Source organism: Ambystoma mexicanum, chromosome 9, assembly GCF_040938575.1.
Source record: "Ambystoma mexicanum isolate Mex_15411 chromosome 9, UKY_AmexF1_1, whole genome shotgun sequence".
NCBI lineage: Eukaryota > Metazoa > Chordata > Amphibia > Caudata > Ambystomatidae > Ambystoma > Ambystoma mexicanum.
In genome coordinates this window covers 1310396080-1311549512 of record NC_090931.1, presented here as the reverse complement: position 1 = coordinate 1311549512, position 1153433 = coordinate 1310396080, and the positions used below count along the sequence as shown (strand labels likewise).

Below are 1153433 nucleotides of genomic sequence, written 5' to 3'. Positions count from 1 at the left end.
GCAAAATATAGGTTGGCCATCGCTGCGGATTACTCTCTGGTTGATATATGGCATCTCCACCACCCAGATAGCTGCGAGTTCACCTTTTACTCTAGCGTACATGGGAGCTCTTCCAGGATTGACTATATTCACCTGTACCCGGAATTGGCCGGTACATCTGTCAAGTTCCTTATCCTCCCTCGTACCCTATCTGATCACTCCCCAGTCCTCGTGCAGTTCATGGGTCCATCCTAGGCATCTCAGGTGGAGATTCAGAGCCTGTGCGCTCGAAGATGTTGCGTTTAGGGAAGATATCCAACAAGCTATTTTGGAATTTTTCCAGATAAATGCAGGTTCTGTCCCGGACCCCAGGGTGGTCTGGGAAGCATTTAAAGTGTATGTTCGGGGATGGTGTATCTCGCAAGAGGGGGGACTTGCAGTGTATTCCTAGATTGATTAAGTCCAAAGAAAAAGATTTGAAAGGTATGGAGGACCTTTATGCTCAGCATAGGTCTCCGGAGCTTCTGGCCAGGCAGGAGGTGACGAGACGGGAAGTCTGCTCGCTGATGGCTGACAAGGAGAGATTCTTGGGTGATCCGATTGCTGCCGCTAGATACGGCGAGGGCGACCGCCCAAGTCGAACTTTGGCATGGGCCATAAGGCAGGTACACCACCTAGACCCAATAATCGAGGCTGAGACACGGGAGGGGGACCTCATCAGGGACTCTGGGGGGATAAATAACACATTCCGCCATTATTACGAGACATTATATACGTCCCAGTGTACGGCCGGCATGACGATATTGTGCAGTATCTAGATCAAATTGCACTAGGATGGCTGGACCCAGCAGTAGGCTCGTTGTTGAACGATCCCCCCACAGATGAAGAATTTCTCAAAGTTATTCAATCCCTCCCCAACGGCAAAGCCTCAGGGACCGACGGTATAACCGCAGAATTGTATAAAGCTTTCCCTTCTCTCCTTGTTCCTCATCTACGCAGTATGTTTGAGGCGTCTAGCTCGGCGGGTGTACTCCCTGAATCCACCAGGACTGCCTCGGTGACAGTGTTACTTAAACTAGACAGGGAGCCACGACAATATTCGTCCTACAGGCCATTGTCATTGGTGAACACGGAAAATAAGATTCTGGCGAAGCTCCTTGCCGACAGACTGTTACCCCACTTGCCTGCTCTGGTACTCCCAGACCAGGCAGGCTTTATACCTGGCCGTTCCACACAGAATAACCTTCAACGGTTGTTCACTCTTATGCACAATGTGAACACTGAGGTACAAATAATAGTGGCTGCGCTCGACGCTGAGAAGGCGTTCGATTCGATCGAGTGGCCTTTTCTGTTTGAAGTCCTCCGTCGGGCAGGATTGGGCACTGAGTTCCTGCACAGGATTTGCTTGCTCTATACAGCTCCACGGGCCATGGTGTACACAAATGGCGTCCAGTCCGATCCAATTTACCCATCCCAGGGAACCAGACAGGGCTGTCCCTTCTCCCCTACCCTGTTCGCCCTAGCCATTGAACTGGTGGCATGTGCCCTGAGGGAATATCACGCTCACAGGGGGGTTACACATTACTCACACACGTCCATAGTTTCTCTATATGCGGATGACATGTTAATCTATATCAAGAACACACAAACTAAGTTAGATCCCGTGGTGGCAGAGATTACTAAATTCTGTGCATTATCTGGTCTCCGTATAAACTGGTCCAAATCCGAGGTGCTCCCCCTCACCGCAGGTGCCTCACCGCAAGATGTTGGGGATGCCTTTGCTTCGCGCCCGCAGGGTATTCGCTATCTGGGTGTTCGTGTGTCCACGTCCTGAGTAAATTATACGAAGAAAATGATAGCGCGGCGCTGCAATACCCAGAGCACAGAGTGGACATGTGGGTGCATCTCCCTATCTCACAGGCTGCCCGAATATCGCTTTCGAAGATGGTGGTTCTCCTGAAGTTATTATATATTTTTAATAACTTCCCAATATGTCCTCCCGCTTCCTTCTGGAAACGGACAAAGAGTCTGATGCTCAAATTAATTTGGGCTGGGAAGCACCCCTGTGTCTCTCTGGAAACTTGGACACGCCCATACTCCTGGGGTGGGTTGGACGTACCTGACCTTTTTTTGTATTACTTGGTAGCCCAGGCTCAATACGCTGTTTGGTGGTGGTCCCCTCGGCTGATCTGCCCCAGTTGTGACTCGAGAGAGAGCTATTACCCACCCAGATGATCTCAGGGGACTCTTGTGGGCTGCGCGAGAGAGGTGTCCGAGTGCAGAGGTACAACCCTTAGATACTTCCCTTAGGGTTTGGGACCAATTTGCGAAATGGGCCGGACTAGCACAATGGTATTCTCCTGACATGGCTATATATCATGTTCGAGGTAAACCGCTTACTCATGAAAATATATTCAAACAACACTTTACCGGCCTACAGGTACATACAATGGGCAACCTTGCCCCGTAGGGTGTCTTCATACCCTAGGATGTCCTTGCTTCTAGAGGGGTATGGACCACAGTCACGCAGCTTCTCTATTATCGGTTGTGAGAGATGTTAAGGCCCAGCTGGCCAGACTTCCCGAACGCCCCCCCTATGTCTGCACTTCTGACGTACACCACCGTACCACCGTCCACTAGGAGGTTGATTTCGACAATGTATGGTATGGCTTGAGTGCTCGCGCACTCTCCCTCAGTCCAGTACAGAGTCAGATGGCAGGACACCTTGGGGAAAACCTTGTCAGAGGACCAGTGGGGGTTGATCTGTGCCCAGACCAAATCCATCTCCTCCAATAGTAGACACTGCCTAATCCATTTTAAATTCCTACACCAAATGTATTACTCCCCTCTTACCCTGCACAATCTGTTTCCCTCTAAGTCTCCAGAATGTGAACGATGTCGCCAATCCCCAGCTGACTTTTACCACGTGGCCTGGCTATGCCCGCGGTTCCAGTTCTTCTGGTCCGGCATCATAGAGGCGGTGGCGAAAATGCTTGACATTCCAGTCGATCCCTCCCCTGAGGTTTGGCTACTGGCCCTGATTACAACTGGTTCCCATAACGAGAAACGCTTAGTTGGTATGGCCCCTGTGGTGGCCAGGACTCTACTGGCACGCGCATGGGGGGCGTCTGCATCTCCTAAATTCCACCACTGGCTTAACCTCATGGCGAGCTGTGAATACAGAGAGACCCAATACAACCTAACTCTTCTGTCAAACTGCAAACCGAGGGACTATTGGGTGGCCTTCCGGAGCTACCAGGGCATGGTAGAGGATCAAGCTAACGGGTCAGATGTACAGACTCCACGGGGCACGCCTCCCGATGTTAGCCCCCCTTGAGGGTCACTACAAGTGGTTGACTGGGTTGGTGTTATTCGGGATGCGACGGTTGGTACTCATGAACTTAAAAGGAACTGTCCGTTGTGGCATAACATGTGACTTGTATTAATCCAATGATATTCAGTGAAGTTGAGTTGTGATGTTGAAAAACAATGGAAAAAGGTGGGGGGCAGGGGAGTTTGGGCCTGGGCCACAGGCTGAGTTCTAGTGTCATGTTTAATTTGTGAAAAGGTAATAAATACAGTTTAAAAAAAATGCAAATACATTTTTTTTAAAATGTGTATGCACGATTTCCAGCAGCATGTAAGTGCTAAGCTTTGCATTCCTCTGCATACGATGAACATTTCTATTAAAATGAACTCCAGTGCGTATTCACCATGACAAATGTTCCTTTAAATATTGGTCACGCCACAATGGCCGGAGTCGCTGGAGGCACAAGAAAAGTGCCAGTCCTTGGCGGTATTTGTAATTGTTTGCTTGCAAAAGCTAGAAAATGTACACACTGTTGCCTGTGCCAAAGAAAAGTCCCGTTGATGGATGGAGTGCGACTGCCCTCCTGCAGTCATATCTTAAATTGATCATAAGCCGGTTATTTCCCCGGGTTATTTCCCTTTTTATGGCAACCACTTTTGTGAATTCCCTCTTGGAGAATTTGATTTGCGCCTTTAGTAAATTCTGGCCAAGTTTAGAAGTGACACGCCAGAGGTTTGGGAGCCGTGTCTTGTCTCTCAGCCAGTGCAGCCGAAGAGTCCTGTGTGTCTCGGCTCTTCATCGCCCTCGCGATCAGAGCACATTAGTCTCCACAACGCTGGCCTGGGAGGGAGGCCGTTTGTCTCCTCTATCGATTTCTCAATGTGGAAATGCACCTGTGGTGTCTGGGTTCACGATCATATCATTCACTTCCTGTGCTTTAAAGGCCTTGCGGAACCCTTTGCATTGTTAGGGTTTTCTGCACGGCCGAGCTTTAGTACGCAACGCACTTTCACAGGAAATAGGTCACAATCTGGAATTAATTTTTTCTGCTGCATTTTTGCCTGCACATGTTTGCCCGAAAAAACGAATCGAAAAATATGTGTGTGTGGGGGGGGGGGGGGGGTGTATATGAGGGGTAAAGCCCCCCCCAAAATAAAATAAAATAAAATAAAAATGCAATGTTTTTTTTTCAGGGAAAACGTTTCGGCAAAAAGCACAGCGGAAATAAAACCGAGGACGAATGAACAAAGAACCCTATCCATGTGTAACATTTCCCGAAAATATCTATACTGACCAATGGCTTCATTCCACTGCAATGACCACATGAATTATGCCACACTCGTTTACTGTTACAACCGGTTCAGAGGAATGACCACCAGATTACCAGCGCAGTAAAGCTGGTGTTAGTCTAATTCTGGAGTCCATCAGGCTTTCTAAGAGTTTCAAGCGAGTGGTAATTTTGCTGTAGTAAATCCTCCAATATGTGGATCTAAAGTGGAGGTATTCAGTGGTGCGATAAAACTGGGCATGTTCCCCCAAAAAATGGCAACAATGGAATTACCATCAAGAATGTACTGCACTGCTCATCTCATACTGAAGCCCAAGGTTCTACCAACGTCAGCCTGCTCCGAGTGCCCCATCACTTGAAATAAAGTATGTTACTTGTAAGAACTACATTTTTGTATTGTGTGTCTGCTGGATAACCGCAAGCAATGGCTAATCTCCCACACTAACGTGAGATGGGGGTTTAGATTCTATTAAAGACAAGGAGGCAAGTATAATGCATTACAATCTTTACTCTGAAACCACAGCAGCAAAGGAAAAACTTTTACAAACAAAAAAGTTGTAAAGGACAGAACTAAATAGAGTTCAATGTCAATATAAGGGAGCTCCCCAATCCATCATGGAGGACAGGTCATGCCCTGCAGGAGACCAATGAGCAGGGACCTTTCCTTATATAAATCCATTACTCTAATGCCAACTCCTCTTTCTGTAGCTGTCTTGAACCAGACGTCCACTGCACAGATCAGATGATAAACGATGACGACAAATCCAGCGAAGCTCTCGTACCATGCACTCCACATCTTGTAACTGTGATCCTCACTCCCGATCAGAACCTCAACTCGTACCTGTAAGAACAACAAGCAAGAAGGGTGGGTGGATGGGAAGAACAACAAACCAAGAATGTTCTCTCTTGAATCACCTGTGTATACGCGTGTCATAACTGCCATATCATGTCATGGGCGGGTGGGTGGGTTAATACTCGCCTCCTTGTCTTTAATAGAATCTAAACCCCCATCTCACGTTAGTGTGGGGGATTAGCCATTCTATGACAAGACAGAAGGCTCATATTATGCAAGTTCGAAGCCCTTGCATCCCATTAGAACAACATGATCAATACAATAGTGACAATAAAATAAAAATAATAGGAGAAGAATGTTTTAAAATGTTTTCATTTGATCAATCAGCTGACCGCAAGAGTATTGCCCAAGGCTAGGCTGGCCGAAGAACTGTCTTATAAGGCACAGCCCAATACACTGCAAGAAAAACAACTGGAAGATGTGCCAATTCCAGCGTTCCTTACAGGCCACCAAAACCAACTGGTTAAAAGAGAGGGGAAAAACACTGAACAAAGTTTCCCTATACTAATAGGTTAGGAAAAAACCCATCGGAGTAATAAACTCCCTGTTGTCCAATCAAACATTAAAAACACTTAAATTCATACCATCTTTGGGAACCTAGGTAGCGCACAAAAGAAGATAAACACTTAGCTCTCCTGGAGATAAAGAAAATACCCCCTAGGGGGTGAAAGCTTTGTAGGTTCCATCCCATGCGTTAAAGGAAGATATCGTATTAGAAACAGGTCATGTCACATAACTACACTGGGGAACCAAGAGGGAAAGACAAATCTTTATAAAAGGTAAAATGGGAGTAAAAGGTCTTTTTATTAATTTGTAATAGGACGGCCTATCCTGAGCGGAGCTGAAGCAATAGACTTAACCCACAATTGTCCCCAAACATATGTGTATACTAAGAAAGGTATATTTTCTGGAGGTAGAAGAAGAATGGAAGAGAGGGGCCCCACCTGAAAGGTTAAACCTGCCAAACCGCCAAGACGGAGACCAACAGATCTCCCGAGCTCTTGAAGAAGGACTCTGCTACCCTGATAAAAGGAAGATATTTACAAAAACCTGACCCTTAAGAGGCCGAACTTGGTAAGGAGAAAAAATGTATGTTACACCCAATCGCTACCATCATAGTGATATCTGAACCCCTTTGTAGATGTGCCAGGTGTTTGGAACTTGTTCCCTCCTCCATGGTTGAAAAAATCCCCTAGAGGATCATAAACTAACCGAAGGGGGACCAATAAATTCCATAGTCTTAGCAAAGACTCTAAACTGCAAAGAACTGATCACTAAACAGTTAAAATGAAGTTGCTCACCAGAAGAAGACTAACCTCTACCTTAGCCAATCTGAAGAACCTTGAAGCCCCCAGGACCCCGTGCTGGCACCTTATTGCAAAGCAATCTCCTGTGAAAAACCAAAAGGTCTACCTGCCATGCAGGAGACTAGGATAAACAAGTCAATAACTAAATGTATATCCCAGCCCTCTGGAGATCGCACTGACAGACACCTTCTGAGATAGATAACGTAGAATAACTTGGATGGAAGATGAGTAGCACTCCCAGACCCCTCTATCCCACCAAGGGATATTGCGCCTTCCCAAAGGAGGAGAAAACCTCCCCCACTTATCTAAGGAAAAACCTTGCAACCCAGAAGAAGCGTACCCTGAGGACCACACTAAAGCCCCGCTTTACACCCTTAAAATAAATACACTCTTACACTTCTAACCAACCCCCTGACAGTGGAAGGGGCTCCACTTAACATAGTGAAATAGCAGGAAGTAGCGCAAAGGAAAGTAAAACTGACGGGTGTAAAATGTTCAGTGCGAGTCTGCACTGTTCATGAGCCAGAACTCCTGTAAAAGGAAAAACGGAAACCATCAGGTGTTACTCCAAGAGGTGTAATATTATGATGCAATCTACCCCAAGGATGGCGGGAAGGGGAATGAGGGGGAAAGGGACTTTGGGATAATTATCATGCCCCGCAAATGAAAGGCTGTGAAAGAATACTGGGACCACTGTCCCTTCAAACACTGAGGTCTGAGCCCCGGTATGCATGTGAGGCTGACTGGTCACTATGGGGATCAGGGGAAGGAAAAAATTAAGCACATTGCCCATAGGAAAATAGCACTTATATAGTGCTACGAACCCTCAGGTATACGAGTGTTGCTCATCACTACTACCAACGGTGCGTGATGTGAGGTGTTCACTTATCGATCTCAGCACGATGAAAGACTGATTTAGACCCTCCCAAATTAGGAACCTGCATCAGTAGGCTCAGTATAGATCTGAAAGGCAGCACTCTTTTCGCTGCACTGTAGAAAAAAAACTATATATATATATATATATATATATATATACATATATATATATATATACATATATATATATATATATATATATATATATATATATATATATATATATATATATATATATATATATATAAATAAAGAGGCTAAACAACTCTCTTGGGGGTACAGAAGCCTGCTTGTACTTCTCGAGCAGAGGAGAAATTGTAACACGCTGCTAGACGGATAGCTGAAAACAGACAAGCCTTGGGAGGAAAACCATGGGGCCGGCGCCAGAAAGTTATTATTTGGCAACTCTTCCCTCTGATACCAACGAGTGTTTCCAAACACTCCATCCAATTAGAACATGGCTGCCCAACTTGCCTTGCAACAAAACTGAACAGATACCCCCGAGCTGACCTTGCCTCCACCAATAGTCCACATAGTATAATCAATGTCATAATGGGACAAATAGTAAGGGAAACACGCCACCCACTAAAGAGAGCATCAAGCCCTGCAGACCTCAATAGGGGCATAACGCCTCATCTTTTTCTTCCTCATGTTGAGAGAAAAATACTCCAGCTTAATCAGCACAGGTATTGGGTGGAGCAATTGTTATTGGGGAAAGCAAAACCTAAGGAAAGGACTGAGTTGTCCTGAAACTAACTAATGTAAAGGGCGACAGAATTTTAACTAAAAGACGAAGGTTAACACCAGAGTGATGACTAGAGAGGAAGGAACAACCCCCCACATGGGTCTGTTTACAACTACCTCCACACACTCTGTTCTTTAAAGTATTTAATAAATAAATAAAATAATATAAAATAATATAAAATATCCAAAGAAGAGGGGTTACGCCCTCACAGGGGTCCGAACCCCGCCCTTATAGAAGCTGATACCTACTGACCTATCCGGGCTACTGACAATTCTGAAAACGCAAATGTGTTCCAGGCATCACCTAAACATATTGTTTAGCAAAAGAGTACACTGAGCAAGTGCGCACTCAACTGCTCACCCTAGCAGGGTGTGGAACCAGCAGTATACAAGGGGTTCACCTCGCAGAAGAACACAGGCAAAGCCTGCCACCGAGCAGGTGGCAGCACACCTACAGGGAAGATAATGACACTGCCTCATGCAGCCCCTAATACAAAACAAAGCTGCCAACTTTAAGGGAGGAATACACTGAGCAAGTGTACCTCCAACTGCTCGCCCGAGCAGGGCGTGATAACCAGCAGTACACGAGGGGGTAACCTCGCATTAGAACTCAGGCAGAACCTGAAACCGAGCAGGTTATGGCACACAAACAGTTAAGGTAATCACCAATGCCATATGCAGCACACAAACAAAGTTGCCGGCTTTAAGCGAGGAATACACTGAGCAAGTGTATCTCAATCTGCTCACCCTAGCAGGGTGTGGAACCAGCAGTATACGAGGGGTCACCTCGCAGAAGAACACAGGCAAAGCCTGCCACCGAGCAGGTGATGGCACCCTTACAGGGAAGATAATGACATCTGCCACAAGCAGCACCTAAACAAAAACTGCCAAGTTTAAGGGATGAATACACTGAGCAAGTGTACCTCAAACTGCTCACCCCAGCAGGGTGTGGTAACAAGCAGTACACGAGGGGTTAACCTCACATTAGAACTCAGGCAGAAACCGAACAGGTTATGGCATCTACAGTGAAGGTAAATCACCTATGCCCTGTACAACGCCTCAATAAATGATTAAATAATTAATTAAATAAATAAATAAAACAGCAGATTGGCAGCATATGAGGCTCTTCAGTAGGCGAACTAGTGTCAAATATAAGCTAATAAAACCAATTTAGAAACAAAATAAAAAGTTTGAAATATATATAAATACATATATACACATGTAAATACATATACATAAATATATGTAAACACACACACATCTATATGTGAACACTGGAAATGGCGGGAAGCAAACCCAGGTCCCTCTGCATGGTAAATCTGCAGCCTTCTTATTGAGCCATCTCGCTTATGTGCAGAAATAGAAGCCTTCCTTACATTTCCCAACAATTAAGGGCCACGTTAAAGCTGACACAATATATCCATAAATATATATATGTATATATAAAGAAAAACATAGAGGCGTTTCAATTTAGAAGGAGGATACAGCTGCACGCTGTAGAAATGCTAACTGAAAGAGCTTTACCCACAGAAAGAGGGGCGCGCGCAATTTTTAAAAGTGTAATTTTTATTTCCAAACACTTTCAAAATTTTGATGTAGGAGGATTGGCTCGAACCGCCAACCTTTCTGGTACAAGTCACAATGCTTATGGGCTGCGCCACAGACACTCACTTTGTAAATACGCTCATAAAGAAATGAAAAAGGAAATGAAAGGGGAGCCACGCGTGTCGCCGTAAATACACTCAGTATTGACATGACAGGGAACGCCGGGAAAGGAGAACGCTCGGAAAGGAGTGGGCTGGCCAATCGTCAACACACAGCCACCCGCACGGCTTGGAGCGAAAGGGACGCTCGGCCCATTAAACAAATCCAGCCGCACACGCGGACTGGAGCCCAATTACCCACAGGAGGGAATGAAGAGAGCAGGCCACTCGGTGCTGCTCTCCAAGCAACAAATCCCTGAAAGGACACCTGCGCTGCTTCAGCGCCAGAGACCCATGTCAGAATAAAGTGGCGCAAACCATACACTTAACATTATAAGTGTAAAACAGTAGATAAATACTGTATAACCACAAAACCCCACAATATAAACATATTATGTTAATATTAATACAATATTAATACAATATACAACACGACACCTTAGCATGCAAAGCACAACTATAAGGAGTGACTTAGCTGTGGTGTCAGCCGCAAAGAAAGAGGAGTTGGGATTAGAGTAATGGACTTATATAAGGAAGGGTCCCTGCTCATTGGTCTCCTGCAGGGCATGACCTGTCCTCCATGATGGATTGGGGAGCTCCCTTACATTGACATTGAACTCTATTTAGTTCTGTCCTTTACAACTTTTTTGTTTGTAAAAGTTTTTTCTTTGCTGCTGTGGTTTCAGAGTAAAGATTGTAATGCATAATATGAGCCTCCTGTCTCGTCATAGAATTGAAATGCGTCACATTATGACAGACAGCGGATTGCTACCTGATTCAACGCACACTTGCAAATATTATAAAGAAAACAATAGGGGCATTTGGAATACATGTGAGGAATACACTCTGATTCTTAATTTAATGCATTGGACTAAAGATATGTTTTATCATTATAGTAAAAACCATTTTAAACATTTTGAGTTTTAGGTCAATAGCCTCATTCTCGTTGGTGTGGTAGCGAACAAGCACACAAATCGACACTCAGTGTTTTTTTACCCACACCTATGTAGAGTCGTTGTCGGAAACCCGCACTGGACTTCCTGAGCAGCTAGTACATTCCGCAGGCTTCCCACCATTTTCATGTTGACAAATGGTTTTATTTCCCACGGATTGTGACCAGCACGTAGAAACATGACTCAGTCAGTGAACATGAATGGAGCACGGCGGCGGCCATGTTTGAAATGGCAGTTACAATTACAGACTATGCAGTAAAAGGCGCAGCAACATGTGGAGACACCAGACTCTGGGGCTTTGCACTGCACACAGTTCCATCCTTCATCAATCACCACATTGTGCAGATGCGGAACAGAGTTGCAGGTCAGAAGCTTGGCCGCAGTGGCAACGTGTTCGCCTTGGATGCAAGACGACACGAAGCAACACATGTTCGATCCCTGGGTCCGCTCTTAAAAACCTCTGGGTATTTAAGCGCGTTATAAATACGCAACTAAGACAAAAAAACTATTACGCAACTAAAAAAAAAAAACAATTCCTCTAACAGCGCCTCGATGCCCGCAGGCTGTGTGAGCGCTATAAAATGCAAATAAATTAAATTAAATGCAGACTTGCTATTGGTCATGCTCCTGATCCTAACTGATTCAGGGCTCTTCATAATGACCCTGTCATTTGAGAGTATTCCTTTCAAAGTTGAGTGGTTTTTAGGTTCGAAAATTAAATCTATGTTGCATGTCGAGGCCAAAAAAGCATTTAAAAAACCAGAAGCAGCATTATATTTGAATCTGCTACAGGATGCATGGACAGGATGGTTTGTGCAAAGCTCGAACACAGAATTTCCAGGGGTTTGACCAGGTTGAACTTTACATTTTTGTCCTGTGGTTCGAGATATGGTGTTTAGTGGGTTCAACCATCTAACAATATAATAAAAGGTCAGATGTATGTTTGTCCCTGTATGTTAGTCTGATGCAGTAGCTTCACCTGTTCTCACCACGAGATGGAGCTGTTGCCTTAGGATTTATAGAGACAATGCTAATTCCAATAGCTTTGCCCTGTTGTCACTACTAGAGTGAGCTGTTGCCTTACAATATATAGGATTCCTACTGTGTAAATGAAAACCTGCCATTTGCCGCGGGTCACAGGCTCTTACACTAGTGTGTCTACATAAAGACAGGCGAGTAGAAATCAGCACAGTTGATGGTTGCAATATAAAGAGGAAGGGAAGGGGACTGTAGCTCGGATGGTGTAGGCGAGAGTACAATTAAATCAATAATATGACCTGGGTAGAGTTAGCGAATTAGTTTAGATGTTTTTTGGAGTGGGGGTTTGGCCACATGAATTCGGGATGGGCAGTGGGTGTGAATTATGGGTTGAGGGACAGTACAACCCACATGCATTTTGTAGGTGTAGGAGAAGGCCAAAGCACTAAGAACATCACATTTATTTACTAGTCATGAGAGATGCCAAAAGCACTGAGAACCTCACATGCACTTACTAGGCATTGAAGCCCAAAGCAATGAGAACTCAAAATACATTTACTAGATGTAGGAGAAGATTAGAGCACTGAGAACCACCACGTGCATTTTTTAGGCGTAGGAGGTGAAATCACTGAGGACACCACATGCATTTTGTAGGCGTAGGAGAAGGCGAAAGCACTGAGGACCCCACATGCATTTTTTAGGCGTAGGAGAAGGCGAAAGCACTGAGGACCCCACATGCATTTTTTAGGCGTAGGAGGTGAAAGCACTGAGGACCCCACATGCATTTTGTAGACGTAGGAGAAGGCGAAAGCACTGAGGACCCCACATGCATTTTTTAGGCATAGGAGAAGGCGAAAGCACTGAGGACCCCACATGCATTTTTTAGGCGTAGGAGGTGAAAGCACTGAGGACCCCACATGCATTTTGTAGGCGTAGGAGAAGGCGAAAGCACTGAGGACCCCACATGCATTTTTTAGGCGTAGGAGAAGGCGAAAGCACTGAGGACCCCACATGCATTTTGTTGCATGAAATAGAAGGCCAAAGTACTGAGAAACCCCTTGTGTATTTATTGAAGGGAAGTGGGGAACTAAATGATCAATCCTAAATCTACTTCAGGACCCAAGCATGGCAGGGGACAGGATTAGGTTTGGGAGAGGGACACATCTGTGAGGCGTTTTTCACGTGCTGCAGCAAAATATGTTTTAGTTGGACAAGCCAAGATTATACATTGGTCTCTGTGACAACAACACAATGCATTCAGTAGCTACACATCTGCTCTTCTGCAAATAACAGGGATATCCATCTCAAGAGTATTGTGCTTTGGTAAGCAATGTAATTGTCAATGCAGCACTTCTGCCCATGCATCAGATGCCAGAGGATGGAGTTCAGGAGGAGGATGTTAGCTGCCACAACTGCAGTGCAAGAGGTAGAAAATATGACATCCGCTCATCAAAAAAGAAAACAATCATCAGGTGGCTCCTCCCAGCCCTAATTTGCTTGGAATTAGGTGGCAATGAAGAACATTACAAAGATAATGCCTCATCTCCCGATTCGAGCTCGAGACTCAGACACCTCTATTTTGACAAAACTACAGAGGCGAGGTAGATGAAAAGACAGAAGAAGAGGGTACAGGGACAGAAAAGCCCTTTCAACTGACAAGTGCAATCACTATACACAGTAAATAACCTTCAGACACTCCCCATGTGCAATTATTTCCAAAAAACTGTCTGCAAAAAAAGACGCCAGTTGTAGTACAACTTTTCAATCAGTCACAGCAAAGGCTCTGGCTCCTCAGTCATCAACAACCACTCAGCAGCCAATGCAAAGCACAGAGAGGAGACGCCCATTAATGAGGCAATGGTTGAGTCCATCCAAAACTCTTGGCTGTGGAGCCCAGCAGCAACTTTATCTTGACACCTGCCATATACGCAAGAAAAGTGTCTTCTGGGTGAAGCAGGGTACCAATTTGGGCACCTCTGACGCAATGGCCCCGCATGAGATGGCATCATCTGCATGATTGACAAAAGAAAAGGGGGGCTGCACAGGCTCCCACCGCTCAACTGTGGGCAATGCACACATTTACACCACCACACCATTACAACAGGCCCATGTCTTAAAAGACCACACAAAATAGTCTTCAGATGATCAAGATTTGGGTGCAAGCCAGCTGCATGGATGGAACGGCATGGGGATAGGTGGCAGAGACTCTGACGAGGTGGCAGTGACGCTGACAGTAGTTAAGTGGATTGCAAATGTAAATATTTAGTATTTCCTACATCCAAAATGTATTCGGCTTTACCAATCAGCAGAGCCACCCAACATCCTCTGCATAGAGTTACAGTCTTGATTTCTATTTCAGTCTTATAACCAGTGATGGTTTTGTCTCAATCTATTTGCATCTACCAACCAGCTCAGCCACTCTCCAAGTCCTAGCGCTGCCCTCACAAACTGGAGGCTCTGCCTCAATTTATTTGGCTCTACCAGCTAGCAGAGGCACTAATGTCTTTTTTCTGCACTCTCCCTGTACGCCATAATCCCCTTGGACTACTCTCTTGCCCATTCATATGGTAGCATGTGCTTCTGCATGGCATCCACCACTAGCTCATCGTCCTACTCACACCAAGTGACAGGGGTCAGGCAATGAACGCAGTGCATGTCTGCGTTCCTCATCACCTGTTCTGCCTAAATGGCACTACAGCCTACCACTAACTAGAACAGGCTGTGGTGCCAGTGGTAGTAAAGTGGCCCTGTTGGTCAATGGTGCCACCGGATCCCACTGTACTGATTTAGACATGCAGGGTGGGGGTGATGGATGCACATAGTCTGGGCGATGGAGGTTGTTTGTAAAAGTGTGACCAGTGATGCGCTTGAGTGCCATCTGATGCTTCCTTGGGCCACAGCCACTGATACAGGAGAGTGCTGCACCAGCTGCATCTGTGGAATGTAATGTGCCCTCCTTTAACAAACGATTGTGCTGCCGACCTACAGGTCTAGTGCATCAAGGAGATGCCCAAGGCACGCTTCCTTGGGTGAAGCCAATTAACCTTCTGCTGGCAGAGGTTGCATATTACACTGCCTGCCTCTCCCGTGACAGTCACAAACTTCGGCAATCGGAAGTAGTTGCACACCCATGAGCAGATGTGCAGTGGTTTCATGGGTGGACCTGTCTTCTGACCTGACTTCATCGTCTTGAGGAAAGCCTGAACCCACTTTGCCCCCCTGCAGTGCTAACAAGCAGACAATGCTGCAGTGGCCACAGTCTTCTCCTCCTCATCCATCTGCTGGGGGACATCTCTGGCGTCTCCTCTTGGTTCTCTTCATTTATCCTGCAGCACCATCACTCCCTGCTCCTCCCCCCTCTCCATTCATCCCTGCACCTTTGTGGCTGCCTCGCCCTATGGCCCCTAGAGTACCTCCTCCTCCCCGCCAACGCCACCTTCCACAGGTACTCTTCGAGTGACTCTGCCTCTATCACAATTTCCCCAAGATTGCTAGTCACATCCTCCTCTGAATTCCCCATCTACTCCGTCATGCTCCATCTCCCCAACCTCAACCAACATCTTCCACTCATCAACCAACCTCTCCCTTTCCTCAAACACTGTCTGTCCCTCCTCTACTTCTGTATCCCCCACCTCATACTCTGTCTACCCCGCCTGGCTGACTCCCTCAACCTCTGACATGGAGGAAGAGTGGTCCAGTTTATCATCTTCTCCACCAGCATGCCCTTCAAAAAAAGTATATTTTGCCTAAGATTCCAATTTACAAAACAGAAATGTGCATAAGGTGCCAAATGAAAGTAATGTGTCAATATGCAAAACAAGAAACAAGCGATAAAGTGACAAAGACAAACAAAGCGATCCTTGCAAGTCTCACAGAAGGGGAAAATGTTCTTCAAACAGCCAAACAATAGGGAAGGTGACTCAGCACAGCAGAGGAAAACTTCCCAAGTTCACACACAAAGGTTGTTCTACAAATACAGGAACGGAAAGGCGTTAGGAAACATTTGTTTAACATTTTTGAGGTGTATCAGAACAGTCACTGGGTTCTTTTCAGCCCCTCGGGTCAGGGGTGGCCCGGTACACTTAATAGCAGCAGTGGGACCTAGATGTATGGACCCAGCTAGGCTGCATATGCCAGGAGAGGCCCGGCATACGTAGCAGAAACCGGGGGGCCAAGAACTACCCTGGGCAGCCCAGGGATAAAGAGCGGGTCCACCTTTGGAAGGGGTGGGCCTCACAAAAGTCACACAGCACTTCCCTTCCTGGCAGGGTATTCGGCATTGAGAGAAGTGCGGTCCAGTGGTGGCAGTGATATGTTGCGCAGTGCCCAACCTGGTCCCCAGGTGCAGTGTTGAAACAGATGTCCTGAGCAGCAATGGTGTCAGGTTGTGCAGCATCCTTACCGGTCACGGGTTGCCACTTTCAATGGATCTGGGCTGCAGCGGTGTGTGCAGCATTCTGTCGACCATCCTGGGAAAGGGGCGCTGCAGCTCCTTGGCAGGATCAATCAGCTGCACTCCTCATGGAGTGATGAGTGGAGTGCCTGCTCGACCATCCGATGTCAGGATCGGGATCTCAACTGTTTTAAAGGGGCACCGCTCACGCCTTTACCAGCCCACACTTGTTTAGTTTTAAAGAGACACATCCACCCGTCATTAAAGGTACTGCCTGGGAGGATCTATGACTGCATCACTTTCTTTCTATATAAAAGAAATGTGCCTCACGAGATGCCCCAAAAAAGGGACTGGATTACACCTCTCCTTTGACCTTTCTGTGAAAAGCCTTCTCCTCGCTGCTTCACCACTGGTTCCTTTCTCCTGCCACCCTTACTGTCTACTTTGGGCCCATCAGGCTCTCTCATATTTCCTGATGGTGTCTAGCTGGCTTTCCCTCACGTTGTCTCCTGCTCCATAACGCCCCTGATCGCCTCAATCTCCCACAGTTTACTCCTGATATCATTTTAATGGCTCTGTTTCCAGCTCTTTCCACATTCTGACCTCCTCGACCTCTTTCTCAAGCTACTCCCAACTCCCGACCTTCTCCATCTCACTTGGGTTTAGTCTTGTTTATGGACATCGTATTCTAACATTCACAGTGCATTGGGAGACGCCATCACATACATTCCACGTGTCTCGCTTGCTTCTGTACACCCAAGCAGAAGCAGGTGATCTAACGGTCCACAACAAACATTGTCTCTAGTACAAGAGCGTTTTTGTTTTGTTTGTGCACTTGTATAGCACTACGAACCCTCAGGTATCTGAGCGCTGCTTATTTCCCACAGTGTGTGGTGCTCATTTATCGACCTCGGAAGGATGAAAGGCTGAGTTGGCCCTGCTGGGATTCGAACCTGCGTCTGCACGATGTCAAAGCGAGCGCTCTACTCACTGTGCTATTTGACCAGCTTGTGTGTTGACTTGTTAGCAATAATTGTATACTTTGTTCACCTACCTCATGAACTGCCTGCTTCTTACTATTGGTATTTCTCGTGCCAGGTTCCTCTACATATCTGACCACCTTTGATTGCTTTGATTCCCCTCTTGCTTCCACATCCATTTCGGCTCTTGTCAGTCCCTGGATTGGCTCTTTTGGCATTCCTAAACCTCAGATGCTCACTGCTTGCCCACTGATTTGGCGCCCATTTTCTTCGTCTCTTGGTTTCTGCCCCTTTTTCCTCTTGTCATCTGCAGAAGCACTTCCCAGCCCCTTATCTGCAACCCCCTCCTGCACTGGAGCTTTGGAACTGTTTCCATTCACACCTGTGCCTTCAGCTCCTGGATTGAACTACTGTGTAAGGACCCCTCTTGCCTCCACATTTCTTCATGCTTCGATCACTACAGACCTTCATGGAATTCTTTAATGGACAACAGCCCACCAGGGCAGTCAGCTAATCATACCTGCTGGCCTGCCTAATGTGTTACAATACCCAGTTCACTTAGTGTGCCTTTTTCAGTTACAGATTGTGCCACCTTCCATAGATTTCTATTTTGCTCAGCCCAGTTCGTAGCCTTTTACTCTGCTGTCTCGGGAGGCTTTCCTTGTGATCTCACAGCTGCATTGTTGGCACAGGTGTCTTGGAAGGAGAGTGGAGGTTCATTCCTACGGTATGTTAGAAAATGACAACAGTTTGGCTGAAGGTCCTTAGGCAGTAGTGGAGAAGTGACCTGGAGGGCCAGTGTGGTCACTGTAACTTATGATGACCATATCAACTTTCACAGTCAAGTCCAAACCAATACTTACATGGGTCTACACCAGAGATCCTGTTTCTGTAAATAGTTAGGTCTGTGTTTAGCTGACAGTCTGTGGTGTCTCCCAGACAGGTCCACAGTGAAACACTATAGGAGTATCGAAAAAACACATGTGCAGAGAGATGCCAAGACATCACCAGGCGAGAGACAAGAGACCGACCAGTGCATTCACAAGAATGGGAAATCCAAAACAGCTGCGCAAGCTTTCATGAACTTTGTGAGCCCTGCCACTGAATCGATGGAGGAAGTCTCCTTACCAGTTAGTATGGAAGTTGATAAATATAAAGCGAGCGTAGGGCCGTTCAATCATGAGCTGCCATCCGGAGCTGCAGGAAGGGTCTGCTGGATCTGCTCAAGTTGCAGAGCCCAGACAAGAGAAGACGGAGAGATCACTGATAGCCCTCAAATGTCACCAGGGCCAGAGGCTGTACTGCCATCTTTCCAGTCTCTGGCATAACCAATAGGCTAGGTGTGCCACTTAGCACTGTTTAAGTCACTGAACGGCTGTTTATTCTGCGCACGTAGCCAAGAGTTGAGGTCTTCCTCTGAGAACTGCGCAAGCCACTGACGAAGCCAAGAGCATGCGTGCGCCTCTGAGAACAGGTCAAGTAGCTGACCAAGCCAAACAGGTCAAGTAGCTGACCAAGCCAAACACGTAGGCCTGTTGCAGGACCTGTTCAAACTACTCTCAACACCAAGAGCCTGAGTGCCTCTAAGAATTGTGCAAGCTGCTGATACAGCCAAGAGGCTATGTGTGCCTCTGGAAGCTGTGCAAGCCTCTGATTAAGCCAAGAGGCTATGTGTGCCTCTGGGAGCTGTGCAAGCCTCTGATTAACCCAAGGGGCTATGTGTGCCTCTGGGAGCTGTGCAAGCCTCTGATTAAGCCAAGGGGCTAGGTGTATGCCTCTGAGAGCTGTTCAAGTGGTGAACAAAGCCATGAGGAAGAGCGGTTGTACTTGCGGATTGAGCTCTACAGGCATGGGGAAGTCGTTACACTTACAGTGTTGTCATTAGAATAATCTTTATGCTGTTGTGTCATGGGGTTCCGAGATCTGACCTCATGTAACCATTGTGGCTCTGACAGGGGGAACTCTGCATCCCAATTTACATAAAACATCTCACGGCCATCCATAACGGAGGAGCAACCATGAAGGGGGTGTTTTGGGGCTCACTACTGGTGGAGATTTGCATAGTTGGGTGGACTCTGGGGAATCACCCACTTACCGCCTCCGCAGTGCCCTCATGTTCTCCCAAGGCCCACCTGCTTGTGAGGCCATCATGTTTGATGCATCTTCTCCCTTTACTGGCAGCAGCATACATAGCCCAAAGACCATGTGATGGGAAGGATGTATGCAACCGCCTGCAGGATTGTGATGCTTTAACCACTAGTACCTTAACACTGCAGTCGCCCTCGCCATGGGGCTGGGCCGTCCACAGGTTTGTGTCACCTTCTCCAAAGCAGAGGGGCATGCCTGGGACTACCTTAGTCCTGTGGCCATGTTGCTGCAGATCTGGTGCAGGGTCTCTACAATTACTGCTGTCGCCTCAGAGTGTCTGCCTACATTGTAGGAATCAAAAGCAGAGGTCTCAGTCACGGAAATTCAGCTTGCTAGGTTTTTCACATCTGGTAACTGCATCCAACCAAAGCCCCGAAAACAGCAGGTCACTATTAAACATGCATCCACAGTTTGATAACAGCTGCCTCAGTATAGCTAGTCTACTCCAGAGCAATGCTTTGAAAGCCTGCCCATACCCTTTTTATAATTCATTCTGGCCTTATCAAACAGGTTTTTGTAGAAATTCATTTTAGAAAGTTCCCAGTCCGTTACCCTGCTATGCAGAGTGTATACCATCCGTTCCATAGCTAGGGAGGCAAGTCAGTCAAAAGTTTAGGATTTTCCTAAATCGTACCACACATTCGTCATAGTACATGTAAATATAATGGCACAAAGAGTGTCTTAGTGTATATATTTTTAATAAAAGTTATTTATGAACAAAACAAGGAGATCTACACGTTAAGGAGTAATATCCCTTCATCAGGAGCAGCATATCTTTAACACAGAATGGGCCTCATTCCAAGGTTGCCGGTCCGGTAACAACGGTACCGGTATGCTGCCAGTACCGTTGTTACCGGACCAGCAAACTCCGAGTTGTGCCGTGGGTGCCTTTCATTCCGCCAGGTCTGCCCTGGTGGAATGAAAGGCACCCGCGAGCACAGCAAGCCTGTAGCACCGGCACCGTTATGAACAGTGCCGGTGCTACAGGCATCCCCATTCCCATTGAGCCCTATAGGGCTGAAATGGCAATGGGGATCTACCGGCACTTGCACCCGCGAAATGGCAATTACCGGGTCCGGCGGGGTTGGAATACCCCGATAATTGCCCATTCGCGGGTGCCAGACTTTCATGCCGGTATGGAGGTAGCCTTGCCGCCCTTACCATCGAGGCTACCTCCAACCTCATAATGAGGCTGATGTTTTTCTTCATACTTCATGAGTCGTGTGACGTCTACAAAGTAAGGGAAAGCTTCAATAAGTAAGTGATATTCTAACAGTAATTCTGGTACTTGTACGTATCATTCTGACAGTATCACTTAAAGGTTTTCTGCTAAAAATGTACCTCAATGATTGCAAAGGGACAGTACAACAGAGCAAGTCTGTTTAAAGTTCTGTCCCAAGAGATTACTTAAATCTGGACGAAGTGTCACTCCACCTAGTGTAATAATTGATCAATGTTGTCCTCTATTTTAGTATAATTCGAATCTTCATGTAATTTGAAAGTATAAAAAAGGAACTTGGAGAGTAAAACTGTAATCATACCTTATGGCGAGAAGTTGAATCACATCTGTGCGTCAGGACACTAGGGGCATGGCCAGTGGTCCGTGCTAGACACAGAAGCTTATGTTACTGTATCTGTGTTAAAATAAAAGTGGAGTACCGTTTCAGTACAAATCACTCTATATGTGGTACATCTTTCATTCAAAGATCTGGACAGTAGGAGTGAGAACTACTCACCTAATCCTAGTTCCACTTAGAATGGTTCTTCGTGTGGTATGCTCCACCTGCTTCAAATTGATTTCGAAATTAGCGACTGAAGATTTCTCCTAAAGTCTGAGTTGGGAAGAAAGTTCTGATTTTTTGTGTAGCCTCTTGGGGATGCTTAAGGGTTCAAAGGTGGGGCTATGGCAAAGGTGCCAACTGGCTAAGTAATCATGCCCATACGGTTCTGGGCATTGCAATGGGTGCACCTATTGTAGCACTCAAGCCTCTTTCCTGGTGGTTCTAAAATGAGGTCTTTGTTTGTAAATCCAGTGACCAGGAAATTGTAAAGTGGATTTACATAAAAGGAAAATTTGCTCTTATGGTCCTGTTACAGTAACCCAGATAGAGGTGGTAACCTATCTGGAATAACTGACACTGATGGGTTACTGGCATGAAAATTATGTGATGGGACAGTGGACATCACAGATTAGTACAAAATGTACTATTAGTTAAACACAAGATTGCATCAAGATCCCTACGCTACTGGGTAGTGTAAGGAACTCATGGTGGCAACAGTAGAGACAGACAAAAGTGATCACAGTTCAAGGGTGTTTATTAAACTGTAAATGCCAGGTGGAAAAACGCCTAAATCTAAGATGGGAGCGAGCTTCGACCATCAAATGAAAAATAAGGTAGTCAAAATAAAAAGGCCTATACTAAAAAAAAAACTACTGCCAATTCCTTACAACTAATTACAGAAAGAGTGTGGTATAGGGGTTTTCAATAAAGAAAGAAGTTTTCACAAATAATAAGTCAGGATGTGATTGCCAGGGGCCTCCCTTCCACACGTTTTGAGCACGGGACAAAGTGAATCTCCTAAGCACAACACACGCTTGATCGTTCCCAGCACGAGCCAACAGTTCTGTATCAGCTATCACGTTCCTCGATGGTTAACCTTCTTTTCAATAAAAAGTCTCTTGCCTTCACGACGTGATGTATCCAACAAACAAATACAAAGTTCGGTTCCATGTATATTTTGGGTGTTGGCTTCACCACTGGGTCCCCTCTTCCGGGCGTAGACCCTTCACAAAATCGTATTCAACAAATCGATTAAACAGTTCCTTTTCAAATTAACTTTGGGTAATAACTTTCCACCCCGGACCTCCCTCTCGCATCCCTTTCAGATGTTAGCCTCCCTCCTTTCGGGTTCACTGTGGCTTTTCTTACTTTCACGATTCTTAATGTCTTTTTAAATAGTTCTTCGGGCCTCGCCCCTTTTGTCGGCTTCCCTCTGCCGGGTCACTCTTGCCAACTTTTACAACGCACTGTTCATACGCCCAAGCGGGACTCATTTTCCCTTAGCTTCGCAATCATCTGTCAGTCAAAGACTTTTGATGGCACAGAGGATTTTACAAGACCCCTGTATGACCACTTTGACCTATTCTCGCCTCTTCCCAAGGGCTTCTCGTTATGGTAGTTTCTACCATCGGGTAATCACCCAGAGTTTCCTGCCTGAGCACCCATGTGGTGCCAGACTCCTCTGTTGCTGGTTTTCCCCCTCTTTCATCAATAGTATCTTTCAGCTTCTCAAAAGTTCAAAAAAAGCCTTTGGCTATTTTTTTTTCCTACACAGTTTGGTTTCTTATCGACACTCCCCTCGACTCACCAGCTGTGATGAACCGCTTCCCTTTCTTTCTCTTCGAGTCAAGATTGGTACCACAGAGACCAGCATCTTTCCCCGGCTTGGTTATCAGCAGAGGAGGGTCTTGTGTACTATAGACATCTGCTGCAACACACACTGGCTATTGTTCACAGCCTTATGATTCCTTCTTTGGAGGTTTCACGGGCCTTGGTCTAAAAGGGCAAAGTCGCTTCTCTCCTTGTCACCCTCTCGGTTTGTGCCGTCTTTCTTCTCCTCTTGAACTGCCGTGCTGAGTTAGCTCTCACGTCGTGCCATCTGCCTTGCTTCTCTTGTGCTCCACCTTTTATCCCTGTGGGGAAGGGAAAGGGCCATTAGGTCTGTGTGATTCTGGCCAGTTGGCTGACTTTCCCTGACCCTTGTATTGGGACATGTCAGGTGGCTTTGGTGTTAGTCCATTGTCTACTGTGTTGTATGAAAGTGTTCGTGTCAGAAAGGGTGGTGGCAGTGTTTTGGAATATCGTATGTGGTAGGATGGGGAAAAGGTTTTGAAAGATGGGGGATACCGTGTCTCACCCGTCGGTGTCCCACTCCCCAAGGACCCCCCCATCCAGGTGATCCTCCATCACTGGTCCACCCCCAGGAACTGGATCCAATAGCGATGGCCATGTCCTGACCACCTGGATGACAGATCCCCGGGGACTAGCTAGGGAGACACCTTCAGGTTTCTCACAGTAGGTAAAATCAATATTAAACAAACATCCACAGTTTGATAACACCAAAATGGGTTACCCACAGGGTGACCCACCACTTAATTCAACAAAGGTAGCAGGCGCCCCTCTCTCAGAAGAACAAGGCATGATAACCTGTTCAGTGGTTGTTAACCACATTGAGAGTTCGCAGCCATCTGCTTTTTGCTCACTGTACCTTGCACAGATGGGAAATATCCATTTGCATATCAGTCTTTGTTCTTACCACATGGGCAGCCCAGCACCGAAATGCTATGGCAATTCCTCTCTGAACAAGAGAACCAACAGCAACCCCATACACGTGTTTCAGCCTTGTTGGGCATCATCAGTGAGGTGAAGCTGAGCCTCTCTAAGCACAGTGAGCAGGGAGTCCACGTCTGGTTGCCCCCAGGTAACCTAGGGTGACCAACCCCCGGTTCCTTCAAAGAATTAAACAAAGGTAGCAGCCGCCCCTCTCTCGGAAGAACAAGGCATGATAACCTGTTCAGTGGTTGTTAACCACATTGAGAGTTCACAGCCATCTGCTTTTTGCTCACTGTACCTTTCACAGATGGGAAATTCCCATTTGCATATCAATCTTTGTCCGGACCACATGGGCAGTCAAGCACCGAAATACTATGGCAATTCCTCTCTGAACATGAGTACCAACAGCAACCCCATACACGTGTTTCAGCCTTGTTGGACATCATCAGTGAGGTGAAGCTGAGCCTCTCTAAGCACAGTGAGCTGGGAGTCCACGTCTGGTTGCCCCCAGGTAACCTAGGGCGACCAACCCCAAGTTCCTTCAAAGAATTCAACAAAGGTAGCAGGCGCACCTCTCTCAGAAGAACAAGGCATGATAACCTGTTCAGTGGTTATTAACCACATTGAGAGTCCGCAGCCATCTGCTTTTTGCTCACTGTACCTTTCACAGATGGGAAATATCCATTTGCATATCAGTCTTTGTCCCGACCACATGGGCAGTCCAGCACCGAAATGCTATGGCAATTCCTCTCTGAAAAAGAGTACCAACAGCAACCCCATACACGTGTTTCAGCCTTGTTGGACATCATCAGTGAGGTGAAGCTGAGCCTCTCTAAGCACAGGGAGTCCACGCCTGGTTGCCCCCAGGTAACGTAGGGTGACCAACCCCAAGTTCCTTCAAAGAATTCAACAAAGGTATCAGACGCCCCTCTCCCGGAAGAACAAGACATGATAACCTGTTCAGTGGTTGTTAACCACATTGAGAGTTTGCAGCCATCTTCTTTTTGCTCACTGTACCTTTCACAGATGGGAAATATCCATTTGCAGATCAGTTTTTGTCCCGACGACATGGGCAGTCCAGCACCGAAATCCTATGGCAATTCCTCTCTGAACAAAGGTACCAACAGCAACCCCATACACGTAACCCACCACTTAAGTATTTGTTTGACAGGGGTATATGCACTGCGGGATACTTTGAGCGAGAAGGTTAGAAGTCTTTTCACGAGCCTTAATATAGCTAGTATACTCAAGAAACAGGCTATATACAACCATCCCTTCCCTTTTTCCAGTTCAGTCTGTTACATGCAGGTGGCTTTAAGTTCAGGTGATTGTAGAGAACTCATGGCCCAGGCTCCACCGCCTATGACCCATTAAGGTAGCTGCCTTATATGTTGGACGTATCCCCCCCATTGACTGTAATTAGGAGTTAGCATTTCTCTTAAAGTGCCTCATCTCAACCACAACCCTTCCTTGTCAAATCCACGACTCCCTGTGACAGTGAATTTGGGACAAAGGGACTCACCTTAGATTTAGTTGATCTAACTGATTTAGTTGCTGAAGGATCAAACTGTTGGAACAAGCCCTGAGATCCCAGGGGGGTGTGAAGACTTTGTTTTGTTTTTTGGGTGGTACCAACCCCATGGAAGCTACCCCTAAGGATCTTCAGATGGTATGGCCCAGGATCAGGTCACTAGGTCCTCTGGATAAACTTGGTCAGGCTTTAAGCTTTAGGCTCCAGAAGTCCCTTGCTCAGTGTCTAGTAGAAAGTCCTCTTTCACATGATGAGCTAGCCTCTGTACTTTGTGCTGTTTTTTCTGGGTTTGGGATTTACTTTTCTTTCACTATTCAGGCTTATTCCAAAGCCTGAAAGTGTGGCTCTGTGTTTATGTACTCTGCCTTACCTGTCTTTATGACTCTATGGCAGGGGTTCCCCATAGTTCCAGAGAAGGCACCCCCTTCTATGTTAGTCATTTGGCTAGGCTAATGGTGACTTTCAACTGTGTAACGTGGTTCCACTGGATCCTTTGACCCAGCCACTTCCATTTTAGTGGGATGTAGGTTCTGTGGTTGCCTGTAAATCCTCGTTGGGGCTCTAGTGTTCACATGACTATCCTTTGTCACCTTCTCCCATACACAAAGGGACAATCCTTGTCCACTGGAGGCTGTAGTCAGCCTGAAACCAGTTCTAACTGATATAGGCAGATGCCTGTCTGGGAAATAAGCACACCAGAGGAACATCTGACCTACAGGAAATCACTAGAAGCTGGCCTTTGATTTGCTATATTACAAAAGCCAAAACGTGGTCTAAGAGAAGCGTGTAACCTCAATACAAAGAGGCACGCCACGGATTGTGGTATCCTGTGTCAGTACTCCAAGGTCAAGTCAAACAAAGCTGGGTGAACCCCACCAAAGCAAAATGTAATATAGCTAAACACTGCACAAGGGATCTCAGTCGTAACACCAAACAATCTGTGTAACATTGGCATAAGTACCTCCCCTGCCCAACAAGTAACCCAACTGAAACTCTCCATGCTCCTGCAAACACCCCAAACACCTACCAAATGCAACACCCACACACAACTCTAAAAGCATACAGGAAATTGCTCACCTCCTCGAAGAACTCCCACAATCACAACACTCTCAATCCCAACCCCAAGCCACAGGCACACAAAAAAATCTTTACAGACTCACACACTCACACACTCAAACGCCCACAAACCCATACCACCTAGAAGGAAATTCAACACACAGTGGGTGGTTTAACCAAATCAAAACCAGCAACAGTACAGCAAAGGCACTTATTTATTTTATTTATTTATTTATAACTTTTATGTAACGCCCAGACCCAAGGTTATCACAGCGTTTGGTACAGTAGACAGGCATAAAAAGTACATTTGATATGATACAGTGCTTAGTTGTGTTAAACAATTGATTCAAATAATAGTCATATTTATCAAACAACCACATTTTTACAAGCTTTTTTGAAAGCTTTGTGAGATCGTTCATTTCTGATGGACGCAGGAGGAGAGTCCCAGAGGGACGGTGCTGTAACACAAAAACTGACAGCCTTGTTTTCTTGAAACGAGGAGTGAGCAACAAAATGCTATACTCGGAGCTTAACAAGCCCACTTGGAGATTCTGTGTAATACAGTTGTTGAGATAGAGGGTCATAGTAATAGTCAAAGTTTTAAACTCAAAACAATCTTTGATAGGTAGCCAGTGAGACTCACGTCTGGTTGCTGAGATGTGGTCTCATCATTTTAGACGTAGGGCAGCCTGTCATGCTTTATTTTGCAACAGTTGTAGTTTGAACAAATTGGCTGCTGAGGTGCCCATCAGTAAGACATTGCAGTAGTCCAGCTTGGTAAGAATAAGTGTTTGTGTGAATGTAAGGCAATTGCTTGGTGAAAGGAATTGACTGCTCAGGGAAACAACAATGAGGAGCTCTGTTTTTTCATCACTCAAGCATAAGTTGTGGGTGGCTATCCAGTTTTGGATGGTGCTATACACTATGTTGATTGTGACTGTGTCCCAGGCGTGGTCACCAAAGATAGTGATTAGTATTTGTGTGCCATCTGCAAAGTTGGTGTAAATTATCGCCGATGAATCGGGGAGATCGGATAAAGGTTTAGTATATGTATTGTAAAGTGTGGGTGAAAGGCAAGAGCCTTGTGGGACACCAAGTAGAGCAGGAATGGGGTTAGCTGCTGCATCGCCAATAATTACTCTACTGGTGTGACCATTAACGAATAATTTGATCCAAGAGGTAGCTTCCGGTTAGAAATAGAACTGTTGGCTGAGATGTGGGCAGAGGATATCATGGTCAACTAGATCAAACGCAGCTGAGGGATCTAGTAGGAGGAGCTGTTTCCTTACTAAGTTTTGGGTGGAAACAGGACTGTCTTTTTCCGAGTAGGTGATTTTGCTCAAGGAACTGTTGGACCTGTGTGGGGATGGAGGCATTGAGTGAGTTTTTCTTTAAGTGTGGTGTGATCCAGGCTTCCTTGATACTAGCGGGCACATTGCAGATTTGGATGGAGGCATTGGCATTCTCAATAATAATGACTTCTAATGTTGGTTGCACAGAGCTTCACTAAGTGAGCTGAGAATGAGACACCTTTGCTATTTGAGGGTTGTAGCGAAAGAATAGAGACTAGAGCCTGCTCTTGGAGACTTGGCAGAACACAAATATAGGGGGAGGTTATGGTGGGGCTCCAATGGGATGGACAAGTGCTTTGGTTGCAAGCAGGGCTTTTTTAGCACTGTTGCGCTCTCCCTCTCACTCCTCTAGCCCTCCCCCTCTATCTTTACAGATCCGCCAGAGCGCCTGGAGACCATGAAAATGGTAGCAGTGCACGGTATAAATGTTAGCGGTGCACTGTATAAATCACATTAACATAGCATAGCACCTGTAAAGGAAACAGTGTAACAAATCATGGCAAACATCTTAGAATCGGATATTGCAAATACACCATTACCAGCACCAAGCCCCAAGCTCCAGAGAACATGCCAACCCCAACTGTGGAAGAGTCCCAGATGCCGCAGGCCGGTATACTGATTGCAATGAAGAGCAGAATCCCAACCGCTGGAGCCACCGGTATGTCAAGAAAATGTAGATATAAACATCCCATGAACATTGAGGACTTACCAAAGGGAGTGCCTTCCCAGGACCTTCTTCCAATAGGACACAACTTGTAGTTGAGCAAATAATGCAACTGCGGACAAGATATTGAGCCTCGCTCATTTTGGCAACACTTCAGCTTCTCCTTTTTCCTTTGCTGCAAATCATACTTAATCCACAAGACCTATTTGGCTTAGCCATGGAAAGGTGGATGGCGTGACATTCTTGCAATTCATTGTTAATCTCTGTGACGAATCAAGGGAGATTGTCACCTCTCCCCTTTGGGACTAAGGAGTTATGCCTGCTATGCTTAACAACCCCTAGTGAGCAGAGTAAGCGGTATCCCTCTGGAGGTGACTCCCATTTAGGGGACAGAGACCCCGAGAGGAGTATAAACCACCAACCCCTTACCCCCAGTATTAGCAGCTTTGTGTGATATCTACGGGCTAGGGTTACAATGAAGATATTGGGCCTCATTACAAGGTTGGCGGTAACCATGCCGCTTTTAGCGGCATGATTGCCTCCATACCACAATCCGGGCCCGGGTTCCTCGAATGAGGAATTACCGGGGCGATCGCAACCTTGGCGGACCCGGTAATTCCCCGTCCAAGGAACCCGGACCTGGTCCATCCCCATTCCCATTCGAGCCCCCATAGGGCTCAATGGGAATGGGGATGGAGCTAACAACGGGGCCGTTAATGACGGGCCCGTTGTTAGCTCCCTGGTCCCCTCGCGGGACCCGGTAAGGACGCCTGGTTTTTCCAGGCGCCCATTGCGGGTCCCGCGAGGAGACCTCGTAATAGGGCAGAACTGGTTTACTGGCACCTTTACCGGTGCCGGTAAACCCATTCCGCCAACCTTCTAATGAGGCCCATACACTCTTTATTAAGGCTGACTTGGCTTCTTAGCCAAATATATGCCCAATCTTCTATGGAAAAGAAGGAGCAATGAGTGAACCAGCCCCCTGCAGGAGCATCCCTGGGACGAGCAATCAAGAAAGGTACTAAACCGGCCCTGCAGAGTTCAATGGCACCAATGTAGGTGTGGCCAGCGAGAAAGGAAGAACGCCAGTGTCGGCAAGCAGGACAACAACGGGCAACCAGAGTCTGCCGGCCGGAACAACCATGAGAGGTAGCAAGAACAAGGGAGAGGAGTGTCACTCTGCCGTGCACCATGTCCCCACCTCCACACCCGTGCACCATACACCCTGCTCCACACATGACAAACACGCACAACGCCACACGCCTAAACATGAAAACAATAGTCTCTCACACTAGCATGCATCTATCTACATACTTATCTGCGGCGCCTGTCCTGACGCTTGTAGGCCCAATGGTGCTTGGGTGCTGGATGGACCAGTGTACACACTGTACAATGTTTATTGGACCTGCCATGGACGGCGACACGGCTCCTCGGATCTACGCAATGGCGGCATTGCGAACCCTATGTTGGTTGGCAAAAATGCCAACCAACCATATGTTGGCGGTGAAAACGGCAACCAACTGTTCAGAGTTTCATTCCCCCTCGCAAGACTATTTAAACTCCTGTCCCCGGCTCCAAAGGAGAGACAGCACCATTTTGGTTGCAGTCCCTTTCTGCCTTTTTTGTGTCCCTTGCCTGTCTGGCTTATCTAGTCCTTGCCTGCCTGCCTGCCTTTTCCAGCCCTTGCCTGCCTGCCTTTTCCAGCCCTTGCATACCTGCTCATTTTTCGCCCCCCGTTTGGTTGCCCTCCCATCCTTGTCCTGCCTTCATCTGCTGGACTATTTCATTCTCTTTGCATTCCTGCCTTGCACCACGCCTTATTCCCCCTACCCACCTGGTCGACTAGCCTGCACCAGATCCCTCTCAGTCCTGCTTGTCTTCAGCATTGGAGATCTACAGACCTGCAGACAAACTATGCCTCGCTTCCCCTGTGAGTAGCCGCACTATCCTCACACCACATAAATACAGGGAAAGCTCTTGTGGTGTGGGGAGTCAGGGTGACAGCACCAGGGGTTCACCTGCCTGGGGGTACCGGGCCGATTCTCCACGCTACATGACATAAGTATACTATTCAGCCCAGTCACGACGGATCACCAGAGAAGACCAGGTACGTGGCGCCAGCGAAATGCAGGCTTTGACAAAGAGTCGCAGAGAGATGACACAGAGCCCAGCTGAAATGTTGCGTAAGCGACTCTCTACAGTCCGAGCCCCGAGTCCCAGTTCCGGAAGCCCAACAAGGGGCCCAGCCGAAGAGTCGCGGTAGCGACTCAAGGGCGAGATGAGACCCAAAGAGAAACAACGCCCCTCCCTAGGAGCACCGCTCAAGGCAGACTGGTACGCGGTAGCTCACCTGCATAGGCAGGACGGCAAAAAAGAAGCAGAAGGAAAGGAAACCTGAGTGGGGAAAGAAAAAGAATACTCCAGAGGAGGCGAGTGAGAAAGAGAAGCACCATGAGTGGGGAGATATGGAGAAAACCCCAGAGTGGGGCGTGAGAAAGAGAAGCAACGCAGAGTGGGCAGAGACGTGAATAGAGAACCCCCGAGTGGGGAGTGAGAAAGAGGCGTGCCCCAAGTTGGGGAGAGACACTGAGAGAGAACCCTAGAGTGGGTAGTGAGAACGGGAAGCACCCCAGCGTGGGGAGAAATGGAGAAAGCCCCAGAGTGGGGAGGGAGAAAGAGAAGCGAGCCAGAGTGGGGAGTGAGGATATGATATGATATGATATGGCATGGCATTTATAACGCGCCTATACACAAGTGTACATAACCCCAGAGTGGGAGGAGATAGAGTCCCAGAGTGGGGAGTAAGAAACACAGAGTAGGGTGAACATGGAAAACCACAGACAGGGGAGGAAGAAGACGAAAACCTTTAGAAGAGAAAACGACAGAGACTACACAAGAGTGGAGAGTGAGAAGGAGACAAACCCCAGCATGTGGCAGGATAGATAAAATGTCAGTGATGGCATGCAGAAAGACTGAAGGAAAAGACAGAGGCATCACGAGAGTGGGAAGGAAAATAGCCCCAGAGTGGGGAGAGACTGGGGGAAACCCAGAGAGGGGAGCAAGGCAGAAATAACCACAAAGAGGGGGAGAGAGAGAGAAAGAAAAAGGGAAAGAGAGGAAGAGAGAGAGAGAGAGAGGGAAAGAGGGAAAGAAATACTTGGCTGTAACTCCTCAATTACATTCCAGGCCACAAAGAACTGTCTATTTTTGGACATGCACTATGGGCCGTTGCCTTCACTAAAAGGGGACAGGTCTGGGATCAGAAGCCTGCAGACATCCCTTCCAGTCCATAGTTCTCCAAAGATTTGCTTTGTTTGTTGTTTTCTTTTTTGTAAATTAATGAAAGTGGTTAGATTAGGGTAGGACTCCAGACAGAGGACCTTTGTTACTTTTGACATCCCGGGCACCCCTCTGACTTGCTTTTACAGAGTAGGGTTTAAGCTTAAGGAAAGATTATTTGGATTGACAAAAATAAAGACTCTTGAAACCCCTATGTGTCAGTCCGAGTCCTTATTCTGACCTGCCACACCTCTTTGTTGACTTCCTTTTAGAAATGGTTTAATTGTTACGGACAAGGTCAGCTGTTGTTTAGCAAGGATAGAACAGGTGTGATTTTCAAAATCAAATTCCTCCTTAAACTGGTCAGAAGAAAATTGATGGATGGGTGTAAAAAATAACTTGGATGAAATAGACAAGTTATGATGTAACCCTACCCATTCCCATCACACTTGACCATTAATAGGAGTAGCCCCAAACATCCCCAAAAAAGAAACCCATTGAAATGGTATTGAATGCATCCAGCCCAAGAAGTCCTAAAGTGCATTAAGCCAAAGAGAGCCAAGAGCCCATAAAGCCCAGGAGGGCCAAATATGCATCAAGCCCAGGTGGACCAAAAGTGCATCCAGCCAAAGAGGTCCAAATGTGCATGAAGCCCTGGAGGGACCACCATGCATCAGGCCCAAGAGGGACAACAGTGCATCTAGTCCAGGAGGGCTAACTGCTGGCATGCTGAGGAGAGCTGATCAGCTCATAAAGAAGTGCACTAGAACGCTTGAACTTCCACAAACTCTAACTGACCTTTGAACTCATGCAAGGCCAAATCACTCTGCTTATGGGCAGCATTCGTCTAAGGATTGGACTCAGGACCACAGTCCCCCTTTTCACTAGTATCTTAAAGCCCCTTTCCTTGGACCTCTGCATTGTTATATCCCGCTTGTGTAATAGTTTCCACCCTAAGGACCGCGTGGAGGTTGTCCTAACACACTGCTGTGTACAAAGAAAAGATGCTGAATTGTATGCCTGGTGTCAGCATTTCTGTGTGTTCAGTCGGCCTGTCACACCTAGATTGTGGGTGTCAATTTGCCCCCCCCTCCCACCTTTGAGCAGAGCTTTGGCCACCACTAACATATATGCTAAGAAGCTATTCATGTCTGTATGTAGGGCACCCCTTTTGGTGATCCTTTGCCTCCAGTAGAAGGATCCCTGGATCCCTGTTTTGTCCCGAATCACTCATTTCTTTCCAGTTATGCTCTGGTTTCGGGCCCTTCTAGAACATGTGACGCAGGCCCCCCAACCTGCCACATTCCCTCCAACACCTGTCGCTGGCATAGGATACAATCTTCTGAGGAGGGTGAGTGTCTGGCCCCAAGAAAGCAATGTTTTGAAGGAGTGACCCACCCCTGACATCAGAAAGTGAATATGGAGCAAACAGAGACCAAAGTATGAAAGATTTTACCCAGTACCTCTTTAATTGGGGTTTCTCAAAGGGGAAAAATAAACAACACTCTCAGAGGCAAGAATGTATATAAAGGAAAGACAATGGTATCCTTATCAAGTACTGGTTCACAATGGTGTGCTACATTTCCCAGGCACAACTTCAGGACAGCCTTCGGAAAGCAACTAAAAACTTGGCTCTTCAACTCAACTCTCCCTCCACAGAATCGCCCTTAAACCCCCAGGACGACTCGCAAGATGGCCGCCGGCAGGGGAGGTTGCGTATAGATCGCACTCCCGCCGGGCCGTAATAAAGAAGCACCACAACAGAGCGAATCCCGAGCGCTCAAGAACCGGAAGCACGGCTAAACCCCCGTGGATGTGAACCGCAGCCGTGAGCAAAAAAAAACAGCAGCATAGATCACCCTGGGGGGCAGGCTACGCGGGGTGAGGGATCCACCCCTCCCCCCATCCAAGGAAGGCCCGGCGTGAGAGTCCCGGCGGAGGAGCCTGGGGCTCGCGTGGAGCTCCGCCCCAGCCCGCCGCGGCAGGACAAGCAGGCTAGGCGGCGGAGGAGGAACGGGAGTGCGGAGTGCCGCGCTGCTTCAGCGGTCGCGGCCGAACATTGGAAGCTCCGCGGCGCCGGGAGAGGCGAGCGAAACCAAGGAGCGACTGGGGAGACAGAGTGGAGGAGCCGGGACCCTCTTCGCCCCTCAGCCGAATCCCCCGTGGATGTGGGCAGCATAAATCGCCCCGGGGAGCCGGTTCAGGGGGTGTGGGAACCACCCCTCCCCCCCATCAGAGGAAGGCCTGGCCAAAGAGACCCGGCGGAGGACCCGGTGCTCGCGTGGAGCTCCGCCCCCGCCCGCTGCGGCGAGATAAGCGGGCGCCCCATCCAGTGCGCAGGGGGAAACCGAGCAGCTGAAGGTAGAACTGTGGAGGAGGCATTGGGGCGGGGAGCGCTGCACCGGTGCCCCCACAGCCGCGGACAGGCATTGGAAGATCTGCGGCGCCGGACGAGGAGAGCGGGACCCAGGAGCGACTGGGGAGACGGAGAGGAGCACACGGAGGGTGGCGGACATCAGAGGTGAGCGAGACGGAGGGGGCCCCCCTCCCCCTGTTTGCCTACACCATAGTCAAAGGAGTTAAAGCGGATTGGGGGCAGTGGAATTGCGGGGGCGACCCTGCACAGGCATGTGACAGCTCCCGCGGCTGACTGCCGCCCCCACACTCAGGGATGAAAAGGGATCACCCATAGGAAGAAGCCTGCAAAGAAAAGTGCTTAGAGCAAAGGCACGCAACCCCAGCCAGTAACCGTACACCGGCTAACATCGGAGAGGCACCCAAAGGAAACGAAAAAACCCCCACAATCTGTCAAGATGTCACGGTCGAAGGGGAAGGGGGGGGCCTTCCAATCTACACCCCAAACCAACAAACAGGATTCAAGTCTCCTCCAAATGTGGTCTTCGGATACACCGGCGCCCCCAAAAGACGGGCCAGGGGAAGCCCTCACAGTGGGCTCAAGCACCTCAGATCAAAACACTCTCCATCCGCCGTCAAAGGACGATATGCGGGCCTGGTTCGTGGAGCTCCAAGACAAATTTATGTCCACAGTTCAGGACCAATTTACCTCCCTCAGGAATGAGATGAAACAGGCGATACAGGAGATGAAAGTGGATGTGGCAAAGTTGGAGGAAAGGACGGATACGGTGGAGAAGATCGTACAAAATCTAGATGAGGAGGCGAAGCAGAATAGTGAAACTCAAGAACATCTGCTGAGACTCACTCACAATTTAGAAATACAATGTGAAGATCTGGAGAATCGCTCCCGCAGATCCAATATTCGCATTAAGTTTGTGCCAGAATCTGTCTCGGACAAAGACCTCAAGAGCGCAATACAAGAGGTGTTCAGAGATATAGCCGAGGCCCAAGAAACACAAGACATAGGGATAGACAGAATCCACAGGGTAGGCCCAAAAAGAACAGGCGCCCCAGGGGAGAGACCAAGAGACGTTTTAGCGGCACTGACATCATACCCGCAAAAGGAACTGATCCTGAGGAAAGCAAGGCAGCTGGATCACATAAGGATGAACGGGGTGGATATACAACTCTACCAGGACTTGGCCTCCGTGACACTCTTGAAAAGAAGGGAGATGGGCCCACTGGGGAGGGAACTGGTGAAGAAAGAGATCAGATATAAATGGACATTCCCATTCGGCCTACTATTTGAGTGGGAGGGCAAACAGAGAAGAGTGACCTCGTATGAGGAAGGCCTCCACATATTGAACATGCAAACAGATGAAACGGAAGTGAGAACGGCCAGGTCAAATTGGGACCCGCAAAAGAGACTAAGTGGATGGGAGGGGGCTCGCCAAAGGAGGAGGAAGGGTGGAGGGCGACGTCATCATCATCAGGGGATCACCAAAGAGAAAAGTGATGACGGGTAGGCACAGCGCACTGAGGTGAAGGCCAGAAGAGAAAGTAACAGTAAACCTCGGAACACTAAAATATCAGGCCCGGCGGGGATTAGGGATCGGGAGGCACCCCGCTGAGGTCGTAGGATGGACTGGGGTTTAGGAATCCCCGCACAGTTGATCCTGAGCTATGAGAGGGCAGGGAGCGATAGGCGAAACACCCTAGCAACCTTAGGGGCCCGGGCCCTCCTCGGGATCGAAGTTGTATTTTGGTTAAATGTTATGGGGAAGTTGGGGAGTTGGGGGGGCCGGGGGAGGGAGCACAGGAAGAAGGAAGAGGCAATGGTATGGGGGAACGATGCAAGAAATGATAGATCAGAAGAGATGGGGAAGATAAGAATATTCTCACAAAACATAAGGGGGCTGAACTCTCCGGTAAAAAGGAAAAAAATGGAGGTTATGGTGAGAAGGGAGAAAGCGGACATCTTGCTCCTGCAGGAGACACATATAAAGGCCCTACATAAGAAAAAAGTACGCCTCAGAGGCTACACGATTTGGGCGCAGGCAAATGCAGGGGGAAAAAGAGCGGGAGTGCTGATAGCAGCAAAAGAGGGTTTGATGGCAAACCTAGTGGATACCCGAGTGGACAGGGAAGGGAGATTCGCTTTTGTCAATATATCAGTAGAGGGCCATAGATTCACCCTAGCGGCAATATACGCACCAAACTCAGGGCAAGACGGATTCCTTAGAGACACCCTGGGGAAACTGGAGGATTTCGCGAAAGGTGAGATAATAATGGGGGGAGATCTGAACCTGGCCTGGTGCCCTGGCCAAGACAGGAGTGCGGGGGGATCACTAGCACAAGGGGCCCCATCCAAGCAACTTAGACAAAGGATGGAACAGATGGCATTGAGGGATGTCTGGAGAGAATTGAAGGGACAAGAAAGCGGATTCACATATTACTCGCACGTGCACAACACGATGTCGAGGATAGATTATTTCTGGGTATCAGTGGGATTAGTTGGGAAGATCCAGGGAGTTGAAAAGGGATCAATAGCGCTGTCAGATCACGCCCCGCTGTGGATCGATCTTCAAACCCCAGGCAATGGGAGAGGCCTTTGGAAATGGAAACTGCCCCCTGACATATTAACAGATCAGGTTCAGGGGGAGGAACTAAGGGACAAAATAATAGAATTCTTTGAACACAATGACAATGGAGAAGTCCCACTGGGAACTGTATGGGAAGCCTTTAAGGCGGTGACAAGGGGTCATATAATAGCGTTAAAAGCCGCCAAAGACAAACAGCACCAGGAATGGGAAAGGACACTCGAGAGGAAATTGACAGAAATTCAAGGGGAGCTCATAATCCATCCCACAAAAAGCCTCAAGAAAGCTATGAAGCACGTGCAGGGTCAAATAGAGATGCTCCGCAACAAAAAAGCAGAGAAATCCCTCCTCTACCTGAAGCAGCGATACTACATCAAGCGCAACAAGGCGGACCGATACCTGGCGAGACTACTCAGAGATAAACAGAAAGCAAGGACGATATTGAACATCAAAGACGCACAAGGGAACCCACACACAATCACTAAGAAAATCGGGGACGCCTTTAAAATCTTCTATCAAGAACTATATGCAACAGAGAACCCAGACGAAACGAAACAAGATAGGTTCCTGCGATCCATCCCTATACCGACCATAACAGAAAGGGATAAGCAGGCCCTGGAATCAAAGATTACGGAAGAGGAGGTTAGAAGGGCAATCAAAAGTCTCCCAAGCTCAAAGGCACCAGGTCCGGACGGCTATACAGCCCCGTTCTATAAAAAGTTTGCAGATATATTAACTCCGATCCTTACCAGGCTACTAAATACATTCAAGGACAGTGGAAATGTGACTCCATCCATGAATGAGGCGAAGGTCCTCGTGTTCCACAAGGCAGGCAAAGATCCGTCTCTCCCGGGCTCATATCGCCCGATAGCCTTAATAAACCTGGACGCAAAAATATACACGAAGGTACTGGCGGCCAGACTATCACCCCTCCTCCCGACATTAATTGACACAGACCAGTCAGGCTTCATCCCCGGTAGACAAACTCAGGACAATTTAAGAAGAATAACCCACTTGATAGAAAAAATAGGTATTACCCACAAATCCGCAGCACTACTCTCCTTAGACGCCGAAAAGGCATTTGATCGAGTAGAATGGTCCTTCCTCTTCAAGACACTGGGACACATGGGATTAGGGGAGTAATTCATAAATATGGTAAAAGCCAACTACAATTCCCCTGCGATCAGAATAGCAGTAAATGGAGAGGTCACAGAAAGGGTGGAGATTACAAGGGGTACGAAGCAGGGCTGCCCCCTCTCGCCACTATTATATGCTATATTTTTGGAGCCCCTTCTAATTAGGATAAGGGAATCATAGGGGGTGAGGGGGATAGAGATGGCGGGCAGGCAGCACAAGGTTATGGCATATGCGGACGACATGCTGCTAGCCTTGGAGGACCCAGTGCAATCCTTGCAGAGAGCCACAGAAATACTTGAGGAATTTGGGGGAATCTCCGGCCTAAAGATTAACAGGGAGAAATCAGAAATTATGCTCCTAGCAGGGAACAAAGAAGCACTAAAAACAGTGGCGGGTACGCTAAACCTGAAAATGGTAGAGGGAGGCATCAAGTACCTAGGGGTGACACTCATGCATAGGGTAGACATGATCTATCAGAATAATTACATACACCTACTAGGTAGAATCAAGAAGGATCTAGATAGGTGGAGCCCCCTAAGGATCTCATGGTGGGGAAGAATACAATCCATAAAAATGAATATACTACCAAAGGTGCTCTACTACTTTCATGCCCTCCCAGTCTCGGTCCCAGATTCATTTTTCAGAACTCTATCCAGGACCATTTCACAGTTTGTGTGGAACAGGAGACCTCCGAGGTTAGCTAGAGCCATCCTCACGGCACCAATAAAGACAGGCGGAATGTCCCTACCCCACTTCAAGAAATACTTTCAGGCAGCCCAACTCTGGGTTTTGAGGGAATGGTTGGGGGAGAACCAACAGACAATCTGGGTAACCCAGGATAGGGCGGTTGCTAGAACCCCCCTGGAGGATCTGCTGTGGAAACAAAAACAACACAGACACGAGAACCTTCGAATCAGTGAAATCCTGAGGACCACCTTGAAAGCCTGGGACGACCAGACCAAGAGAGGAACTATGACCACCCCACTGGGCCCCTTCACTCCCATCTGCAGGAACCCACAATTCCCCCCAGGACAGGAACCAAGCGGATTTGAGAGGTGGGAGGCGGCAGGATGTAGAAAGATTGGAGAAATGTTCATAGACAAAGAAATAAGATCCTTCACAGAATGCAAAGGTTTGTGGAAATTAACGGAAGCGGACAGATTCAAATATGAACAGTTAAAGCACTGGCTGAGTACACCAGAGGTCTCCCAGGCGGCCACGAGGGACCTCACACCATTCGAGACGTATATTGTGACCAATCCAGGGGACAAAAAGCTAGTGTCCACACTGTATAAATATATTAACACACAAGAGGAAGAAGTAAAATGGACCTACAAAAGAGAAATGGGAGGCCACGCTGGGGGAAGAAGTGACCAGGCAGCAATGGGAGGAACTGTGGGCGGACATCCCCAAACTTACCAGGGCTGTTCAAACCAGGGAAATGTAGTGGAAAATAGTCACCCAATGGCACTATAACCCAGCGAGGCTAAAATCAATGTACGTGGACATCTCAGATCTCTGCTGGAGGGGGGGCTCGGATGTGGGCACCTGGAAGCACATATGGTGGGAATGTCAGGGAGTGAAGGACTTCTGGAGTGAAGTGCAAAAGGAAATTGTCAATATAATTCCAGAGGCTGCCCAGATGGGGGAGAAAGTGTGGTTATGCGGACTCAAAGACCCACAGGCCAAGAAACTAACCAAATCCCAACGGAGGAGCTTTATGGGCCTGGTAATCGCGGCCTGGGCAACGATTGCACAAAATTGGAAGAGACGTGACCCACCACTGGTATTCACCTGGCTGCAAAAAGTCTGGTCCCAAATGACTATGGAAAAGATCACGAACCACTTACAGGACCAGAACAACACTTTTACGAAGGAGTGGGGACCGGTACTGGAATACCTGAACTCTGACTACATGGCACAATGGTGTCCACACAACATCAGAACCTTGGACATATACAGCATGTAAAGTTCCCGAAAGGAAAACACAAAAGATCAGAACTTCTTCCGTGGGGAGCAGGGGTGTAGGAGGGTGGGGGAAAGTTGGGGAGATCACCGATGTTGATGTTATTTTTTGTATAACCCTGTGAAAACGAATAAAAATATGTCTTTAAAAAAAAAAAAAAAAACCCAGGACTACAGACCTACTCGCCTCATCCACCTCTTGGGCTTAATGCACAGTTGGCCCTGCTCTGGAAATCCGCTTTCTAACCACAGGGACCACCAGGAATCCTCGTGCACCCCTCTGACACAGACTGCGGCAACCAAAATGGGACTCTGCAGTTACCACTAAATACATCGAACAAGCCACTTTATTTTTTTCACCCACAGGTGCATACCATCTTTGCCCCCTTGATGGCTCTGCAATGGGGTCTACACCGCCCCTTCCATTTAGCCTTGCCCTGTGTCTCCACCTCCCCATACTAATGACTTTCTAAACCCTCACCCCTCATGGGGTCGCAAGTTTGGAGTGATCATCACCCTCTGGATATGTACCAAATGTTGATTCCAACACGGTACCCTACCAAAGGCCGTGTTGGAGGGCAAAGGCTGGGGGTAGACCAGAAGCCACCCTAGAACATTCATTAACTTCTATGGGTGCCTCTCACGGCCATTCTTTCCCAGAGTTGTATAGTCCACTGGCCCTCTCTCTCTCTCTCTGTCTCTCTCTCGCTCTTTCTCGCTCTCTCGCTCTCTCTCTCTCCCTCTCTCTAACCCTCTCTCTCTACCTCTTTCACCATGTCTCTCCACATGCCCATGCCTATGGGAGCTTTTTGTATTCCCTTCTTCCCTTCATGCCTACCCCACACCTCCTCAACTCTTCAGCACATGCTCGTTCCTTTATCTATCCTAGGCGCCACCCTTTCAGTCTCAGGGTTCACCTTTCCCTAGACAAGAACTTTCACTATGTTGGGTCTAAAGTAGATTTTCCACTCCTTTAGTGATCCCCCTCCTCTTCAACTCTTTTCTCACATTCCTCCTCAGCCTTCCAACTCATGGTGTTCTTCCTCTCCTTTCTTCTTTCTCTCCTCTTTTTCCTCTCTCAACCTCATGTTTCTCATCGCCATCTCTCATTTCTATTTCTCTGCTCATCCTCCACTCTCAAACTCCTGATGTACCTCCTCTCCTCCTCTTCTTTCTTCTCTGCCTGCGCCTCTTTCCACCTCCTATTGTTCCTCTTCTCCGCCCCACTTCTATTTGACCCTTCCTCCACCTCCTCTCTCCAACTCCTGGAGTTCACCCACACATCCCTTCTTCTCTTCTCCTCTCTCAAACTCCTCGTGCTCCTCCTCTCACCCTCCTCCTCCTCCATTCACTGACTCCTGACCTTCTGTTCTGAATGTTCTCTCCTCAAGCATCCACGAAATGAACCCCTTCTCCAAACACTGCCGCACCTTCTGAAATACCATGACCCTTAAATAAGAGCCTGGTCTCATCCCAGGGACTGCCCCTGCTCAACAGGTTTCCGAGGTGTAGACCTTCTTGTGTGTTCATGGTGGACTAGTTACCAGTTAGTGTTGCACAACTCTCAGGCCACCCTGGAGACTTCAGATCCACCTCTTCTGCTCCACAGACTGTGCCACGTTAAGCTCAGGCAGCCATCTTGATTCTGCATTGCCCACATATTCAAGAGGGAACGGCTGCACAGGAGCCGGATGCTCTGTGACCTTACATGGTCCTCCCTATTCATGGATGTTGCACTGTAAGAGAGAGAGGTGTTATGTTTCTTTTTCCAAATGATCCATCGGTGTAAGCGCTCCTTCATCTGAGTGGACATCTGCTGCTTTCTCTAATCCCATCCTCGTCGCCAATGTTAGATTGTCCATGGAGGTTATGTCAGAATGAAGAACACGCGCTCAGTACTTTATAAGTGTATTTATTTAGAAGTTAACAGGTAAGTATGAAGGCAGGGAAAAGGCATCCACCGGTCCAGTATACACCAGAGCAGGCTCCCAACTGCTTCTCAAAGGAACGTTCCCTGAACACATACATAAACATTCCAAAGGAACATTCTAACATGGAGCTGAGCTTACCTGCATACATTAGTATAAACATAACAAGAGGCTCCATTTGCAGAGGTAAGCATCGGCAGGTTCTCACTCGCCTATCTGCCATTTGCCCTCGGAAGGATTGCTTTGGGAAACTCATTGTTAGCATTGACACGGGTCAGGTCCTTTCTGTCTGATAGTTTCCCCTTAGAGATGTCTTGTATTGGGCGTGGGGACCATTTGCTGGACAGTGGCTGGTTTTAAGAGGACATTGTTCTATGGTTTTCCATGTGGTGAACCTCTGCCTCCTGTTCGTGCTATGGTGGGGCTAACCCATGGGTCCTCCCCGTGCCACCCCTAGACCCAGCATCTCATGCTTTTGGTGGATGTACCCGGCCTCCATGGAGACGCCACCCTCTGCTTCCTGTGTCAGGCGGAGCCCCTCTGTCACACTGAGCACAACTAGAGACAGTGCAGTGTCTCTTAATTGTCACTCAAGTCGTGGGCCAAGATCTGAAACATCATCATTATAGATATGTGAAGAATAATGGCAGCACTACAGGGGGGTGTCAACACATATTTGAGAATGTGGTTGCAATGTATGGACTGTGCAGATGCTGCACAAGCTTCAGCCCTCAGGTCTTTGCACATAGCGCCCTTCCCTGTCCTGATGGCTGCTTATGGTTGGAAATCTGGGGGACTGCACATTAGACAAGTGGGAAAGGGGTGAATGGGGGTGGAAAGTGATTCGCTTGTCTTGGTTAAGATCTGGATTTTGACCTCTTTATTTTGCATTATATTATTGTCTTGTACTCTTCAATAAAAATATAATTAATTATATTTACAAAAGAGTTTAACTTCGTAGGCCTAAATAACCAGTTATAACTATTTCTATTTAAGCTGCCAGAATAAGATACATTGAAAAAAAGCTCCTAAGAGAAAAGCACAGCCTTTCCGAGTTAGACCCAGGCATTAAACAGCTGAGCCATGCAAAATCTGCCTCACAATCTGGCCCCTGAGTGCGAGTCACATGGATCCAAAAGATTATGGGGGTGAGCCTGCTCTGGCACTATTTTATACATTTTATACATTTATTGGGCATTTGTTAGGTGCTTATACAGTAAGTCAATTCTGTTTCAAAGTGCCCACAGGGCAACAGGGAGGGAACATGGGATTGAAAAACAATGAATACAGTGGAGGATGCAGACGAGCCTACTATGCCTTGTGAGTATTCAGAACGTGCAAGTGCAGCGAGAACAGGGGATGTGGGGGTGGGGGTAAGTGTTGGAATGTCCATGCTCGAGGATGAGCAGCAGATGACGTGCATAGTAAGGTAAGTGCTATGTGGCCTGGGGACGCATTAGGTAGAAAGTGAAAGCCTACAGGATTGAGGCCGGTGGGTGCCGAGGCAAGTGCTGAGAGGTAGGCAGATGCTGGGGCGATTGGGTATGGGAGGCCAGGTCACAAAGGGATAAATAAGTGCCCTGGCCACCAATCACAGTGACTGTGAGATTAGCAGAGGAGGGATGAAGGGAAGGAGGAGGTGAAGAGGAAAGTTTTGAGGAGCTTCTGAATTTGAGGAAGTCCTGCTCAAGACGGAGAGGGAGAGGGGAAGTTGTTCCATAAGCCGGAGCCAGCTGAGGAAAGTGATCGGCCTCCGGCCCTCTGTTTAGCTAAACCCTTTACACACAGAGAGGTGGTGCCAGAGGACCACAGAGGTCTAGAGGGAGAGTATTTAGTAAGAGAAAGATGCAGGTAACGTGGTCACAGGCCCCAGACAGCCTTGTGGATGATGCAGAGGGATTTTAATTTAATCTATGCCGCAACCAGGAGGATGTGAAGAGTGTTTAGGGCAGGAGAGATGCATCCCTGGGCTTAAGGCCAAGGATAAGTCTTGCTGCCCTATTCTGGTTTTGCTAGAGGGGTCGTAAAGTGGAAGAAAGTAGATTCAGGAGAAGGGTATTGCAGTAGACAAGCCTAGAGAGCACCACGGCTCGGGTAACATTGAGCTTCTGGGGGAAAGTGAGAAAAGGGGGAATTCCCTTGAGAAGGAAGAGTTGAAAGTGGGACTTCTTGGCAATATCCTGAGGGTGAGAGAGGGAGGAGAGAGAGGAGTCAAAGATGACTCCAAGTATTCTGGCTTCAGAAGAAGGAGCAGGGGGAGAGCCCATAGAGGATGGCAGAGTGAGGGGGAAAAAAGGGATCAGGGGCCCCAGTGGGAATGATCTCAGTCTTACTGGCATTGAGGCAGAGATTGTTGGAGGTGCATCAGGACTGGATGGCAGATAGGCGGTCAAGGATGATGGAAGATGCAAGAGGGTCAGCAAGGAGTTTGAAAAAGAGTTGTGTGTCATCTGACTAGCACTGGAAGTTGACGGAGAAGGAGGAAATGAGGAGTGCTAGCTGAGCAAGGTAAGTGTTGAAGAGTCAGGGGGAGAGGTTTGAGCCCTGGCGGACACCACAGGTGGTGAAGGAAGTGGGTGAGGAGAAGGTGCCCAAAATGACTCAGGATGAATGGTCAGTTTGGAAGGAGGTAAGCCAGTCCAGTGCCCGCTCCAAGATACCAAGGGGATCATGGAGCCGTTTTGTGAGGATGGAGTGGTTAACCGTATCAAAGGCAGAGGAGAGATTGAGTAGGATGAGGACAGCTGGAGATGGAAGCAGTTCTTCACAGGTGTTCATCAAAGCAGTTTCCATGCCTCTGGATGCTCAGAACCCAGATTGATGGTCGTGGAGACCACCAAGTTCAGTGTGTGAGGTAAGTTGTGGAAAGACCAGCTTCTCCTGCAGTTTCCCAAGACTGGGGGTGATAGTAATAGGGTGGTAGTTGGCTGCACAGGTAGGGCACACAAGGGAGTGCTTGAGAGAGGATGGAGGAGCACGGGGAAACCTGTTTGGAAGAGACCTTCATGGAGCTGACAACTCTGGTGACATCTTCAGGTGTGACAGGGGAGAAGGAGAAGAGAAAGGAAGAAGGAGGGTGAGAAGCCCTAGGAGGCGAGGGAGTGATTGGGCAGGAGGGTAGTAATGGTGCTTAGGATGTCACCAGTTTTAGTGGTAAAGTTTGTGGCCAGTGCGTTGCATAGGGCCTGGGATGGAAGAGTGGAGGATACTGCGGAAGGGTAGCTCCCTGCAGATTTTAAATAGTTCAGCCGTGTTGTTGGATGCACCCGATACCCATGCCTGGATGTGGGCCCTTCTCTTAACACGGATGGAGAGTCTGTTTTGCATTTGGAGCAGGCGACAGGACAGTTTTTCAAAGGGTGATCCTGAGGATTGCCACTTCCGTTCCACACTCTGCACTTGCGTTGAAGGGCTGCAAGTTCAGAGTCATACCAGGTGTTATGATTGGAGGCAGGTTTCAGGCGGATCATGACTGGGGCAAGAATGTCAAGTGTGTTGGTAATGGCCAAATGGAGGTTGCTGAGAGCAGAGTCTGTGGTAGAGTATGCGCGTGGGTAGAGGAGGGATGAAGGTGGAATGCGAAGGCAGCAGCTGACACTCATTTCATAGGACAGATGTTTGTGAACGAAGTTGGCAGGGCTTTTAGAGGGACCGTCAAAGGGCCGAGGGGACTGGTCTACCCTAGGGAGTGGAGTAACCAGAGAGAGAGGTCAGAATGGATGAAGGCAGCCAGAGTGTGTCCAGCCAAGTGGGTTGGGCTGGAAAGGAGAATGGAGAGGGATAGTGATGTACAGAGGTCAAGGAAGAGAGTGGATGCTGTGACAGAGGAGTCGATTTGGATGTTGAAATCGACAGTGAGGAGGAGATTAGAGGTGGTTGAGTTTAGGGAGGAACAGAAATCAGTCCATTCAGAGAGGAACAGGGTAGTAATGTCAGGAGGCCTGTAGATGGTAGCAATGGTCAAAGAGGAGGAGGGAGAGATGACCAGCTTGCAGACCAGGCTCTCAAAGGAAGAGTAGAGCTGGGTGGGTATGATGGAAGAAGGAACCCACTCAGGGAAGATTAAGGCAACCCCATGCCAGGACAGTGAGGTTGTGACTTGGAGATGATCTTATAGCAATCAGGGAGAAGAGAGTCAAAAGCAGTGACTGAGCTTTTTATTTTACCTTTCTAAGATGGACCCTCAGTATACCCCATAAAGAGACTCCAATTGCGATTGAAGCACAAAAGGTTAACGCAGACAATGCTGCCACCTGAAAGCCAGCCAACACCAAATCAAAGGATTGTCCATGAAATAACTGAAAATAAAATAACGAATTAGAAATGACCAAATTTCTTTCTGTCGAAAAACCAAAAATTACCTTTGCGTTATTGCACTTTTTTAATTTTAATAATGCGGGGGGATATCCCCCCCGAACACCTCCTCCATGTCCCACTACCTTAATTTAGACCCTTATCCCACCTCTCAGCTATTTTTCTATCAAAAAGTACAACCATTTCAAGGAAAATCCGTCCAAAAAAAATGTTCATTTGTCCCTTATTATTTTTGCATTCGGTTATTTCTACAGATACCAATCAAAGACCTAGAATTCTGGAACACCCTAAATCTAGCTTTAACATTTCAAAGTGATCAATTGAAACTTTAAAAGGAACCTGAATATCCTGAATTGCCTATAAGTCATTGTCAGACCACACTCTTGACTTTGTTTCAAAGATATGTTGACATATGATCTGTGTATTTTTGGCTTTGGCACTGTATACACTTATCACGCTCTGAAGCATCTGGAATCGGCATGTGGTAAACTAACAACTAACAGAAGTGAACAAACAAACCCGAGGGTACTTGGCTGAGGTGAGAATGGCATTTGAGAGTGAGAGACTTAGTTGTCTAGATTTATGTCGGGGACCGAAATACCCAACTCTATTAGGGCCATTTACGTTGAGGGACCAAAGGGGAAATTCTAAAAACAGATTAAAATGATGGCATTGGCACAGCTTCAAAAACTATCTGATAGACACTAAATCAGAAGTGAGATATATATTGCCAGAAAACGGTGCCTGTGAGATAGTGTCATGATGCCTACCCCCGGAGAACCAGACCAGGTCCAGCAACCAGCAACCCAAGCAGGAATCAAGTTATTTTGAGCAAGCCCAAAAACCCCTGCTAGGGGCTGTTTGGGTGCGGTCCTGGCGCCTATGGCACCAGACTCATATGGAGAGTCAGTCCTGGGGCCATAGGCGCCAGGCTCATAGAGTAGAACCTACCTGATGCAGACCATGCTGCAAGCTTACCTGATGCAGACCATGTTGCAGAGCTCCAAGCCAAATGAGGCTTGGAAGGGATTATTTTACCTAGGGACTATTTTTTACTCGGGTGGGCCTGGGGAGGAATACTTACCTGGGACTACTTTGGAGGTTATTTATACCATGCCCGAAGAGCAGCACACGCTTCGCGTTATTCTGCATCCTGCAGCGTAACGCTCACCATGTCTGCAAGCCTGCATCCAGTCTTCTGCCACGCCAGCCTTGAGTCTGCAGCTCCTAGAAAAAGGGAGGAACAGAAGGAGAAGAGGATAGAATAAGAGCAAAACCTTTGATCCTTACCTGAATTCCGGTTCCACCGCGCCTTCGAGCTGGAAGAAAGAAGCATGCTACGTGCGCCGCCTCGCCTGCTGCAGCGCTGCGCTGAACTCACCGGCCTTCGCAGCATCCTCACAATCCATCGCATCCTTCTGCACATTCCTGCCGCACTCTGGCACCTAAGGGGGACACAAGAACAGCAAAGGTGAGCCAAGGGAATAAACAGAGGCAACAGCACTACCCCCATAGACTTACCTGATTACCGCCGGGGGTACTATTCCTCTTCACGGGTCGGCGCAGTCTCCATTGCATCCTCGCCATACCCTGGCCCCTAAGGGACAACAAGCTGAGATGAAGGGACAAACAAGGGGAACTCTTCTCACCACAATAGACTTACCTAATTCTACCGCTGGAGGCATTATTCCCCGAACTTCATATTTTCTCTCCACACCTGAATAAGGGAGCAAGCCACAGGTTACATTCAGGCCTTATTTTATTGAATTGTGTAGGATAAGCCAAATCCTCACCTGAACTTTGTCAGCTACCACGAGGAACTCTTCGCTAGGGTCAAGCTGCAAACTGCAAGGAATCGGACAAGAGTGAAAGTCAGACGTGAACTCTTACGAACTACATACTTTTCGGAGTTAATATTGTTCTGGAACTCACCAATTCCTTCGAGCCAGTGAAGCAACTGGTTATCAACGCGCCCCTGCGCTCAATGCAGGATGGAGAGCTCATCATTTCAAACCATCAGAAGAATATTCCTACGGGCCAAGCAAACGAAGCTAGGTGGGCCAGTCCAGTCCATCATCTCGGCCCTACGCGACACATTGGTGGAGACCGCAGCTGTCCAGTTCAGACCGACGCCTCTGTGGGAGCCAGGTGAGCGTAACAGATAGACCTTGCACTGTGAAAGAGCGACTGGGCCAAAGTTGTAGCCCGATGCCCTGATCACTCTACAAGTATACTCTTGGTGCTGTTGTACTTTCTCTGGAATGTAGAGTATTGGATGGATGCGGCCTCTGTTCTAATTTTTCAGGACATAGGAAAAATATAACAAATTGACTTTTTGTTATAACTAGTAACTTTTAGCATATTTTTATGTACCTTTGTGATCCTTTGTCCTTGTACTTCTGGTTGCAGATAGGTTTTCCCTTACCTTTAGTCTCTGTAATTGTCCTTTGTTGTTTATATGTAAATATAGACCTTTTTACTTTATTGGTAATTTTGTAAAATATATTTGTACATGAGTGTGGTCCATGCTATTTTCTTTCTACATATTATATTTAGGGTAATGTTATATTTTCAGATCATTTATTCAGTATTATTGTTAAGGTGACTGCTTATATTGTATTTATTATAATGTGGCGGTCACCACACTATAATTAAGTTGATTATCAAGTACCATAGGAAACCCCAAAAATAAATTGTGAATAACTTTAACTCGTACGACGGTTATGGCTGAAATTTCACAAACAAAATTGTACTAACGTCCCCCACACCCGGACTGGACATTTTGGAAAAGATGCTTTACAAAATAAGGAAGAAATTAAGAAAACAAAACAAAATTACATTTTGGCCTAGTCCCCATTCATTTTCCCATAGAAGAAAAAGTCACAGTGAAAACCGCTGGACGGAATTGGACCAACAACGCATTGATTCCATTTCCGAGGGGGGGAGCGGCCTGGGGTTATTGCATCCAGTAGTTTTTAAAATATTTGACAGAGAAGGGGGTGCCCCCTTCTCCCAAAATTATAGTAAAATCTTCAAGGGTGCAGAAAGGCTGACAGGATTTCCAGAAATGAAAGAGCAACCATTTTCCCCAAACTTCTAAAGCAAATTAATTTGAATCGCTTTGATGGATTTGGATAAAATTTTGAAAACAATAAGTCTGTCAAGCGCCCCCCCCCCCCAAACTACAAATTTAATTTTGGAAGAAAAACATAAATTGAAAAAAGTTATTAAGAAACCAAAACATCCATCACATTTTCACAGTGTTCATCCCGTTCACTTTCCCATAGAGAAATAGTGCAGTTGTTCAACAGCTGTAGTGCAAAGAACGCTGTTCGGATTTGGACCAAATAAGAAACAACTTGGCAAATTACATTTCTCAACTAGTTTGGGGTAAATCCATCCAATAGTTTTTTAAAATATTTGACAGAGAAGGGGGTGCCCCCTGCTCCTTAAAACCTTTATGTCAGCCTTGGTGATTTTAGCAACAGAGGTTGAGCAAGGCTAATCCATTTTGACTTACTGGATGGATTTGAATGACATTTTCCACATAGTTGATCAAGAGCCCAACTATACTGGAAAGTTTGGGAGGGATTCATTAGAAAATGAAAAGGTTATTAAGAAAACAAAACAATGCTGTTTTCAGCCTACTCTCATTCATTTTCCCAGAGAAAAAGTGCAGTTTATGAACAGTCGTAGCGTGAAAACCGCTAGGCAGATTTGGGCCACATAAAAAACAATTTGGGCACAACGCTTTCACTTAATTTCCTTGACTGGTTTGGGGAAAATCCATCCAGTAGTTTTTAAAATATTCGACAGAGAACAGGGTTACCCCAGCACCTTAAAATCTTTATATCCGCATTGGTGCTTTGCAGCAGAGAGGTTGAGAGAGGCTAATAACTTTTGACTTGCTGGATGGATTTGGATGACATTTTCTAAACCAAGGGGTTTACAAGCCCCTACCCCCTCCCCCGCCCCTCACCCCCAAACTGGAAATGTTGGGAACAATTCATCAAAGAATTAAAAAGTTATTAAGAACCGTGCGAAAAGTGTAAAGTGACCACAGCATTATAATGGCCACGGTCGAGGCTGTGGCCACGTAATGGGTGTAAACGAAACATATGGTGGTTGGCCCGGTAAAGGTGTACCCCATTATACCATTTAAGGGGAGTGGGGTTTGCAGGGGTGCCCCCCGCTCCCGTTAAATGGTATAATGGGTGAGGGGGTTGCAGGAGTGTCCCCCGCATCCTTTACATGATTGTGCCGGCAAAACCACAGCATTTATGCCGTGATATTTTGTATTCACAGCCATTTTTGCCACGATTTTAAGACATGGAACCGAACATATGGCCGTTGCCGAAGGCCCTGGCTAGTGGCCTGTAAAAAAAACAGACAAGTCGCAAAGGAGACCAGGGGACCCTAGCACACGCGATGTAGGTTGTCTGAAGAGGCATCAGGTGATTGTGAGGTGTGGATAGTTTGCCCAATATACCACAAAAATAATAAATAAATTCACAGATTGCACAATCACACTGCGCCACAGACATATGGTTTACTACATAATTGCAGAAATATTTATTCTTGTAGAGGTCAGCCTGACACGTGTTTCGAGCAAACAAAGCCCTTTGTCAAAGGCTCAGTGTGGTTTCCTGTTCAAATACAAGACCATAAATGTGAATTTGTACTTTGCCAATGAAGTCAAAGACGTGTGCCTTGTTGGGTTTGTGCTGTTGCAATGTAACTATATAAAGCTGGCCTTTCGGCTTGTAATCGGTTTTCCGAGAGTCTATGGTATAACCAAAGCCTTGAAATTCACTGAAAAGCTTTAGTTAAAGTGCAGTTAAGTTTACCAAATTTAACGCAGCAAAACCCTCCAAATTCTGCGGATTTGAGTAGTCATTACTGGCTTAACTTTCCGGTTGCAAAGCCCATTTGCACATACATACTATAAGAGAAGGGATTCACAATGACATCCACAATGGCATTATGTAGGACATGGCATTATGGGGGACATCAACATGAGCACACCCAGTTACGCTGGCCATGACTTCCCACATCCGCTGAATTTCAAGGGTTTTGTTGTGTTAAACCTCGTCAACTTAACTGCACTCTAACAAAGTTTTTTTCAGTGAATGTAGTATGCATTGCTCTTTTCAGTAGCATTGTTGAAGCATGTCTAGTTTAATGTTGAAGTAAATTGATATTGTGTGACTAGTCTATGTATTACATTCTAGTGTATGACATCCTTTGCGCGCGCCTGCCCTCTTAGTTTATTTTCTACTATTTTGTATCAAAGATACATCAAAAAATGAGAATGATAAGGTAAATAATGAGATCCATCCCTATGTGTTTTGGGGCTCCTATAAAAAAGATTGGTGGCTAATCACATGGGCGAGGTTTGATTGCCTCCTCCTGCGGGGGAATACAGAGAACTGGAAAGGTTATCCGGACTCCGCGGCATGCCCAGTGTGCGAACATAATAAAGAAGACTTGGTGTATTTGTTACTGTTTTGCCAGGTGAATATTGGGATCCGGAGAGCAACAATAATTCCAGTTCTCAGGGAGATTAAGATCTGTCATCCTAAAGAGGCTATCTCATTTCTTGTGAGTGCAGACTCTGTTCTGGGTGCATGGGCACTGCTGCTCTCCTTCCTGAAGAGAGCAATGTATTTTAGAAAGGGGATTTTGAGGGCACAGGGTGAGGGAGGATGAAATAATGTGAAATGGCATATCGTTTTTAGACTTGTTTTAAACTCTCTCACTACATTTATAGTATTGTATTGTATTACATATGTTATTTTATTATTGGACTGTTGTTTGAAGTGTTATAATGGGGTTTCGGTGTATAGTGTCAAGGGAAGGGATTTTATTTCTTGTAATTGTTTGGTCTTATTTGTGTAATTGTTTGGTCTTCTGTGTTTTATGGATTTTGAATCCGAAATAAACTTTTTGACTGACAGGTAAATAATACTGATGGAAAACAGAAAATATGGGGTTGCTAAGGGGAGGATTGTTAGGGGAGTGAAAGGAAATGCATACATTCACATGAATAATCATCCACTATTGTAGTTCCTTTTAGCAAACATATAGGTGAATCCTTCACCTAACAATAGCCTATACCACCGGGATATTATCACACGTGGGCTTGGGTTGATGCATCTTTGATCCAAACATTGGGTTACTAAATTGCAATAGTAGAATGGATAATGTAACTTTCTCACACATTTATGGGGACATTTTTATAATGTAATACCCTTTCTTGAGAAACACCAAATGGTTGAAACGTGTCGAAATAAGGGCAACATTAATGAAAGACTGCTGACAAGACACAATACGGATTGGACGCTGAATTACTTAATGTTTTGTTAGTAAAACCTCGCCAAAGAGGGCTGGCGTGCACAAAGGATGTCATACACCAGACTGTTCTAAACTAATAAGGTGTGGGGACACCTCAGTACATGCCGTGGGGCAACAGGCCAACTATTACAATGTAACCTATTGGTAAGCGCAGAGGATGACGTCATCAAACCCTATGCCTTTTTAACTTGTACGCATTTATACTGGCTTTTGCATGTTATCACATAATGGAGGTTAACTTAAACCAACTTGTCCGAGGTTCTGGGGTGAGGAATGTAGATGGTTCAATGTGTGAGAGTTCTCAGAGCAACCGTTGTGGGACTGCAGGGATGAAGTGATGGATGCCCCTCATGGTTGTCTCTTTTACTGTCTGCAAGACCCCTGTGCTTTGCAGTAAGAAAGCATTGCTTGAGACATCTTGACTTGTGATATTGGCAATGGGTGCAACAAGTGCATCACTGCCTGGGGGAGCATGGATAGGCAGACGCCCATTGCCCCTAACATCCTTGTGCCATGGCCTTATCTCCGGGCGGTCAATGAAATCAGCCTCTGGGGTGTGGGGAAAGTGCTCTGCGCAGTGGCAGATTCTGCTGATTTTTGTGCTGCCATTAGCTGGTCACTCTGCCACTGACGAGAAGCTGCTGGAACAGCTGGTGTGATCTGCTGGCTTGTGAAGGCCTGAAGTTTCTGGAGGGTGTTGACTAGTCTGCAAGGGTAAGCTTAACGGTATGACGTTCATTCACCGCCAGGTTTTTTTCGTGGCATTTTTTGTTGAAAATGTTTGCCCGGAAAAACTCATCGGAAAATATGTAGGGGTGGGGGGGGCAAGGGCATATTAGGGGAAGGGTAGGAGGAGAATAGGGAATACAGAAAAGAGGTGGGGAATTTGGGGGTGATCCCCCTAAGTAAAAAATAAAAAGAATTTGGGATGACCTGCTGGCAGCCGGTGAAGTTAGCTGCATGGCCTGTGTCCGGTTGGAGGTTACGACTGTAGCACTTGTGATGCAGAGAGACAATTGTCTGCTGTGGGGAACTTTGCTGGGGCCTTGAGTGTGGGATTCGGCGTGTGGTTTTCGATTACATACAACGAGTGACCCTGAGGTGATTACATGTTTGGGCCAGGCAGCTAAGTTGGACCCAAACTGGTTTTTCTTTGTGGGGTCCTGTTTTTTCATTTAAATTGCTGGTGGCACATGTAGCCCAGCTATGACGTTGTTTCACTCTGAACACTAGCCCATGCTCGTCCTGGTAGGTGCAGAGTCTAGTTTGCATTCGGGAGGTATAGGTCCTGTGACCTGCACAGAAGTGAGGTTGCTATGAATTTGCCCACAGCTGTGATTGTGGCTGCTAAGCTACTGAGAACTTTCTGGAGATAGAACAGACTGTAGCCTAGACCTCGAATTGAAGATCGTATTGTTTACTTTGGAAGCTGCTGCAAAGAGCTATGAAAGACTATGGGCCTCATTATGAGGTTGGAGGTAGCCTTGCCGGTAAGAGCGGCAAGGCTACCTCCATACCGTCATGAAAGTCTGGCACCCGCGAATGGGCAATTACCAGGGTAATCCGACCCCGCCGGACACGGTAATTGCCCTTTCGCGGGTGCCGGTGCCAGTAGATCCGCATTCCCATTTCAACCCCATAGGGCTCAATGGGAATGCCTTGCTCGTGGGTGCCTTTCATTCCGCCAGGGCAGACCTGGCGGAATGAAAGGCACCCACAGCACAACTTGTAGTTTGCCGGTCCGGACACAACGGTACCGGTAAGCTTACTGGTACCGTTGTGTCCGGACCGGCAACCTTGTAATGAGGCCCTATGTCACGATATATAGCAGACAACCTTAGATCCTAAACCAGAAGGAGATAACTGTGTCCTTGCCCTGTGAGACACAGAGATGGAACTGTAATATAAATCATTGGAACGCTGTACCACACGTTCCTTTGCTTTTTACAAAGCGTGCCTTTAGTTCAAAGGCTCAAAAAAACGCGTGCTGGATGCTTTTTCTTTCTCCCGAGCCACTTATATATAGAATGGGCTCAGGCCGGACATTCAAGCACTGCCAGTTTCCCAGGTCACAGCTCGCCAGACACACACAGTGTCTGTGGCTGTGCAGGTCATTGAGGTGCTCAGGTGGCAAAAGCATTTCTTTCATCGGTGACAAAGCCTTTCATATGCATGATGGAAGATTTCCAATTCAACAATCTTGCAAAGCACCTTGCAAATCTGTGATAGTTAACACCATTCAATTACACCACAACATGCCCATTTAAAGATTTGGGGCCTAATTCACAGAAACCCCATTGGAAAATGCTCTGTGAATCATGGGCCTTGTTTATATCGATTATGACTACTATCTTGACAAATGCAAAAATATAAAGTTGCTTTATGTCACTAATCAAATATTTTCAACATCATGAATAACAATGAGCTGGAGGTTTATTGCAAAGAATTTCCATAAATATATCTGAGTTTATTACACAACTTCTTTTATTGCATATCTTCAATCACTGAAAGTACAGTGGGGTTAACTAGATTTTTCAGATTATCTTGCAGTCTGGGACACATAGTTTACCATTCAGGATGTGAAAATTAAAGTCACAATTATACTCTTTTTGCTTACATATTTCTATAAGGATGTACATGTTGTCATGAGGCTCCATTATGAGACATTTGTAATGTAGGCCTTAAAATCCAAACTATGTGTACTGAGTTAAACTTGGAAGGTATGTGGTCAAATATGTCGAGTAGATTAAAATACCCACTTCACTGTTCAGCCAAGTTTTGTGATCCTGGTGTCCCCCCAGACCTCCCCCTCATCCCTATCATCTGTCCAGCCATCCCGTTCCCTCCGGTTTTGGATGCAGCCAGAATACTACTAGTTCCTTCCTCTATTTCCACTTCCACCACTGGGAGACATAGTGCTTCTGTTAATGTGTAGGCGTGTCAGTGTATCACATAGTTGTGTGTCTGCGGTCTAATTCTCCATTCAGGTTCCTTGTGAAGGTTTACCTCTGTTATAACTGTTCTGCACTTTTTCTGTATTTTGTGTTGTAAGAGTTGGAATTGTCAGGTCTGCAGCCTCACACCTTTCTAGCTTCTTACAGATATGTTCTGGTGTTGTACAGTTGCTGAACACTATGTGATGAGACATGATGAGACTGCATCATTTGCGTCTGTTCTTTTCTCTCGTGGCTTGGCATAGAAGTGCACCGTGTGAGCGCATTCTTCCTTACATACATGTGACGGTTTTGTTGCAGACGTTTGCATAGGTGTGCTGTGTTGCGTAGTACGCAGATGTTGTACGCATGCGCGAGACTCGTTCCGGCTCGCGCATGCGGTTTAAGAATAAACGAGGACCCGTGATGGCAGTTGCCGCTGGGACACCATACAGACCAGGCGTGTCCGTGTATCTCTGCACGGTATGCGTGCATGTGTGTGGGGCGGCCTGGGGAATGGATGAAAGCTAACACTGGCGACGAGGAAGTGCTGTGCATGTGTGTGTGAAGTCTTTTGAAGATGTTTATGAGTCGGAGGAAGCATTCTGACACGCTACGCAGCTACGAATCTGACGCAGAGGGTTGCCGGCCATCTTAAATCCTTTGATCACGACGGTTGCGGCCTGAAAGGGTGCTTGTGTGCCGTTCGTGTTCTGAAAGAGAACAATTTGTGGAACCCCCACGGCTGTCGAGTACCTGATGGCCATGGTGCTGACATTTTGAAGGTGTTGCAGACACCCCATGGGCGCTGGCTGACCCAACAAGCTGTCACTCAGGAAGGAGTGCCATATAGAACTACTGGATTCAAGATACCCTGCCTCAACACAGAGAAATAAAAGGTCAGTGGGGACACACTCTACAGCTGGGAAGCTAATACTGCTGAGGAGGAGCTCACCCATAAAAGGGACAGTCAAGTCTTCTCTGCAAGGGAGTGGTGTCACCTGGCATTTTGGGACTTGGCAGGCTTGCGGCCTCTGGTAACACCGAGAGGTGCTTGTGCGGTCTGCTGAAATGGGCGAACAGGATGACGCAGCTGTTGCGCCTGCGCCAGTACCACACAGACAACAAGGTACTTTGGCGCCCATGCCAGAGTTTGACACTTCGCGCCCCCTTCCAAACTTGGACCAAAATGGCTACTGTGGGTGAAAAAGCTTGAAATGTTCTTCAGAGCCACAGGGGAGACAAAGGACGATGCAAAGGTGGCCACATTATTGCACTCAGCTGGAACAGAAGTACACCAAATATTTGACTCATTAAACATACAGGCAACCACCTATGCAGCTGTCAAACAGGCCCTCCAGAACCATTTCCTCTCCATGGCAAACGTGGATTTCGACAGATTCGTTATGTGTGCTGAGAAGCAGCTGGGAGAGGAGTCCCTAGACCAATTCTGTGCGAGTCTGAGGCACATGGCCAGCACCTGTAGGTGGATGAATGAAGAAGAAATGGTGCGGAATAAACTAATCCAAGGTTGCAGTTCCGGGAAACTGAGGAGACAGGTCCTCCGAGAGCCTGACACTAGCCCAGATTCTGGACACTGGGAGGGCCTATTAGTTGGCCGAGAGCAGGGAAACCAATATGGATGCTGCGGTGCACCCAGGTAGGAGTGAAGAAGCTTTCGCTGTTGGTCGGCCTACAACGGCAAAGTCACGATGGGGCCAGAAAAGAACTGAGGGCCCGCCAACCTCTTTTAGCCCGTAGTCCTGCCAATACTGTGGGTAAGATCTGCCTCACGCGGGCGAATGCCTGGCAAAGACGAGAGTGTGCAGCAGATGCATCACGCCCGGACATTACGCAAGGGTGTGTAGAGCGTCAGCTCCGGTGGCCATATCTAGGGGACCAGCGAGAGTGAGTGGGGGTAACCCCAGAAAGTTCAGGAATATGGTGGCCATCGAACAAGGGGTGCAGGAATTGGACATTGCAGAGGAAGAGGAGGATGAGGAAGAGGTCTTTTTCATCTCTAACATTGCCACAGGGGCAAAGAAAAGAAGACAACCCATATGCGTGGTCAACACTGGGGACACCCCGACACCCATTTTGATTGACACTGGAGTGTCGGTCTGTGTCCTGGCGGCAGATCACTATGAGGCCCTCCCAGGTCCTCCAGAACTTGAACCTTCCAAAGGAAGGATATACAATTTTGGGGGGTATACACCTCTGCCAATTCATGGAGTATTCATAGCACCTGTCACCCATGGACAGAATACAATCAAGGCCAGATTCTTTGTTACCGATGTAAGCCCACACGCCATACTAAGTTGTGCTGCCTCAGAAGCATTAGACATTGTCCATTTCACCATGTCGATGTACCAAACTGATGTTGACCGCCTCCTAGACTGGTACGAAAGCCTATTCCATGTAGTAGGCAAGCTGAAGGGAGACCCAATAAGACTGCATATCGATGGGTCAGTAAGGCCTACAGCCCTGAAACACAGGAGGATACCATTCCATCTGAGGGCACAAGTAGAGAAAGAACTGCAATCGTTGATCGAGATGGACATCATAGAAAGAGTAGAAGGCCCGACTCCATGGGGGTCCCCGATTGTAGTGGCACCCAAGCCCAAACAGCCCGGAACAGTGCGCACCTGCGTTGACATGCGGCTACTGAATGCCGCCATCAAAAGAGAAAGACACCTCACACTGATGTTGGACGACATCGTGGGTAAACTGCAAGGGGCCTAAGTGTTTTCCAAGTTAGATCTAAGGTCTGGATATCATCAGCTGGTACTGCACGCAGAGTCCCATTACATTACCACCTTCACCACACATGAAGGATTATACCAGTTCAAAAGACTGAGCTTCAGAGTCTCGTCAGCGGCTGAGGTGTTCCAAAATGTCATTCGTGGAGCCCTGGCAGCACTAAAAGGGGTAATCAACATGAGCGATGATATCCTGGTCTTTGCATCCTCAGAAGCCGACCACTTGAAAATATTAGAATAAGCACTGGACAGACTAAAAAGTTTAGGCCTCACGCTACTTAAAAAGAAGTGCGAGTTCGTCAAAGACCGCATAGAGTTCTTCAGTTTTGTCTTCCACGTAGGGGGCATTTCTCCGGACCCTGAAAAGGTGGCAGACATTTGTGAGGCACCCCCCAGAGTCCCCATCCGAAATTAGACATTTTTTGGGCATGGTGAACTATTGTGGGAGGTTCATTCGTGATCTGGTGTCCCTATCAGAGCCCCTGCGGGCACTAACAAAGAATGATGTGGCATGGGCATGGACTGCCAAAGAACAGAAGGCATTTACAGACATCAAGACAGTGCTATCCAGCCAAGAAACAATGGCCTATTTCAACCCAGACAGAGAGTCGGAAATTGTTGTGGACGCCAGTCCGGTGGGACTGGGCGCTGTACTGTTGTAAGCAGGCACACAAGGAGATATGCGCCCCATAGCACACGCAAGCAAGGCTCTCACAGAAACTGAGAGAAGGTACTCGCAAATTGAGAGGGAGGCCCTGGCCATACTATGGGGGTAAAAACACTTCTGACTGTACATTTTGGGCAAACCCATGGTAGTCATCACCGATTACAAGCCACTCATATCCATCATGGCTGGGGCATCATCCAAACCTCTGCCGCAAATCGAATAGTGGATGTTGTCCCTGATCGAGTATGGAGTAAGGCTGCAATACCGGCCAGGCACCCATAATCCGGCAGATTATTTATCCAGGCACCCAGGGGCTGGTCGTGATCGAGACAACGTCGAAGTGGTGGACTGCATCGAGATGATCCGCAGCATTGTGGAGGCCGCCATACCGGTTGGCGCTGTCCCGTCAAGAAATAGTGGAAGCATCTGACAGCGATGAGATATTTCAGGTCATCAGAGCAACGATGAGCAGCGGTGAGTGGAGAGACGTACTAGCCAACAATGCAAGAAGGGAGGTTGGTGCCCAAAAAGACTTGCAGGCAATGTGGAAAGCACGCAATGAACTTTCTGTGGCAGAAGATGGACTCTTGCTACGAGGTCGGCAGATTGTCATCCAACGAGCCCTGGTGACCAGGGTGTTGGAGCTAGCGCACAATGGACACCAAGGAGCGGCGAAAACAAAAGTACGACAGAGGCCGAAGGTATGGTTCCTCGACCTGGAGGGGCACGTAGACGAGTTTGTGCGCACCTGTGTACCCTGCCAAGCAGCCAGCCCGGTGGAAAGAGGCCCCCCGATAAGGTCCATGGGGAGAAGCGAACAGCCATGGGGCACTGTGCATGCCGAATTTGGGTCCACGGGACGGTGGATGTACTCGCTGGCCGTGGTAGATCAGTGGTCCAGATACCCAGAGATTGAGCTGGTGGAGTCTACGGCATGTGATTATACAATTTTGGCACTAGAAAAGATCTTTGCCACTCATGGGTTCCCGCTGGAACTGTGCTCGGACAATGGCCCGCCGTTTCAGGGACAGCAGTTTGCCAAATACCTAGAAGATAGAGGCATCAAGCACAGGAGTATGAGCCCGCTCTGGCCGAGAGCGAACGGGGAGGCCGAAAGGTTCATGCAAACTCTCAATAAAATCTTCAGGATTTCAATGGATGGGGGAGGGGAGCTACGCCACAACCTCTTCGATTCCTGAGAGAATATAGGACGACCCCACACCAATCCACAGGGGTTGCACCGGCAGAAGCCTTGTTTAACCGCTGCCCCAGAGGACTAATACCAGAGATGGAAGGAAGAGCACCAGGGGTAATTGACGACGAACGAGTCAGCCAGGAGTGACAGGCCAAGAACGGGAATGAAAGTGAGCGAAGGAATCTCCAGGAAAAGCAAATTGTGGTAGGAGACACTGTGCTGGTGAGGAATAGACATCCGGAAGGGAAGTTGTCCCTCACTTATGAACCGCAGCCTCTCGGGGTGACCCATGTAAAAGGATCCATGGTAACTGCGGCCAACGGGCAAGGAACTGTAACAAGAAATGTGTCCTATTTCCAGAAAATAGAAATCAACCAGCCGGAGGAGACTCCGAGGATGCCCGAGTCAGCAGACCCAGAGAGCACCCAGCCGACAGAAGAACCGGGTGGAGGTGGGAGTCCGGCCCCACAAGCAGCTCCCATGCTGTCCCCAGAGGACAGTCGAAGATATCCAAGCAGAGAAGGAAGGCAACGCCCCGCTCGATTCCGAGACTATGTCATGGACCCCGCATCCTAAGGGGCCGAGAACAGTTTGGGTTAACTCATGTTGAGTTGTTGCAATGTTAATGTTTTATTGTTTTCTTGTTCAAAGAAAAGGAGGGATGTTGCGTAGTACGCAGATGTTGTGCGCATGCGTATGCGCATTAAGAATAAACGGAGACCTGTGATGGCAGTTACCAATAGGACCCAATACAGACCAGACGTGTCTGTGTATCTCTGCCCGGTATGTGTACGTGTGTGTGGGGCGGCCTGGGGCATGGATGGTGCAGGCCCCAATCAGCTTGGTGCATGCTCCATGTCAGTTTTCGTGGTCTGGGGCATATAAGATGCATGCTGGGAAGCGTGCTTTTCCCAGCAGCTGCACTGGATGTGTTTGGTTGCAGTGTAAGGGTATCCTCACCTGGGTTTTGTGCTTGGCGTGTCCTGAGTGGTTGCCCATGTGCAGTGTGTTGCACAGGAATTATTGTGACTTCCTCAGAGGTTGCGAGGCAGTGCTATAATTGTCCTGCTTGTGATTACAGTTGTTTGCATAGTGGTATGTTTACTGTGATTTTAATGAATGAAAAACTAGAGAATTAAAAAACTTAAAGAAAGAAAAAAGATCAATTTTTTTAAACCCCTCCCGTTTCTGCATGTTTAAAACTCGACCCCAAGTCTCTCCCCACCAGATTTAATCCCTCCCCCAAATATATTTTTTGTAAAAAAATAAGTATTCATTTGATATTTTGTATTAGTTAAAATGTAATTCTCTCTTTTTTATTGGGTATAATCACTGGATACCATTATATGCCCTCTTGGGGATAGTGCATGTCCTTGTGTGTTAGCAGTGCAATGTCTCTGAACCGCGTTTACGCAGTATTTCGTGTGAGTTCCTGAACAGCAGTGCAGAGGTTATAATAGTGCCATTCGTGGTGGAGGTGTACTTTCCCGAGGGCGTAGTATAGTTCTTTGTTGGTTGTGGCTTGCAGGGTTGAAGGTGCTGGAGAGGTTTGCGGTGGTATTTGTGCCACCTTTGTGGGTTTCCTGCATCGGTGGTGTCTTGGCTGAGCCTCACTGGGTGTTTGCCATGCGGATATGCCACTATGGTACTTGCAGAATGGAAGTATCAAGCTGGGCTGGTGGCAGAATGGCAGGTATTGGGTGCTTGTCTTCTGTTGAGTTGAGAGTTTATTCATTTATTTATTTATTTTTTACATTTGTATCGAGCACAAACAGCCCATGTGCATTGTGGCGCTGTTACTTGCAAGGATCTTAGTTACAGGGAGGTACAATATATAGAAGGGAGGTACAATATACAAATTTTACATTTTACATTGGTAACACATTAATGCAGTCAGCTAGTTGCAGATACATTTGCAGGTTTGTCCTATAGGGACTGTGGGGTTGATCAGGTGAACAGAGTGGTTTTCATTGCTTTGCGGAAGGCAATGAGTTGATCTTGCGTGTTCTTCATGCTTTTTTTCGATGAGCTAAGGTTGAGATCTGTTGTGATTTGGCAAAAATATTCAGCATGGGATGATATTGAGCTGATGTCTTTGCTAGTCTGGAATGCTGGTGTCTAGAATCTCGAGTGATTGATGGGTAAATGCATGCGGTAGGAGAGTTTCAGAGAGACAATTGAAGTAGAGTTGAATGAGGTGATGGCTGTGGGGTGCTTTTCAGAAGGATGCAGGCTCCACTGTGACACATGGGGGTGCTAATGGAATTCTTGAAGGCTTCAGGGGTTTAAGGCCTTTTCGCATTCAGCATATTTCAGATGAGGGCTAGAGCAAGAACAAACATCATGCAATAAAGGAAAGCAACGCAGCTAACAATAGACATATGTGGCGTTACACTTAATGTGCCATGCAATGGGTAATAACAATGCAGTACAGAACAAAGGGAGGGGGGCAAAGGAGAGCGGGCATACAGCAATATCCACACAGAGAGTTAGGTACATCGGCCCCAGCTCGACTGGAGGAGTTCACAGAGAGCAGAATGGTAGATTCCTCATTATTCAACAACCTTCTTGCTTTTTCAAAGTTGAAAAATAGAGGCTAGATGGCCCACTTATAGGGATCAAAGAAAGAAGGCTGTCAAATCAAAATAAAGTGTCGGAATAGCTGGATACTAATTGCATTATGCTGCACACGGCAACGACAATGAGGAATGGAATGAGTGGACATGACGTAGGGTCCATTCAGAATGAGTAATAATGGGTCAGAGTGACTTAAGCATTAGTATAAACTGGACACAATGGGCCTCATTACACGGACGGCGGTAACCATGGCGCTAATATTTTACCGAGTCCGCCATGGTGAATGGCAGAATTACCGCCCTATTCCAAGGTGTGTGGGGGCGGTAATCCCCCATTCACCATGGCCCTTCCCCATTCCCATTTTTGCCCCCATAGGGCTCAATGGGAATGGGGAAGGTGGTAATTACGGTACCACAAATTGCGGTACCATAATTACCTCTTAGGTCCCTTTGCGGGTCCCGTCCTTAACGGCTGGTAAAACCAGCCGTTAAGGTAGGGTCCAACAAAGGGACCTCGTAGTAAGGAGGTAAGGGTTTACCGGCACTGGTACCCTTACCGGTACCGGTAAACCCTTACCGCTGTCCGTGTAATGAGGCCCAATGTGTCACAAAACATCCACAACAGGGCATGATGAAGTAGGAAGACCTAATGTCTCCTCCTCGCTCCTCCTTACTCCTCACTTGTCCTTCTTATTCATGACACATCCTCCTCATTCATCAGCCCTCCCTCTTCTACTTATGCCTCCCTCTTCCTCCACACCCCTTTTCCTCACTCTTCACAAACAGTATATTTTAGGATACTATAGTGCCGCCTCCTCACCTCTCACACATCATCCTTATTTCTTATTCCTCTTCATTCCTTATTCATCCTCCTCAGTCATTCTCACACCTTCCTCCTCACACATCACCCATATACCTTATTCCTCCTATTCTCATCAGCCATTACAGGTCATCCATTGTACATATTAGGGCATTATCATGTAATCTCCTGCATATCATCCCCTTTCCATATCCCCTTGACCTCTTGTTTAGGCACTCAGCAATTCATAGTATTTGGTAACAGACGTGGGATTATCAGGACATGACGGAAAGTCCTAAACCCTATCTATATGGGCCTCATGTCCTTATTGGAAGTGCAACTTGTCATTACTGGTGACCGCAGAACACAGATAAGAAGAAAAAGTAAGGTGTAAATACCCTACTTAAGACTGGTGCTCTCAGTTGACCCTTGGCAGGGTTACACAATTTGATTCAACTCTTTCTTGAAGTGCTTATATCATCAAAAATTGCAAAAAGACGGTACATAATTTTCCAAAAGAAATGTTTAATTCACATTTCTAGGTTTCCTGTCTCTTAAATAATTCACTTCTAATGAGGCAACTCAAAAAAAATAGGTCGATTTATCAAAAAAGCACATATGCCAATGTATTTCGGTCTGAGACCATCTTCAGGGCCGTACTTAAGTGAATTCAACTGTTACAGTGTAAACATCAATTATATATCCATGAAAACATAAATGCAAATAATTGTTGAAAATAAATTCAAAGAACATACCCCAGGAGGATACGAATCAATGGAGAAAATGGGAGAGATATAAAAGAAAGTATGTCAAAATCGCCATACCACTCTATGGGCCTCATTACATGGTACGCGGTAAAAAATGGCATTTACCGACATGGCGCTATTAACGTGTCCGCCTTGGCAAGAGGCCGCTAATTGCGTACCATTACGAGTATGCGGACACGAGCATAGCGCCATGCCGGTAATGACCCTACCGCCATGCCGCTAAAGACCCCAAAAAAAACCTTCGCAGCACCGACGAAAGCGCTGATAGCACTTCCGACCTTCTGCACCACGCAAATAGCGGTCACCGCTTTTAGCGGTCACTGTTAAATAGCGGAACCGGAAATAGCGTCATCGCACAGGAACGGGAAAGAGCACGGCGGCCATCTTTAAAAACACAATCCATTGCCATCCTCTGTCTCCAGGACCTGTTTCCACACCAGTGCCATCCCAAAGCCTCAAGGATCCCCTCACCATGCCAAAGGCCATAAAAAAAACACAGACAGCCAACGTAAAGAGAAATTCACGAATGAGGAACTGATAATGCTGACAGAGACACTTGCAGCAAACTCTGATGTCGTATTTGCCAATGACATGCGGCGGGAGACCCTGATCCAGAAAAAGGCCATCTGGGCAGAGGTCACCCTGAAAGTCAGTGCGGTGGGTACCACCACCCGCACCGTTAGGGAGTGCAGGAAGCAGTGGGACGATCTCCGCCTCCGGGTCCGCAGCATACTGTCTGCGAACCGCAAGCTGGCCATGGCTACAGGAGGTGGCGCTGATTCACCAATTAAACTCAAGGAGTGGAAGGAGACCTGCGCCAGCACGATTGGCGTCAAGTCCATCGAGGGAGTCGGGAGCATGGAGCATGGTGTGGCCACAACATCAGATGGAGGTGAATGTACACATGAAATAATGCACTGTGAATGGTGAGGCACCCCCCAAATGTGAGCCCAGATTCACCTCATGGATGCGGCTACAAACATACATGCACACAACCCTGCCCATGTGAGTGTCACACCCCAACACACACACATGCACGCATCACCACAGACAAGTGCCACACAGACCCAAGCATGGATGACCCACTCAACAGGCCCATGACCTGAATGCCCACTAATGAAGTCACAATGCACAGAACAGCATGATGAACTGAATCTGCATGAAGCACGTTGAACCATCACCAATGCCGTCACCTTCTTTGTCCCCCACAGGCTCACATACCGACAGCGAAGAACCTGCCACAGCGACTCAGACTCCCCCTGCCAAGAAAAAACCCAGGGCACAGGAGACAGGACACACCACCACCACATCAAGGGGCACAGGGAGGAGTGAGCACCTGCAGAGGGGCAAACATCGCAAGAGCGCCATTGCACCAATACCGCAATCTACGCCAGCAACAATTGCCACACCCACTGATGTGAACCCCCCAACATAGGTTACACCCACGGAGGGCCCACCCTCCGCTGCCACAAGTTCAACTGGTGAGGCAGCTGCCACAGCGCCGCTGTCAGATGTGGAGAACCCCAGTGAGTTCACCATGCAAATGCACACCCCCAGCCCACCAGGAAGCCCAGAAGCAACTCCACGGCCAACACCAGGATCCAGTATCCATGGCCAGTCTGGCGAGGAGAACATGGGAGGGTGCTGGAGCCCACCGGTGGCCTCACCTGATGGCCGGGACATAGTGGAAGGTGCAGCAGCCACACCAGGAGCTGGCCACAGAGGCCATGACCTGGCCACCATCAGGCAGCGCCAGGAGGACATTACAGTGCTGGTTGGGCAGCATGTGGAAGAGGCTGCCCGTCTCAGGGGGGAGGTCACAGAGACTGCTAGGCACTCAAGGCTGGCGATGGAAGCCTGTACCAACAGGCTGTGCAGGAGATTGTCCAACTGAGGCAGGTCCTCCCGCGCATAGCAGACACGATGGACAGCCAGTTCCCACCATCACCACAGGGACAAACAGCCACCTCATCATCTGCGAGTTCAAGGCAGAGAAGTCCCCGCCGCCGCTCCATGCGCACCACGAGGCGCACACCCTCCCAACCTCCTAATGGTGGTAGTGGCAATGGGAATTAGGGACAGCAGGGTGTAGCTGGCACGTGCGCAGCAGGACACCAACATTGTGCAAGCCACACATGGGGTTGTTGTGGGGGGAGGGGGAAAGGGTGTTTTGGGAGTGTTGTGGGGGGAGGGGGGAAAGGGTGTTTTGGGAGTGTTGTGGGGGAGGTGGGAGAGGGGAAAGGGTGTTTTGGGAGTGTTGTGGGGGGTGGGGTGGGGGAAAGTGTGGTGGGATAGTTGGGGACATGCACTTTTTCTGCTCATTATACCTTAATACACTGGTGACTAGTTAAAACACAGGCTTGGACTTCGTCATTGTGTATGTGTACTTTATTGGGGACAGGGTCCATTGTGCGCTTCACCACAGACACCAGTGCACTAATACCCATATCCATCCTACAGAGTTCAACCATGTGTCTCAGAATATTTGGTTGATCAGATGCTGTCGTACATTGCGTCCCTCCTGGGCATCGCCTCTTGCATGACCAGCATCCGCATCCCCTCAGTCCTCATCACCATCATCATCCTCATCAGGTGGTTGCATTTCAAAGTCAGGGGGCAGTGGCACATTCCGTCTGATACACATATTGTGCAGCATGACACATGCCATGGCGATCTTGGCCACCTTCTCATGGCCGTACAGGAGAGCTCCACCCGACCTGCTTATGCACCGGAACCGTGTCTTCTTAAGACCAAATGTCTGCTCAATCACGACGCGGGTACGGGTACGGGTATGTGCACGATTGTAGTCCTCTTCGTGCCTATTCTGTGGGTTCCGTACAGGGGTAAGGAGCCACCTCTTCAGGGGATAGCCAGCATCACCTGTATGGGTGGAAGAATGGGGACCTGTTATTGTTCACCTCAAGTGCGGCCTGTACATATCACACTAATCGACTTTGCATTGTGATTGACATCCACGATTCCCATCATGCATGTAGACGATCTGTGTGACTGCAATGTGCAAAGGTGAGCTCGTCCCTGCAAGTGGACATAATAATAATAATTAGGCATTTATATAGCGCTACGAACCCTCAGGTATCTGAGCGCTGCTTATTATTACCCACGGTGTGTGGTGCTCATTTATCGACCTCGGAAGGATGAAAGGCTGAGTTTGGCCCCGCAGGGATTCCATCCTGCGTTAACAGGCTCTGCACGGATGTCAAAGTGAGCGCTCTACTCGCTGTGCCACTTGACCAGCTGACATGCCCCACGTATGCCTCCGACAGTCATTGACATGTCCTGGGTGAGGCCAGGTCTTAGGTGTCCCTGGGCCAGGCAAATTTGGTACCACACTGCTAGTGTACTGCCATTCTGACACCGATGTTGTCATGCTGTGAATCATCACTTCAGTGGTGCTATAGGTGTGTGGTTCAGTGCTATGGCTAGGGGTTATCTCTTGGCATGCATTCAAGGGCGCATTGCTGTATTGATGTTGTGCTGCGCTAATTCTGTATTACAATCTTGACGCCATGTTACAGATTTGTGTAAAATGTGGTGTGGCATGATGTGCAATGGGGATGTGGATGGATGTGTCATATTTGGCAACCTGGATTGATCTCAATGTTGTGCAGCTTCAAATTGCATGTGGGTTTTTCTCAAGTACATTGTGGCCTTCCCTGAGGGACATTAGCGTACATCTGTATGTCCATTTCTCCTACGGACGACAGTCAACACCCAGTTGGAGTATGTATCCCCCCCCTCAATCACACTGCCATATGCTTGCCCTGCTACTCACCAAGTAGCCATGAACGTTGTCCGGCTTGTCGCTCCATGTAGCGTGGTATGGTTGAGTTCCGCAGGACCATTGAATCATGGGTTGATCCGGGATATTGGGCACATCAATGTGTGATTATCTTGTTTGCGTCACATACCATTTGGACATTGATAGAGTGGAATTGCTTTCTGTTTCGGTAGACTACTTCATTGTGATGTGGGACCTCCAATTCCACATGGGTACAGTCGACGGCCCGATGCAACTTGGGATGCCTGCCAGTGAATAGAAGCCAACTTTGGTGTTTGCGATTTCCGGGGCAGTCCGTGGCAGGGACATGTGTTCACGTGCGTGCTTCAGGAGGGCATCGAGAACCTGGTTCAGCGTGCGTGAGAATACTGGTTGTGAGATGCCATGCATCTGCCCTACTGTATGCTGGTAGGTGCCTGTAGCCAGGAAGTGGAGCACAGTCACCACCTTCAGTAGAGGGGGGATGGCAGTTCTGATGTCTATGAGGCTCACAATGTCATCATGTATCATGTCCACGATGCTGGTGATGGTATCCCGGTCCAGACAGTACAGGTTGTGTATCTGCTCAGGGGTTAGGTTAAATGGACTGGCTCGGATCCTGGGGATTGGTGGCTGCCTCTGTGGCATTACTAGGTGCCCAGGTGGTGCTTGCTGCGCCTGTCTTGCCCTCCTCTGCCTCCTCCTCCTGCGTCACCTCTGTGCTGCCTGTTGTTGTTAGTGCTGCACTGCAATCATGTCCTCCAACCCATGTAATGCTGCTAGTATTGGAACCATCTTGGTGTGGGAAGGGGTGTGTGAAGGAGTGTGGTGTGCTCCTTTGTGCTGCCACAGTGTCCTTTGCCTCCACCTGTGCTGATTGTGTCCACCTGTGGCAGGTGGGAACACTGCTCAGTTATCTTAATGGGTGGTTCGCGATGCCGGTATTAGCGCCTTGCCAGTAAGGGGTTGTTGGGGCTTTACCATGCCGTTATTAGCATGTCCGCATGGCTTGTGATGGTGTGCTATTAGTGCCATGCCGCTATTTGCGGGATGAAGGGTCGCGCGCCCGCGCACTAGCCGCTATTAGTGGCACTGTACTTAGTGGTGCCGCTAATAGCCGTTATCCGGGTTGTAAATTGGCATGGGTATTTAACGATACCGGTATTCCCTTACTGGTAACGTTAATCCCTTACCGCACAACGTGTAATGAGGACCTATGTGTTAAATTTTGTGGCACCCTTATATTCAGAACTCTGTACCTGCTTAGTTTGAGTGGTCCTCTCCTGTGTATATGCTTGGATATAAACTCCAATGTTCGTGTTGAACAACAGTTGGGGAATATGTAAGTACTTCTGTCTCTAGAAAGGGTAGCACCATTGTGTGCAACATAATCCATAATGCATTTGTGGTACTCGCGTGCAGGACTGATCGCGTTCGCCGGGAAAGCGAAAGTGAAATGCGCGCGAGCACCAACACTTACTTAAATCACCATGGGAGGAGTTTCCTTAAATAGGTGTTCTACCCTTTTGTCACATGTTACAGTGTTCCAATTTTTCTTTATGATTGCCTTGGCGTGAGTACTTGGACACAAAAACTAATGGAGGTAAGGTATCCTGTTTAGTTACTCTAGGTTTTTGTGTCAAAAGGGTAGAACACCTATTTAAGGAAACTCCTACATTTGCATACCAAAGAAGTTCCAACCTGAAAGACAGACTAATTCATACCAGACCCCCACAGAAGAAGAGAAGCACAGACTGCATAGGCACATTTCCGTGCTTGAACTGCAGCAACTGTGGTTATATTATGAAAGGACAAACAATAAATCATCCCTACACCGGAGAAAAAATCTAACTTAAATGCTATGCCACATGTGATATAGCAGGAATCATTTATGGGATTAAATGCCCATGTGGTTTGTATTATGTTGGCCAAACACAACGCACAGTGAAAATCAGGTGGAATGAACATAGGTCTTGCATCAGGAACAAGACTGCAAGCTCCGCAGTGGCAAGACACTGGCAGAATAAACAACATAACTTGGCCCAAATTACATTTTTAATTTCGGAAAGAGTCCAAAGAAGGGAGAAACACATAGATCTACAAAAAAGAATTGATCAACGTGAAACATTTTGGATTGACAGACTAAGTTCTCCTACTCCAAGGGGGATAAATGAAGAGATCAATTATATGTGTTCCCTCTAACATAGCCAAAATCACAGGGTTTGCTTTAATGTGTTTTTTCCTTGAATGAGGTTTTTCTTTTATGAGACGTGATATACTTTATTTCAATACTGTTGCGAACATGCATAAGACATGAGTTTTTTAATTCTCTTTATATGATCTAACTACATGTACGGATTGTTCATTCTAATTTGTTGATGTTGTTTTCTTGATGATCATACGCGCAATTTTCTCCTCCAAATCAGACTTCCGATTGCAGTGGACACTGTTATTTTTGTTTGCTTGGTGATTTACGTAACGAAAACCATATTGTAAGTAATTGAGACTACTCTTACTATAGCAGGTGCTACCCCGTGCAGACACAGATGCACATTCTCACCTTTTGCATAGCTCATCACTGGAGCTTGTGACACGCATTTATATGGATCGCCATGGCAACAATCCCACCCCCCTGCAAAACAGCAGGACGGTGGGGCCCGAGGCATACGTACAGCAGCCCGCGCACTGCAGCCCAATGCCCCACCCACGTTCCCATGGCGATTTAAGTAATCGTTGGTGCTTGCGCGCATTTCACTTTCACTTTCCCGGCAAATGCGATCTGCCCTGCACGCGAGTACCACAAATGCAGGTAAGAGTTCTGGGATTATGTTGCACACAATGGTGCTACCCGTTCTAGAGACAGAAGAACTTACATATTCCCCAACTGTTGTTCAACAGGAAAATTGGAGTTTATATCCAAGAGTATACACAGGCGAGGACCTCTCGAACTAAGCAGGTACAGAATTCTGAATATAAGGGTGCCACATAATTTAACACATAGAGTGGTATGGCGATTTTGACATACTTTCTTTTATATCTCTCCCATTTTCTCCATTGATTCGGATCCTCCTGGGGTATGTGCTTTGAATTTATTTTCAACAATTATTAGCATTTATGTTTTCATGGATATATAATTGATGTTTACACTGTAACAGTTGAATTCACTTAAGTACGCCCTGAAGATGGTCTCAGACCGAACTGCATTGGCATATGTGCTTTTTGATAAATCGACCTATTTTTTTCGAGTTGCCTCATTAGAAGTGAATGAATTAAGAGACAGGAAATCTAGAAATGTGAATTAAACATTTCTTTTGGAAAATTATGTACCGACTTTTAGCAATTTTTGATGATATAAGCACTTCAAGTAAGAGTTGAATCGAATTGTGTAACCCTGCCAAGGGTCAACTGAGAGCACCAATCTTAAGTAGGGTATTTACACCTTACTTTTTCTTCTTATCTGTTTAGCGAGATCCGGATGCCATAGGATCTTTTACAGACTGGTAGTGCAGGTCAAAATATTTCCGTAAGAATAAATGACAATGAACATTTCCGTTATTTAAGTATCAATTACTGTGGTGCCCACCGACACTTTGTATGACCGCAGAACACAGAACACACAGCACAAGTGATGTCATCACACATTTTGGTTAAGGTTTCAAGCGGATGTGCTGGAGAATTGCTTACGGGAAGAGGTGCAACTGAGGAGAAGGTAAGTGTACAAAACAGTGCAAGGCAGAATGTTGAACAAAAAGGTTTGTGCCAAGGTAACTAGTCGAAAAGACAGGCAGGTTCAGCTATCAGCCCTAGTCTGTCAACAAAGCAGAATAGTCAACCAATAACTCATGGTTTGGCTTGCCCTTGCACATATCTCTCATGAGGCTTGACTTCCCGTCATGATTGAGGTCATTATCCAGGCTGTGATCTTTGATATGGCTGGTGCTGGGCACCACCTAGTGGCTATCTTAGTCCAGGTCCCGGTCCAGTGGCCACCTCACAGCTACCTGGGCAAGACCTTGAGAACCCCCTGTTGCCTTACGGGTGTTCGGTAATCAACACTATTCATTATTGTGGAGTAATGAAACTTCCCCACTCACAGTGAGCTAATTTGGGGGAGCCCATTGAGATGCGAAAGACCCAAGAGATTTAATTACATTTTTGCATTTATATAGCGCTACGAACCCCCAGGCCTCTGAGCGCTGCTTATCTCCCACGATGTGTGGTGCTCATTTATCGACCTCGGAAGGATGAAAGGCTGAGTTTGGCCCTGCTGGGATTCGAACCTGTGTCGGCAGGTCTATTCATTTTAAAGTCCAAAAGATGGAAATATTCAAGGTTGCACCAGAACGTGTATAAGCACTATTCTAATTTAAGATCCGGAGTGATGCCAGAGGTCAAGGAAACAAAATAGGAGAAGTGAGAAATGTGAATGGGGACTCTTAGCAACTGAGCAGCTCTTTTATGTGTTTAAACACTACATCTCCCATAAAGTACCGGTTCCTAGGATGGAAAGCCCTGACTGGATTTGAGGCAGCTTAAATCTAAAATGGTAAGATAATGTTATAAAAGGGTCCGACAGGAGAACTATATAACACCCAGAAGGGGGAGGAGAGTGAGAGTGAGAGGGGGAGTGGGAAGGGGGGGCGGGGAGGGGAGAGAGAGAAAGAGAGAGAAAGAGAGAGAGAGAGAGAGAGAGAGAGAGAGAGAGAGAGAGAGAGAGAGAGAGACTTGTATCTTCGGAGGCATAGTGGTGTTCCCTCCCTACTACGAGGGGAAAGGCCCCAGCCCTCTTAATGCTGTGAAACGGGATCCTTTTGTAGTTTGCAGGTTTAGCAGATGCTAGGAGGTTCTAGCAGCATGAAGGAGGCCTGAGAAGGGGAGAGCTGCCTGGTCCACAGCCCATGTCTCAGGCCATGTCTGCAAGTACCAGAGACTGAGAATAGCCCTGAATGCTGACCCTAGTGACACCAAGAGGTGAGAAAGGGTATAGTACACCCTCCGTTTCTAGTAGAGTGGGGCTGAATGCTGATCCCCATAGCACTAGGAGAGAGGCCTACTGTGCATACTGATGCCCAAGGCATGTGAGTTAGGCCCCCTGTGAATCCTAAAACACAAGGATCGTGAGAGGCATACTATGAATACGGATACCCAAGGCCTTTAAGAGCGGCCTTTCGCAAATCCTCACTCCACGCTCCAGGAGGGACCTGTTGTGAATCCTGATGCCTTGGTCGAGGAGAGACTTGCCGTGAAGCTTGAAACCCAAGGTCCAGGAGAGAGCTGTTGTGAATCCTGATGCCTTGATCCAGGAGAGACTTGTCATGAAGCTTGAAACACAAGGTCCAGGAGAGACCTGTTGTGAATCCTGATGTCTTGGTTCAGGAGAGACTTGTTGTGAAGCTTCAAACCCAAGCTCCAGGTGGGACCTTTTGTTAATCCTGCCGCTTTGGTCCAGGAGAAGCTTGTCGTTAAGCTTGAAACCCAAGTCCAGGAGAGAACTATTGTAAACAAGGGGAGAACTAAGGAACACGTCTGTTTTTGCATTCAAATGACGGTGGGCCTTAGGAAGAGGATTCAAGAACTGTTTGCTTTGGCCAATCTTTGGAACTTCATGTTATTGGCTTAGGGTAGCCAGGAGGCTACAGACACACGGGCCTCATTACACGGACGGCGGTAAGGGTTAACGGTCACCGTTAATGGCAACGGTGACCGTTAACCCTTACCGCCGTACTACGAGGTCCCTTTGCGGGTTGGTGCTTTAACGCCTGCTTTTTGCAGGCGTTAAAAACCAACCCGCTAAGGGACCTCGGAGCTAATTACGGCACCGCAAAATTGCAGTGCCGTAATTAGCGCCTTCCCCATTCCCATAGAGCCCTATGGGGCAGAAATGGGAATGGGGAAGGGCAATGGCGGAAGGGGGATTTACCGCCCCTCCAACCTTGGAATGGGGCGGTAAATCCCCTTTCCGCCAAGGCGGTAATAGCGCCATGGCTCACCGCCTTCCGTGTAATGAGGCCCTGGTTGAACCTTTCTGTTGGCCATATCGTTTGGACATTTCTTTGTAGATAAGGGCATCACTGGAGGGGCGAGAACTTATTACACTAGGATTTGGATTGCTATGTTCCTTCGTGAGGGGAGCATTGAGAGCACTGAGGGACTACCATGTATTCTAACTCATCCTAACAAAGGTTCATTTCGAGGTCCCTCTTTAGTTGCTGAGGTTCCACGTGTATATTTTAGGTATTTATCTCACCTTAAACCTTACCATTCTGTTGCGGAAATAAAGAGATGTCAAAGCATATGCTCTTGAAGGGTGTATATTATTGCCTCGAGTTCCCCTACAGAGTCCACCTACCTGGGTAATTGTGGGTAGAATGTGTATTCGTCTACTTGGAATTAGGCACTAGCAAGCCTTGTGTATTTGTTATGGTGGCCTACCTACTCCAACCATGTTTATAGCAATCAGCACGGTTTCCTTGGTTGGGCTGGTGGTTCCGATTTTCCCACCAGGGTCTGGATTACAGCCCTCAGTTAACTTTACTTCTTCTCACTTTAGGACTCTCATGGGGCGTCATTTTACCAGTATCTGAACACACACCAGTTTCTCCAGCTATCCTGCTGTATAACTCTAGTTTCTCTCAAGTTTAGAGACCACTCGTACAGCCAGTAGAGGAGGCCCCAAATAAAACCTGCACCCCAGTCGCCCATTTTGAAGTACCAGGAACATTCACAGCAAAATATGTGACGTATGACGAGCAAATAAACCAGCAGAGAGCTGCAGTAGGGCTCTGCCCAGTGCCTATCAGAAGAGCAGCACCTATTGAAGTACCAATACCAAGAAAACCATGGACAGTAAGGTATCCATTAAGAAAACCCTACCAACAGATGAAACGAAATGAAGATTGTCTAAGTACTGTCCCGGAAGAAACCAAAAAGGTCTTAATGGAAGACGAATGGTGACATCAAGAGGACCCAAACAGACTCACAGATAGAAGAAATGACGACCCGAGAATGACAGAAAGAGACGAAACGCCATGAGTAAGGATATCGTGAACTTAAAACAAAGGAATGATCCAAATGTAAGAAAATTAAGCTGTAAACAATACGAAGACAGTCAACCGGTTTACACCTGTAAATATGCTTGGAACTGCAAGAAAGCTAAGTAAACAGTGCGGCTTGCTCTGCTAAGTAGAAGAGTAGTGCGGCAAGCACCTTTATACATAGTCTACCTCAAACAAAGTACTTTATTATAAGTATATTTCCACTTTGCAAACGAAGCAGAATCAACCCTGGTTACTAAAGGCCAAATGAGGAGAGATTCATATTTAGCAAAACAAGAAGAGACGGCTGAATCGAAACTCGGCAGAAGCAACTCGTACCAGGAAAGCCAAGGTCATACCAATAGACGAGGCGAACAGTAGCTACATTTAATTGAAACTAAGAACAGAATGTCCTGCCTCTGAAAGGTCGAGATAAGAAGACGTAGGCAGGTGTCGGGCTAAATAAGAATCAAATACGCAAATTGAGAGAAACTAGACAAATTCACAGCGTCTAAATCACGTGACCAGCCGAGAGAGAAGAGACTAGAGTTCACACCTACGCATGGCACCAGGCCAGATGAAGATATCAGAACTTTTCCAGACAGAAGATGCAGTTTCGAGGCCAACCACAGTGAACTAATTGACACATGGCTACTAAAGTGATGATTGATTGTAACCATAATCGGAGGAAAGCCGGATAACTAATGGGCACCCCACACCTGGCCGACCATTCTGCGTGCTGCTAAGCGAAGTGGAAAAGTATGCATGGGGTTGGTGCCAACCCAATCACAATGGACCAAATAATCTAGGGTCCCATAGTTAGTAGAACCAATGGGACATTGTACTTTTAGTGATGTCTACAGTAATCATTTTGAAGGGAGGGCTTAGACACCCACCTGACAATGTTTACCCAATCCCCTCACTCCGTTACCATATACAGATATAGTACCTATAGTAAAGTTACCTTTTCCGAACCAATAGAATTGCATATTAACTTTTGAGTGTTACACGTCAATTATGACGAGTTTTGAGTATAAATGTTACAACTTGTATGAAGTTTGTTGGAGTTGAAACGAGAAGGACGATCGCATCACTGCTGATATCCATGGCTCACCATTTTTTGTACTTGTCATTAAACGGACTCCCTTTGCCAAACCATTGAGTTGTCCTTATTGACTGGTGTTGGAGTAATAAATCTGCACCCCCATCCATCTCAAGGGTGCAGCTATCTCGTCTTAAAGTACTTCTGAGCAACCCTCGGCTCTATGGGCCGGTCGGGTGTCTCGGAGTACACTTGGTAGCAGAGATTGATGGTTATCGATTATCGATTAGAATAAGACATCCATTGACCGTCGACATAAAGTAACTCTAGGTCTTCGGCAATATCATGAGTCCTTTGCCATTTGGCCGAGTAGACCGTGAAGCTCCCCATAGACAGTGGTAGTGTAAGAAAACAAAACCTGCAGGACGAGATCTGAATGGACCTGTGTTTCCCCACGTAAAACCCTTCCCATTTCTATGGGCAGCTGAGCGGGAGAAAAGCCAAAGAAGGCGGTAACAAAAGCAGTGATCTCGAAGGTCCACAGAGGAAAAATGCAAACAGTGAGTGAAAAACATTGAGTGTTTTGGCAAAAGTGCATGCTCTAGAATAAGTAAACAGAAAAGGTAACGGAGGGAGGTGGGAAAACAAAATACAGTTAGAAGTAGAATAGAATGTCTATATCTAAGGGAAAGGGAATAATGACTCGAGAATAATTAAACAAATAGAGAGAAGATACCGAGGAGGACACCCGAGAAGAGAGAGGTTACTGGGGAGGACAACTGAGAAGTGAGAAGATTTGCCTTATTCCTACGCTTTTAATACAAGCGGCTAGAAGAAACCTGTATCCATAGTCCCAGCTAAAGGGGAACAAATAGACTACCACGGCGATTAAAGACGCCGTGAAAGGGATACGTTTAAACTCCATGTCGGGGTAATGATTAGAGGCAGAGATACCTGTGACCAGCTGGTGTTCGTCTAGTCTGTTAAATATCTGTCTTATATGTTGTTTGTTGTGACGTCACAATTCGAAAAATTTTCCTTGAGAAAACTGATTTCAATTTTACGCAATTGAATAGCCGAGATAATATTGCATGCAAATTGATGTTTTTGATTAAAATAGAAGATATAACATTTTGCGAAAAAATCGGGATTGGAGCTTGCAGTGTTTGGTGCTCGCTCATATTGTTGGAACTGTTTAAGTCAAGTAAAGCTTTGACAAGTGTTATATAAGGAGAAGGGGAACAGATTCAAATATGGAAGACATAACTCCATTAACACACCTATGCAAACAGTTGCCGAAACATGCACCCAAACTGAAGAAATATAGTACAGAGTGGGTTAAAGGAACCACCCAGAAAATGTGTATGCCATGGCCACAGGGTGGGTCCTTATCTAAAGCTGTCTTGCAACACATGATGGCATATTTGCAGGCCACATACACGGGCAAAAAGTTAGACAAACGCCTAGCTATTTTAGAGCTTTGAAATATGTATGAACAAGAAAAGAGAGAGGAGACGCCAATAGATTGGATACTTAATATATGCTCAGAGAGTGATGGGGCCCGTAGCGGACCCTCGCGTTTGGAAACAAGGCACAATCACCACACACGAACTGATACGCCAGACACAAGGTTCAATTCCCCAAAAGCAAGGGTTTATTGCAAAGCAAATCGTCTCAGTTGGCCAACTGGGTCTCACGTCCTGCAACGTATGTCTTCAGACCCCAAGAGATGCAAGAGAGCGAGCATTATACAACAGTTACATATATGCAAAACGAACATCTCACTATCAGTAATAACATGTTCAATACCGCCCATAATATATTTCCTTTGAAATGGATTCGATGATTGACAATTGTGACAAATGTGACACCTTCAGACATTCATTTTAGCAACAGTTTGCAATCTGCGGACTTGCAGACATAATTCTTTGTTTTAGGGAACACACTGCTCTTGGTCTTTCAATCAAGCTGCTTGCAGGGGAGAGACACATTCCAGGCCTTGCTATCTTCTAGTTTCTATTCGTGTGCTAGGGGCCAACTCGCTCTACAGAGCTCAGTGAAGGGGGGCCGTAAAAGGGAGCATAATTCAAGCCATTAATTGTTCGTTCCTACCATTTCTACCACATCAGTGAGACTAGCTGGCACCTGCGTAGTGATTAACCCTTTAACTGCCATGGGTATTTCCCCCCAGTGCCAAGGCCTTTTTTGGTGATTTCGGTATGTGGCCATTCAATGCATTGTAACTTTTTTGTTACATGAGATATCTCGGCCAAATTTGGCTCCTTTTTTCCCCTATGTAGTCGGTCATAACGCCAACCAGGAATCCTAGGTTGCTGTAGGGGGGTGGGAGAAAATACGCAAAAAGGGCGAAACATTTTTAAAAAATGCCAATAAAATTATGTACAAAGAAGCCTGTATCTTTTTCCTTGTAAGAGCTAGGAAGAAATGGTTTGCTGTGCTGAGTTCCCCAATTTCCTGGCTTTCAAGAACAGGTTGAGTGGAAACGAAAAAAAATATTTTGATGTGGTTATCAACTGTTTTGTGAGATGTAGGCAATTTTGGCCATTTTTGCCAATTGAACATTCATGGACGGAATGGAAAAAAAAGGTAGGAAAGCCGAATTGGAGTACAGAAAGGAATATATTTCTGAAAGTAGACAAAATTCCAAGTTTAGGAAGGGGTGATTTGCATAGGTCAGGCAACAACTAGGTATGGGAAAATGCCATAGATTGGGGGAAAAGCGGGAAAATGACCGAAAAAAGGTATGTGTTGGACATGGTTGGCTTGGTACGGCAATGGCTTCTATGAATTTTGGGAAAAGCAATGCTCCGCTACATTCCCCCGACTCTTGCAGTTAGGAAAGCACACATTTTTTGTAGTGTTTTACAAAGCAAGCAATACCACAAGCCAAACACTGAGCCATGGTACACATGAGATTTATGCTCATGGCCTGAACAGACACACTTAGCATGTGTAAATTGGGAAAACCAATGTGGTGAGGAACATCAAGCATCCATTTTGTGAAAGAGCATAGGCAGACCTTTTCAAGGGTAGGTGACTTGTGCAGATTACAAAAGTGTATAGTGCCTAAAGCAGCGACTAAATGTAGGTCACATTTGGAAAATGAAAGGGTTGTGTGACAAAGGGCACCAGCAAATGGGTCAAAACGTTATGGAAACCACACAAACACAACAAATGTTATACCTTCTGCATTCCCACAGGTGTCCCGATGAAAACGGTAACTCACATGTGTGGGTGCACCGACCTGGGCGCCAAGGGCGAAGCCTAAAACACAAGTAACCCCAGGTCTGTTTTCACACCTGAATTTCACACTTTCTTCAGACAAGCGCAACATACAGACATGGGCCTCGGGTGTCCAAGCCACCAAGGAAAACAGGGAACCCAATGCATTTCCGAAAGGAGGTCACCTGTAGGAATCCGCAGAGGTATGATTTGCGCAAATCGGCCCAGAATTTATTACCCAGACACCCCCGCAAAGTCTGAAATGTGGGAAAAAAACGCATTTTCTGCATATTTCACTCGGCGCACCCAACGAAACACGCCTCCAACAACACGTGGCCTACCGCCCCGTGTTCCCACAGGTGTCCCGATGAAAATGGTACCTCATATGTGTGGGTGAACCTACCTGGGCGCCAAGGGGAAAGCCTAAAACACAGGTAACCCCACTTCTGTTTCAACATCTGAATTTGACACTTTCTCCAGACAAGCACAACATACAGATATGGGCCTCGGGTGTCCAAGCGACCAAGGATAACAGGGAACCCCATGCATTTCCGAAAAGAGGACACTCGTGGGAATCTGCAGAGGTATGATTTGCGCAAATCTGCCCAGAATGTATTAACCAGACACACCCGCAAATTCTGAAATGTGGGAAAAAAATGCATTTTCCACACATTTCACTCGGCACACCCATCGAAACATGCCACCAACAACACATGGCCTACTGTTCCACGTTCCCACAGGTGTCCCAATGAAAACGGTACCTCACATGTGTGGATGCACCTACCTGGGCGCCAAGAGGAAAGCCTAAAACACAGGTAACCTCAAGTCTGTTTCGACATCCGAAATAAGCCGAAAAAAGCCCACATTTTTCACTTTGTCGGGGGTTCTGGGTAAAACATTCTGGTCCGCTCGCGCAAGTTGGACCTCTGTGGATTTCTACTGGTGCCCTCTTTTCAGAAATGCATGGGGTTCCCAGTTTTCCTTGGTGGCTTGGACACCCTATGCCCAAATCTGCAGGTTATCACCCCAAACCCTTTTGTGGTTACCAGTGGGATAGCCGTTTCCCTTTGCGGTCAGATTGGTGAACCCACACATGTGAGGTACCGTTTTTATTGGGACACCTGTGGGAACGCGGGAAGGTATGACATCTGTTGTTGCCGGCGTGTTTCGGTGGTTGAGCAGAGTGAAATGTCTGGAAATTGTGTTTTTTACCCTCAAATTTGGAATTTGCCAGAGGTTCTGGGTAGTAGACTCTGGGCCGATTTGTGCAAGACAGACCTCTGTGGATTCCCACGGGTGTCCTCTTTTGGGAAATGCATGCGGTTCCCTGTTTTCCTTGCTGGCTTCGACACCCTAGGCCCAAATCTGTAGGTTGCCCACATGAATAAAATGGGCTGTGGCGAAAGGCTTGGGCTTACCAGCAGGTTACCCTTTTCCTTTTGCACCCCCGGTAGGTGCACCCACCTGCAATGGAGTGGGTGCCATGTCATGCAGCCCTCCCTGGGACCAGATATCTGCTCCTAGGAAGGGACGCCAGAGCCCAGGGAGGAGTGCAGGACAGCCCCCCAAATTATCTGCCCCTGGGGAGGGGTCCTCTTGGGGGAGACGGGGTCACTACCCCATCCCATTAGAAAATTCCCTGTCCCTTTGGGGTGCCCCACAGCCCCCCCTAAAATGCATTCCACCATTTTCCATTTTTTTCTTTGTTTCATTGGTGTGCCAATTTGGCCCTGGGGTGCCCAAACCTTACTGCCCCACCCACTGGGGGGCCTGTCCCACAATTTTTGTGGGCCCTCTCCCCTCTCACCCCAAATGGGTGGCGGGGCACCTCATGCAGGCATCCCTGGGCCTCTTACATACAGCTGCGTGAGGTACACCCCCCTTCCATTTGGGGTGGGCGGGGATAGGGCCCCCAAAAATTGTGGGACAGGCCCCCCAGTGGGTGGAGCAGTAAGGTTTGGGCAAAAACCAAGGCATGATGCAGAATGGCCAAGGGACAGGAGCAGGCACGGCAAATCCATCTGCATTTTTACAGCAGGGAGTTGCACAAAATCACATGGTGCAACAACAAGTGCCAGGAGCGCAACAAGGCATGCAACCTCAGAATATAGTGAGTTTTCCACAAGGGCAGTCCCAACAGTCACCACTGCAATTGTCGCAAACGATGAACTCAGGACAGACCATAAACCCTGGAATGGGAAGTAACAATGGGAATGGGGGAAATCCACCAGTACACGGTGGGCCAAAATTGTATATGGACTAGGACAGCTCACTGGGAACCCTAAAGTGTTCTATCCTATCAGTGACACCACACCCTCACCGGGCACCTACGGTGGATGTCGTTGTAGGGGATAAAGAATATTCCTTCTTAGTTGACACGGGTGCAACACGCTCGTGCATACGTGAAGGCAAGTTTTCCTTGTCCGGCAAGGCCATAAATACTCAGAGTTTCACAGGAGCTACAAGTCGTGTTCCCTTCACAAATGCACTTCCAGTCTCTATAGGAGAATGTGAAATGAATATGTCTTTATTATATTCACTTTAGACCCCAGTAAACATTTTGGGTTGAGATTTAATGACAAAGTTAAACATGACAATCTCATTCACGGAGGAGGGCATAGTATGTTCAACTCCAGGAATGCACTATTCAAATGTATGCAAAATTATCAGAGCATACGCAGGACACACAGCTATGAGGGCTATACCATTAGAGCCAGAAATATTTGCGTACGGTATGCGCATACTAATGGCAGGGCCGCCAGGCCTTGAAGACAGAATCATGAGAACCCTAGATGAGTTCCTATTTAGATCAAGAATGCCGATGCAGGAGGAGAAGGGACAAGTAGTTCCCTTGATGACACACACAGTTGCAGTACGAGGGAGAATGGCCTTGGTTGATGGTTATGACGACGAAGGCCGACAATGGTTCGCAGTGATCACCGTTGAAGAAGGATATCGATTGACTGATGTCACCGATGACAACCTGTTTGAAGAACAAGCAGATATGGGAGAGACAATGGTGGAAGTGAGTCTGACCTTTTGGGTAAAAATGATCAAAAGAGAAGTGCCTCAAAGAATGATGTTGACACGAAACCATCCAGAGTATTTTGATGACGACATGGCCCATGTGCCTGTCTCAGTATGGACTATAGGACCCTATGCCGTAGGCCTCTTGAAAGGGGTTGGAGAAATGAAAATTAAACTGAAACCAGAAGCAATTCTACCAAAGGCCCGACAATATCCCATGTCGAGAGAAGCATATGAGGGGATTTTTAAGAGAATTTCGGCTATGATGGAGCAAGGCATCTTAGTGACGTCAGAGTCGTCATGCAATACCGCAATGTAATCCGATCAAGAAATCAAAGGGAGGGTCTTGGAGGCTAATTCAAGATCTGAGGCCAATAAATGATATTGTTAAGGCCGAGTTCCCTGTAGTTCCTAACCCGTCTACAATCCTATGGAATATACCTGTTGAGGCAAAATATTTCACGGTAATTGACTTGAAAAATGCATTTTTCTCAATCCCGTTGCACCATGACTCACAAGATCTGACGTCATTCACATTCAGACAGATGCGTCTGAAAAGCACGAGGCTATTGTAGGCCTACATCTATTTTTAACAGAGTCCTGCAGATGGACTTAAGCAATATTGCATTAAAAAGTGTTGTCCTGCAATATGTGGATGACATCTTAATTTTCAGCATGACAGAAGAGCAATGCAGGCACGATTCTGTTCAGCTATTGACTATACTGGCTGAGAAGGGATATAAGGTTGACAAGGAAAAGCTACAATATTGTCAATAAGAAGTGCTGTACATAGGCCAGCGGATCTCACATGAGAGAAAGAGAGTGACCCCAGAAAGGGCTGAAGCCATACTGAACACAGCAAAGCCACACACGATAAAACAGATGCAGAGATTTTTAGGCCTATGCAACTATATCAGAGCATGGGTCTTCAACTATAGCTCTTACACTAAGCCTTTACTTCAGACCCTAAAGAAGGCCCAAGTGACGAAAGAAAAGATTGAATGGTCTGAGACCATGGAGGAAGGATTTGCTGAACTCAAAAGAGCTATTTGCACAGCACCAGTTCTAGGGATTCCCAATTATGCAGAGGAATTTTTTTTTTTTTTTGAACTTTTGTTTATTGGCAGGAAGTCAAAACAGGTACAGCATGGATAGCATACATGTAAGCGAGCATCATGACAGCACATAAATGCATTGCAAAACAGATAGAATCAACAGTACATAAGAGCAGGGGGGATATTGTGGGGTAGCTCGGGCGGGGCATACCTCATTTTTAGTCCGGTTGGGCAGGTGAGGGGGTGGAGGTCCATTCAACCCCATCCTTATTATTTAAATAGCTGCAAAATTCTGACCAGACATTCCTGGGGCGGGAGGGGGTGGGCAGGGATCCAATGTACTCCTCTTCACACGTTTGTACCCACGTGAGGGCCCTCAGCCACATGTTGAAGGATGGGGGGTTATGGCGCTTCCAGCATTGCAGTATACATTTTTTGGCAACAATAGCACCCACATTTAAGAATTTCGACTTTTTCCTCTCGTCCTCCCCAGTCCAAATACCGAACAGCAAGGCTAGTGGGGTCGACTCAATTGGGGAGCCAATTATCTCCGATAGCGCTTCTGTGACCTCACCCCAAAATGTGTCGAGCGCAGCGCAGGACCAGAACATATGACCGTGGTCTGCCTCGGGAGCTCTGCATCTCGGGCATGTGTGTGTGGGGTTGGATGCGAATTTTGCCACTCTATGTGGCGTGTAGTAGAGTCTGTTGAGAAGTTTGTATTGCATGCAGCGGAACCTGGCATTGAGTGAGACTTTGCGCGTGTGTGCACACATTTTGCTCCAGACTGCGTCGGTGATCTCTGTGTTCAGTTCCTCCGCCCATGCTCGGCGTGAGTCTGGGGTCGTGTTGCCCAGTCTGTCCAGCTGCATTTTGTACAGGGAGGAGATTATACCCCTACAGCCTGAGGAGTTAGCTATATATTGGAGTTCAGGGGAGTCAGGAGGCTCATCAGGGAAGGAGGGCCACATCTCCCGTACCGCTGCTCTCAACCTGTAGTACTGCAACAGGTCCAGTGCTGAGCCGGGGTGTCCTGAGCGCCATGTTTGGGGAGTAATAAATGTGCCATCGTGGTAGAGATCTGTTAGGGCCCGATATCCCAGGTCCTCCCACCGCCGAGAGAGAAGGCGATCATGTGTCGGAGGAAGGCCAGGGAACCGCCATAGGGGGAGCCACTTGTAATACGGACGCTGCTCCCGAGTGGAAGGGAGGATATTGTTCCAAGCCCTAATCGTAGTGGCCACTGGGTCCGATGGGGCATCAGTACGGTATGTATAGTGTAATAGTAAGGTCATGGCGTGGGTGCCATCGCCAGCCATTTTCTCTAATTTGACGTGTGGGGGCGGATTTGGGTGAGTGTACCAGTGGGTGGCATGTTGGGCCTGTGCAGCATTCCAGTATAGAGTCAAATTATGCAGAGGAATTTTACCTGTTTTCACACACGAATGGCAGTATTATGACGGCAGTGCTCACACAGAGAACCACATTGAGGTACAAGCCCCTGGCATACTATAGTGGAATTTTAGACCCAGTAATGAGAGGTCATTTCCCGTGCGAACAGAGTTTAGCTGCCGCAGAGTTCGCCATAGAGAAGGCTACAACCTTTGTAATGGGTTGCTCAATGACGTTGTACGTCGAGCACTCGCTTTTCGCCATTCTAGAGAAATCGAAGGGCACATTGACATCTCAGAGAGCTTTTGCTTATGAAGTGATCATATCAAATCCATCGATTAAGGTAGTCTGATGTAAGATAGTGAACCCAGCTACGTTTATAGCAGAGCCAGTCACTGAAGGAGAGCCAATACATGACTTTGCAAACTATGAAGAATTCTATAACGAAATTCCGAGGGTGAAAGACAATGCCTTGGCAGAAAGAGAAAGTGTCTTTATTGACGGTTCTTCAAGAATCGATCAAAATGATGGGCAAAGATATACAGGCGTTGCTGTGATGAAGCACAGAGCAAATGGAGAATTCCGAGTACTTATTAGTGCGTAAATACCATCTCATTATTCAGCACAGGCTGCAGAATTATTGGCGTTGATACTTGCTATTGAGAACCACGCAGACCAGGAAGTAACGGTGTACAGTGACTCTGCCTATGTGACGTCGACAGTGCACGCAGGCCTAGCGGGCTGGAAAAGGAGGGGCTACCGCTGAGCAGACGGCACACTGTGCAGCATGCAGCCTTATTGGACAGGCTGATTAAGACACTACAGCTCCCAGTGGGCATAGCGATTGTGAAATGTGCCGCCCACACGAGAGGGACAGATTTTATCTCACGTGGAAATCAATCAGCTGACACGGAAGACAAGCGTATGGCATCCAAAAGTGATACGATCATGGAAGTGGAAGTCACCCATACCAATGAGAGAATGATGGTTGCACGAACGACACCTAAAGGCTATAACAATCTTGGGCAAACACAGTTGATGGAACTCCAAGGGGAGGCACTACAGGAAGAGAAAAATCTATGGAAACAGTGAGGGTGTTCTTTAAACCCCTTTGATGGTTTGTGGCGACAAGACAGCACTGGTAAACCAGTGATGCATGTAGCCCTATTAAAAATAGCGCTGGAGCAGTTACATTATCCGCCACACATGACAAAAGAGAATTTAGCAGTAATACTCGCAGAAGACTGGTTCACACCGAATTTAACCGAGCACGTTGCATTTTTTATAGTGAACTATATAATTCGCAGCTGGGCACACATTAAAAGTAATGAGAGGAGTCATCCACAGGCCAAATGGGCCTTTTCAGCACTTGCATGTCGATTACGTTGACATGATTCAAGTATGTAACGGGTACAGATACTTAATTGTTGTGGTGTGTCCATTCTCTAGATGGATGGAGGCAGGTCCCTGTACACACCCAGACTCTACCTGTGTGGCCACATTTTTGGTGAGAGAAGTGTTCCCCAGGTTAGCGGGTGTGCAAGGTCATGTGATCAGTTAACAGAGCTTACTTTGTAAACGAGATAGTCGAACAGATTAGCTTGCTGCTTGGTATAAAGCACAAGTTTTTGTCGGCGTATCATCCGCAAGGTAACGGAATCTGTAAGAATCTCAACGGCTTATTAAAGGAGAGGATAGCCAATTTGAATCTTACTCTAAGAAAGGGATGGTTTCACTTTCCTTTGGCATTGTATGCACTTAGGAACCAACCTGGTTCCGACCATCATCTTACACCACACAAGATAGCCACATGAAGAAGAATGTGTACTCCTCTGACACCCCGAGATAGAGCTCGATGTGATGACCAGTCAACAGGAGAAATTTTAGGGTCTGAAATGCATAATTACCTGAATTGCATGATATCTTGCCTTACTGTAATTTCAGACCAGCTGCAGCGACGACGAAAGGGGTGCAGGGCAGCACAGAACACAGAAGGAGATACTACTACCGACACAGCTCAAGGACTTTGTTTACCATCTGTTTTCCCTGGAGACACCATCCTTGTAAGGAACCATACAAGGAAAAAGTGGGATGAGCCAAGATTTAACGGTCCCTTCACAGTGGAGGACTGCACTCCGGCTGCTGTAAAACTACAAGGCAGGAGAGCTTGGATTTTTCTGGGCGATATCAAGCCCTACATTGGAGAAGGCCCCTGCCTGCACCCCAACAAGAGAAGACTACGAGCGATGGGGAAGAACCACAGCCCGTGCAGACGAGATCCATGACGAGGAAGAAGGACGCCTGACCAGCAAGACAAAGACAAAGAACGTTTTGTAAATTGTGGCTTAAATTGGACACTTCCTCTAAGCAAAAAAGGGGATAAAGACATAAAAACAGATACTCTGTGCATCCTAGTTGCAGGGTAAGAAGAGAATTGCATGTATAAGCCACAACATAGTCTGTTGAACTTGAACTTTGGATCAAGACACTATAACATAAGGAAATAACATGCCAAATTTTGATCGAGGACACAAAACATGGAAGAAAATACAGTAGCCAGACTCATTCCACACCGAGACCCTATTTGGAATCACTTATGATGTCCCACAGTAGCGACATCACCAAAGACGTGGTGCATACTTTAATCTAGTGCTAAGATCGTACCCATCATTGGTGGGGAGACTCGCCAGTGTCACTGACTTTCTTCAAGATTCTGAAAACAAAAAGACAATAAGAAGATTTCATACTGTAATTGCCGAACAATTTCTCATACTTCCTGAATACAGCGAGGAGAAACCAAATGTCTCAAGCAGAGAAGGAAATAAATGTGCTTGTCAATACCTCATTCTTTCGCATAATCGAAGACTGTCCAAATCTTGTCGGAAGAACGACAGACACACTCACGTTTCTTCGAGACCCAGCAAATACAGAACATTTAAGCCAACTCCTAAATAAAATTGTGATCTTAGTTGCACTCCACGCGAACGGACAGTGCAGACATTGTTTACATTAAAAAGAAAGCATACAATCCTGAAACTCAGAAAGACAGGACGGATGTCCCTGTCACCAGAAGACAGCAGGTTGGCCCACAACGTCCTCTTTTGTTTAGTCACTGACTTTCCAGAGCTAGTGGGGAGACCGATCGATGTTGACGTCCTCACATTCATCAGAGATCCAGCTAATGTTGCACAGATGGGCATGCTCTTGCATGGAATCATACTGCAAGTAGAGTTCTCTAACCATCAACAGAACTATCCGAGGAGATTCTAAAAGCTTTCCCGCCGAGGGACAGATCGAGGAAGCAGTGTCAAGGGTTTCACATTATTCCATTTGTTGTTATTTTGTCTCTATTCTTCATACTGACCAGGATACAACATGTCTTCGGTACTGAAGCAAATCCGAGGCGTGAACTGGGAACTGACCTACTTTGAACATGCACAGTAAAAGGACTTGCCGAAGTGTTATTTGATTTGATTTTTCCCATAGTTTAGTAAAGGGACTGTATCCTGAGATAATAGACAAGTCATTATTCACAAGAGGGTGGACAATTGTGTAACACCTGAAACTCACAACAAAGAATCCGAAAGACAAAATTACTTAAATGAGTATAGTAAAAATTAACATTTGGCGAATGATTGATATGGGGATCCAGAGCAGTAACCTTGTCCTCCCGCAAGGGGAAGGAAGGCCACGTTTCTCTGGAAGTAAATGCTCCAGCCTGTCCTACAGGGGGATAATGTATTTGTGTATCATATTCATCATTGTTTTACTGTCATTAACAATCAGAACTGCATTATTTATTGGTGCACAAAGCGTTCCAATTCCAGTGCACCCACCTAATGATGCACGCATGAAACCCACAAAGGCACCCAGACCTTACATAGTCATTCCGTCCCTAGAAGATCTGATGGTGGAATGAATGAGCTTGAAATGGATGTGATTAGCAATTACACACACACACTTGTGGTAACAAACAAAAAGAAAAGCCGGAGACAGGGTCAGCAAGGAATGAATGATGAAAAGTGACTGACAACCACACTCATGCAATCACTGAATGCACACGCAACAGGCATAGTGTAAATGACTGCAGAACCACAATCCAAAGCATTAGAGAAGAAAAGACTGCATACTATAAGAAACTCCACAACAGACATTGCGGAAAGACAAGAGGAATTGGAGAAGAAACCAACAGAAATGATAATGATAAACACCCCTGGGACAAAACTGATGGAGACAAAGACAAACTCAAAGAAGATCTCACAAGCACAACTAATAGTAGATGCAGTATGGCCGTCATTAGCCAGAGAAAGGAAAAGACTAGAGGAGCTGAAGAATAAACACCCAGAGACAGCAGTAACAAACATATATGTTCCAACGAAAGGGACAAGTACAAGTACCACAGTACGACCAAACACCGGACCAATGTCAGTATGGATACGAACATTCCTAACCATAAAGGAAAAGCTGTAATGAGGACCAGGAAAGAACTACCAGAATTTGGTCTACTGAAATGGCGCAGATGAGGAAGTCTGCACCATGAACCAGGATACCTGAGAATCCTCCAACAAGAAGGAGCCATACAGATGCATTCAGGGATGTAGTTATAGCCAATTACAGGAAAACACTAAGAATTTAGAGAAGCATGCATGGAGATGACAACGAACTGAACGGCTACCTGGATAGCACAGCACATCTGGGAAACAACATTTGGTACCAGCACATGAAAGAAGTTGGAAGACGAAATTCAGAAGCAGAATGTTTTCTTTGTGCACTCCTACCTTACATCATGGGAAAGTCAAAGATCTTTGTAGCTGTAGAAATTGATGTCCAGACCGCACACTGTCTTTCACATGTAGCAATGTGCAAAACCAGAGACCAGTTCATGGGTAGTGATGCCTCACTGAAATGGGCAACTGAAGCAACCAATCCAAATGGAGACGATTATGTCCAGGACATATAGACAAGAAACAATGGGAAGACAAAACACATTGTGATCAGATACGAGAAGCCTGGAGTTAAAGTGGCAGAAATCAGAAGAGAAGCAAACCAGAAGCTAAATGTCCAAGGATAAACTGTGGAAGAAGCTCGGAGATGGAAGAACAGAGGCCAAATGCAGATTTGGGGAACAGTGCTTTCACCAGACGGATGGGAGAAAGGAGTAGTGATATGCAGAGCATGGATGGTCTTCGGTCACTACGAGCCTACCATCAACATAGTGCAAAATGGATGCAAGTCATTGTGGCCAAAGCTTGCAAAACTGCTGACATGGGTCGAAGACAGAGGAGGACCCTTGCAGATAGTGCCACTGGAAAGCCCAAAATTCTGCTCCAGGAATAATGGCACAAAAAAATGGGAGACAATCAGAACTGTGGACGAGTTCTTGACGCTCCAGGAATGGTTCATGGGACTGCCGTAATTATGGATCATTATTGGGCATGTGGATCCAAAGCATACATCAGACTGCCAAGAGACTGGATAGGTATATGCACAATAGTGACTGTCCATGTTCCAGCCTTTGTGATCCCGAAAAGTGACCTGAATATTGACAGTTTCCCGAAAGCAGATGCTCACCTGAGGAAGAAGAGATCTGTGGAACTGCTAACTCAAACGAAGAGAGAGAATTACTTCTCTGCTAAATCAGAAGAATCCTTTCATGCAATCCCATATGAACACAGGCTGTTTAGCGTCACCTCATCAGTGTTCACAACGATCTTCATGCCGAGAATCCAAGTTGGAGCAAATACTAAATGGTTACAGATAACCAGATGGGAGTTACTGCAAAGAGAATTGTGTTGCACATTCATATCTTCTCACGATGAGGAAAATGGAACTTTAACAGAAGCTATAAGTATGCTGACAAATCTGCAGAACCAGATGATAGATGAAGCTGACGAAGTTGATGATGACAGCTGGTTTGGATCACTGTTTTCATGGGCCCCACAGTGGATGGCAGACACATTCAAGTTTTTGGGAGCCCTGCTAGTGATGATATTACTAGGATTTTGTGTTATCAAGATTATAATCTCTCAGTGCCAGAAGACTGCGAAAAAAGCCATAGGGATGAGGATCATGATTGATCTCAAGCCAGGATGGAAGCCCAAAGACCTAACTGATAAAGAAATAAGAGACTTTGTGAAGACCAGCATTCACGCACCAGAAGGAACAAAGTTTCCCTATCCCAGGAAGCACAGTAATTAGGTGGGAAGATGGGTTTACTACAGCCCAAATGGACAATGTCAATTGATGACATGGAATAAAGACGAACATGTAAGGACAGCAGAAAGGCTGAAAGGAGTAATAAAAATCTGGACTCCTAAGAGACACTTCTTCAAACCATCATGTACAGATCCGGAGGACGAAGAAGGAATGAACCCAGACGATGGAGTGAAGATGAATACAGAAGAACAAAGTAAGATGAATCCAAACACCGAAGTGAATCGCCCAGAGGGGGAGTGTAGAGGAGGTCCCAAATAAAACCTGCACTCCAGTCACCCATTTTGAAGTACCAGGAACATTCACACCAAATAAACCAGCAGGGATCCGCAGTAGGGCTCTGCCTAGTGCCTATCAGAAGAGCAGCACTTATTGAATGAAGTACCAATACCAAGAAAACCATGGACAGTAAGGTATCCATTAAGAAAACCCCACCAACAGATGAAACAAAATGAAGATTTCCTAAGTACTGTCCCAGAAGAAACCAAAAAGGTCTTAATGGAAGACGAATGGTGATGTCACGAGGACCCGAACAAACTCACAGATAGAAGAAATGAAGACCCGAGAATGATACAGAGAGACGAAACGCCATGAGTAAGGATATCATGAACTTAAAAGAAAGGAATGATGTCCAAATGTAAGAAAATGAAGCTGTAAACAATATGAAGACAGTCGACCAGTTTGCACCTGTAAATATGCTTGGCACCGCAGAAAGCTAAGGAAACAGTGCGGCTTGCTATGCTAAATAAAAGAGGAGCGTGGCAAGCGCCATTAGACATAGTCTACCTCAAAGGAAGTACTTTATTATAAGTATATTTCCACTTTGCGAACAAAGCAGAATCAACCCTGGTTACTAAAGGCCAAATGAGCAGAGAATCATATTTAGCAAAACGAGAAGAGACAGCTGAATCGAAACTCAGCAGAAGCAAATCGTGCCAGGAAAGCCAAGGTCATACCAATAGACGAGGCAAACAGTAGCTACATTTAATTGAAACTAAGAACAGAATATCCTGCCTCTGAAAAGTCGAGATAAGAAGACGTAGGCAAGTGGCTGGCTAAATAAGAATCAAATACACAAATTGAGAGAAACTAGACAAATTCACGGTATCTGAATCACGTGACCAGCCGACAGAGAAGAGACTAGAGTTCACACCTACGCATGGCACCAGGCCAGATGAAGATATCAGAACTTTTCCAGACAGTAGATGGAGTTTTGAGGCCAACCACAGTGAACTAATTGGCACATGGCTACTAAAGTGATGATTGATTGTAACCATAATCAGAGGAAGGCTGGGTAACTAAGGGGCACCCCACACCTGGCCAACCATTCTGCATGCTGCTAATCGAAATGGAAAAGTATCCATGGGGTTGGTGCCAACCCAATCACAATGGACCAAATAATCTAGGTTCCTATAGTTATTAGAACCAATGGGACATCGTACTTTTAGTGACATCTACAGTAGTCATTTTGAAGGAAGGGCTTAGACGCCCACTTGACAGTGTTTACCCAATCCCCTCACTCCGTTACATATACAGATATAGTACCTATAGTAAAGTTACCTTTTCCGAACCAATAGCATTGCATGTTAACTTTTGAGTGTTACACGTCAATTATGACGAGTTTTCAGTATAAATGTTACAACTTGTATAAGTTTGTTGGAGTTGACGCGAGATGGACGATTGCATTACTGCTGATATCCATGGCTCCCCGTTTTTTGTACTTGTCATTAAACGGACTCCCTTTGCCAAACCATTGAGTTGTCCTTATTGATTGGTGTTGGAGTAATAAATCTGCACCCCCATCCATCTCAAGGGTGCAGCTATCTCGTCTTAAAGTACTTTTGAGCAAACTTCGGCTCTATGGGCCGGCCGGGGGTCTCGGAGTACAAGCCCATCACCCTTTTTATTGTCACTGGTTACCTGGCCCTCTTGACGTGTAGACAGCCACTTTCATTTACCCCTACTTGCTTAACTTTGCTGTCACCACACTCTCCTGGGAACACTGGCCTATCTCCCCACCCGGTAATCTTTTTTATTAATGTGTTTCAGTAAAATACCTTTCAAACCGTTACAAATAAAACTAAATATATTTCAATAATAAATAATTAATATTCCTAATTTTGGCCAATTTATCCCCAGTAATGGGGATTATGTGTTCTTCAATACCCCATCTGATTAAATGAGTTTCAAGGTGTGGGTCCTGATTTTTGGTCCTGCTTCCATATTGGCTTTGCGTCCCATGAATAGCCAGGCATTAATTCTCGGAGTTACAAAACTTGCCCTACGTGGACCCCCTGTTCTCAGTTGCCTAGTGGGTATATTACATTGTCATTGTCTGTGTTTTAAAACATATTTGATGAGAGTTGATGTATTGTATCATCTCTGTTTTATCGACTGTATATTGTTAGTAGCATTGTACACCACTCCGAAAACTACTTGAGGAAACCTGTTGAGAGTTAATGGGTTAATAGCAGCTTTAGATTTGCTCCTGGTGTAATACCAATGTCTTACCCAAGTGCGCCTTCAACCACTTGATTTATATCTGTTCTTGGAACTGAAGTCCTCTTAAAAAAGCATTGACGAAGTCAGAAGTTTGGCTTATGTATAGGTATAGATGGGCACTGCTATCACAAGCATAGTTAATCTTATGATAGGTAGTACCAAATGACACCGGCTTGCAGATGCCTATCCCAAGCCTCCACCAAAGACACAACTGTTATCTTTGCCACTTTGCCAATGCTTGTTTTTATGGGGACATAGAGTGGTGAATCAACGCAGGACACAACAGAGAGAAAAAGGTTAGCAAGGCCTACAGCAGGACTTAGATTTACTAGGACCACCCACAGTGGCAATACTACTTTCCACTAAATCCCCTCAGGCTCTCCCTCATTGAAAACCCACCAATATATGGCTCTCCAGGGCACATCTGCTGTCCAGTGTCACCATGAGTGTCACAGCATTGTTTCTCTTCGCAATTGCAGGTTCTCGGGTTTTCCTCTGCGTGGAGGCAGGCCAAAGCAAGGCCCTTTTTTGAATGGCCATCAGGTAAATCTAGCTTTTTTTCAAAATGGAGGCCTTTTTAGTTTTACAGTCAGATGGCATTTTTTTCTTTTCAAAAGCAAACAGTGGAAGACACTGTCTTGACATTTTACATTTATAGCGCCACACTCACTGCATGCTGACCTATACATACACTTTGTATTTTTGCTACGTTATATTCCACATGTTTCCCAAATGTGCTTTTATGTGAAACTGTTTTCAAACGGTGTGAGCTTGCCTGTCTTATTTATTCTACATATGGTGACGCAGAATTTATGAGGCGTTACACTATGATGTCCCGATTTAGGTGATTGAATATTCCCAGAAATAGACCAAAATGGCGCCCCCAGAATTCCGACTCCCGAAATTCTGTTTTTTTTTGTTGCGACACCCCTACACCACATATATTTATGTGGAGGGTATGGGATATCATAGAAGTATGGGGGGATGCAGAGGTTCTCCCCCTGCATATGTATGTGGTGTAATGAGGGTTTAAAATAAAAAAAGAAGAGGTCAGCATTTTTGTCTGTCAGACTTCTGGCGGTCGTAGTAAACAAATAGATCCAATATTCCCTACTCTACCTGAGTCTGGTGGTCACTTGGTAAATTGGCACCATTCTGTCATGTTAAGCCACAGGGCTTATAAATTCATCTCTGTGGAGGGATACTTGAACAGCTCTCTTTTTTCCTAACCGTTCACCTGCCGTAGGAGCGCATGTCGTAGGAGTGCATGTCATCGGAAAGTGCATGTCGTAGTTTCACTTGTCATAGGAGCATGTCTTGTAAGAGCGTGTGTGAGGAGTCAGCAATGAGAGATGGACACAAGGTGGTCATGGTTTCAAATAAATATTTTTACTAAATTAATAGATTGGGAAACTGCCTAGTCCTATTCTAAAGAGGTATTTCCCTACCTAGAAAGCAGACTAATGGGTCTGTCAATGTCAGGATGTCAGTAACTAAAAAGCTGTCCTTATGTTCAAAACTTCCTTTCCTGAACCTCACACTTCAAACAAAATAACAAAAGGTGCAAAGTAATGTCTTTGACTTAATTTTGGCAAAAGTGTTCAAAATAAAAAGTATACGAATAACTCCAATGAAAATGTTCTCCAAGGTAAAGACCATTGGATCCAGAGGGTGGATCCCTTCCCCTGGATTTTAAATACGATGGCAAAAATGTCTCTTTAACAATTCCTTTATGTCTTCACTGAACTCACAAAGTTATTGTTTAAATAATATGTTCTATCATGGACTCACAAATCTCTGTAACAATCTTTCTGTAGACTTCTTTCAACTCTCTAGATTACCTGGTATACTCCCCTGCCAGGAATCTTCATTCAATGACAGCTGTCTGGTGAACTCGCCTGCCAAGACTTCTTTTATGGTACTTTTCAGATCCTCTTGTATACTCTGCTGCCAGGAATCTTTATACAATTTCGTCTGCCTTGTATTCTGGCTTGCCAGAATTCTTTTGCATTTCACAGTTTTTGATTGTACCAAAATAGCATATACCGTGAGGTCCTTGGTATACCTATGGTAACAGTTATTTAAACTTCTCCCTCACACTGGCATCTCATGCATTTGTATTTATTTATTAATTTACTTAATTTATTTGTATAGCACGTAGACACAGCCCGCAGGCATTACAGAACACATAAGGAACATACAAAATACAAAACAAATCAGAGTCAGACTCAGGCAGGAAGCTGCGGCGGGGTTCTAATTAGTGGAAAAGTGAAGTTTTAATAACACATTTGGAGGTTGAGAGACTAGTTTGGGGTTTGCCTTTGTACTTTGTCTTGTATGCATTCAAACGTTGTTCTTATTGGGTGTTGAATTTGTACTTTGCCCTGACTGCATTCAAACAAACCGAGTATTTTCAGCATTAACAACTTCGTACCATTCAATCACTTGCTGGCGTGCTTGTCGGAATTCCCCGGGGTCCCCAGCTGCTTTGGGCAGACTCACCGGTTCCTTCCAGCATCTCTGATGTTGCTCGCGCCTATGCAGTGTGATTCTTTAACCCGCTTTCCAGTTCAGAGTGTGCGGACGTTCCTTCAGTTTTCTGTGCTGCTCCGCAATCACTCACCGGCTTCCCTCTTTGGCCTGGACTGGAGACTGCTGTTTTCCCGAGCGGACAAACTTCCAGGAGCTCCTTCGCGGCTCTGAGTGTCTCCTCAGTCCCTCTTGCTTGTACACAGTGTCTCTCTCCCTGTTCTAGCTGCCTTTTTTGTTCCTGTTTATTTCGCGTTTGTGAGTCTTAGCTTGTGGATCACTGTCTTCTCCTGCACTGATCCTCGACTCTGCTCTCTCTGGTACTGTTTTCTCTCATAGTGCGGTTTCCCTCTTTAAATGTCCCACACACTGAAGGCATCAGAAAACAACAAGCCTGCATGCTGTACTTTGGGCTCCTGTCACTTTGCAGTAACTCCATCGCCCTCCTCCTCGTCTCTGAGAGAGTACCTGAGTGGTTAAGTGAGTTGGAGTCCAATATGTCATTGGACTTTTAACTCCTAAATGGTTTTTCTTAGAGATCTCACACAAGGGTACATCAGAAATAAAAGGGTTTATATATATCAGCCGTGAATATTTCAGTCAAAGATGATGGGATCTAATCAGAATGACAATAGGCATTAGGAACTTGTGTATAAGGGGTCTATATCATGGGAAAGGGAGTAATACTGTATCTCCTACAATGAAGTCAAAACATCACCCGGTAGTTGTCTCATCCCATGTGATCCTCCCTCATAAAACCACCCCCAGGGTCAGGATCCGGTAGCAGTTGCTGTTTCGGGGCCACTTGGGAGGAGGTCACCGCTGGGGAATCTGTGAAGACTCCACTGGATTCATCACAGTGGCCCTCATTACGACCCTGGCGGAAATCGAAAAACGATGGCGGAAATGCAATACCGCCATCGAATAGCGCTCGGTGCGACTATGACCCGTCACCGCAAAGTACGAAGCCATTAGCGACACCGTAGTGAACGCCAACGCTAACTGCACCAAGCACGCGCGCGCGCGCCATGCCAAACCGCAAACACCACCATGGTGCAACGGTACGCCAATTCCGACCCTAGCGGACATGTACCTAACGCCATCAGGCATGGCGGAATGTACCATTCCGCCATGGCGAGAAGTACGGCATCGCGAATCAACCGTAAACGGCCCCACTGAGTGCCTGTACACCGCTCCCTGCCCACAAAGTACAACTCCCCCTAGGTGCAATGAAGCCACAATGCAACCATTGAAATGTACAAGTCACCCATGCATGCCAACGAACAAAAGAAACACAACAGGGGCCAATGGGAGCTGCAGGGCACAGATGGCACGAATACAGAAGCCATCCCAATGGACATGACCACAGTCCCCCACCAAGAAACGCACGCAAAAACAGGCACCTGTGACCAGCAATATACCGAAAACCACATCATTCAACCAGTCCACCTGGCTGACCGGCATCTGTTACACAAAACCCAATCCCCCGCCCCTGAGCATGACAACATTCAAACTGGCATATTGGCAGCCCCCATCCCTGACCTCACTGGGCTTCGTAGGCAAACGCGCACAGCACAGTACCACGCAACTAAACCCCGAAGCTGGAACCCAATGCAGATCTCCTCACAATACATCGCCCCCCAAATAGGCATATGCCACATCACTTGCAAAGAAAAACGCTACACGGGCCAAATCAGAATAGATATTTATGCACATCAAAATCACCAAGCACATACAGCCATCAGGCCATGAAATCCAAAACACCAATCACCATTGTGGGCTGCTTCCGCAAGAAATGACCAGCCACTACCTGTGTGTCGCCCTGTTCCCCCATGGTACACAGAGCCACATTCACGTCCGAAAAGGCAACATGGAAGCGCACAGAACCGCAGGGCCGTCCCAATGGGGAGGCACTAGTCCAGCTGAAAGGCCGAAATGTTGCTCCGAGCCACCAGTACTGCGTAAGGGCATGTGGCCCATTGGCGATCGTCCCATAAGATCGTAATGCTGCTCCACTGATTAACACGAAGCAGCAGGTGTCGGGAGTAAAATCCATCTGCAGGAGTGGCATACAGATGGCAGTGGCAAAAGGGGAGGAGATACCTGTCAACCAAAAGAAAAGAAAAAGAACAGAATGGCCATCAGAACTACATACCAACAACTCACTTCAATGATCACACGAAATCCACAGCCATATGCATGCTAGCCCACTCCAAAGGAACATCACCACCCCAAAACCACTTGCGACTCATAACCATCTATATCGAGGTGCAAACACCATCGCAAACGAGTGTCTGAGGGCGCCTCGAGACAGGGAGGGCTCAACAAGGCCAGATGGACGATGGTCCCACTATGGCAGCCCTGCATCACATAGCGTAGGGGAGGCGGATAGATCCCAAGAAGCCCTGTACATGGCAAACTCTGTATCAAATCACCTGCCCATGCATCCATCCATCATTCCCTCATCCCGGGATCAAAATGCCTGAATAATTACTCACATGACATTAGAAACATCCATTGAGTCTGTGCGTTATGCAGCCTGCTAAATCCACAGTGCCCCAGCCCGTAATTCCAGTGTTGTGAAGTAACATGTATTTGGGAACGGACGGCCTCATCGCCCACGTAGCTATTGCGCATCCCAAACTATTCATATCAATCATTGCTCCCTCGCCATGGGCCCTGTCTCAAGGACATAGAACAATAGAACGTTACATTTGCAGTCAGACCTGTGGCCATCTCCTCGCCGCTAGCTGGAAACCGAAAGCGCCGCCCTTCGAATTCCTCATTTGCAACATCACGTCGAAAAGGCATCTGTGGCCGTTTGAAATCACTAATTATCCCATCGAGTGCGGCTGTGTGTGAAAATGGCAACTGCCTTCACCCACGAATGGGACGCCCCGCCCGTCGTTGCAACTCGGTACAGTGATGCATGAGGGCCCACCGTTACTCGAGTACTACGTCCCACTGACCCCTCACAAGTCTGTTCGCGACTGCACAGATAGTATGTGAAACAATGGGACCACAGCAGAATGAACATATCAACCAATCTTACACGGCCATCGGGTACTAATACATGATTGCAATAGCAAGATACAATTCCCCGAATTGCAGCGTTGTGCGCGGGACGTGCTCGGCCAAAGGGGAGAGCAGTTTGCACAGGTGGAATCAATCACCACAGGTGGAGGCCATACAGCCTGAAAACACATAAATTGCACAGCCAGTCTCCTCCCACAACCACACCGAAATGCTACCGGCAGGACTCGCGATGTTGGCCCTGGGGGACCTGATAGCACTGCAAGTGCTCCGACTCCAAGAAGTAGACGAACACCAACTACAACCAGCCGCACGGAGGAGACGCAGGAGGAGGAGGAGGCCAAGGCAGGGCCAGCAAGGCCCACCAGCACAGCCACTACCACCACGCAGGCAGCCCGCAATTCAACGCCTCCGAGCACATCCGTTCAACCTCACTGATGAGCAGATCCACACCCTCTACCGTCTGGACCGGGACACCATAGCCGCCATTGTGGACATGACACAGGCTGACCTTGTCAGCATGATAGATAGCCCAACCGCCATCCCACCCCTACTGAAGGTGGTGTCTGTACTCCACTTCCTGGCCACAGGCACCTACCAGCACACAGTCGGACAGTTGCATGGCATTTCTCAGCCACTGTTCTCACGGACACTATTGCAAGTGCTCGATGCCCTCCTGAAGCACGCAGACGACTACATCTCTCTACCACGCTCGGAGCAGGAAATTACCAACACAAAAGTGGGATTCCATGCACTTGCCGGCATACCGGGTTGCATTGGTGCCATCGACTGCACCCATGTTGAATTGGTCGTCCCACATGCCATGGAGGCCCAGTACCGCAACCGAAAACAATTTCATTCCCTGAATGTACAGATGGTGTGTGACTCCAACAGGATCATTACACATTGTTGTGCCCGATTCCCTGGATCAACCCATGATTCTATGGTCTTGAGGAACTCTACAATACCACGCTACATGGAACGACACGCAGGGAACAGATCCTGGCTACTCGGTGAGTCTCATTACATGCATGATGATGTGGGGTATGTGAATTGTCAATGACCTGCCAGGAAGGGGGGGAGGGGTGGGGTGTGCGTACGTATCAATGGCATTCCACATCATACGTTTCTCGTCCACATACAGGTGATGCTGGATATCCACTGAAGAGATGGCTCCTCACACCAGTCCGGAACCCACGGGACCAGCATGAGGAGGACTACAACCATGCCCACTCACGTACCCGTGTAGTCATAGAACAGGCATTCGGCCTACTGAAGACTCGTTTCCGCTGCCTCAGCAGGTCTGGCGGGGCACTCCTGTACCGCCATGAGAAGGTTGCAAAGATGGTGATGGCATGTGTCATGCTCCACAACATGTGCGTACGTAGAAATGTGCCCATGCCCCCTGACGCAGAACTGCAAGCACCTGATGATGGTCATGATGAGGGTGGGGATGTGGCAGCACCTCATGGAGTCTGCGAGGCACCGGAGGGCCGTGACATTCGTCAGCATCTCATTGATGTATGCTTCTAGCACTCACGCCTGGTGGCTGATGCATGGACATGGGACTCGTGGCACTGCGTGTGTCTGGGACATGCACAATATGGACTGTACGCCTATGATGGCCTAGTACACAAAGATCAATGTCCACACTTCTCATTGGTTGATCGTGCACTTTTTATGGCATATGTGATATCATGTTGAACACCCTATCGACCCGCCACCCAAGTGAGCCCAACACACCCCCTCCACCCTCCTACCTCCCACCCGAACACCAGTGTCCAAAGATGCTCATTGTCAGTGGGCTGTCGCTATTGCATGCCCCCTCTGCGGGTATCAGGGGCACCCCTGCCTGTGGAGCGCAGGTTCCTTCCAGATCTACGTTGGGGGCTGCCCTGGACGGAACTTGCAACGGATGATGTGTCTGCCTGCTCACGTCCATGCATGTCCCTAAGGGTTTGCGAGAGCTCAGTGAGCACACGGCGCACTGCGGCAAGTTCGGCACATACGTCTTTGGACGTCGCATGCAGTTCCCCCCTCAGGCTATCGGTGCTACTCTCCATTTGGACTCTCAGGCTCTCGGTGCTACTCTCAATTTGTGCCCTTAGCGTCTCTGTACCTCTCTCCATTTCTGCCCTAAGTGTCTCTGTTGATGTTTCTATGTCTGCCTTGGTGCCCCCACATTCATCGGCATGGCCCTTGAGGAGTGTGGCCATTTGCTGCTGTTGGACGATTAACTTGTCGAGGGACTGTTGCCTCTGCTGGGCCATGGCCATTTGCGGTGGTGTCACAGAGGGGCTGTTGTCCTCATGTTGCCTTGCCACAGGGCTTGTGGGGGATGGCCAGTCGTCGTCTTGTGGCTGCACCTGCGTGGTATCCTCATGTTGTACGGGAGGGGACAGACAGGGGGATTGGGACAGGTCATGGATGGATCTGACCTCGACATCCCCGTCTTCTGTGTCCGAGCATGCTGCCATCAATGGGGTGTCACCTATGGTGCTGCTGCCACCAGAGGCAGTGCCTTCTGTGGCATCCATTGGGGGGACCTGTGGTGGTGGTGTTGTGGCCATGCTGGCTGCTGGGGTGCCTGTTGATGTTCCCTCCTCTGTGCTGCCACCTGATTTGTGCTGCTGCCGTGTCTTGATGCGTGCAGCTGAGGTGGAGGGTCTCTGGCCGTTGGTCTTGGCCCTCTTTGCAGGTGTGCTGGTAGGGGTGTCCTGTAGCTCGTCGTTTGGATCGGACCCTGTGGTGGAGTAAAGGAGGGCGAGGGTTATTGATGGGTCAGTGGGAATTGGAATGGCATTGTATCACATGCATTGGGGTGGTACCTGAGGGTGATTTGGGTCGGGGTCTTGGAGGTGCTTTGATTTGTGTGTGGAGTGAGGGTGCAGTTGTTTGGCAGCCTGCAGTTAGGGTGTGCCTGCTGCACGTGTAGTGCGTGTATTAGGGGTTTTTAATTATTTATGTATTTATTGTGGGTTTTGACGTGCGCTTTCAGGCCGATGTGTGTGGACGTTCTCCTGGACATGTGTTTCTGTTGCACTATGTGGACGCATGGTACTTCACATGGTTGGACTTTGTGGATTTGGCATTGTTTTATCTGGCCCTCCTACCTGAATCTTCGGATGTCTGCACTCCTTTCTCCATCCCTCCGACTCCCTCTATGCTCTCCATTCCGATGGTGGAGGCACAGATTTCTTCCCAGGGGGTCAACTTGATGGGTGATTCAGGACCTCCCCCGGTGGCTGTGGCAATGTTGCGGTTGGCAGAGAGTATGCTGCGGACGCGTATCCGCAGGTCGTCCCATCGCTTGCGGCATTGCTGTGGGGTGCGGGGTGCGGTCCCCACCGCACTTACCCGCTGTGCCACCAGAGCCCATATGGCCTTTTTGTTTGCAAGTGCCGTCCTGGTCATTTGCGTGGAGAAGACGACGGCTGCATTCTCCTGGAGGGTCTCTGTTAGCACGGTGAGTTCCTCACGGGAGAAGTGGACCTGCCGCTTGCGGTCGCACGCTTTCTTCGCTACTTTTCCCATTTTTCGTGGTTTCGCTAGGGTGGTTGACGGGTTGGGGTGTGTTTCAGGGTAGTGATTTTAGTGGTTGTGTGGTTTTGGTGTTTTTATAGGTGTACGCCGGGATGTTTCCCGTTCCGGGCCCATGTTTTAACTTCCGTTTCCGTATATTTCCGGGCACCGTACTTTCCGGTAGGCGCACACTGCGGTGACCGCTAAGTGGGGTGGCGGTATTGCACCTAGGGCGCCGTACGGCGGCGGTGTGGGCCGTTTTGGGGTCATTTCCGCCATCGCGGACTTTGCACTTCCGCCGTGGCGTGGTGCTCGTGCCCGATGGGTCGGAATGGGCCGCACTTTGCTCCTTCGTACAATGACGGAAACGCTATTTACGCTGTGGCGCTCCGGTCAGTCGCTTTCCGCAAGGGTCGTAATGAGGGCCAGTGTGTCATAGGAGTGTGTGTCATAGGAGTGAGTGTCTTAGGACTGCTTGCTGCATGTCATAGGACCGCGTGTCATAGGAATGTGTGTCATGGGAGGGTGTCGTAGGAGCACGTGTCATAAGTGCACATGTCATAGGAGCACGTGTCACAGGAGCAGGTCTTCTGTTAGTGAGTCATAGTAACATGTGTCATAGGAGGGTGTTTCATAGGCGCTTGTGTCGTAGGAGCATGCAAAGTAAAAGTGTGTGTTGTAACAGTATGTTTTAGGACCATGTGTCAGAGGAGCACATGCTGTAGGAGTGTGTAGTAAGAGAGTGCCGTAGGTGCACTTGATGTAGGAGCATATGTCACAGCCTATGTTTTAGGAGCATGGGTCATAGGAGTGTATGTACTAAGAACTTGACATAAGAGTGTGTGTCATAGGAGAATGTGTCATACGAGTATGTGGTAAGATGGTGTGTAGCAATAATGTGTGTTGTTGGAGCGCGTGCTGTAGGAACGCATGTCACAGGAGCTCTTGTCATACAAACGTTTGTCATAGGTGCACATGTCGTAGGTGCACTTGTCATAGGAGCATGTCCCGTAGGAGGGTGTGTCGTAGGAGTGCTTTTTGTAGGACCATGTGTGACAGGAGCATGTCTCGTAAGAATGTGGGTCATAGCAGTAATGTGTTTCATAGGAGCACATGAATAGGAGCACGTGTCGTAGGAGCGTGCATTGTAAGAGTGTTACTTGTGCAGATATAAGAAATATTTATCTCACACATGTATGTAGGCTTTTAATATAACATTTTACTTCAGTCTGCTCCTGAATTGTATGCCTCCTATAAGTATAAAAGCTCACATTAAAGTAAAAAAGAGGCGTATATGACTTTCACAGATCGCACTTGAACTAATGTGCACAAACTCTACAAAAGAGGCATATGAGTTTCACAGTTTGTGCATTAGACAATTTGAATCCTCTGAAAACTGACCTAAAGGTCACCCCTGATGTCGGTGAACATTGGACGTGCCCAGTGGTTGGCTGGAGGGAAGCGTGCTTTGCTTCAACATCTTTGGGAAACGCTGCCATAGTGTATCGGAGGATAGTGCCGCGCCAGAAGGGGTTGGGAAACATGGTTTGCAGGATCGGGTGGGTGAGAGAGGGTTTGAAAAGTTTGGGGGAGTGAAAAGCGGAAAATATGATATATTTGTTTAGGTTGAAGAAGATGGTGGTGTGCGAGTGGTGTACGCAAGCACTGCAGCAATTTTACCACGCCGAAAAAAGGGTTGGAAAACATGGTTTGCAGGAGAAGGTGGGTGAAAGACGGGATGAAAAGATGAAAAGTTTGGGGGGTTGAAAAGTGGCAAATATGATATATTTGTTTAGGTGAAAGAAGATGGTGGTGTGCAAGGGGTGTACGCGAGCAATGCGGCAATTTGCGGGTAGCTCCTCAGGCGACGACCTTCTGTGGCGACTGCATGGACACCCCAGAAGGGGTTGGAAAACATGGTTTGCAGGATCGGGTGGGTGAAAGAGGGAAGTAAAAGTTTGGGGGAGTGAAAAGTAGAAAATATGATATATTTGTTTAGGTGAAAGAAGACAGTGATGTGCAAGGGGTGTACGCGAGCAATGCAGCAATTTGCGGGTAGTTCCCCAGGCGACAACCTTCTGTGGCGGCTGCATGGACGCTCCATTAGGAACGCAGAGTGCATAGTAGATGATGCAAAGAAATTGAAAATGTGTTGTGCTGTTGCCCATGGGGGCCAGTGCTTATGTTGACTTTGTGGGTTTCCATTGTGTTATGGCAGTGGGTTGGGCTGTTGTGGCACATTTGTAAAGTATGGTACGTGGCCAGGTGTTTCCATGCATGTCTCTATTGCCTTCTAGTGGGTGTGTTGAAGGACCAGGCTCTTCGGTGCATGGGCAGAGGCCGTAGGCCTCCGCATTTACTCAAGAGCCTAGGCCTTGGGCACAACCCCCGCAACACAATGCCGCCATGTATGGGACTACTGTGATATTGGTATGTGAATTGGCCACATATACATGAAGAGTGCATTCCCTTTGCCTTAGCTCATTTGGATAAATGATTATACCTATACCTTCAGACATCCCGCAGACTTTTAAATATGTAAGTGTCCTACGTTTGCAGATTCATTGTGGAGGACATGTTAGAATTCTTACAGCAGCAGTAGTGAGGCATACCACCATTTGCCTTTAGAATGGTGTAGCCGTGAACAGAGCCTTGCTTCAGGGAGTGCAGTAAGACATTGGAACATGCCTGGGAGAACTGTGATAATGGTATTTCATTTGCCTTCGCTAACTTCGTAAGTTATTATAACCATACCTTGTTCCATCCCACACACTTTTCAAAATGTGAATGTCCTAAGGTACTCGCCTTTGTAGAATCATTGTGGAGGACATGTTAGATTTGCTACAACAGCATTGATGACATAAGCCAGCGTTTGTGTTTGGAATGGTGTGGCCGCGAACAGAGTCTTGCTTCAGGGAGTGTAGTAAGACATTGGGACATGAAAGGATTTTTTTACCGTCACACTTTTGCGACATGGGCCATGTACACAGCTACTGATATATAATTAATTGTCGGGTAGCTGCACAGGCCTATTGGGGATAGGGAGAGTATTGCAGATGATATCAGGATATTTCCTTTCGGTGTACTATATTTTGTTGGGAATGGCAAGCCCCTACTGCCTTCTGTGCATGGCTAGGGTGCTTTGAAGTAACAGTCTGGACACTGGTTAGAAGTAGGTTTCAGAATGTTGCCTTCTTTGGGGCCGTTCCTATACTGATTTGTAACTCCAGCGTTCATTGTTGGAAATATGCAGCTCTCCTGTGGTTCCTCACCATTACAGAATGGTTGTGGAGGACATTTTGCTGTTGGTACTCCACCAGAGGTGGCGTGAAGTGCCTGCACTTGCATATGATGTACATCATTGGACTTGTTGCAGTTCACGGACTGACATGCCACCATTTGTGTTTGGTATGGTGTGCCCCAGATAATACCCTGTGCTTTGAGAGTGAAGGAAGATATTGCGACATGACATGAGTTACTAAGCATTACACATTCCAAGTATGGATAATGTACAGACCGACCCACATACATTTGCACCAGACAAAATTATCAACGCCGTTAAATCCCGCCATGTACAGGACGGCAGGCCATCTGACTGTTAGCTTTCTTTTGCATACTTGTTGAGATGGCCAACAAATGCGGTTGATGTTCCTATTGTATGCAATTGTAATGTGTGCATCGCTTCCATTACCTATATGTGTGGGTGGCATACACCATCGCAACTATCACTGGCATATCTGACTGTAGTTGTAGAGAGTTGTTGCTCACAGTGTGCACTCCAGGTATTTTCGTTACGTGAGTGCCATGCGTAGCGCACTCTGTCATGTGAGCACCTAGATCCGGAAAGGAACAACGTAAACAAAAGCAAAAGCTGACATGTGCTCACAGAGCATACGGTTCCAGAACATTCCCCTACTTTACGAACAACACTGTGAATTGTTGCAAGTGCTTTATTTTGCTACAGAATGTTCACGAGAACATGTAAGGTGGTTGCAATCACCGCTCTTTTATTTCACAAACAAAATCCAGTTTGTAATGCCGTATGTGGACTTCTGTACTTCTTTTGTCATCTAGCAAAGTGGGAAAAGGATTAATTTGTGGTCGTTGGTGGCCCGTATGGAAGAACACATTTTCTTTGCAAGGTAGACAAGGTAGCAGCTGTTGCCTGTCGGATGCCTTACAGCATAAATGTTTGCAGGTTGGTTCGTATTGCCAGACCACAAATGGACATACAGGCCCATATCGGGCGGCCCAGATAACAGTGACGAAAAAAACACATTGCTTATGGTAATCTTGCAATGCTTGGTTCACCGCCCGCCTGTTGGATTGTGGAAGTTGTGGCATGCGCAGTAAGGTGGAATGTATCTGTGTAGAAAGAGGAATAAGAATAGATGTAAGTAGTCATTATTAGTGGCAGCGTACAGGACAAGAGTTTGCGGGAAGGATGTCATAATAGGTGGCTGCGTCATGGACCATGTAATATGTGTTATTGAGTAGCGTCATATATTAGCCTACTGCCTTGCTCTCTGTTTTGTAGTGATACTGTCCTTGTACGGCTCCACACAAGAAAAAAGTCTTTGAAACATTGCCACCAGACGCTCCTTTCATGTGTTTCCTTTTTACAAAAATGACAGTACTAGCGAGTGTTGTTAGACCCACAGCACAATGTCTCTGTGTGTGTCCAAATAAAAAAATTAAAAAACAACCCTCATGGGTCCCCTCGGATTGCAGGAGAATGCAGGAGCTGGTTTGCTAAAAAATGCAACATTGAAATGTGAGCTGTCGATGGTTGTGTGCCGGTTTACAGCTGCATGCACCTTTGGCCGTTATTACTTTCAATACAATGAGGTTGTGTAGAACTGGTAATTGTTTCAAAGGGCATAGTAAGGGCAAAACAGGGAATGTAGCACTGCGCGAGTGAGCATAAGGTGTGCTGTTTCACTGCACAAATTGCGTTCCCTTTTTCCGTCTTGTCCTTTATGTCTGGATTTGCAGCAGCTGGGGAAGAATGGCAATAAAACGAAATACAATCACAGTTGCAATTTACGGGGAATGGTGGAGTCATGCCACTGTAACGGGGCGTGATTACTGCCGTCACAAACGTCCGTACAATGCACACAGAGAAAGTGTGTGGTTAAGTAAATTTCTAATTATGCATACAGAACTGCAGCTTAATACATTTTAATCGTAATTCACATGTGATGTAAAGTTGTACTTATATAACTTTGGCAACTTCCATGCTTGTATTGGGTGGGCGACAAATTGCAGTCTACGGCGTATCGAATCGTTGCAGACTACCTTTGGGGCACATGGGCAAAGCAACTGCACTGCAAGTTATGTATCCTTTTTTTCTACAATTCCATACAATATCTGCCCTTGGAGCTAATCATGCTTCCCACTCAAGGCTGTTTTACAATGAGTATTTGTCTTGTTGAAGGAGAGGTAGGTTAGGTTTTGCTTTCCGGAGATGATGCTGGAAAAAAAAAGGATTCAGCCGGCAGCGTGTTTCGATTGTAGCATGCATTTCCGAATGTTGGTAGTGTCATCACAGTGAAGTTAGTATGACGTATAAGTAGAGATGATGGTGCCGTACACATTCTGCACTGAATGCACAGATGCCAACATACATAAAATTTGCGTTTACAGTCCCTAAGGAACATTTATATGTGCAGTGTGTTACAAGGCAACGGTGGACGATGGCAGACTGAGGATGCGCTGCCTCAGAATACGTGGGTGGCTGGGCCATCGTACGCAGTTTGGTGTCTTGCAGCATGAACATGTTTGGGGCTGTCGTTGAGCAAGGAAAAGGAATTACTGCGTACGTCCTTCAAACATTGTAAGGGGGTTATGGTGTTCAAATGGTGTTTCCATTATACAATAAGAAAGGGAAACAGAAGTTGAAAAATTTAAGGAGTAACTCAGTGTTTGAAATATGGCTGCCGAGGTATATACCATGTGCTGCAGTGAAATCTGTGCTGTATACCTTCTTTTCAAATGGTGTACATAACAATGAAGATGACCTAATAGCCTAAACAGTGCTAGTGGAATGTGAGGAGCCAAATGTTGCAGCAGTTAGGAAAGTTGCATAAGATATATTTATGCATTGAACAATTTACATTGTTGTGAATGTGCAGATTATCCGGTAGGTTACTGTAGTGTAGTGCATTCAGTGTGTCCACTTATTATAGGCTTAGGTGAACAGTGTACATAGGAAACAGGTTATCTATTGTGTGGAAGAAATGGCAGACAATGTGAACTGCAGTGGCTAAGAGATAGGTGGCTGTGTTATGCTTGGGGTTTCTGGTACGTGGATAGATGTTTATATGCATATTACAGAACAGAGGTTGCATTCACAATGCGCACAAATCACAAAAGTACATGCGTAAGTTGCATGTATTTAATTGATTGTAGGTCAGCCTGACACGTGTTTCGAGCTATGTGCTCTTCGTCCGAGGCTGAACACACCATATACAAAGAAGATTTAAAACCACATCAAAATAATGTATCCATTGAGGTAACGCAAACCAAAGGACAGTTTAGCAGGTCAGGGAACCATAGGCTGCATGACAATTTATTTAGGTTGGCACAAATAAAAGTCAATAAGGATTTCGGAATTGCATTCACAAGAACATAACATTTTACCCATCCATGTGAATATTTCATATAATACAAAAAGGATATCAAGCGGCAGATATGCACATAAAGATGGAGAGATGAAAGAGATGGGTAGGGGAAAAGCAAACACAGAAAATGTAAATGTATGTTTGTATACAAATTATACATGGTTCAGTGTATGAGCTGTATACAAGCTTCGCAAGAGCCACATTGCATGTGATAAACATAAAAGGAGTATACCTTGTGTAGCCTTGGTGTCAATCTATGTCACAGAAAAAGAAAATTAACCGGTCAATAACCTGAACCCATCACTGGTTATGCACAACTCTAACTAAAGAGTGGCTAAACGTAGATATTGCCACTTACCAATTGTCGAATGACTGTGGGCGCACTTATTGTGCAAACTGTCATCTTAAAAAATAACAAACAATACTAATTAGATTAGACACCCTTGGATTTTTAAGAAAATGCACCAAACTCATATTCATAAATTTAAATTACACATACCTATATAAACCGCCGTTGCATGATTCCATTCAATAGATAATGGTAATTACTGCATTCGTGCAGCGTTTGTAAATAATATCTGTCCAAATGTGTATCCACACGTGTAAACATCAATTCCATGATTTCCGTGCACACAAAAGTAAAGGAAATGCGCGCTCTGTTAGCTAAATTGGTTAATACAATTATTGTCTACATCAAATATGTGAAGATAGACCCCATTCGACCTAGAGTGGTCATACAAAAAGACTCCTAACTCACCTAGCCTTTCGACGTGTGATCCCTTCTTAAGCAAGGCTGTTGCTGCTTGCTGGCTTTCTTAGACACAATGCATGGTCCATGCTGTTGAAAACACAAGTGTTTGCTCAAGTAGCCGCCATGTTGGGTGAGTAATTCTGATCTAAAAAGTAATGCCACATATATAGTACACTCAATCGTAGTAGTGGGTATGTACCCCAAACTAAGATAAAGGAAACCATTTTTGCTTGTTGCAATTGAGGCTGGATTAGGCTAAAAGGAGAGAAAAAACACAAGTATAGGAACGCGCATTACACCCCACTTTTAAGCGAAACTAACCATACTGTTTCCTGTCAACATACCAAATCAAATCCAACGCTAAATAGCATCAAGTGTGGTTGTAACCTTGTAGTTAATGCTGCTCTTGCTAAAACCAGGTAGAGCGCACGCACATTTTGTATTTGTATTTGTATTTGTATTGTATTTATTTATAAAGCGCACAAGGCCCAAAATCATCCAGGTGCATATCTTAGGTTACAACATGGTATGAACAGACAATGGCATTACAGAAATTTACCCAAAAATTACAATGAAGATTATATACATACACATATATTACAGGATAACTGGTTGCATATTACAAAGGGGTGAGGCTGTAGGCATTCAGAAGGGTGGTGGCTAGTGAACGGACGGGGGTGAGTCTTGGGCAGATAGCCAAGTTTTGGCCATGTTTTTGAAGGTCTGGAAAGATGGTTCAGATGGTTCAGCTCTTAGTAAGTAGGGGAGCGAGTTCAGAGTTTGGCCGCCATTACTGGGAAGCTGGTCCCACCAGATCTTTGAAGGCTGATTCGAGTTATGGAAAGGCAGTTAGTCTGAGCACTTCTGAGGGGTCTGTTGGAGGTGTGTATGGAGAGTCTGTTGGCCAAATAGCTTGGTGCTTGGTTTGTGAGGCATTTGTGTGTGAGAGCAAGTGTTTTCAGGGATATTCTTTGCGCTACTGAAATCCAGCGGATACTTCGTCTGGTGTCTGAGTTATGTTGGTTTCTGGGGATATTTAGTGCAGCTCTAATGGTGTTATTTTGAATAATTCGTAGCTTATTGATATTGCAGAGGTTAGTGGCAAGATAGAGGGTGTTGCAATAATCGATTTTAGACATCACCACGGTCCTGGCTAATGTAGTACAGTTGGTTGGAGATAAGAAAAGGGCGACTTAATGTTGCAGGAAGCCCGGGTCCTGGAGGCAGCAGCACCGGGGGTTGTCATGCCCTCACTTTGGAGAGCTATAATCATGGTTTTCCCCCCTGCCCCAATTTGGGTAAGATGTGTGTGTTTGGAGGGGAGTTAGTTCCTGGTGTCCTAAACAAAACATTGTGCCATCACTACAAAGACCAGAATTCCTTGAGACTGTAATTAAAAAAGCAATTGGCAACAGCTGAAAAGAAACACAGCCTCCCTGAAGAGAGTTGGAGACTCAAAAGTACTTGGAGGAGCAGAACTACTGTGCATTTGAACTGGCAGTTGGGATTTAACCCTGGTATATTTTTTGAACATTTTTTGGCAGTTGGGATTTAACCCTGGTATATTTTTTGAACATTTTGTGGGATCCAACCCTGTTACCACTTACATTTGGGATTTAACCCTGTTATTTTTGAAAATTGCTGGGATCAAACCCTGGTATTACTAGTTTAAGTATTAAAAAGACTGGGAACTAGAGTGCGTGCCTGACCTTTTCTTTTTGCTTAATGTTGCAGGAAGCCCGAGTCCTGGAGTCAGCAGCACCGGGGGTTGTCATGCCCTCACTTTGGAGAGCCATAATCATGGTTTTCCCCCACCGCCCCCAATTTTGGGTAAGATGTGTGTGTTTGGAGGGGAGTTAGTTCCTGGTCTCCTGAACAAAACATTGTGCCATCACTACAAAGACCAGAATTCCTTGAGACTGTAATTAAAAAAGCAATTGGCAACATCCGAAAAGAAACACAGCCTCCCTGAAAAGAGTTGGAGACTCAAAAGTACTTGGAGGAGCAGAACTACTGTGCATTTGAACTGGCAGTTGGGATTTAACCCTGGTATATCTTTTGAACATTTTGGGGCAGTTTGGATTTAACCCTGGTATATTTTTTGAACATTTAGTGGGATCCAACCCTGTTACCACTTATATTTGGGATTTAACCCTGTTATTTTTTAACATTGCTGGGATCAAACCCTGTTATTACTAGTTTTAGGATTAAAAAGACTGGGAACTAGAGTGCGTGCCTGACTTTTTCTTTTTTACTTGGTGTTGCCATCAATAGTGAGGGATTTAAACAGGGGATCCAGTCTGCTGAGTCTTTGGTGAGAGCCGAGGATGAGGAGCTCTGTCTTTTCATCGTTCAGACAAAGTCTGTGTTGCCCCATCCATGCTTGGATGACTTGGTAGATGGAATTAACAGCAAGAGAGTCCGTGGTATAGTCTCCTGGGATAGGGATGAGTATCTGGGTGTCGTCAGCATAATTCGTGTAGGTGACACCCAGATAGTCCAAAATATTGAATAGAGGCTTTGTAAACACATTGTACAGAGTATGGGGGAGACACACGAGCCTTGTAGTGCCCCGCAGGTGACTGGTGAGGGTTTTACTGCCGCAGCGGGGGAGAAAACCCTCATGGATCTGTTTTCCAGAAATGAACTGATCCAGTCCGTTGCTTTATCAGAGAAGTAGTAGCTAGTTTGAGGTGTCGACAGAGTATTTGGTGATTTGCAAGATTGAAAGCCGCAGAAAGATCAAGTAAAAGTAGTAGGGCGAGTTTGCCCTTATCTTTTAGGTCTTCGATCTGGGTTTTAAGATCAATGAGGGCAGTTTCGGTGCCATGCCGCGGGCAGAACCCGGATTACCTCAATCCCAAGAGTTTGTTAGATTCAAGGTACTCTTGGATCTGTAGGTAGGCAGCTCGATCGTGGATTTTTTGCAGAAAAGGCACTGTAGTGATAGGCCCTGTAGTTGGTTGGTATATTAGCATCCAATTATAGTTTTTTCCGGAGCGGGATAACCCAAGCGTCCTTTAGGTTGTCAGGGACAACCCCAGTGCTGAAGGAGGAGGGTATGAGAGTAGTAATGAAAGGAGCTAGGTCATGAGAGGCCTCCTTAATAATAGGAGGGGGGCATAGGTCCCCCTGGCAGTTGGAGGGTTCGAGGCTGTTAATAATATTTTCAACTTCCGTGACAAATAGAGGTGAGAAGCTGAAAGGTTTCAATGAGTCAATGCTAGGGTTGTTATTGACTGTATGGGTATTAGATAGCGGGTTAAACTGGATACTGTTTTTTTTTGTCATTAATTTTGGTTCAGAGAGATGCTATTTTTCCAAGGAGTGCATTTTGAATGTTAGCACACCAGGTGCTGTCTTTAGGGTATGTGTCAGGTGGGGTGACAGGGGTTTCCAACTCTTTTAGTATTCTCAACAGCTCTTTTGTATTAGATTTAGCTTGTTCAATAAGTTTGTTGTAGGTGTCTTTTTTCGCCTGAAGTATAGCTTCTTTGTAGTTTAAGGTGGCAAGAATAATGCTAGCTTTATTTGTTTCAGTGGGATTACTTTTCCAGCGCGCGTCAAGGTTCCGTTTTTCTTTACGTAAGGTCCTTAGCTGAGGTGTAAACCAAGAGTTGAGGTGAGCTCGAGGTTTCGGCTTTTTAAGTTTGTATGGGGCGATGTGGTCAAGGGTTTTCAGCATGGTCTGATTGAATGTGTCAACCAGGACAGTAGGGTCAGTGCATGAAACTGCCTGTTCGTTTTGAATCGGGAGGATTAGAGGGAGTAGTTTTTCGCAGGTTATGTTGCGCCTATTTCTGGTGGAGATCGCAGGTGCGACGTCAGGGGTGATACTGATGGTTCTGGCAAGTTTGTTAAAGGTAATTAGGTGGTGGTCTGTCCAAGGAAAAGGTTGGTTGGATTTGACGTTAATTTCACAGTTTACGTCAGCTAACCAATCAAGGATTCTACCCTTGGAGTGTGTAGGCTCGTTAATATGTTGTATAAAGCTTGAGTTGGTAAGCAGATTATTAATAGTGTGGGCAGCGGTATCAATAGGATCTGAGAGACACAGGTTAAAGTCACCTAGTACAATGATTTGAGATTTGGTTTTGGTGTTGTCTGCAAGAATGTAGGATAAGTCTTCAGCAAAGGTGGATAGAGGCCCCGGGGGCCTTTATATTAGATGAAACGTAATAGTCTGGTTTGGGGTGAGAGCTAATTTAGCTGTCAGCACTTCTGCTGATGAAATTTGATGCACAGAGGAAATGCAGAAGTTTTTGGAATTTTTATGGATCATGGAAATGCCACCTCCTTTGGATTGGCTGGTGTTACGGTTGTGTCTAATGATGTTATATCCAACTGGGATAGCTAGTGTGAGTAACGGTCCTGAGGCAGCATGGAGCCAGGTTTCAGTGATGGCAATGAAGTCAAGGTCGTGTGTTATGATAAGGTCAGCCATATCTAGTGCATGGGCCGTGAGGGATCTGGCGTTAATTAATGCCCCTTTGATTGAGTGTTTAGGAGCAGGTGTGGTGATCATATCGAGGTTCTTGACCGAGGTAGATGTGGGTGGAGTAGTGGTGTCGGTCGTGGTGGTCGGTGATAGGTGGTTATTATGTCAGGTAGGAATCCGGTGGTGGTGAGAGGCGTGAGTGAGTCTGGCGCCAAGTCTAGAATTCCTCATTGGGATTGTGCATGGTTGGTTAGTTGTAGGTCTAGTGGTAAAGTGTTGTAGCCAGAGGGAAAGGTTGTTAAAGTATGGGTTTGTGGAAAGAGAAGGGGTGGCCATAATTGTGGTAGTGTGGTAGGGTGGTTTGGTCAGTGGAGCAGTGCTGATGTTATGAGTGAGTGGAGCGAGAAGTATGAGGTAAGGAGTGTATGCCACCGCTGGTAAGAATGTCTTGAGGAGAGGCCGCAGAGCGGAATGATTGCCGTTTGAAGAAGTGTTTTGCCAGTGCATAGTGACAGTGCGCTCGAAGGAGTCCGCAGGAGGGTAGGGCTAAAGTGGAGAGTGCTGGACAGAAGGTATCACTATTATCAGGCACTAGAATGCAGTTTCAACTGGGTGGTAATCAAATGCAGTTTCAACTAGGAGGCAATCAAGTGCAGTTTCAACTAGCTGGCAGTGAGGTGCAATTTCTACAATAAGGCACTAAAATGCAGTACCCACTAGTAGGCAAGCAAATGCAGTTTCAACTAGGAGGCAGTGAGGAGCAATTTCTCCAATAGGGCGCTAAAATGCAGTTTCAACAATAAGGCACTGATATGCAGTTCCCACTAGGAGGCAAGCAAATGCAGTTTCAACTAGGAGGCAGTGAGGTGCACATTTCTACAATTTCTACAGTAGGCACTAAAATGCAGTTTTAGCTGAAGGACAATGGTCAGGTGCCGAGCAAAGTGGGTCAGTCTAGCAGTCTGTGCTCGACTACTCAGTTTTGCAGAGACATAGCCATGGAGTGCATGCTTCTGCTAGCTTAAGTGGGCTAATGCTAATAGATTGGCAGTAGCGTGAGCAGGCATGTAAAAGCAAACAATAGACAGTGGACTCATGATCAGGCAAGAGAGTAACATGGGGGAATTATAATGTGGAAATGTGATAATGACAGTAGAGTATGGCAATAGGGAAAAATAAGTCTCATAACAAGGTGTTTTGTGCTAAGTATTGTGGTACAAAGGTACATGTTGTAGTGGGGTGCGTCAGAGTCTCACCGTGTAGGATTTGGAAGGCCACTGATCCGGGTTGCCAGACTAGCACGTTGGAGAAAGTACAAGAGTATATGGAGGCAGAGCTTAGGGACCATGTGCAGCATGCAGCACGGCACGCTCGGTCCGCTCTGTCAGCAGGGAGCGTTCTTTCTAGGGCCTCACTTCGTAGGCTGGCTCTCGTCTGCCAGCGAAGCGTGATTGGGCTAGATAGGTAGTGGACACCAATCAGCATGTTGTTGTAGGCCAAAGGAAGTCAGGCAGGCGATGGGGACAGGGTCAGGCGCAGGGTGCACTCAAGGCGGCGGCCATCTTAAGGCAGTGCATCCCGTGAGTTTTCAATGTTCTGAATGCACCCGAAATATGGCATATAATCAGCTGGTACACATGAAGCTGAACTAGGTGAAATCCCCACGTTACTAGTATATATGTAACACTGGCACTGAATATTCAAAACATTAACATTACACTATTTACAATTGCGCAATGGCTGTTAACTATAAGAATATGAGGTCATGCATCTACAACAAACACCAATGGGAGTATGCAGGGTATCACAAAAATACAGATAATTCATGTTCTTTGTTAAGTCTACACAGGGTTGTACGGTATTGGCAAATAAGTTGTGCTTCCAATTGTCTAAGTTTCAAAAGAAGGTTGCCCCCTCTCTGAGGTAAGGTGACTTTTGCCAGACCCACAAATTTAATTGCTTTCTTGTCATTCATTTGGTGTACCTTTTGCCAATGTATCGCTAACGGATATTTAGCATCCTTATTTGATATAGTCGACAGGTGTTCCCTCATTCTAATTTTAAGTGGCCGAATCGTGCTCCCAATGTAATAGAGTCAACATACACATAAGATACAATAGACACAGAATTTGGAATTGCAATTGATAAATGAATTCACATGATATGTTCCAAAGTGAACTGTTTTGGTTTCCAAAGCATGGGCCCACATTGAGCAGCCCCCACATTTACAGAAAGCTTTGTTCTGTGCCAATTGCAACCAGGTTTGCTTCGATTGCGCATTGGGCATAAAGGAAGGGCTAAGTATGTTCTTAAGAGTACTTGCTTTGTTATAAATGAAGTTAGGATATGGGTTTAACCATGTACTGATATCCTTATCCAAATGGAGCAAATGCCAGCGTCGCTTCATGATTTAATATATGTTAGAACTGTCTGCATTGTAACGTGTGATAAATCTCAATTTGTTGCTATATGTAATCTTAGTGCGTACTTTGGGGGTGAGCAGATCCTCTCTCTTCATATTGTTCACTTCATGAATCGCTGTGCTGAGGGTACGGTAATCGTAGCCTCTTGATAGAAACCTCTTGGTTATGAATTCACATTCTACTTTGAAGTCACCAATATTGGAACAATTCCTTCTGGCCCTAATGAACTCCCCCTTGGGGATATCAGTAATAACCGACTTCCTGTGGCGACTCTCAGCATGCAGTACTGCATTGACCAAAGTGGACTTGCGTAATGTTTTGGTTGCAAATCCTTTGTCTGACATAGAAATTGTTAAGTCTAGGAAATTAATGCATGTGTCACTATATGTGTATTTGAATTGGATTCCCCAATTATTAGTATTAAGATATTTCACAAAGTCAAGCAAACATTCCACCGTACCAGACCATACCATGATCACATCATCTATAAACCGTTTCCACACATGGATATGCTGTAGGAATTGCACATTTGAAAAGACAAATTGTTGTTCATATTTATAATAAAGATGTTCCCGAGGGCTGGCGCGAAGCTTTCCCCCATGGCAATCCCAATTAGCTGTTTATAGTAGACGTTGTTAAACAAAAACATCTAATGTCTAATCTAATTAGTATCATTTGTTATTTTTTAAGAGGACAGTTTGCACAATAAGTGCGCCCACGGTCATTCGACAATTAGTAAGTGGCAATATCTACATTTAGCCACTCTTTAATTAGAGTTGTGCATAACCAGTGATGGCTTCAGGTTATTGACTGGTTCATTTTATTTTTCTGTGACATAGATTGACACCAAGGCTACACAAGGTATACTCCTTTTATTTTTATCACATGCAATGTGGCTCTTGCAAAGCTTGGATACAGCGCATACACTGAACCATGTATAATTTGTATACAAGCATTAATTTAAATTTTCTGTGTTTGCTTTTCCCTTACCCATCTCTTCCATCTCTCCATCTTTATGTGCATATCTGACGCTTGATTTCCTTTTTGTATTATATGAAATATTTACATGGATGGGTAAAATGTTATGTTTTTGTGAATGCATAATTCCAAAATCCTTATTGCCTTTTATTTGTGCCAATCTAAATCAATTGTCATGCGGCCTATGTTTGTCTGCCCTGCTAAACTGTCCTTTGGTTTATGTTACCTCAATTATTTTGATGCGGTTTTAAAACTTATTTGTATATGGTGTGTTCAGCTTCGGGCGAAGAGCACATAGCTCGAAACACTTATCAGGCTGATTTACAATCAATTAAATACATGTCATTTACGCATGGACTTTTGTGATTTGTGCGCAGTGTGAATGCAACCTCTGTTCTGTAATTTACAAATTGTGGCATGCTTGGCGGGCAACTCACACCTTGCATTTACCCATAGCCGAATCCACTTCTAACATAATGGTACGAGCGCTCAGGTTTTCAAACTTCTCCCTCTGCCAAACTGTCTCAGTCTGTTTGTATGCATATTTGTACAGTGCAGCGGCAGTTGTGGGCAGGGTCTACAATATTGAGTGCATGGCTGGAGCCCCTACACTTTACTGGGTGTAATGAAGCGTGTAGGGCGTAGGCAGAAGCTGCGTAGTGTAATATAAGTGTGCATTGCAAATTGTGGCATTTCTATGTGCATTGATACCAATAATTGCATACATACTGTTTGGGTTGGGGAGGGCCTGTGCTGTTTTTTGTGCATGGAATGTGAAATGTTGTAGTAATTGCTGCTGCATTATCTGCGGGAAAAGAGAAAAGAACATGTTAGAGCAGGTATTTAGTTACTTTGCAGTCCACTACATTGCATATATTTATTTACTTTGTGGACCCTCATAAGTAGTACTTCATAAGTACTATGCTTTGAACCAGTGTACTGTGCAATGTGTGCAGTTCCTGTGTTTCTTTACACAATCATTTGGTCTGTGGGAAATATAAATCCATGCTGGATTAAAAAAACAAAATCCAAATTTCTTTGCTGCAATGGTGCACAATGAATTACGGTAACATTTGGAGTGGTTATAGCACTTTTTAAGGTGTACTCTTGAAGTTCGAGGAAATTTAATGGTTTACGATTTCTGCCCTATACATGTTGGTAGGATGGGTGGCGTTGTATAGCAGTTGATGTTTTGTAAATGGTTACCTGCTTCCTTTTTGTAGCACTGTGCCTTCATGCGTTTGGTTGCTGCTGGTGTTTTCCAAGTATTGTGGCATTGTACTGTGGTGCTGCAGAATTGTGACGGTAGTTACGTTCCTGTTCGTGTACTGTAACTGCTCAAACTTTGGAAGTGTTTGAGGATATAGTTGTAGCACAGTCGTTGTTGAAGGTTGAGTTGGGTTGTTTTAATTCTGCAAATAACATTGTAGTATTCTGGTTGCAGTTAGATACCAGGTGGCGTATTCTAACTGTTTACAGTGTCCCATTCCTAAAGGGTACGTTTACAAGCTTGTGCATTGCTGTTGCTACTTTCACATCTGTGTACATTCTGAAGTGGTAGTGTACCATTATGGGTTTACATAGTAATAGTTGCATATGTCTTGCAGTTGTATGAGTATTCTTAGAGAGCTGCATACTTGGTGGTTTGAGAGGTTACTGAGGATAGTTTTGAACCCTCATACTTAGTACTTTCCCTTTTACGTATCCTGTGTAAAATACTGCTACTGTGATTTATGTACATGTATTGTTTGTTTGAGTGTACTCATTGGGTTCATTGGCGATAGAATTGTCCAACACACACTTTAATGCATTTCTTCAATGCGTGCTGTATGCTAAGTTCTTTAGGTTGACAGTGTGGAAGGGCATTTTATTTTAGGGCAATTACGAAGGTACCAGTTGGTGCTGGGGAGTAAGGTATAGTAGGTTTGTACATCAATGACTACATTTTGGCTTAAAGCATATTAAGTAGGCATTTGCAAGATTTGCAGGTAATCTCTGCTTTGAAATGATGGAAGTATCATTGCATTCCCACCATGACCATTGCTTTCTAATGTATGCAGTATAGTGGCTTCCACTGGTTGTGTTGCCTGTGTGGTAGATTATGGCTACTGTTGTGATGGTTTTCTTGCCAAGTGATACCTGTCCGTGTTTGAAGGCAGTAAGTTTGCAGTTTTATTTTGGTTCCATCAGCATCTTAAGAGGTTTAAAATAACATATTGACTATGTGAGTGCATATGTAGTGTTGAACGATTATCATAATTGCACGACATACACAATATGCTATGGTTTGCATTTTGGATCAGTTGCTGAAATGGAATGGAGTCACAGTTAGGTATTGATACAGACATAAAGCATTTGTTAGGGACTTGTTCCTGAATGACATGATGCTTAGACTGCATGTATGTTTCCACATATAGGAAATGTGAAAGATTTCATTTATGAGTATGATTTTCCTTTTCAGTATTTGTAGTAAGTACATTAGAAGTTCTTGTGGATCTTCTTGTCGGTTTAAAGTGAATTTCACCAATCCAGCACAGTAGTCTAATTCTTGCCTTATTCCTGAGACATTGTAAATGTTGTCAGGATTACTTAGTGCATTTCTGTGAAGGACGAGCATTTGCAAACACAACTGGTCTGTGCCATTTAAATAAATGTTTTCAACAATTGCTGGCACTTGGAATAGAACATTCATTGTTACATTTACATAGCAATTAACACCTGTTGTATTGGAAAATGTGAATGGACCAGGTACTTCTGTGTCTGAGTACTTTGATGGAAGGGTACGTGGTTTCTTTGAAGAGACACTTTTTTGTGTGTGGTGTTGGGTATGTCTTGTCTTTTTGCTCTTTTGTCTGTGCTTTTGGTAGTTGATGTAGTATGAGTTGATTTCAATTTTCTTGGTGGTACTGTTCCAAAATCATTTACAACTTCTGATGGAATGAGCCTTCTTTTGAAACCTTTGAGTTTCTGAAGAACAGGGTACATTTTCAGATGCGGTGTGCACACTGCACGCAGTCTATTGTACTCTATGATGCAAGGAATGTCTGTGCTGACTGCAGTTGCATCAAAATTCACTAGATACAGTCCCTTCCAGTGTACATAGCCATGACAGTACTATGTAACTCATGCCTTCTTTAAAGACTGTGCTGCCAATATCAATCAATGCTTGATCTAAGGTTAGACCTTGCGTTATATAAATAGTTACTGCATAAGCTAGTGACAGAGAAAACTGTTCTCTGCGTACATACATGTCTTTGAAAAAAAGGAATCGAGCTGCTGTGCGTCCTATCTTTTTAACTTCTGAAAGTGTGTCCAACTGGATGTTCACAAACTGAATGCTGTTGTCCGTGGATATGTCTGGAAGCCAACAACTGTACCAAGTTCTCCATTAACTAAACCTTGCTCTACATCAAGGTTATGCTTTAGCATTACTCTACAGTTCACACATAATGTTAACAGTTTCTCCAAACCAGCTGTGTTGGAGATAGAGTTTTCAAAGGTTTTTAGTCGTGCTATGCCTTGTTGACACGTAGGTATTGTCATATCGTGTAAATCCAGTGGTCTGTGGCATGAATAGTTGTTTTTCTTTTTCAGCATTGTTGCATTCAATTGTGCACAGCTTGCGAGAGTTGGCATTAAGGACATACAGGTGACATTTTTGTGAGCTAATTATTCCATGTCATCAGTAGCACATGTGTTACGCCCATACAGCTAATGGATGCGTCTAAGTTGAGGGTAGACTGCGCCTCCTTTGATAGTACACCAATCCATATGTTTTTTAAATGTTGGTGTAGGTGAGGTCTGCAGACTGACGCATGTTTTGAGTTAGTTCTCTGTAATGGAAATGTTGCCAGAGATTTACATTCCCAATGCTTCCAAGACTTTTACGGCACACTTTGTGTCCTAAGGTTTTGAAGATAGGTTCACCTTTCAATGGTGTTAATTGAAGGCGATCTCCGAAAACAATGACATGTTTTCCTCCAAAGAGTTCTTCATAGTCTGCTTTGAAGACCTCTTGCAATCTGAGGTGAATAGAAGACAACATTAGGATGGAGACCATGCTCACCTCATCTATTAGGAGCATTTTCATTTGTTTCAAAACTCTGCGTAGCTCCATAACAGATTCTTCTGAAAGTTTATAGTATTCTTATTTGTTTTGGGGTTCTACTGGAATGAGTAGCAATCGGTGTAGAGTGACTCCACCTATGTTGTAGGCAGCCAAACCTGTAGGAGCGGTTACAAAAGCTATAAGGTTGTTGTTTGTTAATTGTTAGAAGTATTTACTGATCCTTTTTATTAAGAATGTTTTCCCTGAGCCAGCTTCACCACTTACATGCAGCTGTACAGGTTTGTAGTTATCACAGGTGCAGGTTTTACTTTTGTGCTGTATACCAGGTTCAATATTTTTCATTTACTTCTAGAAAAATGGTGCTCTGCTCATTGTTCAGTTGGGATTTCAGTACAGCCAACTCTTCTGCAGATTGCTCATACTGAAACATGTTGGTGGTTACTTCCGTCATGGCTAATTCTGCCACATTTGCTATGAGTGGCTGTCCAAGTAGTTCTTGGCTGCCTGTTACAGAAGGGTCACTGCTCTCAGAAGTGTCTGCATTTAGTTGTGCTTGAAGTTCTTCTTCTTGTTGGCGTTCATTGTCCAATATGGTTTTGTACCGTGTAACGTTTTCATCTGTAATTGTACTTTCATTTGCATTGAAAGCATCTTCATAGGAGGTGTGGGTGGCTAATAAATACTCTTCTTTTCGCCATGGTTTGAAAAGTTGCAGTAGAGCCATGTAGTATAGTTCTTTGTGTTGAGAGACAATTTCATATGATTAATTAGGCTGCGTTTGGTAGGTTTCAGAAGGCTGCCGTCACAACTTTCCACTCTGTATCTACCTTTTTTCTCATCTGGTTTAATGTTATTTTTGTATGCAAAGTTTTGGGCTATCTGGTATAGGCACAAGGCTTCTAAAGTAATACTTGTGTTCGGGCAGTATGTGTCCAATAAGTTGTTCTTCAAAATGTCCTGGCTGTTGGGATCACTTTTGGCTATTTTTTGTATGTCTTTGTATGATTTAAGTACTCTTTTTCTGGATGCAGCAGGACCAAGGCTTAGCCACACTTTCTTTTCAGAATTCCCATATAAGTCTATGCCGGTTAAATGGTCTGTGGCTTTGTAGCAGCCACATTCTCTATGGGACAGCATTTGTATGCCAAAGCTGTACAATTTTTGTGCCAGTATTTTGTCAGATGATATGTCATCCAAGAGGTCTTTGAGCTCTGTTTTCTCTACTTTGGTTAAGTAGGCTGTGACATATCGTGCAACTGCAGTGGAATTGTCTGCAATGTACTGTACATCAACATTTGCATTCCATACGAGGGCAATTATTGCATTGTAATCATTGATGTACTGATGTACTTGTATGCTTCGCTCCTTTTTATGCAGTATGTGTTCTTAGGAGATTTCCCTTACACACTGTGTTGAACCAAAGACATAAAGCTGTTTACTTGCCCTGTTGTTGAAACTGGTCTACGGAAACCAAAGCAGCATTTGGTGTAGTATTTGCCTCTGTTCTTATATTTGCGTCGACAATACTTGCCACACTTGTGTCTTTGGAATTGCAAAATGTGTACTTGTAAGTCACTATGTGTACTTTCCAAAGGGATTTCGCAAGTGACATATTTGTGAATGAACTGCAAAACAGTTTCATCACTGTCCTCGCCGTATTTAGGAGCATTTGGAATCCACAAAGGCATGTGGATGTGTGGTGCTCCTCTGGCTTGATATTCTTTTCTCCAAAAGAAGTGTTCAACTTCTCTGAGGGGAGGAAGTGCTTTATTGCAAATGAAGTGCAGCATGGCAAGGAAGCGATGATGGAAGTACCGTGAAACATTTACTGGATCAAGAGAGCAAAGTTCTCCTGGTGTTTTCATGTCTACGCCTGTTTTGTTTTTGTTTGCTATGCGTAGGAAAGTGGGCAAGTCTTCCCATGCATTCTCTGCACAACTTAAAGTGACAAACCATGTGGGTGGCCCATAGTTACATAGCATACACCGTACATCTGCATGCCGTCCGAACCAGTACTCTTTCGTACCATGCATGTTTGCCAAGAGATTTGTAATACTTGACTGTAAAACATTATCCTTCTCTTGAACCTTTTGAAGTAGCTGTTTAGCAGACATGTTTTGAAAATGGGAACCTGTTTTCAATGTGTGGGCAACTCCATAACATAACATTGCCAGTTCACTTTCAAAGAGGAGGTGGAATATGTACTCCACGTTCTGTCTTAATCTAGGGTCTTCAGAATACATTCGTAAACAGCGGTATTCTGATGCTGTTATTTGTGTGCATCTTTCATCATATCTTCCACCTCTTCCAGCCGGGAAGAGTGGAGGAAAGGCTTGTGCTTCTACACTTTTTTCCCATATACTGATTGGCACTCCTTTAGCTTGCCGCATTTGATATGTTTCTAGTGCATCGTCTATGGTGTCTTTGGAGTGCGGTGGGTGAATTGTATAGTGGTCTAAAATATTGGAGGCTGCACTAGGATCTAGACATTCAAATTGGCCAGTTGTTGAGGAGTCCCGAATTATTTCGGTTGTTTCTCTCAGGTTTTCTTCAGCATTTATTTCCTTGTAGTGTTCATTGTTTTGTTTAAGGTATTGCAAGGCTTCCCTAACTTTGCTTAAATCCACTGGTTGCTGCCAATTTTTTTGTCTTTTGTAGGTACACCATTTACCAGGATAATCCTAGATTCTTCTATTGGCTTTTGCATTCGTAGAGTGTCTACATTTTCTTTGAGATTTAATGGTAAATAAACTACTTTCCCATGAATGCCTCTCAGTAATTCAGTGGGAGGCAATTTAGCAGTTTTCAGTTGAAGTTGTATTATTGCTTGAAATGGGTGCACTGCTTGGATTACAATGCTCTCATATGAATTAAGCTTGTGCAGTGCGTTTGGCAGTGGAAATACTTCCAAATTATTACTGATGGCCCGTGAAGGCCTTTGGTTATTGTCATGTTTTGCAGTGCAGTATGTGCACAGTATGGAGGTGTTCGTAATTTTGTATTTGTTTTCAGCTATAAGGTACACAGCTAATTGAAACCATTGGGATTCCTCATTGCCTTCTATTTTCTGCATTATAGCTACAGTTTTGGTGCTCTGTCTGTAGAAAGTTCTACGACAACACACACATACTTGGTTTGGCATTCAGCAGATGTGCTTTTGTACTTTTATATTTCTTTTCTGTATGTGTGATACACAACGTTGATAGCTGCAATGTTGTCAGTACTGTTGTCTGAAAATGCTGGAGTTTGTAAGTGCTCTTCAGTTCCACAATATTTCCTATGGATGTGCTCTATTTCTTCGAGCACTTGTTTGGCTGTACCGTGTAGGCGTATATCATTTACATGTTGCAGTGCTAAAGCTGGACTTTTTGCATAGAACAGTTTGTAAACTAGATTTCTGACTGTTGAATGGTGGATTGCTAACATTTTGATACAATGGAAGGTGCTTTTGCAAGCAGATCCAGAAATACAGGCTAAGGAATGTCCCTGCATTCCTGTGTAGTTGCGCACTGGACAGCAGTCCATATTTTGCAGTATTTTTATTTTTATTTTCTCATTGCCTTTGACATACTGATTGAGGAATTGTTGCAAAAATTTGCTAAAGCATTGGCGAACGTTACACATTGATGTGCAAGGCCATTTCTAGGTGAGGCGTGTTGGTTTGGTGGAATGGAGAGTGACATCTAAGTTTGATGGGATATTTCTGAAAGGAGTGTTTCTTCTTCCATTGTGGTATTGTGTATCTTTTCATACCCTCGTCCACTCCGATGTAAGGCAATTTGCTTTGTTTGTTCTTGTTTGTATGCTTCTTCATTGAAGTATGTCTCTGTGTTGGTGGTGTGACTCCTCTCACCTGTACAGATGTGGCCAAAGGTATCTATGCTGATATTGCGTTTGTTTCGAAGTAGTGCTTGCAATTTACCAATTAATTGTGTTAGTGGTAGTGTTCTGTTCAAAATTACTATAAACACTTTCCATTTCACAATCATTGCACTGTCTACAAGAGCTTCCAGGATGACTTGTCTGCGGTAGGTTTTGAGGGGTGAGCATGATTTCTGCCCTCTATTTATAAGGTTCTGAAGGAATCTTTGGTGTTGTAAAATTAATTTCTTGGAATGCTTGCTTGTGGTTACATTACCATTTGTACGTGCTCTGTTAGCAGTAGTGCATGGTGCACTGTTTTTAGTGTTTTTCTTTTAATTCTCACATTTTGCCAGATGACCTACAATGTCTTTACTGGTAGATGCATCCGTCTTCCTTAATGACTGCATTAGCTCTTCTCTTTTAACTTTCTCTAGAGGTTCTGCTTGTGGATGGGCACTTTCTATGTTTTTAGGTTGCGTGGCTCTATTTCTGTGCTGCTTTGTATGGAATTGCAGTTTGGTAGGCATTGTGTAGTACCTGTTGGCGAAGAAAGGGAGGTTTAGGTATGCATTTTTTCAAATGTATATGTGTGCAATGTGCATGAGTGGGTCAATAGGAGGGTAGGCATATAAATGGAAGTGTGTCACTGTGTAATGGCCTCTAACTTTCAGTTGGGGACAGTATCTTACTATGTGGGGATTAGTCGAATGGTGGCGACATAACACTGAGCACCTGTAGAGGTGTCATGAGTAATAATGAAGTACATACTGCTGGATTGCTGCAAATGTATATGCTACAATACAACAATAGTGCACTCTTCTAGCAAGGCGTACAACGCTATGATGGTATTGTACTTACTTTGTAGCTTGGTGAGAGTAGGTTTATTGCAGGTTTTATTTTGAAGTGCACACGCCAGTGACTTTCCGAAGTGAGGTGAGTACTGCACCTGTATAAGAAGATGTAAGAAAATATGGTGGCTAATGGCATAGTGCTTACATTTGTACAATACATTCTTTAAAACTATAGGAGGATGTCTTGGTAGGAAGAGAAAGTGTGTGTGTATAAATGGAAGGCTTACGATATGAATGAGGACCTGGGAGCATAAGGAGTCTGGCGTGTTTATGCCCAGCTCAGAGCTGTGGGTAAACACGCTGAGAAAATGCCGATTGGGAATGGGGACTTAAAGTTAGCGCCCAACCCATGATCTGGCGGTAATACTGCCGGACCGGTGGGCGCTAATCCTAATATAGCTGGACGGTATTACAGCCCAAATACCACCCATCTCGTGATGAGACTCTGAGACAGCTTGCATTGGAGCTTTTGCGTCTGAGGCACTATTGCATTTTGTTGACATTCTACTCGTAATCCTAGTATTATCCGGGTAATGAGTAATTGGAACATTGCAAACGATCCTAACATTCTGGCTGTGTCTGGGTATGCCATATTTGTAAATGTGTAGCCATATACCCTAAACCATCTTTATTGAATAAAATATGATGAAAACATCTGGAACAAACAGAACACATGTATAGCCCACACGAAAGCCCCTTAAACAGAACCAACGCAGGAGTGCCAGAAGCTACATGTATGTAACAATGATTGTTCTGTCGAAGTTGAACACTTTTATACACCTATTTCGGACAGCATCCTTCCCAACGACTGATCCAAGAAGAATGCCCCTCTATACAGGAGTGTGTCTAAACAATCAAGTACCTTGTACAATCAGGTATTAAATATTATTTTGACTTTTGCTTTTGCTCTTTTCTGGGGAATACCCCATCTTTCCTCTCACCGAGCTTTCTCCCTTCCCATATCATGTGTGTACTTGTGTGCCTTAATGTTTCTAAAGAATTGATGTCCAAAATTCTATCCACAAAATGAATTTGTATTGTAATTTACATCATGTTCAGCTGTCATGGAGTTAAATGTAAAATTAAAACGTTACACTTTTTTTACTGAGTTTAGCAGGGTCCTGTGTCCCACGTTTTTGATGGCACACATCAACATCAGAAAAGGCCCCTATCCCCAGCACACCTCATCCACAAAATCCCATTCCTGCGATTGAAGTGCACCAGTGCTGGTTGCCATGAAGCTACAGCCTCCCCTTAGTTATTATTCAAATTCGAAGCACAGTGCAGGTTGCATTGTCCATAGTGTGTGAATGGCTCTCCACAAGAGGACACAGGGAGCCCATCATGAGATGGCTCAGAATCCATGAGCCGGCTGCAGTCAATGAAGAGGAAACTGCAGGAGACAGGTTGCAGGCTGGAAGGCTGCCGCTTCATTGAAGCTATTTTCAGAGGGTCACATGCACTTAGTTCTTCAGGAACAAGACTTCAGTTACAAGGTAAACATTGAATGGGACAGCGACACACTCCGCTTCTTCTCCATAACAATATGTGCTGCTTTCAGCACAGCGTTGATCCTAACACCGGCCGCTGTGTACTTGTGCATGAGCTGAGGCGAACAGATCCTCTGTCATTGAGCGACGACTGGGGGGACGAGGGTATGGGAGCAGCTACGGGATGTGGTATAATGCAGATGGATCGTGAAGCTGCGTGAAAGCAAGGTGGGGCATCACAATAGCCTATTACAATGCTTTATATATATTAATTCTAAACAAGCAATAGAAACGTATTTCCAGCAAAAGAAGAGGAATAGAGTTATATTGTGACAGCTACAGGGACCCGTAGTTTTTTTGTTATGAAAATCAGGTTTTTATTGTCATTTTTTCAAAGCATCAGCAATGTCAACATGTATAGCATAAAGATTCTGTGATTGCCCTCCCTGCCCCTCCCTCTTTCAATCCCCACTGTATGCAGTTCAACAAGACTTGTTGGGGGAGGATAGCTCGGGGGCAACGTGCTCGCCTTGGAAGCAAACCGACACGGAGCACCACAGGTTTGATCCCCGGGTCCGCACTTAGAAACCACAACCGGGAAATCGCAACTTGATTTCATTTTTCCCCCAAGGGCAAGTTAGCTTCCATTTTTATGAAAGAAGGGCAGCCAAATCCCCTCTGTGTCTGTTTGGGTCTCATCCAAAAGGTGAGTCAGGTATTCCATGTCATTTATGGACTTTGCTTTCTAGACACATTACTTTTCACAAGCATCCCACTTTTGTATATATGCACACTTTGAATATATCACCTTCACACAAAAAGTATTGTTCTCGCATTTCTTCTAGTGAACTATTATTTTTAATTAACAACTGTGGTGAACACCCATCCCCAAAAGCCCTTCCCACCCACCTCCCTCAATCCCCAGCGCCCACGCCCACTCAACTCTCTCACCCCCAACAACCATGCCCTCCCACCTCCCAGCGAAATACTGTCAGGAAGTGTCATTGCCATTTCTGTGGCATTTTGCCCTTGCTAGGCTTTTCCGGCTCTGCATAGGCCTCATTTCACACTGAGTGGCGACATGGGCTGTGGGGTTCATTTAATCACCCCAAACAGAAGTCCCTTTCACAGGAATAGCAAGATTTTAAATACTGAAACAAAAACGGCCTGGCATTTGTTTGTTTTTTCCAAGTAAAGTTAAAGAGCGATGTGGAAAGGGGCCTACTTGTCATTACCAATGGACAAGGTGCATTTAATTTATAAAAGAAGGAGGAATAAAGGACCCCTGTCACATGGAGAACAGGATTTTTAATCATTGAAAACAAAAACGGCCTGCACAGGTGTGTGCAAATAAAAACAGTTTTTGAAAAAGTAAAAGTGAAAAAATATCACTGCTCACAGAAAAAAGTTAGGAAAACAAAACATGATGTTTGGGTTGACAAAGTTCAATGTATATTATGTTTCACCCACAAAACTGACATTTGAAGAGCCACTTTATCTTCATGGGAAATGTCAGCGCATGGCAGACCCTTTTGCTGGCTGTGGGCAAAACATCACTAGGACATCTGCCACTTCCAGCCTGGATGTCACATCTCCCATCTAATGACCAACCGCAATAGAAATGTCCTGCTAAAGGTGTCGAAATCCAGTCTACTCCAGATCTGCTGGCACAGAAAGCATGGACTTCAAGAAAGGTCATCCTTGGCTGGAGCATGACTAATTTGTGTGAAAATGGGGGCACCCACTTCAAAGAGCAAGCTTCCAACACAAAGGAGACTGATAAAGGTACAGGCTACCTAGTGAAAACAAATGGCCGGAAGCAGGAGTAGGACCATTTGTCCCACATGAAGATTCAAAATTTATTTAAAAGGACTATTATTATTTAGGACTTTTTCTGAGCCATCACAAGGAGGATGGATTTCATCTATGTGCCATATTTTTATGTAATTTCCAGGTGATTCTGGGGATATACAATTCATCTCCCTGTGATGATGGGAACTGTAATGGCCAATTAAACTAAGTTTCTGACTGATCTGAACATGTTCCAGAGAGTTGGTGAGCGGGTGGCAGTTGAAATTAGAGATATGCTAAGAGAATATGAAACTATATGAGAATATGAAAAATATGCTAAGAGAACTATGAAATTAGAGATATGATACGGGGTGGATTTTGTTAAAATTCGAAATTAACAAAGCTCACTTCCCAGTGTGCACTGAAAACTATAGCCTATAATTTAATTGGGTAATCCTTGTTGTCCAGCTGACCCCGACTTAATAACTTCATAATAACTTCATAATAACTTAATAACTTCATAACTTACATATTCATAATTGTTGTGCTTTTTATGGAAACATGGTCGTGCTACATGATACAAATTTGGTGGTTGGCTTATTTAATTCCCCATGATTAACGGAAACAGTTGCTAGTAAAATTATGAAGTTGTGATACATAACTAGTTTTTGCCAATAAATTGAAAGGAGAACAAAAGATGATGACAAATGTGAATTGCCATTTGTTGTTCCAGATCCCTAAACCAATCCTGACTTGGAGGCTGGGTTTGGGAGGAGAGAGAAGTGTAACTGTACAATCCTAGTGGCAGGTATTATTGCAGGGTACTTCCCCAAGATTGTAAAATTGGTGGTGTTATCACTACAATATAAGGGGGCATGCACTGGGACAGAGACAGACAGAAAGAGGAGAAAGACAGGAGGACAGAGAGAAGAGACAGACCATCAGGAAGGCTGCTGAAACGTACCATCTGACAGCTGTAAGGAGACACCAGAGGAGACTGCTGAGAGTGCATCTAGGTGTAGCTGTCTAGCTCTAGGAAGGCCTCCAAGCTGACTTGGTCCTATGGTGGAAAGCGGGAGGCCATCTTTGAGAGTGGAGTGAGCAGACCCCTGCCCTATCCCTCCAGAGTGTCCTGAGTTGAAGTTGGCTTTCCTGAACCTTAAACAGAGGCTTGCTATGTAAGTAGAACTGAGTCCTGGGAAACCAATAGGTGGGGAAGTCTGTGTCATGACGCAGCCCTGGAAGCTATGGAGTCGCCTTGAAACTGCCATCATGTTTTCCATCATAAGGTGTTCAGTGGCCTAGTTGTCATCCAATATGGCCACCTTAGGCTTATACCGACTACCCTGCACTCATTCAGTGTGTTGCAACCCTTGCTGCAGCTGCGGGTAAGACACTCCATAGTTTGCATTCTACTTTCTTTCCTGTGTTTTCCTTTAGCCCTGTTTTCCCATTCCGTGAGGCTCGGCGCATTAGGATCTTTCTCTGTTCCCTCCTTGCAGCTTCGGGCTGCAGTCTCCCTGCTTGCCTCCCTCTGCACTATTCTCACAGCGCTTCACAGCTCCCTTGATGCACCAGCAGCCCAGTCTGTTCCTGTCATCTTCTGCGGGCTGCCTCAAGGGCCATGGACCGCTCTCTTTCTCCCTTTCTCCCGCACTCTCTTGCATACCTGCTGCGTCTCTCTCCCAGTGCATTCTGGTCCTTGCAGTCCCGTTATTTTCTGTTCCCTGTCTGCCCTCTGTGTTCAGGGTTTTCCCGCATGTGCTGTGCTTTACTGGTTTGGACTCTTTGCCTTTACCATCTGCTGGACTCACCTGTCATCAGGATTCCTGACAGTGCCTTTAGTAGCTCTCGCTACTTTTGTGCTACATTTACTTGCCGAGATAACCTGGATCTTCATCATACTCTAGGAAAACCAATCCTGATCCATTCAGCACATCTAAAGACTTCCCAGGGTTTTCTGCCTCTCTGCTTTTCCCTGGGTTGGGGATGGCTCCCCGGGGTCCCCACTGCCGGGCAGATTGCATTTTAAGGCAAGGTGGCCTCTGGGGGAGCTCGCCCTTATCTCTTCCAGGAAAAGGGCAAGAAGACAGGATCTCAAAAAAAAAAAGAAGAAGGGCAAATCACCAGAGGAATCCGCAGAAGATCGAGGTGAGGAGACAGAGGAGGAAGTACCAGTAGAATCTGAGAGTCTGCTTGCCATGAAGACTTTCCCTTTATAGTAGGTTGGGGGAGGGGGGGGCAAAACTGTGAAGATCCTTAGCCTATGTGACCAAAAATATTCATTTAATTAATTCCCCATTTGGCAGAACACTGCGGGGTGGATTTTGTTAAAATTCAAAATTAACAAAGCTCACTTCCCAGTGTGCACTGAAAACTATAGCCTATCATTTAATTGGGTAATCCTTGTTGTCCAGCTGACCCCGACTTCTTTAAGGAAGTGGGGTGTTTTTGTTCTTAAATTAATCCAACCTGGGATTCTAGAACTGCCAGCTTCAGGAATGGCTGCTTAGGTGCTGAGCTCCTGTGCCAAATGTAGCTATTTGAATACTATCCATCTTCATTATGGCTGAGGAATCACTTGTGATTAAAACTGTTCAACCAGCCAAAAGGCAGAAAGTAGAGGAGGAGGGATGTGATGGCAAGATCTTGGAAATGCTTCACAGATTGATGGCTGAAATGTCTGACATCAAGGCAAAGCTGATCACCTCTGAAGAGAGATACTTGGACCTTACCTCAAAGGTAGTTTCTATGGAGAATCACCTTACAACAGTGGATGACCAGGTTACTCGTTTGGCGGATCGAGTCAGACATCTGGAAGAGGTGAATGAGAAATTGTCATCAAAACTTTCTGAGCAAGAACATTTTTCAAGGCGCAACAATGTGAGGATTGCTGGTTTTCCTGAAAATGCTGAGCATGGTAATCCTATCGCATTCCTGGAGAAAGCACTTGTTTCCATGCTGAATTTGGACCCGAAGCAGCCATTGGAAATTGAGAGGGCACACAGGTCGCTTGGTCAGAAGCCCGCCCTGGGCCAGAGACCTAGACATTTTATTGTAAAGTTTCTGAGATACCCAACAAGAGAGCTCATTCTGAGAAAATCCCGTGAAAATGGTGATCTTGCCTGGGGAGGACACAAAATAATGATTTTTGCTGATTTGAGTAAAGACATTATGGAGAAAAGGAGATGCTTCCAAGTAGCTAAGGAGAAAGCAAGAAGCAAACATCTTAAATACTATATGATCTACCCTGCAATACTCCGTATTGTGGTTGAAGGCAGAGTACATTCATTTATGGATTGCAGGCAAGCTGAAGCCTTTTTAACTGACCTGGATGTGGAACCTATGGAAGCAAGTACTGCACTTACTTCTCAAAAATCTACACAACAACAGAAAAAGAAAAGGGATAAATAATAGTACTGAATTGCGCTTGTTTGCTTTATTTATTGTTGTGTGGTATTTATTTTTATTTTTACTTATACTGTAATATTTCTCTCAGACATCTATGGGTTTTTTTTAATATCAAACCGTTAGTTTAAAACGGTTTCTTTTTCTCAAGCACTGTTGTAAATTCGGCATGGCCATGGGAATCTGTTAGAAGAAGGTACCTTCTGTGTTTACTTGTAAGCGTGCCGTACGTGATGCGGTGCATGGCGTACTACGCATTGCATATGGAGGCCTGGCGAGTGGATTGCGAGGAAGGGTCGGTCTTCAGCAATTGGAAGTAATGTAATTGGCCGTGACGGTGATGGACAAAGGGATGTGAACTTGGATGATCTCTAGGGTACATGGTCAAGCGGATTTTTTTCCTGTGATGAGCGGCTCTGACGGAAACAGTGATTTTCGATGTCGGGAAAAAGGTATGACTGAGTCTCTCAATTGATATGTATATGGAGCTGTTTACCGGTCCTTGGGGCTGTTCATATTGCACAGCGCCATTGTCTCACTTGTGCTGACACTGAGTTTTTTTTTTACTCATTTGTATCTCACGCAGCCTTCCCATGCGTGTTGGCGCTCTTGTTCTTCATCTTGGTGAATGTTTTCTATCCCAAGCTTGTTTGTGATCAGCAACTTGAGACATGTATGCGGCCTTGTACATCTTTACGCACGGCCCGTTACATGATTTATGGTAATGTTAGGAACAACCAGCTCCTACCAGTCCTCCAACTATGCGCCATACCTGTCTGTGTGGCTCTTTCAAAATGGGCAATAACTTTCAAGTAGGGGGTAAACAGTGAAATGGTGTGGTGCTGCCACCGGCAATGCAACGTCGATGTGTTTCTGTCAGCGGCATGAGCAGTGCATTTCACAAAGAAAGCACACCATTTCTTTCACCGTCATTTGTGGCTCGTTCATCATCAGTGCCCCAGGCTTGAGATTTGATTTGTCGGGGCTTTTAAATTCATAAAGATGCTTCCTAATAATCCGAGAAACACAGGAGGTTACTGTGACATTTATACAACCTGCACATTCTATGACTTCCTTTTCTCTCTCTTTTGCAATATGAGGGTAAATGTATTATTAGATTTTGTGCGATTTTGGTATAATTTTGGAAAAATGCTCATAAGAATGACATGTGATACAACTGAACATTTACCTTGGTGTTAGTGGATTGGTGGGGAAGTATATGTTTTTACTTACTACTTGACATGTGATGCTTTTATGTTGATAATGTATTCCGGGGCGCCTTTTCTCTGGGTCTTGTGTGTCACTGTTTGTGCACTAGTTTCGGGAGCACCCTTGTAGTAATACATATTGTGGTTGCTGGGGTTAGTGCAAGTAGTCTATGGCACTGTTGTTATGGCTAAGTGGTTTGGTGGTGTGTGTTTACTTTTCCCATGTGATCTAGCAATCTTGTGCTGATGTGTGTACTGTGATAAGGTTGTCTATGTGCTTTTGTGTAGGGCCAATGTGGAGTACTACTCTCTTTCCCTTTCTCTTCTACTCAATTGTTTGCGCACTGTAGTCACTGTGCCACTAAGCACGGACGAGACATTGTTTTATATATATCTTGATTTGGTCATAGGTCGCTTGTTTTGAGTGGCTGCTGATGGATAAATGTTTGTTTGCAGTGGTGAGTTTGTCTGAGACTATATACATAGTAGCGCCAGCATTTATGGAGTGATGGGTCTTTTGGGGTTTTGTTGAGGCTTTCTCAGGTTCCTGTTTGGGGGGGAATATTACTTGTTGTTCACGACTTGTACTTGTTGCACTGTCTAGATGGATAGTTTATACCTTTTAAATTTGGGCACAGCCTTCTGGAGGGTGGTCATGAATAGGTCTAGTTTTGTATATATTGTAACTCATAGTGGGCCCAATCGCTGTTGGGCTCTTTTTTGTTCAATTTACTTGTATCTTTGTGTCTTTTGTTTTGTTTGTCTGTTTAGCAAGGTGTGTGTTGTTTTTTGCTCTGACTCGATTATCCATTGTCAATTGCTTATTGTTCATCATTTTGATGTAATGCACTTTATTGAGGTCATGTGAATGGTGATTCTGCTGATTTTTGCTTTAGAGGGAACTAAAGTATGGGCTTATTGACTATTGGTACTTGGAATGTTAAATGGAATGTTAAAGGTATGAGGTGTCCTTCTAAAAGGAAAAAAATTCTATCTAGATTATGGAGGGAAAAGATTGATGTGGTTCTATTTCAAGAGACACACCTTGAGGATGGCACTGAGAACCTCCTTACTAATTCTAGATATACGAAGGTGTGGTTGAATGGTTATTATACTAATTCACGAGGAGTTGGAATTTTGGTTAGAAGGGGGTTGGGTGTAAGTGTTGATAAGATAGTTATGGACGATGCAGGTCGGGTCATTTTAGTTGATTTGAAATTTGAAGCTAGGCTGTTTACAATCGGCTCAGTTTATGGCCCATGTGCAGTGGGGGGTCTCTTTTTTGATACTGTAACTAAACTTCTGGCTGACATGAGGGGAGAAGTAATCATTTTAGGTGGGGATTTCAATTGTGTTATGGACTTCAAATTGGATAGATCTTCGGCGTGCTCCTTTACTGGCCACAGATCTAGTAGAGAATTTTGTGATTTTGTGGATACCTTTGATTTGATTGACTCTTGGAGAGTCTTGCATCCGAAGACAGTAGAGTATTCATTTTACTCTCCGGTTCATGATTCCTTTTCAAGGATTGACTATTTACTTATATCAGATCATATGGCGGAGACGATAATCGAAGCTAGAATGTGTGAGCGGCATCTTTCGGATCATTCTCTAGTTTTGGTTAGATTGTGTCTTGCTCCGCACTCTCCAGATTCTGCTAGGTGGAGGCTAAAACCATTTGTTCTGAAAGAGGAAAAAGCATTACAATCGCTTTCTGGTTTTGTGTCAGACTATTTTGCTGTAAATAAGGGTTCGGCTGATAGTTTAATGGTTTGGGATGCGTTTAAGGCCTCAGCTAGGTGTGAATTGATTACTTGGACATCTAGAGTGAGGAAGGAAGGGGAGGCAAAAATGAGAGATCTTGAGCTGGATCTGGGTAAATCACAATCGGCTTATGCTCGTACTGGATCAGTGAGGGATCGTTTAAAGATGGAAAGGTTGTATGAGCAGTTGCGTCTGGAGTCTGAGATTCAAGCAGGCCGTGGGACTTTTTATTCTAAACAACGCTTCAGGGAGAGAGGGGATTCTGGGGGTAAATTGCTTGCGAATAGGTTGAAGTGTTTGTGCGAGAGGTCTTTTGTCCAGAAAATAAAAGATGAGTCTGGTAGGATTATTGTGAAAAGGAAGGATATTGGTGAGTGTTTTCGCAATTATTATGAATTGTTATACTCTGAAGAGCATGTGCTGTTAGAAAGTGATCTGGTGGAGTTCTTTGATAAGATTGAAGTTCCTTGTCTGTCTGATGAGGCCAGAGAATTTCTGGATGCTCCTATTTTAGTGGAAGAGGTGATAGAGGCCATTATTAAAATGAAGTCTGGTAAGTCACCTGGCCCAGATGGACTGCCGACTGAGTTTTACCAATCTTTTGCTGAGCAGCTAGCTCCAGAATTATGTGAACTCTATAATCGGTTTCTTATGGAGGGTGTTTTATGTCCTTCACTGAGGGAGGCAGTGATTACGGTAATCCCCAAGGAGGGGAAAGATGCATCAAATTGTTGTAATTATCGCCCCATTTCACTTTTGAATGTGAATGCAAAATTATTTATGAAAATTTTGACTTCCAGGTTGGATAAATATATGGGTTTGTTAATTGGTAGGTCTCAAGTGGGTTTTATGAAGCCATGGATATGATAATATTAGGACTCTCTTGGATATTTTGAATTTGTCATCCTCAGGAATTGATGATTTGATTTTCATATTTCTTGACGCTGAGAAGGCATTTGATAATGTGGCTTGGGCTTTTTTATATTTTACTTTGGTTAAGATGGGTTTTGGTCCCCTATTAATAAATGCTGTTGGGGCATTACAGTCGGGTATTAGTGCAAAGGTCTGGGTGAATGGGGTACTTTCATCTTCTTTTAGATTATTTAAAGGCACACGACAAGGATGTCCACTATCACCTTACCTTTTTAATTTGGCTCTTGAGCCATTTTTGTCATATATTCGGCAGTCAGATTGCCTATCCGGTTTTATAGTTGGTGAAGTTGAGGTTAAGGTTTTGGCGTATGCTGATGATATAGTTATTGTTCTTAGTAATCCTGTAGAGGGGGGAAACATCTTGAAGAATATGATTTCTGAGTTTGGTGGGCTCTCAGGTTATAAAGTTAATTGGGAGAAGACGGTTGTGTTTCCAGCTCGAGACGCTCAGGTGTGTAGACGATTATTAGATTGGAATTGTAAATGGGAAAACTGTAGGGTGAAATATTTAGGTGTCTTTTTGTCTAGAGATGTGAAAGGTATGGCGGAGTTCAATATAGATAAAGTTCTGGAAAGCATGAGGACTATGCTCCGTACGTGGAGTAGACTCTCTTTATCCATCTGGGCAAAGGTTAATGCTATTAAAATGGTGCTCCTACCTAAGGTTCTGTACATTATTCAATCGCTACCTTTAAGGTTTACGAAAAAAGTTTTGGGCCGTGTGGATCGGGTCTTTCAGGAGTTTCTATGGGGAGTTTCAAGGAAACCAAGGATACCCAGGTATTTAATGGTTAGGAGTGTACATGAGGGGGGTTTTGGTTATCTTAACATTGAAAATTATTACAAATGTTTTTTGATTAAAAAATGTACATCGTATTTCTCGTTGAATGAATCAGACATTCCAGTTTGGGCTCAGATAGAAGAGTTTAAGATGAGACCCTTCCGAATTGAATCACTGTACTCTCTTGGAAAGTTACCTAAATCGGTTAGTACATTGCAGGCTGTCCATGCTTCCAAAGATGCAGTCACATCATTGATTGTAAGTGGAGGGCAGGGACTTCATTTCTATGGGGAGGCCTCCATTTGGCAGAATCCGGGGTTGCAGATCAATAATAAGATGCTATGCTGGAGGAGTTGGATGAACAAGGGTATATTACTTATTAGAGACATATGGGATGATGACGGTATGATATCTTTTGAGTCTCTGAAGCGGAAGTTTATGCTACATAATAGGGAAATGGGGAGATATAGATTGTTGAGAGATTTGATTTCTGAGAGAGTATTAATGCTTACTGACCCTTTGTTACAAAGACCAGAAAGGTGTCGTTTTATTGTAGTTGCGCCTCGTGCAGTGTCTAGTTATTTGAGGTTGTTCCCGGTAGAAGAGAAATTTAGATCTTCATGGAATGCTCTTCGACTTATGTGGTGTGCTGAACTGGGTGGAGATATTTCTATGCAGGATTGGGAGGTTCTATGGAAGGTTCCAGTTAGGATGAAAATTGATCTAAATTTACGATATATTCAACAGAGGATTTTGGGGCGTCTGTTTTGGACTCCAGTTAAAATGCACAGATTTGGCTTAAGGGAGGATAGTATGTGTTGGAGTTGTTCTACGGAGGAAGGCACTTTGCTTCACATGTTATGGAATTGTTCGAGGGTTAAAGGTTTTTGGAGTGAGGTTTTGGATCGAGTTGATTTGGTCGGGAACATCTCTTTTCCAAGGACACCATCATCAGTTCTTTTGAAATCACCAGTGGGCACTCGTCACTTTAGCTATGCGACTCTCTGTTGGGCTAATAAGGTGTTTTTGGTGGCGACTCGTCAAATTCTACGCCTCTGGAAGACGAGAAAGAAACCAAGTATTGATGAATGGTTATCGCAGGTGCAGTTGCTGTCAAGATTTGAGAGGATTAAGTATTCTGCTTTACATAAAGAAGAATTTTATAAGGAACAGTGGGAGGCTTTTAATGAACTCTATGTGTGAATTAAGTGCTGATGGGCGATGGTTTTTGTTTCAGAGTGGTTAATTTACTGTTGTGTTCTTTTTATTGTGTTTGTCTTGTGTTGTGTGGTTGTGTGTTTGTGTTTTTTTTTCTCTCTTATTTTCCTCTGATTTTTTGCTAGTTATCATTTCAAATTAGGTTTGTTGCAATTAGTAGAGATAATGATAGGTTTTTCTTATTTATTCTGTACTATTTGTATCAACTTGTATAATGCTTTTTTTGTTTTATTTGTCGTTTTCTTGTTATCATAATTGTTGTTTTGGAATGATATGTATTTCTTTTGATAAATCTTTAAATAAAGTTGTCAAAAAAAATAAAATAATCCAACCTGGTTATCCAGCTTCCCCAACACAGGCCTTTCAGTAAGGGGGGGGGTCTGAAATCCAAAACTCCCCAAATCATTCCAATTTTTCTGTCTGACTTCCCAACATAGAGCAAAGCAAGGGCGGGGGTCTGAAAAACAAACCGCTAAATCACCCTGTGTTTATTTTAAACCAAAAGTGTGGGCAAAATTGTAATTGCCATATGTATTTGATCCAATCTTGAAATCCTACTGCTAGCCTTTTATGCATGCAGGAAAATCAAAATCGTACAACATTACATAAGTGCCTTCTTTATTGATCAGTGTCATTATTTTGTGAAGTGAAATTTACACAAATGGAAGAATTGTGGTGTTGTCCTTTTTAACTCACTTTTGTGATTTGTTTATGCTGAGAGACGTTAATTGTGTTGTGCCACAGATAAAGTGGTGTTTTGACCTTTTCGTGCTAATTTCTATTACTTTTAATTTAAATAAATACCAATATATTCCCCGTACACCGGCCTGGTTCTTGATTCATTGTTCGCTCAGGGGAGAGGGATCCAAGGGGCATGATATATGTCTGAGATAGGGCTAAAAATAATAATCTGTTAAACAGTTTGTTGCATAACCACTTAAGTGGGTAGGGAAGGAACTGTCTGTGTTGAGGGTGGCTTCTCAATAAACCGTTACATGGCTGCCAGCCAATGACCCCTCTGAGGCGGGTGACTGAGGTGGATACGTCAGACTCCTGGCCCTGGATGTGCTGGAGGGTCAAAAGCATGCTGCCGTGCATCAGTTCAGCAAATGCTGTGATGCCCTCTGTGAGCTCCTCCCTCACCCTCACCCTATGGTCCTCAACAGTTAGGGCAGCAGTTACCACGGATGATTGGCGATGCTTCTGGTCCAAGAACCAGTCCTTTGTGACGAGCCCTGCACCGAATCACAATTGGCTTGCAGGTGCTACACCTGTGTCCCTGCAATAGTCCCAAGTGGAGCCGAAGGCGTGGTGGAAGCCGACGAGTGGATGAAGTGCTCTGCAGACCCCATTACAAGCCACAGACTGACACACGAGATGCAAAGCCGCTTCTGAGAACTGGTGAGCCTGCTGAGAGAGACTGGGCCACCGGAATGCCTTGGAGGGTTTATCGTGCACCGAAGGAAGCCTGAGCAGTATTAAAGTGCCCCTGGGACATTTGATTACAAGATAAGAAGTCCATGGAAAAGGGTCTGGTACCTGTATCCAATAAAATACACATGTGAGAAAAACAGTGACCTGGCAGGGGAGTATACAAGCTAAAAACAAGTGTGTATAAAGTGAACTAGATAAAGAAAGTCCTGTCAGGGGATTATACCACCCACTGCTCTTAGATGAGCATGATGTGGTGACTGACATCGAGGCACCAACACCTGAATCTACTTGGACTTTGTGTGGTTTAAAAACCACTGTTAAGATGGCCGTCGCTGTATCCTGCCTGCCTGCCTTAACCAAAGATCTTCCTGCACAGAACCTCGTCCCGCAATGTGATTGGGCAACTGCCCCAGCAAATCCAGAAGTCTGGCTAAGCTGTGAGGTGAAGCCGGGCCCTAGACAAAGGCCCGGGTCTAACACCCCTGACTTACCATATCTGCCCATGGCTGACCGCCTTGTCGACTTCATGGTATTTTCTAGAAACATCCAGGCCGCTGCTAGTCTCCTACTACAGGCGCGGGACTTGCAGCCACCTGGGATCATGTCCTCACCCTCTGGTAAGATCTGCAACTGCCCCAGTGATAACGTAGTGAGTGCTCCCCTCCTAACCCCCACTTTGCCCTCGGCAAACCCCATCTGGTACCATCTCTATGGGTCTCCCACTAGGCCTCTGGGACACCCTTCCTATCACCCTACTACACCCATGCCCCATCCCAGCTGGTCATCCCAAACCCTGCCAGCTCCTACCTGCTTCCTTCCAGCACTGTTGTGGAGTGCTACTTTGATCCCTCCTGGTCTGGCCCGGCCACTCAATTTGGCATGCTCGGGGTCTCACCTTCTTGGCCAACCAGCACCCATCACCTGGGTTTCTCTAAGCAGCTCCTATGCCAGAGTAACATCTGGCAGATTGCTGCTGTGAGCCAATCGTCTATCCTGGCTACGTCCTCTGTAAGTGGAGCATCTTGCCCAAAACTGCATTCAGCCAACCCGTCTGATGCAACCCCACCTGACAGCATGTCCCACTAAGGCACTGAGTCCTTGTGCTGTCCACCCGCGCCATCCCGCTCCCCACACCTCCACCTCCTCACAGATGATCTCTCTCTCGTCTGTATCATTGGGACCTGCAACCATCACATCAAGTCATCCCATAACACACCTTGCCCACTTTTCGCGAGTTGGGCTTTAACCTAAAGAGACACACGGTCTGTGCATCGATGACTCATTCTTCTTGTATCAATGGACATTCGATCTTCGTTGCTGCCCACTACTGAGCTGCTGCTAAATACAATGTGCCTATGGTCGATTCTGCTGGAATTGAAACACACCTGGCCCCATGTGTTAACATGCTCTGCACCACATATGATAAATATCACGTTACTGAGACTGGTAATGACGGTATTCAGATGCTCATGTCTCCACTGTTTCCTGTTACTCCACTTTGTTTGTTTGTTTGTTTGTGTGTTTATTTATTTATAAAGTGCTCCTCACCCGAAGGTATCTGGGGGCTTTACAAGAATATGCAATTTCTTAGTTACAATACAAAAGGATAACAGGTTATAATGCAAAACAATACAGTATAATACAAAGGATTACACGTTTATGATACAAGATAGTATAATACATAGCAAGAGCACTTGTTGCCAGCTAATATACAAGGATACAAAGATGGCGCTAGAGTTTTTTGCAAGGTTCTGGTTGTGGAACATCTAACAGGGTGGGGGGTCTTTGGAGGAGAGCCAAAGTTTGATGTTTTTTCTAAATATGTGGAAGGATTGGTCAGCTCTTAAGGTGGTGGGCAGGGAGTTCCAAAGGTGGGCAGCCATGACAGGAAAGCTGCTGCCACCTACTTTCTTCAGTTTGAACCTGGGGACTCTGAGGCAGCCAGAATTGGTAGTCCTAGTAGTTTGTGAGGGATTATTCCTGGTGAAATCTTCAGAAAGGTACTGAGGGGCTGCGTTATTAAGGCATTTGTGAGTCAGGGAAGCTGTTTTGAGTTGAATTCTGTCCTTGATGGATAGCCAGTTGTTGTGCCATCTGAACGGTTCCATGTAATAATGTCGCCACAAAAATATCGGCATGCAAAAATATTGCCGAAAAATTGTTGTTTTTTGTTGCGACATTATTGCATGGAACATGCGGGGGACACCCCCGCAACCCACAATTTTTTTTTTTTGCCCCTATCGCCACATATATGGTCACCCAAATAATATCGCCACAACATTTTCCCGGCGATATTATTTATGGCGACCATATATGTGGCGATATTAATACCTGATACCATCTGAACACTGAAATGTGTTGTCTTCTGGAAATGCCTAAGGCTGGTCCTAGTGCGTTATTCTGAAGAATCTGGAGTTTGTTGATGATGTATTTGTTGGCAACTAGGTACAGTGCATTACAATAGTCGATTTTAGAAAGGATTAGAGCTCTAGCCACCGTAATGAAGCTTTCTGTAGTGAGAAATGGTTTACAGGTGTGGATCAGCTAACAGGTGTAAGCTGTCGACGAGTCCATAGCACTAACTTGTTTATGCAGGCACAGGGAGGAGTATAAATACAAACGCTGGGTTTTTACCTCTTTAACAACCTTGATGTCATTGACATCAATGTTGAAAGAGAGCTATTGATTACCCGATTTCTTCTGGTTGGAGGGAGTGGCTAAGAGTAGCAGCTCAGTCTTCTCATCATTCAGACACAGACCATGTGTGGCCATCCAAGCCTGAATGATGAGATAGATGTTGTTAACCATAGCTAGATCTTTCTCATAGTCGCCTGTCGGAGGTATGAGGATCTGTGTGTCATCTGCATAGTTAGTGTAGGTGACACCTAGATAGTCTACGTCATCAAACAGTGGCTTTGTCCTGCAAGTGCTAACTGTGCCACCCATACAGAACATGACTCTTGTAGCAGGCCACAAGTAAACCCTATGCCTCCTACTGTGCCTCTTTGCACTGTTATTGCTAATTGTACTGCCGTTTTAAAATCTGATACCATCAGCGAGCTGCAAGCAAACCCTCTGCTTCTTACCGCATCCCGGTGCACTGCAAACGTTATATGTATCTCTACTGTAGATTGTGTTACCAACAGCAGGTTGCTAGTAGACCCTCTGCTTCTTGTCACCTTTTGTTGCTCCGTCAATGGGAAACACATTCTTTCTGATTATTGTAACCCTTGCAACAAGTTATTTGTGGCCCCTTCTTGCATTGACTGGCCCTACGATGACACTGTAACTCATCCTGCCTATGGGGAAGGCTAGCTTGCTGAAGAGGACCCTCATTCCACCACCACGTACCGCCAGCCCTCTGCCCCACCAGCTTAGAACCCTGCCTATAACTTGGTTACCTGTATCGTCCCAAAATTTAGAAACCGGTGCATCAGCATCTAATTCCTTAGGTATCCCCACAGCTCCTCCTTTTTTAGAAAAAAGACCCGACGTGGGCACAAGATCAAAAAAGAAAAACAAGTGACGGAATCAATTGTTGTGAACATCTCAAGCAAAATCTTGTCAGCTAGTCAATTAGACATTTTGAACAAAGGACTTTCATTTGTCCCAACTTCCAATTCTACTTTTTTTGATGAAAAAGTGAATCTACATATATTACTTCGTAAAATTAAACTTAGATTATTTTTTGCATCACAAACTGAGGAGTCTGAATGGGGAGATTTAGATGATCAATTGGAGATGAAACCCAAAAGTACCTTTGATCCGCCAATTCATAATCCAGTACTTAACATGTTTAAATTGAAGGTTGAGGATGACTTGAAGAAAATACATTTTTACTTAAGGTCCCCTGTTAACTTGAAAGATTTTCAATTGAAGGAGCTGGAATCACTAGCTAGAGATTTAGAACTCACAATTAAACCAGCAGATAAGGGAGGCGCTGTGGTAGTAATGGATTCCACCTTTTACCATGCCCAGTGTACATCTATGCTGGAAGATACCACTACCTATTTAAGGTTAAATGGTGATCCAACACATCAAATTAGGGGGATCATTGAAAATTGTGTCAATGAGGCACTTGATAATGACTGGATCACTATAAAAACGAGGTCCTTCCTCCTGAAGAAATTCCCTATCATGCCAGTACTGTATGGACTGCCAAAAATTCACAAAGATAAAGACCATCCTCCATTGAGACCCATTGTTGCCTGTACAGAAAGTATTCTAGATCCCTTATCTAAATACATAGACAGAATCTTACAACCATTGGTACAATCCATACCAACTTATTTGAGAGATACCACAGATTTTTTGTTGAATGTGCATGAATCTACTTGCTTGTCATCTGAATGTATACTTTTTTCAATGGATGTATGCAGCCTATACACCTCCATTCCCCATGAGGAGGGTATTGAGGCTGTAGAATGGTTATCATTACAATCTAGCAATGTCAAGTGTGATCCACAATTAATCATTCAATTAATTACCATTATTCTACATAACAGTTTTTTTTCGATACCAACGAGAGTATTGTTCTCAAATATCTGGCACAGCAATGGGGTCAGCAATGGCCCCAGCATATGCAAATATATACATGTATTGGTTCGAGAACCTATTTGTATTGGATAATATGGAATGGTCGTCAAAGATTATTATGTGGAAAAGGTACATTGACGATATTTTTGGTGTGTGGTGTGGCTCCAAAAAAGAATTGGAAGGATTTCTTGACTATTTTAACTCTGTACATACACAAATCAAATTCACCTTAGATATCAGGGAACCTAAGCTCCATTTTCTAGATGTACAGTTAGAGATTGTGAAAAACCAAATTAAAACATCTTTATATCACAAAGCTACTGATTTAAATAGTTTACTACATTATGCAAGTTTTCATCCCAAGGCAATGATGGCTAGCTTACCATACAGCCAAATGTTACGTTTAAAGAGGATAATCACTGATTGTGATGTCTTACAAGATGAGTGCGGGACTTTGTCTAAGATATTTACCTCGAGAGGGTATCCTATTGAAATAATAGAAGAAGCACAGGCAAGGTCACTCCCCATGACTAGAGAACAATTATTGACTCCCAAAATTAAAAAAGAGAATACAGCTATTCTTCACATTTCTTAAATACTCGAGACAATCATTTCACATCAAACGCATCATTCAAAAACATTGGTCCATTTTACATTATGATCCAACTCTACATGAGTTGTTCCCTGAACCAGCTATGATGGTATACAGAAGAGGCACTAACATTCGAGACAGAGTGGTGAAGGCAGAACGTGTACGGAAGGAAACTCAACCAACATTGACCACAAAGAAAAAAGGCACATTCCCTTGTTTATCCTGCAGCCACTGTAATAATGTGGCTAATGGTGAATTAATTACACACCCACACACGGGGAGAAAAATCAAATTGAGACACTTTGCGACTTGTCGATCAATAGGAGTTATTTACAGCATCAAGTGCCCATGTGGTCTAATGTACGTCGGTCAGACTGCCAGGTCTGCCCGAGAGAGGTGGACAGAACATAAATCGAACATTCGCTGCAATAACAATAAATCTCCAGTTTCGAGACATTTCACAGCGGCTCGTCACACTATAGCCCAGATTAGGTTTACCATTTTGGAGGTTGTCAAACGCCCAACCAGGGGAGGTGACTATATGAGAAACCTTGGTCAAAGGGAGATGTTTTGGATAGATTACCTTGATACCATTTCACCAAGAGGACTGAATGAGGAATTCTCTCTTAATTGTTTTGTTTGAATTTGATCCTTACTTGGCATCTTGAATCCCTTTGATTTTATCTTCATGAAACTACCCTTGAAACCCCATGGATTTGACTCCTTGACTTTACGTTGTGCTGGCTTTCCAGCCTCACTTTGTATTTACCTCCTCTGTCTATGGTGCTCAACTTATCTTCTTCCTTGATATTGATTGTTTATACATTGATCACCTTTGGGCCTCGTTTCTGCGGTGTATGGCCAGTATATTGTGTATTTGGCTTGTCAGTAATTTTTTAGTTACATTTATTTTTCTGGGCTTTTTTAGTTCATTTTTTATGCCTCTGCGCGGTAACTTTTTTCTATTTTGATCATGCTATTTCCAGGCGACTTATTGTTGTTCCTCCTCCCTCTTAGAATGCCATTTACGTGCACGTTAGTTTTCTTTACATGCACTTCATTGTGTTTGACTATTGCTTTCCATTTATCCACGTTTTGTTATCAGTATACTTTGTTTCTTTGTATATTTCATATTTTATTTTCCTGTTTCACATGTTTTCACTTTAGAATTGCTCTTCAGCTGTGTATTTACCTGTTTAATTGCCGACGGTAGTTCCGCTTTTACTTACCTTGTTGGCACGTCCTGTTACCTATGTTTCTAATCACGTGCTATTGTCACATGATCGCTAACTAGTGTTAAATAGAACTCCTCCGGTTGCAATGTTCAGAGCTGTTCGAGCTGTGACGTGCATTGGCGCCCGCTTTATATTTCGCAGTGAGTGTTAGAGACAGAAGGGCTTCATTCATTTATTGTGGTGAACTTTAATCTGAGTTGTATATCTGCACTCAGGGGTTGTCTTTGGTAATAGCTTTTTCTTTCACTTACCTTTAATTTGGCTTCTTATGCATTTGGTTCATCAATTCCCTGATTAAATGGAGTGCACGTTTTTTCAGTGTTTTTTACCCTTGGGAGCTTAGCCTTAGGTGTATTTTGCACTTGGAACTTGTTATGTCTATTTAGTCTCCTGTTTATCTTACTCGAATGACTCCTCCCTTGGCTATCGACTTGTTAGCCATCTAAATAGTTGGATTACATGATTTTTTCAGTGGTTGCTTTCTTTCTTTTCTTCGATACATGTAGTGGTGTATTTGTCTTTACCCGTCCAACCTTGGCAATTCCCTGGTACCTCCTGCAGTGACATCTGAATTTCTTGGGATTTGATTTACATCTTATCTCATGGCCCCAGTTGGATCCTCCAGTACTTCATCACGGTTACAGTGACTTTGGCTCTAATTAGTGGTAAGCAGTTTTTCTTGAGTTTGTTTAATGTGTCTTTGATTTTTTTATCCATGAGGTTCACTAAATACATTTCTTGCTACATACGTACTTTTATTTATTTTTCCACAATAGGACAGTGGCCCTCACTATAAGGTTGGCCGAATGGGTTTACCGGTAAACCCGTTCCGCCCTATTACAAGGTCTCCTAGCGGGACTCGCAATGGGCGCCTGGAAAAACCAGGCGTCCTTACCGGGTCCTGCGACGGGACCAGAGAGCTAACAACGGGCCCGTCATTAACGGGCCCGTTGTTAGCTCCATCCCCATTCCCATTGAGCCCTATGGGGGCTCGATTATGAATCGGGATGGACCGGGTCCGGGTTCCTCGGACGGGGAATTACCGGTCCGCCAAGGTTGCGATGGCCCGGTAATTCCTCATTCGAGGAACCCGGGCCCGGATTGCAGTATGGAGTCAACCATGCCGCTAAAAGCGGCATGGTTACCTCCAACCTTCTAATGAGGCCCACTGACTTTGAATTAGTCCATATGTACCTTAGCAGCAATTGGATCATTTAACTCGTCAGATATTTCTACACATTGCTGCCGTCAACCCAATATGTATGCCTGTTCTCCCCCCAGGTATTTTGCATTCCATTTTATTTCTTTTTTATTGTTTGCTATTTCGGTATACTTGAATGCCCATTTGAGGCCTATCCTTGTTCCCCTTCTTTGGAGTCACACCCATGGGTAGTCTGACTGTTACACTTATATAATTATTTATGGTTTGATTGCAACTACGTAAATGTGGATGCCTGTGTGCATTCTAAATTAGGTAACATTTGTTATATTTCATGATTTGGATTTCTCAAGTTTTGTGTACACTAACAATATAATATTGTATATATGATACTGATGTCTGCTTTCAATGTACATAATTTCAGATCACTTTGCTCCTGAAGAAGGGGGTGTTTCCCGAAACACGTAGAACACCTGAGCACCTGATATCACAAGAATATTACTTGGCTTTTCCATTGTAATTTATATTACACATCATTGTTTCATTTGTCTTTTTTTTATACTTTTCTCGTTCTATAAATGGCCTTATTGAATTTATTGGATGTTTGTACTTTTCTATGCTAACCAGAAGTGTTTTGGTAACGACAGTGCTAAGAACTGCTTGTTTTGACTAAGTCTTATTTTGTGCCAGTAAAAAACGTTTTACTACTATTGACTGATTGTGTATCAGCTTTAATGGTGTGCAGGGGACGTGAGTGTCTTTATATTTAGACACTTTTTTCTGTTTCATATAACTTCGTTACACCACCCCCTGTGCTTTCTAGGCCTGCGCTCAATTACTCCCTTCCACCTCCCTCACTTTTCTTACCCTCATTGGAGTGGATTGGCAGACCAACACCTGCGGCAGGCTCAGTAACTGTACCTAGCCCACATTCAACACCTGCCTTTCAGCCTGGTCCCTCACCACCCCTCGCTACTGTAACCACCATCCCTTCTATTAGCACCACTCCTGCTTCAACTACGTTTGGGCACACCCTACCAACTGTGCATACCAAACCATCCCTTCGTACTAAGCACTACAATATGTTCAATTCCCCCTGCTTGGGCATCTCACGTTCACATAGACTCCATTCTAAATTTGCTGGGTTCTACACCCTTTTGAAACACTTTGCCCGCACAGGCAGCACCAGACTGTAGCACCTCCGATCACATACAACCGCACCCAAGACACAACCCCGCTCTGAATCCCCAAGATCCAAGCAAATAATCAGACCCACCTCCCATCCCACCTTCTCACAGAAAAGAACCCCCCAATCTTCTACCACCAACCCTACCACCTCCTCCAGGCCTGAAAACATTGCCTGTACCCTCATCAAAGCTTGCTACATCTGCGTTCAGGCACCAGACATGCACAACCTCATACTTGACAATGAAATTGATCTATTAGCCATCACAGAAACTTGGCTGCATGAGGCAGCGGGCCCATCCATATCCCTCACCATACCCAGACCCAGACATAGCACAGAATCTGCCCTGCCTGACCTTAAGATCCAGATTGACCACATACGGGACATGAGCGATCTCGCAATCCTCCTCCAATTGGCCTCTCGATGGTCTTTGAGCTCGTCAATCACAATATTCTATGCCATCACCTCATGGTCACATTCACCCTATCCCTCAAAGCGGCCAACTGGATCAAGTCATTCCTGAGCGGATGAACCTCCAGGGTCTTTTCCGGGACTGAGGCAGCTGACCCCTTTCCTGTTACCTATGGTGTTCCACAAGGCTCCTGCCTCTCACCTATTTTGTACAACATGTACACTAAACCTCTCTTTGACCACCTGGATAGGTTAAACATTCCATACACAAACTTTGCCAATGATATGCAGGTCCTCCTCAAGCTCACAGGCGACCATGAACTTGATTCAGTGAACATCAACCGTATCTACAGCACCATTCAGGCCTGGATGGCTAACCAACATCTTTGTCTGAACGATGACAAGACATAGCTGCTAATTGTTGGATCTCCCACTGCCTTAAACTCCTTGACCCTGCATTTACCTCCTTTTGCATCGACGGGAACACCATCCCAGTATCAACTCATGTCAAAACGGTGGGAGTCTATCTTGACTCAGAATTTACCATGCATAAACTTGTCTGTTGCCTGCTCTACCAAACTCATTATTCTATCTAGGAAATTCCTCAACCCCGACAGGGCCATGATTGGCAGAAAACTAGACCACTGCAATACCATTCTCGCAGGAACGTCCACTAAAAACCTGAACAAATTACAGCTGGTCGAAAACAACGCCCTCAGAGCAGTGTGAGCTTGAAACGATCAGATCACATCTCCCTGGTGAGATGGGAAGCACACTGGCTACCAATCAAAACTTGCATCGAGTTCACAATCCTATCCATCACTCACCATTGCCTGCCAAACTCTGCCCCTCCCTATCTCATCCGCCCTATCTCTAAAAAACCGAATGCACACAACTTTCAATCGTTATCTTTAACCTCCCTTATTACCCCCAGATGCATCAGAAAAAGAGTGGGTGGATCGAGCTTCACCATTGTCACTCCCACACTCTGTGACACTCTCCCATCCTTGATCCAAGAAGAACCCCCCATCCAAACCTTCGCAAAATAATCAAAACTGCATTACTCAACACACATGCCTAATCGTATACCTGATTGTTTACATCTGTAATCTAAACTGTACCTGTAACCAAACTGTACCTGTAGCTTGTTTGCCCAACACGCATTGTATTCTACTAGTGCTGTGATACCTCCGGGTCCTGGGCACTATCAACAAATAAAATAAATAAATACTTAAAGCTAAGTGAGAGAAGTGAATTACAGTGAATGTGAGAAGGAACCTTGTAGGAGAGTATACCAGGTGTTTTGTGAGTTAAAGAATCCCAAGGAAGACCCACAACCTAAGGATTCTTAACTACAGTGAATGTGTAAAGAGAAGGAACCTGACAGGAGAGCATACCAGTCAAAGAATCCGAAGGATGATTCATGTCCTTGGGATTTGTGGATTACGTTTAATGTGCAACAGACTTGGGGAAGGGAGACATTTCCTCTGGAATAAATTGCAACATCAGGAGGAGGGGAGTTATTCTATTGAGCTTCAAAGAACTTGGTTATTCTTATGACTTTTGTTTAAGTGGAGAGAAACCTGGGGATGGGAGTTATTCCATGGAACTGTGAAAATTATTCATTTAGAACTTTTGTTGGATTTAAACCTTTTTGTTGAACTCTATGTGTGCACTTGGCAAGTCAGAGACATTACCCATAGCACCTTAGAGTTAGTTTTATAGTGTGAGGACTAGGATAGGATTTCGGACACAGGACATTATTGATTTGCGCGCGCATTCCAGTAAGTGGCTTCTGGAAGTGACTGTTACGGCTGTGGAAGACTGCCAGTGAACGTTGTATCTGCTAACTGTTACATAGTGTGAATAACGGGTGTTTTATACCTATTTTCCGGCCAAAAAAAGGAACAGATTCTAGCCACGGCCACATAACTATCTAAACAGCTGCGCACGCGCATTTGGTGTGCGCGTATTCCAGTTAGTGGCTTCTGGAAGTGGATGTTACGGCTGTGGAAAACTGCCAGTGAACGTTGGATCTACTAACTGTTACACTGTGTGAATAACGGTATGCTGATAAGGAGCCTAAGACTTTCAGAGCTATTATATATTATCTGCTGGATACACATTACTTACACAGTTTCTTTACTATTACTATTTTAGTGTATTTTATACCTATTTTTCGGCCAAAAAAGGAACAGACTCTAGCCACGCCCACATAACTATTTAAACAGCTGCGCACGTGGATTCGGCACGCGCACATTCCATTAAGTGACTTCTGGAAGTGACTGTTAGGGCTGGGGGCTGGAAGTGGTCAACTGTTTGTTTTACTGTATATCTAAATGACATAAAGGTAAATGCTACACTGTTATTGTTACGACACATTATCAGTACGCTTTGATCGAATGTGCTATTAATCTTCTGCACGCAAGAGTAAAAGTGCAAGTTTGACAATTGCTGTTCAGGTGGTAAATGCTGCACTGTTATTGTGGCTTTTAATTATTCAGGATATGGAATGATATAATTCAACAATATCATTGACATTTTAAGAGGATCCCCTTATTATATCAGATAGCTGTCCACCAGTTTTCTTATTGTATGGTGATTCCCTGCGGCCTGTTTTTGCAAGACGTATAAACAATTCAGCTTACCTGAGATAATACTTTTTGTCTGCTCACTACCGGGAATATTGATAAAGACCAGGTTAAGAGTACACTTATATAATTAAACTACAACCTTAACCTTGGAATACTTAGGATCCAGGCCCGGAGCGATCTTTATTTCGCTCTAAGGACGCCACTCTTTGGTTAGGGTGTGAGAAGTGTAACCACTAGATGGCACCTAAATTGCATTCCTATAAAACGAAAAATAAAAATTATCTGTCTGCTATAAGGCTAATGAGGAAGTACCCCTAAAAAAAAAGGGGGGTTTGCAAGGGAAATGGACAGAAAGGACTTACTGAGAGCCTTAATAGGGAACAACCTAAAATCTCAAACTTTTTCACTAAAATGGTTAGTGCAAAAGGCCATGTAAGGGAGGATGTAATTGTTAGACCGGAAAATAGCCCTATGATTGATATCAATTCACTCCTTCATATATGCCATAATTTTAGGAGCCAATCGATGGGATTTCCAATCAGTGAGTATTTGGTACAAGTGGATAAAAGTAATGATAATCTGGAAAATTGGTACTAACTTGTCTTGTACGCCTGATCGGGGGATGTTTGCGCAAGAAGATAAGATGAGTGATAAGGATGAGGAAAATGATACTACATGGAATGCTCCCAATAGTCCTCTCGAATATTATTTTAATATGGGGGGTAAATTGGATGCTATCTCTACCACAGTGTATATATTACTGGATGTGTGTACAAAACTCATGAAAGAACAACTAGAACTTAAAAAGCTGGTGTTATCTGTGATAGAAAAGGGTAAACATGAAAATGTCAATGTTAATTCCAGTGGTGAAATAGAGAATTACCAATTTTCGAGTTCTAATGGAAATGTGATTGAGGAAGAGGATGTTTTAAGCGAACTATGTATGATTGTGGATAAGGAAAGTAAAAGGGAGACCAATCTCAATACCAATTCATCTGAGGTTAACGTATGTGATGCAGAGGTGATAATTACCAAGGATAATGATTTAAACCGGGAGAGCATATCCTCTAATACACAAGGAATGAAGAGGGAAGGGAGACATAAAAGGTTAACAAGCTATTAGAAGCTGGGAAGGGGTTGGAAAGTACAGCTTACATTTGGGTAAGAGTATCAAAATAATTGAGAGGTTGACTCGGGAAGAAAGCCCTTATATGAATAGAACTTGGTTGTTAGAGCACTTAAACAATGTCCCTCAGCTTCATAAAGTCATCCGATATCGAGAGAGTGATCTTGCCTGTATCTGGTGGTTGGGAAAATTGGGCAATCATACAGTGTAGGACTATAGTGATTGTGTACTGGATAAGGGAACATACAGAAATGCTGTGGGGTAAGGAATTTAAAATAATCTTCTGTAACAATGCTGGTAACAGTGTCGCTAAAAAGATAATTGACCTTATAATAAGGATTGGAAAACCAGGAACCCTGTACGGGGAAGGAATATAGAAATGTGGATCCCAGATAAGAAGTACTTTCAGGATCATTGAAGTAAGGATATAAAATATAACCCCATTATCATATCTTGGAACAGCAGGGGATTTGGAGTTATACTACATAAAGAAGTAATTAATCTTATAGATCATGCTGATGTCTTCGTCCTACAGGAGACCTGGATATGTGGCACTATGTTATTGGATGGCTATAACATAATAGCCAAACCAGCAGTTAGAGGAGATAGAGGTAGACCGGTTGGTGGGCTCTGTATCGGGGCCAAAGATCCTATTACCCTCAGAGAATATGATACATTTGTATGTTGTTCTTGTGTTTTGTGTGCCGTAGTAAGCAATCTGATTGATAGTGGGGATATCTTACTCGTTAATGTATACTCCTGTCCTGAAGGGATCAATATTGAGACTGTAATCAGGTCTATTTCAGACACTATTGAAGGTTGGAAAAATGAAGCCCCGAATTCGGAAATCGTGATGGTGGGGGATCTTAATGCCTGCTGTGATGTGGCATGGGAAGATATGAAGAGATGGAATGAAATGTGTGGGCATTAAGAGGTAGCCCTTCCCTCGGCCTCTGGGAAACATGGTAAATTATTAAAAAATGAATCTCAAAACACATTTGGGATTATCTGGGTTCAGATGCTATCCAACTGGGGTCACTCCTTTTTGGAGCAAGGTGGTTTGGGGGAAAGACATACCACCTGGTCTGATGGTAAAGTTAGTTACAACTTGACTATATGTTTGTCAGTAAGTGTATGGGGGAGCTAGTGGAATGTTTTGCACATTTTAGCACTCCACTTAGTGACTCTAAGGTTTTGATGTGTTAACTTCCCTATGTGTATCAGAAAAACAGGCAAAGGGGAGAAATTATGAATATCCAAAACATGGGGGCGGGGGGGAAACAAAATATGTTGGACAGACAGGAATTTGGAGAAATTTGACCAAATATTTGATGTCCTGGAGATCGAAGGTCAACATAGCGCCCTCCATGGTTTGGAGATAGTTAGCAATTTGCTGAGTCTAATTCAGTAGAGTCAGCCTAACTACCAATAGAGGTAAAAAACATATAAATGTGTATGACTCTCAGATTAATGAAAAAAAAAGAAGTGTGAAAGAAGATATGAATAAGATAAAAGAGAATATAGTGATGAAGGAGGAACTGAAATTACAGACCATCACAGCTATTCAAATTAATTATAAGAACTGGCTCAGAAATCATAAACATAATGTAAACAATGCGAATTGGAGAATGATGTATACACTATGTATTTGTTGTTATTCCCGCATCCGTGGGTTTTTTGTCTATTGAGCTAGTAGTTACCTAGCTCCTCTGCAAAACCTGGTGACCCTATGTCACGCCTTTGGTTCGGGTAGCTTTGACTCTTTTTCTCACTTACACTATGTAGGACACATGACTTGAAAGGATTTTGCTACCTTTACAGACAAAATTTGATGGAAGAAGGTGACCAAGATGTTAATACGATCTCACATGAGTAGTGGAAGACATATATTACAGAACTCTTCCACGATAAGTATAAGATAACTAATAATTACAATATACATTGGAATCATGATAGGTTGTCTTTCCAGTTTTGCATTGCTGCCATCTTGAAAGTCATACAAAAGATGAGATCTTCCAGAGCCTCTGGCCCTGACGGGCTTGCTAATTTTGTAATCAAATGTAATCCCACAAAATGGGCATGTATACTGCTCCAACTCTACTCGTCAATATGGCAAAGTGGTAATATACCGATAAGTTAGCATAAGGTTATCTTGATACCCACTTTTAAGAAGGGGAAAAGATCCTCACCCCAATAATTATCGCCTATTGGCAATGGCTGATTCCAGAGGTAAGATCTTTAGCTCACTACTACTGGAAATTATTGATAAATGGATTATTGATAAGAAACTCCTCTGACCCCAGCAAACTGGGTTTAGATCGGGTTTTAGCACTGTGGACAATATGGTAATGCTTAATTACATTATCGCTGATACTATAGAAAAAAAGGGTACTAACCTGTATGTCTGCTACATTGATTTCTCCTAAGCCTTTGACATGACAGACAGAGAAAGACTATGAAGTAGACTGGCTGATAGGCAGATTTGCCCCCTTATCCTACACTTTTGGAGGGAAATGTACTCTGAGACATCGATTACTATCAGCCTAGGTAAAGGAGCTAATGTGTCCTCTCCTATTTATACTAATACTGGCCTTAAACAAGGGTGTGTCACCTCCCCAGTATTGTACAATTTATACGTGTTGATATGTGGGAGAGGTTTGAGGGTATACATAATAATCCTCCTAAAGTGGGTGAAGAGGTGGTAAGATGGATAATGTATGCAGATGACACTATTCTGCTAGACAAGACAGATATAGGATTACAACAAATGTTTAATGTGGCACTGCTATATGCCAGACAATAATTTTAATATAAACGTTGAAAAAAACAAGATCATGGTGTGTGGGGGTAAGAATAAGAAACAGAGTAAGTGTAGTTTTAAGTGGGTAATTGATACCGAACCTATTGAGGTAGTGGAGATCTATCCATACTTGTGCATGCCTGTAATGCATAATCCCCATCTCCAATTTTACCATGAGATGATAGACTCCAAAGTTACAAAAAAATGGAATGCTATTAGATCATAAATGAGTAAAAAGGGTGGCCATTCAATTGAAGGCTACTTGGACATTTATAAGGGCTGCATCATCCTGGTGGCACTTTATGCACTTGAAACGGTTGGAGAAAATTTTGTGGCCAAACTAGGAAGAATTGAAAGTAAATTGTGGAGGCCGGTGCTGATGGTGGCTAACTCTACACCGTTTGAAGCAATAAGATGCAAATTGGGATTAACTGCATAGTCCACATTGTGGAAGATAAGATGCTGTAAATTGTGTGTGAAAATTAAGGTATGGGATTCTACAGTAGAAGGACTTATGAATATTAATGGGAAATGTCTACTTAAGAAGGAAAAATGTAATCATTTTATATTAAATTCGACAAATATCGCATTAACCTTCTTAGATAACATCAAGATGAGGCTCCCGAAAGAAGTGAGAGAGATTAATAACATGTATAAATTACTAAAACAAAAAGCAATCGAATGGGATGTATGCGAAAACTTGACGTTATTGGCAGGGAAGAAAAAGTATTCTATGTATGCTCTACAAGCGATTAAATCGGCGTTCCCTCGTAGTTATTTTGGGAAGATTGCGAATAAAGATTTCTCTAGGTTCATTGCTTATTTAAGGTATAACATCTTGCCATGCAATGAATATCTGGGGGGATGGAAAGGAATCCCACTTAAAGAAAATCTTGTAGGCTTTGTAACACAGAGGTGGAAACTGTTACGGTCTCACGGCCTGTGATTCACTAAGTGACTGTTACCTAAAAGGGTATAATGAATTGGTTTGTGATATTAGAATGGTCCCAAGTGATCAATTTTGGTCTACTATATATATGGCTGACACCTTGGTTTATAAAGGTGCAGATTACTATATTTGGAAGAGAACCATGTACATTTTAGGTGGTGGAGCAACAATACATACCAAACCTTAACTTGGAATCATAATTTAAGCGATACAGGAACCTATGAGAGAATTGCAATTAGACATGGTGGAAAGGCTGATATTAGGGAATACTTACTTACTCTTTTAAATTGTCATATCATGGGATTGTGAAATGATGTCTAGTTTTGGCTTTGGTTTTAAGACATTTTTTCTATTTTCTCTATTTAAGATTCTTTTTCTTTCTTTTAAGAATTGTAATTGTAATTTGTAATAGAAACTGTAAATCGATCTAGGAAATTAAGTGTATGTTTTAGGAATATCATTAATTTAATTATATTGTCTGTATGACCTCTATATGAATTTTAATAATTGTAAGTGTATCCTGTATTTTAAATATTTTGATTGTTAATTGATATAAGTGTATAAGGTTTTAACTAACCAATTGCACAATAAGACATCTTGACGTACGATAGGCCCTTAGTTTAGGTTGAGGTAGGGAAATACCTCCTACATTAGGTACAGTGCTGCATTTTCCAACCTCTTTATTATTTAATAAATGTTTATGGCAAACACCATGCATCCTCTGTGCCTGCACTCATTGCAGGCTTGTTACAGGGCCCACTGACGTAGTAAAATAAATCATGGAAATAACTGATGAATAGTCAGGCTTTCCAAGAATCAGAACTGTGCAGTCCACAGCATACCAACATTTGGCAGCAGTGTAATTCCAGAACATGTAAAGACTAACAATGGCCCGCCATTCAAGACCTATGGTTTGGGAATGCTAGCAATGTTTAGGGCCTTATTACAAGTACGGCAGTGTGGGAAAAAAACAATTCACCTCTGTTACTACTGCATTAGCACCTTATTACTGCACCCCAGCACTACCACTTTGGTGGTGAGCTGGAGTAAAAACGTCCAGCAAAATGCTGGAGATAATTCCACTGCCTTACTGCCAAAAAGGGTCAAATCGGCAGAGCTACCTCCGGCAGACTTACCACTCACTGTAATTCCACCAAAATCCCCTCCTTGCTGTGTGGAGCAGCGGGAGAGCTGAGACGTGTGGCCACTCCTCACTCTGTTCTTCATCCCTATGTTCTCTGGCCAGGCCTTTGTTCGTGCCCACAGCCCCCGCTGCCTAACGCCTTCCTCAATGGCCTGTCCATTGCGTACTGTGACCTAGTAGTTCTCGCCATTCCTCCATCGTTCTTCTTTTGCTGTTGTGAGGGGTCAGTAATGCGAGGCGGACAACTGCGTATAGTGTTCTCAATACTTATTTTATTTCAAAGAAAAAACACACATTATAACCTAACTCTGCCTACTCTACCAGGGAATTCCCTACCTAGTCTAGGATCTAAAGAGAAAACATCTAGCATATGGAAAACTGGCCCTCACTCTAAACAAGAGAGCAATAAAAACAAAGCATGCACAACATAAATAAATAAAAGATTATCAAATAACCAGTGTCTAGGATAACTTCTATTTGTTCTGGGTAGATTTGATTCCCCCAGAAATGTCGAAAGTAAACTTCTTCCAGAAAATAAAAAATAAAGTTCCAAATCAGTTTTGTGCAAAGTTCTAAAGAAACAAAAGTTCACCCAAACAAAAATCCACTGGTAACAGTTCCTTCTTTGGTCATTGAAAGGATCCCCTTCCCAAGCTTCACAAAGAACACAGTACCAATGGTGATCCTGGATAACCACCATCCCGGATAGAAGGAAAGGTCAAGACAAAAGTACTTCAACTTAAATGACAATTCTTCTCTTGTAATCTCTGCAGCGATGTGATTACAATTTGTCAGGATACTTCTAAGGAGGGTGCTTTTCCAGAGCAACTTTGTTCTACAAATGATACAGTGAAAGCAGGCTCCTTTGCTTCACAGTCTGATACTGCTCCAACTTCATTCAGCTGCAAAGGTTCTGACAAAATTATAAACAACAACAGTTCCACTAATTCTGCTGCAACTTGCTTTAAAATTATATCTGGCAACTTCATACAATACAATTCAACCTCTACAAGTTGGCAAATCACTCTTCTTTCAGTCTTGCAGCTACACAAAAAGTCTATCTGAGCTCTTGGACTGTCTTCCTCTCTCAGCTTCATAGATTTAGATATTTTAACAGGCACCCAGCTCTCTTCTCCCGCTTCAGAGTCACCTTTCTGCTTCCAGTGCTTCCTTTCTGCCTCAAAGCTGTATTGTCACTCCTCCAGCCTTGGATAACAGTGCCACGCTTGTATCATAGGACATTGGATTTATAGCAGTTTCAACAACCTCAAAATCAAGATGATCAGTTCTTACTTGTGCAGGTTTAAAAGGGCTTTGTCTATTGGCTTGGGTAATGCTTGTTATTTCAGCAACTTCAACAACTTCTGCAATTATTAAAACGTTTGCTCTGAGTGTTACAATATTCACGTTTCCCTGCAGAAATAAACTTAGGTATATGCAATCTTCTTTTGAAATAGAACTTCACTTTACATCCTTGAGTTATAAAGATTTCTTCTTGCGCGAACACTTTGCTAAACGACAAACAAGCACATGCTACAATTGCCTTTGTCCTTCAGGGCTTCCCACAACTGCAAATGATTCCACACGCTTTCACATTTCCGCAAGTATAAACTATGCTGGTCACAGTTACCGGCAAGGTGTTTGAAAGTGATTCGGAGTACAGAGCTTTTACTCACCGGCTCCAAAATCACAACGGTTGCTGGCTGCTTCCACCTCCTGACTTTCTGACTTCTGCTACTGCTCTATTGGGATCCACACCCCTCCACAGCTCGGGTGTCTCTGATCCGGCCTTCATTGGGGGGAGTTTCCTTCTCTCCAGCTTCCCTCGGCTGGCTTCTGCACATGGGCCTCAGGTAAACACACAGCTTCAGCTCTGCATTCACAGCAATTAGGCGCACCTGGAAAGACTGCCAATTGGTGTGCATATGTGTTAGTGTGTGTTCCTCCTAGTCACCTCTTCCTCATCCCAATCATAAAGGGGACTGAATGGGATACATGTGGAATGTGTAACAGAGGGGAAGAGTGGTAATAATCTCTGAAGGTAGGGAAGGGTACTATGTATTTGGCCCATTTCTTGATCTTCCCAGATGAGGTAAATGGATGTCTGGTCTGCCCATAAGCGAAGATGTTTTCCTTCTTGTTCTTTTCCCTGTTATTTTATGGGGATGGTTTTCCTGAGATCTGTCTGTTAAAGAAGGGAGGGAGGGGGTTGGACAATACCCGATAAAGGCTTAATGGACTGAGAGTTCATCATGGAAAGGAAATGGAGGATACCGTGTCTCACTTAAAGATACTCTCCTTCCACTCCCAAAGTCTCCTCTACCCAGGTGATCCTCCCTCGCATATCCACCCACAGGGTCGGGATCCAAAAGCGATGGCCTTTCCCTGCCACCTCAGGAGAGGATTCTGGGGAGAGGGAAGTGAGGATGCCTTCAGGTTTCTCACCATAATCTTCTCTGGATGAGTGAGCACTGAGGATGCAAAAGCGACTACAAATGCACCTTCTCTCTCTGCTTGCATCATAGTTGCTTCAATGCCATATGCATTGATGTCCGTAGTGATGATGGTATGTTTGTCCGAAACAAATGAGTGAAGTGCAGGAGCATTGATAATGCCAGACTTGATGGCATCCAGTTGTAGTACGCATTCTTCTTTAGCAGAACTCTGAGTGTCTCTGATAAATTTGACATTGTATTCCGATAGCCCGATGAAACAACGCAACTGTTCTTTGCTGGTTGGACTAGGCCTTTTGTGATTGTCTCCACTAATGAGATGTTCGATCACACTCCTGATGCAGATATGGTGTACCACAAGTATTCCACTTCTGTATTTTCAAATTTACACTTTTCTGGGACGGGGCTGCCTGTCACAAATAACCACTCTGATACTGTAAGACAGTTCAAAGGTGTTTCTTGGTAAAATACCGACAGTGGGCTGGTTCTTAACTGGGTCCTTCTGGGTCTGCCGGGTTGTCAGCGGAAATTTGGTGCTAGGGCCACCCCCCCCCTATCTCACTCCCGCCGGTTTACCCATTCCTAGTCCAGGTGTCCTCAACAGGGATGTTAGTCACTATTTGATCAGTGACTCTTGTCTGTTGTTTGTCTACTTTTGCCTACTGGCATTTCCCTAAATCGGTGGCTGCCTAACTCCCTGAGGATCTTTCAACATTCCCTGACCTATGCCACTTAGTGCTCTAGGAAGTTTAGGGACGGTGTCTTATGTCACCCGGTGAGACTTTTACTTCTCTCACACTTGCTCGTACCCGACATTTCACTTATACTGTTCTCCTCCCACTGTCCTACTGTCCCCCCAGTTTCACACTCTGCCTTCCTACCTCAACCCTCTGATCTCACCAATTAATTTTTTCCTCTACCTCCAACTACCACTCTACTACTAATACCTCTGCTACTGTCTCCTTCCTTTCTCTGTACTACTACTACTACTCCACCTTCTACTCTCACTCTGCTGTTCCCACTACTTCTGCTCTACCACTACTACCTCTCTGCTGTTACCACTACTCCCACACTAGTGTATTACTCCCACAACTACTACCACCTCTGCTACCACTCCCACTAACACTCTGCTACTCCTACTCTACTTTTACGCCTCACACTCTGCCACTCTCATGCACAAAAACTCCACAGATCCCTGTCTCAAATAGCCTCTACACTCCTTTCGCTCTCACCTCCTCTGGTCTCTCGGAGGTCCTCCTCCATTTCCTGTCCTCACTCAACTAACCCACACAGCACACTCACCAAGTTTTCCCTTAAATTCCCTCCTGGTATTGGCTAACTCGCCCTGAGCAATCAACTTACCTGGCTGGAGGCATGTGACAAGGGGAAGGCTACGATAGGGCTTAAAAAGGATGCGTAAGCCCCACCCCTTTTTTGGACTTGCTGTGTTTGTGGCCCTGACAGTCCCCAGATTCCAGGGCCATTGTCTCTGATTTCCAGGACCTTCTTTGAATCATCCCTGATGGTTTAGTGGGTTGTGCTCCTCCTGGGCAGGCTCCATTCCTGAACGCCACGTTGAATTGAAGCTGCAGTGTCCCTTATCGTGGTTGGTGTTGTGCACTCGTTGCACCCCCTCGGTGCTGCACAGTCTGCTGCAGTGCAGTCCCTGCCTCCAGCCTTTCTCCCTACTCTGACGTTTGCGGTTCCCGCAGCAAGCCCGCCGTGGCCTGACCAGGTAAGTAGGAGCAGAGAGGGGATCTGTCCATACTCGCTCAAGCACTCAGGGGGCTGTTAGGATTTGGGCTCCCTCCCCTTCCTGACAGGTCCATGCTCACAGCCCTGTCAAAGTAGCATCAGGCCGCTGTCTTCCAGTGTTTTCAGTACTTGTGTCACAGGTTTCCCCTTTTCTCACCTGTTTTCTCTGTTTTGCAGAGTCCTTTGTCAGGGTTTTCTTTCGAGCAGTTCGGATCTTGTACAAGCCCGCTCGGCCGTCTTCGGATTCCAGGATTCGTTCAGCTTCTTCGTCCGGGATCTAGGAAACTCCAGGAAGCTTGGAATGGAGGCAGCACACGGAGGTGGTCTGCGCGGAACGCGGAAGAGACAGGAGCAAGGAAGGTAGTAGGAAAGGAGAAGGAGGAAGGTCCGGGAACCAGGAAGCAGCACAGTTCAGGAGAGCGAACTACAGAGCACGTCAGGCCACAGCTATCGGTAGCGTTGAGACGCGCGGAACCACAGGGGAGTGGCTAATTTATAGAACGTGCTGCATAGGACGTAAAGGTCGATAGACCGCGTTCCGTGTATACGGCCATGTTGGGTGTACTACAGCGAGTAACCCCCGACGTGCCAGGGACCAGGAAGACCAGAAGGGGCGTGATTGATGGATCATGACAGCATGCCCCCTTCTAAAACCCGTTCCACCGGGTTTACCTGGATGTATTCAGTGAAACCTTCTAAGCAATCTGGGGGAGTTTAAATTCGAGACTGGTTCCCAGGTACGTTCACTGGGTGGATAGCCCTTCCATTCCACCAGGTATTGAAGTTAGCCTCAACTATATCGGGAGTCACAAATACGAGAAACTTCATATTCCAGCTGGTCATCGACAATCACAGGACTAGGTCTACGAGTAGTCCGGGTGGTTTGGATGAATGGCTTCAACAGAGATTTGTGAAAAACTGGATGTATCTTCTTCCAGGAGTCCGGAAGTTGGAGTCGAAAAGCCACAGGATTAATAATTTATTTTATAGAAAAGGGCCCATAATACCGGGGAGCCAATTTATTCGGTCTGAGATGTTGGGGCAGAAGTTTCGAGGATAGCCATACTTTATCCCCAATAGAGTAAGAAGGTCCTGGTCTTCTCTTTGAATCTGCATAGTGCTTGGTTTGGATTTGCGCACTTTCAAGGTGATCCTTGGTGTCATTCTGTGCAATGATGAGTGTTTCAATCCAGGAATCGACAGTTGAAACAGGTGTTGGGTGTGGGAGAACAGAAGGTAAGACCGAAGGGTGGAATCCTTGGCTGCAGAAAAAAGGGCTGGTCTTAACAGCCGAATGATCCGAATTATTGTAGGCGAATTCGGCCACTGGTATTAAAAGTGACCAATCATCCTGGACTTGGGTAGAGAAGCAACAAAGATATTGTTCAAGGGTTTGATTCACTTGTTCTGTGATACCATTGGTTTGGGGATGATATCCCGAGGAAAGAGCTTGTTGGATCCCTAATATCCTGCAGAGGTGTTTCCAAAACTGAGAGATATACTGTGGTCCTCTGTCCAATATGATCTTGGAAGGAAGTCCATGCAGTCGGAAGATGTGTTCCAGGAAAATACCAGCACGTTCTGATGAGGATGGTAATTTATACAGAGGAGTAAAGTGAGCCATATGAGTGAATAGGTCAATGGTAACCATGATAGTGGTATAACCTCTGGAAGGCGGCAATTCCACAATGAAGTCTGTAGCTATGATTTCCCAAGGTCTTGTTGGTGGAGTTAGCTGTAAAAAAGACCTGCTGGCTTCTGGGTATCATGTTTGTTCTGATTACAGACGGAACAAGATTGAATGTACAGTTGTACGTCTGTCTTCATCTTGGGCCACCAAAATGTTCTTTGTATTAGACAGAGGGTGTTGGAAATACCACGATGACCGGAGTGAAGAGTATCATGGCAGAGATTTATTATCCTTTGTTGTGGTTTCTGTGTGGGGACAACCAGGTTAGTATCCTTGAATAAGTATCCGTCCTTGATTCTTAAGTCCCATTGATTCTTCTCTGAAAGTCCTTTCCAAAGTTCCGAAGTCTGAGTTTGCACTCGAATCTCTTCTAGGAGGTTGTTTGCTTGAGCTACAAATATGGTATGAGGAAACATCTTGGGATACGTCCGATCCTCCGGAGGCTCATAGTCTGGACGACGAGAAAGTGCATCAGCTATCACATTTTGGGTTCCAGGGACATGGTGAATCTGAAACTGATATTGGGCAAAAAAGAAGGCCCACCGAGCTTGGCGACTATTCCTACATTCCAGGGCTTGCAATACTTGTAGGTTTCGATGATCTGTGCGGACATGGACCGGTAATTTGGCTCCCAGAAGTAAATGACGCCACTCTGTGAAGGCTTGATGGATGGCTAGCAGCTCTTTCTCTAGGACAGAGTAATGGGTTTCACTAGGAGTTAATGTCCGAGAAAGGTAGGCGATGGGATGTTCCAAGCTATCCCCGAATTGCTGTTTTAGAATGGCTCCAATGGCGTAATTGGAGGCATCTGTCTCCACTATGAATGTTCGATTAACATCAGGCTGAGCAAGAATGGGAGCTTGTGTAAATTCAGACTTTAACTGTTGGAAGGCTTTCTATTGGGCCATGGTCCAATGAAAGGGCACATCTTTTTTCAATAAGGCAAGTATTGGTTGGACAATCTCGGAAAAGGAAGGTATGAATTTCCTATAAAAATTAGCCAAGCCCAGGAAGGATTGTATCTGTTTCACTGAGGCAGGGCTAGGCCAGGATAAAATAGCCTTGACCTTGGATTGATCCATACCGATACCATCGGGAGTAAGGACAAACCCTAGGTAGTGAACAGTAGAAGTATGGAAGATGCATTTCTCGGGCTTCGCCAGGAGTTTATTTTCACATAAGCGTTGTAAAACTGCTTTCACATGTTCTTCGTGCTTGAGAGGGTTCTTCGAAAATATTAGAATATCATCCAGATAGACAATCACAAAAAGGAACAGCATGTCCGAGAACACTCGATCCATGAAACGTTGGAACACCGCTGGGGCATTAGCAAGTCCAAAGGGCATGACTAAGTATTCAAAATGCCCAAAGGGTGTTCTAAAGGCTGTCTTCCACTCGTCACCTGCCCTGATACGAATCAAATGATAGGCGCCCCTGAGATCCAGCTTGGTGAACACAACTGCGCCTCTTACTGCCTCCAGGATGTCTGAGATCAAGGGCAACGGATAGCGGTCCTTGAGAGTACATTGATTTAGACCTCGATAATCCAGACACGGTCTGAGTTCTTTAGTGTCTTTTTTAGGAACGAAGAACAGGGAGGCCCCTGATGGAGATTTAGATGGTCGTATGGTGCCATTTGCGAGATTAGTATCCAGGTATTCATGAAGGGCTTTCTTTTCAGGTTCTGATAGGATGAACATCCTTCCAAATGGAATCACCGCGGAAGGTTCCGTCTCAATAGCACAATCTTCAGGTCTGTGGGGAGGTAAGGCCTGAACAATGGCGGAGGAGAAAACATCGGAATATTCCTGGTAAGCCTCCGGGACCCGGATGATGTTTGAATCTGAGATTGTGTTCTGATGAGTTGTAGGAAACTCCTTAGATGGTGTAGGATCAAGGTCTGGATGTAAGCAGTGGGACATACAAAACTCAGAACCCAGGAACAAGGTTCCCGCTGCCCAATTGATACAGGGTTTGTGTCTTTCAAGCCAGGGCATTCCCAAAACCATGGGGTAATGGGCGGACTTGATGATGTCAAATCTTATCCTTTCTCAATGTTGATTTATAGCAAGCTCGATCTCCTTGGTCTGCAGGGTTATAGGTCCGGAAGAAAGGGGTCTTCCATCAATTGCCTCCACAGGTTGCATGATAGTCCGGGATTTGTAAGGAATATGGTGTTTTAAGGCCCATTCATGATCTATGAATACCCCCATAGCTCCACAGTCGACCAGGGCCAGGATGGGGTATATTTCTTTCTTGGATGTTGTCAAGAAGGCCTGTAAGATTACCAAGGAATGTTGTCCAGGAGAGTTCAAGGATGGAATAGAGGTGGAGCAGACATCTCTCTCCCGAACCTGCGCTCCGTTTAGGATTGGGAGCTGGCGTTTCCCGAGCGCCGTGAGGGGGCAATCGGACATTCTCTTACTAAATGTTTGTCGGATGCACAATACATACATAATCCAGTATGAATCGTTCGCATCCTCTCTTGTGGTGTAATGGGTTCACGGAAGGCCCCTAATTGCATAGGTTCAGGCTCATTGCTTGGAGTAGAAATGCCTTCTGAACTCGAAGGGGTTCCAATGGGGTTTTTCTGGAGTGGTAACTTGGTTTTCTTCTTTTCTGTCATTCTCTCCTGAATGCGAAAGTCAATCTGTTATGCGAGATCCATTAGGGCTTGAAAGGAACCGTGCCACTCTGGCTAGTTCGTCCTTGATCTCCTCGTTTAGCCCTCTTCGAAATAAAGTAAAACAAGCTTCACAGGACCAATCCGCTTCCTTAGCCAACTGTTTGAAGCGTGTGACATACGTGAGCAAGTCCTGGGTACCCTGATGAAAGCCGAGTAGACATTCCTGGGCACTGTAAACTTGTTCCGGGCGTTCGAACATGGTCTTGAGGGCCTCTACAAAGCTGTCATAGTCATCCAGGAGAGCATCACCAGTGTTAACCAATGGGGTGGCCCAGGTCAAGGCATTCCCAGAAAGATGCGAGATTATAAAGCCCACTTTAGCCCTGGCCGTAGAAAAATAATAAGGCTTAAATGTAAAGTGGACCAAACAAGAATCTAGGAATCCACGAAGGCTCTTTGCTGAACCGTCGAACTTATCAACGACGCTGCCTAGAATTACACTGTCCTTTGTGGCGGAATCACGGGATAACACCAATTGTTTTAAGGCGGCGTTTTCCGCCTTTAAGTTTTGCACTTCGGTCGTCAGCTCTTGCATGCCACGCATAAGATCCTGGACGGCCGGTTCCATGTCTGTATCGAGATCGGTCAGGTGGCATCTCAATCTGTCATAGGTTTCCCCTTTTCTCACCTGTTTTCTCTGTTTTACGGAGTCCTTTGTCTGGGTTTTCTTTCGAGCAGTTCGGGTCTTGTACAAGCCCGCTCGGCCGTCTTCGGATTCCAGGATTCGTTCAGCTTCTTCGTCCGGGATCTAGGAAACTTCAGGAAGCTTGGAATGGAGGCAGCACACGGAGGCGGTCTGCGCGGAACGCGGAAGAGACAGGAGCAAGGAAGGTAGTAGGAAAGGAGAAGGAGGAAGGTCCAGGAACCAGGAAGCAACACAGTTCAGGAGAACGAACCACGGAGCACGTCAGGCCACAGCTATCGGTCGCGTTGAGACGTGCGGAACTGCAGGGGAGTGGCTAATTTATAGAACGTGCTGCATAGGACATAAAGGTCGATAGACCACGTTCCGTGTATACGGCCATGTTGGGTGTACTACAGCGAGTAACCCCCAACGTGCCAGTGACCAGGAAGACCAGAAGGGGCGTGATCGATGGATCATGACAACTTGTTCAAGACCAGCACAATAAGATTCTCTGTACTGACCATACACCAGTGTGCCATCTTGAAAGAAAGAAACGTTTGGTACATTATGTAAATGATTCATGATGATAACGTTGGAACACAGCAGCTGCTGATGAAAGGCCGGAAGGCATCCAGGTATATCAAAAGGTGATTTCGGGTTACAAATACTGTGAGAGCTTCTGAGTTAGGGTGAAAGTGAATTTGGTGGTATGCCCTCTTAAGATCCAACTTGGTGCATACTTGTGCATGTTGTACCTGCAGTAGAAGCTCTGTTATGTTCGGGAGAGTATAGGAGTTGGTGACAATGTTTGTGTTCAGGCTTCCCAGGTCCACCCACTGATGTAGCATCTGACTGCCTTTTTCTTGGTAGGAGCGATGGGGCTGAGCCATTCCGTTGCTTCCACTGGCTCGATGATGCCCTGACCAAGGAGATCCTCTAGTAGTTGTGTGAGTTCTTTGCATGCAGTTATCGGAACTGATCTTACGTTATGTTTCACAGGTATTGCAGTTGGACGTAGAATTATCTTATGCATGTATTGTTCAAGCATCCCCATTTTGTTTTGGAAAATGTCTCGATAATTGTCTAGTAGTAATGAAACTGTCATTTGCTGGACTAAGTACTCATGTTCTGTGGAACATGGACCCAATTTGATCTTTAAATGTCTTTGGTCATCCCAAACTAGAGACAGTCTCGGGCCCTTCCTGGATACATACACCTTAACCACTTCTGATTGATCTTTGAACTGGATTGTGCTGCGTTGTTATCCAATTAATTAAATCTTGTTTCCAGGGACATAATTTCACGAAAATGCTAGGGGTAGCGGAAGTGACATCACAGGACTATAGCACATTGTGACCATACCAATGGTGAAAGTTGATATACAAGTGACGCATTGCATTACCTAACATAGCATCGTGCCTCAGTACACTAAGAAAAATATGGTTACGATATCACTGTAAGGTGACATACATTTAATACAAGAACGGAGCATCATATCTAGCATTATTATCAGTGTGTCAAGGCCCATGTTACCAAGGGAAGTGTATGAACCGAAATCCCCTACTTATGTGGATGCACCCTGTTATGTCAAGATGACTACTGAGCGAAATCACATTCAGGGGGGACAGGGGCGGATAGGCAGGGATAGGGGAAAGCCAGGATAGAAGGGGAGAGGAAGACTATTTCTCCACAGAATATGCAATAGGAGGAGAGCAGCTCTGCACTCCCCAGGAGCAGGACAACCCTCCGAACAGCAGCAATTTATTTATTTATTTTATTATTTGAATTTGTAAAGCGCCCACTGCCCTCGAGCATCGTGGCGCTGTTAAGAATGCTTGCTTAGTTACATAAGAGCAGTTAGAAGGCATACATACATAGATGATAGATTCAGACAATTACAGTAAGAACATAACAGTGATTACATAGATTGGTGGGCAAGTATATGGTGCCAGCCACATCTTACATGGCGGCAGATACATAAGGTTGCAAGGTCAGCTTCGGTGGGTAAGAGCATGTTGCCAGCCACATGTTGCATGGCGGCAGCTACAACAGTTGCGGGGTCAAGAGAAGTATGCATACATTAGTGCTACCTAAGGGTTGAATGGCGGCAGCAACTCATGAATGCGTGGTCATGTTCAATGGGCAAGTGCGTGGTGACCGGCACAGTTACATAGGAGAGAAGCTACAGATAGGTGCGTGGTTGGTTTCATACATAGAATAGCATGGGGCCAGTCCCTTATTGGACGGTGGCAAGTGCATACTATGACATATGTTTAAATCAACGGGCACTAGCCTAGAGCAAATCTCATGGAATGGCGGGCAACTACATACACTTACTGGGGTGGGAGGAGAAGGGAGGAAGGAACGACTAGGTGTTACAGTTAAAAAGCATACATACATAGATGATAGCTTCAGACAATTACAGTAAGAGCACAATAGCGATTACATAGATTGGTGGGCAAGTATATGGTGCCAGCCACATCTTCTACGACGGCAGCTACATAAAGATGCAAGGTCAGATTTGGTGGGCAAGAATATGGTGCCAGCCACATGTTGCATGGCGGCAGCTACAAACAGTTGCAGGGTCAAGAATAGTATGCATACATTAGTGGTACCTAAGGGTTGAATGGCGGCAGCATCTCATGAATGCGTGGTCATGTTCAATGGGCAAGTGCATGGTGACCGGCACAGATACATAGGAAAGAAGCTACAGATAGGTTTGTGGTTGGTTTCGGACATAGAATAGCATGGGGCCAGTCCCTTATTGGACAGTAGCAGGTGCATACTATTACATAGGTTTAAATCAACAGGCATTAGTCTAGAGCAAATCTCATGGAAAGGAGGGCAACTACATACACTTACTGGGGTGGGAGGAGAAGGGAGGAAGGATCGACTAGGGGGTAGGTGTAGGGGGTGGGGACCAACATGGGCAGGTGGGGGGTGGAGAGTGGGGACATGAAGGGGGGAGAGGAGGGATGGGGTTGGGGGTAAGATATACAGGGGGCAGCAGGGGGAGTTTGAGACGTATGGGTGCATTTACTCACACTGGCGACCAGGGGGAGGGGGTGGAGGGCATACACTCACACTGGTGACCAAGGGGAGGGGGTGGGGGGCATATACTCACACTGGTGACCAAGGGGAGGGGGTGGGGGCATTCATTCATGCTGAGACCAGGGGCGGTGGTGAGAGGTATTCACTCAAGCTGCGACCAAAGGGAGGGGGTGGGGGGCATTGCCTTTGTTTGTTTGTTTGTTTGTTTATTTATTTGTTAATGTGTGCCAAACCCATGGGTAGCCGGGCGCAACAGTTTACATGAAGACTTAAGCTTGTTACAGTATTTGACATGAATATATACAACATAGTGGCAGGAAGAGAAAATATATGTGAGACTATGTACAAACATATACATATGAAACACAACGGCAAAAAGCAAATATATACAAGAATATGTGCAGACATATACACCGAACAGGGCATGTCTTGGTGTGTCCGGTCAAAGGGTAGGTCGTGGCTGGGTCGGAGGCAGGTGTAAGTTATGTGTCATTGGCACGCAGCCAATTGATTATCTTATGCCTGAATTTCGGGTACGGTTGTTCCGTTCTGAGTTCAAGTGGTAGTTTGTTCCAGCAGTGAGCAGATTTCACAGGAAAGCTGGATCCTCCCGCGGTGGAGCGTTTAAACCTTGGAATCTCTAGTTTGGAAGTGTTAGGAGATCTTGTGAGTCGCGTGGGGATTTTCCTGTTTATTTTTTCCATAAGATACGGGGGGGCGAGGTTGTTTAGATATTTAGATGTGAGGGATGCTGTTTTAAGTAGGATTCTATCAGTTATTTTTAACCAGTTAACCTCTTTCCTGAAGTTAGTGATGTGTTCTCTGTAAGGGATATTTAGTGCTGCTCTTAGGGCATTGTTCTGTAGTCTTTGAAGTTTATCAGTGATATATTTATTGGTTCCAGAATACAGGGCATTACAGTAATCTAACCTAGACATGATAAGAGCGTTAGCTAGTGTAATGCAGCTGCTATTGGAGAGGTAAGGTCTAGCTGCGCGGATGAGTTTGCAGGTGTAGGTAGTGGAAGAGGCGAGGGAGTTGACCTGCTTCTTGAGAGTAAGGGAGAAGTCCAGATAGAATCCCAGGGTTTTAACCACAGGCATCACCTTGATAGGGTTGTTATCAATGCTGAAGGATGTGTATTTTGGGCATAGTTTTTGGATGTTGGCTTCAGAGCCAAGGATTAGTAGTTCTGTTTTATCGTCATTCAGCCAGAGGCCAAGTGTTGCCATCCATGCCTGAATGAGAATGTATATCTTGTTCACCAAGGCTGAGTCTGTCTCGTAGTCGCCCGAAAGGGATATGAGGATCTGGGTGTCATCTGCGTAGTTCGTGTAGATGACACCCGATCTGTCCAACTTGTAAAACAAAGGCTTGGTGAAGATATTGTACATGGTGGGGGAGACACAGGATCCTTGTGGGACACTGCAGGTTATTTTGATAGAGTCAGCTAAGTTGGTGGTGGAGAAGACTCGCGTAGTGCAATTTGCTAAGAAGGATTGGACCTAGGCTATAGCATCTCCAGTGAAGTTGGAGGCAGATTCGAGGTGGTTGCATAAGACTGCATGGTCCACCAAGTCAAACGCAGCCGACAAGTACAGTAGGAGAAGCAAGGCTGTTTTCCCATTATCCTTGTGTTAGTGGAAGGCTGTTGTGCTCCGTCGATAGGGGGATCATAGTTTTTGGTGTTGTCTCTCGAGATAGTTGTGCTTGGGTGTCTCCAGATGGTTCCAGGACTTTAGATCTTTGGGCACAAGGTTGCCACTTGGGACGCGGTAGTCGTGTGGTCCAAACGGGGGGAGACAGGCTGTTACACTTCCAAGTTAGAATCTGTTCAAATAATGCCCTGGTAGATGTTGGTGAGCTGTGGGAGCTTTCCGGGCTCTTACATGTTGTGGTCTTTCGGGGGGACGGGCGCAGTGCGATCCAAACACTTGAACTTCTTAATTCCTACACAGATTGCGTATGGCTGCAGTAGGGCAGCGGAGGCAGAGCGCATACATGTGAGACTTGGTTAGGCACATCACGTTGTTTATCACTCCTTTCCTGGTGATTGGGTCCAGGTGTTGCGCTTTGTCCATGGCCCCCGGTTTGGGGGGCTTCGCCCGGCTGTTTCCGAGCCCTGTTGGGCGTTGTGTGGGGCCTGGCGTGTTGTCCTCTGGGAGCTGCTTTGCGGATTGTGGGCCCGCAGGCCTTGTGTTGCTGCTGGGTAAAGCGGCTTCCTGGGGGCAGCAGTTTTGGGGGCTGTGCAGGTGCAGAGTGCACTGCCCCTTTGGGGCCCCACTTGACTTGGTATTGGGCCTCCCAATTAGGTGTTGGGGGAGCTTTGTGGCTGGGAGTCTTTAGTTTACTCCTAATTACTTATGGTTAAAGTTGTATTTATTTATTTATTTATTTATTTATTGCACTTGTGCTGCGCCCCTTTACCCTGGGGGTAGGGGGGAGGTGTATCCCCTTCCCCTTTGGTCTATTTCGGGGTCCTCCCTCTTAGTCCTGCTTACTTGTGGTGCAGCCTTCGGCTGTTGGAGGCTGCTCCGTGCTGATCATCCTCTGGCTAGTTCGGTCCGGCCGTGCTGCTGCATTGGTCTCTGGTCAGGGTCCTCCGGTCCTTACTGTGGGCTGCCAGGTGCTTGTGGGCTCAGAGTTGCCTCCGGCCCCAGCAGCGGCCGTCCGGGGGTGTTTCGGATTGCAGCATGGTAGGGGGCGGCTGTCCCTGCTTCCTCACTTGTCCGGTGGGGGCTCAGCTCTTTCCCTTTTGCTCCACTGGTCTGTTAGTTCAGCTTGGGGGTGTGCTGTGTTGCCGGTGCTCTTGGGCTGGACCCCTCCGCGCTCCACTGTGGGCTGTCTGTGGCTGCAAGGCTCTTGTTCGCCCCCGGCCCCACTGGTGGCAGTCTGGGGGTGGTTCGGGTTGATGCGTAGCTGGGGCGGCTGACACTGCTTTCCCGCCGGGGGCTTACCCCTGCGTCTTTCTGCTCCGCGGGAGGTTTGCTGTGTTAATGGGTGTGCAGTGGTGCCGGGTGGGCTCCGCTATGCGCGGTAGGCGATTCGTTCCTGCATGGGGTGTGGCCTGTGTGGGACCCGTTCTGACAGCTCGATACTGCATGTCCCAGGCAATTGCACCCTGCATGGCTCCACAGTGCAAGAAGCGCTCCAGAGAAGGCCCACGTGGGTCCGTCCAGCCCAGGGTGCACATCCTTCCTGCAGGAAGTTAGATAAAGGGACAATGATCAACAGCACCTGCTTTATCTTTATGACACAACGTTAGCGACACATGTCACCAAAAATCATGGTATTTTAGACTCAAAACCAAAATCATTTCATGTAAATATATAATATAGCTGCCAAACAGATGGATCCAGGGCGCCCCCTTCTGTGGCACACATAATGCTGGATTTACAGTGTGCCAGTGCAGCCTCTTCTACCCCCTATTGCCAGAAATAATTCTCAGCTATCTGTTATGATCTAACTAATTGCCAAATGAGGATAAAAGACAGTCCGGAAACAACGGTGGCGGTAAACCCGTTGCCACCGTTGTTTCCGGACTGGCAGATTGCGAGTTCTGCAGGCAGGAGGTGTCACTCCTGCCAGGTCTGAACTGGCGGGAGTAACGCCACCCGCCTGCAGATGGAACTCCCCTATGGGACTCCATGGGGATGGGGATTAACGGAATTATGCCTCCGGATTTACAGGGTCACCGGGGTTGTAATGCCCCAGTGATTCCAGCATTCACGGAGGCAGTAATTCATTCTGGGTCCGGCGGCTACTTGCCGGTTTTTCCGGCACGGTTACCACCGGACTCGTAATGAGGCCCATGGGCTTACCCATAGTAAATCATTTCCTTTAATGTACGGTGTTGTCATTAGTTATAATCACAAGATTGTAAATATGATGGTAACATAGAATTACACACACACATCAAACAGGATGCAAATAACCTTATCTGATGCAACAGTGAAAAGTAATGGAAGACTCCTTGAAACCCCTTGTAGCCCGTTTCTCCGTGAAATATATAGATCAAGGGTTCCAGGGAAACCCTCTGGAGAATAAAACCCTGTCGATTAGTCTTGTAAAGTAGAAGGAAGATTACTCGTTCCTAGGCAGGATCAGATCTGATTTTTAGCAGCTACAATTCTTTCAGTTAGGTTGTTAATACAGTCAATGGATGTTGCTTAGCCTACTTTGCCAGGAAAAGGGCACTTGAGATGGTCGCGCTAGGATAAGGAAATAAGAAAGTAACGATTTAATTACCTACTTTGAGCATGCTAGTGGTAATCTTACTACAGTATGTACCCTGGGAGAACATACCGTTAAAGGTTTCCCTTTTACAGAAAGGCCCGGGGGGACGGTAGTTGACACGGAAGTCTCGGGATATGGCTGCAATCTAAATAAGCGTAATACGTATATACAAACAAGGATAGAAAGAAAGTAACCGGAGCAAGGTATAGGAGGAGATCAGAAAAGAAATACATTTATGGAGCGTTTGGAGTAAAGAGTAGTGACGCGCTGTTGTCCTGGTTGTGTCAGCAAATATTAATTACTGGGATCAATACAGGAAGGAAACAGGAAGGTGTCACAGCTGCTGTTAGAAACTAGACTTCCAAACGGCACAACAGGCACTATCTTGGAAGAAGTCTTGAAAATCGAATAAATCTTTCTCCATCTATTGCTGTTGTATCCGAAATGTGACAGGTGTTTGCACATTTGCGGTGAACCCGCAGCATCCCAAAGCTTTGAAAGTTTTCTAGATAACCTTCAGCGTTACTTACTTCAGATGAGCACCTCCAGAACCCCACAGTCAGTGGAATCAAAGGGGAGTGAGGGGGAGCCTTGTGATCGATCGATCTATTAGGAGACTTTAACCCTTCAGATGCTAATGCCACTCTAATCAACAACACCTTAGAGGAATTAGGCTTTACCCAGAAGATCACAGATCCCACCCACATCAAAGGCAGAACTCTTGATTGGTTAGCTGCGCACAATTGCCCAATCCTGGTCTCATCTATAATGCCACAGCCCTGGACTGACCTCTACTTGATCATGTTCTCCTTAGAGGCTATACCATCGTAACCTGACAGGATAGCGCTAGCTGTCCAGACCAGAAACAAAAGAAACATTACTCCTGAAAACCTTATCCCCTTGATCTCACCTACCCTTAACGCCTTTCCGGACCACACAGATCCCTCCACCATGGTATACATGTATAATAAAGTAATGCTATCATCTCTTGATGACATAGCACATCTGAAGATGAGAAAGAGTAAACCTCGCAAACATGTGAATACGTGGTTCTCTCCCCATCTTAAGGCTATCAGACAGGAGAAACAATGCTGTGAAAAAATCTGAAGGTCAGATCCCTCAGAAAACAATAAGAAAACCCTGAGCAAACTAGCCTCCCATTACAAACTTGAAAGTATGCTGGCTAAACAAACTTCCTATAACCTCCGAATCTCTCAAGCCAAATCTAACTAAGAGCTTATTGTAATTCTGAAAGAGGTAGAATCCCCTGTACAGATGCCCAACTCCTGCATCAAGGATAAAAATTGGTGCACGCGTATACAAAATGCCCTAGCTAATAAAATTACTTCCTTGCAAACGAAGATCAGCATTAAAAAAGACTCCCTTCTCTCCACCACCAAACCCAGCAACACTAGTTCTCTAACGTCACAATCCATCCGGACGCCTCCTCCTGCGCCGATTCCCCACTTCAACTCCCGTAAAGTATCCACCAAAGAGATTGAAAATGTCATTCTTACTCTCAAACCCTTGAATTGCCATGGGGACCTATGCCCTGCACAATTGATAAAAGATGCAGCTCGTGAACTTGCACCATTTATCACCAAACTAATAAATGCATCCTTCACATCAGGCACCATACCTAATCATTTGATACAATCTTGGGTCCTCCCACTCCTTAAAAAACCTAACCTAGATCCCTCCACTCCCACTAATTACTGTCCCATCACCACAGTGCCGTTCTTACTCAAAATCCTTGATAAAATAGTGTACTAACAAATCCAACACTACCTTGAACGTTACCACCTTCTAAGAGTCCGACAGTCAGGCTTCAGACCCCAGCACAGAACTGAGACTGCACTCATAGACCTTAAGGCACAGATAGATGAGCTGAGAGACGAGGGTAAGACTGCATTACTGCTACTTCTTGATCTCTCAGCTGCATTCGATCTGGTTGGCCATGAGATCTTCTGCAATCACTTACAATCGGCAGCCCACTTTTCACAAGAGGCAACCGACTGGATCCAATCCTTTCTTAACAACCGTACTATGCGAGTCTTTTCCCCATTAGCAGCCACTGACCCAACGCCCAACACCTGTGGCGTGCCTCAGGGCTCTTGTGTCTCCCATACCCTGTACAACATTTTCACAAAGCCCCTTTTCGATGATCTAGATGGTCTGGGTATCACCTACACTAATTATGCTGATGATACCCAGATCCTCATCCTGCTGACGGGGGATTATGACAAGGATTTGGCCTTTGTAAATAGAGTGTACCTCATCATTCAGGCCTGGATGGCCTCAAACGGTCTATGCCTGAATGATGACAAAACAAAACTCCTCATTTTAGGCACCACACCCAACCTTAACAAACTAGGCCAAAATTACTCTTCCTTTGTAATTGATAATAACAATATTACCGTAGCCAAGGATGTCAAAATCCTCGGCTTCTACCTAGACTCCACACTTACCTTCAAAAAACAAGTTAACGCTATCGTGTCCGCCACATCCTATACATGCATACTTATTAGAGCAGCTAAACCATTCCTTTCTCCCATCAACTGTATCACCCTAGCCAATGCTTTGATCCTGTCCAAGCTGGACTATTGTAATGCTCTATATGTAGGCAGCAACAAATATATCATGAACAAAATTCAAATTTTACAAAATAATGCCTTATGAGCTGCTCTAAGCCTCCCGAAGAAAGCCCTCATCTCAGAGACTAGAAGATCGGTCAATTGGCTTTCAACGAAAGTCAAAATCTTCCTTAAATCTGTCTCTCTGAATCACAAATGCCTCCACCAAGCTGCCCCTCAATACTTGATAACGAGATTCACTAGGCCATTATCCTGCCACCCTTGTCATGATCCGTCGATCACGCCCTTTCTGGTGTTCCTGGTCCCTGGCACATCGGGGGTTACTCGCTATACTACACCCAACAAGGCCATAGGTCTATCGACCTTTACGTCCTATGCAGCACGTTCTATAAATTAGCCACTCCCTTGCGGTTCCCCGCGTCTCAACGCTACCGATAGCTGTGGCCTGACGTGCTCCGTAGTTCGTTCTCCTGAACTGTGTTGCTTCCTGGTTCCCGGACCTTCCTCCTTCTCCTTTCCTTCTACCTTCCTTGATCCTGTTTCTTCTGCGTTCCGCGCAGACCGCCTCCGTGTGCTGCCTCCATTCCAAGCTTCCTGGAGTTTCCATAGATCCCGGACGAAGAACCTGGACGAATCCTGGAATCCGAAGACGGCCGAGCAGGCTTGTACAAGACCCGAACTGCTCGGAAGAAAACCCTGACAAAGGACTCCGCAAAACAGAGAAAACAGGTGAGAAAAGGGGAAACCTGTGTCAGCCTTTCCAGAAAGGTCAACTCTAATCTCCTTCTAGTGCCAAGATTCAAACGTACTATGTCTGGAGGGAACAGCTTTCCTGTTAAAGCAGCACAATTCTGGAACTCCTTACCACCATCCATTAGGGAAGACCTCTCTTACCTACAATTCAGATCTAATACCATCCACTTGCTGTCATGAACCATCGCATGCGTCCTTTCTGGACTTCCTGGTCCCTGACCCATAGGGGTTTGCACTCAGCAGTACTCCCAACATGGCCGCCGAACACTGGCTTAAGGAACATGATACCTAACGTTTCTTCTTGCTGCGCTACACTATAATTACTGTAAATTGTGTATAACTATGTATATCTACTGATCCTCTATGTTTCGACACATTATATAATTTGTAAATATTGTATATCTCTTGTAACTATAATTTGCTGTATCGGCTCTCATTGTTCTTGATGTTTCCAGCAATGTAACCTCAGTTGGACTCCATCTATTGCGCTACTGTAACTAAGCTTTACAATCCTCTTGCTGCTTCTGCGCCCTGCTACCCTTGAGTTAGGTGCGAACTACAAATAATAAACATAAACACAAACATAAGTGGGAACGCACTTTCTATCAAACAATGCATTTCTATTTGTTGACTTCCCAAAGAGGTCACTCATTTTGGAATGTAATGGCCCAATGGAGTTAATGATTGTGAAATATTTTTTAGGAGGGTGGTACTGAAGTCAATAGCAACATCTGGCTTGTTGGAAGAGTGAATACACATGTAAGAGGATGAGGTGAGAGGTTTGTCAACAGATGTGATGGACCAGTTGTACTGATCCAGTGAAACTGCATGTTCCTGCTACTCATAGCTCACCATATTAGCCAATACTTTCCATCAGAACTCGAACTTGTCCCCCCCAAGTCTAAAAGTAATTAGTCTTTGTCCCGCTCACGTTCTGTTGGGACCAATGTATCCCATTTGAGTACATGTTGTGTGCCAAGCGAATCCCTTCCCCATTCCCCTCCTTATTACACTTGCGCGAGGTTGCAAACATCCACACGAGCAGTATGGAGACACACACCGCCCCCCAAACTCACATCGATCTCAATGTCTGGCAGGCAGAAGTGAGCGATGGCCGGCACCTCCCACCACAAGTGTATTTCTTCCAGTGGGGTGACCTCTAGGGCCAGAGGCTCCTGTGGCATGTTTTCTTAGTGGCCACTGTCCTGTGTGCCCATGGCAAGCTTTACATCGTTTGCTTAGTCATGCCTCAATGTGTGTAAAGAAGGGGGTCTTGTGGACCACTGAGAGTCCTCTCTCTGCTGCCCAAGCGTCTCCCATGGCATAAGTTCCAAGTAGCGCCCCGACCCAGACATAACCTCCCAAAACAACACAGTATTTTTTTTTAAAGTGCAGGGGTCGCAATGGCCATGTCAGGGGTCGCAAGGGAGATGCCATGGCTCGCAACTGCAACCCTTAGCAACCCTCAAACGACATCCCTGCTTGTGTCCAACATATACTCCTAGCATTATGTCCATACAGTGGAAACAATTCAAAGTAGTTTTTTTGTGGTAGGCTCATGTAGTCAGATCCTGAGTCAGCTAAAACAATGTGAGTACATTGTCTATCCTAAAGTCACGAAATGGTTTGCTGTGATTTGTCTGGGAGCAGTTGAAGCAGAGACATTTTTGTTGCAATTGTTCGGTGGGCTTGTCCTCGTCCGACTCGTCTTGCACTATCGCCATGTTGCGTCTCCTTCGGTTATTGTACATGCATGCGAAATGCCCTATTTTATGGCATTCGTTGCACTCCTTACCCGTGGCTGGCAGATCTTATCACTTGCGACGTGATTGCGATTTCCGCATCTGAAACATTCTCTGCTTTGGCCACTTCTCCTAGCTTCTGATGTACATCTTCTGGGATCATCTAAGGATTTGTGGTCCATGGGAGCATTTCCCCTCCCTGCCTTTCACATTATGATGCACACTTCTTTCTTGACTTTTCCCTGGCTCACTTCCTTAATCCAATGAAGGGAGTGTTTCACTGTCTTTGCGATGGTTATGGCTTGTTTGAGGATGATCCAAGCACCTCTTGTGTCTTGGTGTCTCCACAGTGGACAATAAGATGGTCTTCGTAAGCTGGTCAGCCAGGTTGCCGAATGCGTCCATGCTCACCAGTGGCTTCACGTCAGTGAGAAAATCATCAATTGACTCAGATGCTGATTGTAGTCGTGTGTAAAACTTTTGGGGTTCCAGGACGATATTTGTGATTTTTCTGAATCTGATTTCCAATCTGGTTGACTCTTTGAACGCATCATCATGTGCTGTTCCGTCTGGTTTCTTTGATATATCAGCCAGCACGAAACGTTGACCTTCAGTCTCTAAGGCATTTCTAAGCATCGCCGACTTCCTTTCTGTAGTGAACTCCGTACCGCCAATCGCCTCCATCTACGCATGGAAGTGGGATTTCCACTGTGCCCATGGAACGGGTGTCTCACCTGGGGTTTGAAGAAATATAGGTGATATATTGACTCCTTGCAGTTGTAGTACGAGTTCTTCATCTTTCTGCTGTTCTCTGTCTTGTGGTGTTGATGAGGTTGTGAGGGACTGTGCATTGACATATCCCACCTTCATCGCCACTGTGGAAATTTGCATGTAGGGAATGAAATGATTCACACCACAATATGTTGCTCTGCAGAATACTTTATTTCTAGGATAGAAATCACCAACACCCGGTGGTATTTATATCTTGTTTTCTGTGCTGTGTGGAGCGGCGGGAGAGTCAAGATGTGCGGCCGCTCCCAGCACCGTTCTTCATCCCCCATGTTCTCTTGCCATGCCCCCGCTCGTGCCTGCAGCCCGCATCACACTGTCGTGCGGAACCACAAGGTAAAGCGACACAAAGCCGAGAGCAGGGCGAGGTGTATCACCACACTGATTGATCAAGTTTCCCTATGCCATGCTTCAGGAAGACTTTAAGTCCTGTTTTTTTATTGGAATTCTGGCATTTGAGTGGTAAATTTAAAATGGGAATGACAAGTTCAAGAATTCAAAGGAAGCAAGTCATGATCGGGTAACCTTTTCACCCATGGTAAAGGGAAATGAACCTGCAATTTTTGCCACATAAATGATGATAAATCTGAACATGCAAAATGACGTATTAACTATAGATTACAGAATTAAGATAACTTTTCGTTAATTTTAGCTATGGACACTTCAAGTCTGCCTGTACACACATTTAGACAGCAGCGCTATATTGTAATGTCGCCGACACCCTTTCATATCGCCAGAGCGGGGCTTGGACACCGTAGAAACGGCAGCAATGTACGGGTCCAAATCCAATAACGTAACATGTGTCTTCACACTTAAACGGACCGAGACCCTTTCCCTCTATTTCCACAATATCCCATCGCAGAGCAGATCGCTTTCCGGTAGTTCCTATGTACTTTCGTGTCCGTTACTACCAAGGCGCATAAGCCGCACTTGGGACTACAACACCCAGCATGATCCGAGGCACGCCCTCCAATCCTCCGTTGTCTGCGGGAGTGCGCATGCGTGTTCAGACGTGGCAGCAGCATTATGGCTCCTCTCAAGCACTGCTGAAGTGAGTGCTGTAGGGCGACAATGCTGCTGCTCGCGCTACTCGTAAGTACCCTACGTTCTGTGATATCCTTTCCAGCGTCCACTCGCTGGGAAAACCTGGGGCTCTTTAGGAGTGTCCCTACATGTGGACTAGGGATGCTGCGGGCTACTACACGGGCTTGCTTGGAAGCCTGGAGCAGGGAAGCAGCACCCTGCACTGCTGAGAACACCGAAGTTGCTTCCCGTGTGATTGCAAGAGCTCAACTTTAAAACGTTTAGTGCAGAAACGGAAGCTGTGGCTTTCCTGCTGCATTACAGTTTTGTGGATTAAGTTGTCTAGAGGGCTAGTCTTAAATCGTTCACTTCCAAGGCTTTCCCTTATACTCAGGCGTGCCCTGAACATTTTATAGTCGTTCCTCTAGCAACAGGCGTGCACCACACCATGGTTCGCCAGTGGCTGTAGACGTTCGGTGACCATGTGTTACCCTGATCTAGGCAGCCCCCTCGTTGCGTTGCCAGTCGCCTAGCTTCCAGGTGCGCGCACTCTCTGCACCCTTCTTGAAACGCTTGGAGAGTGTAGGCGTTTAGTGCAGTTATTGGACTTCTATCGCAATTCCTGGGATGTGGATGGTAGTACCGAATGACCGAGTTTCGCGTTGCCGAAAGGTTTCAGGGCGCAATGCATTTGATTGCATGTTGCTGCAGACATGCAGTCGCGTGCAGTGTAAGATTGCTGACCCGCCCGTTCGGAGCAGGCATTCCGTAATACCCTATGGACCTCTCCGGTTGCACTTCCTGGTTTTCCCGTTGGCAACAGGCGTGACACGCACAGTGCATGTCCCTTAACACTCGGCGTACAGGGCACATTCTTGACAATGTCTGTAGTAGATAGCGTGTTCTGCAAAAACGCTCAGGGTTTTCAGTAGTCGCAGCCGCACGGTGCCAGTTTTTCTAAATGTCCCGTAGTAACACTCTTGCAGTGCACAATTCTTGAAATTACTATTAGAAACCAGCTGGCAGTGGACTATCATGGAGCTTCCCAGTTAAAGTAGGCATACGGCACACTGTGTTGGTGAGCAGTAAACCCTCTGAGGTTGCCATCAGCAGTTGGCTTGCAGTGCACACGTTGAGTTGAAGGCAATACGTTTCAAAACGGTGAACTACGAACAATGTCCCTCCTTCACAATGTTTTGTTTAGCTCACTATCCAGCACTTTCCCCACATATTCTAGGACTGGAATTTGTTTATATAATTATACCCGTTTCCAGATGCAACTGCAACATAGTGTTGCGGTTGCATGCTTCTGGTGTAACCCAGTAGCCACAGGGATTGATTCCAGAAAGCTCATGAGTGGCTGCTAAGGTGGAGCTAAACTTTTCTGCAATCCCAGAGCTCTAACGTTTCTGTGTCCTGTCCGAGTTTTACTTGCAATTCTTGGACTTGTAGCTTTCCTAAATTTCAAGTGGGAAAGAAAAAAATACAAGTCCCAGAATCCAAAGGGGAGGGGTGGGAGGAGAGCACTGGACTGAATGGTCTCATGCATGGCCACAGGAAACTTGAGAGCTCTTTAATATGTTCTTGTGGCCACTGGGCTGTAGAGGAGTTCAACCAGGGGTGTTGCTAGGTCTGGAAAAGATCAGGGGCTAAGGTAATGTTGGGACTGGCGGGATTCGGGCTAGCTATAACCTTTTGGTTGTAGTCCCTGAGGTTCGATCCAGGGCTACAACCAAAAGACATGGGGCTATAGCCCCCCAGCAACGCCTATGAGTTCAACTGCAACACAATGGACAGTATTACATACAATCCATAACAATGTTAACAGTGACCATTTGCAGATTTCAGAAAATAGGATGTTCGGGAGGTATGCTACTGGAAGCGAAACACTGGTACAGCCTACTTGTAGATATTTGTAGACCATGAATTAACCTCCTTTTTATAGCCGAAAGATTAATTATTATTCAAGTGCTAAAACGACAAGCAATCTTTTTTTTTTTTTTTCTCTCCCCCCCCCCCCCACCCCCCCAATCAATTGTGTGCCTTTGCAATTTGCGCGCTTGGATCCCCCGGGGTTGTAGCACCTCTTCTGCATATTTAATTAGTATTGAAATGCGTGTTTGACTGCTAGGAGCTTGAGACATTAGTAATTAATCCTTGTTCATGGCGTCATACTCCATTCTTTGAATTTTCAAGTTGGTGGGTGAGAATAAGTTCAGAGTTTATATTATTTTTAAGTGGGTGAGTGAAGGCCTCTACGCTTGGCATTGAGAGACCGGCAGACTCTATGGAAACCTCCATTCGTGCTGCCTGTCAATGAGTTCATAGGGATGGTTGATTAGTATGGGTGTCCTTCTTTCTTTTTTTTTAATGCATTTATTTTTCACATGGATTATGTTGGTGCACAGCAGGTTTTTATGGGGTGGAGTTCTGACAGTAATCTGCCTTACCAGGTTTCAAAATCGCTTGGATGTATTTAGCTTCTGTCTAAGGCCAATGGGAGCCTGGTTAGCTTGACAACAGCTACCAGAAGCTAAGTTTGTCTCCCCAAACCAACTGGTGCCTTACAAATATACATATCTGACACTAAATGTGTGTCTAGGACTGTGCATAAAAGGTGTAATAGTAAATCTCTAGAAGACCTACAGAGCATGACTGGTCCTATGTAATAGACCCAAAGTTATAGTTGCTTTTCGTTTGGAAGTTAGATTTGTTGCATACTATGTATTGGCACCTCATTCTGCGGCAGCAGAGAAAGGGAGCAAGGTGGCATCGCAGAAAAAGAGGCGTCAACAAAGATTAAAATGTGGCAATAAAGAGAGAGTAACAGATGAATGCAATAACAGCTGTAGTGGTGGAGATATGCAGTAACTGCACAAACTGTTAAAGACTTAATGAGAGAGAACAGCAAGAAGGAAAAGTTGACAGAAAAGAAATGTAGAACAAAAAGAAAAAGCAATTTAAAGAGAACGTAAGTTAGCTGTATGGTTTAGTTGACCGATTATCAACAGGATTGCGATTAAGGGGTTCTTTGGGCCAATTGGGGGGGGTGGTGTGTGTGTGTTAGCGTATAGGCTCCCCCCTTTCTTTTCTTTTTCCAGTTATTTGCATGGTTTGGGTTTTGGATTGGCTGAAGGAGGGATGAATACTCTGGTTTACATTGTTCTTATTGTTGCATTTAATATTTGGATAACTCATGATTTTGTGTCAATTGTAAATGTGAAAATAAAATTATCAACAAAAAAAGAGAACGTAAAGGGTGAAGCACATGGCAAGAGACTGAGCATTCAACAGTCAGCAATTGAGTGCAAAGCAGAAAAGGACTGTTCATGGAATGTGCATGCCAAAGTTTGAAGGGCGGGGGGCAAGTTTGTCCTGCATGAGGATGGATGTTAATAGCTCCTGGACAGGGGAGGAGCCAGCCTCAGTTTTGGGACGGCTGGGTGAACAGTTTTGAAACCTGGTCGTAAGTGGGCCCCTGAACCCATTGTTCTGTCGTTCTGTTTTTTTATTTATTTTTTTCCACCCTGCCATCACTGGCCCCAGGAGGCTGAATAGCTATTTGGCCTTGCTTTGGCCTTGCAGGTGCTTGCATGCTATTTATTTTCACAAAGCAATGCTCGTCATTGGAGGTGAGGACATTTACAAGTTTAGCCCAGCAGTTAAGCTCTTGGGTTCATCATAGGGGTGCATTGGTATCACCTGGGAAGGTGTTTCCTTTCTGTCTCTGTATGTTTGCTGCTGGTATGTTGAGAAACTTGACAGGCTTTTGACGTAGCAGCTTTCCCATCAGTCCTGGTAGAGTGTTTCTGTCTGCAGCCTCCCGAAAGTAGGAGGGCTTCAGCCCTCCTCGGCCTGGGGCTGGCGTCGCCCATGCTCCTGGTTCGAGGAAAATCCTGGCACCCAGGATCTGCATCCAGCTCCTGCTTCAAGAATTTCAATTTCGACGCCTGCTTACTTGGTTATTGATGGAGGTTATGAATGATTTCTGAAGTTTTGCAGTTCACAGCTCTCCTCCTATTAATTTGCGTGTTAAACAAAAAAACAAACACAAAAAAACAAATGTTATATCTCCTATTTGATGCTTGGTTGACTGACTGAAAACCGTGTCCATGTACACTAGGGACGTAGTCTGGGTATTTCAATCTTTCAGTTGAAGGGGCCTTCGAGTCTCAGGCAGACTCCCAGCAACTGCTCCCATGTTGCCAGCCAGCAGTCTTATAACACAGCAATACATTCCTGTCTATATTCGAAGGAATCCTTCCAGCCATCATTTTCCCCGGGCTATACCAAGTGATATCACCTGGTTGCCTTTTAGCAAGGGTTACTCCACATCAGCCACTTAATTGACAAAGAAGGAGTTATAGCTTTTTGGTGGGCATTCAGTGTTTCAGCTCCATGCTGGCTGGTGGTCCCCTGATAATTGGCAGCTATTGTCACCCAGATATTTCCTAGTCTCTTGTTGTATGCACCCCACTGGTACATCAGACTGTTTTCCGCTCTAAGCAAGGGAGGATCCCACCCCCCCCAACCATGATGGGGGTGGGGGGGCACACATCTTCAGCTGGGCCTGATGTACACACACAGGTATGTGGAAATAAAGATTTCTGTTTGAAAACTTTCCACACGCGCTGGTGGCTCTATTAACTTGTTTTATCTTTTGGACAATGCATTCAACATGAGCGTACCTTTTGCCTGGAGCACGCGCGCAAGGCATTCCCTAGAGAATGCCCGCCTCCTCCCCGCCCCCTCATCAGAGCACTGTCCTTGCCACTGTAAACATGGCGGCACTTTTCATTGTTTTATTTCCCAACATTGTTCGCTTCTCTCTGGAACTTCTTGCTCCAGGGTTTGAATCCATTTTCCAACCCCATGCTGAAATCTAATTTTAGACTGGCGGTGACAAGGCACGCTTTCAGCACTGTCTCTGAAGGAAACAACAACCTGAATGGGCTTCTGAGAGTTGTTCCTTGCCTCAAAGCTGCCAGCGATGTGATGCAAAGAAGCTTGTGCATGCCTTTCCATACTTAGGCTAATAGCTAACCTACCATTGAAAGCACGTTTCTTCCCGCCTGTTAAGTGCAGGCTACACATGTTCTACCCTGGTAAGCCGTCCCTGTGTATTTCCTCCTGTTAAATGGTGAGGGGTTTAAAGCTCCTTTCTTGGAAGTCGAGGAAACACCTTTTTGTGTTTGTGTATTTTGTCTGAGGGGTAATTGCTGGGTGCACGTCCGTCTCAAAATGTAATGTAGGGTAACCTTTCTTGATAAACCGGTAAGTGTCTGCGTCGCGGTGTGTTCACTGTAGGAAATACAGGTTCTGTAGGAATTTGCCGACTTACTTAGAACACACATATTGCCTACAGTTCTACTTTGGCGAGAACGCATGCATTAGCCTTGCAAAATCTTGCTTCTGATTATTAATAGTACACATTGGAAAATTAAGTTAAACGATGTTATCAGTATTCATACTGCACCAAATAACCAATTGTTTCAGAGTACCTAGGCTAGCTGTGTTGTGGTAATATCCACACAGGAACGGAATCGGCTGGAGGGGAGTGGGGGGGCAGAGTCTGATAGGGCTGTCCAACTCGAGGGCTGGTTCCATGCTCTATTTTCCGCATACCCCTCATTAATATTCACGTGATACTTTTGCATTCAATGATTCTAAATGCATGACATTTTTTTTTCTCATGAATATTAATGCAGGATATCGTAAAAACACTTTGGGATTCTGATCCTCGAGGCATGGGGTTGGACAACTCAATATTTCCTAAAATGTGGGAATTGTGTTGTTTCTCCTAGGCAGATTTGAAGAACTGTGAGTACGCAATGTAATATTGAGTATTGAGGCTCAAGAGTGTGCTCGGGCAACCCTAGAGGTCTGGTGGCTCATTTACCCGGGCACCTCTATATGTTGGGCCCCAAGTCAAACTCCAGATTGTAAATTCTGTCATTGCCAAGAGGGGTTTAGTCAAGAATAGACGGTGCATAAATGAGAAGGTTGTTGGTAACGGAAGGCAGCAGTGAACTGGCCTACAAGGAGCTCTGGACCTGCACGGGTAGTATAGCTCAGTGGCAACGCCCTCTTCTAGAGCAACACAGGTTCGAAGCCCAGATACATGCTTGGAAACCTCTTCGATATTAAGGGTGTTATAAAAAAAATAATGTTAGAATTCACACCATGGCCCTGTCTTGTTAGTGTACCCCGATTTTATGTACCTCTTATCCCCTCCGTGTATAACACACCCCTTCCATCTCTCCTAATCCTTTCCAAGTTAAGAACTTGGACAGTACATTTAATATGAACTGTCACGGTTTTATTGTACGGTCACAATCAAGTCAGGGAACTCCTCCCCCTACAATGAATATGGTGCACAACAAATCACTTTGGATTTTCTATTAGAATCTTTTTTTGATGAGGGCTCCAACCCTTCTCGCTCACAACCTCAACCAACACCCAGTGTCACAATAGACTAGGAACCAGGCCGGTGTGTATTAATAAGATATTTATTCATATATATTTATTAAAGTCAAATTGGAACCAGCAGATACATCAGCCACCAATACTGTGGCAACAAAGAATTTTTTTTTAGTAAACCTCCAACACAGATGACTCCAGACTATGCTGTTACAATAGCTTCCTTTTACATTGCTCCCACGCCCAATACACACAAAGAACAGTTCAAAGCACAGCAGAAAAATTAACAAAGTTACACTTTTCTCCCAGCACCCCTCAGCCCCCAGACAACCACCAGGCTTGACTCTTTTAAATGGAAGGCAGCGGCAGGGAGTAGAAATCCAAGGGAAAAATGTTTTTTTGTTTAGTGCTCACAGAAAGGAAAGGGGAACATTCGTTTTGCGAAGCACAATAGTAAAATGGGTTTTTATAAATTATTTATCACAACTGCTATGAGGAAGAATAGAAAGGAAGGGAATTAAATGTTCTTACACTAAAAGGACACACTAGGCTTGAGGATTATGGTCAGAACAGAATGGGGAAACTTTGAAATTACCAGGCACCATTTCAGTGGGAAAGCATAGAAAGAAATGGGGAATTAATTTATTTATATATATATATATATATATATATATATATATAGAAAGAAAATGGAAATTTTGTTTTTAGAGCACAATGGCCCACAGGGACAATTTCGTTTTTACCTTTTACCCCTTGCACATGCCTGTGGAAGCAGGGCTTGGGGTTTAATTATTTGCGTGAATCTTTGACAATATCAGCTCGCAACACACTGGGAAAAGATGGTTGGTTTCGAATTCCAACAATACAGATCCTGTGAATTTCAATGGGGGGATTGATTTACTTTGAGGAAATATGCTAAGGATCTACACAAGCAATGAGGGATTTTTCAAGGGGACACTAACTGAAATATACAAGCAGGAGATTCTTCAATGGGGAAATGACTGAAATAATGCTGAAAGAATACAGGGCATACACAACCTATGGCTTTTGGGGTTTATTTCTACTTACAGGAGTGGTCTTGACTGAACATCAGGGAGTGTCTGGGCACTGCTGGGACAGCATACAGGGGTCAGTCAAGGTCTCTGCTGAGTCCTCCAAGTGGTCCCAAGTCAGCTTTTAAATCTCCTGTCTCCTCTCCAAGATTAGGCCTCCCTCTGCTGGGATGTTTCTCCAGATTTTGATAGCAGATCACCTCCTGGGATTAGTGGGAAAAGTCCTTCTCTGAGGCAAGTTAGCTTAGTTACAGTGCAGATGACATCACAAATGTCATGATTCCAGCAGAAGGGGAGTGTCACTAATCGGCTCGCACCTGAGTGCTGGTAGGACCATGGAATGTGGGAGTACTTTGGACTGGCTAGGGAAGGAGAGACCTTCATCATCTCACTTTGATAGGTGGGCTTGGTCATGTTTTTGCACTTAAAAGCTAACTACCTTGCAAGTACCCTTAACTTGCCAAACTTTACATGTATGAATACATTTCTTTTACACCTATATTATACTGTGAGTCAAATGACCCTAATCAGAAGTCTGTATGTCATTACAGTGCAGAGCTACAGTTTTTCTTAGTTTACTCCGGAGCCATATCAGTGAAAAATATGTCCTTTTTAAGGGCGTCATAGGAATTATGATTGGCATGTTTTATCAATTTTTCGCATCGTTGGTAAACACAAGGAGACCTAAATCACATTTCCATGAATAACTTCAGTTGTGTTTCTCCCACCAAAATCGTTTTTGGATGATCAGAAGGGGCTAACTGTCACCTTTAATAAAAGCTTAATTACTATTGTTGTGATGTACACTGTCCAATTTACCCAATAAAATGCATTTCTTCCCTTTTGAACAATGGGCAGCACCACCACTCCTTTACTCAGACCTCCCACCTTTTTTAAAGTTTCACTTCTGATCAGGCTCAGCATATGACACATGCAGAGGGATCTGTTTACATGGGCTCAGCCCTTCAAGAGCTAATGACCACTAATGCACTTTTTAATGGGTTTGTGTGGCCCGAGGTCATAGAGGCTGGAGAACAGACCTGTCTTTATCAGATCCACCCAGTGAATTTGATCTCAAAGCATCTTATTTCTTGTATTTATAAGGGATGTTTGAATTTACAGGCCAGGGCTCGGTCTCCAGGACAACCAAGGGAAAGAATGCAGTTTCACAACCTGGCAAATAGCCCTTTAACTCACATTTTACTTTTGAATAAGCTCTTTAGAATGCAGACAGTTTCAGTATATTTAAGTGTCCTGCAAAGTTGTCTCTTGCATACAGCTGTTAAAGAACATCATAATCACACGTTTAGTGGCTTTGGTGAACACTTTGCTTTGCAGATTGTCACTTTGGAGGAAAAACAAAATGTCATGAAAGAAGCTCCATTTTACTGCAGCTGCTTGAACCTAGTTCAGTATCCCATTATAGATTCTGTGCACTGTTGTTTCATATGTGATGGGCTTGTGTTAGACAGAAAACCAAGTTCGCAAGACTTTCCAAATCTGAACATTTTGCTGGACATATTATTAGTCTTGGAGGGAAAAACACAATTACATTTATTGCCATGCAAAACTGCTTTGTTTCGCCACAGTGGCTTGAAACCCAAATCTGGCGTTTCCGTTTAGGATTCTGTGCACTGCTGTTTCTGGGAATGTCATTACAGCTCTAGAAGAATTTGTTAAACATTGCCACATGTCTTTCCTTTATGCCAGGCAGTTTGCATATTTAGCATCTTGAAGTTTTTAGGCCCAATTTCACTTCTTTTTACTTTGATTTCATAGGCCTTATGATGAACATCATCTCTGTACAGGCCTAGGAATTTGAGTCCTTATAACTGACTCTGGCTCTCTTTATTTCTCACATCCAGGGGCTATTTCACCCCACAGAACTCGTATCATTTGCATGGACCTAGAGCCCACGCACAAGGTATTAGATGGAGAATGTCTGCAGGGGTTGGGATTAGGGGGCGGCAGTGAGGGAATCTTTCTGGTGGCAAGCCAACAACATGAACTCAAGTGTGTTTTAAGATTAGCACTGAGTGGCCGCAGTGGAGATAATGGGCATGAAATGGAGGTAAATGTGCCTCAAAACTGTCTACCAGGCAACATAAATGGGGAGCTGGACAGCTTGTACTCCTCAACCCTTTTTCTTAAAAAACATTCAGGAGGGGTTGTCCCCCTGGCCACAACAGTGGTTTCCCGCACTTTCATCCATTGATTGCCTTATTCTCACTCCCAGGTGCCTGATGTGCCTGCATGTTGCAGGCAGCCCTCATATGCTGCTGGTACCAACTGGGGCAGCGCGCATCACACCATTCTGCAGGCTGGGAACGCACCCTGGTGCAGGACCAGATTTCTCCGGGTAAGGCCGCTGTCAGTGGGACTCTCACTATTATGGTGAGACTGCTTCCTGCTCCCATGCATGCCGATGCTGGAGGCATTGGGCAGCATGCTAGCTTTTCCTCCATCCACGTACAACTCAGGCAGCATGTGGGCCTGCTCCCACCCACCCCAAGTCGCTTAGGAGCAAAACCGCCGACCGGGGATCATCACAAGTGGTGGATGGGTTTTTTCGTCTATTAGGATATTCTGGCCTCTGGCACTGTAGGTGGGCGGCTACCATGAGGGAGATTCGGGTGAATGCAGCATTTTGCACTTTGGTTGCCTTTCACTTCAACACCCGGGTGTGCAGCAACCCACCGAGCACACCAATTGATGCATCCCCACACATCATTCCACTTTCGATATTACTCCATGCACCTTGTTTCTCAGATTGTGTTCAATATTTGGCAGACATTCCTGACTAGCTCCCATCTTCTTTCCCTGTAGAAGGCCTTATGTGACAATTTCCACTGTCACCACGATTGCTGAGAGTTGTCATAAGCCAATGAGTTCTTTGTGACAATCTCCAACTGTGTGAGGCCTTTTTGTTTATCAATGATTGTGATATAGGTGTTAAACTCTCTATCCCCACGTCCTAGAGAGAAATGTCGCGCAGTGTTCATGATTGACAGCGCCTGCTGCATTTGTATGACTGACAAGGGAGCTGATCAGATTGTTCCGCCTCCAATTGAGCCTTCTTGTTTTTGGTTTTTGTTTACAATGACTATTTTACCTCTCTTGGTTCCTTACATGTGTTTTTGTGTTAGTATGACTGAGAGTTTGGTTGTATGTATGTTGGATGGTTGTAATACCTCACTATATAAACAACATATCTTGTGAGGGACCGGGTGCAGGGGGAAGAAATTAACATTGTGACGCTCTTTTCCATGTAAAGCCTTGTCCTCCCATCCCCAATCTCTTCATGCGTGTTTGGTATCTGTGTGTTATTTTGATTCTATAAATGACCTTTTGATTGAAGTGATGTTCTTTAAAACCATGCAGTGTTTGACGTTTCACTGTAATGCATAATGACAAATGAATACTCTGCGATTCACCTTTTCAAAATAGTACAGGGGTCTCTCTTTTTGTTTGTGGTTTCTTGGACCTACGGGCCCCTGTCTTTAAATAATTGTGGGTTGACCTCCATTTTGGATGCTGTTAGAACCATGAATTTGCCAGGTTGGAAACTTGCTGAAAAATGATCAACATTCTCCATTTTGTCCCCCCCCCCCCTCTACCCCACCCTTTATTGTTGCTAAATAGTATACTGCATCAATCACCACCACACTAGTCTCGGAGCTCCTGGCCTTATCCTTGCATACAAGATGCATAAGTAAACCGAGCACTGCTTATAGCTCGCTCCTCAATGCCAGGGTGCTGTTGTAAGCTTGGACATGTTGAAACCATACCCAATAAAACAGGAGGGCAATGGCCCCCGAACAGGCATAATTTATAGACTGGAAAGTTAGAAGGCTATATGGGCACATTTAAATAAGGGTGAGGTTTGAAGCCTTGGCTCTTCGAGAATTAAACCCCTGAGCCAAGATTTGTGGACGGTCTTGTGGCCTGTTAGAACTTTATGGAGATAGTAATCGTGGTGTGTGTGAGGCAGGACTCCTCTCGGATTGAGGTTGGGCTCTTCTGGGAGTTAATCTGCATAATTTATCCTTCTCGACCTGGGCCGCAGTATAGAGGGCAGCAGGGCACTAAACGGATGCATAGAGCCAGTTCACCAGATTACTTTTCCAGATCTACTTTGGGTGTTGCGGTACCCTTTTCATAAATTGAGTGCTGCTCCTGTGTATTTATTCAGGTTTTTCTTTTTTGGGGAGTGTCAACTGTCATCTTGTTGCTGCTTCAAGTGCTTGAACATTAGCCATTAATGCAAAATGACATGTTATGTTACATTATATGATTCATTATAACAGCACATGAGCTGACCAGATCTTATAACAGAAACCGACTTCATGTCCTAACAAGTGAGAATGAAAGGGTGAATAAATAGATTAAAATCTACCAGACACACTTAAAAAAAAAAAGCAGGAAAATCAAATTTCGTTACACAATGACAATTGGTAAAGGAGAACTTAAAGAACCACAAGGGAGGTGCTGGGGTGGGTTTATATGCACCGGGAGAGGAGGCGACAGTCCAAGGATGGTTGGGTGGGTGGGTTAAATGGTATGTTTGGTGGGGGACACCCACCGAAAAGCAGGAGGAATGTGTAAATCCAAGCATAGATTAAAGTCAATATGAATTTAGGCTTGGAAACAAACCCACAGATCCTAAAAGACAAACATTGCATGGCTTGTTCCTGCAGCTTAAAATATGGCGTGGCATAACCTAACAGTGTAGGGTACTGTGATGAATTGGGAATTTGTCCCTTCTTCTCAATTGGATTCCCCCCCTTAAGGGGCTAGGGATGTGAGCCTGCTCAGCGACACCCTCCCTAGGGGTCGAAGCAAGTGGGGCCTCGCTGGGAGAGGATCCTCGTTTGGGTCAAGCACGCCTGTTCCTCTGATGATCTCCTCGGTGGGCCCTCTATTGATGGCCTATTTGGGCTTATGTAATAAATTACGATATCAGTCTCGTGAAGATAATGTGAATCTATAAGGTCAACAACAAGAATTTGAGGATGTCCCTTTAAATGGGCTTCCAATGGACTGCGCTAAGGAGGCTGAAAAAGTATGAGTGATCAAAGAACCAACGAGACAGAGCAGCAAGTCAAGTGAGAGTGGAAGGCCGAGGGAAGTAAGGGAAATCTCCCTTGTGTGTAGCTGAACAGAAGAAGTCGGGGCTCATCACAAATGCAGAGCCTACGTAAGCCAGATCAGAGGTCGGTGGTGGAGTGACCACGAAGCAGACATGGTGGGCAGCACTTCTGCGCAATGATGCCACCTGTGGGAGTAAGAAACTCCTGACTTGAGTCGCGGCATCAGTGACATTAACCATTAACCGAGAGGGAGCGGGACGCAGAAGAGACGCCACTGGAAGTAAGCTGTGGAGCTACACGGTCATTGTGTGAGAGAGAGAGAGAGAGAGAGAGTCCAGCACATATTTATGACCTTACACATGAAGAGAGAAGGTAATTTGGGGAACAGAAATATGAAAAAGTCTGCAGACTCAAAGTTAAAGGAAACCCATTCCAGTATTAAGGAGAAAAGGATTGGAGGCAATTTGTTGAACCAGAAATGTATGTAGGAGATAACTAGAAATAAGCAAAGCACAGAGTGGGAATGAAAAAAAATTGAAAGCTCTTCATCCTGAGAAAAAGGGACAGTCGCTACATATGTGATTTGTAATGTGCACTGGACGAATTCAATCGTAATTGTGCGCTGGTGTATCAATTACCGTTCATCTGTGCCTTGATTCACTTAATCATTTGAGAATTTCTCTGGGTGATTTATTCCATGCTCTTGGGCCATATAATCTACAGTCCCCTTTGCTCACATACCTAGTGCGTGGTATCTGAAGCAGATTCTGATCTGTTGAGTTCGAACATGCCAATTGATTTTATCTGATAGATATCCTGGCCCTGTCTTATTTACACACTTTAATACCAGAAAGAGAACTTTAAACTCAATTCTCTCCTTTACTGCCAACCAATGTAAAGGTCTTCTTAGATTAGAGGTTGGGGCTGATTGTTTGTTTATTTTTTTTAAAAACTCTATACGCTAGTCTAACTGCTGCGTTTTGAGCCACTTGCAATCTTCACAGCTGAAAGGCGGTATACCCGACAGCAGTGCATTCCCATAATCTAGTCTTGAGTTGACCAGAGGGTCAATAACCGCCCTTCTGTCTTCATTCGCGATAGGGTATGTCTCAGTAAGCGTAATGAGTGGAATGCTGCTTGCACCTTCACGCTAACCTGAGCTCCACCTCCCATATTATCCTACCAGACACAGCCTACATTTTTTTTTTTTTTCTTTTTTTCTTAGCAAAATCCAGCTGTGTCCCCAGGAAGCATGGGGATGCAGTTGCTCCCTGTATTGCAGATGGTGCTTTGAAGCAAATAGAGCCACTTCTGTTTTTCTGGCATTCAGCAATAGCTGATTGGCACACATCCAGGCCTGTATTTCTTGTAGGCACTGTTCCACTTTCTCATACGTCTCCTCTAAATTATGTATACTCATGAAAACCTGAGTCATCTGCATACAAATGGAAGTGTATGCAGTGCTTCCTCAAGATGTCCATGAGTAATTTGACATATAAATTAAAAAAGCAGTGGGGGGAGAGAGGATCTCTGAGGGACGCCACAGTTTTGTAGCACCGAGTCTGACAAGAAGTCTCCAAGTCGAACTCTTTGTTCTCTTCTGGTAAGAAAAGATTTAAACCATCGAAGGGCTTTCTCTGCTACCCCTCCCACTTCTCTGAGACGTTTCAATAGGATCCCATGGTGTACCGTATCAAAAGCTGCGGACAGGTCCAACATGACCAACAGCAGCATGCCCCCCTGATCTGCCGACTCCAATAGGTCATCAAAGACAGTCAACAGCGCAGCTTTCGTCCCAAAACCTTGTTGTAAACTGGATTGCAACGGGTCCAACAGATTCTCTTGAGCCACCTGTTCCTGCAGCTGGGCTGTCACAATTTTCGCCAAGATTTTAGATGGCCCATGAAAGTCCTGCTACTGGTCTGTAGTTCTGAAAACTCTTAGGGTCTAAGTTGTTTGTTTTTATTTATTTTTTTTTAAACGGCGTAACCACAGATTTCTTCAGAATCGTTGGTACTACCCCTGATGCAAGGTATTTAACACATTTTGTAATAAATGGGGGTAATTTCTGGGGCTATTTGTTTGGCTACTGAAGATGGAATAACAAAGCACATCATTAGTTGCCTTCAGAGCAGGGAGCAGACCCTTTCCTCAGATATATTGGTGAACACATAAGTTCTGGTCCACCCCAATATCTACATCGGGGGCTCCATCCCTCTCGCCATTGATCTGAGTCCCTGTACATTCTGGGCTGATCACCTCTGTTACCTCCAGAACATCTCGAAGATCTAAGGGTTTCGTTTCCGTGATCTTTCCTTGTATTAACTCTATATTTTATTTATAAAATAATTATTGAAAGCATCCGCCTATGCTTGTGGTGATTCGGGCGCTGCTGACGCACACCCAGGATTTACTAACTGGGAAATTGCTGCATACAATTCCCATGGCCTATTCATGACTTTATACATTTTCCTAATTATGAATTTGGATTTGGCCTCAAAAATAGCTTTTCCATATTCTCTTCAGGTACTCTTGACCTGTTCTAAGTTGCTCTCTGTACGGTTTATCTTTTTTGTTTCTTTTCTCTAAACATCTCAACTGCACCACCCCCCCTTTTCTATTTTTATTTTTTTTTATTTTTGTTTGGCCAAATCTGTCGAGAACCAGGTAGACTTCCTGACTTTTTTTGTTGGGGAGGGGCCTGTTCATTACATATCACGGCCATGACCTCCATGCCTTTACTGAAGAACTCCTCACATGGAAGAGCATCCTCAATCTATGCCAAACCATGTTTCAGAGCCTCCCCTGAGGTCTTCAATAAATCTTTTGGCTTACGGAACTGACCCATCCAATTTTCCGTATGTGCTTCCAGAGTTTCCTTAGGCAATATCAATTCAAATACTCTGGCATAATCTGTCCATGATGTTGGGATTGTCTCTAAATAGTGAATTATCTCCCCTCGGTATAACAGGGACCCTGACAATGTGAGGGGGATGATACTAAAAGTTCCAATGCATGGGGTTCCAGAATCTCCCTTAATTCTCTACCATCTACAGATGTCATGTCTTCAAGCCATATATTAAAGTCCCCCAAACATAGCAACTCCTCATTCTTCCTCCCCTTGTCTGCCAGGAATAATCTAATTTATCCAAAAAAAGCCTGTGCTGGGCCAGGTGGTCGATAACCAAACCAGATTTGTATAGTTTTATTTGATGTACACTGAATAAAAGCATGCCCCATCTGGGTGTCGTCATCCCAGTCTAGGGATTGCAGAAGTGATAATAAAGATTGCCCACGCGAACGGCTCAGGAAGTCTTCGTTCTATTAAAGACAAGGAGGCGAGCATTATGCTTTACTTTATTTGCTGCCACACCAGAACTTTAAAACTTAACTTTAATACTGTAAATTTATGTTCTTACAAAAACAGTTATGGAAAACAAAAATGGACCAGTTTAAACATTTGTTTCATATTTGCATGTGATCACTGTAATCACTCGGGAACTACTAGTCCCATGATAACCACGTCTCTGGTAGTCCAAGCCTCCAGGCTCTGCACCTATCAGGGAGCAGCTTCCTGTATAAGAACCCCTGTGCCCAGGTCCTTTCCTCTTTCTTTGTGTCTGGCCCTAGAACTGCATTGTCCTTTTCGCCAACGGAGCGATCCTTACAAGAAGAGCTGTTAACAATCCTCAGAGCTGTAGACTTTAAGGTCAAATCTCGAGATTCTCTTCATCCTGTAGTCTTTTAGTCATCTCCTGCAAGGAATGGAGAGTCATTATGAGGGTAGGAATGATCATTGGTGTTACTAATTAACCACATGACAATGCAACTGACATTTTGCTATCCTGGGTGGGATATAATGCTCGCCTCCTTGTCTTTAATAGAATGAAAACTTCCTGAGCTGTTAGCGTGGGCAATATTTATTCTATGACAAGACTGGAGGCTTGCATTATGCTTGTTCAACGCTGTTCACCACCCTACTTGGTATCTCCGATACCGGCTTAAAATAGATAGTCTTGAAGGTTGACTCAGAGGACCAATCTGCTGATTTCATAATGTCTTGTAGAGACACTCCTGTAGTAAAAGCTTTTGAAGCCATTGCCCCCCTGGCTGAATGCGCACCAAAAAGAGATAAATCAATCCTTGCCCAATGCATTATTTCTCTCACCCATCTAGCAATGGTCGCTGATGCTACTGCATGATAGGGCTTCCTGCGCACAATAAGTATCTGGGACACTCCCTGTGGCCAATATGCGCTGTTGCTTTCTCGTAATCCTTGATACATTGCGCTATGCAAAGCTTTTTATTAGTGAAGTACGGGTAGTCAATCACTCTCGAATCTGTCTTTGTCCTTTTAGTAATGGTAAAAGATATGCCGTCTGGATAGAATATTTTCCTATCAATTGCAAGCGCTTTGACATCCGACACTCTCCTACAGGCTGTAAGGCAGAGTAGCATGGCTAACTTTCCTGATAACTGTGATCGGGACAGGTTCTCGTTATCGGGCCATCTGAGAAAGAGGCGAAAAACGCCTGACATCCCACAGCACTTTGTACTTGGGCAAAGGTCTTTTAAGCTTCATCCCTTTGAGTAGTCGTACGACTGCTGGGTGCTCGCCTACTGTGGTACCTTCTATTTCATCATGTCCCGCTGAAATGGCTGATCTATAAACACCAACAGTTCTGAAGGTACCGCCTTCTTCAAATTTTAAAGCTAAGAAGTTGAGGACTTCTATTAAAGGGGCAGAAACGGGATCCAACTCGTGCTCGGAACACCATCTGGACCACCCATTCCATGCCACACTATAGCTCCGAAGGGTGGAAGGCGCCCAGGAGTCTCTGATGCAATCTGCAGCGAGTTGTGAAATTCCCAGCAAGTCCCATCTTTTCCTGAAACCATGCAAGCTATCAACTGTAGCAAGCCTGCTGCCACTAGCGGGTGAGGGCAGCCGGATGGGTCTAGAAGGTCTGGCGGCTGAAACACTATCCTCGGAAAATCCGTAGAGTTCCATCGCTACTGGAAACTAAGGCTGTGCCAGTTTGCCAAGGGAAATGGTCCCTTTCACTAGAACTGTTCTGAGTTTTCTTGATCGCTCTTACTTTGTGTCCCGGGAGTTCGAGAGAGGCTTTCACTGAGTCTATTGTAAAGCCCAGAAAGTCTATTCTCTGGACTGGATGTAGTTGAGATTTGTCTAGGTTCACAAGGAATCCTAGTGAGGTGAGGAGCGAGAATACCCATTGCACGTTCTTTGCTAGAGTGGCTTTTTCTGACCCGCAGACGAGAATGTTGTCTAGATAAATGATGCGCATGCCTCTTTCTCTGATGGCTGCTGCCACCGGTTTCATGAGCTTGGTAAAAGCCCAAGGAGCGGAGGACAGGCCGAATGGGAGACACGTGAATCGCCATACTTCTCCCTTCCATCGGAAGCGCAGATATTTCCGATAGGAAGTCACTATCAGAATCGTCAGATATACGTCCTTGAGGTCTCGACGAGCTAGCCAGTCTCCGGAATGCAGCAAGTCCCGGAGAAGATGAATCCCCTCCATCTTGATATGGTTGTACACCACCCATTCGTTTAAGTCCTTCAGGTTTATTACTGGTCTTATCTTGTCCCCTCTGTGGACTAGGAACATGTTGCTGAGAAATCCGGGATCTCTCTGAAATACGCGCTCTATCGCATTTTTGCTTTCTAATTTGCTGAGCTCGCTGTGCAGGAGCACTGCTTCCTCTTGCGCCATAACTATGGTGCGAGGTACTGCTCTCTGTACGGGCGTACCTATAAACTCTATCTGTAGGCCTGTTAATGCCTGTAATACCCATGCATCGCTTGATAACGCTTGCCATTCGCGCAGATAGTGGAGGGTTCTTCCACCTACACTCCGATATGCTGTACTCGCCGGCTGCTGCTCCCGGTTGCCTGTAAAATCCCCTTCCCCTGCGTCCTCTAGGGAACCTCGATCTAGCTGGGAAGAAGGAGTCTTGTTGTCTGGAGTCCCAGTACTGGGTTTCCCCCCCCCCCTCTTCCTCCTATGTCGTCCGGTCCCGGCAAAAATTCGCCCTGGAAAGATTTTTCTGATGGAATTCTGTGCCTTCTCTAAAGCAGAATAAGTTCCCACGAATTGCGCCATTTCTTTAGCAAACGCCTCACAGAACAACAGACCTTTTGGCGCCTTCGCCTGCTTCATAGGTGGCCAGGTCGCCCAACTTGTTGTCAATCTTCAATAAGATTCCTCTTCTTCTTTCTGAAGACAGGGCGCAATTGGCGTTGCCTAAGAGCCAAACTGCTTTTTGCGCCCAGTTGCCTAGGACGGTTGCGTCTACTGGCATTCCTGTATCTTTTGATTGCTCAGCGAGGTCCATAATTTTGGCTAATGGACCAGAAATGTCTAGGAGCTTATCCTGACATCCTCTCCAGGCTCGGTCTACACCTTTCCTGACATCTCTAGCTGTTTTGACTACGAACGTAACCATCTTGGGGTCTAAGTCAGGCGTCTCAGTTAGTTTATTCAGCAGCTCTGGCCTAGGGCACTCGGATCGCCTTCTCGATCTTACCTCTCTTTCCAGAGGTTTCCTAATGTGCTGAGCCATGTATCGTGCCACTCTAGGGGAGGGTACCCACTCCGACGACTTAGGGTGCCGGATGGCTTCAGGGTCGAACATGTGGTCGAACATGTCTGCTGTATCTTCTATGTTCTGGGGGTCTTCTACATCTTTACTGATGTCTTCCTCTTCCTCACCCCCTTCATTGTCGGGCGAGTAGCCCTCGTCTTCCCCTAGATTATACACCCCTCGGGTAGGGGGTCTATCCTGGCCCTCTCTGTTCTTTGCCAGGAAGGCTTCTTTAAGCCTGGCGACAGGGTCGCCTGTCAGTTGGGGAACAGTGTTAACCCTTTCAGCGTTGCCCGGGGGGGGGGGGGGGTCAAAGAGTGCTTGCTCTTCCGGGCTACCTTACACCCCTTTTTCTCAACCCCTCTTTGGGGATGTCCTGCTGACGTTCCTTCATCAGGGCTACTAGCCCGTCTTTTCTTGGCTGTGACCTGTTTCTGTTGTTCAGCCATTATCATCTCCAGGGTCTCCAATCTCTTAGTAATGGACTGCACCCCTTGTGAGACAGCCTGTTGCAAGGAGTCTCCAAGCACTTTCTTAAAGCTCTGTGCCAGGTCTGATTCTTGAAGTGAAGGGTCCTCTTCCCACTCCTCTTGGCTCCACTCCGGGGAAGTGTGTTAGTGGGGGTGCCAAACTGAACCATCACCAATGTGTTGCCAGAGCCAACTGCGTGGAAGTCAGCAGATGAAGGCTCTTAAGGCTGTGCACACGTGCTGTGGATTAATGAAGTGTGTGCGCCTGTAAACCGCTTCTCGCGATTTATAAAGTCCTCAAACTTTTTATTTTTTAATTTTTTTCAAATTTCAATCTGGAGCTCTGGCTAACTACTTTCCTCGTACACGACTACTGGCGCAATGCGAGCGGAAACTAGAAACCCTGGGGAAGCTGGGAAACATGAGGAGTTCCCTCTCCCTAGGGTCCTAACTGGCGCCGCGTTTGCCGGCGCCGAAATTACTTCAGAGAGCGTGGGGCTCGGTAGCCTGAAGCGAGCGTAATTGCTCGCGGCTCCGGCCCTCGCCAGCTCTTCCCAACACGCGAACGTTCTGAGGGAGAAGTATAACGCGCGGTGACTGGAATATGGCACGCTGCGCAGCGCTCGTGTTACGCATTAAGGTAAACTCTCTGAAGAGAAATGAACACTAAACCCCTGCATGCACGAATGCTACGGTGTAGTACTATATTGTTAAATACATATCTTAGATATTATAGAAACTTATGCGTGACTACCAATCCTTTCTATGAGCAAAGATAGATCAAGAAATGTCACTTATCTCAGGCAGCAAAAAGAAAGCATAAAGGACCTGGGCACAGGGGTTCTAATACAGGAAGTTGGAGGCTTAGACTACCAGAGACATGGGTGTCATGGGACTAGTAGTTCCCGAGTGATTACAGTGATCACATGCAATTATGAAACAAATGTTTAAACTGGTCCATTTTCGTTTTCCATAACTGTGTTTTTGTAAGAACATAAATGTACAGTATTAAAGTTAAGTTTTAAAGTGCTGGTGTGGCAGCAAATAAAAGAAAGTAAAGCATAATGCAAGCCTCCTGTCTTGTCATAGAATTTCAATGGTGCTCTCACAATAAATGCAATACCACCTCCTCGTTTTTCCTATTCTATTGATATTTTGTATCAAGTAGCCTTGTGGAACTAGGAGGTGATGCATACCCTGTGAGGCCTCGTTGAACCGTGTTTCTGTCAAGAATATACAGTCCAAATTCTGCGATAGAATGAGCTCATGAATCTCTATTGCATGCTTCACAGCTGATCTGACACCGAGTAGCATTGCTCTAAAGGCTTGTGCCCCATTATGATTTTTTTGTAAATGTAGGTTCCGTTCCCTTTCAATCCCCAAATTCCTGACTTCAAGTGCTTAGGGATATGGTACCTCCCTCACTCCCCACCTCTTTTAAATCAATATTTGAATAGCTTATCATATTACTATTCTTTCCTGGAACCCGATGGACTAAAAACTTAACCTGTTCTCACCTGTTAGTCCTTAAAACGGTTATAAAATCAGAATGGCGAGGTTTCCTGCCAAACGCCACCAACACACCACTAACCGGCCTATAACAGGTTTCGCGTCAGCGCTTCTGATGCATCGGAGCCGGCGCGCGGCTTCGGGAAAGCTGGGAAACCTAGTGTTTCCTTACAAGCACTAACGTGTGGCGCCGAATGTCTGTTTCCTTCGAGTTGTGGGTCCTGAGGATAAGAAAGGGATTATACCAGAGAGAGACATTTGGGGAGTATCAACCTGCGAGCGTAGGAAGAAGACTCCTACATGAAATGGCACTCTGGGAGTGGGTGAATTGTAATTGGTGGCTAAGCAACCAAGGCCTCCTAGAGGAGAGTAATATAATAGAGGGTCTGAAACTCTGCAGGAGAAAAAGCAACCTCTACAAAACTAAAATAATCCCCAAAGGGAAACTATCAGTCCGCTAGAAGAACGGCAAACTTGATCCAGCAGATAAACAAAAACTATCTGTGCGTAGTTTGAGTGGACCATAATAATCGAGAGACTCCCTGTTCCAAAACACAACAACCAGAAGAAGGGAGTCATTCTCCTGGACTTAGTTATACTAGTGGTAGGGTCAGATAGGTTAGATTTGGACAGCGGACAGACTTGTTTTTGGAGATTCACACGGACTGACAAGCACATTAGTTAGAAAATTTGCAGGGAACACCCCAGATATAGGGAAAAATGGCCTTTATTTTATGTGAAACCGTATAGTCAAAATGTTTATATAGCGTCCGTGTCCCCCTTCTGATCCTCCACATAACCAAGAGTGCATAGTATTTCAAACCAGTTTATTGATGGTAGCATAACAGAGCCACATAGCATAACATGCCGTAGCTTAGCATAACAAACAGATAATGTAACCCTTGGAAGTGAGGTCTGCCCATCATTTGAGGCAAATGGTGGCTTACATAAACTAGACTTATTTTTCCCCTATTTTTTTGTTTTTTTGTTTTATACAGTACTAACCTGCTGCCTTGCATGTTCTTCCTAGTACTATGTGCTAGAAGACCATCTAGAACGCTCCTCTTCTGCCTCTCGCCGCTAAGTTTATTGCTGGGAGCTATTTAGCGCCTGGTTATAGCCTATATGAAGCTAGTTGGCTTGGCACCAACGGCTACCAGGAGCTACATTTGGCTCCCCAGGCCAATTGGCACTACACAAACATACACATGTGAAATAATCTCGGAATGTTTACGAATGTGTATAAATGAGCATTAGGTCACATCCTAGAAGAAATGTAAAGCACACTGGATCGTATATGATGTACACAGTTATACTTTTCATCTCCTAGTGGAGTTGCACTTGTGTCTCGCTCTATAATATCTCCTGTTTCCCCAGAGTGAGGTAGCTCCTGCTTATTGGGTGAAACCTGATACGCAGGAAGTGCTTTTAACTCCTGCTAATCAAGTCCTTCTTTCTAGCCCAGAATACGATCATTGTGGGGGTGTGTTAAGATGAGCTTTCATGCAAACCCCTCCAAACCATCACATGGTGCATTTTTTTATGTTGACTGTTCTTGCCCAACAACTTAAATTAATTTGCTTGCAGTTGTGAAAGACTACACTTTTCTCATTATTGCACTTAACACTGTGCATTTGCATTTGCCAGTTTTCAAGTGCCCTAATTGTTTCGCAATGTTTAGAACTAGGGCACTCGGAGCAGGCCTGAAAGAGGAATGCTTACAACAAGTCAATGGGAAGACCGTGATTGTATTTTTATTTATTTTTGCTCCTAGGTCAGCACACAAACCGTTATCGATTTCCACCCATTATATATATATATATATATATATATATATATATATATATATATATATATATATTACTGTTTTATAATGCCTGCTCAAAAAAGTACAATGATTGGCAGGGGCATTACTTATTTTCAGCTACATTGCATTCTTCATCCTCAGTTTGTTTTGGCCTCCATCTTTCATCAGCCCCAACCAGGTTAGACCGTGGTGAGGCATTGTGGAAGTTAAAGGCAAGGAGGTTGGCATGTGGTTGCCTAACTTGACTTGCTCTATTTGATAGCTTGTAAAGAACCCCCAAATGATGTGGGCAGCTGCTAATAGCCTCTGGAATACATGTCAAGGTGCCCAGTGTTAGTCTGCATGCCAGTATGGATGACAGGCAGTAAAAACAAGTGCTCAGTACATTCACTGGTCCTGACGGGAGCCGCAGTACCGGCTATCTTTCTCTCTTGTTTACCTTCCTATGTGGCATATAGATTTCTCCCCCCCCCCTCTTCATCACTGTTTCTCGCCCCAATATTCCCTTGTGTTGTGTGTTGTTGTTTTATTGATCTGGACCCTATTGCTTCTCCTGGAAGATTGTATATTGCGTTCATTTGAACCACATGGAGCCTCATTCTGGAGAGTTGGGGTATGGTATCAAACAGCATGACCTGCCTGGCAACGGGGGAGAGGCTACCAAGATCACTAGGGATCCCCTTGAGCAAGTGGGAACCATCTGCAATGAGTGACTGATGCATGTTATATAATCGTGGTTCTACCTGTATGTCCACTGAGGTGTTGGGGCAAACGCTAGGATCCCCCTCTCTAATCGAATTAAGTGAAGTCAGAAATTCAATTTCTGCCCCAGTGTCTACAAGTCTATACCCATATCATACAAATCGCAAGAAACGTGGCGTAAGCTTACCCAACTGTGATCTCGGGAGGATACCTCCAGGGCAACGTGCTCGTCTTGGAAGCAAGACGACGCGGAGCAACACAAGTTTGATTTCCCCGCGTCTATGCTTAGAAACCTCTGGGTGTTAAGCATGTTATTAATAACCAATTACAATCTAAACATTGTGTCAACGGGAGCACTAACAATAACCTGCAGGAAGTATGAATGCAATTTACATGGGTATCGGGGACAGTTTTGCCTAATTCTAAGATCATATAACTTATTAACCTTTCTTCCTGAAATGAACCAGTGGAAGTAGCTGATATGAATTAGAATTCTTTAAATGTTTCTTTATGCACAAACCCGAGGAACATTGCTCTTTTAGCACAAAAAAACATACAATAGATAAGAAATCAGATTTGATGGGAAGCCGCAGGCTTCTTTCACTGGGGTCAGTTTGAGGGATTTTCAAACCAGGTTATGGAGGGGAGTAAATGGAACAGTCACTGGGCACAATACATAAGTAGACACACGTAGATGCCAACGTTGGACATTAGGTGCAGGTAGGTGGTACGGCCAGCTGTGCTTGTGATGCGACCATGATGGGTGAAGTGCTAGAGTGGAGGCAGAGGAAGTGAGGGTTGGAGGCAGGTTATAGATGATATAGTTTTGAATCTCTGTATTAAATGATACACTGGCATCTGCAGTCTGCCTCGTTTGGGTAGAGTAGTCCTCTTCCCCCCCCCCCCTTCAATGGGGGACCCAGAACAACATGGCCCAGCTTTGCTATGTCCATCGTTGCTCCCGTATCAACACCCACATGGCAAACCACAAGAGGAAGTGAGCCTTTTCACCTTCAGGTGCCTGGCCAGTAGGTAAGCATTGTATAGCTGCTGTGGGTGGGAGCGGGTGGGAGCGGGTTGGAGCGGTGTGCCTCTACATTTTTCTTTAATTATTTTGTAATGTTCCTATATTTTTTTTTTGTGTAAATTAAAAAAAAATCCGTTCTGGAATGGTTTTGTTTTAAAGTGTAGGTAGAATTCAAAACTTGCACCTTAGTACACCGCGCTGAACGTTCCCCTAAATAGCAGGCGCGTTTGTTTGGGTGGGGTTTGTTTTGCATGTGGGAGGGAGCATGTCGATGGGGTTTGGGAGGGGGCGTGGCAATGGGTTGTATATGGGGAGCTGGGGCAGGCCTGCAGGGAAAATGTTTCTATTTCCTTTCATACACTTCTGCCACTGCACAGCTGTCAAACCACTCCAAGGCATAAAATAACTGGTATCACATCGCAATTCACTAGACAAGAATGATGAATTGCTTTTTATTTTCTAAATAATGTATGTAATTGCAGAGAAGATGATCATGTTTATTCTTTGTACCAAGCTCCAGGACAGAACCGGGATTATACAAGGGAAAACAGAGCTCCAGGCTGTGTGGGAGCTTGTCTGTCTTTCCACAGTAAATATTGGGAGGGAGTCAGGATAGCACTAAACAAGGTGGCCCTTTCTCGCTGATCTGTCATTGCTTCCACCGCTGTTCATCAGCATTTTTTGATTTCATATATGTTTTTGGCTCACTTTTGCAACCTTTATTGATGTTATACCCCCCCCTTTTTTTTTTTTTTTTTTTTTTTTTTTTTTTTTTTTTTTTCTCTTCTCTCATGTATCCACCGACCCTATAACTTTCTCTCTTGCCCATCTCTCATCTCTTCTGAGGGCTTTTCTTTCTCACACATCTTGCTTCCTGAATCGATTGTCTAATTCCCCTCTCTTCGCTGTCCACCTTTGCTGAGCTCTATATTCCACTCAGACTGCAATGGCCTTAAACATGATCAGCTTTCATGTGCGCATCCAAAAGGCTATTGTGTGCATGCATCTGAAAGGACGTGAAAGGCCGAGTCTGCACAAGTGCATTTTCGGTGTGCATGCATGTGAAAGGCTACAGTTTGTGTGCCTGAAAAGCTTTGCTGCACATGAAAGGCTAGCTGTGCACATGTATGGCTGAGGTCTGTGTGCATGTGAAAGTCTGCATTGCTCATGCAATGTCTTGGTATGTGTTGCTGTGGGTATTGTACATGTTACCAGATTTGAACACCTCATAATTCAATGACCGCACCAAAAGCTAAGACTCTGGTTAACCCATCTATTACCAGGTTCTATAGTCCGATTCAAGCATGCAAAGTGTATGCTAGTTTTTTTAAAATTAATGCACATGCCATGTGATGGGAACTTGATATGCATACTGGCATTGAACTTTCATGACAAACGTGAACTTTGCTTTACGTTGAAAGTTGGCAGGTTTATAATTTGTGTGGCTGTGCAATACATGCAGCATCCCCTACTTTGCATATGTATTACTATCAATGGAAGCAATACCACAGAAAATGAGCTCAAATGTAGCCTTAGATACTCAATTTGATACATTAAAGAACGTTTTTATTAAGCCACGATACAAATAACTTTGCTTTGCAGATTAACCAGTGGCATTATCATTATTATATATGAAGCAGTAGCTTGAATGCACTTGTTCTGTGTAGCATGCACAACTGAATGGCTTGTGTGCACTTCTAATTCTGGCTGATAAAACGCAGTGAGATGAAATGATTTGCCAAGGATTGCACACTTTTATTTAGTTAATTGTGAAGCTGGGTTTAGTTTGCAACATAAGGCCCTTAACCAAATATCATCCCAGCTTTAGTTGGTAGAAATAGTACTTTGGTTTTAAAGAACATTCTGTTTTGTATAGATGTTTTGAAACTTAGAAAAAAATAATCCAAGCTGAAAAATCTATAAATCCATGTTGAGATCAAACACTATGGTCGTAGCTTTATTTACTAATTATTGATGGGGAAAACTACAAGAACACAAAGTCATGTGAAGCTAAAAAACATCCTATGAGTTTGGGAAATATATGTTTTAAGACTTGGATACCCACCCATAAAAGGTATTGTATGATAAGGTCACCTTATTGTAGTCATTGACAGAATCATGCTTGCTACTGCAGATCGTGTGACGGGAAAGTGAACGCTTGTCAGAAACAATGGTTCATCAGTGAACTACCACTAATAAAGAGCTTGCCATTTAAGGGCTCTGCCTATAGATATGCATGTGTTGACTATTTGTGAGGCACTAGTGGGAAGCCCTGTTTTTGCAAGGGTAGCAGTGTCTGGTCACATGTGCAAAAAAAAAAGGCATCCTCATTATAGCACTGGTGGTGAAACAAGCTGCAAGGTCCCTAGGCCCGCTGCTGCCGTACAGGGGAAAATGTCTTGCATTGGCCCTGATTGAAAGTAAGGATATACAAATTTGCTAATCATGTACGTTGAATTTCTAATCAAAATATCTTTATTTAGCCGTCTCGACTAATCCATTTTGCAAGACTAATATTTATGCCTTGCACTCCCTATCATAGAGCCGGTGGCTGCGCTCCTGTAATAAGGCTGGCTTCTAGACTTGAACTATGAAAGCACCATTAGAGGGAACGAAACACCCTGCCCGATTTCATGAATTAGTTAAATGGTGCCCCTCCAGCAGAGGAGGGGATCCCTGCTTTGGGACACTGACCTCTCCCCAGACGTATTGGAAACAGAAGCTGTGCCTTAAGCACTGGAGGTCCCTCCCCTGAATGGGGCCCGAGGCGGCGAACAGGAGAGTTGTGGAATTGTACTGATAAAAGCAAAGGCAATATCTGGTGGTCTGAAACCAAGTACCTTGCTCAAGGGCCCAAAAGATATTTATAATCGGCTGAAGGGAATGGTGAAATGATATCCTCCTCGTATCCACGCTCTCCTTCCTGTCTACCTTTCAACCAGTATTTGGCACTCCTTGCCCACCACATCGCTGCTCTGCCCCAACTTTCAGTGCTATGCGGATGATACCCAGCTCATTTTCAGGCTACCCTCAGCCTCCTCTTCTCCTTCCCTCATCTCTGTCTTTCTGTTATCCAAGAAGGGTGTGCTGCCAATGACCTCTGCCTTAATGCCAGTAAGCCTGAGATTCTACCCATCGGCACACCCATTCCCTCCAGCTCTCTGGCCGGCCTCTCTTGGCCCTCTTCCTGCTCCTACCTGCAAGGCAAAAAACCTTGGGGTCATCTTCGACTCCACACTCTCCTTCTCTCCTCACATATCTGACGTCTCTAAGAAGTCACGCTACCAGCTGCACCTCCTCAGAGGTATCCTTCCTTTCCTCTCCTTCCCCCAGAAGCTCACTGTCTCCAGAGCCCTGGTTCTCGCTAAACTTGACTACTGTAACAGCCTCTATCTAAATCTGCCTGCCTCTACTCTCTGCCCTCTGCAACTCATCCAGAACAGGACTGCGAGACTTGTCTTTGGCCTCAAGCCCAGGAACCGTATCTCTCTAGGACTGAAATCACTTCACTGGCTCCCAGTGGCTGCGAGGATTAAGTTCAAAACCCTCTGCGGTGCCCACAAGGCCTTCTGGGGCCTGGGGCCAAAATACCTTCAACTCTCTCTTCCCAAATAAATTCCTTCTCGAGCTCTTTGCTCATCCGCCTCCAACTCCCTCAGGGTCAGCCGCTTCTCCAAGCAATGAGTTTGGGGGGGGGGGAGAGGGGGTTCTCTCTCTGCAGCAGGGGCCTCCCTCTGGAACAGCCTTCCTGCCTCCCTGAAACTTGAGGAGAACCATCTCCGGTTCCGGAAGCACCTAAAAACCTTCCTCTTTGCTTCTGCTTTCTCTCCCTCTCTCCCCTGCTAAATCACTGAATCTGCAACTGGGCCACTCGCCAAGCTCGGTCCGTGGCCCAGCCTCTCTCCCCTGCACTGTCCCCCTGGCAACCCCTGCACTACGGGACTGTCTCTGCATCCCTACAGCCCCCGTTCCCAGCACTTGTCTGCACTTATCTTGCACTTGCCACCAGCTGGCCCTTATTATTTATCTTGTATTTACTAACCATGTACTGCACTTTCCCCTCTCCCTTTCCTCCTTGCACTTCTCCCTTCCCCTCTACCCATGCACTTGCGTGATCTGAATGACACCTGGCCTAGTAGGATTGTTGTCTGTCTCCCCCTGTTCCCACCCCCGCCCCCTCCCTGCCTTGTCGCGCCTTGAAACGCTTGTGTATAGGCGCGTTACAAATGCCATATCATATATCATACCCTGAATGTTCTTTCTCTCCAACATGCACGAAAGCACCAATTCCTTTGGGATGCGGTGAGGGATGTTTAGAGACCACTTTGTGGAGTGTGATGGGGTGATCCATTGGTGACCTTGATGGGCAAAATACTCTGTTTCCTTAATATTATGTCATGGCAGTTTAACCCTAAGCTTTGTATTTGTGGTAGTGGGATTGTAGAGGATTTAAACCACTTTTTTATTTTTCTGCCGAAATCTTTTAGATTTGAGACACCAATGGCTGAGAGGACATTTTATTGCTAATATTAGGCTTGTTTAGATGCAATGAATTTTGTCCTGTCATGTGTTGATGCTGGATTTGTTAACGACTTGTGAAAGTATATTATTGCCTCTTTTGTGCATGGCAAGGAAATGTTAAGTTTACAATTCTTTTTTTTTTTCCTCCCACTTTTTTATTAAATCTTGTTCTTCACAGCTGCATTGTATAATTTAACTAGATAGTTTGTAAACATTTCTTTTATTGTGTTTGTAAATGGTGAGAACCGAAAATAAAGTATATACCTGTCCTTAATATTGTCTACAACCGTTAAATAATGGGATTTCTCCCATGTCATTAAGCCCTTTTCCTTTTCTCTATAGCATTAAGCATAGACACTGAGGAACGGCGGGCTAGAGGTAAAACCACCAATATGGCACACCTCTATCTGAAGGTACACAGTATAAAAGGCGTACTCTGACTGGGGAACTCTTTTGGTACCCTGCACACACTAAGACATTGGTAGATGCTATCAGTTTGGCCCGTTTTACAAGGCTTAATCTGAGGGTACAAGTGGGTGGACTGAGTCTCTTATCCCACCCGCACCTTTTTCAGAAGTCTTCCTCTACTCTCCGCCACCCACTTTTTTCAGAGGGCATCTTCATATGCTCATTTTTGGTGGCACCACATTACATTGGTATGTCAATGAGTTTCCCCACTTAAAAAGGCACAGGTAAAGTCTTTAAAGAGTAAACATAACCTTTAGAAAATGTACCTCCATCAAAGACTTAGTAGTTTTTTACCCCCCAAAATGGAAAATTCTGGCATCTGTTGATGGCTGGGGAGCAAAAATACAGGCTTTTATAAGTGTACAAAGGGTAAAACATGTCAACATGCTTTAAATAAGAATAGTTTTGTACACCTGATATTGGGCCATAATGTAGAAATAAAATCCATGATCACATGTAATACAGAATTTGTTGTAGATGTACTCTGTTGTTCATGTGACCTCTGGTACGTGGGAAGTACCGTAGGTAAATTGAAATTAAGAACGCTTATCAAAAATGTTGATGCCTCCTATCCTATGGCAGTCCACTTTGGAGATGTCCATCAAAGTAAGCTGGAATGCTTCAGGTTTTTTGGAATATACCATGTGAAAGAGAATCCACGAGGGGGAAATCGAGAATTAGAGCTCCGTCAGATGGAAACCAGGTTTATTTTAGATCTTGCAACCAAAAAGCCTAAAGGACATAATTTAGATGAAGAGTTGTATACCTTCCTTGGGACATAATTGCTTATACTCGGTCTTTTAGAAATGTCTTATTACCTAAAAACCAACTTTATAATGTCTTGAAAACTGGGTTTTAAGAAAGAAGGAATATATTTAAAAATAACATCCTAAGAAAGTCATTTTTACTTGTTAAATATATTGTATGTGGATTTTATTGCCATCAAATACATTATTCATGCAGAGTCTGTAACGCAAATATTGAGAATTAATTATCTGCAAAGCTTTCTCTCTTTAGAAGTGAGTTTTGGGTCAAATTGTAATAAGAGAAGGACTAAAAAACTGTGGCAGCTATGCATTTTGTTTGCACAATGCACTATAGCTCCTCTACACATTGATTGAATAAGGTTTTAATTGGTTTACCACTATTACCTCATTCTAATGAATCATAGGTGTGCATAGTAGTTTTTCTAACAAATATTTTTGCACATATACTTTAGGAAATTATTAATTCTTAATAAAAACAATCATAAAAAATGATCACATTACATAAAACAAATATACTTGTGTTGCTTTTTTACTTTTGTATCTGTATAAGTGGGTCCTAATAATATGATTTCTCTAAGGTCAAAATAGTGTCAGTAATTCACCCACAGATCCTTATGCCACAGAAAAATCTGGCTGTTTCATATTCTTTGATGTATTCCACCTATTTGGACCCACTTATACAGATATACTTGTGTTGCTTTTTTACTTTTGTATTTGTTGCGTGATATGATCATTTTTTATGATTGTTTTTATTAAGAATTTCCCTATGTGTTTAATAAAACTAATTTTAGCCAGTTAGGATATCCATTTGGAGAGGCACTTGTGAGTTGTTGAACTGCCATTGCTGCATCATAAATATGTAGGTACAAGTATAAGGAAGAGGGCCTTTATCTAGGCATGAAATGCAATCTAAAAGTTCAATTTAATTTTTTTTGTGGGGATTTTTCTGTTATCGTTTCAAATTTCTGTTTCATACAGGTTTCTTGATGTTGAGCTTAGATATTCTGGAGTGCTGTTTCAAGCATTCCGGGGTAGATGTTGTGAGGTACGTTCCCAGTTAACGCGCGCCACTTAATTTTTTAAGAGTTATAATTTGCTTTGTTTCATTTTATTTTTCACCCATGGGTAGAGGCCATTACTCGTCTGTAGGTGTGACGGGACCAGCTCTCTGCTGACCTCCAGTTGTGTTTTTCTTCATTTTTTCCAAGTATGGGAAACCATTTGTAAGGCTATGGAGTTGGAAGTGTGAATTTCTTTTCTGTTTTCATTTTTTTGGACAATTGGTTTATTTGGGATTGAAGTGAGTTTGGAACGATAAGGACTCCTAAGTTAGTCAGTTAGTGGGCTGTATGGATAATTAGCAGAGTGTTCAGTGACACACGGAGACCGGAGCTACACGTTTTCCAAAAGCCTAAGCCGGAGTCTGTTTTCCATTTTTTTATTTTATTTTTATTTTTTTCATCTTGGAGGAGGGACCAACTGCTATAAACACTCTGGCACCTAGCGGAGCGGTGCAGAGTGTTTGGTGGCTCTGGGTGCAGCAGGAACTTGCCAGCGTTTGTGGAAGTCTGACCACATTGTCACTCTATGGTCCTACCAATTCCCCCCACCGAAATAAGTACTAACGGCGGTGGGTTAGAATCTTCTAGTGGGCAGTGCCATATGGTCACTATAACTGCTACATGCTTACTGTTGCATGGGACAGCAATTTAACAGCAACTTTCTGGTTTTGAATTGGAACTCTCCATTAAAACACTGCTGCCCGGCCGTAATTGGATAGCTGATTATTTGGACCATTGTCTGACTGGCTCTTCCTGGAGGATTTTTCCTTTGTACCGCCATAGCACTTTGAAATGTGCTGGACTATAGTGGTCCTGTGGCGGTAAAGATTATATGGCCGTAAAGGCTCTGAGAATGGTTGAGATTTGCAAGCTCTGTGCTTTGGTGACTGCGGGCTGAGACCCTTTGAGCCACAGCAGTGCTAATTCTTTTATGGAACTACTCCGTTGTGTTGTGGGGCTGTGACCCTTTGAGCCACAGCAGTGCTCGTTTCTTTCACAGAACTTTTCCGTTGCGCGCTGTAGTGACTGTGGGGCCCCTACACTTTGAGCCACATTTAGTCATTGTTCTTTGGAGCATTGTGTTACGCTCACCTGGACCCCACAGGGGTGTCGATCGGACCCAGACAGCTGCGGTCTCCGTCAACGTGATGCGTAGTGCAGAGATGACTGTCTGGACTGGCCCGCCTAGTCTTGTCTGCTGGACCCGAAGAAGTATTTTCCTGCAAGTGGAGACAGGGATTAGCCACCTGTGGGTTTTAGTGATGGCCTTCCAACTGTTCTCGCTCTCCCCCACTAATCACCCCCGATATCCCCTTAGTAACCTCACCTTACGTTTCTAAAAGATGAGCTCTCCATCCTGCGTGTCTTGCAGGAGCGCGTAGATACCAGTTACTTCACTGGTTTGAAGGCGTTGGGAGAGTTCCGGTAAGCATTGACTCTGAAGTCTCAGGCGGGATTGGTAAGTATCAAGTTCAAAGAGTTCAATGTGTCCGATGTTCACTCTTGTCCCCTTTCTTCCTCCCTTAATTTGCAACTGAGTTCATGAGAAGGTCTCGTAGCTGCTGCTGGCGTTCAGGTAAGAGTCTGTGTTACCCAACGCTGTCCGGTAACTATTGCATGCGTTAACGTGTTGTTTTTCTCCCTCTTTACAGATGCGGCATATGAAGATATGGAGAATAATACCGCCGGTGGTAAATCAGGTAAGTCCATGGTGGTAAGAGGTATTTGTTGATTCCCTTGGCTCATCTTGTTATTCTTGTGCCCCTAGGTGCCGGAGTACGGCGAAGAAATTATGGAGACAGTGCCGGATCGAAAGATGCTGTGAGAACTGGCGAGTATGGCACCGTGCTGGAACTGGCAAAGCGACGCGTGCAGGACTGATGTACTTTCCAGGTCGGGAGATGAAATGGATCCGGAATCAGGTGAGGAATTTGAAATAAGTTTTTCTAACCTTGTCCTTTTCTTCCTCTTTATTCTAGGAGTTCCGGATTTGAGGCGGGTGTGGCAGAAGCCTGGATGCTGGCTGCAGGCACGCGGGCGTGGCAGAAGACTGGATGCTGGCTGCAGGCACGGTGAGAGTCACGCTGCTGGATGCAGAATAACACGAAGCATGTGCTGCTGTTCGGGCGTGGTTTAAATAGCCTCCAAAGTAGTCCCAGGAAAGAAGTTCCCCAGGACCACACCGGAGTAAAAAAATAGTCCCTGTAGTAAAATAGTCCCATCCAGGCCTCACGTTGGCTTGGATTTATTTGCAGCATGGTCTGCATGAGGTAAGTAAAGTCTATGAGCCTGGTGCCTACGGCGCCAGGACTGAACCCAGACAGCCCCTAGCTGGGGCTGCTGGGGTTTTTGTAAATGTCTGGATGCCTGCTCCCGGGGCTGATGGGCTTGATCTGGATGCCCGGGGGTAGGCATCATGACACATTGCTTGCCAGCTAAGTCTGGCCTGGTGATCTTCACTTTGGCACAAGTAAGTGAGCTAGCAAGCTTGGTGAGTTGCTATCGTTCTGTATATTGTGCCTTGTGCTTTGCTGTTTATTTTACTATTACTAAGTGGTCATACTGAAGCGAAGCGCCAGCGCCTCTTTTTCAACCCGCCCGCTCAAGCTTGTGGCGTTTTCCTTTACGGGAACTATGACTGATTTATCTGTCCAACTAGCCTACTTGGAAGAAGTCATTTGAAGATAATTTGCCTGCAGAGGTGCTTGTGGATATCCCTGCTAACACACGTCAGACTAAACGTGCTTGCCTGCAACAAACATTAATGTTGCCTAAACCCACTTTATCTGACCCTAAGATTATTTCACACTTCCGACGTACTCGAAGGAACTTATTGACATTGACTCGGCTGTGCAAACTTTGAGGATCTGTCCAGTGAGCCTTTGTTGCCCCGCCAATGTTTGGGATCCAAGACTATTGAACTGGTGGCAGTCCTTTTCCCTGCCTCCTATGCACCCTGTGCAACCACTCCTGGATCTTCCCCTACTGGAATAGCTTGCACTTCCACTGAGGCACTGTCTGCCACGTCTTGTATCCATCCTGTGGACAATCTTCTCTTTGTCATGTCTTTGGGCATCGTCCATTCTCTCCAAAATGCTTAGATTGTTTTCCCAGACCAAGAGAATCTCTGACTCTTCACTTGAACCTGCACTGGCTATTGGTGCTCTTGTGGAGTCTGCTCCTGTCCTAGGTGTTCATTCTATTCGCAATCCTTTTTTGGAGATTCCAATTGCTTTGAGGGATGTTTCCCCTTCACATGTTGGTAACCTTCACCTGTTTGCTGCTCAAAGGCAGTATGGATTTCCCTCGCCTGCATCACCTTATTCTAACACATCTATTGACCTCTCCAATGTTAACCCTTCCGCTGCTACGTTGTTTAATGTTAATGTAATCTGTTACTAAATTGGATGGGCAGGAACAGTCACTTAATAAGTCTCTGGATTTAATTGAAGGGCTTACTAGGGTCTTAAATACCCACGAAACATACTGGTCTTAATTGCGGACATCCAAGGCCCCTTCCACTGCAATCTCCACTAATTGCTCAGTCTTACCGGTTCCCGCCATTCCTCCACCCCATTCCCCTGAACCCCCCCAATATTGACTCTACACTGGGGGGGAGGGGCCCTTACACTCTTAGTGAACCATCTAAAGTGCTGACCCTGGAAGGTAATTAGTCTGCCCCATTCCCTATGTTTTTCACCCTCCCACCCCCCAAGGGCAAGGCATGGTGCCTGCTGCCCTCAGAGGTGATTTACCTCTCTCTAACTGTGCGGCCTCTGAGGCTACCACTGAGGATTGTATGCTGATCGAAAACGTGCAGTGATTGACTTAACTTGTATGCCTGACCCATATCGGAAGCCATCCCTTCTGCATTTAATCTTATGCCCACATTAGATCCTCGGGGCATGTTGAATGGTATCAATTCCCCACTGGTGGCTATTGATCCTCCTACAGCGAGAAGGATGGTCGCAAACTCTTCCGTCCAGACTGTCGGTGAATACAGGGCTTTTCTCCCTCATGTTCCTGTAATTGGGCCACAGGAGTGATTCAAGGGTCCGCTGCATGTTGCTGACGGTTCCGAGTCAAAGGCGTTGTTGATTCAATTTTTAGGGAGGCGGATGATTACCATCTGAACCGTGCCCAGTTGCTTCACCTATTCCACTACGTTATCCCCCTATAGGTGATTCACAGTGAAGCTATTAAAACCGTGGATCTCTTTGAGCATTCTACTTATGCCACTTCGGTGGTTTATTTCCATTCTAAAGAAACATTGGCCTATACACTCAAATATTCTCACCAACTCAACCGATTGGACTATGAGTGCACCATAATAGACTCAGTCTGTGGTAAAAGATACCTGCAAGTAGAGCAACGTATGGAACCCTTGGGTGCTCCTGTCCCTTCCCTTCTCTTCCCGTTGTCCCTAGTTCTTTACTTGATACTGGGACCGTTGGTGGGCCATCGGGGAAGAGCACCACTGGGCATGGTTAGCGGCGCTCAAGGGGCTATGGAACCTTTAGCTCATTTTATCTGTTGGAACGCCTGTGGTCACTCTTCTTTGTTTGAGGAGGGAGGTCTTGTGGATTTAATCAACCAATATTCTGTGATTGCTCTACAGGAGCCTTGGCTGATGGAACTTCTTGATATTGATGGATGGCATTTTATTCATAAATTGGCCACCCAGCAACCACTTGGGCGCCCTAGGGGTGGTTTGCTCCTGCGTGCTAGAAACACTTTGGGGCTGACGGAGTTGAGAGCGGCTCCCTGAACATTCTGATGGCTGTGATTGATGCTCCACTTGGAAGCACCAGCAGCCAAGTGGCTATCGTTAATCTTTATGACCCTCCATATAGACTGCCCCATTCCTTGGTACTGTCTGAGAATGAGAACTTGATCGAACATCTACTCTCCTCCTTGTGTATTATTTGTGGGGACTTTAACTCGCAAATTCTGTCCTGCCAGTTTTTGGTCGATTCTGGGGGAGAAACCATGACCTCCCTTCTTGATGACAATCTTTTGTCCCTCCATTGCAAACGGGGTATGAAATGGGCATCCTTATTATACTCCCGGTTTCTGCATGATCAATTGAGCATTTCTGTTGGACTAGCCTCCGAGGTGCACCCACTCTGGTCCAAAATCTAGTAGCATCTTCGATTATGGGTTCTTGTTATCTGACCGTTGCTTGATCCTGGACATGGGCATTTATCCCTGCTTAGAGAGTGACTATCAGCCTGTCGTGCTGACTACTACCCTGACTGTGCACCATGCTTGCCCAGTGAACACTGGAGCCCTTGAGATTCACTCCAACCTAAATCGTATCGCCTGGGCTGAGTATAGGTTGGACGTGGGCTCTGAATGTTTCAGCCCTGCATGTTTCAGCCCTGCATGTTTCAGCCCTGCATTACTCCATTTTGTCGCGCGCTGGGGAAGGGGTGCTTTAGTACTTCCAGAGGACTATCCATATATGGTATTATAGCAATTCGGTGAAATGCTGTAGGCGTCTGCACTATCAGTCTTCACTAAGACCCAGCCAATTGCAAAGGAAACGGCTATTGTGCCAACATTGTATCGCCATCCGTATTATGGTGCTGTGGCAGACAAGAGAAGGGTCTTGTGTCTCGAACTGCGACTCTTCATGGGCACGTTATCGGATCCCTTTGCGCGTGCACTTCACTTGAAGAAAGCCAAAAGCGCGTATCACTCGTGGATCAAATTACACTGGTACACTTCTCTCTTCCAATGACAAGTGTGAATTTTGGGGAGCTATCAATGGGAAACATTCCGTGCGTGGCCTTATTGGGGTTCCTGTCAATGCATGGGTTGAGCATATTAAGAACACCTTGGGCAGAGGAGTGGCAAGTGCTGCTGCCTTCCGTTGGGCAGATGGCATTATTGCCTCGCCCACAAAGGTATTCATAAGATCATTCTGAACAAAAAGTCTTCTAGGGCCTTTGGCCGTGATGGCATCTGCAGCACATTAAGAAAGATGCTGATCACTGGCCGGTTGCATTAGATTCTCTTTCGATGGATTGGTGAAGCGCAGGTTATTCTATCTTCCTGGTCTGATAGCATCATTGTGCACGTTTGGAAGAAGAGGGCCTGTGTTAATCTGGGCAACTGCCGCCGTCTTGCAATGCTTGTTGCATCTTCTAAAATCTTTGTCTGTATACTTCTTGACGAACTCTGGGCTTGGGTGCGGACCGCTAATCTGATGAAGCCCAACCATACTGGCTTTCAAAAAGGACTTCACACTATGACTAATTTCCTTGCCCTCCAAACCGTTATCCAACAGGCTGGGCTTACCAGAAAGTGTACAGTCTATGCAGCGTTCATTGATTATGGCGTGGCGTTCGACTCGGTCAATCGCAATACACTGTGTTGCAAACTCTTTGCTTGGAACATCCCTGCAAGTTTATTATTGCCCAGGATGGACCAACTGGGCAATACCTCTGTCTGTATCCCTATGCTATGTGGATGTAGATTGGCTCCTCTTTTGTTCAACATGTATCGTGCTGATATGGGAGCGGCTCTGATGAATCCCGTTTTGATACCTCACAAGCTGTGTGATTTATTTATTTTTCTCCTTTTCAATGGATGGGGTTTGCCTATTTTGTTGGATTTAACCCCTGTTGGCCTCCAGGCTGCCTTGGAGGCTTTCAAGTGTTACTCTGATGCCCTGGAATTGGTGATCAACATCTCCAAAACTATGATGAATGTATTCCATCCTCTTGGCCAAAAGAATATCACCATACCTTGGCAATTGGAGGAAGAAAAACTTGAGTTGTACAAGAGTACACATATCTGGGTGTCCTCTTTGATGGAGACCTACTTGGCAGTCGTTGCCTTTAACCCCAATTAAGGTGTGCTCAAGCTTTGGGGGCCCTGGGAAAAATGGCTCGTTGGGTGGAGGTTACTCTCTAGGGATCTTGGTCAAATTATTTTTAGCAAAGATTAGCCGTGTCCTAATGTACGGTGCGTTTCTTTGATAGTCCGGTGACATGGCGGGAGTATCCATACTGAAATCTTTTTTACTTAAGCGGTTGCTCCGGCTTCCTACTCAGATCCCCGTCCAGACTATCTTCTTGGAGTTTGGGATTTACTCTTGCAGTTGTTCTCCCTGAATTTTCTTTGGTAACTCTGTACAGGAGGGCGGACCGACCTCTGACGGGCCCATGGGATCAGAGCTCACCCTCGAGTACTTTAAGACGAGATAGCTGCACCTTAAGGGGGATGGGGTGCAGGATTCTCTTACTCCAACACCAATCAATAAGGACAACTCAAATGGTTTGGCAAAGGGAAATAGTTTAATGACAAGTACAAAAAGCGGGGAAACATTAGGAAATCATCAGTGATGCGATCGCCCGACTCGCGTCAACTTCCACAATCTTCATTCAAACAGCAGCTTTTATAGGCAATATTTGTCATCATTGACGTGCAACACTTGAAAGTTTGTCGTGCAAGTCTTTTGGTTGGAAAAGGTAACTTAAGTATAGGTACTTTAATTGTTTATGATAGTGGGGCATGCAGATTGGATAACTCATCGGGTGGGCATCTATGCCCATCCCTCTACATCACTCGTGCTAGACGTCATTACAAGTACGACGTCTCACTGGTTCTACTAGCTATACGACCCTAGATTATTTAGTCCATTGTGAATTGGGTCGGTTACACCCCTAGGCATAAATCTTCACTTTAATTAGCAGCTTGCAGAATGGTTACCCAGATGCAGCATGCCCCAAGATTCACCCTGCCTCCCTTCCATCAATCAGTACTTTAGGGCTGTGTGTCAATTAGTTGGCTCAGGACGGCCTTGAAACTGTAGCTTCTTATCAGGAAAAGTTATGGCATCCTCTGGGTTTGGGTGACGTCAGACGTTGGTACCTCTTCGCGCTTGGCTGGTGCCGTATCAGTACACCGTGAAGCTGCTTCAGTTTCCATCTGTTTGCGTATTTGATTCTCTCTTCGGCCTCGCCACCTGCCTGGGCCTCCTTATCTCGACCTTCACGGGCAGGCTGCTGTGCTCTTAAGTTTTGATTCTTCGGAGTTGCCGCTCTCCTCCCTTCCTGGGGTTGACCTCGAATTCCTAGGCATGAGCTGCTCCTTGCTAGGTTTCGATTCCGTCGTTCTAACTTTAGCTGGAATTTGAATCTTAGCCTGTTTGACCCCTAGCAGCCTGGGCTTAATTCTGCTTTTGTAAAATGGAGTCGCAATTGTATAATGTGCTTCGTTGAGGTAGATGTATAGTTGGTGCTTGCCGCTCTATTCTACTACTAAGCTTAGCCAGCCATACTGTTTTCTTAGCTTCTTGCGTTACAAGCCTATGTACAGGCGTTAGCTGGTTGCATATTTTCATCCTGCTTTATGGTTGCGTTTCTTTATATATTGACATCGTCTTATCTTCTATGTCTGTGATAACTTTATTCATGGTGTTTCGTCTTAGTGTGTTCTCTTTTGGTTGTTGTTTGTTCATCTGTACGTCTGTCCGGGCCCTTGTGACGCCTCCATTTTCCTTCCATTAAGGCCCTTTTGGGTCTCTTCTGGGACAATCTGAAAGTCTTCATGTCGTGTCAGCTGTTGATACGGTTGTCTCAATGGGTACCGTGCTGCCCATGGTTGTCTAGTTATTGGCACTTCAACAGGTATGGCTCTTCCGATGGGCACTGGACAGAGCCCTAGTGCGGCTCTCTGCTGGTTTATTTGCTCGTCCTACGTCACATATTTCGGTGAGTATGTTCCTGGTATTTCAAACTGGGTGGCTGGAGTGCAGGTCCCATATGGGACCTCCTCTACAACTCGACCAATGCAGAGGTTGGTACTCTAAACTTTGCTATCTATCGTGCCTGCTGCTCCAAAATCCATTGCATGAAGGGCAGTGCCAAACATAGTTTGGTCACGGCTGGGGACAAATGGCTGGCTGTGGTCCCGGGCGTTACCTTGAACCGCCCATTTCCACATTTCAAATCTGCCATGTGGGTGGCTATTTGCAGCCATTTTCGTGAGTAATATTTGGCGCAACTGGCTTGCATGTCAAATAGTGGCCTATTCTTTGAATACATTTCTGCCTGCCCTGGGCCTCCTAACTACATCAATTAATTTTTTGGGCAACACATTGGTCTGGGACTACCTTAAACTCAAAATTCATTCTGTTAAGTTTTGAAATTATAGGGGCCTGGTTAAACATCCCCAGACCTGCCTGGCTGTGGTGCCCTAGAGTTGTTCCAGCATTTCTTAATCCATTGCAAATTTTCTCGTGGGACTATGAGAACGGAATGTATGGCCGCAGGCATAAATCCTGACCCTATTGCTGTGGATATTTGGGCTTTATTCATGGGGTGGGGAGAAATCATGAGCCTTGTATTATCTTTTTCACCCTTCTTTGGAGACCAAGAGCTAGCATTTTGGATAACCAGTAATAATCTGTCGGGAAGGCGCTCTGTTCCTCCTTGCCCACGGTTGGCAATGTTTATTAGTACTCCAATGTATAATTAGGACAGGTAGTGGCAATACTATTGGAATTTTAACCGATGTATTGTCTAACTGTGTTAGCGGTTGGCTAACTGTTGTATATTTTAATCGATGTTTGTGCCTAAAGCTGTTGAAATATACGGCTATATGAAAAAATTAATTATCGCTGAGCCCATATGGGGCAACCATTTGAAAGCCAGCGTGGTGGGGGGAGGGGGGGCGGTAAGGGAGCCTGTAATTATCTGTCTTAGAAACATTTAGGCAGAGGTTATTATCAAAGGGCAAGTCTTGCAATTTCTGCAGTGGTTCTTCGATGTCAGTTGTTGTCCGGTTTTAGGTTTAGTAAAACCTTGAATAATCAGCGTCTAATTTGAAGGGAGTTTGGAAAAGGCTCCATGGGGTTTGCCAGGGGTTTAACATTTAGAGCACATAGCCAAGGGAATGAGATGGAGCGTTGTGGGGGACTCTGCACTTTAGAGGGAAACCAGTTGAGTTGAACTCCCATGTTTTGACCGTGAAAGGGAATAGGGCGGTTCCATTGGTGGATTTTTCATCGAAGGAGAATTCATCACATTTGTTTCTAGTTTTGTCACAAATGTAGGTGGGGCGCGTGGGTTAGGGTAATAAAGTAGAGGGTTTTGAAGGCGGTGTTGGTGCGTGGGAGGGAGGGTCTCCCCACATAAATTTGCAGAAAAATGTCATGGGGGAAAAAAAGTAGAGGAATTCTCCTGCAATGTCAAAAAAAACCTCAATGGAATCACAGAACCCTTTCAAAGTGCAGTCCTCTTGACATTTGGCGAGCCAATGGCAGTTCTGTGAATTGGCATCTGCATCTTTAATCGTTGCACTAATGTTTGATGGTTGCCAGTGTCATAGGTTCCTTACAAATGTTCAATAAATAAGGAAGTATGCTGCTCCTGAGAGGTTCCAGATTTTCCTCTTAGGAAAATAATGGTTTCTGTGCTCGTTTCTGGATCAAATCCAGATTGTTTTTAAACTGGTTGTTCGCCTTGCTGTAGCAGACCAGGTTGGGGGGGCCAGGTGGGGGGGTTGCTTGCTTTTTCTCATACAATATTCTAATGCCACTGTTGTGTATGTGGGTGAACTGCTGCTGCACATGTTACTTGAGTTGCTGCAGAGGTTTGCAGAAATTGCTGAGCTTGGTTTTTGGAGTACCAGTCTCCTCATTATCTTCCCCACCCGCAGCCCAGCAAATGTAAACTGCTGCTGCTGGGCTGTCCTCATTAGTTCTTCTTGGTCCTCATTAGTTCTTCTTGTATGCTGCCTCGGAGTGAAGCTTCTACTGATGATATAGGTTGTATGCGTCACCTGGCTCTGACTGCCAACTCACTTGGGTTCATTATAGACGGCGCTCTCTTCTGATAACCGAACAAAAATGCTCAAACTGCCTGACATCAGTCAACACTCTGCCAGATGATAAAACCCTTCCTTCCACCTGAAGACTTCAGAACCACAGGCCAGCCCTGGCAATCTCCCACTTCAATTGGGGGAGTGAAGGGGCTGAGGGGGTGTATGGCAGCCTTCTCGGCATTGTTCTGGTAATGCTCCTGGCCCCACTAAGGGCCACCCAGCATGTTGTGACAGGACTCCTAAGAGGAAATGGGTTCAGTTCCATTTCTACCATTGGCTGCATTGTCGTCTATGTAATTGCCTGCATAACTTAACAGGCAACCATCAGTCTTGCACTTGCCTTCCTAGCTAAAAAACTGAGGGTCACACTCTGGAGCTAGGCTAGGCTAGGAACAAAACTGAGACGCAAGGAAAAAAATTGCAAACGGGCCTTTTCTTGCTATGCCCCAGCCATCTGGAACACCATCCCAGTAGCAATCTGTACCCCTTCAGATCTCTAGCAATTTAGGAAGGACGAAGCAACCCTTACTCATGAGGTCAATACACAGGTGTTACCTAGGCTCCTTGTGTTTCAGCATCACATCTAAGCTCCATTGCCAGAAAATCCCATGTTGCATTTTGTAACCTGCAAATAACAAGGGGGGGGTCCTGGGAGACTTTGCCAGACATTAGTCCTGGTAACAAGAGCCTTACTCGGAGTCTTTAGGTCACTATATATCTTTCATAGAGGAGAAATATCCCAAATATATCAGTATTTGTCCTGCCCTGGGACAGTCCAGCACCGAAATGCTAGGCAATTCACCTCTTAACAAGAGTACCAACAGCAACCCCAGACACGTCTTTCAGTCTGGTTGAACCTCAACAGTAGGGTGTAGCTGTGCCTCTCTAAGAATAGTGAGCAAGGGGTCCATGTCTGGATTCCCCTAGTAATTTAGGGTGAGACCCAAAGTTACTTGAAATATGCAAATAACAAAGGAGGTCCTGGGAGGTTCTGCCAGACATTAGTCCTGGTAACAAGAGCCTTACCCAGAGTCTTTAGGTCACTATCTTTCACAGAGGAAAAATATCCCAAACATATCAGTATTTGTCCTACCCTAAGTTACTAGGGGAATCCAGACGTGGACCCCTTGCTCACTATTTGTAGAGAGGCACAGCTCCACCCTACTGATGAGGTCCAACCAGACAAACACGTGTCTGGGGTTGGTGTTGGTACTCTTGTTCAGAGGAGAATTGCCTTGCATTTCAGTGCTGGACTGCCCAGGGCAGGACAAAGACTGATCTGTTTGGGATATGTCTTCACTTTGAAAGCTGGTGAGCTAAAGACTCTGAGTAAGTCTTTTGTAACCAGGACTAATGTCTGGCAGAGGGACTCCCAGGACCTCCCTTGTTAATTTGCATTTTGTAAGCTGCCAGACTTGCATTGGCTCCTTCATAGTCCTCTCCTGCCACTTCCGTCTCTCCCACCCCGGACAGTTTCCTTCCAACTCAACTACAGAACACCCAAAACCAACACTGTCTTCATCTGAGACTTCACTGGTCACCAACATGTCCCTCGCACGCCAACAATCTTAGCTGACTTCAACCTCTCAGGCAACAAGGCCACCAATCCAATGAAGAAAGCTTTCCCCGACCTTCTTGAAACCCTCAGCCTCACACAGCACATGAAAGACCCAAAGTATGAGAAAGGTAACCTCCTCAGCCTAATTGTCACTGCTTTCTCTCCGCTACAGCTCTCCTCTCCCGCTTGACTGGTCTGACCACCTGGCTGTGCCTTTCAACATCCTGCACACCACCCTAGTAAAGCACTCCAAGCAGAAACCCTTCAGGCAAACTTTCCGGTCCTTCAAGAACATCCTGCTGGAAGCCCTTTTGGAATACCTCCACAACCTCCACCTCACATGGTCCGAACATCCCCAACCGAACTGCGACCCTCTACTGGAAGCACTCAATGTCAGCCTCCATCGACCGACACGTGCCTTCGAAACGACTCGTCTGCAAACCAAAACCTCCAGCAACCTGGTACACGCAAGAACTCAACCTCTGCAAAAGTCATAAGGAAGCAAGAAAACTTGGCACCGCTCCAGGACCACATCTAAACTGGTGCTCCTCAAGGAGCTGAGCAAACCGCTGACAACTTAACACAGCCAAGGCCTCCTACTTTCAGAACACTTTCAGAACCCCGCAGGAGAAGCCGACTGCAAAAGCATAGCCCTCTTCAAAGCGTTCAAGCGCTGGCACCGCTAAAACACTGGCAACGAGAAGCGGGACACAGCAGCGGCTCGTTAATAACAGGTGGGCTTTTCTTCTCGCATTTTCCATGGGCCAAATAACACAGCCTGCAACCCACATGTGGCATCCACCTCAGCCACACGCAAGGCCAGTAAAAATACAAATTGGACCCAACCAGGAACAGCAGGACACTTCAGAGCACTTGTGTGGGACAACCCAAGCAAACCCTGAAGCCAGCTCACCAACAAGGTGTGTGAACAGAGTACTGCACCGTCAACAAGTGGCCATTGACACCACGTGAGTCCAAATGGCTGCCACTCTGGCCCCAGTGACCTCTGCCCGACTGGTGCTAACTTCAGGCTCGGGGAGTGCGTGCCCCATATCCCAATTTGACCCCTATCTCAAACCATCATCAGTGGGGCCCAGGTGGGCACTGTGGATTCAAAAGTTTGAGATGACCATGGACTGCAAAGATATTGCCACACCCAGAAATATGCGGTCTCACTTATTGCTAAGTGCTGGAGAGGACACACTACACATTTTCAACTCGCTACCCCAAACACTGACTGGTACAAATCAGCAAAAGACACCCTCAAGAATCATTTCATGCCTCCACTAACCCGGACTATGAAATATTCATTTTTTGCACAACCGTTCAGGGTGAGGCAGAAACGCTTGATGCATATCCTACCCGGCTGCAGCGGTTTGCCCTGTAATGCGAGTTTGAGAATGTCAACAAAGAAATCTGATGACCAATCATTAATGAGATGTTCTCAGAAATGCTGAGAAGATTTATACTAAGTGAAAAAGGCATTCGTCTCTCCTGCATCCTAGAATATGGCCGACAGAGAGAACTCTAGTAGGCTCGGGGAGCACACAAGAACACTAAACTTGCAAGGCTACTGTCATGCACCAGCCCTGGAGAATCGCTAGTTGTTGGAGATACTACTAAAATGGCGGCCTGTTCCATTCTATCGGTCTAGTTTATTCCAACATGGCCGACATCTTCTATAACTAGCGGCCCGTTGCAACGCTCTGCGCGTTGTATCGTTTCCGTTACGTGCCCAGCAAGTCGCTCTCAGCGTCTAGCTTTTTCAACAGTGCCTTGCGTTCAAAGTCTTTACTTTACCTACCTTTCCTTTCCCTACACAGGAGGTTATTTCAGGTTTTCAGGTAAGGTGATTAGGGACTTTTCTTCTGTCCTTTCTTGCACAACGCACTCTACCCCGCGTTTTCCATGTAAGTATTTTTCCTGACTTTTTCACTCAGCCGGCGCTTCAGCGTTTGTATCTTCGCTGTTAGCGTTTTCGACTGACCATACTTTCCTGTCCTTTTCCTTACCCCTTTCTTCCGTTCGTAACGCCTCTTCGGTGTTCCGACGGGCCGAGACCTCCCTCCTATCACAACTCAGCCGATACTACAGTTGAGCAAGGTGTGGACATTTACACTACGTGTCCGGAGCTCTGCGACTACCGGAATCAAGATCTCCATGTAATTGCCGGACATCAGTATTCCACGGACACCTGAATACTGATTGGGTTTTTTGCCAGGAGGCTTTTTCCCCATTCTTTAGGGCGTGCTCCTTGGGTATTCCCTTGGTCTGTTATCAGCCAGATCACGGAGGCTACCGAGGGAGCGCGTCCTTACCTTCGACAAAAGAAAAAGGAGAAGAAACCCACCGAAGGAGAAAGGGAGAAGAAGAAGAAGGCTGTAGTAAGGACGGAAGAAGTACTGGAGAAGAAAGGTGAGGAGGAGTTGGGGAAGGCTGAGACGATACGTGACAGCTACAGGTATCACCAGTACCGACAACTGCGTCAGTTACTGACCGACCACCACCTCCTGAGAGAAGACCATGGCCCCGCCTGCACCCCTGGATTGCAACCCATGGCTCCAATGACTGCCGGTGATGTGGTGGACAATGACATGCCAGCCGCGACTGCCCAGCACAAGGTACCACATGCGGCCGTCTGGACCACTTCGCGAAGGTCTGCCGATCCTTAAGCAACCTCAACGGGCCCCTGCGGACAAAGCATCCTCCAGGGACAGAAAACTGTCGAACGTGTGCCAAGTCGAGGTTGAGAACACCTACTCGTTGGCGGAGTCGGAAGAATAAAGGGACAGGAAGATGGCCACCATTGCAGCCCACCAGAACAAGAAGAAAGGGGAGGTGCACCGGATATCGGCAATAGTGTGACGAAAACAGAGAAAGGGAAACCACCCCCCCCACCCCTCTCACCCCAATGTAGCATTATGGTGGGGAATCGGGAAGTCACGATGACAATCGACACCAGGGCCTCTGTAAATGTGATGCCCGTTGACACACCATGCACAATCGATCCCCGACCAACGCTGAAACCCACCAACACACAACTCTATGCATACAGAAGCGGAAAACCCCTCCCATTAGTTGGGTGGTTCTGTACCACACTCTGTAGGACCAATGATCGATTTGAAAATGTATGTTGAGGATGCAGGGATTTAGTGCCTACTTAGCTGGGACGCAACAGAAGATCTGGGACTGATCAAGTTCATCTGCGACATCCCAAATGACAATGAGATCCATGAGCTCCTATCGAAACATCCAAGCTATTTGAAGGGATAGGATGCCTCAAAGGCAGAGTTATAAAACTACACATTGACCCATCCATGCAGCCACAAGCAGTGCGGCATCGGCATACACCCTTCCACATGAGGGACCTAGTAGCCAAAGAGCTATGCAACCTATAAAAGACAGGAATTGTAGAAGAGGTGACAGGACCGACACCATGGGTCTCCCCAATGTGAGTGACAAAGAAACCAAAGCAGCTTGGCAAAATCAGAATCGCCATAGATATGTACCTTCCCAACCCAGCTATTACCCGTGAAAGACGTATCACTCCAACCCTCAACGAGATAATTGCTGACCTCGCAGGGTCAAAAATGTTCTCCACAATAGACCTGAATGCAGGCTATCATCAACTGAGATAACACAGAGACTTGCGATACACAACCATGCTCTCGAAGCACCTGGGGCTGAGGAGGTACAAGAAATTACATTTTGGGATATCGTCTGCAGCAGCGGTATTCCAACAAACCATTCACACCGTCCTCCAAGACCTCCCTGGAGTCCTCAATGTCAGCAATGACATCCAAGTACACAAGGACGAACACGTGCCTAGGTTGGTGACGGTTCTTGAGGCCGTAGAAGGCCGGCCTGATTATACACCGAGACTGGTGCGAGTTTGTCAAAGATGAACTCCCGTTTTTTTGGATTACATATTCAATAGTAAGAGCGTGTCAGCAGACCCATTGAAAGTGGCAGACATCAAGGAAGTGGGACCACCCACAACAGCCACTAAAGTCCACAGTTTCTTGGGGATGGCCACATACTGTAGGAGGTTCATCAACAACCTGGCCACCTCATCTAAACCACTAGGGGGCCTGACCAAATTGGGCAATGGGACACATGGTGTCAAGAGGCGTTCAACAACATCAAAGATGCACTATCGACCAGCATTACTATGGCTTACTACAACACCAATCTGAACACAGAACTACATGTGGACGCACACCCAGTAGGTTTAGGGGCAGTGTTTGTGCAGCGGATGACACACAGCCCGTAGCATATGCTTCAAGAGCCAATCGCCCCCCCAAACAACAATATTCATGCATAGAAAAAGAGGCAATCGCCGTCCTCTGGGGGTGTAGACACTTTCCTCGGAACCTGTATGGGTGGAAGTTCAAAACAAACCATTGATTCCACGATATTCACGGTCCTGGCCCCACCCCTCCCTCCCCCCCAGCATGAGTGTGGAAAATGGCTACTTCAACTGCAGCAATACGGGTTTGATCTTGTGTACAAGCCGAGCGCAGACAGCCCAGTGGAGTTTCTATCCAGGCATCCACGTGCCGCCAATGAAATCAGGATCTCTGAATCAGCAGAGATGGAGGAACACACATACTCAGTTGTGGAAGCGGCGAAACGAAAAGGTGGTGAGCATATCTGTACTGATCGAAGCCATGAACAATGACCCATGTTGCGCCCGATGAAAAAAGCTCTGCTGTGAGGAACATGGGACTCATTCTTTCAGAACAACCACAACCGCACCGTGGAGGCAAGAGAGTTTCTATCGGGCATATTTATGTCTGCCATAAACTGTCGATCATAGATTAAGGTATCCTCCTAAAAGGGGCTTGCATTGGGTTACCACCTGCATTACAAGGGAGAATAAGGGCACTGGCACACGAAAGGCCACCAAGGCATGGTACGGACCAAAGTGAGTATTGTGGACAGAGTATGGTTACCCCACATTGATAGCAAAGTTGAGGAAGTCGTTAAAGCATGCCTCCCATGCCTGTCCAGAGGAGGCCCACCAAAGCCCGAGCCCATACAAAACACTCTGAGAGGCACATCACAATGGGTGTGAGCTTTGATTTGTGCCCAGTGCAAGAGGGGGCGTGCCTTTTAGTTGCCATTAACGAGCACTCCTGTTACCTTGATGTCAAAATGGTGCACTCAACAGCAGCAGAGGTTTCCATACCAGCCCTGGAAAAGATGTTTGCGACACACAGCCTGCCAAGGCAGTTGAAGAGTGACAATGGACTACCATTTCAAGGCACAGACTTCGCAAAATACATGGACAATCTCCAGATTGCACATCACCTCATCATGCTGAGATAGCCCCAAGCAAATGGTGACGCTGAACGGTTCATGAGCACACTCCATAAGGTCCTCAGGATTGCAAAGGTTCAAGCAGTTTCATGGGAATTTGAACCACTTTTGGTTTCTCTGCAACTATCGGCTTACCTCTCGGGCCTCGACCAATACATCCACAGCTGACATGTTCGTGACCATACTACTATCTTCAATACCTCGTCACCACTCCAATAAAGCTAAGTCAATAGACAAGCAGAAGACACACAACCGCGTAAGGTCGAATGAGCCGCAAGCGACGGGCAAAGAAGATGCACACCAAGTGCGGGACCAAGTGCTGGCCCTTTGCAACTCCTCATGGAACAAGCTGCCGAGTGTATTTTGAGGCTGAGCCATGGACAGTGACAGAATGAAGGGAGCGATGATCACTGCAAGCCGAAACCGGAAAGTGATCACCAGAAACGCATCATGGTTAAAGAAGGTTCCCAGGACACTGTGGTGAGAAGGGAGAGACGTAGTGGAGGACAGAGGAACAGAAGAAGCGCCAGAGGGAGACCAGGGTCAAGAAGGAGAGTGCTACCTAGCTGGTAGCCCAGTCAACATAGGATACCCAGACCAGGTGGTGAGGGGGTGCCGCCCAGATCAGCCCATGGTTTAAGCCCCGGAAAACAACAAGCAGAGTCACAGCTGACCAGTCCTCATCTGGCCCTCTGGCAATGGAAGGCAGTCGCGGGCTAAGCACAGACCTGTGTGGGTGTATTTTTATTGCGCAGTGCAAGCGCGCGTAACGGCCCGGCCCTAGGTTCTCCCTAGCAATGAGCTGTAGCACCGACACTGTTGCAACACTGGTCATTGCTTCTGTGTTCCCTAGTGGACTTTTGAATCTTAACCCCTGTATTTATGGTATTCATTGTGGTATACTGTCTTTCTTTTATATAGATTAGTGTGGTGTTTTGTTTACCAGGTACTTTTACCATCTGGTTGTCACCATGGGTGACTTTATTACTATATATATTCCTACTATTCACTTTGCTCCTTTCTGCTTGTTACCGATTCGAGACTTTCTATTATAGTGCATTGTTGTTCTTTCTCCAAGGTTCCTACAGGTACTTTGATTATTTTAACTCACTTTGGCTGTAATGTGGCTGTGAGAGTTGGCTGGTGTGTCCATATAAGGCGATGGGTGTGACTACTACCAGTTACTAGGCGCCTCTCCAGTTGTTGTAGATTTGAGACTTTATATTGAAGCAGATGGTTATTTCTTACTCAAGATTCTGACATGCACTTTTGATTATTTTACCTCACCAGGGGTGTAATGGGAACCATGCTTATTGGCTGGTCTGTCAGTATGGGGGTGGTGGGTTACTTTGCTTTTCATGGTGTGTTTTTTGAATTTTGTTCTCCTACGCACTAGGCTCGTTAGTATTGATTTAACATTAAGCGCTTTTGCTATTAACTGCCAGGTGGATACTTCATGACAGCCAGAGAGAAATATTGTTTGAAAATGAGAGAGCGTCTATAATAGTTTCTGGATTGTCTTTAGGATTTCTTTTATTTCCCTCCTTTCTACTGTACTAATTTGGTTACTGTTGTAGACAACCCCTGAAGAAGGGAGTTATCTCCCGAAACCCTTTGGGTTTGAACCTTGATCTTGAAAAAGATGAAGTTTATGAAAATGACGGTGTTTATGAAAATGTCTTTACAAATGGATACTTGATTATATTTAGAACTAGTTTGATATAAGTTTGTTATATTGCCTAATTTTACAGGATAATGGTGTGTAGTGGACGGGAGTCTCCTTCATTTTGGAGACCTGCATTTCATTGGTTTCAGATGGTTGTCCAGCTTTCCTAAATTGCAGTCGCTCAGCTGAGTTATAGACTGTTACGTATTTCTCCCGGGCCACAAGCTAAATATGTCTGCTCTTGTGTATTCACTTGTATGCTCTGCATTCTTTCCATGTAAGCGTGTGGTTCTACTTTTACTTATCTAGTCTTACCCCCCCTCACATCTTCCCCCCCCAGCCATCACAAGAATTGACTGCCTCCCCTAGAACTGTTGTAATAACAGTAAAATGGTGCTGGAAAACAAAACCTTCTAGATTACACAATGCCTGCATTCTGATAGGGGGCAGGAAAGAGTTCCGAAAAGGCATCTTCCTTGTGTTATTGTCTTTTTGATGAATAATCTGTTATTTAAACTTGGTTATCAAACCGTTTACCAATAGATTTGCAACAATTAATAGCTTGCAGACGTGCCAGCTGATGGAGCATGCCGGATAGCAAATGAGCGTTATGTAGGGGGATGTGTATGTGTGTAAATATTATATATATATTTTTTATTTATGTTTTTTAATCCTCATCCTACTTTGGCTTTCTATGTAGTACCTGTATGTACCCCTTGCAGAGATGGAAGGATGGGGAAGAAAATGTAAAAGCAATGTAAAGCCGTTAATATTAACTTGGCTATAGGCAAAAGATGAGCTAATTCGCAAACAAAGGTTTTCAGCCCTTGACATGTCTCAAGGCCCTAGCTGGCAAAAAGCAAATGGGATTTGGGATCTTGTCGAATTTGATTCTGACACTTGGAGACAGAGTTCCAGATGGAGAAGCCATGTTTGTTGGGAAGATCTCCGGCTGCAAATAACTGTTTATCCTGATGGTCGGGTGCTTCTCATCGACTGACTTAAGACATCGGATAGGAATGCCCTACTGCAAGATCTTGGAGACCAATTAGGATGCCCTTCCGTACAGGGCTTTGTGGGTAGGGCACAGGATGTTGCATTCGAATATCTCCCTTATTGGGAGCTGGTGTATGGTGATGGCTGTGGAGGAATGCAGTCTGAAGATGGCAGGGGTTCATCCGAATTTGCAAATCTTGGGAGGGAGCCCCTTGTGGACGGCATTCGTTTTCCAATCTTGAAGTGCTGGTATTCCTTGCAATGTTTGTATTGCATACAACTTTTGCTTTTTGGACAACCAATACACCATTGTCATGAAAACCTTTTTTGGTTTATTTGCTACCTGCCCCTTTACCCCAACACAAACGTTGACACTTGTCTGATTGTTGAAATCCAGCATGTGTTTTTAATCCTCGACCCACAATATTCTCTACAAAAAGAGATGGTAAATATCTAAAGATCCACTTATTCTAGAAATTGAGTGATTCGTAATTTTTTTAAAAAATCCCTTCATTTGGGTGCTGACCTACATCAGGGTTTTGGCTTATTATATGTGAATAGCTGGTCATTGGGCCAGATCGTGCCATACAAGCTTCAGTCAAACCGCATAGTGTTCATGAGTGACTGAGAGGCAAAGTAGGCTTGCCGCACATGTTTGTGGATGCTGTGTGAATTTGCTGCCCTCTAAGGGGAGCATTCCACATGCCGGCCATGGCGTTTTCGTCTGATGGGTCCCGGTGGACGTGCTCACGGCTGGGTGATGGTGCAGGGACCCAAGAACAGCCAGCTCCTATCTGCCTGGGTTTGGGGTGGTAGAAAATGTCCACCATAAAGCATGGGGGAAGTCTTGGGTCCACACCCATCCCTGTCTCTCTCAGGCTGGGATGGACTCCATAGGCTTGTAACTCTAGTCTTGCATGCGTTTGGATAGGGACCAGTGGAGGTGGAGGAGGAGGGGGCAGCATGTGATGAAATGACTGATGCTCTGCAGGAGTGAGGGATGACGAGTGGCTTAAACACCACTACTACCAAAACCAGAGTAATTTGAATCATAAAGGGGAAACCATGCACAACATAAATGGTCTTCCTCGATTGCCTCTTTTTTTTGTAACATGGGCAGAGGTCAGGGTATACCCTTCAGTAGGGGTGTGAGCTGGCACAGTAGCAACCCAAACAATATTACAATAATGCCTAAATAAGAGTCCAGTCAAAGTTCTATAACAATGGGGAGTTTTAATTAGCGTAAGAATGCACACAATTATTATAGTACCGCTATTGGATAATATCGGATTCTCATCAGCTATTTCTGTCAATGAAATGTCCGCCGGCTTGGCTGGAAGGCTAGTATTTCTAACACTCTAGCCCCTTTAAAATGTAAGAAACAAAAAAAAAAGAGACCACAAAAGTGAAGCATGGTACACGGAAGAGTTAAAGTACAAATCGGCGACAACTAAGGCTTACTACTCTTGGAAAACTGACCCCACCCCAACTTCGCTCCAGTTATATAAGACCCTAATAAAGGAATATAAAACTGCTGTTCTTGCCGCTAAGAGCAATTTTAATAACTCACGTATTGTCAATGCCACATCAGACGTCAGGGATATTTTTTAAATCTTAAAAGAACAGGAAATAACGCCCTTACCTGATAACCACCTTGTGATTAGAGACTCCACTTGGTGCCAGCACATATAAGACTGGATGCAAGATAAATTGCTGGGAATAAGAGCAGGGATGCTCGAAAGAAAGAAACGTAACATCTAAAGCATCAACGCCACAGCAATGTTCTTTGAACGCAGTGGTTACAGTAGCTGAATTTAACTTTCAGCCTATCTCGGAGAAATCACTCCAACTCATTGAAAAGCTAAAACCCTCTAGCTGCAAAGGGGACTCGTGTGCCTCATTAATCATGACAATGTGTCCCCTGCTGTTCACTAAAGCCATTTGCACATTTGTCAACACATCTCTAAGAGAAGGTAAGGTCCCTGAGGACCTGAAGCATACAATGGTAATGCCCATTCTTAATAAAGTAGGTTTGGATATGAATAATCCTTTGAACTACTGTCCCATCTCCAATACACTTTTTTTTATTATTTATTTTTATTAAAAATTCTGGATAAGGTGGCCTACACACAGATTTTGGAACATCGGTTTTAGACGAAGCTTTGGAACAGAGACCTCCCTCCTTGACCTTAAATCAAAACTCTTAGATCGTTTAGATAAAAGTTCTTTCTCTTCTAGTATCCCTGGATCAATCTGCAGCATTCGACTTGGTCGACCACCGGATATTGAAATCTAGATTATAGCCAATTTCTCACCTTTTGGCAGTCGCATGGACAATGTCATTCTTGGAGAACAGACCTAATAGAATCTGCTCAGTTATAGCAGAAGCCGCTTCCATACCGGTTCTGTTCAGGGTCCCACAGGGGGCTAGTACATCTCCGATCATATACAATCTTTTTATGGTACCATTTTTCACGGAATTAGAGGCAGAGGGGATCTTATTCTCGAACTATGCCGACGACAATGGGTTGTCCTGCTCTCGGGCTGCCACTCACAAGACGAAGCAGAGTTAAATAGGATTTTCAATTTAATTGAAACCTGGATGCTTTTAATAATAACCTAGCATTGAACAAAAGCAAAACAGAACTAATGATTATTGGAAGCTCCGTTGCCATTAGTAAGCTGGATAGCAAATATCAGTCTTTTTTCCTAAGCTTGCATCAGACCATATTAAGCCATTTATCAAAACTTAAGGTTCTAGGAGTTACATTAGATCAACCATTGTCCATGTCCCACCACATCTCTAGTGTAATCTCGGCATCCGCATATTACATCAAGCTATTACACCACCTTAGACTGTTCATTACACGGGAAAACTCAGAAACCATTACCAGAGCCATCATAGGGGCAGCAATAGACTACTCTGGCAGTCTACTAGTAGGTCTAAAAAAAGGGAGACACCCAAAGATTACAGACAATGCAGAACAGGGCGGTCAGAGTGGTTTGGGGTTGTCTCGAAGAGAGCATGTAACAGAGGCACGGCGTTCACTTCATTGGCTCCCAGTAGACGCACGCTTTAAATATAGAATTCTAACTATCGCCTTCAAATGCAGAAAGGGCATTATGCCATCGTATTTGCAGAATGTCATTAATAAAAAAACAGGGGGCAGAGAACTAAGATCCTCGGGGCAGAATCAGTTTAAGATTCCTAGGAGCAGAACCTCAAAGGCTGAGAAAGGACCTTTGCATTTTGTAGCCCCAAAGCTTTGAAATCAGCCTCCCCTTGTGCTGAGACGCCAAAGCTCATTGCAGATTTCTAAAAAAGAGTTGAAAACTCTCCTCTTTGCCTGAAGCCCCTTAGCCGTATGTAGCATCCCAATGGGGAGAGCCTCACCATACTGTCTGTACGTTGTTTTGTAATCCCTAGGTAACAATGTCAGCGCCTTCATGCCCCAGGGTCTACAGCGGGCTATATAAATATTGTAAAGTAAAAGTATTACAACCACTGATAACCCACTCCTGTAAAGGAAAACATGGTGAATGCAGACTAAAGTGGCACTCTGTTTGCATATAGGGGGCAGACGGGCACCAATGTCAGCAGCAAATGTTCAATAAAGATGTATTTGTATAACGTAGAGAATGTGGTCATGTAAGTCGCTAGCCGGTAGACCAAGGGGCAGGGCAACCTTCCCATACCTAGAGATCATACTGGGGCTCAACAACATTCCGCAGCAGGTTTATGAGCTGATCAACTGTGCAGTCCAAGTTGCAATGATACGTGGTGTGAAGAAGCTTGGGACAGACGGGCAGTGTGTGTGGGGTCAGTGTAGCTCACAGGGGTTTGAAGCGTAAACCTGGGCCTTGGCCTGTATCTTGACTTTTAGGTAGCTGGGAGGCCCTGTCCTGGGGTAACCTTTGTTGTATTGTTCCATGCCAGGCAGTTTACCCGATAGCACCTGCAGGAACTGTTACTTCCATTGAGCAGGATCCTGGTTCCAGTGTTCAGGCAGCAGGTAAGGCTTGGGGTCCACACCGCAGCATCACCCCAAATATGACCCTGGGATTGTAAGGGAACTAGAGCTTGCCTCTTGCTTGGAAATCTCTGGTGTTCACCTCTCTTCCAGAGGATCTTGATGCAGACTGTACTTTCAACCAGGTTCCCGGTGTATCCTTAGTCTTCAGTAGTCCAAAGATTAGTCAACTAATGCAGGGTCTTGCACTGCCCCACCTTGTATAGGCAAAGTACAGGAGGACATTGGTCCACAGCAAGCGTTTATACGGGTCCAGTCCTGCCTACTGTAACAAGTATCCTTTGCTTGCTGATGTCATACTCTGATTGCCTTGCCTGCATGAAGGGGCATGAGATGTTTACCTATCAAATCCAAGCTGGTGAGACCATGCAGTCCAATCCAAATCTATTGTAACTCCACCTCTTCCTCTGTCTGCCTACTTCAAAAGGACTCGGTAATCTACACCCTGGTGGGAAGTGGCCATTGACGTGACTGGGTTGTTTTTAAATTGTCTGTTCGCGGGGACCTCGCAGGCAGCGTTTCTGTTCCTCTGGAGCAATGCGACCTCCCTTCTCTGGGAGGATAAATGAAAGGGCTTCCTGGACTGGACCCAACATGGTATTTGTGGGTACACCCAGCCCATGCAACTTAATGTATACACCAGGCCCTATCATTAATGCATCACTGTACTCCAAGCTGATGATAATATTCGATCATTTGATTGTGGCTGTATAATTGTGTAATCCCAGTAGTCACCATTTAAAAACTGAGACATTGCTTATATTTACGTACTATAAACTGCAACCAAATGGCTGGGTTTAACAAATTATGTAGTTTTAAACTGCTTTTTCGCTTTCAAATGTGTGCCTGTTTGTATTGCTCAAAAAGCCAATACAAACAATTAATATAAATTGAGGTGAATGCAGGTCAGCTAGAATTCCTGTGAGGGGTATCCTCCTGAGGTATTTTTCTGTGCTCTGCATGGCACCAGCCCAACCCCTCCTGTTCCTTTCACGCGTTTGTATGCAGCCGGCTTACTTTCCTGGCTGAGCCGAATCGCCACACCAGGGGTATCTGAGGCAAACGCCAGACGACCTGAACGAGGTCTTCTCGTACTCCCTTTTCTTCAAATCATGCATTGGTGGAGGATTCTGGTGGTGGAGTCGGGGGTGCATGTGCATCCTGGTTAGGATGTTGGTGGGGGGGGGAGGGGTCCCCTTTTTGCAGTCCTATATTTCTGATTCTGTGTGCATATGCCCGTTCTGTTCCTTGTCTGCACCATGTATCGCTAGCGATGCTGGCTGGTGGTTGCTACTGTATGTACTTGTCTGTGCCAAATGTTTGTAGTAGTTTGCCCACACCAACCAGGTTGGAACAAAAGATATGCGTGGCTTGCATGTTGGCAACAAGTGGCGAGGGCTTACTTTTCCCTTCTGGTTGGTGCCTTGCCAGTCTGCTTCATAATAGCAATGCTGCGGAACGTGCTACTGTGTTGAATATGTATATTTCCTTTGTTGACTGCCTTGGGCTTTTCTTTCAGCAGTTGAACTCTTCATGCGATTTTTCTAGCTGCAGCGTACTTTGCCCCCAGGCCATTTACTTTGGCTCTTGCTCTGAGGAGTCTCTGCCAACAATTTCAGCTTTCCATAATTTGCTATTAAGACCACTTCCTTCTCCGTCTAAATCCAATATTCTTAATTCCTTGTTTGTTCCCTGTTAAACCCTTTTTGATGATTTTAATTCCAGGAAAAGCTATAGGATAAAATATGGGACAAAATATTAGAAGCGTTCTTAACCATCTTGTGAAATGGATATCTTACCTGAATGTTTTCCATAATCCCCTCTTGTAGTTCTGTAGCCAGATTTGAACATTTACAGATCCATTTGCTACTGTTTCTTCTGTGTTTCTATCGGACTTGGAGTCCATATTCTGGTAACAACGCTACTAGAATTCTGCTTTCTTTTTAGGTGGTGCTAAAGTGCCACCTATAAGCCAAAACTATTGCATTAGACTACAGTTGAAGAGAAACGGCACATGAGCGGGATAACAAAAAAAAAGCTTGATGTGGTGTTCTGTTATTTACGTATCCATTGACTGCCCATGGTCATGTTAATCCCTCTGGCCATTCCCACCCACTTCCTGCATCCTCCCTGCCCAAAACACATCTTCCTGGAATGTCTTCGAGCTAGCTTTTTCCAGCGTTACCATCAAACGTTACACTCAAAGTGCCTGCCGGTCTTTTCTTTTTAAAACGGTCTTCTGGGAGTTAATGTCTTAATTGGAGCTGAAACTCACTAATGGTGCAATAAAATGCCTTCACCAGGTCTGCCTTCAGCCACTCAATGTATAAGTACTATGTGTGTTCTTCACCGAAGTCCTGTTATACACAAGCCAACAATGTTGATTTTGCCAATTTTAGTTTTTAGGACCTAAGGCACTTGCCAGGCACTGCTATTAGATGCCCAGGTACTCGCACCATTTTGCACCCGTTACCATCAATGGCCAGTTAATTCCACCACAGCGGTGTCTGGCAAATGCCTTTCCCATGCCTACACAAGACTGAACTGTTGGCATTGCCAATGCTTTTTTTTCTGTCATTGATTACCTTTACTACCAAAACCGTAAGCGAGAATATATTTTTGAGTTCCCCAACAAATGGAATGCGTTCTAAATCTGCAAGCGTGAAGTTTGGGGGCTTCCTCTTGCAAAATGTTAACTGAAGCGGAGTGTGTGGGATGACCGTTCTTTGGAAATGGACAACTGTGTGTTAATCGGGGCCGCCTGGACTCTAGGACTGGGAGGGTGCAACTTTAGCTAATGCTAAGACACTGGGACGGAGTCGCTCGTGAGAGCCATCCTGCTGTACTGTCCTTTCACGTTGGTGTTCGGGTCTTGAATGAATGCGTTGATGTAGGTTTTTGTTCTTAAGGGATGTAGTGGCCGATGTCCATTTTAAAGAAAACTTAAATAATTCATAATGTACATCCCTATTCTACTTGTGGTCACCAAAGAAATGTTACATTGTTCTCCGGGTATCCATAACTGTATTGTAATGTGCAATAGGCTAGCGTTCAACTATAAAGCAGACGGTGGGATTGAATGTGTGTGCCTAGAGCCAATGCTGAAGATAGCCAAAATGTAATGTGTTATTTATATAGCGCCTTAATCCAAAGCACTTTACAGAGCACATATTTACATACAATATCACCCAACTGAAATTGGTACTCATTTATCGACCTCAGAACGATGGAAGGCTGAGTTGGCCTTTCCGGGATTTGAACTTGTGACCTGCAGATCACAACAGCGAGCGCTCAACCTGCTGAGCTATCTTTACTCGGGGTACCCTCTCCTTGGAGGGGCGGGGCTGTGGGGAGGAGAGGGGGGCGAGGGGAGCAGGACGGGCCGACAGACGTGGCCCCAAGCTAGGTCACACAAGTATCTCTTCAAAGAACCCACTTCTGGCGATTTGCATAAAAGCAAATAACATTGTAGTAACTTAATGTCCACAATTTCAAATTTGAGACATTTGTCATCTAGTGATTCAGTAAGAAACCCTTTCTAGAGAATAATGGAAGTTGGGCTCTGCAGTTTTCATTGGTCATACTACTCACCCTAAGAAAAAAATGGCTGTACATTGCAGTACATCTATATGCAAGTTTAGACAGCTGCAGTAAGTATGAGAGGCATTGGCCGTTTCTGTATTCAATTTACGATGTCGCGTTTTTCTTTTTAAACGTGGGTTCTTGTGCATGTGAAGGTTTCCGTGGAGAATCTTGATCTGAAGCGGAAATATCACACGCACAAGCAACCCGCGCTTTAACAGGCAGACCGCTTTCATAAGACGTGCCGCAGAGGCTTCTGAAAGAGCCCAGGTTGTTGCAGTTGCACGTCCTCGAGATAACGCGCTTCAGAGCAGGTATGCGAGTGTCGTGGGCAAGCCACTGGGTCTGGGGATGGAGCAGCGCTCCATCTTGCTCTGCCACATTTCCTGCTCTGCTTGTATCGTAATTGAGTTACTTCAATCCATTAATAACAAAGCGGCAGCCAGAGATTCCTCTGAACTCCTCGCTCCCCCCCCCTTTTCTGTTCTTCAATGGAATATTCCAAAAGCGGCAACTGCTATAAGCCTCCTAGTGGGAAGTTCGCTTCAAGCTGCGCGGGATAGAGCCTGTGTCTGAATGGCCTATTTGGGTTTGGTAATGTGTAGAGAGAGGTGTTCCAAATCTGCAGAAAAACGTGACCATTTCTGGAAATATGTTTGCGTTTTCTGTGGGTGGGTGGGTGGGTACGGGTGGCGGTAAGTAACATCTACAGGTGGGACCTGTAGATCTGCGGAAATGGTAGTGAAACCCGCGATGACTTTCTCTCCGTGCGATGCTAAAAAGTAGACCACCTGCCTCCAACCACACTCGCTCTACAGCATTTGGGAGTTTAAGTAAATCTGTTAATGGTGTGTTTCGAGCCAATGTGTAAAGCTGCCGCTGGTTACGTACTTCCGTCTACTTTTAGGAATCTGTGGGTTTTACTCTGCCTCGAAGTTGAGGCAGAGCTTGCAATCCCATAGCTGAGTGAATCTGCATAGAATCTTCAACATCTGTGTCGGGGATGTGGAGTCTAATAGTGTAGAAGGCCCAGGGCAGACCCACAGTTGGAGTCTGTATGTGCGGTGTAATTTAGACTCTGGAAGGTATTGTTGGCCTCGAGGATGTCGTCCTGATCTTCAGATGAAGCACCGTTTGATAAGAAACCCTGGCGGAGCCATGCATTTGGAAGGAGTTGGAGAGCTTGGGCCCCTCTGGGTCCCAATAAAATGCCGCAGGAGCCAGTGGTATACGTCTTGATTTTTTTTTTTTATTGCCAGTTACAAACCTGCCCTTTCCCCTCCTAGCTGTTTCACAGCTCATCCACAGCAATGAGTGGAGCAACGGGGCTATACAATGGAATGAATGGAACAGGAGCTGGTAATGACTCGCGGGGTCCAGGATTTTTCTCACCCGGAGTTACTCTTCCTGACACTGGAGCTATAAGAGGCCACTCTCCTCAATGAAGTGTCTGAAAGCTGGCACTTGCCATATGCACTCAAACATTGCTCTTTCCTTGAAACCGTTTTTCTATTGCTCTTTTGGCTTGAACTCTACTGCTGACTGTTTCTGTTTACTGCCCTGTCTCTTGCAGTGTTTCTTTACAGGACTTCACTTTTTCGTTCTCTTTAAATTGCTTTGCCTTTTATTTCTTGCACAGATTTCTGATCCGTTCTTCCTGTTCTGCTACCTCTCATTTAGTCATTACCTATATCTGCCGCTACCTCTGAACTCTGCCAGTGCACCTCTTCCTGTCTCTTACCTGCCACAAAGTTGCCTCTACTGCCACAGTTTTTTCTGTGATGCCCTTGCTCACGTTCCTTCTCTGCTGCTCTTGCCGGGCGAGGCGCTAAAACACAGTATGCAACAAATCTAACTTCTAGGTGAGATGCAACTAGAACTGTCCAGTAGATATGACCATTTGCAATAATGACCTGCTAGAAGACATGAAAATCGCAACTTGTATGCAAATTCCTAGACGCATAGTGGACGTCAGATGGGCCTATTTCTAAGGTAGCAATTGTATGGGTAGCCAAATCTTTCATGGCCTATTGCCCGCAAACTAAAGATCCTGGGCACAGAAGACCATGAACAGAAGGGCGGGGAGCTCCGGGGTCGAACCCCCATCTCACGCCGCATACGAGTGCACGCAGGGGCTGACATGCCCGACCTCGGAGCTTCCGGGAAGACGCCAACATGGAGAGGATGGTAAGTGTTTGTGTGGTTTTGCGTTTGTTTGTGGTGTGTGTTTGTGTGATGTGGTAAAAGGGGGTTTGGGAAGGCAAAACCCTCCCCAACCCTCGAAATGGCCACTTTCCCGCCTGTTGAAGGCGGCACAAAATCTGCCTAATAAATGTGGCCTTGAACTGGCGGTATTGAGGCCTGGAACCCGCCAAATGCAGCTACTTGTATCTGTTGGTGTCAAGCTAACCAGGCTCTTCTACGTCCTACCAAGGAGCTCACTAGCTCCCAGCAATGTTGCACCCTGGGCAGGTTGGTGCATATCATTTTGTTTGGAGGGGCTACTTATTGTGGAATGGCGGCTAAGACGAATCGATGGCTGATACTGTAGTAACTCACAAGTATGTGGCGTGCATTCTGAAATGTGCAAAGGTCTGTTTTGCACGAACGTTGCATGATCCCTGATGCAATGCCCTCACTACAGGCACACGTCAATCCCTGGAGAGATCATGGCTCTCCACTAGCAAAATACGGACAGAAACGTCTTCAGATAGAGGAACGATATTAAATAGGCTTTAATGTGATCGGGCTCCGATCTTTCCATATTTTCTATACTTCCCACACTGAAAACGTCAGGAAGCCCTTTGTCAGCAGAAGGAGACGACCATAATATAATCAATTGCTAATTAGTCGAGTTGCGACGATCTCCCGTAGTCAGCATTTTGAAGGAGCTGGCATCTAACGAATGATTGCTTGATGCCTCGTAAGAGCCTTTAAGTGGGAAGTGTAATGCTCTAATGGGTTCACCGGTACCCGCACCAGATTTGAAATGCCTTCATAATGCATGTGTCCTGAACGTAGGTGGCTATGATGGGTTGGGACTGCTCTAAAGTCTTTTTGTTCCTCCTATTTGTTTCCCCCTTCCCCATCCCATTTTCTTTGTAACATCAATTATGCTCTCAATTTGAAGCTGCTCAAACCCACCGCCCCCTTCTTTCTGGCCTCTTCTTCCTTTCACACCCCTTTACTCTCTTTGTCTTCATTCTGGACCATCGATGTTCCCCTCTTTCCTTCTACTCCTGACCGCAGTTTAGCTCTATGCCGCCTCCTTCTCCGTCTATGCATTTCCCTTTACACCCCCTTCCTTCTACTGACCCCTTACTCATACCTTGCTTTATGCCACTGTATTCTGCATTAGACCTCTCCACCACAATCTTCCTCGTCTCCCTTGCCCTTCCACTGCATCTCGTCTGCTGTTCCCTTTTATTCTTTCTCCCAATCGCTTCCCTTTCTCTCAAATTAAGTCTCTTAATTCAGGCTCCTGTACCACTCGCTGCCTGGTTTCCTGTTTACCACTTCTACTTTTCATTTTCTTCCCATCCCTTTACTCTTGTTACTTGTATTGAGTTCCCGAGTGCCCTTGTACTGTATCTCTGCTCCTCTTTCTTGCCACTTCTGGATAATCAATCGTCCTATGCTGTGGATGGGGTGGCGGGAAGGCGGGAAAACATCGTAGACAATGGCCTAAATGACCCTGATTGGGTTTAGCTATGGCCGTGTTTTTGCCGGTGCATGGCTTTTTGCTGCTTCAGATCTGGCAAGTAAAAAGAGGGAGGCTATATGCGAGTTGGTGACCGCAGAGCAAACATTGCTGGTGGGTAAGCGGCACGAGATGGGCTTGGTGTTGTTGGCTGCATGCGGCGGTGCATGCGCTTTGTATGCAGGTACATTGGGATGTTTCTGCTGTTGATGCTGTACTCGAGTTGGTTACAGGTCATTTGGTAAAAAAAAAATGGTCGAGAGGACAAATGGTAGACGCAATTTGGTCGAAAGACAAATGGTCGAATGTTTTGGTTTGTTTGTATTTTCACCTTTTTTTTTGGGGGGGGTCCCCCCAACCCCCCTTTTTTTTTTTTTGCCAAATCGAAAACCTGAAAAATATATATAAAAATAAAAATTCGACCAAATGACTGGACAGCCTCGAGTTAATGCAGAAGAACAGGTTTCCCGTAACTTACTATATCCAACTCTCTGCTTAAATACCTTCCTTCTAGTGCCCTTTGCTAAGCTACCTCTAACTCTGAAGGTCAGAACCTTCTCCAAGCAGAAAGTGGGGCGTATATATCTCTCTCTCCCCCTTTCTCTTCTGCAGGTGCCTTCCTCTGGAACGTCCTCCCTGCCCCTCTCAAACTTGAGCCGGAGCACCTGAAGTTCCGGATGCGACTGAAGACCCTCCATTTCTCCTCTGCCTGCTGTCTCTCGCTTACTTGCTAACCTACCTGTCTGTGGTGTTGACTGGTGCCTGGTACCCTCAAAGTCTCACTGGGTACCAGGGTCCTCCATGGCCGAGTCTTCCTTGCACTGCTTCCTGTGCACTTAGGGGCTGTAACTGTAACCACCTACAGCCTCCCTGCCTCCTTAAAATTACCCAGAGCCACACTGCCCTGGCTGCACTTACTCGGAGCCATGCGGCCCTGATTGCACCCCCCCCCCCGTCCCTTCGCCCTGCACTTCCCATTGTTACACTTGCACAAGCCCAATGTCACAAGGCCTAGTAGGCATGTTTGTCTAGTCTCCCCTCCCTTGTCTTGTGGTGCCCAGAAACACTTGTGTACAGGTGCGTTAAAAATACCCTATCATATATCCTATGGTGAATTTAGGCAATCGTCCCTTCTTTCCATGGCGGCGCCACCCCCTGTGAGGCTAGGGAGGTGAGCCTGTTGAGCAAGACCCTCCCTAGGGGTCAGGGAAAGCGGGACCTCTCTGGGAGGGACTCCCCTCTGTGGGACATGGGCTTCCATTCCTGTAGGGAACTCCCTATCAAAAATACAATTTCTGTCTGTCTATATGAGAATAGAAGAAACTGATGTCGCCTCTATATGGCCTGCAACTAGTACTGACAGTACTTTTCTATAATTGGCTCAAGATAATACTGGAGACCAGCTGAACTCGGTTGTGGACGTACAGCACCACGCCCCTTTGATGTACAGGTGCGTGAATAAAGAGACGAAGAACCTTGAATGGAGGAGAGGGAATCCTACGCACAGGCAAGCCTCTGGCATACAGACTTCCGAGAGGGGCGGAGCCGCACAACTGCAGAGTCAGTGCTAGCGTGGTAGAGATGCGAGGAAGCAGAGACGCTGGAAGGCCAGCACTGAGAGGCGATGCAGTCAAATGAGAGACTGAGACGATAGAAAAGTCCTACCTGGTGGCATGACCATGCTGCAGTTGTGTTGGGCTGGAACCCGTGAACCAAAACCGAGGCCAGGTAACAACCCTCTGTTCTGGATACGAGGACAGATGAGTCGCCGTGCCGGGTAGCATTCGAGAAGCAGAGGCTTACGGGCCAACAACGTAGAGAAGAGAGGCGAACGGCCACAACACTGCTGGGACGCCATCCCACTGGAGCACCCTCGGATACAGAAGGTCCCAGGGATGCCCAGGGCAGAGGCAGGAGAGCAGGACCCCACAAATAGAAGGAAAGTGAGAAAGAGGCTTACGGCAGTCTTAGAAACCCTTAGTGATAAATATGTGGTAGAAATACTGAAGCCTACACATTGCTTAAAGAATACAGAATACAGCGAGATCCCCCCCCAAAGAGAAGAATATTAGCCTGAGTGAAGGGCAATTACTCTGGCTTATTTTTATGGTTGAGTATAGTGGTAGGGCTAGACAGCAGATAGGTTGCAAACTGCCTTTTTTGTTGACTGACGAGTACCCTTAGTTTACTTTATAGGAAGGGAAATGCCTCGTAGCAGTAGAGACCGCAAGGCATTTTTCTTATAACTTAAAATAAACACATTCGAGAGGTCATTCCTGATTCCGTCTCCTTCTGGTTCGCCACCGTACCCAGCAATCACATTTTAACACCTAATCTGATCTTTTGCTGTTCTTTCTGTAATTCCGACCTCCCCTAAGATGTCATGTCGTGTTCTACTTAGTCGATGGGTCTCGGTCTGGACCTTTAAGCCGTTATCTGGGATCTGAAGAACTTTGTCGAACCACTTCTTCCACAGATTCTAATACGAATGCTGAGATTTGCTAGTGAAATCAAATAACGATATAGAGAAATGGTACGTTAGCGAGCAATCTCGCTACTTATTAGTATACTTTTTTTTTTATATGATCCCATTATGAATATGTTTAACAAATTGATGAAATCTAACCCAAACGGCTATAAATCAATGGGTACATTTACAGAAGAACGAGAAAGCTTTCACGCAGCATTAGAGTGGCAACCATAGGTACATGGTGTTTTAAGATGTATGATTAATGAGCTCAAGAGGAAAGCATACATATGAGGTTGGCGATGCTCCGATGAGCATTTTTCAACTAAATATCCGTACAACTAGTATGCCACTTGGGTTTTTCCACCACATTGCCTGCAGAATTACCTTAAAGTGGTACCGTAATCGTAATCCTCACTTTGTAGATTCATTATGAGACTATGCTTGAATCAACTACCTGCCTTAGTCGTAATCGTGCCTAGAATTGGTACCCCACGTGATACAAGGCAATGCAAGTGACGTCATTCCTTATGAACTGTTAGACATTTGTTGACGCCGTGCACAATGCTATACGGTTTTTCCTATAAGGGATATGGAAAATGTCTATCATGTTTGGATAATATTGAGAAGGATGGCTTCTGGCCGTACTGTATGGCGCGTGCCGCCTATGGTTGGATCTGCGGCTTTGAGACGTTTGGCGCAAGGCTGAGACTTTGAGGGAATCCTCAGATACATGTATATCTACCGCGCAAGGAGCAAATCTAGGTCTCGGAATTGAGAAGGAAAGAAACAAATTGTAAGGGGGGGGAGGGGCTTATAGCCATAATCTGTGATTCTCTAAACATGTTGTATATATGGATTTTAGGATGTAGTTTTGGAGAAACTTGAAGTCATAAGGATTTGTGTTTTCATTTTTTCGTATTGTAACGGTTTTTGATTGTATGGTAATACATGTTTGAAACGTTTTTAACTGAAGCACACTAAATTTAAAAAAACTGCGAAATTATACATTAGCGAGCAGTGTCGCTAGACTGTTTTGTGTGTTTTTTAACATGAAATGTTCACAGATTGTAGAGTGACATTAAGCGTTGGGGTTTCTTCGCCATATACGATGTTAGAAGTGGAGGCACTGTTCATTAGCAACCAAAAAGTATTCCTATTAAACTGATATAATTGGTGTAGGAGGTATGTGAAGGCGTCTTGGATGGCCCAATGCATGTATCCTGGTTCGGTTCTGTATGATTTTTTGGGTAGTAGGGCTACTGCTGCATAAAAAGGGCTAGATTACCTTTAGGCCAGATGGGGCTGATCCATTATATAGCCGGCTGTTTGGCCACAAACCTCCTGTACCTGCTGGCCAAGCGTGAAACTGTTGTGGCAAACACTGTCCTTAGTGGCTCCTTGTTTGGGCGATGGAAAGCGACCCAGAAGGCAACAGTAAGTAGTATTCAATTTCTCTGTGCTCATTGAAGCCACTTTGAAAACGTTTGCTTTATTTTCCTATTTTTCCTCTTTCCCTTATTGCATTTTTACAGATGGTATGTTTCACGTTTAGTTTTAAAAAAGAATCGGTTGTTGTGGCCTTTTTGCTTTCTGGAAATCCCTTTGGTGATATTATTTTTGCTTTTGATCGAAAGTGTTTTTTTATTTTTTACATTTTTTATTTTATTAAGAAACTTAAAACCTTTTCATCATACACTAAACTGCAAGATCAGATCCAGGTCATATCGTATTGCAAGCAATGCACATAATCAGTTTATCAGTATAACCAATCGGAGAAGAAGAAAAACAGGTATCCGCATATACGCATTTCCCACCCATGCAGGGCTCAAGTTGGGGATATGCGTAGGTGGACAGAGGCCCCCCCACTTTTTTCCAGAGAGCACCGTGATATGCTATTTTCGGGTGATGCCACATTCAATTGGTATAATAATGAGCCCCTCGCTTTTTGTTTTGGGGAACCTTTCCCCTAGGCCACCCCCAACCCCATCCTCCCTACCGCACATCCCACACATGGACTGCTCCTTAGTTTAAGGCAGGCACAAATCTGTGCGTGCTTGAAGCTTGTCCCAGACCGTGTGCCAAACTGTGTTCCGTGGCCCTCCAGCCCACAATGGGCCTAACTGTGAGGCCCCATCCCTCTCCGCCCGCACCCATTTGCGCACTACCCTACCACCACAGCCCCCCACCCCCATTTTAGGACCAGCCCATGTCTTACAGGCCATGGTGGTCACCCTTTTTGCAAATAGAAGCCCCAGCGTTATTTTATTTTTAAATTTATTTATTGGCATTTATCATTTTTACGTTTGCATGACATAAAATATGTCCATAGTTAGAGGATAATAAGCATTTCGTAATAAGACATTAACATTTAACAATTCAACTTTAACTGTCTCCAAGTGCTCCTTCCATCATGACAGGGCAGTCTGTCAGTTCAGAGGGGGAGAGGGGGGAGAGGGGACTTGAGCTTGTAAGGACCCAGTGAAGTTGTGGCTAGTTGCTCTCGGGGTTCTGTGATGTTGGTTGTGAATCCGTTTTCCATAGGTTTGTTCTTGTTCATGGGGGCTTGCCATCCGAGGGGTGAAATGAGGATCCTGTGAGTTCTTTCCAGGCCGTTAGGGTCATGCTCGAGGCGTCCGTGGACCTGGCAACACTGTCTTGCCATGCCTTTGTTTCAGCTTGTACCCAACGTTCCAATTCTCTGTGCCATACCTTTTGTTGGGGTCCTGCGGGTTTTTTCCAGGACATTGCAATTGTCCTTTTTGCCAGTATGCACATGTCCATTAATTTGGCCAGGTGTTTGTTTGGCCGGCCTGGGGTACGTTCCCAGAAGGCATTCGTCCGGGGTCCACTTGTACCTAGTCAACCCTGCTTTTTCGCTTGTTAGCTGTATGGTGGTTCACAGGGACTGTTTTGGTGCACGACCAGAACACGTGAATCGGGTCCGCATTATTCTCTCTGCACCAGGTGCAGACAGAGTGTGGTGATTTATTGAATTTCGCCAGCCTGGATGGGGTTAAATATGTTCGGTATAACCGGTTCAGTTGTATTTGTCTAAATCTGTGGTTTCCGGAGACTGCTTTAGGGTACGCTCGAGCCCTCTCCCATTCTCCATCAGCCATTTTCCGGCCCATGTCCGTTTCCCATCTTCTTTTCAGATCGGCACTTCGTGGGTTGGGGGTGTCACTCAAGTGGCCATAGATCTGGGACACTGGTCTCCATCCCTCTCCCAAGCTGTACAATAGTGTGATGTGAGGGTTTGATTCCGGTTCCTCTGGCCATGTTGTTCACTTGTTTTGTGCTGTAGTCCGTATCCTTTGATACCACAGAAACTGGCCCGTCTGGATTCCAGCTTCTTCCTGTAGTGTTTCAAATTCCTTAAAGGTGCCATCGTCGTATAGGTCTCCCCACGTATATATTCCTCTTTCTTCCCAGCGTCTGAGGTGTTGCAGGTCCATGTCGGATCTGCGTAGGTCCGAGATCATTGGTATGTATGGGGAGTACTGATGCTTTGCGTGGGCGAGTGCCTCTGCTCTGTGCCATACTTTTCGCCCTAGGGTAGTCAAGGGGGCATTTCGCATCAGGTGGCTGGCGGCCCAAATAAGTTCCTTCAAATGGATCGGGGAAACCAAGGGTTGTAGCAGGGGCGTCTCGGATGTGGTGTCGTCTGCTAGCCACTTGGTCACAAAACTGAGCTGCGCTGCCAAATAATATTTCTACGCCCCAGCGCTATTACTTTGGATTTCGTCCTACCCTGCCTTCCTTTCCAAAGGGCACCCAGTCTCAGAACACCCTGTTATACCGTGATCTGGATCTGAACCCCTACCATGTCAAATATCTCCTTGCAGATCTTTTCACCAAAACCCCTTCACTCGGTGACATCCCCACCACATGCAAATAAAAGTCCCCTTTGGCCCCTGACCTCCAACACATTGGATTTGTACAGTGGCCAACTTATCCACCCTCATCGGAGTGACATAAGCCCGCCTTACGATCTTCTACTGTGTCCATTGAAATCGCGCATTCCTAGATACTTGTTTCGAATGAATTGGAACCCTGCCCCATTTGTCATCCATGAATTGGTCCCCTATGTCCCCTGCCCACCTGGCTTCCAGGTGCACTGCCTGTACATCTAATCCAGCCATGTCCGCTACGTTTAGTTCAGAGACATTTCTGCTAACCAAAGCAACATTACATTCACCCCATGGGTGGAAGGCTTATCTGGAAACCTTCCTGTGGCTCCCTCACCACCACTGTTTTGTCAGAAATTCCAAATAATTAAGCTGAACCGTCTGGTGAGCTGTCATGAAGTCTGCAAAAGTAATGGCCTTGTCCTCCTTTATAAATATCACCAACCAGACCCTTGTCCCAGTTGCCCAATCATGTGCCTCCTCACCCCGTCCACTGGAATATGAACCCCAACCTACTGCAAGTCAGGGGAGTCACTGCCATGAATGGAAACATCTGTCTCGGTTCTTTGGTGGCCCTCCACCACGTCTGACAAAAGGTAGCAACCGGAGCGGGAAGCTGCCCCAGCTCCCTGTGCCGACTTTCAAGCAGTCCCGTCACCCGCTGAGGTGCAGCCTCAGCAATGATCCAATCAGTGGGGTGGTCCTCATGTGGTAGAACAAACCAATCCACCATATGCTGCAACACTGAGGCCCACTAGTATGATATAAAGACCGGCGCCCCCATTCCTCCTTTGCCTGCTCGTAACTGTAAAGTGCCTAACGTGATCCTCAGGACACCCGCTTTCCACAATAGCCTGGAGAGAATCCCATGAAGAGCCTGGAAAGGAGGCTACCAGTAAAACCATGGGCCGCGCGTGAAATATATGTGCAGCATTTTCGGTAGTGTAATCTTCTTTACAAACCCAACAGGGCCCCATCAAGGAAATGGGAAATCTTGCTGAGATCTCTTGCAAATGTGTTGAAAGCGGCCACTGCCTTATCCACATTCTGCTGGTAGACCTAATCCCAGTCAACACTTGTCATTATGCCCAAATATCTAACCTCCCTCCAGCTCCCCCTTATGGATCTCTATTCCATACTGCACCAAATCACTCCCCAATGCATTAGGCTTTGTATAAATAGCAGACTTGCGAGTTGTTAATAACCACCCCAGAGAGCCTCCAAAACCACCCCACGCTCATTGTGACTTGGCCTAAATTAGCCACCGGTTCCCAGACATTATCGGTGTGTAGGTATATACAATGCCCCCCCCCCCCCCTGTGTTCCCCATTTGCAAGCCCACATCTTCATGCGTCTTCCGAAATACCCATGCCAATGACTCAATAGCCAGCGCTGAGATCGGCAGAGACAATGAGCACTCCTAACGCGTGCCCCTGCGCACTGGCCAAGGACTCAAAACCACCCTGTTAACCTGCACTCTGGAAGTCGAACCTCCTTACAGGAGCCTCACCCATTCCGTGAATTGGACCCCCCAGTGCCATCTTCCGCATCCCCCCCCACCCCCTCCATCCACTGAAAATCCCAGGTAAACTAACTCAAAAGCCTTCTGTGAGCCCAAGCACACCACTGCCACCTTCTTCGATACATTCCTGTATTTATCCAGGGTCCGGAGCAGCCGTCTAAAATTGTTCGAGGTGGACCTTCCTGGAATAAAACTGGTTTGGATGTACTAGACCCTGCATGACCGGCATTAGATGGCCCGCCGGTAGCTTACACAAAATCTTAACCTCTACGGACAGTATGATAGTCTCTCACGTCCCCGTCCTCATTAAGCCGGAGTATCACCAGCGCCTCCAGCAGAGAGTCTGGGAGTTTACTGCGCTCCTTGGCTTCCCGGAAGACGTCATGAAGCGTAGGTACCAATAGCTGTAATCGTATTCATTCCCGGCGTCTTACTCCAGCAGCGTCCATCACTGCCCTCTCCCATCACCGCCCTCTCCCACCTCGTGTGTCCCTATCGACTCCCTGCTGCTCCCCTTGATCCTCTGTTAGCCCACTAAGAACTGCCTCTTCCAACCAAAGGGCTGCGTGCTGCACGTCACAACCGTCCCTTTCAGCATATAAAGAGGCATGCAAGTCCTTGAGCACCTTTCCCGTGACCAATGTCCCCTCCCGGTCCCAAGCACCATTGCATACACGCTGACCACCCTGCTCCTTCACTGACCATGCCAATAGTTTGCCGGCCTCTGATCCCCCTCAGGAAGCTGCCATGCAATAGCGTACTTGACTCCTTTTGAATTCCCATTTGCACAGAGCCCTTTGATAATAGGTTTCCTTGTTGCTCGTCTGGCCCTGCCACCCACGTTAATGTTTTTTTTCAACGGCCTTGTCTTCAATGATGATGCACAATGTCTCTTGCTTCTGCAACATCTTTGTTGTGAGCTTTGTATGGTCTTTTCATTCACCTCGAGACAATGTCTCCATCATTTATTAGTCATTTATAATAAACGGAACAATGTGTGCTTTAGGCATATGAAGAACTGCTTTTACCCAACGATTTTAATGTGTCCATGGCAAATTGCGACCAGAGATGCTCTTCTCAACTGCAGAAGTTCTCGCTGCTAAATTTGGTCACCACTTATTACGTAATAGAATAAACCGGACAGAATAAATGGTACAGATGAGCACCCGATCTCAAGTGCCTTATTGAAAACCACCATATCACACTATCACGCTTACTCTCTCCTATACACCACCACTCAATTGGAACACAGCGAAACTATGACACATTCGGTATAGCTGTTCTCATACTAACACCCGCCACATACTCCACATCATCCTAATTAAACTCGGCTAGCTAAGCTCACACCGCTAGCCTAAGCGTCTCCTCAGGCCTCTCGCAGCCAGAAATCAGTCTGGATATCAACCCTCCAGAATGAACACATATTCCTGACCTCCCAACCACAACACTTACCGCTAGAAGCAGCTATTGTGCAAGTGCCACACCAGCTGCACACATCCGGTGCACCCACACACCTTATGTGTCTCTCTCTGTGTCTCTCTCTCTCTCTCTCTCTCCCTCCCCCCCCCCCACTTGAACTATGGTTCCCGAGGGCGTTCAACCAACCAGCGCCTTGAGATCATACCAGTGATACATAAGGAGCTATAGAAATGCAAAGTAACATAACAATACTGCCTGCGGGCAGTGGTGATGCTGGCCATTAGGTGGCCGGAAAGCCTGACTTAGTTCTGAGGATAGCAACGGCCATTGGGTAGGGCTGCAGTGCATCTAATGGTTGCAATCTCTAACACCTACAGCGTTTAAGGCTTAGCACCCACCAGGAATCCCCCTGCGAGGTGCATTGCGGAAGTGACGTGTGCGTGGCAGTGGCTGGTGGGTTGGGAAGTTGTCATCCAATGTGGAACGCAATGAGGATGGGCGGTTTAAGTTTATCTGCTGCTTCCCCACTCTGGATTTTAAGCAGAAGGTATTAACATGGAGAGCAAGATCCCAGATGGCCCCCTCTGCAACAAAGGGTGGAGGGGGGGGGGGTGCGGTGAGCCTTGGAGTGGCAAACATGTAGTGGCAAACATGTAGTGTGGTCTGTGTCAGGAGAATTTGTTGTTGAACAGTGCAGGAAGGCGGGCAGAGTATTTGTGGAGCACCTGGATGCAGCTGGCTTAATTGTCAGAAGCGGTAGGCTGAGGAAATCATGTGCTTAGCCGGGGAGTGAGGCTTGAGCAAGTGGGGAAGACTTTGAGCCACTCATCTGGGAGGGAATGCAGAAACACTTGCTGAGTGGGGGCTGCATTCGGGGCACTACTGAAGAATGCTAGAGTGTTCTGATTGACAGAGTGGCCGCTTGCCAGCGTTCTGACTAGTGTACTAACCGAGCACGGCATATGGCTGATTTGGTCTGTTTCTTCCTCGTTATGAAGGTCGGATGAGCACACATTGAGGAGAGTATGCGATCAAAGGTGATCCACAGCATATTATTTAAGTATCAAACCAACAAATATCTTGAGTGCAGTAGCTATTTCATAGATAATGAGTTGCTTCTACTGATGGTCATCAATTGGAGAGTTCCTTCTCATCACTTGAGTTCACAGGGAACGCACACGTGGGTGACATTAAACATGCAGGACTGGCCGGGACAAGATGGCGGGGGGGTGAGCAGTTACTAAATAAAAATTAAAATAACAAATTGTCAAAGTGAACGTAAAGTGCAGTCAGTCTTTGAGGAGGACATGTTATTTCAGAGCAGGAGCTCAGATTCGTGAAGCAAGGATCTTTCCTCTTTTTATCCGGACAAGGAGTCTTTCTTCGGTGTGCCTGAGGGGCTGGAGTTGGCCCTCGAACACACACGAGGTGCGAAGTGCAGCATGAAAAAAAGCAGTCGGTGGGCGTTGTAGCGCAGCAAGTCTTTTGTTTTCACTTTTACCCATTTTTATTCATTAATCTCTCATTTTTCAATTCTATTTTGTACTTCTATTGTACAAACCTAAAAATAAACACCACCTGACGTCTACAATACCGCCACCTTCGCTACCGACTGCGACCAGCAGCATATCCTATGCTGCAGCTATCAACTGCTCTACTTCTTTTAAGAACATTACAAGGATTACAGACTTTTCTGACTACCAAAACCCTGTGGTTTTGTAGTTCCTTCGTGCCTTCCTGTGATCAACAGTTGTCGCATCTCGGATCCGGTCTCTAGTATTGACAATTCCCTAACTGTGCTTTTTCTTTTCTGTGCTGCCTGTTAGTAATGACATTAAGCGAATCATTAACCGGAAATTTGCGCCAAAGACTTGTTCACACATACTGAGAGAAAACACAGGAACCAATACTCTTGAATCATTGGGGTTTACCTCCCATTACTGGGCATTATAAATGCGGCAACTGTGCCGTTTGCCTAATAACGGAGCCCAAACATGTATTCCAACATGACACTGTCACATGGACCATAAAAAAAGCATACGAATTGCTGTACTAAAAATGCAATTTCATGCCCTTGCAACTTACTCTACGTGGGGAAAACCACGAGAGAAGTAAGGATAGGAGAACATCGGTCCTGCATTTGCAACCGAGTCCCAGATAAGCCACTAGTTGACCACTTCATTAAACAAAACCATAAACACACCGACATCAAGTGGTTTGTTTTACAAACCATCCAACCAAGAACTTGTGGGGGCGACATCGCAACTGGCCTACATAGATTGGAACAATGGTGACAGTGCACCATGGACTCAATGTTTCTGTTGAGTGGAACACCCTAAATAGACAATGATGTGCACTTTAAATTGACAACGCTGATCAGTGGCCTGTGCTGGCTATACACTACATCCCAGGGGCTGAGGTCTGTGTATCCCTGATTGTCGGTAGATAATTGCTGTGCAGACATGGGGAATAGATCTGTCACTGTGAGTATGGACAATGTTTTATATAAAACCACATGTCCCATGACTCATAGGGCCTTTTTGCATCCAAGTTTGTTAGATCTCCATTTTATTGCCTGATGTGTACTATGTGTATCTAGTGCCATGAATACACGTTGAGATATTATGTCTACACTGTCGGTGCATAACCCTGCAGGATTGCATCACCAATGTGGGTTATGAACGCCAGGTGCCTGATGGTCCAGTCCTATTTCTATTATTACTATTCAATATAGTCCCGGCCATCGCGGAAGCAAACCAAGATTCCATCGGCATTCGCGGTTGCGAGTCACGTCGAGACACATGGGGCAGCCTCAGCGCTGGAAAGTCAGGTCTACTTTTTGAAACCGAACAAAGTTTTATTATTTTTCATCAACCTGTCACTCGTGTGGACGAATGAACAAGCCAGTAGAGCAGCATTAAATTGCATATTGTATGCATCTACTCGTAACCTTAACTTGATGGGTCTGTGGTACCGTATTATGATCCCACAGTTTGAGACAGAATATGTTTGGCACCCAAGCTGTCTCGTAATCTATTTGATTGTGAATCACACGAAGTGCTCAAAATTGCTTATCCCATTGCGAGTATCCTTTTGATCATTACATTTTGTATATTGAAGCGCACAAGGTTAGACATTTTTGACACACAATCCGCCCTATATTGTCTTTCTCTGCAGGTGGACGCACAGTGCTAATTGGTCCAAATGTGAACCTATGGTCACTTTAATAGAGCTAATACAAATGATGCAGATGACGTCAGATTTATGAAAAATGAACCAGTGAGTGCACACTTTTTTACTTTGGTCTGTGAGGTTGAAACAGAAACGTGAAAAGAACTGACATACACTATATTGTTGATTGCATGGACTTTGATTTTTTTCACTCTGTAGGTATATACAATCGTCAGATACATTACCACACAGAACTACCTAATACTGGGATTTCTTCCCCTCCTATCAAGTCTCCGTCCGCTCACTTGAAGTGGATGTGAGTCGTGATACATAACTAACAGAGCATGTTGTTGGTTACATACATTGAATGTTTTTTCAAATAAATCAAGATGACAGGTGTCAAATTGGTTTTAGATGGTAATTAGTTTATCTATATCCATTCTTTTAGAGATTGAGAGGCTCACCTATCCTATCAAGAGACATTTGACAGTTTTTTTTTTTTTGTCCTGATGAAGGTTGGCTAAGAATATCGAGGCGAGACAATTACCGCCTATGAACTACAACCGAAACGCGTGTAGACAAATAACCCCCTGTAATAACACAGAGGGGCACATCTTAAAAAACACGAGAGTGCTGGACTTTATTTTTCAAAAATTGGTGACATTTGGGGATAACCACTACCCCTTTTTCAAAATGGTTGATAATATTAAGATGGTACGCATGAGTGAGGTATGAATGATGTATGATGGGAAAAGTTGTTTATAGGATGAGCCTTTGTAAATATATATGAGAATCATCAGCAAGTATTCATTGCTTATGTTATGTGAAGTATTCATTGCTTATGTGTAAAATAAATATTATATTTTGCCAATACCTTGGAAAATTTAATTATATTCCTGTCATCTCCACTCTATTGCACCATAGTCTACTTTTTTGTATGTATTATTAGCCGACACATCTGTCCCACTAGCTGCTTAAAAAGTAAAGAAAGCTATGTAGATAAGCAAACTAAAAAAAAATCTACGAACATGAAATCGAAGTTCTCAAATAGCGGCTCGGGGTCAAAATGTTTAACATCCTTGAGTGAGGCTTCCTTTTAAAAAGCAGGATCGGGTATTGTCTGCTAATGAAGAAGTATTGACCAAGAACTGTCATGCAAATCCTGTGCTTAAGGAAAGGTCAAACCGAAGACAAGCAAGAAGGCGAACAAAAGGGAAATTCAATCTTGTGAAGTCTCCAACTGTAACATTTTATGGTTCATGACTAAAGAAGCAATTATAGGTGTACAAGCGCATGTTGATGCCCAGGAATTGGGTTCTACTGTTAATGACCTTATGGACAAGTCAGTTTATTGCTCAGATCCTGGTACTTTGGACAACTGTTATACAGGTTAACCAACCTCTTCAGATTTACTATTACTATGGAAGTTCCTAATACCAGCAGCGACCACAGGGCTCGTCTTGTGAACATAGCTATACCTCGAGGAGAAAGCCATCATTGAACTTCACAACTCCCCTAACAACTAGTAATCGGTGTGCAAAAACATCTTGGTGTGACCAACCAAGGGCATCGAATTCCTTACTATGCGTTGGTATTGAATCTATTTTCAAAACTGATCATCCGATAATCTTGGTAACATTTTAAATATGTTCTTTACAATCCCATGCTTATGGACACTTACCTGGTGATATTGACCTAGTGTACTTCTTTCAGGACGATCTCAGGTATTTTATTTGTTTTATCTAATATTGTATATATGATTCTAAATGCATATAAGGTATTTTTTAAGATGTGCCACAAGCATTTTATCTCCCTAGAAATACCCTTTAACTCTTAAAATAAATCGCACTCAGAATCATGTTGTCTAAGGCACCGTAAGGATTTTCTGTACAAATTCTAATGTGCAGGGTTCGAAATTGAGATGCGATGAGGAGGAGCTCAAACGAGCTTCTGGATGTTGGGCATCATATAGTAGCCAGGATAAACCGCTGGGGAACTGGGAGCCGGTACCCGGCACACCTCGGATCTAATTTCCACATGAGATACCGCTTTAACGTTTTGTCCTTGATATGATTTATTACATTTAAAAATGTACAAGATGTGGCCTAATTCTTCTTTATTAGCATTCTCAAATACTCCCATTTTTTTAAAAATTTCACACATGCATGTTTGTAAGGCACGAATTGGCTTGGGGAGCCAAAAGTAGCTCCTGGTAGCTGCTGGTTTTAACCTAATCAGGTTCTCCTAGCCTAGAAGTAGGAGCTAAATAGCTCCCAGCTACCCTCAATTTCGAACCATGAACATTGTGACTTCTGGTAAGTGGTTCTGCTCCCAAACACCAGCCCGATGACTGGTCATGGTTATCCAGTGTTACTTTCAGGGGGTAATCATCCCTTGAAGTCAGTCTTTAATCTTTAACAATAATGTACACAAAAAGGTCTTCGTGCCCCTCTCCCAAGAACAAACACGGCCAAATAACCTGTTATGTTGCTAGGTGCCCACTCTGAGAGGGTCTAAAACCACATTTCGGCTCACTGTACGTTTCACAGAGGATAAATGTCCATTTGTCTGGTCTTAACAATAATGTGTTGAAATTTTGCTCTTGGAATATCAGTGGGTTTTCACACCTTCAGAGGTCGGATACGTTGTTTTTTTTTTTTTTTTTTTATCCTAGCGATTATCACATAATTTTTCTTCAAGAACTATGGCTCAGAGTTGGCGGTATATTGATAGATATAGCACTTGTCAGCAAGCTCAAAAGAGCATTTAAGGTAGACCTTTTGGCAGAATGATGATCGCCCCAAGTAATTGGCTTCCCTGCCAGTCGGAAATTATACGCACTGAAACCCCTGGTCTGTTGGCTCTAGCTCTTATGAGAGTTGAGCGGGACTGGTTCAATAAAATTCGTATTAATTTTTATTTGAATCCCAAATTTTCTGAATGCAACAAACTTCTGGAGACCGATAATGTTGTTTTTATAGGAGTGGCGTGGTAATAATGAAAATGGAAACGTAATCATAGTTGAAGGTTTTAACTGTTTACGCAGAAGGGCCAGATTTTTCCAACACCTTTTTAAATGTTATTCACGGCACCACCATACCTGCTTATGGAGGTCTTTTTCTGATTTTGGAAGAGTGGAATCTCCACATCCTCAACGATAGTCACAGGCGATGTGCCATCAAAACCTTTTTCTTCCTCTATCATAAATTACATTTTGGTCTCTAATCCAATTTTTCAAGACACTATGCACTTTATATATAGTTATATTGTATTAATATAACGCTTAATGCCTAAGAGCTTCACAGAATAAGATGGTACAACTAAAGGAATAGATGTTCCTTCAGATGTGTCTTGAAAGGAAAAAGAGGATGGAGATCTGATAGCAAGAGGAAGGGCATTCCAGTTCTTTGGGGCAAGAAGAGAGAACCGAAATGAGAAGAGGCACTGGGTGGACATGGGGCAGTTACAAGAATGAGAGACAGAGACTGCAAAAGACATGAGGGAGAACAGAAGGAAACCAAGGACGAAAGATAAGGGATACAAAACCATAGACATTTGAATACAATACATACACAGGAAAATAGAAGTCGTGCTTCAAAGGTCAACCATTTCAGGGAGTTTATGGCCGTCAAAGTGGAATCTTATGGGGAAAGGGTGCATAGAACCTGAATAGATGACTGGTAGATCAGTCGAAGTGGGGGAAGATGATTAGCCGGGAGGCCAAGCGGCAAGTTTGAGCTATAAAATAATGTGGGTGGGTGGGGGGGGGTAAGGAAAATGAAGGATGCAATATTGAGTTGATAAGCAAGAAAGGTTAGAAACCGGCAGGCTTTATGGATGTTGTATAAATGGAACCGACAAGAGCGAGAGACAGAGGAAATGTGGAGCGAGAAAGAGAGGAGGGTAAAAAAGAACTCAAATTGCAAGCTGAGGTAGAGATGGGGAGTGAGGAAGGAGGGAATGATGAAACCGATTGGGGGGGAGAGGTTGGAGGGGGAGAGAAGGCATAGTAGTTCTTGAGGGGTTCAGATATTGCTGACATCCAAGATTGGATGGAAAGTACGCAAGTCGGCAGAGAAGGTGGAATGAATATTCTCCAGCATGGGAGCTCACTGTGGATCACACAGCAAAGACCGTCCAGCTGCTCACAGACCTGGGATTCTCCATCAACTTTCCCAAATCCCACCTGGTCATGTCGCAAGTCGCACTGTTTCTGGGAGCCAAGCTCGACACAGTGGCACGTCTGGCCTTGCCGTCGGAGGAAAGGACGAAAGCTATCCTGGGCAAGGTGCAGCGTCTGCTGGCCACGGACGTGGTCAGGGTGAGGTTCATCAAGTCCCTCCTCGGGATGATGTCCTCCTGCATATATCTCGTGCGCCTGTGCAGGCTTTGGATGTGCCCTTTTCAAGAGTTCCTCGACTCCCGCTGGATCCAAGCGACTGGCAGCTTCGAGGACAGGATCCCGCTTGATGAGACCTTCCGACGAGCGATCTGGTGGTGGGGAACCTGCACTCATCTGATGGCGGGCACAGACTTTCAGACCCCATTCCACCAGATAATGGTGACGACGGATGCCTCCCTGGAAGGGTGGGGAGCGCACACCGGAGAACTTCACGCGAGCGGCCTTTGGCTCCCGGAGGAGAAGACGCTCCACATCAACATCCTGGAGCTCTGTGCAGTGTTCTGGGCCCTCGGGTCTTTTCTCCCGTCCCTCAAGGGCAAGGTGGTGAGAATCTTCACTGACAACACCACCACGATGTTCTACATCCGGAAGCAGGGAGGAACCAGATCCAAGGAAGCCCAGGATCTGTGGCATTGGGCCGTCACTTAAGGGATGTTTCTGGTGCCTTTTCATCTGGCAGGGATAACGAACACCATCGCCGACTCACCCAGCAGGGAGCTGCGCTCGTGCCACGAGTGGGAACTACGTCAGGATCAAGTGGATCGACTCTTCCGACGATGGTGAAAACCGCAGATCGACCTGTTTGCGACGAACTCCAAGTGCCAGAGGTTCGCCAGCAGGTTTCCCCAGCCGATGAGCATGGGTGATGCTTTCTCAATCCCATGGGACGGCCTGTTCCTATATGCGTTCCCTCCGTTGCCGCTCCGACTCGTCAACCAGCTCAAGAGGTCCCGGTGCAGGATGATCCTAGTCGCTCCGGCGTGGCCGAGGCAGATCTGGTTCCCGGACCTTCGGGACTTGTCAGCGTCTCCACCAGTCAAGCTGCCGACGGACGCAGATCTTCTCTCCAGAGAAGGAGGCGCCATGCTTCATCACGACCCGGAGTCGCTGAACTTGTAGGCCTGGCTCCTGCAGCACTAGAGTTTGGAGGGTACGATATCCCGGCTGACTGCAGAGAGGTCCTTGCAAAAGCCGGGGCGTCCTCAACTCTCAAGTGCTACGGACATAAGTGGAATGTTGGTGCCATGCACAGAAGATTAACCCTCTACGGATTACGGCCCCTCAAGTGCTGCCGTACCTACTGTGGCTGGCCAAGGCTGGACTGGCTCACGCCTCCTTCAAGATACATCTGGCTGCTATCTCCCGATACACCAGAACCACAGGACGGGCGTCCTTGTGGTCCCATCGCCTGGTGAAGGAATTTATGAAGGGACTGTTCCGATCGTTCCCGCCGGTGAAGGCCCCTGCCCCGGCGTGGGAACTCGACATGGTGCTGACCAGGCTCATGGGGGCGCCATTCGAGCCCCTGCATTCGGCACCGTTGAAATTCCTTGTTTCTTGTGGCCATCACCTCCGCACGGCGAGTGGGAGAGATCCAGGCCCTATCCTGCAAGCCTCCATACTTGACTTTTCACGACACGAGGGTGGTGCTGAGGACGCACCCCTCTTTTATGCCCAAGGTGCCGTCGGACTTCCACCTCAACGAGCCCTTGGCGTTACCTGTTTTCTTCCCGTCGCCTTCGTCACCGGCCGAGAGGACTTTGCACTCGCTGGATGTGGCTAGAGCGCTGAAGTTCTACATGCACCGCACAAGAGTTTTCGGAAGACATCACAGCTTTTTGTGAACTTTGGACCTGTGAACCAAGGGAAGGCTCTCTCGAAGGCTTCCATTTCCAGATGGCTCTCTGGCTGCATCACGCACTGTCATTGGTTGGCAAACCGAACGTTGCCTGGCCGTCCGAGAGCCCATTCGACCAGAGCTATCACTGCTACCACGGCGTTCTTGTCTGGTGTGCCCCTGCTGGACATCTGCAGGGTTGCTACGTGGAGGTCGACGTACACCTTCACGATATTCTACTGCGTCGACCGGGATTCCAGGGAGAGGAGTCCAGGGTCGGCCAAGCGGTGCTGCGCAACTTGTTCGCCTAAAGGTGAGCTTGGTGAGGAGGTAAGAACTGCTTAATGTTGAGTTTGATGTAATGCTTAATGTTGAGCCTTTTTTCCACCTCCCGTTGGTTGTGCATGTGTGTACTGCTATGTATTCTTATATTCGTGAGCATGTGAATCCATGCCAGACCCCATGCTTGAGAAGGAACAAGTTACTTACCTGTAACTGTTGTTCTCCAGCATGGGTCTGGCATGGATTCACATGCGAACCCTCCTCCTACCCCTCTACAGCTCTTCACTTGGTCCTACTGCCACTTTGCGTGCTACCAAATCTGAAGATGGCTGCCAGAGGCGGGGCTTAGGGAGAGGGCAGTCATTGGCTGGGGGCAGTATGACCCAGAGACCAGTGATTGGTTACTACTGAGAAAGACAGATCAGATCAGAAACGAAACTGTTACTGATTTTTTTCTTTACCGTGGATTCCCGACCTTACGACAGGGAATATTCCTGAGCATGTGAATCCATGCCAGGCCCATGCTGGAGAACAGTTACAGGTAAGTAACTTGTTCTGTCTGAGAAGTAAGAGAAAGATTTGTGAGTCGTCGGTGTTGTTGGGTGTCCTGACCCACGTTTGGACTATTATGCTGCAACACTTGGTGCTGCGGGCTTAGGAAATCCAAGAGGGCGGAAAAGCCCACATTTGCGCCAGAATCCTGGAGAATCGCGCAGTCTTTGCGCACAAAAAAATGGTCGCCTGACCTGCCACCCACCAGTGTGAGCGTGAGGGGCCAGAAGCGCCATGAGCGAAATCGGTGCTAAGGAATATGGTGCTGTTCAAAATCTGTTGTTGTTGTTGTTAATGTCAAAAATGGGTGCAATACTGGTGCTCACCACTACCAGAAAGCCGGCGTTTTAAAACCACCAGACACTTGTGTAAAACTGAACAAATGAACCAAACCAGGCAAAAGAAAGACTTACTAAGAGGTGGATACAATGTAAAACTATATTCTGAAATGATTTGAAGGAAGTAATTGTCTAATGTATGTATTGAAAATAGCTGGGGATGTCACCAGTTTAAGTGTATTTGGGTTTAAAGCCACTAAAATCGAAATGTTTACAATAAATGAGTGACCTATTTTTGAGTGTCACATAGGTTGCAATTGTTTAAATGTCATAGTTTTGAACTTAGAATCAGTGTTCTAGATGCATGTGTAAAAATTGCAAGTTTGGTTTGAATGTAGAAAACTGGGAACCAAAGTGACATTTAGCTGAAGCCTGGCTTAAAGAGATTGAATTCTGCCTGACAACTACCCCCGACAGGAGTTGAAACTTGATCAGCAGCTGTGTTCCCAGGCCTGGTTGCATTCTGCTGCCCCTGCCAAAAGGAGATGACACCTCTCTGAATTAGGGGAGTGGCACCTGGGGACTGCAGGAAACTGAACAAAGCACTGTCTTGGGCTCAGGCAAATGTTATATTGGGGGGGGGGGGTCGTAAAATAGCTTCCTCTTGGGAGAAGTGCCTCTGTGAGCAAGCTGAGCTTGGGGGGAAGTGGACAAACCAGAAATTCCACCATGTGCTTTGGAAAACCACACCCCTTTGGGGCCAGAGCATAATTTTAAAAAGATGGATAATTCATAGTGCGAACTCGTAAAAATTATATAAATAATATCATTCTTGTGATTTTTCTGTGCACATTTTAAGAGGTGTCAGGACTCTGTGGTATGTTCTGGGGAGTAGTAGCGGAAAATAAGGTTGTTACTCCAAATGTATGCATGTTAAAAATCTGACGCTTTATCATCTGAAACCCATATCCCTTGTGCACATTTGTGTAAAATCTGGAAAAGTTTAGAGGTTGTTATCTGGATGAAAAGGGCAGAATTCTGTCAAAAGTGGACACGACATCTTACAAAGACAGGGATTGGATGGTTTGGTGCTACAGAAAATATTAACTGGACATATAATATTAGAAAAATGGTACATAGATAAATGGGTATTTGGATCAGAAATAGATTTGTGTGCAATTTGACAAGGGGAGGGTCCTCTGACCATAAACCTACCTCATCACTCTGACTCACTGTTCCCTTCTCAAATCAGGTCAAAGAGAAATCCTTGACCTATCAAATCGTGAGTGGGTTGAGCAAAGAAAGTTAGCATCCACGCCCATGTTCAAAAGACATAAAAAGAGCCACTGGAACCAAGGTAGGGACATTCACTTTCCACTTTCTTGTGGGACGCTTTGCCGGGAGACTCCAGACTTCAAATCCATCAATCTCCAGAGACCAGAACTTTGAATCCAGACTCCAGAACTTGTAGCAGAGATGCCTGAATCCACAAGCTGAATCCTTTTTCAGCAGGCCTCAAAATCCTTTGCAAATTATTCTAACAGCTGGGCTGAGCTGTCGAATTCTAGCCTAGAACCCTGTGCCAGAAAACCCAGAAAGCAGAGCTGTAACCAGAACCGCAGACCGGACCCAGACCAGATCGCTGTGAGCAGAACCAGAGAACCAGTACCCAGTGGCGAGAACCACAGCCAATCCTGACCCGATCCGTGACAAAGTCGTATTCCTGTCCAAAATATAGTGTGAGTACTCGGCCAGAACTGTGCAAAACCAATCTTAGTTTAAAATAATCTAATTCAAACTATTTTAACCTATTGAGAACTGCATCATAGAAATCGTGTCCCTCCTGTTGATTCAAAGCTGCAAAACTGCCATCTGTCATTCTGAAACTTTAAAATTTCATTTCTGAAAATCTACCTCCACTAAATCGTCTTTATCTCTTGAACCGTTTGTGCTAGAAGCGAGATTTTCATTAGACTTTCATTATAAAGCTAAGATTCTAGGCTTTCCAACGAACCCAGAACCGACTTCCTATTCATTATACTTTTTCCGTAACCGCGCTCGACGCTCTCGGAAAAAGTGACGCGATTTGCGAGTTGGCTCAAATTTCTTCACGTGTCAAAATAGCAGCTTCTTGCTTTCCTTTGCTGAAATTCGTTTGCAACCTGACAATCATTCATATAAAGTGATCCTGAACAAATTTGAAGTAGCTATCACCCACCCTGAATCTCAGTATTTTTAGCATATTCTTCACTTCATTGCCACCACATTAAAGTATTTTGGGCCTGTGTTTAAAAATCATCCCTGGTGCTCTGAGCTTGCTGGGGGGAATTGGAACTTTGTCTTGCATTTTTGTTGGTATTCTTGAAGACTGTGTGCTCTCCTTCCATTTCCTTATATTGCATAAAGGGGGGTGGGGGGGGGTGAATTGTCAAAAGAAAAAGCGATCACATTGTCTCTTGTTGAAATCATATCAAATTATTTCTGTGTTGCATTCTGTCCCACCTTCCATTTCCTTGAACCATATGAAGCATTCTCTGCTACCTTAGTCCTCTGTTCTTCTTCATAAGTAACCAAGAACTTTGCCACTGTAGGATTACCTATTGCTGATTACTGCTCATATTCACAAGTGTGTTATCAATTTATTTATAAAAGTGTGGTATATATATATATATATATATTGTTTAATTATTCAATAAATCTTTTAAATTGCAAAACAAACCTACTTCTTGGCTCAGTGAGGTCAGGGGAATTCAAAGAGAGGGACGTTATACAACATCATCCAGATTATAACTTGTCATAAAAATATATAAATAAGGGCTTCCCTTGAGCAATCCCAGACAATGCACGGACTTAGTGGGAATGCTTGATTGGAGTCATTTAACAGTGTAAAGATTATAAGAAAATCCTAAAGAAGAAATAATGGAACCGATGAGGGGGGTTTGGGGGGGGGAGTGTAGATGAGAAAATAAGGCCAAGGACAGAGCCTTGATGGACCCCATGAGAAAGTGGTAGATCTTGGGAGCATTAGCCAGCCCAGGAAACTGAGAAGGTGCGACCAGAAAGATGAGTGGAACCAGTTAAATACAGAACCCTGAAGCCCAAGATGGGGAAAGAGTAAAGAGTTGTATAGTATGGTCCAATGTATCAAATGTAGCGGACGGACCAAGAACAGAGGACAGTTGAGAATATGGTGGAGATGCACAGAGACCACCAGCAGGGCACTCTCTGTAGAGTGATGAGGGCTGAACCCTGATTGAAAGGGAGGAGAGAGTGCTGATTGACAAACAAGGAGACCTGGGTGTACACCACATGTTCTAATAACTTGGATAAGAAGGTGCTGGGATGATAATTAGAATGGAGGGAGGGGTCGAGAGGGCGTTTTTGAAGAATGGAAAGAATTGAAGCATCTTTGAAGCAGGTAGGAAAGGTGGCAGAGGATCGAGATGAGTTAAATGAGTAGGAAGATGGGACCGAATGAAAGGATAGATTGCGGGAATTGAGAGGGCAAGGGATCGCCAGCGGCAGCAATGGGATGAGCTTTAGCTAGATCAGCAGAGATGTCACAGTTGGAGAGAGGGGGGAAAAAGAGATCATCAGAGCAGGACAAGAGGAAACTGGGGCACACAGCGGAGTGGAGGAGGAAGAAGGAGGGGTGGGGGTGGTTGAACATGGAATTGAAGACCGGAGAAGAGAAACCTTAGAAGAGAAGTCTGCAAAGTCAGTGGCTAAAAGTGATGAGAACAAGACTGGATCAGGAGGAGAAGGAGCAAGAATGCAGTATACATTGAAAAATAGCTGATGGGGATGAGACGAAAGAGAATCAAGAAGAGATTTAAAGTATTGTTTTGTAGAAGGAAGTAGAGTCTTAAGGAGTGAAGAGAAGACATAAGATCACCATCGGTGAAAGCACTGGAACTTTAAGGTAAGGGATGTCACCAAAAGTGATCCTAATATTGTATTCATCCCTATCCAACTGTAACTTGAGGGAGGTGTAAACGTGCCGAGTTAGCTAAGGTTAGGATTTATTGAGCAAGGAACAGTCTTATTGGTACCCGAAAAATAGGAATTCCTTTCATGACAAAATGAGTGAATTAGTGGAAGCATCTGTTCTCAAATACTTTTCTTGATGCAAACAAATGCATTATGAAAGCTTACTCTGGTATAGGTCCTAACATTTGTAAACATCTTCCGGATTTAGAAATCTTAAAAAAACAGAGGGAGCTATGTAGTAAGCTCCGTCCCTTATGGAATTCTGGCAAAATAAAGTGAAACGGAACTACAGGAATTGGCGTAAAGCACACAAATTCACTGATGGATAGTGAACATATGCCATCTATTCTGGCCAAGCATCAAACTCGTACTTTTTGGAATAAAGTGAATTGTCCTTGTCTCAAGTTTTGCTGCTCAACCCAATCCCTGATTCCATCTGGACGGCCTACTACACTAAATAATAATCCTTGAAGGACCCAGCTCGCTGTCATTTTCATGGGATTCCTGCTACCTCGTAGTACTTTCCCTTCACATTGGAGGATATGAAAATTAGGAATATGAATAATTTGCGGGGAGCTGGTCCTGATGGGCTGCCGAATTTTGTCCTTAATAATACACCCATCCCGGCCAATATTCTATTTAGATTATTTACCTTGAAAGACTATTCTTACCTCCATGGCAAACCGCATTTGTAGTCCCAATTTTCAAAAAAAGTGGAACTGATCTATTGAAATTGGGTTTTCAAAAAAGGGAGGGAACTGGGCTTAATTGTTTACTTTTTATTGATTTTTCGATCTTTGGAGAAGCGTTCTCTGCTGTATATGGCATTGATTCATTTGTCAAATGCCTTTCATAAAGTCTGAAATTTTTAAATTTTGGAGAAAACGTAATCCCTGAACTATACCCAATTTCTCTTTTGGACATATTAATCTATTTGCATGCTAACTCCTCCCTCATGGTTTGATTGAATTATTTTGGGAAAATACCAGTTTCATGGGTTGCTTCAGGGGTGTTTTCCATCTTTACATTTCTGACCTATAGTCTCATGTGGCCTTGGGCAACTCTTTTTCTCTAAAAATAGGCTCTGTTCTGTAATTTTTAGCATATGCAGACGATCTCATACTTTTAGATACAACTCCTACTGACCTTCAAAGACCTATTGATATGGTAGGCTATTTATAACGCGTTTTATACCCAGAGGATTCGAATCACGGACCCGGGGATCGAACCTGTTATGATCTGGCATTTATAATGTGTTTCAAGGCACAAATGTGTTGTCTTGCTTCCAAGGTGAGCATGTTGCTGCTGAGCTATCCTCCCGAGACCAATATCTTTGAGGACTACTGTGACTGACTTCAGCATAAATATGCAAAAACCGAACATTCTTAAGATTACCAGTGCTAGGAAAACTTTACCCTGCTATTGGAAAATTAGTACTTCTAGATTGGAAGTAGTCAAAGAATTCACATATGTTGTAAACCTAATATAGATGACATATATATAAATATGCAACAGTGATGGTTTTCTCAGCTTGAATGGTTAGGCTTGATGGACGGTTCTTGGCACTTCCAATAATGCACTTTTACAAATCCAAGGTGACGCCATCTTTGCTCTATGGTGCAAAATATCTCCAGCTGTAACCATGCCTTTGGGATCATTTAGATGGCTTAATTTGGATGAAGGTTTTTGCACTTGCAATTCTGCCCCCTGGGCGGTCATCCAAAACATACAAAACCATGCCCTCCGGTCAGCACGGGACTTAAGCAAATTTGACCACATCTTTGAAGCTCGGAAATCTGTAAACTGGCTGCCTGTCGGAGAGAGGCTTGCCTTCAAAATCCTCTCAACTATGCATAAATGTCTTTCCAACATTTCCCCATCTGCCCTAAATCAGAAAATCACTCCTCATACATCTTCCAGACCTGCGAGATCCACCCAGATTCACTGTCTGGTCAGACCCAGATCCAGACGTAAAAGAGCTGGTGGCTCAAGTTTCCCATCCGTCACTGCCAATCTCTGGAACAACTTCGCCTTGCACCTACGCTCCGAGCCATCCTATTTCAGTTCACGGAAACGCCCAAAGACCCATATCTCTAACTCAATGCAAATGTACTTAATATGACTCTAACCAGCGCCTATATGCCCCTTGGTTTTGTGCGCTTGTACAAATGAAAAATAAATAAAATCTGATTTGAATTGGGTCTCCCTTCCTTGGTGGACAGGAGCAAGTGGCAAAATGTACTCCTGTTGCAGAAAACATGGGATGTTCCACCTAATTCACTGTTCCCGTTACTGCAAAACTCAATCATGATGGGTGACTAGCATCTTGTATAGAATTGGGGAATGTCCTGCAAAGAAAGTCTGTCTGCTATTAATATGTCAGGAAATTATCTGGTAAGGGAACCTTTTGAGGGTTATGAAAGCTATTTTGGAAGAGGACTGGTGCTCAACTTGTAATCTGGTAAAATCTTTTAAATTGCACCGTAATTTGAATTTGGAAGAGGAGAAATGAAACGGCGTACCTCCCGATTTAATGAAATGCCCTGCTAAATTTATCCGATCAAATTTTATGAGAATTAGTCCAAATCTCTATCTGACACATTAAAATTGCATGATGTCGAAAGTACATCTGCCCTACTGTATATTATGCTTTTTATCGAACACAATTGAGACATTGGAACATTGGTTCTTGGAATGTACATATTTGCACGGTCTGCGAATTGTGACTTTTTGTCATTTTTGTCCTTGATTCAACATTTTTAAAAACAGAATTCTGGCAGCGGATTTTGAATGGGTATCGGACTTACACAATCATTGCAGCAGTACATTTTATTGTGGCTATTCTTAAACTTGTACGACTACCGTATTTTATACTTGAGTGTTCATTTTTTAATGAATTGTGAATAACATTGGCTACTTTATTTTTAATTTTTTTTTAATTTTCATGGACGTTGGAATGTATTCTTGTATTCGAAGTGATTAAACAAACTTCTCACACATCTTAAAAAGGTTAAACTATAACACACTAATAAATAAAAACTGCAAGCCCTCACTGGAGAAACCTTACTTCACCATCTTCAGTTATTTTCTGCCCCAGTGATTCTTGAACTGCATTTTTGGAATGGCTGGCAGCTGGCATGCCCTGGTAATTCGTGTGTGTCCCTCATTTGCATGACCTTTCGCAGCAGAGAAAGGGGCCGAACCCACTCTGTAGGCATGGGGCATCATTTAGGAAGTGCAGTGGTAGGCCCAGTGGCCCCTGCTCGTCAGCCCAGACGTAAAGCGGACATTTTGAGGAAAAGCTTTCATGTCGCAATGACCACATGGCGGCTCGCAAAGACTTTTCCCCATAACATTCTGGGATTCGGCCATGTGCAAACGTGATCCTCAATTACCAGAAAAACCCCTTTCGTAGCTAATGGTGCACTTAAAAAGCAATCCACTAAAAAGCAAATGTAAGCACGAAATACCAGGTCCTTTAACCCTGCAAGTGAGTAAATGCGTTTGCAATTATCCTCCTGTTATTCAAGTTGTCTTGTTTGCCGTGCAGGTGTAGTGAAAGCAAATAATGACACGTGTGCATACCGGGGAAAGGCACCGAGGGAAATGACACGTGTGCATACCGGGGAAAGGCACCGAGGGAAATGACACGTGTGCATACCGGGGAAAGGCACCGGCGTGAATGAATGAGGGAAATGACACGTGTGCATACCGGGGAAAGGCACCGAGGGAAATGACACGTGTGCATACTGGGGAGAGGCCCCGGGAAATGACACGTGTGCATACTGGGGAAAGGCACCGAGGGAAAGGATACATGTGCATACTGGGGAAAGGCACCGACGTGAATGACCGAGGGAAATGACACGTGTGCATACTGGGGAAAGGCACCGAGGGAAAGGATACATGTGCATACTGGGGAAAGGCACCGACGTGAATGACCGATGGAAATGCTCCTAACACCTGCACCAATCCCGTTCATGAAAAAATAGCACTTCTATCTAAAGTGTTGTTTAAAAAGCATATGCTGTTCCCTTTTAAGCAGTATATTCATAAAACACGTTTGCCTTGTAATGCATGTATCAGCCTGGCCCTTGTTTGACATCCCACAAAACCCAACTATGTGCGATGATGGTTCACGGGTTTGCATACGCGCATGTTAGTGAAAGGGCCAATTGCTTATTAATACCCACTGTGCTGAGCAGGCGCACTGACACGAACGGTTATCAACCGAGCGTATTTTTTTGCCCAAATGATGGTAGAACTCTGGGTGATCTTACATCTTACACATGTTTTATTCTTTTGCCCCATCACATGCTCTAAGGATAAGCTACCCAACTCCAGTGCTGACCAATTGCAGAGCAAGTGTTGATGCAAAAAAAAAAAACTAAACCTGCGCGATGACTATGATTTTATATTCTTTTATTAAAGGAGCCTTATTTTTGAATGAGAAGTGCTCCTCGGACTAATTTATTACCCTTGATTTTTTTTGTATGGGTTTTATCTTTGCTATTGTTGACAGATTGTTTTATTTTGTACTGTATTCATTGGGCGTTATGATCGAGTCTAACTGTGGAAATAAGTGTCTATGCAATGACAGTTCGGTATTCGCTCACTTCCATCGCTCGGGCTTGTAGCTGATGCCCTAGGGCATTACCAGACCGGTAATGCCCCCCCCCCCCCAGTTCTATTGCTTAATTAAGGTGACACAATAAAAAGAAAGCAACATCTGAATGATGGCGCATCATCAACACAGTTTCCTACAAAATCGTGGGATGAGCAACAAAGCTGGCTCCATTCCTGCACAACCTCGGCTCTGCCAAACTAACCCGGAAAGGGAAGTAGTCAAATGACAAACTCCTCCGGTAACACCCTGCGTTAATAGCAAAGTTTCCCTAACCCTGCTAATTGCTCCTCCCCTTACCCTTCCTCCAATAACTGTGTCAAACCAGTGGGGAAGGGGGACCCAGAATGTGACTCCTCACAGTTCTGGCCATCGCAATCTCCTTCCAGCCTTCATGAAGGTCAACAAACTCCTTCCAGCCATCCTTTGCTGCCTTCATGAAGGTCAACAAACTCCTTCCAGCCATCAACATCGGCCCGTTATGAACCCCTTTCGTTTTGTTTGGCTGCAATCCCGAGGCAGAAGACCCTAGGGGCAAGCTCTTCTGCATGTCCAACATTCTTTTGACTCCTTTTGCAGGTATCTGCAGTCTACCTTTCAAGGACCAACTTTCTTTAGTTTTCATTATTAGGTGGTGGTTCCTGGAAGCCTAAGCTATTGCTTTGGAGTACAGCTAGGAGGGAGATAGGATATGAGAAGGGGCACACAGCTTGTGTTTTTGTTTGTTTCTTCGCCCATTGACTACCTGTGGCCATGCTAATCCCTGTGGCCCTTTCCCACCCACTTCTTGCCTCACCCAAAGCGCATCCTCCTGAGATCTCTCAGCTAGCGTCATAAAGCAATAACATCAAACGTTGTGCTGTAATTGCCTACCAGTGTTATTCACAAACCGTTTTCTTAGAGTTAATGACTTGGAGTTCAAACTGCGCTACTGGTGTAATTAAAAGAAGTGTGCCACATGATTTATAAGCAGTATGCATGTCCATGCACTGAAGTCCTGTTATAAACAAACTTTCTCAAAGCCAACAAGTTTGCTTATGCGCAGGTATGCGATGGGCACTTGCCAGGCACGGCTATCATGTGCCCAGGCATTCTCAATGTCTTGCCTCTGCTACCATAAATAGCTAATAGGACAGTGACTGGCAAATGCCTATCCCATGCTAACACAAAAGACACAAATAGTTTGCAATGCCATTGCTTGTGTTCCCTTTGAGACCTCTTATAGGGCAATAGTTCAATCATCAGAGGCACACCTTTGTCTCACAAACAACCCATTAACCTTAATTGATAGACATTTTCACTTCATAGTTTTCCCTAGTTGTCAAGTTGGATTCAAGATCAAGTGCAGGGTAGAGCACCGTGAAGTCTCCTGTACGAGTACAGACCTTCAGAACCCTTATTGTTTGCTCTCCTCCATTTTCTATTCCGTTTCAGCTTTGTATCAAGTTCTTCGCTTGCCTCCTCTCCGTGGACCTGCTCGCTCAGACGTTTTCTCCCTTTCAGCTTTGGGCCTGGTGTCTGTAGTCATCAGCCTATGTTGCTTCGGGCACTACGTACAACCTTTCTACTTTGTCCTTCTCTTTGTGCATCTCCGCCACGGAGACCATGAGATCGCCAAAACCCTAAATAATGTTGCCATCTTTTTCAGGAGGGGCATTTTCCCCTCCAGTACTAGTCTGTGCTTGAGTATGATGCTCTTAGGTCCCTTATAGGCTCCGTGCCAGCCATCTGATGGTTCTAGATGAACAGGGTAGCCCCACTTAATGAAGTGAATTGGGATCAATCTGCTGGACCCGCTGAGACGTCAGTCGTCTGGGTACGCTCCTATCCCACCAGCATCTGTCAGATATACAGTCCCTAATTTAGCATGCAGCACTTCAACCACACTCTGCCTGCTGCGGCCTGGAAAAGGCAACTTGTCCGCTGCACCAGGATCGGGCAGGCAGGCCCCTTAAAAGATCCATGCTGTCCTCTTCAAACACCTTCTGGAGGGGTCAGGCTTTGCCTTCTACTTTCATGCCATGAGCCCAGGTTCATTTTCTTCATTGTAAGGCATGATGGCTCTCCAGTGGTCCGCATTCTACTGCTGCCTCTGTGCTACACTCTGACAGGAGGGTACACCTCACAGGAACCACTCCAGGAGAGAAGGGGCATTCTTGCAAGTGCCCATCTTGCCCGTTGCTCGGTTGTAGCCTCGGCCACCGAAGCTTTAAACGTGTGAATCGCGAATGCCTGGGATATATAATGTATTGTTGTGATGGTCCACCTTGTTACGTTTGGGCATCCATGACCGCCACCATGGCAAGTGCTGTATGTGCTCAAATATGCAGTGCCACCGGAGCCAATCTAGACCGAAAACTAGCTTCACGGTTAAATATGGTTATAACGTACTGTTATGATGTAGGTGATGAATCACAGGACTCATGCCTAGTCACATGTTCAGGTTCACATGCTCATGCATGTGACCCACACCAATAAAGGTGCCGAGCAGGTTTACCGCTTAACAGTTACACAGTGAACCAGTGTATGTGTGGTTCCTGATGCTTCGCGCAGACTACAGACTATGGGCCTGCGTTCCGCCCGCAGATGGGGCATCCTGGCCACGCCCCTCTAACACGTACCATCAGAAGACTAAACTATCGAGGCTGAGGAAAGATGCAGAAAATTTACAAAAGCGCTTCATCATCCTCTCAAGATGAAGTGGAAAGTGGGTTTCTTATACCAAATAGAAAATACTGTTGGCAGCATATGGCACCTTTTTTAGATGTGCACAAATGCATTGTAAAGTGTCATAAATAAAGAAGCAAGGGAACAGGAGGTGACTTCTATTCTCCTGTGTCGGATGTTCAGCCTATATTGCCTTCCCAAGCCTGGCGTCCATCTCTAGCTGCAGGAGCAGAGTTGGGGTTTCACTTTCACTCTGAATCTGCCTTTTTAAGTTCTAACACCATAGTGGGGTTCAGAATGAGGTATGTTCTCTTTAAGGACATTTTTTGTCTCCTCGTCTAGGGATTCCACTCTTTTTGCCATCCAGTTGGTCTCTATTCTCCCTTAATCCCTCCACCCCTTTTTAAAAATTTGATTTTTTTTGGTATTTGTAACGCTCCCACGACAGACTTAACTATATAGGGGGTAGATGGGATTATCAATATTAAAGTATAGATACAAAAAGTCACTCGCTAGTTTGTTACTGTGTCCCTTTGAGTTGTCAAACTGTCAGTTGATTACTGAAACAGAAAAGTTTTCAGATCCATCCTGAACTGAACAAGTGTCCTGACATTCCCTGATCTTTCACGGTATACTGTTCCATAATTTGGGTCCAAAGACTGCAAATCTTCTATCCCCTTTGGTAACACATGTTGACCGGGGGTTACTTGGCAGTAGTTGATTGCTGATCTGAGGGTCCTCTCTGGGTTATAAGGTAAGATTTTATTGCTTAGATAATCCAGGGTCAATCCTTTTTAAACACTTAAAAAAATCATACACACGATCATAAATTTAATACAGACCTTGACCATTAACCAGTGGAGTGACCTCCATATGGGAGAAACATGATCGGTTTTCCTTAAACTACCAATCAATCTGCTGCATTTACGGCCTTCTGAAGCCTATGCAGTTGTTTCCCTGGAAAACCCATCAAAACACTATTACAATAGTCTAGATGGGTATTTGTCATAGCTTCAACCTCTACAGCATGGTCTTCTTTGGGAATGTATGGAATATTTTGTCATAACATCCGTAACAAATAGTACACTGATTAACCTTTGCCCCTACCTGTGCCTCGCTACCCACATTCTCCTGCCACATGCATCCTATGTTCTTAATTTTGGTAGAGAATTGGAGTTTCTCCCCAAGAATGCATTGGGTAAAAGTCTTTTGCAGCTACTACCTGCTTTTCTGGTCCAAACAGAATCAACTCTGTTTTTGCTGCATTCAGCTGGAGTTGTTTTATGGCCATCTATCCATTTATATTCTTCAGACACTGATTCACTTTAACAAAAGCATCCTCGATATCGTCAATCTTAATATATATATATATCTCAGTATCATCAGCGTAGAAATGATAACTTAAGCCAGGACTTATCGATATTCAACACAGGCTGCATAGATAGATTAAATAGCAAGGGGAAAAGTGAGGACCCGTGTGGCACTCCACAGCTCATCGTGATAGGGTCCGATATATAACCCCCAGATTTCACCTGTTTGTATCTGTCATCAAGAAAGGATGCAAACCATTTCAGGGCCTGGTCGGAAACATTACCAGGCGTTGATAGGCACTCTAGTATAATCTTGACTTTGTCAAAGGCTGCGGGCAGATCTAACATTACAAAAAGAGTAATGCCACCTCTGTCCGCAACCTCTAACAGCTCGTCGTACACTGTCGGCATGGCTGTTTCTGTTCCATGCTTGGTCGAAAACCCGACTGCAACCCATCAAGTAGTGCCTCCTTCTCAACAAATGCTTGCAGTTGTGAGGTAACCTCTTTCTCTAAAATTTTACCTGGCCATGATAGGCCTGCAACCAGTCAGTAATTTTTTAGCCCAGCTGGGTCTAGATTAGTTTTTTTCAACAAGGTGGTGATGATACTTTTTTTATTTCCCTGGGTACTGTACCCTCGGTCAGTGATTTGTTAACAAAGGGGGAAATATTTTTCGCCATATTTTTGGCCGAGCATGCAGGCAGCGTAAACAGTCATTATTAGATTTCAGCTTTAAAATCAAAGATTGAACATACTCTTCTGTCACTGGTTGAAAGTCAAACTTCACACGTTCTGTATTAATTCCAACAACCGCTGCATCTACTTGAGCAGTCAGACTTGACTCAATTGTCTGAATGTAGTGTATCTGAATCTCCTCAGTCTTTGCCTTGATACGTTCTTGTATGATTATTTAAAAAAATACATTGAACCTATTTGCCTGAGCTAGCGAAGGCTCAAATGATGATGATATAATATAATATATCCTGGTTTGTAACATATGTTGACCGCTGCAAACAGTTATCTTGACTGGTTACCAGCATTACTAATTTCAGTGTGGAAAAAAATCCCTTTTAGCCCTAAAGAGAGCTTGTTTATAATGTTTTTTGTGCAGATTTTGCATTCTCAGTATTCCAGTGATTTTTATATTCTCTCCACTTTTTTATCTGTTTCCTAAGAGGGATAAAGTTAGGCGTAAACCAAGAGTTAGGTGGTCTACTACTTTGAGTTTTAGCTGGACATATTTGGAACAGATAGTATACAACATTTCAGCACCCTGGACGAAAAATTCATCACTCTATAAGGTACTGTCAATACTAGCTAATGTGTGGCGTACCTCATCTCCTTGGATATTGACCAGGTCCTTCGGTTTCCGAATAAACACCAATGGTCTGCCCTTCCCCTTCTCTTTTCTTGTTACTGGGATAACAAAGTAAAAAAAATGGAATAAAGTGACCGGACCAGCGAATGGAGACCGTTTCCATAATTTCATTACTGTGCAGATACCCCTGGCAAGCAATATGTACAAACAATCCCTTTGACATGTGAGCGATCCATGGCCCAAGATATTAACCCATGGTTCCCAATTATTTCACGCCCTCGAACATGCATGTTGGGCCTTATCCATCCAAATATTCCAGTCTCCAATGCAAACAATTTCCTTATCGGCTCCCTGATGACGCTAGCAAATTATCCAGTTGTTCCAGAAATCTAACTGCAGGACCTTGGGGTCTATAGACCAGGATGACTTTCACCGTAGCATTAGGAGAAAGCTGAATGGAGACCTGTCCCACAAGGGACCCATCCGCCCATTCAAGCTCTTCAGAATAGGAAACTTCCAAAGAAGATCTGTAAATCAATGCTGTCCCCCCCCCCCCTGCCCCTTTCCCAATCCAAATAATAAACTGAATATGGTAATATTTGGGGACCAGAAGATGAAATATTGTCTGGCATCCATCCGAGAACCATGTTTCAGTCAACTGAAGCAGGTCAAGATTATACAGCCCACTAAGCTCTGCCACTTCTATTGCGTGAGCCATAGCGGAGCGGGCATTAATTAATGCTGCTGTAATCCCAGATTTATCCGCTGCTCCTCCACCCCTTTGAATCATCAATTTAGGTCTAGCTATCCCAAGTTCTATTTTATTTAGTGCCCGAAATGTAATATGTTCATGGTCAGTTTGTTCACAGAAGCACCATCATATCCAGTAACACTTCTTACTTCCATCATATTTAACAATATTCTATTCCCACAAATACTCCTGCCAAATAGCGTGATGGGAAAGATTCTCTTCACCCAGGAGCAAACCAAACTGGCACCATGCCCTGCTGACTGCCGCAAACAAGCCTAAACAGACTTCGCGTCAGTGCTTTGCGCTGACGTGAGTCAGTTAAGGCCGGCGACTCCCCCCAGCCCCCACCCTCCCCCCCGGGGGAGGCATTGCTACTGCGTCGGACAGAAGTGAGTCTGGGAAATGAAGTCCAGTAACTCACGATTGCAGTGAATACAATACGCTTTTAATAAGCTATCTTGGCCCCTGCTTTAAAATCAGCACGTTTTGCCCTTTCTCCTCCAAATCTGTGTTTATATTTGGTTGTTCTTTTTCTGTCATCCTCTCACTTTCTCTTTTACTGTTTATGTCCCCCTCAGCATTCTGTTAGGATTTTTCTTTAAGACTCTTGGCATCCAATATCCTCCTATTGAGGTAAGCCTGCTAATTATCGGTGTGTAGGGAACCGATTCGGACTAAAGTTAACAAAGCCGTAGCTGGAATGGTCTTCTCGAGGAGCTGAATTGTGAGATGTTTCTTTGATGGTCAACATTTCACTTGCCTCAGTGCACTTCTTGTTGGAGGGGTGACTGGTCCTGCACAAGCTACGCAGAGTGCATCCTCTCACTGGGGGCCGTGCAGACTGGCATCCAGTAGACTAAGTCCAAGATCAAATTGGAGACACTGCATGCAGCAATAGCAAAAGAAAATGTATTAAAGAGCTGGTCAGTGTATTTTCTCGCTGCGATTTACCACACTACTTGCCTATACAAGCAGTGTCATTGTGAGGACTTAACGGACTCGTATAAAATGAATATGATTCAAGACATTTAAACATTGTAATATCACTCAGATTTGAAAAGATTAAGGAGTGGCCCTGAAACAGATCTTATTAGTGAGGATTGAGGAGAGGTAGACCAAAATATCTTTTCTTTTTTTTGATGATTTGGTCAGAACACATGGAATGCATACATCATTGGAAGGTGCAGATCCATTCCATGGAATATAATGTTAAAGTGTATGCAGTAGCCTCAGCCCCTGGATGTCAATGGGGATGTCCCAGTAAACCTACCTTAAGCACAGTCTCGGTTTCACTCTGAGCATTTGGCCGTAGGCAAGTTCCTGAGGATATTTTGGAGGATGAAAACTCATCCTGTGCAATAAATTGTTCCTGTCCGTTGCTTTTGAATATAATGTTGTGGTAATGTTACCAATTATCTTGGTTTGGACATCCAAATAGTGTATGTTGGTGTTACCGTTCACAATTGTAAATTGAATTCTACTGTGTTTACTGTTGAGGTACACCAAGAATTTGTGAAGCTCTTCTTTCCTTCCACACCATACTCCAAAGATAGTCTGTTTCTATGCCACTTTTGACATGTTTCTTCTAAACCGGATGTTCAAGTATATTTAGGGTTCCAAAGCGGTACATAAAGCTATTAGCATATGCCGGTGCCATAGTAGCTCCCATGGCCGTTCCTGATGTTTGTACATAGTAAGCCTTTGTTACATTCAAAACAGGAATTCAATGCAATGAAGTTGAGCAGTACCATCAAAAATTCTTTTGATGTACCTATTGAATCTTCATGTAAAAGTAACCATTCAAAGGCATCTTGTCCCTAATCATGGGGGATACTTTTATACAAGCGGTTCACATCAATGGTGAAAAGAATATGGGACGGTGCAAGCTGGGTTTGACTCATCTGTAAAAAGTGTGTAATGTCTTTTACATATGTAGTGGTTTTTTGTATGATGGGCTACAGAAGGAAATCCAAATAGATACCTAGAGGTTGTAATATACTCCCAGTTGCAGCTACATTGGGTCTGCTGGGGGGGCGGGGGGGATTGTTAAGCCTTTTATGAATTTTTGGAAGAATATACAAATGTTGCATTTTGGGGTGGGTGCTGAATAGAAAATACTCCACACAAAGCAGACTGAGAAACACTGAAATATTGTAACCAGTGACGAAAGGACTAAACAACTGTTCTACCAACCACCGGTATTTGCATACCAAAAAGCAATAATCTAAGGAACATGTTAATGGACACTCCAGGCCGAAAAGCAAACCAACATGTCGACAAAAATCCAAAAACGTACCCATGTCTCACCTGTCGAAACTATAACAATGTTATTAAAGGTTTTACAGTGCCGCACCCTAGAACAGGTGAAGGGATTAAACTAAAGCATAATGCAACATGTTCTACAGAGAATGGTATCAAGTGTCCCTGTGGTAAGTATTAGGTTGGAGAAACGTCAAGGAAGATATGACTCAGACTGAATGAGCATAAATCTTTCATCAGGAACAATAATCAAACCTCGGCTATAGCCAGCCACTGTGTGGAGAAAGGATATACAGTTGCTCAACTAAAATTCCAGATTTTAGAGATTGTTGACACTAAAGGTCATCACATTAATGCCAAGAGAGAGAGCCCAACGGTAGGCTTACTGGTTTGAGGAATTGGATGCCCGCTCTCAGGGAGGCATTAACGAAGAATGGGATCTTAACTGTTTTCTCTGAATATTTCTTAAATAACATATTCATAAGCACAGTCTGGCTATGTCTAGCAAAGATTTCTATTGCAATACAGGTATGAAACATCTGTTCATTTGTGTGAATAAGCTTCATTGGTTAAGAATATTGACTGTTTAGTGGAACTGATTGTTGTATTACCCACAAGATTGGATACCATATCGATCAACATTGATCTTATGTAGTAAGAGCTGTTTGCAACTACTTAGCTACCTGTACTCTGTTTTCTGATCTAATGGACTTCATTACCCACAATACACTTTGGCTGTCGACAATGCCCAGCTATGGTTCTTTTTCCTTTTTACATTTCACAGTTTAAGATTATTAGATATATTGGTTGTGTCTACCAACAACGTTTAGCTACTTTAGTTAAGGTTTGCCCATCCTTCTGATAATTTACTTTCTAATATTGGGAGACTTATCAGAGGCAATATAATTTTTAAAGTAGCCAAATGATTGTTCCCCACTTAGTGTAACGCATCCACATTATAGTTTCTATCTATTAATGGACATTCACATTAATTATGGCCAGATGTCGCAAGGATGTAATGATAGTCGTGATCTTCCACTTACATGGTAAAACTCATGTACTTACTTGCAATACACACACTATTTGTTACACGCTTTGTCCCACTCTAATATGGCCGCTAGAAACGCGTGACCCAGTTTTCTAGATGACCGGGAGTTTACGTGTACAGTAACGCAGAGCAGACGACCGCAGAATTCTTTCTGCAGCATTTGTTTTACTGAAGGTAAGAGGTTTTAGTTTTTTATACCTCTGAACAATATCGGCAGGAAATATGCATGTGAGAGATGGATGCATCATGAGTACACTAGCAATTGTGATACAGGAGCCGTACGCGATAAGCATTCACTCAGAACAGTGACAAACTAATTTATTATAGAAATTGAAATCTGTATTGGGGATGGAAAATAGGAGTTTGAATTGTTGGAACGATAGAATAGAAGATCGATCAATGATTTGTTGTATAAAACGTATACCCTTTTTTTGCTAAGATTTTCTGTTAAGGGTTCCGTTATTAAGTTCTTACTGTTATGCCATAGTAAAGGGGAGAGACATTGTTTAGGAAATTTAGTATGTGGGAATAGAAAGAGTTGCAGGGCAAATATTGTGGCTCTTATGGGGTCCGATATGGTCGATGAGGAATGGTTAAACACATATATAAGATCAGTTATTTCAATAGGAAACACTGACTGTTTCTCTATGGTACACCACGTTGGGATATCCGATAATATGGGGCAAGCAAACCAGCATCTAGATTGTTTCAAGAGGAAAGTGGTGTGGTATTGCTTAAAATCAGGACACCTAACCCCACCTTTATCATAAGGCGCCTTCAGTTTAGCCAAAGCAATTCTTTTGCTTTTGCCCTCTCCCCAAAGGAAGTTTAGTAGGATCGAGTAAATGGATTTAAAAAAGGAAGGGGATATCGGAACACAAAGGAGTTGTAGATAATATAAAATTATTGAAGACATCATCATCTTGATCGTATCAAGTCGACCCCACCATGAAAGATACATGGGGGACCATCTAGAAGTTAATTCCTTTAATCTATGTAGTAGAAGTTGTGTGTTTAGTTTTATGGTATCTTGTATAGTAGGGGCAAAATGTAAACCTAGGTACTTAATAGAAGAGCTGCACCATTTAAAACCAAAGGGGTCGTCGATGTCATGTTTAAAACAATAGGGATTGAGGGGCATGATTTCAGATTTGTCTTTAAGTTTGTAGCCAGATACGGAGCTGAATAGAGATAATATGTTAAGTGGATGTTGGATATGTATTTTAGGGTTCTTAATGAAGATGAGGAGATAATCTGCATAAGCAGCTATTTTCATATTAGATGGACCACCTGATATACCTGGGATATTTTTGTTGGATCCGATTAGTTCCAGTAGAGATTCTAATGATAGAATGTATAAGATACGTGAGAAGGGGCAGCCTCGTCGGGTACCTCTACTAAGGGAAAAACATGGGGAGGTTAGACCATTAATACATATTGAGGATTTAGGAGAGGAGTAATTTAACCTAACAAGGAGATACATTTGTCACCACACCCATGCCATTGTTCATGTAATTGTCATGCATAATGTGGTTATAAGATAAGCTTTCAAAAGCTCTTCAAAATATTTCTCTCCTAACTTTCGTTCATTAACAGTTCATTATGTTGATTTCTGTTTTATGTATATAACACAATGACATGAATACTGTATTATGTTTATCAACAATAAAAAAATATTAAAATAAAAAAAGAACAGTGACTGACAAGAATCTCACAGCTGACAAATCGTAGTCGTCGTAGTGCCAGCACTTTCTCGTAAGAATAATTTCATTGCTCACTTGCGTTCTTTAGACACATGTAACTAGAAGTGTACATGCCTGATATTATTATGTTTAAAACACAGCGACGAGTGGCTGTAAAAAAGCTGTGCGCACAATCTCTGTGGACGATGGAGTGGTTGACATAGAATCCATGCTACACTTGTAAAGAGAGCAGGTCAGTGGATAGATTTGACACATACTAACAAGCGCATGTAGTGGAGGCAATGTTGTGTAGGCGATTTTTCTGTACGTTCCGAATCTAATAGTGATTGTATTTTCTTTCTTTTCTCGGTACCATCCTTTTTCACTGCATAATACGTATGTATTAACTCATTATGCAATAATCCTTTTGATTTTCCATTCATTACTCATGTGATCTGTGGTTTTTATATAACTAATGAGAATATCATGAAGCGTTCATCAATACGGGTGGCTGAAATGACAATACGACTTGATTCGGTGTAATCCATATGCTAATTTTCAATTGTGAATTCTGAAATATGGTGTTGAATATGGTGACACATGGACTCCTACAAATTTTGGAATTGGGTCATTCCACCCAGTTTACTTCTAAATGGGTATTTCTGGTTCTTTTTTTGATATTTTACTTAGTGCACAAGCTTACAACTAATTAGGATTCTATGCCAAGGATTCAGGAGGCCCTGATGAAGGACAGCGATGTCCGAAATGTATTGTCCCTTTTTTATGCATCTGCATAATTTATTATAATGACGATTTACCAATGAATCGAATTGATGAATAAAATATAAATTGGTGAGAAGTAACACAAAACGGTGTAATTTATTTAAGAAAGAAGAAGCCAATTTGTGGTTATTGGGAGTGCAGCCCACACCTCTGGCTTTATAGAAAGGGGAGGGGGGGGGAAAGAGTGTGGGAGGCCGAAGGGAGCTCGGAGGATGTTGGTGCATGGGCAGTTGAAGGAGTGAGGGAGGAAAGGATGTCCAAGGTTTTGTTGGTGAAATGTGTTGCCAGTGACGAGCAGGGGGCTTGGGTGAAAGGCTGCTGAAGGGTTGGCCAATTCCTTGCAGATTTTGAACTGTTTGGCGTGTTAGATGCTACAGAGATGCAGGCGTGAATATGGACTCTTTTCTTGGACCGGATGCAGAGTCTATATTGTCTTTGAAGGAGGAGACAGGCCAGTTTGTCAGAGGGTGCACCTGAGGCCACCCATTTCCATTTTGACCGTGGAGAGCATTGAGACTAGACTACTGTAACAGTCTCTTTCTCAATCTCCCTACTTCTACAATCCAACCTTTACAACTCATCCAGAACAGAACCGCAAGACGTATCCTTGTCCTCAAGCCCAGGGACCGCATCTCTTCAGGACTGAAATCCCTCCACTGGTTCCCTGTGGCCGCAAAGATCAAGTACAATACCCTATGCACTGTTCACAAGGCTTTCTGGGACCAGGGCCGCACAACTTGCAACTCGGTGTTCCCAAATACACTCCTGCTAGAGCACTCCGTTTGTCGTTCTCCAACTCTGAGGGTGAGCTGTTTTTCCAAACAGACTGGGGGGTAGATCCCTATCCTCTGCAGGGGCCACCCTCTGGAACAATGTCCCTGCCTCTGTCTCGACCTGGATTTTCTTAAATTCTGGAACATCCTCTAGACTTTCCTCTTCTCCTCTGCCTTCTCTCTACCTCTCCTCTGCTAACCTCTGCTCCCTCCTCCGTCTGTTTAGCTAGCTTGACTGGTTTTATGGATCACCTCAGTTTCCTTACAGGTCCCAGACACCCACACCAGTCCCTGCATTTGCCTCATGGCCCCCACACTAATTGCTGCACTACGCACTTCCCAAAGAGATAACCCTCTGCACTTAACCTGTCCCTCCTGGACTAGGTGCACCTATACCTTCCCATCCCTTGCACTTCCTGTCAGCACACTTACACTGAGGGAATGCGCCCAAACCAGTAATTTTCGATGTCTGCCTACCCCTTGCCCCCCTGCACACCCTAACATTGTGCAACTGAAACACATGTGTTAGTGGCACTTTGTAAATGGCCCAACCAACTTAACCACTCCCCGCCCCTCCCCTGATCCAGTCCCCTTCTGTCAATGTCTACTTGTGTTCATTAGCAAAAAATGTCCTCTGATATGGCTGAGTTGTTACGTGCCTCCCCCTCTTCCCTACAACCTTCACTACTTATCACACACTTGCATTAGTCAGTTTGTTATCCTGTACCCCATTCTCCTCCCCTGCCTGCTTTCCTCAACTATATGTTAGCTCACTTGTACTTGCAGAAATGTTGACAGGGCTAGTATGCTTATTATCATTGTATCTCATTCAGAATTCTCCAAGGCCTTCTGAATGATTGTATCCCATGACCCCCCCCCTCCCTCAACCCTCCCGTGTCTTGGAACGCTTGGAAGCACTTGTTTTGTGTCGAAGTGCTTGGCTTTGGAACTCCCTGCCTCATCCCTACCAGCGGACCAACCTTACATGATCTTCAGACGGAATCTCACCAACTGGCTTAACGACTATGCCCAGTAATGCCCTGTCACCCACCAAGATGCCTGTATAGTGTTCTCTCTTACTTTCCATTCTCTTTATGAGTTATGTATTTTCCTTGATGCCTTGATTTGTATATATGCTATGTGTAACCCAATTTGAGTTTTCTTGTAACCGATTTTATTATTTATCTGCGTTTCCTTGATTGACTTGTATATATGCTATGTGTAACCTAAGCTCAGAGTTTTCTTGTAACCTGTAACCTTCTGCGCCCTGATACATCCGGGTCTGGCGCTCATTATAAATAAACAAATGAACAATACCATACCTCATTGCAGGTCCCCCCCTAACTTCTGGGGGTCTCTTCCTGGCCTTTATCTTCCTAACACTTGAGACTAGTCGCTCCCAGATCTGTTTTTCAGTTTTCACTGTGCATGTCTGTTCCATACATCTGGTGTCTTAGCGTTTATTTATTGGAAATTAGCCACTTATACACCAGTGTTTCCTGGTGCCACAAGACAATGGGGGTGGGGGGGACAGAGGAGAAACAGTCAGGAACGGTCCTACTAGGCCTTGTGACGCTCGGATCATGCAGTGACAAGTGCAGTAGGGAGGGGGGAGGGTCTGGGCGAAGGGTTTTGGGAGGTGGAAGGGGGAGGGAGAAGCACAGGAAGGCAGGGAACCCAAGGCTAGGCAAGTGTTGAGGGTGGCACAGGAGGGCAAGTCCCAGGGGGAGCCCGCAGTCACGGTAAGACTGTAGGGAAGGGGTAGACCAGATTCAGGCTAGTCAGGGAAGGGTGCCCTTGTGCAAGTGCTGGTAAGGGGTACTGGGGTAGACTAGTTGAGGAGGGCCTGGCACCGGTGAGGCACATAAGGGTCCAGGCACCAGTCACAGTGGCAGGGTGACAGTTTAGCAAGGGAGGTGAAAAGGAAAGTCTTGAATTTTCCGGAATTTAAGGAGATCCGGCTCAAGTCTGAGAGGGTCAGGAAGGCTGTTCCAGGGGGGGGCTCCTGCCGAATAGAGATGTACCCCCACACTTTCTGCTTGGAGAAACATCTGATCTGCAGAGAATTGGAGCTAGAGGACTGAAAGGACTCTAGGAGGGAGCGGGGGGGATTTAGGGAGATACTGTTGGATGTAGCGGGGTCCCAGTCCCCAGAAAGCCTTGTGGGTCCTTGTTCATGTCCTTCCTGGCCTCTTGACCTCTTTCTTATCTCCTCGGTCATTCACTGGCTAGATATCTCCTAGATCTTGGTTTCAACCAGCGTTCATTTATTCACGGCTCTCCCTAGACTGATTGCAGGTACTAAACTCTTGTATTGGGGTCTGCATAGCAAGTAGCTTCTCCATCAAAGTGGTCATCTAGTACCAAGTGGTAATCTCTCTGAAGGGAGGGGTACAGAGCACTCCCTTCTGCCCCTGGTCTGCTGTACCATGTGTTGGGCTCACTCATGCTCTCTTAAAGTGACATACTGGTCTGTCTATCCGTGCCGTTCTTTGTGATTGGAGTGGAGTGCTAAGGGTTTTTCTCGTGTATTTGGATTGGACTTTTTCCTTTGTTACCTTAATTGCCTCTAAATCTTTAATCGGTACCGTGTTTGCATTTTGTAATTTTTTATTTATTAAGTCTTGTGGTTCAGACAAGTATAAACCTTTCACTTGATACAAAAACATGACAGTGAAATTAATGTTCTCATACATAACAAGTATTAAAATATTCAAACAAGTTCCATAAAACAATTTGCATAAAGCATCACTTCAGGAAAAGCAGGGAGATAGGTCAGGGTACTTAATCGTAACTCTTATTTATTTTTGTATCTGATCAAGAAAACCAGATGAGAACAGTATCCGGTTCTGACCTTGGCCAATCATCAGGCTAGAACACACAAATTCACCAACTATTTTCATAACCAGGTGTTTATCCCTTTCTGTTTGCAGAGCCGGGCAATCGGCCACCAGATGCTTGATGGTTTCTATAGTAGCCGAGCTCTTAGAAAATCTACAGCTCTGTTCGGTCGTACCCGGGCTCCATTTGCACGTCCTTTCCAAAGTCAGAATTTGGTTTAACCTAAAGCATAAGTAGGTTGTCCTACGTTTAGGACAAGGGAAGATGTAAACCTACTTCAGGCGCACCTCTCTTTTAGTGAGAAATCTGCTGTATTCAACATACAGACTATAGTTCCCACCTGTTCTGAAGAAATCACCCAGTCGTATTTGTGCAGTTTGTTCATGACAGTGCCCATGTTATGACTAAGGGCTCCATTGGATGACCCTATCAAGGCAAGAGGTTCAACCATTTCTTCCTTGAATTTTGTCATAGTGGCCCCCGATTCTCTGGTTTGCTCCGCCCCCAGCTCTGATAAAGAGACGTAGCAGGTGGATTTAGTAGCTTTGCGTATTCCGCCATTTTTTCTCCATTTGGCTCTCTTCTCCAATGAGATCAATCCAAACTCTTGCCTTATGACGGCATTAGCAATGTCCATACACAGGCCTAGGGTTTTCTTAAAGAATATTCTCTGAATGCTATTAAGGAAATCCCCCAGTTCAAAAAGACAAAGATCCAAACAGTAGAGTAAAGTAGGCTCCACAGTGGAAAGGTAGTATTCTAAAAGAGGGCTTAAGGAACAGTGAGAGTCGCCTGTAAACCCTCTTCATTTTTGCCAACTATGGCATAGTCTTGCCCCCTGACCAGCCAGGAGTCTCCAGCTCTCCTTAGAATAAGTGTTGGTAACGTGGTACCCGAGATACTTTATGGATTCCACTCTGACTAGGGGGTTTTGCCGCACAGTCCATGTTCGCATTGGTTCATTATGGGCCCAATTTCACCTGGAGGATCCTCTGCTTTTTTTTTTTATTAAACATATTTTATATTGAACGTTTGGAGCAGTGTATAACACGCTACCAGCAAGGATAGGTAACATTATAGTAAGACCAACCGGCACAGTCCCACTCATCACTCCTTTTCACCAGGAATATCCCCGCTAGTGCTCTCCCCCTCCTGCACTTCACATCCTTCATCATCCCGACCCAGATACAATCTGGCCAGATGAGGCTTAACGGTCAGAGCTGGGTATTTGCTATAAAATTCAAGAAGCAATGACCAGATTGTGTGAAATTGGTTAAGCTTCTGCTCCCTTGCTGCAGTTACTTTCTCCGTCACAAATACATCCCAGATCTTTCCCCACCAGAAAATCATGTCTGCGCCCTCCGGGGATTTCCAGCATCGAGCAATGGTGATGCATGCCACCAATGGCAGCTGTGTGAAGTTTAGCAAGCGCCCCCATTTTGGGATAGATGCCCTCCACTGGGCACCCCAGCAACCTAGTTTAGAGGCAAATCGGGAGTTTGCTCCCTGTAATATCTTTTATTGCCCCCGCAATAGACTCCCAGAATAACTGGACCCGGGGGCACCTCCAACACATTGGAAAATACGTCCCTTATGCCCCACAATTCTGATAATAGGTGGAGGGAATGGAAGCCTGAACATTGTGAATCTGGTTTGGAGGATAGTACCATCGAAATATCAGCTTCAGGGCACATTCATTGTTTGTAACGCATCTGGAGGATGAATGGGCTCTGGCCCAGATGTCCAACCATTTGTTGTCATCCAGCTGAAGGCCTAGATCCGCTTGGGCATAAAGTCCGGTTTGCGGGGGGTTAACCAGTCCACCCTCAAAGTTTATACAGCCTCGAGATGCCCCTCTTGCTTGTGCCGTCCCAAATCTTTAAAGTGGGCTTAAAGTGCGTGTAGCTTTGTCTGGTCTTGGGGTGCGTAATCCAATGCCGGAGCTGGAGGTAGGGGAACCTGTCCGATTCCTGTAGGTGAAATTCATTCTTGCATTCCTCAAACGTGCGAGGTAGACTCCCTGCATACAATTGGTCAAGCGTTTGCAGTTACCCCCTGCCTCCGGCCCCCTGTTTTCAGTTTTGAAATACCACCCAGTGTAAAAGAGGGGTTGCCAAAAATAGGGGAGAGTGGGCCTGTACCTCTCAAACTCTTTTTCACTTTTAGTGCTTTGTCCCAGACCTTCATGGTGACCTTAGTTGCGGTAAGGAGAGGCCAATGTTTCCGTTGTGTGCGCGGAATGAATGGGAGGTAGCCGAGACAGAGCGAGCATTGTGATTGCTCAAGCTCCATCCGTTTTGGAAAAGGCGCTTCGAATGTCCACGTCATTGGGTGTGAGAGTTGAGCTGCCTCACAATGTTTCCGTAGATTCGAGACACCCAGACCTCCCAAGCGGGCACCACCCATCATAACTTTGGGTATTCTAGCTTTTTTCCCCCCCGCCAGATGAATCCCAGAACCTGCTGTTGCAGGTGGTCTATTGCCGTTGGGGAGGAAGCACAGGAGTATAGTAGGCGAGGGAGCAGGTTTATCTTTACCGCTGTTATGCGGCCCGTTAAGGATATCTATTTTTTTGACCAACTGTCCAAGTCTTTCTCAAGCTATTGGAAGAGTGGCGGTAAATTGGCCACATATAGATCCGTTGGCAAGGCTGTGAGCCGGAACCCTAGATAATCCATGGTGCCCGTGGCCCAACGAATCGGGCATATGGGTTGGAGGGCAGAGATGTCTGAGAGGCAGAGGGGTCAATCCCACCCCCATGGCCACTGACTACCCATAGTTTATCTCGAAACCTGCCACGTCACCAAAGGCTCTGAGTTCCTGGAGGGATTGGATTCGAACGCATATGATTAATTTGTAGTAAGGTGTTTGGGGAGGAGTAGTTAGCCATGACAATTTTCCTAAATTGGGGACCAAAGTTAAACACATCCAGCGTCTGGTGTAGAAAGGACCAGTCTATCTTGTCAAACGCTTTGTTGGCGTCTAACGCCAATAGAGCCATTTTCCCCTTTCCCCGTGTGGCAGATTCAATAAGGTTTAGGGCCCTTCTAATATGGTCCCCGCTCTTTCTCCCCATGATAAACTGTGTCTGGTCGGCGTCAATTAGTGAAGGGAGCAGTGGGGCTAGGCGATTCGCCAGAACCTTCTAATAGATGTTGGTGTCAATATTTAAGAGTGAAATCGGCCTGTAGGAGACACAATCTTGGGGTCTTTACCTGGCTTGAGGATCCAGATCGTGGCTGAGGTCTGAATCGATGGAGTCGCTGAACCCACAGCATCAAACGTGTAAAGAGAGCTGTTAGAGGGGGGAGCAAGTTGGGCGCTGAACATTTTGTAGAATTTCGGGGAGAACACCCGTCGGGGCCCGGGGCTCTGGGTGTTAAGCCCTTGGTGACATTCTCCACTTCCTCCTGTTGAATTGAGGCTTCTAGTACTTCTATGGCTTCTTTATTTGGGTGCGGTAGGGCTGCCGACATGTGTTCATGCTGTGGTGCAGATGATCTTCCCGGGTTCCACATAGTTTCTAAGAAATGTTCTTGTGCCAGGCGCAGTTTATCCTGTTACACATAGTGGGTAGCTCCTTATCGGTCCTTTAGGCCCACAGTAAAGTTATGCTTTTTCACCTGCGTCAACTTACTGGCTAGGAGGCGATTGGCCTTTATTGCTCTTTGCATAATAGCCCTGTGTCACCGCCGTGAGGGAGTGCACATTCTCTTCGGCCTACAAGACCCCCAGTTTGTTCCTTGCGATGTGGGGGGCTGCGTGGACTTTGGGGGACCAACCCTTTTTTGTGCTCTTTTTCAATCTCCAAGATCTGTGGTAGGCTGCAGTGTGTGAGATTAGTACACAGCTTTCATGGCACCCCAGGTGATCGCTGGGGAGGCGAGTTCTGTAGGGTTTTCTTGAAAGTATTGTTTGATGGCTTTGGTTACCTTATCCCGTAAGGCCAAGTCATTTAAGATTGGGGTCTTATACAGGCCACTGCGGTCTGGGCTCTGGGGCTGGGTTCCAAGCCCTGGTCTGTAAGCAAATCGGAGCATGGTCTGAGAGGACCTTCAGGCAATCACTGCGACCTTTGTGAAGGACAGCAATTGAAGGAGGCCAAGATCAAGTCAGTTCGGGATGAAGAGCAGTGAACATGAGAAAAGAATGTGAAATACCTATCGCCCGGATGCAGCACCCTCCAGGTTTCAACCGCTCCGTGTTCTAAAGAGGTGCAGAATACTCTGTGCCAGCCTGAAATCTTTAGGGGATGAAGTGGAGGTTGTGTCCTCATCAGGGTCTGGGACCCTGTTAAAGTCCCCTCCAATGACGGTTAGACGTTCCAGAAAGGGGAGAAGAGAGGCCTCCATATCCTCGGGGAAAATCGTTCTTGGCCTGCATTTATGCATAAACGGATATTGGGGAGTAAAGTTGACCATAGAGTAGAACCTTCATAACGATGAATCGACCCTCGGGTCTCTGATCGTGTCTAGCTCCTCAAATGGGGACACCTCTTGCCAGTAGAATCGCTGAACCCCCCCCCCCCCTTTTTTATATTTTATTTTATTTATTTTTAGTGCCTCCTGAAGCAAAGAACTGTTTAGGGAAGTCCCTGTTGCGAAGCCGGGAAAAGTCTGGGAAATGTGGATCCGCTCCAACCGAGATTTTAACTTTATAGTTCAACAACAACCTCCAACTGTGTGGACTGAGTCCCAACCATGGACCGAAGCCATCCAACTATTATGAACTGTCCAAATGGCGCCCCAGGGGAATACTAGACATTTCCAACCCTGGGGATAGGCTTGGGCCACATGAAGCCCATCTTACCATCATGCATATTGAGCCTTATGATTCTTCAGCGTGCTTCCTTTATCCGGCGCCTTCATGTTTAGTTCCAACCACCTCCGGGGTCTGCTTGTCGGGGATGCATGGGCGACTTGTTGAGATTCTGTCCCCTCTGGACCTTAGACCACACTGGTCTTTTTGCTTTTGGTGGGGGGGGGAGGGGTCTTCCAGCTCTGTGCGAGTCCCCTGGGGAGAGCCGGCTCTGTCCCCTTCCACGGGGAAGATTTGAGTATCTCCTCCGCATCTTCCAAGCATGCAATCTATTGGGCGACTCCTTTGTATGAGAAAGACTCCTTTGTATGAGAACTGTCCAGCCGTGGGGAAGAGCCAACAGTACCTGATCTTGGAGGAAGAGTGTCAGGGGTCGAAGGGATTGCCGCTTTTGCATTGTGGCTGTCACCAGATCTTGAAAGATCTGCATGGGGGTGCCCTGGAATGTGAGCGGCCCATCGAGAGGATTTCCTGCTTCGTGGTGTAGAAATGGACTCTGCTGATGACGTCCGAGGGGCTCTGAGTCGAGACCCATTTGAGGATGCAATCTGTGGGTGCGGTCAAGCTGTAGCTGTGATTTCTCCAGATGTGGGAGAAGGGATGGGAACAGCTCCCCCACATAGTCGGTCAGGTCACGATCTTGGACCGATGACCGCATCCCTCTAATCCAGAGGTTATTTCTCCGAGCCCTATTCTCCAGATCCTCCTGTTTGAACTCAAAGATCTCATTTTGGTTTGTCAGGGTGCAGACCTTCTGGTGGACGTCCAATAGCGCGACCGCTTACTCCCGGGATTGATCTTCTCGGTCCCCCAGCCTTTGCTCCAGCTCCGTAACTCTCTGGTTTGTGTGCTCTATTTTGGTTGACAACTCGGTCATGCAGCTGCGAAAGTCTGCTTTAATATCTAGCATGAATGCCTGGATGTCATCTTTGGCGAGTTGTCCTGGGGGACCTGGTGAGGTTTGATGTGGGGATTTCCCATTTCCTGTTTCTTCCCCCTTTTCGGTTGAGAGCAGCATGGTGGTTATGTCTCCGCTTTCAATTGTTTAGACATCTTGCTGATGCGAGTTGGAGGTGCTCTGGAAAATGTAGAGCACGTCTCGATGTATGCGGTGTTCTTTGGCTGGGGGGGTCAAGGTGTGGGGAGATGAACGCTACCGCCTCTTCTCCTTGGGCCCCAGGGTAGGTAGACCAGCGGCTGGGCTCCAGGCGTGGGTCGTTATGGTATGTATGAGGGGCCACTAGTTGCTGCTTTGCCCCGCTAGAGGGAAGGTTGTCTGGCATGGGGCTCGGTCTCCTCCTCCTCCCCCCCCCCTCTGCCACTGGATGGTGTATTGACCCTCAGGCTTAAATCCCCATCTCCAGCTCCTCAGTCCTACCCCCAGCTAATATTTATTTATGGTGCCCCTTACCCAGAGGTAAGGACGATGAAGCTGTGCCGCAGAGTCCAGAGTTCTGGTGTTGTGGGTGCAGAGGGGCACCATGCAAGTCCACGGAGAGCCGCAGTGAAGTGTCAAAGGTGTGGGAATCCGGGGGCCCACCCAACAACCGAGAGCTGGCGCCAGAGACCGGCTACTAAGGTGGCGGCTGAAGTGGGGTTATGCCAGAGTCCTTCCCTCCTTTGCGATGGCTCAATGAGAGTAGAGCGCAGGCAGCCCGCTGAGTCTCACAATGAAAGAGGAGCAGGCCGAGAGCCAGGGACTCGCTCAACCCCCGGGCGCTGGCCCCGGTGTCCAGGTGATGAGAGGGACTACCCGCTGGAGCTCCACCCCTGCAGCAGCGTTGTGGATCCTGCTCAGTCTCCGGCGTGGGACCGCCATCAGAAACGGCATTTCAGGGGTCCAGTACCTCCTCTAGCACCAGGAGTGCGTCCACGAGCTGGGGAGGAGCAGCTGCCACCGGCGTCCGCGGCCCCTCGAGCGGTCTGCCTTCTGCCGCCCGCCGGATTCCTCACAGGCTGCACCTCCGGTTGACTCTTATCGGCAATCGGCAGGTCCAGTGCGGTAGCTCCCTCATACGCTGACAGGGATACGATGCCAGTACCCACGGGAGAGGGAGCCGCCTGGGTGAAATTAGTCGCTTGCAGTATCGGATCCTATGGGGCCGTCGCTCTCCGCCATCTTGTGGGGACGCTGCGTCCTGCCCACATCTCCCTCCACCACAGATTACGGGCAAATTCCAAGCTGCATCTCATTTAAAATTGGCGCATTCTGTGCCCCACTGGTTCCCGATCAATCTGTGATCAAGCAGGCGCTTCAACACTGCCGAAGAATCAGAGTTTTGTGCTTTTTACTTGGGCTTCATGTGGAGGCCATTAGCAGAGTTGCCACATCTGTGGCGCTGCTGGTCCCCACCCCTCCCCCCGAAGATCCTCTGATTTATAGATATGGTGCGTCTTGGATTCAGACCTTTTTGTCGCTTTTTGTTTCATTGCGTACCACGTACTCCCTGGTTTGGATAATGCCTTGTAGCGTTCTTGTTGCCCGACCACATGGCTCATGGTTGCTTCGATTTCAGCTTTCCTCTGCTGGTAAGTTTGAGATGTGTTTTGCTGACTTTCGGAAGTGGTTGCAGGTTAGTTTACTACAGTCAGCTGTTCAGTCTTGAAGAGGTGTTGCAGAAATGTTCTCAGTTGGGACTAGGGACCTTGGTTGTGCCTAAGGGAGAAAAACGCACCTTTGCAGGCTTGGCAAGCCTAAGGGATCCTGCTCCAGCCACCATCTGAGAGGCACGTCGGGTAGTGGCCGGACCAACCCAGCCCCTTGTGGCGCACGCTACTTGATGGAAAGATGCAGTTATGTAAACTTGCCACAAGTAGCAAATTCTGTCATCATTAGGCAAAGCCAACAGAGTTTTTACAGTGGCAAATCCTGGCCATATGGGGCACGACCAGCGTGAGTGTTCTTGCAGTGGCAATACTGGCATCGTTGGGAATATCTAGCATGAACATTTCATCATAGAATGGGTAAAGACTGGGCTATGTTGTGTCTACAGGCATCGCAAAGTGTTTTGGTAGTGACTATGGTCGTATTTGTTGCGGATGTAGGCATCATGAAAATGTGTTGGAAAACGTCCCTCTCTGTATTGGTGACCTGGTAGCTTCAAGTTACTCTGCGGAACAGTTTGGGAAATATTGAATAAAAGCCATAGCATTTTAAAATGTTATGCAAAAATCAACATTTACCCTTTACTTAAAGTTCCCGGGGAAGACGATGGAACCCTACTCTTTTCACCCCCCCCCCCCCTTACGTAACTGTTTGTTGGGGCTCCCTCTCCAAGCTCAGTCGCTCACTCCTTAGTTGGAAATATTTACACCGCTCCAGGGAGGCGGAGGGGTGCAAAAAATAACAGGCCACACAACTGTAAAGCAGGATGCTTTTTATTGATGCATTAAAAAAATGATTGTAAAATTTCACCGTCATGTCTTCAAGGCACCACCAATCTGGGAACAATTTAAACAAATAATTTGTCAAATACATCTATTCTCCTAAAGCTCTCTTGAGTCACCCCATAAGAGCATCTGAAGAATTCTATGTGTGGATTTCTCGTGGATAATCTACACGCGTATGATTCCCTGAGCTATCAAATTGCTCTTAAAATGTTGCTTCATGGAAGATTTCCAATTCTGTTCATTTGGTGTTGGGGCTCATCTGAAGTATCAATCATTTGATTACCACTTTGCCACATACTAATTGCAGAGGCATTTTATATTCCCAGCGCACAACACAGCTGCGATTGCTTTCACGTGGATTACTCCTATTATTTCTCAATGACTGTCCATTCCTCGCTTTTACAATGTAGTGTTCAAGTGTGTAGGTCAGGCTACTTTTGTTCACCGTTTGCCTGAAATAATGCCGGAACCTGTTCTGTTAATTTGCTCTGCTCACCATACTACCGAACTGATCTGCGGATGTGGGATGTATCATTTGGTGAATAATTAAGTCTATAAGATAATTCCCTTTTATTAATTGCTTTATTTTTTGTTGTAAAATGTCATGCCCTCCGATATAATTTTCTGTCTCTAGTTTAAAAAATTGGCAGGATCCACGTGGCTTTCTATTGACCCTGCAATACATTTCACGCTTTATCCAATTGTTATAAATATTCAGCTGTGCTTGCCAGCATATATCTTAGAGTTAATTGGGAAATAGGTTTTCAATGCTTGAGCTCAATTTCTGTTTTTGCTCCGTTTTGTACACTTTCTCTTTCTTTGTCAGGAATAAGAGGAATATTCCGAAGTTTGGGTCTTTACCTTTTGCAGCAAAAGGTAAATGAAGTAATTTTACAGAATTTTTTATTTTATTTTTCTCTAGAAAATGTGATATTGTTTTGTTTAATCTTCCTATTGTCCTGGATGGCCGTACAAACTCCTCGGCTGCGAATGATCAAGAGAATGGGAAACTGTATAGCTTCCCCTCTGGGGAGGTTGCGGGCTTCCCTCTCTCAACCTCCTCTGAGATCCCTCCTCTCTAACACGGGTCTGGAGTTGATGATCAGTAACCCCGACTATCTAAAAGCTAGCTACTGCGGAGGGACTAGAGGCAAACAACTTCTCCATCGAGCTCCTTCTCAGGTTCTTTCCTAGGGGTTCCAACAGTGGCGTAACACAATGTGCCCCCCCCCCCCACAAGCCTAGTTGAGGGGGGCTCCCCACCACACACGGGGCCCTCCCACTCGGCATGTGCAGCATGAGGCTACCCACACCTCAGGGGCCCCCATTACGCCAGTGGGAGCCTAATCTAACACTCCCCAGGTTAACTCGATGGGAATGAAAATTGTACTGTGCTAGCAACAGGCACCCTGGACCGTTCTCTCATGCACACGCTCCCTCCCCCTACTTTACATGATCTCACTGCTCAACCCCCACACCCCCGCATGGGGCGTTTGCCATCATAGAGGCAAGCAATAATCTTTTGGATTAAATCACGTGTGTACCGCTTTGTAAAAGGAAACTCAAAGCTTCGAACAATTTTACTTGATTTCGACACGCACCTGCCAGTTTTTCACCCAACGATACTGATACACCGTCCACAACCGGTACGATCGGTGCTTCATAACTGTGCCCAAAGTGCTTGAGGAAACCCCAGTGAAATGATGATGCAGCTCGCCCGATTGTGTTATGTCAAATGGCCAAAGAATGATTCTACCCAGAAAACCTTCTTTAGCCAATTGTGAAAATGAGCAAATGTTGCAAACTGGGAATTTGTATGGTTTCAGCTTCTTTTTACTGGCATGACTATAATTGCGTGAGGGTTGCATTTATGATGGGACTGGCCAATCTGTTGAGGATTTTAATACAACCACCCCACTTTACCCACCTCTGCACCCCCCTCCCCCCCATCTTCAATATCTTGATTTAATGCATGTTGCAGCATAACCAAGTGTTGATGCATGATTCAAAGCCTTTTCTTGTTGGAGGTGTAAATATGTGCATTTGGGGTGAAAACAATGAACCAGTCGAAGCAGAGATCCAACAGGATCATCTTTATATTGCGTTGTCGCCCAAAATTATAATGTCTGAGCGTTTATTTAAACCGTTTTTTTATTTTAATCTTTTAATTCGTTTTTGAAATTAGGTTCTTGCACATATTACAACATAGTGCACATTTCAATTCGTGTATTTTCCACTGTGCGAACCCCCCCCCTTCCCAAAGCCCCAGCACCCCCCACCCCCAACAAAAAAACACATCTTGTAGTTCTTGAAAGTCCACCAAAGGTCGCCTCTGACCCACCCATACCCCAAAACATCTGCCCTCGCAATACACCTGTCCCCCTGCAGGGTGTATTTAAACCTAAGGCAGAAGCAGGCCTCAACATTTGCAGTAGCCACTGGCGAGTGATAATTGACTCTAGACAAGCGAGAAATGATGTGCCATGTGGAGAACTGAGGTGGGCGAGTGACCTTTTAGGTCTGGCTAGTAGCTTACAACTTGCATTTGTTTACCCCTAGAAAAGTATGGAGTAAGTGCTGTATGTCAGCAAAAATAGTGTGCATGTGTTTCAAATTCTGCAATGTAAGTGAAAGGTGACTGGACGAGTTCTGGACTGCATGTCCAAGAAATTGAACATTTCTTTTATTTTTTTGGTATGAATGTAGCCTGCGGTGCGAGCGTTTTAAAAAAAAAAATGCAGCTAAATTGGGTTGTGGCTTAACGTTTGCTTGGACTTCTGGCACCCACTTGGTAAATATGTACTTGGTAAATATGTATTTTACATTCCGGTCAACTGAGCCAGTGTAGTCTGATGCAGCTAGCCGCAGAACTCCATGAGAAATGGGTTCAGTTTTGGCCATTTGCTGAAACGGGTTCAGCCCCCATCAGCACAGGGAAATAGGTGGACTGGTTAGTGGGACAGGTTGCGCTTTCATCGCCTGCACCGAAAGGCAACGTACACTAATTACACACTGGCGCTGTTGACCGGAATGTACTAAACCTGTTTACCAAGTGGGCGCCAGAAGCCAAAGCAAACGCCGAGCCACAATCCCGTTTGGCTGCATTTCTTTTGAACCGCCCAGACCGGAGGCACGTTGTGCTTTAACTGCCTGCACCGAGTCTGGACTGAAAGACCTTGTACATTAATCTCCATCTATATCCTAAATTAATGTACATTGTCTTTCAGTGCAGACTGGGTGTAGGCCCTTAAAGCGCACCCTGCCTCGCTCATCAGCCCACCTGTTGATGTTGGTGCACACTACATCGTTTTAAACACATGATATCGATTTTATATCGTATGCCAATGATGCGTGCTACACTGTCATCTTAGTTTCAAGACCCAACGTAGGTAGTAACAAAATATATCGGGTCAAGGGAGATTGGAGGGGGAGGGTCGGAGGTAAGAGATAGGGGGGTATGGCATGGACACTTGTTGGTCCATCGTCCTCTGTAAATTTGATTTTTTTTGTTTTTGTTTTTTTAATTTTTTGGAAAGAGGTTTAAGTTGGGAATGGAAATCAAGGTGGCCATGGCTTTCCACGCCTATTTACACCCCCTTCCCAAAAAAACGCGTGTTAATGCCGGCTGCCGTGTCGGGGCTGGCAGTAAGAACTTGAATCGGCTGCAAAACCACGGGGGACGCTTCATCTCCACCCGCAAGAAAACTTGATGCGGGGGAAATGCAGCTGGATTCGCAGCCTCGAGACGCAGCTCTGTTCTGCAAATGTACAAACACTGCACAGATCTCCATCTACTGGAAGAGCTTTTCTCCGCCATTTAAATTGGGATCTGTCCATCTTACAGAGCCATGGAAAGGACCCCCAACTTGTGAAATTCAAGCACTACCTGTTTGCATCTAAAAAGTGCATTTTTCGATTTCATTGGAAACGTTTGGGTGCTGGTTGCAACGATCACGCTCCCCCAAAATGACACTGCTTCTATAATGCAGCGTGGAGGGAATTTAGGTTAATTCCCCGTCTTCCCTCGTCCCCTCCCTGCAGCCTCCAGGAAGCTGCTGCAGGTCACATTCAGTGCCTCAAAAGGCAGGACCTACTTCTCTATACCGCCTGCAGTGGCTTCCTTTTACCTAAACGTATTGCGTTCCAGTTCCTTCTGTATTTCCCATCAGGCTTACTTCAAAATGGGCCACCCCTTCCTCGCATCTGGGTTACAGATGGACCGCATGCCAGTGACCTGCACTCCACGTCCATCTCTTACCTCCGACCCTCCCCCTCTAATCTCCCTTAACCCGATTCCGATCACAGGTTGCACATGTGTCACACTTGCCTTCCCTGGAACTCTGGAACCGCCTGCCCTTGTGAATCACTAACGTTCCTGACCATCTGTCCTTCTGACCAGCCCCAGGCACCTCGCTCTTCTAACCATATGGACGCTTGTTCCTTGCCAGCCCAGTCGAAGTGCCAAGAGACCGCATCATCGGTAAATGATTCTAATAAATGTCAGACGTAATTTGCATGCCCGTAGGGTTGAAGCCACTTCCATCTGTGCCAACCCGATTGCCCTCTTTTTTTTTTTGTTTTAAATTTACATTTTTATTGGTTTTGAACATCAGTACTGAACATACAGGTGGGTGCATGTTATATTCACATAGTTACACCAAGAAACAGTTTCGTACCACCTGAGGAACATTTTAACATCAAATACTCATCTCCCCCTCTTGGGAGGACGTTTTGAACCCTTACCCCCCTCCCTCTCACCCCTTAAGAGTGCTCATAAAACTGTTGAGTCTTTGGCGTTTGTCGTGGCAATTTGTAGCGGGCGACATGGCGTTTGGCGCTGATAGTTTTAAATTGAAGATTATTAGATTAGAAGTGTAAATTTGTGACAGGCATGTTAAACCGGCGGTATATCCTGTGATGCTCTGTTCGTACAAGGGCTGGGTGTTTCCTAACTTCCCTGCTGCGATGGGTCGTTCAAAAGTGAGCCCGCAATGTAGTGACTGGCAAAGTCGCACCAGGCCTCTTCACGTTGTGCGGTCTTATCATGGAGGGCTGCCGTGATTTTTTCCATTGTGTAGATGTTTGTTGCTATCTGTATCCAGTCTTTTTTAGCTGGAAGGTGCGAAGACTTCCATTTGATGACCAGGCGTGCTCTCGTAGCCAATAGCAGCGGGGATGCCAGTCCTTTAACTCTAATCAGTTCATCGTCCTCTTCTTCCAGACCAAAGTGGATCAGACGGTTCCCTTTCTATGCCATCCAACTGTTTAATCCATCCCAGGACTTCTTGCCAATAGATGCAAACCTTGGGGCAGTCCCACCACATGTGCCAGTAATCGGCATCCATGCCGCATTATTGCCAGCACCTCGGGCTGGAGGACTGAAACATTTTGGAGAGCCTGCGTGGGTCATACTGCCATCTGTGGAGTAGCTTTGTTGCATGCAGCTTATACTGGGCTGCAATTGATATTCTGGATGGTGTTTCACAAATTCTGTCCCAAGCCTGCTGATCAAATTCTCTGCCGAATTCTTTTTCCCATCTCTCTTTCAGGCGGGAACTTGAAGTTTGTTCCTTACAGATCAGAGCACTGTAAATGCGTGTTATTAGGCTTTTGTTTGTGTTGGCCGTGTCCAAAATTATCTCAAAGGGCGTAAGCCCTCTTCGTGTTTTAGCCTTCCACTCCTTCTTGGATAATACACCTTTCAATCGCAGGTACAGGAAAATCGGAATCTGGTGTATTTGGAGAGCTTCCTCTAGTTCTGTAATTGAAATGAATTTTCTGTTTCTCCACAGCTGCCCGACTCTCGTCCAGCATCAAGCCAGGCTTGATATCTGGCGTGTCCGGGGATTTCCTCTCTGATCCCAGGGGACCAGAGATGGCTCAGAGGAGAGGGCCACATGGTAACTCCGGACATTCCTTTCCCTTCCTTCCATATGTTCCACAGTGTCCCCAGTATTGGGTGATTGCGCAGTCTTCTTGTAAGTTTCGATCTGGGAACTCCTAACCACTCTGCGAGAGTAGCAGGGGTCAGATTATCATTGTCCAGTTGAACCCATTGCAGGTCCCTTCTGTCACGCAGGTGTAGGATCAGGATCCTGGGTTGTCGCCTGGTAGTATCGTTCTATGTCCAGCAGGCCCACTCCCCCCTGCTCCTTTGGTAGTATCAGGGTTTCATAGGGTATCCTGGGTTTCTTTCCATTCCAAAGGAATTCTAGTATGGCCTTCTTGACTTGTTTGAAAAATTGGTCCGGGATTGTGATGGGCAGGACCTGGAAGGGGTATAGAAAGTGTGGGAGGCTCACCATCTTAATAGCATTTAGACGTCCCATCCAGGAGATCGGAAGTGGTTTCCATTTTGCGAGATCCGCTTTAAGGGCATCGGGGAGTTGGGGAATATTTGCTTCGTACATGTGTTCGAGATCTCTTTTTAGATTGATCCCCAAGTATCTCATTGTTGGGCCTCCTATGATTAATTCTAGGCGCTCGGTCTATTTGGTGGTCTGGGGAGGGTTTGTGGCGCGGGAAGAGGATCGATTTGGTTTTGTTTATTTTGAAGCCTGAGAGTGTGACATATTCTATCAGGCGGATCGCTCTGGGAATTGTTGACATTGGGTTTAGCACATGGAGCAGGATGTCGTCTGCGTACCAGGCCAGCTTATACTCTCTACCGTTTACTCGCATCCCCTACACCGGCATCATTTCATTTTCCACATTTTCATCATCTCTCATACTTGTCACATGTTCAGATCAGCCAGAAACCTAATGTAACTGGCCATTACAGTTTCCAAAGTCACAAGTAGATGCATTTTATACCCCTAAAACCGCCTGGAAATTGCATGAAAAAATGGCATAAAATTGAAATCGATCCTCAATCTGATGGCTGCGCAAAATACCTAAAATGATAATAGTCTTTTAATATTAATTGGGAGTGTCTGTTTAACATATGTGGGGGGGGCTGAGACATCCCCCACAGCCATCTGTCTCCCTGAGCTCACCTGTGACCGGAGTTGTTTTTTATTTTATTTTTTTAGGAGTTCCTTTGAAGTCAATGTGGGTTCTTTTTGAAGTGTGTGCAACAAGGTCTTGCACCTTTGTCATGCTGCAGCCAAGGATGACCTGCTTTCCTGCAAGCCAGTCTGCAGAAAAGGGAAGTTTGACGCCTCCAGCAGCATCAAATTTATGGCGGGGTTGTTAGCTTGGAGGTGCAACATCCAGCTGTGGTGGGGCTTTTCATTGTGAAGTTTCTGCACCCAGCCAGAACAGGTTTTTCCTGAAGTGTCTCTTCCAGCTGTCACTGGAGTTCTGGCGGGGAACCATAATATGGTCAACCCACCTCCTGTTCGGCTTTCCTGACATTTTTATGTGAGCAGTGATATCTTTTTCCATTGTGGCTTTTTAAAGCTGTTTTTATTTACAAACGCATGTGCAGGCCGTTTTTTCTTTTACTGTTTAAAAATCCTGTTTTCCATGTCACAGGATTCTTTGATTCCCCCTTCTTGGGTGAATTACATTGCTGCTGGTCCATTGATAATGACCGGTAGGCTCCTTTCCCCATGGTTCTTTAATTTTACATGAAAAAATCAAAAGCCAGGCTGTTTTTGTTGCAGAGTTTAAATTCCTCCAATTCATGTGACGGGGACGTCTGTTTGGGGCTTTTAAATGCACCCCACAGGTTGGACTTTCTTTAAAAAAACATCAGTAAACCTAGGTTGCCTGAATTGTTCATCCCTCCCCCTGATATGTTTGTAGCTACCGCTGTGGAAGGATGATTGATGCTGATCTTGTCATAGCCAACACGGTTCTTCAGCAGGTCAGGCGCTACCATTGTTCCTTTTATGCATCCTGGAATTATTATTTGATACATTCTTACATACTTGTAAAGTTTGGAAAGTTAAGGGCTGAGTCATGTCCACGCGGTTCTGCGTAGCCCTCTGTAATTCTCCCCAGCACCCTTGTTGCAGCCCTAAATGATCAACTTGGACCAGAGAGGAAGCCTCCCACCATGGCGTCCTGCTGTTTAATAGGCCATGGAAGCTTTAAAGTTGCTCTCCCCTGTGCTAAGTACTCAAGTAAGAATGCATGGCAGAATAGAATTGTGGGTATGCAAATTCAATGCCTTGCTGTTGTGGCTCAGAACTGGAGGTGAACTTCCAGCGATGGTTAGTAGGTGGCGTTGTGGAATGTGTGCGACTTGGCTCAAATTGACCTTTACGATATATATCTCTCTTCTGGGCACTGATAAACATCAGACAGGGTGAGTAGCACTCTCCACATCCATAGAGTAAGGAAATCTGGACACCAAAGTGTTGTAGAAATTCGCGTCTTTATTAGTGCCTTGAAGCATGGCACAAAGATTAAAAGGCCATCAAATTGTGGCACTCCCAAAGTGCATGATAAAGGTGTGCGTTGGGAACGTTTACGCGTTTCGCGGCTCAACTCGCTGCTTGATCACAACCGAGAGATAGATATATATATATATATATATATATATATCCTAAACCTTTTGACTTTAGTAAATCTCATGCCCTTGGCATTTTGCAAATTAATGGTCAGATCGTTCAACTGTTAAAAAGTCTAAAGGCTTCAATTATCCTTTGAAGGCCTATGTGCGTGTAATCCAGAAGGATGACCCAATCGGCGTAAATTAACCACCACGTTATTTAGGCCCCTCATTTTGGAGAAATAAATGCAACCCTTTGCAGGGAGTCTCCTATGTCTGACCTGTATAAGATCAGCACACGGGACCAGCACCCATTCATGTCTCAAGCCTTTATAAGTTGGAATGTCACTAGTGATGGCACTCTCTGTATCCAATCTTGCTTGTATTTTAGAATCTCCATGGATTGCCATCAGTATTGCTAGCATTTGCCATTTGTGCAATTTATGCCGCTTTTTCGTTCCATTAACTGTGTCAAGTGCCATTGACCAAATCTATACATGCTATATATAGTTTTATGGCCTTTGACCCCCAACTGTTTGATTAAAGGTATTCATTCCAAGACCAGTCAGTGGTCCCTACCGTTTTTCTAAATCTGGTCTGACCATTGGATAATCTGTTATTACGGACCCACTTGCCCACGTTTCAAGTAGTACTGTAGTGAACATTTTGCTAACAGTGCAATGGTCCTGTAATTACCCGGGCATTCTTTAGCTCCCTTTTTATAAATGGGTATTCTTTCTTAGAAAAAAAACAAACACGGGTCTTTTCATGCTGTGGCCGTCCAAGATACAATTTTAGTTAAATGCGTTTTTAATGGCAATCACGCATTTAATGGCACTTTATAGATTATAAGTCAACACTCCCATACATGAGTTTCTACCAGAATGTCAGCGTTAAAGGAAGCTGATGGCAATTTTTGAAAGTGGAGACTCAGGGAGTATCCAGCATTGGAAAAGTGGGGGGTGCTGATCCGCGAAGAAAGTCCTGCTACTTTTCCACCAAAATGCAGTGCGTGTGATTCCTTACGGTCTCATTCACGTGAAAAATAAATAAAACTGCAGGTCCATTACAAATGCAGGAAACTCCTCTATTAGAGCTCTGTCCAGGCTCTGTGGAACAAAATACATGCAAACCTCCTAATCGGCATATGGACTGCACCAACAGAAGTGACTTCACAGAAAAGGACATTGCGAGGAGCATCATCAGTCTTTGTTGCCATAAGTAAATCAAGTGGCAAATACCTTTGTTGCGCAAAATACCTAAATTGCACTATTATCATATATCGAGCAACTCTATAGTTATTAGGCATTTTTTAACAGCATGATATTAACCAGCCCCCCCCCCCTCACTCCCCGCTAGGAACGCCACTGTGGAGACCTTTGACAACCCCAGCCACTCTAGCAACTCCTTTGGTTGTATCGTGGGGAGAGAATTCGCCGGTGTGCTGTGGCAGAGCCAACAGCGCTCACTTTGTGACATTTCAATAAATCCAATAAAACGCCGCCATGCAATTGTTCAAAGCATGTATTCTGAAAGTCCAGCTCGCTCCGCCTACTGTCTACTTGCCCAGGGAACCATGTTTTATTAAATCTTGTCCTTGACAAAAAAAATATCTTGTCCTTAGAAATCCACACCCCTGTCCCATCCACTGACGAGCTCTTCCACCCAAGGTCTGTGGTTCCTTACCTTAGATTGAAGGACATACTTAACAACACATTACATGCATTTGAAAAGGAAATGATGCTAGTGGTTAAAAGCTGTATTTGGGAAACCCATTGTACATTTGCTGTGTTCGAATTCAAAAACCAGAATCGACGTTTGTTGCCTTACAAACATGCATATGACATCGATTATGAGTATTTGAGAATGTTAATAAAGAATTATTGGGGTTTAAACCGAATGGATCATTGAAATGGGCAAAGTTTTAAAATGTGCATCTCATGTGGAAGTTAGAGCCAAAGTGTGCTGGGTACTTGCTTCTGGTCCCCCAGCGCTAGCTCCTGCTTAGTGGGTGATGCCCGATAGCCAGTAGCTGGTTCTAGCTCCTACTCGTGGAATCTTAATGCCAGGCGCTGCATTTGTGTCAACGGTGTATGTATTTAATTTGTGAAGTTGTTTGTTAGATAGTTGGTTGATGTGCACATATGTGTATATACTTACAATCCTTTAGTTTAGCAAGTCTGATAGTCATTTCACTGTTTGCACTTGGTAGATGTTGAGGCGCACTTTAAAGTTCCAACAAGGCTGGGTTTGTTGTATGTATACTGTGTGATAATTGTTTTCCATATCTAGGGTTTGTAGAATTTACATTTTTATATTTTGGCTGCTGATAAACAGTTAAGGTTACACAGATGTCTCTTCTTATGGTGATCATGTATGTTTTTGAGAGTTCTAATGTTCACTCTTGAATATGTACAATGAGTTAGAATGGTCCTGTTTTGCCTATTTATTTTTTGTTTCGTACCGTGCGGAACACGCAGAAGGAAACCCTCTTCACAGCACTTTGGGGGTGGGAGGCAGCAGAAGAGGGACCCAGGTGGCAGGTAGGGGGTTGAGGACAACTAGAAAAGACTGATGCAACACATTCAACATGGTCTGAGGGCTGCAGTCCTGTGGATCCGAGCCATTGCGAAGCTGTTAAGTGCCGAAGGTGGGTGGGCGGGCTCACCAAAAGAAGTCTTAGTGGGATGGCTACGCGTGGACGTGCATAAAATGCAGCGCATAACCTTCTTACTGGTTATGGAAGTTCAAGGTGATGCCCTGGGGGGGTCTCTTCATTTCATTAATGTTAATTTCGGACCATGACCATACAACCTGTAAACATTCGATACAATCACATCACCATAAAATCACAATATCATTAAGGCAGGATGGCAAGGGTTAATTAAGAGCTGGAATGGAGAGGAGTGCAGAGGAGGGCAAACGGATGGAGGGAGCAGAGCGGTAACCTAGTTCAGAGGGTACTGACATTCATAAAATGTAGCCAAGAAGGTATCAAAATACCAGAGATGGGGGGGGGGGGTTAAGGGGGTTAATTGCCCTATGCCTAGTTCTTACCTGTTCAAATATATTACAGGTACAGCAGTCACTTTTTGTATTCGGGCCCCCAAAGTATGCAGGTTGTATTTAATAGTGTTTTGCGTGTAAGTGAACCCAAATTACAAAACGCTCGCTATAGGAGTTCTCAAATGCACTGCAGTCGTTTTGTCCTCACTACTACTTGATGCAGATGAAGGTTGTTTGAGTGTGATGGGGTGTGCTTCGGTATGAGGTACTATATGGGAGGGTGTGAATGCTGTTGGGATCCTGTCTGTAGATCGGTGGTTGGATTTTGATCACGCATTGCTGCCATTTTCATGGTCTCTTGGCGCTAGGGGACCTGCCGGAACAGCAAGCTGGGTTAATTAGGAAGTGACGGGGGGGAGTTTGCTAGCTCTGCCATGGTGTTGATGAGTCCATATCAGAAGACGACTGTTTCTTTGTGCAAGAGTGCTTCTAAGTGATTTGTGGTGATGGCACTTGAGGCATGTGCCTCTAGAAGGGCGTGTCAAACACCCCTAGTGCGAAGATGGCCGGATTGGGGACTGTGCTAGATGAGAGGTTGATAAATAAGTGGGACGGTGAATTGTGGTTAGTTGATGTTGGCTTCAGTCATGGTACTCTTCCGTCTTCACCAACGCTCCTTGCATTCCCACGTCACAGACCAACGCCATGGCCAGAATGTCCCAAGCCACATGTTGTCACCCCTCATTACCTCATGTTACCTTCGCCACATGGAGCGCTCTGCTGCTTTCAATCTAGATTCATGCTCTACAAATTGCCTACATTTGTGTGTCTTCTGGTTAGTATATTGTTTCAGTTTTTAAGTAAGCAGTACCTAAAAGGCTTTCCTCTTATTTACGTAATTTCTTTCCAAGGTACTTTGAGGATAGTCTAGCTCCTTTTCATAGTATTGTGCACGCAGTCTTCCGATTCAAGTTGTGGTATTTTCTTGATGCTTATTTTGTTACTGCATCCATAACAGATGCAGACTTCACCGACGGAGGCTATGTAGTGACCACTGGGAGGGGAGTTTGCAGAACATACTATTGCTGATAATGCCCAAAAATGTGTGTAATCTTTTAATTAAATGTGTTCTTTTACACCAGGTAATCCGTACATTAAAATGCGTATTACGAAATTGTGGCCACTGATGTTATTCAAGTAACTCCTTATAGGGATTACCATCATTTTAGTGTTTGTGCAGAGGTCTTTAAATACACTTTTTCACATCTAGAGAGTGAAAATGGATTTCATTTTAATTTGACTTTCGGAAATCAAGGTGAACCGAGAACACTGACCTAGAAATGACCATCATCAGAGAAATTGCAATGAAATCCAAGATGGTGTCCTGGGGGTTTCTAAACTCTTCGACCCAGACGAGGCATCTGCAACAGTTGGCTGCCAGATGTTTTGGACTACATCTCCCATCAGACCATCACCCAAGTATAGTAAATGGTGAGGAATCTTCTGACTCATGGTTAAACGGCTGCTGGTTGCAGACCCCGGCCTATACCATGTCAACAGAGGTCCACAATAGAGCATATTGGGCACAAAGCAGTGTAGAGCAAGGCGACCAGTGAGATCAGATCGTGGGTCTACAAAGCAAACCCCCCGTCACCCCACCAGACCATGCTACTTCTCATGGCCTCATCTCTTTGGTGGAAACAAATTCAGCAGTGGAGAAACTGCAGCAATCTGGAAGACGTGACACAGTTGGGTGGGAGCTGTAGAAGCTTGGAGAGATGAGCCAGAGATTGTGGGCAGCAGGAGACACGCCCACTTTGGTTGGGCTGGACCTAGTTGGAGGAGTGTACCATAGAGCTGTGGATTTTGGATGGGTTCTGAGACCTGGAGGTCACGGCTGGAAGCGGGCGGAGAATCCAAAAGACTGCAACACTGGAGGAGTAAGATGCACTAGGGAGGCCACCACAAGATCTGCGAGAGGTCCTGTGAGAGCTGGTGAGACCCGACTAAAAGACGAAGTGATTTGCAAAAAGTGACAAACGTTAAGGTTTTCCCCTTGCATCGGCTTGGCTCACAGAAATAGGAGAGACCAAGCAAGGGAACCCAGAGGCACAAGAACCTGGCTTGGGCCTGGTGCTACTGTTGAGAAATGTAGTCCAATTACCAAAGTGTTCGAAACACTGATTCGACTACTTGAACGTGGCATCTGGGGAATTAATGGAGTTTACCAAAGAAGTACATACCAGACTTAGAGCCGAAACACCATACTGGCAATATTTAAAGACATTCTCTTTTTGAAAATTAACCTATTAAAGGAGATATACAACACAGTGTTGGACGCGCCAAGTTCTATGAGGGGGAGAGATCTATCCCAAACTTTGTACTAAACCGAAAATTAAGGGACGTGTGCAGCTAATACTTTTTCTTGTACAAATTTCAAATCATATGTTAATTTACCAGTTACCTTCATCTATATGGCAGCAATGAATATATTTAGATTAAAGCCGCTGTAGGTTTATGCAAAGAGAATTTTAACACTTCGTTCACATAGAGCTAAATATTGTGGCAAAAGGTTTAAAGTTGCGCTTTGTCGCGTGTGCTCTTGCTGGCCCTAATTCGTGGTATCCTGGAAAGTTGAGTTTTAAAGAGGCCTGAAATGGACAGTGTGAGGTAACAGTTTTAACACCTTTTATTTAATAAAGTTCTGGGGTTGGTGTAATACCTAACTGGCCCTAACTCCTAAAGGGATTGTTCCCTCAACTGATGTTTCTATGGGCCGTTGATGTCTGAAAGTCCAAAATCCGTCTGTCTAAACCTATGTTTGCCCACACTCAAATTTGATGGGATGTCTTCTTAGCCAAAAATAGTGGTTCAAAAGAGAAAAAATTAAACCGCAGCTGGTTTCAGGTAGTCTTACCAATAGGTGTAGTTCTGCCAGTTCAAAATAGTTGGGTGGGGTGTCTGCTGAAGCCAAGGTGTACTCTCTCAAGAGCCCACAGCCACAGGTAGCAGAATTGTTGATCTGAAGCGCTTCGGCAGGTGCCAACCTAGCACTGTGCCGCCTGAAGAAGAGCAGAGCTGCCTGGACAGTGTTCATGTTTGCAGTGGGCCCCATCTGCTGCCCCGGCCTCTATTGCCATGCCGGGTGGTGGGTCAGATACACGGTGCAGACATTACTACTAAATTATTGTCTACACAGATATCTCTTGGCAGGGTGCAGCTGTTGCGTGGGAACGTTCTGTGACCCTTTTGAACGAGCACATTTCTGACTTTCATGATCACCTTTCACGGTTTTCACAAGCTGGGAGTAAAGCTATCCTTTTATGCAACACTAAGCGTTCAGACGCTGCGGAGAAGGAATTCTTCTAAGATTTTGGAAGCTTACAGTGACTGGTAGAGATTGCACCGGTTTCCTTTTCAATGGGGTTGCATCCTGTATGTGACTTTCTGCAATGACCCCATGTTCATGAAGCCGTTCTACCTAGTCTTCTGATACAGTTGTAAGGTTTTAAGCTCTCACTCTCAGATCTGGGTTTTTATTTTGTCGTCTTGTGTGTGAACATCAACTCCTATTCCAAAACAGTGTGCATTTGACTTGGTTTATTTCAGCAGGGTTTCCTAATCCCCAATACTTCGGGTTTAAGGCACCGGTGTTGCAAGTAATATGTCAGTTTCCCTGTGACTTGAAAGGAGCCCCTCATTCTCTTGAGGGACATCGTGGCCAAACCCTGGGATTAAGCCAGTGGACCCTGTATTGCATATTTTCTGAACACAGTCATCATTCTTGTCCTAGTGCAACAGACTCTGGCATCAGCCGTTTCTTTTGCTGGCTCGCTAGATTATTTTACACGGTAAATTAATGTTCTGAAAATGCTGGTTTGGTTGTATGCATAGTGTGTAATAAATGAAACCGAACGTTAGCCTTTCCGTAGTTTAACTTTACAGATTTAGAATGTGTAATGATGACTCTCTAAAGAAAAACTAAATATCTGTGTCGTAGATTTAGATGCAATGTGTGTTTGTGTATCTCTCTGCTGCCGGAGACCCCACTTAGTTCCTGCCTGTCCTCGTGGATGAGCTTTTCAGCCGATGGGGAGGGTCTTCTTCTCAGGATTTTTCCTATTTCTATTTCTCCCATTTACATTTTTAAACCCATGCATTTTATGAACCTTGCAGTGTATGGAATACACATACGGGGGTACAATGCCCACATAATATCGTCTTTTTTACTCCAAAGGTTGTTTCTTATTTTCACTTACATCGGGAAGTTTTACTGCCAGGCCACTTTCCAAAGACCTGCACAGATGGAACTAGATTTTCTCTGTCGTAAAAGTTCTCTGGCCTGCCTTGTGCATGACCCCGGAATTCAGGGGCTTTTAGGCCACAGGTAAGGTGGTTTGCCTGCTACAAGCCCAACATGTAATGGATTGTTATTGTGAAAAATGTCCAATTCACTCGAGCTCACAAGTTACTGGAGAAACTCCGTTGGGGGGTCACCTTAAAGGTCACACTCTTTAGGGAAAGGGTGAGATACACCCCTCTTTTGGCGGTTTTGTAAAAGTCCAGTGAAATCGTTCAAAAACAGATGGGGAGGATTAATAGTTGTGTAAATAAAGGGAGAACTATGCTGGGTAATTGGAAGGGTCTCGTCGCTGTGGCATGTCGAGGTGTTTATGGCAGGGTGGTGGGCGCCACGCTGTTGGCAGCTTTTAATGGTGCGCTTGTTACTTGATGGCTTTTGTTTTCCAGTGATCCCGTGTTCATGTTTTGCTAAGTGGCAGCCATGATGGCAGCCTGATGTTTCTTGCTGGTCCTGTTTATCCACGTCGCTTATGCTATGCGGGGACGGCACGGTTTCGCAATTCTTGGAGTCGCGGCCTGCTTCCCCCTGTGAGAACCGTGAGAGAACAACTCGATGTCCTACTTCAGAAGAGGACAAAATGGCGCAGTAGAAAAATAGACTTCCTCCAAGTTGTATTTCACGCCACTAATCAGCAACGCTGTCGCACAATAAAAGCTAAAGATTCGTCCACTAGACTTTGGCACCTGAAATCGGCTGCGCGTTAAGCATGCACAGTAGTTGGTTGTATGTCTTGTACAGTACTTCATGGGCAGCGGGGACAATTATGCTACGCAAACGTGAATAATTGCTTTGTGCTCCAGCACCTCGAAGCGTGTTCTGTGCTAGATAGACTTACAATAATGATCTCAAACCAAATAATCTGACAGACTCCAAGAATAACTCAAAGTACTACTTTATTGTCAATTTAATAAAGTAGGGAGGTCTCAGACAGTGGAATGATGCACGCACACTTGCATAGCACCTTGATTACATAGTGGTATTCTACCCCAATATGTTTCATCTTTGACATCATTTTACGTGGCAAAATACAAAACCGATCAAGGGAAGGGGTTGGTTAAGGGAACATGTTTACTTATAGAACATATAAGGATTAGTACATCATTGGCTACCCCTTTTCGGTGGGCACGCCTTGAGCTACCTCAAAATACGTATAGTACTGTTTAAACGAACAAAACAGTGGATTGGTCTCTGCTATATTGTGGCAATAAGCCCTGAGACGGCGGGCCAATAACGCCCAAGGTAATGACACCGGGGCCCATAGTTACAGGACCGACTGGCCCCGGTCTAACGGGCCGCTGGCCAGTTAGACAAAAAGTCAAATAAAATGGCTGCTGGGAAAAAAAATCAGGCCATCAGGAGCGGTCGCGCTGGGAACAGAAGTGTTCCCAGCGTGTTCGCTCCCGAAAAAAGAAAGTAAGTGGGGTTGGGAGGGAGGGAGGAAGGGCGGGCAGGGGATAGTTTGCATGGGAGGGGAGTGGGGAAAGAAAATACATACCCGAGTTGCCGGTGGGGGACAATGGCAGCCTCCAGCCGTGGGGAGGCTCAGAGAGCGGAGATTGCCCAGTTTCGAGCCTCCTCATTGGCTAAGGGGCTGCCACGTCCCCGCTGGGAACAAACGCAGGCACATATGTGCGTCCACAGGATTACACTGTGGTATGGCTCTGAAACGAGCCAATCCACGTTTAGTGTATCCCGTGGATACAGCATGCTGGGTACTAATGCATGTTAGGTTGTGCCTCAACTTCACTGTTGTTTGGCATACTATCCCAACCTTGGACTATTGGACTCTTTAGCAGCACATATATGAAACAAAATGTAGATGTTTGGGAAAATGGGGAGTAGTCTGATGGGATTCAATTAGTCCATTGCTCATCGGTAGCCATAAGCCAAAGTCTTTCGTTTGTAGTTGACCTTGTTGCCTGTTCACTGTCCTGGAACATTCAAGGGAGTGTGAGCATAACACTATCTTAGTTTAAGGCTCTAATGAATAGCCTCCTTTGTTTTCGACGTGCGAGTCACATGTGAAGAGACCACAAATTTGTCAATTTCAGCCTTCTCTTTACTGCGATTTGATTTAATTATGCAGAATGCCATTGCTCCTCTTGGCCGAGACTTGCTCACTCTATCTCATATGAACTTAGTATACTTTTCATTGACCAACAGTTTGGCTCCCAGAGAAATTTTCTTCTTCTATCTATGAAGAATGTCCCACATTCAGAGCTGATCCACATACTCCCTTTGCTCTTTGCTTATGGGGACCAACTCCGTTTGGTGACGGTGCGCGGTACAAATACCTTTACCATTAACTTATCCCTTGAAATAGCATCCTTGACTCTGGGCCAACCTTGACTCCTCGTCGGCTCTGCACACAGAGCTGCTTTTCCGTGTCTCCTGATTCTACAGCCTTGGCCTGTCTCTGAGGGAGCTTGGTTAAGTTCAACATGCACCAGCATCCATTTTCCCACTATATCCGCCCTTGCCACGTTATATATTCCTCTATAGCAAGCTTCTATACGTTTTCTTTCTACCTTTGTGTTACTGCGTATTTACAGTTAGTCAGTAAGTTACTTCATCTTCTTTAGATCCATGAATACTTTAGTTTTAGGTACATGTTATTCCTAGTGCTTCAGTTACATTGCTACTTGTAAGTATTTTCATATTGTTTCAGTATAGGTGCATATATCTTCTTTATGACATCACTTTGTCCTCCTCAGATTTCACTTCAACGTCTGTCCATAATATTCATTGATGCATTCTGACATCTTGGCAGGCGACGTTGTTCCATGTAGCGTTCTTCCATGCGATATCCTTCCACTCTTTTAGTGCAAGGGTACATTCTATACGGCTGAGTGTATAACGTCTCTTAAACACTCAATGCTGCATGGGAACAATGTAGAGGGGTCCCATTTATTGCTCTTCTCCGACTGTTCCAGTATGATGGCAGTGAGGGGTTGGGAACTGGCAAATTAGCTTCTACCTGCTCATCTACAGCGTATCTTTAAAATGTAGGAAGCCGTCAAAACGAGCATTCGCAAGCCGACATTTTTGGCTTTCTTTTTCTCAGGTACTTGCAGGCACAGACAACTATGCCCAGATACACTCGCCACCTGCTAGCTGTTGCCACCTTTTTGAGTGGTTAATACTAATACTTGTTTTGATATGTCTAGGTACTTGTGTTACATGGCTGTTATTTTCATATTCGTGGCTTATTGTTTGGGCACTTCAAGTCGGGTCCACGCACTTTTGAACCAGGAAGTGTTCTAGCATCACAATAGTGCTTAATACTGTGGGACGGCTTCATGTTTCTTTTTACACGACTCCCATTACTTCTTAATAGGGTCACTTGGTAAGCGACCATAAAGCATTTAAAATCGGTACAAGTGTTAAAAGTAAGTGCTCATCCACAAGGTTGAGGCGGCAGACAGGACCTCTTGTTTGTGGGTAGCTGGAGGGACAGCCCTGACAACGGGGAGGACTTATGGGCTAATTAGACTTCAAACAAATGCGTGGGCGTCCTGCCACATACAATTATGTATTTACTAGCATTTATGTAAATAATACTCAATTAGTCCTGTTTTTAACTTAACGGGAATAACTTTGTGTCTACTATTATCATGAAAAATAGAAGAGTGCAGTACGGAATTGAGTTCACACAGCTTTTATTATTTTGCTAGTGAATCTAGTATTTCTTTTTCAAATTTCTTTTTTCCCTTATTCTCTTGTGAGGAATAGTTTCTATTTACTATTCAACTCTTTGTCTATTTTAGACAGTGCATATGATGGTCCATCAACCTACATCTACACACAACAGGATAATATAACCTCAATCTCAAAAACAGTTGTGTGTGCAGGATGCCCACCCATTTGTTTCAAGGACCTTTTGTTTGTGACAACAGAATCCTCTGGAACTTACCTCCTTAGATGGCCATCTCATCTTTTGTAGATGCCATAAAATACCTCTCCCACAATAGCCCACATAGCCTACAGAATCCCACTGCGCACTCAGTAATGGCTTTTAGGAGAGGCTGTCTCTTAACACCAGCAGTGTCAGCCTAGAGGACTGCGCCAAGAAGCCACTTTGGGAGTTTTCAAGCACCATATAGACAAAAAAAAACGCAATCCACCAGTAAGCACCCTTTAATTACCAGTTTATCTGGATCTTGTGGAGGCAATTTTAACGGAACAGCGCAACTACAGATGGTGTGTATGTGTCAGGGGAGTACCTCCAGATAGTGTCACCTTTTTTATAAACTTGTGGTGCCACTTGTGTTGACTACTTATGTTTGCCTGTGGAATACAATTTGTGGGAACCAGCAGACTGAGTCAGCCAGCCTCTGCCGTCTGCATGTGATCTCTAGGTGGTACACAGTCTATGCAGTTGGTGCGTTGATCTGCTGGGTTTCTCTTTATTATGTGTTTATTGTTTCTCTGCCTGCCAGATCCCTTTTGAGAGCATTGACACAATTCTGTATGAAACAGGTGCTCGGCATGTTGGTGCAGTGTGATGCTTTTGGTACACAATCATAATGTAAGGTAGCCATATATAAAACCAATCACTCAATGTCTGTCTATGCATTTTAGGCCCCTCTCCCCTTTTTTAAATCCAGGTGTTTCCTAATTTTATTCACGTTACGCCTTTCTATACATTTTAGGGCCTGCTCTACTTTTTGAATTTAGGTAATACGTAGCGCTGCTCTTTGTACATAGACGGAACCCACGATGTAAACATTGTTTGTAGAGCTAACCCATTTCCTCCCCTTGCACACTGCACCGTCGTAATTTAGCAGAAGGCACGGGCTCACTCCACACACTATTGCACAACACCTCTGACATAAGAATGAAGCTACCTTTTAATGACAAAATTTCAAACTGTAATCTTCCCTCATAATTCTCTCTCCTTTAACCCACACCACCCTGTTAAGTTCATAGTTTACCTCTGCTGCGCACATCCATCTGCCATTCAGACATGTGTGACTAGCAGGGTTTTGGCCACCCTCGCATAATTTTAATGGCTGAAAAGTGCACACGCATAATGGCACCTCCCAGTTCACCCACATTTTGGACTACGGTCACTCCAAGGGAATTCAACTAACAGCGTGTTGGGACCATAATTATGGTGACAGGCGCTATACAAATGACAAAAATAATAAATACGATCTCTTGGATATGAAAACGGTTCAATCTTTATCTGGCAATTTGCTACCCCCTAAGTGCTAATGATGTCTATGTTCGTCCCGCATTCCCATAAGAATCGTAGGCTCTGCCCACTCCCGCAGTTAAATAACAGTTGTCTCTTGGGGGGACGCTGAGGCATCCCGTGCATAAGAGGGCTGTGCCTTCATAGCTGCCCACGTACCTGCCCACTCCTATTAAACACCCTACTTGGTCTCCACCTTTTGCACTTACTGTACTCTTGTTTTGTCAGTGCATTTGCTGTTCTTTGCTTGTACACATTTTCATGTATTCATTGTGTTCCAGCGCCCATTGTGTGTTCATTTCGATAGGTAAATGGAGGCTGTGCTAGAAAATCTTGTTTAGTTATATGGACCCTCTTGCTTCAGTCCAAAGAGTACATTTGGGAGTAATGGAAACGTGGAACCTGTCAGAGAATTCCTTAGGGTGATTATAACACCACAGGGCCGAAAATCATGAGCGTTTTCGAAGTCTGTAAACTAGAGGTTTCACACTGGATTATAGGCAGGTGGGGGCATTTTTGCATTTAAGATAGATGTGTGTTGAGAGCCTGCTGCTGAATTGTGTATGTATGTCTTGTATGCAGAGGTTTAAATTACTTTTTTGACAATCTTACTCTTAATTATACCGATGTGAAAATTGTGTTTGGTAATAACTCATATTCTCCAGCATGGGAGCCTGGAATGGATTCACCTGCTCATGAATATTCTCTGTCGTCAGGCTGGGAATTCTCGGTAAAAAGAAAAACGGTTTAGCTTTCACTTACAGACCGTATTTCTCCTCTAACCAATCGCTGTCCTCTGGGTCATACTGCCCCATCCAATGACAGTCCTCTTCCTAAACCCCTCTTCTGGCAGCCATCTTCAGATTTTTACTGCACGCTTTAGTGTTGGGAGTCCTCGAGTTTTCTCTGGTTTACTTTGCGCCCTCCGACCATGACAGAGGAGAAGGGAGGAAGGTCCCTCTTCAAGTCCTGCATCCAGTGCCGGCTTCGAAATGTGTTTGTGGAGGACAAGCACATGCAATGCCACTGCCTGCATCCGCACCACAAGGAAGGAGATTACGAGATATGCTGCAGCTTTTCCTAGAAGAGGTTAAAGAACAGGCACAGTAGACTGGTGGCGTGGCTGAACGCCAAGATCTCTGCCCTGTGCTCCGAGCAGGGGCATGCCTCACCCAAGGCTGGTCAGCCCGAGGAGCGGGCCTCTAAATCCTGTGAGGGTGCCTCATCCGTGGGGGCCCAAGACGAGGCCAAGCACCGCAAGTCCGGGTCCACCAGGGTCGCAGTGGAAGCGGGTCCCACGGCAGACAGTGCGTGATCGACATCACCTTCCGCTTCCATTGCCAGCCGGCAATAAAGCGCCTCCTTGAAGAGAAAGTCGTCTAACCAGGCTAAACTGCGGGAGAAGGCCGAGCTGCCCAAGAAGGCCCAAGTGGCACAGGAGAAGTCTTAGTCGCTGGTGGCGGCTGCTCTCTTGAAATCTAAAGTGGCTGACCCTGAGAAGATGGCCCCCATAGCGCTGAAGTTAACCCTACCTCCAAGCCACGAGGCCGCCATGGTGACTTTGACAAGGTCTGCTGGCACTCTGGAGAAGGGGACACTGCCTCAGAATCCGGTTCCAGCCCCTCTGGGTGGAAAAAGGGGGGGGGGTGTAAGGAGGCCTCAGGCCGTGGTCCATGGACGACTAGGACCTGGAATCCCTACACAGGGTCCACGAGGACCTGGAAGTGGAGGACGACACCTGGTGTTCTGATCATGCCAGTTCACAGAGGGATGTCTCTCTGGACAGCCTATTAACAATCCACATCTTGGTGTCGGAGATCCAGAAGAGGAGGCCTCAGGAGCCTGTTCCAACGGTCCTCCAGGCCTCTGACCAACCTCTGGCGAAGAAGAGGAATTTTGAACAGACGCCCCCATTTCAGCCTCCACATCTGCGTCGGGCCCCTTCTCCCCCAGCAGACATGGCCACAATGACAGACAATATCGTCGGAGCAGGCAGCGAGTCCCTGCAGCCTAGGGCATCCCCTCCGGACGAGGTGGGGTCGTTCCATTCCATGATCGCCAGAGCCTCTGAGTTGTTCAAGCTTGTGTCCGAAGAAACCAGGAAGGAGTGTTTCTTATACCAGAGACACCAGGCCAAGAGGAAGACCATCTTGGTGGTGCCCCTCCTGGACGATGTGTGGGAGGGCCTTGCCCTCTTGGGACCCTTGCACGGCTCCAGCCAAGCAGGATATGCTGGAGAAGTAGTACCGAAATCCACACCCAAGTGCCTGAGGCCGCAACCATTGCCAGATTTGGTGGTTTCGGCGGCCCCGAGGAAACTGCCATTTAACCAGTCCTCATCTTCAGTCCCTCCGAACCGCAAGAGTAAGATGGACGCCATGGGGAGGAAAGTGATTTACACCGCGGCGGCCATTGCACTAGCAATCCTGGCCAGGAACGATGTGGAGCTGTGGTACAAGCTGGGTCCGATTTTGGAGTTCCTCCCGGATGACAAGAGGATGGAGGCGATTGTCCTCTTCCAGGAGGGAGAGGTAGCGTTGAATCACACCATCACAGTGGCGCTGGACTTTGCGGACACGGGTTTCCGGCAGATGGGGAAACTGTCTGCCTTCATCGCCAAAGCATGATGAAGGCCACTAATTTCTGCCACGAGGTCCAAACAAAGGTACTGGACATTGTTTTGATGGAGATAACCTTTTTGGGGAGGTCTTTGACAAGTGCCTGCAGGCCATCAAGGCGGATACGGAGACCGCTCTTCCGTTTGCTCCTCCAGATGAAAGACAGGCAGGTCTTCGAAAGATTTCTCCTCGTACTGTCAGCCTTCCTAGATCCAAGACCCAGGAAGCCCACAGAGGCCGTTCCCAGGTCTACGGTGGAGGACAGCATCGCCATTGCCAGCAGGGCATCGAAGCAAGCCTGAACCAGCCAAGACGTCGATCAAATGACTTCCTTGATCTGACTTATTTTTGGTGCGACGTCAAAATGAGAGCAGATGTGGTTCATCATTAGTGTGAGGGTTGTCCCTGCATTACAATTCAGGGCTGAAAGACATTCTACCCACTTTGCGAACAAGCATGTCATAGTCAACATGTACTTATTTGCTCTAGAGGAGTGAATGACTGGCCCAATCAAAGCGACTTGCAAATCTGACCACAGCGTCATTCCCCCTTTTTTAGGGAAGCTGTGTGTGAGTGACCTGGGTTGAAATTGAGCACACAAAATCCACCCCTTTAGGTAACTGTCGAGGTCCTGGCCCACGTGTGGCCAGTAGGCAACCTCGCGCAAGCTTTGTAAAGTTGTGAAACCCCCCTTTGACTGGCAGTAGCTGCGTCATCGGCGTGGTTCAACATCAGACTTCAGAATGAGGTAGGTACCACCTGCTGGTCTCGTCCATATAGGGCTCTCCTTACCAACAAACCGTCTTGAATCCAGAATATCTTGAAGTTTTCCAACATCCGGAGATCCTCTTTCCCGGCATAATTCGACTTGGTTAGAGGGAAACTCATGGGGTCTTCAATGTGCCAATAACATTTCCCAATTATCGGGTCCTCTTTCTATCCAGTGATCAAATATGCATCTGGGGTATCTTTAGTCCAGTGGGCCGTCAAGTTTTCACTGTTGGCACAAGTTTGTGACCTGGTGACAGCAACAACTTGGATTTCCCTCAGCAGGGATTCTGTTTCTATGAAATCCGCCTGCAGAGCTCTGGTTTTAGCCAGCTGGTCAGCCAGGTCATTTCCAGTCTTATCTGGCCTCTCTCTTTTGGAATTACCTCATCTTCCAGTAGTTGTTTATCCCATTGGAGGTCACCAGTTGACTGGGTCATGTTTTTGGTACAACCAATGCATTTGGGCAAGTGTCTTTTAACCCCATCTCCAAGAAGAACTCTGTTCTTTTTGGGGTAAGCCAAAGAAGGAGCCTGGCAAAGGCTTCTTTTCAATTGTTTAACTGCCTCAGATTGTTCCGGACTCCACTCCCACTTGACTATGGCCTTTAATAGATGAACCAAAGGTCGAGTGACCTCTACGTAGTCTTCAATGAACTTTCAACTATAATTGGTGAGTTCAAGGAAGCTTCTTAATTCTCGCAGAGTAGTAGGGTCTTTTTAATTTCATTAAGGCTTCCACCTTCGCCTGGGGATTAAGACCATCAGGGGTGATCTTGTACCCTAAGAAGTTCACTTGGGTCTTGGACCACTGTGACTTCTGAAAGAATAGTTTTGGTCCGGCTTTCTGCAACTGGGTAAGAACATGTTCCTCCACAGATGGGCTCTTGATCAGAAGATCTACATAGGCCAGGTTTCCCCTCTCGCCCAAGTCGAGCATGGCATTATGTAGAAAGATGTTGAACTCATTGCCGGAGTTTGTATCCAAAAGGGGTTTGGGTCCAGGTGTACTGCTGCCCCCCGAACGTAAAGGCAAACTTGTACAAGTCTTCCCTACTCACAGGTACTGTCCAGTAGCCGTTGGTCAGGTCAATGGCGGTGTACATCTTTGACCCATGGATCTGTGCCAGACCCTGATCGATGCAGGGAAGTGGCCATCTTGACATGTGGATCAGCTTGTTCAACTCTGATCTCCATATAGTCTCCATTGGCTGTTTGGTTGGAGTATCCCTGGTACTGGATTTTTTAAGGTACTGTAGATCGGACAAATTATCTCACGGGATTCTTAAAGATATCTGTGAGTGACTTTATGGATGCGAGAGGTAACTGGTATTGTTTCACAAATACTGGAGCCATCTCTGGGTCCATGGGTATGGTGGTTGAATGAATAGAGGTGCGTCCACAGTCATAGGAGTCCACTGAAATGATAACTTGGTATTCCAGGAAGACCTGTTTCAGCTTTTCTTTGCTCCTCAGTCTCGCAGGCATCAGCAAGATTGATCCTTTCCTTGGTCAACTGCTCAAAACCTGGAAAGACCTCAGGCTTGGCAATTTCAGCAGTATCCTTCAGTTGAGTGGAGAGATCTCCTTTGATGGTATTGACCTGAACAGGAGGTTCCAGGGATTCGAGGTTGTGATTCTGGACTCTGAACACTACCGCCTCCCTCCTGATGTCATATCTTTTCTGGAGGAATACCGTTATTGTCGTTTGGGATTGGTCCCATGATTTCATTACCTAAATCAATAGAATAATGTTGGGCATCAACCGCCATTCCAATAAAGGTGTCTGCGCCCAAAGTGATACTGCAAAGCTCGGTCTTATCCACAATATTCAAATGGTGTTGTGTTCTATGTCTACTAGAGATGTCGGATTTAAATACCAGGTAAACAGAGCAGGGTTTCCTCTCTTCTCGATGAAGGGAAATGAAATATAAAGATTTGAAAAGGCAAATCTAGAAAAATCAATACATCAAATGAAACAATTTCAAAATAATACATTCTTGTATTTGTTTCAATTCATAACCATCCGCATTGCATCATCAATGCATACAATGATAAAAGACACAAAAAGACTTTTTCAAAACTGGTAACCTATCTAACATAATAAAATGATCTGCCTATTGCATCCGCAACATTACACATTGGAGGCTAAACCAGTTAGCCTAGCACAACAATAGACAAAAGGCAGCAAAAGTTTACGTAAACAGAAAAAAACCCAAGTTCCGTTTGTAGATCCAATTTAGACAAGGGTGTAGCCAAATGGAGGCAAAAATGAATCAAAATTATGTCTTCCAGCTACTTCTATATATACGACCGGTTTTGATGTAAATCATTTTGAATGTCTTCATCAGGGAAAAGGTTTGACAAAACACAAAATATGGGTCACGCATTATTGCGGGGCCATTAAAATGGTGCAGGGTGCCAAGTAAGAATTATGGATCCCTCGTCCATAAGCATGAAAAACAAAGAACCTAAGCCCACAAAGATCCTGTGCTCAGAAACCAATGAATGACTGAAATTGGAATGAACGCACGTGCCCAAAAGGATGCACTCAATTGGTGAACGAGCTAGCACATCAACTGCTCTACGGAAAACCCTTGTAGTCGGGTTGGCGGCAAACACCTGCTTGGGGTTGTTCACATTGTGGCCAGACCCATTTTTATCTTATCCACCAATCTTCAAACTGTGTTGTATGTCTACTAGAGATGTCAGATTTAAATACAAACCTTGTTGTTGGAGATGGTAATTGAAATTTATACAGGCGTCCTGATGTTTCAGGTACGGTCCTCTCTTAGTTTTGAGTGAATTGTCGCACCTGTCCTGGGATGGTAACCTCTTCTCGCACCTGAACCTCAACCACATAGGGCAGCAATTGAGCTGCACTGAATGCTTTTTCAGTGTTGTCAAAGCCCATGGGTTCACCCCCCCATTCGGGACCAGGCTTTATTATTAATTAGGTTGAGAATGTCCCAGCCTAAATAAAAGGTGCAAGGGACATCTCTCATGACCCAACAATTATGCTCTATGCTTTTAATGCCACTGGACATTTTTAGCATACTCCTGCTAGGCAGGAGATGTTTCGAATTTGGGGTTTCTAGACCTACTTCCATTTCTCAATCCTATTTAAATGTGTGAATGGTCTGATCTTTTGGGAGTTTCCTGAATAATCCTTCGCTGATTAAGCTCCTTCCATTATTCAGGCATACTCTGGTGAGACCAGGCTCCCCCTCTCTCATTTATCTGAATAGGAGAAAACAACTGTTTGCCCTTTTTTTTATGTCCGTCAGACTTTGAGCGGGTTCTTCATTGTCTGGTTTCACAGGACTCCATGTTTCTTCTGACTTTGTACTGGTGTAAAATGTCAGTGTGTTCCCTTCCAGTGTGGATTGCCACTTAAAACTGGGAAGAAGGTTGATTTTCAAGAATGGAGAAGGGTTCCCATAATTTATTCTCCTACACAGATGACCGTGATGTCTGGGACTTGGATATTCTTGAAATGGAATTCTATGTTCTCAAAACTTTGAACAATTAAATGACCGGTACCATTCATGCTTACATAATTGGTATTTGTTTTAATTTTATAGGCAGGTTACTCTGAGTCCTGAGGACCTTGTTTACACAGTTGATAAGAGGTGATAACCTCCCCAGTAAACAAGGTGTGCCCTCTGATGTCACGACTATCATCGGATGTTTTAATCAGTGTCGTCCAATTTTGATTTCCAGATCCTGCAGTCCCTTTAATGTAAGTATACCTTTTGACATTTTTGAGTTGTCCAGGAAGTGGTGTGAGGGGAATTTGGTGCTCTCCCCCACCCCCACCCCACCGTCCTGAGTTTCGTTGGTCAAAGGCCTTTTTTGACAGGAGCGTGGCTTGGGATCCATTGTCCACCGGAGCTGATAATTCACACTGACCCTGCACCTTGACCAGAGCATAGAATCGGCCTGCTTTCTCCTCCAAGGTGCAAAGAAAGTATACTTTATTCGCTTGCCTGGTCGTCATTTTCTTGGGATTGAACACCAGTCGTGGGCAATTTTCCATGTCGGAGCTCTGGAATCTGTAAGGTAAACTTTACAACTAACAATGGGCAGATTTAGAGAACCATCTTTTCCTTTGCTGTCCCTTTACTTGGAGGCAGTGCCCAGAATCTTTAGGGGAAAAGACACCTCCGCCGTTTCAATTCTGTCTAGGTAACATTTTTGGGGTTGAATAGTTTCTTGTTCTGGGTTGGTCTCCATACTTTCCCTGTCCCCCTCTGGGTCTTTTGGGACCCATTCTTCTGTGTGGGGGCGGGATCCCCCACCATTTCTGAAAGCGGTTTGCTACCTGAATTCTCCAGGGACTCTTCTCATTCAAAGGGGACAATCCGGAGTTCTTTCAGAAACTGGGTTCTTCTTTGGCCTCTCCTACTTACCCATTGCTTTCTGAGTTCTAATTCCAGGGGTAGAAGAGCCGCTGTTGGGCTGAGAGGTTTCTAGGGGTTATGTATGGGGGAGAAAGAAAGCTACCTCTGGGGCTAGGGCTATCTTTGGTGGTCTTCCCTAGGCCCTCTTCCTGTACCTGTACCTGTACCATCAGTACGCAATCTTGGCGTGCGGGTCTCAGCAGCCCTGACTATCGACAAACAGGTCAGCGCGGTATGTAAATCCGGCCATTTTAAGCTTCAGATTCTTCGTAAGGTCCTCCCGTTCATACCGGTCCTCAACCAGGCTCCCATGGTCGCAGCTCTGGTGCTGAGTCTGCTGGAGTTTTGCAACTCGCTACCTGATAGGACGGCTTCAGCTTCTGCTGAATGCTACAGCTCGTTCCATCCTCCACCCCCTTTGGTGCTCACATGACTCCTTTGTTGCGCCAGTTGCATTGGCTGCCAGTCGCTCAGCGAATTCTGTTTAAATCAATGTGCATGGTGCACAGGGCCTTCTATGGCGTCGTAGCCGAATATGAACAGGCCAAGTTCACTCGCTATCTACCCACTTGTGCCCCCGCTCTCAAGGGTCTTTCTGACTATCTGTACCTTGCTTTAGATCGGTTCGCAAAGGTGGTTGTGTGTTTCGGGTAGCAGCGGCCAAGGAATGGAATAATCTGCCTCTCGCCCTGCGCGAGACCATCAACCATCTCACCTTCTGGCGAAACCTGAAACTTTACTGTTTTAAATTATGCTCATGGCCTTGAGCCGGCTTTTCTGTTCCTCTCTCTCCCAGCGCCATGATACCGACGGGTGAGCGAGCGCTTTATAAAACACCACTTCCAACCCTCCCCCCGCCCCCAAAAACCCACCCACCAAGGCGTCCGCTGAAAGACTTTTTCTGGGTTGTAGGGAGGTATCGAGTCATACCTCTGCTGCTCCTGAAAAGGGTAACTGTCCCTTCTCCTTGAGTAGCTCGGGTACTGGAAATTTCCCCGATAATTTTCCATCTTGAATCTCCCTTCTTCTGGGTTCAGGGATCTATTGTCCTGGAATCTGGGAGAAAGAGGATTATTTTGGAAGTTCTGTTTTGGGGGATATCTGGGGAAAAAAGATTGTGAGGTGGAGTGATGCTTCTCTCCTGAGGGAAGTTTCCTGAGGCAGTGCTTACCTGATTGCCCTCCTCCCCCCTCAGCCGAGGGAGTGTATTGGGCAATACCCCAGGAATGTCTGGGTACCTTGTACTTGGGGCTTACATAGGTGGTGGGGTTTGAAAGATCATGGTTCTGATCCACCCCTCATTCCAAATTGTATGCAACCTTATTGGCATCTCTTTTGGGTTTCTGTGTGAGGAGAAATGTTTTAAAATTGCTGCCTTATAGGTGCACCATGTATAACGATCCTAGTCCTCCAGGCCTGCAAAGAAACTGGAGTACTCGGGTGAAAATGTCCAGATCACAAATGCGATGCAATTCAAATTTTTATCTGAAATGATCTGCTCATAAAGTTCCAGGTGCTCCCATACATAATACTTGCCATTCTTGTGCTATGTGGTTAGGAACCTCTTTATGCCCTTAATTGGTCTTCTAGGGTCTTTCACAAAACCCTTGCTGTTTCCCTGTCTTTTACTTCCTCGGCACCAGAGTCCAGCCATTTTCAGACTCGGAGCTCCTGTTTGTACTCCATTTCCTGTCCTCAAAGTGCTCCCGATCTCCGTGAGATCGGGAATCCCTCCCAGAGTCATAGAATCTGGACTCCTCCCACCTGGACTGCAGTGGACTCTCAGGGTCACTCTCCCTGTAGTTTAATTTTATGCCCAGGATAGAATACAGTTTAATCAACCCTCCTTCCAGGGAGTCTGGGGAATTCCTCTCCCTCCTCCCCTGAATGTACAGAGGTTTTTAGAATGCCCTTCCTAGGTTGATTGTCTGGCTTTTCTCCTTCAGCAAAGCGGGCAAGGTGGTCTTTGTGGTCTCATCTTCAGCCAGTCCAACTCCCTGACATTCTCATCATAGGAGTTTTCATCGTCTGAAGTACTTGCAGTATTCCTTTTAGTCTCCTAGGACACAATGGTCCGGCTCCCTACCCTTCTGTATGACAGAGATGGATACTAGATCACAACAACGGTTCTTTAGGAGAAAGAAATCAAAGTGCGCATCTCAAACACATAATTAACACACAGTAAATTAAGAAACAATGCACTAGCTGTCTCTAGAGGAAGAACACCCTATTCGTGACCGGGTGTTTGTCCCTAGGTAGAGGATGGTGTAACGCCTATCTAACGGGGATAGCCAAAGGGGTCTGTGACCTGAGCAAACGTACTGCCATTTAGTGAGGTGGCCAGGCACGTTTGTTGCCAGTCCAGACATAGATCGAATCTATAGTTTGAGTAACAATGTCCTCTTACTAGCTGCTAAACTAAGAACTAGATGTAGCTATGGGTTTACTAATACCCAGTTTCCTGCATGTGTTTTTGTCTCCCTACAGGGGATGAAGGTGTTCGCCCATGGTGTCTGTGTAGGCATGCTGGAGCCAGAATTACCTCCAATTTCAATTCTGGTCCTGAAGATGTCCTAATCTGATACACAATTGAAATCGGTCGACCTTCGAGTCATGAGGTGTCTCATGACCCTTTTTTGATATCCTTAACATTAACAAAGGGATACAAGAAAGGCAAACTATAGCCAATACTTAAGTCTAGTGAGCCTTTTAAGTGCACAATGTGTATGGGCTTTATAACACACGAATTTGTGGAACACAACCAATCACACTTGGCAAAATCTAATCCCTAAGGGTGAATACATTATAATTAGAAATCCCCAGGTGACAAGTTGCTGCGCCAGCACTTTGAGCTGTTTCAACAGAATCTAATAATCAGTCCTGTCGATAATACAACAGCCGGCTGGATGTGCTCTTTTTGTGTGACAAAAATTGTTTTAATTGCATTTTGATATATTCTGACAATTGTTAGTGGTGAGGGACAGACTCCTTTGGCTTCCCCTGTTAGATAGGCGCTACACCATCTGCTACCGAGGGCCAGGCACCTCTGTCAGGGATTGGGTGTTCTTCCTCTAGAAACAAGGAAAACTGCTCTTACCTATATGCAAATGTACACTATCTACTAACACTCGGTATACACGCATTTCGTCAACCACTTTTTCATCGTGGGACTTTTCATCGCCGACCCTTTCATCGGCAACATTTTTATTAAAAAAAATTCTTTTAGGGGGGGGGTGTTTGTGCGGGTTGGGGTATGATCATTTAAGTAAGGAGGGTTTGGGGGGCGCAGCCCCCCCATAAATAAAAAAAATAAATAAAAATGTTGGCGATGAAAGGGTCGGCGATGAAAAGTCCCACGATGAAAAAGTGGTCGACCTAATAACATAGAACCCTAACACTCCCCAGTCTGTCCTGCTTTGCTCTTGTTGCAGAATTCCTCAAATGGGACAAAAAATGTGTTTATCTTTTTGTAATTGATGCAAATGTACCTGTGCTGCTCTTGGTAAAGAATTTTACCACTGAAGTGATAATGTTATGCAGAGATTTGGTCAAAAGTTTATTATCATTATTTAATCACTTTGCTTTCTGGTTACTTTATTCCTTTGCTTACAGGACTGGTTTGAGACGTATGCTCTATTACTGCCTGTACCCTTTGCTTTTCCATTTTATAAGGACACTGTATTTTGGATTTTGCTGTTTTGATAAAGAAAGTGGAGTGCAATAATAATAAAAACTGCACCTCAAAGAAGTGGTCTCTTAAATAACATAGAGCACACTCACACAATACAATTTATATTGTCTTGTCCACCCCCTAGGGGGTTCTAGATTACATCACTAGGATAAATCATTGGTGAATTGTTGCATACACCACCAATTTCAATATAATTAACTACGTACAGAAGTTATAGTATGTCTCAACTTTGCTAGGCGGCTACCCCTCCCTGTGACGTATTGCTTACCTCTGCCTTAGGTTCCGCCATTATGGGCTGCCCCTCTAGTGTACCTTCCTTTAGAGACAGCTAGTAAAAACATTTTTTGTGTTTTTTGTAACAAATTTATTTTCACCCAAATATAGTACAAATTCATCCAAAACATTAATTCACTTATATGAACCAAAACATAATAACCATAACAATCAATAAAATATATCCATCAAAAAAGCCAGAATTAAATCAGATGAAGAAAGAAAAGAGTAAAAATACAAAAAAAACCCTCTCCCTCTTAAATACAGTTTATAGAGGCCAAGATTATCAACCGCATAAGGAATTAACATTACAAGTATTCGTAGTCTAAATATCAAAGTATGGAAAAACTACTCATCTGTTTTACAGTCTGTACAGAGCATCCTCTATCAAAGGTTTAAGTCCAAAAAAGACCCCCAGATCTTCCGAAAACTTTCTTTTGCACCATAATATTCACTCTCAATATTACAAACTTTATACATTTCTTCTAACCAGATGTTCCAATCCAAATAGTTATTGTTTTTCCACTCCCTTAATGTAATTTTCTTTGCCACCACCGCTCCTCGTATAATCCAGGTGATTTGATTTTTGTCCAAGTCCTCCAGCATAGCCGTTTCACCCAGGATAAGTGTCCCAAGGTCATATTCCAACACTTCCTCTAATACATTGTTCATCACTTCCCCAATCCCGCTTCAAAAAATGTTCAACTTCAAGCATCCCCTCAACATATGTTCTGGTGTACCTTGAACACATCGCCAACAAATGTCTGAATCCAATAAACCATGCTTGAAAAGTCATGCTGGAGTCTAGAATGTTCTGTTAAGTATCTTTACTTGACGGTCTTAATCACCATTGTTCAGGGAAACCTTTTTTATATTGGCACACACATTTTCCCAGCATTGTGGGGTCATTTCCTCTTTCAAAATTGATGACCAAGACAACAAGATGTTAGGATCTGGCTCAGAAAAGTCACCTAACCAATTTTACATCTTGGAGGCCAAGTGTTCATTCCCGCTGAAATTTTTAACGCTGAGCATCAAGGGAGAATCCTTCATTGATGGTAAATTCACTGCCCTTCTCAATTGCCTATAACCCCCCATAATTACCATCCGACAGGTGGAATTCTGCCTTCAAGTCTCAAATGTTTTCCGTCCTTGACCTTTAAACAAGTCTCCAACTGTTTTAATCCCTGCTAAGAGCCACTCTCTCAAATAGTACATTGTTTCTTAATTTACTATGTGTTAATTGCGTGAATGATATTCGCTCTTGAACCGTTGTTGTTGTGATATCAAACTGATTTCTTTAACAGTTAGGGAAGGCGCTCTTGAACCGTTGTTGTTGTGATATCAAACTGATTTCTTTAACGGTTAGGGAAGGCAGTTGACCTTCCAGTGCGTCCTAGAACTTACCCTGTTGCTTTTAGAGATGGATACTAATCGGGATCCTACAAGGACTGGCCAGTTGGAATACGCCTGGGTAAGTCCAACTGCTTCATGTTCCCCTTGTTCTTTATCGGTGGCACACATGAGGTTTGTTCCCCTTTGTGTATGGGATATTGTGGATACCTAGCCTGAGGTCCCTGATGGGAGGGGTGTCTCTCATTGATCAGAAGGCCCTCCTCCATCCCCTGACTGATCAGGGTGTCTCGCTGCTAGTCTATTTGCTAATTTCATTTTTTCTCTTGCTTTTCTCTGTCCAGATTTCCTTCGGGTACCCTGATAGCTGAACTTTTAGCTCTGACACTGATGCTTGGTTGGCTTAAAGTGCACTGCCCCACCAATCTATTCCTCACTGCCTGAACCTCTTCCCGGAGGGCTTCATTTTCCCTCTGAGCTTGTTTTGAAATGCATGCCTGCACCCGGCGCTTCTCTGTGTGACTACTTTTCTCATGTGCATCTCTATCATGGCCTACCTGCACCTGGTCAGCTTTTACATGCCTCAAATGCCCTTGAAGCTCTGTATTTTGTTCCCTCACTTTGGTGAGTTCCTGGAACCTAGGCTCACCCTTTTCTGTGTCCATCTTCAATTTATAATTGTAATTGTTTCATTTGGTTTACTTTTCGTAACGGGACACTAATGTCCTGCTGTAAGCTTTTTTTTTTTTCTTTCACCAGTTGCATTTTCTGTTTTAAAGCCTTTAAATCTTGGTGCAACTGGTCAAAAGCATTCTGGAGTCAACCCCTTTTTATAATTAACTGGTTATTTTCATATTTCAGTTACTTAATGATTGGCTTGTAAGCCACTATTTCATCCAGCAATGCACTAATATGAACAGTCTGATCATTCAATTTTCCTTGAATGTAGTTTACAGTTTCTGCACACTCCCTATAGGTATCTTGGAGTGTAGCAAACTGTTCCTCAATGTGGTTTGAACTCCTTTTGAGACTTATGTTTCACCTCCAACGTATGGCTCTGTTGCCATTTCCCCTTGATTTGTTCACGAGTGCTCTGCCTTTTTTTAGGCCCTCAGTTTGACTCAAGACACTGGTCTCTTTTTATTTGCAACCGTTCTTTAGCTAATTGCAAATAGAAAAATAACAGAGCCGTGAGCCATTTGAGTCTGTTCCTCACGTGTAGTTTGGGTCATGTAAAACCCCTCTAAAGCTTTGTGTAACCTACCTCCTTCAAGCCAAATGTCAATTCTTTCCGATGTAATCTCTTGCATCATTTCTACTTGCCAGCTCCCCTCATCTGCCTCTGTCCACTCTCCACGAATGAACAGTTTGGTGAAGAGATGTTTCATGACATCATCTACTTCTATGGCACTCATTTTAAAAATGGCCTTTTTTCAATCCTGTAACTTTCTTCACAGTAACAAAACCACCTTACGCTCTATTCCTATGAGCTTTCCACAATAAATGTCAATACTACTCAATCTTAATTCTTCACCAATGCACCTCCCAGGAACTCTGGGTCAAGTCCTCATGGCACTTTAACAAAGCAAGATGACATTCCATCCACCTCAATGCAATTACATCACAATGTATAATCGGTTACAATGCACTTGGCATGAGTCAGAAATAGCCAGCCAAATCCCGGCACAAGTCCCTAATTTGTAACTGTTTGAGAGGCCACCCTCGACACAGGGAGTTTTTTCCCTCCGCTATCAAGAGGTCACACAACCAACTGTTTAATGGCTTCTTAGTTGAGTCCTATTTCAGACTCCTATCATGCGCTTGGATCGCTCCCCTGTGCCACCAATGAGCCAAGGACCAGGCCGGTGTACAGAAAATACATTTATTTGAAATATAGATAATGGAGATCACATTAAAACTACGCACCCCACCTTCTCCGTGGCTCAAAATTAAACATATTTTTACATAAAGCACACAAGTTGGTTTGTAGAACTTAAATCGCACTACTTTACTTTATGCAGATTTCACTTTAAGGAATAATCGACACTGGTCAATGAACAAAATCAATTTACATATGCAGTGATGTGCAATTTCAATTTTCCTGCGTGCCTAAAAACGCTAGTAGCTTGGTTTGCAGATTTGTACAAATACATGTGGCAATTATTATTTTACCCAATGCTTCAAGAAAGTCACTTGCTACCACCCATTAAGAACTCTCAGATCTTGCATAGCATCTCTCCTAGTAGTCCCAGAGTACACCTCCTCCAGATTCAGCAGATTCTCTTTCTCTGTCGAAGGGCTGATCATCTGGAACTCCCTATCACTATCCAATATTGACAGCACTTGGCATTCATTCAGCAAGGCTCTCAAAATCTGTCCCTTCCCCCCGCGCCCCGCCTGTTGGAACCCTCCCCCACTCTACTCTATCGATAGGCACACAGAAACGCTGATTCAAACGCAACGCTGCTACCCACCATGTCCCCACAGATGCTGGCAGCGTGCGCAGAGGCACACCGTAACAAACTGTGGGCCTCCCCTCACACCCTCCCCCCCGCCTCGTCATCCATCCGGCCCCCTCTCCCACTGCTCAGACTTTCGCTCCAGTGAGACTGCAAATAGCGAGACCAGCCAATCACACTGGACCAAGAAAAAAGAACACAGCAGTCGAATTAAAGCCAGGCCTACGGTACGTATACCTTACACCACGTCTGTGGACGCAGCCCACAGGCACGGCCACACATCGATCCACCCTATAATGCAGCTATAGCTATGCTATTCCAGTCTAACAGCACGCATATCCGTCCACACTGAAACCCTTGACGTACCTCAACACCGCTGCCATTAGTATACAGCGACAACCAACGAAAAAGATTGTCTAGTTTGGCACACATGGAATCTTCAGCACTAGAACTCTAGCCTAAGCTTCCAAAAGCACCCACCCACATGCCTGACCTCCTGGCTGATTACTGGAGCCTAGCCAGTCCACCGAAGTCATACCCCGGCAAAAATACACACCAGCATCTTTAATTTAATCTTAGAACCTACTGCATATGGACTGCGGTCACTGAGGGTGTTCCAACCACAAAGCATTGAGGCCATACACCTGGGCAAAGGGTGCTATATAAATAACTAACACAATGTTTTGCTTTGAAATAAACACTGTGATTTTACGGATTACTGTTTCAGTGTTAGGTACATGAGGGCTGACTTTTGCAAAGCACTTCTGCCCCCCTTCCCCAAAAACCCAAGCATCAATTACAATTCTATTCAATGGCCAGGTCTAGGGAGTGGGGACAGTTTAGAAGTTTTTTTGCAGACCCCTCCTCTCACTGAAATGCCTGTGTTGGGAAAGTTGGACAATAAAATGTGGATGATTTAGGAATCTAGGATTTTAAGACACCCCCCCCCCCTCCTCATATAAAGGCCTGTGTTGGGGGGATGTAGACGCTTTAGGGATTTTTAGTTTAGGGACCAGGACACACATCTTCCTTTAAAGAAGTTGGTCAATAGGAAAAATAGGATTCCCCATTTACATTACAGGCTATAGTTTTTAACATACACTTGGAATGAGCTTTGTTAATTTTGAATTTTAACACAAATCACCCTGTTGAGTTTTGCTAAAGGGGAGTTAATTAGATTAATATTCAGTCAAATATGCTAAGGATCTACACAGTTTGCCCCCTCCCCCCCTCACCCACTAATGTAAAAGAACCAACCAATGAATGGGTTCAAATAGATCTGTACACTGGCCTTTTGTTGGACAATCTACTTGCTTTTGGAAATCTCTGGGCTTGACACTCGGGGGCTGAACAGAGCTTTGCTTGTGGGGAAAAACCAGATTGATTCTAGCAGCCCATCAGTCATTTGGATGCCACAGCACTTTTCTCTCTCTGGCTCCGGTGAAGAATCACAGCCTCTGCTTTCTAGTCTCCCCAGCAATAGAAATCTCCAGCACTCTTCCAGGTAGATTTCCTTTGGTGATTTTTGGCAGATGTCCCCTCTTAGTGCATCCGCTTTATATACCGGTGATGACACAATCAATATTTAAATATTGGGCCGTGCCCTGCAAGAATTCTCGCACATTTGATTGGTCCTTCACTCCTCTCCCGACCCTCGAAGTTCGGCCTCTCTCGAAGGATTGGTTTAGGAGTCTAGAACAGAAATATTGCAACTTTCATTTGAAATTCCCCTTTTTTTTCTCGTGTCAATTTTTGGGCAAAAGGTACCTATTTGGCAAAGCTTCGTAATCTACTTATAAATGACATGATATATATTTTGTTTAAGCTAACCTTGGGGGATTTAATAAAATGACAGCCATGCTTACAACATGTTGCACCGGTGTGTGAAATTCTTTTGCTATTTATAGAAAAAGTATAATTGTTATAATCATACTTACTCTCCAGATACCTAATTTTACCCTCCATCAGCTCACTAATTGATACATTCTGGACATTTTCAGGGCATCAAGAAACACATTTTAGCTTGCTATTGCAATTCCATAAGTTGCATGTGGATAGCCTTTATTTTACCAAGGTCGCCTTGAAATTATCTTTAAAATGACATCTTCTACAAGTCTGTAACTATAACCATTCACCAATTGCTAAATAAAATCACAAGTCCAGTGCAAGTCTATGGCCACATCATTAACATATATAATATTTAGTTTCACATCACAGCTCTCATTTCTCTGCAAGCATGTGACCAGAGCCTCCTGGACTGAATGTTTTTCTAATTCCGGAGTAAGAGCATTAATCTTTGTTCTTCAAAGTTGTTTGGTTGAGAAGATCCTTATCAGGCAACAGACTGTTCACCGCTGTCCTGTAATGCCATTAGGCCATACTTTTATCTGAAGTTGACCACAATTTTGATCTTAAAACTATGTATTTGTGTTTTTCCACATTCAGGGCTGGTTCTGTGTTGATCTGGTCCTGTTGTAAATGCTTGGAGTGTACAAGAGCTTTGAGATCTCACTTCCAGATAGAGCCAAGCAGGTTCTCAAGAATCTGCCCAAGAAGAAGTACATTTGACTGTGTTTAAAGATGATTCACACATTGAATCTGCAACAAAACAGCCTTTTCAATTGAGGCCTTCTTTTCTCAAAGGTGCATCTTACTTATTTTAGCAGTTTGCATCTTTCTGTTATGGTGAAATTTATTTTTGAATCCAGGTATTTTCTTTGTGTTGCACTTCCAGTAGTTTACTTATTGTGCCAAAACTGAAAGTGAAGGACTGCTGTATTGGAAGGTGGGCCTTATTCGCTTCAAATGAAAATGTTAATTGGCTGTAACTCTCACATGTGAGGCCCAGATTCCCTTACTTGTAAACAGCATTGCAATGTGTGGCAATTTCAATGAAAATGCTGCATTCCTCTCTCAGCCGGCAATGTGATGTCTATTTCCAATCTGCACTCTGATTTAAATTATTTTCATCTTTCTCTGGATTTCAACTTCAGAAAGACGCACACTTTCCTTAATCCACTGTTCCTTGTGTCCTCTTCAGCAAGACACATAGGTTAGGTCACTAGGCCCTTTCACTGTGTTATGGTTTTTATTAGGCCTGTCATTTTCTTTAGTGTGCCTTGCCGTTAGATGCAATGTGTCTTCAGTTCATGTCATGTGAGGCTGTCATTTAACCCGACAACCTGTATTTGCATACTTGATGTAGCCCCCCGCACCATGAGGTGAGGCTTTCCACATGATGCACCCTTACCAGTGTCTATTACTACTAGACTGTCCCTGTACACCTGTGGTAGCCCCGCCGCACCATGAGGTGAGGCTTTGCCAGTCTCTATACACTCATACCTATTTTGTCTTTCAACTCCTTTCTGCACGTTGTAACCATTAAGGGTTGTCTCTTTAGTCCCTGTTCTGTTTGCACTTATTGTAACTAACGCTTTGACACCGCAGTGTCTTGGCCGCTGCCATAAATGCTAAAATAAATCAAATCTAAACGGCCTATTTTAAAGAAAAGGTTCATCCACATGTTGAATTCGATCAGTCGTGATTACATCTGCCCCACGTAGCAATGTTCCTTTTTTATTTGTTGCAGAGCATTACTGACTTTGAAGGATTTAATCTCTGAACCGCACATGCTCCCATCCGCCATCTTGTGACAACTCTTGTCCACTTTATAATCCTCGGTCAGCAGGATGAAATGCCAAGAAACTTTGTGGTGAGGCTTGACGGGGGGCACCTGGGAGGTGCATATGGGGGAGGCATATCAATCGGAGGCACCTCTTTTCTTCAGTGAGTTTCAAATGACATCCACTAAGCTGCAGTGCTCTCCCCATGGATTGAGGAGGGCGGGAGTTTCTTTAGATTTGGTAATCTATCAAGGTTTTAGGGCAAACACACCCCAAACTATTGGCTGAAAAGAGCACTGCTCTTTGTAACTCGTCCTAGGTGATGTACTCTCAATAGGAGTGTGAGGCGTATCCACAGTGTTCCCACCTGTACTCTGTATAGGATTGACTTCAAAGGCGAGTGATTAAATCCTTACTTTGAACTGCTTGTAGTGTTGAAGGATTTGCTGCTTTGCCTGGTGTTGGATGATGTGTGAGGGGGTTACCTTCAGTGGAGAAACTTTGCTGAAAATGTTGGGGGGCACATGACCTCTGAAGAAAAGGAGCCCCTTTCAAATGAATGGGGACAAAATAGTGTGCCATGAAATTTGGGGCGGGGGGGACAAACGCCACGCCCCCCCTAAAATTACGCCCATGGTTACCTTGATTGTTCTTCTGCATTCAACAGAACACTATTAAAAAGTGTAGTATGGCTCTAGCTCACTTTTGCTGAATGTCAGCTTTGCCATATTGGGTTTTGCCCCTTTTTTATTTTTTAAATCTACAACGGGTTTATGGTAAGTTGCTGTAAGGTATAATGGGGGGTGGGGGAGGTGGATGTTTAAAGTGGGGGTGCACACCCCTCTGCTGAAAACGAAAATCTGTGAAGTTGGCATTTGTTCAAACATTCGGCAAGGGGTCATAAAATGGTATCATCTACGTTCCGTGTCTGGAATCTGCATGCGAGGATGAATAAACTGTTTCTGCCCAAGAAATTGAGGCTTACAGCTACAGTACTCGGCCCTCAAACTAAAGACTTTTGACTGTGCTGTCATGCACCAGAGCGCTTTAAAAAATCACGCTTTGCTGTGTTGGCAATAGCTGGACACAGTGTTTATATGTTAATGGCTTTTTATACTGCGCCAAATCATCATGGTAGTAGTCTCAGAGTACCTAGGCTTGCCTGTGGAGTGGCGCACTGTGCGCTTGCCTTGGGGTATCCAGACATTGGTGTGCTGGAGGAAATTAAATGACCGAGGGGGGTGGAGGGGGTGCAGAGAAGAGGATGGAGAAAGTAGGAAATGGATACCACAAACAGGTTGGTGGGAATTAATAGGGGTGCGGGGGAGTGTTTCATGATATGGGTGCATGTCTGTCTTGTTAGGTGGACCATAGTTCTGGAAAAGATGGGAGGAAGATATGTCCGAAGAGGTTATATATTGCCCCCCCCCCCCCCAAGGTCATTTGGAGAATTGCAAGCTAGTACACAATGTAATGTTAGATGCATGACTGGGTCTAGAGTGGCTTGGGAATCCTGGAAGCTTGTTGGCTTGTTGGCTTATTTACTGGGCATCTGCTTGTGTTGTACCTCTGTTCAAAATTCAGAATGTTAACTCTGAGGACTGCCACTGACTCAGTTCTACAATGTCTTTTCTTGTTCTTAGGTACTTTTTCCATCCTGCCTGCTGTCTGCAAAGATATCTCCGCTTATAGAAAAAATTAGCGATCATAAAGATTTCAAGAAGCTCCTCCGAACACGCAATAATGTCCTGGTGCTCTACTCCAAATCTGGTGAGTTCTTATTGTGTCGAATGCGCCAATGGTATTAGTTCTGTAAAGTGGGCCTTTGGTGCTGTTCATGGCAATAGCCAGTGATACTGGAGTACATCCGCAATGAAACGATGTTCCTGAGGTGTGCTGCTTCAATGCAAAATGATGGGTCTTGTGCCCTGGATTTCAATTTGAACGCTGGTAACTGGCATGATTTGGCCGGCCGCCCCGCTCATCACTGGATCATGCACTGGCTGAAAGTGTGACGACTCTTGTGCAGAACGAGCCAAATTTCCATTTGCTTCTCCACAATACGCTCATGTAAAGTCTGCAGAGTTTAAGTGACCCCAAGTGAGGGATTAGGCAGGAGGATATGTTTCTTTAAGTTTTGCAGGTATGTTAACATGCTTGCCGTGAAATCCAGGCATGTGCTATCCTCACAGGCAATGTTTGAGCCTCGATGTGGAAAACACAGGTGCAGAAACCCTACAGAACAGAGCTTCTTTTGGCCCATGGAGCATATTTCAGTCAGTTGGATGGAGGTTGGGCACTTGGTAAATGTTTGGTTTTGTGGAAGTAAACGCAATGCTGTGTTTGTTACCAGCAGTGGGTTGGTTGTTTATTAAGTCTACATTGCCACATTTTTGCCTGTATGATTCCAGACATTCACCTGCCCTTTCAAAAATATGTTGCAATGGACTTTCATCAGATTAGTAGGAGCAAATCATCAAATTCTGATTAACCCAAATTTTGTGTGCGCGTGTGTATATGTATATTTCATGTATGTATATGTTTTAATTGTGATATGGGTTAAAAGGTAAACCTTAACAACACATCATTCACAATAAATCTAGAAAATCACACAACCTCATAAAATCACTAACATAGTCACTATCACAGTACTAAAAACATGAATCGGGTTTAAAAAAAAAACTGTCAAATGCAAAATCAAATCGTTTTTGTCTGCAATCATTCAAAAAGTGCATTCAAACATCAGTAAAGTGCTATGAGTGCACTACTTCCCCCTTGCATCTTTCTCGACCGAAGTGATTCGCTGGCAGGTTCAAATAGATCATGCACAAAGGCGCTAAAATGCATCTGTCTCATTTGGCCCCTTCGAGGGCAATGTAAAGTTGGATGTCTCCGCGTTTCAAGATGGGCCGCACTCGAGCATAAGCTACCAGATCTCTTTATCCAGACCAGTTCGAGGGCGTGTGTGTGGGGGGGGTGGGAGGGGGAGTAGATTCACCTTAAGTCTCAAATGCATGCTACGAGCCAGACTACACGGAAACCAATATATTTAAACACATTCTCACGTTTGCTTACGAGTATTCAGACAGTGACGTGTATTTACCTATTTGATGCACAATCGGCTCACACCTGTTAAAGCTTTTAGGCTACGCATTGTATGTGTAGGATTGCAATGTAAATCAGGTTGGAGCAATACCCAATTGTTCTACCGCCACTTGTGCGTTATTGGGTATTTTTACTCCCTCACAACCACAGTTTAAGATGGATTTCTGAACTCTGACCTGGTGGGCAGAGGATCAGGAGGCCAGCCTAGTTTCTTGGAACAGGGTAACGTTCTGGACAAGCCAGACCAATCAAGGTAGCTATGGTCTGTGGTCGAGACTAGGTCTCAGGAGGGGTGAGGGGGACTGAAAGACCTCAATGAGCACACAGAGTAAAGGACACTTCCATATCACTCCCAGTCAGGTGTAGATGTATTAAAAAATACATATACATTTATTTCAAGGCCTTTGAGTTTCAAACACTCAAATCACAGTGATACTATTTAGACCAACACAATACTATCAAAATACATATATACAAGACCAATGGGGTCTAAAGGGTTAAAGCACCAAATGGGTCCACAACCTAAAAGGGGCAGGAAACGGCCATTACAAATGGCCTTTAGCCCCTTCTACATCCAACACACTCCTAAGAGGCAGTCTGATCCCTAAGAAGAGAGGAGCCTAATGCTCAAAAGTACAGGCAATGCAAGCGCACGCGGTAGTTCCAATGGGCAAAACGGGGTCTCTTTAGAGGTCTCTAGCAGCTCAGGAAGGTGGGTGAGGCTATTCAAGGAGGGTCTCCACTTGAGGGCAGAGTTGATTCCAAGAGATGGGAATAGTTTGCTAGTTCGCACTGGCGCACTCCGGACCAAACTTCGGCAGTCGAATCCACTTCAATTGCAGGTTCAAGTGTGGCAATTTGGCGGCTCTCCGGCTTTCAGCTTCGAAGATACAGCGATGATTCCCAAACGGGCAGTGGCGATTTCTCCGCTCCTGGTGGATGGATCAGGCCAGTTTCACTGCAGCAGACTTCAGGGGCAAGAGGGGCACAAATGCAGTGCACCTGCAAAGATGGTCACCACGGCTGGGCGACCCGGTAACCGCATATGCCCCGGGTCTGGCGGACTCGTCTCACTTCAGACCTGGGAACGCCAAGTGTACGAAATTCGGTGCGAGGGTGTCGTGAATACAGAGCTAGCAGTATACCACATTTCGAGGGCCTCCTCGAAACGGCGGCGGATACAGAGCAAAGGTCCTGCGTAATCTGGTCAGCCCACGGATTGGCCCAGGGACACTTCCGAGAAGGCTTACTTGCAGGTTTTGTTGAAGGTGCAGAGAATAGTTGGTCCCACTATTCCAATGGGTCGAAGCGTCTTCGCAGACCTTCTAGGACGACCAAATGCAGACGGGTCCCACGGGGATGACAGCGCGCTCAGGATGCCAAACCTTTCACCGGTTCACCAGCGGTTCCTCGACTCGGCTTCTTAGCTTACGGATATTTGGAGCTTATCCTTTGTTCAGTGAGATCTCAAGAGATTGACATGGTATGGGTGTTTGGGGGCTTCCCTTATTCAGAATCTCCTTTGCGCCAAAAAGAAGAGGATCCAATGGGAGATCTGCTCACATTCAGGCATACCATATGTGGATCCATCACAGACCACGGTGGTCCCAGGTATTGACAGCACTCCAGACTCCCTGGCACCCAGGATGTGTATTGGGGACAGACACCCCATCCCACATCCTGGAGGTACACACACAAGGCATGCAGAAGCCCACAAAAGCTTGAAGTTTCGTGGGAAAAGGCATGCCCAAATAAGGACTGACGTGGGTCGTCTCGACCTGGGGAAGGCGAAGGGGCAAGATGGCAAAAGGACAGGACAAAGAACCTTATGGTATGGCCATTTTGGAGCTAGGCCACCTATTTGTGCCAAAAGCAATAATGGTGGTTTACCTTGCAGGAAAGGGTTAAACTTATAGGAAAAGATAAGCTGCCACCAGCCCTGTGCCTGACACATCTGCACATCTCCTAAAAATCCATCGAGAGTATCTAGGGCCTTTGGAAAGTGCACTGTACTGGAAGGTACATTGTACACTTGTTACATGTTGCAGAAAAGTTGCAACATTGGAAAAGGATTAAGGGAAACAGTCTCCCAGTACTGAGTCTTAAGGGCATGCCAGTTTCCCTATAAAAAGTGGGCGAAGGCCCAGAGGAGTGCAGCATAATTCTGGGCTCCCCTGGCAAAATCAGACTATGGTGTTTAAACAGCAGCAAAATTTGGGGTGTACACAACTGGAGGGAAAATTACACATAAATGGAAATCTTTCCTAACACCACACATCCAGCCCTCCACTACCCCCACAAAGTACACTGTATTACAAAACATGTTTGTTCTAGATGTGTGTTAAACTCCTCTAACAATTCTCAGCTGCTGTATTAAACTGCTATGAATATTATTCATTTTCACGTGATTTATTGCACTTCTCAGAACCCCCTTATCCTTGCACTCGTGCACCCTGATGGATAGTGTGAAGTGTGGATAATTGTAGTACCCGGGCATGGCTTATTTAGGAAGTACCCGCACAGAAAGACAAAGCTTGAATCTTGGGCTTGAAATGAGCAGTTCATTGCAGTATTGGATTTCCCACATTGCATGGACCCCAGAGAACAACCTGTTTCTCATATAGAGCGTCCTGTCCTATTTCTCCAGAGCTCTAAAAGTGGTTTATTAACCAATTGTATTTATTTTACCTCAAGGAAAAGCTGATATGGGTACAGGTGTGTTATAAATGACTTATCCTCTCAAAGCTTCCCTCCCAGTTATAAACCCCCAAAGGAACTGACTGGGCAGTCCTTTTGGATTCGTACCTGGGAGGCCCGCTTGCACTCCACTCTCTCAAGCCAAGCGCTTAACCCCCTGAGCGATCTCTCCAGCTTTGCATAGCTGTGCAGCCAATGACTTTCCATATTGGCAGCAGCATTTATGACCTGGACTCCTTGCACAAGCGCTGCCTTCTCAAGGCCCTTGTGGTGACGCCTGATGCTTCCACTTACTTTATGGGTCTTCCACATTCCTTTTTGAAGGGATTGGTACTTCCGATGTATTCCACATCTATGACAGGTAATCACCACAGCTGTGCTGCTTCAGAAAATGTTCTGCATCAATGACGTCGATGGGCTGTCCTCGAGAGCTTCCGTCGAGCCGACGTCACTGGATGCTATAAGTAGGATGCACGACGCCGTAGCCTCAGTTCTGTTTTTTCTGTGAACGTGTTTGCTTCGGAGAGCTCGGCGCGCCTCAGATCTTCTGAGTTATTTTATCGGTTCTTCGAACTTGTTTGTTTGTGAAGATACCATGTCTTTGTCTTCTACCCCGCTGCCGGGATTCAAGAAGTGTCGGGACTGCGGTTCCAAGATGTCGCTTACGGACCCGCATAACGCCTTCTAGGGCCACCGCTCGCACGCGTTCGGGCTCGGGTGGTCGGAACGATCATCGGGAGCCTTCGAGGTCCTGATCGGACAAGGTGGATCGCTCTAGCCATGCCCGCTCAAGGTCCTGGTCCTCGACGCCCTCGAGACCGTCGGAGCCTGTGGCGTCTTCAAAGAAGATGTTGACGCCATCGGCGCCATGTCCGTCGAGGGATTCTCTCGAGGTTCCGCCTCCGAGGAAGCCATCGGCACCGAGGCCGTCGAAGGACACGCTCGGAGCACCGCCCTCGAAGACTGTGTCGAAGCCATCAGCGCCACGCGCCTTGTCCACGCCGATTCCGTCGACACCTTTCAAGGAAGCTTTATCGGAGGTACCCCAGAGACTGGTGGAAACCCTGAGGAAGGCTCTGGCTAAGTCGAAAAATGTGTTTATCCCTTTTTCTGTGCCCTCATCCAGGGATTTATTCCAGCCTCTTGATTATATTTCTGAGGTGGATGAAGGGTCTGATAAGGTTTGGTTCCTGACGAACTATTGTCTGGTCATAGCCAGATGGAAGACCTGCATCAGTCTTTGCGTGACGCCAGTGGTCTGGACACCTCTCCGGAGATTGAGTTTGGTAGGCCGGAGACTTGCACGCACGCAGAGTCTTCGTACCAGCGGCTAATGTCGAGGGTGGCGGAGTACTTGGGGTGGTCTGCGCCACCAGTGGATTTTCTGCAGGATGACCTGACAGATATCTTGGACCAAGGTCCACCTACTGACCCGGTACTGCCATTCCATATTCCCTTGCAAAGAAGGGTGGCGGTGGTTTGGACTGCTCCGGAGAGTCTCCCGGCAGTGGGTAAGTCGTTGCTGAAAAAGTACCGCCCAGCCAGTGGCGACCCCGGCTACTTGTCCATGCACCCTACTCCGGAAAGTTTGGTGGTGCATTGCCAGTGGTGAAGATTAAGTCTAAACCTTCCAGCCATCACCTCTTTGTTTTTGCTATGTCACCCCGAGTGGGACGGGTATGCCCAGACGTGGGTCCCGTGCCTGCTGGGCCTAGAGACCCAGGCTACTCCTAACTGATGAGCCCCAACAAGAGTGAAACATGTTTGGGGATGCTTGTGGTCTCGTGCAGAGGGATGTGGCCTAGCAGTTCGGGCTGGACTGCCCCTTTTGGGGTGGGGCCAAGCCTGATTTGCATATGGTCTTTCCCTTCTGTAATGGCTTGGCAGGTGAAGAACGGGGGTCTGGAGGGTTGCCCAGAGCATTGCCAGTGGTTAAGATTAAGTCTAAACCTTCCAGCCATCACCTCTTTGTTTTTGCGCAGGCGGCTATGGCCCCAGCAAAATGGGTGTCGTACCCTACTATCCCTCCTGATAGGGACGACAAACGTTTTGATGGTTGCGCAAAGTAAGTCTTTTCTTCAGGGGGTATGGCTTTGAAAGCAGCCAACTCTGTGTGTGCCTTAGCACGTTTCACTCACACTCTGTGGAATTTTGTTTCATTGGCAGCTGAACATATTCCCGAAGGGGAGGAACTGGATGGCTTTCTTGCCCTTGTTCAGGATGGCAAGGATGCCATGTGTGAATCCGTTCAGTCGGGTCTAGACGTGGCAGACTGTGTCAGCCGGTCCATGGCGGCGAGCACCGTGATGCGCAGATTTGCGTGGTTGCATAAGTCGGGGTTTGCTCTGGGTGTACAAGCCCGGCTTCTCAACATGCCCTTTGATGGTGACCATCTTTTTGGCAGCAAGGCTGACGAGAGCCTTGAGAGGTTGCAGACCTCCAAAGCTGCAGCGAAGTCGTTGAGCGCTGCAGTTCGCCAACCTCTGCCTTTTCGTCCTAGGGGACAGCAATGGAGGGGAGGTTCCTTTCGATGCTACACTACCTTTGGTAGATTGAGGAAAGCTGCTAGTCAAAGGGGCCAACGTAGGAGTACCAGAGGTGGAAAACAAGGTACTCGAGGTGCAAAGGCAGCTCGGGCAGTTGCCTCTTTGCCCTAAGGCACTGCCGCAGCCGCTTCAGCTCAGTCATGAGGCCATGTCCCATGGTTCGCCGGTTGGGGGGGAAGGCTGGCGCAGCATCTTGTAGAATGGCGTGACATTACTTCAGATGTGTGGGTTCTGGAGATTTTAGCCCACGGCTACTGTCTTCCTTTCCGGCAGAAGCCTCGCGACAATCCACCAGGGAATCTCTCTTTGAAGAGTCCAGATCCGCTCCTTGCGCAGGAAATCAAATCCCTGCTGGAGAAAGGCGCCATAGAACTGGTGCCTGTAGCGGAGAGGAACAAGGGATGGTATTCCCCATATTTTTTGATTTCGAAAAAAGATGGGGGGGGGATTGAGACCCATCATGGACTTGCGTGGTTTGATCAAGCTCCTCAGGAAGGACAAGTTCAAGATGGCTACTCTCTAAGTCCTCCAGGCCCTTCAACTTCAGGACTGGTTGGTGTCTCTCGACCTCAAGGATGCTTACTTTCATGTGCCGATTCATCCCAAGCACATGAAGTACCTGAGGTTCGCGGTTGGCGACTCGCACTTTCAGTTTTGGGTCCTGCCGTTCGGATTGACCTCCGCCCCGAGGGTTTTCACCAAGCTCATGGTGGTGGTGGCAGCATATCTCAGCAAAGGGGGGGATTCACGTCTACCCTTAACTGGACGATTGGTTGATCAGGGCACGCTCTTCCGAGCAAATCCTGGATCATGTCAGTCACCTGCCACTCCCTTCACAGGCTGGGCTTCTCCCTCAACTTAAAGAAGTCCCATTTAACGCCAACCCAGCGGCTCCAGTACATCGGAGCAGTGCTCGACAGATCCTTGGGGCAGTGTTTCCCTCCCCAGGTGAGGACTCGTCACATCTGCAGATGGTGAACAAGTTTCGAAATGCTCAGTCTCCCGGCGTTCGAGTTCTTAAGGTTGCTCGGCCTCATGGCATCCTGCATTCTTCTGGTGCCAGAGGCCAGGCTGCGGATGAGATCTCTGCAGTGGCCTCTCAAGATGCAGTGGTCACAGTCCTGTTCAGGTGCCGCCCTTGGACGCCCAGGATCTTCTGTGGTGGGCCGTCGAAGGCAATCTGATGAACGGGGCTCCATTTTGGCTACCCTGGCCGGAGGTGACTATCGTGACGGACGCATCCCTCACAGGATGGGGAGCTCATGCCAATCAGTTGACAGTCAGTGGTCGTTGGTCTCCGTTGGAGTCCAGACACCATCTCAATCTGTTGGAGCTGAGGGCCATCAGGCTAGCTCTGAAGGCTTTTCTGCCGTATGTGCGGGGGAAGAATGTCCTGATTCTGACAGACAATACAGTGGCCATGTTCTACCTCAACAAAAGGGGGGGGCAGGGTCTCTCCCTCTGTTCAGAGAAGCGATGCAGCTCTGGTTGTGGGCCATCCAGCAGGAAATTTCGATCTCGGCAGTTCATCTGGCCGGAGACGAAAACGAGGCGGCGGACGCTCTGAGCAGGCAGAGCACGGTCTCTCACGAGTGGAAGGTGGCTGATGAGATTCTCCTGGAGATCTTCGCCCTTTGGGGGACCCCTCAAGTGGATCTCCTTGCCACCAGTGTCAACCGGAAGTGCGAAAGATTTTGCTCACGGGAATCTCCTCCAAGAGGAGTCTTAAGGGACGCGTTCGTAGTGGAGTGGTCCTTTCCACTGTTGTACGTGTTTCTTCCAGTCCCCGTCATTACGCAAGTGCTGAGGAGGTTACAGAGGTTCGGTTCCTGAATGATCCTCATTGCTCCGGCATGGGACTGGAGAACGTGGTACCCGGACCTTCTCGACATGTTCATTTGCCCTCCACGCCGTCTTCCCTACCGAGACGATCTGCTCTCACGGGAGGGGGGGGGGGTCAGGTTCTCCATCCAGAGGTCAAGTCCCTCAACCTTCATGCTTGTCTTATGAACGGTTGATGTATAAGGATTGGGACCTCCCTGAAGACGTGATGGAGGTGTTGCTTTCGGCCAGAAGGCTTGCAACAAAGTCCCTGTAACGTTGCCATTGGAGAAAGTTCTGCAACTTCTGCAGGGTTAAGAATGTGGATCCTTTTTCATGTGCTATTCCTGTGGTTCTGTCTTTTTTGCTTTCGTTAGCCCACAAGGACCTGCAAGTGGGTACCATTCAAAGGTTACCTGGCGGCGCTGTCCATATTTAAGCGCTCGTCTGAGGAGTGTTCTTATTTTAAGATTCCTTTGATTTCTCAGTTTCTGAAAGGGCTCACTAATGTGTTCCCACCGTCACCTTTCCAGGTACCGGGTTGGGATTTGAACCTAGTTCTAAAATTCCTACTGGGAGCTCTGTTTGAGCCTTTACATTCTTGTCCTTTGAGACTGTTGTCTTTGAAAACTGTATTTTTAGTTGCGGTTACTTCCGCTCGCTGAGTGAGTGAGTTGCAGGCACTTTCCGCTAAGCCACCCTTCACGGTGTTCCATAAGGACAGGGTTGTCCTTAGGGTTCGTCCTTCTTTTCTTCCGAAAGTTGCGTCGGAATTTCATTTAAGACGGAAGGTCATTCTTCCGGCGTTCTACAGGCTCCATAGGTTGGATCCTAGGAGAGCTTTAAGTTTCTACATCTCACGCATGTCCCGGGTCAGAGTAGACGATCAGCTCTTTATAGGATATGCTGGAAGGCGCTTGGGACAAGCTGTTACTAAGCCGACTTTGTCTAGATGGATTATCTGAATGTTACTGCTTGGCGGGTAAGGACCCTCCGGTAGGCTTACGGGCCCATTGTACCAGGGGTGCGGCTGCCTCTAGTGCTCTGCAGAGGGGTGTTCCCATTCGTAACATTTGTGAAGCAGCCACATGGGCCTCTGTCCATACTTTTGTAAAACACTATTCCCTGGATTCTATCCATGGGCAAGATTTGGCCTTTGGCAAGGCGGTCCTTTATTCTGCAATTTAATTGGACATTCTAATTTCTTTCACACCTCCATACGTTGGTACTGCTTTGGGAGTCTGTCATAGATGTGGAAACGTCAGAGGAACCAATCCCTTCGAAGAACAAGTTACTTTCTTACCTGGTAACATTCTTTCGATGGGATGTTCAGACGACGTATTCCACATCGTACCCTCCCAGCCTCCCCCGCTACAGAATTTCTTATGCGATTGCAGCTTACGTTTCCGCAAGGCTCTCTGTGGTCATACTGGTAGAACATTGATGCCACACGTTCTGGGAAAAAACTATAACTGAAGCTACGGGCGTCGTACGTCCTACTTATAACATCCGGTGACGTCGGCTTGACGGAAGCCCTCGAGGACAGCGTATCCGATGCAGGACGCAGATGCCGAAAATGTGCCGAAGCAGCACAGCTGTGGTGATTACCTGTCATAGGTGTGGAATACGTCGTCCGAACAGCCCATCGAAATAACGTTACCAGGTAAGAAAGTAACTTGTTCTTCTGAGTTCATTGTATCAAATAATGTTGAGTCTGCAGTGCAAGGCCCGAACACCCAGAGCAGTCTCCATTTATTCGCACACCCAACCTCGGACTTCACATACAGGTGATGGAATGTTCGCCATATGTACAGCCATCTGCTACTTCACTGCACTCGCTAGTGGAAGTAAATGGTTCACTTCCGCGGTTTATGTTATTGAAACTTCTTGAGTGCAACAAAGAGCGAAAGGTATCTTGGTGCTATACATTTGCAGAAACCAAGAAGGAGAAAAAATAACACCCCAAAAGAAAGGGGGAGGACAGAAAAAAAGACTTAAAGATGCGTTTTAAGCGCTTTGCTGAAGGCCAAGTGGTTGACAATGGCACTGAAGGTCAGAGGGAGAAGATTCCACAAGGTCGGAGCAGCGACCGAGAAAACTCGTCCCTGATGGTGACTCTGGAAAAATGCACGGAATGGTGCATCCCATCCTGTAAAAGAGCGAGACAGATTGTTAAAACGAAAAAGGCTCATAGGCGAGGATTGACACACTAGTTTATCGAAATTGCTATGGCTGCTTGTCCTTTAAACAGTTTGACAACTTCAGTACGTACATGGGCAATAAAAGGCGTTTTTACTTTAAAAAAAGAAAAAAATATAGAGCCCCTGACCGTTTTTTCATGAAGTACTACAATCTCTTTAACCCCTCCATGCCTGCTACTGTCAAGACAGCTTGAAAAGTGCACCCCTCCGCTCTCCCCAATGGTGCAGTCCTAGGCACGAACTGCTTGCCCCATGTGTGAGGTTTATCTGTACATGTTTACCTGTTGCATTATCTCGCTGCCCCCCCCCCCCTCAGGAGGGCGCCCTACTTTAAAAAAGGGCATCTGCTCCATGAGCGGTTTTCAAACCGCTCCACCAATGGTGATCAGTCCGTGTTGTGCGCTGTCTTGGGGGCAGGTGACCTTGTGGTGATGTCTTTATCTCATCCTATTTTAATACTAACTGGGGGGGGGGCTCCTGATCAGGAAGCCTATGTTCACGGCCTGCAGCACATGATTATCGGCCATGCAGGATAAGCCACAGTGATCTCATCCAGGATTGCTAATTATGACACGTGACATGGACTTTTTGTAGCGTGTATGGCCATCACATCCCAATCGCCTGTCTCCCACAGACTTATTTATTTGGTCCCACCCGCCCCCCCCCCCTCCCCCCCCCCAAAGACAAATCTCTGTTTCCATCAAATGCGAAAGCATGCACGTCTTACGCTGCATCCATTCTAACCACCTTTACAGGTGCATTCCATCACTCCACGTACGTCATAGCCTCTCAGGCATGGCTGCACCTCATTCCCATCCCCCGCCAACCGCTCCAGGCGCGCTTTTCCTCACTAGATCTAGCCAATCGCTCCCATCGATAACTTCCCCCACTCCACCCATTCCCCCACGGGATGTGCCCCACTCGCAGTCCACCCCCAAACACCATACAAGGCATTCAACACTCCGTAGCCACGCCCCCTGGTAGGCGCCACCTGCCGTACCTCACACATGTATTCCCAATCCACCGCTCACAGGCAGCCTCGCTGCACATCCAATCTCAATCCACCCAGAAGCAGCACCACCTTCCAGCCTACTCCAGCATGAACATTCCCCCATCTCCAGGGAGGAGGAGGAGGAGCAGGAGCAGGAGGAGGAGGAGGACCACCACCACGACCTCTTATGGAAAATGTAGCCCAAAAGTCCTGCCAAGAGATGAAGCAGCGACGGTTCAGACTTTTGAAAAAAAGAACATAGACATTCCAATCATGGCTTCCCCACTTGACCAAAACGATGTGATCTTGGCCACATCACTTTAATTCCGCATACACCAGTTTCGTTTTAACCATTCACACTTTTAGTATGCGAGGAAGATGGATGGGTATCATGTGGCCGTGGCAGCTGCCTTTTCAAATGGGAGTTGCAACAAATATCCACACATGAAGAGTCTATTACTGATCGATATAGCGTGTAGCCCGAGACTATATGCCTTTAGGAGACGGGCAGCGAAGGGCCAAACCGTCCGTCCCGCATTTCAGCTGCGGGTGCCCAGAGTGCACGCGCAGGCACATAGTGTGACGCTAGTGCACGTCAGGAAACCCCGATTGCAAGTAGTCTAGCCAGCGCCTATAGCGTGGAGATGATTCTGCCAATGCAACTAAACTAGAGAAGGAGTCTGCTTCATCAAAGCTGTCTTTTTGGCTGCAAAAAAGCGCTGACGAAAGTATTCGCAGGTGTGCAAGCAAGTCTACCATTCTAGAACTGGTGAAACAACTCATCTTGGTACTGTTGGAGAAGTTTGGTCCTAGTCGCTCTAATTTTATTACGGCTTAATTCTCACCACTGGCAAGAATTTGGCTAGTTCTAGGTTGTAAACTGGGCATTCGATTTAATTAGCTGAATAAGGATGAAAGTTTGGAACCGTTCCGCATTCGGGGAAAGAGCTCAATGGACCGCTTCATTTGGACTGCCTAAAACATTCCGTATTTTATGTTGGCCGGCTTACTTTGCCATTTGGTGAGCAGACCGGCTCAGCGGCGTCGCTAGGGAGGGGGATGGGGGGGCAGGGACCCCCTGTGAAACCCTATGCCCCCCTTATACCTCACTATCTAAGACTAGCAGTGACCATGTTCCCCCCCTACTTTTGTCTGTGCCCCCTACTTTTGTCTTTGGCCCCCTCTGTGCCCCTCCTAAATTTGATTCCTGCCGACGCCACTGCCGGCCATCTGACCCACCCCAGGCTCTGGAAAAGGGTGGACCATGATGCAGATGTGTGGGTCTTCAGCATGCCTGGTCGGCATATCCGTGGGGGGCTTGGTGTCCACCCCAGCTCACCAATGCGGATGCTACAGCAGTTTCCCACGCTCCGTGGTCCGCCGCAGCTTACGGTGTGGTGTGCCCGCAGAGACCTACTCTTAAAACTTAAACCTTTGCTGTATAGGAATTTAACCCAGAGATTTAAGGGAGATCACTTTCCTGGGTGTCAGGAAACCGGTTTAAATAATAACTACCCACAGGAGCCAGAGTTCCCCCCGGACCCATGTTAATGATATATGATCGGTTATACCCAGAGGTTTCCAAGCGCAGACTCAGGGAATCGAACCTGTGGTGCTAATGACTGGAACGTGCTCAGAATGCCAACATATCACATTCTAAGCACCGCAACTAGTGCTTGCAGTGGAGGGGAGGGCTTTCCACTGTGAGGAAGACCGGTTTCTGGCCCCATTTAATTCTCATAAGTCTAATAAGCGTTTATATTTGTTTGCACATTTCTGGCTATGTATTGTGTCTAAAAAGGGAACATCATTGAGCTTCGATACAGACAGGCAGATTTATGATGTGCAAATAAACGCCCTTAAGCTATTCCCGAGCAAAGCCGCACCCTCCATTGTTTGTACCTTACATTCAAGTCAGCGTTTGGGACGTCTCTCCGACTCTGGCCTCTTTCCACTTTTAACCTGGTGAGACAGATGCCTGAAAACAGTCTGTTAAACCATGTGCGAGTGAGCCCTTCTAGCACACTCGGCGGAGTAGATCCCTTCTCGCTGAGCTAGACTATGCGGTTAGTAAACGGTGGGCCCAGTGAGGGGGAATGATGTGTCTTGGATCATGTCATTTTGTTCAGGTGTGGTCAGGTTTTGGGTACGGATATCCCGGCTCCGCAGTTTAGCAGTTCTCTACATACCCTCCCATCCTGTGTTCAGTTTTATACCAATTTACGCTTTGCACGTTGCTTGCTTTCCAAATCGCTGAATTGGCACTGTGTTGCCACGCAGACTTGATAGCTCCGTGGCATTATCATGGAAACCTGGTGTGCCAAGCAAGAGCGTACAGCATGGCCGTTTGCAAACATTATTTCACAGCCAGTATCCTGCTAAACGTGTTCCTAAACAATTCACTGTTGTTCTCAATTACCCATTGCAGAATGCAAGGAAGTGGAAACTCTAAAAATTAAGATCATTGAGCCACACTCATTTACAGTTTTGGGTGGTGGGTGTCGGTAACCACGTCTGGAATAGGCTATGGCTACAATGGCGATACACCAAAACTGTATGGCAGTTTACCGGTAGACCGGAGCTCGCCACGTGGATGTGGCAGCTTTCTACTTCTCGTTATTGGGGGGGGAAGGGGCACGTAATCTGAGCAGACAGAGGGACCAGGAATAAGTCCCAGAACAGGGGTGCAGTCTGTTTGACTACCCTTGCAATAAGTCTGCCTCTGGTGCTGTCGCCCATCTGCCCCTCCAGTCCCCCTCCGACGTATTCCATATCTTTGACAGTAATCACCGCAGCTGTGCTGCGGTGATTACTGTCAAAGATATGGAGTACATCGTCAGACCATCCCATCGAAAGAACGTTACCAGGTAAGAGAGTAACTTGTTCTTTGGTTTCATCCATCCCAGCGTGGCAGCCAATGCTGGCTTGTCCGCATATCACTAATAAGCTGCTGGAGAATTTCCCGCCAATTTCAGCACATTAATGAATGTGATATCAGACATATTTCAAATAGGAGCTGCTGGATTGGGCATCAAATTGAAGCACGTGGACATTTTCCCAAAGGATCAGAAATAGCTATGTTCAGGCCTCCAATCCCCATTGAGATACAACAAGCTTCAAAATACCCTCTCCCTCGAAGGAATAACTCTTGCCCTACAGATCTCCGAAAGAAACCCGGTGTCTAAATGAATCCCTTGCACGATTGCGGAGTCAGATTTCCTGAAAATGAATGCAATTACCCCTGAGCTTGATGGACTTGCACGCAATTCTGCCACGTGGATGCCGGAACGTGAGTGCGCAAGTTGATGGGCAAATGCGCCTCGTGCATACATGTTGTGCCCAGATACCTGCTCAGACATGGCACCATCTTGTTCCCAATTCCATGTACAATTTAATGACAAATACTGCTCATTAGGAAATGTTCACCCTCGTGATGTAGCAGGTTTGAGATATCCAGTCGCCTATTCTGGAAGTGGGCTGCCGCGTGATGCCGCTGATGACCTATATCATTTCAAGTTAAAAGCGAATGCTGGGTTTTGTCGTCCACACTGTAAATGATCTCACCTATAGAGGTTGTAGGACTACAAGCCTAGAGAGCCCACAAATTGCAAATTGTAACAATGTGGCATAATTCCACATATTCACTTGTGATTTACCTGCCCCATAGTCCAGTTGCATGCGTCTGATGGGGGACTCCAAGCACTGCGGAAGCCTACAAGAACTATAAAATGTACCGGAAATCATTAGCTTCTCCTGCACAAGCCATCCTAATTTGAGACTATATCTGAGATTCTTAGTCATTAGTGTTATGGAAAAGTGTACATTTGTGCCAGTGTGCACGCACACATACCATCACATGCACCCACAAGCCTACATATACACACCCATTGGCTGACACAAATCCACCCCCTTACTTCGACACAGGCATTCTACCCCCTACCTAAACACACAGCCACCACGCACTCTACCCAGACCCATTCATCCCACCCCCTACCTATTCATTGTTCCACTCCACCCCATACCTATGCTCCAAAATGCAATACATGCACCCACACATGCAAACACTTACATTTCCACAGTTCCCCTGGCCGACGAGCTTAAATCTCTGTCCCATCCCTGGGCTTCTGCCCCCCCCCACCCCTCCACAGTATGTGGATGTCCTTTTCCTGCAGTTTAGAGGCATAGGCTCCCGTGTTATTCCCTCCTTAGAATAGTCTCTTATATCATGATATGGCTGGAGCTGGATGGGCGTATACATGCTCCGAGCTGATTACCACTCGGGAAATGTTGACCAATATGATTTTCCTGCTATGCTGAGTTGAGTAAGCTTTTATTTTCTCTTTATGCTAGCATAGAATTGGATCTAAACCCTGATGCCCACCTTAGCTTTTTGGGTTTCTGTACACTCAAACCCTGAAGAGTAAATACCTACGCCAACCGGTCCTGCTAAGTTTTTGATGTGTGATGGAGTCTTGAGGGATTATGTGCTTCATGGATTCCTTCATCTGTAAGGGGTCAAGACTAAGACTCGCACACAGTGGCATGTTTGTTGGTCGCTATAGATTTCCAGAAAACAATAAGAAGGGTTGGGGAAAATCCGATTTATCCCTAATCCTAACAGGGGGTTTCCCCTGCCTCAACCAAACTAAGCACTCTGTTTCAGGATCTTAAATAAGAGTGCCATCATCCTGTGTCCAAAAGTCCTAATCTTCCCCTTAAACTCTAAACTCAATACAGTGTGTACAGGTTGGCTCTGGTAAGCTCTATACTCATAGCTTGCTTCAAAAGTTCTCAACATAAAAGGTTTAAGGTGCAGAACATAGAGTAAATACACGGTTCCGCCACAATAGGGGCCCTCCCTTCCCCTACAGTCCTGGCAGTTCAAAAAGTTTCTTTCCCACGTTTTGGCAGTATTCACAAGGACATGAGTCTTGCTTTGAATTTCCTTCAAGCATGCAGTTACTTTACAAAGTTACTTTGCTTTTTACCCCCGGTGTACTCTCCTGTCAGGGTACTTGTGACTTTCTTGTCAATCCTTTAAAAAAAGGGGTACGAGTCATCCTTTTTGGTTCCACAACTAGTTTGCTCCCTTGCCAGGATATTGTTTCACTTCTTACTCCTGGTTTACTCTCCTGCCAGGATATCACTTGGCTTCTTTTCTCCCCTTTCTGGGTATGAGTCTCAGACCTCCTGTTTGCCTGGTGCACTACCCTGTCAGGGCTTTCTTTCTTTGTTCACTTTCTTTCATCCACATTACACTGGCTTTCCACAGTTGGGTCACTGTCCCCTTTCCAATATAGTTCTTATTTACTTTTTCTCCCCTTTCCAAGGGTTGGGTTGCCAACCCCTTCTCAACTCTGTCCATATGTATAACGGTTCCTCTTTTACAGTTTTGGGCTACCGTTTCACTTTCAACAATGTTCACATACACTTAATTCCCTCCTTTGGAATACTGGGTCGCTGAACCGTCTGCAACAATGTTCTCAATTTTATATCCGTTCTTTTACTATTTTCAATGGCCTTCTCTTGCATGCTCCGCATAAGGCGGCATTCACTGTTAGGTGCCGAGTAACCCATTCCAACTCCGTGGGCTTACCGGGCACCTGGCAGTCCTCTCGTCTCCTCTTTGACTTCTCGTTTGGTCCACTGACGAGGCGTTTATCCTGTTAGCCGGTCCGTCTTCGCTTTGGTTTCTCACTATTGGCAGCTCCTGCTGCTCTCGGTCATCAGGTGAAAGGATGCTTTCGGTTCCTCCTGACACGTCTGTTTTAAGCCTCTGCGTTGTGACTCTCAATCTCCTGGTTTGTGGCGTGTTTGTCTGAGTTCGCACCCATTGCCGACGGACTCGGCCTCTGCCACACACTCCCATTTCTATCAGCTGTGGTAGTTTTAAACTTTCTGGCATCAGTCAAACGTTTCCAAAGATTAGAACGTGGCATTCGCTTACCACTTCTAGGCATCTTCGTTGCTTCATCTTTCTTCCTCGTCTCAGTACTTAAATGGGGGGGGAGGGGACAAGGGATTTCTTCCCCTGCCACAATAAGCCATACAAGTATGTTATACAGCTGTATGGATGTCATGTGGAATTCAGGTTGGCAAGTTATTTTGCTCTGTGGTTTCCCTACCTCCAAGGTGATGGTCCTTCCCCAGGTGGTCCTCCCGCAGATGGCCACCACCAGGGTGAGTGTCGGGTCATTAACGCCTTTCCCTGGCTGCATAAGAGAAGCGACCCCCCCCTCCAGATAATCAGTGGTGATATCGCTAAATTCCCACCATTCACCCCATTGGATTGCCGGGTCGTGCAATATATGCATCCAAAGGCTCGCAAAGGGTTTTGTGCCTTAAGGTCGCCTACAGACCATTCAATTGTGTTGTGCATTAAGGTTGCTTACAGACCATTTCAATTGTGTTGTGCCTTAAGGTCGCTTACAGACCATTCAATTGTGTTGTGCCTTAAGGTCGCTTACAGACCATTCAACTGTGTTGTGCATTAAGGTTGCTTACAGACCATTTCAATTGTGTTGTGCCTTAAGGTCGCTTACAGACCATTCAATTGTGTTGTGCCTTAAGGTCGCTTACAGACCATTCAACTGTGTTGTGCATTAAGGTTGCTTACAGACCATTTCAATTGTGTTGTGCCTTAAGGTCGCTTACAGACCATTCAATTGTGTTGTGCATTAAGGTCGCTTACAGACCATTCAACTGTGTTGTGCATTAAGGTTGCTTACAGACCATTTCAATTGTGTTGTGCCTTAAGGTCGCTTACAGACCATTCAATTGCAGGCTAAAATTGCATTTAGGGATATGTTTTGAGTCGCTAAAATGGAACTTGGAACCTAGCTATGTTTTTAGTTGCATTCTATAACTGCATACCTTTAGTGTAAAGCTGAATCTAGCTGTGCCTCGATTCGCATGCCGCAACTCCCTATCTTCAGGTTAATAGCGAAAGCTATATCTAACTGTGCTGCTATCTGCGCACCTGACTTAGTCAGCTAGCATGTACTCTCCAAAACCAAACATACTAAGTATCACTGCACTAGATAGGACAGCTAAGTTACCTCTCTACGCTGCCTCCCTCATCATATTAGTGGTAATATCACTCTCCTCCCTGATCATGCCTATTCCTCAACAAACCATTGGACCTACAGTAAACCAATATCAAGATGACACTACCACATACAGGGCCTGTAGTACCATAGACAGAAACCTCAAACTTCATGCTCGCTTACCAAAATTGTACGAACTTCCAGCAAAGCAAATTGAACAAATCAACTTCCTAAAAATGAACATACTGCCGAAAACCACTGCAGTACACACTAGGAAAGCTCATATCCCTAAAAGACTCACACAAAAATGCTCCAAACCTACCATTATAGCAAGCACCATGCTCACTAAACATCACCTCAATGGTGCACTCATAAATGCAAGGTCCCTAGTCGCTCATGCTACAGAAATCTCAGATATTATTCTCGGACACCACCTAGACTTCCTAGCCATATCAGAATCGTGGCTTCATGATGCAGCGGGTCCCGCCCTCTCCTTAGCAGTTCCCGACAATTATACCATCATACGAGCTGACAGACACACCTCCCGAGGCGGGGGTCTAGCCATTATTGCCAAGATCAGTCTCGACATAAGAGTCTCCACATCCCCCATCACAAAATCTTGTGAATGCCTCTCGGTCAAAATAGCCACCGCCAGCTCCCAAACATTAAACATTGTCCTGCTCTACAGACCTCCTGGTCCTATTGGAACCTTTGTTGAGGACCTCTCCACCACCTTGCCCAACAATTTGAAAAACACCTCCCAAACCATAGTGCTAGGAGATCTCAACCTAGGCTACAATGATATTAAAGACACCCAGTCCACAGCCACTGCTCTGATTCTAAAAGAGCTGGGCTTTGCCCAAAGAGTCACCTGTCCCATCATAATAAAGGTCGCATCCTTGACTGGATAGCTGATCACAACTGTGGAGTAACCATTACAGACACTGTTCCCCAGATCTGGACGGACCACTTTCTTCTTCTATTTACAGTAGATACTAACTTAGCCACAGCCAAGCCCACACCTGCCCCTCCTATACCCACGAGGAACAAAAAGCTAATAACCACGGAAAAATTGTTGCCAATCATACTACCCCAACTAAACTCGCTCCCAGCTAACACGGAGCCTGATATGCTAGTTGATCAATTCAATGAAACTATGAACTCAGCCCTTGATCACATAGCACCGCTCAAATTACGGACTAGTAAACCGAAAAAACATCTCAACTCATGGTTCACCCCCCACCTAACAAATCTCAGGTTAACCAAAAGAAAACTAGAATCCAAATGGAGACTTACTCCTACAGTTGAAAACAAACTAAACCTTGCAAAGATATCATCCCAATACAAAAAAGATATCCTACTAGCCAAACAGGAAACATACAATACCAGAATATCCCAATCTAAATCAAGTGTCAGAGAACTGTTCAGTATCTTGAAAGAGCTGGAAACACCCATCATTCCCCAAGAAAACTGCACCAAGGACAAAAAATGGTGCTCAGACATTCAGTCTGCCCTTATCAACAAAGTAGTCAACCTACAAACCAAAATCGCCCTAAAAAAAGCATCTCTCACACCTCAGGACGCCCTAACCCCAGCACCCCTACTTAAAGCTAAACAAATAACACGTTTCTGCTTCTCCAAGGTTTCTACCATTGAAGTCGAAAAAGTGATCCTGGGACTTAAACCGTCCAACTGTAAAGGTGACCAATGCCCTGCCCAATTAATTAAGGATGCTGCAAGAGAATCGCCATTCATAGCTAAACTCCTCAACTCATCCTTCACTACCGGCATTGTACCGAAAAATCTTAAAGAGTCGTGGGTCTTGCCACTCCTAAAGAAGCAAACCCTCGACCCTGCCATTCCTACCAATTTTAGGCCTATCACGACTGTGCCCTTTCTTCTAAAAATTTTGGACAAAGTGGCATACATGCAAATACAAAATTTCCTTGAATCCAACCACCTGCTCGGAACCCGCCAATCTGGATTCCGTCCCCAGCATGGTACAGAGACTGCCCTTATCGATCTCAAGGCCCAAATAGATCAATGTAGGGAAAATGGCCAAGCAGCCTTACTCCTCTTGCTAGACCTCTCAGCAGCGTTCGATTTAGTCGACCATACAGTCTTATGCAGCCACCTAGACTCTGCTGCTCACTTCTCTAAAGAGGCCATATCATGGATCACATCCTTCCTGAATAACCGTACCATGAGAGTCTTCTCTCCATCAGCCTCAGATGACCCGATCCCTATAACGTGCGGTGTACCGAAGGGATCGTCTGTATCACCAACCCTCTATAACATTTTCACAAAGCCGCTCTTTGACGAAATGGATCATCTGGGTATCGCCTACACCAACTATGCAGACGATACCCAGATCCTCCTTCCGCTTTCAGGAGATTACATCGTGGATCTGGCTTTAGTGAATAAAATGTACAGCATCGTTCAGGCATGGATGGCCACACACGGCTTATGCCTGAACGACAACAAAACTGAGCTCATAATCCTAGGCACCCCGACATACATAACTAAACTCAACACTGACTATGCCAGCTTCATTATCGATGGGAACAATATCAAAGTAGCAAAGGAAGTCAAGACCCTAGGCTTTTACCTTGACGCCACCTTAAACTTTGGCAAACAAGTCAACTCCCTAGCCTCTTCCACAGCATATACTTGCAAACTCATTAGAGCCAGCAAGCAATTCCTCTCTACAGACAGCTGCATCACGCTTGCCAGAGCCCTTATTCTGTCCAAACTGGACTACTGTAATGGTCTTTACATTGGGGCTAACAAACAGACTATCCAAAAAATCCAGGTCCTACAGAATAATGCCCTGAGAGCCGCGCTTAAGAGCAACAGGAAAGAGCATATCTCCTCTATAAGAAGAGAATATAAATGGCTATCCACTCAGGACAAAATCCAAATCAAAATTGCCTCCCTTACTCACAAGTGCCTCAATAACATGGCACCACCTTACCTCATGGACAGGCTACACTTAAGAACTTCACTTAGACCAACAAGAATGGTCAATGCAAATTGCCTCTATGTCCCTCGCTTTAAACGTGCCACTATTGGAGGACATAGCTTCGCAGTCAAAGCAGCACAGCTTTGGAACTCCCTACCACATGACATAAGAGAACCCCAGCCCTTTGCGAAATTTAGGCAGAATTTGACCAAGTGGCTGAGAGCTAATGACATCTAACTAATCCGACCTGCTTGACCTGACTGTCCCTACTAGCTTTCCACCTGCATGCCCCAGTTCTGATACCACTTTCTGTATTTTACTCCATTGTATATTACTGTACCTATTCCACTGTATATCACCTCCACATTGTGAATATTCCTGTACCTTGATCACCTCCTGTCTCGACCTTGCTCCAGCCCTGCTCATTCTTGCTTATTGTATACTGCATTATGACCATGCACATGTACCTGTATATATTTTATTTATGGCAGAATGTATTATGATTATGTAATTGTACCTGTAACAAAGCTGAGCATATCCTTGTCTTGTGCGCCCTGATGCTCCAGGGCCTGGCGCGCCCTACAAATAATAAACTAAACTAAACTAAGAGGTCTCATTGGAGATCTCGGGGTGTGGAATGGGAGACTAAAGACCGGTCTCCACCCCAAAAAAGAAGTGGCGGCACCGCAAGTGGTACACTCACCCAGCAGTTCCTCTTGGCACCACTATTCTTCATGAAAGATGAGTTGTCACCACTCCAGGGGCTAACGAGAGCCAGCTTCTCTGGTACCTTTCCCCACCTCGTCCTCCGACCTGGAGGAGTGGGAGGCCTTTCTGCAGAAGATGCTTCACATCTTTGCAGGGCCCAGACATGACTTCCGCTGTGGTGACAGTGGCACCATCAGGATACACTGTGCTTGGATTAACCGGCGCAGGGAATGCTGCAACAGACCCCGACCGCATGGCCTGTCTGCTCTGGCTCTTAGCTGCACTGATTGGCTGCGCCTTAGGGCTTCGAATGACTGGGGCCGGGATAGTCTGACTCAACGCTGTTCGGTGTAGACTGAATACGCTCCTCTGACTATGTCGGAGATGGGTGAGATGTCAGTTGAAAAGGGACATCCTAGTCCTTTTAGATTGGAATCCATCGGCCCTAGGGAGCTCTGATTTCCCAGAGGAGTTCTATGGTAAAGGAAGTGGCTTTTGGAACTAGCATATTACCTGCAGGAAGCCAGTGATTTGGACACCTTCCTGGAGTTGGAGATCCTACTGGCACCAGCGGCTAGTGGCTGAGGCGGTCCAGACATTGAGCGTGTCCTCCCCTTCCAGACCTAAAGTTCAGTTTGAGGTTACGGACATTTTGGATGGAGGTCTGAAAAAGGAGAATCTAGTACCTTATAGTTGAAGCTTCAGTGCTGGAGGTCTGGGAGAAACCTACCTCTGCACCCACGGTAGAGCAGGACCTGGCAAAGCAGCCTTGTCCGGCACATTGTGACCCTGCCTTTTTTGGCCACCCGTGCCTCCCTGTAGAGCTTGGTGGTATAGGATGTGTGAGGGGGCAGTAATGCAAGGTGGACAGCTGTTTGATTCTTCAAAATATGCCATTTTATTGAAGAAAAAATGATATTAAATGCCTCACTATCCCTATTCTGCTGAGGATTTCCCTGGCTAACAAAGCTAAGCGGAAACACACTCGCACATGATGTCTGGCGCTCACACTTCAACATGAAATACAAAGAAAAAATGTATGGCAATTTAAATATCTACAACATTCCGTTTATTGATAACCTCTCAATAACCTGCGAGTTCCCATCCCCAGGACACCAAGGGAATTCAACTCCAATGTTCAACAAAAAGAAACAAGGAAATCTCTCTAGGTAAGAGTCTCCGATCAGTTCTTGGTGTTTCAATGACGAGGTAAAGTCTGGTTAACCAATGTTCCATCAATAGCAAATCTTTTCTTCTTTATGGAATATAAATATTCCACTTCCTAAAAACCACCCCAATGGTATTCCCAACCAGTTTGCTTTGCCACCACTTCTAGTAATCCAAGAAGACTTGCCACAGTTGAAAAGAAATGCAACTTTTTCAATGAAATACAGTCCTTGGTTAACAGTTATGTCATTATTCAGATTAGGATTCACACTAGGTTTGTCAGGATGACTTCACAGTACGGCTGCTTCTACTTCAACAACTTCACTTCTACTAAAGTGTACCATGAGGAAATTTCTCGTTTGTCTCCCAGTACTCCACTCTACTTGTACTACTGATGTTTTGCATCCACTGATTTATGTTAAGGCACTTTAGCACCTTCAAACAGGCAAAGCACTCTTCCTCTGCATATCTTTTTCAAAAGGAGCAGCCTCTTTGTCTCTCTTGTCTGGCTGCCGCAATAAAAACCCAAGTTTGCCTTAATGACCCAATTCTTTCTGGTGTTTAAAGTCTTTGACAATATATGTTGTGTCAACTTCAAATAATATTTGAGTAGCAAGTTTCCCTTCCCCAACTTTGCCTTCTTCTCTCTGCCAACTATTAGCCAATATTTACCCAGAAGCCTTGGTCCTACTCTGGGTTTCAGTTAATGCTTGCACACTTGTATTTCCGGCAAGGTTAGACTTCTTTTGGACTCTTGGTTAGATTGTTTTCTGTCTTTAAGAAAGGCTTCTTTCAGTCTTAATATGGGAGGACTCTTGGCTTGGGCAATGCTTGCTCTCTTCAACTGCAGATACAATGGTCAAACACTTCTTTTATTAGCATTTAACGTTCACGTGAATAAACAGTCACTGTTTTCTTAGAAAGTGAAATCATGCACATGTGACTACTTCATACGGTTTACAATGTTTAAAGAGATTAACAATGGATTCTCATGTTAACCTCCACTTGAGAATCATTATGCCACTGCTGCTTCATTATATTTCAGAGTTTTAAAGATTTGAATAATTGGCGGCTCTCACTTGAGAATCTTTTTTGGACACACGCGACAACTGCTTCCTTTAGATTTCGAAGGTTTAAGTATCTGGACAATGAATTATAATTCTCACTCTTACACAGGTTTTTGGGACAATGCTCGTTCACACGCAAGTGTTACATTTCTCATTTCCCATTGTCAAATGTTCAACGAACCACATCAGCTTGCCTCTGCTCATAAGCGAGTGAAGATTGGACTGGATACTTTTGCCAGCAGTGCTCGCGCAAGGAATCGGAATGCCAGGTTTGACTCATGGATTCTATGATCCTTTTTCTGCGGGTTGCCCAACTTCAGGCACAACCTCTACGGCTTCTGGCTTCACAGGGACCCACACCCTTCCTCGCTGAAGGTGTCTTTGTCTGGCCACTTCGTTAAGGAGCCCCGCTCGCTCCTGAGACCCGTGGCTTGACCGCAACCTCTCGCCTCGGTCTCTGGCATAATTCTGTAACAGCAATCTCCACAATTGGGCTCACATGGCGAAAGGCAGCCCTCCTGCACGCCTTCCGCTGCACAGCCACTGCCACTCAGTTTGAGAGCACAGGACCCTCTCGGAACAAGCAGGTGAAATCTGCTGCATCATCGTTCTGGCATCCCTTTGGCTCTCCCACTTCTGCCTGGATTGCCAACACTATCTTCTTCTTTCTGCCTCTCTTACTACAACATGCACTCCAGCCACAGATTTTGCTCCTTCCTATTACCTGCACCTGAAGGGGCCTTTTATGCCACCCAGGTTCCTTCAGGTGTGTGCTATTATGCTTAATTGCCTGACTATTGCTACAGCCTGCCTCTTCAACCCTCTTCCTCATCCCAGTACTCATGGGACCTGTAGTCCCCAACAAAGTTAGTTGTTTAAGGGTAGCTTTACTTCCTTTAAAATCATTTTAAAAGATGAACCATTGGAATTTGTTACAGAGGAAGGCAATTTACTTAAGGCAACATTTCTAGATTTCTTTCCATTATACCTCTGAGGGTGTTTATGCTGAAATGCCTTGAAGGGTCTTCCTGTTGGTAGGACTTGCTCAGAATGTATGGTACTTGTGCCCAGAGCCACAGATCCTATATGTTGTTCAGATACATTTATAATGACAATAAGCCATTATTTGTCTTGGCAACTTTGAAAGGTTGTTCCTTTCAAAGCACAGATATTGGTCAGGATCAGGAAGTTTCTGCCTTTCCCTGGCCACCTGGGAGTAGACTTTAGGCAGGGTTCAGTGAGGGATCTGTAGGATTCTTCACAGCTGGACAGCTAACCTAAAGATGTCCAGGTCCTCCCCTCCTCCCCCTCGTCCCCCTCCCCTCGCCCAGACAAGGAAAGCAAGAAACTGGACACATGGGGGAGGTGGTTTTCACCTTGACCGGTGGATGCCTCCTGTGCCATGGCTACATTTTCTTTTGTCATTAGGTGAGCAGTCTCTGCGTTTGTGGAGCACCTGCCGGCAGAGATCCAGAAAGGTTTTGAAAAGCTAGTGGAAGTAGGGAAGCTTCCTGACAAATACTGCAGTCGAGCCACAATGCAGCAGACTGTGTTGCGTGGGCAATGTAACTAGCACGGTGATTAGGAGATATTCATTACCATGGACCTCAGGATTCACCCAGGATGGGCAGGCTAGGCTCCTGGATATGCCCTTTCATGGGCATAACTTCTTTGGCACTAAAGGCGATGATGCTCTTCAGAGACTCTAGTCCTCTAAATCTATGGTGAAGTCCTTGGACTTGGGTGTGCAGCAAACTTTGGCAATCACCATGAAAGGAAGATTGTTTTGGGACTCTGGTCCCTAAGGCCCCTGTGAAGAGGACAGGCACCTTGAGCCGGCAGCAATCACGCTTTTCCCACAGGGAGAAAGACTGGGGAACTTCTAGAGGTGGAGCCCCCACCTCACCAGTGCCTTCTGCTGCCCCTGATGCTAAGCCAGTGTAAAGGAAAATTCCTCCATTAGTCGCCAGTGGGATGGAGAAGACTTTTACTGTCCCTGCGGGAATGGGTCAGCACTTTTGTCCTGTAAGCAAGACAATGCACCGCAACACAGGTTTGAATCCCAATCTCGCACTTAGAAACCAATCTCTGGTATTAAGCGTGTTAACTATTATAATTATCACTGTGGGTCTGGGCACCGGTTTTCCTCCCGAGGATCGAGAGGCAAATGTGTTCAGTCCCAACCTCAGCCTTTCTGCACTTGTTTGGTCTCATATCTTCCTGCATTCTGGTTGTGCTGGAAGCCCAACTGTGTATTAGGTCCCTTCAGGGCCTCCTCCGTTGTCTGTGATCTTGGGAAGGAAGGATAGCTCGGGTGCAACGTGTTTGTCTTGGAAGCAAGACAACACAGCACAACACAGGTTAGCATCCCGATCCTGCGCTTAGAAACCACTCATTGGTTTTAAGCGTGTTATAAATGCACAATTATAATCTTCAAGGGAGCATGTCACACCTTTTGCTGGGTGATCCCCATGTGACAACCTTTTGAAAGGGGTGTTGCTTCGGCAGCCTTGGCTCTCATGAAGAGTGTGTACCGGTGTGTCCTTGAAAGACTGGTGCTCACATGCAAGATCTCAGTGATCTGACTGTGCTCCCCACTCTTGAGTCTCTAACACATCAACTTGTTGCAGTTTAGGGCAACCGGCTGGCCTTGTTTGCAGCCCTTTCCTCTGTAAAGGGTAAGCGTGTACCGGTCCTGACAGACAACAGTGTGGCCATGCACTACCTCATCAAGTGTGATGGTGTTGGTTATGCTTCTGTGCTGAAAAACAATACTGCCTTGGTTCTGGCGATCAATGTGTCTCTGTTGGCGGACCATCTGGCTGCTACAGAGAATTTGTCTTTATTTTATGTGCATTTATTTTTGATTTATAACGTGCTTTACGCCTAAGCGCTGAAAATGTGACATCAGAGTATAGTAAAAATCGTACAATATCATAAAATCACTGCATAAGTTGGGATCTGAGGACAGCACGAAAAGAATAGGTGGCTAAGGAGCGAAGAGAAAGAGGAAGTGAGTTCCAATGTAAAGGAGCTAGAAGGGGGGAAAAGAGCAAAAGCGGTGTGGAGGATGAGGAACTAGTATTTAAAGAAACTGAGATTGAAATGATCGAGAAGGAACATGGAGACCAAAGAGGAAAGATGAGATGGAGACCAGATTCTGAAAAACTTTAAAAACCATACAGAAAGAAATTGAATTTCAACAAAGCGTGAAGAGATAACTAGCCAAGAGGTGATGGTGAGGAGGAGATGGAATCAAGTGAGGAAAGTAGACCGAGTACACAAGTTGAAGAATTGAAAATTGGAGCCCACCAAAAAGTCAGAAGACCAAAGAAATTATGTGAACTATAGAATATGTGAGAATAAATTAGTGAAGAAATCAAGAGTTTAGCCGCATTGAAAGTAAGGAATGGATGAGCCTTACAGACATTGAAAAGGTGAAACTGACAGGACTGTGAAAGTAAAGAAATGTGATGTGCAAATGAGCTAAGAGTCCAGATAGAGACCCAAGTTCCGAGCAGAAGAGGTATTAGGTAGCAAATAAGGGGGAAAAGACATAGAGGCAGGAGAAAGGGGGGGGCTAGTATTAACAGGAAAAAAGAGAACTTCCGTCTTGGTGGCATTGGAACAAGATGGTGATCTGCCATCCATGATTTAATATTCAACCAGCAAGATAATAATTTCATGGATGGAGGAAGTTAAAGAAGAGAAAGGAAAAAGTTGTTATGTCAGCATAGAAATGGTGTCAAAATCCGAAAGAGGCCATTAAAGACGCAAGAGGCGAGGTATGAAGAGAGAATAGCAAAGGGCCAATGACCCAACCCTGGGGGACACAATGGAGAAGAGAGGTAGACTCTGAAGAATTACTAGGCTTGGACACAAGAAGGAACTATCGGAAAGGTACAAACGAAACCATGCAAGAACAGAACCGGAAAACCGATAAGAGGAAAGAGAAGACAAGGGCAAGTCATGGTCAACAGTATTGAAAGCAGCTGACAGATCAAGTAGAATGAACAGAGAAGATTGATTCGCACACCGTGCTGAAAATAGATAATTGCAGACTGGGGGGAAGAGCAGATTTGGTCGGTAGAGAGAGCTGGACAAAATCCAAATTGAAAACGAGGTAGGATAGTTAGCGGAGACCAAGGAAGAGACCTGAATATAGACCAGGCCTTCGAGTAGCTTTGAGTGATAAGGGAGAAGAGATATAGGTCTGAAATTGGAAGGGAGAGAGGGTTCTAAGAAAGGCTTCTTTAGATAAGGGCGGATAGAGGCATGCTTAAAGATAGCAGGGAAGGCCGGAGAAAGAAGAGCAATGTTTAGTAGGAAATCAAAGGAGGATAGACAAGATGTATCAGAGGGTAAGGAATAGGGTTGGCAGGTGCCCCTGGAATGAGCACGTGCAAGCAAAAGGGAAGTATCCAAAGTAGATCTAGCAGAAAAAGATGAAAGAACAGCAGTGTGATCAGTTCGAGAGAGGTGAGAAGGAATAAGGGGAAGTGGTAGTGGAAGAGTGAAGGGAAACCTTTGATGAAAAAAGAAGCAGCAAGAGAGGAAGAAGAAACCGGAGGAAGAGAAAGTAAACCAGCAAGAGGCTGGAAAGGACATTGAGGAGCTTACTGAAGAAATAGAGTAAAAAGTGCATTGGGAGGACGTAAGAAGAGCCTCGTCATAGAGTGAATGAAAAGAGGACAAGGAAGAAGAATCAGCATTAAAATAAGATTTGCACCAACTGCGCACCAGGCGGCATAGTTCTTGGTTCATAGTGCGATGTTGCCGAGTCATCGAAGGATGGAAAGGCTTTCGAGAAGGCATGAAAGAAGAAACTATAATGTCAAAGTGGATGCTTTGAGCGGGCAAACATCTTCCTCCCATCTGTGGGAGCTCTGCCAGGCAGTTCTGGAGGAGATCTTTCCCCACCTCAGGTGGACCTGTTTGCTTCCATTGTGAACAGGAAGTGTGTTTTACTGCTCAAAGGAATTTCCTTGGCAGGGAGGTTGCACTGATGGTTGAATGGACCTTTTGACCTCTGCATTTCTGCAAATCTCTCATACCGCTAGTTCTCAGGAGACTATGCCTGTTACGGAAAGCCTCATAACAAAGTCCATTCATGCCTGCAGATGGTGTACATTCTCAGTTTTGTTCCTGGAGAGGGATCTGATCCTTTTACCCCTTCCAACCTACCTTGTTTTAGATTTTCTGCTTTCTTTGGCCTAGATGGGTTTGCAGATTGTCACTGACAGGGGTACCTAGCCGCTCTCTCTTTTTAAGAGGACTCCTGAGAAAGGCACTTTATTCACAATTCTTCCTGTAATGCAATGTTTGCAGGGATTGTGCAATCAGTTTCCATCATATAGGTTTGTTCTGACGTGGGATGTGAATTTCTTATGGGTGCTGCGTTTGAGCCCATGCACTATTTTCTTTTAGACTGCTTGTTCTTGTAGATTTTTCTGGTTGCCATCACCGAGACAGGTGAGTGAGTTCCAGGCATTTTGTTGAACCACCCTATTCGTTTTTTTTTCCAAAGAGAAGGTGACGTTGGAAGTGAGACTGTCCTTCCTTCTAAAGGTGGTCTCAGACTTGCATCTCTCAAAAGATACATCAACTGTGTTTTTTCCTCAACCTCATTCCTTCCAAAGCAGAGGAGCGATTCCATTGCCTGGATCTGGTGTGGGCTCTTGGCAACTATGTTGCAGAGACCTCGGGGATGATGACAAGCTTGTTGTTGGTTATTTTGGTACTCGAGCTGGCAGGTCTGTGACCAAGCATTCTGCATTCTCTACATCTCTGAATGCTATGATGTGGCTGGGAAGGAGATGCACGAAGTACACAGGGCTCATTCCACCAGAGGTCTGACTGCTACCTACCTCCCAAACCCTGTACAGGAGGGTCTGGGGATAGTGGTCCCTATTTTGGACACTAGCCAAGTGACTATATGGACTTTTCTGCATACTTTGCCAAACACTACTGCTCGAATTCCCTGTTGGATCGGGGTACTCACTTCAGCACAGCAGCCCTCCAGAGTTTTCTGGTTTAGGTGGTGTGCTATTGCTCTCCTCCATCCTCCAGATCTACGTACTGCTATGGGATTCTATCATAGATGCAGAATCTGCGGGAGGAAGGAATCCATTATAAGAACAAATTACTTGCCTCTGTTCTCTTTCCGATGGATGTTCCTCTCCCAGATTCCTCAATGCTCTTCAAACCTGCTCCACTTGGCTACACGTCTAGAACACCTTCATTGGTTCTGGGATCCATCAGCAGCAGAGTGCTAGGGAAAAGGTGCAACCAAGGTAATGGATACAATGCCTTGCTATACACTGGCCCCAATGTAATGTCCGGCGCAGGAAGCTTGGAGGCATGCAGAGGAGTTGCTCTGCACCCCGAGGTGGCAGAAAAGCTTCTGAAGATCAGTTGAGCTGGGGTCGAAGAATCAGTGGGAGGAACATCCATCAGAAATAACATTACCAAAAGGCAAGTAATTTGTTCTTGTGGGGAAATTCATGCAAACAAAAGCATGTACATCATTTTCAGGGTGAACGCCTAGCCTAACGTATCGGAGCAACATAGTGCGCTGCCTCATATGGATTCCTTAGTGTGTGCAGAATTAGAAAATCTGTATGTATTTGACTTCTTTTATGGATGTCTTGGATGGATATAAGATTAACAAATGATCCATGCACCATGACTAGCGAAGCTGTCATGGAATGTGCAACTATTATATTGGCACCTATTCAGATCGCGTAACCCTTGTATAAAAGCTTATCAATCCTTTGTGGTCCAGTGTTTGTCTTTCTGTCGAAACGTCTCAAGTATTGCATGATTTTGTTAAAAATCTAAACCCTCCTATTATAAAGAACAATTCTAATTCATCCTCTGAATGTGCAAGTACTCTAAATTCAATATCGTGCTATCCAGCTTTAAAGACAATGTACATCTACTGGTGTGACGTGCTGATTCTGCATCAAAAAATGTTTGGCAATCTGTTGAGTGAAGCATGCATTTTACATGCTGTTGGACGGATTAGCCTCCAGACCTGGTTGAGATGAACTGGGATAGTCTTTGGGGGGGGGGGGGGGGTGGGGTGTCCTACATTGCAGTGCCTTCATTGGGGTTAAAAGTTGCAATTCCATAATAAGTGCACTCAAAAACCTATTTAATTCGTGTCCTGGGCAGACCAATGAGAAAGACCCACTGTACCAACTGCAGACGATAATTTAGGACCCTTCAAGTTAACTCCTGGAGCGAGGTCCAGGCTTGGATGTAACTGCATTCTTGGACTTGTAGTCCTGGGTTTCCCCATTTTAAAACCAGGAGTACAAATGCATAGTTAAAACTAAGACTGGACTAGTACCCCCCACTTCCACCCCCCCCCCATGGAATTGGGCATGTTGGTATTTATGCTCTTGTATTTTCTCACCTCTGGGTCTGGATCTTGCTATGAAATCCTTGTTTCAATTGTCTTTGTACCCGATTTGCAGATTTTAATATACAAGGCTAAACTGGTGGCGTTTCATGCAGGCACATCCTATTTTGAACAGAACATTTAGGACCGTGGAGAGGTATGTGGATGAGGCGATTCCTAACTCCACTTGGACTATAGACTGGTCGCCTTACCTGCTAACGCTAATTTGGGGAGATGTACTACCATTCACAATTGCCGAAGAGCTGTGCTGTCAAATGCAGACATATAGTGGCATTTACCTTGCCTCAATGCTCGATTTCAGGGAGTGATGTTTTGACACCGTATCTATCCTCTTAATGGACATTCTATGAATGGGGTCTCAAATTCCCTAGCAGAGCTAATCCCTTGGCAGTCGTACCCTACTTTTTCGAATGATTCTTTGTACCATGAAAAGTAACCAAAAATTTGACAAATCACAAACTCATTTTTTTCATTAAATCGTATCGGGGTGCCAAGCTTTGTTTCGCCCGGGGTGCTGCTAGAGCTGAGGCAGTCCAGGATCGGTGGTGCTCAATGAGGCAGGCCTTCAAGATATTGAGGGAGGTGGATGTAGGGGCAAATCCTAGGATTACATTTAGTAGTTTGGTAATGGTAATCCCCTGTATGTAGAGTCTCCTCATTTCTCATGTGAGTCATGACCCTCCCTTTCATCCTTGGATGTAGGGGACTAGATCTGTGATCTAGTTACTGTCAGGAAGTCCGAGGGGCCAGGAAGAAAGGGGGTGAACATCTCTAAATTGTCTGTGGCAAGGAAGGAGAATACCTCATGACAATAGAGAATAGAGATGAACTTTGTTGGTTCTGCCGCAGTCCCCCGCAATACACGAATCTCTGGTGTACTGAATGGCTGCTAGGACTATAGATCATCCTGTCAAATCAGGTGACCTGGGCCTGAGGGAGGGCCAATGCAGCAATAACATCATTTTAGGTGCCTACTTCGTGGACCGCCAACAGAAGAGCATGAGGGGGGACACCATTTTGCCCCCAAAATCACTAAATGTGCCTCATTATTCAGGTGTCCTTTTCATATAGTGCGAACTTGAGCACTCCTGAGGATTTTCAGTTAAATCGGGGTGAATTAAAATTATTTGCCAGGGTCACACACTTTGGCTAAACTGTGAAGCAGGGATTCTAACCCACTTTGCAATTTAAACATTTGACCACACACCTTAAACGCTTTATCTGGTACAAATATTTCAGTTTGGGATTTCAGGGCCTACAATAGTACAGCCTTATCGACTTTCCTTGCAAAATGCCCCAATTGCAGCAACCTGACATGTAAATCCTTATAGATGCGCGTTATTCTAAAATTATATCACCGAGCTTTATTTTCCACATCCTGTGAGAAATCCTGTCACCGAATGCAAAATAATGCAAGCCTGAAACATTTATTTAACACTTCTGCAGTTTCACCTGTTTTTAGACACACAATGAAAGAAGTTGAGTAATAAACTCTTAGGTTTGGACATTCTTTGTCACAAATTTCCCGATTGGTCTGTATGCTATTAAGAACATTTGACTATCAACATAAAGCAAACCTTTTTTGCATGTCAAGCTTGGTATAAAGCAATCATTCAAAGGGGAGGTTACTTTGAGCACATATTTAGGTTACAGGTGCTGGATGCTTTGTGCTTTCAGTTGGAAATGCCGCAGCCATCACACATAAAAGCTTTACTCCTAACAAAAGCAATGTGTTTGTGAGTTGGTTGTTAGGCTGCTGGTTGAGCAGCCCTAGACCACACAGTGTGTCTCAGCTAGGCCGTGACTCAGGACATGAGCGCTGCTTGCTCCTCTGGGCTGAGCGGATTCCCCATTTGGCTTTCTCTTTGTGAACCTTTGACGTAAATGTACTCTAGTGGTACCAAATACAAATGCTTTATATTACACTTTCACCTTTTGGATATATGAACCAATTGTTCCAAAGCACTGCCATGCAGTCTAGCCAACAATTACCCCCCCCCCCCCCCTCAAAACCCAACCTGCCTGAGATGTCCTGCACAAGTGGTTTTTGAGTAGGCCAATTGTTTGGGGCCAGCACAAGGGAGCTTTTCAGAGGCTCCCCCATGTTGGTGTGGCGGCAGCTGTGGCGCTCTTTGTAAATGACTTGAATTTGTCACCCTGTAGGATCGCACAGGTCGCCCAAGGCCAACCCTGCCACCAATTCTGAATGATATTAATCAGATCAACTTTTTTGCAAATGTAACATTCAGTATGTATAGCCTGAAAGTGTCACCCATGTTTATTTGCATAACAAAGAGCTTCATCATCTCTTTAAAATACAGTAGCCTCTTCCCTCCTGAAACTTTCAATGAGACATGAACATAAAAGGCTCAGCCAGGTTGCTGTCCTAACAATATTTATCAAATGGATCCCCATCCCCATGCCCTTTGCCAACCATCTGGTGAAGCTAACCGGTATCGGTGTCGGAAGGGGTACTTTGAAATCACCAGTCTAATCCAATGAGTAGGAGTGGCTATTGAGGCCCTCGTCTGTTTCTGATTTCTTCTGAAACATGATTCATTATGTGATGAGATAAACAATGCTCTTCTGACACCCAGATCATGTAATCCTGCTTCAGTCGACTGAGCGGGGGACAGAGCTGACAGCCAAGCTCTCCTGCATTGTGGTGCATTGCTTCCGAATTGACATCACATGAGAATATATTGGCATTGGGAGCAACTCTAGAAATCAACCAGAGATGATACTGTGACGAATTGCAGGATTCTTGTCTCTTCTCTCCATGGTGAAGCCTTTCCTTGTGAGGCTATGGAGGTGAGCCCACTACGCAATACCCACCCTAGGGGTGGAGGCAAAAGGGAACTCACCGGGAGAGACTTCCTCCCCACCCCCCGTGGAAAAGCACTCTGTTCCAATGAGGATCTCCCTGCCCAAACACCTCAGCCACACAAGGTAATAAAACCTGCTGGTAGAACACCTGACGAACCACTGTATATTTGCTACTCTGGAACTTCACCTGAGGCAAAATACCTCTTTGGCACTATGATGAAGAAAACCAATGGAACAATAATGAATATCGGTCCAACACAAAATAAGTACTACTGCGTTACGCAGGAGAAGCCCCAGTGTAGCATCGTAGTATTGGAGGTGAAGACACCAGGATAAGAGAAACACGGGAAGTTCAAAGCTGTGCTGGCAGCAGGCAGACAAGAAGCTGTAGATTCCTATCCATGGAGGAAACCTGGACGCAGGGGTGTCTGAATTGCACTGACAAACTGTAACACTAGAGAGAGAGTGGCGCAAGCAAGTACAGGTCTCTGGAAAGAGGTATCCAGACCTGGAGAGAGAGGAGAAGAAACGGGGAAACACTTTCCGGATTGAGAAAGGCCATGTTCCTCTAAAACCATCAATGACCACATTGACACTCTCGCTCTGGCCCTTGCTGATTTTTGCAACCACTCCTTTGCCTCTGGATCCTTCCACTCCCCTCTGAAGCACTCCTTTGTGTATCCTCTTCTCAAGAAACCCACAGCTGATCCTTCTTTTCCAGCTAGCTATCGCCCAATTTCCTTTACTCCCTTTCTTGGCAAACTCCTGGAAAAGTTGGCCATCTCTCAGTTTAACCTTCATTCCAATTATGTTGGCTGTCTCCATGACCACCAGTCTGGCTTCATAGCTGCCAGAAGCACAGAAACTGCTCTCCTGAACATCCATGAAGATCTGCTCTCCAACCTTGACTTTAACATTCCCTCTGTCCTTATCCTCCTCGTTCTCTCTTATGCCTTCGACATGGTCAACCATACTATCCTGCTCAACCGTCTCTGTGAAAACCGGGGTATCACTGATCAGGTTCTGGCCCGGCTGACCTCTTTCCTCTCAGATCGACCCTCCCAGGTCCAACTTGGGTCCTTCCTTTCATCTATCATCCTCTCTACCTGTGGTGTTCCCCAGGGGTCTAACCTCTCGCCCTGGCTTTTCAACCAATACCTGGAAACTCTTGCCCACTGCAGTGCCACTTTCTGCTAAAATTTCCAGTGCTACGCTGACGACACTCAACTCACATTTTCAGGCTGCCCTCTGCCACCTCCTCTCCCTCTCTCATCTCTGATTGCCTAACTGCCATTCAAGATTGGTGTGCCGCCAATGATCTTTGTCTGAATGCCAGCAAGATGGAGAACCTCCTCATTGGCACACCTTCACCATCCTTTCCCTTCACTCTCTGGCCTGCCTCCCTTGGCCCTCCTCCTACCCGCACCTGCGAGGCTAAGAACCTCAGGGTCATCTTTGACTCCACCCTTTCCTTCTCCGCCCACATCTGAGGTCTCTAAAAAGTCAAATTTCCGACTGCACCCCCTCGGAGGTACTCTGCCTTTCCTCTCCTTCCCCCAGAAGCTCATGGTATCTCAAGCTCTGGTTCTCTCTAACTTGGACTATTGTAACAGCCTCTTTCTAAATCTACCTGCCTCTATTCTCCGCCCTCTGCAACTAATCCAGAACAGGACTGAGAGACTTATCCTTGGCCTCAAGCCCTTGGATCGTATATCTCCAGCTCTGAAATCTCTCCACTGGCTCCCAGTGGATGCAAGGATTAAATTCAAAACCCTCTGCATTGTCCACAAGGCTTTCTGGGGCCTGGGTCCAAAATACCTTCAGCTATCCCTCCGCAAATACCTCCCCTCTCGAGCTCTTCGCTCCTCTACCTCCAACTCCCTCAGGGTCAGTCGTTTTTCAAAGAAACGAGCTGGGGGTAGATCTGTCTTTGGCTGGGGCCTCCCTCTGGAACAGCCTCCCTGCCACTCTAAAACTTGAGGAGAACCATCTCCTGTTCTGGAAGCAACTCAAGACCTTCCTCTTTTCTTCTGCCTTCGCTCCCCCTCTCCCCTGCTGATCTGTTCTCTTGGCACCGTGCACCTGGTCACCCTCTGTCCTTCGGGCCCAGGTACCTGCTCACCCTGCCACCTTCCTGCACTGCCTCTGGTCCACCCCTTGCACTGGGGTCTGTATCTGTACCCATACAGCCCCCCCTTTTTCTTTCTGCACTTATCAGACCTACCCTGTCTGCTGCCTTAAACCTAGCCCTTGCAAATTGCTGGCTGCATTACCACTGTTTGTTGCCTTTTACTATTTATTTATTTTTATCTGTTTCTCCTCTGCTTCGCACTTTCCACTTCTCCCCCCCTTCCATGCACTTTTCCCCCTCCCCCCTCTCCCATGCACTAGCCTGTTCTCAATGTCACTGGGCCTAGTAAGATCGCTGTTTTGTTCTCCCCTGTTCCCCTCCCTTGCCTTGTCGCGCTCTGAAACACTTGTGTACGAGCATGATAAAAATAAAATATCAATCAATCATGCAAACCAACACTGCAAAGGGTGTTGGAGAGAGGAAGTGACAATAGAAGTTGAGACCTCCCGAACCGGTGACTTAGTCTCGACACCACAAAGGTAATAAAGAGCGGGAGACCCGGGGAGGGTAGCAAGTAAAGTAAACACTATACTTCTACTCGTCTAAAATGGAAAAATCTAACCTGTCTCCTACTTCAGACCCTCAACACTACCTATTTCTGAAGGACAAGGAAGCATGATTGCCTGCCACGTTGCCACTTTCCCCTCTTGATTTTGCACAGTAGAGTGAATAGTGAAGGAAAGAGAGGGTATGCATACTAGAAAGCAGGTCTTTGGACACAGGCCAGACATAGCATCCACCAGCATGCTAACTTATCCAGTGATCTGAAGCTAATAATGGAAGTAGGCTAATGTCTTGAGATGCAAAAAAAAGTCAGAGGCTTGCCAAATTTGTGCAAATCTATCAGAAAGCATGGATGGACGTAGTACTAACAGTGGCGAAAATATCTTGTCAAATCGATCACCACATTCTTCTTGATGTATTGCAATCAAGGAGATAGAGAAAAACTATCTGCGGGAATTTCTAGTTTGCAACTTTCATCTGGGATCAGACATTTGCACCTCCTTCCACCAATGTATGTATCCTTTTGCGGTTATGTCAATGTGGATCGCAGCTGCTTTTCCCTTGAAATTGAGAAAACTCTGTACGTTTAGTGCCCTCAAATGTGTTGACTTCCTTCTGACCTACGCTAACCATCTCTCCTGGGCTGCAGACTGCTGATGTCAAGTTGATCAACCATCATGCCAGTGCCTACTATCACCACCCTTGCACTGGGGAGTGGGTGCAGATGAAATCTCTTGGATGGGTTTTCTGGCATTAGCAACGACTGCAAAAGGTCTCCGATTCTCATGCACTGCAAAGGATTGCTTATTTTGTTTTTATAGGTTTCCAATGGCCAAGGACAAAACTTACCAATGATTGCATGTGAAATCAAGCCCACAGAACCAAAACACTGTACCAACCAGATCTGCTTGTACTCTGCGACAAACCCTTGTGTGTTGGATCTAAAAGGTCTGCATCCTGTCTCTGGTTTGAGAAATCGGTAATGAAACTCAGACACAAGTTAGCCATGTTTTTGGTTAAAGTTTTGAGAAAAGGCCTGTCTGACCCTGCTCTAAGAGGAATTCCCCTACTTAAAACCAAAATTAGGGATCTGCCTGTGTCAGGATGTCTGTCCTTTTTGTCCAAATGTTCTATTCTGACCCTCACACTACGAACTATACGATACGGTGAAAAGGGAAATGACTTTAACCTTAGGTGCTTGAAAAAGAGTTAGAAAAGGAAGAATAAATAGTTCCACCACATGTTTTCCAAGGGCAGTTCTGGTTCCAGAGGGTGATTCCATTTCCCTGGATCCTTTTTTCAATACAAACAATTCTTTATCTAACAGTTCCTTGTATCTTTCTTGATACACAATAGCACTGTTGCTTGCAAAGCTGTTTACTCTTGTAATTCTATTTCTCTCATATTTTCTGGTTTTCCTTTCTGCCAGGATTTTGTTTATTGTCTGGTCAATACAGTTTAATATTCCTTCTTATGACGACTTGTATTCACACAGTTCCGGTTGCCTGGTGGTGTACTCTCCTGCCAGGACTTCTTGTGTTAATGGACTTAAAGTTGCCTGGTATGCTCTCCTGCCATGGCTTCTTATATTTACACTGGTGTTTCTCTCCACTTCCAAAATTGCGCATCCCTTGCTGCATAATGTTTCGGCTTGATCATTCGATTAGTGTTCCCCTATATTTTGGTATTTCATACATTCCCACATTAATTGGGGTCTTATTTGCAATGCAGTTCCTTGCTTCCCAATTATTCTCTTTGCTTTCTCTCCTTCTGCTGCTTTAATTATTGTTGGCGTTTGGCACAGTTGCCGATACATTCCGGGGTCCCCACTATCCGTTGGTTGACTCACTGGCTCTTGTTGGCATTCTTGGGCTTGTTTGCTATCATGGGGCAAAGGTGTACCACCTGCATTTCTCTTGTCACTGTTTTATCTTCTTTCTGGTGTCCCCTGTGGCTCTGCTTCAGCACGCCTGCTTTGCTTCATGCTCTGATAGGTAAGATACTGCTTCCTTCAGTCAGCGAACGCTCAGGAATCTTCCACCCACTCCTGTTATTTCAGCAGCGCAACTCACACCTGCCGTGATTCCCTTTTTCCTCGAAGGTTAGCCACCCGGCTTCACCACACCGTTCTGTGCTTCTTAGCCTCATGGAGAGGCAAGGCGTTCTCTCCCCAACGGCAGCAGACTGTAGTACTTGGTTACTGGCTTTAAAATTACCCCGGCACAGGTGTTTTTGTCAAAAAGCTGGAGCGCATGTTGAGCTTGTGGCTCCTTCCGCTCTGCACTGGTCTTTCCCTCTTATTTGTCACAGTATTAGTGTGACCCAGGGAACAGTAGTCCATTGTTAATGGTTAATGTAGAAGGCTTGGATAATCACCATCAATAGTCCTGAATGGTGGATCAGTTCTGTATGACAGATAAGTAGAATTGGAAAGGGGGTCTTATTATTTCCACAAAATAGACCAGAGTTGGAAATTTGGTCTGTATGATTAGGGGAAAGGTTTTCCCTATTCTCCCTAGCGGGGAGGTGAGGACATATGGCAATGGGCCATGAGGGTATTGGGTATGAGAGGATTATCTTCAAGTGCAAATGTGGGATAGCCTATCTCATCCAATGAAGCCATGACCTCCCCAGAGGTGTTCTCCTACCTTGTGATCCTCCCTTGTTTTGCCACCCCCAGGTTCAGGATCAGGTAGCGGCTGCTGTCCCCTGGGCACATGGGAGGGGGTCACCGCCGGGAGATAGTGATGAGTCCATTGGATTCATCACACCGAGTTTCTGTGTCCTTGTAAACTGGAGGCACTCTGCCAATGTATGTTGCAAAACCTTCTTGGATAAACCTAATTCTGAGTCTGGAGCAAAAAAGAATTTCTTCATATTCAATAGAAATTCCAATTGAGAGACAACCATGAATGCGTGGGTTGTATTCTTGTCTGATTGTTACTGGTATAGTGCTAGTATTAGCCACAAAAACTAGATGGGGATAAAATTGTACTTCCCACAGCTCTAAATGTGCAACAACCTTAGCCACTATTTTTATGAAGTCTGTGCAGTCTTCATTCAGTGTTTTGAAATATCCTTCCTAACGCAATGAACAAGAAATGCCTCTGTGAAATGGGCAGACTGGCACATGGTATAAATCCAGTGGGCCCAACACTGTAATAAAGGCACCATGTCCATCAACTGAGCAAATTGATGCAGTTTCTCATCTTGAAATGTTTATTTAAATCTAGTTTATTTTTCATTTGTACACCAGCTCACGCACTCCCTGTGTTTTTGGTACCAAAAACACTCGTGAGTGTGACCCTTCTCCCAGCTCGTTGTTGGCGACTTTCTCCAGACAAAGGTGATAAACGGGACGCCTTGCATTTGTTCATACTATTCCAGACTCTAGTGAAACCAATACATTCTGCATAGTAATGCTTATGACCTGGCACAGCCATGGCTCTCCTGTTGAGTTGAACCACGCATTACTATATGTTTGAAGACTGTCTCCCAGCAAAAGTCCTTGCTTGGCTTAGGGCTGGTGTGTTTATTACCTGGAGTGGATGCCCCCCGTTTTAGTGGCCTTGCAGGCTTTAGATCAAGTCGGAAGTGTGCTCTTCGAAAAAAAGTCCTTTCTCGTACAGATGGGGCTTTACTGGAAGTTTAAGGTTGTTTTTTTCATATTTGAAGAGGCTTGTTTTGCAATGGGTAAGAATGTCCTGTCTTTTTATGGGATATTTTTTCCAGTTCATCTAACTGGCCAAATAGTTTTTTCTCCCTATAAAGGAAATACAATACTACTCTTTTGATTGGAATGTGTTTTTACATCCCAAATACGCTTTCCTGTGAGATGGTGTCCAGTGCGGCCTCAGAACGCCATCCGTAGCAGTGTCAGACATTAATTGTGCTTGCTGTTAAATTTGTAGAATCACTTCTCCAGCCTGAACCTCCTTCCATTTTTGCATAGATCAGTTTTAGTGCCTTTACGATTGACTGCGCTGGGTATGCCCTATAAATGCCCATTCTCAATGACTGGGTGGATTCCGCCTCCACTTTCTTTAGCGCACCATCTACTTTACTATAAATGTGGTCTCCAGTGCCTTCTGCTATGGGGTTCTCAATAGATCTGGTACCAATGTATCCACATATGCCAAACGCTCTAGTTCCGAGTCACACTGTGAAGGCCACTTTGGCAGAATCGCTTTCGCTGGATCTTTACGCTCTCCTTTTGGATTGATGTCTTAACTGGAACCCAAGACAAATCTTACAAATCTGCTTCTTCTGTAGCCCCTATTTCCTGTTTTGGAAAACTCTATTTGCTCCTTGTATGATTTCCTTTGGTTTTGATATACGCTTGTAGCCCTCGAGTTCCTAATAAGGCTGAGTCTTTTCTTCACCTTTCTTGTGTCAAACCTGAACCCACTGCATCGTCTGTTGCAGCTGTGCTTTTGAGCTGGATTAACCAGGAGAGAAACTCTTACCCCCATCCCCCTTGTTGGTACCTTTTTTAAGGGGATTCATAGTGTCTGCAGTAATGCTCGGAACTGGTGGTCTTTTCATGATACCAACCACTTCCCTGACGAGAGCAATGAGGAGTGGGTAAAGGTGGTGTAATCTGCTTCTGTGGAAGAGCCCATAACCGTGTTGGCATTCCATCCTAGATTACAACAAGTTATCCTTTTTGTAAGTACATATCCCATGATTTCAAAACTGTTTCCTCGCACACCAGTGGATACACAACCTTACCTAATGTGCTCTTGTGAAGAAGCCACTTCCGTGACCAAATGCATCTCATGATCTCTGGTGTGTTTGGTGCTGCATCATTACACCCTTCAAATCCTGCTGGACCACTTGAGAGGTCCACTAACTCGTCAAAGTCCCAGGCCTGCCAGGACCAGTAGCCTTGTATCCGGTTCTTCTGTGCGACTTCACAGCCTTCGAAGCACTTTCCCTGTCAGAGGCAAAGGAGGAGTATCATGGAACATTCAGTAGTGGTAGTGAGAAGCAAGGTGGGCAGATGGATGGGATGAGGGCGAAGGATAGATGAGATGCACAGGAAGGCATGAGAAGGAAAAGGAATATTTATTGATGATAAATAAATGGCTGCTCTGATGATTTGCTTGGGAAGGAGTTTTATGGCTGTTCTTGAGCTGCAAATTGAATTTGCCAATGTTTTCATTGGCCCACCATGCCTAACATAACAGCATGTGAATTTTTAAAGTACGCTTGCACCAGGGGGTCTTGGTGCTGAATAACACGTTTGTTAACCCAACTCAATGGTGTCCCATTCAGCCTTTAAGCAGGACACCAAAAAGGAGGGCCAAATATATTGTTAGGTAGATTTTCCTTTTTGAGTAAAATTCTCCCCACTCTGCAAGTCCCCGAGCATGTTTGCTGGACTATAGGATTTTTGGGCTGATTCTCCTGAGTTAATGGGAACCTTTTGCCACACTCGCTCCTTATTTTACTCGGACCATGGAAACCATTTTTGAAAAAAATCTTTACTTTTTAAGGGAGTTATGCTTTCCTCCATCTTTTCTGGCATCTACATTTTATTATTACAGCATACAGCACTTTCTGTGCAGTGTTGCCGGGAAGCTCCTTGAGCTATCCTTTTAATTTTCCCTGTGTTAACACATGTTACTGGGTCAGGGGGACACTTTTTGTTCCACCTGTATTTTATTTTGCAAGATCAGCACACCCCACCTTAAGGGGAGTACTGAGGGGGAAACAAATGTCTCCCTTTTCTCGCTTTTCCTGTAACTTTTAGTTACTGTTTCAAGTTCATCTGAGTGGCTGTTGGCATTTTGCTTTTTTTGCACGACTTGTTGTGTACTTTTGTTGCAGGCTGCAGTTGCAGCTGCGGTAAGGAACACAAGGGTCAACATTTGTCTAAAATGGTGGCTCTACTTTTTTAAACCCTGCTCTTGATGACTTGGTCTTTCTTGAGCTTTCTTCTACCTGCCTGGGTAGGGGAGGTCTTGATGGATCTTTTCTTTAGCAGGCTCCCCTTGTTAAGCCGCACAAGAGACTTGAGTGTCTGAAAGGTCAGGAAGTGGCAGAGGTAACCAAAACTATCCCTGGTCTTTGTCCTGCAGTGTGCCTGCCTGAAACTAGTTTGTGCTGGGAGGCTGGCTGTCCTGATTGACCCCCCCCCCCCACCCCAAGTTTGAACAAATGATTGGTGATTGGCGGTACTTAAGAGGCATGGGTCCTGAACAGAAACAGTCGACCACTGCAACTGAAGATCCAAAGGGCATACGCAGCTACTTCCAGAGCCGGCTGAGTAACTGCTGCAGTCCTGACCTCTGCTTCTGTGCGATAGTGAAGCCCCGAAGCGGACAACTTCCTCACTTGGACTGGTGGTCCTAACCAGTCCCAAGACTAACTGCATTTTGTGCAATCCCTGGACAAGCTGCGACCTCCATGGCTTGCAATCCCTCAATACCAGGGGTCCTGTGCTATTTTGCGGTGCAACATCTTCTGAAGCTTGGTTTCGTCAAACTTGGTCCCCTCTGCCGAGACCTGAACCAAGATAGGGCGTGAACTCCACCACACAACATCTGTCCTTCAACCGAGACTTGAAAAAGGCACCAACAAGCCAGTACTGCGAACATCTTTTGCTGGGCGTGCAACTACTCGAGAGCAACCTCCAGATCCATCACCAGTTATTTTCTTCAGACGCCAAGGCCTAGAATCCGAACCGGGTTCTGCTGTTGCCTGTCCTTGGGCACCGTCCTGCTGCACCAGCTTCTTCGCTTACAAGGTACTGTTCAGCCCTTGATGCTTACCTGGGGCCTGCTTTATCGTTCCTGTGCTTTGGGGGTTGCAGTTAAGCTGTAACTTGCATCCCCTCCCAGGCCTACATTGAGGCACATTGGGGTGGACAACCCATGGTGCTCCTTGCCAAGGAAACCTTACTTGATAGTCGCCTGTAAACTTGAACTCTTCATGGAATATGCCAAGTCCACTGTTTATCTGCCTTTTCTCCCTCACCCTTGGTTACTGGGCCACCAACGTATCCCTTGACTCTGTGAGACTTGCCTAGGGTAGAGTAGGACTAAACGGTTAAGCCGGGGTTCACTAAAGTTATATTAGTTGGTCTAAAGTTTGCAGAAGTTCAGAAGTTTCTGCCACTTTTTATGTACCACCTAAAACTGTTCTAAAGTATTTGCATCCTTTTGGATATTGCAAGCATTCTGTGTCTAATACTACTGTGTAATACTACTTCTCTTACTTAGATGTTATAAGACTTAGTGTATATACAATAAATGGTTATTGTTATGTAACTGCTAGTGTTTCCTTGAAACAAGTGTATTACCTGAGTGTCCCATTACAGCCCTCATCCCTCCTAGACTAAGCCTCACTGCTCAGCCATTGATACCAAACCTTTGCATCATTCAGGCTAAACCTAAGGGATATAACCCTGCACACTAAAGGTGGGCTTTCTAAATTCTTGTCCCAGACTGGACTTTACAAAATAAAAATACTGCCAGAGTCAAAATGGACCAACTAACTGCGTAGGAAAGCCAAAGGCATTGCTCGAAAGTGCGAGGCAATGGAAGCTAGTTATCTCTGGCTTGCGGCCAAAAAGAACCCGTAGGCTTGATGCCAACCGCTTCCAGGAGCTACTTCAATCTCCCGAGGCCAACTGGTGCCGCATAAACATGTCCATTAGGCATTAATTCTGTATGTTTGGAAATGTGATCAAAGGGGCATTAGGGCAAGTATATAAGGCATGTGTAGCACAGTGGATCATATTTAATGGACAAAGATTATAGTGTGCATCTCATGGGAAACTTACATTTGCGGCACAACATGTTGCACCATGTATTAGCTCCTCATTCCCCGGTGGCAGCTCCTGCTTACTGGGTGGTGCCCGATAGTCGGGACTTTTTTTGTTTCTGCGCCTCAAATCCTTATTTCTACCCCTGCAACGGTGACTGCAGCACTAAGTGTGCTGGTTACTATTCACGTGGAAGAAAGTCTTGTATGCAAATACACAAAATTGTAAAAGAAATTACACGAAATCATAAGATAAAAACATTGTGAAAAAATAATTATACGCCTCACCGATAGAAAAAATGTGAATACCACATAAACATCTGTTTTGATATAGTTTATTTTTTTTCTTTTCAGGACAGTACACATAAATGTCAAAAAAATAAACCTCAGCAACTGTACATTGCTGTTCATGTCCTACATGTTTCAATCCCTATGGTAATTTTGGGATGTACTTTAGGGAAAGATAATGTGACGTTGGACAAAAAAAAACCTGATCAACCTACCTGTTTGCTCATCTTCCTGGATTGTAACCACAACTAGAAACCTTTTTGCTTATGAATTCTGTGTTCTCTTCTGTTTATATGCATCATTGAGGAAACTGCTCTTAGTAAATGTTCACTGAATACTGAATTATACCAAATTTCTTATCTGATAATTTAATTCAGTTTATTCTGCCTGTTCTTGCCACATAATGTCAAAGTATATATTTTGTTAGGATGCATGTACATTTCTAAAGATCTTTTCCAAAGGGAATGCGTTGTAGAAAGTCTGCATGTGGACGCTCAGACTCCCCTCTTGAGATATCTCATGTCGCCATAGTCTTCTCCCACGTCTTTGAAGAAAAGATCACATTATCATTTGTCTTTGTATGTCTTTCAGCTGCTACTGCTGATCGCCAGCTGAAGCTTCTATCCGACGTATCCCATGCTGTTAAAGGAATAGCGACAATTTCCTGGGTGGATTGTGGGTATGTGGATTGATTTACCTATTTGTTTGTGGATACTTGACGGATAGTCCATACAAACGGAATTGCCAATGTTGTCATCGCGGGTGACATACACGTTAACAAAATTCTGCAGAGACTTGGCTGCAGAGGTCCAAATTAAAAGGTTTTTTACGATGAGCTTGAAAAAACTTTTAAGCAAGGAAGAATTCTAATTTCCCATATCACTATCTGCTTTCTAGTTGGATTATCTTTAGGTACAGGCCTATCTAGAGTAGAGCTTTCTCACCGGAGCATTTAACACGAAGGCGTAGAAGTGTAAATGTGAACTTGTTAAGGAACCTGTGCTTAATTTCTTAACTGTGGTGGTATCCAATCGCACTGCTTAAGCCAAAGAGGGGTCCACCTGCAGCTTTTCACACTTTGTAAATCCTCTTTGATTGCGCTTTGGGTGTCTTTCTATACAAGACACAGGCATGTTCTTGGTTGGATGAGAACACGACCATTGGAGGCTGGCTGTAATTGGAAAGCTGTCTTTCAAAACCTTCAGCATCGGAAGAGGAAACAGACTAAAACTGATCTTCCCCGAGAGTCCATGCTCTGATCTTCATCCCAGTAAACAGCTTAGACCAAAAAACAGCTTACAATGCTAGGCCAATAAGGAAGTGCTGTACCTATAACCTTCATATTTAAAGAAGCAAAAAATGACCAGGGCCTGTCATTAACATTCAGCTTTTTGTTTGCCTCTTTACGAATGTCCTTTTCCAATTGGTTGGGGCTGCTTATGCGATATTCTAATACTGTCATGTTACATTATTTTGGTCTGGGCTTCATAGGCGGCATTGAAACACCAACTGACTGAGCCAACTGTATGCCATGTGGTGTAGAGATGAGAACATGTCAGTGACTGATATTTGTAGTGCTTTGGTCATTGCCCCTCTTCCCAACACAACCCGGACAGCTGATTGTTGGAAAAATTTGCCTGCCGTGTTCTGATTCCTCCTGCTGACATTCTGATATATACAAGGCACTGTGGAACTGTGCAAATGTCATTGATCACTGGGTACAAAAAAGCTTCCTCACTAAATATATTGCTCAGTTGATACTTGCCATTAGTCAGGCCAATTTAGAGAACTGGAAAAGTTGGCTGTATAGAATAATATTTGTATGTATATCGTGGTTTTTCCAAAGCGCTGTACATGGACATTTTTTTTACACAGGTACTAGCAAAAAGGACCCGTACTTTGCAGGGTTCTGTAGACCGACATGACGACACTCATCAGTTGTTGAACACCAATGATCATGTAGGTCACTGTTCTGAGTCACTTATCACTTGATGTGCTTTGCGCTCCGAAGTAAACTGCACTGAGAATGGGAGCTTGTAGCTGTCTGGCATTCCCTGGAGCAGATGTGGAGGGGAGGCTAGAGTTGGCATGCTGCAACATACTCTGACCTTTTATGCTCTCTCCCCACTTGTCACCTCACCCAGGCGTGGTGCAAATATCTCGGAAATGGTGCGTTTTAGGGTCCTGAAACGTGGTTTTCAACATCCCATCAGGAGCTTTTGTGGTTTGTTCCTCAGGTCGAGACACTTAAAATTAACTCTGTCCAGTTCTTCTGTGACCATATTGATGTTTTGCAGAGTTCAGGCAGCCACCTCCTGTGTGATGCATCTGAAATCTGGGGAAACGTGAGGGGTGTCCAAATCTCATGTACCCAGTAATGTCCGGAGGGTCTTAACTGGTCACTACACAAAATGTGTTGCACATTACAGCAACGGTGCGGAATTGTATAAGGAGCAAAATAACAGATGTTCTCCAGCATGGGGTCTGGCATGGATTCACATGCTCATGAATATTCCCCGTCAGGCTGGGAATCCTCGGTAAAGAAAAAAATCAGTATCAGTTTCGTTTCTGATCTGTCTTTCTTAGTAACCAATCACTGATCTCTGGGTCAATGACTGCCCTCTCCCTAAACCCCGCCCCTGGCAGCCATCCTTGGATTTTTACCACACGTTCAAATGTTGGGAGTCCTCGTGCTATAGCTCTCGAGCTTTTACTGCGTTTTGCGCTTTTTCAAAGAGATTTATCACATTTTTCGGTTTAATCGAGCCACAAGCTCCACCGTTTCTACTTCCGATCAACGGGGACCCGTTTCGGATTTATCTACGCCCCTCAAGGGTGAAGTTTTTGTCGAGTTGCGCTTCTTGGAGGATTCCAGAAGTTTCTGAGGCCTACCTCATGGACGAGAAGAACATGACCCAGGAGAAAGGAAGCTCGACTCCCGGCAAACTGTTCAGGATCTGCCCTGGATGTAACCTACAAAATGTGTTCAAGGAGGACGAGCATTCGAAATGCCTTTACTGCCTCCACGAGGACAACATGTCGGATTGGACGATGAGGGATCGCCGGACCAGTCTCGCCAACTGGCTGGAAGGCAAGAGCCCAGCAGGTGAGAAGAAGTCCGAGCGGTCTAAGTCCTGTGAGGGCGCCCTGGCGACGGGGGCCCAACAGAAGGCAAAGTACCGCGAGTCCGCAGGCACCAGAAGCGCCGAACGGTCGGGCTCCTCAGCTGCCAGGCAGGGCGCACCTTCACCGACGCCATCAACAGCGAGCCAAGGCTCTGGCTCGGGGAAGAGAAAATCCGAGAACCCGGCTAAGCTTCTGGAGAGGCCCTGGTCGATCTCGAAGGAACCGGCCGAGGGGGAGCGAGGCTGTGACCCTCCCCTAAGGTGAAGGCCTCAAGCACACCCAAGGTGGTGAAGGCCTTCACTCACCCGGCTAAGGCCTCTATCGAGGGAGTCGCTGCGGCCTTGGATAAGCCTGTGGAGGCTATCCCAGTGGAGGCGACCTCGGGGCCCAGAGTTTCCCTGCCTCCGCGTGCGGAATCCTCTTTTAAGCCCATCGAGAAGACCCCCGTGAAGACCCCGGTGGAAAAAGAGGGGTGGTGGGGCGGTGGCCGTTACGGACACAACCTCCGAGGAGGAGCTGACCGAGAATTTGGAAGAGGCCCAACCCCACGGGAGGAATCCCGAGGAGGGGGACGACGAGAGCGAGGGTGGCAACGACGAGGTTCCCGTGGAGGAACAACCGTCGCTCCCGGCACACCCGTCGCAACCTGAGCCTCAAGACAACTCGGCGGCCATTTTGACGGCAATCCAAGCCTTATGCACTTAGATAAGGACAAGACTGCCCCGACGGACGACCCAGCTGTACCGGGTCCATCGGGAAGCCCTCCGAACAAGAGGAGGAGAATTCATCCAGTGCTCCTTCAGCCCTCACAGCCTTCTCAGCCTTTGTCGCCTTCCCCGCTCCCAAAGGGACAACACGGGAACGGACATGGCCACAAAGGGGACGGATGACGGCGGCGACGACGGGCGTCCCCGCCCGATGAGATTGGCTCCTTCCACGCCATGATTGCCAGGGCATCCAAGCTTTTTCAGCTCTGTGGCGCGAGGCCAAGAGGAAGACGGTCCTTGCAGTGCTGTTGCTGTTTGACATCTGGGACGAGGGACTTGCCCTCCTCAAGGACCTGTCCATGACACCTGCCAAGAAGAACCGGTACGAGAAGAATTACCGGGTCCCTGACGCTGCCCCGTTGTGCCTTAGGGCACAGCCGACCCCAGATTTGGTTGTCTCAGCAGCGGCCAAGAAGAAAGTGGGGGGGCATCGGCTTCCTCAACTTCCCCACCGGACGGCGAAGGAAAGAAGCTAGACACTGTGGGACGACGAGTCATGTCGGCGGCGACAACGATTAAGGCGGCCAGCGTCCTAGCGATTGTGGCCCGCTACGACCGGGAATTGTGGTACAAGATTGCCCCCCCAGTTGGACTTCCTCCCAGATGACAAGAGGGCAGAGGCCCTGGCGATCCTACAGGAGGGTGAGGTGGCGTCGGACCATGCCATAACTGTGGCCACGGACATTGCCGACACAGGTTTCCGCCAGTTGGGCAACAGCGTTTGCCTTCGACGGCGGGGGTGGCTCAAGGCGACGGATTTCCGCCAGGACGTGCAGGCCAAGGCTTTGGTCGTGCCCTTCGACGGGAACAATCTGTTTGGAAAGACTGTGGATGAGTCTCTGCAGGCCATCAAGACCGACACGGAGATGGCTCGGGCCTTGGGAGTTCTGCAGCAACAGCGGCCGCCCTTTCGGAACTCCGGAGTCAAGCAAGGTGGCTACAAAGGATTCGGCGGTGGCTCCTCGACCTACCTTCAGGCGGCCTGCTCCTCGTCGCAAGAAGCCTACAGGGGACGAGGCAAGTCAGGTGGATCTCGCCGTCGTCGCCAGGGAGGCCAAGGCGGCAAGGCCGCTTCCAAGCAAGAGTGAACCGGCCGTTGCGTCGGGCCCCCACTGAAGCACCCCAGTGGGAGGCCGGCTGACAAAGTTAGTCAGCGTGTGGGAGTCAATCTCCACCGACCGTTGGGTGCTGGATGTCCTGGCCCACGGGCACACTCGAAATTTCTAAAGAAGTGCCCCCGAATTCTGCCCATGGCCAGGAAGGAAAACCACGTCCCTCAACTGCTGTTAGAGGTAAGGGCGATGCTCAAGAAAGGAGCCATTGAGCTCATCCCAAAGAGGCTCCGGGGCTCTTGAATATACTCAAGATACTTCCTCGTCAGAAAGAAGACAGGAGATTGGCGTCCCATCCTGGACTTGCGTCGGCTAAAAAAATACATCAAGGCACAGAAGTTCCAGATGGTCACCCTCCAGCACGTGCTGGGCCAGCTGGAGGAAGGCGACTTCCTATCGTTGTTGGATCAGGAGGATGCGTACTTTCACATCCCCATCCTAAAAGGACACAAAGTTTCTCAGGTTCGTAGTCCAAGGGTGGCACTACCAGTTCAAGGCCCTCCCATTCGGATTGAAGTCGGCGCCCAGGGTGTTCACCAAGTGCCTAGCACCAGTGGTGGCGCGGCTGCGCCTGCAGGGGATCCACGTCTACCCCTACCTGGACGACTGGCTCATCCGAGCAGGGACAAGGGAACTTGCCGTCGAACACACAGCACAGACCGTCCGGCTGCTCACAGACCTGGGATTCTCCATCAACTTCCCCAAATCCCAACTGGTTCCGTCGCAGGTCGCACTGTTTCTGGGAGCCAAGCTCGATACAGTAGCGCAGTTGGCGTTGCCATCGGAGGAAAGAACGCAGGCCATCCTGGGCAAGGTACAACGTCTACTGGCCACGGACGTGGCCAGAGTGAGGTCCATCAAGTCCCTTCTCGGGATGATGTCCTCTTGCATCTATCTGATGCGCCTGTGCAGGCTTCGGATGCGTCCTCTGCAGGAGTTCCTGGACGCCCGTTGGACTCAAGCGACGGGCAGCTTCGAGGACAAGATCTCGCTCAACAAATTATTCCGCCAAGCAATTTGGTGGTGGGGCACCCGCGCGCATCTCGCCGCGGGCACGGACTTTCAGACCCCAGCATACCAGGTGATGTTGACGATGGATGCCTCCCTTGAGGGGTGGGGAGCGCACACTGGAGATCTTCACGCGAGAGGCCTGTGGCTCCTGGAGGAGAGGCCGCTCCACATTAACATACTGGAGCTCCGAGCAGTGTTCTGGGCCCCTGTCATTCCTCCCGTCCCTCAAGGGCAAGGTGGTGAGGATCTTCACTGACAACACCACCACAATGTTCTACATCCGGAAGCAGGGAGGAACCAGATCCCCAGCCCTGTCCAAGGAAGCCCAGGATCTGTGGCACTGGGCCGTTGCCCAGGGGATGTTTCTGGTGCCTTTTTCATCTAGCAGGGATAAAAAACACCATCACTGACTCACTTGGCAGGGAGCTGCGCTTGTGCCACGAGTGGGAACTACGCCAGGATCAAGTGGATCAACTCATCCGGCGATGGGGCAAACCCCAAATTGACCTGTTGGCGGCGGCGACGAACTCCAAGTGCCAGAGGTTCGCCAGCAGGTTCCCCCAGCCGAGGAGCATGGGCGATGCTTTCTCATTCCCCTGGGCCGGCCTGTTCCTGTATGCGTTCCCTCTGTTGCCGTTGCTGCTCAGATTCATCAACCAACTCAAGAGGTCCTGGTGCAGGATGATCCTCGTCGCACTGAGTTGGCCGAGACAGATATGGTTCCCGGACCTTCTGGACTTGTCAGCGTCCCCAGTCAAACTGTCGACGGACGCAGATCTTCTCTCCAGAGAAGGAGGCGCCATTCTTCATCACGACCCGGAGTCGCTGAACTTGCAGGCCTGGCTCCTGCAGCACTATAGTCTGGAGGGTACAATATCCCGGCTGACTGCAGAGAGGTTCTTGCAAAGGCCAGGGTGTCCTCAACTCTGAAGTGCTACGGACAAAAGTGGAAGAGGTTCTCTGTCTGGTGCCGTGCACAGTAGATTAACCCTCTACGGATTACAGCCCCTCAAGTGCTACCGTACTGTCTGTCGCTGGCCAAAGCTGGACTAGCTCACGCTTCCATCAAGGTACATCTGGCAGCGATTTCCCGATACACCAGAACTGCAGGACGGTCGTCCCTGTGGTCTCATCGCCTGGTGAAGGAGTTTAAAAAAGGACTGTTCCGATCGTTATCGCCGGTGAATGCTCCAGCCCTGGCGTGGGAGCTCAACGTGGTGCTGACCAGGCTCATGGGCCCGCCATTCGTGCCCTTGCATTCGGCTCCGTTGAAGTTCCTGTCGTGGAAGACAGCGTTCCTTGTGGCCATCACCTCTGCACGACACGTGGGAGAGATACAGGCCCTTTCCTGCAGGCCTCCATACTTGACTTTCCATGAGACGAGGGTGGTGCTGAGGACGCACCCCTCCTTCATGCCCAAGGTGCCGTCGGACTTCCATCTCAACGAGCCCTTGGTGTTACCAGTCTTTTTCCTGTCGCCTTCGTCGCCGGCCGAGAGGACTTTGCACTCGCTGGATGTAGCTAGAGCGCTGAATTTCTACGTGGACCGAACGAAGAGTTTTCGGAAGACATCACAGCTGTTTGTGAACTTTGGACCTGTGAACCAAGGGAAGGCTCTCTCGAAGGCTTCCATTTCCAGATGGCACTCCGGCTGCATCATGCACTGTCATCGGTTGGCAAACCGACCGTTGCCTGGCCGTCCGAGAGCCCATTCGAGCAGAGCGATCGCTGCCACCACGGCGTTCTTATCTGGTGTGCCCCTGCTGGAAATCTGCAGGGCTGCTAAGTGAAGGTCGACGCACACCTTCACGAGATTCTACTCCGTCGACCGGGATTCCAGGGAGGAGTCCAGAGTCGACAAGGCAGTGCTGCGCAACCTGTTCGCTTAAGGTGAGCCTGGTGAGGAGGCAAGAGATGCTTAATGTTGAATTTTATGTAATGCTTAATGTTGAGCCTTGCCACCTCCCGTGGTTGTGCATGTGTGTACTGCTATGTATTCTCATATTCATGAACATGTGAATCCATGCCAGACCCCATGCTGGAGAAGGAACAAGTTACTTACCTGTAACTGTTGTTCTCCAGCATGGTTCTGGCATGGATTCACATGCGAACCCTCCCTCCTTCCCCTCTGCGGCTCTTCACTTGGTCATACTGCCACTTTACGTGCTACCAAATCTGAGGATGGCTGCCAGGGGCGTGGCTTAGGGAGAGGGCAGTCATTGGCTGGGGGCAGTATGACCCAGAGACCAGTGATTGGTTACTACTAAGAAAGACAGATCAGAAACGAAACTGATACTGATTTTCTTTCTTTACCGAGGATTCCCAGCCTGACGACGGGGAATATTCATGAGCATGTGAATCCATGCCAGACCCATGCTGGAGAACAACAGTTACAGGTAAGTAACTTGTTCCTTCTGCCTTGTATATAGAGAGATTACCCAACCAAAGTTGGTACTCATTTAATGACACCGGAAGGATGAATGGCTAATGTGAAAAACCAGAGGGTGTTTCACAACCTAGTCCTCGGGAATCCCATACTCTGGTGGCATGGGGAAGGCCATCACTTTTGGTCTCGACCCTGGGGGTGGACAAGCAAGGGAGGATCACCTGGGTAGGAGGTCCTCAGGGAGTGGGGGGGCGAAGCACCCAATGGTGAGACATGGTATCCCCCTTTTTCCACAACCAATCTAATCCCTATCCCTGCTTATTTTGAGAAACTCCAACTCCCATAATTCCACCCCACTTCATCTTAACAAAAGTACTGCCCCGAGGAAGATGAGGAATGAGGTCAGAAAGATTACCTCCCCTGACTTGCATTGGCCCTGTCCCTGTAATGAGGCCAGGCCGAGTCAGGCACGTAGCTTTAACAATGTACACCTGACACTTTTTAACACTCCCTGTGAACATAAAAGGTGGTGCCCACAAGCACACTTTGAGCGAGGCTGGGTACGAGGAGGAACAGCTCTTCCAAAGCTGATGAGAACAAGGCTGTGGAAGTTGGAAGGTCAATGGGCTGATCGGCAGTTGAAAGGATCAAGGGAAAGCCAGGCAAGATTTCCAATCTTTTGGGAAGCCATGAGTGTTCGAAGAGCAAAGCAGAGTGGGCGGACGAGAGAAACCTTCCAGGTGTCAGCACGGCCTGTAACCCTCCCTCACCCGGGTAACCGGTGCAGTTTGGGAGGAGCAAAGGAGGGGTTGGTAATGGCCTCGAGCTGCAGGAAAAAGATGAAAGAAATCCAATTAACCTGGCCGGTGAGTTATCGAAGGCAACACAAGTCTGGTTGATGTTAAAGTGACTGTAACTTGAAGGTTGTGCGTGTGCTTAGAACGCGAATGAAGAGAACAGATGTTGAAAGGAAAGGACACAAAGTAACAGTGTGGCCCTGCGAGGTGAAGTCGCACATTTGAAAGTCTGAAATGTTATGAATTTTGAAAGATATTGCAGCGGGGATCAAAGGTAAGAAAGTAACCATGATAAGGAAAGAAAGTTGAATAAGCGGAAAATGAAATCTGTGAACTGTGAATAGGCCAAGAGGGCAAACTAAAGAGAATAAAAACTACAAACACCAGAAGGCATTGGTGGGAAAGAAATACCAAGAAGTATTGGTGTTACATGTGAACTTTGAAAAAGCCAAGAATGCAGGCTAAAGAGAGGCATTGGGGGCGGGGGGGAGAAATACCAAGAGGTATTGGTGGTACGCATGAACTGTAGAAAAGGCCAAAAGGGCAGACTGAGGAGAGTGAGGACTACAGGTACCAAGAAGTACTGGTGCCGCAAGATGAACGTTGATTGTAAATTAAAGGATTGTTGAAAGAAAGGTCGAAGTGGTCATGCAGAGGTCTATGTGAATTCCTTGTAGTTTTGAAAGTCTTCGACAGTAAAAAGGTACTTTAGATAAACCGTGGGGAGGGTAAACCTCACGAAGGTGAGACAGGCTCGAGCCTGGCACAGGGAAGCCTGTTGAGAACTGAGAAATTAAGAAGGCACATCTGAACTGAACATTGATGGCAAGGGGGGCAAAGCCTAAAGAAGCGATTGAAGTACCAGAAGTTGAAAGCCTAACATTGAACTGTTGAATTGTACCAGTGAGCCGAAGTGTGCAAGACTGATAGTTGTGCCATCCACCTATCATTCTTTTAAAAACAATGTTTTAAAAAAAGACTCTCTAGACCCCATGCGGTTGAACCTGGGGAAGGGAGTTGGTAATGAAGCCATTCTGACATTTCTTTTTGAGACACTATTTTCCTTTTTGTATTCCCTTAAGACATGTTCTCTTGAGGAGAGAAGGGAAAGTTTAGGTTTTCTTAGTATATGCCTTTTTATTTTGACGAGACTGATTTGGACGCATTTGTTATTTGTTTAATGATATAGATTACTCCCATTTTAGAGTTCGGGCCAGTTAGGAATTCTAGCAACACAACTAAAACTTTAAATAAAGGTTTTTGAACTTGTATCCATTTAATCTGCGTCTACTGTTTGATACCCTGCTTTTCTCACACTAAGTTGGTTTTGCCGGGATTAGAACCTGCGACCTTCAGATCACGCACAAATCTCACCATGGAACGCTTAACTCACCGAGTTATCTTACCAGCTATATATACATGCTGGTGTACTTGTCCTCAATGCTTTTTTTCTAAGCATCGAGGGTCTCTGTCCAGCTTCTTGTATAGGTCCCTTTCCTGGTGACAAGGCTTATGGCCACTGTTTTTAATGGGTCCAGACAGCATTCCACATTAGCTAAGAAAAATTGTCAGGTCATCCCGCTAATTGGACCGTGCCTGCAAGTTTTTGAATAATGCAGCTTTGGATTTCGAGCCTGTCGGTGCTTTAGATGATAGAATCAAATTAAAATATTGGCATATTGCCCATCAATGTCATTGCTTGCTGCCAGATGTAAGTGGCTGTATAAAGTGACTTGCAGCTAAGGTGTAAAACTGTCTTCATTTTCCTGATCCTGCCTTGGTTCATTGAAGCACTAGTGGTTTGCTGAAACGTAGTGCTGTGTTGTCTCGGGTCCACAAGAGTTGACCCACAGCCGCTCCAGGTGCTCTTGATTTTCAAACACAAGTCTGTCCTTAAATTGTTTTATAGTGTTAGTTTCAGTCCTGGGATCAAAGCTCTGGAACCGCCTTCCCTTTTCTGCTGCAGCTTCTGAGCAAAATCTCAGTCTGGCTGTTCTCCCATTGCACCTTCTTCAATACTTAATTGCTTTGACTTGCTTCTTATCGTTGCACCTACACCTGAGTTTGTTTTTCATTTCCCTGGGTCTTTGTTGTCCATATTGTCATGGTACGGAGGATCACCTTTTACATGGCAGCTTCATCGCACTTGTTCTACATTTGATGCCCTCCCTTCTCTCCTCCCGCTCCCCCCACCTTGTTACATACACCGACAGTGGGAGTTGATGCAGGTATGATTGCTTGCACCACCTTTTGGACTTTCTTGCTGCCTTATCTGAATTGGCTAGAGTTACTAAGCTTCCTATGATCTTGGGTTTTCACTTTCTGTGACTGCAGATTCAGCCCCGACAATGGACTCGGTGCAAAATGCATTGGCTGTATTCATCTGTTTTCTTGGCTCTTTATACTAATACTTTTTTACATAAAAAATTTGAATCATCATTGCTGTGAATGTGTTAATGATATTCAGTCTGTATTAAAATGCTCCTTTATATAAAAGATTTGAGGTATTATTTAAAGATCATTCAGACCTGCATGGGGAGCACGCAGTACCCAGACTGCTGGTCTGGGTAAACCCATTGCATGCATCGACGAGGTCCTTGGACCTTCTTCTCTGCGTGCTCCATACATTATTGGCCATTGGGAGTAGGGAGTATAGGGCAGTGGCCTTCCCTGAATTCAGAAGTGGTTGTTTTTTGATTGTGTTGCCTGACAGCAGCTCCTAGCGATCAAAAATAATCATTAGTCAGTCGAGTTGTGACATTTTATAAAATGATTGCTAGGTCTAAATCATGTGCCTGGACTTGTATTAAATTGAAAAAGAAATGACTACGTTCCCAATTAGTTTTGAGTTCGTTTTATTAACATTTGGTTTCAAATTGTACATGTTGCCAACATTCTCCTATATGGAGGCATGTGATATTGTTCTGCCCTTGCCTGGGCTTTCTCAAGGAACATCCATTTTTACTTAAGTACCCAGTTGTGGGTTGATTCTATGTCAAATTTGTTCAGTTTGTATTCAGATACCCCTTCCGACTTTAAACAGCATCGAGGTTGACATTCAATGAAACTGTTTCTTGTCACATGTATATATTTTCTTTCCTTTTTTTTGCATGCACGTCTAATACATTCACAATTGTTAGTGTATCATACAGTTAAATCTCAGCACATACTTATTCGACGATTGTTGATATGTCATTTTTTTATTTTGTCTTTGATGGCTTCACCAAAGGAATATTTGTGATCCAGGTCTGTCCACTGTATGCACTTGGCTGGGTGTTGCTGGGTTTGCAGGTGTGTTCCTCTGACTGCCAATGAGAAATACTAGGGATAGCACAGTGCTGACATTGGGCTGGATTGCCTGGTTCCAGAGTGTGGGAGAACGTGTCTCTGCGGATCTCGGGTCCTGAATCTATTTGAACCCTTCAGTTCAGTGTTTTCGGCCCCGCTTTAAAATTCCATGCAGCCGGGATTCGAACTTAATTGAAATTATCTATTAACAAAATACAGCTTTTAGGTTTGAAAGGTGTGCCCCTTTTATACACTGCTTGCAACATGCGGTCACTGCTGGGAACCCACATTATATCCACATTATATAATGTCGACTGTTCCACGAGGACACCCAAAGAAATACGGGATCTTTTGATCTAAGGGTGTCACTGGGCTACTAGCTTTTTTGTAAAGACATTACAGACCTGTTGGTGAAATAGAAGTCAAGTATCTCTTGTGTCAGGGGGTGGACGAAGGACATGTAACTTTCCTCGTGGTTGATAAGTTACTTTGATAATGTAGTGCTTTTTTTATTTTTAAGGAGAGTAAATGAAAGCATAAAAAGTTTACATTTGTAAACTAAAAATGCTAATATAATAATAATAATACTTTCCATTTCCAGCACTGGGGTCGCACCGGGAGTGTACGTTTTGGTCGTTTTCAATTAAACGCTAGACAAGGCTGAAATGGTGCAACGTCTACACACCGTTTCTTTTTAATCTAACTGCATTGTTTTAGTTATCAACCTGAACGTGTTTATTCAGATTCCCTGCCATAGTAATGCCCTCTTGGATTTTTTTTTTCTTGGCCCGTCGGCCTATCGGAGTAGGTTTGGGATAGAGTCTGTAGTACTGCGCCAGACCCTACCAGTTGGGACTGGCCGGCATGTATGGAGCTGCAAGACTGCAAGCCCTCACCAGCCTGGCCCGCGTCCAGAGATAGCCTCTCGGAGGCCGCATGACGAAGCATAAAGCAATCTGTGGAAATCCACTGGGGCCTTCTTGCTCAGTTTCTGCAGATGGCGTTTGTGTTTTTCCGGCGATAATCGTGCATGAAGCACTTCAATAATGCGCACGAGAACCGCAAAGAAAGAGTGTGCCAAAAAAAACGACTCTCCTCCCGGCCTGCGTGCTTATCGCGAGGCAAGGCCTTTACTAGGACCTTGGATACTAACGCCATTATGATTGTTACTGTGTTCTGAAGGTTCGCGATTCTTAGTCTTTGCAAAGCACAAATCGAAATTGCAAACTTTTCCGAAGTGCGCAATTTTGGCTCGCGAGGCCGGGACTGTGTTGTTTGAACATCCGTCCATACCCCGCACAGCAGTGGTTCTTCACGGCAGTAATTCTGTGCTGAATTGCTGTCGGTGAAGCAGAGCTAATTCTGAAAAGAGCCGTTTTGATTGGTTGAGAATCTGGGTGAAATTGATTAGCAGTATGAAGGGGTGTCTGTTTGGGAAAGTAATCAACTTGCCCGTTTTCAAGTGAATGCCGGGAAGATGCGCTCAGCCTGGTGGTGAAAGTATTTGCAGGAAGGAAAATTGCTCTTGGTTGGAGTGTGTGCCTGTCATCGAAGCAAGCGTGTGGATGTTGACGAGAGCAGACATTCACTTCAAAGTGAGCGGATAAGCTAATTTATTGTGCTATGAATTGGTTATTGTGATGTGAGGTAACTCGTACATTTTTCGTGTTACACAAAGTGAACGGCAATTGAGCCAAGTTACATCTCAGTAACCTGTTGAGTCACCTTTCAAATTGGTGACGTTTTTGAAAAGAAACCACATTTGTCATTGAATATGATGGCCAAGGGATTAACGTATGGACCGGGAAGAGTAGTGTCCAGAGGAAGATGGAGGTCAGGGTGAAGGGTGTGGGGACGGTGGTCTCTGAGAAATTCCTGTACAAAAGACCGGTATGTGAGCACAAATTTGACAGCATTTGGGGTGGCTTTATGGGGTCGTATGCAAAAAGCTGGTTAAAAGCTTGTATTCTAATAGATGTTCATGGTTCTCAGCCCAGATAGGTAAGTCCCTGAACACTATGAAATGAAGCTGAGCAGTAGGAATGTCATCCACCGTATTCACATTGTTTTGTAAACGCTGGAGAAGGCTGGGGGAGGGGGTGAAGAGATTAGAACATGCCTTGTTGCGGTAGGAGGAAAAGGGGATGCATGTTGCCAAGAGTGGTTTTGAGGTCTTGTTGGGCAAAGGGCTCCATTTCCACGATGTAAGATTTGCAGAGATTAGCACTCAGATCTTTTACATTTGGCATCACAAATTGGGTCATAACTGAGATTTAGCTACAACAGAATTCTGTTATTAAAATAAGATTGAGTTTTGGAGGTGACTGATGAATCCAGGATTTTGGTACCGTGTTGTAGCAGAGAGAGCATTCTGAAGGATGCTATGGAAAGACATAGGACCTTTATTCAGCTTCGGTGAGAAAGCATCCATTTGCTTACGAGACGTAAAGAGACACCTTGATGTAGGCATACTGCCGATTGTGGGGGTGTGCTTAGCAGTTACCCAGGAGGTGGGGGATTTTCCAATATGACTTGGTGTGATTTTGACAAAAGTGGTTGGGTAACTTAACATGAGTTCATCAGAGAGCGTTCAGCAGCTCTGAAAAATCAGCCATTTTGGACGGGATTGTTTTCATAAGGTAAAGTATCTCTAGATGGTGCAGAAAGAGACGCCTCCCATCTTGTCCTCAGTCCCAGACAGTCTGGAAAGAGCACAGACGGATTTGTCTTTTATGCACGAGTAGTATTTGCCCGCCTCGCCAGTGGCAGCCTCTAAGTTGGAGATGGGACTGAATCAAAAGGCTGGTGATGTCACATGCTTCCAGAGAGGGGGTAGAGTCGATGATGAAAGTCGTACTATTAGAGTAGTACGAGTACCGGCAACAAAGCGGTAAGCAATGCAAGTGGAAAAATGAAATCCATCTGAATATATTGTGAGGAGTCAGGAATGAACACAAGTTACACATGGTTTTGGCTAGGGACCTTTACTCGAAAATGAAAGGGGTTGGGAAAATGCCTCGCTGTCCCTGCACTAGAGGAGTTTCCCTACCTAAATTCAAAACTAGGGATCTGTCGTGTCAGAATGTCCAAAACAGTCATGTGTCCAAAGTACTATTCTGACCCTCACATTCTAAGGAAACACAACTTAAGGTGAAACAGGATAAGGTCTTTGGCCTTCAGTGTTTCAAAAATCTTCAAATGGGAAAAGGAATAAGTAACTCCAACAAAACGTCTCAAGGATTTTGTCCCTTTAATCCAGAGGGTGTCTCCTTTCCCCTGGATTCTTCTTCAGTTTCTTAAAAATATCAGCTCTGGTCTTTCTTCTTGATCAGTACCAAAGTCATGTACTATTATTTTTGGCCTTTGGGTTATCAGGATACCTAATAATATACCCTCCTGCCAGTTTCCTTCTGCTCCCTTTTATTCACACAATCTCCAATGGCCTGGTGTACTCTTCTGCCAGGGCTTCTTATATTCACACACTTGTAATGCCTGCCATATTCTCCTGCCAGTGCTTTCTAGATTCACACACTTGTAATGCCTGGTGTAATTTTCTTTTTTTTTTTATATTAAGGGTACCTGGTAAGCCTTATCTCCAGGTTTATAATAACGTGTATAAAGTACCAATGATCAAGGCTTTTATGTCACACACCAATAACTTCCGTATATTTATTATGTTTTCACTTTTCGATTTGTTCTACAACAAATATTTTTATTCATACAAAACACATCTTTTCTTTAAATAAAATTCAGATATACACATTCTGTGACCCATATTTGAGCCTTCATACAAATGTATATAACAAACCATAGTTTATCACTTTATTCTCAGACACAAAAAACCCCTTTGTACAATATTGAGATCTATGAGTAACAATCTCCCCTCTCGGTGCAATTTGTAAAAACCCCTGACAGTCCAGTATAACTTCAAATGTTTTTGCTTTTGTAGGACCTGCCCTTTATTTGCAGTGTTGATTGTTGCTGCATTTAAAGCCGACAGTGTGTTTCGGCTGTCTCATGAACCGAGACTGTGGTTCCCCAGGTGTGTGGCCTTCATCAGGACAAGTTCAATTTTCGGTACACAAATGTGTATTTTGTGTCTACAAATAAACAACAAATGTATGTGTGTATTAATGAGTGGGGTGTGACATGTAAATTCATATAGGACGGCTTAGTACATCAGCTGTGTTTTAGGTATATCAACAAATTAGCTGAAGGGCATCCTACCTTTAGTAGTTGCCCGGCCTCAAGAGGGGGTGCTGATAGCCCTCATGTATGGATCCAATAGAACAGTATCCGGACAATATTGATCACTGCATTTAAATAAATGTCAGTACCTGTCTAATGTCGACATTCTCAGGCCACTATTACTGAAAAATTCTGGGTGCTTACCCGCACAGTGCAGGATGATCCCTCCAGGAGCTGATCTCTGCTGATCTCTGCTTCTCTTGTCAGCGATTAGAAACAGGATAGCTATTCAGTGGATCCACAAATGGACAAAACAATGGAAAGAGGGTAGGCTTGTTTGCGCCTACCACTGGGGCAGTAGGAAAACTTAGCAGTGCACCCCACCGTATGTGTATGTATATGTATATGTGTATATATATGTATATATATGTATATGTATATGTATATATATATATATATATATATATAAGAAGCAGTAACAGTATGCATAGATTTAATGGTTGAGCGTGTCTTGTAAAGGAACCAAGGTTTATAGGGAATTCCACGCTCTCTACCATTAGTGCAAGAAACTAAATGCCGGCCAAAGGACTGGGCCCCAGACCCTCCTAGTGGTCTATTTCCTATTGTGTGCAACCCCGCAATTGTAAGCCAACTCACCTATTGGACAGCAGTGTTCCTCCGTGGTCTACCAGTTGCGGAAGGAGAACGGGCAACCTGTTTCTGTAGGTTGCTATGTAACCAGCCCCAACACACAGAGCTGTTGTATACTTGATAAAAAATGGACGGCCATCTTGGAAGGAACTCATCCATTATACTCCCTGCAGCCAAACTACTCTACCCAAACAAGCACATTGTGTAGTGGCATATTACTCAAACAACCGAAGAGGAGTATCTGATTCCTGTTTCAATGTGTGTCGGTATTAGATTAGTTTTGGTTGTAATTTACATTTAGACATTTGAATGTTGCTTCCGGGGGGAGGGAGGGGTTTCCTCAGCCGCATAACAGAAGCGCCTTTTCACAAATTACAGCATCGTTTGTTATGTAGATTATTTATAAGGTGTCACTTGTCCTCTGTTGGAGACCCGACCTATTGGAGGCTTAGTGAAAACGGGCGGCCATCTTGGAAAGGGTTAATCTTTTGTGCAAGCTGCAGCTAACCCCCTGTATCAAGTCACGCATGACTTATAATGGCTCATTTCAAACTGCAACCAGTGGAGAGAATCTAAATCCTAAATCAGTGTGTATTTGTGTGCCGCTATATATTTAATAAAATCTTTGTTTCTGTACTCTTTTCATTTTGATAATGTTATGCTTACAGAGGGGCTTCTAGGGGGGGTACCTTAACCCATCATAGACAGCACAATTTACAATAACGAGTGACAAGTTCATACTTTAACCACATTTTCTTTCTTTATCATGTTGTCATTTTTTCTTTGACGGTGCCATGGTCACAAAGTACATTGTGTTACACACTACTGCAATTCTGCCACTCTCTAGCCAAGTGTTTCAGTTTAATATCAATTTAAACATGCATATCCCACCAGAAGCCACAGATCTATAATTTCAGGGATACCATCTAGTCCTATGTTGTACTACCTTAGCAGAGGAGGTCACGCTGTGCCCCTGTTAATTTATGTATACAATCTTGGTCACATATGTATAGTTTGTGTGCGTGTTCAACACACACATGCTCGACATTATGGATAAGGGCAAAGCAGGCCTGCTAGTGCTGTTAGACTTATCCGTGGCATTCGATTTGCTGGACCATTAACAGATTCAATGGGGAGCTAAATAGCCAAGCTAAATCCAGAATACAAGACCTTCCAGATTAAAGAATTCCCCCATCCAAGTTCTTGGAAAAGTAAAAATATTGGGGATATATCTAGAAGCATCTTTGAGTGCGGAAACGTAGGTCACTAACCTGAATAGCAACTGTCAGTACTACATCTGTTTACTAAAGCACATCAGGCCTTACCTTGATGAAAAGAACTGTGCCACCATTTCAAAGGCCACGGTTTAGTCCAGGTTGGATTATGGAAATGCCCTTCAGATAGGAGCAAGCAAGGGATGTATCAGGGGATGCCAAACAATCCAAAACAACGCAGTGAGAACAGATACTGTCCCACGTTTAAACAATCAAATGGCCTAGGCAGCTCTTTCCCAGTGAGAGTGGCACAGACATGGAATGGAATGCCAATACACTTGAGACAAGAGAGAAACTACACAACTTTCTGCAAAGCACTCAAAATAAACATTTTCAAATAAATGACTGTTAGTGTTAGGAACTGAAGTAGTAAGATATAGTCCCATTCTAATGTGTATGTCTGTGTCTAAGTGTTAGCGCCCTGATGCCTGCGGGCGTTGGCGCTATATAAATAAACAAATAAAATAAATACATTAAATGTTAGCAATTTGGGCCTCCCAGCTACAATGTCGATATTTGTTAAACCCGACTCAGGAAAATATGAGATTGTTCCATTCAACCGAGATGTTAAGACTGTCTTCCACCGTTTCAGCATGTATATCCAGTGTTTTTCAAGCTTGTACAATTGGGCTGCCAATTCGCCTCCTCTCGGATGTGGTTTGAGTATTTGTTAAACCAGGTAAGGTCTGGGTCTGTGTGCCCCATGCGTACATAATGGTCAACTATGGTTTTTTCAGGCATCCGATTTCTTAAGCAGGAGTGGTTGTGAGGAATTCGACCATGTGCACGGGAATAGTGCGCTCGCCTGGGCTTTTTTGTTTGTTTAAAAGAATGAATGATGGGGCTATTCCTGTGCACATTTTCCACGCTCACCACACAGCAGACAAATAGTCGTGTATTCTGGGAGGACAAAGTTTACCAGCGCCACCCTCCCCTATCATGTGTAGCTGACATCAGACAGCCATGAGTACACCAAAAGCCTTTGGCCATGAGCTGCCTGCTTAGAATATCAAGGGCCCATGGATTTGCATCTCCATTGTCAAACCTTGCTGGTGTTGGTGAATACTGATGAAAGTTAATTAGCATACCTCGGGGAAGGCTTGGGTGCAGGAAGTGACAATGGAGACCAGAGGCCAACACCTCTCTGTAATGCAATGCGTCAGCTTAGTACGAACACCCCTCCTTGGTATGAAAGGGCAGTGAATATCCTGTCTGGAACCACTCCTTTCAGAGAAGAGAAGTATGTGAATTGTGGGAGACAAAAGTCTGCCTGCAACCCCCTACTTCAGAACAGGCCCATGTTGTGATCATGCGCTGCATAGGGCTCTGTTAATTAGGGAGACACTTTGATGTACAGCAGACAGGAAGATGGGTGGGCACTTAGTTGTCATCCTCCTGCTGTCTTTTGCCAAGCACCCTGATTCTGACCTGAAGCATCACTGAAGATTGCCGTTGGAGAACCAGGATTGGCTCACCTAAGTTAGGCTTGGCCTACACCAATCCCTGGGCCCTGTTTGGCTTTAAAAGAGGGCTGAGCCCCTCACTGATTAGATCTGAAGACTTTGCAAGTAGGAAGGACTCATTTGGACCCGATCTGAAGGTACAGTCTACCTTACACCTTGCGCCAGTGAAGGAAGACCAGGAGTTGCAAGAGAAAAGCAAGATACCTCCCCTATACATCTCCCAGGGAACAGAGGGAGATACTGGACTTGGAGGACCCATCCAGAAGCCCCAGGACCAGTACCCAGCCAGCACACAGCTTTCCCTGCTACGTTCTTACTGCAAGCTTCGTAGGTGGGAAGTGCCGGAGAGTCTCTGGGCAAAGGACAAGGCTGTTGCCCGCTAACACCCTCCTGAGCTTTGGGCTGTTCGCCTTGAAAGGACAGGAGCCCTGCAAAGAAGCTGAGAGGAGTGCCACACAAGCATCATCCAGCGTCCATCTTTTTAAGGACAATTTCGAGACAGTAGAGTCCCCGAAACGCATCTGGCTACACTGCTGACTGTTGGCACGCCGCAGTCGCCAGAGCCATCTGGGATTCCTCAACCAGAATAACAGATCCGCTAACCAGCACAAAGACAACGGTTCTTGGCCCTGAGCCGCTGCGCCAGACAGCCTGCAGACGTCTGTCCAGCCTCGCTTGCCAAACTGCCTGCCGCCTGGCACCGCAGCTGTCTCCCGCCACTAACTCTGTCTCACGGCTGTGAAGCGCCCTGGAACTGCCTTGATGCTGTCAAGCATCAAGTACTTCTTCAGCACCATGTCCATTCTGGGTCTGACCCCCTGGTTCTGCTGTGAAGGCCCCTAGAGACAGTTACAACCCTTTGCCCCTTTGGTGTTGAAACCAAATAACCTTGAACAATAAGACTGATTACTACCAACTACTGTGACCACACCTTATTACTGCGCCAGAAAAATTAATGCTGAATCCAAGGGGAGGTTATGTGATGGGTGAGTTTAATTAATTTGCCCTATAGATTACACGTGTTTCGGCAAGGTGCCCTTCTCTAATCTGGGCATATCCAATGATGTTTCTTGTGACCTTTAATAAAGTTGTAATAACTGGGATCGATCCCAACTGAAAATAGCGACGCGGGAAACGTGTAATCTATAGGGCAAATTAATTAAACTAACCCATCACATAACCTCCCTTGGATTCAGCATTCTTTTTTCAGGCGCAGTAATAAGGTGTGGTCACAGTAGCCTGTTTTATGAGTTTAACAAACGGAGTTGAGGAACTCAAAGTCTCCGTTCTATTACACGCCAATGCGACAGCGCAAATTTTTGCAACTAACCAGGTCGTGGAGGCACTAAGTATTATCAACCCAAAAGTTCCTTCATACTTGCCTACTTTACCAACTACCCTCCTATCAGAATCCAGAGTGCATCCCTTTCCTTCGTGAAACTGGCTGTCCTCTGTGTTCCTTTACAGTGTGGGTTGTAATTGTAGTGGGCTAGAACTGTTGTAATAATAAAGTAGATATTTTTATACAACCTTGACTGGACAGTCCATTTTATCAATGGGTAATTGTGTTTTTGCTGTGTTGCAACTAACAATCTACAACCTTGCGGAGGTAAGCCTGCCGCTCCATCCACGTTACCAAAATTGGTCAAGGAGGTCTTATAATTTACTTGTATTTCAATCTGTTTGGATCCTTTCTGGTGTACTGGAGGTGTGCAGGTGATTGATGGTTTAGAAACCGATATTCATCCTTGGACCACTGGTGCCCCAGAAGTTGATTTGTCACAGCGGTGCTCTTAGATCTTATGTCTAACCTGCCGAATGGTTTTACCCACATACAGGAATTGATTTGCAATGAAGACAAACGCTTCCTAGAAAAAGAACATCCTAAAATCCAAGCTTTTTATATCCTCCCCAAGGTACATAAGGTCATGATGCATCCTCCAGGGAGACAGATTGTCCCAGCTATTGACTCCATTCTACAGCCTCTGTTGGTCTATACGGAATTCTTTTTGAAACCATTTGTGATGAACATGACATCCTATGTAAAGGACTCCACTAATATGATCAATATACCATGTTACCAAAAAGCAACAATGACATCCTCGTTACCTTCGATATGGAGTCCCTATAAACTTCAATTCCACAGGTGGAATGCTTCGAATTCCTTGCCTCGATCCTAGAAACACAGAGAAGCCCTCTAAAACCCCCCAGTGTCTTCATTGCCGAGTGTGCTAGATTGCCCATGACCCAAAACTTCTTGCCCCCAAAGACTCATTGAGGAAGGCAAACTAGGGGCATACATACTGGAATTCAATAGAAAGGGTCATATGGTCTCAAATATGTAACACCTTGGTGAGGGGGTAGAGCTACAAATGCTGACTTAACTGGTTAAATAAACTGGACTCTGGAATGACTGTTAGTAGGTGGCTTATCATTTGCAAGAATATTCCCTAAATGTCCCTGAACCTATGGGGAAAAGGGCTGGACAAATTAAGATCCCTCAATAGGGTGTACTGGATTCGCGGAGAGACTATTAAAATTAGGTCTGACTGTCTCAGGAGCTTGCTGGGGTGCAAACATGGTGTGTTCCTTAGAACACATGCTCTGGGCATGTAGTAAAGTCCGGAATTTCTGGATGGAAACGACAAAGATAACGGCCAAAGTATTGAGAATGGATATTGAAACACTGATACAGGGGAGAAGGCACGTCCGGATGATCTCTTTCCTGCAGAAATGCTGGCTCTTTAGACGTGCACAGATGGCCCAACAGATTGTCCTGAGAGAGTGGCAGTCAGATGAACATCCATTGCTGTATGATCAGTCTCAGGAATTCTGCAAAATGTCATTGACTGAAGGGATTTTTTTCAACGTCAAAAGTAAAAACCGCTTAATGAGGCTATTTGGGGAAGATTTGTGAACTTGATTTGTATTGATTTTGAAGAAAGGTGAAGGCAGAGCAGATAATTAATCTGGAGAGGGGAAAGGGTATTTTATGTTGCGCATTTGTTTTACAATACTGTTAAAATATTTTAATCAAAAGGATTAATGTATGCACACGTGTAAGGCAACTAGAACACCGAGCTGCCACTTAGACAAAATACTAATGCTTTTTTGGTGAATTTTACTATAAGATATCGTTTTTCTAAATCATGCACTCACTTCCCAGTTTTTCCAGACTGGTTAATGAGTGACTCGCTGGCGGTGATCGAAGTGAGCCGGAAAGCTCGTGGGCGGTGTTCTACTGCTTTTATTTTTTTCTGTTTACTATTCCTCTACTTTTTACGACCATATCACCATTCTATACAGAGGATTTGTCCATTGATGTCCTTGTGCAAGTGTACAGTTATAATAGGAGCCTTAGTTACTATTCAGGCCCCGGTCGCAACACCTTGTTGCATGTTGCACTGTGCTCCTGCTTATCCTCTCCCGTGCCGAGACCACAGTTCCACGGCTTTTGTCGGTATACTTCTACCACTGCTTGCTGGAGAATTCCGATATTCCGATCACTGGAAGAAATGTGTTGGCGTGTTCACAAATGTATGTAACAATATAATGTGCTGAAAAGGTTCTATTGGAAATGTGTTCAAGAGTGTTGGTGCATAATGTAATCAAAAAGCAATTTCGGGCAGGCAAAGAAGCTGTAGAACTATGGTGAAAGCAGAAGAACACTTGATTCTTGATTGACAATTATGTGAGAAAAAAAAAACACAATCTCCTAGGAACTCTGTAGCAGAAGCAGTAAGACTATTTGCTGTATGGAGCCTGGCGGTGCTATTTCTAAGCAGTTTTCAGAGTGTTCATGCATTAATTGCAGCCGCAAACCACCCCTGGTGTAATAAAATGTGTTATCAAAGTGTGCCTCCAGCCAATTAATTTATCAGCAGTAAGTGTGTCCTTGCAAATCTGTTCCTTTCATTGAAGTCCTCTTAAAAACAAGCACTGGCAAAGCAAACCGCTTTTTCTTGTGTATAGGTATTAAACCTTTGCCAGGCACTGACCGCATGCCCAGGGACTCATTTCCAGCTGTTTCCATCTTATGGTTGGGTAGTACAATTTTGGCAGTACCTGGCAAATCCACGCCAAGACAAAAGCCAAAGCTGTTGGCTTTGCCACTGCTTGTTTTTCAATAATTCTTCGTTTTATTAGATGATCGGGCAAATCATTTCGAGCAGTCTTTTCCCCTGAAATGGTTTGGTAGTATCCTTTTACAAGGATTCTTTTAGCTAGTTTGTCATAAATAAGTTTTTTTTCTTCTAGAATTTCCTGCTGTGCACCAGGCAGATGGCACTGGTCCACCCTACAATTCAAGAAGGACCTGAAGACCCCCTTCTTCAAAGAGCATCTCGCCAATCTGATTACTCCACTCGACCCTACCCAGAGCTCTCGCGTCACTTCTTCCCCTACCCATGGCAGCTACCTCTGTAACCCCGTGAGTGCGTCGTCTACATACAGCACTTCATTGCGCCATTGAATAGCCGCTTGCGCAGGAGGCAATTAAGTGGTCAATGAGGTTGAGGCTCTCCCTTCGTGCATAACAATGTACTATAGCTACTTTCTTGCTTATTTGGTTTGTTCAATTTTTGTGGAAGTCTGTTGGTAGCATTATAGCCACGTGGGCAGTAACGTGATCAGATCACCTTATTTCGTGAAGCTAAGGAATGTGAGCTTAAGGCCTGTAAGTAGCTTTTGTGTGGGGTTCACGACTGCCACCCGTGAATTGAGCCGAGAAGTTTATAGTAGTTTGCAGTTGGATCAGGGAGAAAGAATGTGGGAAATTTGGTATCTGTACAGATTGCGCAGATTCGAATCTGCGTCCAGGACATAAACGGGCAACCTGTGCCAAAGTATGTTCTTTGTGTTCCTTTTAGAGTCGTTAAAGGGTTTTTAATTTGGGGTTTTGTAATCATGTGAAAGGAAGGTACACAAGGGGGTTTGTACTAGGGATCGTTTTGTCCAATATTTGACCAAGATTATTTTGGCTATACAGAGAGTTGATCTAGAGAACACATTGGAATTTTTAAAGGGACTGACTGAAGTGAAATCAATGCACCCAAATGGAATTCTGACAGATCTTGCACGTGAAGTCCAACTGATGGTGGAAGGTGCAATTCTTGTCCAGTGTTTGATCATTCTTGGGGAAATAATCCTAAACATTTGTTCTGCGGGTGGGGAAGCAATAATTGTGTGGGGGCTTCACCCCCTTAGTGAGGGTGATTACGGTGATCCTTGGTATAAAGGCGGTGCTGGACATTTACTTGCAGCATGTGGGAGGCTTGTGGTTGGCCACCCTCCCAGCTAAATTACTCTCCAATTGAAACTCTTGTGGTTCTTGGGGGCAGTCTCCTTACAGTAGTGCCTACTCTAGAACCTAAAGGCTGAGACGTATGGCTAAAAATGCCACTTTTGCAGTACATGAATGTGCAGACCTAGGCGGAAGTGTGGATTTTACAAGCTGGTGTGTACTTTGTAACATCGGGTACAATTAGCAACGTGGTAGTCAACCTCTTGCAAGACGGGTTTCCCCACTAGGAAAAGGTGTACGCAGGCGGGACAGTGATGCAATCAGCTTTTCCTGTGCAGGATAGCTATTTGCTGAAACATGCAATTGGAACATTATGCAGCTCAAGGCAAATTGGGGCCTGCACACGAAAGCGGTTAGCTTTGTTGGTACGGGCCAGTGCAGGAAATGACCCAGAACAAGACGGATCGGTGCTCCAACAAATAATGTCTTGCCGGAGCGGCGTTCTGTCCCCCAGAACAAGGCTGTCCCAGACAAGACTCTCGTCGATCTTGTGCCTTAATCGATCAGACCTGCTTTCAGAAGAATAGCTCGGCGTTCTTGCAGAGTCTTCTGAAAGCAGTCTGCTCCCCCTGCACAACCCATTCTTCATTGACGTTCAGAAAACTCTGTACTAAAGCCTCACAAACAGTTTTGCAGCTGTTCAAACTAGTATATATGTCCTGCATTTTACAGACCTCTCTTTATTAGGGTGAATATTGTGACCCTTCAAAACAGAAGAGACCATTATTCGCTTAAAAGGTTTTCTTAATGAATCCCTATAAGGCATGTTTAACTTTTAAAATTGTGGCTATTATGATGTTCTCATAATGCTCTTCGCTTTTTATGCAAATCGCCAGGATTAGGTTTTATATAGAGATACTGTGTTGCGGCAACCTTGCCGGTGACCAGGCTCCGCCCCTCCTAAGAAGTGACTGATCCCACAATAAATGTTTTCCATTTCCAGCACTGGTACGGCCCCTAGTACGACAATAGCATTAGCAGCTCGAACAGGACGACAGTGGCTCATTTGAATGTCCTGCTTATGTGTACAAACCGCCTTCAACTAAGCAAGGGGATCCAAAGCTGCATTGCTTAAAAGGATTTGCATGGGGGCAGCTTCCCGTTGAGGTTTATTTCCTGGTGATCCCAACAGCTGCCACTGTTCCGCTATTACACTATCTCGGCTGATTTAGACTGATTTGAGTGTATAAAGCAGCGTCTGTAAATTGAAGATGGCAATCACGACCTGTTTAGGAATATAGTGATATGGGTTTAAAGAAGCATTGTTTTCCATATGGCCTATGCTTACAATAGCACCTGATTTAGGAGTTGGGGTTACACTGGATCCACGCTGCATGCCGGGGTACACAGAAATCACGTTGTGAGTTAAATGAAGGCCATTTACCCACCTACTTCTGAGGCCCTAAATGAGTAGTTGGTGTGCAGGTTTCTCCTGCCAAAAAAGAAAGTGAAATGCTTGAAAGGTGTAAACTGAACTATACTGTCTCAATTACCAATGGATTTGAATGGTTATCTTTTTTGGAAAAAACGAAATGCTGTTCTAGTAAATGAGATACTTGACCCATCAGTTTTCAAGACGGGATTTTATTTTTATAACGCATAACTTAAAAAATACAAAATGCATCGTATTGCTTTGCTTGAGGTAGAGCCGTTTCTTTCTGGCACCAGCACTTCATAAATAAAATGTTTTTCAGAGTGGTCTACCTCAAGCGCTTTCTTAAAAGCACAGTGAAAGTCCCACTTGTGTTTATTTCTGAAACTGTGTAGTGCGTTGCGTCACTTTATAAGAAGTAGGTGCGCATTGCGGGAGGTTGTGGTATGGCGAGGGGCACATCTGCTAGTAGCTTCTGCGCAGGGTGGAATGCATAGCCAGATGTTCCAAGGGCGTGGCTCTGGCTCAAGTCTCATATGCCCATGCAGGAGCGCAGGTCACCCCCCCCCCCACACCCCACCTCACCCTGGCTGTAATGTATTTAGTGTGGCTTTGCCAAGATATTCCTTGTGTAGCCATTTTACTGACCTTCTCTTTTATTTATTTTTTTTTAAATGTATTTTTTTTTTAATGGGTTTTTGTTACGAAAAGAAATCCATCCAAAAAACTCAATGAGGCCCCCAAGCCACCTGTTCCCTATCTTGCTACCCCAACCCCCTTCACACCCCTTTTATGCCTTTACCTTCCTCGCCATAAACATTTCCATGAGTTTTTTAAGATTGATTTTGTTCGGCAAACCAATCCATCAGACGAGCGCCCATCGGCAAAAGGTCGGTAATACGCCTCGTGGATTTGGAGGTACAGCTTCCTTGTGAAATCCCAACGGCAGCAGCACACACCTGTGTGTGCAGGACTGAATGTGTGGCTATCGCCTTACGTCAACCTAGCCTTCCACCATCCAGACGCGTCCCCAACTTTGTACCTTTAGGTGTAGCCAAAGTTGCAAGTTGGACATTGGGGTGTGGAGGGAAAGGTTTATGTAAATGTAGTGTGGGGCTTGCATTGCCTTATGCAATGCAAGCCATTGAATCCTAGTTGGTGATAGAACCCTGGGTTCCTACAGGGTTCCACAGAGGACAGTTGGTGATTCAGGATGTGAGATATTACTAGAAGGTTTCCCTCTACATATGCTCTCCCTTCACTTCTAACCTGAAATTACAATAAAGCGTAACCTTTTGTACCGGCTGGCTCCTGTGTGCTTCCTGCGTCATATCTGCTATTCCTGGGTCCAGATACTACAGTAACCGAGACTTCAGGACCCAGAGGTCATTACGGTTCTCTCTGCTTTTCTCTGCTAAAAGCTGGATGTGAATATGTGAAAGCGCAAAATGCTGGGGTTGCAGTCATGGGCACACACGTAAGCAGAGCGCCACAACAATCTATCCTTGAGAAATGCTACTCTGATGCAGGCAGACCTTTATAATGTTAATGGCATGTTTTTTTTGTAGAGCTTCATGTGGGATTTCCCCCAATCCAAGCACTTTTATAATAATTATTACCCAATTTGATGGTACCTTTTGTAAGTCATGTACCTCCTTCAAAGAGTCCATATTTTGTTCTGGTAGCATTTTGGGCCTTGCTCCTCTACTGCTTCCTACCTCCTTGTTCACTATTTCTCCGCTGTTTGCCCGCGTCCCCCATTCGGCAACCATTGCATGCAGAAATCCTTTATCGCTTCTGGCGAAAAGCCGCGGGTGAAGTCGGGGAAGAGTCTCTAGCTGTGTGCTGCCGTCGCACCTCAGCATCCTTCTCTGTATTTCTACTATGTCTCTTGTACCGTCGACACTGTGCTACTTCCATTTCAGCCCCTCTGCTATGGGGTCCTTTCCTGGCCTTTGTCCCCCTCTGCACCTAAGCCTACCTCATTACTGGCCGCTCATCCTTCAGGAAGACCACGGCACTTTTTCTCACCATTCATATTTTCTTTCCTCCGGTCTGTTTTTTTTTTCTGTCCTGCTCTACTTGCTAGGCATGTCGTTTACCACCTCTCCTCATACTTCCCATCCTCAGTCTTTTCACACTTCTGTTCGTAATTCTTGCAACTTCATCCCTCTCTCTGACCGCCCACTCGAATCTGGTTCTCTAAAATATGCATTCCATTTGCAGCAAAGCTCATGCTTAATTCCCCCTCCCCTTACTTTGTTCCTTTGCATCACCAAAACCTGGCTCACTTCCTTTAATTCTGTAACACCTGCTACTCTCCCACCCGTCTGGTCAATGGGGTGGCGTTTTTATTCACTCTCCTTGCTCCTTCTCCACCTCTCCTGTAAATCTTCCTCTGTTCTCTTCCTATCTAGCCTTCCTATACTCACACTATTGACCCTTCTCTTCCTTCAAGCTACTGGCCTATATCACGTCTTCCTTTTCTCTCTAAACTCCTAGAGCGCATTGTCTATTCCCAGGTCTCTATTTATCTTAACCGCTCCTTTCTTCTCCCACTCTAGGAATCGGGTTTGTGTCTGTGCCATTCCACAGAAACCACTCTTCTTTCTGTTTGTGATTCATTTCTCTGTGCCCGTTATGCAAAGCAATCTTGGCTCCTTGTTCTTCTTGACTTGTCAGCAGCCTTTTGAAACCGTTGACCATTCTCTCCTGGGCGTCTTGATTTCATTCTTATCTTTCTGGCCGCAACTACTCTTTTCTGGGGAGATCCATCATCTTCAGCACTCCCTGTCCAATATTGTCTTCCGCAGGGTTCAGTTCGGGGGCCCCTTTTACTCTCTTTAAACTATCCCTCCATTATCACGTCCTTGTGTTTATATTCAGAAGGTTCTCAGCTTTCTCATTCTGTCTCTTCATTCTCCCATTCTATCCACTCTGTTCTTTTCTTTCTGTCTTCTGGCTATTTAGCCCCAGATGTCTGACCACTATCCATCTTCATTCTAAGAAAGAGGTTATCTTCGTTCCTGCTACAACAATTCTTCCACTTTTGCCCCTCCTCAATTTCCTCCCCACCCTCTTCCCATGCTGTTTCCCCGTCAGCTCAGAACCTCTGTTATGTTTGATGCCCACATTTTCTTACAATATTTCTACAATTGTCAATTTGTTTCCATCCGGAAAGCATGGCCTTTTTCTTTCTATATACTCAGCTAAAACTCTTGTTTCTGTCATCTTTTTTTTCGTCCACTTGTTCTAGTCCTCTTCTCAGTCTAGCCACCACTCAAATCGTTGCAGTCTGTTCTATGTGCAACTAATCTATACATCATCTTTTGTGCATCTCCTCACGACTCAATTGCTCCTGCGTTAGTATCACAATGGCTTTCCTTTGAATCGAGTCTGCTTTTCAATTTTCTCTGTCTTGTATTTAGGTCGGTCTATGGTATACCCCCTGTGAGACAGGCATGGCATTAAGAGAGACCGACTCGAAGATGATAGGTTCCTGGGTTGGTGTAATGCCTAACTGGCCCTAACTGTAAAGCGATGGCTCCTTTAACTGATGTTTCTAAGGGCCGTCAGTGCTGAAAGTCCAAAACAATGATCTGTCTGTGTCTAAACCTATGCTTGCCCTCACTCTTTACAAAAATGTGTTGGGAAGTCTTTAAAAAGGAAAAATAGTGGTTCAACAGAAAACGGGAAATCAAGGTTGATTTCAGGTCGTCTTCTCACCAGGTGTAGTTGTGCCAATGTCACAAAAATGAGTTAAATCAAAAGGTGCTGTTCGTTAGGCCTTCTCCACAGGGCCTTTGCAATATTCTCAAACACTTTCAATGTCTTCGGTTCCTTGAAATTCCCTTCCCCAAGCTACAACTTGTCGAAGTTCAACAGAACAAAGGAAATATAACACTGTTCCTCTTTCAACTTCTCAGGGTTCCCGTCCCCAAGCTTATGCCTCTGTTTCATAAAATAAAAGTTCACCTCTGTTAGGCCTCTTAGGTTTCCCTTTCCCAAGCTCAGACCCCTTCAGTTTCAAACACAAGTTCAATTTAACCGCACCGATTCTCCTAGGCATCTCAGGCCTAAACTCAGGCTCATGCCTCCCCAAGCTCAGGCCTCTTCAGTTTTAAACAAAGAAATTCATATTGCACTAGTGACTGTATTTGCAACCCTACCATTCCCTGCCTCCTTGCACTCACTTAGAACCTGACATCCTGGCAGCACTTACTTGAGCTTTGCTCACTGCACTCTCCCATTCCCACCACTTGGCACTTCTCTCCCTTCCCCTTGCACGATCTGAATGACACACGGCATAGAAAAATTGTTTGTTTTGTTCCCATCTGTCTTTCCCTTGCTTGTCTTGTCGCGCCTAGAACTCTTGTGTACTGGAGCGTTCTAAATATCATTAAGGGCTTGTAAGGCCATTGAGGGCTCATAAGACATATGCAGAACAAAATGACCAAGGCCTTCATGTTGCACGAAAAACCTTCTATATTTCTACTGACACATTTGTAGGTATTTATTCAAAATATAATTGTTATACAGATATCAAAAATTAAAGCATTCTTATGTACACATTTTACAGACAACATTTAGACGTTTCAACATATATTCCTTGAACATCCATTTGTATAAGGTGTAAACCCACACTCCTGGCTAATTCAGAGGCCTCTCAATCCTTGTTTGTACTTTTTGTATATATGTTGTGACCTGCTATTTGTTTGCAGTGTCATAGTGGTGTTTCAGGCGTCTCTTAAACATTAGCTGTAGTCCCTATCAATCGCGGCCTTCACCAGGACGTGACCATTTTCAAATACAACCAAATGTATTATTGTGTCTGTAAACAAAAGAGCAAAAATGTTTGTACATATTACAAAAAGGGCGACGTGGGATAGGACGAGTCAGTGCGTTTAAAGTTATTTCATAGGTGACAAAATGTACTGCTGCGCTGCCTACCTTGGTGGTAGCCAGACCACTATTAGGGAAAACAATGGCCCACTTTATATTCAGCGTGAAGTCACACTTCGCCAAGCCTATAGATGAATATAGAATATATATCAGATATGTGCGACGCATATTGCAAAGTCTCAGTGCTCAATCTATCCGGGATAGCTTAACTGCTCTGTGCAGGCTAATCTCTCCGGATGCTGACCTCTGTTTCTGAAATTATTGCTGTACGGGTACTGTGCCGCCTGCTCTAAAGGCAATACAGACTCTCCATCCGTGCAAAGAAAAGAGCCCATGTTTCAGGCACGAGTCTTTGGCGCATCCAAAAACAAGGCAGAATTTTCCAAAATCTGCAGGTAACTAGCCAACCCCTCTGCAGTCTCCTCCTCCACTTCTCCTTCCCAGGCCCTCTGCAGTGCAGTGGCCTCGGACCTTACCACCAAAACTCAGGACATTCTGACCACCCTTTCCAACTCCCTCACAACCGTTCCCATTCCCCCACCACAGACCCCACTCCTCCTTCCTCCTCCTCTCCTTACACACCTGAAGATGTTACCAGAGTTGTCCCCTCCATGAAGGTCTCTTCTAAGCCAGGTTCTCCTTGCTCATCCGGGACCATCCAGGATAGCATTGGCTCCCTTAGCCCTGCTTTCCCTGATTTCTGCAACCACTCCTTTATCACTGGATCTTTCCCCTCTCCCTTTGAGCACTCCCTTGTGCGCACACTCGTGAAAAAAACATCCTCTGACTCGAACTGCCCTGCCAGCTATCGCCCTATCTCCATCACCCCTTTCCTGGGGGAAGCTGCTTGAGAAGCTGGCTTTGCCCCAATTTTATCTTGCACCAAACTTGTTGGAGGCCTCCACGACCATCAATCTGGATTCCGAGCATCCACAAGCATGGAAACTGCTCTTCTGAACACCCGTGAAGAGTTCTTGTCTTGCATCTCTGGACTCCAACTCCCCAGTTGTCCTTATTGTTCTCGATCTCTCCTCTGAATTTGACATAGTTAACCATTCCACCCCCATACAAAGGCTCCACGAATCACTTGCTATCTCAATATGGGCACTGGATTTGCTGTCCTCTTTCCTCACTAACTGCTCTTCCCAAGTCATCCTGGGCCTCTTCTCTACCTTTTCCATCTCCACCTGTGGTGTCCCTCAGGGCTCTATACTCTCCCCCTGGCTCTTTAACATCTACCTTGTTCTCCTTGCACACCTCATCTCCTCTTTCTTCTCCAACTTCCAGTTTTACACAGATGACACATAGCTCTTAATTCAGACTCCCTGCTGACCCTCTTGCACCCTACATCATCCCTGACTGCCTATCTGCCATCCAGTCCTGGTGCACATCAAATGATCTCTGCCCCAACACCTGTAAAACTGAGATCCTTCCCATTGGGACATCTGCTCCCTACCTCTTCCCTTCACTCTGTCCATCCTCCATGGGCTCTCCCCATGTGCCTTCAACTGAAGCCAGAAACCTTGGAGTTATCTTCGACTCGTCTTTCCTTCCTCCCTCATACCTAGGACATGGACAAGAAGTCCAACTATCAGCTCTTCCTTTTCAAAGGAATTCAACCTTTTGTCACTTGCCCTCAGAGGCTCAATGTGATTCAAGCCCTTGTTCTTTCTAAACTTGACTACTGTAACGGCCTCCTCCTGAACCTTCCTTCTTCCACTCTGGGACCCCTCCAGCTTATCCAGAATAGGGCAGCAAGACGTATCCTTGGCCATAAGCCCCGGGACCACATCTCTCCTGCTTTAAAAAGTCTTACGGCTTCTGGTTGCTGCACGGATTGAATTCAAATTCCTCTGCATCATCCAAAAGGCTGTCTGGGCCCAGGGAACTATACCATCTTCAACTTTATCTCTCTAAATACTCTTCCCCACAAGACCACTTCGCTCCTCTGGCACCAACTCCTTGTGTGTAAAGCGTTTTGCTAAGCAGAGGCCAGGGAGTTGCTCACTTTCCTCTGCAGGCTCCCTCCTTTGGATTAGCCTCCCCCTCCCTATGTGCCTTGAGCAGGATCTTCTCAAATCCCGGAAGCTCCTTAAGACTTTCTTTTCCTCCTTCTCTCATCTGATAATCTCACAGTTGCTGAATCTGTGTCCATGGCCCTTGTGCATCTTCGGGGCTTTGACCTCCCACACCAATTCCTCTCAGCTCCTGTTTTTCCACAGCACTTGCATCTGCATACCCTCAGCTCTGGAGACTTGCACTGTACACCCATTGCGGACTAGGCCATGTAGCACTCCACATTCGAACACTTTGTCCATGCCTCACCCGCGGGCTCAGACTCCCCAGCACTTACCCCCTCTTCCCCTCTTACTTTCTGCACTAGCACGTTGTGAATACACACAAGGCAAAGTAGGTTCATCCCCCTCCCCTCTCTGCTATTAAATATTGTGTTGTAATGTACTTCCCACCCTCCCTCCTCTGCCCTGTGGGTGCTTTGAAACAGTATATTGTTATTGTATAAGGGTCTAACAAGCAAACAAATCAATCCTACTGGTGGGTGGGTCCTACAAAGGACAGACAATGTAAACAGAGGACCCTCTTCTTGGATTTCCATTTAGTGAAATCAATAGATATAGACGGAGTGCTCGTTCCCTGAGGCCCATCACTATCTCAGCTCATAAAAGGACAGACTCGGTCATGCAAGGCAGCTGCACTTCCATATTGTTGTGGAACCCAATCTAAAACCCATGTGTGCAACTATAATTAACTGTGTCCAGGCTAAATGCTAAACAGCGCTATGCAAGCACTGCGCAGTTACATGTCATGGTGTAGTGAATTAATACTACTTCCCGCTCGCGAAGGGATAAGTGGTATCGAACCCTGTATAGTGCTGAGGTCAGCCTGCCTGTGTTGAACCCGGTCAAGGACTGGATGCATACCAAAGATCAATTTTACCCGCTCACGGAGTCGTATTCAATGTGATGGTGGCGGCGATACTGAGCCACGTACAGTAATCGGCATGCCAATGTTGTGCCCAGTCGGGGACTAACAAGTGCATGTGCTGAATTGGATTAAAATAAAATTCAAATTAAAACTCAACCGCTCAAGCCAGTTCTGGAAGACCTTATGGGCGCCACCAGCCAGAGGTGAGATGCGCGTGGGCCGAGGCTGGTATCGGGTTTCTCAGTAAACAGCGCGCCACAACAAATGTGCGAAGTAGAGGAAGGACTCCATATGCTATGTAAGGTCAGCCATATTTGAACAGAGGGCTAATATATAACCAGGGTGGAGAGGATCCCTAGTTGTGTGGGGAAACCTGTTGTAATCCTAGGAGCGGCAAACCCACAAACATCTTTTAGACTACATGTGCAGCTGGCCACAACCCCAATAACGGAGCAGAGAAGTGTGGGAGGGGCGTGTGAGTGGGCTATCACACTGTGTATTCTAACACTATTAAGCCCAGTATCTTCTTCTGACGCATGATGTATAGCAGTATGTTTAACACTATTACAGAAAAACTTAGAGGTAGCAGACAAAACGGCCTGTTTGTGTATTTTCTGTGTGTTATATGGCAATATTTAGCTCCCACGTGATGTTTAACAATACATTGTATGCAATAACGGATACCTAGAGTGCTGGCAAACATTGGAAGCATAACTCCAGTAGCATGCAGGGTTCAGCACAATAGAGTCCATAAGTCAAGACGTACCAAAGTACAATTACAGAATATTTCTAGTCTTTAATGTATTCTCCCATCACATGTCTGCAAAAAGCCTGGGTTACGGAGGCACGCTTATCTCAACCCTCTACACCAACAGGCCATACTCGTGATTGCTGTCACAAAGGTCCAGAAACATTCTTGTCATCTGCATCAGCTGGAATGCCCCTGATTTAGTCTCATAGTATCAAAAGATTAGACTATTCCATTGGACCAAAATGTTGAGGTGTCTAGCCTGTAGATCCATCATTGTTCCAGTTTATACAACTGGGCTGTGAGATCACCACCCCATGGGAGAGGTTTAAGCATCTGTATCACAAACCACAAAAGGTCTTGGTCTGTGTAGCCCATGCGTTTGTAATGATCAACCAGGGGTTTGTCAGGCATCCGATTAGGTATACACGAGCGGTGTTCCGAGATCCGCTGCCTCACCTGGCAGATAGTTTTGCCTACATAAAGCAACTTACAAGGGCAGACCACAGTGTAGATCACAAATGTGCTTTTACAGTTGGTATGCACTCTGTTCCCATCTTACTGTTTTATGTTCAAACATTCTTTTGGTGTTTGTAAAATTACAAGCTATGTACCCCCCACATTTGTGATGTCCCATCACTGGGGGCAGGCCCCAGAATGGTAGTATCCCTGGGATATCCTGAGGTGTTTTATAGGTTTGAACCAATTTCTGTCTTGGATTCACACTTTTTGAATGCAAATAACGGTTTTCTGTTTAGCGTGCCTGGTTGCCGCACTAAGTGGCAGTTTTTCTGTATGATCCTTTTTATTTCGTTGCTAACCAGGCTGAAGGTAGTAACGCATACCAATCTATGTTGTTGTTCTCTACTTTGTTTTGGAAGCGCTGTTTCTCTGCCTGTATTGGCTGCTCTCTTCAGGTTGTTTTTTACAATTTTGGTTGGGTATCCTCTATCCAAAAACTTTTCAGATGTTCAGCATGTGTGGCAACATCCTTCCACTCACTACAGTTTCTGAGAATTCTGAGGAATTGACTGTATGTAAGGCTAAGCTTTAGGCCAGCCGAATGGAAGCTAATAAAATGTGATAAACCATTCTGGTTTTCTGTATAGGGGTGTGGCATATCCATCAGTGCTCTTGTAGATTTTAAGGTCTAGGAAGCTCGCACACTGCTGGTGGTCCTGCATGGTGTATAATAGGTGTACATCACATCCATTCAGCAACAGAAAAAGGTCAGATCTGCATCGCTGCCAGATCATATGCAGAATGTCGTCAATATACAGCTTCCATGTCGCTATATATTTAGCGTATAGATTGTAAATGGAGAGTGTATAGCATTTCGAAATGTGCCATATACAGATTTGCCACATTGGGGGCAAACGTGGCCCCCATTCTTCCGCCTTTCTTCTGCTTGAAGAATTGCTTTTTATATAAATAAATTATTCAGTCATTGCCAATTTGGCACATTCTACAATGAAAGCACTGGGTGGATGCAGTGGTCCACTCTGGGTTTTCAAGGTGAGAGCCAAAATTGTGCAATGGAGGTGTATAAAGACTCCACATCTAAGGTAACCAGAATATCATTTGTGCCACTAGGAATGGTGGTAAGAAAGTTGATCATATTAGTGGAATCTTTCACCTTAGAAGCTATATCCATCACAAAGGGTTTCAGAAAACAAAATCTGTATACTGACAGGTGCTACAGGATGGAGTCAGTGGCGGCAACGATGGGTCCCCCCTCGTTAGACATGACTTGCTCAAATAAACTGTGGTTTCCAGTAAATCTTGAAATACAGGAGGAAATCTGGCCATTAGTAACAGGATAGCGGGTGGAAACCGGCCTCCACATCCATTATATCTTTATTGTGTGATGCAGTGTCGTTAGGACGCAGTAATCTGAGCAAGGTACATCGTGAGCGCAGGTTTATATGGTGACTGTGCCCTTACGGTCGTTTATCAACTAGAATGCCACCCCCATAAGCAAATAGCGATCCATCTTCGCAGCCGAGGAGCACTTTCCTAAGGGCCCTTTGCTTCAGAGTCATGGGGGAACTTGGACCTGGGCTAAAGCTTTTGTCCTCCTTGCCTCTGGCGAGACTCGCAGCTCCCATTAGCTAGTGCGACATACTTGCCAACATGACCCATTCCAATCTGTAGGTGCTTAGACAGTCCTAGTTTTTTCTTTGAACTCTGGGACTTCTAGTTTTATAATGGTGAAAAGTAGAACTACAAATCCCAGAATGCAAAGAAAAAAAACCAGGACTGTATAAGCAACTACAGATTGGAATGGTCATGTTGGCAAGTGGGGTGCGTGTTCTGGTAGAGCATATGGGGGCGAAGGTGCAGTGCCCTGTCGAGCAACCATCGTCACAGCATGCTGCTCTTGCAAGCTTCCAGTTGCAGCATATACCCTTGCACACATTCAGTTTTCACCACCTTTAGCAGTGCTTGAAATGATTAACTGTGAGATCCACCAGTGCATGTGTAAGGAAGTGGTGGGGGGGGGGTGGAAGGGGCTGGTCATGGGACTTGGGATTTTTTTGTATGCTCCCAGCTCATAAACCTTAACATTTCAGGAAATTGACACCTGAAAAATGACACGAGAAGAGTAGCGTTTCCTATAGTGTTGCAAGCACAGTATAAAAGGTGCGCACCTTTTAAACGTACAAATCTCTACTTAAATATTTTCTGCATAGTACAATCTTAACATGACTTTAAGTGGGCCGGGCAGAGCCCCGACAGTAACCAGACAGGGTTCCCAAGCTAGTCCCTGCCAGGGCACGCCACGTCAACACCTTGGCCTGTGTAGCCGAAGCGCTTGGTTACACGGGCTGCCTGCAGGTGTCATTATTTCGGATTAGAAAAGAAAAGGCATTGTGGTTTTTAACCATACAGCTCTTGCCTGCTGCATCTGAGAGCTGGGATGCACTGTTGTTGCACCTTTGGTGCGCCCAGCCCCTCTTTTTGTTTGTTCAGTCTCGGGAGGATAGCTCAGGGCAACATGCTTGCCTTGGAATCAAGATGACACGGAGCAACACGGGTTCGATTCCCGGGTCCACGCTTAGAAACCTCTAGGTATTAAGCGCATTATAAATAAACAATTACAATTAAATGGAGGGATTGGGTGCACCACAGGTGGCAATGCCAGTGCCCCACAGCTCCCACCGGCCCCCTCCACCCTTGGGCGAGTGGGGGCTCTTGTTAGGGGCGTGGTCTAAGTGCACACAGACTTTGGCCTGCCCCCCAGTGAGAGCACCCCAGTGAGAGCCCCCCTCGATTTAGCATCCCACTTAAGCACTGCCTAACTAGCACATTCACAAGCATCCCCAGCAGAAGTTCAAGTGGTCTAGTGGGTAAGTCTCCCTACCGACCGTGGCCCTGACGATGTAGGCTGGTCTTCGGTAGCAAAAGCCGATCGAAAAAGCTGAAAGCCTTCAAAGGCCCAAATGGATTTCCGAGATCCGGAGAGCTATTTTTTTTCCTTATCTGGGGAAAATCCGTCCGTATGACCAGCGATGCCTTCGAGCTGCTTCGGTCTTTGCCATTTGCCAGATGGCACTTTTTTTTTCTTTTTTTTTTTGCACTTTTTAATTCGCTGTCTTCGTGGCCTTCACAGCTGCCATATAAAGAACTGACCCTTTTAACCAAGTATGACTATTTTACTAACGCTCAGCTGCCCGGAAACTCGTGCACTTCTCACGGTCCTCTTTGGTAACACTCATAGTACACGTCTTTTCCGTAGTTTTCTCTTGTGTGCACGAGACGTAACCTTGGCCGTAGCCATCCCCGCTGGTGCCATAATTCGAGGAACCTTCCTGGATTGTTGCACTCATTTTATACTCTGTAGTCCTGCATCCATTCCCCTTCAATACATACACATGTGAATTCTGTCTATCCTTTACACGGCAAGGCCAGTCATTCCAGCAATCCCAAAGACGTTTTAAGGCAGATAAGCTAGAATGGGTAAGAACTCCACTGAGCTTCCTCCTTCAAACACATTAATAGGATTCCCTTTCATCTTTTAATTTGTTATTTCTTAATTTAAAGGGACAGGCTAGCGCTGGTCCAGAAAAATGACTCACCCAAATGTCGCTACACTTAGAAAATTGCACAGGACACTAGACCGATTGCGCCACACACTATCACTATAACATGGTATTATAAATGAATACTAATAGTAGCTGACAAATTCAGTATTTGCATATACTCTTTACTGGTCTCGCCAACACGTGTTTCAACCTCTTCAAGGAGGTCTTCCTTAGGGCTACCATGCCACCCAAATACATTCATGCTGTAACAAGATATTATACATGACATATTATTTATAGATTCACTTTGCCATTGTGTGTTGCAAAATTACACATATATTAACTGACCATCAGATACTAGTCAAACCAAGAACCATAATACCACGTACAGACACAAATCATAGTTAATTGATGAACACAAAACCTACAGCAAATAATGAAACCATACAAACCAGACGCTGCATCACAATTTGGGTTTGGGTTAAAGGAGAAACGAGAACAAAATAGCAACATAGAATTATCCAACACCTTAACATCCGGTGATTCAACGATTCCCTTGTGTATGAACTCATGCCTTCACCATTGAAAACGTGTTACCACCACCACCACCACACCAACCTCGGCTTATCTCTAGGTGAATTACCTGGGGTCAGTCCCATAGTGGACACTCGTACGACCTTACCATACCCGTGCAAGTCTAAACTAGGAAGTAGCCCCCTAGAGAGGGGGGACATTGCTCATAATGACTGTGTAGCTCATGTTGCTGAATGCGGGTCAAGTCCTCGCTCAGTCCAACTGGCATATCTGCACCAAACCTTCTCTTATAGGCTCATTCCAACACGGTTATCGCCCTGCAAACCTATTTGTATGATATACATTGAAGATTCACTAGTATTGCATGCCAGCTCATGATGTAGGACATCTCGCATATTGAATCGATCAAATACCTTAGTGCGTTGTGCAACACAAGTCTCTCCTTTGTGTCAATGCATACTTCTTCATATACTGTCATTCGTGGGGTTCCAACTCTTCTCCAGATTACCCTAAAAGCAAGCATATTTCAAAAAACCCTTTAGTCAGCAGCCTGGTGTACACTTCATAAATAAACCCTTCACCAAGATACCACCTGTGATGGTGAACACGCTCATTACCGTATATTCTGGTATAATTGACTCCTAATCCACTTTAACCCCAGGATAGTCACATAGGGGAAACCCGAGGTTGGTTTGGTGGCAGTAACATGTATTCAATGGTGAAGGCATGAGTTAATACACAAAGGAATTGTTGATTCCCCGGGTGTTGAATAATTCTGTAAATAATATTTAGTTTTACTAGTAACTATGTTGTATGTATTTTTCTTTTTTCTCCTTTACCCCAACCCAGTTGTGGTCCAGCGTCTGGTTCGTATTGTTTCATTATTTGCTGTAATGTTTGTGTTTATCAATTAACTATGATTTGTGTCTGTACTTGGTATTCTGGTGTATTGATTTAGGTTGGAATATTAACTGTCTGTTAATGTTCACTTAAGTGTAATTTTGAAACCCACAATGGCAATGTGAATCCATAAAGGATGCTTAATGCATAATATATTTTGTTACAATATGTATGTATGTATTTGGATGGCATTGTAGCCCTGAGGAAGACCTCCTCATGTTAATAGGTTGTGGTGCAATCTGTACAAGTGTACTGCGTAGTTTTCTAAGTGTAGTGACTTTTTAAGGCAACCTCACAAGAACATCCATATTCGTGTAACCCTTTGTTTTCTGTCCTCCTTCGCAGTTAGTTGACTGTTATACTCTGGCGGCAATACTCAACCTCTAGTAAATGCGCCTCCTTCTACTCATAAAGCCACTGTAGCATACTCTGCGTTCTGTCCAGAATCCTAAAAAGACAGTGGGGGTTGCCACTTGCGTAGGGCACAGACATTTCGTTGCAATGGTACAAGAGAACACTGTAGGTGGGGAAATGCCCCAAATGTCCCAAAACAGGCTTCGTTGTGGACAAGATGTGCTTTTAAAGGCACATGCTCCCGCACCCTGCATTTGAGTCCTTGGCAGGTCACAGCATCCTGCAAGGATAATGTGGCAGGGGCTTTGAGTTGCTGCTGCAGTGGGTTGGCAAAGCACCCACCTTACCTTCTCTTTTTATGCATGGGCAGACGGATCCTGAAATATCACTCATGAAATCTGGCCTTACCAACTTGACGACATCTACATGGGAGAGGGTGTTTTAGCATTGTAATTGTTTCCTTGCTCAGATTTGAAATGGGGACCTGGAAGTTTTCAAGAGAGGTTCCTTATTTTATTAAGTGTAATCCGCAGGGATCCCAGTAATTAAGATGGTGGGGTAACGAGGAGTCATTTCGTTCCATGTGAGAGGCATCCTCTTGGACTAGTTGGCCAACGCTGTGCTGCAGAGGAAGACCGGGACGGGCCATGTTTTATCTTTGCAGCCGTTCTATTCTTCAAAACCCAATGGGCTTTTAGAAAGTTTATGCATTTCCCCTAGGCAGCGGCTCAAGTTAGGACCTTTCCGAATTCATAAAGAGTCTACTTTCCCATAGATGACAACTGCATTGGATGAGAACAGTCCACATGATGCTTGCACATTACGCTGTGGCATTGCGACCCCCGTTCGGAAGTTTGCTGTAGCTTTAAGAAATAAATCTAGAGCTTCTACCAACCAGTATCAGACCTCAGAGCTTTCCTTCTGCAGCAGAAATGTCCTTCGTGCAACTGTTTCCTTCTGGCTCTTGCGCGGTGCAGATAACATGTGACCATGTTTTGCAGCCTGTTAATTTGCCATGTTATTATTCCTTTGGTTATTTCCCTGGAGGAGGGGACCCGGGAATACGTGTGCTTTCGATATTGACAGGGATTAGCGGATCAGCCGCGGGGATCTGTAGGATTTCTTTTCGGCAAACATTATGAACCAAGTCATTTCTGCAATTATATAGCCACAATTCATTTGGAGCCCGGAAAGCTTGGTATTTATTTGAAAATATCACGCAAAGGGCCAGTGAAACAAATTCCGTTTTCGCTTGCTCTCTGCACTAAATTTAGCTTTTCCCGACAAAGGCTGACTGGACATAATTTTGCTGAACTTATTAAAAAAAGAAAAGAATCTCCCTTGTTTGCCTCCCTTCTTTATTCTTTTTCATAGGTTAAGCTCTCGCCTCTTTCCTGAGATCTTTCCCGTTGCGACTAATGTTCTTGATTGGCAAGCGAATAAACTAAGGGGAATGCCTCGTTACCTCTAGGCAGCTTGGTCCAAGCTCAAGACTTACTCACAAAAGGCGTGAGTGGCGCAACCAGCTAACGACTACTCAACCAACATACACAGTAAAAGGTTAAATAATGCTTATGTCCAAACGAAGTTTAAACCATTCAAATGTCTAGGCCTGATTACTGTAAAAATGAACCAAATGTTACTCTTATTAACACCAAAGCATTGGAGCACACTTAAAAAGGATCAATAATTTCATATTTTATTTTTAATTCAAAGTAAATGGATCCACAGAGGAAACCATTATATTCAGTGGGCCAGAGGTTTCTGACCCGCACGTACCAGTGGTTGGATACAAGTACCAGGCATGGCCCAGCTGAAAGGGTATCTTCTGACTTGGTCATTTTTTATGGCGCCAAAAAACGTTCACCCGCAGGTGTTCTGGATGCTGTGACTGACCAGGGCTCGACCACCACAGATGGCCCTCCAGATGCCTTCTCACAGTGAAGAAGCTCTGACTGGCTGAAATCAGTTTGAGTGCCTGCTGAGAGGCACCTCTCCTGGGTAAGATCAGGTTCTTGGAGTCTGTCCTCTGCTGATTCTTTGGCAAATGTTTCATAGTAGAACATGGTTGTCTCTCGAGAAAGATTCCATTAACCTCTACAGAAGAATACCATGTCATGGCACCACCCAGGGGTCATTAGGAACCCTTGTGACTGGTTCTGGATCCCTCTGGCAGCTGTGTATGTTCCTAGGTACAGAGTGCGGTCTTGGATAAAAGTTCTGATGACAAAATCAACATGTCTCAAACCTTTTAATCTTTGAGGCTGATTTATATTGCACTTTATGCCAGACACCTCAAGCTTGTAAGTGCCAGACCTGGGATCGAACCAATGTTGTACTGCATACTCTTGTTACTATGAAGAGCCTTGCCCCTCAGCTACCTTCCCGGCCATCCAGCTGAAGTTCAACATCTAACCATGCTAATTGTATTATCAAATTCTCATTATCACACAAGAAAAATATGACAAAAATAGTAGTAAATAATTCTCTCTGGTTGCACACTTAATCTGCGTATGTGAGTGGAGAGCTTGTTTTGAAAAAAGTTGTACGTCCTAGCAGGTTCAACCACACAGTTGGATAGTTGGCTTTTGTTCAGTGTAGAAATAGACTGATATCGCTGCAGATCCTACCCCACCAATCCTGTGGGTACTTTGGGAAACTGACTTCACCAGTGGTAACCAATCCATTGGCAAATCGGGAGACCATCCTTGTCCGGTCATCTGATTTTAGGCAACCGTGCGTCCAAGGCAGGCAAACATTCCTTCCGGGCCAGCTGATCCAGGCAAAGTGTTTCTTGCTTTCCAGAATAGTGGATTGTTACAAGTCAGTGGCCCATTAGTGCAGGGTTTGGTATCCCCACTTTATTAGCATCCTAGTGAAAATCTCCTCCAACCAAACTTCAAAGGGAAAGCCGTGTGTAGGGGAAACGTAACTCTCCAGCCCCTGATTGTGGTGTAGGCATGTTTGTTTGTTTGTTTTATTTGTATGGCACACCTTACCCAGGGGCAACAGGGCGCAAGCAAAAAGATAGTTAGAGGCTTACAATGTTACAGAAATATACAGTTGAAGTAAAATAAAAATATTCAAGGATTACAGGAATAAGAAATATACAAATCTTCATACATAAAAAAAATCAATATCTATACAGGAGAGAAATCTACAGATGTGTACAGGGCTGTTAGAGGCGGGGGCGAGGCCGCAAACAAAGAGTATCAATATCTATACATAGGTGTAGAATGTGCAACTAAATACAGGAGTTATTGGAGTTCAGGTGACTGATGAGGTGCCTTCTAAAGTGCAAATATGGTTGATCAGCTCTTAGGTTGTGTGGCAAAGAGTTCCAAAGTGTGGTTTTCACCGGGAAACTGTTGCCACCAATGGTGGAGAGTTTGAATCTGGGAATTATCAGACAGTTGGAATTGATAGTTCTTGTTTGTCTGATGGAAGACTTTCTCTTTACCTTATCCATCAGATAACTAGGGGCGGCATTGTTGAGGGCTTTATGGGTTAGGGAGGCCAACTTTAGTTTGATTTTGCTGTCTGTGGAGAGCCATTTGTGTTGGCGTCTGGTGGTGGAGATATGATCTCTCTTATTGATGCCGAGGGCAGCTCTTGAGGCATTATTTTGTAGGATTTGTAGCCTGTGGATAATGGCTTTGTTAGCACTGCTATAAAGGGCATTACAATAATCGAGCCTAGATAGTATGAGTGCTCTTGCCAGGATCATACAGCTGTCATTGGATAGGAATGGTCTGCCTGCTCTTATTAATTTGCAAGTATACGCAGTGGTAGATGCTAGTGAATTGACCTGTTTAGTGAATGACATAGTGGCATCCAGATAAAAGCCGAGGGGTTTTACTTCTCTGGATACTTTGATAAAATTACCATCTATGTTAAATTCGGCATATTCAAGGCCTAGTTTGTTGATATTAGCGGGGGTACCCAAGATGATGAGCTCTGTCTTGTCATCATTCAGGCATAGACCATGAGATGCCATCCATGCCTGAATGATGAGCTATACCCTATTCACCAACTCTCTGTCCTTACTGTGATCCCCTGAAAGTGGGAGGAGAATCTGAGTGTCATCTGCATAGTTAGTGTAGGTGACACCAAGATGGTCCAGATCGTCAAACAGAGGTTTGGTGAAGATGTTGTAAAGTGTGGGGGAGACGCATGAGCCCTGCGGAACTCCGCAGGTAATAGGAGAGGGGTCTGCTGCTGCTGAAGGGGAGAAGACTCTCATTGTTCTCTCACTCAGAAAGGATTCAATCCATCTGATAGTTTCTGGGGAGAAATGAGCAGCTGAATCAAGGTGTCTGCAGAGGACCTTGTGGTCGACCAGGTCGAATGCCGCGGAGAGGTCGAGTAGGAGGAGGAGTGCTGTCTTACCCTTGTCCCTCAGATCATCAATTTGGGTTTTCAGATTAATGAGGGCTGTTTCCGTGCCGTGTAATGGGCGGAAACCTGATTGTCTGGAGCCTGGTAATTTGTGTAGTTCTAGGTATTTTTGAATCTGGACATAGGCCACTTTATCTAAGATTTTCAGTAGGAAGGGTACCGTGGTGATGGGTCGGTAGTTGGTGGGGATGAGAGGATCAAGCGTCTCCTTTTTGAGGAGGGGGAGCACCCAGGATTGTTTTAAGTTGGAAGGGACACTGCCTGAGGAAAAAGAGGCGTTTATGAGTTTGGAGATAAAGGGCGACAGGTTTCTGGCTGCGTCCTTAATTATGTGTGCAGGGCAGATGTTGCCTTTACAGTTTGAGGGTTTAAGAGAGAGAATGATTTTCTCAACCTCCAGGGTGGTGGTTTTAGAGAAGGTGAATGAGTTGGTATGTGCACTTGGTAAGGCATTAGGCGGAGATGTGGGAGAGTTAGTGAGGTTTAAGGAGTCTTTTTTTTAGTTGAATTTTGTTTTGTAGGGTGTTTATTTTATTTGCTAGTGCCTGTTGGATGTCTGTGCACCAAGTCTGGTCCTTGGTGCAGGTGTGGGGTGTGGCAATGGGTGATTCAAGTTCCTTCTGTATGGAGAAGAGCTCCTTCATACTTGAGTTGGAGTTGGCAATGCGGTTGTTATAGGAATTCCGTTTAGCTAAGCAGATTTCAGCTTTGTAATGGCGAGAAATCGTGTCAAGGATGGCTTTCTTTTCACTGGAGGGGCATAGTTTCCAATCAGCTTCACATTTTCGCTTTTTTAGGCGGAGGGCTTTGAGTTCAGGTGTGTACCATTTATTTAAATGGGTTTTAGGCTTGCTGGTGCGAAGTTTAAGTGGGGCAATTTTGTCCATGGTAGTTAACATGATTTTATTATATTCGTGAACTAGTGTGTTGGGATCTAGATTGTCTGGCAATGGGTTTAGGGTTGGAAGGATGGCTGGGATGATTTTTTCTACTGAAATATTTTTCTTGTTTCTTGTGAGGCAGGGTGGTTCCAGTGACACGGTTGTGGTAGGTGGTCTAGAGGTCAGTAGGTTAAATGAGACCAGCGAGTGGTCAGTCCAAGGTAGTGGTAAGGTGGAGGAGATGACCGCTGAGCAGTTAGCATCAGCAACCCAGTCTAGGGTTCTTCCCTTCAGGTGGGTGGGTAGGTTAACTTTTTGTGAGTCCGAGTGAAGAGATCGTATTGGCTATGGTAGTGGCATGTATGTCTGCTGGGTCGTTAAACCCTAGGTTAAGGTCACCTAGTAGCAGTAGTTGTGAGGTGGTTTTCGCATTGTTGGAAATTAGGTTATGCAAATCTTCCTCGAAGGTCCCGAGCGGACCTGGTGGTCTGTAGATCAGGTGGATGGTGAGGGATTGGGTGTTGTTTATAGGGAGTTTGGCAGTGAGGGATTCGCACGATTGCAGAGTTTGGGTCGGGGCTAGTCTGAGAACTAAACTTTCTTTGGATATGATGGTGATGCCACCGCCCCGGTTGCCCACCCGGTCCTGCCTGGATGTGGTATATCCATCTGGGATGGCCAACATTAGAGACGGGCCTGCTGCATTGTGGAGCCAGGTTTCAGTTAGAGCAATAAAATTTAATTTATCTTTAATGATTAGGTCTGCTATATCAAGGGCATGTGCGACCAATGATCTAGTATTGAGGAGAGCTCCTTTATAGGAATGTACATCCGTTTTTACCGAGCTGTTTATATGAGCGATAGGTTTCGACTTGGTTGTGGGGATGGCGGGGCCTTTGGTGGAGCTTTTGGCTTCGCATTTGGAGTCAGACAGGAGTCTTCGGGGCGGCTCATATAGTTTAGAGAGTCTAGCGCGAAGTTTGTTGTTTCTTTCGGTGGTAGGGCAGGGGTGGGAGGCAAGGGTTATAGGTCCTGACCTGCGATGATACCTTGGGCAGGAAGGGTCAGAATAGTAACTAGTTATGTAGGAATCGTTGGTGAGACTGGTGCCTGGCTGGGAGGGGGGGGCTCCTGAGTCGGTATTCTGAATGGGAATATCTGGGGATGCGGGCGTGGCCATCGCACAGAAGATGAGTAATATAGTTAGCATTTTCTGCAGTACAGCGCTGGCGTTGTGTGAGCAGAGTGGGAGTAGCAATGTGGGTGCTATCTAGGAGATGGGGTATAGGCAGGAAAGATAGGGTAGGGTGGCAGTCTGAAAGTCCGGCTGCAGGTCAGTGGAATTCAGAGTAATGGCTAAGTTCAGTGTGCCGTAGCATGGCGCAGTATAGTAATAAAGCAAGGGGATAATGCAATTCGGTGGTATGGCAGTTAGGACACAGGGATACTGCAGTACAGTGGGGAGGCAATTCAGACCAGGGGAAAATGCAGTATAGTGATATGGCGATTCAATGCCGTGGCTGTTCAGAGCAGGGCGAGATGCAATACAATCACGTGCAATTCAATTCAGGGCAGGGCAGTACAGATGCAGTATGCAGATAGGGCAGTGGTACCTAGATTCAACATTGGGCATATGGCACAAATACAGTATGCAGGTCACTAGTATTAAAGAGCAGCTCTAGTGCTCACAGGTTGGTGGGTAGGTGAGTTAGTTCAACGATGCAGAGTCACGTGAGCAATAAGGGTGCCGTGGGAGTGCTGGAGTATTGCTTACTGGGTAGTGGCCTCGAGCGAGGTCACGTTGCACTTTCACCGTGTGTCGTGCCTGCCTGTGAGGGCCAGGGGGCCTGGCAGACGGCAGCTCCGGCAAGCAACGGGCAAGAAACAGGAAATGGCCTTGCAGTCGTGGGCCTTGGATGGAGTGGGCCGGCTCCGCCTGCCGGCTACCAATCAGGGGGTTAAGGATATTTCCGGCCAATCAGCTGCAGCATGTGGCTGATGTGGGCCTGGTTAGGCTCTCTGGTGAGCAACAAAGGGGCGGGCGGCCATCTTTGAGTGTGGTAGGCCGTGATGTACCTGGGTGGGGGACAGGTGCAAAGATAGCGATTCCCGCTATTTCAGGCACGGCAGCCCGTTTCCTTCTCCGAGCGTCGGTGCAGCTTCATTTATGGAGGCTCCGGCGCTCGTAGGATGGATTCGGCGTGTGTGGGCGCTCAGGCCAGAGCGCTGCTGTGGAAATTCTGCGCAGGTTGAGCGGCCTGCAGGAAAGGTGCCCCCTGCTCCTGCTCCTGCAGTGGCTGGGCCTGGACGGGGAGCTCCTGCTCCTCGGTTGTAGGGGTGCCATGTACGTGGTGTCCTATCTCTCCAAGGACCATGTGGCAGCAATATTCCCAGCCATTACGTTATGAAACGGCTTTCAGTTTGGTTCACCGGAAATCATTAACCTACGTAAATAAGCATCGCTGAATTTGAGACAGTACCTTTTTAAACCCTATTAATTTGTTTTAGCATCAAATTTGAACTAATTTTACCCACCTCCTTTTCTTCCCAAATTCCATAAACCTATAGAAAAGGCAGATTGTAGCTGGCTTCCACCAGGAATGGCGTTACTACTTTTGTTAAGGTTTAGGACTTTCCTGTGGAAGTCCTAGAGACATTCTCTGTGCTGTGGCTACCAGTTCAGGGCGCAAAGTGCAGGTTTGGCATATAAATGTTTCACCATGCCCCTTTTAACCAACATTTTTACACTGCTCCTATTCTCACCAAGTGTTTGTGGCCGTCTTCGAATTTACTTTTTCCAGGATCCTGAAGGTCCCCCTAGGAGGTGGTGAAGAAATCAAAGATGTACAACCGTGCATGTGGGAAGACCCGATCCCAAATAACAGCCTTCCTCCTTCCACCCATTTTAATATGCAAAGCAAAAATAGGTTGCCATGTCCCGGGAATCCATTCGTGCTGAGAGCTCTGTTGCAAACTGGTCCGACGCTTTACGTCGTTTTGGGCAGGTTGGCTGATTTTGGTAGATGTGTTGTACTAAAAGGGTCCAAGATCTTTCCATATGCACTCTCAACCCCTCCTTACACATTGAACTTTGGTGGAGGGTCTGCCTTAGAAAGAAAAGTTTTTGATGGACAAGCTCCTTTTTTCAGTCTAGAATGATTTTCCACACACTGGTGCAGTGACGAGGTCAGGTACGGGGTGCCCAGTGTGAAGGTTTCAGTAGCTTTGCCGCCTACAGCAATTGTCAACAGATGGCCACCAGCATGTATAAGGGATCATCTGGTGGGCACCAACCTTTCCTGTCCAAGAACTGAGCAGACATCTGGAAAAAGAAATAACAGCGATGAGGGTATTAACATCATAGGTGTAGTAGAATACTGCTTTTTGTGCAACTTTCCTTGTGTTTTAGAGTAAAAGCGGTTAAGCTTTCCAGATTTTAATATACCCTGAAGGATCTTATTTTGGGTCTTAGCATACAGGGTGCATATGGACGTTCCGGGCTATGTTGTACTCACATTCTTTCAAATTTGCTTCCAGTTGCATATATGGATTGCCCCAACTCATGGTAAGAGGGTAATGTGTGATTTTGGAGAGATGCAGGGAACTGAGGCCAGCCACTTCTAGTCCTCCACACCTCCCCCCCAGTGGAGTCCAAAGTGGGTGCCGGGCCCAGCTAGCGGAACGTGCACGGGATGATATCTTTCACGTCTAACGTGGACTCATCTGACACTTTTCCATTTTCAACCGAGATGAGGCTGACTCGGCTCTTCATCCTGCCGAGGTTAATGGCGTCTCAGTAAATTGGCTAATGACTATTACAGCGCGTGGAAGGGACCAGGATCGAGCTAGTGCTTGAAATGGAAACGCAGAAGTGCTGGTACTCCCTAGCAGAGAGTACCTGCTTACTATATGATATGATTGGTTATTTATAACGAACCTGTGTTGCTCCGTGTCGCCTTGCTTCCAAGGCGAGCGCGTTGCTCCTCAGCTATCCTCCTGAGACAGGATACTATTGAGAAGCACTTGTGATCTCGCATCCACAGTATTGACTTCCTGTTGAGAAGTGCAGGCACTGTCTTTTAAATAAGAGACGGCGCGGCCCTCTGGACCAGCAAGTACCTGCCCATTTGTAGGGCTACTTTAAAACATGCTTATTATATTTCATTAACTGGCAGTGGGGCTAACCTTCACTCTAGCCCTTTCAAAGTATGGTCTGAAACGCTTTTTGTTCAATTTAAATGCTGCTCAATCTTTACTGCCATCGCTTTGCTTGTCTTTTTTTAATACTGACAATTTAAGGACACCTTTGTGCTCCACAAAGAAGGGGTTAACATTTCCGGGCAGACAATGAATGCTGAGTGTTGGTGTGTATGGCTGGGTGGGTGTGTATGGGTGGGTTGGTGGGTGTTAGTGTGTGGGTGGTTTGGTCTTCTGCTCCACTCATGGTTTGTATTCTGTGGAGCGCTTTCATCCAGAGTTCTTAACAAATTTACCAACGCCAGCAATATTAACACCCGTCCAAATAATATTTTGACCCGCTCTTAGCGGTCACATTTCATGTAGATGAGAGCCCGGGACAATCTATATATTGAGCTATTATTATTGGATAGATGGTGGTGTGCAGTGGCTGAATTTCTGACCGTGGTAGCTTACGATCTGGGTTCTAATCTCTGCTTTAGTAATTGGCTGATTCTTCTAATTCGCCTGATCTCCCTGTTCCTGAACTAGTGAATCTGTGTGTATTGTAATGCAAATATGCCATGTCGCAATGACCTGTTCCTGCCACCCACTTAATCACATCCTGCAATAAATGGTGTCTGTAAAGTTCTCTACTTCTCCATCCAACACTAGAAATGTAGCCTCTAGATCACACAGGTACACACTGGCCCAATGTACCCTGCTGTAGTGCAATCCTCCGGGATCTTCTCTCTGAAGATGTGTTTCACCTACACGAGTCACCGGTCTCGATTGGCCTGGGCATTGGATGTGCGCCATTGCAAGAGGCAAATGAAATATTGTCACCGTTCGACATTTTACGATGGCTATACTTGCGAAAAGCCATCGCTGCATGTCAAAGAAATGTATAAGCAACCTGACGGGAGGATGGTGCCAATGGGAGACCCTGATGAACATGTGTGGAAACCTAGTTGACCAAAACCACCAGATTCAAAGGGCTTCAATGCAGCAAAGATAAAAGTGGGCACAAAATGTTTAATAAGTCAAGATTATCCTCTCGTGTTCTCTTTGGCTTGTTCTTCACCATTCTTGGTCTGAATTACATTTTTTTTTTTTTTTTAAAAAAAAAAAGCATTTTTGGTCATGTTTTAGGTGGCACAAAACCCCTTTTTGGAAATGAATGGCGATGTTACTGTGACCTTATTTGTGGCCGGCAGGGTAGCTCAGGAGCAACAGGTGATCTTGGAAAACAAGACCATACCGAGAAGCACAAGTCGATACTCGGTCCTGCAATTAGAGGCTGGTGTCTGGCATGAAGCACGTTATTCAAAGAAAATTATAAAAAAATATATAGTTTTTTTTTGCACTTAGTAGCTATGCCTAAACTGGCTTGTAGTAGAAGGGGTTGTATGTAACAGAATTCTTGTGCAAGGCACAAAGGTTATGTTGTGTGATCATGTAATATTTTTCGAGGGGATTGGGTCCTCCGACGTATTCCATAACTGACAGGTAATCACCACAGCTGTGCTGCTTCGTAAACTTTTCAGCTCCTGCGTCGATTACGTCGATACGCTGTTCTCGAGGGTCTCCGTCAAGCTGACATCACCGGATGTTATAAGTAGGACGCATGACGCCCGTAGCCTCAGTTCCATTTTTTCCGCGAACGTGTTCGCTTCGGAGATCTCGGCGCGCCTCCGTTCTTCTGAGTTACTGTTCTTTCTGTTCTTCGAACCTGTTCGTTTGTGAAGATTTCATGATGTCTTTGTCTTCTTCCACCCCGCGGCCGGGTTTTAAGAAGTGTCGGGTGTGCGGGTCCAAGATGTCGTTGACGGACTTCGCCTGCCTCTGGTGCCTCGGTGAGGACCACGACACAGATGATTGTGTAGACTGCCAGTCACTTACGTCGAAGGCCTTGCGGGAGCGTAAGAAGCTTTCTGTTGGTAAGGTGACCAAGCGTCGTAAACCGAGGTCCTCTGGGCTTTCGACTGACGTTTCGAGGGGCAACTCTCCGCATCGTCGTCGTCGGTCCGGGAGGTCTCGGTCCCGGAGTAGGTCCCACGATTCCACTGCCTCTTCGAGGCACTCAAGGAAGCGCCGTCATCGGTCGCCTTCCCGGTCCTCGTCTGAGGACGCCGCCCGGTTGCTTGTCCCACCAAGCATTCGACTCCTGAGGAATGGGCTTCCTTCCATAAGGAGATGTTGGTGATTTTTGAATCGCAGGGCTCCGTTCCGTCCGTGCCTCTGAGAGGAGCCGGCTATGACCGTACTAGAGACACCACTCGAACGCCTTCGGGCTCGGGTGGTCGGCACGATTCGCGGGAGAGGTCCCGCTCGGACAAGAGGAATCGTTCTAGTCATGCCCGTTCCAGGTCCCGGTCCTCGACGCCCTCGAGACCATCAGAGCCTGTGAAGTCTTCGAAGAAGAAGACATCGACGCCTTTGGCGCCGAGGTCGTCAAGGGACTCTCCCGAGGCTCCGCCTCTGAGGAAGTCGTCGACGCCATCAGCGCCCAGGCTGTCGAAGGACGCGCTCGGGGCTCCACCCTCGAGGACTGTGTCGAAGGTACCCCGTGGCACGGTGGAACCCATAGAAAGGCTCTGGCCAAGGCTAAAAATGTCTTTATCCCTTAGTCTGTGCCCACATTCCAGCCTCTGGATTATATTTCTGAGGTGGATGAGGCATCTGAGGAAGGGTTGGTTCCTGATACAGTACCATATGAGATTTTCTCTGGTCATAGCCAGATGGAAGACTTGCGTCAGTCGTTGCACGATGCCAGTGGTCTGGACAACTCTCCGGAGGTGGACTTCTGTAGGCCTGAGCCTGGCACCCATGCCAAGTCCTCGTATCGAGGGTCACAGAATACTTGGGGTGGTCTGTGCCACCAGTGGATTTTCTGCAGGATGACCTGACGGATATCCTCGACCAAGGTCCACCAACTGACCCAGTACTGCCATTCCATGTGGCTTTGCACAGAAGGGTGGCAGTGGCTTGGACTGCCCTGCCGGCAGTGAGCAAGTCTTTGCTGCGAATATACCATCTAGCCAGTAGCGACCCCTGCTACTTGACCACGCACCCCACTCCGGAGACTTTGGTGGTGCAGGTGGCTATGGCCCCAGCGAAGCAGGCGTCGTATCCTACCATCCCTCCTGATAGGGACGACAAGCGTTTTGATGGCTGGGCGAAGAAAGTGTTTTCTTCAGGGGGTATGGCTTTACAGGCAGCCAACTCCGTGTGTGCCTTGTCACGTTTCACACACACTCGGTGGAACTGTATTTCGTTAGCGGCTGATCCTGTTCCCGAAAGGGAGGAACAGGATGGTTTCCTTGCTATGGTGCAGGATGGCAAGGATGCCATGTGTGAGTACGTTCAGTCGGGTCTGGACATGGCGGATTGTGTCAGCCGGTCCATGGCGGCGAGCACCGTAATACGCATGTTTGCGTGGCTGGGGAAGTCGGGGTATGCTCCTGATGTGCAAGCCCGGCTCCTCAACATGCCCTTTGATGGTGAACATCTTTTTGGCAGCAAGGCTGAAGAGAGCCTTGAGAGGTTGCAGACCTCAAAAGCTGCCGCAAAGTCGGTGAGCACTGAATTTTGCCAACCTCCGCCATTTCGTCCTATGGGATAGCAATGGAGGGGGAGGTTCCTTTCAATATTACTCATCCTTTAGTAGATCAAGAGGAGCTGCAAGTCAAAGGGGCCACAGTAGGAGTGCCAGAGGTGGAAAACAAGGTACTCGAGGTGCCAAGGCCGCTCAGGCAGTTGCCTCTTTACCCTCAGGCAATGCTGCAGCCGCTTCAGCTCAGTCATGAGGCCATGTCCCATGGTTCGCCGGTTGGGAGAAGGCTGGTGCAGCATCTTGTAGAATGGTGTGCCATTACTTCAGATGTGTGGGTCCTGGAGATCCTAGCCCAGGGCTACTGTCTTCCTTTCTGGCAGAGGCCTCACGACAATCCACCAGGGAATCTATCTTTGAAGATTCCGGATCCGCTCTTTGCGCAGGAAATTCAATCCCTGCTGGAGAAAGGCGCCATAGAACTGGCGCCTGTAGCGGAGAGGAACAAGGGATGGTATTCCCCTTACTTTTTGATTTCGAAGAAAGACTGGGGATTGAGACCCATCATGGACTTGCGCGGTTTGAACAAACTCCTCAGGAAGGAAAAGTTCAAGATGGTTACTCTCTCAAGTCCACCAGGCCCTTCAACTTCAGGACTGGTTGGTGTCTCTCGACCTCAAGGATGCTTATTTTCATGTGCCGATCCATCCAAAGCACAAGAAATTCCTGAGGTTCGTGGTTGGCGACTTGCACTTTCAGTTTCGGGTCCTGCCGTTCGGATTGACCTCCGCCCGAGGGTCTTCACCAAGCTCAGGGTGGTGGTGGCAGCGTATCTCGGGAAAGAGGGGATTCACATCTACCCCTACCTGGACGATTGGTTGATCAGGGCACACTCACCCGAGCAGGTCCTGGATCATCTGTCTGTCACCTGCCATTCCCTTCACAAGCTGGGCTTCTCCCTCAACTTAAAGAAGTCCCACTTGACGCCAACACAGCGGCTCCAGTACATCGGAGCAGTGCTCGACACATCCGTGGGGCAGTGTTTCCCTCCCCAGGTGAGGGCTCTTCACATTCAGCAGATGGTGCACAAGTTTCAACTTACCCAGACGCTCTCGGCGTTCGAGTTCTTGAGGTTGCTCGGCCTCATGGCATCCTGCATTCTTTTGGTGACAGAAGCTCGCCTGCGGATGAGATCTTTACAGTGGGCTCTCAAGATGCAATGGCCACAGTCCTTCGGCAGGATGTCGGACCCTGTTCAGGTGCCGCCCTCAATCGCCCAGGATCTTCTGTGGTGGGCCGTCGAAGGCAATCTGATGAAGGGGGCTCCATTTTGGCTTCCCTGGCCAGAGGTGACGATCGTGACGGACACATCCCTCACGGGATGGGGAGGTCATGCCAACGAACTGACAGCCAGCGGTCGTTGGTCTCTGTCGGGAGTCCAGACCCCATATCAATTTGTTGGAGCCGAGGGCCGTCAGGCTAGCCCTGAAGGCTTTTCTGCCGACACTGCAAGGAAAGAATGTCCTGATTCTGACGGACAACACAGTGGCTATGCACTACCTCAACAAAAAGGGGACGGGGCAGGGTCACTTCCTCTGTGCAGAGAGGCGATGCAGCTCTGGTTCTGGGCCATCCAGCAGGAAATTTCGATCTCAGCAGTTCATCTGGCCGGAGACGAAAACAAGACGGCGGACGCTCTGAGCAGGCAGAGCACGATCTCTCACGAGTGGGAGCTGGCTCAGGAGATTCTCCTGGAGATCTTCGACCTTTGGGGGGACCCCACAAGTGGATCTCTTCGCCACCAGTGTCAACCAGAAGTGCAAAAGGTTCTGCTTGCGGGAATTTCCTCCAAGAGGAGCCTTAGGGGACGCGTTTGTAGTGGAGTGGTCCTTCCCACTGCTGTACGCGTTTCCTCCAGTCCCGTCATTCCACAAGTTTTGCGGAGGCTACGGAGGTTCGGTTCCCGGTTATCCTCATTGCTCCGGCTTGGGCCCGGAGGACGTGGTACCCGGACCTTCTCGACTTGTCCACCTGCCCTCCACGCCGTCTATCCTACCGAGACGATCTGCTCTCATGGGAGGGGGGTCAGGTTCTCCATCCAGAGGTCAAATCCCTCAACCTTCACGTGTGGCTTCTGAACGGTTGAGGTATAAGGATTGGGACCTTCCTGAAGACGTGATGGAGGTGTTGCTTTCGGCCAGGCGGCCTGCAACAAAAGTCTGTGTACCGTTGCCGCTGGAGAAAGTTCTGCAACTGGTGCAGGGTAAAGAATGTGGATCCTTTTTCATGTGACATTCCTGTGGTTCTGTCTATTTTGCTTTCCTTGGCCCACAAGGGCCTGCAAGTGGGTACCATTAAAGGTTACCTGGCGGCGCTATCTTTAAGCGCTCGTCTGAAGAGTGTTCTTACTTTAAAATTCCTTTAATTTCTCAGTTTCTGAAAGGGCTCACTGTGTTCCCACCGTCACCGTTCCAGGTGCGCGGTTGGGGATTTGAACATGGTTCTTAAATTCCTCATGGGTGCTCCATTTGAGCCTTTGCACCCTTGTCCTTTGAGGCTGTTAACTGTTAAAACTGTATTTGTAGTTGCGGTCACTTCCGCTCGCAGAGTGAGTGAGTTGCAGGCACTTTCTGTTAAGCCACCCTTCACTGTATTTCATAAGGACAGGGTTGTCCTTAGAGTCCGTCCTTCTTTTCTTCCGAAAGTTGTATCGGAATTACATTTAAGCCAGAAGGTTGTTCTCCCGGCGTTCTGTCCTCCTCCGCATCCTGGTAAGGACGAGGAGAGGCTCTCCATAGGTTGGATCCTAGGAGAGCTTTAAGTTTCTACATTTCACGCAGAGCGGACGATCGACTCTTTATTGGTTACGCTGGAAGGCGTTTGGGACAAGCTGTTACTAAGCAGACTTTGTCTAGATGGATTATCTTGGCAATTTCTGAATGTTACCGCTTGGTGGGTAAGGACCCTCCGGTAGGCTTACGGGCCCATTCTACTAGGGGTATGGCTGCCTCTACTGCCCTGCAGAGGGGTGTTCCTATTTGTAACATCTGTAAAGCAGCCACTTGGGCTTCGGTACATACTTTTGTACGATACTACTCCCTAGATTCTATCCATGGGCAGGATCTGGCCTTTGGCAAGGCGGACCTTTACTCTGCAATTTGATTGGGCATTCTAAATTTCTATATTCTAAATTCTTTTTCCCTCCTCCATACGTTGGTAATCCTTTGGGAGTCTGTCATAGATATGGAATATGTCGGAGGACGCAATCCCCTCGAAGAACAAGTTACTGTCTTACCTGGTAACGTTCTTTCTATGGGATGGTCTGACGTATTCCATATTGCTCCCTCCCTGCCTGCCCCGCTACAGAATTTCTTCTGCAATTGCAGCTTACGTTTCCGCAAGGCTCTGTGGTCATACTGGCAGAAGATTAGTGCCACACGTTCTGGGAAAAAAACTACAACTGAGGCTACGGGCGTCGTGCGTCCTACTTGTGACATCTGGTGACATCGGCTTGACGGAGGCCCTCGAGAACAGCGTATCAACGTCATCGATGCAGACGCCGAAAATTTTCCGAAGCAGCACATCTGTGGTGATTACCTGTCATAGATATGGAATACGTCGTCGGACCATCCCATCGAAAGAACGTTACCAGGTAAGAGTAACTTGTTCTACTGAATGATGACCTTGCAAAGAGGGGGCACGGGTCCTAGTATTCATTTTTGTGCACATGTTTAAGTTGCCTGCATTTGGTGAAGAGTTTGGCCCCAGGCCTTTGTGTATTGGGCTGTATCATGAACACGTATTGATTTTGCAATTCTGTTATATACCCTCAATGTTGGGTTGGGTTTATAAAATGCATGAAAAATCCTTCTCCCTGAAATGCGAGGTTAGAATAGGCCATTCCATCTAGTGAACCACACCTTCAACGGCGCCACCCAGTGGCCATCCCTGAAGTTAACCTCCAGTTCCGAGTCTCTCAGCAATGCATTATGGGCATGCAAATTAGCGGAAAAGCATGCATTCTTGCTCCAGATAATGATTTGTTGTGTTATTTTATACACTGAATTATCAACATAAGACACTTCTCTCAAGAATGCAGACAAGCGCATACCGGTTTAATATTCATTATGGAACATCAGTGTTGTGAATCTGACTTGCATGTGACAATTTTCTGGAGCAAAACTGATGCTTTTCAGCTAATTTTCATGCCCACAGAACATTCTCTTAACTGTAAGTGAACTTTCATGGCCGACTACTGGGTGGCAATGTGGTATGTGTGGATTGTTGGCTGAAATGGCCTTCTCTATATTCTTTTTTTTTTTTTTTTTTTTTTTTTAAATTTTTCTTCTTTCCAAGTCTTTTACAAAGTGGATCAGCCTCTCCTCTGACCGGCACTTCAATCCAGTTCTACTCAACAGAGCGAGTCCTATTTTCATTATTCCCATTAGTTGGACTAACTTGTCTTGTTGGTGCGATGAGACTCTACCTTGCCCTTCAAAGCAAGTCGGCCACAGAGGCAAGCATGCCCCCTTACCAGTCTGCTACAAGAGACTTCAGATGGGGTGATTGCGGGACCCTCCAATGACTGTTTAGACATGGGATCTTCCTCTACTCCAATACTGAATGAGCGTACTTGCGAAGCTAAGGTTACCAAAGCAAGCATGACTGTCTTCTGCGCTACAGGTAGGCATTTCATTAGCAAAAAATACATTCTTTCCCGAATAAAAGCTTTATCCCACCCCCATACTCCCCGTTGGTAAGACTTTTGCTCACGCAACACAAACTTGTTAGAAGCTTATGCAATGCTTGTGGCAACATGGAGGTCTCAGACTCGAAATTGCTTAATAGCCCAAGTTGACTTGAAAACCTCCGAGAATGACATACCCCAACAGTTCTCAGGTAGGCCGATTTTCCTCATTCGCTGCATACTGAGAGTCTTCCTAACGCCGCTTCAGACCTTGGAAGGCTTGAGCACTCTGCATTTCAACAGGACAGAGGGGCAGGGGGAGGCACGACTGGCTCAGCCATGCAACAGTTGGGGAATTCCCCTAATTTAGTCTTTGATGCTGACTAGACTAGCCCATCTGCAGACATGGAGGACTCTCTTCCATCCTTATTTTCCCTCGCAGCTGCAACAACCCCTGCAGCAACTCAGTTAGGCATGACGGTTACACCACTTGACTTTGTGCTAAAATCGTTAGTAGTCCTATGTAAAACCATGAACGAGAACATCACAGATCAGCGAGGTCTCCTAATTCAAATGAACCCGGAAATTTCGTTTCTGGAGGGTTTCCTAATAGGAAAGTAAAGTCAGCAAGCCAACACGCCAATTTTCAACCGCAGTTACTTTGAGAAACCTCCTGACCAGAGTGTCCAGGAGTTCCAGATTTTTCTGGAAGAAATTATCCCAGCTGACACTGCAAATCGGGTGCTCAATCTGCAATTCATCTATCCTCTACGAACCAGGACATGCATGACAATGAAACCGCCAATAAGGAGGATGACTCAGTTGTAGGACCTCCGAAAGAGGTCGCAGCTCCGTTGTTGGAAGTTACTGATACACCCGATGAGCTTAAAGATAACTATGCTGCCTTTTACAAGCGTAAGAAACCACGTGTGCAGAGGACAACTAGGGAAGGTTGCTCGAAGAAGACCGAAAACCGGCAGATGGAAAATCATAATGCAAATCGAAGTTCTAGCAAATTTTTGCACCAGGTAGGCCTTCAGGAAATAGAGCTGGAATCATCTAAATCTGTTCCTAAACAACAAAGGTAAAAAGAAAACAAAACAAACAAGAGAAAACACAACCAGTAATCTCGGGAAGAATCCATGTGCTTACCTGTGACACCACAGGACTCCAGAAGGCTAATACTAGTCTCTCCTCAGCAGCTGTGGAGACTAAGCCTAATGTTGACTCCTCAATGGAAATTATTACAGGATATCTCGGTATAAGATGAGGAGGACACTTCACCTCATCTCAAAAACACCCTAAAGGAATTACAGCCAAATAAATCAGGCTGGGAATCAGTGAAGGGTGTGTACTCAAAACGGACATTACTGGTCGATCGACAGCGACTCTAGTCTTCTGATGAAACCGGGTTTTGATAGAGCAACGGCGCAATGCTCTTAATTATAGAAGCCCCAAAGAAGGGCTTTCAAGGTGAGGGGAAAGCGGCTTCCTCACCGTCTGACTCAACATGTTTAATTTTGCAGAAACTCCCAATTGTAAGGCAGCAAATTACTTTAAATGTAACAATGGTTTTGCTAGTGTCCCCGATTTCAGTGATATAAGATCGAGTGACATCACATGGGCAGAGTTTTGGGACGTTTACTCGCTACATAGTTATTTTGCATATGAAATTCAAGGTGCTGGTAAACATGCTCTTTGGCTACTATAGAGCTGCTGTTAGAGAGGGCTCGATGAACACCTCTGTGGCATTCCGCCGAACCTGACCCTTATGCCTCATCTAGGGCAATCCCTTATGAAGGGGATAACCCAGTGACGGGTAAAAGAATCTAAAATCGGGGCCTGGTTAACTGAAGCACTGTGTTCTAACAACGGATCTAAAAAATCGCTGTTGGTGGCCTAGATCTCATGCAGAATTTATTTGTGTTAGTATGGAACCCTAGGGGACCTTCTCATCTTTTTAAATTGGGCGGTATCGAGCTGACCTTGGCAGATATTTTTGAATTGCAAGAAACGTGGTTGATGCAAAAGCCAGTTCTCAATGGTTCTTGTATCTTTCTTAACCAGGCTTGTGATAATGGGAAAGGCCGACCTAGTGCCAGCCTGCTGGTGGGGGTTAGCAGTGGGATGGGAACATGTGCCACGGAGTTGAACACCCCAAACGTGTATGTTCAAACTGTTATGGTGGGATGGGATAAGTATGTATTTTGATAAACCACCAACTCTGTTAATGTTTATTGGAATACTGCTTTGATCACCTCAGAAGGAATGTTCAAAGAATTTTGGATAACTGTAAATTTGACTGGTTAGAAATCAAGACTTGTGGTGATTTTGTTAATAATTGTCTGGAATATTCACCTGCTGAGCCTATAGCCACAAACTCAAAAAAGTCTCTAGAGTTAACGGGAATATTAAAGGTGATATGCAACCGAAATCAACCTGGAAAAATGGGTTAATAACCTCTGCAGTTGATAATGTTTGTGCCCGAATCCCTTTCTCGCAGTTGATTCTATGCGGGTGCAAGATGTGCTAGCCAGCAATCACTCATGTTTGTTGCCATCTTGGGAGATCTCACTACAACCTGTTGTAAGGAGCACTACAAGCTTGAAGTGTATTGCAATAATGCTAGAAATTGTATAGTGTGGCAGGTAAAGATGGTAGAACAATTCAATAGCTCACTAGAGTCAGTAACAAATGTAACAAACTTGAGACCTGTATTACAAAGTGCCTATGATGAATTTATAGGTATATAGACAGCTGTACAAACCCACACCTAGTTGTGCGAGCTATCCTCATGCCTTTGACCATGCAGTTCAGGTGAGAAAGCAGTCTTAGGAGAGAACATCTAAGTGGGCTCTCCCCATGCAGGAAATTAATTCTAAGGGTTAAAATCCGAAATATGTAGATCAATTGGTTACGTCAACATAAGTGTATTTTGGCACAACGTGATGAAGAGCAGATGTTAAGTGACATGAATAATCGTAATACTGGGGAGTTTTGGGGGATTATTAACAAACCTCTGAACCCGTAAGAGGATGCTTAGACTAGTACAATGTTTGATGGGCATTGGATTTCCTTTTAATCCGATATTTTCTGACCTACCGATGTCTACGTACACAGAGGAACCCCCTAATAATATTCAGTGGAATTTACCACTAAAAGAAGACATTACAAATGGAATTCTTAAGAGCAAAAACTCTAGAGCAACGGGCCACGAAGGCCGCTTGATGGTTGTCTTCGAAGGTAATCCGTCCCTGTGGTCTCAAATTCTGTTAACATTGTTTAAATATGTAATTGTGTATAGGAACAGTAAAACTTAATTAAAAGAAGTAGAGGAGCACCGCTCCCCCCCACTTCGACCACTGGCCTTCAGGCATTCGTATCCATTTTATTTGTTTTGAAGTAGGCCCGTTATCGATCAGGGCAGTGGTGAAATTGAAAAGTTATCGTTTTTATTAGAAAAATGACAGCAAAAAACATTATTCTAACAACTACTGTAGGTACTCAAAATTAAAGAAAGTGGTTTCCTTTAGTGATTGGGGAAAAAGACCGACAACTTTACCTAGCCTAGAAGCCTCGACTGACTTGATGGTTGTAAACCCTTTAGAAGTGAAAGAGAGGCTCTGGGAAGAAGACTGGATACAGGCAATAGACACTTGCAAGGCCTACATCCTTATATTGTTCTAGATGGGAAAACCCTGGGTGTGCTTCCTCATTATCTAGTCAAATTCTCAGATGCCAAATGGAAGAATTACATTTTGAGAATAAGGTTGAACTTGTTAAATTCAAAGGTAGCTCAACAAGAGAGGAAATGCCTTTTCTGTAACTCGCGTGCATTAACGTCGAGGTGACGATGACATTTTTAGGAATTTTTCTAAATTATTTTGAGTTCTGCTCAGTTGAGACCTTGGTTACATGTTACTAGAAGGTCTGCAAGTCTCATTGAAGATGAGCTGAATGGGATTTTTCTTAAATCAATTCTTGAAAGGGAATCTGGTGATGGCGATCAGGAAATGAATGAATGGATGGATTGTATGACAATTATACGAACATTGATGTCTTTTTAAAATATATTTCATATCTATACATGTTTGACGGGTATGATACATTTTTAGGGAATTTGGCTATTATCCTTGATTTTTTTTTCCAACTATTAACGCTGCTTGCACTTTCTTGTGAGTTTTGACTTTTAGTCACCTTTGTTGTATATTCTTGTGAAAAGTTCCTTATTTGAACTGCACCACAAAAAATATGGGACATGTGAGGCACGACACTTGGTAAAGGGTCAATGCGCTCCAAACTCTGTCACAATGCCAAGTTTTCACTCTACTCCGATTGCTTACAATCTTTTTTTTTTTTTTTTTTTTTTTTTATTGGCTCAAAACGCATCTGGTTGGTATGAATAGTTGTAAATGGAAAATGTGTATAAATGCACATATACCTATGTAATGGATTGTTTTACTAAAATGTGAGCATTCTATATGGGCCTCGGTTACCGTTTGCCTCTACTAGTAATTTAATGGAAAGTCCCAAATGTCTGAGGCTTGACTGAAAATTGTTTATTTTGGCCAACTTTTGTTTTCAGTATGCATGTTTTGTATCGGGTACTTTTAATTGTTGCTATCCCTTGTAGCAGTGCAAACTTTAATGCTGTCCTTTAGTCAAGGCATGTTCAAGTTTTTGATGCTGCACTTGATATGACTGCCAAAATCTATTCGCGTTGCAAGCGCTTGTTTTACATGTAGCCTAAAGGTGTGGAGTCAACCTCTTAGCAGGCGGTTCATGTTAATTTGTGTAGAGAATTGGCGAGGCCTTGCAGCTTTACACTAGGGGCCTCTTGTTGATCTTTAAACATGCATAGCGGGAACAGCAGAGACTGCTGATGTTCTTTTGACAGCCTCGCAGGAAAATCAGCATGGGTAAATGTGCAGCTGAGCATAATGAATTCCCCTCAAAATAAGGAAAGCACCCTTGTTATTACAAGCTTACCTTTGGTTTATCTAAGATCTAAGCAGACCTATAATGAGAAAGGAGTCCAGGCAGGTAAAACAAAGACTTTGTGTGGTAGCGATGAATGAGTTGCGTTTCACTCGCGGCTGTTTGCAGCTATTTGCAGCTCCCACATGAATGATGATGCCAACATCTCTGTCAGCGAGTCTGTTTCTGTGCGCCGGCTGCACGACAGCACAGGCCACAGAGAACTGCTAATTTATGAAAGCCAAAGCTTTCGAATGAGTGCTCCAGGGAACATGTGGGAAAGCCTTAGCTGGCAGGTCCTTGCTTTCAAATCAAGCGATAAGGAATGCTCGGGCACAAGAAATGGACGTCTGCTGGAGCCCCAAAAGTGCAGCAGAACACGGGTGGAAACACTGGAGAAAGATCCAAGGAGGCACTGATGGTAGGGTTGCTGTCTGGAGGCACAGAAGGGACACTGCAAAACCATTGACATCTCGGGGGAGTGGTGTTGCACAAGCTTTGACTATTCAGCCAGGTTGGCAATTGGCATGCTTTTTGGGGAGGGGGCAAAGTGGGCAGGTTATCCTGGGCTTTGTAGTATAGGGGGGGGGGGGGGCATACAGCGAAGGACTGGGGGTTGAGGCGGCAAAGTGCTCGTCAGGTGGTGCCACAGCGGTCTGGTCAGAGTCACTACCATTTCCTTACTTTTGTGGGTACAAGTAGGAACTGTTGATCGGGATGTTTACTTTTTAGTGCATTATGTCTGTATGTTGCAGCATTTATTTGATGTTAAACTATAAATTAAAACTATTACTGTAATTTGTAAGTTTCAGCGTGGTTTTTCTTCTTCACTGTCTGCAAACCCCTAATTTGAATGTTTAATGTTCAAGGCAAAACCTGCAGGTTTTTTTCACCCGATCTATATTTCATTCATAAAACCTTTCACTGATGTTAGATGTGGTTTGTAGAAGTGTAAGGCGGCATGGCATCACAAGTATGACACTGACACATTTTACGTTTCAAAACCTTTATTCAATTCTCAGGGTTTGGAAATACTCCTACTTTGCCCTATAGCTATGATGGGAGTAGTCTCTCCATCAAATAATAAAGAACACAGTCCTAGTCCGTCTATGTCAAATCAAAATGGCCTATACTAACAGAACCAAATGCCTTCCCTATCTTTTATACAAAAAGTGTGTAAAGGGGAATGTGTATGCAAAGGCAAGTCTGTATTATAACATGAAGGATCAAGGTAGCTGAGTCAGCTCTCCTACCCATGTTGGGCAGCAGGGTGTAAGGCGGCCCCCGTAGACGGGATGACACACTCTGGCTCTGCTTCTCAAAACAAAGGCAGTTCAAAACGTGGGTCGAGGCCTGCAACGTTAAAGTCACTTAGTCCAGTTTTCCAAAAGTTCTTTCACAATTTAACAAAAGTTCATGTAGGTCTCCCTCTGTCGGGCTCGGACCTCGCAATCACAGCACTTGCAGGGGTTCCCTTCCCCAAGCTTTATTCACATTTGTTAAGGGTTCCCTTCCCCTAACTTATTTCATATTCCAGGTCTCCCTCGGTTGGGCTCGGACCTTTCACGGATGTGAAGACTTTTGAATGTGCAAGGCTTTTTCCGTAGACCGGCGCGGGACCCCTTTGACTTTCACTTTATATTTTCCTTCTGTTATTCGCCCCATTGTCTCTTGGTCTCGGTAGTTCCATAACACGATCAGCAAAGTTCAGCGAGATCTTTTCTCGTAAAGCAATCACCCTTTTAAGTTCCCCTTTCGACAGGGTTCATCTTTACAATTGCGTACATCAAAGTTGGTTCACTTTGTCACTTTTAAACAAGACATTGCAAATTTTGCAGAGACTTTCGAGCGGGCTACTTATTTTCGCCGGACCACTCCGCTACTCTGTATCACTGGTTTCATAGTTATCAGGGACTTTAGTTCACTACTGATTTGCTTTCTTTCGCATCTCATAAGCACATGCGCAACCATCAATTGTAAGATTGTAAGATACACTGGCTTCAGTCTTTCATTGACACAAACCAGCCTTTCAGGTCTTTCACTAACTTACAGGTTATGTGAATTCTTTCCTTTTCGCTTCGACTTTGATTCACGAGTGAAGGTTGATACCACAGGCTTGGCCTCACCTCCCCAACTCTTTCACCCGGGATGGTCGCTGGCATCCTTGAAACACAAAGCAGGCCTCATCTCATCTGGCACTCTGCGTGTCCTTCACGGTTTCCTGGAGTCAACGACCTTGTACAGGAGTCTTCGGGATCTCTCTATCCCTCGCTCAAGTCCCTCGATCAGTCGCTCTGCTCCAGTGGGTCGGCCTTAGCTGCAGAAGGTCTGCTCCTTCTCGTGTCTCACCTTGCTCAGAGTGTGTATCGGTGTCCGGACATTTCATCGAAAAAAAAGGTGGACAGGACAAATGGTCAACACCATTTGGTCGAAAACCAAATGGTTGAATTATTTTTATTTATATATATATTTTTTAGGTTTTCGTTTAGGGGAAAAAAGGTTTTTTTTTAGAAAAAAAGGGGGTCGGGACCCCCCCAAAAAAAGTTAAAATACTAAAAAAAAAAAAAAAAATCGACCATTTGGTTTTCGACCAAATGGTGTCGACCATTTGTCCTGTCGACCTTATTTTTTTTCGACCAAATGTCTGGTAACCGTGTGTATCTATGTTCTGCCTTTTTATTTGTGTGGTGGAGCTCATGGGTATCAGATGTATGTGATTAAGGTCAAGTGCCTTACTTTGTCTGACCTGATTAACAGGACATGTCCAATGAGATATCTAAGGGTTAGCCTCTTTACTCTGTCGTCCTTCTCCTCGTCCCAGTGTTTGTGTAGAAGGGGCGGGGGGAGTTGGGACATCAGAGAATCCGAAGAAAAGGATGGGGTATGGGCACGGCAAAGGGGGCTGGGGGGGGTAATACCGTGCCTCACCATCTGTTGTCTCAAACCCACTCCCAAAGACCCTTCACCCAGGTGATCCTCCCGCACTGGTCCACCCCAGTGTCTGGATCCAAAGGCGATGGCCGTGCCCTATCCACCTCAGAAAGTGATCCCCGGGGACTAGCAAGTGAGACACCCTTTCGATTCTCACATCAGTTACACACCCCACATTAGTTATGGAGAGGAACGTCCAATTAAAATTTTATTTGAATTTGACAATGAAATCTAGACAATCTCCATTAGCAAGGCAAAAAAGAACACTGCAAGAAACATTTGCAAGCAACCAATACACCATACCGTGCTGGGGTAACCAGGCAAAACAATATAAAAAAACCACAGACTGCAATGGAAACAGGTTTTAATAATGTTCCTGGATTCTGTGACACAAGGTTGTCTGACTGGCACAAACAAGCCATTTGTCCAGACATTTGAGTTTAAAATATAATACCCTGATAATATAAATACTTTATTATAGCAGCAGCATTGGATACATACATTCACAAAAACATACCACATACAAATAATCACAGTGAGATTGTTCTTTCAAATGCAGGGTAGGAGTCTGTCAAAAAAGCATCCTATCAAAGGCTGAGATACATTAGGAAAGAAATGTACTACAGACTATTCAAGCAGATGATTTGCTGTGAATGATTGGGACCAAAAATAACCCTTTGTCCCAGCAAATATGGATCCTGAAACAAAGCTAAACATTAGGAAACACAGCAAGTACAGTTGTATACATCTTTCAATATAATTGTCATTCACGGAGAGTCAATGCAATATCTTTTGTAAACATTTTTAAATGCACACAAACGTTTACAAGTAATGATGGTGAAACTGTTCCTTCAAACGCAAGGTGAGATTGTGTGTCCCATGCATGGGTAGCCTACAGAAGACTAATATGCTTGCAGATGTTTTGCCACGACAGAAGTCTCTCTTCACCCATTGTTGACCGTAAGTAACTTTTGATTAACTTCAGCCTGCTAAAGCTTTGTTCTGCAGTGGCACTACTTACAGGCAAAGGGAGAAATATTCTGTACAAATGAGCAAGCTTTGGGTTAACAGCCTGCATATCATTGGCTATCGAGGAAAGCAGCACATCATTTATGAACTGCTTGTCAGGGAAGATTTCCCCATACAGTGCACAAAACAAATAAGTCTTCCACAGCGTCGGCACAAAGACATCACCTGCATAAAATGTATCCAACTCTTTCAATGCTTCAATTATCTGAGCTAGTAAAATGTTTAGGATCCAGTAATGATAATTTATACACAGTATTTCTAAAGTCTTGAAACCTCACTGTCATCTGAACAACAAAGGTATCAATCAACAGGAATATGGGTTTCTATTTTGAATGCCTGCCTCCCACTCTCTAAAGGATTATCAGCTGCTTCATCACGAAAGTTTTTAGCACTCTTCCTTGTGTGTTGATGTCCCACACTCTTCAGCCATGTTTGTAGCATTTGTTTCAAACCCGATCAAATATCACCTGACCGAAGCTTCTGGAGTTCCTTGCAACATGTCCCAACCATGAGTTCTGCATTACTTTACAAATATGTTGACAGTGTATGCAGTTTTCAGTACTTTGTGCCAAAAACATAAGAATGTAAACTCTAAAGTTTTAATTATGTTCCAGAGCTCCTGTGCATCCCAAAGTGCTTTTCCATTTGCATTTGGAACGCATCCAGTGGATATTCGGTGCAATGCTTTGCTAATTGGTACTGCCCTTTTACAACTGCCCATCTAGTTTCAGATCGCTTTTTTAATGTCAGGGCTGTCGCCTGTAGGTCATACTCCTGTTGCTCTTCCTGCAGAACTTTCATGTGAGGCAGACTGCTTGTAAGAAAAGTGTACAGTGCCTCAAGTGTACCAAAAAATGACTCCCCCCCCCTCTTATCCTTGTGAACTGTTACGAAGGGGTCTAGTACAGAAAGAGCCTGTAGTTCACTTACTCTCCTAATGGAGGTGATGGCTATTAGGAAAGCAGTCTTAAGAGTGAGGTCTTTAAGAGTTGCCTTGTGCATGGGTTCGAAAGGAGGGCCCATGAGTCTAGAAAGTACCACATTTAAGTCCCATCCGGGAGCTGGGTTAGCTATCGGAGGGTGTATTCTCTTTACCCCCTCCATGAAGGCCTTGATAACTGGTATCTTCCTAGACAGGGTAGCTGCCCACATGGAGAATGCTCCCCTCGTTGCTGCCGGAGCAGCGACGCCTGCACGAAGCCTCCTGAAACATATGCAGTCCATTCTGCTGTTTTAGGAATAGCGCTGTGCATGCATCTCCTTTTCGGCTGGACCCGCGAAATTGGATGCTGCCTACTCTCTTTTTGAAAATCTCAGAGCTTTGACTCACTCCTTCACCCCAGCTGCCTGCTGGAATACTGATGCTCGTGGACTCTTGATGCCGCCATTGGCACCCATGTGGTAAATACCACGCCAAGATGGCTGCTCCACTGAAGTGAGCTGCCTACACTTCCCCGAGGCCACCCCCATGACGTCGCCGCCGACTGCTGCATCCGGATTGGATGGCCAGCACCATATGATTGCCCTGCCGGCGCCGTGAGGCGCAAGCCGTCCCACTTCATAAGGACCACAAACTAGGACGAATCCTGTCCTGTGCCTGTCCAGTGACTCTAGTGACTGTGGCCAGACCCTTTCGCCTATCAATGCGCACCCCTGCGCCCACTGTCCGGTAAGTCTCCTCTCCATCGGAGAGGCCCTTCGCAATGCTTGCCACGCATACTTAATCACCCCCACCATATCTTACTCTATGCCGGCACTTTTCAAACTTCCTGCCAGTTTTAGCAGTAACCCATGCGTGAACCTCTGAACATTTGCCTTCCCGTGACCTTACCTGGGGCACTCGTGGGTCCATGTCCACAATATCGTAACTTCACCATTACCCTGCTATCTGATTTGTTTCAACTCGCCTATGACTTCCAGATATGACACTTTATAAACTTTGACTGCTAATGCAATTTGTACTCGAGCCTGACTATTTGCACTGTATGTTGACTATGTATAGGTCTTCATTGATTGCTAACGTGCTATTATCTGCCCCACTTCGACTTGGTCATATTACATGTCAGCCTATGCCTGCCTTGCTGCTGCATATCTGAAACCGCCTGTTTTGCACCTTATCAGCTATTTCGATTCTAGCTTATGTCTGCCTTGCTGCTGCATATCTGAAACTGCCCGTTTTGCACCTTATCAGCTATTTCGATTCTAGCCTATGCCTGCCTTGCTGCTGCATATCTGAAACCGCCCGTTTTGCACATTATCAGCTATTTCGATTCTAGCTTATGTCTGCCTTGCTGCTGCATATCTGAAACTGCCCGTTTTGCAACAATCAGCTTTGCCTGTGGTCGCTCTGCCTTGCTAAATAAGTGCCTGCAACTCTAACTTGTGACCGCACTTCGAAAGTTGTGCCCCTCCCCTCTTTAATCTCGGTAACATGTTACTACACCTGGCCTCTCTTCAGTCACTGCTTCCCTTACTACAAGTACCACTCTTAGTGTGGGCAATTACCTGGACGTTATACCTACCACCACCCAATTTAGCTGCACTCAGTGCCGTGCACACCACACCCATGGACTCCACACTTAGACTCGTTGATTCCTACCTAAGTATTGCACCGCAAAACAGCAACATCTACCTTAACGATCCGGCCTTATGGCTTGCCCATTTCGCCAAAAAGCCTTCCCCTAACCTACCGTGCTCCATCGCTCTCAGGAATGAAAGACTAGGCTCCAGACTCATGGGTAAGAAGGGTCACCCTATGTACCCGAACTTACATTTGAAAACAATGACGCTTAGCCCGCCCCAACAAACACCCACTTCACCTATGCCCTCTCACCCTCAGACCAACACAGTGTCAAAAAGCAACACTGGTTTAATCAAAGCTGCCTTGATCAACGCAAGGTCCTTAGCTGCCCATGCTCTGGACATCGCTGATCTCATCAAGACTCAGGAACTTGACTTCATCGCCATTTCTGAGACTTGGTTACACGCGGCATCTGGCCCTGCACTCTCTCTAGCCATCCCCACAGATTACTCTATCATCAGATGTGATCGCACCTCGAGAGGGGGAGGAATTGCATTTATCTCTAGAAACTCATTAGGACTCAGAACCATCATCCCAAGCACTAAGGTGGAATCCGCAGAGGTACTCTCTGTCAAACTCGGACTGTCAGCCAACCAAACAGTCACCATCCACCTCATATACAGACCCCCTGGTCCACCCACATCCTTTGTGTATGACATTGCTGCTTTAGCACTCAACAATGCAAAATCTAACTCGCAAACCATCATTCTTGGCGACCTCAACCTAGGACACCAAGACCCTAATGATACTGCGGCCCTCGACCTTGCTAATACCTTATCAGATTTAGGATTTTCACACCACATAGAGGAACCTACCCACATTAAAGGGCGGTCCATTGACTGGCTCAGTGACACCAATTGCAATATTAGCGTACTTTCCAACGCCCCTTGCATCTGGTCGGACCACCACGTCATCACCTTCAGTATTGAAGCAGCCTTACTACCTACGCCCCCGGTCGCCCCAGCCACCCTCACTAGAAATAAAAAGAACATTACTTCGGTAAAATTACTCCCAACCATCCTTCCCACCCTAAACAATGCTCCTGACACTTGTACAGACCCTACCATCTTAGCCGACATGTACAACCAGTCGGTGCTTGCAGCCATCAACTCTATTGCCCCACTCAAACTGAGGAAACCCAAACAACGAGCTCACCTCAATTTGTGGTTCACTCCCCAACTCAGAGTGCTACGCAAAGAGAAACGGACGGCAGAGTCACGTTGGAGAAGTCACCATTCCGACACCCATAAGGACAGTCCCTTGATAGCTACCCTTAATTACAAAGTAGCTCTACTTCAGGCAAAAAAAGATTCCTACAACAACCGCATTATGTCTGCCCAGTCTAACACCAAGGAACTCTTTAACATTCTCAAGGAACTGGAGACACCTGCAGCCCCCCCCCCCGACTCCTGTACTAAAGATAGCTCTTGGTGCACAAATATTCAGTCAGCTCTCCTGGGTAAAATTGCCAGCCTCCAATCTAAAATTAGAGACAAACAGAATGCCTTACAGTCGGACCAACCACTGACCACACCCACACTCAATACTTACCAAGTTAATCCTTCTCATAAACCTTTCTCTTTCTCCCCACTCACCACCGTTGAAGTAGAGGGAATCATAAACAACTTCAAACCATCCAATTGCCAAGGCGACCCTTGCCCAGCACCCATTGTCAAGGAAGCATCTCATGAATTAGCCCCTTTCATTACAGCTTTCATAAATGCTTCTTTCAAGACAGGTACTGTCCCGGATAACCTAAAGGATGCCTGGGTTATCCCACTCCTCAAAAATGTGGACGACACCCAGATACTCATCCCTATCACGGGAGACTACACAGCTGACACCAAAGCCCTCAATGATGTCTACTCGGTCATTCAGGCTTGGATGGCACATCACGAACCATGCCTCAACGATAAGAACGAGCTCCTACTTCTAGGTTCCAACCATCGGCTTAACAAATTAGACCAGACCTACAAGTCATTCACCATTGACGGCAACGATATTAAGGTTTCCAAAGACACCAAGACCCTAGGCGTCTATCTTGACTCCACGCTTTCTTTGAATAGACAAACAAATGCAGTTAGGTCAGCATCTGCCTATACTTGCAAACTCATCACCGCTTGTAGACCCTTCCTTAACCCGACCAACTGCATCACCCTCGCCAGAACTCTCGTCATGGCCAAAATTGACTACTGCAGTGCTCTTTACCTAGGGACCAGCCAGTCTAACCTCAATAAACTGCAAATTGTACAAAATAATGCCTTAAGGGCAGCCTTAAACATCCCGAGACGTTCCCATATCTCCTCTGTCAGATCGGACTTACGTTGGCTCTCGGTAAAACAAAGAATTGCCCTGAAAACGCTAGCCTTGACTCACAAATGTCTTAAAAACAATGCCCCACCTTACCTGTCTGCCCGTCTCACACTACACACATCTCGCCCAATTAGAGCAGCCCAAACTCACAGCCTCACGTTGCCTAGATTTAAACTCCAAAAAGCGGGTGGGGTGAGCTTCCCTGTCCTAGCCTCCAAACTTTGGAACACGCTTCCCACTCCCATCAGAACTGAACCATCGTTCCAATCCTTCAAGAACAACGCCAAAACTTGGCTGTTCTCCCATGATCTATGAGACCCTCACCTTATCTAGTACTCTTGTGTGTGTTAGGTCATGCTTATACACCTCACTGTACTTACATTACAATCTGCTATGATACTCTTTCTGTATATTTCTGTATATTACCGTATATTGTGTGTAACTTCCTTGTAATTAATTAATTCTGTAATTAATGTACTTAATGTAATGTAATTATTTGCTGTAACATGTTCTCAAGAGTATGCGCCCGGTTGCCCCTGGGGTGGTTCTTTGCGCTTTATAAATAAATAAAATACAAATACAAATACTTTCCTTTTATACATGAGTGTGCGCGTCAATCAACACAAGGTTTACATTGTGCGCAGTGAACATGTATAGCTCTGGGCGAAGCTTGTTTGACAAATGCTTGAAGTCCAGCAATACATCCAGACCCAGTGCTTGCACCATCATACCCCTGTACATGGATTAAGGAAACATAAAGTTCCAGGGACTCTAAAGTCGATGTCATTAGTTTTAAAAAAATGTGCCGATCCTGCTCCAGGAAGTTTACCAAATGTTCAGCTGCATGACCAGATGATGTCACATACCTAAGAGATGAAGAACATTGATCAACTGTTCTGACATCTATTGTAGAGTCAACAATGCAAATGTACAATAATGAAGGTTTAAAGGTTATTTTATAATCATATAACAATAAATAAACAAAAAAAATAAAAACTGTAGACTTTGGCAATTTTAACTTCAAGGCTAACATCTATTCTTTCACTTGTGCAATCATGAAATCATTCTGAATGTCATGGCTCAAATAGGTTTAATTCCGCTTACCATGAGCAATATGCTGTGCTAAAACATTGACGTACTTGGACATCTTCAGTAACTCCCAAGCCCTTCCTTCATTTGACATACTTTCCAATCCCGCGTGTTCTGTGTCCATAGAGATGCATCCCTTGCTTGGCACGATGCAATATAGCATCAAGCAGTCACCTTAGAATACCATGTTTTTTTCTCTATCTGTTCCCTTTCAGATTTCATTAGCTCAAACAATAGTTCTATCTTTGTTAATTCTAAATGTGGCTATTTGTAGCTGTTTTTCAGCTTCAGTGTATCTTGGAAAGTTCATGCATTAGAATGTTTTCTGTTCCTTTTTTAAATTGGAAAAACCACAGGTAGGATCAGACCAAAACTTAGAAAAGTGCTCATTTATTTTTTGTCGGCAAATAGCCAACATGCTAAGCAAAAGAAGATAGTTACTTCTAGGCGAATACACAAACCACTGCCTTACTACAGAGAATCCACCTGCAACCTTTTCTTTCATACCAATATGCCCTAAATCTTTGAATATTGGAGTCATGTGGAAATTTCTTATTGCCATCTTTTAATCCAGGCTGTTGCAAGGAGTGCTCGAATTAAAGGTGTAGACATTGACCTGCTCTGAAAGAGGTATGGATCTGTTGGGTAATCTTGCTGCATGTCAAGTGTGACCTGCATTTTTACATTCCCCAATTTCCTCAATATCCATGTCATGTACTACTTGTGTGCCGACATTGGTGTCTTCAAGTTTAGTGCAATCAGCAGTTATGCGACCAAACATAACTTCAGGCTGGGTAACGGTGTCTGTTGAGTGATCAGGACCCTCTGTAGATTCAATAGAGCATTGTGGACGTTCGGGAATGCCCGTGCATGATGGGTGATCTGTGGAATGTATTGTGATAGGAGGAGAAGCAGTATACAGATGTTCATCGGCAGAAGCATGAGGGACAGAAAGCAGGTGTTTCTGTAGAGTTCTGAAACAAGGATTGAAAGAATCTTGTAACTACAATAACATCAGTGGTTAAAAACATTGACATAACTTGAATGGGCAATAATGTACCTTTGCTCATGCTGGTCAGTAGAACATTCGGGCTGAGTAATGAAAGCAGACAAAATATCTTGAGGATTGCTACTTCAGCAAGTTTCTGTTTGCTGACCTGTTTTCGTCTTGTAGCACGAAACAATTTAGCACCATGTGGCTAGTAGTTTTGACCAGTAATACTGAATAAATATTCATTAAAATGAACAATTTGCATCACATTTCATCAAAAACGTCCCCCTTGGATAGTACTCAGATTTTCACAAAAGAAATGAATTGCCATTCGCTATTGCAATTGGGGAATGAGTTTGAGTACCGTGACTGAAACATCATGGGACTGTGGCTGACGGAGCCCTAGTAAGAGAGAGGGCAGGCAGTTGTGTAGTTAGTTGCAGTGCACCCCGAAATTCACATTAACCCTGACTCTGATAGTCACAGATACTGTAAAGCAAGGAGGAGTGACATTACCATTACAGGTCAAACAGGATCAATTTGTTTGTTCAAGAGTTTGCGGTTATTTCCGTTTGCTCAGTCTCAATCTGTGATAGAGAAGGATTGGCAGTGGCCATGGCCCCCATATGTTGCTGCTGCAAAGCATCTCTTTTGGGCTGGGCATCCATCCAGTTTCACAGAAGTAACGCAGCAGACTGGTTTGTCCAGATTAGTCTATGTTAATGGCTGGGTAGTCCCATTAAGGACTGCTAGGTGCCGAAATGGGATTTCATTAGAAATTGTGGAAGTGACAGCCACAACAACACGGCAATATATATTCCTTCCTTTATATATTACTTTTGTTAATTTGTTATGGGGCTTACAATGTGCACCCAGTCCCTCACTCTTAAGCAATGCCGCCTTCTCCCCATAGGTTGCTACTAAAGCACCTTGAACATTGTCCTGGGGGGGGGGGGGGGAACGCACGCACGGCTGGCCAGAAGCCCGAGGAAACTGAATACAACTAACACCAGCATCGAAAGACATGGAGGGCAAAGGAGGGTGGCAGTGCGCAGTACATCAATCGTCTGTGTGCCGTGTCCATTCACACTGCACAGTACCTCAAAGTGCTGAACATTGCCTAAAGAATCATTGGCAAAGCCAATATTGCTGGCTATTGTCTAGGCCTTGGGAGGCATTTGCCAGGCACTGCCATTACAGGAGTACCTGGCTATATAACATGGCAACAGCTGGAAAATTGTGTGATTATCTGGGCATGTGATGGGAGTGCCCGGTGAGTGCCTACCCCATGCTTACACAAAAGCAAAACTGTTGGCTTTGTCTAGGTCTGTTTTCAATCGGCCCTGAGTGCAAGGAACATATCTAAATCAAGTGGATGATGGCACATATCACATCAGTAGCACATGTACAACTACAATTAAACACTTACCTCTCGGCAGACTGCTTAGATACAATACTGGGTGCAATGTTTGATGTTGCTGCTTCATAGAGCTAATTCAAAGAGCCCAGAAGGATGTATTTCGGGCAGCAAGAGGCAGGTAGTGGAGAGGAAGCGCCGTAGGGGTTAGTATGACTGTTGGTACTCAATGGGTGGGTGAATACCAAAAAAAAATAAAAAGAAAATAAAAACATTTTTAAAACACATACACACCCTGTGTATCCCTCCTCCAGTACCATCTCCTCCTAGCTGTATTCCCATGCACAATTTCACCTAATAAGTGGCTTTTATGCACAATAGCCAAAACTAAAAACCAGCATGTGTTGCCACGATTTCAGCCCCAGTCAACTGTGTTGCGTACAGTGAATTTTGTGACTACTCTCATGCTGGCAGGGCTGGGCCTGACCCCCTGCCTCAGCTCTCGACTGCCCTGAGCCGAGCCTATCTGACCTCCACTGGGCAAAGTAAGACAAATTGCACTGACTCATTCATCGTGTCATGATTGCCAAGTTACAACTATGAGCACCATGTGTGACAGAGGTGGCGTTGTATGATCTGAAGGGCATGGCATGGGAAGGGAGGAACACGATACCTACTGCCCAGAGTCTGACAGTACAGCCAGGGTCTGGAGACCGACCTACCCTGTCTCGGGAAGGACGACACCCACAGTGGAGGAGGCCTGAGCAGACAGAGCAACAGAACATGCTCATCTACACCAACTTGGTCCAATGTCTATCCATAGCCCGCTGGCGCTGCGCCGCCCATGGGCCAGGCATGAGCCCCAGCTATAAGGGTAAGTGAAAAAGGGCAGCAGGCAGCTCAGCTGAGCACATGCCGCATCGCTGGCTACACACAAATGCATGATGTTGGACTCATGAACTGAACACAACTTCTTACTTTCGCACAGTAGTTGTTGACGACACAGACACGGTTTGTATTCCGATTCTGTATTTGGGTCGGGGCAAGAAGCAGCGCAGCAGTGAACATGTGATGCAACGCACTCAAGCCAATCACGATGGATGGCAGTCAGTAGTGGCACGGTCTAGGCCAGGCCCAGGCAGGGAGGGCAGCATGCGGAAGGCCAGCACCAGCAGTAGTCTCATTGGCACTACTACAAATACGCACACAGCCAGGCAGGCCTAGGCTAGCTGTAGGCTGACTGAAAGACCGACAACTTTGTTCATGGTGTGCGTGGATGTCGGGCATCACGAGTCGGGATGTACGTCTGAAAACAGAGGTTCAAAACCATAGAGCCCTCTAACTGGTATTTGCCAATAAAGAGACAACAGAGTGGATTGTGGTATGCCAAATGCAAGGTAACCAAGTTTTATTTGCAATCGAACGCTGGGGGAAAAACAAAGATCAACAGGCAAGCTCTCATTCAAGATTTTCTCCAAAATGTCAACCGGAAACAGCAGTTTATATAGTCATTCTGATGTCATAGTTAAGAAACCCTATAGCTCCTGGTCACTGGTTCCCTCTACTAAGCTACATATATAATTCTACTTGTCCAGAAATGATGATTGGATATCTAAGAAACCACTCATAAAACATCCCATAAAATGTGCTACATCATCATGCTTGAATATTATTGGTAGGCTCTAAATTGCGTCTGCTGTGAAAAGGACATTTGCTTATTGGTTAACATGCGGTCACACTCTCCGTGAACTGGTGGCATGATGACATGTTTTATGTAGATGGGAGTAGAGGACAAGTATATCGCCTTTGTTCTTGATTAAATAACAGCCATGTTATCGCCGCCATGATGTTTGAGTTTCAAGGACCAACTTGCAGTAATTCCGGCCCTCGCTATTCTTGCAACAGTACCCGTGCCATTCTGTTGACACATTTATGAATACTGTTATGAGTCATGCTGCTTTCACCATGTGTGCGGTAATAATTTGTCTTTTTAGACGCATCCACGATTCCCTGTCATGCCTAGCCGATCGCTGAGACATTAATCTGTCTACCACTTGGGACATTTCCTGGGATGTTCAGTTTTTCTCATGGACTTCAAATAGTCTGCCGTGTTGTCGTAACTTGATTTACCTTAACAGTTAAACACTCACAATGCTATCTTGTTCCATTATGTAACCCTTCCCTATGGAGCTCTGGGCTTTGAAATCCCTTTGAGGCAGCTACCTTCCGGCCACTGCAGCATTTTCCTGAATTTAAATGTATTTGTTCAAATAGCGTGCTTAGCTGGGGGCCTCTCTTTAAAGCTACATAGCTTAATTCTCTGCTCTGCTTGTGCAATTTAAAATGGCAACTACTAGTCACATTCTTTCCTCTGCACAACACATTTGCTTTGCTATCTACCAATTTCCTGGTGCATGCCCGTCACATGATTTCCCTTCCTATGGGTAGCAGCAATATGGGTAGCAGCAACCTTATTCTGCCTACAATTTTCTGCCCTACTTGTGTAGTGAGTCCCTATCTTGTGTAATCGCCTTCCTGTCACCTAATATATTCTATTTTAAAACACACTAATTGTGCAAGCTAATGCCTTGTCCGTTTCCTACTTTTGTAGTGCAAAATAACTATTGTTTCTGCCAGCTGCATTTCCAGTAGAATTAAAAGTGCAGTTTCAAATGTGTCCGTCCTTATCTTCTAATTTCGTTTCTTCTTAGGATGACAGGAGTTAGAGCCTGAACATGCTATCTAGTCAAAAATTGTCCCACTATACTTCCAAAGGAACTTGTTGGGCTGGGCACTTATTTGCTACATTTATAGCAAATGTGCCCTGGCTGCTTCAGTCCTAGGCTCCAGATAGTCTGGTCTGGGACTGGCTGGCCCAGGGACATGGGAAATCGAAACTGCAGTGGCAGAAGTGTCATTTTTGTGCCATAGTGTGATTTTCATTCATTGCTTCTGCACCAGGCCATCGGCTTGGGTGCAGGCAATGCATGAGCACCTCCGCACCCCCTCCTAGGCTGGCACAGCTGGGGGCCAGCACCCAAAATCAAACTCTGCCTGCACCCCGGACCTAGCTGCTGCTGCCCTGCATATTAATTACTGGCCATTTTGAAACGGATGCCAGATAGGACCACCACCATCATCATCCTCCCAGGTCTGGCTGCTGCTCCTTGCCTGGTAGGCCACCCCTTATCAATGAATAAACAATAAGGGATGGCATCTGCTGGATGCCACAAACGTGCCAGTGCACAACCTTATGCTTTTTGCTGATGCAGAATCAACCCCAAAAGCATGCAATCATATTGTTTCACAAAGAGCTGTGCCTATGCACCATACTACTGACCTGTGTGCTTAACAAAGATCTGCAGTGCATAGCCATGTGCGCACTGTTGTTCCAAAAACACTGCAGCATCCGTCTGAGCTCAAAGCAGATCTTCGCATTCAGATCACATGCAATGCGTTTTGTGCAAAATGGGCAGTGGGAGGAAAAAAGCCCACTTCCTACAGTAATTAGATCCGGAGTGGCTGCCTGCTGCGGCCCGCGCCTATTTGTTCACATACTTTACTTAGACAGACTAGACTAGTCTTTTGGAGTTTACAAATCATTGCTTAAATTTCCTTTCCAGCCTCACGATTTCTACAGTTTGGTTCATATTCGTATTGTACGGTCTGTGGCAGCAGCACTCAGTAGCCCATCATTCGCCACATTCGATGTCCCTGCAGACTGCTAATGTACTTGCTTTTTTTAGTTCAAGTGACCAATGCACCTTCCACAAGAGCCATTGCAGGAAGTGGTCAGAGGTAGACCAAAAGAATATTATTTTTGGAACTGTGGCTGTTGTTTCAAACAACAATGAAATTAATGAAATTAGTGAATTGGTGAGTTGCAGAACAACGGAAAAGCTCCTCAGAAATCTTCCCCTGAATATCTTTTCTTTGCCCTTTTCATTGCACAAAACCCAGGTAGCTCTGAAGATTAAGTACTAGCACCACTGTGTTTAATAAGACTGCACAACAAAGCTTTGAATTCCGGCAGGGCCATCACATCCCTTCATCTGCCCCATGTCGATCATTTTTGCTCTTTTATAAGGAGCACTAACCGCCTATGAGATGACCTTGTTGACCTTGTCATGCTTTTGATAAAATACCGCTGTTAGGCAAGTATCTGAAGAACTCCTTGTTCTTTATGGGATAAGCCAAACAAGGAGCCTGGGAAAGGCTTCTTTTCAGTGTAACTGCCTTTGGATTGTTCTGAACCCCACTCCCACTTGACTGCGGCCTTTCATAAATGGACCATGGGTCGAGTGACCTCTGCGTAGTCTTCAATGAACTTTCGACTATAATTAGTAAGTTTAGGAAGGCTTCTTAATTCTCTGAGTGGTAGGGTCTTTTACTTTCAATAGGCTTCCACCTTCTTCGGCTGGGGATGAAGACCCTCAGGTGTGATTTTGTGCCCCAAGACGTTCACTCAGGTCTTACATCATTGTGCTTTCTGAAAGGACAGTTTTGCTCCGGCCTTCTGAAACTGGGTTCGAACATAGCAGATTTCTGCTATATGTTCCTCCACAGTTAAGCTCTTGATCAAAACATCATCCACATAGACAATGTTTCCCCTCTTGCCCAAATTGGGCATGGCCTTATGTAGGAAGTTGTTGAACTCATTGCCGGAGTTTGTTTCCAAAGGGTGCTCGGGTCCATGTGTACTGTTACTCCCCCTCCCCCAGATGGTAAAGGCAAGCTTTTACTGGTCTTCCATACTCACAGGTACTGTCAGTAACTGTTGGTCAGTTCAATGGCGGTGTACACCTTTGACCCTTGGATCTGGGCCAGTTCCTGATCGATGTTGGGAAGGGGCCATCTTGACATGTGGACTGGTTTGTTCAACTCCCTCAGGTCTGCACATAGTCTCCATTGGCAGTTTGGTTTGATTCCCCAGTACCGGGTTGTTGAAGGTACTGTGGATCGGACGAATTATCCCACAGGATTCTACATTTTTAATTATCTCCTTGTGTGACTCCATGGTTACGAGAGGTAACCGGTATTGTTTCACAAATATGGCAGCCATCTCGGGTTTCTTGAGGATGGTGGTTGAATGAATGGATGTGCTTCCAGACATGAGTCCACTGAAAAGATATCTTGGAATTCCAAGAAGATTTAGCTTTCGTGTTTGCTCCCCGGTGTCATAGGCATCAGCCAGATTGATCCTTTCCTTGACCATCTGCTTGAAACCTGCAATGACCTCAGGCTTGGCAATTTTAGCTGTATCCTCCAGTTAGGTGGAGAGATCTCTTTTGATGATGTTGACCTGGACAGGGGATTGGAGGTAGTGGTCCTTCACTCTGACCACTACCTCCTCCCTACTAATGTCACAGGTCACCGCTTTCGCACCGTAGGGGCAGGAAGAGTACACCAGGAAATCCCCCCCTGCCCCCATGCCTAGTAAAAATCTTTCCTGGAGGAATGCCGTCGCTGATGACAGTCGTTCGGGATTGGTCCATTATTTAATTACCTAAATAAATAGAATAATGTTGGGCATCAACCGCCATTCCAATAAAGGTGTTTGTGCCCAAAGTGATACTCCGAGGGTCGCTGTTATCCACCAATATCCGAATGGTGGTGTGTTCTAGGTCGACTGGAGATGTCGGATTTAAATATGAACCTTGTTGTTGGAGATGGGAATTTTGATTTATATATGCTTCCTGATGTTTGAGGTTCTGTCCTCGCTTAATTTTGAGGGGAAGAGTAAATTGTTGCATCTGTCCTGGGATGGTAACCTCTTCTCACACTTTAACTTAAACTGCATAAGGAAGAAATTGCGCTGACCGGAATGCTTTTTCAATTTTGTCCAAGCCCATGGGGCTTACTCCCCAGTCGAGACCAGGCTTTATTATTAATAGGATCCAAATTGATTGATTGCGAATCGGTTCAGAATGTCACTTCCCAGATAAAAGGCGGAAGGCACATATCTCACGACCCAACAATTATGGCCTATGCTTTTGTTGCCAAGGGACATTTTTAGCATACACCTGCTAGGCAGGAGATGTTTGGAATTTGGGGTTTCCAGACCTACTTCCCATTTGTCAATCAATTTAAATGTGGGAATGGACTGATCTTTTGGGAGTTTCCTGAATAATTCTTCACTGATGAAGCTCCATCCATTATTCAGGCATACTCTGGCAAGCACTGGTTCCTACCCCTGCCCCCCCCATTTCACTGAATGGGGTAAAACTGCTTGCTCTTTTTCTGAATGTCTCCGTCAGACTTTGAGCGCACTCTTCCTTGCCTGGTTTCACAGGACTTAAGGTTTCTTCTGATTTTGGACTGGTGTAACATTCCTTTCCAGTGTGGATTGCCACTTAAAACTCGGAGGAAGGTTGATTTTCAAGAATGGAGAAGAGTTCCCATCGCCAGTTTTTTGTCCTACAGAGATGACTGTGATGTCTTGTACTTGGTTATTTTTTAAATGGAACTCTACATTCTCAGAGCGTTGATCAATTACGTGACTGGTACCATTCAGGTTTACATAATTGGTACTCCTTTTTAATGTGATAGGGCGGTTAGTCTGAGTCCAGAGGACCTTGTTAACAGTTGATCAGAGGCGACAACCTCATCAGGAGATCGTTCCCCAGTAAACAAGGTGTGCCTTCTGGAGTTACAACTATCACCGGTTGTTTCAGCCGGTGCCAGCCAATTTTTATGTCCAGATCCGCAGTCTCTTTGACGGAAATATAATTCCTGTTAAATTTGCAGTTGTCCGGGACTTGGGGTGAGTGGAATTTTGTGACCCTCCCCCTGTCCTGAGTTTAGTTGGTCAAAAACCCAATCCACCAGAGCTGTTAATTCACACTGACCCTGCCCCTTAACCAGTTCATAAAAATGCCCTTCCTTTTCCTCCATGGTGCAAAGAAAGTGTGAGTTATTTGACAGCCCGGTGGTCATTTTCTTAATTTTGAACTCCGATACTGTGTGATCTTGAGCTATTTTCTGTGTCGGAGTTTGGGAATCTGGAAAAAAAAACCTTTGCAACTCGCAATGGGAGTTTTTGGGGAATCCTCCTTTTCCCCGGCTCCTTGGCTGTCCCTAGTTACCTGCAACAGTTCTCAGAACCTGTTTAAAGAAAGGACACCCCCTCTGTTGTATTTCTATGTGTCTCACATGTTTGGGGTTGAATAGTGTCTGGTTCTGGGTTGGTCCCCATACTTAACCTGTCCCACTCATGGTCTTTTGGGACCCAGTTTTCTTTGGGAGGTCTCCCCCCATTTTTGAAAGAGAAGGTCTGCTTACCTGAATCTTCCAGTGATTCTTCTCTTTCAAAGGGGATAATATGGAGTTCATCCACAAAGTGGGTTCTTTCCTTGTCTCTCCTACTTATCCTTTGCTCTCTGGGTACTAATATTTTGGGGGTAGAAGACTTTCAGGCTGAGGAGGTTTTTAGGGGTTCTGTTAGATGATAAATAAGGCTTCCTCAAGGGCTTGGTATCTCCCCTCCACCCAGGCCCCCCTCCTCCAGAACCTGTGGTTTGTCAGAGGTTTCCTCCCATCATTTCCCCCCTGGGGCATCAGACCTGTCGCTCCAGTGGCGAGACCTTGTCTGGGTGGTAGGGAGGTCTCGAGTCATACGTCTGCTGCTCCTGAAAGGGGTAACTGTCCCTTCTCCCCGAGTAGCTCGGGTACTTCGAATTCCCCCCCATAATTTTCCATCCTGAATCCCCCTTCTCCCGGGTTCATGGATCTATTGTCCTGGAACTGGGGAAAGAGAGGTTGATTGTTTGGAAGTTCTGGTTTGGGGGATATCTGGGGAAAAAAGTTCAGATTGAGAGGTGGAGTGATACTTCTGTCCTAAGGGATGATTCCTGGGGCAGTACTTACATGATTAGTTCCCCCCCGCCCCGACCTCCCCTCCTTGTGCTGGGGCAGTGTATACATACCCCAGGATTGGTTTAGTACCCTTCTACCTAGGACTAATATAGGTTGCAGGGTCAGAGGTATCCTTGTTCTGTTATCCCGCCTGACTACCATTCGATTGGGCTGGGTCAGGGGGTCCCTTCTGCTTTTCATTTTGCTTGTTAGGAGGGTTACTTTTGGGCCCCCTTGTCTCCAGATCCAATCGAGGGGTAGTTTTTACCCCCGCCATCTTTGCAGCAGCAGGGATGTTAGATGGCATGGGGGTTTTGGTGTTTTTATTTATTCTCAGCAGGCTTTTGGACCTCATAAATCCTGGTGCCCTGTTCAATCATCCAATCCAGGGTCCTATGCTAGTGAAAGTCATGCACCAGCTGAGTCATTATGTATTTGGGGAGAGCATGGAAATATGTAGTTATGAACTCCCTACTATTGGGGTTCACCCGCCGGGAAGTCTGAACAAATTGTGCGCTTTAACTCCTGCACAAACTCTCTAGTCGCCTGATCTTCCCCACTCTGCAAATTATATGCACCCTTACGGACCTCTTGTGCGCTCCTATGGGTGGGAAAATGTTTCAATATGGCGTCCTTATAAGTGGACCAATTATGATGATCCTGTTCCTCCAGTCCTGCAAAGAAACTGGAGTACTCGGGTGAGAATGTCCATTTAGCAAATGCCATACAATTCACATCATTCCTGATCTGGAAAGATGCTATCTTTTGCTCATAAAGTTACAGGTTCTCCCATACCGAATACTTGGCATTCTTGTGGTATGGGTCAGGAAGCTCTTTATGGCCTTGATTTGCCTTATTGGGTCTTTCACACATTGCTTGCTCTGCTTCGCTGTCTTTTTCTTCCTCTGTTGAGAGTCCATTCACCTTCTGACTCAGAACTGGTACTGGTACTCCTTCCCTGTCTTCTAGGTGCTCCCTATCTCTGAGACTGAGAATATCTGCCAGAACCACAGGGTATGAACTCCTCTCGCCTGGACCAAAGGGAACTCTCAGGGTCACTCTCCCTGGAGTTCCTTTCAGGCCCAGGATAGAACCCAGTTTCCTCATTTCTCCATCCAGGGAGTCTGGGGAATTCCCCTTTTCCCCTGAATATACAGAGGATTTTAGGATGCCCTTCCTAGGCTGAGGATCTGGGTGTCTCCTTAAGCAAAGCGGGTAAGGTGGTTTCTTTGTAGTCTCATCTTCAGCCAATCTAACGCCCTGACTTTCCACAATATGACGTATTTACCGTATTATTCCTTACTTCCCAGGACACACTGGCCTGGCTTCTGTGTGGCAGAGATGAATACTCATCAATATCAGCCATGGACTGGCCTTCCTGATCAGTTGGACTTGGCAAGTCTAACAGCCTCATGTCGCCCTGTTCTGGATAGGTGCCATGCGTGAGGTCAGTTCTCATTTGTGCATGAGGATATAAATGTCTGGCATGGGGCCCCTGCCTGGAGGAGCGCCACACCTTGATCAGCGAGCCTTGTCCCATATCCTGATTAGTGCGCGTGCTCGGGTCCTGTTTATAGTTTTCGATTTCCTTGGTGAGGCCCTCACACCTCTGGCTTTTTAGTTCTGACACTAAAGCCTGATTAATCTCATTTACCCTGCTCTGAGCTACCTAACGGTCCTTTATTTTCTGCACCTCCTGCTGAAGTGATACATTCTCCCTCTGTGAGCCTTGTAAGCTGCGTGCATATTCAAGGTGCTTTTCCTTCAGGAGACTAATCTTTCTCTTCTGCATCCCTACATTTGTCTGCCTCCAATAGTTCAGCTACTATTTCCCCTCACTCGCACTAAAATCTTGTTCCTTTCTTCTCTAATTCTGGCCAGTTCCTGAGAACCTGGCTGTCCCTTTTCTACCTCCATTTTTAACTGATTTATCCTCTGTAATAGGACAGTGTTATCCTGATTCAAGATGTCTTTTTCCTGAATCAGCTGCGTCCTGTTTCAGAGTACTTACCTGCTGATCTATCTGATCAATGTAATTTTGGGAATCAACCCTTTGACTATTTTCAGTTTTCAGTTGTTTATTTCTAATTGGAATGCAATAATGTCCTCCAAAAAGATTATTTTAAGAGCAGACTGGTCATTTAGCTCGTGTTGCAGTGTGCTCAGATTTTCTACACGCTTGTTGTGCCTTTTTCAGTGCCAAAAACTGTTTCACGCTCTGCACTCTCTTCCTGCAGTGTTTTTAACTCCGCTTTAAGTTGTTGAACAAGATCATGGGCCTGTGACAGGTCTCCAGCCTGATTGATCCTACTAGCCTCACTATTTTGCCAACTCTCTTCTACTAAAAGCAAATGAAAATATAACTGAGCAGTTAGCTGAGCCATTTGTATTTGTTCATCACAAGCAGTTGTGGTCATATAAAATGCCTCAAGTTCTTTGTGCAATATCCCAGCTTCAAGCCAAATATCATTGCATACTGAGGTAACCTCCTGCACAATTCTGGTTTGCCAGTTTCCTGCATCGTCCTCAACCCATTCTCCTTTAAGAAATAATTTAGTCAGGAGATGCTCCCTGGCTTCCCCAATTTGTACAGTAGTTGTTTGCACATTTGGCTTTTTGCACTTTAATAAAACTCTTTTCAGCTGCACAATAGGCCTGTTGCTGCTTGATTTCCTCACTCAAATAAATTCGTACACACTCTGAATTATTTTACCTATGCACCACCCTGGAATTCAGGACTCCAGTCCCAGCGGCACGTTAAGAAAACAAAGATGACTTTCCTGCCACCTTAATGCAATTCCATCAAAACGAATAGACTGTCACAATGGGCTTGTCATAGATCAGGAATAGGTAGCCAAATCCAATCCCGAGCCCCCAATTTGTAACGGTTTATTGAGACGCCGCCCTCAACACGGGGAACTCCTTCCCTCCCCACTCAAGTGGTAACACAACTGTTAAACTGATTCTTTTCTTTAGCCCTATCTCAGACACCTATCATGCCCCTTGGATGGCTCTCCCTTGAGCTAACAATGAGCCAAGAACCGGGCCGGTGTACGGAAAATATATTGGTATTTATTTAAATTAAAAGTAATAGAAATTAGCACGAAAATATGAAAAACCACTTTATCCGTGGCATACCACAATCAACTTCTCTCAGCATAAATAAATCACAAAAGTGAGTTTAAAAGAATACAATCACAATTCTTACCTTTCTGCAAATTTCACTTCACAAAATCATTTCTGATCAATAAAGGCTCTTATGTAATGTTCTGTGATTCTGATTTTACTGCAGGCTTAAAAGGGTAGCAGTACGATTTCAAGATTGGTAAAAATACATTTGGCAATTATAATTTTGCCCACACTTTTGGTTTAAAATAAGCACAGGGTGATTTCTCGCTTGTTTTTCAGACCCTCCCACCCCCTCGCCTTGCTTTGGTCTAGGTTGGGGAAGTCGGGCAGAAAAATTGGAATGCTTTGGGGAATTATTGATTTCAGAACTCTTACTGAAATGCCTGTGTTGGGGGAAGCTGGATAAAAAGGTTCGACTGATTTAAGAACAAAGACACCACTCTTCCTTAAATAAGTCGGGGTCAGCTGGACAACAAGGATTACCCAATTCAATTATAGGCTATAGTTTTCAGTGCACGTGTGATGTTTGTATCTGCGTAGACCACTGATGAAGCTTGCAGCTGCGTGTAGGACACTTCTCGGGGGCACAAGGGAGGATGACTGGAGGTCTTCCAGAAGGCCATTGCCCCATCCAGGTGGGATAGGACCAGTGCTTGAATGGTGGATCTAAAGCTGTCCGGAGGGAGGAAGGGATTGACTTTCTGCAGGGGGGAGAGCTGATAACAAGCTGATTTTTCACAGCTATGTGCGTCTTGAAGGAGAGATGTTTGTCAATGTGGAACCCGAGGGACTTGGCACAGGCTGTGAGCTTGTGTGATGTGATTTCTTTCCCTCATTGACTTTTCCTCCTCCTCTCCCTCCTAATGTGCTTTCTTACCCTCCTTTTTGGCTTGCTATTTCTTCTTCTGCACACAATCTAGGCCTTTTTCTTGATTCTGACCTTTCCTTTGCTCATTGTATTTCTTTGCTCTTGTGTTTGTCTTTTTCATTTATTTAACCTCCGAAAGGCTAGACCTTTCCTTACCTTTAATGTGGCTAAACTGTTACTCTCTTCTTTAATTTTCTCACATTTATTCTATTGTTCCTGTACTCTTTTTGGTGTTTCCGATTTGATGTTTGACCCCTGTGAAATCTATTTTCAATCCTTCTATTCGTTGTCTTTGTTCTTTCACCTAGCAATTCTATTTCTTCGTATTTGTGCTCTCTCAGATGCCTATCTTTTTATTCTCGCTTGAAATGTCATTTTCTGTGTATGGTTTTTAAATCTCATACTTTTGCTCCTCCTCATCCGTCAGCCTTGATTTCCTTTTATGTTCCCTTATGTATTCTTCGCTCACTCTTTTGACCCCTCGCCCTCCTTGTGCTCAATCTCTGTTCCGCTCTTTTCTCTTCTAGCTCCTTTACACTGGAATGCGCTTCCCCTTTCTTTATGCTCTACTCTTCTGCTTTTTGTTTTGTTCTCAAATCTCATCTTTTGTAATTACTGCCATGATTTAATCTCCTATGTTTGTGCTGTGAAATGAATTATTTTATACAGTGTTTGATATATACAATTAAAATACAAAGGGGTGATAGCTGCGCAGACGTTGGCGAGCATCAACTTCCGTGTTGTGGACAATTAGGGTGTGCTGATGGGCTTGAAGCTTGGTGATGGTGTGGCTGGCCTGTGGGGACAGAGGGAGAAAGCACATGTGGGCGGGTGTTTACCTGTTGCCTGAGCAGGAGTTCATGCCCCCGGTCCGCCAAGTCCAAATAGGAATTGCCCTTTTCTTCGTCTGCCCTTCACTTAGGACACCCAGGCGAGAGACGCCCTGATCTAAGAGTTAAGAGCAGAAAGGAAGAGGCAGGGCTAAGAAGCTGCATGCTGGGCTGATCCTACCCCTTATACCTCCGCAACCACCTGCTCAAATAGTAGTTGGGCACAGAACATTTCATGTAGGTTGTATCTAGTCTTTCCTGAAGATTCCGTCTTCCCAGGCAGCTTTGCATCCTGCTATGCCCTTAGCTTTCTTCTTGTTTCTGTCACTATTCTGGGACTGATGGGTTTCTTTTTGCAGAATTTCCCACATTCCGGAGACCAATACATATGTGGAATTGGTCCTCTATTGATAAGTGATGGCCTAAAGGAAGGCTTCTGTGTACAGGACTGCCTCTTTCTCCGTCAAAGTGACAAGCTGTTCAGTTAGGTTTGTATGATGATATAGCCCTAAAGGACTAAGGTGGTGGGGGAGGGGTCATTATCATAGAGTAATTACCTGCCATCACGTTATGGCCCTGGGTGAAGCAGAGAGCCATACGTTGGGGAAGGGTCATTGTCCCAAACGATAATCCCCCCTCCAGTGGTCTATAGGACTATTAGTACATGGTGGTAGCAGCAATACATGTTTTGGTAGTGAAGTCAAACTTGTTACTTTAAGAGTGAGTACAATTAAAAGAACTGAGTCGGTAAATAAAATGTTTCTATGTATGGTTGTCTTCATAGATTTATCATCCAATAGATGACAAGTAAAAAAGTAAACGCGTGTTTTTTAGCTTTTTTTGTGTTCAATTCCATACTGCAGCAAAAAAGGTCTTCCCATAGCGGAAATGCCTTGTTAAAAAAGAATCTTGCTGCAAATATATTTCCCCTGACTTATTCTGAAGACAGAATGTTCTGAATTAGGTTAATCCCAGTGGTTATTGACTGCTCTCTAACCATTCTGATTGGCAGAGAAGAGGTCAATAATGATCTCCATGTGATAATATTGGCTCTATGTTCTGTACAGTTGATTTGTTTCCCAATACATTTTTAGACGCAAGTCTACTCGGATTAATCCAAAAGGCTGGATTCGTAGTCTTGACAGGGATTCAAGATATGTGAAGGTCATATTTAGCAATCCTGATTTCGTCACTTTTTCGATTACATTTATTGGGTCAATTTATTTCGTACCGTGCTTGTGTGAACACATGCACGCACACAGATTCAAATATGCATACAAGTGGTGTTTTAGTTCAGACATTAATAAGTAAATTGGTATGTAGTGCCTCTGAACGCCTTAAGGTCAACACTTGTGTCTCAAATAGGTGGGCACATCATACAACTGATCATATAAGGAAGTATGCTGCACTTTATGGAAAACATATTGGTAATGAAGTGAAGTACCATACAAATTATGAGGTCCAGTTCCACCAAATATGTTAAATTATTTAGATTTCTAACCAAAGTGCTGCCCATGTTCACGTAATGTGTACCCCGTTAAGCCAATCATAGCTATATTTCCTTTCTGCCTAAAGTATCAATGGGTTTATAAGAATGCCACTGCCTGAAAGTTGTGTGGTGCATAGGTTAATGTTGCAATCCACATAGAAAAGTAGATTGCCCGATTTCTGCCGCTATGACGCAGGACTGACCCGGGACTTCAAATGACGCACCAGATTCCAAGCACAGACGCTTCCAGGCCAAGACTGCCCTTGTAACGAAGTGACTTCTGCCCTGCAGGAGTAAAAGGGTGAGTAGTGGCTAAAACACCTACTATATGCGCTTTATATTCCTACACATGTGACACTTTAACTTGATGATGATGGTGGTGGCTGATATGATCAAATGCTGACGCTGTGAATTTTCACTGGCCTTATTTGGAATGTTAATTATGCTGATATTGCACCACACGGCCCACTTATGCCTTTGTTCTACCGATAATGTGACTACTGTTCATCATAATACTCTCTGTATGATTAATGCTGCACCCCTATTCTGAATGCCATTTATATGATGCATGCCTGACATATATATATATATATATATTGTACATTGTGGGACTTGGACTGAAACCGATGATAAGGTTTTTGATACATTGAATATTACATGAGCTTGCCCTGAGGAAGGATATTGACTCCGAAATGCATAGGCCAATTTGGGCTCATGTGACGCATCTGCTAAAACAGTGATATCTAACTGTAGAGCACTAAGGAAATTAAACTCTATTTCTTCATAAATATTAACAGAGTATTTGATTATTACCTCCGATTGACCGACTGAAAACAGTTATACCACTCTGTGGTTATTGGGAGTGCAGCCCGCACCGCTGGCCTCACGGCCTTGGTCCACTTTTTTCATATACTTTAGCGTGCTACTTCACGGAGGCACCTCACCAGCGGGTTTGCACCCCATCTTGAATTGCATTTACATTGAACTAACCGAATAACCAACACATTAACCTATGTGGTGCTCGTTCGCCTTAACCCATTTAAAACACCTACTATGCCATCAAACTGCTGCAAGCCAAAAGGGATCCCAATCATAAAGGTAAAACGTGTACAGTTAAGAGGTGCACCCCCCTTATCTTTTTGTGGTAGCTTGAGCTGTGGGAAGGCTATACTCTCAAGAGGGGTGTGAATGTGATTCAGTAACTCAAACAGCAATAGTACAACAGTCCAAAATAAAGTGAAAGTCCAATTAAGGTTCTATAAAAATAAATATACTTTAATGAAACCGCATCTGCTCAAATAATGAAATAGAAAAACACTATACAAAAAGCACCTCTGCGGAAAGAACACATAATATGTACAGATAGAAAGATGTAGCACTCTGAGTCATGAATCGAGGGGATTGGGGGTGTGCAAGCCAAGTAGAAACCACAATGTCTGTAAAAGGATATGTTGGGTGAAAAAAGGGATTAAACGTGACCCAACCAGTCTCTAGGGCCCAAAGGTGGACCAAGGGGGCAGTTAGCAGTCAATACATTCTGTGGTTCTTGTTGCGGTTCGTTTGGTTTGACGATGTTAGAGTGCAGCAGTCATGACGTTTTAGACAGGGAACAGTGTTGAGCGGGGGCGTGTTTCAAAGGCAATGCTTGAAGTATGGATCGTGAGGGTCACCTTGGTCGGTTCGGCAGTTGGTTTGATTGTGAAGATGGTGGTGAATGGATGTCCGGTTCCATGAGATCGGTTTGATAAAGGATTCGAGGGGCTGTGGATTGTGAGGGCCACCAGGTTTGGTGCTACAAGGACGATACTTGAGACTGGATCCGCAGTCTGGTTCAAGCAGTTTCATGTGTCATTCTATGGTCTGGGCTCCGTGATCCACCAGGGTTGGTTTGATTGGTGATGAAGATGGTCCGCGAAGATGCTGGTGGGTCGAGTGGTGGTTCGAAGGCGGCAGATGCAAAAAAGAGTTTGTAGTTTGAGTCGAGGCAGCAACGAGCTCAGCTAGCGCTGTGATATATATGATATTTTATTTGTAACACGCTTGTACACAAGTGTTTAGGGCGCAACAAGGCAAGGGAGGGGAAACAGGTGGATAATAGAACAACAATCTTACTAGGCCCAGTGACATCGAGGACGTGCAAGTGCATGGGAAAGGGGAAATGTGCATGGAAGGGGGAGAGTGGAAGTGCAGAGCAGAGGGGAGACAGATAAATAATAAAAACAAATAAAATAGATAATGGAGAAATAAATAGGGATAGTGCAGCCAACACGTGGCAAGTGCTGTGCTTACGCCAGCAGAACTGGGTAAGTCTGATAAGTGCATGAAAGAAGAAAAAGGGGGATTAGGGGGCTGTATGGGTACAGATATAGTCCCCAGTGCAAGGGGCGGCCAGGGGGCAGTGCAGAAAGGATGGCAAGGTGAGCAGGTACCTGGGCCCAGGGGACAGAGGGTGGCCAGGTGCACAGTGCCAGGATTAATCAGATCAGCAAGGGAGAGGGGGAGCAAAGGCAGAAGCAAAGAGGAAAGTCTTGAGGTGCTTCCGGAACCAGAGATGGTTCTCAAGTTTGAGTGGCTGGGAGGCTGTTCCAGAGGGAGGCCCCCGCCGAAGACGGAGATCTACCCCCAGCTCGTTTCTTTGAAAAACGACTGACCCTGAGGGAGTTAGCGGTAGAGGAGCGAAGAGCTTGAGAGGGGAGGTATTTGCGGAGGGATAGCTGAAGGTATTTTGGACCCAGGCCCCAGAATGTCTTGTGGACAATGCATAGGGTTTTAAATTTAATCCTTGCATCCACTGGGAGCCAATGGAGAGATTTCAGAGCTGGAGAGATACGATCCCAGGGCTTGAGGCCGAGGACAAGTCTCGCAGTCCTGTTCTGGATTAGTTGCAGAGGGCGGAGAGTAGAGGCAGGAAGATTTAGAAAGTGGCTGTTAAAATAGTCCAGCTTGGAGAGAACCAGAGCTTGGGAGACAGTGAGCTTCTGGGGGGGAGGAGAGGAACGGAAGAGTATCTCTGAGGAGGTGCAGAAGGAAGTTTTGACTTTTTAGAGACCTCAGAGATGTGGGCGGAGAAGGAGAGTGTGGAGTCAGATGACCCCGAGGTTCTTAGCCTCACAGGTGGGGATCGGAGGAGGGCCAAGCGAGGCCGGCCAGAGAGAGATTGGAAAGGATGGGGAAGGTGTGCCGATGAGGAGTATCTCAGTCTTGCTGGCATTCAGATAAAGGTCATTGGCGGCACACCAAACTTGAATGGCAGTTAGGCAGTCGGAGATGAGAGAGGGAGAGGAGGTGGCCGAGGGCAGCCTGAAAATGAGTTGTCATCAGCGTAGCACTGGAAATTTTAGCATAGTGTGGCAATGCAATGGGCGAGAGTTGCCAGGTATTGGTTGAAAAGCCAGGGCGAGAGGTTGGACCCCTGGGGAACACCACAGGTAGAGAGGAAGATAGAGGATAGGAAGGACCCAAGTTGGACCTGGGAGGGTCAATCGGAGAGGAAAGAGGTCAGCCAGGCAAGAGCCTAATCAGTGATACCCAGGTTCTCACGGAGACGGTTGAGCAGGATGGTATGGTTGACCGTGTCGAAGGCAGAAGAGAGATCGAGTAGGATGAGAACAGAGGGAATGTTAGAGTCAAGGTTGGAGAGTAGATCTTCATAGATGTTCAGGAGAGCAGTTTCTGTGCTTCTGGCTGCTCTGAAACCCGACTGGTGGTCATGGAGACAACCAACAGTCAGTATGAAGGTTAAGCTGAGAGATGGCCAGCTTCTCAAGGAGTTTGCCAAGGAAGGAAGCAATGGAGATTGGGCGATAGTTAGCTGGACAGGAAGGATCAGCTGTGGTTTTCTTGAGGAGAGGATGCACAAGGGAGTGTTTCAGAGGGGAGGGGAAAGATCCTGAGGAAAAGGAATGGTTACAGAAATCGGCAAGGGCTGGAGCGAGGGTTTCAATGTGGTCCTTCATGGTTTAAGAGGAGCCAGGATGAACCTGTTTTGACAAGGCTTTCAACGATCGGACTTGTCTAGCGACCTCATCAGGTGAGAAAAGGGGAAAGGAAGAGAAGGAGGGAGGGGGGTGATTAAGGGAGGGTTAGCAAGCGCAGGGTGAGGGGGAATAGGAGGGGGGGGAGGGGAGGACAGGGAGATGTCCTTGGTTTTTGAGATAAAGTGAGAGGCCAGGTCGTTGCAGAGAGCTTGGGAGGTAAGGGGAGGTAAGGGGAGGGGAAGAGACTGCAGCAGAGTTGGCATGCTCCTTGCAGATTTTGAAGAGTTCAGCCGAGTTGTTAGATGCCGCAGAGACACAGGCTTGAATGTGGACTCTCTTCTTGGTGAGGACAGAGAGTCGGTATTGCCTTTGGAGCAGGCGACATGCCAGTTTGGCAGAGCATGAGCAAGAAGACCTCCATTTCCTCTCAGCCGCCCTACACTTACGTTTAAGTGTAGCTAGGTCTGAATCATACCAGGAATTGCACTTTGGCCTTCAATCGGATCCTCATGACAGGGGCAAGAACATCAAGAGTATCAGAAATGGAAGAGTAGAGAAGGGAAAGGGTTGTGTCTGGGTGTGATTCAGCCAGAGGAGGAGAGGGTGGGGAGAAGGTGGCAGTGAAAGCCTCAACTGACACACGCTTCATAGGTCGGATGTCCAAGAAGGTAAGTGGCAGTGTTGGGGTGAGCTTGGCTTGAAGGGACGAAAGTGAGAGATGGGAGGAGTGAAGGCAGTGGTCACTCCAGGAGAGAGGCGTGGTCAGAGGGATAGAGAGGTGGAGGCCAGAAGAGATCAGGACATCGAGGGTGTGTGCTGTGAAGTGGTGAGCAGGTTTGCATAAGCAATTCAGTGGTTCGAAAAGTGGATGAGAGAAAAAGCCAGAGGCAGAGGGTCCTGATAGTACGATGCAGTCGAATGGGCTCGAGTGATGGTTCAAATTGGTTCGATGGCAAAAACCCAGGGGTCCTGGATGCCTTGACTCTCGGATTCTGAGTCCCAATCCAGAGACTCTGGGATACATTTTCAGTTCTTGTGCTCCTACACACAGGGGAGGCTGGCCCACAACTGCAGGTGCCCCTAAACATGGGGATGGTCCTGGGTACGGTTGTCGCTGACTGAGAGGCAGGTCTTGTCCCAACAGCAGTTCAACCCCATGGTGCCTGGGAATTGTAAGGGGACATGGCTCCCCTCAGTCTAGGACACTCATCTTCACCTCACTGGCAGAGGACTTGGCAGAGTTCAACTCTCCCAATAGAGGTCCAATTAATTCTTCTGCAGGTTTTTTATTCAAAGTGAATCAAAGACTGAGTGGGAGACTCCTTCTTTTGAAGGAAAAAGCCCACAGGTAATTTGACTAAGACTCGCCTGCAGTAGTGGTCCCATCCCTGTTCTTAAAACAAGGAAATATGGAGATGGAGAAACGAGATGGTGAGAACATCCTTCCACTGTAAAGAGCTCTGTCTACACTAACCCTGCCCCTTCCCTTCTCAATAGGATGAAAGGCACTTTTGGTGTGCAACATCCTGGTGTAAGGCTAAGCCTTTTGTGAACGAGTGTGCCCTTTGATTCCTGTTCCCAGGACGGCTTCCAGGGGATTGCCTGTCTTTCTGGGGAGGGTGTTACCTGCCCTCACAAAGGAACAAAGCGAGGAATCCCCTAGTGATAGTCTTCCTAGCAGCAGCAGCAAAGACAGCCTGTCTGGGTAGAATGTTTTATTTATTGTATTAATCGGATGACAAAGTAAACTTTGAACGCAAGCAACAATAAATCCTTTAGTTTAAAAATATAAAAGGTAAAGGGTATACTACAAATTATAGTGACATTCCCCCTAGCAATCTCACACTAACGTATTGAACACAAACAGCACATTATCAGGTATACATTTTTTAAAGTATTCCTTATCCAATTTTTAAATTTCATAAGAAATAAAATACAAGCATAGTTACTACCATTCATTAGCAGATTCCAAATGTAAATTTAATATTGTTAAATTGATCAGAATTAATACCGGCGGCAGCCAGGTATCTTTTTCTCAATGCATACAATATGGCACGTTCCAGAATTAGATGTCTCATGGTTTTGCTATTAAAATCACCATAAAATCGACAAAATCTTTCCCTTCTGGAAATTCCAGCTTGTGCACCAATAACTTCAAATGTACTAACATAAACTTGACTTTTTTATATTGCCCTTCCGAGTAGTTACCCGGGTATTCACTGTTAAACCTAGGAGTAACCACACGCTCAGAGGGTTTGAAATTGAGAGTTTATGATCAGGAGTTAAAATCAACTCCTGGCTGTCGGGCATCACCCTGTAGGCAGGAGCTGACGCAGGGGAACCAGGAGCTACCAGAAATGCTCCTTTAACATTTTGTCCATTTTGTGTGAACCATTGTGTTTAAATATGTATTGTGTTCTAATTCTTCTTTACTAACATTCTCAAATACTGAAACTTAATGTCACATTGACATGTTTGGAAGGCACCAGTTGACCCTAGGAGTCAAACGTAGCTCCTGGTTACTGTTGCTTTCAAGCTAGCCAGCCTCTACTATGCTAGAAGCAGGAGCGAAGTAGCTCGCAGTTCCCCTCAATTTCGAACCCTGCGCTCAGAGTAATAGAATAGGTAATCCTGCCATAGGTTTAGTAGTCAAGTTCATAAAAGATGGTTCTTTTTGAGTCGAGAATAGTTCTAAATCTTATTTCTATACACCCTATATGGGAGACACACTATCTTTGTAGAATCGAGATGACCATAGAGTAAAAACCTCATGAATCTTGGTTGAAGTACTAGTTTTCATAAAATCCTAGTATCTCTAGGGTGGCCCGAAAATAACCCCAGTAAGGTTTCCGGGAAGACATTAGCTAATTTGCAATAAATGAGGAGGCAACGTAATGGGAGTAATAGCAGCAATATCTGTAGTTTTAAACTCCAGCAAGATGTATTTAGCCGAGGTGTCCCTAGGCAAGCACAACAACATCCTCAGAATTCTTTGTTCAAGCCCAGCAAGTTGCAATTTTCATTCAATGCCCACATTTCTGCCCCGTATAGCAGCACTTTCACAGTTGTACCAATAGAATAGCCACAACCTCGTTTTTAAATAGACCTGCTCCACTTGTGAGTTCCAATTAAGTTTATTATCGAAAATAATACCCAGATATTTGTACAATTGCACCACTTCAATGGGCTCTTGGTTCAAGCCGAAGTCCATTTGGAAACATTTTCGGGAATCAGGACTGAACACCATAATTTTTGTTTTGCTGATGTTAATTGTTAATGAATTTGTCTTGGCATAGGTAGGTTTATTCCACAATTACTGTAGCTTGCACTAAGTTGAGTCCATGAGAGCAAGATAGTCATGTGCCAACCATTGCATGCCAAAATTGCTCAATTTTAGTGTGTGGAATACAAGTTCAAAAGACCATCCCCTAAATCGACTAAATAAAGATTGAGAAGAGTGGGGCAAGAATGAACCCCTGTTTTAAGCCTGCATTTGTGTTTAACCTCTGTTGCTTTACCATATTGACTCATACGCACTCTGACCCTAGTATGTCTATGTAGTGCGATGATCATGTTTATCAAACCAGGCAGGATATTCCAGTTTCTCTGTAGTCAATAAACACTATGAAGACAGACTGCTTGCGCATCAGTCAGGCCTGCTGCACAATGGTAACTAACTCAAGCACGTTGATGGTGGTATTTGACCCATGCCTCAAACTGGTCTGATTATAAGGGATGATGTTATCCTTGATACAGGTATTCAATTCCTCCACGAGGACCCTTGCAAAAGAAATGTGCAGGGTTATCTAGCATCGCTTGCAGTCAACTCAGTCGGGCCCTACGGCAGCCTTTCTTGTACATTGGTACGATTATGCTCTCCTTCCACGTTTTAGGTAGGCTTTGAGTCCAGCTGATCAATGGAAGAGCCAATTTAGCACACTGGTACAAAGAGCAGGATTGGCCTTAAGTAGGTGATTACATAAGCCATGCAGCCCAGGTGCTCGAATATTTACTAGAGCTGATGATTTTAGCTGTATCAGCGTGTCCTAGGTGGTAGACCCAACGTTCCGAAGTGTGAGAACAAACTACACCAGACCCATTTCTGACCCCCAAAGTAGTTTCAATATGCCCCACCCAATCATGATCAGACATCCCACAAATTATGATTGCGATTATTGGCATCAGTGATAATTTTCCATAATGTCATTAATTTGGGCACAATATAGCAAAGGCTTCCATTTCATGCCGGCCAAGGCCTGCATGTGCCTTTTCAGCCAAGTACAATAATTAGCGCGTATAGTCCTGATTTTCTGTGCATGTTCAATAGGCAGTTATCTCTGTGATGCTACCTTACGCAGGTCGGATCGTAACAGCCTCTTCCTATCTCTCAACGTCTTATCAAAGCCATGTTGATGATTGGACTTGAAAGGACCCACACCTCTTCTGGCAATGTTGCAGACATTATTAGGGATCCTTGATAATCTCTTCAATAAAGAGTTCATAACTGTGAATCCCTGCAGCACCGTCCTAGACAGCCATCAAAGTGTTGGGTAAGGATTCAAAATTGTCAATGTCTGTCATGAGGTAATCAATAGCTGCAGTGTTAACCACCTTTAGTATTGTTTGAATTCCAGTTAATATGATCAAGCTGAGCATTGATGCTTAATGCACCCTGCTCGACCTGTCCAATAGGTAGACTGGCCAATGCAAGACAAGCTAATAATGGAAAATGATCACTTGCATGCCTTTGAACAATCTTTATGTCAAGGAGGTTGTGTCAGAAGTAAATACATAATCAAGGGATGGACGAGATCAGAAGTACAGGGGCGCCTGTAAGAGAAAAAGGGGGAAGAAGGAAATCCCAGAGGGTACATGATGGGCACACACCTCTGGGTACGCTGCCGAACGAGCAAGGTGGCAAGAGAAAAGCACTGAGGTCGACGTTGAAAGAAAGCAGATGCCATAAAATATCCCCAACCAGCTCGGTCGAGGAAAACGACAACTGCCGAGAGCAGTCCAGTGAAGTGAAGGCAAAAACACTCCTCTTTCAGTGAAGATAAAGACATACAAGCTCTCGAGAAAAGAGAGACCGAATAAAATCAGCAGGCAAATGGACTCAACACTCTCATTCACCCCTGGTCATCAGAATGCCAGCCACCAACAAAAATAGCTTTTGTTTAGCTCAACATAAAGCATAGACAAGGCTGGTACAGTCACACTGACTTTGTATAAATCACTGTGCTCCAATGCAAACGCCAATGTCTTTTTCACCTTTGCAATAACTATAAGCTGTTTGTAAATGTTCTTAACTGTTTTGGCAGCACCTTTTGCTAATGCAAACACAAAATCTGCAATGTTACACTTCACTTGTAGAGTGTTGAGTTGTTCTTCCAAATTGGGAGGTAAATTCACAACTTTGCCTCTAACACCTTTCACTAATTTTTTTAGGAAGGTTTGACATCTTTGTTTGCAATCTAACAACAACTTGAAAAGGAAGAACAGTTTGCAATGCAATCACTTCAACATGTTCAATTTTTGAAGCTAAACAGGAATATCAGGCACTACCATATCGTTCAAAATGTTTCTTGCAGGAATAATTGTTTGATTATAAAACCCAATAGTGTCTACAAACATAGTGCCTCACTTTTGTCAAATCGTTCTTCTACAAACACAGATAGTTATTTGCAAATATCTTTTACTCTGTTTACTACCATTCCTATATTCTCCTATATTCTTTGAGTGTATATTTTAAAATAAAACCATTCAAACATATTTTTAATGACATTAAACAGGTTCACAAACCAAATAAGACAATGTATTTTCTCTTATAGATAACCACACAGTAACACACTCAAGCAAAGAAAATCTTTTCAAAGCACCCACATTTTCAGATCACCCCAAAAAGCACTTAAATACACACCATAACTGATGTAAAAGCATTGTAAATAAAATCGCATTTCTACTGCTCTGTGATAATTCTTTTATTTCCAGTGCAGGAACTATACTTAGTGATTCTATTTCATGCACCTCACTGAAGCACATTTTCCTTCCTAATAAACAACTTCCAAAAATGTTTCCCATACCTTTTCTACATGTACAGCAGGACCACTTCATTGGTAACAAATACAGTACTATTCACACAAAACATCACAAAGCCCCATTATCAAATATTATCAAATTAAATTTTTAATAAACCAATGACAAGCAACTGATTAATCCCGATCATATTTTGTCACAGGTAACATGAACTGCACAGTTTGAGTTCTGCAGTCAAAATGTGAAGTTGACAAAATGGTGGGTTTCATAGTTTCCAAAATCAAAGCAGAAAAGGGGACTATATTGTAAGAAAACAAAAAGGGCAACACATATTCACTGCAACCTATCACAAAGAAGGTACACATTTACAACATTACCACTAGCCAATTAGAAACACTGAAACACATACAAAACACTTCCCAGAATCTCAACGCGACAACAAATCTTTCTTGTAGCTGCGGCTACACCTGCATTCTCTACAAACTGAAAACCAAACTAAGCCAACCTTCAAAACTTCAAATGAGGCAAGGGAACACCTAACCACAGAAAATAACACATACAGATACCATTTTGACCTGTGATATGATATGATAGTTTATATAGCGCCTATAAACAATGTGTTTCAAAGTGCTTCAAGGCAAGGGAGGGAACAAGGGAAAAAACAATGACATTCTTGCAGGCCATGAACAGTAAGGATGTGAAATTAACTATCGTACTCGGCCTGACGACATTTCAGATAGTGCAAGAGCCAAGACCTAGATAAGGGAGGTCGAGAGTGGGAAGGAAATGGAAACACAGGCGACTACCGTAATAGGCCTGACGATATTCTGGTAGAGCCGGAGAAAAACGAGAGGTGAGGGAGAGGGGTGCAGAAAGGTAGGGGAGGAACAAAACAAGTGACTATCATACTAGGCCTGAAAACATTTCAGATAGTGCTGGAGGGAGGATGGGGAGGAAAAAACTAGTAAGGGGAGGGGGGAGGAGACGGACGAGGTTGCTATCATACTAGGTCAAGGGACCATTCTGATAGAGTAAGTGCATAGAAGAAAGTAAGGGGAGGAGATAGGAAAAGGGAGAAGGGAAAGGAGGAGAGAACAGAGCGTTAACAGTCAAGTGTGGAGAATCAAGAGGGCAGAGTGAATACAATTGCAGAAGTCGGTAGTAACACATAATGATGCAAGCCAGGATACAAGATGAAGATGGGAACAGCATGATTCAGGGCCACCATGAGTACAAGATGCGAAGGCAGTCCAACATGAGAGTTGAGAAAGGGTGACGCACCGCTGTATCATCCACATACAAATGATTATTGCGCAGAAAATGTGTGGTCCAATAGACGCGGCTATAACAACAGCCGCGTCTATGAGATCAACCAATGAAAAGGTGAAAAAGTGTATAGTTGCGGTTATGAGAAACATCGCTGGTTCGGCTGTTATTACCCACGCATAAGACACGTCCACAAACACTCAACATGCCATTTGCTGGTATAAAGTGGCAGCTGCACAGGGTACCACTTTGAACCAAGGGTGGCAAAGTCGCGCACCTGTTGTGTGCCGGATAGTCTCAGTTAAACTCATCAGCCCCTTGCTGTGGCTATGCGCGATCCTCAAAAGACCAACCAATCCCCTTTTTCCTGTAACCGCTGTCCTCTCATAGTAAACCCCTCTCGTGGGTGTGGATATCGCACGTCCACGGACACTTGACGTGCCATTTGCCTGTATATAGCCACGGCTGCACAGAGTACCACTTTGAACCGTGGGTAGCAGCGCCACGCACCGGTTATTAGATAAATAATAATCTAAGTTTGGATTTTGAATGACAAAAGAGACAGTAGTGATACAATGGTAGTTAGTGTTATGTAAGATGCATGCTAATAAAGAGCATGTGAAATATGCTAAAATACTACTCTGTACTCCAATACTGTCCTTTTAAAGACTACTCATGACCTATGAATATATAAATAAATGCAAAAACATCCATCACATATAAATAAAATGAAATTACATTAAAAAAAAAAAACTTGGGTAAGTTAGCAAACCGATAGAACTGGAAAGGATGGAGTAGGTTAAGTAAGCTTGGAAAACCTGGGCAACACCAATCACTCCCCTTTGTTATAGCTGTGACTATAAGGATTCTTTTATAAAAAATAAAAAAATCTGAATATGGATTCTAAATGACAAGAGACAGTAGTGATACAATGGTACTTAAAGGGTGTCAATACAATATATAACCTTTTAAGGACTGCTTATCACCTATAACAACAAAAATACAATAAAATAATACCCAAAAACATTTTACTATAACCGCGGTTAGAGTTCATTGACTTTTTTTTATATAACTGTGGTTACAATTCTAAGTTGAAGCGGTGGAGGACTCATTTTTGGAATTTATAATACAATAGAAGTTGAAAGATCAATACACTAAGACTTCATTTATTTGTGTAAAGTAGAGGCAGATGAAGTGCAGTATAATACATGACAGTAAACTAGGTGGGGATGCATTTAATAGGTACGATTACACAAGATATATCTAAGATAATAGCATGGGTGACAATACACAGGCTAAAATACAGTGTAGGGGGCATCTAAAACTAGAGTAGGGTGGCTCCTTTTTATATAGATTTTTTTTTTCCCCATTTTATTCTCCAGTCTCACATGCAAGAAAGTCTAAAAACACACAGCCAAAATAGATGAGGCTCCAAAATACCTACTGCGTCAATGACCATGGCCTTCAGCCATGGACAGTGATTTTTCACCCCTGACATCACTAAACCTATAAAAATAACTTTTTAAAAGAAATGTAACCGGCACCCCAAAATGTATAGCCGTGGGCACAAGACTACTCTGACCCGCGGTAATCTGTTGTCCTTCATAGCCTGGGGTATAGCTGTGAATTTCGGGAAAACGTGTGGGAAAAGAAATGCTTTCCTGATTTCCCCCCCCCACCCTCCAAACCCCCTCTCTCCCCGAGTGCCTCACCAAGTGCCGCCTCATCTGTGCCAGCTCCCCCGGTCCACAGATAGCCTCCTCACCTCCACTCACAACACATGCTGTTTGTGTGACTCAGTTTGCTTTGAGATGTCGGCTATTCGAGGCTTCAGAAAACCTTGTGTTGCAAAACTCAGTCTCTGGACCTCCTATAACTCCCACATTTCTATTGGTGTTCTCAAGCAAACTCCCTACCTCTAGACTAAACTCAGTTGCAATTATTTTTACCTGCAAATAGCTTTTTAACTACCTTTTTGTTTTCCTGTTATCCTTGGCTTTAACAGCGGTTATCTCTCGCATTGAGAGAAAAACAAGACGGCGGCTGTATAATTTCTCTAAATCACCCCGTTTTGGGTAAATCTCTGAGATATAGCTATCTATTTTTGAGAAGGGGCACCCCCTTCTACGTCAAATACTTCAATAACTACTGCACAGAATAACCCCAAACCATGCTTGGATCGCGAGTCAACTCTTCATGCCCAAGTTGTCCGTCCAGCGGTTTTGGCTGTGCACTTTCTCAGAAATTGACCTGGGTTGTCTATGGGAAAATTTGGGAAATATGCCGCACTTTTGGATAAAAAAGAATCCTTTTTAATAACTTTTTTTTTTTAACGAATCTTTATGAAACCTCAGTCCTTAATGAATTTCGGTAAAATACGTTATTCGAATCAAAAGTTATTAACAATAGAATGTGTAGGGGTTCCTATGGGAGTCCGACTGATCTTAACCATAGGGTGGCTATTGCTATATTTAATATGTGTATATTTTGAAGTGTGTGGGTGTGTATCTGTTAGAAATGTTCAGCACACTTCCCAACATGCTGCAAACCTACAATTTGGCATGTGGGTAGCTTCCATGGTGTAGACAATGTAAAATGTATAAAATATAAATGTACCTTTTTTTGTCTTCTTTAGTAGCTATTACCGCGCGAAGAACGGTTTTAAATATGAGCAAGTGTATTTCCTGCATTGCCTCTCCCTATTGTGTTTTTGCAACGAGCACCAGGCGGTCATTGTGTACTTGCCCTCCACACACTACTGCAGTGTCCGGATTTTACTGCTTTGCCCTGTCCTCATTAAACGGCTCCATCTGTGTTCACTGCGGCTTTCCTCACCAGGCCTTTATGTCCCCAGCAGACCTTCATAGAAAATGAAGTTGTCGATCCCAATCGGCTATCTTGGGTCTACATGTTAATTTTACACACTATGCAGTGAATTTCTGCCTGACTAGGCTTGAAGCGGTAACCTTGAGCCTCGAGCACAGTGCCAGCCGCCCCCGGATGGAGACTGCCATTGCACTTCCATAACTGCTGATCCCGCCTCCACATGCTGTTAGTGCATGCAATGAGCAGGGTCGGAATGGGACAAGAAATAGGCCCGGACACCCAAATAAAAGTGGCCCACCGCTCGCCTGAAAAAAAGGCGCCCTCAAACCATCATCTGTGAATCGTGTCAATCCACGACTTTACAGAAAATACTACTTATGGAGGGTTCATCAGTCTGTTGCATGTTATGTTTTGTGTAAACGCTTGAGAAAGTGCCAACATTCCTTCTGTCCCTGAAGTCATGTGTCGTGGACCGACAATCTATCACCCCACGCAGCACTTTTTTTTCTGGGACTTGTAGTTCTGTTGTTCCTTAAAATAAGCACCAGCAAAGCCCAGCATATAAATTAATTTTGACCAATAGACAGGACGGTCCGGAGGTGTTGCACACAATATGGAAGGTGTGATGGGATTACGGATGCGGGAGACCTCCACATAAATGCCAGAACCATTGACTGCACCACAAATCCTTCCACGACTGAGCCACAATTCCTGACTAGAGCATGAGCACTCTGCTAAGCAAGCCTTGGCCCCCACACCCTCCTGGCCTCATACCATCTGAGATGAGCACAGAAGGTGCAAGTCTGTTCACCATCATGCCCCCCGGTCTCTGGGACAGTGTGCCTCTGCTTCTTCACCTTCACAGGCCTTTAATAACCTACACTCTGAAATTATGTTTATAACTATAGACATGGGGCAAGATTCATTAACTTCTTTGCACGGTTCAAAGTGACTTTGCACTGCAAAAATATACTTTGCACTGTTGCATGAATCAGGGTGTTTTTTGGCAGTGCCCAATCACTTTGCACCAGTGAAAAGTAACTTTGCACCGTGCAAAGAAATTCTATGAATCAGGCCCTTAATGTTAATGAGTTGGCACGGTTCCCTAGTCTTCCCACTGAGCACCATTCTCTTCTGTCTGCCAATCCTCTTCTCTCACCTTTTATTGCCAACTATAGTGCTCTGAAGCTACCGTAAGGTGGGCTTAAGCGCTACATAAAAACTAAAAAGAAACAACTCGATGGGCAGAATGCAAACTACGAGTACAAGAAAAAAAATCCATCCTTTTTTAAGAGGTACGAAACCAAATAACGTGACTGCACATACCTTCTAGTTCTAAGACAATCTATTCATTTTAATGCCAGCTGCGATGCATCCATTATTTACTCAAAGAATCAAAACGGGTCTCTAAAGAGATATCCCCAACATGAAACACAAAACAATTGTTCTAAAACAGTGGTTAAACACACCCTATGCGCCTTGTTTAGTTCCATTATTGTATCCAACGCATCACTGCTTGCTGTGAGCAGCGCAACTGCGCACGGCCTTTGAAATTGTTTGCCATTGCCAATGCCAGGGTTTGTGTTGCTTGTGCACTACCCATTCCAACAACTCCTCTCGGATGGACGGGGCAGGCATTGCAAAGGGAGACACTGAAGCCGCAGCAGCATCCACTCCCTGACTGTAAATCTGCGCCTTTTCCAGCCCGCACAAACTTTCATTGCAAATAGCAAAGTCTGCTTTCATGAGAGTGTCTGCGGCACAGCTTGAGCAGTGTCATTTTTATACAGGACAGTCCCAGGCAATCTGTGGCCATGGCCCACTGAGGGTGGGCATTATGGGGGGACTAGAGAGGGGTGAGGGTATGGGCTGGGTGGCACATGATTTATCATTGGTTAGAGGGACTGGACTGTCACCATTCACCAAGAGAAATTGTAAAGGATCAAACACAGCAGTAAAAGGCTCGGTATGCTCGCTAAGATCTTGGATCTTGGCCGCAAAGCGCACGCTGAGCCAATGGAGGCCACACGTTCATGCGCTCCCTTCCTCCTGTTAGAACTGCTGCTCACTTCAGACTTCACCCGTCCCCCACTTACTTAATTGCTGCTGGGTGCTATAGTGACTGCAGTGCTGCCTGCCATGGTCCAAGTGAAAATGCCGACCAGGGCCAGGCCCAGCCAATAAACCCCACCCCCACTGACTTGAAACTAAGAAACGTTAGTGTGCGACCCACCTCTCTCTCCTTGTTCAGGCCACGCAGAATCCTCAATGTAATTGGCTCTTACCCAGCCGCAGGGCACCCAGAAAACAGTTGCTTTCAACTTTTGCACATGCAACATTTTGTTGTTGGCACCTGCAAAGTTGAAAGCAACTTGCAAATGGATTTCTGTGTCTGCGTGCTGTAGACAGTGTACGAGCTCAGGGCTTGTAACTTACGAGGTGTTACAACAAACAATTAAGAGAGCGGCTTGACTGGCTCCAGCCACGCCATCCGATGCCATGGCCAGCCAGGCACTGAGGCAGGCCAGCAAGCACGGCAGCCCCTTTCCCTCTGCATGATAACTCATCAAAGCAAGGTAACCAATGTGTGTGTGTTACCTTGCTTTGTTGAATGCTGCAGTGGCCAATCCATCAATTTGCTGCACAGCCAGACGAGAGAAAAGTAACTTACTTTACTTAAAGTAACATGTTACAAAAATCAATATTAAACGCAATAAAACTGGCCCAGGGGTGGCTCATCAAAAATCCGGCCCCCATTTCTTCAAAGTCGTTCGGGCCGAACAACTGATAGCCCCTGTCCAACTCTGGCAAAGAGTTGCTTCCGATGGATAAAGCTCAACGTCTGCCACTTGTCTGGGCTACGGCAGACCGCGTTGTAACTGGGTGACAAAACGGTATGGTCCAAGGTAGGGTCCCTAAAATGTGACAAAAGGGGTGATGCCTAAAAAATGTGAGGGGGGGTATGGCATGGTCCAAAGCTTCATGTTTTCCGTGGCCACAGACCCCGCAACCTGTTCAGAGTCTGGAACTCTTGTGCATGTACACTCAGTATGGCCAGTGTTCTAATGGCATGTTTTCCCTTGTATTAGTCTCAATTCTGGAAGCTGAGCCGGCCATCCCACCGCCCTAGTACAGCAAATTATTTTTGGGGGTTTTAACAAAGCAATTGTAAATTAAAGTGGTCCATGTTTTATGCATAACTGTTTTGACTGAAAGGTGAACTAAGGCAAAGGGAGTTGGGTAATTTGTCCACGATCACACAATTTTGGTTATTTTGGAATGCTGGGATTCAAACAAATCCAGGGCTTTAAATGGGCTGGGGTAGAGCGCTCACAATCTTCAAAAAGTGCTCCTGAGCTGGGGTTCTGCTTGGCTCCTCAGAGCTCCCCAGTCTAGCCCTAGAGGCATCAAACACCTCAGACAGCCCTTTAGCTCAGCCAAGCGGCATGGTTAGAAGGCTGCCTAGGGCTGCCTGTGGGGGTTGGCGCGTACGATTGCTTCTGATTTGAAAAAAGTGGCCTGACCATGCAGGCATCCCTTTAACTACACGGCTATGTTGAGCTAAAGGGCTGCCTGAGGTGTTTGGTACCTCTCATAAAGAAACCGGGGGGGGGGGGGGCTCACTGCTATCAGTTATTTTGGTGTGCCCCTCCTTTTGTTAGTCACCAGCTTTGAACCCTGCAGGCACCCACCTGCAGAGGTTGGAGCTGGTGATTACGAAACAAAAGGGGAGGGCATACCAATGCCCCACACCTGCTTGGCTTCCATTGTACCCCCCACCCCCTCTCTGTCAATACTATCTGCACTTAAGCCATGTCCCCTTGTCGGAGCCCTTCCTCAAGCCCTTGCTCCACATTGACAAATTCAATTCCAGACCTGCCACCCAGGTAGAGTGTGTAACCTGAGACTAGGGCGCACCATACCAATGGGGCAAGGTGTTCATTGCTGACATTTGTGGTGCATGTTTAGGCTTGGATGCTTTCCTGTTTTCACAATCCGCATACATTTTTGTACAGCATTCAGCAGGGAGTCCCCAAATCCAAAATGTGCAACAGATTACAAAACAAATTCGTATTAAGCAAATCTATTCTCAGCGTTGGGCCAAGCCCACGGAATTGGACCGCTAGGCATGTTACAGATCCGAGCAACGCCTTCAAGAAGCGCCCCAAAGTGCTAATAAACGTAACGTTGGGAGTTGTGGGGGGGTGGGGGAGAATCACTACTTAGCTCTGAATACGAATAAGTGTGATTTAGGATCCAGTGCCCCCAGATCATTTCTGCTCCTGGATTGGATTGTAAATGTACTCCTTTATGTATAGTGCTCTTTTGCTTACAAACCAGCTTTGCACAATATACTACACAAATATGGCTGCCATGGAAATGGAAGCCGTTCTCTCCCACAGGAACTACTCGTCTATTTCCATTACAAGTGAGGCAGTGCTGGTAGGAGCGCAGGAAGCGGGTCCAGGCAGCGTTCTGTTACTTAAGAAAAGGTATAAGGGCCCAGAGGCGGTTGAGGGCAGGTGGTCTGGGAATGTTAGCAGTGCTCTATGGCACAAGGCGAAGGCTGGCACTTCCTCTCGAGGCTACGTCAGGAGTGAACCGCTGGCTGATCACACGAGATTCTGCATGCTTGATTGGCTGATGCCAGCTCCCCCGGATGATAATCAGAATTCCAAATGTAATACACTGGAGCAGTGCTTTAAGTGGGGTAATAAATTGAAGGGGGGGGTGTTTTTTTTTTTTTTGTTGTGGCGTGGCCGAAGAATTCATGGGTGTGGCCTAAAGACGAACATGTAAAAATTGTCTGCCCTACATTACTAAGTATATATCGTAACAGACTGCTTACTACATGCCTTAAAGTAGAACAAATCAAAGCTCAACATTATTTATTTTTTGGACCCTTAACTAGGGCCATTGACAAAAGAGTAGGTGGTGAGGTACACACACCGGAGTTTCAGGAAATCTTTGAAAACCCACCTCTTCCATTGATAATCTCATTATCTTTCCGCAGACCGCCCTCTACAGCATATAATATTATGCACACTGAATTACCCCGGACACTCCCGCGCCCTGATGCCTGCGGGCTATCGGCGCGTTATACACAAACACATAACATAACACAGGAGTATGCACCCTCCTCCATTTTGCAGAACGTTGGTCGGCACAACAGAACGGACGTGCTCCCATGATGTCACAAAACCCTCTTCCCAGCTGCCTCCCTACTTCCCTCCCTGTGTTTGTAGCACCTAATTCCACTTTCCCATCCTCTGCTGACTCATGTTCTTTCCATCAGCAGGCCAAGGTCTGCATACCGCTGGTAGGGGAACAGCACGACCCTCCTGGGACAAGCCTAGGGTCCCTTACACTAGTATGGTGATATATAAACGCCTATTGACAAAGGAAAACCTATGTGGTTATGCACTCCCTTGTGAGTAAGGATATTCTGCTGTGCTATTGGGTGTGTGGCGGTCTTGGTAGCAATGCTCTACTCTATTGAAGTGTGTGCACCAGTTTCTAAGGGCACACTCCAATGTGTAATGGTCATCCTCGGCATAAGGGCTCCCTGCCCTCTGTAAAGGTGATTTGCTAATGTAAGGGCACTCGCCCTTTCCCAGGTTCAAATCTGCTGTCAAACAAGCCCTCCCCCTTCAAGGTACACCTGCCACTTCCCCTACCCCGTATGTGTCGTCTTCTCTGCGCTGCATAATTGTGCACAACTGTAGACATGTGTATCATCAAAGTCACCTTGAATGGTGGTACATGCTGTAAACATCCATAGGATTATGATGCTCTGCTTCCCCTTCATGTTTCTACTCCTCTCCACAACCAGGTTCCACTCTACGTATATTCCGCTACTATTGTAAAGCGCCTGGATACCTTCTTGCCCCTCTTACTGCTGCTCTTTTGTTGCTGTGACTCTGTTCGAAGTGCTATGTGACCTTTAAAGAAGTGGCAAGATCAGAGTGAGCGCAAACACTGAGCCAGAGACTAGGGAGAAGCTCATGCCTCCTCCCGAAAGAAAAGACCCATTCTCTTTTAGTTCTAATGCGGGGGACACCAGGCAGAATGAAGTACCCTGCAGTGGAACTAAAACAGGAGGGGTCCGATTCACCCAAGGTTTGGCGAGGGTCATGGGGGTCCTGGCATGGGCTGAATCAAGCTGGCGCACCGCCAGGCCCTCTGCTTACCTGGGGTGAAAGAAATCCTATTCACGGAAAGGAAAAGAAGATGGCGAGAAAGGCAGGGAAAGATAACACGAGGCGGAAAGGAGAGAGCAAGGGCAGTTTCAGCTGGTCCAGGCGAACACACGGAAGTGAGACGTGTGCCTCGACCAGCTGAAACTGCAAAAGCAAAGTCCCTCATCGTGCAGCAGTCAAGTTGTTGTGGATGTAGCTGTGGGCCTGTGTCTTCTCGTCGGATATCGGATGGTCTCAGCAGGCAGGTAGGGGCTTGGAGTTCGGTGCAGTAGCCATTTGCAAATGGTGAGCCCTTTTATCAGGACTCGCCTGGAACTGCAACTTCCTCTCGTGACGTTGTCCCGAGAGGAAGTTAGTTTCAAAAAGCTGTGTGCTTCCTGCAGACAGCTGTGACTGACAGAAGGGCTAGCCAGCCATAGCATCGCTCAAAAAGTTTGCGCAACGCTGTGGCTGGCTGGCACTTCTGTCAGTCAAAGCTGCCTGACTCAATGATGGCGGCGGGCTCATCTCCTGTTGTGGGTGCGGCAGGATAATTATCCGCCATTGCTTCCCGGGTCGGGGTGGGCCCCTGCAAGACCATGGCTCAGCCTCACTTTTTGGAGACTGCCCTGGCCCGGCCCTGGCCCACTTGAAGCACTGCACTGGAGTATTTAGAGGCTCTACAGATTTTCTAACGAGAAGTAACAGAGTGGGTCTCTACTAAATGGTTCATGTGAGTGCTGTCGCTCTAAGAAAATCAGGCACTTGCTCAGTTGAGTTACTTTGCATCTGCGTTTTTGTCTAAGGTTGCAGTCAGTGCTTTAAGTGGGCCGGGGCCTGCCGGGGACAGGCCCTGTCAGTCTCCAGAAAGTGGGGCTGAGCCGGGGCCCTGCCGGGGCCCCCCCAAGCCCAAACACCATTGGCGGGACGCATTATCCCGCCGCGGCCGCAGCCATGACGGGAGATGCGCCCACCATTATGTCGGGCAAGCTGACAGAAGTGCTAGCCAGCCACAGAGACGCTGAGGTTGGCAGTACTTCTGTCAGTCAGTGTAACTTACTCTGATGACCCCTCATCAGGATCATCAGAGGAATTTACTGTCCCTTTGTTTGCCCTCCCCAGGTCACTGACCCTCCGGAAACCCACGGGCTCCGTGATCTAATATGCAGATTAGATCACGGAGCCCGCGGGGTGATGTGGGAAGGAGGGTCAGATCCGAGTGGTGTTTCGGAAGGTTTTGGTGTCTGCAATGGGATCTTGGTGGGTGGGTACCATGGGAAAAGGTCGTGCTAGGTGGTACTGGGGAGCTACAGGCTGTGGGTGATGACGGAGCTAGTCTACCGGTAGGTATGGGCTAGGGTGGGATGTGGTTTTGGAGATGGGACAACTCAGGTGGCAGTTGTGTATGGGTTAAGGTGGCAGTTGTGTATGGGTTATGTAGTGGGTGGTTTTCTGGAGTGGGGACTGTGAAAAGTGGAATAGTAAGAGCGGTTAAGGAAGACATTTGGGTGTTTCAAGGGAGGGGGAAGGAGGTAAAAAGGTTTGCTGGGGAGGTGAAGGGGGTTTGGGATTGTGGGTGTTGGATCATATGAGCCATTTTCCTTCACATGGTGGTGAATCCGCTTTGTGTTGCCTCGCTCTGCAGGGATTCAGAGTAACTCTCTGCCCACATCAGTGTTTTGATGCCGGCAGAGGAGCTGGGATCCCTGGGCACTCTGCCTTCCAGATGTAGTAAGTAGTTCGTTGGGATCCACTGCAATGGCAGAAGCCATGTTCTTTCACAGGGGCTGAGGCTACTGATCTCCACGTGTACGGCTACTGATCTCCGCATGTACGCTTACTCCTCTGTGTATATATATAATCAGTATATGTGGAACAGTTTTTTGCAGTAAAGCATTAAGCCACATTCCAAGGCTGATATTCGTTTAATAAATGCAAAACATTCTCTGACTTGAATTGACGCAGTACACCCACATCTGTCGCGCTTCTACTGCTCCTCTTTTAGGAAGAGCATTGGCGGCAGCCCTTATTGGGGTTCATTTGCTTGAGCACATTCAAGCTATCAAATGGAGTTCTTGCAGTGCCCGAATTTCCAAAAATTCGAATTCTCAGTTATTGGTGCATTTTGCTAACTTGTGTGTTAGATACAAGGTATCCGTCTTAATTGTGCTTTGTATTGCGGAGCAACTCTCACCCACTTTCTCCCATTGTTTTCTGACCATATCGTAGCCTTGACCACCCCATCTCATTTATGAAGTTACATCTGGGTAACGGGATTTTGTGGTCCAAGTATATTTTTTCTCTGGGCGTTAGAATTTGGTCATGGCAACTCAACATTCTAATTAAAATGGTTTTGTGAGTGCCCCAAGTGACTGCTCTTATCTTGCATTCTATATGATATGTCTATTATAAGCAAAGTTTTCAAAAGTATCGGTAAAAAAGTGAGCATTTAGTTGTGGGGTTCTGCGTGGATGACCTCCTTGCCTCCCACAAGTCCAGCGTGCACACATTATTTACTCTCCATCAATATTCCATGTCTTTGTGTTGCGGTTTTTGTTGAACTGTCTGTTTGAAACCCTTTGCTCTAATCTTTGTTTGCATTTTCTTGAATTTACTTAAATTGCGTTGCAATGGGAGCAGGCGGTGTGATGGCATACTTATTTGGTTGTGTGATCAACCAATATGTAAAAAAAAATATATATATATATGCGCTAAAGGCAACTTCACAGGCGTAGCCAGGATTGTTTAATAAGTGAGGCCCAAAGCTAATGAAGTTGGACCTACTGCAAAGACATTAACATTTGTAAATGCCCACACACCGCTGCTGTGCAGGTATTTAAAGATTTTTGGTGGGCTTTACCCACTCAGGCCCTACCCTGTCTACGCCTCTGCCTTTATGAACTTTTGTAATTTAACGTTGTGCATTTTGACTGCTCCTAAAAGACGATCGCCTCAAGACACCAACCATATGTGATTGGGATTTGTACTGTGCACTGATGACCTTTGCATGTCTGATTTTTTTCCGGGTGGGGGGGGGTGGTGGGTGGCGGTGTCGTCGGTGGGGGTGTCTGGGAGAAGACTGGGGCTGGTGATGAGAGAGAGAGACAGACAGACAGACAGACAGACGCACGCCTCCTTTAATTTCCTTTTCTCTCAAAAGGATTTAGCTTGTTGAATTATGTAGGTTGCCAAACTTGTGCTGGTCTGATTTTATAGCTTGGCTTCTTCATGTGTTTGCTGTGATAGCGTTTTACCCATCAACGTGGTGAATTGCCCTAAATAGTCTGCCCAATCCCCCAGATTCCTTCCATGATTCCTTCCATCGTGGTCGAATCCGAGAAGTTTAGTGGCTCAGAAGAGGTGGAAGGATCCACTTCTTTAGGATGCAGTCGTCATCTTGTCAACAGGTGCGGTCACGCCTGTTGCCAGTGCATTCAGCTGCCAGGATCGTTGAAGCAGCAGTGTGTCGTCGAGGATGCAAGGATTACATCTTAATCTGAGCCCCTAAGCTCCTCTGATTCTACCACATAGGACACTCCACTCGTAAAGACACTCCTGTCCTGATGAAGGCCTACACCATTAGAGCTCACCTAGCTCCACGCAAAATGGCCGAAACACTGTCGTGGTGACATGTATTATATGTTGTTCAACTCTTGATTGTGCCCACACTCTATGGGCCCTCTACCTGTCTATGATTCCATGGAATTCTCTAAGCTTCCTTCCCAAGGAACCTATAGAGAATGAACAAACTGTACAAGTAGATGTCTCAAATATTGACTACTTGATCATTCATACTTAGGTACTACACTTTGTATGTCGTCAAATGTGAAGTCCTGTTTTTGAAAAATACCAGTGTATTACTACACCACTGCACTTCAAAATAAAACCCTTTTGTGCAGCAGAACAGTTTCATGAGAATTCTGTGACCACGCACACAAGGGGTTACCCACTCTGGGTGTAGCGGTGGTTACTCTTCAGCAGAGATCAACCTGACCTTGATCATTCATTTGTTAATATCATGGTTTTCAGCATTAACCATTTAGTCCATGCCATGGAGGAAACCGCTCCTTGGTGGCAGGAACCATTCAAATTGTGCGAGATGTGCATACCGAGATATTTATAGGTCTCGACTTGTTCCAAGCTCCAACCTCCCAATTGCCAAGTAAACCGCCCCCCCGATAGGCACCCTTACCAATGGTCATGATTTTAGTTTTGCCTGTATAAACACGGAGACCGTTAAGATCAGAGTATTCCTCCAGCGCGTTTAGTGAAAACTGAAGGCCTAATGGAGTGCAGTCAAATATAACTATCATCTGCGTAAGTCAAACAGCATAACTTCTCGCCCCATAACTAGGTGGGAAACTACGTACAGCCTCTAGGGCTGAAACAAAGTCAGCCACATATAGATTGTATAGCGATGGGGCGAGAATAAAACCCTGCTTGCGGCCAACCGTTGTAGAAATGGATATTGTAAGCTTGCCGTCCTGTCAGCCTCACCTTCACATTAGTATCCTCATGTAACAGCCTGATGAAATATAGCAGTGAAGAATGAATGCCCCATGCAGATTATTTTCTTCACAATCTGCCCCCATCTACCGTATCACACGCAGAGCTATGGTCCTCAAAGCACAAATAAAGATTGGTGCTGGGATCACATAGTGTCTGAAATGAGTGTTGGGAGGACCTATATAGCATGGATGGTTTCCTAAAATCCATCCTCATGCAGTTTAATGTGGACTTTGTTTGAGACCACGTGGAGAGAAGCTCCAACACGATTTTGGAGAATAGCTTTGAACTACTGTCCAACATGGCCAGTAAACGGTATTTACTGGGGTCTGTTCAGGGGCCTTTCTTACAAGCAGGAATCAATATTGATTCCAGCCACGTTGCATGATATACGCCAGTCTCACATACACGTAGAAACAGGGCCCGTAACGAGCCAGCCCAATAGTGGGGATCATTCTTAAGGACAGCGGTACATAGGCCATCTGGAGCCAAGGCCATTGATGGTTTCAACTTAAGAATGAATGTGACCATTTCTGCCTCTTTAACATGATACCAGACTTTTGTGCCAATCTTGTTCGTTTTTGCCACAGGATGTTTAAGCTAGGTCGAGTAACACATTTTGGAAATATGCGTGACCCGTCTTTTCAGAGATGCAAAACATTGAACGGTCAGCGTTGACAGTGCTCAGTTTTCTTAGTAGGAATGCCATACATTATATTGCCACCTTATTGGAGGCAAAGTTACAAACCTAAATAAAAAGTACTTTTGCAGACTAAATCTAATTTCAGAATTGGTTTGTTCTGCAAAATTCTTAACATTTAAGGGTCTAATCTTTTGGTTACCTAGTTATGCTCAGGCAGGTGTGTAGTTGTAATCCCACTCCAAGTGAGCTTCCTTCTGGATCTCATTATCCAGTGTCTCTGAGACTAACATTAGCAATTGAAATATTGTTGATCAGATCTGTTCCATGCTGGCGGCTTAACACGCGCGGCAGCAAGAACATTTGTAGCCCGGGTCACTTGGAATAAATTATAGGACAGATTTAAGTTTGCCAACACGGCACAGGAAATTAACCTCCTTGAACCATTGTAATTAATAACACCGGCTGAAGGGACGTAATTATAGGATTGCTGGCATTAGAAGTGAACGACTCATCATTTTTTTCTGTTTATCTTTGTGTTTACTTTGCTCACTTAGTTGTCATACAAGGCAATGCCCATTAGGAAGATCTTCGCTCCGACCCTCGCAAATTGAGAATTATGCAGGATCCCGGGATTGGCGATTCTTCACGACTCCGCGCGGCTAGGGTCTGAAAGCTAATGCATAGTTGTCCTTTCTGCATCAATAAATTAGCAAAGGTTGGTCTTAATAGAAAGATATGCCCGATAACCGCAAGCCGATGCGTTTATCCAATAGAGCAAAGATACGACCGTACAGTAGGTCGGTCAGGCCAATATTAACTTCCATATCTTCAGCCTACAGGAGTAGTAGGTTGAGGCGAGGAGTAAATTAAGTTAAATCAGTTCAGCGTGTGCTAATCACAAGTATTGTGCAAGTAAATCCCCAGGCTATGTAAAGCTTGGTTTTGGTGTCGGTTATTCTGCATGTTTGGCAAAGCAATCAATTGACAGAGGTGAAACCATAGACCTGAAAGTGACAAGTGTGCAGCACAAGTATTGTGCAAGTAAACCTTTACTTAGACCATCATCTGATGGTGTGCGCTTCCACCCCACTTTTGTCAAAAATCCTTTTCGAAGTCTGGATATGCATGCGACCGTAAACCATTGTCACCCACTACTCTTGCAGTGATCAAAATAACTAATTCACGAACAGGATTGAGGAGTTATCTGGGTGTTGGGCAACATCCAGTAAGAGGGCGCTACCTCTGGCGACGGAGGACCCAGTACATATTCAGCTGAAATTCTTACTGCAACATAAGATGCAAACTATAACTTACTGTTCCTATATATTAAGTTATGCTTTCATTGTCTTCATGTGTCCTAATGAACCTTTATACAGATCACTAAACAGTTATTTTCACATAGGTAGGTTTCTATGATCCCAGTCCGGCTAGGCAACCAAAAGTAGTTCCCAGTTAGCTGTTGGTATCAATCTAACCTTCTAGGCTACAAGCATGAGCTAAATGGCTCACAGCAATTCTGATCACTGTAAGAGCTGTAGATCCCATCCGCGGACACTGACTGCAGACAAACACACACATTGCATGGGCACATTGCCCCCATACACTGACTGTGCATGCACCTACCCACTGTCCTATAGCTGAGTGGAATGGACAAGAGACAGGGTACTGGTATGTGATGGAAATCGGGTTTATTTAAAATACCTCTTCAACCCATGCTCAAACATTCTCACCTTGACTTCCAGCAGGTTTGAGGGTTTTCTGCCCCCTGCTTATTTCTGTCTTTGAAGGACCTCCTCTTGCTAGCTGCTGTAAGGTGTTCCTACGCCCTTCTTCGTTTTTCAGTCTCTCTTCTTGGTATTGGGTTTAAGGGTTTCTGGCATCCGCCTTCTATGCAGTTAGTCTCTCCCTTGGACTGCTCCTGTAGACATTACTGAACATCTCCTAAGAAATATTGGTATAATGCAAACTTCGTAACAAAGCTTAGGTCGATCTACACGGGCAGTAACACTCTTGCTGCCCCAGGACACTTAATCCATTCCTGTTCCTCCTTGTCGCTCTGCCACATACCAGTTACTCCATCAGTAAGTCCAACCCCTTCAGACAGGGTTTTTCCCCCCTATTCTCTTTTTTGGGCCTGACATACGACTGCTCCAAACATCCCGTGTTGTCTTCTCGCTTCTCTTAATCTTCTCTATTATCCTCCTTGTCTTCCACTACCATCTCCTTGATGGTCCTCAACCACCTGCATGTTATCGATGGTAATGGACTCTATTTATCTTACGACATATGTATCATAATTGATTGTCTCCTCGCATGTGCAACTTTCTGTAACCTATGTTCTCAAGGATAATGCGCCCAGTTACCGCAGGGTTTGGTTGTGCTATACAAATAAACTAAACATATTCTCCTGCCACCACCACCCGATATTCAACAATCTCCTGCCACCTTTTTCTTACCCCTCATCACCAGCCTCCTCTGAAAACTCTTGCCACCACCTTCTTCCAATATCACCAACTTGTTCCAACCGCCTGTCACAACCATCTCCAAAACAACACTGATGGGTGTCTACGTTCATGCAGCCTTGTCACCCCTCCCACTGAGTCATATTTCGGCTGGGAGTGGGGGTTTATCGGTTCACCTGGGTGCAGTGATGGACTAGGGAGGCAGATCATGTCTTTAAATGGTGTGTCTACCTTCTTGGATTCCATGTATGCTATTCTGGCCTGCAGGGATCTGCTGGGGATTGTTATTCTCTTGTACTAAGGATGGTATTTGAAAAAGCTATTGAGTGCGTGCAAGTGCTCTAAAATCCCGTTCCCCTGTGTGCTCCGCTCATGGCGAGAGTGCTGCATGTCGTTTCGAAGAAATCCATGGTCCTACCTGGACTCTTTACCTGCCATTATGTTGCCACTAACCCCGATGCCAGCATTCAAATTTGGGAAGGGTACCTCATGTCTTGAGTGGGCTCTAGCATGAGACCATGACTTTCATGCTTTTCTGTGATTGTTTGATGTCCTTGTCTCCAGAAGGGACAGTGTTTCTTAATGGAAAGGAGGTAGCTCTAGGCACTAAGGTCTCAGGACTCCGGGTATTGATCGTGTTACTGAACCCTCTCACACTAGGGTGTCTCTGATGGTTCTCTAGTGGAGGTGACAGTGGGGAACACTCCAGCTTCCCCAATACCAAACCTGAGCTCATCATTCCCTAGCTTTGGGAGCCCCCGTCCACCTTGACCACCGCACTAGAAGTCCCCCCGAACCAGAAAGGATACTTTGCCACATGTTTGCGTACACACCTGAACACGCACACACACACACCCTCCCCCTTAAAGATAAGCTGACATTGTACGCATATATTGACATAGACAGGGATACAAAATGACTGGATTATCTGCAAAATACGAGGAGTAAAAAAGATGTGCATAACATTTTGATCCGAGGTGTGGATGGGCACCCATGAGGCAGAGGAAAAAAGCAGAGTCTCGGACAAATGACGATGAAAGGTTCTGCGCATGTATCAAGGGCATGGTTGGCTTGCAGACCTCCAGAAATGGAAGAGTGAATTGTACGAGAAAAAGAAAGGATGATGTAGGTGTATCAGGATAAATGATACGCCAGATGAATAGACTGAATATTAAAAGATCGGGGGGATAGTGTATAGAGGGTAAATGGAAGAGGCCCAAGGAGCAAGCTTTGAGGAACACCGTACCATAAGGGAGATGTGGAGGAATGAACCTCAACCCAGGACACACAAGAAGGGCAATAGGAGCGACGAGAAGAAAACCAGAGAAAAAGAACCAGTAATGGCAAGAGATGAGAGGAGCAAAGAATAGTGATAGACTTGCTAAACCCGGCTCGTCACGTAAGGAAGGACCTGTGAGGGTGTTTCTTACACAGTGACTTTACCAGGCAAATAAAGCACATGACTGATTCAGCCACTGAATAGAAGGTCCATCACATCTAAATGTGGCCATGTACCAAGTTCCCACTTAATATTAACTGCTGCTCAATTATGACAACCCTCCTCCCCCTTCTCATCTTTACATCCAGGACTAGGGGGGTACAAGGGGCAAAAATCCGAGTTGCAAGCTAAAAGTCTGCTATAAAAGTCACTCCCCACCTCAATTCTATGCATACATATTTTCTTACTTGCCCAGAGTCCAGCATCACTAGCCATTGGTTGGTGGCAAGTGCATATTTTGCACCCCGACCAGAATACTGGATAGCTGTGTGCAAATGATTTGTAATGTGCCTAATCCTTTCCACGCTTTAGAGTTTTAGAAAAACTGTTCACATTCCTTTGCAAATGTTTTATTTTGTTGCTTCAATTGTGCCATTGATTTGGTATTATTTGTGAGGATCAGGTGGCTTGCCTTCTTGGGTAAGGGATTTGCCAAGACTAGCGTCCATCTCACTGGTTTCCCTTATTTTGGTTCCATCTAGTAAAATAGCTTTTATGCTATGGTAACACTCCTCTATATACCACTACCCTTGAGGCATATGATCTTTTGATTGGATGACAAGAAATGGATCTTATGTCTGGCACCAAGCACTGCAAAGATGGCAAAATCACCTTCCAAACATCCAAAAGACAAATTCAAGATTGATTTAATTTACAGTGGTCTACAAACGCATTGTGAGTCTTAAAACTTATGCAATTGTCACCTAAGTGCACCTTCGCTAGGAGAGGATAGTGGGAAGACACTCTTCCAAGAAGCGTTCAGTTATATAAATTGCTCCATTGTGACAGTGAACTTGAGTTTTGTCATTTGATGGTCCTTTGTTCGTGTCCAGATTTTTTACACATGGTAGTAATGATCATTTCAGGTTTGATCAGATGTAATCTCTATAAATAAATCACTGCTCTAGAAGTCTTGTCCCAGGCATGAAGAATGCTCTAATGAAAACACACTGTTTCATCCCTTATTACCCTCTGCATTAAAGGAGAAAAAGAGAGAAACTCACTTTTTTTATAGTTTGGAGAAAATAATAGTTTGTTTATCTATGCAGTTGAAAAAATCAACATAGAGTGAACAGTTCTCCAAACAACATAACATCACACGGTTTAATGAAACCAACCGTACAGGCTTATAGGATATATTTACAAACACATGGGGTCACATAGTTTGACACAACAGTCGTGTAAGTAACGCAAACTCAATCAAAATACATAGTTTGTTATGGTGATTCATATACTTCAGTATAAAACAACACAATTAGACAAAGTAAGCAACAACAGAAAAAAAAGGGGTTCGTGAATTGACAATTGGTAGTGGACAGTGACAATGCACTGTTGTTCAGGGTGCGTCTACACCAAGGTGTTTCGGCCGTTTAGGTGGACCAATTATGTCCCAGCATATGTACGGCCTTCATCAGGACGAAGTGCTGCACGGGGTGGAATAGGTGCTGCAGGGGAAAGGGAAAAACTCGTCAGGGGAGTGTGTTCGAGCGTGTATCATTTAAACAAAGGAATAAATCCAATACTGTGAGGCCACAGCTTACCTGTGGATAATTATTTCCACTGGCACGAATTTCTAGTATTACGCCAGGCGTGGGAAGGATCTTAGTGTAATCCTATTAAAAAGCAAAGAAGGGCACTCAATAGTGATCTGGTGTCTTACAGATACTTAAATAACAATATTCAATTGTAATTTTTGTCTTAAAGTAACCCTCCTGGGTAGAATAGGTCCATAACCAGGAGCCCATTTTTTGAATCCAGGCATGAAGAAGCCATGCGCTTAGTCACCAGTTTGCAAGGTAAGCTCCATTCCTCCCACTCACAATTTCTGACCACTGATAAATGTAACCTGGCTCCTGCATGTAGAATCCTTTGCGGGGCTCACACCATCCCCAGCTGGGGCTGACTAGCTGCTGGCCAAACTCCAAACTAACACCACCCGAGCCCTGGGTGTGGTTACACCAATCTAGACAAGCACTCTAGTATGAAGCCAACACATCACAACATCTAGACCTAGCAAATGTTAAAAAGAAAGTCTGACACGTGGAGCGCTGATGGAAGAGGAAAACCAAGATGATGGACAATGCGGTGCAAAGTATGCATGAGCTGCTACCAGAGAGCGTGGTGAAGAGCCGTAGCCCACCGCGCCACGTGCATAGAGGAAGGTTCCAATTAAACAAGCAAACTGTTTATGCTCTGACAGATCACGCACCTGGGAATCCTTAAGAATAAAAAGTCTTGGTGCAGCACTGCCGAGCCACCACCGCTCAGCGCCTTTGGCAGAAAGATTAAAAATTACCAGAGCTGCCCCACTTCAGTCTCCCTTGCCTTCCATTACTCTCTGCGACTTGCATCTTTGCTGAGCTTATTCTGACCAATGCGCCTAAATTGGCTTCTGCAAGTACCCAACTTCCGAGGCGACCCTTGGTTTGCAGCATTCTTCAAAAAGATTGGCATACTCTGCTCTGATATCTTGCATCTACCAAACACGGCGCTGGCTCTGGGCACTTTACTCGATGCACTAACGCAGGGATTAAAATTAAGCTAAAAGCATCTCCTCGTTATCAAGCATTAACCAGTGACGAGGAGTTAATACTGCAGAACGAGAAGCTAGTACACAGAGTTTGACAAATCTAACTTCCACATAAGCCAAGGTAGCATTTTGTCCATTATTTATGACCCCTTATGCGTTAAACGTCGTACAGATGTGTTTGAATGTTTATTTATAGATTATCCCAAATGCTCAGTTAAATTCACATGGGTGTGTTTGTTCCCCATCAGTTGGCGTGGGGAACCAAAAGGAGCTCCTGGTAGCTGTTGGTGTCAAGATAGCTAGGCTTTTCTAGGCCCTGTGCAGGTGCTAAATAGCTCCCAGCTCCCCTCAAATTGGAACCCTGCTAATGCCCTCAATAATAATGTCCCTCTTAGATATGGCCAAAAGCGAACTCTCCAATGCTGGCTACCCACCACCCAGTCTACAATCCACTGTTCCCTCCATTCCCAAGCAAGATCACGGAAGCTGATGCCAATGGCCTGCTACAAAGAATGGAACAACGCACAACATGCTTCATGGCTGACAGTTTGCGTCAGATCCCAAAAAGAGTGGTGGCTCCTGGCACTCCTCGACGCCCCAGTCCCCTCTGCTAACCTCGAACAAGTGACTTCTTTGCAGTCCTTTTTTCTTTTGAGTGCGTGTGTGATTGGTGGTATCTTGGCAATTTCCTCGCTAAAAGGAAGTGGCGATCTCTTGATGGTCATGCGTTGATGCATAGTGCTTTGAAACCTATTTATGAAAATATAGAGAAGAAACGTTCCCATTCAGTGGATTTGGACAAAGCGCCGATCCTATCTCACTTGTATATCATCGCTGTACCATTCAATCTATTTTGACCATTTGAAGAAGTTACAAGGCATTTCTGTGGCGTCCCCTAAACAGACTAGTTCTGTCCTCTTGTACCAGAATCTGTATAAGCTAAACAACATTCCAGGCAGCACCACCCCAAGGACTCTTCTCTCTCGCCTCTCCTTCCACTGTGTCTATTAAGTGATCAGAAGCACAATTACTGCATGGCAGGAACACATCCACCACTGGATGAATGAAAACTACCCGTGCTTGAATGGGTCCGAATCTGAGATCCAGGTGACTAGCCCTGCTGGTGGGAAGGCCATGCCACTCGCCTGCCTGCAGGTTCTGGAAGAGCAACCTAAACCTTTGGGGAAAGTAGGGAAACCTGGAGTCTGTTCAATGTTCGTCTCTCCTTGGAACGGATTAGCAGCTCTACTGGAAAGGACTCATTTCCAGATTCTGTTGCTCAGAAGAGTCCTGATACTCCTTCAGGCTAATCACTGAGTGCATATCACTAGAGTAGCTGCAACCTTCTCTGATGTAACTCTGTGTACACCAGAGCCCCGAAGGCTTCAGAGGACCCAGGCAGACGGGACCTTTTATAAATCTGCAAAAGATGTCTCTGCGTGGCTGCACTGCTCACTCTTCTCTAGCTACCATACGAACAACAGTTTAAAATCCTAATCACCGCGTCTCAAGCTAATTGGGTAAAGAGGCAGACTATTTAGAGTAATGGCCCTACGCTACTCATGATTAAGGGATCCCTGCTAAAGGAAAAGTAGGCCAATCTGCAACAAAATATGCTGTTCATGATAAATGGAAACTATGTGCTTATCTCTTAGAATGGTTTAAAAGTGCAGAAAAGGCTATTTGAAGTCTTGCCCGCCAATGGTAAAATATTGTGAAGGCGGTCATAGATGTGATGCATATGGACCACAGGGCATCTGTGAGTGCAATTACAAATGTGCATAGATTACAACCGACAGTTCTGGAAATCTAGTTTGTCTTGCAAATAATGCAATCTGTTGCACAGAGCGACCTCAGGAAAGGTTACACTCAATAATTCTGATTCAGAGTATGTGTATATATATATATATATATATATATATATATATAGGCATTTCTTGTTGTCTCAGATTATTTCTGTTTATACTGTGACGAATCCTGAGATGTCACTCCTCACCGACAGGACAGCCCGCACCTCACCTTCCCATGAGCACAGGGTGGTGTGGCCGCTACCCAATATTCCTTTTGGGGGTGGTATTCAGCGGTAGGATCTCATGGGACATGACTTCCCATCTGAGGGCAAGGGAGAACATTTCTGGAGGGCACGGTGTAATACCCCTCACACCACACCTCCATGCTCTACGGACCCCAATAACCTATCTTCTACTCCCATGTATCTTTGTAAATCTGACACCAACTGAGACGAAGATTGTGAACTAACCAAGTGAGATGTATAGGTCAAGTACTGGGACGAGGAGGAGGTACAGAAGCATTAAGAGTGCGCAGCAGAACGGGAGCAACCGCTCTAGTGTTCTGCAGGAAAATGTTCAGTGGAGTCTTGTGGAATAGCTAAAAACCGACAATGGACTCCAGAGAAGGAGACAGGACGAGGTACAGCAAACCAGAACAAAGGACAATAGAGCCTGGGAGATCCAAAGGGGAGACGGAGAAGGCAGAGCAGCAGAAAGCAGCCCGCCTCCCACCAGGCTCGGGACTTCTTGCCCAGGTGCTGTGAAGAAGACCAGCAAAGTGTCTGGAAGCTGGTGAACTGTAGAGCTGCCTCGGAGAGGTAAACTGAGCGGTCGCACAACGGCACACATACCGTCCAGCCTGAGACTGGTAGAACTCAATTTGGGGCAAAAGCCGTAGACACCAGGAACACCTACGCAGTCCAGTGGAAGAAGAGAACTATCGGAAGAACCAGCAGAGTTTTCCCGATGTCAACAAGGTACTGGTAATGCACCAGAGACCAGCGGGGGGGGGTGAAGGTTTGGGAAGTGAATACCCTGTACCGGAATCGAGAGAAAGGCATGAGTGTTCTTCCTTTTGTCAGTGCTTGGCAGGTTAGTGAACCAAGTCTGCCCAACTGAAGAAGAGACCAGGTTCGGGGGTCCCACAGACAAAGTTACATGAGTCATCTTCCCCCTGGCAGTACTTGGACGAGAAGAGAACCAAGCAAGGCGAACCAAAGAGGAAAGGTAGACCAGGGCTTGAGACCCACAATCGGAGAGGGAGGAGTGTCCTCTCAGTCAGTAAAGAGGTATACAAAGTAAGGCAAATCATAAACGAAGTGTGGGACCGTCCCAACATTTGAAATTGTGAAATCCAAGTATACAATGAACGGAACACCAGGGGAAGGGAGCCAATCCCCCTGGTTGTGAGGAGTGCACAATAAAATACCGGGAGAAAGGAGCCATTCTCCTGGGAGTCCTAACTGGGAGTAAGTGCCACGAAGCCTGGGTCAGGGAGTCCTTCCCCCAGGCTATGTAAAGCATCCGACCAAGAGAAGGGAGGCATTTTCTTGGCTGAACCAAAGACTAAAAGTGGAAGGGAATAATTCCCCCCGGTTGGTGGTGAACTGTGCCACCAAGTGAAGAGACCCAGCAGAGGGGAGTTCAGCACTGCCAGATCGGAAGAACTCTGAAATAAAGATACCAGCAGAAGGGAGTCATTTTCCTGGTAACCAAAGCTGAAAAGATGTTTCTGAAACAGTGTTAAAAGAGAAGCAGTGTGCCTGGCAGCGAAGTGCTGGAACTGTCTTTTGTGTTGGAGAACATTTTTGACCCAGGAAAGGGAGTCATTTCCTGAAGAAGCCAAGACCTAAAAGTTAACTTTTATTCCCAGTCCAGAAGAAGGGAGTCGAGAAGGTCTGCTTTAGGTCTAGTTTATTTTGGAGTGTAATGGACACAAGCTGGGTTTTTGGCACAGAACAGTAGACTATTGGTTTTTAAGGACATTCTGACAAGACCCTTTTTGTTTTAGGTGAGGCAGGGAACCCCCTTCTTAGGGATAGGGAAAGTTAGGTTTTTTCTTTATTTCGCTGACTAATGGGTCTCTAGCAATCATCAATTGTGTCGGTCTCTTCCTTCTGCGCCCTTACAGTACGTGTGGGCTGCTTTTGGAGACATCTGCTTGTAGAACAGCTGTAATAGATGCTGAGGATGCGGTTGCATCCAGGAAAGGCTGCAAGGTCTGTGGATAGGTCACACCTGATAACAGAAGGTGCGCAATTGCTTTCATAATTGCAGCAATCCACCTGGTAGTTCATTATAGATTCATTATCTCAATGAATGGACTAAGTTTTGTGTGTGTGGACTGTCATGACCAGGGATCAAAAGATGACTCCAAGACTAGGTTGATCATTCAAGAGTTTTTATTTGTACCAGTAGTATATTAAGGGAGTTGGTTCAAGTGAGGTAATCTATTAGCACATTCCTCTGAAAATAAAGCTGCTGTGAGTGGTTCTCAGCCCTTCACTCTCACTTAGCTTCTGACTTCCTGAAAAGAAACACAAGTCCTTTGGTCTTTGGGATTGAAGTGTCCCTCATTTCTTATTTGCTTGGCTTTCATAGTTAGGATATTGCACTTCATCGCCCCTTGTGCATTGGGTCATAAGGAAATGGGCCGGGCTTCAGACACGTGAAGGTCTTTTCCAGGATCATGTTAGGCCCTGGGATCATTGGGCATACGCCCTTTGAAGGCTATATGAGACCTCACTGTATAATTCTCCTCCACTAAGCTAGGAGTCTCCGACAGAGCTCTTCTCTGTCAGCCCCCTATTTCATGGCCCCTTCTGTCTCTTCCCTCTTTCTTTCTTGCCTTGAACTCCTCCTTCTTTGTCCCCCTTTTTCCTAGTGTCTCGCGAGGATAGCTCAGGGGGAACGTGCTCCCCTTGGAAGCAAGCAGACAGGAGCAACACAGGTTCGATCCCCGGGTCCGCGCTTAGAAACCTCTGGGTATTAAGTGCGTTAATAATAACCTTTCAAGTCATTTCCTTAAGGATTTGCAGTGCTTTAGCCTAGATCATCTCCACCCCTTTCTTGCTCCTGCCTCATTCTCCTCCTCTGCTGTTGCCACTTCTTCTTCCATTAATTGGAACAACTTTGCCTCCTCTTTTCTAGTGTTCCAAGCTTCCTTTGCTCTCGCCTCCTTAATATGGTTCAGTCTCTTCACATCTGTGCAGTTTGCTTCTTTATGCGTTTGAATTGGTGCATTTGCAGCTTTAGTTTTAAAACGAAGTCCAAGCCCCTGTACGCTCATCATTTTCTTTTATGCACCGGTAGCCTTGTTTTACATCGTTTTTCTTGTTCTTTGCAAAATGAGCAAAAAAAGTCAAATGATAAAATGTACTGATGCATGAAGATAGAAATGTGTTGCTGTATAGACATGCCACCCTTAATACACCCCCTCTTGTCTTTGTGCCTTCTTGCCCCCTCTTTTTCTCCATATTCATTCAGCTCCTCTTCCCTTTCTCTGCCTCCAGTCCTGTTACTCCTTCGTTTCTCTCCTCCACCTTTCTAGCTCCATTCCACCGTTCTTTCTTTGACTGGGGTACCTCTCCTTTCTACTTCTCCTTCACCCCCTTCTCATCCTATGACTGGTGTTCTTGCATCCTTTTTATTCTGTTCCCCGCCTCTTTTTTTTCTACTCTGCACCTTCGACTCCCACACCTTTCTGGGCCCCGCCTCCGCCACCTCATTATAAAGAATGTGGGTCTTTTAATTGTTGGATTGATCCCAACTGCATTGTGATGGCACCCTCGCAAAGTACTGCAACGCGTCGAGACGTAAGCACTTGTCGACGGACCATGCATGGTTCTGCAACCTTGCAGCTCTTGAGCGCTGTGCATCTCGTTGGGGTTCGTTTCCATGGTCTTGGTGGTCCCAGCTAGTATGCAGGGTTTTTGTGTGTACGTGGTGGGTGATCTGAGGCTTTCCTGCTTTGCGCTGGCTCCCGCAAACTCGAGTGGTCTGGGTTTATGCAGTCACGTGCCATCGCCAACTGCAGACCAAGATCTCTGACTCAACCATTCCACCACATTGGCATGAATTCTGGCAGGAAACTGTGCTCTGCTGGGCTCACTGCTTGAAACTTGCTCCTGGCAGATCCTTCTGGGTAATTGGCATGACCTCTCCAGATAGCAACAATGGTACTACTTTTGAGGTATCAGCAAGCTCTCTTGGAACAGGCACAGTGGTACTTCTCCCGTAGTGCTGGTATGTTTTCCCTAGGCACTTTGACATGATTGTTAAGGGAAGGTTTTGGCCAAAAGGAAAGAAGCACTTAGACTACCCAAGGGTAGACAACCACTGTGTTAAAAAGGCGTTCACCAAGGTCAGCGCTACTCCCTGCTCTTAGGAGGCCTGTAATTGACTTCCCCCTTCTGGGATGCCAGAGATGAGGGTTGAGCGCTCTTCTGTCCCCTTCAGCATGGCCCTTCCACCTCCTGTTCTTTGACTCATGTGGCTTGTTTGCATACTGTGCACTAGTTCCAAGGTTTCTCACCCTGCTGGGCTGGTCAATTCTCTGTTGGCCAGTCAGCGGCCCTTCAGGTTCTTTGAGCGGTTTGTCGATTGAAGGCTGGTGATGGAGTGGTGGGGGTAAGAGGCTTGAAAATCCACTGTGCGCCTTATTCCAGGTCCTACAACACAAAAAGAGTGGTGGCTCCTGGCACTCCTCGACGCCCCAGTCCCCTCTGCTAACCTCGAACAAGTGACTTCTTTGCAGTCCTTTTTTCTTTTGAGTGCGTGTGTGATTGGTGGTATCTTGGCAATTTCCTCGCTAAAAGGAAGTGGCGATCTCTTGATGGTCATGCGTTGATGCATAGTGCTTTGAAACCTATTTATGCCACTTGTGGGTAGCAGTGTTCACTTTCATCGTGGTGGGTCTGTGGGTGGAATCTGTTCCCTGCTATGAGACTGGGGGTTTTACAAAGGGTAGCTGGTGACTTGGCATTCCAGGAGAAGGGCTATTGCACTGTCTTTTCTGGATAGAACTACGGAATGGTGATTAACCGTTGGTTGGACACTGCTCACTTAATCATTCTGCAAGAGCTGAGATTTTATAGCCTACCTGACTGCATACCTTAAACTTTAACATGTTTACGGGAACTATGCAGTGGGTTGTCTACTCAGCCCAAGAATGAGCTCTGCCCATGAACTGGAGGCAGTGGAGCTAATGCGCAACATGCTCTCCTCAAGCAGGACTCTGCCATGCGCTGCTTCAACCCTTCACCTCGCAGGTGCTCTCTAGGTCTGATATCCTGGTTTGGCTGCTGCAACCTTTCACCCCTCAGGTGCTCTCTAGGTCTGATATCCTGGTTGGTCTGCTTCAACCTTTCACCCCTCAGGTGCTCTCTAGGTCTGATATCCTGGTTGGTCTGCTTCAACCTTTCACCCCTCAGGTGCTCTCTAGGTCTGATATCCTGGTTGGGCTGCTTCAACCTTTCGCCCCTCAGGTGCGCTGTGGCTTTAATATCCTGGTTGGGCTGCTGCAACCCTTCACCCCGCAGGTGCTCTCTCGGTTTGATATCCTGGTTGGGCTGCTTCAACCTTTCACCCCTCAGGTGCTCTCTAGGTTTGATATCCTTGTTGGGCTGCTTCACCCTTTCACCCCTCAGGTGTGCTGTGGCTTTAAAATCCTGTTTGGGCTTCTTCTACCCTTCACCCCGCAGGTGTGCGCTGTAGGTTTGATATCCTGGTTGGGCTGCTGCAACCCTTCACCCCTCAGGCGTGCTGTAGGTTTGATATCCTGGTTGGGCTGCTGCAACCCTTCACCCCGCAGGCGTGCTGTAGGTTTGATATCCTGGTTGGGCTGCTGCAACCCTTCACCCCTCAGGCGTGCTGTAGGTTTGATATCCTGGTTGGCTGGGCTGCTGCAACCCTTCACCCCGCAGGCGTGCTGTAGGTTTGATATCCTGGTTGGGCTGGGCTGCTGCAACCCTTCACCCCGCAGCTGTATGCTGTAGGCTTGATATCCTGGTTGGGCTGCTGCAACCCTTCACCCCTCAGGCGTGCTGTGGGTTTGATATCCTGGTTGGGCTGCTGCAACCCTTCACCCCGCAGGCGTGCTGTAGGTTTGATATCCTGGTTGGGCTGGGCTGCTGCAACCCTTCACCCCGCAGGCGTGCTGTGGGTTTGATATCCTGGTTGGGCTGCTGCAACCCTTCACCCCGCAGGCGTGCTGTAGGTTTGATATCCTGGTTGGGCTGGGCTGCTGCAACCCTTCACCCCGCAGGCGTGCTGTAGGTTTGATATCCTGGTTGGGCTGGGCTGCTGCAACCCTTCACCCCGCAGGCGTGCTGTAGGTTTGATATCCTGGTTGGGCTGGGCTGCTGCAACCCTTCACCCCGCAGGCGTGCTGTAGGTTTGATATCCTGGTTGGGCTGCTGCAACCCTTCACCCCGCAGGCGTGCTGTAGGTTTGATATCCTGGTTGGGCTGGGCTGCTGCAACCCTTCACCCCGCCGGTGTGCGCTGTAGGTTTGATATCCTGGTTGGGCTGCTGCAACCCTTCACCCTGCAGGCGTGCTGTAGGTTTGATATCCTGGTTGGGCTGGGCTGCTGCAACCCTTCACCCTGCAGGCGTGCTGTAGGTTTGATATCCTGGTTGGGCTGGGCTGCTGCAACCCTTCACCTCGCAGGCGTGCTGTAGGTTTGATATCCTGGTTGGGCTGGGCTGCTGCAACCCTTCACCCCGCAGGCGTGCTGTAGGTTTGATATCCTGGTTGGGCTGGGCTGCTGCAACCCTTCACCTCGCAGGCGTGCTGTAGGTTTGATATCCTGGTTGGGCTGGGCTGCTGCAACCCTTCACCCCGCAGGCGTGCTGTAGGTTTGATATCCTGGTTGGGCTGGGCTGCTGCAACCCTTCACCCCGCAGGCGTGCTGTAGGTTTGATATCCTGGTTGGGCTGCTGCAACCCTTCACCCCGCAGGCGTGCTGTAGGTTTGATATCCTGGTTGGGCTGGGCTGCTGCAACCCTTCACCCCGCAGGCGTGCTGTAGGTTTGATATCCTGGTTGGGCTGCTGCAACCCTTCACCCCGCAGGCGTGCTGTAGGTTTGATATCCTGGTTGGGCTGGGCTGCTGCAACCCTTCACCCCGCAGGCGTGCTGTAGGTTTGATATCCTGGTTGGGCTGGGCTGCTGCAACCCTTCACCCCGCAGGCGTGCTGTAGGTTTGATATCCTGGTTGGGCTGGGCTGCTGCAACCCTTCACCCCGCAGGCGTGCTGTAGGTTTGATATCCTGGTTAGGCTGGGCTGCTGCAACCCTTCACCCCGCAGGTGTGCGCTGTAGGTTTGATATCCTGGTTGGGCTGCTACAACCCTTCACCCCGCAGGCGTGCTGTAGGTTTGATATCCTGGTTGGGCTGGGCTGCTGCAACCCTTCACCCCGCAGGCGTGCTGTAGGTTTGATATCCTGGTTGGGCTGGGCTGCTGCAACCCTTCACCTCGCAGGCGTGCTGTAGGTTTGATATCCTGGTTGGGCTGGGCTGCTGCAACCCTTCACCCCGCAGGCGTGATGTAGGTTTGATATCCTGGTTGGGCTGGGCTGCTGCAACCCTTCACCCCGCAGGCGTGCTGTAGGTTTGATATCCTGGTTGGGCTGCTGCAACCCTTCACCCCGCAGGCGTGCTGTAGGTTTGATATCCTGGTTGGGCTGGGCTGCTGCAACCCTTCACCCCGCAGGCGTGCTGTAGGTTTGATATCCTGGTTGGGCTGGGCTGCTGCAACCCTTCACCCCGCAGGCGTGCTGTAGGTTTGATATCCTGGTTGGGCTGCTACAACCCTTCACCCCGCAGGCGTGCTGTAGGTTTGATATCCTGGTTGGGCTGGGCTGCTGCAACCCTTCACCCCGCAGGCGTGCTGTAGGTTTGATATCCTGGTTGGGCTGGGCTGCTGCAACCCTTCACCTCGCAGGCGTGCTGTAGGTTTGATATCCTGGTTGGGCTGGGCTGCTGCAACCCTTCACCCCGCAGGCGTGCTGTAGGTTTGATATCCTGGTTGGGCTGGGCTGCTGCAACCCTTCACCCCGCAGGCGTGCTGTAGGTTTGATATCCTGGTTGGGCTGCTGCAACCCTTCACCCCGCAGGCGTGCTGTAGGTTTGATATCCTGGTTGGGCTGGGCTGCTGCAACCCTTCACCCCGCAGGCGTGCTGTAGGTTTGATATCCTGGTTGGGCTGGGCTGCTGCAACCCTTCACCCCGCAGGCGTGCTGTAGGTTTGATATCCTGGTTGGGCTGGGCTGCTGCAACCCTTCACCCCGCAGGCGTGCTGTAGGTTTGATATCCTGGTTGGGCTGCTGCAACCCTTCACCCCGCAGGCGTGCTGTAGGTTTGATATCCTGGTTGGGCTGGGCTGCTGCAACCCTTCACCCCGCAGGCGTGCTGTAGGTTTGATATCCTGGTTGGGCTGCTGCAACCCTTCACCCCGCAGGCGTGCTGTAGGTTTGATATCCTGGTTGGGCTGGGCTGCTGCAACCCTTCACCCCGCAGGCGTGCTGTAGGTTTGATATCCTGGTTGGGCTGCTGCAACCCTTCACCCCGCAGGCGTGCTGTAGGTTTGATATCCTGGTTGGGCTGCTGCAACCCTTCACCCCGCAGCTGTATGCTGTAGGCTTGATTTCCTGGTTGGGTTGGGCTGCTGCAACCCTTCACCCCGCAGGTGTGCTGTAGGTTTGATATCCTGGTTGGGCTGCTGCAACCCTTCACCCCGCAGGTGTGCTGTAGGTTTGATATCCTGGTTGGGCTGCTGCAACCCTTCACCCCGCAGGCGTGCTGTAGGTTTGATATCCTGGTTGGGCTGCTGCAACCCTTCACCCCGCAGGCGTGCTGTAGGTTTGATATCCGGGTTGGGCTGGGCTGCTGCAACCCTTCACCCCGCAGCTGTATGCTGTAGGCTTGATTTCCTGGTTGGGCTGCTGTAACCCTTCATTCACTCCGCAGGTCAATAAATGGAGTACCACGAGTGTGTACTAATAGTGACGTCATATTGTGTTTTCCTCGCAACTAATGAGCAAGCATCAGCCTTATATTACTAGAGCAGGCGGCATATGTGGAGCCGTGTAGTGATGTTGCCCAGAGGCAGGAAAGCAGCCGCTGCCTTAAATGGGCTGTTCTGTGGGGCCTTGTGATCCTGTGGGAGCTCAGTGAACAACACTTAGAATATAGCAAACTGCATCGCCTTAGCAGTTATTTACGCAGTTGGCACTGATTATCTGCAGCCCATGCCTCCTTCTTAAAGCCCTGTGCCGTTCCCTTCTGCTGCAGTTATCCATCAAGCCACTTCCTCTTCACTGCTTGGGAGGGAGACTGAACAAAGAGCCGAACAATGAAGACCAGGAAACCGATCGGGCCGCACCCCGAAAGGACAAGGGTGCTGCCCCTTCCGCAGCTATTGTGATTGCCCCCCACCTCCCTGCATCCCTTATACGTTTGCTTTAGTGGTGCCTGCCTCCCACGTGGATCGTTGGTGCCACAAAACGCTTGCCCAGGGCTCCATCATCCGAGACCCCACCCTCTTAGCAGTAGAGAAGGATATCCCTGCTGGTATTTCACAACTGCGATAGCTCCCCAAGTTAAAAATTATGGGATCAGTACTGATTCTTGGGTGCAACAAAGAGCGTCTCTGTACATTTGTTTTTCTTTTCTTCATGTTGGCCAGTTCAGGGCCATACTTGGGAATCCTGGTCCGGATAGCATTGAATAATACAAATCCAGTAGGAGCACCCTGCTGAGAGAGGTGGCCGCAACCCCAACAATAATCTTCTCCTGACTGTATCAAGTGACAGCTTTATTGGTGGAACAAACTTGTATAGTATTGTATAAATATTTTCTGTACAACTCTGTTCATATATGCGGGGGTGGGGGGGAATGGAATGCTCAGGAATTAATGATGTAAAGGGTTAACCTAGTGCAGGGGTCTGCAACCTTCTCCTCTCTGTGTGCTTTGGACTACAACTTCCATGATGCATCCCATTGACTATGCTGACTAGGCCTGATGGGACTTGTAATTCAAAACATTAGGAGAGCCAAAGGTTGTAGACCCCTAATCTTGCTAATGTCACATAAGCACCGGGGTAGATGCATAGCTCTGGGGAACCTTGTTCGTTTTGGAAGCACGACAACACAGAGCAATACAGGTTTGAATCCCAGTCTCGCGCTTAGAGGCGTGTTATAAAAGATTCATGAATTAGGGTGCAGCGAGAAACCAATTTAAGATGTTGGATGCTCTTCCGCTTCCTTCTGCTTCCCATCACCTGCTCCTATGAAATAAAATTAAACTATTTATCTTCTGATTTTTCCTCTTCCTTTGCACCCGTCTTCTATTGCGTACCGTCAAGAAAATATAATGGTCGCTTCTTAGTGCTCCTCTTGTTATTTCCATGGCAGCCATCTTATTTTTATTTATATATTTAGTGGTAAGAAAGATATTTCTGCATCCTTTGCATACTGTTTTTCCACAAAAGAATTGGAGAGCAAAAGGGCATAATTCCCTGGGCGGGTCGTAGGGGCTGGTCACCTTCTGATGGCCCTTGCTTCGCTCGCATATTCCCACCTCAGGCTGGTGGGCCATTGGCCCTGCGCCTTCCTCAATCCCTCCAGGTGACATTTGAATAAGTAGGTCTCAAAACCTAACCAGACCATATTATGTAAGGGCACAGCCTGAAATCCTCATGGTTGCTGATGGCTGGTGACGCAGAATGTTTTCTGTCTCCTCTTTTTGGCCACTTTAAATGCAATCTCATCCAAATGCTAGTTAGTCTGCTCCGCCTACTTTCACAGGTCAGATGGCGGTGTTAAGGCTCAGTTTCCAGTAACAGTGTATTTGATATAAATGTCTTCAGCTTGCTGTCCTAGTCCCTTACAGCAGTCAATATGCTGCAGGCGATTACTTGCAGTAGTAAAGATTAGCGTTCCCGCACATTTAAAAAAAAGTAGAATGTGTCCTTTACTTGTGAAGTTGGAGGGGCCAGAGTTCTGCCTGCACCCGGCAAACGTGTTAACTTTAACACTAACCTTGCCAATCCTGATCTGACAAGGGCATTAGGCTGACCTTGGCAAGCGGGGACAGGGGGGCTATAGGGGGAGCCACTCGGCCTGGTGTAGGAGGTCCATCAGGGTGGAAGCCTGAGCCAGTCCGACCCCAGAGCGATTAGGTGGCATTTGGGAGGGCCCAAATCCCTGTCCTTTCTGGTAGTGCCCGTTTGCTGGCTTACAGTGCCACTGCCAATAGCAGCACACCTTTTCTGCCTGATCCTGGCCTGTCTTTCTCTTCTCAGAACGACCTACCGCTCCCAGAGTTCCCTGCGAGAGAAAGAAACCTCGCCAAACAGTTATTTGAAGTGACTGCGAGCCTGGACATCGGAACCGGCAGCCTTTAGAAGAGAAACTGCTATGCCACCTGGGTAACCACAACACGCAGTGCAGTGAAAAGAAGGCATGGCGCTGATGGGACAACTGCAGAGAACCACCCAAGAACAGAGCACCCCAAGAACATTGTACTTACCTAAGGGGGAGCCGCAGAACAGCGTTCCAGTCCAACAGACGGACTGACAGGCCGACATGGCCCTCTCATAAACTTGGACTTGGACGCTATAACTCACCACCGTGGGCCGCCATCCTTAAAGCGCTTTGAAACCTCGGTTGTCTGTATCACCGTCGGACGGGGAGAAGAGGGATAGATTGGGCTGGTGAACCTGTGGGGAGGGACAACCGATAGGAAGAAGGGCTGTACAAGGGACACCTGGGAGACGGGAAGTTGCGGGTTGTTGAGTTGGGGCTGGAGGAGGCAAAGGTGGCGGAGGAAGGACGGTGCAGGGGGAGCATAGAGGCAGAATATACAGGCAGCGTGCAACGTGGAGTATTGGGGAGAGAGAGAGAGAGAGAGAGACTTCCTTCCTTCCGCGCGGATGGCGTGAGGGTTTTAATTTGAAATGTCTGGTTCCAAGATGCAGTCTCATTTGCTCTCATCTCACGTGGGGTCCGTAACCCCTGGATTCGTTCTACTGATGGGTGACCTCTACTGCCTGATCTGCACTGTAAGGGTCTAAACATCGGCTATCTGAATCCCTATGGGACTTGATGAATGTTCTTACTCTAACCGGTTGTTGGTGTTCTTATAAGGTGGGTTTAGGAAGTTCCTTTTACTTATTCCAGGGATTCACGCTTGTTCGCTCAAGCACGTGCTTACCTTTCCCCTTCCACCTACTCCACCCACCACACAACTGTGCCTCTGGTGTTTCACCCTTTCTAGGGCTCTCCTCCAGCCGTTGATGTTACCCCTCCTATTCCCTTTCTCTCCCTCCTACTATTCTTTTCTTCCTGCTGCTGCTGCTCTCCTCCTCCCTCTCCTGCTGCTGCTCTCCTCCTCCCGCTGCTGCTGCTCTCCTCCTCCCTCTGCTGCTGCTGCTCTCCTCCTCCCTCTGCTGCTGCTCTCCTCCTCCCGCTGCTGCTGCTCTCCTCCTCCCGCTGCTGCTGCTCTCCTCCTCCCGCTGCTGCTGCTCTCCTCCTCCCGCTGCTCTCCTCCTCCCGCTGCTGCTGCTCTCCTCCTCCCGCTGCTGCTGCTCTCCTCCTCCCGCTGCTGCTGCTCTCCTCCTCCTCCCGCTGCTGCTGCTCTCCTCCTCCTCCCGCTGCTGCTGCTCTCCTCCTCCTCCCGCTGCTGCTGCTCTCCTCTTCCTCCCGCTGCTGCTGCTCTCCTCCTCCCGCTGCTGCTGCTCTCCTCCTCCCGCTACTACTGTTGCTGCTCTCCTCCTCCCGCTACTACTGTTGCTGCTCTCCTCCTCCTGCTGCTGCTGCTGCTCTCCTCCTCCCGCTGGTCTGTTAATCATCCACCACCAACTTCACTGACCTCGCCCATACTACCCACACGTCCTGCTCTGTTCTTTCTTCAAATGTCCCTACCTCTATTGCTTGATAGCTCTTCCTTGTCAATCCTGCCCTGCCACCTCCCCCTGGCTGTGAATGTGCATGAGGAATTTCTTAAAAGGGGGCTAAACCCTACCCTCTTCTTTATCGCTGGACCATTGGAAGATGGAGACGCCAGCCAGAGAAGTTCCTGCCTCATGCGTGGACCCAGGACCTTGGTGAAGTGCTCTGTGGGATGGATGTACTCCTGTTCACTCTCCCTGGTGGTAGAGAGGCTCTCCCATAGTGCAGGTCTCCGAGAGGCTTCCCCTGTTACATGGCGTGATCTGTGACTTGGGTGCGGGAACAATAGGCTTCTTTCTCTCCTCGCTGTTGCTTCCTTGGGGGTCTCGCTTCTCGCTCTCCCTTTGACGGTGCCTTACTGTGCTTTCTCTGCGGCCTCTGACTGAGACCAGGAGCATGGGCACAATTCTGTGCCCACAGGTAAAGCTGGGGATGGAGGTCTCCAATGCAACATACTGGCGCCAGGGAAGGTGGAAGGGTTTATGACTTTGCCCTCTGGCTCAGGTTTTAGCCTGAGTCTTGATTCTCTGCCACCCTTGTTTTCCTCACAAAGAGCAGCGAGGTCTTCGCCCTCTGTGGGTGCATTGAATGAGAAGTGAGTGGGGAAGTGAATGAATGAATGAGTGAGTGAATGAATGGGGAGGGGTAGAGTAGTTTTAATGGGGTGAACAGGGGAAGAGTTGTAGGGGCAGCAGAGAGTAGTTGTAGTAGGGGCAGCAGAGAGTAGTTGTAGTAGGGGCAGCAGAGAGTAGTTGTAGTAGGGGCAGCAGAGAGTAGTTGTAGTAGGGGCAGCAGAGAGTAGTTGTAGTAGGGGCAGCAGAGAGTAGTTGTATTAGGGGCAGCAGAGAGTAGTTGTATTAGGGGCAGCAGAGAGTAGTTGTAGTAGGGGCAGCAGAGAGTAGTTGTAGGAGGGGCAGCGGAGAGTAGTTGTAGTGGGGGAGTGGAGAGTAGTTGTAGTGGAGGGGCAGATGGTTTTAGTGGGAGCAGAGTAGTGGGGGCGGAGTGTAGTTGTAGTGCAGAAATAGGTGTCTGTCTGTCTGTCTGTCTGTCTGTCTGTCTGTCTGTCTGTCTGTCTGTCCTTCCTTCCTTCCTTCCTTCCTGGGGAAGAAGTGATTGGATAGGAATCCGTATACTGTTCCCTGAGGAAGTTTAAATAGTTAAGACATCACCAGAAGTTAAATATCGGTTTAGACAGTAGGGTTTGCCACCCTCTAGTACCCGCCCTGGATCAAGGGACACCTGGGTTAGGGTGGGACCAGGCAGCTATTCGGCCCACTGAATAAAATGAAGGATGGCGTTTGTTTGTCTGTGCACGTGCGACGGCAGACCGTCATCTACCTTTTTTTGCAGCAAGTGAAGGCCTCGTGTTCTTGACCTCGTTGTGCTTGTCAGTGTCTGTGCCCATTACAGAGTAGGCAACTCTGAGGATTTTCCTGAAACCCTTTAACCCTGGCCATTGCCCTGCTCCCCCACGCTCCTTGAGACCTGGCCATGGGACAGTCTTTCGACCCCATTGAGGGCTGTGAGGTTAGCTCGTGGGCAACCAGACTACAGCCAGCAGCATGGCTTCGATGCCCGGTCCCACGCTTAGAGGCTGAGGTCAGGCATGAAGCGCTTTATAAGAATCCAATGTAAAACATGTTTTAAAGAAGTAACTGAGTTCACAGCCATGTGCCCCCTGCCTGAATCTGTGTGCATGATTCAGCCACCTGCCCGCACATTCCACAGCCACCTGCCTGAATCTGTGTGCATGATTCCACTGCCCCCTGCCTGAATCTGTGTGCATGATTCCACTGCCCCCTGCCTGAATCTGTGTGCATGATTCCACTGCCCCCTGCCTGAATCTGTGTGCATGATTCCACTGCCCCCTGCCTGAATCTGTGTGCATGATTCCACTGCCCCCTGCCTGAATCTGTGTGCATGATTCCACTGCCCCCTGCCTGAATCTGTGTGCATGATTCCACTGCCCCCTGCCTGAATCTGTGTGCATGATTCAATGATGTAACGGTTTCATGTTGCTGAGCTGTGAAAAATGAAATGGGTGCAGAGCCCAGTGTGTATTGGTACTTGGTTATCAAAATACATTTAACACAGAAATATTAGTAAAATCCTAATTTTTGTGGTAATTCTTGCGTTCCCAAAATTCTTTCAATTTTATGCAAAGCAGGATGGAACCCACACTGGTGTTATTTGTCCTCTTTCCCACCGGGGTACTTCATAACGGTTCACTAGAGGTATTGTGCTAGGCTGTCCGTCTTTAAATAACTTTGTCAGAAAATAATGTATATGATTTTTGGAGGTTTTGCACAACATGCAGCATTCTTAACTGGACGAATAGTGGAAGAGGTCATTGGAAATTAACTTTGTAAGCTAGCGCATTTAAAAATAAAATTACAATGTTGATGCAGATTGCCAAATGTTGCTTATTATAAATTACAAGACAATTATTTTGAATCCTTGCTACTCTTTGTGTGATGCATCTCTCTGGGTACCAGAATGCGGCACAATCACTGCACGCTGCACCCTACCGCCTCACTTGTTCATTTTTCAGGCTTGGCAGCAGCTGACTTGAAGATGCAAAGCGAGAATCCGCAGTAATGCTATCCGAAACGGATGGGACTGGTCTCCTAACGATTTGCTTTATAATTTCCTAATAATCTAATTTCTAGTTGCATAGCATTGACAGGCACTCCATTTTCTTTCAATGCCAACTGTGCTTCTGAGAGGGAAAGTGACAAATTGCCATCTGCCGCAGAGGGTCGGGTGTAGCTGCAATCCTGGCCCTGCTCTTCTCCTGAAAGCACCCCCCCCCCATTGCAGCGTAAACCCGGCCTGCCTGGACTTGTGTTGCTGGATTTCACTCCCTGAAGCTCGTCATTTTATTTTTTTGTTTAATCGTTTTTATTGGATTAATAATAGCATATAAAACCGCAGATGCATTGATGGATAAACAAAGAATTGGGTTTCATTGGGTAGTATAGCTTTGCATAGCAGTGGTATGTAACGACATAAGACATGAACTATGAAATGATATATGCTATGCGAGACCAAAAACACATTGGGCTAAACTCTGCAATATGAGAAAGTGTATGCAAGCTAGTTATTTTAGTTTGACTAAAGAACACTGCTTGGGCTGCCTTATGTGAAAGTGTTTTCCCTCGATCTGATCCAGTGGCGGTGAGCCCCACCAGACCAGACCAGGGTCACTGATCCGAACAAGCCACTTCCGGAAGGGGGGGGAAATATAGCGCATCCCTTATGGCAGGTTTGTCCACCTCCGGGGCCAGGGGTTTTCTGGATATCCCTCATTAGCATTCACGAGATGAATTTCCATACAATGATTTTAAGTGTATGCACATTTTCCGCCATGAATATTAATGAGGGAGATCCTGAAACACTGTCGGGATTCCGGCCCTCGAGGCCCGGAGGTGGACAACTCTGCCTTATGGCTACAACACCCTCGTGATAGTTTTACTATGAGGGTGGAATCGCCCACCCAGCGCCAAGCTGCACTTAATCATGACCCCTTCCAACGTGAGGAGGCAAGGGGAGGGCTGCTACTTGAGAAGCTTGGACGTGGAAACTATGACAGTCTTTGGGATCGGGGTCCTATCCACAGCAATTCTACCTTTTTTTAAATGTTTGTGGTGTTCTGTAATGGGCCACTGGCAGAAATATTCTGCTTGAAAACGCCAGCCCCTCTCATGTGGAAAAGTGTACCCCTGGCGTGGAAGAGCTATTGAGCGTTTGGAGGGGAACACATCTGGAGGGGGTTGTGGTCTTGGGGGCACTGATGAGTTTGGTTGAGTTCACTTCAGGAGCAGGTGTTGGAAGAGGTCCTTAAGAGACTAGGATTTCGGAAGAGGGGGCAGTAACATCAGGAGGTGGTGGTGGAGCTCATTAGGAGGCGCTAGTAAATAAAGAAGGCATCAAGAGCTTGACGGCCCAAAGAGGTGTTGGACTAAGGCAGGTGCAAGAGGTGAGAGGAGGCAAGAGACCCAGGCAGCGAAAACGCAACAGCAAGAAGCCTAGAAGCCAGATGGGCCCAGGGTACTACTTACAAGACAGAGCTTTAAAATGGATAGGTGATGGGTGAAGACCCTGGCTCCCAATCTAAGCCCTCAAGTAGCCATCTTGTGGAGCTGACGCAGAAGTGCAGCAACCAGGGAGTCATAGGACCTGGCTGGAACTTGGACAGGAATACGTTCACTTGGTTCGGTATCTGTGAAAGCCTGCAACTAGGTAGTCTAACAAAGGGCGGCAACCAGCCTACGGCAAGATGCTGAGAGAATCCGTTTTGCTGGTGCTTCCAAAAACCCTTTGATACTTTGTTATATGAGATCAAGACTGAGTCCAGCTGTTTGTGGGCTTCACTTGGCCTCCATTACAGCTGTTCTTGCACTGTTCTCTACGTACTTTTATAATATACACTACTACAGAAGTTGAGCATGGGCAATTGAAAATGTTTTTAATTGGCAATCTACTTTAACCTTCCTTTGAATAAGCACGCACAGACTCTAATTTGATCAGCTTTGGGCTTTCAGAAAAGATGTTTTTCAGAAGCGGCCCTTTTTTTAGTATTTGTTGTCCTATTACTTAATAAAGTATAAAATGATCAGTCCTTGTATATTTACAGAACTCTTTACAACCTATGACTGGTTTTCAAAAGATGTTTTTTGCTGCTCAAATTGGTAGCGTGTTTTTTGGCCTCCCACATGCGTGTTCTCTCCCACAGCAAGGAGACGCAAACACTGTTGACATATTCCCATAGCATTTACTCCTCAACGATTTGTTATTTGGCCTGGCTTTCAGATACGTCTCCCCTAAATTGTTTCAGTTAATGAACATACATTACATAATTCGGGACACTGTTTACTTGAGTAACTTGGCTGCAGTTTGTTGTCGCCTCTGAGAGCAAGCAATTTAATTGCAAGGTAACTTATTAAGCCCTATTCGTTACAACTCTAGAAAGTAAGGTTTGAGCTGTGCAATACTTAAAAGCAATAAAGTGGTTGCCCCAGAAAAAGACCCAGGGGATTCCAAACCCAAATTGGAGAAGAACTTGTGTGCGTGTGTGCTTTATAATTTGCTGCAGGATTGTGAAACCTCAGGGGCATGGAAAGGGCACCACAGGAAAACGGAGATTGCCTCTTACGTAGACAACATTACATAGTGAAATCCCTCCATTATTAGTTAATGATGGATTGCATGGCTACTAGCACAGGAGGACAGCAACATATCGCCCCCATTTTTCATCAATATGGCACCGACAGAGAAGGCTTCTAGGAGCTACTGATCAGTGAAGCGTATGTCAGTTGAGGCTTTCACAGCCACTTTCTCAGCTCCCCCTTCGGCTGACTCGCACCCTGACGCAGCCCTTTCTATGCTCCACTCTGCTATATCTGATACTCTTTATGTTCTTGCCCCTGTCATGGTGATCCGCTTGAAGCCCAAAGCCAAGTGCAACTCCTGGTACGACTCAGACCTCGTCACCTTTAAAGGCAAGTGCAGGGTGGATGAGAGGAAATTGAGTGCTTCCTATACATCCTCTGACAAACTGGCCTGCTGCCTGCTCCAAAGGCAATACCGGCTATGTCCGCACCAAGAAGAGAGCCCTCATCCAAGCCCACGTCTCTGCGGCATCCAACAATTCGGCCAAACTCTTTAAAATCTGCAAGGAGCTGCCCAATCCTGCTGCAGTCTCTACCTCTCCTGTCCCCTCCCAGGCCCTCTGCACGGCCCTGGCTTCTCATTTCATCTCTAAAGCTCAGGACATCCTGTCCTTTCTTCCTCTCCTCCTCCTCCCTTTACTCCCCGCTCTTCCTCTGGCCCTTCTGTGGCCATCCCTCCTACTCTGCCTTTCCCCTGCTCTCCCCAGATGAGGTTTCTAGACAAGTCCAATCTACGAAAGTCTCGCCAAAACAGGTTGTCCTCTGTTCCTCTAAAACCATTAAGGACCACATTGACACTCTGGTTCCTGGTTTGGATGACTTCTGCAACCAATTCTTCGCCACTGGAGTTTTCTCTTCCCCCCTGAAGCACTCCCTTGTGCACCCTCTTCTTAAGAAACACTCAGCCGACCGCTCCTGCCCTGCTAACAACTGCCCACACTCGATCACTCCTTTCCTGGGAAAACTCCTGGAAAAGCTGGCCATCTCCCAGCTTAATCTTCACACTGAATCGGTTGGTTGTCTCCATGACCATCAGTCTGGCTTCAGAGCTGCCAGAAGCACAAACTGCTCTCCTGAACATCTGGGAAGACCTACTCTCAAACCTTGACTCCAATACCCCGTGTCCTCATCTTACTTGATTTCTCTTCTGCCTTTGACACGGTCAACAATGCCATCCTGTTTAACCGTCTCCGTGATAACCTGGGTATCATAGATCAGGCCCTGGCTTGGCTGATCTCTTTCCTCTCTGATTGACCCTCCCAGGTCCAACTTGGGTCCTTCATATCCTCTATCTCTATCGCTATCTGTGGTGTTCTCCAGGGGTCTAACCTCTCTCCCTGGCTGTTAAACCAATACCTGGCAGTTCTTGCCCACCGCATTGCCGCTCTCTGCCCAAACTTCAGGGCTATGCGGACGACACTCGGCTCATTTTCAGGCTCCCTTCCGCCACCTCTTCTCCTTCTCTCATCTTTGTCTGCCATCCAGGAGTGGTGTGCCGCCAATGATCTCTACCTACATGCCAGTAAGACTGAGATTCTCCTCATTGGCACACCTGCTCCCTCCTTTGCTATCGCTCTCTGGCCAGCCTCTTGGCCCTCTTCCTTCTCCCACCTGTGAGGCTAAAAACCTCCGGGTCATCTTCGACTCCACACTCTCCTTCTCTCCCAACATCTCTGACGTCTCTAATAACTCACACTACCAGCTGCACCTCCTCCGAGGTATTCTTCCTTTCCTCTCCTTTCCTCAGGAGTTCACTGTCTCCAGAGCTTTGGTTCTCTCTAGGCTGGACTACTGCAACAGCGTCTTTATAAATTTGCCTGCTTCTACTCTCTGGCCTCTGCAACTCATCCAGAACAGGAATGCAAGACTTGTCCTTGGCCTCAAGCCCAGGGATTGCATCTCTCCAGGACTGAAATCTCTGCACTGGCTGCGAGGATTTAGTTCAAAACCCTCTGCATTGTCCATAAGGCCTTCTGGGGCATGGGGCCTCAATGCCTTCAACTCTGTTCCTAAATATCTTCCTTGTCGAGCTTTTCGCTCACCCGCCTCCAACCCCCATCAGGGACATTCGCTTCTCCAAACAACGAGTTGGTGGTAAATCTTTCTTCGGCTGGGGCCTTCCTCTGGAACAGCCTCCCTGCCTCCCTACCTCCCTGAAACTTGAGCAGACCATCTCCGGTTCCAGAAGCACCTCAAGACCTTCCTCTTGGCTTCTTTCTCTCCTCCTCTCCCCTGCTGAACTCCTGACTCAAACTGCACTAGTCACATGGCTATCATCTGATCTCGGGCCCAGGTCCACTCTCCCACCAGCTGCACACCTGCCCTGCCTCCCAGGCAGCACCTGCACTTAGTGGCTGTTTCTGTATCCCTGCAGTCCCCACCAGCTCCTGACACTTGATGTCTGCACTCACCACTGCACTTGCCACAAGCTGGCCGCACTTTTACCCATTTTTTATTTATTTTATTTATTTTTTACTGTTTATCCTATGTATTGTACTCCCCCCTCCAATCCCCCGCACTTTACCTTTTCCTCCTCCGCTGCACTTGCTCAATCTCAATGTCACCTGGCCTAATAAGATCGTTCTGTCTTCCCCCTGTTCCCCTCCCTTGCCTCATCGCACCTTGAAACACTTGTGCATAGGCACGTTATAAATGCAATATCTTATGTCCTATCCAGGGAGGAAATTGAAATGTTATCAGAGGAGTCTCTATGTGAAATGAAATACAATTCTGTTAGATCTGAGTAACTCAATGAAGGTAACTTTTATAAATTCAAGAATTAAGGGATACGTTATTTTTACAAAACCTTTTCTCTTGGTCTACTTGGACTTTAATTTACTTTCCTTTAATCTTAATGTATTCTATATGATAGGCCTGATAAAACACCTGCCGCAAGAGGTTGTTTGTGAAGCCAAATCTATGCAGATGATGTAACATCTAAAATAAGAGGGAGGATGCTAGACATGAACTGGGTATGAAGGAATCTGAAAAGAGGAAAAGGTGATGTTTTGAAGAAGTGGAGAAAGGGTACAGGGGGGGGTGGTGACTGACTATGAATGTGGGTGTTGATTAATGAAATCCTGGGAGTATGTGTGAATGAATGATTGAGGATAGCTGAAGTATGTGCTACTGGACAGAGGAATACAATATTTTGAGAGTTGATAAATGAAAGTTCAAAGGCATGTTAGAAGGGTGTGGAAGTATGGACTGGCTATGGATGGCAGGGATCAAAATAGGGATTTCCTTAGCAGGAGCTAAAAGCAGCTCCTGGATACCGGGCATCACCCAGTCAGCAGGAGCAACCTCTGGGGAAAAAAACTGGTATATAGCGAGTTGCACAATCGAACGTCCACTTGAGAGGCAAAATATAATCCTGTATCGACTAAGCACGGACCCATAGGGTTTAAATGTCCTCTAGATGTATTGTAATGCCCCTTTACACACATTCCAAATGCCCAGAGTTAATGGCACGGATATGTGTGTTTTTTCTGCAGTGGAATAAACCGCGACGGAAATGTTTGCATGGGAAATGTACGCACTACAAAATATTTGTACATTTCCCATGCGAAAATCCATTACAAAACCATACAAACATACACCCCCACCCACAACACACCCTACTTAGCTTTCCCCTCGTGCTGTCCCTGTGACGCTGGTTCCCTTTCACTTCTGTGATTGGGAACTGGCACTGCAGGGTCCTTTTCTTTTTCAGTCAGCTTGTACGGGTTACCATCACTCACTATACTGTGTAGTATAGTGAGCGGAGTATTGCTGGGGACACCCCCCTGCAGCCCCTGTTTTTTAAAATGTTTTTATTTATTTTTTCGGTCGGTGTGCTGCAGGGATGTCCCCCGCAATCTATGCTCACTATACTCAGTCTATTGAGCAGGGTTTTGCGGGGACACACCGGCAGCCTTTTTTTAAAAAAAAAAAAAACAAATTTCAGACTGACCCCACCAAAAGACCTAAACATACACCACGAAAAGTTCGAACATTTGGTAGTTAGAACTTTTCTTGGTGTGTGTTTTAGGCCTTTTGGTGAGGTCGGTCATTTCGGGTTAGGTAATTTCGTCCTAACCCGATGGCACATGGTTGTTCGAGTGGCACCAATTTGCCTGGAGGGCCAAAAGTGGCTCCTGGTAGCTATTGGTGTCACGCTAACCAGGCTCTTCTAGGCTAAAGGCAGAAGCTCAATAGCGCCCATCTTCTGTCTATGTCGAAACCTGGACTCGCGGTATATGCAAATGCGAAAGGCATCCCATCTGCACTAGTAATGTCTTTATGCACTCCTTTTGCATGTGAATGCAACTGTGATTTGCCGCAAGGTGAACATTCTGTTTGGGCCTTAGTTGGAATTGGCTGCAGCCACTGGCAATTTGACTGTTCCCGATGGCCAAAGTATGTGCCCTTCAAAAACTTTCCTAAGGCAGACCCTTCACCGAAGCTCAATTTGTCTTGGTTGTTGGCAACTGCATGAATTAAGCCAAAGTTTGTTTTGCTCTGTCTGTTTGTATTAGCGTGCCTGCTCTGTGTTAAATTCTATGATGGCTCATTGATCCACACATAGCAGGACTGCCTCCTGGCTCTGCCTGTGCTTGCATTGAGGCCCCACAGTGTAGTTGTACTATAGACCTCAATAATGTACGGGAAGTAATGACTTTGCTGCAGTCTCACCCTGGCTAAGTAGCAGGGCGGGCTGCCCTAGCTCTATGGCGTGCCACCCTGAAGTTGGTGAGTCAAGAAGACTGAGAAGGGTGCAGTGACTTCACTTCATTTCTAATAAGGGAGCTGAGCCCAGGAGAGAGGAACGTCTCGTTGTGCAACCAGCCAGTGTGCAAGAAAGCCATGCATTGCTGCTTTTAGCAGGGGACGTTCAAGCCAGCCATGCTGTTCCCTACATTTTACTTTTGCATCGGCCAGTTTATTTGCCCAAAACCTTCACAGCAGTCTGCTTCACACTGCCACCGAAGACGAATATCCCTTCAGTAGCAATGGGAACTATTCATTACTGAAGCCAGCCGGCAGCCATCCACGGCCACCCATCAGATAATGGAACATGGGCAAGGAAGCAACTAATGTCTGGAATGAGAAAGGACGGGTTCCTGGAGGTCGAGAAGCCTGAGATGGGAGATGGTGAGCGCGTAACGGAGGCAAAGCGTGGGAATACCAGAGCTGAAACTCTGGTATCAAGCGCTTCTTGTAAACATATTGCAAACAAGTGGTTCCTCGTGAACACTATGCCATGACGACTGACAGTAGGCCGCTTTGCACCTGGTCTTCCGTAAAGGAAATTATTCCCGCCTATTTTCAGTATTTTCCTGGGAAAGCCTTACTACCTTGCTTTTTGCTGTGTTCAGAACACAGTCGGCTTGGGTTCAATTTTCCTGGAAGTTAAGACTCTTTGATTGCAGTCTATATTAGCAAGTGCTCATTGAAGGTTCCCTTTCTGTAGGTTCGGTAGTGTGGTGTGGACATGGGGAGACTTGCCTGAACCCCTGCCAGGCTCACGTGTTCAGTGTTCGGACAGAGTCGCCAATCCGTGTTTTAAATGTTGATTGGAAGTCCCACAATGTGGAAACTTGATCACCATGTTTGCTCGGACTGCTCAATATCTAGATTCGATATAACGCATATGGTTCAACGCTCATTATCCTGATAGGAGGCTGTTTTTGTAGTGAGGAATACTGCATTACTAATTGACCCGCATGTTCCCATATGGACGTGCATTCCCTCTTTCTCTGCATCCTTCTCAGAATGTGCACTTTTTTTTTTTTACTCTAGTTAGTTTGCTTTTATCACTTCTGTGCCATGTTTTTTTCACTAGGAAGTGGGAGCTAGAATGTCATATTCTGGCCCCTTTGGAAATCGACGCAGGAAGCTTCGTGAAGGGCGTGCAAGGTCAGTGCAGAATACTTTTGTCTGCCAGTGAGCAGCATTTATTTTATAACACATAACGTTCCCTTTAAACATTTCCGTCTGCTGCTCTACCTGATGGAGCCCTAGTCTACTTTGCCCACTTAGCCAAACCACTGCTGGTTTAATCCGCTTCGCCTTTGTATGTTTTCAGGTCAGGGTGAGCCCTGGACCCACGAGGCGTCGTGAAGCTTCTTTCTATCCCTTGCAGCACCGAGGCGGAGGTCCACGTTCATCAGTCTGTCAGCCGTGAAAATGTGGCTTCCAACACCGGAGGCAGGCCGTGGTATGGCGCAAGCCCAGTGGCTAGCCTCGGGTGTAGCATGCTGGCCCTGAACAGGGAGTGCCATGGGTTTGGTACCCCTATTGGGCTGACTCCACAACCACACTTCATCCTCCTGAAGTTGACGATTTGAGTACCACAAGTGGGTAATATTAGTGACACCAATTATTGCAGCGCTTCGAAGCAGGTTCAGTCTTGCATCAAGCACAATATAGATCATCAAATGATTGTAATCTGCCTTTTGAAAAGACTTTTGGGGCTCAGAGCGGGATGAGATGTCAGAGGTAGTGTAATGAATGACGTCCGGGAGTATTCATCCAATCTGGATCTGTTTGATGTCAACATGTAAGGGTCACGCAAAAGCGTGATTGGTTGAATGCTCTACAGGGCGGAGGCGCCAAGCCAAACTGCTTAATGTGCTTTCACGAATTCTGAAACCCATATTAATACTTTAACAAAGCTGGGTTTACCAACTTTCAACTGGACATGGGTAGGGAAGGCCATGGGGCCTGATTAATGGGAGTGTTGGCGCTATCCCATAGGAAAACGTTCCATGAATCAGGCCCATAGTATTTTCAGATATTTAATACTAAATAAGCATTTTCAAAATTCTAAAAGTACTGCATGAACAAAAGAAAATGCTTCAGGCAGACTGGCAGTTTTTAAATAAAATTCTAGAGCCCCTCACTCCCCTTGTCCTAGAGGGCGACCATGAACGGCCTCTGTCACACCAAGACCAGTCTCCCTAATTTTATTTATTTTTATTTCCTGGCCGTTGCTTATATATACACACCAACAGGAGGAGCCTTGACATTTTTGGAACCTCCTACAAAGCGAATCCCGTTCCATGGAGCGATAGCAGATGCTAGTCGCGTTTGATCAGTGTTGCAGGAATTGTGCAACCATTTTTGAAGGCTCCGCAGAAAACAATTCCAGCCTTTCTGAACTGCGGGAATATATCTTTTAATTTTGACTATTGTGTGACATACGTGCAACCTATAAGCCAAAACTATTGCATTGGAGCTAGGGAGGGGGGGGGTAACGTGAGGCAGGACACACAGCTTGTGGGTGTTTGGTTATTTGCCCACCAACTTTCTGCGTTAATCCCTCAGGCCATTCCCAGGGTCTCTCTGCCCAATGCACATTCTCCTGGGATCTCGTTGAGCTAAATGTATTAAGCAGTAACATCAAACGACTGCCTGTCATTGTTATTTCTAAATAGTCAGTTTAATTGCAGCTGTAAATGTGTCACTGGTGTAAAACCTCGTAATCGTGTGTGCCATCATCCACTTCATTAAAAACCATTCTTTGCACTGACGCCCTGGGCTGACAAAGCCAATCGTTTTTGCTTTGTGTATAGGTATTTCCCAGGCCTTTGCCTGTCCGATGCAGACACAACCAAAACTATTGATTTTGCCATTGCTGCTTACAATACCCATTTAGAACTATTAACTTAAGATGCCCTCCGTTTTTCTGAGTAATGCACAAAGTGGCCAGAGGGAGCCAATGTCCCCATAAATTGTTTGATCTTGAGCCGCCGGTTATTGCTGGATCTGAAAACTGGACACCTTGCTTCCAGGAGGGGGAAGCGAAAACAACACTTACTACCCGGCTGGGCCGCAAGCATGTGCAAACAACACGGAAAAGATGATACTTTCTTCCGAAGATGGAGTGACCAAGACATCTTGTCAGGGGGGTAGCAAGTGTTGTTTTTGTTAACAATGCACAATAGATCCTCAACAGAGGGAGGTAGTGGGTGCATTGATATGATCACAAACATTTAATGGTGATCACTTTTAGAAATTGGACCAGAGCAATTTACCTGTAGCTCTGTATCATTTTGGAAGTGTGAAGACGCCGAGCAAAGAAAAACGTTAAAGCCGAAGTATTTCATTTGCAAAGCTAATTGCACACGGTTTTAAAAGAAAAACTTTACCTGGTATGAAAGATGTGGTTGTTGATTACTATATAGATTAGGGCAAGTTTCTCTTATTTACCCTAACCCTAGGTAAGCGGATCCCCAGCGCTGACTAGGGATAGAAAACTCAACAGGGTTTAGTTAGAATGTTGGAGGGCAATCTAGACTTGGGCTACACTTTTGGTGAAATATGTTTATAACGAACTGACTAATTGTTTTACCTTGGATTTATTTTCTGGTGCGACATACAAACTGGAGGAGTGCCAGGACTGGAGTGCAATGCGCCGGTGGTGCCGGTAAGTGGAGGGGCTGGGAAGGAGGATCTGGTCATGTTGGACCTCTGGTGGCTGAGGACAGCGGGCGGGGATTGTGCATTTCCGGCCGCTGTTCCAGACACCTGATTGGCTGAGCGCCCTTCACCGGGTGCAAATACTTTTTCTAATAGCAAAATTCTAATTTTATTTCTCATTTCAATCATCCCTCAGGTGTGAAAATGTTGCCTTTTTTAGAAGGTCGGGTGTTAGTCTTTGGTAGGTGCGGCTGTCTGAGAGTTAATGGACCAGAGTACTTTTCCTCTTTTTGAAGGCAGGGCCTTCTCCTGTGACTTTGGCTTCCAGTGAGTTCACACCTGCTAACCCCGAGTCGTGTAATCTAATCAGCTATCTGGGTTCTTATCAAGCCTATAGTAGTTAATTTTTGGGTTACCACGTATTAGGATTAATTCTCATCGATCCGTGTTAAGATTGGGAGGGAGGTCCCATTCCGTCCCTGCTGTCTGGTGCCCCCTAAGCTGTTCAAAGGGTAATTTCTGCCTTGCTATCCGCCACCACTGTCATGGCACACAGTTTGCCCTCCTCTTGGAAAACTCCCAAGACCGACCTGCTCAGTGGATAAGAGACACGGCCACGACGCCTCTGCTCATTGTTTGATTGTGGCCAGGGAGGATGCCTTTTGTACAGTACACTTTGTAAGCTGCTTCTTTTTATTTTATTTTGCGTATTTGTATGTTGCACGAACCAGACCCGAAGGTATCCGAACACACAACATATGTTCAATCAGAAATCATAAAGTAAATTTAAGCGAAAGACGTTTGCAGCAGGTACATTTATATGAACAATTAAAGGAAAGGGGGTCACTCCTACGAGAAGGTAAGGAGTTTCAAAAGTGGGGAATCGAAATAGAGCAGGTCTGTTTATGCTGGGAAAAATATTAAGCAGGCCTGTTTACCCGGGGAATTGAAATGGAGCAGGCCTGTTTACCCGGGGAATTGAAATGGAGCAGGCCTGTTTACGCAGGGAATTGAAATGGAGCAGGCCTGTTTACCTGGGGAATTGAAATGGAGCAGGCCTGTTTATGCTGGGAAAAATATTAAGCAGGCCTGTTTACCCGGGGAATTGAAATGGAGCAGGCCTGTTTACCCGGGGAATTGAAATGGAGCAGGCCTGTTTACCTGGGGAATTGAAATGGAGCAGGCCTGTTTACCTGGGGAATTGAAATGGAGCAGGCCTGTTTACGCAGGGAATTGAAATGGAGCAGGCCTGTTTACCTGGGGAATTAAAATGGAGCAGGCCTGTTTACGCAGGGAATTGAAATGGAGCAGGCCTGTTTACGCGGGGAATTGAAATGGAGCAGGCCTGTTTACCTGGGGAATTGAAATGGAGCAGGCCTGTTTATGCTGGGAAAAATATTAAGCAGGCCTGTTTACCCGGGGAATTGAAATGGAGCAGGCCTGTTTACCTGGGGAATTGAAATGGAGCAGGCCTGTTTACCTGGGGAATTGAAATGGAGCAGGCCTGTTTACGCAGGGAATTAAAATGGAGCAGGCCTGTTTACCTGGGGAATTAAAATGGAGCAGGCCTGTTTACGCGGGGAATTGAAATGGAGCAGGCCTGTTTACGCGGGGAATTAAAATGGAGCAGGCCTGTTTACCTGGGGAATTGAAATGGAGCAGGCCTGTTTACCTGGGGAATTTAAAATGGAGCAGGCCTGTTTACCTGGGGAATTGAAATGGAGCAGGCCTGTTTACGCGGGGAATTGAAATGGAGCAGGCCTGTTTACCTGGGGAATTAAAATGGAGCAGGCCTGTTTACGCAGGGAATTGAAATGGAGCAGGCCTGTTTACGCGGGGAATTGAAATGGAGCAGGCCTGTTTACCTGGGGAATTAAAATGGAGCAGGCCTGTTTACGCAGGGAATTGAAATGGAGCAGGCCTGTTTACGCGGGGAATTGAAATGGAGCAGGCCTGTTTACCTGGGGAATTAAAATGGAGCAGGCCTGTTTACCTGGGGAATTGAAATGGAGCAGGCCTGTTTACGCGGGGAATTGAAATGGAGCAGGCCTGTTTACGCGGGGAATTAAAATGGAGCAGGCCTGTTTACCTGGGGAATTGAAATGGAGCAGGCCTGTTTACGCGGGGAATTGAAATGGAGCAGGCCTGTTTACCTGGGGAATTAAAATGGAGCAGGCCTGTTTACCTGGGGAATTAAAATGGAGCAGGCCTGTTTACGCGGGGAATTGAAATGGAGCAGGCCTGTTTACGCGGGGAATTAAAATGGAGCAGGCCTGTTTACCTGGGGAATTGAAATGGAGCAGGCCTGTTTACCTGGGGAATTAAAATGGAGCAGGCCTGTTTACCTGGGGAATTGAAATGGAGCAGGCCTGTTTACGCGGGGAATTGAAATGGAGCAGGCCTGTTTACCTGGGGAATTAAAATGGAGCAGGCCTGTTTACCTGGGGAATTAAAATGGAGCAGGCCTGTTTACCTGGGGAATTGAAATGGAGCAGGCCTGTTTACGCGGGGAATTGAAATGGAGCAGGCCTGTTTACCTGGGGAATTGAAATGGAGCAGGCCTGTTTATGCTGGGAAAAATATTAAGCAGGCCTGTTTACCCGGGGAATTGAAATGGAGCAGGCCTGTTTACCTGGGGAATTGAAATGGAGCAGGCCTGTTTACCTGGGGAATTGAAATGGCGCAGGCCTGTTTATGCTGGGAAAAATATTAAGCAGGCCTGTTTACCTGGGGAATTGAAATGGAGCAGGCCTGTTTACCTGGGGAATTGAAATGGAGCAGGCCTGTTCACCTGGGGAATTGAAATGGAGCAGGCCTGTTTACTCGGGGAATTGCAATGTAGCAGGCCTGTTTACCTGGGGAATTGAAATGGAGCAGGCCTGTTTACGCAGGGAGTTGAAATGGAGCAGGCCTGTTTACCTGGGGAATTGAAATGGAGCAGGCCTGTTTACGCAGGGAGTTGAAATAGAGCAGGCCTGTTTGGAAGTTCTAGCTTTTTTCGCGCTCTGGGTAAGACCTAACATTTTCTTACTCCTGGTGGCGCGAACACCACCTGCGACCTGAAATACCTGGTCTAAACAAGGTGACTGCTGCTCTCTATCCACTTTACGAGCACGACAGCCTATATTCAAACAGATCCTGGCTTCCGAAGGGAGCCAATGCAACTCGGCAAGGATGGGTGAAATGGGATCCAACCTTTTCTTCCTCTTTCGACAAGCCGGGCAGCAGCATGAAGAGAAGACTTTTGTTGGTGAAGGCAACAGTGAGGAGTGCTGAAAAAGTGTTACCACAGTCAACATTTCATGTAGCTGAAACCGAATTACCCTCTGTAATAGTTTAGGGGGAATGAACGTGTGGTGTCTGTCTTATGTATTGGTCTAAGTAACTGAAGTATATGATGTCAAAGTGATCTGAGGTCATGTGTAGAATGTGTGTGGTTGATCTGTACAATGCCCACCCCGGTGTCTGAGACAGTTGGTTGAAGAGATGGGACCTGGGTGTTGGGCAACGGTGGGTCCTTCCCTTAAGATCTTGTGGACTCTCTGAAATCACCTTGTAATTTAAGCACATGAAATACACACCTGAGTAATGGCGTATATTTTAGAACAGGAAGGTTTTACTTTCAATAGCAAAGCAGCTGAAAATTTGCAATAGACTAGTTCTTTAATACAATCTCTCGCTGTCTGTTATGTTTTGGCTAACAAGGCAAGCTTAGGGCAGCAGCCATTGGCATTGAAAGGACACAGCCATGGTTGGATCAAAGACATTTAGGTGCGAAAAAGCTAAAATTCAGTCTTTGATAAACAGATCTTTGATATCGGTCAGACCGCTCTTAAGATTATTCTGAATAGAAGGGAGGTTCAACTAGAATTGGGTATCGGCATGCTGATGGATACTAACCGTATGGCTCTGTTAAATATCGACTAACTGTTCGACCTATAGATGGCATAGAATTGGTGGCAGAATTAAGATCCTTGTGTTGGACCACACAGCGTTGGCAAAGGTGAGGGCGGGCTAGTTCCAACCTGAATAACTTGCCACCTGTCAGTCCGGTGAGATCCAATCCAATGTAATACCTCTCCAGCAAGTCCCATCCGCTCAGCTCAAATGAACAGAAGGGATTCATGAGACATCCACCCCCCCCCTCCAGCCTCCCCACCAAAAGCTGCAGATAATTCTGGTTAGACCGGCTTCATCAGTACGTATAATATGGTAATCTAATATCCGTTAAACATAAATTGCAATGCACTGTAGTTCAAACCTATGTTTAACAGGTTATTCGATGAAATCAAGGGAGCAGCCTAGACTCCCTCCTGACCCGAGACTTGAAGCGGGCCAGAAGAAATGATACAGAATATGTAAACCACACCATTTTCGCAGTTTGACTGGTCTCAGCTATCACTTATGTGGAACGGTCTTGAGTGTTTTCTTTTAAAAGACTTGTCCATCTTGTCCCTTTCGTCCCGGTTTGATAGCACAGCGAGTAGAGCGCTCGCTTTGACATCTGTACAGGGCCTGCTGACGCAGGTTCGAATCCCGGCAGGGCTAAACTCGCCATTTCATCCTTCCGAGGTCGATAAATGAGCACCACACACCGTGGGTAATAATGAGCAGCGCTCAGACACCCGAGGGTTCGTAGCACTATATAAATGCTAAATTATTATTATCCCATTGAAAGATCTTCCAGGTGGCAGATGAAACTCAACATAGCATCGGGTCTACTGAACAGCCCCCATCCCCACCACCAGATAAACACATGTAGCCCCTGCTTGACTCCATATGCCCATCTTCTCTAGGCACTGTCCAGATGCCTAGATGCAGCACTTTAGAGGTGCAGAACACCTTACAAAGCTCCTATGCAAATTAATCCAATTCAGTCCATAGATTTGGCTGTCCTGGCTGTTGCCTCAAATGCTCCAATGAACCTCATGTGATTAAAGAAGACCGCAATTAATTCTATATATTACGAATGATCATTAAAACATGTAACTCAATGAAGGCACACGCTTGAAACAACAACAAAAAAGGGCAAAACAAACACTGTTCAGTCAGGACTCGGACATCTGGGATTTTATTCCTTTCAGTCGCTAGCAGAAACCACCTAGTGCAACCAAGGCCCACAGACAGAATGATCACCTTTCAGCAAGGCACAATGCCAGAAGCGCATGAACACGCAGGCGAAAGTGTATTCATACACCAGCATAGTCTTTGCTCCGCTCCGCTATGCACAAACCATCTCCAGAATAAATCCATTGCAAGGGATTGCCAGCGTGGCATTCAGTGGTCCCAGCAGGCTAGCTATCCACCCAATAAAGGTCTGTGACAACACCAGTATATTTCCTTCCCTAATGAGTCAAGCTGGCACAACATCTGACCAGGAAATATTCCGGAAATGACTTCGCGTTTCTGCTGTTGCAATGACTCTGGTGTGTGGAATTGGAATCGTACTCTGAGCTAAATCGGCAGTAATTCATAATCTCTGATCAAAGTGGGCCCCTCCCAGAAACATTCTGTCCACGTAGCCTCCCTGCCACTCTACCTGGCGAGCCTCCATCAGGCAGGCAGACATGTTGGACCACTGGAGGCCTGTTGAAGAGAGAGTTATGGCTGTGCAGAGCCGGTTTTATTAAACCAGACTCCATATGGCACGTGGGCTCAGACGGTGCAATGCTGGTGGGAGATCCGGTTTCTAAAGATGCTGCGGCAGATGGCGGGGAGGTTGTATTAAATATACCCAATATGGCAGAGTAAAATAAACATGCAGGGGAGGCCAGCGTGGCGTCTGCGAGAAGCCTGTCCCATTATCTGAAAAACAAAAGTTCAGGTGCTGGCACGTATTTTGACACTGTTTTGTCACTTAGTGTATTTGCTGTGAAGTTGGGATTGCTGTGCCGTGCCGCAATTACATATTCAGTCTGGCTTAGGCCGCTGTATCCTTGTGGAGAACTCGTCCCAGGATTCAGGGTCGTGTACAGGCTGCCTAGACTGGATTGGGGATGTGATTGACTGGGTCTCTTGAAGACTTTAGACTGAGAAGACCTCAGTGTTTGACCTGGCCTCAACATTTGACGAAATTCAGCGATCAGGAGGTAATTGCATCATTGTCGTCATGTCACGTATGCCTTTTGGCGTAAAATGGCCGCTGACGAGCTAACCTCTAGTTGGACGCGCAATGACGAATCCAGGAAATGTACACTGAGCTTTGCATACATGTTTCTGTGGCTGAAAGTCCAACATTGAAGGCCTACAGTTCCTACTCCAATCAACTAGTTGATTGCAGCATTTTGTGAGGGGGCTGGAGGCTTGGAGCAATTTGAGACTTTTTGTTAATGACCCTGCCCCCTCACAGAGGCCATAACTGCCTCGTGCATGCTAGGCTTGGGCTGGCAGGCATAACCAGCCGTGTCTACCTGCAGAAAAGCACTATTAAGGCTTCGGTAAAATTTAGTTCCCAGGCTGCCAGCCAGGTCCAAGAAGTCGCCTGCTCTCACAACGCAAACCATACTTTCTATGAAAAACCCTTTGTAAGGTTAAAAGAATTGATTTCTAATCTTTCATCCTTTACCTTTAGTCCGATATCCAGGATTCCCTAATGCGCTGCATCACGTGAATGACTGGTTAGGACAATGTTTCGATTCCCTTGTCCATTAAACCGCTACTCATGAGATCCCAAATCATTCACGAGAGGCCTACAAACCAGCCAGTAAACGTACTTGTTTGGCTTGCATGGCAATAAGAAAGTTATCAAGATTGAAAAAGCACCACTACAAATATCTTTTTAACACTAGAAGCATGCAAAATAACTGGTTTAAAATAATTAACGTGCTCTAAAAACCCAGCGCCATGCCTAAGACCATCCCACTCCCCAGCAAAAGATGTGTGAAAAACATGCTGGGTATAATAATGAACACCAATAGTATTTGACAAACTTATGGAGGAATGTTCTCAAATATCACTGGAAGGAGCCCGCTTCCTGACTTCACTCGATCTTTCTGTCTCACTCTGGTACGGCGATGTTACATCGCCAGGCTTTTTTTGTGTGGAGTTTTTAGCCAATATTCCGACGAAAAATCTCATTGGAATATACAGGGGGGGGGGGTTCGTAAGGGGATTTAAGGGATAGGGAGTGTGCCGAATAGGACCTAGATAATAGGCAATGGGAGACTTGTGGGTGGAAACCCCACAAATAAACAAAAAAAAAAAGGATTTCAGCCGGAATTATTCGGCTAAAAATTCCACACAAAAAAAATTGGCAATAGAAGAACATGGAACACTCACTCTTGTGTAAAGTCACTGCTTCCACTTCCTTGGATATTGAGCAACCGTTGATATTGGTCCATTACAGAAATTAATCAGGCTCACCTGTGGGCGCCAGCTCAGTCAAGTTATTTCAGCTAATACCCCTATCTCAAGCATGGATACCCCCAGTCTGTTGATGGTCTTACGGCAAGATGTGCCATCCAATGTTTTTTGTTTGCCTGTCTGGCCTGCCTGCATAAGGCGGTCGTAGCCGTGTGGGGTGGGGGATGAGGCAGGCTGTTTTAGGACCAGATCCTAGCCAGGAATGGGGCCCTTGTAATTCAGCCATGGAGAGGTTGAAGTGGTAACCTTTTCTAGAGTCCTTGATGATGCAGGCTGCGGTACAGTGAGCTGTTTTGAGGGAGGCTAGGTAACCTGCTGGGGAGGCCTGCGAGATGGGTATTGCCCACATTATGCAAGATGAATAGAGAATGCGCCACTGTTTGGAAATCCTGGGGCGGGAAGAAGGCTTGATTTTTCAGAGTACAGGCATCTGATACCAAGGTGTTTCAGCATTTTCTGCAATGCTTTGTTGGAAGGATTGCTTGCTAATGTGACAAATCCTTTGTCGTCACTTCTCTGCCAGCTGTGGACCCTTCCCATGGAGCCAGGGAGGTGAGACTGCTACCCGATAGTCCCCCTATGGGTGGTACTCAGCAGGCAGATCCTATGGGAGTGGACCCCCTCTCCGGGAGAAGGGAAGACTATCAAGGAAGACTATCATGCTATGTCGGCCACCATTCTGTACTATATTATCCACTATGCAACACGGATAAGCCCCTCCATTCTGTACATCTCCTCTTTATTAGTTACTTCATGCAGTAGCCCTGTCTATAAGAGACAATGCTGCTATGAGGAAGAATGAGGAAAGTATGAGAGTAGATGGCTCCACAAGTACTGATACGAAGAAGAGCAGGGCAATGAAAAGCCCTATGCGGAACCAAGACAAACATACTAGCTATTCAGGATTCAAGAGCTGACTAACAATAAAAACTGACAAAGGACTTTCCTCAGTCAGTCCTGCCCCAGAGGAGCATTGAGCTTGGAAGCGAAGCTATGCAAGGGGGACACACACTGCAGACCCGGACGCCTGGCAGAGGAAGTCGGCGTCTGAAAAAGGCAGAGGAGAGTCAGAACATGCCTAAAGGCTGAGGAGCATGAAGTCCGGTGGCAAGACTGAAGCCAACCAAGTGATCCAGGCGAAACCCAACATACGGGGAGAAACCAGCGGGGTAGAGCCGCCGATAGCAGCCTGCAGGAGCCAAGGGGATGCTAGAGAAGCTTGCCGGTATTGCTGAGGACCTCGCAAACCAAGTAAGAATGTACGCAGAGGGGGAACCAGGAAGGAGCTGGGTACCCCTAGAGGGCGTGGTTAAGAGGAAGTGCAAAACCATTTACCTCGCCCCAGTGGGACTGAGCAGAGAAATGAAATGGAGACACACTGGTTTAGAGTGCACCCCAAAGAACCTAGAAGCGAAATGAGGGCCTGGGGATCTGTATGTTTAGGATTGGAGAATTCTACATGCGAGAGTGCCTGGCAGTATCGTGAATCGTGCCCAAATAAGGTACTTTACAAACCTGAGAAGGTGGTCTGGGACCCACATAACTTGAAGAGAAGACCAAGAGAGAAAGGTTATCCTTTGGCAATAGTCGGAAGAGCAAAGGAAAAGGGCAACTATCTTTTAGTGAAAGTCAAGAGAAGACATGGGGAGGAGAGAAATATCCTCTGGTAAAAAATCCAGACCCCATTGAGATTCTTGAAAGGGAGCGTAAGGAAGGCTTGGGGAAGGGAGAAATATTCCCACCTTTTTGTTGAACTGTAAATCGCCTGAGAAGGCCTTGGGAAGGGAGGCCTCCACCCCATCTGTGTGGAACTATATTAAAAAAAAGCCTGGTCAATGGCCAAGGCAAGGAGGATATTCCCCATCAGTGACAAACTGCCTAAAACCAACCAGAAGGAGAGTACCACCCTTCTGGAATAAGGGTGTACCCTAGTTTATAGTTTTCTTTTGTCGTAAACTACAGATATAGGTTTGTTTTTGACAGACATTTTGACTCCATCCTTAGTAGGGAAACCCCCCTTCGTTATAGAGACGGATGGGGTTCTTCCTTATTTTTTATTTTAGACGTTTATGCCAACCAGCATGACACCATTGTGTCCCACCTCTTCTTCTGCACCCTTGCACTAGCCACAATGAAGCCTTGGGATTTTGCTGAGTTGAGGGTTGAACCTGTCCAAGCGCAATTCGTCCAGTGATTGGGTTCCAGCTTGGAGAAGTGGTCTGGGGGTTCGAATTCAATCTTGGTGGGGTTAAGCTTTAAGTAGGCACTTGTCATCCATGTTTGAATGATTTCACGGAATGAGCCAAGACTAACGATGCCTTTTGAGCCCTTGCCCTTTGGGCACAACCGGGTATCAGCTGCGTACTGTTACATAGCAATGTTTTGTCCATACAGGAATGACCCCATCAGTTCCATTAAGATGTTAAAGGTGACTTGGGATGGAATGAAACACAGAGGGACTTAACATGTGACGGAGCAGTGTTTGGATTTGAGGAAACCCATCTGAATAGCTTGACGTCTGCCAGAACAGGTAGGCTGTGAGCCATTTCAGGACCCTGCCAGAGAAGAAGAAGAAGAAGAAGAAGAAGAATTGATTTGTTATATAGCCCTACATACCCATCGGTCTCGGAGCGCTCAAATAACAGAAGCTCATCCTCTGCTCAAGGAGGGTGAGTAGTGTGTGGTAGTCGACCGTAGCCAAGAGGTCCAGGAGGCCTAGCAGCTACGAGTCCTCTTTATCATAGGGGAGTATGGGAAGGACTACTGGGGGTCTCACTCCACATATAATTGCGGTGACACGTGTTCGGGGTTTATTTGTATGCAGTATTCATAGATACCCTGTTTCAGCTCTGCATTTGGGGTGAATCTCGGATTAGTAATTTATGGTCATTCATAAAGCTGTACTATGGGAGATATTTCTTTTGTTTTTTGGCAGAAAAATGTATCTTGCCAGTGTCCCAAAATACTGGTTGCGATTGCAGCATGGCGTGGTTAAACCGTGAGAACGCCAGATTGAAATTAGAATGAGACTCCCTCTCACTTCCAAGTTCAAGCCAGTTTGCCAGTCAAGCGGGTAGGCACTTGTGTCAAACATTGTACGGCTTGAAGTCCACTCGACGTGGCTGCCTTTTGAAATTGGTAGCATTAATCCAGTTCACTCCAATTTGTTGAGATTTTGATCACCAGGAAAACCTTGAAAGGGCAACTTCACCATCCTTGACTCTTTTATGGACTGTAACTGGAGGCTTAGTAAGGCTTTGTGTAAAGTAAAAGGTTGGTATAAACATAATTTTAAATTACTACACCTTTTTATAGTAAAAGTAGAACAGGTTTATCAAATGGTCTAAAATGTATCGCATTTTGCTCTCCTTTAATTTCAAAGATGCGCCAGGCAAGAGCAAAAACAATATGCATTCAGTAGAAATAATTTGTATTTATTCAAAGTTAATTATGGAGGTACTGGTTTGGATTTCATAATTTATAGCAACTAGGCTAGGCTGCAATGCAGAGGCTTACCAACAATGGTTAACTTTGTTGAAAACTGGCAGTCGCCTTCCTGCGTATTTCTGAGCTTTAATGGAGAGGTGGCAGAGTTAAAGTAAATGTTCAGTTCGAACTGGCTACCTTAGTTAACTAACACTTCAAACAAGAGTTAACACTATTTACAGAATGCAACCCTAAGAGCTCTGATCTAGAGTTGCAGCATTCTTGGAAAAGGTGGATATCGATTGGGCCAGAAAAGAGAGGGCTTCTCTACTGAGTTATCAACATTCAGGTGCACCAGGGAATTCGCATGACAGTACAAAGTGTTATTTAATAGGTCACCTTAATAAAAAAAATTGATCAGGATGTCAAACGTATTCAGTTAGTTTAGCTGGGGTATAGATTTTTGCGTGTACTGATTACTCCTTGTAGCCTAACCTCTGCCCATTGTCTGAAAATACTTGGCAAGAATCAAGTGGGCGGAGAGCGGTAGGGGTGGTGAAATATTGCAAATGAATCCCACCCTGGCATTTTCTGCTGCAAAATTTAGTAAGCAGAATTTGCTTACCCAGAACACAGCATAAGAAGGGAACCTTTTAAGTGAAACTGCCTGCGCTGGCAGGCAATTGGGCCTACTATGTGCCTGCAGGCACTACTTGGAGACCTGAGCAAACCCAGGGTGCATATGGAAGGCTAAGAGTCACATAAGAGGCTGTGTTGCCTGCTGGCATGGGCAGTAATACTAATTGCACCGGGGCCGGGTGCGCGGTGGACATGGCAGCCCCAGGACATCTACCTTCTCCCTCGCTTTGCCTCCATGCCATGGACATGAAGAAGGGACTTCACTTCCCCGGATGCTGAGAAAGTGAAGTTCTATCTTCATTTACAGAGCATGGAGACGGATCCGCAGAGGAGCAAGGGTGGCGGGCTGGTGGATGCCCAGGACTGCCATGGGGAGAAAGGAGTGGATGGGGAGAACAGGTGCCACTGCCGCTGAATTTAAATCTGGGAGAGAGGTTGGGGCTGGAGAGTGTGGAGAGCCTGGTGCTGTTTACCTTGTTGGACCCCTTAACGGTGTCCGTAGCCTTTGCTACGCTGACAAATATTGACCGAAAACCATGGATCTCGATTGGCTGTCCGGATTCCAATGACTGCAAATGCTAATGGAGAAATGATTTGTTTTTATTTATTGAATATCTGTAAGGCACCTATGCAACAAATGGTGTTTCAAGGTGCCACAAGACCAAAAAAAGGGGGGTGGCAAGGGAGAAAGATGACAATAACTATCCTACTAGGCCTTGTGAAAATCAGACCGTGTAAGTGCAGTAACAAGAAGTGCGAGGGGGTGGAGGAGGGAGTGCCGTTCTGTGCATGCGAAATGTGAAGTGCAAAAGTGAGAAGGGAAGCGCAGGGTAAAGAGGGGAGTGTGCGTGAAAGGGGGGAGGGCAAGAGGACCACGGGGTAGGTGAGTGCTAAGGGGAGGCCAGGGGGAGGCTGCCCGGGATTGCACAGGGTGAGGGTCCACATGTGAAGTACGAGGAGGGGGGGTGGATTGCGGAGATGGGGGGGGGGGGCTTGGTGCCCTGTAGAACTCGGAGGGAACCGGACAGCCATTCGGGGGGGGGGTTGGGGGTCGAGGAGGGTTAAGCAGGGGAGGAGGAGAGGGAAGGAAAAAGAGAAAAGGAGGGTCTTGAGGAGCTTCCGGAACTTAAGGACATCCTACTCCAGCCTGAGGGGCAGGGAGACCATTCCATTGGGAGGATCCTGCGGAGGAGAGAGATCTACAGAGATCTGATAGTGAGCCTTCTTGGCAAGGTCTGTGATGTGAGGAGAGAGTCAAAGGTGACTCCAAGGTTTTTTGCCTCACAAGAGGCTGAGGGGAGGGGATCCGTACAGGGAGGGAGGGAGGGAGGGAGGAAGGAAGGAAAGACCGACCCCTATGAGGAAGATCTTGGTCTTACGGGCATTAAGGCAGAGATCATGGGCAGCACACCAGGACTGAATAGCAGTCAGGGATGAGGAAGAGGAGGCAGTAGATGGAAGCTTGAAGGAGAGCTGTGTGTTGTCTGCATAACACTGGAAGTGAGGACACGAGGAGATCAGGTGGGCCATAGGGGCAAAGTAGATATTGAAGAGCCACGGCGCGAAGATGGAGCCTTGAGGGACGCCGCCGGTGGAGAGTGCGCCAGGGGAAAGAAAAGGGCCCTGTTGAACCTCGGTAGGTCGGTCGTTGAGGAATAAGGTCAACCAGTCCAGTGCCAGGCTGTGATGCCAGGATTGTCAGACAATTTGTCAGGGTGGCATGGTAACGATTGTTGGGGGGCGTGCGTAGCTGCCATGATGGAGGACATCTTCAAGGCTAGCGACCCCCGGATCTTACATGATCCGTTAAAACAAAATGATTTGCAGCAGACATTTGGGCCGAAACTTTTCAATTCTATTCTTGTTAGTAGAATCTGAATTCTCCTCTTTATTCCATTTAACTTTAATCTTTGGTTAACATTGGATTTTTGTGCCCTCAGTCCCCGTAATTTGTGCTTTTTTTGGGGGGTTGGGGGTCATTTTATACCTGAAAGACCTTCAAAGCCCCGTGAAGATCGCCTTTGCCGTTTCAGTTTCGCTATAATGTGAAGCCGGTATGCATTCTATACTGACTGCATTATGGGACTGGATTGCAGTACAGGCTCATTACAGTTCATTTGTCCGGTTTTCGCAGGCGTGCTTACAGCGCTCATGTTTGCATTTCTGCTACATAGCTTTAATGGGAATGCGGTTTTCTAGTTCAACGTCAAGGACACACCAGGCGCTCAATACCAATAAACAGAACCTGCATTGCAGGCAATTCATCTTCCAATACATGAAATAAGTGGCATCGAGTTTGCTTTGAGTCCTATTTTCATTTTTAATTGAATACGTTTTCTACCCGAAAGGTCACCTACAAGCCGTGAATAAAACTGTTCTTGTTGGTAACCTTCCCACTCGTGCTGATAAATATTGCAACGCATTCAGTTTGGTATTGACGGTGACTTCATGTTTTCACACGTGCGGGCATTGATTTACAGAAGTTCTCAACTTGTTAAAAATAACATGGCCGCCCAGCTTGTTAAAAATGCACGAAATTATAACCAATAAAATGTCTTGCTAATCGGCGTCTGGTTTTCATCATCCAATGGAGCTCATTACGGGTTTGCCGGTATTCCGGCAGTAAACACGACGGATTACCAGCACATGGAATTACCATTACCGCCACTTGGTCAGGCGGGATTAACACTGGAGGCATTACCGTCAGCGGCAATACCGCCTGATTACAAAAGGCGGTTTGCCGGTGTACCTCCCCATTTAATGAAGTCCGAAGGTGCAGGAGAAATTGAGGTAAACCGTGTTACCGCCACTTTTCCCCGCACTGCCAAACTCGTAATGAGCCTCAATGATTCCTCAACACAGCCTGGCTAGTCTTTTAAGGACTTTGATGAGCACCACCAGAGGTTCCCTCCTCTCTAGTGAAGGCCTTAAAGAAACTCACTTTTCGATTGCATAATTTTGTGCTTGTAAAGAGATTGTTTAAAAAAAAAAAAAATGCTGTTCAATCAGCATCGATTAACTTTTGCAGCTGATTACTGCGTGCATGCCTATGCGGGTAAAATGCAAATACATGTCTCCTAGGTGTCTCTTTAATCCTGTCATAATGTGTAAAAATATAAGCTAAGTAGTCTTTGTTAGATGCATAGTGTTAGTAATAGACCTGGCGAAAAGGATTCTAGTGTGCAATGAACAGAAGCCTGTTTACTATGTCGATGGCTGATGCTGTTTCCCTGAAAGAATAACGTGAAAACATGTTTGGAGATAGTAACGTGATTTACTGGGCACTTATTTTCTGCATTCCTGTCTATAATTGTAAAATGCAATTGACTGCCAACAGGAAAATGGTTAACTTTGCCAATGCTCGTTTTAAATTCATTCAAAGGTGTCGAGACGAGATCCATCTTGAATAGCTTTTCAGATCCAGCTAAGGAACCCTAAAAGTAGTTGCCCAAAGCTGTTACCTCTTTGGTTATACGTTTGCTGACTATTAGAACCCGAACTTATGTGAACACTTGCTCATGTTTCTGACTGTAATAGTTTGTCCGAGGTGTTACCCTGGCTACTGTAATGTAGGCCCTACTGCAGCTACAATGTGTAGGAAAATTGGCATACTTGATGGGCCCTTCCAGTCTTTGTGCCTTACATAAAATGCATATTAATGTCACATCAAAGTGAGCAAAATCTCTGTCGTTGGTTCCATTAAGGGGCGGTGGGGTGTTTTGCTATTCGTTTTCTTACTGAACATATTCCTTATAATTTAGTTTTCAATGTATGCCTGCCCACTCATTGTTAAAAGTATTTTTTTTCTGTTATATCAATAGTATTTTTCTATACCTATTAAATCTTTCTTGATTGCAATGACTAAACCATTGGGCCAACGGCACGAAATGTGCATTGTTGGAACTTTGTGGGAGCTATTTAGCTCCTGCTTACACCCTGCGCCAACAGCTTCCAGCAGCTACTTTTGACTCGCCAAGCCAACTGGTGCCGTATACACATCACAACCGGGCATTCATTCTGTGTGTTTGGGAATGTGTTTAAAGGGGCATTGGAGCACATATCAAAGACGAGTGCATCACAGTGGGTCCTATATAATGGACAGAACTTAGTGTGCCTCTCATGTGAAAGTTAGATTTGCGGCACGCTATGTTCTAGTGCCTCAGTCCACAGTGGTAGCTCCTGCTGATTAGGTGCTGCTTAATGCCCACAGAGGCGGTGCCAGGATTGTCAAACAAGTGGGACCTAAAGCTGATGTGGTTGGGCCCACTGCAGTGACATTAACGTCTGCCCATGTACATATTTTGGGTGGTCCTTCCCCTGCTCAGGCCCTACCCCGTCTACCCCACTGAATATGATTTTAGCGCCTGCTCATCAAATCTTTAATTCGACCCCAGCCACGTTTCGGTGGAAGCCATTTGCTTTTCACGCATCATTAGAAGGTCCCTCATGTGTGGATTATGGACCCTGCCAAGCTAAGCGTTCCCATTGAAGGGGCAGGGGCAGTGTTGCCTCCATGATTACGCTGGGATTACTTTAATAACCTGTGACGCTGGACCCTTCCTCGGGACTTCTAAACTGCGAATAACGATTTAGTGTTTACATGACTGTGGCGTTGTGATCCCTTGGTGTAGGCATTCGATAGCCCAGGTGCTCGGGATGGACTCTATTGATCAGCTGGCCCAATGCTTTGTCTTTTCAGTGACACCGAGAGCAGGAAGTTATGCAAGAAGATGAAGGTGGACCCCGGATCCAAGGGGGACGGACTGGAGCTGTTTCATTACAAGTAAGTCTGCCAAATGCAAATTTTAGTGTCACTTCCACAGGCTTTGTATGGGGGAGCGAACGGGGCATTGGGCGCCAGTTATGAGTCGTCGATGATGCTGACAATCAAAACTTAGTCCATTGGCTGCCCATCAGAGAGAGAGTCTTGTTCAAAACATTAGCCATTACTCACAAGTGCCTCGCTAACTCAGCCCCGCTTTATCTCTCCCAGAAAATGAGTAGCGCCCACTCCTCCAGGGCCACTAGCACACCATACACTGACAGATTACTAATCCCCACAGTCAAACGCACCAAAGCAGGAGGAGCTAGCTTCCCTTTTATAGCGGCCAAACACTGGAACTCGCTGTCCCCATCACTCGGAGCTGAACCCTCCCATGCAGCCTTCCGTAAATCACTCAAAACATGGCTGTTCAAATAAGACCAATATGTATTGTGTACTATACTACCTCATGCCAACGGTAACTGGATGTATACGCCGTGTACCATATGCCTACGTTTCCTGTATACGCCATGTATCAGATGCTTAATTTTCCTGCAACAGCGCCACGATTCTCTAGGGCTGCTGCGTGCTTTATAAATGAATAAAAAATGCAATTGCCAGATCTTCCTTTTTATCAATCCTCTTGATTAAACTGCGTCACTATATGTGAAACAGGGCAAAAAATGGGGTCTATTCAAGATGTATTTTTTCTTATCTGCCTACAGGGATGGCGTGTTTCACACGGAATATAATCGACCGGAAACATTTAAGGTAAGTTTCAACATTCCATGGTTGACTTTAGGGTCAGTGGGAGAGGTGAACATTGCTAATGTCAAAGCCGATCATTTGCCTTCCTGTGAGGATCAGCGCATCACTTGTAGCCAAGGCTCACGATAATAGAAATCTATTTTACTCCCTGTATTATGAGGGAGGGAGGGAATGAAAGCCTCATTAACTTTCCCGACTGGCAAGTAAACATGTAATTGAATTAAAAAGGCATTTTTCTAGTCTCTGAACGTTCTTTGTAGCTAGACCATCTCCTAAATGAAAGTAGGCATTTTTGGCATACGCCTTATATACATAGGGCAGCACTATAGCCGAGGATCGAGGCCGTATTCACAATGGGCAGCACTATAGAGGAGGAGCTAGGCCTTATTCACGTAGGGTAGCACTATAGTCTAGGAGCTAGGCCGTATTCCCACAGGGCAGCACTAAAGCCGAGGAGCTAGGCCGTATTCACATGGGGCAGCACTATAGAGGAGGAGCTAGGCCTTATTCACGTAGGGTAGCACTATAGTCTAGGAGCTAGGCCGTATTCCCACAGGGCAGCACTAAAGCCGAGGAGCTAGGCCGTATTCACATAGGGCAGCACAATAGAGGAGGAGCTAGGCCGTATTCACATGGGGCAGCACTATAGAGGAGGAGCTAGGCCGTATTCGCATAGGGCAGCACAATAGAGGAGGAGCTAGGCCTTATTCACGTAGGGTAGCACTATAGTCTAGGAGCTAGGCCGTATTCCCACAGGGCAGCACTAAAGCCGAGGAGCTAGGCCTTATTCACGTAGGGTAGCACTAAAGCCGAGGAGCTAGGCCGTATTCACATAGGGCAGCACAATAGCCGACGAGCTGCCTTATTCACAATGGGCAGCACTATAGAGGAGGAGCTAGGCCTTATTCACGTAGGGTAGCACTATAGTCTAGGAGCTAGGCCGTATTCCCACAGGGCAGTACTAAAGCCGAGGAGCTAGGCCTTATTCACGTAGGGTAGCACTAAAGCCGAGGAGCTAGGCCGTATTCACATGGGGCAGCACTATAGAGGAGGAGCTAGGCCGTATTCACATGGGGCAGCACTATAGAGGAGGAGCTAGGCCGTATTCACATGGGGCAGCACTATAGCTGAGGAGCTCGGCCTTATTCACATGGGGCAGCACTATAGAGGAGGAGCTAGGCCTTATTCACGTAGGGTAGCACTATAGTCTAGGAGCTAGGCCGTATTCCCACAGGGCAGCACTAAAGCCGAGGAGCTAGACCTTATTCACGTAGGGTAGCACTAAAGCCGAGGAGCTAGGCCGTATTCACATGGGGCAGCACTATAGAGGAGGAGCTAGGCCGTATTCACATGGGGCAGCACTATAGAGGAGGAGCTAGGCCGTATTCACATGGGGCAGCACTATAGAGGAGGAGCTAGGCCGTATTCACATGGGGCAGCACTATAGCTGAGGAGCTCGGCCTTATTCACATGGGGCAGCACTATAGAGGAGGAGCTAGGCCTTATTCACGTAGGGTAGCACTATAGTCTAGGAGCTAGGCCGTATTCCCACAGGGCAGCACTAAAGCCGAGGAGCTAGGCCGTATTCACATGGGGCAGCACAATAGCCGACGAGCTGCCTTATTCACAATGGGCAGCACTATAGAGGAGGAGCTCGGCCGTATTCACATGGGGCAGCACTATAGAGGAGGAGCTAGGCCGTATTCACATGGGGCAGCACTATAGAGGAGGAGCTAGGCCGTATTCCCACAGGGCAGCACTAAAGCCGAGGAGCTAGGCCGTATTCACATAGGGCAGAACAATAGCCGACGAGCTGCCTTATTCACAATGGGCAGCACTATAGAGGAGGAGCTAGGCCGTATTCGCATAGGGCAGCACTATAGCTGAGGAGCTCGGCCGTATTCCCATTGGGTGGCGTTGGCACTATAGCTGAGCTGCTAGGCATCCCTGCATCGAGCAGCATTGTAGCTGAGGAGCTAGGCCATCCTCGCGTCGAGCGGTGCTATTGCCAAGATGCTAGGCCATCACCACGCAGGGCGGCATTATAGCCAAGGTGCTATTTTGTGGAGGTAGTTCCTCCAGCCACTGTTCCGAAAAGTGCAGGGGCATAATGATCCGATACCCTTGTACACAGAACTGTCTTTATTTCTTTGTTGGACTTAATGTTGTTTTTTAGGTAATGAAATAAGCGGGGCACTGCATATCTAGGGCCCGACTTCTGACAACGTGGATCAAAAGATGCTCTTCTATGTTTGATTCTATGGTGTATGATGGGCAGGGTGTTGTGTTTAACACGGAATTTTTTGGAAGAAGGGTCTGTCATAATGTCCTGTTATTACCTGAAAATGTGGCTGTTGGGCGACAAAAGTGGCAGTTTGGGGAAACGGAAGTGAAAGATTATAATTGAATTATTGACCTACATTTGTGTTTGGGGTGCATACGGCACAGGGGGAAGGATCTGTAGTGACCGGTGAGTACTGTGTTTGGAAGCATAGCCACTTCTGCCTCTGCCAATGAGAGCTTTTCAGGCTCTCTTAATCCATGAACAGCATTCTCATCAAAACCACAAGCAGTGGTGAGAGGCACTGAAGAAAGCTGGAGCCGCACGAACGAATCAACTTGCAGAACTCGAAGACCGATAAATAACTCAATTAGGTCCAGGCACATGGGTTCGGTTCCTGTTTGGAGACCAGCAGGGAACCGGCTTTGTGAAGGAATGAGAAGCCGGTTCCAGGTGCTCTGCAGGGGGGCGGTCTCATAATCGTGCTGTTCAGACATTGAATGGTGATTGTGCAGTCAAATGTCAAGTATCCTTGCTGCTTGAAGCCACGCACAATACCTTCCTCATCAAACTGTCATGTTGCAGTACTGGCTGACATTAAGTAGTTTGAAACATTCCCTGGGAATGTTTGTTTGTGATGCATTCTTTTGATAGTCCCCCATACACTGCTGCTATAGTCTAATTGCGTTTCTCAAAGGCTCATAAATTGAAAGAGGTTCTGTGTGAGAAAGAATTAGAAATAACTTTGCTCCAAGGGTACATTCTCTTCCTTCAATCATGGCTGATACTGGCTGCCTTTGCCTCGCTACTGCCTGGTGGTTCTCAAAAGGATCCAGATGTTTAGGTCCATCACCTGGGGCATGAGCCGCGAGAGCCTCAGCAGCATCTTCAGGGGTAGGCCTCAATAGCTGTGCAGATTCAAAGCCCCAGGTGCTTACATCATAGAGAACCTGTGTGACTGCCATTGGTTATATGGATGGCTCGTAAGAACTGTTAGACAAGGTCCACAGTATTTTGTGAAAATGTTATATGCAACATGTCATTGAATTTTCAATGTTAACGCCCTCTAACACACATTACAAATTGCAAGATTCAAAGGCATTTGGCCGTGAGGATGGATCAGGGGGCAACTTGATTGTCTTGGAAGCAAGACAACCCTTAGCAACACAGGTTCGAATCCCACTCCTGCACTTGGAGACTGGTCTCCCTACTAAGTGCGTTATAAAAGATGAATTCATTAGAACATTAGATGAATACGAACCAAATATCTTTATACAGGGAATTGTCTTGCCTAAAAAATAACCTGTGTTAAAGCATCTATTTCACGGTGAGAGCGGCGGGGATGACGAGCAGAGGGGACAAAGTAAGCCCAGACTGGGCTGTGACTGCGGGACAACATACAGCTATTCCCAAGTTTCTAAATCATTTTCATACAGTCTATGGTTCAAGATGGCTTTCCTGGCATTTATGGCCTTCAAACAGTCTCATTACCCCCAACCTGGGCCCTGGGCCCTGACCCCCAGGATTCCCAGTTGCTCCCTTTTACGTGTATATGTTGGTAGGGTTTCCTGAGTGTAGAGCAGGGGAACTGTTATCCAGACCCACATGACGCTGGACATGGCGAGCAGTTTGGGCCCCCAGTGATTATAAGCGAAGCTCTGTGTAGGCCCATTGAGATGGGGTAAACGAATGACTGGAGTATGGGACAGTAGCATGTATGGCATCACTTGCTGCAACTGCTTTTCTGCGATTTTTCAGGATAGGTTTGTATGTTTATATTTAAAAAATCTTTTTTCGTAAGACTGCCTCACAATTAACTGGCAATATACACTAAAGAGGTGGGGGGATTAAACTATGGACCAAAACGCCCCCTAACTTTAGGAACACCTAAAAAATAAACTAAAGAATGGTCCACAGTATAGTGTCACGGTGTCACGTGTCCAGCCTCACTAATAGGAAGGCAAGGATAGGGGTAAACAATACCCACTTAACATAACTTTAAACATTGGTACTTGCCGTTATTGGTACTACGCAAGGAAATAGAACCAAGTATGCAATTTATAATTTTATTAACCTTCAATGGTAAGAATACATCGTAAAAATGCCAACATGGCATAATACATTGTTTAATACAAAAATAGCATAATCCTTAAAAACTTTTAGTACAGAATGAACTAAAGAACAGGAAAAACAACCATATCACATCAGTGACAATATAAGTACACCGGGAGACAGAGGTGTACGTGTAAACCTAAAAAACCACAGTCAAGGAATACAAAAAGCACAAAAAAATCTAAATCAATATGTTGCTAATAAGCCTAACCACAGTGGTTAGGTTTAGGGAAAAGAAATTATATATCACACAACTGAAATAGCTACTAACTACCACACAGCTTCTCTCCCATTTAACCCAACATGTTTCATTCCTCACTCATTTCATACACACACAGTCAGGGGAAATTCATCAGGGGTATATACTTAAAAAGCACGAAGTGTCTCAAAAGGTCGTTTTATGCGGCAGAGCTGTAGTTAACGCCTCGCAACCTAAATGGTTCAAGGTGAATATTTAATGTATCACACATATTAAGCCAGATTAAGCGTTTTAGAAATTACATGAAAAACTGGCTTTAACAACAGCACCTGGATCAATGCACTTTGCAAAAAAACTGTAAAGGTATGTCCGTTACAAAAACATTTAATTTCTTGAGGTTAGAGTAGAGTTCGGACTGTCCTCCCGTAAGGAACGGACGCGTGACACCTGTGAAGAGACAAGGGGAGAAGGACCAATTAATATAGTCTCTCATTCTTTTAGACTGTTAGATTACGAAGTCAATAGAGCTAGTAATTGCTCTAACCTTGTCACATTATGGGGCTGATCAACCAGGGACCGGGCTCCCTAAGTTAAGGGTTACTACCACTTATTATTGGGAAGGCACAGGAAGCAAAAGCCTATCTAAAAATGACCAGTTACTGGTAGACAAGCATGTCATTATTAGATGTTGGAACGTGCACTACAGATCAACCTGAAGCTTACCTTACGGTTGCTTGCAAGAAACTTCAACCAACAACAATATGAGGTGAGTATCTGAGTAGATTCAAATGTCCTCTATCGCCTCTCTAGGGGAAGGGGGAAAGAAAGGGAAAGAAGAAAAGAAGAAAAGACGCTATTGGCAAAGTATCAACACTGATAATACTCTGAAGGGTAATGTGTTCAATGGATCACTAAGCCCTACCTTAAATTAAAGGCGTTGTGTGTCGCTCTAATACGATTATACAATTGGCTAAACAGTTGCCGTGTTATACCGCCCAGTCAGGTATGTCTACAAAGGTAAAGAAAAAAAAATATATATATAGATGTAAATATATAAAGACTGAGTCTCATTCAGTCAGGCTGTAAATGTGTGTTAATTTGGCAATAACAGACTGTAAAATAAAGCACATCGAGGTACCTACGTCCTGGCTTAGAAAGCACATTACGTAGCTAGCTCAGAGCAACACCAAAGGGCGGCTGCAAGAACAGATAGGCTGCAGTCTTAATCACCAGGGAGAGAAAAACAATCATCCTCATGGTTACAAGTTTCGAAAATCAGCCGCCGATAGCGTCTATAACACGGACATCGGGAGCCTTTTACAGCGAGTCAACACATACTTAACGTCGGCAGCCTATACATCAGAGGGAAGCAAGCAAAATACTGACCTCCCCCATTAAAGCCGGCTAGCACAACAATACACACAGCATCCAGCTGATGTGGGTAACGGGCTCACAGTGACCACTTCTTACCGTTACAAAGTCGACATTACTGCAGCACAATTAATCAACTGCTCGTAGTGCTTTTAGTAAAGTGCAGCCCGATTGGGTCTGGGTCTCGTCGTCGCGTCACGTTAGTCAGTAACTGGCCGGCGAAAAGTCAGTGCTCAGCTTATATATTAAAATGGGCGTGTCAGTCATAGGCTTACACGCCTCATTTAATTACAGGCAGCTGTAGTAGCTGTCGTTCCCGAGGACGTCTCCATTTCAAAGAATGATGGGACTTGCAGTCCAGGTTCGCATTTGATGTTTTAATTCCACCAGCTGGCGAGCCGTCACTGGAGCAGTTCTAAGCAGACGGGAACAATATACCTCATGTTCTCACTGAAGTTACAATAATTGTAATCAGTTTAAATGGGTAATAACCCAAAAATCATCGTGCCTCAGGTTTCCCATATCTATCAGCATCTACACATAGTTGCCTTCCTAGATACTCTGCCCTGCTGCGAGGAGCCCGCAAAAAGGATAGGACTATGATCAATGAAAAATCCTCAGGCATGCAACCCCCAACGAGGAGCAGGACCCCAAATAAAGAGGGGTCATAAAATTTTCGTATTTAACCGCTGTTTTTTTAAAAAATCAGACAAAGAATTTTTTAAGAAAATGTGGATATGTTGAAAAAGGGGTGCAGAGAGACTCGTCATGGAGGACTCAAGAAAAAGGAGGGTTAAGACCATTAACCCAATGTTATTACCAAGGATCTTAAACGCAACCTAAGGTAGACTTTTACAAGCATTTGACTACATATCAACCATTTAATCGTTGTATTAAGACGAAGTGCACCATACCAGACTAGGTGAGCCAATCAAGTCTATCATTCAGGCCTGTTACTGAGCTGTTTGTGAGGAAAATCATGCGTTGTTCCATCTGTAATAATTTTACTTTATCGCGGTTACTGTCTCCGGAGGGGATGATTTTCCAAATGACACTCCACCGTAGGTCTTCTATTTTATGTATACACTCTACCCAATGGTCTACCAAAGGGGCATTCGAGGTCCTATTCCTAATGCAGCTCTTATGTTCTCCGATTCTTATTTTGATTTTCCGCTCTGTTTTGCCGATATAAAGTCGATTACACGGGCACCAAATTGCATAGATGAGCATCATAGAGTTGCAGTTACTAAAAAGTGTTTGTCGCCATGGGGTTTTAAGACCCAGATTGACTTCTGTACTTCTAGAAGTGGAACTACAACACGTACACTGACCGCAAGCTGAGTGGCCGGCTAATTTGGAAAAACCCCATTTTTCAGGGAGTGTGCTTTGTTTCATAGGCCTCAAACTCACATCGTTACGTGTAATTAATTCCTTTAGATTTCGACTTCTTTTAAACGCAACAATAGGTCTTTCGAGTGGTTTTTCCCCAGACTCAAGGACATTCCAATTTTTCAACAAGATCTTTTTAATCTGGTTAGAGAAATGGCTAAAGGTATTGACAAAAACCAATTTCTCATCATCCTTAGTCTTCACATTAGTTTTATATTCCAAAAGCGCTTGCCTGTTGTTGTTAAAGGCTCGCTTTTTGGCCAGATATGTCAGTTTAGCTGGATAGCCTCTTGCGATTAATCTTTTGCTGAGACCCTCTGCTTCTTCTTTGAAGTTAGATGTAGAGGAACTATTCCTTCTCAAACGCAAAAACTGGCCCAACGGCAAGTTATCTTTGACATGCTTAGGGTGAAAGCTCTCATAATGTAAAAGAGAGTTTTTATCAGTTTTCTTATGGAACGGTTTAACACTAAGGGACTTAGTGATAGCATTCGATGTTATTGTAATATCTAAGAAGTTGAGTTCTGCATTACTCTGACTCTTCGTAAACTTCAAAAACTGGCGCCATTGGGCACTCCCAGATTGTGCAAGCTATGCTAGTAGCCTGCCTGTAAACTCACAATCGTGTCCCTTTTTATTTTTTAAATGTGAAGTCTATGGGGATTTGTACGCAGTTGAAACGTATTGTGCGCTGTGCCTCGATTGTTGGCTTAGGTTAAGGGGTCTGCAATCTTTGGATCTAGATGTTTTAGACTACAACTCCCATCACCCTTACGAAGCATAGTCGACAGTGAGGGATCATGGGATCCGTAGCCAACAAATCTGGAGAGAGCAACAGGTTGCAGACCCCTGGATCCTTAAGCTAACGGTTGTTCGAAGACTAACCCCAAAAGTGAGATCTTGCTAACAAGAAGGATCCGAGCAACACAGTGTTGGATCTGCATTGAGGGGGATAAAGTCACAAGAGCAAATACCTTTCCACGATATTTTCATTTTCCATTCATGTTCTGTATGTAATCGAGTTCTGGGTAACGGAATGTTGAGTACACTTCTTGAATTCATATTTGTCTTGCTTTTTGCAAATGTAGAGCTCCTTGCATTCCACCATTCCTTTCAGACTCCTCTCTGTGCTTTAGTGCTAGTGCAAGCATGTAGACATTATTTTTTAAAAGATTTTATCAAAGGTTTGAACCCCCCCACCCCAGCCCCATCAACTCCACCAGCGTCGGAAAGCTGAGAAGATGGCGATAGTTCTGCTGCAAACGCTTTGTTGGATCTGGTTGCAGTAATAAAAACGTACCTGTGCAGAAAACTTCCCAGCTTCTCCAGCCTGGGGTCTGGCATGGATTCACATGCTCATGAATATTCCCCGTCCTCAGGCTGGGAATCCTCGGTAAAGAAAAAAGTTTCACTTACAAACTTAAACCAATCACTGTCCTCTGGGTCACACTGCCCCCATCTAATGACAGGCCTCTCCCTAAGCCCCTCCTCTCGCAGCCATCTTCAGAATTTTACCGAACGATTGTGTTGGCAGTCCCCGAGTTTGCCCTCCGAGCAATTTGTATGTTTTTTCGTGTTTTTGATGGAAATAGTTACATTTTTGTGTCAAAGAAGCCTGTGTGCTCTTTTCTTAATCTGCTGACAGCGGGGACCTGTTGTCTGTGAGGTTCCGTGCCCCTCAACGGTGAAGATCCTTTGAAGATTCTACACAGCCATCTTGGGCCTACTTCGTGCCCGCCGACCACGATGTAAGAGGAGGGAAGGTCCCTCTTCAGGCCCTGCAACAAATGCAGGCTACGGAATGTGTTTGTGGAGGACCAGCACCTGCAATACCTTTACTGACTGCACCCAGACCACAAGGAAGTAGAGTGCGAGATATGCCTTGGTTCCTCCAAGGCATATAAAAAATGTAAAGAAAATTACAGACGGGCATAGTAGGCTGGTGGCATGGCTTACCACTAAAAAGGCCTCTGACCCGTGCTCCGAGCAGGACCGGCAAGTCCGAGGAACGGTCTTCTAAGTCCTTTGAGGGCACCTCATCTGTGCTGGGCCAAGATAAGGCAAAGAACCGCAAGTCTGAGTCCACCGGGTTTGCAGCAGAAGCGGGTGCCAAAGTGGATATGGCACGATCAGCATCGCCTTCCACCTCCATTGCCAGCATACCCTCAAGCTCCTTCAAAAAGGAAGTCATCTACCCCGGCTAAACTACGGGAGAAATCTGAGAAGCCTTGGACGGAGGCGAAGGCTACGCAGCCCAAGCAGTCTTAACCGGCACAGGCAAAGACCTTGTCGGGGACTGCGTCAATACTACTACCACGGTAGCTATGTGCGCTGATCCTACGAGGGTAGCACCTGCAGCTTAAAGTGTCCCTGCTCCAAAGGCGCGACACCGCCGCAGTGACTTTGGCAAAGTCTGCAGGCACGCCGGAAGGGGTGAAACTGACCCAGGTCATGGTTCAAGACCCTCAAGGGGGGAAAAACAGGGGGGGGGAGGACTGAAACAGCCCTCCCAGGCCGTTGCCCAATTTATGGAGGTCTCGTCCACAGACAATGGTGCATGAGAGGATGTGGCAGAGGACGTTGACAACAGCGCAGGGCCTAGTTTTCCTGTTCTGCTTCGCAGCCAAGGGACATTTCCTTGGATAGTCTGTCGACTCTACACACCTTGCTGTCAGAGATCCAAATGAGAATGCTTCCGGTGCCGGTACTTGTGGTCCCCCAGGTCCCCGATCATCCTCCAGCAAAAAAGAGGAAGGGTCATCTGATGCCCCCATTTCAACCTCCACCACTGCGTCGGGTCCCTTCTCGCCCAGCAGACCTAGACACTGGTACGGCAGTGGACTGTGAATCGCCACATTTGGATGCTCCACATAGGATGTCCCTACCGGATGAGGTGGGGTCATCCACTCCATTATTGCCAGGGCCCCTGAGCTATTCCAGCTGGTGCCGGAGGAAACCAAGAAGGAGGGCTTCTTGTATCCAAGGCGCAAGGTCACGAGGGAAACTATCATGGCAGTGCCTTTTCTGGACAATGTTTGGGAGGATGGCCTGGCCCTCATGAAGAACCCTTGCATGGCTCCAGTCAAGCGGGATAGACTGCTGAAGAAATATAGGGTGCCGAACTCTGCACCCAAGTGCCTGAGGTCACAACCATCACCGATTTACGGTGGGGTTGGCGGCTGCGAGGAAACAGTTGGCTAACCTGTCCTCGTGTTCGGTCCCTCTGGACAGGGACCGATGGGTAAAAGGATGGACACCATGGGAAAGAAGGTGATTTACACTGCGGCGTCCACGATCAAGGCAGCCAACGCACTGGTGATCCTGGCCAGATACAGCAGGGAGTTGTGGTATAAGCTAGGACCGGTCCTGGAGCCCCCTCCCCACGATAAGAAGATGGAAGCCCTTGCTCTCTTTCAGGGAAAGTGGTCTCGGATCACGCCATCACACAGGCATTGGACGTCAGACACAGGGTTCTGGCAAATGGGGAACAGTGTCTGCCTTCGTCAACCGGGTTGGATGAAGGCCACTAATTTCTGTCAGGAGGTCCAAGCGAAGGTGCTAGATGTGCCCTTCGGGGAAAGTCTGTTTGGGAAGGCAGTCGACGAGTCCCTCCAGGCCATCAAGACTGATACGGAGATGGCCCGTTCCATGGCCACCGACAGGTGGGTGCTGGACGGTCTCGCGCAATGGCTCATTTTCATCGCAGGTGTCCGTGGATCCAACCGGTTCCCCCTCAGGAGCAGCACACACCCCCCCCCACAGCTTCTGGAAAAGGTGCGAGCCATGCTGCAAAAAGAGGTGATAGAGCTGGTTTCCCAACGGCTCTAGGGCCCTGGAGTTTGTGTCAGATACTTTCTAGTCAAAAAGAAGACCGGGGGCTGGATGACCATCCTGGATTTATGACATCTGAACAAATATCTAAAGTCTCAAAATTTAAGGATGGTCATGTTGCAACACTTGCTTGGCCAACTAGAAAAAGGAGACTTCTTGATGTCGGACATAGAGGACGCCTATTTCCACATCCCCATTCACAAGAAACATTAGAAGTTTCTGCGTTTCGTGGTGCAGGGCCAGCACTACCAGTTCATTGTTGCCTCCAGTCAAGTTGCCGTTGGTTCCGGATCGGAAGGTGCAATCCTTCATCATGACCAAGGATCGCAAAACCTGAGGGCTTGGCATCTGCAGCCTTAGAGTTTGGAGGTTATGAGTTGCCAGAGGAATGCAGGGAGGTCCTCGCCAAAGCCAGGACATAAACCTTAAAGTGCTACTTTGTGATTGCGTGACAATGTAAATGTATGTTATATGTTGGCAGGTTAAGCCGTTCCTTCAGGCTTTCAATGTATACTGAAGAAAATGTTTTTTTGTAACGCAAAACGAATAAGTGACAATCCTAGTAGATTACAATTCCTCTCTTGAACTGGAAACACAAGCATAAGCTGACGGTTTTGTAATTGAGAAACTGTGAGCATTTATGCTGATTCTAGAATGAGGGAGGGGTAACCAGCCTCTCACAGATAGATATTTGTACAAATTCTTCCACCCTTGAGTCTGGTCCCCCGATAAACAATAAACTATGGAAGTACCTAGTATATGCATTCTTAAAGTGCTAATCCCATAAGTGGAAGCGTTTTGCTACGTGGTGCCGGTTGCAGAAGATTGCCCGTCTGAGGGTCATGGCTCCACAGATCCTTCCATACTGGCTATCCTTGGCAAAGGCTGGTCTGGCGTATGCCTCCATCAAAGTGCATCTAGCGACTATCTCCCGCTACACCAGATCCCCAGGAAGATCCTCGCTGTGGTCCCAGAGACTCGTCAAGGAGTTTCTCGAAGGACTTTTCTGATCTTTCCCGCCAGTGAAGGATCCTATCCTGGCGTGGGAACTCAACGTGGTACTGACTAGGCTCATGGGTGTGGGGGGCCCTTTGAGCCTAAGCATCAGGCCCCACTCGGGTTTCTGTCAGGGAAGGAGACATTCCTTGTGGCCATCACCTCAGCCAGATGCGTAGGTGAGATCCAGACCCTATCCTGCAAGCATCTGCATCAGACTTTCCACGAATAAAGGGTGGTACTGCGTACGCACCCCTCTTTCATGCCGAAGGTTCAGTCAGAATTGCACCTCAACAAGCCTTTGGTGTTACCTGTTTTCTTCCTGAAACCTTTGCCGGGCGGAAAGGGCCTTGCACTCGCTGGACGTTGCTCGTGCCCTTAAGTTCTACGTGACACACACATAGTTTTCAGAAGACTTCACAGCTGTTCATGGACTTTGGTCCTGTGAACCATGGGAAGGCCTTGTCCAAGGCTTCTATTTCAAGGTGGCTCTCTGCGGCTGCTTCATGCACTGTCATCGGTTGGCAAACCCACCGCTGCCCGGCTGTCCGAGAGCCCACTCCACCAGAGCGATTGCTGCAACAGCATTCCTGTCTGGTCTGCCCCTACTGGATACCTGCAGGGCAGCTTTGTGGTTGTCCACGCACACCTTCATGAAGTTCTACTGGGTCGAAAGGGATTCCATGGAGGAGTCAAGAGTCGGCCAAGCAGCGCTACGTAACCGGTTTGCTTGAGGTGAGTCTGTTCCAGAGGTAAGAGTTAATTGCTTCTGTTGAGCCTTGCCACCTCCTGTGGTTGTGTGTTGTTGTACTGCTATGTATTTGTTATTCATGAGCATGTGAATCCATGCCAGACACCATGTTGGAGAAGTTTTAAGTTACTTACCGGTAATTATTGTTCTCCAGCATGGGTCTTGCATGGATTCACATGGGAAAGCTCATCCAGCCCCTGTGTGGCTCTTCCTGGTCATACTGCCACTTTACATGGTTACCAAATCTGAAGATGGCTGCCAGAGGAAGGGCTTAGGGAGAGGGCTGTCATGGGGGCAGTATGACTCAGAGGGCAGTGATTGGTTTAAAGGAGAAATGCAGTTTTTAAGTGAAAGTGAAACTGTTTTTTCTTTTAAGAAGGATTCCCAGCCTGACTGGGAATATTCACAAGGATGTGAATCCATGCCAGACCCATACTGGAGAACAATAGTTGCGGGTAAGTAACTTAAATCATCGTCCTCTTTGGGTTATTTCCACACTTGGTGGGAGGAGACTGTGGGCATAACGAATGTCAAAAATGTAGGCTTTACACTGGCGGGGTTAATGGGTGCGTGTGGGGACCACCCTTAGACGGGCGGTCAATGGTGAAGTAGATTTTATTTAGATATCTTATAACATGAGTGAAAGTACAAGTAGAATGAATGCTGCAAGCCGCCTTCCTCTCCCTCTGGTCCTGAAATGCCTGGGACTCGTACGACTCCCATTGGAAACTTTGATGTACTTAGGTTAGGAGGTAAAATGAGAAAGAAATGTTCAGGCGTATGCCAAAGGGCAGTTAACAGGTTACAAATATACAAGAACAAGGGCAGTTAGCAATATCTGCATTGAATGATACTGTCTTCCGTCCCCTGTCCTTCATGCTTATCGGACATTATGTTCAACGGATACTGGATTGGATCGCTTTTTTTTTTTTTTCATTCACAGGAGAGAAATCTGGGTGCCTGCCTTTGTATGGCTTTGATTGTCCCACTTGGAATACTCCGATCATAACAATGAAGGAGTTAACCATCAAAAGTTTGCTTCAAATTGTTAGTCAACCTAGGATGAGACTGGTACATGTTGAACAACCCAATGGATGACATTACAACATTTGTCAATGTTTAAAGGCATATGAGACTTAATTGGCATACAGAGCTTCTTTTTGAACTGCGTCTGAATCCTAGGCCTCCTGGGGCCATAGAGTTGCCATTAAAATGTGTGCCTGGTTATATGACCAAGGGCCCACATTAAGGAATGCTTTCTGGACTCTCTGTTTAGAGATCTAGTTCTTATTAGTCTGCTTTCACTTTGAGATATTTTTGTCCTATGCAGTTCGAGGAGTTGTTTGCTGTTCATGGGAGTGCGATAAGTGTGCCTTGGCCAAAGCTTTCTTTATCGTACAAACTACTAGCAGGTGTACCCATGATTCACACAGTAATTCCTACTTCAGTCCTAGTTTGAAATGTATTTAATGAGCTGATCCAATGCTTCTTCATAGACAATATTGCAAGCCTTTCCTGTAGGGGCTAGTATGAACAAATTGTCTTTGTTTCCAACTCTGGAGGAAGCCACATAAAGCTGACCATAAAAGCATGAATCCTGTAAATCGGTTCCAGCTACTTTTAGTTGGAGCGTTGAGCTTGTGCAGCAACATTATTTGTGTCTCCATCTACAGTTGAGGCAGCAGCGACCTCAACATAAGTTCTGTACGTTTAGGGCTGAAATGTGTAAGCTTTAAGTGCCATACCCGTAAGCATGTAAGCTTCGTACTGTTGAGATGGCATACATTCAACAACTTCTGTGGGAAATGAAGTTTCTGTAATTATCATGAGAGATTTGCCACAATGTGACGGACAATGTCATTGTGGACACTATTGAAGAGACATGCACCATTCCGTCAACCGCATTACTACAAAAGCATTGTATTGTCACCCGCATAATTTCAAAAGTTAGTGCTGCTAATGTCAGCTAGAATGCTGATAGTGTGGGAAGTTTAGGAACAATGAACTGCTGAGCTTTTTCATGAACTTTAGGGGCATTGAAAGCAGCACTAAAGCGCGAAGAGTCATATGGCAGGTGTAAGCATTGTAGACCTCAAAAAAAAAAAAAATATATATATATATATCATGCATCAGTTTGCAGTTTTTTTGCATTTATTTTTTATTTTTCCTTATTTAGTAACAATTTTAAATCACTATTCTAGCACACATGTTTGCAAAATAGGAGAGGATGTTTTATATGCATAGAAATCGTGTATTGTCTTCATTAATATGCAAAATGTAAAAGTAGTGGACTGTATGGAAAGTTTAAATCATTTACGAATTGCACGGATTGCTTCCAATATAACTAATAGGATTTAGACCAAGGATAAGGTAGTAACCTTAATGTTAGAAATATTGTGACCTACATTCCTAAAAAATCCATAGGTACAATATATTAGTATATGATTGTAACATCTAGCACCCTGCACTTTGAATTTTTAGCTGTAGATTTTATCTCATTAAGCGACATATTTACACATTGTGGATCATTTATTTTTAATATGTTTGTATTTAATTCTTGAGATGTGATTCTAACATATAGTACTAAGCACTTTAACATATCTGATATGTCATTATAATAATGTGAAAAGGTAACCTATATATTTGTATTTACATTTGTTACCTTTTTATTAGACTATTTAAGATATGGGTTGGTTAAGTCACAACATATAGGCGCCCGCAAGGGTAACATACTGCCTCCATTGTTACATTAGATCGACTCATGTGTTTTATTAGTACCCGGCGAGAGTCAAGTAGAATGCAACATGCATTCTGATTGGCTCTCGCCGGATCCTTACCCAGCCGAGAATCCTTCGATTCTCGGCCGGGATTCCAGCCGCCTTGTCCTCGGCGGGGGGCGTGGCAGCCCCTCAGCCAATGAGGAGGCTGGAAGCGGGGCCATCCCTGCTCCGAGCCTCCCTGCGGCTAAGAGGCTGCCTCTGCACCCCGCTGAGGACTCGGGTAAGCTTTTTTTTTTCTTTTTTTTTCCCCCTTCCCTCCCTCCTCCCTACCCCACCCCACTTACCTTCTTGCTCCTGCGTCCCTGGTGGGCGACAATGGCAGCCTCCAGCAGTGTGGAGACTCCGCGCCTCCACACAGCTGGAGGCTTCCATCGTCCCCTGGCAGGGACGAAGGTGCTTTTTTAAATCTCTCTCACTCTCACACTCTCTCACTCTCTCTCACACTCTCTCACTCTCTCTCACACTCTCTCACACTCTCTCACTCTCTCTCTCTCTCTCGCACTCTCTCTCTCACTCTCTCTCACTCTCACTCTCTCACTCTCTCACTCTCTCTCACTCTCTCTCACTCTCTCTCTCTCTCTCTCTCACTCTCTCTCTCTCTCTCTCTCTCTCTCACACTCACTCTCTCACTCTCTCACTCTCTCACTCTCTCACACTCTCACACTCTCACACTCTCACACTCTCACACTCTCACACTCTCACACTCTCACACTCTCACACTCTCACACTCTCTCACTCTCACTCTCTCTCTCTCTCTCTTCTTGGTTTTTTTTTCTGTCCTGAAACGCCGCTGCTTTTCGGGACAGAAAAAAATGCTTTTAGTGCCCTGGTCACGAATATAATGCGGGCTGGGGTACTAATAGCAATATGACCCTCGCGGCGGGGGCATTACCAACTCGGGTAATGCCCCGAGGCCTTCCTTAAGGGCCTCGCTTCGCTCGGGCCTATAACCATGGCCCCGGGGCATTACCTGAGTCGGTAATGCCCCCGCCGCTCGGGTTATATTGCTTAATTATGAATACTTATAACATATTTTTGATCTTCATGTTTTTTTTTTGTATACTCATGTTGAAATGCGTATGATAGAACATACCATAGAGGCACCCGCAAGGGTTACATACAGCCTCACAGGTTTATGTATGAATCATACGTGGCTTTACAACATGCACTCTTATGATAGCACTTAGCACTTTGTTATTCAATAGTCCATTGATGCTTACATAGCACACAGCACTTTAATACATATGAATCATCTGTATTTTTAATAGTAATTTTTGTAATATGTACTTTGCAAGCACCAGACACTTTATTGTAGTGTAAGTTATGACATTGTGTTTGCCCACTTGGGCTGAGAAAATTTGGCTGATGTAAAAAGGAAATGTTGAACTATTTCCTTTGAACAATGTTTGTAACGGTGGAAAATCGGAATGGAACATATATGAAACTAATAATCCCGTGCTAACTGTCCACCTTTAACCCACTAGGGAAAATTGGTATTTGGGACAAATGCAAGGGGAATTATAATATTGTATTTTTAACAATGTTTCAAATGAGGGCACTAAAAGTAGTCACATAGTTCCAACATGGCCGTGTTTTTGTCTGACAACTGCTATTTCACCTAAGTGCTAAACACTGAAAATGGATTTACACACCATTGTCTATAATACTACAGTCGTCTCTCTCTGTCACATACCAGACGAAGCCCGAGTAGGGTGAAACGCGTCGTTCTTCTTTGCACTGAAACTGTCGCTGCCTCCTTTGTCCATGCATTTTTAATTAATAAGGGACACTTTGGCTGCACGGTACACATTGACTGTCTGTGGATTTGTTTGATATCCAGTTTTTCATCAAGAGCATCGCCGGAGTGCCGTTGTGCTCCTGATTGGCTTCCAATCTTTATTTTTTGTGTGTGTATATATATACTTTTCACATTGTCTACACCAAGGAACCTATCCACATGTCAAATTTCAGGTTTGTAGCATGTTGGGGAAGTATGTCATCTTTGATGTCATGGGTGTTAGTCTTAGCAGTGCACGGTGGTGGCGCGAGTTATGGTTGCTTAGCTTACCATAACTGGCGAATTTCAAGGGTTTTTCGGTTTTACTTGGAACCATAACGTCCCTTTAACAAAGTTTTTTCACTGAATTTCATAGGTTTTTAGTAGCGCAACGGAACCATAACGTCCGTTTCAATGGAGGAAGACCACTAGCATCCTAGGTTCTCAAAGTGGGAACACTGGGTGGTTAAAAAAGAGTTTTCTTCCCAAACCCGGACGCCGCAGGCAGGCGTCCCGGTGTAGGAAGGAAAATCTTTTACCAAGATGGACACCATCGAAAGGGAAGGCGGGGTTTATAAAGAGAACACAACAGGGCATCGGCAGGGTGTCTGGAAGACCAGGAGAGAGACACGGGGCATGAGTGGGGGGTAACTCGAGGGAGACACGGGGCATGAGCGGCGGTGGGGGGGTAACACGAGGGAGACATGGGGCATGAGCAGGGGGTGGGGGGAAGAAGGACACGGGGCATGAGCGGGGGCGGGGGAAGAAGGGAGACACGGGGCATGAGCGGGGGTGGAAAGAAGGGAGACACAGGGCATGAGCAGGGGGTGGGGGTGGAAAGGAGGGGGGTGGGGGTGGAAAGGAGGGAGACACGGGGCATGAGCAGTGGGTGGGGGGGAAGAAGGGAGACACGGGGCATGAGCAGGGGGTGGGGGTGAACAGGGGAGACACGGGCCATGAGCGGGGGGAAAAGGAGGGAGACACACGGGGCATGCGCGGGGTAGGGCAAGGTGGGGCACCCACCCCCGCTCATGCCCCGTGTCTGCCCTATTCCAACAGTGCTGACACGGGGCATGAGCGGAGGGTGGGGGGGAAGAAGGGAGACACGGGGCATGAGCGGGGAGTGGGGGGGAGGAAGACACAGGCATGAGCGGGGGGTGGGGGGGTACAGGAGGGAGACGCGGGGCATGAGTGGGGGTGAACAGGGGAGACACGGGCCATGAGCGGGGGGGGAAAGGAGGGAGACAGACACGGAGCATGAGCGGGGATGGGGGTGAACAGGAGAGACACGGGGCATGACTGGGGGTAGGGCAAGGTGGGGCCCCCACCCCCTGCTCATGCCCCGTGTCTGCCCTGTTCCAACAGTGCTGACACGGGGCATGAGCAGGGGTGGGGGGGGAAGAAGGGAGACACGGGGGCATGAGCGGGGGTGGGGGGTACAGGAGGGAGACACGGGGCATGAGTGGGGGTGGGGGGAACAGGGCAGACGAGGGCCATGAGCGGGGGGTGGGGGAGGAAGAAGGGAGACGGGGCAGGAGCGGGGGGTCGGGGGGGAAGAAGGGAGACACGGGGCATGAGTGGGGGGTGGAAAGAAGGGAGACACGGGGCATGAGCGGGGGGTGGGGGGGCGAAGGGAGACACGGGGCATGAGCGGAGGGTGGGGGGGAAGAAGGGAGACACGGGGCATGCCTGGGGGGTGGGGCCCCCACCCCTGCTCATGCCTGGGGGGTGGGGCCCCCACCCCTGCTCATGCCTGGGGGGTGGGGCCCCCAACCCTGCTCATGCCCCGTGTCTGCCCTGTTCCAACAGGACAGGCAGTGGGGGTGGGGGGGGAAAGGAGGGAGACACGGGGCATGAGCGGGGGGTGGGGGGATACAGGGCACACACGGGGCATGAGCGGGGGGATGGGGGGGAGAGACACACGGGGCATGAGCGGGGGGTGGGGGTGGGAAAGGAGGGAGACACGGGACATGAGTGGGGGGGTGGGGGGAAGGGGAGAGACGCATGGGACATGAGCGGGGGGTGGGTGGAAAGGGGAGACAGACAAAAACACGGACATGAGCTTGTGTGCAGGCAGCAGATCCCGCTCCTCGGTCCTCCGCTGGCCACCATGTGCCGATGGCGTGAGTGGGGGCTGGAGGAACAGGGGAGACACGGAGCATGAGCGGGGGGGGAAGAAGGGAGACACGGGGCAAGAGCAAGGGGTGGGGGGAGCAGGAGACGGACACGGGCATGAGCGGGGGTGGGGGACTTGCTGTACAGGCGGCAGATCCCACTCCTGCTGACCTGACAAAGCCTAAAGCCTCTCATGCGAGAAAGAAGGATGGTGGGCGTCTCTGAAGCCACAACGCACTGCACGCTTTCACTGCATCCAATGAGAGCGCACGTCAGATGTCCGCGGACATCACGCAACCCGCTTGCCCAATCCCTGTCCTGTCCGCGGAGCGAACAGGGAAGTCTGTCCACGAAGCGAACAGATATCACTAATTTGTTTTGACCTACTTTTTGGTCAGTTTAAAAAAAACTACTGGACGGATGTTCACCAAATTTGCAAAAGCACGCTTTCGGGACCAAGCTGCTGCTCCTGGTGAAAATCCATCCAGCGGTTTGGGCGGTAGGCACGAGCAAATTTTTTTTCCCATTCAGTTTTGGGACCCTCCCCCCCCCCCTATAACTTCCCCCCTCTGGACGAATCCTCACCAAACTTTGCAAAAACTTTCAGAGTGGGCCATATACTCGTTTTGCAAAGTTTGGTGTGGATTCGTCCAGGGGGAGCGAAGTTATAAACCGCCCAAAAAGTGCTCTTCCTATGGAAACAGCAACTTAACCATAACTACATGGCCACTGCCGTGTAATATATATATATATATATATATATGATTCAGAGTAAGTTGTACCTCGGTTTTTTTTTTTTTTTTTTTTTAAAAAGTACTAGATTCTCATTTAAAGACAAAAGTCGACGAATTGGGAATACCGTGAGTGAAAATGCTGATAAGGATAGTGTGACAGTTTTCAGTTTGATGAAGGATCGGCTTAAGTAGACCAAGGAGAAAGGTGTTTAAGTGAGAGGTGGAAAAGGGGACTTGAAGGGGCGCATTTAAAATCACATTTTAAAAAACAAATATTAATAGCAAAAGATTGATTTTAAAAGTAGAAATCTAACCTTGCAGAGATGTGAGGGATTCTTACTGGTCCAGAGCACTCCTTCCTTCGTCCTCGTAGTCGGATCCCGGTGGTCGGAAAGGGCAACTTTTCCATTCATGTCAACAGGACCAACCGCTCTGTTAACCGGGATCAAAACTCCATAAGAGACCCTCATCCCTGCAACAACTTAACTTAGCAGGGACAAAGCACATGCATTGCAATCAGAAAAACTCCCATGTTCCATGCGAGCAAGAGGCAGAGGAACCAGTCAAGAACTGGGGAGCGCATCCCTGCTCCCACCCCTCATTCATTATCTATAGTTCCGGCCTTCAGATACAAAATCAAACTGGCGAGAAGCACTCTTTTGCCAGAAGAGTCAGGTTTATAAGCCTTTGCCTGCACACTGTCCCCCCAACTGCCAGAGAGATACACATCTGATGTCACAGGCAGGGAAACGGGCAGAAAACAGGCACCAGAACTCCAAATTCCCACAATATTAAGCCCTCTTATTATGGAACATAATAGCAGATTGGGAGGGGGCAGGCTTTCATCTCACTAAACAATCATAGGGCCCTACACACACTTCCGAAATGGCCACGTGACTTTTTAAACACTTCCTCCCCCAACCTGGGACTGCAGAGTCTTGCGGCCAAGAAGACTGTAGCAGAAAGACACCAGATTACCCCAGCCCATTCCCAGAGCATCTGCGAGTAGGGAGGCGGGAGTAAAGGCAGTTGCGAGAGTTGCTGGTGAGGAAGGAGCAGAGTGACTAGGACAATGGACCGGCCGTAAACGGGCCGGGGAGCGCTGAGAGGACTGGAGATGGTGGATGGCCCTGGGGCTCTTGAAGAACCTAAACTGCTTGATAGTGGGAACAGTGCTATATTCCTTGATTGTGGGATGTATTCTGTAACTCTTGGGGCACCATACCCCTTGCTGAGTGTCGTTGGGCAGAATATCCCTTACTGAAAGTGAGAAGGGTACCACAATCCTTTTAGGATTGACTGGGTGCTACGCTCCCAACTCTGATCCTAAGTAAGATGGGATCCTGTGTCCGAGCTGAGCAAGCAATGACCCAAGACACACGCCCAGGTCTATATACGGGGGTCTGTGATTTGGATCCAAAGGATAGTGCCAGGGGCTAGATGCTTAAGATTGTAATTGATTAGGGAACTTGAGGGAGACCAGTGTCCATATTAGATTAGGCACCCTGGCACCTCGTTGGGCCACCCTGATGCTATTTCTTTAGATTGTTCTGAGAAAAAGTATCCCCTTTAGGTGTACATGAACCCCTGGTTCCCCAGGTGTTTTCCAACCTCATCCTGACGATGGTAATAAAGTGTTTAGAACTTACTTGTGCGTCACTTTTTTGGGATCCGCTATAGAGGTCGACCTTTGACTCGCATTGGGTCAACGTGCACATAGCAACATCCCACCTCTGGCAACGGAAGCATGGGTAAATGCCTTAGATGGTCTATCTTCTCAGATCCAGAATGTGTGTAGCAGAGTAATGGGGAGAGCTGTGACCTTTAGTATTCCTGAAGGCTTAAGACCTGGCTTTGGGCAAACCATTGACCCTTTTGATTGTGCGTGCCCATGCGGCTTGGTGAGTAATTGATGTAAGAATGTCTGAGCTAAGCTATTAACTTCAGAAGAACGGAACAGCATGCCATACAGATGAATTGCAACCATGGCAATACAATGAACAATGCAGACAGTGCTTTGTTCCTGAGAGATTTGCACAAACCATGGCATGACGGACTGAACTAAAAAGCTGCAGTTCGTTTGCTAGTGCCAGCATTTCTACTATGCAAGGTGCAGTACTGCTCCGGTTCAGTGACCTCAAAGTAAGCTGAACATAGTTCCAAAAACAAAACTCACATTGTTCTCCAACGACCTGCCTGTGACAGTACCTGTTCAGGTATCCTACAGAAAAGCGCTTGTAGAATGCAGGGCAAGTGCCATGCGACAGAAAACAAAAACGTGCAACGCAAAGACAACGCTACACGCAGCAGTGCAGGTTCAAAATAAGATTTTCAGGAGGCCAATCCGAATTGGGAATGAGTGATGCACCTCCGTGATGTGGCCAAAGAGCAGCAGAGCATATATATGAAGAAATAAACTCGTATTAGAAGATTTGGCCAATGATCTTTACATTTTTCAAAACCTTCATGTGAAGGGTTCTGCGACTAGATGACAAATTGAGCCTGTACCAAATAATCAAGCAAAGCCACTATGCAGATTGACTCGGCAGGAGCCTCTTGGAGTTGAGCTTATTATGAAGGAAAAGATTGACTTATTTGTACAACCGGGCGTGAATGCTGGGGTTCTGGTCACCTTAAAACACTCGACCTACAATGCCTCTTGCAAAGGCCACAGAATATGTTAACGACAAACTGCACTGCTAGATCCTTTGCCAAACCCTATGCTTATCTGGTATTAACCAACCCCCTGGAAAGTAGCTGCAGCCAAGGACCTCAATTATAGGGATGGGACCAAACAAATGGTCTGGCTTTCAGGAGAAAAATCTTAAAGTGCACCATTTTACTGACCCATGCATTAGTCTCGTTTCCTCCTGCCGAGAAGAACCTTGTTGCAATTCGCTTTTCAAAGCTACACTGTAGAGCTGTTTTTATTAAGGCGTTAATTGGAAGACACTTAAGGGACAGTGTCACCTCACCAGCAGTCTATTTTCAACAGCACAACATCTTGCTTCCATTTTTCTAGCTTGGAGTTCTGTGCAAGTGCTGAACTAGTGCCGAGTCAGCCTATTTTTTCACCTTGAGGTGACCAGCTCCCCTTTGTCTTGCCCTACCAGCATCACTCGCCTCTCATGAGGGTTAACCGTGGAAGGATGTAAGCAGCAAGAACATGTTCAAGGGTGGTTGGGATTAAGGGGTACAGGTAAGTCTCTGCAAATTACCCAGTCATGCTACCAGTCGCATGCCTTTTACTGACCATCCACCATCGGAGTCTCCCACCACCCTTAGGAAGCGAGTAAATGCACGCATGTACATCATTTCGAAAAAAAAAATCAATAACATCATACAAAGCGTTCCTTAAAATAACAATACGGTGAATTTAATTAATTTTCATAAACTGCAAGTCTTTCAGGATTTAAACAAATTGAGCTTGAATTTTCAGGGGTCACTAATTAGAACATTTACATGTACTTGTAAAGAAATTGTCAATGGTTTCAGGGATCTACAATCATGCCTCCCTCCAGATGCTTCTGCCTTCAGCCCCCATCATCCCTAGCCAGCATAGTCTGCAGGCTATTATAGTAGGAGTCGTTGGTCAAAGGATCTGGAGAGCTGAGGTTTTCCGATCCCTAGATCATGTTGAATCATTTAAATGGAGAAAAAGGCTGATGGTTGTCTTACAGGGTTGGTTAATGTGTAATCGGAAGTTCATAGATGGTGACTTCCCCTCAAGGCCTCTGTTCTCTGTACCATCTCCCCTTAAACACCCAACACATCCCAGTGCTTCTGCTACCCAGGCACCACACCTATAGCCCCTGAATTCATCCTCTAAGGTTTCCGCCTATAAATACCATACATACATACATACATACATACAGTAAGAAACAGTTTAAAAACCTTTCTTAAGATAAACTATCCAGAAAGGTAGGCACATGAAAGTTGAAAAGAACACTTAAGTACTTCTGCTGTGTTCATGAAAAGAGAAACTCACTCATTTATTGACTAAAACAATTTTTAAAAAAATTAAGTTCCAGATCCCACTTTCTAGCACATCCATGCAATTGTCTGCAGTTGGAGGATATTGGATGGTTTCATTCTTGCTTCACTTTTATGGGTGTGGAAAGAGTGAGGAAGAGGTGTACTGTACTGTAATGCCAAGTTGGTAGGTTTAATCTGTGATGTAAAACTGAGAATGTGGTATTTTGTCATCGCAGCCGAAAAGGGTAGAAGGATGGGGTCTGCACAAAGATTAAATAAACTTAAAAATGTTACTACTAATGTCACAGGTTTTTGGTGATCCCTAGGTCAGATGTCGTGAAATTAACTGAAAAACTGAGGTGGTTCATGAATTCACTAAGCAACTGGTGTCACTGAGAAACCTCCATCTACTCTTGCTGCCACTCCCCCTCCCCATCCGGCTGTACTCTGAGGTCTGAAATAGTGAGGAGGCACAAACAGGACACATGCAGAAGGGTCTTGTACGCAAGTGAAAAAGCATTGCTCACTTCTATCTTCCAGTACCTCCCCAATGCATTCAGAATTCATAACAATCTCCTAACAAGCAGAACGTAGTGAACACTGCTCCCCCCAAATCCCCCTATAGCAGAGGAGTGTATCATTCAGGAGAGCAGATAAGGAGCCCTGCAGGACAGCCAGGCAGAGAGGCACAAAGGACAAGGCAGTGGGAATGCCACGGGGCAAAGAGAAACCTGCTGGCAAGCGAAGAGACACGGTAAATGATCCTTCAGTACAATCATTTACCTTGGCAGGAAATTCATCTCATCCCAAAATTGTCTGACACTCGCCTGAGCTATTATCGGCAGTAAGCTCGATTATTGCAACGTGCTGTTCTCGGGTACCTCGGCAAAAAACCTTGCTAAACTGCAACTTCTGCAAAACAAGGCCTTAAGATCATCCCTTGGGACTAAAACTCTCAGCCCATGTTACAACGTCAAGAAGAGATGCCCGCTGACCATCACACACCGCTACCTGTACAACAATGCTCCTTCTTACCTCACGCCACATATTTCACGTAAGCCTATTACACGCTCCCTTCGCTCCTCCTCACTGATCCTACAGACGCCTCGCTTCAACCTTAAGAGATCAGGGGGCTCCAGCTTTAGCTTCACTGTCCCCATTTCTGTGGAATTCCCTCCCAGACCACATCCAAAATAAAGCCCCCTTCAAGGTCTTTAGAAAAACTCCTAAAAACATGGCTATTTAACACATATGTATGAACTGTGTTCTATGCTCATCTGTCTACACTGGGCACTATATAAAATGAATAAGATGCAAGCTAAAGTTGCAATGCAATAATGCAAGAATAGCGCATGCTAGGCAAACCCTTTCCATCTCCCACACTGGCACCACATTTTTTTAATTTTTTTGTGAATTGTTTCAAGAAAATTAAAGCTTACACAAAAACAATACAAAACATACATTTACACCAAGTTGAAAATGTTATTCCTGATGTTTAAAATCATCAATGCATCCAAAAATTCCTCAAAAAATGGCATAGTGCAATAGTCGATAAAACATGTTTTGTTTCGCGCCAAGAAACACTTGTGTACAGACGCGTTATAAATGCCATATATATCATAAGATTTGTTATTCTTGTTAATGTTTGAAAAATCATAATACATCCAAAGGTTCCTCCCAAAAACGAAATAATGCAGTAATTGAGGCATTCATCCCCCACATAAATCTGGACCAAAGCCAGTTCCCTGAATATTCCGAACAAAAACTTTCAGTTTAAAAAAAAAAAAAAAAATCCTGCCTGTAGATAAACTAAAATAAAGTGGCGGAGTGTTTCACATATGTCTGTGATCATGCAAAAACGGCAAGTCTTTAAAGGTCAGGGTTAGAAACCCAATGTTTTATATGTTCCCTAGTTGGAAACTGGCTTAATCTAAAACGCATATAAACACACCTGGCTTTTTTCACAAGGAAAATGAGTTACATGTAAAGGGAACCATTCTTTTCTATGTATGAATTTTGCATATTCCATGTAAGTTGAGTACTCCATATTCGAGTCAATAGTTGGCATCCAATCATGCCTGAATAATTAGCTTTTCGACCCACCAGGGTGGTGAATTAATTCCTCCTTGGTAGATCCAATTTCCATTAACAAATCTTGTAGTTTCCTTTTGTACAAATGAATTGAAGCTACTGTTCATCCTTCTAACAACCTTCATACAGGAACAGATCTCGAGGAGCAAGGAACTTCACATAGTTTGACAATTGACACCAATCGAACCTTGACTGAAGAGATACAAGGCAAAGTTCATGGAGTTTGATTGAGGAATAGACGTTGAAAGTGCCAAGACCACCTTCCATAATTTCCCCTGAATCACATTCAATATTTTCCCCAAGTCGATTAATGACATATCCAGACCATATTGCAACACAGGTTCAGTTTTCATTGTATATTAACGTATAATTGGCATCATGGAGAACTTGCATACTCTGGATTTCAGGCATTTCATTTGCGATGGCAACGGACGCAGTTTATCATCTAGTGTTGATTTCCATATAGCAATCGAGTCAGTATGCGAAAGACCATTCCCAAGATACCTCAACCTGTGAACCCTTTCCAACTGGACTGACCACAGCTCCCAGTAGATAGTTGTGGGTTTTAATGCTTTAGTAAAAATAACAATTTTTGACTTGGGGGGACGGGGGGGGGACGGGGGAGAGGGGTGGTGGGCCCCTTGCCTCTAAACTGTTCAGACATGCATATTTAAAGAGTTCAAGTTTGTGTTGTAGTCAGATAGCCATTCTATCGAAAAAAATAAAATTCGGCAGCAAATGCTATGTATTTAAGGTGCCTGAGTCTAGCTGGATATAACAAAGGAGTTTGCCATAAGAGTTATATGTCGCTGACATACAAATTAGAGTTGGGGCCAACGTACACCCTCGCTTTAGGCCCAAAGCTGTAAATCCAGATCTTGACAATGATCCTGCTTGGGTAAGATGCTCTTTCAGCAAGGTATTTTTAACAATGCGACCGGCTGTACTAGTTTTAACCCCTTAAGTGCCAAGTTAAGGAGATTCATCCACAGCTTATTGTGAATCAGTCTATTGCATTGGTCATACCTAAAGATGCCATGGATAAGGGTCGCTTAGTATTGTTTTGGACATCATACAAAAGATGGGTCAAGATAGCGTTAAGAGTGGTACCAATACTTTTTCAAAAGCCCACTTGTGATCTGGAGAGGAGTGAAGATTGGAAAATTACAAGATTCAAATCTCTTAAGAGGAGTATAGCCAAACCCTTGCTTATTGATTCCGTAAGGGCAATGGGTTTATAGTTGGAAGGCTTAAGGAAATCACCTTTTTTAAAAATATGTATAGTAATACTGTGTCCATGTACATGGGATATTGTGTGAGTTTTCTGGATTCTAGACCACAGAAGAGGATTTTACATGCACCCAAATCGGATCGCATGAAGTGCCTGGATGGTCGCATAGTGTGCGTTTAGGTATGCGACAGGTTTTGTGATTGTGCTTAGTCATCTGTCACGTGACTGGAGCATGCTGCGGGCCAGTTGGAGAAACGCCCGTATCTCACGTTTACCCAGTGTTGAAACCCTCCAAGATGTCCCCCATTCTTACTTGTGGGCCGCAGTCCTGACTGGTGAACTGAAGATGGTAAAAGCCCCGAGGATATGCAACATTTGACTGGGGGCGGTGATGGGATGACTCCCATGACAGAGAATTGATGCTGCATGAGGTGAGTCTCAGGAAGCGAGAGTTTGTAGTCCCAGATTTGTTCAGGAAAACTCAAAACCGAAGTGCAATGGTTTCCTTGGAAAGAGTCGAGACCTGGGACTGGAGGCTGCATTGTTTGGTGTTCAGCAAAACTGACCCTGGTGGCGAGGCGGAATGTTCAGACATTCCCACAAGAGAAGGCTGCAGGGGTTTTTTGTTGCAGAGACACACTCCGTCATTGGGTCGGGTGGACCCCCACACCACCTTTACTCAGGATTCTGGGAGAAGTTTCGAGAATGTTCCTTGACTTGAGTCAAAACGAAACGTGGGAGATTTGTTCACGAGCACACATGGATGCAGAATTTTCTTGGTGTTCCTTCTGCAGTTGTTGAAAAATGTGAATGCACTGTCATTTGTTTTAGTAAATTAAAATGGAACGAAAACAATCCTCTCAAACTGTGCTTTCTTCGCTGCGCCATTCTATCAAGAGTGACCTGTCATCTCATATCATTTCAATTTCTTATGGGGATTGTTGGGTAGAATGCCTAGTTTTTAGCGTTTTACCAGAGAAAATGTAATCAAACCCCTAATATGTTCCCTTATTGGCCATGCAGAACTTTAATGGCAGCAGTTCCTAGTGTGGTGGGGATGTTACGCAAGCCATGGTGTGGAGGCGTGATGGCCTTTGATTCCTGGTAGATGCTGAGGCTACTAACCGATAACCTTGTGGGATTCCCTCGTGCTGAGAGCCAAGGAAATGTAGCTCCATTAGGCTAATGTTATAAAGTTTTTGATGTTTTAGCTGCTTGAGCTCCAACAAAGAGAAGGCGCGTAGGCCATGAGTCACAAAAGCGTTTTACAATGGCGTAATCCCACTTAAAAACGGGCTGTGAATCAGACCCATAATGTTTGCCTCCAGTCTTGACATAGTCCCGCAATGTGATGCATCATGACCGGAGGGCTCTGTTGAATCTGCTGGCCAAAAAGCCAGATGGTCCACTATGAGGTCAATGCCTATACGTGTTCCTGGTGCATAAACACCTGCCTACTTGCTGAAAGTCCTACAGCCGCATGTGGCTGCTTCATCTGCAGATACTGTGCAGTCTCCAGCTAAACTCCAAGGCAACCAGATCGCCAAACCAGGAGACAAATAGCCGTGCTTAATTACTCTTTCCTGAATGTTGAAGTATTTATTATTTATAGGGTAGGTGGGAGCACTAGAAAGCTGGACACTACGCTTGGTCTGGTGGATAACTGGTAGCCCTGCTGCGTGCAATAGGGTTTGCATGGGACGGTGCTATCCCTTACTGGTTTTTCTACAAATTTTGGGTGTGAAACCCTTAACACATGTGGTTGGTGGTGTGCGCGGATTGAGAGCTGCTGCTCTCCAATAGAAAAATGACAGTTGGATGTTGTTTTTGTGCAACCTAGATTTCCTTTTATAGCCGACACGTGACCCTGCTTGCTCGCTTTCCTTCTCTCCTGTAACACCCGACAATGTTTCCAGACAAGTCTGGTCTATAAAAGTCTCATCCAAACAGGTTACCCGCTGCTCCTCCAAGATCATTAAGGACAACATTTGTTTTCTCGCTCCATCCTTGGCCGATTTCTGTAATCATTCTTTCTCTACTGGATCTTTCCCAACTCTTCTGAAGCACTCCCTTGTGCATCCCCTTCTAAAAAAGCCTTCTGCCGACCCCTCCATTCCGGCAAACTATCGCCCAATCTCTATCACTCCTTTCCTGTGCCAACCCCTGAAGAGGTTGGATATCTGCCAGCTAACCCTCCACACTGAATCAGTTGGTTGTCTGTGACCATCAGTCTGGCTTCATAGCACCTAGAGGCATGGAATCTGCACTCCAAACACCTGTGAAGATGTGCTCTCTAATCCTGACTCTAGCGCTCACTCTGTCCTCATTCTCTTCGACCTTTCCTCTGCATTTGACACGGTCAACCACAACATCTGATTACTCATCTCCGCGAGACCCTTGCCATCACAAATCGGGCTCTGGCGTGGCTGACCTCCTTACTCCTGGAACAATATTCCCAGGTTCAGTTTAGGCCCTTTCTCTCTACCACCTCACTCCACATGCGGTGTTCCTCAGGGCTCGATACTCTTCCCCTGGCTCTCCTATTTCTATCTGGCCCCTTTGGCCCTTCCGATATCTACCTTTTTCCTCTAACTTTCAGTGTTATGCGAAGACCCGCAGCTCTTTCAGGCTACACTCGCCGCCTCCTCGCGCATCTGAATGTCTATCCGCTATTTGGGCATGGTGCGCCTCTATCGCTCTCTGCCTTAATGCCAGTAAGACTGAGATACTTCTCCTTGGAACTTCGACTCCCACTTTTCCTCTTACTCTGGCCGTCCTCCTTGGCTCCTCTGCCCTCACCCTCTTGTGAGGCAAAAAGCCTTGGGGTAATCTTTGACTCCTCTCTCCTTTTCTCCACACATCGACCTTGCCAAGAAGGCCCATTTCCAGCGGTTCCTCCTCCTGAAGTATTCTCACTTTTCTCACCTTCCTCCCCCAGAAGATCACTGTCTCCAGAGCCCTAGTTCTCTGTAGGCTGGACTACTGCAACAGCCCCTTTATCAATCTCTACTCTTTGCCCTCTTTAACTCATCCAGAACAGGACCGCAAGACTTATCCTTGGCCTCAAGGACTGCATCTCTCCGGCCCTGTAATCCCTCCACTGGCTTCCTGTGGCTGCAAGGATGAAGTTTAAGACCCTCTGCATCATCCACAAGGCTTTCTGGGGCCGTGGCCCTCACTACCTTCAACTTTCTCCTCCTAAGTACCTTCCTCCTAAAGCCCCTTGCTAGTCTACTTCTAACTCTGTGCGGATGTCGCTTCTCCAAGCAGAGGATGGGGGTGGGTAGATCTCTCTCCTATGCAGGTGCCTCACTCCGCATTGAGCTGGATCACCTTAAGTTCTGGAAGCTCCTCAAGGCCTCCTTTGTCTCTTCTTTCTCGCTCCCTCTCCCTCTCCCCTGCTAACATTTGCTTGCTCCTGCTGCTCCACCTGCTGACTGGCTGCTCGGTGTTATCCGAGTCTTACAGGACACCACGCTCCTCTGCCCCCTGTGACCAGTCTCCCTGCATTTGCCGCCTGGCCCAACTTGCTCTGCTGCCTGGCTAACCTTGCACTACCGGGCTGGGATTGCCTCCTGTAGTCCCAGCCTTCCTTGCTCTTAACTTGGAGCCCTTCTGCTCTGGGTGCACTTCTCCCTGTGCCATCCCCCCTGCACTTCCTGTTGCACATTTGCACGATCTCAATGACACCTGGCCTAGTAAGATCATTGTCTTGTCCTCCCTTTGTTCCCCCTCCTTTGCCTTGTTGCGCCTTTAAACACTTGTGTATAGGCGCATAAAAAAAAACAAATCAATAAAATCGGATGTTAGTATTTGACAAATGTGTTGAATAAAAGGGTTGTATGCTTCAATCACTAACTACTAATGCACATTGGGCTTGCTAGGCATTACATTTTTAACAGACACTCTAACATTAAAATGTTCATAATATTGAGCCATATACCCTGATTTGGAAAGCTTCAGGAGTTTCGATATTACAATAAAATGACTGCTACATCAATGTCTGTATGCCTGTGTGTTTGCGCTAAACATGTATATTTGACTAACTAAATACAGTGCACGCAACGTTACTAAGGACCTTTTCACACAGATGATAGTGGAGCATGTGTCTACACTTCTAGGATAAAGTTTATGACCAAGGGCTCTGGCGCTATGCAGAGCCTACTGATTAATAATACTGGACAAATGTTCTGTAGTTTCCAGAATCTGGCATTGGTGGTAATCTCAGGTCTGCATGCACATGCGCAACAATAATTGCAAATGTAGTGTCTCCCATATGGAGCTTGAGGATTGAAGATGTAATGAACTCCTCCATAACATCGCACTCGAAGACTGGAAAATGGCTGTGGTCCAACCCCTACTGATCCAAACAAGCCTTAGACCAATCAGATCCCACTAACCTGGGCCCATTTCCCAGTTACCTTTTTTGATAAAGCAACTGGAATGTACTGCCACTAGTCAACTGAGTAACTTCACCGGAAACAGTGCCTTTTACATCTGGTCCACATGGTTTTTATCCGGGCAGTAGTAGAAAACGGGTTACTACACCCACGTTGGATATTATCCAATAGTAGGTAGACTGTGCCAGTGTTTTGGTCCTATTGGACCTAGCCTCTGTGTCGACATGGTAGACCACCTGATTTTAATATATCGCCCGATATTGTATAGAGTGCAAGGCTCTGCCCTGAAATTGATCACTTCCTTTCTATCGCTATGTACACCGGCAGTTAAGTGACTCCTCCCATTCTATTTTCAGACCTATGATATGTGGGGTCGCACAAGTCTCATCACTGTCCCCATTACTTTACCACCTTCCAATTAGACTTTTATTTATTTTGAAAGCGCCGACCTAGATAGTGAGTAGAGTGGGGCACGCGTTTTGGCTGCCAACTTTTAACGGTAGCGCAGCTGTGGTCTGTCGGTCTGTTGGGATTAGTAAGTGATTTGTTGAGACAGCCATGTTTTTAGAGAACTAATCCGGCCGAAGGATCTGTTTTGAATGAAGTTTGTTATGCTGTCTGGGGGCAGAGGTTCTACCTGTAGTAAACTATCAAAGAAAACTCACTTAAAATATGTCCAAGCAAAGCAGAAGCTGTTGGCATTCGTGGAAATGTTAACCGGTGGATTTGCAAGCCTTGGCTGGAGTCCATCGGGAGTGCTTGCATCCTGTCATAACTGGGTGCTGTTATGAGCGTGTACATTTGCATAGGTCGTGTCCTAAGTGCTTTTATTTAATTTCTACTGGATTTTGGTAAAGAAATGTTTTTAGGGCTAACATGAAATACTGATGACACCTCTGCATAGAGGGCAACATATTTTTGCCAGCCTCTTTTTGAAATCAAGAAATGGGAACCTAGATCTCCTGGCCTGTGGCCACTAGACTGTCTCTCTGCTTAACGTGCTTTGTGGTAATAAGGCTACATTATTAATTCAGGCTGCAGTTCTCTTCCATCTAGACAACTGTGGTGTCGGTGTGCCCCCTTGCTAGTAGATCATAGATTAGGATGGGCTGGATAGGATGGGAGGGCCTTTTGATATGAAACAGCTTTCTGTGGAAACAACATGGTGTCACTTTGCCCTTTGCTAAGAAGACAATCTCCTGAAATTCTGGAAACCGCATAAAACCTTGTTCTCCAAGAACTGAGTGCTCAACCAATACATCCATCTCTGAGGAAACACAATTTGATCCATTGGACCATCATTGCTGTGGTTTACTACAAAGTCCTTTATAAAGCCCTTAAATACATAACTGAACACTATTGGGTGAAAAATGGACAAGAAGTGGATGGATTAATGGGTGGGTGAGTGATGGAGCACGCGTGTACTGCCATTCCAATGAACTGGGTTCCTTGGGGGGGGCCACAGGTTGGGAGAGGTGAGGAGGAGGATGATGTGGGGCAGCACTCAGTAAGGGGACTCATGTCTAGAGTGGGGGATGCTCATTAATCTCAAATCGGATGGAAAAGGCAAGCTCCCTTAACACTCTGAAGAATCAAAGACTGTGATGCCAAAAATCAGAGGCTGCTCTTCCTTGTAAGAGTGTAATGACTTTTAAGAGAATGTAAATGTCGGCTTGTGGGAGCAGGCTTATCGGAGGCATGCTATGGGTAGCTGGGTCAGGTGCGTTCCAACACGTGAAGTGCTGTGCTAACGTAGGCTCCGAGCGGAGACAAATGCGGAGTGCAGGCAGAGCAGACCAATGTAATATTTGGTACCTTGGGGATCCCTGTAGATAGCGGTCTCGAGGCCGACAGAGGTACTAGGACCTAGAGCTGCATTAAGGGCTTTAATGCCAGTGTTTTTACCATTTCCTTTGAAGAACATGGCACATGGACACTTCCAGAATGTCTGTCCTTTTTTGGGCGAATTTGGGGAAGAGTCGGAGGTGATGTGCAGATTGGTGGATATTGATTTACCCCTAGATGGAATATTGAAGTGGCTAGAAGCAAAGGGAACAGAGTTTGCCTGCTGAGTGAGGCGGCACCTTCTTTAAAGGTGTTGGTGAACTTTCAGAACTCCTCGGCGATGAACGTCTTGAGGAGACTAGTGGTGGACGTTCTAAATGGGAGGGATGAGACGGCTTCCATGGACATTTGCTAGCCTCTGGCTGCAGTGGCACCCCAGCTCGAAGGTCCATTTGCACGCTGGCTACACAGCCCGGAACGAGGGGTATATGCTGGTGGCAACTCCTTGTGTTTTGGGGCAGGTTTTGGCGGATACAAAGTGACTCCTATGTGGAATGTTATGGAATGTGAAGGTTAGCTGCAGGATCTTCAGTAGGCCAAATGCTCCCCAACAAGAGAGTGCGGAAATTAGTAGTGTTTATCTGTTGCTGGGGTTTATAATTGTTTGCCATATTCTTCCCTTTACACCCCTCTGCATGAAGGAGAAAGGTTAAAGTTCTACTACACTGGTTGAAATGGGGTTTCAGCCCAACGAATATTAAATACTATATGCAAGGAGGCGTTATGTGTTTGGTTTGTTAATGTCTTGCCTCTGCCTGGTGTTCTGTCGTGACTAATGGGATGGAAAGGAAAGATGGGAGCCAAACTAAAATAGTCTAGTTTACTCAACAGCACTTTGTGGACACTTGTTCTCACTCACCGTCTCCTGGAGCCTATAGAACGTAACACTTCCAGTCCAGCTAACCTAGCTCTGGCTGCCATTAAACTCAGTTAAGGAACTCTGCTCTCCTGCAGAATTCTGGAAGCACAAGAGTACTACTATTTCTTTGTAGTAACCGTCACAAGTGGTGATGGAATGCCTTATTTAGTTTCCTCACAGTTCTACACTTCACCCAGCATGCCTATTTTAATAGGGCAGTACAGAACCTAACTTGGCAGTTGTGGTTTTCACTCTGTCTCTTTGGTTGTTGTCCTCTGGCCGTCCTCAAATATCTTTTTCGTTTACTTTCTCCCAGTAAAAATGTGCTTCAGTAATTGGCCTTGTACCACTGTGTGATGTATCTGCTGGCTCTTGTAATTATAATTGGTTATTTTTAACGCATTTAATATCCAGAGGTTTCTAAGCACGGACCTGGGGATCGAACCTGTGTTGCTCTGCGTCGTCATGCTTCCAAAGTGAGCGCGTTGCCCCCGATCCTGGACAGCCGGCTCACAAGGCAACAGCTTACATGCACATGAATTCTATTTCTTTCCTTTCTCTGCTACAGGTTTATTATCCCAGTGGATTACTCTTGTGCAAAGGTTTTTGGTTCTAAATAATCACCCTTTTTAGTGATTGGTGTTCAGAAGAATTACGTAAACCATCCACCTGCTGGACTGTTTTGCTTCAAATCCTAGTGAAGTTGATGAACTGCTATAAATGGGAGCAGTATTTTTCTTAATTTTGCACCATTGCTGTATAGCTATCCTGAATCATTTAAAAATGCTGCACAATAGATATTCTCCAAGATAATATTGTTGCAATAGGAAATAGTACGATATTGGGTGTGTCAGTAGACGATAGGTAGTAGATATCTTGATAAGCCCTTGTAGGACTCCGTTACATCATGTGTCTTTGAAGATCTTTCAAAACTTGAGCTAATTATGACCAGCATTTTTTTTTTTAAACTAATGGCACTGCCATCTTTGGGAAACCAAGCTGGCCCACAAAACCTCTCCTGCATGACACTTGTCCGCACCTTTTAATCTCAGTGAAACCTACTACCAAGAGACAGGAAGTGACAACACTCGCCCCACTCTCCACCCCACTCAACCTTAAACTAACTCCTCATTTTTTTTATCTTGCATCCTTACACCTCCCACACTCCTACAGACGACCTCTTGGGTGTAGTGCACTTACCACATCCTATCCATCTTCTATCAACAACCATGCTGTTTTAGATTTTTGGACCCCAAAATCACGGGGCTGCCTATACGGATAACCGGCCTGGTTGGTACCAACCACAAACATGGAAATGTTCAGATCGACAGAAGGGTACTTGCGACCTGCATCCATCACACCAAAGTTTTCTGCATCTGCCTTCCCACTACCCAATTAACACACCATGCCCTCCTTTCTTACAGATCCATGCGCAGCAAGGCCAACATTATTGGCAGAAGTGCACTACATAAAACCACTTTACATTACATTTCAAAAGAAATCTAAGCTGTCAGCACCTTGGCATGCATGCATGCATTGTAAAATTATAAAAATAGTATTAGAATACTTGCGAAGTGTTGGCGATGCGCCAGTGATGCTAATGTTTTGGAATAGCTCCACATAGCCAGAAAAATGAGGAAGCAAGATTAGTTTGGCAAATGCTCTATATTAGAAGGCTATTGATCTCCAGCTCTTTTTTAAAGCAGTCTATCTATCACTCTGTTCATCCAATTCACGGGGAAAATAAAATAGAACTCTTCGTTGAAAGCCACTGAGTTGACTGAATAGTTTTGAGAAGATCTAGAGAAAGGTATTGTGAGTTTTTTGCCTTTATTTGTGACCACTCCCGGAGATGTTTGTGAATGGTTAAGTTGTCTCCTAGAGAACATGGTCTCTGAAAGCAACCCCTCGCCCCCCCCCCCACTTTGTTGATGAAATGGTTCCTTCCATCATCATTAAAGGTCCAGGGGGAAGAAGCAGTCGATCCGATCTTTCATTGTAGCTCTAAAACGGGGCTGTTTTCCAGCCCGTTTGAAATTCCATTGCTTTCTACCTCTTTTGAAAAAGCTCCAACTTGATGCTTCTTGGTGGAATAATTATTGATCCAGTTACCATTTTTGGGTAGAATAAGTAAGAATTCAATTGGCGTTCAGCTGCAGCATCACTTAGATCAGGCTCACTGTAGCCATAGCAAACGAGTTTGCATCCTCGCTGCAGTACTGAGACTGCAACTCCCCAGACGGTTCCGATGCTGAATGAGGATGGGGTCGGCCTACTAGTACTTTTACCCTTCTCAGCGGCATTTGATATTGTGGACCCTGGGCATTCGTTTCTATTCTCACAAGCTGTGGGTATGAGAGGAGAAGGTCCTTGAGCAGTTTTCATCTTTCCCTTCTGCACGTAGTCAGTTTCTTCTTATGGACCCTTCAAGGTCCCTCTCTTTGCCCATAGTTTGTGACTTGCCCGAGGAGTCCATTTTATCTCCTATCATTTTTAATACGCATATGGAGCCAGTGAGGCTCTATTGGGCTAGCGGGGTGTTGGAGGAGGGTCTCCAGCCACCAATATGCAAATGACGCACTATTATACCAGAAGGTGTCATCCCCTATAATCCCCTCCCCCTTAGGCAATGCCTTGTGCACAGAGTCCTAAAAGGCTTCAGTGGCTTCGAAGCTTAACCCTAAAACAGATGCTCTGGGAGACGCTAGGACTGAATACAAAAGTGGATACAGCCTGTGCCGTTACCTTCATTTGACCCGGAACTTTCAACTGTGGCAACACATTTGGCCTTTTATATAGATCCACAACTACCTTTCCAGATGCATTCAGGGGAAAAAAGGCACAGGTAGCCTATTTTCAACTTTCTTAAAGAAATGCAAGTCCTTCATTACAGCGGATTGTTTTCATTCTCTGGTATAATCCATGGTTAATGCTCACCGTGGAGGAGGGTGCGGGGGGGAGTATATACACCGAATGTGAGCTTCAAATTCAATCGCGTTTCCCCTTTCATAGCTCACCTTCACCGGTTCCCGCTGGAATCTCAGATCTTTAATAAAGTTCTCCTGTTTCTCACCATTTGCGGTCATGCTCTTGAACTGCAATGCTGTTGTAAGAATGCAGTGCCTTTGCTCTCGTGTCTACCATACTCTGGGTTATTGGCGTGTTCATTTAGTCTCCTCCCATTCTCCAAGGCTTTCTTTTGTTCTTCTTGGGGCACTTGGTCTTTCCTCTGTGGCATTGGCCTTTTTAGGCCAAAGTGGTCTTGATATCCTTGGACCACTCTGTTGAGTACATCCTCCCTCCTCATTCTCTGGTGCACTTTGGCCACCTCAGTGGTGGACTTCCTGTCGTCATCTGGAGGTGTCCTGGCACTGGAACCCTTCGCCCCCCTGTGGGTAGCTTGGCAGGTGTTCAGTCCGTGTCTATCGTCCTTCTGGGAAGCCTTGCCTATTGCATGTTCTCATTGCTTTTTGGTCGTTGCAGCATGTCTGCCCATGTCTGCGTCAGCATTGTCGCGTCTCCTTTCTGGCTGCATTGCTGTCCAGGCCTTCTCCTAGGCCTCTGCACGGTTATGGCTCTGAGCTGCTTACGCGGCTCCTCCGGCCTCACTCGCGGTTTTATAGGGTCACATAACCTGTTGGTGTGCACTGCCCATCTTCAGCACTTTCATCGGCATTACAGTAGGCACCCACAGGGACACATTACAGGTGTTTTTTCCCTTCTTTTTTGAATGGCGTGCAGTACCGTGGATATGCTCAAATGTACAGACGACCTGGGCCCCATGCTCACGGTACCTTAGGGAGGCTCAGTTTCACCTCACTGAGGAGGCCCAACGAGGATCAAGTGCAGCGGGTGTCTGGGGTTGCTGTTGGTACTCTTGTTCAGAGCAGAATTGCCTAGCATTTTGGTGCTGGACTGCCCTTGTGGTTGGGACCAGAATTATTAGCAAAGTAGTATTTCTCCTCTGTGAAGTGAGCTAAAATGTGATTGTAGACCCTCCCGAGTGGAATTAATTCCATAGAACAGGGTATTTGACCCATGTTTGTTCTTCGTAGAGGGGCTCCCACACTCTTGTGAATACTTGACTGGCCCTACAAGGTCTAGTAGACATTATAAAATGCTGAAAAAAACATGTGTGCCTGTTTGCGGGTCTACAAATGCAGTAGCTGTTCCAAACACTGCTGTGTCACTTAAAACATCAATTTCATTTTTTTTTTAAAGACACAAGACATTTGGAAATGATCCTTACATGCATTGCACCTTCCCCTGCGCCGGTTTCAAACAGATGCAGTGCAATGCATTTGTTTCCTGTGCGTTTCAAAGCTTATCGCATTTCTGAATCTAGGTTGGGCTTTGCAATGCTGTAACACTCCCTTCCACCACGAGCTGTGTGCAAATGCACACCGGGAGCAGGGCATCAGAATGTACGCATCTATCGGGCGCACAGTAGGGTGGAGTAGGGTGCAAGGTTTTCTGGTGCAAATGAAGGGATGTGCTCATTCATTGTGAATCGGCAAGTGTGAGCTTAGGGCTTCCACCTTCCTCTGTCCCTTCTCATCCAGGCTAGTGAATCGGCAAGTGTGAGCTTAAGGCTTCCACCTTCTTCTGTCCCTTCTCATCCAGGCTAGTGAATCGGAAAGTGTGAGCTTAATGCTTCCACCTGCCTCTGTCCCTTCTCATCCAGGCTAGTGAATTGGCAAGTCTGAGCTTAATGCTTCCACCTGCCTCTGTCCCTTCTCGTGTGAGCTTAAGGCTTCCACCTTCTTCTGTGCCTTCTCATCCAGGCTAGTGAATTGGCAAGTCTGAGCTTAATGCTGCCACCTGCCTCTGTCCCTTCTCGTGTGAGCTTAAGGCTTCCACCTTCTTCTGTCGCGTCCACCTTCTTCTGTCCCTTCTCATCCAGGCTAGTGAATCGGCAAGTCTGAGCTTAAGGCTTTTACCTGCCTCTGTCCCTTCTCATCCAGGCTAGTGAATCGGTAAGTCTGAGCTTAAGGCTTTTACCTGCCTCTGTCCCTTCTCATCCAGGCTAGTGAATTGGCAAGTCTGAGCTTAATGCTTCCACCTGCCTCTGTCCCTTCTCGTGTGAGCTTAAGGCTTCCACCTTCTTCTGTGCCTTCTCATCCAGGCTAGTGAATTGGCAAGTCTGAGCTTAATGCTTCCACCTGCCTCTGTCCCTTCTCGTGTGAGCTTAAGGCTTCCACCTTCTTCTGTCGCGTCCACCTTCTTCTGTCCCTTCTCATCCAGGCTAGTGAATCGGCAAGTCTGAGCTTAAGGCTTTTACCTGCCTCTGTCCCTTCTCATCCAGGCTAGTGAATCGGAAAGTCTGAGCTTAAGGCTTTTACCTGCCTCTGTCCCTTCTCATCCAGGCTAGTGAATTGGCAAGTCTGAGCTTAATGCTTCCACCTGCCTCTGTCCCTTCTCGTTTGAGCTTAAGGCTTCCACCTTCTTCTGTCCCTTCTCATCCAGGCTAGTGAATCGGCAAGTGTGAGCTTAAGGCTTCCACCTTCTTCTGTCCCTTCTCATCCAGGCTAGTGAATCGGCAAGTGTGAGCTTAAGGCTTCCACCTTCCTCTGTCCCTTCTCATCCAGGCTAGTGAATTGGCAAGTCTGAGCTTAATGTTTCCACCTGCCTCTGTCCCTTCTCGTGTGAGCTTAAGGCTTCCACCTTCTTCTGTCCCTTCTCATCCAGGCTAGTGAATCGGCAAGTGTGAGCTTAAGGCTTCCACCTTCCTCTGTCCCTTCTCATCCAGGCTAGTGAATTGGCAAGTCTGAGCTTAATGTTTCCACCTGCCTCTGTCCCTTCTCGTGTGAGCTTAAGGCTTCCACCTTCTTCTGTGCCTTCTCATCCAGGCTAGTGAATTGGCAAGTCTGAGCTTAATGCTTCCACCTGCCTCTGTCCCTTCTCGTGTGAGCTTAAGGCTTCCACCTTCTTCTGTCGCGTCCACCTTCTTCTGTCCCTTCTCATCCAGGCTAGTGAATCGGCAAGTCTGAGCTTAAGGCTTTTACCTGCCTCTGTCCCTTCTCATCCAGGCTAAAGCTGACGTTTTGACCATCTCCACCCAGTCGTGAGCCCAAGCACGTCTATCCATAAAGCCCACACGTGCACGAATAAGAAACCCAATAACTTGCTTTGCCATGCCGGCCTCCTCTAGTAGACATTCTTGTGGCTCTGTCTTTTCTTCTCGTGCCGGGCATTATATGTACTCAGTCTGTCCTATCCTTTATTTATTTATGGTTTATTTATACAGCGCTTATATACACAGGTGAACTGCTTCAAAGCGCTTACCTTACTGTTGCAGCCTGTTTCTTTTCTTTTTTCCCAATTCCAATCGGACCTGCACCTCTTGCCCCGCTTTCCCTCTTGTCCTCTTTCCCCTTGTTTTCATACTGCTCTTTGAAGCGACCTAAAGGTGACAAGACAACTACATCGTTTCATCAATTATAATAAAACTAGAACAGAGTAGGGCCTTCCAGTTGGTTAAAGACAGCTAAATTACTGGTTTTAGTCTGCTGACAAGGATTTTAGCAAATGTTTAGCTCTGGTTAATGCTATCGCCATATTCGTAGAGCTCTGCTAAGTAGCTTTCCCATTGCTCGGGGGACAAATGAATCGAGCATAAGCACACATCTGCATAAATGATAGTCTATGGAGTCCTTGTTAGTACCTTGACGCGTTGCTTGCTTGCACTGTGTGCGCATCCGGGGAGCAAAGACTTAGCGCTGCTCACCGGGTGATTGCTTGGGTCTTTTGACGCATCGGCCCCTTCTCGGAAACCGATATAGCGTCTGACGTGTGCTGGAGGCCCAGAGCGGCTCAACATGGGCCGGAGCTTTGTCGACTCTTGGAGCAAAAGATGCAGAAAACACAGGCGATTGATTGGACAATCAAAATACAGACCATGTCAGATTTTCATCCGAGCATTCCAGAGGGAAGGTTTTCATCAACTTCTGAACCCCGTGTTCTGTCCTAGGAAATGGGAACTCCATTTATTTTTCGATGCTGTTGATCAACAAAACACCAAACGTATGAAGAAATAGTCAAATTAACAGGTTTAAATTCTGAAATTCATCTCCAAAATATGCATATGTAATAAATAGTCTAAAGTCAAAGCGTGCAGATCATGAATAGTCAAGTCAGATGATGTTGACCTCATAAATAATAAGTACCAGGCAGTTCATGAAAAAGGGGCCTATCAATGGGCTGAAGAGGAAGTACAAGGACACAAACGAGACAGAACAATTATTGCCAAAACCCAAAGGGAAAAAATATTGTCCGGTAAGGACTTCACTCAAAATTACACTACATTTGCAAAGCCAGACATTTTTCTTTTTGTATTGGTTCATTAAAACCTTATACAAAAACATATGCATAAAATAGTTATATAATATATAGCCACAATATGTTTTGTTTGTCGATGCTTGTTGATATTCCAAATTCTTTGACATGAATATGGGCACCTGTAATGACACACGCGGCAGTCCTCTTTCCGTTGTGGCAGAGCTGGTGTGTGAGCAGAGGCGTTGCTAGTGGGAGGTAAGGGGGCTACAGCCCCTGGTCTTTTGGTTATAGCCCCGGATAGAATATCAGCAGCTACAACCAAAAGGCCAGCTAGCCCCGAGTCGCGACAGTCCCGACATTAGCGTAGCCCGCCCCGGGTGTGAGCAGACTCCTTGTTGTATCTGCTGCTTTTCTGCATAAATGCTCGGCATGTGCTGTGTGTGCAAAACTCGGAGACCTTTTGTAGACCGATTCGGTTTCTTGCAGACAATCAAAGTAAATGTTGCTCTCCAGCTGTGCTTCTTTCCACCTCGTTTGGCAGATGTGCCAACACATGCCCTTATCCATTATAATATGCAGAGAAAGTTTGGTGCCATGTTGGTCGAGTTTTAAGACCAAGTTGTGATACCTTTTATTGGACGAACTGAAAATATTATGCTGAGATGGTAGTTTCAGTAGCTTTCAAAGTCCCAGAGACTTCTTAGTCGGATGGCGGTGACATTATAAATGAGCAACAAGGAAAATCGCGCAGAGCCAGATATCACTTTTATATATAAAGAAAAAAGGGCAATTAATTCTTCCCCTTTAAACTCCATTGCTGCAGGAAGACGCATGCAAGCAATCGAGTCCTGCATGGGCTCTTTAGCTAAGGGGCCCTACATTTAGAAGGAAACTGACACATGCTCGAACACTGAGAAGCAGTTCTCAGGGTTCAGAAACTACATTTCAAGCAGAGCTAAGTTGCTGAACCAATTTTTTGCATCAAATGCATGATGTGTCCAAACACAAGCACGGCGAGTCCAATAAGTGAAACCCAGTATGAAAATCATTGCTATTGTAGCGAAATTCCAAAATGTTGCATTCAAAGGCACACCGTTTCAGAAAGAAAGGATTTGCTTTTCCACACCTTCCCAGCACAGTGCAAGGTTTTTCACATTTACAGAGGTCTTGCATGTCACATGTGTTAACCACTTTGTTTTTCCAACCACCAGGTGTATTCACATAATCCTGGCAAATTGCTTGCAGTGATTATAATCCTGGCAAATTGCTTGCAGTGATTATAATCCTGGCAAATTGCTTGCAGTGATTATAATGCTAAATCGGACTAAGAAAAGCACCCTGCAACAGTGTGTTGGCACTGAAGCATTGTCCGTGGTTGGAGCGTGTTTTTGCAGCCTTCATGCATGCTGTGTTTGGTTCGTGCAGAAGGGCAACCCGAGTTACTTGGGTCTACTTGTATGCTTGTGATCACCAATAAGGAAGAAGGGCCATGGGAAATCGGTCACTTCTTGCAAGCTTTTCCCCACAAGAGTCAGTTTCATAGAGACCAACAGGAGACGCAAGAGCCAGATAATCCAGTTTTTCACCTTAATTGGACATTGATCATTTGTGGGGTTTAGGATAGAACGCCTTTAGTTTAGAGAGAATTCCTTTAACCTTACAGGTTACCCTACCCAGTGTTCTGCTAAAATAGGTTAAGGGTCTGCAGAAAATGTGACCCATTTTCCTGGTTTCTTTTCCAATAAACTCAACCTGGTCTTCTCATAGAGGGCCGTTAATTACAAAATGAACCTGTTAAGAAATTGGATAAGTCTCAGAAAATGTAGAGATTTATCTTCAATTTATTGACTTTTCCAAGCTCATGGTATTTCTGACCACCTCTGTTTTCCCTATTTCTCTGTGCACAATGGAGCTTTTCAGGACAATAGATAGATATCAAGGAGCAGAGATGGACTAGGGCGAGCGCGTGAATACATTTGAATACTACAAAAAGAAAATTGAAATCAGTGGGTAACCACTTGAGACCGTCAAGATAAGGAGAGCTATGAGAAAGACGTAAGAAGAAAAGAATCCGGACTGCCTGTGCAAAATAGAACATAAGGGGAGAAAGACATAGTCCGGCAATCAAACGTAAAGGGGGCAACAATAGTAGTATAAACTTGAAAGGACCAGGGATTGGTGCAAAGTTTTAGCAGAAGAAAGGTGTTAAAATGATGGCTCCAGGAGGCAAGTAAGTTCTTCTCGCGTTCCTTTTATTCACTTACATCAGATAAAGGCTCAGGAACAGGACAGAGCCCCAAAGGGTCCCTAGAGATCTGCAAACGGAATTGGCACCCGGTTTCCACATTTCCGGTGGTGGGGGGAGATTATCCCTGGATGCTTAGCATTACAATCTGTGTACTTAGCCTCCCTGTCCTCTTTGTTTTCCACCAGAGCAGATCGTCTCTCACCCCCCAGGCTATGTAAACCACGTAACTGCCAGTCTGAACCCTGGTTTGATCAAGATTTTAATATGCTGAGGCTTGAACCGAGACAGGCTGAGGGGAAGTGGAGAAAGTCTTATCTTCTTGATGAATGCTTGTTGTTTCGCTCTGCCACTCTGATATATCATAATGCTATTTCTACAGCAAAAAAACTTTTATTCTGATAAAATTGAATTGGCTATCAACCAGCTCAAAGAACTAGTCAAGGTTATTTGTGCCTTATCCCGTCTGCCCTCCTCCTGAGGGTACTGGGATCCTTCCATCTCAAGAGCCATGTGACTCCTTATCAACCTTTTATGATACTAAGATTCTCTATTTGCAATCAAATCACTCTGTCTAATTTGAGAAAGGCAAATGTGCTCCTATATCAGTATCAGACAGTGTATGGTCGTCTTTTCCATCTTTCTTCTTAGAGGATGTAACGCTGGGTACCGACCAACTAAAATCTGCATCCCCTTCTGATCTGTAAAGATGTTATGCCTACTACTGTGTTAGGGGTTGTCCAGGCATTGAACCATTCCTGGACAACTGGTAGTATTCCCTCAGATTTTAAGCACCCTGTGGTGATTCCTGTCCTAAAGAAACCCTCACTGGACTCCTGTTCTGTCTAATTTCTGCCCCCTCACTCTACTGCTTTTCTTCACAAAATTGTTAGTCTTTAATCTCTCCTCTTCTTAGTCTACTGTTGGAAGCTTCTCACTTCTTTGATCCTTTTCAATCTGGTTCCCGCCCCGACCGTGGCACTGAGAGCCTGCTGTTATCTGTTGAAGATGACATTGTACATCTTTCTGACCATGGTGGAGTAGGGGTGCTGATACTATTAGATCTGTCAGCTGCCTTAGATACCAGTGTCCCCTCAATCCTACTTGATTGTCTGGCCAGGGCTGGCATTGCTGGGCATGTGCTGTGCTGGTTCAAGTCTTTTTTTAATCAGACCGCCCCCAATCCCTTTCACTCCCTATTTTTCACTCTTCCTCTCTCCCAATATCATGTGGTGTTCCTCAGGGGTCTGCCTTGTCCCTTACCTTTATTCAACATGTACATACAAGTGCTGGTTGAGCTCATACACTCTCACGGCCTCCGGGGCTACTCGTATGCTGATGATGCTCGGATAATCTTTTGGCTGCTCCTGTCTGGTCCTGGCCCTGCCTCCCAGCTGCAGGGGTGCCTGCGGGTCGAGGGTCGTTGGATGAGCGACCAACTGGCTGCCCCCATCTGTCCTCTCTGTCCTCCATCGTTGGGTCCGTTTCCTATACCAGTGGCGTCTGTGAAGGACTTAAGCTGACTTCCGCTTTGTCTTTTGAGGCGAAATTGCATCAGTATGCCAATCTGGGCATTATAAGCTCAGAGCTCTACGTAAGGTGCTGCCTTTTCTTCCTGTGGAGCTGCATGCTCCTGCAGTAGGCTTGCTAGTGCTTAGCACAATCGACTACTGCCATTCTCTTAATTTAGCTCAGTCACTGTACGTTATGCGCCGCCTCCTACAAAATGCTGCTGCCAGATTGGTAACCCAGTCTTCCTTTCGTATGCACATTTCTCCTGTTTTGAGACTATTGCACTGGCTTCCTGTTGCTCAGAGTCCAGTTTAAGGCCTTGTGCATAGTACATCAGACTTTCTATGGCACCAGGCCTGAATATTTACAGCTTAAATTCCGCCCCTATGTGCCCAATTGCCACGTGAGCCCCCAAGACTCTCATTATGCAAGTCCCTTGAGTCCCGCTCACCCATGTGGGGGTGGAGGGGTGTGCTTTCTCTGTGGTCGCGGCTAAGCTGTGGAATTCTCTCCCACAGCCTCTGTGCCACTAAGGATCAATTCTCTTTCTGACGTCTTTTGAAGACCCTTCTGTTTAATTGATTTTCCTCAGCTGACTATTCTGGCTTGCTGCAGAGCCATGATGCCGTCGGGCGTACGCTGTGCTATATAAATGCCTATAAGATGGGGGACCCACCACCCAGGCTTCCACCCCAAACTGCCTGGACTGGAACCCTCTTCCTACACATACATTCCAGTCACCCACACAGCATTTAATCAGTGATCTCGTACACTCCATGCATGCAGCAGATCAGCATATAACACATCTGCCTTCTTTCAACAAACAAAAACATCTGTAGCATGGACAGATAGGTACTTTCCAACGATATCCAAAACCGTCAGCACGCCTGAACCACACAACGGCATCCTCAACCAAAGCAAGGAACCTAAACATCTCCCGTCCAAGACAGCCACTTCTGGATCTTAGGCCTGCCACGCCCAAGCATGACCCGTCCCAGCTACGAACACCACAATCAAAACCATCAGTAGAGAACAGTACTCATTTTGCTCTGCCTGGCTCTGCCACCACCAGCTCTCGAGCAGACCATGTATGGACAAACTTAACCCTAACAATGTATTTGCACACAGGATTAAACTATTGTTGAAAATCCTGCTCCACACAACCTGCAAATCATGCAGTGACAAAATCCAAAGCATTTTCGGCAAGTTTTCACTGTAACAAACTTGTTGCAAAATTCACATCACATTCGAAATACTTAAGTGCGGGAGGGGTCCCAACCTACACAAGCATAAAAAGAACAGACTGAAATGCGGGAGGCATCCCAACCTACACCAGCCAAACACACAACACACAGGAAGCACTCATGCCAAACAATCATCCACCCTGAGGCAGATCAAAATCCAAAACAGATTACACACATTGCAACAACAAAAAAAACAAGCTCCGATTAATCAAATACTCATGCCGGCATATTACTAAACACTTAGCAAAAAGGTGCATAAAAAGGTCTGGGAGTCTCTCTACCGGCACAAACACAGCCCATTGACCTGTTCTTGGGTGGATGGTCCCTGGGCGAGTCTCAACCACGCTTTAGCACACTGTGCTTTTCACAGAGGAGAAATGTCCATAGGCATATCCATCTTTGTCCCACCCGAAGGTAGTCTAGCACCGAAATGCTAGGCAAATCTCCACTGAACAAGAGTACCAACAGCAACCCCAGACACATGTTTCGGCTTAGTCCTCATCAGTGAGGTGGAGCTGTGCCATTCTTCGCACAGTGAGCAAGGGGTCCATGCCTGGATAACCCTGGTAAATTAGGGTGAGAACCCAAAGTACCCAAAAATGTGCATAAAGGGGTCTGGGAGTCTCTCTACCTGCACAAACGTGGCTCATTGGCCTGTTCATGGGTGGATGGCCCCCGGGAGAGTCTCAACCACGCTTTAGCTCACTGTGCTTTTCACAGAGGAGACATTTCCATAGAACCCAGATGTGGACACCTTGCTCACTGTACTCGGATGGGCACAGCTCCATCTCACTGATGAGGCCCAGCAAGGCTGAAACACGTGTATCGGGTTGCTGTTGGTACTCTTGTTCAAAGGAGGTTTGCCTGCCATTTCGGTGCTGGACTGCCCTCGTGGGCGGGACAAAGACTGATATGCAAATGGATATTCCTCCTTTGTGAAAAGTACAGTGAGCTAAAAAAATATGGCTGCGGACTCTCACAGTGGGTTAAAACCACAGAACAGGTTATCATGCCATGTTCTTTCGAGAGAGGGACGCCTGCTACCTTTTTTGCACTTGGCAAAAAGTGTTGTACTAATTAACCATCTACTGATAGGCAGATGACACGCTACCATTACAACAGGCACCTGCAATGCGCTGTGTTGTATTTACTAACAGATCGAATTGGGGCAGATAGCAATTTTTGTCTAAGACTTAAAATGACATACCCTATGAAGAAGTGTTTTAACATCACACTAACAGCATTCCCCACCGCAGATCACTTTGATCACGTTGCCCAATGTAAGAGCACCAATTCACGTCCCCACGCTGCAAGAAACAGCGTTCATTCTGAAATTCCTTAATTAGTTGGTAACATCCACTGCAGCAATCTATGCACACAGCTACAGCATTGCATTTCATGAGTGAACATGCCCTAAAAGTCCTTGTCGCACATAGCAACCCTGGTGTCCGGTCAAATGGTCAAAAATAAAAGATCGAATGACCATTTGATCGAATCAAAATGGTCGGGAAAAAAAAAGGTCGAATTTTTTTATTTATTTATATATTTTTTTTTAGTTTTGGTTGCTTAAAAAATATTTTTAATAAAGTAAAAGGGGGGTTGGGGGTCGAACCCCCCCCCATAAAAAAAAAAAATTCGACCTTTTTTTTCGACCATTTTACTTCGATCAAATGGTCATTCGACCATTTGGTTTTCGACCATTTGACCTACAACCAGCAACCCTTAACCTGTAAATCCTCAGTGTTCTTACCGAGGAGAGCTCAAGGACAACGTGCTCGCCTTGGAAGCAAAACGACACGGAGAAATGCAGGTTCGATCCACAGGTCTGCGCTTAGAAACATCTGGGTATTAAGCGCGTTATAAATAACCAATTACAATTACATGACAACGCTCATAGCACTCAATGGCATTCACCGCAGCCAATGCAAGAGAACAATGATAACACTTGCTCTTACAGTATGAACTGTCCTAAAAGTGCATGCTGCTTATAGCAGCGTAATGTCTGCAATTCCTCAAAGGCGTGATCACTGAAATAAGAGCATGATCTCTTTCCAGCATTTCCTTGTACAAGGCACACACACGATTGTAACAACCACCATTGCAAACTGCCCTGATTAACATAAGGAGGTCTTCCATTTGGTAATTAAACAAAACTGCAGAATTGTACATCAACAATAATAAATACCCATTGAGAACAAGATGCAAATGAAGATGGGCTGTCCTATTTGCCATGACGCAGCCAATTTCCACGGTGCAACTGCCTGTTGTGCTCACATACTGACGAGAAGCTGAAGCGTCACTTCCTCTGGTGTTCTCAGTGGTTGAGATTGGTCACCGCCAACTGGTAGCTCAGGCCCTCAGAACAGGATCCATTGTGCTCCACCGCCTGACCAACAGCCTCGGTGACCTAGTCACTCCACCAGAGGCACGGAGCACAGGGGAGTCCTGATGATCCAACCTGCTCTAAAGGACCCACTGTGGCAGTGGTTTCCTCCTGATGCAATGGCATGTTAATTGGTCCTTTCTTTTGAACTCACTGACCCGCTTCACCGACTGAGTTCTTCAGTGAAGGGAATGTTGATAGACATTCAGCATTTGCCATACCTCACAGCAGCACTGATGATGTCACCATTTGTTCTGGGACAACAAAGCTGTGCGGATATCCTTGCATCCAGTGGCGGCAACAGCAGTCACGTTTCAGCTCTAAGTGCTGAGGCAGGCAGCTCCTTTGAATTGTCTTCAACACACAGCCGATATGCCCCTCGTACACCAAGAAGCCTTGCTGCAGGGGCTCTCGAGGGAAAATCTCCTTAGATCTGCACCTTCTCTTTGTATCTTTATTCGGCACAGCTGCATGAAAGGCGCCCTTTATCTCCACAAGAAGCTCTTCTGCCTGCAGTTCCACTTGCTAAGCAGGCACTCCGGCAGCCCTCTTTGGTTTAGCTTGGGTGCCCGTCTCCTGCAACTTTTCTACAACCCAACGTTGTTTACACAGCAGCTCGCGCAGACACTTTGCGTGCTCTGGGGCACCCCTTTCCTTCGAACCACTCTGTGGTGGGTACTCACTTGTGGGGGGGCAGAGGCTCATGTCCTTTCTTTCTGCCCCTCCCCACAGCAGCTTACTTCTATTTGTTCCTCTGACTGTTCACGTTTGGGTCCGGTTTCTTGACCAACTGGTCACCAGTGTTATAATTAAGGCTGCAAGAGGCCTCAAGTAAGCTTCTCGGGTTCATTTTATTCACTTACATCAGATAAAGGCTTAGGAATAGAACACGGCCCTGAAGGTGACCTGAGGGGGAACCACTGGCACCCACCACCCAGGCTTACATCCCCCACTGCCTGGGCTGGAACCTCCTTCAGGAATAAACATTCCAGTCACTCACACAGCATTCTACCTGTGACCTTATACACTCCATGCACCCAGGAGATCAGCATAAATGAAAATGGTGAGTAAATGATGAATTTTCTTCATTTTGAAGAGATGAAAACGAGTCACAGATGCAATTTGAGTTTGAAAGGAACAGGAAGCGTCAAAATAACCCCCTGAGCTTCAGAGGACATAGGAAGATGAAGGGGCGGCAAGAAAATGCACAAAGGATGAATCTTGGGAGAAGCAGGAAAAAAGGCAGTTCAGTATTCTTTGAGTTGAGGCGAGATGACCTCCATGAAGAAATAGCGGTAAGACGCAAAGTAGGCCAAAGATTAATAGAATCACTCCAAGTGGGAAAGGCCAGCAAAATCTGGGTGTCTTCTACATAAAGGTGAGCCTGAAAGACATATCTAGAGATTAATGAAGGAAGAGAGAAGGTATAGAGAGTAAACAATACAGTACCCAGAACAGACCCTTGAGCACCGTGAGACAAAGAAAAGGAGCAGGAGGCGGAGTCTTACCAACAAACAGTAAAAAAGGGATTTGAGAGATGGGAAGGAAACCAATTTAGAACAGTTGCCAAAAACCCAAGAGAAAAGAGTAGAGTGGGATGATGTCCAGTGTCAAATGCGACAGAGTCCGAGCAGAATCCAAAAGGAAGAGCGTTTATGGTGGCGAGCATGACAGATTCAGTTAGAAACTGGTAGTGTGATTTCGATGGAGAAGCTTGACCTAAAATGAGATTGATGAAGAGGGAGAAGATTGAGAGTTAATATCTAAAGACAGTTGCCCATCATCAAGTCGTATACAACGTTTAGATAAGTAAGACAGAAGTGAGAGTGGACAGAAGTGGAAGGGATCAGAGATGTCGAATAATGGTTTTTTGAGAAGAGGAAGACAAGCCAAAGGGAAAGCACCCAAGGAAAGTGAAAGATTTTACATGGTGGTAAGAATTGGCTCAAGGGTAGGGCACATGCACTTGATTAAAGAGGCAGGGAGAGGATTTGAAGGTGCTGCAGTAGAAAGAGCTGGAGAAATCATAGACATCAGAGATGGGTGATGAGCAAGGAAGTATGAGAGCAACCAAGGGAAAAGTGGCTGCAGAATCTGCAGAAACGGGAGGAGTAGCATTTTTTAACAAGGATCTAATGTTTTCAATCTTGGCAAAGTCTGCTGGAGAGGGATTAGAAATTTATAAGGGTCAACCGAAGGCAAGCAAGAATCTTTTTACAAGTGTTAAAGAGCAGTCTAGGAGAGTGAGCTTGGGATTGAATGCGTGGTTGAAAGTAACTAACCTTAGCCTGGCCAAGCCAGAGAGCTGCAGATGTAAACACAAAGCAGGGTTGAGACTAAGGATACCAGCGTGCTGCCCTTACTTTTATGCCTGGATAACCTAAAGCATGACACAAGCTGGATTTCAAGGTTACTGGAAAAATTCAATAATAGTTTAATCATTACTTTATTTAGAACGTTCACCAAAGCAACGTACACCAAACATTTTTATATACAATTACTACCCAACTGAAGTTGGCACTGCTTAAATGGCCTTGGATGGATTGGAGGCTGAAGGGCTTTGCTTCTGCGACCTATAGATCCCTCACACACATCTCAACTGAATGCGTTGAAACCATTGAAACGGCTTACCTGCGCAACTCAAATTTATTAGAAAACTGGTTGTGGTTGGAATGAGCAAATCAAGGGACGGGTAGAAGGTGGGGGGGGCTCCTGGAACTGACCTGGACATTCTTCTCCAGGAAAGAACCAATCTAAACAGTGTCATGATGAGTCAAGAGTTTGTCTATGGGGGATTCTGGCCTCCCCATGTGTTCTGTTCTCAACAGGGATATAGCACCCAGCCACTTCTTGGATAAGGCTTGGCTGTGCAGGAAGACCCACAAAAGACCAGTCCCTCGGAGAGGCTTCCTTTGGTTCATTATAGGTCAGATTTACATGAGTTTTTTAGCAACTTTTATTCTTGTTGGTTTTTGTAGATGAGGGGTGGGCATGTCCCATCCATCCCAGTTTCCTCACTGGCAGGCTCATGGGGTCCTGTACTCTTTCTGAAGGATCAATAGGCCGGGGAGGCCCCGGTCTCTTGCTCCCTTTTCCCTTCAGTATCCAAATAAAAAGGGTGAGAGGTTATAGTGATTGTGGTCTTCCCCACCCTCAATTTCTCTTCTCATGCTTCTGTTTTCTCTTCCTTCCTTCTTTCCAGGCCTGATCTTCCTAGAGTCTCATCTTCTCCCTCTCATCTTCTCCCTCTCCTCCAACCGGTCCACCCTTGGTCTTTCTCTTCTTTCCTCCTTCCTTCCTTTTCTCCAATCAGTCTTCCTTCAACTCTCCTCTTTCCTGCTTCCACATTCTCCCCTTTCTCCTTTCTCTTTCAATCCTCAGCCCTCCCCTCTGGCCCCTTTCAGTTGGTTCCCCTTCTCAGTTTAGGCTAACTAGCTCCATCCACCTTATTCCGCACTGTGTTGCCGTCTCTGAGAATGGGCCTAGCGGTGTGGATGCTGTACTCCTCATGGTTGGTCCCAGGTTGGCCTGTCTCCCCATGCAGCCTCCCCTGCTAGACTAGTGCCACACGTCTGCATCTGGTGATGTAAGCAATCAGATTAGTGCATGAGCGGTGGCGAGGTGTGCTGAACCGGCATATTAAGTTTGTCAAGGAATCCACGGAGCACTGTCCACGCCTCGGCATGCACATAGTACACAGGGAAATTGAGTTGCAAAATCACTGGGCCCTTGTGAGCAGCAGTCGCTCACAAACCCCAAGTTGATGTGCCCACAGAGGAGTCCATGGGAGTGAAGGGGCTTACGACTGACTTTAAGGTGGCAGATAGGGGTTTTTAAACCCTTGACTGTCTTCAGACAGGTAATTATCCTCTTTGTGAGAATTCAGGGGAGGGTAAATAAGCACATATGTGGGCTAGCAATGGGGAGGCAAAAACAGTGGATTAGAAGTAAAAAGGTAACCTTCTCTCCTCTTACAAAGCACAGCATTATTAGTTATATGGGCCCACCAATCTCCCACAGTGTGGGTACTTTTGTGGGGGAGGATTATAAAAGGAGGCGGGGAGTAACAAACAGTCCATGAGGGTGTTGAGATGGAGGTATACCTTTAGATCCTTTTGGCCCTTTTTAGAGGATTATGTATTACATTAAAATGTCTTAACATTAGCTAGGTGTAACTTTGGGCCTGAAGTTTGTTAGTTGGTCTGATTGTCTTGTTGGCCCAATGGGCTTAGTCTACATAAGAACATCTGTAACCAGTGAAGTTTTTGTTTGATGGGGCCCAGTCACTGAGTCAAGGGGTTTCCTGTGTGGCGACGCTTAAGCTTTAGTTCCTCTGCCTTCAGAAACTCAAAACATTTAGAGTTTTGTAAGGGAGCAGAAGGAGGAGACCCACACACAGGGGGCATTGTTGTTGTAATAGACTTTTATTAGCCAAATGAGAAGCAAGAGAAATCTGAAGGTTGCCTAACTTTAAGAGGGGTTTCCCGCTTCAACTAAAATACTAATGAGTATCGGAATGTCCGTAACTTGGAGTCCACTGTCGTGTGTCAAATACTATTTCAATCCATTACACTTCAAACTGAAGTCTTAACAACTACGTTCCATTCCCAGGAGAATGCCTCCCTTCTCCTAGTATTCGATTACAAAAAGTCACAAATCAAATGAGGGGTTTCTTTTTCTAGCAAAATCGGGTGTTAATGACTCCCTTCCCCGGCTGAAAGGTCTTTTATAGTTCACCACTGTACCCAGAGGGAATGACTCCGTGCCCCAGACTTAACAATTTTACCTGGTTGATGAGTACCAGATGAAGGACTCCCTTCTCCTGGTATGACTTGCCACTACCACCAGGTCCAGTATGAATGACTCCCTTCCCCTGGATCTTTATTTTCTTCTTCTTCTTTGCACAAGAGCTACCTGGCTCACTCCTCTGCCCAGTACTGGCACGAGGAAGAGGACTTCTCACAGTGAAGATTTAGTGTGGGGCCCACAGCCCTTGGTGCGCTTCTTTTACCCAGCCCCCTTGGTTCACTCTCCTGCTATGAGGAAGATGACTCGTAATGAGACTTCTCTGGGTTTTTCCGATCCTTCCCTGGTAGTCAGAGGGATTTACTGGAATACCCCAATGAGGAAGCTTTCCTCTGAATTCTGTTGTCGGTTTCTCAGGGTTCCAGACCCTGCTTGGTCTTTGCCTCAGCACAGTGATCCTTGTGGCGTGCTCCAGAGACCCTCCTGTACTCCCTGTGTCCCTGCTGGCCCGCTCATACTTTGTTCTCTTCAGGGACCTTTGCATACGACAATGGCATTTCCCGGGCTGGAGCTGGTCTGCCGGCTGCTTCCTCCACTCGACTGCTATGGCAGCTGTCTGCTCGGTGTGGTTTGGCTCCCTGCAGTATCTGTAAAATGGTGGAACCACACGGTCCCCCTTTTCATGGTGTTCGTACCACTGCCTTGCCTGTATGCTGCTCAACTTGTCTACTTCGGATCTTGGAGAGTCACCTCCTGCTTCCGCCGGCATTCTCAGCTTTACGGTCTTCGCCGCACAACTGCTACTGCGCTGACCGCTTCCACACCTGCTGCTACTGCGGGCTGGCTTGACAACAATGCAAGTTCATGGTTGATTTTTATGCAACCTTGCCAGCCTGGTCTGGGCCCATTGTATAAGTACTTTCTCTCTTTCATGGGAACCATGTTCATAACTCTGCAGATCAACTCATCCCAGTACCTAGATTACTTGGATTCCTGTAGCTCTTCTTCGTCTTAGTGTTTTCAAGGACACTCCCGCCTTCTATCTTGCAACAATAGATTGACCTGCTGTGTAGAAAGAGGTTAGTAGAAGAAAAAGGGACCAGAGTGTGGGGGTGTGTGACTTTGTCATAAGGGCTGCACCCTAGATGTTCGTCCTTGTCCCCAGAGTGGGAGTTGCTCACGCTGTGTACCACCCCCAAGGGGACTATCGGGTAGTAGTCTCACCTCCCTAGCCTCATGGGATAGGGCTCCCCCATGAGGAGAAGTGATGACATCTATGTAATCAAGCAGTTATGTCCGAGAATAACTATCTCAGAAACCCCAGGCTTTCAACCAAATAAGATCGTGGAGAGCTAAAAACTTTAATGAAAATCAAAAACAAATGTACCAACCGTTCACAAAGATTAAAAAAATTAAGCTTTCCAAAGCAAATCAATACAGTATTTATGATGAAGCACAAGTCCATTCAGCAAAGGCCTATGGAATCATCACACTTTGGATAGTTGCCCGTCTAAACAGAGTTGGGCAATGTGGGACTTCCCCTTACCTTTCCTTGTGTTCTTAGACTCACACCAGCTATGGCTGGGGAAAGGGGGCTTTGCTAGACTCTGGCAAACCATAGGAGAAAGCACAAATACCACAATACCTACTCTCCGAGACACGAAATGCTAACATTTACGCTAGTGAAGAAACTGATTTGTAGGCTGTATGCCAGCAGTAAATTGTAGTTGGTTATTTATAACGCGCTTAATACACAGAGGTTTCTAAGCGTGGACCCGGGCCCCGTGTTGTCTTGCTTCCAAGACGCACACATTGCCCCTGAGCTATCCTCCCAGTGCTTATGACTTAATGTAGAATGTAAGCATCCATCAAAACGGATCCTAGCTCTTTGTAGCATGGATGGGATCTACAAATAGCGTGGATGTGATCCCAGAGAGGCGTTCATGCAACTCCTCAGTGTTCTTCTCAAACCCCAGTGGCAGATTATACACTATTTGAGCACTGTGCGTTTACCAGGACGTCATCATAGCACCTTTTTTGAAAGCAGTGATATGTAGGTATCACCTGAAATAGTTGTGATCCAATGTGTCCGGACTTGGGCACTGGCAGGCGGTTCCATAAATGAGCACCCCAACTGAGGCCATGGTCCCCTTCTGGATTGCGTTGGATTTAAGTTGTGAAAGCAGAACCATGTTTTCACCTATCAGGATGCTGGTTGCAGCCTAGGCCTGCCATTCATCAAGATAATTTGTATCCAAGCCACATTGCACTTTTTGGACAAGGGCGGGGATATTGAAATGAGCCCTTGCGTGTCTCGGATAAACACTGGTCTTCAGTACGTGATGGATGCCCATTTACTTGGCTAATATAGGCGCCCAACTCAGTTTCCCATCGTGTCCTCTTCGCCGATGGTAGTGGTTGTGCATAGGCACTTTTTCGATTTCGCACTATGGAATCCACTTACATGTGTCTCCAGTCTTATTACCAGCAGAAACTCAAGATTCACCAAATCATTGCAAAACTTAGGTGAAGCCTCTTTGGTCTGAGTTGTGCTTAGCCACTGAGCAGTTTGACCGCTTGTGGATTGGTGGTGTCAACTTTGCTGAATGAAGTGGCCTCCATACTTTTTGGCATGCTTCATTTAGGCTGACCCTTCGAGATCAAGATGCAGGACAAGGTAGAGTAGCTGTTACATACGTGTTGCCCGGCTTTTCCATGATCATCCCTGCTCACGCTTGCACTGAGTGAAGGCATGGCTGTGCATGCGGATCACATGAGTGAAGCGGCATGTGCATCTTTGTGGCATCTTAGTCTCCGACATGGCAGCACATCCGTAGAAGCATTACTGTTGAGCACTAGACCCCTGGAAAGCCCTGAGGCACTCGGGACAGCCAGAGCTGATAAATCTGCCTGGAATTAGATGACTGGGCTTGTTTGGTGGGCAATTTGATGAATGGATTGCAGGTTATCTGGAATAAGTGGAGCATAACACCTGTGGGTTTGATCAGAATGCCATTTCCATTAAAAGCGGAAATGCCTGCTGACGAAAACCCTAAAGCAATGATTTAGAAACTAGTCCGGTTCTGCACCCCCTGCTGCCACCTGAATCATTCTGCACAAGTCAGGTTCTGCATTATGCTGCCCCTCTTTTGGTGATAAGCGGAACAATAGTACTGATGCAGGGCAGAAATGCATTAAAAAAAACAATATGCATGCATGGATGACGTGAGAACTGATCAGTGCAGGGAAAAGGAAGCGTAGCAAAGGAAGGAGGAAGCCTGAAAAGAAGATTAATACTGTACCCATCTTAAAATAGACTGGCGAGCTAATAGCCCATGGGCAGGAAGGACAGCAAGAAGAGAAAATCAGTCATCAAGATAGAAGACCACAGAAAATTAGCTATTTAGTAGCAGAGAAAATAAGAAAAGGACAGATTTTGTAAGTGGATAGAGAGGTGTGGCAAACTGCCAAAGAAAGGAGCATATAGCAATAATGTTTCCGGAAAACAGACTATTTCGAGAGGGGGCTAAACCTCCCTTTCCATGTTCACCAGAGCAGTGGCTTGCGGGAATAGAATCTGGAGAGGGAGTGGAGATCCGACCAGGAAGGAGTCGGAGTGATCCACATAGGTTGGTGGATTGACACATGTCAGGAGAGCAACCCCTTGTGAGATGCTGGAGTGCAGCTGTGCTGATATTGTAATCAGTCATCAGCAGAGCCGTGCAGAGACTAGGAGAAACAACACCGGAGAGTCGGCGTAACTTTTGCGAAGACCTACAGATACAAGGAGAAGCCACTGCAGGCTTGCAGAGCCTTGAAGAAGCCTTCAGGAGTCTAGCAGCCAGCATCAGCAGTAAGGTACTGAATGCCGGACAGGTGGCCTGCTGCATTCTGGGAGTGGTGTTCTCCTCATTGCGTGTGCCGCTCTGGGCATAGACTGTTAAACAGTAGGCTTGCTTCATTCTGGGAGTTCAAGTACAAACACTGCAGTGTCCACAAGTACAAAGATTTTGAGATGGGACAGAATCTAGCCTAGGAGTTGGCATCATCCCCCACAAGTAAACAGCCAAGAGGAGGCATGGATTAAGAGACAATATACACTCTGGGAGTTAGAGAAATTCTCTTATAGTACTGCAAACCAGAGAAAATAACTTCTGGCGACGTTCTGGGAAACTAAAATGTACCTAAGATACCAAAAGACATTGTGAAAGAGTGCGTGAAGCCTACCTCGTATTCTGCGAAACATAGTAAAAGTACCAAAGCGCCCAAAAGACAGTGTGAAAGTGAATGTGTGAGCCAAGCAACATGCTGCATGTTAGGAAATGATCTAAGCTTGAGCAGCATTTGCTAACAGAAGGCCCCTGGGTGATCTGGTGTTAATCACTTTATAGCCCACAGGGTGTAATGTATACCAGCTTTTGCAGCCCCTAGCCCTCGCTTGGCCTTTTATCTCAGGCCTTCAGGCTTTAACAGCCCTGCTATAAGGCTGCATTAAATTCTGTGCCCGATGAGCTGCAACACTGTGCATTAAAAGGAGAGTTTGAGAAGCACCAGAGAAGGGAAAGCGAGGATTTTCATGTGTTGATACTGTGCTGGGGCCCACTGGGTAATTGCCTGAGAACCAGGGAGATTTTTCAGACCCGGTGGATCTGAGGCTCCATTACCGCTCCCCACTTGTAGAAGAGCGGCTCTGGAACTTCGAACTGAGAAAGGGTTCAGACAGATGGTCCACACTAAAGTTGCGTTGCGTTGCATTGGAAGGAGAGATTGGGTGATGGATCTGCACTGTAACATCTACGCTTACCAGAGGACCAGCATGGCAATAAAGATGGCCAGCACCATGATACATGGCTTGTCAGAAGGGGAGGGGTAGGCACCAAGATGGACTTGCAGAGCATACTACAGGAGAGAAAGGTGAGAGATGGAATGTGCAAGCTTTGCTGTCCGAGCTCAAAGGCGGAGTTGATGAGGTTGGAGATTGAATGTAAGCTCTTGAGATAATCACATGTGAGCAGAGATACTGGAGCTGAGATTGGAATCGCGACTGAAGGATTTGGAGATGAGGTATTCAGGTTGAAGGGGCAGAATATTGAAAATTGCAGAAGGCGAAGCAACCTGCGCTTTTGGAAAATGCTATACAAAGATGGTGATGCTTCTGGAGAGAAAGTGAAGTGTTCTCAATGTCCTGTATGAAGAGGGGAGGCAAGGAGGTGACATACTACATTGAACAGGTGTCTGACCCTAAGGTCCTTGGTCAGTGGTTGTGAATTGCAACCACTTGATAGACAATATGGAGGTTCTGGACAGAGCAAGGAAGGAAAGAAGGACCTTTATTAACTGTGTGAGCTAGAGTGAAAATAATTCAAGACTTATTGGTTGCTGTACTGGGCAGGAGAAGGTTGATTGGTGGATGGAGAAGGGGCTCTGATGCAGTGGGGCTTTCCTTTCTCCCTCTCCTCTCCTTTGATCTGGGGCACTGCATAAAGATTGACAGACACTGAAGATATTTCCCAGGTACTGTAAGACCTGCGCCACAAATCTGGCTCAAAAGACAGTTTGGTAGATAAAACTAATCAAGAAAAGTGTCTGCAGTCTTTGGTAGGAACAGCGAGGAAGATGTTTGGCACACCCGCCCTCATCCCCACAGGTCTCTGGAAATAATTGTTTACCAAGGATCACCACCTAACCAGGTGTTTAAAATGGCGCATGTTGCAGCAGAATGAAGTCAAAGATGTCTGCCAGAGCAGGTGCTGAAACCTGTCGTGCAATATGCCCGTCTGTCGGTCTACTGCAGCGACTGAGGGCTGTATTATTTTGCATGCCTTGTGTACCACTTTTCCCTCTACAGCAGCTGCTATTCTGCCCTTTGGGATGTTCTATTTTTTGCTATTGCCCTTGGTGCAGAAAATCCACATGCATGTTGCTATTCCCCAAACCTGTTGCTTGGTTTTCCCCATTTGTCACTCTCTGAGAACTCCTGCCAGGAGCACCTGGCCGGATCCTGATCTGCCCAGTATAAAGACAAGCGCCTTGTTACACATCTCCCCGCCCTCGTGGCATGAGTGAGGCCTGTTCTCCAGATCTTCTCCACATTGAAGCATAGGCCGAAAGAACCAATATTGGAGCAAAGTTGGGAACTGAGGGCCGGGATGGTGACAAGACCTTTTATTATTCGTATTGCGCGTTTAGCTTTCAGGTCACCAATGAATTATCAAGAACATAAAATCAAATTAATATATTTAAAATCTTCCTGCAAGCAATAATGTATCTCATTAACCAATCATACCATTACTCAGTAATTTGTTTATATTCTCACAGTGCTACCACAGTTTTATGGACCCAAAGCAATTAATGCATTAATGAAGTAAATGAAGTAAGCACAACTGAGCGACCTGGCGGCAACCTCATACTTTACCAGCTAATTTGTAGAGTCTCCTTCGGCTCCCCAGATCCCTCAGTAGAGCATTGACTTCCTTTAATGAAGCGTACTTTATTTTGCTCCTTTGATCAATTTCCAACATGAAGCGTCATTGGTCCAGCAGGCACCCTAAACACAAAATGTCAGCAGTCGTAACAGAGCAGTGGGACTGCGCCCCGCCACCCGTTATGTGGCGTTATGGAAAGGGGGAGCACTCGACTCGGCTAATCTGATATCTCATATGCCAGTGGGGAGCTTGGGGAGAAAAGGGGGGCCGGACTAAGCTTTTGCGGTTACTTAAAACAAAAATCCGAAAGATACCCCCCCAGCCAGACAAACAAATGGCTTTGCCAGGTGCTCATACACCCTAATAGCAGGCACGTATTCTCAACCACAATAGTTCAACATAAACGAGGAAACCAGCTAGCCTGCCCCTGTTTACATCCACACAGCTCCACGGATATGTCCAGCTCAGTGGGGCCAGCAGAGCAGTGCCAAAGGAAGGACATCTCTTCGTACAGAAGAGTCATTTGAAAGTGGCAATGAATCTTTTAACTTCAATGAATTTCTAGGACCAAAGGCGTATGGATTGCGAAGGATTGCAAACGTGATTAAGGCTTTCCCGAATGGGCCACGGGCCATGGAACAAGCTTTATTTGCTTTTGCTTGTGGTTTGTCATTGAGGGGTTCTCGCATTGTTTTGATGTTTAGCATCTGGAGTAACTCCCAGGAGTGTTTTGGGTAATCTGGACGTGTACCCAATTCTTGCAGTGGTTTCGAGTCAGCAGAGACGCGTGTCTTGAGTTGCTGGTTGAGGAGCCTTGGTATCCCCAACTACAATGTACTGTTTTTGAATGTGTGAGTGTGGGAGCAGGGAGATTTGAGGCAATGTGGGGAATCGGTGGAAGTAGAGGGCAGTGGGACAACAAATGGCAATTTTGTGGACAATGTGGTGTGCCATGGAACAATTCAGGGGCATATTTGGAAGTTTTTTGGCAATGATGCCAACATGATGCCAACACGAGGCAAAACAAAGGGAATTGGCACTTGAGATTGGGATGGTCTGTGGTAATGTGAGTCTATTGAAGCAAATCGGAGCAATGTTGTAGTGAAAGTCATATGGGAGAAATCTGGAGCCGTGGGCGACATAAGGAATTGCAGGATTTTGACAAAATACTGCAGCATGGAGATGTTATGGGGTTAATGTAGATGCTAGCATGAGAAAGGGTTCCTCGGGCTGCATGGTATTGCAGAAGGTGGCAACACAATTGCCTATGGGCAATGTAGATTTTCCTACAATTCCCTCAGGAACATTTTGATAATTTACCAAAATGACATGTATGGTGTGCGGGAGTAGGGAGTCTGACACAGGGGTGACATTTCCAGTGTGAATGTTATTTAAATAATAATGATAAATGCCTTTGGGTGGATTTCTGTTAGTTTGTGGTTACAGTTCAACTGCTGCACTCGTAGAGTAAAACAGGAGAATTAATCCCTTCTCTTGGTCCATCAGTTTAGCAACCGCAACCTGCTCCTGGTTAACTTGGTCAGTTTCCTGGCTGCTGTTTGGTAGCCTTTTGCCTTAGTTTCTGATTCAACAATTATGTGGAATTTCAGGAGAATGACTCCCTTCTCCTGGTTCTTGGTTCACCCACTGGCCACCTTTGAATAACTTCCTGCAAATGTTTTTATCAACCTGTTCTCCCAGGCTTCTCTTAGGGCTTGCTTAAAGTTATACACTCATTTGGTTTCCAATAGACAAGTATTCCTTGGCTTTGTTCACATCCTGTAAGGGTGCAGAACGAGGGAGCTGTATCACAGTTGGCATGCTTGTTGGCATAAACCTTTAGTTTACACAAAAACAAAAAGAAAACCTACTGTTGCCTGGTTCTGAGAGGGGTTTCCCTGCCCCTACTAAGGAATCGGTCAGAATGTCCAAGTAAATAGAGTCCACTGTCATGTCAAAATGCGTACTTATGCCCCACACATTTGTAACTAATATAAATGAGGAAGTGGATATTCCTTGTCCTGAAGAATGACTCCCTTCTTCTGGACAATGAGCCACTGTTCCAATCTTGGTAGAAACTTAGCCTGAGAGAATGACTCCCTCCCCCAGGTCTAATTTCCTTTCCTAGGAAACAAAGTTCCAGCCTGTGATGCTGTAACAGTCTCAGTTGCAACTCAAAGCCCGTGAGGATAAGCCCAGAAGCTGTTTGTTGGTGTTCGTTGGGCGTTCAAGGGCGAAAACTACAGCCTCACTGGATTGCTGTGCTGGTGGCTCCTACGTCGTTAGCTTTCCTTGCGGGGGCGGAGTGTCGAAGTGTAAGTATGTAGAACTGAGGTCCGGCAAGGAGCTTCGCTTCGCTTCCTCTAGTACACGGTCCCATACCACGCCATATACTGGACGCCACTGGCCGGGCTCCAGAAACAAAGTCTTTGAATTTGGAAAAGGTTGGAGTCAAATTGAATGCCCAGTCTGGGAAGATAATCGTGGATTCCCTCGAAGCAACATCCGTCCCGCACATTTATGCAGTTGGAGACATAACAGAGACCAAATTGAAATTCAGTTCACTTGTGCTGAGGTAACACCACCATTGGCAATTGTTGTCCGACCACTGGAATAATCCCAGTTCTGTTTCTCGAGATTTCAAAACACTGTTGAATTTCCTTGAGCCTGATTTAATGGGTTTGACCACTTGGAGCACATGACATTGGGAGTCAGTGGTAATATTGTATCAATTTTCTCCTGACGAAGACGTTCTTTCAATTATTTTTCAAAACGTCGAAACCGGTAGAGAAGAATATCCGGGGATGGGAGTTATCATTCTCTGATGGACGTACCCACTCCGTGGAATAGAGCACATTTCTGGTTGATGGTTGTGCTGATACACATTTTATGTGGATAAAATGAAATGTTTAAGACTATGTGGGGCTAATTTATGAAATGTTACCACATATGGATTGTATTAAAAGTTTTAGTCAAAAAAAGTTTTACTGTGAGTGAATGAGGCTGATTGATTTAAGTTGCAAATGATGGTTTGATTGTTGATGAATGATGGTTGTTAGGTTTTTATTATCTGGTGTCTTATGCTCTCCTGCAATACTAATGTAATCTAATGTGTGCATTAATTAATGATCAATTCCTTTTTGAAAAATAATGTATCTCAATAAATACATTTTTGATACCTTTAAAAATAAAAAACCACCTCTGGACAATTTTTTCAGTAGACTGTGTCAGTTCCAACTCAAACGTCCTTCCTTGTTGTCCATAGTTAGTTTCACTATTGGGTTCCCGGAGAATGTCTATCTTCTCCAGATATTTTGTTCTTAATGTCTCCACAGTGCCAGAGGAATGACGCACTTCCTGTGCCGCCTTCTGTTTGGCTTCACAACACGCAACCATCACTATTTGGAGTCCTGGGGAATGCCTACATTCTCAAATTATTTTATTCACAATGTTCTCACAGTGCTAGGGGAATGACTCCCTTCCTGGGCCTCCTTCTTTTTGACTTTACATTATGCACCACTAGGTGGTAGGGCTTCCTTCTCCTGATCTTTCTTGGCTTTACGGGGCACATAGGCTGGGGCGGGATGACTCCCTTCCCTCAAGCCCTTCTCAGACTTTAATATGCAGTTCACACTGACAGCGGGAATGCCTCCCCTGGCTTCTATGCCTCTTTTCCTTTCACAGTTCAATATTACCAGGGGGGAAATGCCTACCTCACCTGGCTTGGTTTGCACTTCAAAAGTTCACAAACTCAATCTTATGTGTGCGTGTCCCAGACCTGCGTTTATCTCTTGTCTTTTTGTGGTAGCCCTGGTTCACAATCCTGCTAGGTACTGGGACTATGAAGATGACTTGGGTTACTCGTTAAAAAAAAGGTATAGGTCACTGACCTGTGTTCTGACACTTTGTCAAGCCCTTCTGAAGGCCCACCAACTGTCCCGTCAACCCAGGTACCTGAAAGGAACTTGCAGGTGCTCTTCGGTCGATCACTAGCTCTTCTATGTTCTTTCGGGGCTCTCTCGGCTCCTGCTGCTATCCTGTATGCTGCAGTGCCTCCACAGCATTTGGTTCCTTGCGGGCTGCATGTCTCCTATCGGCCACGAGTTCCGGTTGCTTCTCGTGCCTGGACGCTGGCTTCTCCATGGCTTTGGTCTGTCTCTCTGCGGCAGACCGGATAGGGACAGCTTTGCCTGTAGGGTAGCGTCCCCAGCAACAACCTTCTCTGTTCTCCGGTCTGCTTCCCATCTCGTGGTTCTTCCGGGGAGGGCTTCTTTCTCCTTCCAGGTTTCAGGAAACACTAGACCGCCCATTCAAGTTCTCATTAGTGCTATTTATGCTTCTGCACTTCTTCGTCCTAGTACTGACCTTGAAATCTTTTAGTGAGTCGATTGGTCTCTCCCTCGTCTCAGTACTTGAGATACATGTCTCTTAAGTCCACATTCTTCCTCTTCCCAGTACTTCTATATTTATGGTATGGCCGAAAACGCATAGGAACACTAAGGAAAGTGTTGGTGGGATGGGGGTAGGAAGGTGTGTTAGGGTTAGGTGGGCTTTGGGGATAACATGTTCTCCCAGGCTCGTCACTGATCACATGGGGCCCCCTTTCCTCCCTATGAGATCCACCCGCTGAGTACCACCCCCAGGCGGACAATCTGGCAGCGGCTTTACCTCCCTGTCCTCATGTGAAGGGGCTCCTCCCAGAGGAGAAGTGACATCTAGGGATCCGTAACACTTCTTCCTATTAGTTAGAACACAGAGAACTGATCCCATGGTGTCCTTGGTTCGTTCCAACACTCTGACAAAGAAGACTTCTCGTGGTATTCTCTGGCCTTGGTGTCCCTTTTGAGGCTAGATTTTTGAGGGAGGCTACTCCCGATATGTTCTACTTTGTCTTTGACACAACAACTGAGATGTGGAAGATCACTTGTGATGTAATCTCCGCACTTGTTACTTCTGTCACAACTCCATTACTACCAAGGCTTTTTTTTCCATTACGTATTCATGACACCACTACTGAGACGAGGGAGATCACTCATGCTGCTTTTGGTAATCCTGGGACAAAGATTGAGATGGGGGAGATTACTCCAGATGCCTTCTTTACATTCCGCACCTTCCCCAAGCCCCTAGCGGGTCTTCTGTGACTCCCGTTACCTCTTCTAAGGTGGAGATACATCACTAGTCCTTCCCTAGGTGTTGGGTCGCTGCGTTCCAGTAGAATACTCCTCTTGCTTCTCTTTATGCTCCCTGCTGCCGCACTTTGACTCTCCGCACCGTTAATGGACCGCTCTGTCCACTTCCTCAAGGTCAGTACTTGGCAAAGGAGCAGTTTGTATAACTCCATCAATCATCTTCACAGTATTCTTTGAAGATGACTTTAGATCAGACTGTTTATTTTAGATGGCCCTGTCTTGATGGTATCGATTCTATCAAGATGAAAGGAAGCAAAATTGTGATAACATACAGTAGTGCTTTCAGATTGTGTCTCAGCAATCTTAACAGGTTTCATGGTCTCGGGGGCAAGAAGGATAGGGAGTTCCACTACGGAACAGGAGTCCTTATCCCCATGAAGGGGAGTCTATCCCTGCGAGGTCTCACTTCCTGCCACCCCTACGGTGAATGTGGCGTAGCGGGCTCACCGCCCTAGCCTCACAGGGAAGGGCTCTCCCATGGGGAGAAGTGACGTGATCCAATGAGACATCACACATGTCACTATTTGCTCGGTAACGCATGTTATCAAGTAGACAGGATGTTTTTTCCTGCGGCAAAAATGTAATTGCTTTGAACTTATATAATGTGTCCCTGTGTTTACACATGCAAACTCCTTGTCCTAGTATCCCGTATAAATACTGAGAGACTGTTTATATTTCTGTAAAACAGGCTTATTATTGGTGATTGTGCTGGTATAGCCTGCACGTGTTTCGCCCTGATGCAGTCTTTTTTCAAGGCTCTATTGGATCTCTACATCCATAATTCCAGTATGTATTTGGTTCTAGTAAGTGAAATGATACAGATTAAGACACGAGGTAGTACGTAAATACTGCTGTTGAATGCATAAGTTGCTCCGTTTTCTCTTATTTCTGCATTAACTCAGTCATCCGCATGAAGTCTGCTTCTATATTGATGCCGTGCTCGGCGTTGGTGTGCCATGTGTAACATGCAGAACCCCAACACCGAACACTGCAATCCGAGTACAATAAAGTAACGAGGCGAGGTGTATCGATTGCAGAAGCATGGATCCATGAAACTCCAAGTGTGGAGCATGAATGAATAATGTGGAAAGTGAGATCTAAGCCCTCTTTGAAATGTACTTGAAGGCCAGCTATTACAATTTGCAGTGCATGGCTATGTGGTGGATTTGAGAAGTGCTCAAGTAACCCCTTTAGCATTGAGGTTTATGTTGTCGGAGAAGACATTAAATGTACAACAAAACAAACGCCAGCAATAGTAATCCTGGGGACTGTGAAGCCAAATGCCTGGTCTAGGATAGACTGCTTGATACGTGAACGTAAACGTGGCGGGTGAAAAGATGCACAAGCCTTGCAATCCTGATCTATGTAGAAATTGAAGTTCAGATATATAGTAATGTTTTGATAGGTACTTCACAAAAAAGTCATGACTGCTGCTGTCACAATGACATCAGGGTAACATTTTTAAATAACGCTCAAAACCGACCATTCTTGGGTCAAGCAGACTTTGAAAACGTGTGTGAAGTAGCCACTCAAGTCAACCCTTTCAGGCATTTACTGTAGCTTTTTTTATAAAGGAATTTTAGACCAGTAACCCAAGAATCAGTCTGCCATCTATAGCGAGTCAGAAGGCTGACGCTGACACTCTGAGGATATGTTTCAGGTGGTTTCATTAAAGGACAATTATAAGGCCTAACTTTCACTAGCACTATGGGTGGTCCCTGCCCATGTTACTAACTATGGTGCTCATCAGTCATTGGTGAATAAGTCAGCTGTCCAAACTAACCTACCTCACCACTATGCTAACTAACTTAGGTCAGGAGAAGGGCTCCCTTCTCCCGAAGGCAATTCTGGTTCGAGTCTTAGAATTCCTTATTTATATATAATGTTCAAATAGTCTCTTATATCCGTCTCTGTAACTCTTCAAGTGGGCTATTATCTTTTCTCTCCTACTTTTATGAAGCCTTTGCAGATCTTTTATAAGATCTGCATTCCTAGTTACGAGAGTCAAAGTATGCTTGAAAAATATTTCTCTGGTAGGCCTTCTATCATGGACAATTAGGGTTCACCTTATTCTTGTCTATTTGATTTTGTATAATGTTCAATGGGACAGTTACTCTGAACTCTTACTCGTATTCTCTTCTTTCTCTTACGTTATTATTGTCTTGTATAGAATACTCAGGTACTTTCACCTTTTACGAGGGTATTGTTATGCACTGTTCTTTCATGTTCAAGATTTTCAATACTTTTTTCTCTTCTATTACAGCACTTTAGGTTCATTAGTTTCACGATCGACTGTCCTCGTGAATTGTACTGGGACAAGTTTCTTGCATGGTATAATGATTCCCTCTGGGCCTCCTGTTCCTGTTCTCCCAGTTTGTTCTGACTGTGAAGGAGAACGTCTTACTAACTCTGGTTTCTCTGGGAGCTTCCCACTTGCTCCGTATTGCGGTCCGCTTGCTTTCCCCGGTGTTTCCTCCCTTAGGTTTTCACTTCTCCTCGTGGCGTCCTGGTATTTTGCTAAGTGACCGTACACTTTGTTGCTTGGTGCTTGCTGTGGTATCAGCGATAGTTTTGTGGGCTAGCTGCCCACCACTTTCTTTTTCTTTCTTTCTTTCTTTCTGTTTCTCTCTTTTGTTCATCGGATACTCTCTATTCGACTTACTTGTCCTAGTGGATTGGATACTTCTAATTAAAGGAACGTGTTGTCTTTCTCGTTGATAATGACACCTATGTTTTTCTTCATCCTAGTCTTTTTTAAAAGTGTCTGGTATTTTAGAGAATCCCATGTAGGCTACGGTGTGCACAGCTTTAGGGAGTTCCTCACAGGAACTGGAGTTCTTGTCCCATAAGGGGGGAGTTTCTCCCGGTGAGGTTCCACTTGCCTCGACCACTAGTGAGTCTGTTGCAGAGAGGGCTCTCTTCCCTTGTCTCACCGGGGGCTCCCCCTTGGGGAGAAGGGACAAATCCCCTCGATTTGTCACACTTTGCTAAATACAGGTTCTGGATGGTCTTCAGTACTACCAATTGCAAAGTGGATAGTACCCGCGTCATCCGCTGTGCAAATTTGGCCACATCAACACAACCTTCATCGTACTGCTCTGGCTCCTGGCATCTTCAAATCCTGCTGCAGCACTGCAAGGCTATTGGAGGCCTACGATCCACCAGAAGTAAGGACACGTGCAGACTTGAACTCTGCTGGTGCAGGAAGGAAGGAACCAGGAGACTGGGAATCTCTGTCTACGCCCCACGACTCTGGAACCTCCTCCCCATCAACATCAAAGTGGCCTCACTTCTACAGTTCAGGAAGGAGCTAAAGGTGAATTCTCCACCTTACCTGAGACTGGAGGATCTGATCCACAGTCTTTCCTCCCCAGGTTAATTGTAGACCCATTGCTGATAATTGCCCTCTCTCCCCTGTTAGATCCCCACTCCCTTGTTTCTATGCTCCCTAACCTTATTCTTCCACCTATAAGCGCTCGGTTGGTTCCCGAAGGTGGGTCTGTGCTCAACATATACCCTAATAATAAAAAAAGCTCTTGCCTTTGACATGGGGCAAGCCTGCACTTAAGTACAAATACTGTGAGGGCTGTCTAAGCCCTTAATCCATCCTAGGTTGGATACATGGAGTACCATTACATTGGGTGATAACTGCTATTAGTTCACAGCTTAGAAGCCAGAGGAACCCACCATGAAGCACTACGTAACTTGCACACTTCAAAGGTGTGTGTGTACGCGTAACAGTGAGAAAGCTTTGAATTCAGTTGGGTCAACTTAACCTTTGTCTTTCTAGGTCGATCCGACCGCACTGGATTGGATCATGAATAAGACAATGTATTAATGTCATTACCACTCTTAACAAGCTTTAAGTGGTTAGCATGCATTTCCATGAAGATATACTTCCTTTGTGGGAAGTCTGCCTCTTCAATCACATTTTGTGATCCTTGGTGTGAGATTGGCTTCTCCATAGCTCTAGTTGAGCCTCTTTGAGGGTTGGGAAATGTCATTTTTCGATCAGACCTATTCCTCTTTTACTCAGTGATCCAAGGCTATGTTCATTAAAGCAGTGTGATTTCATGAGAAGTATGTAGCCTAGACAGCCCTACAGATAAGGGAGTATTGGCTGCTTGTACTCCCTAAAAATATGCAAATACAACCCAAAAATAAAAATGGAGAATAAACATGCATCCAGCAAAAAAGTGATTGAATAACTAAGTGCAAAGAAATAATTATTGCGAAAAACATTTCCATTTTCCAGGAAAACCTTTTTTAACCCGCTTACAAAATGCTCATTGGGAATTGGACTCCCTAAAAAAAATTCTTTTACCCCTAACTTAAAAAAAAATACTCCCACTTCGAAATCTTATCTGGAACACTGAGCCTAGGGCTGGCTTTTGTACACTTTCGCAGCAGAAATCGCCTTTGTTTCCAATGCTCTTGCAGTGGTTTAGCATTGCACCCCTATGCAAGCACAAGAGGTAGGAAATCCCAGGTAATAGGGTGCTAAAGATTTGAGCAGTAGCTACACAAAGCTCCTGGGTATCGGGCATCACCCACTTAGCATGCCGCAAATCTAACTTCCACAATAATGACCTGCCTAGACCTGCTGTGCAGGGCCCAGCACTCTGGCATTTTATGGCAAGCCCTGCTCAATGTGTGGGATTGCCCTCCAGAAGTGGTCATCACACCTCTAGCACGTTGGTGCTTTTCCGTGATGGCCATAGTTGAGATGCATACATTATGTGAATTCTGTCCTGCAATTCCTGCTCTAAAGGGCATCCCCTACCACTTCAATTGTGTTGTCCAGCTACACCCTTGAGATGCACAATTCTTGATCCTCTTCTTCGCATTCTGCTCCCTGTCCCGGTGCAGGAATGTTATTAAAATATTTTTGTCTTCAAGCAATGTCAGTATCAAAACACTAGTAGAAGATTTACTCCCGGTTCTTGGAGTACGCAGTACTTGTTCAGCAGGGGTAAAGGCACGTTGACTCGCATGTGAATGCAGCATTTGTCTAGCATCCTTTCACCATACTGTACAATGTGTCTGGTTCTGAGTGCTAATGTGTCCACATGTTATCAACACACGCATCTCCAACTGGACGACTTAGAATGGTCATCTCTTGCTTATACTTGCTGTGAAAGACAATTTGCACTTGTGTGGTACATCCAATATTATACTTGTATGTATGACTGAGTCATTCTGCTGTAAGTCAGTTGTGTATATTACGTTTTACATGTGTGTAGCCCACAAAAAGTATGTATGTGTTTTCTCCATGTGTGATCATTAAGTGAACCCACCATTAATGTCACTGCAACCCCAAGAAATGCACATGAAAATACCTTCTGAACTAGTAACAGAAGCCTGATACTGGCATAGATTAATGCCAGCAAACATGCCAAGACTGCTTCCATGAGAATCCTTTTTCCAAGCTTTTTTGAGGGTTTCAATGTTGTGTGGTATCTGGGTAAGAGAGTAGGCCGAGTGGCTCGGCACATGCCACGGGAGCCTCAATTCCACACTTGATCTCACCACACAGTGCTCAGTTGGATGCCCGATATCTGACCGGCCAAAGAAATAACCGATTCCTAAACCTGTTCCAAATCTTTGTGGACTGTCCAGCTTTGGAGATCCAATTCTCATAATAGCTTGCAAGTAAACAAGAGGAGCGCTGAGAGTGAGAAGGCACAAAACACGGACAAAGAAATGGAGTGTCGGCCCAATTTATAAAGCTTCATCAGCGAGGATAATTGGGGGGGTGTTGAATAGAGCGCCGAGTGACGTCGCTTTAGTCCTTGAATTTCCAGAATATAACAAGACACATTAATTTCTTTTATTCCAGTCCATTGTGGCCTTTCTAAAGGACCCAGAAGGTGCTCCACTGTGGGAGGAAAATCCTGACGCCAAGGATATTGTCCATATCGACAGCGAAAAGGTAGGTTCAATTATACGCGACGTCTGCTGTGCATGAATGTAAATTGCCGTCTTTATCTGGTTTCAAAGACTTTCCCCCTGTGTGCCACTTTTTTCAGTTTCTCCTTTTTGCTCAATTTTCAAGTTCAAATGTTGCCAATGCATGTACAAAGGGGGTTTGAAAGAAAGCCACGAGGGTCACCTTGGGCCAGCCTTGTTGCACTCTCTATGCTGGGACATGAAAGCACATATGTGTAATGGGAACAGTGAAAGGGAGTTTCCTGAATCCAAAGCGTGGGGACGGCTAGTTGATGGGGGGGGGGCCCTAATGGCATGTTGCGTTTAGGCACTTATGGTAACTAATGATTGAAACCTCGATCCTCTCTACTACCACGCTCCAGAATCTCACCTGCTCTACCACTTCTCATACACTGCTCGGTTGTTTTTTTTGGGCATTATACATTCTCTTCTCCACTGTCTCTTTAAATATGATCCACCCAAAGGACTCTTACCAATCGGTTGGAATCGCGCTTTGTGCTATAGTAACCTCCTTCATAAATAGCCAGATTGCAATCGTTATTTGATGAATGGTGGATCACCAACCATTGATTCCCCATGTTACACAATCTAAAGGATAAGATTCGGTTGTCTTTTCGGACTAAAGCCCCTCCCACTACTGTTTTGAAAAGTTAACTTCAGTGCCAAACCATGACCACGATGACCCACTAGATCAGGGCTCTGCATCCTTTGGCTCTCCAGATGATTTGGACTACATCTCCCATCATCCCTAATCAGCATTGTCAATAGCCAGATATCATGGGAATTGTAGTCAAACATCTGGAGAGCCAAAGGTTACAGACGCCTGCACTGGATATAGGCGTCGGCAACCCACAGCTCTTCCGATGTTTTGGACTACATATCCAATTATCCCTCACCATTGACTTCAATGGATAGGGCTGATGGTTGCTGTAGTCCAAATCAACTGAAAAACAAAAGGTTGCAGACCCTTACTCTAACTCACTGATACACATGCATTTCCCTTATTGTAGCCCAAGAATGAAATACCTGCTGTCCATGTGATGCATCGACCGAAGCAAAGCGGTGCTTTCACCCCAATCCACCCCTTGTTTTCTATCCCACTCACATATGTTGAGAGCTGTACTGTCTCATTAGTATGTTTGCAGTGACGCATAGAGATGTAGCGCCACGTATTTGCAGTGACATGCACTGTCATTAGCCTACCCTCAGTGACACATTGAGATGCAGTGTCTCTCTAACTTGGGCAACCACTGCCAGATGTTCCGCCATAACAACCAACTCAGTGGTGCAGTGAACCACAAACTTTCACATAAAACGGAATTGAGTGCATGAAATGTAGAACTATTAGGCTTCCGTGTAGTAGTTTTCGGACTTTTCAAACCTATCCCAATAAGGTGCAGTTATTCTATTACTACGTCACGTATTGCCTTTTTCAGAATGATTGCCCCAGTGCTTCTGCTTAGTTTGTATTGTATGAATTGGGCAAGAAACGTTGAAAGAAAGTAACTGGTTGTGTGTTTGCACTAAAAGCTGCTAGTTTTTCACCAATGTGCAACATACCTAAAATGTGTGCAAACACTGCATCTGTCTCTGCAGGAAGTCTGTGTGATTCAACTTCACATATGTTGCACTTTTCCCTGTTGATTACCCTCGTTTCTGCTATGGGGGAGAGTGGAATGATTGTGATGTTTTTAACTGACTTCTTCCCCCCTTTCTAGGTTTTCCTCGTCTTCCCATGGGCTTCTTCTTGTGGAGTCTCCAGCATTTTGTAGCCTACACGTGTAAAGAACACCACATTGACCCTGCAAATATGGCATTGCCCCCATATTGTATCCGCTATTTCCTAACCTGGGGCAGGACAGTGTGTTTTTTTTAAGGGTTTGCCTAGAATTATTCTGCTCACCTGGGCCTTGCATGCTGTCACCCTGCCCGCACATACGCACCCCGATCTCTCACGCTGTTTTTCTATGGACTGGGGGTGCACTGTATACTCCCACTTGCTCTTACAGGAGGTTGTTGGCATAAAGTCCTGTGCAGAGAGCAGATCCCCCTATCCATTGAGTTATTCTCTCTATTGTACCCTGGATTTTGGTCTGCAGGTGTCCTGACTTGAGCATGCATGTGCAGCAGAGTCCTAGTAGCTGGAAATGTGACACTGTAGGATCTTCAGTGGATTGCATTGTCAATATCGCTTAGGTGTATCCGCTGATTTAATACACCCGGTATACAATTCACAATGTCAGTCAGTTGTATAGTGCGCTCATAAAATCTTAGATGGATGTGGACATGGGATTTCGTAACGGGTGCAACAATTTACTTGTGTTGGGAGGAAACTATTTAATTAAGTCATCCAGCATGTCCTACCATCACCCGATATTTGTTAGAGTACATAAGTCATGGGCTTGCCAGGAAGCGCGCTTCGCTATATTTTTCTCATTGGAGGTGAAATAACCCCCTGAATGTGACTTGTGTAGACCAATGGAAAAGAACTCCTCTCACCCCGTTGGATTACTTAAAATTGGTCTATGAAATGAAATTATATTTTATTTATAGCACTTCTATACACAAGTGTTTTCAAGGCGCGACGAGGCATGGGAAGGGCTTAAGGGGGAACCAAACAATGATCTTACTCCGCCAAGTGACATTGAGATTGCACAAGTGCAGATGAGGGAAAAGGAGGAGATGTGCAGGGAAAGGAAAGAAGTGCCAGGGGAATGGGAGGGGGAGAAGTGCAGGACATATGATCGGCAAAACACAAACAAAACAAGAAAAGGAAGTGCGGCCAACAGGTGGCAGTGCAAAGGTTAAGTGCAGGCGACAGGTGATTGGGAAGTGCAGGTAGTGTAACTGTAGGGTAATAAATACAGCCCCAATTGCAGGGTTGCCAAGCGGCGGTGCAGATGTGCAACTGGAGGGGCAAGGACCTGGGCCCGAGGTTCAGAGGGTAGCCAGGTAACCAGTGCAGTGACGGACAGGCGATCAGGGTAGAGGAAGAGAGAAGGCAGAAGCAAAGACGAAAGTCTTGAGCAGCTTCCGGAACCTGAGATGGTTCTGCTCAAGTTTCAGAGAGGCAGGGAGGCTATTCGAGGGGGAGGCACCAGCCGAAGAGAGAGATCTGCCTCCAGCTCTTTGCTTGGAAAAGCAATTGACCCTCAAGGAGTGGAGGTGGAAGAGCGAAGAGCTAGAGTAGGGAGATACTTCGGAAGAGAAAGATGGAGATATTTTGGTTCCAGGCCCCAGAAGGCCTTGTGCACAACGTAAAGGGTCTTGAATTTAATCCTTGCAGGCACTGGGAGCCAATGGAGAGATTTCAGTGCTGGAGAGATACGATCCCTGGGCTTGAGGCCAAGGACAAGTCTTGCAGTGAATTGGAGAGGCCGGAGGGTAGAGGTAGGCAGATTTAAAGAGGCTGTTACAGTAGTCCAGCCTACAGAGGACTAGAGCTCTAGAGACAGTGAGCTTCTGGGGGAAGGAGATGAAAGGAAGAATAACTCTAAGGAGGTGAAGTTGGTAGTTTGACGTCTTAGAGATGTCAGAGATGTAAGGAGAGAGGGGAGTCAAAGATAACCCCAAGGTCCTTAACCACGCAGGTGGGAGCAGGAAGTGGGCCAAAGGAGGCTGGCCAGAGAGTGCAGGTAATGAGAGATGTAGGTGTGCCGAAAAGGAGGATCTCCGTCTTGCTGGCATTCAGGCAGAGATCATTGGTGGCGCACCAATCTTAAATTGCAGACAGACAATCCGGTATGAGAGAAGGAGAGCAGGCAGCAGAGGGCATCCTGAAAACAAGCTGGGTGTCGTCTGCATAGCATTGGAAGTTGGAACAGAGTGCACCAATGAAGTGGGTGAGAGGTGTAAAGTATTGGTTGAGAAACCAGGGAGAAAGGTTAGACCCCTGGAGAGAGGAGACCCAAGTTGGACCTGGCAGGGTCAGCCAGAGAGCAAAGAGGTCAGCCAGGCCAGAGCTTGATCAGTGATGCCCAGGTTATCGCGGAGCCGGTTGAGCAGGATGGCATGGTTGACTGTCAAAGGCAGAGGAGAGATCGAGGAGGAGGACAGGGTAGATTAGAATCCGTTAAGAGAGCAGGTCTTCACAGATGTTTAGGAGATCAACCTCCGTGCTTCTGGCTGCTCTGAAGTCAGACTGATGGTCATGAAGACAACCAACAGATTCGGTGTGAAGATTAAGCTGGGAGATGGACAGCTTTTCCAGGAGTTTGCCCAGGATGAGAGTGATAGAGATTGGGCGATAATTAGCCGTAAATGAGGGATCGGCTGAGGGTTTCTTGAGAAGAGGGTGCACAAGAGTGCTTCAAGGGGGAGTGGAAGGTTCCAGGTGCGAAAGAGTGGTTGCAGAAGTCAGCCAAGGCTGGAGCATGGGTGTCAATGTGGCCCTTGATGGTTTGGAACAACAGGGAAGAATCTGTTTTGATGAGGTTTTCATAGATCGGACTCTGAAGCCACGTACAAACTCATAAAGGGCCCCAGCCACAGTGCCTTGTACAAAAAGCAGCTGCCATCCAACTGCCTTGCTAAGAATACCCAAGCAAGTCCAAGCAGCAGGATGCAGCAAGATGCTGAGGTACTGGCTGAGGCCTACTATTTGCACACAATAATAAGCAAATATCCAACCCCCACAATGAAATGTGGTAAGGCTGCCCATGAAGGAATGGTAGATGTGCCCTAATGCTGAGTGGCAAAACCCTTTTTCACCACTTAGTGTGTTGGACAAGTCGAGCATCATCCACTCTGCTAGAACTGCACTGTTCAGAGGATGCCAAGCAGAGGGGGAAGTTGGTTGTAGCTTTCGGCAGTTGGGAAAGATGGCACCCAGTGTGCGACCTCAAAAGCTGTTGGTATAATGGAAGCTAAACATCCAGAAATTGAATTGCAATTGAAAGTAGTGTCACACTTTTTCAAACTGATTAAGTATTAGAGGAAAGAACATTTAGAAGTGGAGAAGTTTGCCAACGCAGTCCTTCATCTTAATGTTGCTCTCGCCCAGTGTTTCAGCAGATTACCGCATTCATTGTAGAGTAGAACACCCTTCTTCTGATATTCATTCAGCATGCATTAACAATTGAACAGTTTTGTGTTTTATACAGCGACATATTTTCTGTCGGCTATATAATATTCCCATGTACTTGCATCATTTGCCAGCTATTGCCATCAAATGCCCAGACTTTGACATAAGATGCTTGAATTCTAGGACTGGTATTGTTTGCACATGCCAGATATTGCCATTATGTTCTAAGGTACTCATTTGCTAGCTATCATATGCCTTCTATTCACCACATTTGTCAGTTATAATATAATCATGTGGTCCATTTATATAGTGCTTGATGCCAGTTTCTAAGCACTGTATTAATCTCTTTGGGGGAGAAAGAGGGAGGCGTGGCAGTCATCCACAAAATCAACTGGCCTTGTATGGTGCACGATTTATCCCCATTCAACTCAATGGAAACACCCCCCACCTTACCCTCTTGAGGGCCAACGGGCCACACGGGTGATAAATAACCTTTATCATAACGTGCCAATTCCCTCTGTCACACAGCTGCTCAGCCTCTATCCCTTTCCACCTCGTCTGCAGTCCACCTCACAGATGTGGTACCTTCCTCGATGAGATTATAGACTTGCTGTCAACAGGTTCAGTCTCTCATGTGGCCAAATCATCTTTGGTGACTGCTACCTCCCCGGGGCCCAAGCAACCGAAAACACCAGTCATTCCTGTCCTTAGCAAATTCGATGGATGTGACCTAACGTGAACTAGCTCCCACTCACATTTGGGGTGTTACCCTGGGCCGCATGTTATCCTCTCTCCCGCACCCCCTTCAGCTGTGCGGAACCCATTGTGCTCGACTGGACAGATCATTTTCCTTGTCGCATTCCCTGACCGCCCGCAAGGGTCAGGCTAGCCGCCCCATGTTAGCACATCCAGTGGAAGTGCTGAATAACCATTTCTCCAACTTTCACCTCGCTGTAGAAACTGTTAGCCAAACCTTTGCTCGGGAATAAATTGTTGTGCCATAATCAAACTGTCTGCCCCTAGTATACTCAAGAGCTCTCGATGAACAAAAGCTGTTGGAGCTCTTGAGAAATGCTGGCGCAAGACCCACAAACCAGCAGACCGCCTGTCCCTCAAGGCCTTATTTCCCAAATGGTGCACCATTATATCCAAACTCAAGGCTGCTTGTTACAGCACCAGCATTATGGCAGCCTCTTAAAGTAGCATAGCCCTTTTCGCAGCAGTACCACTGTTCGAACGACGCACCCAGAGCTATCCAAATCCTGGGAAAAGTTTGAGGCTATCAGTAATTTCTTATTAACAAGATCAAAACCATCAAACTCCACATTGAGGGCTCCTAATCACCTCCTTTGATGTCCCCAAATGGCCGTTTATCTCTGGACTGCTTTTCCCTCTCACCCAAGCTTCACTCCTTAAAATCAACCTCTTACACAGACCACATCCTCAGAGGCACCATCCTTAAACATATTGGTCCTGCTTACTCCACTTCTTAGGATCGGCTGAGACTTTCTTAACGAGTGTACGTTCCCAGATGTCCCAAAAGCAGGGTTTATATTCCCGCTCTTGAAAGATCTGGAAGACACTTGCACACTACGGGCAAATTTCGAGCCTCCCATTAATCTGCAGTCATTGTGAAGGTAGTTGCTAACCAACAACTTAAAAAGAAATGGAGCAACTCTGTCTACTCTGGCATTTCACATCCAGGTTCCACCCCAAAGGCAGCACTGAAACAGTCAGCATTCAGGCGGTTCACGATTCCCTTTAGATTATTGACCGAGGGACATGGTAGATAATCGCCTACTACTTGCTCTCCTTGCACATAGGATTAGTTTATTTCCCACTCACCTGAAATGGCTCACATCCTATCTGTCACCCTAACATCGTGATAGACGTGTACGCAGATTATACAAAGTTGTACCTTAAGGTCAATGGGCCACAATATATTGCACTTTCACTCCTGCCTTGAAACCTTTAAAATATAGATGTGCCTACTTAAGCCTAACTCCATCAATATCAAATATCACTCCTGCACCCCCCACCTCCCCCCTCCAAACAAGAATCCACTCAAAGGTGGCTCGACTAATAGCCTGGATGATGTCAACCCTCGCCTCAACCACGCTGCCAAATTTCTAGACTTTATTGTGGTAGCAATCTAGCCTTCCAAAAAACAGCTTCAACTGCTTGGTATCCGTTCTCGCTGCTCTGCATGATCAAATCTTTTCACCCACCCCAGGACTTCTGAATGGTGGTGCAGGCACGAATGATCTCGCTTATCGAATGGGGTTATGTCTTCCTAGAGCTCCCGCCTGCTCACCTGGCCGACCTCAAACTGATGTACATTGCTGTGGTTCACCTCGCACTGGCTCTGGGAAATGTCACTATATTCCCCACCTTGTGTGAATTTCACTGGATCCCCGTCCCTGTAGGATCTAGCCTACTTCATGGCTAAACTAAAAACATTGAGTGGCACATGGTCCTCTTTTAGCAAGACCATCACCAGACTGGAAACTAGACACGCTCGCCGAGAAAAAAAACATGCTTTGTTCTGGTCCTCTTAAACACACTGAGTGACAATCCAAACTGCCCCAAATCTCTTCCAAGGAAGAGACTTGCTCTTCCAATAACACTTTATTGTAACCTAGGTTCCATCTATCTTATGCACAAACATCTGTAAATTACATTGCAATCATTGATGTTTACTTGACTACTTGTTATCACTATTATTGCTTTGCTCTATGGTCGTACACACTCTGTTGCTCCTGAGCCAGGTTTGCTCTGTACAAAAATCTCCTATGCCAAGCATCTTCTACTCTTGTCATGTATTGTCCTTGCATGCCCAAGTACCATCACTGTTGCTCAGGAGGCTGCTGCTCTCACTCGCTGTGTATCTCCTAGAGCAAGTGGCTGCCTGGAGAGTGATGATTGGAGCCCAGCAGCATTGCAACACGATTTCCTGGCATCTGTCCTTTTTTCGCCCAAAGAGTCTGTGAGCTACATTGGACAGTAGGAGCTACTCCCAATGCAATGACATCAAGGGATGAGAAGACGGATACATGTGTCTCCCTAGAAAGCAGCACTGAATAGGGTGTTGAGAAACCTGATGGTGTCTCACCTGCTAGTCCCCGGAGATCTGTCATCCAGGTGGCCAGGACACAGCCATCTCTATCGGATCCAGTTCCACGGGGTGGACCAGTGGAGGAGGATCGCCTGGATGGGAGAGAGGGGGGGGTTCTTCGGAGAGTGGAAGTGGGACACTGAAGGGTGAGACGCGGTACCCCCTTCCTTCTAACACCTTTTCCCCATCCTACCCCGTAGGATACTTGGCTCTACCCTCCCCTTTTCCGACACGAACACTTTCTTACACCGTGAAAGACAACGGACTAACACCAGAGACGTTTACCTGGCATGTCCCAACACAAGGATCAAGCAATTGACACTACCTACACACACCCGACGGCCCTTTCCCTTCCCCATAGGGATAAAATGCAGAGCGCGAGAGCACACTGGGAGCAAGGCAAAACGCACGAGGAAGAAGCTATTCCAGGGCGGCAGTTCAAACGGAGGAGAAAGGCGGCAAGACCTGAAGGGACGACAAGGAGAGAAGTTCCTTTTTTATTCTTTTCAACTCAGACCCGCGAAGCCTCCATGAAAGAAATCATAAGACCGGGAACTACAGCTGGTGTCTGGTATAACTGATGTCAAAGGTGCATGAGGCCCTCCTGCACTGATAGCCCAGGTGGCTAGACGTGCTTGCTACTGTGATGCCGTCCTTTACTCGAAAGACCAGAAACGTCAAGCAATTCAACACAGCCGGTGAGTCGGAGAGAGCTAATAGTAAACCTGACAGTGTTGAGCCCAAGGTTGAAAAAGGCAACAGTGTATGAACAAGGAACGTGTGTGTGATTGAACTTATAAAGAAAGCCCAGTGAAAGACAAGCTGCAGAGTAGACCGGCTTGGGCTCTGGCCTAGGACTCTGGCTGGCCCCCTTTGTGGAAACTACAACCTACAAATACCAAGAGGCCCTAGGAGAGGCCGGTGTGAAACGTCAGTGGTCATACAAGGGTTAAAATAAAACCCTTTGTACACTCGAAAGAGGAAAGCTAAGGGAAGTGAATCCTGCATTGTGATGAAGAATAGTGAACTGTGTATTTTGCAATTGTGAATCTGGCTGAGGGCTGTTTACGAATCGGGGGGAACAATAATAATCCTTTGAACATTGTGTTGACGATAGTGAACCTGACCGAGGGATGTCCACAATGAATGATTGTTTAAAAAGACAGTGACACTCACAAATATTAAAGATGCTGATATTTTGAATGAAAGGCCGTAGTGAACCCGACTGAGGGAGGCTATTGTTTTGAAAGAAGGATCAGAGCCCGGCTGAGGGGGATTCAAGGGGTGCAGAAGAATCGACCAACGTGAAGAGTAACCAAAGGAACTTTGTTTGTGGCCCATCAGGCCCTCTGATGGAAGAGACTTTGTATGTAAAGAGACTTGGCCCCAGAAGTTCCTGATATCGTTGAACAGAACTGTGACCTCGTGCTGGAGAGACCCAGGAGTGTGCTGTGCTCAGGAGTCCTGCCTTATCCCGTGCTAAAAACATGGGGCAGGGAGACACCAGCTATACCATCCTGACTTGTCATTTTGTGAACACTTGTTCCTTTTCTTGTGAATATTATCCTGCACTAATTTGTTGCATAGTAGTAAGGATTGGCAATAGATTTTGTAGTATAGGCCCTTTTTATTTGACTAGACTCCACTTGGTCTGTATTTGTTGGTCGTCATAGCTTGCTCCCATCTTAGATGTAGGTTTAGATTAGGCGTTTATCTCACCCATTATATACAGTTTAATAAACACCATTGGACTGTGATCACTTGTGTCTTGCCTTCGATACCATGCCTTCCTAATTCACTTTGATGCATTTACTTTTTGGGGCAAGTTATTTATATATGTATATTTGAGGTAAGGGGTGTGAAGGTGTGCGTGGGTCGGATGGTGGCAGGGGAAGTAGGGGGTGGGGCAATATAAAAAAAGAAACACACATGCAGAGTAATTGCATTGAAGTGAATTACTGCAAAGTAATTCACTTTGATGAAACAATGTGGAACCTTGAAAGGTTATGAGGTTGTGTTTCTGCAGAAAGGTGATGTGTGTGAAACACAGTGGATAAGACCTACTGAAAAAGTAACTACTGCTGCACGCTAAGTCACCCTTATTCTCTTATAGGGTTGGTTTAACCCCGGTTGAAGAGGTGATTTGTACCCCGTGTCCAAAACTAAAAATGGACCCATGCGCATACATTTTAGCCACCAGTATTCTGCTCCTTCAAACTGTCTTTCATAGTACAGCGATACCAACGGGTATAGGCTTTTGGGTGATTGGCTAGTTGCAGAAAGGAGAATCATTTTCATGATTTTCCATTCTCCAGTTTGCTAATGCATATGGACGTATAAGGAGATAAATGTATGGAGTTTAGTGATGAAATGCTATCTTGGTGTGTCTTCCCGATACCAATGTGTGAATTGCAGATGTCACTTGTCTACATGAAAATGATATATTATTTTCTGGACCTTCATAGGATTTCAGAAAACTCATAAAGAAGGAAGACCGGCCTATGCTTGTGATGTTCTATGCACCCTGTAAGTTAATTTCAAGGATTCGTTTTATTGACAAATTTACCCGATGAGCTAAAGCTGTATTGTTGGCAAAGTCTTGGGATTGGTGATCTGTACGCAGAATTTTTGTCTTTATTGAAATGTTTGACCTGACACTAAGGTAAGCCAGAAGGATGGGCAGCAAGCATCGATCCCACCAGGCAGGCTACAATGTCTAATTCAAGATTATATTTTAAGTTTATGATCTCAGGAAATGCTTGGCAGATAAAATATAAAGTATACAAGTGCTTGCTTGAACAAATGCGAATCCAACAGTGTTCAATTAATTGCATTAGTCTTTGGTTAGCTTGGTCCCAATTGCAGCCATCACTTATGCTTTTTTCAAGCTTAACCAAGGAATACACCCATGTTCTTTGAACCTACTGCACTAACCTCTTGGGTTCCAGTACCACTTTAAAGACCTTTGCTAACGTGCATGTTTTTTGTGATTTGTTCACATTCAAAGGGGCACACCCATATGTATATTTAATCAACCCTGACGTGTTCACTAGTAGCACTTTGCAGAACAGCAAGAGATATTAAAACATGTTTAATTGTCTCAATAATTAGCTGTCCAATTTTACATTCTCACTACTCGTTTAAAAAAAAAAATGTAAAGCAAAGATTAGGGACTTGGAACTCCTGCCACAAAGTATGAATACTAAACTTAACTGCACAAAATAAATCCTTTGATTCTGAAGTAGTAATACAATATAACAATAGTTGACTCTGCCACAGATAGTATATACAAAATGCTCTTTTAGACTGATCGAACATGTAGGTTCCTAATCTCTCAGGTTATACCGGTGATTGTGTCCATTTATTTTGTACAAAAACTATGGATGGAAGTGCCATTTTTGAGACTGGCCTATTGAAAGTTATTACCATGCCATTCACTAAGTGGTCACGCTCCTACAAATTGTGAATGGGAGGTGCTTCGATTCATGAACAGAAGTATACAAATTCAGTTGTCTGGTCAAATCTTTCCTGGGCCCAAGGTCTTCCAGAGTAGAGGTTGCTGGAATACAAGCTTCTCCAATGATCACCACTTGTGGAGTACCACAAGGCTCCTGTTTGTTTCCAACATCAGACCCTTATTCGGTCTTTTGGATATATCTGGACGTTCAGTACACCATTCATGCTGAGGATACCCAGATTCTCTGAGCTATTGGGTAATTACACCCAGGACACTGAGGCTATGACATGAGTTTGTTTGGATTTACTCTTGGATGGCCTTCAATTCCCTGGCCCTAAATGAAAAAACAGGGCTCCTCATTATTGCATCTGGCATTCGGTTGAAGAAACTAGACTCACTTTTACAGTCATTTCTCGATCTTGGGTTGCAAGATACCCGTAGTTAAGACATTGGGAGTCTATTTGGATGCTGAGCTTTCCATGAAACTTCATGTCTCCCATATTCTCTCCTCCGGTTGCTACAATGCAAAGCTTTTACATCTAATAAGGCCATTTTTGTCCATCAAAAGCTGATCCTTACTTGCATCCGTTCTTGTCAATACAAGACTTAATTACTGTAAGTCTGTTGATTAGAACATCTCAAGTGAGTCTCTTCAGTCTATGCAAAATGGAGCTGTCGGGCCATATGGTCTACCCAAACGTGACAATGTGACACCTTCAAGATGGGAACAGCATTGCTCCTAGTGGAGCACAGGATTATTCACAAACTGCTCTCACTGACCTACAAATGTCAGACGGCTGTAGCTCCTCAATATTTTATGAACCGCCTAGCTGTTGCTCAGCCTAAGCTAAGCATGCGCGCAAGTAACAATCACACTCGCAGCCACACTTTAAGTTGGTGACATTTGGTGGGACGAGCTTGGATGTTCAAGCTCCCAAGGAATGGAGTGCCCTCCCCCTGTCCCTGTGGATGTCCTTGTCTTTGACAGTTTTCAAAAGAGCTATCAAAACACGTCTATTAAACCTGAATCCGGGGTTAGTAGAATTGACGTCACCTCCCAGTCGCTTCCATTAATTGTGATCACTTTTTTTTTTTGTGTGCGCCCTGAGGCCTGCGGGCATGTGACAGGGAATAAGAATTAAAAAAAATAATAATGTTTGAGCGCAGAAGAGATATTTACTTCCGTCAGGTTAAGGAGACAGTCAAAACAGAACTGATGATCTTCCTATGCCGATACAATCAAATGCATGGTCTATTGATTATTTTTTGTTTGCCTTTATTTCATTAGTCTTGATAGAATTTCATGCAGTGTTTTTTTTGCGGGAGTTTTAACTACTTCAGCCTGTGTAAAAATTCAGCTTTACCGTCTCCAGAACCTGAGTTTTCGGGGCCATTTGGGCCCTAGTCGCTCTAAGACTGTGGTGGTGACTTGGTCCAGTAAAAAATCTTGGTTGACATACAGTAATGAGGAAACATAAAAAATCTAATTTTGGTCATTTTTCAGCCAGTTGCTATCGGGCGCATTTGCCTTTTTTACATGCAGTCCCTACTGAATGTGGTTATTAAAAAGATTTCCAGGTTTAAATGTTGCCTAAATCGCCATTTGTCCTGGATGCGAGTCAGTTTGGTTGCACTGGTGTTGACGTCTGTTTGTTTGTAACCTGCAGGGTTTCTTCTCTACTCCTCAGTCCTGTGAGGGGTATTTAGTGTGGCGCAAAGAGCTGTACAAAGCATTTTCTAGCATCCCTGTGACAAAGCAATGGAACATAATGAGAGAAGAGTGACTGTCGCTACATACAGAAAAACATGCATCTGACCTCAGCCTTTCACATAGTCTAATGAAATCAATCCTGCATTGTAACCTCAGGCTATTTTTTCCCCACGTTTGAAAGCTTAATAATATTATACTTTAGTAGCCTACTTCCAAGTAAGGCACCACCCTGTCTCACTGCAAACTACGATAGCCTTGCATGACTTCGAATAAACTCTTTGAGGTGCCAGGTGTGTTTTTTTATTTTTACTCTACTGGTTTGAACACTTGATTCCCAACAACCTTCACCTTCGAATACAGTCTACTCTGCACTATGCCTCTCTCAGTGCAGGCTTGGAAGTCACTGAATTAAGATGCTGGTGTCTGAGCTGGGTACAAAGTATGGAGACGTCAGGGAAAATAAGCCACAGAACTTCCAGGCTTGCCTGGACAAGCATTCAAACCACACACGCATCCAAGATGGCATTTTCTGCAAACTTTGTTGCCTAAATTATCCCAACATTTTAGGACATACCCACCGCCTCCCCTTTGCAGAACCATAGTCTACCTAACACGACGAACACGCACCCAGACTACCAAGAACCATTCATTCTCCAGCATGGGGTCTGGCATGGATTCACATGCTCATGAATATTCCCCGTCGTCAGGCTGGGAATCCTCGGTAAAGAAAAAATCAGTATCGGTTTCGTTTCTGATCTGTCTTTCTTAGTAGTAACCAATCACTGATCTCTGGGTCATACTGCCCCCAGCCAATGACTGCCCTCTACCTAAGCCCCTCTCCTGGCAGCCATCCTCAGATTTTTATCGCACGTTCAAGTGTTGGGAGTCCTCATGTTTTAGCTCTCGAGCTTTTACTGCGTTTTCGCACTTTTTTCAGGAGATTTTTCTCATTTTTTCGGTTAATCGAGCCTCAAGCGCCACCGTTTCTACTTCCGATAACGGGGACCCATTTCGGAATTCTTCTATGCCCCTCAAGGGTGAAGTTTTTGTCAAGTTACGCTTCTTGGAGGATTGCAGAAGATCTGTGGCCTACCTCAACGGACATGGCCCGGGACAAGGGAAGCTCGACGCCCGGATCCAAGCTGTTCAGGAGCTGCCCAGGATGCGGATTGCAAAATGTTATCAAGTAGGACGAGCATTCGAGATGTCTCTACTGCCTTCATGAGGACAAGACGCACATGGAGAAGGACTGTGCGTTCTGCAAGAGCCTGTCGGAATGGACCAAGCAAGATCGTCGTTCCCGCCTCGCCGCCTGGCTGGAGAAGGGCACAGCAGGTGAGAAGGCGAAGGAAAAAGTCTGAGCGGTCTTCTAAGTCCTGTGAGGGCGCCCCGGTGACGGGGGTCCAACAGAAGGCCAAGCACCGTGAGTCCGTGGGCACCGAGAGCGCCGAAAGGTCGGGCTCCTCGGCTGTAAGGCAGGGCGGGACGTCCCCGGCACGATCAATCACAAGCCAGCACTCTGGTTCGGGGAAGAGGAAGTCTGAGAACCCGGGTAAGCTTCTGGAGAGGCCCCGGTCGTTCTCGAAGGGAGCGAGGCGATGACCCTCCCCCCAAAGCGAAGGCCCATGATGCACCTAAGGTGGTGAGGGCCTTGATCCACCCAGCAAAGGCCTCTGTCGGGGTTGTCGCAGCGGCCCTGGCAAAGCCGGCAGAGGCTACGCCAGTGGGAGGCGGCCTCGGGCCCAGAGTTTCCCTACCGCCGTGGAGGGAATCCTCTTTCCAGACCATCGTTAAGACCCCCGTTAAGACCCCCGTGAAGACCCCGGCGGAAAAAGAGGGGGGTGCGGTGGCCATTACGGACTCGGATTCAGCCTCCGGGGAGGATACGGTGGAAACCGTGAAAGGCCTCAACGAGAGGTTCATAGGCCTCAACGAGAGGTTCGAGAAGGTTCGATCCCAGGGGAAGGATCGCGCTGATGTGATCGAAGATGGCGACGACGAGGGCCCAGTGGAGCAGCCATCCCGTCCGTCGCAGCCATTACCCGAGCCCCAGAATTGCTCGGCGGCCATATTGTTGGCGATCCAATCCTTATGTACTGAGATGAGGACGAGGTTACCACGGACCCCGACGGAGGATCCAGAACCGGGCCCGTCGGGAAGCCCTCCGAACAAGCGGAGGAGAGACCACCCCGCTCCGCCCTTTGTGCCCGCGAGGCTTGTGGACCCCTCATCACCCTCGCCAGACCCTCGGGAGGATACGGCGACAGATACAGCGACGGGGACGGACAACGACAGCAGCGATGACCCAATGGACATCCCGTCATCACCCCCCCCCCGGGCCTCTCCGCCCGACGAAATTGTGTTTTTTCACGCCATGATAGCCAGGGCATCCGAGCTCTTCCAGCTCTGCCCTGAGGAGCAGATGAAGGTTTTCTTTACCAACGACGAGAGGCCAAGAGAAAGACGGTCCTCGCGGTGCCGTTGCTCGACGACATCTGGGACAAGGGGCTGGTTATCCTCAAGAACCCTTCCATGACACCCGCCAAGAGAGACAGGTACGAGAAGAAGTACCGGGTCCCTGATGCCGCCCCCTTGTGCCTCAGGGCCCAGCCCACACCGGACTCTCGTCTCGGCAGCGGCCAATAAGAAAGCAGCTGATGCGGTGGCTTCAACTTCCACTTCCCCGCCAGACAGCGAGGGCAAGAAGTTGGACTCCAAGAGACGAGTCATCTTGCCGACATTGCCGATACTGGATTTCGCCAACTTGTATACGGGGTTTGCCTCAGACGACGAGGATGGCTCAAGGCGACAGACTTTCGCCAGGACGTCCAGACCAGAGTGTTGGACATGCCGTTTGACGGCAAAAACCTGTTTGGAAAGACGGTGGACGAGTCCCTCAAGGCCATCAAGACAGACACGGAAACAGCCCGAGCCCTAGGAGTCCTTCAACATTCGCGGCCCTTTCGGAGCTCTGGAGGCAGACAGGGAGCCTCCAAGGGATCCAGCGGCGGCTCTTCTACTTACCGCCAGGCGGCCCGCTCCTTGTCCCAGGAGGCTTACAGAGGCCGTGGCAAGCAAGGAGGGTCTCGCCGCCGTCGGCAAGGAGGCCTAGGTGGCAAGCCCTCTTCCAAGCAGGACTGAACCGGCCGTAGCGTCGGGCCCCCACCAAAGCACCCCGGTGGGAGTCCGGCTGACGAAGTTTGTCAGCGTGTGGGAGTCCATCTCCACCGACCTTTTGGGTGCTGGACACCCTGGCCTGCGGACACTCGCTGGAATTTCAAAAGTGTCCTTGCTTTCCTCCCGTGGCCAGGAAGGAGAATCACGTCCTTCAACTGCTGTTGGAGGTAAGGGCAATGCTCAAGAAGGGTGCCATCGAGCTTGTCCCCAAGAGGCTCCGGGGCTCCAGAGTATACTCAAGATACTTCCTCGTCAGAAAGAAGACAGGCGATTGGCGCCCCATCCTGGACCTGCGTCGGTTGAACAAGTACATCAAGGCACAGAAATTCAGGATGGTCACCCTCCAGCACGTGCTGGGACAGCTGGAGGAGGGCGACTTCCTATCCTCACTGAACCTGGAGGATGCTTACTTCCACATCCCCGTTCTAAAAGGACACAGAGTTCCTCAGATTTGTAGTCCAGGGGCGTCGCTACCAATTCAGAGCCCTGCCGTTCGGATTAAAGTCGGCACCCAGGGTGTTCACCAAGTGCCTCACACCTGTGGCGGCACGGCTGCACCTGCAAGGGATCCACATCTACCCCTACCTGGACAACTGGCTAATCCATGCAAGATCAAGAGAACTCGCCGTCGAACACATAGCGAGGACCGTCCGCCTTCTCACGGAGCTGGGATTCGCCATCAACTACCCCAAATCCCATCTGGTCCCGTCGCAGGTGGCACTGTTTCCAGGAGTGAAGCTCGATACAGTGAAGCGACTGGCATCTCCGTCGGAAGAAAGGACAAAGGCCATTTTGGGCAAGGTGCAGCGCCTGTTAGCCACGGATGTGGCCAGAGTGAGGTCCATCAAGTCCCTCCTCGGGATGATGTCCTCATGCATCTACCTTGTGCCCCTTTGCAGACTTCGGATGCGTCCGCTACAAGAGTTCCTCGACGCCCGCTGGATTCAAGCGGCAGGCAGCTTCGAAGACAGGATCCCGCTCGACGAGGAGTTCCGTCGGGCGATTCTATGGTGGGGTGCCCGTGCGCACCTCGCGGCAGGCATTGACTTTCAGGCCACGGCGTATCAGGAGACGGTAACGACGGACGCCTCCCTGGAGGGATGGGGGGCCCACACTGGAGATCTCCACGCAAGAGGCCTCTGGCTCCCGGAGGAGAGGTCTCTCCACATCAACATCCTGGAGCTACGAGCCGTGTTCTAGGCGCTCAAATCGTTCCTTCCGTCCCTCAAGGACAAAGTGGTGAGGATCTTCAAAGACAACACCACCACGATGTTCTACATCCGGAAGCAGGGAGGCACCAGATCCCCAGCCCTATCCAAGGAGGCCCAGGATCTGTGGCACTGGGCCGTCGCCCAGGGGATGTTTCTAGTTCCCTTCCACCTGGCAGGAGTAAAAAACGCCATCGCCGACTCACTCGGCAGGGAGCTGCGCTCGTGCCACGAGTTGGAACTACGTCAGGACCAGGTGGATCGGCTCTTTCAACGATGGGGCAAACCCCAGATCGACCTGTTCGCGACAGCGACGAACTCCAAGTGCCAGAGGTTTGCCAGCAGGTTTGCACAACCGAGGAGCATGGGCGATGCTTTCTTGTTCCCTTGGGATGGCCTGTTCCTGCACGTGTTCCCTCCGTCGCCGTTGCTGCTCCGTCGCATCAACCAGCTCAAGAGGTCAAGGTGCAGGATGATCCACGTTGCACCGCCGTGGCAGACACAGATCTGGTTCCCGGACCTTCTGCACTTGTCAGCGTCCCCACCTATCAAGCTGGCAACGGACGCGGATCTTCTCTCCAGAGAAGGAGGTGCCATTCTCCATCACGACCCGGAGTCGCTGAACCTGTAGGCTTGGCTCCTGCAGCACTAGAGTTTGGAGGATACGATATCCCGGCTGACTGCAGAGAGGTTCTAAAGCCAGGGCGTCCTCAACTCTCAAATGCTATGGACATAAGTGGAAGAGGTTCTCTCTGGTGCCGTGCACAGAAGATTAACCCTCTGCGGATTACGGCCCCTCAAGTATTGCCTTACCTACCGTCGCTGGCCAAAGCTGGACTGGCTCACGCCTCCATCAAGATACATCTGGCGGCCATTTCCCGATACACCAGAACTACAGGACGGGCGTCCTTATGGTCTCATCGCCTGGTGAAGGAATTTATGAAGGGACTATTCCGATCGTTCCCACCGGTGAAGGTCCCTGCCCCGGCGTGGGAGCTCAACGTAGTGCTGACCAGGCTCATGGGGGCCCCATTCGAGCCTATGCATTCGGCGCCGTTGAAGTTCCTGTCGTGGAAGACTGCATTTCTTGTGGCCATCACCTGCGCACGACGAGTGGGAGAGATCCAGGCCCCATCTTGCAAGCCTCCATACTTGACTTTTCACGACACAAGGGTGGTGCTGAGGACGCACCCCTCCTTTATGCCCAAGGTGCCGTCGGACTTCCACCTCAACGAGCCCTTGGTGTTGCCAGTTTTCTTCTCGTCGCCTTCGTCTCCGGCCGAGAGGACTTTGCACTCGCTGGATGTGGCTAGAGCGCTGAAGTTCTACGTGAACCGCATGAAGTCTTCGGAAGATATTACAGCTGTTTGTGAACTTTGGACCTGTGAATCAAGGGAAGGCTCTCTCGAAGGCTTCCATTTCCAGATGGCTCTCTGGCTGCATCATGCACTGTCACCGGTTGGCAAACCGACCGCTGCCCGGCCGTCCGAGAGCCCATTCGACCAGAGCGGTCGCTGCTACCACGGCGTTCCTGTCTGGTGTGCCCCTGCTGGACATCTGCAGGGCTGCTACGTGGAGGTCGACGCACACCTTCACAAGATTCTACTGCGTCGATCGGGACTCCAGGGAGGAGTCCAGGGTCGGCCAAGCAGTGCTGCGCAACCTGTTCGCCTAAGGTGAGCCTGGTGAGGAGGTAAGAAATGCTTAATGTTGAGTTTTGATGTAATGCTTAATGTTGAGCCTTGCCACCTCCCGTGGTTGTGCATGTATGTACTGCTATGTATTCTTATATTCATGAGCATGTGAATCCATGCCAGACCACATGCTGGAGAAGGAACAAGTTACTTATCTGTAACTGTTGTTCTCCAGCATGGGTCTGGCATGGATTCACATGCAGACCCTCCCTCCTTCCCCTCTGCGGCTCTTCACTTGGTCATACTGCCACTTTATGTGCTACCAAATCTGAGGATGGCTGCCAGGGGAGGGGCTTAGGTAGAGGGCAGTAATTGGCTGGGGGCAGTATGACCCAGAGATCAGTGATTGATTACTACGAAAAAAGACAGATCAGAAACGAAACTGATACTGATTTTTTCTTTACCGAGGATTCCCGGCCTGACGACGGGGAATATTCATGAGCATGTGAATCCATGCCAGACCCATGCTGGAGAACAACAGTTACAGGTAAGTAACTTGTTCCTTCCCCCACTGAGCCCCCTCCCTGTTTGTAACATCTACTTCCTGCTTTCGCATCCTTCCGTCTTGCTCGCGCTTGTTTTATTACTTCAAGCAGACTGAGGTCTGGATACTGTTCATGGTTGCTCCACATGCCGGGCACGCATAGGTACTCTGTTATTACTACGTTGGTGATTTGGCACATTATAAAAGCATGCTAACGTAACACATTGTGCATAGAGTGGATGATTCACTTACTCCTACACATGTTGTATTGTTTCCTTTCCTTGCTCTCTCCTTTCACCAGGGTGTGGCGTTTGCAAGAGGATGATGCCAGCCTACCAGCAAGCGGCGTCTGATCTCAAGGGCACTTATGTAAGTCACGGATTTATGGTCGAAAATGTGTATGATTTGGTGCAAACTCAGGACTAAGCCCTTATTGCTTTGGTGCAATTAGGTTGACGGTGAAATTCAGAGAGCGTAATAAATTACCCAAAAATTTGGCAAAACTCATGCCAACAAATGCCTCACATAATTCATCCTCGGAAGAAGCAACAGTAAAAACCAAAATGAAACGGTTTTATGTGATTTTTTTTTTTTTTATTTGGTGGGGTCACCCAAACCCCTTGATTTTCTACCCTTAGAATGCCACCCTTACCCCATCTCGACTCATTTTAACCCCTTACCTCATTACTCTTCATATATTTAATACTTGCTGTGTTTTTCGGGATTATGGTCTTCCGTGAAATGTACCACTCTTGAATTTATTTTTGATAAATTGACTGGATACCAATTAAACTAATGGAGAAGCTTTTGTGAATATAGCAGCAATTTAAAAATGTAGAACTTTGAAGAATTACTGGTGAGATAAACTAATGTGTCCATCAGTATTTCCCAAAATCTGACTAGTGACCAGGGCGTAAAAAGACTAGGATAAGCAACTCTTTTTGTAATGTATGTTTTCTGTAGAGAATACTCCATACTCTGACTTCTTAAGTAAGACGAAAGCTAAAAATGCACTAATTGCTACAGAAGTGTAAAGGAGTTTCTGTGCAAGAGCAGAGAGCTTATACCAAGTTTGCAATATTGAACCAAACAGCTACCAGTTTGTAAACACTACGTGTTAAAAGGCGTTTTATTGCTAGGTCTCCTGCTTGAACCCAGACCAGATTGGTGGTACCAAAAACAAGCGTGTTAAGCTATCTGGCTCTGCTGTCCTAGATGGCATCACAATGCCTTTTCCCGGGGGTTAAATGGAGATAATTGTAGGACGTTCTATTCCTTAGCAACAGAGCACAAAAGACAGGTTTTGGTCTGCTCTACTCTGCTTCATCCTGCCCTTCAATAAACATTCTCCAATCCCAAGATGCACCATGCTGCCTGAATGCACACTGGCATGTAGTGAAAAGGATTCCATTAAGGGCACTACTGAATTTAGTTCAGAAAGGTTCAGTCAGTACTATATACAATGTTGGTCAACTCAAAAAGGGGTCAGAATGATAAGTCATCTTGGTTCTGTCAAAATTCTCCATCTCTTCCCCAGTGTCCCTCTATCTTGGGTACAAAGTTGCTTCGAGTGAAATCCTGGTCACTGCTTGGCCTCTGATTGGCCAAGGTCGGTGCTGCAGGTATTTGTGTTGACCTCCGAGCTCCTTTAGCAAGTTTCACAGTATCTCCCAGAAGTGAGGTAGGGCTGGAAGTGTCTCGATGTATCTCATTGGGTTCGAGCTCACACATCCCTATACTAGGCTCCTAAACCGACTGCCACCCAACCCAGTATTCCCTCCTCGCCAATTCAACAGTGACTTGTGGGTATGGGCCGCCACTTGCCCTCGACGCTAGCTCTTCAGGTGGTTTTCGTCTAACCTCAACATTCTTCCATGTGTTCTTTCCTCCCATTTCTCTGCCAATAGATACACTTGTGCTGTGTTCAACTTTGACTGTCACTGACCCTACGTCTCCAAGGGAATGTCCACCATCGTCCTTCCGCGTTTCCCACCACTTCTCCCTTCCTCCCACTACCATTCTTTCCTACTTGCCACTTTCCATCTTCTCTTTAGATCGTTTGTCTCTCTCTCTCTCTCTCCCTCCACTTCATCTCCTCATATTTCTGCCCTCTTCCTCCTTGATGTTCACATCCACGGCCTCTTTTTCTTCTGCACCTTCATTGGTCATTGCCTTGCTGCTCTAAAAGCGCATACCTATCCATCCTCTCTCCTGATTTATATACATGCCTATCCCCTCCCCCTGAGTCAGCTTTAACGTCACAAAGGACATCTGGGAAGCATAATCGGTTTGCTCTGGGCGTTTGCGGTGGATGAGTGGGTAACTAGTCCAGGTGCAGAGTATTCACTTCCCCAGGTTTGCCGTCCACAGAGGACCGTCGCTGTATCCGGCTGGGCAGCCATCTTAGTTTCAGGATTTCCTTTCCATACCTGCATATGTGACTGGGAGCAGAGCCTGCAGGACTTTACTCTGCTCCACATTCATTCGACCCCTTGGTATTTACCTGGCAAGAGTCTGTGGGGCCTTTATTACAATGCCTGCAGGATGCCAATGCTTTGGGTCTGTATGAAGATACACTGCGATTAGTAAACACTTTTCTTAGGCTCCATCTTGAAGGGGCAGTAGGGCGAATACGACGATTCGCTGCCAGACCATTCCCATGCTGTGGGGCGAAGTGAGGGGGATCCACTTGCAGAACACTGCTTGACCCCCATATCATGTAGCTGGTGTGGCCCCTGGATTGCCTGACGCATGCAGTTAAGGGAGAGGCAGTGGCTATGCTAGACCGGATTAAGCCAGCCTTAAAACAATGCATTCAATTTCCTGGCATATTGTCATTGATTTGATTACCAGTTTCCACATCTTCCAGTCTGTGATCAGTTCCCTACTTGCACATATGTCCAACTGACTTTCAATAAGTTTAATTTTCCTCTGCAGTCATTCATTGGTGATCATGAAATGCCTTGTAAACCTCAATTTCTCTCAATTCATTCAGGGATTGTATTGCTTTCAAAAGTTCTATCCTCTTTTTTAAAAGTCATCTTTTATTGGCTCCGTGTCTGTGCAGAAGTTACTTCAGGACTAAATCTCAAACGTACCCACTGAAGGAGTCTTGAATTTTCACACACCGAGATGACGTGTGCACATATTGCACATGTCTTGATTTAATGCAACCACGAAAAAGCATCTAACCCTGAGTAATCTGTACAGTTTGTGATTTGACAGTGGGCTGTTTACTTTGGTCTTCTATTTCCTGAAAAGCTTCGTCTGAAATTTCATATACTATTGGATGTTGATAATATCCTCAAGAAGGAAACCTTCAGATGCTCTCGGCCCTACCATTCATTAATGGAGTGTTAAGGACCGTCGCGGGGTGAAGGAGACTGGCTTGGCTGGTTATGCCTTGCTGGTCATGTCATTACGCTCTGGCCACTGCAGTGACTTGGGGTTGTTACCGGCCAACCTACACCCTCTTCCAGATCCTTAACTCTAACACACCTGGGTCCCATATGGCTGCTAATTCACTGTGAAGCACAACAATAGAAAAAACAAGATGACAGCTACACAATATGCGACCAACGTGCCTTTTCTATGTTGATGGCGGGCATCTGGTTGGTGAGGAGTGGTGACGAGGGACAAGTATGGGCTGAGTGACGCACAAAGTTGCCAAGGAATGTAGGTTTTTACAGTAGTGTAAGCTCACCATCCAAGCCTCCTGTGTGGCTGACACCACTTTAGGTGCAAATTCCTCCTACCCTACCTCAGTCAGCCTCTGCCTGCATTCAGTCCTGTTTGTGGTACTTTAATTGCTCCTGGCATGTAGGCTTCCTGATGGCAATGACTGTATTGTTGACTTTTCCTTCTGATTCTGACACTTGTCATAGATGGCCTCAAAAAAACAACGTGTGTTGCATCCAGGGAATTCATCCCCTCTCTCTAAAAGGGATCCACGACCGCCCCCTTTTGGACCTTGGAGGTGAGCCTGCTAAGCTTAACAAACCCTAGGGGATGATGCAAGTGGGGGTGACCCCCGACCCCCTGAGGACAGGAGAACCCCCCAAGAGGGATATCAATAATCATCCCTATTCTCAAGACCCCAATGTCTTGGTTAGCTATATGGGACTTAACTTTTGTAATGATTTGAAACTTCATGGAAGGATGGTTGCCATCGTTTCTGACCTTCTGTGTGCAGAGCATTCACCTGGGCCAAGGAAGCACTGGCTGGGCCGACCACCCCAACCCCCCCCCCCCTCCCCACACCCCACCCGTATCAGAGAGCAGTCTAAAGGGCCAATGCACAAAGTAGAGCCGAGGAGACTGCAGTGCCAAAGGGGAGAGAGGACCTCCTCCTTGGAGACATGGCAGGAAACGCAAGTGCGTACCCCCAGCCTGACAAAGAGAATCGCGGTAGAGCTTGCAGAGTGCTCACAGCCCTGCTGGAACCGCCCCGGCCAGAGTAGCTGGTGCATGAGAGCTGGAAAACTAGCGTTCTGAGATGCCAGTACCCAGACGGGAGCCTGGGGGATAACTGGACAAGCTCCACGCAACTTACGAGGCCAGTAGGGAACCAAAGAAGTGGTTCCACAGTTGCTGAACTCCCAGAGTCTCCCAAGAAGCACCACCAATGGAAAAGAGGTATGCAGTGGCTTCTGGTACTAAGGAGAGGAAGCAAATAGAAATTGAGCCCCAGGGTGGGGTAATCCCAAAGCGGGCTGAGATGCCAAACCCCACCACTGGGTAGGAAACCTGAAAGCAGAAGGGCTAAGAGACAAGAGACCAAGTGGGGTGAGACAACGCTGACCCCTAGGCGGAGGATAGGAGAAACCAAACCCTAAGGTGGAGTGGGAAGCCAGAGAACCCAGGGTGGGGTAAGAGCACTGACACTAGGTGGAGGTAAGGGACACCAGACCACAAAGACAAGTGAAAAGAAACTAAACCAAAGGTGGGAGAAAGACGAAGTACGACCTAGAAGGGGAAAACTCCTGGTACTTTCTTGAATTTAGGAAATTAATTGGAGGTGGGGGTAGGCACAGGCCAGACGTCCCCATGTAAGACATGAATTGGACTGCACTCCACAGCGCTCCCCTCCTCCCCCATTCTACTGCTCTCCTCTCTACCACTCTCCCTTCTTCTTCCATCTCCACGGCCCGCCCATCCATGACATGCGCCTCCACGACTCGCTCCTCTACTACTCTTCCCTCGTCACTTTACTGTGCTCTCCCTCCACTACTGTCCTCCCACTCTACAATCAACCCATTCTACTAACTCACCGTCCCACCTTGCACACTCACACCCAAGTACCACTTTCTCTTTCACTTAACAACCGATACCTGACCTTGCACATGCTCTTTACAATCTTCAACCATGTTCTTCTGCACAGTCCTTCCTCTTATTCTCTTGGTTGGCCTCCTCCTTTGACCTCACCCAAACAACCCACACTGCCCTGCCTCCAGCTTCTCCTTTTATTCTGCTCCTCCCCCTACCATTGGTCCTGATGTCCACCTGTATCCTATGCCAAATGAGTAGCTTATTTCCCCAAGGTCAGTTGGTACAGGTGTGAGGCTTTCATAGGCCTCGGAATACCAGCCCCCTCTTCCAACTTGCGTCTACCAGAGTTTTTCCATGGTGGCCCATGACAGGCAAAGTCAAGTTCATAGGCATGTGTTATTTTAGCTAGGGTCCACCCGAGTTCTGCAGTGGCAACCAGTTTCAATTACATTCCCCATCAAAGTTCTTGTTTGCGTGATCTTCCCAATGCAAGGACTGCGTGAGCTTTTCGACGGGCCGTACAAACCTCATTCACTCTCGCATCTCTAACAGCTATAGCGTGAATCTTACGAATGGCTGGTTTGCAGCTCTTATCGTTCCGTGGTCCTGCAGTTCATCACTGGTTCTGTCGTTGTGGGATTGCTTGCTTCTTTCTCCACTGCAAGGAGTTCTGGGTGTTTAGTCTTGGAAAAACATAGAAAGATACCTGCCATGTCCTGTGCTGGCCAGTTATGGGTTAATAGACAGAGCTTGACATTTGTAACCAGGCACACACCGGAAGGGCAGAGACCGGGGTCCTTCGAACTCCGACGACCATGCCTCAAAGTACGACTGGCTCTGGAAAACAGCATGGTAGGCCACCTGCCACAGGTTGAGATGGCGCCCCATAGCCTATTGGGAGGATCCGGTCTCTTACCCTGTCACAAAAGTGGTATTGTGCATTTGTGTTCTTTAATAGCATTGAAAGAATCATCAGTGGCACCTCTGTGACTGGCAGACTATATGTAAATTAGCACTCATTGACGTCTGTGGACCGCCTTTTTCGAATGAAACCACCCCCCTTTTCAGCAGTGTGGCCCTGGGTTTACTTTGAGACGGGATGTTGTCTCAGCAGAGCATTGTCAAGCTTCCAGGGATCAATCTAACATTTTTGCATTGAAACAGTTGCTGGAAATTGGCAGTCATTCTAAAATGGCTGCCCACAGAAATCAATCTGAGTGCCGGTTACAGGGCTAATTCACATATGTACGTGTGTACTCTATTGTCATTCGCCAAGGTGCTTTTGATTAATACATTCATGCTTTAAAAACAAATATTTTTAAAGCAATGCCATTACAACTACTTGAAATATCTGCCGTTGTTTGCCAATATTATCCTTGTTGATAGCTTCTGTTCTTGCAGCCCCAGAATCTGTTTGTACCTGAATTCTGGCGCAATATTTGTCTAAATGAAGGTTATGTCTGTTGTAAAAGCTCACTTGGCAGGGCTGTGGAGGCCAGGTCCATGCTCTAGGAAAACTAACCTACAAGAAATAACGCACATTCTTTAAAGATATTTTTGCTTGCATTTATTGCTGCTGTTATTTGGACTTGAATGAAAGATTTCAGTTAGATGTATTTTTTTGCTAAAGAATGGTATAGTACACAGAACCTTTATTAAAACGGTAGCAATTACTACACCAGTATTCTGAACAATAGTTTTATCTTTGGACCATTTTAAAGTAGGCATTTGTTTTTTTGTAATGTTTATATGGGCTACATATTGATATTAAGATCTCATAGTGAATATAATCTATAAAAAGTGAATTCTAACCTCTTGGTGGGTGCACCTGTCTCTGCAGTTCAGTGCTCTTCAAGTCCCTGGGCGCTTTTCCACATCTAGTACACTGCTCTTCTCCCCCTCCACTGCCTCTTATGCTTTCAATCTCAGATTAGGGGTGGTGTTAGGGCTGGAAAAGATCCGGGGCTATGCTCATGTCGGGACTGTCAGGGCTCTGGGCTAGCTGGGCTTTTGGTTGTAGGCCCTGAGCTTCTAACCAGGGATACAATCAAGACCCCGCGGCTATATCCCCCCGCTGCCCCCCCCCCCGCCTTTAGCAACGCCAAGTAGCATCTTCCTGATTGAGTCAGTAAAAACTTTATTTGGTCTTCGGGCATACAAGTATGTATTCTTTAAAACATTTATCATTAAAACCCTGCAAGTGTATATGAACATGCTCTATTTTAATGACTACTTCTCTGACGAACATTGCAACAACGGCATGCCTTCTTTTAATACCCACCCACGAATAGCAATTAAAGTGCTCCTTAAATAGCAGCATTGGCAAAACAGATTGTTGTTCTTCAATAATATATAGTGTATTCTTTTAAAGTGTACAAGATAGGCAAACTAAATCATGATTTCCAATGCTACATGAATGGTTCGTATAAAGTGCAAGTACTTGAAGTGCAGATATAACAGCCAATGGTCATGGGTGATGAATTTGAGTAAACAACCGGGTTCCCCCACTTCATTGAGGTCGGTTTAGGACTTCCAATATGGAAGGTATAAAGTTTCTGTGCAAGATGCTTTTAATAATGGGGTACAATAAAAACTCAAATATAACTTTTTAAAATATGAGTAAAATGTTTGAGAGTACTTTCCCAACAAAGAGCGCCGTCAGATGTCGTTCATATGTAAGTAGTAAAAGTGGGCTATGGCCCCATGTCCTCAGCAGTGACAGGTTGGATCGAAGATAAAAGGTAGTTTTACTTAATCCGTCAAACCCTGTGTATATATCTAATCCTATACATCTAATCTAAATCTAAGATGGGAGCCAGCTACGACCATCAAACAATAATACAGTCCTGGTGGAGTCTAGTCAAATAAAAAGGGCTTATACTAAAATAAACTATTGCCAATCCTTACCTCTGTGCTACAAAATAGTGTGGGATAATGTTCACAAAATGATGTCAGGATGTTATGACCGGTCTCCCTTTCCCATATTTTTAGCATGGGACAAGGGCAGGACTCTTGAGCACAGCACACTCTTGGGCTTCTCCAGCACAAGATTACAGTTCCTTTTCCTCGATATCAAGGCTTTCTGTGCCCAAGTCTCTCTTATGCAAAGTCTCCTGCCCCAGAGGGCTTGATATATCAAAACAACAAACAAAAGTTCCTTCTAGTACTCTTCACATCGGGTGATTACTCTTCACCCTTTTATTCCCCTCAGCCAGGCTCAAATCACTGACTCACTGTGGACATCCCTCAGTCGGGTTCATGCTTGTCATCACAATGTTCATGGGTATCTTCCCTATTTACCCCCATTTGCAGGCATCCCTCAGTCGGGTTCACGTTTGATATGATATGGCATTTATAACGCACCTATAGACAAGTGTTTTAAGGCACGACGAGGCAAGGGAGGGGAAACAGAGGGAAGCCGGACAACGATCCTACTAGGCCAGGTGACATTGAGATCACGCAAGTGCAGGGGAGGGAGGAAGGGGAAAAGTGTGGGAGGATGGGGAGGTGCAGTACATAGGATAACAGTGAAATAAAGACAATAAATGAAAGTGCGGCCCAGCTGGTGGCAAGTGTAAGTGCAGACATCAGGGGTCAAGTGCTAGTATGGGGTGTAGGCATACAGAAACAGTCCCAGAGTGCAAGGGTTGCCAAGGGGGCAGTGCAGGTGTGCAACTGGCGGGGAGGTGACCTGGGCCCGAGATCAGTGCAGTTTCAGATTCAGCCAGATCAGCTGGGGAGAGGAGGAGAGAAAGCAGAAGCTAAGAGGAAGGTCTTGAGGTGCTTTCGGGACAGGAGATGTTTCTCAAGTTTCAGAGAGGCTGGGAGCCTGTTCCAGAGGGAGGCCCCAGCAGAAGAAAGAGATCAACCACCAGCTCGCTGTTTGGAGAAGCGACTGACCCTGAGAGAGTTGGAGGTGGATGAGCAAAGAGCTCAAGAAGGAAGATATTTAGGAAGAGAGAGTTGAAGGTATTGCGGTCCCAGGCCCCAGAAGGGCTTGTGGACAATGCAGAGGGTTTTGAACTTAATCCTCGACCACCACTAGGAGCCAATGTAGAGATTTCAGTCCTAGAGAGATACAATAGGCTTAAGGCCAAGGACAAGTCTTGCATTTCTGTTCTGGATGAGTTGCAGAGGGCGCAGAGTAGAGGCAGGCAGATTTAGAAAGAGGCTGTTGCAGTAGTCCCGGATAGAGAGAACCACAGCTCTGGAGATGGTGAGCTTCTGGGGCAAGGTCAATTATCACAGTTCACTTAGTTTTCACAATGTGCCAGACATTCAACTCTACAAGTGACACCATCTGCTGCCTCCCCTTAGGCCTCTTGGTCTTTGTAGTTTCGCTAACCAAAAGGTTCTTAGTTCAATACCTTCACTTTCTTTCATCAGAGGGGTACCAAATAGAGACCTTCGAATGAGCACCCACATTTCACCGCACCACTCTGTCTGGTTCCAATTTCACTCACAAAAGACCTCTGTCTATCTTTTATCTTCACATACAATGTTGCCACTGCAACCATGAGTTTAACACAGTCCAGTCCACTATCAGTTTCTTCCGACTCGCCGACTGTGCTAAACTTGTTGGCTTTTCCTTTCTCGCTGGAGTCAAGGATGGTACCACAATGGCAACAGCTTCTCCCCGCCCTGGCAATCAGTGAAGAAGGGTTCCACGTACCGCTGACATCAGACACACCACTCACCAGCTGTGATTCCCGGTCTTGCATTTGCTTTCACAGAGGCTTTGCAGGTCTGGGTTTGTTTGTGCATTTATATAGCTCTACGAGCCCTCATGTATCTTAGCGCTGCTTATTTCCCAAAGTGTGTGGTGCTCATTTATCAACCTCAGAAGGATGAAAGGCTGAGTTTGGCGCTGCCGGGATTCGAAACTACATCAGCAGGCTCTGCACGGATGTCAAAGCGAGGGTTGAAAAGAGGAAGGGCAATTCCCTCTTGGTCTTCCTTTCAGATCTCTCTGCTTTTCTCCTCCGTTTGAACTGCCATGCCGGAATAGCTGCTTCTTTGTGCGTTCGGCCTTGATTAAAGTGTGCTCTCATGCTCTGCCTTTTATCCCTGTGGGGAAGGGAAAGGGCAATCAGTTGTGTGTCGTTATCAGCAATTGCCTGACTGTCTGACCCTTTTGTAGGGACATGTCGGGTAAACGTCTCTGGTTTTAGTCCATTGTATGAGAAAGTGTTTCTGTTGGAAAAGGGGTGGGGGTAGACTTTCTAAGTATCCTACAGGGCAGGATGGGGAAAAGGTGTCATAAGGAAGGGGATACTACGTCTCAACTTTCGCTGTCCCACTTCCACTCCCTGAAGACCCATCTCCCCCATCCACTGTATCCTCCCGCACTGGTCCACCCCCAGGAACTGGATCCAATAGCGATGGCCGTGTCTTGGCCTCCTGGATGACAGATCCCCAGGGACTAGCGGGTGAGACACCTTCAGGTTTCTCACAATGGGGAGCACGGAAATGTCACTGGCAGCTTCTTGCATCTGACTATCCATTAGTGCGTGGTGCATACTCCTAGTATATTGCATGGGCAACCAATGAAATCATTCACTTTTTCAGCTCAATAATTTAACTAATTGTTTAATAGACTAAAAAGGTAGTTCTTTTCTTTGGCTGCCGCATGGAAGTGTGCAAGTATCAGTAATTACAGTAAAGGCTGTGCGAGTCTTCATCTTGGTTTTGGCTTGTCTTTAATGTGTGACCAGTATGTCGAGGGGAGTAAGGTGCTGCATTTTATAACAGATGTTCATGCATGTACAGAGGGCGAGGCTTGTAAGGAAAGGCTGAGCTAAGGGCTCTGAGGCTGCACTGTGGAAAGCGTAGCTGTGGCACCAAAGCATCTGATAAAAAATGACATCTCCTTCTGAAGTATACAAGAGACTTGTGTGCTTGAGCTGAGCACCGACTTAACAAAATGTCTTTTAAGGAACGAAATACATTGCTTCAAATAAATCACACTGTATGTGAACTCTTTTTCTGCACAACTTTAACAACGCTAGGAGTGACTTGCTCGAGTTGTGGTGTGAGCATCCCGGCTGCGGCATGTTCAACACGCTTAATTTGAGCTTGTACAGTGTCAACACGCCACCAGAGGCAGCATCTAAACACTTGTCAAGTGGCGGGGAGAACAAGGCGGAATTCAAATGCTCTGGAGCACAAGTGGGTCTTGAATCCTTTTCTGATGGGCAAGTGGTTCGCTGTAGCTTGGATGTGTGAAGGGAGTCCATTCCTAAGTTGTGGGCACCAAGGGTAGAGCAGAAGGAGGGATGCAGACGAGGTCGAGAGTGGAAGATCTTGCAGTGCGGGAAGGCGTGTAGTGAGGTTGCTTATTCCTGAGATAATATGGGTAATTTGGGTAATCTGGGTAATCGGACGCACTAGAGGTTCCACTAATCCCGGCCAGAAAGAATCCAGGACATGAGGGTTGCAACATTTTGAAGGAGAAAATGAAGGGGAGTAGCTCTAAGGACTTAATAGGTTTGGCAGAATGTTTTTTTTTTATTGTAGACTTGTTCTTCTATTCATCTGCATTGATTATGATCAGGTTTTGTATCTAAATGTTATAAATTGGTAATTATTTTTTTTTAAATAAGGTTTTGGCAGACAAAGCAACTTTGTCATGGGTTCCACATTTTCTGAACATGAGTGTCAGGTTTGCCAACGTGTTCATGTCAAGTAATGTGCCTCTGCGGGGCAACACTTTTGGAGAGGAGGAGAATTTAGGATTTAGACCTGTTCTCATGAAAGTCGTTTTTCATTCAATGTTCATGACATCAGAGCATTCTGTCACATGGAGAACGCTGGAATCCTGTTCTAATTGTAAGTAGATTTGGGTGTTGGTGTAGGAATCAAAATCTGAATGGCCCTTTAAAATAGATGTTAGCCAATTAGCGTGCCTCCTCAAAGGTTTCAAAGTCAAAAAGGAAGAGCCTTGGGAAATGTCATACAGCCGAAGGCAATGGTGTGAGGTGAAGCGGCCTAATACTTGGGTGTAAATACAGTGAGACAGGATGGGGATGGATCATGAATCTGGGTGATGGAAGATAACCTTTCTATGGACCTGACTGCTCCGCGCACTGGTCACCCTGTGAGCTCGGGCCCAGGCTCCTGCATGTCCAGTTTTCCTTGCACTGCCTCTGGGCTCCCCAGCACTTGAGGTTCTGTATCTGCAACCCTACCCTCTCTCTGCACTTATGAGCCACCCACTGGCTGCTCTTGTGAGTTAACTGCACTTCCACCTTCGCCTCCCTCCCCCCTGGCACTTCTCCTCTTCCCTCTTCCACGCACTTGCGCGATCTGAATGACACAAGGCCTAGTACGATCGTCATTTTGTCCTCCCTTTGTTTCTCCCTCCTTGTCTTGTCGCGCCTAGAAACACTTGTGTAGAGGCGACTTATAAATGCCACATCATAGGGTGGTAGCCTGTATAGTTAGTAGCCGAGAGGTCAATGACAATTAGGGATGCAGAGTATCCTGAGACAGCTGCTTAGAGAAGCAACATGAGCACACAGTATAGTTTGTGGATGAAATTCACACCGGCATTCTTTTAGAATGAGACATGCTTTCAAGTGGTTGAACAGAATGACCCGGAATGATGGCATTACAAAAATCCAGCCAGGATGAAACAAAGACCTTGACAGCTATTATGTGATGAGAAAATGGCACAAGAAGAAGAGGTTGCCTAAATCTTATTAGAACATGAAGGTCGTTAATAGCCCCCAGCCACCCAAACCAAATGACCTGAATGCAGTCAATAACTACGGATACTGACCGCATCGCAAACATTCTGACTTCAGACGCAGATGGGGAAACTGTAGCAAGCATTTCTCTACATTCAAGAAAACAGTCGTGCAATTTCCCGGCAGATTATTTGTTCTCTACATTTTAATTGTGACAAACCGCATTCAATGTATCTTACCCTGGTGAAAGCTAAAACCTGAATCGATGCTTTCACTTTCGTACAGAGAATCTGTTCACCTTTGCATTACAAATAATGCATGTTCATGATAAAAGTTTACACTTTAACCAATTTTACAATGAAAAGGCTTATCATATAAAGACAAACTTATTATTTAAATATTGCAACATAACCCACGTTTAATCTACTAACATGTTTTGTGTGTTTACTTTACTAATTGTCAATTTTCTTTCACCAAACCACTACAACTGCAAAACATATATTGCAGTTGCCCCTTTGTCCCATTATCCGTTAGATCTCAGAAGGGGGCATTATAATTGGATAACGACCTTCACTTTGTGTAAGGCTATAGAAGATGGGTTAAACATAACTATTATGGACATCTGGAATTGAAGTGTATGGATGGTGTCCATCATAATTCCAAAGTCTCTCACTTAAGTGCCTGGCATAGGGCACGGTTCCATGAACAAGTCGATTGTGTTTTCTGCCAGGCTTCCTTTGTAAAGTTGATGGAACACTAATATTTCTGAAAATGTTTCTGGTAGCCATGCACTGTCAGATTACCCTGCAAATCTGGATACCGAGAGCTTGAGCAAAGCCTGCTGTCGTATGTGTCATTTGTGAAGTGAAGTCGTCAGAGATGCTCATCCTGGGACAGCAAAGCGCACGAGCTTGGACCTGGATGTGTATATAGTCGAGTAGCCACTTACTGGGTATTTATTGCCAGGTAGGTGCTTAAACAGTAAAGGTCTGAGTCCTGTGACAAAGTCCCCAGCCTTGTTTTGGGGACACTTGCTGCGGTGACGTAAGTGGCCAGGGACCTCCAATGCCAGTGGATGATGCTGGGGGGGACAATATGGGAAGGACTACCTGGTCACCCTCGCTGTGAGCACTATTTGCTACTTGCCCTCTAAGAGAAAGATCTGTTTGGAAATAAGGACCAACAACCTCACCCCCGAGCGCCTGTACCCCATGCAACAACATCTGCATGCAAGTGAAACCCAAATACACGCTCAGAAAACACTTTTCAGGGGATTGAGAACATAATTTGCTATTAGCTTCTGGATTCCAGCTGTACTGTGCAAGCGCTTAACAGAAGAGGGGAATTGGATGCAGCTCTGCTCCTTGTGCCAACCATGGGCAGATGTGTTATCCAGTCCCAAGGTTGTCGCAAGCATGCCTCCACGTACTTCCTTAGTTCTGGCTCACACTAGAGCTGAGCCACAATGTTTTTTTTTTTAATCTGACCAAAGGCGGGGTCCACCCCCCACCCCTCTAAACCAGGAGTCTGTAACTCCCAGTTAGTGCTATTGAAAGTTGACTCCTACTGTCTCGCGCTGTCTTGTACTCCAAGTGATGACCTAAAAGATGACTGTCTAGACTCCCTCAGAGAATTCTTAGCTGTCCCTACTCTATCCATGTGTTAGTGATCTAATTGGATCTTGGTTAGTACCTTACAAACACAATGATCGATTCAGTCTTGGTCTATCAAGCTCAATCGCGCCTCGCCCCTTTACAACTCTTCTGATCTTCTCCCCATTACTCCTCCCACCACTCTACTTTCCCTATGATGTCATTCATGCTAGATTCTTCCTCCATCCTTTGATGGTACTCCTCCTTTCACTTTTATACTCCTCCATCTCGCTCTGCAACTCCCTTCTTCCCCCTATTACTACCTCATCCCCACTACTACCACCACCTCCTGTACACTACTTCCTCCTCCACACTACAACTACTCAATCACCCTTCATTCACCCAATATAATTTGCTTCACAAACACAACTTACACTTCCTTATCTACTCACACCCCACACAAACGCCCACACAGAACTACATTCAGACCTTAACCAATACCTCGCCTTCTCCACAAGCCACCACTCCCTCCTTCCTCCTGCTCGTCTCTAGGTCTCTCCACCTCTGTCTTTACACATAAAATCCAAACATCCTGTCCAGGGTTTAAATCTCCCCTCACCCTGTGAGGAATCGTCGGCTTTCCCCGACCAGTCTAGCTCAGTCTTTCCTGGCTGGGGTGTATATACACGTGCAAAGTGTGACGAAACCAGGGAATTCGTCCCTTCGCCACAGGGAGAGCCACACTGGTCGAGACTAGAGAGGTGATCCTGCTACGCAATGCCCTCCTGAGGAGATGGGGCAAGTGGGATCCCATTAGGGGTGACTCCTCTCTCTGGACGATGAATGCACAAGTAATGATTCCATCCCATCTCCCTTCACTTCAAAGTCCACAGTGTTTGTTGTATATATGGGAATTGAACAAGGCAATCGTGTACAGAGCCCTTTTAAAGTGGATGGCTTGGTTTCAGACCTGTTTTTGTTACCTCATCCCCATGAAAACCAGGACCAATCGCCCCTGCTATTCCAGGGAGGAACCTAAATAGAGCTGGACATCACAGAGCGAGCAAGGGAGAATCAGCCCAAAAGTGAGAAACACTGGCTTTTGCAGACGCGCAGAGGAAGGAGTCGCTCTCTCGCAGGAGGAGCTGAGAGCCACACAGTGGGTGTGGTGGGTGGAGACACTAGGTAGTCTGCGGAACGCTTCTGCTTCAACAAAGGGGGAGACCCCAACTAGCCTGAAGTAGCTGAAGAAGGAAGCAAAACCGAAGGAAGCAAGACGTGCCGGTGCCCTGTCTTGCCGACGCCAAAGCCCTGAGAAGGGAGAGCCAGCGCAGAAACAGCCGACTGGCCAGACCAACAACAGGAAAGAAGGTATGCAGTAGCATACGAGGAGGGTGGTGAGGCCCCAACCAAGCCCATGCTAGGCTGAGAATAATATTATACCCGGAGGGGTTAAGAAGCGATGAACCAAAACCGGCCGAGCAGGCCTGTGACTCACTGTGGGCTGAAACTGACTACCCCACGAGGGGGCGTGAGCGGCAACAAGCTCACTCTGGCTAAACAAATGCAAAGCCTGTGCAAGGGCTAAGAAGGTGAATACCCTGTGGGGGGTGACCAAAGTGATAACCAAAACCGAGCAGAGCCGATCTGAGCCCACATGGGGCTAATGACCCAGGACGGGGGTGAGAGGGAGCATCAAACCAAGCAGAGCTGAAGCTGGCTGTTGGCCACCCCAGGCTGAGAATACGAATAACCCCAGAGGAGGTGTGGGAAGCGATAACATAGCAGGACTGAGCAGGCCCATTGTTCACCCAGGGCGGCAAAACCATCCAGCCCACAAGGGAGGGTTTACAAACCAAGCACACCTGTACAGGCCCTTATCCTACCCGAGGTTAAGAATGTGAATAACCCAGAAGGGAAAGAGAATTTTGTTGTTGTCAATACCGACATAATCTGGTCAGGAGGGCACATCCCAGGAGAAGGGATGAATTAGAAACTGTTAGGAATACCTGACGCTGACATTATTTTAACCCAAAAGGAGAGCTGAGAGACTTTTTGGTTATTTTTGATTGGAACCATTCTACAAAGCCATGGGCTGGAAGCGACTGTGAGTACTCTTTGGTAGGGTTCAGAAAACCAGTCACCACTAATTTACCCAATGGGGGGGGTAATTCTACTGTAAATTAAAGCTTATACTCTTTCTTTCTTTTCATAGTGGTAGGGCAGATGGTAGGTTAGTGTAGGGTTTGACCGACAACTGAATTTATTTGTGAGACGGCCTGATGAGCAGTTTGTTTTCTTGCTTAGGAATTTCATCAAAGAAATAGGGTTAAATGTTGCTTTTCATTTTCGTGAGTAAACAATCTTGTTGAAACATGTCTTCCTTGTCCGTCTCTTATGTCTGACTTGCCACAAGTGGTGTCAGAGGTGGGATTCGAAAACCTGATACACTGTTGGGACCAAGGCTAGTGAGGCTACTAAACCTTCTACCAAAACTATCGCAAAAGACTACTTCCCAGTCTATTGGTTTTTACTTATTTACTTTCAGGGCAGTAGAGATTCCCTAGTAGAGAACGGAGGCTAATCCACACCGGGCTTAGCGTCTTCCCTCCCCAAGTTAGCCATTTTAGGTTGGCCACAAAACCTGGCCTAACTTGGCGATATTAGACTATCGAGGGGAGATTAAAGTGGTGCTACATAATTCAGGGACACAACCTTACACAGTGAAAGTAGTGCATCCTGGGAAAAGGATATGAACCCAGCCCTACATGAAGTGGATAATCTTTTCTAGGCATCTCTGTGTACCCTAGGCTCGGGGGAAACTGACCAAAATCTGAAGGGGAAGATACCGCCACTTTACCGTTACTAATTTAACATTTGCACGAATGAATGACCAGACCTGTAAGAGGTTTAGAAAGAGCCATCTCTAAAGATCGGGCCTGGGAGCAGAATGGGCATTTTTTTCCTTCAATCTGAAGGGGTCGGTTATATACGTAGCTTTTAGAGATCTGGATGGCACTCGGAAAACGCTTGTCACGTCTGTATCACGTGACTCATGGAGGCCGGTCACCCTTTCCAAGACCATTTCCTCACTGCTGTACTGATAACCTCCAGTCATTTTGGTGACTTTCAGTTATGGGGCAAGTTTTACAGACTACACTAGGGATGCGTGCACTGGTGTGGCCTGGGGGTGTGCCTGTAGATCTCCTCTTGGGCCTGCGTCACAGAGCGTGTGACTGTCAACAGCCAATAGGCTGCACTCACGCCCATCCTCTAGACTCGGAGGGTAAAAGCTGAAGGTCCCCAAATCTTGTCAGGCCCTTTATTGATCGGTTATCATTTCCTGGGGCAGGAATGACCAAGAACTCCATTAGGAGTATGGACGGAATAGTAATACACCAGTCAACATTAACCCCACCCATATTTTTAAAAAAGTACCACCTAATTATGGGTTGGTAATGCATGCACTATTGGTTATATACTCTACCACATGTGCTAATTAAGGTTTTTTACCCCATAAATGTGTGTACCCCCATTGCCGCTCCACTCATAATTGGGTAGTATTCAAAATAACCACTGTTCCTCACTGCATCCATTCTCGTAATGAGGCCCTCCATCAGCTGTCTCCTCTACATGCAGACTCTCCCCAGTGGTCGAAGTGAGTGGGAACGGTCGGGGGCAGCGTTCCACTGCTTTTGTTTTGTTCACTTCTACCACTGGACTGCGCAGTAAAACATGCACATTTCGCAATGATGTGCATATCGCCAATCTGAGGGGCACCCTGCAAACTATTGCTACGTTCTTGGGGTGCTCAGGGTGCATTAATTTTGACTGTTGGGGCCCGTGTTGCCCCCTTCAAACCCTGCCTTCCCTTCATCTGCGGCGCCTCATTGTTCAGTGTCCTCTAATGTAGGTCCGCTCGCGATCTCATTTATTGTGCTTAGGTTAGGGCTTCTACAAGGCGCATCTCCCACGGGGAATATGTCCACTGCTCTCCGAACGGAGGCGCCAAAAGCTGGCGAGCAAAAACTAAGATGTCCAATTCCATCTACACCCAAAAGAGAAGAAAACGACCGTCTCGAAAAATAATGTGAACCATGTATTCTTTTCTCAGTTCCCTGCAGCCCAAGCTGTTGATTTCTATGTGCGCAACTGTCGCCTCTACATTAATCAACTGCAGTCTTTAATAACGGGCACTAGAGTTCGTCACACATCACTCGCCGCCTGAACTCGAGAGCTAAATGCTAGCATGGGCGCGCTGCGGACGTCTGGGCGCTTCTCTGAAAACGTGTGCGCCAAGTCTGGACCCGCTGAAGTGCAGTTGCAGGCGGCGCCCCCTCGCGGAAATGCGCACCTGTGATTTTGCGGCACTCGGGCCTGTGTCCCGATAACTGACCGGGGGGAGGAGCTCTGTTTAAACCCTTTAAATGTCGCCCTGAGGTCAATCAAAACTGCAGGAACGCGTGTTGAGCAGCTAGGTGGCTCGATGGCTTCTTCAAATTGAACATTCTTTGCAAAGGCCTCACATTCTTACCAACGGGGTCGGACTGGGGTCTCGTGCACCAATGAAAAAAGTGGCCACAGTTGCAAATGGCAATTCATTACTTTTGTGATGTGCTGTTCAAACATTACCCAATGCCTTCTTCTTCCGGCCCCCCTGTATCCTAATCGCTTCTCTTTTTCTCCTACTGCAAACTCTGCTGCTTCTCTATTTCTACTCACTGCGCCTTTCATCCTCTGTTCTTCCGATGTCTCACATTTTCTGCTACAGCTTCCATCCTTCCAAACTTCTACTCCCGCCCCCACACTGCTACAGCTTCCATCCTTCAAAACGTCTACTCCCGCCCCCACACTGCTACTCCACCTCACTTCCAAACTTCTACTCCCACCTCCACACTGCTACTCCACCTCACTTCGAAACTTCTACTCCCGCCTCCACACTGCTAATCCACCGCACTTCGAAACTTCTACTCGCGCCTCCACACTGCTACAGCTTCCACCCTTCCAAACTTCTACTCCACCTCACTTCCAAACTTCTACTCCCGCCTCCACACTGCTACTCCACCTCACTTCGAAACTTCTACTCCCACCTCCACACTGCTACTCCACCTCACTTCGAAACTTCTACTCACGCCTCCACACTGCTACAGCTTCCATCCTTCCAAACTTCTACTCCCGCCTCCACACTGCTACTCCACCTCACTTCCAAACTTCTACTCCCGCCTCCACACTGCTACTCCACCTCACTTCCAAACTTCTACTCCTACCTCCATACTGCTACTCCACCTCACTTCGAAACTTCTACTCCCGCCTCCACACTGCTACTCCACCTCACTTCCAAACTTCTACTCCCGCCTCCACACTGCTACTCCATCTCACTTCGAAACTTCTACTCCTACCTCCACAATGCTACTCCACCTCACTTTGAAACTTCTACTCCCGCCTCCACACTGCTACTCCACCTCACTTCGAAACTTCTACTCCCGCCTCCACACTGCTACTCCACCTCACTTCCAAACTTATACTCCCGCCTCCACACTGCTACTCCACCTCACTTCGAAACTTCTACTCCCGCCTCCACACTGCTACTCCACCTCACTTCAAAACTTCTACTCCTACCTCCACACTGCTACTCCACCTCACTTTCTGTTCAGTCGCGCACCTTTCACTCACCAAAACTTCACAATCAATCCCTACACTCTCTCTAATAGTCTCAATCGCTAGTGTTGCACGCACACTCACAACACAGCACTACTTACACTTACCAACCAATAACTCACCTGCTCCAAAACTCACCTCCACACTTCAGTCCGCCATCTTTCCTCTTGCTCGTCTCTTGGTCCTTCACCTCCTCCTCTGGCCTCACCTGAACAACCCACATGTTCCTGTTTTTTGGAGGCTCTTGTATGCTCTCCCCATTTTCAGATTATTGATCTGGCCCGGTCTTCCCCACCCAGGAGAGGCAACAATGGCGTGTTGTGCTGTGTAATGTCCAAGTTTGTCTTGGGAGGGGGGGGGGGCGATGGGGGTGTCCCAATCTAGGTGCAGTCTCTAGTGGCGTTTCGTAGATGTCCCTGGTGGACTAGGGGGTTTTCTGTAGCTTGGTTGCAGTGTGTATTGGCTTTGGGGAGCGGTGCTTGGCAGGCCCAGTGCCCACATAAATTTTCTGCTCTTCCCCCAGCCGCTTCTCTTTCACTCTGCCAGTTCGGTGACTCCTGCACTGGCATGTTGATTGCGTGCGACAATGGTGGGTTTGGGGGGTCATTCTTGCCGGTGGTCTCCTTTTGAGCATGTGTTTCTAGAGGAATGGGGTGATGTACATGGGTACTGCCCAAATATAAAGAGGGACTTCAGTAGGGGGCATGAACTGGGGCCCTCTTGGGGTAGGACTGGCTCTGGCCGCCCACCCCAGCCTGAGGGTGCTTCCTGTGCCCGTCCCCCTTTGACAAGGTCCGGTTGCTGACCTTGTCACCGCAGCGGCCACGGCGTCATGTTGAAAGTGATTTTGTAATTGTAAATCCTCTCACCAGTAAAACCGACCGTACTACATCCAGTGTTCCTGTTTTAGTGAATTAGAAACATTGTTAAACAGCAAGAAGTGCACACACCTTCTAGCTTTTAGGGTAATTGTTTATGTAAAGGTTCTTTGCTGTCTTTTCAGATAAGAACACTCTAATAAAAGGATTAGAATGACATTTGTATCTGTTTTCTGTGTATTGGTAATTGACTATGGTTATTTAAAGGATGACCACTTGTATGAGTAACTTCTCTTTTTTAATGTAAATTAATATTGTAATGTGAGAACATATGCATGTCTACGCAGTGTGGTGCACAACTCGGAATTATCCTCACTTTTCATGAGTCCTATGTGTGCATATACTGTTTAATGTTGCTAGTGAGAAATCTGTCCTATAACAAAAGCCCAATGCATCACAAGACTTTGACGAATAATATTGTGCCATGACAGGCTCGTCCATCTTCTAAGCGCTGTAATGACTGGTGTTTTTATTAGCCCATCTGTTTAATTCGACCAGACAGTCACTACATTGAAATTTCGCACACTGCACACAGCCCTGCAGAAGGAATAAATTGCCCTGACTCGCCCACCGACACTTGGATGGCGTTTGCAAGCAAATACATCAGGCTGCGATTATTTATATATTTTCTTTTTTAGGCCGCAAGCAAAACGGCAAAGACTAATAGGCTTAAGATCTGGCCTTTTTTTTTCCAGGTGCTCGCAGGCATGAATGTCTACTCGGCTGAATTCGAGAGGATAAAGGAAGAATTCAATGTCAAGGGATACCCGACCATCTGCTACTTCCAGTCAGTCCCTTAAATGCACGCTCGTACTGTGTAGACTCATCGCTTTCTGCTCTCTGCTGGCTCCAAGGTTAGGCACTTACACTCCTTTGCTTTTTCTCCCCATCTCATCAGGAAAGGAAAGTTCCTGCATCATTTTGAGAACTACGGTGCCTCCGCTGAGGACATAGCCGAGTGGCTTAGAGAGTAAGTGTGTCCAATGTGATTTGCTTCTTTGTGGTGTGGGGGAGAGGTTGGGGGCTGTGCTTCAAAATTGCAGCATCTTGGTGTATTTTTAGGGGTAATTACCAATTTATCAGGCCAGTGTAAATGGCCAAATTGAAGCCTTGCAAGTCACTGGGTTGTTTTGCTACTGGCGTGGATTGTAGCTGCAAACACACGTGTAAGACTTGCATGATTTTCGGATGAGCCTGCTGTTTAAATCCGCTGGGTTTCTATTCCTTCCCAGGTCGCATAGATGCCGTTTTTCTAAAACATCAGTGCAGATAAAATAATGAAATGTGATGAGCAAGGAGGATGGCCACGTAGCCTTGTCTGCCCATTTAGCTGCCTCACACAAATACTGCATGGTCTCTAGCTTTACACTTCTGCCCTTACTTCATTTGCTCCCCTGTGCTTTGAGCTTTTTGGTAACTTCATAGGTCGTCTTTTTAGGATGCACTATTATTTTTGACTTTTTCTTTAGCATACACTGTTATGCTGTTGATGCGGAGTCCTCTCTCATGACCTCTATTTCTAGAAGCCCTCGACCACTGATAAAGTAAATACAAGCCTCTTGAACCGCTCTTCTTTGTTCTCTTCCGGAAATAGACTTTCTTAATATTACCTCTCTAAACTGCCGAACCACCTTTATGCATATAGACCGGATTCGAATGGATTGTGTCCTCCAACATATTCCATATCTTTGACATGTAATGTCCACAGCTGTGTACTTCGGAAATTTTTCAGCAGAGGGCGTCATTCGTCTATGGTGTCGGGTCGATGTCCCTCGTAGGCCTCCGTCGAGGGCAACAAAACCGGATGTTATAAATAGGACACACGGCGCCTTTAGCCTCAGTTCCATTTTTTTCGCACTCGTGTTTGCTTCGGAGCCTCGGCGCGCCTTGTGTAATCCTTGTGAATATGTTGTCTTCTTTGACCCCTCTGACTCTGCGGTCTGGCTTTAAGACATGCTGGGACTGCAAGTCTAAGATGTCGATTACGGACCCGCATTTGTTTGTGGTGCCTGCGTGAGAGTCATGCCATCGACTAATCCAAATACCAGTCCCTGACTGCTCAGGCCTTGTGGGAGCGTAAGGGGAAGTTACAGGTAGGTAGGGGTTCCAAACCCAGTAAGTCCCATAAAACTTCTAAGGGGATGTATGACGATTCAAGGGGCAACTCTCCACGTCGGAAGGAGTCCCGTGGGGTCTCGGTCCCGGAGTGGTTGCCGCCATTCATCCTCGTCTTGGCATTTCAGGATGCGCCGTCAGCGGTTGCCTTCTTCGTCCTGCTCAGAGGATGGCGCCGCAAGGAAAGTGGCTTGTCCTACTAAGTCCTCGACTCAGGAGGAATGGGCAGCCTTCAGGGATCAGATGCTGGCGATTTTTCAATCCCAGGGCACAGTTCCGTCCGCGCCTGTGGAAGTAGCCAACTGGGAACGGTCTCTGTCCATGGCTCCTGCACCTTTCGGTCTTGGGTCCTTAGTGCGATTCTCATCGGGAACCTTCGCGGTCCCTTTCGGACAATGTTCTGGTTGATCGCCTGCGACATGCTTCCATATCTCGGTCCGCATCCCCGGCGAGACCGCAGAAATCTGGTAAGGGCTCGAGGTCGGCATCGACTCCGTCAGCTCTGTCGGATACGAATGTCGAAGCTTTGACTTCACACCAGCCCTCGACGCTGATGCCGAAGCCGTCTGCACCCTCGACGCCTTCGAGGCATTTTGGCCGGAATTTGCCGATGGAGGTCCCTGGTACTGTGGATCCTCCAAGGAAGGCTACTTCCAAGTCTGTGAGGCCTGTTAAGTAATCCAGACCCTCTTCTGTCCCGAGGCAGGAATTATTTCTTCCCCTGGATGATATCTGAGGATGAGAGGTCCTATTCGGAATTTGACCCTGTTGAGCCTGATGTGGCTCCTGTCTTTTCCGGTGACAGTCAATTGGAAGAGTTATGTCAATCTCTTCATGATGCCTGTGGCTTGGACACTTCTAAGGTGTAGTTTGACAGACCTGAGCCTGGGGCTCATGCAGAGTCATCCTACAGGAGACTGATGGCTATGGTCACTGAGTATCTTGGATGGTCTAGTCCTCTGGAAGCTTTTGTTCAGGATGACTTAACTGATATTTTGGATCAAGGTCCGTCCTCTGACCCTGTGTTACCTTTTCATTTGACGTTGCAGAAAACGGTGGCGGCCGCTTGGTAGACACCGGAATCTCTTCCGGCGGTTAACAAATCGTTAACTAAAAAATATTTGCAAGGAACTTGGGGTTGGTCACCCTAAGTTACCTGGGGGCAGCTAGACGTGGACTCCCTGCTCACTGTACTCAGAGAGGCACAGCTTCACCTCACTGATGAGGCCCAACAAGGCTGAAACACGTGTATGGGGTTGCTGTTGGTACTCTTGTTCAGAGAGGAATTGCCATAGCATTTCAGCGCTGGACTGCCCATGTGGGCGGGACAAAGACTGATATGCAAATGGATATTTCCCATCTGTGAAAGGTACAGTGAGCAAAAAGTGTGTGCTGCAAACTCTCATCTCAGAACAGGTTATCATGCCATGCTCTTCCTGAAGAGGAGCGCCTGCTACCTTTTTTGAAATAACAAAAAAATACGACCCTTCCAGTAGCAACCCCAGCGATCTTTCCTCTCACCCCACTCCCGAGAGTTTGGGGTTTCAGGTGGCTACGGCCACTTCGAGGCGGTGTACCCTACCATCCCTGCTGATGGGGACGACAAACGTTTCAATGGGTGGGCACGCAAGGTGTTTTTCTGCAGGGAGTATGGCGCTGAAGTACGCCAACTCGACTTGTGCCTTAACAAGATTTTCACACACTGTGGAATTGTGTTTCTCTAGCAGCTGAGCATATTCCCCGAAGTGGAAGAAAGGGATGGGTTTCTTGCTCTTGTGCAAGATGGCAAGGATGCCATGTGTGAATCCCTTCAGTCGGGATGACTGCTGGCTCTCGAAAAGGAATATCACCGTGGACTACAAAGACCATCTTGTACATACGTACACTGAAATGAATGTCTTGAACAACGATCAAACACTATGGCAACTTCCACCAGTCAAAGGTCATTTCAAATGCGGACATTGCTCTGTGTGCACCCTAACAGCCAACCTTAAAACCATTATTTTGAAAGGCAAACCCTGGACCCTAAATTCCTTCACCAACTGCAGAACGAAATAATCAGATGCCCCTGTGACCTCATCTATGTAGGCAAATGTAAAAGGGAAATCCGACAACGCATTTTTAAACACTGCTCCTGTGTGCGCAATCAAATTGAAGACAAGCCCCTGGTGGCACATTTCAAAGCTAAAAACCATAGCCACAATGACACCTTTTGGCCAATACTGCAAACCGTGGGGAACCCATTCCGCGGAAGGGACCGAGACCTTGCCCTTCGTAAACTCGAGCAGAAATGGATTTATCGTTTGAATTCAGTGAAAGAGGGTTTGAACATTTCTAGCGAATGGAACCTCTTTTTTAATAGATAATTGCCACTGCATATCTATTAACACTCTGGTTCTCTGCCACCGCCTTCAATAACAGTAAAACATACACACGACCTATTTTGCCAACCTTCTTCTATCAAATGGAAGTAAACAATTGCCACTGTATATCCATTTAGACTCTGGTTGTCTGCCGTCTTTGTCATCATCAACAATGTAATTGGAACATGGACATGTCCCATTATGTCAATCTGTTTCTCACACAAGTACTCACAATATACGAGACAAGCTGCAAACATGAAAGCCACATCTTACTTATGTATTAATGTTCTGATACTATGTCAGGAGAAAATGGGGTGACATTTATTTCTTTTTCAAAAGTGCGAAATTATAATAAGCCCGTTGTACTTCACACGATATTGTGTTTGTACAATTGTTTCATTTGTAATTGTGTATGCATATACATTCCTAGTATGCCTCACTGTTATTCTGACACAAGCACTCACAATAGATGACTACTGTAAACACGACACATTGCTTGTTCATTTATGTCCTGTAAGAGGATTCAATTCAACACTACAGCTAAGTCAACGCCTAGTCTAGAATACTGAATGAAACCCTTATTGATATATCTTTATGCCCAGTTCATAAGTTCTGGATGACTACCCCTGTATAACACCCCTCTCTTAGAATCCCCCTGACCCCACTGAGTCAAGAAGTAGGTTTGTTTTGCAAATTTAAAAGATTTATTTGAGAAATTAACAATTTATAGATATATCACACTTTGATAATACATTAATAATTGATAGCACACTTAGGCATATGAGCAGTAATCAGCAATAAGCAATCCTACAATAGCACAGTTCTGGTGACTTATGACTAGGAACAGGGGAATAAAGTATCAGAGAATGCTTTATGGTTTCAATGAATTGCACAGATGAAAAAGAATGCAGCACAGAAATCGACTTGATAGGACTTCACTAAAAGACAATGGCCCTCATTACGACCCTGGCGGAAATCGAAAAACGATGGCGGAAATGCAATACCGCCATCGAATAGCGCTCGGTGCGATTATGACCCGTCACCGTAAAGTACGATGCTATTAGCGACACCGTAGTGAACGCCAACGCTAACTGCACCAAGTACGCGCACGCGCGCCATGCCAAACCGTAACTACCACCATGGCGCAATGGTACGCGAATTCTGACCCTAGCGGACATGTACCTAAGGCCATCAAGCATGGCGGAAAGTACCATTCCGCCATGGTGAGAAGTACGGCATCGCGAATCAACCGTAAACGGCCCTACTGAGTGCCTGTACACCACTCCCTGGCCACATTGCACAACTCCCCCTAGGTGCAATGAAGTCACACAATGCAACCAGTGAAATGTACAAGTCACCCATGCATGCCAACGAACAAATTAATCCAGGGGCTCCAAGTGCCTTGTGAGTGTCCATCCATATTCGCCATGGCACCATTGCCGCACTGATGCAGCACAGGCATGTGAAGGTTCAAGTACAGCAACATGAACTGAAATATGAGACAAACAAAAACAGGCCCCCCATCGCTTGACACCAGTGTAAGGCAACATTCAAAGCAGTATCTTGAGTGAGACTGCACCAGCCCTGTACTCCTGCCAGTAAACAAACCAACCATCAGCATAAGCATGTACCACACAAGTTGGCAGAGTGACTGAGCAGCCAGGCTCATCTCAAGAGGGGACAATGGGAGCTGCAGAGCACAGATGGCACGAATACAGAAGCTATTCCAATGGACATGACCTCAGTCTCCCTCCAAGAAACACACGCAAACACAGGCACCTGTGACCAGCCATATTCTGATAATCACATCATTCCACCAATCCACCTGGCTGACCGGCATCTGTTACACAAAAGCTAATCCCCCGCCCATGAGCATGACATCATTAAAACAGTCATAATGGTAGCCCCTATCCCTGACCACACTGGGCTTCGTAGGCAAACGCGGCCAGTACAGTACCACGCAACCATAACCAGAAGCCGGAACCCAATGCAGATCTCCTCACAATACATTGCACCACAAATAGGAATATGCTACATTACTTGGAAAGAAGAACGCTACACGGTCAATATCAGAATAGAAATTTAATGCACCACAAAATCACAAAGCCCATACAGCCATTAGGTCATGAACCCCAAAATACATTTCATCATTGTGGGCTGCATCCGCAATAAATGACCAGCTTCTTCTTGTGTGACGCCCTGTTCCTCCATAGTACACAGGGGCTACATTCACGTTCAAAAAGGCAACATGGAAGCGCCTAGAACCGCAGGGCCGTCCCATTAGGTAGGCACTAATCCAGCTGAAGGGTCGAAATGTTGCTCCTAGCCACTAGAACTGCGTAAGGGCATGTGGCCCATTGTCGATCGTCCCATAAGATCGTAATGGTGCTCCACTGATTAACTCGAAGCAGCAGGTGTCGGGAGTAAAGGCCATCTGCAGGAGTGGCATACAGATGGCAGCGGCAAAAGGGGAGGAGATACCTGTCACCCAAATGAAATGAAAAAGAATAGTATGGGCATCAGAACTTGATTTGTCTTACTCACTTCAATCACCACACTAAATCCACAGCCATATGCATGCTAGCCCACTCCAAAGGATTATTCCCACCTAAAAATCACCTGCGAATCATAACTATGAAAATCGAGGTGAAAACACTATTACAAACGAGTGTTTGTGTGCATGCGTCTGTCAAAACAGAATCCATTAGATGGGATTAGTAACGTGCATAGACACAAGTGTCTGAAGGCGCGTCGAGACAGGGAGGGTTCAACAAGGGCAGATAGACGATGGTCCCACTATGGCAGCTCTGCATCACATAGCGCAGGGGAGGTGGATAGATCCCAAAAAGCCCTGTAAATGGCAAACTCTCCATCAAATCATCTGTCCATGCATCCATACATCATTCCCTCATCCCGGTATGAAAACGCCTGATTATGTACTCACATAACATGTGAATTTTCCATTGAGCCTGTGCGTAATGCAGTCTGCAAAATCCACTGTGCTCCAGGCAGGAATTCCAGTGTTGTGAAGTAACATGTATTTGGAAACGTCCTGCCTTATCGTCCACTACGCCATTGCGCATCCCATACTATTCATATCAATCATTGCATTCTCGCCATGGCTCCTGTCCCAAGGACATTAAACAATAGAACGTTATATTTGCAGTCAGACCTGTGGGCGTCTCCTCGCCGCTAGCTGAAGACCGAAAGCGCCGTCCTTCGAATTCCTCATTTGCAACATCACGTCGAAAAGGCATCTGTGACCGCTTGAAATCACAAATCCATCCATGTAGTGCGGCAATGTGTGAAAATGCAAAGTGGCTTCACTCACAAATGGGACGCCCCGCCCGTCGGTGAACCGCGGTACAGTGCTGCATGAGGGTCCACCGTTAATCGAGTACTACATTCCACTGACCCTTCACAAGTTTGTTTGCGACTGCAAAGATAGTATGTGAAACAATGGGACCATAGCAGAATGAACATATGAACCAATATTTCACTGCCATCGGGATCAAATACATGATTGTAATAGCAAGATGCCATGCGTCAAATTGCAGCGTTGTGTGCGGGACGTGCTCGCCCAAAGGGGATTGCAGCTTGCGCAGGTGGAATGAATCACCACAGGTGGAGGCAATACAGCTTGAAAACACATAAATTGCACACCCAACCCCCTCCCACAACCACACCCACTCCAAAATGCTACCGGCAGGACTAGCGATGTTGGCCCTGGGGGACCTGATAGCACTGCAAGTACTCCAACTTCAAGAAGAAGACAAACACCAACTACTACAACAACCGGCCGCACAGAGGAGACGCAGGAGGAGGAGGAGGGCAAGGCAGGCCCAGCAAGGCCCGCCAGCACAGCCACTACCACCACGCAGGCAGCCCGCAATCCCACGCCTCCGAGCACATCCGTTCGACCTCACGGATGAGCAGATCCACACCCTCTACCGTTTGGACCGGGACACCATAACCGCCATTGTGGACATGACACAGGCTGACCTTGTCAGCATGATAGCTCAACCGCCATTCCACCCCTACTGAAGGTGGTGTCTGTACTCCACTTCCTGGCCACAGGCACCTACCAGCACACAGTCGGACAGTTGCATGGCATTTCACAGCCATTGTTCTCACGGACACTATTGCAAGTGCTCGATGCCCTCCTGAAGCACGCAGACGACTACATCTCTCTACCACGCTCGGAGCAGGAAATTACGAACACAAAAGTGGGATTCCATGCACTTGGCGGCATACCGGGTTGCATTGGTGCCATCGACTGCACCCATGTGGAATTGGTCGTCCCACATGCCATGGAGGCCCAGTACCGCAACCGAAAACAATTTCATTCTCTGAATGTACAAATGGTGTGTGACTCCAACAGGATCATTACACATTGTTGTGCACGATTTCCAGGATCAACCCATGATTCTATGGTCTTGAGGAACTCTAAAATACCACGCTACATGGAGCGACACGCAGGGAACAGATCCTGGCTACTCGGTGAGTCTCATTTCATGCATGATAATGTGGGGTATGTGATGCGGCAATGACCTGGCAGGAAGGGGGGGGGGGCCTACGTAGCAATGTCATTCCACAAACATCCTTTATTGTCCACGTACAGGTGATGCCGGGTATCCACTGAAGAGATGGCTCCTTACACCACTCCGGAACCCACAGAACCAGCCTGAGGAGGACTACAACCATGCCCACTCACGTACCCGTGTAGTCATAGAACAGGCATTCGGCCTACTGAAGACTCGTTTCCGCTGCCTCAGCAGGTCTGGCGGGGCACTCCTGTACCGCCATGTGAAGGTTGCAAAGATGGTCATGGCATGTGTCATGCTTCACAACATGTGCGTACGTAGAAATGTGCCCATGCCCCCTGACGCAGAACTGCAAGCACCTGAAGATGGTCATGATGAGGGTAGGGATGTGGCAGCACCTCAAGGAGTCTGCGAGGCACAGGAGGGCCGTGACATTTGTCAGATTCTCATTGATTCATGCTTCTAGCACTCACGCCTGGTGGCTGATACATGGACACGGGACTTGTGGCACTGTGTGTGTCTGGAACATGCACAATATGAACTGTACGCCTATAAAGGCCTCGTACACAAAGATCAATGTCCACACATCTCATTGGATGATCGTGCATTGTTTATAGAATATGTGAAATTATGTTACACACCCCATCGACCCGCCACCTAAGTGAGCCCAACACACCCCCTCCACCCTCCTACCTCCCCCCCGAACACCAGTGTCCGAAGATGCTCATAGTCAGTGGGCAGACGCTATTGCAAGCCCCCTCTCCGGGTATCAGGGGCACCCCTGCCTGTGGAGCGCAGGTTCCTCCCAGATCTACGTTGGGGGCTGCCCTGGACGGAACTTGCAACGGATGATGTCTCTGCCTGCTCACGTCCATGCATGTCCCTAAGGGTCTGTGAGAGCTCAGTGAGCACACGGCGCACAGCGGCAAGTTCAGCACATACGTCTTTGGACGTCGCATGCAGTTCCCCCTCAGGCTCTCGGTGCTTCTCTCCATTTGTACTCTCAGGCTCTCGGTGCTTCTCTCCATTTGTACTCTCAGGCTCTTGGTGCTTCTCTCCATTTCTGCCCTAAGTGTCTCAGTTGATGTTTCTATGGCTGCCTTAGTAGCCCCACATTCATCAGCATGGTCCTTGAGGAGCGTGGCCAGTTGCTGCTGTTGCACGATCACCTGGTCGAGGGACTGTTGCCTCTGCTGTGCCATGGCCATTTGCGGTGGTGTCACAGAGGGGCTGGTCACCTCATGTTGCCTTGCCACAGGGCTTGTGGGGGATGGCCAGTCGTCGTCTTGTGGGTGCCCCTGCGTGGTATCCTCATGGTGTACGGGATGAAACAGACAGGGGGATTGAGACAGGTCATGGATGGATCTTACTTCGACATCCCCGTTTTCTGTGTCGGAGCATGCTGCCATTAATGCAATGTCACCTATGGTGCTGCTGCCACCAGAAGCAGTGCCTTCTGTGGCATCCATTGGGGGGACCAGTGGTGGTGCTGTTGTGGGCATGCTGGCTGCTGGGGTGCCTGTTGGAGTTCCCTCCTGTGTGCTGCCACTTGATTTGTGCTGCTGCCGTGTCTTGATGCGTGCAGCTGAGGTGGAGGGTCTTTGGCCGTTGGTCTTGGCCCTCTTTGCAGGTGTGCTGGTAGGGGTGTCCTGGAGCTCGTCGTTTGAATCGGACCCTGTGGTGGAGTAAAGGAGGGCGAGCGTTATTAATGGGTCTGTTGAAATTGGAATGGCAATGTATCACATGCATTGGGGTGGTACCTGAGGGTGATTTGGGTCGGGGCCTTGGAGGTGGTTTCATTTTTGTGTGGATTGAGGATGCAGTTGTTTTGCAGCCTGCAGTTAGGGTGTGCCTGCTGCACGTGTAGAGGGTGTTTTTAGGATTTTTAATTATTTATGTATTTAATGTGAGTTTTAAAGTGTGCTATCTGGCCGATGTATGTGGACGCTCTCCTGGACATGTGTTACTGTTGGACTATGTGGACACATGGTACTTCACATGATTGGACATTGTGGATTTAGCATTGTTTAATTTGGCCCACCTACCTGATTCTTCGGATGTCTGCACTCCTTTCTCCATCCCTCCGGCTCCCTCTATACTCTCCATTCCAATGGTGGAGGCACAGATTTCTTCCCAGGGGGTCAACTTGATGGGTGATTCCGATCCTCCCCCGGTAGCTGTGGCAATGTTTCGGTTGGCAGAAAGTATGCTACGGACGCGGATCCGCAGGTCGTCCCATCGCTTTCTGCATTGCTGTGGGTTGCGGGGTGAGGTCCCCACCGCACTTACCCGCTGTGCCTCCAGGGCCCATATGGCCTTCTTGTTCGCAAGTGCCGTCCTGGTCATTTGCGTCGAGGACGACGGCAGCATTCTCCTGGAGGGTCTCTGTGAGCACGGTGAGTTCCTCACGGGAGAAGTGGACCTGCCGCTTACGGTCGCACGCTTTTTTCGCTACTTTTCCCATTTTTATTGCTTTCACTAGGGTGGATGACGGGTTGGGATGTGTCTCAGGGTAGTGTTTTTAATGGTTGTGTGGGAATTCTGATTTTATAGGTGTACGGCGTGCCGTTTCCCGTTCCGGGACCATGTTTTTGCTTCCGTTTCCGTATATTTACGGTCACCGTACTTTCCGATTGCCGCTCATTACGGTGACCGCTAAGATGGGTGGCGGAATTGCACCTTGGGCGCCGTACGACGGCGGTGAGGGGCGTTTTGGGGTCATTTCCGCCGTCGCGGAATTTGCACTTCCGCCATGGCGTAGTGCTCGTGCCCGATGGGTCGGAATTAGCCGCACTTTGCTCCGTCGTGCAATGGCGGAAACGCTATTTACGCTATGGCGGTCAGGTCAGTCACTTTCCGCCAGGGTCGTAATGAGGGCCAATGTAATCACTTTTCTTTGAAAATTCACTCCCCCCTTTATGCAATATAAGGAGATGGAAAGAAGAGCACACAGTTCTCAGGAATGCAATCAATACAATACGAAATTCAGTTTCCCCCCCCCCCCAGCAAGCTTAGAGGAAAACAGGTCGGAGTTTTAAACACAGGCCCAAAATGCTTTGAATGTGGTTTGCAAGGAAGTGAAAAATACGATAAAATGCTTTTAATTCCCTCTAGAGGGTGAGTGATCGATACTTTGAATGAGTTCAGGATCACTTTAGCAATGCTCTATGAATGGTTGTCAGGTTGCAAACGAATTTTTGCAACGGAAGGCAAGCAGCTGCAGATTTTTTACACGTGAGCTAACCTTTCAATTCGCGGCAAAATGTCAAATCGCGGCAGATTTTTCGGAGTGCACCGGGCGCGATTACAGAGGTACTACAAGGAGTAGCACTATCGGTTTGGGGTCCGAGTACAGCCTAGGATCTCAGCTTCCAGATGAAAGTTAAATTTCATTCCTAACCCAAACGGTTCCGGAGTTATGAACGATTTAGTAAAGGTAGATTTTCGGATTTAAAACAACTCAAAATGACAAGTGACAGCGTGCAACTTTGGAATTACATATGACAGCTCGCAGCTTAAGAATGACAGGTGACAGGATCTCTAGGAGACAGTTATACTCAAGTTAAAATAGCTTGCATTAGATTATTTTAACTAAGAGATTGGGTTCTGCACAGTTTTGGCAGATACTCACTCCTAATTTTTAGAAGGACTGGGCCTCGTCACGATCTGGTCAGCGGGTTTTCTTCACTCGCCACGGACGGTCTCTGCACACAGCGTCTGGGTCAGCTCTACTCTGCTGGTCTGGTCTGGGTCTCTGGTTCTGATCAGGTCTGTGGGTCCGGATACAGCGGTCTCCGGTTCAGCTGGTCTCTCTCTGGATACAACACTGCTTTCTGGCAAATGGCAAGAGTTCTTGCAAAGAATTCAAACAGCTCGCCTGGCTGTGAATAGTTGCAATGATTTGAGGCCTGCTAAAGAGGGATTTAGCTTGTAGTTGACCTCTCTGCTACAAATTCTGAAGTAAAGTCTTGGTCTCTGAAGGTGGATAGATTGAAGTCTCTGTGTTGGCTCTCTGGAGGTTGATGGAGGTAAAGTATGGATTTTCCCGGCAGAGCGTCCCGCAGCAGATGGAATAGAATGTCTCTATCTGTCCTGACTGTCTGCTTTTATGTGTGTTGAAAGTGGGTGGAGAGGCTAGCTTTCTAGGCCCTACCCCTCTCCACTTGTCATTGGCCACTTCCTCCTCTTCCCGTTGATTGGGGGAATGAAATGAAGTGTCATCATGATGGGGTCTGTTTATGATACAGAGAACCCACCCCTGTCAACTTTACACACAATCTATATCTGATCCAAATACATACTTCCCCGATAGACAGTTGTTTGGCATTGCATACACACATCATGCATTTACTGATGGTAGCCCCTGTTCCGATTCTGTCGTTTCTAGGAGCTTGGGTTCAAAAATGGCAACATATTTCACTTTTTGGTCGGGTTACCAATATTGGATTTGTCCCCGCAGTTACACAAATGTTCGCAAAGCATGTGAGCATTAGGTGGTGGAGTGTCAGATTTTTAACATACATACATTTAGAGTAATATCCTCTTTTCCGCTAAAAACCCCCCTGAACATACCACCGGGTCCTAACACGTCTTCAAATGTGCACAGAAAAATCACAAGAATAATGATATCACTTATAAAATTTTCACAAGTCCGCTCTATGAATGATGCATCTTTTTAGATTTATGTTCTGGCCCCAAAGGGGTGTGGTTTCCCCCCAGCACAAGGTTGAATTTCTAGTTTTTCCAGTCTGCCAAGCCAGCTTGCTCTCACAGGCAGTGCTCCTCCCCTTTCCTTCCAGGAGGAAGCCACTTTTACGACCCCCACCCCCCAATAAAACATTTGCCTGAGTCAGGACAGGGCTTTGAACAATTTCCTGCAGAGCCCAGGTAATTCAATCAGAGAAGTGTCATATCCCTTTTGGTGGGAACAGCAAAAGGCAGCTAGGCCTGGGAACACAGCTGTTGTGCAAGTCTCACCTCCTGTCGGGGGTAGCTGGTGGGCAAAATTCCCTCTCTTTTAAAGCCAGGCCTCAGCTAAATGTCTCTTTGGCTGCCAGTTTTCCTGTCCAAATCAAACTTCCAATTTTTACGCATGCAGCTAGAATGCTGATTCTAAGTTTAAAACTATGACATTTAAACAATTGCAACCTATGTGACACTCAAAAGTAGGTCACTCATTTCTTTTAAACATTTAGATTTTTAGTGTCTTTCAGTCCAAATTTACTTAAACTGCTGAAATCCACAGCTCAGCCAGTTTTGCTATGAACATTATTTTAGGCTCATCCTCTTTCCATATTTTGTATGCCCACAAGACTTTTTATTCTGTTAAATGTCTGCTGGTGTTCAGTGAGATTGTTGGATATTCTGCAATGTTTTCAAATGGGCATTCTGAGCTTGCCTTCAGAGAAACAAAGGGTGATTTTTAAAGTGCTTTCTAGCGAACAGGCACTGCTGTTTTTCTCTTTGGCACCCCATTTCACTCATGGCTCTTCTGACCCAGCACACCCGCACCTGGGGGTGGCAAGTCAGGCGACCATTTTGGTGTGCGCACAAACTGCGCGGTTTTCATAGATTCTGGCGCACATGTGGGCTTTTTCGGCCATCTTGGATTTCCTAAGCCCACAGCACCAAATGTTGTAGCATAATAGTCCAAACGTGGGTCAGAACACCCAACAGTCCTAGACACCCTGGTAACATTCACAATTACGAATTGTGTCCATCCTTGATCTTGTCCATTCATTGACGTCTGTGTCTCGTCTCGTCATACGATCGTCACACTCTGCTTCCTCTGACAAAGCGTTTCCATGCACACGTTTTGAGAGGCAGCAGTTGTTCACATTGCCTCCCCAGACCCAGCATTCTTCTTTGTCCCATGCGCACTCATGAACAGCTCACAGCAGTCATCCTCACGGACGCGCACCCCCGACCTACACTAGTCCACTGTAGACATGCGCATTAGCATTGTGCCTCATCTGGCAAATATAAGTCCTCCATGCATGTGTGCTTCAGCAACCAGCGCTCAGATTGACTCAGCCGTCCGTATCGGGTAAGCTGGCCGCAACCAACCTTTCGGCTCCGTTGTTGAAGACGCTGGATCACCCCCTGTGACACGGCAACATTTCTAATTACTCAACCCTACTCCGCTCCATTTTGTTCGTATTTAAACGCTCGATCTGCTAAAGCACTTCTTGTAATTTACCATGTAAGCGCACTTCTACCCATAAGGATTAATGCAACACACTTTAGACTCTTGTCCCTTTTTCGACCACAGGCTAATAGCACGGCCATTTAGTTGTTTTATTCGGCAACACAAGGTCTCCCCCTGGCCATTATCTACCATAGTTGCAGTGCCTCACTGCACCCTCCATAGACACCTCCAGGCCTCATTTTCAATTGGCACATCTATTTTTGATATGTTATCATTCTTTACTTAGATTTTGGCATCTGACTTCTGCAGACCTGCCACCCAGCCACATCAATCGGCAACGGGTTCCACATTAAGTTCTTCCAGACAAGGTGTCTGTCTTACTTGACCCGGTACGTCACGTTTTGCAGCTTTTCCTTGTATTAATCTTAGGAACATCACCTCCCTTTTTCACCACTAACACAGTCCCCCTCTACTTTAGATGGGCGCCCGATGTTCTATTAACAGTTCCTGACCACGACTACTTTGTCCTGAAGACAGTTCAGTGCACCCTAGCAGCGCTGCTCACCCTGTACAGCCACTGCCCACCACCAACTACACATCGAACCAGAAACGCCTACCAGTGTGTCGACAATGTTATCGCATTGTTAATGTAAAACAATGCAAGAAATCGAATAATTTGTCACTGTCTACTAACCCACTTAATATGCTGACCACAAAATACTGGACCATGCATATTCCACGTGCTACGGCACCCTTTGTATATGTGTCTTTTTGTTAATCAAAATAAACCTTTTTGTTTATTGATGACTCCTGTAGTCCCTGGTGATATTACTTTTCTAGAGCCAGCAGTCACCTCACCGCGCTGCAAATACATGGTGACCTCAAGTCACGTCTGTCTAGGGTAGCCTATAACTCTACCTCTTTGTTTCAATAGATCTCCTAAACCTCTAAAGTCAGGCACCCTTACTAAAAAAGAGGGTTCCGCCCATTTTTGTCTTACACTGCGAGCACAGTTATATGCAGATTTGCATGGTTGCGGAAGTCGGTTTTTGTTCGGGATGTGCAAGCCCGTCTTTTGAACATGCCCTTTGATGGCGTGCATTTCTTTGGCAGCAAGGCTGACGAGAGCCTTGAGAGGTTGCAGACCTCCAAAGCTGCGGCTAAATATTTCACCGCAGCTGTGCATCAACCTCTGCCTTTTCGTCCTAGGGGACAGCAGTGGGGGGGAGGTTACTTTTTGTTACTACGCCTCTTTTGATAGGACGAGAGGAGCTGAAATTCAAAGGAGCCAGCGAAAAATTACCTGTGGTGGTCGGGGAAATAGGGGTGCCAAAGCAGCTCAAGCAGCTGCCTCTTTGCCTTTAGGCGCTGCAGCAGCCACTCCAAAACCAGCATGAGGCCATGTTCCATTGTTCGCCGGTTGGGGGCAGACTGTCTCAGCATCTCTAAGAATGGCCAGCTATTAATTTGGATACGTGGGGTCTGGATACAATAGCCCACGGCTACTGCCTTCCCTTCCTAAAGCGACCCTACGACAATTGACCGGGGAATCTCTTTGAAGCTTCCAGATCCGCTTCTTGTGCAGGAAATCTTGACCCTGCTGGAGAAAGGCGCTATAGAACTGGTGCCTGTAGCAGAGAGGAACAAGGGATGGTATTCCCCATATTTTTTGATTCCAAAGAAAGACTGGGGATTGAGACCCATCTTGGGCTTGCGTTGGTTGAACAAACTTCTCAGGAAGGACAAGTTCAAGATGGTCACTCTTTCTCAGATCCTCCAGGCCCTTCGACTTCAGGATTGGTTGGTGTCTCTGGACCTACAGGATGCTTACTTTCATGTGCCGATTCATCCAAAGCACAGAAAGTAGCAGAGGTTTGCGGCTGGCAGCTCGCACTTTCAGTTTTGGGTCCTGCCATTCGGATTGACCTCTGCCCTGAGGGCCTTCACCAAGCTTATGTTGGGGGTGGCAGCGTATCTCAGGCGAGGGGGGATTCACGTCTACCCCTACCTGGACGACTGGCTAACCCGTGCACGTTCTCCCGAACAAGCAACGGATCATCTCATTCTCACCTGCCTCTCCCTCTACAAGCTGGGCATCTCCCTCAATTTCAACAAGTCGCATCTGACAACTTCCCAACAGCTCCTGTACATCAGGGCTGTGTTGGACATGTCTTTGGGGAAGTGCTCGCCTCCCAAGGGGAGGGCTCATCACATTGTGCAGATGGTGGACAAGTTTCAACATGCCCAGCATCTCGGGGCTTTCAAATTCTTAAGGTTGCTCGGCCTCATGGCATCCTGCATATTTCTGGTGCCAGAGGCCAGGCTGAGGATGAGATCCCTGCAATGGCTCCTCAAGATGCAGTGTTCACAGTTCTCAGGCAAGATTTTGGATCCCGTTCAGATTCCACTCTGTCTCACAGGATCTTCTGTGGTGGGCCAACGAGGGGAACCTGATGAAGGGGGGCCGTTTTGGCAACCGTGGCCAGAGGTGACTGTAGGGACTGACGCTTCATCACAGGAGGGGGAGCTCATGCCGACAATTTGACCGCCAGCAGTCGTTGGTCTCCGGAGTCCAAACTCCACATCAACCTGTTAGCGTTGAGGGTCATCAGGCTGGCCCTGAAGGCTTTTCTGCCGTCTGTGCGGGGGAAGAGTGTCCTGATCATGACAGACAACAGAGAGGCCATGCATTACCTCAACAAAAAAGAGGGGTAGGGGTCACTCCCTTTGTGCAGAGAGGCGATGCAGCTCTGGTTCTGTGCAATCCAGCAGGGAATATCACTCTCAGCAGGTCATCTGGCCAGAGAGGAGAATACGGCGGCGGCGGACGCTCTGAACAGGCAGAGCATGATCTCTCACGAGTGGGAGTTGACCCGGGAACTCCTTCTGGAGATCTTCACCCTTTGGGGAACCCCACAATTGGAGCTCATCTCAACCAGTGCCAACCGGAAGTGTGAGAGATTCTGCTCAAGGGAATTTCCTCCGACAGGAGCCTTAGACTCATTCGTTGTGGATTGGTCATTCCCACTTCTGTATGCATTTCCTCCGGTCCCTGTCATCCCATGTTAAGGCGGTTGTGGAGGTTTGGATCCCACATGATCCTCATTGCTCCGGATTGGGCCAGGAGATCGTGGTACCCGGACCTTCTAGAAATGTCCATCTGCCCTCCACGCCAACTTTCATACCGAGAGGATCTTCTCTGGCGCAAGTAGGGGAGGGCGGGTTCTCCATCCAGAGGTCAAGACTCTCAACCTTCACGCTTGGTATCTGAAAGGTTGAGATATAAGGATTGGGACCTCCCGGATGACGTGATGGAGGTGTTGCTTTCGGCCAGGCGGACGGGAACCAAATCCCTGTACCCTTGCCGTTGGAGTAATCTTTGCGACTGGTACAGAGGACAAGATGTTGATCCTTTTCAGTGTTCCATTCCAGTGGTTCTGTCTTTCTTACTTTCTTTGGCCCACAGGGGCCTTCAAGTAGGTACCATTAAAGGTTGCCTGGCAGCGCTGTCAATCTCCAAGCACTGGTCTGAAGAATGTTCTTATTTTAAGATTCCTTTGATTTCCCAATTTCTTAAAGGGCTCACTAATGTGTTCCGTCCGTCCCCGTTTCAGGTGCCAGTTTGGGATCTGAATTTGGTCTTGAAATTCCTCATGGGTGCTCCATTTGAATTTTTGCACTCTTGTCCTTTGAGACTGTTGTCTTTCAATACGGTGTTCTTGGTTGCGGTTACATCTGCTCGCAGAGTGAGCGAGTTGCAGGCATTTTCGTCTTAGCCACCCTTTACTGTGTTCCACCGGGATAGGGTTGTACTGAAGGTACGTCCTTCCTTCCTACCTAAGGTAGTGTCTGAGTTTCATTTGAGCCAGAAGGTGGTTCTTCCTGCTTTCTATCCTCTTCATCATCCTGGTAAGGAAGATGAGAGGCTCCATAGGTTGGACCCTAGGAGAGCTTTAAGCTTTTATATTTCTAGGCTGTCCAGGGTCCGAGTTGACGACCAACTTTTTGTGGGGTACACTGGACACCGATTGGGTCAGGCTTTAACCAAACAGACCTTGTCCAGATGGATTATCCTCACCATTACTGAATGCTACAGATTGGCTGGCAAGGACCCTCCTGAGGGTTTGCGAGCTCACACCACTAGGGGTGTGGCTACATCCACAGCCCTACAAAGGGGAATTCCTGTCAAAAACATTTGTGATGCTGCAACATGGTCTTCCATCCATACCTTTGTCAAGCATTACTCCCTGAATACTTTCCATGGTCAGGATATGGCCTTTGGTATAGCAGTGCTCTATTTTACCCTCTGATTTGGGTATATCCAAATTCTTCTCCCTTCAGCCTCTCACTGATACTGCTTTGTGAGTCTGTCAAAGATGTGGAATATGCTTGAGGACACAACCCATTCAAAGAACAAGTTACTTACCAACTGGTAACATTCTTTCGACTGGATGTTCCTCCAACATATTCCACATCGTTCCTCCCAGCCTGCCCCTCTGGAGAATTTCCTATGCTATTGCAGCTTGCGTTCCCACAAGGTTATGTGCAGTCAAGGGGGCTTGGTGTGCGTAATGGCGGAGACTCTTGAGGACATCAACCCAACGCCATCGATGCAGGACGCCCTCTGCCGAAAAAATGTCCGAAGCAGCACAGCTGCGGACATGACATGTCAAAGATGTGGAATATGTTGGAGGAACATCCAGTCGAAAGAACGTTACCAGTTGGGTAAGTAACTTGTTCTTCTCTAGTAGCATCACTACCATGTCTTTCCCCTCTGACTTTTGCTGCCTTCTTACTGATGTTTCATGGTTTTTCCTCATGCTTTGGCTCTGCCCTTCCTGTTGCTACTTTTTTCCCTGTATCCACTTTGTTGCTCTACCTCTCACTATTGTGTGTTTTCATGCCTGTGTGTGGTCTCTTGCTCTGCATATCCTGTCCCAGCATACTATTCTTGATGTTGCTCTCCTCTGTCTTGCTGTCTCATTGCTGTCAAACCAGTGCCTCACGCTCGTGTTAATTCTTGTTTTCTTCCACATTGTATTATTTTGGCTCTCCCTTCTTTCTCTTACGTTCTCTATTCTGTCTGCCCCAACATCAGCCCTTTGTCCTGTTGTCCTAGGTTTGTAATTGTTCTTTATCTCCTTTATATTTGGAATTTGGCATAGCAATAATGTGATATAACCTGAAAATGCATTTCCCCTCTACATAGTTCAGTTTGAACATTAGGGGGTGGTTCCTTTTAAATGTATTCAAACTTGTTTTTGGAAGTTAGTTTGAAAATTGCAGATTTAGAGTTTCCCATCAGCAGATGCGGAATTTGCTTCCATGCAAATGCTTTACCTGCACTAAATTCCAAGCATGGGAGCACTGATGATATGTGCGAGTTCTGAACCATCAAACCTTTACCCTGCGGAAAGCTAGGTCAGTTCTGCTACAATTCAAACCTTTTTTCTCCATCTTAAACACCTATCCCTGCATGCAGAGGCATGAGCTCACTGAGCTATTGACCGTTTTGGAACTCGCAGGTCAAAATCTGTGTGGCAGGTTTATCAACCCGCTGAACTAAGTTCCCCCATGGGCTTAGTCGGGGAACTAACTTGTCTGAAAGGCTTGTAGGGTTGGGGCATTGGCATTCCCATGCATGGCTCAGCCCAAACTCCATGCCTCTTTCAATTAACTATTCTACACATGAAGGAGATGTATAGAGGTAGTAGAGATTTGGCAGACATGCAAGAAAAAGCAGAATACTGAGAGCAGTATGGCCTGAAACCTACCACAGCAATGCAATGTTTCTCACACTGCCCACCAGTGTACATACTGTCACCCAAGGAGAATGTAGGGGAGAGCTTAGACTGCACTTTGGCTACATAATGAAACTGCAAACACATGTTGGTACTGCGTCCTTACAATGCCACTGTTGAAAAATGTAGGTACTGTTCCAAAACATAGCAGTCTTGCTAGGAAATCTGGTTACGATGCCACTAAATGTGCTTTAGCCCTGCTGTGAGTAGTTCATTGTCCCATATGGCAGCTTCACTGAGCAGCTAGGGCACTGTGCTTAAATATACAGCAGAGCTGTTGAGAAGCACTAGTTCAGTCAACCGTACAAAAAATATATACAGCCATGTTGGGAAGTGTTCACCTGGTCTCATTTAAAATGGAATAGCTAGTCATGATGGGTGAATGACTGCTAATCTCCCATTTAAAATTATATAAAAGTCCATCAAAGAATTGCTGATTGATTTTCACACTCCCTATCTGTATGAATTATGGGGCTGGTGGGTAGTAAAAGAAAATTTCAGACCACACGTCCAGCCGTCCCTTACGCTCTCTGCTGTGACTAATAGGTGATTGTCCCCTTTCATGCATGCACTCACACACAGGCGCACACATCCAAACACTAGCAATATTTTAAAACTATACCAAACATATCTACTAATTTAACATCAAAAGCCTTTCTAATATAAAGAGAAAACATAGTATGAAATGCCTATGCAAATCACTAGTAAACTTGACAGAGCGGCCTCTATTAAAACCAATGAAAACAGCAGCAATAAACACAAAAATGCAGCCTTTGCTAAAACACAATTGTACACTGTACTACACAAATCTTCAAAATCAGGCTCAATAATGCCAATTCGAATGAAACTTCCTAAAAGTGTCAAAGCAATTTCCAATGTACATTAGTGATGCAAAATTCTTAAATAACATTGCAAAACAGAAAATCAAAGCATTTGAACAACGCACACTAATGTATTTCCATGTTACACTTTTCAAACTCAGTGTTTGCCAGATGAAATAACCAACACAGGAAAGTGTTAAATAAACAGATCATGACTCAACCCAGTTGAATGTCGGCAGGGTTCCATGTGTTAACATCCTTGCAAAAATATCGCCATACAAAAATATTGCCATATTTTTGTGGCAATATTAAGGCATGGAACCTGCAGGGGACACCCCTGCAACCCCTGTATTATATTAAAAGGAGTGGGGGCACCCCTGCATCCCCCACTCCCAAAAACCCTAATTATCCCCACTAAAAATATCACCTATGGCCATTCCCGACGAACATATATACAGCAATATTTTTGATGGGGATAATATTACCTCATACCGTCAGCAGTGAACTCCATGATTTATGGGAGTGCTGACCGGAATAGTCTCAAGGTGCCTATTCACAAGAATTCAGTGGTAAAAAGCCCTGATACGCACCTTATCTGGGGGGTGGGTAGAGTGGATTGTCAATGTATTTACCATTTGGAGGTGCAGTTGCAAGAGGACCTTGCCGAGGCCCTTATAGCTTAGGTAAATATGGTGGTTTCTTTATATTGGAATTGACTTGGCAACTGGATAGATAACTATGCTCACCTTGAACAACTAAAAAAATATCAATTTGTGAAGTACACCTTTTAAACATACAGAAACCCCAACAATATTTAAATTTATGTCCACGTATTACTCGGACGATTTATTTTGCTTATTAGGATTAACTATCTGCCAGTTCTGGAAAAAACTGCAGTAATAAATAAACTAACTGGTAAGGAGCGATGTTGCAGATTATGTGAGGACAAAGAAACGATTGAGTCAGGTGAACATGTGTTGACCTGCTGCCCGAGAATGATAAACACCTACAAAAGACATTATGGCAAGTATGTACATAATATGTACTCCCCTTCTTTGGTAGATCTCAGAGCAAGTAAAAGGCAGGCTGAACACACTTGGCGCAAAGATAGCTCCATGACCAACTTATTGGACTGGAAGCTAAAAGAGAAGAAGTATAAACTAGAAATTCTCGAGGCTAAGAAAACTTACTATAATCAAATCAGCTCGGCAGGAGATCAGACTAAGGAACTTTTCCGCCTTTTTAGATCTTGGGAAATACCCACTGTTTGTGGTTCCACTATTAAACCTATTATTGAGGACTGCAACCGAGTTCAGAAAGCTTTTGCGGTTAAAATACGCCAAGCCCAAGATAAAATTAAGCAGGAAACGCTGACCTCCCCATTGTCTACATTTAAGTCTAGATTGTTGTCTAGTAAGACACCACAATCTGATACCAAACTAATAGATACAAAACGAGACTTGATGCCTAACACTGCCACTAAATCTGAACCCGCCTTTGGCTTTACTTTTAAGGAAACCACTGTAGTAGAAATGATTAATATTATGAAATCTATGCATCCTACTAATTGTCCTGGTAAACTTCTCCCATCCAAAATTATTTTCGAGTATAAAGAACAGTTTGTGCCTTTTCTATGCAGATTCACCAGTGCCTCCTTTCGGTCAGGTAAAATTCCCCAGCCATTAAAAAATGTTGCAGTTTCATCATTTTTAAAAAAAAAAGTCGGACTAGATCCTTCTGATGCGGCCAATCTAAGGCCAATTACGAATACCTTGGTTCTACTTAATAGATAAGGTAGCAACCATCCAATTGCAGGACTATGCACAGATGGCTGATATACTTCACACTAAGCAGTCAAGCTTTAGAAGCCACCATGGCACTGAGAGTGCCCTCCTGGACCTGCAGACTTTTATGCTTTCTAAGCTGGAAGAAAGTAAGTCGGGGCTGCTGATGATGTTGGACCTATCAGCAGCCTTCGACCTGCTTGATCATAACATCCTTCTTGATAGAATGCAGTCAGTCGGGGGCCTCTCTGCTAATGCCATAGACTGGTTGAGAACTAAACTGGACCAGGTCTACTCGGGCTTTAGCATTGATGGCAGTAATATAAAAATCGTACAGAAAGTTAAAATGTTAGGCACATTCATGGAGAGTAGCTTAGATTGTGATGCTCACGTCGCAGCTATCTCAAAGAGCACCAATTACCATCTTAATGTGCTCAGACAGGTTGCCCCACTTGTCTCCATCGAAAACCGTACTAAACTGGTGAGAGCGGTCATTCTACCACGTGTGGACTATTGTAATGCACTCCTATGTGGGGCAAGTAAAGCCAACATCCAAGAACTCCAAAAAGTACAAAATAAAGCCATCCGTATCATCTTCCAGATGAAATGTTCAGAACCAATTACCGCCGCTAGGAAAAAAACTGGCTTCCTGTTGAGGCCCGCATTCGGTTTAAGCTACTTACCATCTGTCATAAATGCGTCTTTGGGACTGCACCAATCTATCTGAAAGATGTTATAAGTGTCTACCAACCCACAAGAAGCCTTGGATCAGCGGACGATTTCTTACTAGTCCAACACCGCGTGAAACGATCCCGCGGGCTTGGCAGAGCGTTTCATATCCAAGGCGCTAAGGCCTGGAATGCGTTGCCGGTTACACTGCATAAGACCGGGGACCTATTCGCTTTTAGGAAACACTTGAAGACCCATCTTTTCTATTAGTACCTTCCTTTACTGGTAGCCTGCACTCTTCTGTCTCTCGGCGCCTGGATGCCTACGGGCTTTGGCGCGGTACAAGAAAAATAACATAAAATAACATATAGAGCATATAAACGAGGAAATATACTGGTGGTGGAATTGGAATTCCACAAATTTGAAATACTTAATAGCAATGTATAATGTGTGGTTAGTGATTGAGAGACGATTAGGTATTTCTATCTGATACAACTGTGGTGCTTGGGAATTATTCTTGTGTTATAGCAAGAAACTTGGGGAAATTGAATGTAGAATGGATATTCATGGGTGCACATAGGATAATGTCTCATGGTATATTTTATTGAATTTATTGTATCTTAGTTATATGGTTTTACCAAGTATTAAGAGTATTAATTCTGAATGTACATTGTTTTTCTGTTAGAATATGTTCATATAATATGTAATCATGTGAAAAGTTTATTTATAAACTGTAACAAATTAATTTATTATATTGGAATTTAGGGACTATCAAGGGCTGGGGCTATGCACACTGGCCGCTCTGACTTCATTTTTGTTCTGCCTGAAATTGTCCTGGAAGATGGTTCCTGCTCCTGCAGGATTATATCTTTATCTTCTGATCTCCAAAAAGTCAGTGAAGCGCTTTTAGGGCATCTTTTGCCTGACATGTTTTTCTAAGGTTCATGCAACTTTGGTCCGCTTTATTCTGGGTCTCCTAGATTTTCTGTAATTCTGTCTAGAAATGCTTGTGCAGATATTGATGGAATAGTCCAGGCAGGATTGGACCACTGCAATTATGAGGTTTTGTTTTTTTAAGTGGGACACTGGTATAGGCGGCATCAAGCTAAAAGAATAAATGGCAGTCGCCGGACGTGAGAGAGGCAGTCCACGAGTGAACACCCAGTAAACCTACACATGTGTGCTTATTGGCTGCTCCCGCTTTCTGGGCTTGACTGCTCATTAACTGTGAATCATAAAAGCCTCACACATAACATTCGTGACGAAGGGTGAGACTTGTGCAACCGATGCACAAAGCACTGTCTGCGTCGAGCCGTATCTCCCTCCTCAAAGAGCGAGCAAGGGTGTTGCTCCCAATTGCTGCGGAGTGGACAACTTGGCTCATCGTTGAGTGGTGCAGTGAATAGAGTAACTGTGTTGAAGAGGAGGGTGTGGGTCTCCATGCACTATATTGCTATTGACTGGTGAGTGAAGTATGGCTCACCTGGTCATAACCTTCAATGGAGGTAGCGGCCCCTGAAGGGGGAGTGCTTGCGCTCCTTGCTCTGCCAGCATGACGCTCTGTGCAGATTAGACATGGTAACTGGCACTGGCAGAGAGAGGAATCATTAGGCACTTGTATATTCTGTGGCTTTAACGTATATATACCAACACACGGTGAGCCCCACTGGAACGTAAGTGTTACTGGCCTATATTCCTTGATGGATCATGGCAGAAGATGCAGAGGCAGCCCGGGGACCAGGCATGTTTCCCAGACAGCTTGGATCTCTGCCCTCCCTCCCCCATGTGAAATTGATGTGGTGGGTTCTCCATCCAATCAAGGTCTAAGGTGGCACTTTGGGTAGGAAGACTGAAAATGTATGTTGCCACCAGAGGCGATATTGCCAAGAGATCTACACTCCTATATATGCTAGGCCCAGCAGTACACCAGATATTCCAGAAATTGAATACTGTGGATAACTCTTATTAGGCTGAGAAAACAGCACTTGAAAACGACTTCTGCCCAATGGTAAATGCTGATTGAGAGATTTCTGTTGCGTGATGCCAAACTGAGAGGATCAGATGCTTGGTGCATTTCATGCTTTGCTTCGACACCTAACCTTCACCTGTACGCTCATAAATGAAGAGGGTGAAGTCGGAGCTCGGGTCATCCAATGCTGCATTTCTGTAAAATTGAGAAAAATCCTAAGGGAACCAGTTATCAGTCTGAGCAGAATCCTTGAGCTGGGAAGGTCCCTCCCACAAGCTGTCTGAGGAGAGGGCGTCCCAAATGTATTAGACCCCAAGAACTATGACAATAGAGGAAGCATGTATAGTCGCCAGGGCTCAACCAAAGAATGTCCACGAAGGGTGGGCTGGCTAAAGCTTGAACCCCCCAGTGATGTGGGTGGCAGCTGTAGTTACTGTGGAGACTCACTTCCACACACTAGAGTCTGTCCATCTAAAGGCCATGCATGTGGACACTGTGGTCAAATTTGTGAAAGCTTGTGCCCCATTTCGAAAAGTAACTTCTCAAAATAAGAACAAGGACCATTCATTGACAAATGATGCCTGACAGTTGCTCAAGTTGACAACTCTGAAGAATCCTATGGATCCCTGATCCCTCACTGACCCTGCCTAATGTCTCCTCCCCGGTGGCTAGGGAAAGGCAGAAACTCCCTGATCTGGACCTTGGGGGTGGTGTATTGTGGGAGGATCACCTGGGAGGAGACTGGGCCTAAGGTGGTGAGGAGATCCCCTGGGATGATACAGTTTTTGTCCTCTGAAAGGAAGTGCCTTTTGGGGTTGCCAAAACAGGTAATGGCATATTGTCATTATAATGTCCCTGATCCTCATATATCATATAAGATCTTTGACCTGGGCTACAGTTCTGTTAAATTCAAGTAACCCTTGTTAACAGAAAGATGTTTTAAAGAGTTTCAGGATGAACATCCTCCTTACTCCCAAAGGTATAAGGTAAATGGATAGGGGAAAAATGCACGAAGTCAAAATTCTTCCTCTGTAATCACAAAGTCCATCTTTTAATGAGTTTAAGGAAAATAAATCTACCCTTAAAATGAACTCAATTGTTTGAAGTACTACATTTTTTGAAAGGGACTAAAAGTACAATAATCCCATGAGTACTGGGACGAGAAAGAGGGTGGAAGAGGCATGCAGTTGCAGTAGTCGGGCAATTAAGCTTAACAGCCCAAACCTGAGAGGACCTGGGAGGCATAAAAGGCCCCCTCGGGTGCAGACAAGTGGAAGGAGAGGAAGGAGCTGGAACTCTGACAGGAATGCAAGCTGTAGCAGAAAGAAGATGACACAAAGCTGGCAAACCAAGCAGAAGTGGGAGAACAAGAGGGATGCTGGAATGTGGAGACAGCAGGTTTCACCTACCTGTTCTGAGAGGGTCCTTTTCCCCCAAACTCCGAAGTGCAGAGGCTGGTCAGCGGAAAGCATGTAGGAGAGCTGTCTTTCCCAATGTGAACCTGATTGCTGTAGTTGCCGCTCAGCAAATTTGTTGGAGACTGAGGAACAGTTGTCAAGCTGTGGGTCTCAGGAGCGAGAGGGGCTCCATAAATGTGTGGCCGGACCGAAGACACCTTCAGAGATGGAGGGTGTGTGTCCCTGAGAAGCCAGAAGCAGTAGAAGTTGTGGCAGAAGTCGTGGAAGTGGTGCGATCCACAGAGCAAGTGTTAAAGAAGCCGTTGAGTGAATGCTGGCATTCTAATACTTTGCACAAGCCTTGCCTGCAACAGTATCCAGTTCCCTATTCACTCACGTGTGATTTAAAGTGAGCTGAAGTTGTTTGTTGAAGTACTAATATATGAACAATGGGAAAGTAGCACTCGCGTATATCGGGAAAGTCCTTTTACTCGTTTGGAGAGTAAATGCTGCTTAAGCCCATTGTTAAACCCTCAACAGACTGTATCTACTGAAGGAGTGGTCGCGTGTCACTAATTAAGAAGAGTGAATGCTGCGAAGACCATTACCGATTACATAAGACTGATAAAACAATTGTTAGAGTTTTCACAAGATAAAGACTTTATCAAAGATTGATCGCATTTGCCTAATTGTGATTCTCAAATGAAGACCAAACTCTATCCTTTACTTTTACACGGGAATACAATTCAATACATGTCTTTAACCTCTGAAAGCTACCTTAAGAAGTGGTCGCGTGTGCCTAATTGTGATTCCTAAAGAAAGACTGAACTCTGTTCTTTACTTTAGTGCAGCATACCTTTTCGTATATAAGAAGTTAAAGGGTATCTGCTATTGAAGAGAGCAAGCATTGCCCAAGCCAGGAGCCTCCCTATATTAAAAGTGAAACTGGCTTTCCTCAGAGTTAAAAAAGCAATATGACTGTTACTGTGAAGTTAATAACAGTTCATCTGACCTAAAATACATATGTGCAAGCATTACCTGAAGCTAAGTGTGGCACCAAGGCTTCGGGTAATTACTTGGGCTGAGAAATTTGGGGGAAGGGAAACTGGCTGCTTGTAAAGTCTATTCTGAAGTTGACACAACCTGTAGTGCCAAAGACTGTGGAAGTGAGCCTTAAAGGCGCACCCAGGTTGTTGTTGTGGCAGACAGACAAGAGAGACAAACAGGCTGCCCCTTTTGAAGATATTCAGAGGAAGAGTGCCTTGCCTACTTGAAGGTGTTGAAGTACTTTAAAGTGTATCTTGTCGAAGACGGTCTAGAAGTACAAATAACTGAAGTTGTATTAGTCCAAAGTACTGAAGATGTGGTGGTATTTGTGGTTTTCAGTGGATGTAACATTGCACTAGCCTAAACAAAGGGGTGCTTATAGGTGACTGTCCTCCTAGTGAATCAAGTAGAAGTAAATTTGAAGTGGAAGTGGCAGCACAGAGAAGTCATCCTGAAAGATATACCTTTGTCAATTCTTGGACTATAAATAAGAGAATACAAACAGTTAACCAAAAACTGTATCACAGACCGTTGTGGACATTCATTTCTTTTGAACTGTGGCAAGTCTTCTTCTTGAAGAGGTGACAAATCGTGGTTGGGATTACCATTGGTGCTATTTGGTGGAAGTGTAAAGTGGATATTTCACCTAGAAGAGATTTGCTATCATTGGACCTTTGGTTACTTTGAAACATCAAGAACTGATTTGAGATTTCTTTCTTTGGTTGAACATTAGAGTTGACCTTGAATCCTGGAGAAGGGACCCAGGACATCGGAAGGTTATTCAGAAACTGTGAATGTTGTTTCTCATGTTGTATTGCCATGTATTTGTTGTTTAGCTTGAGGGTCAGATATCCTGTGTTAGTGTTTTCCCTTAGCTTTGGTTAGGCAGGGAAATCCTCAGCAGAGTAAGGATATTGAGGCATTTTACTATATTCTTTTGAGAATTAAATGGCATGTTTTGATAAATCTTCAAACAGTTGTCTGTCACACCTCGTTGACCGATACTGAAGTGAAAGTATCTGAAGAAGTTGAAGGTGACATTTTTCATCTAGCACATTTTGGGTGCGGGAAGAAAGAGGAAAAGGCAGCCCAGGTGTGTGGTGAAAATCGGAGACCAGCCCTCCTGTCATAAGTGACACAGTAGCATCTTTGAATGTAATGGCTTTCTCATTATCGAGGGCTGTATATGCCCTCCCCGTTGCTTTACACCAAAGTTCGGATTTTCAAGCTTGATGGCTCAACTCCTATTCCCCAAAAAGGTGCATTTGTGTCTAGCATGGATCGCAGAAGATTAAAACACGTTTCTACTTCACTGCAATAATACTTTTGCTTGTGAGGCAGCAGACGCCCTTTAGATATTGAACTTTTCTTATGGGGTGTATGTTGAGGAAGTAAACGCCCTTGTAGACATATACAGCTTGTTCTTCTATGGTGTGTGCTGCCTGAAGGGAGACCCTATAACACTTCACTTAGGTACTATACAACTGGTAGCTCTCGAGCACAAGAGGACGCAGTCACACCTGAGAGGTAAGGTGGAGGAAGAGCTGGATAAGCTGGTTGCACAGAACTTTTAAAAAGTGGATGGTCACACACAATGGGTGTCTCCACTTGTAGCAACTGTAAACCTTAGCAACTGATGTATGTAAAGATCTATGTGGACATCATGAGCTTGCCAAACAGGACATATCACACCCACCATAGATGACTCAATAGCTGTTTGCAGGGTGCTGTGTTTCATCAAGCTCAATCTGAAAACAAGCTACCCAGATAGGTTTTAGCATATCCTTGTCAGGTGAAGTGTTCCAGCACACTATCGGAGTTGAACATGTGTGTGCAGTGATATAAGATGCCCTGAACTTCTTATCTCCAAGTTATTAGCAGAATTGGTGAGGATTCTGGAGGTCTTTTCCCAGCTATTTTCGATATAAACCTTTCATATAGTGAGGTAGCAAATGCTTTGATTTAGAGTTGTCCACAATAAAAAGAGAAACCAGAAATATAAAGAGAATATGATGCAAATCTCTTAGCAATGTGCAAAAACCCAACTGCAAGATCAGGGACATGGCCTATCGCGTGTTAATATGAAGGAAGAAAGACCTCTGCTCAAACTGCATCATCAGCCGACAATAAAGTGGCTGAAGTGTTCTGAATCTATTTTGAACTTCGAAAGCCTCACCAAACCAATACCAACCCTGTGCTCTCACAGGCACTAGCCAATAAATTGGGGACAGCCATCCAGAATAAAAATGCAAGATATGCTGAAGCTAAAGAGCAGATCAGGTTATCATTGCCTTTGGGGATCCCCTCTGCTCTCCATTTCAGTGACTTTAATACATTAACACTTATAGAGGTGATAACAGACTCAAACTCTCAAGGTCTTGTCTGAATGTCACCCGTGCCCAGCTATTCTATTGAAATAGTCAATTGGCACTGTATCGCTTTCGCCCATAGCAAACCTATGTATTGTGTCATTGACCAATGGGATTGACCCTTTATACCTCAAGGCAGCGTTGATCACCCTGTTACTCAAATGCCTAATAGTGATCCCCACATACCTGATAATTTCAGACCAATCTCAAATATTCCATTCATGCGCTAAAATACTAGGAAAAAATGATTCCTACGCAACTAATGAACTTGTGTGAATCTACCAAACATTTATTTTCATGCAAACTAATCCAGCTTCTGTTCACTAATAAGTACAGAAACATACTCTATATGAGTGAAAATATTGGAGGCATTAAACCAGACAGAAGATTGAGGCGCTCCTAATACTCAATTTCTTGCCAGCCTATTACACTATGAACCATGCACTACTGCTGGACAGGCTGGCCTCCAACACAGGTATTCAGGGTACTTCTTTGAAGTGGATCTCTGGTTACCTTCACAATAGCTTGACGCAAGGTGCCTTCAAGTCTATGGTCAGTCGCCTAATAAGTGGAGTGCCCCAGGGATCTTTTCTCTCTACCTGGTTATTTAATGTGCATGTCAAACCTTTGGCTGGCTTAATCAAGGGTTTCACTCCTATTTTCCAGATGTGTGTGATGATTCAACATTCCTACGCTTCATTTTCTTCCTTGAGGCTAAAAATGTGGGTATGCTTTGTGACAGTCAATTCACATTGCATCTGCACAAATCAGTAAGGTGATACAGAAGACTGTTTCCAATTATATCACTAAGAAATATTACCTTGTCATTTGATGTCACCAAAGAAATGGAGATTGTGCAAGCCTTGGTACTTAGCAAGTTGGATTATTGCAACAAGTACGTACATGGGTTTCCGTTAACCTCTCAACAGTTGTGCAACTGTTAGTAAATAAGGTTGTAGAATGGTCTTTTTTCTTGTATCTTTTGGTGCACGAAGGCACCAGCACCAAGGATGCTTGGATGGTTTCCTACGGAACAGAGAATCCATTTTAAGACACTATTATTGTCCACAAGGCAAGCTTTGTTGGACTGGCCGGCTTGCAGTCTAGTATAAGCAGTTACCAATCCACCCCGAAGTTAAAATGTAACTGTCACGGTGGGCGCACCCTCTCACAGCATTTGCGTCTCAAAGCTGAAACAGGCTACTGATGGGCATTAGGTTGGAATTTGTAAGGAATCAGGATTAAGACTCAGACACAAGGGCATTGTGTTTTGTGTAGACCTTTACTAACACAATATGGCTTGGACAAAAATCTACCTTGACCACCCTGACATTCCCCCCACCCCCTGTAGTTAATACATAACCTAACAAATCATAATCATCTTCTTGTGGAACATCTCTACAACCATCTCTCACACCGGTCTCAATATGGGCATACTCCTCCGCTGAATCAACTCAACTCGTCCCCCCACTTTTCTGCAATCGACCCGCCATTCCACACAAGCATGCCACTTTCATGGAGGAAACAAAACTGCTTCTGTTTGACTACTCATATGGGATAAAGTAGTGGTGGCCCTAGTTTTGGGCAGGGTTATGATCATCTTGGGCGCACCTGTTGGTTCATGAGCAGAGCAACAACGAAGGTTTTGGCAGGAACAAAAAAGAATAAGTAAAAAGAGAAAAATGGGCATCAGAATCTTCACACCAAGACTTAGCCAGGGAGGTACCCATGAAAGCAAAGAGTTTATCCATGAGTCGTTGGTGATCCCAGCCTCAGTTTTCATGACCTCTTTCAGTTTATGCAGAGGAGTGATGGCTCTGGTGAGCGTGACATGCTTGGTGTCATTTGAAGGTACTCCATTGCTGTCAAGTCTAGTATGTACAGGTTTTGCAATGTTATGAGCCTCGGTGCCTGTAATTCTTAATGGCGCTAAAAGCTGACTCTGAAGTGTTTACAAAGAGCAAGAGCTCATACCTTTTTATTTATTTATTGTGCATTTGTAAGGCACTTGTACAACAAATTGTGTTGGCATTTGCTGCTGCTTGGATGCCAGGTGCCAGGAGAGAGGTAAAAAAGGTCTGTGTGGCTAAACAACCGATATCGGTCAGGAATTTCTGCTATGGCCTTGATGATGTTACTGAGAGCTAGTTGGACCTTTTTCCTTTGTAATAATTGCCCAGAATTTTCACCATCAAGCCTAGTCTCCAATTTGTCTTTATACAGTGATGAAGGGGAACGCAAGGGGCACCGGAAGGGGGCACCTATGTAATTTCCGGCATTGGAAGAGCCAAAATGAAGTGCTCTTCAGGGATTACAAGGACGGACACATGATGGGTAGAGAGACGCACACACCTTGCCAGGCTGGAGGAAACTGCCTCTATGCATGCTGTCCAAAGATCCAAAAATTGTCGAAGGGTAGCCGTACCTCCAGCCAAATCTGCAATGCGTAGAGTTTTACTGCAGTTCCCATTTGTGCCAACGTACACGTGCCATTTCCCTAAAAACATAGAGGAAAATGGGTAAGTGTATCTGAACAGGTTTTTCTGGTTCAACCACGTCTGATACGGCAACTGATTTCTCCGTTTTGTCTCACACTTTGTTGATTTGTGCCACCCTTTCTGCAGAGAATACCCTCATTCCTCCAGCTCTGCAACTCTTCACCCCTTCCTCCCATCGATTTTTAGAAGAAATAGCTCCTTCCAAGATCAATTGAACCCTTTGAGTACACCTAATATTTGTGTGCTATGCCCGTTCAGCCATTTGAACATTGCTCCTCACTTGATACGATTGATGCCGTAACTGTCTGCCCTCGAACCCTGCGCCAGGCTAAGTGCACCAGGCATAGCGCATATGCTACCTCTCTCAGGATAAATACCTAGGAACGCCAGAAGCCTGGGCAATGGGAGAGCAGGTAAAGCAATAACCTACAGATCTTTCTTCCCCACCTTCCTCATATGGCTGTACCATATGTTATCCACTGCGAACACATGTGCATTCATTATAGGATCAAATTCATCATTAACATTATCAAAGACTTCTATTGTCATTTAATTTCACTCTTAGATTTTCCGCCTCGGACCTCATAAACTAGACCATTTAAAATGTCCCAATGTTGTACTAGTGTTAGGAAAGATTTCCATTTCATGCATAATTTTCCCTCCAGTTGTGTACCCCCCAACGTTTTGCTGATGTTAAATAGCATAGTCTGACTTTGCCAGAGGAGCACAGGATTCTGCTGCACCCCCCTGGGCTTTTTGCTCACTTTATTATGTGGAAACTGACATGCCCTTAAAAACAGTCAGTACTGGGAGACTTTGTTTCCTTTAGTCCTTGTCCATGTTGCAACTTTTCTGCAACATGTTGCAAGTGCACAATGTACCTTACAGTACAGTGCACTGGGTCTTCCTGTCATTTCTAAAGGCCCTAGATACTCTCAAAGAATTTTTTAGGAGAAGTGCAGATGTGCCTTGGACAGGGCTGGTGGCAGCTTATCTTTTCATGCATTTTTAACCCTTTCCTGCCAGGTAAACTGTCGCGTTTGGCACGAATAGGAGGCCTGGCTCCAAAATGCCACAAGGTTCTTTGTCCTGTCCTTTGGCCATCTTGCCCCTTCACTTTCCCCAGGTCCGTCCTAATTTGGACATGCATTGTCACATGAAACGCCAAGCTTTTGCAGGCTTCGGCATGCCTTGTGTGTGTGCGCTTCCAGGATGTGGGCTGGACTGTTCGGTTCAAATACACATCCTGGGTGCCAGAGAGTCTGGTGTGCTGTGAATGCCTTGGACCACTGTGGTCCATGATTGGTCCACGTATGGTATGCCTGTATGTGAGCAGATTTCCCATTGGGTCCTCTTCGTTTTGGCGCAAAGGAGATTTTGGATAAGAGAAGGCTCCAAACACCCATACCATGTCGATCTCTGGAGTTCTCACTGAACAAACGATAGGATCCAAGTATCCTGAAACTAAGAAGCTGAGTCGAGGAACTGCTGGTGACCCACTATAAGGTTTGGCACCCTGAGCCCGCTGTCTGTCCGCTGGACCCCTCTGCCTCTGGTCGTCCTAGAAGGTCTGTGAAGACGCTCCGACCCTTTGGAATAGTGGAACCAACTATTCTCGGCACCTTTATCAAACCCTGCGAGTAAGCCTTCTCGGAAGTGTCCCTGGGCCAATCAGTGGGCTGACCAGCATGCGCAGGACCTTTTCTCTGAAACCGCCGAGGAGGTCCTTGAAATTTGGTACTTCGCAAGCTCTGTGTTCACGGCACTCTCACACTGAATTTCGTACACTTGGCGTTCCCAGGTCTGGAGTAAAGATAGAACATCCGAACCCGAGTACACACGTTTACCATGTCGCCCAGCCGTGGTGACGAACTTTGCAAGTGCACTGCAGCTGTGCTCCTCTGTGCCCTTAAGCCTGCTACAGCAAAACTGGCCTGATCCATCCACCAGAAGCAGAGAAATCACCACTGTCCCCTTTGGGAATCAACGCTGTAACTTTGTCGCTGAAAGCTGCAGAACCGTGAGATTGCTGTATTTGAACCTGAAAACGAAGTGGACTCAACTGCTGAAGTTTGGTCCAAAGTGCGCAGGGGGCTGGTGACTAATTGCAACCCTAACCGGTGGCCCCTAGTGCATCCATCCATTTTTATGCATGAGTGGCCCATGAGGGCCCCTCTCCTTTCTACTGCTAGTGCGAATTGGCAAACTATTCCCAACTCTTGGAACCTGCTCTGCCCTGTTGGGGAGACCCTACACGAATAGTGGGAACTTATTCTGCATCACCTCACCCACCTTCCTGAGCTGCTACAAACACTTCATACACTTTGGGTGCGAGTCCCAGACTTGCAATTCTCAATGTCTGCTTCACTTAAACCTCTCACACTGTCCCATCTCTTCTTTATTTTCTCATGCCTACTATTTTCCGACTCAATGTCCTTTTCATTATGGCCTTGGGTCTCAGACCCCTCCTTATTCACTTATGGTTTTCTCCAGTAATGTTCCGTGAGCCCTACTTCCCTGTTTGGGTCACCCTAACCTTCATATACTGTTTCTTTCGGCATGCATCAAACACTTTTAACTGCCTCAGCGTCCTAATCCCTCTGCGTGGGCTCACCAGTTCTCAGTGGTAGTTTCAGGCTCCTTCACATCGTCCGACTCGATCTACGGTCTGCCGATGGGGCTGGCAGATGCTTGCTTGCTTGCCGGTCGCTGACACGCCTCTGACTTTCTCCAACAGCTCTCCTGGCTTTCAGCGTCTCTGCGGCAGACCTCCTTCTCTTTGGCTTCTCACAATGGCATCTCCAGCCTCTTCTCGACTCTGCACTGCAGGCAGCTACTTCTGGCTATCCCTATCCGTGTTGGGAGCAGTGAGTCTCTCGCCATGCTGACACTTCCTGTTTTTTGCGACACCTTCTGGTTTCAACAAACAACTGGAGCATGTCTCTAGTTCCGTGCTCCATATTGCTTCCCTGCTCCTCCTGGTCCTAGTCTTCTTGTAAGGAGAATGGGGGGTGGGTGGGAAAGACTCACAGCAGATGGACTGGCTCTACATTGCAATGTGTTAAATGGGTTGGTGGAGTCAGAGAGTAAGTATTGTGGCCTGAATGAAAGGGGGATACTCATTTGGCCAGTGAGTCTTCCCACCGCCTATGAGGGTTACCCTCCGCCACATGGTCCTCCCTCAGGTAGCCACCCCCAGGGGTCGGGATCAGGTAGTAGCTGTCTCTGGCCATATGGGAAAAGGGTTTCCCCACTGTGGGAGTGGTGACGTTGCTAGATTTTCCCACAAATTCTATTACAAAATGTTTAAGAGGGAGTGGGTGTTCAAACACGCTTTTCAGACTTGACTGTAATCACCTACCACTGCATATCTTACTTGACGTTTTATTCAGTCGCGTTAATTACACATATGATGGTTTGCTTACATAGTGCCTGATTGTGTTTGTACCTCTACTTACGTCCCCGTCTGTTCATAACCCGCTCCCGGAATAATCTTGTTTCTGCAATTGTGGCACATCATTAAACTTCAAATTTAAGTAAATGACAATTAAATCTGTATGTTTCATGTGTGTGCCCTTAAATGTGTTATGATCATTGCATTCAATGTAAAGATGATGCAGCATCTCAGTCATATCTGGGGTCTGCAAAATCTTCTCCCCTGTGACCTTTGTCCAAGCACCAGCTCTTGCAAAGTCTCCATTTAATGTTTCATTAATTTTAAAACCTGGCTTCTTCTCACTTTAGAAAGAAATGATACCAAATAAGTCAGTTTGTTGTTCTGGGTAAATGTCCTTCTGCTCCGTAATATAAACCAACAAAGTATTGGTTATAGCAAACTGTATTTTGGCATGAAATGTATCCGCCGTGATGCTTTCCCCAGCTATTAAGCTGAGTTTGGCCCAAAGGTATTCCACTGGGGTTGTTGAAGCCAAAACTACCACTTTGCCCAGTAAAACGACCTTACATTTTTGTAAGCTGTGTTAGATCTTGGCTGGTCCATATTTCTGACTATTGAAGGAGCGATTGATTAACTTTTCACGCCTCTACCAGGCATTGCGCACCACAGCTTCCGAAACCAAGAACAAACGTTAACAATTCTCCCATGCTTTGTGCAGTTCTTAGGACCACTTCCTCGCAATGAGGTTTCAAAAGTAATTTGTTATCGAGGACAATACATAGCTATTTCAATTTGGGGACTACCTGAATAATTTGACTGTTGTCAGTTAAAGCCTTTAATCCAGATTAAATCCCGAAAGCACACGCTGGTTTTCTTTTGGTTTATATCTAAATCGTACTTTTCAGAGTATAATTGAAAATGATGTAATCTTTCCAGAAGGGTGGGTGTTGTCTAGTAAAGTCAAGTCATCAGCAAATGCCAGTGGTGATATTTCTAGCTTGCTTAATTTAGGAGGAATACATGTGGTTTGCTTGGGTGTTTTTTGGGCATCTTCCATATAGAGATTAAAAAGCATAGGGGGAGAGCCCACCCTTGCGTCAAGGTTCTTTATAGTTTATATACATAGATTTATCATCGTTCGAGAGAGGAAAGGCTGAGTTGGCCTTGCTGGACTTTTCTTCTGTGATCTGGTATATGAACACAGCTCAGTGTGTTAAGCACTTGGTGTAGAGACCCATTTTCTTAATCATTGTGGAACTAAAAACATATTAATATGCATTTCATCTTCGATTGTTGCATGTCATCAATACATTCCCCAGTTAAAGGTCAAAACGCACATGTTCTGCTATAGAAAATGCTCAAAGTGCTATAGTGAGCACAGAATGCATTATTGGTTCAATTTATCAGATCAGAATGTCCTGGTGAACAGCAGCCAGGCAGCAGGCACAAAGCGCCAACATAACATTATACAGTATCCTGACGTGTTTTGCTTTTTGAATGAAAAAGAAATCCTGGGCATGGAACATCAAGCAGCCAGGTGGCAGCATGTGTTCATGCCCTGTTTATCTTCCCATTAAGAGGTTTATGCGAGGACATGTTTTTCCACAAGCAGTCCAGCCTCCTGGAGCTGTAGGTTTCATGTGCTTCAGAAGTCTTTGTTATCTATCTTCACATCATACACAGGGCATTTGTGAGGTTCCTTGGAGGGGACTGGTCAGTATCTGGCCCAGTTCCTCAATTTGCTGCTGGATGTTTTTGAAAAGTACTGTGTTATAGAGGACAGTCCTTTTCACAAGGATGGAGATCAACAAGTACTTCTTGGAACTGGTCAGTCTGCATCCCAGCAAGAGCATTGTCACTGCAAGTCACACTTTCTAAATTAAATACTGCTGTGACATAAGACTTACCAGAAATTATGTAAAGTTCTCTCCTTCCAGTGCACCAGATTCAATTCCTTTGTTTCACCGTAACTTAAAAAGCCTGCCTGTACACGAAGGATCACAGAATCTACTCGCCGAGTTAGGGGCCTTTAACCAACTAGCTTGCAGGAAGTAATCCTAATTGGATCTAATGTTTTCTTATATCCCCTCTTCAACATCGTTTTTCTTTTTAACAAGACATGAGTTCTAGCTTCAAGGGTCAATGAGGATCTTATATCACCATGGTATTCTTCTCTTTAACATTGTACAGGAGAAATAAACCTGCCTTCTAGAGATTCAGTCCTCAAGATGATGATAGTCATGGAATCTGCTCTTGGGGTGTCCATGCTGAATCCAAGATCGATGTTCTCCACAGTGCTTGTTATTTCAGATCAACCATCTAGAACTCCAAGTAGTCGGACTTTCGTCCCTGTCTTTCGCATAAAAATGTGTATTACACAAAGACGTAATTAAGTGTTGCACCCAATCCAAGGGGGCCCAGCTTCAATACTGAGGACTTGCCATGTAAAAGAAAACCTGTGGTCAGATACCCACAGCATACAATCAGAAAGGCAACGCTCCTACCAAGAGAATCTCAACCAAGAGGGTTGGGATGACATATTCACTGTCAGCGATGCTCCCCATTTATTTTTATGCAATGGGAGTAAAGGTGAATGTCAAGAGAGGGAGAGGTGCGGGGGTGTCACCGGGCAAAGAATATTGGCAAGGGAAATGCACCAAAAATTGCACAATAAGTCTGTGCTCATCAAGAAATCAATACCACATGCAAATACCGATTAAACTATTACAGAAATGCTAAAAGGAATGTGGCAACAGCAAATGACTGGGTAAGTCCTATTCACAACCTTGGTAAAATAGATAAGACTGTACTCACAAAAAAACAAATACCCCCTGTGATGGCAGCTGTGTGGCCATGTATCCCACTAATCACGCATGCAGCCGAACTGTGAAAACAAGGAAATAACATGAGGCAGGGTAACCAAAAAGGAAACGCACCAAACACAGGTTACAAAGGATCATACAAAGTACTTTATTTTATACTGAATCCAGTTACAAAAGAACAGAACAAAATTCAGATAGCTATCGACCCTCAGTACAACACAGCGAACTCCGGCGTGGGTCGGTATGCTCAGTGAGTGCAAATATTCATTGAAACAGTCAGGCTTTTATACATTTCAAGCCTGCTGTTCAGCCCTCCTTTGGGTTAACCATTCCATAAATAAGTTACTGCTCTAGGGTCCCTTGCCAGGTCAAATCTAGTTCATCTTAGGTTTATACATTAACAAGAAGAAATGGTAATAATGTATGCTCTAGGCCTAACATTACAATGCGGGACGTAATTTATACAATCTAGTTAAGCAGGTGTTCTCATTCAATTATAGATCAGTTTCAGTGATACAGGTAATCCATTGCACACAGGTCAGCAGAAGGACAAGGTCTCAGCTCATGACCCTAACAAGTGGCCTGCAGGCAAGTTATACATTAGCTGTACAGAGGTCATGACAATAGAGTTCTGTTCTGAATAACATAGGCTACCATTTTAGCTCACATGGTGACTTTATAGAGCAAGAAAACCTAAAATGGCGGCTTGACCCAAAATGACAGTTTACATGGTTTCTAAGGTCAGGACCTTGCAATGCGAGTTTATTCACATGTAGTTTATAAGCAGCTTGGCGTAGGCCAATATACATATATTAATAGCAATAGGAGGCACGATATAATTTCTAGTTTCACAGAACAGCTGTAACAACAAAGTGTGGTAAATGTAATGCATAACGGAGCTAGACTAGACACGGGGCAAGTTAGGAATATCATGAATGTCATATAACAGAACCGATGAGGAAAAACCTAGGCAATCCTACAGCTACTTGCAAAACACTTGTGTATGAGCGCGATAGAAATAAAATATCAATCAATCAAATAGCACACCACACCAAGAAACCTGGCACCAAAGAGTAGCGGGGTAAAACCAAGAACAGGATTACATTTAAAAATGTGTCAATGGCGCATAATTGGATCTTTGGGCAAGCCCCGAGCTATTTGGAAGAATGTCTTACCCGTCAAACGCAGGGTAGGTGAACTAGCTCTCATAATACCAATCGCCTTGTTTGCCCAAAGATTAAGAGAAGTCGGGGCAAAGGCCGATCCTTTCCACTCATGGCTACTCTGTCTTGGAAGAATCTCACAATCGAGATGCGGACAGAGGAGAGCCTTCTAATTTTTCGAAAAAGGTTTAAGTCTTTTATTCTAATAGAAAATCTGCTTCTGCACAATGATTACCTCCTGCATAGAACCCCAATCTTCTTAGCCCATTGGGCCCTTGCGTTTTTGTCTGCGTCATTGGTTTTTGTTTTGTGTTATCCGTGCGCCTGCGCGTTACACATAACTTAACCCAACAGCTTCCATTTTAGCCAAGCCCCTCTTTCCCCCAGTGATGACGATGGAGAAGGGAGCACAAATTGAGAAACAAAATACTATCCAACCAGAGCAAACTCGGGAAACTCGTTACACCACAAATCAGAACCAGGTTAGAAAAAAGGGTACCTCACTAAATGTTTCTATCTCACGAATAAAATGGTTTGGAACAGTGTTTGCGCAACAAACAATAACTAGGCATTGGGCGGAGTGGTCAATAGCACCTGGAAGACTGCTTCAATGGTCCACACTGGATTCAAGTGAACTATTGCATATAACGCTCCCCCCTGATCACCTGCCTTTGGTGTGGCATATGATAAATGTGTACCGACCACTTCCTCTACCCATTCTCTGGAAGGTGTAGCCTAAGAGTGCAAAGGTTTCTGGGAAATGTAGTCTTTGGGAAAATGAAGACAAATACTGCCATCTACAATCCCAAAACGGATCCTGAATGGAAGAGCAATTTTAAATTCAAATCCAGAGCTTTCAGGTCATTACATTACCATTACAGCCATATGTGGCATGGTCTGGAAGCAAAATCAACACTGGAATGACCCTTAGGCACGCCTCCTAGTGGCTACAAAAGCAAATGTAGTACATTGTGACAAGAATATTTGTATCCGTGTACCTATGGCTGCGGACTCTCAAAGTGGTCAAAAACCACAGAACAGGTTATCGTGCCATGTTCTTTGTACACAGGGGGGCCTGCTACCTTTTTTGTATTTGTGCAAGGAACTTGGGGTTGGTCACCCTAATTTACCTGGGGGAACCCAGACGTGGATCCCTTGCTCACTGTGCTCCGAGAGTCAAAGCGCCACCTCACTGATGAGGCCCGACTAGGCCGAAACACGTGTCTGGGGTTGCTGTTGGTACTCTTGTTCAAAGGAAATTTGCCAGGCATTTCGGTGCTGGACTGCCCTAAGGGGCAGGACAAGGACTGATGTCCAAATGGATAGTACTCCTTTGTGAAAAGTAAAGTGAGCAAAAAGCGATGGCTGCAGACTCTCAAAGTGGTTAGAAACCACAGAACATCTTATCATGCCATGTTCTTTATAAAGAGGGGCACCTGCTACCTTTTCTGTATCCATGTACCTAGACAGAGCATCTGTCAAGCACTTGCTAATTGCTAGGAAGCATACAGCAAAGCAGATCAACTGCTGCTTTTTTGTGCTCTAATCTCATCAAGGTTACTTAATATTTTCTTGAGAAAATGTACAACAAAGTTGAAGGATATCTTTTACGGGTAGGCCTGGACTTATTCAGACTCTGTCTGTGATCGGACACAGAAGAGCGGCGCGGGACAGCTGCTGGTAATCAAGTCTCTGCATACTACCACAGCAGGATCATAGCAGCCAGGGCTATATATTTTAATCACTTAACAGGGGCGTGGGGTTAGTAGTACAAGTAGAGAAGCAGGAGGGGTGGTAACATTACAGGGTGGAGGCAAAAGCTAGGAGAAGTGAAACATAGGAGTAACAGGAAAGTGGTGGCTGGAGGGTCAGACAATAATGGCAGAAGGTAAAGTTATACCTGGATGTGAGGGAGCCTGAATCTACCAGAGTAAGGGCAAGGCACCCCCTCATGCCCTTGAGAACACTAACAAATGGCTAGCATAGGGACCACCAGGAATTGCCTGAGGGAGTTTAGAATCACCATCGCCTAAGGGAGACCACCAGCAGCCTATTGGCATTCAGGGTTACTGTTCAGTAGCACTAATCTGTTAAGGACGCTTTGGCTAGGGGAGGGGTAATCTCGAGGTAGACGAGATGGACAGCCCAGGGCCCACAAATGATCAATAAAACCCCTTGGACCATCCTTAAGTCTCAGTGAATTGTGTGCAGTCTGTGACCACATCACAGGTCTTTTTCATTCTGCCATCTTTTGACATTGATGCAGGCCCGATTATAAACCCTTGGCACTCTAGAGTTTACATAGTCAAAGCTAGACTCCTGAGCTTTCCATCGATGATCCCTTGTGCAAACCAACTCTGAGAACTGATGCATGTCTCATGGCTTGCATTGGTCTAAATCCATTTGATTGCTCCTGCCACCGATCTGCAACGTACCTTTGTATCTGGAGGATGTTTCCGAGGGCAGTTCAGTGATAGTGTTCCTCTTTTGTGGACCCAAGATTCTACAATTCACCCCATTGGGGGACTACAGCTAAAAACCTGGCAAAGGATGCAATAAAGATATCTAAGTAGAGGCACTCAAGGCACCAAAAAAGTCACATTCATAATAATGTGTCTGGTACATCCTGTTCCCCTTCTACATACTCTGCAATGTCTAGATCAATGGACCTGAGCATTTCTTGCAAGCAACCTACACACCCAGCTTCAATCTCCCTGACCGTTCTTACAGTTGATTGATTGGATGTTTCTTGAAGAGCTGCAACATCTTAACTCATAGTTCCTTTTTTGCAGCCGGTGGTGAATAAATGGGCTTGCAACCACATTTAGAAATTAAGTAATTACTCCTACTGCCACCCCCACCCTCCTCAACGCCATAATATCCTATGATGAGAATCAAGCAATGCGATCGAACAGTGGCTACAGCTGCTCAAGGAACCCTCAAGCAGACAAATTTGATCAACCCACGCTCATGCGACATGGTGACACAACCGTGGTGTATCAGCAAATGCTATCCACCAAAGTGTGACATCTTGATTTCAGACACTTCCTTTGTGTGTTTTTGGAGAATGAGACCTTGAAACAGACAGAAATCGGTGGGATTTCCAGAGTCCAAACCAGTGTCATTGAAGTTAATATCCTATTGCAACTACTGAGGCAGATGACAATGCTTTGTTTAGGGGTATAAGTTGGACGCCGCTTTTGACATGTGGGCCACCTGCATTATTTGGGGTCTGAAGACTGATTGCAGGAGCCTCTCAACTGATGGTTGAAATAGATACAGAAAGGTACACTAGCTCTTAGAGGTGTTGAATAAGAGAAGCAAGCGCTAGCCACAGGAAATGCACAGAAGTACTGGTTCTGAGAGTTGGTGAAATGGGTACTTGCCACAAGATATGGACAGTTGCAACAAACCTTGGACACGAGGTGCAGAAGAGCCAAGCAGGACACTTTGCATATGAGGGACTCAAGATCAGAGTGGAGCCATTGCCATATGAGCTCGTTCTCCAATAGGTTCTGAGAAGCCCAGGATCTCTTGCCACCAGAAGGGTTAAATATATATATGATGTAAATGTACGTTGAGCAGCTAAGAAGGGTTTGTGATTTGGGAAGACCAGACAAACACTTGCTTGAAAAAGCGCCAGAGAGTCTTGAGAAGCCCTCTCTGTGTGAAGTACTAAGAGGCCAAGACCAGCCTTTCATGGGAAAGTGAAGAGCCCTGATCCTAGAAGAGCATGTGGCCTTTCCAAGAGGAGATGCTTAGTGTAACAGATTCTGAAGACCTACACCTGCATGGAAGATGTACAAGGAGAGCATCTAAGGAGCCAATAACCCCAGAACGCAGTTTTGGCACTTCTGGGGTAAAGGCAAACTGAATGATATTACTGCGAGTCTTGAGGACTGGTAGTGGCGTTCCTGGAGAGGCCCCTCAAATGAGACTTTTTGAGTAGATCAAAGCAGTTATTCAAAGCGATGTGATATTGACCTGTAAAAGATGATGAATAAAACACTTACAATAACCAGGAGCTTGGTCTATGCTCTATCTTTGTTGAATACACCGCCACAGAGTACTGCACAGTACTTAGGGGCAGTGGAGTGCAATTTGGTTCTCTGGTGCCCCTGCCCCTCTGCTTTAAGTCATGGTGTGACCTTTGTGGTTCTTCACCAGTTCAAGATCTTACTTAGTTTTTTTCACTGGTACATTAATACCTTTAGTCTACGGGCACTTTTGCCATTTTTAAAAACGTCAACTTCAAAGTTTATGTAAACATATATGGAGGCGATATTAACCGAGGCGGCAGACCGGCCAAGTGGAGGGCCCAGGTCAAGTGGGTGCAAAGTGTTTTTTATTTTTATTTTCAAAAAGTAAGACACTTACTTTTGTTGCGTGGCCCGGTGCTGCGCAGTGGTACTGTCAGTGAAGTTTGTTTTCCATGTTGAGGACTGTGATGTCATCATCTTGGAAAACTGACTTGGCTGACAGCAGCACTGCACGGCACCGGGCCGCCCAACAAAGGTATGTTCTTTATTTTTTCTTTGAAAAAAAATAATTGGCACCCGTGTAGGTAAATACACGTGTGCTAAGTGGTGAAGGGGGAGCCCGCATTCCCAACCTCCTGATTGTCCAGTCCCCCCCCCCCCCCCCCAACCCCCAGGGTGCTAGTGCCCTACATTCTACAATTCTGCAGGGCATATTTATTTCTTCGAGTAACAAATCATGAATTAATTTCCTTGTTTTTCCACCAGAGCAAAGTCTAGCTGGATTTGCGAGGGTGGTATACAACATACCCCATGGATTTACAAGGGGTGATAAACTCTTGATCTCTGAAAACCATAGTTTACAGTGAAAACATTATGAACAGAGTTTGGCTACTTGCGAAAAGGGGGTTGATTTCTCCCCTTAATTCCCAAGAAAATGTAGGTTAAAATGTCCACCTTCATTTTTCCAACTAACATTGCACAGAAATGGGATTCTGCACCAAGTGGACTTCTGAAGACCACTAATTATTTTTCTAATTCCTCCCTATTTTCAAATTTATAATCTCATGATTGTGTGACATTTTTTTTTAAAGTATTACTCTTCATAGGCAATGCTTCTACCTATTCGTGTTTTCTACATAGCTCAACAGGAAAACAGTAAGTCCCAGAGTTCTTGTCCATGGTGCTGATCTAAAAAACATTTGCCAGATGACCATATATGTAAAAAACAACTTGCCTTTCTTAGACGAAATGATTGTATTATTTTGGGCGGTATCAGGAACCTTTCTTTCTCATTCGATATAATTGGTTGCTGGTAGTTTGATAGGTGCATTAAGGAATTATTTTCCCAATATTACGGAACTGTTTCTTCTGAATTATTTAAAACATAATGACTTGGTTCAGAGTGTTCACAGATATTAGAAGATCCCTTTCAGTTAGAGCAGGGTTGCCAAACTCCAGGCCTTGTGGGCCGAATACATGTCGGATGTTCAGGAAACCCCTTGTGAATATTCATGATACATTTGCATGCTATGATTCTAAATGAATATTCATGAGGGATATCCTACATTCCGGTCAGGTTTCCGGACCGTGAGGCCTGGGGTTGGACTACAGGTTCTCTCCAATTAGAACTGTTAAATTCTAGTTTGCCTTCAAGTAAAGGAAGAATAGTTGTATTTACTTTTCTTTCTCCTGTTCCTCCAGCCATACATTGTTCGAATTTCAAAGAAGATTACATTCATACTCAGCTAAGCATGCTGGAGAGGATTCTAATGCAGAGTTTTATATATATTTATGTGACGTTTGTGTGATGATGCAGATGAAAATGTTAGTGAGACCACAGTGTTCAGTTTCCTTTCTGGAGGAAATTCTGCCTGTATTAATTTGTAGTATTTTGGGTGACGTCCCCAGCATTGGAAGTTAGGAGATCATCTTCAACTCATTCAATTATTCATTTAAATAAAACAAACCATTAATTCTGCTTATTTCTTGTCCCAAATTGTGGGGTGAGATTTTTGCACAGGGGAGCCTTAAATTGGCAGCATTCTTCAGTAAAATGAACCACTAAAGAGTAAAGTGATCTCTTCCATTACAGTGAATGGGGCTGCCTTGATGCGTCCATCTTCTCCCCAAATTTCTGGAATCTTCGTTATTTTGATCTTTTCCCATCTGGGTTCCGACCCAGCAGAGGGACCGAATCTGTGCTGAATTCAGTAGTTGATGACCTGCAGCGTTTGGTAGATCATGGTGGTGGAGGAGCAGTCCTGTTAGATCTCTCGGCTGCTTTAGACACTATTGACCATGCTACCCCGATCTCCCGCCTAATTGCGGCTGGTCTTTCAGGTTTAAGGCCTTTTTGACCGACGGATCCCAATCTGTCTCCCTGCCCCCCTTTCGCTCTGATAAAGTTCTTCTATTTTGTGGGGTGCCACAGGGCACAGCACTTTCCCTGATCCTAGTCAACGTCTATATTAGACCCCTTCTGAGTCTCATCCAGTCGTATGGGTTCCGTTATTACTCAGATGCAGACTACACTCAAATTCTTGTCCGCCTCAACCTCATCCAATCTGAGACATCCAGCCGCCTCAAAAGATGCCTTGAGGACTTGGAATCCTGCATGGGGACCAACTGGTTAAAGTTGAATGGTAGTAAGACTGAGGTCTTAGTCGTGGGTACTACATCTCCCCATCTATTTTGGACCACTCAGTTCTGGTCGTCCTCTGTTGGCCCTCTTCCCGCCCCTGTCATGTCAGTTAGAAATGTGGGGTTTAAATTTTCCGCATCCCTCTACATGGATGAGCAAGTGGCAGCGGTGTGCAAATCTGGACACTTTAAGCTCTGCATTCTCCAAAAGGTTCTTCCTTTTATTCCTGACATCTGCCAAGCTCCAGTGGTTGCAGCTCTGATCCTTAGTGTGTTGGACTACTGCAAATGACTCTACCTGTCACAGCCCTGCTACTTGATTATGCGGTTCCCGCTATTGCAAAATGCGATGGCCAGAGCTATTTTTCATCCTCCATTTGGAACACATATATCACCTTTGCTTAGGAAACTTCCCTAGCTGCCTGTGACAGACCGGATCTCTTAAGTCCATGTGCATTGTACACCAAGCCTTTTATGGTCTCGGAGCGGAATACCTGCAGGCTAAATTCCTGCGCTATGTACCCACCCCAGTACTTACGCTCCCACTTTGCTCTTCTGGTGGCTTTCTCCCGTGTCAGACTTGCTCGAACTGGAGGACGGGCGTTCTCAGTGGCAGCTGCGAAAGTTTGGAATGACCTTCCTCTTGCCTTACATGGCACTGTTGATCATCTCTCGTTGACGGTTATTAAAAACGTCTCTATTAAAAAAACTGTAGTCCTTTTCCTCTAGATGTTCTCCCACACTGCCAGCGCCAAGATGCCTTAGGGTGTACGTGCGCTCATCTAAATTCTGTTAACATAAGACATGAAGCCAGTTTTCTGTTTCCGTGTTGTGCCTCTCTTATGAAGATCAGCCCGGCACATGGAGCTCAATGTTAGCGGTACACTGTCTCCCATTTATGACTCTTGCGTTGCCAACATGGCGGCTTGCAGACCCAGAGCTTGGTCTTTCTCTCTTCTCTTCTCTGGCGGCGTTGTGCACGGTGTGTGCGTTTGCCCTTAGGCTTTTATGCCCGACATATTTAGCTTGGTTTTGCTCTGTCAGGTTCCAGGACAGAACTTTGCACCCGTTGTGTTCCAAACTCCCACTTAATGCATGGGTATACCTGCGCACTGAACAATGTGAAATAATTCACTTGCTGGGTGGGGTGGGGTGGGGCTTTTCTCAGCTTTTCTCCCGGGGAACCATTTTTTTTTCTCGGACCAACGATGCAGCCTTGTAGAATAGAGTATTTGTATAGCGCATGTCCGAAGAGCCTTGTATAATGTGCATCTCGGCGCAGCTGGTAAATACAGAAGAGCAGACAGCAGTGAAGCACAGGCATCACTGAAAAAGGTGGGTCTTGAGCTTTTTCTTAAACCTCAAAGGACTCGATCTTTCTTAAATCAGTTGGTAGTTTGTTCCAAGTTCGCAGACCTACGCATGAGAAACATCTATCCCCATAGGAGACTGATCTAGAAGATGGGGCCGCTAGTAGACCGTGTTCCGATGACCGCAGGGACCGGTTAGGGCAATAAGTGACAATTTTTGCAGCGAGGTAGGCTGGTGCCAGGCCATGAACACATTTAAAAACCAAAGAGTCTTAAGACTCTCTTCTGCACCAGTAGCCAATGGATAACCCTACAAAGATAGGAAACAGATTTCTTCTTGGGCAAAGAAAAAATAAATCAGAAGGGCATTACAATAATCAAGCTTCGAATTTATAAGTGCTTCACCCACTGAGCAATGGTCATTATCCATAATAAGAGGCACTAAAGGTTTCAGCAGTTTAAGTTGGCAATGAACTGCTTTAATAGTTTGATTCGCCTGTAAATTGTAGTTCATATTTGACTGCCAAATGCAGCCAAGATTCTTTGCCTTCTGTGAAAACTGTGTTGGAACACCAAAGGGGGGATGGACAGGAACCATATGTAAAAGGTTCCAACCTCTTCTTGTTCACCTCACCCGGGAAGCATTATTAACCTGAGGTCTGTTTATCACTACTCTAGGTATTAAGTGTACCCCTAAACCAGGCAACAGTACGGGTATGCCCACAATACAATCTGAAGTTCCCGCAGGGTCCTCTCAATTCCCTCTTACTCCAGATCATATCCTCCCCTCTGTATTTAATGAGCGGGCTCCATCGTACCCGCCCATCACTCCAACAGCTCAGGCTCTGATGGCCGTGCGATTTTTGGGTCCAGGTGGCCCTGAGTGAAGCGAAGTTATGTGCATCACCCCCTTCCACTCTCCTGGTCGCAGAATTACAAGACCCAGGCACGGGATAGAGTAATGAAATACCCAGTAATGGCATGTGTCCCAGAAATGCTTTCCACGCGTGGTTCTATTAGACTGACTCTTGCAGCCCTGATGCACCACCATGGGACATTTGACTTCATCCAGTGAGGCCATTCCTGAGATTTGTGGAATGGGACAAGCATTATCCACACAGAGCTTTCCTTTGCCCGTTGCCCTACCCTCTTATTTTCACTAAGGTGATCTCAAGCTGGCAGGTTATATCTTGCGGCTCTGGGGGGTAGAGGCTGGGAGCTGTTTCTGATTTCGGCATGCCGGGCTCTTCAGCTGTCCTTGCACCCATATTGGAAACTATGGTTGAGCAGGCTGGATTAGCGCTTGGGAATGGAGTGGGGTGGTTCAAAATGCAAGGAACTCGTTCTCGCAGTTAACAAAGCGAATGTCTAAATGTGTAGTTTAAATGCACTTAGAATGGAAATGTACAGGTGAGAGAAGTAGCAAACCATGCCTAAACTAGAGAATAGGCTTTTAAGCCCCTTTGGGTTGGGGTCAGCTGGGAGGTCACTTTGGTTCAGGGGTTCAATGGGATTCTTTCTGTTCCTTCCGAAATCACAAGGGTATGCCACTTGACTACAATTCTTGGTCCAATCACCAGGTTGGGTTATCCCAGAAATCGAGGGCTTAGCCATTCCGTCCATAATCGGCTTAGCAAAAGATGGCTCTCATGCAGGTAGTGGTAGAAACCATGTTTGTCTAGATCTGCAGTTCTGGCTTGCTCCTGACGAAATATCCGGAGTGAAGTTTCCCAACACAAGGCAGTGAGCGAAGGTCTATGACCACTTCATAAAAAACCTGCTTATACAAAAAGATCATTTCCTATTGTTTTGCCTCCTGCTTTGTATTTTAATTGGATCTCACCCCCAACTGGTTCAGTGCTGAACAGTCTGTCTCGCTCTACTCCCCCTTTCCCCCACCACAAAACCCCACAGTCAATCGATGAGTCGGACAGGAAATCGGGATGTAACGGAAACGAGAGGCAGCATATGATGTCCCTATGCATAGAAGATGGAGCGCATTCAGTCACGCAGCTTGTTTTGAAGTGATCAAGCTTAATCCCTATCTGTGCCAGGTGGTCACCGTTGGTGAGTGACTCCAGCCAACTCCTCCCAATGCCAGTCCATTTGTTCCGTCCTGTCAGGGTGGCTTTTAAAGCAGCCTGTCGCGAAGCATTGAGCCGAGAGGGCTTTATAAGTCCTCGCTCCCGAGCTGTGGTACCCCCCTCTTGCTTCCTGGATTTGCTCCATTTCTGACCACCTTGCAATTTCCTGAAAACATGGCCCTTCTAAAAATGACTGTCTCGCCACTTTGTCCCCCTTTTTTGGTCACTGTGCCAGGAGACCACGAGCGTGGTGAGAGCTGCACTCTATAAAAACCTGATCATGATGCATTATTAGCAGGGAGCAGAGTAGCGGGGGGAAGGCCACCACATGGCGTGATGTCAATCTGCTTGAAGGACTTGATGGTTCTGCTTTTATACAATTAAGTATCGTTCAATAAAAGAATTGTCAGTGAGTTTTTCACCTTCCTGTTGAAAATCGGAAGCCCCTCTGACAAGTGTCTCCTATTTCAGGCGCATTTTGATGGCCGGCTATGTTATTTTTCCATCATGCGGGGGGGGGGGGGTGTTGTTTCCACTGCGTGCTTACGTCTGTGCTTCTTTGATTGCTTGATATTCTGCTGACTGGCTACCAAAAGCACCTCCATTACCGCGCGTGAGGCCCACAGCTGGAGGGAGATTTCGCGCACATCTGTCAAATGCTCATTTTCGGTTTTTATACCTTTTGTTTGTAGAGAAGGCCCGCTGAAGAGAACTGTGCCCTGGAACCGGGATTAGCAGCAACGCAGCGCCAGAGAAGGCGGCGCGAGGGATTAGTGCGCACGGACGAAAGTTCGACTCTTTTATCCCTCCTGCTTTGTAAGGCTAAAATTGTTCAGGTTTGTAGTGGCAATCAGCAGCATTTTGTTTAAAAATCGGAGCACGTTAAAAGTGGATAATCGCTTGACTCCGTAATGGGCTTTACCTTGCTGTACTGTGTGACCCGTGCAGCACTGAGACTTTTGCACACTTCAGACAAAAGTCTCTTTGCTAGTAGCCAGAATTGGCTCCAGTCACTATGGGGTCAGCAACAGTTGGAATGTGAGGATTTTCGTCCGCAGACTGTAGGCTGTCCTTTCTCTCTTTTTATTTAAAATGAATATCTATGGAGCCTCGCTTGCCTGGTGACGTTGAAGGTTGTTCTGTCACCTAACCAGTGTCTCGGCATTACTTGGACATCCTGGCCCCTACATTTCCAGTGTCTGGAAACACCACCTCCTAAGGTACTGTAATGTAACTGGATTTGTAAAGCGCCGACTATGGGCCGAATGCATCTATGTGCTAGGATAACATTAGCTAAAATATATGAATAAAAAAAGACACACACTGCATTAAAAAAGGTACTTTTTAAATCTTTCCGGAAGCTTCGATGGTCACTTACCTCCCGTATTGCTCCGGATTAACCTACAGAAATAGTCGGTCCAGAAGCTGCTTGCGGGTACCTCCATGTGCCTTCACCCGTTTTGCGTTGTTTGGATGATGCACACCTCGTTTCAGCTCCTTTCCAGTCCATTAGAGTTGACTGGAGTTGTACTGCTGGTCAGCATCCCTAGAAACACATGCAGTGCCCTGTGAAAGGTTTTACACATGTATGTTATTTTAGCAGACATGCATGTTCGATTCTTTTTTTCTGCTCCTCTACTCCTCCTATTTAGAATGGATTGTGTCCAACATATTCCACATCTTTGACATGTAATGTCCACAGATGTGTACTTCGGAAACTTTTGCGGCAGAGGGTGTCCTGCATCGATGGTGTCTGGTCGATGTCCCTTGAAGGCCTCCGTCGAGGGCGTCGTCACTGGATGCTATAAATAGGACGCATGGCGCCTCAGTTCTGTTTTTCCCGCAAACGTGTTTGCTCTGGAAACTCGGCGCGCCATGTGTATTCCTTGTGAATGTCTTCTTCTTCGACCCCTCCGACTCCGTGGTCTGGCTTCAAGACTTGCCGGGACTGCAAGTCTAAGATGTCGATTACCGACCCGCATCGCATTTGTTTGTGGTGCCTGGGCAATAGTCATGACACCGACGACTGTTCCAAATGCCAGTCGCTGACTGCTAAAGCCTTGCAGGAGCGTAAGGGGGAAGCTTCGGGTAGGTAGGGGTTCTAAACCCAGTAAGTCCCGTAAAACATCTGATCTGCGTCGGAAGGAGTCCAGGGGAATCTCGGTCCCAGAGTGGTTCCCGCCATTCGTCGTCCTCGTCTCGGCATTCAAGGAAGCGCCGTCACCGGTCGCCTTCCCCATCCTCCTCGGAGGATGGAGCCGCGAGTAAAGTGGCATGTCCGACTAAGTCCTCTACTCTGGAGGAATGGGCTGCCTTCCGGGTGCAGATGCTGGTGATTTTCCAATCCCAGGGCACAGTTTCGTCCGCGCCTTTAGGAAGAAGCCAGCAAGGATCGTTCTTGATCCGTGGCTCGCATGCCTTCGGGCTTGGGTCCTCGGCGCAACTCATCAGGAACCTACGAGGTCCCGTTTCGGACAAGGTTCAGGATGGTCGCAAGAGAGTGCTTCCAGGTCTCGCTCCTTGTCCCTAGCGAGACTGCAGAAACCTTGTAAGGGCTCGAGGTTGGCATCAGCGCCGTGTCCGTCGGATACGGATGTGGAAGCTTTGCCTTCGCACCAGCCCTCGGCACCGTTATCAACATCGATGCCAAATCCGTCGCCGCTCTCGACGCCGAAGCCTTCGGCGCCTTCGGGGCGTTTTGGACGGAATTTACCGATGGAGATCCCTGCTACTGTGGATCCTCCAAGAAAGGCTACTTTGAAGACTGTGAGGCCTGTTAAGGACTCCAGACCCTCTTCTGTCCTGAGGCAGGACTTTTACCTCCCTCTGGATGACATCTATGAGGAGGAGAGGTAAGACTTCGATTTTGACCCTGTTGAGCCTGATGTGGCTCCTGTCTTTTCTGGAGACAGTCAATTGGAAGAGTTGAGGCAATCTCTTCATGATGCTAGTGGATTGGACACTTCTCCTGAGGTGGAGTTTGGCAGGCCTGAGCCTCGGGCTCATGCTGAGTCGTCCTACAGGAGACTGATGGCTCGGGTCACGGAGTATCTTGGCTGGTCCAGTCCTCCTGAAGCTTTTGTTCAGGATGACTTAATGTATATTTTGGATCAAGGTCCATCCTCTAACCCGGTGTTAACTTTTCATTTGACGTTGCAGAAAAGGGTAGTAGCTGCTTGGCAGACACTGGAATCTCTTACGGCAGTTAACAAATCGTTAACTAAAAAATACTGCCCTTCCGGTAGCGACCCCAGCTACCTTTCATCTCACCCTACTCCCGAGAGTTTGGTGGTTCAGGCGGCTAAGGCCACCTCTAAGCAGGCGGCGTACCCTACCATCCCTCCTGATGGAGACGACAAACGCTTCGACGGTTGGGCACGCAAGGTGTTTTCTGCGGGGAGTATGGCGTTGAAGTCCGCCAACTCCACTTGTGCTTTGGTAAGATTTTCACACACTCTGTGGAATTGTTTCACTAGCGGCTTAGCATATTCCCAAAGGGGAAGAAAGGGATGGATTCCTTGCTCTCATGCAGGAGGGAAAGGATGACGTGTGAATCCCTTCAGTCGGGTTTGGACACGGCCAACAGTGTTAGCTGGTCCTTGGCTGCGAGCACAGTTATATGCAGATTTGCGTGGTTGCTGAAGTCTGGTTTTGCGCCAGATGTGCAAGCCCGTCTTTTGAACATGCCCTTTGATGGCGCGTATTTGTTTGGCAGCAAGTCTGACTAGAGCCTTGAGGGGTTGCAGACCTCCGAAGCTGCAGCAAAATCTTTGAGCGCATTTGTGCGTCAACCTCTGCCTTTTCGTCGTAGGGGACAGCAATGGGGGGGGAGGTTCTTTTCGTTACTACTCCTCCTTTGGTAGAACGAGAGGAGCCGCCAGTCAAAGCGGTCAGCATAAAATTACCTGCGGTGCCGCAGCCGCTCCAAAACGAGCATGAGGCCATGTCCCATTGTTCGCTGGTTGGGGGCAGACTGTCTCAGCATCTCGAAGAATGGCCAGCTATTACTTCGGATGCGTGGGTTCTGGATACAATAGCCCACGGCTACTGTCTTCCCTTCCTAAAGCGGCCTCACGACCATCTACCGGGGAATCTCTTTGAAGCTTCGAGATCTGCTCCTTGTGCAGGAAATCTTGACCCTGCTGGAGAAAGGTGCTATAGAGTTGGTGCCTGTGGCGGAGAGGAACAAGGGATGGTATTCCCCATCCTGTTTTATTCCAAAGAAAGACGGGAGATTGAAACCCATCTTGAACTTGGGTTGGTTTAACAAACTTCTCAGGAAGGACAAGTTCAAGATGGTCACTCTTTAGTGCTCCAGGCCCTTCAACTTAAGGATTGGTTGGTGTCTCTGGACCTACAGGATGCTTACTTTCATGTGCTGATTCATCCAAAGCACAGAAAGTACCTGAGGTTTGCGGCTGGCGACTCGCACTTTCAGTTTCGGGTCCTGCCATTCGGGTTGACCTCCGCTCTGAGGGTCTTCACCAAGCTAATGGTAGTGGTGACAGCGTATCTCAGGTGAGGGGGGGATTCACGTCTACCCCTACCTGGACGACTGATCTGTGCGTCTTCTCCCGAGCAAGTGATGATCATCTCAGTCTCACCTGCTTCTCGCTCCACAAGCTGGGTTTCTCCCTCAATTTCAAGAAGTTGCATCTTACACCTTCCCAACAGCTCCAGTACTTCGGGGCTGTGTTGGACACATCCCTGGAAGTGCTCACCTCCCAAGGTGAGGGCTCATCACATTGTGCAGATGGTGGGCAAGTTTCAACATGGCCAGAGTCTCCCGGCTTTCGTATTCTTAATGTTGCTCGGTCTCATGGCATCCTGCATTTTTCTGGTGCCAGAGGCCAGACTGAGGGTGAGATCCCTGCAATGGGTTCTCTAGATTCAGTGGTCACAATTCTCGGGAAGATGTCGGATCCCGTTCAGATCCCTCTCTCGGTCTCGCAGGATCTGCTGTGGTGTGCCAACGAGGGGATCCTGATGAAGGGGGAGCCATTTTGGCAACCGTGGCCGCAGGTGATAGTTGTAACGGATGCTTCCCTCACAGGATGGGGAGCTCATGCCGATGATTTGACCCCCAGCGGTCATTGGCTCCAAACTCCACATCAACCTGTTAGCTGAGGCCCATCAGGCTGGCTCTGAAGGCTTTCTGCCGTCTGTGTGGGGGAAGTGTGTCCTGATCATGATGGACAATACAGTGGCCATGCATTACCTCAACAAAAAAGGGGGGGGGGGCAGGGTCACTCCCGTTGTGCAGAGATGCGATGCAGCTCTGGTTCTGGGCAATCCAGCAGGGAATATCGCTCTCAGCAGCTCATCTGGCCTGAGAAAAGAATGCGGCGGCGGACGGTCTGAACAGGCAAGGCATAGTCTCTCACGAGTGGGAGTTGGCTTAGGATGTCCTTTTGGAGATCTTTGCCCTTTGGGGAACCCCACAAGTGGATCTCTACGCGACCAGTGCCAACCAGAAGTCAGAGAGAGATTCTGGTCAAGGGAATTTCCTCCGAGAGGAGCCTTAGAAGACGCCTTTTTTGTGGATTGGTAATTCCCACTTCTGTACGCATTTCTGCCGGTCCCCGTCATTCCTCAAGTGTTAAGGAGGTTGCGGAGGTTCGGATCCCACATGATCCTCGTGGCTCCGGGTTGGGCCAGGAGAGCGTGGTACCCGGAACTTTGGGAAATGTCCATCTGCCCCTCCACGTCGGCTTCCCTACCGAGAGGATCTGCTATTGCGCACGAGGCGATGGTTGGGGATGGGGGGAGAGAAACGGGTTCTCGATCCAGAGGTCAGGACTCTCAACCTTCATGCTTGGTATCTGAAAGTTTGAGGTATAAGGTTTGGGACCTCCCGGATGATGTGATGGAGTTGTTGCTTTCTGCCAGGCGGCCAGCAACAAAATCCCTGTACCATTGCTGTAAATTTTGTGACTGGTGCAGAGGACAAAATGTTGATCCTTTTCCATTCCCATGGTTCTTTCTTGCTTTCTTTGGCCCCCAGGGTCCTTCAAGTGGGTACCATTAAGGGTTACCTGGCGGCGCTGTCCATCTTCAAGCGCTCGTCTGAAGAATGTTCTTATTTTAAGATCCCTTTTGATTTCCCAATTCCTTAAAGGACTCACTAATGTGTTCCTGCCGTCGCCGTTCCAGGTGCCGGTTTGGGATTTGAATTTGGTCTTGAAATTCCTGATGGGTGCTCCATTTCAACCATTGCACTTTTATCGTTTGAGACTGCTGTCATTCAAGACAGTGTTCTTGGTTGCGGTTACTTCTGCTTGCAGAGTGAGTGAATTGCAGGCACTTTCATCTAAGCTGCCCTTTAATGTGTTCCACAAGGATAGGGTTGTACTGAGGGTACGTCCTTCCTTTCTACTTAAGGTAGTGTCTGAATTTCATTTAAGCCAGAAAGGTTCTTCAGTCTGTCTATCCTCCTCATCCTGGTAAGGAAGAGGAGTGTCTCCATAGGTTGGACCCTAGCTTTTACATTTCTAGGATGTCCAGGGTCAGAGTGGACGATCAACTCTTTGTGGGGTATGCTGGAGACCGATTGGGCCAGGCTGTTACCAAGCAGACCTTGTCCAGCTGGATTATCCTCACCATTATGCAATTTTACAGATTGGCAGGCAAAGACCCTCCTGAAGGGTTGCGTGCTCATTCCACTAGGGGCGTGGCTACTTCCACAACCCTGCAGAGGGGCGTTCCTATTAGGAATATTTGTGACGCAGCCACATGGGCGGCTATCCACACCTTTGTCAAACATTGCTCCCTGGATACGCTCCATGGTCAAGATATGGCCTTTGGTAAGGCGGTTCTTTTATTCTGTTATCCGATTGGGTATGCTAAATTCTTTCCCTCCTCCATTTTCTGGTACTGCTTTGGGAGTCTGTCAAAGATGTGGAATACGTTGGAAGACACAATCCATTGGAAGAACAAGTTACTTACCAACTGGTAATGTTCTTTCGACTGGATGTTCCTCCAACGTATTCTACATCGCCCTCCCAGCCTGCCCCTCTGGAGAATTTCCTATGCTATTGCAGCTTACATTCCCTCAAGGCAATGTGCAGTCAAGCAGGCATCGGATATGTGCATGTCACACCTTATGGAGGAAAAAACATAAACTGAGGCTACGGGGACGCTGTGCATCCTATTTATAACATCTGATGACATCGCCCTCGACGAAGGCCTTTGAGGGACATTGACCCGATGCCATCGATGCAGGACGCCCTCTGTCGAAAGTTTCCGAACTACACAGCTCTGGACATTACATGTCAAAGATGTGGAATACGTTGGACACGTTACCAGCTGGTAAGTAACTTGTTCTTCTGGTTTCATTAACATGGACTCAAGGATATTGTGTGTGATGCCTCTAGGTATCCGGGACAAGGTCTACATGCAAGTAGTCGCAACAGCTTAAGTAAAAAAAGGTCAGGGTAAGTATCTATGGATGTATGTGATTTTTTTTTTTTCACATTTATTTCTCTTATTGGAGATTTAACTGAATCCATTTCACCGAAAAAGAAAATCTTCTTTTATACTTTTTCTACTTTTTTTTTTAATGTGGGGGAGACCCCTCACAGCCCCCCATCCCTCCCTACCCTAACGTATACCCTTAACACACACCCCACCTATTATGCTTTACACATATACCATTTCCCCTACCATTTTCAGTGAAATATATTCAGTGAAATCCCATTAGGTAAAATGTTATTCAAAGAAATCTATGGTAACTAAGGATCTATACCTAACCTACCTCATCTGCCTACAAGCTGACATTTTCCCCTCACCTCTAACCTGCCTCTGTCCCTCGCTTCCTCTGCCTCCGCTTTAGCACTCCACCGATGGCCGTACCGCCTACCTGCACTTTAAAAAGTCCAATGTTGGTTGTCCTTCCTTAATGTATGTCCACTTATGTATTGTCCCCAGTGACTGTTCCATGTATTTCCACCCCCCCCCACAACCTGGTCAGAATGTCCCTCAAACTCACCCCATTGGAAGAAGCTCACTGCTTCCTGTCAAATCTGATATCTAATTGATTGTGCGTTCTTTTGTGATCGAGAGAACCCCAGTCCAGGTACTTAAAGGGTGGGCAGTGCCAGATTTTCAGAATCCCTAAAGTTGAACTTCAGTTCAAAGAGAAACTTGTTGAATAGAGCCGTGAATTCAGCATAGACACCATGGTTAAAATGAGTCTCTGCTCTTTGGCCGGTATTCTGCTTGAGTTATTTTTAGACACATACTTGCCAAGCTCTTTAAATGAGCTATCCAGCAATTATGTAAATGGATCAGGGCACACCCTAACGCATCTGAAAATATTGTTAGACTATAAATGTGAATCCTCCCAACAATATACAAATGTTGCTTGTCGGGTGGGGTTTATAATCTGCACTCTAGTAAATGCAAACAGCATATGGCGTATATCCAACTGCACATAGAGATGTCCACCAAAACATGGCAACATTTGTAAAAAATTGTAACTGAAACCTACAGAGTATTAAACTCAACAAGGCTGTCCTTTATCATTAGAGACCAAATACAGGGTCTGAAAATACCAACTGGCAACCCCCACATCCAGCGCCACGGTAAACAGGATTTCAACCCCAACCTCAGGTTTATAATCTGCATTTAGCCAATGGACGTCAACAAACAATTGCAACTTTGTTTGAAATGAACTGCACGCATCAACACAACAGCAACGCTGTCTTGCATTTTCCCTCTAGCCCAACTCACCCGCTCTTTCAGATCCGCACTAGGGCCCAAACACCATGCAAAATGCAGCGGCGCACAGTGTAGAACCCTGTAACGTAACAGATGACAAAGAACTTAATAGGAGCTGTGGATTAAGGCTTGGTTTCCTAGTCGACACTTGTGGCTACTAAGACATAGCAGGCAACATCTTCCCAGTATCTCAACTCGATGGGCTGTGGGGGTTGCATGTCCTTGTCGGGGTCTTCTTCCAGGAAGTCTAATGAAAGGCTTTCAATGGTTGGATTCAACAGATGGTTCAAAATGCGCTGCTGGATAAATAAATGTTTCTACTGACGAGCTTGGCTTACAATCCTGTATTTTGTTTGTGCTGGGTTTTTTTTTGAAGTGCCAACCAAACTGTGCAGTAACAGAGCTCTGTAAAACAAGGGGATATTTTTCAGCGATAGAGTACAATAATATGGGTGTAATTAAAATGACTGACTATTAAGGATGCACCTGGAAAATGATGGCGAGAGGTGATGGAGGGTTACATACTAGGATACAGGTGGTTTATGGGCAATCCGTCGGAAAAAAAAAGCAGCGACATACCAAAACACAAACCATCTAATGCAAAGCATTGTCTGCCAAAGCATTGACAGGCTATCGTTAACATGTAAAAGTACATTTCCATCTAAACCAGCCCATCGAAAATATAAATGTACTGGCTTCAATGGAAATGCACTTTTACATGTGAAAAATAGCATTTCAATGCTTTTTTTGTAACTTTAAAACGTTACATGGAACTGTCCAGTGCTGACATTTCAACACTGGCCAGCTCCTTGTAACGTTTTTATGTAAATTGGGGGGGTTCCCCCAATCCCTCCCCAACCACCACGCCCACCCCCTCAACCCTAACCCTAATGTAATCCTTAATCTAACCCTAGCCCCAACCCCAAATCTAACCCTAATCTAACCCTAGCCTCAACCCTAATCCAATATAACACATTTCGATGGATCCATCGAATTATAGACCACGAAATGGTCATTCAATGGAATGGCTTTTCGATGCTTATAATTCGACGGATTGGTGTTAGATGCAATAGCATTCGACGGATTGACCAGATACTGATAGAGGTTAGGGAAGGAAAGGCTGGCCCTTTTGGAGTAATTTGTTGCTTGATCCACAGCTGCCATGCCATGGAAGCTCTATTCCTGGACTTTTTCCCCAGTCTGACCTTCCTGGCTGCACGGAGTCCCCGAGTCTCCCTCCTTTGCCTTCTGCTGCTGTGTTCTTCTCAGGCCATTCAATCGCCCTTGAGCAACACTCGAAACAAGGCATCAATAATATGCCCCCGGAGCATATGAAGTTGAGGTGTAGAGCTGGCAAGTGTGTTAGGGAATCTGATTTATCTGATTGGTGCAGGGGTCAAGCTACCAGCGCCACCCATTGCGGGTGTGGGGGTCTCCCTTAAATGGAGCAAGGTGTATTCAGGCACAGGACAGGATTTAATTATGCGCTTCAAAAAATGAATTCCATAAATTCCATAAATGTGGGGTTTATCTGACCTTTTCCGAGCAATGTCTTGCAAGGCACAACATGAATTCCCTTCTAGGGAATGTAAGAGGTCTCCTCCACTGGTGAGGCATTTAGACTCCTGCTTGGGTCAGGGAGCGGAAGGTGCACAGCATTGTAGTGAGTGACCAGCTATGCCTGCAGAAGTCCCTGCAAGGGAAGAGCGCATGTCCCCTCCTGGAAAGACCACGCCTAGGCCTTTATTAGGTGTCCTTTAGGCCTTCATTGGCTTTAGCCTAGAAAAGCTGCCCTGCACAGATCTTTGCTGCAAACAGCCTTTTAATAGGTGATCTCGAGGTCAATGGGTCACGCCTAGCAAGTAGACAGAGGCGGGGAGGATTGGCAGTGCCCAAAAACTACAGCCGAGTGAAACCTAGCCAAGTTATTCTAAAAACTGTAAGAATGCTTCCTTAACTTAGCTAAGAAATATGACTGTTTAGCAACTGCCTCGGCAAGAAACCTCGGGGTATGTATTCACGCACACCTCTGGATGGGCGGACATTTCCCATTGCTGGTCAAATGGAAAGCAAAATGTACAAGAGCAGAAAGCTCCTATGCCAACCTCTCATCTTTAATGTATGAGGGAGATTTCTATAGCTCAGACCTAGCTGCACAGCAGGGGAGCTCCGGGGTAGAGGGGCAGCATTTATAGCAGTTTGATATAAAGTACCACAGGGAGAGGGAGGCATTTGCTGACAAATTCTCCCCAAATGCAGTTTTTAATGCATGGAATGGAAAATGGCGGCTGATTGATGCCTGCTCAAGGCTTCCCTTTTGTCCTTGCCACAGGTAAAAAAGGCTGCGCCTTTACAATGGCACAAAATGCTTATGTTATGTCTGTAATTTTGTAATGGCTATATCATGGGCAAGTTAAAATATAGGTTGCCAGTTGGCCAAAGATTGGGGAATCCCTTGCAGTCCTGATCGGACATGGAAGCATGCCACAGTCGCAGCGTATTGGATCCTGGCATGGAATGTGCAGGGCTCAGCATCCGGTGACCATGGAGAGTGCACCTTCCCCACTGGTCTCATTGGGAAAGGAGTCCTCGGATCACAAAACCTTTCCCTTCAGAATCAACATTTTAAGGGTTTTCTCTTGGCTTGTGAGGAGACCAGAGTTTTTGCTTCTTGGGTGGATCAAGCCACTGCAGCTTTTTGTCCCTTCGATCGCCTCTTTTGGATGTCCATGATCTAGAAACAGTCTTTGTAATTATCAATAATTTGGCTCAGGTCGTTTCCAGATTCACACTGCAGTCATGTCCTATGATCTGCATTGAGCACTTCATGGCCGCGGAGAGGGGTAAGGGTGGGTGGGGGGATCAGCCCCATGCGCCTTGTGTTTGAAGTTGCGAAGCAATTCATCCCTAGAAGTTGGTAATCTGGTTTGCGCTTTCTAAAATCCACCCACTGATTATCACCCGACAGCAAATCCTTCGCTTGATAGATTGACGTGCGGATGGATAATTATCAGAGCCTGGATAAGTCGTTTGGTAATCGTTGACTTTATTCCCAAGATGTCCATGAAGAAGCTCCATCCCGAAGGACCCCACACACTGAAGGACCGCCCCACATGCCGGCTGCCTCCCCACGAATGTAAAGGTGATCAGCTTACTTTGGGCAGGCCCACTGCATTGAAAACAGTCGCCGGTGTCCAGTTGAGTAAATGGGTACTCAAATTGATAAATTGACACTCGAAATTTCGCCTAGATTGCATGATTTGGCTGTGACAGAGTATGTATGGGAATGCACACAATACGACATTGGAACCACCACCACCACCTCCACCTCCTCCTCCTCTATGACTGAAATATTGAGTGGTGTATAGTGGCAGCAATCATGCAGAGCTCCGTCCCAACCCTGCCTAAATGTCCGTAGGCCATGTGAACATGGATGACCTCGTTAATTGGCATTCAGACTGTGGGTGGCACTGCATGAATAAACAAACACGAACCTCTCAATGCCCATCGCCTTCATGCAGTGGTTGCAGTTTTCATGACATGCATTGCAGTGAATTTTACTGCCCGACTGCAAACTCTCAAGATGCTTCGTTGCAGTAGCTTTTCTTCTTACAATTGTACATGTAGCGAACCTTGGCTGGCTCACAGACGGGAGTTTCTGCTGTGCTAGTTTACTATCCCAGTTCCTCGCTGGATCCCTGGAGAGTACTGTGCCATGTGTTCTTTTTTTTAGGGGCATGAGGTGCAAGGTGGGGTTTATCGTGACAGTGCCGTCACAGAAGAGGACCATACATTTCCACTTGCGTTTCTGCTCTGCCCTCTTAGGGAGCAAAACAGTGCAATCTAGTTGGCATCAGAGGCGTAGGCGGGTTAAGGTCTGAGCGGGCAAGGCCCACCCTGCAATGCTGTGTGGGCATTTCAGATGTTAATGTGACTGTGGTGGGCCCAACTACATTAGCTTCATTCCCCATCTGTTGGATGATTCCGGCATCGCCTCTGGTTGGCATGGTGCTGTAAGCAACCCACAGGTATGTTTCAGCCCTTTTCCTCTTCACCTGTGAGATGCAGCGTGTGACGCACACACGCAGTTGGAACATGCCGCATTCAGTATTTCCTGCAACAGTACCAGTCGCAGAATATTGCAAGACATGCGTCTACTGCTACACATGTTGCCTTGACAGCTCAACACCCTCGTCCCTACATGCTGTTTGAGTTTGGATCAAATGGCACGCCCTTTAACCCTGCTTCTATCCTTCCAGTTAGGTCACTGCATCCGAACGCTTACAGATCAGCTGCAGAGGTGCATTTGAGGCCAGCTTCTGGGTATATGTGCAGTAGGTTGGCTTAGTCTGTCTTTGGTGGCATATTTGTGGCTGTATAATTTGCTTGAATGTATACATGTATAAATGTAAACTGTATATTATGTACTCTGTAACCATTTCCCGATGCGCCCTCTTACCTCCGGGTCTGGAGCGCTACATAAATAAAACAAAAAAACAAACTTGGCTGGGCACGCAGGCCGCCTGCAATATCTTCTGCACGGTACACTACTGCCACGTTGGGTGAACCACTGCTGCTCCGTAATGGTGCTGTTTAGCTAAACGAACGATTGCATATGAACAAATCAACCATGTGAGTTTTATAGAATGCCATGCTTTGAAATACTTATTTTGTTAAATTCTGCATAAGAAAGAAATCCTTAACAGGGTTGTTTTTACTCTTCCACAAAACCCTTTTACTCTGTGTTCAAATAGAACTACACACTGTTCACCATCATTCCCCGTGTTTATGTAGTGCTTGATGCAGGGTTACCCCGCCTTAAAGCACTGTAATAGTTTGATTAGTAACCTCTTAATGGTACAAATCAGAATAATTTAGTTAGGGCTGAAGCTTGTGGCTGCAGGTTGCATATAAATCCGGGAGGCAAGTGTTTCATTTTCATCTTAGACTGTTATGGTCTTGCGCTTACTCCATAGTTGCTGTATGCACTGAGATTCTCCAGGGAGCGTTTTAAGCTTGGAGTCTAATATTTATTTAATGCAATATACCTGTGACGTTTGATGTGATATGTACTTTTATTTCCACAGCCCCCAGCCACCTCAACCCAAGGCTCCCGAGGTTCCCTGGGCAGAGGAGGAAAGTTTAGTTCATCATTTGACTGATGGAGACTTTGACGAGTTCTTGAAGGATCACCCGTCGGTCCTCGTCATGTTCCACGCACCATGTGAGTTCGTGATCTTGTGTTACCTCGTCATTGCTAATGGGAACTGTAAACGCATGTGATGTGAAACCGACTCTTCTGCAGTGCTCTTTCACTTGGGTTACTGCAGGAGCCCCCCCTATTCAAAGTTCCCCTGTTAGCCTCCTGATGCTCAGTGCTTAGATTGCACTCTGCGTTGCTGGCGCTGACTACAGGGCATACGTGATCGGTATTTTGTAGGCTTTCTTTGGAATGATTATTTTGCCTGCTTTTTGGTACCATAGCCCGTAAGAGTACAACGTGATCAAAATATGCTATTACCGAAATGTTATACCATTATGTGCCCAACTTGTATTTTTTTTTTTTTATCAACATCTCTTGTGACTTAACACGGTTCAGTTCCCTTCCCCATTGAGGCTCTACATTTATGAGATAGCCAATCAGGTGACTGGAACAGCAGGCTGGAATGCATTCTCAGTATGCTGTTTCCAGCCACCCGAGACCCTTCCCTGGGAGGCGCCATTGTTTTTCTTTAGTTTATTTTTAAATGTGGGAGGCAACAGGGATATTATTCCTGTTGCCTCCCCACCCCCAAAACAAACCAAACCCTTTACCCACCTCCTCCCTCCCCACTTACCTGCTGGACCAGAGCTTTATGCTCTCTGGCCCCTGTGCTCCTCCTGCTCCCAGCCACCACCATAGAAAGGGAAAAGAGACGTATTCCCTTTTCCCTATGGCAGTGGCCATCTTTTATTTTTTTTTCCTTTGGAAGATTGGCTGCGCACTATCCCAAGTGGGGACTAAAAAAGCATTTGCGCCCTGGATAAACCCGAGGGTGGGAATGACGTTCACCCTGGCAGTGGGGGGCTGGCATGGTCTTTAACAGCCCACAGCCCTTGCTTCACTCGGGCCATGTCTGCTCCTCTCTAGGTGTCATGAGCAGTTGCCTTCTCTTGCATATCGTAAGGGAATGTACAGTTCTCCCCTCAACCCCATTCTACCACTAGAGCATCACGTTGCTGTGATCTTTGCATGCATGTACTGGGGTGGTGTGGGGTGGGGTGGGAGGGGTTGGAACTGTGGGCACACTTGGAGGATGCTGCCCCTGTTCCCGCAGAGGGTGGCAGAGGTATGTTTTTGTATGATCGGTAGCTACAAATGCACCCCCCCTTTGCTGCTCCTCTGGTCCTCCATGATTATTAGAGAGCTGAGAACCGCCAAGATTCTCTTTTAAAATAGAAATAGAAATGGGAATGGCTATTGGAATGTAATTTAACTAATGTAGACAATTGTTTTTGAGGCTTTAAATTTCCTGTTGGTAGGTTGGTATGATGAGTTTGGGAGTGATAATATTCTATTAGTGGGTGATCTGAACTGTGATCTAGGGCGTCGAGAGACTGCAGGTGTCTTGGAGAGATCTCGATAAGAATGCCACAAAACGGGGACTTGTTTGGTATGACTTTCTGGAAGCATGGTCCCTGTTTAAACTGAAAGGAAACATCACAGCTGATACTTGGGCTAGTCACACGTGGCAATGGGGTAGAAGTAATTCAACATTGTATTACATCTTTGATTCAGATGGTTTGTTGCCCAAGTAGAGTCCATCTTTGTCCCTTTGTGCCAAAGTGACCATCCATTTTTGGTTTTGCAGGTTTTTTTGGTAAAGGGCCATAGGCCAGCAGTGGATGGCCCCTGTCGGTTGAGTTTAATTACAGGGAACAATTGGATCAGATGGTCACAAAGAACGATACTAAAATATAATGCTGCATTACAGGCCATTATAAACCAAGAAACAATGAGCGGGAATAGAGATTTAGACCCTGTAGCATATGCGCAGTGTTTGTTGGTAGCGTTCAGAAGAATGCAATATAAAGGGGAAAACATTGAGTTCTGTTTGTCGTATTAGACATAACCAATTGAGTTGAACAATCCATGTCAGGGAAAAAAGCCCTAAAAATGATTATTAGCAAAATACTTAGTGCTGGAAGCTTACAAGAGGTTGCACATCATGGCCGTATTAAGAGTTTGAAGCAAGAGTATCAGAACTGGCTGAGATTTTATCGATACAACTTGAATAATGCGGATAGTTTAATAAATTCAATCCGGATTTGTTTTGGAAGTTTTGCAAAAACACAGTCAGCTTTGTTCAGTCGCTTCTCGCTCCAGAACACTCAATTGTGGGGGCACAGTGGTATAGATTCTTGACGGAAAGAATGTGCAGCAATAATTACTCCTTTGGGGTTTATGATCGCACAATTGGGCGACTGAAGCGTAGGGTTGGGGCAGTGATTAGAAAAGCTGAGGTATCAAGAGCAACTGGGCCCGATGGGTTATCCAACTTTACTAACGAGTGACCAGGAAGTGCGGTCTAGCATTCTCCAGAGGTTATTTACAAACATCTCTAGGCAGGGGAAAATACCGGTCTCTTGGTGGAAAAGCTTCCTTGTTCCTGTTTACAAGAAGGGTGACTACAACAGGCCTGGTAATGGTGGGCTAACAGCTCTGTTGGATGCCTTATGAAAAATATTCCCAGCTGTACTATTGGTCGTCTGAGTGGGCTGCTTCCTGTGGGAAACCAAATGCATATCAGACGGGTTTCCGCAAGCAGCATGGTACAACCCTGAATGTTGTTTAGTGGCGAGACTGCTGCAAATTCAGCTGGGGGTTTCTAAAGCGCTATGCATGGGCTTTATTGACTTATCTTGTGCATTTGACTTGGTCGACCAACCAGAACACACTTTGGAACAAGCCGTGTAAGTGGAGTATCCCGGGAGGACTACTAAAGGTTTTGGTGCTGCTCCATGAAAAGTGTCTAAATTAGGTTCGATCATTTAGTGACCTCTGGTGGTAACAAACGTGGGCGTAAATCAGGGGTGTGTTTTGGTACGTTGCCTTTTTAATTCGTATTTGTCCGATTGCATTGACTATATAAAAATAGACTATTTAATAATGCCATCTTTATTTTTTGCCAATGACATTATTATATTGGACAGAACACCAACTGGGTTACAAAAATCCATTACAAATCTCAGTAACTACCTCTTGGAAAATAGCATAAGACCAAACGCAGATAAATCTGCAATTGTACCAACCATTGCTATAAGGGAAAAAAAAATGGTATATTGATGGCACTAAGATCAATGTGATGAATAGTGTGCAATATTTGGGTTTTGTGCTGTATGACAAACCAAGTGGAGGTGCAGCAGCAACGTTATACCTGAAAGCAAAACTAGCACAATCTAGGAAACTCTGGTTCAAAAATGGTCTGTTCACGAGATCTCCGATCCACCATTTTTATGTTGGTAAAGGTGATTCCTTCACTTTTATCGACTGGGATAAGACCAACCAATTACAAGACATGTTTTGGAAAAGAATTTTGGGTCGTCCTGCATCTCTTCCATTTATGGTCCTGCATCATGAGTTAGGACTTACTTCATGGAAGACCTACGTGGATATAGCCAAGCTAGGATATACTATAAATTGCTGGTTCCTCCCGCTAATTGCTTGTTTCGGGAGCTTAATGAGGTTTTGACATCTAAAACCAATAGCACAAGATTATGAGGCAATGTTGTCCAAATCTTATATGGACAAGAACAGTCTGACTAACCCTGATAAAACCTATGAAAAAAATGTAATAATGTAATGGCCTAGAGATAAAGATAAGATTGCTAATTACAATCCATAATGTTGCGCACCATACTTATGTTTCTGAACCCCACTTTTTGCTGCATATTTTTTTTCATTTACATTTATTGGGGTCATTAGAGAGGAGAGGGCCGAATAGAGGTTTGGTACTCGTGCAAAGAGGGTGCAGATTATGCCAAGAACCGGGTTATAGAGAATCTTTTCATCATTAGTTCACAAACTGCACAGGGGCATTGCCCCCGAGAGTAATAGCCTTCAAGGAAATGTATACAGATTGCCCACTCATAATTATGAGGGAAATATTTTGGGTAAGGCTGATTAGGGGATGGGGAGCGTGAATCTACAGTTACTATTACATTGATAACAATGTTAATAATTATTCACCAGGTTTTTGCAGGAAATGTTCGGTACTAATTCTAAGAGGAATTGGTAAGGTGATTCTGGGGCCGAATCAGAGCACTGTACCTAGATTAACATAAAATGTGTAAAAGTTTGACTAAAGTAAATGCACAATAATAAAATAAATAAGCCTGTGAATGGTGCAGACCACTTAGCATGCCGCTTCTCTTGACATGAGCCTGCTCCTTTCCTACATTAGTAGAGACAGGAAGGAGAGTTTTTTTAGGTTCGCATGGTGCAGAACATACCGGAAATAGAGCTTCTGGCAGGAAGTGCTTTATGAACACAGAAGCAGGACAAGGCTGTGTTTGGGGCTGAGGGGAGGTGGAGACTGCACTCAGGTGAGCCAAGTTGAGACTCATTAGAGTTGCTCACATGAGCAGAATAATTATGGCATGTGGCTCAGAGGTGGCTTAAAGAGACTAGGCCAAGGCAAGCATCCACTCAAGGAGACAGAACAAAAAAAGAGGCACAGAAAAGTAAGAGTAGGGAGACTAAAGGATATGGTGCAGAGATTTCAAAAAGGTCACTATTATCAGGCATAGTCTTTTAAGGAATCTAACTTCCTATGACCTTTAGACAGGCTCTGTCTGCAACTTTGTGCCCTTCTTCTTGGCACTGGCCTCCGCAGTGGCTTGCGCTGCTGTTAGAATCTTCATTCGGGAGTAAAGTGCCATGTTATCTGTCTGCTCAGTGTTAGGAAAGATTCCTCTTTACAGCACCTTTCCTTCCATTTCTCTGGACCCCCAAACATTTTGCTTTTGTTTCTGACCTGTTCGATTTACAGTGCAGCAAAGCCTGAGGCCTCAGTACACTGGCTGGTACTGTCTGGTCCCAATCCACAAACTGGTGCCAGTGTGTCAGAGTGATATGCATGAGTTTTGCCGTCAGTGGTCCTGATTGGACCACTGCTGGGTGTTTGTGTGGGGGCAGATCTGTCATTGGCTAGCGGGAGCTGTGGCTCTTGGCTTTAGGATAAGAGGACGACCCTGCCCTGAACCCACCCTGGAGACATCCAGGAAGAAACTGAAGGGGTCAAGACTCCTGTCCAGCTACAAGGGTTATGTGGAGACCCTGGACCTGTCAAAAGAACGCTTGGCGACCAACTTATACTACTGCCCTGGTAGAGCCCTGTCCTGTGGAAGATCTCTAGCAGTCCTGCGAAGGAGCTGCGACCCTTGGACTGGAGTGAACATCCATTCTCACCGTCATCTCGGAGTTGTATGAAGAAGAGTCTTCGGAAGTGACCCAGGACCGCCCTGTGGCTGACCAGCTCTGAGTCTGGGCTACTGTGCTGCAGACGTCACCATTTCCGATTTGAGGCCTGGAACTTGGGGGATCTTCAGGTGTGCAACAAGAATTACCTCTGCGAAATGTGGTGGTCCTAGCATCAAAGGTACCTGAGCTAGGATAGAAAGTCTGAGCGCAGCAAGTGAATCCCTTTGCGTCGCTGTGCATCAGTGGCCATCATCCAAAACTGCTTACCTGCATTAATTCCTGTCCTACGAGGGGTCCTGCATAGAGCTCTGCTGCATTATTCAACTGGGAGACCTTGCATCATCATTAGACACTGACCGGAGAGCTGCTTGAACTTGCAACCCCTGGGAATCAAGGGCTGAGGCTGACCTTGGACCCTCTTCAATCAACCTGTCAAGTCCTGTGAAGAATAAGGGTCCAGTGGGTGAGTTACGATACTTACCTGCTCCCCTAATTCCCTTTAAAATGTTTTTAACTTTTAGAAACTTTGCCATTGCTTGTTCACACAAGCACTCTGAAAGTTTGGAACACATTTGTTAGCTAGTTTAACTCATCCCTGACACTTGGAACTGTTCACTGGACCCCGACACCCTACCTTCATTTTTTCCAGCTTCACAAAACTGTATGGAACTTTGCTGAACCTTTGGGCACAAGGCGACATAAAGTTAGGATTGAATCTCTGTGGACTAGTAGTGCTAATACTAATTTGTGCCTTCCTTTTCAGGGGTATTATGTATTTTGCAGTACTCCAGTAATTGTATAGATGTATCTAATTGTTAGTATTGAGTGATATTACCTGTTAGTAGTTATTTTCCATTGTGTGGTTTGACCATAAGTAAAGAAGTATTTTCATACCCGTTTGTCTAGGTGTGTTCCTTGACTGCTTCACTGTGTGCTCGTTGTGGACCCCTTACAAGCTCACCATCTCTTAGACTAGACCACTCGTCTTGCTACTTTGAACTGGTTTGGCTACAGCTCCCAGAGTTATCCCTGTCACAATACCAGGGAGAAAGGGAAGAGTTCTAGAATGTGTAGATCACTTTGCTTGTCCACGGTGCTTAGTGATGCGTCCTGCAGTCAGTGAGTAGTTCCTGATAAGACGGGGCCCTCCCCTCTTGTTTGAAGTTTAAATTGGGTATAGTGGGGGAACTGCGCTCAAACCAAGCGCTGGAACCATAGGAATCTGGGCTCTTAGATAAATGAGAACCGAGTCTTGCGTAGTGGTTTGATTGCAAGTACTTTTATTAGGCACTTGTGCCTAATATGCCAGGTGTATTTATTAAATAATTATGCCGACACGTGTTTCGACTCAACAAGGCTTGTATCAATTGTCCAGAGTAGGAATAGTGAGCTCAGGAAGAGAGGCTCAGCTAAATAACCTTATGGGTCACAGAGACCACTGAGACTAGATGAGCAGTCACAGCGATCTTTCGATGAAAATTTCAATTGAAATGCGTCGCAAACTGCAATATTTCAGCTCTGCATAGCAACGCAACCATACTTGCCCGAGGTCATGTAAGACCTCACAGATGGGATAATCACTGATCTAATCAAAGATGCATTTACCGTCAAAGTTTGAGTTACTACATTGGCAAGAGGTTTACACTGCAGATTTGGCCCATCCAGAATGCTGATACCTGCATTATCTACAATGAATGGCCCACATACTCTGCCTGGAAGTATTGTTCGTGGTTATGGCTATGCCCTGAGTGCATTATTAATAGATGGCCACTGGCTACTTGCATACAGCCATTCCCCATGCACATTACTCCTTCAAGCAGTATCCTCAGGAAGCTGCCTATGTGCGGGGGATAGCCTCTTCCCATGACAAGTGCATTTCCTCAAACCAGGGGCTACCTGTGGAGCAGAGCCTGCAGCACTGACCCTACACCTTCCCTCAAAAGTACTCAGAGTATGGCCTGCTGTCAAACCCTGCGAGTACTGCGTCTGTGGCATGAAGAACCCACATTCATTCCTTCAGAGCATAACCTTAGGACATGCTTTGTGGTTTTCCTACTCTACCTTGAGCCCAGTCCCTCTATCCTCTTTACCTCCGAGTGTTGAAAGGGAGGCATGGTATCCCAAGTATGACACTGACACAAAAGCTATCATTTCAAAAGCTTTATTCAATGTTCATTTTTTGGAAAAACTCCTGCTTTGCCATATAGCTATAAGTGGAGTAATCTCTACCATCAAATAAGGAAATCAGTCTTAGTCAGTCGCTGTCAAATCAAAATGGCCTATACTAACCCTAATGCCGGCCCTATCTTCTTTATATATAAAGTGGAATGTGTGTGTGTGTTTATCCGGCAATACAAATCCACACCGTTGAACCCACATCTACCAAATTTGTCATGGATTCTTCTTTTGCCTGGGGCAAGATAGTGGTCTGTTTGGATGCAAAAAATTCACTCCGTAGACACCCTCATTTATTGATGCTCACCCCGATTCACTACAGATGGTACTAGAAGGTAGCAACATTTCTAAAAGTGTCTGAAGCAAAATGTTCGATGTGTTGGTTATTCCTTTGAAATGTATTACTACTTACTGTATGCAGTTCAAAAGTGTTTGTTAAAGCATTTTTAAAGGGAATTAAAAACAAAGAAATAGATGTATTTGTTATCACGCTATTCAAATATAGGAAAAGGCAAGGTTACAGTTTACCTAAGTTCATTCATGATACATATTTTTGGGAAATGTTCTCATTTGCTGAAGCCATTGAGTGACTAAAACATTCTGCACTAAAAACAAACCTCACTTGGAAAAGCTTCATCTGATGCAAAGTGAAAAACAATATCAAGAGCTTCTGAAACACCACAACAAACAGCAGCACGACTTGCCGACCAGAGGACAAGAGCAACATCCTCCAGGGCACATGAGACACCACTCTATCAGGACACGGGCAACGCTGGGAACCCCAGCTAGTCTCTTCTACAAAAAATGGGTAATAGGGAATATGTATGCAAAGGAAAGTCAGTGTTATGACATAGAATCAATGTGGCTGAGTCGGCTCTCCTTCCCACGTTGGACAGCACAGAGTAAGGCGGTCCACGTAAACAGGATGACGCACTCTGGCCCAGGTTCTCAAAACAAAGGCCGCTCAAAATGTGGATTGAGGCCCGCTTGGCCTTCCATGTTGAAGTCACTTATTCCAGCTTTCAAAAGTTCTTTTACAGTTCAACAAAAGGTCACGCAGGTCGCCCTGGGCCAGGCTCTGACCTGTAAGTCTCCGTCAGTCGGGCTCTCAACTTTGAATCGCAGCACTTTCATGGGTTCCCTTCCAAAGTTTAATTTACATTCTTTAGGGGTTCCCGTCACCTAATTTATCACACTTCCGGTCTCCCTCAGTCGAGCTTGGACCTTTTCCTGATGTGGAAATCTTTCGAATGTGCAAGGCTTTTACTATATACCTGCGCAGGACAACTTCAACTTTCCCTTCAGCTCGCACTTTTGTGTTATTTGCCCCAGTGTCTCTTGGTCTGGGTAGTTCAGTATCATAAGCACAAAAGTTCAACATTCACTTTTCATGTCCCCTTTGTCCGGGGTTAATCTTGATCATTGTGCATTTTAGAGTTAATTCACTTCATTGCTTTATAACAAAACATTTCACCTTTCACAGATACTTTTGAGTGGGCTGCTTCCTTTCACCGGACCACTCCGCCACTCTGCATCACTGGATTCACAGTTATCAGTAATTTAAAGTTCACCAGAGCTCTGCCTTCCTTTGCTTCTGATCCACATGCATGCAGCCTTTAATTGAGATATACTGTTGCAACTTCAATCTTTCCTTAACACAACCACCGGCCTTCCATGTTGCTCGCCAACTCACTGGCTGTGTGCATTCCTTTATTGTCTTTGCCGTTTTAATTGAGTCAAGGTTAAAATCGCATGCTTGGCCTCGCCTCCCCAATCTGTCGTTAACCCGGGAGGGTCCCTGGCATCCTTGAAACACAATGCAGTCTTCTTATCTGGGACTTGGCCTGCTCTGTGTATCTTTCATGGCTCTTCAGAGGCAGCAACCTCCTGCAGGGATCTCCTGGGGCCCTCTACATTTTGCTCTCATCTCTCTGCCGGTTGCTTTACTCCAGTAGGTTCGCCTTCACCCCAGAAGTTCTGCTCCTTCTCGTGTTCCACCTTGCTCAGAGTGTCTGTATGTACCGCCTTTTGAACGTGTGCCAGGGCGAGCTAATGGGTATCGGATGTATGTAGCGGCACATGTCCAATGAGATATGTAAGGGTTAGCCTCTTTACTCTGTCACCCTCCTTCTCGGCCCAGTGTTTGTGTAGAAAAGGGTGGGGGTGGGAGTTAAGACATTGGCGGATCCTAAAAAAAGTGATAGGTCTTGGGTACGGGAAAGGCGGAAGACCATGTCTCACCATCGGTTGCTCACCCCCACTCCCCGAACACCCCTTGCCCAGGTGATCCTCCCGCATTGGTCCAACCCCAGGGTCTGGATCCAAAGGCGATGGCTCTGCCCTGGCCACCTGAGGAGATCCCCAGGGACTAGTAGGCGTGACACCCTATGGTTTCTCAGTGTTCACACTGTTGATGTATGTGAGGTCATCAGCATGAGGTCAACCATGCCCTATGTCATGTGATATCATGAGCAATCCATGACGAAGTAAAGTTATGGTTGTTTTGGTAAGCAGTGAATGTCTGTTTTGCATTGGAATCTTAGTTTCTGCAACTACACATTTTTGATTACTGTGCGCAAGATTTTTGAAGTATTATCAATGTCTCTGTGCCCAGTTGTCATGACCCAGGCAAACTGAACCGTACCTGTACTGCCAGGTGTAGTGCCAGCTGGACATAGCCTGCAGCCATTCCTAGTGTTCAATTTGGGCGGGTGGGGCATGGCATGGCCATACTGACCCTACGTGAAGTGCTCACTGGGACTGGTCTGCAACAATGGCCAGTGGTCTCTGTGCCCAGGACATGTCCTTCTCCTTAAAAGTAGGTTCACTTGAAGGTTGAAGGCAGAGCCTTGGCACTCATGAGTTCAGGGGGCCTGCCTGGGAGCTTTTGAGATGGTAGGTGGAGGGTTGCCTAAATGTCTGGGCTTGGATGGAGAAAGGGCTGTATCTTCGGGATCTTGGAGCGAGGAAAGGATCCCTCAACAGCAGAGATCTGGTTACAGGAATATTGGGGCAAGGAGACGCAGGAGGGAGATGAAGATAACACAATGGGGACCGTCTATGAGTGGGTCGGGAGAGCAGCACGGCTGAAGAGCTTGGTTGGACTGTAAGAATGGGTTGGACAGGGGGCCTGGGAAGAAGCGAGCCTTCTTGGGTGCTGGTTAGCAGTCTAGGAGAGCCACTGATGGGGAAACTTGACGTTAAGAACCGGCACTCCTACCCAGCTTGGGAGAACGGATGACACTTGGGATATCATTGGAGGCAGACCAGTGCAGGGGGCTTGCCGGGAGATATGCAACGTGAACGTTGGAGTGGGTGGGAGGGTTGAAGAGCTGTACCTTATGCAGTAAAAGCCAAAATGAGTTGACTTCCAATGTGAAACTTATACGGACATGCTTATTGTAGGTAGTTCTTTATTTAATTTTTATTTTATTGTTCATTTTTTTTAAGCGCTTGATACCAGCGAGCGGTTTCTAAGCGCGGGATCAGGATTCGAACCTGTGTTGTGTGGCGTGGTCATTGCCCCTGAGCTATCCTTCCTCCCCTATGTTATGTGAACGCAGTGAGCCCATCTTTTTGCATGCCCTGGCAGAGGCAGTCTGATCCATACCAAGCATCGTTACAGAGTCTAGAAGAGCCTGTCTTGCAATAATCCTAGTATACACTACATGTGAATTTAAATACAGATTGCCAGAAATAGCCCTGCAAACAATGATTCTTGATGGCCATGTGATGTGGCTGTACCTGAATAGCAGATGAATGTCTAGTTAGAAATGTAAGCGGCTGCTCGATCTTACCACGAAATAGACTTTCTTCCAGTGAGAGATTCTACACAACCTCACCGTGTAGGTCAGATATCCCACAGGAGCCACTGCTGCCATGTGCTCATCCTCTCACAGGGAGGCAACTGAAAATCCTTAAACGGATTTGCAGCAATGCACCTAGTGCACAAGGTGGGTTTCGAGGAAATGCAGGCTTAGAATAGAAGGTGTAGAGCCTTCGTTTTGAAAGCTGATTGGTTGATGCAATTGTGCAGAGGTCTCTGCGTGTCATTGCTTTTACAGGTTTTAGTCGAGGCATTGCCAATTCAACCCTAAATCCTGCGGTTGATGGAGTAGCACTCGGTTGGGTAATAATTAACAGACCCAGACCAGCTTCATTGATGTCCCCAGTTTTGGAGCAGCCACTCCGCGAGAAGCTTCATTGCTGACCCCAGCTTCAGAGCAGCCACTCCACGAGAAGCTTCATTGCTGCATCCAGCTTCGGAGCAGCCACTCCACGAGAAGCTTCATTGCTGCATCCAGCTTCGGAGCAGCCACTCCACGAGAAGCTTCATTGCTGCATCCAGCTTCGGAGCAGCCACTCCACGAGAAGCTTCATTGCTGCATCCAGCTTCGGAGCAACCACTCCACGAGAAGCTTCATTGCTGCATCCAGCTTCGGAGCAGCCACTCCACGAGAAGCTTCATTGCTGCATCCAGCTTCGGAGCAGCCACTTCACGAGAAGCTTCATTGCTGCATCCAGCTTCGGAGCAGCCACTCCACGAGAAGCTTCATTGCTGCATCCAGCTTCGGAGCAGCCACTCCACGAGAAGCTTCATTGCTGCATCCAGCTTCGGAGCAGCCACTCCACGAGAAGCTTCATTGCTGCATCCAGTTTCGGAGCAGCCACTCCACGAGAAGCTTCATTGCTGCATCCAGCTTCGGAGCAGCCACTCCACGAGAAGCTTCATTGCTGACCCCAGCTTCGGAGCAGCCACTCCACGAGAAGCTTCATTGCTGCATCCAGCTTCGGAGCAGCCACTCCACGAGAAGCTTCATTGCTGCATCCAGCTTCGGAGCAGCCACTCCACGAGAAGCTTCATTGCTGCATCCAGCTTCGGAGCAGCCACTCCAGAGAAGCTTCATTGCTGCATCCAGCTTCGGAGCAGCCACTCCACGAGAAGCTTCATTGCTGCATCCAGCTTCGGAGCAGCCACTCCACGAGAAGCTTCATTGCTGCATCCAGCTTCGGAGCAGCCACTCCACGAGAAGCTTCATTGCTGACCCCAGCTTCGGAGCAGCCACTCCACGAGAAGCTTCATTGCTGACCCCAGCTTCAGAGCAGCTACTCCATGAGAAGCTTCGGAGCAGCCACTCCACGAGAAGCTTCATTGCTGACCCCAGCTTCGGAGCAGCTACTCCATGAGAAGCTTCAGAGCAGCCACTCCACGAGAAGCTTCATTGCTGCATCCAGCTTCGGAGCAGCCACTCCACGAGAAGCTTCATTGCTGACCCCAGCTTCGGAGCAGCCACTCCACGAGAAGCTTCATTGCTGACCCCAGCTTCGGAGCAGCTACTCCATGAGAAGCTTCAGAGCAGCCACTCCACGAGAATGAACTAAAGAAAGCATATCCTTCACAGAGAATGTTTATCCAGTAAAGTATGTGCAAATGTGGATTTCAGCTCAAGTCTGTTGCAGGAGGCTTTGCAGTGTTGCGATGGTAGCTTCAGCTTTGGGAAAAACTGGCAGACAAGCCAAATGCATGTTAATTTGCATACTACTGGAACCATGGGGCTCTGAGTAGTTAAAAGCATGTCATTCGTGCTGTAGATCTAATTTCGAGGGAATGCAGCTGCATTGAGTGAAATAACAATGCATGTGCGACGATGTTTAGGAAATGTAGTAGTTGTTGCCATTTGATGGCTGTACCTGTGCATCAAATCTAGACCTGGGGTGGGGGCAATATACTTACAGATCCCTTTGTGCAGTCAGATTTTGGTTCTCTGTCCAGATGTAACCGTTTGTTCTCAGGATTTGGTAAAGGCCATTTAGCGGCACTGTATGTGGCATCCATGGGCACAGAGACATTACATTCATTTAGACTCTGATCTGGGCATATAGAACATAACTGGTGTATTTACAGAGCACACGTTCACCCCAATGGGGCATCTTGGTGCTGATGGCCCATTGGACAACTCGACGTTACCCATGAAGGCAGGGTAGACCTGTCTGGATTGAACTATCTCAATGTGGTCAAACGTAGACCCGCGTAGGGGATGCATCAGTCTGGAGCTGGCTCTACTTGCCATATATTGGCAGTATGTCTGCTTTTTAGCCCCCCTCTGGATTATGATAGCAATACCTGAATATGCAAGGTACCCGACCGATGCACTCGTCTTAAGAATCTGTCATTGGCATTAAATAATGCAAGACCTATTGGTTGTGGGTTTATGAATGCATGCATGTTCCCCGCTAGGTATACCTTTTGGGGAAATGTGCAGCCTTAGAGTAACTGGGCATTTTCTGCACAACCAAGGTAACACTGTTGGACAAGCAAACCTCAACCATCGGTTTTGGCTACTAGTAAAACAGAGAGAGCTTTTTGTGTTGCAAGGCAAGGGCCAGGCATTGCATCCTCACCGCACCATTTCCGCCTCCTGCCACCTTGCCAGCTGTACCCCAGCACCCTGAGCAACAGGTAAGTGCAGACTTTCAGGCCTGTACCTCTGCCAAAAAGCCCATTCCCTTTAAAGGCATATTTACCCAGACCCCATGCCCCTATTTTAATGAATTTAATTGGTACTGCCCCTGCCCTTAATGTTAATAAATTAACCCTTAATCCCGTAAGTTTATTGACTTTTACAGTTAAATTAAATAAAAAGAGAAAAAGGAAAAAAGACCCACTCCCGCCCCCTTCCAGAGACCCACCCCTGATTGATGCTGCTGGGGGTCACGTGACCCAACTAGCATTCTTACTGGACCCTTCCAGAGCAACGGATAAGGGCTACAGAAAAGAAGGTAAGGGGCATCACAATATAATTAAGACCAATTTGGTTCCTGCTGCTATTGAATTCAGCAGCACTAGAATTGTACTAAGTTAGCGCTACTTTTGAATTCAGCTGCAGTAGAATTGCAACCCGCTGCTTTTGAATTTATCCACACTAGAACTGTACTGATTTAGTCAACGCAGTTTTTTAATATAGCCACTAGAACTATACTGATTTGACGTCCGCTTTTACAGAAGCTAACCACACTGTTATTTGTACTAGCTTGGTTACTGGCGCTTTGAATTCAGCCTCAATAGAACTGTACCAACTTGGTCCCCGCTGCTTTTGAGTTTAGCCACATTAGAATGGTACAGACCTATTGCCCCTTTTGAATCTTGTCCCACTAGAATTTGTAGCAACTTCATTTCCCGCTGCTTTGAATTTAGCCACACTAAAATTGTACTTATTTGGCGCATGGTGCTTTTGAACTTAGTCACACTAGAAATTACTGATTTATTTGTTTATATTTAGTTTAGATGCACCATTCTGCAAACCATACACCAGGACCAAAGCAAACACGGGACAATACAGAAAGAAGACCCAACTACAAAACGACTCAACACCCAGCGATCACCACCTAACCACACCCTCTCGTACTGCATACGCCCAGGGCTGGAACTCTTAAACCACACACCCCTCTCTAATCGTAATGCAAGCCCAATACTTGCAAACACCTCACACTGGACACCACCCTTATGGACACAACCAGCCAGTGTGCAGGGTCGGACTGAGGCATAAAGCTGTCTCTGGCGCCAATTAAGAAGTGGCCCACAGTTGCAAATGGCGATTCATTCCTTTTGTGAGAGACTGTTTGAGAAGTACCCAAGGGGGAGGTTTTGGATATAATGTGATGCAAATTGTGCATTTTAAAGAATATCTATTGGGAACAATGATCAGAATGACTAGCTGAATGGTGAAGTAACTTATCAAACTGGCCCACATTGGCCAAGAAACTGGCCCACACCAGCATTTTGGGTTGCTCTATTGCACTATAGGCCAGTCTGAGCCTGGCAGTGTACATGGCAAGGCACACCCAGAAAGCTCACACGCACAGACTGCAGTTCCTCCTGGTTCTGCATGCATCTACAGATGAGCACACATTCTATCCTATCCCTCGCTCCCTCACCAACCCTACCTACTTAATTTACATGAGCACCTGGAGACCATGCAAATGGCAGCAGTGTGTGCTATAAACCAATCTGACATAATATTACCAGCTGCCATCCGCGGCTTGAGACTTCAGCAGGCTAGTGCTTTTTATTGTAAGATTTCAGTACAGCGCATACATAAAACCTGTTCATAGTAACTAATTTCACATTTACAATGCCAAAAGTGCATCAAATTTAACATCCCAGGTACAATGAAACCCTTAAGACCATCTGATGGGACCTGTGTAATAAGCTTCATCTCGTGACTATACCACATTGGGTGTGCCGATGTCATGAGGTCAGCCACATGTGTTCCATTTGGAATTGCTATTATTCTGTGCAGATGTCTTTAGACCTCCAACTTGTAGAGATGTCTTTTAGCTATTAGAAGTGACGGTCCCACTAATCCTTTTACATTTTTGTGACATGTGAACTAGAAGCCCAGAGACATGCGCTGCCCGAGATCGAAAATGCTAATAGCCTCTTGGGCTAGTGTACAAGATAGAATACTGGGTACAAACGTTTCGCCACACCTAGTTCTGTCTGAGGTTTCTTGATCTACTCTCGAGTTTTTGAGCACTGATTTAAGCTGTAGGGTCAGGCTGCGACTGGTAAAAGATCAGAGAAGGTCAAGGGGTTCTTTTTTCTCCTTTTTGGGCTGAGCAGCCCCGAAGAACCTACGAACCAGTGGTCTCACAGCCTGATGACCTTCAATTGCTTGCCAATAGTATTGGGTCAATATTTTGAACAAAACTAACCGAAATAATAATTTACAGAAGAAATGCGTACTTACCAGATGACTACTGAGAGCAGACTGGGATTCAATGGAAACAGCGCTTCTCTTAAAACAAGCACGTTTGCATATTTATAATTCTTGTTATATTTTTGAATATTCAAGAATGTGTTAAAATGAACTTCTCTTCATTAATCGCTGTAAAATGAGTGAAATTTCCACATAGTACATTTAATTCCCCCCCCATGCACACATTAGAATAGATTGTGTTTAAAAACATGCATAGGTTCATAAAACCTTTATTTGGTACCTTAACTGATTATCTGATTTAATTTTAGTAGTTCAGCCATAGCTACTCAAACCAACTTCAAAGGTACGGGTGATCATCTTTAATTCATTAACAAGTGGAATAACCAGCGTGAATCTTGGGCAGCTGCCCAGTAAGGAGTGGACCGAGAGAGAGCAGGGAGTATGGTTTCATTAGGGGAAGGAGATGTGTTGGGCAGTAGATCCTGTGGGCAGCCTACTAGGCCTGCTACATCCTTGGGACTGTGTTCTACGTGATCTTAATTATGTACGAAATGCATTTGACCTTTGACTAATTTGTTAAATTGATTCAGCACTATTTGAATGTCACTTAATTTAGGCTACATTTCCTAGATCACCTGTAACCATGTTTAAAGCTCTGCGGGACACAGATTGCACTATGCTTTGGGTCTCGAGGTGTTTTGGACCATGGTTCCCATGATCACTCACCATGGTCCTTGCTGGTTGGGGCTGATGGGAGCTGTAGTTAAAAAAAATAAATAAATAAAAAAATCTTCAGACCCAGAGGTTGCCGATCTGTAATGTCCCTGTTGAGCGCTAGTCTTACTCCACAGCATAGACAAACCTTAAGCCGCTCCTCCATGAATATTCTCCCGCTCAAGAAGCCTGCAGCTCTGTACTAACTTTGCTCTACAGTTGATGACGCCCATGAAAGATTAGCCACAACATGGGTTATCTGTGGAGTCCTGGTATTACACAGGAAACTGCAGCAAGGGTTACAACTGTAGGTATATCCATTCGCTTGCCTTAGGATTTCTGTGTGTACTGCCTTCTCATTGCAGTTCATGACCTAAGCTCGTGAACTTTCAGTATTCTCCCTCCAAGCAGTGTTCTCTTTGGTTCCATGTGATTCTCCAGCATGGGGTCTGGCATGTATTCACATGCTCTTGATTATTCCCTGTTGGCGGGCTGGGGAATCCTCGGTAAAAAAACATTTTCACTTTCACTCACAAAACTGTATTTCTCCCATAAACCAATCACTGTCCTCTGGGTCCTACTGCCCCTTGTCAATGACAGTCCTCTCTCTAAGCCCCCTCCTCTGGCAGCCATCTTCAGATTTTTACCTCATGCTTCAGTGTTGGCAGTCCTTGAGTTTTGCTCTGCAAGTTACTTAGTTTTTCTTGTTTTTTCGCGGAAAAGGGTTCTATTTTTGTTCCAAAAGAGCCTTTGTGCTCTTCTCCCCATCTGCCAACCGGGGGATCCATTTTTGCAGAAGTTCAGCGGCCCTCATGGGCAAAGATTGTCGAAGTTTCCAGATGCCCATCGTGCCTACTCCTTGATGGAGGAGAAGAAAGAAGTTCCCTCTTCAAGCCCTGCACCAATTGCAAGCTCCGAGATGTGTTTGTGAAGGACAAGCACCTACAATGCCTCTACTGCTTGCATCCGGACCACAAGGAAGGAGATTGAGAGATTTGCCATGGATTCTCCAAGAAGACGCCAAAGGACAGGCACAGTAAACTGGCGACGTGGCTGAATGCCAAGGCCTGTGCCCCGAGCAAGGGCATGCCTCACCCAAAGCCAGACGGTCCGAGTAGCGGGCTTCTAAGTCCTGTGAGGATGCCTCATCCGTGGGGGCCCAAGATAAGGCCAAGCGCTGCAAGTCCAGGTCCACTTGGGTCACTGCAGAAGTGGGTCCCACGGCAGACAGGGTGCAATCAACATTACCCTACTCCTCCATTGCCTGCTGCAATCGAGCTCCTCCTCGAAGTTGTCCAACCCGGCTAAGCTGTGGGAGAAGCCAGAGAAGCCGTGGACGTAGGAGAAGGCCGATCTGCCCAAGAAGGCCCAGGGGGCACAGGAAGAGTCTTTGTCGATGATAGAGCTGGTGGCGGCTGCTCTTTCTAAAGCTAAAGGGGCTGACTTTGAGAGGGTATCCCCCACAGGGCTGAAGGTATCCTTTTAGGCGAGTAGCTGCCATGGTGACTTTGAGGTCGTCTGCCGGCACTCTGGAGAAGGGGACACCACCTTAGAACCGGGTTCCAGACCATCAGGGTAGGAAAAAAAGGGAGGGGGGGGGACAGGGAGGCCCCCAGATCAGTCCCAGGCCGTGGCCCAAGCCGCAGAAATTTTGTTCAGAGGATGAGGTTTTGGAGTCCCTAGACACGGTCCACGAGGATGTGGAAGAGGACGGTGGCGAGCGCGCAGGGCCTAGTTTTCCCATCACACCAGTTCCACCGAGGGATATGACTCTGGACATCCTATAAACCCTCATCGAGAAGAGGATGCCACGAGGGCCTGTTCCAACGGTCCCCCAGTCCTGCGACCAACCGCTGACAAAGAAAAGAAAGCACCATTGGACGCCTCCATTTCAGCCTCCAGACCCGCATTGGGTCCCATCTCCCCCAGCATACCCAGACACGCGTACGGCCACGACAACGGACGACGATATTGTCAGAGCGGCCAGCGGGTCCCCACAGCCTAGGGCATCCCCACCGGACGAGATGGGATTGTTCCACTCTGATCGCCAAAACCTCCCAGCTGTTCAAGCTCGTGCCCGAGGAGATCCGTAATGAGGGGTTCCTGTACCAGAGGCGCAAGGCCAAGAGGAAGACAGTCATGGCGGTACCCCTCCTGGACGATGTGTAGCAGGAGGGCCTAGCCCTCTTGAAGAACCCTTTTACAGCTCCAGCCAAGCGAGATAGGCTGGAGAAGTACTGGGTAACAGAATCCACATCAAGTGCCTGAGGTCGCAACCGTCGCCGGATTCAGTGGTTTTGGCGACCGCGAGGAAGTGGTCATCCAACCCGTCCTCAGTCCCTCCGGACAGCGAGGGTAAGAAGTTGGACGCCATGGGGAGGAAGGTGATCTGCACCGCAGCTTCCTCCATCAAGTCGGCCAACACACTGGGAATCCTAGGCAGGTATGACAGGAAGACGTTGTACAAGCTTGGTCCTATTCTGGAGTTCCTCCCTGACACGAGGATGGAGGCAATCGCCGTCTTCCAGAAGGGAGAGATTGCATCCAATCACACCATAACAGAGGCTCTGGACGTTGCCGACACGGGGTTCCGCCAGATGGGGAACAGTGTCTGCCTTCATCGCAAAGGCTGGAAGAAGGCCACAAATTTGTCTGTTCAAAATGAAGGTACTCGACATGCCTTTTGATGGAGGCCATCAAGGCGGATACAGTGACGGCCCGTGCCCCGTGCCCTGTGCACCCTCCAACACCACTCTTCCTTTCGTTCCTCCAAAGGAAAGTCGGGCAGGTCGTCGAAAGGTTTCTAGTCCTTGTATCAGCTTTCCAGATCTGTTACCCAGAAAGCCCACAGAGGCCGTTCCCAGGCCTACGGGGGAGGACAGTGTCGTCACCGGCAAGGCAAGGCAGGGCGCTGGCGCCAAAGCAAGCCTGAACCGGCCATGTCGGGCCCCCACCCCCCACCTGTGCACCCCGGTGGGAGGCCAGCTGACTAGGTTCATCAGCGAGTGGGAAAAGATCACCACCGATGGGTGTGGGATGCTGTTGCCTAAGGACATATCCTGGAATTTCAGCGCAGGTGGCCACGCATTCTGCTGGTGGCCCGTCAGGAGCAGCACGTCCCTTAGCTCTTGGAGTGTACGGGCCATGCGGTGAAAAGGGACGATAGAGCTGGTTCCCCAGTGACTCTGGGGCTGCGTAGTCTACTCAAGATACTTCGTGGTAAGAAAGAAGACAGGTGGCTGGAGGCCCATTCTAGACCTGCGACGTCTGAACAAGTACCTCGAGTCTCAGGAATTTCATATATGGTCACATTGCAGTACGTGCTCGGCCAACTGGAAAAAGGGGATTTCTTGATGTCACTGCAACCAGAGGACACCTACTTCCACATCCCCATTCACAGGAAACACTAAGTTTCTAAGCTTCGTAATGCAGGGACAGCACTACCAGTTCAAGGCCCTACCCTTCGGCTTGAAGTCAGTCCCCAGAGTGTTCACACAGTGCCTGGCTTCGGTGGCACCCCATCTGCCTTTACGGGGGATTCATGTTTACCTGCAACTCGACGACTGTCTCATCCGGGCCTCCTTGCGGGAGTTGGCCGCGGGACACACTGACGGCCGTCGAGCTGCTGACAGATCTGGTATTCTCCATCAATTATCCAAAGGCCTGTTTGACACCATCGTAGAATGTGCTGTTCCTGGGAGCCAGACTGAATAGTGTCCTGTCTAGCATTGCCCTCAGAGGAGAGGGTAAGGGCCATTCAGGGGAAGGTGCAGCAGCTGTTGCCGATGAAGACGGTCACGGTGCAGACCATCAAGTCGTTGCTCGGCATGATGTCCTGCATCTACCTCATCCGGCTCTGCAGGTTACAGATGCAACCTCTTCAGGAGTTCCTGGACGCTCGCTGGGGGCAGGTGTCCAGAAACTTCATGAACCTGATCACTCTGGACGGTGAGTTCTGTTGGGCAATAAGGTGGTGGGGCGACCGCTCTGAAATCGCCTGTTACACAGGGTTTCAGAACCCTCCATTCCAGGAAACGGTCATGACGGACGCTTCCCTGGAAGGCTGGGGAGCCCACACCAGACGTCTGCATGCCAGAGGACTGTGGGTGCTGGAGGAGAAGGATCTCCATATCAACATCCTGGAGCTATGGGCAGTGTTCTGGGCCCTCAAGTCGTTCCTTCCGTCTCTGAAGGACAAAGTGGTGAGGACCTTCACGGACAACACCACCACAATGTGCTACATCATGAAACAGGGAAGCGCAGGAACTGTGGCACTGGGCCAGCAGACAAATGTTCCTCATGCCCCTTCACCTAGTGGGAGACAAGAGCACCATTGTGGACTCAATCAGCAGGGAGTTGCCTCCTGCCACGAGTGGGAACTTCGGCAGGACCAGGTGGACTGCATCTTTGCCAAGTGGGGCAAGCCTCAGATCGATCTGATTGCAGCAGCGGCAAACTCCAAATGGCAGAAGTTCGCCAGCAGATTCCTTCAGCCGAGGAGCCTGGGGGGCGTGTTCACCTTCCTGTGGGAAGGGATGTTTCTGTACGCGTTTCCTCCATTGCCTCTCCTGCTACAAGTCATCAACACACTCAGACAGTGTCAGTGCAGGATGATGCAAATCGCCCTGTCGTGGGCAAGGTAGATTTTGTACCTGGACCTTCTCAGCCTATCGGCATCGCCGCCGGTCAAGCTATCAGCGGTCCTGGATCCTATCACAAGACGAGGCGGCACAATCCTGCATCACAACCCAGGACTGCTCAACCTGAGGGCTTGGTTCCTGCAGCCATAGGATTTGGAGTTTGTTGCCAGCGGACTGCAAGGAGGTCTTTGCCAAAGCCAGGGCATCATCGACTCTGAAGTGCTACGGTCACAAGTGTAAGTAATTTGCTACGTGGTGCCCTTCGCAGAAGATTACACCTCTGAGGGTCATGGCCCGCAGATTCTTCCATACTTTTATTCTTGGCCAAAGCTGGACGGAGCATGCCTCGATCAAAGTACATCTGGTGGCTATCTTCCGCTACACCAGATCTCCAGGAAGGTTGTCACTTTTGTCTCATCGGCTCGTCAAGGAGTTCCTCAAAGGAATTCTTTTCGAATGATTTTTTTTTTTATTTTTTTTTTTATTTTTTTTTTTTTCCTGCCGGTGAAGGCGCTTGCCCTGGTGTGGGAACTCAACGTGGTTCTGATGAGGCTCATGAGGGCACCCTTCGAGCCTATGCATCATGCCCCTCTCAATTTCCTCCCATGAAAAACGGCTTTCCTTGTGGCCATTACCTCACCAGGAGGATGGGTTAGATACAGGCCCTGTCCTCCAAACAGCCATATCTGACTTTCCACGTATCGTGGGTGGTGCTGCGGATGCTCCCCTCTTTCATGCTGAAGGTTCAGTCGTAATTCCACATCAACAAACCTTTGATATTACCTGTTTTTTTCCCGAGACCTTAGTCTCCGGCTGAGAGGGCCTTGCACAAAGAGTGTTCGAAAGACTTCACAGCTGTTCGTGAACTTTTGTCCTGTGAACCATGGGAAGGCCTTGTGCAAGGCTTCCGTCTCAAGGTAGCTCTCCAGCTGCATCATGCACTGTCATCGGTTGGTGAACGGACCGTGCCAGGGCGTCCACAAGCCCATTCCACCAGAGCGATCGCTGCAATGACTGTGTTCCTGGCAGGTGTGCCCCTGCTGGACATCTGCAGGGCTGCTACGTGGAGGTCCACACGCACCTTCACGAAGTTCACCTGCAATCGACAGGGATTAGAGGGAGAAGTCCAGAGTCGGCCAAGCAGTGTTATGCAACCTGTTCGCTTGAGGTCAGTCTGTTCCATAGGTAAGAGTGAATTGTTTCTTTTGAGCCTTGCCATCTCCCGTGGTTGTGTAATGTTGTACTGCTGTGTATCTGTTGTTCATGAACATGTAAATCCATGCCAGACCCTGTTCTGGAGAGGTAACAAGTTACTTGCCTGTAACTATTGTTCTTCAGCATGGTTCTGGCAGGGATTCACATTCAAACCCTTCCTCCTTCCCCTCTGCGACTTTTCTTGGTCATACTGCCACTTTACATGCTTATCAAATCTGAAGATGGCAGCCAGAGGAGGGGCTTAGTGAGAGGACTGTTATTGGCTGGGGGCAGTATGACCCAGAGGACAGTGATTGGTTTATGGTAGAAATACAGTTTTGTAAGTGAAAGGGAAACTGTTTTTCTTTTACCTAGGATTCCCAGCCCGACTACGAGGAATATTCATGAGCATGTGAATCCATGCCAGACCCATGCTGGAGGACAATAGTTACAGGTAAGTAACTTGTTCCTTCTCAAGTGTTGTCCTCTGTATATACCTGGAGTGTAGCACTAGCAAGCAAGCTCCTCTTCATCTTATGCTGTACTGTTCTCTCCTTTGTTAAAAATCTGGTTTAAAAAAAAAAAATCTGAAGTGTTGTTGTCTTACAGTCAGCCAGTTTCTGTTGCGCCCCACCCCCATCCTGTAGTAATTTGCTTGCATTGCCAGTAGCAGTCAATGAGGCCGTCTTATTACTTCAGATGTTTGAGTCGCGCACTTCACTAATACTGGTTTCCCTGGCGCTGTAATTGACACTGTTTTCAGCGAACACCAGGAATCGTTTGAGGCTCCACTGAATCTTATCATGGCACTGGACCCAGAATGTGCTGTTGAAACTGCCTCCCTGCCCACTTCCCCCCCCACCCCCTCTCTGAGCGTGGCAAAATATCGATTTGAAAAAAGTCTCAATCTAATGTGTTGGGGAAGGAATTGCAGCATGACCCACTAAGCAAGACATGAGAGCAAAGTACAAAATGAAAATTAATACTAATCTATTAAAAAGCGATAAAACTCTCCCCTTGAAAACCTGAAGGATCTGGGGTTCGCGCGTGCTGGCAACGTTTTACAATAGCGGAGTGCTCCTGTTCCAACTGTTTCAAGGTGTGTGTAAAAGAAAGTTCAGCAGATCAGCCCTTGGGCAGAGCCCAATGAGATGCAAAGTTATTCCTGCCACAGTGAGGCGTGTAGCAAGCAAACTAATTATCTACAGACGGCCATCATGAACTGCTCTCCACATGATTAAAAGATTTCCTCGTGGCACTTCTTAAATTTGCTAATGGAGTCACCTTATGAATATTGGGAGATAAATTGCTCCGCTGATCACCCGTAAAGCCAAGAGGACGATGCAGCGGTACGCGGCTCGACCTTGAGGAGCGGAAAAGTTATGGCTGTCGCACCTCCTAAATGATGAGACTCCAAAGAAAGCAGAAGGGCTCTGCCAGGCAGAAAGAGCAGGGGTGCGGGAGATATGTACAGAAGTGGTGAAATGTGGCAAACACTCATCGTGAGTTGGCTTCTTGAAACCAATCAACACAGCTTCTTAAAAGCCTCATAGAAGTGCACTGATAATTAGCCCGGGCTGTGTCAGGGTACACGTTCACCCCTCTGCCAGAGGTTTCACCAGACACCCAAACCCAGAGATGTCTTTATGGGGGGGGCAAAGGGGGCACTTACCCCGGGCCCCTACCTTGGAGGGGGCCCCCCTTAAGGCTGCCTAATCTAAAGAAGTCTGTTCCCATTGTTTATTTAACTTTAAGGATATTTTACGGCAAACTGCTGAGGCTCTAATTCTATTGTCCATCTGTTGACAAGTACATTCTGCTCTGAACAATTGATCCTGTAATGCCTTGGGTTCACGGCGGTACTCATAGTTTGTGTGTTCACTAAGACACAATTCCTGTAGCATTCCCACCTTTCTGTGGGGAAATTGATCAAGAGCATTAGCTAAAGTTGAATTGCGTATTGATACATGTGAGTGCTGCGATGGTTCAGAAGATAGCTCAGCGTGTTAAGCACTAATTGCAGAAATCTGTGTTCATATGCATGATTACAATACCAAATTCCAGCAAAGTCAACTCGGGCATTTCCTATTTCTGAAGCTGATATCTGTGTAAATGTACTTTGTTTTGCAGCACAACAGGCACTATTATCAGCAATCTACCTGCACCACATAGTGGTGGGTATAAAAACAAAGCGAGCATCAATGTGGTGAAAGGACTAGAAATTTGTGTGTTCACTGCGGAACCAGAACGTTCATGTTTGTATACTGGTTTTGCCTGAAGACGATACCATGATCCTGGACAAATTATCTAATATCACCAGCATCAATGTGCTGTCTTCTGTGAAAAGAATTGCCTTGTCACATGCTGGTGACATTCTATGGTCCATTACTCGATCTTTCTTTATTAATAGGCGATTTGAGTGGAAGCGGTTTCTAGACCGAAGACAGCGGACCACATATCACAGGCCTCTGGCAAGCATATTTTAAGGTCTGGTGATTAGAGGCAAAGAATATTTGCTTTTATTTGTGCTTTTTATGTACAACTCAAAGGTTTTTCTTCACACTTATGAAATTAACAATTTTGCAAGCCTGTTTGGGGTGTATTTAAAGCTTTAAAATACAAAAGAGAAAGCCAGATGAAGTCTTTTAAGATCACATAACTTAGCATGCTTGCTCTTGTATAGAAAGAAAATGAAGCTAAAATCATTCCCATTTTGCATTAGACGCTTCCATAACCTTTTTGTTTTTAAACATTTTCACGTTGGGTTGTGTGATTTGTCTACCTTCCGAGTCAGTTCCATAAAATCTTATTATTTTAGTTCATTGTAAGTGCTAGAAAAGAAAGTGTCGAAGTGCAGAAACTGCAGAGTGGGTGCATATCAAGCTTCACCTCTTAACCAATGTTTGATCCTGGGCATCGAAATGTAATCTTGTATTGCCTAACCTATCAAAATTGCCAGTCTCTAAACCTTTCGAAGGTTTGCCCTTCAGAGTGATATCGTTCTCAGGCTATGATCTTCAAAACAGCCGGTTTCACTGGCTTGAGTGTTGCTTCCACTATAATAATAGTGAGCATTGATATATTGCACACCATAGCCGCTTGTCTATAATAGCAATACTACTTGAAAACATTGTCCCTCTTCTAATCTCAGTCCGTCTGGATACGGACACCTTCCTAGCAGCATGACATCTTCATCCACTATCTGTCATGGTGTGTAGCTTTCTATTTGCTTCCAATTGGTCTCCTGGTCCCATGATTGTACGCTTTTGCATTCTGATCTGAGTTTGTTTATTTAATTTATATAGCGCACCTGACCCGGAGGTAATTGGGCGCTAGAGGATAGTAATGGTTACAAGACATGGCATATACAGTTATGTATATGAATACAGTTTGCGCATTCAAGGAAGAATTACTATGGTACATATTTACATATTATGCATAGGTCATAGCAGTAGTATAGGGTGGATAACGCATACTAGTTGTGCAGACCTCCTAACGGTCGGTGGCATCAAGAGCTGTCATTTGTGTTTTGTTGAGTATCCCAAGTGAAAACATGGCTTCTGAATTTGTTGAAGGTTTGAATAGTCTGAATATTCTGAGGGAGAGTATTCCAGAGCTGGGCGGCTAATTCCGGGAAGCAGTAGCCTCCGGCTCTTTTTAGATTTTATCTGGGCACCGCCAGACATGGTATGTTGGATGATCTAGTGATTCTATTGGGAACCTTCCATGAGAATTTATCTGAGATAAGGGGGGGGCTTGGTGGTTAAGCGCTTTGAGTGAGGCAGATAGTTTTTAGGTCAATTTTGTCATGTATAGAGCGCCACCTGTAGTGCTTTCTGGTTTCTGATATGTGCTCTCTTTTGGGAATGTTCAACGCAGCTCTGAGCGCGTTATTTTGCATGATCTGGAGTTTATTTAAGATGGTTTTGTTTGCTTCTAGATCAAGGCTGTTGCAATAATCCAATTTAGATTATATAAGCGCTCTCGCCAGAGTAAGGCAGCTGGTGGGGGGATAGTAAAGGTCTACAGGCTCTGATCAACTTGCCTGTGTAGGCTGTGGCCGATGAGGTCATGTTAATCTGCTTAATTAGGTTAGACTGGGCATCGAGGTAGAAACCTAAAGTTTGTACATGTTTGGTAATGGGTATACTGTTTCCATCGATGAGGATATTTGTGTACTGAGGACTTAGTTTGAGAAGATTATTAGATGATCCGACTAGGATAGTCATCTGTCTATTCTGTATTATGTGCACCTTTTCATAGAATCAGTGTATTGCATTTATACTATGGACAGTATACCTTCCTCGTGGCTGCTATTGATGAAACGTGTCCTATGCTAGAGCACAAGTGCCCTTGCTGTGGACTGCTAATGGTGGCCTTGAAATCCTCATTATGATTACAAGAATGAAGAGGTTAAAGGGACTGAAAGAGTACCCCTGCCTATGTTGATTGCTGCAAGGAAGAATATGAACCTGTGCACTGTGATTGCAATGAGCGGTGCGACGAGATATTCTGGATCCCTTCATTTCTTTCATTCAGTGGAGGGGGGCCCTACAGGTGTCTGTGGCCTGGGCCCCAAAATTGCTTAAAATGGCACTGCCCAAACCCCATTGAAACCCATCGGAATAAATGCCCTATTATGGCCTCATTAAAGGCACATTTTATTTCTGAAACACTGACTGAAGAATGTCAAAGGGCAAATCAAGGGGACCTGAAAGACCTGATCTGTGCATATAAATGTGTGGGAAAGGTTACCTACTTACACCTCTCTGTTCTGCTGACAGTCTCGGTTGGTGGTTTTGGGTTCTACTGAAGGAAAAGTAGGACTTTCCCTCCTGGAAGGATGGTCTGTCTGCTGTGCATCAGTCACGTGGCGCGCAGACTGCGCTTATGACACTTATCCCTGTCAAGCTTTTCTGTGTTTTGGAGGAAGGTAGCAATTGATGCAGGGCCTCATTAGGAGGGTGAACTGCAGCATTTTTAGTTCGGTCCATGTACCTGCTCTCGTGCCTCCTTTGTTTGGGAAATGTTTTTAGTAGGCAACTGATGGTTCTGAGCCAGCAGTTATCTTACAGTGACAACCGCAGTTGTATTTCCCTGCCTCCGCTCCACTAACTGGGTGAATTTCTAGATGCTCTAGGATAGCCAACAGTGGCCGTAAAAACATGCATGTGGAACGCCCAAGGATGAATACAGCAAACTGCTTAAGAAGCTGAATGTCGGCAACGGACAGTACAAGTTGCCCTCCGAGAGACGTCCATTGGTTGGTTGCTTCAGTCTTCGGAGCCCTGGACCACAGCCTGCCCACGGGAAAGTTGATAAACGTGAGAGCTGATGTGTGGTTACTGAAGTCTTCAATTATAATTTATTTATTTCTTGCTTAATACCCAGAGATTTCCAAGCGCGGAATCGCGGATCAAACCTGTGTTGCTCTGTGTCGTCTTGCTTCCAAGACGAGCGCGTTGCCCCTGAGCTATCCTCCCGAGAAACTGCCTGAGTTGCAACCAGAATTGCGACTAATAAGGCTAGACGTTGTGTATACCATATGCTTAGTCATGAGTGTATGTGCATCTGAGTATCCATATAACGAGTGGTTTCTACCCCTTTTTTCAAAACTGAACTCTTGGTGGTTGGTGATTTGAGTATTGTAGCACCAAGCAATGATTTGGAGGGAGTCGTTTCCCTTGCAAATGCTTATTCAATACTTCTATTTTCATTGAAAGAGGACTGCGGAAGAGAGACCCCAAGATAATAAAAATGTCCACGAGTACACATTGTACCTGTACTACACAAAGCAGTGGTTTCCAATGTGTGACTCGAGGCAAGTGCATCATACAATGGAGCAAGAAATCAATAATGCACAGGATAAACATGAAAGAATGTGTAATCCATGAAGCCCAACCAATCAAACACAAAATCAGGATAACATAACCTGTTTGATGAATAGAGGGAATTCGTCCCTTCTCCACAAGGGGGGGCGCCCCCACCCCCTGTGAGGCTAGGGAGGTGAGCCAGCTCCACAAGTTGATGTACGTCAATGAGAAGCCTGCACTCAGAGAGAGGAGAGGAGAATGCATATGTAAGGCTGGGAAGGTCCCAAGCCGCGTAGTACCTGGAGAAGCCTGCGAGTTTCAAACTCGCTCAATGCAGCAGAGTGGGGTGCCAGAGCTAAGGTGGACCCAAAGTACGAGGAACCGACATGGCAGGAGCCCAGGAGAAGGTGGTGGAGAGACCACAACGTGTACGCCATGGTGGACATAAGCATTGCTGATACAACCAGCATCAAGAGAGTCCTGGGGTGTCTGGTCAAGCAGCAAAACACCGGGACACCATGAATAACCAAGACAGATCAAGGAGAGAGACAGCAGAGAAGGGAAGGCACTGGTAGTAGGCCGTGGGCTCACAGACATTCTCCCTCAAGGACGAAGGCAAGGGGGAGAACGGGAAACACAGGAAACCCCTGAGGAATCATATCGCACAAGCAACTCGTCCCAGTAGACGATATGAAACAGAGTTAACTTGGAAGCAAATTAACTCTAAATGTTGTGAAAGAAGAAAAAGAATTGTTGAAAAGTTGAATATTCAAAGAGGAGATCAGTGGATAATAATACTCTGGGGAAAAGGGGAAACCAAATTACTATTGTATCCATGGGGGTGTACAATACCTAAGAGCAAGAAACACTGAAGGAAAGACACAGGTTTGAGGACATAGACAATTGGGAAACATTCAAGGTCAAGTAGATCAAAACAAGCTGAACTGTAATTGCCCAGAAGCAGGGGTGTTGCTAGGTCTGTAAATGATCAGGGGCTATGCTGATGTTGGGACTCTGGCTAGCTAGCATTTTGGTTGTAGCACCTGAGCTTCTATCTGGTGCTACAACCAAAAGACCCGGGACTATAGCCCCCCAAGCGCCGCCCCCCACCCCCCCAGCAACGCCTCTGCCCAGAAGGAAAAGCCCATCAGAGCAATCATACCTTAACAGGATAGGATATGCTGAGATCGAGGGCCAAGAATATAGATCGTCGAAGAGCTACCCAAATGAGGTTCCCAAAGAGGGAAGAGAACTCAATAGTCCATTTAAAGAACTGAAGCAATTGATCCAAGAAGTCAGGAGAGACTATTTGTGATTGTGCATTAAAGAGAACGTGATAAACCTAGGAGTACCCTAAGCAGAAGGGAGCAGTTTTCCTGTCCTAAGTTAGTCAGTGAGGGTAGTTTTGGACAGCTGACTTATTTCTTTGGACATTCACGATGGACTCACAGGTACCTTATTTAGTAACATAGGTAGGGGATTACCCATGGTGGTAGGGGAAAGTTAGGCCTAAGCTTACTTTAATAAACTACTGTACACCATGTCCTCAGAGTCCACGTCCTCCTGCTGACTTGCCACACCTGGTTCAGACCATTGAACGGAAACTGACCCACTTATGATATCGGATGATGCTCTTTATATGTGCATCCAGAAACTACCCCAAGCTAGCCACAACTTTGGATGCAGTCAAACCAAACTACCTACTCTTTACCATCTTTTGAAGGAGACCAAGTTGTGCGCTCTTCTCCACTGCTTCCACCCCATCCAAAATAACCGCTTTGAACGCATTTGGTGTAACTGGACATCACGAAATGCATTACCTGGCGTTTCAACTTTTCAAATGTGAGCCATTGGAGAGGCCGAAACGGAGGCGAAAGTAAAACAAAGAATGCGGACAAACTAGCAACTGAGGTGGCGGCTAAGGTCCGGAACAGCAAGCAAACAATGCAGAGCTTTGCAACCGATGCAAGAATGAAAAGTGCGCTTCTCTGACTGGAGAGGATGTACAGAAGAAACGGCTTCCAACTAAAGGAAGGTGGACATTGCGTCAGCTGTTTACAGTGAAGAGAACCCAGGGCAATCTTGTAGTTCTTGTTCTTGGTGTAGTTGAAGTTTAGGTAACGGCCATATTTCAGAAGGTGATAGGAGAGATTTAGTACAGCAACATAGAGAGGCATAGAATTCTGTTTGGGTTGAAAGGAGCGGTCATAAAGGGGTCAGGAAGGTTGGAGATGGGCCATACAGGGAGTTTGGCATGGAAAGTGGCATTGGTGGAGAAGAGGGCGCTCCTTTTGTAGATTGGCATGAAGATTACTCGGGTCTAAAAAGGGGTTGTATACGAATTGATCGTTTTACAACTGCTTGAATGACAATTGACCGAATTGCGAAGGTCAATTGTACCATATATGTGGGGGGAAACCCCCCACAACCCCCCACCCAACGCCAAAACCTATATGTATATATATATATGTATATGTATATATATATATGTATATGTGTGTGTGTGTGTGTGTGTGTGTGTGTGTATATATATATATATATATGTGTGTGTGTGTGTGTGTGTGTGTGTATATATATATATGTGTATATATATATATATATGGTCAATTGTTCATTCGAACAATTGTAAACGACCAATTTGGGTAATACCTAAAAAGGGGGTAGCACTAAAGGGAAATTGCTTTCCCACATGGTATAAGGGCTTTATAATGTATTGCACCCAAGTCGCTCTATTTCCCATAACCTTGCAATCCATCCTTTCTTTGCCATTTGTTATGTTCTTTTAGGTTGATGAGTGTTTTAGGCCGTTCATCGCATTTGCAGTAAAGCAAGGAACTGTTCAAACCTGGGTCTCCGAGTGTAAAAGCCGTGTAAAGTGATGAGGGGGTGGGGGGGGGGGCACGTTGAGCGATTGTGACCATCAGCGGTTTCCAGGCAGTAGTCTTGGAGTGCACCTCAGTACTAGGAGAGGCCATCCTACCGTGTAAAACCTCAGGCTGATCGGTGGGGGCCCAACTGTGGTCAGATGGCTGGATCGGATCGCCCCCCCCCTCCACCCTCCCATTGCCTGAAACAGCATGTTCCAAACATAATGAATATCACCATTGCTAGTTTTGTCCCAAAAAAAAAAAAAATCTGGGCTTTCATTGCTTCAAGCATTCACCTGCAGTGTACAGCCACCTCGATTACAACGCTCACACATCAATGGGGTTTTCATAGGTGCGTGTGTTGTAGGTTACAACTGGTCAATTCCTGTCTCGGCTCAGGCAACGGGCACTTGCCACTGGATCACCAGGCCTATCACTCAAGAGCACATTACTTACATTGCATCTCTGGCCTTTAATGTTCGTGTCACGCGCTTGGTATACCGTTAAGTGTGCACTGTTCTTTGGAACTGCGCCACTGTCCGTCTTATTCTGGGTGGCTTTGCCGCCATACCCATGCCCTGCCTTCCAATCCTTCCTGGGACTGTCTGCCTTAAATCTGATGTGCCATATTCGCCACCCCACCCTTGCTTTCAGGTGGCGACTCCAGCCCCCTTGCCCTCGCAGGCCATGGGCTTGGTCTTAGTTTCTGGCCTTCTAGTGTCTTTTCTGCGGTCGCATGCCTTCCCCTCCAAGCTCTGGGTAGGTGTGAATATATGACTCCGCCTTCGTGGCATGGGCAAAAGAGTGCTGTGCCCTAAACATCGGCAGGGTTACGTTGGGCATGCATTGGCCACTGTTCTGGTCAATGATGTTTAAATACTGTTGATGAAATGTGATCAGAATATGATTTTTGAATAACGAACTCCTCAGCATCCCAAAGCTGTGTGTTTCACGTGATGCTGATGTGGTGTCTGGGACAAACGTTTTGCTACTTGTTGTTTCATTTGTTTATGACCATGAATTTGAGTACAAATCCTGAACACAAACATTCAGACACATAAATCTAGGTAGAATTATTGTGGTCTGAAAAAAGGTGTGCAGGGAACTATTGATTTGTGTAGTAAAATGTCACTTTAAAAATCCCAACAAAAAAAATAAGCAAATGCTAGTCTTAACTAAACATGACCTTGTTGATAATGATAATAAGGACTGTTTATGCACAAAGTGGTGTTCCTGGAGGTTGACTAGCTTAGGGCCCTGTTCTGACCAGGTACACCGGTCTCGTTGCTGAGAGGGTTCAGCAGATGACTGGAGGTCTGCCTCCCTCGCACAGCTGTCAGTAGAACAGAAGAGTAAGCCCCCTGGACACCGTCCATCACATAGCACTTCTCCTTATCAAATGAGTAGATGAATGGACGCATGCCAACAATGTTTTGTAGAATTACTCCACCCTGTGGTCCCGAAGAACTTCATAGAGATCTTGAGCTTGTAGTTGATGTTACCCAAAACACCTTTAAGGCAAACGCCCATGTTTATAGCAATCCATGACTACTTCTATAAGGTAGTCTTTTAGTTTGGCAAAGGTAGATAGAATAAGCCATTTTTTAAAGGCACACATGCCATAGCACCACCCAGTAGCTATCACTGGAGGTTCACCTCCAGTTCAGAGCCACATGAGCAAAGCTGAAATGATGCAAATTAGCTGAAATGCAAGCATGTAGCTCCATACAATTGTCTTGCTGACCAGGTACTGCTATTTTAGAAACGGCTTTTTCAACCCCAGACAGTTCTCAAGGCTGCAGAAAACAGCATAGCAGTTTCACCCTTATTAGGGATCATCAGTGCAGTATATGATATGATGGGTTATTTATAACGCGCTTAATAAAATACCCAGAGGTTTCTAAGCGCGGACCAGGGGATCGAACCTGTGGTGCTCTGTGTCATCTTGATTCCAAGGCGAGTACGTTGCCCCTGAGCTAGCCACCCAAGACAAATATATTATTTTCTGACACCCTTGTGGTTGGAGCACTGGGCATGTGTAGCAAGCACCAGCAAAGTTATGGTGAGTTTTACAAGTCTTGGCGGGTACATGAAAACTGCAGGTGCAAGTTTACTTGGAAGGAGTGCATAAAACCAGCAGGCCATGACATACATGTGTGGAACAAGCCTAACATTGCACTCCTTTCAGTGTTCCGGTGAGACGGCAGGGGTTTTATACGTGGTAAGAGGCTAGACGGATGTAGGGCAGTGAGCACCAGTTTGACACTGTCTACATGGAGAATTTGTAAAGTGTACACCACAATCCTTATTATTGCTTCCGCTTCCATAAAAAAGCCTAATAGACCGAGGGAGCTCTTGTGATTGCCAGGGAATGCCTGACCCCAACTTATTTACTCGAGCTGAAGCTTAAAGCAAAGGTATGGGACCATCAACTTAAATAGTGTTAATGAACTCTCCTGAGCAGTAGGTGTTAATTATATATGTTGGCAGATGTTCTAAAACAAACTAGATAGTGATCTAGATATTCTTTTTTATGGAGCTATTTAGTAAGTACTTTTTTCGTTCGATGTACTTGACTATATTTTTTGGAAACAAAAATGACAAGTTTGTATTTTGAACTGTAAACTAATGAACTTGTTGAAAGATTAAAATAGCTTAATTCCGTTTTGGTTGGGAATTGTACTATATGCCATTTGTCTTCTGCAGGATTTCTAAATAAGTCGATGGAAATATGTTCTAGAATGTCACTTTTTGTTGTACTTTTGTTGAAATGAACAAAATCCGGGGCACACCATTGAAGAGAAAATGTTGAAGGCGGTCAATACTTGGGGGTTAATTCATGGATTATTTGCGCAGAAAAAAACAGGATTTGTGCGTCATTCTGCCCGCAAATCCCTGTTTAACAAATGGGGATTTGCAGTCAGAATGGCGCACAAATCCTGTTTATTTCGGCGCAAATAATCCATGAATTACCTTCAACCCCTTAAGTGCAAAGGACGAGCATGCTCGTCCTTTTTGCATAGACTTGCATAATAGCCTGGCACTTTAAGGCCTGAGCACTGCAATGGCGTTTAACAAGGTCTTCAGGGCCCTTATCTCCCAGTATGGCCTGAGGAAGCGGCCTATAAGGCTATTATGCCCCTTAAATAAAATAAGGTCAATCTGCATCGAATGGTTGGTGGCAACTGGCTAGTTCCCAGCAGCCACATTCTTGGAGGTGGGGGGAGGAGGGGGGCAAGGATTATAAAACACTGTGCCGCATCTGCCAAGTGCGGCCAGGTGAAGACTGCAGGCAAAAAGGGAGTGGGGACGTTTATCACCCAGACATAATAAATTGACCGGGAAGATTGCTCAGGGGCAATGCATTCGTCTTGGAAGCAAGACAACGCATAGCTACACAGGTTTGAATCCCGGGCTCGCACTTAGAAACTGGTCCCCAATATTAAGTGCGTTATAAAAGATGAATTATAATAAAAGTTATGGACTGCATTCCGATTGGATTAAAAGGAGCTCAAGAATGAACTGCCACACGCTAATAGGTGTTAATTGCCTTACTCCTCCCTACTGTTATTACAGCCCCAGGGTGGATGAAAGGCTGAGTGGGCGCTCAGTACTTAACCGCTTAGCTGCATTTGACTTGGACGTGGGCCACAAGACCTATAAGTAACCACAGATGTGGACTTCCACGTCTTGGCGCAACCTGCATTTTGCGCATCCGCATTCGGCAATGGGAATCTCATCCTGTGAGCTACAATCCACCTGAGACCAGGCTGGCTGCGGACAGCCTTCAGCCAGTGTATCTCTGCTTTGCTTCATGAGGCTAGGCTGGCTGCGGACAGCCTTCAGCCAGTGTATCTCTGCTTTGCTTCATGAGGCTAGGCTGGCTGCGGACAGCCTTCAGCCAGTGTATCTCTGCTTTGCTTCATGAGGCTAGGGTGGCTGCGGATAGCTTTCAGCCAGTGTATCTCTGCTTTGCTTCATGAGGCTAGGCTGGCTGCGGACAGCCTTCAGCCAGTGTATCTCTGCGTTGCTTCATGAGGCTAGGGTGGCTGCGGATAGCTTTCAGCGTATCTCTGCTCTGCACCATGGGGCCAGGCTGGCTGTGAACAGCGTTCAATCAGTGTATCTCTGCTCTGCGCCGCTAGGCTGGCTGCATACAGCCTTCAGCCAGTGTATCTCTCCTCCTCTGCACCATGAGGCCAGGCTTGCTGCCGACAGCCTTCAGGCAGTATATCTCTGCTCTGCACCAAGAGGCCAGGCTTGCTGTGCATAGCTTTCAGTGTGTATCTCTCTGTCCCACGAGGCCAGGCTGGCTGTGAACAGCCTTCAGTCATTGTATGTCTCCTCCTCTGCACCATGAGGCCAGGCTGGCTGCAGACCACCTTCAGTCAGTGTATCTCTGCTCTGCACCATGAGGCCAGGCTGGCTGCGGACAGCCTTCAGTCAGTGTATCTCTGCTCTGCACCCTTCAGCCAGGCTGGCTGCCGACAGCCTTCAGGCAGTGTATCTCTGCTCTGCACCCTTCAGCCAGGCTGGCTGCCAACAGCCTTCAGGCAGTGTACATCTCTGCACTGCAGACCAGGCGGGCTGCAAACAGCCTTCAGCCAGTGTATCTCTCCTCCTCTGCACCATGAGATTTGACAGAAGAGCAGTGAAATCCTTTTATGGCAGACACGCTTTATTCCATTGTGTGATATGTCAATGGCCGATCTTCTGAAAGGTCGTTACAATGGGGTGAGGATGTAGATTAATATTTTGGCATCCGTCGAAAAATCATACTTGAACAAAACCTCCCGCGCCCCCATTTCCAAGAAAGAGTAAGGTTTTTTGTTTTTTCTTCCTCAAAACCGTGTCTCATATGGGTGAGAATTTAATGTCCAGACAGTGGCACAGGCTTAACAAATCTCGTGGTCATAAAATGCTTAAAAGCATTAAGTGTCATAATGCATGGGCCAACAATTCACCCGAAGTATAACCCTTGCGGTCGTTTAGATATGAAGCATTGGCGCCATAAAAGGGGTTCAGCAGTTGTGTTCTGCGCTTGTTTTGTGTCATTTTTGAAACATCTGCGTGGCTAGAATAAAGTTCAAAGGCTGCGGTTGGCTGGCTCAGCCACGCGGCCTGGTCGATAACGTCTCGTGAAACGGGTCAGAGCCGTGTTCGCCGTCTCGCGTGACTGACTCCGTTTCCAGCAGCTCCGTTATTTCCCAAATCATGCATTACAAGAGAAAGAGACGTAGTTACGCATGTAAAATGACGCGGAAGACTTTCCCGGCATCACTCGCGCCGCCCTGAGGTGACTTTTCGGAGGCTGCACTGATAATTTGATTATTTTTTATTTCGTCAGGCGCGCGAGCGCTCAAAGCGCTATTTCGATGCTTTGACAATCACCGTAAAAATACACTGACAGATGCAATAATGCAGCATAGAAAGCAGATAAAAGCATAGCCCGTTCAGCGTGTCCCAGCACTCTGCTGCGTGTCAGTAATACCAACGAGTAGACATTAAAGCAGTAAATACTGCTTCAGACCCCAGGGCCCGGATGACGGGTCTTTGACACTGTTTTAGCAGCCTTCAGGAATGAGGAGGGCATACAAATTATGTTACCCAGTCAGCTGATTTCACCTGGGCAAAAACGATTAACAAGGATTGTCCAGGATAAAAAGCAGATGTTCGAACGTTTTTGTTCTTGGACTCTCCAACCGTGGGCTGACTTGTTACCTCCTTGGATTGCTGTGGATTATTCCTTGTGAAGTAAACTCCCAGAATGCCTTGTCTGCAGGAAGTTAGGGTTGGGGTGGGGGGGCCGTCTCCGGAAAGGAGTAGGGGTCTGCAAATCCAAGATGACTGGCCTCTTCCGCAGTGTGGCCACTGGCCACAACTGAAGGCCATGATTAGTTTGCCCCAGGCAAATTTGCCACTTTGACCGAGGCATGACCTTCCACCATGCCCCATCCAATCTTCGTATAATGTCAGAGTGTGCCTGCTAGGTCCGAGACCCCGGTACAGGTCTGTGAACCATGCAGGAGGCCCACCACCTCCTGTTTGGGAAAACAAAGTTTGATTCCAGTGGTTTTCTCACCAGGTGCAATTTGGTCAATTTCACCAAAACAGAGTTCAATCAAAAGGGCTGTTCGAAAGACCTTCCCCGCAGGCCCTTACAGTGATTTCAAATACCTTCAGTGTCCTGAAGCGAACGCCACTAAAGAAATGTAACACAGTTCCTCTTGAAGCTCCTTGGGGTTCCCTTCCCCAGGTTTCAATCCTTTCAACACTATAAAGAAAACCAATACGTTTCCAACTTGGTTGGGCCTCTAAGGGTTCCCATCCCCAAGCTCAGGCCCCTTCCAGCTTTAAACACAAAACAAAATATATCACAGTCCCTTTTTGGTTTCACAGAGCGCCCCTCCCCAAGCTTGGGTCCCTCTAGTTCCAAACACAAGTTCAGCTGGTCAGGATGTGCATTTTCCTTATATATAGTCTTTCTTTCATACCATCCTCTCACGGGGTAGAATCAGAGGCTTTCGAAAAAATGCCAGGCTCTTTGCTTTTCCTCAGTTAGACCACTCTGATCCTTTGCCCCTCTTTGCTCCGTACTCTTGCTTTCCTTTGTGCTTTTTATCTTCTGGTGCTTCCTGCACCACTTTCCATGTATTTCGTTCCCTTTGTCGTGCACACTTGCACTATCCTTTATTCCTTCTCTCTGTTGTGCCTCTTGCTTGCTTATTTCACTCTTCCGTGCACCCCTGCACTTGTTTCCTTCTTTCTGGGTCGCCTCGCACCCTTTGACAGTTCAACCTTCAGATTAATCCTAGTTCATAAAAACACATTTTTAGAGCTTCACTATTTCCTCTTCCTTTAATTTAAAGTCTGCCTCTATCATTTTTCATAGGCTTCTGGCCCACTTTTCACTCGTATCACTTAATTGTCCAACTTCATTCTGTTTGTTATTTCACACACGCGTGTCTCCCCCGCTGTTCACGCTCACACTGTTACTTGTATCTTTCCATTGTTGAAGTCTTCCCATTAGCTTCAGTTGAACATTTACACACATGCTTTCCTCTTTCTAACGCGTTTCTAGTGTTACTTTGTATCGCAGTCTTCACAACCTGGCTTTGCAATGCTCTCAGACTCACAGGAATGACTTCTGCACTTCAGCCCTACAACAACTCTTCTTTTAAAGGTCAGGGTCTCACCACGGCCCATCAGACACTCTCCTGGGCTGTCTCACTGGCCCTGGGTAACGAACATTCGCCTTCACAGGTTCTTCAGTGGACCAGCACGCCTATCGGCTCCCATGCATGTACTCTTTTTGGCTCCATGGAGACACGATTCCCTCGCCACACTCCTGCTCTTTCAAACTGTAGCTTCTCAGCGGCTTGGCATCCCGGTCTCCGTCCTATGATCCTGGGCAGCTCTGGCGTCTCGGCGCTCCTTCTAACTCGCTCTCCTACTCACTCATCCATCTGTGCAAGACCGCACCTTTTATAGTGAAAAGACCAGTCAAGTGGAGTCAGAAAGATTGTTCCTTTCTTAGCAAGTAGTAGGATGTCTTCCTCCACATCATCTTCCTCAACCAATACTGTAACCACACAGCCTACTTCGAATGGATTGCCCTCCAACGTATTCCACATCTTTGACATGTAATGTCCACTGCTGTGCTGCTTCGGAAATTTTTCGGCAGAGGGCGTCCTGCATAGATGGCGTTGGGTCGATGTCCCTCGAAGGCCTCCGTCGAGGTTGCCGTCATCAGATGTTATAAGCTGTCCAGTCTTTTGGTCGGCAGACAATTGGTCGACGCAATTTGGTCGAAAGACAAATGGTCGAATTTTTATTTTTTATTTTTATATACATTTTTCAGGTTTTCGTTTAGGAAAAAAGTGTTTTTTAGCAAAAAAAGGGAGTTGGGGGAATACAAAATGTGAAAATACAAAAAAAAAAATATTCGACCATTTGTCCTGTCGATCTTTTTTTTTCGACCAAATGACCTGTAACCATGTTATAAGTAGGACGCACAGCGCCCATAGCCTCATTTCTGTTTTTTCCGCAAACGTGTTTGCTTCGAGAACACGGTGCGCTTCGTGTTATCTATTTCGATAATGTCTTCTTCCTCTACCCCACTGACCGCGGTTGGGCTTTAAAAAGTGCAGGAACTGTAAGTCCAAGATGTCCATCATGGACCCGCACCGTATCTGCTTGTGGTGTCTGGGCGAAAGCCACGACACTGACTGCTGCTCGAAGTGTCAGTCATGGACTGCTAAGGCCTTGCGGGAGCGTAAGGGGAAGTTGCAGGTAGTTCGGGTATCCAAGCCCCGTACATCCAAGAAAAGGATCAATCTTTCCACCGACGACTCGAGGGGTAATTCTCCCCGTCGGAGGGAATCCAGGGGATCTCGATCCTGGAGTGGTTCTCGCCACTCTTCCTCCTCGTCGAGGCACTCCCGGAAGCGGCGTCACCGGTCGCCTTCCTCGTCCTTGTCGGATGGCTCAGCGAGGAAAGTGGCTTGCCCCACTAAAACCTCTACTCCGGAGGAGTGGGAGGCATTCAGGGAGAAAATGCTGGAGATTCTTCAATCCAAGGGCACTGTCCCATCCGCGCCTTCGGTTGAAGCCGGAGGGGAACGGTCTTCGTCCGATGCTCGTGTGCCTTCGGGCCTGTGCGGTCGGCGCGATAAACATCGAGAACCGTCGAGGTACTGTTTGGACAAGGCTCTGGTACATCGCCAGAGACGTGCCGGATCCAGGTCACGGTCGTGGTCCCTGGCAAAGCCGTCGAAGTCTGGGAAGGTGTCGCCGCAATCAGCGCTGTGCCCTTAGAGTGCAGCAGTTGGTGCCTTGGCCTTGGTCAGGCCCTCGGAGCCCTTGGCGACGCCAAAGCAGTCAACGCCATCTGCTCCTGCTGGCTGAATTTCCCGGTGGAGGTACCTAGAGCTGTGGAACCTCAGAGAAAAGCTCTAAGTCTGTGAGGCCTCCTCTTGACTCCAGGTCGACACCTGTACCTAGGAGGGAGTTCTTTCATTCTGTACAGAATATCTGAGGATGAGGAGAGGTCTGATGTTGAGTTGGAGCCGTTTGATGCTCCTGGTGACACTCCTGAAGCTCCTGACATGGTCTTTTCTGAGGACAGTCAGCTGGAAGATCTGTGTCAATCTTTACGTGATGCCAGTGACCTGGACACATTTTCTGAGATGGAGTTTGGCAGCGCAGAGCCTGGGGCTCATGCTGAATCCTCTTTTAGGAGGTTGATGTCGGTGGGATGTACCTGAGATGGTCCGGCCCTCCAGTTGAGTTTTGATCAGGTTGACCTGACTGACATTTTAGATCAGGGTCCGTCCACTGACCCAGTGTTCCCTTTTCACATGGCATTACAGAAAAGGGTGGCTGCTGCTTGGAACACCCCAGAGTCTCTTCCGGCAGTCAACAAGTCGTTGACTAAGAAAGAAAGCCCATCCTGTAGCAACACCAGCTACCAATCCACTCCCCCCACTCCTGAGAGTTTGGTGGTTCAGGCGGCCACAGCAACCTCGAGGCAGGCGGCGTACCCTACCATCTCTCTCGATAGGGCGACAAGTGCTTCGATGGATGGGCACGCAAGGTATTTTCGGCTGTGAGTATGGCCCTTAAATCGGCCAACTCCACGTGTGCCTTGGCCAAAGTTTCATACTCTCTGTGGAATTCTCTCTCTGGCGGCTGAGCATATTCCCAAAGTGGAATAAAGGGATGGGTTCCTTGCTATTGTGCAGGATGGCAAGGATGCCATGTATGAACCCCTTCAGTCTGGGTTGGACACGGCAGACCGTGTCAGCCGGTCCATGGCTGCAAGCACCGTGATACGCAGGTTTACGTGGTTGCGGAAGTAGATTTGCACCGGATGTGCAGGCCATTCTTCCCAACATGCCCTTTGACGGCTCTCATTTAATTGGAAGCAAGGCTGACAAGAGCCTTGAGAGGTTGCAGACTTCCAAAGCAGCTCTTTTGATAGAGCGAGAGGAGCAGCCAGTCAAAGGGGCCGTCGTAAAGGTCCTCTGGGTGGACGGGGATGAGGTGCCAAAGCCACTCAAGCAGCTGCCTCTTGGCCCTCAGGCACTGCTGCAGCCGCTCCGAAACGGCTATGAGGCCTGGTCTCATTGTTTGCCGGTTGGGGGCAGACTGTCTCAGCATCTCGAAGAGTGGCGAGCCATTACTTCAGATGCGTGGGTTCGGGAAACAATAGCCAACGGCTACTGCCTACCGCCTACCCTTCCTATATCGGCCTCACGACAATCCACTGGGTAAACTCTCTTTGAATATCCCGGATCCGCCCCTTGTGCAGGAAATCCAATCCTGCTGGAGAAAGGCGCTATAGAACTAGTGCCTGTGGCGGAGAGGAACAAGGGCTGGTATTCCCCATATTTTTTCATTCCCAAGAAAGACGGAGGACTGAGACCCATTTTGTGCTTGTGTCGCTTGAACAAGTTCCTCAGGAAGAACAAGTTCAAGATGGTCACTCTTTCTCAGATCCTTCAGACCCTTCGACTTCAGGATTGGTTGGTGTCATTGGACCTACAGGATGCCTATTTTCATGTGCTGATCCATACAAGACACAGAAAATACCAGAGGTTCGCCGTTGGCAGCTCGCACTTTGTTTCGGGTCCTGCCATTCGGGTTGACCTCTGCTCCGAGGGTCTTCACCAAGCTCATGGGGGTGGTGGCAGCGTATCTGGCTGGAGGTGACAATAGTGATGGATACTTCCCTCACAGGATGGGAAGCTCACGCCAATGAGCTGACCACCAGCGATTGTTGGTCTCCGTCGGAGTCCAGACTTCACATAAATCTTTTTGAGCTGAGGGCCATCAGGCTAGCCGTAAAGGCTATTCTGCCATTTGTACGCAGGAAGAGTGTCCTGTTCATGACGGACAAAACAGTGCCCATGCATTAGCTCAACAAGAAGAGGGGGGTGTAGGGTCGCTCTCGCTGTGCAGAGAGGCGATGCAGCTCTAGTTCTGGGCAAGTCAGCAAGGAATCTCACTTTCGGCAGTTCATCTGGCCGGAGACTAGAATGCAGCGGCGGACGATCTGAGCCCATTGGGGAACCCCTCAAGTGGATCTGTTCACGACCGGTGCTAACCGGAAGTGCGAGAGAGATTGCTCAAAGGAGCGTTGGGGGACACGTTCATCGTGGATTGGTCATTCCCACTTCTGTACGTGTTTCCTCCGGTCCCTGTCATTCCTCGTGTTCTAAGGAGGTTGCAGAGGTTCGGGTTCCACATGATCCTAATTGCTCCTGATTGGGCCAGGAGAGCGTGGTACCCGAGAGGGAGGGCGGGGTTCTCCATCCAGAGGTCAAGACTCGAACCTTCACGCATGGTTTCTGAAAGGTTGAGATATAAGGATTGGGACCTCCCGGATGACGTGGTGGTGTTGCTTCCGGCCAGGCGTCCGGCAACCAAATCCCTGTACCGTTGCGTTGAATACATTGGAGGAACATCCAATCGAAAGAACGTTCCCAGTTGGTAAGTAACTTGTTCTTCTGTGGGACACAAAATCCCACCAGATACCTTGCAAGCAATAAAAGAGGCTTTTGATCCATAGCTTTCGAAGACAACAGTCTTCTGTATATACTGCAACACACCACTCTGCCTGGGGAAGCAATTTTGAAGTGCTTTTGAAGCTGTAATCAAGGAGCACGAGAAACACTGACCACTACCTTAGAAGTAACACACGCGCAACATCTTCCTCTGTCCACCTGCCCCTCCATATTAGTGCTTGGTGCCTCTTCCCTCCCCACCTTACGTTCTAACCTCTCCAGCAAACATTTTTTTTAAAAAAACAAAAGAAAAGGTTCCTTTAGGAAGCACCTTTCACAGTTAATAGAACCAAAAAATAAATCTTATAAACTCCATCTACTTTACATTTCTCAGTAAAGTACATTGACTCAATACGTTTTTCGAACATTTCCAGGAGCATTTTGTATTGTGCTAATGGGAATAATGTGGCATTCATCCCCTGTTCCAGGGACTGGAATGAGGGATAACGGCCCGGCAGCCAAAGTTATCGTCCCAAGCGAACTATCTATGTGCACCCTGATGCCTGCGGGCTTCAGCGCGTTCTAAATAAATACATAACGAGGGCTCCTGACTTTATCCTCCATTTCAGGCCCTGCAATGGGGGATAAAAGGCCATTAGCACCCCTGGTTCCAAAAGCGGGAACCCGGGATGCTAAAAAATAGATTTTCTTTTCTGTAGGAAGGAAAATCCTTTTCCAAGATGGCCACCATGGAAGGGAAGACAAGGCTCTGTACAGAGCCCCTCTTCACTTTCCGTAGCAGCCTGTAGAAGACGAAGACAGAACCCTATGACCATATTACCACAAGCACATTTATTTTTCCCCATCAAATCTATCCCACTTTTTAATAACTCTACAACATTGCCGGTCCCAGGTGGACATGGCCACTTTAACCCCATTTTTCATCCCTCGCAATCATGACCAGCAGCCAGATTGTCTGGGTCATGACCTTATACCATGACCCGGACAATCTGGACACTGCTCATGGCCACAGGCTATACCCCAGTCACCAAGGGAACCTACATTATGACACTTGGCAAAAAATAAAACACAGGCACGTTTGCAAAACCATCCTTTCAGGTCCTTGCCAATGCTCCTTACACGAGTTTGCTTCAAATCCGCTCATGTTTTATTTTTTCAAAAGTGTCAAAATGTATGTACATATAATAGTCATATAACTCAGCCTCCAACTTGACAAAATCAGTTCAGACTTTACACAAACCCTTGTGTACAAATATTCAAGCGGCGCTCTCGAATAAAATTTTTCTCCTACAAAAGAACATTGAAAAAAGAAATTCTCTCTGGAAACATCACCCTGCCGAAGTCGCAGATGACTTTGACAAAACCTTTCCAATGCTTCAAATTCACCCCAGTGACCGTTAATGATGTGGAGGACATATTAGCCTCACTCAAACCACCCAGGCGCCAGGGGGACACCTGCCCAGGACCGATAATTCAAGAGGCAGCTAGAGAACTAGCGCCATTTATCACAACGCTAATAAATTCTTCCTTTGATACATGTACTGTCCTGACTAATTTAAAAGATGCATGGTTTGCGACAGTCAGGTTTTAGACCTAAACATGGAACAGAAACAATCTTAATAGATATGAAAAACCAAATGGCCGACATTAGCGACAAAGGAAAACCTGCCCTCATTCTCCTCTTGGATCTCTCAGCTGCATTTGATTTAGTGGATCACAAAGTCTTATGCAATCACTTAAAATCAGCTGCCCACTTTTCCGCTGAAGCCACTGTTTGGGTACAATCCTTCTTGGATAATTGTACCACAAGGGTCTTCTCCCCAACTGCATCAGCTGAACCCACACGCATCACTTGCGGAGTACCGCAGGAGTTGTTTGTCTCTCCTACGATGTACAATATTTTCACCAATCTTCTATTTGACAATTTCGACAAACTGGGTGTCACCAACACCAACTATGCTGATGACACCCAGATTCTCATCCCTATTACTGGTGACCACAAGACTGACTCAACTATTTTCAACAAAATCTGTCTCATTACGCAAGCATGGATGGTCACTCATTGCCTCTGTCTTAATGATGAGAAGACCGAGCTCCTGCTCATTGGTTCTACAGCAAGATTAAATAAACTAAGTAACCTATTCAAATCATTTAACATTGATGGTAACCACATCAAAGTATCTAAGGAGGTAAAAACCCTAGGCTTTTATCTCGACTCGGCCTTCAATCTGAAAAGACAAGTCCATGCCACAGCCTCTGCCACGGCATATACTTGTAAGCTAATCAATGCGTACAGACCATTCCTCTCTACATCAAGCTGCACTACGCTAGCCAGGGCATTAATCCTGGCTAAAATAGACTATTTTAACGCCCTCTACCTAGGGTTGAGCAAACACAATGTCAATAAACTGCAAATCTTGCAAAACAATGTTAAATATTCCTAAAATGCAGCACATCTCTGTCGGACGCAACACTAAATGGCTATCTGTGAAGGATAGAATCAATTTCAAATCATTAACGCTCACCTACAAATGCCTCGCCAACTCAGCCCGAAATACTTAGCAGACAAATTTTCCAAAAACACATTGTAACGACCCACCAGAACCTTACACCCTCACTGCCTCCGGGTTCCCCGATATAAGCTCAAGAAAGAAGGGGGAAGCAGCTTCCCTGTACTGGCATCCAAACTGTGGAACTCCCTGCCTTTAGCCTTAAGAGGTATCCAGTCATATTCTAGAAGCACAAACTTTCAAATACAAATCTTGAGAATACATCCTTCCGAAAAGCCATTCTTTCAAATAGTCATTCCTCCACTCTGAAAAAAAATGTGAATATGATATCTAAATGAAGGTAAGTATTAGTGCATGGCTGGGGCCAGGGTTAGGGTTTGGTTGGGGATTGGGTTAGTTTAGGGGTTAAATTAGGGTTAGGGTTATGGTTTAGGGTTGGGCTTGGGGTTATGGTTTAGGCTTGGGGTTAGGGTTGGGGCTAGGGTTAGTTTAATGGTTACGTTAGGGTTAGGGCTAGGGTTAGGGTCAGGGTTGGTGCTTGGGTTAGGGTTGGGGGTGGCGTAAGGGTTGGGGGTATTGGGGGGATCCCCCCTCAATATACACAAACTTTAAAACTTTACAAGGTGCTGGCCAGTGCTGAAATTTCAGCACTGGACAGCTCCATGTAACCTTTTAAAGTTAGAAAAAAAGCATTTAAATGCTACTTTTAACATGTGAAAGTGCATTTCAATTGAAACCAGTCCATGTCTATTGTCGATGGATTGGTTTAGAAAGAAATGCATGTTTGAGTGTTAAATATAGCTTGTCAAAGCTTTTTTTTTAAATTTTGTTTTTGACGGTTTTGTGATTCCAAACTTTTTTTTCGAGAAAAACACTATAAACCACCTTAAGATTAGAACCGCCCTTCCACTGTTTCAGAAAAAAGGGAAAAAATTGGCTTGTCTCTCTTGATGTCTAACTTTGCAGTACCATACCATAATTGTACTTATCTGTAATGCAACCTGTAATATATAGCGTTTGCTGCTTATCATAACAATGTAATGTAAATAATTGCCTGTATCTGTCTCACCCGTATCTCTGTTCCTCGTTTATATGTAACCTTGTAAATGCCCCCAGATACATTTTGGGTTAGGCGCACTATTTAAATAAACATTGAAAGTTGGGTCTATAATCTTTCTGAAAAGTTTTGTCCGCATTCGTCAAATGGTAACAGTTATAAGCCATCTAATTATTTTGAGACCCCCCCCTCTTGACAGAATCCCACCAAACTTTGCAAAAACATGTATATCTAGATTTAAAATCAGTTTGCAAACTTTTGTGCAGATTCATCAAATGGCACCACATTTATAAGCCTTTACAATATTGTGGGACCCTGAATCCCACCAAACATTGCAAAACCTTTCAGAATCTGGTCTAGAATAGAATCCAAAATGCCATGCAGTTTCATTGAGTGGCACCAAAGTTATAAGCCATCCAAGAACTGCTTTTCACCAACCCTGTAATGCAGCAATAGGCACAGATATCCCCGAACATTTGACGGACTGTTCACTTACTTAAGGGGTGAAACAACCATTTTTTGCTTCTTATGGCCATATCCCATCCCATCCTCATCACCCCTTACCTCCTGAGAGATTGTTTGGTAAGTTTGATGTGCAATGTTGTCTTTTTTTTATGTTGATGGTGTTCTGTTTGCAGCTTCAGTTTGGTATACACCGTGTGCTGAGCTTTGGTGTGAGTATTGGATCGATGTCAGTCCTCATGTGCTGTTGGTGTGGCTTATGTAATGTTGTTTGTTGTTGCGGTGTGGTGAAGTGCATGCGGCTTGCTGTTCCAGAGGTAGTTGTGTAAGTTGAGTATGCAGCCATTTTGAGCTTTTTTGGTTAGTGGGTTATGTTTCGCAGCTGGCCTTCTCAGTATGGGTAAATGCCTAGATTTTGAGAATCCTGTATAGTGGGGAGAGGCCCTGGTCTTCCAATACGCTCAGTTTCACTATCCACTGGACAAAGATGCAGGCCTCACATAGACCAGAGTGTTTCGCTAAGCCGTGAAGAGGTCTAGGTTTCACAATATATAAAGATGGAGGCTACACCCAGATACGATAGTCCCGCACAGTGGGAGAAAGGTCCAGGTTTCATAATAGGTGGATTTCAACATATACCGTGATGTCCGCGAACCCAACATGGTGGGCGTTTGCAAAAATCGGACCCACTTGAAGCTTTTCACCATTTAATCAGTGGGCGGACCAAACCCAATTATCACTCATTTCTTTGGACCTACTTTTTGGTCGTTTGAAAAAGAAATACTGGATGGATTTCTACCAAATTTACAAAAGCACACTTTCGGGACCATGCCGCTGCTCCTGCCATAAATGTGGTGAAAATCCGTCAAGCGGTTTGGGCTGTACGCGTGAGCAAAATTCTTTTCCATTAGGTCTATGGAAAAAAACAAATATTTGGGACCCCCCCCTTTAAATTTGCCCCCCCTTGACGAAACCTCAACCAACTTGCCAAAACAATTCAGAGCAGCCCATATACCTTTTTAGCAACGTTTGGTGAGGATTCGTCCAGGGGGAGCGAAGTTGTAAGCTGCCCAAAAAGTGCTCTGCCTATGAATTGATATATATATATATATATATATATATATATATATCCGCTCTATAGTTTAGGTGAGTCGGAATTCTATTGTTAATAACTTTTGATTCGATTAAGGGATTTAGACGAAATTTCAAAAGTAATTCAGTCTGCCGCCCCCCTCCCCAGACGGTAAAGTTTCATAAACATTCGTCAAAAATGTATTAAGAGTAAAAGATTTAACATTACAAAAGTGTGGCCTACTTCTCATTCATTTTCCCATAGACAAAAATGGTCAATTTTTGCCAACCGCACAGCCCAAACCGCTGGACGGATTTGGATCTCGTCCAAAACAACTTGGGCACGGAGCATTGACCTATGTGGTTTGGGGTTTTTCTGTGCTGTGGTTATTTTAGAATTTGGCGGAGAAGGGGGGGTGACCCCTTCTCCAAAATTAGTTATATCACCCATGGTGCATTGCAGGATCATGGTTTTCAGAAATGAAACAACCGCCATCTAGTTTTTCTCTCGATGCGAGAGATATTCGAGGCTATAGCCGAGGTAATGGGAAAATGAAACTCAGTAAAAAGCCATTTGCAGGTCATAAAAAATACAAATGCCATCAGGGTACAGGTGGGGGCTGGCTAGAAAGCACTGAGTGAAATATGGGTGTTGGAGAGGGTCTAGGGACTGAGTTTGCAACACAAAGCTTTCTGTCGCCTCGGCTATAGCCGGGAATAGCCGACATCTGAAAGCAAACTGCGTCACAGAAGCAGCTTGTTCTCTGGGGTGAGAGGGAATGTGAGGAGGTCGTCTGGGGATTGGGGGGAGCTGGCACAGATGAGGGTGGCACTTGGTGATGGGTGGGCGTAGGGAAGCACTTTTTTTGTTTCCAGCTGTTTTGCCATGTAGCCTGATAAATGTGCCAAGCCTACAATACCACTTGGAGGCATGGGCCATCCCTTTTCATTGCTTTAAAGCTAAGCAGGGTCAGTCCCGGTTACTGCCTCGATGGGCAACTGAAGGGGCATCTGAATTATTTATTTTTTTAAAACCGTGTTACTGTCAGTCCTTGAAGGTTTTGCACCCAGAGACCTTTGCCTTTTGCTGAATTGCGTTCTGTTATTTGTAGTCTCCCACTCAATAATACAAAATTAAGAAACATGTATTTTTACATCAACAGTGGGTTTCACATCCCAGCAGTAACTTGGACGAGCTCTGCTTGGCATCAAAGTGTGGAAGGGGTCTGCCCACTAAGGCCATGTTGCCTAATATATGCCCTCCCCCCTTTAGAAGAACACTTAGAGAAACATGGCCTAAGGGGGGCTGGATCCTTCCTCGCTTTCAAAACTAAACGGGGTCGGTCCCGGTTATTGCATGAATGGCAGACAGTTCACAGTCCTGTATGCCATGTGTTTTCTTAGTTTTAAATATCTCCTAACACACGGCACGCGCATTCTTATAAAACAGAAAAAATGTAATTTAAAAAATCACATTTATGCTGATCACTGCTATCAGAGAACCTTGGCCTTATGGAGTTTGAGAGGCATCAGTGATGTGATCTGTGATGTCATCATTGTGGACATATACTGCACAACAGGAGGCGCGAAGTTAAGGTGGCTTTAGCTGAATTTCAGGGGTTTTGTTGCATTACACTCAACTCAACATCCCTGCAACTAAAGTTTTTTCCTTGAAAAATAAATATATACTGAGCTCAGATTGTATAACCATATCAGATTTCTGAAGCATGTACGCAGAGTAGTAATGTATTTAGCAATATTAGAAGGGATAAGGGCGGAGGCGGCCTTCTGGGTTTTGAACCTGTAACTGCAGGCTGTGCAGAGATGTATCGGGCAAGCGCTTTACTCTCTGAGCTAAATTGCTTCTTGAAAGGTGCTGCATCCTCTTGAAAAATTGGCCTTTTTTAAAATCCAGTTTTAGCAGTAAACGTGCATTTCAAAATTCACCTCCCATTTTGTTGCAGTAACAATTTCATATTGTTCCCAATTCGTGCTTTGGATTCACTTTAACTTGTTAATGATCGTGGAAGTTTCTAGTGTTTTTGGCGTCGCTGATGCAATTGGCAACTGTCGGGAGCTCGTTGGACGCCAAGTCTGTAACTGCACCAGACGACGTGCAAAGCCATAGATGTATCTGCAGTCTACCCAGTTCAAGTAATAACACATTTCCTGCAATCAAACAAACATAATTAAAATCTCACGTGCTATTTTAAGGGCAATCTGTTTTCCTTTGGTTGACAGAAGCAGACAAATAATTTGTTTTCTTCAGGCTAAGGAATTAAAGGGAATGAGATGTAGGTCTGACTAAATGGAAGTAAAACAAGCATGAATCGTGTTTGTTCTCAGAGGGCCCTGGACCATACGTTAAACGAGTTGGGTGGTGGAAGGGCATGAGCAAGGGGTCGGTTTCCTTAGTAGCAGGGTAAAATGCATCACATTTTACTATTCAATCATCCCCGTTTTTGTTTGAGATGTTTTACTCTGTGCTATTTAAAGAACGACACTATTTTAAGAGGCTGATCACAATGGCAGGCCCCCAGAAGACCGAGTAAAAGGATTACTGTATGCAGAAAGGAGTGTGCAAAAATTCACGTTGCAAGCCATGAAAGTCACTTGCCAACTCCATTGTATACATGCACACAACACACCATTTCTTACTCGCCAGCAATGCAATATCACTAGCCAGTGGTGAGTGCAAATCAGAGGGGCCGTTAAATGAGTTGTGTCCCTCGCTTACACCCGAAAGGCGTGGCCTGATGTCTTCTTATCTTAGTTTCTGGGCGCTGAACCTTCCTTCTCATTCCTGGGTGGCTCGTAAATTGGTTGATTTCCTAAGATACATTTCCTCCTGGACGAGGACATCCTCCAGTCCAGGCAGCCAGTGTGGCCACCTTACTGCTGTATCCACATCTCATGAAGTCAAGGATAGGAAACCAAGGCCACAGTAAGCTCTGGTCTGGCTGCATTGCTCCCATTGGCCAGTCCTAGCAGGGCACTTGAAGCTGTTAGCCGCACAGTTTTTGTTGCTTTTCGCATTTTCATTTATTGACAATTTGCATGGAAGTGTTTGAGCCAATGTTTCTTAACCACTGGGAATTCTTCCATTGCAGGGATTTAGTGCCTGTGCGATCACAGAAAAGGGGACAACCGTATGTAGATCGGTCTTGACCTTAGTCCAGGACAAAAGTCACGTCAACATTGGGTTGAGAGGTTTCTGGGGAACGGGGATGCCCACCAAGCAGCGATGCGCAGTCTAGAAGCAATCGCTGTGTTCTGCCCCAGTGTCCCTCCCCTGTTCCCTCACATTTATTTAAATGTTCTCCGGATGAACTACTGGGGAAAGTCTCCACACTATGCATTCATTTGGTGCAAGTTCTCTTTCGCCATTCCCTAAGCAAATTTGCCCTTCAGATATCGCTCTTCTAGCTATCTTTTATATCGCGCCACACACCCCAAAGGCCTCAGGGCCTCAGACTCATATAGACCGCACCTCATAATAGAAACCATTTCGGAGCCGTCCCTACTACTCCGGATGCCAATATTCCCCCATGTGCATCCTATCTTTTCGGGGTGACTCGCAGTTGTCTAATGAATGCATGTACTCCTCCTAATGAACCAACGCTAACAATTCAGCCAGAAGATAAAGTACTGTGCTGGAGAGCAGACGCTTTCCTTCTGCCAGACTTCAAAATAGCTCATAAGATTTATAATGTCTATGCTGCCACCCAATAGTCCTAATTAGTTTTAATCGCCAACAGGAAAATCATTTTCTACAACACCTGGTGATGAACATGAAGTGAGTTGGCACACAGGAGAGGAAGCCAGTGAAAAGGGGGAATAACTAGTTTTTTGGGAAATGAGAGGCCACTGAATAAACAAGCAAGCATTTATTTGTCTATATATATAAAACACTTGGGTATGGTTCCGTACTTGGCTGATGCAATTTTTCCAGTGTTAGGTTGCCCTCTGCTGTCCAAATGGCAAAGTGCACCTCTGTGTGCCGGTCACTTCAACAACAGCTATCATTTTAACAAACAGAATGAGCACAGTTCTAGGTTGTGACCTTCACCTTCCACTATCGCAAACATTCAGAATAATTTCAAGTTACTTCTTTCAACCCCCACTTCTCTTCACACGGGCCACAGTGGTTCCAGTGTCAATGGAACAGTTAATTACTGGCTCAATGCTTCGGTCTCTAAAGAGCCAAACTCTTTAGGACGAATGACTCCTCATGAGCTAAAACTGAAAGTAGGTGTTGTAATTATGCTACTAAATAATCTCATGCCATCACGGGGACTCTGCAATGGAACAAGGTTGACAATTATGCATCTACAAAGACACATCATAGAGGCCTGTGTAATCGATGGAACTTAGATACTGGCCCTCATTCCGAGGTTGGTGCTAGTCATGGCGCTATTAGTACCATGACTAGCACCAATACCTGTACTGCCACGTACTTTGTGGTATGGGGATTTACCAGTCCCGCAAAGGTCGGAATAGACCGGTAAATCCCCATTTGAAAAGCCATTCCCCATTCTCATTTGAGCCCCCATAGGGCTCAATGGGAAGGGGGAAGGCATCAATAACGGTACTGCAAATTGCAGTACCGTTATTGACCCTGGTATCCCTTTGCGGGTCCCGTCCATAACGCCTGGTAAAACCAGGCATTGAGGGAGGGACCTGCAAAGGGACCTCGGAATAGGCCGCAAAGGGATTACCGGCACTGATGTCATTACCGGTGCCCGGTATCCCTTTGCGCCCAGGTCGCAATGACACCCACTGTTTTTATACGGCGCATACCTCTCATTCCATCTGAAACAATATCCCTTTCCAATTAAAAAAAAAAAAAAGTTGCATATAAGTTTAGTCTTTTCAATTACAATTAATAAGTCAGAGGGACCTACACCCCCTTCCTGGAAGCGATCAGTGGTAACTACGATATTTAAGGAGGGGGGGGGGGCAGAAGTGACCTTATGAATCATTGACCGATATTGAACTCTCATATATGCTAAAATGGCATAGGTTACGCCGGCAATGGGTAGTTATGGAACAATCCCATTAATCATTAGTGCTATAAAAGAGAGCAAGGCTCTGCAATACGTCTGGCAGAATGGAGCAGAGACTCTGGAGAGGAGCACACATGGGATAACTTGCTGGAAGCTACACTTCATACACTGATTTAGACTAGACCAGGGCAACAGGGTCTCTGGGTTGCTTGAAGTGACACCCCCCACACTTGACTGGGATGTTAAGGATGCTTGGTGCTATAACTCAAACGCTGAGTGAGCGATTTGGCCATTGAACCAGGAGAGTGACCCGTGGCTGGAGGGTAACAATATCACAATTTGACAAAGAGCCTAAGTAAGGGGAACAAATACTTGCTGTTCGGAGTGTCAACGGGTATGGACTCCGACCCAAGAGGGTCAACTGCAGCTCAAGGTTGTGAATATCTCAACAATTGCCTTAAAGCACATTTTTTTTAGTCTTGTGCCGACATGTAGTAATAAACCCATTTTCTGATGATCTTGGGGGTGAGGGTACTGGAAGCTAAGAAAAAGGAGCAACGAGGCTCTCTGGGAGGCGCCAAAGGCTTGAAACGTCGGGGAAGGTGAATGGGTAAAGGAAAAGGGAGGGAAAGAAAGGACACAACACTTTCTATGCAGCCGGTGGCTGCGGTCCTGTGGGTCCAAGCGCAGACATAGAAAGTAGAGGAGGTGGGAGAGGAAGGCTGAATGAAATTGGCCTGAGAAGGAAGGCCTTCCTTGGTTCTAGGGCTCAGGTGTTGGTGTCAAGCCGCCATCTATTCTTCCTAGTTTGTGGGAAGGTCTAGGTCAGAGCTGTGGGGTTGCCAGTCTATGGAACACAACTGACAGCGAATAAGTATTGGAAGGGAGAAGAAACTCTAGGAGAAGGTATTGAGGTATTGTGTGTGAGGTGGGGGAGGGGGGCTGCTTGCTCTGGATTCAGCGGAAAATGAAAGGAAAATGCATTACCTGTCTTTGTCATGCTGCAAGTACAATTCAGGACTTTACCGTGCCAAACCTGCAGCATCGGGAGAGATGTCTGTTAGCTTTGGAATGTGGGTGGCTATGGGGTCTTTGGGGACGAGCTATTAAGGGGTGCATCATCAGTGAAAGTGAAGGAAACTGGCCTCTGGCAGGGGAACGGGTGAGTGTGTTGGTTAGGGGGTGGAGTTTAAGAGGAGGGTGGAACCCACCTTTTGTGGGTGCTAGAGGCAGGGGAGCAAAGAAAGGGACTTCCCTTCGAAGAGGTGGGTGAGGGTGGGGTTGGGAGATGGTGGCGAGGCATTAACTAAGCATTAGTTATTACGCCGGAAAGACCTACACAGTAAATGCATGCAAATTAGAGACATGGAACCAGAAAAGGTGCAGAACAAGGATGTACCACGGACCTGGTCAATGGTGAGGAGATGGTTGACTACATTGGCACGTGGGAGGGATGTGAAAGTTGAGCAGATACTACCTTCACCTACAGAGGAGGGATGGAACAGATGGATAAAGAAGAGGGAAAGAAGGGTAGAGGAGCGGGTTCCTGCAGTAGGACGGAAATACTGAGGTTAGGGTTAAGGAAAAGGGGATAGATGGTGTGGTCTTTTGAAGGGGTGGGTAAGAGTACTGAGGAGTGAATGAAGTGGGGAAGGGCCTTCTGGTACTGGAGTCTTCAATTCTCCGGGAGCAAAGGAGTTTGCTCTTGTGTCTAAGTTTAGGGTGGGGAGAGGGGGAAGGGTAGTTGCCGAGGCCATGTACCTACCCACTCGGAATCCAATTCCTTCTCTGCTTGCATATGTATCTGGGTATACTGAGCAGATTGGCTTTTGAAGACCTCACATTTCTTACGGCTACTTACTAGGGCTTTTCTTCTGACAGATGGGTAGAGGCCTGGGCCAATCGGTCAACTGTGCAGCGAAGCTTGAACTCGATCCTTTCTTCCAGGAGTAGCCAGTGGGAACTTTTCAGTCCTGAGGAGACGTGACCCGTCTTTCCAGGCCCAGGAGCATTCTAGCTGCCCTGCAGTGGACTAGTTGCAGGTTCCTCAGAGTTGATGTTTTCAACTCTATATGATGGATGTTTCAGTAGCCCAGTTAAGGCAGAACTACTGCCTACCTAGATTGTGCTTGTTGGTATGAGATTGCAAATAATCTTGCTGGGTAGTCTACCCTGATACTATGAGTGAACCAATAATCGTGCTGGTTGCTATACCCCTGGGACTGTAGTAGTTTAATGAACTATTGTGTAGACATGTATTTGCATAGTTGGACCCTTGAAACACTTAGTTAACCCATCAAGACACTTGTATGATAGTAAGCCTTATTTTATCTAGTTTTTTTGGCCACAGAATATATAGGACTTAATCATGCCCACACTGACAAAAAAGTAAAGGGGTTGAACTGCACGTAAGATGCTTGTGATCTGTCACTGTGCCACACTATATTTCAGCTGGCATTGTGCGTACCAGTGGGAGAGTTCCTGGCCATGCTCATGTCTGGTGAAGTACACCAGCGGAGAAGGGATGGCCAGGGTACTTTTGGATTGGATGTGACCACGGCAAAGGACCTGACCTTGAAACTGACCTATCATCAGAGGGGTGTGATCTTGAGGGTCTGTACTGCTTCTCCATTCCACTGAGGGCGGTAGTAACGATGGATGTCTTGCTGTTTCAAATAACAAGGGGGTGGGGGTCCTGGGAGACTCTCTGCCAGACACGAGTCCTGGTTTACAAGAGCCTTACCCAGAGTCTTTAGCTCAGGACCCTCCTGGGTAAGGCTCTTGTAAACCAGGACTCGTGTCTGGCAGAGAGTCTCCTAGGACCCCCCCTTGTTATTTGCATGTCTTGCCGTTGGCAATGATAAACATGCATACAATTAATTGGGGCGTCTGAACCTTTTGCCACCTCCCTGCCCCTTAACAAAAGTTCATTCCTGTATGGTGCCCCAGCAGATAACTGATATTCACCACTAGACATTCATCCTTCGTTAAAACTAAGCCATGAAAACTGTTCTTGCATGCCGTTATTTGGGCATGTTAAATCGGCTCCTAGCACACCGGTTAAGAGTGATGGAGAGCAATAAGGCGCTAATCTCAGTTGAGGAAACACACAGCTGTATCATATGATCCAGATGTTATCAACAAAGACTTTCATAAAAGTCTTTATACTGCTGACAAAGAATAATGGAGTGTATTGGATGGATACCATACAACCCATTGATTTATTAAAAGCGACGAGAGAACTTGAAGAAATGCTGAGAAAGGAACTTTCCATGGAAGAACTAAAAGTGGTCTACAGCCTGACAGTGGGAAGAACCCAGGTCCAGATGGTTTCCCAGTGGAATTCTACGAGGTTATGCCAGACAGTGCACACAAGGTTATGCCAGACAGTGCACACAAGGTTATGCCAGACAGTGCACACAAGGTTATGGCAGATATGTACAGATATTCTCGAGATTGGTTTGCTATTGTTTAGTGTTTGCCACTAACATTTTAGTTGTACTGAAAAAAGACACATCTCCCCATTTGCCAGGAAGCTATAGACCAATCAGTCTGATTAATATAGACGCTTGAAAGGTTTGGACTGAGAGAAGAGTTCATCAAATGGATCAAACTTTTATACGTGAAACAGGCAGCTTCAGTAGAGACGCGTGGCAACATTTCAGAAGCCTTTAACTTGGAAAGAGGAACCCGGCAAGGATGACCCCTATTGCCTCTCTTGTTTGCAGTCGCCATGGAGAACTGGCAATTTCTATGCGAGCAGCTGTACGGATTAAATGCATTGCATTTGGTGGAATGAAACCGAAATGATGGCTTTATGTCGATGACCTTCTATTGGCGATACAAGATATTGCAGATTCTTTCCCGGCATCGTTGGAAAGGATTGAATGCTTTGAGAGATTCTCTGGATAGAGCTATGCCCGAACACCATTTTGTAGTAAGATCAGGCATCATGAACAAGGATTTCGCTAGTGTCCAACATAAATGAAATACCTTTGCCTCTTGCTTACCTGAAAAGGATAAATGCATGGATATGCTTCTTGACCATCTTGTGGGAGGTTTGAGGGTTTTGAGGTGAGTCACTCATTTTTATGCTCCTTATGTTTATTGAATGATATGGAATAATGCAATCCTAAATATAAGGTTGGTGCTGCCGAGCTGTCCACGTGGCAAAACGAGGTACTGATTGTAAAAACTGGAGGGGGGGTGCTGTACTCCTGCTCTCTATATGGCAGACGGGAGGCACAGAGAACCCTAGCCAAGATGCTCCATTATTGGCAACGTAGTTGAGCAATCAAGGCCTAGCTTCTCACAAGGTGGTTCAGGCTGGTTAAGTATAGTGTAGTACCCAAGCACCCACAAAGTATTAGTGAAAACAGTCTTTATATACTTAAGGTTCAAGTTGTATACACAATCACAATAAATCACTTTGTGCTCAGTTAATCTACAATGGAAAATATATACAGTTCTAAGTGGTACCACAATTATCAGATTTCATTAGTGCATCAACTGTACTCTGATCAAATATCACACAAATCAATTAACCATCTTGTGGGAGGTTTGAGGGTGATGAGGTGAGTCACTCATTTTTATGCTCCTTATGTTTATTGAATGATATGGAATAATGCAATCCTAAATATAAGGTTGGTGCTGCCGAGCTGTCCACGTGGCAAAACGAGGTACTGATTGTAAAAACTGGAGGGGGGGTGCTGTACTCCTGCTCTCTATATGGCAGACGGGAGGCACAGAGAACCCTAGCCAAGATGCTCCATTATTGGCAACGTAGTTGAGCAATCAAGGCCTAGCTTCTCACAAGGTGGTTCAGGCTGGTTAAGTATAGTGTAGTACCCAAGCACCCACAAAGTATTAGTGAAAACAGTCTTTATATACTTAAGGTTCAAGTTGTATACACAATCACAATAAATCACTTTGTGCTCAGTTAATCTACAATGGAAAATATATACAGTTCTAAGTGGTACCACAATTATCAGATTTCATTAGTGCATCAACTGTACTCTGATCAAATATCACACAAATCAATTAATAAAGGTAACCAACAATAGACATAGGAGGAAAAGCAGTTGGTTAGAACAATTGGCAGAATACTGGCCCCCAACACTAGACAGTTGTGTGGAGATCCCCCCCCCCACCTGGGCAACCTGTAAAATAAAGATATACTACAGGCCCAGTCCATATATTGTTCAATAAGCCTTATTTCCTTCTAAAATGTTTCTAGCACCCCAATGTACCTGGAATAGCAGAGTTCCTCGAAGAGTTGTCGATGGATCCTTCTTGAGTGACTCCCTTTAAAGCATGACCCACGGATCGTCGATGGGCCTCGATGAAAGTGAAATTGGCGTTGAGAATCCTCGATGGAAGGTTTGGTGGCATCGAGGCTTCAGCTTTGGTCCTGGCGGTGCTAATTGACGAGTCAAAGACGTCCTGCAAGGATGAGGCATGCAGGGCGCCTCGATGTCGATAGTTCAGGACCGCAAAGAGTTTGTGAAGAACTGTGGCCCAGCAAGGGCATCGAGTCGTCCGGCGTCTCTACGGTTTTTGGGTGGCGGGAAACCCACCGGTGGATGCTCCTGGGTGCATCGACGGCCTGGCCTTTTCCGGCGGTATAAGGCGGTCAGCGGTGCAGATGAGCACGTCCGGGAATCCAATGTCTTAATCAATGGAGCATTGCGGCTCCAGTCGTCGATCGCACAGCGTCAAGTGGTCCCCGCTTCTGGGCAACACTGCTTCGACGGGCCTCCAGCGGTTATATCAAACCTGCGAATCCTGGTCGACTACGGTGGATGGAATGTCCAGTGCTTCTCTTCATTCTCCTCGGCGGTCCCCGTCGCCGGTTGGCAGCCTGTCGAGGGTCTGACTTCCAGGGAGCTTCAGCGAAGGTTAGCGGTGCCCAATGGTCCCTCGGAGCTCGAGAAGAGGGCGCCTAACCAGGTCCTCTCTTGGATCAGTCTCAACTTCACAGCGGCTTTCAGATTGCAGTGAAGGTAACAGTCAACCTTCTTCTTCGGGCTTGGCTTCGAGATCAAGCATCAGTTTCGACTTCAGCTTCTGAACGAATTCTAGCAGTGAGAGGGCCCCAGATATACTGTTCTGTCTCTCATTCATTCTGCTGAGTCACTCAAGGCAACCAATCACTCACAAGGGCACTCAGCAGTCAGTCAGCCAAGCGGGCATACAGAGCATTCAGGCCATTCTCCTCCCTCTCATACACTCACAACAAGGAATGTGTATTGGGAAAAGTAGCCAGCCATTCAACACGACACACTGCATTCATACCAGATTCGGGCAGGGCTGTCTCAGTCCTTGTGTTTCATACCAGAAACCAGACATCCACAACAAGAAGTGCATATTGGTCACACACTCCATTCACCCAGGTCCCACCCACAGGGTGTACCCACAACATACAGTCACGGGGAAGGCTCCAGCCAGTCTGGCCTGGACTTCACTAAAATACCATATATGGAACTTCCACCCAACAGCCAGTAAGGGGGAAGGGACCGAGTCGGGGCTTCCCAGGTCTTTGGGAAAACAAGGTAACAGGCAATAGAAAGCAAGAGGCCACATTTACTAGGGGAACATGGTTGCACCCTCACCCATGGGTGCCATAAGGGTATCACATGGGTCTGTACACCAAACCAAAAATAGGAAGAGCTGCACTGCCAGGAGTCCCACATGGACTCCTGGGCAGAAAACAATACAGAACACAAATGGAAAAGGACTACAGGACAAGGACCGGGAGGCCCTGTCCCTCCAATGCATTTACAGCATCACACTGATGTGTTCAAGTCACCCAGGGACATGGTTCTTGAGCTTGTGTGACCCTGTCTGCCAGGTAGAGGTTTTTTTATGCCAGGAGGAATGTCCTGGATAAATGACGAAGCCTGCAGTGCCTTTCATGAGTGGTGCGCATGAAGGTGGTGCTCGTTCTATTGCCCGTCTACCTTCTGTCTGGCTTTTCTCTGCCTTGTACATTCTTTCCCAAGGTGAACTTAACCATATTACTTGGGTCTAGTTCATCATTATAACTCTTAATTTTGTGTATTTATGCCATATGTGAGGATCAGTTTGTTTTTTGAACTCGGTTGATCTGGGTCTTTGTCTAACTGCCATGTGATTCTATCGTAATTGTTTTGGCTCAATAAAGTTTGCGTTTAAAAAAAAAAGATGTCACTCTTTGCTATTAAAAAATGGTCTAATTATTTGCAAGGTTAAATTTAGTTTTGAAAATAAGGTATTCTGTTTGTCTGGGTGAGCTTCTGTCGGTAAGGGTGCACCACTAAGTCTACGGTCACCAATGTTGAAAAAAAAATGTTTTTCGGGGGGACACTTTAAACCTGGAGGTGCATCGTCTAAAGGCAGACAGCGGTTCGCATGGTTCTGTATGTGTTTATTCACATGGACTAACTTCTAGATGGTTGTTGCACAGGAAAGCAGGAGATCGTTTACTATATGGTATGTTTTGGGTTAATACATGCCTTACAATTGAAAGGCAGTTGTGGAGGAATTTTGGGTTAAAGATAGTCATCTTGGGTATGGGCGGAGGCTGGGGGAGGGGCACTCGGGAAAGTTCTCAGGCAATCCTAGCAGATACGTAGTCTTAAAATACTGTCTATTTATGGTACCACAATCAAGTTCCTGAATCTTAAGTAGTTCTGGAAGTGCCAAACTGACCAAAGATGGCCTTGTCCAAGATTAGGACATGCAAGCAGGTGAATGTTGCAGACAATGGATGACAAATACATTTTTAGAGTTAATTAGCATGACACAGGACTTCAAGGAAAGCCTACTGTTGGTGCCGGTCTTCGTTTACCTCGGCCAGTGCGCTATTTAAACGGGCATGAACGGTTAGCTAGATTTGAACTAGGAGCTATACTGCTAGTATCGATCACTGGTAAATTGATAGGTTTGTAAGCCGATTAAGCGGTGTGCCCGTGTGGCACTAGGGAGATGGAAATCTGCTCTCATTTGATACGTTTCTGTCTTCTATAGGCTTCAATGAGAAGACACTGCATTGGTCTACTATTAAAGTCGAGAAATTGTATGCTTGGTTGTATACGAATTTTTCGAGTCACAATTGACCTTTTCACAATTGTCCGAAATGTGAAGGACAATTGTTACATAGGTGCGGGGGGAAATCCCCCCAACCCCCATGAACACAAAACCCCCCACCAAAACCATATATATATATATATATATATATATATATATATATATATATATATATATATATATATATCACCAAACCGAGTTGAATTGTTCATTCGAACAATTTGGGTAATTCCGTATGCTTTGCTGTACTTATGTTTGTCATCAGCTTTTTGAGTGCTCTTAAGAGATCAGAAATTTAAGGAAGCCGAGGATGAATGGTGGTGACGCCCCTATACAGAAAACTTTAGTAAATTGAAGAATGTATTGCTTTTAATGTGCTATAGCTATTATTTAGCTAACGTTTTATTTGAATTTATTTTTTTTTTTAAATTTTAATGTTTTATATTTTTTATATGTAATGTTTTGTTTTAACGAATTGTATGTGAAACGTATATGGGGTAAAATCCGAAATAAAGTTTTGGAAAAGAAAAATAAATAGTGCAACGAAGTAACATCATAAAAGCAGGTGTCCTCTTCCTTCCAAATGCCCCATATCTGGTCTGCGAACAGCTGCAAGTAATGGGCCGATCGCTTTAGTAAAGTAAGCTCAGCATGAAACACTTTGAAGAAGGCTGGTGTAATGACATGTTCAGGGACCTGTTGCAAAGATCAGAATATGATGCCCACTGATGGTACGAGTCGGTAACGCAAGATGGGAATGTGATTCGAACTGATGGTATGAGATGGTAACTCCGGAAGCAGTACCACATATTGGCTATTGAATGGGTTTCTGGTGGAGTGTCTAAAAGGCTCCCTGGTGTTTTGAGAGCCCTTGCCAATACAATGGAGAGTCATCACTACTGCATTTCATGTGGGTGATGGACCAAATTGCTTCTTTGTGGTTTACTGCTTAGGGCACACATTTCCAGTACTGTTCTTCCAAAGGCACCTCGTGCAACTGCATTTCTCTGCTCATCTAATAGTGACCCTGGTGAACTCTATCTTTTGAACCCCTACATTTTCTTTTGGAGTGTGTGGTGTCCTAGCCCTTAAAGGGAATAGCCTGGGAAATGGCCGTTTCTGCCCTTTTTTGAACAATGAGTTTCAATTACTGTTTAGTGCTCTGCAAAATCACCATATACAAACGGCTTTGATGGTGAAGTCTTTTTTTTTGTTTTTAAAATGGTTGTGCTAAAAACATAATTGCTGATGTTTGGCTGTATATGATAGTCTAGACATTCCTGCCAGTGCTTAACAGCCAATACTTGACCCCAATGGAGGCTCAGCTAGATACACTTGCCCCATTTGTTCAAAATGATGATTGTGATGCGCTAGGCAATGCCTTATTCTGCACAAGATTTAAATCCATTGCAGGTGTTAGAAAGTAAAATTTAGCAGTTTCTGGATTGGGTTGTGTGCAAGTCAGTGTTTACCCAAAAGGAACAACATTTGCTAACATTAGTACAGGCATGTTTGCACCTGCTGTCTTAGCAATGTGTCGGTGCCTCAGTTACCTGGTGACAGTCAGTTGTAAGCTTGGGCTGGCAGCAAACTCTCGCAGTACAATGCACAAAGAGGAGGGTGTGTCAATGTAGATTAAAAATTGTTGAATGATTGTTTATTTGAGTCACTTTGGGGTCCTGGTTAGTTTTGTCCCTCCAGCACTACAATGTCTCGCACAGTGAAACAAAATGTTACATAAGGAAGGCTGCCATTGGCTGTTGACCCGGTTCTACAGTCTTTCTCTTACTGATATATGGCTATACGAAGAACCTTCCCACACCAGCAACTCCTTTTAGAAGCTACACTAGCAACCTTCCCACTCCAGCACCTCATTTACAAACTGAACAATCTTCCCGCTCCAGCATCAGGCGTTACATTAACAACCTTCCTACACCAGCGCCACCTTTGAAAGCTCCACTAACAGCCTCCACACTCCAGCATCTCCTTTAGCTGTACTAACCTTCCCACTCCAGCACCTCATTTACAAACTGAACAAACAATCTTCCCACTCCAACACCAGCATCAGGTGCCACGTTAACAGCCTTCCTACACCAACACCGCCTTCGGAAGCTGCACTCCCACATCTGCTCAGTGCCACTGATCAGCGGAATCCTGAAGATAGCAGTTTATCTTCAGACGGCACGAGCAATGCATACCTCATCAGTTTCACCTATGCAGAGACTCTTCCATTGCAAGAATGGAGATTCCGTACCACGCCACCATTTCCTTTCCTCAGGTTTTTCTTTCTCAGGGGGCCTGTGAGTACTTGGTGGTACTGCAGAGTGTGCATTGGTGTTGTGGGCAGGCATAATGTAAGCGCAAGTTGATGCATGGCTGCATGTGTGGTGCACATTGCATGTTTTGCAAGTGAGTTGCACAGCAATGTGCATGTGATTTGAATAGATGCACAAGGTGCATAGTCTGCTAGTGAGGTGCGCAGTGCATTGTCTTCGCTAAATGGTGTTCGTGTTGGGGAGTAGTAGATGCATAGTCCGTATTGCATGCCTTCACCATGTTTGCTCATTATGGTTGGTTGAGAACCATATCCATCAGAAACATTATTACTCGAGCAGTTTGCTCTTCAGTGGCTGATTGCATTCTGCTGACAGCTGCCTTTGACAGAAGGTATTGTGACATCACAACAAAGCTGTAATAAAACTACTAATGTGTTTTTATTATTACAGGTCTAGACTCTAATATACCCTCAATGGTTGCAGTGGAAGCTTACATGGTCGCTAATGGCCCACTAGCCCAGTTTGATCACCAAGGGCTTATTACCATTACTGGTTGTGTAAGCTGCACCGCCTGGCCATTGTAATATTAGCACACAATGTTAACCGTGTTTGAATGCAAAATAGATTTCCTTTGAAAGGGTGGGTGCAGCATTGTACCCTGTCAGTAAAGGGAAGTTTGTGCCAAGGGTAGATGACCTGCAGGGAAATTAGACCTCCAGGGAAATTAGAGCAGCATGTTGAAGAGAGCCCCTTTTCACTTTCCATGGCCGCGGTCTTGGATGGGGCATGCTTCACTGGCAGATGGAGATGTGAGGAGGCCAGCACAGAAGTCAGCGGTGCTGCAGAGATGGGCGTGCAGAGCATGGCCTTCAGTTCACTCAAAGCAGGCTTTTCAGAGGATTCCGGCTGGTAACTGAGCAGTTGATTGATGGATTCCCCGGTGAGGGTTGCTAACAAGAAAATAGTTTACAGGCCTATGAACAGATATTGCAGGATTCCTTGTATTCTAGGACTATGCACAGGTTTTTAGATCGATATAGCAGGGTTTCATACAATCAAGATGCTATGTGTTTTCCCCGACTTAATGGTACTCCATTTATCAACTGAGAAAGATGGCACGCTGAGTCAGCACTGCCGGGATTTGCATCTGTGATTACAAATGAAACACCCATCTATTAGTTGAGCGTTTAACTTCAAAATAGCGACATCACTCCAATTCCTGAAGGCCTGCCATTATGTTATCAGAATTTATAGAGCACACGTACACCAGAGGGGCATCTTGGCGCTAGGATACTACGGCGTACTACAATAGCGTCCTCATCTAGAATAGGAGAGTTTTTACAGAGCGACAGAATTGAATGTGATTCTTCAAATTCTGCATTGCTATTGGCAGCTCGTTCCAAAGTTTTTTCCCGCTGCAACAGAGAAGGTGTGGCCTCCCAAATGGGCCCACTGACATTTCGGGATAAAATCACTAAGTTAGCGACTTCAAAGCAAAGAGCCCGGGCAGGTATGTAGGGCATACATTTGTCCTGTAAAAACTCAGCCCCGAGATGGTAGTAGGCCCGATGGAACAGACAGAGGGCCTTCAATTTGATCCTCTCTACGATCGGTAGCAAATGAAGAGAGCGGCTCACCGGACTGATATGGGCTCCATACGGAGAACCCGTGGCGATCCTTTCCGCCATGTTCTGCTGAATAAGACCCTTTGGTTGAGTCCGAGGGCGTTTCAATAGTCAATATGACTGGTAATCGGGGAGGCAACCACCTGGTGGCGTAAAGCCACCGGTAAGAAGGGAAGTATCAATGAGAAAACGCCCATCTTACATATGGTGCTCACCTGCAAAGCCATAGATGACGTAGATGAAAGACAGACACCCAGGTTCTTAACTGACGACACCAGGGAGGGGGTATCCCGCAGAGCAGACAGCCAGAAAGAGGTGATCCAGAGAGAAGCCCTAGGAGAGCCCATTCATAGCACCTCTGCCTTGTCCCCATTCAGCGTAAGCCAGTTGCTGTCCATTCAACCCTTCATGGCTGACAGGCACTCGCTCAACGCCAATGACACCTCAGATTGGTCAAGATCTAATCGCACCAAAATCTGGGTGTAGTCTGCATAGGTGTAGCACCTGGAGCTGCGAGACCGGGTGAGAGCAACCAGCAACTGAAAGTAGATATTAAAAAGAAGGGGGGGTCAGGGCATACCCCTGGGGGACACCACAGTGAAGAGCGTTGGATACCGAATAGAAAGGAGGAAGAGAGAGTGAATGACCACAGCCTGACAGAAAAGAGGTGAACCAAACCAGGACGGATCCTGAGAGGCCTGCTGTAGCTACGCAAGACAACAGGATGGAGTGGTCGACAGTGTCAAAAGCCGCAGAGGTCGAGCAGTATCAGGGCTCCCACTCCTTCCTGATCTGCCAGCATGGTCAGATCATCCATTACCGACACTGGAACTCTCCCGGTACCCCGCCCTGGCCGGAAATCAGACTGAAAAGGATCAAAACCATTTGAGTGTTCAAAGAAGGAAGAAAGAATAGGAGCCACCAGAGATTTTAGCAGATTCATAAGAAAAGGAAGGAGTGAGATTGGCCGATCGTTGGTAAGAACCACAGGATCAAGTGAGGCTTTTTCAGGAGTGGAAGGTAATGGCCTGTTTAAGCTCTGGGGGAATACTACCCTGCTGAAAGGAGCCATTTACAATGTAAGTTACCCAGGTAATTACCTCGGGGAGGATTTCCTTCAGAATTGCGACTGGAAAGGGATCAGACGGGGCCGCAGTTTCAGTTTGATGATAGCATTGAGAACCTCCTGCACAGAGAACACAGGAAAAGTAGGACCGAGTGCAATGGTGCCGTGTCCGTCTTGCCCATACTAATGCATGCATTCTTAAAGGAGTTCATATGAATCTGGTCACAAATGCAAGTGATCATAGTAATGAAGAATTCTGCCAAAGAGTCAAACAGGATCTGAGAAGGAGTAACCTCGGGGTGTGATTAGAGCTGTGCAGATTAACGCTTTAATAACCAGGAACAGCTCTTTTGACTGGTTAAGAGCCGACAATACTCTATAAACGTTTGTTTAGCCAACTTAATAGCCATACGATAACTATAGGTAAATTCCTGAAAGCAGATTTTCTCTGACGTGCCATAAGCCACTTACACTCCACCTGTTTTAGCTCAAGGCGGGCAGCTTTCAGCTCTGCTGAGTGCCAGAGCGCGGAGGGCCGTTTATGTGGGTAAATAAGCTTAAGGGGGGGGGGGGGGGCAACTGAATGCTACTTGTGGAGTCTGATTCAGAAAGGGCAGATCACTCCTAAGAAAGGTTTGCACTTTTCCGCGATGGTCGCATCAAGTCACCACCTGATCAGCTCCCCGCCAGTTACGGCGTAAAATGGCAGCTGGACAGGGTGTCGGATGAAATATGGTGTCCACGATACAAAAAGATATAAGATAGTGATCAGACCAAATCATTGGGCTGGGTGGAGAGGTCAATTTGAATATTGGGATCAGCTGTGAATATATGGTCGAGGATACCACCATGTATATGGGTGGGCTCTGAGATCAGCGAAGGCTATTGTAAGATTAATCCTAATATTAAAGTCCCCCAGAATCAATAGGTTGGGAAACTTCAATTGGAGGGGAGCAATATAATCCAGAAACGGGGTCCACAAAATGAGTGGGTGCTTGGGGGGGCAATACACAATAAGAAGAGGGAGAGAATGAGTGTCTGAAACATTTAAGCATACCAGAAGGGCTTCCATCTTAATAGCATGCAATATGGGGATTTGAGTGAAAGCCAGAGTGGACTTGACAATAATGGCAGCCCCTCCTTCAAGGTGGGGGCCCATTCCCATCTAGATGAACAATGCTGTAATCAGGCGGAAGCGCAGCATTAAGTTTATAGGCTGAAGCTTCAGAAAGCCAAGTTTCTGTCGGGCACAATACATCAGGTGCTCAATCGGACAATCGCTCCTGGATAAAAGCTGCATGAGCCGTGAAAGAAGGCATGTGAAGGAGCATATTCAGATGACCACTGTGGTAGGAGTAGGGGGCATCATTGATCCAGCACGATCAAAGTTGTTGGGAAATATGGTGTCAGCTGGCGCAAGATCGAACAGTGTGATGAGTCAGCCCGTCCTTAGCCCGGACGGGCATGGATGGGCTTCACTTCGGCATGTGCCGATCTGCTGGCTTGAATGATGGAAAGTGAGAACAGACTGCAATGAGTCTGTGCATGCAGTCTGAAAGAAAGGCTCCAGCAAGCCCAGAGCCGAGCCTCGAAGTGCCCTGAGGCCAGGCACCCTCAGCTAGAGGGTCTGGCCTTACAAGGAAATCAAAAGTTAAAATAAGATACATTTAAATATTATAAGATTTTAAATGTGTGCAGGTGGAGTAGGCCACCAGTCCCGTGCTGCAGCATTACATATGTATCTTTTCCTGTACCCAGTGCCACTTGTGCTTTAAGGCCCAGTGACCTTAGAATACATTATTTATTGTGCAGTAAAAATTGACAAAGGTACACTTATCCATCTATTGCTATTCATGTCTACGTCTGGTGTGTAGAATACAGCCAGAGGTACTAGTCCGTCCATGCCCAGCCCGTTTTGCACTTGGCATAGGTAGCAGTTCCTTGCTCTCCTCATTCCCTTTCTCTTTGGCTGTTGACTAGCCCCTGAAACATTCCACCAAATCTAACTTCCTCCCCAACTCCCCTCCCCCTTTCATGATCTCATAACCTCCTTTGTGAGGCATGTCCTTTGGAATTGGGGTCCCAGAGCCCATGCAAACATTTATCGGTACTCTGCCTCACACTGTATCCCCTCGTTTTACATTTAGTGTCTGTGGTTAAATCATACAGTGCCTGGAGTGTGTTTCCCAGCACTGTGGCGAGGATTCCACGGCGGTCTTTTATGAACTCTCACTAACCCAGCATCCATTCCTTATGCATATATGTGTTTATCGTGTATGTATCCCACACCTACTACCTTTTTATAGGAGGCATTCTACATATTTATGATTTTTCATGGCAATCTGTGTCTTGGCTGAAAGACTTCTCTGGCCCGGACAAAGCAGCAGCCCTGCCAGAACACACCATCCTCACGGCCATTACACCACAAAGTAGGGGTGCAGGGGTTTCATTGGTGATGAGCAACATCTTAAATATCCGCCCTATCCCCATCTCTGCTATTCCCCAATGTGAAATTGTAGCGGTTATGTCCTTACGGATCCCTCAACCATCACCAGCCACCTTTCCGAGGCCATCTTGCCGTCTAGTCATGTCATGATCCTGGAGATTTCAGTCTTGGTTTTAATGGCCGGAGAGACAGAGGCATTTCATATGAAAGATGTGTTTATCTACTTGGGCTTCACTGTGTTCAACCCAGGGAGCCTTCCCTGTAAAGGGAAGCACTATGGACTGGTTATTTATGTCTACCCTGAAGCCCCCTATTTACTAACCACATTTGAACTGACCAGTGTGCCATTTCTTTCTCCCTTCCTAGGCCCTGTGCCCAGAAAACTATAGGACAAGCCAAAACAAAGGTCTTTTTATATAAAGAAACATCAACTCGCTGCCCAGTCTCTGGGTCCGCGTCTGTCTAAGCTGCGTGAGTCACTTGCTGATTATATAGTTGAATCTCAGAACCGCGCGATTTACAACATTATTGACGCTATTGCACCAATTCGTACCAAATTAGTTGCTCCCAGGAAAACTAGCGAGAAATTGTTAGCTACTAATTTAGGCTATGTGAAACACTCACTTAGGAGAGACGCTGGAAAAGAAATCCCAACACCGAGTATACATCAAAATACAAATTAGCCTGTTCAGACAACAAACAAGTGATTCTCGAGTCCAGTCGGGCGTATGACTCCTCGCATATTGGCTCAGTGTCTAGCTCTACTAAAAGACATTATTCTCCATGCTAAAATCCTTGCCCAATCCCACCCCACCCCGCCCCCCAACCCGGAACTCATTGATTCCTGCTGCAACACCATTCAGCAATGTTTTAGAGATGAATCTCTTAACATCCAATCTAAACTGTCTACCAGTGGGAGACTTGACGCCTTCCTTGATTTAATGTCCAACTCTCCTGTCTCAGCTTCTGATTACTTAGTTAACCGAGCCTGTCTGCCGAACTGTCCCTTTAACATTTCACAGGTCTCATGTCCGGTTACTCTGTCTGTTTTTTCCTTACCTAAAGCTACATATTGTCCCTCCAACCCATGTCCTTCTACAGCTACACAGGACTGCGTTGAATACACCGGCTACACAGGACTGCGTTGAATACCTGAGCCCTCCAATTATCACGCTTATGAACTTTTCATTTCAGAAAGCCACATTCCCTGTGGCATTAAAACAGGCTTGGGTTTTGCATCAAAAAGGACAAATTAGATTCCCAAGTGTGCTCCAGTTATATTTAGGACTGTGGAAAGTCAGACATAGGAGCTGGACCAGAAGACATGGTTTAATACGTTTTATTAAAGGAAAAGAATTCTCAGCTGACGTAGCTATGATGGAGGTCCCTTACCGTTGAAGAAAATAATCAAATGGTTCTTATCAGGATCCCTCACATACATTCTGTCCTCTATCCTAGGCTAGCCCTAACACTAAAACTAGAAAATATAAGTTGGCTTAAGTAGATTTCACTCCCACTATGCTTGGGCTTCTGCTGGCTGGTTTCTAAACCTACACCAATAGTTCTCAATGTATTTTCTGGCCCTTGCCCTGTCTTTCAAGTTTAAAACAAAAGAAATGTCTTTTGGTTTTCCTTGTGGCAAAAAGGTCTCTTTAGTAACTTCAGTTTTACACATGTTCCGTCTCTCTGGATTTTATATCCTCTGTGTAACTTAAAGGTCCTCCTGACCCCTGTTGGTCGTTATTCACAAAACTCTATAATGTTCTTGGCTCTTTTGGCAATGTCTGGCGTTTTGGCATACTCTCCTTGTTCCCTCTTACTCTAGTTGTAGGATTTCTTACCCTGTTCTCAACTTCAAATTATTGTGGCCTGTCCTAGGCTCATCTGCTCTTCACCTTCGCTGGATAAAGTGCTTTTCTTAGAATCCCTCTTCCTCCCCATGCCCCCAGCACGTTTTGGCCTTTTGACTGTGTCTGACAAGGTCTATAGGCTACTCTGCCTTCCTGTCTATCCGTTTCTTCACCCCCTCGTGGGGTATTTGGATTTGTAGCCTGGTGTGGGCTCTGTTGTGGCCTCCCCACCCACGGGCCACTATGGGCATGAACTTGCATTCCATTCTTCCAGCAGTGGCCCTCATCTGGGACTACGGTACCTCTAGCCACTATGGTTCTGTATCTCATACCTGGCTTCAATCTGCATGGTTGGGCTTCTCTGCAGTTTCTCATGTTCGGGGCTGGTGGGGTTCTGGACATAGCTTCGGCGGGACATCAATCTGCTGCTCTGGGCTTGGCTTCCTTCTGCTTTTTCGTTACCAGTCTATCCGCTTCCACCAACCAGCAGCGTCTCGTGGGCTTCCTCAACTCTCTGCACCCCATGTTTACAAAGTGGTTCCTCCTTCATGTAAGGGAGGGACTCCCTCACCTGTGTGGTTATGCAGGCCCGTGTTCTAGCTCTCCAGCTGCTTCTCTTTCAGTATTTAAGTCCACCTTTATGTTCTTCCTGTGAACTAAAGGTGGGGTTATTTGGTTCTGCTTTCCACAAACAGCTGGCACACTTCCATTATTAAAAGGCCCTGTACCCTACTGCCCCATTCAACCTCCATGTAAACAATGAATACTTGGGACTGTGGGAAAAGGATGGTGGAATAAAACACTTACTTGGGTATTCCTTGTCCCCAGAGGGGTGGAGGGGCGAGTCATCCCCAGTGGGAGCCTGATGAACCTGTCCATTGGGAGGGTTTTGTGCAGCAGGCTCACCTCCCTAGGCTCAAAGGAGGTGTCAGTCCCTTGGGGAGAAGGGACACATTGTTTGGATTCATATACAGAACATGATCTCTTGAGTGAACGTCAGACTGGGTCTTAACTTGCCAGAAGTACTGAACTTCCTTTGATCAATGTCAAAGATGTGTTATTTAAAATTATCGAAGATGGACCTTCAGGGCTTCTTGTGTTACTAGTCATCAGCCTGTTATACCCTAGATCATAACATCCTTATCAAGTGATCCCGATTTCGGACAAATCTGGTCAGTTACTAGCTTCTTTTATTACCAGCAGGACATCTAGAGTAAAAATAGGCTCTTCTTGCTCACTTACGGAATCGGTTGACTGGCGCAAGCCTCTGGGTTCGTGTTTGCCCCTCCCCACTTGTTAATATTTAATTAAAACCACTCCATGATCTTTTTATACAAAGAAGACCTCATTTCTTAGCATTTTGTTGATGAGCTACAACTTGTTTTCAAGCTTGGAAATTATCACCAGGCTGAAATTTGCAAAATACAGAACGTTTTTTCCACCATAGTAAAGTGGCTGGCTGGCAACTCCTTGAGCTTAAACCCAAACCAGACCAAATTACTACTTGGCTCATCCAAGAACCAACCAGCTTCTCTTGCATCTTGAATATCTAACATCAGTCTTTGTAGTTCTACAATACCTACACAACAAAAAGCAAATATATTGGAGTCTCTTTCAACGCCAGTCTAAATGGGGCATCTAATTACTGTATGATGTTGCTTCGTCCTCTGAGTCCAACTGTGCTACCATAGCTAGAGTCATTATAGACTCTAAGGGAGACTATTATAATTCCTTGCACGCTGGCTCTCCCAATTATGCTCTTAATTCCTTGCAGGTACTCCAAAACTGTGTAGTCTGTGTTGTCACCAATACTCTGCGCTATTATCCTATAACCCCTGCCTGCAAAAAACTATATTGGCGATCTCTTTCAAGCTTCTTGCCTTAGCTTAGAAGACACTTTATGGAAACGTTCCTCTGTTCATAAAGATCAAATAATAAAACATAACCCTTTTCATAATCTTATGCGCCTTTAGCATTCCTCGATTTGGCATGTAATGGGCACGCTCCGTTCATGCGATTAGACAACGGAGCGGACTCCCTAAAGACATTCTCAGTATTGATAATTGGCCTTTCTTAAAAAAAATCAAAGCGTGTCTGTTCACTTCTAATTCTTTAGCTCTTTGGACAAAGCAGAGTTCTTGGATTGACTACGGGTAGTAGCACCTCCTGCTGTTGAAATTAAATGCAGTTTGGTGGAGAAGTTACTCGTTAACCTTCTGGAGGGTTCATATGTTTTCTATTTCAACTCCTATTGCTACAGGAGCTTTGGATTGATAAATCCTGCACCTGAGCTCTTCATTGCTAGAGTCTCCGCTTCCAGCATAATCCTTAACCAAAAAGTACACAAAAGCCAGTGCCCTGCCCGTAAGGACAGGTCATGTCTAACCTTCTTTCCACAGGGTGTTAGAGGCACAAGTTCAGAGAGTAAATGTGGACCCGTCAGTTTGAGTCTTCTTAATATTCCCGAATTAGCGGGCAGAACACTTCTTGTCCCCAACTTATGTTGAGGTATAACACCCTGCACACGTATTAAAACTGTCTTGGAGGTTATTCCAGCAAGCTCACTTATTGACCTCGACTTCACCCCCTGAACATGCTTTAGAGTATGGGTCGGGTGCAAATTCCATCACCTTTCTTGGATGTTAATACTTTTTAACACACTTCCACCAGCAAGTATTTCTTCCCACTTGCTCAGCGGGTGGCATACCTGGGCTCAAGGTTTCCCCTATTCTCGTTCTTTGTGTGTTTGTCTCCCTCTCCCTTCTCGGTTGACCTCCTCCCTGCATCTGGCATGTAGCCCTGAGAAGACTGTTTTCTCCCCTGCCCCCCCCCCCCTTCTCCCGCCTCCGGGACTGGTCTATGCTTGCGTTTCAGATCTAACCCGCAGCAGGTTCTTGGATTTTTTCCCCAAGTCTTCCCTTCTGTTTGTTTGTTTTATTATTTATATAGCGCACCAGACCCAGGGGTATTCGGGCGCGAAGGCAGCAAGAGGGTTGTTCAACTTAGGTTATAGGTTAAAGATTAGGCATAGTGGTACAGCTACGGTTACAATGCTGTAGACATGTGATGTCAAGGATTCACAGAAATATATACAGTAAATTTACAAGAATACAGGTGTAACATATAAATAAAGCAGGTCGAATATACAAAATATACGTGAGATCCCAGAAGACATTAGGGTGAAGTTAGGCATCATGCTCTTTTAGCCATTGAATCAGATTGGATCTGAATTGCCAGTAGGGAAGATCTTCCCTTAGAGCAGGTGGGAGGGAGTTCCAATATTGTGCTCCTTTAACAGCGAAGCTGCTCCCACCAGATTTAGTGAGTTTGAATATGGGTACTAGTAAAAGGTTGGAGTTGGCTTTTCTTAAGGGGCGAGAGGCTGTTTGTCTGGTGAATCTGTCTAGAAGGTATTGCGGGGCTGCTTGGTGGAGGCATTTGTGTGTAAGGGATGCTGTTTTAAGGAAGATTTTGTCTTTTGTGGAAAGCCAGTTAGTAGATCTCCTGAGGTCTGATATATGGGCGTTTTTAGGGATGTTTAGGGCGGCTCTAAGGGCATTATTTTGAAGAGTTTGTATTTTGGCGGTGATGTATTTGTTGCTACCTACGTAGAGGGCGTTGCAGTAATCAAGTTTCAACAGGATTAGTGCTCTTGCTAGTGTGACGCAGTTATTAGGAGAGAGGAAGGGCTTGGCTGCTCTGATTAACTTGCAGGTGTAGGAGGTGGCTGAGGCCATGGCACTCACTTGTTTACCAAAGGTGAGCGTGGAGTCTATGTAGAAGCAGAGGGTTTTAACTACTTTGGCCACCGTAATGATGTTGTTGTCAATTGTGAAGGACTCATAGTTGGGACCTAGTTTTTAGATGTTGGAGGAGGTGCCTAGAATGAGGAGTTCAGTTTTGTCATCATTCAGGCATAGACCGTGGGAGGCCATCCATGCCTGGATGATGAGGTAGATTCTGTTCACAGAGGCAAAATCCTTGTCATAATTTCCCGTCAACGGGATGAGGATCTGTGTATCATCTGCATAGTTAGTGTAGGTGATACCTAGATCGTCTAGATCATCGAAAAGGGGCTTTGTGAAAATATTGTAAAGGGTAGGGGATACACATGATCCTTGGGGTACGCCGCATGAAATAGGTGCAGGGTCTGCAGCTGCTAGAGGAGAGAAGACTCGCATTGTACTGTTATCTAAGAAGGACTGCCGTGACCAGGTGATTGCAAAGTATTGCATGGTCTACCAGATCGAATGCGGCAGAGAGATCTAGGAGTAGTAGGAGTGAAGTCGTACCTTTATCTCTTAGTGTGTCTATTAGTGCCTTAAGGTCTAGGAGTGCAGTCTCAGTCCCATGCTGTGGTCTGAAGCCGGACTGTCGAACTCCTAGGAGATGGATTAGTTCCAGGTGGTGCTGAATTTGTAAGTAAGCTACTTTGTCTAGGATTTTCAGTAGGAACGGCACGGTGGTTATGGGGCGGTAGTTGGTTGGAATGGAGGGGTCCAATGTTTGCTTTTTGAGGAGGGGGAGGGCCCAGGATTGTTTCAGGTTGCTAGGTATGGTACCTGATGTGAAAGAGGAGTTTGAGTTTAGTAATGAAGGGTGAGAGTTCACGGCCGGCGTCTTTTATGATTTGGGCTGGACATGGGTCGCCCTGGCAGTTGGAGGGTTTGAGAGTGAGGATGACTTTCTCGACTTCTTTAGTGGATACTTTGCGAAGGTAGAAGGGAGGGATGTCTAGTGTAGGTGGTGAAGGAGTGGATTTCAGAGTTGGTATTGAATTTGTGGTAACCTTGGAAGGGGTGCCTGTGTTGACAATATTTGGGACAATTATAGATGCTTTTTTGTTGTTGATCTTTGCCTGAAGCATTGTTATCTTATTGGCAAGGGCATTTTGTATGCCTGTGCACCAGTTCTTATCCTTGAGTCGGGAGCTTCGATAGGGGATTCTACTTCCTTTAGGATGGCGAACAATTCTTTAGTGTTAGATTTGGCTTGGGTGATACGGGTGTTGTAGGAGGTTTGTTTCGCAAGGAGGATTTCTTTTTTGTAGAGGGTAGCTAGTTTCTTCAGGTTATTTTTATTGATGTCTAAAGGGTCTGATCTCCAAGTTTTTTCACTGAGGCGTTTCTTTTGTCTGTCTTTCAAAAGGGGTGTGAACAAGGTATTTAGGTGTTGGCGGGGTTTTCTCTTCCTAATTTTCAGTGGTGCGATAGTGTCCAGAGAGGCAAGCATCACTTCATTGTACTTTTCCACCCTAGAGGCTGGGTCGGACTGATCTGAGATGGAGTTTAAGGTGGGGAGAATGAGGGGGATGAGATTTTCAGGGGTGATGTTTTTTTTATTTCTCGTCGGTGCGTTAGGAGCTAGGATACTATTGTTCATGGGTGTGGTGGCTTCTAGGGTGAAGGATACCAAGTGGTGGTTGGACCATAGCTGAGGCATTATAGAAGTAATGGTGATTGGGCAGTTATGTTCAGCAATCCAATCGAGGGTCCTGCCTTTTGATGTGGGTAGGATCTGTGATCTTTTGGATGAATCCTAATTCCACAAGAGTGCTGTTGATTTGTAGGGCATTGGGGTCGCGTGAGTCATTGAATCGAAGGTTGAAGTCGCCTAGGATGAGACATTGAGTAGAGTTTTTTAGGTTGTTAGATAATAGGTTCATGAGGTCTTCCTCGAAAGAGCCTATGGGGCCTGGTGGTCGGTATATCAGGTGGATAGTGTGATTGTTGGCAATGGTAAGTTTAGCTGTGAGGGCTTCACAGGAGTTGGTATTATGGGGTGAGGAGAGTTTTGGGGCTAGATTGTTTTTGACAATTATAGCAAGGCCGCCACCTCTAGACGTGGTGCGATCCATGCGTATAAGGGTGCATTTATCAGTGATGGCTAGCATAATGGCTTGTCCTGCTACAGGGTTGAAGCCAGGATTCTGTGATGGCCAGGAGATCTAAGTTCTCATTTTGGATTATATCAGCTATTTCAGTTGCGTGGGCTACCATAGAACGGGCGTTTATTAAGGCGCCTTTTATTCCAGGTAGGGTGGGTGGGGCAAAGGGCCGCTGGACTTTGTGTTGGCATTTAGGGGGGGAGGTGGATTCTCTAAAGATTCGACTGTGGAGTTGTAGTCAGTGTTGTCCTAGGTTATATGTGTGTGGTGGAGTGTTGGTGGTATGCGAAGTGTGCCTATTGTGGTTGGAAGTGGGTTGGGCCTTAGATAGAGGGTCATAAATTCTTGGGAGTCTGGCGCGTAGTTTTAGGTTTCGCTGTTGGAGACTGCATGGTTTAGTGGCCATGTTGGCTTGCCCCTGGGGTACGCTACCGTGAGGTAGTTGGTTTTGTTGCTGGGATAAGTTCAAATTGTGAAGGGTGATCAAATAGAGGATGGTTCTGAGTAGAACTGTGTAGAAAAGTGGCAGATGCATAGCAAGCTAGTTAGTGTGGGTGGCTTGGGGTGCTGGCAACCTAAATGCAGCTTTGACCGTGCAGGCGAAGATAGGTGAGCACTGTTTGATAGCAGGCAACCTAAATGCATGTTTGCTAAAGTGGGCCAGAGTAGGTAAGCATTGGCTAGTAACTGGTGGGCATATACAGGCAACCTAAATGCAATTTTACTAAAACAGGCATAGATAGGTGGGCTGGTAGCTAGCGCAATGGCTAGGCATATGCAGCACAAGGGCTAAGTGTGGCCAACACAATGACACAGTGGCTAGGTAAAAGCAGCAATGGCTAGGTAAAAGCAGCAATGGCTAGGCATAGGCAGCAATGGCTAGGCATAGGCAGCACAAGGGGTAAGTGTGGGCAAAACAATGGCACAGTGGCTAAGCATAGGCAACAATGGCTAGGCATAGGCAGCAATGGCTACGCATAGGCACCACAAGGGCTAAGTGTGGGCAACACAATGGCACAGTGGCTAGGCATAGGCAACAATGGCTAGGTAGAGGTAGCAAAGGCTAGGCATATAGCAGTTTTCAGGTAACACAATGGTCAAGCAGCGACTGGGCACCTGTGTGCAGATAGTAGCAACAGTGGTAATGCATGGAGCTTTACCGGCAGATTAGATGCTAATGTGCATCGATATATAGCATGGAATTGGCCGTAGCCTAGATTAAAGTAGCAATACTGTAATAGATCAAGGAGTGTAGGCTAGAACATGCAATGTAACGTTTATGTGCATGTGTGAATTGTCCGTATGAAGCCATCCATACCTCATGCTAGACATAAGTGGGTAGGTGGGGTGGTGCGAGTATACTTGTATGCAGCATTTCAGTAGAGTGAATTGCATGTAAAGCTGGGGGGTTCCTGGTTAGGTGTTAGGAATCTATGCTATTAAAGTGGGTAGCGGGGTGTCTCACCGTATTAGCAGCAGTCCTGGGAGAGGTGAATAGTCAGAGGCACTACCGACGAGCTAGGACCTGGAGCAGCCCGCGGCACGCTCGGTCAGCTCAGTCAGGTGCCTTATTTCGTGTGCCTTTGTCGTGGGCCGGCGCTCGCCTACCGGCGCTGTGGATTGGCTGGATGAGTAGGCTAGCAGCCAATCCTGGAGCTTTCAAGCTCAATGGCACCAGTGGGGAGGGTGCAGGAGGCTGGAGCGGCCATGATGGAGTGTGCTGGATCCTCATGGCAGGCAATGGCGGTAGCCATTAGTTTTTGGCAAAAAACACAAAATGCCACGTTTCTTTCCAAAATGCTGTGATGAAAGTATTGCAGGGCGGCCAGGGATAAGGAAGCTGGTCGGAAGGTCACAGGAAGCAATTTCGTCCGCGAAATTGCTTTTGGCTCTGTAATGAGCCCTGAGCCTTACCTTAACACCCGGCAGGGTGAAGGGGCTGATGGAGCTGCTCCTGCAGCTGAGAGAGCTCCAGCTCTAAAGCGAAGGGGAATGCAGCAAAATAGTGCACTGTACGGTTGATGAGTGGAGTTCATGGAGCCCTTGCTCAAAAAGGGGAAAAACGTGTGGCTTCAAGCGAGGCAATGAGACAAGGGTCCGAGAAATACTACAGCATCCGACAGCATCTGGTCTCTACCAGAATCCATTTCTTTTATTTGTTCTTCTTCCCTCCTCCTTTGACGCACTGTGCATGTTACTGAGTCTTTTTATAAGTTGTCTTATTACTCTGATTGCCCAATCTCATCTATAATGGTTTATGCCCACTTTTCTCTCAAATTCCTGACCATGTTTGGAAGTAATGATTTCAGGACACAGCTGCACGGCTTTAGCCAGTTTGGGGGGGGAGGTGTGGGTGGGTGGGTTGTGTGTGTGTGTGTGTGACACTGACTTGTGGTGGCAACAGTAAAGACAGACACACGTGATCACAGTTCAAGGGTGTTTAATAAACTGGATATGCAGGTTGGAAAAACGCCTAATCTAAAGCTAAGATGGGAGCAAGCTACAACCATCAAATGAAAAATTAGGCGGTCCTAGAGGTGTCTTGTCAAATAAAAGGGCCTACACTAAATAAAAAAAACGATTTCCAATCATTACAACTAAATAACAAAAATGTGTGGGATAAGGTTCACAAGAAAGGAAGAAGTGTTTACAAACTGTCAGGATGGAGTAACCAGGGGTCTACCCTTCCCCACGTTTTAAGCACGGGATAAGGTGGGACTCCTGAGCACAGCAAACTCTCGAGATTTCCCAACATGAGACGACAGTTCTGTTTTCAGCCATCGGGACCGTCGATGGTCAAGTCTCTCTTCTCTTAAAAGTCTCTTGCCTTTGAGGACCTGATGTAATCAAATAAACAAACAAAACGTTCCTTTCCATATGGACGATGGGTGATGACGTTTCACCTCTGGGTCCCACTTTTCCGGGGTCTCGGATCCTAAACAAGTTTTTAGCATATCAGGGCCTTCGGTAGTTAGATCTCCTGCTTCCGATGACCTGATATGTTTCAGTATAACCAAATAAAAGTTTCTTCTTTATGGCACTTAAGGTGATGGATCCTCACCCCTGGGTCTCCCTCTGCCGGGGTGCGGATACCTCTCAAATCTGTCTCCCTTTGTCAGGTTCACTATAGCTCTTTACAGAATACTTTCACTTGCTACATTCACAAGCCTTGATGTCTTTCTTAAAGTTTACGGTGGACATCCCTCTGCCGGGTTCACGTTTGTCGACACACTGTTCACCGGGACTTTAGGCTTCGCCCCTTTCTATCGGCATCCCTCTGTCGGGTTCACTCTTGCCAACTTCATCAATCACTCAATTTCTTCTTTCTTATGAGTCAGGATTTACTTTCCTTAGCTTTTCAACTTCTGCTGGTCAAAGACTTTAGACTTTAGACTGTAGAGAGGAATTTGCAAGACCCGTGTATGACCATTTTGATCTTTTCCTTGCATTTCTCCTAGGGCCTTATGGCATCTGTAGTTCTACTAACATGGGATCAACCAGAGTCTCTCGAGTGAGCACCCACGTGGTGCGGGACCCCGCTGCAGCTGGCTTTCCCTCAATGTTCACAGTTCTTTGTACTTTTCTTAATTTGCCACTTTGCAACTTTCATCAACACAGTTCGGTTTCTTTTCGGCTCTCCCCACTCACCCTCTGTGGTGAACCACTTGGCTTTACTTATATCTGGAGTCAAGGACAGTACCACGGTAGCAGGCATCTGTCTGTCCTGCTTATCAGCGTAGGCATGCTCCATGTACCGTTCACATCTGCTGCAACACACTCTGGCTATTGTTTGCGGTCTTATGTTTCCTTTTGTGGAGGCTTCGCTTGTCTGGGTCAGAAACGGGAAGGTTGCATCTTTCCTTGTTGCCCCTTTTCTCCTCCTTTTGAACTGCCGTGCTTGGATAGCTCTCTCGTCGTATGATCTGCCTTGCTCGTTCTGTGCTCTCATGCTCCACCTTTTATCCCTGTGGGGAAGGGAAAGGGTCCTTCAGGTGTGTGATTCTGGTCAATTGCCTGACTTTGCCTTACCATTGTATTGGGACATGTCCGGTAAATGGATCTGGTGTTAATCTGTTGTCTTTTGGGGTGTGCGAAAGTGTTTGTGTGAAGAAGGGGGGCAGTGTTTTGGAATATCCTATGTGGTAGGATGAGGAAAAGGTGTTGGAAGAAGGGGAATACCGCGTCTCACTCGTCGGTGTCCCACTTCCACTCCCCATCTAGGTGATCCTCCCTCACTGGTCCACCCCCAAGAACTGCATCCAATAGCTTTGACTGTGTTCTGGCCACCTGGATGACAGATCCTGGGGTCTAGTTAGTGAGACGTGTGTGTGTGTGTGTGTGTGTGTGTGTGTGTGTGTATGTGTGTTTCTGCAGTATGTAAATTAGTTTCTCCTGTTGATTGAGTGAGAGCTGAAAAGAGTTCTGACCAGAGGGCACTGTCTATTGTCACTGCAACTTTGCTACTGTTATCCTTTTCTCCTTAATATGATCTTTCCGAAGACGCTATGGATGGCTACAGACTTGTGGTCATGCCATTTTGAAGTCCAGGATATGGATGGGCGATGGGCTTCTGAATTGGGCATTGCAGTGGTGTGGAAAACTGGGGCAAACTCCCTACTCCTATCCCTTTCCTGCGCTGTAGAAGTGCTGCAGCATCAGCTTCTGATTAGGAAGCATGAACACCTGGCACACACGAGTCTAAGAGGAATCCGCCACCACGTATTTGTATTATGCTTTTATTTATGTAGCGCCTAACACCTAAGTGCTGTACAGAGAGAAATAACGGTACAATAAAATGTAACACGTGGATACATAAAAACTTTAAGTAGAAGAAGGGCCTTCAGCTGAGCTTTGAAAAGAGGAAGAGAGGGAAGAGAACTAAGTGAGAGAGGCAGAGCGTTCCAGTGTTTGGGAGCTAACAGAGATAGAGAGAAAGGAAACAAGAAGCACAGGGAGGGCATCGAACAGCTAGAAGAAAAATAGATTAAGAGAGGAGCTAACGAGAAGAAGTATAGAATGAGATAAGAGAGGAGAGGGGGAAACAAGACCATGTAAGGCTTTAAAAACAATACAAAGAAAATGTAAAAGAAGACGAGTCTCGAATGGAAGCCAGTGGAGATGCTGCAAGGCAGCAGAAATAGTCACGGGGAGAGAGGACAGACAGTACACGAATAGAAGCATCATAAATGGAACAAAGAGGGGCAAGGGTTGAGGCAGGAAGACCAAGAAATAGACTAGAGCAGTAGAAAAGACAAGAGATGAGGAGCTTAGTAGCCTTGAAAGTAGAGAAGTGGCGTGCTTCATGGATGTTTAAAAGCTGAAAGCGATCAGATTTCGAGTCAAAAGTAATATGAGCAGGAATGGAAATTGTGTCAATAATAACACCCAGGTTTCAGGCTGAAGCAGAGATGGGCAGAGTGATGTGGAAATGAGGGAGGGAATGGTAGGGGCAGGGAAGTAAAGAACTTCTGTTTTGGAGATGGCTAATGTGAAGATGGTGAGATGACATCCAAGATCAGTTAGAAAGAGTAGAGTGAATAGTGTCAGAATGAGGAGGAGAGAAGAACCTGCGTATCTTCCACATAAAGATGATGGGAGAGACCAAAGGAGGAGATAATGGAGGCAAGAGGAATGGTAAATTAAGAAAAGTATACAATTCTTCCTAGAATTGTAGACTTTCACTCGCATGCCACGCAATGCTTTGAAGCTGTAGCAAGCGTCCTCTTTGGTATTCCCTTTTAAGTTAAGTTGGTCAGACTTTCCCATAGTACAAGAATATTAAAACCTAAACCCTTTGCCCTACACATGTCCTCCTTCACGGTCTTAAATGTATAAGAACACCATCAGTGAAAGTGTGCAGCATAGACGAGAATATAGGGTATTGTCAATTTGACACCGCCTCTGTTTCAATCAACCACAAAATTGAATGAGATGGCTTACGGTGAAATGACGCACAATCATTTCCTTGTGGTGGCTTGTATTGACAGGGCTGCACCGGGTTGGTATTGGAGTGAATGTCTTTCGTTGAATTGTCATAGATCTTAATACTTATGGAAAGCTGAGCTTTGTGAAAACCCGACCGTGACAGATTCAAGTGTCAAAAACTTGGGAATCCAGAGTGTAAGCCTCTAGGCAAGGTAAGTGAGCCTCTGGATCTTTATTTAATTGTTTTTTTTATAACGCGCTTAATACCAGAGTTCGGTTTCTAAGCGCGGATCCGGGATTCGAACCTCTGTACATAGTACCAGCTCACCCTTGCGTGTAGGCAGCTGGCTGCAGCTATATCAAACCTCCACCTCGTTCTCCTGCTCAGGTGGGAATTCTCCGCCAAGGAGAGGCGATGCCCAGAAATGGCGTGTTGAGGATGGTGGTTCTTTTACACTGCTGCTTGTCTAGAAAGTAACTTGCCTTTCCAAAGAAACACTAGTCACTTAGGAGACCACGCAGAGGTGTGAAGTCAAATAGACTCTAGGGCCTAGGGGTGCCCACATGATTCATGACTGGAAACAGTAAATACTGGGATTGCGCAGAGCCCCACTTCTCCCCGGTCCTCCATGGGTTATGGCATTAGGAATGAATACTGGCCCAATTCTCCAGCCAGCACATCCATCCTGGTAAGAAACGGAATCCTTTATTCTGATAGCCCAGGCCCATTTGGCCTTTACTGGTTTCTCATGCACACCTCGCACCTCAGAAGGTAGGCGGCTAGACAGTGAGGCAGCACTCCTCCCCCACACACTGACGTGATGAAGGGACTTGTTGCAGGACAGAAGTGAAGCATCAGAGTGTTCAACCTGCCCCGACAACTCTGCCTTTAGCAACTGGGCAGTGGAGGCGGTCGGGATGCAGCAAGGGCACTGGCACACATCCCTCTGGAATATTGTCTTGCTACCATTCACACTAGGCCCAAGGAAGTGGGCAGAGCAGGGGAAATCCAGCCAGAGGCACGGTGGCAGGCAGGGAGTGTGGGGGGATGGGGTGCCAAGCCCCTCGCCTGCTCCTTTAAACAGAACAGGTTTCCTTGGCCTCCCTGGGCATCTCCTGCACACACATGCACTGTTTAGTGCAGGCCCTTTCCTACTGTTGTGCCTAGCCAAAGTGTAATGTGTCTGTGTATCCCTCTATGCCAGAAGGCTGTTATTGGGCGTCTTTGCTTGGATAACGGAAACGTAGCATCGCAGAATAAGTATTTTTATTTAGGTGAGCCACTGCCCAGTGGGGTTTTGGGTGGAACCCAAGTCCAAACTCCTTCCTACTTCTCCTTCGATAAATGGGCTCCAGGCCTTGCATTCTGCCCCCCCTTGCCTGTGGATCAATAACCCGATGGTTCCGCCCCCCCTTGCCTGTGGATCAATATCCTGATGATTCCGCCCCCCCTTGCCTGTGGATCAATATCCTGATGATTCTGCCCCCCCCTTGCCGGTGGATCAATATCCTGATGATTCTTCCCCCCCATGCCTGTGGATCAATAACCAGATGATTCCGCCCCCCCCTTGCCTGTGGAGCCATCTCTGGATACCATCCACACTGGTTGTCTGCCCTAAGCACATCTGTTTAAAGTTGGTCTGGGGGGCGGGGGGGCTGTTAACTGTCTTCCTCGAATGGTTCTAATCATGTATACTCGGCTACTACCTTCACATAGATTTATTCCTTGCTGAGTAGGTGTTCAAATGTACATGCATGGAGTGGCCAGTGCAGGTGTTTACAGATTTATGACCAGCTAAAGGCTAACTATTTACATTATTGTAACCCTTCCAGGAAAACGCATTAGATATTTGACAGAAAATGCATGTTTCCGCCATAAAGATAACCGAATTATGCGCGGCACCGGGGATTGTCTGAATAGAGATGATGAAATGAATACCAGGGCACGCTAATGTTGCTGGCATTGCGCAGTGATTGGATGCTGTTTCTTTATGAATTCTTAGTCTCGAGGCCCAGCGTGAGCAGTCCCTGGGGCCGGCAGATCCGCAGGCTCCGCTTTCTTTATCTGATGAACATTTATGGATTCCGATGGGAGCCTGAAATTAACCAGCAGTCTAGCACTGCTAGGCAGGCTCGTGCACGCTTGACAGTCCCTCTGCCTGCCTCGTGCACGCTTGGCGTTCCCTCTGCTTGGCCTGTGCACGCTTGGCGTTCCCTCTGCCTGCTTGGCCCGTGCACGCTTGGCGTTCCCTCTGCCTGGCCCATGCACGCTTGGCGTTCCCTCTGCCTGCAACGCCCTTGCATGCTTTATAGTCTCTGTGCGTGCCCCAATGTCCCCATGGCCCATTCACTTGTTTGAGCTCTGCAAAGGGCGGATGTTTTTTGTTTTACAGTGGAGTGCTGCGCATAGAGACCGTGCTTTATAGTACGACATGCATAGCCCATAAGTGTTGCAGGATTCTGGTGTGGTGTCACTTTTTTGTATTAACTGTTTTAAAAAAAGAATTGAATTCTATATTTAAATATATAGAACACAGACTTCGAAAAATGACATGGCAGCAACCTATGGTCTAAGACTCCTTACTAGGAAATGTGTTCTGTTCATCCTCCGTTCCAGATGGTCCTTTCTTCTCTGCGACCTAGTATCACTCCAAAATCATGAGGAGCTGCAGAGGGGACCCCCGATTTGGATGAATTACCCTGTCTAGTGTTGATGCTCGGCAGTAGGCTAGGTCCCACCTGTAGAGGGCGTTGTCATTCTGTTATGGGGAAGCTGTCGTCTGTCCAGGTTCTCCTGTTAGATGGAACTCTTTATGTCGGTAACCAGTGGCTGTTGCCTCTTGGTGGCTGTGGTGTGCTGCCATTAAAGTTACTGCCTTCAACCTACTCTAGAGCTGACCATGCCCACCAGGCCTCCACACATGTATCCACCCCTTTATGACCCTTTGAAAGCAGTAGTAGCGTTCCAAAGCAGTGTAATAAAAGCTAGTGTCGCCTTGTGCCTGTCCTGCCCTTCCACCTCTAAAAGCCTGACATCCTCGCCTGGTAAATGACTGAAGCCCCTAACCCTTCAGTTGCCCCTCAGTTTAGCAGAGCTGCTTCCTTTGGATCATCGTTGCAGGGACTTCTGCCTGCCTGCCTGGGGGTATATCTTGAAGCCCATGCAACGTGGTTCCCACCTGCTTTTTCGTTTTGGCAGTTTTTACATAGCCCTGGTGTCATTCGGCTTGTTGGAACCTGGCAGCTCCTAGTATGTACATTAACGCACAAAAGGAACAAAAGATCAGACTCCTATGCCTGAACATTTTTTGAATGAACACGTAATGCCCGCTTGTTTTCCACTTTCCTTGGATCCCCAAGCGTAGCCACGAACAGTGAGGAGGGTGTGCATTGCTGGTGGAAGTGGGGAAAAGGAACTAGTGGGGGCGCAGGGTGGGCCAGCTGGGGCATGACCTTTGGTTTACAATGTTCAGTGGATGTTTTGACATTGTTGCTAGGCCAGAAATTGGCTGGAGTAATAAACTAATTGCATTTGATTGTTCTCTGACCGATCTATCCAAACCAAATATTCATAGATGGAAATCTCTGATTGAACTGTGCATGGAAATTAAGCAAGATACTATTTGACACACATTTTTAGAACATGTTATCTGTGAATCATCATTTACCCTAAAACACGTAATTACCAATATAGTTTAAACATATTTTGATTGGCAATGAAATGTGAACTGTGTAGGGCTCTATAAATTGTCAGTAGGTAAAAATATAATTTTCCTACATGAATAGTACAGAAGATTAATCCATCTATGACCTTTAACAGTTTAATGTTTTTTATTATTTTCTATTTTCTCTTAAGGAATACTTTTTTTTGTAACTTACAGTAATTGAACAAAACAGAAATTCAGTACTTTCAGCAAACCCATACCAGCACTATAAGCTCAGTACAGTGTGTAATTGCCAGTGATATTCTCGCTGCAGACACTACAACTGAATCCAAACATTGGCCAACACAACAGATTTGTTTTTTGTGTAGGCATGGGATACTTTCGTGGCACACCATTGTGTCCCCCTTATTTGGCAAGAGCCCCTTTCCTTAAGATGTACACCCCCAACATTTTTAGCCAAGTTACTCTGCTGGGCATTTGCCAGGCACTGTCATAATGGTACTACCTGACCCCAAGATGAAACGTCTGAAACATGGTGTGATTAGGCATAGGAGTGCCTGGCATTTGTCAGTCTAATACCTATACACGGGCCATAACTGTTGATATCAATGTTTGTTTAGACAGGACCTCAGTGTGAGGGACATATAAATCAAGTGGTTGAGGACACATTTGTTACTGCTTGATAGCTGTATGGAGCTAGCTCAAATACATCCCAGGATGACTAAACAAATGTCTTTTCTCCAATAATGATTCAAGTGTGGCCAAAGGCAAGTCTTTTAAAGGTTTCTGGCTGACTAAATGTTCAATTCAAAAAATACCTTAACATGCCAAAGTTGCTCTTTAACATGCCAGTTCGAAGTGAGTTTCCCAGCACACTCTCCTGCCAGGAAATCTCTCAACTGAAAACTCTTGATGTGCTAGTTTTCTCTGTTGCCAGGAATATATCCCCTTTTGGCTCACACAGATCCTCTGGTGTACTCTCCTGCCAGATATATCCTTCGAAAAAGGTTTCACTAACTGATACGCTTATCACGTCTCTACAAAACTTTCATATTTTAAGTATCACATATACTTCTTCAATAACACTACTTTGTTGACTTCAGTTCTTACTTTCGCCAATCCCCCCCATACTGACATCCCAAATATGAGGGTTTGTTCAAGCTCTGTCAACGTTTCTTTCAATCTCTTGGCTTTTCGTAATGCTTGTTCCAAGTTTCTTCCGACTGACATCTCATGTCAGGGAAATTGTACAACCATTGCCTCTGTCTCTCGCACAATGTTTCTCGGTGTTTGAAAATGCTTTCCAGACATTCTTTAATGTGTGTGCATCTCCCAGGGCACCCTAAGCTTCTATGCTGTCGCACCATTTCACTGTGTGGCTGCTGCGATGTGCTCCCGAGGGGCCAGCTTACCCTTCTGGTCAGAGTCTCATTCGATCCCTGCATCGGCTTTCGTGACCTTTGCCGCCAGGGACCGCGCAGCTCTGCAGGAACGCGTCTCCTCTAACAGCCGCTCTGTGCACCGTTCGGTTCCTCTTCCCTGGAGTTCTATTTTCTGGTTTTGAACACCACCAATCTGCTTCTGGCAGACGTCTCCCGTTCTCCTCATGACTCTTCGTAGGATTTCTTCTGCCACCGGTCTTGCTTCCCGCTCCGTGCGCTCTGCAGCCTTCTTGCTCTCTCTCCTTCTACTTTCCTCTTTCTGCAGGTGGGCTGTGGATTTAAATGTCCCAAGCAGCAGCTTCGGCTCATGACAGCTAGACTGCACATTGTTCTTTGCATCACATTGCCTCCACGTGAACTTCTTACTCATCTTCCTCATCACAGTACCTGGGGCTTTCTGGGACTTCAAGTCCGAGGAGGTTTCAACTGATTTTAAGTCACAAAGTTTAACAGTTGTATTTATAATAGCATCACGATGAATTTCAGATGTTTCATATGTTTTAGGTTTACCATGTACAGATGAAGGTCGAATAGGATTTTGTTTAAGCAAAGTGGATTTTATAATTTTACAATTAGATGGTTCTGAATAATGACAGCAGGCCATTAAGAACTCCGGCATTAAGGCAAGTTCTTCCCAAGCAAGAGAAGTGCATTGTTCTTCTCCTGTTGGAGTCACCACTCTCCCCCGACAGCCATCTCCTCCCATGTGATCCACCCTCGGTATACCACCCCCACAGTCAGGATCAGGTAGCGGCTGCCTTCCCCTGGCCGCATGGGAGGAGTCTTTACGTGGAGATCAGTGATGACTCCTCAGGAATCATCGCACTACCCAACAGAGAAGGGTGGCAAAGGAAGAGAAAAACCTGCTCCTACAGCTTCATGCAGAGGCAAAATGTGTGTACATAATCACTACAGCGACTCCGATATGTTGTGCACTGTACCACCGTAGCATATTCTTTTTCATATGCCATTTCCCTATAGCTTTTATCTATTTAAAAGAAACTATCCTTTCTGGCCTAACGCTCATAGAGAAGGAATGGCCGAGGTGTGCGCACACGTGACCGACGGCGTCCTAGGTTAAAAGCCTCATCGCTGGCATTAACCTTGGTGGAGGACAATCTAGGCGCACACACCTTCAACTGGGGGGGAAAAAGAAGAATCTTGTCAGCAGTGCTTGTGCATGACGTAACCATTGTTTTCCACCTGCTCACCTCATTAACTCTGCTGGTAAAAGGAATCGATGAAGACCTTTGAAGCAGGCTTTTCCCTTGCGCTCTTCACCTGTTTGAAAACTCAAAATAATCAGGCCGAGAAACAGGAGAAAGTCTGAGTGAATTAATGCACAGGCACTGCAGGATGTAGTTCTCCTCGAATTGTAGCAAGTCAATAAAATGCCGAAGCGACCGGGAAAGAGAATTGCGGGTCCACCCTTTGGCTGAGACTAGAGTGGGTGAAATGAACGCTGGTGAAACAGATTTGGTGAAATTCGCCAACATTTCAGTTCTGATAGCTGGGGCGGTCTTCTACCTATTCCACCACATCTGTTGCCATTCTTTTTGTGTGGAAATTGTTTTGTTATAAAATGGGGGGGAGGGTAGAGGGGGGGGGTCTGTACAAAACAAAATGGAATTTCTCCAAAAACAAAATGTAAGGGTGTAACGCTGTGCAGGCGAAATTGGCAGAACAGGCACATTTTGCCTGGAATCCACCAATTTTTCCACAGAACGAAATTGAGCCATTTCGCCCTCCCCTAGCTGAGTCTGGCTTATTTTTACAGAATATTTACTATATGTATGATATGGCATTTATAACGCGCCTGTACACAAATGTTTCTAGGCTCGACAAGAGGAGGAGGGGGTTAACAAAGGGAGGACAAAATAACAAACTCAATAGGCCTTGTATCATTCAGATCACGCAAGTGTGCACAGAACTTGGGAGATTGTGTTAGAATACCAGACTCTCTGTTTTGGGTAGTTCAGAACAAGAAAAAACACGTTCCACTGTGAAACTGGCACATACATTTCGAACCTTTTTAAGTAGATTCACATGCAGTGAGTGCAACATGAGTAAGTATTATACTGTTCTAGCTGCATGCTCAAGAACACATTATTTCACGAAGGAGATTCCCCAGAAAGCTACCCAAATTCACTGCACTTAATACGGTGTGGCCGTGGATTTAAAAAAGAATCCATTGCTGCTGAATGGCCTTTTTTAGGGATTACTAAAGGATTTGGGGGAGATATTTCATATATCAACATTCAAAACGTGGGATGTACGAGCAACTTGTTGCTTGGGGTGCTGTTTCATTTAGCAGGATGGGGTAGACAGCTTTGTCTAACGTGGGCGATATCAGACGGAAAACGGCATTACATTACACACATTTACAGTTCCAGAGACACAGTGGGTTGCCTAGAATCATACTTTCTTTGGTCGATCTTAAGAACTAGGAACCAGGTCTTGTTGTTAGCTCGGCAGCCATGTAACTGGATCAAGTCTCCTTTCCTGAGGACTTTCTTCCCAATCGTTCATGTTTACGGAGTTAATTTCGGACCTAGAAACACTTTCAACCAAACCATCCTTGTCAAACTCTGAAAATTAAGTTCCAAGATGGTGGATCATTTTATTTAATCAATGGACACTCCGTCCTCTGCACACCATACGTATTGAAAAAAGACAGCTCACAATATTGGATATAAATGTTGTTTCTTCACGAAAGCAATTTCCAACAAACCGTATCTTCCACCAGGAGGTTTTCTTTAATGTTTCAGAGATGAATAGATTGCTCTACGTGTTTCGGGGACCTGTTCCACCCCCATCTTCCGGAACTGAACTGTGGATAAACATAAACAGACAATGTCTCACATTTACTTGAAATTATTTCCAATTTTACAGAGTCTCTTATAAATTTCAACATGTCAATTACCCTAGTGATCCACCTATATCCTATTTACAGACTCATATTTCCACTACATAGTGATCCAAGAGTTCAATTTGAAGTGTCTATAGACCATCACCAACATCTTTCCATTGTAATGTTAGATTCCAAAACAGACCACCACCAGTGCATCTACTCTATCAGCTGCCTCAAGTTTAGAAGTGGCTGAAAATTAACTCTCGCATACCTGACCTACTTCAAACCACAGGCTGCCAAGAATTCTCACCGGCAAATTGGTAGTATTCGTGATATTTGCAGCCAGTGGCCATTTGTGCTGTAAAGATATGGAATAAAGATCAAAAATAAACAAGAACGATAAACAAATGACCTTAATGTTCAACTGCCCAAACTAACTTAGGGACTGCAAGGATACATTTCAGCAAACTGTGTAAACACACATACTTTCTAGGTATTTGCAATTGGTTTATGTATAGAAGTACAGTCTCCATATTCCAACAAGATCGAAAGTCTGTGTGTCAACGAAATCAAGTATTCTCATCCTTATGCTCGAAAATACAGTAGCACATAGCTAACTGCCGTGTGTATACACCCATGCCATTTAGATGAGATTATATCAGCACACACAAGGGCATGCCTCGTATATGTCTAGACCTCAATTATTCGTTTTAAGGTTAATTCAACTGAACAGAAAGTTAGAGACATCGTATTAGAGCACCCGTGCAAGAAGTGATCGTAAAGTAATGAATCCAAAAATAAAAACGAAATAAAATGGGGGCCTCGAAAGGGATTGGAACTATCTGTATATGTCTACTGAACGCTAAATGTAACACAGTGCGCGAAACTAAATGGATTGAAAGCAAGGATCCACCTGATGGGGATTACAGAAATTGCAGAACCTACATAACAAGGTGACATTTAATTATTATAAATGAAGACAATTTCTCACTATATAACCCCAAATATCACCACACATACTGTATAAGAGTGCACAGCTTTTTTATTTATTCCTCCTATGAAATTTACATCCATAAAATGTAAAAATGGGGGAACAGACCTACAGTCCGGGTTCTGGACACACTTTGATAGTAAAGCAAATAAGGTTAAAGCTATCTCAATGATACCATATACAGAGATTTCAATAAGGGCGGGGCGAGGATAACCACCACTGTATATAGTATATAGAGTACATGGATTGTATGCTGTGTTCATACTGGTACATCAGAGATGTCCTTGTATACAGTGTTTCAGATAAAACAATTCAAACTAAAGTCTTCATTCATCCCCTTTGGGTACACGCTATTCAACAACTGTATCCAAAACATTTCCCTCTGTATGAGGCGTGTGTTGAAATCACCTTCTCTATTGAGGGGATTGACCAGCTCCAATATCATAAATTGAATTCGTGAGACTGTGCTTCTTCTCGTTGAGGTGTTGTGCCACTGGTAATTTTATGTTCCCAGTCCTAATATTAGATTTATGTTCAATCCACATTCTCGTGCCGGTCTTGCAGTTTGGCCCACGTATAGTAGGCCACATTTAATACAGTAAATCATACCAGCTGTGATACTGTGGGATGTATTAACCCACTTATGCTCTGCCCTACGGCATCCCTGTGTGCTGGGGGTGGCAGAATGATCAAAATGGCCGCAAAACCTCTGGGCCCACCAAAACCTATGGAAATCACACTCTATAACACGAAAAGATGGCTGCCAAATCTACCATGCATGTTGTCAGTGGTGGAACTGAGACCGCACTCCTGAAACATGTCACTGGTCTTCACAACATGTGAAAATGCAGCACAGATGAAAAGCAGTGTTTTGCTGAAAGGAATCCAGAATTTTGTTTTCAAATCTTTTTCTTGGTTGCTGAAAATACAGAATGCCGGTCCAAAACACCATAAAACATCCAATATTCTTGCTGGGTGTTACAAGTCACTTCATTCAAGAAATTATGAACAGACAATGTCCAGAAAAGCTGAATTTGTCATCAAAACCTCCACAGCTAAAGTGCCTGCCTGTGGGATCTGTCAAAATCTGGGTGCAGTACCCTCAGCCGCCTGAATGACTGTTTTCAAAAGCCTGCATTAAAACTGTAAACATTTAAATCTAATCTCTGAAATCTAAGTGACCTGTTATCAAGAGTAACCTAGGTTGTAACTATTTAAATCCCATGGTTTATAAGCTGGAATAAGTGTTCTAGCTGCTTGTTTGAAAATTGCAAGTTTATTTTAAACAAAGAAAAATGTAACAAAATGACATTTAAATTAAGTCGGACTCTAAGCCAAACCAGTATAACAACCTTCCCCCAAGAGGCCAGGCCTCTCTCTTACCCAGAAACTCACACCCATGTGATGATTAAGGGGTGGGAGGAGACCTTGGGCTGCTGTGGGAAGAGGACAATGGACTTCCTCCAACTCAAGGAGATGCTAATCAGGAAGGATCGTAAATGGCCTCTGCCTGAAGGAAGGGGGCGGAGATTGCTTCTGAGCTGCCAGAAGGAGGAGGAGGCGGGGACAGACAAACATTTGTTGATTCACAGGGACGAAAAGCACATTTTTAAAAAAGACTAATCATTTACTGTTTATAATTGTGAAAAATATGTCAACAGATTTGTGAATGTGATTTTTGTCTGCATGTTTTAAGAGATGCCAGAACTCTGTGTGATGTTCTGGGAAGTAGTGTCCCCCAAGGGGCAAGCATGTCACCATTGCTGTTTAACATCTACTTGAGGTACTTATGCCTAGTTCTTGACCATATTAATACCTACTTCACTAACTATGCTGATGATACGCAGCTGGTATTTGAACTAAGTGGCGATTATCAGAAGGACAGTGAGCAACTAAACAGGATTTATAATTACGTGGAGCAATGGATGGACTCCAATTGGATGTGTCTTAATGGGAAAAAAACGGAGCTCATGATTTTTGGCTCATCATACGCCCGAGCTAAGTTACCTACATCCTACGCATCCTTTCAGATCAAAGACACACCTATACCAGTATTAGGCAAGGTCAAAGCCCTCGGTATGATGCTTGAAGCATCCTTAGGGGCAGAGGCCCAAGCACAATACGTTAAGAAAAACTGTGCTTACCACCTCCGTCTAATAAAAGCCATCAGACCCTTCTTATCAGAGGGAAATTGCGCGACCATAGCTAGAGCCACCATCTTATCGCGCCTCGACTACGGCAATGCCTTACTTCTGGGTGCCTCTAAACGGTGCCTACAGAGCTACCAAGTTGTACAGAACAACGCAGTAAGAACTGTGAAGCTTAAATCTAGAACAGAGCACATCAGCGACTCCAGAAGGGAGCTTCACTGGCTAAAAATTGAAGATAGGGTGCACTTCAAGACCCTAACTATTGTCCATAAATGCATTTACGGAAAAGCACCAACATACCTAAAAACGAGAATCAGACCATACGTTCCAAATAGAACACTGAGATCATCTTAACTCGGTAAAATTGCAATAGCCCCACATAAACTTAAAAGCGGCCTAGGCAGAGCCTTTCCGTCCCTCGCAGCCAATCTCTGGAACAACCTCCCGGACCACCTAAGAATAGAGCCTAATTACATCCGCTTCCGCAAATCGCTAAAAACCCACATCTTCAAATAAATTACCATACGTCCAAATTTCCAGCTGGAGTAATCTCTGCATGTTTCTGTCCCGTCTTTGCTGTTTGTTTCTTGTCCGTCTATCTATCGTGTTCTTGTCTCTGCGCCCCGAGGCTCGCGAGCTACCGGCGCAATACAAATATTAAATAAAAATAAAAAAAAGTAGTGGAAATTATGGTCTTACTCCAAATGTATTTATGTCAAAAACATGAAACTTCACACGCTTATGCCCATATGCAATGTACACATTTTTGGATAAACTAGATATTGTGTTCCGGCCCAAAAGGGCAGAATTCTGTCAAAAGCCGACACAAGATCTTACAACGACGGGGATTGGAAGAGCATCTGCCACACAAAATATGTGATTTTAATGTTATTGTTAGATTGCACACATGTAAATGTGTATTGTACAAAAAGTTGATTTTATGTTCAAAAGGCAAGGGGAGGATTCTCTGACTCTTAAACCCACCATCATGGGGACACCCTGTTTTCTCCTCCAATCAAGGGAGAGAGGAGACTCTAGCCAATAGTCTAGCTAGGGGGCACGCTTAGGAAAATCCTGCACACACACCCCTTTATCATATGCATAAATGGAGAAAGCTGAGGACTTAGAAGGACACACAAATTCACCCACTAACCAATTGCTGGCGGAGCACCCTGCGAGAGAACCATCTATTTTCCTTGCTCCAGACTCCAGAAACTTGGCAAGCAGAAAGGCCCATTTCATTAGTTGAACCATTCTCAGCTAGGCCGCAAAATTCCAGAAACCAGAATTCACCCCAGATATCTAAGGGGAACAAAAATAGCCGGGCTGTGCTGTAACTGCTTTCCTGCTAAAGAATTATTACCAGAATCAAGACACAATCCAGTTGTGCCGTGCTGTGACCAGATAGCTGTGACCAGAGCCATTGCTGACCCCGTCCAGTGTGCCCAGCAGCCTGTCCAGTCCGGTGTGCCCAGCATAATTTCTGAGCAGAATCCCTGATCTTGACGGACCAGAATTCCTGACGGTTCTGTTCAAACCTATATAGTGAGTATCCATGGTATAGGACTGTCACTAGCCTATGTACTGTCCATAGTAATCCCTATTTCAGATCCATCCAATCTAATATCCAGAACTGCATTGTTGGAAGTCTTTTTGAATTGCATGAACTCTCTAGCTTATCCCTACTACCTCCTTCGATACTAGTATTGTTAAATATCTTTGCGCTGATATATCATCTGAAGAAGGGAAGCTCCTCGGCGGGCAGTCACCCTGATCCAGTGGCGCCCTGGTCTAGTGGCTGTGCTTCTGTGTGGTATTTGCTTCTTCATAGTCATCCCCTAGTGTAAAGAAATCCTGTTTGTCTTTTGAAAGTGCATCCCTATTTTCCAATCTGGCGCCTATTTGGAGAACAAACTACCTCCACGAAAACGTTCAGAACTTTCTCAATTTTCATGCTAGAAACGAAATTTGTAGCTAACATCAACAGCTTTCCATAGAACCAAAAACCGCATCTCAAATCCATAGTTTCCCTGCAATCGCGATTACAGCGCACAGAAAAGTTTGCCGCTAATTTGTTTTAGGTAAAATTCTGTCACGTGTAAAACAGCTTCCAATTGCACCCGACCTCAATTTTAAGTTTTCACATTGCTTATTAGTGTCAAATCATTGCTAGTGTTTGTCTGCAACCATATGAAGCGGCTCCCATTAGAATTTAAACCATTTCAGTCATTTAAACCATATTTAGTGTTTGACCCATTCCATTCAAAGACCACTTTAAAACCATTTTGACAGTTTGCCAATCAATTCTGTTTCTCTCTTGTGTTTGTTGAGGGGAAATTGGGATTGACATTTGCTTGAATTAAAATTCCTGAAACCTGTTCTCTCTCATCCGATCTCTCTACATTGCCTATTGGGGGGGTTGAGAGGTGTGCGGGGGAAAGAGTAACCACATTGCTATTTGATTTGAACCCACACCCACAAAAGTATTATTTCTGTGCTGCATTGTTTTTGCTTAGTATTACTCCTTGTGATTAAACCCATTGGTGATTATTGTATACCCATTAAACAGTGTGATAATATTGTGAATACATAAATAAATATTTTAACTTTGCAAATCAGCCTGATTCCCGGTTCAGTGTGACCGGGGGGTTCCAAGCGGGGCGTGATATAAGTGGTACATCGTTCAGAACAAAATAACTTTTTGACACAAAATAAGGATTTCAGTTGTGCATTACACGCTAGGCATTGACTTAGGTGAAGTTCCGGATTGAAATCACTTACAGTAGCCAGAGAAAGTCATATAGTGCAATCTTGTTGCCTGTGTAAGGATGAGCAATTGTTTGACCTTTAATCATGTTATTATAATTGCTGCATGCAAGGCAGGGGAAAGTTCATTGTTTATGGGTATTGAGAACCAGCTGTCTATCTCTGAGGTCTTTCCGCACAGACCAGTTTCTCTCAGATTGTTTCCACATTTATATGCCATCATAGGCGGTTTGGGAAATAGCTTAAGATGTTGTGGCTCATGGTAAGGATGTTCCAATTCTTCAGAATGTAAGAAATTTTGAAAATTTGTCTCGCATATTTAGGGATGTATACTAGTGGTACCTCAGTGTTCTTAAATTTAGATCTCAATAGGTGTTCTTTTGGGACTTGAACAGCCTTGCTTAATACCTCTTTCGGGTTTCCTCTATTCTCAAACCTTTTGCGAACATCAAGGCATTCAACATTGAAAGTCTCAGGATCTGTTATCCTTTTCAGTCGAAGTAATTGACTATATGGTAGACTCTTGGTCATGGCTTTCGGATTGGAAGCTGGCATAATATAATAATTATTGACATCTGTTGGTTTATGGTACATTGTTATCAAATCACCTGCCACAACCTCTAATTGTACATCTAGGAAATGTAGGGAGGGATCCCCAATTTCCAGAGTGAATTTTATATGTGAGCCTATGGAGTTAAGGTATTCGAAGAAAAAAATGTGTTCTTGTTTGTTCCCAATCCAAATTCCAAATATATCATACCTTTTCTATAGTAATATGTTCTCAGACCAATGAGGATGTTCCAATATGTGGGTTTTTTCAAACACATACATAAAATTATTTGCATATGCCGGGGCCATCACCATGGAGGTCCCGGATGACTGGTCATACAATTTTCCATTATATCCAAAATAGTATTGAATAAGATAATATTTGTGAGTTCAATACTTAACTGTTCATTACCTCTGACTGTTTCTGAATCTAGAAGTATCCATCCATTTTAGGTGAATATAAGCTGTTTACAGCTAACAAAAACAGAATACATTCTTGTGAGATGTTTCCAATTTCAATTAAACAGTTTAGGAAGTGTGTAGTTTATAGAGGTGGATCACTAGGGTATACGTTTGAGATGACTCTGCAAAGATCGCATCACCCTCTCACATGAATTACAGGTATACAAGGCTTGATGGAAAAAACATTCTCTCACAATTTAACTCTTAGGTAGAGTTTGGGGATGGATCTGCGAGTGGGCTGATCGCAGGGAGTCCTTTTGCTAACAACTACATGTGTGTAGATTGCCTCAGTTAAGAATTGTGAAACCTTTTTCAGGGTCTTACCTCTTGGTTTGTTTAAAAAGCGAGGTTCTTGGAGGCAGTGGTTGTCTTAGTTTTGGACTATTGTCGCCTGCTCCTCAGTTTCCCTAGCTTTTCATTGACTGCATTGGAATCGGTCCACATCAGTTGATTTTCAGCTTCTAATCAGTGAATAACAAAAGAACTATTCTTTGATTTTAAGAAATGAATGAGCCTCACGACATTGAATCCAAAGGTGGCATCAAGCTTCAACACGGTTCACGCAACAGCACTTTTTCAATGTTGCCTTATTTGGTTGTTTTCACTTTCGACTAACTAACCAGTTGGCAAGTTTGAAGTCTAAAGCACAGATTCTGCATGACCAACAGACTGGACAAATATATATTGAAATCCATCTGAGAGAGCCTCGAGTTCATTTGGTGTACCATCTGCCTGTCTCACAATTAAAACCTCCATCGTAAGGATCTACAAACTGCCAGTGCAAAGTATGCAGACCAACCGAGATTTCCAAACACTTCATAAAGGCCTGTCGCTTCCAAAACAAATGATCTGAAAAGGGTCTTAACCCATGTGCTTACATGATCTGTGCACGTAAGTTCTAATTGACTTGAAGAATGTGCTCCTGTAGTGGGGAGTGATGGGCACATGAATCCATCCGTGCAAACTGAAAGGGCATGAACTTGACCACATAAGATTCTGTGCATTGAGTCCAGAATTTGATTATATATTTATTTTAATTGATTACACAGAACGTTTGCCACCTTGGTGAGCTTGTGCCTATGAGCCCAAGATAGAAGAAAGTGGTGGAGGTGTCTACCTGCCTTAATGTTGCTGACAAATCAATCTCTTCCTGAATTGTTAGTGGTCTGACGTCTAATGTCAAAAAAATCACAACTGCAGTTCTTAATCCCTGGGTATTTGTCATCCGTTAGTGCAAAGCATGTCCTTCCATGCTCAATAGTTGGCAAAACTTTGTTATGAAATAACTCTGCAACAGACAATGTCTCACCTGTACATCCGCTTCAGAGGTTGTCTAACTCCTTTATCAAGGCATTGAAAGAGCATTCCTTGCTCTGCATCGAATGATTAAAGCCACACAGATCATTGGACGTCTTCAGAACTTGTATTAAGGCAATACGCATGAAGAGGCCAGGAGTAGAAACAATCTGGTTCAAATGGATTCCTTCCTCCTGTAAATTCCTCATCTTCGATGTACCTTCTCCTGCATTAGCTGTTTACAGAAACGTTTTCAGCCACTGGGTGGCTCATTGTGGCTCTGCGTCTTTGGATGCTGTGAAGGCATCATGAAGCAACACACAGACAACAAAGTTCAAACAAAAGATGTTTATTAACTTAAATGTCAGGGTGGTTGAAAGCCTAGCCTGCCTTTTATGCTAAGGTGGGATTTCCCTAACTGAACTAAGGAAAGTCTGAGTCAAAGAGTTCAACTTAAAAGTCCATCCGTGTCCAAAAGCTATTCTTGCCCTCACAACTAAAGCTAAACAATGTCGAGCGATGTTACTAACAAAATAAAAAGTGCTTGACTCAAGGTCTGAGCTTCTTCCATCTCTCAGCTCTCTTTCAGCTCCCCTTCCCCAAGTGCAAAAATGTTCCACAAAATGTTGCAAGAAACACAGTTCCTAACCATCCTCGGCGTTCCCTTCCCCAAGTTCCAAGCAACACAGTTCACAAAGTAAAGGGGTCTTGAGGCTTTGTCCCCAAGACAACATGTATAGTTCAAGCCTCAGGGTGCCCGTCCACAAGACTCATCCCCGCCAAGTTTATTTTAGTCTTTTGAAAAGTGCAACAAAACTCAAGGTCCACTTGATCCTCCTTCTGGTTGGCTTCACCAGTTTATTCACAATATTTCTTCTTGGTTTGTTTCACACTCATTTAGGGCTCACTGGTCTAGGCGCAGTTGCCGGACCACACGGCCTTCCCATTACAGGTAGTGCAATCAGGATCCCTAGGTTCTGGGTCACACAGGTTCTTTAGTTCCTGCCCCTGTGTACCAAGTCACTTTCACTTGATACCACTTTGTTGGCATCTTGGCTTTATGTGCAATTTGACACTTCTGTGGTTTCTCCTTATCAACCTCTTGACAATGTTTGCTTTGTTCATAAAGCTTTTAGTACACTCGGTATTCTCTGTTTCGAGGGGATTGGGTCCTCCGACGTATTCCATATCTATGACAGGTAATGTCCACAGCTGTGCTGCTTCGGAAAATCTTTGGCGTCTGCGTCGATTACGTCGATGCGCCGTCCCCGAGGACCTCCTCCGACAGCCGATGTCACCCGATGTGATAAGTAGGACGCACAATGCCCATAGCCTCGGTTCTGTTTTTTCCGTGAACGTGTTCACTTTGTGAATCTCGGTACGCCTCGACTCGTTGGAGTTTGCGGTTTTCAATTCTCGGTTCGTTGAACATGTTCGGTTTGTTGTGTAGACCTGTTTGTGGCGATGTCTTTCTCATCTTCAACCCCGCGTCCGGGCTTCAAGAACTGCAGGGACTGTGGGTCCAAGATGTCGGTCACGGACTCGCGCGACGCCTGCCTCTGGTGCCTCGGGGAGGCCCACGATACGGACGACTGTGTCGACTGCCAGTTGCTCACGGCAAAGGCCTTGCGGGAACGCAAGAAGAAGCTGTCGGTAGGCCGGGTGTCTAAGCCCCGGAAGTCGAGGTCTGCAGGGCTTTCGACGGATGACTCGAGGGGCGACTCTCCGCGTCATCGTCGGAAGTCCGGTGGGTCTCCTTCCAGGAGTCGGTCTCGCCACTCCTCCGCCTCTTCGAGGCTTTCCAGGAAGCGCCGGCATAGTTCGCCTTCTCCGTCCACTTCCGAGGACTCCCCCAACGGCGGGTCGCTTATCCCTCCATGCAAGCGACACCGGAGGAATGGGCTTCCTTCGGGAAGCAGATGCTAGCGATTCTGGAATCGCAGGGCACAGGTCCGTCCGCGCCTCCGAGTGGGGTAGGTCGGCACCGGTCGAGAGACACCGCTCGTACGCCTTCTGGCTCGAGTGGTCGGCACGGCTCGCGGGAGAAGTCCCGCTCGGACAAGGGTAGCCGTTCTCGCCATGCCCGTGCCAGGTCCCGGTCCTCGACGCGCTCAAGACCGTGTGATCCTGTGCCGTCTTCGAAGAAGACGTCGACGCCTGTGGCGCCGAGGTCAACGATTTCTTTCGAGGCTCTGCCTCCGAGGGGGGTCGTCGACGCCGTCAGCGCCTAGGCTTTGAGGACTGTGTCGACGCCGCCGATGCTGGCGGCGCTGCAGCTGACGTCGATTCGCTCGACGTCGACGCCTTTTCTGTCGATGCCGACTCGTTCGGGGGCCTCGACGCCTTTCGAGGCGGTGGTGTCGTCGGAGGGGCCCCGTGGCACGGGGTTTGCCCCTAGAAAGGCTATGGCTAAGGTCCGGCACTGCTTTGGTCCTCAGAGGTCTTCCTCTCCCCGCCTGGAGTACATTTCAGAGGGTGATGAAGGCTCTGATGGCGGCCTGGTTCCGGTTACGGTTCCAGATGAGCTTATCTCGGGCCATAGCAAGTTTGATGACCTGAGGCAGTCACTGCATGATGCCAGTGGACTGGACACCTCTCCGGAGGTGGAGTTTTGTCGGCCAGAGCCTGGCACTCATGCCGATTCTTCATATCAGCGCCTTATGTCTCGGGTTACCGAGTACTTGAGTTGGTCAGCTCCCCCAGGGGAGTTCGTTCAGGATGACCTCACGGACATCCTTGATCTCGGTCCACCCTCTCACCCGGTTTTGCCTTTTCATATGGCTCTGCAGAGAAGGGTGGCGGCGGCCTGGACTGCTCCGGAGAGTCTCCCGGCAGTGGGCAAGTCTTTGTCGCGAAAATACCGTCAGAAGTGTGTGTGCTTTGCACCCCGCCATCTCTTCCTTCCATCTTTCTCATGTAAATATTTGTCTGTATACTAGTAGATGTGGTCTTCCCTGGCATCCCTCCTCTCTTTGTTTGTTGTTTGGGTATTTCAACTCCTTCTGTGTCACGATTCGGGCCTCTCCTTTGTTTGGGCCATCAGTAACGTGTTAGGTTGTCTTGTCAGTGCTCCAATAGTCATCTATCATTTCCTGAGTCTTGATATAGCGATCTTCATATGGAAACATCTTTTGCAACATCCACCTTAGTGTGGCCCATCTTCTTTGGAATCGGTCTCTTGTGGTGCAGAGCGATGGGTGCATACAGCATTGTGTTCTGGCTGTTGGTATTTGTCATTATGAATGTTCTGGATGTGCTTGTGCATAGGGGATGAGAGAGCACACACAGCAGCTCCCCCTCGCCTCTCTCCCCACCTTGGTCATGTGCTTATAGTACATGCTGTTAGACACGTGGGCCAAATCGGCTAAGTATGAATGTACATGTTCAATATCTATAGCAGCGCTTCGGCTGAATCTTTCTACTTCTCGGGCAGCGCTGGTTATCCGCCCAGATATGGCTTCGGTAACAGTGGGAATTGGGGTTGTGTTAACAGGTACCAAAGAGTGTGCATGAGACAATACTACCTTTTTGTAGTGCAAAGAGGGTAAAGCAATAGAGACAACAGAAAGCAAAAAATATCAACACAATAGATCTGTGATGCCGGATGTCTTTTATATTGTCCATAGAGTTCATGAGACCATTTGGAAAAGTCCTTAAAATACATTATTACTTTGTTAATCAAGCTTTTCAACTGTAGTATTGAGCCAGTGCAGTGAGAAAGTCGCTCCCAGACAAACCGTACTTTGTAACTTTTAAGTAATGCAATAACAGTTGTATCACCTTGAGATAATGTGCAAGTGTGTGCAAAGTAAAGAAGGAAAGCATAAAAGAACACCTGTACATCTCTTGTTTCTCTGTCGCCGGGCTGAGAGTGGGATGGGTGTAACAAGGGCCACGTTTGGGTTTCCGTCTTCAACCTCATGGATTGTCATTCCTCAGCAAACACTCCACATTCCGACACCACTAGCTGTACCACAAGGCTCCTGCCACTCACTCATGCTTTACAACACATTACCAAGCCCTTGTTTGACCTCCTAGACTCGCATGGTATCATCTATATCAATTTTGCAGATGACACCCAAATACTTATCCGGATCACAGGGGACTATTCCCTGGCATTGCCTCCACTGGTGTAACAGGGGCCCCTGAAGCCCCTGCGGTGCGGGGTGGCCCGCGACCACATGTCGTGGGAGGGGGCCCCACTTGAAGTAAAAAAAAAAAGTTTTCACCTTTTTTTAACATTTCTTTTTGAATTCACTGGATTTATAAAGAAATAATTTCTTTATGAAGGCAGAGTGAATACAAAAAGATACTTTCTTTTTGAAGTCGGGGGGCGACCCCCACCCCATCCCGGTGGCATGAAGACCCTAGGCTGGAGGCCTCCATATCATGGGGTAGGTGGAGCCCTATGACTTCAAAAATAAATAGTTTTTCTGAAGTCACTCTGCCTTCATAAAAAAAACTATTTCTGTTATGCTTCAATCAACAGAAATAATTTCTTTAGGAAGTCAGAGTGACTTCAAAAAGCAATAATTTATTTTTGAAGTATTATGGCTCCCCTCAACCCCATGACGTGTGCATGTGTGAGTGTATGGTGAAAGAGTGCACACAAATGTATGGGTGGCTGGGTATGCGTGTGTGCGTGTACGGTGAAAGGATGCACATTTAAATGTATGGATGGCTGCCTGGGTGTGCCTGTATGGTGAAAGGGTGCACACAATTGTATGGGTGGCTGGGTGTGCGTGTACAGTGAAAGGATGCACACTTAAATGTATAGGTGGCTGCCGGGGTGTGCCTGTATGGTGAAAGGGTGCACACTTAAATGTATGGGTGAGTGCCTGGGTGTGTGTGTGTCCCTGTATGAGGAAAGGATGCACATTTAAATGTATGGATGGCTGCCTGGGTGTGCCTGTATGGTGAAAGGGTGCACACAATTGTATGGGTGGCTGGGTGTGCGTGTACAGTGAAAGGATGCACACTTAAATGTATGGGTGGCTGCCTGGGTGTGCTTGTATGATGAAAGAGTGCACACTTAAATGCATGGATGACTGGGTGTGTGTGTGTATATATGGTGAATGGTGTGTATGCTTGTGTTAAGGGGCGCAACAAAACCTACATTTCAGGGGGCTAACCATTCAAATGTTGGGAGAGGCGCTAACTTCATGTGTGGTGGGAGAGGAACAAACATATTTGTGTGGGGGCATCAAACTTCTTTACGCATTTTAACGAGACTATTTTATTGCAGCTTCAATGTTACAAGCAGTTAACTCTATCCTTTAAGTCTGAAAGCACCCACTTATGGACTGCTGTGAGAATGACTGGTCTCCTGTTCCCTCTCAACCCTTCCAATCACTCACCTGGCACGCAAGTATTAAACCCACATCACAATTTCAATTGCCTAAAAAATGTGGCATTTGAATGCAGGTACTAACAGTGAAATGCTGTACATTAGTAATTGCTGGGCTTGGACCTTGTTAACAGCAAAACCCAGGTACTGTTTAACATCTGTGTCTATTTCTGTCCGGCAACTGCCCTGTAGGTCAGCCAGGTCAAGTTAGCATAGCCCACAATTTCAGGGGCGGAGTGCTGAAACCCAGTTAGCTCAATGGCGTTGCCCCAATACTTGTGTTTAATGCCTTGATCACTTATTGGTAATCTTCATTACGCCTAGCCCTATTCTTCCTCATCCCAGTACTTGTGTATGCGGCAGTACTTGTGTATGAGGCACTATGCCACATACTCGAGTACTGGGATGAACTAGAGGTATATGAAGGTAATGCCTGACTTGGCTACCTGTAATCTTCATTGCTCCTAGTCCCACTCTTCCTCCTCCCAATATTTACCAATGAGGCATGGAATCTCATACGTAAGCACTGGGACGAGGAACAAGGGCGTGGGGGTAATTCTGGGCCAATGAGCTGATTTTGGAGGTTAGGTAAGGAGTGGGAAGGAGAGGGGATGTGTGGGTGGGATTGTGCAAAAAAATCATAATGGCCGTCCATGTCCATGCTAAGCAGAAATGATATGTGGTATTAGTGGCTAGAGAGGCATTTTGGTGCAGCCAGTCTAGTAATTCCTCAGTTTGGTATGACTTTTTTAATGGGGCATTTCTGATGAAGCAGTCCTGCTAAGTGTAATTACCTGGCTAGACTAGCATTTGAGTTCTGCCAGTCTAGCCGTTTCTTACTGCGGCATTGTATATTTTTATGGGCATCTGTGATAAAATTATATGATATGATAAGTCATATATAACGCACCTGTACACAAGTGTTTTTATGCGCGACAAGACAAGGGAAGGAAAACAAAGGGAGGACAAGACAAATGATCTTACTAGGCCTTGTGTCATTCAGATTGTGCAAGTGCAAGAAAGAGAAGTGCAAGGGGAAAGGGAGCGCGGAAGTGCAAGGGAGAAGGGAGGGGAGAACAGGGCAGCTATGCTCTGAGTAAGTGCAAGGAGAACAAGGGAATGTAGGGATACAGTTACAGCCCTTAACTGCGTGGTAGGCCCAGAGGCAGTGCAAGAGGGACTAATCAAGAAAGAGCCTGGACTCAGTAACACTGTGGGTAGCCAAGCAACCAGTTAGTACAGCAGACAGGTAGTTCAGCAGGGGAGGGAGAGAGAGAAAGCAGAGGAGAAGAGGAACGTTTTCAGCTGCTTCCAGAACTTCAGGTGGTCCGGCTCAAGTTTGGGAGGGGCAGGGAGGCATTCTGTAGAGGAGAGAGATCTACCCCCCCACTCTCTGCCTGGAGAAGCATCTAACCCTTAGGGCTTGAGAAGGAAGGTATTTTGAAAGAGAACGTTGGATGTAGTGCGGACCCCAGCCACAGAAAGCCTTGTGGACAATGGAAAGGCTCTTGAACTTGATCCTTGCAGCCACCGGGAGCCAGTGGAGAGATTTCATGATGGCTGGAGAGATATGGTCCCTGGGCTTGAGGCTAAGGATAAGTCCTGCAGTCCTGTTATGGATTAGTTGCAGAGGGCGGAGAGTAGAGGAAGGCAGATTGAGAAAGTGGCTGTTGCAGTAATCCAGCTTAGATAGAACCAGGGCTCTGGAAACAGTGAGCTTCTGGGGGAAAGTGAGAAAGGGAAGAGTCCCTTTGAGGAGGTGCAGCTGGTAGTTGGACTTCTTGGCGACGTCAGAAATGTGAGGAGAGAAAGAGAGGGTGGAGTTGAAGATGACACCAGGAATGAGCAAGAGAGGAGAGGAGGCTGAGGGGAGCCTGAAGTAAAGCTTGGTGTCATCTGCATAACACTGAACATTATAGGAGAAGGTAGAGATTAGGTGGGCCAAGTAGAGGTTGAAAAACCAGGGTGATAGGATAAAGTCCTGGGGAACGCCACAGATAGAGGGAGATGGACCTGGAAGGGGCGGCCCAAGAGGAAGGAGGTCAGCAATGCCAGGGCCTGATCCATGATGCCCAGGTTCTCACTGAGTCGATTGCAAGGACTGCTGGAATCAATGTTAGAAAGCAGATCTTCACGGATGTTCAGGAGAGCAGTTTCCGTGCCTCTGGCAGCTCTGAAGCCAGACTGATGGTCATAGAGACAACCAGCAGATTCCGTGTGGAGAGAAAGCTGGGAGATGGCCAGCATTTCCAAAAGTTTGGGAGAGGGGAAAATTTCAGTGGCAAAATAATTACAGAAATCGGTCAAGGCTGGAGCAAGGGTGTCAATATGGTCCTTGATGATTCTGGAGGAGCGGCCGAGCACCTGTTTCAACGACACTTCAATAGATGGAGCTTGTCTAGAAACCTCGTCAGGTGTTAGAGATAAAGAGGAGGAGAGGGAGAGATGGCCAAAGGGGGGCCGAGAGGGGGAGAGGAAGAGGAGATAGTGGACAGGATGTCCTGAGTTTTAGCAGAGAAACAAGAGGCCAAAGCCGTACAGAGGGCCTGTTGAGGGAACAGGAGAGGTAGAGACCGCAACAGGATTGGCCAGTTCCTTTCAGATTTTAAAAAGTTTGGCTGTGTTGTTAGAGGCCGCAGAGACGCAGGCATGAATGTGTGCTCTCTTCTTGATAAGTCTTAATGCTTTCGACTGGCATTTTGGTGCAATCAGACTAGGTATGTCTAAATGTGGCCTGGCATGCTTTACTGTAATGTTATTACGTGCCTACACTGGTCTACATTGTGCAGCCAGTTGGACGAGTTTTCGTTGTGGCATGGCATTTTTAAAAGCAAAGCATTAATGTTCCTGTGCACTGTTGGTGACTTGCATGTATTGGATTGGTGTTACCCTCCAAAACAATAGCAAACACTGGCTTTTTAGCACAATTTTCTTAGAAAGTGTGCTGCATATTGCATTAAAACACATTTATATCTTTCTCCTAGTGCAGTGTGCGGCATACCCCTTCAGTAGCACGTTTGTGCGTATTGCGCTAGCGTGGTAATCTAAGCCGGCTCAGAGTGGCGCGACCCGTGATTTGTTGCAGAGTTCGCAGGGGGGCCCCCAGATCTTGTGTTACGCCACTGATTGCCTCAATCAATTCAGTGTACGGTACCATACCAAATTGGATGGCGACCCACAACCTTTGCCTAAACGATGATAAAACCAAGCTCCTCATTGTTGGTTCACCCTTCCGGCTGAAAAACCTTGACACTGTGTTCACCTCCTTCTGCATTGATGGAACCTCAATCCCAGTCCTAAAACAGGTTAAAACATTGGGGGTCCATTTGGAAGCAGAGCTATCTTTGACCAAGCATGTTAAGACCCTAGCATCTTCTTCTGCCTACACATCAAGACTTATATCCCTGAGTAGGCAATTCCTTTCCTCAAGCAACTGTCTCGCGCTCTCGCGCTCGATCAAGCGCTTATCCTTTCCAAACTGGATTACTCCTCATAGGCACCTCTGCAGCAAACTTGGCAACATTGCAACTTCTGCAAAATAAAGCCCTTTGTGTCACCTTTGGACTACAACAATCCGACCAAATCTCTGCCACCTGACGCAGGGCCCACTGGTTACCAATGAAGCCGCGGATTGACTTTAAAACTGACTATAACCCACAGTTGTGTCTACAAAGAGGTGCCTCTGTATCTCAACAACTGCCTATCTCAAAAAGTCCATGTCCGCTCTTTGAGATTAAGCATCAGCATTTTGCTACTCACCCCCAATTATCGAAGAGCAAAAGAGCAGGAGCCGCTAGTTGTGGTGTCTCCGCTCCCACTCTCAAACTCGCTCCCTGCAGCCATCGGAAACGAACAATCACACACCACATTCAAAAAGCTGCCGCTCTTATTACTGTGCCAAATGCTGTGATAGCTGTGGGTCTCCGCGTTTAAAACATTTTATGAATAAATAAACGTATGCGCTTATATTTCGATTTCCTCAACTTCATGTCTGTATGCAGGGCATAACACATTGCATGCAATCAGTGGTGTTCTCTCGCTGTGAAATCTTCGTTTCAATTGTCTTTTTTGTACCTGATTTGTAGTTTTTAATATACAATGCTGAACAAGTGGTGTTTCATGCACACACATTCTATTTGGACCAGAACATTTAGGCCCATTGAATAGTATGTGGTTGGACTACTTTTGGGCTAATTCCTAACTCCATTTGGGCTCTAGATGGGTTTCCTTATCTGGCAGTGCTAATTTGGCGAGATGTGCTGCCATTAACAGTTGTCAAAAGGTGCTCTTCAGAATGTAGAGATGTTATGGCGTTTGCATGGCCTCAATGGCTTCTTCATCTGAAGCCAAAAACCTTGGAGTCCTCTTTGACTCCTCTCTCTCCTTCCTCCCTCACATCCAGGACCTTGCCAAGAAGGCCCACTTTCAACTCCACCTCCTCCAAAGAAATCCTTCCTTTCCTCACTTTTTCCCCCAGAAGCTCAATGTCTCCAGAGCTCGGGTACTCTCTAGGCTTGACCACTGCAGTAGCCTCTTTTTTAATCTACCCTGGTCGTCTCTATGTCCCCGCCAGCTAATCCAGAAGAGAGCTGTGAGACTTATCCTTGGACTCAAGTCCAGGGACTGCATCGCTCCAGCCCTAAAAACTCTTTACTGGCTCCTGGTTGCTGCAAGGATCAAATTCAAATCCCTCTGCATCATCCATAAGGCTGTTTGGGGCCACGGGACCTTGCTATCTACAATTGGCTCTCACTAAATACTCTTCCTCAAGATCTTTACGTTCCTCCGGCACCAACTCTCTGCGTGTCAAGCAATTCGCTAAACAGTGAGCTGGTGGCCGACCTCTTTTCTCGGCTGGCTCCCTCCTTTGGAATAGCCCACCACCCCTTCCTATTTGTCTGGAGCCGGATCTCCTCAAATTCAGGAAGCTACTCGAGACTTCTTTTCACCTCCTCCTTCCCCCTCTGCTAAACCCCCCCAGTCGCTTGGATTGGTAACACGGCCCTTTTGTGTCCACCTGGGTCCTGGCCTTCCACCCCCAATCGCCTTTACTCTCCTCCAACCCCCAATACTTGCACCCATTGACCTGCGCTATCATAGGCCTGCACTTACCTACCGGCAGTTGACCACTCTTACCAAATGATCTCTGCCAGTCACCTAACAGCTGCTTGCAACTTACTCCCTAGAACTTGCATCCATTTTACTCCTAGCAATTACCCCCCACCACATCCCCTTCTACCTCCCTGCACTTGCACGTTCTGAATGCTCACAAGGCCTAGTGGGACCGCCAATTTCATTGTTATATTGCCTTTCACTCCCATGTTGCCTCCCCGTTGCCCTGTGGGCGCTTTGAAACGCTATTTACTTGATGTAGAAGCTCCCTACAAAGGCACAATAAATAAATATTAGATTTTAGTGAGTGGTGTGTTGACACAGTGTCCTCCTAATGGACAATCTGGCGTTGAATGAGGCCTGAAAAGCCCCCAACAGAGCAAATCCCTGTGCAGTCCGACAGGCCGTAACTTCCTTCTGCGGCCCACTTACCTTAATTTTTCAAATGATCCCTAGGCTGTGGAAAGTAGAGCCAATCAGGCCAAAATTGTTCAACTCGCACATGCTGTTTTTTTCTTAGTCCTATGGAGGGGATGCCAAATTTTGTTTCGCCCGGGGCACTGACAGAACGATGGGCGGCCCTGTGTATAGCGCCCTCTGTGGAGGTAGCGTGCAGCTTGTTGGCCACAGGTTCAAATCCCCAGAAGGACCAGCTCAACCTTTTTCAGCTTCCCGCGGTGGGTGAAAAAAGATTGCTATACCATTCATAATGTAAGAACCAGTAGACGGTTTGTGAGGTGCGAGATAAGTGGCGACTATGATGGATGTTAATGCATTTTTCAAAGGTTTTGTTTTCACTGAAGCCTTTTCGTAGAAGAACCCTTTCTTCTCCGGTTCTTTGGCTCGCTATTGCTGTGCACACGCCACCTACGAATCTGCCACTCTGCACGGTGTGCTCTATTGAGCCCAGAGTCGTTTCTGCACCACCCGGGGGGCTTTCCAGACGTTTCGAGGTTGAGACCTTGATTGTTGTTTATTTCTGTGTGTGGAGAGAGCGAGAACCACTCCTCCATCAACCTGTCAGGCGCCCTGGCTGGCCACCTACATTAATCTGTCAGGTGCGCTCGCTCAACCCCACCCCCTAGGAGTCACAGCCCGCCGCCGCGCGCCCGGTAAGCTTACAGCGAAAGGCGCGTGGCATGCCGGGAGTGGACAGCCTGCTCTAAAGCGAGATGGGAAGCCTGGCCAACGGCACATGGCTTTTTTGATGCTGTCCAGGTTTTTCTTTTTGATTGAATGTGTCACTTGATGTTTTAGGGACCCTGCTGCTAATTCTTTTTTTGGAAGTGTTCGATAAAGGCCTTCGTAAAATAATCTACAGGGGTATGTGTTATTGTATTCCCTGTAACACGATTTTACAGTCGTCCTTAAGTCCTTAAATCCACCTGCTGCTAAAAAAAAAAAACAGGGCCTCGAACACCTCATGGACAGGAATAACGGTATTTGCAAATAACGTTTTTTAAGACTTAAGTGCCAGTGTGGGAAATGGGCCGGAACAAGACTCAGCCGAGTTCCGACAAAGTGTCTTGCAGGCGCGCTGATCCATGGGCTAGGCCAGTCCCCCAAACAAGCTACCAAGCGGCTGCTTTAACCCGCGATACAGGCTCCGAAGGGGCAATTCTCACCTCACCACAGGCTCCCGAGCCGCTATTAGCTAAAAGTTTTCACTTGCAGCAACAGGACGAGCCTCACGTATTTGGGATAAGCTGTCCAGCTAGCTATATATGTAGTGGGATTTCCATACCTTTTTTGTGAGGATGATGACATATGAAAAGGCAGTTTGCATTACTTGCTCAGCACGTTTTCACATTGAACTACTATCGAAGAAATATTACAAATGCAAAATGTGGCCACTCTTATGTTCCCAAAATGCTCTTTGCTGTTATGTAAATTGCTAGGATTGGGTTTCTCCGAAGAGATGGGTGCTTCTTAAGTTGGACTAGGGCTCTGTCTATTTGCCCCTCCCACATAACCCCGACCTGCACAAATGAGGGCGGGTTCCCAGAAAACATTTTCCCCATTTCCGGCACTGAATACATCCTTGTTAGACAAAATGCAGATCGCTTCACTTCCCCGAGAATGTCCATCTTAGCCTCAACTCACAGCTGCCTCTAACCAAATCAACATTTTGGTAACTCATCAGAACCAAGCGCCCTATTTCTCCAGCGCAATAACTGCTCATGGGGTCGCCTCCAGTGAAATGTTGAGGTGGACACTCAGAGCCAGATGTTTTCTAATGGTGTGGAGGCACACTGCACCCAGAGTAGTAGTGGTGGAGAATGCTCACATTGCTCGAGTCCTATTACACTGGCAGTGAAGTTCTGGACAAAGGCCGCACTGCCAGAGTTCTGCAGAACTGACAAGGTAGCCTTGCAGACAGGCCACGCTGCCGGAGTTCCGTAGAGCTGACAGGGAAGCCTTGCAGACAGGCCACGCTGCCGGAGTTCCGTAGAGCTGACAGGGAAGCCTTGCAGACAGGCCACGCTGCCGGAGTTCCGTAGAGCTGACAGGGTAGCCTTGCAGACAGGCCACGCTGCCGGACTTCCTTAGAACTGACGGGGTAGCCTTGCAGACTGGCCACGCTGCGGACTTCCTTAGAACTGACGGGGTAGCCTTGCAGACAGGCCACGCTGCCGGACTTCCTTAGAACTGACGGGGTAGCCTTGCAGACAGGCCACGCTGCCGGACTTCCTTAGAACTGACGGGGTAGCCTTGCAGACAGGCCACGCTGCCGGAGTTCCGTAGAGCTGACAGGGAAGCCTTGCAGACAGGCCACGCTGCCGGAGTTCCGTAGAGCTGACAGGGAAGCCTTGCAGACAGGCCACGCTGCCGGAGTTCCGTAGAGCTGACAGGGTAGCCTTGCAGACAGGCCACGCTGCCGGAGTTCCGTAGAGCTGACGGGGTAGCCTTGCAGACTGGCCACGCTGCGGACTTCCTTAGAACTGACGGGGTAGCCTTGCAGACTGGCCACGCTGCGGACTTCCGTAGAGCTGACGGGGTAGCCTTGCAGACTGGCCACGCTGCCGGACTTCCTTAGAACTGACGGGGTAGCCTTGCAGACTGGCCACGCTGCCGGACTTCCTTAGAACTGACGGGGTAGCCTTGCAGACTGGCCACGCTGCGGACTTCCTTAGAACTGACGGGGTAGCCTTGCAGACAGGCCACGCTGCCGGACTTCCTTAGAACTGACGGGGTAGCCTTGCAGACTGGCCACGCTGCCGGACTTCCTTAGAACTGACGGGGTAGCCTTGCAGACAGGCCACGCTGCCGGACTTCCTTAGAACTGACTCGGTAGCCTTGTGGACTGGCCACGCTGCGGACTTCCTTAGAACTGACTGGGTAGCCTTGCAGAAAGGCCACAATGCCGGAGTTCTGCGGAGCTGACAGGGTAGGCTTGCAGACAGGCGCCACTGCCGGAGTTCTGTAGAACTGACAGGCCACACTGCTTTTAGTCCACAGCATGGGCTGTGTCTGCATTGGGGAACTCCACACTGCTGGAGTCCTATAGCAGTGGCAGTCTACTTCTGGAGGAAGCTCACATTTCAGAGGTTCTGCAGCGATGACGTGCACTGCGACTGGAAGCTTAAACTGCTAACCTTGCATCACTCAGTGTGCTGCTGGGGCCCTCTTGCACTGGCAATGTGCTTCTGGCGGAATTGCACACCGTTGGGGTCCTATAGGAATGTCAGGGCATCCAGGAGAAACGTCATGCGCCTGGGGCTGTGTAAACAGCGCACCGCTGTAGGAGGCTCGTGAAGGCGCCATTGCTAGAGTAGGCTCATGTAGCACGTGCATTGGAGAATGCTCGCACTGCAACCGAGCGGGAACCATAGGGGCTCCTAGCAGTGGCTGTGTTTCTGTGGAAATGCTCACACTGCATGAAGCATTCGCATGTCCCTTCTCGGGGAAGCGGACGCTACGGGGGTGGTTACCACCTGCACACATTGGCACCCTTGACTCACCAATTGATTTCCATTCCCTGCCAGGGTGAGAACCATGGCCCACTGTTGACTTTGCCATGGCTGAGAGAAGAGACATTCAGCCCCAGATATGAAGTATAGCAAGTCCTTATGCAAATGCAGAGGGATGTGTGGTGAGGGATGTGTGCCTTTACTACTTCTGCATTCACTTCGCCATACCTTCATTCTGTCACTTTCATACCTTTAATTACTCTGAATTTCACTTCTAACATTCGCTTCTTCTTTCTAGGGGAGACCCCCTGGAACTCCCCTTCTTCTCTCACCCATATTCTATCCTCTGCACCCTCTTAACCTTACCATATCCACATCCGTTGCCACCACCACAATGTGAAGATGAAGACAAAGTAAAGTTAAGCAGAAGTAAATGCACAAAGTAACAAATCTTTGGTGCATGAATGTAAAGGAGGGTTTTTTTAGGCAAAGTAAAGAGGGGGGAATAAAGTCTTTTTAAAAAAATTTTTTTAGTAGTGCAAACCTAAATGAATCACGTCTAGGTGGTACACATGTTAGCATCTAAAGAAAATAAGGGACAATGATGCAAATTGATCTGTCGAGGGTCACAATGTTTAGTCAAGTGGGGAATGTGGGATTTGATTTTAGGTTTACTGGATCTATAGTTTCCAAATGAGGCTCCTTCTGGAGCCAATCCATAGTTTCGCACCACCGTACAATGCCTTTTACTTAAACTAGTTTTGTTCAATAAAGCTGAATTATAAATATCCAAACCACGTGGTAAGTCACCCAGCCCACATATAAGACATCTATATAGAAGATGCTACGAAGTGACCATGCCCGCAGTTGGAACCCACAAACACCAATAGATACTGTTGAAAGAAAGTAGTAGGATTTAGTCTGTAAAGACAAACTAGCACAAGAGTGAATGCATATCTCCAGCCAGCAGAGCCGGGCCTTGGTGGAGGGCAGGCCGGGCGACCACCCCGGGGTTCCGCGCCCCCTGCCACGCCAGCTCGGGGGGTGGGGGGAGTCTTTCAAGGGCACCCCCGAGCTGGCGTTGTGGGAGAAGGCGTGGCCGGCAGCCTTTGGCTATTAAATGCACCCGCATCTGCGGGCGCATTTATTAACAATAGGGTGCTGTGGCTAGCACCCTATTTGTTTGTTTGATATTTATTATACACGCCAGACCCAACGGTATCGGGGCACAGGCAAAATTAGGAAGTCATACAGCTTGGTAGATAGATTACACAGTATCAGAAAAAACATCACAGTGGTAGAGAGTATACAATAGAGAAGACTGTATAGACAATCTATATACAGGAAAATGTAGTCATTTAAACTATGGTCCCATTCTGCAGATTCATTTAGCATCATTCTCTAGGAGCCATGTGATCAGATTTTGCCTAAATTTGGTAAAGGTTTGGTCCATTCTAAGTGTGGTAGGTAGTGAGTTCCACAGTTGGGCTGCGTTGACTGGGAAACTGGGGCCCCAATGGTGGATAGTTTAAAGCGAGGCGCCTGAAGGCAGTTGGAATTCACTAGTCTCATAGGTCTAATAGATGTTTTTCTAGCAAATCTTTCTATCAGATATCGTGGTGCTTTATTGTTTAGGCATTTATGGATGAGGGATACTGTTTTTAGTCTGATTTTCTCGTGTGTGGATAGCCACTTGTACTTCCTTCTTGTTTAAGAAATATGTTCTTTTTTAGATATACTACGTGCGGCTCCGAGGGCATTATTTGGGAGTATCTGTATTTTGTTGAAAATGAGTTTGGTCGCTCCAATATATAGGGCGTTGCAGTAATCTAGCTTGGATATAATGAGGGCTCTGGCTAAGATCACGCAACTGTTGGATGAGAGGAATTGTTTGCCAGATCGAATTAATTTGCATGTATATGCTGTAGAAGAGGCTATGGTGTTTACCTGTTTGGTGAATGTTAGGGTGGAGTCTAAGTAAAGACCTATGGTTTTTACTTCCTTGGCAACCTTAATAAGGTTCCCATCGAGGATGAAAGAGGAGTATTCTGTGCCAAGTCTGGCGAGAAAAGATGCGGTTCCCAGGATGAGAAGCTCTGTTTTATCATCATTCAGACAGAGGCCGTGAGTGGCCATCCATGCCTGAACGATACTGTAAATTCTATTCACCAATGCTAAATCCTTGCTATAGTCCCCCGTAAGAGGTAGGAGGATCTGGGTATCGTCTGCATAATTAGTGTTGGTGATACCCAGATGGACCAGATCATCAAACAAAGGCTTGGTGAAGATATTATACAGGGTTTGAGAAACACAGGAGCCCTGGGGCACCACGCAAGTGATGGGGGTAGGGTCCGTGGCTGCAGATGGCGAGAAGACCCTCATGGTTCGGTCACTGAGGAAAGATTTCAGCCACGCTATTGCCTTGCTAGAGAAATGAGCAGCTGAGTCTAAGTGGCCGCATAAAACGTTGTGATCCACTAGGTCGAATGCCGCCGACAGGTCAAGGAGGAGTAGTGCAGGTTTTCCATTGTCTCTTAAGTTGTCTATTTGGGCTTTAAGATCGATGAGTGATGTTTGCCTAATAGTTGGTTAAGTTCTAAGAAGTTCTGGATTTGGATAATAATAGTAACAACATTGTTATTAAATGTGCCCCATCGCAGCCGGGCGCAATTAATAACAAAGGGTACCATTAGCCCCCCACCACGCCAGCTCGGGTGAGTCTTTCAAGGGCTACCCCATACCCCAAGCTGGCATAGTGGCAGAAGGCGCGGCAGGCGCCCCTTTGTTGTTAAATGCACACACAGCGGCAAAGGGCATTTAATAACAATAGGGTGCTGTTGCACCCTATTCACATTACCTCCTGGTAAAAAAAAAAAAAGTGGCACATCCTGGCCCTGCCCCACCTCCGCCCGCCCCCTGTTGAACAGGGGCGAGCAGGGAGGGCACCAATTCACACACTGCGCTGCTGCCCCTAAGGCCGGCCCTGCCAGCCAGCCTCATTACAAGACAGTTCAGCAAAGTGCAGTGAAATGCAGCATATCCTTCTCCAGAGTACAAGGAATCCGTGCACTCTACTGAGGGCCCGTGAGTAGCTAATAGAAAAGTGGACCACCCTGGTGGAGAAACATGCAGCACTTTGCATTAAGCCCGGATTAGTTGGGGGTGCACTCACTGACCTGTGCAACAGCGGGTACGTTAGCATGCAAGACCACGACGGCAACATAGCCCGGCGGTCTCTGTGGAGGTGCGTGTGATCTCCAGGTCACAGGTATGGATCTCGGGAGGGCGCGCCAGCCTGTTGCTATGGGGATATCTTAGCCAGAAACTTCGAGATGTAACTAGGATGAGCTTTCTTAGGTGAACATTGGGAGGAGGGGGAGCGATTGCTCTTGTATTGTTTAGCGCCATGTTAGGGCTCATTGGAAGTAACTGCTCAGTGCGAATCTTTTAAAGGCGAATAAAAGTATTACTGTTTGCAAACTACTAGCTAACTTCACTTTGTCATTGCTGCTACTCTGAAAATGATGCAGCAACTGTGCTCCCGTGTTCTTCCGTGTCAAATGTCACATTCTGCCAGTCTTGCTTTTTTGGATCACAATATTTTGTTTTCTTGTACAGTAGTGACATTTCATTTTCACACTCAGGACCGCAAGCAGATGACTTGCTTGGTGATGCTGGTCTGACGGCTATGGCGGATAGTGTGCCTCACTCTTGGCATGGGGGCAGCCTGAAAGATCTTGAGAGAAGAGGGTGGGGGGGGGGGTAAATTATTAGGACAGGAGGAAGGTCTGGATGCATTGCTCACACCTGAAATGGGAGCAGGTGAGATGTCTGTAAACTCCCTAGAGGGCTACTCGGACACACTCGTGGGCTTTATGATTGTATGAAACAAACGTTGTGTGTAATGTGAGCACTGGAGCAAAACAAATACAAATTCATGTTTTTTGGGAGCAAGCAAACCCCTTTTGTAAAATGTTTTAAACGTGTTGTTTACCTTTTCTTTAAATAAACAGATCTGCTTGACATTAAACTGTAAATGCCCCATGAGTCTTAACAGAAGAGGTGGAATTTTTTACACGAGGGGCCACTACAGATGAGCTTACTTCATGGCCAATTTCCCACGTTTTGCTGCCTGCTGGGCAGCCCTTGACTGCCCAAAAAGCTGCTTGCAGCAGTGAGCACAACTTGCCGAATGAGTGTCCTGCAGATCACAGCAGGGGACTCTGGTGGAGGAACCCCATTCATGGCCACTCTGAATGGGACCGGCACATTCATATCAGACGCGACCCGCGTCCTCTGGTGCCAAGGCAAACCGAGGGAAGGCTGCACATTGTCACTGCAAAAGGGAGGGGTGGAATGGGGGGGTGCAAAGGTGTGGGGGAGTCCAACAGGCACTTTCAGAGGTTGCTCCTATGGAACCCCCCATGGTTGTGGGTGCCCGGTGTAACCCCCGGCTCAAATGAGGCACTTTCAGGTACGGAGTTATGGTAGGGTATACAAAGTTAGGGGGTTTAGGGAGAGGCTAGATCGATACACGGCAAAGTCTTTTAAAACAAGATATAGCTTTTATTAATGTGAAAGTGCTTCGATTAGAATTACCTGACCATACCACGGTGTCCCCACCGTGGGGTGCACCTGGAACCTTCAATTAGGTGACAATAGGAAAGTCTCCGCTTCAGTGGCGTGTCCAGGGAGTGGACTGGGGTGTCACGGGCTACCCCTGGAATCCGATTGCCCACCCCTGGTGTCACCCATACTCGAGAAATGTGTGTTCGTGTTTGTACTCATTACCACCCCTGTATAAGTGTGTGTGTGCGCGCGCGCTAGTGCGTGCTTCATGCCACCCCTGTATAAGTCAATGCCCCACTTGGGCCACCCCAGTCAAGAGTCTGGAGCCGTCACGGACTCCCCTGCTAGGAACAATGGCCTTAATTTGGTGGAGATGACAGGACAGGAGTTGAAATCTCAAGGACTGTTGGAAAAGGCCATTGAAAAAAAGAGGACATAGAAGTAGAGAGGCAAAGTATGTGCTCCCCAGTGCGGGGCGTGGGTGGCCTCGAGCAAACCCCTAGGGGGGGTCCTGCTAACTGGGCTGTATAAATGCCTACCGCGGCCCGGTGGTGTCCAGTCTGGGGTGCATGTCAGGATTGCCTAAGAAGCCGTCTGCTCACCCCGGGGCCAGACTTTGTAGGCCCAACGATTGATGAAAAGCATCATGGTCTGGCGCCCTAGGTGATGTATGAGACCTGATCAGGGACCGCATGCATGTGGTGGTGGCCTCTGACCTGGAGGCATGGCCTGAGACCCATATGGCCCACCCAGGGGCCAGACCAGGCATGCTGAAGAAAATATAAGCCCCAGGACACGTGTGGACTCCGGTCCGAATGATGAGGTGCCCAAAGCCGTGACCCCATCTTGTATCCTGGCTTGCAACATTGTTTTACTACTGACTTCTGAAATTGTATTCTATTCGCTCTCCCCTCTTGTTTTTCCCCTCTTTTTGACTGCTTACTCTCTTCTCACCTCCTCTCCCTTTCTCCTTTTTCCTATCTCCTCCCCTCCTCCCCTGACTTTGTTCTATGCACTTACTCTATCAGAATTGTCCCTGGACCTAGTATGATAGCAACCTAGTCTGTGTCCCCCCACTCCTTGTTTTTTTACCCTCCCCCACCCCCGCCGCCACAGCACTATCTGAAATGTCGTCAGGCCTAGTATGATAGTCACTTGTTTTGTTCCTCCCCTGCCTTTCTGCACCCCTCTCCCTCACCTTTTGTTTTTCTCCGGCTCTACCAGAAATGTCGTCAGGCCTAGTACTGTAGTCGCCTGTCTGTTTCCATTTCCTTCCCACTCTACCCCTCCCTTCCTTATCTATGTCTTACCTCTTGCACTATCTGAAATGTCGTCCGAGTATGATAGTTAATTTCACATCCTTAGTGTTCATGGCCTGTAAGAATGTCATTGTATTTTCCCTTGTTCTCTCCCTTGCCTTGAAGCACTTTGAAACCCATTGTGTATAGGCGATATATAAATAAACTATAATATGTATTATGAAAAGGAAAATGCCCACAAGCCGAATTGTGAATGAGAGCCCTTTCCCCTGCATAGGCTAGTCCTGGAGTTCTAGCAAAGCATCAACGGTGCTTGCATAGGTGGGACGTGTTTTGTGGGCGTGATTAATGTGTCTGATTGGGGATATTTTCTTCTTAATGTATTATTGTTGCCGATATTACCGTGGCAATATTTTGTAGGGTATGTTTTCGCATATTTCAGTTGGCACAGACTTGAGCAGCCGGTCACGCATTTCTGGTCCCTGACCAGTGCCTGAATAACACCCGATGTATATTGGACAACCTGCTGAACGTGGACCTTCTCTCGTTTCAGGGTGCGGCCACTGCAAGAAGATGAAGCCAGAGTTTGAGAAGGCAGCGGAGGAGCTCGGCGCGTCCAGTGATGTGAGCAGCGTCCCCTTTCTTCTCGCACTTGTTGGATGCATCCGTGTGATTCATGTCTTGAGTCCAAGGTCCTTGGGATGCAGTGTCGCGGGCACTGTCCGTAGGGTGCTGCACGTGCCGTGATTGAAGTTAAAGGGAACCGCAGTAACTACTTGTGGATGTTTCTCTTTGCAGAAAGTGTGCTAAACGTATGAATAGTTTTCAAGTAAGACTTGTAGGGGGGAATTATGCAAGAGAAAGGAGAGCAATCGTAGCAGGAGAACAAAGACAGACCTGGAGACTAGGTATGGCGTTCTTGGTTAGTCTGGAGCGAAGTGGGTGGTCCAGTTGGATATTTGGGCATTACCTGGGGCAGTATTTACACATCTGGAAATTCTTTAGCCACAGTCCAATTTTATAATGCACCCATTATCAGCTCCCCATTGCAGCTTTTACAAAGCTCTCATGTAAACATGTTACCTTCTATATCCTTTATTTCCCCTTCCCATTATATAAGTGCCCACGTTTTATAGTTCATATTCACATATGCCCTGAAATCTGTATATAAGTGTCATGTATTTGATTTTATGTGCCCATATCAGAATATACGTGTGCATTAGCCGCATGACGTTTTATATGTTGCCCAAATATGTCTCATGTCCACAGTTGTTGACATAACATGAAACCAAAGGTATTGTATAATTGCGCCCAATGTACGGGTACTAGTTAATGGTGGAAGGTTGCGGCTCTATCTGGCTACCTATTTTCATATGGGAAAGCATAGGATATGTATTTGGAGGGGGGGGGCATTAGTATGTGGTCATATTTATCATTTTGACCTATTGCTGGAGCAGATCCACTGTGAGCTCCAGGAAACGATCTAAGGAGATCGGAAGCAATCTATTTGCTCCTGCAGCTGCTTCAATACTGCCAATTCCAGATGAACTGGAGATCACCAGAACAGGGAGGTGGTGGGAACCAGTCTGTGCTCTGCAAAGCATATACCAAGGAGGGCTAGCATGCAAAGGAAGACTTGGTGTTGGAGACTTTTTGTTGCCATGGTGCCTTCACAAAAGGTTCTTCTAGCCCCAGGCACACACAATTTAAGGCTAATCAAAACCCTCTGTTGTGCACTCTTGTGATGTGATGCCCTGCAGAACAGACCGCTTTCATCGTCTGCCGTTTACCCCACAATGGTGTGAAGAATCGTTGTAAGGTTTGATCCTTGAACCCGCTCCTCAGCATGAGACTGGGTATACCAATCCCCAAGCACATGTAAAATCAAAATTGAAAAGGAGTGTGAGAGCACCCTCTACTGAGAATGAACATGGGTCAAATACCCTTTGCTAAGGAATTTCTTCTCTTGGGTGGGTCTACAACCACGTTTTAGCTCACTGCACGCTTCACAGAGGAGAAATATCCATTTGCATGTAATTGTTAATTTGTAAAGCGCTTGTACAGAAGTGAAGTGCTTCAAAGCGCTTCAAGGTGGGAAGGGTATACAGTCGTCATTCTTAGGCCTTGAAGATTCCGAATGATCTACCAACAATAGCTAGCATACTAGGCCAGAGGCATATCTGCTAGTGAAGTGCGTGACAGAAGGGTGAAAGGAGAAAGGGGTTCGGGGGGGGGGCATACAGATCAATAAACTACAATACTGGCCTGGCGACATTACAAATTGCTAGGTCGTTGGTCATCACAATGCGCCTATGCCAAGCACGACCAACCAAGCAAGGGAGGGGAGGGAGACAGAGGGAGGACCGGACAGACAGACTTGGTAGACCTCGTACATTCAGGTTGTGCAAGTGCGCAGAACAGGAAGTGCGAGGGAAGGGGCAAGTGCGCCCAGTCCAGCAGGGGCCTGGGTTAAGTGCAGAGTAGTAGCCCCTCTCATGGAGCATATTGCAGTAGTGCTAAGCAGAGTGCAGGGGCCCATAGGGACCTGTGAGGATCTGGAGGTGCACCAGGCGGCCAGTCAGCTAGCTGTGCAGGTTGGGGAAGAGAAAGGTGTGAAAAAGGTGCAGCGAAAGGAGGTCCTCAGTCTTTGTCCCACCCACAAGGAGAGTCCAGCACCAAGCACATGTGAGATTAAGAAAGGTCATGTCCTATCCTTGCCAGTGCATTATACATGGATGATTCAATCAGGGGGCAAGTCCGACTTCTGGAGGCAGGCCCTGCCTCTCTTCTACCAGGAGGTCGGGGGTGGGGCACCAGAATGCAACGAGTGTCCCGCTGAAAGAATTGTTCGCACCACAGACAGCCAACCGAATTTGCTTTCTTTCACTGATCCAAATGGTTGCCATTTGGGGGTGCAGCAGTCTCTGATCCTGAGTCCCCAGAAAAGGGGGCCACAGACACTGGCTTAGAATTGCCTGTGGTGTGGCCCACATATGCGAGTCTGCAGATTAAATCCAGATATCCCAAATTCGTTTTTGGCTACATTTTTCATGATTTTTAAAAAAAATTAATAATTGGCCGCGTTTACACTCCATTTGCAAAAGGACTTTGAAGACCAGACACCCCGCTCTTTGAAGAGGTTTAGGCCACATTGCTCCTGCGGTTCATGTCGGTGAGAGTAATCTTAGTGAGAAAGGTACATTTTGGCACTCATCCCTCTCCCCCCGAACCCCATGTTGACAAAGACGCGCAAAGCCATCAAAAATATCCAGTCGTGGGGGATTTCTTTTTATTTGCTAAGTTTTTCTCGAATGGCATCAAAATTATAAGGCACCCAAAATGTTGCATGGCACCCATTCTGGTAAACCAGTGAATGGGTAAACTGGAGTCTGGCCAGTGATTTTCACCACATGACCGGAGCTCCAGGCCGAAAATAGTCCATGAAAAGAGACAGTCGGATACTGTTCCTATTTTCTGTGTTGCCGGTGCTTGTGCTCGCGTAGTAGGAGGTGATTGTTTGGTGATGGGGAAGAATCCTATCCAGGAAGCGGACATGACTCCAACCCAAAGTCCATCAGGAAAAAGTGCCTGCGAGACCTGGAATGCCAACTGACAGAGCTGGCTTAGGGTGCACAGTATGAGATGCGGATAAGCAGATGCCCACACAGAGCTGACAATGCTACAGTGTAAGCGGAGCATTAATAAGCTGTAAGGGCAGAACATAAAAATAACTTGGAGGAGATGAGCCAACATTCCCAGGCTACCCTGGAAAATATTTGAAAGCCTTTGTAACTCAGTGTTTGGTATACAGAGTCTGGATGCTGGTTTCCTGTCAACCCAGAATGCACCAAAAATTGAGAGCGAGATGGATGTATTTGGGAATGGTGTGCAAAGACTAGCAGGAACCTAACAGATTATCAGAGGAGAATTGACTGCTTATTGCATGCTGGGTAACAAGGTCCAGGATTCCAACTTGCTGAAGCCTTGCACCATGAGAGAATTAAGTGCAATGTTCTGATGCTAGTTCAACAATCATCGATGCACAGAAGTCTGAAGAATGTTGTGAAACATTCTACTGATCTTCTATCTACTGGCTTCCCAACTAACTGATGAAGCCACTACTGATCTTCTATCTACTGCCTTCTCAACTAACTGATGAAGCCACTACTGATCTTCTATCTACTGCCTTCTCAACTAACTGATGAAGCCACTACTGATCTTCCAACTACTCCCTTCCCAACTAACTGATGAAGCCACTACTGATCTTCTATCTACTGGCTTCTCAACTAACTGATGAAGCCACTACTGATCTTCTATCTACTGGCTTCCCAACTAACTGAGGAAGCCACTACTGATCTTCTATCTACTGCCTTCCCAACTAACTGATGAAGCCACTACTGATCTTCTATCTACTGGCTTCTCAACTAACTGATGAAGCCACTACTGATCTTCTATCTACTGGCTTCCCAACTAACTGATGAAGCCACTACTGATCTTCTATCTACTGGCTTCCCAACTAACTGAGGAAGCCACTACTGATCTTCTATCTACTGGCTTGTCAACTAACTGATGAAGCCACTACTGATCTTCCAACTACTGCCTTCCCAACTAACTGATGAAGCCACTACTGATCTTCCAACTACTGCCTTCCCAACTAACTGATGAAGCCACTACTGATCTTCTATCTACTGCCTTCCCAATTAACTGATGAAGCCACTATTGATATTCTATCTACTGCCTTCCCAACTAACTGATGAAGCCACTACTGATCTTCTATCTACTGCCTTCCCAACTAACTGATGAAGCCACTACTGATCTTCCAACTACTGCCTTCCCAACTAACTGATGAAGCCACTACTGATCTTCTATCTACTGCCTTCCCAACTAACTGATTAACCCACTTACTGATCTTCTCCCACCTATCTCCCACCTAGCCGGTAAGATAGCTCAGCGGGTTGAGCGCTCACTGCTGCGATCTGAGTGTGATCTGTAGGTCGCAGGTTCGAATCCCGACAAGGCCAACTCAGCCTTTCATCCTTCCGAGGTCAATAAATGAGTACCAATTTCGGTTGGGTGATATTGTATGTAAATGTGTGCTCTGTAAAGCACTTTGGATTAAGGCGCTATATAAATAACACATCATTATCATTATCCTGTTTTCGGCAACTGGTGCCTAGATGCCCTTGGGTTAAGCACGCTTCTACAAATGTAAAAAATAAATTAAATATCAATCCAAGTGCAATATTATATTGCCGGTGCCAAAAAATAGTGAGGAATTGAAGTCTTATGCATGCTATAAAATTTACTTTCTTACTCGTCCATCTGACTTTGAGGGATGGGACCAGAACACGGTGTGGAACAGCATTATTAGAATGAAATAAACTTTACGAGGGTGCATGTGCGGCCACTTCTATAATGCACCCCCTCTTGTGCATACTCCTTTGCCCAACAGTCGGTCCTTTTAACAGGCAGAATGGGGGAGCTTTAGGATCAGCTACATGTGTGTTTCACTTACATATTTTTTCCCCTCAACTTCAATTTATAATGCGCTATACACCAGGGTTTATGAGAGGGGCCTTTTGCCCTCATGGAGCCACACTCTGCATCACATTTCTTGGGGAAGTCCATTTCGGGGATAACTATGCATTGTGCAACATGCTGACACATACGTCTCGAAAGCACACACACTAGAAAGAAATCTTCAAGCCTCCACCACCTGCAACTTTCAGGGAATTTGTAAAAAGGTGAGTAAGAAGGCAAGTATCCTGTAACAGCGCCACGAGGCCCAAGGGCCGATGTGCGCTTTATAAATGCAAATAAATAAATAATGACTTGCAGCTGAAAGCCAAGATCTTAGCCTTCTGCACCTTCCCACACCTGATCAGAGGAGCCAAATTGATGATCTTAGCCGAAAACAGTCTGTTTTACTTGAGCGAGCGGGGGGGGGGGGGGGGGGAGGGTGGCGGGAACGGAGTCCATTGTACAAAAATGTGGGTCATCCAGAACAGGCCAAGAGGTCTCATCAGGTGGGATCCTTGACTACTGGGGTGGGGATGCCTTGGGCAGGATCTTGCAAGCCATCGCGAGTGGGAAGGGCTAGTCCTGGATTGCATCTCCATAGAGTGGGGTACCCCTCTGCTGGATTCTTTGCCCCCTTTGTGCATCATGGAACTGCTTCTAGTACATTCCATTCCCTAGGGGGGGGGTGTAGCGGGGGTGGGGAGGATGCCTTTCTACTACTTTGGGTGGATCAACTCTGTGTTCCCTCCTATGGCTCCCAAGTAGCGCAGAAGCTCAAGTGGTCCAGGAACTGCTGGGTGATCTTATTGCTTTAGCGTTCTCTGAGCAGGGGTTCTGCACATGGGTGGGGGGCCTTTGCACAGTGCGCGGCAGTGCCCACATACCACGCCCTTGGGGCGCTCTGGGCAAGAGGTTCTGCGCTGGGGGCATCCAGTGGAGTGATCCGCAAGCCATGGTTGAAGGGCTATTGCTTTTTGCTTGGCAACCCGTTCAGCTGGAGTAGGAACGGCTTGAAAGGGAAAAGCAATTTTAAGCACATTACATCTCTAACTGCGTCACAATGGAGGCCGTGCAGCGAATGACTTCAATATGGCTAGTGGCCTTTCCACGCAACATGACGTCGGCCTGCATCAACATTCTCTTCTGCTTTGGAATAGGATTTGTATGATTATAAAAGGGGCATATTGGTGCATTTTGAACCCGCGGGCCAGTTGCTTGATCCATTTTATTTTGATTGGCCTTCAGCTGATTTTCTTTGGGCCCTCTGCTTCGGCAAGTGAATGCCTACCGGTGATTCTTCGTTGCTAAGTCTGTTGGCCCGAGACAGCTGGGAAAGTCATTCCGCTCGGGGGGCACCATTTCCATCGCCCTCCTATGCATGCAAGTGTGGGCACTCAAAAGGATAGTGTGGTGTGCAAGAGACCAAGGTGAGGGCCAACCTGACCCAGCACGAGAAACGCGATCATACCAAACTAGAGTGCTCATAATTTCGAATCCCAAAAGACCCAAATTCGAGACCCCCTTTTTACCACATTTATATGGGCTGTTAAATAAAGTTTGGGGGTCTGGGGCGGTCTCCACCCGCATACATATGCGGTAAAAAGGGGTACAATACCTCACAAAAAAACGAGCAATATTAATCGTTGAAATAAAATCCCTACCTGGCTTCTTAGGGAATCGATCTCACAGCATGCACTCATTGGCAATGCATCCATCTCCTGGAGTGCATGTGGTGCTCCACAAAATCTAAAACAAAAGGCAGTTTTCAGGTGCCCAGCAACCCTGGCTATTTAAAGCATACATAAGCCACTAATATTGACTCTCTCCTTTGGTCAGCACATGTCTTTGGTAAGTACATGTTTACTGCTACCATTCATCCCTTTACATATTTTGGTTCCGCTTGCCCCTAAGATGCAGGGGGCCAGAAAAAAAACAAGCCGTTTAGTATTCGGGCAATTGGGATTGGTATTAAACTCCAAGAATCTATCCTGTAGCGAAGAGCAGTGTCATTATTCTTCTCTGCAAATTCCTGGAAACGGTGAAGCGGGGAACCGCAGTCCGCCTCTGTGGGGAGTCTGCAAACGCGCTGTCTTGGCCAATTTGAATGTTCTGCAAGGATCTGTTTACAGTGCGCAGGGCTGTCACATGCTGTAGAGTAGAAGCCCTCTGAAATCCCCCACCACGGCCTGTTCCTGAGGAAGCTCAATTAGAAGTCACTGAAAATGCCCCCCATTTATTCAGCATCCGCTTTGTCCTTCCAGTTCCTGTGAAGATGAACTTGCCTTCTGGCGCTAGCCTGCTTTTCAAATGGATGCCCCCCCCAAAACCCTCCACCCCACACAACTTCTGCCAACATGCAAAGTGTACTGATGTGCCATGAGGCTGCTTTGCAAATGTGCATGCCTGTAATGTTTTATGCCACCATGCAGACCAATTTAGCCCTTGCCATTTGTTCAGTGGTGGCAGCCTTTATCTTTGGTAATTGTTTTCTGTGTTATGCAGAAAGCAAGACAATTAGGCTCATAATGAGTTTCCCGGTGTCCCGCCGGTAATTCTGGCGGGATACTGAGAAACTACTGTACCGTCTCCGTCGCCCGGTATTTCCGGCATATTACGGGCCAGAGATGCCGGTAATTCCCCATTCCATGGAGTTCCATAGGACGCCAATTGATGTGCCTGCCTGAATCACCAAAGCCGTTAGTAACCGTGCTGGTGATTCAAGCATTTATCTGCCGGTAGGGGTCTGATCTACCAGCAGACTTGGAGTTGGCAGGTCCGGAAAGGTGCCGGTAGACATTGTTGCCAGCACTTTATATCCGGACCGGCCAACTTGCAATGAGGCCAAATGTCTGCAGTGTGTAATTGACTGTTTTTCCTCCATGCAATCCAGGTGACAACTCTGGTGTGTCTTATCCACTGCAGGTAGTACCCAAGGCTAGATTGTGTCCCCTTCGAAAACCTCTTCCTCAGCATTAGCTTTGCCCCTTTAAGTTGGTAATCTCCTTTCATAGGTCCCAGGCTCACCAATGGGAACCACTCTCTCCAACCGATTTGGTTACTGGCTTCCTGCCAGGTCTTCAGTGTTGATTGATCTAGTTAGTGACCTGCTCTTTGCTATTTGAGATTCTCTTAAGAGATGGTTACTTAAGCAAGGATTGAAGCCTGCCTGTCCAATTTCAGATTCGCCCCCCTCCCCCACAAATCTTGTTGTGGTGATCTCAATGAAGTAGACAAGCAGATGTTTCAGGGACTCCTCCGATGCAATTTCCATCTGGCCAGGCTAAAACGGATCCTTAGCATGCCTGTCCGACACCCAAAAAAACGCACTGCACCGACCAGGTTGTGGCCCACTAACGGGTGATTGGCAGGTATCTCACACCAGCTTCTACAAGAAACTTGGTTGAGACGGTATCAATAGGCTTCTAAATGGCACTGCCAAGAATGTTCCGCCTTCCTGCAGCCTGAGGGGGCCGACTACCCCTGCTGCTCCGTAACCAGCCAGGGAAGAGTGGCTGACAGTGGAGAGGTTCAGCCCATCACTTTCAAGTGAAGTGATATTAAGGCAGCAGTGGGGGTCTTAGTATAGGGATGTAGGAAGCTGGGGCTTTACACCGGCTTCAGCAAGACCAGGGCGGAGTGCATTGTTTGTTTATTTATAGTGCGCACCGGACCCAAGGGTATCGGGGCACAAGGCATAAGAATACGTTCAGCTTGGTTACACAGGTACAGGATTACATATCGAGGATCATATAGGACCACGCAGTTTACATGCAGGACTAGTTACAGAGTAAAAGGAGTCAATATACAGAGAAATATTCAGTGAGAAGGATGAAACATCATGTACAAAGTATAGCAAGAATATTTCCACTAGCATCTGCTAGTGGAGAGGCCACTCTGGTCTGTTGTGAAATGCATGCCAACCCTTGAAGCGTGTTCCTTGCTGCAAGTGCCCACCACATCCAGCAGCAGTGCAGGGGAAAGTGTGGAGATGGGCCTTGAAGGTGCATGGAATCTGAGCCTGGCCAATTGTAATATGCCTATGGCTATTTACAGGCTACCGGGACCATATAACCTAAAGTTTTACATCCGTTTTTAGGGGTAATTTGAGGTTGTAACTTCATGTAATTAGTGCCTAAGGGTATTGCGGTGCATAATTATTCACAATAGGTTGTTCCGGGGGTGGCTCCAGTTTAGCGGTTGTGGTTTGGGGGGAGTCTGCCAACACTAATACAGAGCCTAAGGGGATTGGGCGCACCTGCAGTAATGGAGAGGCCCATTCATTTGTATGCAGATTAACTTTATCAGCAATAATGAAGGCCTCTAAGGGTCAGATTAAATGTTTTAAATGCAGGTCCGACTAAATTTGCCAGAAATAACGGCCCAGATTTCTTTTTTTTACATCCAGGGCAGATTCAAGATTAACGAAAGCGAGAAAGGGGCAGTGGACATGGCCCGAAACTTGGTGACTCCCACCCTGAACCACATGTGGGCGACCTACGTCTCTGGCCCAGAGGCCTCGGTAGACTGACTTTCCTGGATCATCGAGCTCCCTCCATTCCCTGGAACAGGGTCAAGCATCTGACATTATCTCAGTGGCAACAGTAAAAACATGTGAACCTTTAAATGCCTCCTATTTTTAAGTGAAGACGTCCTGATGGAGTTTGGCTCACACGGGGCATTTGTGGCATGGGGTGCGTAGCAAGTAGTGCATGGAGTCAATTTGCAGCGCTTCCTATGTTCCTTGTGCTATAAATATCTCTTATGAGCCTAACTCATTACTGCCTGGGGCTTTAAAAATAGGAAGTATTCAAAAGGCCATTTGTTTTTCCTGTTACCAGCATGGTTTTAATGAGGTTCTAAATTCTTAAAATACTGCATTTTCCATAATTATAGTAGTTTTAGTTTTTAATAAATTGCACATTGGTGAAGCTCAATATAAGGTGGATGGAGCGAGGAGAGCGTATAGGCAGTTGCAGGTGGCGAGGGCGGAATTAAAAGCCTTATGGGCAGATGACCTCTCCCATAAGCTGCTCAGGACGAAACATTTCTATTACAGCACCTCGAATAAGGCATCCCAACTATTGGCTTACAAACATCGGGCCCAGAGGAACAGTACTACAATTGGGGGGGTTCAGGGACACTCCAGTTTTAGCCTGTTCCTCATCGTGCAGTTGGCCTGATCTATTAACACAGTTTTACACAGAACTATATGCAGCAGATCCTCTCCATGGCCCGCAGCAGGACACGTTCCACGATTCCCCCTTCCCCAAATGGCTGCAGCACATAGGCAGACATTAGAACTGGCCATAACAGCAGAGTAGGTCACACAAGCTATCCGAGCCCTGTCCTGTAATAGGGCCTGATGGATTCACGGCCCTGTTTTACAAGAAATTTTCCGAAGTCATTGCTCCCCATATGGCGGAAGAGTTCGACTGTTTTATGGAGAGTGGGTCTATTACGTCATCAATGGGGGAATCGACATTAACATTGCTCAGCAAACCTGGGAAAGATTGCACATTATGCTCCTCGTACCACGCTATAGCCGTCTTAAATCATGATGCCCGCATATTCTCAAAAATATTAGCTACATGCTTGTCAGTGGTACTCCCTGGAGTAGTGGTGACAGCCCAGGCATGTTTTGTCCCTGGCAGCCTAACATTCGTCGGACGGTGGATATTACTTGACGGGCGCAGTAACAAACAGTCACTGGCTCTTCTCTCAATCCATCAAGTAGGCTCTGGATACCTGTCCAAGGTACTCATGGGGTTTGGCCCACGGTTTAGTAAACTGGCATTGGCTAATTTTGTTCTCCCCTCTACTTGAATCAAGGTGAATGGGGTCCTGTCAAGCCAAGTGGACTTGCGAAGGGGCACCCGGCAGGGGTGCCTGTTGTCTCCCCTCCTCTTCGCCCTAGCAATGGAGCCCTTGGCTTGTTTAGTGCGCTACCCAAGGGATATTCTAGGGGTGGAAGTGGCAGGCTTCCACCACAAGCTGGCGCTTTATGCCGACGACCTCCTCTTTTACATGCGGGACTCCCTTACATCGCTACCCATATCATTTAATGCTAGACAGATTTCGGGAGGTCTCCGGTTTTAAGAATAATTATTTGAAATCTACGCTCCTTAATATAACAGAATCACAGGAGACGGTGGACCGCCTGAAATCAAGCTTTCCATTCTTATTGGCTTCCCATTCTCTGAAATATTTGGGCGTTCATTTTACAGCGAGATACACTGACTTGTATGCAGTGAATATTCTTTTACTGGGGCCAAGCAGGATTTGGTAAGATGGGGTGTGTCAGAAATCTCATGGTTGGGCAGAATAACGGCGATTAAGATGACCCTATTGCCAAGATTGCTATACACATTCCAAGTGTTACCAATCTGGATCCCTAGGGCAGCACTGAAAGAACTACAGAAACATATTTTTAGATTCATAAGGTCCACAAAGTTTCCCAAAGTTGCTAGGCACACGCTTATGACGGTGAGGGTAGCGGGGAGATTGGCGGTACCCAATATGGAAAGCTACCTCTTTCAGGCTCAAATCTAGCCCGTCCTAGAGAGTCAAGCCTCTGAGAATAACCTGAAGCATTGGGTCGCTATTGAACAAGAGGCCCTAGGGTCCCCCATACATCATTGGTGCTAGTACTCCCCAAGAGCTTGAAGACTGGGTAGACGAGGGCTTTCAACAACGAACACTACAATGGAGTACTGGGACAAGGCCACACAGCGATATGCTATGACTACTTTCCCCTCTCCTATGACGGGGATATGGGGAAACAGCAAGTTTCCCCGAGGACTGGGTAGAGGGCAGCTCCTTCGATGGTCTGAGGGTGGGCTGTACAGGCTGGGGCAATTGTTTCAGGATAACCTCGCTCTCACGTTTGATCAGTGCAAGCTGATTTTTCAGGTTGACGACCCGGACAGATACAGATATATTTAGCTGAGACATTGATTGTCCTGCGCAAGTGCAACAACCCAGTGGAAGTATTGCACGACCATCTTTGAAGATGTATTCATAGGAGACCCCGCTGCAGCAAAACTGGCATCCCTGTATGGTGTTGAACTCCAGGAGTTTTAAAGCCCCACACGGGTGCATGTCTAAGTGGGAGGAGAACCTGGGTAGGCCCATAGATGAGTTAACATGGTACAATATCTGGACAAGGGCGGGCAAGGCTTCTCAGGTGCTTCAACTAAAGTAAAATTGTCTTAACATACTGTGTAGGTGGTACCTGACCCCAGAACGGTTGCACAAAATGAATCTGCAACTCTCCCCCCAATGCTTTCATTATGGGACATCCCCTGGCTCCTTCATTCACATGTGGTAGGTGTACCCCCAAATCCAAGGGCTCTGAAAAAGGTAGCCGCCCAAATCAAGGAGATTTGCGGATTCAAACTTGAACTCCACCCCTTGGTGTTATTACTGGGCAACAAAGATTCCCAAGGCCATTATAAACTGGGTCACCCACTTATTGGCAGTGGCAACACTGGTCATAGAAAAGCACTGGAAGACTCGGGGTGAACCGGACATTAGGGAATGGTGGGCACAAGTCTGGTATGTGGCTGCCATGAGTAAAATCGATGGGGCAATACAGGAACGGATGCCGCAATACATAGCTGACTGGTCCCCATTAATCACATGTGTGAGCGGGCACAATAGCCCCAATACCCATCATAGGCCCCTTAAGATGTCATCGTTTCCACTGCTATAGGTCACGGAACGCGACTTAAATTATAGGTAGGTGGCGCCAGAAGTCACTAAAACTTGCAGTTGTATGAGCTTCATGTATGTGTGGTAATTGATGAGTATTTTTTAACACTTTCTTATATTTCTATTTTATTTTCTCTACACTTTTCTACTTTGAATGCAAGGCACTGATCTCCTGATTATATTCGGCTATGATTCACCATGAGCACTACTGGAACTAAGTTTAGGAATTGTATCTTTTTTTGTATAGGATTAAGGTATGATGTACTGGTGATTCGTGTTTAATGTAAAGTGCTTAATCAAGTTTAAATGGTAAAAATAAATAAACTGCATATTGTTAGCAAGGGTGGCATAAAATGGCATCAGACCTGTGATTAGAACGTATCACTACAGGTACAGTATTGTATGTGCTGATTGACAGTTTTAACTTCTTGCAACCCCGTTTTATCTCGTTAAATAGCTGTCATTTTAGTGCCTGCAAGTCTGCCTGCAAGTGACTCTGCATCCCAAACCAGCTCTGCACTCCTAAGTAAAAAATAAAATTTAAAAAATTTAAAAAATCACCAATTTGAAAGGTTTCAGCTCCCTCCTGGATATGCAGACTTTTGTGGCCTGCGCATGGAAACCTAGGGTTCGGGCCTTCTAATGAACCCGTCCGAGCATCTCTGTCCGTGTCTGATAATGAGACTACTAATCCAGTGACTTCCAGGCGTGTGTGGAGGAGCGATGGACATGGTTCAGCGTGATGGGGAACATCTGATTAGAGGTATATAGTGTGACCAATTAGTGGCTGGCTTCCCAGGAAATGCTTGTGGTACCCCCAGGAGCATGCGGATAACGACTCACTATCAAATCCCCCCCCCCCTCCACAGCAATCTCTTGTTGAACTCTAGTGTTTTATCTGTGGTTTAATCGAGGAGAAATCATCGAATTTGAATCCATCAAATAGTTTTTCTTCTTTTATTCTATTTTGCTGCAAATATATGCAGGGGGGGAACTGATGGATGGTTTTGAGGCCCTGGTGAAGGATGGCATGGAGGTTTCCCGCCACATCCTACTTTCAGATCTGGACATTGCCAATTGGGTGGCCAGAACTATGGCCACCGGGACAATCCTGAGGAGATACTGTGGCATGTTGGCTTTTCCCCCGGATATCCAGGCAAAACCTCTGGACATGCCGTTAGATGGCAACAATCTGTTGGGTACAAAGGATGATGAATCCCTCCAAAATGTTCAGGCTGTGAAGGCGACTGCAAAAACTCTGTGCCAGGCAGTCCAACACCCTGCGACTTCCCTCGGACCTACCAAATACGCCATGTGCTGGTCCCTCAGGCAACCAAGTGCCGCACCAACAGAGGTTGGCTAAGGGGTGCCCCTCATGAAGGTTTGTCTGCCGCTGCTCTGCACCTGCGAGTTGGACTTCCACCATCCCTCCCCTATGGGAGGCAAAGCCTCATGGTTCAGCAAGGAATATATACTACTTTCAATGCCTAGGCCTTATAGGTCGTTCACCAGGGATATGGTCTCCCTTTTGCTCAATGCCTTCCAGACCAACCACATCCTACCTGTGGCTTACCGCTGGACCTCCACCTGCCGTAGTAGGTTCATCAGCTTCTAGTGACAGGGCCCATGGATCCAGTAACCTTCTCGGAACGAGGCAATGGTTGGTAGTCTTATCTTCTGGTACCAAAGGAGTATGGGGTCCCGAATCCCATCTTATATCTGAGGCTCTTGAACCTGCACTTGCACAAGGACAGGTTCAAGATGGTCACCCTAGCCCTGATTCTTCAGGCCCTAGACCTGCAGGATAGCTACTTCCATGTGCTCATCCGCAGGAAGCACGGGACATTCCTAAGATTCACAAGATCCTCTTCTCCTTCCCTCATCTCTGACTGTCTTTCTGCTATCCAGGAATGGTGTGCCGCTAACGACCTCTGCCTTAATGCCAGTAAGACTGAGATTCTACTCATCGGCACTCCCACTCCCTCCTTCCCTGCTGCTCTCTGGCCGGCCTCTCTGGGCCCTCTTCCTGCTCCTACCTGCAAGGCAAAAAACCTTGGGGTCATCTTCGACTCTACACTCTCCTTCTCTCCTCACATATCCGACGTATCTAAGAAGACACACTACCAGCTACACCTCCTCAGAGGTATCCTTCCTTTCCTCTCCTTCCCCTAGAAGCTCACTGTCTCTAGAGCCCTGGTTCTCTCTAAGCTGGACTACTGTAACAGCCTCTATCTTAATCTGCCCGCCTATACTCTCCGCCCTTTGCAACTCATCCAGAACAGGACTGCAAGACTTGTCCTTGGCCTCAAGCCCAGGGACCGTATCTCTCCAGGACTGAAATCACTACACTGGCTCCCAGTGACTGCGAGGATCAAGTTCAAAACCCTCTGCATTGTCCACAAGGCCGTCTGGGGCCTTGGGCCAAAATACCTTCAACTCTCTCTTCCTAAATATCTTCCTTCTCGAGCTCTTCGCTCATCCGCCTCCAACTCCCTCAGGGTCAGCCGCTTCTCCAAACAACGAGTTGGGGACAGATCTCTTTCCACTGCAGGGGCCTCCCTCTGGAACAGCCTTCCTACCTCCCTGAAACTTGAGGAGAACCACCTCCGATTCCGGAAGCACCTCAAAACCTTCCTCTTTGCCTCCACTTTCTCTCCCCCTCTCCCCTGCTAATACTACTGAAACTGCACTGAATCTGCAACTGGGCCATTCACCGTTCTCGGCCCAGCCACTCTCCCCTGCACTGCCTCCACGGCAACCCCTGCACTACGGGACTGTGTCTGTATCCATACAGCCCCCCTTCCCAGCACTTGTCTGCACTTACCTCGCACTTGCCACCAGCTGGCCCTTGTTATTTATCCTGTATGCTGTATGCTAATAACCCTGTACTGCACTTTCCCCTCTCCCTTTCCCCCATGCACTTTTCCCTTCCCCTCTACCCTTGCACTTGCGCGATCTGAATGACACCTGGCCTAGTAAGATCGTTGTCTGTCTCCCCTTGTTCCCCCCCTGCCTCGTTGCGCCTTGAAACACTTGTGTATAGGCGCGTTACAAATGCCTTATCATATCATATATCACAGTGGAGAACTGACGCTACAAATTCAAGGTCCAGTCTTAGTACCCAGGTTCTTCACCACACCGATCTGCTGGAAGTGGTAGCGGCTCACCTCAGAAGGGAGGGCATCCATGTGTTTCCCTATATGGATGAATGGCTTGTATGAGCTTGTTACCCAGACCTGGCGTCAGCACATTTGTACCAGGCATGCAGCCTGCTGCGCAGCTTGGGCTTCTCCCTGAACTTCAGAAAGTCTAAAGTTTCGCTGTCTGTCCCTGCGATTAATCGGGGTGGTCTTGAACACTTACCAGGGCAAGGCCTCCCCGCCCAAAAATCGAGCAGTGAACATCTACAATGGTCTGCGTCTTCCAATCGCAGGAAAAAGTTCCTACTTTCAGTCTTTGCACTTGCTGGGTCTTAGGTCCTCCTGCATTCTTCTGGTGAAAAGAGGCCAAGCTACGCATGAGGTTTCAACAGTGGATTCTCAGTTCCAGGGACGCACCTCAGATCATCTTCAGGTCAGCAAGTGTCCAGAGACCTGGATTGGTGAACCTGAAGCAACAACCTACTTAAAGGGGCTTTGTTTCGACAAGCCTGACCCCACCTGACCCTAGTCACAGTCTGAAAGTCTGAGGCAATCACCTAAAAGACCTGACCTGACCTGACCGTGAGCAGCATGTGGTCTCTGTCAAAATGCTGAGAACACATACATTATCTGGAGTTGAGTGATCAGGCTGTCCCTGGTCACGTTCCTCCCCTCAGCATGTGGTTCTGACGGACAACACAGTTGCCATGCATTACCTCAACAAACGAGATGGTGTAGGCGTATTGCCTCTGTGCAGAGAAGAAATGCGACTGTGCTTCTAGCCCTACAGAATAACGTGGCAGTTCAACTGGCTGGCAGGGAGAACTTGATTGTGGATGACTTCAGCAGACCACCTCTGCCTCCCATTAGTGGGAGCTCTGCCAGGAAGGTCAGGAGGAAGTGTTCTGCCAGTTAGGGACTCCTCAGGTGCACCACTTCGCTTCCAGTGTGAACAGGAAGTACAGGTGGTTCTGCTCCAAGGAATGCCATGACACAGAGCTCTGGGGGACAATTTGATGGTTGAGTGGAACTTCCATCTGCTTTAAGCATTCCCACCTATCCCCATCATAACGCTGGTTCTTTCTTTGTCCCGGACAGGCCTACAGGTTGGCACTGTGGGGAAGCATCCTGCTAGAGGATGTTGTCTGGGTTGGTATTAAGATAAACAAAAGAGGGGTAAAGTTGCTGAACATTTGTTGAGAAAGGGTTGTGCCCAGGCAATATTTTTTTAACACGAAATAGAGAGTAGGGCTACATACCCTAACAGTTACTTAATTCCGTGCAGCATATATAATGCCTCTGAATGATTCGAACCGTCTCCTCAAAGAAAGGGTGTTGGACAGAGTTAGCTGGTTAGGTTCTGTCCTATCTCTTGAGAGCAAACTAGATGAATGGATTGGATGCTGCGTGCTAGGTGGATCTTGAACCTCTATTTCAGGCAGCTATTGAGGACAGTAAGCAGACGGGATAGATAAGTTTCTATCCATCCCTACCTATCTGGGGTCCTACCCCTAGACAGCACCAGCGTGCCGCTTATCTAAAGGTGGATGGAGTAAGAAAAAGAAAACCTCAATGTTCTATTCGTATTTTTTCAGCATCAATCCAGATGTTGACTCATTATTTGTGAGATTAATTTCTTAATACAGGACAGAAGCACCAGCAGAAGGCCTTGCTAGTGTAGAATTATTAAAACTTTATGGGATAGTGCTCAGACAGCATTGTGGCAATCATTACTTTATTGGCCGATAATGTGTGTGAACATTTCCCCTTTAAAAACAAGTGTACTTTTGTAGATGGCTGAAGGGCAACTGTGAAGACAGGTGTCAGGGGTCTATGTGTTCGTACTACTAGAACTGCCCCTAACTTAATCCGGGATTTGCAGCAGGGATTTTCCCGCTGTCTTCCCATGTCTGTCGACTGGTTTCAGTGGATTGTCCGATTCTTGCCACCTTCTTCAGGACTGTCTTCATGCAAGGAGTATAACAATTGTCTGCATTCGGGTATGACTCTGTGTGGGTCACACTTAGCCGTATCCAACAGACAATGATCACACTGGAACAGTTGCACCTTTTGTTTGCTTATGGAGACATTCAACCTGCCCTTGCGAAGATCAAAAGGGGACAATGTCACTACCATGATCAATAATCTGTATCTTTTCATTGATTGCTAATTGAATCAATTGTGGAGCATACACACATTTCTGAGCAAGAATATTCACAGGTCAATTGTCTAACTTGAATTTGGAGGTGACGCAAAATGATGGCACAGAAGGTTCTGCATGCTGTACTTACTGTAGCAGAGTAGAGGGAAGAGAGAAAAAAGGAAAAGTGGTGTGGCATTACCATACTATATATGTGATGTCTATGGATACATGCTAGCACACTCTTAATAGGGTCAGAAGTCCCTGGATCATATGGTCCCAGGAAACTCTGCTTTTGTTTTAGCTTTCATTATTTTGCTTATGAAGTAATTGGTCTTAAAATGCTGATTGATCCTATATTTGTCCAGCTTGAGCGCAGGATAGGGGCTGGCAGACCTCAGTTATGACTGTGCTGGGTCTGCCTAACTGTTACAAAACAAATCGAATACACTGCGCTGGTAGTATGAATTATCTGTTTTTTTACAGTGTTCGTGCTACAGCGGACCTTGTTAGCATGTATAGAGCGTCACTCGTGTTTCAAAATGTGGCTATATCGGGTAATGCTGATCTCCTGCAGACTTGGCAAAAGTAAATCTATGCAGTGTAATGCATCCAGTGTGAGCGCAATGATATTGCTTACCCGCAACTGCATAGATGCAGAATCTGCTATGCTCCACTTTGGTACGTGTCGTGCAAAAGCTCTGTGCGCGCGACCAGCGCACTTAAATGTGTTTCTTCGCTGTTGCAATGGGCAACGTGTCTTGCACGTTCCGTGGTTTATTGGGTGCCATCTTGGAATGGGCTCAATGCTCGTATCATCTAATAGCTGTATTTACTTTAAAATACCCAAAGATAAGCAACGCCTTGCTTGATTTGAGGTTTTCATCTCGATTATGAGACATAAAATGTCCTCTTTGTAGTACCTGTGGTGATTCCTTCGGTCATGCCTTCAATGTCACACTGGCATTCATACTTAGCAAATGGGTAGTGGGGGGTTCCGTGCCCCCTCTGTATCAACGTACCTAATCGTTGTTATACGAAATATTACTAGGGTGGGATGTTAAGTGTGGCTGTCCACTAGTCTGTTATGTTCACTGCTGCAAAAGCCTGGGTACTGTTGATGGTTAGTGGGATGATCGGGCACAGGGTACACTCAATGCCACATAGCGACTGTGAGTTGCAAGCATGGTGTCCTATATCTATATATATATATATATCTATATCTATATATATCTTTGTTAAGGGGACGTTATGGTTAAGTTGCACTAATAAAAACCGATGAAATTCAATGAAAAAACTTTGTTAAAGGGACATTATGGTTCCAAGTAAAACCGAAAAACCCCTGAAATTCACGAGTTATGGTAAGCTAAGCAACCATAACTTGCGCCACCACCGTGCACTGCTAAGACTAACACCCAGGACATCAAAGATGACATCACAAATGTCATTGATTGCATCACTGATGACATCACATGTGCATTTACCTCATGAACAGTCTGTACAGGGGATTCTTATTGTAATGTTAATAAGTGTCATGGATCATTGGAATAAATATCTTGAGGTACATAGTGCATTAAGTAATGCATTAATCCAAATACCATTGTATTATGAAGGTTTTTCCAATATACTAACATACACATGTAGTAACATAGGCATAGTGTGCAGCAGACATGATGAAGATGCAATTATTAATCTTGCCATGTTAAATATTAAAATTATAAATATAGTCTTGCATACTGTGAAACATTTAATAAGTACCTAATCAAATCCACTTACTACATTATTGCATTACTTCACACAAAACAGACAACAACACCTACAAATAGAGCATATACAGGGAAAGTGAAGTAAACAAAAAAAACAGCGGTATTACCCGGCAATCTTCATACCCTAATTGATTATCTTTATGCACAGAAATGATTGCTCTGCTTCAAAGCTACTACTTCCCTATGTATAACTATCACATATTGTGACTAGACCCTAAGGAAAGTAGTGTAAGTGCAATGTGCACAAATATGAGCATATCCAGGCAAAGTACAGTAATAAAAAAACAGAACAATAAGACAGTGTTGATAACCTTACTAATCATCTTCATACATAGAAAGCATTGCTGTCTTTCAAGTCTGTGGTTTCCCCTTTTGTATATGTTTCATATGCTTTGAGTGGACCCTAAGTGAATTACTGTAAGAACATATTTGAAGTATAAGTCTACAAATATAGTACTTTGTACTATTGTATAGTGAATTTTTAGTTCCGGACTGTTACTGGCCTAGATATATCAGTAAAGGAAAAAAGAGTGCGCCAGACATGTGATGTCATCAGTGATGTCATCAATGACATTTGTGATGTCATCTTTGATGTCCTGGGTGTTAGTCTTAGCAGTGCACGGTGGTGGCGCGAGTTATGGTTGCTTAGCTTACCATAACTGGCGAATTTCAGGGGTTTTTCTGTTTTACTTGGAACCATAACGTCCCTTTAACAAAGTTTTTTCATTGAATTTCATAGGTTTTTATTAGTGCAACTTAACCATAACGTCCCCTTAAAGTTTTTTTCAGTGAATTTCATGGGTTTTTACCAGTGCATGCTATTTTCCTACAACTTACTAATCTCATACTTACCAAAGATAACAATATTTGTGTCCAATTAACAAAGTGTCACGTTAAAATTCTGCCATTTCCCAGCTACTAGAATAATTTTTAACACTTCTATACACTTTTTGCAACTATTTCAACTAGTTTTGTATCCGTAGACGTCTATGAACATCCGACTTCATTGCAGACCTTCCGGACAGTGCCACATGACCATTCACTGGCGCGCGACATGACGACGTGTCCGAGAACCAGTCCGCACTTCACAATAAGATCTGTGCTTCGCGGACAGTTTGGAACTGCATTTTCTACTGATCTAGGAATTTTCAACTTCAAAATGTCCCTTGCACAGCTCCAACATCTATTCCTACTCATTATCCATTATCAATCTAGTACACAGTAAATATTTTAGCAAAACTGCTATTTATCTTAAAATGGCATCCGCTATTGCCATCCCTCCTCCCCAAGAGCCACCACCATTGCTGTAATCAAGGAGCATAAGAAACGCTGCCCCCTACCTTCGAAATAACACACGCGCAACATTTTCCCCTGTCCACCTGCCCCTCCATATTAGTGTTTGGTGCCTCTTCCCTCATTTCCCTCCCCACCTTTCGTTCTTAGCTCTCCTGCCTAAAAAAGAATACATCCAAAAAGAACAAAAGAAATGTTCCTTTAGGAACCACTGTTCACAGTATAAAAGAGAACTAAAAAAAAGTATAGACTCCCTCTACTTTACATTTCTCAGTAAAGTACATAGACTCAATAAGATTTTCCAACATTTCCATTTGCATTTTGAATTATGCTAATGGGAATATTGTGGCGTTCATCCCCCATTCCAGGGACTGGAACAGTGGATACCGGCCCAGCAGCCCAAGTTATCAGCCCAAGCGAACCAAGGGTGGATAACGAGGTCTCTGGACCATTATCCCCCCCATTCCAGCCCCTGAAATGGGGGATGAAGGCCATTAGCAGCTTACGTTCCCAAATCGGGGAAAGGATTTTCCTTTCTACACCGGGACAACTCCGGCGTCCCGGTGTAGGAAAGAAAAAACCTTTTGTGTAGATTCATCAAATTGCACCACATTAATAAGCCTTTACAATATTTTGGGACCCCCTCTAATTTTGCCCCCTCTTGACACAATCCCACCAAACTTCCCAAAAACATTTATATCTACATGTATTATCAGTTTGCCAAATTAAGTGTATATTCGTCAAATAGCACCTCATTTATAAGCCTTTACTTTATTTTGGGACCCCCCTCTAATTTTGCCCCCTCTGGACAGAATCCCACCAAACTCATTCTGGATCAGGACAGGAATATAATTGCAAAATTACATGCAGTTCCATTAAGTGGCGCCAAAGTTATAAGCCATCCAAGAACTGCTTTTCACCAAACCAGTAATGCAGAGGTGTCCGCAAACTTTCACAGGACTGTTCGCGAACATCCAAACTGTTTGCGGACTTTCACAGCGGAAACCGCCTGTTTTTTTTGCCCCTTACAGCCATATCCCATCCCATCCTCCTTACCCCTCTTCTCCCAAGAGATTATTTGATAAGTTTGACAAGTGCAATGGTGTGTTTTTTAATATGTTTTTACTGCGATGTCCGCAAATCCAAGATGGCGAGCGTTTCCAAAAATCTGACACCTCACATTTCACTCCAACCAATCAGCGAAGACGTCGGGTGTACATGGACATGACGCAAGCCGAGTAACCAATCGGTGTCCTGCCCGCGGAGCGAACAGGAAGTGTGTCCGCGGAGCAGACATAGATATCACAAATTTCTTTGACTTACATTTTGGTCGTTTTTAAAAAAAACTACTGGATGGATTTACATCACATTAACAAAAGCACGCTTTCGGGACCAAGACGCTGCTTCTGCCGCAAATGTGGTGAACATCCATCCAGTGGTTTGGGCTGTAGGTGTGAGCAAAGTTTTTTTTTCCCATTAGGTCTATGGGAAAAAATACATTTTGGGATCCCCCCTATAACTTTGCCACCCCCTTAACCAAACCTCACCAAACTTTGCAGAAGAATTCAGAGTGGGGCATATAGTTTTTGTGCAAGGTTTGGTGAGGATTCGTCCAGGGGGAGCGAAGTTATAAGCTGCCCAAAAAGTGCTCTTCCTATGGGATTAGCAACTTAACCATAACTACACAGCCACTAGCGTGGCTGTGTTGTGTGTGTGTGTGTGTGTGTGTGTGTGTGTGTGTGTGTGTGTATATATATATATATTTCTTATTTTTTTTTTTTTAAGGATTTTTTCAAAAAAAGAAAAGTCTTTAAAGAAAGGCTAGTCCGGCGTTTATAAAGCCAAAGTGCCTCGGTAGTCTCAGGTATGTAATAATACAATGAGAAAGTAAACATATTTTTTAAATGTCTCGCGATTGTTGCAATTCCACAAACTGAGGAAAAAAGGAAAGTTGACCACAGCGCCACAATAAGGCAAAGTGTTTAAATAGCCACCTATATCTAAGGCTTAGACATACTTAGCAGTATGCCAATAGATGTTATGTCTCATTATTGAGTTAGCCTAATTTGAAACACAGGGGTGGTAAAACCTGTGTGCAAAATGCCTGACTCAGGCATTTAATGAATAAAAGTAAATTATACGTTTGGGAATTATGCCTGGGGGCAACGTCCATGTCAATACCCTCATCTAAGAGGAGACAGGAACGTATGCATAGATATAGATAGATAGAGGTAGATAGATATCTTTGTTGGCAATTTTTACCCTGTAGTGGCTTGTAGGACTACTAAAGTGTGGTCAGAGGTTGCCAATTGATAGGTTAATTTCGGCCACTGTAATGAGTTTTGAGTCAGAATATCCAATGATGTTACCTTTTAAGTAAGAGGGCATGTATATCACCTCCTCTCGGTGGAACTGTTACCTTTTCTACAATAGTCCAACGTCAGATCATCCTCCTTGTGCTCTTTGTAGGAAATGCTCTACTAGTGGTGCATTCAGTCTCTGAATTCGTATACACGATTGGTGTTCTTGAATTCGCTTCTTGATGGGCCTGGATGTCATCCCAATATATTTAAGGTTGCACAGACATATGATCAAGTATATCACATGACTTGTATTACAATTGGTGAATGTTTGTTGCTTCCATGGTGTTTGTAGGCCCAAATCCAGTGTGGTGGACCTGGATGTTTGTGAACATACCGGCATTGGCCGTATGGTGAGTAACCAACCGGACTAGTAGAGTTCCATAATGTTGGTTGTGTATCTGGGCTTGGGTTGTAGGACTTGACTAGTGTGCCAATACAATCCAATATTTAGTGATATTTTGGGATGAAAACTATCAACTTGAAGTGGAGAATTCCTGTCTGTTGGTTTTCTAAATACTGTAGTGCATAGGTGTCTGTCTTTTGCCATGATTTTCAAGTCGAGGAAGTCTTCCTTGTCTGGCTGCTAGTGTAGGTACATTTTAGGTATCTGTTTCTGCTGTTTAGCCAGGTGATGAATGTATCTAAATGTATCTGTTCACCTGAAAAGATTAGAAGGGTTGGGATTACCCAGATGTCTGGAAGTACCTTTTGTGGCTATCTCACATGTATTCGTTTTGATTCTAATTTCAGTTTTCACAAATCATTCAATAAGTATACATTTTATACACAAAATTGTTCTATTTTCATAAAAAGTAAGCATTTTATCCACTTCTCTCTTGTGAGTGGAGTATAGGACGACGCTTTGGATCCCTGGTAGCTCATGAACAAATTTATTCTGATAAAATCCATGAGAGAATGAGGTCTATAATTGACGTAACGTGCCTACAAGTACCCATTTGTTTTGTGATGTGTCAGGAATCTCCAGTAGACCTTGTTGGTGGACAATGTTAGGAGTCTGAAGTCCTTGCATTATTTTCCCCAACCTTATTCTATTTCTTGACAATGGCATGGAGTGTCCAGTAGAATAGCCATATAGAGTTGGCCCCTCTTTGAAGATTTCATTTGAAATGAAGACTTGGTGAACTTATGTCGCCTTTTGTGTACCATGGATCATTTACCAGTCAAAGCGTGTGGCACTTCCATTGAATTCTAAGGAACACACACATTCTTTACTGCTCAGCCCCTGAGGAATGTCCTGTATTGGGTTACATCAGAAGGACAGAAAGACGTTGGGCTATGTTTGAACACAAATTGATATATTTTACATCCAACTGTGTATGTTGTCCCAAGAACAATTATATTTGTTCTTGGGTCAGGGATGATTATTTTCACATGTAGGTGCCTGTCATCTACCAATTATATTATTTCTGTTTTATACACTTTGGAATTGATTAAAGTATGTTTGTAATACCATATATTGCACCTGTCCATTCGTTTTAGGGCTATGGTGCATCAATTTATATCGGATTGAGTCTGTTGGTCCAGAAACTTGAGATGCAACCTTCATTTTATATACTCTTAGTTACTGAATCTGACGCTGTAGGAAGGTTTTGCTACACCCCACAAAGTCTTGGATACACTGTTTATATATTGTTTGCGCATTTATTCCTTAGACATAGGCATTCTTTGGGTTGTCCAATGCATTTTGGTCTTGTAGACCATCTTCAGGGACCTAGTTCTACAAAAGATAACCAAACACAATTTGTAAGTGGTTGGGGATATTGTTATATCACATTAGGGTGTATTACCCATGCGTTGGCGTCACCCGTCTGTGGCCCTATTGCTCTTATATATGCTTCATATCTTTATATTCTTTCTGGCACTGCTGGGTTATTCTGAGATCGATATCCTAGACCTCTATAGGTTTTAAGTGACCCAGAATGTAAAGAATATGTGTTGCTGTTTGGTTTAGTTTTCCTAACCTCTTAGATGTACACAGTAATTCATTTAAGTGACATACCCTGTGTTGACAAGGTGTGCTCCCACATCATTTGCCTCCTCCTGTTGTCCTGTGGATGTATTTTTAGAGAATGACTATTGAGTATCTTGGGCCAAATATTACATTCGTCTATTTCCAGTTTCATTTCAGTTTTCAAGTGGACCCCAAAGCTGGGCTTGTCATTCATGATACTCACTGCCATGCAATACTTGAAAGGATTGGGGGGCGCGGTGAGCGGATGAGGACCTGAGCCTCTACAGCTCTGCTGGGCTCTTCGGAGATCCTGTCAAAAAGTCCTGTTTCCCATGATATTAACTGGCTGTTTGTGGCAGCAGAAGACAGCTGAACCTGTGGGATCCATCCCGCTGCACTCCCCATTAAAATCTGTGTCGGGGACCCCTATAAGCCAACTTGACAGTGGTGGAGCCGGTTTGGTGCCATTTTATGACTGGGAGCAGTATGCAGCTGGGATGAGGTGGCAGAGAAGGGACACGAGTCTGCTGCCTGGGAGAACACTAGTCGCAGCGCAGTGTACAGGCTGGCTGCTGGGAGGTAGCCAGGAGAGCAACCCAGCATCAGTGGTTGAAATTCCGTGTGTGCCCAGAGATGCTGTATGGAACCTGGAGGAAATCGCAGAGGTGGTGGACCGGGAGCACACGTGGAGACTGTAGGTGCCAGTCAGGCTGCCGCTATAAGAAGCGGCTTGCAGGACGAGGTGGGGGTGCCAGTACAGGACCCGCCCGCTGACTGTGCGGCAGCAGCGAGGATAAAGGAGAAGGCATGTGTGACTGCAGCCACTGGGCCGGCGGGCAGGTGCGCTCACCGGATGCCAGGGAACATATCTGGCGTGAAGGTGTCAGGCCAGCGGCAGTGAAATCCTTGGCTGCACCCAGCAGTGTGAGCCACGGACAGGCCCCCAGAGGCAACTGAGAGGGTGGGTAGGCTTGAACAACCGGCAAGAGGAACTGCGAGAGGGCTGGTGAGGGGGGAGGACCTACACACAGCACCTGGCCCAACAAGCGACTGCCTCAAGTGAACACAGCGAGGTAGCACAGCAAGTCTGACAGGTTATCAGTGAAAAGACCCACCCTACCTTTTTGTTTTTTCTTTCAAACCTCCTATATGAACGTCTCAGGGCAAAAGCTAATTGATCTGAACTTGTAGGAAGACCTCTACCCAGTGGTGGTCCACCGTGACAGCTGTGCACAGTAACTGGACTCTGGGGACCACAATATATCTTGGACCGGGGGCTGCACAGTGGCTTTTGTAGGTGACTGGGCATGTGGGATGGATAACCTTTTAAGACTGGGAAAAAGCTGCCAAGACAGGGTGGGGTAGCCAGCGATTGTTGTAGGTCAAGTGGGGACAAGCAGGGGGTCGGCAGACCAGGTTATTCAGGAAAGGAGAGTCAGGGAGGTGGGGGGGGGTCACCCGGCCCCAGACTGCCAGGTGCCTCGCCGCATATACGACAGCCCCAGCACACCTGCAGATTCGTTGTCTGGTTGCCCCAGGATTTAACTAGAGGAGGAGGCCGCTATACACGGAGAAGCTAAGAGGAAGTCAGTTGACGCTGGGAAGGTCTGGTGTGGTGCCAATAACACAGGAGATGCTCCTCCTATTCTTTTCCATCGAGAAGTGCCCATATCATTGCAACGTGCCGGCATGTCCCGGGAGCCCCTCCCCGTACTATAATTGCCAGATTCCTGAATTTCCATGATCTGGGCACTTTGCTGCAGATGGCAAGGGCCTCGTGCCCCATGACCTACAGTGGATGCCAGATAGGATTCTTTCAAGATCATACGAGGGAGGTCCAGAAGGCACGCCAGTCCTTTGACTCAGTCAAAAAGAAACTGATATCTCTGGGTATGAAATATGCTCTTTTATTCCCCGCACAGCAGAAGGTATACCACAGGGGTAATGAACAGCTCTTCCATAACCCCAAGGAGGCGTGAGAACTGGTTAGAAACTCAAATACGGTCCGCACAAGACCCCAGCAGCCGGGAGGAAAGGCTGTGGTTGGAGTCTGCGGTCATCCCTGGTTCTCTTCGAGACTCAGCCAATGGAACCTTCTGCTGACGTTGCAGCTGGTTCGGAGTTGACAGGCAAAGGCTGAAGCACAGATCCTTCTAGCGGGTTTGTGATATGTTGCGACCCCGGGCGGGGAACGAGGGGCGGTCATCGGTTTGATGTGCCGTTATGGCAGCCAGTGCTTCTGGCTTGGGACATCCAGAAGGGGTGGGGTGGGACATGGGACACTTTGGGAGCTGGGAGGGTGGGGAAGAGGGAGCAGGGTGGCAGAATTCCAGTCGCAATTCTCGGGGACAGATGGCACATGACGGGCGGTCTCCAATAACGTGGAACGTTAATGGTTTAGGCTCCAGCATCAAACGAAGGCAGGTGCTCCAGTTCTTTAACAGATACTCGCCGGACATTGCTCTCCTGACAGAAATGCACCTGAGTGGGACGGAATGCAAGTTCTTTAAAAGATTGAATTACACTCTGGCCTACCATGCTGGTTTTTTGAGGGGGGCAATGGGAACACTAGTCCTCATACACAAGAGGGTACCATTTCAACTGTTGGAGAATCTGGCGGATGCCAGAGGGAGACTTGTGGTGACTGGTGAAATGTGGGGGACCAAATGGGGAATTGTGGCGGTGTACGCACCTCCCCCTCTCGCGCTTGAGTTGTTGAATGACCTTCAAGCATTAACCCTCTTAGATCAAGTTGATACATTGGTGCTGGGGGGGACTTCAATGAGGTCATGGATGTGGGCATGAATAGAACACACACTGGTAACAGAAGCAGGACTCTTCCTACTAAACTATACTCCTTTGCTGTTGCGTTGGAGTTGGTGGATGTTTGGAGGGCATTGCATGCATTGGAATCTATGTTCTAATTCTTCAATGCACATGCCTCCCTATCACAGATTAACTACTACTTTGTCCATCGGAGTGTGGCTCACAGGCTGCTGTCTGCGATATTTCTGGCCAGTGGAATTTCATACCACTTTGCATGGAGCTTAAGAGCGAGTGGACAAAGCTCATGGCGACATGGCACCTTAATGCATACTATCTGGGCATCCTTGAGGTACTAGAGGGTTTATCCCAAAAGACGGAAGAACTTTGCCTTAAAGGAGGGGTCGGTCAACAGCCCGGTGAAGTTGTGGGAGGGCTATCAGACAGTGCTTCGAGGGGATGCTCTCTTATGGCAGCCAGATGGTGACAACACACCAGGTGAATATAGATGACGAGTCGATCTCAGTGAGGGCGCAAGAGGAATTCCTGGCATCGGTTTCCCAAGCTACACAGGAGGCTTTAGTCTCATCACAGGAAGCCCTACGCAATATGGCCAAGGACAATGCGAGAACAGCTCATTGGGCCGTGCATAATCAAATTCACGACTCTGGGGGACAAGGCGGGGAAAATCCTGGCCTGGCTCGAAAGGTGAGAAGAGGGGCTAAGGGTTACTTGAGAGCCACACAAGATGCGTGGGAGAATGCTAACAGAGGACTCTGTTATCGCTGGGGCAGTTGTGTCATTCTTTGAAGAGTTGTATCGTCCCCAGCAGGCGGTGCCCCAAGTTGATATGCCGAACCTCCTTGACTCAGTGGCAACTCCCCGTCTCATGGAACAGCAGGCACTAGGACTCGATGCTGAGATAACAGAGCAGGAGGTGGCGGCAGCGTTCACTCAGTTCCAAACTGGCAAGACGCTAGGGCCCAATGGTTTCCCAGCTCAAACATGGAAGCGACTGGGAGACTTGGTGACTTGGTGGTGTAGGCCCCATGCATCGTCCATTCCTTCAATGCAAACAAGACTGATATCACCCCGTTCCCCCCCGCCCGACCTCAGCAAGGTGTGCATTGTAGTGCTGCCAAAACCGGGGAAGTTACCAGAACTCTGTGCCTCCTACAGGCCAATAGCACTGATCAACGCAGAGACCAAAGTCTTCGGGCAGGTCCTAGCCAACCATCTTCTGGGGGTGATGGACTCGCTAGTACACCCGGGCCAATGCGGGTTTATGCCATCTAGATCTACGCGCATGAACCTGCGCAGGGTATAGTTTGCCATCAGTCAGGCCTCAGTGATACCGGACCCACTGGCGCTCCTGCTGTGGACTTTGAGAAGGCCTTCGACTCTGTGGGGTGGGCCTCTCTATGGGATAGTATGAGCCGAATGGGATTTGGGGAGGATTTCATGTCATTGGTCAGGTTGTTGTATGTGTCGCCGGAGGTGGTGGTGCGTGTGAATGACGGGTCTTCCATGTTCACGCTAGCCATAGAGCAGCTTGACATAAAACTCAAAACTGCCCACGAGTGGGCAGGATTGCCATGGGAGTGGGGGGCAGGGGGACCTGTTTCACTCTACGCTGATCTCATCTATATGAGTAATCTGGTGATCTCCTGCCCTGTTGTAACGAACATACTAGCAGTGTATCAGGGATTTAGTGGGTTTAAGGTCAATAAGATAAATCTGTTCTCTTCCCTCTTCAGGGGGGGGGGGGTGAGGTGATCCCCAGGCAGTACCCATACTCTGTCTTATCTCTGGCCTCAAATATCTAAGCATCTAGGTGGGTCCGTGCCCCGTGGACTTCATCCCGCTCAACTTGCACCCGAAATAGACAGATTATCCAGAGACAGGGTACACTGGCAGTCTCTTCCACTGATGATGTTTAGGCAAGGCAGCTCTTTGGAAGATGCTGACACTACTGAGGTTTCTCTGTCCTGCAGAGCATCCCCACTCCCGTTCCCTAAAGCTTTTTTACAACCATCAACGGCAAACTTCGGCGGCTACTCTGGGGGGGTGGGGTGGAACAGCCACTTATTGCACTCAAAACTCTACAGCGTTTGATATGGGGAATTGGCCTGCCCTGCCTCCACAGGTACTACTGGCCGATGCCACTGTTGGCGGGTAGAGAATGATTGGCTCAATGGTGACCCCAGGCTTCCCCACATAGCAGGGGAGAAAGAATGGAACAGAAACCACCCAAGCAAGTACTATATGGGGATGGGAATTGGGCTGCAGATCTCCCCGGGGTGCTACACATGCGACAAATATGAGCTCAGGCTCACCATCACATTGGCTAGGGAGGGAAACCAACGCTGGATCAGCCCCTCTGGAACAACAGGTATCTCCCTGAAATACTAAAAATTGGCCACTTTGTGAATTGGGAGGAATGGGGTGTGTGTGCGCCCTTGCAGATTTGATGCGCGATGGGCAACTCCTTCTGTTTGGTGCATTGCAGGACACCTTTGAGTTAATGAACAAGGAACACTATAGACACCTGCAACTCTAACGCATGTCATCGGTTCTCAGTTCCCCGTCCTGGAGGGGGTTCTGAAGTGACACCCCCCCACCCCCTTGGAAGCCAATCTTTTTCCAGAGCAAATAGCCACTAAGGTCGCCTACACACTGTATCAGGTGCTGAAGGCGTTCGTGGCCCTGGAATTCTCCAGACCTAAAAAAAGATGGGAGAGGTATGTTGGACCACTGGAGCCAGAGGAATGGGTAGCTGCACTCCATGGGACATCGGAATAGCTACCAGGCTCTGCTTAATCCAATACAAAATATTGCGCCAGGCATATTACTCTTGTCAATGGCATGGTGGGAAGGGGGGGGCGGGGTAGTGCGGGAGGTGCGGGAGGATAGAGGGCACCTTTTTCCACATTTTATGGAGTTGCGAATCAATCAAGAATTTCTGGGGGAAGTGCACTTGTAGACTATTGGGAGTGCTCGGATCTCAGGTCCCATGTGACCCGAAAGTTGTGCTGTTGGGGTTATGGTAGGAAGCGGGGTTCACCAGGTAAGAAAAAACATTCCTCTCTGCAATGCTGGGTTTAGGGAAGAGGCTTATTGCTGCAATGTGGGGCTCAGCAGAAAGAATAAGACTCAGCTACTTGTCTGCCAAGGGTGGCAGATGGGCGTCCTCAGAGAGGCGCATTTACAATGCTCGAGGTTGTCCATTAAAATTCCGCAAGGTATGGGGTGGGGGAGGGGAGACCTCCTGTGCCTCGCTCGTAGCTTTCTTGCCGCCTGCCACAAGACGGAACTGTTAACTGACAGGGGCCCCTCCCTGTGTAACTGTGATCTAGAATGTTTTAAATTATATTTTTGACACCGTGTAACCAAGCTCTGGCAATCTTTTGTTTTATTTGAAAACAAAGATATATGCAATAAAAGACTTGCAAGGATTATGTAATCTGTTCCCCCATGCCAGTTTGTTGTTCCAGCATGGAGCTTGCATGTACTGTTCTTATGGGTGCTCTATTTGCCTCACCCCATTCTTTTTTAAGGATACTCGCCCGTAAGATGATTTTCCTGGTTGCCATCACTTCTGCTAGATGGTTGAGTGTGCTCCAAGCGTTGTCAGTTAAACCTCCCTACTTGGTTTTCTCACAGGAGAAGGTGATGTTGAGTCAAACCTTCCTTCCTCCCAAACGTTGTCTCTGATTTTCATCTCTCTCAAAAGATCCTTCTTCTTGTCTTTTTTTTTTCCCCCTGACCTCACCCTGCCAAGGCAGAGGAACAATTCCATTTGGTGAACCCGGTGCTGGCCCTCAGCTACTACATATATTGGATGAGCGACGCCAGGAAAAATGACCAACTTTTCGTTGGGTATGCTAGTGCCCTTGCTGGCAGGGCTGTGCCCAAACAGACCCTGTCAAGGTAGTTAATCCTCACCATCTGTGACTGCTATGATCTGCTTGGAAAGGGTATGCCTGAAACTCTCGGGACACACCAGAGGATTGACAGTCACCTCACTGAGCTTTGCAAAGTGGAGTCCCTCTTCTGGCTATTTGCCAGGTGGCTCCATGGGCTTTTATGCATACATTTGCTAAACATTACTGCTTGGGCTCTGTCTGCTCAGGACACAGCTTTTGGCAAGGCTGTCTTTTAGAGTGAAAGTGGTTTCTCTGCTCTCCTCCCAGATCTATGTACTGCTATGGGTGTCTATTCAAAGATGAGGAAGGAATCTATGAGAACAACAAATGACTTGCCTCTCAGTAATGTTCTTTCTTATGGATATTGCTCCCACGGATTCCTCATCGCCCTCCCAACCTACCCCGCTTGGTGGATTAGCTAGTACACCTTGGTTCTGCGGTCCCTCGCCGTCGGAGTTCTGGGGAAAATGGGTGGAACTAAGGTCACGGCACCCTGATATATATTGGTGCGTCATATGGAGCCGCGCTACGCCCCCTGATGGCAGGAAACGTTTTTGAAGGGCAAAGATGAAGAGTCGTGGGAGGAACATCAATCATAAAGTGCATTAGTGAGAAGTAAGTAATTTGTTGAGATGTGTATATGTGGCTGTAAGCATGCAATACGAAAATATGCCCATGTATGACCATGGTCCTATACTGAGAACCATGGGATTTTGAATTTAGCCATGTGTTACCCTGCTTATTTATCTACAATATGTTAAAGAATGCAAATATGTGGAAGTAGTAGTGATTTTATTTATTCAAAAATATCCCTTCATCCAACCCTACGAAATGTTTGTGAAATCAAATTTCATTTCCATCGCATCTCACAATATTCATCTTCAGTTTTCAGCTTCAGGCGCTTTTTCCAGTTCAGATGCAACATTCGACAATGGGTTTCCTAGTTTTGAATTTATATAGGCATGATAAACTTCAGCATGCCAAGCATTGCTGAATTTGATTATCTAGAAATAGTTTTTCCTGAAATAATTTCTGATGGTTTGCATCACCATCCTGCTAATGGACTTGGATGCGAAAGGAGTACAGATATCGCAAGTTCTGTTCTGAATTTTAGAAATGCATGATAAATATACTCCTGCCGAAAGCACTTAAATGCTGCTTCGAAAAATGGGTGAAATTATGGGCAATTCATGTGTCCATCAAATGGCACAAGCCTGAAAATAACTGAAGAAGGTGGAAAAGATAACTTTAATGTCGAAAAGAGAATAGGAAAGGCCGTAATTCACAATTCTATCATAAGATGCCTTCAGTGTGATCGAGGGCTCCCGTCTGTGAATTTGTGCACTGCCAAGGGCCTTTTGTGAATTACTGCTGCTCTTTTGAGGGCAAGCAGGAAAGGGTATGGGAGGCGCTTCTCTTCTTTGGTGTCATTGTTGCTGTTTTTGTTGCGGACTGAATGGTCCCATTTTCTCACAAGTCTCCCCATCTCTACTTTTCCTACTCCTAATGGTTTAGTAGGACAAATGGACCAAACTCTAAAACCCTTATGATTTCATTAATGTTTGCATCCATTCTGTACTTCAACCCATCTTTTAGCTTCCTGTGAGAAACCTGAATGTGTCTCACCCACTAGTTCCTGGGAATCTGTTATCCAGGTTTCCAGGACATGACCATCGCTTTTGGATCCAGTTCCTGGGGATGGACCAGTGTGGGTAGATCACCTGGATGTGGGGTCCTCGGGGAGTGGATGTGGGACACCCGAGGGTGAGACTCGGTATCCCCTTCCCAATAACACCTTTTCCCCATCCTACCAGGTAGGATACCTAGAAATTCAACGCCCCCCCGACCCCACCCCTTGTCCGACACAAACACTTTCTCTCGGACAGTGCACCGTGAGCGACAACGGACTAACACCAGAGCCGTATACCTGACCTGTCCCAACACCATGCACAGCTAAGGCAGGCAATTACGGATTATTACACACACCTGACTTCCATCACCCTTCACCACACGGATAAAATGCGGAGCACGAAAGCACACTTGAGTGAGGCAAACCACATGAGGAAACCGCAGTTCCAAGATGGTAGTTAATACAAGGAGAATGACGGCAAAACTAGACAGTTGCAAGGAGGAATGTACCCATGACCTCTAAAAACAGTTATTTTCGTGAACCTTGGAAAGTAAAAACCCGAAGACCAAGAACTAAGGCTGATCAAACCTGCACAGTGTGTCAGAGGTACCCGGGACTCTCCCGCGTCGATAACCAAGGTGGGGAGGAGCGATTGCTGCTGTGGTACTGTTCTGGGCTCCGCCAACAAAGCAGTGTCAGAAAAGACAGCAGAGCCGTTGAGTCGGAGAGACTGATATCAAATCAGCTTGTATTTTTAACCAACATTGTACAAAGAGAACAGTATGTGAGGTATTTGCAAAGAGCAGCGCAAATATAATTGGAACCAAAGGAGTAATTAAACTTTACATTTTGGACTTTGGGGGGGGCCAACAAAAGATACCATACACAGAGTGGTCAGTCACCAATTCGAAGTTCTCTGTCAGGTATCCAACTGATGCTGAGTTTGAGAAAAAGGAATAACGAAATCGAAGTGGTCATGCAATGGGTCAAGCTAAACCCTGTGCACATTCGAAAGTCTTCGATAGTTTAAGGTCCATCTCTGTTGGTCTGAGCCCTGCTGAGGGAGACTAATTGACTGAAAGAAATGGATCTGAGCCCAGCAGAGGGGGAACCGGGGTGAACTAGGAGTCTCCCAAGAAAGGATTCTCTGTAGATTGGTTTGAAAGGGATCTGAACCCTGAAGAGGGGGATCCAGAGTGAACACCCAACTTTGAATACATTTGAAAGGAAAATAATGTTTACTTATTGTTTTTGCACTGCAGGACTTTTTGAGTCCAGAGACTTACAAGTAGTGAAGAGGCTTTGACCCTGAAAGTCCTGAACTGTGAAGATTGCACTGTATCCTCGCGCTGCAGAAGCCAGAGTGTGCACTTTGTTCGAGTGAATTGCCTTGCCCCATGCTGAAAACGTGGAGAAAGGAGGCCAACGGCCCAATTATCCTTACTTGTCATTTTGTGAACGCTTCTTTCTTTTTCATGAACTTCGCCCGACAATATTTGTATTTAGCATTAAGGATTGGCAATATGTTTCTTTAGTATAGGCCCTTTTATTTTGACAAGACTCCACTAGGACTGCATTATTATTTGATGGTCGTAGTTTGCTTTCATCTTTAGATTTAGGATTAGATAGGTGTTTATCACACCCTCGTTGAAGTTCAATAAACATCCTTGCACTTGTACTCTTGATACCATGCCTTCCTTACCGTCCTTACTACTTTATTTCTCCTAGCTATATAGGACTGTTGCCTTGCTTATCAAATTTAGTGAAGGTAGAACTGGACAATAAGTTAAGGGGGCTGGCATCAAAAGGCAACTAGTCCCTCCTCCGCTGCTTAGTTCTTATGCATTCTTGATCTTAGCACTGCCCATTTCCGCTAGCACTTAGTTCCGCACTCCCAGTTTTCTGTTTCTAGGGTCCACCCCCGCTCACAAGCACCAATTGGTAAAAGTTATTAGGCCAGTCAGCTCAGCCAACCCTACTTGTTGGTCTCGCTCCCCTTCAGTATGGTAGTCAGGTGTTCTATGTCAACCTCTCCTCTCCTGGTGCCTCGATGCGGATGCAATCCAGTTATTTGTCCTGCCAATGCTGAATTAGAATAGCTGCACAAGACACTGTCAATTTACATGCATTTTCTACTGTTTTCTCACTTAAATCTCACAATGTTGGGGTGCCCAGATTTGTACCAGCAGCGATTCCAGATCCAAAAGCAGGCCTAGTTAGTCAAGGGGACTCAAAGTCCCCACATATCTTGCACAATCTGGAAGTGTTGCATGGTAGCGTTCTCAATCCGCATCTCCATATCCGGTACTATCCTGCAACATATGTGCAGAGTAGATATGCATTTCTCACTGTCACCCTCCAAAGAGATAGGAGGCGACAGAATCCAATCCGCAGGGTTTGCAATTACAGCAGTGCGTGTCCAAACAATCTTATGGGCATGTTAAACTCTGTTTTGTTTGAGCAGAATACATTGTAAGATGTTCTTTATGTACAGGGAGCCTCCTGCCCCCTCCGCCCCTTATCTTGTGGACGGGCCCACCTTTTTCACCCACCTGCTTACCAGTCACTCGGACTGGATCCACGCCATTGTACTGAGGAGACCGAGCTGTCCCTCCTTATTTGTAGCCTAGCCCTCTGCACTCTGGGAATACCTCCTTGTCCCCGCTGCCATATCCTACAACTGTTTCGGAGCAGCAGAGCAAAAGCACTGCAATAACCCACTTCCACCTGATTTACTTTGTCTAGTTCTGTGGGCTCGTGTCATCAAGGCGGTGCTGTTTTTGGCCTCCATTTTAAGTCCTAGCTGACAGGACACCAAAGGGCTCCAAGGTGTGCACTTTTGCTGATAGCCTTTGACAAGTACTCAGATTTGTTGGGTCAGAGCAGGTAGCTGACGGCGCACCCCTCGTCATTCACAGCTGGTCACCCTACCCCAGTTTTTATGGAATTTAATGATTTGTTTTAAGGCCACAAAGGTCGTTTCTCTGTTAAAATGCCTTTTTTTTTTAGTTTCAAGGAAAATAGGTTCCCGTTATCTGATTTAACGCATTTCAAATGTTCAATAATTTGTTGGGAATATTGTGACCCGTGTTTTGATGTGATTTATGATCATCTTTTATCATGTTAGCCCTGTTTTTTATTTGTCATATGCATTTTATTCTAGTTTGTTTCTTTCTCTTTACCCCAATATTACACATGTACTGTTATGTTCAGTGTTTTTCAGAATTTTGATCATGAAGCCATTTGTATGGCCTCGCCATGTGTGCCCAGTCCTCCACTCCACAATTGAAAGTCTGAGTTAAAAGTATTCTTGCTGTGCTGCCCGTCCTCCCTCAAAAAAACGCGGTGACCCGTATCCATGGTGAGGCAGAGGAGGTGGGCACGCTAACATCTATATGGAAATGATGACCTATGAGCTCTTGTATGGTCAGATGCTTAATGATAGGCCTGAGAACAACTTGCTTATTACAGGCAAAATGTCCTTTTCCTGGAAAACGGAAGCAATGTTTAAGGTGTGCTTGACTCTGCACATAATACCCCACCTGCTTGTTTACTTCTTGTTTTTTAGGAGACTTGTTATTTTTACTGTTCAGGATGTTAAAATATTTAAAGGGTCCCTTGCATGGTGCTTAGCAATGTCGTCTTTCCCTTCAGGTACCTGGGGTCCTGGCCGCAGTGGATGGCACGGTGCACAGAGCTCTGGCTGAGAGGTTTCACATCACTGGCTTTCCCACCTTGAAATATTTTGAGGAAGGAGAGGAGAAGTACACTCTACCACACCTCAGAAACCAGAAGAAGATTGTGGAGTGGTTGATGAAGTAAGTTCTGTGGATCTCCTGATGGAAGCCAGATCTTCTGGGCCCCTTGTCTAGTGCCAGCACTTTCCAACGTGGAACAAATTATTTTTGTGGCAATAAGTTCTAACCAAAAGGATAGGCTGACAACATGAAATTGATTTTGAGAGCGGAAAGGCTGGTATAACAATGTACTCCTTGAGTTTCATATGGGCATGTTTGTAGTATGATCACCACGTTTTCTTCTTTCAGAAGTTCTGAGTCCACTGTGGGGTATGACTCAGCCAAGTGGTCAGCAAGCAACTCAGGGACACACAAATTAAGGTTCGATCAGGACCCCAAACGCACCCTAAAGCATTGGGTAGGTTGGGTAAAAGAGGGCTTTTCAAAGAAATCAAAAAGGATCAATCCTTGCTTGCTTTAGGGTCGTACACCTGGCAGTCCAATGAAAGTCACTCTGTCAATGAAGTTTTAAGTATCCCCTGCACCTTTTCTTTGACTTGCTTGGGTCTTTCTGCTGTTGTCAAGTCTGAATGCTGTTTTCGCTGTGGCCCTCCACATCTCCTGGACTCGAATCTGTGATTACTGCAACCCCCAAAAATGTTTTTATTTCCACCCCACCTTTCCACCCCATAAATCTATGCCGGAGAAGGAGAGCGTCTCTCTGTCTCTCTGTCTCTCTGTCTCTCTGTCTCTCTGTCTCTCTGTCTCTCTCCTCCCCCCCCCCGCAGTAATTGTATAATCTTCTGGACTCTAGGAACCTGTGCTTGTCTCAGGCGATAGCACTCCTGGGTAAAGCTTTGCCTTAGCTCTCTGGGTACAGGAGATTTGCATGTGGCCCCTAGGGTACAGTGGATCAACCTGGCTACGTTCGCAGCCAGCACATGCTGAATAGGTACCCCATCCACTGGTCCTCTCTAGCCTTTACTCCAACTCCTGATCAATTCCACTCTCTCTCCCATCTCTACTCTTCCTGCTCATTAATTGGGCCCCCATCAGCCCCGCTCTCAGCTCATCTACTCCCTTGGATGGTTCTTTTCTTTCACACTCCTGTACCCTCTCCTTCTTTGCTAGCTCTTCACTTTGTTCTGATTTTCTCTCTTCAGTCATCTTGATTTTTTCCCACTATTTAACTGCTTTACTCTTCACTCCCCTCTTCAGGTTTTTCAACTCTGTTCTCCAACTCATCTGCTTTCCACTCCTCTATCCATGTCTTTCCTCTCAAATCTGCTTTTCACCTCCTCCTGTCTATCAGCATTTCTCCTCTCCTTTCTTGTCTTTGACTTTCTCCTTCCTCCCACCACTCCTTTAACTTATACACGCCTGCTCACTCTCCTGCTTTGATCTTCCTCTTAGTTCCAGATTTCCATCACTTTCCTCTATACTAAAACCGACACACAATGGTATCTTATATGGCAGCATTTACTATGTATTTCGAACCACTTTCAAAAATGGCATAAGAATTTGCTGACTCTCCAAGAGATTTAGAGTTTTTAATGGGTAACTACAGAAATTGTGCAAATTATTAACATATGAGGAGGCTGATTTGGTAGTAATACAAGTTGGTGTTTCAGTAATGGGACAGGTGGATGGATTTATGAAAAGCACTGGGCTGGAGAAAGGGCCTGAAGAGGGAGCAGGTTAAGCTGTCCCTCTTTTTTGGCACAGTGTCCTGTATAAGGCCTTTCTTCAGCTAGTGGTGAAGAACTAAAGACAAAAGCCTTGTCTATTTAAGATCCCTCAGGGAATCCCTAAACTGGCCCTTCACCATCAAGGATGTTCGTTTTATCGGGTGGTGTTTGCATGCGCCGTCAGACCCTCATGCCCCAACTCCACCCATCTTCTCTCCATCCTATGTATCTCTTCTCTATCCTTCTGCCACCTACCGCCACCCTCCAATGTTACTACCGTCTTTCCGATCACTCTACACTACTGCTCTCTCCAAACAGCTCCAACTCTCCACACTTACTCTCTCCTCACTACTACTACTCTCCCCTCTCTGTACTATCACTACTCTCTCCGCTCTACAACTACCTCTGCTCTAATACTAATCTCTCCTCTTTGCACTACACCCCTCTTCTTCCCCAAACTCAAGGATATGGTGCCCTGCTCACCCTTTCACTATACTGACTCTTCTCACCCCCACTTCTCTCCTACACCCTTCTCCTCGTACCCCAATCCTACACCTTTCTCTAATATCCTTATCTCCCACCACCCAGTCCCTTGCCCTTTACCTACTTCTTCTGCCACTCCCATACTCCTATGTCCCACACTAGTTCCACCTTTCTTGCTCACTCACCTATTTAGCCCCCTCCACTTTCGCCTCTCTGCACTCAACTGGTACCGCTCTCTCACAAATAACTCAACTGTACTATGCTCAAATTCTGCCACCAACTCTCCAGCACTCCACTCCTCCATCCATCCTTTACCTGGTGTCTCGGTCCACCTTCACCTCCATTGACCTCACCTGAACAACCCACACTCTGCCTCTTTTTCTGTCTTCTTTTTTACTGTGGTTCAGTGTCACCCTCCCATTTTCATTGGCTGCGATGCTCACTGTGCAAACATAGGGCATGTCTTTCCCCCAGGAGATTTGTGAGAAACTTTAAAAAGCCCTCTAAGCAACCCTCCCACCCCCCTACCCTTAACAGCACAGTTTCAGCAACAGTCTATGGTGGTTTCCTTATTGTTTCTCTGGCAAGTTGTGGGTCTAGACTTTGTTTTCTGCTGTTGTGGTACGTTATCTGCTTTTCTGAGGTGCTTATCAATGTTGGGTTGTGGTGAAAGCTCATAGTTAATCTTTTGTTTGGGTTCCCCTTCATTTGGATCCGATCCAAGTTTTCTCGCTTGCCTCCTGGTGCACTGTGGGAGTTGGAGTCCTACAACAGATGAGAACCACAGCCAGAAACTGTATTGTGAGGCATTAGGAAATATTGGTAACAAGGATGACATCTGTTGCACATGTTTTTTTTTAGAGATTGCCTCTGCCCCCAATTCCATTCCCCACCTCTGGAACAGGCCTGGCTTTCTTTTGTCTTGATGAGCCTCTTGCCCCATTGAGAAAAGGGTTCCTGCACCCCCCCCCTTGACAGGTCATGACCCTGACACTGTCACACACTGCAGGGGTTTGATGCTGGATTTTCAAAGGTTTTTCACAGCTGCCACGTAGCAGACTCTGCAGACCAAACCTTTAGGGAGGGTTCTCTGCCATCAGGATCTTCAGATGAATTCTGTGTCTACTGCCTCCTTTGTGGCTGCCACGTGAACGTGCCGATGCTTTCTCTGTAAGATATTCGCTTGCAACTCCATGATTTGTCAAAGGGAGTTACCGGCCAAGCTTCCTCGTATTGAACAATTGGTGAACGCTGTGATGCACTGAGGAGCAGCTCTAGATGTGAACAGTTCAGCACCAGGGAACTGAGCCTGGAATTGCCAGATCGAGTATTCCTCTGGGGGTGCGTATACGTTTTAGAAGCTGCAACAACATGAAGCCATTAGCTTGGTGGGATTTCCACCTAAGATCATAATGTCCGCCGGGCCATTTGAAAGCTCTGAGTACCTGCAAGCGGGGCAAATAAGGAATCCGTTCATCAATCGAAAGGTCTCAATGAAAAGAGTGTCCGTAAATTAATCCAAGAGATTGGGAACGAGTGTGAGGATAAGGCCTGTATAAAGACTGTTGAGTCATGTAAGGTCACTGTGGGCCAGACTGAGGCTAGCCAGAGGGTAGTCCAGTAGCAGGACATAGGAAAGTAGGCAAAGCAGCCCCAGAGGAGTGCTTGGGACCAAGAGAGGGAGAAAGCTAAAGACCAGAAGCCTTAGCTACAAGCCTCAGTTTAAGTCTAGATCATCTTGGAGAAAGGTCTTTGAAGTCAAGTCATCTGGGGAGGCAAACCCTAAAGCTGTGGCAGTACTGAACGAGATCTTGCGAGCTGGATTCTCTTTCACTTACACGCCTGAAGAGGAGAACACTGCTTGCCAGTGATGGAAGAAGAGCATGGTAACCATTTTAGAGCATGAAAAGGGCAACTATCCCTTAATAGTCAACTGTGGCAGTACACCCAGAGACTGGGAAGGAGGCGGCCTGCCACTCTGTATCGGGCTGTATTACAAAGAGAGAGCTAGGCGCTATATATCTTTTTGAAGTGGTAGTGTGGCAAAGAAGTGCCTAGCTCCATATCCCTGTGATTGTAACCTGAGCCACCATATGCCCTGCTCACCATATTTCAGTGGCATCGAGTTTGCACCAAGAAGTGGCTGGGCACCACATCCCCGAGATGTTGTTTGGTTTAGAGGACCTGGGGGAGATCAGGATCTGCATGAGAAATGGAATTCTCACACTATTGTTTGACCTGACCTGACATTTTAGGTTGGATTGTTCCGAGTAAAGGACTTTAGTTGTGTCATAGATATGCCCTTAGACCTTATCAACGTTTATCCTGTCCTACCCATTTATGAATAGTAAATATAGTTAATGTTTGAACCTTCATTTTGTGTGTCGTGTTTGTCGATCCGCATGGGTAAAGTTCATAAGGGTTCCTGTTATTTTACCTCTTTGCGATTTGGAACGAAGAGTTCCTTTAAATAGTGGGAACGATACTCTTCCTTTATGCCCTACAATTAGAATTTAGGGGAAGGTCTTAGTCAGCCAAACCTAGAGTTTTATTTTTTCTGTTGATTGTGTCTTTCCAAAGAACGGACAGAGGGAGAGGGGGGTGGATGGGGTGTTCTGCAAGGTGGCCTTGTGCACGCCAGTTAACCAAGTATGACCTTCCATTTTGTTGAATTGTGATTTAATGACATCTCCCCTCTCCGTTGTTCCGAATGATTTGAAATGTTGGGTGAAATTGGTGTCCTCAGTTTATGAGGCACTTACCAGTTCAGCATTCCCAACTCTGACAAACCGAGGAGCTACGCTGGGACGCCCGGGAAATCTGCAACTAAAACTGGAGGGGAATGAAATGTGTTGTCCTTGCGTGACTGGGCATCATTAGAGCAAAACGAGTAATCCCACAATCACCCCCTCGATCCCGATTCCACTCCTTCCCCATAGACCTCAACCAGAGTGGGTGAAGGGGGGTAATGAAACAGTCCACCATCTGAAGAGCAGCAGACGTTAGCAGCAGCATCCTACACCTTTGACACTTGGGATTTTGTGGGTATCAGTCTGTTTTGGTGGCAGGATTTGGCATGAAGCCCGATTGCAACAGGCATAAAAGCCTGATTACCTCTTAATAGTATTGCGGCTGTTTCACAACATGCTAATGGTGAAGCGTAAAGGAAAATGTGCTGGCCATTGGCTAGCATAAGCCAACGTATTTGTTTTGTAAGGATGGTTTTCATGAGAACTATTTTGAGGCGATCAGGAACTATATTTTGGCCTTACAAGATCAATACTGAAGAGCTCTCCAATTAACCCATGCCATGTGTGAGAATCGCCCAGTCCTGTTATTTCCTTCTAGCAACTTCTCCTTCCTTACATTTTAAATTTAGGACTTCAAGTCCCAGAATTTCAAGACAAGAAATAGGAATGGAGGCCTTTCTCATGCACGATGTTGGGAACCTCGAGAGCTCTGGTATTATTTAATGCTTGTACCGTGCCACACGTCTGTAGGCCTCAGGGTGCACATAAAGCATGTACATAAAAGACCAGACTAAAAGAGATGGGGGGGGGGGGAGTGAGTGACCAACACTGAGGAGCACTGCTTACTACTTATTGAACACAAGAGTTTTAATCACTCTCTAGAAGCGATTCAAACAGGGATTGGCACGTAAAGAAGTTCCGAGACGATTCCAGGCACATAGAGCCCAAACATTAAACATTATACCTCCACATTTCTGCAATTAGAAGCACGGATGAAAAAGCTTGTTCTCGTCATTAGAGCAAAGCTATCTCAGACTCGGTGCAACCTTAAGCTCGTCAGAGAGATACCGGGGTGCTTTGCCATGCAAAATCAAGGTAAGGATTTTGTGAACAATTCTTCGTTTGACTAACAATGAAGGACCAGTCTGGCTGTGGTACCGTGATCCTGCCTGCCAAGACCACAAATAGCCCTTACTGCCCAATTTTGGATGTTCTGCAGTTTTTGAAAATTCGTAAGAGAGATTCCAACCAGCAGGCCGTTGCAATACTCTAGCTTAGAATTAAGGCGGAGGCCAAACGGGATCTATTTTTCTTAGACAAGTAAGGTCTGATTTGTCTCAGTAGTTTAATAACATAGGCACAGGATGACAGCAAGTGAGCATTGCGTTTTTCATAGATGGCTGAGAATCCAAATACACTCCTACTATTTTAACGGAGGGAGCCACTGGGATGATGGAGCCCGCAATTATGAACTGGTTGTAGCAAGGCTCCAGCTTTTTCAGCCTTGGACCAAACCCCACAGTCGTGAGTTCTGGGTATCAGGTAATATTATCCCCACCAATAATATCACCATATATTTGGTCATGGGGTAAGGCCATAGGCGATATTAGTGGAGATAATTTATGGGGTTATTGGGACCGGGAGTTGCAGGGGTGTCCCCCCGCTCCATTAAATAAATTATAGGGGTTGCAGGGCTTGTCCACGCAGGTTCCATGGCTTAATATCGGCAGAAAAATATGGCAATATATTTGCTGGGATATTAACACATGGAACAGAGTTCCGTTATCATTCAAGGCCAGTGAGTTGAAAGCCATCCATGATTGAACTGTCGGGTATATCTGATTGATGGTCTCTGAATCCCGGACATAATTACCCGAATGTTCAAGGAGTATCTGGGTGTGATCTGCATAATTTGTGTAACCAACACAGACTATCCAGGAGATCGAAGATGGGCAGGTATAGATATTGTAAAGTGTCGGAGAGAGGCACAAGCCCTCTGGAACCCCACACGGCAATGGAACCAGGCAAGCTTTAAATTCACCCACAGAAACTCTGGCAGAATATCATAGCATAGAAGAACGATGGCCAAGAAAGGACTCTATCGAAGCCGCAGTGCTACTTGAGCGATTTGCATTCTCAGCAAGCCTACTGACTAACAAGTTATGATCAACTAGATCAAAGACTGCTGAGAGATCAAGTAACATTTAGAGGGCAGTATGGCCGTTCTCCATCAAGAAGAGCTGTCTCGTTCCATGCTTGCAGTGCTGAAGCCAGTTCAACCATTATAAAGATTGCTGCTGCCGTGTTTACTGTTGAGCCCTCCCCTACAGCTCCTACTTTGCTCCAGCCGCACTCTGATGCCGATTGGCAGAGAACCAGCTTATTGCATTTAAGCAACAAGAGCCGGCAGGCCCTGCTGGCAGGCCCAGCATCGAAAGACACACAAATAAGGCCAACTCCTGTCGGTGCCCATCAGGGCCTGGGGGCCTGGCCACCGCTCCTTACATGCCACTCCCTCCGGATTCCATGTGGTGTGCGCAATGAAGCCCTTTACCGAAGTAAGTCCACCCTAACATGACGCTCACCCAGCCCGCTTACAACCTCAAGCGAACCCTTCCCGCAAACCTGCCTGCTCCTAAGCGTAACTAAACCTTCTGGCATTCCGGCACCCCACCTCTCATTCCTTCACAGCCCTTAGGGAGCCTGTGAGGACAACAATCACGCCAACTGATCCTCAAGCCCCCTGCAGCTCTCACCCCTCTATTACAGCTTTGACACTCCTGAACACCATGCCTGGAAAGCCCAAGCCTCCTGCTGCATGGCGTGCCCACATCTCTCCCCATCCAGACCCCAGTGCCCAGACCCCTGATCCCTTTCACCTGATCGGCGAGGTGCATACAGCTTGGGCTGTACCCCTAGCCCAGAATAGATCACATGCTACCAATACCCTGCATGGCCTTCTTGAAGTGCCCAACACTGATGCCCTACAATCGCCCTCTAAACCTGGCCCTCTTTTATGACCTACAGTTAGCAATTTGCACTTCAAAACCCACCTGCCCTTGATGGGCATTGACCTGCCGTATGTTATTGCTGATTTAAATGTGAACTGTCTTTTGCCTTTGCTTGCGCCTAACCTACTGCCTTTGATTATCAACACGCATGTAATCCATTTTATGTCTAAAGTTGCTCCTATCCTACTGCCGCTAACCATAGACCTTTACTTCAACCATATCATGTTAATGATCATGCCTGATAGTCAGCCTAATAGCAATGCTCTTTATTTCAACCATCTTATGCTTAAGACTGGGCCTACGCTACTACCACTGGCTTCAATGATCCCACTGGCCATAGGTCTACTTCTTCTCTCTATGAGATGAACATAACGCAAACTGGGAGCCCCCATGCACTCCAAAGGCCGGATCCTGGATTGGATTCTTAATGTCAACATTCCCATTGAGGTCACTTCCATCGAACCTGAACCGCCCTTTCTGTCATCGGCTTTACTATGATCCTCGCTTCCACCACATCCTGAAAACTGAAACCCACCAACCCATCACTGTGAGAAAGACCCACAAATTAACCAATTAATTACTGGAGCCCACCATTTGTGCTTCCCTTAAGCTGCATCCCAATAGCTCCGACCCCCGAAACCATCCTCAACGCCTACAACTCCACTCTGCTTGGCGCACGTGACTATCAAGCCCCCCCTCAAGCCACGACACATAAAAAAAGAAAGTAATCAACACAACTGATTCAGAGGAACTAATCTCCCTCCGTAAACTCAAACATGCCCAGGAACATCTCTGGAAAAAACATCCCTCCCCCTCAAACAGGCTTTTAGCACCACCGCCAAAGCCTACAAAATAGCAAACATCACCACGAAAACTAACATAGCTAGCAACACCAGGATACATGATGCGTGCTCTAACACCAGAGAGCTCTTCAAAATCCTTAAGGAATTGGAAGCCGCAGCCCCCCCCTATGACCAGCTTCCCCAAAGACGAAGCTTGGCGCTCCCTTCTACATTCTGCCCTGGCTAACAAAACCCACAACCTTAGAAACAAAACGATCCTCAAAAAAGCACTGCTGCCCCCTCTACTTCCTCCTCCCCTACCTCCCTTCCACTTCATCATCATTTCTGCAGCTGGTGTGTTCATCAGCATCCAGTGCCTCAAAGAATCCAATTGCTCCGGCAACATCTGCTCAGCCCATCTCAAGATGTGCATAGACTCCCTTGCCCCCAACATTGCCAAATTAATCAACGCCTCCTTCTCTTCCTGCTCAGTGCCCCATTCGATCAAAGAAGCCTGGGTCATGCCTCTCCTACCCTCCCTACCAATTACTGCCTTATCACGACAGTGCTTTACCTCTTAAATTCTTGACCGCACCGTTTACTCCCAACTGCATACCTAAAAGCCCACAATCTACTTGGTATCCGCCTATCGGGATTCAGACACAGACATAGCGCTGAATCGGCCCTCCTCGACCTAAAGATCCAACTGGATCAATGTCGAGACGATGGGGATCTTGCTGTAGTCCTCTTGACCTCTAGACGGCCTTTGATCTTGTCTATCCTATCTTCTGTCACTACCACTTTCATCCTTTCCACAAAAGCGGCTAATTGGATCAAGTTCTTCCTGAGCAAATGATCCTCCAGTCTCTTCACTGGTGATCAAGCAACGGCCCCCATCTCATATGGATTCCCCTAAGGGTATTGTTTCTCACCTACACTGTACAATATTCACACACAACCTCTATTTTATCACCTGGACAGCATTAACATCCTGTACACAAACTTTGCTGATGACACACAGGTCCTCCTTAAGCTCACCGGCTACCACGAATTGAACTCAGCGAATATCAACCGGATAAACAGCATCATTCACGCCTGGATGGCAAACCACCATCTCTGCCTGAATGATAACAAAATGGAACTCCTTATTGTAGGATCCCTGCACAGACTTAAATATCCCGACCCACCTTTTGCCTCCATCTGCATCGACAGGAACACCATCCCTGTTTCGACCCACGTTAAAACTCTAGGAGTCTGTTTTGACTCCAAGCTAAACATGCACAAACTTGTCAAGGCTGTCGCTGCCTCCGCAGCCTACTCCACAAAACGTATCAACCTTTCCAGAAAATTCCATACCTCCAATAACTACTTTATGCTGGCAAGGGAAATTATAGGCAGCAAACTAGATTATTGTAATGCCATCCTCGCTGGAACCTACACTGACAACCTTCAGTTGATCCAAAACAACACTGTTTGGGATTGAAACGATTGATCACATCTCGCTAGCGAGACGTGAAGCGCATTGGCTACCAATTAAGGCCTGTATCGAGTTCAAAATCCTCTCCATCACATACCAATGCCTTCATAACTCTGCTCCCCTATACCTCACCTGTCACAATGGAAAAAAAACAACCCCTACATCCTGCGATCCTCCTCTTCCACCTCACTAACAAACCAGAAATTCAACAGAAAAGGAGCCAGTTGATCCTGTTTCACCATCATCGCCCCTACACTTTGGAGCTGCCGCCCCCCCCCGCGTCCCCTGACACCCAAGATGAACCTTCCTAACTGATCCTCTGCAAAAAATTTCAAACGCCCCTGTTTAACAAATATGCCTAACAACCTCCATCACGCCTAACCTGTTCTTGCCTGCAATGAAATCCAAAGTTCAAAATCTTCTTTTTCATATTTTCCTGACTTGTGACCACAATGTAACCACGTTGTCACAACGCCTGCATTGTCCTATGCGACTGCTCTGTAACTTCAGAGGCAAATATCACTCATTGTACTGTAAGCTTCACTAGCGCTGTGATACCTCTGGGTCTGGGCGCCACCACCAAATACAATAGCTAAATAAATGCTTGGTCTGAAAGCCTGACCGACGAGTAACCAGCAAGTTATTTGATTCTATAAATTCCTGGAACTGGAAATAAGCTATCCTGTCCAGGATCTTTAGAAGAATGGCACATTTGTTATAGGGTGGTAGTTGCTGGCCACAGCAGGATCCAGAGTCCTTTTTTTACAAAGGTGTGATCCATGCCTCTTTCAAACTAACAGGTACACTGCAGCAAATGAGAAATTCACAATTTTAGTAGTCCAAGGAGTAAGTATATGGAACAAGTCCTTGATAGCATTTGCAAAACAAATGTCCCCTTGGCAGGAGGTAGGTTTCATGCTATTCACAATTTTAAAGATCTCGCTTTCAGAGTCCTATTTAAAGGAGAATTTAGGAAGGTCCGTATTTGCGGTGATGTGTAAAATACTGCAACCTGTATCCGAGCAGAGAGTTGCAATCTCCAGACATTGTTGTCGCTTTCGTATGGCATTTTGATGACTTTATATTTTCCTCATTAGTTTGTCTTGAACGTTCTGACACCAGAGATAATTTTTTATAATCTCTCAATTTGAAACCTTTTTCCCCCGTCTAGTTCTCTCAAGATTAGGAAAAGTTCCATTGAACTCGATTTGGCATTAGCTATTCCAGAATTATAATCAGCTTGTTTTTCCAGAGTAATAGCTTGTTTATAGTCGGCCACTGCCCTCCTATAAGCAGTTTGTGTCAGAAGACTGATTTTTACACCAGGTCCGTTCACAGGCTCTCTTAATATTCCTGCACCAGATACCTCCTCACAAAACCAGGTATTTTTCTTTGCCTCTGTTTTTATTGTCTTCAGGCGCCAGGGAGTCAATGGCCATAGATGTCATCTGTTGGATTTGGTCCACTAATTCACTTGTGTCAGAAGATGGTCCCAGGTTGAATTCGCAGGCGTTGAGGTTGCACCTTCCGACCTTGGCACAGAGTCTTTGTGTGACTCAATGGTTGGATCAAGCAAAGCCATGGCCATCAGCAGCCGTCTCTAAAGAGCTTTTTATGCAATTAATATTTTTGTAATTGACCTATACTTGGCCATGCTCATCAATTGCTATACTACTCAGCCAATATGTTTATGACAAAGTGTGTGATATTTTCTATTTTATTTGGAGGGGGCAGGGCAAATATTTCTGGACATTGAAATATCTAAGTGATGTGTCTAGGATTAATAAGGGTTACCAACCCTCTGAAAAGATTAAAAGAAATCTCCTGCTTGGTTTTTCTGGGTCTATATTTTAGTAACCAAAATTACCTTTAAGCACAGAAAATGTTTTTGTGAGATGAATAATTGAATGAATGGTTACATTTAATTTCCTGGGGGCGTTGTTTCGCTTACTTGGTGAATGATGTTCTCCCGCCATTCCCCTCCAAACAGTTACCACAAATGTGAAGAGTGGAAGGTGAAGGGTGCCACTGATTTGGTATTGAGGCACTGACGAAATGTTATGGCAGTGTCTCACACTTTCAAATTGGAAGCTAAATACCTTGACTTTGGCTGATGACACAAATCAGTAAATGGCCTCTAGGAGGCTAAGTGGCATGAATAAATACAATGCTTCAAAAAAAGATGCAAGACTTTGTGGGTGGAGGCCCATCATCCCAGGACTACATTTTACACTCCTGCCTTAGAAACCATTGTTTATTGTATGAGAGCAAACCATTTCCAACTCAGTCCCAGCAAGACCTATGCAGTAATGTTAGACATTACGAATACCTTGGACGAATACCAAACGGGGTTCCGCCCAAACCATGGAACGGAGACCGCCTTATTGGCTGTCCAGGATGATCTACTGGAAGCTGCAGACAGGGGAGGCTCCACAATACTGTTGATGCTGGACCTGTCTGCAGCGTTTGATGCGATCAACCATAAAATCATCCTACAACGTGTTGGAAAAATAGGGAGAGCCGCAAAAGCAGTGGTGGACTGGTTTGACTCTTTCCTGCAGGATAGAACCCAGCAGGTGGTACTAGGAGCCTTCCTCTCAGAGCTAATATGGTTGAGATGCGGAGTACCCCAAGGGTCAGTGCTCTCACCACTGATCTTTAATCTTTATATCCGCCCTCTATTTGATCTATTGAGGAAACGCGGATTAAGATTCCATTCATATGCCGACAACGCGCAGATCTATATGGAGACAGAAAATTTGTCCGAGGCATTTGAAAGGATTGACCTGTGCATGCAAGACATAAAAAAATGGATGGCATTTAACCAGCTGCAGCTTAATGCAACCAAAACAGAGCTAATACTATTTGGATCAAAGAAAAAAAGAAGTGAAGAACAAAATATAATACCGCAGATTTTGGGTGAAGAAATTCCGGTCTCAAAGAAAGTGTGAAATCTTGGGTGCATATGGCAGGAAAACCTGGCCAGTGAGGCCCTGGTAGGGGCCAAAGTAAAAGCCATATACCATTCCCTGCGTATGCTCAGGAACGTACTCCCCTTCATAGCATCCAAGATCACTCTGTGGTCGTAGCATTGGCAAACTCTCATCTTGACTACTGTAACAGTATGATGACGGGGATCCCAGTGAAACAGATGATGAGACTCCAGAGGGCCCAGAATGTGGCAGTTAGGCTAATCGCCCATCTTGGGAAAAGGGACCATTTCTCAGCATCACAGAGAGCGCTCCATTGACTTATGGTGGAGGATCGAGTAAAGTTCAAGGTGGCATGCCTTATGTATAAATGCTTTTACGAACTCGCACCTAAATACCTGAGCACTAGAATCCACCACTATCAGCCAACCGGAGATCTCCGGTCTGGAGACAAACTTCTGGTGGATACTCTTCGGGCTAAACTGTTTTCGAAGGGGGACAGGAGATTCTCTGTGTTTGGCCCATAGTTATGGAACCAGCTGCCAACTGCCATACGATCATGCCCATCATTAGTAGGTGTTAGAAAGGAACTTAAAACTTTCCTATTTAACTGAACCTAAGAGGTTAGGGGCGAGAACAGTGCTTCACAGTTAAGTCAAATCATAGTTAACAGCTGCGCCTGAATACAGTTTATTCAGCTTGGTGCGCGTAAGAAATTGGTTTATAGTCATTTGGTCGAAAACAAAAATGTCGAACGTCATAATGTTGGAAAAAAAATGTCGAAAAAAGTCACATTTTTTTTCAATGTTTTTTTTTTCGAAATGGGGGGGGTTTGCCCCAGCCCCCTTTTTTTTATTTTACCCATTTTTTATACTTACCAAACCCAAAAAATACATATAAATAAAAAAATAGATTCGACTTTTTTTCGACATTTTTGTCATTCGACTTTTTATTTTCGACATTATGACTGCACACCTAAGAAATTATCAAAATCAAACCCACCCAGAACAGTGGATCCAGACTTGGTGGCCGTAGTCGATGGGATTATGGTGGTGTACCTACTGTAGCATCAGTAAGTTAGGCTATCCTTCAGAGGGAGGTAAAAGATGGCCTCTGGACTTTTCCCGATGTCCATGATGTGGGGCTGCAGTACATCATTACTAGTGTTAACAAAAGCATTCACTTGAAGGGGCTGTGCTGGTCATCCATCCTACTACTGAAAAGGGTCTGTCCTTTCTGGTATCCAGGTTTAAATGGTCAATCCAGCCCATACCTTCCATTCTGCAAAAAGCCCTAATTTAACCTGGCAAATATCAGAACCACCTACACAGGTATCGCACCATTACTTTGCTAATTAAACTCAACACTTATCTTTTTAGCATTGACTTCATTAGACATTTACTTCTTCATGTATTTAATTCTACTTACCTTTGACTTTTTGTGCATTTTAACATTGTCAAGGTGGCAATGGATATGGCAATGTTAGCTGTATGGGTAGGGTTGGATTCAAGGAGGGGTTATGGAAAGAATGTGGGTTAGAAATTAATGGGGCAGTACATGCGGCCTCCCACTGTAGCAACAAAGTGAATGTTAGAAGAAGTGAGAGACAAAAGAATTAATGATATGAAGAGGTAAAAGTGACAAAGTGAATGTATGATTAAGTGAATGCTCAAGAAGTAAAGACCTACATCCGTCACAGACTGCCTTAGCAACAATCTCCAATAATGTGTAGGTTTAAAACGGGCGATCCTTCACAGAAGTGGTGGCTTGACTTGTTTGTATTAGTTCCTTACATTTGGGGTTTTTACTGACAGTGTGGGGAACACTTGTTCTGCATAATGCAGTCTAGTTAACACGTGGTGCAAGTCGAATTACCCAATTTGATCGAAAGAAATCGATTGAATGGTACATGTGATTGATTTCAGCCAGTACCATTCCATCAATGCCCAAAATACCGACCATGTGGAGCGGGGGTGTTCCCCGCTCCACATGTTGAGTATTTTTGGGGTGCAGGGGTGACTCCTTCCTTGACAATTGAAGCGGGGAACCCAAACACTAAATAAAAAGTGACCCTGCAGCATCAGATCTGACATGCGTTAGGGGGACGGATCTGACGCCGCAGGGGTGCAGGAGAAGCGGCAGCGAGCAAACGGGTAAGTAGGGGACGAGGGGTTGGTGTAAGGCAACATTTGTTTTCTTGGATCTGTTTGGCCGAAGTAAAAAGCGATTTGCAATTGCGACTACGGTCTCTTGTGCCACAAGTCATTTTACTTCGGTCAAACAGTCCAAATCCAGTACAAGTTGCTCAATCATGGAAAGAGAGTCCCATTTATTGGATAGATTGCACAGCTTGTCTTTTACTCCCCCAATCCTCAAAACCCTTCATCTCACCTGCATCCCAAACTCCCCCCCTCCCCTACTTCCCATGTCCATCCCCTTGTCATCTGGAGCTCTGCCAGTCATTTCAATGCAACCTGTTCTACAAGCGGTTGCAGCTTGTGAGTGCAATTTGGCACAGACATATTTCAATATAATTAAAATCACAGCTTTTGCTTTCCTATTATTATGAATGAGAGATTTAAAAGGGGAAAAGGCTTGTTTAGGAAAAAATAGCATGGAGCCGGCTGGGTTTACGCAAGCTCCCAGTTGTTTCACCGTTCAATTTTGGCAAGCAGATTAAGACTGCTGTACTGATAAAGGCAAAACAGTAGATTTTAATCACTTAAAATATGCACAGTTGAGCTGTGATATTTCGGAATAAAGGTTCAAGTTTAACCTGCAAATTAAAATGGGGCCTTTTGATCTTTTTTTTTTTATTTTAAACAATAAAGCAGCTGTTTAATTCGGTTTATATCTGATGCCTGTGCCTTCTCTGCTGCCTCATCTCTTTTCCATATAATCTCCCTTACAAGATAAGGTATTTTGCAGACTGTGCAGCCCAGGTTGCATAACAAAAGCGTGGTTTTGCAAAGGGATGAGTAAGGACCTTGTCTCAATAATCTAGCCTAATAGAGAACACCTATTTCTTTCCCCACAGCCCCTGCCCTTTGAGTGATCACAAGCGCTTTTGGTAGCAAGATTATCATGGCATCACTACCCCAACATGCTCAAAACGGCGTAGAAACCAGAGGCATAAACATTGTAGAGCCTGAGCAGGCCAGGCCCACCCAAAATCTGTAAATGCCCACTCAGCAGCACTCTCCAGGCACTTATAGATGTTAATGCCGCTCTGGTGGGCCCAACTACATTAGCTTCAGGCACCACTTGGACAATCCTGGCTACGCCTCTGGCTCCCACAGGCCTACTCTGCAAAACAAATCGCTGCACAAAATGCCAAACACATTTTAAGGGCATTACCAACTTTGTAATGCATGCCTTGAGTCCAGAACAGCCCCAGGATGCTGGAGGATGATGCTTGCCACCCCTGACAAAGGAGCGAACAAAAAAGTCAATTATTTTTCACTATCAAGATCACTTTTAACATGTTTAGGTTATAATGTACCAGGAATAATAAACTCAAAGTTCCTTTTTCCGCGCAATCTATACGATTCGGAAATGCTGCTATTACAGCAATTTTCAATACTGCATCATCCTTAAGCCCCGGAAGGCCCTTTGGCTTTTAACCTGGTGTGGATTGCAGGAAACATGTCGGTCTCCAACCCCCAAGGGCAGTAACACGATCTACAGGATTGGGAGTAGTGCCAATGCATGTATCCCAAGTCCCTTTGGGGAGTGTCACAAACATCTTAACTTGTTGCCACAGGCAGAAGAACACCTTCAAATTACCCAGGAGCAGAGAAGAGAAGGCCCACCAATACACAACCAAGAAGTATTATAAGAAGCACTGCAAAATTACCTGCTCTCCAAGCAGTTCCTCCAAACACCGTTCTTCGAAGTAGAGGAGCCACTGCTCCAGGGAATCCTCACCCCAGAGCAACGGGAGGAAAGAATTTCAGCTTACGATGTTTGACTTCTTTGCCAAGTCACCAATGGCATCCATGGAGCCCACTGTTATCTCAGAAGCCAGTAGGGCCACTTGTGCGACTGTGACAGAGCGCCTATGGTGTCGGCCTCTGCCCTGACTGACACGGATGCTGCCTAGGGACTGCTCTGTCTCAGGAGTAGGTCCACCTGTTAATGGGTAAATACATATGAAAGATATCTGAAGTCTTCTATAAAGGGGGCAACGCTTTCCCTTTTGGGTTTGAACCCCAATGCTCAAGTAAGTCAAGGGATTTCCCCAAGGAACTCTGTGGCAGGGGAGAGGATCTAGTGGAACTTGACCCACATCTACATGAAGCAAATGGCCTGTACACCCACCCATGGTTGGGCATTCTTCTGGTGCAGAGGGAGGCCTCATGCTTCCATTCCGAAGATTATAGCAAAGATGGTGGAAACATTTTGCTTGAGGGCTGCCTCCAGGCCAAAGGTTAATTTTAAGTGAAAAAAGAGACCTTGCTCCCTTTCATCCCAACAGTGGAAGCCCCAGTGTTTGGAGGCCTGGGATATGCCAGCCTCTGCTCCTTCCTTGCAACGAGACCTGGTGGAAAAGCACTGTCCTGGCATCCTCAAAACCTGCCTTCATCTCCACCCGTCCCTACATGAAGAATTTGCTGATGCAGGCAGCGACTGCCAACCTAAATATATCCTCTTTCCTCCTTCCCTTCTGACGGGGAGAGAAGGTGAATGGTTGCTTGGGGGGACACAGCATTCACCCACAAGTAGCCAGGTCCTAGCGCTAAGGGCATCTTCAACTCCGGCCAAATTTTCTGAAGTCTGCGACAGAATAGAGCCTCCAAGTAAGCTAAATGAAGTAGAACCTAAACGCCCTAGTGCAGGATGGCAGTGACATGGCACGCCAGATCTTAGTCCGGCCTGACACAGCTGACAGTGTAACATGCATTGTGGCTGCTGGAACAGTTCTCATGAGGCAATCGTGATTGAAGAACTCTGGGTTTACTCCAGATGGAACTCCTTGACATGCTGTTTGACAGGCAAAACCTCTTTGTTACTAAGATGGCTGATGTTCTTCAAAATGTCCAGTCCTCCATGGCCACGCAAAGTCTTTGGGCTTAGCTATCCAAAAGTCCTCTATCACGCTGCTAGAGAGAGGAGGTTTCACCCCTTCATCTCTAATGCCCACTACGGTAGGGGCAGGCGCCTGCAGTCATCCAAGAGCTATGCTGACCTGTTCAGGGGAAGGGCAGCGAAGTCCCAAGAGGGTCTGAGCTCCCTCCTCACCAGTGCCCACATCTGTCCCAGCTACAAAGCCTCTGTGAAGAGAACATTCAGCACCACTCTTGTTGAAGAGAGATTTTCTTTATTCAGCAAGGAGTGGCATCGTACTACAACAGACTTTTTACCACTTGCAGTTCGTGACACAGGGTTATTGTATCCCGTTTGATCAACGGCCTCCAGACCATCATCCTACCTGCCCTTCTTTGCCTTTAAACCCTCTCCTGTTGCAAGAGGTTCATCAGATTTTAGCATGGGGTAGAACCTGTACCCAATGGTGGTACAATAAGGGCCGATACTACCTCTTTCCCATTCTGAAGGAGTACTTCGGCTAGCGCCCCACCTGGAAATTATGCTTTTGAACTTGTACCTGCACAGAGATAAGTTCAAGATGGTCACCTGGCTTTCAATCTGTAGAACTGGTTTGCGTCCCTGGATCTCCAGAACGCCTACTTCCATGTATCGATCTATCTGAAGCACAGGAAGTACCCACGGTTCGTGATGGGATCCTCCCACTACCAATTCAATGCCCTGCCATTCATCCTTTTTTCAGGCACCCAGAGTCTTCACCAAACTGCTGGCAGTGTTTGCCATTCCCCACAGGAGGGAAAACGTGCATGTCTTCTTCGAACTTGGCAACTTGCTCGTCTGAACTCGCTCCCCAGACCAAGAGTTGGCACACGTGTTCCACATGTGCAGCTTGTTGCACAATTTGTGCTTCTCCCCGAACTTCAAGAAGTCTCATGTATTGCTGCCACAGTCCCTCCGATTTATCAGTACGGCCCTGTACACTCACCTGGGGTGGGCCTTCTCTCTCCCCCCAAATCTCTCCCTGCCCCATACCTGCCCTTCTTTAGGAGGACCTAGTGGAAAATATCTTCTGGGTGTTTCACATCTTTCAATCCAGAAACTGGCCCCAGCCACTGTTTATCTGTTACTGCTGGGCCCCAGTCTCCTCCCCTCTTAGTTCTTGAGGCTCGGGTATACATGAGGTTGCCACTATGGCTACTTGTTGTCAGAAGTCTCCGCTCCAGAGCAACATACCCAACCTTTTACGAGTCTTGGGCTGGGGTCACAAGACCCTTGTATGATTGTCCCTGCCATGCAACCTTGTGCGAGGGCCGTTGCTTTGGCAACCTCCCCCTAATTGACAGTGGTTACAGATGTCCTTGAAAGGCTGGGGCAAGTAACTGTCGGATCTTACGGTGTGCAGACTTTCTTTATTTTTTTATTTTCATTTATTAGAATACATGAACCTTTATAATCAAAAACATTGCATCAATCAATTCTTTATATCACATTCCATTATATACATCCCTTCTCATCTAAAAACCGCCTCGTAAAACAGACTTAATTGCCCCTGTGCCCTTGGGTATCTCTCCCCAAACTTAACAGCAGAGCAAAATCAGAATAAAAGAAGGAATAAAAAAAAAGCAGAGTGCCACACTTTTTCCTATTTCAAATCAGCATTTTCTCCATTAATTTCATAACAGCCAGTGTAAAACTTACGTTCGAGCCGATCATTCCCCACCAATCTAATGCTGACAAAGTGCTACACTCCTTGGTGAATTTTGTCAGGAAGTTAGTTTTTATTATAGTCTGCTTTTTACCAAGCATTAGTAGATGGTATAGGGATTCTTTTGTCTCTTGGGATTTACAAAATCTTTCCTCTCCCCTCAGCTGTTTGTGAAAGAACAAAGCTTCCTTTGTGGGCAACACATTCAAGCGAAACCTAAAAAACATGTTGCGGTAGGGAAGCGAAGGGAATTTGGAGAGATATTCAGGCAGCTCATTAATCGATCTTTTTTCATGAGTTACATTTAGAGCAAGCTTATAGCGCGTCTTTGCTTCTTGCATATCGATCCAATCCTGTATCCGCAGCTTCTGCTTGGTCTTATCTGGATTAGGTATCAAAATCTCACTTGAGTCCTAATGATTTTAACCAGCCCTCACATCTTACTTTTCATTTCTTCAAAAGTCTCTCATTACTAGCTATGGTTGTTTCTCTTATGATTCCAAAGGGAAGGAGACTGTCAGACATTACACATTTCCAATATAGTAGCAAGCGCTTCCCCAGCACTACTGAGCCCATTGATTGAAGGGCCAATTCGTACCTCATTAACCCAATTGACAGGCTCAGTGGAAGTCTCAACAATCCTTTCCAAACAAGACCTTCCAATAGAGCCCATATCGACCATGGCAAACTTAGAACCGTTTCCGCACCATAGGTCAAGACTGGGATGACCTTCTGTTTATACAATATTATGGGCACCGCTGTAAACTGCCCATATATCTTGTGCAGCACCTTGGCCTGGGCACGTAGTTTCAACATCTTGTCTTTTAATAGTTCTAGCCATGGTTTCTCACTAATGCTTACATTTATCAAGACCCCCAAATACCTAATTGAATTGACTTTTTCAACTCTCTCCTTTCCTACATACAAATTGAATCCTTTTGCTCTCTGTTTCTGCAAAGTACCAACGACTAACATTTTGGTTTTCTTAACATTAATTCGCAGATTATTCTCAACTGTGTAGGACCAAAATAGTTTCAAACTTCGTTGCAGACCAATAGGAGTCTGATCAATGATGACCAAGTCAGCCGCACACAAGATGCATGATATCTGCGTTCCCTGAATTCTTGGAGGGAAGGGTTCCACTGAGGCCTTAAATTCTTTCCAGTCTGATCAATATAGGCTAACTAAGATCGGGGTCAGTGTGCATCCCTGTTTCAGCACCCTCGATGTATGGACCTCCCTTGAATATATATCCCCTGCACAGTTAAGCATACCCTCACTAAGGTTGCCCAATAGAAAGCTTTTATCGCCTCTAAAAGGTCCTTGGGACATCTCCTGCTCCTGAGTTTCTCCCACAGGCACTCTCTCTGCTTACACTATTAAAGGCCTGTTCAAGATCTATGAAGGCCATATAAATCTTTGTTTTTAGTTTCCATCGCTCTTAGTTTCAGTAAGCTTAGGAGAAATACATTCAAGTTAGTCCCAATTCCCTTCACAAATCCTGTCTGCCAGGGATCCATTTGTCCCCTCTCCTTGGCCCATATTTGTAATTTTTCCAAAAGCAGTTTCGCAAAGATTTTACCCAATATATCAAGCAGGGCGATAGGGCGGTAATTACCCGGTCCTCCCTATCACCCTTCTTGTAGATCGGGACAATCAATGCAGATTTCCACGATGCTGGCACCTTCCACAGCCTAACTATTTGTTTGAACATTCAATCCGCAAATTCCGCCCAATACTCTGGTGCCTCTTTCGAAATACAATTAGTAAGGCCATCCAGGTCCGGGGCTTGGGATGAGTTTAGCTTTTAAATCATGGATACTATAGCCTCCTGGTCCCAGTTTAAGCACCAGGCTTCCTTGGACCTCGCGCCACCCCCATCCTTTTCTGAGCTTGACTGTAAATAGTGGGATATCCATGCCCCTTCTGAGACCTGGGTGGTCATTACTGCCAGTTGGTAATTTCGATTATGATTTAGCAATTCCCACAGGTTACGAACATTACTTTTATAGATTGATTTTAGCATTATTTCTGCATCATATTGGGCTCTCGAGACCTTCAACCAGTTCTAGCATTTCTGTTTGTGTTTAGTAATTTTCCTGCTATTCCCTGCCATGCCTTCTCTTTTCAAGGCCTTCGGATCTGCCCTCAGTGCTTTTCCTGCCTCCACCACCTCCAAGTTATATTTGTGAATGAGTTTAAAGTCTCCTTTTACATGGTTTTAGTCTGCTCAAAGTCTGTCAAGAGCCCAACATATTCCAAACCATTCATACCCCGTTCCAGATGTAGCTTATAGTTCTCAATGATCCTTGGAACATCCTTGGGTTTGACCCTCAGTTTATTTCTTCCCTGGGATACCTGGAATTACCCCTTTAACCTCAGTAGCCTAGTGACAGTGCTTTCTAACTGTATTTCAATAGGTTATGGTCACTGAAAGTCATGACCACTTTAAATGATTTTACCCGTTGACGCACTTTAGGAGATACAAATCAGTAGTCCAAGGTAACCTTTAGGGTTCTTCTCCCCCATGTTGAGTTTCCACTTAACATCACCCTTAATCTGTCCATTTAACATTACTAAGTTTCGATTGCCCCATTTCACTCATCCATAGGTGGGCTCGCCTTTTTAGTTCCCAACTAGACTTACGTGCCCCCAGAGCATCAAGGAGTTTAATATTCAAATCTCCACAAATGATTGAGAGGGTTTCTCACCCTATTGTATGTGTCCTCCACCATCTGAATAACCCGGTCTATGAACTTGCATTCCCCACACTTCACTGGATTCAAAAATAAATTATATATTGTGATCGTATTTTTCCCCTCGGTCTCCAGTGTCAACATCTGTATGTAGGGATCAGGATTATACATTACCTTTACAGATAGACCTAGGTCTGCCCTTATCAAGACCTATAGACCAGAGTAGGGTCGCCCTGTTGTACCCTTCTCGGACGAGTTCATATAACAAGTGCAGCCCTCACTGATGGGTTTTGCTCTTATCCATGTCTCCTGTAAACACACTACATCATAGGATCCCAAGCTGTTCTCTTTTAGTTTGGCATTAGTTCTTATCGAGAGCCACCAATGCGCATGTCAGCCAAGGCAATCTTTGTTTCCGGTAGGATCTGTTCTTTCATTTATCCACATTTTTCATCACTTCTCTTTGGGAATTGGCGCAGTTCATTACCACTCAACAGGCATATTTTTCCTTTCCCCGCCCCTGAGGAAGCTGCTCCCGTCCTCTTTTGTCTTACTAGAGGTTGTTGGGCCCAATCAAGGGAATTTACTTCCCTGGGTGATCATGCCAAACGTTTCCCCCTGAAAGGCTCTTTCTTCATCTCAAACCCAAATGTGAAAAGTCATTTGAGGCCTCCATACTGCAATTTTAAGTGCAGCATAACCCAATCCGTCCGTTCATTAACAAATTAAACCACTCTCAAAGCCTCTGAATTTACGTATGTTAGCTTGGGAGAATGGTGGATCAATTTTATCGCGTTTGTTCTGATCAGCATCAGGTTGTCATTTGTGTGGCGCAGCCTTTCCAAGATAATTGTACAGCCTTCCTGCTGGTTAAATTGTTTCTTCAGCAGTTTGCTTTTCCTTACATGATTTGTCCTTAGCTCAGTCATCTGTTCCTTCATATTTCCTAGACAATGTCCTTGATCCTTTATTTTCTCTCGTCTTTGGTCCAAAGACTGAAAGTCCTGCTCTTGTTATTTTATCTTGTTCCCTCCAGTTTTTTGTTATTTACTCTGTCATCTTGCGTTGCACTCACCCAATTCTGGGTCTGAAGAGTCTGACAATGAAACCTCTATCGATATTGCTCCCTCTTCCAGTGATAAGCATTCCAGGTCAGTCGGCTCATGCTCGCCCTCCATATGTTCCACAAATATTTAAAGGGTCTCTGTCCCCGCTCTCACTTGATCTGTGGAGGCTTTGCCTATTTAGTTCCCTTTTGATATCAGATTCTTTTGGGGACTCATTTGTGTTCCCTTCTTTCCTAAATATCGGAGGTGTGGTTATGTTTCTGGTAAAGGCTCTTGAGCCATTAGATCTTGATTTCGGACCATGTCGTGCAGTTTGGGATTTTATTTTGCTGTTCAGCATGCTGCAGGGATTTGCCGCTGAGCTTTTTCCTGTATCCAGAGTCCCTTATTATGGAATATAGGGAACGTTTTAAAGCTGGAAGCTGTCGGATCCGACAGGATGGTCCCCCATCTCTTTATTGGGTCCTTTGGGGGGCTGCTCTGCTCGCCCTATCCATCCCCTCTGCCACAGGCTCCGGCTGGGTAAGCAGAATCTCTTCCCCCATGTGGTAAGATCCTCAACGGGTCTGACTCTGAGCAGCCCTCCCGTTGGCCTTCCACGAACGTCTCTGGAATTACTTGATTTGAGGGCCAACTCAGCCACTATCAATTTCTTTGAGGTTTCCCCCTGGGATTGCATCCCCAGGCTAGACCCCAATCTCATTTGTTTCAATCCTTTTTTAAAGTGCTTTCTCGTCCATTTACAATCAACCAGCAAAGCTACCATCATCATGCTTTTGTCAGTTGTCTCACATCTAGCCATGTCACAAAGTCTGCCTTGCCATTGTGAAGACGTTTCCACTTCTTTATCCAATCTTGTGGCATATCTTGAAGTAGGTGGACCTAAGCTTCCTTGTGGAGGGGGTCTGGTCCTCCACCTGAACCTAATCAAGCTGTACCATCATGCTTGTTTGAGAGGCAAATAAAAGGAGCAGGATTTGTCAGATGATGTCCTGGATGTACCCCTCTCAGCTTAGAGACAATCTACCAAATCCATTTGTGCCTGCGGATGTAAATTCTGGGCTTGGTGTCAGGCGAGAGACCTTTCATCTGTCCTATTTCCTTGGTTCTGGATTTTTTTGCTATACTTTGTCCCTGCAGGCTCTCAGATTGGCACTGATGGGACTTAGCTGCCATCTCAGTGTTGAAGACCACCTCTGAGCAGGGCTTTTTTTTTTTACACAATACTGCAGTTTTTGCGGGTTTGTGCAACTAGTTTCCTGCATGCCAGTTGGTGGTTCCTGCCTGGGTTTTTTATTTCCTCATGGGCGCTCCGTTTCAGCTACTGCATTCGTGTTCATCAAGGTTGCTCACCCTTCAGTTGACTTTTATGGTTGCCATCACTTCCGGAAGAAGGGTAAGTGAGCTTCAGCCAGTGTCTGTGAGATGTCCCTACTTGGTGTTTTCCAAGGAGAACTTGACTTTGACAGGGAGATCGTCTTTCCTCCCTAAGGTTGTTTCCGACTCATCTCTCTCTGTAATCATCTTCCTGGGGTTATTCTTCTGCCTTACCCTTCCAAGACTGAGGGGCTATTCCATCGGTTGTACCAGGTGTGGGGCCCTCATTTACTATAGCTCTCAGGCGAGGGACATCAGGAAATATGCTGTAGCTTGTGCTGGCTGGGCTGGCACTACAAACTGACCCTTTCAAGGCAGATCTCCATCTTTAAATGCAACAATCTGGCTGGGAAAGAGGTGCTTGGAGGTCTCTGGGATCATTCAACCAGAGGCCCGGCTGTCACGTCTGCAATGCAGGAAGGAGGGGGCAATCCCTGTCTTGGATGTTTGCCAAGTGGCCATGTCGGTCTTGCTGAACACATTGTCCAAAAATGACTGCTTTCATTCCTTCTCTGAGCAGAACGCTGAATTTGTTTGAGCAGTCCACAAGTGTTTTCTGATTTGTCTCGCTCTCCACACTCCTACAGATTTGCATGCTGCAATAGGAGTCTATCATAGACGAGGAATACATGGATGGAAGGAATAAGTTAGAAGACCAAATGGCTTACTTTGCGGTATTGTTCTTTCTGATGGATGTTCTTCCCTCGGATTCCTCATTGTCCTCTCAACCTGCTCTTTTTGGTGGATAACTTGTACCCTTCATTTGTTTTGCGGTCCCTCTACAGCCGAGTGCTGGGGAAAAAGGGTAGAACTGAGGTTATTTGGTATGGCAGCTTCATATATACTACCCCCAAGTCCTGTGGGGCACAGAGCCATGCAGCTGTGATGAATAAATTCCAGAGGAAACTGCACTGGAGATAGAATGTCATAGTTAAAGAATATCATGGTTGCAGAATCCGTGGGATGAACCACAATCGGAAAGAGCACTACTGAGGGCTAAGTAGCTTGTTCTTTACTTCTATTAAGACAGATTTCCTTTTAGTAGAAAAAAATAAATATTTGTTTTAGAAGTATGCTTTTTCTTTTTACCTAATTATTAGCAGGGGGGATTTTCTTGTCTCCCCTGCCCCCATCTAAACCCCCACCTATCTTAACTCGACACACCTTCTTTTTGTCTGTGAAGGTATACTCTAAAATTGGGGCTGGTAGATTTCCTCCTTACGGGGTAATAGTTTTTGCCTTTGTATAGGCAGCCTGCTACAGCGGCAAGTCTTTTGTTGTGAAAAAAGACTTCTGGAGTATTTCTGCATTAATGTTTGTGCATAAGGTCACACACTATGCAGAACTACCAGAATCTTCATGTTGAATCCTAAATTGTCTTGGGTAATAAATGGCTGAATGTGATTGTCTTAAGCTGGGAGGTTTGAGAAGAACAAAGGAGAAAATAGAATGTGTGCTTCTACTGTGGGTAGAGCCAGGACTCAACACTTTGGATTGTCTGAAGAGAAGACAACCTGCTCTTTTAAAGTATGAAAGCTGTGCCAACTGTATAGCTGTCCTTGTAGGCAGTGCCAATGTCCTATTAAATATATTGCTTCATAGTGATTCATAGTCAATAGCTGAAACTCATTGTAAAATTAAGGGATCAAGAGGACTTGTTGAAAAGCGTACTGTAAAGTATGACCTCATTGAATTATGGATCTGGTTGCGCCTGCAGGGGCTGTTGCTGGCCAGAGCCTGGACATGGTTCCTTTGAAGAAGCGAGAAGGTCATGTGTGAAGGGTAGCATGTTTTTCTGAAAAGTGGTCCTTGTGAAAATGTTGTCCCTGAAATAAAATAGATTGGTTATGAATCTAACAGTGTAGATTAGGTCCCCAATTAACATGAGATGCATTGCTTTATAGGGCTCCCAATGGGCAGTGACAGACTGCAAAGTCTAAGGCAGCAGGTCCCCAAAAACGTGCCACTGGAGGAAAAGTGATGGAAGGGTGCAGGAAAAATAAAGTGAGCGAGAAGGGGTCTAGGCAAAAGAAACACAGTACTGCAGACAGCTACCTAATTCGTTCCACCGCGAGTACTGAACTGCGTAAGCTATCCAGCAAGAGAGGGAAAAACATGAACAGGGGGCTGCAGCTCTTATGATTGCCTCTTGGGCAAGATCCCTTCTTAAGAGAGGGACTTGAATCTTTCCCCGGGAATATAGCTGATCTAATACATTTGTGCACCAGTATAATCTTTCTAATTATTGATTTGACCAAGACATTAAAATTGCTGACAGGTGCCTTCAATTATTTAAAGTTCATGCAATAAGTTAAAGATCCAACTCCAAACCATGAGGAATGCATTTGATGTATGGCTTAACTAGCCCATGTTATTCACAGGTAATTCACCTTTTCCATAGTTCGATTTACTTCGCCCCCCTTTCTTGTTACGCACATCATGCCACTGATGAGGGAGAAGCGATGGTTAAGGGGTGCAGAGGAGGTTATAGAAAGAAAAAGGAATGTTTTTAGGTTCCTTCACAAATTTGTAGAGGTTGAGTTCCCAGCGACAAGTGGTGGAGAGAGTTCCAGAGTTCTGTACCAAAATAGAAGCCTCTCCTGCCCCTGGTCATGCCTTTAATTTTTTTTCTGGATGTGGATAAAGTTTTAGTGGATAATAGAGTCCTGCAGCTGGAGAGGAGGGTGAATTTAGAGCAGACAAAGTCTGGAGCAAGACCATGGACTGCTTTGAAAACTTTGCTCTTGCACTATTGATCTCGCTAATACCCTAGGAAAGAAATGTAATCTCGTTGTTTACACATGCTTGCCTCCGTAACATATATAAAAAATGACAGTCCAAATTTCCTACTGTCTAAACTTGACAAGTCAGGTTATATTATTGAGTACACTTGAAATGTATATACCGAACGTTATTTTGGAAAATGGAGAATTCACATTTAATTACACTTTACAATATATACGATCATAATTTCATCATACATTTCTTTACAATACAAACAAAAATGCACTAAAGAAATGAATCTTGTAATCAGTCTGATCTTGACACAACACGCGTTTCACCAGACGCAGGGTCCTTCACGGCAAGTCTGTGCCGGCTTTATTAGGGCCTCAATGGCGGATAAAACTGCAAAGTAGTAGAATCAATATCACTAAATGAACCATGTTTTGAAAAATAAGTTACCAAATTCAAAAATGAACTAAGAAAATAGTTTATAAAAGTAGTGCATCACTGTTCATTTTATGGTGGGTCTTACATCGCCATCAGGTACAATTAAGCAGACGAGGTTGGCTGGTGTCGAGTCTCTAATAGCCTGATTGAAGATAGATAGTAAACCTAAACTTACACCTAATAGAGACACTTAATATGTGTTACCTGGAAAGGCCGTCTGCAAATATCTGCCTTGTAGACATGGGCTTAACCTGAACCATAGTAGCCTGCCAAAAGGCGGACTTTGAAAATGAAGCGACTAAATCATTACTCTTATTGAGTCACCGCAAATTACTTTAATGTAATTCTATCATTGGATTTCTTATTAAATATGTCATCATGTGGCAATAACAGGCTCAATGTGTGATTGGAATTAATTCAAAAGTGTGTCACCAATCATCTAAAAAAAGAGACAAACATGCAAACATCTTGTTAACTAAAGAATCAACCATATAAGATGTGTAAATGGAAGCATTCTTGGTCACGAATTTTGGTCTGTACTTACTCATGCTAATATTTGCCTTGAATAGACAGGCATAAGGTCCTTGGTCATATCAAACATACTGGCAGCCTCTGCCAGGCTCAATGTTGAGCTAACGTCCAAATAGGACAAAAGGCTGATATGTATAGTAGCTGATGAATATGTGATGGTATTGTCACATATAAGCAATGACAGAACCTCATGTTGATGCGTTATACCTTCCTTATTCCCCATAGTTATTCCAATCTAAACCCACCCTTTATGGGGTGTTTAGGAGGGTGCTACACGAGCAACTTATTTCTAGTATGCATCACCACCCTCTAACACGTTGCCCCGCACCTATCCAAGTTTATGAATCAGAATTTTTTGATGGTGTCCTTTGCCATCTCTTTTTGCTGTTCCAAAAGTCGATGGGCCAGAATTTTCAGCATATTCTAGCAAAGACCAAGAACACGCTCGTTGCCGAATCAGATCAACCTCAATCAGTGGCAATGTTTTCCACCCGAGTTTGGACCTGGCCCCAATACCACCAATTCAGTGAGAAATCTTGGCAACTTCTTAGATTTGATCTTTCAGTGCTGCCCCAAAGTAAGAGGAATTTCAAAGCTGGCTTTTCCTTTATTAAGTCTCTAAATAAATAGCTTCTTCCTTTTCATCACCAAGTCCATGCAACTTGAACGATTAGTTCAAGCTCTCCTGTTCTATGTGGATAGCTTAAAGGTACAGCTTCCAAAGCATGCCATTGTTTAGCTTCAATGCCACCAAATGCAGCTGAATGGCTAGTTAGCAGAGCCCTAATTGAATCCGCTTCTCGCCCGTTCCATCGTCACTTCATTGACGTCTGGTAACAGATGGTGATATTCAAAGCACTTTGGTATTAAAAAATGGATAGAACACTTTGCTTGGTATGCCCACAGACCTATCTCCTGGAAATAACTGTTTGACGGTTGTGCATAAAGGAAGACCATGCAAATTGTGGATCGAGTCACTGCGTTTGTGGTGGTGGTGGTTTTCCTTTTAAAAGTTATACATTTAGTATATTTTATCGATTCAACCAGGAGAACAATTTATCATTTGGTGTCATTTTACCCGGCCATATCTTTTTCACCCAACCCTTAATAAAACTTTTTGTGAAGGAGTAGAACTCCTAAACGGGAAGGTCCTCCACTTACTCCATTCAAGCCAATGGATTAATCCTAGCCAAGAGCTGAGGGTGACCTGCCAAATCTATTGCAACATCATCTATTCGGTCACTTCTAAAAGCTATTGCGTCCCACTGAATTGAAAAGAACTGTTAATCGGACTGTTTAATTCTTAAGAAGCTCGACTATAGCAGACTGTGGAGGATCAGAAGAAGGACGTGGATGCTGCAAAGTCATGTCATTTTCACCATATGTCTCTGAAGGATAGCTCAGTGGCAACATGCTCGCCTTGGAAGCAAGGTGACACAGAGCAACACTTGTTTGATCCCCCGGTCCACGCTTAGAAACCTCTGGGTATTAAGCACGCTATAAATAACCTATCATATATTGTTTATTTATTTAAAGTAAAATAAGGCCTACCATGTGAATGTCCAGAACAAGGCTATCCACTGTCCAAATCTGATCTCTCTGACCCTACCGCTAGTAGAACTAACTAAGGCTAGGAGATTGACTCCCTTCTCCTGGGTGCTGTTTCTTCACAGGGGTTTTCATGATTGTATTCCACTCAATAGTTCATATGTAAATAGTATCTGCTTATCCTTTGGACTAGGTTCTGCAGTTAATTTAGGAGACTGGTAGCTTCCTTGTCCTCTTACTTAAAGAATATCTCTGTTCTGCTCAAGTTCCTTCTCTCTTGTAAGACTCAACACCCCCTTATGTATGGTTCTCCTCTCGAGAATTTTGGTTGCTCAACTCGTAATTATAGTTCACCTCTTCCTGGCGTGCTCTTTCATGCATGATATCTATCTTTCTGACCTCATGGGCCTTGACTCCCCAAGTGTCTCTTTGGTTTGTATCCTTACCACCGGGGTATGGCTTGAACTTTTCCTTTTCCCAAGGCAATAAGATTCCATCTCTAGTTCTCTCCCGATGTCATTTATGGGTTTTCTTTATCTCATTAATAAAGTTCTGATTTATCAGCTTATTTCCAATTGTTTCCCCATTAGTACTGGGACGAGTCTTGTTTAACTTTCTGGTATCCTGTTCCCTGTATTACCTTCTGTCATCAGGTGTAAAGTTACCAGTAACTGTAGGACTTTATACTCCCTCGGCTTCCTGGTAGCTCTGCGGATCACTTTCCGCAACATCTGCTGCATATGCGTCCCGCTCTTGTCTTGCGGCTAGAGCTGTTGTCTAGACACTTCCGGAGTTGCTTACTCCCGCTGGTGGTGTTGGCGGCATTATGTGGGCCAGCTGCCCACCACGATTGCTGCATGGTCTAGCCACCACCAAACTCTCAGTTCCAACTTGTTTGGATTTCCGCTGTTCTCGCATGCCCGTCTCCCAGCGTTTCGTGTCTGCTGCTCTGGCTTAGGTGGGCTCAGTGTTCTGCGACAGATCCTCCTTGTTCCCCTTCGTTAGGTACAGGGAGCTACCCCTGTATTCTCAGCTTTCCACCCTCTCTTGGCTTTCTGCCTCCTCTCACTGGTTCTTTGGCTAGTCCTCCCTTTGCAGCTTCCTCGGCACAGTCCATTGGAGACTCTGATTTAAAGGGATATCCTCAGTTTCTGGTTGATATTATAGGGTCCCTTTATCTTCATGAAACTGATAGCGTTCTGGTGTATTAAGTAAGTCCATATTATCCATCACTTGGTGGGCATTAGGGAGTTCCTCGCAGACTGCAAGTCCTTGTCCCCAAAAGGGGGAGTCTCTCCTGGTGAGGTCCCATTTGCCTCAACCTATAGGTAGGGTGTTGTGGTCTCACCTCCGTAGCCTCACATGAGGGAAGGGGGCTCCTCCTTGGGGAGAAGTAGAACCTCACTGCGAGAGACTCCTACTTTTGAGGCAAGGACTCCCATTCCCATGAGGAACTCCTTCAAGCTGGCAGTACTATGGCCTATTTGGGATGTTTTAAAATAATAGACCATGAATTGTCAAGACTTGGATGAAGAAACTCCTAATGGATGCTGTTATATTGTGAGAAAAGACTCTTTAAATCGGAACGCCCAATCTACTGGGAAAAGTATGTTACATTCAGAGAGCGACGAACAGGAAGCACGCAAGCCGGGGGAGAGCCCAAGCTGCCGCCTGCTCCAAAGGCAATACGGGCTCTCTGCCCGCACTAAGGAGAGAGCCCACATCCAAGACTGAGTCTCAACTCAGCCAAACTCTTTAAAATCTGCAAGGAGTTGGCCAATCCTGCTGCAGGCTCTACTTCTCCTGTCACCATCCAGGCCCTCTGAACGGCCCTGGCTTCTCATTTCATCTCTAAAACCCAGGACATCCTGTCCACCCTTTCATCTTCTCCTGCCTCTACTCTCTCCTCTACCTCTGCCCCCCCCCTTTGGCCACCACTCCTGCTTCTTTCTCTTTCTTTCCTCTGTTCTCCCCTGACAAGGTTTCTAGACAAGTCCGATCTATGAAAGTCTCGTCAAAATAGATTCTTCCCTGTTTTTCCAAAATCAAGGACCACATTGGCACCCTCACTCCTGCCCTGGCTGACTTCTGCAATCACCACTTCGCCACTGGAGCCTTCCCTTCCCTCCTGAAGTACTCTTATGCACCCCCTTCTCGAGAAACCCTCAGCGGACCCCTCCAACCCGACTGACTAGCGATTGATCTCCTTTCTTGAGCAAACTACTGGAAAAGCTGGCCATCTTTTAGCTTAATCTTCACACTGTGGGCCTGATTCATGGAACGTTTTATCAGACCCTGGCCTGGCTGACCTTGTTCCTCTCTGATCTACCCTTACAGGTCCAACTTGGGTCCTTCCTTTCCTCTCTCACTCTCTACCTGTTGTGTTCCCCAGGGGTCTAACCCCTCTCCCTGGATCTTCAACCAGTACCTGGCACCTCTCGCCCACTGCATTGCCGCCCTGTGCTCCAACTTTCAGTGCAATGTGGATGACACTCAGCTTGTTTTCAGGCTCCCCTCTGCCACCTCTTCTCCTTCTCTCATCTCTGTCTGTCTGCTATCCAGGAGTGGTGTCTCACCATGATCTCTGCCTTAATGCCAGTAAGAAGGAGATACTCCTCGTCGGCACACCTGCAACCTCCTTTTCTGTCACTCTCTGGCTGGCTTCCCTTGGCCCTCTTCCTGCTCCCACCTTTGAGGCTAAGAACCGCGGGGCATCTTCGACTCTACACTCTCCTTTTCTCCTTACATCTCAGACGTCTCTAAGAAGTCAAACTACCAACTGCACCTCCTCAGAGGTATTCTTCCTTTCCTCTTCTTCCCCCAGAAGCTCACTGTCTCCAGAGCTCTGGTTCTCTCTAGACTGGACTACTGCAACAGCCTCTTTCTAAATCTGCCTGCTTCTACTCTCCGCTCTCTGCAACTCATCCAGAACAGGACTTCAAGACTTGTCCTTGGCCTCAAGCCCAGGGATCATATCTCTCCAGCACTGAAATCACTTCATTGGCTCCCAGTGGCTGCAAGGATTAGGTTGAAGACCCTCTGCATTGTTCACAAGGCCTTCTGGGGCCTGCGGCCCTCAATACCTCCAACTCTCTCTTCGTAAATACCTTCCTACTCAAGCTCTTTTCTCCTCCAACTCCCTCAGGGTCAGACGCTTCTCCAAGCAACGAGATTGGGGGTAGATTTTTCTTTGGCTGGGGCTTCCCTCTGGAACAGCCTCCCTGCCTCTTGGAAAATTGAGGAGAACCATATCCGGTTCTGGAAGCACCTCAAGACCTTCCTCTTTGCTTCTGCCTTCTCTCTTCCTCTCCCCTGCTGAGCTCCTGTCTGATACTGCACTGGTCAACTGGTTACCCTCTGATTTCGAGCCCAGGTCCCGGCCAGGCCAGTTGCACACCCGCACTACCGCCTGGCACCCCTTGCACTTGGGTCTGTATCTGTAACCCTACAGTCCCCCTACTTGCACTTATTGGACACCTGCTATCTGCACCTCGTTATTGATTGATCCCAAGTACAGCACTTCGGTTGCCAGTCAAAGGATCGAATCTAAAGGGTCGACAGGTCAAAGGATCAACACCAAAGGGTCGACCGGTCAAAGGATCGAATTTTGTTTTTTTAATTATATATATTTTTTTTAGGTTTTCGTTTATGGAAAAAAGTGGTTTTTAGCAAAAAAAAGGGGGTTGGGGGTTTCACAAAAATGTGAAAAAAAAAACATTTGGTGTCGATCCTTTGACCTGTTGACCCTTTATATTCGATCCTTTGACTAGACACCCAGCACTTCACCTCCCTGCCCTGGCACCTTTCCCCCCCTCCTCTGTCCCTTGCACTTGTGCGATCTCAATGTCACTTGGCCTAGTAATATCGTTGTCTCCGTCCCCCTTCCCTTCCCTCGTCACGCCTTGAAACACTTGTGTATAGGCACGTTATAAATGCCATATCATAACACCTGGGAAGGATGAGAACCAGGAAACCCGCGAGTTTCAAACTTGCTCGGATTTTCTAGACCGGATGCTGGAATTGCAGCGAAGCCGAGAAAAGCGACGGATCAGGAGCCCACGAACAGGTGGTGGTGAGACCACTGAGGCGAATCTGTGGTGGACTGCCGTTCCGCAGAATGTTGTCGATACCACCTGCAACAGAAAAACACAGTGTCCGGGCGTAAAGTAGAGTACCGGGACACCAGAAGAGAACGTGAGAAAGCGAAGAGATGGCTTTGGTGGTTCACCAGCCGAGAGCAAGTCCTCGAGAAAAACCTGGCTACCTCACTCTGTTATATTGGAAAGGATGAATATCCACACGGTGTTGGTACGGTGTCAATTTGTTTTGGTGAAGACACCTACATTGGAAAGAAATACAAATATTGCTTTAAGCTGCTTTATAACGTTTTTAAACTTTGGAACATGATTTTTAATCGCCAAGTATTTTTACCCATTTTCCGCTTCGGACAAATAATTGACCAACTATTCAGTGTTTGGCCTAATACTAAATATGCAATTTGGTACACCCCTAATCACGTGTATTCTTTTAAACTGCACCGAAGTTGCTGGCTTATTGTGACCTTAAGAGACAGCTATGAAGGAGTTTGCAGTTTCACATCAACAGTGCACATCTATTTCAGCTGCATTGTGCATGCCGTCTCACTGTGTCTTCCATATTGACTCACCGGCACATGAGTGACAGGCGTATGCTTAATCCACTCGTAGGCTGACATTTGGGAGTGCTTATCTGGCTGCTGTTCTTTTCCCATTATCCTTCGCCTGCATGCTTAACAAATGCAGTCCTAGATGGATTTGGCCCGCTGCACCAGCCTCGGTCTTCCAGATGTACAATGGGCTTGAGAGCTGGACGAGTTACAGGCTTCTAACAAACATTGGACGGCTTGCCCGGTTTACCGTGATCTTCCCATTGTTTGGCAATTGCCGCCATCCTTTAGGGTGTTCCTTCCTAGTACAGTGTGTTTACACACGGAGGCCAACGCAGCCGAAGAAGAACATTTTGTGGTTCACAATCTCCTACCTAAACCAGAATTGTGGGCGAGGGCTCGCAAATCCAAATCCTTAGGAATGTGGCAGGCTGTGATTTTGTCACTTTGTGATCTCTGAGGACCCACAATAAATGTCTTAGTCCTGCTCCAGATGTTTAAATTATTACGTTGTAATCCAAGAACATAATGGGCCTCATGACAAGTGTGGTGATATTACGGCGGTAATCCGCCAAAATACCAGCAAACAGAATTACTGTTATCACCACTTGGTCCCGTGGATTTACTTGGAAGGGTTGTGCAAGTCCTCATTTTTGGAGTACATAGGACTCCATGGGGATTTTGGTGGAATTTTTGGAGATAGCAAGGAAGTTTTACCTCCAACGATGGAGTTAATCCTACCTCCGAACGTGCAATAATTCAGTGGTAATGTGGCAGTAACGGAATTACTGCAGTGTTTATCAAACTGCCATAATCGTAATGAGCTCCGAAGTAATATTGGGAAAATCACTCCCTGTGTTTCAAATCGTAACTTTATTTCTGAAACGTAAATATTTGGTATCCAATACTTTCCCAATTATACGTTGCTACCCCATACCCTGCACAACCTCACTGTTGTCTTCACAGATGGTAATCCCAAACACTGCACTGCCTATGTATATCATCACCTCACATGCTGATGGCACAACAGCATTTAGTGTTCTGTTAAGCACTCGGACCCCGATCTACACTAGATGGAACGCTCCCTGCGCCACTTCCAGCACATTCATTCAAGAAAAAGTACTCTATGCATCGTTGAGGGGTGTCCTGTAAAAAAATGCACCCCCATTCCAACAAAAGTGGATCCTTCATTGTGGAATGCACATATCTAGAGATGGTTGCACCCCTAATCCCTTCCACCCACCTTACAATCTAACTAAAATGGACCAGGCTTCGTGGAGGGAGGTCCATACCAATTCCAGCATGACTGGTAGAGTTGCAACATTTTTGCTAGGTTTTCGAATGCCTAAATTGGACGATGTCATGTTTGCAGCTGTCATGTTGCCTTCGCATCATCAATTAACAAACGCTGTTGTGTTCTTTCAGTGCCACACATTCGGTGCAAACTCAAAAACGCCACCATCAGTGAAATAAAAATCAGCCTGTTAAGGGCCCACGTGCCACCTGTGGACTGTTCAGTGGTGGTGACCCGTGGGTTCTTGAAGCAGTGGTGTAGCTGCAGAAACATTTCTGCTAGTGGTCGTTTTTGCAGTTTTATTTATTTATGGCAATTGTGTAACGCCCAAATCCAGGGGTATGACAGCGTTACTTACAGGCAGTAAGTGAATCGGTGAGTAGTCATACAGTAATAGCAAACGAGAGATGAGTCGCATTTATCAAAAAGCCAGGTTTTGGCTAATTTTTTTAAATTTGTTGTAGGATTGTTTGTCATGGAAGAAGGTAGAGAGTTCCAGAGGGTGGGACCAGAAACTGAAAAGCTGGAGCCTCCTGCCCTTTTACTTTTGTAACGGGGAGTGACAGGAGAGGATGGCGCTGGATCTTAGGGTGTGACTAGGTGTTTTCCGAGTGATATAGTCACGTGTGATTTTATTTATTTATTTATTTTTTGATGCAGAAGGCCTGAGGCTTTTAGATGGGAGGCAGAAGCATGAAGAGGTTTGTGTGTTGTGTTGTAGGAGATAGTGGTGATGAAGTATTTTAATTGCTAAAACCTTTTTTTAAAAATTTGGGGATATGTTTTAATACAATTTGTTAAAGAATTATTTCTAAAGCATCTGGGGCTACGTGGTTGAAGAACCACCCCGTGTGCAGCAGAGCTTTAATGGTCCAGAAACGGAGCCTCGTAGTGTAAAATGCAAGAAGAGAATTGACGGCGTCTCCCATCATTATTAAGTAAAATAGCCCTTCACAAAAATCCCTTGCAAACCGCGGGAGCTGCAGTGCGTGGCCAGCGCAAATGACACTCTGCAGCATGTGCTCTGAAACCGGCAATGTCACTCAGGAACATGCAGACTTGCTCGTATTTTATTTATGACATGTATGCAAAGTCCAGACCGTCGTGAGGGCGGGGTCGGGGAGGAGGAGTGGGTGCCACAGCGTTTGTACTGAATAGGGACAGGAAGTCATGCGGTAAACAGGACCGCGAGACTGGAACACTCGTCCTATTGGCCAAACAGCCACGTTCTCGCACGTTTTCTGAATGTTAGGTTCTGAAGGAGGGCGGGAGTTCCAGAGGATTGGAGCTGTGACAGGGAAGCTCACACCTCCAGATCTTTCCCCTTTACCCCCTTCCTTTCCTCTGCGTTCTAAAGCGCAGTTAACTACGTTCATTACGTTAAAATCGATTCTCAAATTGAGGATGAAGGTCTTCACACCGCTTTGACATTGCAGACCATAGAAAGTATAACTTGCAAAGAAAGCCCTTGTTTAAATCCATGGTGATGTCTTGAGTTAGAAGTAAGAGCCAGCCAAGGTAAAGTAGGGACCAGAGGGAAGGCTCATCACTCCATGGGAGACAATGGAAAGAAAGGTTTACTGGTGGTGAACTGTATAGCTTTGTGGAAGTGGTCTTAAAGGTTGCAGGGTAGCCTATTTTGGGTGGAGGCTGTCGTAAAGGATGCTTGGTAACCTAGCTTGGCTGGAGGCTGTCGTAAAGGATGCTGGGTAACCTAGCTTGGCTGGAGGCTGTCGTAAAGGATGCAGGGTAGCCTAGCTTGGTGGATGCTGTCGTAAAGGATGTTGGGTAGCCTGGCTTGGGTGGAGGCTGTCGTAAAGGATGCTGGGTAGCCTAGTTTGGGTGGAGGCTGTCGTAAAGGATGCGGGGTAGCCGTTTGGCAAGTCTGAACAGCAAAGCATGTACCTTGGTCCCAAACAAATATACCAAAATGAAAAGATGGCAAAATCGGTGCATTTGGAGGGTCAAAACTCACTGTTGACTAGGAACAGTATGAGGATTAGAAATCTTTTATTTATAACGTGCTTTTGCCAAAACGTTCACACAATGACAATGACTAACACGTGTAAATGACCTGTAAAGTACTATATGTGTGGTGACTGCTACACTCGGCTCGTTAGAGATTGTGTTTTTTTTGTTGTAAAATACTCCACGGCCATAAAACGGAGTATCTTAGAAACATGGAGACTGGCTCCTTTCCTTTGGGGAGACTGATAGCTGCGGGACTGACCAATGGGCAAGCGGTTGCCCAGTCCCGTCTCAGTTTTTATTTTTGGGTTTGGTTAATTATTTTTTTTGTGTATTGGTCTACCAGCATGGCCGACTCAATCTTCTGAAGTTGATAAAAGGAGCATGCATTTCAACCTGGTAAACTGAAAATAAAATGGTATATATACACAAATATATGTATATATAGGCCGGCCCATGTTATCGGAAAAGATATTCACTACAGTGATATATATGTTTCATTGTTTATAAGAACACACAGTAATGGATTTCTGAAAGTAATGCAGTTCATTTGGTTTTCAAAAACAGTAGACCCGTGTGTTCCTTGCTAACGAAAATCCTGCAAACCCGGCCCCTGTTTCACCTGGTTTTCTTTACGCTGAGAATTGGCAAGTGCCGTTTTTAACTAGGCAATGGAAACAGTCGGTGTTAGGGAGTCTGTGTTATTACCGCTCTGGCGTGTTCTATTCCAGGATTTCTGACTCCTTGGTCGCCGTTTCACCCCCTGCAATGCTGTATCAAACTATATATTAAAAAGGCTTATCGCAATCCCACTAGATTAGATGTAATAAAAATGTGAATCCCAGACCGATGCCGGCAGTGGTGATCTGCACTCTGAAGTTTGCAGCAAAGTTCCATCACAGTTATCCTGAAACATATTAGCTGCTGGCAGGCTTTTATTGCATGATGCGGGGATGGAAGGGGACGGCCAAGCAGTATTTAATACGTTTGCATAAAGCCACAGCGCTGTGCCCCGTTTACGCGATGCTGAACTTACATTAAGGTTTTGAAATTTGCCTGAACAGGATCTGTGACTGTGACGTCCATTTATAAATCTCTAAAGGTTCTCATGGTTTTTTGGCATTAAAAGCTTCAAAGAAGTTTTGGGAAAAATCTAGCTTAGACTGTAGAGATCAGGCAATTGGAACCAGGGCAAAACCCCTATCAGGATTCTGAAAATTGACATCCGGTCCTGGTCCCGGTTCCGATAGAGCCTCTCTCACAATCCTAATTCACTGCACAAGGCCACACACACTATCCAAGGCAGCCCTTAGAAGACACCTTTATTGAAGAGGTCAAAGGGATGGAGGCCAATTGTCTAAAGTTGAACCAAGACAAGCCTGAAATAATCCGTTCCCAAAGACCACTGATGGGATGCTAGGGGAGAGTACGTGTTGTGGTATTAATGGTGCATCGCTTCCTGTTGCTCAGTATGCAGCCTGCGCGACTTGTTTGACCGTAACCTTAACAATCACGTAGGGAGCAGAGCTGACAATGCCCCGGTTTTATGTTATTCATTCGTAGGGATTTGACCAAATCCTGTTTCACTTACCTTTTTTACTTCTTTTTACAGCAAAAATTTGGGGGGAGACCCTCTGTGTTCCACCCCCCCCCATCCCCTTTTTTGTGGTAGAAGAACTGCAGTCAAATAGAACTCGGTGACCGTGACCTACGGGCAAAAGGGGCACTTCCTGCTGCCTCTAGGCTACGGCAGTGCGTGTTGTACTTTCAGCTTTTGCCCCATCTTAAGCCATCTTATTCAGTTTTCCATGTGAACTCAATACTTTGTCGGTCAAGCCTGCATGGGGCACCATATGGTAAATCTGTACAACAAACGACTCCAAGAGGGACTGTGTCTCGCAGTGCGTTGTGGCGCGGGGTTTCTAGACATCTGGCATGCTCTGCCTACTAATTTAAGATGCAAACATTTATCCCTATTCCGTGTCTGTTGTAAGGCCCACAGTTTCCATTTGGGCTTCCCACTGTAATGTTTTTTAAATGGTATTTATTTGTTTTAGTTTTATACTTTGTGCAATGTTTTATCACCCCCTAGAGTGTAGCTTTTTAGCACTTATAAGAACCCGGAGGAGGCAAATCGAAGGCAAGACGGCAGCACAAAGTAGCAGAGGAGCAGAGACTAGGAGCACTTAGGGAGAGCCTGACATAGGACCTGAGACTCAGGACCGTAAATGTTTTGGCTAAGTAGAGATCCTTGAAGCTGGGGGCACACTTAGCATTGTGACGAGAATAGAACTATGAAGGGCACTATATCCATCGAGATTGAGAAGAGCAGGATATCCCTTATAAATGGGGGGGGAGGCAGTATATACTGAAAGATTGAACTGGGGTATAACAACTTTGGATCAGTAATAAGTGTAGCGGATACTAACCTCCTGGCTGCTTCCCAAACAGCAAGCTGGGAGCTAGAGCTCTGTGAAGACTGCTTGACAAAGAAATGGCTGGACACTGTATCCCTGTGACTGTTACGTGACCTAAGAAGCGGATGGGCACTATGCCCATGAGAAAATCTGGGGGAGATCAGCATCTCCAGTAGAGTAAGATCCCCAACACACTATAGTCGGACCAACTACCTTTTTACTGAACAGAACGAAATCGACTCTGAGCTCTGCACCAAATATTGTAAGGTTGTGCTGCTTGACTAAGACACACGGGAACTGAGGTGAAAGGGACTCTGGGGCCAGGAGAAAGCCACCAGCTCTGTGATGCTGACCCCCGAGGTTGAATATGCAGATTCACCTATTCCAAACCGCCCTCACAATGTCCACCTACATCCCCCAGGCACCATAGGAATAAGGTACTATGATGCTGAAAAGCACAAACCACAATTGCGGTCCAAAAATGTAGTCTGCAAGCGTAATGTAGAACATTGTGGGGAGAGCGACAAAACGAGAGAGCTTAGTGAGTTAAACCGCAGAAGCGATTGCTTTTTTACCAAATAGTCTGTGCGTTATGAGATACATTCTGTGCCCCTGATAGTGGTGCCAAGAAGCCAAGGGCCCTTCACACAGGCCCAATAAAACAATGATCGGATTAGGCTGCTGATATCACAAGGCCATCTGATTCCAAGATGCAGATCCGCCATTTAAAAGCTTGGCCATCGGTGCAGCAGAGCAGTAACATTCAATACGAACACCCATTAGCCACACATGGGCCAGACGAAAAGGCACCAATGACCAGCACACAATACCGGGCTGGCTCCACCAAAAGAGCACAGGTGTCCCCAATCTAAGCTAGAACTTCCTTTAAGACGGGGGCAAGCCCGCAGTGAGCTTGTTAAGTTAGACAGTGATGTGTGTGAGGAGAGGGAGGATGAAGTATCGGCTCACGGAGGAAACTGGAGGGCAAGATCCAAGGAAGTGGGGCATTGGGGAGAAGACAGAGTTGGAGGAAGGCAAGCTCTGAGGGAAGGAAGAAGGGGGAGGGAGAGCCCAGTGTTGGGGGAGAGCATGATCAAAGAGGAGAAAGGCACTCCAGGGAGAAGATGAAGATGGAGTTGGGGGGAGGGACCGAAAAAAGGTTAAGGCGCAATGTAATAGGAAGAGGTTGGAGTAGAAATGCATAGAAAGGAAGGAGGTGGCCATCGGATGTAAGCAGAGGTTGGAGATGGAGGAGGGCCACAGAGAAGGAAGTGGACGGTGGTGTAGAGTTTAAAACGAGCACTCACTAGCCAAGTCAGGAGAGTCGAGCGCTAGAGATGCAGAACAATAGGGCCCACATTGGGCTGCGGTCAGGTACATGTGCTAAAGAAGTGGAGAGCCGTGTTCACCTGGGTCTAGAGATTAAAGGATAGTTCCGGGACTTTTTTTTTATTGTCCCTACGGTTCGGCCATGTGTTTTTAAGCATAAATCGGTAGATCGTAGAAAACTTTCCTATGGACCTTACCCGACTTTTCGTCCATTAACGCACTCGAAATCACCCGCCATTTTGTGATAATCCTATCATTTCCCCCCATCGCCCTGGCTCACCTGCGTTTGCGGCACTAATTCAAATCCCCCGCCCCTGAAACAGACTTTATCAAAACATTCATATTCCCCGCCTCTCTCTGTGACGTTTCTGTGCTGCGTAGGCAAACGCGCCCAGGCGTCTTCTACGCGACTCCACACAGAACCCGGAAACCAACACAGATCAGCTCACAACACAGCGCGCCACAATTCGGAATATGAAAATGTACTTTAAAATCAAACAGCAATACAGTACATTTGGTAAAGTACATTTATTGGACATCAAATGTTTAGAGAATATTCAGCGATTTGCATTTTTCTTTGCTCTCGATCCAAAATAGTTTGTCTTGAGGCAAGCGATGTTCGTGTGCGGTACACAGGGTGTTGGTTTACGATAAAATAAGCTCTTCGGTCGCACTGATAATCGCATGGCTGTTCCAACAACGAGGCACTAGGCCACCACAACGGTATGTATGTTGCATCTAGCCATTAGTACCGCGTAAGGGCATACTTGTACTTGGCGATTGTCCCATAAAATGGTCAGGGTGGTAACGTTGTTCACGCGGAGAAGCAACTGGCGGCTGTAAAAGCCGTCCGCCGGTGTCTGGTACTCGTGACACAGACAATAATGAAGGATGTACCTGTTTTAAAAACATAAAAAATGAAATTAGTCTCACCATCAGATCTTTATTAAAATTATTCATTTTATATATTAGGTCGGGAAATTATTTCATAGCTAGGACAGTGCAACTGGGTATTATACGTCATTTCCAGTAACCCACCCCCTCTCCTCCGCCTTTTTCAGACCCGCCTAAGCACCAGTGGACCACTTCGTCACTGATATGATATAATATGGCATTTGCAGGGCCAGCTGGTGGCGAGTGCAAGGTAAGTGCAGAACAAGTGCTGGGAAGGGGGGGCTGTAGGATACTGAGACAGTCCCCCAGTGCAGGGGTTGACAGGGAGGCAGTGCAGGTGGAGAGTGGAAGGGCCCAGGACCGAGGTCGCAGACAGTGGACCAGTTGTAGCAGGGGAGAGGGAGAGAGAAAGCAGAAGCAAAGAGGAAGGTTTTGAGGTGCTTCCGTAAAAGGAGATGGTTCTCCTCAAGATAGTGCGCGGTACAAAACAATATGCCACATAGAACGAACAAGTACAACTTAACCCGTCTTTAAAGCTACTGTATAGTAATAAAATTGCGGTATAAACTCATCTAAAGAGTTACTTACATTATATTTGCATTTTCCATTGTGTCTGTGCGTAGGGCAGCCCCGAAATACCACTCCTTCTATGCCGACGTTATTTCTTCTAATGAACAAACATGAAATGGCTTTCGTTTCTGAAATTTTATTCATTATCGTTTCTTACGTTATTGCACCACACCCCCAAAAAGAAGTCTTTCGGGATGGTCCCGGCCTGTCAAGGTCAAATAACAATAGAACCTTATACTGAGTCGTGGGCCATTCCGGCACCCGAGCAAAAAATCAAAGCAGCTGACCTTCACTTTGAACAAGCACACATTCCTAGTTAGCTACATTCAGTGTAAGGCCATCTCACAGGACTTGAAATTTACACTCCATCTTTGCATTTTGTCTGCGTGCTTTGCAGCCCCAGAGAACCATAAATACGGAGACATTCTATATTTTTTGAAAAATGATTTATATTACTGTTTGGTTTAATTTAATGCGCAAATGAACAAGGTTGGATAGACACATTGCATGTACACTGAGCAATCACTTTTATTTACACAATACATAGCTACACATATTCTATGGGCCTGCGACATGAGGAGACTCGAGAGCAAAGTCACAGGTGACACCCGGGTGGTTCGCACTACTGCACGGTGAAGGGAGGGGCAAGGGTGGAGAGACACATTGCATGTACAGACAATCAAATTACAATCATTTAAACCGTGATGTGTATTTCTCAATGAGCTCTGCTTTAGGTGGACATGGAACAGAGGCAATGTTGGGTGGCAATGCAGTTGTCCCCTGCACAGGTTCGTTCACAACTCCATGTATGTGCCTATCTAGGACATCAACAATAAGTCTCTCAATAAACTCATATTGCATATCCTCAAACACTGGTTTGATCACCCATTGTTTATTCTTTTAGTGAAGGCCTTATTGTAGCGAAGCGTCCCTAAAGTTCCGGTCGTCCTACTTTGTTGACGGCCAACATTATGGTTATGTGCCAAGACCGCTAGAAGAGTCCAATTTATCATGCCCTCCATGCCAAAATGCAATCGTTTTGGCCTGTACTTTAGGCACATATTGTGGAACACCTCCACATCTCCTGTGTGGCAGAATTCAGTGAGTCCCCTCAAATCTCTTGTTATAGTTTTATCAAATACAATCTTTTCAATGGCTTTGTGAGTGGGTGATGAAGGAATCAACCACTTCTTCTTCCGTGCCTCCTCTGTGGACAAATGGCCATGTTCACAATTGTGGAAATGTTGGTTTGTGGTCCAGCGGTGAACGTTGCTACAGTGTAGCATTACTGACCGCCATTTTTCCAGTAGAATTTCCAACGACCCTTCACATGTTTTTGAGCTCCACCAAAGATGGTTGCTGATTGACTTGGACCACTGTGAAATACCTTGCATATCTTTTTTTTTTACCTGCAGCCGACATTTTTTTATTGATTGATTTTGCAAGATGCCATACGTCAAATTGGTGATTTATATTTTTGTACTCTTCTCTCATTGTCTTGGCAATTGAAACGTGTCTGTCCGTGGCTATCAGGTCGATCACCATTCCCCGCGATTGTAGATCTTGCAATGATGCTACAAAGCCAACTTTCTCCATGGCCACTGAGGATGTACTTTGTGACACCTGCACGACCACCGAACTCATATTTTCTTACTTTCCATGTCCTGAAAGTGGTAGGTGCAGTACTTGGCTGAAAATCCTGGGCTGTCGCACTGTCCATCACCGGCTAGCCTGAACCGTTTGCCCGCAAATGTACTTTCAATAGACATTTTTTCCATTCTCCAAGCTTCGCTAATGGCTGGAAATAGATAATCGGTTTGGTATTTGTAGAACTGAGTTTTCGCAATGAAATGGATTCCCACAAACTGAAAGAAATACTCTAACTTTTTAAAACTTGAACCACTAAAAAGTGCTGCCGCTGCACAAAGTAGATTGCCTGCTGGCAGTTGCCCCAGCATGGGTTGTGCAGACCATGAGAACGGATGATATTGTGTACAGGTGGCATGTATTTTAAGGTTAGTGCCTCGAATGACACGAGTCACATTAATCAATGGCTCCCCACATACTTCCCCACCAACCGAATGCCCACATTTCATCATAACAATAATATCAATCAAACTATCGAATACAATGAATTTGGCCTCTTTCCTTATACTGTCACTCTGCATCCCAGCTGGTTCGGCCTGTAACGTTGAGGACATGTCACTCACATTAAAGGTACAATCTCTGATATCGTCTTCCGCTATGTTCAGTGATATTGATGGTGTTTCATTGTCGTCCATTTCATTCTCTTCCATTGCAACATCTGTTCCTTCTCCGGCGATGGGAGAATAAAACAATTTCTTCAACTTTCTCGCGTTCTTAGTTTTTGCGGGTGTGGATTCTGTGAATTGATCTCCGACTGCATCCGAACTACCAGGAGGACATTCACTATCAATGGCTGGTGGTGGTATAGCTCCATTGTCAATCAATTCATATTCTTCCCATTGGCACGATGCATCTCCAGTCTCAAGTCCCTGCCAAAAGGTTTGACAAGCAACATCTCTCGTTCGCTTCACTGTCTGTGTAGATCTAGTTCGTACACCCACTCGCAACCAGAGGACAGATTGGAAAAGGGATGTTCAGTTTAAACACAACTAACAGTATTGAACTATTAACAGTGAAAAACAACATAATATAGTGACCAGGACACTAACCTTCTTTTGCTTTCTTTTCTTTGAAACTTTCTTGCCTCGAACTTCAACATCTGGACGCTGTTTCTCCGACTCGTGTGTGCATGTCTCCACTTCCTCTTGCGCTGCAACGACTATATTTTCCTGAAAAGCACATCCATCACGCATTGACGCTCCGTCGACTCCCTGGAACATAGAACTTTCATTACTATGTATAATAATATTGAAAACACAAAATGTACTTGGGGACCAATACCCACGTACATCTCAATAGCAAAACGCGAATGAACGCATTGTGTCGAACATTCAAACGACAATTATTCACGCATTGTTGATCTAGTTAGATGGAACTGTCAAGATCCATACCTCGGGCTCCGCATAGACTTCCATTGATGATATTATTGAAGATGACGCTTCAGCAACTCCCTGAAACACAGTAATTGCATTAGTATGGTTTTCTATTTTGTTAAAAAGAACATAAACTTTGTGCAGGCGTCAACGGCTCATCTAAATAGACCAGCACAAATGATCAGTTGTCTAAAATAAATAATGGATATCTAAATATGATTCGATTTGCTCGATCGTCGGAAGTGTCACCACCCAGAGATCTGCATCAACTACTAGGGGTGGTGTTCTTGTAGAAGAAGCTCTGTCATCTCCGTGAAACATAGTACTTGCGTTAGTAAAGAAGGAAGTATAGCGGATGTAATCACGTCATATGATCTCGCTCGATCGAACAGTCAGTATCCATACCTCGAAATGCATAAGAACATCAAGGGACGCTGTAACTGCGCTGCACACTTCTGCAAGCTGTTGCGCCGACCCGTAACTGCATGCTCCCCCTTCTTCTTGGATTAATGCTCCATCGACTCCCTGAAACATAGGACTTTCATTAGTAATGAACACAATATTGAAAAAAGAAGACACATAGAAGGGCGACGACAGAAGGACATATCAATGGCTAAAAACGAAAGAAACATTGTGTGTAACAATCACGCTACAAGAATGCAAGATCTGATGATCTCCATCGATGGAACTGTCCGGAAACGTACCTCGAGCATCTGAGTGACATCAACGGTTGTCGTCAATGCGTTGGACTCCTCAGCATCTCCCTGAAAGACAGTACTTGCATTATTTTGGATAACAATAATTATAACTGAAAACAAAGACTAGAGGACGAGTACTAGGGTGTACCATTAGGTAAAATAATTACACAATAAATTAAAACTATTGATTTACATGCCTAAAACAAGTCAGTGGCAGAATAGCTAAGTAATATTACCCGATAGGCGCTTGAAGTGGCTGATGACTGCAATAACGACACGGATGGAGAATCTTCCGCCTTCATATTGAGTGGATACATAAATGGGGAAATTATTGTTAGCTAATGCTACACACTACCGCAAGGCCGAGAGCTAAATCCGTCAACTTGACTCACCAGTGGAGGGATGTGGACGAATAGAGTGGGAATAGCGGTTGAGAGCAATTTTCGCCTCGCTCGCGGTGTTTTCTTCTTTATTAGCAATGATGTGGAGTACATGTCTGAGCTAAAGTGCCTGCTGCAGATGCGGTATCGATCACCCCTCTTGTCCGCAAAGACTTCTAGGACTCTACTTTCAAGCTCAGACGGTGGATATCCGCAATATCGAACCCATTCTCTTATCTGATCTATTGTCTTAGGGAAAACATGCATTATAGTACCTTCAGACTTATTATGGGTCTTCGAAGGGCAACCCCCAATGGAACAGGCAGGCATTGTGGAAAGTTCTGAAAAGTAAAGATCAACAATTCTCAATGAATACCAATGTGTTAAAAAATTAAATGACACATAAAAGGTCCAATGCAAGGTTCGTTTTGGTTCTTGGAACTATACACGTTATTCACATGCGGATAAGTATTTGAATAACTTTAAAATAATAGAAAAATAATTTGACTAAACTCAGAACATGTGACTAGTTACTTGCATGTACTGTCTTGAACGAAAAGAAAACATGGATGCAATTTGATGACGACTAGCAAATAGATATAAATTAAAAAATTGGACGCAAAATGATTATGGTACATGGCCTTACCTTGACGAACAAACAGTTAGATGCAGGGATCAGAGTAGTTTCTTGTCGTAGAACAGGGAGCAGTTCACAGGTTGCAAACTGACGAGTTTGCTCGAAGTGGTCACGGAAGTTCACAGAGACGAAGAGCAGATAACCAGCACCTTCACGGGTTGACTAGCAAAGCGCAAAGAAGTTCTCATTAAAATTATGAAGTGGGTTATAAAGAATTCGAAACAGGGGTGTGTTTGTGAATGCATGACGTGTATATGTCGTGGCATTATGCGGTTTGCAGGGGGACGTCCAGCGTGAGGGGGATGCTTGGCAGGAGACACGGGGTCTGGAGGTAGACATGGGAACAACAACCCATGCTCTATAGACCCCTTTGAAGTGTACATGGTCTTTGGCACCTCTTGGCCTTTATCGCTCCCTGACAGATCCGTTTGCCAGTTCAAGTACCCCGGTGCGAACTGCCTTTGATAGGGCGGGGGGTGGATTGGGGCGGTGGTCGTGCAGACAAGACACAGGAAGACTCGCGAATGGGGAGACACTTATGTGGATTGAAGGTGGGCGGACAGCGTGAGGGAGGATGCTGGCCGGAGACATGTGGTGTGACAAGACAAGGCACAGGAAGACTATTCAATGGAGACACACTAGATTCATTTAAAAAATCAAAACAACCATTGTTAAAATATATGTTGGGTTTTATTTTAGATCTTAATTTCAATTGAACATAAATAATAAACATTACACATTGTAAAGTTCCGGTTGCAGCACATCCAGGGAAAATCCGCGGTATTGTCCACTGTCGCTGGGGAAATGTTGTCTAATGGCAAGTACCGCACAGGCAGGTATTACTCTCCGAACGCGGTGTCCGAGCCTCCCGTGAAGCCACCAAGCGAAGCAACGATAGGCCACCAGCCTGTACCACCTGTGAAAAAGAAAGATACAATGGAACCAATTTACATGCGTTCGAATGATATGTAGATGTAATTTTATATGTGGGAGACGACCATGAAATAGTAGTGGCATCACTGACATCACAACCAGAGTATACTTACTCGTTACTCGGATTACGCAGACGAACAGTGCCGCGAAGTTCGTGCATAAGCACCATCATCATCCTCAACACGGTCCGTGAGAGGCAGGCTTCCCTGAACTCTGGCAGCTCGGTGATGCATTGCGGACTTGGCTCGCCTTCCGAAATGTAGGCCAAGCACCCGGAGTTTTCACGGCAGCAGCAATTCTCCTCCTCAGTTGGCATTAGCTCTCACCGATTGCACGTGCACCAGGTGGAGACGCCGTCCATGCGACATGGTCCAGGCTCTTCATCCGTTGACTGGTCCTCCCAACTGCCGTCCGAATCCCCATCGTTTTTGCGTGCTTGTCTTTCCAGTAGTTCCTCCTCGGTGTACTCGGGCTCGTACATATACGGCATTATTGTAGCCATTGTGTGGTAAAGAAAGTAAAATAATTTACAGAGATGGTACAGGTGTTCACAAGGCCTAGAAGCGGCGAAGGTAGCTGACCAGAGCACTGAAACGAGTCACAGAATACTCAAAGTAACACAGAGAGAGGAATGGAATCGGAAATCGGCTGCTGTGTGTTGTGAAACGGTGTGTTTTGAGGAAAGAGGCGTCCTGCCATTTCCATGGCGACACTTCATTAGCTGAGGCGCAGCGATTGTTGACACGAAACGTGCTTTGGTGTTGGGAAATGGGCGGTACGCGTCTGCTGATGTCTGTTTCAGGGGCGGGGGATTTGATTTAGTGCCGCAAACGCAGGTGAGCCAGGGCGATGGGGGGAAATGATAGGATTATCACAAAATGGCGGGTGATTTCGAGTGCGTTAATGGACGAAAAGTCGGGTAAGGTCCATAGGAAAGTTTTCTATGATCTACCGATTTATGCTTAAAAACACATGGCCGAACCGTAGGGACAATAAAAAAAAGTCCCGGAACTATCCTTTAAATTCCACTGAGAGTTGCATTTCTGGTGGCCCAACTCTGGTGTAGAAGAGTCTCTGAAGTGCAGGCATTGCATGTTTTACCAGGTTGGCTTGAGGGTTTTGCCCTCCTTGCTTCCAAAGTTGGCCTGAGTGTCACTGCAAAAGTCATATCTTTTGGGGTTCTTTCCTCCACCTAAAATGGAAAAGCAGTTCCAAATGCTGGACTCTAAGAGGGTCTTGAGTTTTGTGGCTAGAGCCTTCTAGTACTGCCTGGATGACCAGATGTTTGGCTTTTTGCTGGTTCTCTAAAAGTAAAAGCCATCTCTAAGCCAATGATTTCGAGATGAATTATCATATGCATCAAGCAAGAGTTGGCAAACGGAGGTTCCTGAAAACCTGAGAGATCAGCACGTGAATTCTGCGTTGCAAAGAGGTGTTGCGTTGCTGACATCAGTCAGGCTGCAACTTGGGCTTCCCGTCATTCTTGCATTAATCATGATTATCTCAAACTGTGGCTATGGAGGTAGTGCAAGCGGAATGCTCTATTCTTCAAGGCCTTCTGGTGTCCTTCAGATTACCTTACCCTCTTCCCTACGTTCCCTAAAATCTTCAAAAAGGCTAACAGTGTTTGCAGATCTCTTTGGGCAAGAGGGTAAAAAGCTAAAATCCCCAAACCCATTTTACAAAAACTGGTATGAAGTGGAGGGTTGGACTTTCTGGATCCAGAGTGCTATCAAAGGGCATTTCTTTTGAGAATGTTCCACCAATAGATCAATGACGTTGAGGTACCGGCCTTGAATTGGGCCCCCATCGAAAAGAACTCCATACAGCCTCCAACCCTGCAGACCGGCCTGCTCCCAACAGTGTCTCGCCTCCCTTTTATCACAACCCCACCAACGTACTGTCATTTTGGAAAATGATAAATACCCTCTTGGGCTCATACTACCTACTGCTAATGGACTCGCCACTCCAGAACCTAGCATTCGAAATATATGGAAAAAGTTAATTGGAAACCATTGTAGAAGGCTAGGATTTGAACTTTTAGGGCCTTGATGCTAAATAACACCCTGGTTGACTTTGGAAAAAAAGACTGATGAGCTGGGAAGGTGCAGGTGTGGTATCCTTGCTCGGTGATTCATCAATCGCAGCAAAGTGCGTTATATTCGGATCCAGAACTCTCTGCTGCTGCTGCTTCAGATCTACAGATCTGCTCCCCTTTGGTCTCATTGAAGCATTGACTATTGTGGGGGACGGAAGTCGTTCTATTTCGCCTTTCAAGTAAAACTTAGTGGAATGTATTCATTGACCGACCAACAGTGGATTTGAAATTTGTGGCTGAACCGTCTGGAAGAAACTGGATATGAATTTAAGACTCGCACAGAAGAGTTTGCACTGGTTGCCTCACAGGATGTAGCAGTGTTAACTGCTTCCAGGAGACAACTTTTGTCAGGGTCCAAAATTAAGGTTCGATGAGCAGAAGCTAAAACTCAGGCATCACCCACTAAGCAGGAGCTACCTCTGGGGAACCAGGAGCAAGTTCACAGCGCACCACATATCTTACTTCCGCATGCGAGGCAAACCCTACATTTTTGCCCATTATGTGTGAACCATTATTTTTAAATGTGTCCTAATTCTTCTCTATTTACATTCTCAAACATTCAAAGGTAATGTCACATATGCCTGTTTGTAAGGCACCCGTTGGCATGGGGAGCCAAAGGTAGCTCATGCTAACTGTTGGCTTTAAGCTAACCAGGCTCTGCTAGGGTAGAAGCAGGAGCAGAATACCCTGTATTGGTCAAGCAAAAAGGTAAGAGGACCAATATTACATGTTTTGGGTATGTGAGAAGTTTAAAACCAAGCTATTGCAGAGGATTGAATTAGTGATAGAATCCCTTCTCTTGCAAGGTCCTTCTGCCACAGGAGGAAGTGGCTGTACAGAGACCTGGCAGTTCCCAATAAATTGATCCTAAAAGTATGGAAGTTAAATACCAAACCTAATGTAGAAAACTGCTTGCAGGACCTCCTCCACCTGGCGGCTATGGAAAAGGACTCAAAAGGGCATGTTGGAAGACTGAGCTGTTGTGGTCTAAATGTAATGACTGATGCATCAGAAAGCTTATCCCAAAACCTAATGGGATATCTCTGGCCCCCTTACTTGCATCTTGTGATGTTTGCCATCCACCTCTCCCGACCCTCGTGTTTTTCCCAGAGGATGGATCTTTATTCTTATGGGTAGATCTAATGAGGTCTCATGTAAAATAAACTGAGATTTAGACACTGCTGCCTAATTTTGGTACTATTATTTTATTGCCTTGAGACAGTTTAGTTTTTAATTTGGTTATTACTTGTATTGATTCAAACCTCAATGAAATGTTACATAATAAAATGCTTCAGTGGAAAGTATGTGTGTCATAAAGGATGTATCGCTATTGACTTCTAGATATCTTTGTCTCCAGATGTCATAACACATCTGAGCAGTTTTGTGCCCTGTATCATGAACAGTATCAGAGGGCCAGTGAGTGGGTGGTGGCACGGAGATTCGATTTTGCAAGGTGTAGCTTTACTATTTGGCAAACCTTGGATCAAGACAGTTGCATTTTCTTTATGAAGCTTTGTTTTTAAAGACTTATGGCTGTCCCTTAAAATGCCAGTGGTTTGCCAGAGATTGCAAGCTGGTGGCATGAATCCTTCCAGGGCATAGAAGTATCTGAAATAGGTTGATGTTTTGGAAGAGGACCTGTCTGTGTGTGTTTGGGATTCAGGTAAATGCTGGACATCCACGCTTTGAGTAGATGATACCCAATGCTGTGCCCTTTGGCCACTGATAGTGTTTATCAACATCACTTCATTAGCCATTCCTCTAGGCTCTGATTTTCGTTAGTGATATGTTTTAACCAGGACTGAGAGAGAGACACACACACACACACACACACACACACACACGCACGCACGCACGCGCACGCACTTGGGTATGTGTATTTGCACAGTTCTAGATACCAATTAAAGTAACCTAAGGTAACATCCACCACCCCATCTTCTCCCCACCAGATTTAATTCCATCCGTTACACCTTGAGCACTCCTCCAGCTTTCACACTAACATTCTACACCAACATTAGAGGCACTCCATGCAGCATGCATGCATGCATGCAGACACAGGCAGACTACTGCACCTCTCCCCCTCCACACTCTCTGTGTCTCTCTCTGTCTCCCTCTCTTCCCCGCCCCCAAATTACCACAAGGAACCCTGCTATGCAACAAACTGCATTGCCATTCCCGCCACAGACAATAAGAATCCAAAGAGCGCACTGAGCCACACACCTCAACCACAGCCAGGGGACAGACAATATCCATTGGCCTTTGCAGCAGAACAGAGCCCCATCTAGAGTAGAAGTATTTAGGAAGCAATTGAGCTTCCTTGAAAAGGTCATCCTTGAAATGTCATGCACTTAAGGATTCTCAGTCCATCAATGCCATCTTTGCCATCATTCGTGGATGGTGGGGAACTCCATGGCCCACAATAAAGATAAGGCCGATATTCTTATCACTGCTTCCAACCCCATTGTCAAAAACCTCTCCCCGGAGTATGCTAATTATTTCATTTCCAATGTCGCCATTCCTGTGGCCAAGGGCTTCAAAACGCTTGGTGTTCCGAGCTCACCACAAGGCAACATGTAGCAAAGATCTGTGCCTCTTGTGGCTGGATAAATAAACAATTTGGTTTTATGCGTCCATTTCTTTCTGTTAAAAGCATATCCATCCTAGCCTCTTCCTTAGTCAACTCGAGGCTTGATTATTGTAATATTCTTCTGGCTGGCATGGCTCAGTCCAATCTCGCTGCCCTTCAGGTCACACAAAACGGTGCGGTTGGAGCAGTGCTAGGCATCCCCAGGCGGAAGTCTTATCACCGCAGCCAGACAAAACGTGCACTGGCTTCCTGTTGAGCACTGTGTCTCCTTTAAGATTCTGACACTCGCTTTTAAGTACCTGACCCTTGCAGCGCCCGTCTATCTCTCTGAGCCTTATGTGCCATCCCGATCTTTCAGGTCACTTGACCAGGCTAAACTCCGCCAACCCAGATTTTGCCTAGCCACATTTGGGAAGACCATATTTGATGTCCTGGCTCCTGCCACCTGGAACTCCATCCCCTTGGATTTGAAAATGACCACGTCTCATGTTGACTTCAAAAAGAAGTTGAAAACATTTCACTTATGGCTCCTTAGATCCACTTCACACTTCTGATGCTGCTGCACTGTGTTGGTTTCTGTCATTTTTGTGCTCTTTGTGGCCCTCGGGCGATCTGGCGTGTCAATAAGAATTAAAATAAATAAACAAACCTTCAGGACCAAGATGCAGGGAGGACAAAAGTCTCGAGCCTCAGCAAACGGGTCACAGGAAAAGGCATGTTACCCATATGCGATGATAAAAGTAACAATGACTACAACATGTGATACTGTATTACTCCTTGCAAATGCCAAAGGCAAACCAGTGTGCATCCACAGAGGACTGCAATGCTCCCTGCCCATGCAATGCCTTCAGAACTGTGCACAACTGATGTCAAAAACCATGCTGCGCCTGCATACGCATGGCAATGCACCACTTCTTGCCCATGCTGTCTCCACGTCTCTGCACCACTGGTGGTGAAAGCCACTCCTCATCTAACCAACAATCTGCATGTCCACATGACACTGTGGCAATCCTTGCCCAGACCATGACCTCCAAAACTATGCTGGAGCATGTACAACCTCGAACCACAGACAAATATGCAGGCATCCGTAACAAGGATATAACTGATCCATGCTGCCACTCACTCTACATCCAAAGTCCTTGTACTAATCCGTGCAGCCATCAACCACACCAAATCCAATCAAATACATGGAACCTATAGTGTACAGAGCCAGGAGGCGCAACCCGAAATTAAACACACAAGCATTTTGTGGGACCCACTCTCATTTGATAACATGAGCATCATTCAAACTTTTGGAAATAGACACGGTAGGATGCCTTTATCACACCTCTCGCAACAGCGGAAGCGCTAGCTTTGCCTATACGAGCCGTGGGCAAAGCTGGCAATGCTATCTCAAATTGTTCATGGAGCGCCCGGTGACCGGGCCGAAGATCTGGGGGTGGAGGGGACTCTCAACCTGGGCGTATAGGCTAGAGTCAGTCCTACCTCAAAGGCAGAGTGTTGGAGTTGTGAGGGCCCCAGTGCCTACCCTTTTTCGGTCTATCTGTTTGGTAAGAGCATCACAATCTAACGATTTTGGCCAGTGTTTTTCTTGTGTCTCACAGAACCCACAATGACAGCAGCCATTAAACCAGAGCATGACCAGAGAGGGAGAGAGCGGAGCACGGGAACAGCAGAGATATCCATGCAACAGCTCAAGATAGCAGGGCACTATGCAACCCAGCACAGAAGAAGCAGCAGTGCAAAAGCTGAGCGAGTCAGCTGCTTTCACCTGTGCTGACATAAAAGGCAATGTTATCACGCCACTGTGACGCTGGGTGCGGAATGGCCAGTGAGACTCGCACTTTAACAGACATTACTCTCACCTGTATAAGAGCAGCGGAGTGGCACCTGGGTGAAATAAGCATTTCCTACCAGCCGGGAAGGACTTACTTGAACTGGGAGATATACTATTGCAAGCCACCATTACCAGAGACTGGTGGACCGACATAGGAAAATGGGGCAAGGCTTTGAGGCCCCTTTTAAATCTTTCAATGTTTGTAAAAGCTACCCCAGGGAAAGGAATGGCAGCTGTTGGCCCAAGGAACCAGTTAAGGCGGTAGGCCAGTGGAGAGAGGGGGGCAGTATAAAAGGGGACACAAGAAGCAGAAATGTAGGGTTGTTTGAGTGATGTCAAGGGAGAAATGGAAGGACCAAAAGACTAGGCAGAGGAAGGACAAGGCACATGAGCATGCAGAAGACTTATTGACAGTGTGCAAGGTGAGGTATTTTGTGGGAGAAAGTGGTACGTGTGGTTGAGTGAGGAGGGTGAATGGGTTTTTCTATATGTCTGGCTGGTAGGGGGAGTGTACGGAGTGATTGATAAGGTAACTGAGAAGTGAAAGGAGGGTGCTGGGGAGAAGGTGTGGGGGGAGAAGAGAGTAGTAGTGAAGAGTGGGGATCAATAGTAGAGTAGGAAGAGAGTAGCAATAGAGTGGAGAGTAGTAGTGGCATAGGGAGGGTAGTCGTGGTGTGCCGGGAGAAAATAAGGGAGTAGGACCGAAGAGGGGCAGTAGTACATAGAGAAACAGCAGAGATACGGAAGTTAGTAGTAAGGAGAGGAAGGAGTGGTGGGGTTGGAGTAAGAGGAAGACAGGGAGAGATACTGAAGGAACTAAGGAGAGGAACAGTAGAGTGCGATAGGATAAGAACACATGGGGCCCGAGTGTAATTTTATGTTGGGGAATTGTAGAGCCAGGGCCCTCTAGCTTTTTCCCCAAGATAGTCTAGATGGGGAAAAAACATTTGCCTTTAGGCTATCACCTGGATTTAAGTAGATTACAGATGGCAGGGATTACAATCTCTAGTGACCATCCCCGGGTTCAGGGATGCCTGGGTTAAGGATGAAGGGCTCGTCTCTAGACCAGAGAGAGGGATGGCCCTTAGAGAGCCCCTTGATTATGAGAATAATCCTTGAACAGTGTTTGAGAGTTGGTGTTTTCTTGAGGCCATCTGTGGCAGTCCTTTGTGCAACCTTGAACCAGCTCCGCCATAGAACCAGGGACTACTTCTACCTAGACACAATGTCCGTTGGCGAGGGTACTACTAACAAATTATGTCTTCGGGAAGGGAAGCTGTGAACACCGGCATAGAATACTATTAGGTGCTAGGGGGAGGGATATGAATGTTGGAAAAAGGTCTTCTTGCCACCCTCTACTTGAAACCCCACACTGCTACACCAGCACAATCAACCCATAACAGTTCCTTGCGATTGATGTTTTTCACGCATGGAGCAAAAACTCAGGGTTCCTGCATCGCTGCTCCTCCCACCTTAAATCAAATCCTTGTCCTATTCCACAGTTTTCCTAGTCACCAGTGAAGTGATCAGGGTCTACTCTAAGGTGGATCAAACGGGAACATTGAAGGTATCCTTGGGTAGATTTATTGGCACGGTTCTAGGTAGCATAGGGGAGCACCCACCTGCCCATCTACTCCCTGCCAGCTCACTACAACTGTCACAGCTTGAACATTCATCCACCTCTCACACAACCATTCACCAACAACATTCTATACACACATCGCTGCGTGATGGTTACCATGAGCTGCCCAAAATGTTGTTTCTTGTAGGTCCTATCTCCAAAGCCCTCAACCCAGATCTGTAATAGAAATCCTCTTGAACACTAGACTTTATTTGTTTAGTTTTATTTAATTTAGTGAGGCTTTTAGGGGCAAGGCTTTAACTAGCCCTCCACTAAAGTACATTTTTCGAACCCTACTGCAATAATGAAGGGAACCTATTTCGCATTTGGGAGGTCTGAGAGGCTGATCACACACACATCTGTTGAACAAAAGAAAATGTTTAAAATATAGCTTATTTGATGTGTGAAGAAAGTGCTCTGTTTTGCTGAAGCAGATGCTCACACATTGTGATAATTTGTTAATGCGCTGTTGCTCCTTTTTGCCTGACGCAGTTCGCGTTCCTCCTCGTGTGAAAATTGTTTTCTCGAGCGCTTGTCACGAGTCCACATTTTTACGTAGGTTGCGTTCCCAATCCAACCGCTCGAGCCAAGGGCGTAGGATGAACGAGGAAATCATTTGATCTGTTAAAAATGTCTTCCAATCATTTTTTTGTAGCTCTATGAAAATGGATGCAGTTTTACATTTTCACTGATAGCAGAATTATGTTTACACAATGGAAGAGAGTAATGGAATTGTCAATATTAAGTTACGCCTTTGCTCGGTGTAAATATTTGACAGGTGTTTCTCATGTTTTATGCTGTGAATAGTTGGATTAAGGCGGGGAGATTCATAGCCAATAGGTACCCTGCTCCCAAGCCTAGTGAGGGCCAGTAAGGATGGCCAAGGGCACCTATTGGCCGCGAAAGCCACCACCCAAGGGTACTAAGGCTTTTACTAGCTGGAACGGGACTAGGCCGGCAAGAAAAAGAAAAGAAGCAAGCCGTAACTTTACATTGCGAAGAAGAGCCGCTCTGGTGAGACACACAGATGCGTGCACCTTGTGAACCGAGGGCAGTACACATGAAGGGTGAGATGATGTGCAGGGGAGAGGACGCAGAGTTGAGACGCCCCAGCCTCACATGGTCTCAGAGGAGGAGAGTGATATGGGAACGGTTGGTGAGGACCGTTGGGAGGAGAGACTCTTGCTCATGGATCAGCAAGAGGTGGGCAGGGACAAGGGAAAGCCTGCCCACCGCAGCATTTAGAGCAGGGAAATGGTCAGTGGTGGGGAGAGGTAGAGTACCACTGCCGGGGAAACGGAAAGCGAGCAGGGGTTCAACGGTCACAGAGCAAAAAGAGGCACAGCACGAAATAGCCTTCTGTTTGGCACAGCCTTAAAAGAATGAAAATACAGGGCAAGTGCCATGAGACCGTACTTGGAATTCTCATCCCCCGATTGGCTGTGCGAAATAGAACATTCTAAATTATTCTCGATTACCTGCTGTTCAGTATACCACATGGAGAACTATTGACTTTACCAATGCTTCTGCTTGCAGCCGTCCATGACAGAAGATGGTCAAATGTGGTATAATGTATTTTGAGAAAGCGATGCAAAATTTCTAATTTGATATTCGTTGTTTCAACACTAAAGCTAGGTCAATAATTGAACCTAATTGAAGGCAGCGATAATACCATGTGACAGCTGGGTCTTGATTTCGCTTCCTGAACCAATTAGCTTTGCACTTTGAACTGGACCTGCTATTTGAATCCATACTGACCAATGTCTCTATGGGGATGACTTCAACATCTCCACCACTACCAATGCTCAGCAACTAGCTTGAGCCCAATCTCTGGCCACTCACTGGTCCGCCAACACAATCTTCCTTCATGGGAACTATCCTGATTGCAAATTCCTGTGCTCTCCTTTCATCTGCTCTCTTGAATGACCCCTCCCTCTCTGGTAACGTACTTATTCACCTCACAATATACAACATTTAGAATGTTGCGATTCCTAAATTTCATGTAGGTGTTTCTGTAGTCGAGTTGGAAACGTGTACTCCGCACACCAGCATGGCAGTCGGTGGGCTGCTAGAAGAGTGAGCATGTGACCGAGTTTATTATGATTTAAATATTCTAATCTAGTGAACATAGTCTGGGGCCTCGGAAACAGGCATGAGTACAGCAGTGCACATAGGAAGTGGGTGTGAAAACCAGCAACAAATGCAATTTTGAGCTGTTTTCTCATTTAGTCATGGTCTAGTCCTGCACCTTTCCACATCGTTAAGACGATGGTCGGAGAGAAAAAACATCGGAACATTTCTGTTCCTCGCATAGACCTTTTGTTACCTGGGGCCTGCTGCATGCTGACGCATAAAAGGTCGCAGGAAGCGCATTTTAATTTCCCAGGATTTACTAAAAGCATGTTTATCAGGATTTACGCAATGCACCTTATGTTCTCGCCGCTTCTATGGAGTATTTCTCTGTTTTAGAAAATAGCATTTTACTTGTTATTTTGGTTCCTCCCACAAAACAGCAGTTTGTTGTTTTCTTTCTCTACTTTTACGCTTTTGGATTTTATTCAGTCTCTCATATTGGAGTGTTGAACCTGTTGCCCTCAATCTCTCAATGTCTGAAGTGTCTCCACAGATGAACAAATTACTTATCTTTGGTAATGTTCTTTCTGATGGACATTCCTCCCACATATTCCTCATTGCCCGCCCTACCTGCCCCTCTTAATGCCCCAGATGGGCCACAGTCAGAGACCAAATGATCTGCAGAACCACAGTCTCATTGCTTCTCTGCACAGAGTCAAGGAGATCATGTCATCCCTCTTGTTGAGGGAATGCATGGCTTACAGTATATTCTGTACCGGCTTGCCCTCCACAGAAGGGAAGAATGTCACCAGGGCCAGCCTGATCACCCTCAACTCCATCAGATTGATGTGTTCTCAGTACTCTGGCAGGAACCACAGTTCAATCACCATAAGGTCTTGAAGATGAGCGACCCAGCCCTTTAGGCACGCATCTGTGACTAGTCACTTGTGGCGAAGGTTGACAAAAAAAGCAAACCCTTCAAGAGGTTGTCCTTCATGGATCACGATTGCAGATCTCTGGTCACTCTCACTGGGAACTGAAGAAGGTCCGAAGTTCGTCCCTGAAACTGAGACCACTGTGAGCTTAGAAGCGACTTCATGCGTAGCCAGGCCTCAAGCGCTACCAAGATGCATGATGCCCAGCAAGCGCAGAGAAGACGAGGCTGCAACTGGCGTCCGATCCTGGAAAACATGGACCATCTTGAACATGTTCGCCACTCTTTCCTCGTGTGGAAAACCCCGACTCAGGGGAGTGTCCAAGACCACACCAATAATTCTGTGGGACTGGGACAGCAAAACCTAAGACTTCTTGAAGTTCAGGGAAATGCCCAAGCTGTGCAATTGGCTGCAAGGCCGCACAGATATGCCAACGCTAGATTTGGTTGTTCAGCTGGGGAAATGCATGAATGCCTTCCCTTCTGAGGTGAGCCACTACTACTGCTAGCTTGGTGAAAACCCTGGGTGCAGATAAGAAGTGAGGGCTTTGAACTGGAAACTAGTTTCTTACTTTGAACCCCAGGTACTTCCTGTGGCTAGCCACATAGAAGTAGGCATCCTGGAGATCTAAGTAGACAAGCCTGTCATTCAAGTCCAGGGCCTGGAGGATCTGGGATAGAGTGACCATCTCAAACTTGTTCTTGCACAAGTACAGAAGCTGCAGATCCAAGATTTGGTCATAGACCTCTGTAGTTTTTTGGCACTTGAAAGTAAGTCGAATTCCAACCCCTGCCTCGTTCTGAATAGGGTACCCTCTATGGCCCAGTTTGACAGAAGCTGACGGATCTCCTCCAGCAGCAGAGGTTCCGAAGGAAAGGGTTGGTGGCATGGGGGTGGGGGCTGGATAGGCGAAAGGGAGGCAGTATTCCTGCTGGACAACCTGTGAGGCATAGGAATCAGATGTGGTACTTTTCTATTACTCGCCAAACAAGGATTTTATGACGGAAGTCTACTTCAGAGGCTTTGTGCCCGGGGCTGCAGATGGCACGGTGCAGGAGGAAGCGCCTCCTCTAGGTGTGCTTCTCCCCTACCCCTGTAGGGACACCAGTGTCCTTGCTTGCCCAATGGCGCTTGGCCTCTACCTCTCTGTGCATAGGTGGCGAAGGAGAGAAAACCCCTGCCCCTGCACGCCGGACTCACGGCCCGATGTTCTAAAGTGCTAGGCTCAGCGACTTGGCAGTTGCCTTCGAGGCTTAAAACCTTTTTGCAGCAACTTGTCGCCTTGGTGCCAAACAAGTTCATACCATCAAAGGGCATGTCCAGGAGTTTCTCTTGGACGTCATTAACGACGTCAGGATTCGCGACTAAGGGCCTCAAAGCCTTGCCGCAGCTCCCTTTTGGGGATGTGCTCAGCCTCCTTGGCCATCACGGACCACAGGCCAAAGAAAAATGTGTCCAAAGTGCAGGAAGCATTGACGTACCGGCAACCAAGGTTCGATGAGCCAAAAATCTTCCTACTCCAAGCTTCCACTCTTGCTCACCCTGTCGCGGGACAAAGACAGAAAAGAGGTGGTCTTAAGGTTCGCCATAGAAGCCTACACCACCAAAAACTCTCGGGAAACATGGGCAGAAGAATTAAGGAGTCAGAAGGGGCCAGACTGTACCTTTTGACCAGGTTGTGGTCCACCGTAGGAACTGACTCCGGCTTGTCCCACAGTTTAATCAATGGCCCCTCTATTGCATAATTGAAAGGTAACCAAGTCTTCTTATTAAGACCCGTGCCCAAGTGGTCAGTAGGATCATATTGCTCCTTCAGACATGAAGGGGCCGTCAGCCCTAAGGTGACCACCTTTGACATCGGACGCTGAAAAGCAGCCTGCAGTTTTACATGGGTGGCAGTAGGGATAATAATGACCACTGGCGAGGTGCCCTGGCCACTTGCCAGTCTCTCACATCCCTGGGGTGGAAGGGTTATAACCCAAAAGTGACGGGATACCCTCTGCCCCCTCATCATAAATGGCCTCTAACTGGAACTTCTCCAGCATGGGGTCTGGCATGGATTCACATGCTCATGAATATTCCCCGTCGTCAGGCCGGGAATCCTCGGTATAGAAAAAAATCAGTATCAGTTTCGTTTCTGATCTGTCTTTCTTAGTAGTAATCAATCACTGGTCTCTGGGTCATACTGCCCCCAGCCAATGACTGCCCTCTCCCTAAGCCCCGCCTCCGGCAGCCATCCTCAGATTTTTACCGCACGTTCAAGTGTTGGGAGTCCTCGTGCTGTAGCTCTCGAGCTTTTGCTGCGTTTGCACGCTTTTTCAGGAGATTTTTCTCATTTTTCGGTTAAATGGAGCCTCAAGCTCCACCGTTTCTACATCCGATCAACGGTGATCCATTTCAGAGTTTTCCACGCCCCTCAAGGGTAACGATTTCGTCGAGTTATGCTTTTGGAGGATTCCAGAAGTTCCGAGGCCTACCCCGGACGTGGCCCAGGAGAAAGGGAGCTCGACGCCCGGGAAGCTGTTCAGGACCTGCCCTGGATGCCAGCTTCAGAATGTTTTCAAGGAGGACGAGCATTCGTTATGCCTCTACTGTCTCCATGAGGACAAGACTCACAAGGAGAAGGACCGTGCATTTTGTGGGAACATGTCGGAGCGGACCATGAAGGATCGCCACCTTCGTCTCGCCAACTGGCTGGAGGGGAAGAGCCCGTTAGGTGAGAAGAGGAAAAAGAAGTCCGAGCGGTCTTCTAAGTCCTGTGAGGGTGCCCCGGCGACGGGGACCAACAAAAGGCTAAGCACCGCGAGTCTGCGGGCACCGGGAGCGCCGAACGGTCGGGCTCCTTGGCTGCCAGGCAGGGCGCATCCTCCCCGGCGCCATCAACCACGAGCCAATGCTCTTGCTCGGGTAAGAGGCAGTCTGAGAACCTGGCGAAGCTTCTGGAGAGGCCCCGGTCGATCTCGAAGATTCCGGCAGAGGGGGAGCGAGGCTTGGACCCTCCTCCCAAGGTGAAGGCCCCAGGCGTCCAGAAGGTGATGATGGCCTTAATTCACCCTGCTAAGACCTCGATTGAGGATGTAGCTGCGGCCCGGGCTCAGCCTGTGGAGGCTACACCAGTGGAGGCGCCCTCAGGACCCAGAGTCTCCCTGCCATTGCGGAGGGAGTCGTCTTTCAGGCCCATTGAGAAGACCCCCACGAAGTCCTTGTTGGAAAAGGTGGGGGAGGGGCTGGTGGCAATCGTGGATACGGACACGACCTCTGAAGAAGAGCTCATTGAAGTCGTGGAAGAGGCCCAGCCCATTGGGTGGGATCCCGACGAGTGCGACAACGAGAGCGACGGTGTCGCCGACAAGGCTACTCCAGAGCCCTCGCGCCTGTCGTTTACGGCGCCGCAGGACACCTCTACGGCCATTTTGTCAGAGATTCAGTCCTTATGCTCGGAGATAAGGACAAGGTTGCCCCTTCCACCGACGGAGGTACCTGAGCCAGACCCGACGGGGGAACCGGAGCCAGGACCTTCAGAGAGTCCCCCGCATAAGAGGAGGAGGAGGACGCATCCTACGCCACCTCTCCCACCTCTGCGGCCTGCTCTGCCTTCCCCCCGGTCTAAAACCCACGGGGATGATACAGGCACGGGCACGGCTACGACAGGTGACGACGGAGGCGACGACGGGACTTGTCGCCCCCTGCTCGGGCGTCCCCGTCCGACAAGATTGGATCCTTTCATGCCATGATTTCCAGGGCATCCGAGCTTTTCCAGCTCTGCCCAGAAGAAAAGAAGAAAGAAGGGTTCCTATACCAGCGGCGCGAGGCTAAAAGGAAAACGGTCCTCGCCGTACCGCTTCTTGATGACATCTGGGATGAGGGGCTCGCCCTCCTCAAGAACCCTGCCACGGCGCCGGCGAAGAGGGACCGGTACGAGAAGTAGAACCGGGTCCCCGACGCTGCCCCCTTGTGCCTTCGGGCACAACCTACCCCGGATTCAGTCGTCTCGGCGGCGGCAAAGAAGAAAGCTGGGGGGGCATCGGCCTCGACATCAACTTCGCCGCCGGACGGCGAGGGCAGGCAGTTGGACACGATGGGACGACGGATCATCTCATCCGCAGCGACGACTATCAAGGCGGACAAAGCCCTGGCTATCGTAGCCCGCTACGACAGGGAGTTGTGGTTCAAAATCGCCTCTCCGTTAGGCTTCCTCCCGGACACCAAAAGGGCTGAGGCCCTTGAAATCCTACAGGAGGGGGAGATTTCTTCGGACCACGCCATCACGGTGGCAACGGACATCGCCGACACCGGTTTCCCTCAGTTGGGCAACGGCGTTTGCTTGAGACGAGGATGGCTCAAGGCCACGGATTTCCACCAGGATGTACAAACCAAGGTTTTGGACATGCCCTTCGACGGGAACAACCTGTTTGGGAAGGCGGTTGATGAGTCCATTCAGGCCATCAAGACAGACACAGAGACTGCCCGGGCACTGGGAGTGCTCCAACGACGACGGCCGTCCTTTCGGATCTCCGGAGGCAGACAAGGTGCCTCCAAGGGATCCGGCAGTGGCTCCTCCACTTACCGCCAAGCGGCAAGATCTTCGTCCCAGGAAGCCTACAGGGGACGCGGCAAGTCAGGTGGTTCCCGTCGTCGTCAAGGAGGTCAAGGATGCAAGGCGGCCTCCAAACAAGATTGAACCGACCGTGGGGTCGGGCCCCCGCCGAAGCACCCCGGTGGGAGGCCGGCTGGCGAGGTTCGTCAGCGTGTGGGAGTCCATCTCCACCGACCGTTGGGTGCTGGAGTTTCAGAAGAAGTGCCCTCGCGTTCCACCCGTGGCCAGGAAGGAAAATCATGTCCCTCAACTACTGTTGGAAGTAAGGGCGATGCTCAAGAAGGGTGCCATCGAGCTCGTCCCAAAGAGGCTTCGGGGCTCCGGAGTTTACTCAAGGTACTTCCTTGTAAAAAAGAAGACAGGAGGATGGCGCCCCATCCTGGACCTACGACGACTGAACAAGTACATCAAGGCACAAAAGTTCAGTATGTTCACCCGCCAGCATGTGCTGGGACAGCTGGAGGAGGGCGATTTCCTGTCGTTGTTGGACTTGGAGGAGGCGTACTTCCACATCCCCATTCTGAAAAGACACCGAAAGTTCCTCAGGTTCGTGGTCCAAGGGCGGCACTACCAGTTCAAGGCCCTCCCGTTCGGATTGAAGTCGGCACCCAAGGTGTTCACCAAGTGCCTCGCACCGGTGGCGGCGCGGCTGCGCCTACAGGGGATCCACGTCTACCCCTACCTGGACGACTGGCTCATCCGGGCAAGGACAAGGGAGCTCACCATGGAGCACACTGCGAAGACCGTCCAGCTGCTCACAGACCTGGGATTCTCCATCAACTTTCCAAAATCCCACCTGGTTCCGTCGCAAGTCGCCCTGTTTCTGGGAGCCAACCTTGACACAGTGGCGCGGCTGGCCTCGCCGTCGGAGGAAAGGACCAGGACCATTCTGGGCAAGGTGCAGCATCTGCTGGCCACGGACATGGCCAGGGTAAGATATATCAAGTCCCTCCTCGGGATGATGTCCTCCTGCATTTATCTGGTGCTCCTTTGCAGGCTTCGGATGAGACCGTTACAGCAGTTCCTCGACGGCTGCTGGATCCAGTCGACGGGCAGCTTCGAGGACAGGATACCTCTCAACGAGACGTTCCGTCAGGCGATCCGGTGGTGGAGTACCCGCGCCCATCTGTCTGCGGACACAGACTTTCAGACCCCAGCTCACCAGGTGACGGTGACGACGGACGCCTCCCTGGAAGGTTGGGGAGCACACTCCGGAGATCTTCATGCGAGAGGCCTTTGGCTCCCGGAGGAGAAGTCTCTCCATATCAACATCTTGGAGCTCTGCGCAGTGTTCTGGGCCCTCAGGTCCTTTCTTCCGTCCCTCAAGGGCAAGGTGGTGAGGATCTTCACCGACAACACCATCACGATGTTCTACATCCGGAAGCAGGGCGGAACCAGGTCCCCGGCCCTATCCAAAGAAGCCCAGGATCTGTTTCATTGGGCCGTCGCCCAAGGGATGTTTCTGGTGCCTCTTCATCTGGCAGGAATAAAAAACACAATCGCCGACTCACTCAGCAGGGAGCTGCGCTCGTGCCACGAGTGGGAACTACGACAAGATCAAGTGGATCGACTCTTCCGACGATGGGGCGAACCCCAAATCGATCTCTTCGCGACGGCGACAAATTCCAAGTGCCGGAGGTTCGCCAGCAGGTTCCCCCAGCTGAGGAGCATGGGCGATGCTTTCTCGTTCCCCTGGGACGGCCTATTTCTTTATGCGTTCCCTCCGCTACAGTTGCTGCTCCGGCTAATCAACCAGCTCAAGAGGTCCCGGTGCAGGATGATCCTCGTCGCACTGGCGTGGCCGAGGCAGATCTGGTTCCCGGACCTTCTGGACTTGTCAACGTCCCCACTAGTCAAGCTGCCGACAGACGCAGACCTTCTCTCCAGAGAAGGAGGTGCCATTCTTCACCACAGCCCGGAGTTGCTGAACTTGCAGGCCTGGCTCCTGCAGCACTAGAGTTTGGAGGGTACGACATCCCGGCCGACTGCAGAGAGGTTCTTGCAAAGGCCAGGGCGTCCTCAACTCTCAAGTGCTACGGACATAAATGGAAGAGGTTCTCTGTCTGGTGCCGTGCACAGAAGATTAACCCTCTGCCGATTACGGCCCCACAAGTACTGCCGTACCTACTGTCGCTGGCCAAAGCTGGACTGGCTCACGCCTCCATCAAAATACATCTGGCTGCAATCTCCTGATATACCAGGACGACGGGACGGGCGTCCTTGTGGTCTCATCGCCTGGTGAAAGAATTCATGAAGGGACTATTCCAATCATTCCCGCCGGTGAAGGCTCCTGCCCCGGCGTGGGAGCTTAATGTGGTGCTGACCAAGCTCATGGGGGCCCCATTCGAGCCTATGCATTCGGCGCCTTTGAAGTTCCTGTCGTGGAAGACCGCTTTCCTCGTGGCCATCACCTCCGCACGACGAGTGGGAGAGATCCAGGCCCTATCTTGCAAGCCTCCATACTTGACTTTTCATGACTCAAGGGTGGTGCTGAGGACACACCCATCCTTTATGCCCAAGGTGCCGTCGGACTTCCACCTCAACGAGCCCTTGGTGTTGCCAGTTTTCTTCCTGTCGCCTTTGTCGCCGGCTGAGAGGACTTTGCACTCGCTGGATGTAGCTAGAACGCTGAAGTTCTACGTGGACCGCACAAAGAGTTTTCGGAAGACGTCACAACTGTTTGTGAACTTTGGGACTGTGAATCAAGGGAAGGCTCTCTCGAAGACTTCCATTTCCAGATGGCTCTCCGGCTGCATCATGCACTGTCACCGGTTGGCAAACCGACAGCTGCCCGGCCGTCCGAGAGCCCATTCGACCAGAGCGATCGCTGCTACCACGGCGTTCCTGTCTGGTGTGCCCCTGCTGGACATGTGCAGGGCTGCGACGTGGAGGTCGACGCACACCTTCACAAGATTCTACTGCATTGATCGGGACTCCAGGGAGGAGTCCAGGGTCGGCCAAGCAGTGCTGCGCAACCTGTTCGCCTAAGGTGAGCCTGGTGAGGAGGTAAGTGTTGCTTAATGTTGAGTTGTTGTATTGCTTAATGTTGAGCATGTTGCCACCTCCCGTGGTTGTACATGTGTGTACTGCTATGTATTCTCTTATTCATGAGCATGTGAATCCATGCCAGACCCCATGCTGGAGAAGGAACAACCTACTTACCTGTAACTGTTGTTCTCCAGCATGGGTCTGGCATGGATTCACATGCAAACCCTCCCGCCTACCCCTCTGCGGCTCTTCACTTGGTCATACTGCCACTTTACGTGCTACCAAATCTGAGGATGGCTGCCGGAGGTGGGGCTTAGGGAGAGGGCAGTCATTGGCTGGGGGCAGTATGACCCAGAGACCAATGATTGGTTACTACTAATAAAGACAGATCAGAAACGAAACTGATACTGATACTGATTTTTTTCTATACCGAGGATTCCCGGCCTGACGACGGGGAATATTCATGAGCATGTGAATCCATGCCAGACCCATGCTGGAGAACAACAGTTACAGGTAAGTAACTTGTTCCATATGTGCTGCTGGACAAGGACCATAAGATAGGGAACCAACGTAAGGGTGTGCCCTTTTTCTGAGATCTTGTTGCATCCCTTTGCAGACTCATTGCCGGCTCTACCAAGCGTGGTGGTATTTGTTGGCTTGGCCGATGGTGCTGATGTCTTGACCGCCAGCTACGGAGCATTAGTGAAGATGTCCAGCATCTTCATTCAGAATACCTCCCACTCCTCTGGAGGTAGAGGATTGGGTGGGAAAAGGTACCTTTCGGACAGGGGACCGTGCCCCAGTACCATAGACTGCCCCCACACAAGTCTGCTCATCACCCTGCTACTTGTGGAGGAAGGTGGAGCGTATGGCTTTACGCTCTTGAAGTTCCTTTTGGTGCATCAATGGGGACAACGCACAGTCCTGCGTGTTGTGGCCTTAACCAAGGCAGTAAAGGCATATGCAGTGCGGGTCTGAAACAGACATCCGCACACAATCTGCACAATCCGCACTGGGTTTGAACCCAGAAAACGTTTTCTAATTTTGCATCACAACAAATACGAGAAACGTAGCAATCGGTAACAAATTAGAGTAAATGGCGGTGTTCCTAGAACAAGTAGTGTGTACGTAAAAAAGGAACTGAGGTCACAGACGCACATATATATGTGTGTGTTTGTGTATAATATATATAGTGGGGCACGTAGAGGCATTGGGCAGAGCCAAGCTGCGCCCCCTGGCAGTGGAAACATTTCCAAAGAGCAGCTGGCATTGGCAAATAGATGAATCCGTGGGTGGAAGGAGTCCGTTAGAATCCCATGTGCTGACCTCATTATGTTTCTTCAGGGGGACGGGTCCTAGTTGCACACTTCACATTTGAGAGCCATCTGACTGGCTGCCTTCCTTCACCACATCCAGTGCCTCATAAATGCTTTTTGATGTAGTGCCTCCTCACTATCTTTCCAGCTTCTGGCATCTCACACATGCCTCTCGCTCCATTGCTTAACTGCATATGGCGCCTGGTACATGCTTGTTTTGGGCACATCTCCACATTGTATCTATCCAGCATCTGGCCCCTGTACAGGTTCTCCGATACTCGCTTGCTGGTACTGTCATACTTGCATCAGCAGGCAGCTTAACTGTTCTTCCTCTGGATGTTCTGCTTCCCAGTGTTCTGTCACCCCTCCAGCTGACCACTACTCTGGTTATCTTTAAGTGAGACTCCACCTTCTCCATTACAATAAGTCCTCCCTCATATCCATTTTGCCGCTTCCCCTGTGATGCGATCAAGAGGGGAGTTGTAATCCTTCAGAATGTGATCTGTTTTCCCCTTTGCACTGCCCAAGTCGGTTGCATCCATAGTCTGTTTGCCTCAGGGTGCTAACCTGTGAAAATAGGGTGTAAAGGATCTCAATTTCCAGTTGGAATGTTACTTGCATCCAGGTGTGCTATGCCATCCAGGATTGCACTCTTCCATTAGGCATTCCCATTCCTGCGGTTTGCACCCAGCAACTCTTTTTTTTTCTCCTATTAAACTTTTCTCTAGGGCACACACTTGGGCTGCTCTGCATGCTTTATGTAAATATTATGCTCTAGAAGTCTCGATGTTGTAACACACTTCAGGGCTATTTTAAAGAAATTCTTTGGCTAGGCTTTTTCTGCTCGTTGCAGCTGCCTCCCTCCATTGTAATGGTGCATAGTAACTTCCTTCAAAATGGCCTATCCACCGCAATCTCCCTGACTTCTCCCAACCATCCTCTGACACTCTTTGGTCTGTGTACTTCCAAGAAATTGAGTGTCTTGCTCTGCTTTCGTTCATGCCTTACCATTTTTTAGTGCTTTTTCGCATGCACGATTGCGTACTGCACAATTTCTTTTATAAAAAAGCGAAAGCTTTATTTCAATGGATTGCTTTTCTCCCGTAGATTCCTCATCTGATAGATATTGCAATATCTATCAGATGAGGAGTCTCTGGGAGAAGAATCTATAGAAAGAACATTACGGTAAGTCATTTCTCCTTTTGTCTGAGAGAAAGGCAGAACATGTTAGAAACAAGAAAACTAAAGGGGCACGTATGCCCTCAAACTAAACCCCAGTACAGCTTTAAGCATTTCAATACTCTTGAGAGAGGAGCACCTTAAGTGGTGGAGGGGGCCTGGGTTGGACAGTGGAAGGAAAGGAGGAAAAGGGGTGGCAAAGACAAGGAAATGACATATTCTACCTTTCTATCCCTTTACCGCCTTCCACTAATGATACCATTACAGATTCAACGGGGAGGGGGACGACACATGAGAAACAAGAGGCTTTCCCAATTGACGCACAAAGAGCAGAGGACCAATATGCCAACACTGCAGATGCAATTCATTGACGATCCACCTTTTCCATTCATACTCCTCCATCTTGCTTTTCTGTTTGACATCTTCTCCCTCACAAAGAGGGTTATCAAGTCTTCAATCATTTCTTTCTTTCCCCGAAGTTGGTCCTAATTGGGTACTGAATCTGTCTCTTGTTGGCCAGTCAGATGCTTAGCCGCACCCACTGAATGACTCAGTTGAGTTGATTTGGTGGTCTAATTCCCTTCCTCTCATGGTCAGTGTGGGTAGTTTCGTTGCCGCTTGTTTTTCCTCCTACCCATTTGCCACATGCACCATCGGGTCATGATGGTATGGTGTAAATTGCCTTTTGTGTGTTGAAGCCATACATCTAAATGTATGGATAAGCCAGGAATCTATATGTATGCATTTCTTCTGGGGAGGATTGTGAGATCAGTAATTGACTGTTATTATTTGTGCTTCATTGGATTTAAGTTATGGTTCCAGTATTGTTGTACAAATTGTTTTAGTTACTCCACATCACAAACAGTTTTTCGTCAAATAATTTTACGAGGTTTCTGTTTTATGGAAATATCCCGAACTAACTTTGCATTTGTGCCAACTAATTCTTTATTTTCCTCTGCAGCCCAGAAGCCCCTCCCCCACCCGAACCATCCTGGGAAGAGAAGCAGACCAGTGTCCTACACCTCCTTGGCGAAGACTTCAGAGAGTCTTTAAAGAAGAAAAAGCACGCCCTTGTCATGTTTTATGCACCATGTGAGTAGTTCCAGGCTGTTTTTGAATTTTTCTAAAAGATCCACCAAGAAAATGAATACTGCATGGCCAGTCCATCAAAATGTTGAATTGACTTGAGGAACAGTAGCAAAAAGATTGACAAAACCTCTATTGTACGTATTTATACAAAATAATGATTTGGGGTCATTTTTACAATAGCTGCAGGGAACTAAATAGCCTATCAGTCACATTAAGTGATACTCCTGTACTGTTTCACAGTGTTGTAAGTGTGAGCATAGTTGGTCTACATATTTTTTTTTTGTCGTGATAATGTGGCAGGTTTCAAGAAGTACACATGTGGATGGCGTGTCAACTTTTTTTTGACACATAGAAATGCATGTTTTTCCATTGAAGACCAGCATAGAATAGCCTGCTCTGTGAAACCGCTTTTCATTGGGAAAAACGATGCTCGACATAGATGGCGGCTCACAGTGGGAATGGCCTTGTGAAATTATAAAACCCTTGAATTGTTCAGAAGTGTAACAGATGTTGACCAATATGAGATGTTTGTAGGATTTCATACTTTTCTGGCCCCTCGTGATTAGAAAAATCCTCCAAAGGTGTGTGTGTGTGTGTTCGTTTGCCTTTTATAATGCAATTTAAAATAAGTGAGAGTGGCACTTCTTGCTGGTTTCTTCTGCCGTAAGCTTCCATGGCTGCGATACCAAGATCCAAGAGCCACAAACCTGGTCACAGATGGGTGTTCCACGTTAACTCCCCAAAAATGCAAAATGGCTATTAGGAATTTAAAAATCCTATAACACCAGTTTGGCTTCTGCCTCCATCTGGTAGCAAGTCTAAGAAACCAGCTCTTCTATTGCAAATTCATTACAGCATGGAGTCCTGGGGCAAGGGGTGCTGGTAGCGCAGATGCGAGCTACAGGATAGGAGAACCTCAATGTTAACCAAAGCATCAGGGGCTGTGATGAATTGGAAATGGGACACTCTAGGGCAAATGAATACCATCTATTTGTGTCCAATCAATGTAACTGGTCAGAAAGGTCTAAGCACACTGTGGTGTAAAAAATAAATCCGCATTTATTAGGAATATAAAGATATAAAAACAGATCAAGCAGTGCTGCTAAATTCATCTACTTCTTGAGTCGTACAAAAATCCATCAAACTTTTGAATCATGCAAAATTAATTTCAAGACACGCCATCGTGAAATCAAAAATAACCCATCACCAATATTAATTCATGCAACTGTCAAGTCTGGGCCGTATTCATCCTTAATTCCTTGTCTGCCTATATAGATGTAGACGCCGTGTGCCACACGCATTTTTGGAGGTGGCTCCTTTTCCTTGATGTACTTCTCGTTCCACAAATCACCTCTTGCTCCCACAGCAGCCACCTTCAAGTGGCGCGTCGTGCAGCGGCTACACTGCAGGATTCAAATTTCCACTGAGGTGTCACCTTTCAGAGGATCTAAGCTCAGCTCTCCATCACCAATGATTAGTTGATCTTCTGGTGATGTTTTCTCCAGTGGTGTTGCGGTCCATTGGCTCGGGCAAGGGAAAAGGGAAGACCACTGATCGCCCCCGTTAGTTCCGAAGGTAAATAGCCTGCCACATCACTTCCTCCTCCCTGTTCTCTGACCAAAAATGGTAAGGATGCACACAGCCAATCCCTGCCATGTGTTACTCCTATGCACGATTCAGGGCCAGTTCCTGTCAGATGGGTCAGGTTTTGGAGAAGGGCTTGACCAAGCAAGGTGAAGCAGTGTGGAAGCAAATTGTCGGACTGCATTACGACCAGTTGATTTTTAGCACCCGAAACATGCTCTGTTTATCACCTGCCCTCCAAAAACAATCTGAAATATCACCTCTTTACATCATAGGGAGACAAAGGATTAGTGCTTTAAAGAGGATGTCTCCATGTGTAACACGTCAATCACGTCCCGTGTGCTTTCTGTCCTCTTTGACACATAGTTCTGTGCACCTTAAACAGCCCATTTGATATTACCTCAACCTTGATCAACTTTCATCTTTTCAAGAGCATGTCTTTCTGCTTAATCGACTGTGCCATCGCCACGCAAAACGGGGTTCGCAGCCCCAACACTACAATTTACCTTCATCTAAATCACCTCTCAACCTGGGCATTGTCAATGTTGAGTAAGAAAAGACCTGTCCCAGTGTCTGATGGACGCACGCCATCTTTGCAATAATACCAAGGTGTGTTCAAGTTTACTAGGCCATGCCAAAGAAAGCAGCCCACTGGAATTGGACCGAACAAAAGTTTCATCGTGTGCCTCTCGGACTTGGTGGTCTTATTGAGCCTTCTGCAGTCAACCCAGCTATTCCAGTAGGGTTGGCGGAAAGTTCCCTTTCCAGCATAGCTTAACTTGAGAGCTTGGTTCAAGAAGCCCTTGCTTTCTTGTTTATTGAAACTTGCGCAAATCAACCTAAATATGTGTGCAGCAGGGAAGCACTGATCAAGGGCACAATACAGGAACAAAATGTGTAGATTGTGTAATTGGGCCTCCGACATTTGAACCTGCTATATAGGCCTCCTTGTTTGTTCGCCTTCTTCACTGGGAACTCTTAATTATGTGGACTATCGAATTACTTGCGGTTTAGCAGAATATTCTCAATAGATCCAATCCTATTTGCAAGAATGGTACTTAAAAACAATGTTGACAAGCTTGCGTGTTCTTTTAACCAGTTCACTGACCGGTCAGTAGAGTCGGTGGTCTTTCCAACAGGAAAACAGCCTTCATTAGTTTAATTTTGTTCAGGGTGTTCGTCGAGTAGACCTCTCCCAGGGAAGATCAGAGCGCTGTACATGGCACCTGAGAGGCAGCGAGAAGGGAGGTACTAAGTGCATTAGAGGCCTCTGCACTGTAGAATTCAAGCAATTCTGCACATGTAATATCCATTATGAAGACCATGAAGTGGAGAGCATTAGGTAATGGTGAGCAGCCTTTTGCAGGGGTCATTTGGAGGTCAGAACCTATGCATTTTTCCCAGGTGTCTTTGGTGTGCTCAGTTTTAGGTATTTTTCGTTTTACTTACTTTGCCAGCTTCATATTTCTTTGGAAGCAAGTAATTCTTGTTTTTTTGGTTCCATCATAGTAGGATGTAGTACTGAAGGTAGTCTCCTTGTACCCGTAGTTTGGTGACTGGGGGCTCGGAAGCATCTGAAAGCATCATTCCTGGATGGACTCCTTCTTGGAGTTCCCTTTAGCAACTTGCACAGTGTTCTTAAAGTGTACTTCTATGTTCAACTCTTCCGTCTGATCCATACTCTATCCAAGGACCATTGATTTCAGGGTCTGAGAAGCACCCCCATACCCTGGATGGCAAATAAGGCTTAAGTTAACCTTTTCTTTATTTCCTCTGATCCAAGACCATGAGCTTATCAATGAAGTCATCAGCTGTTTGATTGGGGCGCCATTAGTGTGTCAGTGCGACAGTCCCACCTGCTGTCAGTGGTACCTCAAGCAGGGCAAGTGTATTACATCATCTCTAAAGGATGGTTTGAAAGACTATATTCCAACTTCTCCCCAGAAATGGATGCTTAATATGTATTACACTCTTGAACTTGACTTCCTTGAAGGTTTTCTTTGCGGGGGCTATATTGCCAAGACCAGTATCTGAAGACTGTTCCTTTAAAGGGCGGCATAGAAACCTGCAAGTCGCCTTCAATCAAGCGCAGCATTTATACCATTCACAGGACTGCAACATTTTCAGAGCTACAAATGAAACTTTTGTTTGGCCCAATTGCAGTGGGCTGCTTTCTTTGGCATGGGCTGGCAAACTTGAACACACCTTGGTATTATCGCAAAGATGGGGTGCGTATATCAGAGACTGGGACAGATCTTTTCTTGTTCAACATTGACGACGCCCTGGTTGAGAGGTGATTTAGTTGAAGGTAGATTGTAGTGTTGGGGCTGCGAACCCCGTTTTGCGTGGCAGTGGCACAGTTGAAGATGCCGCGAGACATGCTCTTGTAAAGATGAAAGTTGATCAAATAGGGCTATCTCTCTCCTCCACCCCCTCGCCCCCCTCTGTGGAAGACTGAAGTGGCAGGGGCTCGGTGGTGATGTGTTGCAGCCCCACAGCGTTCGAGCTGTGTTAATTTAGAAGTGGATGTCGCCCTTTGCAGCTCGCATCAGAGGCTACACTTTTGGACTATAGAGAGGAGGGCCCACAGTCGGGGCCAGAGCCATAATGTAAGGAAATGTAGACTGAACACATGGAATGTTGCTGAAACCTAAAAGGTGTTTTTTCTTTTTCTTTTAGCATAGGGGAGTCATTGTCTCCCCCAAGATACCTGTTGGTCCTTGGTGTGCTGATCTTGTAAATATTGAATAAAACTGCAGCCATAGTATTTCCACCATAGAAAAGTATCGGTCTACTTTTCTGAAACAAAAATGTGTGGGTAACTTTCCCGGGGCCTGGCAAGGTCCACTCTTGGGTGTCCCAAATTGCACTGCCTATGATGTGCAGCTTGTCTCCAGAGAATCAATATCAGTAAGACACATTGATTTGACATGGCTTTGTCACGCATGCGCATTAAAGACCTCTCGGTGAGTGTGGCCGATGAAGGATGCTCTGTAGGGACCGGCTTTTAGGCTCCCATCGGATTCTGTTCTGCTACACGTAGTGCTTTGTTCTGTATGTCCGCACGGAATTCCACATACTGTACAAGAATACAGAATAATGTGTGCTAAAAAAAAGCCAGAACCTGCCTAACCTACATCCTTTATCCAAGTCAACTAAATGGGCATCATACAAATGGGGAGATAGAAAACCTGGGCACACAGCTAGGCTTCCCCGGTTTGACCAATCATTCTGGTTTAACCCGGGCAAATCACTCTACGTAAATGGAGCATATGTTCTGTGAGTGCCAAAATTGCAATCTCCTAGGAGTGATTCTGTGAAGTGTGAAATACACAGAAAGAATCGATCATGCATGCAAGCCCGAACTGCTAGGCCGGATCCCCTCTGCACTGGAACGCAAGCAACCCAGACCTGTTTCGGCCTTGTTGGGCCTCATCGCTGAGGTGAAGCTTGGTTCCCTATGGCGCAGCGAGCAAGGGACACTTTGGGCATACCCTCTCTCACATAGGGAGACAAATCTACTTAAAATAGATTAAGAACTGCACTATTAGTTTGATGGGACTTTACTGGAGCTTCACTATGTAAGGAGTCTGCCAGCCCTATTTATCTTAACACCCCCACCCCCATCAGCCTATGGTAATTGTCCATACATACTCAGTCTTCTACACTGTTTGTGAGCAAAGGTGGTGGTGAAGAAACTCATTTTAGGCATTGAGGTTTGCTGCCTCAAACTAAAGGCTTGCTATCTTCCACACATTGAATTACTTTTTCTCCCCACTTCCACCATCCTGAAGATGTGGGTGCCACCTGCTGCTCCCACGTTTTCCTGCTGGAGGACGAGGGAAAGCTCCCCTGTGGCACTAGGCCCTTGAGTGGCTCCGTTTCCTGCTTGCCGGTCCCTTCCTAGGAGGGCATGATCCTGCTCAATGTTACTCGGAGGCGTTGCTAGCGGTGGAGGCTGAGTAGGGGGGGCTATGGCCCCGGGTCTTTTGGTTGTAGCCATGGATAGAATCTCAGGAGCTACAATCATAAGGCTAGGTAGCCCCTGTCCCGACAGTCCCGACATTAGCGTAGCCCCAGATCTTTTCCAGACCTAGCAACGCCCCTGGTGTTACTCAATGTAGCAACCGCAGAAGCAAACAGTATCTGCCGCCTTCCATAATATATAGCAAATGTACTCTATGCAGGTCTGATGAAGTGTGAAATTCACGCAAGGTGCGTTTGGAACCTTTGAGAGCTGATATATGCATGCATCACACACACACACACACACATGCATGCAAGCTGAGCACTTAAATATGTTGATTATAAGTGGCTTATAAATACATAAATACTTTTAGGTATGTATTAAAATATGCATATTTTGCAATGTTTCTGTTTTCATGAGCCAATAAACCTTTCCTGAATAGCGAATTCAAATTCAACAAATCTCTCATTCGCCGCATACATTAGGCTAATTACTTATGAATCTGTGGCTAAGAGCACCCTGATAACGTGGGGGGGGGGAGAAATACCCTTTCTGCATTTGTTTCGATGTGGTTTACAGTGCAATGAATCTAGCCCAGTGGTCCCATGACATCTCCTAGTTTTTGCATCCGTGTGATTTATGCTAGTTTTGGCCGCAGCCCCAGCTTCTGTGCTCAGTATTCTGGCTCCGTGCACATGCTGGTACCTGGTCCAAGCATCTGTTTGACTCTTGTGTCATTCAATTCCTGTCCCTCTGTGCAGCTACTGCGGATGCATTTTACCCTGTCAGGGTTTCCACGCAAATCCATTTTTAGTCTGTTGTAGATGTCTGCTTTAATATAAAATTCATCCATAAATGACAATGCAGTTGTATACGAACAAGCCGCTTTACCGACATTTCATTTTTTTTGTTCCTGTCCGGTTTCATGAGTTATTGCACTCTCTCTGCGAGACTCTTATTTAAATAAAACAACTTTGTTTTCCTGTTGCAACTAATTTCTTTCCTTTTTAATTTTTTTTAAACGATGGCGTTTATCGCAGTGGCGACCCTCGGCAGCTGGGATGGGCTGTAGGCAAGCCATGGAGTCCCAGTGCCTTTGTCATATGATAACTTTCATTGAAGCAATGCCCCCCAGTCCCTTTCTATTAGTATCTTGTTTGTATTTAGGGCATTCATGCTGGATTCCTCGTGTTTCTTAAGGGTGTAGTCATTGCTGATGTTACCCAATTACTCAACAAAGGGCCGAGTCAGCTCTGTGGAAATCGTCATTACCGTGCAAGCTCGCCCCATGTGAGAGTTCAGCACTACCCCTGGGAACTAGCATTCCAAAATGTAAATGTGTCTATAAATACTGACCCAGCCTGCGGGGGCGCTGCTGAGCAGCAACAGAGATGGAGGCTTAGATTGGCGCTCTGGCCCCGCAAAATCCTTATTTCAATATAATCCTTTCTGGTGCCGACTTTGGGTTTTATGTGAGCGGTGGTGGAGGCTGCCTGGCTGCCCCCAGACGGGCTGATTACAGTGTGGGGGATACGGGAAATCTGAGCTCCTCTGGCCTCATCCTGCAGAGACGGTCATGTTCTGATTGATCCTGTGTGCAGCGCATTGCTTGATGCTCTGAGGGCTCCTTACCTGACGCAGCCTGGGAGTCAGCTTCTGAGCCCCTGCCCGGAGTCTGGTGGTTTTTGGTAGTAGCAGGCAAGATGGTGCAGAGCCACCGATGGACTTCGCCCCCGCGAGGCAGCACTTGGAGGCTGGGATCCCGGGGTGATTCATTAAGTGCAGGACCTGGAGTGCTGATTATTTGCTAATTGCTCTGTTCATCTGGAATGCATCTGGAAGTGAGCGGGTGCCCCTGGAAATCCTTTGGTGCATTCCCTTCTGGGGTGTTGGCCTGGAACTGTGTTGGTCTGGTCAGGTCGGGAGTGTCTACTGGGGCCTACGGAAGTCTTGTGGCCTGAGGACCGGGAGCAGTGCAAGAGAAGTGTACGATACCAGAAGCCAGAGGGGCAACGTGACAAAAGGTGCAGGGAAGAAGCAAAGTCCTATGGATTCTTTCGCTAACACTCCTGCGAGGACTCCTAGGTTAGAGGACCCTGAGCAGGATGGTGGTCCAAGCACGATGGCAAGTGAAACCCACGATGACCAGCTGATGGCAGCTATGCAGAGGGACTTTGTCAACGTCAAGCTGGACGACATTGTAGCAAATATCAGTTCACTGAAATTCAAACTGGGAAAAAAGTGGCTGCATCACCAAAGCTGAAACTAACTAGGATCAGGGAAGTAGAAGAAAAGGTGGGTCAACATGAACACACTATAGCAGATTTGGGGAGTTGGCCATGATCCGGGTCAAATGTGATAATCTTGAGTCGCGCTCGCGACACAATAATGTGTGCATAGTCAGAGTACCTGAGGCAGCATGCAGGGGGCCTATGGAACCATTTGTGGAGGACTTGCTCAAAAACATGCTTGGGGTGGCAAAGTTTTCTGCGCACTTTCTGGAGTAGCGCGCCCCCTTGCTCCAGCACCCATGCCAGGGGGCCCTCAGCGCACTATCATTGCAAAACTGCTTACTTGCAGAGACTGAGACCTCATCCTGAAATTGTCCACAGAGCAGGGTACACTCAGATAGGAAGCCAACAACGTTCACATCTACTCAGACTTTGCTGCCTTAATCCAGGTCCTGAGGAGTTCATATGACCCGGTGATGAGGCTGTTGAGAGCCTGACATGTCCCATATGCCCTTATGTTCCCTGCTAAGCTACGGATACAACATGGGGTTCGGGCACAATTCGATAACCCGGCTGACTCCATCGATGATGAGGCATCAATTCCACTCCCACCACAGGAGCGCGGGAGGAATCAAAGTCCCAATCCATGGGCAGAGGGCATGTGGAACGGCAAGGGAGACTGAACAGGACATCTTAACAATTCATTGCAGTGCATCAGCACAGCGGCACACAGAACTGTTAATTGAACAATGCCAGGGCCACACGACCACCCCCAGGACGTTTTCACAGATGTTATGGGGTTACATCAGGTTGGGGGAGATGGTGAGGGCAGGTCGGGTCAATTTGACGGTTGAGACGGAGTGGGATCAGTCAGTTTGCAGGTTGGGGACTGGCCAGCCACTGCTGGGTGAGGTAGAGGGGGTGTTGGCACGGGAAGGACTGGGCGATGTTCAGGTGTGAAAGTTGGCAGACTGGTTGTTTGACGAGTGTGGCAGCATATCATGGTCAAGCAAGTTTTAAAGCACATACACACGTAATTTATTTGTTGATGGTGAATGGGTGAGTCTCTAGCTTTCCTGTCATGGAATGTATGTGGCCTTAACAATCCCATTAAGGCTAGGAAGATGCCATTGCCCCAAAATTGGTATGCTGTAGGAGATGCATGCACTTGGCCGCTGCACGATGGGTTTGTGCTTAATTGGGGTCGGCAAAGGCGGGAGGGGTGCTCACCCTAATGCAACGATCACTGTGCTTTCACGCTGATTAGAGTCATGTAGAGCGTGATGGGAGATACGTAATTGTCAGGGGGAAGATCTCTGTGGTTAATACTTACTGTCCAAATGTGGATGACCTAGATTTTTATGGTCACATATCCGAGATTCTCCTGAAAGCAGCCGGCACCCTATTATATGGGGAGGTCGACTTTAACACTATCCTTGATTTGAGATTGGATCGATCAAAAGCTTTGCAATGTGGCTTATCCGCTGCAGCGCAAATGATTGGACTGATTATGGCCCAGTTGTGACTGATGGACGTGTGGACAGATGAGCACCCGGGGGTTGCCGAATATACCCATTACTCATTGCTTCACAACACATTGTCCCGAATAGATTTTTGAGCTGCTTTCTGTGAACTGGGTGCCACGGTGGCGGGGCTGTGCGATCCACCCACACACCCTGTCGGACCACTCACCTTGGGGTAGTGTCTTTGATGTTGGGTGACTCCCCTGGGCCCTGGCCCCTGTAGAGAATGGCCCACACGATGCTGCTAGACCCTGCACATGTCATTCCTTACAGGAGAAGATTTTTTTTTTAATCAATGAGGACACAGTGGCTCGATGCACTACAGTATGGGAAACGTTTAAAGTATGGTTGCGGGGGAGGGTTGATGTCGGTGACCACTGGGGTTTTGAAAGGAGCTCTGTGCCAGTTGCGGGTGGTGAAGGTACAGCTGCGCCGGCTTGAGAATGAATATGGCACATCCAATGATGGTGCACAGTTGGTGGTCATTAAGGGGAATATGCTCAAGTTCTGGTAGCTGGCGGCAAAGAGGTATGCTATATGGCTAAACCCACCCAACCGCAAAGATACAGAAAGGCGGATAAACCCGGGAGCTTCCTGGCCGGTGTGGTGAGAGGGGGATGCAGCCCATTACTGGGATTGAGGGGAGAGCAGGGTTGGAAACAAACTGTGACTGAGGTAATAAATGAGGAATTCCAGTGTTGGTATACAGCATTATATGCCAATGCAGATACATGCACGGATGAAGAGAGAGACCGATAAGTGGGAGAGATTACCCTCCCGTGTCTGCCTTTGGAGGCTCACGGGGTGCTCGACTGGCCTGTGACGATAGAGGAGGAAGCCGAAGCGATTACCACGCTGGCGTCTGGAAAGGCCCCAGGATCCGACGGACTGGGGAATTAGCTCTACAAAGAGTTCAGACAGACTCTCGATTGCTCAGAGTTTTGGAGGAATCATTTGAAGTGGGGCGGCTGCCGCCTTCGCTTTCGGAAGCCATTAGTTCGGTACTGCTGAAGCAGGCCCTCACATAAGATGGCCTCTTACCGACCGCTGTCATTGATTAATGCTGACGCTAAGGTGTTTCAGAAAGTACCGGTCAATCAGTTGCTCCTGTATATGTCACAATTGGTACACCTGGATCAATCAGGCTTTGTGCCCTCTCGATCCACTGGTTTGCATCTAAGCCATCTCTTTTGCATCATATTGCAGATTCATCCGAAGACCAGGGTGGCAGCAACCTCCCTGGATGTGGAAAAAGCCTTCAACTCAGTTTCGTGGAGATTTTTTTTTCCAGAGTACTTAAACATTTTCAGTTTGGGGCATATTTCGTGAGCTGTGTGCGGTTACTGTATGCCAATCCAGTTGCCAGTGTATGCACAAATGTGGACATTGGGTCATGGGACACAACAGGGCTGCCCCCCGCCCCTCCACCCTGTTTGTCCTAACAGAGCCACTCGCGCGACTGATGGAACGGCATGGACATAGTGGAATCGGGATAGCGGGACTTCCCCAGATCATCCCCCTATATGTGGATGACACCCTATACATACAGGACCCCAAATGGAACATGGGACCATTAATGTAGGCGGTCACTAAATTCACACACTATTTGGGCTATACAATCAATCGTGCAAAGTTGGAGCGGTTCCATTCACGGACGACAAACCGAACCAAGATAACCTTATAGGGTTTGGGTGGGTTCGAACTAGTTTCGAATACCTGGGTGTTTTGGTGTCCCGGATGCATATTCTGTTATACGCAGATAATCCCTTTCTGTCAAGCTAAAGCTAGTGGCCAGGTTCCCCATGTCCCTATATGGGAGGTTATCGATGTTGAAAATGGTCGTAGTCCACAAGCTGTTACATTATTTTAGCTTAATCCTAATATGGTCATGACGACTGTTCTTCACTAAGCTTCGGTCTCTGTTGAATTTGCATGGGGAAGAGAGGTATCTCCGACAATAATGATAATAATGTATTTCTTCTATAGCACTACCAGTGGAGTAACTTTGCTGAAAATGCTGGGGGGGGGGGGCATGACAACTGAAGGAAATGGGTGGAGTGGAGGGTCGGCGAGTGGTGGCTCTGAGAGATAATACTAAACTACTACACCACAAGAGTCCCTTGCCGATGCTCGGTTATAACTTTCATAAGACTGGTGGCTTATCTTTACAATTCAATTCTAAAGACACACCAGTCTTCTGAAACTTATAACGCCAGAGTGGGTTTTTAAAAATCACTGTATTGATGTACCTCCAACCCAGACCTCTAAGGTTGAGAACTGCATGCCCCCGCAAGAGTTGCTGACTGATAATGATGCCAGTACAAAATCTCATGACAGCCACTGACACAGTAATCAAGGCCTAGAATGGCTGCCCCAAAATGCCTAGTCTAACCAATTATTAACACATTCCATGCTTGCTTTAGCAAGATGCACAGAATAAAGTAATGTCACAGTAAGGGCTAGAATGGCTGCCCCAGAAAGGACAATCCAACCATGTAATATTTCATATTTGCCTTCCTGATGCCCATAAACGAATACCTTGCCTGCCAGGAGCCTCTCGCGCACACATATACATACACAAAATTCAGACCCATTCACCATGGATGGCATCAGGGCCTTTCAACCTTTTCAAATGAGGCATCGAGCCGCAGAGGTGCCCCCCAGTACATGCCCCAATGTTGCCAGTCAGTAGTCTTGTAACACTGCATATATTAATTTCTCTCTATTTTTCGTTCTGGGGCATAAAATGTACACTTTGCAGCGCTCGCATTACAAGCTGTGTTTTCTCTTACCACAACATACACAAGTGTTATCACCTCACTGCCTTCTAACACTGGTTCCTCCACATCAACCACTTGCTGACAAAGAAGGTTTTAGAGCTCTTCAGTGGGTATTTAGAGTTTAAGCTCCCTGCTGGCTGGCTGCCTCGTGATAACTGGCAGCTATTAACCTCATCTTTTTCGCCTGTAATGTATGCACCCCACGGGTGCCTCGGACTGTTTTCACTCTAATCAGGGGGCCCCCAACCATCATGTTGAAAATGGGCCCCACACATCTTCAGCCGGTCCTGCCATTCACCCAGTGACACATTACACCCACAAACTTCTTTCCACTCAGAACATACAAACAATGCAGTATTTATCATTCAGACACAAAGGTCAACACACACATATGCTTGCACACAGTCACTCACACATACATGCACCCAGCACCTCCATTGACATGCACTGTGTGCACACACAATTAATATGTACATACACAATAACACATGCAAAAGTGTCGCAATAGCCATTGAGCATTTCAGGCTTGATCCCCCATCCCTGAAATTCTGGGCTACGTTGACAGGACCTGGTTGAACTACAAAGCCATGGGAGGACAGGACATGATGATGAACACTGCTTGGGGTTGTTGCACTTTTAACAAAGGCCTGGAAATTGGTAATAATTGAACACATTTCATTTCTAGCACCTGAATTTGTATGCATACATATTTAGGCAATTGCACGTCAATGGAGTGAGCAGGGAATGAGAGACAGAAGACAGCTCATTCTCACAGCAGTTCTTAAGTGTGTGTTCTGCCACAGAAAGTCAACAGCTTTTAACATTTAATTTAAGCCGACTAGAATAGTGTCATTTGAATATGTTAACAGTTAGATGCATACACCCACAAAGTTTGCCCCACTCCTGGCGACTCCTGCAGTCTCTAAAAGTCGCATGACGTTTTTTTACAGACGTCAGGGGGCAAATGCAACTAATAATAATGATTCGTTATTTTTATATCGCTTTCGCCAAAGCCCTGAACAGAGAATATATTTATATAAACACCCAGTCAAAGTTGGTACTCATTTTTCAACCTTATAAGGATGAAAGGCAGAATTGGATTTAGGATTTGAATTTGTGAACTGCAGAATACACTCGGGTTATAGCAGTGAGTGCTCAGCCCGCTGAGCTCTTGTACCAACTAGCCAGCAGGGGCATGTTTTCTTACAGTGACATGGTTCTTTTTAACCGGCATTGAGGCAGAGCTAACAGGAGCATGTTCATACGTGGGGATGCTCCATATATTGTCAGAGCCAGGCCAGCATGACAATGTTTCGTTATATTACTGGCCTCATGGGCAAAGCAAACATGAGTATTTTCTAATGTGGACATACTGGCATATATAGGTGCAGCAGAAGGGACCTGTTTGGGCACAATCCGTTTGAAAATGTTTTTTTACACATGCATAGTACTGGCATACAGTGAACAAAGGGATTACGAAAATGTGTTTGAAAATGCTACTGTGCATTTTTGATAACGTGGCCTCTAATCGACTTTTTCATGTCTCACCCTACAAAACCGATTGTAAACTGTCTGATTTTTTTTTTACCTAATGTATCACAGAAAGTGTACTGTAAAATTCACCATTTTAATCCCCTATCGAAACATTTTTCTCTCGGGGAGAACCCCTCTGAATGCACTTTAGTTGGTTTGCTCTCTCTCGCTACGCTCAGTAGGCCCCAATGGATTCGGCTGGGGGCAGAACAAGCCCAGTTCTCTCTTCGGGCTCACTGTAGCGTAAGCCCTACGACATTAGCTCGAGGCCCCACTTGTTACACAATCCTGGCTATGCCCCTGGTGAGTTGGGGGTGAAAGATGCATTTAATTGTTCAAAGGAAGGTGTAATATCTATTCAGCCTCCTGGCCTCAGGGTGAGGATCAACAGCGCAATAGCTTCACTCATTACCCGCTTTTAAAACTGCCATCCAGCACCCTCAAAAGTTTGTGGCTGGTTCGGCCCCTGCCTGAATTCTTCTTTTCCCCTCATTTAAAGCACTGGATTGTGGTGTACATACTTTGCAAAAGGATATGGTCCCGGCTGTGAAAAGTCTTGCTACTATCCCACTTGCAAGCTCTGTACAGACAATCGTAGGTGCAAGTGGTTTACACACTGTGTACACTATTCCAAGTGGGAACTATGTGCAATCTACCCGAAGTGTGAACTATGCACAGATGATTCCATCTATGAGCTCAGTACAAACTGTCATGTTTTAGCTGTATTTTAAAAAACGGGTGTTAGCTAGTGTACACTGTTTATCCAGATGAGTGCAGTGTACTAATCACTACAAGTGTTGGCTCTTGACAAACCTGCTATCCAATGTGCACTGCCACCTGACCTGTGTTCAAATGACCCCAAGTTTGAACTCTGTTTACACATTGTCCACATGTGACACCTCACTTGGGTTATCCGGGGCCTGCAGCTCCCCAACACACATACAAACACAATTTAAAAAAAGAAAACTTGCCTCTGCTTTGCTTTTGAATGCCAGGCTGCATTGCAATTTAATAGCTAGCTAGCTAGCTAGCCTTGCGCACACTCGCCAACAGACAGAAACCCGGAAGCTCAATGAGCTTCCTAGTACCTGTCTGTGTCGCACAAGTGCGAAGCCAGAAAGCGACGCTCAGAGGCTCTACAATGCGGAAGTGCTAGGTTGCTGACAGCATGATGACAGCGCCGGTGCAGGGCCCTGCACCACCCAGTGCAGCACCCTGGGCCAGCCAGGGTGAAAGTCAGTCGTGCAGGTCATCCAGCCCCGAACATGCTTCACTGTGGCCACCAGCAATCATCAATTATGTAATGAAACAGCGCGAGCCTGGCTAGGCAACCAGCCAGGCTTGCGTTGTCAAATTACATAATTGATGATTGCGATGCCCCCAGTCCCCTGCCAAAAGATGGGGGGGGGACAAAAAGCCATGCCTCAATAGTTGGGGAAGGGAGGGGGGACAAAACCACCTGTCCCCCCTATAATTACGCCCATGAGAACTACACACCCATAGGTCTCAGATGTGCTGCAAGGGCCTGGCAGAACGTTATAAATGCTGGGGGCTTACCACCCCAGATTTCGAGTTATACTATATTGTTGCACAGGCGCAATACGCTGGACACTGGTATTCAGCAGACTCTGGTCTGGTGCATTGAGCATTGCAGCAATATGCTGCTGCACTGACAGATCTTAAAGCAGTTGTCTTTGAGGATCGCTATGTTGACTCTTGCATTTTTGACCTGGTCCGCGCGACTGTCAACGTGTGGTCGCAGCTCTTTAAATGGTTAAGAATAACAACCCCATATAGAAGTGTAGTCCCTCTATGTTACAATGCCTATCTTGTTCCAGCCTTTTTTTCTGATTTCTGCAATCACTCCTTTGCCACTGTATCCTTCCCTCTACTCGAGCACTCCCTTGCACACCCTCTCCTCAAAAGCCTTTTTCTGACTCCTCCTGTCCGCTAACTACTGCCCTATCTCCATTACCCCCTTCCTGATGAAACTCTTGGAGAAGCTCACCATCTCCCAGCTTATCCACCACATTGAATCTGTTGGTTCTTTCCACGACCACCATTCTGGCCCTAGAGCAGCCAGAGACCTGGAAACTGCACTCCTGAGCACCCATGAAGACTTGCTCTCTAATCATGATTCAAGCTCTCCTTCTGTTCTCATCCTTCTTAAACTTTCCTCTTCCTTTGATACAGTCGATCATGCCACCCTTATAAATCGCTTATAAATCCCACCCTTGGCATCACAGACCTGGCTCTGGACTGGTTGACCTCCTTCTCTGACCGTCCTTCCCAGGTTCAACTTGGCCCTGTTCGCTTCTTCATCTCACTCTCTACCTGTGGTGTCCCTCAGGGCTCTATCCCTCACCTTGGCTTTTCAACAGCTACCTTCCCCGTCTAGCCCATTTGATATCTGCCTTCTCTCCTAACTTCCAGTGTTATGCAGATATGATAGTTTATTTATTTATATATGATATGATAGTTTATTTATATAGCGCCTATACACAATGTGTTTCAAAGCGCTTAATGACACGCAGCTCTCCTTCAAGCTGCTCTCCATTGCCAGCTCTGCCTCCTCCTCTCATCTTCCTGACTGTCGGTCTTCTATTCAGGCAAGATCTGCCTTAATGCCAGTAAGACCGAGATCCTTCTCATTGGGACCTGTAAGGAAGGCATGGTATCAAACAGTAAGACAGACACAAGTGATTGCAGTTCAAGGGTGTTTATTGAACTCCAATTGGGTTTGAAAAATACCTATCTAAACCTAAATCTAAAGTTGTGAGCTAAGTTACGACCATCAAATAATCACGCAGTCCTAGTGGTGTCTTGTCAAAATAAAGGGCCTATACTAATAAACCTATTTCTAATCCTAACTTCTAAATACAAATAATGTGGCAAACATTGTTATACAAAAGATAATAGTTCAAGAAATTATATGTCATGATATTCAAGCCGTTGGCTTCCCTTTGCCATGTTTTCAGCACGGGACGAGGCAGCACACTTGAGCTTAGCACAGTCTCTGGCTTCTCTAGCACGAGGGTGCAGTGCAAAACTTCAACATCATGGCCTTCTGTGCAAATGTTTCTTTGCCATTCAAAGTCTCTTTTTTAGAGGGCCTGAGGCAATACGACAAAGTTCCTTTCTCTTTAGGGTTTTACACGTACAAATTCTTGGATGATTTTTTGTTCACCCCGGATCTTCTCCGTTGGGCTCAGACCCACTTTAACACAAAGCTTTCTCCCTCTGCTGGGCTCGGACCAACTTTATCAACATTACCACAAATGTTGTTTACTATATCAACATCAAAGACTTTTGATTGTGCACAGTGTTTTGCTTGACCCGTCGCAGGACCACTTTGATTCACAATTCTCTACTTTCACTTTTCAGCTGGCTACCTTAGAGACCTTCGATTGAGTGCCCACGTGGTTCCGGACCACTCTGTCAAACGTATTGTATCTTTGTTTCAAATTTCAATCCCTCATCAGCAGTTCAACTTTATGTGCGTCTTTTATCACACGTATTTCAAACAATGTTCATTCCAGCGCTCGTCATACAATGTTGCCACTTGCAACCGTGGCTTCAACAGAGACTGGTTTTGTATCGGTCTCCCCAACTCACCAGCTGTGTTGATTTCATTGATGCTGTTTTGTTCTTGGAGCCAAGGACAGTGCCACAGCGGATAATTCTCCCCACCTTGATTCTTGACGCAGGAGAGCCCCGGTACCTCTGACACACAATGCAGGAATTTTCAGCCTGTTTTCCTGGCCTTAAGCTTTCCAATCTTGAGGGCTCGTGAAAGCAAGGGTGCCTTCTCGAAAAGGTCAAGGGAACTTCCCTCCTTGAAATCCCCTTCTGTTTTGCCATCTTTCTCCTCTCGTTAAACTGCCATCTTGGAACTGCTGTTTCCTTGTGTGCTTTCCCTCGCTCAGAGTGTGCTCTCATGCTCTGCCTCTCATCTGCCTCTTAGCTGTGTGGGGAGGTTTAATGGAAGTCAGATGTGTGTGTTGGTCAGTAATTGTCTGACCATTGTACTGGGACACGGCAAGTATACAGTTCGGGTGTTAGTCCGTTGTCTCTCAGAGCAGGCTGTCCGTGAGAAAGTGTTTGTGTTGTAAAAGGGGAGTGGGGCAGGTTGGAGTTCCTAAATATCCTACTTGGTCGGATGGGGTAAAGGTGTTCCAAAGAAGGGGATACCATGTCTCACTCTCCGGTGTCCCACTCCCCGAAGATCCCCCACCCAGGTGATCCTGCACTGGTCCACCCCAGGAACTGGATCCAAAAGTGATGGCTTTGTCCTGTCCACCTGAATGACAGATCCCCGGGGACTAGTGGGTGAGACACCATCTGGTTTCTCACAGACCGCCAGCTCCCACCTTCCCTCCTACACTCTGGCCTCTCTCCATGGACCCCTTCCTCTCACCCTCCTGTGAGGCAAAAAACCTTGGTGTCATCTTCAACTCCTCTCCTCACGTCACAGACCTTGCCAAGAAGGCCCACGTTCAGCTTCACCTCCTCAGAGGCATTCTCCCTTTCCTCACCTTCCCCTAGAAACTCAATGTCTCTAGAGCTCTGGTTCCCTCCAGGCTGGACTACTGCAACAGGCTCTTCCTCAATCTGCCCAACTCCTCCCTTCGCCCCCTTCAACTAATCCAGAATAGTACTGAGAGACGTATCCTTATCCAAAAAGAGGGTCCATATTCAAGCCTACATCTCGGCGGCCTCTATAACAACATGGCTGAAATATTCAAAATCTGCAAGGAGCTGGCCAATCTTATTGCAGTATCTTCCTCTTCCACACATATGCAGGCCCTCTGCATGATCCTTGCCTTTCATTTCACCACTAATATCCAGGACATCTTGTCCGCACTCTGCGTCACTGCTCCTCTCTCGCCCTCTACCTCTCTTAGGCCTTCCTTTGCCACTGTCCTCTCCTCTCCCTCTCTCCCCTCTCACACCTGATGTTTCCAGAACAAGTAAGAACAACATTGGTTCTCTCACTCCAGCCTTGGCCGAGTTTGGAAATCACTCTTTCGCCACTGTTGTTTTCCCCTTTCCTCTCAAGCACTCCCTTGTCCACCCCCTACTGAAAAAAGCCTTCTGCTGACCCCTCCATTCTGGAAAACTGTCGCCCAATCTCTATCACTCTTTTCTTGGAAAAACCCATGGAGAAGCTAACCCTCCACACCGAAGTTGTTGGTTGTCTCCATGATCATCCACCTGGCTTCAGAGCAGCCAGAGGCATGGAAACCAAACTCCTGAACACCTGTAAAGATCTGCTCTCTAACCTTGACTCTCTCTCCTCATTTTCCTCGACCTATCCTCTGTTTTGACACTGTGAACCACAGCATCTTGATCCCTCATCTCTGTGATACCCTGGGCATCATGGATCAGGCTCTGGTGTGGCTGTCCTCTTTCCTGTTGTACCGACCTTCCCATGTGCAACTTGGGTCCTTCCTCTCCACCACCTCTCTGCACATGTGGTGTTCGCAGGGCTCTATCATCTCCCCCTTGCTTTTCAATGTCTACCTGGCCCCTTTGCCCTCCTGATCTCTTCCTTTTCCTCTAACTTTCAGTGTTATGCGAATGACCTGCAGCTCTTTCAGGCTAACCTCTGCCACCTCCTCCTCGTCCTCCTCGCTCATCCCCGACTGTCTATATGCTATTCAGGCATGGTGCACCTCTAATGATCGTTGCCTTAATGCCATTAAGAGTGAGATCCTTCTCATTGGGACCCCTGCTCCTGCTTTTCCCCTGCCACTCTGGCTATCCTCATTGGGCCCTCTGCCCTCCCAATCTTCTGAGGCAAAAAACCTTGTTCATCTTTGACTCCACTCTCGTCATCTCCCCTCACATCACGGACCTTCCATTTTCAGCTGCACCTCCTTAAAGGTATTCTCCCTTTCCTCTCCTTCCCCCAGAAGCTCACTGTCTCCAGAGCCCTGGTTCTCTAGGCTGGACTACTGCAACAGCCTCTTTGCAATTTGCCTAACTCTACTCTTCGCCTTCTACAACTCATCCAGAACAGGACCGGAAGACTTATCCTTGGCCTCAAACCCCCAGGGACTGCATCTCTCGCGCCCTGAAATCCCTCCACTGGCTCCCAGTGGCTGCAAGGATCAAGTTCAAGATCCTCTACATCGTCCACAAGGCCTTCTGGGGATGGGGCCCTTGCTATCTCCAACTCTCTTCCTAAGTACCTTCCTACTAGTGCCCTCCCCTCATCTACTTCTAATTCTGTGCGGGTGAGTCGCTTCTCCAAGCAGAGATTGAGTGATATATCCCTCTCCTCTGCAGGTGCTTCTCTCTGGAACGCCCTCCCTGCCTCTCTCCGCATTGAGTCGGATCTCCTTAAGTTCTGGAAGCTCCTCAAGACCTTCTTTTCTTCTCTTCTTTCGCTCTTCCTCTCCCCTGCTAACCTTCTTTTGCTCCTGCACCGTTCTGCTAACTGGCTGCTTGGTGTTCCTCTGAGGCTTGCAGGTCACCAGCCCCTGCCCAGTCCTACTGTACTTGCCTGCTGGCCTACCTGCAGCCTGGCCTCCCTTGCACTACCAGGTTATGATTCCCCTTGGAGTCCCAGCCTTCCTTGCACTTAACTCTGGGCCCTCATGCTCTAGGTGCACTTCTCCCGGTTACTCTCTCCCCAGCACTTCTTGTCTGCGCACTTGCACAATCTAAATGATACTAGGCCTAGTAAGATCGTTGGTCTTGTCCTCCCTTGTTTCCCTTCCCTTGCCTGGTTGCGCTTAAAAACACATTGAGGATAGCCATATTATAAATATTTTATATCCTTGGCCTCAAGCCCAGGGACTGCATCTCTCCACTGGCTCCCGGTTGCTGCATGGATCAAGTTCAAGACACTCTGCTTCATTCACAAGGCTTTCTGGGGCCTAGGACCCTGCTACATCCTCCTCTCCCTCCCTAAATACCTCCCCGCTAGAGCCCTTCGGTCTTCTAGCTCCAACTCTGTACAGATCAGATGCTTTTCCAAGCAGAGAGTGGGGGTAGATCTCTCTCCTCTGCATGTGCCTCCCTCTGGAACGGCCTCCTTGCCTCTCTCTCTCTGCCTTGAGCCGGATCCCCGTAAATTCTGGAACCTTCTCAAGACCCTCCTTTTCTCTTCCTCCTTCCCTCTCCCCTTCCCCTGCGAATGTCCCTCTCTGCCTCTTTGACTGGAAAGATGGTTCCTTCAAATGCTTACAGGGCACCATGCCCTCCTCGTCCAGTCTACCCCTGCACTTGGTCTCCACTGCCCCCCTAACTTGCACCTGCCTTTCCGGGGTTCCTACCCCTGCACTAGCCTGTCTGGGCCTGCATCCCATTGAGCCCTTCCAGCCATGTCCCTCGCTCCTAGCACGTGGACCTTCTTTCCCCTGCACTCACTCCATAACCCTGGCACTTGTCCACCTGGCCACCCCATGGCACTTGCATAACCCATGGGCCCTCCGCCCTGACCAGGAACTCCCTTGAACCTCCCTCCCCGGCGTCTGCACTTCTTGTCTCTGCACTTACACAACCCGAATCACACAAGCCCTGGTAGGAACGTTTTTGTTTTCTTCATCCCTGCCCCCCAACACCCCCCCACTTTGATCTTGTTGCGCCTTGAAGCACCTTGGTGTATAGGCGCATTATAAATAACCAATAAATGGCATTCAAGGCAGCCCTTAGGAGATCACCTCCTAGTTGAGGAGGGGGCACCCGAGTCTTAACATATCATCCCTCCAAACCCCGGCTTCCCTCTTGCATGACACAATGTGTAGATAATGTATTGTCGGCCCGATGTTCCATGTTCCCACTTGTATTGTCCCCTGGTTCATGTTCTGCTCATTAGCCATTATTCACCATAAATCCCCCTGCAATGGGAATGCTCTGCACACGCTCTTTTCTGTATGCTGTGCTTCTAAAGTCCCCTTGAGGTTTAAAAAGTGCTTAGAGCCTGTGAGTGGGTCTGAGAAATCTAAGAGTATCAAGAGTCAGAGAGTGGTTCTGCAAACATTTAGATGGCGACTAGACCTGATCTGGTGCTACAAACTCTAAAAGATACCGGCTAAGTGGTCTGAAAAAGGCCTGGAAAGTGATGGGGGGCAGAGGTTTAGTAAGCGCCTACAGCCTTACCATTGAGACATCGGGCAAGGGGCCTTGGGTCAGGAAGGGGCGCTGTGCAGCCTGAAAGATGCCAACAGTCTAAGGGCAGGGTAGGACATTTCCTAGAAGACCGGAGAAGATGGAACGGAGCTCCAGAGAATACTGTTCTGTGTCCAGGGGCTAGCCCAGGAAACTCCCAAATCTGTCCCCAAGCTGAAATCCCGTACATGAGCATCTTGGCTTCAAAGATTCAGCACTAGACTGAATACAGAGACAGTCAAAGACTCGCTTCCTGTCCAGGTGCTGTCCAAATTGGTATACATGTCTTGCGATTTACAGACATTATTTTGTTAGGGCGAGTATTGTGACCAATGAAACGAGCAGAGTCCAACTTCCATTGCTCGCTCAAAAGGGTTGCTTGCTGAATCACTATCAGACCTGTTTCAAATGTAAAATTGTGGGCATCCTTATGTTCCCAAAATGCTCATTGCTTTTATGCAAATCGCCAGGTTTGGGTTCCATTTAGAGCTACTGTGTTGCATGTCCCTCGCCCCTGGCAGGAGGAGAGGGTCGAAGTGCATGGTCTCAATTTTCAGCACTGAGTGAGCCACTGAGGAGCTCCACAAAGCGCCTAAAGTCTGAGATGGGCACTGAGCATCCTGAAAGATGCCTCGACCCAGCCTGAGAGGGGTGTTCAAGTTTCACAAAGCACCCCAACTCTGAGAGAGGTGCCGGGAAGCCTGAAAGTGCGGGAACCTGAATAGGACTGAACCTTGTGAAAGACTTGCAATGAAGAGACTGGCATCCTTGAAAAAGTGTAAAGAGCTATTAGTCACATGATGATTCTAACAGAGGAGAAACAAAGCTATATACAATAAATCTTGTCTTCTAAAATGAGGAATAACACTGAGTCCAGTGATTCTGCTCTCATGATATTAATACCACTCTGCAGCAATATGTATTTACTTGGACGGAGTGAGATGATATTAACCCGGGAGACGGGCTGACCCTGCCAGCATCGGTCGCCAACTAACTTAAGGGCCGGAGCAAGGCAAGACCTCTTAACGCGTGCCTGGCACTGCCTTTACCGGCAGGGTCACCCCACCACCCTGATAAATGTTGCCATTTAGCAGCCCTGGGTAAAACAACACCTGCTTCCAGATGTTTGATTATTTTTACATTTACCTCAATGAAAATTGCTCACGGGCAAGCATCCATTCTTGACCGAAAATGCAAACCATGATGGCATATGAAAACCAGACAAGAGTTTTCCGAAATGTGGTCCTTTCCTATGTATTAGTCGGCCATTCTGGTGAAGCGCACAAAGGTGTGCAGTATCACGATTGCCGGAGCAGCAAGTATGGGTAAACAGAGTTATTTTTTGTGCAGGGCGGTAGTGGGTGATGAGGGAGTGGTCGAAGGAGGCAGGGGCAGCACTGTCAAGTTTCACAGTTAATGTGTATGAGCAGAGGCGTATTTACAATAAGACCGACTAGGCCCTGGCCTAGGGCGGCAGATTGCCACAGGAGTAGTATTTTATAGCAGTTACAGAAAAAATGTACTCACCATTTTTTAAATATAAAGTTTAATTTCGTTTCTCTGTGTCCGGATGCCAACCACAATGCATGAGTGATTTCGAGCTGTTCAGAGTAATTCCGCTCTTATTTATTATTATTATTATTAATTAAAGTCTTTGCTAACCAAACTTGTGTATAAGCCTGATATTTTCAAAAACTTTGATAAGGTCACTTTTGTTTACAAAAAGCAAAAGGAAAATGCGTACCAAACCCAGAGTTCATTAGGTATTTAGTGATTCAGTCATACAACTCTGAGGCCGGCCTGTATGACGGATATAAACTTCTTTGGTCATTCTTCTGTTGCCAAAATGCTCTTCAGAATGCAAAATAGTCAGAACCTCATTGTGATTTTATTGGTACCACTCCCCATTATCATTGAAGTTTTCTAATCAACACACCCATACATTATGTTAAGCAAACACTTTTATGTACAAATACACATGACATGCATTTTTTAAACTATTGCAAAAATTGGGGTTGTCCCCTCCAGAAAAGCAAACATTAAAAATGATGCATCATATTTTACAATATTAAATGCATGCCTATTGTAAGGGTGCAGGAGTACAAGACTGACGCACAGGTGGCATGGTTGTTGCTAAAGACTTTTATTTGAATGAAAATCAGAGAAACACTTCCTTTCTCTAATACTAAGTGGGGTTTCCCTACCCCAACTAAACACTTAAGGGTTCTGTCAGAAAATCAGTCTAAATTAAAAGCCCACTGTCCTGTGACAAAACCTATTCCCGTCCCTTACACTCCTAACTAAACTAAAGAAAATGCTGATCTTCTTGGTCCAGAAGAATGACTCCCTTCTTCTGGATTGTAGATCAATGTTCACCTCCTGGTGACAAAAGAAAGTGTGCTTTACTAAGATCCAAACCCTCAGAGATGAGGGCAATCCAGCCATCCTCATCCTACTGGATCTTTTGCCCGCTTTCGACATAGTAGACCATAAGACCCTATGTCGCCACCTCGTGGATAGCCTCTTTACTAGAAGGCAGATCCATGAGTTTTCAGACACTGCGAGTGCCCCGCGTATCCCCATTCCGTGTGGCGTCCCCCAAGGTTCCTGTGTCTCCCCTTACCTCTATAACATATTCACCAAACCCTTATTCGACCTCCTGGATGACATTGGTATATCTTATACCAACTATGCCGATGACACCCAAATCCTCCTTGCCTTGTCGGGCTCCTATGATGAAGACTCCCTCCTGCTCAACAGAATTAACACTACAATCCAGACCTGGATGGCCACCAAATTTTTGTGTCTGAACAATGACAGAGCTCTTGTTGGTAGGCTCTCCCACCATGCTACAGAAACTCAGCCTCCAATATAGCTCCTTCAGGAGGGATGGAATCCAGATCTCCGTCTCGGCTGCAGTAAAAACCCTGGTTGTCCATCTGGATGCCGCACCTATCACTCACTAAACAACTTAGACCGGTGGCCTCCTCGGCAGCCTACACTGTCAAGCTCATCAACTCAGCAAGACAGTCACATATGCATGCATGCAGAGATGGACGCGCGCACAATCTTTCATTGCATGCACATCTGTAAGCTTTCTGGTTTGTGCCCCAAGCTTGTCGCGCCCTCCTTTCTTGCACTTATTATTGGCATGCTCTTCTGCAAGTTCTTGTTGCTGCCTGCCTTGAGACACAGCCTGGCAATTGAGGGCCACATTGTTTGCCCTGCTGCAAGATGTCGGCCGTTCAGAAAATCCCAGATCAGGTCCTGTGTGGTAGCAGGGGTCAGGAGCATTTCTGGTGGTGCAGTTCAGCATTTCAAGAGGCCCTCAATAGATCTCCTGCAGTGGCTCTGACAAACGGTTGCCTGCATTTGGGTGACGTGGTGCCACCGTTTTATCCCGCTTCTCCAGTTGGTTTCTTTTACTCCTGGCTTCTCGGACTGGGTGGTGTTGCTTAGTTGAAGCCCATGTGGCCCAGGAAAAAAAATCATCCTTCAATATACAGCAAAGTAATGCATTGTGCACAGTGGTAGAAGTGTATGGAAAAAGTAGTGGAGCACTGTTCCTGACCGTTCCCGCTCACTTCGATCACTGATTGTACAGAGCCCCAGTCCTCCCTTTTGTGATACAGTAGTTCTGGTGGAGTGATCTTGTCAACCTGGGGCAGAGGAGTAACATCCACATAACCATGGCTGTGCACCAGATACTCTGCTTCTCGACATATTTGAATGTAGAAATACTCCAAAGGCCACGTGTCTTGAAGGTGGCCTGCGGCCAGCCAGCAAGCCAGCCAGAAGTTCCATATGGCTTAGATATAAACTGCTGTACTGTTTAGAGATTGTTGCACTCTAATACAGTGCTTAAACTGTGTGGGTGTTGGCCAGGGCTCAGCCCTGGCACTTATTCTGTATCCCCGGCACTTGTCTCACTCAATTTAATCATGAAGTGGTGATACTCAGTGCATCCATCAACCACAATGAACAGGTGCAAGCTGCAGTGCAACCCCAAATATGTTGACACTGTGGGGAGCAGCTATGGGTGGTGGCAGCAGTGTCATAGGAGTGCTAGAAAATATTTGGGCCCTGGCAATTATCAATTTATTTACAAATTTAGCACTGCTCTAGTAGCAAAATATAACACCTTGCCATTTTTAAATGACTTTCTTGGACATGCGTGTTCAAAATGTAATTGTGGATTTTACTGTCAATGATGCTCCCCTGGCACAGGATTCTTGTCCAGGACAGTTAGCGTACTCCACAATTTGGCCGGATTCCGGGGTACAATGGTAGGGGCGGCATACGTCCATAATGGCTGCACCAGGTGGTCCTGAGCTACTGGTAAAGAGCAGTATGGAAGCAGAAACGTGCTGCGTAAATGGAGACATCGATTCTTGTTGGAATGGCTGTCCTTGGGAGCAATGATGCACCCCCTAATTGGCCGGACACTTGTCTTGCGCCCTCCTAACCTCCCCAAAGGAGAGCCGAGCACCTTAAGCTCCCTTTATTCCCGCTCTACCACCCTTCAGTTAGTCATGATAAATATACTCCCGCCACACATTATACGGCTTGACAGGCCAGATTAGAAAACAAGCAACGCTCTCATTTTCCAATTAAAAGAGCTGCCAGTTCTTTTATTGGCCGTGCAAAAGTGAATTAACCTTTCTATAGCATTTTCCAAATGGCTTCTCTGGAGTCTGTGTGTGGCTTCTCAAATGGGAATATTAAAAATCATACTTTATATCTGCTGTTATCTATGCAATTAGGCAACACCACTGCACTCGTCTAGTGGAAGGCGTCTTTCTTTTAATCCCAGTTAACTGCCTCTGATTCCACAAACACAAGAAATAGTCAACTTGCCCTTAATTATGCCTGTTCCCTAATTCGCATTGATGGGTCCATTATGCTGTGTCCGTTCCCTGGGGGCACCACTAATCAGAGGCTGTAAATGCAAAGTGACGCCCCTCTCCTCCCCCCTTGTGCTCGCCTCTGTCGCAGATCATCGGGCTTATACATTCAACGTTGCTTAGCCTGGCCACCAGCCACCACTTTCCAACTGTCGTTACTCGTTGCGTGCGGTCAGGTCTTAGGCCGCACAAAGCCGTTCAGTGGCCCATGCCAGACTGGATACTGGCAAGATGAAGGAATGTTTTTTTTAAAAGAATAAATTGAGTGTTTGTTGGAACGTAAGTACCAACCACAACTTAAGGAATTCTCCCCCACCTTATATTGGTTATCATCTTTCATTCAGGGAAGGTCTTTTTAGCGGAAGCCTCACCCCGCTCTATACCAGCTCCAAGCACCTAAAGACTGCATGCGCCACAAATCCTACTACAAACATTACTCGTCAAAAAATGGTTGTACGTTTCAGAAGATCTTCTCATTCCACTAAATACAGAATTCCTTTAAGAGGGAAACAAATTGTTTTTCTATTGTATAGTTTTCTATAAGCAACTCGAACTGTGGTCCCATGAGGGACTATGAAAACATTGGACATAAATTGACTGCTCTGGTGGCAAAGAAATGTTTTGGGGGAACATCCGATACTCAGTGGTGCCCCGAAACAATTATTTTCTCTCCAGAGTGTGTAAATACAGTATTCACCAGGAGCTGGCCTCCTGGAAGATCTCAGTTTGGGATAATGGGCAACTGTTCCTCCATTATTTGCAAAAGAAGCATGTCCTTAATTCTTTCCAGAAGCCTTTGCGTTCAAAGGCCAAACCGAGAGATGGAGACGGGGCATTTCGTAGATGGGACAAGGTGTCAGAGTCAAAGTTGCCCGATCTTCTATGGCATGAATTTGTTCTGCAAATAAGAGGTAGCTTCCCCACCCATAGTGGTCCCTGTGAAAAAGCATATAGCAGGTGCCCGTTCGGCATGCATCCATTGCGTGTGTGGAAGGACTTGCTGGCAGAGTTGCTGGGCCAGCAGAGCAGTGTGAGGAGTTGGCGAGGCAGAGATGGCAAGCAAACTGAGTGGACATGGGTCAGGGGCAGCTGAGGAGGTTCTAAGGAAGTGTGGGAGGATTGGAGATGGCAGGGGTTCTAGGGCTGACCCTTCTATTACACTGAGAGGTGTGTAAAGCAGGAAGATATAACATTTCGAGAAGGATTCCATGCATTAATGAATGCTCAAAGGAAGGCAGGCGAAATGCCCTCGTAGGACCCGGAATCCTTCATAACTTTCTGGTCTAGGCAGAGGACTTTCAATTCAATTGTGCCATCTACATGCAATGAGTGAAGACTACCCAAGGCTGGAGATGGTCAGCTGGCTAGAGACACATCAATAGTGGATCTGCCAAGTTATGTCCTTTTGAAGATTGTTCACCAGATGTTTAGGTAACGCCGTCCAGTCAAGACAACCAATGCAATCTGTAATCGCATATTGTGATAAACCGAAATAAGGATAAAGTGTATATGTATAAAGTCGAGGCTCTCCAATATTGATATGCACATGTTCCTAGATTTTCTGATCTAACTGCTTTTAAGTCTGCGTGTTGCAGTAGTATGTTCTCAGCAAAGCATGTTCAAGTGTTACAACAGACTATTGACTTCCGCCAGGCATTAGGATTTGAAGTGATCAACAGCCCGAACGTGCAAGTTAATCTATACAGACACCCCCAGTACATAGTGGCATTCATTACAACCTTCCCCTGCAAGAAATGGCAAATGTTGCAGCACAAATCTGCAGTATTAATGCTTAGTTAAAATGGTAATGGGTAGTGTGACGGGGCGGCCCTCCACAAATAACCATGCTGACTCCTAGAGTACAATTCAAGGCTGTTTATTAAAACCATTGCTGGTCAGAATGGCTGGTTTTCTTCGGGGCCTAATGGGCTGGGGATGGTTGGCACTAGGACGGCCCTTTCCTCTCTCGGTTTCCCCGGGCTTTGGTTCCCACCTTCCTAGTCCAGGTATCCTTATCAGGGTTGTTGGTATCTCTCAGACCGGTAACTCCTGGCTGCCTTTCTTCTCTCTACACTTTAGGCGTTTGCCCTAAGACAATGGCTACACAACTCCCTAGAGAACATCTAACTTACCCTCTCCTGCCTTCGGTTAGTACTCTGGGATTAGGGAATGGTGCCGCCTTTCGCCCAGCGTCATGCTCACACCTTTCACACCCTCTTGTACCTGAACCTTCACTATACTGATTTCTTAAGCTGTTCTCCTCCCATGTTACTGTCCCTCATTCCGCCTTTCCACCCTCTACTAGCCCCTGTTCGACCCTCGGGGATAATGGTGCCCTGCTCACCCCGCTGACTATTACGGAAACCCAGGGACATGGTGCCCTGCTCACCCAGGGACATGGTGCCCTGCTCACCCCTCTACTACCGACTACCACTATACCACTTATTTCTTTTATCTGCCACTCCCACCGCCTACTACTCTTACTCCCAACTACTACTACTTCCGTCCCCTACTACTACACCACTCTTCTATTCCTACTCCTCCTATACCTCTACTTCTCACTCTTTCCTCTCACACACAGATACTACACAAACCCCCTCCTTAATAATAGCCTCCTCACTACTTCCGCTCTCACCGCCTCTGGTCTCTGACATCCTCTGCCACCTCCTGTCCTCACCAAACGAACCCACCCTTGCACACTCACACATAACTCCTTAAGTACCCCCACCCACATTTGGCTACTTGCCCTGTCCAATCACTTACCTGCCTGCAGGGTGTGTGACGGGGGATGGCCATTGGAGGGCTTAATAGGGCTAGTAAACACTGCCCCTTTTTCCAACATGGACCCTGCGGGGACGCACGACACTCAAGGCGTGTGGCGCCATGAAAATAATATTAATATCCTTGTTGGTACACCGGATAAGACCTTCATGGGGCCTTAAGTATTTAAGTTCCATGGTGGGTTAGTGGGGGGTCCCTGCGAGGGACAGACTCCAGTAGACACTGTCTGCTGGAGCCTGGCAGTGTTGTGGATGGCACGGCATCCCTTTGGTGCCGCGCATTCCATCTCCTGCGTCCTTTGCCGGTGTAGTGCCGTTTACGGCACCCCCATGACAGGGACGCTGGGGCTGCCGCGCTCTCTTCGCTGCCATCTTTGGCGGTATCTGCTGCTGGGCTGCCGCACTGTCTCCCGCTTCCTCTGCAGCCCAGAGGCTGCCCTTAATGTCTGTGAGGAGGAGTGGGGAGGGAGTGTGCCTGTTCACTGGCCCTGTCACAGTAGCTACAAAACATAGATGTGTGCACTCCCAGAGGTTGATGTAAAGAGGATTCATTAAGAGCACAGCAATATGCATCCACCTAACTCAGCTACCAGTGACCAACTGCTGCTGGGGGAACCTTGAGAGATGACGTTGCACAGAAACATAACGTCAGGGGTCAAGTCCTAAAAATTTAAGTGGGGGAATCTCCTCAACAAACGTAATGGGATGTGACGTCACCAGAAATTAACATATCAAGGTGAAATATGTACATTTAATTAAATTGGCTTTGCATAACCACCCAAATTGAATAAAACGAGTGGCATTTGCCTTTAATAAAATCGACACTCTCAAAACTAAGAGGATATTTTCTTCTAACAGTGTTTTTCAAAACTTTAAAAGGTGTGCATGTTTTAAACTCCAAGAACCAATACAAATGTTTTCCCTGGGATTTGCAGCACCAAAATGGGACATTTCACCTTTAGTTGTTTGTTACCTTTCATCAGGTTACATAGTGCAGTGGTGAAGTGTCTGGCCTGCAAACCTGACGAGTGTAGTTTGATCCCTTATGTCGGCTTTCCTTCATAAATTCAAAGAGGACACTCGATGTTTCTCATTTTAGCTGCGGGGGACTGTGTCCACCCTCTGAATAAAGTGTATGGACTCCGTTCCCCTCATGTGTACACCCGACTTGAGCCCTGCATAACGTTCTCTTAAGTACTATAAAGGACAGAGAATTAAGGCAACAGCTGCATCAATCTTGGGGATACCTCGGATTGGCTGACTGCATTGGGGCCGACTCTGATACACCACCCTAAATAGATGGTCTTTAAGTGGTTCCTCAGTTCATGCCCTTTCTTGCTTCTAAGCTGAGCCTGCCCAATGCTAGTGGTTACCAATGAAGGGAAAGGAAGCTATGTATTGGCTTCAGGGTTATTTTGCCTTGAACCAAGAGTGGTACCTAATGTCCTGGCAATCCGATCTCATCAGCTTGAAAGAGCTGAACCCTGTGGAAGGGTATCTATGCCCTGTTAAGTCTTTATCATTTCATTAACCCCGCTCCACCCAGAATCTCCAGACCAAGGAGGAGATGCAGTGTGTCTTTAAGATCATGGTTCAAACGTTCACCCAGGGCATTCGCCGGGGGGTGGTTAGAGGGTTGGCATGATATGCTTGACACGATGTTCCAAAAATGTGTTTACCTGTTTGGAGGCTACTTGAGCCTAAAATCGGACAATATAGTATAGTGGTGGGGGTTGCCTTTTGTTGAAATTATTACCTCGGAAATGTATAGAAAGGCCGTGCCGTATCACCAGGCTTTCCCATGGCCGATAGGGTATGTCCGTTGGTTGTTATGGGGTGGCACAGGGGTGTGAAAGGTTTTAATAATCTGTCTGGACTTTGGGCACTCTTGCAAATTAGTCTGTTTTTATTCATCACCAGTCACCAGTAGTGTTCTCTGACTATGGATTTGTGTTGATATGACTGGATGTCCAGTATGAGTGATTCTAATGATTTTGTGTTTTTGGCCGTCATGGGGAACACGATTATCTCTCCAAAAGATCCCTACCTCAAGGCTGAGGTGCCCTGCCACATGAACAGATTTCAAAGCATTATCATGTGTTTTGGGGGTTGTCGCTCTCTTGAATAGCAATACCTTGGTGCTTGTGAGTGCTGGATCTTTGCTCTCTAGCTTAAACCACTCTTGCTTTGAAATGGCATTGCCATGCTAGTTCTCATCTTTCAGTCACTTAGTAGAACTACGTTTCATTTTGTCCCCCATCTGCCTCTGTAGAGAGAGGGAGTCTACAGAGGCAGACAGCCACCGGTATCCAGTGATTTTACCAAAAACATTTTATTCAAGGCATTTTTTACCAAAACTAGTTCACCGAAAAAATACTAATTTTATTTGTATTAAATATATATCTGAGGGGGTGAGGGGTTAAAACAGGTGGGGAGGGAGTTGAGGGGTGGGGATTAAAACATGGGGAAATGGAAAGGATGAGACCCCCCCCCAAAAATACAAAAAAGAATTCAGTGAATTATTCAATGATTTTGAAGTTCCTGATGCCTAATTCCTGCAGCAAGAAAGTGTCACTTCGGGTATACTCCTATGTCTCGTCCCCTTTCCTCCATCCTTATTGGTGCCCCCCAATAGTACTGGAACCTTTAGCGGGAAAAAAAATATACCCCAGAGGCCCTGCCCTCCGGCGCCTCACCTTAGTGCCTTCCGCACGGACGCTGTCAGATCTGGCAGCTAGGTGCTGAGACTTTTAAACTTTCTGCTTGCTCCCCGTTGTTTTGGGTTTCAATCTTCACCATCTCCCTTCAGTGCTTCGCTTCCCCTGGTGCATGTCTGCTGCAGGGGGATTCAGGAGATGTTCCTTGAGTGCCTGGGGCCCGATCACTGCTGGGACGCATGCTCGGCTTGCAGCACTCTCGGTCACTGGGAATTGAAGAATCAATTGTCGCGTTGGAGGGAGATCATCCACACTTCTCCTCCAGCTCACTTTAAAGACTGTCTCCTGGACCACGCGTCAAGACAAGGTAGGCCTGTTTAGTACGACTCCTCCGCAGGGAGACTCCTTTCCAGGGTTTACCACGGGCAAGGGTTCCTTGGATTCAGGTTCTGGCAGGCCTAAGACTACTGTCTCCCAAGCCAGGGGGCTCTTCGGAGAGTTCTGTGGGCAGACCGCAGGCTATCGACGCTACCCTCGCCCAAGCCGAGGGGCTCGGGCCCTAAAGGGCTGTCCTCGGAGGTGCGTTCAAGTTCATCCTGCTTATTGACCCCAAGTGGTAGAGCATAGTCTAGTTCTACCACCAAGAGTCCGTCCTTGGCACGATCCAGCATGACTACCGGCTTAGCTGTCAAGGGCACTGTAAGGAAGGCATGGCATCAATAGTAGACAGACACAATGGATACAAGTTTCAAAAACCTTTATTTGGTATTTAGGTTGGGTTGGTAAAATTCTTAACTCCAGAATGGGAGTAATCTCAAACATTAAATAAATAACAAAACAGTGCACGTCAGTCTAGTCAAAATAAAAGGGCCTATACTAAAAAAACTAACCTTGCCCTCCTTCTCAAAATGACAAATGTGTTAAGGGAATACAAAAAGAAAATAGTGTCTCAAAAGAAATGGCGGAATAGCTTAAATAACAGCTCCCTTCCCCACGTTCAGCACCACAGGATCTAGAGAGTTTCCTAAAAAGTGTAGGTGGATGGCACAGTTCTATCAGTCCTGCACACTTTTGCTTACTGGCTGAATTTTAACAGTTCAGGCTTGTGCTTCAAGCTTCTGGTAGTTCAATCAATTCCTTAGGCCTCTTCCGCCTTGTTACAAATATACAGTTCCTCTTTGGACCTTTTACTTTCCTACAATCCAACACATGCTTCCCACTGCCGGGCTCTAGCCTGCCTCTCGTTTCACATTCCCTTTCTTTATCACCTAGTTCTGTACAGGCTTCCCTCTGCCATGTTCGAGTCAGTCTTCCCTCAGGAGGGGCGGTGTTCCCTTCCCCGCGTTTTTTCTCACATGACTTTTCACTGTAGAAGCCTTTCGGAACTGCAAGGATTTTACATAGACCTCTTCATGACTACTTCGACCTCTTTGATTAATACTACAATCCACAATTTTCCTCCTCTTACAACACCAATGCCTTGGTACGTGTAGTTTCCTATTCTCTTCGGTTTGCCTTCTTGGCCTCTTTCATATTACATAACTTTTGCCCTCTTGGCATATTCAAAGTTCACATCTTTTGCTCTTCATTCAACTCGGGATCGCAGTTGCTTTCTTGCCTTGGGTTCCCCATCAACTTGTAACATTTCACAGACCTTTGAATGTGTGCGATTTCACCTCCCAGGACCACTCCGTTACTTTGTATTAATTCCTTTTACTATTCAGCAATTGTCCTTTTCATTACGCATTTTATCAGCATGTGCACAACCTTCAACTTTTAAGTTAGTTTCTTGTGGCTTTTAACACAAACCGGACTTTTGTTGCCTTCGATAACTCACTGGTTATGTTAATCAGTCTTCTTTCATCACTGCTCTTGCTACAAGGTTCCAGTGCCCTTCCCTCTGGAAGAGGCAGAGGACTGTATGGTATAGGCGGCTGTTTCCCGTAGAGATACATCTACCCATCAAAGGCTTACTCTTACATGCCTCGCGTGCCACAGCGCTTAGATCGGGAGCGGAGACCCAGCACTTGCGAGGGTTGGCCCCCTCGGGATCCAGCGGCGTGCTCGGACCACTTCTTTGATGGCTTATTCTTCCTCATGCGTTCCTCACAGATGACGGTGCTCCTCAAGGACATAGTAAAGGAGGTGATCCTGCAGGTTGTGCCTCCACGGCCTCCCCCTCTGAGCCCCTCCACCTGTTCCTCATGCGCTTCCGATGCCAGCGTCTGTCCCTCCCCCTGTACAGGCCTTGCTGCTTCTTCACACCCCTCCGCCTGCACTACCAACGCCTCCCCCTCAACAACCGTTGGACCCGTCTTCGATTTCAGACTTACGAGGGGCCCACCGGCCCCTGTGTCCCGGACTCCCCTCAGTCTGTAAAAAGGGGGGGGTGATGACGGTGACGACAATGACCCCTCAGCGTCTGTTAAGACCTTTCATGACTGCCTTCAGGGCCTTGCAGAGTTCTTGGGGGTCCCCATGCCTGAGGAGTCCCCTCCCCCCCCAGCAGTCAGGAGTGCTGGCAGAGGTTTTGGGCAAGTGCACCACCATCGTTCTGGCATTCCTCTCCAGAAAGATGTCCTGTAGGTGGCGAGAAGGGTCTGGGAGAAACCGAGGGCCAACGCCCAGATGAACCAGAAATTGGACAGCAGGTTCAGACTGATGGATGAGGAGCCAGTCCTTCTGGCCCTCCCATAATCAGCCACACTCTTCAGTGGTGGCTGTGGCCTCACTTTATTCTACCATAGTCGTCTTCATCTTACTCATCGGGAGCTGCCTCCTAGTTGTCTGTCCAAAGAGGACAAGGTCCTTGAGTCTTTGGTCAAATGGTGCTATGCCATTTCAGGGCACCATTTGCAACAGGCCAATGCCCTTTTAGCTGCGGCTAACCAGAATCTGTGACAGGAGCTCGGAGTATTTGCCTGACCTCCCTCTGGAGAGACAAGCCACCTTCAAGGCCGGTCTGGTGGATGCCGGGCCGTTGCTCAGGACCTCATGTAGTGTTCAGTCTCCTAAACTGACACAGCCAGCAGAGGGTTGTTCCTAGGGGTTGAGAGGAGAAGGACAGTGTAGATGCATGCCACTAAGTGTTTGTCTGATGTACAAGAGCGGATCCTAGATTATCCCTTTGGGGGTTTGGACCTTTTTCATTCGTCCACCGATGATGAGTTGACAAAGAAGACAATCTACACACAAACTGCCAAATCCTTAGCTATCCTGACTAATTCAGGGCAGCACTTTTACTGGCTTCAAGGGGTTTCGGGACCACAGTCCGCTGAGGCCTGACGAGTCACCCAGTGACAACAGCAGGGAGCAGCAGAGGACTACACATGTTTATTTCCGCTCCCCCTCCTCTGCTCCCGCCTCAGCTGCTAAAGGGCAGTGATGTCATAGTTGGGGAACTCTGCTCCCCAGTAGGGTGCTGGCTGGCTGTCTTCCAGGACACCTGGAAGCGTTATTTCAAGGGTCCTTGGATCCATTTCTATAGTCTTCCCGGGCTTCAGTCTTCCTCTAGCATCCTATTCTGCTCTACGTCAGATAGGGACTCCAGCCCTTTTACAGTAGATACTTTCTCTTCTGGAGATGCAGCCGGTGGAACCGGTTCCTCAGTCGGACAGGGGCTCCGGTTTCTACTCTTTTGCAATACCCAAGAACAACCAGGCTGGTATGAGGGTAATCCTAGACCTAACTTGTCTTTACCGCTCGAACGCTTCAAGAAGATTACTCCGGCTCACATAGCAGAATCTCTGTACGCATGGCACTGGATGTGTTCCCTAAACCTCAAGGATGCGTACCTTCATGTCCCCATTTACCAGCTGCATCAGAAATTTCTGCGGTTCACGATTGTCGTACCACTCCCAATACAAGGTGCTGCGGTTCGGCCTCAATTCGACCTCTTTGTGTTCCCAAAACTGATGAATGTGGTAGTGGGTCTCCTCCGCCTGGAGGCCATCATTTATACCCTGATCTTGACAACTGGCTGGTCAGGGCCAGCTCACCCGAGGGGGTGGTAAACTCCTGCCAACGGCTGGCAGACGTTCACCAGCTGGATCTTTCCCTCAACCAGCAGAAGTCGCTGACTACTCGCGCCCAGGATCTGGTCTTCTTGGTAGTGCGCTGTGACAAGGTGGTGCTGCGAGTGTTCCCCACGCCAGAGTCTACTTTCCCTCTGCAAGGCACTAGGTCACTTTCTGGCCAACCTGACAAGCTCGGCATGGTGGTTCCAGCACCTTCTGGGGCTGATGGCAACTTGCATGCTCACGGTGAAGCATGCTTGCCTCAAGTTGAGGCGCCTCCTGCTCCACCTGGCATCCAATTTGGGAACAAGACAGGTTTCCAATACCCCCGCTCCTTCTCCTGTATCTTCACTGGTGACTGATGCACTGCAATGAGGCAGGCGGTGGCCCCTTTACCCGGCCAGAGCCCGCTCTGGTGGTGACGATGGATTCCTCTCTTCCAGGATGGAGGGCTACTCGGGAGGGCTACTCCATTCATGATGCATCATCCAGGGCGGAAGCTCTCATGCATATAAATCTGCTTGAGCTCAGGGCCGTGGGCCTGGCGCTCAAAGCTTTTCTGCACCTCATGGGGCACAAGGCAATTCTGGTCTGGACAGACAACTCCCTGATAATGTTTTACCTGAACAAGCAGGGTGGCAAGCAGGGTTTCTCTACCCACCCCCCCGCCCCTTCCTGTGCATGGAGGCGGTTTCAATCTGGGAATGGGCCCTGAAGGAGGGGATTTGGATTTCAGTGTCCACTTCCCGGGGGACAGCAACGCAGAAGCTGACCAGTTAAGCCGCTTGAGGTGCAACATCTGCGAGTGGGAGTTACACATCAACAAGAAATGGGGGTTTCCAGATCTGGACTGATTTGCATCTCCTCTGAATTCCAAGTGCCCCCGGTTTGCTTAATTGGCTGGCCGGGGTCTCTGGGAGATGCCTTCCAGATCTGCTGGCACGGCTGCAGGTGTTGCGCGTTCCTTCCTCCCTCATTGCTCCAGCAGGCCCTCTGCAAATTCTGTGCATTGGTAGGCTGCAGCCTTATCCTGATTGCCACCCATTGGCCCTCAAGACTGTGGTTCTCGGATCTGCTGCATTTGTGCTCCCAGGGGCCTCCATCTTCCGATCACCAGCAGGGGCTTCCTGACGCAGCAGGGCGAGGCAGTGGAGCGCCCAGACCCAGCAGCATGCCCAATTTTCAGATGACAACTGGGACATCATACAGGAGGACATCTACTCGATCCCAGTATACGAGCAAGGGGACTAGGTTTTACCACTGGGCTCGCAATAAGGGACTGGACCCCATCTCCTGGGATTCTCTGCACATCTGGCTCGTTCTGGCATTCAGGCGATACCTGCTGCACCTTTTTGGTGGCCATTGGAGCCTACAAGAATTCTCCAGTGCACGTTTTTTCAGCAGCCAACCCATCATGCCCACCTCAAGGGATTGTCCTGGAGTTTTCCTCCGGTGCATAGGCTGCATTCATTCTGGGACCTCAGTGTGTGGTTCTGTCAGCCTTCCAGCACAAGCCCTTTGAGCCAATGGCCTCGGTGTACATCTGGCAGGTGACACTGAAGACATTACTTTTGGTGCCTCTCACATCTGCATGCAGGGTCAGCGAGCTACAGGCGTGGCCATCGTGCAAGCCCATGACCGTGTTTTATAACGACAAGGTCATCTTGCGCACTCGCCCAGATTTCTTGTCCAAGGTGATCTCTCCATTGCATTTAAACCAGGAAATCTGCCTGCCGGTGTTCTTCCTAAACCCGCAGGAGGCAGAAAGGGCTCTTCATTCCTTGAACCTCAAGAGAGTCCTCAAGTTCTATCTTTCACTGACAAAATCCTTCAGGAAGTCTGAGGCATTGTTCATTACTTCCGGGTGCTTGTTTCCTGACACCCAGGCTTCCAAAGCATCTATTGCCCATTGTATGGTCCATCTCAGAGGCGTATACGGCAATGGGCAAACCCATTACTGAGGGGATTCATGCCCATGTAGTCAGGGCTAAGGCCACAGCCTTTGCGTTTCAGAGGCATGCTTCTAGGGATGTCATCTGCAGGACAGCTACTTGGGCCCCTCTATCTGCCTTCTGTAACCACTATTCCCTGAACACCAGCTCCAGGAGCAATGCAGAGTTCAGTCAAGCGGTTCTGAAGAACCTTTTTTGCTTCGTCCTAGTTAGGCAGCAGGTAGTCGCAGCTCCACCCTATGGTTTATTTCCGTGGAATTGCACACAAGGATGGAGGAAAGAGGACAGGAATGTATGAGTAATTAAGTTACTCACTGTAGTCAACTCATAGTCCATAGTCCCCTTTCCTACATACGTCCCACTCACCTTCCCCCACTTGTATGCCAGGGGCTAATATATTAAGTGTAGCCAGGTATCTAAGCATTCAATGTGTTAAAATGGGGACTGAGGTGAGGCGCCAGAGGGCGGGGCCTTGCGGGCCTCAGGAAGATTCTGGTACCGTCCCCATGTTGGGGGACACCCACAAAGATGGAGGAAAGGGGACTATGGACTAGGAGTACTCTAGTCACTACGGTGAGTAACATTAATATCGTGCCCTATGTGCTGTGAATGTTTCTTGTGCTCTGTCAAAGTGCTCCTTCGTCCTATGGTCTGCAGTGGTGCAGGCGGCCAAGCACATCTTGGAGGAGATGTGGACTGATTCCAGGCCTTGGTTGCCGCTGGCAGGGAGGCCTCCATCCAGATTTTGCAGTTAGGGTTGGACGCCACGGATTGTGTGGGCAGGTCCATGGCCACCAGGACAGTGGTCGGATGTCACTCATTGTTGAGGACATCAGTGTTTGCAATCGTTGTGCAAACCAGACTCTTGGACATGCTGTTTGGAGCCAAGGTGAAGATCAAAGCACACCAGAAGGTTCAGTCATTAAAAGCCATGGCTAAATCCTTGGGGGATTGTGGGCAGCAGCCCAGCAGAGGTAGGGGTTGTTGTCGCTTCCCTGCCTATGCTGTGAGAGTCTGTAGTCGGGATGCCCAAGGAAGGCTGCAAGACAGATGCTTCCCGAGAGGCAGAGGTAGGGGTGCCCAGAAAGTAGGTGTGGCCACAGTCACCATCCCTCCCTGTGCCCCATGGCGTTAATCCTCAGTTACTGGCTCTCTTTCCACGGCGGTGGGGGAGGAGGGCTTTCCCTGTTGAGGTCGGAATGGTCAAGGACCACATCTGACGCTTGGTACTTGTAGGCGATTCAGCAAGGATATTGCCTCACATTCCTAAAGCGCCCTCTGAACCATGGCCCACAGGCCACCTCCTTGCCTCCAGACCGCATCCTTCTGGAGTAGATCCGTCCGCTTCTTTCAAAGAGCACGATCGAACAGGTACCATGCACGGAATGAGACGGGCAGTAGTACTCCACCTATTTTCTGGTGCCGAATGAGGACAGGGGCTTGCGTCCCATTCTGGATCTGCAGCTGCTGAACCTCTGTGCAAGGACAAGTTCAATATGGTTAAACTAGCTCAGATCCTGCAAGCCCTTGATCTGCGTAAGTGGTTAGTTTCACTGGACCTTCCAAATGCTTACTTCCATGTGCCAATTTATCGAAAGCACAGGAAGTGCCTGAGGTTTGTGGTGGGCCAGCATCACTAACAGTTGAAACTTCATGCTTGGCTATTGAGAAACTGAGATCTAAGGAGTGGGACTTGTTGACCAATGCCTGCGATGTGCTCCTTTTGGCTAGGTGGCCCCGCTCTGTTTCAGCCCCCCTATTCGTGTTCCAACAGATTACTCACCCGTAAAGTGATTTTCCTGATTGCCATCTTTTCCACGAGACTGGTGAGTGACTTCCAGGCATAGTCTGTTTTGCCATAGAGAAGATGGCTTTGAGAGTGAGACACTCCTTTCTGCTGAAAGTGGTCTCGGATTTCCATGTCTCTCGGAAGATCTATCTTCCCGTGTTTTTTCCACCGCCTCATCCTTCAAAGGCAGAGGAATCATTTCATCAGCTGGACCTGGTGTGGGCCCTTAAGATGTACGTCCCTCAGTCCAGGAAAGATGACCAGCTTTTTGTGGGTTACACTGGGGCTCGTGCTTGCAGTGCTGTGACCAAACAGACCCTGGTAAGGTGGATCTTTCTCTGCATCTTGAAATGCTATGATCTGGCTGGAAAGGATGTGCCTGAGGTTCTAAGAGCCCATTATATCAGAGGAGTGGCAGCCACCTCTGTCCTACAGATATGAGTCCCTGTCCTAGGCATCTGCTAGGCTGCGACGTGGGCATCCCTGCACATGTTCGCTAAGCATTACTGCTTCGATTCCCTTGTGGGCAAGGATGCCTATTTTGGTAGGGCAGCCCCCAGAGTTTTCTGGTCTAGGTGGGGTCCTTGCTTCCTCCCTCCGCCAGATGTACACACTGCTTTGGGAGTCTATCATAGATAAGGAGTTTGTGGGAGGAAGGAAGCCATCAAACATAGAACAAATTACTTGCCTCTTGGTAATGTTCTTTCTGATGGATGTCATCACCGTCCCGATCTGTCCCTTTTGGCAGATAGCTAGTACACATCGTTTCTTCAGTCCCTCAGCTTCAGAGTGCCAAGGAAAAAGGGTGGAACAGAGGTCACGAGACGCTACACCGTTATATATACTGGCCTGAATATAATGTCAGGCGCAAAATGTGTGGAGGCATCGGGCGGAGCCATGCTGCCCCCCTGGTGGCGGAAAAGTTTCTGAAGATCCCCTGGGATAGGGATATCATGATGAGGGATCATTGGGAGGAACATCCATCAGAAAGAACATTACAGAGAGGCAAGTAATTAGTCATCTCCCTTCACTCCCTCCTGGCTGGATCGCAGGGCTTTGGATGCAGCTTTCTTCCCTCTCCCTGGTTGTCAGTACTATCTGTTCTGTCTGGAGAGTTTGTAGGGCTTTGACTGCGTCTCTCTTGCCACTGCTTTTGGATGCAGCCTTCTCTGATGGCAGGATGCAAGGGCATGGACTAAACTAGGGCAAAGGCATGACGAATACGCAGAGAGCGTGCTGGGAAGCTGCAGCTCGAGTGCTGGACGGCTTGATAAAGGCAGGCTTGCTTGCGAAGCTAGAAGTACAAGGTGTCCATCCTGGGGGAAAAGTTATTCTCACTTGAATGGGGTCAGAGCAATGAGATTGGGAGCCCCTTCAGTCAGGCCCAGTAATTAGATGAAGGCTGCTGGGTTGGCCCGGTGGTACAGCCTCTAGGCCCCGTGGAGCAGCCAGAGCATGCTAAGGGTCAAGACTGGAGCCAAGCATCTCTGGGGGGTCAGTGGTAGAGCGTAAGCTCTTGGCCAAAGTATTGTATGCACTCCATGAGGTTGCAGTAAAGATGATTCTTTTAACAGCACAGCATAGGCATCCACCCAGCTCAGCTACCATTGACCAAATTCTACTGAGGGAACCTTGAAGAGATGGCATTCCACAGAAACATAACATTTGCTGAAGAAGTTTAAAGGACCGAGAATGAAAGCAATGGGGGTGGGGAGCATCAGTCATGGGGAAGACGAGGGAATGCAGAACAGTAACAAGAAATGGCAACAATTATGGCACAAATGTGCAAGTTTGCAGGATTCATGCATTATTAAAATAGTACTAGGTAGCTACTAAACAGAGAATTCTACTTCGGATGCCCTCATTGTACGGCCTGACAAACAGCCAGATCTTACTGAGGTTGTTTATCCAATCAAATGATGCCTGGGGCTTGACCAGACTGTAGCGGTCACTATTGGTTATGAGAAATTAATGTTGTTTTTTTCCGTAAGGCTTTATTCAATGAGTGGCACATACTGAAGTACAGTATTTCCCCCCAAATTGCTGGACATTTGAGAATTTCTTTTTTGTTGTGACCGCAAAATTGCTCTGATCTGTTGAACAAAAACAGTACCATCCCCTTCTAGCAGGGCACTTCTAATGGATTCCCTCCTCCTACTGACTCATCTTGTATATACACATTTTTCACTACAGGGGGCATACTGTGCATAAGCATCTACTTTTGTATCCATGCCTCAGGACATTAGTACATGTTTCCACAAGCTCAGTATTCTGCATCTTTATCCTGTGAGAAACCTGAGGGCATCTTCACATCTACTCCCCTGGGATCCTATTCTCAGGTGGCCAGGGAAAGGCCATCGATTTTGGATCCTGACCTTGGGCGTGGAGATGCGAGGGAGGATCAACTGGGTGGAGGGTCCTTGGGGAGTGGGGAGAAGATTTCTTTGGGTGAGGCAAACAATAAACCCCACCCACCCCCTATCCTCATAGGTTGTTTCCAATCATCCCATCTTATTTCCCCTCAGTAATACCATTCTATAACTGGGACGAGGAAGAGGCGACTAGGAGTTGTAAACACTAATATTCTGTTACACCACTCTGGTACTGTGACGAAGAGGAGGCCTGGAAACTATTGCAAGATTCAGGCATGTCCAGAGAACCTCAGTAATCGTGGTCAGGCAATTGAATTGAAGGGCTGGCTCCTGCAACCTGATAACAGGTCACAGGTTCATTAAAGGTGGAGCTGCCAGCAAGGAGGGTGAAACCAGCAAGAGAGAAGCAGGGCGGGGAGAGACGGGCTCCTCTGCCTGGTGCCCTTAGCCAGAGCTGTGGGGCACAGAAAAACCCCAGGTGCTGCAGGCCACTGGTAGCATCTGCGAGTGAGGAGAACTACCAACAACCCACAGCGAGATTTGCAGAAGGCGAGCACTGCTGGGCAGAGCTGCAATTAAATGTGCGCAGAGCCAACAAAAGACAGAAGAAAGAAGAGAGAGGGTGCCCGGAGGAGCCAACGAGGACCAGTGAGTGCATTGAAGGGTACACTCATACCGAGGCGCTCCTGGGGCTACACTGGGTATATGGTGATTCCGGTTGCACTGAAATGTCTGTGCAATTAATGGTGAACCCAAAGTGAGGGGTTTTTGAACACCACTTCAAACGCTGAACTATAATTAAAGGAATCTGAATATTAAGCAAGCCTCATTAAATACCGAACTAAAGGAAAGCTTTGATGAGTCTTCGAATGAAATGAAAGCATGTGTGAAACACACGTAATGAACACTTGAAGAAAAAAAAATCTTTATGAATAAAGTGAAAAGTAATGTGATGAGCACTTATAAAAATGTTTAAAGCTAGGTGGTGGAAGAGAGTGAGCACCACACAGTGAGTTGTGTGGAAGAACGCATTGTGGCAAAGCCAAGAGACTGTCAAGGATAATCCAAAGTGAATGTAAACCAAAGCACAAGTGCAGCGAGAGAGAAACATCTGTGGGCAAGAAAGCTAAGGGTTATCTGTTGTGTGACCTGTAATGGGTGGACCGTGTGGTCCGACAACTGCGCCTTGACCGAGGATACCCTGTCTGGAAAAACCAAGGAAAGCAAAGATTAAAAAATCTGCATTTGTCAATTAGTTTGCTGAGTTGAATGTGAAAGATAGAAATCTGTATAAACTGAACCGGAAGGATCAAAAACTGGTTTTGAGAATTAAGAGACTTGAACTGATTTTGAGTTGGCAAGCTTGAATAGCTGACGTTTTAGGGAAGGGAAACCAGAGACATTGTGAACTGTGTTGTAACCTTGGGGAAGGGAACCCTGAGGTTGGTCTTTTGAGAGCTGCTTTGAACTTGGGGAAGGGGAGCTGGTAAGTAAGCAACTCCCAGTCCACTGCTACCACTACCCATGGCTGCTCCCCACAAGGTCGGTTTATGTAGTGTTAAAGCAGCAATTTCCACTGGCTATTGTGGGTGACGAATGTGCCAACTATTGTACAAGTGCAATTTATAGCTACCAATCAATATAAAATAACACAACATACTAGTTTAAGACAAATGTTTAAGTGCTTCTTTAAAAACATCCTCTAACAGTTCAGCAAGTGGAAAATGTTGACCATCTATCCACAGAAAAACGAGCAAATGTGCTCTCCTGTGGTAAATTCATTGACAAATGCAGGAAAAAACACATTATGAATTGTTGACTTGAATGTCAAATACTGTAAAACCTTTGCCTAAGGGGAGTGCCTGTCATGAGTGGCAACCATAACACAATGGCCTTGTCTCTGGCCTTGCCCTCTTGTTGGTGCTTCAGGCTGGTGATTGTCCTCCTGGCCCCCAACTACACTGGTAGTGTTGCTGGTTATTACTTTAGTGGAGCTGCAGCAATGTTATGCAGGATGACTGGAGCAGCGTTGGGCCACGGCCAGTTAAGCACCCAGCGTTGCCACCTTCCAGCTCGTTGCTAGCCATGAAAAGTGATAACTATCACTGTCCTGCCAAACTTGATTATCATGTTCATAATTAATAATGAGCCAGCCCAGGATGAAGAGAATGTGGCCAGTGCACACTGATGTTGCTTGTTGTGTGTGAACTGCTGAATGACAGCTAAAATAATAGTTATCAAAACACCACCTCCTAATCTCGACAGTCTGAGAAAATTGTGCTGCGGCTCAGAAATGAGTGCCAGGTCTGCGCCCTGCCAAACACCCCCACAAATTTCACACCAAGAACAAGAAAAGACACTGGAAACATTGCAAAAGATCTCATTCGAGAAGTGAGTCGGGCCACCTCTCCTTCTCTCCTCACAAGAAGCCTTGTTCCGAGAGGAATGAGAGGACGGGTCACCTGACACATCGGGTCGGCAGGTAGCATGTCCGGCTGCCTTATCTTGTGTGGACTCTTTCAGACAAGAAGTGCTAGATATCCTTGTCCAGCCACCCATGCCAATGGCCTTCCCCAGCACAGATGGCAGAATAAGGGCTCACTGCGCCTTGAAAAGCTGGCAGAAATTCCACTGAGGTTAGCCACACTCTAGTTGAGATCCTCTGCCTGGTCAACCAGATCAGCTAAGTACCTCGACGAGCAGGAGACATCAAAGCCTTGAGATGCCGAAAGACAGCATCAGCCTGTCGGCGCCAACCTCAAGCATAGTCTTGCAGGCAGATCCAATGTTTTGCTTTCGAAGGATACCCAATATTGTACCCCACAATGAGGGAAACCATGAAGGAGGTGATCCCTTTTGTGTTAGAACCCATGAAGACTCCCTGGGGTAAGATTCACAAAGGAGTTTATATCCGGTGTAAAATTATGGGAACTTGCGCATCATGTAGGTGCATTTGGAGAGAGTCATCATATCGGGCACTTGCTGTCCTGCATTAGCGCCGAGACGGCTTCTCTGCGCATATTTCATTCACGGTGTGTGCATTTTCTTTTACCTAGCGCATTTGCTTTCAGGCTCCTGACTAAAATTATGCTTGGGTGCCACTCGTGGGGGACTGAGGGAGCCCCAGCAGCTGCCTGGCTCAAGGACAGTTTTGGGAGACTGGCAGGGCTCGGCCCCAGCTACCTCCGCCCCATTTAAAGTCCTGGAAGTGCCAGGTTGAAGATTTTTGGCTCCTTTCTGAATCGAATTAGGGCTCTGGTAGGTCCGTCAAGCTCCAACACCCACAGATTGCTTTAATGGATGCTCTGAAGGTGGATTATCAAGGTAATGTGTATGATCTCAGTCGTCAAACTCACAGCATCCCACTGCAGCAATAAAGGAATCTTTACCCGGGTTTCCACAAGTGGCTATTGATAGGCTGCTTACATTCCCCAAATTGCTGGTCCCCACCGGGACTCACAGCACTTGACAGCATCACCCTAGAAAGGGTTGGAAAAAACTGCATGTTTTGTGGCGATAGAAAAACTATTCTCGCAAGGATGTCTCAGCAGGTTTTCACCCCCCAAACTCTTCTGCTGTGACTACCTGCATGCATAATGGCACACACCTGCTTCTATACTAATGGGTCTAAAGACAGTACACATAAATCATAACACACAGAGGCGAGGTCTGGATGTCTTTTTTTATGTAGCAACAGTGAATCGCTGTTTGTTCATGCTCCTAAATTGTGTGGGTGGCAATTTCGAGTTCAGTGCATTTGCAAAATACCAGATTCAGCAGCACATTGGAAAGCGGATTGCACCCCAGACCCACTAGCTTCCACACGGTGGTGTGGTGCATGCCACTGTGAAGAAGGGAGCTGTGCTCTGCCAACCCGCCATCTGGCATGAGTGTTTGGCTGCTGAAGTGAAGCCGTGAACAGTGCTCTGCCAACTCAGGATGGGTTAGGAGTGTTTTCAGCTGGTCTTCTGAAGCAGGGAATTGTGCTCTGCCAAATCGGCATGGCGCATGTATGGTCACGGCTACTCTACTGAAGCAGGGAGTTCTTCTCTGCGCGGGGCATGAGCAGTCACGGCTGCTCTTCTGAAGCAGAGAACTGTGCAAATGCTGGCACCAAACCCTTGAACTCTCATGTACAATGGGAAATGTTTAGTCCTGAATACCTTTAAGCATGCAATGGGTGTTCACTATGTAGCTAATGTCATTCACTCAATATTCATCTTCTGGGCATCACTAATTTAATTTCATACTGCAGTTCACAATTCTGCTTTCATTGTGTCCCCCAATTTTGCATCTTGCATGTATAGTCATTATATTCAGTTCTGATATTAGTATAAGGGTGTTTATTGCGCACAGACCTACATTTGCGGATCAACTGAGTGCTTTACAATCATAGGGGACAAAACTAGTGAAAGAAGCAAAGCAAAGAAAAAATGGAGTGCAGAGCTAACGGGATGGGGTGAGGTGGGCAATTTGTCAGCAATGTATCTACAAGCAACTAGGGGAGGAAACAGTGGGGATCAGATCATCCAGTCTCAAGTAGGGTTGGCAGTGGTGGGTGTGTGGACATGGGTTTTAGGGAGGCAAAATTCCTTGAAGAGGAGACTGTTGAGCTCCTTCCTGAACTATAGAAGCACAGGGGGGGGGGGGAGAGTCTTATGTTGGTGGGGGAAGTGGTTAGAGTCTTGGGCGTCAAGGGCAGGGGGTAGTCTGAGAAGGCCTGTCTTCTGGTTCTTTCCTTCCTGCACTGGCACAGTTCCAGTCTGCACATGTCCTTCTGGTGCATCACAGGATCCACACCACAGTTGCTTAGTTTCTCAGTGAGGTAGTTTGGGGCCTTCAGGGTGACAGCTTTGTAGATGATGCAGCAGGATTTGAAGATGCTATGGGCCTGCAGTGGGAGCCATAGCAGTTTGAGGGTTGGGGTGATGTGGTCAAATGTGCAGTCCTTTGCGTCGTGCTGAAGCATGATGGACACATCTTGTGGGTACCAAGGTAGTCGCCGGAAGGCCTTCCAAAAGGGCATTGCCACCATCAAGGTGGGAGACGACTATGTCTTGAGCAGCGCATCTGAAATTGTCTTCTAGGATTGATTTTCTGTAGGAGAGCAAGTTGGTACCAAGCTGTTAGTGTCTTCCTTGCTATGTGCTGTTGGAATGAGAGGTGTCTGTCGATGTCGAACCCAAGGGACTTGGCACAGTTGGCCAGCTGAGGTCTGAAGTCCTTGAGATGCATAGCAGAGAGATGGGTCTGGATGTCAGTGTGTTCAGTGTTGGTCAGTAGTAGGAATTCCGTCTTGGAAGGGTTGAGCTTCAGGTAAGTACTGCAACTGGACATCCACGACTGGATCAATCTTCGATGATGGGTATCTTTAGGGAGAGCTGCATTTTATCTGCCATATTGGTGGATGTGGATGTTGTGTGGAGCGAGGAGGGTTCCAAGTAAAGCTTGAAGATCACGAGGGAGAGGATGGATCCTTACGAGACTCCACAGTTGATGGGTTGAGTTGGTGTCCTGATTTGGAGGAATCCATTTGTACAAACTGGTGATTGATTAGCAAGATATGTTTTCAACCAACTGAGGATGATCTCTCTGATCCCCATGGAGCGATGTAGAGTGTGAGTGTATGGTGGTCTACTGTGTCCAATGCTGCAGAGAGGTCAAGGAGAACCTGGAAGCAAGGATGGCCATCATCAAGGATGTTAAGGGCATCATCAATCACCCTGATGGTGGTCGTTTCTGTGCTGCAGCTGGGTCTGAACCCAGATTGATAGGACTGAAGCAGTTGTCTTCAATATGAGGAGTTGTGTGGATACTGCTTTTCCAAGGATCTTAACTAGTAAGAGGAAGATCCATGGTGCAGCAGTAGTTTCTGAGGTCATCAAGGTGTTCAGTGTCAGTTTCTTGAGATTTGGAGGATTTGTCAAGTATTTAGGGTCGTGGGGAAGATGCCTCGAGTTAGCGAGCTGTTGATGATGATTGTCAAGTATGGGAAAAGTGCTTCAGTAGGAAAGGTCTTGAGTACAGAGGCAGGGGGATGTTGTCCGCTTACAATGTTACCTTGATGGACGCTAAGGTGTCAGTGAGGTCTTCCATAGTGTATTGAAAGTTGTCCAGGTAGTTGTGATTTTGCGTGATTGGATGTGTATGTGCTGTCAGTTTTAGCCTTGGTGTCTGTGTTGGCAGATCATGCTGGTCTTGTTGATTTAGTTGATGGTAGTGGATTTTTCAATGGAATCTTTGGTGTGGGTCTGGCAGAGGGTTGATGCAGTTCTTCAAAGCTATCAAGATGTCCTTTGTATGGTGTTTTGGTAGTAGTTGGCCTTGGCCATGGTGATCAGTTGTTTGTCTGCTACACACATTTCTGGTCCACACCGGGACCCACAGCACTGAACAGCATCACCCTAGCAAGGGTTGGAAAAAAACTTTGCATGTTTTGTGGTGATATAATAATTATTCTCGCAAGGATGCCTCAGCAGGATTTCACACCCCAAACTCTTCTGCTGTGAATAGCTGCATGCATAATGGCACACAGCTGCTTCTGTACTAACGGGTCTAAAGACAGTACAGATAAATCATAACACACAAAGATAAGTTCTGGATTTTTTTTTTATGTAGCAACAGTGAATCGATGTATGACCTGCTCCTAAATTGTGTGGATGGCAATTTCGAGTACAGTGCATTTGCAAAATACCAGATTCAGCAGCACATTGTAACACGGATTTCACCCCAGACCCACTAGCTTCCACATGGTGCTGTGGTGCATGCACCTGTTAAGCAGGGAGCTGTGCTCTGCCAACCCTCCATCTGTCATGAGGTTTTGGCTGCTCAATTGAAGACGTGAATAATGCTCTGCCAACTCGGGATGGGTCAGGAGTGTTTTCGTCTGGTCTACTGACGCAGGGAATTGTGCTCTGCCAAATCAGCATGGCTCATGTAGGGTCACAACTGTTATACTGAATCAGGGAGCTCTTCTACACGCAGACAGCTGATACTTGTGCAGGGTGAGGTCTGATGCGCTACAGGTGTTTCTCCAAGTCTTTTTTCGTGTTTCCTGATGTCTGTTTGCTGAAGTTGAGCTCTTGAGTGTACCAGGGTGCAGAAGGTTTAGGCTTGAGGATGCGTTGTTTCACTGGGGCATGGCGGTTGATGTTTGTGAGGGCGATGTTGAGTTCTTGGAGAAGCAAGTCACAGTCCTGGTTCGTCTGAGCTAGATTATCCAATGTAAAGTGAAGTTTGGCGTGGTCCTGAGAGAGCCTCCTCTGGTAAATTCTTGCACAAACTTAAGGCTTCTTTGCTGGGTTTCAGATGGGTTTGCTTGACTGGTGGGGTACGACCAATGTCAACAGAGATTGCCAGAGGGCCGGCCAGTCAAGTGGGACTGGACAGCTGTGATGGAGGGTGGGCAGGGCGGTGACGAGTTAAAGGACATTACCTTTCCTGTTAGTTGGGTCTTTCACGTGCAGTGTGAGGCTCAGAGTGCAGATTAGCCAGCATAGATCTTCCCACATTGACTTGGTTGCTGGTTTGCCAGGGATGTTTAGACGCTGAGGGAGATGTTGGCATGTGTGAGGGACATGGTCATGACCAGGTCCATGCAGTCTTCGATGAAGGAGGTGTTGGGCTTGGGTGGTCTGTATATGAGGTGAAAAGTGTCTGTGTCCATTGTGGAGAGCAGGAATGTTTTTTGAAGGAGCCAATGGTGACGATGTCCAGATGGGTGCATGGCCATGATGCCTTGTGAATGGTGGCGATGACTCTGCCAGATTTGTTGTAGAATTCTGTAGCTGTTGGTTTTGAGGACCTCTAGGATGAGTGTGGAGGTGGATGTCATCCAGGTCTTAGTGATGAAGATGGTGTCAAAGTAATGTGTGGTGATGAGGTTAGTGATGTCTGCTGAATGGTTGGTTGCTGATCAGACCTTGGCGAGCATCAATTTTCGTGTAGTGGTGGATGGTGGCGTGCTGATGGATCTCTGGTGGCGCTGGTGAGATTGCTGTGATGTGGTGTTCATGATGTTGCTGGTAAGCAGCGTGGTTGGCGATGAGCAGTGATGGTAGCAATGGCATGTTGGGAGAGAAGGGGTACATATGCTTACCCGTACAGTACGGGTAAGCATATAGGTGGTGCTTAGGTCACGTGACCAATATCCACTTGCAACTACTCCCCAACTGCAAAGGAAATGAGGCTGCCTGGAAGGCGTAAGAACTGGTAATGGGCGGAGCAAGTGCGTGGCAGGGCGTTGTCACGTGACCAGCATCCTCCTCAATGCAGTGTTCAATTTATTCGAAAAATATTATGTATACATTTCGGGATAGAGCTCTAGATGCTTGCAAAAGAATCTAGAGAAGCGTTGTGCCAGACTTGTCAGCGCACACAGACCAAAGCCGCTGTAGACGCACATGACACCATTTCCTTTGTCATTCGGGAAAGCTTATCCAGCAATTTTTTTTTTTTTATGGTGGGACATTGACTTTTGAGATTTGCAGTCCTGAATATATGATGGAAAATAGAGGCCACTAATTCCACAATGAAAGAAAAAGCAGGACGGGGTGTGTATCTCCCGGATGACTTTGGGGGATGCTGGCATGCAAACTGACGTCAAGAGTGCAGAAAGTTCAGGAAAAAAGGGTACATAGTCACAATCTGTTTTTGGCCAAATGGGGCAACCATTACTTTTTTGTATTATTTGAAGTAGTTCTCAGCTGATACTGATAATACTCAGAACAAATATAGCATGCTCAATCAAAATTATAAATGGCACCTCCAGATTTAACATATATAGAATACCTGCCGTCTTCTGGGTAAGTTGCCCTCTCTAGTCTGCTGTATAGTATTGTCCCGCCCAAACTGTTTTATATCATGTTCAAGATACTGTGTCATGCACTGTGCTGTCCCCTGAGCATGGTCGGTACTAGAGTATATAGAATATAGACAAAAGCAGGGCAGCGCTGCTATAAGATTGCAAAGGTTTGAACCCTTTTGTGTCACTATTGTGGTTCAGCCCTTGTATTAGAGTGGGCGATGAATATACTTTGAGGACCTCCATAACCTGCAGGACTGCACTTGACAGTAAAAGACTACAAGGTCCGTGGATACAAATCTTCACCTCCTGCTTAATGTAGATTTTTCATTCTGCTCACAGGGTGTCCCCACTGCAAGAATGCCGTCCCAGATTTTACAGCTGCTGCAGAGACCTTCAAAGAGGATCGAAAGGTAATTCCATTTTGGGTGTATTGCCATTTCGGGTTTTTAGTTGACATTACCACATAGTAAAATGTTTTATGGTCACTGTATGGTAGATGCATTCAGAGGCGTGGACAGGGTAGGGCCTCAGTGGGCAAGACCCACCTTAAATCTGTAAATGTCCACTCAGCAGGGCCATGTGGACATTTACAGACTTTAATGTCACTGCGATGGGTCCAACTACATTAGCTTCAGGCCCCACTGATTAGACAATCCTGGCTACACCCCTTGATGCATTCCAGAGCCCTAACCCATCCACGTCAATAGATACATTTGATGATATTGTGTTTTTGTATTGATGGGGTGGCATGGCATGGTGTGAACAGAATCCATGCAATAGCCAAGAGCTGAGTTTGGCACAATCCCGCGTGATTTACAAGAGCGAAGTAGGATTAAATGAAACCAAATGAGAGGAATGCATCTAATGAGGTATGAAATAAGAGCAGTACTCACAACAAAATTATATGAACATTGATTACTTACCAGGCATCCTGGAGTATTTTTAATATGTGCATTTGCACAGTGTAGGTGATCAAGGCATAAGTATAATGACCTGGATTATGGCATGGATCCCCTTTCAGAGCAAGGAAATGGAGTTGGAGCAGATTTGAATGCAGTGATAGAGAAATATTGGGGAGGGGTATTTTTGATATCTGCAGGGGGAGATTTCCACTGACGAAAGGAGGGAGAGAAGAGCAACTAAACAGATATGGTACAGGTGTGCAGGGACGGATTGAGTAGGGTGCCAGAGAGAAAGGGTGCAAAGTGGGGAGGAGCTAGTTGATTGATTTAAAGACCAGTATAAGGAATTTGGAGAGAGGCAGTAAGCATAGGTGGGAGTGGAGTGCACGATGTACAGTGTGAGAATTTCAAAATTAATGATTTTGTTAAGGGATGTTCGGGAGAAGGCTAAGTGGTGGTCTAGTCGACTGAGCTCAAAAGTGAACATAAATTATATAGGAGTGGTAGGTGAGGGAAAGTGACAGATTTTCCTGATTATGTTAGGTCTTCTAAAAGTCACAGTGGAAGTGATAAATTAGGGTATTTTGAGATTGCTGTCGACAAAGACTTTTAGATTGGCGAACTTGTGCAATGATGTTTGAATTTCACATGGGAGAGCGATTTGTAAAGAGGGACGGTTGGAGCATGATCGTTGTAGGTGTCCTTAGAGAAGTTGAGCATAAGGCAATTAAATGCATTCCAGTCGCAGAGTCCGCAATAGAATTAGAGATTCGAGAAGAGGTTTGTGGTAAGGGTGGAATAAACTGCAATTCTGGTCCGTAGGTAACGAAAACATTCAATGGGGTACATGGGGTGCTATTACTTTGACCCCCTTCTTATATTGGGTGTCTATCTGTCATGATATGTTGAGAACATTTCCACAGCCCACCAGCAACTCCGGCAGATGATTCTTTTAACTTCCACACAGTAAACCGATGCTACAATAGCGGAAAGCCATCCAGATTTGTCACATGGTTGGGGTCCACAAATTGAAACATGTTGCCCACATAAAATTAGTATATATAGAGATATGGCTTAGGACCAACAATAGAAAATGGGTGATAGAAGAATAAAGACGCTGTGAAGATGATCTCGGAGATCTAGGTCGTGGTTCAATGTAATAGTTGATTAGGTAACCATTACTATCTTGAGAAGAGGTATGAGATAAGCTGTGATTTCCATAAAAATATGAATGAAAGAGCTGGAAATTTAGGGCGCATCCCCTATGCTTACGTATGCTAATAAAAGATTTACACATCTCCACCACATTGAAGAATTGCACGAAAAAGTGAATCATTATTACAATGAGTTTATCCTGTTGGTCACTTTAGAAACCATTTGTAGTTCAAATTAAATCTGCTAAAGTATTTTGTCGGCATTTTAGATTAATGTTTGGAGGCAATCTAAGGCTATATATGGAGGTTTTAAAGGCATGGTCTAGTAAAATTTGTTATTGTCCCTACGGGTCGGCCATGTTTTTTTAAGCCTAAGTGGCTCGATTTTAGAAAACTTTCCTATGGACCTTACCCGAGTTTTCGTCTATTAAACGCATGCGAAAACAAGCACCAGGGAGCCGCCATTTTCTGATAATCCTATCTTTTCCCCCATCGCCCTGGCTGACCTGCTTTTGCGGCACTAAATCAATTCCCCCGCCCCTGAGCCTGACATTATCAAAACATTCATATTCCCCGCCTCTCTCCTTGACGTTACTGTGCTGCGTAGGCAAACGCGCCCAGTTGTCTTCTGCGCGATTCCACACAGAACCCGGAAACCAACACAGATCAACTCACAACACAGCGCGCCACAATTCGGAATATGAAACTGTACTTTAAAATGAAACAGCAACACAGTACATTTGGTAAAGTACATTTATTTGACATTCAATGTTTAGAGAATATTCAGCAATTGCCATATGAACTCCGGAAGCCATTTATTTTCTTTTATCTGTATCCGCCATAACTGTTCCGTTTCATCTTGAGTCACGCGCTGTTCCTTTATGGTACACAGGGTGTTCATTTTCGTAAAAAGAATCACTTTCGAAGCACGGTGAAACGCAAAGCTGTTCCATCAACTAGGCACTAGTCCAGCCTAAAGGTTGATATGTTGCTTCTAGCCACTAGTACAGCGTAAGGGCATGTGGGCCCTTGGCGATCGTCCCATAATATGGTGATCGTGCTCCAGTTGTTGACACGAAGCTGCAGGTGTCTGCTGAAGAATCCATCCGCCGGTGTCTCAAACAGATGGCAGTGGCAGAATGGGATCAAATACCTGTTATGAAAACAAAAAAATTATAATTAGTCTCGCTAGCCGAACTTCATTAATATTACTCATTTTATTTATTACGGCCGATCAGAAACTATTTGCTTGCAATGATAGTTCAATGGAGTATGTTCGTCTCTAAAATCAATGCGAAAAGTAACGAGATAAATCGAGGCAAACACACAATGATAAACGACAGTTAGTCTACATGCGTGAGGAATGATATATGATATGGCATTTGTAACGCTCCTATACTCAAGTGTTTCTAGGCGTGACGAGGCAGGTGGGGAACAAGGGCAGACAGACAACGATCCTACTAGGCCAGGTGTCTTTCTGATTGCGCATGGGGAAGGGCTGTACATGGTTAGTTGAATACAAATTAAATAATGGGGCCAGCTGGTGGCAAGTGCAAGGTAAATGCCGGGAGAAGGGGCTAAAGGATACAGAGACAGTCCCGTAGTGCAGGTAGGCAGTGCAGGGAAAAGTGGCTGGGCCAAGGACCGAGATCGGTGAGACCAGTGGACCTGCATGCCCATGTGCCCACTACGAACACGTTTCACTTGCTTTTCCTAGCTCTTCATTCATTCATTTATTCATGCATCCATTCATTAAATCTTCATTCCGGTATAAAAGCGTGTAAAGATTTACTTACATTATATTTGAAATTTCCATTGTGTCTCTTCGTAATGCAGTCTGTAAAACGGACCGTGCTCTTGACAATGATTTTTCGTATACTGAACTAAAATGAAACTCGGTCTAGTTTCTGAATTTTCTGCCTTATCGTCGTACGTTATTGCGCACTCCCTTCAAATGTAGTTCTTTCGGCATGGTCCCTGTCTCAAGGTCAAAAAACAATAGACCCTTATACTTCCAGTGCGACTTGTGGGCCTCATCTGGGCGCTGTCCTTCGCATTCTTTATTTGCAACATCACGTAGTATAGGCATCTGTGAGAACTTGAAGTTTAGAATCCATCTATGTAGTGCGCCTCAATGTGCAAATGCGAACTGGCTTCTCTCCCAAATGCCACGGCCCGCTTGGCTGGCGCGTTCTAAGTGCCCCAATTTTGTCCCCGTTGTCTGCAAGCTTTGCAGCCCAAATTGAGACATTTAATTTTTTGCGGAAGGTCAGGGAAAGTATAAAGTACCACAGGAGTTGAGTTACAAGTGAGATTTATTGTTTGTTTGTTTTATTATTTGCAATACGCAAGCCTCCCCTCCGTTAACGGTGCACAGCATTTACATGAGATGAGACATGAGAAAAATATATACATACACATATGTGAGGTGAATAGAGAGAATTCAAAGATGACACCCAGCTTGTTCGCCACCCATGATGGTGAAGGTAGGGGTAGGTTTACAGGTACACTGTACAATAACATTTATTTACAAAAAGACAATCTTATTGCAATTATTTAAACCGGGATTTGTACTTCACAATCAGCTGTGCTTCGGGTGGGCATGGCACAGTCGCAATGTTCGGTGGCAATGGATCACTGCTCTGCACAGAAACGTCCAAAATTCCATATCTGTGCTTCTCTTAACACAGCAACAATAAAACCTTTTACAAATTCGAAAGGCATTTCATCATCGACTGGTTTGATCACCCATTGCTTACTTCGTTTTGAAAACACCTTAGTGTAGCGAGGCATCCTTAATTTACCCCTAGTCCTAGATTGTTCACGTCCGACATTGCTGTTATGGGCCAAGACCGCTAGTAGAGTGCGATGTTTCATGCCACGAAAGCTAAAATGCAAGCGCTTTGGCCTGTACTTAAGGCACATATTGTGGAACACCTCCAAATCTCCTGTGTGACAGAATTCTGTCAGTCCTCTCAAATCTCTTGATAGTTTTGTCGAAAACAATCTTCTCAATGGCTTTGTGTGTCGGTGAAGATGGAATCAACCACTTCTTCTTCTGTGCCTCCTCTGGGGACAAAGGGCCATGTTCACATTGGTGGAAATGTTCATTTGCTGTCCAGCGGTGAACGTTGGTACAGTGGTGCATCAGTGACCGCCATTTTTCAAGTAGTATTTCCACTGACCCCTCACAAGTTTTTGAGCTCCACCAAAGATGGTTGGTGATAGAATGTGACCGCTGCAAAATACTTTCAAAACCTTTTTTTTTCCCTGCAGCCGAGATTTTCTTATTGATTGATTTAGCAAGATGCCATACGTCAAATTGATGTTTAATATGTGGGAACTGCTCTCTCATTGTCTTGGCAATTGAAACGTGTCTATCCGTGGCTATGAGGTCGATGTGCATTCCTCTTGATTGTAGATATTCCACTGATTTTATAAATCCTAGTTTCTCCATGGCCACTGACGATGTACATTGTGTTACCTGCACGACCACCGAACTCACAATTTTCTTACTATCCATGTCCTGAAAGTGGTAGGTGCAGTACTTGGCAGAAAATCCAGGGCTGTCGCACTGTCCATCGCCGGCTAGCCTGAATCGTTTGCCTTCGAATGTACTTGCTAGAGACAATTGTTCAATTTTCCAAGTATCACTAATGGCCGGAAACAGATAATCACGTTGGTATATGTAGTACAGCGCTTTAGAAATGAAATGTAGTCCCACAAACTGAAAGAAAGCCTCTAACTTTCTAAAACTGGAGCCACTAAAAAGTGATGCAGCTGCACACAGTAGATTGCCTGCTGGCAGTTTCCCCAGCATCGGTTGTGCAGACCATGAGAACCTATGATTTAATCTACAGGCAGCATTTATTTTGACGTTACTGCCTTTTATTTGACGAGCCACATTAATCAATGGCTTCCCACATACTTACCCTCTAATGGAATGCACACATTTCAGCATACTTATAATTTCCATCAAACAACTGTCGAATACAATGTATTTGCTCTCTTTCATTAGACTGTCATCCTGCGTCAACGTTGTTTCGGCCTGTGACGTTGTGGAGATTTCAACACATTGGAAAGTAATATCGCTGATATCAAGTTCTGATGCGTCTATGGATGCTGCGGTTGGTTCATTCTCTGTCATTTCGACATCTATTACTTCAACATTGATGGGAGAACACAACAATGTCGACAGGTTTTTTGGTGGCAAATTTTTGGCGGGTGTAGATTGTGTAAATTGATCTGCAACTACTTCAGAGCTATCTTCAATACATTCAATAACATCTTCTTGTGGTGGTGCGGTCACACTGTAGCTATGGTCCAATGCAACTTTGCTGTAGTCTCCAAACACAGTTAATTCATGTTTTGGCCATTGGACATGAGCATCTCGAGCCTGAACACGCCTCGCCTCAATTAATAGTTCCTCCAAAGTGTACACGGTCTGGAAAGCCACATCTCTCATTCGCTTCACTGTCTGTGTGTGTATAGTTCTGACACCCACGGGTAACTGTAGGAGAGTTTGGAAAAGGGATGTTCAGTTTAAACACAAGATGGAGTGTAGTAGAATTGACTGGAAAATAACATAAAATGGTCCCCAGCACAAACATTTTTTTTTAAAGTTATGAACTGTTTGTAACTAACCTTTGTTTGTTTTTTTTTCTTTGCAACTTTTTTGACTCGACCTTCAACATCTGCACGCTGTAGCTCCGATTAGTTTCCTCATGTCCTCCCTTCCTCTTGCGCTGCAACGACTATATTTTCTGTATCCGCATAGACAGCACGGAATGAGGCTCCATCGTCTCCCTGAAACATAGTACTTTCATTACTATGTATCAAAATATTGTTAGCATAAAACACACGTGAGGACGACCACACAGGTACATCTCAATAGCCAAACACGATTTAAACATTGTGTGCAACAATCAAACGACAAGTATTCGACCAGTGATGATCTATTTCGATGGAACTGTCAGTATCCATACCTCTGGCTCTGCATGGACTGCCATGAATGGTTGTATTGGAGAGGAGGCATCCGCATCTCCCTGAAACACAGTACTTGCATTAGTATGCTTTTCAATATTGGAAACACAACACACACTTGGGGTCAACGGCACAGGTACATATAAAGAGATAACCACAAATGATGCATTGTCCAAAAGAATCAAGGAAAATCCAAATATGATCACATTTCATCGACTGATTTCAACGATTCCTTTACATCTGCATCATCTAAATGAGATGTTGTGATTGTGGTGGAAGCTCCGTCGTCTCCCTGAAACACAGTACTTGGATTAGTATGGTTTTCAATATTGGAAACATAACACACACTTGGGGTCGAACGCACAGGTACATATAAAGAGATAACCGCAAATGATGCATTGTCCAAAAGAATCAAGGAAAATCTAAATATGATCACATTTCATCGACTTATTTCTCAGATTTATTTACATCTGCATCATCTAAATTGGATGTTGTGATTGTAGTGGAAGCTTTGTAATCTCCCTGAAACACAGCACTTGCGTTATTAGGGATGAAAGTATAGCAAATGGAATTACGTTATATGATCACGCATGATGGAGCTGTCATTATCCATACCTTGTGCTGCTGAAGAATATCTATGGATGTTGCAAATGTAGTGCGCACTTCCGAAAGCTGTTGCGCCGATTCGTATACGCATGGTCCCGCTTCCACTTCCCCTGGAATTACTTGAATGTCAGGCTCTGCATCAAGTGCAGGGGTTGACGCTCCATCAACTGCCTGAAACATAGTACTTGCATTAGTGAGGATTACAATAGTGAAAACATAACACACACCTGGGGTCGACAGCACAGGTACATATCAACGGCTAACCACGAATGAAACATTGTGTAGAACAATCAAACAAGAATTCCAGCTCTGATGATGACGCTCGATGGAGCTGTCAGTATCCATACCTCCTGCTGTTGAAGAACATCTAGAAATGTTGTAGATGTGGCGGACGCTTCAGCATCTCCCTGAAAGACAGTACTTGCATTAGTATGGATAACACTAATTATAACCGAAAACAAACACCAGTGGACGATAACTAAGGTGTATATCAATTGGAAAGCACTAACCAAACATTCGGTAAAATGATTACACGATAAAATAAAAATATTCCTTGACATGCATAAAACAGGTCTGTAGCGGATTAGCCTAGTAAGATTACCTGATACGCGCTAGAAGTGGTTGATAACTGCGACCACGTCAAGGATGTAGAATGTTCTTGCTTCAGATTCAAGGGATAATCAAGAAGTTGTAAAGGTAAATTAATGATTGATAATGAAATGCCAATATTAAAAATAGCCATGTAAGGCGACAGAATACTTGTAAAATGCTCAATACAGCACAGTTCCCTGTTCCCATATATATACATTGCGTTTGTGGGTTATGAAATCGAAAAAGAATATATTGGTAAATGTCATTATTCAAAAAACTATACAATCATGTCAATATCGAAATTATTACAAGGGATAGAACACCTACAATCTCAATTAATCCGTTCGGATACCTACACTACCGCAAGGCCTAAAGCTAAATCCGGACGCTTGACTCACCGGTGGCGGAATGTGGACGAATAGAGTGGGAATAGCGTTTTCGAGCAATTTCTGTGTCGTTCGCCGCTTATTCTTCTTTGTTACCCAAGATGTTGTGTACATGTCCAAGGAAAAGTGCCGGCTGCAGATGCGGTATCGATCACCCCTCTTGTCCTGTAAGACTTGTTGGACTCTACTTTCCAGCTCATCCAGTGGATATCCGCAATGTATGACCCATTCACTTATTCGATCAACAGTTTTCGGGAAAACATAAATTGTAGTGCCTTCAGATTTCGCATGGGTCTTCGAAGGGCAACCGCTAATCGAACAGGCAGGCATTGTTGATAAATATGAAAAGTAAATATCGACATTATTATACAATCTTCAAGAATAAAGATTTGATACAGAAGTAAATGAATTACACAATGATCAATGCAAGGTTTGTTTTGGTCGCAGGAACTATACCAGTTCATTATGTGCGGCTTAGTATTTGCATAAGTTGCAGAAATGTATAAATGATGTGACTAAAAACTGAACATGTGACTCATCCCCTGGATGTTCTGTATTGCACGAGAAGGAAACATGCTTATATCATAGACTGGACCCCCGAAGGATGCAATTCGATGACAATTGACACAGATGAAAATAAATAGATCTATTGTTAGCATAGCAATGGAAATTCAAGTCAATAGCAATGAGACCAATGAACATAGCACTATTGAGTACTCTACTCGCAAATAGATAGAAATTTAAAAATCTGCGAAATATGACCAGGATACATGGCCTTACCTTGACCAACAAACAGTTGGATTCACCAAGCAGAGCAGTATGTTGCGGAAGAAAAGGTGGATGGCCACAGGTAGCGCACTGAGGGGTATGCTCGAAGCGGTCACAGAAGTTTACGGATAGAACGACGACAAGCAGATTAGCATAGATCTCAGTGGTTCCCAGGTAGCACGTTCAGGAGTTGACTTGCAAAGCACAAAGATGTTCTCATGAGACATATCGAGTGGTTTTTAAAGTATTAGAAACTGGGGTGTGTTTGTGAATGAATGACGTATGTATGTCGTGGTATTAGGGGGCGGCCTGCTTCAAGGGGAGGCCTGGCTGAAGACACAGGGTCTGAGTAGGCCATGTGACCGATGGCCCCTTGGCGTTGGACACCTTTTGAAGTGTACATGTAGTTTGGCACCTTGGCCTTTCGCGCCCCTGACAGCCCCCCCATGCCAGCGCGCATCCACCGGCGTGAACCGCCTTTGATACAGGGGGGTGGGATGGATGGGCCTGGGGCGTGCAGATAAGGCACAGGAAGACTGCTGAATGGAGACACACTTATGTGGATTGCAGCGGGGCGGCCTGCTTCAAGGGGAGGCCTGGCTGGAGACACGGGGTCTGAGGAGGCCATATGACCGATGGCCCCTTGGCGTGGGACACCTTTTGAAGTGTACATGTAGTTTGGCACCTTGGCCTTTCGCGCCCCTGACAGCCCCCCATGCCAGGGCGCATCCACCGCGCGAACCGCCTTTATATCAATATATAGTATATTGCCTTTATATCAATGATAGTATATCGTTGCTTATCAATAACAAATGCCACATACCGGAGAGTCTTGTGAGCACAGACCCACACTTCAACTGGTGTATTATAGTGGTCAAGACCCTAAGGCCTGTATAATCCAATGGTAATTGTTAGTATAGATATATGTGTGACTTTTATAGAGACATAACCTACTGAAAGACTTTGAACAAGTGTTATTTAGTGCATGCATTATCGAGAATATGTTATGTTAGCTTAGATAGATAGTGACCACCCTGCTCCACAGCGACCAGACCTTCACCCATTCGGAGCACAGATGTCTGACGTCCTTCCTTGAATGGAGACACACTTGATTCATTTAAAAAATTGAAACAAATGTTGTTAAAATATGTGGTGTTTTATTTTGTATCTTATTTTGCTGACACAAAAATACAAGACTTTAAAGATTATACAGGTCAGGTTGCAGCACAGCGAGAGAAAATCCCCTGTACTGACCGCTGTCACTCGCGAACGTTTCTCTAATGGCACGAACGGCACAGGCGGGTATCACTCTTCGAACGCGGTGTCCAAGCCTCCCGTGGAGCCACCATGTAAAGGAACGATAGGCCACCAGCCTGTACCACCTGTGAAAAGGAATGAAACAAACTGTTTTTAAATGACCAAGATAAGTTTAATAAATGTTTGTTGTCAATGACAATTCTTGTAACTAATGGCATTCTGCACGGACAAATGCTATCTAGACAATGCACACTATTGAACGACTTACATGTGTTACAATGATATGTAGATGTAATTTTGGATACAGTAGAAGATCATGAAATAGGAGTGGCATGACAAGCAGAGTATACTTACTCGTTACTCGGATTACGCAGCAGCAGTTCTCGTCCTCAATTGGCATTAACTCGCACCGATTGCATGTGCACCAGGTGGAGACGCCGTCCATTCGACTAGGCCCAGGCTCTTCATCTGTTGATTCGTCCTGCCAACTGCCGTCCGAATCCCCATCGTTTTCGCGTGCTTCCCTTTCCTGTAGTTCCTCCGCGGTATACTCAGGCTCGTACATGTAGGGCATTATTGTAGCCATTGTGTGGTAAACAGAGTAAAATAATTTACCTAGATGGTACAGGTGTTCACACGGGCTACAAGCGGCAAAGGTAGCTGACCAGAGCACTGAAACGAGTCACAGAATACTCAAAGTAACACAGAGAGAGGAATGGAATCGAAAATCTGCTGCTGTGTCTTGTGAAAGGGTCTGTTTATACTTATTGAGCAAAGAGGCGTCCTGCCATTTCCATGGCGACACGTCATTAGCTGAAGCGCAGCGAATGTTGACACGAGACGTGCTTTGGCGTTGGGAAATGGGCGGTACGAGTCTGCTGATGACAGGCTCAGGGGTGGGGGAATTGATTTAGTGCCGCAAAAGCAGGTCAGCCAGGGCGATGGGGGAAAAGATAGGATTATCAGAAAATGGCGGCTCCCTGGTGCTTGTTTTCGCGTGTGTTTAATGGACGAAAACTCGGGTAAGGTCCATAGGAAAGTTTTCTAAAATCGAGCCACTTAGGCTTAAAAAACATGGTCGACCCGTAGGGACAATAACATGTTTTACTAGACCATGCCTTTAATGCATCACTCTTTCAGGGACACATAGGAGACTAACACCATAACAAAATATTACTTCGAAGCTAACTCTACCATAATCTGAGGTGTACTGATTATTGTATATTGATTGAAAAAATCTTGACAAATGATGGAATATTTAACATTTTGTAGAGTAAACACATTTTGTAGAGTAAACCCATGGATAAGATGTAATTGTAAATGATGTGTGTGTTGTACATATAGGCACATATTTCAAATTGAAAGCTACTAGCCAGCTGTAAAAACTTACTTGCCACCTCAATTCTATACATACACTATTTCTCACTCACCATGAGATCATTACTAGCCAATGGCTGGTATTGAGTGAAGATTTGGCAGCCATAGATAGATATATATATATATATATATATATATCTTTTTTTTTTTTCTGGGGCTTGTGCATTCGCATGCTTTGTATAGGCTGCCGTCTATTGGTTGGTGGAGAGTACTGCTTCTTTTTTGTTTTCGAATTCGAAAAATGGGCATCAACAGTGGCGTTCCTGCAATGCTATCCTTACTCTACATTTGCTGGTAACCATGCTCCTTCATCTGTTGACGTTCTCAGATTGTTTGTTTTTGCCATTAAGGTTGGATGCAAAACGCAGAGCCATTGTTATTTGGTGTAACAAATCCTAGCCGTGAAGGCCAATCCAGGGTCTAGAACTAGATGTCTACATCGAAGATCAGCGAAGGTGATAGCGGTTGATGCCAACATTGCACTGAAAGATGATGCAGTAGGGAGAGTTAATGAAGGCAAACAGGCATACTTGGTCACTTTCATGTAGAGAATGTCTTTAACCCCACTACATTTTACACTAATATTTGATGGTAAGCTCGACTGCTCACTTGCCATCAAATGGAGAAAATTCCATTTACATTTTGCCCATCGTGCAACAACAGATTCCCTTGGAATGACAAGCACCAGGTGTATTTGATCTGTATTCCAAGGGTCCACGACAACAACTGTGTTCAGCTTGTAAGCTTTTTAAGCTGAAAACACTTAAGCAGCATACAATAAAATGGTGGGTGGCCTATGCAATGCAGGCTGAAAAGAGGTTTGGTAATTCTACTGTTGCAGCGGGACATTTCAAGGGCAAAGAAGCAGGCATCGGCTTCAAAGGCGACGCCAAAGAGCAGGAATCGGAGGGAACATCAAATGTTTCCTCGCAGCTGGCCAACGCCTCTAAAGTACTGATGTCCTTGTCCTATTGAGCTGTGGACGTCCTATTGAGCTGTGGCGACAACCCCTAATGTTCAAAAGGCTGCTCATGGAAAACCAAGACTAAATCGGATGACGCTCAAAGCAAGCTACATCTGATCAAGCTGTTTTGAAACAAACAAAAACCATCCTGAGCACACGGCTTCAACGCCAGAACCGAAATAGGCTGACGAATACAGAAACACAGAACTACAATAAAACACTTGATGTTAAGCGTCAAAAACTAAACAAAAGACAGGCTAACAAAGTGTAAAGATGAGTGGAGTTTCGAAAGAAGTTTTAACATCAAAAACAAAATTGTCTATCTCGACGTCCATAGAGGGGCAAAGAACTGACCTCTTAAGAAGGAAAAGCAACATCCATGTTGACGTCTGCAATGCACAAGAAGGGTACTGTTTCTTCATCTGATTCGGAATTAGAGGAAGGGAAACCTAAAAGAGCAACATAAAAAAAAATCAACCCAACAGCAAACTATATAAGGTACAACTTGGGCAGAAGAAAGGTTTACTAGCATTTTAGAGAAGATGCGATCCTTCATGGAATTTTGTGATGAACTCGCTAAAAAGAGAAAAGGGGGGGTACCTTAGTAAAGTCCACCGCAGGTAAAAAGGGAAAATTAATCCCTGAAAAGGTTGAACAGATCATGTGGGTGTGGAACAGGATATCATTGAGGAGGAATTCTATTCATATGATGAACTGTGGTAGAGGATGAGAACATTGATCCAGAAGATCATACATTAGCATTGCTGGACATAGCAACTGCTACCTCACCTGCAGAGAATCAAGTTTTATATGCTGTTCTCCGTAAAAGAGCAGCTACTAGATTTGATATTCAGATTCAGGAGCCTGAAGAAGAGAGACAGATTTCTTTGAAGATATATTAAAGAGAAGAAAAGGAAGTCTATCTCTACATCAATCCATTACTTAAAGGTATACTCAAAAGGGTTACACCTTCACTAATAAATTAAGCTGGTCAACCAACACAGAGAATTAAAAATACAATGCAGCCTCTTGTGACAGACTGTATATAAGGGGACACTTAAAGGTGAACTGATTAGTAGCCACCACAACTCTAAAGATCGGAGGAACTCCATTATCAACTAGTGAATACACCCCTGTTAAAGAAAGCAAGAACTTATGTGCTTTAGTAGAAAGATACATATGTAGCTCACAAGGTCAGAACGGCAAACGTCTACTACCCTTATGCGAGATATAGTAGAGATCAGTGGGATGAAATTAGACCTCTCACAGAACAGGTGGCTGAACACCTCCAAATCAGCCGTGATTAAAGTAATTACAGAAGGAAAGAATTCTACTAATGCCGTCAGTACAGCTGGAAGGTTAATAGCTGGGCCAACTATTGTTATGGGACACGTTTGGCTTCGGGGGTTCACGGTTTAAACACGAAATACAAACAAATCTACTTGAAAAGCCTGTTGCTAGCTGTTTGGGGCAGCTGTCGATGATGCTGTAAAGAAAGCCAAGAAATAACATGACACTATTAAAAGTCTGCAGCAGATTACAGGAAATACTTTTCAACAAAGTTATTTTTTTTTTAGCTAGGACACTGTCCTTTCAGCCCAACCCATGTAATCCGCCAATCGGCCACTCAAATTCCCCACAGGTGCCTCCAGTTACCAAACCTCTTTTCCGTAAGGAACAGGGGGATTATGCTGGCATGCGATAACCTCATGGAGGCAGAGCATGTGGAAGAGGGCATTCCTTAAGGGGAGCAGCCTCCTCTGCACACTGACTTGCCAGTGAGAGTCCCCTCCCATGCAACTCCGGTAAGTGGACACATAGCATCGTAAATGCGAACATGGAAGGGGATACCTTAAGACAAGTGGGTGTTTAGCAAGGTCAGATAAGGGTACTGCATTGAGCTACTGTCGAGTCTGCGCAGTCATCCACCGAGAGCGAGACCAGTACCTCAACATCTAAAGCTCCTTTAAGAAGAGCTACAAACACTCATCTTAAAATGAGTGATGGAACTAGTGCCAAAGAAACAGGTAAACACAGGAATTTACTCTGCTAATTTTCTAGTTCCCGAAAAAGACAAAACCATGAGACCAGTCTTGGACCTAAGCCGAGCAAAACAAATATGTAAAACCAGAAAAATGTGAATGACAACCCTATAGTAGGTCATCCCTCTTCTAAAAAAAGAATTTGGAGCTTCATGATCACTTTGGATTTGAAAGATTCATACTTTCATATTTCAATGTTACCTAGTCATTGCAAGTACCTCAGATTCAAAATACAGAACATGCATGCATGCATGCATGATCAATTCAAAGACTCCCCTTTTGGAATTGCGTCAGCACTGCGTGTATTAACCAAGGTACTTGAAGCCGTCGTGTCACATGTGCGCCACAAGACAATTCCACTGTATCCTTACCTAGATGACTGGCTAATAACAGGTAAAATGCACACCAGTGCTTTCTACACACTGAACACAGTCAATTTATTACAAAGTCTGGGTTTGTCTATGAACAAGAAAAAGCCCAGTTTGGTTGCAAGCCAAAGAGGTTTTTCTAGGAGCTGTCCTAGACACTTGCTCGGCAACAACCTACCCGAAACCAGAAAGGGTACATGTATTTCAGGCACTCATTCTGCAGTACCCAACAGGCCAAATGCTAACTGTCCGAAAGGTAATGAGACTTTTGGGCATGATGGCGTCATGCATTTTTTAATACTCCATGCACAGCTCAGGATTCACCCAATACAACATTGGCCAGCGGAGCAATGGTCTCAAAAGACAGGGCACTGGGGTGATTATAGGGGTAGTCTTGCAAACAGTAAACACGTCTTCACGTTTCTACAGGCTGGGGAGGCGCATTGTCAACACTTTACAGCACAAGGAAGGTGGTCCAAGTCTCAAATAAATAACCACACACATTGATTAGAACTACTAGCAATCAAGATGGCACTAAGCTTATTCCAAACAAAATTAATGGGAAAGAGCACCCTCATACAAACAGACAAAACAACCACAATGTTTTACATCAACAAACAAGGTGGCACACACTCAAAGCAACTGTCCATTGTTGCACAGAACATTTGGCACTGGTGCATACAAAGATACATTTTGATCCAAGCACAACATGTTCCTGGGGGAAAACAATTGCTTGGCAGACAACCTAAGTAGAGTTCTGATGACCGAACAGGAATTGGATCTCAACACCAAAACACACACAGATCTTTGCAACATGCGGACAACCATCAGTCAGCCTGTTTGTAACAAACAAAAACATAAAATGCCTACATTTCACATCCAGGTTTTCACAAACAGGGTCTCTAGGCAATGCACTATGGGTACATTGGGCAGGGATATGCCCATACGCTCCCCTAAAATCCCCCACCCTCCGGACACCACAAATTCAAAAGATAATTCCCAAGTTAAATCAAGAAAGCCTAGCAATGATACGCATTGCATTAGTGTGGGCGAGCCAACCGTGGTACTCGCACCTACTAACCATGTCTCTATGCCCACCATTTAAGCTCTAATCCAGTCTAAAATCTGCTTACGCATAGGCACAAGTAAATAACTCATCTAAGCCCACAGACAACCGATTTCGCAGCCTGTCTTCTGAGGTCATAGTTTGGCCATTTACTCATATAATGTATGGATTTATATTTCTAAAAGCAAGACCACACAATACCAGACTGCTATTTCAATATGTGGAATATATTTGTGATCCGTTGTAGGAATAAACACATCAACCACGTAGATTGCTAGGCTAGAGATGTGGTGATCTACCTTAGGTACCTATTAGACTTGTCTACAACTCACTTAAAGTACATCTAGCAGCTTTGCAGCATACACCGAATCCAACAGAAGACGTTTTTGTCGACGATACCAGTACTTCAAGCCTTCATGTAATGAGTCTAGCGTATCTATCCTCCAGTGGCTCATCCCCCACCAGGATGAGATTTAAACACAGTATTATCATGCCTAATTAGTTACAAGCTTTGTCGGTGGCAGAACCATTTGTAACAATACACAAACAACTAGTGCTAAGAACGCACCAAATTGGTCTCAAAATCTAATGTCAATCAATTGAGTTACCAACATTTTTCCTGAACCCACAGAATAGAGGATGATGGGCATTTCACACGCTTGATGTTTGTCATGCAGTGGTGTACTACCTAGACAAGAAGGAACGTAGAAAAACAGATCAATTTGTAATGTCAATGTCAAAAGAAAGGAAGTGTGATGCAGTTACTGAAGCAACCATCACTATACGGATTGTACGTTGTATTCAGATCTGCTATTTTCTGGCGACTAAAACACTCAATTTGCTTTCAGAGCACATTCCACCAGGAGTACCAGTGCTACCTTGGCTTTCCATGCTAAGGTACCATTGGAATCCATTGGTAAAGCATCAAACTGAAGTTCAGTGCACACTTTCCCACAACACTATTGTGTTGAGACACAAAGGCAGATTCTGAGGTGGGTCAAGTCATTTTATTAAAACACTTGAATCTGCTCCTTCCACTCACTCAGGAATACTGCTTGCTAGTCTATGCAAAGCATGACAATCTAAGCATAGTCACAAGCCCCATAAGGCAAATATTACTTACCAGTATTAGGCCTTCTGTGGCTTGCATCTGCTTAGAATGAAATGCGCCCACGAATCCTGCCCACACAGGAGCAAAAGGAGCATATTAAAAAGCCACGTTCAAAGATTGGGTCACAGAAAACATACAATCTGAGGACTGTGAAGGGGTCAGCAATGTGAGGCGGACAACCTTTTCATGATTGTTCAAAACATGCCATTTTATTGAAGTATAAATTATATTAAATGCCTCACTACCCCTGCTCTGAGAATGTCCCAGCCTAACAAAACTAAAGGGAAACACTCTAACACAGGATGTCTGGCCTGCGCACTTAAAAATCAAATACAAAGAGAAAATATTTGGCAATTCAGATACATCAACAATTATATTTGCAGTTTCTTGATAACCTTTTAGTAACCTGGGTAACCCAGGATTTAAGGTAAATTCAGCTTCAATGTTCATCAAAAGAAATAAGGAAATCCACGTATGTAGAAAAGTCTCAATTCAGTTCTTGAAATTTCAATGTCAAAGTCCAGTTTTGTTAACCAGAATTACAACAACAACAAAGCTCTTATTGGTGAAATAAAGACTTTAAACTTCCTCAAAGTAGCATCAATGTTATTCCTGGCCACAATTCTTTGCCACAACTTCCATTTATCCAAGAAGTCTTGACATAGTTCAAAAGAAATACTACTTCTATAAATGTTAGTGAAACAGAAGTCTTGGTTAACAGTTATTATGTCTTCACAAGATTTGGATTCAAAGTAGGTACATTTGGCAGGATGACTTCACAGTGCTGCTGCTTCTACTTCAGCAACTTCACTTCTACTAGAGTTTACCATGAAGACATTCTAAAGTCTTGCATCTACTGACAACCAGATATAAAACTACAGCTTCAGTACTTTGTGACTCAATACAGGTTCTGACAAGCTTACCTTTAAGGTACTTCAACACCTTAAAATGTGCAGGGCACTCTTCCTCTGAATATCTCTCTTCAAAAGGGGCAGCCTCTTTGCCTATCTTGTCGGTCTCCCACAACAACAACTTAAGTTTGCCTTTATGATCCACCTCTCCTTCTTAGTCTTTGGCAATATAGATTTTGTCAACTTCAAATCTTTCTAAGCAGCAATGTTTTCCTTCCCCAACTTTGCCGTCACCTCTCCGCCAACTGTTAGCCAAAACAATTACCCAGAAGCCTTGGTGCCAAACTCTCAGCTTCTGGTAATGCTTGCACACTTATATCTTGGACAAGTTTGACCTTCTATTGGGCTCACAGTATTGGTTAGATAGGCTCACACTATTGGTTAGATTGTTTTCTGACTTTAAGAAAGGCTCCTTTCAGTCTCAATATGTGAAAGCTCTTGGCTTCGTCAATGCTTGCTCTCTCTCCAACTGCAGATACAATGTTTAAACACTTGACTGCTTTTATGAGCAATGGATGTTTGCGTGAATAAAGATGCAAAGATCACTCTTTCCTTAGAAGGCGAAATTAGGCTCATGCAATCACTTCATACGTTTAAACCGGTTGAAATGTTCAACAGCTTTTTAATGTTTGTTCTATGAGGGACACAAAACCACTTCCTAAGGTTTACAAAGTTTAAGGGTTTAACAATGGCTTGCCGCAGCATTTGCTTTTCACGCGAGTACAGGAGAAATTACCTGATCATTGTTAAGAATTCAATGAACAACTTCAACCCACTTCTGCTTATACACAATTGAATATTAAGCTGGATGCTGTTGCCGCCAGTGCTTGCGCAAGGAATCAGAGCCCCAGGTTTGACTCACCGGCTTCTGTGATCCTCTCTCCACGTGTTGCACAACTTCTACTGCTTCTGGCTTCACTTTGGGGACACACCCTTCCTCGCTGAAGGTGTCTCCGGTTCGGCCACTCAATTAAGGAGCCCATCTCGCTCCTGAGACCCATGGCTTCACAACAACTCCTCGCGTCGGTCTGCGACACGCTTCTTGAACAGCAACCTCTGCCATTACATTCACATGGGGAAAGACAGCCTTCCTGGATGCCTTCCGCTGCGCAGCCTCTGCACTTCAGAGTTTGGGGGAACAGGACCCCCTTCAGAACAAGCAGGTGAAATCTGCTGCATCAACGTTCGACGTCCCTCTGATTCTCACACTTCTGTCTGGATTGTCAGCACTGTGCCTTCTTCCTTCTGCCTCAGCTAATACTGCACGCACTCCAGTCACAGTTCCAGCTCCTTCCTGTTTCCTGCACCTAAGGGGGCCTTTTAGGCTTGATTGCCTGACTACTACAGCATAACTCTTCAGTCCTCTTCCTCATCCCAGTATTTATGGGATTATCAGACTTTTAGTCTTCAACAAAATTAGCTCTTTTTTAGTAACTTCTTGATTTTAAGGGTAGATGTATTTCCCTTAGAATCATTTAAAGAGTAACCATTAGAATTCTTCATTACAGAGGAAGACAAATTACTTAAGGCAATATTTCTAGATTCCTTTACATTATACCTTTGGGAGTAAGGAGGATTTTTATCCTAAAATACCTTGAAGGATCTTTCTCTTGTTAAGGCTTGTTCAGTTGTTATGGTATTTGTCCCCAGAGACACAGATCTTATATGTGGTTCAGATACATCATGATGACAATAAGCGTTACCTGTTTGGCAATCTTGAGAGGTTTTCCCTTTCAAAGGACAAATACTGTGTCTCATCCCACAGGATCTCCTCACCACCATGGGCCTGGTCTCCTCCCAGGCGGTCCTTCCGCAGTACACAACCCACAAGTTCAGGATCAGAAAGCTTCTGCCTTTCCCTGGCCACCTGGGAGGAGACATTAGGCAGGGGGTTCAGTGAGGCAACAATAGGATTCAACACAGGTCATTGACATGTGAAGGTCATTCACACGTCCGTCAGAGTATGGATAGAGTTGCAGGTATGCCCCTGTCAATGCCCATTTTCAAATTCAAAAACACAAGATATAATACTTAATACTCCACACAAACTACTAGATGGCGGCCTATGCAAAACAGGTGATTCTAAGCAGATGCAAACGACAGAAAGATTACTGGTATTTGATATATATATATACACAAGGAGGAGACTGACGCACAGGTGGCATAATGATTGCTATCGACTTTTATTTGTCAAGAAAATAAAAAGAAATCCTTACTTTTCCTAACTCTAAGAGGGGTTTCCCTGCCTCAACTAAAACACTAAGGGTCCTGTCCGAATGTCTGTGTAAAACAATAGTCCACCATCCTGGGTCAAAAACCCTACTTCTGTCCCTTACACTTAAAACTAGAGATACAGTAAACCTTATTGGTCCAGAAGAATTACTCCCTTCTTCTGGACTGGGAATAGAAGTTTGTTTCCAGGTGTTGGCTTCTACTTAGGGGAATGGCTCCCTTCCGCGGGTCAAAAATTGACCTTCAGCACAAAAGAAAAAGTTAATGCACTTCTCCTTGACAGACACACGTTACGTTAGTGATATTTATATAGCGCAGCATCTGCCCAGGGGCATCTTGGAGCTAAGCAGCAAGTGAATGAGGAAAGGAGAACAAGCAGAGAGGTGGGTGCATTAAAGCAGATAGGTTTTCAGAGTGTGCTTAAAAGACAAATGGCCATCAAGTGGTGTGATAGAGAGGTCGTCATTCCAAAGTACAGTTGCAGCAATTGAAAAAGCTTTACCCCCAATAGATGAGTGTTTAGCCCGAGAAACAACAATTAAATGGGCACGAGCGAAGAGGCCAGGTGGGACATACGGGCAACATTTCACCTGAAGGTAAACTGCACCAGTGCCATGCAAGGTGCAGTGCACCAGACAGAGTTTTAATTTGAACCCGCCTAGCCACTGGCAGCCAATGGAGTTGGCGCAAAACAGGAGTGGCTCGAGCACTTCTAGTTGCCCCAGTAGCCACTCTCTCTGCTGAATTCTGCTAAACCTGCAGATGCCGAAGCAGGTATGCAGGTTGGGCTATATAGAGAGAGTTGCAATATTCCAGTGAAGTATAGGCAAGGGAGGGCACGACCAGGGCTCTAAACTCAACTGAAATGGAGAACCGTGCGCAAGATCTTCAACTGGAAATAACCCTTCTGGCAAACAGCCCTGACCTTGGACAGAGAGGCAGAGATTTTCCCTCCTAGGTCCTTAACTCCCGCCACTGTGCTACGGGAAGTGGGCCAGAACAGTGGAGTCCAAAGAGCCATACCCGAAAGGGGGCCCACCACCAGCATCTGTCTTGTCACTATTCAGCTTGAGCCAGTTGTTGCTCATCCACTCCCCCACAGCATCCAAACGGGTTCTAAGCCTGCACGCAGTGTCAGCCTGGGAAAGATCAAGATGCAGAATAATTTGTGGATCGTCTGCAGACTAGTAACACAGGAAGCCATGAGACAGGATGAGCTTTGTCAGGGGCTGAATGTAGATGTTAAACAAGACCGGGGAGATGGCGGACTCTTGAGGGACACTACAAAGAAGAGAGACGGGCAGAACAAAAAGGCAGAAGAGAAAGCAAATTGGTCCAGTCTGAAAAGGAGCTAAACCAGACAAGACAGCACCCGAGAGGCCAGCTCGAACAAGACCCTCCAGCAGGATGACCTGATCAATAGTGTCAAAGGCAGCAGAGAAGTTGAGAAGAATCCACAATCCCACTCCTCCTTGATCCTGTAAGCGTGTTAGATCAACAATAGCGAGGCCTCAAACCCAGTCACCGTAAACCCCTCCAGTAATTTAGATGCCCCCAATGGTCTATTTAAAACACCACAGCATTAAACAGGCTGAAATTACACCACAGTGCAATAAAAAATATTATAGAAATTCAAGGCACAATGCATATTTCTTAACACTCTGTATCAGAAAGACTTTACAACTTTGGTTACCAGGATAATAGCTCCCTTCTCCTGGTATCTTGGCTTCAGAGTTCGATACAACCAGGGGAATGACTGGCTTCCCCTGGTCTCTTTCCACTTGGTTGCACAGTTCAACACCACCAGGGGGGTATGATTCCCATGGCCTGGCCTCTTTAACTTTGGTATGGCAGTTCAGCAATGTCTGCCTTTCAGTTTGAGGGTCCCAGACCCAGGCTTTCCCGTCTCCAGACTTGGGCAGACTTGGTTCACTCTCCTGCCAAGTACTACCACAAGGAAAATTGTTTGTAACTCTCTTCTCATGTGGGTGAGGGTCTGAGACCTGTATTTTTCTACTGCTTTGATTTGCCAGATCTGGTTCACTTCCCTGCCCGGTACTAGCACAAAGATTACTTGTGGGGGATCTTATATTGTGGGTGTGGGGCCCAAACCAGTGTTTCTGTTCATTCTGGTTTTGAAACTTAGTTTTCTTCTCCCACAGGGGCTTCCTCCTCTCATCCCTGCTCTCTTAGTTAAGTGTCTCCCATGATTCTGCTGCGCTCCAAGCAACCCCTGTAACCTCTAGGGCTCTTGCTGGTGTGCTCCGGTCGGTCTTGGGGCCCTTCTGCTTTCTGCTTGTGGCGTCTTCTGTTCTTCGTTGTGCTGCAGCGGCTCCACAGCATGTGATTCCTTGCAGAATGCGCATCTTCACTCGACCACATGGTCCCAATGCGTCGCATGCCTGGACTTCTGCTTCTCCAACTTTCCGGGTTGGTCCGATCATGATGGACCAGGTAGGTAAACCTTCGCCCGCCCGTCAGCCTCTCGGTCGTCCGTCTCAGTTCTCCATGCCGGAGGACTCCTCTGCTCACTGTTCCTCCAGAGAGGGCTTGACATCCTGCTTGAAAAAATGGTAAGTCCTTCTTTTGTTTTTATCATAAGGGGACATGGAATACTAGAATGTTCATTCAAGTTCTCACCATTACTCTTCCCTGCTCCGCCCCCCCTTCCTCGTATCCATACTTGTTAAGTAGGTCTTCCTTAGGTAGTCCCTGCTCTTCCTCGTCTCAGTGCTTGTCATTAAATGTTCAGACTTGCAGACATGCATGGAATTATGGGAAAGAGTTGGGCTTTATGGGATAGGATGGTGTTCAGGGTGTGGCTGGAGGGTTGGCAAACCGCGTTCTCCCAAAATGGTTCTCCTTCGTCCTCAGAGGGGAAGTCTCTTCCCATGAGACCCTCCCGCTGAGCACCAACCCCAGGGCCACTGTCAGGTAGTAGCCTCCCCTCCTTGGCCTCATGGGGAGGGGCTCCCCCCTCGGGGAGAAGTGACGACATCTCAAGATTCGTCACAATATACATTTTCGAATAATGTGGGCATGCAACCAAATGCAAGCCTTTTGCTCCAGAAAATCCTGTTTTAGAGGGCGGTGCTACTTTATACATAGCTTTATCAACCCAAGATAGACATTTCTCAATGCTGCAAACTACATTCCTGGTTTCACCCTCATTAGGAATCATTGGTGTAGTATAGTCTTGATGACCTTATGGTTGGAGTATTGGGGCATGTTTAGGAAACGCCAACGACGTTATGGTGGGTTTTAAAAAAGCTTGAAAAAAACCTTTTACCTGAATGAAAGGGTTTTTTCAAGCCGTTTTAAACCCACCATAACTTTGCTGGTGTTTTATTTATGTAATATGAAGTACACAGTTTGACCTTTGAGGGGGTCAAAGGAGATTTGCCCTTTTCCTGTACTCTAAAATAATTTTTATACTGATCAAGAAGTATTTGCCCAATTAGTCTTCCTGGGCAATGGAGTTTACTAGTAGTGGGTCACCTTTTTTGTAAAGGAAGTCATTTAGTTACACGAGTGGGTATCTTTCTTTTAGCGTGATAAAAGGTCTGAGTCTGCGTGAACTGTCCCTTCCTGTTGGATGGCATGCTGCTTGGGAGCGGAGGATTGCCAATCAGGGACCCAAGCAAGCTTCCACAAGCCAAGCAGATGACAGGAGACTGTGCAGCATCAGACAGATGTTTGATTTCGCATTTCATGGGGCTATGCAAAAGAGCCCCATGCTGGCACATCAGTGCCTAGCCATATAAATGTCTGCAGCGACAGATGAAATGCCAATTATGTGGGCAGCCAAGGAAGGGTCAGGTGTGGGCACGCACACAATGGTGATCATGTGAAAGTGGAAAACATTGCATCCTGGCATCACAACTTAAAAAATAATCAAATATGAGGCCTTTGTCTGAGCCTTTACTCTGTTAAATTAAACTTCTGCAACACTGCTCACCAACTTTAATACTCGAGGCCCTTGACAATGGGGTGGCACAGACCCTGGATATTGCAGTAAAGCAATGAGGGTTATTTATTTTAAGGATGACCTGACCTCCTGCATCACAGGACATCCACAGTGAACTCTTTGACACTGGCAACCTTATTGTCAGTCCCCTGCTGCCCACAGGCAGTGAGGTGGTTTCACATCAGGTGAGGCTGTGTGCTTGTCTCCTGTCTCTTAGGACTGAGATCAGCTGTGTAGGCTGAGGTATTCCCAGCAGGCCTCTGTGCATTGTTCTGGTGGCTCTCTAGTCTGCACTGGTGGTGAGCAGTGGAACAGGTGGATAGGGAAGAGACGCCCTAGGGTTGTCTTAGCAGAAGCGTCCCTTCTCGCACCAATTGACCTGCATTTAATATGCACAGTGTCTCCTGCTTCACTTTGTGGATTCCCTCCCAGCTTTCTGGGGCATCCAGGAGGCGCACTGCATAAGTTGATGGAAGAGAAGGTGATGGGGCTAATCCGATGCCACTGCTCCGCGTGGCTCCTGCCACTCTGTGTTTTGCCTGCAAACCTACAGGTGTGAATGTCTAACAAAAATTCCATCTCGCACTTCAGCCACCTCCTGCTTTGCACTGTATGCAGTTTAGGCTGAAGCTGCTTTGGTTGTGTTAATCAAATAACTAATCTAACCTACTACCCTTTCAGATTTGTTATGAGCTCAGCAGACTGACTGCCTCCTTCTTATTGAGATATTTTCCACCTCATTTGCTCAATACATATTTACAAAGGGAATGTACACCGAAGGTGCCTCCTGTTAAAGAACTCAGACCCGTCCTCAATTTCAGTGAGGTTGGTTTCTTTAATATTTAATAGCAGCACTGCAGAAGGGAACTAAGGACACACAAACACAAAACTTTATACTCCCGATCCTGCGTTACCACTTCCCCAGTGTGACAACTTACCTAGTTTTGAGTACATTGCAATCATTTAGTTTTGCAAAATAATTTGACTTCATCGGGGGTGTAGGGGGTTATCACAACTTCCAATAGGTTTCTATGCAAACGAGGTCAAGCTCCACACTCTCCCAAGTAACTCTACACCACCTAGAGATGGCAAAGATGTAAGGCTGCATTTAGCAAGTGTGTAAGTGAAATGTGGCTTCTGTGTTCCAAAGCGGAACTCAATGTTGTCAGCAAGCATATGTGTGATTTCAAATGAAGCCTCTATGTATACCAGGTCAGTGCTGAGAATGAGGCCTAGTCTTAAATTGGTACATTCCCTTTTCTTTTCAGTCTGAATTCACTTGCACATACATAATAGCCTACATTGTGTTGGCTCCTCGTTTCATGCAACTGTATTTTTCTTCAATACCCCCATTAAAAATAATTACCACTAGTCTCACCTTCAAACATTCTGAGTGAGCAGTTCAAACAAGCTTCTCATTTCCAAACGCTGCTTCTGAAGTTTTCATTAAAAACAAGTTTGTATAACTTTCAAGGTGTAAACAGTCTTCTTTGGGTATTTATAAATGTCCACTTGATCAATGGATATATGCAAGAAATTCCCAACAGAACTGCCAGTATGATCCATACTCCCATGTATTATGGAGGTTCCCAGGGACACAATAAAACTGGTAAGCCATGACCGCAGGGACCACTCAGTGAATGTGTTCTTTGGGTAATATGGCCACCATTTTCCTGATGTGGGTAATTATGTCAGTCTGACTTACATAATTTGGGGTACATGTACAGCATTTATATCCCACAAGAGCACAAACCCCTCCTTTAGGGGGGCAGGCTGATTTCTAGGGCCATTCTATTTTGCAGCACCATGCTGCCGTTGGCCACCTGCTCATGAGTAATCAGTGAAAGGGACATTGCAATGTCATTTGCCACTTTCTCCAGCAGTAGGGACAGGCTTAGGATCTTATCACAATTCAGTTTAATGTTTAGTCCAGGCATCATATGTCCCATGCGATCAATGACATTTCCCAACCAGCCTTCGTTTTCCTTCTTGGCGGGGATGGCAACTTAGAGCAATGTGTAATGGCAGGTAGAATATACTACATGCAACAACTTCCACTCCAATCCATGGGTAGCTAGCTACATGCAGTAGTCCCACAAATAAAATAAGTCCCCCAAGTAAGTAGCATTATCAGTGTTTACAAATGAAAAGCCTCAATCAATAGAGAAAGTAACTTTGTTAATAATCACACCAGTGCTAATGGATAAAGAATGTCTGCACTTGCTTTTCCCCATAAATGGAGATCTGATTAGTGTAGCAGAGAAGGCACGTGGCAGCAGAGAACAGATGTATCACAGCAGGTTTCTTCTGAAGCTGGTCTGGTGGGGGAAGTTCAGTGCCTGAAAAATCACATCTATGAGTAAGGGCCAGAGCATTGCTTAGGCCCCTTGGTACAAGAAACTAGTCTAATATCGCTACAGATACCACCCCCATTAACCGGAACAGCGGCTACAGGAAAACATGAAGCTAGGTCATGTGAAAAATGAGCGCAGTCCAAACAGTCTGACACATTTTGAATGCAGGAATGCATGCTGTCAAGTAGCATGTAGAAACAGGTTTTGCTTTCAATCCAAGGGTGTGCATTAAGGTCCTGCAACTCGTGGAAAGAAATATTAAAAGCCTCGGTAGTAAAATAAAAATACTGCACTAGACAATCTAGAAGGGTCATCTTTGCATACAATTGTCAATGGATTACTTTGGCTGAAAATGTTCTTGATATAGGATTCCCAGTGTAGTGCAAAGTTGTCATTTTTCAGTTTTCAAAGAGATGGTATGCAGAATATAAGGCTAAGAGACGAAAGAAGTACTGCCAGTAACATGGGGAGTCAAAGTTGACATTGAATGGTCAGCGTAGTTTTACATCATCGGAGGTGTCCATGCATACACATAAAGGTGCCAATCACAAATAAGAGGGGCCAGTAGCACAGTTGTAGATGGGAAGCCAGGAAAGTCTTGAACAGTCCCTATGCAGATTCTTCAATTATTGCTTTCAAATTCAACTCTATCCATCGGAACCATAGTTCTCAATTACATTCTGCAAAGGATTATGAGAGCCTCCTCCCCAGCACTTGATTTAATCTTGGCACCATGCTCTGCGCGGACAGAGATTGTATCTTCGTGAGCTGGAGAATCAGAACATTGAAAAGCAGAAATAGACTGAGGCTGATCTCCTGCCATATTTGAAATGGCACTTGCTGATGGCGAGACTGCACCACCTGCTGTAGTTGTCTGCAGAACCTTTACTGGCACACCATGATCATCCTGAGCAAATGAAACTGTTGATCTCATCTCAGGATTGCTGCATACAGGCACAGAGGTGGAAGGGAAGGAATTGGCTACTGCCCTCTTCGGTTTTGGCCCGGGGGAATTTCTCATGGATGTTGTCCTGACCGTTCCAGGAACTTCTAATGGAGACTGATTACACCGGCTGTTGAAGGCATGGATCCTCACCATTTGCCCCTGCAACGCCACTGTGGACTGGATGATCAGAAGTACTTGCATTCAGGCGCCAACGCCAATGTGGTTGTAGTGCTGACTTCCTATGCTGCATTTGCTGGTGTGCCCCGTCTCGAAGCTGGAGAGAATGGCAGAGTCCCATTAGCAGGTTCTGGCAGTGTCTACTTGACCTGCGAATGTAGAGATCTGATAGCCTTTACATGGGAATGACAGTAGTTAAATATATTATCATTATCCTCCAAATGCAAGTCCAGACATGCTGCCAATGGAGAGGCGGTGATCCCATATGCATAGTGCGTTCAGTCATCTCATGAAGCGACAACACATGCTTCTTGTTTGGGTTCTTTTTGTTGGCATTATTTTGCATATGCAGCAATAAGGGCAAGAGATCATGCCATCTGATGCAAGTCTCTGTGGAAACTTTGGAGAGTGTACTTATATCGCGACAACGTTCAGCTGCTCCACTAGATGTGGGGTGGTAAGCACAAAGAAAATGCAGAGAAAAATGCACAGCTCTGCTGGTGTCTAAGCGCCTGCCCATGTAGTGTAGTGTAATGTAAAGCAAATGTATAAAAGCGCACCTTCACCCACAGGGGCATCATGGCTCTGAGAGTTTCAGGACTGACCAGAGAGACTACAGTTAGGCTGTGAAAAGATGTGTCTTCAGGGCACGACGGAAAGAGAGGTGATCCTCCTGTGCTTGCAGACACAGAGGGGTAAAGTCTAGATCTATAGAGCAGCAGCCGCTGCCACAGAGAAAGAACGGCCTCCCACACAAGCCAGCCTAAACCGGGGAACAGTACCTCTCGGGACGAAACTGGGCGAAGGTTCCTCGTCGAAATGAAGGGTTTGAAATTTTGCATGTAGAAAGCCAGGGCCTTGAAATGGGAAACTCTTTCACCATCAATAACTTTGAGAAGACCAAATCTAGGAGTAAATTGTGTAAGAGGTTTCCTAGCACAGTAATAGAATCTGCTTTTCGAAAGGGGCAAGCCTCTACCTACCCTGCAAACGTGTCAACAATCACAAGGCCAAACTCAAAAGTAAGACTTTTTGGGAGCTACATGAAGTCAACATGCACATTAAGAAAGTGCCTTCCGGGACTAGATTAGCAAAAAGCTGTCTTTACAGCTTTTCCCTCATCATGTGCCAAGCAAACTGGACCATTACTACAATATATTCTCGGCAGCTGTGAGGAAATATGGTGCAAATTAATCCCGTTTAATGCCTACAATCTTAACTCCTTGTCCAGAGTGCCACAACTGAGCAAGATAGGAAAGCTGCAGTCTGGGCATTACAAGGCGGTCATCTGGAGAGTGCCATAGCAAATCAGGACTAACTTACAATGCTTGTTGGACCACAGCTCCCTCTCAGACTCTGATGCCATGTTCTGCAGCACAGCCATACGAAAGTATTGTCATCAGTGACTGCTCTGCTAAAATACCAACAAGGGCATTTCTAGGAGCCGGGGGGGCTTCTAGGTCCACAATTTGTGCTGATTGGATAGCTAGGTTGTTGCCAGCAAGAAATTACTCTATGGGACACAGTGTTCATGGCATTTAACAATCGCTGAAGGCAGTAAAAATGCTACCATTAAAATAGACATGCACCCCGTTAAAAATCGAGGTGCCAGACAATGTGAAATAGCCATGTAGCTCACCAAAATCATGTACCACCCATGCGCCTAACTGGAATTTGTATAAATCATAGCAGTCTTTCTGTTGTCCAAAAACAAGCACGCGTGAGTGCAACCAATTTAGCAACTTAAGCCTCGAGTACCTCCTCTGATGTACATACTGCATACCCCGACAAACTCTGCTCAAATTATTACATAAACAAGATCCATCCACAAACGGAACCATCTCAGGGTTATACAGATGCATCTTTTATCTCGATCCTAGTGGTCAAGAGGATTTTTACCACTACCACACAACAATGGGGTCCCCATCTCCCTACATTTGACTTCTTTGAATTTCCACTGCAATTCATTCACAGACAAGTAGGGTGAGGGGGATGGGGAAGAGCTGAGCCGGGCGACGGAACTTTAAATAATGGCTGAATGATGTTCTTGTTGAGTGTTTACATTCAGCATTCCCGACACAGCGTACTGAGCGCACAGACAAAAGAAATGAGGTGACATGATGGGGGTGCCTGTTCTGTGCTCGGGCCCGTCACTTCTTGGGTCGGGGAGTGCTTTGACAGTGAAAAGTTTGATGCCAGCTGCTGCAGCCATAGTATATCTAGGGTGAGGAATAGGTGGGAGGACACCATCCATTAGAAGGAACACACCGGCGACATGTAGGAATCCCTGCAATTGTGCCTTGCAGGTCTCTGTCCTGATCTACCACCTTGCCAGACTTTGGACTCTTCACCACCTACAATTTGAATCTCATTGCTATAGAAGATCTCTTTGCTGGTCATGTGGGGTGGGAGAGGGGTGTGCAAGTTCACGCTGTCAACATTAAGTGTGATTTGCTAGCTTGTTGGAATGTGCTAACAAATATGCCCTTCATGCTGGCTGTTTGTGTAGTGCATGGACTGTTGTTAAATATTCCTTTGTTAATAGCTTTTTTTTTTTAAATGGTTCCGCTCGCCTGGTTTTCCCCTATATGTGAACATGACATGAGGACGTCAAATCATTCTCAACACCTCTTTCACAACCTCCTGTGTCAGATTCCAGGGTTGCCACAAATGATCACTGGTTCTTGCCCCTCATAAATTCCTCACCAATGCCTCCACTAAACCAGGAGATTGCACTGCCAAACATAAGCATGCAACCATCAAACCACAGATCCAGAATTCCTGGCAAATTCTCCGCCCTTGAAATATTCCGCAGAAATATCATCCCCCAAACGCTTCTTGATAGATTACCAGTCCAAATTCCGTCCTTTTTGAAGAATAGAAAGCACTTCACCATATGGACTAAGGAATAGCCTGCTCCTTGTTCCTTCTTGACCCCTCTTGCACCTTTGACCTGGCTTATCAATTCATTCTGATGTGCTGCCTAAAAGAATCTATCCATATCAAAGCGCCTGCAGTTCGCTGGATTTCATCAATCATCTGCAGCTGAACCCACCAGGTGAAACTGTTCCCTTCTTATCCTGCATTCCGATTAACTTAAGAGGGCCCATATCACCCCTCCTATTAAAAGGTGCATGACGCCACTTGCCAGCATCTCAGTGGTCACATGGTTGGCTACCATAGGTTTGCTGATGACTCCCTGCTACATCTCGAATTCTGAGATTGGTAAAGGCTATCCTTGGTGTCAAATGATACAAGATGTATTGATGAGTAAAATTGCAAGCCATCAACAGTCCATATAAAAGAGGCAACAACATCTTGCTTCCACAACTTTGTCTGTTAAATCTGGTTCAACCTTTTTTAGTAAAGCTTCTCCTAGCTTCTCCTTTAGGCAAGTTACTGAGGTTGAAGTTCTTAATATTGTTAAAAAGATGAAGCTGGCATACTAATTCCATTGATCACAAAAATTGTGAATAATTCATTTTAGCCTCTTCTGCCGACAGCCCTAAATGAAGCTTGAATTACACCACTGCTAAAAAAAAAAAAAATGTTTTAAATGGAAGATCTGAGATTGTTTTAGGAGGTTCAATAGATCCTAAGTCTGTTTGTCTCCTTTACAGCTGCCAACAGCACTGGCTTCAGAATCTAAGGTACTCAGTGCACTTCTTTGATGTTGCACTTTCTTTAATAACACAAGTGAACACAGTTACGAAGTCTGTATATTACCACTTCAGTCTGCTTAAGGGAATGTTCCCCTTCTTACAAGATCACTCTGGTTCTTGCCGTGGTCCTGTCCCCTCTTGAATATTGCAGTGGGGTCTGTGTCAGGATATCAAATGAAACTCTACACAAACATGAAATGGCAAATATTCCAGCAGCCCGGCTCGTCTTCTGATTAGAGTTATCATACCACAACATACCAGCACTACACTGCCCACCTACTTTTTCATCATGTTCAGTTAGCCTAGCCTCTGGTCAGAGGCATTGCTAGGGGTTGGAGGGGATAAGGGGACTATAGCCCCGGGTCTTTTGGTTGCAGCCCAGATAGAAGCTCAGGGACTACAACCAAAAGACTATAGCTAGCCCCAAATCCTGCCAGTCCTGACATTAGCTTGGCCCCCAATCTTTTCCAGACCTAGCAACACCCCTGCCTCTGGTACTTTTCTTTCACTTGTCACCACATGTTCTGTCAAAGCTGTCATCTTGCGGCAAAGATTCTGAGGCTTGCTTGTTGAAGCAGGTATCTTTAATCCAGGTAAGTCATCTTTTCAATTCACTGGTCATCGCTGCCTAGATTAGCAGGTTCACACACACACACCTCCTACATCCCAAATTGCATCACTCTAGTGATGTACACTGTGGTGAACCTGAAGTAGGAGTCGGACGAAGATGTGACACGGTCAAGGTATTTATTGAAATAATAATAAAATGCCTATCTTGCTGTATCGCTGTGAGGCAACTGCCCTACCTAACAAACTAAAACTAATGGGGATAATCAAAATGTCCAAAATAAATAGTCCAAGCCCTATATATGATCTGGCCCTACCACTTGGAAATATTGAACAAAAATATGGATCGGAGCAATAGCCTCAATCCTTGGGTTTTGCTCGACCCAACTACTGGGATCTCTTGCCAAGAGATGGTTTTAAAAGTGCTTCAATTTCTCAGAACACGGTCTTCCAGCCATCCTGCAGGCTTTGAACTGCCAGACTTAAATCTTTATACAGTTCTGCCAACTTCCCTCCTTGGCATGGAAAATATTGTCTCTCTAATGCAATATCAACATTTCTGACTTGGTATTGAGAAATTGTCCTTTCTTTGGTTTGGGCATGTAAACCTTCCTGGTCCTCTGTTCTCAGTCTTGCTTTATATTTCCAGGGTTCCCCAAAGCCTTTTGGTCCTCAATTAGACCTACATTAGCGGGGCCTCGGTTGGGTGCTTGCTCGTTCCAATTTTCCTGGCTCCCGTAACCTGTGGCTTTCCAGGCCTTGGATAACAATGTCCCACTTTCCCATGTAGGCAAACAATGTACTCTGGACAGGAAGTTCATTGCAGGAATGGTAGTCCTTGTCCCCAAGAAGGGAGTCCCTCCCAGCGAGTTCCCACTTTCCCAGACCCCTAAGGGAGGGTCTTACTTAGAGGGATCACCTCCCTAGCCTCAAACGGGGGTGGCTACCCCTAGGAAGAAGAGATGAATAGTCCAGATTTGTCACAACACCAAACATCACACATGCACGCTACGTCGGGTAGGATATAAAACCTTTCTACATCCTTTGCCCCTAATCTCCACCCCACCATCATTCACTGAGCCATTTTTAAAAAAAGAAATTTAAGTAATTTTCCTCCAGCTGCTTTCTCAGATTAGCCCTTTTCCATCTGATCTTTGACATTTCATTGCAAGCCATCATACTACAAGCCAAACTCAACGCAGTGAAATGATGGTTTGGGAACATTTAATCAGAAAGCATCTTTGACTTGTGGGATTTGTTGTTATTTAATGTATTACTAGCTGATATACCCGCGGTTGCCCAGGATTTTATTGTCTTTAGGTACTTCCTATGCATTCCTGCTTTTTGAGGCTGGTGTCCCTTAAAACAGCCTTGTTGGTTGCAATAGCGCAAGCCAGGAGAGTTGGTGAGCTGCAGGCATTATCCTGCAAACTGCCATTTTTGTGTTTATTTAGAGAAAAGTTTCTCTCAGTCATGCCTGGTTTCCTTCCAAAAGTTGTTTTCACAATCTATTGATTTGCCTGCGTTTTAGCCCCTCCACACCCCTCCAAAGAGGAGCATTTTCACCGTCTTGACCCAAAAACAGTCTTGAGCTTTTACGTTGCGCCTACATCTGAGTCCCAGAAGTCGGACCAGTTGTTTGTAGTCCATTCTCTATCTCGCAAGGATCTCATCATAACAAAACAAACCCTTTCAATTTGTATTATTTTATGTATATTTGAGTGTTACCAGTCGGCAGGCAAAGAACTTCCACCAGGGATCATGGCGCATTTAACCAGAGGCGGTTTCAGCTTCCACAGCCCTACAAAGGGGGTGGGGTTCTTGTTAGGGACATTTGCCGTGCAGACACATGGTCTTCCTTACACACGTTCACCAAGCATTATGCTTTGGATGTTGCCTGCGGGGCTCACACGCACTTTGGTAAGGCAGTTCTGCAGAACCTACTTGTTTAATACTTTCTATACTTGTTTGCTCTGCTCCTGCAGCTGAACAGCTTGGGGAGTCGATCAAGATGAGGAATCTGCAGGAGAAAAGCAATCCATTGAAGGAGTAATTATCTTTCTATGGATTCTTCTCCCGCAGATTCCTAATCGCCCCCTCCCAGCCTTCCCTTCTCAGGAAGTGTTGTGGCTCAACGCTTCTATCTAAGTGAAAAAGATGTTGGTTTATGACTCTGGGGTGTCAATTTTCACTCGCTCTAAAATAAAATGTTTAATCTCTGATTAAATGGGATAACCCTGTTGGGGTGTATCCCTTTAAGCCTCTGTAGCATTCAGGCACAGGGCGGGGGGGGGGGGGGCACTGAAGCATGGAACGTAGTGACATGCTATATATACAATGCCCGATGTCACTTCCGGAGCAGATGATCGAGCACCAAGCAAGGCGGATCTACGGCCGGGTAGAGTTCCACTACACCCCCTGTCTAAAAGTTTCCATACAGCAGAGCTGGATGGTGGCTATCTATCAAGATGAGGAATCTGTGGGAGAAGAATCCTTAGAAAGATCATTACATAAGGGGGGGGGGGGGGGTGGTGGTGTGTGTGTGTGTGTGTGTGTGTGTGTGTGTGTGTGTGTGTGTGTGTGTGTCTCCACGTGTTGATCACACCAGGTGCGAGTCTGCCCTTCTTTCTGGGGTACATGCACTGGGTAACACCGACCTCGATTATTGCAGTGCTTCAAGCAGGAAGAATCCACCTGAGTCGCTACATAACAAACTGATTGCTATTATAGTAGAACTCGCCGATGGCCGCGCGTATGTTTTTCAGAGACGTGTGGCCCTCCCTCCGCGCACTATGTTATCATTTGAATGTTTGCTTTTTCAAGGCTGCACATCATTGTTCCATTGCTGTGTGGAATCCATATTCATGTGGGATACTCACTTAAGTGTTCAGACCGAAGTCAATACTGGCCCCTGCAGCACTTTTATTTTTGCAAATCAACACAGCTGTGCACAGCAGCTCATATTTTAAGTGTTGGGGCGGAGGGAGCTGCACTTGCTGCAAATACCTTCACTACAGCCCTTCTAGTATCAGGGGCTGCTCTATTTGTGTAATGGCTGCAAGGACATGTTTTTTTTTTAACATTTCTATGGCATTTGCACTGCATCAACAGATTGATGCCAACATGGCGACTGTTCTTACGTAGCCATATTGGCCTATAGTAATGGCGCAAGTCAGTCCATATATTGTTACTGTGGCATTGCTTGTTTTTACTTCATCAGCAGGGTAAAGCCAGCATGATGAGGTGTCCCTATGGACCTACATTGGTGCCTTGGTGCCACCAGTCTGGACTTGACACTGTGGCATGGCATATTTTACTGGGCATGACTGACAACATCTACCAAACGAAATCCACAAACAGTGACATTTGCATCAGATTGGGGCAATAACTTTGTTGGGACATAATTCCATGCATGCGGGTGTGGACAATGTTTTGCCCTCAGTGCAGAAAGATGGTCGGAAGCAACTCCCTCCACCACCCGCGTCCATAAAATAGAAGAACAGGGGAGTGTCAGCTAGGGTCGTGGCCGCATGCAAGTTATCTCTAGGGCCGATGGTGTCTGAGGGAACCAGCTATGTGTGTATTATGATTATTATGATGGCGTCTAATCCAAATTCAGCTACGCACTTCTAAGAAGGGGCCCCAGGTCCCTTTGAACAATGTTCGCTTTGAGGCACAGGTAGCTCACATGATATTTACTCAAAATCATGTGATATTTTGGTCAAGTGCCGTAACCAGGATTAGAACCCAGGTTAACACTTCAGCTACCAGACTAACATCTTTCTAACATGCCAAGGGGGAGCCATGAGGAGAACCTCAGGCTAAGTGCTAGTACAGACATCTCTCAAGGGTGGTATGTGGAGCCACCAGGGAGGGGGCCTGCAGCATGATGCAGTTTGGGGGGGGGGGGGATGATGGTAATGACTGGGAGGAATGGCCTGAGAGCCTGTGATGTTCATGAGGATCAGACCACCAATCACAGCGGCAGTGGGGAGATTAGCAAGGAGGGGAAAGAGAAGAGTAGAGTTTTGAGCAGTTTCCGGAACTTAAGGTGGGTCCGGCTCACATCTGAGAGGGGCAGGGAGGCTGTTCCACAGGGAGGCACCAGCTGCGGAGAGAGGTATGCCCCCACTCTCTGCTTAGAGAAACGTTTGCCTGGCGCCTCTTTGAGATGCCCTTATGCACAAGTGATTCACACTGCTGTACTCGAAGGCATCTCCAAAGTTTTCTAGTTTTAGGCTTTGTGAATCGGGTATATATTAGCAGGTGCAGATCTGAGATGCTCACAGTACGTGCACCCACAGACAACGTCATTTATTGTGCCGTGGTAGTTAATGATAAACCTGTAAAAATGAATATGCTACATGCTTGTTTAAAAGAGACCGCTTGTAGCGTGCAAGCTGTGTGTCATTGAGACTGCACGTTTACAGTTTCTATGTGACAATAGCCCGTAAAAAATCATCCACAATCATAATAGCCATAGAAATGTGCGGTCAAGTTTATCACTGTGGCAATAGACTTCCCTAAAGCCAAAGTAGCCAGTCCAACATATCGATTGCAGTCAAAAAGGCCTTCCCGCCTAGCCTAGGACCCAGTATTCAAACTTCAGTCCTGGGTATTGCGGGTTAGATGGTGGTCGTGTTCTAAATGTAGCCTGCCATGTTTTTGTCTTGGTATGTTATTGCTGTGTTTATATTATTAATGGCGATGATGGCTCCACTGCCCAAGGCAAAGCCACGGTTGGAAGGGGGTGCATTCAGATTTACAAGTAAGGAATGTAATGTTAGCTCATTGCTACGCTCCAGGTGTACTAAAACCACCTTCACATAGATAATATATCTACATGCAACGCATGTTTTTCAACCACCTACTCCCCCTCTGCCCCCCCCCCCCGGCTACCCATCGCCCAGAAACCAGTCGGTGCCCATGCTGCCAGGCTCGGACTGGCCTATAGGGCAATGTTCGAACCAAAAATGCAAAATGCTAGTGTGGGACAGCTTTCCGTTTTTTGGGTCAAAGTGGGCCACTTTTTTGAGTTACTTCACTATGTGCCTAGTAGTTTTGACCTTTGTTGCTGAATAAATATTCTTTGAATTGCACAATTTGCATCACATTGTGTCAAAAACCCACCCTTGGGTACTATTCAAACAGTCTGTCTCAAAAGGGTGAATTGCCATTTTCAACTGTGGCCCACCTTTTCATTAGTACCTGAAACAATTTAATGCCCAAGGCCGACCTTGCCTGCTACCCTGCTATAAGCTACACACAAACTGTTTCACTCGAGCGCAACACAACACTTGCGCTTTTTTTTTTATGGTCAGTGTTCATTTCTGTGGGCGGGACCGGCTCACTGGGCTGTGCCAACTGCTAAAATAAAACATGCTTCACTCTCCTCTAACAGCAGACAACACTTCAACCGGGTAAGGAGCTATGTTTTGTTTGCAGGAGCCCACTTCATGCAACTCTCCCACTCTGAAAGTACCTTGCAAGCAGCCGCCTAGTCATGGGCAATGCCGCAAGGCCGCCCAAGGTGAGGCAGGGTAACTGCTGTTGCCATCAGCAGGCCAGGAGAGGAGCAGCCCCACCCCCCTTTGCCTGTTCCTCTCCCCTCGTTAGCTACAGAGACACACAGTCTCTGCCACACAAAGCTGAGAAAGAATGAGGTGTGAGCAATCACCTTACCCTTCCTCCAAGCAGCAAGGTGCTAAGAACCTAAGGAAACGAACAGTCATGCAGGGCCCAGGTTCAAAGACCTGCCCCTCCCCAGGGGGCCAGACAGTCGACTATCCGGCCGGGGGCTGGCACACAGCCCCTACCACTATACACATCAAAGACCCAGGGCTCCCCTGGGTCTTATAAATAAGAGCAGCATGCTCTGAGAAAACAGTCTGTTTGTGGACCCTGAACGGGGACCCAAACAAACAGGAGGTTGACTGTTTACTCAGTGTCTTCCAACCTTTGCTTCGTTACCACAGAACCCTCCCACCCTACAAAATAAGGGAGAAGAACAAAGCAAAGGGGTACAAGGCACTGTACGGTGCCTGCAACCAGTCGTGGGACATGAGAAGGCGGCACGGGCCAGAGGGGGTAACTTCAGGACCCGGTGCCCAAAAGTATGATACTATTTATGAAATGTGATTATTGTTATCTCCATAACCATATCTGTACAATAAAATCCTATGGCCTTTTATTGCCAAAACTTGACAGAAATTGTGTGAGCCAAATCATTCCGGGTGAGGGTAAGGGGTCGGCCAATATCTTATGCATGCATATGGGATCAGCAGTTACTTCATGCCCAGCCTGTGGTGAATTGCTGCTGGCGCCTGCAGAGGAAGGACGCCTTTCAGAATCCAAAATATTACATCCTTAAGTGCCAAAGAGTAGCAGCAGATCAGACTGGCCTGCTATTGGGCGTGGTTTGAGCTAGGACAGGATGAACTTTAAAAGCAATTACCCAGCAAGCCTTTAAGAGTCATGGCTGAATCCTGGGTCAAACTCAGACTGCTAGATTTCACACATAGGTACGTCCTACAATCACACGCCTCGGATCTTAGGTCGAAGCACAGGTATATTCGTTTAGTTTATTCAGGCAATCGCTACCTAGAATCTCCTAAAAGAAGTACATTCCACTAAATATGGCCCAACTCGCTTCCTGTTTTTTTGCAGGTTTTACTAGACTGTGAGGAAAGGAGTACACAGGACAGAGTAACGCTTCATGGGTGTACTTGGGTTTTTTTTTTTTTGCAGCTTAGGAGCCAGGTTTGGAGAATAGTAGAAGTTTGGTGTTTGCCGTTTGTCTCGTTCCTTGGTCTTTAGTGTGTTTTTCTAGGAAATGTGTGTCCCCCTTTTGTGTTAGTGTTTGTTCAGTGTATTGATAGTTTTCCCTGGCAAAAAAAAATGGTTCTTTCCTTTTGCACCTTTTCCCTTTTGCCCCCATTTTAAATTACAAAAAGAAATCCCCAAAAAGTTTGCTGACTTGTATCCTACCGGCCAAAAAATACTCCTAATAAAGATCCATTGTTTACCCTATACTAGTTTACTGTTCTGTGTGTTGTCCTTTCGTCTCTCCTGTTGCTCTTCTCTTGGTTTGTCATGTAGTGTTCTTTGCATTAGTATAGTAGTCATTAGGATTTGTTTAGGTGCTATTTTGGAGTTATGCTTTGGTTCCCTGGGTGTGCTCACAAACAGTTCTCCGCTGTTAGCAGGAGGGGTGGGTGGGTTTTTGGGTTGGGGGTGAGGGGGGTCTTGGCACTTCCCAGGGTGCAGCATTGCAAGGACATATGGTACACCGTGCAAAAACCACTGTACCATTCCAAACGGCCCAATGTGAACCAGTAAAACAGCCAGGCCCCTGTTGCTAGCGTAACCCCAACAAGCGGTGGCAGATGGACTGTTATCCAGGCGGGGCTGGCCTGTATTGTCCTTGTGGCCCACCTGAGAAGGCATACAGATCTCCACCACCCTGCCTCCCTTAGGGTCTTTGTGCGGGGAGGAAGGAATGAGGCAGCCGTTGGGTAAGGAACTGGCCTCACATGTTGTTGGGATTTATACCATATACCGCTGCCTTTTTCATGGTCTCCAGGTGCAATTCCCAGGAAAGTGGTACCAGGCATTGGGAGAGGTTTAGGAAAATCTCTGTGGAGGAGCTTGAGACCTTTAGTGGAAAGATGTCATGTGAAAGACCCAGATTTGAGAGGGTTGCCGTATCCTGTGATCGAACCCAAGACCTTTAGTGGAAGAGCATGAGTCCTTTTGAGAAGTGGTATAATTTTCATTAAACAATATACAGATTAAAAAACATTGCATGCACAATTCGTAATGACATGTGTAAGACAGCAAATGGGCAGGGCCTTTCATTCACTAATGCAGCCATCTGTTTGCCAGCCGCACGCAGCACCAAACAACCTGCTCCACTTTTCAGAGTCTGACATGTGCCAGGTAATAAAACAGTAATCATCGAAGCTGACGTGTTGGCTAAGAGTAGATGTCATTCAGTGGTCTACTGGAATGATGGGATTGTTCATTTGCATAAGGGTCAATTGTACAACGTGCGGCACTGAAATGCTTTTCATGCAGTTAGAGACATTAACCAGGCTGCATTAAAAACTCTGACAGGACATTGACTGGATGCAGGGAGAAGGGGGATGGAGAGCACAGATCGGCAATACAACAGCCTCTCCCACAAGTGCCCTGTGGACCACTTGCAGTAATAACACCGTAAGGGTTCATCATCCCTTCTGTGATGAATTCTATGGAGTCATCACTTATTCCCGGACAAAGATCTCCCATGTGACCAAGAGACGGCAGCCGCTACCTGATCCTGAACCTGGGGATGGCATTATGCGGGAGGATCACTTGTGTGGAGATGGCTGTCGGGGAAAGGTAGTGACCCCATCAGGAGAGACTCAGTATTCTTCCCTTCACAGAGAAGAGGACTGCATAATTCCTAAAGGTTTGATGGCTTGTTGTCACTATACAAGCCCTTCCCGTTGTAAACACCAAAGCCCTTTTGTTGAAAAATACTCGGCAAAATGTCATTCATACCTCATACAAACCTAACACTCTAACATCTGTTGTCTCTAATGATTTCTTTAAACAAAATTCTGAACAATATCACAGTAGATGTCATAGAAACTCTATGAACTCCAACTCCCAGAAAGCCTCTGGTACTGAGAGGAAGAAGGAGGAGTGAATGCGGGTCAAGAGAAACACCAAGTTAAACATGCAGTCTAGTTGTTTTGGCGAGGTCAGAGTGAGTGGGACATTTAAAAATGGTGTCCGCTTTAAAACTTGGAGACCCAATGAAAGAAGCGAATGTGGGGACGAGAGAAGCAGAGCTAAAGCAGACAGCTGTATGAGGAAGGACCTGGCTGAAGGATTCAGGCACTTCCACTTCGCTGCTCGTGAGCATCACATACCTATGTGGCGTGAGGTCATAAGGAACACTGCAGGCACAGAGAGAACCGTCGAAGAGCCAGCAGCCACAGCAGAAATACAGGGAGTGCTGTTGTGCAGCGGAGTAGCAGTCGTGCTGGCGGGTGAAAGTGGAGCTGCCCAGAGAGCTGGAAGGAAGTCTGCAAGGGAGGCCGTCCCAGAGCAGGAGCTTCACCACAGCAGCGTGCCATGAGTTGGAGACTCTTCAATACACCAGTGAGTCTACCCAGAACCTTTGGGGACCTCAGGGCATACTGACAGGCACATAGACAAAGATATTTGAATACCGAACCAGTGAAATACAAAGACAAAACTTGAACAAATCCCCATACATTAGGTGTCAGTACGTGGGAAAATTGGAGCAAGTATTATCCCAAGCAAATAAATAGTAATGAAGACATAAAAAGGCAGAACTTGAACAAATCCCCATACATGCGATGTCGGTGTGGGGAAAGGTGGAACAAGTAGAACCTTGAGTCAATGAAGTAGAAAGTACAGTGAAGTAACATAACTGTGAAGTCAAATGTCCTGGTGAGAGCAACACATCAGACAGTGAACATTGGGAGGCAAGATTCCTAGCAGGAGAGTACACCAGGGGAGATATGTAAGACCCAGAAAAGGTTTCCTGGCAAGAGAGTATAACAGGAGGTCCAGTCAAGATGTACAGAGAGTGGAAAGATCACTGGCAGGAGATTATACCAGGAGATCAAAGATTCCTGGCAAAGGAGTATACCATGAGGTCCATTAAGGTTGTACAAAGAAACTGATTTGTTTTGCAAAGTGTATGGTAAACAAGTACACCAGAGTTACTGTTGCCATCTTTAAAGGAATTATTTGAAAGAGACATTTTCGCCATCATTAAGAATTTGATAAAGATACCTTTGCCATTCTTAAGGAACTGTTACTTGAAAGAGACCCCTTTGCCACCATTTCGCCACTTTTAAGAAACTATTGTTTGAAAGAGACACTTTTGCTAGCATACTTTTATAATCCAGGGGAAGGGAAAATCGCCCACTGGACCCAAGGACTGCTCCTTAGAAAATACTGTTTTGGTTGGATTTCTTTACTTGCCTTGGTTATGAACACTTTTTTCCATGTATGTCTGATACAATTCCATGTACTTTTTTAAATTCATTTTAGTGTGAGTGTCATGGTATGTTGTATAATTGGTTATTTATAACACTCTTACTACCCAGAGGTTTCGAAGCGTGCACCCAGGAAATTGAACCTGTGTTGCTCTGCGTTGTCTTGCTTCCAAGGCAAACATGTTGCCCTCGAAGGTCAGAGACGAGAGTAGTGAGTTTTGGGCACAAAGACCATTTATGTGCTTGACGATGAGAAACCGACTGATCTTAAGTTTTAGTTTCCGAGGTAGGGACTTTAAGGTCTTTATCCAAACACTTTTGTTTATTAAAGATGTCTGATGTTGAAAACATTACAACTTTGTGTCCAGCTCTCATTTCTTACCCATCACACTTCCCATATTTGAAGTGTCCAATAGACAGGCATCACACATCCGTGGGGCTGATGGTCCACTGTCTGTTCCTGTTGGTGACCCATCCGTATTCAAGATGCACTGAGGAGGATGTCCCACAGTTTCATCTCCGTGTCATGGTCATGAAGTCAGGGGCACAGGCATGCAGGGGTCGCATGCACAGGAGACCTGGATGGACACTGTCCTGGCGCCTTTGGCAAATGGTTCATGAACAAAAGTAAAGAACATCCATTTAACACCAAAAAAGCTTTTATTATGGACATAGCACTTCAGGTGCATTAACCTTGAACATTCCATCCATTAAGCAGCCCCAACTGTATTCTTGGGTGTGGCTGCTAATGTAGTGCCTTCTCATGTGCTCACTCTCTAGGAGTGGCAGGGTGTGGCTGATAAGCCGGCCCTAATGGGCGTGCCCACGATCTCAGCTATATAAGCTGCCCTAATCCTCAAGACAGACGCTTTGCATTATTCTGCACTTGCAATCAGCGTAACGCTCACCATCACCTGATGTCGGACTTAACTTTGAAGATCCTGCTTCCTGCCAGCATACTTACCAACTGGGGGAAGCTGTTCTTACCTGTACATCTCTTCGGCGAACCAAGTATTCATCTTTACACGTTCCGGAACGCCGAAATCTTCATCTTGGCACCGCAGCACGGCACACTCCATCGTCGACAGCAGTGCCTGCAAGGAAAAGCAGAATACAAGGTTAGAAATAGAAGAAAAAAAGTCAGTTTAAGGTTGCGCTTTGCCATACTTTGCGCTTTTCCTTAAACCATCACTTACCTGCTGTCGAACAATGCAGTAGCATCCATCTTCATCCGGCCGCGTCTCACAGCTGCTGCATTGCGGCCGCATTTCCATCAAAGGGAAGAAAACAGAAGAGAGACATTATTGGGGGCATAAATAGGAGCAACTTATAAAGACATTAAGCAGAACAAACAGCATCAAAGAGCTCAAGAAAGAATTACCAATCATAAGGAGAAGCATAGTCGCAGCTGGACTGGACTAATCCTTATCAGGGATCAGTGAAGGAACTAGATCCATTCGACGCGCCCCTGCCAGAAGTAGCAGGACGGAGAGCTTATCTTCCATAATTCACAGGAGCAGTATCACCACGTACTGAGGGAGAGGCCTGAAGGGGGTGATTAAAGTTCAGGGAGGGCTGCAACCGTGCCCCAGAGCCTCCACAGAGACCAGGTGAGCATAACACCCTGTACACTGCTCCTGCACTACTCGCAAAGCTTTTAGTAGTTGTTGGTGTTGTACTGCCTGTTGATGCAGTCAATCTTCAACTTGATATTCCCTGTGAACTTGGCAACATTTGTGCTGCTTGGTGATCATCTGGCTGCCTGTGTTTTCTCAAATTGATGTTGCAAGTTCTGCAGCAAAGCATCCTTGTACATTTGCGTAGTGTCTCAACCTTGTTAAGTCTTGCTGAAAGTACTCTCCACTTGAGACATTCCTATGAAAAGCGTCAATCTTTTATTTAAACCTTAGGTTCATAAAGTAAGCAGCGGGTACTCAATGCTACCTTTTGAATATAATCACCTATGGCTTGTCCTGCAAGGTTCAAAGTAGCTCCCTCAATAGATGTGCTGCATCTGCATCACCTTCCAAAGAACAGGCCTTCACAGTACAATGAGGGAGAATCTCACTCAGGGATGCATTGTAATGACTAATCTGCTTGATGGCTGCCTCGAAAGGCCATAGCGTAGATCCAGACATTGGACACTAGCTGCCACTGACAGTGTTAAAAAGACAACTTTTGGATGATTGTTCAACATATGCCATTTTATTAAATTATAATTATCAAACTTCTCATTACCCCTACCCAGACAAGGATTTCCCTGCCTATCAAAACTAAAGGGAAACACCCTAACACAGGATGTCTGGCTCTCCCACTTAAATATCAAATACACAAAGAAAATATATGGCAATTCAAATAACATCAACAATGATATTCAGTCTCTTTTGATAACTTGTAGTAACCTGGGTGAAATCCTGTTCCCCAGGATTCATGGTAAGTTCCAATGTTCAACAAAAATAAATAAGGAAGTCTCAATTCAGTTCTTCATGTCTTCAATGTCCAAGTAAGGTTTTGCTAACCAAAGTTCCAATAATAGAAAAGCTTTTCCTCTTGGTGATGAGGCTTCCCACTTCACCACAATAGCATCGATGTTGTTCGTAGCCACTGTGCTTTTCCACAACTTCCATTTGTCCGAGAAGAAATACCAGTTTAAAATAAAATGCAACTTCTGTAAATGCTAGTGAAACAGTTCTGGGTTAGCAGTTGTTTAGGTCTTTTACAAGATTGGGAGTCACAGTAAGTAGTTTTGTCAGTATGGCTTCACAGCACTTAAACTTCCACTCCAAAAACTTCACTTCTACAAGTTACCAGGAGGACATACCCAAGATTCACTGTCATGTACTTCAACACCTTCAATTAGACAAGGCATTCTTCCTCTGAACAGAGGAGCAGCCTCTTTGCCGCTCTCAGTTGACTGCAATCAACAACAACCTAGAATGGCCTTAGGACATACTTCTTTCTCCTGTGGTCTTTGGCAACGTAGGGTGCATCAACTTCAAAGAAGGTTGATCGGTAGCAAGCTTCCCATCCCTAACCATGCCTTATCCCTCTGCCTACTTTTAGCCTGAATGATTACCCAGAAGCTTTGGTGCCACTATTGGCTTCAGGTAATGTTTGAACATGTGTATTTTGGGCAATACGAAGTTCTAATTGGTTCATAGTATTGTTTAAACTGTTTCATGGCTTTGGGAAAGGCTGGTTTCCGTCTTAAAAAGGTTGAATACCTGACTCACTCTTGGCTGGGGCAATGCTTGCTTTCGCCACTTTAATACGGTTTCAACATTTGAATTCTCTTTGTAAACAATTGTCTGCATTAATAATACTTCAGAGGTCTCTCTGCCTCTGAGAATTGTAATTGGGCACACGCAACAACTTCTTCATATGTTTTACAAAGTTTAAAGGTTTAACAATTGCCTTCTGTAGCATTTGCTCCTCACACAATATAAATAAACTATAATATCAAATCATGCGAGTGAAAGAGAAATTACCTGATCACAGTGCTACATTTCAAGTGTTCCCATTGTTGAAGACTCAACTAACAACTTCACCACTCTTACACAAGTGAATATTAAGCTGAATACTGTTGCTGGCAGTGCTCGCGCAAGGAATCAGATTGCCAGGTTTGACTCACTGGCTTCTGTTTTCCTTTCTCCATGTGTTGCACAACTTCTACGACTTCTGGCTTCACTTGGGACCCACACCCTTCCTTGTTGAAGCTGTGTCCGCTTAATTGGGGAGCCCCTCTTCACGACAGCGTATCGCCATCTCAAACACAATTCTTGCTGCGCAATCTCTGCAATTAGGTTCACATGGGGAAAGACAGCCTTCCTTCAAGTCTTCCAATGCGCAGCCTCTGCACACCAGAGTTTGTGCGAACAGGACCCTCCCAGGATAAGCAGGTACAATCTGCTGCATCAGAATCCTGCTGTGCCTTTGGTTCTCCCCTTTCTGCCTGGATTGCCGACATTGTGCCGCCTTCGGTCTACTTCTGCTACCACTGCATACACTCCAGCCACCGTTCTTGCTCCCTCTTCTCACTGCCTGCACCTCAGGGGGCCTTTTTAGCCTCTCGGTGTCCCTCAGGTGTGGGCTATTAGGCTTCATTGTCTACTACTACAGCATGACTCTTCAGCTCTTTTCCTCATCCTAGTACTTATGGGATTATGGGACTTGTAGTCCTCAACAACAAAATCAGTACTTTTTAGTAACTTTCTTGGTTTTAAGGGTTGATTTATTTCCCTTAGTCATTTAAGGATGAAACATTAGATTTTGTTGCAATGCGAGGAAGACAGTTTATTTAAGGCAACAGTTAGACATTTCTTTCCATTATACCTTTAGTAGTAAGGAGGATTTTTTTTGTCCGTCAGAAACTTGGTCTTTCTGTTAAGGTTTGTTTGGGTTTTTTATGGCATTTGTGCCCACAGCCACAGATCTTATGTGGTTCAGATACGTTATAATGACAATAGGCCATTACCTTTCTTGGCAACTTTAAAGGGTTCCCCCTTTTAAAAGACAAATACCACCCTGGGCCCTTTCTCCTCCCAGTTGATCCTCCCGCAGTACACCATCCCCAAGGTCAGGATCAGGAAGTGTCTGCCTTTACCTGGCCACCTGGAAGGAAACATTAGGCATGGGTTAAGTGAAGGATCCGTTGGATTCATCACAGTGGGGACTGAGGTCTTCAGATAGTGTTGTGGAAACTTGTGGTGCATCTACAGTTGATACAGTACATTTTTGGTCTGGTAGGCCTGGCTTAAATGGGAGCGGATCTTCTGGAACAGAGCAACAATTATTTCAGACTCACAATTGCTAATGTAAGATGCTATCCTGTGGTGAAGGGCATGAACATTACAAAGTTTTGTGCACTGTCTTGCTAATTTGTAAGGCAGCAAGGACATTTGATTCATTGTTTGCCACATCAGAGTCCAAATGCAAACAACAAAGGCCTTAGCCACTGCCTCCAACTCCTCTACCTTATCCCAAATCCCATGTGGCTTCTGCTCTGAAAGCCTTGCTTGTGCAGTGTTGACTCTTTGTTATGCATATTTATGGAACACCCAAAGGCACCATGGTGCTAGATTGACAGGGGACTCATAAAAAACTAGAACCAAAAGGTTTTCAAGGACTGCCGGAAAGAGAGGTGATCAGGAATAGCCCGCAGGGAATGAGGGAGAGAATTCCAGGCCTTGGCCGCAGCAACTAAAAAGGCGCAGCCCCCCATACGGGAGTCTGACCCGAGGGTCCTGAACCATTAGAACAGACTGAGAACGAAGCGGTCCGGGGGGACAGGGGACATAGAGTAGAAACTTGGCCTGAAGGTATTCCGTGGCCAGTTTGTTGAAGGCGCGATGCACAATGCAAAGATTTAAAGAGAACACGCTTCTCAACGGGTAGCCACGGAAGCTGCCGAAGTAGAGGAGACATATGCGTGCCCAGCTGAGGATGAAGTACAGACCGGGCTGCCACATTTTGAAGAAGCTGGAGACAGTGCAAAAGAGATAGCAAGGCTGACCAAGGTAAAGTGAATTACAAAAGTAAATCGTACCAAGTGCAAGGGCCGCAACAACTGGGGCCTGAAATTGAGCTGGAATGAAAGGAAGAACTTTACGTAAAATGTTCAGTTTGAAATGGCCAGACCTGCAGACCGACGCAACCTGGTCAGCCATAGAGAAGTATAGCGCAATCTTAACCCCCAAGTTCTTTACAGAAGAGGCATGCATAGGGCCCAACGAAGTGGGCCAGAAATCTGCCGTCCAAAAAGAGGGTTGGCGATGCCCACAACCAGAACCTCTGTTTTGTCACCATTAAGTATTAGCCAGTTTGCCGCCATCCACAATCCCAGATCCTCAAGGCAACTCCTCAGCCATGCAGCAGTATATGGCCGAGTAAGATCAAGACGGACCAAGGAGTGTCATCAGCATAGGAGTAGTACTTGATTAATATTGGTGACAGCGCGGAGCCCTGTGGGACACCACAAGATAGCAAAACAGACTTAAAAGGAAAAGGAGGAAGAGAAACCGACTGGTAGCGATTGGCCAGGAAGGTGGAGATCCATGCCAGAACTTGTCCAGACAAACCATCAAGCGACAGCCGGGAGATCAGGGTGGGATGGTCAACCGTGTCGAACGCAGCTGAAAGATGTAACAAAATCACTGTTCCGACACCAACCTGGTCAACCAGGCGGGCCAGATCGTCCAACACGGAATTGAGGACTGACTCAGTACCCCTCCCAGGACAAAAAATCCAGACTGGAAGGAATCAAAAAACCACCCAGAAGATTCCAAAAAAGAAGAGAGCAGAGGTGAAACGAGGGACTGCAACAACTTCATATGGAAAGGGAGAAGCGAGATGGGCTGAAAATTGCGGGAGAACAAGAGGAATAGAATCAACAGGTGAGGCAGATTTAAGCCGATGGATAGCCTTACGAACATTTGGTCAGAAAAAGTAGGAAAAACTGACCTAATGGAGTTACGTAAAGAAGGCAGATGAGACTGAACCACAGTGGCAGACTGTCCAGCAGTATTACTAATATTATGGCGAATATTCTCCATCTTGGTATGAAAAAAGCTTGACAGATAATCACAGAGATCCTGGGAAGGCACCACCTGAGAGCCAGATTTAGCAGGAAAGGAGAGAGAGGTGAACCAAGTTAAAGAGGGCCTTAGGTTGGTTAACTGCTATCTCCACCTTATGGCTGAAAAAAGATTGTTTTGCAGAAAAGATAGCCGTATGATAGGTTACCATAGTGCGGCGGTAGGAAGTTTTGGCATCGGGAGAATAACTAGCACGCCACTTCCTAGTTTACAGGCCCTAAATTCATCGAAGAACCAGGGCTCAGAGGGATGATTTTTCTGATTACAGGGCCTAAGCGGAGCCAGGTCAGCAACCGCACACAAGGAAGCATCCAGTGTCAGCAAGGAGCCGGGCGTATCTTGAGCGCACTGAGACTGAAGAGAAGCTATTAGATCAGAGCTAGAGACCCTTTGCCAGCTACGTTTAGGAATAGCAAGCTTGGCCACAGGCGAAATAGGGTCCAGATGGGAGAGGGTAGAAGTTACCATAAAATGATCAGACCAAACTACTGGACTTACGGGAGAGTGGGGGGGAATAGTGGTAGAAACGCTAGGAGCAAAAACAAAATCCAGAACATTTCCCCATCAATGAGTGGAATCGGGGACCAACTGAGGAAGGCCAAGATCCGACATAAGGGCCAGAAAATGTTATACAAGCCGTGCATTAGTTGAATTAGCTGGAAGATTAAAGTCTCCAACGTTCAAAAGGTTGGAACGTTTGAGCTGAAGCTCCAGCACGAACACAGGAAATTCAGCAAGAAAGGTGCGATCAGCCTGTGGGAGTCTAAAGACCACAAGGAATGACAACGTCGAAGTGGGAGACAAATGTGAGCAAGGAAACAATTCCATCTTAAGAGAGTGAATTGGGAACAGTACAAGAGGTTTCGATTTGCATGCAACTGCTACTCCACTCCTCCCAACTCCCCCATCTCCTTTGGATGTTAGAGGAAGGAAAGGCTGCACATTGTGCTGACAGCCATGTAGTCGGTGCTCTTACCACTGGCCCATATGCTAATGCTAAAGTGGACTTTTTGTTCTACTGACTTTTAAAGTAGCCTGCCCCATTGTAGCCATAACCTTGTCCTACTGATTTCTGGAGAAAAAAACATCACCTGGGAATTTCCCAGCATTTAGCTTTTCGCATAAGCTGCTGAAATCCAGTTTTCCACAAAAAAGAAGGTGAAGAGGTCTATTGCCAAAATTACAGCAAGGTTGGCATCGTCCAGAGACCGTCATGGGAATTTTGCTATTTTGGGCCAAACCCAAATGCTTCTACAAATATGACATGACGCAATGGGGTTGGCTGTTATGCACCACTGGGTTGTCTGCGATAGTGTGTGGTGTTGCACTCCCATGCACTAACCCAGCTGCAGTACTTTCAGGGGTAATTGTGAAGAGTGATGAAGTTGGGTTGCAATTTTATTGTCAGGGGAAGGATGCATTTCAGAACTTTTGAGTTCTTCCAGGCCTGTGCATTGTGCTGCCACATATAGGACTGCATAGATTTTATATCCATGTTTGCCCCTGCCTTCCCTCGGCACACACTGCTTTCAACATAGTAAACAAGTAGCCAAATTAAGTTGCTATTTATTCTGTGTGAAGTACTACTACACATTTGATCTTCATTGTGAGCTAACACGTAGCCTGTTCTTATGTGGGTGTGCTAGTTATTGGTATTTTGGATGCAACGTAATGATCTGCTTTCTGATTTCAGGATGGGTGTTTCTCTAAAGACCGTACACAGGCAGGGGCAAGTGTCTATTCATACTTCGACCTCTCCAGAGTCATTCTCATACTCCTCCTCATTATCGCTGCTTTCCAGCACCAGTGTTCATTGCCATCTGGACTCTTTGTCTTAATGATCATGCTTTTATTTTGCATCACTGTCTGACAGTGCACGTGGGCAGTGGAGATAGACTGTCTACTGTTCATCTACTCTGTATGAAGTTCTTTCCATCTGTTAGTGGTTTCAACCCAGCACTCCACCTAAGTCAATGCCTAGCGTGAAATGCCCAGCTGCAACCCTTAATTATATATTTTTATTTCTAAAGTTTTTATTTCTGAATGATGTACCCTTATACGAACCCTTATATCACGCCCCTCTCTTTGAATCCCCCCCCTGGTCTCACTGAACCAAGAAGTAGGTTGTTTTGCAAAGTTAAAAGGTTTATTATATGGATTTGAACAATATATATATGTCACACTTTTATGAATTTGAACAATATCTAGATATCACACTATTAATATTTATACAATGATCAGCGTTGGGTGATATTACAATCCACAATCTCTTTAATCAATAGGAGTATGGATGAGAAGAATAATGTAGCATAGAATAAAACTTTGTGTGGGTTCAATGAAATGCAATGATATGCGATTAATGCAGCACAGAAATAAAACTTGATATGAATTCAAGCAAATGCAATGTAATCCCTATTTCCCCCTGATACTACTCAATCCCCCTAAAATGCAATATAGAGATGGAAGGAGAGAAAACAGGTTTCAGGAATAAATGCTCTTAAATGCAGTTTCAATCCCAATTCCCCCCAGCAAGCTTGGAGAGAAACGGGAATGATTTTAAACAGGTCAAATTCTTTTGAATGTGGCTTGTAAGGAATGGGGGAAAACACTGAAAAATTGATTTAATTTGCTAAATTGGATTCTTCAGGTAAACGCTAGTAATGATGGTTGAATGACTGGCAGATAGGAAACTGAATTCTGAGGTTGAATGCAAAGAAATAGCTATTTTAAATGTGTTGAAATTGAGCCAAATGCAGAATCGCGGCCAAGTTTTCAGCACGCAGGAAATGCGATTGCGGCAAAACTATAATAGTGCGGTTCTGGGTTCGTTTGAAAGCTGATGATGTTAGCTTTAATTTGACACTTAAATTTCGGTCCTTGCATGTACGGTTCAGACGTTATGAAGGTTTTAGTAAAGGTCGATTTTTCTCAAAGATTCAAGATTTCAAATGAGAGATGCGCTGTTCAAGATTACAAACAAGGATTTCTTAACACTAAGGGAGGCTATGAAGATGCGAGATACCAACGGTACAGCCACCAGTACAGAGGCGCCTCTGCCTGATCTTTGCCCGCTGCGACACTTGCCTTTCTTCAGCAAAATATATTAGCGCAAAGATGATTTATCACTACAATTATCACAGGATTATATGGATTAGAGAAGGATTCAGGACAGACAAGAGTTCTACAATGAAGTTCTAGATATGATGGAATAGGTTGGATTGGATTACTTGCGGGTAAGAGATTGGCTATGGACAATTCTATGCTAAATACTCACAACTATGGTTTTGGAATAGGCCCGTCAAGATCTGGTCAAGGGTTTTGGACTGGAATCTGCTCGCCACCGGACAGGATTCAGGGCACCTAGTTCTGCTCTCAGCGCGGCACTCTGTCTCTGCACGGCTTCCTGGACTGGATCTGACGGGCTGGTTCTGGGTTACAGCTCTGCTCTACTGGTTTGGATCTCTTGGTTCTGGCAAGGGTTCTTGGCAAGAAGCAGAAAAACAGCACAGCCCAGCTGTTGAATTGGTTGTGTCCCTTGGAAACTTGGGGTTAAAATCGGGTTGCAAGATTTTAAAGGCCAGCTGAGAAGGGTTCAGCTTTGGATTGGGCCTTCTGCTTCAGAGTTCTGGAGTCTTGATCTGGGTTCTGGAGTCTTGGTCTGAGTTCTTCCTGCAGAGCGCTTTGCCAGTAAATCAGTTGATGGGTGAATGTGTCTGTGTCTCTAGGTCGTAAACAGTCCCTAATAATGTATTTCCCAAAGGGGTGGGTAGGCTGAATTTACTAAGCCCAACCCTCTAAGAAGCCTATTGGTTAAGGTATTCCCTCTCTCCTGATTTGAGAAGCAACCAGAGTGTCATGATATGTCATAGTGATGCTGCAATTTACAATCCAGGGAAAAACCTCCCCTTTGTTCCTACACAGAAAATCTGTTTTTCATATAAAACATATTTCCAATATCACGAACTTGCTAATCATACATATTTACATTACAGATTAAATAAGGCACATATCTGTCCAAGTCTCATCTTCCTAAGAGTTTCGGTTCACAAATGACAGTTTTTCGCGCTTTTGGTTGGTTACCCAGTGTCAGATCTGTACAAATTTTTCCAGATACAAGTACATAACATCTGGGCATACTCCTGTGAATTTCATATTTTTAGCATTATCACAACTGCTACAAAGTCAACATTTTCATAGTTCAGTCTCTGAATGTCGCACAGATTACAGAGTAGTTTTAAAACGTGAGCAGAAATTTCATTTTAACACTATATTTACAGATTTTTACCAATTTTGTTCAATTTTCTGAGTCTTTTTTTTAAATATATTTTCTGTGTTCTCCAAATAAACAAAACTGTCTCCGCCCCCAAGGTTTTGGCTGGGCCAGAGCAGTCCCAGGCTTCTTCCTGCCAGCAGTTGTTTTCTGGCACACCCAAATTTGCATTTCCTTTCATTCAAGGGAGTCTTTTGGTTCTTGTCAGAGCAACAGGCCAAAGTCCCCTCGCATTTCCTTTCACACCTCCCTGCCAGTTCTTCAGCAGAGGGCAGGGGGGAAGATTTCTTTGTTTGGGAGAAACTGTGGAATGTCTTTGAAGCTCACTGTGGCTGGCTTTAACTTACTTTTAAAACAATGTTTAAAATAGTCTTTCTCTAAATTACAATTTACATTTTTACAAATATAGCCACACATCTCTTAATTCCAGCCTTTTTAAAACAGAGATTGAATTGTCACCCTATATTGCTTTTGATGGAGAAGTCTCTTTTCCATACTTTGATTTTGATGTACAAGTTTAAACTGACAGGTTAAGTAATAGCACTTTCTGACACAGGCGAGTGGCGGTACTGCGCCCATTTTTAACATATTTTTCCAAGCAAGCATCTTTGAATGTGGATTTTCTTCTGACAAAATGTTTCTGCTGACATTGTGCTTAGGTGACTTCTTTAAATAAAGTGATGTTTAATACCCAACAAAGATGTTGGATCTTTTGTGATGTTTGGGAACAATGATTTTTGCACTTTCCTCAGCCAAGGAAAAATTGATTTTTAAAGCAGTTTTGGGTTTTCCTTTGCAATGCAGCACTGCTTTTTCAAGTAGTTTCGTTTTCCTCTGTGGGCAGTCAAATGATAGGTTTTGGCAGTGGTCTCCTGTGTTACCACTGACATAGGCAAAATGGATGGGCGGCCCATTTTTCAGGTTTTCCAGCGCTGTTACAGAGATTTTTAGCGCAAAGATCTTTTTGGCGGCCACTCTGATGTTTCTGATGCAAGAAGCGCACATTAATGTTGCAGGGCATAGACTAGTGGGTTAGAACATCCCACACATAGCTTCGGTAGATCAGATTTCCCCCACCCCCCGGAGATAGTGGACAGAACTAAATATGCAACCTCCTCCTCTGGTCTCTTTGGATGTTCATTGTCATGGTGAAATACCTGTGCATTTACTTGTACTGGTGCATGTACCCTAGAGTGACTTGTGATAGCGGTATGGAACCTGAGTTGGATGAATCATTCAAGTGATTTCATGATATTTTGGCCTCCCCAGCACACACAGTAATGGCTGCTTCAAGAGTGGCGAGACCATGAGCAGCACGCCTCCCCCCACCTCTCGCTCTGCACTCACTGATGGGTAGGTTACCCACCTCCACTAACCTCTGCTGCTCCCTTTCAACAAGGGTATCAGACAAGGTTGTTTCTCACACAAGCTGCCCTCTGCGATTCCTAGCTACTCCTGCTTCAGGTGCCGCCCAATGGCATATGTCTCATCCACTCACTTCAAGAGATAGTTACTGAATCTCTGCTGCTTCTTCCCAGGTAAATCAGGGGAGAGTAACTGTCCCAAAAACTGCCCTCAGGGATTCCCTTCTTCTCCCCCATCCCATGTGTCACCCAATGGCACGTAGGTAGTCCACTCACCTTGAGTCAGACACTTCCCACCTCCCCGAATATCTGGTGTTTGCACACCTAGTTCTCCCACTTCAAATCACTGAAGGCCTCGAACAGCGCTGTGTAAAGAAAACAAACCCTAAATCAGTCTCTAAATGTCTCCCTCGTTGCACACTACCTCTGCCTACCCTTGTTCATATGTTACATATACTCCACTTTACTAATCATGCCCTCCAATTTTCTAAACATGCCTCCAGCAACGACCTCCTGCCTCTGAAAGACGCCTGAGACTTGAGAGGCACTCCAGATATGTGTCCCCCATGTGGTCTAAGTTAGGAGGAACTTTTCAGAAAGTTCTAAGCAGTTGAGGGGATCTGGAAGTTGGCATCCGCAGTTGCATTCTTTGTGCTACAGCTTAGACAAAGCTGATAAGTTCTAATTAAGCCATGGCTCAAGACTATTTATTAGGTGCCTGCACATCACTGTTGTCTTGGCCAAAAAGGGCAGGGGTTTATTGGGGTACAATTTGAGGTAATACTCTGGGTCAATACTCGTGAGTATAGCACTGCTCAGATATGGGTACATTTCCTGGGAGTTATACCTTTGCCCAGTTTGAAACTATCTGGAACGACCCTGTGCAGCAAATAGTTTGTCGATTCAATAGACCTGGGAAGGGGCCTTAGACCATTCTGTCAGGAGCCGGCCACCAACCTAGGCAATGGATTTTATTCCACCAAGAACCCTCACAAGGTTTATTTGCTTTTTTTGCAACAAAATCCACCTGCACTGACGGTATTTAGATGCAGAATTAGCTTTAGGGCTGCATAGAAGATGCATGATCATTGACAAATGTAAGGGGTCAGAAATGAGAGACTGACACAAAGTTGTATTGTGTTCAGCATTAGACATTTTATTAAAATAAAAGGGTTTGGATAAGGGCTTTCTGTCCCTATCCTAAAGAGTGTTTCCCTGCCTTAGAAATCAAAACTAGCACTCAGTCTGTGTTTTATGGCCATCTTAAGCAAACTGTCCCTGTGTCCAAAACATATCTGGCCTTCACACTAAAAATGAACAACGAACGGTGAAAGGTAAATGTCTCTACTTTAAATTCAGCAAAATGGGTGCACAAACGAAGTAAGAAAAATCCAGCGAAACAATCCTTGCATCCATGGGTTGATTCCATTCCTCTGACCTGGTTTCAGGTAGACTCCTGAAAAAGTTCTGTGCAAACAGTGGTTCTTTAAGAGTAGTAGAAATGTCTTTCATCTAACACTTTCTTCAAGATGATTAAGTGTCTTTCCTAAGCAATGGTGTTTTTAAGGATGGCAAGCGTCTTTTACACACCATTTTCTTAAGAAATGACGAAGGGTGATTTTCCAAGCAATGGTATTTTAAGGATGACAAAAGTATCTCGTCCACACAGCAACTTTATTAAAGATGGTCTCCTGGTATACTCTCATGCCAGGGACTCCTTCATAGTCTCTTTTCCTTTCAAACAACTTATAAAAGTTGGTGGTCTGATGTGCTCTCCTGGCAGGAACCTTTTCATAATGTCTTTTCCTTTTACATATCTCAGATGGATTACCTGATGTACTCCCCTGCCAGGAATTCCACTCTGGGCTTGGTGGATCCCTGGGTATACTCTCCTGCCAGGTATCCTTTCCCCCAATGGCGTGCTGCCTGGTGCACCTCTTTCACTAGGTATTTTACAATATTTCAATTGTCTTTCTCTTTAAGTATAACACAGTTGTACTCCTTCACTGTTTATACTCTTATTGGCTCCAGGTTTTACTTGTTCCAAATTCCTCCATATATGCATTCCATCTATGGAGACTTGTTCAAGTTTTGTTTGTTAACGTCACTGTTAATGTTCATTGGCCTGTGGCAATGCCTGTTGCAAACATCCCCATATTTTTTTATTTTTTATTCGATTTAGCTGGTCGAAACCTACTTCTCAAATCGAAATAAATTAGATATTACAAAATGTTACAATATATTACAAAGGAATGAAAAGTTATGAAAATGCATATTCCTATACAGTTACATAATTGACTAAAAAGGATGAACAAAGAAAACATACAGCTAAAAAGGTTTCCAATGACAAAAGGGATCATTGTTAATATTTAGATATCATATACAGATCAGCACATCATAAATGTACAGCGTGTTACTTTGTAGTGCCATGGTCTGATAGAATTGCGAATTCATGGTTTACATTGAAGTTTCAGTCAAGTTCAAAGACGACAAAAATGTTATCACTACTATGTTGGTCATCAAACGTTGCCAATTTAATATAGCCGTCCATAATATTTCAGATGTCATGTTACAGTAGCTTTAAAAGAAACAAAACAAATATTTCCTCCTCCTATCTAGCAAAGCTGGACATTCAACAACCAAATGCTTGATTGTGTCACATTGTTTTGGATTAAGACAGAATCTACATGTATTCTGTTCTGCATTAATTAGTCTACGTCTGGCTAAAAGACTTCTAGTATGTCACAAGTCGAAACAGAACCTTAAGTATGGATTCCTGAGTAAGGCACTCAGATATTATTTAGATATGGTTCCAGATGTTTGAATTTTTTTGCAGAGAATTTTATGTTCTTTAAATAAAGAGCGTTTCATGCATTTTGCTCTCGTAACAATCCAATCAAGAAGTAGCAGTTGTAGCTGCATTTGGATTGGTGAGAAGCAAAGCTTCTGAAATGTAGGAATCTTTCATACACTCTTGTATCTTGCAGCGCCAAATTTGGGTTTTCACGTGCTTGGTGTTGATCACGTAAGTTGATATGGTGTCCATCAAGCATTTTGGTTTGATCAACAAAACAAATACTTTCTATAAGATAACAACTTCCACATGTACATAGTCTTTTAAGGAGGCAATGCCTAGCTCATGGCGAATAGCACATATGGAAGTGGAAGGGGGCAAATTTAAGATTGATTTCCAAAACTGTCCGTCGATGCGTGACCAAAATATTTCTGGGCACCTTGATCTAGTTATTGCAGTACATATCAAAATAGGCACCACTTTTTGACTATAAAAATTATAGCTGGATTTAATGAAACATTTCAATATTTGGCCTGCAGGATACGTGTTTGAGATATTGCTGTTTTTAATTTATGATCTTGAATGTATGGCGGTCTGACAAATGATTGCTGACAATCAGTCCAGAATATTTGAATTCATTAACAACTTGTATTGACTTATACTGCAGCCACCAAACAAAGTTGTTTGGATGCTGGGTTTGTTTATCACTGTCAATGATAATTTTGCATTTAGATTGGTTGATTGCATATTTACCCAATTGTGTTGGAAGAGTCTGTAGTCACCTTGGAGTCTTCGCCAGCAGCACAAGATCATCAGCATTGAGCATGCAGGGGACTCCGTGCCCTCCCGACCTGGGGCGAGCAGACATCACTTCCATAAAGCAATATCGCATGCCAGCGATGAAAAAGTAAAAAAGGCCGATGCCAACGGCATCCCTTTTTAAGGCCTCTGAGTAGCGATGGGAGAAATGAAACTCTCATCCAAAGACAATCTTATCTGAATAGTGGTATTGTGATGGAATTGCTTGATCCAATAGATCAGATATATGGGGGACAAGTCACGCTACACAGTTTTGCAAGTAGCAACTCTCTCGAGATGGCATCGAAGGCTGCTTGAAAGTCGATGAAAGCCATGTAAAGTGGCTGTTTCTCTGGCGCTCTTGTGACTTTATGGCATGTAGCGTGTAGATTCGATATAGTGCCTACACCTGAGGTAAAGCCTGTTTGGTTAGGATCTGGGTGATCGTCGTGAATAGCCATGCAAGAAAGTTTCTAAGTAAAAGTTTGCCAAACATTAAACCAGGGGCATCCAATAATGCAGTTGGCCTGTAGTTCTGGGGAGCACCCCGTTTGCCTTTCTTATATATCGGGATGATGATTGATTGCTTCCAAGTTAGAAGTGGATGTTTTTTAAGCATGTAATTAGAGAGGCCATCCGGGCCCGGGGCCCTAGAGGAGTTCAATTTCTTAATGTAAGTCAAGATATCGTCAATGTCAAAATTAATGTTGACTGGTCCATTCCAGGATAAATCGCTGCAGTCATCCGGAAATGGTGAGGCATAAAGAGTTTTCTAATATACGGTCCATATCTCCTCTGGCACTGCATTAATATGTGCTTCTATCTGAATCGAGCCAAAAGAATTGTTTAATAGGCCCCAGATGAGGGCAGACTTTTTGGATGCTTGGGCACTGGGCATACATTCAGCGTCTCTGATATATAGAGGCCTTTCTAGCCTTGATCCAATTGTTGTACTGACATCTAAGAGTGTTTAATTTGGAGTCCTTGGGGACGATAGGAATCGTAAAGCCCGACAATCTGCTCTGTATTTGGCCTTTCTTGCCACAATGTCTGGATCATATGAGTGGAGACGAGTAGTGGTCTTTTTATTACTAGGCTTACCGGTGGTTTTAAAAATTTGCAAGACTGCCATATACGACCCATTGATCATGTTCGTATTGACTTCTCATATATGCAGATTCTTTTACAGATCTCGCCTTTCAATTGCTTCATTAAAGTTCACTTGCTTAGGCCATTACTCCAGCTTTCCCCAAATTCACATTTCATATATGGAGACTTGTGTAAATTCAGTCTTTCTATTTCACTTGGTTGAAATTTAAAATATGTTTTCAGTTGATTGAACGCCTGTTTGTACACCCCGTGCCTCCGAATATTCCTGGGCAGACTCGCTGGTGCTTGCTGGTGTCTCTGGCTTGCGGAGTATAGCTGCAGGAAAGTTTGTGCTGCAGGAAAGTGCTCCCCCCTCTGCAGACCCTCCTGCCGTTCTCCCACCGACTTCTCCCTTCACTCGCTGGTGGAATTGCTTTCCTCAACGTGACTGCATCCCAAACAGCCTTTCCTTTATGGCCGGTTCCTCAGCAGCCCCTCTTAGGCACCTCCTATGCTGTTCCCGGTCTCTCTCTACTGTCTGGTAGGAAGCGCTTGCCTCCTTCAGCACAGCCAGCTCGCATGCGTCTGCCTTCGGTTCTTCCTTCCGCTGCACCCGCTCTGCATTTCTCTTCTCATTCTCTACTCTGAATTGGTAAAAGCACGCCATTTTTAAATGTCCCACATAGCTGATTGGTATTACAACTAGTATGTACATTTAGCTTGGTGCGCTTCCTGCTCCATGTTAACTCCTTTCTCCTCTTCCTCGTCCCAGCACTGTAGGTTTTATGGAAATTGGAGTCCATATGAGTTTTAGACTTTTTAAAGCTGTATTGTTGTTCAATTTAAGAGTGTCAGAAATAGATGTTAATTGAGCATGATGTACATTTGAAGTGTGAATGGCATCCTGCTTGGGGTGTCTGTCAATGGTTCCATGTCATTTCATCGTGGGATATTTTTTCGCTGGGTTTTTTACCGTGATTTTTTTAATGGAAAAAAACCCATTGAACTTTGTGGTTACCCAAAAGATGCTCACACGAGTCACAGAGAATAACACAAAGCCATTAACATGAGCAAGTCTGTATAAATAATGCAAATCCAGCAGAATAGACTTCCTTTTAAAAAAAAATGGGGGACATTATTTTTCAAATTTTCTTTTTATTTTGTGTGAACTGTATAACTACACGAAGGCTGGGTTTGTTTGCTATACACTTTGCTACAAACAGTAGTGGGAAGGGAGATGAATCTGCACAGCTTGAATTGTGGGGAATGGTGTGCTACCCCAAAAAAGTTAAATCGGGTTGACTGTCCATCTTGCTTGCCATCTTAGTTATAGAAAATAAATAGTTTAAAATCTATCTTTCTATTATGTTATCAGACACTTTGCTCTATTCTGCCAGGTAGCTTTTCGAACTACAGACCTATGTTTGGTCTCCAGAAACCTTCAACCAAGTTTCTGCTATCCATTGCTCCCAAGAAAGAACTAGATGTCCCTCTATGATCCCCTTTGCTTGGTTGGCTTCAACAATTCTCCCTTCACCACTCTGGTGACGGTTTTCCCGTATATGATGTTTAACCATTGGAGGTAGTACTACCACTCTACAGTCTTGTGAAAGTCTTCTGAGTTCTGTTGCGTCAAGCGCTAAGTGGCAAAATGGATGAAACCTCTAAATGAAATGAGGCAACGAAATTGGAAGAGTGGGGTGTGATATAGAATTGAACATTTTGGGGAATATCCAGTCCCGTCTATTTACACCGGTAACGTCAGCCAAGGTAGGTCAGAATCACATGTTTATTACATGCCAATACAATGTAATTATAGACCTGAATTCAACTGAGCATTAACACAAGATGCTCGTCACAAAATCAATTTACAGTATGCAACAACTTACATAACATTCATCACCTGAGGTTATGCTTATTATGTAATTGCCCGAGGGATGCAAACAAAAATGAAAAAGCAGCAAAACTTAGTGTTCCCTAACCCTGTAATGTAGCCCACATTTTCGACTGATTGATGCCACCTAACGTGGCAGTCTGGTCCAGAAACTCCAAATATTTTACACTATTCTAACCTAACACTTTCTTGTGAAGGATTCATTTTAGATTCTGCTCAATGTACCCAGCCCCACACGAAAGCCATACCAGTTGTTGCCGAATATGATCTGTTTCCCAACTCAATCCATAAGATGTATGTATTGACCCTTTCTTTGTAGACCGCTAAATCACTGATGCAGGTTTAAACATGCTTTGCAGAGGCAAGGAAGAGGGAAGAAAAGGCAAGAGGAAACGATGAGTGTTGCAGTGGCGCCCCCATACATTTTTCATAGGGGTGGCCTGATGAGGTCCTTTGGGGGGGGAGGGGTGGCACACGAAGTTGCAGTCATAAGAGGCAGGTGGGCTTGTAGGGGATGGCCGTCAGTGTTTTAATAAGGGATGGCCACAGCCCTGGCCCCCTTTGGCCACCCGTTGGTGGCGCCTCTGGAGAGTTGGTGCCGGATGGCCATCCAAGGCTGCAGGGTCTCTGGTGGGTGTTATCAAGAATTTGAAAGCTCCTCTTAGGGCAGCAGGAGGGGCTGCAGAAGAGTATTTTCAAGGAGGTAACCTTCGGTGTCCAAGGTCGACGAGTCAGAGCGGAGTCTGGGGCGCAATTAACTGTTCTTGGCTATCCCATGTCAAAGACTGCATCACAGTCCCAGCCATGAGTGCAGGTGGGCAGTGTGAGGTGGTTAATGTCATTTTATGCTTGTTTATTTATAGTTGGCTGTTCCATTATTTCATACGACCGAAGATATCAAATGATTACTTCTTAATTAATATCATGTTCAAGAATCGTCCATTATTTGCCAATGCTTATTCAATACAATTATTGAAGATAAAGAGCTGTCCTTGAAAGGCAAATGCCGTTCTTCCCAGGTTAGAAAGTTTCCAGATCGATGTTCCTTTATTGTTGTTTTTTGTGTGGTTTTTGTGTGGTTTTGCATTCTTTAATTGTATGGAGGTAACCAAGCACTGCTTCTGTGGCAGAAACGTTCCTAGTATCCTCAACTGACAGCCTGATTTTTTTTTCTCCACAGATTGCTTATGCAGCAGTGGACTGTACCAAAGAGAAAAACCAAGACCTTTGTAAGCAAGAGAATGTAGAAGGATACCCTACATTCAACTATTATAACTACGGAAAGTTTGCGGACAAGTACAATGGGGAACGAGGTGTAAGTATATATTTAAAAAAAAAAGAGATTACGCTGTTTAATATTGCTCTGCGTGCCGGATTCCAGCATCTAAGTACGGGACCGTGTTTCAAACCCGTGCTGCTCAGCGTTGTTTTGTTCGCAACACTATTGCACTGCCCCTGAGCTGTCCTCCCGGCAATATATTCGAAGTATAGTTTTGGAATTGAGAGGGGACTTCATTTCTTTCAAGTAGTAATCCTGGCAATCAAGGGAGCCTATATCCTATGGAAAAACTGAAATAAGAGAACACACATGGGGAAGAGGTGACACCCAGGGCCATCAGCCAATCCTGTTATCACCCATTAAAAGCGCTGCCGAAAGTGACTTCTAAGTGGCCTGCAGCCTTGGCGGGGCTGATGGGTTCTAGGAGTGGTCACTAGAATGGAGGTACTTTTCTTCTTGGAGACCTTTGTATGTGTGCTTGGTTGCCTCATTATGGGACTTTGGGGGGGGGGGAGCGGGGGGGGGCTGAGGAGGTGTTATAATTTAAGGAGCAAAATGGGTACAGATTATCCCACAAAGTGCTTTATTCCTGCCACAACTCCCCCTTAGTCAGGGGCTGGACCTTTAGCTTTGCAACTTTTAGTGAGCAGTCTTGATGTTACAAAAGCAACACCTAAGGCACCAGTGCCACACCCTTCTAAGATCACAAGTGCCACACCCTTCTAAGATCACAAGTCATTTCAATACGATGAACAAAGCTAATAGTGTGCCCCCGAAGAACTGCCCGCCAGAGGTAATATTAACTGATCAGTCGTTATCTCCTTCTGGGGTTGGATCCTAAACGGCCCTTGCCACGTTCTTTGCGTGTTGATGCCACCCTGCACTATACCGGTTTAAGTTTGGAGCGGGAAATTAGACAAACACATGACATAGGCCCTTGCCCAGTTGCGGATTTATTTGGAGCGCTGTTTAAGCGGTCGGAGCACAATATTCCTTGTTCTCCGGATACTAGTAGCCCTGTCTTCAATTCGAGACCCATTGATTAGCATCAAAAACGATTTCAGTTTGGCTTGAATTCTTCGTTAAATTCACCATCCACATGGAAGCCCCGCCCCTCCCTCTTTGGAGGCTTTATGTACGGTGTCTTTACATATGCTTTTGCTCCTGTTTGTAAGTTATATGATGTTTAACCAAAGGAAATGCTTCCCATACGGGGCTGCTGAAATAAGTTTGTACTGTTTGTGCAAATATGGAAAAGGCCATAAGAAATTGGACTGGGAGGATAATTTGGGTGCACTCGTTTGTCTTGGAAGCAAGACCACACCAGAGCTTTGTGGGTTAGGTTTGTGGTTGTTTGGTCGTCTGATATCTGTTCGCAGAGATCTGTCCGCAGGAAATCTGCTTGCATTCGAACAATTATCAGACGAACAAACTGAAACCAAAATGCGCCCACCCCTACTTACCTGTTTGCTCTCTGCCACGTCCCCTGCACACCTGCAGCGCCGGATCCGTCCCTCTAACGCAGGTCGGCTCTGACACTGCAAGGTCCCTTTTTTGCTCCCCCGCCTCCCATGTTGAAAAATACTGAACATGGCAACCACCGCTCCACATGTTCGGTATGTTTTTATGATCGATCAAATGGTACTGGCCGAATTTGGTCAAATGTACCATTCGATCAATTATAAATGAACAGTTAGACTAATACCGGGTTAGAATCCCAGTCTCGCACGAGGTTGGTCTCATGCATGAAGCCTGATATAAAAGATCTATTTGTTTTCATTTAAATAAATGGCAGCATCATAGATTTGGTGGCTGCTTCCTCCCACATCGATTGTGTTTACACCCTGTTTTGACCCAGGATGAGGGCATTGTTGAAAGCTCACATCGAAGTACCATGGCAGTTCTTACAGTGCTTGCTGCTGAGATTAGTGTGGAGAACCACGATTGTGAGAAGGCCCTTTAAGAGTCCCTCTTGAGCAGGATGTTGATGTTTTTTCCCCCCAAACTACTTAACCAGTTGACTTTGCTAACAGGCGAATGGAATACATCGACTGTCTTAAATGGACACAAAGCATCTGCAGTAACAAGCAGAATTTGCGCTGCAATGAGTGCCCCAAAAAGAGCTCATTATAGTGACTCGACAGATGTTACTATAATTACGAACACACAGCCAGCACTTTGACTTTGCTTTAACAAATTAAGGCACTAAAGTTGAGAGTAAAAATATTACAAAAAAATGAAAAACCGACGGGAGACCAAAACGGTGATTTTGCGGATATTCATAACTTTCTTTAGCCACAGAAGTCTGCATCCCATGGCCACCAGTTTGTATGAGGAGTTTCCCTTTACGGCAAGATGTGTTCAGGGGAACATGGTCACGCAAGATGGTAAGGGCAGTGATTGGCATCTCTTGGAGAATCCAAGATAATGAGATCCATTGCCTTAAACTAGCCACCTCACTTGGCTGATTTGAACGAGTCAATCAGGGGATATTGCAGATGATTTAGAAGATCTCTCCATGGTGCTTGAAAACCTGATTCAGAATCCGGCTCCTTCCTCTCTTTCTGTAGGGTGTATAAGGCCAGTTTAAATTAACTTTTGAAAGAGGGTGACTTGCTAGTTCTGCATCTGGAATCCATTTTTAGAGTCTAGAGATGTTTCAAATCCTAGCAAAGGTTTGGAGGTTCTCAATGAAATGCCAAAGTTGGAAGTCTGTATAACTGAAGATATTACCCTGGTTGAATATATGCACTTGAACTTGACATCTTCTGTACATGTTCATGGAAAAACATATTTCTGTCCCCAAAATAATGATGCTGCAAGCAGAAGCATTTCAGATGCTAGGTTATGACCTAGTAAGCGTACAGGTATCTAGGGTAAGCACGTCTAACCTTTTCTGAAAGGATAGGGTGAATCCTCCTTTGAGCCAGCCTGAAAGAGCTGGAATAAGGGGTTCCATGGAAAACACCATTGTTTGCACTATAGACTGTAATCAAGACTATTGGCAAAAGAGAAGTGCGTTTTGATGGAAATCAGAATTCAACCACTAATCTCCCAGTAACGGATTGGTCCTGGCTACCTTTATCTCTGCAACCGGGTACATCCTCATTGGTACTGGTTTTGTTTAGTTATTTTAGTATCCCGGAATTCCTGATGTTTCAATAGTATAAGTAACGAGGGCATTTTAAGCTATTTGAGACTGGTTGATATCTGTTTGCAGGAGGTTTGGTAAGAAAAGCCGACTTTGCCAGACTGCTTTGCTGTATTTTAGAATTTGCAAAGAACGGACATATAAGGTTCTGCAGTTGTGTGGGGTAAGGTGGGAAATCCTGAAGAGCCAGTTTAAATTATTAATTGTATTATTCATGGATGCGTTCATCCAGATTTCGCTAAATGCTGACTGGATGATGTCCAGGGATATACAAACAAAGCAGGGACTGAAACGGGGATGTATTTGAGCTCTCTGCCTTTGTACATTATGGGCCTGTTTCATGGAAGTGTCTTATAATGGCGCAATCCCATAGGAAAACGTTCCATGAATCAGGCCCTATATATGGCCGGGTCTGTATCCTGGCCTGGATAAGGTTTGGAATTTTTATTAGGCGAGTCTTAGATTCCATGGCTTGCCTATGCAGATGACTACCTCATATTAGATGAAACTCTAATCGAATGCAGTTCAGATGCTATTTGAGGGTATTCTGCGGGTAATAATTTGGTCATCAGTTTCGAGAACTCCAAAATGATGAGTGTCATTTGTCGCAGTTAACAAAACAATCCCTTTACCTGGCATTTGAGCAGCAAACCTCTGCTGGTAGTCAATTTACGTATTTGGAGTTTTAAATCTTAGATACCTAATGGCAATGGTCTGTGGTAAATTGAGGCCTCCATTGTTTGACTGAAGAACCCTGATCAGGAATATGGGTGGGTGCTTTACTTGGCTGCCCCTATTACTGGCATGTGCAGTGAAATTCACGTGCATATTGCCATACAGCCCTGCTGCAATTCCAACTTTGGAAGTAGGCTGATTGTGTGAAATGGAAGGCTGTATTTTGCTAGATCTGTTTAGGCTGCCTAAAGATTTGGCAGTACCAACTGTTAGAACTGGATTGGCACTGACATCGCTGCAGGCCTGTTCCTGGGCACGAAAGCTATATTTGTATGCCAAGATTAAGAGGTATGTGATCGCACTTTATATGCTGTATTCAGACAAGCTGCGAATTTAGGATTTAGTGATGCGCTGTCACATTTTATGGGAGACTGTCTACATTTTATGACTATTGTTGATATTAAAGCAGGCTGACCAGGGTGACCCCTCGGTAAAGAAGGAACTGGGGAGGGAAAGTTATTATGGGAATGGGCTGAAAGTTATGAACATATATCTAAACTTAAACACATGACCAAATAAAAAAGAAATTCCCAAAGTATCTGGTGGGTCAGACGTTCAGAAACAAACAGGTTGCATGTATTTATTTGCTTTTTAGGTACATTTTTTTTATGGACAAATGAAATGTAGGTATACGTTTGAAATTCCACGTAACTATTCGATCTTCTATTTTTCATCTCAAACCCTTTTTAAAAAATAATGCATGCTTCATCTAAAAATACAATGTTTTTGGTGGTTTTGTATATAATGTGAATATGGCCAAATGTTGTTAGTCTACTAAAGCAGGGTAAACAAATGTCCCTGATTTTTGCAACTGCAGGTTTTTGTAATAAGCCAAGTATTATTTGAAGGGCGAAATATGATGATGATTTTAGCTAGTGTTTGTTTACTTGTATCATAATGAATTGTAATCGGTTAAAGGTTTCCTGTAAACCACATCACTATTAGAAATAAATACAATTACTGGAACACATAAGAAGGCTACGACAAAATAAGAGGAGACAGAGGGTGTTAGAACGGAGATCTGTTGGGACCTAGGTGCACAATGTGCTGTGCAGCTGAAAGCTTGCAGCTCATTGCAAGAGCTTGCTTGGGGCTACTGCCAACATCCTGGCTAGAGCCAGAGAAAACTGAAGGAGAGGGGGTGCTCTGGGCTGGAAGCCAAAACTCTGATGCAAGCCAAAGAACCTGTAAGCAAAGGCCCTGGGGAAAGCCTGTACAGATCCAGTAGTGGGCTAAGGCCAAGCATGCTGGACCCTGTAGGGGATGCGGCCTAGCACAGCAACCCTTGTCTCGTGGTTACAATCATTTGTCTGAAAAGTGCCAAAGCAAGGGTGGGGAGATTCTTACTAGCAATCATTGTAGGTATCCCATATGGCAAGGGAGAGTCCTACGTTCTTGCTGGTAGGTGTATGCTTTGTCTGCAATCCAGACTCCCAGGCAGGCGACCCACAGTCGGGTGGTTGGAATACCTGAGCCACAAACTAAGCCCAGAAGGATATAGAAACCAAGGAGCAACTCGAGGAAAAGCCACGTAAAAGTGCTGGGTGCTAGAAAACACTCTGGCTCTGGAAATGGCCAGCAAGGGGCTATATCCTTGGTACTGTTTTATCTGTCTAAGTAAGGTATTGGACGTTTGGATTAGGAAGGTCGGTGCTATTAGAATAGACCGGACACCTTTTCTGTTGACCCTCCATCCGGACACTGTTGGGATTCTATCCCTTTATTTTAAATCCACCTCTAGACCCTATAGGAGTTCATCCAACCTGTATTCCTGAAGGACAGGTAAAGGTGTGAGAGTAACCCATAAGCAGAATGTTGAGAGCCTTGCCAGGTAAGGCGAAGCAAGGGCCAGCGACTGCCAGAACTCACCTACCTCTGTTATCATTTGTTCATTCCCCTCCCTCAGGTTCTCGGGTCTAGAGAATAGCCCGGTGGATCAACTATTTTGTTTGGTTACAATTCCCACTTCTTCTCAAAGTCCTAATTCCAACCCCTCTTGTTAGCGCATAAAGCTTCTGACCATCTTTTTCTTGGTGTAGTTCATTCCACACTCTGACAATCCTCATGAGAGGTATGAGGAAGTCTGCTGTTGTGCCCCTAGTCATGTGGTTGGTCCCATCAGTAAAGGATGGATCAGAAGTTATCAAGAACAGTTTTAAAGTCCTCTTGATCAGAGTGAATAGGGTAGGCAACGATACCTTCTTTGCCAGACAAGCTTCCTTCTTCTTGGTGATGCCATCCATGACCTTACATTAGGGAGGGTGGGAGGAGACTTATTTGGTCTCTTACAGGCATATATACACCCCACCACCCCTGACTTCACAGATGGGTCACTATTTATTTATTGTTTGCTTGTTAGGCGCTTATACAATATGAATCTACTGTTTCAAAGCGCCCACAGAGCAGGGTGGGCAGTAGAGTGGGAAACACATTACAACATTAATTGCAATATTTAAGAGCAGGGTGGAAGAGGGAGAGGGGGCGAACCTACTATGCCTTGTGAGTATTCAGAACGTGCAAGTGCAGCAAGGAAGAGGTATTAAGTGCTGGTGAGTCTGCGCCCGTGGGTGGCCTTTATCGCACTATTGACTAGCCTGCACAGCACAGTTCTGGCAGGACTCTTACAGGTGCCCTCTCACTGAGGTGAGGCAATGCACTGGCAAGAGGATCCCAGATGGCGTTCCTTACGGTGCAATCTACAGAAGTCCCAGCTCTTAAAACTGCCCACCATGTTCAAGTAGCGTTGACCAAAGTTACCCGATCCATTCAGGTCCTGGCACAATTTCGAATTCAGAATCGCAAACCTTTGTAGCAAGCAAAGATCAAATAAACTGCACCGGCGAGCCCATCACAACTGGGTTCCCTATGAAGCCACTACAGTCATATCCCTCGCCTGCCACAGTAAATGTGAGTGTACAAAAACAGGGTGCTGCCTGAGAAAGTATCAAAGAGGATGGCTGCTGTGGGTGAAAGAGGACAAGTAAAGGCTCAGAAAGAGGCCAGTGTTCCATCACTGCGTTCCCGAGGAACACGCGAGAATGCAGTGCCTACATACATAGACCTTGAGCCTACTGTTTACCCATTGCCACACCAAGTGCCCTTCAAAAGTGATGGTTCTGGGCCGCGGTGATGCATTCTGGTTGTTGAGCACATCTGCTGATTGATCGAGTGATGGCAAAGTGGGGACCACCTGAAGGGACTGGGGGTGTGGCAATCCGCGGATGTCCGGAGCTGTGAGGGATTTCACTTGCGGTAGAGGTGGCAAGCCATGATGTTGCAGAAACAAAATTGACATGCCCCTGAAAATGAAGTCAACCATGACCACAAACATGTCAACCCTAACATGCAGTGCTAATGGCACATTACAGACGGGAATACTCATCTGCTGTTCTTGCAGCAATGGATGAGGGGAAAGGAAGGTCCCATCAGAGCAATTCAGTTCATAGGAGACGAGAAATCTGACTTTGAACTCAAGTGATTGTTTTATTTGCAAATATTTCCCTATCGATAATGGGCAATGTTTGTGTTAGTTTAAAGTGTACTTCATGAGTTGCAGGGGTCTATAACCTTTGATTCTCCAGAGGTTCTGATAACCACTCCCAACAGCCCTAGCCAGTATAGGCAATGTTGAGAGACCATGGGAGTCGTACTCCAAAACATATGGAGACCGAAAGCTTGCAGGGCAGGCCCCTTAATTGGAAAGAAAGAGAAGCATAATGCTCACCTTTGCTTGTGACCCCGAATCCATTGTAGTAGACTTAGGGTTTCTTGTTTTCAGTGTTTGTTTTTCCAGTTCTGGTGGTGTTTTGCTACACTTTTTAACCATTTTTTGAATGTGCTTCCGTGCTTACCCATTTTTTCCCTCAAAGAAATCATGGACAACTGTGTTTTTCCAGTATGGTCAAACATGTATCTCTTGTTGTCTTGGAACACACAAATCACAGATCATGCTGATGCAGCACTTATGTCTTAGCATTCTTGGATTTGTAATTCATCAAATGATGAATTGATTGGCTCAAGTTGCCTGAAATGGGGCAAGATAACTGCTCAAAATAATGTTGCAGTGAACCTTTAGACATGCAGTACCCAAAGTTAAAATAAATTGTGTTTTAGAGGAGGGGGAAGGGTAAGACACACGAGGCAAGAGGCCAGTGGTGTAGCACATTTGCCCCCCCCCCCCCCTGAGCCATGCTGACAGTGTCACCCCCTCTCCAACCCCAGTTCAGCAACAAATCATGGGTCGTGACACACTGGGCCGACCTAGACTACCACGGCCAGAATTACTTCTACGTCCCTCTTCCTTGTCCCAGTGCTTATGTACGAGGCACCTTGCCTCATGGGTAAGTGCTGGGATGAGGAAGAGTGGGACTGGTAGTAATAAAGATTACAGGTCACTAAGCCAGGCATTACCTCCATGTCCCTCTTCCTGGTCGCCGTACTTGTATACGAAACAAAATCGTACAGAATTACTGGGACGAGGAAGAGAAGGGCTGGGAGTAATGAAGATTAGCAATACGTAATTCAGGCTTTAAACACAAGCACACACCATTCACTATACACTCACACACACCCAGCCACCTGTACATTTACATGGGAACCCTTTCACCATACACTCGCACAACTAGGCAGCCACCCATACATCATGCACTCACGCACATTACGTTATATAAATATGGCCACACGCTTACATGCACACACTCACACATTTAAACAAATGACATGTCCTTACCTTTTTGAATCAGTTGGTCCAAGTAAGAAGGCCTTCAGCACCCTGTAGCATCTAGGAATGCTTGCGCTTGTCATTTGCAGAGGATCTGGAGGCCCCCGTGTCATGGGGTGGGTGGGAGCCCTATGACTTCAAAAATAATTCGTTTATTTTTGAAGTCGGAGGGCTCTCCCCCCACTTCATGGCAGGGGGGCCTCCAGCCTGGAGACTTCCAAGTCATGGGTTGGGGGGGAGCCATTGCACTTCAAAGGACGTGGGGCATTGGGGTCCCCCACATTGTGAGGGATGCGGGGGGCCCTGCTAAGCCAGTGCCAAAAGCAGATTTATCTGTATATTCATTTTCAAAGCTTCATGGAAGACAAAACACAGAACAGCCTTCTTTTAAAATAAACATTAATGGGGAACGAAGCTTCTCGTCACACAGATTCCAATTAACAATTTGGTAAAAATATAAAATGTGCATATTTACTAAGTGGACGGTTAAATATATTCTAGTACCTTTAAGGGTTCAAGAGTAAGACTCCGACACAGTGGCGTGTTAGGAGCTGGCTATAGACTTTTATTTCCAGAAAATAGAGTTGGAAAAAATCCTATCTAGCCTAAATCTGAGTGGTTTCCCTGCTGCAACAAAACGAAGGAACGTCTGTGTCAGGATGTTAAACAAAAGAGCATCCTCAGTCCTGTATCCAAAAATCCTAAATGGACCCTTACTCAACTTAATATAAGGTACACAAGAAGGTTCTGATAAAGAACGCACTTGTAGCTTTTCTTCAAAGTTCTCAACATAAATTTCCAAGGTGCAAAACAGAAAAGAAATAAAGTTCTCCTAGAGAAAGGTGTGTTCCCTTCCCCCATGTTTCTTCTAGTCCTGTTGCCATCTACTCGGTACTTCTGGGTACAGGTCTATAATGTTCCACTGTTCTATAAACAAAGAAAAACAGGTGTGTGGGGGGGCTCCTCCCCTGTGTTTTGGCTCCTTTCTCAATGTTATGCTTCACGGTTTCAAGGGGAACAATTTTTCCCTTCGGTTTCTCCACTTATGTTCTTGCTGTTTTAGGAAAGACATCTATTTCACAATATAAAGGAACATTACTCTTTCCTTTAATTCCTTCTTCCCCTGGTAATTTTCTTATTGATCCTTCGAAACTTTACTCAAGGGGGTTGAACCTTCCCTTGAGTTTTCTATAAGCATGACGTTTTTCAATTTCTCACACTGTGTTCCTTCTCTCTACCCCCTTTTGCCAGGGTATTTTTGCAATCTTTTTATCAATCCTCAGAAAGGGGTATGGTGTCTTCCCTGTTTCATTCACTTGTCATTGTCTCATTTCTGGTTTAACTTTTCCTTTCACCCCCAGTTTACGCTCCTGCCAGGATATCAGTTTGCTTTCCTTTTCACTCCTTTCCTGGGTGTGAGTCCCATACTCGCTGTGTTCCTCGTTGACCAGCATGGCAGGGCTTTTCCTTTCCTTGCTCACCTTTTCTTTCATCCACAAAATGATGTTTCTCCAAAATTGGGCCAATCCCCTTTTCTTGACAATGTGTATTTGTTTATGCTTCACTCTTCAAATATTGGAACCTTAACCCTTGTTCAACAATGTTCACATTTATATCAATTCTGAGTTTGTTGTCTTGTGTCACTGACCCATTCTTAACATTGTTCGCATACGTTTTAAGTTCTTTACTAGCTTCAATTGGGCGCTCTCGCGCTGTAACTTGATGCAGCATTCACCCTCAGGTGCTACAGTATCCCATTCACTTTCTCAGGGCTTACCAGGTGGCCTGGGTGTTTTTCGTGCTTTTCCTTCCTCTTTCCTTGCTGTTTGCTAGCTCAGCACTACGTCCCATTAGCCAGTTGGCTTTCGCTTCGTCTTCCTATGCTTTCGGTTGTTCCAGCTACCTGTTGGCATTCAATAATGCGCTTTAATGGGCTCAGTCACTCTGCACGTCCTGCGTGACCGCCTCTGCTTTGCTTTTCACCGTCTGCTCATTTCTGGTGTTCTGACAGAACAAGTTACAAAGTAAGTCTCTTTTGTGACAGCCTCCATGCTTCCTTTCATCGTATGTTCGTCGCTGGCATTCTGACTAGCGTCAAAACAAGTTACACAATGTCTTTACCTCTCTCTCCCCTTCTGGTTCACTGAGTACACTTTAATCTTCCTTAACTGCTTAACAATTTTCAAAGATTAGAATGCAGCATTGGCTTACCACTTCTGATTATATTCATTGTTCCATCCCTCTTCCTCATCTCATTACTAAAAAGGGTGGGGAGGCAAATAGGGTGGTTGGGAAAAACTTAAATATCTCATCTGCATCCTAAACCACATAGGCATATTGTCATGTGGGTGTCACTAGGAATTATGACTGCAAGGTTATTTTGGTCCAGTGCTTTACTGTTTCCCTGGAGTTTGTCCCCCTATGTGGTCCTCCCGCAGAAAGCCACCACAGGGTCAGAGTCAGATAGCTTCTGCCTTTCCCTGGCTACGCAAGAGAAGCCTTGCTCCAGAGGATCAGTGATATTTCGCGAGACTCCTAAACTGGTGGAAACAAAACGCAACATTTAATTCTATGGGAATTAGGGATTCAAAATAACAGGCATAACTCTTTTCTTTACCGAACTGTCCAATCACATTTTGGTGAAAACCTTGCGTTATTGGACTAGAAGTGAACTTTTTGATTGTCCAGTTCCCCAATAGAACTAGAATAGTTTAATGCTTGAGGTAGGATTATTGGAACACAATGCGCCATTTGATAAAGTAGTCCATTCAGATCTTCTGTGACAAGTGGCTAACTGATGTTTTCTTTAGCTTTGCAGCTTTGGGAATCCACTAATCAAGTCCAAATTGCTACCTTTTTTAAATACATGGTCCATAAAATATATAATTATTCAGGGCGACATATCCTGTGGCCTATTTCAGTTTGTTTTATCTTCAGGTATGAAAGTGGCCAATAGATGGAAGTGCTGACCTTGCTTTTAATTTATATTTGATTTAATACAGGATTTCAGGTGTAGTAAGGCTTTGCTACCATGTTGCGGACCTTTTTGGATAAACCCCTAGAAAGGAACATTATTTCCAGGGGGCAGAAATCAAATTCAGTCAGATTTTACTGAAATCCAAAAAGCCTAATTATACTTTTTAAATTTCCGAATGTGCTTTATATGGATTGTAGGGGGAAGTATAAAATTGTTTCTAGACTGTTGTGCAGTGCAAACATTCACAGTTATTGACGTGCTGTTTGTTTTTTCATGCTAGGGTGCCGGATTTGCAAATTTCATGAGATCATTGCGTGAAAAAGACCATGGAAAAGTCAAGAGGAAGGAGGAATTGTGAAGACTGCTTCCAGGGCACTTCCTCTGCACTGTGAATGATTTGAGATACGCGCTTTACCTACTGCAGCTGAGATTCCACATGCTAACGACAGATGTAGATCAGCCATTTTGTACAGTTTATGAAAATCAACCAAACCACTTGCGTTTATTTTTTTAAAATAAATCCTAGATTGTTGTGTATGCTACTTGAGGGTTAACTATGGCCTAAGGGATCTTTTCAACCCTCTAGGTGTTTTTATGTATTTAAGTGGAGTCCCATTATCACACTTTTAATACTTGCACATTTTCCGTAGTAAAGGACACTATGGAGTCCCCACTGCTGTTGCTCTGCGCTATTGTTTCTTTGGGGCTGTGGTCGTTGATTCCAATAGATAACCAGATGCAAATGTTTCATTTAGAAGCTACAATATTTTCCTTTACTTCTGGCAGTATGTTTAAAAAAAAATTAAACTTGATTGTATAATGCAGTACAGAGATTACACTCTCAACCAAGTACTATGACTTCAGCAAAAGTAATGAAAAATTAGGCTGCTATGTCGGATGCAAAAGCTGCATCGTGTTCGTAACATCAAGAAATGGGGTGCTGCCAGCCAACAAGTTAGTCCTGAGAATGGCATGACAGAGCGGCTGTTGGAGCCCAAGGAATTTTGCCAAAGAGACTCCTGACATCACTATTAAGAGAAATGCATCAGGTAGTGAGAGCATGCACTATGTGGCCAATGGGATTTCCTCCAAAAAGAATTAATAAACATCAGGAAGTCTGATTGTGGAAATTGTCACCCAACTTGGTGCTCCCAGGAGGTTAGAGAAGGATTGCAACTGCCCCGCCACCAAGTGATGATCAGCTCAAAACAAGTCCACACAGAATTTCAGTGGGGAATACGAGGCAAGAACTGCAAAAGTGTTGCAAGCAGGTGACCTCTCCTAGAATGTAAAGTTAGAGAATGTCCTCGGGAATATTGAGCATGACTCATAATTTCAGCATTAAAGAGTGAACAAAGTGCTGCCTGAAAGACAATACCATGCCACAAGATATAGATGACTTGGAGAGAGCATGCCGCAGCTGAAAATGCACCCCGGAATAGATGTGTTTAGAGATGGACATGTGCGCCAGGTTTACAAGATTCACTATATGAAGTTTGGGTTAAGACATTCAAGGGCGTATTCTTCCACTGACAGTTAATTAGGATAAGCTTCCTTTCAGCAGGGAACATCTTTTCTTGACACTGGAAGTGTCCCTTTAAAAGAGGGTCCCTCTGTGGTGAGGGCTATCTTTTAAATTGGGGTATTATACACTCAGTATATTTTGGGCCCAATGCTGATTTTGGGTTGACAGGTATTGATGGCTTCACTCCCCAAAATGGAGATAAGCTGTTGTGGATGGATCCATAAAAAAAGATACATCGCAAAGAATATCACCTGGGTGGGTATTTTTGAAAGCAATCAAGGAGAAAGGATAGTGCCAAGAAGGATGGGGCTGAAAAGGCGGCATCAGAGTGGTGGAAATTCAGTAGACCCTATGGAGGACATTCCAATATGAGACCAAAAGACTGTTACCTGATTGGTGCCACTTGAAAGTGGGGAACATTGTGTGCCTACAAACTAGGGACCCAAAGAATCACTTGTCAAATATCAGAGAGGGTATGCTAGGAAGTTAACCTGTCATGTGCCGTCATTGAAAACCCCAGATCCCCGGGAAGGGATCCACAGCGTGTGAGAGAGTAAATGGGAGAGCCTCAATACGCAACAGATCCCAGTGGCTGCCGCCAGGGTACGGGATGCAGGTTACAGGAAAGCAGATATCCCTAGTGGGATGGCAGGAAAAGTAAGCAGAATGGTGACTGGGAGAAAAGAGCGTCGCAAATAATGCAATGAGGGGTTGATCCCAAGGGTCAAGACGGCAAAGGTTATAAAAGAAGGATCACAAAGAAGTGAAAATAAGGTCACCATGCAAATGATGCTCTGTGTGAATGGGAAGAGTCCAAACTTGGTGGGTAGACATGCTTTGTGTGAGACAAAAAACTGGTATTTGAGTTTTTCAAAAGCAATGAGAGTACTTTGTAGGTCATCGTTCTCTGAAAATGTGCTTTTTTTTTGCGATGGGTTCATCCATGAACGCCTTGCTTCTATGCAATTCTGTTTTGTAGTCTGCAGTTTTACAATGTATGTCGTTAAGCTACATGTTCCGAAATTCAGCGCGTTTGTTTGCAAGCGCGCTATAGTGAATACACATATATTTTTTAAAACTCGGTTTGAGGTACCCAAGCTTCTGCAGATCGTCTCTGGTGGCGGCAGGGGCACTGCCTCTCTGCCCATGGTGCTACTGCACCCAGCGTGGGTGACAATGGGCTTAGTTTCATGTGCGTTGTTTTTACTGGTCTCATAGATCATTGCGTTGCTCTTTCCTGTAAACAAACGTGTGTTTCTCCTTCCTGTTCCAGTGACACGTTTTTTCTGTGCTATGTACATTTCATGTTACTCTCTTGTACAATCTATAGTGTCGGCCTCCACAATCAAACATTTGTATAGTGAATGTAGCCAGTTGCACATGTTTGGGGGTGGGGGAAGATTGGACTCCTGGTCATTTTTGGCTGTCGTGATACTCACCTTATCACATGTGTGGTCAGATTGGAAAAATACCTATTTGTGATTCCGCGTGTTGGTGAAAAATTCAAAACTGGGCCTGAATTTGTCATTAAAGAGTACAGTGTCCTTGTGTTTGTCACGCTGCTTCAGTCAGTAGAAACTGCAGCAAGTAAACACCTAGACCTAATTTAAAGTTGTTTTTCTAACGATGTTAATCGGTTCTTTCGGGGGTGGGGGGTTGATGCAGGGAAGGGGTGGGGGCAATGCTTTGGTGCTCAGGGATCCTTTAATAATCAGTATATGTTAATGAAGACATTAGCACTTATCACCCACTCCAGATATAGAACAGTTTTTAATTGTCTTTCCTTGTACCAGAGAGTGTTCTCGTATTTTACATAATGTATGCCGTGCTATTTGAACTGTAGCGAATCTGCCAGCGGGGATGGTGTATGGCTTTCAGACCATGCACCAGCACCTATAGATGGCAGTAAATGTGTTCTCGTTTGTCAAAAGCAGGGCATATGGAATCGATACAGCACTTCTATGGCATTGCACATTTCAAAGATGCACACTATTTTTGATATACAGCAGTAATACTTTAAAAAGGTAACTTGTTTATATATTCAATGGGTCTTCTTTTTTTGCTTTTACAAATGTACAAAGACCAATGTTTCATTTCACAATTAACTCGTTGAGCCTACGTGTGCATTGTTGGTTTAAGGAAATGTTTTAAGTTAAAGACCTCCCAGAAAGCTCTAGCGTTATTTATACACTGTACTTGGAAGAATCCGTTTGGCGTCTTGATAATGTAACATTTCATCAATTCTGGAGTTTCTTGTTGTGTCTTCCCGGGTTTACTCTGTGGTTCATTTCGACCTCAAAATAAATAATTTAAAAGTATTTTAGTCTCCCTTTTTATTGCCTCTTTTATTTTCTGGATAATTTGATGAATGCAAGTTTTATTTTGAAAAGGCCCTACATATTGGCAAGTGATGTGAAAGACATGGACGCCCTCTCCTATAAGACCTTTGTTTCCTACGGAAGTCTAAAGCAGGGCTCATGTCCTTATGGTAATGTGGTGGAGTGAGTTGCATTGGATGGGTTCAGTCATTGCAAGACCAGTTGCATAACTGTGGTCACATTGCTAAGCATCAAGACCCAACCCCAAGAATCGGGTGGCATTGATTCAACAATGTAGCAAGGAAAGTGACATGTCTTTGCATATTTCTATAAATGTGGCATCTAAACTTTATGATGGGGGTGGACCCTTCATAGTCTCTCCTGATTGCAAAAAAGCTCATACGATGGGCGTGTCTTTGTTTAAATGATGTGTGCACCCTGCAAGTAGTGATGTTGGGGGCATCAATTTATCAGAAATGGTTTACACGTGCCATTCAGACGTAATCAAATCAGTGGCAGGTAAGTTGAGCTCTATTTTTTGCAGCTCTTGAGAGGCTTTTGGGCAAATGTGCAATGCGTTTGAAAACACACATTTTTTAGAGTATTTTTGCTATTGATTATCTCTTCAGCTGGATGGTCTGTCTGAGACAGTCTTCGCCAAATTCATGAATGGGACTGTATAAGTTATTTGAAAAATGCAATGCAATGGTTTTGCTTACTTGCTCTATTTTTGTTTTGCTTATTGATGAGACCCTGCTGTCTGTCTGCAGTTGTGAGTCTTCAACTTCAAGAAAAAGACACTTTCGAAGGATCAGTAAAAATCTAAAACGAAACCAAAAAAAAGTTGAATGGGCTTCAAATTCATTCTTGTACTCCACTGAGCCGCACACGTTCCAAGGACTTGTTTTTAACTGAGATTCCAACTTCAGTTTCTGCACAGAAAAACTAGTGATGGATGAATGGCAAAGCATCTGCATAATAATTGCCCCGCTGTCACCTGGCAACAGTCCGTTGTAACTGGATGAGATGCGCCGCCTCCATTTTGGACCATCCTCTGTAATGAGTGATAATCTTACATCCTCCACAAACACATTGTAAAATCCTTCCATATCTGTTAATTCGATGGCCGTCATGCCACGTGTCTGAGGTCTAGGAATAAAGAGAATGTTAGTGCTTACTAACCGTATCCACAGCAGTGGGCAACCGGCAGTGTGTCCAGCCACAATCTTTCCGAGGTAGTTGGGACTCCAAACCTAACCCTTAATTTCGCTTTATTTATTGAACATTTGTAAGGTGCCTATGCATCATAAAGTGTTTCCAGGCGCCACAAGGCAAAGGGGAAGAGGGAACAGAGGGGATAAACAATAATCTGTCCTACTAGGACTTGTGACATTCGGATCGTGCAAGTGCAGCAAACAAAGTGCAGGAGGGGTGGGTGAGGGCAAGGGGGGAATGTATGGGGAGGGCAGAAGTGGGAGGGAGGGGACCCAGGAGCTGGGTAAGTGCTGGGGGGAGACGCTGGAGGGAAAGTGCGCAGGGGACGGGATGAGGGCGACTAGTGCAAGGAGGGTGGGGGGGTAGACGCAGTAGCCCAGTCAGGGGAGGGTGCCCGAAGGCAAGGAAGGGGGTACTGGGGCAGACTGGTCAAAGGATGCCCTGGCCCGTGTATGACTCCGAAGGAACCAGGCAGCCAGCGCAGCAACAGGGTGGGCATTAGCAAGGGAGGGGAGCAGGAAGGAGGAGGAAAAAGGAAGGTCTTGAGAGGTTTCTGGAACTTAAGGTGATCCGGCTTAAGTCTGAGAGGGGTGGGAAGGACATTCCAGAGGAAGGCTCCTTCCGAAGAAAGAGATCTGCCCCCACACTCTGCTTGAAGAAAAGGCTGACCTACATAGAGGTATAGCTAGAGGACCGAAGGACTCTAGCAGGGAGGTATTTAGGGAGAGAAAGCTGGATGTGGCCTGGTCACAGGCCCCAGAAAGCCTTGTGGATGATGCATAGGGTGTTAAACATGATCCTTAAAGCCACCAGTGGAGAGATTTCAGGGCCTGAAAGATGCAGTCCTTCGGCTTGAGGCTAAGGATAAGTCTTGCAGTCCTATTCTGGATTAGTTGAAGGAGGAGAGAGACGGATTGAGGAAGAGGCTGTTGCAGTAGTCCTACCTGGAGAGAACCAGAGCTCTAGAGGCATTGGGCCTCATTCCGAGTTCGGAGGTAACCACGCAGCTATTTGTGGCAAGGCTGCCATCGAACTCGTCCAAACTCCGACCTGGTGAATGTAGTAATTACCGGTCCATTCCGAGGTCTGAGAGACCGCTAATTCCCCATTCACCAGGGCCATTCCCATTTGAGCCCCCAGAGGGCTCAATGGTAAGGGGGAAGGCGGCAATAACGGTACCGTAAATTACGGTACCGTTATTGACCCGAGTCCCTTTGCGGGTCCCGTCCTTAACGCCTGCTAAAAGCAGGCGTTGAGGAAGGACCCACAAAGGGAACTCGTAGTAGGGCGGTAAGGGTTTAACCGCAATGTCTCGTTACCGGTGACTGTTAACCCTTACCGCCCTACTTGGAATGAGGCCCATTGAGTTTCTGGGGGGAAGGTTTGGAAAGGGAGAATGTTTCTGAGGAGGTGAAGCTGAAAGTGAGCCTTCTTGGCAAGTCCAGCGATATGTGGTGATAAGGAGAGAGAGAGGAGTCGAAGATGACAACCATGTTTTTTTGCCACACAAGGGGGCAAGGGGAGGGTCCCAAGTAAATAATGGCAACAAATAATGGCAACAAATGAAGGCTTGCAATACCCACCACTGATGGGAGGGTGGGGAAAGGTGATCTGCCTAAAAACTCCCCCAAAATCAGGCCAGAAGGAGAAAGGGGGAAAGAAACTATAAATTGGAAGTGCAAAGGTCAGGGGTTTCTGTGGACTTCACCCTACTGCACTTCGCCCTATCCTCACTGAGTGAGTGTTCAAGGGTCTGAAGCCGAAAACCCAGGCCTCAGTGCACGAAGACATAGGCTTTGGAATATAAAATGAGGATCACTAATTTGATATGCTCCCCACTTTGCACTGTTTGGTCTAATCCGATATGAGAACGACTCGGAAGAAATGTTATGCCTAAGAATTACATGTGTTGACAGGTTGACTACTTAATCTAACTCTTATGGGGTTAGATTATGTAAAGCCTAAAGCACCATGGCCCCACACTAGACTGAAGGAGTGATATCAATATTTAGGTAGTGTCTGACTAAGGAGAGAACGTCATGGACGAGATACTGGACAGAGATTGGAGAGGACTGTCTTACCAGCCCAGTGTTACCTTTGATGAGCCACTCTTTAAATGTCATGCCTTCTCTTGTATATTGCCTTTTCTTGGATTTGAGGCCCCAGCTTTGCCCTCTCAGAAGTCTCACGGGCTAACAAGTAAATGCACGCTGTGGGACTTCTGAGTCTCCATAGTGATCAGTAACAGGTGTGACTTAAGTAGGGGTGGCTGCATTGTATCCCATATGTGTGTCTCCAGCTTGACTGCGTGTTTGTATGATGCATGCCAGGAAGGAGGACATGCATGCAAGTGCTTTTAAGCAATTAATCTTGAATCCCTTTTTTAAAGGTGTGAAATAACTTCTAAGAAAGCATTATATTGTGACAATGTGTTCTTACTTTGTGTTTTGCAATAACATCTAAAAATATTCCAATATGTATTTAAAAGTGGATGGTCTCTGTGTATGGGAAAAGGTTTCTTTTCAGCTCCTGTTTGTAGAAACTCAGCAGCCTGTTTTTAACTTTGGAACAGATTGTTTTGGAAGCCATCAGGGGCTTCAGAGCAATGTGAACATGTTGTCGGGGCCAGTTTATAGCAGCTCCTTTTTTTCAAGTACTCTGCTCGTATCAGGGACACCACTTTGTTAGAAGTTATAAGGTTTGTTTTTGCACCATGCTGAATTCATTGAAGGCCTTGGGATTTAAACCCTGCATCGACTGCTGGTGTCAAATGACTCTCTCTCCAGCCCCATAGGATCTGTCTTTACTGTGTTGGAGAAGAACATGACACGCAGGCCTGCGACTTGTCAATTGATGCACCCCAATGTGCTTTTATAGCGTGTGCCAAAACTCTTTACCTTCTTCCACAAGTGAAAAGGTGGGAGACAAACCTGTGCGAGGTCTCTAAACCAAACTGAAGAACGGCCTCTGGTTTGCTAGGACTAAAAGATGCTGCAGCATTGCAAGAGGTTTAGTTCTTTGAAACATCATCATTCTTCTTCCTTCTTGAAGAGGTTACCACTCCAGGGACACCTCTGAGGAGCAGGTGCCTCAGGTACCCTTTCCCACACAGTCCTTCACAACAAATGAATGGGAGGCTTGTCTGCGAAGATGCTTGACGTCTTTGCCAAGGCCTCTGTGCCAATCGTTTTGGTCTCGGTGCTGCTGGAGTCCACCGTGCTTGGACGAGCCGGCAGCGATCCTGCAAAAGCCAGTGACTATACACCCTTATGCTCAGCCACGGTTCCAATGGGTGAGGACCCCTCTCTATGCTGCACCACTCAGTCTTCAGATTTCGGTCTTTCAGCTTCAGTGGCTCACTCAAAGGCACCATCCGACACCACCAGAGTTGCGATTCCTTGGAAATACGTCCCTCTCCCTAGGGGCGTATTAATGATCCGATTGGAAGACCATTACAATGAGGAAGGATCCCTGAGGAGTGTTATGGGGAGGAAGGAGACTTGAAACTTACTTGCAACTTACTTGCAAGAGACAAGTGGTCCAGAAACACTCCGCAGAGTGGAGTCCCTGTACTGGACCTGTGCCAGGTAGCTACATGGGCATCACTGTACACATTCACTAAGCATACTGCTTGGATTCCCTTGCAGGCCTGGATGCCCATTTTGGTTGGGCAGTACTCCAGAGTTTTCTGGTTCAGGTGGCCTCCTTGCTTCCTCCCTCCTCCAGATTTACATACTGGTTTGGGAGTCTATCATAGATGAGGAATCCATGGCAGGAAAGAATCCATTACAAGAACAAATTACTTAACTCTGTGATGCTCTTTCTGATGGATGTTCAAGCCACGGATTTGGATTCCCCATCGCCCTCCCTACCTACCTCTCTATCCCTAGCTCAGCTGCACTGGGATAGGGATAACCTAGATGAGGAATCTGTGGCAGGGGCGTTCATCAGAAAGCCCATTACCACGAGGTAAGTAATTTGTTCTTCTGTCCAACTTGTAATACTGAATAATACTTTTGTGCTTTTTGGCGTCCACTCATTAGGTCATGATGAGCTTATTGCACCAGCTTATGACACCAGGATTTTCTGAGGGCATTCACTAAAGGCTGTTGCTAGACTAAAATGAAATTCACAATGCAACCCCTTCACCTCCTGTTTAGGATGCAAATGAGTGATTACAGTTTACCTGCATTGTGGTCTCTCCTGCAGTTGCCTGTTTCAAAACGTGGGTAGTGCCAGGGCACGCTTTAAGCAGAGGGCTTTCTCTTCCAGATATTTGATTTTCATTGATGTGAAGTTATAAGAAACACGTTCCTGGCGTTTACAAAACTTGAGAATTTCCTTGGTGCATAGTGCACAACTTCAGGGAAAGGCTTTTTCTAAAGAGCCCTCCCAGAACTTAACCTCATTACCCAATACTATGAGTGATTGAGGATCACCTAAAGTAGAAAAGGGTCAATCAAGTCTAGCTCTGTTCTCAATAGAAATCTGGCCTTTTAGGGTGAGGAACTGGATTCTGGTCATAATAACTATTAGCACCAAGATGCCTTCTCTGATGGGACTGCAGGATTTTAAAAAAATGATTGTCCAATCCTAAGCAGTGAGCAAAGACCAGATCTACTTAGTGTCTGTGAACATAGGTTGAGCCATCACTAAATATTGGTGGATGCCATGGCGTCCAGAATTTCTGCAACCTTGTAGTTGGAGTGTACATTTGCCCATGTTTTGAAGTCTCCAAGCACTATAGCATGTGACGAATCCAGCAACAAAGGTGGAATTGCATACAAAAGATGTTGCCCAACATCCCTGTGGTACTTTATGTACAGCAGAGACCCATGCTCAAATTGCTAAACTTTAGATCTAGAGAGAACGGAATAGATTAGGTCAGACAGCGTCAGCGACACATTTTTGCAATATAATTGTATTAAGTTTTTCAATGATCATGATAACCTAGCGACTTAGAATGTTCTAGTAGTCGTCCAAAAATGAGTTGGTGTTTGGATTCAATATCTGAGTAATCTTACTGTTTGAAGAAAAAAAACAATGGGCCTCATTACAAGCTGCCACTGGACTTGTACATTTTACCGACACTTGGAGAACACAGACTCACCAGCACCGTTAATAACAGTGCCAGTGCCTCCAATACGGTCTGCTTACTGTGGCCGCTGTGTCCGGCAGGGTCCGACCTGTCTGGCACAGCAGCTCCGGCACACAGACTCGTAATTTGACGGTCCAGAAACAATGGTGGCGGTAAGCTTACCGGCACAGTTGTTTCTGGACTGGCAAGCTTGTAATGAGGTCCAATGTTTTCAAAAAATAAAAAAAACAAAAAGGGAGCAGTTCGGGGGCGTGGCTTGGTGGTCATGCAGTAGTGAGCGCGGCCTGTGAGCTCCAGAGAGATCCTAAAGAATATCCACCCAAACTGGCCAGATTTGTGGCTGAATGCAGCCAAAATATACATGCAGGCAGCATAACATCCTGGGAAGAGCTGGAGAGATTGGTGTGGGAAATCGGACGAGGACTCGTGTACACACTTTCTCGAGGGGATTGGGTCCTCTGACGTATTCCATATCTATGACAGTAATCACCACAACTGTGCTGCTTTAGAAAATGTTTCTGCGTCGATGACGTCGATACGCTGTCCTCGAGGCCCTCCGTCGAGCCGACGTCACCGGATGTTATAAGTAGGACACACGACGCCTTAGACTCAGTTCTGTTTTTTCCAGCGAACGTGTTTGCTTCAGAGATCTCGGCGCGCCTCGACTCTTCTGAGATCTGTTCTTTCGGTTCCTCGAACCTGTTCATTTGTGAATTCCTATGATGTCCTCGTCTTCTTCTACCCCGCGGCCGGGTTTTAAGAAGTGTCGGGAATGCAGGTCCACGATGTCGTTGACAGATTCGCACGTCGCTTGCGTCTGGTGCCTCGGTGGGGACCACGACACAGATGACTGTGTGGACTGCCAGTCGCTTACTTTGAAGGCCTTGCGGGAGCGTAAGGAGCTTTCTGTAGGTAAGGTGGCCAAGCCCCAGAAGTCGAAGTCCAACGGCCTTTCAATGGACGATTCGAGGGGCGACTCTCCGCATCGTTGTCGTCGGTCCGGAGGGTCTCGGTCCCGGAGTAGGTCCCGGAAATCCTCTGCCTCTTCCAGGCACTCACGGAAGCGCCGTCACCGGTCGCCTTCCCTGTCCTCGTCCGAGGACTCCGCCCATCGGCGGGTTGCTTGTCCCAACAAGCATTCCACTCCTGTTGTCCATTTGGGCTACAATAAATCCATTTTCCTTCGTACCTTCTTTGTTTCCTGGGATACACAAATTTTGTTCCTTCTAGCGCATATTCGCTGGCCTTCACAAATTCTATTATTTCTTCATCAGTCAGGTCTCTGGGCTTCCATCCTGGTTTGACATTGATCATGATCTTCATCCCTATGTCTTTCTTCGCAGTTTTCTGGCATTGTGAGATAATTATCTTGATAATACAAAATCCTAATAGTATCATCAGTAGCACGGCTCCCAGGAACTTGAATATGTCTGCCATCCATTGTGGGACCCATGAGAAAAGTATTCCAAACCAGCTGTCATCAACTTCGTCAGGTTCATTGATCATCTGGTTCTGTAGTTTCATTAACATCTCTATGGCTTCTGTCAAGGTTCCATTTTCTTCGTCATGGGAAGGTATAAATGTGCAACATGATTCTCCGATTTTTGCACAAACTCCTCCATCCATCACTGTGATCATATCAAGCACATATCTGTTCTGTAGAGTCATCAGTCGGATTGCTCTTAACTCTTCCTTGATTGTGTTGAATCCCTTTATTGTCGAGTTGATGGTTTGCAGTAATTCCCATCTGGTGATTTGCAACCACTTAGTATTTGCTCCAACCTGGAATCTTGGCATGATGATCGTTGTGAACACAGATGAGGTGAGGCTGAAGAGCCTGTGCTCATATGGGATTGCATGGAATGCTGCTTCTGATTTGGCAGAAAAGTAATTTTCTCTCTTCCTTTGGGATATCTGTTCCACAGATCTCCTTTTCCCCAGGTGAGCATCTGCTTTCGGGAAACTGTCAATATTCAGGTTACTTTTCGGGATCACTAGTGCAGGAACGTGGACGTTCACTATTGTGCATATGCCTCCCCAGTTTTTTGGCAGCCTTGTTTATGCTTTGGATCAACACGCCCATTAATGATCCATAATTACTGCGGTTCCATGCATCATTCCTGGAGCCTCAAAAATGTGTCCACAGTTCTGATTCTCTCCCATGTTCCTCGTGCCATTGTTCCTGAAGAACAATTTCGGGTTTTCCAGTGGCACTATCTGCAGGGGTCCTCCTTCAACCCATGTCAGTAATCTTGTGAGTTTTGGCCATAAAGGTTTGTACAACCTCTGTGAGTTCTCTATTGCTTCCTTATAGGCCCCAAAGACCATCCATGCTCTGCAGGTCACCACTCCTTCTTCCCATCCGTTTGGTGAAAGCACTGTTCCCCAAATCTGCATTTGGCCTCTGTTCTTCCAATTTTTTGCCTCTTCTGGAGATTTTCCTTGCACATTTAGCTTTGGGTTCACTTCCCACCTAATTGCTGTTCCTTTAACTCCAGGCTTCTCGTACCTGATCACATGATTCCTTGTATGGGCTCTGTTTCTCGACTTAATGTCCTGTATATAATCGTCTTCATCAGGGTAATTTGTCTCGGTTGCCCATATCAATGTAACGCTCACATGATTCCCACGGAGGCGCTGACCCAAACTGGACTGCTACAGTTGCTTCTATGACTATGATGAGGCGTAGAACTCGGAAGACGCTCTGGGCAGGACCTCCGAATATTGACTGTCTGGCTTGTAAGGTGAGTTTTCTGCAGGTGGAAGAAAAAGGGGTAATTACAAGCTGGTTGGATAAGTTCTCCCACCAATCTTCTGCTTTTCCCACTTCTTGGTTCTCGACTGGTCTCCACGAACTCTCACCTTTGGTTTAGTAAAGCCGAGCTCTCCATCCTGCTTCTGGTGCAGGGGCGCGTGGAATCCAGTTACGTCACTGGATGATTTCAGTGTTTAGGCTCAGTGTCCTTTTGTGGCTTGTAATAGTGCTTCAGGTGCCGAGGAGCTGTTGGCGACACCACCACTGCTGTGCAAGAAGAGGCTCGTGAGTATAGAAGATCCGAGGCCGCTTCTGAAGGAGCACTCTTTTATAATGTCCTTTTCTGTCTTTCAGGTGCCGAGATGCTGTGGGCGATGCCGCCGCTGTTGCACGTGCGGTGGCACGTAAGTATAACTGAATTGTGGCCGTTTCCAAATGGGTGCCTCTGATAATGTCTTTTCCTTCCTTTCGTGCCGAAATGCTGAGGGCGATGCTGTCGCTGCTGCGCGTGAAGAAGCGCGTAAGTATTACTGAATTGTGGCCACTTCAAAATGGGCACCTCTAATAATGTCCTTTCCTTTCTTTCAGATGCCGAAATGCTGAGGGCGATGCTGCCGCTGCTGCGCGTGAAGAAGCGCGTAAGTATAACTGAGTTGCGAACCCTCGGCTCGGACACCACTAACAATGTCTTTTGTCTTCCAGGTGCTGGGATGCTGCCGCGGTGAACTCCGGTGTGATCACGGATGGATAAGGTACCGAGCGCAGCTGCGAGCGTGTTGCCCGTTTTCTAACCTTATGTCTTTATTTGCAGGTTGTCGGAGACTGGACTCTTGTGGCTGAATTCTGGTGAGTAGATGTTCCTGTGCCTTTTCTTCATCCACAGGTTGCTGCTCGAGAAGCTGAGGGTGTGTCTGGACCTGGAATGCAGGAGCCGACTCGGTGAGCGTCCTGCTGCTGTTGCAGAATAACGCGAAGCACGTGAATTCTATTGGGCGTGGTTTAAATAGTGAAGTGCTTTGGTGCGTATTTTTCCTCCAGCCTCACCCAGGTAAGAAAAGAGTTCCAGTGTCGGAGGATTAGCATCAGCCCCACCCAGGTAAGAAAAGAGTTCCTGTAACAGAGGATTGGTCCCTCCCAGCCAGTGGCTGGGCCTTCACCCAGCTTGGATTGTTCTAGGTGAGTATGCAGCATGGTCTGCCACAGGTAAGTCCACCCAATCACTACTGCACACTTTAAGAATATGAGCCTGGTGCCAGAGGCGCCAGGACATGGTCCAAAGGGCCCCTGTAGGGGTCTGCTGGAACCGGGGGTGTGGATGATGAGCCTGCTTCTGGGGACGCTGGGCCTGCTTCTGGGGACGCTGGGCCAGTCTTGGCTCCTCGGGAGTAGCGCTCATGACAGCACCCCCCCCTCAAGGCCCCTCCCAAACTTGTCCTCCCTGGGAGTTTTGGTGTATCGGGAAAGGTTTGGTGGAATTTCCTGACTAGACGAGGAGCATGGACATAGTCATAGGGTTCCCAGGATCTTTCCTGGGGTCCGTAGCCTTTCCAGTCGATTAGGTAGAATAGTTTTGATTTCATGATCTTGGAGTCCAAAATGTTTTGAACATCAAATTCGGGCTCTCCATTCACCTGAATGGGTTCTGGAGGTCTGGTCAGTCTGGTTCCAGGTTGCATGGGTTTCAAAAGAGATACGTGAAACACAGGTTGTATTCTCATATGGGTTGGCAAATCTAATTTAACGGCCACTGGATTAAATATGGCCGTAATTGAATATGGTCCCAGGTATTTGGGGTTGAAGGTGCAAGGTCCTTTTAGCGATAAATGTTTGGTGGACAACCAGACTTGATCCCCAACCTGGTATTGAGGGGCATCGCTTCGGTGTTGGTCTGCTCCTTTTTTGTACCTTTCTTTAGCTTGTTGTAGATGTGCAGTCGCTTCCTTGAAAGCTTGGGTAATAACAGAGTGCAACTGATCTACGGCGGGTGTTCCAAGATCTTGAGGTGGGTCGAGCTTGGAGGTTCGAGGATGAATTCCATACAAGATGTAGAAGGGACTCTTCCCGGTTCCCGAATGAACTGAATTGTTGTATGCATATTCAGCTATCCAAAGGATGTCCTTCCAGTTGCTTTCAGACTGTTGTAGCATGCATCGTAAATATTGTTCGAGAGTCTGGTTTATTCTCTCGGTTTGCCCGTCGGTCTGGGGGTGATGGCTGGTTGAAAGTCTTACATCGATTTGAGCTGACCGACAACTACACCAAAAGTGAGAAATAAACTGGCTTCCTCTATCAGAGATTAGTACCGACGGGAAGCCGTGTAACCGGACAATGTTTTCAAGGAATTCTCTGGCTAGTACTGAAGCTGAAGGTAAGCCTTTTAGCGGAATGAAGTGGGCCATTTTAGAAAACAAATCCACAATAACGAGAATAGTGTTGTACCCGGAACAAGAGGATAAGTCTGTGATGAAGTGCATGGAAAGGGTATACCAGGGACACAGTGGAATGTCTAATGGTTGCAGAAGACCAGCCGGCCTTTTCTTTTGACCCTTGTTTTGAGCGCACACACCACAGGACATCACAAATTCTTTTATGTCTTTTCTCCATGAAGGCCACCAGAAGTGTCTCTTCACTTTTTCTGCGGTTTTGGCGATGCCAGGGTGACCCTCCATTAATGAATCATGATAACAGGAGATTACCTGTTTTTGTAAATCGGTGTGTGGTAGGAATAATCGTCCTTGCAAATAAGGCAAGTCATTGTTTACGGTGAAGTTCTCTCCTCTTTGTAACCAGCTCTGTAAGTCTGATGGGGTCACAAGTTGTTTAGTTTTTGCCTCAATATCCTCGATGGATTGCGAAGAAATCAGACCCAAGATCCTTTGTTCAGGAATTATTGGTACGGGTTCGGGATTGACAACGTTATCTCCCATTCCAATTCGGGAAAGAGCATCCGCTTTGCCGTTCTTGTTGCCCGGGCGGCAAGTGATCACGAAGTCAAATTCAGCAAAGAATAGAGCCCAGCGAAGCTGTCTGGAGGATTGAGCTTTGGCGGTTTTCAGATACTTTAGATTTCGATGATCAGTGATCACCGTAACGGTGTGTTTGGCCCCGAGGAGATAATGCCGCCAGGCCTTAAAGGCGGATTTAATAGCTAAAAGCTCTTTGTCCGTGATGGTGTAATTAATCTCAGGCGCCGAGAACTTTCGAGACCAAAACGCCACAGGATGCAGTTGGTTAGTCTCTGGATCCCTTTGTGATAGAACTGCTCCCATTGCTAAGCTGGAGGCTTCGGTTTCAATGATGTAAGGGAGATCCGGGCGTGGGTGTTTCAGTATTGGCGCCGAGGTGAACTTGGCCTTTAGCTCTTGGAAGGCTTGTTCAGCTTCTGCAGACCATTCAAAGCGCTTATTTTTTCTTAAGAGGGATGTGATGGGTTGTACCACTCGTGAAAACTCTGGAATAAATCTGCGGTAAAAATTGGCAAAGCCTAGCATGCTTTTAACGCCTTTCACGGAAGTAGGAGATGGCTATTTGAGTACTGCGTCAACTTTTCTCGAGTCCATGTGGACTCCTTTGGGTGTCAGAATAAATCCCAGAAATTCGACCTCGGTGACATGAAAGGCACATTTCTCGAGCTTGGCAAAGAGTTTATGTTGGCGAAGTTTTTCAAGGACCGCCCTAACATGATTTCGATGATCAGCTTCCGAAGATGAGTACACAAGAATGTCGTCTATGTAGACGACAACACAGACATCAATGAGCTCTCTGAGGACGTCATTCATGAAATATTGGAAGGCGGCCGGCGCATTGCATAGTCCGAAGGGCATCACTTGGTATTCAAATAGCCCATACTTAGTGCGAAATGCCGTCTTCCATTCATCACCTTCCTTGATCCGTACCAAATGATAAGCTCCCCGGAGATCAAGCTTGGTATAAATACAGGCGTTTTTCAGCTGGTCGAGGAGTTCCGGGATCAGAGGTAAGGGGTATCTGTTTTTTACTGTTATCTGATTCAGAGCACGGTAATCAATACAGGTTCTGAGGTCACCTTCTTTTTTTGGTACGAAGAACAGAGCCGAGGATGCAGGAGACTTTGACGGACGGATAAAGCCATTGGCCAGATACTGGTCTAAATACTGTCACAGATGAAGGTTCTCAGGCTCGGTGAGGGCGTAAATCCTACTGCAAGGGGGAGGTGCACCGGGTAGCAGATCTATCTGACAATCGTATGATCTGTGAGGTGGCAAGGTGTTAGCCTGTTCCTTTTGAAAAACATCTTGGAACTCTCGATGCTCTTGAGGTAATTGTGGACTGTCAGTCGTTGCTGACGCTAGGCCAATGCTGGGTCGTGGATAGCAGGTTGGTGCACACTCAGGGAACATTATCGTCTTTGCTCGCCAATCAATCTGAGGGTTGTGTTTCTCCAACCAAGGGATTCCTAGGATTACTTGGAATTGAGGAGCCTTGATCACGTCAAACACAATTACCTCCTGATGCCCGTCTTGGCCTAGTAACGTCACTTCAGCAGTGGTATGGGTTACCGGTCCGGAGGCGATTTCGGTCCCATCCACCGTGGTAATGACGTCTTTAACCGCCTTTGGACAAAGAGGTAGGTTCATCCTGGAAGCCAATTCGTGGTCCACGTAATTTCCTATTGCTCCACTATCAATGTATGCCTTAATAGCATGCAAACGTTCTGGTTGCTTTGGGTTTACGAGGACCATAGGCATTATGAAGTGCGAGGTCAAAGAACTGGTTTTTAAGCTCGGCAAGCGGACCTCTACACTTGTCGGGCGAGGTCGTTTCCCGGCTCAGGCTTTTCAGAGTTCTTGTCAGAAGCTCCTACTGTCGTCTTAGGTGGTTTTACCGGGCAATCTCGAAGAAAATGTCCAGAGTTTCCACAATAGAGGCACAATTGCATTTGTCGTCTTCTGTCACGCTCTTTCTGGGTTAAGGGACCCTTTACGGCCCCAATCTGCATAGGTTCAACGGTGTCAACCCCTTTGGCGTTGCTTTGTGTTTTCGTGAATACTCGGGTTTCAAACCTGGATCGGTCCGCCTTTCTGTTTTGGAGCCTATGATCCAATTGGACCACCAAATCAATATATTCCGAACAGTCCTGAGGAGGATTCGCGACCTGGGCAAGGACGTCTTTAAGTTCACCACGCAGACCTCTGTGAAATAGCGTGATCCTTTTATCCTCGGGCCATCTAGTTTCCACGATTAACCTATTAAAAGATGCAATGTAGGCTAAGAGGTCCTGGTTGCCCTGTCACAGGGAGAGGAGTTCGTTGTCCAGGGCCTGCCCTTGGGAATGTCTTGCAAAAAGTCTCTCCAAGAATTGGGTCATCCTGTGTAACCAGAGGGATCGACCAATCAGCGGCGCTGCCACTAAGATACGAAAGTACAAAGGCTACCTTGGTCTGGTCAGTTGGAAAGGCTGCGGGTCTACAAAGAAAGTGCAGTCGGCATTGATTTATAAACACTGCAAATCTTTTAGGGTCACCAGAAAAGCGTTCAGGTGGTGCCAATGGCACATTTCCAGGTAGGTTGATTTGAACGGGATTGGTTGAAGTAACTGGGGTATAATTCCCCCCTGAGTTAGGTAGAGGAGTTTGCCCCGCTTGACTCTGTAATAACTGTCTGGCGAGATCGTCAGTTTGTTCTTTGACATTATCAATTCCCTCTTAAGGGCGTTCGTTTCCTGGTGAGCAGCATGGACTTCAGCTCTTAATTCCCCCAACAACTGGGCCAATTGGTCTGTGTCGGAAGTTTCCATAGCGCCTGGGTAGGAGATTATGGGTAGGCTTTGCGTTCTGTAACGCTCACCTGATTCCCATGGAGGCGCTGACCCAAACTGGACTGCTACAGTTGCTCCTATGACTATGATGAGGCGTAGAACTCGGAAGACGCTCTGGGCAGGACCTCCGAATATTGACTGTCTGGCTTGTAAGGTGAGTTTTCTGCAGGTGGAAGAAAAAGGGGTAATTACAAGCTGGTTGGATAAGTTCTCCCACCAATCTTCTGCTTTTCCCACTTCTTGGTTCTCGACTGGTCTCCACGAACTCTCACCTTTGGTTTAGTAAAGCCGAGCTCTCCATCCTGCTTCTGGTGCAGGGGCGCGTGGAATCCAGTTACGTCACTGGATGATTTCAGTGTTTAGGCTCAGTGTCCTTTTGTGGCTTGTAATAGTCCTTCAGGTGCCGAGGAGCTGTTGGCGACACCACCATTGCTGTGCAAGAAGAGGCTCGTGAGTATAGAAGATCTGAGGCCGCTTCTGAAGGAGCACCCTTTTATAATGTCCTTTTCTGTCTTTCAGGTGCCGAGATGCTGAGGGCGATGCTGCTGCGCGTGAAGAAGCGCGTAAGTATAACTGAGTTGCGAACCCTTCGGCTCGGACACCACTAACAATGTCTTTTGTCTTCCAGGTGCTGGGATGCTGCCGAAGCGAAGGCCGCGGTGAACTCTGGTGTGATCACGGATGGATAAGGTAAGCGAGCGCAGCTGCGAGCGTGTTGCCTGTTTTCTAACCTTATGTCTTTATTTGCAGGTTGTCGGACACTGGACTCTTGTGGCTGAATTCTGGTGAGTAGATGTTCCTGTGCCTTTTCTTCATCCACAGGTTGCTGCTCGAGAAGCTGAGGGTGTGTCTGGACCTGGAATGCAGGAGCCGACTCGGTGAGCGTCCTGCTGCTGTTGCAGAATAACGCGAAGCACGTGAATTCTATCGGGCGTGGTTTAAATAGTGGAGAAGTGCTTTGGTGCGTATTCTTCCTCCAGCCTCACCCAGGTAAGAAAAGAGTTCCAGTGTCAGAGGATCAGCATAAGCCCCACCCAGGTAAGAAAAGAGTTCCTGTAACAGAGGATTGGTCCCTCCCAGCCATTGGCTGGGACTTCACCCAGCTTGGATTGTTGTAGGTGAGTATGCAGCATGGTCTGCCACAGGTAAGTCCACCCAATCAATACTGCACACTTTAAGAATATGAGCCCGGCGTCCATGGCGCCGGGACTGTGGTTCCTTATGAGCCTGGCGCCATAGGGCCCCTGTAGGGGTCTGCTGGAACCGGGGGTGTGGATGATGAGCCTGCTTCCGGGGATGCTGGGCCAGTCTTGGCTCCTCGGGAGTAGCGCTCATGACAATCAATGAGGCATCTCTCCCCATAAACTGTCCTCTGGTGTTGCACATTGCCACATGTGAAAGACAGTGTGCTGTCGGGACATCGATTTTTACAGCCACGAAGATCTTGGATTTCCCCATGCTGTACGGTAGGAGTGCACAAACGAAGTATTCTCCTTCTGATTTCTTCTTCCAACTTCTTACATGTGCTGGTACCAAATGTTGTTTCTTCGATGTGCTGTGCTGTTAAGGTAGTCGTTCAGTTCACCGTTATCTTCATGCAGGCTCCTCTTGATCCTTAGTGTCTTCCTGTACTTTCCTATAACTACATCTCTAAACGCTTCTGTGTGGCTTTTCCTTGCTGGAGGACTCTCAGGAATGCTTGTCGATGGAGCAGGTTTCCTTATCTGCATCGGTGTGGTAGGTGGAGGTTTCACATTTCTCTCCTTCTCTTCTTGCATTCTTTTCCTGCCCTCTATATGTACCTTTATTAGCCACCAGCCTGTCACCGGCCTCGTCTATGACTGCATTGTGGGACTGGTACTTGTTCCTTGTGTGATTGTCAGTACAGTCTCTGCGGTTTTACTTTTCAGTTCCTCATGCCATTTCTTTGCTCTAGCTATAAACGGGAATAAATGATCTATTAACATTTGTGTCTTTGCAGTAAATTCTCCTACATCCGCTTCTGTCTTTTTAAGGGCTTTTGTTAAGTCTTCTTTCGTTGGCTTTTCTCTCGATTCTTCTCGGTTTCTCTCATTATTTCCCAGGGCAGGTTGTTCGGTAGGCAGTCTCGTGCTCTTGATTGCCTTCGCTTGAAGTCCTGTGGCCATTGACACATGCCCTGGTTCGTGTGCATTCAGTGTGAGGGTGCGTTTAGTTGTCAGTGCTATGTTTCATTCATTCAGTGCTCACCCTGTCTCCAGCTCTTCTTTTCATTCGTTACCTCAATGTGTATGTGTCACTGTTAATCACATTCATTTTCAGTTAATTTACTTTACCATCAGATTTTCTTGGGACTGGAATAACTATATAGAGTCTGGGTGCTTTTGTGGGCCTTATGCGTACATCATCAGGTGGGCGCACTGAAATTGGAACGCTTCGTGCAACAAGAAAAAATGCAGCTCTGATCGTTAATGACAGCAAAATAATGATAAACACAATGCACAAAATACATGATGGTACGGTACGTGAGGCGGCAGCATTTCCTTCCAGAGAAGCGAGGGCGCCCCTCTGCTTGTGGGAGGACCAGGTTACTGTTCTGGGCCCCGATCCCGCTCATTACAAGATGTCAATGTTTATTCTTTTCCCCCCAATTCACTTGTTCTCGAACAGTTTGTATCATAGAGTGTCTGGTGCTTCACAAGTGTCCCCCCTCTTGCGGGTGACAATTGTCTCTTGATACAGCATGCAGTGTACTTGCTAGACTATGGAAAAATAGATTAGACTAACACTTTGATAAGTCACTTTTACTGTGTATATTAAAAGTAGGTGAGTTCTCTGTCCACCCCCCGAATCTGCTTCAGTCCTGAGGACATGCTGGACACTGTTCAATGTGAAGAAATGGGAAAAATGGCAATTAAAAGAAATAAAGGTGAAGTTCTATTCTCTGTTCCCTCAATCTGTCCCTCGGTGGAAAGATGAAGTTGTAGAGGAGGTCCCAGATATGACCTGCACCCCAGCCACCCATTTTGAAATACCAGGAACATACTCGCCGAGATATGTGACATATGAGGAGCAAATAAACCAACAGGGAGCCACACTGGGGATCTGCCAGTGCCCATCAGAAGAGCAAAACCTGCTGAAGTGCCAATAACCAGACAACCATGGGCAGCACGGTACCCATTGAGAGGAAAGTAGAACAGATTTCAGCATGGAAGAAATTACGCCATTAGCACACTTATGGAAGGAACAGCTGAAACATGCACCCATGCTTAAGAAATATAGCACAAAGTGGGTTAAGGGCACCCCCCACAAAATGGGTCCTTATCTAAAGCCGTCTTACAACACATGATGACTTACTTGCATGCCACATATACAGGGAAAAAACTAGAGAAACGCCTCGCTGTTCTAGAACTTTGGAAAATGTTTGAACAGGTGAAGGAGGAAGAGCCACCTGCAGACTGGATATTAAACGTATGCACGGAGGGGGGTGAGACGCCTACTGCGCCACCTGCCCCACCTGAAACAGAAATCGAGGGAGGTAAGACTGAGGGACTCTTCCCATTAAGGGAGCTTAAAGTAGCCACAGTGTACAGCAACCCCGCATGAGTCACCTACTTACAGTAGTGACGAAAACCAAGGGAAGGATCAGGACAAGATTATTACCTCTGCAGTCGCGAGGGGCAAGGAGAGACGAGATGAGTGGAAGGATCAGGCACAGATTAGTGCATCTCTCGATAAGGAGAGAGAGGGAAAGAAATGGAAAGAAGGTGAAAGCAGAACTGATGAGATAGCATTCGCAAAAGACGAATGGATGGGAGGACAGATATTGTTGAAACTCGATGGAAAAGGAAGTGATGTGAGACCTATAGAGAGGTTAGATGAGGCGCAGAGAGATGAGAAAGACAAGGAGTCAAGGGATGAAAGGATAAGACGGAAGGATAGACTGAGGCGTAAACAGCTATATCTCGAAGAGCAAGAGAAACAGCTCGATCGCAAACAGAGAGCAGTCTACGCCTTGGACAGACAGAAACAGCAAGGTTTAGCAGAAGAGCAAAGAGAACGTGACAAGATAAGGAGATGAAGGGATGAGAAAGTTCGAAGGGAAAATGAACGTAGAAATGAAAGGAGAAGAGAAGATGAGGTCGGAGAAGAGGTGAGGAAGCACAAAGAATGTGATGATGTCATAGAATGTAAGCGTAGAGCACGCAATCTCGAATATCTGGAGAGGGAAGTTAAAAAACCCAATCCTGTTGTAGAATGGGAAGACATTGAAGAATTCTTCCGTGTGTATGACTCAGTACCAGGCACGACCGGGGAAATTATTGAAGATGACTTCCACACCAGAAGCATCGGGCAATCGATCGGTAAAATATATGACGAAATGGGGTTAGAACAAATATCCCAAGGGGATAGGGAAGACGAGCGCCTGGAGAGCACTCCGCTGTATGACACTGAGGTTATCACCCGCAGTAGTGGGAGCAGACGACTGTCCCTGGACAGACTAGAAATCCATAACAATTATGATGACACACGGAGTTGCGTGAATTGGTAACAATCAATGTCCGACTCCAGAGAGAAACAGAGCACGAGACAAATGAAGAAGGGAGACGGGACGAAAAGTGGCTCCCAAAAGACAAGGGGGTATGATGGTCGGTTGCTAGTGAGTCCGCACCGAAGACATCAGAGTCTGCCACACAGTCGGACCGGCATGACGGAACACCCCATGGTCAGAGGGGGGTGTCATCTTCCGCCTATGTAGACAGGTTGAGGACATTGCCAGGCAGACAGCCATGTGGGAATATTACCCCAGCCATACACAGAAGAGCTACGGGGAAAGAGAGAGAAGGCTGCGCATTCCAATTTCCACTGCTAGAAAAGGGGGAAGCAAGACCGCAATATATTCCATGGCCACACATGGATCGCGAAAAGCTGAAAAATAAGCTTCCAATTCTGACACTGGGAGCCGGGAAGTGGATACACGAGTTAGAAAAAATTACAGGGGGTGTCACGCTCGCAATGGGGGACATTAAAGGTCTCCTGATCGCCATACTTGGTGAGAGAGCAGACGATGTATGGACGCGGGCAGGGTACCCTGGGGTAACCATAATTAACACTGCTCACGACGGAGCACCATTTAATAATTGCAGAGCAGCAGTATGGAAAGCGCTACGAGTGCTGTACCCAGACACTTCCGATATGGGAGCTATAATGACTCGCAAAATGAAGGAGTCAGAAGATCCGTTGATTTATATCCAGAATTTCCAAGACGCGTGGGTTCTCGAAATGCATGAATCTTGGAAGAAATCTATACCGGTGTTTTACCACATATTGTGCCAAGGGTTGCCAGAACCAGTGCAGAAACAGCTCAAGAAATTGGTAGGGGTTGAGGCTAAACCTTGGGCTGAAATACGGTTAACTATCGCACATTACTGTAGATTGTTGCAAGAAAACAATCGGGGGAGGAGGGGGAGGAGGCAACACAAAAGGGTGAGGTAGTGAAGCTGGTGCAAAAGAAATGATCAAAGTATGCTCTCGAAGAAGCCATGCTAACTAGCCAAGCTGAACAGAACTTACAACAGGTGGCTAACCCACAGCAGAACAACCAGGGTAACGTAGGACGGTACCCAAGGGGAAGAGGATTTAGAGGACGAGGATGGCAAAGTAATCAAGGAGGTTTCCAGAGTAATCAAGGAGGTTTTCAAAACTTGCAAATGGGACACCCAGATACGTCAAACGGACAAATAATCTGACCACCGTCAGTATGTTGGCTGTGTGGGATGACGGGGCATTTGGCGCGCACGTGCAGAAGTCAAGAAGTGTGGCAGAATAGCCAAGGAATGGGATCAGGCACAGCGAATCCACCTGCGATCGCACAACAGGGTAATGCGCAAAACCACACAGTGCAGAAGCAAGCACCAGGCTTGCAGCAAGGTGCACAACAAGGGGTTCAACCCCCGAACATGGGAAATTTGCCTCAAGGGCAATTTCAACAGGCACCACTGCAATCGTCTCGGAGCACAAACTCCGGAAGGGGAGGAAACCCTGGGAATGGAGAGAATCCACAAGTGTACAGTGGACCAAACCTATATATGAAGTAGGACAGATCACTGGGAACCCTGATGTGCTCTATCCTATCAGTGACAACAGACCCTAACGGGGAACCAAGGGTGAATGTTGTCGTTGGGGGTAAAGAATATTCCTTCTTAGTTGACACACGGGTGCAACACGCTTAAGCATATGAGAAGGCAAGTTTTCCTTGTCAGGCGAGGCCATAGATACAAAGTTTTACAGGAGCTCACAGACGAGTTCCCTGTACAGAAACACTCCCAGTCTCCGTAGGAAAGTGCGAAATGAATGAACCTTTGTTGTTTTGACATCAGACCCCAGTAAACATTTTGGGTCGAGACTTAATGACAAAATTGAATGACAATATCGTTCATGGAGGAGGGCATAGTATGCTCCACTCCAGGAATGGATTATTCAAACGTGTGCGAAATGATCAGGGCATACTCAGGACACATAGCCATGAGGGCCGTACCTCTAGAGCCAGAGGTCTTCGCATATGGCATGCGTGTGCTTATGGCAGGGTTGCCAGGCCTCGCAGATAGAGCAATGAGAACCCCTGATGAGTTTCTATTCAGACCAAGAATACCTATGCATGAAGAGGAGGGACAAGTATTTCCCTTGATAATACATGCTGCAGCAGTTCGAGGGAAAGTAGCATTGGTTGAAGACTACGATGATGAAGGCAGACAATGGTGCCCAATTATCGCCATTGAAGAAGGGTGTCGAGTGACTGACGTCACAGATGACGATCTGTTTGAAGAACAACCGGACTCAGAAGAGACAAGAGTAGAAGTGAGTCTCATATTTTGGGTAAAAATGATCAAAAGAGAAGTGCCTCAGAGAATGATGTTGGCACTGGTACGTCCGGAATACTTTGATGACGACATGGCCCGAGTGCCTGTCTCAGTATGGACTCTACAAGACCATGTGACGTAGGCCTCCTGAAGGGGGTGCGAGAAGTGAAAATTAAACAGAAACCAGGAGCAATTTTATCAAGGGTGCGACAATATCCCATGTCCAGAGAGGCGGATGAAGGAATCGTGAAGACAATTTCCGCGATGATGGATCAGGGCATCCTAGTGACATGAGAATCACCCTGTAATACAGTGATTTATCCTGTCAAGAAATCAAAAGGAGGGTTGTGGCACTTAATCCAAGATTTAAGAGCATTAAACGATATTGTTGAAGCAGAGTTCCCTCTAGTCCCTAATCCATCTACAATCCTATGTAACATACCCATTGAGGCAAAATATTTCACGGTGATTGACTTGAAAAATGCCTTTTTCTCAATCCCGTTGCACCGTGACTCTCAAGATCTGATGTCATTCACATTCCGACAAATGCGTCTGAAAAGCATGAGATTGCCACAGGGGTACGGTGAGTCCCCGTCCATATTTAAGATTCCTACAGATGGATCTTAGCAATATTGCATTAGATAGTGTCGTCTTGCAGTATGTAGATGACATCCTAATCTGCAGCGCCACAGAAGAGCAATGCAGGCGCAATTATGTTCAGCTACTGACCATACTGGCTGAGAAAGGATATAAGGTTGACAAGGAAAAGCTACAGTATTGTCAACAGGAAGTGCTGTACATAGGCCAACTCATCTCGCATGAGGGAAAAAAGGTGACCCCAGAAAGTGTTGAAGCTATCAGGAACACGGCAAAGCCACTCACGATAAAGCAAATGCAGAGCTTTTTAGGCTTGTGCAATTATGTTAGAGCATGGGTCTTCGATTACAGCTCGTATACCAAGCCCTTGCTCCAGGCTTTAAAGAAGGCCCAGGTGACAAAGGAAAAGATTGAATGGATCAAGGCAATGGAAAAGGGGTTTGCAGAACTCGAGGGCGATTTGTACGGCTCCAGTTCTCGGGATTCCTAATTACGCAGAGGAATTCTACCTATTCTCTCACACAGATGGCAGCGTTATGACGGCAGTGCTCGCTCAAAGACCCTCGTTGGGGTACAAGCCCCTGTCGTATTCCAGTGGGAGTCTGGACCTAGTCACTAGAGGCCACTTCCCATGCAAAGCTTAGCTGCCGCACCGTTTGCCATAGAAAAATCGACAACCATTGTAATGGGATGTTCCATGACATTGTACGTCGAGCACTCATTATTTCCCATCTTAGAGAAATCAAAGGGTACGTTGACATCTCAAAGAGCTTCTGCCTATGAAGTGATCATATCTGATCCATCGATCAAAATAGTTCGATGTAAAGCAGTAAACCCAGCTACATTCATAGCTGAGCCAGTCACTGAAGGAGAGCCGATACATGACTGTGCAAACTATGAAGAATTCTATGATGAAATCCCTACGGTGAAAGAAAATGACCTGCCGGGAGGTGAGATCGTTTTTATTGACGGTTCTTCAAGAATCGACCAAGAAGACGGACAAAGATATACAGGCGTTGCCATAATAGAACACATAGCAAACAGAGAATTCCAAGTGCTCGTCAGTGCACGAATACCATTGCATTATTTGACACAGGCTGCAGAATTATTGGCGTTGATACTCGCCATTGAGAACCACGCAGACCAGGAAGTGACGGTGTACAGTCACTCCGCCTATGTTACTTCCACAGTGCACGCAGGACTAGCATGCTGGAAAAGGAGGGGCGACCTCCGAGCGGACAGCACACCAGTGCAGCATGCAGCCTTATTGGACAGGCTGATTAAGGCACTACAGCTCCCAGTGGGCATAGGGGTCGTGAAATGTGCCGCCCACACTAAAGGGACAGATTTCGTGTCACGTGGGAACCACGAAGCAGACACAGAAGCCAAGCGCATGGCCTCTAAAAGTGAGACGATCATGGAAATGGAAGTGGCGTGTACCCATGAGAGAATGATCGTGGCACGAACCACACCCGAAGCCTATAGTAATATGGAGCTTCAAGGGGAGGCAACGCAGGACGAAAAGAACCTGTGGAAGCGTCAAACCAGTAATGCCTGTAGCCCTACTAAAAATAGCATTGAACAATTGCATTACCCCATACATATGTCAAAGGACAATTTAGCAGCAACGCTCGCGGAAGACTGATTCATACCGAATTTAGCAGAGCATTTTGCATTCTTTATGGTGAACTGCATAATCTGCCAGCAATTCACCGCTGGGCACACATTTAAAGTAGTGAGAGGAGTCATCCCCCGGCCAAATGGGCCTTTTAAGCACTTACATATCTACTATGTCGACATGATTCAAATGTGTAAGGGGTACAGTTACTTAATTGTAGTAGTGTGTCCATTTTCTAGATGGATAGCAGGAGGTCCATGTACACACCCAGACTCTACCTGTGCGGCCAAATTTCTGGTGAGGGAAGTGTTCCCTAGATGGGGGGTGTGCGAGGTGATGAGATCAGACAATGGGGCTCATTTTGTAAATGCAGTTTTTGAACAGATTAGCTTATTGCTTGGTATAAAGCACAAGTTCTCGTCAGCGTATCATCCAGAAGGTAATGGGATCTGTGAGAGGCTCAACGGCTTGTTAAAAGAAAGGATAGCCAAGTTGAAGCTTACTCTAAAGAGTGGATGGTTGCCCTGCCTTCCACTGGCATTGTATGCTCTTCAGAACCAACCAGGCTCCGACCATCATCTTACACCGCAAGAGATGGTCACAGGTAGGAGAATGAATACTCCCCTTACCCCTTGAGACGGAGCTAGATGTGATGCCCAGCCAACACGAGAGGTCCTGGGATCTGAATTACAAGAATATCTCAACTGCATGACATCCAGTCTTACTGTAATTTCAGACCAACTGCAGCGACAATGAAAAGGGTGTAGCACAGCACGAAACGCAGCAGGGGACGCTACAACAGACCCAGCTCAAGGTCTATGTGTTCCACTCGTCTTTCCTGGAGATGAGGTGGTAGTAGAAAACCACAAGAGGAAGAGGTGGGACGAGCCAAGATTCAATGGCCCTTTCATCGTAGAGAACTGCACTCCTTCAGCTGTGAAACTGCAAGGCAGGAGAGCATGGATTTTTCTCAATGACATTAAGCCCTATATCAGAGAAAGTCCTCTAGCTGCACCCCACCGTGAAGAAACTACAGACAATGGGGAAGAACCTCAGCACGTGCAGATGAGATCCATGATGAGGAAGGACGCATGAGCAGCAAAGCCAAGACAAAACTCTTGAGCAAATTGTGGCTTAAATTGGACATTTCCTCTAAGCAAAAAAGGGGGATAAGGACATAAAACGGACACTCTGTGCATCTTAGTTGCAGTGTAAAGAAGAAACTGCGCATGTAAGCCACAACACGTTTTGTTGACACAAACTTGTGAATCAACCCACACTCCAGCATTGTTGAGAAACAAGACTCTAACAGACATTGTTCAAGGACTTTTTACCTTAAGATCTAAACACAGTATCCTGAATCATCAAATATCAAGACTTTGTTGTGAAGCACTTATGGTGTCCCCTAGCAGAATATCACAAGGGATGGGCTAACCTACTTTCAGTTAGTGTTGGAATCCTATCCATCACTAGTAGGGAGGGTTACCAGTATCACAGATTTCATCCAGGATCCTGCAAACAAGGGGAAGCCGTCATTGAACTGCCTGAATAGCAGTGATAAGGACACAAATGCTTCCACCACAGGCAATAGATGGAACTCACCAATACACTTTTCTTTCTTATCAGAGGTGTGCCCAGCAATCGTTGGGAGAACCACTGACACGCTTACTTTTATTAGAGATCCAGCAAACTCTGAACTCTTGAGCCAGCTGTGGACCAAGCTAAGTTATCTGATCGTAATCCACGCATCAGGAAAGTGCAAGCATTGTTCACGTCAAGGCACGAGCCTATAATCCTGAACCCAGCAAGGCAGGACACATGTCCCTGTCACCTGAGGACAGGCGACTGGCTCACATCGTCCTCTTCCGCCTAGTAACTGACTTTCCGGAAATGGTGGGGAGACCAGTCGAGTTTGACGTCCTCACCTTCATCAGAGATCCAGCTAACGTCGCACAGTTGGGAACGCTCCTCCACGGCATCATGCTTCAAGTGGAGCTGTCCAACTTTCAGAGAGATTACACGAGTAGATTCCAGTGAAACCTTCTGCCGAGGGCAGATCAAGGGAGCAGAGACAAGTACTTCTCCTTTATTTGTTTTGATTGCCATTTTTCCATTTCTTCACATTGAACAGTGTCCAGCATGTCCTTGGGGCTGAAGGAGATTCGGGGGGTGGACTGGGGACTCACCTACTTTTAATATACACAGTAAATGTGACTTTTTTCGAAGTGTTAGTCTTATCTATTTTTCCATAGTCTAGCAAGGATACTGCATCCGGTATCAAGAGACAATCGTCACCCGCAAGAGGGGGACACTTGTGAAGCACCAGACAATTTATAATACAAACTGTTCGAGAACAAGTGAATTGGGAGAAAAGAATAAACATTGACATTTTGTTATGAGCGGGATGGGGGCCCAGAACAGTAACCTGGTCCTCCCACAAGCAGAGGGGCGCCCTCGCTTCTCCGGAAGGAAATGCTGCTGCCTCATGTACCGTACCATCATGTATCTATGCATTGTGTTTATCATTATTTTGCTGTCATTAACAATCAGAGCTGCATTTTTTCTTGGTGCACAAAGCGTTCCAATTTCAGTGCACCCACCTGATGATGTACGCACGAGTCCCACAAAAGCACCCAGACCCTATATAGTTATTCCAGTTCAGAGAAAATCTGATGGTAAAGTAAATGAACTAAAAATGAATGTAATTAGCAGTGATACATACACACTTGAGGTAACGAATGAAGAGAAAAGCTGGAGCCAGGCTCAGCACGGAATTAATGAAAACATAGCACTGACCACTACAAGCACAGGCACACACTGAATGCACACGAACCAGGGCAAGTGTCAATGCCATAGAACCTCAAGCGAAGACGACAGAGAGCACAAGACTGCCTACCGAACAACCAGTCCCAGAAAATAATGGAAGAGTCCTAAAAGAATCCAGTGAAGGACAACTGAAGCAGACATAGCGAAAGCCCTCAAGAAGACAGAAGCGGCTACGGGAGAATTCACTGCAAGCTCACATATGTTGTTAGATCATTTATTACCGTTCATAGCTAGAGTGAAGAAACTACATGAGGAACTGAAAAATAAAACCGCAGAGACTGTACTGACAATCACACAAGGAACAAGTACCATGCCCACGATGCAGCCATACACTGGGCCGGTGACAGGCTGGTGGTTAAAGGCACTTATAGAGGGCAGGAAAAGAATACAAGAAGAGGAGAGAATTGTGAAACCTCCACCTACCACACCGATGCAGATAAGGAAACCTGCTCCATCGACCAGAATGCCCGAGAGTCTTCCAACAAGGAAAATCCACAGACTCGTTTAGAGAAGTAGTTATAGCTAACTACAGAAAGACATTAAGAATCAAGAGGAGCCTGCATGAAGATAACAATGAACTGAACGACTACCTAGACAGCACAGCATATCTAGGAAACAACATTTGGTACCAGCACATGAAAGAAGTTGGAAGAAGAAATCAGAAGGAAAATGCTTCGTATGCACACTCCTACCGTACAGCATGGGGGAAATCTAAGATCTTCGTGGCTGTAGAAATTGATGTCCCGACAGTACACTGTCTGTCACACGTAGCAATGTGCAACACCAGAGGACAGTTCATGGGAAGGGATGCCTCATTGATATGGGCAACTGAGACAAATTACCCCGATGAAGATGATTATATACAGGACATTAAGACGAGAAACGGAGCCCTTACAAGGAATCATGTGATCAGGTATGAGAAGCCTGTAGTTAAAGGAACAGCAATCAGATGGGAAGTGAACCCAAAGCTGAATGTCCAAGAAAAAACTCAAGAAGAGGCAAATAATTGGAAGAACAGAGGCCAAATGCAGATTTGGGGAACAGTGCTTTCACCAAACGGATGGGAAGAAAGGGTGGTGATCTGCCGAGCATGGATGGTTTTTGGAGCCTATAAGAAAGCAATAGAGTACTCAGAGGTTGTGCAAACCTTCATGGCCGAAACTCACAAGATTACTAACATGGGTTGAAGACAGAGGAGGATCCCTGCAGATAGTGCCACTGGAAAGCCCAAAATTGTGCTTCAGGAACAATGGCACGAGGAAGATGGGTGAGAATCAGAACTGTGGATGAATTTTTGAGGCTCCAGGAATGACGCATGGAACTGCAGTAATTATGGATCATTACTGGGCGTGTGGATCCAATGCATACATAAGACTGCCGAAAAACTGGGGAGGCATATGCACAATAGTGAACGTCCACATTCCTGCACTAGTGATCCTGAATATTGACAGTTTCCCGAAAGCAGATGCTCATCTGAGGAAAAGGAGATCTGTGGAACTGGTATCCCAAAGGAAGAGAGAAAATTACTTTTCTGCCAAATCAGAAGAAGCATTTAATGCAATCCCATATGAGCACAGGCTCGTCAGCCTCACCTCATCTGTGTTCACAACGATCACCATGCCAAGATTTCAGGTTGGAGCAAATACGAAGTGGTTACAAATCACCAGATGGGAACTACTGCAAACCATCAACTCGACAATAAAGGGATTCAACGCAATCAAGGAAGAGTTAAGAGCAATCCGACTGATGACTCTACAGAACAGATATGTGCTTGACATGATCACAGTGATGGATGGAGAGGTTTGTGCAAAAATTGGAGAATCATGTTGCACATTTATACGGTTCCATGACAAAGAAAATGGAACCTTGACAGAAGCCATAGAGATGCTAATGAAGCTACGGAACCAGATGATCAATGAAATTGACAAAGTTGATGACGACAGCTGGTTTGGAACACTTTTCTCATGGGTCCCACAATGGATGGCAGACCAATTCAAGTTCCTGGGAGCCCTGCTACTGATGACACTATTAGGATTTTGTGTTATCAAGATAATTATATCACAATGCCAGAAAACTGCAAAGAAAGCCACAGGGATGAAGATCATGATCGATGGCAAACCAGGTTGGAAGCCCAGGGACCTGACTAATGACGAAATAAGAGAATTTGTGAAGGCCAGCAAATATGCGCCAGAAGGAACAACATTTGTTTCCCAGGAAACAAAGAAAGTACGAATGAAAATGGATTTATTGTAGCCCAAATGGACAATGCCAGCTAATGACCTGGAACAAAGACGAACATGTAAAAACAGCAGGAAGTTTGAAAGAAGTGATAAAAATTTGGACTCCAAAGAGACACTCCTTCGCACCATCATGTACAACCCCAGAAGATGAAGAACAAATGAATACAGAAGAACAAAGTAAGAAGCAGAAGTGGTTGATGAACCGACCAGAGGGGGGAGTGTAAAGGAGGTCCCAGCTATGACCGGCACCCCAGCCACCCATTTTGAAATACCAGGAACATACTCGCAGAGATATGTGACATATGGGGAGCGAATAAACCAACAGAGAGCCACACTGGGGCTCTGCCCAGTGCCCATCAGGAGAGCAATACCTGTTGAAGTGCCAATAACCAGACAACCATGGGCAGCAGGGTAGCCATTGAGACAACCGTATCAACAGCTGACACGACATGAAGACTACTTTCAGACTGTCCCAGAAGAGACCCAAAGGGCCTTAATGGAAGGCGAATGGTGACGTCACAAGGGCCCGGACAGAAGTACAGATGAACAAACAACAACCAAAAGATAACACACTAAGACGAAACACCATGAATAAAGATATCACAGACATAGAAGATAAGACGATGTCAAAATATAAAGAAACGCAACCATAAAGCAGGATGGAAATATGCAACCAGCTAACGCCTGTACATAGGCTTGTAACACAAGAAGCTAAGAAAACAGTACCGCTTGCTAAGCTTAGTAGAACAATAGAGCGGCAAGCGCCAACTATATTTCTACCTCAACAAAGCACATTATACAATTGCGACTCCATTTTACAAAAGCAGAATTAAGCCCAGGCTGCTAGGGGTCAAACAGGCCAAGATTCATATTCCAGCTAAACTTAGCAAGAGCAGCTCATGCCTAGGAATTCGAGGTCAACCCCAGGAAGGGAGGAGAGCGGCAACTCCGAAGAATCGAAACTTAAGAGCATAGCAGCCTGCCCGTGAAGGTAGAGATAAGGAGGCCCAGGCAGGTGGCGAGGCCGAAGAGAGAATCAAATACGCAAATAGATGGAAAATGAAGCAGCTTCATGGTGTACTGACACGTGACCAGCCAAGCGCAAAGAGGTACCAACGTCTGATGTCACCCAAACCAAGAGGATGCCATAACCTTTCCTGAGAAAAAGCTACATTTTGAGGCCGTCCTCAGCCAACTAAATGACACACAGCCCTAAAGTACTGATTGTTGGAAGGGAGGTAGGGTAAATCTTGGGGCATGCCGCATCTGGGTAACCATTCTGCAAGCTGCTAATTGAAGTGGAGATTTATGCCTAGGGGTGTAACCGACCCAATCACAATGGAACAAATAATCTAGGATCCTATAGCTAGCAGAACCAATGAGATGTCGTACTTGTAGTGACGTCTAGCACGAGTGATGTAGAGGGATGGGCATAGACGCCCACCCGATTAAGTAATCCAATACTCATACCCCGTTTCCATATACAGTTATCGTACCTATACTTAAGTTACCTTTTCCAACCAATAGACTTGCATGACAAACTTTCAAGTGTTGCATGTCAATAATGACGAATTTTGCCTATAAAAACTGCTGTTTGAATGAAGATTGTGGAAGTTGAAGCGAGACGGGCAATCGCATTACTGATAATTTCCTAACGTTTCCCTGTTTTTTGTACTTGTCATTAGACGGACTTCTCTTTGCCAAACCATTTGAGTTGTCCTTATTGATTGGTGTTGGAGTAAGAGAATCCTGCACCCCATCCTCCTTAAGGTGCAGCTATCTCGTCTTAAAGTACTCGAGGGTGAGCTCTGATCCCATGGGCGTGTCGGAGGTCGCTCCGGCCTCCTGTACAAAGTGCTTGCCTCGGCTTCCTTGATCTGTCCCTCGGTGGAAGGTTTCACTGGAATCTCCTCATGTAATCTCTCTGAAAGTTGGACAGCTCCACTTGCAGCATGATGCCGTGGAGGAGCGTTCCCATCTGTACGACGTTGGCTGGATCTCTGATGAAGGTGACGACGTCAACCTCGACTGGTCTCCCTACCATTTCCGGAAAGTCAGTTACTAGGTGAAAGAGGAGGTTGTGAGCCAGCCGGCTGTCCTCAAGTGACAGGGACATTTGTCCTGCCTTGCTGGGTTCAGGATTATAGGCTCTTCCCTTGACGTGAACAATGCTTGCACTTTCCTGATGCGTGGATTACGATCAGATAACTTAGCTTGGTCCACAGCTGGCTCAAGAGTTCAGAGTTTGCTGGATCTCGAATAAACGCGAGAGTGTCTGTGGTTCTTCCAACAATAGTTGGGCGCTCGTCTGATACGAAAGAAAAGCGTATTGACGAGTTCATCTATAATTGCTTGTGGTGGAAGCATTTGTGTCCTTATCACTGTATTCAGGCAGTCCAATGAAGCCTTCCGCGATGACAGTAAGTAGTTGCCAGATTACTTTCTTGTTGGCAGGATCTTGGATAAAATCTGTGACACTGGTAACCCTCCCTACCAGCGACGGATATGATACCAACACTAACTGGAAGTAGGTGAGTATGTCCTCTGTGATGTTTCTGCTGGGGGACACCATAAATGCTGCAAAAGAAAGTCTTGATATTTGATGATTCAGGATACTGTGTGTAGCTCTTAAGGTAAAAGTCCTTGATCAATGTCTGTTAGTCTTGTTTCTCAACACTGTTGGAGTGTGGGTTAATTCACAAGTTCGTGTCAAAAACATGTTGTGGCTTAAATGCGCAATTCTCTTCTTCCCTTGCAACTATGGTGCACAGAGTGTCCGTTTTATGTCCCTATCCCCCTTTTTGCTTAGAGGAATTGTCCAATTTAAGCCACAATTTGCTCAACAGTTCTTTGTCTTGGCTTTGCTGCTCATGCGTCCATCTTCCTCGTCATGGATCTCGTCTGCACGTGCTGAGGTTCTTCCCCGTTGTCTGTAGTTTCTTCGCGGTGGGGTGCAGCTAGAGATCTTTCTCTGATATAGGGCTTAATGTCATTGAGAAAAATCTGTGCTCTCCTGCCTTGCAGTTTTACAGCTGAAGGAGTGCAGTCCTCTACGATGAAAAGGCTATTGAATCTTGGCTCGTCCCACCTCTTCCTTGTGTGTTTTTTTACTAACACCACATCTCCAGGAAAGACCAGTGGAACACGTAGACCTTGAGCTGGGTCTGTTGTAGCGTTTCCTGCTACGTTTTGTGCTGTGCTGCACCCTTTTCGTCGTCGCTGCAGTTGGTCTGAAATTACAGTAAGACTGGATGTCATGCAGTTCAGATATTCTTGTAATTCGGATCCCAGGACCTCTCGGGTTGGCTGGGCATCACATCTAGCTCTGTCTCAAGGGATTAGGGGAGTATTCATTCTCCTTGCTGTGACTATCTTGTGCGGCGTAAGATGTTGGTCGGAGCCTGGTTGGTTCCGAAGAGCATACAATGCCAGTGGAAGGCACTGCAACCATCCCCTCTTTAGAGTAAGCTTGAACTTGGCTATCCTTTCTTTTAACATGCCGTTGAGCCTCTCACAGACACCATTACCTTCCGGATGATACACCAACAAGAACCTGTGCTTTTATACCAAGCAACAAGCTAATCTGCTCAAAGACTGAATTTACAAAATGAGCCCCATTATCTGACCTCATAACTTCACACCCCCCCCACCTAGGGAACACTTCCCTCACCAGGAATTTGGCTGCACAGGTAGAGTCTGGGTGTGTACATGGACCTGCTTCTATCCATCTAGAGAATAGACACACCACTACAATTAAGTATCTGTACCCGTTGCACACTTGAATCATGTCGACATAGTCGATATGTAGGTGCTGAAAAGGCCCATTTGGCCGGGGGAATAACTCCTCTCACTACTTTTAATGTGTGCCCTGCAGTGAATTGCTGGGAGATTATGCAGTTCACCATAAAGAATGCAACATGCTCAGCTAAATTCGGTATAAACCAGTCTTCTGCGAGCATTGCTGCTAAATTTTCTTTTGACATGTGTAGTGGGTAATGCAATTGCTCCAATGCTATGTTTAGTAGGGATACAGGTATTACTGGTTTACCTGTGCTGTCTTGCCGCCACAATCCGTCAGAAGGGTTTAAGGAACACCCTCAGCGATTCCACAGGTTCTTCTTGTCCTGCAGTGCCTCCCCTTGAAGCTCCATTAGTTGCGTGTGCCCCATATCTATAAGCTTCAGGTGTGGTTAGTGCCACCATCATACTCTCATGTGTACATGCCACTTCCACTTCCATGATCGTCTCACTTTTGGATGCCATTCGCTTGGCTTCTGTGTCTGCTGCGTGGTTTCCGCGTGACACGAAATCTGTCCCTTTGGTGTGGGCGGCGCATTTCACCACCGCTATGCCCACTGGGAGCTGTAGTGCCTTAATCAGCCTGTCCAATAAGGCTGCATGCTGCACTGGCGTGACGTCCGCTCGGACGTAGCCCCTCCTTTTCCAGCATGCTAGTCCTGCGTGCACTGTGGACGTCACATAGGCGGAGTCACTGTACACCGTTACTTCCTGGTCTGCGTGATTCTCTATGGCGAGTATCCATACCAATAGTTCCACAGCCTGCGCTGAATAATGAGATGGTATTTGTGTACTGACGAGTACCCGAAATTCTCCGTTTGCTATGTGTTTCATTACGGCAACGCCTGTATATCTTTGGCCGTCTTCTTGGTCGATTCTCAAATAGCCGTCGATGAAAACGATCTCTCCTCCCACCAAGGCATTTTCTCTCACCCTGGGGATTTCATCATAGAATTCTTCATAGTTTGCACCGTCATGTATTGGCTCTCCTTCAGTGACTGGCTCTGCTATGAATGTAGCTGGGTTCACTGTTTTACATCGAACTATTTTGATCAATGGATTAGATATGATCACTTCATATGCAGAGGGTCTCTGAGACGTCAACGTGCCTTTAGGTTTCTCTAAAATAGCGAACAGTGAATGTTCGACGTATAACCTCATGGAACATCCCATCACAATAGTTGTTGTCTTTTCTATGGCGAACGCTGCAGCAGCTAAACTTTGTTCGCATGGGAAGTGGCCTCTCATTACTGGGTCCAGGATCCCACTGTAATATGCCAGGGGCTTGTAACCCAACAAAGTTTTTTGAGTGAGCACTGCTGTCATAATGTTGCCATCTGTGTGCGAAAACAGGTAGAATTCCTCTGCATAATTAGGAATTCTGAGAACTGGAGCTGTACAAATCGCTCTCTTGATTTCAGCAAACCCTTTTTCCATTGCCTCAGACCATTCAATCTTTTCCTTTGTCACCTTGGCTTTCTTTAGAGCCTGAAGCAAAGGCCTTGGGTATGAGCTGTAATCGAAGACCCATGCATAGGCCTAGAAAGCTCTGTATTTGCTTTATCGTGTGTGGCTTAGCCGTGTTCAATATGGCTTCAGCCCTTTCTGGGGTCACCTTCTTGCCTTTATGTGAGATCAGCTGGCCTATGTATAGCACCTCTTGTTGACAATACTGCAACTTTTCCTTGTCAACCTTATAACCTTTCTCAGCCAGTATAGTCAATAGCCGAATAGAATTGTGTCTGCATTGTTCTTCCGTGGAGCTGCAGATCAAGATGTCATCCACCTATTGCAAGACAACACTTTGTAATGCAATGTTGCTTAGGTCCATCTGTAGGACTCTATTGAAAATGGACGGGGACTCACAGTACCCCTGTGGCAACCTCATGCTTTTCAGATGCATTTGTCTGAAAGTGTATGACGTCAGATCTTGAGAGTCACGGTGCAACGGGATTGAGAAAAAGGCATTTTTCAAGTCAATCACCGTAAAATATTTTGCCTCGATGGGTATATTATATAAGATTGTAGATGGATTAGGGAATAGAGGGAACTCGGCTTCAACAATATGGTTTAATGCTCTTAAATCTTGAATTAAACGCCAAGACCCTCCCTTTGATTTCTTGACAAGATAAATCACTGTATTAAATGGTGACTCTGACGTCACCAAGTTACCCTGGTCCATCATGGCGGAAATTGTCTTTGCGATCCCCTCATCTGCCTCTCTGGACATGGAGTACTGTTGTGCTCTCAGTAAAATTGCTCCTGCTTTCAGTTTAATTTTCGCTTCTCCCACTCCCTTCAGGAGGCCTCCGTCATATGGTCCTGTAGTCCATACTGAGACAGGCACCTGGGCCATGTCATCAGTATTCCGGACGTATCGGTGCCAACATCATTTCTCTGGGGCACTTCTCTTTTGATCATTTTTACCCAAAATATGAGACTCACTTCCACTCTTGTCTCTTCTGAGTTTGGTTGTTCTACAAACAGATAGTCATCGGTGACGTCAGTCACTCGACAGCCTTCTTTAATGGCGATAATTGGGCACCATTGTCTGCCTTCATCATCGTAGTCTTTAACCAATTATATTTTCCCTCGCACAGCTGCGGTATGTATGAACAAGGGAAATACTTGTCCCTCCTCTTCATGCATCGGTATTCTTGGTCTGAATAAAAATTAATCGGGGGTTCTCATGGTCCTATTTGCCGGGCCATCCTGCCATGAGCACACGCATGCCATATGCGAAAACTTCAGGCTCTAATGGTATAGCTCTCATGGCAATGTGCCCTGAGTATGCCCTGATCATTTCGCACACGTTCGAATAATGCATTCCTGGAGTGGAGCATACTATGCCCTCCTCCATAAACGAGATTGTCATGTTCAACTTTGTCATTAAGTCTCGACCCAAAATGTTTACTGGGGTCTGACGCGAATACAATAAAGGTACATTCATTTTGCACTCTCCTATGGAGACTGGGAGTGCGTCTGGAAAGGGAACTCGACTGTGAGCTCCTGTAAAACTCTGAGTATCTATGGCCTCGCTGGACAAGGAAAACCTGCCTTCACGTATGCACGAGCGTGTTGCACCCATGTCAATTAAGAAGGAATATTCTTTACCCCCTATGACAACATTCACATTAGGTTCTCTATTAGGGTTTGGTGTCAGTGATAGGATAGAGCACATCAGGGTTCCCAGTGAGCTGTTCTACTTCATATATAAGTTCGGCCCACTGTACACTCATGGATTTCCTCCACCCCCTGGGCTGCCTCCCCTTCCAGAGGTTTTGTGCCCTGAGACGATTGCGGTGGTGCCTGTTGAAATTGCCCTTGAGGCAAATTCCCAATATTTGGGGGTTGACCCCCTTGTTGTGCACTCTGCTGCACGCCTGGTTCTTGTTGCTGCACTGTGTGGTTTTCCGTATTGCCCTGTTGAGATTGCAGGTGGATTTGCCGTGCCTGCTCCCATTCCTTGGCTATTCTGCCACACGTCTTGACTTCTGCATATGCGCGCCAAATACCCCGTCATCCCACACAGCCAACATAATGGCGGTGGTTGGATTATTTGTCCGTTTGACATATCTGGGTTGCCCATTTGCACGTTTTGAAAACCTCCTTGATTACTCTGGAATCCTCCTTGATTACTTTGCCATCGTTTTCCTCTAAATCCCCTTCCCCTCGGGTATAGTCCTACGTTACCCTGGTTGTTCTGCTGTGGGTTAGCCACCTGTTGTAGGTTCTGTTCAGCTGGGCTAGTTAGCATGGCTCCTTCAAGAGCATATGTCAATAATTCCTTTTGCACCAGCTTCGCTTCCTCACCCTTTCGTGTTCCCGCCTTTTTCCGATTCTTTTCTTGCAACAATCTACAGTAATGTGCGATAGTTAACTGTGTTTCTGGCCAAGGTTTAGCCTCAACCCCTACCAATTTCTTGAGCTGTTTCTGCACTGGTTCTGGCAACCCTTGGCATAATATGTGGTAAAACACCGGTATAGATTTCGTCCAAGATTCATGCATTTCGAGCACCCACGCGTCTTGGAAATTCTGGATATAAATCAACGGACCTTCTGACTCCTTCATTTTGCGAGTCATTATAGCTCCCATATCGGAAGTGTCTGGGTACAGCACTCGTAGGGCTTTCCATACTGCTGCTCTGCAATTATTAAATGGTGCTCCGTCGTGAGCAGTGTTAATTATGGTTACCCCAGGGTACTCTGCCCGCGTCCATACATCGTCTGCTCTCTCACCAAGTATGGTGATCAGGAGACCTGTAATGTCCCCTATAGCTAACGTGACACCCCCTGTCATTTTTTCTAACTCATGTATCCACTTCCCGGCTCCTGATGTCAGCATTGGAAGCTTATTTTTTAGGTTTTCACGATCCATGTGTGGCCATGGAATATATTGCGGTCTTGCTCCCCCCTTTTCTAGTAGTGGAAATTGGAATGCGCAGCCTTCCTTCTCTTCTGTCATAGCTCTCCTGTCTACTGCTGATGTAATATTCCCACATCGCCGTCTGCCTGGCAATGTCCTCAACCTGTCTACATAGGCGGGTGCTGACACCCCCCTCTGACCATGGGGTGTTCCATCATGCCGGTCCAACTGTGTGGCAGATTCTGATGTCCTCGGTGCGGACTCACTAGCAACCGACTATCGTACCCCATTGTCCCTTGGGAGCCACTTTTCGCGCTGTCTTCCCTTCTTCATTTGTCTTGAGCTCCATTTCCTCTCCGGAGTCGGACATTGATTGTTCCCAATTCACGCAACTCCTTGTGTCATCATCATTTTTACTGATTTCTAGTCTGTCCAGGGACAGTCTCCTGCTCAGACTACTTCGGGTAATATCCTCAGTGTCATAGAGCTGAGTGCTCTCCAGGCGCTCGTCTTCCCTTTCCCCTTGGGATATTTGTTCTAACCCCATTTCATCATATATCTTATTGATCGTTTCCCCGATGCTTCTGGTATCGAAGTCATCTTCAATATTTACCTTGGTTGTGCCTGGTACTGAGTCGTACGCAGAGAAGAATTCTTCAATGTCTTCCCATTCTACAACAGGATTGAGTTTTTTAACTTCCCGCTCCAAATATTCGAGATTGCGTGCCCTCTGTCTACGCTTACGTTCTGACATCATCGCATTCTTTGCGCTTCCTTGCCTCTTCTCTGACCTTATGTTCTTCTCTTCTCCTTTCATTTGTACGTTCATTTTCCCTTCGAACGTCCTCATCCCTTCGTCTCCTTATCTTGTCACATACTCTTTGCTCTTCTTCTAAACCTTGCTGTTTCTGTCTGTCCAAGGCATAGACTGCTCTCTGTTTGCGATCAAGCTGTTTCTCTTGCTCTTCGCGATATAGTTGATCACGACTCAGTCTATTCTTCCATCTTATCCTTTCATTCCTTGACTCCTTTTCTTTCTCTTTTCTCTGCGCCTTGCCTAAACTCTCTTTAGGTCTCACATAATTTCCTTTCCCATCGAGTTTCAACAATATCTGTCCTCCCATTCGTCTTTTGCAAATGCTATCTCATCAGTTCTGCTTTCACCTTCTTTCGATTTCTTTCGCTCTCTCTCCTTATCGAGAGATGCACTAATCTGTGCCGGATCCTTCTCTCATCATCGCATCTCTCCTTGTCCCTCAGGACTGCGGAGGTAAGAATCTAGTCCTGATCCTTCCCTCGGTTTTCATCACTACTGTAAGTAGGTGACTCATATGCAGGGTTGCTGGAGCCGGTGGCTGCTTTAAGCTCTCTTAATGGGTAGAGTCCCTCAGGCTTACTTCCCTCGGTTTCTGTTTCAGGCGGGGCAGGTGCCATGGTAGGCGTCTCACCCCCCCGTGCATACATTTAATATCCAGTCAACAGGTGGCTCTTCCTCCTTCGACTGTTCGAACATTTTCCAAAGTTCTTGAACAGCGAGGTGTTTCTCTAGTTTTTTCCTTGTATACGTGGCATGAAAGTAAGTCGTCATGTGCTGTAAAACGGCTTTAGATAAAGACCCATTTTGTGGCCACGGCATAAACATCATGTGGGCGGTGCCCTTAACCCACTCGGTGCTATATTTCTTAAGCTTGGGTGCATGTTTCAGCCGTTGCTTCCATAAGTGTGCTAATGGTGTAATTTCTTCCATGCTTAAATCTGTTCTACTTTCCTCTTAAACACCAATTTTCAATGCTTCCATGCAATTGTAACACTGTCAATAATATGAGCGAGCACCGAACACTGCAAGCTCCAATCCAATTTTTTTCCCGCCAAAACTTTTTATCACCAATTTACTCAAGAACATCAATCCATGTGCGATTCCCTCTCAACTATAGAATTGCGTAAAGTCCCTATTTGATTTTAACTAATGCAAGACAAAATTTCTTACATGTGACATACAACATAACACGTATGACACACTTGAAAAACTAGACAGACACCAGCTGGACAAAAATATCTCTGCCTCTAATTTGTACCCCGACATGGAGTTTAAACTAACTCCTTTTACGACGTCTTTAAACGTGGTAGTAGCCTAGTCGTTCCCCATTATGTGGGACACTGAGTTCACGTTTCTTCTGGCCGCTATATTAAAGTGCAAGAACAAGACGAATCCTCTCTCTCCTCAGGTGTCTGCCCTGGAATCCTCTCTTCTCGGGTGTCTACCCCGGTATTCTTTAATATCTCAGGTGTCCACCCTGGTGTTCCTTACTATCTCAGGTGTCCACCCCGTTATTCATTAATATCTCAATTATTCTCGAGTCATTATCCCCTTATATATACATATATATATATCTATATATATATATACATATATACACACACACACACACACACACAGTCGTCTCTACTTCTGCCTATTTTGTTTTTTTTTCTTCACCTCACTCCGTTACCTTTTCCCTTACTTGTTCTAATGCCTTAGACATTTGCCAAAGCATTCAATTTTTTGTTTCACTCACCGCTCGCATGGTTCCTCTCGGGATCACCACCTCCGTTACCGCCTCCTTTGGTCTTTCGTCTGTTCCGCTGCCCGTAGGAATGGAAGGGTTTGTTTATAAAACAGGTTACTGACGGGCCCATGGGATCAGAGCTCAACCTCGAGTACTTTAAGACTAGATAGCTGCAGCTTGAGGAGGATGGGGTGCAGGATTCACTTACTCCAACACCAATCAATAAGGACAACTCAAATGGTTTGGCAAAGGGAAGTCTGTTTAATGACAAGTACAAAAAACGGGGAAACATTAGGAAATCATCAGTGATGCGATCGCCCGTCTCGCTTCAACTTCCACAATCTTCATTCAAACAGCAATTTTTATAGGCAATATTCATCATCATCGACATGTAACACTCGAAAGTTTGTCATGCAAGTCTATTGGTTGGAAAAGGTAACTTCTCGATTCTTCGGAGTTGCCGGTCTCCTCCCTTCCTTGGGTTGACCTTGAATTCCTAGGCATGAGCTGCTTCTTGCTAAATTTCGATTCCGCTCTTCCGTCTGGCTTTGTGCTGGTATATGAATCCTGGCCTGTTAGGCCCCTACCATCCTGGGCTTAATTCTGCTTTCATGTAAAGTGGACTGCACTTATATAATGTGCTTCATTGAGGTAGATATATATATATATATGGTTGGCACTTGCCGCTCTATTGTTCTACTAAGCATAGCAAGCCATACTGTTTTCTTAGCTTCTTGCGTTACAAGCCTATGTACAGGCGTTAGCTGGTTGCATACTTTCATCCTGCTTTATGGTTACGTTTCTTTATATTTCGACATCCTCTCTTCTTCTATGTCTGTGATATCTTTATCCATGGTGTTTCGTCATAGTGGGTCATCTTTTGGTTGTTGTTCGTTCATCTGTGCGGGCCCTGGTGATGTCACCATTCGCCTTCAATTAAGGCCCTTTGGGTCTCTTCTGGGACAGTCGGACAGTAGTCTTCATGTCGTGTCAGCTGGAGGTACGGTTGTCTCAATTGGTACCGTGCTGCCCATGGTTGTCTGCTTATTGGCATTTCAACAAGTATTTTTCTTCTGATGGGCACTGGGCAGAGCCCCAGTGTTGCTCTCTGTTGGTTTATTTGCTCCTCATATGTCACATATCTCGGCGAATATGTTCCTGGTATTTCAAAATGGGTGGCTGGAGTGCAGGCCATATCTGGGACCTCCTCTACAACTGCCCCAGTCTGTGGTCCGTGGCGATAACGGGACAGAAGGACATCAGTGAGGGGAAGAAGAATCTATGCCCAGGGGGATGCAGGACGGCATGGACTGGGGCTTGGAAGAGGAGCACTAGGCAGGCGGACCCGCAAAAGGATATGAAAGGGGCCCATATACATGGCATACCACAAATATGGGTCTGGACGAGGTGACCATTGCAACCTGGAACGTCAGAGGTCTTAATGCTTACATCAAGAGGCTTCGAATATACTCCTGGCTGAACAGGATGAAGGTCAAAATAGCAATGTTACAAGAGACTCATTTAATGCCTGAGAAAAAGACCAAAGTGGCTAAGCAATGGGGAGGCCAAATGTACAGTGCTACATACTCCATTTATGCTAGGGGTGTCCTGACATGGGTAGCCACAGGGGTCTTATTTCATTTGAAAAAGCAAGACAGAGATCTGGAGGGCAGATTTGTGTTGACACATGGAAGTTCTTCACAAAATTGCACCCAAACTGGCACAATAGAGCGAGGTGAAATTCATCTGGGCTTTAACTGGACCCGCTCCTGGACAGATGTGATGACAAGTACAGGAAACCAGCACCGACAGCAAAGACCCTACAAACTGTCCTGAATCAACTACATCTGGCTGACGTCTGGATGAAGGTACATGCACAGGGGAGAGGCTACACACACTATAGTGCCCCCCAAGGGAAACACACACGCATAGATTACTTATTCACAGGCTGTGAACCTCTGAGGGAATTCATGGGGATACAGATTAAGGCAAAGGACACTCTGATCACGCACCATTGCTAGCGACATGGGCACACGCTTACAGAAAGACCCCAATACCAACATGGCGGCTGAAGGCGGAGGCATTGAAGGAGGGCTAGTTCCAGGAACATATGCATGATGCAGTAGTAGATTATTTCGAGCAAAATGTGGGAAGTGTAGAGAGCACCGATACGGTCTGGGATGCCTTCAAAGTGGTGATACGGGGAGCAGTGATAGGGAAAACGGGGGGGACTAAGAGGAGGCGCCCTGGCAGATCTGGGAGAGGTGGAAAGGGAGATAGAACTGGCTGAACAGCAAGCGGGTAAGACAGGGGAGTAACCCAGAGAACTCAGTTGAGAATGAGATGTGTCGCAATCTTGGAGAGATTGGATTATGGGAGGTACATACAGAGATTTCATGCGGAGGGGAACAAACCCAGCCGGCTTCTAGCCTGGCTCACTAAGCAGGAATGCGGGAGAAACCCTATAAATGCGATAAGAGACGAAGCAGAAGAGGAGTCCAGGACCCAAGAGGGCATTAACGATATATTCTCACAATTCTATGAGAAAATGTATGCTCCCAACCCTGCGGTGGAAATGGGCGTTATCGCCGACGCCCTGGCCGAGGTTAGACTACCAAGGCTAGCGGAAGAGCAGGTTCAGATGCTTGAAGCTCCCTTCACGGTAGAGGAAATAGAGTACGTGTTCTCCGAGCTCCCAACGGGCAAAGCTCCGGGACCCGACGGGCTCCCCGGCGAGTTCTATAAGGAATTCAAGAGCACCTTAGCGCCGAGATTGTTGGAGACATATCAAAAGGCATATAAAAAGGGGCAGTTGCCACACAGCATGTCAGAATCGGTAATTGCACCCATCCTTAAACCAGGAAAGTCACCTCTAGAGTGTGCATCATATAGACCAATCTCCCTCATTAACCAGGACTCCAAAATTCTTACAGCGGTGCTTCGCCAACTGACTTAAATGGGTGATACCTATGTTGATCCACACCGACCAAACGGGATATGTCCCAGTGAGGAACACAATGTGGAATCTGCGGAGGCTCCACCATGTGGTAGATCAGACGAACAATAGACGGGGCAAATGCGTAAATAGCGTCACTAGACGCTGTTAAAGCTTTCGACTCTGTGAATTGGGAGTGGCTGTTGAAAGTCCTTGCCCACTTTGGGATGGGGAGGGGTTCCTCCACTGGGTGGAGTTGTTATATAAAAACCCCAGAGCAAGAGTTAAAACCGGGAGAGACATCTCGGGGCATGGAGGATTTATAGAGGCACAAAACGGGGATGCCTGCTGTCACCAATGTTGTATATACTGGCCCTCGAGCCACTGGTGGTCTTCCTGAGGACGGAACACGGGGACACTGCGATAGATATAGATGGGATCATACACCAAATATCGCTATACGCAGACAAAATGCTCCTTTTTGTTGGGAATCACCTACCATGCTTACTGGAAGCAATAGACTCCTATACCAGGCTCTCGGGTATAGCTATCAATAAAGATAAACCCTCTCTTTTCCCACTGGCTGACCTGAGGTGGCCCCCCCCCCTAAACCCCCTGAGTCAATTGCCAGACCTGGGACTCATATGGGCACCCAAATCCTTCCGCTATCTGGGGATAGAGGTACACCACGATACCAAGGACACACACAAATCCAACACACTGGGAGCCCTCGATAAGACACAGAAGACAATGACCTTCTAGCAGACACTTCCATTGGGGATGATGGGGAGGGAGGCCCTGATGAAGATTACAGTATTGCCATGCATGCTATACTACTTCACTAACAACCCACACACTACACCTAAGGCCTTCTTCACACAATTCAACACAATGGCACTGGATTTCCTGTGGGGAGGGGGAAGGAACAGGATTGCCCTAAACACCTTACAAAGAGACTATGAAGTAGGGGGTATCAGACTGCAGGACTTCGAACAATATTATCTTGCAGGGCAACTACAGTTTTTGGTAAGACGGCTAGGTGATGAAACATCAATAGACTTGCTTCTCTTCCAGCTGGGGTTGAAGCAATACTACCTGAAGGAGTTGTTATGGATCCAGGACCCTACCCAACATGGTCAAACTCAGCCTGACCCTGTGGAACAAAGCATGGAAACTCCAGGGGAGCGGAACCACTGCTTGGCACAGATCCCCCTTGCAGGGTTCGTGGGCGTAGACACAGGGACCCTCGCAATATACCGATCCTAGTGGGAAGCCAAGGGCGTAGCTCAGATAGGAGATTTGAGAAATGAAGGTCAATGTGCGGAATTCTGAAACATGATGGAGCATGACGTACACAGTGGTCAGTTCATCCTACACAAATGCATGGTTCAGACAATAAAGAGAAGATGGCTGGAATGACCGGAGGATGAGGAATCGGAGGGCAGGCTAGATGAGTGGTATGCTGTATCGGAAAGGGGACACACAGTCTCTAGACTGTACGAACAATTGTTGAAATCCTACAACGACCAGGAGCTGCAAACAAGAGACCAATGGGAGGAGTTCCAGAGGCACCTCAGCGACCAGGAATGGGCTTGAGTCTTGCGATACCCAAAGAAAGTGTCCAGGAATGCAAGATTCAGGCAGGCACAGCTATGCCTCACGCACAGAGCGTACCTCACACCCAGGAGGTTGACTGTCTTGAAGATTGGGGAGCCCCGGGGCTGCCTGAGTTGCGCCGATATGGAAGCCAACATACTGCATATGTTATGGACTTGCCCAGTGATAGATATTTTGGGAGGTGACCAGAGAAAGGGTGGCGGAGGGTGGACTTCACGTGGTTTAACATTACACAATCACCTCAGACATTGTGTTACCAACATTATGAACACCACCTCTTGTAGGGACTTCATCAAAATTAATTTCACATGTGATGTCATCAGTGATGGCATCAATGACATTTGTGATGTCATCTTTGTCCTGGGTGTTAGTCGTAGCAGTGCACAGTGGTGGTGCGAGTTATGGTTACTTAGCTTACCATATCTGTCCAATTTTTGAGGTTTATCGGTTTTACTTGTAACCATAACGTCCCTTTAACAAAGTTTTTTCATCGAATTTCATAGGTTTTTAACAGAGCAACTTAACCATAACCTCTCTTTAAAAAAGTTTTTTTCAGAGAATTTCATGGGTTTTTACCAGTGCATGCTATTTTCCTACAAATTACTAATATCACACTTACTCCAATATAGCAACATTTGTGTCCAATTTACAAAGTTTCTCATTAACACTCTGCCATTTCCCACCTTCTATTATCATTTTTAACACTTCTACACTTTTTCCACAGTTATTGCTTCCGTCGACGTCTGCGAACATCTGATGTCATTGCGGACCTTCCAGACAGTGCCACGTGACCATGGCTCACGCGTGGCATGATTACGTGGCAATGAACGTGTTTGCACTTCGTGTTCGGGTCCGTGCTTCGAGGACAGTTCAGAACTGCATTTTCTACTGATCTAGGAACTTTCAAGCTCAAAATGTACCCTTGCACAGCTCCTACACCTATTCTTACTCATTATCCATTCACAATCTAGTACAAAACATATACTTGAAAGAATAGTAGCAAAACTGCTATTTGTCTTAAAAATGGCATCCGCTATTACCATCCCTCCTCCCCAAGAGTCACCACCACCAGCAGCCGGAGGACCCACACAACAAAAAAAGCACAGTATTTCAAAGGCAATGAAGAGGTCCAAGAAGATGAGATAGAGGAAGTGCCTACCTCTAGCCCCCAGAGAGAATCATGGGTGTGGCAATTCCTTACCACTGTTGGGAATGTACCAAAGGCTAACGCTACAAAAGTGAAATGTACTGAGTGCAACTCAGGACATTATTACTACTGGACCACCTCCATGCGCCCCAACACTAAATGCAACTACCGCAATGCTCTCAGAAAGATTGTTCCTTTCTTAGAAAGTAGTAGACTGTCTTCCTCCACATCATCTTCCTCATCCAATACTGTAACCACACAGCCTACTTCTGTGGGACACAAAATACCACCAGCTACCTTGCAAGCAATAAAAGAGGATGTTGATCCTTATCTTTGGAAGACAACAGTCCTCTGTATATACTGCAACACACCACTCTGCAGGGAGAAGCAATTTTGAAGTGCGTTTGAAGCTCTGTTATGTTATGTGTTCTTGTAAAGCAAACGTTCGCCAAAGGCATCTTGGCGCTATAGGAGGGAGAGATCTAATTTACAATAGCCATGCAGTTTAGAACAGATGGGTTTTCAGGGACAGTGAGAAGACCATCCTCACCTTATCGGCCGGGACCGGAAGGGGACCCAAAGAAGCAGGCTAGAAAGAAGAAACCCAAAGTAAAGGATTGGGAGGGGAACCCACCACCAGCACCTCAGTCTTGTCCCCATTCAACTGCCAGTTGCAGTTCATCCATTCTCCAACGGCTGACAGACATCCCATCAGACGCGACGACATCTCAGCCCGATCGAGGTCTAATTGGATCAGGATCTGAGTGTCGTTAGCATAGGAGTAACATCTGATGCCGAAGGAGCGGATGAGACATACAAGAGGCCAGATGTAAATATTGAAGAGAATGGGAGACAAGGCAGAGTCTTGTGGGACACCACAAATGAGTGAAAAAATAGCAGAGAGGAATGTGGAAAGTGTAAGAGTCTGGGTTCTATTGGCCAGGAATGAGGTAAACCACGCGTGAATCTGGCCCGAAATTCCAATTTGGGTCAGGCCATCTAGCAGGATGGGGTGGTCGACCGTATCGAATGCCGCTGACAGATCTAACTAAATCAGGGCTCCCACACCTCCTGCATCCACCAGACTCGCCAATGTCGCCCAGAACCGAGACCAGAACCCTTTTGGTTCCCCGACCTGGCCTGAACCCAGACTGGGCAGGATCGAAAGCCCAGTAGACCCCATAAATGAGGAAATAAGTGGGGAAACCAGAGATTCAAGAAGTTTCATGGAGAATGGTAAGAGTGAAATAGGGAGATAGCTTGACACCGAAGCATCAAGTGTGTTTTATTTTTTTAGCAGTGGGATCTCCATGGCGACCTTAAATCCGGGGGGATATAGCCAGTTTGACAAGAGTGATTCACTGCTGCTGTAACCTCAGCAAGCAGTTCAGAAGAGATGTCTCTAGTGACAGCCAAAGGAATGGCATCAGAGGGGAGCCAGACTTGATGCGGTTGATGGCAGTGATGAAATTGGCCTGAGTAAATAGAGGGAAGGTATACCATCCCTCGGAAGGTGGTGGATTAACATAGGTGGCGGACCCAGAAGTGTTATCAGCCAAGGGACTGGGAACTGGACTGCGAACTGCCCTAACGGTTTGCGTAGGAACATAAGCAATGTTGGTTCGGATTGTATCAATTTTGGTAATAAATGGAAGGGCCAGGGTATCACACAGAGCTTGCATGGGCACAACTGTGGGAATGAATCTAGTGGTAGAAGAGAGAGATCTTACCACTGAAAACAAAGATTTTGGCTGACCGATAGAAGACTCAATCTTCTGAGCATAGAAAGCTTTTTTTGCTGCCAGAATGGCTTTTAATATAGTGTCATTGGTTTGACGGCAATTGTGCTTGGCTTGTCTCATAGTGAGGCGCAATGATCTAAGATATTCAATAAACCAAGGTTGAGATGGAAGCCTCCGAGGTTGGATAAGCTGTAGCGGGGCTATTAAATCAGCTGCAGAGCTGTAATTAAGGAGCATGAGAAACACTGTTCGCTACCTTAGAAGTACCACACGCACAATATCTTCCCCTGTTCACCTGCCCCTCCATATTAGTGTTTGGTGCCTCTTCCCTCATTTCCCTCCTCACCTTACGTTCTAACCTCTCCTGCAAACATTTTTCTTTTTAAAAACAACAAAAGAAAGGTTCCTTTAGGAACCACCTTTCACACTTACAAAATAGAACTAAAAAAGAAAAAAAAGAAAAATTCTTATAGACTCCATCTACTTTACATTTCTCAGTAAAGTACATAGACTCAATACGTTTTCCCATAATTTCCATTAGCATTTTGTGTTATGCCAATGGGAATAATGTGGCGTTTATCCCCTGTTCCAGGGACTGGAATGGGTGATAACGGGCCAGCAGCCCAAGTTATTGGCCCAAGTGAAGTGTGTCTGTGTGCACCCTGATGCCTGCGGGCTTCGTCTCATTATAAATAAATAAAAAGGGCTCCAGACCATTATCTTCCATTGCAGCCCCTGCAATGGGGGATAAAGGCCATTAGCACCCCGTGGTTCCCAAAGCAGGGAGCCATGGTGCTAAAAAAATAGATTTTTCTTCCTACAGCGGGATGCAAGATGGCCACCATGAAAAGGGGAGGGAGGTCCATACAGAGCCCCTCTTTCCTTTCCATGGCAGCCTCCAGAAGGGGAAGACAGAAACCTATGACCATATTACCACAAGCACATTTTTTTCCCTTTCCAACCTATCCCACTTTCGAATAACTTTACCACATAGCTGGTCCAAGGTGGACATGGCCACTTTAACCCCATTTATTTTGTCCCTCGTGGTCATGGCCAGTAGCCAGATTGTTGGGGTCATGACCTTATACCATGATCCGGACAATCTGGCCACTGCCCATGGCCACAGGCTATACCTCAGTCACCAAAGGTATATCACTATTTTTTGTACCTACATTATGACACTTGTCAAAAAATAAAACGGGCGCATTTGCAAAACAATGCTTTAGGGTCCTTGCCGAGAATCTGCTGGAAATGAGCCCATGTTTTATTTGTTCAAAAGTGTCAAAATGTATGTACAGGCAATAGTCATATAACCTAACCCCCATTTGACAAAATCCATTCAGACTTTGCACAAACATTGAAGGTTAGGTCTATAATCTTTCTGAAAACTTTTGTCCACATTCGTCAAACGGCAACAAAGTTATAAGCCATCTAAACATGTTGAGACCCCCCTCTAATTTAGCCCTTTCCTGACAAAATCCCAACAAACTTTACAAAAAAAATCTTTTTGCAAACCTTTGTGTAGATTCGTCAAATTTCACCACATTTATAAGCCTTTACAATATTTTGGAACCACCCTCCCCCTCTAAATTCGTTCCCTCTTGACAAAACCATACAGGATCAAGTCTAGAATAACATTCCAAAATTTCATGCAGTTTCATTGAGTGGCGCCAAAGTCACTGTAATGCAGAAATAGGCACAGATGTCCCTGAACACTTGAAAACTGCCCCTGCGCCCCCGAACATCCGGATTGTTTGCAGACTTCAGTGATGAAAAACACCAGTTTTCTGGCTTCTTGTGCCATATCCGATCCCTTCCTCATCACCCCTCACCTCCCCAGAGATTGTTTGATAAGTTTGACAAGTGCAATGTTGTGTTTTTTTATACGTTTTTGCTGAAATTTTCGCGGACACCGGTGGATGTCCGCAAATCCAACATGGCGGGCGTTTCCAAAAATCTGATGCACTTCATGCTTTTCACCATCCAAGCAGGGGGCACGTCTGATGTCTGCAGATCGAACAGGGAAATGGGTCCGCGGAGCAGAGCCAGATAGCACACATTTTTTTAATCTACATTTTGCCTGTTTTAAAAAAAATACTGGACATATTTTCACCAAATTTTCAAAAGCACGCTTTCGGGACCATGCTGCCACTCCTGCCGCAAATTTGATGAAAATCTGCCCAGCGGTTTGGATTGTAGACGTGAGCAAAGTTTTTTTTTCATTCAGTCTATGGAAAAAATGTGGGTCCCCCCTATAACTTTGCCCCCCTTGAAGAAACCTCACCAAACTTGCCATAAAAATTAAGAGTGGCCCATATACTTTTTTTGCAAAGTTTAGTGAGGATTCGTCCAGGGGGAGCGAAGTTATTAGTCGCCCAAAAAGTGCTCTTCCTATGGGTTTAGCAACTTAAAGGCATGGTCTAGTAAAAATGTTTATTGTCCCTACGGGTCGGCCATGTTTTTTTAAGCCTAAGTGGCTCGATTTTAGAAAACTTTCCTATGGACCTTACCCGAGTTTTCGTCCATTAAACGCACGCGAAAACAAGCACCAGGGAGCCGCCATTTTCTGATAATCCTATCTTTTCCCCGATCGCCCTGGCTGACCTGCTTTTGCGGCACTAAATCAATTCCCCCGCCCCTGAGCCTGACATTATCAAAACATTCATATTCCCTGCCTCTCTCTGTGATGTTAATGTGCTGCGTAGGCAAACGCACCCAGTCGTCTTCTGGGCGACTCCACACAGAACCCGGAAACCAACACAGATCAACTCACAACACAGCGCGCCACAATTCGGAATATGAAACTGTACTTTAAAATGAAACAGCAACACGGTACATTTGGTAAAGTACATTTATTTGACATTAAATGTTTAGAGAATATTCAGCAATTGCCATATGAACTCCGAAAGCCATTTATTTTCTTTTATCTGTATCCGCAATAACTATTCCGTTTCATCTTGAGTCACGCGCTGTTCCTTTATGGTACACAGGGTGTTCATTTTCGTAAAAAGAATCACTTTGGAAGCATGGTGAACCGCAAGGCTGTTCCATCAACTAGGCACTAGTCCAGCCTAAAGGTTGATATGTTGCTTCTACCCACTATTACAGCGTAAGGGCATATGGGCCCTTGGCGATCATCCCATAATATGGTGATCGTGCTCCAGTTGTTGACACGAAGCTGCAGGTGTCTGCTGAAGAATCCATCCGCCGGTGTCTCAAACAGATGGCAGTGGCAGAATGGGATCAAAAACCTGTTATGAAAACAAAAAAATTATAATTAGTCTCGCTAGCCGAACTTCATTAATATTACTCATTTTATTTATTACGGCCGATCAGAAACTATTTGCTTGCAAGGATAGTTTAATGGAGTATGTTCGTCTCTAAAATCAATGCGAAAAGTAACGAGATAAATCGAGGCCAACACACAATGATAAATGACAGTTAGTCTACATGCGTGAGGAATGATATGATATATGATATGGCATTTTTAACGCGCCTATACTCAAGTGTTTCTAGGCGTGACGAGGCAGGTGGGGAACAAGGGCAGACAGACAACGATCCTAATAGGCCAGGTGTCTTTCTGATCGCGCATGGGGAAGGGCTGTACATGGTTAGTTGAATACAAATTAAATAATAGGGCCAGCTGGTGGCAAGTGCAAGGTAAATGCCGGCAGAAGGGGCTGAAGGATACAGAGACAGTCCTGTAGTGCAGGTAGGCAGTGCAGGGAAAAGTGGCTGGGCCAAGGACCGAGATCGGTGAGACCAGTGGACCTGCATGCCCATGTGCCCACTATGAACACGTTTTACTTGCTTTTCCTAGCTCTTCATTCATTCATTTATTCATGCATCCATTCATTAAATCTTCATTCCGGTATAAAAGCGTGTAAAGATTTACTTACATTATATTTGAAATTTCCATTGTGTCTCTTCGTAATGCAGTCTGTAAAACGGACCGTGCTCTTGACAATGATTTTTCGTATACTGAACTAAAATGAAACTCGGTCTAGTTTCTGAATTTTCTGCCTTATCGTCTCTTACGTTATTGCGCACTCCCTTCAAATGTAGTTCTTTCGGCATGGTCCCTGTCTCAAGGTCAAAAAACAATAGACCCTTATACTTCCAGTGCGACTTGTGGGCCTCATCTGGGTACTGTCCTTCGCATTCTTTATTTGCAACATCACGTAGTATAGGCATCTGTGAGAACTTGAAGTTTAGAATCCGTCTATGTAGTGCGCCTCAATGTGCAAATGCGAACTGGCTTCTCTCCCAAATGCCACGGCCCGCTTGGCTGGCGCGTTCTAAGTGCCCCAATTTTGTCCCCGTTGTCTGCGAGCTTTGCAGCCCAAATTGAGACATTTAATTTTTGGCGGAAGGTCAGGGAAAGTATAAAGTACCACAGGAGTTGAGTTAAAAGTGAGATTTATTGTTTGTTTGTTTGTTTTATTATTTGCAATACGCAAGCCTCCCCTCCGTTAACAGTGTGCATCATTTACATGAGATGAGACATGAGAAAAATATATACATACACATATGTGAGGTGAATAGAGAGAATTCAAAAATGACACCCAGCTTGTTCGCCACCAATGATGGTGAAGGTAGGGGTTAGGTTTACAGGTACACTGTACAATAACAATTATTTACAAAAAGACAATCGTATTGCAATTATTTAAACCGGGATTTGTACTTCACAATCAGCTGTGCTTCGGGTGGGCATGGCACAGTCGCAATGTTCGGTGGCAATGGATCACTGCTCTGCACAGAAACGTCCAAAATTCCATATATGTGCTTCTCTAACACAGCAACAATAAGGCCTTTCACAAAGTGGAACTGCATTTCATCATAGACTGGTTTGATCACCCATTGCTTACTTCGTTTTGAAAACACCTTAGTGTAGCGAGGCATCCTTACTTTACCCCTAGTCCTAGATTGTTCACGTCGGACATTGCTGTTATGGGCCAAGACCGCTAGTAGAGTGTGATGTTTCATGCCCCGAAAGCTAAAATGCAAGCGCTTTGGCCTGTACTTTAGGCACATATTGTGGAACACCTCCAAATCTCCTGTGTGACAGAATTCTGTCAGTCCTCTCAAATCTCTTGATAGAGTTTTGTCGAAAACAATCTTCTAAATGGCTTTGTGTGTCGGTGAAGATGGAATCAACCACTTCTTCTTCCGTGCCTCCTCTGGGGACAAAGGGCCATGTTCACATTGGTGGAAATGTTCATTTGCTGTCCAGCGGTGAACGTTGGTACAGTGGTGCATCAGTGACTGCCATTTTTCAAGTAGTATTTCCACTGACTCCTCACAAGTTTTTGAGCTCCACCAAGGATGGTTGGTGATACAATGTGACCACTGCAAAATACTTTCAAAACCTTTTTTTTTCCATGCAGCCGAGATTTTCTTATTGATTGATTTAGCAAGATGCCATACGTCAAATTGATGTTTAATATGTGGGAACTGCTCTCTCATTGTCTTGGCAATTGAAACGTGTCTATCCGTAGCTATGAGGTCGATGTGCATTCCCCTTGATTGTAGATATTCCACTGATTTTATAAATCCTAGTTTCTCCATGGCCACTGAGGATGTACATTGTGTTACCTGCACGATCACGAACTCACAATTTTCTTACTATCCATGTCCTGAAAGTGGTAGGTGCAGTACTTGGCAGAAAATCCAGGGCTGTCGCACTGTCCATCGCCGGCTAGCCTGAATCGTTTGCCTTCGAATGTACTTGCTAGAGACAATTGTTCAATTTTCCAAGCATCACTAATGGCCGGAAACAGATAATCACGTTGGTATATGTAGTACAGCGCTTTAGAAATGAAATGGAGTCCCACAAACTGAAAGAAAGCCTCTAACTTTCTAAAACTGGAGCCAATAAAAAGTGATGCAGCTGCACACAGTAGATTGCCTGCTGGCAGTTTCCCCAGCATCGGTTGTGCAGACCATGAGAACCTATGATTTAATCTACAGGCGACATTTATTTTGACGATACTGCCTTTTATTTGACGAGTCACATTAATCAATGGCTTCCCACATACTTTCCCTCTAATGGAATGCACACATTTCAGCATACTTATAATTTCCTTCAAACAACTGTCAAATACAATGTATTTGCTCTCTTTCATTAGAGTGTCATCCTGCGTCAACGTTGTTTCGGCCTGTGACGTTGTGGAGATTTCAACACATTGGAAAGTAAAATCGCTGATATCAAGTTCTGATGCGTCTATGGATGCTGCAGCTGGTTCATTCTCTGTCATTTCGACATCTATTACTTCAACATTGATGGGAGAACACAACAATGTCGACAGGTTTTTTGGTGGCAAATTTTTGGCGGGTGTAGATTGTGTAAATTGATCTGCAACTACTTCAGAGCTATCTTCAATACATTCAATAACATCTTCTTGTGGTGGTGCGGTCGCACTGTAGCTATGGTCCAATGCAACTTTGCTGTAGTCTCCAAACACAGTTAATTCATGTTCTGGCCATTGGACATGAGCATCTCGAGCCTGAACACGCCTCGCCTCAATTAATAGTTCCTCCATAGTGTACACGGTCTGGCAAGCCACATCTCTCATTCGCTTCACTGTCGGTGTGTGTATAGTTCTGACACCCACAGGTAACTGGAGGAGAGATTGGAAAAGGGATGTTCAGTTTAAACACAAGATGGAGTGTAGTAGAATTGACTGGAAAAAAACATAAAATAGTCCCCAGCACAAACATTTTTTTAAAGTTATGAACTGTTTGTAACTAACCTTTTTTTTGTTTTTTTTTCTTTGCAACTTTTTTGACTCGACCTTCAACATCTGCACGCTGTAGGTCCGATTCGTTTCCGCATGTCCTCCCTTCCTCTTGCGCTGCAACGACTATATTTTCTGTATCCGCATAGACAGCACGGAATGAGGCTCCATCGTCTCCCTGAAACATAGTACTTTCATTACTATGTATCAAAATATTGTTAGCATAAAACACACGTGAGGACGAACACACAGGTACATCTCAATAGCCAAACATTGTGTGCAACAATCAAACGACAAGTATTCGACCAGTGATGATCTATTTCGATGGAACTGTCAGTATTCATACCTCTGGCTCTGCATGGACTGCCATGAATGGTTGTATTGGAGAGGAGCCATCCGCATCTCCCTGAAACATAGTACTTGCATTAGTATGCTTTTCAATATTGGAAACACAACACACACTTGGGGTCGACAGCACAGGTACATATAAAGAGATAACCACAAATGATGCATTGTCCAAAAGAATCAAGGAAAATCCAAATATGATCACATTTCATCGACTTATTTCAACGATTCCTTTACATCTGCATCATCTAAATGAGATGTTGTGATTGTGGTGGAAGCTCCGTCGTCTCCCTGAAACACAGTACTTGGATTAGTATGGTTTTCAATATTGGAAACATAGCACACACTTGGGGTCGAACGCACAGGTACATATAGAGAGATAACCGCAAATGATGCATTGTCCAAAAGAATCAAGGAAAATCTAAATATGATCACATTTCATCGACTTTTTTCTCCGATTTATTTACATCTGCATCATCTAAATTGGATGTTGTGATTGTAGTGGAAGCTTCGCCGTCTCCCTGAAACACAGCACTTGAGTTAATAGGGAAGAAAGTATAGCAAATGGATTCACGTCATATGGTCACGCATGATGGAGCTGTCATTATCCATACTTCGTGCTGCTGAAGAATATCTATGGATGTTGCAAATGTAGGGCGCACTTCCGAAAGCTGTTGCGCCGATTCATATACGCATGGTCCCGCTTCCACTTCCCCTGGAATTACTTGAATGTCAGGCTCTGCATCAAGTGCAGGGGTTGACGCTCCATCAACTGCCTGAAACATAGTACTTGCATTAGTGAGGATTATAATAGTGAAAACATAACACACACCTGGGGTCGACAGCACAGGTACATATCCACAGCTAACCACGAATGAAACATTGTGTAGAACAATCAACCAACAAGAATTCAAGCTCTGATGATGACGCTCGATGGAGCTGTCAGTATCCATACCTCCCGCTGTTGAAGAACATCTAGAAATGTTGTAGATGTGGCGGACGCTTCAGCATCTCCCTGAAAGACAGTACTTGCATTAGTATGGATAACACTAATTATAACTGAAAACAAACACCATTGGACGATAACTAAGGTGTATATCAATTGGAAAGCACTAACCAAACATTCGGTAAAATGATTACACGATAAAATAAAAATATTACTTGACATGCATAAAACAAGTCTGTAGCGGATTAGCCTAGTAAGATTACCTGATACGCGCTAGAAGTGGTTGATAACTGCGACCACGTCAAGGATCTAGAATGTTTCTTGCTTCAGATTCAAGGGATAGTCAAGAAGTTGTAAAGGTAAATTAATGATTGATAATGAAATGCCAATATTAAAAATAGCCATGTAAGGCGACAGAATACTTGTAAAATGCTCAATACAGCACAGTTCCCTGTTCCGATATTTATACATTGCGTTTGTGGGTTATGAAATCAAAAAAGAATATATTGGTAAATGTCATTATTCAAAAAACTATACACTCATATCAATATCGAAATTATTACAAGGGATAGAACACCTACAATATCAATTAATCCGTTCGGATACCTACACACTACCGCAAGGCCTAAAGCTAAATCCGGACACTTGACTCACTGGTGGCGGAATGTGGACGAATAGAGTGGGAATAGCGTTTTCGAGCAATTTCCGTGTCGTTCGCCGTTTATTCTTCTTTGTTACCCAAGATGTGTACATGTCCAAGGAAAAGGGCCGGCTGCAGATGCGGTATCGATCACCCCTCTTGTCCTGTAAGACTTGTTGGACTCTACTTTCCAGCTCATCCAGTGGATATCCGCAATGTCTGACCCATTCTCTTATTCGATCAACAGTTTTCGGGAATACATGCATTTTAGTGCCTTCAGATTTCGCATGGGTCTTCGAAGGGCAACCGCTAATCGAACAGGCAGGCATTGTTGATAAATCTGAAAAGTAAATATCGACATTATTATACAATCTTCAAGAATAAAGATTTGATACAAAAGTAAATGAATCATACAATGATCAATGCAAGGATTGTTTTGGTCGCAGGAATTATACCAGTTCATTATGTGCGGCTTAGTATTTGCATAAGTTGCAGAAATGTATAAATGATGTGACTAAAAACTGAACATGTGACTCATCCCTTGGATGTTCTGTATTGCACGAGAAGGAAACATGCTTACATTATAGACTGGACCCCCGAAGGGTGCAATTCGATGACAATAGACACAGATGAAAATAAATAGATCTATTGATAGCATAGCAATGGAAACTCAAGTCAATAGCAATGAGACCAATGAACCTAGCACTATTGTGTACTCAACTCGCAAATAGATAGAAATTTAAAAATCTGCGAAATATGACTAGGATACATGGCCTTACCTTGACCAACAAACAGTTGGATTCAGCAAGCAGAGCAGTATGTTGCAGGAGAATAGGTGGGTGGTCACAGGTAGCACACTGATGGGTTTGCTCTAAGTGGTCACAGAAGTTCACGGATAGCACGACGACGAGCAGATTAGCGTAGATCTCAGTGGTTGCCAGGTAACAAGTTCAGGAGTTGACTTGCCAAGCACAAAGATGTTCTCATGAGACATATCAAGTGGTTTATAAAGTATTAGAAACAGGGGTGTGTTTGTGAATGAATGACGTATGTATGTCATGGTCTTAGGGGGGCGGCCTGCTTCAAGGGGAGGCCTGGCTGGAGACATGGGGTCTGGGGAGGCCATGTGACCGATGGCCCCTCGGCGTGGGATACTTTTTGAAGTGTACATGTAGTTTGGCACCTTGGCCTTTCGCGCCCCTGACAGCCCCCCATGCAGCGCGCATCCACTGGCGCGAACCGCCTTTGATAGAGGGGGGTGGGATGGATGGGCCTGGGGCGTGCAGATAAGGCACAGGAAGACTGCTGAATGGAGACACACTTATGTGGATTGCAGGGGGGCGGCCTGCTTCAAGAGGAGGCCTGGCTGGAGACACGGGGTCTGAGGAGGCCATGTGACTGATGGCCCCTTGGCGTGGGATACTTTTTGAAGTGTACATGTAGTTTGGCACCTTGGCCTTTCGTGCCCCTGACAGCCCCCCATGCCAGCGCGCATCCACTGGCGCGAACCGCCTTTATATCAGTATATCGTTGCTTATCAATAACAAATGCCACATACCGGAGATTCTTGTGAGCACAGACCCACACTTCAACCGGTGTATTGTAGTGGTCAAGACTCTAAGGCCTGTATAATCCAATGGTAATTGTTAGTATAGATGTATGTGTGACTTTTATAGAGACATGACCTACTGAAAGACCTTGAACAAGTGTTATTTAGTGCATGCATTATTGAGAATATGTTATGTTAGCTTAGATAGATAGTGACCACCCTGCTTCACAGCGACCAGACCTTCACCCATTCGGAGCACAGATGTCTGACGTCCATCCTTGAATGGAGACACACTTGATTCATTTAAAAAATCGAAACAACCGCTGTTAAAATATATGTGGTGTTTTATTTTGTATCTTATTTTGATGACACAAAAATACAAGACTTTAAAGATTATACAGGTCAGGTTGCAGCACAGTGAGAGAAAATCCCCTGTACTGACCGCTGTCACTCGGGAACGTTTCTCTAATGGCACGAACGGCACAGGCGGGTATCACTCTTCGAACGCGGTGTCCAAGCCTCCCGTAGAGCCACCATGTAAAGGAACGATAGGCCACCAGCCTGTACCACCTGTGAAAAGGAATGAAACAAACTGTTTTTAAATGACCAAGATAAGTTTAATAAACGTTTGTTGTCAATGACAATTCTTGTAACTAATGGCATTCTGCACGGACAAATGCTATCTAGACAATGCACACTATTGAACAACTTACATGTGTTACAATGATATGTAGATGTAATTTTGGATATAGTAGAAGAACATGAAATAGGAGTGGCATGACGAGCAGAGTATAATTACTCGTTACTCAGATTACGAGGACGAACAGTTGCGCGAAGTTCGTGCATAAGCACCATCATTATTCTCAACACGGCCCGTGTGAGGCAGGCTGCCCTGAAGTCTGGCAGCTCGGTGATGCATTGCGGTCGTGGCTCGCCTTCTGAAATGTAGGCCAGGCATCCCGAGTTTTCTCGGCAGCAGCAGTTCTCGTCCTCAGTTGGCATTAGCTCGCACCGATTGCATGTGCACCAGGTGGAGACGCCGTCCATTCGACTAGGCCCAGGCTCTTCATCTGTTGATTCATCCTGCCAACTGCCGTCCGAATCCCCATCGTTTTCGCGTGCTTCCCTTTCCAGTAGTTCCTCCTCAGTATACTCGGGCTTGTACATGTAGGGCATTATTGTAGCCATTGTGTGTTAAACAAACTAAAATAATTTATAGCGGTGGTACTGGTATCTGTTCACACGGGCTACAAGCGGCGTAGGTAGCTGACCAGAGCACTGAAACGAGTCACAGAATACTCAAAGTAACACAGAGAGAGGAATGGAATCGAAAATCTGCTGCTGTGTGTTGTGAAACGGTCTGTTTATACTTATTGAGGAAAGAGGCGTCCTGCCATTTCCATGGCGACACGTCATTAGCTGAAGCGCAGCGAATGTTGACACAAGACGTGCTTTGGCATTGGGAAATGGGCGGTACGAGTCTGCGTTGGGAAATGGGCGGTACGAGTCTGCTGATGACAGGCTCAGGGGCGGGGGAATTGATTTAGTGCCGCAAAAGCAGGTCGCCCAGGGCGATCGGGGAAAAGATAGGATTATCAGAAAATAGCGGCTCCCTGGTGCTTGTTTTCGCGTGCGTTTAATGGACGAAAGCTCGGGTAAGGTCCATAGGAAAGTTTTCTAAAATCGAGCCACTTGGGCTTAAAAAAACATGGCCGACCCGTAGGGACAATAAAAATGTTTACTAGACCATGCCTTTAACCATAACTACACGGCTGCTACCACAGGCCGTGTAAAAACAAAAAAAATGTATATATATCTCAGCACTGCACCCTCAATTCCATGAAATATGCCATACCTACTCCATCCAAGGACTCGGGCTTCAAGCCATGTGTAAGCTGCAGCCAGCAAATGTCGGTCTCCTTTCCGCACCAGATTTGTTTATTTTGCTTGGGCAAGGAGCATGGCACTCAAAATTGCACGTCGGGCCAGTCCATGCACCCGAAGACCCTCTAGGAGAGCACGGAAAAGATCTTAACTTTTGTTCACAAGGCGAAAGGTGAGGCTGTGTCGTCTTGTGCGAGATTGAACAGCGGAGACGACACTCTGAGGAGAATGGGCACTGCTCAAGGAAAAGAAAAAGCAGCATCGGAAGAGGTCCCACTCCTTGACTGAGTCCTCGCACCAACAGTCTTCAAAGAAGAAGAGCCACTGCTACAGAGAGTCCCCTGAGTGTCCGGCTAAGGTACTTTTTTCCCACCTCTGCTCCGGCTATGGTGCTGCATGGTCCCACCTTATTTGCTGCATCCGGCAGGGTACCATCTGGGGCCACTCCTGCATGCCTAAGGGGTTGGACCTCGACCAGACGGAGACTGAAGTCTCTCGGCATCAACCATCCTTGCCTTCAGGAGTGGCTTCACCAACAGTGTCATCTTAGTCGTCGCTGCCGACTGGCTCTGTAGGAATACGTTCCACTCCCTAGGGACACTTTCATGTCAAGGATGTAAGACATCTATGACGAGGGTGACCAGGTCCCTTTTGGACTTGAACCTCTGGGATCTAGGAAGATGAGGGATTTCCCGCAAGAATTCTATGGGAACATGACATGCTGGCCTGACAGAGGACCTGCAAGGGGGCATTGGCCTTGACACCCAGCTCACACCCCAGAAAAGCCTAATTCCAACTTCCAGCGCTTGATGGCTAAGGTGGCCAGTACTCTGTGACTATCTTCTCCATCCAGGGACAAAGTTCAGTACACACTGTGTGATATTGTGGACGATGGCCACAACAAAGAGATGCTCCTGCTCTTCAATATTGCAGTGCAGGCCCCCATATTGGAGGTGTGAGAGAAACCTGCCTCTGTTCTGACAGTGAACAGGGATGTGAGGAAACTTTGCCCGCCTGTCAGTTCTGGCTTTTCTTTCCTCCCATGGTTTACCTGAGAGCTTGGTGGTTCAGGCTGCAACATCTAGCATGAAGACTTATACCGTCCCGTCTCTGCCACCGGGCAGGGAAAGTAAGAGGTTTGACGAATGGGGTAAGAAGGTGTTTGCGGCGAGTAGTCTTCCACTGGGATCTGTGAATGCCTCTTGCACCTTGGTAAAGTTCTCCTTTGGCTTTAGACAGCTATGGCCAATGCGGCCAAGTACGTCCCTGAGGGTGAAATGAGGGATGGCTTCCTGTCCTTGGTCTCTGATGGCAAGGAGGTGGCACGTCCAATGCTGCATTCTGAACTGGAAACAGTGGATTGTGTGGGAAGGGCCATGGTTTCTAATGTTTGTTTGTTTTGTTTGTTTATTTTATTTAGTATAGCGCTCCAGACCCAGGGGTAAATGGGCGCTTAGGACAAGTTACAAAGTTACAGTATACAAGCGGTTATACAAATGTGGCGGGAATATGCCATATATAGTATGTACAGGCAGGTAGTAAGAAGCATTTCAGAGTATGTACAATATATACAATAAGAACTAATCTTAATCTAACTAAGGGTTACCTTCTCCAGTAGCCAGCTGATGGCTAGTTTTCTAAACAATTGGAAGGATTTGACCAGTTTAATATTCAGTGGCAGCGTATTCCAAAGTTGAGGGGCGAGGACCGTGAAACTCGAGCCTCCCGCTCTTTTGGCGGTGAATCGGGGCACGATGAGGCTGAGGGTATTGGATGATCTGGTGACTCTTGTGTTGGGTTTAAGAGTGAGTTTGTTAGGTATTGGGGGGCTAGGTGGTTTAAGGCTTTGTAGGTGAGGCACAGGGTTTTTAGGTCAATTTTTTGCTGAATGGATAACCATTTGCAAGAAATTCTTGTGTGGGAAATGTGCTCCCTCTTGGGAATATTTAGTGCTGCTCTCAGCGCATTATTTTGGAGGATCTGAAGTTTCTTGATTATGGCTTGGTTGGCACCAAGGTAGAGGCTATTACAGTAGTCAAGCTTTGATTGTATAAGGGCTCTCGCCAGAATGAGGCAACTGTTTGTAGATAGAAACGGTCTACAGGCCCTGATTAGTTTACCCGTGTAGGCGGTGGCTGAGGCAGTCATGTTAACTTGTTTGGCAAGGTTGGTATTGGCGTCCAAGTAGAAGCCTAACGATTTCACGTTTTTCACAACTGGAATGATGTTGCCATCTATGGTGAAGTTTGAGTAATCGGGGCTGAGTTTCTGTAGATTATTAGTGGACCCGACTAGGAGGAGCTCAGTCTTCTCATCATTCAGACAGAGGCCGTGTGTGGCCATCCATGCCTGAATGATGGCGAAGATTTCGTTAATCCTGGAAGCGTCAGTGTTATAGTTGCCAGAGATGGTGAGGAGTATCTGGGTGTCATCTGCGTAGTTGGTGTAGGTGACACCCAGATGGTCCAGTTTATCAAAGAGGGGTTTCGTAAAGATGTTATAGAGGGTAGGGGAGACGCAGGAACCTTGTGGGACACCACAGGTAATGGGGATGGGGTCAGCTGCAGCCATAGATGAAAAAACCCTCATAGTTCTGTTGGCTAGGAAGGATTGAATCCACATGACAGCAGGGGGGGGAGAAGCGGGCAGCAGAATAGAGGTGGTTGCAAAGTATTTTGTGGTCACCCAGGTCGAAGGCTGCTGAAAGGTCTAAGAGGAGTAGGATAGCTGCTTTATTTTTGTCCTTGATGTCATCAATCTGGCTTTTAAGGTCAACAAGGGCAGTTTCCGTTCCATGTTGAGGGCGAAAGCCAGATTGACGCAGGCCTAGCAGTTGTTAGCCTCCAGGTAATCCTGGATTTGCAGATAGGCAACTCTGTCGAGGATTTTTAGCAGGAAGGGGACCGTGGTAATAGGCCTGTAGTTGGTGGGAATGGTTGGGTCAAGAGATTGTTTTTTTAGGAGGGGGAGAACCCAAGACTGTTTTAGGTTGTTAGGTACAGAATTAGTAGAGAAGGATAGGTTTACTAGTTTGGAAATAAATGGGGCGAGGTCTCGCACTGCGTCTTTGATGATCTGTGCGGGGCAGCTGTCCCCTTTACAGTTAGAGGGTTTGAGGGATGCTATGATTTTTTGAATTTCAGGTATGGTAACCGGTTTAAATGTAAAGCCGGAAGTATTGCTAGTAGGTGTGGGTGCGCTAGGTATGACGGCGTTGCTATTTGATAGTTGTAATCTTTTAGATTCGATTTTATTTTGAAGACCAGTGATTTTGTTAGCTAATGCATTTTGGATGCTGGTGCACCATGCCTTGTCCTTCACGCAGGTATCGGTTGGAGGATTCGGATTCTCTAATTCTTTCAGAAGGTCCATTTATCCAAGGTGACAGCTAAGTCTTTGGGTCTGGAAGTATATCAGCCTTCCGCACAGTTGTTCTCAGTACAGGATTTTTGTCCCTTTCCTACCTTTGCCTTGAGGGGCCGTGGTCAGTCTGCCCCAGGAAGAGAGGCTGGCGCTTCCCGAGAGGCAGAGTAAGAGGTGCCCAGCTGGCGGTTTTTGCAGCAGCTGGTATCCCCACCCTAGGGCACCAAACCTCAGTGGCAGGCTTTGCCACTTGTCATCAGTGGGGAGGCAAGTTTGTTTGGCCCGGAATGGTCGAAGACCACGCCAAAGCTTGGGCCTTATGGACATTCAGCAGGGATATTGCCCTCCAATCACAGCTTTCCAGCCAACACTTAGTCTCTGAACCCCATTCTACTGGAGGAGGTCCACCCGCTTCTCTCAAAAAGCACAATCAAGCTAGTTCCCTCTTCAGAATAAGGGAAGGGGGGTTCTCCACCCAGGGACGTCATTTCACCAGAATTCCAGCGGTAGTGGAAGTGTCATCACCCGACCCTTGACCTCTAATGACATCACAGGACGTGATGTCATTTGACCCCACCCCAAAGTGATATCACTGGAAGCGATGGAACATAACGTTTCACACCTTGACAAAACAGGAAGGGGCCTCAGGTAGTATTGTTCACTACGTGCACTACGAAAAATATGGTTACAATATCACTATAATGTGATATACATTTGATACAAGGCCGGATCACCATATGCATTGTTAAGAACAGTGTGTATAGACCCATGTTACAAAATAACTGTAAATGCAAGCAGACTTCTATGGCCAAATGATAATGTGTTATTATATAGCACTTACGCTTTGTAGAGAACAAATGTACATACAATATCACCAATCCTGTGTTGGTGCTCATTTATCGACCAAAGAAGAATGAAAGGTTGAACTGACGTGTTTAAGAACAGACTAAATGAGTGACTCACCCCCGGAAGTGTGCCTGAAATAAACCTTTAATGAGTTTAGCAATTATTGTATAGAATTCCAGAAAGACAAATAATTTGTTATTCCTATTCTTTCTTATGTAGTAGCCACCCCAGAAACATAGAGCCACATGGTGCTGACCACAGCCCAGGTGCTTGCATATAAGGAGGAGGAGCAAGGGAGACCTCAGGGGTTGCAGTTGCGACCCTTAAATGACGTCCCTGTCTCCACCTATTTTCTGGTGCGGAAAGATGGGGCTTGCACGCCATCCTCGATTTGCAGTTGCTGAACTTGTTTCTACACAAGGACAAGTTCAAGATGGTTCTATAGCCCAGATTCTGCAAGCCCTTTGACCTGCAGGACTGGCTGGTTTCCCAGGACTTTCAGGATGCCTACTTCCATGTGCTGTTTGATTGAAAGCACAGGAGGTACCTGAGGTTCATGGTGGGTCAACACATTATGCAGCATATGGTCTTGCATGGATTCACATGCTCATGAATATTCCCCATCGTCAAGGTGGGAATCCTCAGTAAAATTAAAGCAGTTTAGCTTTAAGCTAAAAACTGCTTGTTGCTTGTATAGCCTATTAGTATCACTTTGCATCATACTGTCCCAGCCAATGACACTCATCCTGCTAAGCTCCACCCTTGGAGGCCACGACTGTTGCTGTTACCACTACCACAGTTACCACTCCCAGAGTATCTTTGCCGCCTAGACCTCTGTCAGTGGTTCCGACAACAGTCTCGTCAACGACACATCTTTTCCTGCTGCACAGGCTCCGGTCATCGCCTCTCTCCTTAAGGGCTCTGGTTTGGTGAGGGAAATGCCTCCAGCTCAGGAATTGCTACCTAGACCCACCAAGGCTGCACCACTCTTCACCCTTGCACTTCTGGGACACCCAGGATGTCTCCAGCATACTGCAGCAGTTCAGAGGACAACCTGCCAGATGTTTTTACTCGGACAAGGAGGGATGTCAAGGGGAGCCTGACCCCATTCTGCCAGTACCTCAAAAAGGTGTGCCATCTCACGAGCCTTCTCGGCCTTTTAGCCCTTCAGTTCGGGGCTCAGCACCTGTACCAAGGGATATGTATTTGGACATTTTGACCTCCTTGCACACACTGGTGGCTGAAATCCAGCAGTAACTACCCACTGCTCCTATTCCTGTTCCAACAAGGAGACCTTCAAGGCCTTCTCGAGCCCAGCTGACAATGCCTCATAAGGCTCCTGTTATCCCTTGCCATTGCGGGTAGCACCGCCTCCTGTGATGGAGGAAGCAGTTCAGACAGGTACTGATACTGTCCCAACCGTTCCGCAAGGCACGGATGAGTTCTATAATTAATGTTCCTGCGAATGGAGAACCCCCCCAACGTCAATGTACGCTGCAGGGCAGCTCCGCCAGACGAGATTGTGTAGTTCCACTCCATATCATCTAGGGCTGCAAAGCTGTTCAATCTAGTGCCAGAGGAAAAGAAAAAGGAAGTTTTCCTTTTGGAACGACCAGAGTCCTCCAAGGAGACAATTGTTTCAGTTCCCCTGTTGGATGACATTTGGGAGGATGGCCTGTTGATCATGAAGACCCCTAATACCACTCCCACAAAAAGGATCAACTGGAAATGAAGTACTGGGTCTGCACTCTGCCCCTTAGTGTCTCAGGTCCCAGCCCTCGCCAGACTCTGTGGTCTCGACCGCTGCTAGGAAGAGGTTCTTCATTCCGTCTTCTTCACCTATGGTTCCTGCAGACCAAGAGGGTAAAAAGCTGGATGCAACAGGTAAGCGTATCATCACAACGGCTGCATCGACAATCAAGGCCACCAACCCCCTCGCCATTCTCTCGAGGTTTGACAGGAAGTTATGGTACAAGTTGGGCCCCATCCTCGACTTCCTACCAAAGGAAAAGAAAGCAGAAGCCCTGGCACTGTTCCAGGAAGGGGAGGTGGCCTCCAACCATGCCATCACTGTCACAGTCAACATCACTGATTCAGACATTAACAGATGGGCAATGGTTTGGACTGCCGCCACCAGGGTTGGCTCAAGGCCACTAACTTCTACACATATGTGAAAGCAAAAGTTGTTGACATGCCGTTCGATGGCGACAACCTCTTCAGAAAGGCGGTCGACAAGACTCTACAGGCCATAAAGTCTGACAATGAGATGGTGTGTTCTCTAGGCAGCTTCAGCAGAGGAGGCCGTCCTTTCGCTCCCCTAAAGTGAGAGTCTTGATCTCCTCGAACGGTTTCACCCCCCTTATCGTCAGCCCTTCCGTTCAACCACGCGAGAGGCTTACAGAGGACGGCCTAGGCCTATGGAAATGTAAACTAGCATCCTAGATGCATGTGCCGACGCAGGGCTGAACCGGCCCAGGAAGCACGCCCCCACTTCTGCACCCCAGTGGGAGGACGGTTATCGCAATTTGTCGGTCAATGGTGTAAGATCTCCACAGACAAATAGCTGCTTGATGTCCTTCAACAGGGGCACACCCTGAAATTCCAGGACAAATGCCAACACATTCCTCCTATTCCACGACAAGAATTACACGTGGCACAGCTGCTAAAGGAGGTTCAGGCAATGCTAAACAAAGGGGCAATAAAGACAGTCCCTCAGTGCCTCTGGTGCTCCATAGTGTACTCCAGATCCCTTCTGGTAAGGGAGAAGTCAGGAGGGTGGAGACCCTTTCTAGACTTGTGATGCCTCAACAAGTTCCTGAAATCCCAAAAGGTCATAATGGTCACGTTACAGCACATGCTCGACCAACTGGAGCATGGAGATTTACTTGTGACCCTCGACTTGGAGGATGCTTACTTCCGCATCCCCATTCATCGCAAACCCCACACGTTGCTGTGTTTTTTCGTCCATGGGTGCCATTACCAGTTCAAGACCCTGCCCTTCAGCTTGCAATCGGTCCTGGTGGCAGCGCATCTGCACCGCAAAGGAATCCATGTATATCCTTACCTGGAATATTGACTCATCAGTAGTCATGTGTAGTGCCATCTCAGAACGCGCTATTCCTGGGTGCCTTCCTCAAAATACTCTGGTGTCCGATGACTCTTTTGGAAGAGAGGGTGAAGGTCATCTTGGGAAAAGTCCAACGGCTAACGACAGCTTCTGTTGCAAGAATCTGGTCCAACAGTCCGGTCCATCAAGTCCCTGATGGGGATGATGTCATCCTGCATCCATCTAGTTCCCTTTTGCTGACTGCAAATGAGACTGATTCAAGAGTTTCTGGATGACAGATGGCAGCAAGTCACCGGCATATGGGACCACAAGATCGCCCTCAATTGGGCATTCAGTCAGGCCCTCCATTGGTAGTCAGTTCTCCCTCATCTCTCGCAGGGCGCTCCTTTTCAGATCTCCATGTATCAGGTGACAGTCCCATCCGGTGTGCCTCTAGTGGGTTGAGGGCCCCACGCAGGACATTTGCACGTCGTTGGAAGAGAAGGAGTTGCATATCAATTTTCTGGAACTGTGGGCAGTTTTCTGGGATCTGAAGTCTTTCAGCCTCAGTTCTAGGGAAAGGTGGTGTGGTTCTTCACAGACAACACCACCAACATGTTGTACATTTGAATACAGGCAGGATTCACTCCCCCACTCTCTGGAGGCACAGAACCTGGGGCACTGGGCCATTGCTCAACAGATGTTTCTCATCCCATTTTACTTGGCAGGCGTTCAGAACACCATTGCAGACCCCCTCAGCAGGGAGCTGTGGTCCTGCCAGGAATGGGAACACCAGCAAGCGCAAGTGTCTCACCTCTTCGAGTGGGGTTTCCCTCAAATCGACCTCTTTGCTACAGCCACCAATGTCAAGTGCCAGAAGTTTGCCAGTAGGTATCCTCAGCCAAGGAGTTTGGAGGATGCCTTCTTCTTCCATTGGCAGGGCTTCTTCCTGTATGCGTTCCTACCGATTCCTCTGTTGATCAACACACTCAGATGTTGCCATTGCACTGGCGCGACCCAGGCAGATCTGCTACTCATACCGTCTCCATCTGTTGGTGGTTT

At 46.0% G+C, this 1153433-nt stretch overlaps 1 protein-coding gene across 2 annotated transcripts; it reads left to right on the top strand.

Annotated features, from left to right (window-relative positions):
• Nucleotides 1-181600: 181600 nt before the first annotated feature.
• PDIA5 (protein disulfide isomerase family A member 5) lies at nucleotides 181601-1085879 on the top strand. 2 transcript variants are annotated; one of them, XM_069616684.1, is made up of 17 exons: nucleotides 181601-181669; nucleotides 338506-338632; nucleotides 384710-384797; nucleotides 550762-550845; nucleotides 551550-551595; nucleotides 623191-623283; nucleotides 633904-633964; nucleotides 643471-643538; nucleotides 664949-665040; nucleotides 665152-665223; nucleotides 728980-729116; nucleotides 848177-848247; nucleotides 885501-885664; nucleotides 956823-956953; nucleotides 1008302-1008372; nucleotides 1070355-1070489; nucleotides 1082317-1085879. In XM_069616684.1, the coding sequence occupies exons 1-17, from the start codon at nucleotides 181649-181651 to the stop codon at nucleotides 1082392-1082394; spliced, it is 1539 nt and encodes a 512-aa protein (XP_069472785.1). In that variant the 5' UTR covers nucleotides 181601-181648; the 3' UTR covers nucleotides 1082395-1085879. The 2 variants fall into 2 exon arrangements, with proteins under 2 accessions (XP_069472785.1, XP_069472786.1); XM_069616685.1 differs by lacking the exon at nucleotides 181601-181669 and adding an exon at nucleotides 257363-257392 and having other exon boundaries at nucleotides 1082317-1082531.
• The last annotated feature ends 67554 nt before the right edge of the window (nucleotides 1085880-1153433 follow it).

What these genes read in the sequence shown, in the direction of transcription:
- PDIA5 (XM_069616684.1), top strand. Translation starts at nt 181,649, where the DNA reads ATGCTGCTGCTCGCGCTACTC. An exon ending in TGTGATGTTCTATGCACCCT is followed by an intron (nt 633,965 to 643,470) that starts GTAAGTTAATTT and finishes TCCTTTCACCAG; the next exon opens with GGTGTGGCGTTTGCAAGAGG. An exon ending in AGTACAATGGGGAACGAGGT is followed by an intron (nt 1,070,490 to 1,082,316) that starts GTAAGTATATAT and finishes TTTTCATGCTAG; the next exon opens with GGTGCCGGATTTGCAAATTT.